The following is a 1,153,433-nucleotide window of genomic DNA, read 5'->3' as shown; positions in this document are numbered from 1 at the left end:
AAACATCCCCAGCAGGAGTCCATGCCTTCAGGAAAAGGGGAGAGAAAAAATGGGAATAAAATAACCTAGAATTAACATAAAATGAAGAAGCGAGCCTTTGAGATGTTTCAGAACTTGTGTATCACTGTATACAAATGATTCAAAAATCTCCAGTGGTTACAGACGGGAAGATTGCAACTTGTTTTCGTTTAAATGCAACCTTTACTATTATTTTTCAGCTTTACTGCGAGAAAGTGCAATCAGTTTAACGAACTATGGACAAAAGACCTTAAGTGCTGAAATATTTATAATGAAATACCAATCAGTATCAAAGAAAGTGAAAAATTACCCAGGCTTTTGTTGTTCATTTTCTCCAGCAAGACAGAGAGCAGTAAAAAAAAATCAGCTGAGGCAGCGGACATAATATTAAAATAGTTAAAATAGATATGTTGTAAAGTTTTATATTTTCCGTGTCTCATCAAGGTGGGGACATCAGGGCTGGAGAGTAAAGCACTATTTTCTGCCTTGCTCACCCAGCCTCAGTGTAACTGTTGGCTCAGTAATAGCCAGAGACCTCAATTCTGTACAATTCGATGGCCACAGAAATCAGCACAGAGTTTTGTCTCCTGCTACATAACTGAAAGCGGGAGAGTCAGCAACAGCAGAAGAGACATGTGAACCGAGAGAGAAATGCCAGAAATACAATCGGCTTTTACAGTAAACTCCTCAGTTCGAAAGTCTTGGGCTCCCAGTGAGACTTCCATAGTAACTAAGAGGTTTATTGTAAAAATTCATTGTGTATCTCACGTTTCTCCCATTCCCAATTCTCGTCTCATAACTTGCCGTTCGATAGAACTCTTCACCTAATGAAAATGTTTCAGAGCATTTAACAAAGAGCAAAAAATGGAAACTGAAATAATTTGGGAGGTACAGAAAGTGGGAGCTGACTGTCGACGGCACAATCAAAGTCAAAGCAATGGGTGTTGAGTTGGCTTTTGAAGGCGGGAAGGGAGGTGGCAAGGTAGAGTGGCTATGGGAGAGCATTACAACAGGACTGAAAGAACAGTTCCGACTTGGGGTAGAGGATGCAAGGAGTGACCACTAAATTAGTATCACAGGATATTACAGTTGTAAAATCTCGCTACGAAAAGTCATAAGAAGAATAAAACCGGACGGATCACCCGGCATCGGACCACTAGGCACCGGACACAACAAAGGCAAACCAAGCCCAGTCGACCCTGCAAAATCCTCCTCACTAACATCTGGGGACGTGCCAAAATTGGGAGAGCTGTCCCACAGACTAGTCAAGCAACAGCCTGACATAGCCATACTCACAGAATCATAACTTTCAGCCAACGTCCCAGACTCTTCCATCACCATCCCTGGGTATGTCCTGTCCCACCGGCAGGACAGACCCACCAGAGGTGGCGGTACAGTGATATACAGTCAGGAGGGAGTGGCCCTGGGAGTCCTTAACATTGACTCTGGACCCCATGAAATCTCATGGCATCAGGTCAAACATGGGCAAGAAAAACTCCTGCTGGTTACCACCTATTGCCCTCCCTCAGCTGATGAATCAGTCCTCCTCCATGTTGAGCACCACTTGGAGGAAGCACTGAGGGTAGCAAGGGCACAGAATGTACTCTGGGTAGGGGACTTAAATGTCCATCACCAAGAGTGGCTCAGTAGCATCAGTACTGACCGAGCTGGCCGAGTCCTGAAGGACATGGCTGCCAGACTGGGCCTGCGGCAGGTGGTGAGCAAACCAACACAAGGGAAAAAACTACTTGACCTCGTCCTCACCAATCTACCTGTCGCAGATGATCTGTCCATAACAGCATTGGTAGGAGTGACCACCGCACAGTCCTCGTGGAGACGAAGTCCCGTCTTTGCACTGAGGACACCATCCAACGTGTTGTGTGGCACTATCACCGTGCTAAATGGGATAGATTCAGAACAGATCTAGCAGCTCAAAACTGGGCATCCATGAGGCGCTGTGGGCCATCAGTAGCAGCAGAATTGTATTCCAGCACAATCTGTAACCTCATGGCCCGGCATATTCCTCACTCTATCATTACCAACAAGCCAGGGGATCAACCCAGGTTCAATGAGGAGTGTAGAAGAGCATGCCAGGAGCAGCACCAGGCGTACCTAAACATGAGGTGCCAATCTGGTGATGCTACAATTCAGGACTACATGCATGCTAAACAGCGGAAACAACATGCTATAGACAGAGCTAAGATATTCCACAACCAACGGATCAGATCAAAGCTCTGCAGTCCTGCCACATCCAGTCGTGAATGGTGGTTGACAATTAAACAACTAACGGGAGGAGGAGGCTCTGTAAAAATCCCCATCCTCAATGATGGCGGAGTCCAGCACTGAGTGCAAAAGACAAGGCTGAAGCGTTTGCAACCATCTTCAGCCAGAAGTGCCGAGTGGATGATCCACCTCGGTCTCCTCCCAGTATCCCCACCATCACAGAAGCCAGTCTTCAGCCAATTCGATTCACTCCATGTGATATCAAGAAACGGCTGAGTGCACTGGATACAGCAAAGGCTATGGGCCCCGACAACATCCCGGCTGTAGTGCTGAAGACTTGTGCTCCAGAACTAGCTGCGCATCTAGCCAAGCTGTTCCAGTACAGCTACAACACTGGCATCTACCCGACAATGCGGAAAATTGCCCAGGTATGTCCTGTCCACAAAAAGCGGGACAAATCCAATCCGGCCAATTACCGCCCCATCAGTCTACTCTCAATCATCAGCAAAGTGATGGAAGGTGTCGTCGACAGTGCTATCAAGCGTCACTTACTCACCAATAACCTGCTCACCGATGCTCAGTTTGGGTTCCGCCAGGACCACTCGGCTCCAGACCTCATTACAGCCTTGGTCCAAACATGGACAAAAGAGCTGAATTTCAGTGACTGCCTTTGACATCAAGGCAGCATTTGACCGAGTGTGGCACCAAGAAGCCCTAGTAAAATTGAAGTCAATGGGAATCAGGGGGAAAACTCTCCAGTGGCTGGAGTCATACCTCGCACAAAGGAAGATGGTAGTGATTATTGGAGGTCACTTATCTCAGCCCTGGGACATTGCTGCAGGAGTTCCTCAGGGCAGTGTCCTTGGCCCAACCAGCTGCTTCATCAATGACCTTCCCTCCATCATAAGGTCAGAAATGGGGATGTTCGCTTATGACTGCACAGTGTTCAGTTCCACTCGCAACCCCTCAGATAATGAAGCAGTCCGAGCCCGCATGCAGCAAGACCTGGTCAACATCCAGGCCTGAGCTGATATGTGGCAAGTAACATTTGCGCCAGACAAGTGCCAGGCAATGACCATCTCCACCAAGAGAGAGTCCAACCACCTCCCCTTGACATTCAACGGCATTACCATCGCCAAATCCCCCACCATCAACATCCTGGGGGTCACCATTGACCAGAAACTTAACTGGACCAGCATATAAATACTGTGGTTACAAGAGCAGGTCAGAGGCTGGGTATTCTGCAGCGAGTGACTCACCTCCTGACTCCCCAAAGCCTTTCCACCATCTACAAGGCACAAGTCAGGAGTGTGAGGGAATAGTCTCCACTTGCCTGGATGAGTACAGCTCCAACTACACTCAAGAAGCTCGACACCATCCAGGACAAAGCATCCCGCTTGATTGGCACCCCATCCACCACCCTAAACATTCACTTCCTTCACCACTGGCACACTGTGGCTGCAGTGTGTACCATCCACAGGATGCACTGCAGCAACTCGCCAAGGCTTCTTTGACAGCACCTCCCAAACCCGTGACCTCTACCACCTAGAAGGAAAAGGGCAGCAGGCACATGGGAACAACACCATCTGCACGTTCCCCTCCAAGTCACACACCATCCCGACTTGGAAATATATCGCCGTTCCTTCATCTTTGCTGAGTTAAATTCCTGGAACTCCCTACCTAACAGCACTGTGGGAGAACCTTCACCACACGGACTGCAGGGGTTCAAGAAGGCGGCTCACCACCATCTTCTCGAGGGCAATTAGGGATGGGCAATAAATGCTGGCCTCGCCAGCAACGCCCACATCCCGTGAATGAATTTTTAAAAAAGAGTGCGTATGGGAAGGTGCTAGTGAACACTGTGATAGGACAGAGCAAGGCTGGAGAAGGATTTGATAAGGATAAGAACCTTGAAGTCACTTTGCCGGGGCACAGGACCCAGTGGAGATGGGGTGCAAAAGCAAATGTGTGAGTGAGAAAGCAAATCAGATATTTGTGGATATGTTGGAATTTGTGAAGAGTGAAAGTGGGGAGATTGGCAAAAAGATTGTTGGAGAATTAAGCCCTCAAGATAATGAAAGCATGGAATAGCTTTTCATCATCCTATAATATCTGATCTCTTCTGAAGAGTGTGTGTTGGGAGGGGTGAGGTAGCTGTTCCATTCTGGACATCAACCTGTCATCAAATTATAACTGACTATTCTATACACTATACCTGAAATCCCGCAAAAGCAGCCATTCACAACCCCATTCACAGCATCCAGTCAAGTGTTAGTTTGGCACGCCAATTACGACACGATTTTTGCAGGTGGAAGACAAATTTCGGCTTCACATTGATGTGACCTTTATCGTGTGACTCCGCAGGCAAAGTCATCCAGATTGAATTCTGGTAAGTAGAGAGAGAGGGACCGTCTCTAAAAGCTAAGCTCAGCAGGGACAGAGTTTGTGTTGCGAGATCCCCAGGCAAAGGTTCGGTTTGGGGACCAGATCCATTCGGGGCCTGGTGCAATTGCACAAATTGCATGACCCTATCGCAACTCCTGCATGTGACCTAGGGTTGCCAACTCTGGTTGGAGGCATTCTTGAAGATTTGATCATGTGACATTCTGACCATGTGACAGCTGATCACGTGACGTCTGCAAATGTTATTGCATTTTCCTTGTAAAGGTTGGGTCCCCTGTAGTTGAGTATCTTTGCTTGTAGTTTCGCACCAGCAGCTGTTATGCGAGAAGTTCCAAGAACCAGGATACCATCCATGGTCAGGCGAAGGAGGGAAACAGACGGCAGGGAGGAGGGGCAACTGAAGATGGGGAAGGGATTTGCAGAGAGGAAACCAGAGGTAGGGGGAGCTTTGATTTCACCAGTAACTAATTGTAACTTACCGAAATTGTACCGATAACTAATAGTAATACTGATAACACTCAGATTCCCCTCATAACCAGTAGTAATACAGTAACTCACTGATAATATGTAACTGGTAGTAATAATTGTAATGCCCTGATATTCTACATGTAACTTGTACTACAACCCGCTGATATTCACCTGCAGCCACAGCCAGAATCACCCTGCATTACACAGGGTATGGTCAGGTTCCCCAATCGATGCCACTTTTAACTGGCCCCATCTTTCTCCATATCACCTTGGACTCTGGTTTGGACTCAAGTTCTGTGTGAAGGTGACAATTCTGAACTGGGAGCCTCAGTCAGCGCCGATCTGTACTTGGACTTCACACGTCAAACCCAGCTGACACAGACCGACCTGAACCGGACTGAGAGATCACACAAAGGGCGGTGGCCTCGGAGTTTGGGCACTTCTCACAGGGCACATCATACTAAACTCAGCTCAGCACTAACAGTACTAAAGCACCCTCCTGTAACCCCATTGCCTCCAGATCCGTTTACATTCATCCCTTTCAAATACTTATCCCATTCGTTTTTAAATGATATTCTAGTCTCTGCCTCAATAGCCACTTGTGGTAATCATCCCATAATAGCACTCAGTGCAAAACCCCTTCCTTCTCCCTTCCCCCTTGTTTCCCATTCGGCCACCAGTGGAAACAATCATTCATTCTTTACCTACAGTAAGGACCCCAGGTTTCACTTACTTCCGTGCTGGCTGATTCTCTCTTGGCACCGCTCCCACCCACCACCTTGCTGCTGTTGCAACTCTGGCTCTGCAGGAAATACTGGTTCCCACCCCATTTCCCAGTCTCCCCCTCTCCCCCCACTCAAATCCCCATCCCTGACCATCAGTCCCCTATCTCCCCTTCCTTTGAGCCCCAATCCCCTGCCCCCTAGTCCTTGTACACACCAAAGGCCACTCCCAGGACACACCAAAGGCCACTCCCAGGACACACCAAAGACCACTCCCAGGACATTGATGGAGTTGAAGCTCAGCTCGGAGCCTGCGACAGAGGTGTGCACTTCATCCTTGAGAACCTGCAGGAACAGTCAACTATCTACAGTGAACAATCTAGTGGCACTGAAGGTCACCACTGCTGTCAACTTTTATGCCAGAGGGACCCATCAGGCATCCCCAGCGACATTACATGAATCAGCCATTATGCTGTCCATTCCTGTGTTAAAAGTCTTACAGAAATCCTTTTTTGCTACAGATTTAACAACATACAATTAGTGATGATTTCCACAATACAAGACATTATTGACTGTATGATGTAGCCATTCATGCACCTACCAACAATCCTGTGGCATTCCTAGATAGAAGGGGATATTTATCCATCAACAGACAAATAGTATGCAATCACTGACCGAAAATAATGCACATCAATACATGCTTCGCAGGAGTGCGCATGATGTTTTCATTCTGAAGTCGAACGTGACAGGGCTCTGTGAAGGAGAAGATGTGATGGAGGGCTGGTTCCTCAGAGATATGGGCAATGACTGTACAACACTTCTGCACAACCTCCACATCCAAGCAGAGATCAGATACAATGTTGCATTTCAGGTGAGTGCACATTTAGATACTAAAGCAGGTATTTGGATCAGTCGGGGGGTACTTAAAATATGTCTTGCTGAAGGCCGGCAAAATCACAACAATATACTGCATACTGCACAATATTACCATAAACAGAAGTCTCACCGTGTATTTGACTGAAGAGCAGCAGCAGCAAGCCATCGAAGACCAGAAGCATGATGGTGTGATGCCGCTACAGCAGCACACTAGCCACTGCAGGTAAGGAAACAGGTGAGTGAAGGCCTCGTTGCCCACTTCTTCTTCTGTCACAGTTACAATCTATTGGATGTATTTATAATCATAAAACTTCCAGATGCCTTTCCTGTTTAGTTGTTCCTAAACAGTTTGCATTTCTTTTGGATAACTGATGCTTTATTTCGGTCCAATAAAAAAGACAATGCACGATACATTAAAATGTAATAGTTGTTTTGGACTTGGAGTGCATGTGGTGCAAATGTGCATTCTATTTTTTCTAGTGCATCAACCATGTGTCATGACAGCCTGAATTTACCTTGAGTGGATGCCTTAGCCTAGTATTGTCCAATAGAAAGGGGCGTTGCTAGGGCGACACTGCTTCAGCTACATGCACTAATTTTAGTAGAACACGCTTTGCGCACAATACAGGTAAATGTACCTCACGTGTATATTTACTTAACAAACATCTACCGACATTCAGTGCGAAATTTTGGAGTCTTTCTTTTTCACCAAAGTTTGAAATTCTGGCATGAATTTATCAGACACAGCACATCTTCTGATGAAAGATCATTGGCCTGAAATGTTAACTCTGTTTCTCTCTCTACAGATGTTGCATGACCTGCTGAATGTTTCCAGCATTTTCTGTTTTTATTTCAGATTTCCAGCATCCACAGTTTTTTGTTTTTGGTCTAGGTTTTTGTCCATCAGTTGCGAGCGGTACTTTTATTTCAGAGTGATTGCTGAGAATGTTGACTCACAAAACATGCTAAACATGTCCCTGCTTTCCATCCAGAACATGATTGAATGCTGCTTTGCCGTTGCCATGCTTGCTCTGTTGGAGCTGCTTGTTATTGGTTGGGCTTGCTTTCTTCTGCTGGCCTGGAATGGTTGTTACGATTGGTCAAGCTGACCATGGTGACAGTTTGCCTCTCCATATAATGCTTCTGCTGGAGTTTCTGTGCTGCTGAAGTCCGGCATTTGCGATGGGGCTGTCTGGGTTTGAGCAGCATACTTCCCTGAGGTAGGGGAGGGAGGATACGATGGTAGGCCTACCTGTATGATTTTCCTACATTTTCCACTGCCGTACTGCTCAATTTGGGGGCAGTAGAGCAGAGAAATATTGAAACCTTACTTTATTGACCATAAATCATACTGGTTTTTAAAACTCTTTTTAATATTATGACTGCATGCATAGGGGTACAATAAATGTACTTTTACTGATTTAGGTATGTACCAATTTTTAAAACAATTTTGCTTCTATGATGACTCCAAAGGTAAATACAGACCTGACAAAGACCAGAAAGGTCTTGGACCAGAACGGTCCGAACTTCAATTCCTGTTCTGTGCTGCTAGCTGATTTGAAGTGGTCAGCAATGGGGGCCCAACAATTAGCCTCAGTATCCCTGTAAGTGGGGATGAGAAAAAGGATTGCCATTCCTGATTGCTATCCAGTGATTCCTGCTGGAAAGTGTGTGCGTGTGTGTGTGTGTGTGTGTGGGCAGTGAATGATCGGCTTCAGCTGTGATGCTCCTTGCTTGAATGACCATTGCAACAATCAGTCTCTAGGCTCACGCATTAAGAATAGTCTCTTGGGCGATATTGTAAGGCTGTCAGTGCCGGGGAACCATACTCCAGGAGAGGGGAGGAGAAGAGTGGAATACAGAAACAGTTTAATATTGGTCTGTTCAATTGATACTTAGTAGAGTATGAAATGTTACACACATTAAATATTGGACTGTTTGATTTTGCTGTATATGGGGCTACTCCAGAAAACAAAGCTCCCTCATATAAACACGTTATTTTCAATCAACCAACAAGAAGACACTGGCCTGGATTTCCCTCTTTGCCGAAATGAATTAGATCTTCGGTGGGTGAACTGCGCCCCCCCACAACCCCCTCCAGCTCCTTACCTGCACCCCTACCCCAGGCCTATTTCCTGTAGTCGGGGTAATTTAAATCTATATGGAGAGTGTCAGGACTATTTACATCACTGCTGTGGTGCCTGCCTCAGCTGGGGGAGGGAAATTGCTGTAGTGCCTTGCTGCAGTGCAGTGTGGCCTGTGTGCACCTGGACACCCAAATCCCTTTGCTCTTCCCCAGTTCCTAGTCTCTCTAGAAAATATTTTGATTTGTCTTTTGTGGATCCAAAGTGGATGACCTCACACTTCCCCATATTGAACTCCATCTGCCACAGTTAACTTAATCTGGTTATGTCCCTTTATAACGTCCTGCTCCCATCTACACAACTTACTGTACCTCATAACTCAGTGTCATCTGAAAACTTGGATGTACACCTCTCTATTCGTTCATCAAAGTCATTGATATATATGAAGCCCCAGTACAGATCCCTGAGGATCACCACTTGTCACATCCTGCCAATCACAGTTTATTCCCTTTGTCTCCAACCTCCCAACCAATTACCAACCCATGTCACAAGGTTATCTCCAATTCCATGCACCTTTATTTTTGATAATAATTTCATGTGTGGAACCTTATCAAATGCCTTCTGGAAGTCCATATAGACAACATCCATAAACATATAAAAAGAGTGAATATAAAATAGCAAACATCTGGGGCGTGATTTTAGCATGACAGCAGGAAATCAGCGGGTGGGTAATTAGTCGCGTGGGAAACGCAGAAATAATTTTAGCTCGACAGTTTGAGAGATCGCAACTGAGTTGAAGGTACTTAATTTTACTTCTGGGTTTCACATCTCCAAGCTGCGCAGCGGGCGTACTGCGCACTCGCATGACGTGCTGTGAAGTGGTATACTTAAAGGGCCAGGGCAAAAATGGATTTTGAAGGAGTAAGGAGCTACAAGGAAAATGGAGCAGCACAGAGCCCAGGCAGAACCCAGGTTCAGCAACGCTTCGTTGGAGGTTCTACTGGTTAGTGTGAGAAGCAAGAGGGAAGTCCTCTACCCAGCTGACAGGAGGAAGCAACCTGCTTCTGCCACCAAGAAGGATTGGCCGGAGGTGGCAGAGAAGCTCAGCAGCAGCAGCAAAGTGCCCAGGTCTTGGGTTCAATGCAGGAAGCGGTTTAATGACCTACCCAGGTCAGGAAAAGTTAGTACATTTGCTGATTCACCCACATCCTGTGAAAAGAACCCCCTCCTCCCACCTTTCTCACTCTGTGTTGTTAAGCCTATTCCATCACATCACTCCTCACACTCACTTAAGTTTCATCATCAACTTACCTTCACTTTCTATGCACTTCCCCACCTACCACTGCCACTCACCCCAATCCTCATGCAATATCATGCATCTGTCCGCTAGTCACCCTCGGATACATCTACTTCATTGTCAGCCTCACCCAAAGCATTGCATCCATCGGGTGATCACATCACCTTCATTCACTCACATATTTGTTCTTTCTCCTCTTGTAGGAGAGGAGAGCGCAAAATGCACACGAGAGGAGTAGGACTGGAAGGGTCCCAGCACACTGTGGCCCTGGCAGGGGTGGAGGAGGAGGAGGCATTAGATCTGAGCCACACAGTTTAATGCCTGGCCATCGGAGATGGCAAGACTGGCAACCCGCAAACGGCTGGTGACAGAACTTTAACATCTTTCACACGCATCATGAATTGATGATATCAATGACTGACCTGTTGCAGACCTCAGGATGCTCATCGCAACATCACTTCTGTGGTGATTCTTATATTGCTGTGTGCTCTCTTCCAGGGCCTTCAAGGAATGCTGAAGAGGCCCACCATGTGGACAAGGGCGATTCCTAAGAGGGGCTCCATGCCTCTGAGGGCGCACCGTCACATCATATCGAGCCATGCACCAGCGCAGATACTCACAGCTCGGTGGGTCCTATTAGTCAGTTAGTTGGGTTGTCGCCTGGTGAGTCACCACACACAAATGAGCACGAGCAGACGCTGGTGGCAGGGGCAGCTGTGGACAGTCTGCGTCGGTGGGTGCACTCCTCGCCAAACAGATGCTGAACCCCGGGGGCCATCCTTGTAAAGGAGAATGATTGAGGTATGGATGCACCTTTGCGATGTGCTGCAAGATGTGCCATACACACTCTCCACAATAGCAGATAGGATGGAGGAGTCCACCTCCAGCATTAGTGGACTGGTGACACAGGTAAGTGCGGGAATGTCTGCGATGGAGAGAATGGCAGGCTCCATGGAGCTTCAAGCACGGCTCACAGATGAGTCCATTCAGGCCCTGACAATGGCCGTGCAGACTTAGGGTGACCAACATTCTGCTGCCTTAGGCAGGCAGACAGATACATCAGCAGTGACCTTACAAGGCATCACACATGTCCTCCAGCCTGTTGTCCAGCAGAGTGGTAGGAGTGATGTGGCCCTGGCCCAGGAGAGGAATGATGGCAAAAGGGGACATGGAAGTGGGGAATCCACTCAAAGAGCTGCCACATCTCACCCATTGCCACCCCTCCCCCTCCGCCCTCGACTGGTACCCGCAATGCTGCCTCCTCTCCCAATGGCCGAGTCTGCCCCTGCCAAGATGCAGGTGGAGCAGTCTTTGGCGGGGCTGTCTCGGGCTCCAAAACCCAGAGGTCACAGGCTGAGAACATCAGGGCAGGGACCTGAGCAACCTGCCGCTACCTCTGCTGAAGCCACAAGGGATGCACCCTGTAGAAGTGGTAGGAAGAGGAAGGCAAAGTTTTTGTGATCACCAAGGGTATGCACAAGGGTGTCTGACTAAATGTCATGTTTTTAATTTCTCTTTTTTTATATAGTCACAATAAATGTCATACTTGTCTTTTGTGAAAGCGTCCTTGCATCTCCCTCATCATGAATGTCAAGACTTGATGCCACCCATTGGGCACATTGACAATGGGTGTATGTGTGGTTGTAGGACTGTTTTGTGCAAACGGAAGAGGGTGGAGGGGTGGGTGGTGGTGGTGGTGGTGGTGGTCATTCCAGGTGGTCTGAGTATTTCACGATCTTCACTTTGCAGATCTCCTTATGAAAATCTATCAAATATGAGTGACTCCCTGGCATCACGAGCAGCCAGGTGTGCTGCTGCTCTGCCGATGGGTTGCCCACCTTCGTCCTCCTCCGCCTCCTCCTAGAATCATAGAATCTTACAGCACTGAAGGAGGCCATTTGGCCCTTCATGCCTATGCTGGCTCTTTGAAAGAGCTATCATAGAATCATAAAAGTTTACGGCACAGAAGGAGGCCATTCAGCCCATCATGTCTGTGCCAGCTGAAAAAGAGCTATCCAGCCTAATCCCACTTTCCAGCTCTTGGTCCGTAGCCTTGTAGGTTACAGCACCTCAAGTGCACTTCCAAGTACCCTTTAAATGCGATGAGGGTCTCTGCCTCTACCACCCTTTCAGGCAGTGAGTTCTAGACCCCCACCACCCTCTGGGTGATAACATTTCTCCTCAACTCCCCTCAAATCCTTCTACCAATCACTTTAAATCTATGCCCCCTGTTTTTTGAACTCTCTGCTAAGGGAAATAAGTCCATCCTATCCACTCTATCTAGGCCCCTCAAAATTTTATACACCTCAATTAAATCTCCCGTTGGCCTCCTCTGTTCCAAAGAGAACAACCCCAGCCTATTCAATCTTTCCTCATAGCTAAATTTTTTCAGTCCTGGCAACATCCTTGTAAATCTCCTCTGTACCCTCTCTAGTGCAATCACATCTTTCCTGTGATGTGGTGACCCGAACTGTACGCAGTACTCTAGCTGTGGCGTAACTCGTGTTTTATACCCCGCTGCTCTTATATTCTGTGCCTCTGCTAATAAAGGAAAGTATCCTGTATGCCCTCTTAACCACCTTGTCTACCTGTCCTGCTACCTTCAGGGATCTGTGGACATGTGCTCCAAGGTCCCTCCATTCCTCTACACTTCTCAGTATCCTCCCATTTATTGTGAATTCCCTTGCCTTGTTTGCCCTCCCCAAATGCATTACCTCACACTTCTCCAGTTGAATTCCATTTGCCACTTTTCTGCCCACCTGACCAGTCCATTGACATCTTCCTGCAGACTACAGCTTCCTTCCTCACTCAACCACACAGCCAATTTTTTTTTTTCTTTTTTTTATTATTATTCGTTCACGGGATGTGGGCGTCGCTGGCAAGGCCGGCATTTATTGCCCATCCCTAATTGCCCTCGAGAAGGTGGTGGTGAGCCGCCTTCTTGAACCGCTGCAGTCCGTGTGGTGACGGTTCTCCCACAGTGCTGTTAGGAAGGGAGTTCCAGGATTTTGACCCAGCGACAATGAAGGAACGGCGATATATTTCCAAGTCGGGATGGTGTGTGACTTGGAGGGGAACGTGCAGGTGGTGTTGTTCCCATGCGCCTGCTGCTCTTGTCCTTCTAGGTGGTAGAGGTCGCGGGTTTGGGAAGTGCTGTCGAAGAAGCCTTGGCGAGTTGCTACAGTGCATCCTGTGGATGGTGCACACTGCAGCCACAGTGCGCCGGTGGTGAAGGGAGTGAATGTTTAGGGTGGTGGATGGGGTGCCAATCAAGCGGGCTGCTTTATCTTGGATGGTGTCGAGCTTCTTGAGTGTTGTTGGAGCTGCACTCATCCAGGCAAGTGGAGAGTATTCCATCACACTCCTGCCTTGTAGATGGTGGAAAGGCTTTGGGGAGTCAGGAGGTGAGTCACTCGCCGCAGAATACCCAGCCTCTGACCTGCTCTCGTAGCCACAGTATTTATATGGCTGGTCCAGTTAAGTTTCTAGTCAATGGTGACTCCCAGGATGTTGATGGTGGGGGATTCGGCAATGGTAATGCCGTTGAATGTCAAGGGGAGGTGGTTAGACTCTCTCTTGTTGGAGATGGTCATTGCCTGGCACTTCTCTGGCGCGAATATTACTTGCCACTTATGGGCCCAAGCTTGGATGTTGTCCAGGTCTTGCTGCATGCAGGCTCGGACTGCTTCATTATCTGAGGGGTTGCGAATGGAACTGAAAACTGTGCAGTCATCAGCGAACATCCCCATTTCTGACCTTATGATGGAGGGAAGGTCATTGATGAAGCAGCTGAAGATGGTTGGGCCTAGGACACTGCCCTGAGGAACTCATGCAGCAATGCCCTGGGGCTGAGATGATTGGCCTGCAACAACCACTACCATCTTCCTTTGTGCTAGGTATGACTCCAGCCACTGGAGAGTTTTCCCCTTGATTCCCATTGACTTCAATTTTACTAGGGCTCCTTGGTGCCACACTCGGTCAAATGCTGCCTTGATGTCAAGGGCAGTCACTCTCACCTCACCTCTGGAATTCAGCTCTTTTGTCCATGTTTGGACCAAGGCTGTAATGAGGTCTGGAGCCGAGTGGTCCTGGCGGAACCCAAACTGAGCATCGGTGAGCAGGTTATTGGTGAGTAAGTGCCGCTTGATAGCACTGTCGACGACACCTTCCATCACTTTGCTGATGATTGAGAGTAGATTGATGGGGCGGTAATTGGCCGGATTGGATTTGTCCTGCTTTTTGTGGACAGGACATACCTGGGCAATTTTCCACATTGTCGGGTAGATGCCAGTGTTGTAGCTGTACTGGAGCAGCTTGGCTAGAGGTGCAGCTAGTTCTGGAGCACAAGTCTTCAGCACTACAGCTGGGATGTTGTCGGGGCCCATAGCCTTTGCTGTATCCAGTGCACTCAGCCGTTTCTTGATATCACGTGGAGTGAATCGAATTGGCCGAAGACTGGCTTCCGTGATGGTGGGGATATCGGGAGGAGGCTGAGATGGATCATCCACTCGGCACTTCTGGCTGAAGATGGTTGCAAACGCTTCAGCCTTGTCTTTTGCACTCACGTGCTGGACTCCGCCATCATTGTAACATCTGCAAACTTCTTAATCATGCCTCCTATATTTAAGTCTAAATCATTGATATATACCACAAAAGCAAGGGACCTAATACTGAGCCCTGTGGAACCCCACTGGAAACAGCCTCAAGTCACAAAAACACCCATCGACCATTACCCTTTGCTGCCTGCCACTGAGCCAATTTTGGATCAAACTTGCCACTTTCCCTTGGATCCCATGTGCTTTTACTTTTTGGACCAGTCTGCCATGTGGGACCTTGTCAAAAACCTTGCTAAAATCCATGTAGACTACATCAAACACGCTACCCTCATCGACCCTCCTTGACCTCCTCAAAAATTCAATCAAGTTAGTCAGACACGACCTTCCCTTAACAAATCCATGCTGACTGTCCTTGATTAATCCATGCCTTTCTAAATGATGATTAATACCGCCCTCAGAATTTTTTCCAATAATTTGTCCACCACCAAGGTTAGGCTGACTGGCCTGTAATTACTCGATCTATCCCTTTCTCCCTTCTTAAACAATGGTACAGCGTTGGCAGTCCTCCAGTCCTGCGGCACCACACCTGTAGCCAGGGAGGATTGGAAAATGATGGTCAGAGCCTCTCCTATTTCCTCCCTTGCTTCTCTTAACAGCCTGGGATACATTTTATCCAGGCCTGGCGATTTATGTACTTTCAAAGATGCTAAACCCCTTAATACTTCCTCTCTCATTATGTTTATCGCATCCAATATTTCACACTCCTCCTCTACTACAATGTCTGCACCGTCTCCCTCTTTCGTGAAGACAGATGCAAAGTATTCATTAAGAACCATATCCACGTCTTTCGCCTCCATACACAGGTTACCTTTTTGGTCTCTAATAGGCCCTATTCTTTCTTTAGTTATCCTCTTGCTCTTTATGTATTTGTAAAACGTCTTTGGGTTTTCCTTGATTTTACTTGCCAATATTTTTTCATGCTTCCTCTTTGCTTTCCTAATTTCCTTTTCAATTTTACCCCTGCACTTTCTATACTCCTCTAGGCTTTCTGCAGTATTGAGCTCTCGGTATCGGACATAAGCTTCCTTTTTTGCCTTATCCTACCCTGTATGCTGCTTGACATCTAGGGGGCTCTAGATTTTGGAGTCCCACCCTTTTTCTTTGTGGGAACATATTTGCTCGAAACCCTCACAATCTGCTCCTTGAATGCCTCCCACTGCTCTGACACTGATTTACCTTCAAGGAGCTGTTTCCAGGCAACTTTTGATGAATCACTTCTCTGCTTAGTAAAATTTACCTTTTCCCAATTGAGAATTTTTACTCCTGGTCTATCTTTGTCCTTTTCCATAACTACGCTAAATCTAACTGAATTATGATCAGTACCACAATAATGCTCTCACATTGATACTCCTTCCACCTGCCAAGTTTCATTAACATAAGAACATAAGAAATAGGAGCAGGAGTAGGCCATCCAGCCCCTCGAGCCTGCTTCGCCATTCAACAAGATCATGGCTGATCTTGTACCTCAACGCCATTTTCCTGCACCACCCCCATATCGCTTGATGCCTTTAATATCTAGAAATCTATCGATTTCTGTTTTGAATGTACTCAATAACTGAGCCTCCACAGTCCTCTGGGGTAGAGAATTCCAAAGATTCATCACCCTCTGAGTGAAGAAATTTCACCTCATCTCAGTTCTAAATGGCCTACCCCTTATTCTGAGACTGTGACCCTTGGTTCTAGACTCCCCAGCCAGGGGAATCATCCTCCCTGCATCTACCCTGTCAAGCCCTGTAAGAATTTTGTATGTTTCAATGAGATCACCTCTCATTCTTCTAAACTCAAGGGAATACAGGCCTAGTCTAATCAATCTTTCCTCATATGACAATCCCGCCATCCCAGGAATCAGTCTGGTGAAGTTTCGTTGCACTCCCTCTATGGCAAGTATATCTTTTCTTAGGTAAGGAGACCAAAATTGTACACAATACTCCAGGTGCAGTCTCACCAAGGCCTTATATAATTGCAGTAAGACATCTTTATTCCTGTACTCAAATCCATTTGAAACAAAGGCCAACATACCATTTGCTTTCCTAATTGCTTGCTGCACATGCATGTTAGCTTTCAGTGACTCATGTACAAGGACACCCAGGTCCCTTTGAAAATCAACGTTTCCCAATTTCTCACTTTTAAAAAAATACTCTGCATTTCTGTTTTTCCTACCAAAGTGGATAACTTCACATTTTTCCACCTTATATTCCCTAAAGCTCAGTCCAGAACTGCCCTCTCTCTTGTTGGGCGTGCTACGTACTAACTAAAAATGTTCTCCTGAATGCAATTTAAGAATTCTGCGTCCTCTATAAATTTTACACTAGGATATTAACCTAATATCCCAGTTAATATTAGGGTAGTTGAAATCCCCTACTATTATTGCCCTATTGTTTTTGCAATTCTCATAAATTAGCCTTCATAATTGCTCTTCTATCTCCCTCTGACTGTTTGGGGGTCTACAGTACACTCCCAGCAGTGTGACTGCCCCTTTTTTGTTTTTCAGTTCCACCCATATGGCCTCATTTGATTCTTCCACCATATCATCCCTCATCACAGCTGTAATTGTTTCTTTAACCAATATTGCGACCCCGCCCCCCTTTTTATTCCCCTCTCTATCTCGTTTGAAAATCCTGTAACCAGGAATGTTGAGCTGCCATTCCTGTCCCTCTTTTATGTTTCAGTAATAGCTATGACATCATCCTTCCACATGTCTATCTGTGCCCTCAGCTCATCTGCCTTATTCACTAGACTCCTTGCATTGAGGTATATACCATTAAGCACTGCCAAACTCCTTTGTTGTCTGTTTTCTAGCCTTTGTTTCCTCTGCCTTCCAAACTTGCTCACTAATTTTCTGCCTTCCATTTCCAGCTTTGATACTATCCCTTCTGAATCTACGCTCAGGTTCCCATTTCCCTGCCAATCTAGTTTAAACCCTCCCCAAAGCACCAGCAAACGTCCCTGCGAGGATATTGGTCCCGGCTCTGTTGAGGTGCAACCCGTCCGGCTTGTACAGATCCCACCTCCCCCAGAACTGGTCCCAATGCCCCAGGAATCTAAAGCCCTCCCTCCTGTACCATCTCTCCAGCCATGCATTCATCTGTTCTATCCTCCTATTTCTGTACTCACTAGCGCGTGGCACCGGGAATAATCAGGAGATTACTACCTTTGAGGTCTTGCTTGTTAATCTCTTTCCTAGCTCCCTAAAATCTACCTGCGGGACCTTATCCCTCTTTCTACCTATGTCGTTGGTACCGATATGGACCACGTCCTCTGGCTGTTCACCCTCCTCCCGCAGAATGTTCTGCAGCTGTTCAGTGACATCCTGGACCCTGGCACCAGGGAGGCAACATACTATCCTGGAATCACGTCCTGTGGCCGCAGAAACGCCTGTCTGTTCCCCTAACTATTGAACCCCCTATCGCTATTGCTCTCCTGTCCCTCCTCCTCCCCCATAGAGCTGAGCCACCCATGGTGCTATGGACTTGGCTCTGGCTGTACTCCCCAGGGAAACCATTGCCCTCGCCAGTATTCAGTAATACTGGTTAGAGAGCGAGATGCATTCAGGGAACTCCTGCATTACCTGCCTGGTCCTCATTGTCTGTCTGGCGGTCACCCAGTTCCTCTCTGCCTGCACTCTTAAACCACCTCCTGAAACGTGCTATCCACATAGCTCTCAGCCTCGCGGATACACCGCAGTGACGCCAGCTGCCACTCAAGCACTGAAAGCCAGAGCTTGAGCTTCTCCAGCTGAAGGCACTTCCTGCACAGGTGGTTGTCCAGGACACGAGAAGCGTCCTGGAGTTCCGACATGGCACAGGATGTGTATTCGACGGGACTGAGGTGCCCTGCCATGCCTCTATTTATTAGATGACAAACCAAACTTACCAGAAATAAACTTAAGACTAAAAAAAAACACTCACCAGCTACTCACCAATCAGCTCCTTCCCTTGTGCTGTTATCACTCTCGGTGTTTTTACCCCTCTCCCCACTCGTGCTCCCTTTTATCCTCTCTCCAGCTGGTCCTCCCTCCCCACTCATGCTCCCTTTTATCCTCTGTCCAGCAGGTCCCCTCTCCCCACTCATGCTCCCTTTTATCCTCTCTCCAGCAGGTCCCCTCTCCCCACTTGTGCTCCCTTTTATCCTCTCTCCAGCAGGTCTACTCTCCCCACTCATGCTCCCTTTTATCCTCTCTCCAGCAGGTCCCCTCTCCCTGCTCATGCTCCCTTTTATCCTCTCTCCAGCAGGTCCCCTCTCCCTGCTCATGCTCCCTTTTATCCTCTCTCCAGCTGGTCCTCCCTCCCCACTCATGCTCCCTTTTATCCTCTCTCCAGCAGGTCCCCGCTCGCCACTCATGCTCCCTTTTATCCTCTCTCCAGCAGGTCCCCTCTCCCCACTTGTGCTCCCTTTTATCCTCTCTCCAGCAGGTCCCCTCTCCCCACTCATGCTCCCTTTTATCCTCTCTCCAGCAGGTCCCCTCTCCCCACTCATGCTCCCTTTTATCCTCTCTCCAGCAGGTCCCCTCTCCCTGCTCATGCTCCCTTTTATCCTCTCTCCAGCAGGTCCTCCCTCCCCGCTCATGCTCCCTTTTATCCTCTCTCCAACAGGTCCCCTCTCCCCACTTGTGCTCCCTTTTATCCTCTCTCCAGCAGGTCCCCTCTCCCCACTCATGCTCCCTTTTATCCTCTCTCCAGCAGGTCCCCTCTCCCCACTCATGCTCCCTTTTATCCTCTCTCCAGCAGATCCCCTCTCCCCACTCATGCTCCCTTTTATCCTCTCTCCAGCTGGTCCTCCCTCCCCACTCATGCTCCCTTTTATCCTCTGTCCAGCAGGTCCCCTCTCCCCACTCATGCTCCCTTTTATCCTCTCTCCAGCAGGTCCCCTCTCCCCACTTGTGCTCCCTTTTATCCTCTCTCCAGCAGGTCTACTCTCCCCACTCATGCTCCCTTTTATCCTCTCTCCAGCAGGTCCCCTCTCCCCACTCATGCTCCCTTTTATCCTCTCTCCAGCAGGTCCCCGCTCGCCACTCATGCTCCCTTTTATCCTCTCTCCAGCAGGTCCTCCCTCCCCGCTCATGCTCCCTTTTATCCTCTGTCCAGCAGGTCCCCTCTCCCCACTCATGCTCCCTTTTATCCTCTCTCCAGCAGGTCCCCTCTCCCCACTTGTGCTCCCTTTTATCCTCTCTCCAGCAGGTCTACTCTCCCCACTCATGCTCCCTTTTATCCTCTCTCCAGCAGGTCCTCCCTCCCCGCTCATGCTCCCTTTTATCCTCTCTCCAACAGGTCCCCTCTCCCCACTCATGCTCCCTTTTATCCTCTCTCCAGCAGGTCCCCTCTCCCCACTCATGCTCCCTTTTATCCTCTCTCCAGCAGGTCCCCGCTCGCCACTCATGCTCCCTTTTATCCTCTCTCCAGCAGGTCCCCTCTCCCTGCTCATGCTCCCTTTTATCCTCTCTCCAGCAGGTCCCCTCTCCCCACTCATGCTCCCTTTTATCCTCTCTCCAACAGGTCCCCTCTCCCCGCTCATGCTCCCTTTTATCCTCTCTCCAACAGGTCCCCTCTCCCCGCTCATGCTCCCTTTTATCCTCTCTCCAGCAGGTCCCCTCTCCCCGCTCATGCTCCCTTTTATCCTCTCTCCAGCAGGTCCCCTCTCCCCACTCATGCTCCCTTTTATCCTCTCTCCAGCAGGTCCCCGCTCGCCACTCATGCTCCCTTTTATCCTCTCTCCAGCAGGTCCCCTCTCCCCACTCATGCTCCCTTTTATCCTCTCTCCAGCAGGTCCCCTCTCCCCACTCATGCTCCCTTTTATCCTCTCTCCAACAGGTCCCCTCTCCCCGCTCATGCTCCCTTTTATCCTCTCTCCAGCAGGTCCCCTCTCCCTGCTCATGCTCCCTTTTATCCTCTCTCCAGCAGGTCCCCTCTCCCCACTCATGCTCCCTTTTATCCTCTCTCCAGCAGGTCCCCTCTCCCCACTCATGCTCCCTTTTATCCTCTCTCCAGCAGGTCCCCTCTCCCCACTTGTGCTCCCTTTTATCCTCTCTCCAGCAGGTCCCCTCTCCCCACTTGTGCTCCCTTTTATCCTCTCTCCAGCAGGTCCACTCTCTCCACTCGGGCTGCCTTTTATCCGCTCTCCAGCAGGTCCAATTAGTCCCACCCCCTTGCTCTTTCTCCATCGACCTACAATTTTTTTCTCCTTCATTTATTTATCCAATTCTCTTTTGAATGTTACTATTGAATCAAGGAGCCTTGTTTTACTTGTACAGCACTGGCCATTCTATAAATCAGGAAAAAGCTATGAACTTTTTGCCATATTGTAGATGCAACTTGATTGTGCAAAACAAAGAACAGGTGTGAGCGAAGAGCTAATGCTGAGAATCACTTTGCAATTCATAAGTGGATCGTGGCTGAATTGTGCAACTAATCAACAACAATGAAATACTGGCTGGGATTCCTTCCCAGCGGCAGCATTTTAGCGGGTCAGGATATACACGCACCCCTCAGACATGCAGCAATTCCAACCTAGTTTCCTGGATCAAGGTTCGTCTGGTAAGCAGTACTGCTGCGGGAATGCTGCTGTGACACCTGAAGATCTGGCTGGGCAGTTAAAGAGGTCGAGGCACCTGCAGATCGACACATCGGCTGCCTTGTAGGCCTCAGCAGAGACCAAGGACCATAAAACAAGGCAAGTTTTGGTGGTGGTGGTGGTCATTCCAGGTGGCCTGAGTATTTCACTATCTTTATTTTGCAGATTTCCTTAGGAGAATCTACCAAATATGAGTGACTCCCTGGCATCATGAGCAGCCAGGTGTGCCGCTGCTCTGCCAATGGGTTACCCATAGTCCTCCTCCTCCTCCTCCTCGTCTTCTTCGATGTTGATGGCAGGTGCGGATGCATTTATTGCCCATCCCCAATTGCCCTTGAGAAGGTCGTGGCAAGCCACCTTCTTGAATCACTGCAGTCCGTGTGGTGAAGATTCTCTCACAGTGCTGTTAGGTAGGGAGTTCCAGGATTTTGACCCAGCGACGATGAAGGAACGGCGATATATTTCCAAGTCAGGATGTTGTGTGACTTGGGGGGCAGAACTTGCACGTGGTAGTATTCCGATGCGCCTGCTGCCCTTGACCTTCTAGATGGTAGAGGTCGTGGGTTTGGGAGGTGTAGTGCATCTTGCAGATGCTACACACTGCAGTCATGGTGCGCCGGTGGTGGAGGGAGTGAATGTTTAAGGTTGTGGATGGGTGCCAATCAAGCGGGCTACTTTGTCCTGGATGGTGTTGAGCTTCTTGAGTGTTGTTGGAGCTGCACTCATACAGACAAATGGAGAATATTCCATCACACTCCTGACTTATGCCTTGTAGATGGTGGAAAGGCTTTGAGGAGTCAGGAGGTGAGTCACTCGTCGTAGAATACCCAGCCTCTGACCTGCTCTTGTAGCCACAGTAGCCATAGTATTTATGCTTATGCAATCAATTACACCCTGTAACCCTGGGAAGCCAGCCAGAGAGTTGAAACCCACTGTCCCCTCAGTCTGGCTGATGTCGTTGAGGGGCAGTTGACGTAGTCGGATGCCCTGGTAAACAAAACATCCGTGACCTGTCGTATACGTTTATGTGCAGACGACTGAGAGATCCTGGTGATGTCACTGGTGGCGCATTGGAAGGATCTGGAGGCGAAGAAATTGAAGGCAGTAGTGACTTTAACTGCAAAGGTCAATTTGTGACCACCAGGCCCAGCCGAGAGCAGCTTTGCATGAAAGACCCTGTAGATATCTGCAACCACCTGGCTACTCAATCTGAGCCTGGGTAGGCACTGCTCCTCAGAGAGGTCCAGGAAGCTCAGCCTCTGACTGTGGACCCTCTTACATGGGCAGTGCCTCCTGTGACCTCGGCCCCTCCATTGATCCCCTCTTTGCTCTGTCTTGTGGAGCTGCAACTCCCAGAACTGCTGTGGTGCCTGCTACGGATGGTGATGTGCCTCCTTCTCAGATGTACTGCTGAATACAATCATTGCGCCCCCCCCCCCCATCCTGATGTTGTCAGTTTGAGGTGGCCCAAAATGACTGAACGCAAGAATTCTGAGTGTGAACAAAGAAATTTCAGTCTGAACACTAAGAATTCCCAGCCAAATGTTTGTCTGAGAGAACTGATTGTCCTGCTGCAAAGACTCATTCACATGTGTGAATCACTGGTTTAAAGTTCCAAATGGGAGCTGGCTGTAACTCGCCCCCGTTTCCATGCCGTGTTTCAGAGGCCTCGGGAAACACGTTCAGAAACAGTTAAAATGGCTTCTGTAACTCAATACACAAAAATTTAATATCCTTAAGTAGTTTAAATAGGTCAATTAGCCCTTTAAAGACCTAAAGCCAGTGGGACTGCTGGGTTTCAGAAGCGTGGGCGTCCCCAGATGCGTCTAGGTCAAACCCAGATGTCGGCGGGTTCGAGCCGGGATTCGGTCCCACTCCCAAAACCGACAATTTTCACTGCCTACCCGCCCCCAACCCACCCGTTCTTGGGGGTTAAAATTTACTCCCTGGTGTATCTTATATTTGTTTTCTAGTGGCTTGAAGACGGAGCCCCTGATTTTAACCCAACCCGTCCAGCGGGCACGGGGCAGGTGAGCAGTCAAAATTGTGCAAATCGACTTACTGCCCCACTCCTACCAAAAACCCGCTGACAACCATTTTACCTCCTGACCATTTAACCTGACTCAGGTCACAAAAATATCCTGCAGAAACAGGAGGGTGCCTCATGAATAAAATCAAACCAGGATCCTATGACATCATTAGTATGGAGACGCAATTTTAACCTGGCGGGTCAGAAGTCCCACCCAGCGACAAACCGGCTGAGTAAAACCTAGCAGGATTGGCTTCACAAACTGATTGACAATTTAAAAAGGCACTCACCTGCAAGCACTCAGGTCATTAGGATTTGTGTTATTGTGAGTAATCAAGCAGCCTCAACAACCAGGACAAGCAGCAAGTGGGCCTGTCAGAAGACAGCTGGTGAGGAAAGCTGTTCATTGAAGGCCTTACCCAGCCCACAGGGTCTATAGGCCAAGAGTCAGTTTCCTGGATATTTCTGAGGAGCGGTGGACAAGGAGGTTGTGCCTTATCAGACAGGCTGTCACTAACCTATGCAGCCTGTTGCAGCAGGACCTGCTGCCTGCTAGTAAAGGGGGGCATGCTTTGCCAGTGGCTGTCAAAGTCACTACCACGCAGAACTTTTTCCTCCATTTTGCTTCAGGAGACATCATCCGCATCTCCCAGTCTGCAGTACACAGCTGCATCAAGCAGGTCACCAATACACTCCTTGCCAGAACAAACCAGTACATTATCTTTCCAATGGATGCCAACAGCCAGAATGAGAGAGAGCTGGGATTTGCAGCAGTGCCGATTTCCCTCGTGTTCAGAGCATTATAGATTGCAATCATGTAGCTATCAGAGCACCAGAGGCCAAGCCAGCAACTTTCATCACCAGGAAGGGCTTCCACTCCATCAGTGTTCAACTAGTGTCTGATCACCGCAGAAGGATAATGTAAGTGAGCACCAGTTTTGCTGATAGTTGCCACGACAACTTCATTCTGCGACACTCGTCCATCCCCCCACTTTTCGACCTGTCCAGGGATGTCCAAGGGTGGTTTCTAGGGAACGAGGGATACCTCCTAGAGACATGACTGATGACACCCCTCCACAACCTCACCACACCTAAACAACAGAGATACAATTAGATCCATGAGACCACCAGGAACATCATAGAACATGCCAATGGAGCTAAGAAATAGGTACATCGATCACGCTGGGGCTCCCCACAATATGACGCAGACAAAGTGAGCCCCATTATTGTGGTTTGCTGCATTCTGCACAACCTGGCAATGCAAAGAGGCTTACAGTTGGAGGATGTACAGCAAAAAGAATAGGCATCATTATAAGGAGGAAGAATTCAATGAAGGCGAGGGAGAACAAGAGTTAGCATGTCACTGAGAAGCTGGACAGTAGCAGATGACAGGCATCACAATGTAGCTTGATGAAATCAAGTTACTTGATTGTGCATTTTTCTGAGGTAATACTCAGAAATCCTGCTCAGAGAAGCCCCTGGCTTATTCTCACAGTTAACGCGGGCCCACTGGTTTCCAGCGTTTGTTGCTCCAACTCGGAGATGTTCATGATGTTGGCTGGTCCTTCCCCACTCTTACTTCTCTCCCTTGTGTTGTGCTCACTATTGTCCTGCAGAGTGAGAGGGTGAGAATTAGTGAGTGTCTCCTGCAGCTGATGAGTGTGAGGCTTCTGCTTGATGTGTGGATACTGAGAGGGAGAAGAAGCAAATGGAATCAGGATGAGGAGCTGTTGAACGGAAAGCACGTGTGTGAATTGTAAAGTGAGGAAGGAGCCATGATTCTGCAAAAGCTATCAAGAGAGAAGAAAATGTTACTCGCTACTGTGAAGTGAGCAAGAAGAGATGAGAGTGTGTGCAATGAGAATGAGAGATGGTATAGTGTGCCCTAGTGCTGAGTGGTGAAGAATGTGATGAAGGGATGGTATTGTTGAGAGTGATTGGGGACGGGTGAAAGGACTATTGCCGTGTGTTATTAAAAGAGATGGAGAACTGAAGAGCTGTACTCACCCATGCTACTCTTGTGCCGTAATTGAAGTGCTTCCTGCACAGCAACCAGGTCCTGGACATGATGCTCACAAGTTGTGCAATACCTCTCCAGGTCTCGTGCAATTGGTATTTTAGGACCCTTGTCCCACTGGCTGGAAAGAGACTTCCTTCCTTACCCTGACCTCTTCCAGCATGATCTCCAGGGAGGCTTCAGAAAGCATGGGGGCTTGCCTGCAACTCATGTTGAAGCAGTTTGTTCCTCCAACACTAGAAAGCAAAATAAGCCAAAAGGGAATGCAACCTTGCTTCAAGAGGAGCATTACCTCTTTAAGTTGGCCTCTGGTTGAGCCATCGGAAATTGCGCTGACAGAGTGACCGAGCTTCCTGTTATGTCAGTGAATCAGATGGGAAACCCACGCATGAGATTATAATGAGGCCCTGGAATTAAAATACCCTGGGCCTGTTCTTGGCGCAGCAGGTGAGTTTCTAATTCACCCAGCTACCCACCTGCCCAAAACCCAGCCAGAGTTAAAATCAGGACCTGGCTTTTACCATTACATGATGAAAATAGTCTAAAATATCACATTGTATTTAACCACACGTTAAACTTGCTTGTAAAATTATTCACAGCCAAAAGATTGAAAGCAGTTTCCTTAATGTTTCATATATGGTTTGTAGTCATTTCTTCTGCTCATTGTAAAAGTGAAACACAAAAGAAAATACAATGGTGACAGCAAATGTCTTTAGGTTTACATGTCATGGTAAAGCGAATTTTTTTTTAAAAATTCATTTTTGTGGATATTTTATTAATATTGTTGTACTCTATAGTATTTAGACCTATCTCATTACAAACAATACTAGATGAGAGAGATGTAATAACTGTCGATGCTTGCTAAAGAACATATCAATCATGTTTATAGGGTGGATTTTCCAAGATCAGTGCTCTGATGGCAGAAATTCTACACAGCAAAGCTATGCACCCATCTGTACTCCACACTGTCAGCTTGCAAAAACTTTCAAGGTCAGCCTAATTACTCATTCAGTAAGAGCTCCTGGCATAGAATCCAACTATAACTGGGAGCTCACTTGATAAATGGCCAAATGTAGAAGGCAAAACATATTTGGGTGGGAAGAAAATAACCGGTTGGTGGAAAGAAGTGGCTGGCAAAAAAAAAATGGAACTCGAATAAATAAAGTGGAAGCAGCAAAGGAGCTTCTGGGAAAATGATGGAGTGTCAGAGGACCTGAACTCCCATTTGCTGGATGGTAAAGTGAAGGTTCTGCTGCATGAACTGGGTCTGAGGAGGGTTTCTCTGTTTGGCACTCTGGTGCAACCGCTCCAGAGGAGAATAATGCTTTATATATCGGGCAGGAGTTGGTGACAAAGGTCACCATAGTATATAGTATCCAAGGGACCTGGGAATAGATACATAAGATGGCAAACCTTAAAAAAGCTCCAAAAATGATGCTGCTCAAGACAACTATATACTAGGTAAATGGTTCAAGTATGCATGCCATAAAGTGTGATCCAATCAACCTGCTGTACATTTACTGTTGGCTCATGCAAAGCCCTCAGACAATTATATATTTAATTGTTTAGTATGCATGTTCATAATCCTCCAAGGCACACATTCAAACTGCAACATATAACTGAAGCCCTTGACACATGACATCTAAAAAGGGCTTTACCCAGCAAATCATTCAAACTCAAACTAGCTCCATAATCTACATTCATTTACTCACACACATGGTGGAATAATGGATGGGTACTTGGGTACTATGGATGGGTACTAGGGTACTCTATGTGTGCTTCAAGCTTCCAACAGCACTTTTCTGCTTTCACGACAAGTTGGGACATAACAGGAGGGATTAGAGCACATGGCAAGAGGGCCCTACAACTGCAAGCCCTTAAGTTGCTTTGAAGAGGCTGCTTTGGAAATTGTTGGTGATGAGAGAATAGAGGGAGTGAGGGAAGGTGAAGCATAAGATCTCCCACAAGTCCAGTACCATTCTGACCTTGCTCTTTTTCGTTCTCCTACCTCCTCATTCACTGAGACATAAGCATACATTCAAACACAAAAACATCACATACAGAATATTGTCATGTAAATAATGTTTGAATGAACATCGTACAGGCAATATTGTAACATTCAGTTTTTGTAGGAAGAACAGCCAGCCACCAGTTTCAGTGGCAGAGAATAAGCAGGTATCTCACTTAGACCTGCCATTGAAGAAGCTCTTGGAAGAAGAAATGGGATAGGATAGAAAAGAAGTGCACCATATACTATCACCAAGGAGAATCACCAGGGCAAGAAATCTTAAATTCTCATACATATGCCACAAAATGGAAAAATTGACAACTTTATTTCAACTTTGTCCAGAGAATTTCTTTTTGACAGTGCAGATTAAGATAGCAATTCAACAGACGATAGTCATCCATGGTAGTTGAGGTAGTGCAGAGGACAGTTTTGATGACAACGTTTTGGACCACTTAATTGTGTACCTGTGGAAAGGCGAGTTAGCTGAAGGGGTGGCTCAGGCCGAAGATCACTTGAATGAATGCATGGTGCTCTCGTTTCCTGACTGCACAATTGTTCCTGCATATCCTCTTGGTCAGTGTCTGCATCCTGTTCTGGCCTTGGTTGCAGGGTGATGTCTTATTGCTCCTCCATGGTTAGTCTGCTTTGTATGGAAACATTGTGCAACATGCACCAGACACATGATGATTTTGGAGACACTGTCAGGGCTGCACTACAAGACATCCCCAATCCATCACGTCATCCTTGGTCATTGCCAGGTGGGGGCCTACAGATATAAATGGTGGAATAATGGCAGGTGCAGGCAGTCCAGCTCCAGTGCCAGCTGATCTTCCTTGCATGTCTTGTTTCACCTTGCACCACTTAAACCATTAAATACTGTGGAACACTTTCAAAAAACAAACTGCATCATTAATTTTAAATTGACTTACCAAAAATAACTTTGTCCCTTTAAGGGCCCCTTTTCACATGTCTGTAATGTCCACATTGAACGGGCTGTATTAATGCTGGACGTGACTTGCATCCAAAGATTGGGAAACTCTTACTTTTACAAAATGCCCTTATTTGACAAATTAAGATTTTGTTTTAAATGGCAGTCACCTTCAGTGGCTGGGTGAGTCAATGTACTATATGGTTTCAGGCTGAGCCATAGGGGAGAATTTTAACTTGCTGGGCAGTGCTCAGTTAAAACGGAGCAGGTCCAATTCTGTCGACTGCAATTTAAAATTGCAGGCGCCAAGGACAAGATCCTTGTTTAAATATGCCAATTGGGTCCTGATTCCGTCCCTCTGGTGATGCTATAATTGGCTTCTGTGTTCCTCAGCAAAGGATGGCAAAGAAAATAAGCTAGGGATCCCTCTCCTGTTCCCTGCAGGAAAGCGTTTGTACGGATGTCAGGTGATGTTGCTGTCCGTCTCCTGAGGCAAATAGCCTGCTAACATTTATTGCTCAGACTTACATCAGAAGAACTAACATTTGGGTGAATTGGGTGGAGGGTTGCCAGCACTTGTGAAACTATAATCAGCACCTTCAGGACAGAGGCACTGAAAAATTGGGAAAAATAACAGGAACAAAAAATGCTTTAAAAAAAAGATTGTGTTGCAGCAGACAAAGTACCTGCTGCAGTGTGAATTAGCTGCTACAGCTAACATAAAGCTCTTTTCCGTTATAGGAGTGCAGCCGACAGCAAGAACAAACAGCTGCGCTCATAAATATAAATGGCCCAATTTACCTTGTTCCAATGGCAGTAGAGAACCACGTTTTCATGGATTTTGTGAGCTGTTGCCAGATTTATCTGCTCTGCTTTAGGCCTACCCGTATGCGTGCAGTTGATGTCACAATGCCAATGGTGTCATGACATCAGTAGCGTCAAAGCTTCCCAATTAAAATGCTCTGATTGAAACAGAGACCTGTGATGCTGTAATTATGTTGCATGTAGGTGTAGAGCAGGTGTTTTTGTATTCCAAACTGATGCCTTGTGGAGAGCGAAGCTGGGTTTGAAAATAAACAGGGCGCAATGGCACTGGAGCTTTGGTATAGTTCCATAGCTCCGCCCTCCTAAAACCTAGCAGCAAAGAAAATTGCCTGTAGTGTTGTGTCAGCAGAGTTTTCTGAGCAAGTGGTTTCAGGAAGTGATTCTGCTCAAAGACTCCCTAAAGAAGCTGATAACACCCCTTTTTATCTCAAATAAGTTTCTCTGCACTTAATATATAGTATACAGCATAAAATATAGCCATGATGTACCAATCAGACCTCCTGTTTCATGTCTTTCTGAGTTCCCTGACTTGATGTAATTTTTATGTCTTAGAGAGCAAACTGGTTGGCCCAGCACATTAAAGTCAAATCACTGAGTCTGTGAAAATCAAATCTATAAAATAGGTGAAAATATGGTTCAATGCAAAGAGTTTCAATGGGAAATTGGTTTGTTTTTTTTAATGAACCTCAAAGTATGGTATTGTTCTAGTCTGGTTTCATCAAATCCACAAGGTCAGAGGGTGGGAAAGTTTAATGTTAGGGCAGATGTCTGATCAACTGCAGTAACAATTTCTGGAATCTGTAAATTCCCACAGTGATAATTCATGTCAAAGGTGCGATCCTCAGTTCACTATCAGGGACTTTGTCAACCTGCTTAATATAGGAATGAATGCTACTAACATGTGGTTGTCAGTTTAATTATACACTGCCATGACAAATTGATGGCTTCATACTTTGTGGTATTAGTGATGACTGCGTTATTCCTTTGTATGCTATTTTAAAAAGGTGTTGAGGTTTTTATTTTAAATGGGTTGAACACCTTTGTTAAAATAGCGGACAGAGGAATTTCAATTGAGTGCATAAATATATTTGTTATGAAGTGCAATCTCAACCCATAATCTCTTTAAGGCTAGTGGATCACATGATTAATACAGGTGAGGGAAGCCATTTGGCCCATTTAACCCATCTAGAAAGAGGCTGCAATAACCCCCTCCCTCTCTCTTGCAATAAAGCATCCAACTGTTCCTTGCCAAAAAACTGTGCCTCCCCTACAGTACCTAGAAGTTCACTTCACATTTTGATTTGTCTAAGTGAGGAATTTCCTGACGAGAGTCTTAAATTTTCTACTTTTGATCTGTGTGCCTTTGTCCTACTGTCACAGTTTAATTTGAATTGATGTTTGGATTTATCCTTTCTGCATTGTTTACTATTTTATATGCCTCTAAAAGGTCATTTCTCAGCCTCTTCCTTTCAAGGTTAAAAAAGCCAAGTTTTTCTTGGATCAGTCTTGTGGCTTTCCCATGCTCCCCCTGAGTAATCATCTGGCAGCTGCTCAATGTGGCCATTATGATGTACAATTTGATCACGGTACTTTTCGTTTTGAAGTAACTACTGGTGTAATTCCCCTCTTTCCCGATAAAGTTTTCTCTATTCTGTAATCATATGAACGACAGATCCTATGCTTCAAGAATAGGGCGAGTATAACTGAACATTACACCACAGCTCAGATAACAATATCTCCTCAGATTCATAGATCACACAAGTTTGGGTGCACTCTGCAGCTGTGACCAGTTACCATTGCACCAGGTTTGTCTGGGGTTCATTGACCCACTTCATAAGCTGCTGGAACTGAAGGGGCCGAAATTGGGCCGTGTAGTACCCACTTTGTAGGCGCTATGCGGACTCCTAAGTCCCGAAAATGGCATGCGCGTGCACACTTCCGACGAGAAGTGCACAGGATGCCATCTTGGTAAAGGTGGTTGTGTGCACATACCTAACGAAGGGCGGCAGCACGTGGAGTAGGGAGATTATGACGTAAATCAGTGTGCAATGCTGATTTGAAGCAGCCGGCAGCATTTTCGAACTCCCCACCCCAGACAACGCACTGTCTTAATCTCGCACAGCTAAACAGGACTTAAACAGCATGAAGGACCCCCCCGACCAGCACTATTTAAAGGGATCCTGCAGGAGTTACAGGTTAGTTGCTGGATTAGTTATTCTGGCTGTTGGTACAATTGTGCATGTTTGTGGAAGTTTCCTATACTTGGAGAAAGTTGCAATATTCTAAATTGTAAACAATTTTACAACACCAAGTTATAGTCCAGCAACTTTATTTTAAATTCACAAGCTTTCGGAGGCTTCCTCCTTCCTCAGGTAAATGTTTACCTGAGGAAGGAGGAAGCCGCCGAAAGCTTGTGAATTTAAAATAAAATTGCTGGACTATAACTTGGTGTTGTAAAATTGTTTACAATATTCTAAAGGGAGTGGTCTGGCTGGTCTTGCAGTACCGTTAATGGCTTTTAAAATAGTGTGCTGACCAGAGTTGGTTCCAGACATGGGTGGCCTGCTGGGGCTTTCTCTGGGAATTGAACGTGACTGGCAGCATACAGAGAGGCCATGCAGAGCAGGACAAGCTGCCAGAAGAGGGAGGAGGAGGAGGAGCAGGGCACTCAGCAGGAGGCCATATCCAACAAGGGCCTTCCGGGACCAATTCTCTCACCTCAACTTCAGCGGCGACCAGTGCATCCGACGGCTACAGTTCACTAAAGAGGTAGTGACTGAAATTTGTCATCTACTTCAGCCGCAACTGCAGCCTCAGAGCAGGGCAAGGACAGCATTGCCTGTGGCTGTCAAGGTAACTGTGGCACTTAATTTTTATGGCTCTGGCTCCTTTCAGGCTGCTGCAGGCGATATAAGCAACATCTCGCAGTTTGTAGTGCACTGCTGTATAAAGGAGGTCACTGAGGCTCTGTACATATTCTGAAACAGATTCATCTCGTTCCCTCTTGCCAGAGACAAGCATCATGATGGTTTGCTTGCGTTGCAGGCTTCCCCATGGTGCAGGTTTTCATTGACTGCATGCATGTTGCCATGCGAGCTCCACATCAGAACTTGGCCATATTCATGAACAGAAAAGGATCCCACCCCTTCAATGTGCAGCTGGTGTGCGACCACATGCAGCGCATCATGCAGGTCATTGCCCGCTATCCTGGCAGCAGTCATGATTTCTTCATTCTGCAGCAGTCCAACGTGACACCTATATTTCAATCAGCACGGCAAGTCAAAGGCTGGCTACGGGGCGGTGGGGTGGGGGGGGGGGGTGGGGCCAAGGGTTATCCCCTCATGAAGTGGCTAATGACTCCGGTCCGGAATCCATGCACACGTCCACAGCAGGCCTACAGTGAGAGCTATGCTGCCACAAGGAACATCATCGAGCACACCATATGTGTCCTCAAGCAATGCTTCCGCTGCCTGGATCGCTCTGCAGGAGCCCTGCAGTACTCAGCTGTGCCGGTATCAAGATTTGCCGTTGTATGCTGCATGCTGCACAAACTGGCCATTGTGAGGGAACAGACCTTGCCACCACCTATCTGGCGAGAACCTGAGCAAGAGGCGAAGGAGAAGGAGGGGGAAGAGACAGCCGAGGAGGAAGAAGAGATGGAGGAAGTGGAGGAGGAGGAGGAAATGGAGGAAGAGGCAGGGAGGCAACAAGGTAGACGGGCCCTGTCTGCCAGGGCTCTGCGTGATCAGATGATTAATGAGCGATACCAGTAACCTCAATGACACCTCCCCATTCACCAACAGTCCCACACTCCTTACCTTTCCTCTCCCACATGACCATCCAATCGTCCTTCTTTTGATTACACATTGCTTCCTCCCTTAGCTCATCGCAGAAATGAAAACCAATATCAAATACATAACCACATTTATAGATAAACACGTGGAATGATTCAAACAAACTGATACTATTCATCCTTGTGTATTTCTTTAGTGCCTGTCGTTCGTGTGCCTTTACCTTTCCTAGTGCTCCTAAGAGATGCATCCCCAGTGGCTGGAGCATGAATGGTGGAAGGCTGCTGACCTTCAACTGAGGAGAGTGCAGATGGCCTTGGAGGATGACCTCGAGCAGCTGTGGGCCGGGAGGGCCCAGCTTCGGACTGCACCATCTCAGCCTGGGCTGCAGTAGTCTAGCCTGGCTGGCTGACAGGCAACAGCTAGGGCACTAGCAGAGTGGCAGGCGTAGGAGCAGGAATGCTGTCATCCTGAGAGAGGACAGCAGGTCTGACTGCCATGATGCCACTGCCACTCTCCCGGGGCGGTGCCTCAGCAATCCTGGTGATCAGTTGGAGAACAGATTGCTGGACTGCTGTGACGCCGTGCATGTCCTGTTACACAGTGGAACCCAGAGCTACGATAGCAGCAGTCTGAGCTCCTAATACAGCAGTCAGACATTGGCTGGCATCTGTTTGTGCTGCAATGGAAGCTGTCTGTGCTGCAATGGAAGCTGTGACATTGCTCATCAGACGCTGCATCATGATTAGTTCCACAGGTGTACTGATGGAGGTGATCACCCATTCCATGTGGAAAAGGATGGGCTCCAAGCTCTTTGTAAAGCCCTGTGCCAAGTTGGAGCTGGACTCCTTCAATGATGGACAACAGTGTCTCCTCCATGGGGGTGAGAACGTGTAGGTGTGCCTGTCCTCCCCCAGTTCTTCCTGCTGCCTGGTATTGTGCGCCAACTTTTCCTGCAAGAAAGAGGGAAGTGTGTCAGTGAATGTCCTGCAAGATGTTTGGGTGATGTGGCTGTCATGGTTGAATAGCTGCCAGTGTGTATAACCTGTGAGTTGTGGGTGTGCAGCTTGCAAGAGTGGTAATGTGTGAGGGCGAAATGCAGCATCTGATTCAAAGGGTTGAATATTGATTGAAAGAGTTTGTTGGTAGGTGGGTGATGGGGGGTGTAGTGTGTGAAGCAGTGAATGAGGCTAGTGGTGCATTTGGTAGGATATGCCATGTGACAGTTGAACTCACTCACCTTGACCACTCGTGTCAAATCATTGAATTCTTCCGGCACTACATCCATATGCGTGGTGCGATGCTCCTGGCATTTACCTCGTGCATGACTTCCTCCCACTGCCACTTGAGCATGTGTCTGGAAGGCCTCCTGCCCCTCTGAGGATATAGGATGCCCCTATGTCTGTCCACCTCTTCCACCAAGGCCTCTACTGCATTGTCCGAGGAACTAGATGCCGCTTTCTCGCAGGCGCAGCCATTCTTCAGTATATTCCAGCACAGAGTTACTTCCCAAACGACTTCCTGCAATCACAGTGCACCTCCCTTTTAAGAGGTGCAGGCTGCCTTTAAGTAGTGCTAGCCACTCCTGATATCGACGTCCCCTGCTGATGCATGCAGCAAATCAACAGCACAGGTGGCGCTAGCTGCACGCAGCAATCATTGAAATCATCAGACAGCACGAATATAACACTCTGCCTGCATCGCTACCCAATATAACCCCCGAAATTTCTCTGGGATTTCGCAGACATGTTAAGAATTTTATCCACGTTTGGTTAGGTAATGCAGGAACTAATCTGTTTGTATGTGGTATTCAGAATTATTTTCTTCTTCATAGTAAAATTGTAACCAGAAGTATATTTACATAAAATAATTGAGAGTTATGGGCAAGTGTTTCTGGTGGGGCTTTTTTCTGTTTCTTCTCCTGAAGGCATTGAACCCTTTCTAAGGTATGGTTTTACAGACCCCCAAGTGACCAGAATGTATGTGTGACCTATGGTAATGACTGTTGATAGGCTATGCAACTGCATGGGCATCACTGGCATTGCTCACCTGATGTCTACACACACACATACTTCCAACAGTGATGAAAAGAAGGATCCCAGTTGATTCTCTCACCTCCCTAACCCAGGCCTACTGTAGTGCCTCTATTGCTACTGCAGGTGGAATTAGGTAGCTTAGCAGAGACCAGGAAGAAGAACCTGGGATCTTCTTCAACTGTACGGCCCTGTTCCTTACTGGATAAACACGCTGAGCTTGGGGAGGCTTTAATGAATTAAAATAGATTGAAATTCCTTAATAATTAATGCATCCAATAAGAAATGATAGGTAGGTATGTTATACCTTATACTAAGCATAGCGGTTTAGCTGCCTCATGTGGAGTAACAGGTATACTGTAAGGTTCAGCATGATTAATGTGTAGTACAAATACATAGATGTTTGCCAAGATATCTACACCATGACTGAATGGCTTCAGCTGTGTTTTCGTGGGAGAGCTAATGCAAATAGTCTAGCTGCTGCTGCCACTTTCCCTTGAGCTATATGAGTAGCCTTTGCTTCACCTACAACACCTTACATCTACTTGTGTTGCTATGACAACTGGGTTACTGGATGGCACATTGAGGCTAGTTGCACTGTGGCAGTCGCAATGTTTATTTGCTCAGAAATATTGCTTTCGTGATTTTATTTGATGGAAAGTACCTGGATTTTTAAGTTTGTACAGCTTTAAAGAGGAATGTTTGCCATCAGTACTCTTTTTAAATATCAGACAGTAAAAATAATTAGGACTAACGTTAATGTTACTTTTTAAATCCCCTTTCTGTAGATTTGTAAAATATTTTTTGCTTTAACAATGAGTGTTGATGACATGATCAGGGAAATGATATGGAAGAATTTCTGAGTTTACCAGTTTGAGTTTCATTATCAGTAGAGAGTAGAGTGTTTGAGCAGTTGTATTATTTCAGCTGTGTGTCATAGATCAACTCACTCACAATGTTGGGGTCAGCAACTCCAAGTCAGTTTTCCAATGATGTCATTAACACTGAGTGTTAAAACATAAATATTAAAGATATTAGGGTAGAAATTACTCTTGGCAGTATTGGTGGATAAACATTTAATGCATCCATATAATATTTCTCTGTCACCTGACGAAGGAGGAAGCCTCCGAAAGCTTGTGATTTTAAATAAAGCTGTTGGACTATAACCTGGTGTTGTAAGACTCCTTACATTTGTCCACCCCAGTCCATCACCGGCATCTCCACATCATGACTATTTTACGATGCATGTTTCCGCTAAAATAGCAGAGTATCATACAAACACTAAGCATTCACCAGCTAATATCATTAATAGTCATTTATAGAATCATAGAATGTTACAGCACAGAGGAGTCCATTCAGCCCATCGTGCCTGTTCTGGCTCTTTGAAAGAGCTATCCAATTAGTCCCATTCCTTTGCTCTTGCCCCATAGCCCTGCAATTTTCTCCCCTTCAAGTATTTATCCAATTCCCTTTTGAAAGATACTATTGAATCTGCTTCCACCACCCTTTTAGGAAGTGCATTCCAGATCATCATAACTCGCTGCGTAAAAAAATTCTCCTTATCTCACCTCTTCCTCTAGCTATTGACAGAAATCGATAACAAAAGAACAAAGTATGTTAATCATAATTCTTTAGAGCTACCTGATCTCTTTAAAGAAAATGCTGATGACATCACTTCCTCTTTAATGTTAGATTGCTAAACTTTTCTGTGCTCCGGAAACTAAAAACCAATGAGTGCTTTTGGGACAGTTTCTTAGAGCAATACATTCTAAAGCCAACCAGAGAGCAGGCTATTCTAGATCTGGTAATGTGTACTGAGACAGGATTAATTAATGACCTCATTGTAAAGGAGCCTCTAGGTAGTAGTGATCACAATATGATTGAATTTTGCATTCAGTTTGAAGGAGAGAAGAGTAAGTCTAAGACTAGTGTTTTAAACTTAAATAAGGGCAATTATGAGGGCGTGAAGACAGAGCTGGCTAAAGTGAACTGGGAACTTAGGTTCAGGGATATGTCAGTAGAGATGCAGTGGCAGACATTTAATAAGATATTTCATAACACTCAGCAAAGATACATTCCAGTGAGAAAGAAAGACTCTAGGGGAAGGACGTACCATCCGTGGCTAACTAAGGAAGTTAAAGATAGTATTAAATTGAAAGAAAAAGCATACAATTCCGTGAAGATTAGTGGCAGGTCAGAAAATTGGTCAGGATATAAAAAACAGCAAAGGATGACGAAAAGAATAATAAAAATGGAGAAATTAGAGTACGAGAGAAAGTTAGCTTGAAATATAAAAAGATAGTAAGAGTTTCTACAGGTATTTAAAAAGGAAAAGAGTAAGTAAAGTGAGCGTTGGTCCTCTAGAGATTGAGTCTGGGGAATTAATAATGGAGAATAAGGAAATGGCAGATGAATTGAACAGATATTTTGCATCTGTCTTCACTGCAGAGGATACAAATAACATGCCAGAAATAATTGTGAATCAAGAGGTGAAAGGGAGGGAGGAAACTAAAACATTTACAATCACCAGGGAAAGGGTTTTGAAAAAATTATTAGAACTAAAAGCTGACAAGTCCCCAGTCCTGATGGACTTCATCCTAGGGTCTTAAAAGAAGTGGCTGCAGAGATAGTAGATGCATTGGTATTAATTTTCCAAAATTCCCTCGATTCTGGAAGGGTCCCATCAGGTTGGAAAATAGCGAATGTAACTCCTCTATTCAAGAAAGGAGGGAGACAGAAAGCAGGAAACTACACGTCAGTTAGTTTAACATCTGTCATAGGGAAAATGCTAGAATCTATTATTAAGGAGGTTATAGCAGGGCACTTAGAAAATCTCAATGCAATCAGGCAGAATCAACATGGCTTTGTGAAAGGGAAATCGTGTTTGACTAATTTATTAGAGTTCTTTGAGGAAGTAACAAGCAATGTGGATAAAGGGGATCGTGTGGATGTGGTGTACTTGGATTTCCAGAAGGCTTTTGACAAGGTGCCTCATCAAAGGCTACTACACAAAATAAGAGCTCATGGTGTAGGGGGTAACACATTAGCATGGATAAAGGATTGGTTAGCTAACAGGAAACAGAGAGTAGACATAAATGGGTCAATTTCAGGTTGGCAAGATGTAATGAGTGAAGTGCCACAGGGATCAGTGCTTGGGCCTCAACTATTTACAATCTATATCAATGACTTGGATGAAGGGACCGAATGTATGGTTGCTAAATTTGCTGATGACACAAAAGTAGGTAGGAAAGTAAGGAGTCTGCAAAGGGATATAGATAGGTTAAGTGAGTGGGCAAAAATTTGGCAGATGCAGTATAATGTGGAAAAATGTGAACTTGTCCACTTTGGCAGGAGGAATAGAAAAGCAGTATATAGTTTAAATAGAGAGAAATTGCAGAACTCTGAGGTACAGAGGGATATGGGTGTCCTGGTACATGAATCACAAGAAGTTAGTATGTAGGTACAGCAAGTGATTAGGAAGGCAAATGGAATGTTGTCATTTATTGCAAGGGGAATGGAATATAAAAGTAGAGATGTTTTGCTACAGTTGTACAGGGCATTGGTGAGACCACATCTAGAATACTGTGTGCAATATTGGTCTCCTTACTTAAGAAAGGACATAATTGCTTTGAAGGCGGTTCAGAGAAGGTTCACTCGACTGATTCCTGGGATGATGTGGTTATCTTATGAGAAAAGGTTGGTCAAGTTGGGACTGTATACACTGGAGTTTAGAAAAATGAGAGGTGATCTTATTGAAACATGTAAGATCCTGAGTGGACTAGAAGCGGTAGATGGTGAGGGGATGTTTCGCCTTGTGGGAGAGACTAGAACTAGGGGCCACAGTTTAAAAATAAGGGGTCTCCCATTTAAGACAGAGATGAGGAGAATTTTTTTCTCTCAGAGGGTCGTGAGTCTGTGGAACTCCCTTCCCCAGAGAGCAGTGGAGACAAGGTCATTGAATATTTTTAAGGCTGAGTTAGATAGATTGCTGATTAACAAGGGAGTCAAAGGTTATAGTAGGTAGACGGGAAAGTAGGATTGAGGTCACAGTCAGATCAGCCATGATCTTATCAAATGGCAGAGCAGGCTCAAGGGGCCGAGTGGCCTATTCCTGCTCTTAATTCATATGTTTGTATGACTCGATTTTAACTTGGAGCGTGAGTGCGGTGTGCAGGGTCCAGGACGGGCAGGAAGTGTCCAAGACAGTGCCGGTGTGAGGCCTGGACCATTTTAACTCCCAGGCCTCATTACCATCTTCCAGGATGGACTCCCTCCTGAATACAACAAGAATGACGAGAAGTCCGGTGAGCAGGAGCAATATTTTACGTAGCAGAAGGTTGCTGGAGGGGTCTCGAGGGAACTGTTCCTGGCACTAAAGTGAATGGAGAGCTTAAAGGCAATCGCATTCGTGGAGGGGGGAGGGAAGCCTGGGCCAGGGGAGGCCCAAGGTTTCCTTGTTCCTCCTAGCCCACAAGGAAGCCTTCAAAAAATAAAAAAATTAATCTTACCTGGGCTCTTCTGGCCACGCCGCTGCTTGCCACCAGCTTTCACTACTGCAATCGGTATTTAAAATTGTATCGGAGTATAAATGACATCATTAGATCCCAATATTTAAATATTTATGAGGCCCCGCTTGTCTGTGGCAAGTGGCTCCGTGCTGCTGAAAACCTGGCAGTTAAAATAACGTTGGGCATCAAAGTGTCTGGAACACACGGTGAAGTGCACAACGTTCATTTTAACCACCCACCAGCATGTTCTCACCGGACGAGCAGGGTCAAAATTGGCCCTTAAGTTTCTTATCAAAATACCAAAATGTTCAAAATTTCAAACTGTGCACCTTGACCTGCATTCATACTTGAAAATTCCATCTTACGCCAAACACATACAGACTTTTATCACATTGTGGATAAAAAAAACTTTATTTCATGGAAGGAAACAAGAAAACAATATGCAGGAACATTTTTCCATCAGAGAATAGATTGAAATGACCCTAATGGCTCAGTGAGTTTGTCCTATGAGTTACTGAGGTCACAGGATTGATCCCGCTGAATTAGCCAACCTCAGTTGGATAGTGTAGGAGCACTATAATTAGTCTCAATACCTCTGAGTTAAGTCACCCAGCATTCCTGCGCCCGACTATGACCAAGCATCCTTTGTTGGATAGTACACTTGTGTGGATGTTATGTGAGGGCTGAAGGTTTGGGCTCAGCTCTGATGCCCCCTTTGCATGACTAGTCTGTCAGTACTCAGGTGTCAGCCTTGACTTTTGCTTCTGATTTAGGAGGTTATGGGCTCGCTCCAGAGATTTGAGCACATAATCTAGATTGACACTTCACTGAAGTACTGAGGGAGTGCTGCAATGTCAGAGGTGCTATCTTTTGGATGAGATGTTAAACTGAGGCCCCGTCTGCCCTCTCAGGTGAATGTAAAATATCTGATGGCACTATTTCGAAGAAGTACAGAGGAGTTCTGCAGGTGTCCTGGTCAACAATGCTCTACCATTCCTGAGAATAGCTCTAGAAAAAGAAACTACTTGGGAGTGCAGTTCTAAATGACTAGTTAGTGAATGAGCCTGATGCATCTATTTCTGAAATTGCTCTAAATAATATTGCCAATAATAAGATTCAAATCAGCTGAATTTCTGGACCCAGCCTCTCCACTCCTGGGCCAACTCTGGATGCAGTCTCCCAACTCCCAGGCCACCAGCCCCACTCTCTCCTGCCTCTGGCTGCTTCTTACCTGCTATGAGTGTCCCTAGCCTTTCCACTGTTGGGTTCTAGCCCTTACCGTTCTCTCCTGATTTCAGCGCTAGGCCTTCCTACTCTCCTGGACTCACTACCAAACTTCCAGGCCCAAGACAGTATTTTATGACAAGAAAGATGAAAATAAGGAGCAGATCAGAAGAACAAGCAACGTAGACTTCTTACACTGGAAATAAAAAGCTTTATTGCACATTGTGTGAATGCCAATATCCGCTAGTGTTAGTCTTAGCCTTTTATAATGTTGTCAACTAACACCATTTAGTTTATAGTTTCAAGGTGTATTTCTTACCCAACTTCACTATCTGTCTGGATACTCTGCACCTGATCTACCTAATACTGACTATTTGTAATTGACCCTCGGAGTACTCCAATTGTCACTTCGCACCACTCCAATGCAGCTCCATGCTTTGTTTCCTTTAATTTAGCTAGTTGCCAATCAACTTCAATAACCACCCATCTTTTTGTGCTTTTCTACCTATGTAACAACCTCTTATACAGTACTGTATCAAAATCTTATTGAAATCTGGACAAACAATGTCCACAAAGTTCCTTCTCCATGGCGGTAAAACACAACTGAACACAATTTAAAATTTTGCAAGTTTTTTAGTGATGGTGAATTTTCTTTTTAAATTGGTGTTCTCTGGCTCTACAGTTGGTTTAGTGGACATATCGACTACCTAATAATTGGGCTTAGCCCCTGAGTGAAGGTAGAGAAGAATCAGCCGAGGTTCCTTCTGCTGATCACTAACCTCTTACTACAAAATGCTTATGTGAAGTCAAGTAAGAACAGGATCGGGCTTGAATGGCTACTTGGGTAAGGTACCAGAAGGCTCCCAACACATATGGGACTGTACCCCAGCATTATTTGGCAGCTTTGGGAGAGAAAAAAGATGTAGAGAAAGTGGGTGGGGAGAGTAGCATTCTCGTTGTTCCATCTTTAGGTAGCAGCAGGTTTTCCAGCATTAAGATTTTTTATTTCTACTCCATTTAAAGATAAAAGTAGTTTCACACAGGATAGGAGAAAAAGTATTATCAGTTTCATTACAGAACCTAAAGGTATATTGCATCATAACAAACTTCAATATTACAATGTTATTTTTAACAGTACATTGTAAAGAATTGTCAGTGTCTTGGGTATCACAGGATGAGATATTAACAGAGTTGACAAACTTAAGAAGCTGGCAATTAGGAGAATATAAGGTACTATACTGAGATGTGAAAGGGAAGGTCATCTTACCACTGGAAACTAAATCTTGTTCTCTCAGATCCCCACAGAGAGCTTTTAAGGTGAGAGCTCCTGCTATGACCTTGGGCTAGAAGGGATTAATCTGCAAAACTCTATCACCACCTCATCCCTCCCAAGTAACATTCAATTATGACTATATTGCAATATTTTAGAAACTATACCTCCACAACACTGTACACTCACCAGGTATGTGAAGTTTAAGGTATGAAAGGTCATAATAGCTCCTTAACTCTTTGAAGTGTATCACTTTAACAGAGCTCCAGCTATCCTGACCAGGTTAACAACTATTTTCAATGCAGTCATTTAATTGACTCTAAAATCCTGACTGACATCACAATAACACGCATACAAAGGCCACATCTCGTGGATATCTATTTGCTGCACCATGTAAAGGTGACTTACCCAACAAAGAGCATCTCCAACCTGCTCAAACATTTTCACTCACCATCGCATCCAGATACACACCAGCAAAACTTAATGATTAGAGTGTTGAGTTTGATGATTAAGTTTTCTTGGCAGCATTTATTATCAATACTAGTGGATATATTATACCGTTACTCACAGATTATGTGGACTGGGCTTTCACTTGTTCCTGCGATTGCTAGCAGCTGATACTTAACTGTCATTGTTGGAAATGGAGCTGACATTTAGGCCAAGATGTTTGATTTGATTCCATACCAGATCTATGTACTTTAGAATCATAGAATCATAGAAAGGTTACAGCGCGGAAGGAAGCCATTCAGCCCATCGAGTCCACGCCGGCTCTATGCAAGAACAATCCAGCTAGCCCCACTCCCCTTTAATCCCAGTTCTCTAATCATTCACCAAACATGTTAATATTTTTCTTCAAATGATTATCTAATTCCCTCTTAAATGTCATGATTGGCTGCTCAAAAGCCACATGTGGTAATGTATTCCATATACCAGTCACCCTTTGCAAAAACATTGCTTCTTACTGCTCCCTTTCTGCTCCTAGTATTAACCGTGAGTTTATAAATTGAAGAGATGTAAAATAAACAAATGGGAGATAAAACAAAGCAACTAAGGACAAAAATATGAAAAAAGGAGAAGGAAAGTGGAGTTGTGAGGTTGCAATGATGACGTAGAACATAATCAGATGTTGAATAAGCTTGACCCCAGCAAACTGTAGTGTCTAGGGTGTTGTTTCTGGACCAATAACTTTGAGACCAGAAAGTGTAACTATGATTCTAGACCAGCAACCCTGCTTTATTAAAACACACATTACAGTTTTTGTTCTTCCCCACAAGCCCTTATTTACTTTTCTAACAACCTGTTCTGACCAGCTAATAGTACTTAACCACAAATCCCAAAAAGGCAGAATTACTAAATAGCTGTTCATGCACGGTTTTGTGCGGTCAGGATTGATGGCACATCACACAGGATGTTTGTAAGAGAAATAGCACGTAACTTTAGTCAACCAGCTTCACAGTATTGCAATGGCAGAATAAAAAAAACAAATAATCTAGAAGCAAGGTCTTGGCAAGATTAGGGAGGCAGCAAAATATATATTTCTAGCTATTTAATTCTTTTATTTAATATCAAAGAGACAGTATCTGACCTACATGCCCACTCCCACCACGTCCCCATGGTGGTAGCCCAAAACATACTATATATCCCTATCTGATATCTGGAAATGAAGTTACCCCATTACTTACAAAGATCAGACAGAGACATAAGGCTCGATTTTTGGATGTCCGAGCCGGTGGGTTCATGGCAGGGGGGGCTCCGCAAATCGGAGGTTCCCTGTGCGGGTCCGGAGCCCGGCTCCAACCCGCCCACTTCCAGGTTCCCCAGTGACATACTTAGATGCGCGTGCAGCCCCCGCATGCGGGACTCCAGCCGGCAATTAAAGCCGGCGGGACCCCACTTAAGGCAATTAATTTGATAGTTCAGGTCGTTAGAAGACCTGATTTGTAGGATATTTTAGGAGGGGTGGGATTTTCATGTAAACTGAGAGTGTTTCCTCCACTGGGGGAAACACTTCCAGTTGAAATGGATGTGTTGCAGCCACCAGCCTGTGGCTGTTGCAAAGGTCCATTTGACAGGTTGTAGGGGGGAGACCCTCACTCATTGCAAGAGGCCACTCTGTCACTTTGGACAAAGTTTGGCCTCCACCACCCTTCTCCCAACAATAAAATTCACCAACTTGCACACTTACCCCGGTGTCCAGACACATTTACCTACCTTGCGGACCCCCTCAGATGTACATCTTCCGGATGGGGGCCGCCGTAGCTGCAGTCATGACCTCCTCGTGGGACGAACAGCATCACCAGCCTCGCCGGCCACGCCGTCCACCTCTGACACTTGGAGCTCCACAACACAGTGCTGTGACACATCCACCTGCACAGCAGGAGGGAGGGCAACCGCAGATAGAGATGCGTCGCAGAAGGCACTACCCTCGGCACAGGGTCCAAAGACCGAGGCTCAGCTTCCTGGACCTCTCTGAGCAGCAATGCACACAGAGGCTCAGAGTCACTCGACATGTAGTCGTGGACATCTGCAGCCTCCTTCATGCCGAGCTGCTCCCGGATGGCCAGAGCACCATCTTCTTACCTGTCGCTGTCAAAGTCACCACTGCCCTCAACAACTTCTCCTCCGCATCCTTTCAGTGCGCCCCTGGGGACATGGCCGGCGTCTCTCAGTCGTCTGCACAAAAGAGCCTGCAAACACACCTACACCCACTCTGCAGTGACACAATGGGCTCTATTTTAGCACCCGCTATTGGGTGCGTTCCTGGCGGGGGGGCTCCGAAAATCGGGGAATCCCGGAGCCCGGCTCCAACCCGCCCACTTCCGGGTTCCCCACAGACGTGCCGACGTGCGTGCGCAGCCCCCGCATGTGGGACTCCTGCAGGCAATTAAAGCCGGCAGGGTGCCACTTAAGAGTATTTACCTTGCTATTTCAGGTCATTAACAGACCTGATTAAGGGAATATTTCAGGCGGGGTGGGATTTTAGAAACAACTGGGACTGTTTCCCATACTGGGGGAAACAGTCCCAGTTGAAATGGACGTGTTGCAGCTATCAGCCTGTGGCAGCTGCAAAGGTCCATTTGACAGGTGGGTGGGGGGGACCCTCACTCATTGCAGGAGGCCACTCTGTCAGTTGGGACAAAGTTTGGCCTCCACCACCCTCCTCCTGACAATCAAATTCACCAACTTGCACACTTACTCCGGGGTCCAGAGTCATGTTCTTACCTTGCGGACCCCCTCAGATGTACATCTTCCGGATGGGGGCTGCCGTAGCTGCAGTCATGACCTCCTCGGAGGGCGAACAGCATCACCAGCCTCGCCGGCCAAGCCGTCCACCTCTGACACGTGGAGCTCCACAACACAGTGCTGTGACACATCCACCTGCACAGCAGGAGGGAGGGCAACCGCAGAGAGAGATGCTTCGCAGGGGGCACTACCCTCGCCACAGGGTCTACAGACCGAGGCTCAGCTTCCTGGACCTCTCTGAGCAGCAGTGCACACGGAGGCTCAGAGTCACTCGACATGTAGTCGTGGACATCTGCAGCCTCCTTCATGCCGAGCTGCTCCCAGCTGGCCAGAACACCATCTTCTTACCTGTCGCTGTCAAAGTCACCACTGCCCTCAACAACTTCTCCTTCGCATCCTTCCAGGGTGCCACCGGGGACATCGCCGATGTCTCTCGGTCGTCTGCACAAAAGAGCCCTGCAAATACACCTGCACCCACTTTGCAGTGACACAATGGGTGGCATCAGGTGTGGGACTTCATAGTGATCCTCAGGAAAGGGCATTATTGCACAAACCAGACAAGATTCGCAAAGACGTGGCAGTAGTGGTGCCAATATAATATGTGATGTGAGTTGATCAGAAATTCAATAAAAATTCAAGTAAAAACCATGACAAACCCTCAAACATCCTTGTGCATCCCCTTCATGCTCACGACACGTTTGCCTTACGCTTCCGACTGCACATATGTGATGCATGCCCTGTGGCTGCAGCACAGGTAGTGGCAGGTTGAGTGAGGCTGACTGTGAAAGAGATGCATGAGAGGGTGAGTATGAGATAGAGCCATGAGATTGTATGAGGATTGGGTTGAGTGGTAGTGGCGGGATGAGTACTGGTGAGGTGAGTAAGTGCAGGTAAGATGAGGATGAGGTTTGAGTGGGTGTGAGGGGTGATGTGACAGAGTAGTGTTGGCAGTGCAGAAGGAGATGTGGGGTGGGGGCGGTGATGTGGCAGACGGAGTGTAGGGGAATGAGTAAGTGTACTCACTTTGGCTGACCTACTTAGGTCATTGGAGCGCCTCCTGCACTGTATGCAGGTGCGTGATATGTTGGTGGTGCAGGTGACCTCCTCTGCCACCTCGAGCCATGCCTTCCTGGTGGCAGAGGCAGGCCGCTTCCTCCCGCCCGCCGGGGGGAAGATCTCTGTCCTCCCCCTCCTCCTCACCCCATCTAATGATACCTGGAGCGAGGCATCATTAAATCTGGGAGCAGCCTTCCCCCTGGGCTGCTCCATGCTGTATTTTTTCCTATTTGTTGCAGCATCTGTCAGTGGAGGACTGCCTCTTTAAATCGAGCTCCTCCAGCTGACAGACCTTACTGCGCATGCGCAGTCTGCCCGACGCGCAGATCAGCAGTGGGGAACCCGGAAGACCAGGTAAGTGGATCCAATTGGGCTGCGATCGCGCTGGGGGCAGACTGATTTCACCGGGCGCGTTACCCACGTGCCCAATAGCCCCCCCCGCCGCGAACCCACAGCCCTGGCAATATCGAGCCCAATGGGTGGCATCTGGTGTGGGTCTTCATGCTGATCCTCAGGAAAGGGCATTATTGCACAAACCAGTCAACATTTTCAAAGTCGTGGCAGTCGTGGTGATAACAATTTTTTATGATTTTTTGCAAAACAAAGGAAAATCAATCAAAAACATGACATTTTGTCTACACCCTTGTGCATCCCCTTTGTGCTCACAAAACCTTTGCCTTACGTTTGCGGGAACCCCTACGTGGAACTACCCCTGTTGCTTCAGCAGAGGGAGTGGCAGGTTGCTCTTGTCCATGTCCTGACCGATGAGATGCTTTGCGTGGACGCCCTCTGGTTTTCGATGCCCGTGAAGGCCCCTCCAAAGACTGCTCCACCTGCACCTGTGCAGGGGCAGACTCAGCCACCTGGAGAGGGGGCAACATTGCGGGTACTGGTTGAGAGGGGGGCAACGGGTGAGATGTGGGAGCGCTTTGAGTGGTGTCCCCACTTCCATGTCCCCTTTCACCATCATCCCTCTCCTGGCCCAGGCCCACATCACTCCTTCCACCCTGCTGGACGACAGTTTGGAGGACTTGTGTGAAGCCTTGGAAGGCCAGTTGTAAGGTAACTGTCAGCCTGTTTAAGGCGGCAGAATGTTGCTCACCCTGAATCCGAATGGTCGTTGTCAGGGCCTGAATGGACTCGTTATTGAGCCATGTTTGACGCTCGAAGGAGGCTAGCCTATCCTCCATCGCAGACGTTCCCGCACCTACCAGCGACACTATCTCAGAGATGCCTTCACATCCCTGTGACAGTATTCCACTCATGCAGGAGTTGGACTCCTCCATTCTCTGCATGATTGTGGAGAGTGCGCGTGGCAACTGTTCCAATACCTCGGCAATGTGCTGCTGGCCCTCGATGACTCTCCTTTTCACGGCTGGCCCCCAGGGGTCAGCATCTGGGTCCAGCTGAGCAGAGCCTGGAGAAGAGTGCTCCCACCAACGCGGACTCTCCACGGCTGCCCCTGCCACCAGGGTCTGCTCGTGCTCACATGTGCATGGTGACTCACCATGTACAAGCCCAATTAAGTGAGGACGGGGACCCACCGAGGTGTGTGTATCTGCGCTGGTGGATGGCTTGCTCAGATGTGACGATGAACCATCAGAGGCCGGCAGGTCCTCTGAGGAATCACCCTCCATGGTCACGGTGCTCGCAGATGGCCCTGCAAGAGAAGCATGTGGACAGATGTTGAGCTGCTGCCGATGCCAAGTGATGCTAAGATCATTCGCTATCATGAGTGCTGAGTGTTAGATTTCTGTCACCAGCCGCTCGTGCGCTCCCAGTCTCAGCGTCTGCCACGGGCAGGCACTCCAGCGTCTGGCTTATTTCGAATGCCTGCTGCTCCACATCTGCTAAGGCCACCTGGTGTGGCGGGCCCCGTACGGTCCTTGCCCTCTCCTGGGCATTCTGGCATCTCTTCTCCTATCAAGGCAAAACACAGAGGCGTGATTGAGTGATGGTTGCATGGTGACCCACTGCATGCATATGTGTGGGTGGGGGAGTGTGTGAGGGAGATGGATGGGAGGGTGTGTGTGAGACATGGCCATGAGATTGTATGAGGATTGGGTTGCGTGGTAGTGTTTGAATGGGAACTGGGGTGGTGAGTAAGTGCAGGCAACGTGAGGATGATAGTTGAGTGGATGTGAGGAGTGATGCGAGAGCGTTGTGGTGGCAGTGCAAAAGGAGTTGTGTGGTGGTGGAGGTGATGTGGAAGACGGAGTGTGGGAGAATGTGTAAGTATATTCACTTTGGCTGACCTGGTTAGGTCATTAAATCTCTTCCTGCACTGCACCCAGGTTCTGGACACATTGCCACTGATGGTGACCTCCTCGGCCACCTCCAGCCAGGCCTTCTTGTTGGTGGAGGGAGGACACTTCGTCGCATCCGATGGGAAAATAAATTCCCTCCTCCTCCTCACCCCATCGAGCAGCACCTGGAGTGAGGAGTCAGAGAATCTTGGAGCAACCTTGCCTCTGGCCTGCTCTATGCTCCTAAATTGGTTGTTTGCTGCAGGAGGAGCATTGGAGGACTGCCCCTTTAAATAGGGCTCCTCCTGCTGACAGCCTGTGATGCGGGTGCGCAGTGCGCCCTCTGCGCAGGTCTAGAACGGGAAACCCGGAAGCCAAGGTAAGTGCCTTCAATTCGGCTGCGATCGTGTGCGGAGCACCCCGAATTCAATGGGCGCGTTTCCCACCCACCCAGTCGACCCCCCGCTGCCAACCCGCCTCCCTCCTAATATCGAGCCCATATACTGTGATGCCTCTAAATCAGAAGGATGTGAGTTCAAGCCACAGTCCAAAGATTTGAGCACATAATCTTAGATGACACTTCAGTGCAGTACTGAGAGAGTATCACACTGGCATCTTTCAGATGAGATGTTAAACCAAGGCCCATCTGCCCTCTCAGGTGGACATAAAAGGCCCCATGGCAAGGCCCAGCAAGAGGAATTTAGGGGCCTGGTATGTCACCTTCTTGGAGCTTAGCCCCATCTGTCAAGCCTTGTTGCCAATGAGTTAAATTTCAAAATCTGCTATGGATTAGAATCGAATGGAATTTAAAAAAGAGTATTTGTAAATTGCATCATTTAAAAAAATTAATATAAGATTTTTTTTTACTTAACAGTAAATAGAACAGTACAGGGATACCCCTGATAGTGATTGATAGCTTCTCTATGTCTTCCTCCTGGCTCCACAGGAAGGTATTCTTAAAATAAAAATGTAATCACTTCGTTTTCGTTTACAGCCGCGGGGGCCGCTTAAGAAGCCTGAGTAGGACAAGCCCAGTGATGACAAATTTTGAAAAGGGATCATTTAACAATCATTAGTCTACGAATCTACGTATTTAAGGCTAACGCCTGTTCTAAGTGTCCACCCAGGACGCCTAAAAAAAGGGCCTAAGAATTTAGCAGTGCGACCAGTGCCTGCACAAATTGGGTGCAGACCGTCCCATTGCTAAATTAGAAAGTTTTGTGCCCGTTTTATGCCTGAAAAACGGGTGCAACATATCCCAATTTCTTCTCCACTATGCTCAAAGAAAGCATTGTGCTACTTGGTTAGAAAGAGTTAAAGCATCATTACCATTGTTAGCCATACTGTACACCCGTTGCTTTCCCTGTGATTTCACTGGCACATTGTTCTTGTGTTTGCTCACACTCCTTTCTATCTAGCTCTGTTCTACAAATGTGCTAGTTATCAATGTCAAAGTGTGAACTTTAAGCATTAATATCACTGATTTAAAACTTGTCCTTTCCATATTGTGCTGAAATATAGGGATTTATTTGTTTCTTACCAAATAGCTCTAGGCTGGCCAGGATGATTACACTTATCTTTTCAAGTAGTATTAAAAAAAATGAAATCTGTCTCTTAATAAATTTTAAATTCTATTTCACATGCTTTTTTTCCCAAATAGTGCAGAAAACGTATATCCTTTTGGGTCAACAGTCTCAGTTCTCTCAGGATCAAATAACTACCTTGCTTGCAAATCTACAAACTGCAGTGTGACCAAACTCCCTGATGAGCAGTGTGAAATCGAGGCCCAGCTCACCCCATGACCTCTCCACTTAAACTATGGTTGCCATGGACACCACACTCTATAAATAAAACAGTTATTCCCAGTATTTTTTGTTACACATTATGGAATGTGATTTATACAATTCTTATTAATCAACTATGAACAGAAAGCCCTCAAATATTTTTGTAAAGGTTATTCTCCTGATATTATTCTGATGAATCACAGACACATTTAAGATTTTTAGTTTGGCAAGCTTAATTTCCAGGGATCAAAATAACTTTGTGCTGTGGGAGATGGAGGGTTTCTTCGCAGCAGCTCGCTGTGGTGAAAACATGCATGACAGTTCTTTTCAGTTAATGCAGCATTTATAGGGAAATCATTAAGGCTTTGTGTGAAGCTGTCTGCCAGCAGCATTCTGCCATGAGTCAAGTTAATGATGTGGCAGGCATGCAGTGCTGGGCATGACCTGAAAGGCCATCGCTGGAATTGTGTCACATGGTGTTACTATTTTTTTTCTCTTTGGGGATCAATGAATCTTTTTCATGTATTTTAATTCTTACAGTGCTTGACTGCTTTGCTTCAAAGAGACTTAATGATCATCCTTGTCAGCCAAACTTTCAGACATCATCAAGACCACTTATATCACACACAACAGTTCCTTTCTCTTCCTGTTACAAAGGGGCAGAAGATTAAATCTGAGTGGTACTGTCCTTAGTGAAACCATTTAAATTGCCTTTCTGATACTGACTGACCCATTGTTTTCTTCATTATTAAATGTCACTCAGGGACACAGAGGGTAAGCATTAACACACCACCATTAGCAACAGATCAGTGAAATTCTAATAAGCCCCCAGAATAGGTGTTTCCTTGTTTGTTGTAAAACTTAATTATTACAGTCACATATGATTTGAGTTGTCAGAAAAGTTAATTATGAATTGCCTTAAATGGCCCTAAAAAAATGTTAACTGAAAGTCTGTATGTGCTTAACGCCCTTCCCATAATACACAACTTAACACCTCTCAAGACATGTCCTCGGGGGCAATTTTCATAGGCCTATTGCCTCTTTTACACTGAAAAATGGGACGGTAGGCAAATTATTTTTTCTTAAGAACAGCCGCATTGGCTGCCTGAGGCTCCCCCGACTCAATTTTTGAGCAGACATCAAAATGGGCGGCCAGCACTCTTGCCTGAAACTGGTGGGAGCCTTATTTCAATATTTAAATCCGGGTCCTATAACTGTTGTAGGACCCTGACATGATTTTCATGGACCAATTGATAGGCTGTGCACGGCACACGCTCTGCCCATGAGTCCCTGGCGTTGAATGGCCTAATCAGGTGTCCTTAAGTGAAGTGCTGCAGACTGCTCCAAAAACGGGCCAAAAATCTTTTTTATTTTTTGGGTCAGCAGGAGTATGAGTGCTCCTCCTAGTCCCACAAAAATACTCTGGTCCGCCTCTGGTCTATACGCACCCCCCCTCCCCCAACCCCAGGCTTGCCTCCCCAGGACCACACTATTAACAGCTCGGCATAGAAGCCAGCCAATTTACCACCCTCCCTGACCAGTGAGCTGCCTCAGAGTGCCCGCTCCGTGCTTGCTGTTTACTAGCTTCATGCTAATGAAGGCTGACCACCAAGATGGATCGGGCCTTTTGTGGGTGCAAACTAGCAGACAGCACAATCTCAACACCTGCCACCTACCCGATTAGCGTACCAGACAAAAATTGCCCTCTTCATGTCAGGAGTGCAGATATTTGAAGTTGGCTACACATTAATATGATAAAAATGAAATATTGAAAATGTGGACACAAGTCACTGTGGACTCAAGTCAGTGAAATGGTATGAGGAGTTCATAGATTTATTTCACTATGAGGAGTGTATGTCCTGGCAGCAGCTAATTTTCATTCCAGCCTACACAGGGTGCAATGTAATACAGTATAACATACTAGTGCACATGTAGCCTATTAGAAAGCCTTAGGTTGATGCTGTGGATTTAAACAACAGAGTAATTATGCATTTAAATCATACCCCATAAGTAATGCATTATATTTCTTATAAACGTATTAATCTTTTAAAAGTATAAAAGCATATGGGGATTTGAACCAAACACTACATGCCATGTTCTATGGCAGTCAGATCAAAGGAAGCACCATTGATGAGCTGTCAGTGAGAGGGGTTCAAAACCAATCTATCTCAAGATTTATTGACTGGTGTTGAATTCTAATGTTTTCAGCGGACATACATTCCCAGGTGTACTGGGAGGTTTCTTAGTTCTCAGTGGGGTTGCTACTCAAGCGAAGCTGACAGAACTCTGTTTCACCTGTGTAAGTCTCTGAGTTATTGCTCTCTTCCTAAAGACTCATCCACAGAGCAAAACTAGGAGTTAAGCTTTATAAGGCTTGACTGTTGTCCAAGCTGATCAGTAGAGATTAGAGGAGCCAAAAAAGTTCTTTTATAAATCTGGGCACTAAACAAAATTAAAATAAACAACATTGCAAGTCTTTTTGTCCAATTTACTGTAATTCGTAAGAATAATTTATATTTGAAATTATACAAATCTATGTGGGATGTATTTGCATTTTTGGCGGGCTGTCTAACCAAAATGAGCATAGCCTACAGCTTAATGCCAAATGCCCAGTTACATTACATTCATCTATATTATCTTTTCATTTACCTATTCTCTCCCATCATGTACTCATTCAAACAAACTCAATCCTCTGCTAAGTTATGGATTCAGTCTCATCCATTTCCACTTTTAGGACTAACCTTTTAACATAAGGGAATCTATAATAGCTAACCTTCCAGTCAAATATCAATCACCCATTAAATTATAAGAACAGTTTGCATTCACTTGGTTTGTATTCCCTTGAGTTTAGAAGGTTGAGGGGGTGATCTAATCGAGGTGTGTAAAATGATAAAGGGATATAATAGGGTAGATACAGAGGGCGCTAAATTGGGCCATGTAGCGCATGTTATTTGAAGAGTTGACTAAAGTAGTGGACAGGGGAATGTCAATGGGTGTTATTCATATGGACTTCCAGAAGGCATTTGATAAGGTTTCACATAAAAGGCTGTTAGCTAAGATAGAAGCCCATGGAATCGAGGGAAAAGTATGGACTTGGTTAGGAAGTTGGCTGAGCAAAAGGCGACAGAGAGCAGGGATAATGGGTAGGTACTCACATTGGCAGGATGTGACTAGTGGAGTCCCGCAGGGATCTGTTTTGGGGCCTCAATTATTCACAATATTTATTAACGACTTAGATGAAGGCATAGAAAGTCTCATATCTAAGATTGCCGATGACACAAAGATTGGTGGCATTGTAAGCAGTGTAGATGAAAACATAAAATTACAAAGCGATATTGACAGATTAGGTGAATGGGCAAAACTGTGGCAAATGGAATTCAATGTAGACAAATGTGAGGTCATCCACTTTGGATCAAAAAAGGATAGAACAAGGTACTTTCTAAATGGTAAAAAGTTAAAAACAGTGGATGTCCAAAGGGACTTAGGTGTTCAGGTACATAGATCATTGAAGTGTCATGAACAGGTGCAGAAAATAATCAATAAGGCGAATGGAATGCTGGCCTTCATATCTAGAGGACTAGAGTACAAGGGGGCAGGAGTTATGCTGCAGCTATACAAAACCCTGGTTAGACCGCACTTGGAGTACGGTGAGCAGTTCTGGGCACCGCACCTTCGGAAGGACATATTGGCCTTGGAGGGAGTGCAGCGTAGGTTTACTAGAATGATACCCGGACTTCAAGGGTTAAGTTACGAGGAGAGATTACACAAATTGGGGTTGTATTCTCTAGAGTTTCGAAGGTTAAGGGGTGATCTGATCAAAGTTTATAAGATATTAAGGGGAACAGATAGGGTGGATAGAGAGAAACTATTTCCGCTGTTTGGGGATTTTAGGATTAGGGGGCACAGTCTAAAAATTAGAGCCAGACCTTTCAGGAGTGAGATTAGAAAACATTTCTACACACAAAGGGTGGTAGAAGTTTGGAACTCTCTTCCGCAAACGGCAATTGATACTAGCTCAATTGCTAAATTTAAATCTGAGATAGATAGCTTTTTGGCAACTAAAGGTATTAAGGGATATGGGCCAAAGGCAGGTATATGGAGTTAGATCACAGATCAGCCATGATCTTATCAAATGGCAGAGCAGGCACGAGGGGCTGAATGGCCTACTCCTGTTCCTATGTTCCAATGTTATTTCAGCGCTACATGGCCTCTCTGACATACAAGATGGCGTCTTAGCTGCGCACGCATGTTTCCAGCGTGACGTGCGGTGGACTCCATCTTGGTACAGGAGTTAGCGCATGTGCAAATACCGAACGCTGGAAGCATGCAAAGTAGGAAGAAAATGCATGCAATCAGTGATTTAAAGTGATAGACACCATTTTGGACCTTAACGCTCGACTCAACGCACAGTCTTAACCCCGACCATCTGAACATGTCTTATGGTGCCTGGAGGACCCCTCACCAGCGCTATTTAAAGGGGCCATGCAGGTGTTGCAGGTCAGTTGCCGGATTATTGCTTCTGGCTGCTGGTGGAGTAGGAAGTGTTATTTGAAGCTCCCTATTCTTACTGAGAGTTCCTAGAGTACACTTGAGAGTGGTTTGGCAGGTACTGCCTTACGGTTCAGAAAGTTACAACTGTGGTTGAACAACGTTTCTGGCAACGATGGGCAGTCTGCTAGGGCTCCCGCTGGGCATTGCGCAGGACTGGGAGCAAGCAGAGAGGCCACCCACAGCAGGTCAAGCTGCGAGGAGAGGGAGGACGAGGAGGCGCAGGGCACTGAGCAGGAGGCCCCACCCATTGAGGGCTTTCCGGGATCAATTCTCTTACCTCAACATGACCAAGGAGGATTGCATCCAACATCTGAGGTTCCCCAAGGGAGCCGTCACCGAGATCTGTCAACTGGTGCGGCCACAACTGCAGCCTCAGAGCAGGGCAAGAACAGCATTGCCTGTGGCTGTGAAGGTCACTGTGACGCTGAATTTCTACAGCTCAGGATCATTTCAGGCCTCTGCTGGCAACATATGCAACATCTCGCAGTATGCAGTGCAATGCTGCATAAGGGAGGTCACAGACGCACTGTACCAGATGAGGAACAGGTTCATCACCTTCTCTCTTGACAAAGACAAGCAGAATGAGTGAGCATGGGGGTTTGCTCACATTGCTGGCATCCTCATGGTACAGGGTGCCATTGACTGCAAGCACATTGCTCTGCGTGCCCCGCATATCAACTCAGCTGTCTTCGACAACGGAAAGGGCTTCCACTCCCTGAACGTGCAACTTGTGTGCGACCACACGCATCGAATCATGGAGGTCGATGCCCGCTACCCTGGGAGCAGTCACGACGTCTTCGTCATGCGGCAGTCCAATGTGCCAGCTATCTTTCATCTGGCTCGGCAAGTCAAAGGCTGGCTACTGGGCGACAAGGGCTATCCCCTCACGCGTTGGCTCATGACTCCGGTCAGGAACCCGTGCACACGTGCACAGCAGGCCTATAATGAGAGACAAGCTGCCACACGCAACATCGTGGAGCACGCTATAGGCCTCCTCAAACAAGCTTCCACTGCCTGGACCAGTCTGGAAGAGCCCTGCGGTACTCCCCTGAGTGGGTGGGCAGATTGGTAGTGGTATGCTGCAAGCTGCACAACCTCGCCATCATGAGGGACCAGCCTTTGCCACCAATGATTGGAGAAGACCCTGAGCCAGTGGTGGAGGAGGAGGAGGAGGAGGAGGAGGAAGAGGCTGAGGAGGAGCAGGAGGAGGAGGAGGGGGAGGAGCCGGAAGAGGAAGTGGAGGAAGACGCAAGGGTGCAACAGGGACCACACGCCTTGCCTGCAAGGGCTCTGCGGCTCGCCTGATCCGTGCCTGCTATCAATAATGTCAACTACATCCCCCAACTCACCAACAGTCCTACACTCCCTACCTTTCCGCTCCCACAAGACAAACAAATCGCCCTCCATCTGATTGCACATTGGTTTCCCCCTCAGCTCATCGCACAAATAAAAATCACCACCAAATGCAAATTCAAAGTCTCATTTATCAATGAATAAATGAAATTATGCAAACAGATCAGAATGGAGATGGAGGTGACCACCCATTCCATGTTGGAAAGGATGGGCTCCTATCTCTGCACAAAGCCCTGTGCCAAGTTGGAATCCTCCATGCCCCTTCTCATTGTGCGCAGGCTTTCAGGCAGGCTTTCCAGTACCCAAGCATTTGGTGGTGTATGTCCATCAGCCTTCTTCTGTAGCCTGGCCCATCAAAGTCATCATCTGACTCCTCTGCAGCAGATCTAGTGAGCGACCTCGCCCTCCAGCGAGCTGACATCTGTGGTATCCATTCCCCCCTCCCCGGCTCCTGCGCACTTGTGCCCGGTGTCTCACCACATGCAGATCCCTCCTCTAACCTAGCCTTTAAAGGTTGTGCAATGTCAGTCTCTGAGCTGGTGGGAGCAAGTGTCAGATTGAGTGATGGTGTGGCTTCAGTGTCCCCCTCCTCCTCCTCCTCCTCCTCCTCCTCGGACGGTGCCACCATATGTTCTTGGGTATCTGCAATGACAAAGGGAAACAGGTTGAGTTGTGAAGCGGGGAGAAGAGCAAGTAAGATGTGCATGCCGACAGCGTCTGCAGCATGTGAGTCAGAAAAGATTATGAGAGGAGGGAGATGTGGGAAAGGAAAAGGAGCATTAGATATGCAGAGATCCCCTTCATCGGGACCTCCAGCGCGGCACATTGTCATGGCTGCACCGACGGCCCACCCAATGATCTAAAGCACTGTCTCCTCTCTGGGGGTGAGGATATGTAAGCGTCCCTGTCCACCCTCAGGTCTCTCCTGCTACTGACTGTTGTGCACCACCTTCTCCTGCAAGACAGAGGACAGTGTCAATGAGTGTCCTGCAAGGTGTGTGGGTGATGTGCCTGTCATGGTCAAATAGCTGCCAATGTGTGTGACCTGTGAGTGGTGGTTGTGTGGCCTGCAAGTGTGGTACTTTGTGCAGGTGAGATGCAGCATGCCAAGTGCAGCATTGCGTATGGATGGGCAGTGTTTGCTGGTGGGTGGGTGACGGGGTGTGATGCGTGGAGCAGTGGTGCAGTCGGTAGGATGTGCCACTTGATACTTGCATTCACTCACCTTGACCACTCGTGTCAAATCATTGAACTTCTTTCGACACTATACTCACGTATGTGGTGCCATGCTCCTGGCGTTGACTTCCTGCGCCACAGCCTGCTAATGCCTGCGGAGCTGCAGTCTGGAGGGTCTCCTGTCACACTGCAGGTACATGTTGGCCCTCCTTTCGTCCACCCCTTCCACCAGGGCCTCCAGTGCATCATCGGAGAAGCGTGGAGCCCTGCTTTCACCGGTCCTGCTATCCTTGCAGCCATCCTAGTGAACTGTGTAACTGCCATTTGAAATGTGCACTTACACCTTTAAGAGATGGAGGCTGTTGATGACGTGCACTGCGCTGGCTGCACGGAGATATCACGATAATTAGCAGGCAGCACGAAGTTCACGTGCTGCCTGCGTCGGGGCCATCGGGCGCGGGGCACCAGCGCTACCCCTGCCCAAAAGTGGCCCTTATCCGATTTTTCCCTCAGAGAAACTATATCCTCTGCTGAGGCAATCCAGAACAAGGGGGCATAATCTTAAAATTAGAGCTATACCATTTAGGAGTGAAATCAGAAAACAACTTTTCACACAATGGGGAGTAGAAATCTGGAACTCTCGCCCCAAAAGGCTTTGGGTGCTGGGTTATTTGAAATTTTCAAGATTGAGTTTGATATATTTTTGTTAAGTAAGAGTATCAAGAGATATGGATCAAAGGCAGCTAAATGGAGTTGAGGTACAAATCAGCCATGATCTAATTGAATGGCAGAACAGACTCAAGGAGTTGAATGGCCGACTCCTGTTCAGATACATATTATATGTATGGCACATTATATTGCCATGTAGTAATATGAATAACTGGACAAATATACATAAATATATAGTCGTGAAAGAAAGATGGTTTTCAAAAAATACTGAACAAAATACAACAGAGTGCCCAAATCAGCGTGTGAAAATTAGATTTTTCTGGACAAAACAAACAAAAGTACAATATTGTTAAAATATAGATTTTTAAAAGGAATAAAAACAAGGGAGTAAAATTAGGTTCTTTTTATTTATAGCCAGCTCAGATAATTATCATCTGTGACAGCCTGTGAAAACATCTGCACAACAAATGACTGAAGGCCATTTAGTTAACTCTCAATGGCTAGGTTTATATTTTTATCAATAAAGCATATAGACCTCAATTCTGATTACTGATGCAAAACGTTTTTCTGTAATCTTTCTGAAGTAAAATTTTAACCACATTATCAAATCTTTAAATGGGAGAATAATTGCTGTCACGGCTGCAAACGTGACTCCAGGATGGTATGTTGCCTCCCTAGTGCTAGGGTCAAGGATATTGCGGAGCGGCTGCAGGACATTCTGGAGGGGGAGAGTGAACAGCCAGTAGTCGTGGTCCATTTTGGTACCAACGACATAGGTAAAAAAAGGGATGAGGTCCTGCAAGGTGAAATAAGGAGTTAGGAGATAAATTAAAAAGCAGGACCTTAAAGGTAGTGATCTCAGGAGAGATAGGGAAAATGGAAGAGGGGGAGGAGTAGCCTTAATGATTAGAGATGAAATCACTTCAATGATAAAGGAGGATATAACGAGAGGTAAGCAGCCAACAGAGACCTTATGGGTTGAATTGAGAAATAGGAAAGGATCTAAGACTTTAGTGGGAGTTGTATATAGGACCCCTGGCAGCAGTTCTGAAGTGCTAGATTGTATAAACGCAGAGATTAGACAAGCATGTAAGAAAGGCATAGTGGTCTTAATGGGGGACTTTAACCTTCACATAGATTGGGAAAAGCAGACTAGCAACTGTCAGAAAGGTAGTGAATTTCTTGAGTGTGTCCGGGATAGTTTTCTACAGCAGTTTGTCCTAGAGGCAACAAGGGGGCAAGCCATACTAGATTTAGGAATGAGTAATGAACCAGATTTAGTTAACAGCTTCACTGTGCGTGAAAATCTGTCCAATAGCGATCATAACATGATCGAGTTCAAGGTAGTGTTTGAAAGGGAAAAAAGTGAATCAGCTGCTAAGATTCTAGACTTGGGTAAGGCCAACTTCAATAGGATGAGACAGAGACTGTCCACAGTTAACTGGGTAAAACGACTGATGATCAGTGGGAAATGTTTAAAGAAACATTTAACGTGATACAGAATCAGTTTATACCCCTGAGGGGCAAGAAATCTACTTGCCAAAAAAACCAGCCATGGACAACTAAAGAGGTAAGGGACAGTATAAGACATAAGGAAAGGGCAGACAAAAAGGCAAAAAATGGCACAGATCCTGGCGAATGGGAAAGATACAAAGATCAACAAAGGGTCACAAAACAGATAATAAGAGCTACAAAAAGAGAGTATGAAAAGAAACTTGCAAGGGATATCAAAACCAATACGAAGAACTTTTATAGTTATGTTAGGAAAAAGAGGGTGGTCAGGAGCAGTGTTGGCCCCTTAAAAACTGAAAGTGGGGATACTGTCATTGACAATGGGGAAATGGCGGACATGTTGAACAATTACTTTGTGTCAGTATTTACAGTAGAAAAAGAGGATAGCATGCCGGAAATCCAATGAAAACTAATATTGAATTGGGGACAGGGACTCAATAAAATTAACATAAGTAAAGCATCAGTAATGAAGAAAATAATAGCACTAAAGAGTGACAAATCCCCAGGACCAGATGGTTTCCATCCCAGGGTTTTAAAGGAAGTAGGTGAGCACATTGCAGATGCCCTAACTATAATCTTTCAAAGTTCTCGAGATTAACGAACTGTCCCTCTGGATTGGAAAATTGCACATGTCACTCCGCTTTTTAAGAAAGGAAAGAGAGGGAAACCAAGGAATTATAGACCAGTTAACCTAACATCTGTTGTGGGGAAAATGCTGGAGTCTATAATTAAGGATAGGATGACTGAACACCTCGAGAATTTTCAGTTAATCAGAGAGAGCCAGCATGGATTTGTGAAAGGTAGGTCGTGCCTGACAAACCTGATTGAATTTTTGGAAGAGGTGACTAAAGTAGTGGACAGGGGAATGTCAATGGATGTTATTTATATGGACTTCCAGAAGGCATTTGATAAGGTCTCACATAAGAGACTGTTAGCTAAGATAGAAGCCCATGGAATTGAGGGAAAAGTACGGAGTTGGTTGGGAAGTTGGCTGAGCGAAAGGCGACAGAGAGTAGGGATAATGGGTAGGTACTCACATTGGCAAGGTGTGACTAGTGGAGTCCCGCAGGGATCTGTCTTGGGGCCTCAATTATTCACAATATTTATTAACGACTTAGATGAAGGCACAGAAAGTCTCATATCTAAGTTTGCCAATGACACAAAGATTGGTGGCATTGTAAGCAGTGTAGATGAAAACATAAAATTACAAAGCGATATTGATAGATTAGGTGAATGGGCAAAACTGTGGCAAATGGAATTCAATGTAGACAAATGTGAGGTCATCCACTTTGGATCAAAAAAGGATAGAACAAGGTACTTTTTAAATGGTAAAAAGTTAAAAACAGTGGATGTCCAAAGGGACTTAGGTGTTCAGGTACATAGATCATTGAAGTGTCATGAACAGGTGCAGAAAATAATCAATAAGGCGAATGGAATGCTGGCCTTCATATCTGGAGGACTAGAGTACAAGGGGGCAGAAGTTATGCTGCAGCTATACAAAACCCTGGTTAGACCGCACCTGGAGTACTGTGAGCAATTCTGGGCACCGCACCTTCGGAAGGACATATTGGCCTTGGAGGGAGTGCAGCGTAGGTTTACTAGATTGATACCCGGACTTCAAGGGTTAAGTTACGAGGAGAGATTACACAAATTGGGGTTGTATTCTCTGGAGTTTCGAAGGTTAAGGGGTGATCTGATCGAAGTTTATAAGATATTAAGGGGAACATATAGGGTGGATAGAGAGAAACTATTTCCGCTGTTTGGGGATTCTAGGAGTAGGGGGCACAGTCTAAAAATTAGAGCCAGACCTTTCAGGAGCGAGATTAGAAAACACACAAAGGGTGGTAGAACTCTCTTCCGCAAACGGCAATTGATACTAGCTCAATTGCTAAATTTAAATCTGAGATTGATAGCTTTTTGGCAAACAAAGGTATTAAGAGATATGGGCCAAAGGCGGGTATATGGAGTTAGATCACAGATCAGCAATGATCTTATCAAATGGCGGAGCAGGCACGAGGGGCTGAATGGCCTACTCCTGTTCCTATGTTCCTAGATCCGTGGTCATGCTGCTGGCTCCCAAAGCATGGGTCTCAACAGCTGGCAGCAACCCCACAGTAAATCATCAAGTTCGCTAAGGCTGGTCATCGGGAAGGCCAGACAAATGCCAGGTAATGACTATCTCCAACAAGAGAGTCTAACCACCACCCCTTGACATTCAACGGCATTACCATCGCTGAATCCCCCACCATCAACATCCTGGGGGTCACCATTGACCAGAAATTTAACTGGACCAGCCACATAAATACTGTGGCTACAAGAGCAGGTCAGAGGCTGGCTATTCTGCGGCGAGTGACTCACCTCCTGACTCCCCAAAGTCTTTCCACCATCTGCAAGGCATAAGTCAGGAGTGTGATGGAATACTCTCCACTTGCCTGGATGAGCGCAGCTCCAACAACACTCAAGATGCTCAACACCATCCAGGCCAAAGCAGCCCGCTTGATTGGCACCCCATCCACCACCTTAAACATTCAATCCCTTCACCACCGGCGCACCGTGGCTGCAGTGTGTACCATCTACAGGATACACTGCAGCAACTTGCCAAGGCTTCTTCAACAGCACCTCCCAAACCCGCAACCTCTACCACCTAGAAGGACAAGGGCAGCAGGCACATGGAAACAACATCACCTGCACGTTCCCCTCCAAGTCACACACCATCCCGACTTGGAAATATATCGTGTTCCTTCATTGTCGCTAGGTCAAAATCCTGGAAGTCCCTACTTAACAGCACTGAGGGAGAACCTTCACCACACGGACTCCAGCTGTTCAAGAAGGCAGCTCACCACTACTTTCTCGAGGGCAATTAGGGATGGGCAATAAATGCTGGCCTTGCCAGCGACGCCCACATCCCATGAACGAATTTTAATAAAAGGATCTTCCTGGTTGCCTGCATTAGCGAATCCAGCAAGATAACTGTAGGGTTGCCACCAACTACACAGGACCCCCATACTGCGAGCCAGCAACACTAACACAGGGTCTTAACCCAATAGGGAATCAGTTTCAGGATTTCCAGGCAATGCAAACAGATGCTTAGATGGTCTTCTACCTTTCCAAATTTCACAAATAATTTGTTAACCAAGTTTATCTGTTAACTACTCATTCTTCTGCCGTCTTGAGGTTCCTTTTCTCTTTGTTGTATGATACTTCAAACGCACTTAAAGAACACAGCACAGTAAACATACAAACACTGCGAGTTGTTCATTAATGCCCTCTCACACGGTACAAGCTGCTTTTGGATTTTTTTTATGGCTATGGACATTCTTAATTTCTTGGCTGCAGAACTTTTTTTCCAAGAACATTGTGACATATTCTAATTAATAATAATTATATTTTAGGTATTTGAACTTTCTGAAAACACACAGCTGAATATAAAGAGACTGCTTGTTTTGTTGGAAAGTTCTATCTGTGTGATCTGAAAATGGATGCAGCATTAGAATCTTTGATTGGATCTTTGGGCAAAGCAGGCAGCTTAATGCAGTGCGTAATATTGTTTGTGCAGTTGTCTTGTAAACCATTAAAACTCTTCAATAGCTCTGCCACCTTTTCTCATTCTACTGCTTCCTAACAAAGTTGCACACAAAAGTATACTAGTTAAACTCAAAGCTATGGGGATTTATGGTGAATCTTGAGAATGGTTAAGAAATTGGCTGGAGTAGAAAATAACAGGTTCGAAGAGTTATTTTGAGGTATGTGGGAAGGGGTACCCCAAGGGATAGTGTTGGGACCACCGTTGTTTCTAATTTACATCAATGACCCAGAATCAGAAATTCAATGCAAACTTGTGAAATTTGCCACGATACCAAACTATGAGGGATAGTGAAAACAAAGGAGCAGCTCAGAAATTACACAATAAGTTGAACAAAATATGTAATGGCAGTTAAAATTTAAAGCTGACAAGTGTAAAGTATTGCACATTAGAAAGGTAAATGGGTAACACACGCACTCCATGAAACGCGCTGAAATATCTAAAGAAGAAGTTGAAAGAGACCGAGGAGTCTTAGTCGACTCAATGCTCGACATGTCCAACCAGTGCAGAGTAGCAATTAGCAAAGCCAATAGAATGTTGAACTACATAGCCCAAAGAATAGAATATAGATCAGAGGAAGTAGTCAGACCTCACTTGAGTATTGTGCTCAGTTCTGGTTGCTGAGAAACAAAGGAGACAGTCAGGCACCAGAGGCAATGCAGAGAAGTGCCACAAGGCTGATCCCTGCTGAGTTATAAGGAAAGCCTGGAGAAACTTGAGTTTTTCAGCCTGCAAAAGAGGTGCCTGAGAGCTGGTCTTATAAAGGTATATAAGATAGTTAAGGAACTAGAAAAGATAAATCCAGAAATTTGCTTTAAAATAAATTATGAGAACAGGATAAGGGGAAATTAAATTGGTAAAAAGTAAATTTAGGACTGATGCCAGGAAATTCTTCAAACAAAGACTGATCTATACTTGGAATAAACTTCCAGACACAGCAGTGGACATGAAAGCCATGGAATCATTTAAGAATAAATTAGATACTACAAGGGAATGGGTGGGGGGTAACTGTATGGTTTTTCTAGATGGATGGATGAATTAAGATTCATCAGTAATTATCTTGTGATCATGCACCATCCTTGTTGAAAATTAATATCTGTGAAAATTAGCATATCTAAAGATTAAAATCTGTGAAAATTAACATTCGTAAGCATTAGCAACCTTATTAGAGAGGGTAGCTTATTTAAAAAAAAAATTATCACAACATCTAATGCCTATTCTGGTTGTAAAAATGGATTATATTTTCCTTCTTTGTTTGATAAAAGGGTTAATAACCTTTCTTCAATACTTATTTGTGACCCACTAACAAAATGCCAGGGGTGCACAATTTTTAAACATATTATGCAATATGTTTTTGTTAGTGGGAAAAGCAAAACATCTTTGGGGGAGGAATTTTCAACTGCCCTCCACCTGTTTTTCACCTGAAAAGCAGGCGACCAGGAAAATCAAATGGGGCCTCGGATACCCATTTGCCCAAGTGATTCAATTTTCAGGCAGGCCTTTAAATGGGCACCCAGGACTCCCAATCAAAACAGGCGAGAGGCTGTTTAAATATGCGAATCAGGATCCTACCGGTTGTAGGACCCCCGATTGCAGTTTTCTTGGAAAAATGGACAGAGCAGACTAGATCCAATTTTTCCATGCATTCAGTGGCCTAACCAGCAGTCCTTAAAGGGACCTACTGGAGGCTGCTAAGAAAAGATAAGCTTTTCTTTTCTTAAAAAAGATTTTTGTGGGGCCAGGAGGAGCACTCATGTTGCCAGCCTGTTCTCAAGTCTCCACCCCCCCAGGATCCACTCTCCCCTCCAACAGGCCCTAACCTGCTGGCCGGCCAATTATCTACCCTGTTTGGTGCCCACAGCTAACCGGTAACATTTAAATTAAGACTGTACCTGAAAATAGTTTGGACCTCCCAACTGTGGCCTTGACTGGGTGCATCACCAGTATCACGCCCATTTTTGGCTTGACTTAAAAATCTCCCCCCACATATCTATAGTACTAATTAATCTCCCATGGCGTTGCACATGGAGAGTCAGGGCCAAGTGCAGTTTTCAGATCAATCAGAGTTAGAGGGTGCATGGATAACTGAGGGGTAGGGGGGAGGGAAGAGGAAGGAGGGGCGGGGAAAGAAGAGAGGGGAAAGGCAAGGGAGGGAAGAGGAGTGGAGGGTGAGAGGCAGAGAGGAGGGAGGAGGGAAGAAGCCTAGGGGAAAGGATGAGTGGAGGGATGAGAGAGGAGGAGCAGGGGTAGGGAGAGGGGAAGGGAGGGTTGGCGGAGAGTGGGGCATGGGAGTGGAGAAGAGGGGGAAGAGAGGAGAAGAGGAAGACACGGTGAGGAGGGGAAGGGGAGAGGGAAAGGGTAATGGAAGTGATAGAGGGATGGGATGGAGGACGAAGAGGGAAGAAGAGAAATTGGAGGGCATAGAGGGGGAGAGGAGGAGGAGGAAGGGAAAGATAAAAGGAGCTAGGAGAGGGGGAACAGGAGAGGAGATGGGGCAGGGGAGATCATAAGTGGGAGGAAAGTGGAAGACGAGGGTGGGGAAGGAAGAAAAGGGGAGAAGGAAGAGGTACGGTGGGGGAGGAGGGAGAGTGAAATGGCGGGGAGGTGAAGGAAGAACGGAGGAGAAGGAAAAGGGATTTTGCCATAGACAGAGCCTAACATAAGAGTTTTCAATGCATTTTGAAATGGAATATAGTGACCCACTCATTATTTTTAATATATAATAGATATTTAGGGCCCGAATTTAGCAGGCCTGCGGGTTCCCAGCGGGTGGTCCTCCGGGAGCGTGGTCAACACGCTCGGCGAAATTAGTGGGTTGCCCACGCGATCGTAGCAGGCAACCCACTAATAGGAATCAATTACCTGCTCCTCCGGGGTCCACGGCGCTGGCCTACGCGTCGGTCGGGCTGCGCATGCGCAGTACGATCTGTCAGCTGGAGGCTCTCTAGTTAAAGGGGCAGTCCTCCACTGACAGATGCTGCAACCAATGGGACAAATTGCAGCATGGAGCAGACGAGGGGGAAGGCTGCTCCCAGTTTAATGATGCCTCACCCCAGGTATCATCAGATGGGGTGAGGAGGAGGGGGAGGACACAGATCTTCCCCCCGGCGGGCGGGAGGAAGCGGTCTGCCTCTGCCACCAAGAAGGCCTGGCTCGAGGTGGCAGAGGGGGTCACCTGCGCCACCAACATATGGCCCACCTGCATACAGTGCAGGAGGCGCTGCAATGACCTAAGTAGGTCAGCCAAAGTGAGAGCACGAGGTCTTTCCCCTACACTCCGTCTGCCACAACACTGCCCCCACCCCACATCTCCTTCGGCACCGCCAACACTATTCTGTCACATCACCCTTCATACCCACTCACACCCCATCCTCATCTTACCTCCACCTACTCACCTCGCCAGTACTCACCCTGCCACTAACACGCAACCCAATCCACATACAATCTCATTGCTCCATCCCATACTCACCCTCTCGTGCATCTCCCTCACGGCCAGCCTCACTCAACCTGCCACCACCTGTGCTGCAGCCACAGGGCATGCATCACATATGTGCAGTAGGCAGCGTAAGGCAAACGTCTCGTCAGCATGAAGGGGGTGCACAAGGGTGTCTGAGGGTTTGTCATGGGTGTTACCCATATTGAATTTCAGAGCAACAAACAGCACACATTATATTGACACCACCACTGCCATGTCTCCGCGAATCCTGTCCGTTGTGTCCAATAATGCCCGCTCCTGGGTATCACTATGAGGACCCACCACTGATGCCACCCATCGTGTTACTGCAGAGTAGGTGCAGGTGTATTTGCAGGGCTCGTCCGCGCAGACGACTGAGAGACATCGGCGGTGTAGCCGGCTGCACCCTGGAAGGATGCGGAGGAGAAGGTGTGGAGGGCAGTGGTGACTTTGCCAGCGACAGGTAAGCAGTTGGTGCTGGGGCCAGCCAGGAGCAGCTCGGCATGAAAGACGCTGCAGATCTCCACGACTACATGTCGAGCGAATCTGCGCCTCCCTGTGCACTGCTGCTCGGAGAGGTCCGGGGAGCTGCGCCTCGGTCTGTGGACCCTGTGGCGAGGGTAGTGCCCTCTGCGACGCGTCTCTCTCAGCAGTAGCCCTCCCTCCTGCTGTGCAGGTGGGCGTGCAACAACACCGTGTTGGGGGGATCCACGTCTCTGCGGCGGACGGCGTGGACTGCGAGGCTGCTGGTGCTGGTCATGCTCTTCGTCCTCCGAGGGTCTCCACACACCACCCAACTGGCAGGTGTTGGTCTGAGGGGTTGTGCAGGGTAGGTGTGTGGTTCCTCGGACTGGGGCTGCGGTTTCGTGTCGGTCTGTCCTCTGGCTTGGCGGGGGGTGGTGGAGGGCAGGGGTTGCCCTATGTGACGCGGTGGCCTCCTGCATGGCTGAGGGCTCTCCCCCGTGGAGCGCATCTTGGCACCTGCCACAGGCTGCTGGCTGCAACACGCCTGGTTGGAGGGAGACTGTTTCCCCCAGTGTGGGAAACTCACTGCCTTGAACCGAAAATCCCACACTTCGGGCTCGATTTTAGGAGCGTGTTTCCGGCGGGTTCCCAGCGGGGTGGCCCCGAAAATCCCGATCTCCGGTCACGTGACCGGATCGCGCCGAAATCCCGGCCACTTCCGGGTACCGCGCTGACGTGCGGGGCTGCGCGCGCAAGCCCCGCTGGTGGGAATCCCGCAGGCAATTAAAGCCAGCGGGGTTCCACTTGAGAGTACTTAACTTGCTCGTTGTGGTCAGTTAATGAGCTGAAGCAGCTGTCAAAAGAGGAAGTGTGGGATTTTAGGTTCAAGGCAGTGAGTTTCCCACACTGGGGGAAACAGTCTCCCTCCAACCAGGCGTGTTGCAGCCAGCAGCCTGTGGCAGGTGCCAAGGTGCGCTCCACGGGGGAGAGCCCTCACCCACGCAGGAGGCCACCGTGTCACATAGGGCAACCCCTGCCCTCCACCACCCCCCGCCAAGCCAGAGGACAGACCGACACGAAACCGCAGCCCCAGTCCGAGGAACCACACACCTACCCTGCACAACCCCTCAGACCAACACCTGCCAGTTGAGTGGTGTGTGGACACCCTCGGAGGACGAAGAGCATGACCAGCACCAGCAGCCTCGCAGTCCACGCCGTCCGCCGCAGAGACGTGGATCCCCCCAACACGGTGTTGTTGCACGTCCACCTGCACAGCAGGAGGGAGGGCTACCGCAGAGAGAGACGCGTCGCAGAGGGCACTACCCTCGCCACAGGGTCCACAGACCGAGGCGCAGCTCCCCGGACCTCTCCGAGCAGCAGTGCACAGGGAGGTGCAGATTCGCTCGACATGTAGTCGTGGAGATCTGCAGCCTCTTTCATGCCGAGCTGCTCCTGGCTGGCCCCAGCACCAACTACTTACCTGTCGCTGGCAAAGTCACCACTGCCCTCCACACCTTCTCCTCCGCATCCTTCCAGGGTGCAGCCGGCTACACCGCCGATGTCTCTCAGTCGTCCGCGCGGACGAGCCCTGCAAATACACCTGCACCTACTCTGCAGTAACACGATGGGTGGCATCAGTGGTGGGTCCTCATAGTGATACCCAGGAGCGGGCATTATTGGATACAACGGACAGGATTCGCGGAGACATGGCAGTGGTGGTGTCAATATAATGTGTGCTGTTTGTTGCTCTGAAATTCAATATGGGTAACACCCATGACAAACCCTCAGACACCCTTGTGCACCCCCTTCATGCTGACGAGACGTTTGCCTTACGCTGCCTACTGCACATATGTGATGCATGCCCTGTGGCTGCAGCACAGGTGGTGGCAGGTTGAGTGAGGCTGGCCGTGAGGGAGATGCACGAGAGGGTGAGTATGGGATGGAGCCATGAGATTGTATGAGGATTGGGTTGCGTGTTAGTGGCAGGATGAGTACTGGCGAGGTGAGTAGGTGGAGGTAAGATGAGGATGGGGTGTGAGTGGGTATGAAGGGTGATGTGACAGAATAGTGTTGGCGGTGCCGAAGGAGATTTGGGGTGGGGGCAGTGTTGTGGCAGACGGAGTGTAGGGGAAAGACTTCGTGTTCTCACTGCGGCTGACCTACTGCGGTCATTGCAGCGCCTCCTGCACTGTATGCAGGTGGGCCATATGTTGGTGGCGCAGGTGACCCCCTCTGCCACCTCGAGCCAAGCCTTCTTGGTGGCAGAGGCAGGCCGCTTCCTCCCGCCCGCCGGGGGGAAGATCTGTGTCCTCCCCCTCCTCCTCACCCCATCTGATGATACCTGGGGTGAGGCATCATTAAACTGGGAGCAGCCTTCCCCCTGGGCTGCTCCATGCTGCAATTTGTCCCATTGGTTGCAGCATCTGTCAGTGGAGGACTGCCCCTTTAACGAGAGAGCCTCCAGCTGACAGATCGTACTGCGCATGCGCAGCCCGACCGACGCGCAGGCCAGCGCCGCGGACCCCGGAGGAGCAGGTAATTGATTCCTATTAGTGGGTTGCCTGCTACGATCGCGTGGGCAACCCACTAATTTCGCCATCCGCGTTTTCGCCGCTCCCGGAGGACCACCCGCTGGGAACCCGCAGGCCTGCTAAATTCGAGCCCTTCCTCTTTTGACAGCTGCTTCAGCTCATTAACTGACCACAACGAGCAAGGTAAGTACTCTCAAGTGGAACCCCGCTGGCTTTAATTGCCTGCGGGATTCCCACCAGCGGGGCTTGCGCGCGCAGCCCCGCACGTCAGCGCGGTACCCGGAAGTGGCCGGGATTTCGTCGCGATCCGGTCACGTGACCGGATATCGGGATTTTCGGGGCCACCCCGCTGGGAACCTGCCGGAAACACGATCCTAAAATCGAGCCCTTAGTGTCCAGAGTACAGCACACTTCCTGTAAGCATCACACTTCCTTCCTGTAACATTCTCCCCATCACATTTTGTTGATAACCCTATTATAAAACAGCATATCCTTTGACTCAAATTAAAACAGAAAATGTTGGACAAACTCAGAAAGTCAGGCAGCACCTGTGGAGAAAGTTAACATTTCGGGTCAATGATCTTTCATCAGGACTGGAAGAATTTAAAGGTTTAACAGTTTTTAAGCAAGTACAGAGCCAACGAATGGGTGGAGGGGGGGGGTGGGGGGCGGAGAGGAAAGGGAGGGGAGGAAAGAACAAGATGAAAGGTCTGATAGGGTGGAGGGCAGGAGTGATTAAACGACAAAAGAAATGATGGTGCAAGGCAAGGAGAGTGGTAATGGGACAAGGAAAGAAACAAAAGATAGGTCGAAAGGAGCTGTGAATGGCAACAGCAGAACCATTACCGGCACTTGCTGCCTGAGATAATGGAAGCAGTGGTTATGATCTGAAATTATTGAAATTAATGTTGAGTCCGGAAGCTTGTACAGCGCCTAATGGAAAGATGAGGTGCTGTTCCTTGAGCTTAGGTTGAGCTTCATTGGAAGAGGCCGAGGACAGAGATGTCAGAGTGGGAGTGGGACGGGAATTAAAATGGCAAGCAACTGGAAGTTCAGGGTCATGCTTATGGACTGAGCGGAGGTGTTCAGCAAAGCGATTACCCAACCTGCATTTGGTCTCCCTAATGTAGAGGAGACGCATTGTGTGCAGCGGATACAGTATATTAAATTGAAAGAAATACAAGTAAACCACTGTTTCACCTGGAAGGAGTGTTTGGGGCCCTGGATGGTGGGGAGGGGGGAGGTGAAAGGGTTGGTTTTGCATCTCCTGCACTTTCACGAGAAGGCGCCGTAGGGAGGAGAGCGGGTGTTGGGGGTGATGGAAGAGTGGACCAGGGTGTCGCGGAGGGAATGGTCCCTTTGGAATGCTGAAAGGAGGAGAGGGGAAGATGTGTTTGGTGGTGGCATCACTTGGAGGTGGCGGAAATGGCAGAGGATGATACGTTGAATGTGGAGGCTGATGGGGTGGAAGGTGAGGACAAGGAGGACCTTATCATGGTTCTGGGAGAGAGTGGAAGGGATGAGGGCAGAAGTGCGGGAAATGGGACAGATACGGTCGAGGGCCCTGTCAACTACAGTGGAGGAGAATCCTTGGTTGAGGAAAAAGGAAGACATGTCGGAAGCACTGATGTGGAAGATGGCATCGGCAGAACAGATGTGACGAAGATGGAGAAACTGGGAGAATGGAATAGAGTCTTACAGGAAGCGGGGTGGGAGAAAATGTAATCAAATAGCTGTGGGAGTCGGTGGGCTTATAGTAGATATTGGTTGACAGCCTATCCCCAGAAATGGAGATAGAGAAGTCGAGGAAGGGAAGGGAAGAGCTGGAGATGGAACCTGTGAAGGCGAAGGAAGGGTGGAAATTGGAAGCAAAGTTGATGAAATTTTCCAGCTTGGGGTGAGAGCAGGAAACGGCACCGATACGGTCATCAATGTACTGGATAAAGAGGTGAGGGAGGGGAGCTGAGTAGGACTGGAACAAAGAATGTTCAAAGTATCCCACAAAAAGGCAGGCATAGCTAGGACCCATATAGGTTCCTATAGCGAGACTCTTTATTTGGAGGAAGTGAATGGAGTCAAAGGAGAAGTTATTAAATGTAAGGACAAGTTCAGCCAGACAGAGGAGAGTGGTGGTGGATGGGGACTGGTTGGGCCTCCGTTCATGGAGAAGCAGAGGGCCCGCAGGCCATCCTAGTGAAGGATGGAGGTGTAGGGAGACTGGACATCCATGGTAAAAAGGAGATGGTTAGGGCCAGGAAACTGGAAATTGTTAAAGTGGCGGAGGGCGTTGGATGAGTCACGGATGTAGGTTGGAAGAGACTGCACAAGGGGAGAAAAAAAGAGACGAGATAGGAAGAAATAATTTCCGTGGAGCAAGAACAGGCTGAAATGATGGGCCTACCAGGGCAGTCATGTTTGTGGATATTGGGTAGGAGGTAAAATCGGACTTTGCGGGGTTGGGGGACGATGAGGTTGGAGGCTGTGGGGTAAGATCTCCAGAGGAGATGAGGTCAATGACGGTCTGGGAAATGATGGCTTGATGTTCGGTGGTGGGGTCATGGTCCAGGTAGGAGGAGGTGTCGAAGAGAATGCATTCAGCCTCCGCAAGGTAGAGGTCTGTTCACCAAACAACAACAGCACCGCCCTTGTCAGCAGGTTTAATGACAATGTCAGGGTTGGACCTGAGAGAACGGAGTGCTGCGAGTTCAGAGGGAGGGAGGTTGGAGTGAGTGAGGGGAGTAGAGAAATTGAAACAACAGATAACATGCCAGCAGTTCCCAATGAAAAGATCAAGAGAGGGCAAGAGGCCAGAGGAAGAGATCCAGATGGAACGAGAATTCTGAAGGCAGGAGAAAGGGTCCCCTGTGCGGGCCGAAGACTCCAGGCCAAAGAAGTGGGTGCGGAGGCGAAGGCAACGGAAGAAGAGCTCAGCATTCATTAAGGTGGGGAGCATAAGGGGCTGAAGCTGAGGCCTTTGCTGTGGACTGATCGTTCGGGGTCAAAGAGGGGAAGGTCAGAGGGGACAGTGAAAACACGACAAAGGGTGAGATTGGAAGGAGGGATGGGGTGAAGGAAAGTGAAGGGGATGAAGGATCAAGAAAGGGTTTTGGTATCTAAGAGTTGTTGAAGCTTGTGGTCCGAGAAACCTGTAAGGAAGAAAACAAATTTTTTGTTAGAGCACCGGATGAGGTGAAGGATGAAATGGAACTGCGGACTGGGACAACTCTGAGATAGAGTGAGTCGGTGCTGTTGAAGAGAGAGGTCGAGAGCGTGCATGTGGCGTCACGCGGCTTTGAGCGTGGATCTCAGGAAGTGGCGAGAGCAGCGGTCCGAGGAACGCTGAATATCATGGAGATATTTGTAATCATGGGTGGATCCGAAACATGAAGGGTGGAATTTAAGTTGGAATCCACCTGGAATAAGTCGAATCTGGAGACAGTTGCTGAGGAAAGAGATGTGACTGTGAAAGCGAGTTTTAGAAGAAACCCGATCAGACACGAGAAGGGAAACAGAAAGCAATGAAGGTGAACAACGTAAAAGAGACAAACGGAAATCCCGTCGGAGAGAAGAGCAGAACTTCTTCAAGGTGGGCATTCCAGGAAGAGAAGTGGCCGTGAATTAAACACTGAATCTAAAGCAAAATACTGCGGAGCAACACAATAGGAGATTTATCAATATATTAAAAATTGCTCTCGTCTGTCTCAGAGGAGAAGAAAGTGCAAAAGTCTGCAGACGGTGTGGGAAAAGTTTAAAAATATTTTTTTTTGGAAGAGGAGGTTTCCTTGGATTTGTTAAACTGACCAATATGCGGAAGAATTTGCAGACATTAAGTAGGCACCCATTGATTTCAGGCAAGCGCACTGGAGGGTACGGTAGCATAGTGGTTATGTTACTGGACTAGTAATCCAGAGGCCTGGACTAAAATCCAGAATCATGAGTTCAAATCCACGGCAGCTGGCGAATTTAAATTCAATTAATTAATTAAATTCAATTAATTAAATAAAATCTGGAATTAAAATACTAGTATCAGTAATGATGGCCATGAAACTACCGGATTGTCGTAAAAACCCATCTGGTTCACTAATGTCCTTTAGGGAAGGAAGCCTGCCGCCCTTACCTGGTCTGGCCTATATGTGACTCCAGACCCACAGCAATGTGGTTGATTCTTAATTGCCCTCTGAAATGGCCCAGCAAGCCACTCAGTTGTAAAATCTCGCTACGAAAAGTCATAATAAGAATAAAACCGGACGGACCACTCGGCACCGGACACGACAATGGCAAAACACCAAGCCCAGTCGACCCTGCAAGGTCCTCCTTACTAACATCTGGGGACTTGTGCCAAAATTGGGAGAGCTGTCCCACAGACTAGTCAAGCAATAGCCTGACATAGCCATACTCACAGAATCATACCTTTCAGCCAATGTCCCAGACTCTTCCATCACCATCCCTGGGTATGTCCTGTCCCACCGGCAGGACAGACCCACCAGAGGTGGCGGTACAGTGATATACAGTCAGGAGGGAGTAGCCCTGGGAGTCCTCAACATTGACTCTGGACCCCATGAAATCTCATGGCATCAGGTCAAACATGGGCAAGGAAACCTCCTGCTAATTACCACCTACCGTCCTCCCTCAGCTGATGAATCAGTCCTCTTCCATGTTGAGCACCACTTGGAGGAAGCACTGAGGGTAGCAAGGGCACAAAATGTACTCTGGATGGGGGACTTCAATATCCATCACCAAGAGTGGCTCGGTAGCACCACTACTGACCGAGCTGGCCGAGTCCTGAAGGACATAGCTGCCAGACTGGGCCTGCGGCAGGTGGTGAGCGAACCAACACGAGGGAAAAACTTACTTGACCTCGTCCTCACCAATCGACCTGTCGCAAATGCATCTGTCCATGACAGTATTGGTAGGAGTGACCACCGCACAGCTCTCGTGGAGATGAAGTCCCGTCTTCGCACTGAGGACACCATCCAACGTGTTGTGTGGCACTACCACCGTGCTAAATGGGATAGATTCAGAACGGATCTAGCAGCTCAAAACTGGGCATCCATGAGGCGCTGTGGGCCATCAGCAGCAGCAGAATTGTATTCCACCACAATCTGTAACCTCATGGCCTGGCATATTCCTCACTCTACCATTACCAACAAGCCAGGGGATCAACCCTGGTTCAATGATGAGTGTAGAAGAGCATGCCAGGAGCAGCACCAGGCGTACAATTCAGGACTACATGCATGCTAAACAGCGGAAGCAGCATGCTATAGACAGAGCTAAGCGATTTCACAACCAACGGATCAGATCAAAGCTCTGCAGTCCTGCCACATCCAGTCGTGAATGGTGGTGGACAATTAAACAACTAACGGGAGGAGGAGGCTCTGCAAACATCCCCATCCTCAATGATGGCGGAGTCCAGCACGTGAGTGCAAAAGACAAGGCTGAAGCGTTTGCAACCATCTTCAGCCAGAAGTGCCAAGTGGATGATCCATCTCGGCCTCCTCCCGATATCCCCACCATCACAGAAGCCAGTCTTCGGCCAATTCGATTCACTCCACGTGATATCAAGAAACGGCTGAGTGCACTGGATACAGCAAAGGCTATGGGGCCCGACAACATCCCAGCTGTAGTGCTGAAGACTTGTGCTCCAGAACTAGCTGTGCCTCTAGCCAAGCTGTTCCAGTACAGCTACAACACTGGCATCTACCCGACAATGTGGAAAATTGCCCAGGTATGTCCTGTCCACAAAAAGCAGGACAAATCCAATCCGGCCAATTACCGCCCCATCAGTCTACTCTCAATCATCAGCAAATGATGGAAGGTGTCGTCGACAGTGCTATCAAGCGGCACTTACTCACCAATAACCTGCTCACCGATGCTCAGTTTGGGTTCCGCCAGGACCACTCGGCTCCAGACCTCATTACAGCATTGGTCCAAACATGGACAAAAGAGTTGAATTCTGGGCATCTGGGACCTTGGTGAGAGTGACTGCCCTTGACATCAAGGCAGCATTTGACCGAGTGTGGCACCAAGGAGCCCTAGTAAAATTGAAGTCAATGGGAATCAGGGGGAAAACTCTCCAGTGGCTGGAGTCATACCTAGCACAAAGGAAGATGGTAGTGGTTGTTGGAGGCCAATCGTCTCAGCCCCAGGGCATTGCTGCAGGAGTTCCTCAGGGTAGTGTCCTAGGCCCAACCATCTTCAGCTGCTTCATCAATGACCTTCCCTCCATCATAAGGTCAGAAATGGGGATGTTCGCTGATGACTGCACAGTGTTCAGTTCCATTCGCAACCCCTCAAATAATGAAGCAGTCCGAGCCCGCATGCAGCAAGACCTGGACAACATCCAGGCTTGGGCTCATAAGTGGCAAGTAACATTCGCGCCAGATAAGTGCCAGGCAATGACCATCTCCAACAAGAGACAGTCTAACCACCTCCCCCTGACATTCAACGGCATTACCATCACCGAATCCCCCACCATCAACATCCTGGGGGTCACCATTGACCAGAAACTTAACTGGACCAGCCATATAAATACTGTGGCTACGAGAGCAGGTCAGAGGCTGGGTATTCTGCGGCGAGTGACTCACCTTCTGACTCCCCAAAGCCTTTCCACCATCTACAAGGCACAAGTCAGGAGTGTGATGGAATACTCTCCACTTGCCTGGATGAGTGCAGCTCCAACAACACTCAAGAAGCTCGACACCATCCAAGATAAAGCAGCCCGCTTGATTGGCACCCCATCCACCACACTAAACATTCACTCCCTTCACCACCGGCGCACTGTGGCTGCAGTGTGTACCATCCACAGGATGCACTGCAGCAACTCGCCAAGGCTTCTTCGACAGCACCCTCCAAACCCGCGACCTCTACCACCTAGAAGGACAAGAGCAGCAGGCACATGGGAACAACATCACCTGCACGTTCCCCTCCAAGTCACACACCATCCCGACTTGGAAATATATCGCCGTTCCTTCATTGTCGCTGGGTCAAAATCCTGGAACTCCCTTCCTAACAGCACTGTGGGAGAACCGTCACCACACGGACTGCAGTGGTTCAAGAAGGCAGCTCACCACCACCTTCTCGAGGGCAATTAGGGATGGGCAATAAATGCTGGCCTCGCCAGCGACGCCCACATCCCGTGAACGAATTTTTAAAAAAAAAATGCCTAACAGGAGGCCTGACCCAAAATGGCACTTCTGGCGTAGAGTGGGCTGGCAAGGTGACGACCTGATTTTCAGGACCGTAATATTCGTATTATTGACATTAAACGGACAGGCGCCTGTTGAAAATCGCCCCCTATTTCTGGTTAAGTTTCCCACTGTACCAGAAAACATAAGAATTAAATCTTGTTGGCGAACTATACATTTCAAATGATGTCGTACCCTATTCTACATTAGCCAATGGGTCAGAATTTGCTGGAGTGGGGCATCTCGCGGTGCACGCCATTAGTTAGACTTTTTCCTGTACCCTTCAGCTGAAAAATCTTTTGCGCCCTAACTTGCTGGAAGTGCGAGCTAATGACTGGGTGGTGAGGGTAACTGGGCATCTGGGACCTTAGTGAATGACGGGACCAACAGTCTATCTCCTTAAACAATGAGATTTAAGGATTGAGAAATATGGAGCCACTGAGATGGAGGGTGAATTCGAGTCAAATCAGGTACAGAAAGAGAAATAGAGAGGGAAAGAAAGTTTGGATTAAGAGAGAGACAAAAAAAGACAAAAAGGAAAAGTAAGAAAAAAACATTTAAACTTAAAAATTCAACATTTTTAAAATCTCCAACAACAATTCACTACCTGAAGTAATGAGACTCCACAGTTCAAATTGCTCACTTTCTGGGCCAGGGAGTTTGATTGGCAGTCATTAACAATTATCTTGTCGTTAAAAGGGTACTTACGTTATTAATTATTAGATTTAACTTTCTGTGGTGAGTTTAATGAACAATTAATGTGCAAATCAAGCAAATTCTTAAAAATAACAGGGAGGCTAAGGGTGAGATGCTGTTTGTGCAACGCTCATGGCGGAGTGACGCAAATTGTCCAGCAACTTGTGGCAATTTGCAATTCACGGGGTATCTCTTCTCGCCACAAGTTGCTGGACGATTTACATATTAATAACGGCAAGCACCAGTAAACTCGTCGTTATTTTGGCAGCAAATTCTGGCCCATTATTTGTGAAAACAATAGTATAGCCTAAGTACTAAAAACTAAGTATTGCAGGTATCATTTAAAATTGAAAATCTGCAAAATTAAGATTATTTTTTCTAAAATCAAATCATGGTGCAGTGGCAGATTGCATTGCAGCACCAAAACATGGTGTGACAGAATGCTGGGACATGGATTTAAACCCATTGAGCCCAATATTACCATGGCGGCGGGTTCACGGCGGGGGGAGTCGATTGGGCGCGTGGGTAACGCGCCCAGTGAAATCAGTCTGCCCCGCGCGCAATCGCAGGCTGATTGGATCCACTTACCTGGTCTTCCGGGTTCCCTGCTGCTAAGCTGCGCAGCGGGCGGACTGCGCATGCGCAGTAAGGTCTGTCAGCTGGAGGAGCTCGATTTAAAGGGGCAGTCCTCCACTGACTGATGCTGCAAGAAATAGGAAAAATTACAGCATGGAGCAGCCCAGGGGGAAGGCTGCTCCCAGGTTTAATGATGCCTCACTCCAGCTCTTACTGGATGGGGTGAGGAGGAGGGGGAGGACAGAGATCTTCCCTCCGGCGGGCGGGAGGAAGCGGCCTGCCTCTGCCACCAAGAAGGCCTGGCTCGAGGTGGCAGAGGAGGTCACCTGCACCACCAACATATTGCGCACCTGCATACAGTGCAGGAGGCGCTGCAATGACCTAAGTAGGTCAGCCAAAGTGAGTACACTTACTCATTCCCCTGCACTCCATCTGCCACATCACCGCCCCCACCCCACATCTCCTTCTGCACTGCCAACACTACTCTGTCACATCACCCCTCACACCCACTCAAACCTCATCCTCATCTTACCTGCACTTACTCACCTCGCCAGTACTCATCCCGCCACTACCACTCAACCCAATCCTTACACAATCTCATGGCTCTATCTCATACTCACCCTCTCATGCATCTCTTTCATGGTCAGCCTCACTCAACCTGCCACTACCTGTGCTGCAGCCACAGGGCATGCATCACATATGTGCAGTAGGCAGCATAAGGCAAACGTGTTGTGAGCATGAAGGGGATGCACAAGGATGTTTGAGGGTTTGTCATGGTTTTTACTTATATTTAATTTTTGACCAATTCACATTACATATTATATTGGCACCACTACTGCCACGTCTTTGCGAATCTTGTCCGGTTTGTGCAATAATGCCCTTTCCTGAGGATCACAATGAAGACCCACAACTGATGCCACCCATTGTGTCACTGCAGAGTGGGTGTAGGTGTATTTGCAGGGCTCTTTTGTGCAGACGACTGAGAGACGTCGGCGATGTCCCCGATGGCACCCTGGAAGGATGCGGAGGAGAAGTTGTTGAGGGCAGTGGTGACTTTGACAGCGACAGGTAAGAAGATGGTGCTCGGGCCAGCTGGCAGCAGCTTGGCATGAAGGAGGCTGCAGATGTCCACGACTACATGTTGAGTGACTCTGAGCCTCCGTGTGCACTGCTGCTCAGAGAGGTCCAGGAAGCTGAGCCTCGGTCTGTGGACCCTGTTGCGAGGGTAGTGCCCTCTGCGACGCATCTCCCTCTGCGGTTGCCCTCCCTCATGCTGTGCAGGTGGATGTGTCACAGCACTGTGTTGTGGAGCACCACGTGTCAGAGGTGGATGGCGTGGCCGGCGAGGCTGGTGATGCTGTTCGCCCTCCGAGGAGGTCATGACTGCAGCTACGGCAGCCCCCATCCGGAAGATGTACATCTGAGGGGGTCCGCAAGTTAGGTACATGTGTCTGGACACCGGGGTAAGTGTACAAGTTGGTGAATTTTGTTGTTAGGAGGAGGGTGGTGGAGGCCAAACTTTGTCCAAAGTGACAGAATGGCCTCCTGCAATGAGTGAGGGTCCCACCTATCAAATGGACCTTTGCAGCTGCCACAGGCTGATGGCTGCAACACGTCCATTTCAACTGAGAGTGTTTCCCTCAGTACGGGAAGCAGTCCCAGTTGTTTGCAAAATCCCAACCCTCCTAAAATATCACGTTAATCAGGTCTCTAAACGACCTGAAATACCTAAATAAATACTTTAAGTGGCAACCCGCCGGCTTTAATTGCCAGCGGGAGTCCCACACGCGGGGGCTGCGCGCGCATGTCAGCGCATCAGTGGGGAACCTGGAAATGGGGCGGGTTGATGCCAGGCTCCCGACCCGCCCGGGAATCCCCGATTTTCGTAGCCCCCCGCCAGGAACGCACCCGATTGCGGTTGCGAAAGTCGAGCCCGTTGTCTGTTTCATCACTGAAGTTTCAGGTGTGCTGTTGTGGGGTGAAATGGGCAGCAACAATGGCTAGCAACCAATTTCCTTCCCATTCTAATGCACTTTGACATGGAATGGTAGGACATGGGCTGACGCCTGCAGTTTAAAGTATCATAAGTTCCTGAAGAAAGTCTAAATGACTCTCCATAGAAAAGGGGGTATCATTTTGAGGACAGTCTGGTGCTTTCAACAAAAAACAACATACCAGCAAAAAAAATTCTATTTCCCCCACAATTAGTGGTAGTAAATGAAGGAAAGACCATTCACGCAGTTTGTCAACCACCAGGAACAGTATTCTTTTAGCACCAGATTCAGCACTGGCTACAGTACATTGTTGCCTGGAAGATTTGTGGTTTTGTAGCCAAAGGTACTGGGTCAAGTTTCCTTTTTGTCTTTAAATTTTGAATCCATTGTGACACTCTATTGCAAAAACACAGGGCATAACTACCACAGAGGTAGGTCTTTGTAAATTGTCAGGTATTTGACATTAGATGGCAACTCAGACATGCTGTGATACCATACAGAATCTACCTTTTGTGCCGTACTGCATCGAATGAACATTAAGGTAATAGCTAACCTCAACGCTAATATTAAGTGGCGGCAAAAGTCTGTCATGTTACTGTTTGAAGTAGTAGATTATGTGACATACATAAAAGGTTTGCAATCTAGAAATTCTAAGATCTTCAACAAGTTTGCAGTTTAAAACAATCTGGAAACAAAAAATATTTTAAGGGAACAGGCCTGTAGGTCTGGAACTCTGTTTACATTGCAAAGTAACTCCTACAAAACATGCACACATTAGATCTTTATGACTGGTTTATTGCTTCTTATTGCCATTAAAATGCCAGACCTAAACGTGGTTTATTTCCTTTTCCCCAAACAGTTCTAACCCCGAGAAAACATTTCTTCCCTTAACACTTTCAGTGTAGAATTTACAGAACAAAAATGTTTTAGGCATCATTTTAATACATGTGGTGGTTCTCTACAGAAGAACCCTTCCTGCAGATTTTTTTTTGTTGGAGTGATTACATGCCATTACATAGGATTTACAGCACAGAAACAGGCCATTTGGCCCAACTGGTCTATGCTATTTATGCTCCACACGAGCCTCATCCCACCGTAGTTCGTCTTACCCTATCAACATATCCTTCTATTCCTTTCTCCCTCATGTACTTATCTAGCTTCCCCTTAAATGCATCTATGCTATTCGCCACATGTCACAATCAAAATGAGAAAAGGCATCCAAATTATCCAATAATGGATGTGACAAAAATGGAATATTTTATCCATGGTTTATTTTTCTTTCTCTCTTGATTATATTTCTCATTTTAAAATAGGTTCACTTGAATACCACATTCAAATAGAAGCTGCATTTTCATTAAAAAGCCAGAATATTCACTCAAGTTAACATAACTACAAGCTGTCCGTGACAAAACAAAAGCCTATACATTCGTCTGTGCAGCGCCCATTTTTTAGACGCTAAACAACCTATTAAACCCCAATATGCCGGGCAGGAAGCGCATGCACATTTCCGTGCTAAAGTGCACTGCCTGTCATATTGGAAGAGGAGGTCGCACTGGTGGCAGGAGCGCACACCAGCAGCATTCAAAGTGAAGAATAATGTACGTAAATTATGGTCCTGCGCTTCTTGCAGGGATTATTGTAGATTTTCAATCACTCCAGCACTTCACTTTCCACGTGCTGACCTTGCACAGTACAACATAGAGCTAACCTGCAGGAAGGTGCCCTCATCAGCGATATTTATAGGGATCAAGTAATACTTACAGCTTAGTTTCTGGTTTATCATTTCATGCTGCTGCCTGACTTCAAGGTGTTTTTTGGTGTGTTGTATCACTCTGGAAAGTTCACTTTGTCTATACAGGAAGAGGTTTTGCTGGTCTTGCTCTGTTGCTCTTTGCCTCACAAATAGTCTGGCTGCAGACATGGGTGGCCTCAAAGGGCTGCCTTTAGAACTAGAGCTTGAGGAGGAGCATCAAGGAAGACATCACAGAGAAGGAGAAGCTGCCAGAATAGGGAGGAGGAGGGCACTGAACAGGAGGCCATATCCACAGAGGGTCTTCAGGGAGCACCTCTCCTACATCAACTTTACTCAGGAGCAATGTATAAGGCACCTTCACTTTACCAAGAAAGCTGTCACTGAGCAATGTCACCTGTTGCAGCCACAACTCGAGCCTCAAACCAGGGTATAGACAACACTGCCTGTGGCTGTCAAGGTCATGGTGGCCCTCAACTTTTATGCCATGGGTTCCTTTCAGGCTGCAACAGGTGACATCGGCAACATCTCACAGTTCACTGCACACCGATATATCAGGGAGGTCACTGAGGCTCTCTATGCCAGGAGAAATGCCTACAACTCCTTCCCCATTGAAAGAGAAAAGCACTAGGTTTTGCACGCATGGCAGGCTTCCCCAGGGCGTAGGGTACCATTGACTGCACACACATTGCCTTGCGTGCTCTCTATCATCAGCCTGGTATCTTTATCAATCGTAAGGGAGTCCACTCCATCAATGTACAGCTGGTTTGCAACCACAGGCAGCGCCTCGCGTAGGTCTGTGCTCACTATCCTGGCAGCCGTAATGACTCATCCTGCGCCAGTCCTTCGTGCCGCCTTTATTTCAACCAGGCCGCCAAGTTACAGGCTGGCTATTGGGCGACAAGGGATATCTCCTCCAGACAGGGCTCATGACTCCAGTTAGGAATCCGCAGACGCTTACAACGAGAGCCTTGCTACCACAAGGAACATCATCGAGCAAACAATCAGTGTGGTCAAGCAACGCTTCTGTTGCCTGGACCGTTCTGCAGGAGCTTTGCTGTATACCTCTGAGCAGATATCCAGATTTTCCAATGTCTGCTGCACGCTCCACAATTTTGCAGTCATGTGGATTTACCAACTTTAGCACCACCTGGGCAGCAACAATTGCAGGAGAAGGAAGAGGAAGAGGAGGAGAAGAGGCAGCGACCACCAGAGTCCCATTTGCCTATGTTCTCAGGGACCAGCTCATTGAAAAGCACTTCACTTAACTCAGCCTTCCCATTCCCCATTCATCAATAGTCCTACAATCCTTACCAACTTCCTTACCACCACCATCTGATTGCCTTTCTTCACTTCAGACTTATGGGTCTTTCCCTCAATTTACAAAGACAAACACCAACACCAAATCCAGAACTAAAACCAAATTTATCAAACAAATATTGTGAAATCCTGTCAGCATTGATAAAATAATTCACTCTTTTGCCAGTCCTTAGTTCCTGTCTTTGTGTTTGTTTTCCTATCTTGGTCCTCCTACAAAATGTTTCCTCTGTGGCTACAGCTTGGGAGGTGGAAAGCTGCAGAGTTTCCATTGCGGACATGTCAGAAGGCTGTGGAGGACAGTCTCGAGCAGCTCTGGGCTTAGAGGGCCCGGCTGCAGACTGCAGCATCTCGGCATGGGCTTCAGCAGTCTGAGCCGGCTGGCTGAGTGGCACCTGCAAGGGCACTGGTAGAGTGTCTGACCAGGGAGCAGGAATACTGTTATCCTTTCCTATAGAGCCACAGCCATTCTCCTGGGTTGGTATCTCAGCACTCCGAGGGCTCTGCTGGAGAACAGAGTGAGGGAGTGATGTGACACCCTGGAAGCCCCTTTCAACAGTGGACCCCAAAACCACGATGGCAGCCATATGAGCTTTTATGGCAGCAGTCTGAGGCCAAAAAGGAGAAATAGTTGTGAGGGCAGTAGCAGCTTTTGAGAGTGTGAGTGCAAACAAAAAGGAGGCACAGTGAAGTTTTCTCTGCTGGCTTAAGGACAGCCATGGCAAGTGGGGAGGGGAGGATTGATAGTGCTGAGGCAAAGGTAGGGTATTGGAGGCTGTGCATAAAGTATGAGCGATGTGAAGGGAAGTCTTAACTTGGACTCCTGGTGAGATCATTACATTTATTTCTGTATTACAGCCAGATCCTGGAGATAATGCTGAGCACATTCACATGTTGTGCCACCTCTTGCCATGCCCATTCTTCAATTTGTTTTGGCACCCACTGACTGAGGAAAAACTGACCTCTTTTCTATTCTAAACTTAGTTCACCAGTAGTATCTCCATGTCTGTATCTGAAAACCTTGGGGCCCTCCTTAAACTCTCCTTGACCCCAGATATCTTCCTGCAGCTCCACAATGTTGCTTCCCTGCCTTGGCCACAAAAAATACACCTTTCTTTTAAGCTGCTTAGGAAGCTGCAGATTTCCCACCTCTTAATGGGCAAGCTGCCTATGGGGAACACATTTCAAGCTGGCAGCTCACCTCATTCACCCAAATTAGAGATGATCCGGAAATTGGGATGTGCCCCCTGCCTACTTCTCCAGGTGGCTATTGCTCTCGTCCCACCCACTTCCCAGCAGGTTTCCTGTTAGGAAACCGAAATTGACCAGACAGTTTTTCCACTTAACCATGTTTGTAAAAATTATCTCTTGTATTTCTTGCACAACCCTATTACAATTCAAAAAGTAACCCACATCATATTTGTTTCAGGGCCGTGGAGTGAGTCTCTGACACATTCACATCAGTTGACACATGTAAGAATTTAAAGTATATTTAAGTAACAATGAAGACAAAGTGTGGCGGGGTAGATTTGCTGTTTGTTTCTGCTAGCTTGGCGCTCTGATTCCAGCGCAATCGGCCGAACTAGCGCAAGAGATCAGGGAATTTAAAACGTGAGCTATGCCCAAAAACAGTTATACTCGTGTTTTCCGCAGTCTTTTACGTGATTCAGCATTCCATTCGCCCGAATCAGACACCACACACAAAATTGGCCACACCCCCAGGTTCAAAATTAGAAGATTCCACCGATTGCGCTGGTTAGGGAAGGCTCTTCAAATTGTGCTCATTTTCTCAGGCACACAGACACTAGTAGGCATGTTTTAAAAGGTTTTTCATATCAAAAAATATTTCATTTACTAAGAAACTGACTAGTGTACACCACTGAAGCTATTAAATGGTTCAGTATAGTTCTTTTAAGTCATTTTCAATTATTTTAAATCAGGTTACTCACAGGTGGAGGACTGGACATGCTTACTAAAAGTACTTATTTTTGGTAATAGACCCGTTTTCACCTGTATTAATGAATCTGCACCAGGTTATTTCAAGAAATACTTTTTAGTGGAAAGAGAAAAAGAGAAACAATTACTTTCTATTACGCTGCCCAATTGCACTGGTTCATGGAAGATTTTATGGTTCTGAATATGCGAATGAATTTTTGCAGAAACTTGAACTGTAACCTAACCAGCGAAATTTCAAGCGCATTTTGGGCGCAATTTCCTGATTGAGCCCAAAGCTGAAACTCTACCCCAGCGTACCTTTGGCACTAAATTGCTAACATAACAAGTGTGTGAGAGAAAGAGAGAAAAATAGTTGATAAATGGAGTGACAGGAAGATCGAGGAGAATGTATACATGCATACATGCTACAGGCCAGGAAGAGATATTGGCAACACTAGAAGAAAGAGAAACTGGGGATAGAACAAATGAGATTCAGCAAAGAAAAATGCAACACCAGTTTCTAAACAAGGTAGGTGGAATAGAGATAGATTCCATTGCTGCCAATAAAGTTAAAAAATAAAATCAAGATTTTTGTTTTTTGTCTTCCTGGGCAGATCTCTTTGTATAAAAATCTGTGGTAGTTGGCTCCTTTTCCAAAAAATCACTAGCAAAATCAATGGTTTCTAAGGACCATTGATCATAGTATCTGAGATACTCATAAGGTACAACATGGGGTTGCAAATGACATATTAATACAAATTAAGTCACAATAGATAGACTCAATTTTTAAAATACTTTTCCAGCAGAACAATGAGTCTTTAAATTTGTGTTACTTAAAATAAGACAGACAACAAAGTGGTGGTCCAGTGATGTAATGCAAAACAATACATATCATTTCCAAAACAGCAATATTACAGAACTGTGGCAATTAAAAACAAAATGTGTGTTATGTTTCCACCATGGAAAAAGCATGCAATCAACAGGTAAAATCTGCAACACATCAAGTCATGACTTGGCATCAGAGTATGTTTGTGGATAAAAGCCCTCTTCATATCAAACTTTGTATAATAAAATTAAAGTGCTCTGAAGTAATAGACTGACAAATTAATCACCAATTTGTATGAATAATCTGTGCTAAACACATACAAGAAATGTATTTAGTTTAATCAAATGTGGAGACACAAAAATCTTTAACAGCTGGAAAAGCAGCAAAACAGCAGTGAATAAAGTTATCAGTCATGGTTACACAAAAGAAGTTTTTGTAAGTGAAACATACATACGGTTTGAAACAGTACAGAAGCAGAAGTCGTGCTAAATGAACTTAAGTAACTTCAAAAGGTATGTTCATGCATGAGAAACGTAGACCCATACAATCAATGCAGAATTAAAACAATGTTTTCTACAGCAATTTCATGTTTTTAAGACAACTGTTGCTGGAAAAGAGCACTAAATTGAAAAACTAAATAAGATATACAGATCATGCCATATAACTCAATTGATATAGGAAGCATGCAGCTGAGCCATACAGACCAGACAGACTCAGGTTTGACTTGGTCCATACAGTCTTCGCTAATCCCAACAGAAGTGGCAGTGAGGGCGTTACAGCTGGCCTGTGTCCCTGGGTTAGGGAGAGGGAAATCTGCCAGAATTCCTATTCATGATTGCTGTCCAGTGGCTCCTGCTGGGAAGTGTGTATGTGCAGGTGCTTGCAGAGGACAAGATTAGGTTCATCTGGGATGCCTGCCGACACTTACTACCCAGACTCACACTTGTACTATAGCCATTTGGGTGAGATGTCAAAGTGCAGCCTACCCCTGTGAAATCATACTCCAGCATGAGCCAACATCTCCAGATGAGCTTCAGGAGAGAAATGGGGAGGTCAAAATTGGCAAAAAAAGGCTAGATTTTCCATAACATTTGCAGCCCAAAATCATTAGTTACAGTCTAAGAAAATTACAAATCTGATACAGGGATGGTATTAGGACCTTGGGGAAGACTTTCTCATTTCTAATACTGGACATAACTGAAGCCTCAGTTCTTTTAGGCTGCACTATAATAGGGTTTAGAGATTTCATCTATCTTGTTGGCCTTTGCATCAATCCTGACTCCAGATGTCTTTCTGCCTTTCCCCAGCTGTCTCTTCAGCAATTCTGACTCCTGTATGGTCATCAGCTGCCACACGATTCCTGGTGTGCATTTCACAGCAGCAGGCTCCCTCTGCGTCACTGCTCATTGTCAATTTGTATCTTGCAGCCAACTGTAGGTCATGGAGAGCGACAGGCTAACAGATCCAGTAAGAAATAGAAATAAGAGAGGTAGTAAGAAATAATTTATAATGGAGCCAGAGAGAGAAGAAAATTCGAACTTCGCTTTTACAATTCTGTTCCAAAGATACCAAAGAGTAGAAGTAAAGGATTTTAGTTTTAAAGCAAAATGAATTAAATCATTAAAAAATTATAAAGATTTAAGAAATGCAATACCGTGGAATTCATGCAGTGCTCACTGCATGTAAATGCTCAATTTCTTAATATCACAACTGCATCTCATTAAAACTATATTTGTACATCATGGGGGGATTTTAACTCAGAGCAGGAATCGGGTGGACAGTGGGCAGGGGTCGGGGGTCGGGGTACTATGGGTTGTTCACTTGGGTGACAAAAGAATTCAATACAATATTGTGTTTGGAATTAAAATAAACACCTTTATTACATTTGCAACTTTGGTCTATAGTTGTTTCTCATTACAGCTTCTTAGTCTGCATTGTCAGAATGCCATTGACGTAGAGGTTGACTGAATGGTTTCAAGGTTCTTTAATGCAGAATTAAGAGAGTGGTGAAGGGATAATAAGGGCTGTTAATGCTGTGAGGCATTTTCTGACTTTTCATATTAGGGGTTTGAGGAGGTCATTGAAACGCTGTTCTATCAACTGCTTCCTGGCCTCTCTAGCTTCAATGTATTGTACTTCCCCATCTCCTTGTGGTTCTTCCTTGCCATCATCCAATCCTTCCTGGTCTGATGATGCCTCTTGTTGTTGCTGTGCGTCCTCCAACTTCAATCCTCTTGGCATTGCCAATAGACTTTGTCTGCGCCATATTGTAGGGAGCCCCCAGAGCGATCAAGGCACCTGAATCTGAGCTTCAAAATGCCAATGATATGCTCTATGATGTTCCTTGTGGTCCCATTGCTGTCATTGTACCTGTGTTGCTCTGAAGTGGTGGGGTTGCGGACTGGTGTCATCAGCCTTGTGAGATGGGGAGGGGATCCCTTGTCCCTTGCGGCCATCTTCTCACGTTCTTAAATCGGTGGAAAAGTGGGGGGATGTATGAGTGTCACAGAATGAAGGAGTCGTGACAGTTACCAGTGAAACTGGTGCAGACTTATATTATCCTTCTTCAGCGACTACACACCAGTTGAACATTGATGGAGTAGAAGCCCTTCCTTTTGACAAAAGCTGCTGACTTGCCTTCTGGTGCACTGTTAGCGACATGAGTACAATCAATTAGGCCCTGGACACGAGAGAAGCCAGCCACTGCTACAACTTCTAGAACTTTTTTATTCTGGTTGTTGGCATCCATTGGGAAAGTAAAGTACTGGTTTGCTCCGGCAAAGAGGACATTGGTGATCTGCTTGATACAGCTGTGTACTGCAGACTGCGAGATACGGGTGATGCCCCCTGTGGCAGCTGAAAGGAGCTTGTGGCAAAAAGGTTAAGGACGTTGGTGACTTTGATGTCCACTGGCAAAGCATGGCCCCCTGGTCCAGCGTAGACCAGTAGCAGCCTGTCTGGTGAAGCGCAGCCTCCTCATGCACTGCTCCTCAGAGATATCCAAGGAACTGACACTTGGTTTATAGACCCTGTGGGCTAGGTAAGGCCTTCTATGAGCAGTTCCCCTCACCAGCTGTCTTCTAACAAGCCCACCTGCCGCTGGTTCTGGTTGTTGAGTCTGCTGCTGCCACTGTTGTGGTTCTTCCTCCTCTTCCTCCATCCACAACGATGGAGTAAGAATGGCACCGACGGTAAGCTGTAAAAAAATCAGAACCAAGCAATCTCTAAGCTCAAAAATCACTTGGAAATCCCAAAAGCACAATCGCATACAGATGCCTATGATCTGAGTTTCTGCACCTGAGTGCCCCTTTAAGTAGTGCTTTCAGTGGCCCTCTGAAACCAATTCCATTGATTTTACTTAACGGGTTGAGCATTGGGCAGGACTTCCAATTTTTTGAGTTAAAAACCATCATAGGACCCCGATTTGCATGTAGTTATGAGAAACCTTTCAGCTTTCAGCAGGCGCCTCAGCCACCTAAGAAAAGTGCATGGTTAAAGCGACCGCAGGTGGGAATTGAGCGATAAGTTTTCAGAGCCAATTTTAACTGTGCAGCCATCCCCTTCCCGCTGGCGAGTTGGATTAAAATTGCCACGAAGATGCCAAAACTCACTTTTAAAACTTCTTTACAGCAGAGTTTTTCTCATCAGTAATCACTTTCATTGCCGTTTTGGAGCTTACCACCTTTTCTTTTGTTGTCTTCTTTGCAGCAAGGGGTTTCTTGAAGGCTGAGGTCAATTTTGTTGTTTTAAGTTTTGGTAAAGGGTCCACACCCAAAATGTTAACTTGTCTGTTTCTCTTCACAGGTGCTGCCCGACCTGCTGAGTGTTTCCTGCATTTTCAGTTTTTGTTTTTGTTGTATCACCTCTTTGTTGTAATTTAAGGGATTTCGACGTCCAACTTCAAAGTACTCTTCCCTGGCCTGTAAACTCACAAGGTGTCATCCACCCCCTCCCCCTCAATAGCTCCAGGGTGCTTTCCTCTCTACATCAACATCTCTTATTGAGTGGCAGAAGACCTGGCTCTGTTTCTATCGTAATCCAATCCTAGTGTCCATCCCGGTGAGCACCAATCTCCGCACCATCACGATGCATCTGGTCTAGGAGGATCCACAGCGAACTCTGGGTTTGAAAGGTCTAACTAACATGATAAACGTGAACTAGATACAAGATTTTTAATCATATGGATGGAAGCAAGAGGCCACAACACCTCTATTTCAAACATAAATCAAAAGTAATGGAATAAATGCAAAGGAGAATAAAAGTAAATCATGCAGTTAAAATAAATAGTTGGAGCTTGATTGTGAAAAACCTCTATGGAGGCAACTTTTAATATTAATTTAAGTGCTGGGAATTCTCTTTTTAAAGTTCTAATGTGATTGCCATTGCAATTTTGATTCTTGTCATGACATATGATGGCTAATTCAATATTTACAGCTAAGAAGCCACTGGGAGCACTTCAGGAAGCCCAAATCACACATTGGCAGAATGATGAACTGGCTTTGCAGGGCCAGCTCATGAATTTAATTTAAAGACATTCACTGATCCTTGCACATGGAGTGATATGAAGGGAGACCAGTAGAATAAAATGTGATTTAAAAACATTGGAGCCTTTTAAAGGTTCAAAAATGCTTCAGACAAGTTTACAACCTTTGCAAACACTGTACAAGGGTGTGGGGGTGAGAGAGGGGGAGAGAAGTGATCGCTGAGGATCAAAGGACAGGAAACAAACATAGAGGCATGAAATGGAGCCTGTGAGCAAATGGTGGAGCAGCAATACCTCTAACCAACCCCCAACTCCCCCATGTTTGATGGCTAGCAAAATGCATATGTTCTTGCAAGAAGTGGGTGCAAGAAAGATTGTCTTGTTTAGAATTCCAGGTTACTGTCTCCAGAGGATGGCAGTGTACCATGTCTGGCAGGTGTGGTATAGTGTGTTAGCAGATATATAAGTGTCCAATATGCTTTCTCATTTGGAGCCAGTCTATGTCATAATGCAATTATATTATAATTTGGATTTTATACCATGCATTCAACTTTGTGCCTTGTCTTTGCAGTAGCACCAAAAATAGAAATAAAAGCAAATCCTGCTCAGAGTGTTGCAATATCGCTACATCAAGCCAATGTCAGAAATCAGGGCATAGAAATTGGTTCATACCAGCCTGCCAGCGCAAACTGGGGACAAGGACCAATCCCTGCACGGAAACGAGCAGGCCCGAGACACACCTGATATTGGGTCTCGGGCCTCATTTATATGAGATCAGCGAGCTGCAGATGCCTGCTGGGCATCCCCAGGTAGCTCACCGGAGAAGAGGATTTCATTTTCAGGTAGGTCCTGGGAGAGGGGGTGGGGAAGTGATCGGGAGAAAGGGGACAACTGGTGGGGTGGAGGGGGAGTGATTGGGAGGAAGGGGGCGACTGGGAGCGAGGGGGAAATTATTGAGAGGGGTTGAGCTGAGCAAGAGCGCTCCTCCCGACTCCACGTTCAAAGAACACAAGCCGCTGCCTTTTTGGTGGCGGCCTCTAAAAGTCCCTTTGAGGACCACTGGTTAGGCCGCATGTAGAACATATTTTCCTGAACGCAGCTGGCCCAACACCGCCTGTGTTCAGGGCAGCCCAATTTTGCCAATAGGGCCTCATATGCAAAGGGCCGAATGCCTGTTTCAGGCATTGGTCCTGGACATCTCTTTTTCTACCTTTACTATTGTGGCGGGCAGCATGTAATGAGTGTGTGTGCCCCGCCCACCACATTCGGCACTTAGGCGCCCTTTTTGCACCTGAAGAAAAGGTGCAGCGCCATTAAATTTCTAGGCCCAGAACTTTCATTGTATAATTTACTCTCTTCCATTGAAATCCTCTCTAATCTTGCTCTTCATCAAAATTTTCAATACTTTTATTTGCATCATTTTTCCGAAGTTCACAAATAGAAGAGCAACTGCGGGTTGTTAAAAGGTTTTCTGTCACTTTTGACCTTTAATTTCTCGATTGTTGGCACTAAATTCAAAAAGATTCACTCAGAGCCAGCCGAGAGAAGATGTAAGCTCAAGAAATGATTTTGACTTCAAGTTGCTCACTGTAAATTAGAACTATTTATCATTGCTATTTAAACTGTACATGTATAGTACTCATTGTGATAAATATGCATTGTAAGCAAGTAAAATCATATTCATATAATGTACAGAATTGGTAAAAGAGTATAATCATGAAGACCAAGAGAAATGATTTATACCACACAAGTTGCTGTCCTTCTAATTTTACTCAGGTCTTTGTCATGAGCAGAATATAAATCATATCCCATGGGTCTCCATAATGTATTCTGTTTGTACCATGTATTAAAAATTAATCTGGCAGAGAACTGGATAAAGTTAACTAGGTAATGGGATTACAAAAAAATGGGTTTAAACATTGTCCAAATTCTGATTTAGTGTTAGTGCACCTGAAGGTGAATAGAACCATAGATGATTACAGCAAAGGCAGAGGCCATTCGGCCCATCATGTCTGTGCTGGTTCTTTGCTAGAGCAATCCAAAACTAATGCTACTGCCTCGCTCTACCCCATTGTTGTAAAATCCTAAGAGCTATTGGTCTTTTTCATAGATTTATCTACCGTTTTCAGGAAATTATATATTTGAACCCCAAGTCTCCCTGTTCACCCACATCCTTCAGCATCTTTCCATTGAGTATATACTCCCATTCCTTGTTTTTCCACGCAACATGTATTACCTCACACTTATCCACATTAATTTACATCTGCCACCAGTCTGCTTATTCCACTAACCTATCAGTCTTCTTGACATCTTTTAAAGTCTTCCTTGATTTTGCTTTTGTGTAATTAGCAACTTTCAAGAATCTGTTCCTAATATCCAAGTCGGAATTATCCGTATATACCGAGAACAAAATCGGACCAAGCACTGACCGCCTGGGGTACACAACTCGGCAGTGGAGATTTGAATTCCTGGGCCTCATCTACATATCTCAGACTCCTGCCCGAAACCAGTGGGAAGGGACAACTGGCCGGTGGATGGGAGCAGAATGTTGGACAACAGGAAGCTGCTACTGGGATCGAAGGAACAGTCCCTGGCGCTCAGGTAAGTTGCCACGGAATGGGGTTCAGGAGGACTCTGTGATCGGGGAGGGCAGGAAGCCCGGAGCAGGGGAGGTCTAAATATCCTTATGGTCTACGGAGGAGCTCCTCACAATGATGTCATCAAAACTAGATCAGCATATTTCAAGAAGGACCCTAATGGTTTCCAATTGCTGTCCTTCTCGCCTGTTAAAATTGATCTAAAGTAACTTATTTTTTCCTTCTCTCCTTTCTTGAACAAAGCTGCTAATTTGTTTATTGTGTAAATGGATTCAAAATGTATACCTCTTGAACATTCCCTTCAAACAAATTTTCAAAGGAAAAACAGTTTTAGTAATTAGAACATGAAATAATGTAATGAAATGAGAGATATTTCATAGAAGTTACACTATAACGAACATTTCTCAGCAGAAGCCTAACAAGCATTAAAAAATGTGACTGTTGTTTTAAAATGAAACGTCTGTAATTTTACATATAGTTTTCCTGCCATTGTTGATCCATGTTCTTATGCTTTGCTGTTGGCGAGTGAGTTTCCTTGCAGGTCATGCATTGCTCGCTGTGACCCTTGTCCTCATGTTTCTTCCATTTTTTATCATCTTCAAAAACCTGTAGAGTATAATACGACTGATTTATTAAAGGCAATCCATTTTAATGTGACATTTTTGAAACCTTTGTTTTCATTTATTATATATTGAGTTACATCAAGTCTACAGCACAGAAACAGGCCATTCAGCCCAATTGGTCCATGCTCCACATGAGCCTCCTCCCTCCCTAATTCATCTAACCCTTTCAGCACTCCCTTCTATTCCTTTCTCCCTCATGTGCTTATCCAGCTTCCCCTGAAATGCATCTATGTTATATGCCTCAACTACTCCTGTGATAGCATGTTCCACATTCTCACCACTCTCTAAGTAGTTGCTCCTGAATTTTGTATTTGATTTATTAGTATCTATCTTATATTTATGACCTCTAGCTTTGGACTCCCCACAAGTGGAAACATTTTCTCTACGTCGACCCTATCAAACGCTATCATTACCTTAAGGACTTCTATCAGGTCACCCCTCAGCCTTCTCTTTTCTAGAGAAAAGAGCCCTAGCCTGTTTAGTCTTTCCTGATAAGTGTATCCTCCCAGTTCTGGTATCCTTCCTTGTGAATCTTTTTTGCACCTACACCAATGCCTCTATATCCTTTTTATAATATGGAGACCAGAACTGTGCACAATACTCCAAGTGTGGTCTACCCAAGGTTCTATAAAAGTTTAACAAAAGTTCTCCGCTTTTCAATTCTATTCCTCTAGAAATGATCCCCAGTGCTTGGTTTGCCTTTTTAGGCCTTATTAACTTGTGTTGCTACTTTTAGTGATTTGTGTATCTGTACCTCAAGATCCCTTTGCTCCTCTATCCCATTTATACTCTTATTATCCAAGCAATATGTTGCCTCCTTATTCTTCCTACCAAAATGCACTATCTCATACTTAGCTATATTGAAATTCATTTGCCAATTACATGTCCATTCTGCAAGTTTATTAATGTCTTCTTGCATTTTGATGCATTCTTCCTTTGTATTAACTGCACCCCCAATTTGGTGTCGTCCATAAATTTTGAAATTTTACTTCTGATTCGAGTCTATATGTTAATGTAAATTGTGAACAGCAGAGGTCCCAACACCGATCCCTGTGGAACACACCTCTCACCTTTTGCCAGTCTGAGTAGCTACCCTTAACCACTACTCTCTATTTTCTGTTTTATATCCAACTTGCTATCCATTCTGTTACCTGTCCCTTGACTTCACATGTTCTGACCTTAGTCTTGAGTCTACAATGCGGTACCTTATTGAAGGCCCTTTGAAAATCCAAATATATGACATCTATTGTATTATCCTTGTCTACTCTTTCTTCAAAGAATTCAATAAGGTTGATCAAGCATGACTTACCCTTCTGAAATCCGTGCTGACTATTCTTTATTATATTTTCATTTTCTAGATGTTTTTCTATTACATCTTTGAGTAAAGATTCCATTATCTTTCCTACTACCGACATTAAGCTAACTGGTCTATAGTTTCCCGGACTTGGTTCTACCTTTCTTTTTAAATATAGGAATAACATTAGCTGTCCACCTGTCCTCTGGCACTATTCCCTTTTCTGATGAATTTTTATATATATGTAATAGTGCCTCTGCTATCTCTTCACTAACTAATGCAATCCATCCAGATCAGGGTCTTAACCTCTCTAAGTTTGATTAGTTTATTAATTATCTGCTCCCTTTCTATCTTAAATGTCTTTATATCTTCTGCCATTCAACCATCTTCTGTTCTCCACTTAAGCACTTTATTTCTTGTCCTGTGTGCCAGGAACTCCTATTGACTTCAAAAGGAGACAAAACCAAAGTACTGCAGATGCTGTAAATCTGAAAAAGAAACAGAAAATGCTGGAAAACACTCAGAAGGTTGGGCAGCATCTATGGCGAGAGAAATAGAGTTAACGTTTTAGGTCGATGACCTTTCATCAGAACTGTGCAGTATCTATAATAATTCTTTTTAAATGATCCAAATATTTAAATAAACTTTTATCAAATGAGTGTAAAATGTTAAGTTCAATCATTCCCATTACAATCAGGTATCAAAGTTAAATTATTCTGCTGCACTGCTACTTTATTTGCTTTTGAAATCTAGCATTTTTGAAGCATTGTAGTGGACATGATTCATTACAATTTTATATAAATCTGAATACACCTAGAATGTGTCGTGATATTATACTGTATTAACACTTTAACATATTGCACCACAGAGTGATAGGGCATGGGTTCATGACCATAATTCCCTGCATGGCAAATTCCAGATCTCAGTCTCGTCATCAGTAGGGAATGCTAAGTGGAGCCAAGGGACTTCTTCACAGGAGGGAGGGAAGAACATCAAGAGCAATATCGCTGAAGTTCTGGACAAAGGCCATCTGCTCACTTTCTCAGCTAGGGAATAATGCATGACGTGAAGTGGAGATTGAAATGAGAAAAATATATTCCACTATAACTTCCTAACATTAAAATGTGGCTTTTGTAATAAAACATCAAATATGAACTACTAAAATGGACAAACATTTAAACTTGTTTTGTTGTTAACCTTAAACAAAAGGACTTAAATTATTAACAAGGTAAACAACGAAGTGAAAATGTCTGTTGCAGGTTAGTTTATCACTTTAAGGACTTTGGGGCTAGTTTCTGCCAGTCGTGCTTTTCTGTCAAATTTCTGCTATTATGCGGTTAAAATTATGAAGCCTGCATTTAGCAATAACATCAAAAAATATTCCAAGGATTTATGTCAGAAGTGCTCCAAACATTATTCCATTCATGATCTTTTCTAAATACAATTTGTATAGTGCATATTTTAATGTTTAATATTGGTTGGTCAGAGTCAATTTCAGATATAACAACTTTTGAAGGTCAATTTTCAAATACTGGTGACTGGATTCTTGATTAATATTATTGCTTGTTTCCAACAAAGAACTTCATATCAAATACCTTGGAGTATAAAACTCCAGTTTATTGCACTGAATAAGTCGCACAAGTGCAAGGGAATGGGGCTTCTTTTTAATATGCACTTGGAATCCCTAAACTCCTGTAGTAAGTTCTAGGCTAAAAAGGTATAGCAAGGCTCAATACTACACAGTAACTCCCTCTGAAATTGTCCCAACTGACCTTGCAAAGATGACTATTAATCACCAGAACCTGTGCTTGGTCAACATATAGCATTATGTCCAGTGGGAAAATGTCAATTTTGGAACAATATAAATCATTTTCTGACCTCAATATTTTCCTTAAATTGCTGGCTTCCCAGCCTCAGTATTGCTCAGAGTTCCTAAATATAGCATTTTTAAAAAGCACAAAAGAATTACTGTACACTTATAAAAAATGTTCATAGTTATCATTAAAAAATAAGTTTGCATTGCTTTTTTAGCAGCTGTTATACTGTACCTTTATATTTACACCATAGAAAATATCCATACCTGGGCATTGCATCAATATTACAGAATCTATGGATTGGAATACATAAAATTTCTAACAGGAAGATTGTACATAATAGGAATGAAAGACCCAGTAAAGATCTGCTTACAATCAGGAATGAGTATGTTTTATTTATGACTACAGGTATTTTGATAATTTTAGGTGAGAATTTATCTGTATAGAATTGCTGTATTAGCCTTGATCACACAAACATACCAGGAACATCAATCTACAGACTATCACTTTGTGTTCAATAGTATATAAATAAGCTAAATGTAGCAATCTCTGGTTATTTTACTCTTATTTTGCATGATAGCTTACAGTTCCAAATTCATGCTCTGCCATCTTTTTGATTGGTTGAAGTAAAAATAAAACACAACTCTGTAGCGAATGCAAACTCAAACTCAACCAATCAAATCGCTAAAAATACTGTTTGAATTTTATTTTGTGTGCTGTTCTGTTCTCCTTTCGAACTGCCAACTACAGGTTCAAAGCAATGTTTCTAACACAATAATAACAAAAAGAATTAAATCTGTGTGGGTTGGGGCCTCTGCATAGCCCAGAGATATCTCCCTGACCTGGCAGGGTCACTTACATATGGGAGGCAAAATCCCTGACCCCCCATCCAGATTGGGAGTGAAGACTTATTGCAGTAGGCCCCCAGGGCCTGCCACAGTAAAAGAACATAAGAACATAAGAAATAGGAGCAGGAGTAGGCCAATCGGCCCCTCGAGCCTGCTCTGCCATTCAATAAGATCATGGCTGATCTGATCCTAACCTCAAATCTAAATTCATGTCCAATTTCCTGCCCACTCCCCGTAACCCCTAATTCCCTTTACTTCTAGGAAACTGTCTATTTCTGTTTTAAATTTATTTAATGATGTAGCTTCCACAGCTTCCTGGGGCAGCAAATTCCACAGACCTACTACCCTCTGAGTGAAGAAGTTTCTCCTCATCTCAGTTTTGAAAGAGCAGCCCCTTATTCTAAGATTATGCCCCCTAGTTCTAGTTTCACCCATCCTTGGGAACATCCTTACCGCATCCACCCGATCAAGCCCCTTCACAATCTTATATGTTTCAATAAGATCGCCTCTCATTCTTCTGAACTCCAATGAGTAGAGTCCCAATCTACTCAACCTCTCCTCATATGTCCGCCCCCTCATCCCCGGGATTAACCGAGTGAACCTTCTTTGTACTGCCTCGAGAGCAAGTATGTCTTTTCTTAAGTATGGAGACCAAAACTGTATGCAGTATTCCAGGTGCGGTCTCACTAATACCTTATATAACTGCAGCAATACCTCCCTGTTTTTATATTCTATCCCCCTAGCAATAAAAGCCAACATTCCGTTGGCCTTCTTGATTACCTGCTGCACCTGCATACTAACTTTTTGATTTTCTTGCACTAGGACCCCCAGATCCCTTTGTACTGCAGTACTTTCCAGTTTCTCGCCATTAAGATAATAACTTGCTCTCTGATTTTTCCTGCCAAAGTGCATAACCTCACATTTTCCAATATTGTATTGCATCTGCCAAATCTCCGCCCACTCACCCAGCCTGTCTATATCCCCTTGCAGGGTTTTTATGTCCTCCTCACTCTCTACTTTCCCTCCCATCTTTGTATCATCTGCAAACTTTGATATGTTACACTCGGTCCCCTCCTCCAAATTGTTAATATAGATTGTAAAGAGTTGGGGACCCAGCACCGACCCCTGCGGAACACCACTGGCTACTGGTTGCCAGTCCGAGAATGAACCATTTATCCCAACTCTCTGCTTCCTGTTAGATAACCAATCCTCCACCCATGCCAGAATATTACCCCCAATCCAGTGATTCTTTATCTTGAGCAATAATCTTTTATGTGGCATCTTGTCGAATGCCTTCTGGAAGTCTAAATACACTATGTCCACTGGTTCCCCTTTAGCCACCCTGTACGTTATGTCCTCAAAGAACTCAAGCAAATTTGTCAGACATGACTTCCCCTTCGTAAAGCCATGCTGACTTTGTCCTTTTAAATTATGTTTATCCAAATGTTCTGCTACTGTCTCCTTAATAATAGACTCCAAAATTTTACCCACCACAGATGTTAGGCTAACTGGTCTATAATTTCCAGCCTTCTGCCTACTACCCTTTTTAAATAAGGGTGTTACATTAGCCGTTTTCCAATCTGCCGGGACCTTTGCCGAGTCCAGAGAATTTTGGAAAGTTATTACCAAAGCATCCACAATCCCTACTGCCACTTCCCTCAAGACCCTAGGATGTAAGCCATCAGGTCCAGGGGATTTATCCGCCTTGAGTCCCATTAATTTACTGAGTACCAATTCCTTAGTGATTTTAATCGTATTTAGCTCCTCCCCCCCCCCAGAGCCCCCTGTTTGTCCTGTGTTGGGATATTCTTAGTGTCCTCTACCGTAAAGACTGAAACAAAATATTTGTTCAGCATTTTTGCCATCTCCGTGTTTCCCACCATTAATTTCCCGGTCTCATCCCCTAAAGGACCTACGTTTGCCTTAGCCACCCTTTTTCTTTTTATATAACTGTAGAAACTCTTGCTATCTGTTTTTATATTTTTTGCTAATTTATTTTCATAATCTGTCTTCCCTTTCTTAATCAATCCTTTAGTTAATTTTTGCTGTCTTTTGAAGACTTCTCAATCTTCTATCCTCCCACTAAGTTTGGCTACCTTATATGTCCTTGTTTTTAGTCGGATACTATCCTTAATTTCTTTACTTAGCCACGGATGGCTGTCATTTCTTTTACACCCTTTTTTCCTCAGTGGAATATATTTTTTTTGAAAAGGAAGAGGCACCCACTGAGTTATCTGAGAAAAAAAGTATATTAATGCAGAAAAGTTTAACATTTGCTGATGGGTCCTGTGTACAGCAATGTTCTAAGTGGGAAGGCAGCAGCATACGCCCCTAAGTAGCTTTCTGCACCCACACACCACATCCACCAAAAAATAAACAGGGGCAGGGCAGAAGACCTAGGCCTAGGTCCAGGTCCCACAAAGAAAGACATGGCCTCCTCTACTCCAGACTCCCTCCCGCCAGACTCTCCTGTAGCCCCCGCTGGACCACTTACCTGCAGGTTTGGTCAGCAGCTGATCCGCATCCCCTTCCCACCCATTTCGGGCGGGAAGTGGACCGGCGGCATTTAAATTAGGCTCGTGAGTTCAAATACCCCAGGCCTGAAATTTAGGCCAGCGAGCATGTTTCGCTGTCGTCCCGCCCCCACCTGTCCAAAAACGGCTCAGGGTTAAAATCGACCCAAAATAATAAATAAAAACAGAAAGTGCTGGAAATACACTGTAGGTTAACACAGTAGGGTAGAGACTCTCCATTGGAACTAGAAAAAGGAAGATAAAGGGTGAGTAAAGCACCCCTAAAATAGTAGAAAATGAAATGGGATGTGAATGGAAGATACCAGCAAGTGGGGGAGTCAGCTAAGAGGAGGTTTTTCTCTCGATTGCTACTTGTTTTCTGGTGTAACCTTGTGGGAGAGGATGGAAAATTGAAGAGGAATCTATGCCATCAGGCTATGAAGTCAATGAAAACGAAAAATGGGCAGAGTGTATAACGGGCAGCCAGTCAGCTACCACCAGTTTTCCGCCCTCGACGAAAGTAAAAATTGGCTCCAGTACTGTCTGCAATATATTATATAGAAAATATAGAAGTGATAAGCTGATACAAGGATGATAACACAAGCAGGAGTTTCTAATAACATCATATGAGTAACTACAAAAGACTGACAGCTTGGGGCATCACTGTTGATAAGTGCAGATTGGAAAATTGGGGCTGTAATGTTATTGCCCGAACACTGACCCAGCTTGTGTCTAGCCGGCAGGGTTCAAGGCGGCAGGGGAGCTTCACAAAATTACCCCACATGAATCATGATGGCGAAGCTTGAATGCTTCATGCAGTTGATACAGTCGTCAGTATCTTGTGATTGTGTTATAACCCATAGCATGGTCTGTCATTTTTCAAATTACTAATACATGGTTTATCTTTTCTCATTGTTGAGCTTCCCACTTGAGATTTGCCCTTGTGTCTTATTTTTTCACTATTAATTTTGTCTTTGCTCCCATCAACTAGAACTGTTATGTACTGGTATTGAGTTTTGACATATGGATTTGCATCACAAGTTAGAAAGAGAGAGAAAATGAAATGTATGATTCTATCATAGAAGAGGGCACTTTGCCAGGACAGTAATTATCAAGTGTAAATGATAAGAAAATTATGCATATGCATATATTATAATATTATACCTGCATGTGTATGAATGCTTTTTATTAATGTCAAATATATTCTTCTACATGAATATATATTTAATGCTGATTGATTCTAATATGTGAAAGTGGCCTCATTTCACTATAGCATGATCATCTGACGTTGTTTGTGAACTTTTTTTGCCCTCATTAAATGAGGACTCAAAAGCATGCCTCAGATGTGACGCCATTCTAACCTTGCAAGTTGCATATATTTTGTCTTCTCCATTTGGTTTAAATTGTTCATCTGTATTCCAGGTTTCAGTATCTGAAATTATATTTCTTCGATTTTCTGTGAATCTCCTAAAACAAGGAAAATTTACAGTATTCATTTACATTATCTTGCTAAGTCTGTTTCAGTATAAAATTTGAATTAATGGAACATTAAACTTCAACTTAATTTAGTGATTTTCAAACTTTTCTGTGGGGGAACTTCCTGCGAATACTTACACATTCCTGGAAACTCCCTGTAAATATTCACAGACTCCTGTCCTAATTTTCAAAAGTATCAGCTTCCCAAAGAAAAACAATGCTATCATTAACAAGTTTTATTAATATAGAACAACAGAAACAATGGGTCAAGTTTAAACTACACTCCCGCCTGGCAGTAACGGTGCATGGGAGAGGTTAGAATTGGCCGAGGTCGCACCGTTCCCACCCGACTGCATCTTATCTTCGCCAACTTTGAGGTCGGCCAAGGCTCCTGCTGCAGTCAAGTGGAGGACAAATTGAAATCTAAAAGTTGCAGCCCGATGACATCGTCAGCACCACAACATGACTGTAACGAATACTCGGGGGAGGGAGGCCAGTGTCAAACCTGTCAGAGAAACCTAGCGGGATCCAGCAGGGTGACAAGAAAAGGCCGAGGTAGGTAATATTTTTTATTCTACAGGAGGATTCCTTGGGGGGTTAGGAGAATTGCCTAAACCAATATGGCAAGTGGCATACCTCGTAATGAAGGTACACTTCCTGCCCTCCATGCTGGAGGCTTAGGAGGCCGGTTAGTGCACACAAAATGGGCAGCCGAATTTCTGGGCCGTGATCCTATAGAGGTACAAGATACTTACCAACAAGAACAATTACTTACTTAGAAAAAATGTCCCAACTCGCTTTACAGAGGCGTAAGGAAAAAAATGAATGCCGAGCCAAAGAAAGAGATGTTAGGAGGGGAGATCAAACTGGTGGATTTCTAGGAGGGTTTTAAAGGAGGAAAAGTTGGGGGAGGGGGTTCAGGGAGAGAATTCCAAATCGTGGGACTAAGGAAGGAGGGAATACTCGAGGCCAGAATCAGAGGATTGGAGAGCTTGGGGAGGGAGGGGAGAGGGGGGAGGAAGGTGGAGATTGTAATGCTGGAGGAGGATATAGCAATAGGGAGGGATGAGGCTATGATTGGCTTGAAACACAATGATAAGCATTTTAAATTTAAGGCATTGCAGGACTGGAAGCCAATAGGGTGATTGATGAGCAGGACCTGGTGTAGAATAGGATAGGGGCAGCAGAGTTTTGGATGAGCTGAGGTTTACAGAGGTTAGAGGATGGGAGGCTGGCCAGGAGAGCATCAGAATAGTCGAGTCCGGAGGTGATAAAGGCATGGATGAAGGTTTCAGCAGCAGATGGCTGAGGCAAATGCGGAGGCAGATGCAAAGGCAGGTGATGTTACAATGGTGGAAAAAGGTGGTTCTTGTGATAGAGAGGATATGGGGTGTGAAACTCAGCTCAGCATTGAATAGAAACCTGAGGTTGCGAACAGTTGGATTCAGCCTGAGATAGTGGCCAGGGTGGGGGATGGAATCGGTGGCAGGGTCCAGAGTTTATGCTGTCACCAAGGGGCAGCATGTAGATGAGAAAAGAAGCAGGGCCAAGAATAGATTCATGGCGTCTCCGGAGGTAATGGTGCAAGGGCGGCAAGAGAAGCCATTGCGGGTGATACTCTGGCTATTGTTAATTGTATCCATGTGATTTATATCAATTAGTGTTAATTGTATTCAGGTTGTGTGTATCAACTGGGAACTCTCTTGTATCCATATATGAGAGCTTATCTAGGGTGTGTGTGGGTAATGTGGATCTCTGTGAATAAAGGCTCTAGTATTCTATCCTTCACTACCTGGCTATCCATTTTAGAACAGCTAAGATCAGATAGTTATGAGTGGAACCAGGCATAGTTGTTCCACTGAACTGGACAAAAGAGAACTGGCATTGGAGGAGGATGATATGGTTGACTGTGTCAAATGCTGCCGAGAGGTTGAGAAGAATGAATACCACGGTCACAATCATAAAGGATGTCATTTGGGTCTTTGGTTAGGGCCTTTTTGGTGTTGTGGCGGAAACCTGATTGGAGAGATTCAAACAGGGAGTTGCAGGAAAGATGGGCATGGATTTGAGAGGTGACAACACATTCAAGATAGTAAATGATATGGAAAAGGGAAATCATGAATATGATTTTAAATAAAATTGCAAGAATAGGGCAAAAGAAGCAGGTTCACACTATTAAATGTCAATTTAAGTCTGACATCAGTAAATTATTCTTCACACAAAGGGGTAGATCTTAACTTTGTGCGATAGTGTAAAATGGACCTGTTTTACATCTCTTCTAATTGTAATTTCCATTGACTTCAAAGTCAAGATCTATCCCAAAGAGTGATCAACACTTGGAATGTACTTCCAGATAGTGTTGTGAAGACAAAAATCATGGACTCATTTAAGAAAGAACTAGCAGCAAGGGGCCATTGTAGGATCTTTCTGGATGAATGAATTAAGATGGGCTGAATAGTCTTCCTCATTTGTAGTAATCTTGTGATTCTGAGTCTGCTTTTGGTCCACTCTTCTAATTTCTCTCTCTCCCAGCCTGGGTTCCCTGACCCCCTGGAAAGAGTGCCTATGGATGTTTGGTTAAGTGAAAGGCACTACAAAAGCATATGTTGTCATTCAACTATTACAGTTAAAAAAGAACAAAGGACTTGCTGGAAGAAAGATTTCATGAGAATATTTTGTCAGCTTCAGCAGAATTAAATGCAGTAATAGTGAATTGATCTGCATCAATGCTGGAAAATTGTTTGTCATTTGAAAAGAAGGCCTTTTTCTGAACTTTGCTGAGTTATTATTTGTCAAAAACTTGCTTGATGTTGAATGGAGACAATGAGTACTTTCTAGACTGTGGTATAGGAAGAAGTTGCAATAGGCCACAAAGGATCGGATACAGGAAAGAAACAGAGAAATTATAAAGAATTGGAGTTGGAGAGATACTGTAAGCACAATGATATTACTTATAGCCTATGTGTGGCTATGTTTGTCAATTCATCAAAACTGGTAAGTACCTTATCTCAGGCTAATTGATTAATTTTCACACCCTGATATTTCTGCAGTAAATTAATTTAAAATTCAGCACAAAAGTCACAGAAACTAGACAGAAACCTTTCATAAAATACCATTTCAGCACTCAAAACTAATCCAGGAATAATGCCTTTAAGGAACAGTAAGAGCCTTTATCATCTGGCACTGCCCATTATCTCTGAAGGTTTAGGTTATATTTTAATCTGGGAAAAAGTATGGCAGATGAAAAGAGGTCATAAATTAATATTTTCTGCTACCTTCAACCTGATTTCTAGTGAATATACACAGCACAAAAGTTCCTAATAAGGTGGGCACAGTTGAGTATATTTGTTTGTGATTTGCTTAGGGTTGATGATGTGGATGAAGCAATGTTGCTGCAGAGGATAAAACACCTCTAATTAGAACATGTGCCTCTGGAACATACTGACCCAGGATTTGCTGTAGCCGGTCAACGAACGGCGCCCACCGTTAGTTAGACTTACCCTTGCCCGTTTCATCTCCATGATATTTTGCGCCGCAAGTTGCTGATAGTGCGATGGAAACGGCGCTGCTGGAATCTGAGTGAACAGAGCAATCAACTCTGTATCTCCTTGATCAATTAGATTGAAGGATTGTGAAATTAACAGCGCAAGGAAGGAGAATCAAGTGCAAGTTAGAATGGTGAATTCAATGTCAAATCAGGTACAGAAAAAGAAATAAAGAGAGGGAAAGAAAGATTGGATTAAGATGCAAGGTACACAAACTTGAATGTACCTGACACACAATTGGATTAGCCATTTATTGTCAGCTCTGGTTTGACCACATCAAGCTCTACTGGGCCTCATTTTCCTCTGCCAATACCACCTTTTATTCTAGGATCATCCTGAGACAATCAAGGCTCCTTTTCTGTACTTCTAACCAGTTCCTTAAGCCCCTCTCCCCTGCACCCTGCACCCTCACCTCTTACAAGTTCAAGGAGTTCATGGATTTCTTAGTCACTGAGATTGAGACAATCCATTCATTTGTCTTAGCTGCTACCCCCTTTCCCTTACCTACTAAGCAATAATGCCCTCAATCTCGCTTCCACTCTTGCCCTGTATTCCATCTTGCTCTAGTTTATCCCCTGTCTCTCCCCCACCTTTTCCAAGCTCAACTCATCCTTGTGGAGGCAGAGGGCATGGCAGAATTACTAAATAAATACTTTGCATCAGTCTTCACTAGAGAAGAGGATGCTGCCATTGTAGCAGTAAAGGAGGAGGTAGTAGCGATATTGGATAGGATAAAAATAGATAAAGAAGAGGTACTTAAAAGAATGGCAGTACTCAAAGTACAAAAGTCACCTGGTCCAGATGGGATGCATCCTAGGTTACTGAGGGAAATAAGGGTGGAAATTGCAGAGGCTTTGGCCACGATCTTCCAATCCTCCTTAGATATGGGAGTGGTGCCAGAGGACTGAAGGATTGCAAATGTTACATCCCTGTTCAAAAAGGAGAGGGATAAACCTGGCAATTGTTGGCCAGTCAGCCTAACAACGGTGGTGGGGAAACTTTTAGAGACAATAATCCGGGATAAAATTAGTTGGCACTTGGAAAGGTATGGGCTAATAAATGGAAGTCAGCACGGATTTGTTAAAGGAAAATTGTGTTTGACTAAGTTGATTGGGTTCTTTGATGAAGTCACAGAGAGGGTTGATGAGGGTAATGCGATTGATGTGTATATGGACTTGCAAAAAGCACTTGATAAAGTACGACATAATAGACTTGTTAGCAAAATTAAAGCCCATGAGATAAAAGGGTCAGTGGCAGCGTGGATACAAAATTGGCTAAGGACAGAAAGCAGAGAGTAGTGGTGAACGATTGTTTTTCAGACTGGAGGGAAGTATACTGTGGTGTTCCCCAGGGGTCAGTATTAGGACCTCTGCTCTATTTGATATATATTAATGACCTGGACTTGGATATAAAGGGTGTAATTTCAAAGTCTGCAGATGACACAAAACTCAGAAATATAGTAAACAATGTGGAGGATAGTAATAGACTTCAGGAGGACATAGTCAGATTGGTGAAATGGGCAGACACATGGCAGGTGAAATTTAATGCAGAGAAGTGTGAAGTAATGCATTTTGGTAGGAAGAATGAAGACAGTCAATATAAACTAAATGGTACAATTTTAAAGGGGGTGCAGGAACATAGAGACCTGGGGGTTTGCAGGTGGCTGGGCATGTTGAGAAGGCTGTTTAAAAAAGCATATGGGACCCTGGGCTTTATTAATAGAGGCATAGAGTACAAAAGCAAGGAAGTTTTGCTAAACCTTTATAAAACACTGGTTAGGCCTCAGTTGGAATATTGTGTTCAGTTCTGGGCACTACACTTTAGGAAGGATGTCAAGGCCTTAGAAAGAGTGCAGAAGAGATTTACGAGAATGGTACCAGGGATGAGGGACTTCAGTTATGTGGCGAGATTGGAGAAGCTGGGGTTGTTCTTCTTAGAATAGAGAAGGCTAAGAGGAGATTTAATAGACATGTTCAAATTCATGACCGGTTTTGACAGAGTAAATAAGGAGAAACTGTTTCCAGTAGCAGAAGGGTCGGTAACCAGAGGACACAGATTTAAGGTGATTGGCAAAAGAGCCAGAGGCGACATGAGGAAACATTTTTTTATGCAGGAGTTGTAATGATCTGGAATGCACTGCCTGAAAGTACGGTGGAAGTAGATTCAATAGGAACTTTCAAAAGGGAGTTGGATAAATACTTGAAGGGAAAAAATTTACAGGGCTATGGCGAAAGAGCTGGGGAATGGGACTAATTGGATAGCTCTTTCAAAGAGCCAGCACAGGCACAATGGGCTGAATGGCCTCCTCCTGTGCTGTACCTGTGCCTACTATGAGACCTACCTCCTGTGCTGTTGATCCCATTTCCACTAAACTGCTGATTACCCTTCCAGGTTCCCTTACCAGTTGACATTGTCTCTCCTCAGGCACTGTCTCCTTCCCTTGCTGTCATCACCACCTTCCTCAAAAAATCCACTTCAACCTCTCTGTCCCCACCAATTACCATCCCCTCGCCAACCACACTTTCCTCACCAAAGTCCTTGAATGTGTTGTCATTTCCCAGATCTGTGCCCAACTCTCTGACAACTCCCCATTTGAATTCATCCAATCAGGTTTCTGCCCCTCCCACAGCACTAGTATGGCACTAACCAAATTCATGAACATGGGTATGGCAGGATAGTGGTTATGTTACTGGACTAGTAATCCAGAGGCCTGGACTAATAATCTAGAGAAAGTAATCCCACCATGGCAGTTGGAGAATTTAAATTCAATTTTTTTTAAAATTGGAAATATAAAAGAAAGCTGGTACCAGTAAAAGTGACCATGAAGTTGTTGGATTGTCATAAACCCAATTGTTTCACTAATGTCTTTAGGCATTGACACCACTGACCGAGCTGGCTGAGTCCTAAAGGACATAACTGCCAGACTGGGCTTGCTGCAGGTGATGAGAGAACCAACACGATGGGATAACTTACTTGACCTTGTCCTCATCAATCTAGCTGTTGCAGATGCATCTGTCTATGACAGGATTGGTAGGAGTAATCACCGCACAGTCCTTTGTGGAGACCAAATCCCATCTTCGCACTGAGATACCCTCCATTGTATTGTGTGGCACTATCACTGTGTTAAGTGGGATAAATTAAAAACAGATCTAGCAGCCCAAAATTGGGTATTCACAAGGCATCTGAGAATCTTGGAATCCTTCCAGCTGCTGACGCCTCCGGGGTTGTCGCTGCTTCAGCCATTTTTGTGGAAAAGTGATGCTGCCCTTTAACTGGCTGCAGCCATGATAACTGTATTTCTCTTCCTCCCAACAGTGGAAAACCAATCAAGAGTGGTGTAACTGCTCTAATTCCACCCTGCATAGCAAATGAGGGCCCAGGGAGAAAACTGCAGCAAGTTAGCAGCAAATTCACATTGGCAGGTGGTATTCCTGTTCTGCCACTAATCCACCAGAGGGAAAGAAATCCAGGCTCATGTCTTGAATGAGCTATAACTTCCTCTCCCTAAACATTGGGAAAACCAAAGTCATTGTTTTCTGTCTCTGTCACAAACTCCACACCCTTGCCAATGACTCACTTACCCTCCATGGCTACTATCTCATGTTGAACCAGACTCTATGCAACCTTGGCATCCTGTTCAATCTTGAGCTGAGCTTCTGACCCTATATCATCTTCCACCTCTGTAACATTGCCCAACCCCACCTTTACCTCAGCCCTTCTGCCACTAAAACCCTCATAGATGCCTCTGGATTCAATTACTCCAATACCTTCCTGGCTGGCCTCCTGCCCTTCACCTTCCATAATCTTCAGTTCATTCTAAATTCTGCTATCCATATCCTATTCTACATCAAGTCTTTCTTGGATTTGATGTGGAATTGGCTCCCAGTCCCCTAATGCGTCAAATTTAAAATTGTCATATTTGTGTTTAAATCCCTCCATAACTTCTCCCCCCTACCTTTGAATCCTCCTCCAGCCCTAGAACCACCCCCCCACCCCGACTCTCCGTTCTTCTGACTCTAGCCTGCTCCAGCTCCCCTTTCTTAAAAAGTATTTCTTGACAAAGCTTTTGCTCCTCCCTCCAATCGTCTCCTCCTTCGGCTCAATGTCCATATTTTCCTGATGCCTCTGTGTACAGTTTTGGGACAATTTTCTATGTTAAAGGCACTATATAAATGCAAGTTGTTGGTTGGTATAAGTCATCATCCCTAAATGCATTATTATTCCTTTTACATTCCCACTATCAGTCATAGCACATGCATAAATGTGAATTAATATTTGTCACTACATGCTGATAAGGTCTATGCCAAATCTTATAAGGTATTATAAATACTACAAGTTTGTTTCATAATGCTTTAAAATATGAGTTGTTTGATTTTATCTGTTAGCTATATCTTTTAGGAAAAAACACCCAACTCTTTATTCTAAATGGAACCATATACATCTGAATTTAAAATAAAATAGTATTCATAATCAAGTTGGTATACCCACTGTAAATACAGTACATGTAACAGTCTATTTGTCCTCTATTTCTAATGGATTGAAGAACCAGTCCCACCCCCAAAAAATTGAATTTTCTGTTTTCTTAGTCTAAATTTAAAAAAAATATAGATAAAGTTATTTCCTTTTGGAAAAGAATGTATGATGAATAAATAACATAAGATTTAGCACAACATATTTGTAACTAGTGCTTTAAGGGTAAATGTTTTTAAGACCTTCAGTCCTCATAAGGTTAAATCCTTCCTCCAAAACATTTTATTTATTTGCTGGTTTTCATGGATCTCTACCTTGCTTCTGCTGAAGTTTCACTACAGAACTGATCATATGGTTTATCTCCTCGAGCCTCTCCCATTACCCACACCCATACATCTCCGTCTTTTCCCAGCAGCCAATCCACTTGTTTTCTGGACTCTGTAAGAGGAGATAAAAGCATTAGTGGCTGCAATTGTGAAGAACTGGTGTTTAAAAGTTAAGAGCATGAATGTAAAAATACTACTATATTGTAATAAAGGAAAGTTAGCAATTTTTAAGAATTTCTCTGCCACATTTTGTAATTATTTGAACTCTTCTGTAAGTCCTCCTTTGCCATTTACATTTGTCAGCAAATGGGGGCAAATGGCCTGCTTCCAGGTTTTTATTTATTCCATCCAAACCAGCCAAGAGGAAGTGTATGTCAGAGTAACCTAAGTTAACCTGCTTTCTTATTTTTTCCCTTTCCTGCCTGTGCAGTGCAAATTGGGTTTGCAGGGAAAACAGATCTAAGTCTTGCCTTATACAAAAAAAAACATTGTTCCAACTAGCCGAACAAGAGAGCAGAGTTTACATTGAAAACACTGGTGGAATCCACAGCCTGATTTTCTTTCCAGCAGAACTATTAAAAAAGAAATATAGTTTGAAAACTGCACCAGCTCTGAAAAGTAAGATGGTACTGGCATTTATCTTGGGTATGTGGTTTTGTTTGCCTGCATCATTGTGTCATTATGGGAATGTATCCAATATTTTAAGTGTATTCATATATAGACAATACTGCATTCTAAGTTGAAGGTCAAATTACTACTATGTTGTGAACAAAAGTAAAACTACAGTTAGAAAGAAACCTGCATCAGTATTGAGTTATATAACTACCTTCAACAAATATGTGGATTATTCAAAATTATTCTATTTATTGATTCTTCTGTTGCAATGTTAAACACTGATTCAGTGCTAAGCTTCAGTTAGAAGTATTAGAATTTCTCCAAGTTATGGTAATGAAACATGCACGGATATTTTGCTGTTCTTGTGTGAGGCAGTTTTCACAATCAGTCCTAATGAATCACAATTTCCTTTTGCCAACAATTTTATTCCTATATTGTATATAGTGTAACAGACCAGTATCATTAAACAGGGTGAAGATTGGAGTAGTGCATGAAACAATGACTCACTTTAAAAAAGCTAGCCAATGCAATTTAAAATTATGTATTTAATATCAAGGATTCAGTATTATCCTTGCCAGGGAAGAGGGCATTGTTCTTTCTGATTTTACTCTACCACCAGGATCAACTTCCAAGGGACCAGTTACAAGGTGTATTGTTATCATGCTTCTATATCCAAACAGTGACAGCGAAACAGACAAACTCAATACCATGCATTAATAGCACCACCAATGATCATAGGGCACATAAGTTATAGAACATAAGTTTGGCTTCATTTGCACCATTTTAGTCATCTTCTTCTCTCCTTCAGACCATCAGATATAAATTAATTTGTTCTCAGCTGACATTGCTAAAATACAGTCCAATTTCTCCAAAGTAAAAATCAATCAGGCATTACCAGAGACTTACACCTATTACTTGATCCTGGGTCTTTAAAATTCCAGTGGCCTGTTGTGTTTACAAGTGGTATAGCACAGCCATCAAGATTATGTTTCAAAGCATGACCGGGATTTTTAAAATTAGAACAGGAATGAAAAAATGTAGGAAGAAAATAAATGTATAACAATAAAATTGAAAAATGCATTTGTGTGAGTTTGAAAAACTCTTTCAACATTACAGTGTTTGTTATATTCTTAAATCTACCAGCACATGATTTAATATTTTTAAGTATTATTCCATTTTCAGTAAGAAAATTCTATTCATCCTTTCACTTTTTCTAATCCATTATATGGGCCTTTTTGTACTATACGTAAATATGGAGGCACACTAAAATTTTCACAGGCAGAGGGGCATAGCTAAAGATCACTGTCCATATTAGGGCAAGAATCTATTATTTAGTTATGGTTATTTCACTTCCTCTGAGTCACTGTGCATTCACTGATGTTACTGGATCAGAGCACAGTCTCCTCTTTACCATCACAATCATTTTCTTGAGGAAGGTCAATTTAATACAACATATTATGTTATTAAAAGTACCTTTTACACGACAAGCCTCAAAAAGATTATATTCAGCTTGAATCAGAATGATCAAAGAACTTGTATTTATAGTGCCTTATACATTCTAAGATGTCCCAAAGTGCTTTACAGCTGTTGAACTACTTTTGAAGTGCAGTTGCTGTTATGTCAGCAAACAATCAGAAGTAATTGTGCTTTTCAAAGGTTTAGATTGAGAGATAGCAGGCAGTGGTGATTACTAATGAAAAGCATAATGATAGGTTCATAACTGCAGACCAAGGAGAAGGATGATCTGAATATTTAACCAGTTAAAACTACTGTGAAAAAAATAAGAGTAGGTGGAGTTTAAATTCTGCTGTGTATCACAGATGATGTGTAAAAGCCCCTCTGCATATTATTATAGCCTCCAAGAAGGTTTGCCTGATAAAGAAATCTGGAAGCACAATTGTATTAACTTATTACTTCAGTTTTTCATAACTGTGAACATTATATTTCTTCCTGTATGCTATTTGCCCAATTATTTGCCAGGCTTCACGTCTATGCTGGCTCCGAATTGTACCTTCACTTGTCACTGAATCAGACACACACCACTGCAAACCAATGCTCCTCCTCTCTCAAGTTAAATCCTTTGATGAGGGACTGGTTACTTCTCGCCCATCAGCCCCTACCCTACGTTTCTTCCACACCATGCTTAGATCTTTGCTACTGCCCCATGCAGTCTAAAGTTGCCATCTGTGTCCATTTGTGTGCACATTTTGGCTGCCACTCTAGACCTGAGTCCCCATCTCTCATCTTTCCATTTCTAGTAATCTTGGACCCCCATTTTCCTATCTCCTCTTCTACTCATCTAGTCATGCCTCCATTCTCCTCTCCCTTTAAACACCTTTGTTCCTTCGACTGTTCTTCCCACCTGTCATTATTCCCCAGCCCTCCTTCTCTCCTGTCATTGCCGCAGGCTCAAGTCCTTCCTGGGATTTGAGGAGGCGGTTTGTATTGTTCTTACCTTCCTGGATGGTGGTGGAGTAGTAGGAGGATCAAATCATGATGAGCTACAACTTCCTCCAACTCAACATCAAGAAGATCAATGCCGTTGTTTTCGGCCCCACTATAAAACCTGCTCCAATGCCATCAATTCTATGCCCATCACCAGCCACTCATGAGGACTGAACTAGACTGTGCAAAAGTTTGGTGTCTCGTTTAACCCTAAGTTGAGCTTTAAACCCTACATCCTATCCATCATCAAGATAATATATTTCCCTCTGTGCAATGTTGCCAGCCTTCCCCTCCACTGCTGCGACCTTTATCTATGCTTTTCTCACTTCTATACTTGATTATTCCAATGTACTCCTTTCTGCCTCCTATCCTCCACAAATTCCAACTTGTCCAAAACACAGCTTTCCATATCCTTTCCTGCAGCAAGTCTTGTTGGACCATCACCCCCATCCTCTCTGACCGCATTGGCTCCCTGTCCCCTACCTCCTCATCCTTATTTTCAAATCCCTTTATGACCTTGTCCCAATTAATCTCTGCAACATCCTCTAGCTTTATACCCCCTCCCCGTGCCCGCATTCTTCAGCCCTCTTACTCTGACATTTTGTGAATCTCCCCATTCCCTCTGTCTCACTATTGATGGCAGAGTCTTCAGTTGCCTTAGCCTCAAAGTCTGGAATTTCTTCCTTGAATCTCACTGCCTTTCCACTTCTTTCTTCTCCTTTAAAAACCTCCTCAAAACCCTTCTTTATGACCCGGCTCTCAGTCCTCTCTCCTAATCTCTCTTTTCATTGCTTGGTGTCTGTTTTCCTGACTATTTGTGAATTATGTTTTTTACATTAAAGGTGCTATATAAATGCAAGTTGTTGTAGCTACACTGCCACCATTGCTGCTCCCCATTCGCCAACACATAAGTGAAAATAAATATTGCTCCCCTCATTCATCTGCCTTTATAATGCAATTGAGCATGTCTACTATGAAATGTTATAATTGCAAAACATGCTGAAGCTGTGGCATTGGTTAAAATGGCAGCAATAATGGTGGATGACTTTTGCCTCATTTGCACCATTAGCAGAGCAGAAAGGGATCTTGTTATATTGCCACGCTCATGGTATTGTCAAACTATAGTGAATGATGCATGGCTGTTTAGTGAGTAGGCCCTGTATCACCACCCTCAGTGTTTGCTATCCACCAACAGACCAGAGTACAAATAGCTGTTGCCCCATTCAATATTCCTCTTCTTAATGTCACCAGCACCACTCAGTGGTACTGACCATACATTCCACATCACTTCATAACTATGGAACGTGCAGAAAAAACAATGCAGCTGAGCCAAAAGTTACCTGCTTCATTTGGGGAGGGGGTCTCATTAGAAAGGCAAAATGTGATGGAACCGTATCTAAGAGGGCATTGTATAATAGTGGTAGTATCCTTAAAAATCTTTTTAAAGAATTATAACATTATGCTTCATGTCAGGGAGTGGGTGGTACTCCCTGACATGCAGAATGCTAACCTCTCACCTCTTGGATCTGTCTTTTTCATCCATCACTAACTGATACTATGGAAGTCTCTCTCTCTGATAACGGAGTACTTTGGGCATTACAGAAATTTGTCCTTAATGGGTGCAAGTCCACAGAATTAAACTGCCTGTTGACCATCACTTGCTTAGGCAAGAAGGATTCCTGATGCCATTTAGGTTAATTTAATCTTTCTTTAGTTTAGTAGAGGATGTTCTTTTGAAATTAATGTGCTTAGTTACAGCAATATAGTAACATTTTTATCTTGCATGATATACAGAACCTGGGATTTTTTTTAACACTGACACTGGGTCCAAAGTATCAGTTCCCCACTACTGAAATCCTCCCCTCAGTAAGGACAAAATTCAGTATAAAAATAAATGATACTTCATGTGCCAAGTTACTACTACTGAAATTGAATGTTTGTGATTTGGACTGTTCCTAAATGTGTCAAGCATTTCGCTTTGAATTTACAAATAAAATTAGTACTTTCTCAAACAATAAAGTTGTTAGGTATCCCCAAAACATGTTCCAAACGTGGTTATTTTGTTAAACTTTATCTTGTTAAATATTTGGAAAATTCATGTTCCCTAATTTTAAAGGGGCAATGACTAGAAACCTAATTCTATGTTTGAATAAATATTACTGCTTTACGGTCAAAGGAAAATCAACCGATGTCATACCTTTATCAGTATTTGTTTTGTTTATCTTTTTCTCCTCTCTTTCTCCTTTTTCTTCTCTTTCTTTCCATCTTCGTACTTGCTCTTGTCTCATCTTTAGAAATAGAATCTGCTTTTGTTCTTCGTTCAGCTGATCTAGGACAGCTGGATCTATGTACATGTCCTGTAAAATCTGCTGCAGCATTTTGTCAAGATTGGGCCAGTCCGACCGACAATAGTCAGAACAAACAATCAAACTAATAGCCTTTTGGGTAGTGCATTGTAAGGTATGTAGCGCTTTCAAGGTCCTCGCACTGTTCGTTTCTAATGTGTTTTCTTATTTATGTACTGCCCCGGATTATCCTAAAAGGAGACAATATTAGATGAACATTTCTGCTGACTTTCAAATGTTTACTGTTTTATAAATAGCTTGAGTCCGCATAACTTTGCAGCAAAAGATACAGTAGTAACAAAAATACAAATGGTATCCAATAAACTTCATTCTCAGAGTATCGCGTATATTTTTAGTACAGACTTTAAACAGATATGACAATCCACTGCACGCCGCTACTGTTGAAGCCTCCTGCACAGGGCGGTGGATGTTGCCTTTGTTATTAGACGATGTTTAGCTAACAGATGACGTCAGGACATTCCATGTGTTCTCTGTAAATCCCTTGTTTATGCAAAAATGGCTTTGACATAGACATGCACTGAGGGAAATAAAGATCTGGCCATGAGCGTTGAGGATTTGTGAATTATCAACACCATCCTCAGATAATAACAAACTTATTTCTGTCGGAGCGGATGTACAGAATGTGTACATTTTCAAATCAGCCTCTTGTTTGCTTTTGGTTCAATTTTAAAGTTATCAAAACCTTAAAGATGGTGGAGTTGAAACTGAAAATCTCCCTGCTTCCTGGATTACTAAGAGTCTTCGTCGTCTGTACTTAACCTTTCTATTTCTTGGTGCTTTCCCATAAAATAAAATTAATTTCGTTTTGCCCTCAGCTGTCAGACTCCACGTTGTCATAAGCAACGATGGCTTTGCCACCGTCCATTGACTCGATCTCGGCTATAACGCTAGACAGCGTGTATTTTTTAAAGGTACTTTACAAAGTTGTGTCACAATTGGTCATTTCCCAGGTATTAAAACGTTTAGAGCACTCTTTCAAAACCGGAATCAGTAAGCAGGAATGAATGAACATTCAGATTCGCCAGGAAAGTGACAAAAAGTTTAAATTATTTCTTTTAACATTTCGAAGCGTCAAGGCCACTGGCATAGGCAAAGCTAATCATGCCATCATGCCACAGACTTTATATAATAGAATCTTTACTGAGATATACATGCTTTATAGCAAATCTTTTTAAAACGCTATTGTGTGTTGTTTCGATAAGATTAACAGAAAAAAATACAGAAATGTGCTTTTACTTACGATGCTGTTTCGTCTTTGGAACAGGCTGATGTTTGGGCTGGATGCAACAATTCTTCTGGATTGTCGGAAAATAACTTGCCTGCAGTACGTCACTCCAAAGGCAATCTGGCGAGAGGCGGGGAAAGGGGTGGTTACTGGATTTGAAAGTGCCGGAAAGTTGTGCAAGTAAATGCCACTGCATGATCCAACCATGATTAAAGAACCTAACTCCAAACACTAGTGCTAATTTATGATTTTGGGGATTAACCAAGTCCCTCCCCTCCCCCACCTCTTTAAATTCCTCCCTATCTATTAACTCTGCCTATTCAAGCTTCTTACAGAGAACTGTTTTCATTGAAATCACTTGTGGGGTAGTCAATCTCCTACTGTTCTGTTGCTTTTTCTCCTTAAAAATACTAGACGAAATCAGATCACCATGAATAAATATTCCTTTGCAATTTATATTGGATTAACAGGTTTTAAGTGGCTAACCTGTGTGCTACTTCTAGATTGGGGAGAAAAATAGAAAAAGAAATTCTGTCTAATTTTCAAAAGGACCGCGCCCATTTGTTGTCACTTACACCCACTTGGAAGCTGAACCTTTCACTGTTACTGGAACTGCAGTACTCGGACAGTAAATTGCGCTACTTGCGGCAAGTCATGACATTTGCGGATGTCGTCCTTGCAAAATCACTTAATTTAATTGTACTTTTTATTGTATGTACAATAGAACCGCTTTTCTGTCATTGAAGTTATTGTTCACTGGGATCCTTGGGGGACTCCAGAGGGGACGGTTCAAGAGTGGGAAGAGACACCATTGTTGGAGGTGCGGTGGCTGCAGTCGGATAGTAAAGAGTGGAACCAATCAAATCATGTGCAAAAGTAAAATACTGCGGATGCTGAAAATCTGAAATAAAAACAGAAAATGCTGGAAATACTCAGCAAGTCAGCAGCATCTATGGAGAAAGACACAGAGTTAACATTTCAGGTCGATGACCTTTCGGTCCTGATGACCTGAAATATAAACTCTGATTCTTTCTCCACAGATGCTGCCTGACTTGTTGAGTATTTCCAGCATTTTCTGTTTTTATTACAAGCAAATCTTGTTTTTGTTTTATCGATTTAAGTTAGTTTATTTTGTCTTCAATTTTTTTTTGAATGGGTCATAAAATCCTCCCTGAGCTTTAGTGGTGATGCCCCTTTAAGAGGAAACACTTGATGTACTCCAGTCAGTTAAGTTTAGCTAACCTCACAGTTGCACTGGCCTGTTTTAAAATAGGATTCTTTCAAGGCTATACTTTAGAGCTGCTTGGTCATAGGGTGCTGAAGAATCACTAAAATCATAGATTTGTTCCCCACAGGCCATGCATTGTGTGGAAGACAACCCTTTCATGTTATTGATTTTGTTATTTTAGTTACTTTTATTACTTTGCTTTGTTTACTCCCTGGAACTTTAGTTATGTCATCCCCGTAAGTGAAGGCATGTCTTGTACCCCGGTGAGGATGGGCTAGCCCAATCCCACAATCCTACCAGCCTGATTTGGAATAGGAACCTTTGATATTATCTCCTTGACATTTTAATTGTGTTGCCCCTTTAAGGGGAGCACTGTTGAATGTTGGGCTATGTCAAATCCCACAATCCCATTGGCCTAACCTCTTCCATATAGGTGTCAGTTTGGGCCAGTTACTGGTCCTCTCACCTCGGAAATAAAAATCGTTGGACTATAACTTGGTGTTGTAAAATTGTTTACAATTGTCAACCCCAGTCCATCACCGGCATCTCCACATCACATCTCGGAATCAGAGGTTGTGGCTTCAAGCTCTGTTTCAGCACACTGCCTCGGCTGACACTTCAGTACAGCACTGAGAAAGTGTTGCATTGTTGCAGGTGTCACCTTTTGGATGAGATGTTAAACTGACGCTCCATCTGCTTGTTTAGGTGGATGTGTTAGAGAGGGGTAAATGTGTGTGTTCTTACTTATAATTTACTCCACAAATCAATAGGGATTGCAACATTGAATGTCAGACATCACAAATTTATTAAGCATTCAGTAATTAAATGTACACTTAAAATTAGTACTTACAACAAAAAACTTGCAGGTTTAGTCAGGGACTGAAATGTGTTATGGTTCCAAACTCAGTATACAGATTGATCAGACCTTAATTGAGTTTCAAGGTATCTGTTCCAATGCCCACTTTTTACACCTTTTTCTTACCCTTCTATGTGACAATCCACACATTTCTGCATTAACTAATACAATTCCATGTAAGGTGAATTTTAATGAGCTCTTCCCTGTCCTTTATCAATAACTTTAATTTTAACAAATTCTTTTTCTGTAGACCTGTACAACTCACCTACTTTGTTATCTTATCGATAGTTTCACTCTGTTGCTATTCTACCAAGCGATATTTCTAATTATAAGCCTGTGCCATTCCATTCTCCTGTTTCTAAAAAGATGACGTTTCCTTCTGCAGAACTAACTTGTTATCAACTGTTTAAGTTCTCTGAAATATATGCACCAGTACGCACCGGAATGTCTTTTAATTAGGTTTACTTGTGACTATTGTAAACAATTTTACAACACCAAGTTATAGTCCAGCAATTTTATTTTAAATTCACAAGCTTTCGGAGGCTTCCCCCTTCGTCAGGTGAACGATGTGAAATGAAATCCTCGAAATGAAATCGCATTTATAATTCACAGAACAATGCTTGGTGAGTACAGACAGTTTTTTCAACTGCCTGTTGCCAAGGCAATCAGTGTGCAGACAGACAGGTGTTACCTGCCAGGTCTCACAGAATATACAAATCACCAAAAAAAAAAACAACAAACAAAAAAAAACAGAGATAGAGAGGTAGAAACATAGAAAAGACAGCAACTGACCCGTTATATTAAATTGTAAACAATTTTACAACACCAAGTTATAGTCCAGCAATTTTATTTTAAATTCACAAGCTTTCGGAGATTTTCTCCTTCCTCAGGCAAATGTTTCAAGAGCTCCTTGAAGCCTACGCATTTATACATATTGAACAATACATGGTGTTTACAGACTGCCCCTGCAACTGCCCGTTGCCAAGGCAATCACCGTGTTCAGACAGAGAGGTGTTACCTGCAGAACCCCCGAATACACATTCAACAAAAAAACAAACAGGGAAAAAAAACAGAGAAAAAAAAAACACAGAGAGAGGCAGAAACATCCGGAAGGCAGAGAGAGCCAGCAAATGACCCATTATATTAAAAACAGATAACATTTGTTCGCTGGTGGGGTAACGTGTAGCGTGACATGAACCCAAGATCCCGGTTGAGGCCGTCCTCATGGGTGCGGAACTTGGCTATCAATTTCTGCTCGACGATTTTGCGTTGTCGTGTGTCTCGAAGGCCGCCTACTTGTGACTAAACTGACCTTTGCTTCAAGGTCAGTCTTAATTCGATAGTTCAGTGGTCACTGCATCTAAATTGACATTCTTCCTTACTTAACAGCAAAAGTTAAAGGTTACTATTACTACAAACAAAGAGAAATCAATAGCATTATAACATTAGCAGACTTCAGGATAGCCTGATTAACCCTTTCCTTGCAGATGCAAATGATTCCATGGCGCTATTTGAAGTAGAGCTCTGCTGGTATCCTACCCAAACTTTCTCCCTCAACCAACATGACCAAACAGATTAACTACTTGTTCATCTCATTACTATTTGTAGCACCTTGCTTTGTGCAAACTGGCTGCCATGTTTGCTTAGATAACAACAGTGACTGCACTTCAATAAGTAATTTATAGACTGTCAAGCATTTTGAGAATTCCTGAGGACATAAAACACATATAAAAATGCAAGTTCTTTCTTCTTTCTTAAACACGTATTTACTGTTAACTGTTCCTTAATGCATTACCCTTACATCTATCCACATTAAAATCCATCTGCCATATCTTAACCCATCTACATGATTGATCCAAATCTCTCTAACGGTATTCAATCTTATTCCACTCATTACTTGCTGTTACAAGTTTAGGGTTTTGCATCAGATAATCTCTTGGGTACAGCGTAAGTGGTCTGAGAGTCTTACATTTAAGGCTGTGCCTGTACTGCCCAATATCTAACAATGTACTAGCCTAATCCAGGGGTGTAGCAATAATATCCTTTTGTGTTCTGAACTGGATATTCATGTCTTTTGTAGCTGTGATTCTTTAATCTTTTCGAAAACACTCAGTAGGATGAGGCCAGACACAAATTATTAAGGTTCTTTATTTCATAGTGAGTGAATATACAAAGCAAGTTATGATCAAAGTCATTTAGTTTTTTTTAATTCATTCATGGGATGTGGGCATCGCTGGCAAGGCCAGCATTTATTGCCCATCTCTAATTGCCCTTGAGAAGGTGGTGGTGAGCCGCCTTCTTGAACCACTGCAGTCCGTGTAGTGAAGGTACTCCCACAGTGCTGTTAGGTAGGGAGTTCCAGGATTTTGACCCAGTGATGATGAAGGAACGGCGATATATTTCCAAGTCAGGATGGTATGTGATTTGGAGGGCAACGTGCAGTTGGTGGTGTTCCCATGCGTTTGCTGCCCTTGTCCTTCTAGGTGGTAGAGGTCGCGGATTTGGGAGGTGCTGTCGAAGAAGCCTAGGCGAGTTGTTGCAGTGCATCTTGTAGCCGGTACGCACTGTAGCCATGGTGCGCTGGTGGTGGAGGAAGTGAATGTTTAAGGTTGTGGATGGGGTACCAATCAAGTGGGCTGCTTTGTCCTGGATGGTGTCGAGCTTCTTGAGTGTTGGTGGAGCTGCACTCAAGCAGGCAAGTGGAGAGTATTCCATCACACTCCTGACTTGTGCCTTGTAGATGGTGGAAAGGCTTTGGGGCGTCAGGAGGTGAGTGACTCACTGCAAAATACCCAGCCTCTGACCTACTATTATAGCCACAACTTGTTTTTTTGCAATGATACAAAATAGTAAACATGCCATGCTTTCCCATATCAGCTCATCACCTTACTTGATGTAAACAACATGACTCCTGACTTATCTCAGAGCCTTTTTTAAAAACATGCGTGAATGTACTTTGCTTGAAAAACTCAATATTTAAAAGTAATTCTTTTCACAACATTTTTATATTGGAAAATGGTCAAGAATCATGAAATGTGACATTTGCCTGTATAGTTGAGTCATCATCAAATTTAATTATACGATATCATTTACAAATATTGTGGACAGCAGGAATTCCAGACAGATCCCCTGTGGACAATCACTGGATAATTTTCCTAAGCATAGAATTTTCCATTTAACCTTCTGTCTCCTGTTGTCAAGCCAATTCTATTAATCAAGGGCTCTGATGAATCATAGAATCATAGAAAGGTTACAGCACGGAAGGAGGCCATTCGGCCTATCGAGTCCATGCCAGCTCAATGCCCTTTCCCCATTGCCCTGCAATTTTTTTCCTTTTAAATAATTATCCAGTTCCCTTTTGAAGGCCATGGTTGAATCTGCCTCCACCACCCCTCGGGCAGTGCATTCCAGATCCCAACCACTCGCAGTGTAAAAACGTTTTTCCTCCTGTCACCTTTGGTTCTTTTGCCGATCACCTTAAATCTAGTCATTAAATATGTTCAAGAAGGAGACAGATATATTTCTTAATGCTAAAGGGATCAAGGGATATGGCGAAAAAGCGGGAACAGGGTACTGAGTTAGACGATCAGCCATGGTCATTTTGAATGGCGGAGCAGGCCCGAAGGGCCGAATGGCCTACTCTTGCTCCTATTTTCTATGTTTCTATGTCCTGTGGTCCTTGAACCTTTCAGCAATGGGAACAGTTTGTCTCTATCTATTCTGTCTAGACCCTTCATGATTTTGAATACCTCTATCAAATCTCCTCGCAACCATCTCTATTCCAAGGAGAACAACCCCAGCTTCTCCAGTCTATCCACGTAACTGAAGTCCCTCATCCCTGGAATAATTCTGGTAAATCTCTTCTGCACCCTCTCTAAGGCCTTCACATCTTTCCTAAAGTGCGGTGACTAGAACTGGACACAATACTCCAGTTGTGGCTGAACCAGTGTTTTATAAAGGTTCATCATGACTTCCATACTTTTGTACTCTATGCCTCTATTTATAAAGCCCAGGATCTCGTATGCTTTTTTAACCGCTTTCTCAAACTGCCCTGCCACCTTCAACGATTTGTACACATATACCCCCAGATCTCTCTGTTCCTGTACCCCTTTTAGAGTTGTGCCCTCTAGTTTATATTGCCTTTCCTTGTTCTTCCTACCAAAATGTATCACTTTGCATTTTTCTGCGTAAATTTAATCTGCCACGTGTCCGCCCATGCCACCAACCTGTCTATATCCTCCTGAAGTCTATCACTATCCTCCTCACTGTTTACTACCCTTCCAAGTTTTGTGTCATCTGCAAATTTTGAAATTGTGCTCTGTACTCCCAAGTCCAAGTCATTAATATATATCAAGAAAAGCAGTGGTCCCAGCACTGACCCCTGGGTACACCTCCCTCCAGTCTGTAAAACAACCGTTCACCACTACACTCTGTTTCCTGTCCATTAGCCAATTCTGCATCCATGTTGCTACTGCCCCCTTTATTCCATGGGCCGCAATCTTGATGATAAGCCTACCGTGCCGCACTTTATCAAACGCCTTTTGAAAGTCCATATCCATCATATCAATTGCATTGCCCTCATCTACCCTAACTGTTACCTCAACAAAAAACTCTATCAGATTAGTTAAACATGATTTGCTTTTAACAAATCCATGCTGGCTTTCCCTAATCAATCCACCCTCGTCCAAGTGACTGTTAATTCTGTCCCGAATTATCGTTTCTAAAAGTTTTCCCACCACTGAGGTTAAACTGACTGGCCTATCGTTGCTGGGTTTATCCCTTACACCCTTTTTTGAACAAGGGTGTAACATTTGCAATTCTCCAGTCCTCTGGCACCACCCCCTTATCAACAGATGTTTGGAAGATTATGGCCAGTACCTCTGCAATTTCCACCTTACTTCCCTCAGCAACCTAGGATGCATCCCATCCAGACCGGGTAACTTATCTACTTTAACTACAGCTAGCCTTTCAAGTAGCTCTTCTTTATCAATTTTTAGCCCATCCAGTATCTCAACTATATCTTCCTTTACTGAGACTGTGGCAGCATCTTCTTCCTTGATAAAGACAGATGCAAAGTACTCATTTAGTACCTCGGCCATCCCCTCTGCCTCCATGAGTAGATCTCATTTATGGTCCCTAATCAGCCCCATCCCTCCTCTTACTACCCATTTACTATTTACTTGCCTGTAGAAGACTTTTGGATGCCCTTTTGTGTTGGCTGCCAGTCTATTCTCATAGTCTCTCTTTGCTCCTCTTATTTCCTTTTTCACTTCCCCTCTGAACTTTCTATATTCTGCCTGGCTCTCACTAGTATTATCAACCTGACATCTGTCATATGCCCCTTTTTTCTGTTTCATCTTACTCACTATCTCTTTTGTCATCCAGGGAGCTCTGGCTTTAGTTGTACTACCTTTTTGCCTCGTGGAAATGTGCCTAGACTGTACCCAAACCATCTCAGTGTACACATCTGAAATATCTTAACCTTTCTTTTCTCTTTCCAGATGCTGACTGACCAGCTGTGTATTTCCAACATTTTCTGTTTTTATTTCAGATTTACAGCACCTGCAATTTTTTCTTCATATTTCTCAATCCAATTTGTGATCTATTCTATGATCCTTAATCTTCCCAACAAGTGTCACTTTGGAAACTTCTAAAAATCCAAGTAAACTACATCTGGATCATCCTCAGCATAATGATTATTTAAAAGTAGATACAGGGCACCGAAGCTAGAAGAACCTAAAAAAGAGCAAAGCAACTATAGGAGAACATTCATTTTGTGATCATTAACTCTGCCAATTAGAGAAAGAAAGAACTTTCCATTAAGCCAGGTCTTCTTAAATTGCATAGAGGACAGTCAGAAAGTTAGCTTCATATAGGGAACCATGGTCTGAAATGACTTGAATTCCCAGATATTTGAAATGATAAAGTGGAAGTAAGGGGCCCATGAGATGTTCGAAAGCAATAGTAAAAAGGAGCTCAGATGGCAGCAACCCCCATGTGTCACCTCCTAAGAAGATAAAACTTGGAAGAAGTATTCCATTTGTGAAAATAGATAACTGATGGGTGGGGTGAGGTGGAATTAGAGGAGCAAAAGGAACTACATAAACTGATTATCAAATCACATTGACCTCACAACTCTTTAAATAAACTTCACTCAATCAAGTAGCTTCTCTGCATTTACGGAGATTACCACAGTTGGATCAGTTAAGTATAGGTTCACCCGGAAAATAATAAGTATAAAGCTGGAAATTACTTTGCGCAATCTTATCATATGAATGCTTGATATGATTGTATAAAAGTCCTTGTTCCCCTATTTTAACCGCAGTGTTAGTCTACTGTATTTATTTTAAATTTCCAGGCTTTAATGCCAATTAAGTGCCTTCCACAGGTGAGTTCCACCTGTTAAACACTTTCACTAGTAATTTCCTCCATAACTTTAGCAGAAGATCGGCGGAAACTGTAAACTGGTAAATGGCCATTTATGCTGTTACTTCTGGTTTTCTGAAGTCAGAGGGAATTGGAGAACGACCATGGAAATTTTACTCCCTATGTACAAAGACTGGATTTAAACGAGATTAGGATCAGTGTGCTGCAAGATTTTGGCTTATATAGCTGTTAAACATCTTATGACAATGACTTGGTTTAAAGGGCAGCCACCAAACCAATATCTAGATCATTTCTGTCACAATACCAAACTATTGAATACTGGGCAAAAAGTACCAATTCAGATGTTAGGTGCCTAGCCATAACTTTCATTAAAAACTTACGGTCACTATTAATGAATGAGATTAGTTTGTAGGAGACACGCAATAAAGGATGCTTATCTTTTGAGGAGAAATGTGATATCTGTATCTCCCCAGGTGTTGGGTGTCAAGTTAGATGAAACTGTAAAATAAAATGCTTAGTTAGGAGAGCAACATTTTTTGAAGTGAGCTTCTTATACGATTATCTTGTAAAATTGCTGAAGCCAGGGCCTTGGTCATCCATGGTGCAGTCCAAAGCAGTTCTGTCCTGCTTATCCAGCTGAGTGTGTGGCAGGTCAGCCAAATATCTATCAATCATCTCTGGAATAGCAGATGAGTGTGATATAAAAAAGACTGATTATAACTTTCCAAACCACATTGATGGCTGCAGTCATACGTAGAATCGTAGAATCTTACAGCACAGAAGGAGGCCATTTGGCCCATCGTGCCTGTGCTTGATCTTTGAAAGAGCTTTTCAATTAGTCCCACTTCCCTGCTCTTACCCCACAGCCTACTGTAGAAATGGCCAGTTCTACCTGTTTTTTCCACAGCACATTGGCCAGCAGTCAGAAGGGAATTTGAGCCACTCCTGGTCTACATCACTTGGTAATGTCAGATTTATGTTAATATTCTATTCTGTTTTCCTGGAAGCAGATGAAAAAGTGTCCCTTCTTCATACTGTGTTGCAACTCTCCCAAAGGAGTAGTGAGGGAAATATTCAGACATTATAGTATTGGTTAAGTTTTTAGATATTTTCTAACCTTCTTACCTTAGATTATTTCAACTCTCATTTCTTAGATTACTCAACAACAACAATTTGCATTTATATAGCCTCTTACATAGAGCCACATAAGGAGATATTAGGACAGGTGACCAAAAGCTTGGTCAAAGAGGTAGGTTTTAAGGAGTGTCTTAAAGGGGTAGAGAGGCGGAGAGGTTTAGGAAGGGAATTCCAGAGCTTAGGGCCTAGGCAGCTGAAGGCACGGCCACCAATGGTGGAGCAATTAAAATCGGGTTGTGCAAGAGGCCAGAATTGGATGAGCGCAAAGATCTCAGGGGGTTGTAGGGCTGAAGGAGGTTACAGATATAGGGAGGGGTGAGGCTATGGAGGGATTTGAAAACAAGGATGAGAATTTTAAAATCGAGGCTTTACTGGACCGGGGGCCAATGTAAGTCAGAGAGCACAGGGGTGATGGGTGACTGGTGCTTGGTGTGAGTTAGGATACGGGCAGTAGAGTTTTGGATGAGCTCAAGTTTACGGAGGGTGGAAGATGGGAGGCTAGCCAAGTCTAGAGGTAACAAATGCATGGAATAGGATTTCAGCAGCAGATGAACGGAGGCGGGGCGGAAATGGGAGATGTTACGGAGGTGGAAGCAGGTGGTCTTGGTGATGGAGCAGATATGGGGTAGGATGCTCATCTTAGGATCAAATAGGAAACCAAACTGTCTGGTACAGCCTCAGACAGTGGTCAGGAAGAGGGATGGAGTTGCTGGCTAAGGTGGGGACAACACATTTGAGGACTTTGGAGAGGAAAGGGAGGTTGGAGATGGGATGAGTTTGCAAGGACAGAGGGGCATATCCTTGCTTTGAGACTGAGGTAAACTTTCAGTAAAGAGCCTGAGCAATGAATGGCAAACCCCATCTGGTCAGTGCTTTTAGTTTCTGGATTTATCTTTTGCGGCCTAAATTTCCTGTAAAGTTTTGGCATAGTTACGGCGTAAGAGTAGTGTTGTGTGATTTACTAAGAAAGTTTGTGTGTAACTGATTTATGTCGAAACCTTGTGAGTGGACAGGAGTGTAGGTGCAGGCCTGTCACAGTATGCAACTGCTAAATATAGGACAAAAAGTCTTTATCAGCCTATAGGAAAGATATTAAGTAGTCATTAAGAGAAACTTTGAGGGTAACAAGCCTAAGCGTATGATCCAACACAATGATTTAATCGTATCCAGCAGTCTCAGACAGGCTTGCAGCTACACTGCTGCCCACTTGCATTGGAGCCTTCTGGCTTATGCTGGAGAGCTCCAATACTCGAAGATTGTCTGGCGAGAGGAATACGTAAAGATAAAAGACTTACTTGCTTTCATAAATCTTTGTAGACTGTTCTCAGAACCCTTGCAATCCTTTGGTCCATGGGGTCCAATAAATGGCAGGTTTGTTTGGGCGTCTCTCTGCTCACGTGCCCAATGTGCTAACACAGAGGAAACTGAGGTGGAAGGTTGGAAATGTTCTGTCCCACCTAATTATCATGCTTAGGTTAGCCTGTGCCTACTTTAGATACAGACCCAATGATGTAAGCTTGGAAATCTCAGGGCAGCATTTTCTCCGCTCCCATTTCCACTTCACTTGTTAATCTTTTTATTTTTAAATAAATTATGGAACTGAGTGCAACGAGGAGGAAAATCTAACCTCAGAACTGTGCTCCAGACCCCAGATACCCCATGAGCAATGACAGCTAGTAAACCTAATAAAGTGCATGGTAGCAATAGAAACAATCTCAGAAAAAAAGCGAATACAGATCAGCCATGATCTAATTGAATGGCAGAATAGGATGTAATTGCACTAGAGAGGGTACAGAAGAGATTTATGAGGATGTTGCCAGGATTGGAGAATTTTAGCTATGAGGAAAGATTGGATAGGCTGGAGTTGTTCTCTTTGGAACAGTGGAAGCTGAGGGGTGATTTAATTGAGGTTTACAAAATTATGAGTGGATAGGAAGGGTCTATTTCCCTTAGCAGAGAGATCAATAACCAGGGGGCATAGATTTAAAGTGATTGGTAGAAGGATTAGAGGGGAGCTGAAGAAATTTTTTTTCACCCAGAGGTCTGGAACTCACTGCCTGAGAGGGTGGTAGAGGCAAAAACCCTCAACTCATTTAAAAAGTACCTGGATGTGCAACTGAAGTGCTGTGACCTCCAAGGCTACGGACCAAGTGCTGGAAAGTGGGATGAGGCCGGTGCGGATACGATGGGCCAAATGGCCTCCTTCTGTGCCGTAAATTTTCTATGATTCTCTGATTTCTATGATTCTAACAGGCTTGAGGGGCTGAATGGCCTACTCCTGTTCCTATGTACCTAATTAAAGATAAATTAGGTACATATTAGGTCTATGTGGTGTGCAGCGATGGTGGGAGTGTTGTAATATTGAGGCTGCAGATAGTTGAGTTGTGAGTAGAGAGTAAGAGAGTATTGTTGTTACCTTTACAACTCTGGTGAGGTCCTTAAACTTTTTTTCTACATTGCAGCCATGTCCTGGGAGCTAAGCTCCTGGCATTAACCTCCTCCAAAGCCTTTTCACACTGGTGATGGAGGTGTTACCTGGAGGGCTTTCTGCCCCCGAGGGAACAGAATCTCCCTTGTCCTGTCTACAGCCTGGACTAGGACCTCCAGAGCGACACCAGAGAACCTGGGCCCGATCTGCAGGTCTTGCAGCCATTTCTTTTTTTCACAAGTGTTCCCTGCTGTCTGAGCCAGAGTGCATCTCCCCTTTAAGAAGTGCTGGTTGGCTTTTCAGTGGCATTAGTGAAGCCCGATTTCACGCCCTCCAAACAAGTGTGCAACCGATAAATTGGTGCTGTCCCGCTATTCATGTGCAGCCCCCAGTGCGCCCATTTCAGACACGATCAAATTTCTAGACCCAAGAGTTTAATTAATACAGTCTTTTAAGTGCCAAGCATTTTATCCACTCTCATGTGGCACACTTTCTCAATTTGAGCCACACCTTTACCAACTTCCTCTACGTTTCTGCTTTTTCTCTGTTTTCATGTGCAACGTCAATTTCTTTCTCGATCTCTTTGTTTGCATAAGCTACCACGACCCCCTGAGGTTACGCTGCACCTTCTGGGCAATTATCTGGAGCGTCTGAACCGTGATACGAGCAAAGGAGCCGCAGTTACATTGTCCCCTGCGTTGCTAGGACGAGGGGGATGTAGTAGATCTCCATGTACGAATGCTTAATTATGCACACACGGTACAATGCACTGGACTCCTGGTTTTCCACTGATTGTTCATCACCTTCTCTCAGGCAATTGTTGTCAACCGGCAGGAACACCTTTTTAATTTTAAATACTTTTTAAAATAAAAGTAAAAGACTTTAGTACAACGCAAAGAAAAAAAATATAGGATAATCTCCTGGAGACTGTCTCATTTAGAATAACATTGCCCTGCACCTACATTCAATTTGAGTAAGCTGGAAAAGCTTGGCAAGTGAGGCAGCATCTGTGGAAAAAGAAATAGTATTAACGTTTCAGGTCGAAGATCTTTCGTCAGTCGACCTTTCGTGTTCTGACGAAAGATCTTCGACTTGAAACGTTAACTCTGTTTCTTTCTCCACAGATGCTGCCTGACTTGCTGAGCTTTTCCAGCATTTTGTTTTATTTCAGATTTCCTGCATCCGTAGTATTTTGCTTTTGATTCAATTTGAGTCTGTTGTTTTAACTACAAATATGGGCAAGTCACCTTCTGCCAATGTGCCTGCCCCACTCCAAGCGAGTCAGTCCGCATTTGCGCATAAGATGTTGACCGGCGTTCACATGTGGATTGTATCTGTCAATTGTTCTACTTTAATACAGTAACCGTATAAAAGCATTCAAGACACACAAGACTAAAATATATTCGCTTTTCTGCTTGACGCCTTTGGTATTTCAGTGTTCAGCCTCCCTTCTTCAACACTGGAAGAATCGTGGGTTTGAAACAGAGAATATGAATCCTCATTCGAAATGACTTGATAAACGTGTAACCATAACCTGCAAAACATACTGAGCTGAAGGGCCGACGTGACTTATCAGTAGTTAAATCAGCGGATTCAAATTTGCTGCACCGTGTGGGGAGCGGTGATGACAGATGGAGCGGCAGGGGGGGGGGGCCGCGGGTCCGTGCGAAATTTGGAAGCGGTCCTGCAGGTAAGTGGAGTGAAGTGAAGTGGGCGCTGATGCTGGTCGACGTGCCGAGCAAATTCCCTCCACCTGTGGATACAACACCAGCCATTGTGGGGAGCTGCGAGCACTGACTGAATCAGCCTCAGTGATGGCGCAGATAAATGATTCTTTGAAAATACCACACGACAGCTCGACCTCGGTGAGACACGTGACCCGCCCGGCGCGCCGCCAGGGAATCAACGGCCGTCATCTCGGGCACGTGATCCTCTTTTCCAGGTGGGATGCCACTGCGCTTGCGCTCTTTAAGACCACCCCCCCCAACCTCCGGAGGATGTTTAAAAAAAATAAAACCATAATAAGTAATGTGCCCCTATCAGTGCTTCCGCCCGCAATTTAATAACAATTACATGTACAACTTAAATGAAAGGAGCTGCTGGCAGATACGTTACTTCAGGCGCTGCCTGCAGGTACCCAGTGGTTGCCATGGAAATGAAATCAAGGACAGGCTCGAGCGGCAGATCTTCACTTATTTATTTGTATGTTTATATATATATATTTTTAAGAGTAACGGTAAATTGCACAATTAAATAAGGAGATGGCAGAATAATTTCCCGGGTGGTTCCCCTGATATTATCCGAGTGTAGTGACAGTGTCCTGGCCCCAAGAGCAGCGAGCGGGGGCGGGGCGGGGACTCCGGCCTACCTTCGGGGCGGGGACTCCGGCCTACCTTCAGGCCGGCGGCCGCCAGCACCCTACCTCTACTAATGTGTGAAATGGGACACGATTGTACCAGCAGCTGGTAGTAAATGGAAACTCACTAAAGTGATGAAAACAGAAACTTACACAACAACATTTTTTTGTGTCATAACAGAATGTTCAGTGCCATTTGTGAGATCAGCGTTGTTTATAATAAGAACACTTGTAGTTCATGGGGAATATCCTTTTTTCCTTCATTGCTTTCTTGGAAGGTGCTGACTCCTTGTTGGGGACATTGACATAAGTGAGTCTGTGATTGCTGTATAGTGAAACGCATTTAACGTGAAAAAAAATTAATGGGTCCTTGCTGGCTAGCGCATTTGTCTACCTAATAACAGTGACAACACTTCCAAAGTAATGAATTGGTTGTGAAACGCTCTGGAATGCTCTGATGCGAAAGACACTATAAAATGCAAGTTCAATGTTAAATTTATGTTTTGAATTCAGTTTTCAAAATATTGTAACTGATAATGTAGTTCCCACTACAGGTGTGAAATTGAACACGATTGTACCAGCAGCTGGTAGTAAATGGAAACTCACTAAAGTGATGAAAACAGAAACTTACACAACAATTTTTGTGTGATAACAGAACGTTTAGTGCCATTTGTGAGATGAGCATTGTTTATAATAAGACACTTGTATTTCATGGGGAATAGCCTTTTTTCTTCATTGCTTTCTTGCTTCATTTTACTGAAATATACATAACTTTTGATGATCTCCCATTTGTTTGAAATCTCTGGTTGGTTGGTTCAGTACTATAAGACATGATAGTTTTCTTAGAATTTCTTTAACTTTAGCCAAGATGAATCATGAGATACATCTTTTCCAGCAAATTGTACTTAGGGGGTTTATTAGGAGCTATGGCTAGGATTGGTTAATAGTTTAATTTCTCTAATTTCAATCCTGGTGTTTGCTCATAAAATTTCTATCTTAGCAAGCTGTTGGAAGGCCAAAGACTCTTTCAGAAAAATATTCTGAGTCCTCTCAAATGGAAGGACATCATTTCCCAGATCTCTGAGCAATGAAACAGTTGAGCTTCCCCCTTGGCAATGAATACCTTCAACAAAAGCCCAATGTCTGTACCCCAAGCATTCTCTCATACCACTCTTTGCCCTTCTCCTAATGATGGTAGTTTCCTTCCATCTTGTTTGCCTGTTTGTCAGATTTTCTGGATCAACAGGATGGCTAACTGTTGACATTAGATAAATGTAGGAAACAGATATCATTCTAAGTCCCTAGACGCATTTTTGCTGTTACTTAACTTTTTTAAAAACATGATCATGAATGCCAGATATTTGAGAACTGTCATTCTAGGAACAGTATAGTAATTTAGTGCTAACATCTATTTCCCACAAATAGTAATGTAGATAGATATAAAGCTAAGATTTTTGTGCATTTTTTAAAACACAGCTGTTGCTGGCTACTTGTAAAAGCCACATGCAAAAATTTCTTCTGTGTGCACCATCCAATGAATCGGCATATAATTACTGACCAATCAGAGGGGTCCAACTTTCATTGGCATATTACTAAACTTGCAGGTCTCTCAGCCTTGCCTTCTGTAGGAACTTAATGAAGCTCAGCAACTGAACGTCTGTCTGAAACAGAGTTCATGTAAAAGTTGGACGAGAGTATAGTTCAACCCATGGATTCTTGAGCAGTGCAGATGGGGAAACCTACTTTGCAATTTTCTCCTGCTTTGTCCAGATGGGCTGGCAGAGGCTGGCAAAAATTACCACTTTAATAATACAATATAAATATCAGCAGTGATTGGGATCCCAGTGCTGCAGTATTTAAACTACCAGATTACGGCTACAAATTTCTTGCAATTTAATTAACAAAGTAAAAATCAAACCACTATAGTGTTACAAAAACTGCAACTACTAGTCTCAGGTTTGTATCTGGAGTGAGATTTGCAGCCAGCAGACTGGATTTATACTCCTGACTGAGCATTGTTAGAATTTGCGCTGAGGTAATGGATAAAAGAGCTCTCCGCACATGTGATTGGATTCGTGTCCAACTCTTGCTTCCTGGGTGGTTAATTTTTAATGTTAGGAGATTACACATAGGATTGTCTGCTTTCTCTTAATATTAGAAATGTTGTAAAGTAAGTTTATAAAATTCTGAGGAGCTCCAACAGACTACCTCAGAACTTTTAAAATGTAGCTTAGCACTAGACTGGAATTATGCTGCATCTTTTGCAAACTCAAACTGGGTTGCGGTGGCTACCTGGAGAAGGCTTCAATGCACTGGGAGACAGATTGGAGTCTGACACCTGAGCATACTACCAATTTTATGTCTATGTACACCTGAAATCACTTTGCATTGATGTAAAAGTGTCAGTAACTACACCCAAAGACTTCTAGTCCTTTTAAGATTATTACTAACATTGTTTTGTGTGAAATGTCATCTGTAAAAAATGTAACTTTGACTAAATTTTAAATTGCATTGTCGTGGATGTGATTGTTCAGTTACTATGGAAGCATAAACACAAACATTATGAGCAATCTATTACCCAGTTTTCTGAAGTTTTTAAAGCCAACTGACCTGCTAATTGACAAGTTAACAGTCCCTGTGAGAATTGGCTTTGTAGTACTTAACTGTAGCTCCCTTAAGGGAATACATTTGGGCCTTTTATTTCAAACGTGAATTGCAGCAATTGTCTACATAGCATTAGTCAGTAAGTCTCGCCATGCACTCTCTGTAGGATATCATTTTAAGTTTAATTAAAAAGAATTGCTGAAGTCCATGGCATAGCAAGACATAAAAATTGATTTGGATATTAAGCTCTTCCCAGGCTATGCCATGACAAGTAACATAATGAAATAAGACATGAATTTATTTTCTAATTATAGTGAATGGTATTTCATTGTGCATTAGTATTTTTGGACAGATCTTAGTTACAAATTATGTTAAATTTGGAGATAGTGTAATGATAAAACGAGTTGCATCCTAAATATAAAGTTGATTAAAATAATGCTTATATTAATACTAAAAACAGCAATTACCGGAATACAAATTACGACATAATTGTGGTGTGTAACTATTTATCATGGAATGTTCAGTTAAGAGCTACATTGTATATGTCATTTCTAAAATGATTTTATACTGCATATTGATGGTGTGAAATATGACAAAGATTGCTATTACAGTGAAAAGGTACTCTGTTTGGAGTTTAGAAAGTGTGCTATTAACCAATGGTGTCTTCTTAGCTAGCACCTGAAATAGTCACCAGAGCCTGTTACCTCAGTTCCTTAGTATGTTCTGCATTTATTATAGTCATGACTGTTAGCATTTTTGGGTCTTTTCTAATCTCGCCCTAGATTATTTCAGCTCTTTTATCATGGATTACTTTCATGAATGACTCCCAATTTGCCATATCTTTCAAAGTGTTTTTCCTTGCCTTGAGATCCGGGTAAGCTTTCGGTAATTTGTCCAGGAAACAAACATTTAGATTTTAATAATATTTCACTCTGGTCTTTGTAAGTGTTAGTGCATCAAAGCAGAACATATTTTAAGTTTTAAAAAACCAAGAAAATTTGTTTTATAAAAGATGAGCAAGCACATAAGAAACAGTTATATAATATAGTTATGTATTTAGAGTAGATAACCTTCCATCTAACTGCTGGAGTGCACTAAACAATAAAAATATTGCAATGCTAAGAACTAAGCTAATCCTTTGTAAATGACTTTTAAAATACACTGGAATGCGAATCACTTGGGTTTCTTTTCTACATCTGGCAACCACTTTATGTGACATATTTGCAGAGATCTGGAAGTAGATTTTATGTCGTCTTTGATTCAGTGTAAGGTGAGTGGTGGCGTAGAGGGACAAAAATTACAGTAAAGTAGGTTTAAAAATTGGTTGAAAAAAACTCTGTAGAATTTTGAGTAAAAATTGCCAGTTATTACGAATACCATTTTGTCAGTGTTAATTTTCTGTCCCAGATTAGTTCAATTTTTCAGGAAATTACTGCTTACCAGCTGTCTTAATCACAGGACCTTTCTGCACATATGTTAGGAGTTATTGACAGTCAGCAGATAGTGTCCTCCATGTAGCTGTGTAAGCTTCAGCACAGATGGTAAGAGTAACATTTAGGAGGTTGGACTGCCTTGCTTGTTTGAATATTGGATGTTGCAGTAAAGCGGATATCGCTGAACACCAAAAGCTGTCAGCTGCCTGTAAGGTATCAGGTATGGTTTAAACAGTTTTTTCAAGGAGGTTTTCCTTTTTTATTTTTGAGATTTGCAATGATTACATGTCACCAGCCAAGTCTATATGAATAAGGTAAATATAATTTACAGATGCATTAACTTACAAGCACTGTTTAAGACCAATACTTTTTAAACAATTATTTAAGGATTAGCAGGTTGTTGCCTCATTTTTAAGCTTTGCTTTACTAAACTAATTTGTCATAGCAGTTTTTTGTATCAGATTGGAGACGGCAAACAGAATTTTGTGGAGGTCAAGTTCAAAGCCGTTCACTCAGTCCTTTTTGGCTCCTCAAGTTCCTTACTGTGTTTCTTCCTGATCTGACTTTCCCTGTAAACATTCTTTGAATCTCTATTGAACTAAATTTAAAAATCATCCAAAAAAATCAATACTTTCTCTACGCTGAGGGAATTGAAAAGTTATGGCAAACAACAATTAAAGGAGCCAAAATCCTAATTTTCTTATGTTTTTAATTGACCTACATTGACTCTGGTCCCCCAATAATTCAGATTTAAAATTTTCTCTTTCTTGTTTTTAAATCCCTCTATGGCCTTGCTTTTCCTCAGCTCTGTAACTTTGTCCAGCCCTACTAGTCCACTTGAACTCTTTGTTCCTCTTACTCTGGTCTCTTGTGCACCCTCCTACACTTTGATGTACCATTGGTGGCCGTGCTTTCAGTTAGCTAGGTCCCTCTGTCTGGAATTCCCTCCCTAAGACCCTCTGCCTCTTCCACCTCTCTCTTTCTTAAAGCCCCCTCTTTGACCAGACTTTGGTCACCCTTCCCAATCTCTCCTTTTGCTCAATGTTTTTTTTCTCGTGCCTCTGTGAAGTGCCTTAGGATTTTTTCGATGTTAAAGGTGCTTAATAAATGTACATTGTTATTGATGTGAGTGCTATAATTTCTACAGCATCACTGTATATTTCTCATGTGCAGTATCAAGGATCACTCTCGCAAGTGAGCCCTCGCTCCCTACAAACTGGGGTGTGACTTTATACAACAATGGCTGATAATATATCATTGCCCAGGGTCAAACAGAAACCCTTGTTGCTGTAATTAGTTTACATGAATCCTCTTATGTTCCCTAGTCTTTAGATAACACAAAAATAACCTCTCCATTAGACAACTGCAGAACAATAACCACTCTTCATCAGACTGTGACTTATGCTATAAATTATAAAGTGGGTTTCTGTTAACAGTAAAGGTTAAACAGTAGCAGAAAGTCAATGCAGCAGATTTCACTTGATTACAGAATATTTAACTTGCATCTCCTCAGAGTACAAAATTAATAAAGGGCACAACATAGGAACAGGAGTAGGCCATTCAGCCCCTTAAGCCTGTTGTTATTCAGTTAGGTCATGGCTAATCTGTACCTCAACTCCATTTAGCTGCCTTTGCTCCATATTCTTTGATTCCTTTACCCAACTAAAGGGTGACCCAATATCTGCAGCCTTTTGGGAGTTGAGATCCAGATCTCCACTATCCTTTGTGTGAAGAACTGCTTCTTGATTTCAGTCCTGAAAGGCCTGGCTCTAATTTTAAGATGATGTTCTCTTGTTCTGGATTCCCACATTTTGCTGACTTTCCTAATAATGCTAAACCTGAACTAGTGTCCGTAATGCGAACTTATACGTGAGGTTTAGTCAATGCTCAGAGTCTTCGTGCATCCACCTCCACATGGGCTACAGTACCGTGGAACAGGAAGAACTGAACAGCTACAGCATGTTTGGGTGAAATATACCTCTCCTGCCCTTTTGAATTACAAACTGGGACATATGCACCTTTCACATTTTAAATAAGGTTGCCAATTATCCACAGGATCTAAGGCACATAGGTGGTCACCATGCATGGTGTAGGCCCCTGGTAGTCAACAGATTCAAAACAGATGTTAGATACAAATCTGTTCATGCCTGGTTATAGTTTCTTTTGCCTTGACTAATTTAACTTCAGAACAAAGAGTACAGATAAACAAAGCTGCAAGTAAAGCACTAGTATACTGAAGACAATTTGTGTCACTGGCATTCTAGGGGAGGGTTAAATGTGGATTTTCTATCAAGCTTGGACTGGCATTATTTTATAAGAAAACCTATTTTAAACGTGGAAATGCGGAACCCCATCTAGCCCCTTGTAGTTTAAATTTATCAGCTGTCGAGGGATGAATTTATTTGCTTTTTAGGAATTGTATAGGCATGTTGTAAGTGAATTTTAACTTGGATATGATACATATGCACATGTAATGGTTAAGCTCTGCTCACTGCTTGTGAAGCCATTACTGCATTATTCAGGCCTCGTGGCAGTTTGGTGTTTTCTTAGCTTGTCTATTCATGCTTCACTGTTTGATTGAAAAATACAACACTGTTTACAGATTTATGAAAAACAGAAGAGTTATGAAACTGAATTGGTTTGTATTCCATTGCAGTATTCTGCTTTGGAAACACAGTAAATGCAGTTGTAGTATTTCATATTATTTGCACAAAAGTATTTGATGGTTTGTTCAATAGGAGGAATGGAATGTATTTTACATGGTACTGCCTGCAGAGGTCACTGTGCAGTAACGTGTATTACTGTGTATCTGAGAGTAATATATAGAAATTAATGAAGAATTGTAAGTGAGTTTTGTCTTTTGGTGAACTTGGGTATAAGAGTGTAGCTGGATCATGCAATAGATACAAGTAGATAAAATGATAAAATTTGGAGAGTATGTGAACTGCATTGTCACCATATTATCATCATCTTAACCCAATTTTCATTATAATTCCTAACAGCAAGGTAGTCTTACTGGTTTTGTTAAAACTTGCTTGCTTTGCTTTTGTAGCTTTCATCTGTAAGTTCAATTTTGCTGGTAGTTTGATTTTAAAAAAAAACTATCTGGCCACTGAATTAAACATTTTCTCCAGGAGCTGCACGCTCCTCGACACCACCCCTGAAACTGTATCTCCACTTCTTGATAGACCCCTATCAACATATTTTCATTCTCTTAACCATGTTTGCCTCTCAGTCAAAAGACAACACTGAAAGCTTTAAAAGGGATTGGGAAGCACACTTACATAGCTACCACCTGCAGCATAATGTGTGAGATAAGACACTGAACATAATAACAGATGCTTTCACAGATGCATCCTCCAACAGTCATCCCTCAGAAAGGGAATGTGACCAGAAGGGAACATTTAATACACGCACTATGGTCATACCCCCTCCCCCGCCCCACCAACTCAACAATTTGGGCAGTGCCCTAGGAAAGCATGGCATCATAATCTCTGCAGACCCAGGCCTAGGCCTGTGCCTGCTGGGACTGCCCAGTGCAAAGTGAGCCTTTACTGCAACACATAAGCTAGCACAATTATTGCTGCTAGCTGCAAGGAGGTGCATTGCCCCAGTGTAATGAAGCACAAACCTTCCCACAATCAACTTCTGACTGAAACATCTATGGGACATAATGCCAATCAGAGCAGATGACGTATGGACTTTGGCTCAAACTCGAGCTCTTTTCTGATAACCCACGTGCTTTGGGCACGTTTCATACATACCCAGACCACCTTTAAAGGTCAAAATGGGATCTCAAACTAACATCCCAGTGCCCTACAAATGGCAATGATCCTGCAGTAGACATGACACAAAGATAGGCCGTGTGGTTGATAGTGAGGAGGAAAGCTTTGGACTGCAGGAAGATATCAATGGACTGGTCAGATGGGCAGAAAAGTGGCAGATGGAGTTCAATCTGGAGAAGTGTGAGGTATTGCATTTGGGGAGAGCAAACAAGGCAAGGGAATACACAATGGGCTCGATATTAGCACCCGCTATTGGGTGCGTTCCTGGCGGGGGGGTTCCGAAAATCGGGGATTCCTAGGGCGGGTCTGCAGCCCGGCTCCAACCCTCCCACTTCCAGGTTTCCCACAGAAGCGCTGACGTGCGCGCACAGCCCCCGCATGTGGGACTCCCGCTGGCAGTTAAAGCCGCGGGGTGCCACTTAAGCTATTTAGGTATTTCAGGTCGTTTCGAGACCTGATTAAGGATATATTTTACATGGGGTGGGATTTTGCAAACAACTGGGACTGTTTCCCGTACTGGGGAAACACTCCCAGTTCAAATGGACGTGTTGCAGCCATCAGCCTGTGGCAGCTGCAAAGGTCCATTTGACAGGGTGGGGGGTGGGACCCTCACTCATTGCAGGAGGCCACTCTGTCACTTTGGACAAAGTTTGGCCTCCACCACCCTCCTAACAATAAAATTCACCAACTTGCACACTTATCCGGGTGTCCAGACACATGTACCTACCTTGCGGACCCCCTCAGATGTACATCTTCCGGATGGGGGCCGCCGTAGCTGCAGTCATGACCTCCTCGGAGGGCAAACAGCATCACCAGCCTCGCCGGCCATGCCGTCCACCTCTGACACATGGAGCTCCACAACACAGTGCTGTGACACATCCACCTGCACAGCAGGAGGGCGGGCAACCGCAGAGATAGATGTGTCACAGAGGGCACGACCCTCACCACAGGGTCCACAGACCGAGGCTCAGCTTCCTGGACCTCTCTGAGCAGCAGTGCACACGGAGACTGAGTCACTCGACATGTAGTCGTGGACATCTGCAGCCTCCTTCATGCCGAGCTGATCCCGGCTGGCCAGAGCACCATCTTCTTACCCGTCGCTGTCAAAGTCACCACTGCCCTCAACAACTTCTCCTCCGCATCCTTCCAGGGTGCCACCAGGGACATCGCCGACGTCTCTCAGTCGTCTGCACAAAAGAGCCCTGCAAATACACCTACACCCACTCTGCAGTGACACAATGGGTGGCATCAGGTGTGGGTCTTCATTGTGATCCTCAGGAAAGGGCATTATTGCACAAACCAGACAAGATTCGCAAAGATGTGGCAGTACTGGTGCCAATATAATATGTGATGTGAGTTGATCAGAAATTAAATATAATTAAAAACCATGACAAACCCTCAAACATCCTTGTGCATCCCCTTCATGCTCACGATATGTTTGCCTTACGCTGCCTACTGCACATATGTGATGCATGCCCTGTGGCTGCAGCACAGGTAGTGGCAGGTTGAGTGAGGCTGACCCTGAAAGAGATGCATGAGAGGGTGAGTATGAGATAGATCCATGAGATTGTATGAGGATTGGGTTGAGTGGTAGTGGCGGGATGAGTACTGGCGAGGTGAGTAAGTGCAGGTAAGATGAGGATGAGCTTTGAGTGGGTGTGAGGGGTGATGTGATAGAGTAGTGTTGGCTGTGCAAAAGGAGGTGTGGGGTGGGGGTGGTGATGTGGCAGATGGAGTGTAGGGGAATGAGTAAGTGTACTCACTTTGGCTGACCTACTTAGGTCATTGCAGCGCCTCCTGCACTGTATGCAGGTGGGCGATATGTTGGTGGTGCAGGTGACCTCCTCTGCCACCTTTTGCCAGGCTTTCTTGGTGGCAGAGGCAGGCCGCTTCCTCCCGCCCTCCGGGGGGGAAGATCTCTGTCCTCCCCCTCCTCCTCACCCCATGCAGTAAGTGCTGGAGTGAGGCATCATTAACCCGAGAGCAGGCTTCCCCCTGGGCTGCTCCATGTTGTAATTTTTCCTGTTTCTTGCAGCATCAGTCAGTGGAGGACTGCTCCTTTAAATAGAGCTCCTCCAGCTGACAGACCTTACTGCGCATGTGCAGTCCGCCCGACGCGCAGCTTAGCAGCAGGGAACCCGGAAGACCAATCAGCCTGCGATTGCGTGCAGGGCAGACTGATTTCACTGGGCGCGTTACCCACGCGCCCAATAGACACCCCCCCCGCCCCCCCTGCCGCGAACCCGCCGCCCTGGTAATATCGAGCCCAATAAATGGGAAGATACTGAGAGGTGTAGAGGAAGTGAGGGACCTTGGAGTGCATGTCCACAGATCCCTGAAGATAGCAGGACAGCTAGATAAGGGGTTAAGAAGGCACATGGAATGCTTTCCTTTATTAGCCGAGGTATAGAATATAAAAGCAGGGATATTATGCTGGAACAGTATAAAACACGAGTTAGGCCACAGCTTGAGTACTGCGCACAGTTCTGCTCACCACATTACAGGAAGGATTGCACTGGAGAGGGTGCAGAGGAGATTTACGAGGATGTTGCCAGGACTGGCGAATTTTAGCTATGGTGACAGATTGGATAGGCTGGGGCTGTTTTCCTTGGAACAGAGGAGGCTGAGGGGTGATTTGATTGAGGTGTACAAAATTATGAGGGGCCTAGATAGAGTTGATCGGAAAGACCTATTTCCCTTAGTGGAGGGGTCAATAACCAGGAGGCATAGATTTAGTGATTAGTAGAAGGATTAGAGTGGAAATGAGGAAAACATTTTTTCATCCAGAGGGTGGTGGGGGATTGGAACTCACTGCCTGAGAGGGTAGTAGAGGCAGAAACCCTCAACTCATTTTAAAAAATACCTGGAGGTGCACCTGAAGAGCTGTGACCTGCAGGGCTATGAACCAAATGCGGGAAAGTGGGATTAGGTTGGGTGGCTCGTTTCTCAGCCGCTTGGCCTCCTTCTGTGCCGTAAATTTTCTATGATTCTATGACTCTTGATATTTCACCAATCTAGTCAAACTCCAAGGATTGTCATTAAATGATCAAAACCCCCCAAAAATTGGCTGGAATTTGCTGGAGCGGGGCATCTCGCGGCGTGCCCAGTTAGTTAGACTTTATCCTGCACCATTCGGCTCAACATGTTTTTGCCCTGTAAGTTGTTGGAAGTTTAAGCTGATAAGGGAGAAGAAGGGTGAATTGAAGTGGGTGAATTCAATATCAAATCAGGTACAGAAAGAGCAATAAAGAGAGGGAAAGATTGAATTAAGAGAGTGAAAAAAGAGTCCGAAAGGAAAAGTTGATTGGCAGTCATTAACAATTATCATGTTGTTAAAAGTATACCTGTGCTGTTAATTACTAGACTTAACTTTAACAAGTTTAATGGTCAATTAATGTGCAAATGCACCAACTTCATGACACTCACGGCGATATTAAGGGTGAGATGCTGTTTTCGCAAAACTAATGGCGGAGCGGCACAAATCGACCAGCAACTTGTGGCGATTCGCAATTCACAGGATATCTTTTCCTCACCACAAGTTGCTAGCCAATTTGCACATTAATAACGGCATGCATAAGAATGAGGGATGAAGTTCCAAAAGATTGGAGTCAGGATTGAGTGGTATGTATGTGAGTACACAAAACATTCAAAATAACATTGGAGAGTTAGAAGCATTGATACACCATCTTCAGATGGAAATGTATTTAAAGCTATAACGGAGATGTGGCTTAGGTTTGTACAGCACTGAAAACACAAAATTCTTGGTTATAATATATTCAGGAGGGAAAAAAGTGGTAAGGTGGCAAGATTCTATCGTGGTGCTAGAGTGTAAGGATGCTCTAGGGGGTTTATGTTAAGACAGAATTCATATGGATAGATCTTAAAGAATAGAAAAGGCAGAATCACTACCCACTGTTCTCTGGGGTCTCATCAGTGGAAAGCCAGTTCAGCAGAAAGTAACAATTTCCTTCTTGACAAAAATGGATTTACCACTCATAAAACTACCAACATTTCATGTTGGTCTGGCTCAAGATGCCCTCAAGATTCATGAATGACCACAGCAGTTTTTGTGAATGGCTTCAAAACACAGTAATGAAAATGTTTTCTGTCTTCATTGACCACAACTATGAGAGTTGTAGCCAAAATCATAAGCCTCGATTTTAATCTGGCCCACCCGACCGCAACAGGGTGGGCTGGTGGTTAAAATAGCGTTAGTTTGCTTACTGTTGAATTCCCAATGTGCCCCTGCCTGCGCACTCTTCTTTTATCTGTGCACTTTTCGGAAGCGGCCGAGTCGTCCGCCGCAGGCAGATGGGGGCCTCATGAATGTATTAAAATTGAGGTCCGAATATGCAATTAGGACCCTGATGCATTTTTAAAATCGTGGCAGGCCTGCCTAGTGCCAAACCTGCCAGTAAACCTTCGTGGCAAGTGGCCGAAAAGGCCCAGAAAAGTAAGCAATTTAACTTTTTTTTTGGTTTCCTTGTGGTCTTGGAGGTGCAGGCATGCTCCTTTGAGCCCCACAAGGAAATCTTGGGCACCCCTTTCCCTGGGCTTCTCTTTCCCCCCCACCCTTCCTTCAACCATGATGCCCTCCCGACCCACCCTCCTAAGCACATGCCTTACTGCTGGGTCCCTGGCAGCAGCTTCCCACCTGCTAGCCAGCTAGTGCTTCACCGGATCTGGGTGGGAGACTGATGGGGCCCGTGGAGATGAGACTTGGGAGATATAATCTGCCGGGCCTCACTTTGCGGAGGGCCGGAAAGTTTGTTGGCTGTCTCTGCCCACGCCTGTATGACTCTCGCTGGGTGTTAAAATCCAGGCTATAGTGTGTCCAGATTTGCTAAAGCTTTGTATTTAGATAATTCACAGTGCAAATTATGTGTCAAATTATTAGTACTATTGTGTAATCCTGTTGGGATGTTTACAGCTTTCAGAAATTTATAGTGAATTGAGTAGATTGTTCCATTTGGGATCTGAATAGATTGGCTAGCATTTTATTCTTTTTCCTGACTTTAAAATGGGGACTGAATTACATTTGTATACCCTGGTCCAATTATCCTCTGCCCTCTAACCCTATTTCACCTGAAAACTTGACTTCACCTACAATGCCACGGGGAATTGACTAGTAGTTAGATTTATTTAAATAAAAATAAATGGAAGGGAAGATGTGTTAGGTGGTGGGATCATATTGGAGGTGACGGAAATTCCTGATGTATTCTATGTCTATTGACTACAGGAAGCTCCTCCATTTCCACCTTCTTGGGCCTGCACTCACATGGTTCAATTCCTACTTATCAAATATGCCAGCACATCTCTAGCAGTAGTTTGTTCTCCCTCCCCTTACGGTTACCTCTGGAGTCCTCTGGCAGCCTCCTCTTCCTTACCTACATGCTGACATCATCCACAGGCATGTGATCAGCTTTGATGTGTTTTGATGGTACCCAGCTCTACCTCTCCAACACCTCCCTCCACTGCCTGTGCTGTCTTGTCAGTTGGTCTGCACTTCCTCCAGCTCAACACTGGGCAGACTGAAGCCATCATCTTTAGGTCATGCCACAAACTCTGCTCCCCTTCCACCAATTCCATCCTCCTCCCCAACCACTGTCTCAGGCTCAACCAGACCATTCACAACCTTGGCAGGTGTACAGAGACAGTAGAATCAAGGGACTGATAATGCAATGTCGAGTGCCTGAAGTGTCATCGTGCTTTGGGCACAGCAGCTCTGTATTGGGTATGGAGGCCTGAGGTTTACCGTGCATCTGATGGGTATAGTGTGCCAAAATGCGGCACGGAAATGATTTCAATGCTTGGAGCCCGCACACGAATTGCGTACAAGGGTCATTTAAAGTTTACAATTTTATTTAAATAAGGGGTTCTTCCCATAATGTGACTAGAAAGCATGAATAGCGTCTGATAAGCGGAGCGCCTTTTATAAAATGGGTACTACTATGGAGACTTGTTCTCTTTAGTTGAGTTGTCAAATAATGAAGGCACGTTTGAGGGTTTCGGTGGCAGAGGGGCTGAGGTAGGCACGGAGGCAGGCAATTTTGTGAAGGTGGATGCAAGCGACCTTTGTGATGGAAAGATATGGGGTCCGAAACTGAGCTCAAGGTTGAACAGCATGCCAAGGTTGTGAATGGTCTGGTTGAGCCTGAGACAGTGGTTGGGGAGGAGGCTGGAATTGGTGGAAGGGGAGCAGAGTTTGTGGCATGACCTAAAGATGATGGCTTCAGTCTGCCCAGTGTTGAGCTGGAGGAAGTTGCAGACCAACTGACAAGACAGCACAGGCAGTGGAGGGAGGTGTTGGAGAGGTAGAGCTGGGTACCATCAAAACATATCAAAGTTGATCACATGCCTGCGGATGATGTCAGCATGTTGGTTAGGAAGAGGAGGCTGCCAGAGGACTCCAGAGGTAACCGTAAGGGGAGGGAGAACAAACTACTGCTAGAGATGTGCTGGCATATTTGATAAGTAGGAATTGAACCATGTGAGTACAGGCCCAAGAAGGTGGAAATGGAGGAGGTGTTGCAGGAGAAAGGCATGGTCAAAATTTTCAAGCGCTGCAGAGAGGTTGAAGAGGATGAGGAGGGATAAAGCACCATGGTCACAATCACAGAGGATGCTGTTCATGATTTTTGTTAGGGTTGTTTTGACGTTGAGAGGGCAAAGCTGGACTTGAAGGATTCAAACAGAGAGTTATAGGAGAGATGGGCACGGAGCTGGGACTTGAAGACATGTTCAAGAACATTCGAGAGGCAAGGGAGATTGGCGATGGGGTGGTAATTGGTGAGGATGGAAAGGTTGACCATTGTATTTTTGATGTCAGGGGTGGGACAGTGCCTGTGGAGAGGGAGCCAATGATAATATTAGTTAGCACTCGTCCCAGGAAGAAGAAGAATTGGGTGAGAATGCGATTGATCAGCAAGAAAGAGCACTCCAGTTCTGCTCTATGGAGATTGCCCATAAGTTCAGGGCACCAATGACTGCACTCGTGTGGCCATAGATGCCTCCAGTCCAAATGCAGAACTGTTCAAAAATAAAGAGCACATGACTGTGCATTGCTCTGCCAGCTCTTTTTTTATTCATTTATGGGATGTGGGCGTCACTGGCGAGGCCAGCATTTATTGCCCATCCCTAATTGCCCTTGAGAGGGTGGTGGTGAGCTGCGTTCTTGAACTGCTGCAGTCCGTGTGGTGCAGATTCTCCCACAGTGCTGTTAGGTAGGGAGTTCCAGGATTTTGACCGAGTGACGATGAAGGAACGGCGATATATTTCCAAGTCTGGATGGTGTGTGACTTGGAGGGGAACGTGCAGGAGGTGTTGTTCCCATGTGCCTGCTGCCCTTGTCCTTCTAGGTGGTAAAGGTCGCAGATTTGGGAGGTGCTGTCGAAGAAGCCTTGGCGCGTTGCTGCTGTGCATTCTGTGGATGGTACACACTGCAGCCACAGTGCGCCGGTGGTGAAGGGAGTGAATGTTTAGGGCAGTGGATGGGGTTCCAATCATGTGGGCTGCTTTGTCCTGGATGGTGTCGAGCTTCTTGAGTGTTATTGGAGCTGCACTCATCCAGGTAAGCGGAGAGTATTCCATCACCCTTCTGACTTGTGCCTTGTAGATGGTGGAAAGGCTTTGGGGAGTCAGGAGGTGAGTCACTTGCTGCAGAATACCCAGCCTCTGACCTGCTCTTGTAGCCACAGTATTTATATGGCTGGTCCAGTTAAATTTCTGGTCAATGGTGACCCCCAGGATGTTGATGGTGGGGGATTCGGCGATGGTAGTGCCGTTGAATGTCAAGGGGAGGTGGTTGGACTCTCTCTTGTTGGAGATGGTCATTGTCTGGCGCGAATGTTACTTGTCACTTATCAGCCCAAGGCTGGATGTTGTCCAGGTCTTGCTGCATGCAGGCATGGACAGCTTCATTTTCTGAGGGGTTGCGAATAGAACTGAACACTGTGCAATCATCAGCGAACATCCCCATTTCTGACCTTATGATGGAGGGAAGGTCATTGATGAAGCAGCTGAAGATGGTTGGGCCTGGGACACTGCCCTGAGGAACTCCTGCAGCAATGTCCTGGGGCTGAGATGATTGGCCTCCAACAACCACTACCATCTTCCTTTGTGCTAGGTATGACTCCAGCCACTGGAGAGTTTTCCCCCTAATTCACATTGGCTTCAATTTTATTAGGGCTCCTTGGTGCCACACTCTGTCAAATGCTGCCTTGATGTCAAGTGCAGTCACTCTCACCTCACCTTTGGAATTCAGCTCTTTTGTCCATGTTTGGACCAAAGCTGTAATGAGGTCTGGAGCCGAGTGGTCCTGGCGGAACCCAAACTGAGCATCGGTGAGTAAGTGCTGCTCGATAGCACTGTCGACGACACCTTCCGTCACTTTGCTGATGATTGAGAGTAGACTGATGGGGCGGTAATTGGCCGGATGGATTTGTCCTGCTTTTTGTGGACAGGACATACCTGGGCAATTTTCCACATTGTCGGGTAGATGCCAGTGTTGTAGCTGTACTGGAACAGCTTGGCTAGAGGCGCGGCTAGTTCTGGAGTGCAAATCTTCAGCACTACAGCCGGAATGTTGTCGGGGCCCATAGCCTTTGCTGTATCCAGTGCGTTCAGCCATTTCTTGATATCACGTGGAGTGAATCAAATTGGCTGAAGACTGGCTTCTGTGATGGTGGGGATATCGAGAGGAGGCCGAGATGGATCATCCACTCGGCACTTCTGGCTGAAGATGGTTGCAAACGCTTCAGCATTGTCTTTTGCACTCACGTGCTGGACTCCGCCATCATTGAGGATGGGGATGTTTACAAAGCTTCCTCCTCCCATTAGTTGTTTAATTGTCCACCACCGTTCACAACTGGATGTGGCAGAACTGCAGAGCTTTGATCTGATCCGTTGGTTGTGGAATTGCTTAGCTCTGTCTATAGCATGTTGCTCCGCTGTTTAGCATGCATGTAGTCCTGAGTTGTATCTTCACCAGGTTGGCACCTCATTTTTAGGTACGCCTGGTGCTGCTCCTGGCATGCTCTTCCAAACTCCTCATTGAACCAGGGTTGATCCCTGGTTTGTTGGTAATGGTAGAGTGAGGAATGTGCCGGCCCATGAGGCTACAGATTGTGCTGGAATACAATTCTGCTGCTGCTGATGGCCCATAGTGCCTCATGGATGCCCAGTTTTGAGCTGCTAGATCTGTTCTGAATCTATCCCATTTAGCACGTTGGTAGTGCCACACAACACGTTGGATGGTGTCCTCAGTGCGAAGACGGGACTTCGTCTCCACGAGGACTGTGCGGTGGTCACTCCTACCAATACTGTCATGGACAGATGCACCTGCGACAGGTAGATTGGTGAGGACGAGGTCAAGTAGGTTTTTCCCTCTCATGATCTCATGATTCATTCATCCTGTGGTGGTCAGTGGTGTTAGTGTTCATAGGCAAGAGCTCAGGATAGCTACAGTGCAGCCTGCGCATCCACCAGCGTTCTAGTAGAACATACTTTTGGCATCCTGAAACAACAATTCCAATGCTTGGACTGATCAGAAGTGCTACATATTAGTTTAGTCTAGTCAAGGACTGTATTGTTATAGTTACCTGCTGTGCCTTCTATGGCTTTTCCCTCCAAAGCGGCTTAATGATGGAGCAGCCAGGAAAAGGAAGGCATCTTGAAGATGAAGAGGATTAGGCTCATCATGAGAGAGAAGGATCACCTACTGAACGAGCTGCTCAGAACGCTGCAGTCATCAGATATGATCTAATTGCCCAAACCTTTCATTAATACTCTCTTATCTCCAATTTATAGCAATCCTCCCCATATGTGCCCATTTCCATGCCGAATAAAATTTTCCCTCCATTGCACATAACTGTGTATTAGCAGTCATCTAATTTTTCTTCAATGATATCATACCAAAAGAACTATCAGGGCACTATCTAATATCAGTTAGTGCAACTGTTATTAAGCTTGTAGTGTATAATGACTGCGTTGACTGTGTTTTGCTGCAGTGTTTATCCTTAGTTAAAATGTGTGGTGTTTGTTAGCTACTTACTAACCTTGGGTTCTTTCTAAGTGTTTCTCCAATGCAATGAGAAAGTTTTGGAAGATGGTTGCTGGGCCTTATTACTTGCATCTATGGCTGGAAATGGCTTAATCCATCCTTTACTTGGTCTAAAGATGGCTCTGCATGTGAAGGTGCTAAAGCTAGTGATGAAGTGGCTGCTGAGCATGTACAATCAGTAACTCTCCTATAGTCAAAAGCAAATGTAGTCATTTGAGTGGGGTGGTAGGGAGGTGGGATGTGGCATCGTCCTGAGAGACATCGCCATCATCTGTGCCAGCTCCTGCTATTCCCTAGCTGCTGGGCACTCCCTCAGCATATCCAGAGATCTGTATGGGAACAGGCTTTTGGACAGCAATAAGATTGTTTGAAGCCCTGCATTATGACTGTCTCAACTTGGTGAATTCAAAGGAGACAGTCCTTTGTAGACTGGAGATCAAGATTTCCATAGCATCCATTGAAGCGTTCATGAGAGAAGATAAGCCAGAGGTTAGAACCTTAGCCATCAGGTGCATTGCTGTTTAAGGCCCTGGACAGGCTACATTCTCCATGGTAGTCTGCAGCTTGGTCGGGCAGTTGTGCCGTACTGCGCACATGTCGGGTTTGGATTCCTTTGTTGTTGCCCCCAAGCTATGCTGCATAGTCTGAAGTGACTCCATGAAGTGGTGATATTGAGACACCAAAGAATGTTTGTAGACAGGGCCTTTGATGTCCAAATTCCTGGGCACAGCAGCTAAATGGGACCCCAAGCTAGCCCTTGGGTCAGTAGGTTGAATCTCCTGTAATACACCTACACTTTCTTTTCCTCATTTGTGCTCATTGCTTCACTAAGTACCTCCTACAGCAACTCGTTAATAGATCTCCCCTGAAATAGATGTTGATACTTGCCACAGGATGAGTGGGCAACATCGAGTGCTGTGAGGTGCTAGGTTGAGGCTGTATCGTTGGCTCGGCTGCCTTCTCTTCAGAGGCTCCTAGATGAGAACAACAACATATGCTTGCAGTAAGAGCCTTTTGGAATGTAGCTGCACATGTCAAGACACTTCATGTATCACATTGAAATACTGCAAAGAAATAAATGAGAAAATAAAGAAAAGAACAATGGAAAACAACAGATACCCGCCATGAGGTTGGGGGAGGCCTTGGAATTTACCCATCTATTGTTTCCATGCCCGTAATCGTGATGAGCCTCTTATGAAGAGTCAAGGGTTATAGCTTTGGTATCGCCTCCTGTCTGAAAGTGTTGCCTCTTGTTATGGGCAGTCTTTTCCTGCAAGCAAATATGAAAGGGACATATAAGGAGGATTGTGAGAGAAGATGAGTTCTACCAGAATGTCCAGGACAACAGGCATTTTATGTGAGTGTGTTATCATGCAGATGTAAGAAACTTTGTGCTGGCAAAGTACTTGGTGCTTGATTGTGAATCACTTAATTGCCAATACTAGCACTGCAATATGACAACATGGCAAAGTGGAGCGGAAGAGAATGAGCCTGCCAGTGAATTTAGAAAGATCAAGAGTTGGCAGAGTTTCCTGTATTGTTCCTCTGTGATAGTGACAACCCATTATGATATCACATATTTGTACATTTACCTTGACAACATTGTGTAAGCCAGAAAGTTTCTTCCTCACCTTCCCTCCAGTTTGAGCTGAAGTGTTGCTGTGTGCTTTATCACCTCTATCCTTGCTGCTCTGGTGGCACTCTTTTACTGCTGGTCTACCCTTTGAAGGGTTTTGAAAGAGGTGGCTTTAAATATAGTGGATGCATTGGTTGTCATCTTCCAAAATTCTATAGATTCTGGAACGGTTCCTGCAGATTGGAGGGTAGCAAATGTAACCCCACTATTTGAGAAAGGAGGGAAGAGAGAAAACAGGGAACTACAGACCTGTTAGCCTGCCATCAGTATAGGGAAAATGTTAGAATCTATTATAAAGGATGTGATAACAGGACACTTAGAAAATAATAATAGGATTTGGCAGAGTCATGGATTTATGAAAGGGAAATCATGTTTGACAAACCTATTGGAGTTCTTTGAGGATGTAACTAGTAGAATAGATAAGGGGAACCAGTGGATGCGGTGTATTTGGATTTTCAGAAGGCTTTCGATAAGGTCCCACACAGGAGGTTGGTGAACAAAGTTAGAGCACATGGAATTGGGGGTAATATACTGGCATGGATTAAGAATTGGTTAACAGACAGAAAACAGAGAGTAGGAATAAACATTTTTTTCAGGTTGGCAGACTGTGACTAGTGGGGTACTGCAGGGATCGGTGCTTGGGCCCCAGCTAGTCACAAGCTTTATCAATGATTTGGATGAGGGGATCAAATGTAATATTTCCAAGTTTGCTAATGACACAAAACTGGGTGGGAATGTGAGTTGTGAGGAGGATGCTAAGAGGCTGCAAGGGGATATAGATAGGCTAAATGAGTGGGCAAGAACATGGCAGATGGAATATAATGTGGAAAAATGTGAAGTTATTTATTTTGGTAGGAAAAACAGAAATGCAGAGTATTTTTAAATGGTAAGAGATTTGGAAATGTTGATTTTTTTTTTTTCCCCCCCAAAGGGACCTGGGTGTCCTTGTACATGAGTCGCTGAAAGCTAACATGCAGGTGCAGCAAGCAATTAGGAAGGCAAATGGTATGTTGGCCTTTATTCCAAGAGGATTTGAGTATAGGAGTAAAGATGTCTTACTGCAATTATATAGGGCCTTGGTGAGGCTGCACCTGGAGTATTGTGTACAATTTTGGTCTCCTTACCTAAGAAAAGATATACTTGCCATAGAGGGAGTGCAATGAAGGTTCACCAGACTGATACCTGGGATGGCGGGATTGTCGTATGAGAGATTGATTAGACTAGGCCTGTATTCTCTAGAGTTTAGAAGAATAAGAGGTGATCTTATTGAAACATACAAAATTCTTACAGAGCTCGACAGGGTAGATACAAGGAGGATGTTTCCCTTGGCTGGGGAGTCTAGAATCAGGGGTCACAGTCTCAGAATAAGGAGTAGGCCATTTAGGACTGAGATGAGGGGAAATTTCTTCACTCAGCGGGTGGTGAATCTTTGGAATTCTCTACCCCAAAGGGCCGTGGAGGCTCAGTCATTGAGATCATTCAAAACAGGGATCGATAGATTTCTAGATAATAAAGGCATCAAGGGATATGGGAATGGTGCAGGGAGGTGGCGTTGAGGTAGAAGATTGGCCGTGGTCTTGCTGGGTGGCAGAGCAGACTCAAGGGGCCGGACGGCCTAATATTTCTGTTCTTATTTCTTATGTTCTTTGCTGAAGGATCTCCAGCACCTGATGGCTGAATGGAGCTGTCTGTGCTTCGTCATTCATTTTCAGTGTAAAATCTGAAGTGCGCCTTTAAGAGCGGCCAGCAGCTTAGATCAGGTCAGTGAGACACAGACACGTGGAGCACCTGAGGAGCAGCAGCCCTGGTGGTGTTGGTGCTAGGTCTGTTATTGGCTTGAAAGTCTAACTCAGGACATAAAAATGGAAGATTATATTGTGGTATTTGTTACATTTTTTGATATTTTCTGCCCTTATCTTCGATGCTTTGCCCTCTGTTTCAGATTACTCTCCTAGGTGCCTCACAGCCGTAAGAGTATCTTCATTGGAATAAAAACAGAAAATGCTGTCGATCAGCTAGGATCTGTAAAGAGAAAAGACTGGTTAATGTTTTGGGTGTATGCCCTTTATCGTAACTGAAGACTAAACGATAAGCAAGCAATTTAGTTAAATTGGAAAAAATAAAAACAAAAAGGGTGTAGGAGAAGGAAGATGATCAACAAATACTCCAATTGGCATTTGTAGTTTTTGCTTTTTAATTGGTATCTTTACTGGGGACTACTGGATCTATCCTGTGCCTCCACAGAAACTTTCATGTTTTTGTAAAATGGAAGGGCATCACAACATTTGTCCTCATTACAGACATATAAAACAAATTTATTGAACAAAGGAATAATACTAATGCCCACAAACCTTCCTGAATCATGATTTTGAGTCACACTTTTTATGTCAACATTTAACGTTGAAAAGCATTATGTAAAATCATCATTTACAATGGAGAAACCATTGAATGTTAACAGCTACTTCCTTAGGTGAAATTGGCATTGGTTGTAGGTCATGCACAATGTTATCATTTGGTACACCAAAGGCAGCAAATCGATGCAGTTCTCATAATTGATTCGTATGATTCTTCCACAGCAAACCATCTACCAAAACTAAAAATGTAATGGCACCAATCTTCTGTTCAATAAAACCAACACTCCATATTCATGAACATCTAAACTGTCACCACAAATTCTTATACCACCATCAGCTCTTACTACAACCTGGTCACTGGTTGACTTTCTCGATTATTCCCTCATGCTCCACCCGATCTAATTCCCTGATATCCTTTCATTTAGAGTATAGGGCACTGCTCTGGGCTGAATTTTTTTTTGGCTTCCCTGCTTCACGTTATTTGAATACTCTTTGCTGTACCAAGTTTTGGACTGAATAAGGACTTGTACTCTTCCATGAGTATATTCCCGGGTGGTGCAATGGTGATTTTCTTAATACTGGCTCAGTTTAACTTCAGGCTATGTAGCCTGTCTTGGGCCACCAATGAGGGATGTTTGCCCTTGACCACAATTGCAGACAATTGTTTTGTCAGATTTTCACATTTTACATGGACTTTTGTTTTCCTAAGGACTGGAAATGGGTGTCCAGAATAATCTTTCAGCAAAATGTCATTTATTTTGTATTTCCATTTACCAAAACTTTTTTTCATATACGTTTGATGACACAATAGTTACTGCCCCAGTATCCAATTGAAAATTCAGATTTTACACCTGTTCAGACGTGCACCATTATTTTGTGTTGCCTCTTTTCTGTTATGGAATATATCGGAAAACGTGTCTTCTCTTCTTCTGTATCACCATGTGGTACGGTTTCATCTTGAGGTTCCTTGTCTGAATCAATGTAATGGACGTTGGATTTTTGCCTTTTCTTCTATTGATTGCTCACAGTACTATGAAATGATTTGGGGCCTTAATTTCTTCTCCCTGCCTTCAATCTAGCAGCACCTACTGAATTCCGGTAAACACTTAGCTAAATGGCCCGATTCTGTGTAATTATGACATTCAGCCTTTTTAAAAATATATTGGTCAGCATGATTATTTTTACCACACCTCCAATATGGTTGAGTAACTCTGGAGCTGTTGGACCCTGTGGCATGTAACTTGCTGGCTTGCCTGGCAGCAGGCTCCATCCCAAGTGCTATTTCGCGAGCTCTAGCAGATGTGAGTCTTCTACCAACAATATCGACGAATCCTTCTAAGTGGTCTCTTATTGCATCATCGAAAAATCCACCAAAATCACACGTTTCGGACAGTGTCCTCAGTTCTTCCATAAACTGAGAAACAGCGGAAGCAACATGCTATAGACAGAGCTAAGCGATTCCATAACCAACGGATCAGATCAACGTTCTGCTGTCCTGCCACATCCAGTCGTGAACAATTAAACAACTAACGGGAGGAGGAGGCTGTAAACATCCCCACCCTCAAGGATGGCGGAGTCCAGCACGTGAGTGCAAAAGACAAGGCTGAAGCGTTTGCAACCATCCTCAGCCAGAAGTGCCGAGTGGATGATCCACCTCAGCCGCCTCACGATATCCCCATCATCACAGAAGCCAGTATTCAGCCAATTCGATTCACTCCACGTGAAAATTGCCCAGGTATATCATGTCCACAAAAAGCAGGACAAATCCAATCCGGCCAATTACCGCCCCAACAGTCTACTCTCAATAATCAGCAAAGTAATGGAAGGTGTTGTCGACGGTGCTATCAAGTGGCACTTACTCACCAATAACTTGCTCACCGATGCTCAGTTTGGGTTCCGCCAGGACCACTTAGCTCCAGACCTCATTACAGCCTTGGTCCAAACGTGGACAAAAGAGCTGAATTCCAGAGGTGAGGTGAGAGTGGCTGCCCTTGACATCAAGGCAGCATTTGACCGAGTGTGGCACCAAGGAGCCCTAGTAAAATTGAAGTCAATGGGAATCCAGGGGAAAACTCTCCAGTGGCTGGAGTCATACCTAGCACAATGGAAGATGGTAGTGGTTGTTGGAGGCCAATCATCTCAGCCCCAGGACATTGGTGCAGGAGTTCCTCAGGGCAGTGTCCTAGGCCCAACCATCTTCAGCTACTTCATCAATGACCTTCCTTCCATCATAAGATCAGAAATGGGGATGATTGCACAGCGCTGATGATTGCACGGTGTTCAGTTCCATTCGCAACCCCTCAGATAATGAAGCAGTCCGTGCCCGCACGCAGCAAGACCTGGACAACATCCAGGCTTGGGCTGATAAGTGGCAAGTAACATTTGTGCCAGACAAGTGCCAGGCAATGACCATCTCCAACAAGAAAGAGTCTAATCGCCTCCCCTTGACATTCAACGGCATTATCATCGCCGAATCCCCCACCATCAACATCCTGGGGGTCACCATTGATCAGAAACTTAACTGGACCAGCCACATAAATATTGTGGCTACAAGAGCAGTTCAGAGGCTGGGTATTCTACAGCGAGTGACTCACCTCCTGACTCCCAAAGCCTTTCCACCATCTACAAGGCACAAGTCAGGAGTGTGGTGGAATACTCTCCACTTGCCTGCAGCTCCAACAACACTCAAGAAGCTCGACACCATCCAGGACAAAGCAGTCCGCTTGATTGGCACCCCATCCACCACTCTAAACATTCACTCCCTTCACCACCGGCGCACTGTGGCTGCAGTGAGTATCATCCACAGTATGCACTGCAGCAACTCACCAAGGCTTCTTTGACAGCACCTCTCAAACCCGTTACCTCTACCACCTAGAAGGACAAGGGCAGCAGGCACATGGGAACAACACCACCTGCACGTTCTCCTCCAAGTCACACACCATCTCAACTTGGGAAATATATCATCGTTCCTTCATCATCTCTGGGTCAAAATCCCAGAATTCCCTACCCAACAGCACTGTAGGAGAACCTTCACCACACGGACTGCAGCAGTTCAAGAAGGCGGCTCACCACCACCTTCTTCTCGAGGGCAATTAGGGATGGGCAATAAATGCTGGCCTCGCCAGCAACGCCCACATCCCATGAATGAATTAAAAAAAACATTTCCTTTATCACTTTGCCTCCTCTGGTTAAACTTGAACCGTTCTACAATAATTGGCTTTGGGCTCAGATATTCTTTTACTGCTTGGACTAACTCCTCATACGTTTTAACTTTAGGCTGAGCAGGAATGATTTTAATTCTTAATGTGTATGTCGCAGGTTCGCAGATAGTAACCAAAACTGCTCTCTCTTGTTGGCAATCATTGTAAGTTCATTTGCCTCAAAATAAAAATTAAGTTTTTCTACATAATCACTCCAGGTAGACCCCATTCGGTCTTCGATATTTCCAACCAATGCTGACATGATTTTTAAAAATATTTCAGGGACAAGGTTGACCACTACCTAAGTACTAAAGTTGTCAAATATTCAATCCTAATAACACATTATCCATTATCCTCATCGTCAACTGTTTTCGATAAACACTCACGTTGGTGTGGTAATGTCATGGCTGCTTTTATTTCAGACTCTTTGGTACATTCTCTTTAGATATAACAAAAAGTTTAAGAGGTGACTCTGGAGTGTAATCAGAATGCTTGCTCCCATCAGGGATCCTCTAGTGTTCAATTAACAATATGCAAGTTCAATACATGTCAAATAACTGAACTTGAAAAGTAACTGCAGTCATATATATATATAACTGAGCAAATCACACAGTACATTTTGTTTGGATGTGTTTTGGCTCTTCCCTCCAGTCTGTAGCCTAGAGCACAACTAATCAATTCTTAGCAACATTTGTATCAAGTTAGGCTGGGTTTCATGATTTTTGAGTGCAGCTGGTTTCTGAATTCCTGAATAACCTCTAATCAGCTAAAGCTTTATATTTTCCAAAATGTTGACAACTTTTGGAAAGATTGGGAGTGTAGTGTAGCAAGGCTATTACAACATTCAAGAAAACCAAAATACTGATTGATCTGTGCTGTACCCCCTCCAAGGCCATTATATATTTCCTGAGGTGCAGTACTCAAGATGATGTCTGACCATCATCTGTGGAACTTAAGCATAACTTCCTTTTTTGTATTCCAACTCCTTCAGATAAAGGCCAACATTCCATTAGCCTTTTTGATTACTTTTTATACCCACGTACTAGCTTTTAGTGATTCGTGTTCGTGGACACCTAAATCCCTTCGTTCCTCCACAGTTCCTAGTCTCTCACCATTTTCCCTGAATGTTTCAACGTTTTGTAATTTCTGCCTTCTCTTCCTCAAATTTTGTTAAAATAGTTAATTAAGATTACAAACAAATTAACCAATACATGCTTACCTTATTAAAGAATAGGTTATGTACATAATTTACTTATTAACACATCAGAACAGCAGGATTCATCTGTTATTACAGAAAATGTACTGAGAATAGAAACATCATCTCATATATATGGGGCTGTTCTGTGGTTGCTAGGCTTTTAGTTCTATATTTGTATCATTTGAGGCCAAGGTTTGAAAATCCATCTTTACGTCCAGTAGGGTTTAATAAATACAGCTGCAGACATGAGGTCTAGCAGCACTATAACCAGTATTTTGTCCTACACTTCAGAAGCAAAATCTACATTGTGCATTTGAATGGTGAGTTGCCATCTTATTCATTGTTGCTTGATTATGCTTTGACCTTGAACGATCTGATACATTGCTTTCCTTGCTTTTTGATATACTTTGATTTTATCTGGTCAGATTTGATGATACCACAAAATTACCAATGAGCATTTTAGTATTTTTAATCAAACCTACAATGACTGTGGGTGTATTAGTTTTGAAAATGGTTTAGTTGCACTATATTGGGTTAGTAAAGATAATATTTTAGCTAGTTGATGAAATAATGCAAAAAGGAAATTGAGAAGATTTCTGGAATGCACTACACTGTAGAACAGCTGATTTTACTGCATCAAAATGATGAAAACTGATTTGTTTTAATGCAAGGTATAAGGCTTTATTTTTTAAACTCATATTTTAATTCCTGCTTTGTTCACCTTAGTGAGGCTATTCAGAGATATGTTTTTAAAAAGATTGCTCATTAATTTCAGGAAACAGCTGTACAAATACTGAAAATCTTGAAATCCTGGTATTGTAGAATATACTCTGCAGTTTACTCACACCTTGTACAGTTTGGTGTTCGTCAACCATGTACTGCTCGTCCATACAGATTATCTATTATGGTCTTTTCTTGCTAGAATATAGTGATCGCTGTTCACTTTCTTTACCCCCTTTATGCAGATTCTGTGTCCTACATCCTTGTTCAGTTCTGTGACACCTGGAAGATAAGACCAGTGCAATGGAGCTTTCTAATTAGGAAGATACCATGTGAAGTGCCTGGGCAGGGTATGGGGGATGGGTTAAGCTCCAGTGTGCAGCTGCTGATTATTTTGCATGGATGGCTGTAGAGAAAAGGGTGTTGTGCTGAAAGAGGCTGCTGGTTCTGGTAAGTGCAGATATAATTCACTACTGTCTTACATTATTTGTCTGTAGCACAGATTCTTTTTTAGAACATTCTGTTGCTAGTTGAGCTGTTGTGTAATAGATTTCTGTAGAACATGGCAATTTCTGGTTGCATTTTCACATCTGAATGTTGGTCTGATATATTTTAGCTAGAGCAAGAATTCCGGCTGGTGAATGAGTCCAGCTCTTTATCTTGTGAATATTGTAATGAATGTGTATAATGCATTTAAAACCATTTTATATTAGGCATGCTTACAAGAAATAATGTATTATACTCACGTATTTTCTGTAGAATAAAACTGCTGCTAGAACAATAATCAGATTCTTTATAATTTATTTAAAGTGCACACTGATAAAGTATTTAAAATAAATCCATCTTGCTTTTATTTAACAATAGGATTGATCTATTCCTATGAAGTTGTAGATCAATCTGGTGGTAGCTGCAGTTGCCAGTTCACATCGTTGTCATGGTGATTGTACTATGAGCCTGAAATAATATAGTTGGATCTAGGCTGACGAAGGTTACTATCAAAGAAGAGTTTGGGTTTGTGTCCTTTTGCACGTGGCTTATTTTTTTACATGCTAAAGATTATTTTAACTAAAAAGGGAAGGAAGTTACATTAGATTTGTTAATTCTTTACATGTAATATTTAAATATAGATATTGACAATTTGCTCTCTTTCTGCTGCTTGAACAATTGCATTATGGGCAATATAATGACTTTGAGTTCTGAGGATCACAAATAATATTCTTATTGCCTTTATAAAATGGGAGCATTCAACACACAGGTGGTGCTGTACAGATGAACATGTACCATATAAAGCCCATATTTGATTGATATAGCTGTGATCAGTGTTTACTTCAATGTGCATTCTTTTGGAAAAACTAGGCTATGCTGTAGAAAGGTATTGATATATCTGATAAATATATTCCATTCAGTAATCTTTGCCATTTGGGCAGAAATTATTTGGTTCAGGTAACAACTATGAAAGGCACTTGAAGAAAAATTATGAATTATAAAAGGGCAAATTAATTTAAAAATGTTAGTAATTTTAAGTGGTTTACATAATTATTTTCTCTATAGAATTTGAAAATGTTTTAGATTGCTACAAGATTTACCCATTTCTTTTTGCAGAATTGTTATTGTATGGCAGTGTGTCAGTTTCCAGAACTTGTAATATAAAAAATGATCACACATCCTGGTTTTTAACAATACGCAAGGTCAGCATCAACAAAGGTTTAACTTGCTGACCAAGCATTTGTTTCTTCCAGAGGATTGTGGAAATAATAATTATAGTTCTCATGGCTTCACAGCACTATTATGTAGTGTTTAGAATTTTATTACATTTACGTTTTATTCTTTGTCAACCTCTGATCAAAATATCTATTAACTTCCTACATTTCTGTGGTAGGTTTAGAAAAGCCCAAGATTCATATTGCAAATTAACTCATTGAAGGTACTGTACTTTTTATGTGAAATATTAGAAATTAGTTTAGTTTTATAGGAATTTTTAATAAGTTTCAAAATAGTATAAATATTTATATTACAGTGGAATCTTGATTTATTTGCTATAATGGCAGATAATTGGGAGTCCTTAAATTATTGTATACTTTCTATTGCTCTGCCTCTCACTATCTGCCTATCTTCATCCGCTTCAAAAAATCTCACCAATGTTATTTTTGCTCAAAAAATCAGCTGGTGCTACAACAGCTAATCCATCAACCGATCTGCCTCCTCAGTTTTCCTACAACCTATTCAGCATCTCTATCACAGACCTGAGAGAGTCCACCAGCAATGTTTCCACTGGATCCTTTCAGTTACACATGTAAGTACATAGGCATTTGATATTCACCTCCAGTGATCCTATTGGCAGTCACCACAGTATTGATCTCAGCTGACTTTAAAATTGATACAGAGCTTATCTGTTAAAAGCGCTCCTGTGCCACGAATGACTGTTTAAATGCCAGGCTCTGTATTGATTTCATAGCTGGCAACTCGCTGAGATCAGCACTACAGAGGCCGCCAAACATATTTTCTAGAGGTGAATGAATTCTGTAGCACTGGGACAGTGATTTGTGTTGCGAACATTCTTCATTGGCTATCTTGGGTATTTGGTGTCATGGTTGGAGTTGTGGAGCTGCATGTTGGGGGATCTGTGGGATAGCACATGAGCTGTTTGATCAGCTGTTATTGTGCCAACTAATCTTGCTAGCAGGAGGACCATTCACTGAAACATTAACAAAATTCTGGCAATTCCAATTCTCACTGGTCTCCCATTATCTGCAAAGATTCTTGCAGATAATCGAAAATGCAGATAGTAGGACTATAGATAATCAAGGCTCCACTGTAATTTTAAAGTTCTAAAAATTATAATCATAAATGTTTGCCTTATAATTAAATCAACTAACCAGCGCCTTATATTAGCAATATTGAAAATGATGCATTCTCCCACAACTTAAAACTGCATCATTAAAAGCTATTCGCTGTACGGTGTGCCATATTGTATTTGAATGAAATACTAACTTGTTTTTTTATTGAAAAATATTACACTGACATTGATTGATAATGACAGTCCTGTTAAATGGAGTGTTTTCCTAATTCTTTTCAGAAAATAGTAGATGGTATAAAACCACAAAGTAATTAATCATGCACTTGCTATGAAGCTTCAACATAATTTTGAAATCTGGCACAATGCCTCATTTATAATATACCTTCTCTAGCCCTCAAATAGTGAAATTGGGAAAATATTGTACTGTAGACCAGTGTCAAATGAAAAAATACTGAAACTACCAATAATTGATCTTATCAGTAATAAGTATCGCTGCAAGTGACCTTTACCTCACATCCCTGTGGTTCAAGAAGACGGCCCACCACCACCTTCTCAGGTAACTAGGGATGAGCAGTAAATACTGGCATTGCCAGCGCCACCCACATCCCGAGAATCACATTTTTAAAAAAAATTGTGGGTGTGCCAAAAGAATTTACTAAAGGTACAAAAGACAGCCTGTTATAGCACTTTGAATGATCCAGTATCTTTAAGAACACAGCTGAATTTTGTAGGATGCTGTATTGTATCAGTATATAGGTAAATCAGTGGTTCCCAGCACAATGCTTTTGGAACCACTATCGATTTATTAATAATCCAGAAATTGCGCTGAGTAGCGAACGAACCTCGCCAACCACTCGTTAGTTATAAATTCACCCAAAAACACTTTGCGGGCTTCTGGGCGCCAACTTGCTTCAGTGGTGAGCTGCCACAAGTGCAGTGTTCTTTCCTGGGCTTCTGTCAGCTGAGAGAGCGGGGAAAGGATCTCTCTCTTCCCCTCAACCAATCAACTTGAAGCATCCTAATGCAGTCACAACCAGGAAGTGAAAGCTACAACAATGAATTCAAATGTAAAATCAGTTAAAGTGAAATAAAGAGAGGGTAAGATTAAAATACAAAGGTAAAAGAGACAGAAAGAAAAAGTTTTTAAAAAAATAAAAATGTAACTTTTTTTATATGTGCAATCTACAATTAGTATTGGGAGGAATGAGACTCCACATTTTTAAAAGTTAATTTTCATTGAGGTTGTTTGACAGTCATTAACACTTATCATGCTGTTAAAAGTTAGTTTAGACCTCAGCGTACCTTTTATCTGGAGAGATTAGTTAGTTTCCAGCTGCACATGAGGGAAAGGTAGATGCATAATCCAGTATGCCAACATGCATGTCCCATGCTACAAAGAGTGAGGAAATGTATAACTGGAGAAATGTAGAAGATATTGGACCTTGGAGTAATGCGGCCTTCCCAGACCCCTAGTGCAAGTCCTCAAGCAAAAAAAAATGACATCGTCGTTCTGTGTGGATTATTGAAAACTAAATGACCTAATAGAAATTGATGCCTACCTTATGCCTTGCATGGAGTAGATCTTTGCACAGCTAGGGAGTGCTAAGTATCTGAGAACTCTGGACTTGATAAAAAGGTTTTTATCAGGTAACATAGGAACAGGAGTAGGCCATTGGCCCCTCAAGCCCCAAATCCATGATTTGAATCATGGTTGATCTGTACCTCAACTTCTTTACCTGCCTTAGCTCCATATCTCTTGATACTCTTACCTAACAAAAATCTAACGCTTGGTCCGTACTTGCTACACCATCAGAGCTATGCAAGTTTACCTCAGTGAGATGACAAATGCATCCATCGTGTTCCAGTGCTGGTGGATTCAGTTCTGATGGGACAATGGTCTGGCATATATTGATGATATCAACATTTTCAATCAGAACAGAGTCATAGAACAGTTGGACTCCATGCCCTCATCAGAGACATACTAATCTGGTTGAGCAAAGGAGGGTTGACAGTTAAGGCTGAGAAGTGCAACCTCGGCATGACTGAGGTATTGTATGGGAGGAGGGGATGGAAACTGAGACCTGACCATGCATAGGTCGGCACTGTCATATTCTGGGCCTAACTTATAACCAAAAAACAGGTACAGATGTTGCTTGAGTTAGGAACATAGAAACAGGGGTAGGCCATTCAGCCCCTCAAGCCTGTTCTGCCATTCAGTTAGATCATGGCTGATCTGTACCTTACCCCCATTTACTTGCCTTTGATCCATATGACCCTTGATAACCTTACCTAAAAATTGATCTCAGTCTTGGAAGATTCAATTGACCCAGCATCCGTAGCCTTTTGGGAAAGAGTGTTTCAGATTTCTACTACCCTTTGTGTGCAGAATTGCGTCCTGATTTCAGTCCCGAATGGCCTGGCTCTAATTTTAAGGTTATGTTCTCTTGTTCTGGATTCCCCGACTGGAGGAAATAAATTCTCTTTATCTACCCGATTGAATCCTTTTATCATTTTAAACACCTCGATTAGATTATCCCTCACTTTTCTATACTCAAGGGAAAACAAGCAAAGTTTATGCAACCTGTCCTCATAATTTAATCCTTTAAGCCCTGTTATCATTCTGGTGAATCTCGCTGCACCCCTCCAAGACCAATATATCCTTCCTGCGGTGTAGTGCCCTGAACTGAATGCAATACTCCAGACAGGGTCTGACCAAGGCTCTATACAACTGAAGCATAACTTCCTCCCCTTTGTACTCCCATCCCCTTGAGATAAAGGCCTTTTTGATTGCTTTTTGTACCTGTCCAGTAGCTTTTAATTTGTGTACATGGACACCCAAATCTCTTTGCTCCTCCACAGTTTCTAGTTTCTAAAAATTAAGAAAATACTCCAATTGTCTTTCTTGGATCCAAAGTGGATGACCTCACACTTCCTAGTTGGCCAGCTACTATCGCAGATTAATTCCTAACTATGGCAATATAGCTATGCCATTAACTGATCTGAGATGGAAAACAAAGTCTGACCTACTAATCTGGTCAAATGCTATTGTAAAGCTGAAAAATGCCATGTATCCAGACCTTTTACTGTTTATCCATATTATTCCCAACCTATCTTGGTCATCACTCATGATTCAGAAGGTATGTCAGTCCCTTGCTGACCTAGGCAAATGACTGAGGAAGAATGTCCAGTCGTCTACCTGAGTTGTAAGCTGTTGGGAAATGGCTTATCTGGTGCTTGAAAAAGTATCCCCAAGTATCAATTGAGTACTGCAGAATCTCTATTGTACTTACTGACCATAATCCCATAGTGTGGTTATAATCGACTCTTGACAAGCAACCACGTCTACAGCAGTCACCTGTAAGGATATAATGTGGTCATCCAAAATTGTCATGGCATGCAGAATGGGAACACCAATACCCTTTCATGTTAGGAATAAATACAGTTTTGATCTTCTGTGTCGTTGGTATTCGTGAATAGCGAATCTGAAAGAGAGAGTGTAATAGTTATGGAACATACCATTGGCACGTTGAAGCAAAAATTCAGATGTTTGGACAGATGTAGGTATGTACAGCTCCAGTAAGGTAGCACTAATCTGCCTACACCCATAGTGCCTAACTCTTCCAGTCAACTCTCAAAGATCTTGCTTCTCCTGAAGTAGGGGGGTTATCTTTCAATTTCATGCTCTCAGCAGAGCGCCGCATGTGGAGCACATATCGGAAATTTGGGCCATGTTGCACGTGATTTATGGTCGAAAAATCACAGCGTGCACTTTAATTTCCAATGTGCACTGACGGCAGGCAAGGGCCAAGTTGAAAAATTATCTCTGTTGTAGAACCTTAGAAAGAACACTGGCAAACTTCAGTGCAACCAAACTTTTAAATAATCCTACATATGATGTAGGTGAATGCCTGCTGTTTGGTTTTCTGGTGCATTCCCTTTGAATACTTTGCAAGGCTGTGCACATGTGTTATTGCACTCCTACATCTGAGGTGGTCACCTGCAGTATAATATTTGCCTTGTCCTCCAAGACTGCACCAATGCTTGATGCTCAGAAAGCATCCTTACAGCAGCAGTATGTGAGGACTCTTGGAATTTGAGTGGCTCGCATACCCTGGGAGTTGGGGCCTGAGATGTAGACACCACTTCCTGGCCTTGTGTACTCTCAGGCACATGTAATAGTGTTGCATAGAGGTAATGAGGGGGTCTGAATTGTGGCTAGCCTTAGAGACAGCCCCATCATTGTGTACTGTCTCATCATGACCATTGATCGGTATAACAGCAGACCTGATGGCTCTGCTTCATAACTCCCCAAGCCTTTGCAGTCCCTGTAGCAGCAGTTTGAGCATCCATGGGTGATTCTGACTGCCCTTAGGGTCTCTGTCAAAGAGAGCCCAACTGCAGATGTCAGTAGATTTGCCATATGCACCATGGTGTCAGCCATGGCTCAGTGAGTAGCATTCTTGCCTCTAAGTCAGAAGGCTGTGGGTTCAAGTCCCACTCTAGAGACTTGAGCACAAAATCTAGGCTGACACTTCAGTGGAGTACTGAGGAAGTGCTGCACTGTCAGAGGTGCCATCTTTAGGATGAGACACTAAACTGAGGCCCCGCCTGCTCCCTCAGGTGGATGTAAAAGATCCCATGGCACTATTTCGAAGAAGAGCAGGGGAGTTCTCCTCCGCGTCCTGGCCAATATTTATCCCTCAACCATCACCCAAAAAACAGATTATCACATTACATTGCTGTTTGTGGGACCTTGCTGTGCTCAAATTGGCTGTCGCGTTTCCTACATTACAACAGTGATGACACTCCATTGGCATAAAGCGCTTTGGGACGTGCCGAGGTTGTGAATGGCGCTATATAAATGCAAGTCAGTCTTTTTCTTGCTTTCTTGCTACTTATTGTGACACCATCATGCAAAACTGCTGATGTATTTCGATGTCTGAGTTAGTCTTGGCCTGGTCTCCGGTGACTGTACCAATGCTTGATGCTCAGAAAGTACCTCTTTAAATATAGTTTCTGTGAGGTTCAGATCCATGGGCTCATCAGCTGAGTTGGGATGCGATCTGACCTTCTGGACAGCAGATTTCTGCTTCTCTGACACCACCAGCTGCTTTTGTTCATTGGGGTCTGTTTCTCACCCAGTGCATTCCTCTCTAACTCACTCTTTAAATTCCTCAGGACTAGCTGTGTCTGGGCTGGATAGTGAGTAACAAATTGTACAGTGGCCCTAGTTCTCTTTATTATGGAACATCTAAAGAAACAAAGGTTAAAATGGTGTCTTTATGAGCAGCTTTCACGTATAGCTTTTCTGGAGGGTAAGTGCCATGATATAGCGGTTTGATAAATGCTTGGATGAAGATGGGTGAAAAAGAATAGGATGAGAAGATCAGGAGGAAATTTACACTAACCCACAGCTGATGGCAGCCCTTCAACTTCCCTATCACTGATAGCCCTCTGATAGACATTCTGGCCCCTGACCCCAAAGACACTTGGAGTGCATCATGCACTATTTTTGTGGTAGCGCCACAAAAATATTTAAATGAGCTGAGCTCATTATTGGACAAGGTCAGCTCAGCTGGTGCATCTTTGCCTGGACAGCATTATCGTCTCTATAGTGTCATCATATAAACCGTAGTAACTGTTATGACATGTATCGTGGATTAGATGGGAAGTTTATTTTGGGCTGAATGCATGTAAGGATGTGACTAAAGGAACCTAAATATTCCAAGTGCACCCTAATGAATATTGGACATGCATGATAAGCATTGAAAGTACTTCAGTACAGTGTGAGGTAGTTGTAAGTGTCGTACACAGTACACCGTATTAATGGAAGGTAATGGTGTATTCTCCCATCTTGAGTAATATGCTAAGGTCATTAAACTTGCTGTGGGGCTGCTTCTAAGTACATGGAATGATGGAATTGCCATTGACACCTGTCCCTACCACCTTCTATTCACCTCGGTCTGCTCTTCTTGGGACTCCATGGCACTCATTGCCAAAGATGGCTCCCATCCCCTCCCTGAATTCCAGTAGGAGAATTTTTTTTCTTTTTCTTTACCTTTTTTTTCATTGGGTTCCCAAGAAAGCACATTCACATTTTGTGAAGCTAGTACACATATAGATGTACATTCTTGTGTATTTTATGAAGCAATTTTACGATTAAGGGTTCATTCACATATATATTTTGAGATCACTGTACATATAGCTGTTAATTCACATGCATATTTTGAGAGTCTACATTTACATACATAATTGTGAAGTCACCATTTCCTAATTGCACAGTGCCTGTTCGAGGAATGTATCACCACATTCTTGGCAGGAATATGCTCATACTGGCAGCAACACAAGTTGGATGAGGCAGCATGTTTAGCCTTGGGTTCTGAGGGTTAGTTAGGATAGGGAACAATGGGGAATAACCTTGTATACCGGTGGTCATGTTAGTTGGAGTTGGTGCCCCTCGTGCCTATTGGCTGGGTTGCTGCGCTGACAAGGTAGTTTTTGTTGAATTTCTATGGGCCCATCCGAGAAATAGGCCATTCTTTCCCTTCCTGCACTTTTTACACACATTTTTGACTACATTGCCGCCTTGTTTTCAAAGTGTGAAATCATCATGCCTTTTCATTAAGCTTCTGCAGGCCTTTATATCCTGCAGCAGTGCCAGATTTCCTGCCCACCATTAGGTGAGTTCCCAATCTCTCATCCTATGCTAGGAGCTTGCTTATATTATGTAAATGAGGCTGACCCTTGAAATACACGTAGAGGTAGTGCATTAATAGATGGACAGGTGCTGTTTCCGCATTGTCTGACTTCAGGTTGTAGAATCTAGACTATGCATTTGTCTGCAAATATTCAACAGCTAATGCAAATAGTAGTTTCATCATTATATACATGTCCAACACAAAGTCATAAATACAATTGTGGAACTACCTGGAAGAGCCAGGAAATCAGCTTCTGACAACGCTGCTTCCCTGCATGAACTGGTTGCTCAATTGCTGGTGACTGCTGTACATCATTGTCCTCTGTTTTCCATGGTTTGCTGTTGCTCCTTATAAAATTCTATGGTGAGTTCTATTGCTATATTGTACACATGAAACATGAAGTTACACTTTTGCCAACCTTCTCTAGGATATATTGTAAGCACTCCAGTCCCTCTCGAACAGTACTGCTATACATGGGATTCCTGCCACCCAGTGATGTCAGTCCCATGCCCTTTCTTTCCCCTCAATGCTGGGAGACATCAGGAATCCACCAATAAGCCAAACTCCACATTCCATCCCCAGTTCTGCTAAGCCTCCGATTTCCCATCCACTGTGATGCCAGACCAAAGGACCCCCCCATGCTGCCTAAACCCCAATAGTTCTATTGTAGTACTGTCAAACAGCAGGACACTCACCTCAGTTCTGCCAGATCCCTGGACCATTCCCCAGCATTACCAAAGCCCTTTGTGCAATCAAAGCCCACCACCCCTACCCGGTATCTAAATACCAGGTATCTAACTCCAGCTAGTACATCTTGCCATGTGATGTCAGATCCATGCCCTTCCTTTCATCTCACTTCTGAGAGACATCAGGGATCCACCAGTGAGTCAAACCCCACACTCTACTTCCAGTTCTACCAAACCTCAGATTCCCCTTCCACAGTTCTGCCAAGCCCCAGGTTCTCCACAGTAATGCCAGACCAAAGGACCTGTATAACTGGTAATGTGTGTGTGTATGCATATATGTAATGATTTCCATTGAGTACCGGACAGTTGTGGAATTCAATCCTCATAGCACCAGTAGAAATCCCAGAATACTATATAATAAAATGGAATTTGACTTATTCAGTCACTATAAATCAGTTGCCCTGATGTTATCTCCTATTGTTTTTTTTAAAGAGTGTATTATCTGCCCTTATCAGTGAATTTGTGGTGGGGGTGGAGGGTGAAGGTGGTATAATGTTGAAATAACATTAACGGGCCAAAGGAAGACTGAGTTGCTGTTGACTGTACTCTTTCAACACTGGAAAATGGGGAGCTCTAAACCTTTGATTTAGGAAAAATGCTGTTTGATCACTCTTCTTGGCATGTATGGAAAATTCATGTTGAGATTAGACCCAGGGTGTTGTTCCAAAAATTATGCACTAATCAAATTAACCACTCAAATATAATTTGGTAATTTTGTTCAAATTTCACAGCATCTGAGAATGTTACAGCAATTTGTGATGTTAATGCTATAATGAGGCCTGCATGTCTTGCAGTATCTAGTAGGTCATCAATGTATCAGTATTATAGAATAATATTTCCATGAGGAAATAATGAAAAGCATTTTGATTATAAATAAATTGTATAATTAATTACATGAAATTTTTTATTTTTTGAATTTTACATTAGGCCTTGTAATCTAGACTATCATTCTACCTTCAAGGATTTGACATTCTGCTTCTATTATATCCATATTTGCTATGCTCTGACATCGAAACCTGATTGACAAACTTTTTTTTTGCAATTTAAGTTACAATTTATTTTCTGGAAAATAATAAGCTATCAGCCCTTCTATCTTTGATTTTCTAATGAGTTGTAGGGGTGTAGAGGATTGGAAAATTAGGCACACAAACTTCAGGCATGGCTTGTGCTGGTTTCCTATTTGCATGCAATTTTTCCATCCAGCTATATTTTGGGTGCTGGCATAGATGTCATCTATAGCTTCATCAAGGCCCCAGAATGAGTGCAAATGTATTTAAATTAATGCCTTTTTACAATTTTCTGTCTTTTCCACTGGCATGAATTTTTGCTGTGCAAAAGCTATTGTGAATTGATACAAGAAAACGCTTTGTTCGTCTTTTGAAGTTCTATAGTATAGAGTGTATGTGTTTTTATGCAATGATTATAGTAACATGTTGGTGCTATGTTTATATTACAGATTTTTTCATTATTTCTGAAAATGTCATTAATACGTAATGTTTTTGGCTCTTTTGTACTGTTCTTTACTCTAGATTTTTTTTTGGCACTTGTATTTTAGATAATTCTTATAAGTGATTCTGAACTCACGATGCTAATTAGTCTCTTGTTATTTGTCATTGTGTGCCAGTTACCTGCATGGCAACAGTGACTACTAAAGTAATCCACTGGCTATAAAGCACTTTGAGATGTTCTGATGATAAGATGTCCCTAAATAAATTTTCTTTCTTTCGGTCTTTCTTTCGGTCTTTCTTTCGGTCTTTCTTTCGGTCTTTCTTTCGGTCTTTCTTTCGGTCTTTCTTTCTTTCTTTCGGTCTGTCTTTCTTTCTTTCGGTCTGTCTTTCTTTCTTTGTATAGGAATAAGGATTCCATTGCCTTTCTACAGTCCAATTCCCACCCATTGGCAGCCATTTGCTCCAAGATGGTGTGGTGTTGCTCGTGGTTGCACCTTTTGAATGATTTGATTAGTTGAGTTTTAGATTATGGGAAGCCTGCATGGTTTCAGATGAATCAGCATAATTACAGCATTGTTTCACCCAATCAAGAAGTGTGACTAAAAAAGTGTAGATGATAACAACAATTTGCATTAATACAGCATGTTTAACATTTAAAAATCCCAAGGCACTTTACAGAGGTGTAAGGAAAATTTATGGTGAGAGAAAGAGGAAGCGATTAGGAGGGTTGACCAAAAGCCTGGTCAAAGAGGTAGGTTTTAAGAGAGGGAGGTGAAGGGTAGGGGTTTAGGGAGGGAATTTCAGAGTGGTACCTAGGTGGCTGAAGCCATTGATATAGTAAGTACAGCACAGGAGGAGGCCATTCGGCCCATCGTGCCTGTGCCGGCTCTTTGAAAGTGCTATCCGATTAGTCCCATTCCCCTGTTCTTCCCCCATAGCCCTGTAAAATTTTTTTCCTTCAAGTATTTATCTGATTCCCTTTTGAAAGTTACTGTTGAGTCTACTTCCACCACCCTTTCAGGCAGTGCATTCCAGATCATTACAAGTCGCTGTGGTTAAAAAAAATTTTCCTTGTGTCGCCTCTGGCTCTTTTGCCGATCACCTTAAATCTGTGTTTTCTGGTTACCAACCCTTCTGCCACTGGAAATAGTTTCTTCTTATTTACTCTATTAAAACTGATCATGATTTTGAACACCTCAATCAAATCTCCCCTTAACATTCTCTATTCTAAACAAAACAACCCTAACTTCTCCAGTCTATTAATAAAGCCCAGGATCCCACGTGCTTTATAAACAGCCATCTCAACTTGTCCTGCCACCTTCAAAGATTTGTGTATGTGCACCCCCAGGTTTCTCTGTTCCTGTACCCCCTTTAAAATTGTACCATTTAGTTTATATTGCCTCTCCTCATTCTTAAATGATCCAAAATACATCTTTTCACACTTCTCTGTGTTAATTTTAATCTGCCATATGTCTGCCCATTCCACCAGTCTGCCTATGCCCTTCTGAAGTCTGTTACTATCCTCCAGATTGTTTACTACATTTCCAAGTTTCGTGTCATCTGCAAACTTTGAAATTATACCCTCTACACTCAAATCTATTCTAAACCTAATGATATTATGATCACTGTTGCCCAAATGCTCCCCCACTGAAACGTACTCTACCTATCCCACTTCATTCCCCAGAACTAGATCCAGCACTGTTTCCTTCCTGGTTGGGCTGGAAACACACTGTTCCAGAAAGTTCTCTTAAACACATTGCCGTCAATGATGGGGTGAAAGGAGGGGGGAATGCACAAGAGGCTGCAGTCAGAGGAACATAAGAACTAGGAGTAGGCCATATGGCCCCTCGAGCCTGCTCCGCCATTCAATAACATCATGGCTGATCATCTACCTCAACTCCACTTTCCTGCCTAGCCCCATATCCCTTGATTCCCTTAGAATCCAAAAATCTATCAATCTCAGCCTTGAATATAATCAACGACTGAGCATCCACAGTCCTTTGGGGTAGAGAATTCCAAAGATTCACAACCCTCCTGAGTGTAGAAATATTTCCTCATCTCAGTCCTAAATGGCCGACCCCTTATCTTGAGACTATGACCCCTAGTTCTAGACTCTCCCACCAGGGGAAACAGCCTTTCAGCCTCTACCCTGTCGAGCCCTTTAAGAATTTTATACATTTCAATGAGATCACCTCTCATTCTTTTAAACTCCAGAGAATATAAATGGAGGAGGCTAGAGAATTAGCCGGAGCAGGAGCCAGTGTAGGTCAGCAAGGACAGGGGTGGTGGGCAAGCAGGAGATGATGCAAGATAGGATGTGGACAAAGTTTTGGATGAGAGCTCGTTTATGGAGAGTACAGGATTGGGAGGCCAGCCAGGAAAGCATTAGAGTAATTGAGTTGGAGGTGACAAAGGTGTAAATGAGGGTTTCAGTGGCAGATAGGCTGAAGTATGGGTGAATATGAAAGTAAGTAGTCTATTGTGATGGAGAAGGTTATAGAGAACCTTAGCTCAGGGTTGAAAAAGATGTTGAGATTACAAACAGTCTGTTTTAGTCTGTGATGATGGCTGAGCAGGGGGATGAAGTCATTGGTGAGAGTACGGCGTTTGTGTTGGTGCTGAAGACGATTGGTCTTTCCAACATTTAACTGGAGGAAGTTACGGCTCATCCAATACTGGATGCCTGACGGCACATAGACAGTGGATGGTTGCGGAGTCGAGAGAGCTGGGAGACATCGGCATACAAGTGGAAGCTGACTTTGTGCTGGTGGATGAGGCAGCGTGTACGAAGAGGAGGAATCCAAGGATAAATCCATGGGGAACTCCAGAGGTGATGGTCTAGGGTTGGGAAGAGAAGCCATTGCTAGAGATGCGCTGTCTCTGATCAGATAGGTAAGAGTGGAACTGGGTAAAGTTCCACAAATCTGGACAACAGAGGAAAGGTGTTGAAGTAGGACTGTCTGTATAGAAGGCTGCAGAGAATTCAAGAAAAATGAGAAGGGATAATTTATTATGCTCATAGTCATAAGTTGGGTGTTTTAATATACTAGCAGATATCTCATGGTGAATCGGAGGATACACTTTTATAACAAACAACAGAAGTGTAATGCACAATGTATTATCAGGGCCACAGATTTACAGTGACTGAATAATTCAAAACACATTTTTATTATGTTATTCTTGGATTTTTACCAGTATCATCAATATCAAATTCTGCGAATCTGTTCATTTATCTGTGAAAACTAAATCAATGGTCTAGATTATCATTATATGTTCCTTTACATATGTCCTCAATTTTATCCCTTTTTTTTAAAGCCCAGAATACACACCAAAATGATAGGCAATATGTACCAAGCTGGACGGGAGTACCTGGCATTTAGAAACCAAAGTATCTGCCATATAGCAGCACTGGGAAGGTAAAGGGGTCATGGGTTCAGTAGTTGGTAGCACTGAGAGAGGTGGTGCCAGGTTTTGGCAGAACTGAAATAGAGATTCTAGATTTTGGCAACACTGCGGCAAAATTCCAAAACTTCTTTCCCTTATTTTCTCTTACCCACAAGGGTTTATTAATTAGATTGTTGACAACCTGAAAGTAGAAGCAAAACACGGCTGCCGGCAATTAGCCTTTACCATTGTGAAATATTTACCCAAAAAGCTTTCAGAATTTGATTCTAGTTTTATTTTTATTGTATGGAGCAACGCTGTTGACTATTTTCACAGCTGTCTCCCTGTCTGACAATTTAGATGACCTGGTAGTGCCTCCTATGGAACATCATTATCATGTTCTCCTATCTCTTGCAGCTGTTCTTCATTAGCAGCTTTAGGGCGGGCTCTTTGCGCCGTAATTTTATGGAGCTTGCAGCTGACAACAATGATTTTGCTTACTTTTATCGATCCATACTGCAAGGATCCTATGAACTTCCAGACATCTGAAAGATGTTTCTCAAGGATGACCATGGTTGCATCTTATGAAAGGTTATGGAGGTCTGAGGATTGTGCACTGGAAAAGCTGCAGGGGAGAGCCCAATCCATCCAGTCTACAAACATTTTGGAACAGCTCTGGAATGCTCTACTGCCTAAGTATACGGGAGTCATCCCCTGTCGCAGGGAAATGAGCAGTGACATGTAGAATTGTTCTGTGGGCATTGCGCAGCATTTGTACATTTGGAGAATTGCATTCCTTTCTGTTCATGTAGGCCATTGGATTAACAATCGGCACATAAATTGCAACACAGGTACAGCTTATGATTCTTTGCACTCTGAGAAGCCAGCCATTTACAAATAATTCACACTTCCTCTGCTGTTCCTTCGTAAACTTGAGCTCATCCAAAACTCTGCTACCTATATCCTAACTCGCACCAAGTCTGGTTCATCCATCACCCCTGTGCTTACTGACCTACATTGGCTCCCGGTCCGGCAATGCCTTCAAAAATTCTCATTCTTGTTTTCAAATCCCTCTATGGCCTTGCCCCTCCCTATCCGGGTAACCTCCTCCAGCCCTACAATCCTCCCAGATCTCTGTGCTCCTCCAATTCTGGCCTCTTGCGCATCCCTGATGTTCTTCGTTCCATCTTTGGTGGCCGTGCCTTCAGCTGCCTAGGCCCTAAGCTCTGGAATTCCTTTCCTAAACCTCTCCTCCTCTCTACCCCTCTCCTCCTTTTAAGACGCTCCTTTAAACCTCTTTGACCAAGGTTTTGGCCACCTGTCCTAATACCTCCTTATGTGGCTTGGTGTCAAATTTTGTTTGATGATCGTTCCTGTGAAGTGCCATGGGATGTTTCACTACGTTAAAGGTGCTGTATAAATGCAAGTTGTTGTTGGTTCTCTGGATTTATCCCCAAATTAATGTATATTGATGGACGTATAAACAGGCCTTTCATGAGCTGTGTAATTGAGCAATGCACTGCACATCAGTTAACTTCAATAGCCTCAGTAGGTGCTTGGAATGGAGCTGCTATATAGAAGTTCAATGCTGTTGCCTCCTTTGCTGTTACCACTTTTACTGTCACAGCAGTGCTATTAATAATAGCTATGACATAGAGGTGCTATTGTAGAATAAGTCAGCAGCTCATCAGCTATGAGGTGGCAGGTATCTATCACAGCTTGCCTATTCAATCTCAGCCTGCTGATAGACTGTTTCTGTTAGACCCAGGTAGCTTTCCTCTGCTTATCCAGCTAGTATCATCTTACCTGTTAGGCTATTAGCTTGCAGAATTATCTCAGCAAAATGTGAAAAATTGCAGCCTCTAGTGACAATAATGTACCCACCCTCCATCATTCCTTGTGTAAGGTCCTGCAATCAGGTTTTGCATTGCCCACGGCACAGAAATTGTTCTTGTCAGTCATAAATAACATCCTCTGTGACTGTGATCATTGTTTACTGTCCCTTCTCATCCTCCTTGACCTTTCTACTGCCTTTGCCATTGTTAATCATTCTAAACTCCTCCAATATTCCATCTTTATGGAGCTGCTCTCAATTTTATTCATAACAATGACATAAATTTTCAAATGCCTTCTTTTCCTGTCCCTGCTCTATCAACACTGGTCTTACCCAGTGCTCCATCCTTGTCCCCTCCTCATCCTTGGCCATATGCTTCCCCTGGATGACATAATTCGGAAGCATGGGATCCATGTGCTGATAACAATAGCTTTACCTTTCTGCCTCCTCTTCTGATTCAAAGGCAAATGCCCTGCTGTTTCAACTGCCTGTCTGACATTCTCTCGGATGAGTCCAAGTTTCCTTCAGTTTAATGTCAGAAGCACAAAAGCAAGCCATCCATTTTGGTTTCAGTAAACCCCTACCTGCCTCTGCTTGTAACACCATCATCCTTCCTGACTTCCACCTCAGGTTAAGTCTGGTGTTGTGCAACCTCGGTGTATTGCTTGATCCCAAACTGAGTTTCCTTCCCCACATCCATTCTATCATCAATACTGCTTTCTTGCACCTTCATAATAATCCTGTCTTGTTTGACATGTTTAGGGGGATTGGTGAGTTAAATCAGGATATACTGCATTCCAAATACTATTATTTCTATTCGCTGTATAAATTAAACTAACAAAATGGGTTTTAAGTATGTGTTTGGCTATATACTTTATTGTGCTATGGAACTATTAGATGATGAGACTGATTTATAGGTACAATGAAACGTTAAATATTATAATGGCTCGTTTTCATACAGTATTTATCATTATAGCATTTATCATTTTACTGTACTAATTCTTTATGTACTCCTAAATATAGACATATATAAAAGGGGATCAGTAATTGGTTATGTATTTGAAATTATACTAAGATAATAGTTAGCAGATAGTGTGTTCTCTGTGGTGCCATCAATCTCATTTATGATCATTTCTTTGTTTTCATTGTAGCATGGTAACTCTATTTGAATTGTGAACTCACGGCTCATTAAACTCAAGACTGTAAAGAGGATGCAGAGAAAGTAAATTGACCTAAAGGACTTACAGATGCAGGGAACAAAAATTTCATTATGAAAAACTGAAGTGGGGGGGGAGTTGGAATTTCTTTTTCACAAAGGATGTTATTAGAACATGGTATCTTTTACTAAAAGTGGTAATTGAGACAGAGACCATGACATCACCATGTGCAGTAATTGATGCAGGCAGGAGTTTTACAAATGAGTTTTAATTACAAAAAAAAGTGTTTGGGAGTAAATGGGTGGACACCATTTTGTTTTAAAACAATTGGAGAAGTATTTGAAAATGAAGAATATTAGAGGATTTGGAGAAAGAGCAGGGGAATGGGATTAGAGTGGATAGCTCCAGCTGGAGAGCTCGCTCTGGGACAGGTGCAGCAGACCAAATAAACTCCTTCTGTTATAATATCTATGGTTCTATGAATACGATTTAAGATACATACTGTAAAGGAATTAGTGTTACATTAATTTTGTTTTGTGCTTATTAAAGGAAAAATATGGAGGCTAACCAAAAGTTTCAGCATATCTTTAATCATGAGTGGGCGTAATCATTTAAATGATTCATTTGCAAATCAAATATTTTGCACTTGGAAAATGCAGAACAAATTGACACTTGTTTGACATGTAGGCTGTTACCATTGTTGTGCACAGATGAGTTGTCCTCATTTCTCATTATTTGTATGTGGAGACACTATCATTTTTAAAGCATTTTGAATCAGAAAATATCAAAAGTCCATTTTCAAGTATTCCTTTGTTTAATAATATAAAATAGGGCATTCTGTTCATGCCAGCTCCCTTTTTTTGCACCTATAGAATGTATTTTGCTGCGGCATGTCAGCGGTTATTTTTATATTGGATTGTTTGCTGCAGCTTCAGTCATGTGATGCCGTCCTGCCAGAGATGCTACTGAGAAACCTGAGTCTGTCTGCAGCTAGTCTCCATGGAGTATGAATGTGCTGTGAAGTTTCAATGGAGCACGGCTGTTTTTGAAAGCAGACGAGCTTCTTCCAATGTAATCGTCTGAAGAGGATGGCTTGATGTTGGTTTTTGTTATGCAGGTTCTGGCTGTTGCCAATTATTCTGGGATTTCTGTGTTATGCACCAATCGATGTGCAGCGATTAATGCAGGCAGGAGTTTTATAAATGAGTGTTAATTACAAAAAAAAGTGTTTGGGGGTAAATGGATGGACACAGTTTTGTTTTAAGCACCCCTCTCCTTTTAGTTCATGTTTGAAATGTAGCAAGAGGAGGCTGTAATGTTTTCCTGGCCATGTCTACTGACAGCAGAGGCATAAGTCCAGATGAACTTTAAAAACTACAGGAATAGTGTACATGGGAAAAATGCAATATTAAAAAAAAAATGCATATTATCTATGGGCCAGAAATTGTGCAGAGCGGCGAGGCAATGCTCATCGCAGCCTCTGCAAATTTAATTAACGAAAATACTTACTGTGGGCTATGTGGCGTCAAATTGCTTGAATTTGACCTTTAAATAAAATGTGCGCTATCAACCCAGCCTCTGAGCAGCGTGAGTTGCCGCGCGGCTGGAAAAGTCTGAGGAGAAGGCACACCCACAAAATCTGTCAGGAAGAGAAGTCACGCCACAGATTGGGGCTGCATTGCTCAAGCATTGTTTTTTTTTATATAAAGCCAAAGAAATAACTGAATTAATGTAGTTAAAACTCATTTTAGAAGGGAAAAGTAAAAACATATAATTTTTTCATTTCTAAACTTTTTTTAAATGACCAAAAACTATTAAAATAAAGAGTAATGAGACTCCACATTTTTAAAGTTCAATTTTTAGTTGTTTGGCAGTCATTAAGACTTACTGCACTGTTAAAACTTAGTTTCGACCTGGTATTTTTAAGTGTACCTGTTTGGTGGCGTAACTATTTACTTTCCAGCTGGGCAGATAAGCAAGTTGGTGCTTTTTCAATGATTTCTCTGATTGCAGCGTGCAATGGCCCTTTAATTCAAAACTGTCATATTGCTGGTGAACCACTAGGAGCAAGTTCACAATTTCCACATTTTACTGCCCATGTGCAAACGGGAGAACTTGCTCTTTCAGTTCACCACTAAAATCTAAGAGCGCTATTGAGCTCCTCTGTTATTTTGGGAGCAATTACTGGTCCTATAATTTCAAATTCTATTGATGATTTGGAGGATATTTTATCTAGTTGCATACAATGTTTGAAATTAACACACATCTGCTAAACCTGCATCAGTAGGCTTAGCAACAGACAAACAATATTAAGGGTGCAGTTATACAGCCACTGTTGATGCAAAGCCAGGTGTCTGGATGACATTCTGACTCCAGAGTATACTGAAGTGAAAGATATGAAACTACCATGTTGATGGGACTTCACAACGGACTCCTGCAGGCTCTCATAACACAAAAATATATAACCGTCTTAGTTGTGGATTTCTGCAAGCATCCAAGCACACATGCAGACCTCCTTTGTCATTGGGCTCAGTGCGAGGTGCAACAGCAACTCTGGTCTGATTGGACATTGTCATATAACCACATTATTAGTGACTAGCGTGATGGCTGAGTGAATGCATTCTAACACCAAAATACGCCCTCCATTCTATGCTTTTACATATGCTTCTTATGAAAAGTTTTACATATCTCTTAAAAAGCCTCTTTCATAGTAGCTGATTTTTAACCATATACTGGTCCTTTTGTCCATCAGTTATATTTGCCCCGATATTTTCGGGGGGGGAGTGTGGGTGAGGGCGAAAATTACCTGGGAATGCGTTGAGGCCGGGGACGCAGAGGTCCTGCATTATTTTTTTCTTCCGTTTCCCACCCTGCAGTCGGCCAAATTTACTGGCTAGTTGGCTATCGGGCAGGAAAACCAGCAGCAGGAGGTTGCACACGGGGACCTTGGAGATGGTCCTCGGCAATTGGGAGGGGGAAAGGCCGGAGATCGGGGCTTGGGGGAGGAGGGTGAGAGAGAGGAAGGCGAGAGAAGCCATTGTGGGAGGGTGGGGAAGGCTGGAATTGGTGCTTGGGGGTGGGGGAAGGTCAGCTGCGATCATGGCAGAGGGGAGAGGGGCTGTGGTAGGCAGAGGGGAGACTGAAGACTTCCTTGGAGGACCGAGGGGAGCACTCCTGCTCCTCCTGGCCAATAAGGAGTGCTGTAAAAGGCACTTACCATCTTGAGCCGGCAGCTGCTGCCGCCCTTTCATTACCCTGGGAACCCCCCGTGGCAACTGTTGAATTTAAATCAGGCTCCCAATTGTATTTGGAGGGGGGGGGGGGGGGTTGCTGCGAGCAGTAGCTGGCTCTTCCCAACTCCACATTCAGTTAAGTATATTTTAAACACTTACTTTGTTGGTTGTGGCCTGCAGCGGTCCCTTTACGGACCACCTGTTAGGCCACATCTAGACCTGTTTTTCTTGAACGCAGCCGACCCTGCTGCATTGTCTTAGCTGCTGTATATCTGTTCATAGTTTATAGTCTGAGCCATGGTCTGATGGTGTTTATTCTACTGCTTTCTGAAGTCTAGGTTACTGTGAAAAGGGTCATGACTTATCCAGTAAGCCAAGTACAGTAATTTGATCCCGGTGCTTGGTGCATTATCAGGTATTGGGCATAAAAATGTACACTCCGTTTTGCAGGGAGTGAGCATCAACTCATGGGAATCAACTTTGGTGCTGAGCACAAGAGAAGTATCTGAGTAAAAGAGCCATAAATGTAACAGTGATAGTTGGAAGTTACCTATACTGGGAATGCTTGATGGTGTACCTGGGTGCCCAAAATGGAAACACTTCCATTTATCAGCTCTAAAATCATTTACCATGATGAGAACCAGAATTGAGAGGATGCAACTATCAGGAAAAATTGAGCAGAGTAGAGTTCTTTTCTCTGGAAAAGATAAAACTAAGAGGAGACCAGATAGAGGCCTTTAAAATTATGAAGGGGTTCGATGGTGTCGATGTGGAGAAACTATTCCCACTTGAAGGGGGAGTCCAGAACAGGAGGGCATAAATATAAAGATAGCCACTAGCCTGTTTCTGTGCTCTAGATTCTATGTAATTCTATGTAACAACATTATACAGTAAAATTTGAAAAAATCCATCTGCCACATTACTGAATGTTTACCCAGATAGTAAGGCTGATAGAGAAGGCATACAAAGGCCTAGGGAGAAGAGATTCAACTCTTAAAATGATATGAGAGCTGAAACAATCTGTGATAAAGAAGGACTAAAAAGGCACAAAAATGTAATGACATTTAGGAACTCCTCTAAGGATAAACTAATTGTGCTGTTCTATCACTATTGTGCTTCTAATTTTCAGTAATTCAGTACATAGATTTATTGAAGATATGAAAGAAAAAGAAAGACTTGCATTTATATAGTATGTTATCATGTGTCTCATACCTCCTGAAGAATTTCAAATACGATGAATTGCTTTAAAGTGCAGTCACTGTTGTTATGCAGGTGAAAGCGGTAGCCATTTTGTACAGCAGTGACCCACAAACAGCAATGAGCTGAATGACAGGTTAACCTATTTTAATAGCCTTGTTTCTTGACCTCTATTGCACATTTCATATTGAGGTACAAGATTGGCATATCGTGGAAGCGATAAGGTAAGACAATTTAGTGTGTACACCTCTATGTGCCAATAATAACAAAATTTACATTGCAAAATCTTAGTGAAGATTCTGTGCATGAAAGGGTATTGCCAAATGCTCTGCAGGAATTTTATGGCCACTCACTGGGTGGGCAACATACAAAATTGGAACTCCAGAAATTGCTGCTCCCGACCATTCAATTGCTGCCGGCATTATGCCAAAAACAATTTCCAGGCTTTAATTCCTTGAGTTACTTCATGAGACATGCTTTATTGACCTCTCCATATGTTAGATTTCTATGCCAAAAAACCTGGCTCTGGAATTTGTTCACAGTCTTCACCAATGAAAAATATATTTAACAGATCTGTCATTTGCAGATCCTCCATAATATTTGTAACCTTAAAGGGTCTCTATGGCCTTTAGCACTTAATTTTTTCAGCTATATAAGTAAACTATTTGTAACTCCCATGATGGTAACAGCAATCTGCCTTTCTGTTATTCTCTTGGTCCTGCTGATACTAATTTTGTTTGCTTTCACCACCCCCACCCCCCTTCCCGCCCCACAGATTTCTCTCCTCTGTTCAGCTGAAAGCAGCGACTCCTCTTAGGGCATGGTTTTTCTAGTGCTAGCAGCCTTCCTGTACCACACACAAGCAGCCAGACATTATATGTGAACTTAGTGAATGCTGGCACACTATTCACCCATGGGGAGAGCATCACAGCTGAGCCTGATGCCATGCTCACTAGATGTCCACACAGTCACATTTTCCAGCAGGGGTCACTGGATAACAATTAAAGGGGGCACCCTGGAATATACTTCCTTTTTAATTCCCTTGAAATAGACATAAAATCCCATTTCTTTTTTATTTTCTAATTCTGCTTCCATTTAATTCTTCGTAGAAATTTTCTCCGTCTTCAAATTTGATTTTTCTAAAGTCATAAAAATCTATATTTTTAGCCTTAACCTTTAATCTATCAAATCAGTGATGACTGGAATCCAAATGTTTATCCAGTTCCAATTTCACATTATTTCCAGTGGATTGCTAAATACTAATCGAGAGTAGCACTGCCTTAGCATCCCACTTCATGTTTTAAGAAACAGTCACTTACTTCCTCTGAGAAATTGTTTGAGGTTTCACCCAATACTTTTGGCTGCATCATTCACTCTGCATTATTTCTTTGAAAGTGAAATCTCAGGTGATTATCACATTGTAATCCCTTGCTGCCCCTCTCACTTGTTTTAACGGCTTGCTATTGCTTCACCACCTTGAGCTGGTGGTTGGTAATATATGCTATTATTTTGCCTTTATCATTACTAACCTCTAACTGATGTTCTAGAAATTAAAGGAAAATGTACAAATTTCTGACAGTTACCAGTTTCTTATTATGCTAATTCATAACATCATAGTAGGTACAACGCATGAGGAGGCCATTCGGCCCATTGTGCCAGTGCCGGCTCTTTTGAAAGAGCTATCCAATTAGTCCCATTCCCCTGCTCTTTCCCCATAGCCCTGTAAATGTTTTCCCTTCAAGAATTTATCTAATTATCTTTTGAAAGTTACTATTGAATCTGCTTCCACCACTCTTTCAGATTCCAGATTCCAGATCATTACAACTCACTGCATAAAAAAATGTTTTCTCAAGTCGTCTCTGGCTCTTTTGCTTAAATTTGTGTCCTCTGGTTACCAACCCTTCTGCTACTGGAAACAGTTTCTCTTTATTTACTCTGTCAAAACTGTTCATGATTTTGATCACCTCTATCAAATCTTCCCGTAGCCTTTTCTATTCTAAGGAGAAAAACACCAGCTTCTCCAATTTCTCCACATAACTGAAGTCCCTCATCTATGGTACCATTCTAGTAAATCTCTTCTGCACCCTCTCTATAGCCTTGACATTTTCCTAAAGTGTGGTGCCCAGAATTGAACATAATACTCCAGCTGCAGCTAACCAGTGTTTTATAAAGGTTTAGCATAACTTCCTTGCTTTTCTACTCTACGCTTTCATTCATAAAGCCCAGGATCCTCTTAAGCTTTTCTAACAGCCTTCTCAACTTGTCCTACCACCTTCAAAGATTTGTGTACATACACCCCAGGTCTCTCAATTCCTGCACTCCCTTTAAAATTGTACCATTTAGTTTATATTGCCTCTCCTCATTCTGCCTACCAAAATGTATCACTTCACACTTCTCTGCGTTAAATTTCATCTGCCATGTGTCTGCCCATTTCACCATTTTATCTCTCTCCTGAAGTCTCTTACTACCCTCCACATTGTTTACTATGGGCTTCATTTTAGCACCCGCTATCGGGTGCATTCCTGGCAGGGGGCTCCGAAAATCGGGGAATCCCGGAGCGGGTCCGGAGCCCGGATCCAACCCGCCTACTTCCGGGTTCCCCACAGACGCGCCGACGTGCGCGCGCAGCCCCCGCATGTGGGACTCCCGCAGGCAATTAAAGCCAGCGGGGTACCACTTAACAGTATATACTTAGGTAATTCAGGTCATTAACAGACCTGATTAAGGGAATATGTGAGGAGGGGTGGGATTTTAGAGACAACTGGGACTGTTTCCCATACTGGGGGAAACACTCCCAGTTGAAATGGACGTGTTGCAGCTGTCAGCCTGTGGCAGCTGCAAAGGTCCATTTGACAGGTGTGGGGGGGAGACCCTCACTCATTGCAGGAGGCCACTCTGTCACTTTGGACAAAGTTTGGCCTCCACCACCCTCCTCCTGACAAGAAAATTCACCAACTTGCACACTTACCCTGGGGTCCAGAGACATGTACCTACCTTGCGGACCCCCTCAGATGTACATCTTCCGGATGGGGGCCGCCGTAGCTGCAGTCATGACCTCCTTGGAGGGCGAACAGCATCACCAGCCTCGCCGGCCACGCCGTCCACCTTTGACACGTGGAGCTCCACAACACAGTGCTGTGACACATCCACCTGCACAGCAGGAGGGAGGGCAACCGCAGAGAGCGATGCATCGTAGAGGGCACTACCCTCGCCACAGGGTCCACAGACCGAGGCTCAGCTTCCTGGACCTCTCTGAGCAGCAGTGCACACGGAGGCTCTTATGACTCGACATGTAGTCGTGGACATCTGCAGCCTCCTTCGTGCCGAGCTGCTCCCGGTTGTCCCAAGCACAATCATCTTACCTGTCGCTGTCAAAGTCACCACTGCCCTCAACAACTTCTCCTCCGCATCCTTCCAGGGTGCCACCGGGGACATCGCCGACGTCTCTCAGTCGTCTGCACAAAAGAGCCCTGCAAATACACCTACAGTGACACAATGGGTGGCATCAGTTGTGGGTCTTCATTGTGATCCTCAGGAAAGGGCATTATTGCACAAACCAGACAAGATTCGCAAAGACGTGGCAGTAGTGATGCCAATATAATATGTAATGAGAGTTGGTCAGAAATTAAATATAATTAAAAACAATGACAAACCCTCAAACACCCTTGTGCATCCCCTTCATGCTCACGACACGTTTGCCTTACGCTGCCTACTGCACATATGTGATGCATGCCCTGTGGCTGCAGCACAGGTAGTGGCAGGTTGTGTGAGGCTGACTGTGAAAGAGATGCACGAGAGGGTGAGTATGAGATAGAGCCATGAGATTGTATGAGGATTGGGTTGAGTGGTAGTGGCGGGATGAGTACTGGCGAGGTGAGTAAGTGCAGGTAAGATGAAGATGAGGTTTGAGTGGGTATGAGGGGTGATGTGACAGAGTAGTGTTGGCAGTGCAGAAGGAGATGTGGGGTGGGGGCGGTGATGCGGCAGACAGAGTGTAGGGGAATGAGTAAGTGTACTCACTTTGGCTGACCTACTTAGGTCATTGGAGCGCCTCCTGCACTGTATGCAGGTGGGCAATATGTTAGTGGTGCAGGTGACCCCCTATGCCACCTCGAGCCAGGCCTTCCTGGTGGCAGAGGCAGGCCGCTTCCTCCCGCCCGCCGGGGGGACGATCTCTGTCCTCCCCCTCCTCCTCACCCTATCTAATGATACCTGGAGTGAGGCATCATTAAACTGGGAGCAGCCTTCCCCCTGGGCTGCTCCATGCTGTAATTTTTTCTATTTGTTGCAGCATCTGTCAGTGGAGGACTGCTCCTTTAAATAGAGCTCCTCCAGCTGACAGAGCTTACTGCGCATGCGCAGCCCGCCCGACGTGCAGATCAGCAGTGGGGAACCCGGAAGACCAGGTAAGTGGATCCAATTAGGCTGCGATTGCGCGCGGGGCAGACTGATTTCGCCGGGCGCGTAGCCCCCCCCCCACTGCGAACCTGCAGCCCTGGTAACATCGAGCCCTACATTTCCGAGTTTCGTCATCTAAAAAAATTTGAAATTATACCCTCTATACCCAAGTCCAGGTCATTAATATAAATCAAAACGAGCAGTGGTCCTAAAGAGCAGTGGTTCCTCTGGGGAACACCACTGTATACTTCCCTCCAGTCTGAAAAACAACCGTTCACCACTACACTCCTCTTTCTGTCCCGTAGCCAATTTTGTGTCCACTCTGCCGCTGCCCCTTTAATCCCGTGGGCTTTAATTTTACTAACAAGTCGATTATGTGGTACTTTATCAAATGCCTTTTGAAAATCCATATACACAATATCAACCGCACTACTCTAATCAACTCTCTCCATTACTTCACCAAAGAACTCAATCAAATTAGTCAAACACAATTTTCCTATAACAAATCCATGCTGACTTTCATTTATTAGCCCATACTTTTCCAAGTGCCAATTAATTTTGTCCTGGATTACTGTCTCTAAAAGCTTCCTCAACACTGACATTAGGCTGACTGGTCTGTAATTGCCGGGTTTATCACTCTCCGCATTTTCGAACAGGTGTGTAAAATAAACTGTCCCCACATCAGAGGAGGATTGGGAAATTGTGGCCGGACCCTCCGCACTTTCTACCTGTATTTACCTCAGTAATCTAGGATGCATCCCATTTGGACCAACCGACTTTTCTACTTTGACTATTGCCAATCATTTAAGTACCTCCTCTATCTATTTTTATCTTATTCAATATCGCTACTACCTCCTCTTTTACTGCTACAATGGCAGCATCCTCTTCTCTAGTGAGACGGATGCGAAGTATTCATTTAGTGCCTCAGCCATGCCCTCTGCCTCACAAAAGATCTCCATTTTGGTCCCTAATCGGTCCTACCCTTCCTTTGACCAGCCTTTTACTATTTATATGTTTCTAAAAGACATCTGGGTTCTTTTATGTTCACCGCTAATCTATTCTCATACTCTTTCATTGCCCCTCTTACTTCCTTTTTTAGATCTGCTCTGTACTTTCTGTATTCAGCTTGGTTCTGTATTATACTGTATTATGAACTATACATTTGTCATAAGTTTCCTTTTTCTGTTTTATTTTAATCATTTTAACCCTCAAGAATGGGTGCGGTTGGGGGTTGGTGGGGAGTAAAAATCCTCCGCTTTCAGTGCGGGACCGCATCCTGGCTTCAACACGTCTATTTCTGGGTTTAACCCAGGCAGGTTTGTACGTGTGTGGAGAGCAGACACATAAAAGGGCAATGTACCTCATTGGGATACTTGAGGTACTTAATACTTTGTGTATTGGAATGATAAAACAAGTTTAACCTTACCGGATTTCCCATCACTTTCCATTCACCTTAGGTGAAAGCTGGCGGGAAGGGCCGGATCCATAAGGTGAGTGCCTTTATTGCACTACTTGTGGGCCCGGAGGAGCAGGAGTGCTTCATCCAGGCCCAACAAGCTCACTTGGCTAACAAGACGCGCCCCCCTTCCATTCCCAAATGGTGGACCCATACCCATCTCCGGCTTTTCATCAGACCTCTAGCGACCTCTCGTCTTCATTTGGGGCCTCTCCCCCCGAGCTCTTCCGGGGGAGGGGGGAGGGGGCCTCTCCCTCCGAGCTCTTCCGGTGGGGGGGAAGGGGGCTCTCCCCTGTGCTCCTTCCTTGGGCCCTCCCAGGCATTCCTGCCCGACAGCCAGCCAGCCTGTCAATCAGTCTGGCTGATGGGCATGACACCCGGATGTGCAATTAATTGGCCTCATTAAGGTCGTGATCGTGACCCACCCACTTACCTTCTGGGCTTCGCACCCAGAAATCTTCCCCACCGCTCCCTTCCCGGCTCGCTGTTAAAATTTACCCCTAAATCTTTAGTCACCCAGAGAGCTCTAGCTTTGGATGCCATTCCTTTTTACCCCCCTTGTGGGACTGTGCCTACTCTGTACCTGAACCATCTTCTCCTTGAAGGTCTCCCATAGTTCAATTACTGTTTTGCCTACCAATTTTTGATTTCAGTCCACCTGAGCAAGATCCCTTTTGAACTCACTGAAATTTACCCTCCTCCAGTTAAGTATTTTCATATTCGATTGTTCCTTGTCCTTTTCCATAACTATTCTAAACCTAATATCATGATCACTGTTCCCTAAATGCTCCCCCACTGAAACATGCTCCACCTGCCCCACTTCATTCCCCAGAACTAGATCCAACACTGTTTCCTTCCTGGTTGGGCTGAAAACACACTGTTCCAGAAAGTTCTCTTAAACACATTTCAGGAATTCCTCCCCCTCTTTGTCCTTTATACTGTTACTGTCCCAGTCTATATTGGGATAAGTGAAGTCCCCCATTATCACTATTCTATAGTTCTTGCATCTTTCTGTAAATTACCTGCAAATTTTCTCCTCTATCTCCTTCCCACTATTTGGCCTATAGTATACACCCAGTAACATATTAGCTCCTCTATTGTGCCTTATTTCCAACTAAATAGATCCTGTCTTTGACTCCTCAACTACATCATCCCTTTCTAGTGCTATAATAGTTTATTTGATCAATACTGCCATCCCCCCTCATTTCTTTCCTTCCCTCTCTTCCCTGAATACCTTGTAGCCAGGAATATTAAGTACCCAATCCTCCCCTTCTTTGAGCCAGGTCTCTTGTTATTGCCACTGTATCATAGTCCCACATGGCGACTTGAGCCTGCAGGTCACCAACCTTATTTACCAATTAAACACATGCACTCCAATCTCATCTTAGACTGCCACGCATTTGCTCCCTGTCTGATCCCTCCTATTTCTGCATTATTCTTCATTCTAGTTCTATTTGTTCCTCTCAGTCCTCTGAGCACTTGTTTCTCTTCTCTAATGTTTCATCCTGGTGCCCATTCCCCTGCCAAATTAGTTTAGCCCCTCATCCACAGCACTAGTTAACCTTCCCGGGAGGACATTGGTCCCAGCTCTATTGAGGTGCAACCCGTCCAATCTGGTCCCAATGCCCCAGGAATCTGAAGCCCTCCCTCCTGCCTCATTCGTCCAGCCATGCATTAACCTTTCTTATCCTACTATTCCTATACTCACTAGCACGTGGCACTGGAAGTAATCCAGAGATTACTATCTTTTTGAGGCCCTGCTTTTTAACTTCCTCCCTAACCCCTGAAACTCTGACTGCAGGACCTCACCCCTTTTCCTGTGTATTGTTTCCCACACAGACCATGACTTTTGGCTTTTCCCCTTCCCCCCCCCCCCTCAAAATGTTCCGCACCCTCTCAGTGATATCCTTTACCCTGGCACCTGGAATGCAACACACCTTGCAGGACTCATGTCGGCGGTTGCAGAAACGTCTGTCTATCCCCGACTATCGAATTCCCTATAACAACTGCATTTCTTGTTTCTCCCCCCCCCCCCCCCCCCCCCCCAGTGCAGCTGAGTCGCCCACGGTGCCCTGGAATTTCTCCTGACTGCACTCCCTCGAGGTGTCAACACTCTCGTTAGTATTCAATACTGCTTTTGTGAGTGCCACACTCCAAGCGGATTCCTGCACTGCCTGCCTGTTCCTCCTAGTCCATCTGGTGCTCCCTCTCTGCCTAAACTCTCTGTAGCTGCAGGGTGACCACCTCCTGAAACGTGCTTTCCACAAAACTCTCAGCTTCCACTCAAGCTCAGAAACTCTGAGCTCAAGCAGTTGGCAGAACTAGTTATCAGCTTGGGCTGATAAGTGGCAAGTAACATTCGTGCCAGACAAGTGCTAGGCAATGACCATCTCCAACAAGAGAGTGTCTAACCACCTCCCCTTGACATTCAACGGCATTACCATCGCCGAATCCCCCACCATCAACATCCTGGAGGTCACCGTTGACCAGAAACTTAATTAGACCAGCCGTATAAATAATGTGGCTACAAGAGCAGGTCAGAGGCTGGATATTCTGCGGCGAGTGACTCACCTCTTGACTCCCCAAAACCTTTCCACCATTTACAAGGCACAAGTCAGGAGTGTGATGGAATAATCTCCACTTGCCTGGATGAGTGCAGCTCCAACAACACTCAAGAAGCTCGACACCATCCAGGAAAAGCAGCCCGCTTGATTGGCACCCCATCCACCACCCTAAACATTCACTCCCTTCACCACCGGTGCATTGTGGCTGCAGTGTGTACCATCCACAGGATGCACTGCAGCAACTTGCCAAGGCTTCTTCGACAGCACCTCCCAAACCTGCGACCTCTACCACCTAGAAGGACAAGGGCAGCAGGCACATGGGAACAACACCTCCTGCACGTTCCCTTCCATGTTACACACTTGGGCAATTAGGGATGGGCAATAAATTCTGTCCTTGCCAGCAACGCCCACATCCCATGAATGAATAAAAAAAAACTTCCTGCACACATGGTTTTCCAGGACACACAGTGTTCTGGAGTTCCCACATGGCACAGGATGTGCATGCGACAAGCCCCATCTGTCCCACTATGTTAGCTAACAGTGATTTAAACTGTTTGTTTAGCTTTAAGGCAATTTACTGTTTAGCTAACACTAAAACACCAACCAACCACTAAAGACACTAACCACTAAGAACAATAACCACTAAAAATACTAATCAATCAACTAAATATTTACTGATTTATCCTCGGCGCTCGCCTGTGCTGTGACGTCAATTTTTGACTTTTTTGATTCCGCTCCCTCACTTTCACAGCTCTCTTTATACTCACCGGGCCTTCTGCTCCATTCTCTCCCAGGTCAGTTTCACAGCTCTCTTTATACTCACCGGTTCTCCTGCTTTGTTTGAGAAATTATCCCATTTCAACCAGGAGTTAAAATAGCAAAGGGAGGAGGCAGAGTTTGCGCAGTCAGCTGGCTGCAGAATACTTTGAACTGCATAAGTGGAGCTTCAATTCTACTTCTGGACATGTTTGAGGAGGTAGAGAAACAGAAACAGTGGGAAGATCTGGAGGCGTAAAAGGACGGCATTCACAACTCAGTGCTACCAAGGGCACTGAGAGGACCCACACATGTCATCTATTCTGACCTCAGCAAGTACAAAGTGACAATCATTTATAATTATTATTTTTCAGCCTATTCTTTAGTGTGTTGGCAAAATATGGGCATATTGTAAGTCACAGTTATAATAAATAACATGAATTCAGTGCTGAGAAAATGTTTTTATTTCATTTAGAGTGCATGTGGTGTGCAAATCATTATTGTGATGGCTTCTTGTGCTAATCTTTTGGGCAGTGTGTACTATTTGGTGCTGTTGCTACTCGTTTTCTATATGATCACTTGTTGGAATGATGTGGAGATGCCGGTGATGGACTGGGGTTGACAATTGTAAACAATTTTACAACACCAAGTTATAGTCCAACAATTTTATTTTAAAATTCACAAGCTTTCGGAGGCTTCCTCCTTCCTCAGGTGAATTTACCTGAGGAAGGAGGAAGCCTCCTAAAGCTTGTGAATTTTAAAATAAAATTGTTGGACTATAACTTGGTGTTGTAAAATTGTTTACACTTGTTGGAAGGCATAGGAGTGGTGGATTTCTTGGAGGTCCCTTGAAAACCTGCTTGTGATTCCGTTGCCTATTTCAACCAGAAAATCTCATTGGATACAACAACTATGAGTTGCTGATATGTGCTCCCAGCGTTTGAAGACCTGTGCCAGAAGTGCAAATTTGTAAAATGACCCTACTCCTGTCTGTCTGTAGCTGGGAACCTTGTTTCTGTGAAGCCAATAGTTTCACTGGTTGCATAGACCTTCTAATTTGTTTGTTCCTAATACTCTTTGCATCAGTTTAAAAATAAATTAAGTTCCTCCAATGTCGCCTTATCCCCATTTGAACTTTTTATTTATATTTGTATTTATTTCTATACCCTAAACAGCATTTTTTTCTATATCCAACAACAATAATTACTTCAGCATCTAGTTTTATGAAAGTATTAGCCCCTCTAAGTCTGATTGAAGTGAACTCTGATTATTACCATCTTTCCCAATTGCCAAGAATGATATAGCACTTGACTTTTTAAAATATTTTATTTAGCTTGAAAATAACAGATTTTCAAACTAAGACCTGTGTGGAAAGAATTAGCTGATCTATCAAAGACTACAAAGAAGAATGGTCAGCTGCATAGAGCTACAGAAGTCTCCATTTATCAGAAATCTTGTCTATGTGCACACAATGTTGTCATGATTTTTGGTAATGCTTTTATGTCAACACTTACAATGTTAAAATGGTATCAAACATTTATAATTTTCTTATGTAAACTGTTGCCTTCATGATGTAGTTGCAGGCTCTGGCCACTAATGTGCTTCTTATTCTTCTAAACATTTTGGCAACCATTTTGTCTTTCTTCATTTTCAGTTGTTTTCAGTTCTTAATCTGAAAATCATGTTTTATTCATTCAATAAATGGTCACTTGGGATTCCCATGCCCTGTTGCAGACCACCCCCCAGCCATTTCTGGCTGCCCGATCTGTCAATTTTAGGCTGGGCCTACTTGTTCCCAGCTTTCCCTGGTTGTATAGTGGCCATGTTTATTTCTCCGCTGGTATACTGGCTGACCCTGATCCTAAAACATCATGTCAAAATAGCAACCTGTGACTCCATTGCTCATCCTGACCCAATGCCGCCGCCACCACCACCACCACCACTTACTCCATCTGACCCGTGACTAGTCCCTCATCCCTCCTTTCACCCCATTTCACTCTCGCGTACTGACCTGCACTCCTTTTGTCTGGGAGCTTTGCTCCCAGTATGACCTTTCTTCGTGGTAGCTAAGACGCTAATACATTTAAAGGTATGGAATATTTCTTTGATGCATTTAAATCCATTATATTATACAAGTATATTTAAGAGTTTCTTTGCTTCATTTTCCCTTTCCTGGTCATTTTTAGTCTTAATTCCTTTATCTTCCCGCTCTCCCTTTCTCTCCCGTGAGACATTAGCTAGATTTAGTAACAACTCCTGAAGTCTTACATGATTAACGGTCAAGTAAATTTAATTAAGCTTAGATTCAGGATGAATACTATGGTTGGATTTTGTTTGATTACGTCTTTGTACAGTGCTTTAGGATGTTTTTTCAGCGTTAAAGGCGTTGTATAAATGTGAGTTGTTTTCCAAAAGACGGAAAGAAACTGGAGATATAATTCTCTGTTTTTAATTCAGACGAGTGATGACATTTATATAAATGTATTAACAATTGTGCTTTTCTGTTATGAACTGTTCACAGACAAACAACACTTGTCAGAGGTTGCACCTGTGAACAGCAACACCTGTTTTATCTTTGATGCTTAGAAAATTATTAAGAATGGATTTGTTGCTGTTGAAGATTCAGTTTAAAAAATATCTCGAACCATTTTTGAAGTTTAAGTGTTTTCTTATACTAGTTGATCACCTGTGGCATTGTGGGGGGAAAAATTGTTGGGGGCAGATGAACATTTTTTTTTTGTTAAATATATTTTAGACAACACCAAGTCCAGTACTCTGGTCAAGCAGATTGGAAAGTAGTGGAAATTGGGACCCAGGTGGGGGAGGGGGGAAGAGAGGTGGTTAGAGAAGTGAACTGGGAGAGGGAGGAGGGGGCAGCAGAAGACAATGAGACTGCCCAGAGATATTTTACTTTGAACTATTTCCTATCGGCCTGTACTAGATTCCACTTCCCAGGTTCCAGAAGTGAAAGGACCAGTCCCCCAATGTAATGTTGTAATAATGTGCAGCTCCTGATTTTGTTATATTTTGGAGGGGTTGTGATTTATTGATCATGTGCTTAACTTATAAACCCCTAAGCATTACAACGGTTCCAACCCACGATTCAAGTTAACACTGCTATATTTCTGTGCTGCGTGTGGACATATATTAGGAAAATGTGAAATAATTCAATTTACCTACACTTATTAATGCATTTGTATGAAAAAAACTTTATTTTGCTTTAGTACTGAGTTATATTAATGAGAGAGTTCTTAGTGTATTTGGTTTCTTTTTTAATCTAAAAGATTGGTGCAGAATGATTTTTATAGTAGCTAATCAGAAGAGTGGACTCAGCTTACATTGACAGTGCTACCCTGTGAAATGGACTATAATAGATGAGCCGTGCCCGTTTTTACAGAAATCAAATTGATTACATAGCATTTTGATTTTAAACTAACTTTCACAATAGTTAATGGAGTGCAGTGTTAAATACTGTAGGATATAGAACCCATAGTGCACAGTGTCATGAAATGGTCGGATGTGGGTTTGTACATGTGATTTCTCACATAGTACATTCTGAGTTCATTTGTCCAAGTAAGCCCCTGGGTAAAGGGGACAAGGAGTAAATGGAGGTTCCTCTGCGTGTGGCTGGTTAGAGAGTTACATTGGGGTGAGCGCCGGAAAGAAATTGCTTGTGTATTCTTTTCACTAGGAAACTGTGCGGTTTTGGGGAGAATGACTTAAAAGAGAGAGAATTGATAATTGTTTTAAAATAGAAAAAAAAATAGAACTTGTATCAATTGTTATATTAAGACCAGCTGATTGTAATTTGTTTAAATAATTAGCAGCAGGTTTGTAACAGTGTTCAGCAGAAAAGCTGAATAAGAAGTGTGTGAAATTTAATGTAAAATGAAAGAAAAATCACTACGAATAAGATATCATAAATTGAGAAGTTACCTTTTAGAAGGGTTGCAACATTTTGGTCTTTTTCAATATGTTGAATCAGGCTGCTTTTTAAAAATATGTTTGATTATTTAATGTAAATTAATCAGTTCCCCCAGAATAATTTATTGAATTATTTCCTATAAAATATTGCATTATAAGTAATCTGTCTGTTTACTATAGTATTTTTTTATTTATGTTTGGCTGTTTCCAGTTACAGACTGTTCATTCAGAAAAACATTCTTCTCTCATTCTCCTACAGATTAAAGTTTCACCTTTATCAACTGTACGTAACAGAACAAAGTGCACTTCAAAAACTGGAAGATTGCATACCTTCTATAATATTTTGACATGAACCAAGACAAGAATACCCCTTATACCTCAGGGGTAGGTATAGAGAATACGATTAACACCTTGGTGCAAGAAACAGCTATCCAAAACAGAAATAAGAACCAGCTGACAGCAGCGGAAGATCAAGCTCCAAATGGGCACGAACAGATCTTTCTAAAGATGGATACATTAAGCTCAGAACACAGTCTAGATGCAACAGCTGAGCAGCCAACTGTTAATGCAAGCCCAAGTGTAGGAGATGAGAGACCAAACAATGCACCTGAACATCTGGGAACAATAACTGAACATGAAAACGAGGCACACAGCGTGAAAGGAATGCCTGAGCAGCCGGATCAAGATTATAGATCAGGCATAAAGAATACTTCTAGTCTCGCACTTGAGGCTGATGTGATAGCAGAACTAGGCATGGAATGTGCTGATGGCAAAATTGCTGAGGGAGTGACTGGGGTATTGGCAAATGGAATCATTTGTGACTTAAAAGCTGGGGAGGATACTGGAGAAAGATCAGAAAATGTCATACTCTTGGAGTTGGCCGAGAAAAAAGACACCACTATATTTTTGGAGCAAAGCACGGCATGTAGAAAGGATACACAGATGAAATGTTATGCAGAAGGGGAACAGCAAAGGTAATTTGCTGGAAGAGATGCATTTGAGTTCTGAGGTTTCTTAATAACCTAGATATAGGCCACTGTTAATGGCAGCAGCACTTGATTTTGCATTAGTGGTCCTGTTACCAACAGAATGTATGGTTTTATGCTTGTATGGGAACAATAGAAATTATTGATAGTATAAAAAAGCACAAATAATGTTTTTGGATGCATTATTGTGTATATTAAAGCCATACATTTTTTTTGTTAAAAGCAAGTACTGCAGATGCTGGAAATCTGAATCAGAAACAGAAATTTCTGTTTCTGATATCAGCTTTTGTGATTATAATATATTCTGTTTTGATTGTTAATTGGCCATGGGAATTGATGGCAGCCAATTTCTATCATGCATTGAATCACGTTTACGATGCAGATGCTGTAAATACAGACAAATATCAGAACTCATGATTACCAGTTAACCCACATTTTATTCACCTTAACTCTTTGTGGTACAAGTGTGCTTGCCTCCATGCTTACTCTTAGTTAAAGTGTACGGTGTGTATCTTCTACTTTTTTCTGCGTGGCCCTGAGTCAGTGGAGCAAATGAGGTGATAGTTGCTGAGTCTCAGTGTCTGCCTGTAGGGGTGGAGGCGGTCTAGTATCTCCTTGTGTTGGATCAGCCCTTGAGCTGGTCTTCCAGCCAGCATGCTGCAGCTCCTCCAATTCCACCTGCACTTGTTCTTCCTCATTTGTGTTGTGTACTTCACTAAGTGCTTAGTCCTGCAACTCACCAATGCCACCCCAGAGTGGATATATATGTGCTGACTGCTATAGGAAGGATGCTATTGGGTACTGTGAGTTGGCTGGTTGAGGTCAGCCTTTGGGCACTGCCACCTTTTCCTTTTGAGAAGAAGAACATATTTTAGAATTCTAGGAATAAGATGCCCCTTGAAACAGATTTTTAAATAGCAACACATTGCGGTATCTCAGTGTTTGCCTGTGTGTGGGTGAATAAATGTGTGTGTGAATAAAACAAGAGAAAGTATAAAAAGCAAAGGATGATCCTAGTCTCTAACCTCCATCGTCTCCCATTCCCTATATTGCTTCCACGCTCAGAATTTCCAGTGCTTTCGCCTCTTGAGGAGACAGGAATTGAAACCTGTGATTCTCTTCCTGTTTGCATGTATTGGCACCAGTTATGTACAGTGTTCTCCTACAAGCAGACAGAAAAAGGACATGTGTTGGAATAGGGAATACAAGAAAAGATATGTTTGGCCAAGTGCCAGAACAGCAGCCAGCTTACATGAAAGTGTCAACATGCAGGGACATTGTGTGTGCATTGTGCTTGGTGTTTGTTGCATTCATGGACCACATGATCAAAGCATCGTGATGGCACCAATGTAGAGTGCCTTGGTAAAACATGGGGATGCTCATGTGTTGTAAATTTGAGTCTTCCTTAGGTATCTCCTCTGGTTCAGTGGCATCAGTCGCTGCATTCTGAACGTAAGCAGTCTGAACTGAGCATCTTACTTTTTAAGGGAGTTGACTCTCACTACCCTTGTATGATAGTAAAACCCAGGGATTTAACATTAGCATCCCATAATGATCTGGATTAGATTATTCTGTATTTCACATGAAGGCGGTAAAGCGACTTCAATCTCTCTCAAGGAAGACTGAGGGAACAATTGGTGAGATGAGGCTTGATATGAAATGTTAAGCTGCTTTAGTTTATAACAAGTGAACATTCAGAGCAACAGTTATGATCAAATGCATATAATTTAATTGGTACAACTTATCTTTGTATAATACAAAATAAAGGACATGCCATACTTTCCACATCAGCGGGTTGTCTTACTTGTGAGATGACTTTTACCTGTCCTCCAGCATTTTTAACATTTTTAAAAAATCTCTGCAGAGGCCCTCCCTATTTTCCCTTTATCAACCCCGATTTGTCCTCATGGCCTTCTGTTTTTTGAATAACTTTTTTTTCTGTCCCTGTGTCTTTTTTTTTAACTCCCTCTTCATAGACAGACAGCAATCAAAGGACTTTCCAATACAATGGGTGTGAGTTGCTCTCCGACTACCTACATAAGCTAACAAATTGTTTATTATTTAGTCTTTGGAGAAAACAATTTACATTTAACATATTGACTACCTTTTGTCCAGGTGCTTTATTTTAAAAAACTTGTGGGAATGTGTTTTGCTTAGAAAATTAGAACATTGTAATGAACCCTTATTTTCAAATTGCTTCTGTGGAAAAATGGTCAAAAAAATCCTGAAATGTGACATTGCAGTTGCCAGAGCGGGTGCGTTGTCCCTCCATGATGCGTTGACTGCTAGTAACACAACGTTGTTAAAGTATGCAAAGTGTGACCACACTTACTTGCAACTTTCTGTAGCCTATCAGATTTCTTCCTTACCTTCTCCGAGGTTCAGCCCACTGATGAGAAAATAGTAACTCTGCAAAAATTAAGCTTTTTTGTCTATGAATTATCATAATTTTCTTTTCTGTGTATATATGGCATTACCAACCAGGTTCACTCACAGAAAATGACCCAGCTTGTTCTGATGCTTTGACTTTGTGTTGCTGATAGGGAGCCTTGCTCACCGGGAGCCCAAAATTAGACAATTACCCCTGTATGTTTGCGTCAGGCACCTGAGTAATGCCATTCAGTGAAACACAAGCATCTCGTGGGTTTTATTTGAATATATGTTTGACTGTCCGCTCTTTTTGAGACATATTTGCCTTGTCTGTGTCATGTTTTGAAAAGTATAGGCTGATTTTCCAAATGTAGGGTGTGGCACTTCACCTGTCAGGAACATGCCCACAATTCCCAATATTCACTCAAGTGAAGCTGTACATGAGAGTACACATTCCGATATGTGGCACTTGTATTTCAACCTGTCTTATTCCAATTGAACAATCTTACCTGAAGAAAGAAAGATAGATCAGAGAGATTCTATGGACAGTCCACAGCAAACCTGCATTGAAAAGCTATTATTTAGGAAAACTTGTGTCTGGTCCAGTTTGCATTGCTGTTTAGCACAGCAGAAATAGCTATTATTTTTCTCTCCTTGGAGGAGGGATAGTTAAGCCTGTAAGTGGTGGAAATCAAAAGTGTGTTATTATTTCTGTTCACTTGTCCATTTATTTTTTATTAAAACTGTTTGGTAAGTTGTGGCCTAAGCTATAACAAAGAAGTATTTATTCTGCTGCCCTCTGATGTCAAGGTAGATTATGTGAGGGCACAAGATATAACCATAAACCAAAATAGAGTGATAAGGGTTTTCTGTTTGATCCCTGGGCATGCTAAAAACTGCCTAGATATTGGGAAGGTAAAAGTACACTCTGGGTCCTAAGGAGCGAGGGTCTGCCTACTGCTGTGATCTGTGGTGTTGAACCAGAGATCAAAAGTAACAAGAGTAAGTATCTGGAGTAAAAACCTAAAAATGTAACACCTCCATCCTGGCTGCTCTGATGATATTCTTGATTGGAAGGTTTCCTTCAGCTCCAAAAATATTCACCTTTCTCTATAGCATCTCCTGCAAAAGCACCTCCAAAGCTGCAATTTGAAATGATGGTGTTTTTCCTCTCTATAATGTGTAATTCTGCTGTTTCTTAAATTTGTTGCTAGTTCCCCTTTTAAAGGTGACTAGCAGTCTGTTCAGAGCTGCTGGCGATAGTCCACCTCATGACACTTGTGTGCTCCCACTGCATCATGTGCACTGTGCTGGGAGTGCTGTTGTTTCATCTCAATGAGCTGACCTCACTTTACAGCTACAGGTGTACCCAGCACCTCAGGAACCTGGGCGTTGTTCTGCATTATTGGCCTCTTATTATAAGTCTCAAGTCATAAGATTATTTCTTTAAAGAGAGGTGATCCTTTTCAGAATGGAAATAGACAGGAAAAAAAGAATTGAGACTATCCAGTTCACTCTTTAACCCTTCTAGCTTTATTTTCATCTTCAGTAAGTGGAATAAAAATTATAATTTTAATGAAATCCAATATAATGTCCTTATCTCCTGCATGTTTACAAAATGTTGAAATTAAGTGCCTCAGCTTTCCATACATTTTATCAGTCCTGGTGACAGATTAAAGTGTAACAGTGAGGTTGATGGAATCGATTTTGGTTTTTGCATCGATTTGTGGATTCTGAAAATAAACGAGTACTTTATTTCTGTGTATTCATGACTACGGTGAAAAACGGAAGAATAACCAATTAGGAGAAATTTACACAAAATACCAAATAAATTAGTGTTTTTATAATATAACATCCAGGGGCTATACTTATTCAATTTCACACTCTGTCCTGAAACTGAGACCTAGACTGCTCCATGCTGCTGACGCGGGCAATAGCTCTACTTCAGACTCTTACATAAGCTAGTACAGCCCAGCATTTATACTCCAAGAAGCAACTTTGCATTTATAGCACCAGACTCAGGCCTTGAGCATATCGCTACTTTAGCTGCACCCTCAGCTCAGGCCAAGACTTTCTCCTTAGGTCAGACTCAGACTTTGCGCCACCTGAGACGTGCTAACTACAGCTACGCAACAACTTGAAGAAGCGTCTCTGATCCAAGTTCTATCTTATTGGAGGTAAAGTGAACGAAACCCATCCTTCGACAAAAAAGGCAGTAAATGTTAAATGTATTGAAGTTGGAAACATTAAGCAAGGTTGTGAGGGTCTTCTAAAATGCTGGGTGTGCCCATGATACAATGTGGATTATTTGAATGAGAGATAAAAATGTTCTGACCTCTGCAGAGAGTGCTTTTAAAATAGTCTACGTTGGTTTACTGTTCTGTTAACCAAGCCTGTCCCTAGTCTCTAAATTGGAGTGATGGGTGCAGTACTGAGCCTGTAACATTTATCATGCTACTGTGCATTATCTGAAAAATGGTGGACGTGAATGTGCAGCTGCAGTCTGTTTAAAATGACATTATTAGCTGAGAGATGAACAACTAATTCAAACGTACTCTTATTTAATTAAAAGTGATGCTTTAAAACTATTAAAGCCGCATAATAACCTTTACAAAATGTTTCTTGTTTTCATTGAAGTATTTTAGTAAAAGAGTAAATGCATTTATTACAGAGTTAAGTAAAAATAAAAACAGTTTTAAAATGTCACTAAATTTTGTTCTTTGTTTTGCTGGTTTGTTGACAGGTTAATAGTTGGAGAGGTGATGCCTGATGATGCAATTGTAGACAAAGAACAAGTCCAAGTGAAGGACAGTCGAGATGGATTCAGTTCTACGTTTGAAAGAATTGTGGAATCTGATCTTATGAAAGGCACTTCATACAGTAGCCTGGATTCTTTGGATGTATTGTCGCTGACTGATGAGTCAGACAGTTGTATCAGTTTTGAGGCTCCACTCACACCACTGATTCAACAACGAATTAAGGAAACCCCTGAACTGCTACAGCAGAAACTGGTTCAAGTTGCTGAACAGCGAGAAATCCTGGAAGCTGCAGTTAGCGATGACCAGGAACATCATTCTAAGATGAATGAGGGAAGTCTTGAAAGTCCACTGAGACACTCACTCACTAGTAGCAGGTCTGAGAATGTGCTGAGCAGGTCCTCTTTAAAGTCAGTACCAAATGGTTTACACAGAGAGAGAGATGAACCAGAAGATGACATCAGCAAGATAGTTAACTCCATCAGGTAAACAGACTAAGTAAAAGCAGTTTCAGTGTAAATTAATTTTGATGTGTATTGTTATAGCCCTACTCCGGCAATTTGCTCACAGCCAAAATACTTCCAAGCGAGGCTCATTTTTGCCACTCCCTGCCAACATACCAGGTTCTACTTCCCACTATTTAAAAAAAATTCCGAGTCCTGGCTTGTCTTGCTGTTATTACTTAAATAAATCTCCTAACCCTCCCAATTTTCCCCATTTCCACTACTTAAATGCTACTGCCACTTCTCCCCATTTACCCTGCTTCTAATATCTAGAAATAAACCTCACAGATCAATTCCTGGTTTGCACCACTTCTGGTACTTTTTAAAAAAAAAAAAATTTCATCCTGGTTTCCTAATGGAAGTTTCTTGCAAGTCTAGATAATCTATTATGCATTAAAATTATGCATTAAAATCAGCTGCCCTAAGCTCTGGAAATCCCTCCCTAAACCTCTCCGTCTCTCTACCTCTCCTCCTTTGAGACTCTCCTTAAAATCTTCCTCTTTGACCAAGCTTTTAGTCAGCTGTCGTCATATCTCCTTATGTGGCTCAGTGTCAAATTTTGTTTGATAATCGCTCCTGTGAAGCGCCTTGGGATGTTTTACTACATTAAAGGCGCTATATAAGTTTAGGTTGTGGGTTGCAACGTGCTGTTTCAAAATGCATTGAAAACTATGTCAGGATCTGTCTATGGCAAAATCCATGATAAAAATATCAACATTTATCTGCAGTCTCTGTTGCGCCTTTTGCTGGTGCTGTGATTAGCATTTGTAACATTAAAACAGCTGAACCCCTTACTGGTACTGTTTTTTGGACCAGAGACAGCATTGTGTAGGCATACAGTTACATTACAAAGCCACTGGGTGGCAGTGCTTCAGTCTGTTTGCCTTTATAGTAAACTGAATTTAAGTATTTTCATTAAAACTTCTTTCCAGATGTCAGTTTAGATCTGCCACCTTGTTAGCGCCTCACTGCTGAGTCCTTGCTGTTGAACGCCTTCCCCTCTATCCTGGATGATCGCACCTCCTGATGTCCACTCCCCAGCTCTCCTATTGGCAGTATATTCCTGGCCTCAGCACTGACTCTTCCCTCTCTTTCTCCCCCCACCCCCTTCACACTAGTAGTATTTCTTAACCCCAGCACCACATTGGTCCAACTCCCTTGTAGCCATTGCGCATAACTATCTGCAACTGAAAACCACTATACCGCCCCACCCCCCAACCCTAGCAACCACCGTCCACTGGATCTTGTCCTTCCTCCTCCACTGGCAGCATTTTCTGAATATCATCCCGCAGGCACCATTTAAATTCCTAGCCAAGGCACATCTCCCCCTCCGTTGGCAGCATTTGCTGGGTTTTGACACCTGCCTCCGCAGATCCCCGACTTCTTCCCCCTCCTATCTTCACTCTTGTCCACTCCTCTGTCCTTCGCCGAAACAAGTTTTTAGCCCTTCAATTCCAAGAGCCCTCCTTCCAATATAATTAAGTAGTACCCGTATGGTAACGGATGCAGAATTCCTGAAGAACTGCCTGCATTTGAGCAGAACGAGTGACAAAGAAAAAGTGAAGAACAAACCAAAAGCTTCCCACCCAGCATACCATAAGCAAGTACCCACACCTCCCATATGGCCTAGAACCCCTCCATGCAGAAATTTATAGATTGCACCCGATCTCTACCCTACCCCTTCCACCCCCAGCTAGCTCCAATTTTCATATGGTCTCCACTGGCTGCATCTCCCTTTCCAATGCTCTCACCAGTGGCTGCATTTTGCATTCTAATCTACCCACTGGTTGCTAATCCCATCCCACCTGAACTCGCTCACTGACTGCAGCGGCCCCTCACAGGCTACCCCTACTTTGCTTCATTTCACCTTTTTACAGTAAGCTTCCTCCCCTGCATGCATTTCTCATCACATCCCTCCCTCTGGCTGTTGTTCTCTTTCCCTTTTACCTTCCTATCCCCCCCATCTCCCTGACTATCTCCCCATTGCCTTCGCTTTCTACCCCAGCCCTTGCCTCTTCCTCCTCCCTTTTCCTCTTCCCCCTCTGCATCTCTTTTCCCCCCTCCCTTCCATTTCTCCTCTCCTTTCCCTCTCTATTTCCCCCCCTGTTCTTCCCTCCTCTTCCACCCTTATCCTACCCCTCCTCTCTGCCACCCAACTCCACATTCCCTTCCTCCTCCTTCCTTTCCTTCTTCCCAGAAATGCGAGGGAACCAAGGGACTAGTGAGAAGGAGGAATTAAAGGAAATTAGTATTAGTAAAAAAAATTGTGCTGGAGAAATTAATGGGACTGAAAGCCGATAAATCCCCAGGGCCTGATAATCTGCATCCCAGAGTACTAAAAGAGGTAGCCATGGAAATAGTGGATGCATTAGTTGTCATCTTCCAAAATGCTATAGATTATGGAACAGTTCCTGCAGATTGGAGGGTGGCAAATGTAACTCCACTATTTAAAAAAGGAGGGAGAGAGAAAACAGGGACTATCGACCGGTTAGCCTAATATCAGTAGTAGGGAAAATGCTAGTCTATTATAAAGGATGTGGTAACAGGACATTTAGAAAATATCAATGGGATTAGACAAAGTCAACATGGATTTATGAAAGAGAAATCGTGTTTGACCAACCTACTGGAGTTTTTTGAGGGTGTAACTAGTAGAATAGATAAGGGAGAACCAGTGGATGTGGTTTATTTGGATTTTCAGAAGGCCTTTGATAAAATCCCACATCAGAGGTTAGTGTGCAAAATTAAAGCACATGGAATTGGTGGTAATATACTGGCATGGATTAAAAATTGGTTAACAGACAGGAAACAGAGAGTAGGAATAACTGGGTCTTTTTCGGGGTGGCAGGCGGTGACTAGTGGGGTACCGCAGGGATCAGTGCTTGGGCCCCAGCTATTCACAATATATATCAATGATTTGGATGAGGGAACCAAATGTAATATTTCCAAGTTTGCTGATGACACAAAACTAGGTGGGATCGTGAGTTGTGAGGAGGATGCAAAGAGGCTTCAAGGCGATTTAGACAAGTTGAGTGAGTGGGCAAATACATGGCAGATGGAGTATAATGTGGATAAATGTGAAGTTATCTACTTCGGAAGGAAAAACAGAAAGGCAGAGTATTATTTAAATGGTGATAGATTGGGGAATGTTGATGTACAAAGGGACCTGGGTGTCCTTGTACACCAGTCACTGAAAGCAAACATGCAGGTGCAGCAAGCAGTTAGGAAGGCAAATGGTATGTTGGCCTTCATTGCAAGAGGATTTGAATACAAGAGCAAGGATGTCTTACTGCAGTTATATAGGGCTTTGGTGAGACTACATCTGGAGTATTGTGTGCAGTTTTGGTCTCCTTACCTAAAAAAGGATATACTTGCCATAGAGGGAGTGCAGCGAAGGTTCACCAGACTGATCCCTGGAATGGCAGGACTGTCGTATGAGGAGAGATTGGGTCGACTCGGCCTGTATTCACTCGAGTTTAGAAGAATGAGAGGGGATTTCATTGAAACATAAAATTCTGACAGGGCTAGACAGACTGGATACAGGTTTCCCCTGGCTGGGGAGTCCAGAACAAGGGGTCACAGTCTCAGGATTGAGATGAGGAGAAATTTCTTCACTGAGGGTGGTGAACCTGTGGAATTCTCTACCACAGAAGGTTGTGGAGGCCAAGTCACTGAATATATTTAAGAAGGAGCTAGATAGGTTTCTAGACACAAAAGGCATCAAGGGGTATGGGGAGAGAGCGGGAATATGGTATTGAGATAGAGGATCAGCCATGATCATATTGAATGGCCTTCTCCTGCTCTTATTTTCTATGTTTCTCTCTTCCCCTCCCTCCTCCCTTTCTCCCCCACACTCCCCTCTCTTGCTTGTACCCTTCTCACTAGTCCCCCCTCCCTTCCCTCTTCCCTAGCCTCTTCTTCCTCAACGTCTCTTCCTATCCACCTCCCCTACCTAACATTTAAAAGCAACACTTTTCCCAAAATCTTTCTGTGGAAAAATGGTCAATGAAATCCAAAACCTGACAGCAGTTTGAAACTGGGGATCACCTTTTGTATATAGCCAAATTGACAAAGTTAAAAACTTTTCATCAGTTGAGAAAGACCCTTTGGCATAATTAAATGTTAGATCATTAAATAGTTGTGCCATTAAACCTTCAATCTTTTTAATGCACGAGTTCGAGGTGGGCAACAAACTGTCCTGACCTCTGCATCGTGACGCTTGGGAGATTTTAAACTCCAGGACTTCATCGACATGCCCTGGCCAGCATCCTGCTGAAGGCAACGGGAAGCGGCAGCTGGCCGTCGGGTGGGAGTGTAATGTTGGGCGGCAGTATGCTGCCGTCAGGAACTGAAGGAACGGTCTCCGGCGCTTGGGGAAGTTGATTGGGGTAGGGGAGCCGCGAGCAGGGAAGGCCTAAACTTTCCTTGTGGGGCCCAGAGGAACACTCCTGCATCTCTTGGCCCCATAAAGAAAGTCAAAATAATTAAAAAGACTTACCTTTTTGGCTTCTTCTGGCCCAAAATCCTCTTCCCGCTTGATGGATCTGGCAGGAAAGCCACAAGCGTTTCCCCGCTCGCGCCTAGTGTTAAAATAGCAGTTGGGCCCCGATGATGTCGTTGGAGCCCGATTTGCATATTTAAAGAAGGACCCGCTGGTTTCCTGTGGGTGTTCCTCTTAACTTGTTGAGAAGAGCAGGTTAAAATCGTTGGCAGGTGCAATCCACAGGCGATTTTAACTGGCCACCCCTCATTCTTCATTAGTATTTAACCACCGCAGTGTTTCTTTTTGTTAAACTTCTTTCATATAAGTTAAGGAATATAAAGAGGAAATTAAGAATGGTGCCTATTCCTTTTGAAATTTTTTAGATCAAACCAGTCATTTCAAGTGTTTGCTTCAGTTCTTATTTGCTAACCAACACTATTGCTTGCAAGTACTTCTTATCCACTAGGAAAAAGAAGCAAGCATTCTAAAAGGACTGTGTGTGTGTGTGTGTGTGTCTAATATATTAAAAAAAATAACTTATGCAGACCTATATAAAATATAGGTACTGAAATTCCAGAGTTCACAGAGGACAAAAGTCTGATTTCTGCCTGTGGCGTGCCAGAATATTAGGCGAAAACCCTCACGTGACAGAGACTTGCCGGCGGGTTTCCGGACTCCGCCAGGCACCTCCTCCCTTTACGCCCTTAAATGGCCTCAGTGAAACTCACGCCAGCTGAGACTTCATGTGAGGCCCTGGAAAGATCCTAAACCTTTGTTAGAATAAGATGATTGATCCCAGAAAGGTTTGATTGCTGTCTCTAGTGGAAGAATGGCACCAGTGTGAGCTAAAGAAGGAAAAAACATTGTTTCCTTCATTTGGGCCTTGAGGGGGCCTCAAGTGGATTGGGTCAGGCTGGGCTGAGATGGGTGCCACTGATGCACACCAGCAGGCACTGGCAGTTTGCCCCAGCTAGCAAATAACCCTGTCCCTGGGAATTGGGATGGGGCTTCAGGCCGAGGACAAGGGTGGATGTGTGGGGTGGGGGAGGGGGGGGGGTTCCACTCCACTGCACTAATGTCGGCAAAGTGGGACGCAGGAATTTTGAGGGTAGTATTGTCTCATCCTATAAAATGAATAAACTACAGAAAACTAAATGGAAATGTGGTTTGCTTATCCTTCCTGGATGAATTAAATTATTTAATGGCACTCTTTCTTGATTTATTTTGGTTAAGAGCATACGAACTCATCCATTTGCCTTTTGAATCATCAGGGAAAAGCCGTGACATAGCTGCATTTGGATTGCTCACAATTTTTCTCCAACTTAACACCAAATTGAAAATTGCAATTTTGGCAGTAAAGGTACTTCCATTGCTTTTACCACTACTCTCTGTATCCAAATATGAGTTTAATATAGTGGTTAATGATGGCTAATGCACTAATGAAAACAATTTAGCTAATTATTAGGACCGAAATCTTATTCTCCCTTGGTGGGGTGCGGAACAGTTTTCTCACGAGGGTGAACTTTTTCTACTGACAAAGTGGATAACATAACTCATCCAGCCGTTGTGTGTCCTAGAGACTGTTGTGAGATCAGGAATAGCGTTATTGCTGTCATTTTAGTTTAACATAAAATATACAGTTTATTTTTTTAAAAATAAAATGGAAAATTTTAGAAAGTTTACTTCTGCTCTGCCTGTCCTCCCTTTCGCATTCCTTTTTCTTTCTCTCTCTCTCTTTTCCCCATTTATTGTTTTAAATTTTGTTTTATATTATGTTCCTAGCATTGAAGTGGAGGGTCTGGTGTTTAACGAGCTTGTTGCTTGCCAAAATTATACAAGAACAACTTGGTGAGATATCCCGATTTCCGCATAATTAAATATTCAACGTCAGATTGTGCCTGCTGGTGGGATCTCGCTATTTGAAAGCTCTTAAACAGGCTGTACTTTTTTCTGTCCAGTGAGGAAATCACTAGTTATAAAGTTCTGCTAGAAAAAAAATGTACTGATGTCGGGAGAACACCTCTTTCTAGCTGCTGTGTTGAAAGTGCTTCTGCATGAATAATGGGAAAGGAGGGTTGCTCTGTTTGGATATCAAGGGCACCCTCCCCACAGGAAAAGTGTGCATTCAGTTGAAGTCAATGGGAATCAGGGGTAAAACTCTCCAGTGGCTGGAGTCATACCTAGCACAAAGGAAGATGGTAGTGGTTGTTGGAGGCCAATCATCTCAGCCCCAGGACATTGCTGCAGGAGTTCCTCAAGGCAGTGTCCTAGGCCCAACCATCTTCAGCTGCTTCATCAATGACCTTCCCTCCATCATAAGGTCAGAAATGGGGATGTTCGCTGATGATTGCACAGTGTTCAGTTCCATTCGCATCCCCTCAGATAATGAAGAAGTCTGTGCCCGCATGCAGCAAGACTTGGACAACATCCAGGCTTGGGCTCATAAGTGGCAAGTAACATTCGCGCCAGATAAGTGTCAGGCAATGACCATCTCCAACAAGAGAGAGTCTAACCACCTCCACTTGACATTCAACAGCATTACCATTGCCGAATCCCCCACCATCAACATCCTGGGGGTAACCATTGACCAGAAACTTAACTGGACCAGCCACATAAATACTGTGGCTACAAGAGCAGGTCAGAGGCTGGGTATTCTGCGGCGAGCGACTGACCTCCTGACTCCCCAAAGCCTTTCCACCATCTACAAGGCACAAGTCAGGAGTGTGATGGAATACTCTCCACTTGCTTGGATGAGTGCAGCTCCAACAACACTCAAGAAGCTCGACACCATCCAAGATAAAGCATCCCGCTTGATTGGCACCCCATCCACCACCCTAAACATTCACTCCCTTCACCACCGGCGCACTGTGGCTGCAGTGTGTACCATCCACAGGATGCACTGCAGCAACTCGCCAAGGCTTCTTCGACAGCACCTCCCAAACCCGCGACCTCTACCACCTAGAAGGACAAGAGCAGCAGGCACATGGGAATAGCACCACCTGCACCTCCCCCTCCAAGTCACACACCATCCCGACTTGGAAATATATCGCCGTTCCTTCATCGTCGCTGGGTCAAAATCCTGGAACTCCCTTCCTAACAGCATTGTGGGAGAACCTTCACCAGACGGACTGCAGCAGTTCAAGAAGGCGGCTCACCACCACCTTCTCGAGGGCAATTAGGGATGGGCACTAAATGCCGGCCTCGCCAGCGACGCCCACATCCCATGAACGAATAAAAAAAAAAATTCAGTTTTAGAGGAGATAGCCCAATGAGTTAATACTGTGTCCAACACCCAATGGACAAGGGAACAGATGAGGAAAAAAGTTAATGGCCTCAGTCTGCCAGAGTAAAGCTAGCCATTTCTTCCCTGTACCAGGGAGATGGGCAAAGTATGCATCCCACAGAGTTTCCTCTGAACCTGTTACACTATGCCCGAGGTTGCATATGCTAAACTCTCAGAAAACATTGCTGTTCTTTCAAAGTTTCACGTGTGCCCATGTTACAGCAGGACACACATTATTACTGCCATTTAAAAGTGGAACTACTGTCATATTCGTATTTGGAAAGTGAGTGCACAAAATAAACTTACAGCAAAACCGAGCTGCATGTTCATTTACTCTCGCCTAAGCTGGGATATAGGGTGGACACTTGGGTATCACTCTATCGCTCTTCAAACTTACAACCAGAGAAGCAGTTTGAAATGTTGGAAGACAAAGTGACACATAATAGATGCTAACAAACCCAAATCAGAGGAGAGCCCCATAACTACAATTTTAACATAGCAACGTAATCCCTTACGAAGTCATGCTGGACATTCTGCGGCCATAAAACCTTAAATCTGTGTCTTCTGGTTACTGACTCTTCTACCACCGGAAATAGTTTCTCCTTATTTTCTCCACCACCGATGTTAGGCTGACTGGCCTGTAATTGCCAGTTTTATCTCACACCCCTGTTCAAAAAAGGGAAGAAACATTTCCAATCCTCCAGTCCTCCGGCACCGCCCCATATCTAAGCAGGATTGGAAGATTCTAGCCAGAGCCTCCGCAATTTCCATCCTTACTTCCCTCAGTAACCTAGGATGCATCACATCTGGACCGGGTGACATATCTACTTTGAGCATTGCCCATCTTTTAAATACCTCCTCTATATCTATTTAAATAAGGAGTTAAGTATTTTCACATTTGATTGTTCCTTTTCCTTTTCCATAACTATTCTAAACCTAATGATATTATGATTAGTGTTCCCCAAATGCTCCCCCACTGAAACATGCTCCACCTGTCCCACTTCATTTCCCAGAACGAGATCCAACACTGTTTCCTTCCTGGTTAGGCTGGAAACACACTGTTCCAGAAAGTTCTCTTCAACACATTTCAGGAATTCTTCCTCCTCTTTGCCCTTCACAGTATTACTGTCCCAGTCTATATTGGGATAATTGAAGTCCCCCATTATCACTACTCTACAGTTCCTGCATTTTTCTGTAATTTGCCTGCAAATGTTCTCCTCTATGTCCTCCCCACTATTTGGTGGCCTATAGTATACACCCAGTAGCGTAATAGCTCCTCTATTGTTCCTTATTCTAACCAAATAAATCCTGTCTTTGACTCCTCAACTACATCATCCCTCCCCAGTGCTATAATAGTTTATTTGATAAATACTGCCACCTCCCTCCCGGCCCCCCCCCCCCTCATTTCTTTCCTTCCCTATCTTCCCTGAATACCTTGTAGCCAGGAATATTAAGTACGCAATTCTCCCCTTCTTTGAGCCTGGTCCCCTTTATTACCACTATATCATAGTCCCATGTGGCGACTTGAACCTGCAGCTCACCAACCTTATTTACCACACTACGTGCATTTACGCACATGCTCTCTAAACTCATCTTAGATTGCCTTGCATTTGCCCCCTGTCTGATCCCTCCTGTTTCTGAACTATTCTTTACTCTAGTGCTACTTGACCCTCCCAGTCCTCTACACCTTGTTACTCCTCTCTAATATTTCATCCTGGTGCCCACCCCCCTGCCAAATTAGTTTAAACCCTTTGAATCACCTGTGGTCTGTGGCTGCATTGCAGAAGTACAGGCTTTCCTAACTTTTCCAAGGAGAAAGAGGACAAAGGGAAAGGGCACTCATTCCAGTGATTATGCAGTATTTCATGAAAAACTGAGATTGGATGTATTTATTTAATTGTAAGAGTTTTTTTCTTTAAAATTGATAACTATTGCATTTTTGAATTGAAGCTATTTGGATTGAACCTTTATAATAATTATATTATAAATATGACCCAGTAAAGTGTATTCCTGTAGTTTGCCGTACAGGATACTTTCCTGCAAAACCATGGAAAGGGACAGCAAAATTAAAATGTCTACCATGAGCAGGTTTCGTTTTACCTGGCTCCTTTGTGCAGTGTGATTCATACTGCGATTCATTGAACCATTCAGTATCTGCCAGAAATTCTTACTATCACAGGACTGAAAGTCACAATCAAATAGTGATGTTACTGAGTAGAAAATGATTAAAACACATTGGTTAAATGCTACCATATGGTGTTTTTATACTATTTCCATGATTATAAAAGTTATTCTTCCTCTTCCTCTAGTTTTGTTTCCCTCTTCATGGCAGACACAAAAGTATTTGTCTTTCTTGAATAGGAGATTTATAGATGACCTTTTTTGTAATTTTCTTTACAATATTGCACATATCAATTTCAAAATCAAATTCAAACATTAAATGTATAGTTAATCTAATAATATAGCAGTGTTTCCATCACTGTAGTCATGAGTTAGCAACTCAGCAGTGTCTGACATTTAAATCTATCAATCAAGTTCATGATACCTTTTTACCAGTGTTCAGACGATCGAAGATATGTGATCCTGCATAAAAATTGGCAGGTATTGTATGTGTAGATTTAGTTGGCTGAGCCACAGAGTGGCACTGGTGCTCCAGTTAGAGAGGCCGTAGACCACTTTAAGGTAGAGGAAATGCAATTGATTTGAGAGACAAAGATGTAAACAGGAGTCAAACAAGAACAAAACATTAAGTATGGGAGTAAAACTTAGAGATGTATTTTGCTACATCATGTTGTCAGAGTGCACTCAAGCTTTAATCCTTCCAAGGTGAATACAATGAGTACATGATTTGGTGAGAAAGCAGCAGGCTGCCTGCAATACTGTTGTTTCAGTATCTGTCTTTGAGTACTTTTGACTGTCTGGATTCTTGATTTGCTGTTCCTGCCTGAGTTTAGGATAAGTACCACATTCCAGCAGACCAAATGTATTTGGTGTCCCACAAGAATCTGTGTTGGGGCCTCAACTATTCAGTGTATTTATTAACAACTTAGATGACAGGATAGAGAGCCACATAACCAAGTTTGCTGGTGACACAAAGATAGGCAACATTGTAAGCTGTGTAGATGGAAACATAAAATTACAGAGATGTTAATAGATTAAGTGAATGGGCAAAACTGTGGCAAATGGATTTCAATGTAGGCAACTGTGAGGTCATCCAGTTTGGACCGAAAAAGGATAGATCAGAGTACTTTCTAAATGGTGAAAAGCTTGAAACAGTGGAGGTCCAAAGAGACTTGGGGGTCCATGTACATAGATCATTAAAAGGTCATGGACAAGTACAAAAAACAGTCAAAAAGGCAAATGGCCTTTATATCTAGAGGACTAGAATACAAGGGGGTAGAAGTTATGCTATAGCTATACAAAGCCCTGGTTAGACCACACCTAGAATACTGTGTTCGGTTCTGGGCACCGCACCTTATTGGCCTTGGAGGGAGTGCAATGTAGATTTACTAGAATGATACCTGGACTCCAAGGTTACATTATGACGAGAGATTACACAAACTAGGGTTGTATTCCCTGGAATTTAGAAGTTTAAGTGGTGATTTGATCAAAGTTTTCAAGAGTATTAAGGGGAACTGATAGGGTAGAGATAAACTATTTCTGCTGGTTGGGGAGCCTAGGACTAGGGGACATAGCCTAAAAATTAGAGCCAGGATTTTCAGGAGTGAAGTTAGGAAACACTTCTACACGCAAAGCGTGGTAGAAGTTTGGAACTCTCTTCCGCAAACGGCAGTTGATGCTAGCTTAATTGTTAATTTTAAATCTGAGATTGATAGATTTTTGTTAGCCAAAGGTATTAATGGATATGGAGCTAAGGCGGATATATGGAGTTAGGTCACAGGTCATCCATGATCTCATTGAATGGCGGAACAGGCTTGAGGAGCTAAATGGCCTACTTCTGTTCCTATGTTCGTATGTATTGTATTGTAGGAATTCATCAGATGATGACTAACACAAGACCTCACTACTTCTCTTAATGATACTGATAGCATCCTTACATCAAATCTATACATGAGGTTTAGTCTCTCCTCACTGAATGTCCATGTATCCACCTCTACACAGGCTATGGTACAGTGGAACAGGAAGAACTGAAGAGCTACAGCATGCTTGGGTGAGATACATCTCCCATCCCTTCGCAGTACAAACTGGGCCAAAGGAAAATATATACCTTTCCCATTTAAATAAAGCCGTCAATTATCTGTAGGATCTGACAAGCAGAGGTAGTTTGCTGTTATGGAGTTGTCCCTGCTGGGTCAGTAGAAACAAATCCAACTGACTAGTACGTCCCCTAATACGCTGTCCTAAAACGTACCTTTCTGTGTCTGCTAGTTAAAGGTCCTTGCAGAACAAAGAGAACCTAAGTGAACCAACTGAGAGACTGCTACTTCCACAAAGGCAAAGAGAGAAACAGCTTGCTCTCTAGAAAAAGATTGATACAGGCTGTTTACTAATGCTGACTACTGATTATCTAACACTGATCATGTCAAGGCATGCAGTACCCTCTATATTTATATCTTAATATTAAAGAGAAGTCTCTCTACATTCACTTAACCAGTCAGGATGACATTGGTGCCAGAAGATCACTTCCCCCATCTACCAGTCAAATCTGATAAATGTGGAAACCTATAGCTGTCATCGAGGCATAGCTTTTTCCCCAGCAAGATGGACTATGGGGGTATAAAACGTGCACAAAGCACATCAATTTAGTAATGGGACTGCCTGCGCCAAATCTGCAATGGCATTGGTCCCACTGCTAAATTCATGAAGCCCATTGTTTAGGTGACCTAGGTGGATACATAAAACAGGCATTAGTCCCCCTTTGCATATGTTAATGAAGGGCCAGCTAGCTCAATTATTCATTTTAAATCTGAGATTGATAGATGCTAAGGCGGCTATACGGAGTTAGGTCACAGATCAGCCATGATCTCATTGAATGGTGGAAATGGCTTAAGAGGCTAAATGGCCTACTTTTTAAGGATAACCAGCGGTCCTTAAAGAGGCCTGGCTCCACAGCAATCCTGAAGACAGTTGCCAGCCTATGCTCAGTGCCCCCCCCCCCACCTCTTTCTCTACCCCCCTCCCCGCCACCCATATCTACCCGAGGAACGCTGTTGGCATCGGTGGTCTAATTTAAATGAAGCCCAAGGTCAAATGTCGATCAGGCCTTCAACCTACCTATTCTGGCGCAGGGATTGTTTCCTGCGCCCACTTCATGTCGGCACTATCCAATTTCTACCGTTTTGTGTTTATGATTTGTACGACTGCCCTTCTGATCCAGCAATTCAAGAGTTTTTTTTCACACACATGGTTAAAGGTAACATCTTTATGTTCGATAGGTGTTCCACCCGAGACCTAAGTTAGGGATAATGGGGTCTCATACTATTAAGAAATGTCTGAATATAAACACAGATCTTCCTGGTGCCTTTAGAGGTTTTATGGCTTTAATTAGTTTATGGCCTTTATTTTAGAAGATCCTATGGTCAAATTACTTGGGAAACTCCCTGACCAAAACACCTGAATTTTGGTTAGCTTTGCTTCTGTTAGCTAAAAGCCTTTTCCCAGCACTGAGTTTAACAGCTGAAGTCCATTTTGTATGGTCAGCTTTCAAGATAAAACTTAATTTTAAGTAATTTCCTCTAAGAACATCAAAGGCATACTTCAGGTAATGTACGGGGCAGCATTCCTACAGTACTGTTCAAAAAAGAGCAGGGAGTTCTGGTGCCCTGGCCAATATTCCTCCTTCAATCAATATCAGGAAAAGTTTGAGTATTTAGTCATTTATTTCATTTGTTGTATCCAAATTGGCTACCATGTTTGTCTACATAACAGTTACTGCTCCTCAAAAGTAATTCATTTGCAGTGAAGCACTTTGCTATGCACTGAAGAGGTGAAAAGCACTGCAGAAACATAAGTTCTTTGTCTTAAATAACTAATAAAAAAAGTAATCAAATGCAGAAGTGTGATGTTCACTTTGCATGTGTAAGGTTTGCAAATGTGACTAGGTTTTCCCACAGATTCATATCTATATAATTAAAAGTAATTCATAAAGATCAACAATAATTTCTTCTTGTGCCATTGGTCAGGAGACTTTGGGCATAATTTTAACATGGTGGTGGGAACTCAGTGGGATGTGCATAGTCACATGGGAAATCCTGAAAAATCTTGCGTGCGTTGGCTCAAGTGAGCGCGACTAAATTGAAGGCCCTTAACGTAACTTCTGGCTTTTGCGTTTTCAAGCTCCGCAGCGGGCATTCTGTGCACCCGAATGACGGGATGTGAATTGGAGTATTTAAAGGGCCATTGCAACCATAGATTTTGAAGGAGAAAAGAATGTGCAGATATGGAGCACCAAAGGACTAAGGCAGCTTTAATGATTCTTCTCTTGAGTTGCTATTGGCTGGTATGAGGAGCAGGAGGGACATACTGTAGCCGGCTGATCGGAGGAAGCGTCCTGCCTCTGCCGCCAAGAAGGCCTGGGTGGAGGTGGCAGAGGAGTTGAGCAGCAGGAGCATCGTGGCAAGGTAGTGAGTACAGCGCAGGAAGCTCTTTAATGACCTAACCAGGTAAGGAAAAGTGAGTACAGTTACTGACTCACCTACATCCAGTGCTGCACATTACCCCTTCCTCACACTTTGTCTTGCCAAGCCTACTCCATCACATCACTCCTCACACCCACTTAAGTCTCATTATCAAGTTACCATCACTTTCTGTGCACTTCTTCACCTCCCCATTTGTGAACCCACTATTCCCATTCACCCCAATCGTGATGCAATGTGATCAATCTGTCTGGTAGTCACTCTCTGATGCATCTGTTTCATTGGCAGCCTCACCCAAACCAATGCATCCATCTGGTGACCTCGTCACCCTCACTCACACGTCAGTTCTTTCTCCCCTTGTAGAAGAAGAGAGCGCAAAATACACGGGAGAGTATTAGGACTGGAGAGGGGCCACTATAAGTAGTTCCCCTGACACAGGCGGAGGAGGCAGCCTTGTTGTTCAGCTGCATAGTTGAATGCCCAGCTGTCAGATGGCAAGACTGGCAACCTGTATATGGCTGGTGACAGAACTTTAACATCCTTCACACAATCATGAATTGATGTTATCAGTGATTGACCTGTTCCACACCTCAATATGCTCTTTGCAAAGTAAGTTCTGCGATGATTATTAATATTGCTTTATGTTCTCTTCCAGGGCCTTCAAGGATTGATGAGGAGGCACACGCCATGAAAGAAGGTGATTCCTTGGAGGAGCTCCATTCCTATGAGGGTGCACCATCATATCATAACCAGCCATGCTGGCAGATAGTTGGGTTGTTACCTGGTGTGCACGAGCAGACACTGGTGGCAGGGACAGCTGTGGGGAGTCCGCATCAGGGGCATATTCCTCTCCAAGCTCTGCTCAGATGCTAAATCCCGGGGGCCATCATTGAGAATGATGAGGTGCAGCTGCACCTGTGCGAACTACACACAGTCTCCACGATAGCGGAGAGGATGGAGGAGTCCACCTCCAGCATTAGTGGAATGGCGGCACAAATAAGTGCGGGAATGTCTGCCATGGAGAGAATGGCAGTCTCCATTGAGCTTCAAGCATGGCTCACAAATGAGTCCATTCAGGCCACGACAACGGCCGTGCAGATTGGATGCCAGCATGTCTGCCGCCTTAAACAGGCGGCCAGATATTTTAGCCAAGGCATCACAGATCTGCTCCAAGCTGTTGAACAGCAGAGTTGTAGGAGTGATGTGGCCCTGGCCCAGGAGAGGGATGATGGCGAAAGGTGATATGAAAGTGGGAACTCCATTCAAAGCGCTCCCATGTCTCACTTGTTGCACGCCCCCCCCCCCCCAAACCAGTACCCACAATGCTGCCTCCTCTCCCGATGACAGAGTCTGCCCCTGCACGGCTGCAGCAGGAGCAGTCTTTGGCGGGGCCCTCACGGCTCCAAAACCCAGAGGTCGTAGACTGAGAGCATCTCAGCAGTCAGGACAGGGATCTGAGCAACTTGCCACTAGCTCTGCTGAAGCTGCAGGGGATGCACCATGTTGAAGCGCTAGGAAGAGGAAGGTGAAGGTTTCGTGATTACCAAGGGTGTCTGACGCCATGTCTTTTTTTTCATTTATATTTGTTTGCTCTTGCATGCATATTAAATGTTATAATTGTCACCACCACTGCCACATCTTATCACATCACATACATATCTTGAGTCCCTTTTGTGACAGTGTCCTTTCATGTCCTTCATCATGAATGCCAAGATTTGATGCCAACCCATTGGGTGCATTTAAAATGGGTGTCCATGCGTGGTTGAAGGACTGGAGGAGGGGGAGGTGTTTTTTAAAAAAATTTGTTCATGGGATGTGAGCATCGCTGGCGAGGCCAGCATTTATTGCCCATCCCTAATTGCCTTTGAGAAGGTGGTGGTGAGCCGCCTTCTTGAACCGCTGCAGTCCGTCTGGTGAAGGTTCTCCCACAGTGCTGTTAGGAAGGGAGTTCCAGGATTTTGACCCAGCGACGATGAAGGAACAGCGATATATTGCCAAGTCGGGATGGTGTGTGACTTGGAGGGGAACGTGCAGGTGGTGATGTTCCTATGTGCCTGCTGCTCTTGTCCTTCTAGGTGGTCGAGGTTGCAGGTTTGGGAGGTGCTGTCGAAGAAGCCTTGGCAAGTTGCTGCAGTGCATCCTGTGGATGGTACACACTGCAGCCACGGTGCGCCAGTGGTGAAGGGAGTGAATGTTTAGGGTGGTGGATGGGGTGCCAGTCAAGCGGGCTGCTTTGTCCCGGATGGTGTCGAGCTTCTTGAGTGTTGTTGGAGCTGCACTCATCCAGGCAAGTGGAGAGTATTCCATCACACTACTGAATTGTGCCTTGTAGATGGTGGAAAGGCTTTGGGGAGTCAGGAGGTGAGTCACTCGCTGCAGAATACCCAGCCTCTGACCTGCTCTTGTAGCCACAGTATTTATGTGGCTGGTCCAGTTACGTTTCTGGTCAATGGTGACCCCCAGGATGTTGATAGTGGGGGTTTGGCGATGATACTGCCGTTGAATGTCATGGGGAGGTGGTCATTGCCTGGCATTTGTCTGGCACAAATGTTACTTGCCACTTATCAGCCCAAGCCTGGATGTTGTCCAGGTCTTGCTGCATGCATGCACGGACAGCTTGATTATCTGAGGGGTTGCGAATGGAACTGAACAATGTGCAATCATCAGCGAACATCCCCATTTCTCACCTTATTGATGGAGGGAAGGTCATTGATGAAGCAGCTGAAGATAGTTGGGTCTAGGGCACTGCCCTGAGGAACTCCTGCAGCAATGCCCTGGGGCAGAGATGATTGGCCTCCAACAACCACTACCATCTTCTTTTGTGCTAGGTATGACTCCAGCCACTGGAGAGTTTTCCCCCTGATTCCCATTGACTTCAATTTTACTAGGGCTCCTTGGTGCTATACTCGGTTCAAATGCTGCCTTGATGTCAAGGGCAGTTACTCTCGCCTCACCTCTGGAATTCAGCTCTTTTGTCCATTTTTGGACCAAGGCTGTAATGAAGTCTGGAGCCGAGTGGTCCTGGCGGAACCCAAACTGAGCATCGGTGAGCAGGTTATTGATGAGTAAGTGCCGCTTGATAGCACTGTCGACGACTTCTTCCATCACTTTGCTGCTGATTGAGAGTAGACTGATGGGGCGGTAATTGGCCGGATTGGATTTGTCCTGCTTTTTGTGGAGAGGACATACCTGGGCAATTATCCACATTGTCGGGTAGATGCCAGTGTTGTAGCTGTACTGGAACAGCTTGGCTAGAGGCGCAGCTAGTTCTGGAGCACAAATCTTCAGCACTACAGCCGGCATGTTGTCGGGGCCCATAGCCTTTGCTGTATCCAGTGCACTCAGCCATTTCTTGATATCACGTGGAGTGAATCAAATTGGCTGAAGACTGGCTTCTGTGATGGTGGGGATATCGAGAGGAGGCCGAGATGGATCATCTACTCGGCCCTTCTGGCTGAAGATGGTTGCAAACGCTTCAGCCTTGTCTTTTGCACTCATGCGCTGGACTCCGCCATCATTGAGGATGGGGATGTTTAAGAGCCTCCTCCTCCCGTTCGTTGTTTAATTGTCCACCACCATTCACTACTGGATGTGGCAGGACTGCAGAGCTTTGATCTGATGTGTTGGTTGTGGAATTGCTTAGCTCTGTCTATAGCATGTTGCTTCTGCTGTTTAGCATGCATGTAGTCCTGAGTTGTAGCTTCACCAGGTTGGCATCTCACTTTTAGGTATGCCTGGTGCTTCTCCTGGCATGCTGTTCTACACTCCTCATTGAACCAGGGTTGATCCCCTGGCTTGTTGGTAATGGTAGAGTGAGGAATATGCCGGGCCATGAGGTTACAGATTGTGCTGGAATACAATTCTGCTGCTGATGGCCCACAGCGCCTCATGGATGCCCAGTTTTGAGCTGCTCGATCTGTTCTGAATCTATCCCATTTAGCACAGTGGTAGTGCCACACAACACATTGGATGGTGTCCTCAGTGCGAAGACGGGACTTCGTCTCCACGAGGACTGTGTGGTGGTCACTCCTACCAATACTGCCATGGACAGATGCATTTGCGACAGGTGGATTGGTGACGACGAGGTCAAGTAAGTTTTTCCCTCGTGTTTGTTCACTCACCACCTGCCGCAGGCCCAGTCTGGCAGCTATGTCCTTCAGGACTCGGGCAGCTCTGTCAGTAGCTACCGAGCCACTCTTGGTGATGGACATTGAAGTCCCCCACCCAGAGTACATTCTGTGCCCTTGCTACCCTCAGTGCTTCCTCCATGTGGTGCTCAACATGTAGGAGTACTAATTCATCAGCTGAGGGAGGACGGTAGGTGGTAATTAGCAGGTTTCCTTGACCATGTTTCACCTGAGATTTCATGGGGTCCAGAGTCAATGTTGAGGACTCCCAGGGCCACTCTCTCCTGACTGTATATCACTGTCCCGCCACTTCTGGTCTGTCTGTGTCCTGCCCATGGGACAGGACATACCCATGGATGGTGATGCAAGAGCCTGGGATGTTGGCTGAAAGGTATGATTGTGAGTATGGCTATGTCAAGCTATTGCTTGACTAGTCTGTGGGACAGCACTCTCAATTTTGGCACAAGTCCCCAGATGTTAGTGAGGAGGACTTTGCAGGGTTGACTGGGCTTGGTTTGCCTTTGTTGTGTCCGGTGCCTAGTGCTCCGATGCCGGGTGGTCCATCCGGTTTTATTCTTATGACTTTTTTTTTAAAAAGCGAGATTTTACAACGGAGTGGCTTACTAGGCTATTTCAATTAAGAATCAACCACATTGCTGTGGGTCTGGAGTCGCATAGGCCAGACCGGGTAAGGACAGCAGGTTTCCTTCCCTAAAGGACGTTAGTGAACCAGATGGGTTTTTACGACAATCCGGTAGTTGCATAGCCACCATTGCTGATACCAGTATTTTAATTCTAGATTTTATTTAATTGAATTTACATTCCTCAGCTGCCCTGGCGGGATTTGAACTTATGTTATTGGACTCGTAATCCAGAGGAATAACTACTATAGTACTGTAGTGGTGGTGGTTGATCCAGATGGTCTGAGTAGTTCCCTATCTTCAGTTTGCGGATCTCATGAGAACCTGTGACTCCCTGGCATCACGAGCAGCCATGTGTGCTGCTGCTCTGGCAATGAGTTGCCAGTCGTCGTCGTCCTCGTCTTCCATATTGCCAGACATGAGGATGCTTCATGAGCGCATTCGAGCTCCTCCACCTGTAACCCTCTCCGCTGAGCGATGTTGTGAAGGGCTCCCCCAGATCTATCCAGGCACCTGAAGCGTATCTTGAGCATTCCTACAGCTTGTTCAATGACAGACCTTGTGTTGAAGTGATTATCGTCATACCACTGCTATGCCTCGGTGGGGTTTCTCGCATGTCATGATTCACTTCTACAGGAGGTATTCCATGTCTCCAAGGAGCCAGCCCTTAAGTCTGTCTTGTGCGTGGAAGAGGGCCAGGATGTTGGATTCGTTCAAACTGAAGGAATCTGGCACACACCTGCAGAAACCTCTTCCGGTGTTCGCAAACCAGCTGCGTGTTGATGGAGCGATATCCCTTTTGGTTGACCGACAGTCCCGGCCTATGTGCAGGTCCTCGGATTGCTATGCGTGTGCGCAATCAATTGTGCCAGGGAAGCCAGCCTGAGAGTTGAAACCCACTGCCCTCAGTCTGGCTAATGTCGTCGCAGGGGAAGTTGGCGTAGTCAAATGCCCTCCCAAACAAGCCACCTGTGACCTGTTGCATACATTTATGGACAGATGACTGAGACACCCTGGAGATGTCACCAGTGGCAAAGAAATTGAAGGCAGTAGTGACTAATTGTGACGGGCAATGTGTGGGCACCAGGCCCAGCCGGGAGCAGCTCTGCAAGAAGGAGCGTGCAGATGTCTGCGACTCAATCTGAGCCTGCGTAGGCACTGCTCCTCAGGTCCAGGAAGCTCAATCCCTGCCTGTACTCCCGCTCACGTGGGTAGTGCCTCCTACAACCTTGGCCCCTCCGTTGGTCCCCCCTCTGCTCTTCTCCAGCTCCTTGTAGCCCACCTGCAACTCCCAGAACGGCACGCCCTGCCTGCTGTGGCTGGTGTTATCCCTCCTCCTCAGGTGTACGGGAGAATAAATCCATTGCGTCCCCATCTTGATGTCAGTTTGAGGGGATCCAAAATGTAGGTAAATATGTCTGAACACAAGAATTCTCAGTCTCAAAGTAATCTCAGTCTAAACACAAAAAACTCTCAGCCAAATGTTTGTCAGAGAGAACAGATTGCCCTGCTGCAAAACGTCACCTTTTATTCACGTGTCAAGCACTGGTTTAAAGGTCCAAATGAGGGTCTGCTGCAACTAGCCTCCATTTCCATGGCATGTTTCAGGGAGACACGTTCAGGAGAATTTAAAATGGTTTGTGTAACTTAAACAAGTTAATCATTAAGTGGTTTAAATATCTAAATTAGCCCTTTAACTATGACTTCCAGGAAACATGCATCCAAACACGTCTGGGTCAAACCCAGAAGTAAGCGTGTTGAAGCTGGGATGCGGTGCTGCTCTGAAAAAGGACTATTTTCACTGTGCACCCACCCCCAACCCACCCGTTCTTGGGGGTTAAAATTTACCCCTTTGTGCCAATTATATTTGCTATGTCTATAACATTGGGGCAGTTGCTTTCCTAAGGGATACCCCCCAATTACTTATGTTCTCTGGAAAGACGACAAGCAATGGAGTGATGCCAGGCAGGTCAGACTGCACTGGAGACAGACTGTGCTTACTTGCCAGTATTCTCCAGTCAACATATACAGGCAATGACCCTGCAGAACTGGATACATAGGCTCCAGGTCTGTAACAAGAAGTTGCATTTATATAGTGCCTTTAATATAGAAAGTGTCCCTAAGACACTTATAGGAGGAAGAAAAATTAAAATAAGGGATAATGGAGTGGTCACTTAGACATGAGAGTGTTAGGAGAGGTGACCAAAAGCTTGGTTGAAAAGATGGGTTTTGAGAAACTTTTAAAAAGGTAGAGAGAAATGGGGGAGGGGGTTCAGGTAGGCAGTTCTAGAGTATGACTGAGGCAGTTGAAGGCTCTGCCACCAATGATGGGACAGGGAGATTCACAAAAGATCAGTGTTAGATGTTTGAAGGATGCAGAAGGGGATGCAAGACTGGAGGACATTGCAGACACAGTCACAGAATGTGGGGTGAAGTTTAGAAGGGATTTGAAGATGAGGATGATAGAAGATCCAGATTGTAGATAATTTGTTCAGTGGTTCGGTCTCTAAATCAAGAGGCTAAAGGTATTCTGTTCCAAAGTATAAAAGGTTTTACTAAGAGGTTGCAATATAAGTATGTTAAAATAGTATTATAACATACTAAATAAGACATTGCGATACAACCTGGCAAAGCTTTACACTGTCATGGTTCAGAGTTGATCAGTCTCAAATGGCCTTGTAATAACACTTGAGCAGTCCAGTCTTTGCTCTGAGAATATTCTAAACTAGTACAGTTTAAGTCTCTATTTATATGCGTTATAGCCACCCATTAGTTCTTGCAGGACTTTGTGGGCCCAAAAAGAGAGGAGGGCTCAAACATTGTGTCACAATCCACAAGGCATCAGAAACAGGCAACTAATGGTTTCCCATGTCATCATCCTATAAACATAGGATAATAATGGCAACATGTGTCTCATGACGTGGACACAGAGGACGCACTAACAAGATTTAAGCAATCTTTATCTGAAGATTGACAATATTAATTAGGAAGCCTGAAAACTGCTTTTCTTGCATATTCCATCTGTTGTGCCTAAGGCATATCCCTCTTTGGCTCACACATCCACTCCAACCTTAGCTCACAGCTCCGGAGCACAATACATCCATTTCCAAGTACCATTTTATACATTGAGGATATAACACAAAGCATTACAATACCATCACTGATGCGCTCCTAGCTGTCCTCCTTTTCTATGGCCGCATTTCATTGTTGTAGATCAATTAGGTGGCGCTCTGAAGTGACTGTCTGGTCAAGTATAGTTAAGACTCAGTGGTGGAATCGGATGTCCAAACTGTATAACCGCCTTCTCTGCTTTCTCCCTTAAACCGATTTCCACCTGAACTTCAGTAGCATTATGAATGTTCACTGGGATCAGGAATGAGCTTGCAAAATGATGGTAAGCAAAGTCCGATATAGTTAGAGTAACTGCCACTTCCCATGTACCAATGTCTTCCTCGTCCCGAAAACCACCTTTGAACACTGACAGTACAATTGGGGGAGTGCTCATCTAGGGTGAAACCACAAGCCAGGACACTCTTCTGGGTGACATCACACCAACACATCCACATGCCCTAGATCAGAGTACAGCAAGATAAATCTGGTGCCACCCAGATTTCACTGTTCTTTGTTAATACCTTTAATTAGTTAACAAATTCCTTTTGTGTGTTGTAGCTGCATACGATGCATCTGTCTCAATGGCTGCTTGACTGCAACTCTCTTCCGTCTTGTGCGTCAAGATTTGTTATTCACATTACTTAACTCCTTATCAGATATGCCCAAGGTCTACCTAGTCTCAACAATCACCCTTATCGCGAAGCCTGCAACATAAGCAGCTTTCAGCATCACCTCGCTCAGCCTGACATTCTGGGTGAACTTGGCCACTTCATGATCCTTAGCTACTGTCCTACAATTCCTACCTATCTTAGGTTTATAAGAGTGTGCTGTTTATGCATTAAGATGCCCAACCATAAACATGAATGGTTTATTTAGTTTAAATGTTAAAAACACCTAACCTAAAAGTAAGTTTTATATGCTGAAGGAACTAGTTCCTGACCCCCTCATCCTTTAATCAAAGTAGCCAATTCCAAGTTCTGGATTTTCTGTGGCAGTCTCTTAATTGTTTGAACCAACACATTGTACCAATTAGAATTATGAGGGCAATTATCTGGGCTATAACAAAACTCATTATTCTAGCCCATGGGTGCTGACCTATGTTGTAAACCATCTCCCATCATGCATGATTCCCAAGGGTAGATGTCCCCTTTTTAATGGCAGCATTACATTGTTTAATATGCACATCAGTCTTTCAATATTAGGGTTTTTAAACTTCAGAAATATTCCAAGAAAATGGCTTCCTTTACTACTTCTATAGTCTTAATCTTCAATAGCTCCTGGTTACCCTGCATGGTCTTTTCTAAGGTCCTCACCTTGCTAGCATCAAGTTTCTCGAGCCATTTGCTCTTTTAGTCTAAGTTTCATTTGGCCAATATTATACATCATGATACAGAGAAAGAAAATCATAATACATTGCACCGAAAGTGTGCCCGTTCTTTAGTGCACCTTCATCATGCATTTCCGCATGATGATCAGATACAAGCCATTTCTGGGTTTTCAGGTTATCTTATCAAAAGATCGGGGTGGTTCTGAAGATCTTTGCTTATCTCCCCATGCACGGTCTCGATGTCTTGGGTATTGGCTAGGCTATCAAATGCATTTTCTTATTGTTCAGTAGAGACAAGGATACAAACATCTCCAAGAGAAAGCTATCAATTAACTACTCTGACCTACACTTTCCTGACTTCCACTAGAATGTACTAGTGGGTGCACTTACAGATCTTTCAATCACCTAGGGCAACAACCCTAGACCACATTTGGTGGATCCATTTCTTTGCTTCCATCACATACCTTCAATCATTTTGTCTCATACCTTTTTACACATCCCATTAATTACCATTTCATCTCATTCATGAGCCTTGGACGAACTTTGCTGTCCAATACAATATCATTAATCCTTAAAACAGACTAAACAGTCACAACTTGGTCCAAGTTATCAACACATTTTTATTTATTTTACTTAACCTCTTCTTGGAGATTATATTTCCCAAAATACACCGCTATATTGTGCTTATAGAATCGTTACAGCACAGGAGGCTGCCATTCGGCCCACCGAGCTTGTGCTGGCTCTTTGTAAGAGCAATTCAGTTAGTTCCATTCCCCCACTCTTTCCCTGTAGCCCTGAAAATTTCTTCCCTTCAAATATTTATCCAATTCCTTTTTGAAAGCCATGATTGAATCTGCATCCACCACCATTTCAGGCAATGCATCCCAGATCATAACTGCTCACTGTGTAAAAAAAGCTTTTCCTCACATTGCTGTCCGTTCTTTTGCCAATCACCTTAAATCTGTGTCCTCTGGTTCTCGACCCTTCCGCCAATGGGAACAGTTTCTCTTTACTTAATCTAGACCCATCATGATTTTGAACACTTCTATCAAATCTCCTTTCAACCTTCTCTAATGAGAACCACCCCAGCTTCTCCAGTCTATCCATGTAACTGAAGTCCCTCATCCCTGGAGCCAATCTAGTAAATCATTTCTGCACCCCATCCTTCCTAAAGTGCAGTGCACAGAATTGGACAACACTCCAGTTATGGCTGAACCAGTGTTTTATAAAGGTTCAACATAACTTCCTTGCTTTTGTACTCTATGCCTCTATTTATAAAGCCCAGAATCCGATTTGCTTTTTTAAAAACCACTTTCTCAACCTGCTCGGCCACCTTCGATGATTTGTGCACATATACTGCCAGATCTCTCTGTTCCTGTGCCCTCTATTTATATTGTATTTGTACCATTTAGTTTATATTTCCTCTCCTCGTTCTTCCTGCCAAAATGTATCACTTCGCACTTCTCTGCATTAAATTTCATCTGCCGTGTATGACCATTCCACCAGCCTGTATGGCCTCCTCACTGTTTACTACACTCCCACATTTTGGGTCATCTGCAAATTTTGAAATTGTGCCTTGTACACCCAAGTCATTAATATATATCAAAAAGATAAACGGTCCTAGTACCGACCCCTGGGGAACACCACTGTATACCTTCCACCAATCCAAAAAACAACCAACCATTCACCACTACTGTTTTCTGTCACTTAGCCAATTTCGTATCCATGCTGCCACTGCCCCTTTTATTCTGTGAGCATCAGTTTTGCTGACAAGTCTATTATGTGGCATTATAGCCATCAGCCACACTGCCCTCATCAACCCTCCGTTACTTCATCAAAAAAAATTCAATCAAGTTAGTTGAACACTATTTGCCTTTAACAAATACATGCTGGCTTTCCTTTTATTAATAGTCACTTGGACAAGTGTGGATTAATTTTGTCCCAGATTATTGTTCCTAAAAGTTTCCCCACCACAGAGGTTAAACTGACTGGCCTGTAGTTGCTGGGTTTATCCTTACACCCTTTTTTGAACAAGGGTGTAACATTTGCAATTCTCCAGTCCTCTGGCACCACCCCTGTATCTAAGGACATTTGGAAGATTATGGCCAGTACCTCTGCAATTTCCACCCGTACTTCCCTCAGTAACCTAGGATGCATCCCATCCAGACCGGGTGACTTATCTACTTTTAGTAGAGCCAGCCTTTCCACCATCTATCCATTAATTTTCACCCCATCCATTATCTCAACTACCTCCCCTTTTACTGTGACTTTGGCAGCATCTTCCTTGGTAAAGACAGATGTAATGTATTTATTTAGTACCTCAGCTATGCCCTCTGCCTCCATGCTTAGATCTCCCTTTTGGTCACTAATCGGCCCCACCCCTCCTCTTACTACCCATTTACTATAGAAGACTTTTGGATTCTTTTATGTCTGTAGCCAGTCTATTCTCATACACTCTCTTTGCCCCTCTTATTTCATTTCACTTCTCCTCTGTACTTTCTATATTCATCCTGGTTCTCATTTGTATTATCAACCTGACATCTGTCAATCTATCTCTATAGCTCTGGCTTTGGCTGCCCTACCTTTCCCCTCGTGGGAATGTACCTAGACTGTACCTGAACCAAATCCTCTAAAAGCCACCCATTGTTCAATTACAGTTTTGCCTGCCAATCTTGGATTCCAATTTACCCAGGTCAGATCTGCTCTCAACCCACTGAAATTGGCTTCCCCCCAATTAAGTACTTTTACTCAAGATTGCTCCTTGTCCTTTTCCATATTTAATCTAAACTTTATGATGCTATGATCATTGTCCCCTAAATGTTCCCCCACGGACACTTGCTCCACTTGACCCACCTCATTCCCTAGAATGAGATCCAGCAATGCCTCCTTCCTCGTTGGACCAGAAACATACGGATCAAGAAAGTTCTCCTGAACACACTTCAGAAATTCCTCCACCTCTTTGCCCTTTACACTATTACTATCCCAGCCTATATTAGGATAGTTGAAGTCCCTCATTTTCACTTCTCTAGTTTTTGCATCTCTAATTTCTCTGCAAATTTGCTCCTCTATATTATTCCCACTAATTGGTGCCCTAGAGAATACACCCAGTAGTGTAATGGCACCCCTATTGTTTCTTAACTCTAACCAAATAGACTCTGTCTTTGACCCTTCACAGACATCCTCTTTCTCCAGCACTGCAATATTCTCCTTAATCAATACTGCCACCACCCCCCCCCCTTCTTTTTCCTTCCTTATCTTTCCTGAACACCTTGTATCCAGGAATATTTAGTACCCAATCCTGCCCGTGTGAGCCAGGTCTCAGTTATCGCCACTACATCATATTCCCATGTGGCTATTTGCACCTGCAGCTCACCAACCTTATTTACCACACTTCATGTGTTTACACATATGCACTGTAAACCTATCTTCAACCTTTTCATTATCACTTAGTCTGATCCCACCTAATACTGTACTATTTCTTACTCTAGTGCTATCTGTCTCACCTTATTCTTTGAGCACCTTATTACTCTTTTCTAATGCTACACCCTGGTGCCCAGCCCACTGCCAAATTAGTTTAAACACCCCCACAGTACTAGTGAACCTCCTAGCAAGGACATTGGTCTGTTGAGGTGCAACCTGTCTGTCTTGAACAGGTCCCTCCTGCCCCAGAACCAGTCCCAATGCCCCAAGGATCTGAATCCCTCCCTCCTGCACCATGTCTCTAGCTATGCATTAATCTGCCTTATCTTCCTATTTCTGTACTCACTAGCACATGGCACTGGGAGTAATCCAGAGATTACTACCTTTTGAGGTCCTGCTTTTTAACTTCCTCCCTAGCTCCTAAAACTCTAGCCACAGGACCTCATCCCTTTCCTATTCTATGTCATTGGTACCCCATGGACCATGACTTCCGGCTGTTTTCCACCACCCCCCCCCCCCAGAATGTTCAGCACCCTCTGATGTCCTTTACCCTAGCACCAGGGAGGCAAGACACCATGATGGACTCACATCAATGGTCACAGAAATGCCTGGTTATCCCCCTGAGTATGGAATCCACTATGACTACTGCATTTCTACACTTCATTGTGCCCCCCTGTGCAGTCCTTTGCCCCATTGTGCTATGCTCAGGACTGCACACCTGTGAGGTGTCATCACCCTCAGTGGTATTACCAGTTTGAGTGTGGCACACAGAAAATTCCTGCATTGCCTGTCTCTTCCTACCCTTTCAGGTGACCACCCACTTGCTATCTTAAACTCTGTGGCCACAGGGTGACCACCTACTGGAACATACAATCCAGGAAACTTCAACATCCCTTATGCTCTGTAGTGACTCCAGCTGCCCCTCAAACTCAAACCCTCAGCTTGAGCTCAAGTAACTGGAGGCATTTCCTGCATATGTGGTCCTCCAGGACTCCTGAAGCATCCTGAAGTTCCCATATGGTGCAGGAATTGCAGACAATGGGTCTCAGCTGCCCATCCATTATATTTAGAAACTTTTTCCTAAACTCCCTTTAGATATTCATTATTAATTTACTTATCCTGATTAACCTACCCTTTTATTCCAGGTCTGTTACAACTCTTCCTCTCTGTTCACTGTCCATCCCCTGTTATACCTAATTCCCACTCTCACCAAATTCTCAAGTTCCCACTCTGTCCATAATCCATTCCATTTTGCTCTTCAGCAGATACTTTATACACCTTTTGAGAACAGCAGTTACAATTGCTCAATCAGCTTCCAGCTCACAGTAATTACCCTCTATTCAGACAAACACTTACAGCTAATTAACTGTTAACTGCCACTGACTTGCAGTTTCTGTTAACTGTCCATTTTGTCATTTCAAAATTATCCCTGTTCTAGAGAGCAGTATTATTGGACTGACAGAACTTATCAATGCACAATTGTATTTTCCCAAAAAACTTTCTTCCTTGATACACAGCATTAAACTGGACTCTTCTTAAAATAATAACACTTGATTATCCCCTTAAACTGCAGATAAATTTTCCCTTCTCGAGTGCATGAACAGCAACTGATACCAATTCATCTTATCAATTTCAATTTTGCAAACAAATTAAGCCCACCCCATGTCTCCCCCCATCCCAAGAATTCTGACTTGGAAGATAACAAATGAGTGAATGGGTTAAAGCTGAGCCTTTGAGAGGTAAAGTCTTAGTCCAAATCATCACCACGCTGTGACATTTGATATCTGCCGATGTCAGCAGATAAAGTCTTAAATTATTAACACCACCACTGGATCTCTTCCTGCACCAACACTTTTCCAGCAAAGGTTTCTCCGTAACTTTGTGAAGCCACCTTTATGTCAAAGAACTACTCTCGGTAATCCTGCCCCATCAACACTCACGCGATTCCGAAAACCATGGTCCCCTGTTTTAAAAGAAAAGAAAAAGAGACAATCCATTGTGGCTCTTCTTGAGAGGCTAAGGGATTAATTTGTCAATTCATGATTTCCTGCTGTCACTGTGGGAAATATCCACTCAAATTAAGAAACTTAAAATTTAATAATGCCCAATATATGTTTACATTCAGCAATGCAAAAGTTGTTGCTTGGTGAATTAAAAACAGTTGTCTGTGGAAAGGGTTAACTGCTTTGCAGTAAAAAGACAGAGCCAGATATTGTCAGACTCTTGCAGATTTCACACAAATTTAAAAAAAACTTTGCTGAATGAAAAAGAACCAAACTCCATTTTACTTTTTAAAAGAAAAAAGTCTTTGTGCCATTAAAACTTGCACAAAGATCCTAATACAAATAAATTCTGTATAATTTTAAACACATTCTCGTCAGGGAAGGCAGCATTTCAGTTTGTTTATCTCATTTTAAAATAGTAGGTTGTTCCTGGCCTTGTACCTACAATTCAGATTAAAGCCTGTTTTTTTTGTTAAATCATTTCTCATTTATTTACAAGGTGTACAAAGTTTATTAACTCTTAAGTAGTTAGTAGTCCAACCACAAGATTTTTCCAGATTGTTGTCATAGCGATAGCAAGAGATCCTTTAATCATTTTTTTGTTGCTCGGTCACTTTTTTTGACCACAGTCAATCATGAGATTCACGCTCTCCGATGCTCAACACAACACAACTCCAAACACACCACTACCGCTCTCTGATACTCAACACAACTGTGCCATTTGTTGCAGTATACCACAAGCTAACATGCACGATAGGGCTGGCACTGACAGTGGCAGTAACAGTCAATTATGCTTTGAAGTCCTCTTCCTTCACCTCCTTCCAGGCATTTTATAATGATGTCCTATGAGGAATGTGTCCTGGAGGGGACACCTTCAGTAGCCATACTCCTTAGATGTAGCAATAACCACTTGTGAGCAGCCCTCTGGGCAAGCTCCCAACGCCAGACTTAAGATGACCCTGCAAAATTAGGCAGGATTAGGTGCTATTAACACACTGTGACTAACACCCGATCAGAAAATCTATCCCACTGTTTTAATCCTTTTTTCCTCTTATGCCCAAGCTATTGATATTTACTTTCACATTAAAATTAACTGTTCCAAAGCATGTCATGGATTAATTAGAGAGAGTAAACACTATGGGCATGTTTTTAGTATGGCGGCAGGAACTCAGTGGGTGGGTAATTAGTCGCGTGGGAAACCCAGAAATAATTTTAGCTCATCAGTTTGAGCGATCGCAACTGAATTGAAGGCCCTTAATTTTACTTCTGGGTTTCGTGTGTCCAAGCTGTGCGGCGGGGGTACTGTGCAGCGGCATGACGTGCTGTGAACTAGATTATTTAAAGGGCCAGTGCAAAAATAGATTTTGAAGGAGGAACAAGGAAAATGGATCGACACAGAGCCAAGGCAGCACTCTGGTTCAGCGATGCTTCCCTTGAGGTGCTGCTGGTTGGTGTGAGAAGCAGGAGGGATGTCCTGTACCCGGCTAACGAGATGAAAAGACCTAAGGTGGTGTGGCTGGAGGTGGCAGAGGAGCTCAGCAGAAGGAGCACGGTGCCCAATGGGTTCAATACAGGAAGTGGTTTATTGAACTAACCAGGTCAGGAAAAGTTAGTACATTTGCTGATTCACCCAAATCCTATGAAAAGAACCGCCCCCCCCCCCACAACCTCTCTCACTTTGTGTTGTTAAGCTTATTCCATCACATCACACCTCACACCCACTTAAGTTTCATCATCAACTAACCTTCACTTTCTATGCACTTCCTCACCTCCCCATTTATGCACCCACCACTGCCACTTACCTCAATCCTGATGCAATGTGAATCTGTCTGATAGTCATCCTCTGATGCATCTGTTTCATTGTCAGATGCATTGCTTTGGGTGAGGCTATCAGGTGAAGATGTCACCTTCATTTGCTCACGGGTCTGCCCTTCCTCCCCTTAGAGGAGAAGAGAGTGCAAAATGCAAGGGACAGGAATAGGACTGGAGGAGGGCCACCACAAATAACATGGACATCAGTTGGATGGTTGCATGCTTGGCCGTCGGAGATGGAGAGACTGGCAACCCGCAGATGGCTGGTGACAGAACTTTAACATCCTTCACACATATGATGAAATGATGTTATCAATGATTGACCTGTTCCACATCTCAGTATGATCATTGGAAATATTGTCACTTTTCTGATGAATAATTAAATTGGTTAATGTTGTCTTCCAGGGCCTTTCTGGAGTCATGAAGAATCAGCCTCTGTGGAAGAAGGCGATTCCTTCTGAGGGTGCACCATCACATGACATACAACCATGCACCAGCGCAGATACTGGTACTTCGGTGGGTCTATTAGCCAAGTCGTTGGGTTGTCACCTGGTGATTCACCACTTACAAGTATGCACAAGCAGACACTGGTAGCAGAGGCAGCTGTGGAGAGTCCGCGTCGGCAAGCGCACTCCTCTCCAAGCTCTGCTCATCTGGACACACATGCTGAACCCCGGGGACCATAGTTGAGATTGAGAATGGTAGAGGTACAGCTGCACCTTTGCGAGGTACTGGAAAACGTGCCACATACACGCTCCACGATAGCGGAGAGGACGGAGGAGTCCAACTCCATCACTGATGGAGTGGTGGCGCAGGTAAGTGAGGGATTTTTAAAAATTATTTGTTCATGGGATGTGGGCATCGCTGGCAAGGCCAGCATTTATTGCCCATCCCTAATTGCCCTTGAGAAGGTGGTGGTGAGCCGCCTTCTTGAACCGCTGCAGGCCGTGAGGTGAAGGTTCTCCCACAATGCTGTTAGGAAGGGAGTTCCAGGATTTTGACCCGGCGGCAATGAAGGAACGGTGATATATTTCCAAGTCGGGATGGTGTGTGACTTGGAGGGAACGTGCAGGTAGTGTTGTTCCCATGTGCCTGCTGCCTTTGTCCCTCTAGGTGGTAGAGGTCGCGGTTTTGGGAGGTGCTGTTGAAGAAGCCTTGACGAGTTGCTGCAGTACATCCTGTGGTTGGTACACACTGCAGCCACGGTGCGCCGGTGGTGAAGAGAGTGAATGTTTAGGGTGGTGGATGGGGTGCCAATCAAATGGGCTGCTTTGTCCTGGATGGTGTCGAGCTTCTTGAGTGTTGTTAGAGCTGAACTCATCCAGGCTAGTAGAGAGTATTCCATCATACTCCTGACTTGTGCCTTGTAGATGGTGGAAAGGCTTTGGGGAGTCAGGAGGTGAGTCACTTGCCGCAGAATACCCAGCCTCTGACCTACTCTTGTAGCTGAAGTATTTATGTGGCTAGTCCAGTTAAGTTTCTGGTCAATGATAACCCCCAGGATGTTGATGGTGGGGGATTCGGCGATGGTAATGCCGTTGAATGTCAAGGGAAGATGGTTAGACTCTCTCTTGTTGGAGATGGTCATTTGTCTGGCACAAATGTTACTTGCCACTTATGAGCCCAAGCCTGGATGTTGTCCAGGTCTTGCTGCATGCGGGCATAGACTTCTTCATTATCTGGGGGGTTGCGAGTGGAACTGAACACTGTGCAATCATCAGCGAACATCCCCATTTCTGACTTTATAATGGAGGGAAGGTCATTGATGAAGCAGCTGAAGATGGTTGGGCCTAGGACACTGCCCTGAGGAACTCCTGCAGCAATGTCCTGGGGCAGAGATGATTGGCCTCCAACAACCACTACCATCTTCCTTTGTGCTAGGTATGACTCCAGCCACTGGAGAGTTTTCCCCCTGATTCTCATTGACTTCAATTTTATTAAGGCTCCTTGGTGCCACACTCGGTCAAATGCTGCTTTGATGTCAAGTGCAGTTACTCTCACCTCACCTCTGGAATTCAGCTTTTGTCCATGTTTGGCCCAAGGCTGTAATGAGGTCTGACGGAACCCAAACTGAGCATCGGTGAGCAGGTTATTGGTGAGTAAGTGTCGCTTGATAGCACTATCAATGACACCTTCCATCACTTTGCTGCTGATTGAGAGTAGACTGATGAGGCAGTAATTGACTGGATTGGATTTGTCCTGCTTTTTGTGGACAGGAAATACCTGGGAGATTTTCCACATTGTGGGGTAGATGCCAGTGTTTATCTGTACTGGAACCGTTTGGCTAGAGGCACGGCTAGTTCTGGAGCACAAGCCTTCAGCACTACAGCCGGGATGTTGTCAGGGCCCATAGCCTTTGTTGTATCCAGTGCACTCAGCTGTTTCTTGATATCACGTGGAGTGAATCGAATTGGCTGAAGACTGGCTTCTGTGATGGTGGGGATATCTGGAGGAGGCCGAGATGGATCATCTACTCGGCACTTCTAGCTGAAGATGGTTGCAAACGCTTCAGCCTTGTCTTTTGCACTCACGTGCTAGACTCTGCTATCATTGAGGATGGGGATGTTTACAGAGCATCCTCCTCCCGTTAGTTGTTTAATTGTCCACCACCATTCATGACTGGATGTGGCAGGACTGCAGAGCTTGGATCTGATCCTTTGGTTGTGGAATCGCTTAGCTCTATCTATAGCATGTTGCTTCTGCTGTTTAGCATGCATGTAGTCCTGAGTTGTAGCTTCACCAGGTTGGCACCTCCTGTTTAGGTATGCCTGGTGCTGCTCCTGGCATGCTCTTCCAAACTCCTCATTGAACCAGGGTTGATCTCCTGGCTTGTTGGTAATAGTAGAGTGAGGAATATGCCGGGCCATGAGGTTACAGATTGTGCAGGAATACAAATCTGCTGCTGCAGATGGCCCACAGCGCCTCATGGATGCCCAGTTTTGAGCTGCTAGATCGGTTCTGAATCTATCCCATTTAGCACAGTGGTGTGCCACACAACACGTTGGATGGTGTCCTCAGTGTGAAGACGGGACTTCGTCTCCACAAGGATTGTGCGGTGGTCACTCCTACCAATACTGTCATGGACAGTTGCATCTGCGACAGGTAGATTGGTGAGGACGAGGTCAAGTAGGTTTTTCCTTTGTGTTGGTTCGCTCACTACCTGCCGCAGGCCCAGTCTGGCAGCTATGTCCTTCAGGACTCGACCAGTTCGGTCAGTAGCAGTGATACCAAGCCACTCTTGATGATGGACATTAAAGTCCCCCACCCAGAGTACATTCTGTGCCTTTGCTACCCTCAGTGCTTCCTCTAAGTGGTGCTCAACATGGAGGAGGGCTAATTAATCAGATGAAGGAGGGCGGTTGGTGGTAATCAGCAGGGGGTTTCCTTGCCCATGTTTGACCTGATGCCATGAGATTTCATGGGGTCCGGAGTCAATGTTGAGGACTCCCAGGGTCACTCCCTCCTGACTGTATATCACTGTACCGCCACCTCTGGTGGGTCTGTCCTGCCGGTGGGACTAGACATACCCAGGGATGGTGATGGAAGAGTCTGGGACGTTGACTGAGAGGTATGATTCTGTGAACATGGCTCTGTCAGGCTGTTGCTTGACTAGTCTGTGGGACAGCTCTCCCAATTTTGGCACAAGTCCCCAGATGTTAATAAGGAGGACTTTGCATGGTCGACTGGGCTTGGTTTGCCTTTGTCGTGTCTGGTGCCTAGTGTTCCGATGCTGGGTGGTCCGTCCGGTTTTATTCTTATTATGACTTTTCGTAGCGAGATTTTACAACTGAGTGGCTTGCTATGCCATTTCAGAGGGCAATTAAGAATCAACCACATTGCTGTGGGTCTGGAGTCACATATAGGCCAGACCGGGTAAGGACGGCAGGTTTCCTTCTCTAAAGGACATTAGTGAACCATATGGGTTTTGTGATGGAGAGAATGATATCCTGCATTGAGCTTCAAATCATGAGTCGATGCAGGCCATGACAACGGAGGTACGGACTCTGGATGCCAATATGTCTGCCGCCTTAAACAGGCAGACAGCTACTTTAGCCATGGCGTTTCAACGCGGCACATCTCACCAGCCTGCTGGCTAGCAGTGTGTTGGGAGTGATGTTGCATTGGCCTGGGAGAGGGATGTTGGTGAAGGGGGACATGGAAGGAGAGTCTCCACTTAAAACACACTCACCTCTCACCCATTGCCACCTCCCCCCCCCCCCCCCCCCCAACTAGTAACCGCAATGCTTCCTCCTCTCCCGATGACCGAGTCTGCCCCTGCACAGGTGCAGGTGGAGCAGTCTTTGTTGGGGCTCTCATGGGCTTCAAAACCCAGAGGCCATAGGCCAAGAGCACCTCAGCAGTCAAGGCAGGGACCTGAGCAACCTGCCACTACCTCTGTTGAAGCCACAGGGCATGCACCACGTAGAAGCGGTAGGAAGAGAAAGACGAAAGTATTGTAATTCACCATTGGTATGCACAAGGCTGTTTGATGAAATGTCATGTTAATTTATATATTTTTTTCTTATGTCACATTAAATGTTATAATTCTCACCACCACTGCCACGTCTTTCCCATTATTGAGTCCCTTTTGTGAATTTGCCCTTTTATGTGCTTCATCATGAATGCCAAGACATGATGCCATCCATTGGGCGTGTGTGGAATAGGTGTATGCGTGGTTGAAGGACTGGTTTGAGCAAACAGAAGGAGGAGGGGGGTGGTTGCTGGTGGCGTTTGTGATTGTCCCAGGTGGCCTGAATAGTTCAAAATCTTCAATTTGCAGATCTCATTATGAGAACCTGTTAGAAATGAGGAATCCATGGCATCACAGGCAGCGATGTGCGCTGCTACTCTGGGTTCTCTATCCCCCTCCTCTTCCTCTTCATCAATGTTGCCGGCAGATGAGGATGCTTCATGAACACATTCGAGCTCCTCCACCTGTAATCCTCTCTGCTGCGCTATGTTGTGCAAGGCACAGCACACAACGATTATTCTGCACACCCTCGCTGGTGAGTACTAAAGCACTCCCGCAGATGGATACAGGAACCTGAAGCGCATCTTCAGCATTGCTATGGCTTGTTCAGTGACAGTCCTGGTAGTGATGTGGCTCTGGTTGTACCACTGCTGTGCCTTTATGGTGGATTTTCTCACAGGTGACATGAGCCACATCTGCAGGGGGCATCCCTTGTCTCCAAGGAGCCAGCCCTTAAGTCTGTCTTGTGTGTGAAAGAGGGTCGGGATGTTGGAATCGTGCAAAATGAAGGAGTCATGGCAGCTGCCAGGTGGCGCACACCTGCAGAAACCTCTTCCGGTGCTCGCAAACCAGCTGTGCGATGGAGTGACATCCATTTCAGTTTATGAACAGTCCTGGCTCATGTGCAGGTCCTCGGATTGCTACGTGTGTGCAATCAATTGCGCCCTGCACCCATGGGAAGTCAGCCAGGGAGTTGAAACCCATTGCCCTCTCAATCTGGCTGACATCGTCGCGGGGGAAGTTGATGTAGTTGGATGCCCTGGCAAACAAGCCATCCGTCACTTGTCGTATACACTTATGTACAGACGACTGAGAGACCCTGGAGATGTCACAGGTGGCGCCCCGGAGGTGAAGAAATTGAGGACGGTGGTGACTTCAACTACGATGGGCAATGTGTGGCCACCAGGCCCAGCTGGGAGCAGCTCTGCATAGAGGAGCGTGCAGATGTCTGCGACCACCTGCCAACTCAATCTGAGCCTGCGTAGGCACTGCTCCTCAGAGGTCCGGAAAGCTCAGCCTCTGCCTGTACATCCTTTTCACGTGGGTAGTGCCTCCTGAGACCTTGACCCCTCCGTTGGTCCCCTCTCTGCTCTTCTCGTTCAGGTCCTTGTTGCGCACCTCTGTCTTGTGCACCTGCAGATCCCAGAACTGCACGATGTGGCTGCCGTGGATGGTGATGTGCCTCCTCCTCAGATGTACTGTGAAATAGATCCATTGTGCCCCTCGTCTTGATGTTGTCAATTTGAGAGGGTCCAAAATTTGGTAAATTTGTCTGAACACAAGAAATCTCGGTCTAAACACAAAGCACTCCCAGCCAAAGGTTTGCCCGAGAGAACTGATTGCCCTGCTGCAAAACCTCACCTTTTTATACAGATGTGTCAATCACTGGTTTAAAGGTCCAAATGAGCTTCGGCCTCAACTCGCCTCCGTTTCTATGGCAGGTTTCAGAAGCCACGGGAGACACTTTCAGTAATTAAATTCGATTCTGTTGCAGAATCCGCAAAAATTTAATCCCCTTAAGTGTTTGAACTACCTAAATTGGCACTTTAAATATCGGCCCACTGGCTTTGAATGCCAGTGGGACTTCCAGGTGTGCGCGTGCATCCTAACACGCCTGAGTCAAACCTGGAAGTGTGCACATTGGAGCCGGGATGTGGTCCCGCTCCGAAAACTCAGTATTTTCACTGCCCACCTGCCCCCAACCCACCCGTTCTCGGGGGTTAAAATTACGCCCTATTTGTTTTTCATTGTCAGTTTTTCAATTAGAGAAATTTGTTTTAAAATTGGATTGATTCTTAAGAGATAGTCAATTAAATGATTTAGATCGCTATCTGCCAAAAAGAATGAAATCCGAGCAATCGTGAGAAAGGATATTAGCTCAGAAAATCAAGATGTAGAATCAGTCTGGGTGGAGTTAAGGAGCACCAAAGGGCAGAAAACACTGGTGGGAGTTGTCTATTGGCCTCCAAATAGTAGTGGTAATGTAGGGGATGGCATCAAATAGGAAATTAGAGATGCATGTAACAAGGGTACTACAGTAATCATGGTTGACTTTAATCTACATATAGACTGGCCAAACCAAATTAGCAAAATACTGTGGAGGATGAATTCCTGGAGTGTGTACGAGATGGTTTTTTAGACCAATACGTTGAGGAGCCAACCAAGGAACAGGCTATCCTAGATTGGGTATTGTGCAATGAGAACGGGTTAATTAATAATCTTGTTGTGCGGGGTCCTTTAGGGAAGAGTGACCATAACATAATAGAATTCTTCATTAAGATGGAAAGTGAAGTAGTCCAATCCAAAACTAGGGTCCTAAATCTAAACAAAGGAAACTACGAAGGTATGATGAGTGAGTTGGCTATGATAAATTGGGAAGCTTCATTAAAAGGCCTGATGGTGGATAGGCAATGGCTAACATTTAAGGAACGAATGCATGAATTGCAACAATTATACATTCCTTTCTGGCGCAAAAACACAAAAGGAAAAGCGGCCCAACCATGGCCAACAAAAGAAATTAGGGATAGTATTAGATCCAAAGAGGAGTCATATAAAGTTGCCAGAAAAAGTAGCAAGCCTGAGGATTGGGAGCAGTTTAGAATTCAGCAAAAAAGGATCAAGAGATTGATTAAGAGGGGAAAAATAGTGTATGAGAGTAAACTTGCAAGGAACATAAAAGTGGACTGTAAAAGCTTCTACAAGTATGTAAAAAGAAAAAGATTAGTGAAGACAAATGTAGGTCCCTCACAGTCAGAAATGGGAGAATGGGGAACAAGGAACTGGCAGAGCAATTAAATAAATACTTTGGTTCTGCCTTCACGGAAGAGGACACAAATAACTTCCCAGAAATGCTAAGTGAGAAGGAGGAATTAAATGAAATTAGTATTAGTATAAAAATAGTGTTGGAGAAATTAATGGAACTGAAAGCCGATAAGTCCCCAGGGCCTGATAATCTCCATCCCAGAGTACTAAAAGAGGTAGCCATGGAAATAGTGAATGCATTATTTGTCATCTTCCAAAATTCTATAGATTATGGAACAGTTCCTGCAGGGTGGCAAATGTAACCCCACTGTTTAAAAAAGGAGGGAGAGAGAAAACAGAGAACTACAGACCAGTTAGCCTAACATCAGTAGTAGGGAAAATGCTAGAGTCTATTATAAAGGATGTGATAACAGGACACTTAGAAAATATCAACAGGATTAGACAAAGTAAACATGGATGTATGAAAGGGAAATCATGTTTGACCAACCTACTCGAGTTTTTTGAGGATGTAACTAGTAGAATAGATAAGGGAGAACCAGTGGATGTGGTTTATTTGGATTTTCAGAAGGCCTTTGATAAAGTCCCACATCAGAGGTTAGTGTGCAAAATTAAAGCACATAGGATTGGGGGTAATATACTGGTGTGGATTGAAAATTGGTTAACAGACAGGAAACAAAGAGTAGGAATAAATGGGTCTTTTTCAGGGTGGCAGGCAGTGACTAGTGGGTACCACAGCATCAGTGCTTGGGCACCAGCTATTCACAATATATATCAATGATTTGGATGAGGGAACCAAATGTAATATTTCCAAGTTTGCTGTTGACACAAAACTAGATGGGATCGTGAGTTGTGAGGAGGATGTCAAGCGGCTTCAAGGCAATTTAGACAAGTTGAGTGAGTGGGCAAATACATGGCAGATGGAGTATAATGTAGATAAATGTGAAGTTATCCACTTCGGAAGGAAAAACAGAAAGGCAGAGTATTATTTAAATGGTGATAGATTGGGGAATGTTGATGTACAAAGGGACTGAAAGCAAACATGCAGGTGCAAACATGCAGGTGCAGCAAGCAGTTAGGAAGGCAAATGGTATATTGGCCTTCATTGCAAGAGGATTTGAGTACAGGAGCAAGCATATCTTACTGCAATTATACAGGGCCTTGGTGAGACCACATCTGGAGTATTGTGTGCAGTTTTGGTCTCCTTACCTAAAAAAAGGATGTACTTGCCATAGCAGGACTGTCGTATGAGGAGAGATTGGGTCGACTCGGCCTGTATTCACTCGAGTTTAGAAGAATGAGAGGGGATCTCATTGAAACATATAAAATTCTGACAGGGCTAGACAGACTGGATGCAGGGAGAATGTTTCCCCTGGCTGGGGAGTCCAGATCAAGGGGTCACAGTCTCAGGATATGGGGTAGGACATTTCGAACTGAGATGAGGAGAAATTTCTTCACTCAGAGGGTGATGAACATGTGGAATTCTCTACCACAGAAGGCTGTGAAGGCCAAGTCACTGAATATATTTAAGAAGGAGCTAGATAGGTTTCTAGACACAAAAGGCATCAAGGGGTATGGGGAGAGAGCGGGAATATGGTATTGAGATAGAGGATCAGCCATGATCATATTGAATGGCGGAGCAGGCTCCAAGGGCCGAATGGCCTACTCCTGCTCCTATTTTCTGTGTTTCTATGTTCATTCTTTGTTTCATTAATGTGAAACCCAATTGCACTGTCCACATTCAATTGTCAAGGAACTAATTTGCACAGAAAATAATTTGTAGATTTCTCCAACTGGATTGGGGAAATGTGTTACATTGCATTACTGGTTGAAGCTCGTTTTGGAATTGTGGCTTTTTCTGGAAGTGATTTCCGTTCACAATTACAAAAACTGTACTTTGTACCTCTAGGGTTCCCAAGGATCTATCCTTGGCCACCTCCTTTTCCTCATCAACATACTGCACTTTAGCAACATCATCCAAAGACATCCGGTCAGCTTCCACATGCAAGATGATACCATCCAGCTCCATCTCTCCACCACCTCTCTTGACCCTTCCAATGCATCCTGAGGTCGTGAAAGGTGCTATATCAATGCAAGTTTTTCTTTTAATAACAACTTGCATTTATACAGTGTCTTTAAAGTAGAAAAAGGCCCAAGGTGCTTCAGAGGCACACTCAGACAAAACTGATGCCAAACCGATGGAGGAGATATTAGGAGGAGTGACCAAAAGCTGGGTCAGAGAGGTTGGTTTTAAGGAGGGTCAGACTGTTTGTCTGACATTCAGTCTTAGTTGAGCTGCAATTTCCTCTAGATTAACATTGGGAAGACCAAAGCCATCAGCTTTGGCCCCGCCACAAACTCCATACCCATGCCACTGATTCCATCAGCCTCTCCATCCACTGTCTCAGATTGAACCGGATTGTAAGAAGCCTTGGTGTCCTGTTCGACCTTGAGCTGTGCTTCTGACCCCACATTCTCTCCATAATGAAGACCACCTACTTCCACCCCCATAACATTGCTTTCCTCCACCCCTGCCTTAGCTGCTGAAACTCTTGGCAGCCTTTGTTAGCTCCAGATATGACTATTCCAGTGCTCTACTGGCTGGCCTCCTGTTCTCCATGCATTGTAAATTTCACCTAAACCTCTGCTGCCATCACTCCTGTTTTTGCTGACCTACGTTGGCTCCTGGTCCTACAATGCCTCCAATTTAAAATTCTCATACTCATATTTAAATCCCTTCATGGCCTTGCCCACCTCTATCTCTAACTTCCTGCAGCCCTACAGCTCTCCGAGAACTCGGCATTCCTCCAACTCTGGCCTCTTCTGCATTCTCCAATCCTTTTGCACCACCATTGGCGGCTGGGCCTTCAACCGCCTAGGCCCATGCTCTGTAATTTCCTTCCTAAGCCCCTCCACCACCCTCTCCTCCCTAAGACCTTCCTTAAAACCAATCTCTTTGACCAAGCTTTTGGTCACCCCATCTAATATCTCCTCCTTTGGTTTGGTATCAGCTTTGTCTGAGTTTACCTCTGAAGCACCTTGGGACTTTTTCTACTTTAAAGGTACTATATAAATGCAAGTTGTTGTTAAAAGAAAAACTTGCATTTATATAGCACCTTTCACGACCTCCGGATGTCCCAAAGCGCTTTACAGTTAATGAAGTATTTGCTATTATGAGTAAGGCAGTGACACTCAAGACCGTATGCACATCAAAACTAATTCTCTTTATTATAGTAAATATATTGTTCAAATAATTTTTAACCTGTTTTGTTTAGTTATTATATGTAGCCAGTTAAGTTGAAGTTGGAGTTGTTTTACAAAACAAAATCTCTGTCTTTCGATTCTAGTGATGCCAACTTTAAGGAAGTCCTATCTGATTCTGATTCAGAAATGGGCAGTATGGAGCAACTAGAACATGGGAGCACTGACACTTTGGCTAATGGCTGCAAATCAGATATAGATCCTGCAAAAAGACTTGCCAAGCGGCTGTACAATCTTGAAGGGTTTAAAAGATGTGATGTGGCACGTCACCTTGGAAAGAAGTAAGTTCACGCATATCACTGGGAATTACTTTTGAATATTTGCCTGCTTACTAACTGCTTCTACCAAGTTTCAATATCTGTATTTGCATAAGGCTAAACATACACAGGGTAGATAGAGAAAAACTATTTCCGCTGGTTGAGAAGTCTAGAACTAGGGGACATAGCCTAAAAATTAGAGCCAGAACTTTCCGGAGTGAAGTTAGGAGACACTTCTACACGCAAAGAATGGTAGAAGTTTGGAACTCTCTTCCGCAAACAGCAGTTGATGCTAGCTCATTTGCTAATTTTAAACCTGAGATTGATAGATTTTTGTTAACCAAAGGTATTAAGGGATATGGGGCTAAGGCGGGTATATGGGGTTCGGTCACAGATCAACCATGATCTCATTGAATGGTGGAACAGGCTCGAAGTGCTAAATTGCCTACTCCTGTGTTCCTATCACTACTGTTCATTTGTGCATGGAGCTTCAATTGTCATCTTATGTAAGGCTACCTGCTCGTTATGGAAAGTTTTGAATTCAGTGTGTTAAGCTAAACTACATTTAATAATACAGTCCCCACCACTTAAAACGCCTACATTTAAAACGGGCAGTCGCTTATATCATCCAAAAAGCAATAACCATTATCCATTTGCATTAATGTCAATTTCAAAGTTGGCGGTTATAGCGTCTTACGTGCTCAGTTTATTTGGGGCAGAAACAGCTGTGTTAAGGGTCACTGTCAATTTAATGAATGGTTATCATCCTTTTTCACACTGTTGACTCAGATTATATTGAATTAAATTAGGTGGATTCTGTGAATTACAGGATTGAAATTCACACCAGTCTCCTGGTTTCCATGTTAGAGTTAGTTTAGAGTTAATTTCTCCAGATGGAGTAATTTAGGCTCAGGATAATAATCTGCCCTGATGTGACTATTTAAGTGTGTTATTCTGTGCAGTCGTTGGCCAACGAGTGAACATGGTGAGGGCAGATGGGGTTATCGCACTCTGAGCAATCCTAATCTAAACCACTCAGGCAGGAAATCAGGTTAGAGTGGGTAGCTTCTCCTGTGCTGCAATTTCAATGCTTCTGTGAAATTGACCGAATGTACAGATTTTTGTCAGATTATCATCAATAGAAAACTCAATGCCTTTTCTTCATCTCCCCTGCAATAAGAGTGAAAGAGAGAGTTTCATTAAGATTGGTCACTCAGCAAAAAAAAGAAAGGAAACGGAGGACTTTTACGCCCATATTACAGCACTATCTCGTTAGACCAGCCATCGCATATGGCGGGCTAATCGCATTCACACGAACGTGCCCACTATAAGCGGTGAGGGTTGTAGCACACAAATTCTGTCCTCAAATTTCAATGATTTAGTACATAAGACTAGTTATTATATATGGTAGACAATTCACTGTGATTAAACAGCATAAAATGTATTAATTTCACATTCTGGAGCCAAACTACTCAAATTATTGGTATGACTCAATAACTTCAGGGCTCTGGAAGGGGTAGGAAGACAGAAAAAGACTTGTGCGGGAGTATCATTGGAAGAGCAAAGTGAAGTCAGGACCAAAGCTGCAACTTGAAAACTTGAAAATAGCATGCTGGGCATAGCACAGTGAGACATCACAGCAGCTGCAGCTAGAAAAATAAACATTTGTGCGATGAAGCAGGGCTGAGTGAAGACCAGTGGGGAAGCATAGCAGGTGGAGCTGGGGCATTTAAGGTGGGAGAACAGTGCTCGGCCAGGACAGATATAGATGTAGAAGCATGTTGCCTAGACAAAGTAAGGCAAATCAGCTGAGTAAATTTAAATCCAATTGTAAGAGCAAGAGCAGATAAGATAATATTTTTTAATGTTGTCAAAGTTAGATTGATAGAACGAGCAACATGGCCAGAACAGGTTCAGAAAAAAGAATTGAAGTATACAAGCATTCCAATGATATTTTGAATAATTTGGATCCCTGCCTTGTGACCACCTTGAGACAACCATTAACAGGAGCTGAATAGCAATATGAGGTACATTTAGGCACCAGGATCTGGTTGAATGGATAATTGAAACGTTGAAACAAAGGTTGAGATGTTTGGACAAACTGAGGGAGGGGTGTTGTATTATAGCCCCACTAAGATCTCAAGGATCACTTAGTCTATGCTTATTGCGTAACTTTATCAGGCAAAGATTCACTGTTGTAGGGCAGGTGCTGCCATTGGCAGATGAGAACCCTGAAGAGTGATTCCGTGATCTGGCACTTCCAGTGGGGAGTTCCATAAACCAGGATCACGGCTCAGGAAATTTTCTATACTTTATATTAGTGGAAGGAAAGTCACTAACTGTGGACCCAAAATTTCCCAACATGCACTCCCTGCAAATGCTAGATCTCAGAAGCCAACCAGAACACATGCCTGCTGAGCTTGACTGGAAGAAGGCCAGAGAAGAATTTGTACTCGCCCAACCTTATGAGTGCTGACCCATTATAAATTCTGGGATCAACCTCATTAGAATTATTTGGGTGTCCTCTAAGCATTGGAAATACTTTTGATTGGAAGCTGGGAGATCAAGTATGGGTAAAGGACTTAAAGGCCTGTAGCAGCTTAAGAGGCTAGGCAACATAATTATCATTTCTATTCGGGGGAATAAATTCTCAGATTCCAGAATGGTCGCCAGGTCTATAGGAGAACAGAAAGAGGCACTGGAAATACTCTTGCAGGAAGTCAGGCAGAAGAGGACAATTCCATTTGGCACCGAGCACTGCAAGGCTATCAAGAGGTAACAGCAGTGAATAGCAACAGATTATCCTTGCTGCTTAGGCTGCTCCTGCTTCTCTTGCTGTCCATGGAAGCCTGCATACAAGCACTGTCCTTAAGAATTTAGTCAGAATATATTGCAGGACTTGCCCAGATTAAAGCAAGTGGGTCCAAGTCCCACTCCAGAGACTTGAGTGCAAAATCTGGGCTGACACTCCAGTTCAGTACTGAGGAAGGGCTGCACTGTCAGAGGTGCCATCTTTTGGATGAGACGTTAAACCGAAGCCCCATGTGCCCTCTCAGGTGGATGTAAAAGATCCCATGGCACTATTTCGAAGAAGAGCAGGGTAGATCTTCCTTGTGTCCTGACCAATAGTTATCCCTCAACCAACATCACTAAAAAACAGATTAACTGGTCGTTTTCACATTGCTATTGTGGGATCTCACTGTGCATAAATTGGCTGCCACATTTTCTACATTACAACAGTGACTACACTTAAAAAGTACTTCATTGACAGTAAAGCGCTTTGGGAAGGTCATGAAAGGGTTTATATAAATACAAGTCTTTTCTTTCTTGTATCAATCTGGTGAATTTGCACAATGTCCCCTCCAAGGTCAGTATATCCTTCCTGAGGTGCGGTGCCCAAAACTGAATACAGTACTCCAGATGGGGTCTGACCAAGGCTCTGTGCAACTAAAGCATCACTTCCTCCCCTTTGGGCAGCCGATGTGAATTTCTCCATTTTCCACACCAGATATTTTTGTGCTGTATCTGAGTGAGATTGTTAATAGCTTCTCTTTTTATATTGAGTTACATCAAGTCTACAGCACAGAAACAGGCTATTCGGCCCAACTGGTCTATGTTGGCGTTTATGTTCCACACAAGCCTCCTCCCTCCTTATTTCGTCTAACCCTTCTCTCTTCCTTTCTTGTGTGCTTATTTAGCTTCCATTTAAATGCATCTATGCTATTTGCCTCAACTACTCCTTGTGGTAGAGCGTTCCACATTCTCACCACTCCTTGGGTAAAGAAGTTTCTCCTGAATTCCCTATTGGATTAATTAGTGATTATCTTATGTTTATGACCTCTAGTTTTGAAGTCCCCCACAAGTGGAAACATTTTCTCTACGTCTACCCTATCTAACCCTTTCATTATCTTAAAAACCTCTGTCAGGTCATCCCTCAGCCTTTTTTCTAGAGAAAAAAACCTGTACAACCTTTTCTGATAAGTACATTTTGTCAGTACTAGTATCATCCTTGTGAATCTTTTTTGCACCTTCTCCAATACCTCTGTATGCTTTTTATAATATGGAGAACAGAATTGTGCACACTACTCCCTGTGTGGTCCAAGTAAGGTTCTATACATAAGTTCTCTGCTTTTCAATTCTATCCGTTTCGAAATGAACCCCTATGCTTGGTTTGCCTTTTTTAGGGCCTTAACAATCTGTGCCGCTACTTTTAGTGATTTGTGTATCTGTACCCCGAGATCCCTTTGCTGCTCCACCCCATTTAAACTCTTATTATCCAAGCTGCATGTGGCCTCCTTATTCTTCCTACCAAAAGGCACCACCTCACATATCTATATTGAAAATCATTTGCCAGTTACATGCCTATTCTGCAAGTTTGTTAATTAAGTCCCCTTGCATTTTGACGCATTCTTCCTTTGTATTAACTACACCCCCCAATTTGGTGTCATCTGCAAATTTTGAAATTGTACTTTCAATTCCCAAGTCCAAATCGTGAATATAAATTGTGAACAACAGTGGTCCCAGCTCCGATCCCTGTGAAACACCACTTCCCACCTTTTGCCAGTCTGAGTAGCTACTCTTAACCCCTACTCTCTGTCTTCTGTTTTGTAGCCAACTTGCTATCCATTCTGCTACCTGTTCCTTGACTCCACATGTCCTGACTTTAGTCATGAGTCTACAATGCAGTACCTTATTGAAGGCCTTTTGAAAATCCAAATATATTACATCCGCTGCATTATCCTTGTCTGCTCGTTCTGTTACTTCTTCAAATAATTCAGTAAGGTTGGTCAAGCATGACTTTCCCTTCTGAAATCCGTGCTGACTATTCTTTATTATATTTTCATTTTCTAGATGTTTTTCTATTACATATTTGAGTAAAGATTCCATTATCTTTCCTACCACCGAGGTTAAGCTAACTGGTCTATAGTTCCCTGGACTTGTTCTTTCTCCCTTTTTAAATATAGGAATAACATTAGCTGTCCGCCAGTCCTCTGGCACTATTCCCTTTTCTAATGAATTTTTACATATATGTAATAATGCCTCTGCTATCTCTTCCCTAACTTCATTTAATATGATTGATATTTCTTTCTTTTATAGCAATGATTTCAGCAAGCTAGTGGCCGAAGAATATCTTACTTTTTTTGACTTAACAGACTTGACTTTGGATAAAGCACTCAGGTGAGTAACAGCCGCAAAGGTAACTCCATTGCAAGGTGCATTTATGGCTTACTCTGTTTTCAAAATAGAAAATATGAAAAACACATTAGTGTGTAAGGGGTTTCTTTTTTACTGTTTCTCGGGCTTATAATAGGTCAGCCAGTTATGTTTTCCTGAGCTGCCCTGCCCGCTGTGCGGTTGCGAATCGCTTTCCCCTTCCTGATTCTGAGCTGAGGACTTATCGAGTGGTAACAAAGACAGACAAACAGACCAGTGGATTGGTACAAGGAAAACCAATGTTTATTAATAAGAAAACTAAAACTACAAGGTAAACAGTATAATACAGAAGATAAAAAGAAAGAAATCACTATGGATGTAATACAGTCTTACACTTATCGGGGGTGGAAGAAATGGACACATCGAGGGAAAATTCTAAAATCACAAGTTTAGCAATATCCCCTTTAACCCCCAACCTTACACCTATGCTAAGCTGTCTTGTGGCAGCCAGAAAATTAATGCTCACCGGTGAAAACAGATGAAAAGGCCTGGCCCCTGTGCCTGCTGTTGCTGTCGACATGTGGTTGCGAGGTTTACTGGATGGCCTTCCTTCTTGGTTGTTAGCAAGCAGCAGGACCACCGGGCCACGAGGCGAAGAGAGAAGAGAGAAGAGAGAGAGAAATACTGGGCAGCCCAGTTATACCCTCTTGGTAACAGGTTTTTTTTCATACCTCATCAGCTTGCTTCATTGTTTGATTTAAGCACGAAACGTAAGACAAAGGACCCCATCTCTGGCCCATTTACATTAATGGCCAATTCCTGTATTTCTGAGTTCCATAACTGCTTTAAGACAAAGGACCTAATTTCTGGCCCATTTACATAATGGCCGGTTCCTGTATCAATCTGTTCGCTAACTGCTTTACCATTGTTCCGAATGTACCTTGATGGTTCACCTTTTGTCCTGCGATCACTTCCTGCTCGAATTTTGATGTGTTGGCCGGCCATGTTGATAGCTTGCCTCAGGGCTAGAATGCAGCTGCATTGTTTAAAGAAACCTGTCTGAAACACGAAGCCTGCCGAGTTGTTGAGAATGCAATTTCAAATCTGCCGGTCCTCGGTCATGTGTCTGACCGCAGCCATTTTGAGAGACCTTGGATTTTTTAAAACAGTCACACCAGGGTTTCTTTAATAACTCCAATAAATCTTCAGGGTGGGGGGAACATGTGAAATTTTGCGAATCCCTTCAAGTGTTAATAAAATACCTAATTTTATTTATTTAAAATAATAGACTTGATGCAAGTGACTCTCAGTTCTGTTAAAATTAGAATTTAAGTTTCACTGATTCTTTAACCTGACAGGGAGATTTTGCTGCAGAATAATATGCAATATACCTTAAAAAATGATTACTTTGTTATTTCTATGTATAGTTGTGTAGTGACAAAATTTACCCAATATTGTTTAATATTATTGTGTTGAGGGGGGACACTATAGTGCTATGTTTTGTGTTATGTTCAGTACCATAGGCGGGCGGAATGGGTTGGTTAATTTTTAATATTGATTTCAATTGCTTTTTTCTATGATCATTCGAGTGTCTACAGGGTGATCTGATAAATATCTTCAAAATTATGAAAGATTATGATAAGGTAAATAGTGCGATTGTTTCCACGGGGCAGCAAGCGGTAATGAGAGGGCACACATTTTAGATGATCACAAAAAGAATTAAAAGGGAGGGTAGAAAAATTATTTACATAGAGGGTAGTTAGAATGTGGACTTATCTGCCACAAGCTGTTATCCATAAATTCCTTTAAAAGGGCATCAGTTAGTTACTTGAAATAAAGGACATTAAATAATATGGGGACCGAGCGGGAGAGTTGGATTAAACAAGGTGACTCATAGAGAAAACGCCAGCATGGATTTGATGGACCAAATGGCCTGCTTCTGTGCTATAATAATCTTTGATTCAGTTTTTACTAGGGTAGGAATTCCATGTTTAAAGTGTGGTAAAACATTTAGAATGTGTGCTTAACCTAGTTTTCACTAGGTTTAGCCATATTTCATTTAGAATTGTAGAAATTTCAGCACAGGAGAATGTCATTCAGCCCATTGTGCCTATGAAAGCACCCCATTAGCACTATCTACACCTATCCTATTTCCCCGCTCTTTCCCCATAAACATGAAGAGGAAAAATATTAAAGCTTATTTAATTCCTTCTTCATGATTCCTACTGCTGTGATTGACAGCTTCAGTAGCCATATTGCGAAAAGCTTATTTACTTGTACACTTCCTTTCCACAAACCTGAGGTATTTGTTTGATGTTTTTATGTCAACATTTAACATGGAAACTGTCCATGCAAAAATAATTACCAACGTAAGCAGTTGTCTGTCACATTTGTTGATGGACCAATTGGTTCACTCAAAAGATTTTATGCATCATTCTTTTCACAGTAACTGAAATTTATAATGTCCAAAATAAGTTCTAACAAAATTGAAAAAAATTATCCATTGAATTATCTTTTGTATCTTTTAATGCCTTCCTTAAAGTTCTTAATTCAAGGCCTCAGCCTGTCTCTGTCTCGTGCCAGACAAGTGCCAGGCAATGACCATCTCCAACATGAGAGAGTCTAACCACCTCCCCTTGACATTCAACGGCATTACCATCGCTGAATCCCCCACCATCAACATCCTGGGGGTCACCATTGACCAAAAACTTGACTGGACCAGCCACATAAATACTGTGGCTACAAGAGCAGGTCAGAGGCTGAGTATTCTGCAGCGAGTGACTCACCTCCTGACTCCCCAAAGCCTTTCCACCATCTACAAGGCACAAGTCAGGAATGTGATGAAATACTCTCCACTTGCCTGGATGAGTGCAGCTCCAACGACACTCGAGAAACTCGACACCATCCAGAACAAAGCAGCCTGCTTGATTGGCACCCCATCCACCACCTTAAACATTCACCACCGGCGCACTGTGGCTGCAATGTGTACCATCTACAGGATGTACTGCAGCAACTCACCAAGGCTTCTTCGACAGCACCTCCCAAACCCGCGACTTCTACCACCTAGAAGGACAAACTTCTCGAGCTTCTTGTGCCTTGTAGATGGTGGAAAGGCTTTGGGGAGTCAGGAGGTGAGTCACTCGCCGCAGAATACCCAGCCTCTGACCTGCTCTTGTAGCCACAGTATTTATATGGCTGGCCCAGTTAAGTTTCTGGTCAATGGTGACCCCCAGGATGTTGATGGTGGGGGATTCGGCGATGGTAATGCCGTTGAATGTCAAGGGGAGGTGGTTCGACTCTCTCTTGTTGGAGATGGTCTTTGCCTGGCACTTGTCTGGCGCGAATGTTACTTGCCATTTATGAGCCCAAGCCTGGATGTTGTCCATGTTGTGCTGCATGCGGGCTTGGACTGCTTCATTATTTGAGGGGTTGCGAATGGAACTGAACACTGTGCAATCATCAGCGAACATCCCCATTTCTGACCTTATGATGGAGTGAAGGTCATTGATGAAGATGGTTGGGTCTAGGACACTGCCCTGAGGAACTCCTGCAGCAATGCCCTGGGGCAGAGATGATTGGCCTCCAACAACCACTACCATCTTCCTTTGTGCTAGGTATGACTCCAGCCACTGGAGAGTTTTCCTCCTGATTCCCATTGACTTCAATTTTACTAGGGCTCCTTGGTGCCACACTCGGTCAAATGCTGCCTTGATGTCAAGGGCAGTCACTCTCACCTCACCTCTGGAATTCAGCTCTTTTGTCCATGTTTGGACAAAGGCTGTAATGAGGTCTGGAGCCAAGTGGTCCTGTCGGAACCCAAACTGAGCGTTGGTGAGTAAGTCCCGCTTGCTAGCACTGTCGACGACACCTTCCATCACTTTGCTGATGATTGAGAGTAGACTGATGGGGCGGTAATTGGCCGGATTGGATTTGTCCTGCTTTTTGTGGACAGGACATACCTGGGCAATTTTCCACATTGTCGGGTAGATGCCAGTGTTGTAGCTGTACTGGAACAGTTTGGCTCGAGGCGCGGCTAGTTCTGGAGCACAAGCCTTCAGCACTACAGCTGGGATGTTGTCGGGGCCCATAACCTTTTCTGTATCCAGTGCACTCAGCCGTTTCTTGATATCACATGGAGTGAATCGAATTGGCTGAAGACTGCCTTCTGTGATGGTGGGGATATCGGGAGGAGGCCGAGATGGATCATCCACTCGGCATTTCTGGCTGAAGATGGTTGCAAATGCTTCAGCCTTGTCTTTTGCACTCACGTGCCGGACTCCGCCATCATTGAGGATGGGGATGTTTACAGAGCCTCCTCCTCCCGTTAGTTGTTTAATTGTCCATCACCATTCACGACTGGATGTGGCAGGACTGCAGAGCTTTGATCTGATCCGTTGATTGTGGAATCGCTTAGCTCTGTCTACAGCATGTTGCTTCTGCTGTTTAGCATGCATGTAGTCCTGAGTTGTAGCTTCACCAGGTTGGCACCTCATGTTTAGGTACGCCTGGTGCTGCTCCTGGCATGCTCTTCTACACTCCTCATTGAACCAGGGTTGATTCCCTGGCTTGTTGGTAATGGTCGAGTGAGGAATATGCAGGGCCATGAGGTTACAGATTGTGCAGGAATACAATTCTGCTGCTGTTGATGGCCCACAGCGCCTCATGGATGCCCAGTTTTGAGCTGCTAGATCGGTTCTGAATCTATCGCATTTAGCACGGTGGTAGTGCCACACAACACATTGGATGGTGTCCTCAGTGTGAAGACGTGACTTCGTCTCCATGAGGACTGTGCGGTGGTCACTCCTACCAATACTTTCCTGGACAGATGCATTTGCGACAGGTAGATTGGTGAGGACGAGGTCAAGTAAGTTTTTCCCTCGTGTTGGTTCGCTCACCACCTGCCGCAGGCCCAGTCTGGCAGCTATGTCCTTCAGTACTCGGCCAGCAGTGGTGCTACTGAGCCACTCTTGGTGATGGACATTGAAGTCCCCCACCCAGAGTACATTCTGTGCCCTTGCTACCCTCAGTGCTTCCTCCAAGTGGTGTTCAACACGGAGGAGGACTGATTCATCAGCTGAGGGAGGGCGGTAGGTGGTAATCAGCAGGAGGTTTCCTTGCCCATGTTTGACCTGATGCCATGAGATTTCATGGGGTCCGGAGTCATTGTTGAGGACTCCCAGGGCCACTCCCTCCTGACTGTATATCACTGTACCACCACCTCTGGTGGGACAGGACATACCCAGGGATGGTGATGGAAGAGTCTGGGATGTTGGCTGAAAGCTGTCATTCTGTGAGTATGGCTATATCAGGCTGTTGCTTGACTAGTCTGTGGGACAGCTCTCCCAATTTTGGCACAAGTCCCCAGATGTTGGTGAGGAGAACTTGCAGGGTCGACTGGGCTTGGTTTGCCTTTGTCGTGTCCGGCGTCTAGTGGTCTGATGCCGGGTGGTCTGTCCGGTTTTATTCTTATTGTGACTTTTTTTTAAAAGTGAGATTTTACAACTGAGTGGCTTGCTATGTCATTTCAGAGGGCAATTAAGAGTCAATTACATTGCTGTGGGCCTGGAGTCACATCTTGGCCAGACCGGGTAAGGACGGCAGGTTTCCTTCCCTAAAGGGCATTAGTGAACCAGATGGGTTTTTAACGACAATCCGGTAGTTTCATGGCCACCATTACTGATACTAATATTTTAATTCCAGATTTTATTTAATTAATTGAATATAAATTCCCCAGCTGCTGTGGCGGGATTTGAACTCATGACTCCAGATTATAGTCCAGGCCTCTGGATTACTAGTCCAGTAACATAACCACTATGCTACCGTACCCAACTGATATAGCAATTAGTAGTTCCTGTACATCCTGCTCTGGTACTCCTGTAATCCTTCCTTCTTTGTTAATAGAGGCAAATGCTTATTAATCCATGGAACTCTAGCCTTTGCTGCAGCCCCTTTAATCCTGGTTAGAATGTTCCTATTCTACATCATAACCATTTAATACTTAGCTATTTCACAGTGCTGATCTGTGTTTTATTCACCAACTTTTCTGTTCAGATTATCTAGGCTAGATCCCCATTTTATCCCTCTTTTCCAGCCGACAGTAGGCCATCAAATACGGGGAATGAGATAGAGGAGAACATTTGCAGGCAAATTACAGAAAGATGCAGGAACTGTAGAGTGATAATTATCCCAATATAGACTGGGACAGTAACACTGTAAAGAGCAAAGAGGGGGAGGAATTCCTGAAATGTGTTCAGGCTGCCGGCCTCCATTTTTGCAGAGTTTCCGATTTCAACCCCTGGGGGTTGGGATTCCTGGGCTTCCTTCACTTCACGTGAGAGGAAGTGTGAAGGCCCGAAACTAACAGGTAAGTGCCTTTCTGGCACAGCTTTTAGGTCCGGAGGAGCAGGAGTGCTTCCCCCAGGCCCAACAAGCCTGCCTGCAGCAACCCCCACCTCCCCAACAATTGTGTACCCCCCCCACCTGATCTCCGACACCCGATCCCGACACCTAATGATCATGGACCCCCTGCAATGACCCCCGATCCCGACACCCAATGATCGCGGACCCCCGCGATGACCCCTGATCCTGACACCCCCCATGACTGACTCCCCCCACCCCCCCCCCCCATGACTGACTCCCCCCACCCCCCCATCAATACAATCAAAGACTTACCTGAAGATTTACCTGAACACGCCCTCTCCCTGGCTGCTCTCCCATCCGACTAAGACCAGCCTGTCAATCGGACGGCAAACCGACAAAAAAAAATAAAAGACATCCTTACATCAAAATCGTAAGGGCACCCGGGAAACCCGTACTTCCAGATAACCCGTCTGCAATTTGACCCCCAGCCCGGGGTCAAAATCATGCCCACTGTGTTTCCAGCCCGATCAGGAAGGAAACAGTGCTGGGTCTAGTTCTGGGAAATGTAGTGGGGCAGGTGGAGCATGTTTCAGCGGGGGAGCATTTGGGGAAACAGTGATCACAATATCATTAGATTTAGAATAGTTATGGAAAAGGACAAGGAACAATCAAATGTGAAAATGCTCAATTGGAGGAGGGCAAATTTTAGTGCGTTAAAAAGGAATCTTGCCCGGGTGGATTGGAATCAAAAATTGGTAGGCAAAACAGTAATTCAACAATGGGAGGTCTTCATGGAGGAGTTGGCTTGGGTACAGAGTATACACATTTCCACGAGGCGGAAAGGAAGGGCATCCAAAGCTAGAGCTCCCTAGATGACCAAAGGTATAGAGATTAAAATGAAACCAAAAAAGGAGACTTATGACAAGTGTCAAGTTCATAATACAGTAGAGAACCAGGCTGAGTGCAGAAAGTACAGAAGAGATCGAAAAAAGGGAATAAGAGAGGTAGAGAGTATGAGAATAGATTAGCGGCTAACATAATAGGGAACCCTAAAGTCTTTTATAAACATATAAACAGTAAAAAGATAGTCAAAGGAAGGGTGGGACCGATTAGGGACAAAAAGGGAGAGGGCATGGCTGAGGCACTAAATGAATACTTCACACCTGTTTTCACTAGAGAAGAGGATGCTGCCATTGTAGCAGTAAAGGAGGAGGTAATAGTGATATTGGATAGGATAAAAATAGATAGAGGAGGTACTTGAAAGATTGGCAAAACTCAAATTAGAAAAGTTACCCGGTCCAGATGGGATGCATCCTAGGTTACTGAGGGAAGTAAGGGTAAAAATTGCGGAGGCTCCGGCCACAATCTTCCAATCCTCCTTAGATATGGGGATGGCGCCGGAGGATTGCAAATGTTACACCCCTGTTCAAAAAAGGGGAGAGGGATAAACCTGGCAATTATAGGCCAGTCAGCCTAACGTCGGTAGTTGGGAAACTTTTAGAAACAATAATCCAGGACAAAATAAATTCGCACTTGGAAAAGTATGGGCTAATAAATGAACCTCAGCATGGATTTGTTAGAGGAAAATCGTGTTTGACTAACTTGATTGAGTTCTTTGATGGAGTAACGGAGAGGGTTGATGAGGGTAGCATGGTTGATGTGTATATATGGACTTTCAAAAGGCACTTGATAAAGTACCACATAATAGACTTGTTAGCAAAATTAAAGCCCATGGGATAAAAGGGACAGTGGCTAAGGGGAAGAAAGCAGAGAGTAGTGGTGAACAATTGTTTTTCAGACTGGAGGGAAGTATACAGTGGTGTTCCCCAGGGGTCGGCATTAGGACCACTGCTCTTTTTGATATATATTAATGACCTGAACTTGGATATTCAGGGCATAATTTCAAAGTTTGCAGATGACACGAAACTGGGAAATGTAGTAAATAATGTGGAGGATAGTAACAGACTTCAGGAGGACATAGACAGACTGGTGAAATGGGCAGACATATGGCAGATGGAATTTAACGCAGAGAAGTGTGAGATGATGCATTTTGGTAGGAAGAATGAGGAAAGGCAATACAAACTAAATAGTACAATTTTAAAGGGGGTGCAGGAACAGAGAGACCTGGGGTGAAAATACACAAATCTTTGAAGGTGGCAGGACAAGGCTGTTTTTTTAAAAAAAGCATATGGACTCCTGAGCATTATTAATAGAGGCATTGAGTACAAAAGGAAGGAAGTTATGCTAAACCTTTATAAAACACTGATTTGGCCTCAGTTGGAGTATTGTGTTTAATTCTGGGCACCACACTTTAGGAAGTATGTCAAGGCCTTATAGAGGGTGCAAAAGAGATTTACTAGAGTGGTGCCAGGGATGAGGGACTTCAGTTATGTGGAAAGATTGGAGAATGTAGGGTGGTTGTTCTTAGATTAGAGAAGGTTAAGGGGAGATTTGATAGACATGTTCAAATTCATGACCGGTTTTGACGGAGTAAATAAGGAGAAATTGTTCCCAGTGGCAGAAGGGTCGGTCTCCAGAAGACACAGATCTAAGGTGATCGGCAAAAGAGCCAGAGGCGACATGAGGAAACATTTTTTATGCAGTGAGTTATAGTGATTTGGAATGCACTACCTGAAAGGGTGGTGGAAGCAGATTCAATAGGAACTTTCAAAAGGGAATTAGATAAATACTTGATGGGAAAAAATTTACAGGGCTGTGGGGAAAGAGCAGGGAAATGGGACTAATTGGATAGCTCTTTCAAAGAGCCGTCACAGGCATGATGGGCTGATTGGCCTCCTCCTGTGCTGTACCTACTATGATACTATGATATTAAGGTACAACATTTGTTTTAACTTTTTTTCCCTTTATTTTGAACATTAATCTATTTGTTATGATACAGATCCCTAAATGTTCTTCTCCCTTCAGGTCACTTACTTGTTCCAGATGATTGCCCAGAACCAGGTCTAGTAACAACCTGACTTAGAAAGTGATCCTGGGTGTATTTTAAGAACCCCTTCAGCCCCATTTTTATCTCCATTGTTAAAGTTATCGGCCTAGAAATTTGATTGCACCACGACCATTTTACAGGCATGGGCATAGCTGAGGTACTAATCGGTCTTTACCAAGGGGGAAGATGCTGCCAGAGTCTTAGTAAAGGAAGATATAGTTAAGATATGGGCTAAAAATTGAGAAAGAAGAGGTACTAGAAAGGCTAGATATACGTAAAATAGATAAGTCACCTGGTCTGGATGGGATGCACCCTAGGATGCTGAGGGAAGTAAGAGTGGAAATTGCGGAGCTACTGGCCATAATCTTGCAGACATCCTTAGATATGTAGGTGGTGCCAGAGGACTGGAGAATTGCAAAAAACGGTGTGAAGATAAACCCAGCAACTATAGGCCAGTCAGTTTAACCTCGATGGTGGGGAAACTTTTGGAAACGATAATCCAGGACAGAATTAACAGTCACTTGGATGAGTGTGGATTGATTAGGGGAAGCCAGCACGGATTTGTTAAAGGCAAATCGTGTTTAACCAACTTGATAGAGTTTTTTGATGAGGTAACAGAGAGGGTAGATGAGGGCAATGCAGCTGATGTGGTGTATATGGATTTTCAAAAAGCGTTTGATAAAGTGCCACATGGTAGGCTTGCTATTAAGATTACGGCCCATGGAATAAACGGGGCAATAGCAACATGGATACAGAATTGGCTAAATGACAGTCAAGAGAGTAGTGGTGAATGGCTGTTTTTCGGACTGGAGGGAGGTGTACAGTGGTGTTCCCCAGGGGTTGGTGCTGGGACCACTGCTTTTCTTGATATTATTAATGACTTGGACTTGGACTTGGGAGTACAGGGCACAGTTTTAAAATTTGCAGATGACACAAAACTTGGAAGGGTAGTGAACATCAAGGTGGATAGTGATAGTCTTCAAGAGAATATAGACACGCTGGTAGCATGGGCGAACATGTGAGAGATGAAATTTAACCCGGAAAAATGCAGTGTGATACATTTTGGTAGGAAAAATGAGGAGAGGCAATATAAACTGGAGGGCACAATTCTAAAAGGGGTAGAGGAACAGAGGGATCTGGGGGTATATGTGCACAAATCATTGAAGGTGGCAGAGCAGGTTGAGAAAGCAGTTAAAAAAGCATACGGGGTCCTGGGCTTTATAAATAGAGGCATAGATTACAAAAGCAAGGAAGTCATGATGAACCTTTATAAAACACTGGTTCAGCCACAACTGGAGTATTGTGTCCAGTTCTAGGCACCACACTTTAGGAAGGATGTGAAGACCTTAGAGAGGATGCAGAAGAGATTTACTAGAATGATTCTAGGGATGAGGGATTTAAATTACATGGATTGACTGGAGAAGCTGGAGTTGTTCGACTTGGAACAGAGAAGGTTGAGAGGAAATTTGATAGAGGTGTTCAAAATCATGAAAGGCCTAGACAGAGTAGATAGAGAAAAACTGTTCCCATTGGCAGAAGGATCAAGAACCAGAGGGCATAGATTTAAGATGATTGGCAAAAAAAATCAACGGTGACATGAGGAGAAACATTTTTGCCCAGCGAGTGATTGGGATCTGGAATGCACTGCCCGAGGGAGTGGTAGAGGCAGATTCAATCACGGCCTTCAAAAGGGAACTGGATAAGTACATGAAATGAAAAAATGTGCAGGGCTACAGGGAAGAGAAGTGGGACTAGTTGGATTGCTCATGCATAGAGCCGGCATGGATTCGATGGGCCAAATGGCCTCCTTCCGTTCTGTGATTCTATGAAAACTAGCGCCTAAGGATCCAATATGGCGGGTGACATGTGTGTGCTCATTTTGCACTGTAAGTGTGCTGCCCAGCATATTGGATCAGGCTCCTCCGAAGACGTTCAGATCGTGCACTGGAATCTTTTAAAAGCCTCATTATCATCTTGAGCTTACCTCTGAATAAAATTCCCCATTGTTATAGCCCTATTACTTCTGTACACCTCTTTGAATTGTCTACAAATTTCATTCTTATTTATTTCTCACTATTTGGCAGATTAAAATTGCCACCCAATAATATTACAGAGCCTTTAATCTCAATTCAGCCCCAAGAGACTCAGTATGAACACCACCTGCAATAATAACCTTTTTTTCCTAATGCTATATTTGTGTCCTTAGTTAGTAATGCTACCACTCCACCCTCTTTGCTTTCTTTATCTCTTCTGAAATTTTTACAGCCGGAAATGTTTAGTTGAAGCCAAGTTCTAACAAAGCTATGGCATTGTACCTGTTTGTAGCAGCTGGACCTCCTAGCTCCCCAAGTTTCTCCCTAATGTTTCAAGCATTTGTACCCTGTCCCATTGTTGTTCTTTGATATGCTTCTCCCTTCAATTTATTTATTATTATTTCCTCCCTTATACTTATTGTCAACCCCTTATTCATCTGTTCTAAGATAAATCTCTCCACCTCATTCTGTTCAGTTTACTAGTTGAAATTTACACGCTACTATCCTTGAAGCGAGGACATGAGCAAGTGCACTGTTCAGGTGGAATCCTTCCTTCCTATGTAGCTACTTTCTGTTTCAAAACTGGTTCCAAAGCCTGACAAACTTTAAACGTTCTCTTCTACAGTCTTACCATCACACATTCAATTATATAATCTTCGTCTATCTGGTTTAGATTGTAGCACATGTTGTATTCCAGAGAATACTAGCTTTGAGGTCTTGCCTATTAGCTTCTCATATTGCTTGTGCAAGAACCCTTCCTCAGTTCTACCAATCTCATTCATTCCCACATGAACTATGATCATTGGCTGCTCACCTTACCCTCCCAAAGCTCTGTCTACGTGCCACCATGGGGACTTTGGAGCTCCATCTTATCAACAGAATTACCTATCTAGCTCCTGACCATTGAGTGTCAACTACTAGAACCTGTCACTTTCTTTGTTCGCTTCCCCCTCCCCTCACCAAGTTATTACCAAGTGGCCGTGGTTCGCATCTTTTCTATCAACAGTTCCCTTTCCTTCAGAATCAGTTTCTAAAGACTGATCCTTGGCCAATTCCTCACATTTCAAAATGGAAAAGGAGTTAGCTATTTTCAAACCCTGATTACATATTCTGGTTCCCTTTTTTCTACCGGTCATCTTCTCCCAATTATTCTTTTTCCTGTTCACGTAAAGCCATGCTATGGAACATCTGGTCCAAAAATTTCTCTCCAACTTATCGTGGTTTGTGGAGGCCAATCATCATAGCCCTCGAACATTGCTGCAAGAGTTGCCGAGGGAAGTGTCCTCAGCCCAACCATCTTCAGCTGCTTTACCAGGAGTGGGGCATTTCACTGATGATTCTGTAATGTTTATCTCCATTTAAACCTCCTCTAATAATGAAGAAGCCCATGCCAGCCTACAGTTGGACAACATCCGGCATCTTGGGTTGACATGTGGCAGATAAAATTTGTACTACATAAGTGCCAGGTAATGGCCATCTCCAACAAGAAAAGGGCCAACCACCTTCCCCTAACTTCAATGGCAACACCATCGTCGAGCCCCCAGCCGTCAACATTCTGAGGATCACCATTGACCAGGGCTTAACTGGACCAGCCATATCAATACCATAGCTACAAGAACATAGCAGAGGCTGGGTATTCTGTAACAAGTCCTCCTGACCCTTCAAAGCCTCTCCACCACCTACAAAGTTTAATCACGTAGATCCAGACCTCATTACAGCCTGGTCCAAATGTGGCCATAAGCTGAATTCCAGAGCTGTGGTGAGAGTGACTACCTTTGTCATCAAGACAGCTTTTGGCCAAGTGTGGCACCAAGGAGCTCTAGTACAAGCAAAGTCAATGGGGATCGGGTGGGAGGAGAAACTCTCCAATGGCTGGAGTCATACCTGCCACAAAGGAAGATGGTTGTGGTTGTTGGAGGCCAATCATCACAGCCCCAGGCCATCCCTGCAGGAGTTCCTCATAGCAGCACCCTAGGCCCATCAATGACGTTCATTCCTTCATAAGATCAGAAGTGAGGTTGCTTATTGATGATTGCATGGTGTTCAGCTCCATTCATAATTCCTTAGATAGTCAAGCAGTCGATGTCCACATGCAGCAAGAAAAAGGACAATCACTTCCCACTGACTTCAACGACAACACCATCACTGAATCCCCCAACATCAACATTCTGAGGATCACCATTGACCATATGCTTAACTGGACTAGCCAGATAATACCGTAGCTACAAGAACAGGTCAGAGGCTGGGTATCCTATGGCAAATGGTTCATCGTCTCACTCCCCAAAGCCTCTCCACCACCTATAAGGCACAAGTCAGGAGTATGATGGAATACTTGATGCTCACTTGGATGAGTGCAGCTGCAACAACATTCAAAAAACTCAACACCATCCGGGACAAAGCAGTCCACTTCATCGGCTCTTTAACCACTAGCCTAAACATCCACCACTAGTGAACCGTGGCTGCAGTGTGTACTATCTACAGCATGAACTGCAGCAACTTGCCAAGGCCTCTTCAGCAACACATCCCAAACCAGTGATCTCCACCACCCAGAAGGACAAGGGCAAGGGCAGCAGGTGCATGGGAACATCATCACCTCCAATGTCCCTCCAAATCATACACCATCCTGACTTGGACAAATATCACCATTCCTTCATCGTTCCTGGGTCAAAATTCTGGAACTCCCTACCTATCAGCATTGTGACAGCATCTTCATCACATGGACTGCAGCAGTTCAAGAGAGCTCACTACCACCTTCTGAAGGGCAACTATGGATAGACAATAAATGCTGGCCTTGCCACATATCCCAAGAATGAATAAGACAAATGGATAAAAACAGCAAGATCATGGGAACACCATCACCTCCAAGTTACACTCTATCTTGACTTGGAAATATGCTGCCATTCCTTCATCACTGCATAAAAGTCCTTGGGGGTTATATTTGATAACCCCCAAAATCGGGCATGGGCATCGTGGTCCACGATTAACCCACGCCTGGTGCTTCCGTCACGGGCAGGATGAGGCATTCGTCCTGCCTGAACACTCACCTAAGCCAAGCATTGAAAAGCTGCATTGACACGACGATTCAAGGACATTCGCACTTTCCACCAGCAGGGGGTGCCTGAATTTCTTAATTGTAAACAATTTTACAACACCAAGTTATAGTCCAACAATTTTATTTGAAAATCACAAGCTTTCGGAGGCTTTCTCCTTCCTCAGGTGAATGTCAAGAAATCCTCGAACCTTTCGCATTTATAAATCACAGAACAATACCTGGTGATTACAGATAGTCTTTCCAACTGCCTGTTGCCAAGGCAATCAAAGTGTTCAGACAGAGAGGTGTTACCTACAGGGCCACCGAATATACAAACAACCAAAAAAAACACAAAAAAAACACAGAGAGAGAGAGGCAGAAACATAGAAACATCCGGAAGGAAGAGAAAGACAGCAAATGACCCGTTATATTAAAAACAGATAACTTTTGTTCGCTGGTGGGGTTACGTGTAGCGAGAGTGCGTGCACCAAGGTTCTCTGCTGATGCACTGGAGGCCTTGGTGGAAGAGGTGGACAGAAGGAGGGACATCCTATAACCACAGAAGTGGGGGGAGTGGGGGTGCAAGATGCCCTCCAGACATATGTTCAAAAGGCAGCGGGGGACAAAGTCAAAGTCAGGCGCATTGCACTACAAACATGGATGCAGTGCAGGAAGACGTTCAGTGCTTTGACACGAATGGTCAAGGTGAGTGAGGTCAACTGTCAAGTGATATCTCTTACCAACTGCAACACTAGCCGCATCCACTGCTCCACACACTACACCCCCATCACCCACATACCAACAAACTCTTTCAATCAGTACTCAACTCTTCCAAGAGATGCTTCCTCTCATCTTCACATATTACCACTGTTGCAAGCTGCCCATCCATGACTTACAGGCCACAGACACTGGCAGCTATTCAACCATGACAGGCACATCACCCAGACACATTTCTTGCAGGAGAAGGTGGCACATAACAGGAGGCAGCAAGTGGCAGTGGCATTTAGCCCTCGAATCTGTTCCGCCATTCAATGAGATCATAGTTGGTCTGTGCCCTAACTTCATATATTCGCCTTAGCCCCATATCCCTTAATACCCTTGGTTGACAGAAAATTATCAATCACAGATTTAAAATTCACAATTGAGCTAGCATCAACTGCCATTTGCAGAAGAGGTTCCAAACTTCTCCCACCCTTTCCATGTAGAAGCGTTTCCTAACTTCACTCCTGCACGACCTGGCTCTAAATGTTAGGCCATGTCCCCTTGTCCTAGTATTCAAGTGTAGGAGACCTCCAAAAACAGGTATAAATGTGTCAGCAGCCACAAGCAATAATCCAGCAACTAACTTGTGAATCCTGGATGGTTCCTTTAAATAGCGTTGGTGGGGGGTTCTCCAGGTATGCTAAGACATGTTCAGATGGTCGTGGTTAAGACAGTGCGTTGAGTGGAACGTTAAGTCCCAAAATGATGTGTATCATTTTAAATCAGCGTTGCACGCTGATCGGACGCATATTCTCCCTACTTTACATGATGCCGGCGTTCGGTACCTGCACATGCACTAAACCCTTTATCAAGATGGCGTCCAGCGCATGTCACGCTAGAAGCATGCGTACGCATCCAAGACACCCTCTTGGATATTCGGCAGGCCGTGTAGCACCGAAACAACGGGCACTACACAGCCCAATTTAGCGCCCCTTGAATTTTGCTACCTAACATCATCAGCACAAACACTGCAGTGGTTCAAGGACAAGGCCCACCACCTCCTTGTCTGGGCAAATAAGGCTAGGCAATAAAAATGCCACTTTGCCAACCTCGCCCACAGCCTGAGAACAAACAAACAAAAAATATGCATTTATTCATGTGTCCTGCTCAGGTAGGCATATATATTGCAGTTCACATATTTTGCAAAACACACCATTGTACACATTCTTTTCAATATTCCTTCACCTTTATCTATTAATATAATTTATACTTCAAGCTTACTATCTTTCACACCTTTTTATTTGCAATAAAGAAAAACCAGCAGCTGTTGTTTTGGGTAGGTGGGAAAAACAATCCACCAGTGGATAGTTAGGGTTTAAGTGAGGGGAAATCAAATAGGTTTTTCTCCTGCTCTCCCTTTCATTCACAGCAATCTTTGAACCTAAGGCAGTTTCACTATGTTAATTGAGTACGAGGAGTGGTGGGAAAAATCTCAGCATCCATCTACTTTAATTTATTTGCATTTACTTCTTAAAATTGGAAATGTAATATAGCATCTTGATGTGGTTGTTGCATTGTTTTGTTTTAGCACTCCCCTTCTTTAGACTGCTACACAATATACTTCGTATCAGCACAAAGTAGGGAAATTTCAGAAACTGCCGCAAACTCCATTTGTATGCAAATAGTGTGCACCCATGAGAAAACCAGGGTTGTAGCAATGAAATTGCCTTTACAATAATCTATTTAGAAGCAAACATGTATTTTCAGAGACTGTGTTTTCTGAATAAATACAAGAAGTACCTGCTTTTTTTTTGATTAATCGCTAAACAGTTCCTCTGTTCCCTTTCTTCACTAGGAGATTTTTGAAAGCTTTCCCACTGATGGGTGAAACGCAGGAGCGAGAGAGAGTTCTGATCCATTTTTCTAAGAGATACTGCGAATGCAATCCTGACTGTATCAACTCTGAAGGTATGGAATTAGTCACAAGTGCAAATCACTTACTCTGTCCTTGTATTAATGCAACTAAGAGGTTCCAATATACATAAATGATTAATTTTTGTACATTAATTATTGGTATAGATTTCAGAAAAGATAAAAATGTATTTAAAGGTACTTTGTTTATATTGTTTACAGTTGTATCTTTGTGGCAGATACTGACACAAATCTTTTTAGTGTCTCCTAACCTGTGATCTACACAATGAAAGCACTCCAAAATGTTGCAATTAAAAATCACTAATGCTTTATATAAAGTCACCACTCCACCTGCAATGATATTTATATGTGTAAGTATGTAATTGGAAACGGATGTTTTGCAGCCCATATTACATTTAAACAACCTCAGAATACCTTAATCACAAATGCAGCTATCATCAACTGAATGGCCAAATCTCACAACAGCAACAGAAAAGGGAGAAACAGTTTATTAATTTCACTGCTTCAAATATAATCCAAATTTTTGCAGTTTTTTCCTTAACTGGCAGAAATGATAGGGCAAAGAGCAACTTACTAAGGCAACTATTTTTCATCATCAGTTATTCTGCTGCCACATTAGTTGTGCAGTTATTTTCTATTTGTAATCTCTTGTCGAATTTCTAGAGGCTATAACGGAGTAGCCAGGCCCATGTAAGAAGCTCCCTTAAGTGCAGGCATTGGAGGGGGCTATAGAAAGCAAGCTCAGTGCCACTCTCCGGAGAGAGTGACTTCTGAGGCTCCTCTTTGTTACGCACTGGTGCTGGGTATAGGCTCAGTGATGCTACTGATCAGTATCGTAAATGGGCCAAATAGTACCGAGCATGTCTTGGAAGCTCTGTGTTTGTGGTGTTCAAGCTGACCCTCAAGGTATCTATTGGAACAGAGGTAGCTCCCACTCCAGCAGCCACCAGCGTCCTTATCAAGTCCTCCCCGCACCTTGTTGCTGCAGGAATCTGCGGGACTATCACTCTCTCCAGGGTGTTCTACAGGTCGTGTGAAACCCTTTGAAATGTGTTGCAAATGCAGGTAGCGAACTCCTCTCACTTGTCCATCATGTCAACCACGTTCATGGAAACCATCTCCACTGCCTCTATATAAGATTAATATTCCCTAAGCATTGTTCTTTTGAAGACTGGGCCACTGAGATCACAATCTCTAGTCTTCTCGGCTGAGGGCGGCCATCTCTCAACCTTCCATGGAGCAGTAGCACTCTCCAACTCTTCCACTCGCAAGTCCTCATTCTCACTATTGCTCAGTGCTTCACTCAAGAAAACCCGTCTGACTCACTACATTCTTCCTTCTAAGTGGATGTCTTTGGGTTGATACAGGAGTAAGTGAGATGCCATGATCGAGTGAGATTGTGATCCAGCAGTAGATGTTTGACGGGCAACACTGTGGTACATTTACAGGGCACGTGGCATGTGTGGGCCATGTGCCTTGTAAATGTTACTGTTGTAAAGTCCTACTTTTGCAGTTTCTTCAGTTGTAACATCTTTAACCGTATCTAGGTCCTTCAGGTGATACACACAGTTGACCTTGGCCGTCACCTCTTCCCAGGCATACTACCACTGCTATGCTCTAGGGAGAGTGCCCTCAAGTGCCAAACAGGGCAATCTTCCTCACTCCCCATCATGAGCAGCAGCCCTTCCAGTTCCCCAGCCATGCAATAGTTGCTCGATCATTTGCCCACAGACTCTACTTCCTGCATTTGCAAAGACTGACAAATATTCAAAAATAATTTTCAGGCTTTATAAAGACTTAAAATATTCTTGTTGGCTTCTGTGCCAACTTATATTTAAGTGGTCATAGCCCTTTAAACCTGAACTGTAATCATTTAATTTCCTTCCTCATTCAGTAAGCTCCTGCATGCAGGTGAAGGTTGGCAGGAGCTTGCATAAATTATTTAAATTGTTCCACCTTGGAATACAGCACAAGGTTGTATGTTACTAAAACTTGCGAGTGCCTCCCTCACTATGATCTGATCCCAATTCTGCACCAGGACTGGAATGTTTGCATTATAGTGTTTTATTCCAATGTGTACAACTTATAGTGATAATGATCAATTTTCCTTTTTCAGATGGGGTTCATACACTAACCTGTGCACTAATGCTTTTGAACACAGACCTTCATGGGCATGTAAGTACATTTAATTATTTTACCGATGTGGTACTCACCCTTTGCCTTTGGTAAGAATGAGGTAATAAGAATAAAAATTCTGAAGATAACTACATTTTAATTTCACAAAAAGGAAATAAGCTAAGCAGTATATAATTTAAATAAAAAGACAATATTAACCATTTATCAGATGACAATTACAAATTATATCATTTGTGTTTGGAGAAGTCTTATTTTGTGCATTTAAAATAAAATAATTTTCAAATTTATGCCATAGCTACCAGTGTTCTGTTTGTTTTTCTTCACAGCCCATCCTTGATTGTTAAATATAACTTTGGAATGAGAATCATCATATTTATAAGTTCCAACACTAAATTAAATTGTATTTCTTTGATAGCTTTAACTTTTGATAGCTTTGACTTATTTTTGAGTTAAACCCCTTTCTAGATGATGGTGCTCCAAAGTAACTGAGGATTTTCATGCAAACATGAACAAGACATAATTAGCACTTACTGGCTATTCATTTAGGAACTATATATTTTCCAAAGAGAACAAATTCTTATGTGAATAAGATCCTGGAATTAGAGTTGGTAGAAGGTAAATTTGATGTCATAAAGATTTTGGAAAAATGGCTCACCCAGAAGATGCAAGTGAATTTGTTATAGTGGGGTGTAGGCTGTTCAGAAAAGACAAGTGATGATGGCGGTGGGGGGAGATGTAACTTTATGGTCAAGATAATTTGGAAATCGAGGCAGTTGAAATAATATCTTGGTGGAAAGCAAATTAAACAGTTTGGCTAGGACTAACAGCAGGTAGACAACTGGGAACTGCTATAGACTGATGAGTAGGTAAGGTATTTTACGTGATGAAATAAGAGTAAACACCAATAATAATAATGTAAATGCTACATTGGAGCTTTGGTAGCAGAATATGAACCAATAAATGTGGTGCAAGACTGCTTGTGTAATGTTTCACAGACCTCACTAGGAACAACTCACATCTGGATTTGATTCTTATAAGTAATTGGGATGATATCCATAATATAGAAATAGTGGAGCATGTGAGGATGAATGACCATAGTGTAATCTTATATGCTGAAGGGACTAGGAAGGAAATTTGCAAGACCCTGGTTATAGCATTAAAGACTCATTGGCTACCGGACAAGTGCTGCAGGATAGAAAGTAAGCAGATATAGAATCGATATTTAAAAACGAGACAGTTAGCACCAGCAAGGACTGTATGATTTCAGTAAGCCAAACTTTAATAGAATGAGAAATGAACAAAAGAAAATAAAGTTGGACATATCACTGAGAGATAGTTTGGTCAAGGAAAAATGCAAAACTTTTAGAACTATAAAATTTAATGTGCAAGACAAGTGTACAGTAAAAATGTGTAAACTAAATAAATAGCCCACAGAATGGGTGAATAGAGAAATCAAAATAGAAATAAAAAAGAAAACAATCGGTACAAAACCTACAGGGAAAATGGAAGGGTATAACTTTTGGATGAGAATAATGTTAAAACAGATTTTAAAATATATTAGAGGTTCAAAGAGGGCACTGGAGTTTAACACAGCAAAGGATGTTATACACAATAATAAAACTTTTTCAGTATCATAACAGTAAAAGAGTGGTTAGGAAGGAAGTTAGCAATTCAATAGTAACAAAAGCAAAATATTGCATATAGGAAGAAAAAGTGAGCAACAAAGGTATACCATGAGAGGAATAGAATTAGTATAGGAAGACTTTGGAAGGGACCTGGGAGTGACAGTAGACTTGTTACTTTCAGTTTCAAGACAATATAGAGAAGCAACTAGAATGTTGGAGTTCATTGCCAGAACAATGGAGTATGAGTCTGTGAAAGTTATAATGCACTGGTTAAACCACACTTAGGTTTCCGTTTGCAGTTTTGGTTGAGGAATTAGGAAAGAGCAATAGGAATGATTTCAAGGGTAAAGGAGATGAGCTATGAGGAAACATTAGAGAATATTAAAGTTAAAAAAAAAGTTAAAGTGGGACTGGATTAAAGCATCTAAAATATTAAAATGTATAGTTAAGGTGAATCCAGAATATTACTTTAAGATGAGTCAGACCAGTAGGACAAGAGGACATCAGTTTAAATTTTGGAAAATGAAATTCAGCAATAATCTAAGAAAAGTGTATTTCCTTTAATGGGTGATTAACATTTGGAATAATCTACCAGTTAAGAGTGCAGTTGAAAGACATTAGGACAGTTCAAAATGCAGATGGAAGCTGGGAATACTGGCGGTATAAGCTTCAATGGGTTATATGACCTTTACTCATCTTAGATCTTTCTTATGTTTTTCTGCTTTTTGAGTGGGTATCTTTAATGCTGTCCAGAGTGGGAGAGAAGAGTTGTACTGTTATGTGTGTTGTCTGGCATTTCCCTTGCACATACTTTCATTAATTTTGTGTAAACTTGGTTCTCTTATAACCTGTTGTGAGCCACATGCAATAGGGAGTATGTGACATTGCATTGGTGTTCCCTGGTAACCTCCACTAGGGGCAACTCCACCAGCTGCATGTTAGATACTAACCTTTTCTTTTGCCTTTGTATCCTTTCTGATTTCCTGCCTGGTCCTGGATCCCATATTTGCTGTTTTTACCCCTCTCAGGTGGTAAGTGTAGCTCTGTTTAGTGCATGATCTCTGAAGCTAATGCAAGCCTCTAACTCTTCCCATCTCATGAACATTCACTTCTTCTAAATTCCATAAAATCAACATATTCCATTTGAGTTTGCTGGAAATGAAAGATTCTGTACTCTATGACAATTTAGCTGGATAGTAGAGAACTTTTCTATTAGATCAATAACGTGATTGGGTTTTTGGTTCTGACCATTTGGTTGGAAATCCAAATCTAAATCATCCACTCAGATGTCCAGATTATTACAAACCTGTAGGTTAAATTATCACAATTCTGACATAACTGCAATGTAGAAAAGTAAAGCCACTGTGAAATCCTTTACTGGTAAATAATAGGTTAGGACAGATCTCAATTGTTTGGAACTAAACTGCAGCGTAACTAAAGTGGCTACGATAATACTACACAAGTTATTAATGAATTAGAATTTGACAAAATTTACTTATATAAACTTTCTGTTGTGTTTATGTTTTCTTGAGAGTAATAGTTATTTTCGAGGACTCTTCCTGAATTGTATTTTAAAATACTTCTGATTATTTCTAAATGTGTATGGGGGCAGTGTTCCTTTCTGATATTTCCCACTACAACTTCCCACTAAGCAGAAAATATTAGTGAGACATACTTACTTTAGGCAGCATTTATGTAAGTTTTATGCTGGTGAGCTAAAAACACCAATTGAGACCATTACTGGGGATTGTAGGAGCAGAATCAATAACTTGAGTTATGCCAGCCTGTATGAATGCATTTGTTATCACACAACATTGATCAATGAGCTACAGCTACACAATTTGTATCATGTACACCTTTAATGCAGTAATTTACATTTTTTGCCACTGTCATTATATTTTGTATGCAATCCCCACTTGTGTACTTCTTTTTGGCTATACCTTTATATCTAATAATCATCTGTTACAAATTGATCTGTTTTTTATATAACCACTAAATATTAAATATTGTAGTACACAATGAACTGCAAAGTTTTTCTATTTCACTCAATCAGTATCATTCATTTTCATTCTCTTGCATGGTACATTCTAATTGATATTTTCATTAATTTTCCTCTGAGTATATATAATTGTATGAACTAAATTATTGGGCACACTGAAACAGCTGTCTTTGTGAAAGATGCTACTTTTTCCATTTGTAATTTGGTTAAACATGTGAAACTTAAGTTACCATATATAAATTTCACATGTCAACATTTGTTTTCAACTGTATTTTATTTTTTAAGTTAATTTCTCTAACCTCTGCAGGTTTTTGCCTTCACCGCCACCTTTTCCCAGTATCACATATAATTCCCAACTGAGAGGGTGGCCATGTAAGCATAGGCTTCAGCCAGCACCTTCTTATCTCTCTTCCATCATCTTGGAAAGTCCATTAGGGTAGATTTTCCAGTTGGTGCGCTTATTGCAATTTTCTGTTACGCACTTCTGATGGGCAAAAAAAACTACCCTTCTCGTCAAAAGTGGAGTTGCCCTGCTACTCTACAGAGCAGTGTGATAGTCGACTTAAAAACTGCCACGGGGCAATCCCACAGTTTTCTCAGCTCTTACGTTAATCTTATAACTGAAAGTGGTATTTTCATCCATTGGAGGACAATTTTGTATGGATTTTTTAAATACACTTTCCAATAGTCTTAACACGTCCTTCTCCTTCCAATATCTACACATAATAAAGATGTATACTGCTGTTTAAAAATTTATGTAATTAAAAATTAGTTATGTTAAAATGTGCCCATTTTAAAGAAAAAAATCCAATTTAAAGACAACTGAAAAATTCATAATTTTATTTCATAACATTAAATTTTTCAGTTGCGTTTCTAGTTTCTAAAGAATAAAAATTGTTTTTGTAGATTGTTCTTAAATTATATTTTAAAGTACTGTTAATTTCCAAAAGGTTATGGTGGTAACATTCCTTCCTAATATTTATGCTGATTTCCTGCCATGCCGAAAATGGCAGTCCAGGCGCTATGATTATAATATGATAAACAGCGCACTTCCGGCCATTAATGTGCACGCGCTTCCTGCCCGCTATATTGTTAGTATGGTGTAATACTGTCAAAACAAAAATTTTAGTTTTCAATTTCTTTGCACTGCATAATCATTAAAAGCAGTTTTGTAAATGTTTTGTGTCTTAAATCACAAATTTCATAGTTGCAAAGAGCAATCAATACTGAAAGAAGAAATGAGCTGGTTAGAATAACTAGGGAGTATTTTCTATCCATGGTACTTTAGTGCCGGAATACGGGAGCGGGAAATGAATAACATACCAAAATGCGTTCGTTCGATCTCGGGATTTTCTGAAATCGGGCCCATTAGTTCTGCATAAAAAAACTTCTGGCCTGGATTCAGCCTGCTGCTGGGAGTTCACTGGGAGAGTGAGACAGGAAATAACATGCAGCTGCAACTCTTAAAGGCTGTAATTATTATTTACAAAAGTACTTTATGCTTTGGCATAGATTGTAACGGAATGGTTTTAGACAGACTTAAATGGAAGTGTGTTGTTTGCACTCAATTTCTACAATTAGCTCCTTTATTACAGCTTTTCTCTAGAAAAGAGAAAGCTAAAGGGTGAGCTGTTAGAGATCTTGAAGCTAATGAAAGGGTTTGATAGGGTAGACATAGAGAAAATGTTTCCACTTGTGGGCCAGTCCAAAACTAGAGGTCATAAATATAAAATAGTCACTAATAAATCCAATAGGGAACTCAGGAAAGACTTCTTTACCCAAAGAGTGGTGAGAATGTGGAACACTCTACCACAAGGAGTACTTGAGGCAAATAGCATAGATGCATTTAAGGGGAAGCTAGGTAAGCATATGAGGGAGAAAGGAATAGAAGGGTATGCTGATAAGGGTAGATGAAATAGGGAGGGAGGAGGCTCGTGTGGAGCATAAAGGCTGGCATAGACCAGTTAGGCCGAATAGCCTGTTTCTATGCTGTAGTTTCGATTTGTTCAGTCGTAGGGAGCATACTAGTAGTAAGAAAATTGCATGCAAATGAAATTTAAAGGGGAATGTCACAACTGGGTGACAAAATTCTGTAAGCCTTTTCAGAGCCTTAAAACGAATCTCAACCTGTTACCAGCCTTTTCCAAGATTGATGGTACAGGGAACTAAAAGGAGATTGCAACCCCCAGCTGCTGGGCTGCTCCATCGTTTGCCTACAGACTCATGCCTGCACCTTGGGTTTCCTTTTCCTTCATTTTTGCCATCTCTTTGATGGCTACAGAAGTGGAGGTTATGCTACACGAGGTGGTTGCAAGAAGGGTTGCCCTCTCCATGCCTGCAAGAAAACAGAACCAAGTTTCAGGCTAGTCCTGACTATTAATGTCACTGGATATTTCATTTCTATGCTGCATGGTAGCTGTATGTTTCCCTGCAGCAGATGGCATAGTTCTGCATCTTCCTTTTGCTTACTTAGGCTCTGAGAAAACAATTCCATGTGTTCATTGCCAGGTAGTTGTGCCAGGGCTTGTAGAAATGGTTGTTGGCATCTTTTTGATTTGACCAAGCAGGCTACACTGGCCCTTGATCATCCTAGCATGCCTTCCTTCATGCAGTACCATTGAAAACATGACATGCTGTGATTGGGTGTTTCTGAGAAAGCATCTAACATTCTGGTTAGTCAAGCATTCACATATCTTGATGGTGTCATTAGATCTTCTACCCAGCTTCCTTTGGGAAGAGACACCTCTAGCTGCACTAATTGTCTACCAAAGTGTGTTATGTTCGCCAGTTGCGGATGTGCAGATTCTGATAGGTGGGCACAAAGCATTTCTCATGCAATCTGATTGGCTTGGCTTCATCTCCTTTCCCACACATCAGATAGGGGAATTCCTATTGGCACCAGTAATGGTGCTGGGGGAAAAAAAGCAGAATAATTGGCACAAAGGTTCATGAGAGATGAAAAAGACAAACAAAACAAAAGTAAAGAAAATATTTAAGAAATGGCTGAAATATACTTATCTTAATATTATTGCGTCCTTTCCAAGGCCTCCCTGTATCTACCGTGGCCCAGCAACCCTGGATGCTGATGTACATCTGACATTCTATCCTGCATGCCAAAACTGTGGGAAATAGCATGTAGAGTCAAAATTAATATTTAAGTGAATTACCCACCTGTTTGAGATGGGTGTTTCCACTTCTACTGGGTCTGCCAGTAGAAATTCTGTCGGAGCACACAGTAGGTGAAGTTCCAATGGGATGAGACTTCTACCTATTTTTCACTTCAGACACTTATTTTATGTTGCTGCAACAGGCAGTCAGGCACTAGGCTTTAGTGCACTTATACAATTGCCAACTATATGCTGCTAATTACAGTATAAGTAGACTATTCAGTTTAATTAAGACAGGCTTCCTAGTTCATTTCCACATTTACACTAAAGACATTCAACTCTACCTCTCCACCACCACCTCTCAACCCTACTACCGCCTTTGTGAAGTCAGACTGCTTGTTTGATATCCAGTCTTGGATGTGTCTTTACTTCCTCCAGCTAAATATTGGGAAGACGAAGCCATTGTCTTTGGCCTGTGCCACAAACTCTGTATCATTGTCGCCAACTTCTTCCCCCCCCCCCCCCTCCCTGGGCTGAACCAGACTGTTTGTAACCTCAGCAAGCTGACCTTCCGCCCCTATGTACTCTTCACCCTACATAAACTTCAGGTCATCTAAAACTCTACTGCCCATATCCTATGGACATTATGGATGTCCTGTTTGCTCATAACTCTGTTCTCACTGACCTCCCTGTCTCCTAATGTCACAAATTTAAAATTCTTGTCCTAGAGTTTGAATTATTCAATGTCCTCACCCCACCCTACCTGAATCGTCCAGCCCTACACCCCCACTCCCAGAATTCTTCACACCTCTGACTCCAGCCTCTTGTTCATTTCCACTCCCTCTGCCCTACCATTGGTCGTCATGTCTTCAGTCACCTAGGCCTCAAGCTCTACAATTCCCTCCCTAAACTTCTCTACTATCTCCCTATCCTTCTTTAAGATCTTCCTTAAAACCCACCTTTTTGACCAAGCTTTTGGTCACCCCTTATAGCCTCACTTTCTTTGTCTTGGTTGCACCTCTGCAAAATATCTTGAGTTTTTTTTAACATTAAAGGCAAGTTGTTGTTGTTGTACATGATTCCAGTTAAAACAAATCTGATTACCTGGGATACACTGCTGCTAAGTACGGGTCCATTAGCATTTGGTGCTACAGAGAGAATAGGTTGTAGCATTTCCCTGAAGTGAGACTCTCCACTGAGCTATTGATCAGAAACTTAACTGGACCAGCCATATAAATACTGTGGCTACAAGAGCAGGTCAGAGGTTGGGTATTCTGTGGCGAGTGACTCACCTCCTGACTCCCTAAAGCCTTTCCACCATCTACAAGGCACAAGTCAGGAGTGTGAGGGAATACTCTCCACTTGCTTGGATGAGTGCAGCTCCAACAACACTCAAGAAGCTCGACACCATCCAGGACAAAGCAACCAGCTTGATTGACACCCCATCCACCACCCTAAACGTTCACTCCCTCCACCACCGGCGCACTGTGGCTGCAGTGTGTACCATCCACAGGATGCACTGCAGCAACTCGCCAAGGCTTCTTTGACAGCACCTCCCAAACTCGCGACCTCTACCACCTAGAAGGACAAGAGCAGCAGGCACATGGGAACAACACCACCTGCACGTTCCCCTCCAAGTCACACACCCATCCCGACTTGGAAATATATCGCCGTTCCTTCATCGTCGCTGGGTTAAAATCCTGGAACTCCCTTCCTAACAGCATTGTGGGAGAACCTTCACCAGACGGACTGCAGCGGTTCAAGAAGGCGGCTCACCACCACCTTCTCAAGGGCAATTAGGGACGGGCAATAAATACTGGCCTCGCCAGTGACGCCCACATCCCGTGAACGAATAAAAAAATAAGCTGCTATTGCTGACTGTTATTGCTCATCTCCTGGCAGCCACCAACAGCAGCATTGTTATGGTTTTGGAAACATGCCCAACTCTCAGATGCAAAGACTGCATGGGCAGGTGAGATCTGCAAGGGGAGAGAATGGGCGGCAGAGGAGGGCATATAAAACTCGTTCCACCCAAAAACCAAAAAGTTTGGGTGTGGCACCAAACAGTGCATGTCATTTCATGAGATTTCATGTATTCCAAATTCTTATAAAGGTGAGAACTATGCATACTGTGGAACTAAGTCAAGTGGGGAGGAGAATTTAATTCAGAAAATGAAGATACTCTACTTAGATGAGCATTTTAAATTTAAAATTTCTGTATATCGAAGCAGAATTTCCTCATAATGTGCTTGGGCGTAAAAGGTCATCTGCATGCAGCGCGTAGAGAAACATCAAGTGGAGGGGATCACATGCATGTAACATTCCTACTGATTTTCCATCTATTTAAATTAATGGATGAAAATGTGCTGGGCTTGACTAGAGGTGTGCAATGCTTCCCGCCCAATTTTCCTCTGTCTGGCCCACCCAGGTGACCCTTTACCACCAACACAATAAGAGAAAAATCTAATTTTTGAATCAGATTCTTGAAAATACATTTACACCAATGTTAAAAATATTTCTGTTAGTTTTAGTGTGATTTTCAATAAACATGCCTACAATGTTAATACTATACGCCAAAATTTGTAAAAAAAAATTCTGCTACCTGTTCAATAAATATTTTTGAAGGGCAGAACTCTGACCTGTCTTCATTTCAACATTCTGTCGATGCAGAAGAAACTTTTTTTTTAAAAAAACAATAGGCTCGATTTTAAAATTTAAAAAACGGGTGGGTTGGGGGCGGGGGTCATTGGAAATTGCCACCATTTCAGAGACGCCCCAACGCGCCCATTTCCGGTTTTCACGGGGGCGGGACAAGGGGCAGGCGACCAACCCCCTCCCAGGAGGGGGGTCAGGCCTTAAAAGTTTTCAAGGAGGCTTCAGGCCTCCTTTTTCACTAATTCCCAATTTCAATCCTGGTGAGCCGGATTCCCGGGCCTTCTGTTTTACACTTCGTGAAAAGAGGCGAGAAGTCCCTAGACTAACAGGTAGGCGCTTAGAAAGGCACAGCTTGTGGGCTCGGAGGAGCAGGAGATCTTCCCCCAGGCCCAAGAAGCCTACCTGCACTAACCCACGAATGATCGCGGATCCCCGACCCCGATTCTCCCCCTCCGACCGCGATCCTCCGACCCTGATCATCTCCCTCAGACGCCGACCCCCAGTGCTCCCCCTCAACGATCGCAGACCCCCGGGATGTCCCCCGATCCCGGGCCCTCTTCTCCACCCCACCCCCCCCCCCCTCCGTGACTGACCCCCAATCCCATCCCCCATGACTCACGACCCCCTTGCCCACCAGTGCCCTTTGTCCACCCATGCCCCCCCCCGCCCCCCCAATCCATGCAAACAAAGACTTACCTGCAGACTTACTTGAACACGTCCTCTCCCAGGCTGGTCTCCCGTCCGACTGAGACCAGCCTGTCAATCAGCCGGTCAGTCGGACAGGAAACCGACAGAAAAAAATAAAAGACGTTCTTACGTCAAAATCGTAAGGACATCCAGGAAACCCGTTCTAATGGGTTTCCCAACCTCAAATTGACCCCCCGCCCCCTTTCCGGCTCCGTTTTAAAATTACCCCCATTGCGTTAGGAAGAAGCTAACGGTGCTGAATTTCTATGGGATTCTCCTGATCTCCTGCTATAACTCCAGCGGGAGATTGGCGAAAACCCTGGAGATTGACGTGAGGGTCATTTTTATCAATATACATTGTTTCTCTGGGGTTTCCATCCTAGAACTCCCACAGCTATTCCAGGCCAATGTGACACTGAGGTTGTTCAGACTAGTTCACCAGGATGTTACCAGGGCTGGAGCGCTTCAGCTATGAAGAGAGACTGGGAAGATTGGGTTTGTTTTCCTTGGAGCAGAGGAGGCTGAGGGGGGACATGATTGAGGTGTACAAAATTATGAGGGGCACAGATAGGATGGATACCAAGGAGCTTTTTCCCTTCGTTGAGGGTTCTATAACAAGGGGGCATAGATTAAAGGTAAAAGGCGGGAGGTTTAGAGGGGATTTGAGAAAGAACTTTTTCACCCAGAGGGTGGTTGGAGTCTGGAACTCACTGCCTGAAAGGGTTGTGGAGGCAGGAACCCTCACAACATTCAAGAAGCATTTGGATGAGCACTTGAAATGCCATAGCATACAAGGCTACGGACCAAATGCTGGAATATGGGATTAGAGTAGACAGGGCTTGATGGCCGGCGCGGACACGATGGGCCGAAGGGCCTCTATCCGTGCTGTATAACTCTATGACTCTATGACTAGTTGATTGATAAGTATTTTGGAGTGAACTGTTCCAACACATTGATAAATTGTTTAATTCTAAATATGAATTTTAAGACATTTCAAAAGCATAACGCAACCTCGTCTAACTGTTTTACCTCATCAGAGTGGGTATGACTACAATGGCAGAAACAAATATTGACATTAAGTAAGGAAGAAAGAAGAACTCGTATTTATATAGTGCCTTTCATGGCCTCAGGATGTTCTAAAGTGCTTTACAGCCAATTAAGTACTTTTGAAGCGTGGTTACTGTTGTAAGGTAGGGAAATGTGGCAGCCAATTTGCACATTGCAAGATCTCTCAAACAGCAATTAAATAAATCACTACATCATATGTTTTAGGTATTGGTTGAGAGATAAATGTTGGCCTGGAAATCTCTGCTCTTCGTCAAATAGTGCCATGGGATCTTTTACATCCACCGAAAAGGGCAGAAGGGGCCTCGATTTAACGTCTCATCTGAAAGATGGCACCTCTGACAGTGGAGCACTCCCTCAGTACTGCACTGAAATGTCAGCCTAGGTTATGTACTCAAATCTCTGGAGTGGGGCTTGAACCCATGGCCTTCTGACTCAGAGACAAGAGTGCTACCGCTGAGCCAAGGCTAACACCTAATGAACAAAATTAATTTACATGTCAGACATTGTACAGAATATCTTTAATATGAATCTTAGGCAATCAGTTATTCTAATTTTTGTTACCAACTTAATTATTAAGATCGCTAGTACTGTAGACTTAGGAAAGTAGGGATAGAAGATGAAGTGTTACAGTTATGTTAGTTGCAGTTTTCAGATACAAACAAATTAATATTTGTAGTCAAGCATTGTTATGAAATCCTATTGATCATTAAAATAGATTTAGGCTTTGGATTTGCACTCTTCTGTCTCTACTCTAACGACCCCATCTGGAGTACTGCATTCAGTTCTGGGCACCACACCTCAGGAAGAATATATTAGCCCTGGAGGGGGTGCAGCACAGATTCACCAGAATGATACCAAGGCTTAGAGGGTTAAATTATGAGGACCGGTTGCATAAACTTGGCTTGTATTCCCTTGAGTATGGAAGATTGAGTGGTGATCTGATCGAGGTGTTTAAAATGTTAAAAGGATTTGATAGGGTAGATATGGAGAAACTATATCCTCTGGTGGGAGAATCAAGAACAAGGGGACATAATCTTAAAATTAGAGCTAGGCCATTCAGAAGCAAAATCAGGAAGCAATTTTTTACATCAGGTCCTGGTACTTTGTCCTCCTTTAGCTTTACTAACCTTTCTAATACTTTAATATAAGTGTTCCCATCTTACTTTCAATATTTACCTCTTCCCTATATCCTCCTTTGTAAATTGTAAACAATTTTACAACACCAAGTTATAGTCCAGCAATTTTATTTTAAATTCACAAGCTTTCGGAGGCTTCCCCCTTCCTCAGGTGAACGATGTGAAATGAAGTCCTCGAAATGAAATCGCATTTATAATTCACAGAACAATGCTTGGTGAGTACAGACAGTTTTTTCAACTGCCCGTTGCCAAGGCAATCAGTGTGCAGACAGACAGGTGTTACCTGCCAGGTCTCACAGAATATACAAATCACCAAAAAAAAAAAAACCAACAAACAAAAAAAAACAGAGATAGAGAGGTAGAAACATAGAAAAGACAGCAACTGACCCGTTATATTAAAAACAGATAACATTTGTTCGCTGGTGGGGTAACGTGTAGCGTGACATGAACCCAAGATCCCGGTTGAGGCCGTCCTCATGGGTGCGGAACTTGGCTATCAATTTCTGCTCGACGATTTTGCGTTGTCGTGTGTCTCGAAGGCCGCCTTGGAGAACGCTTACCCGAAGGTCGGTGGATGAATGTCCATGACTGCTGAAGTGTTCCCCGACTGGGAGGGAACCCTCCTGTTTGGCGATTGTTGCGCGGTGTCCGTTCAGACCATGCAGACGCTGCGACAACGGATGAACGGACACCGCGCAACAATCGCCAAACAGGAGGGTTCCCTCCCAGTCGGGGAACACTTCAGCAGTCATGGACATTCATCCACCGACCTTCGGGTAAGCGTTCTCCAAGGCGGCCTTCGAGACACACGACAACGCAAAATCGTCGAGCAGAAATTGATAGCCAAGTTCCGCACCCATGAGGACGGCCTCAACCGGGATCTTGGGTTCATGTCACGCTACACGTTACCCCACCAGCGAACAAATGTTATCTGTTTTTAATATAACGGGTCAGTTGCTGTCTTTTCTATGTTTCTACCTCTCTATCTCTGTTTTTTTTTGTTTGTTGGTTTTTTTTTTTTTGGTGATTTGTATATTCTGTGAGACCTGGCAGGTAACACCTGTCTGTCTGCACACTGATTGCCTTGGCAACGGGCAGTTGAAAAAACTGTCTGTACTCACCAAGCATTGTTCTGTGAATTATAAATGCGATTTCATTTCGAGGACTTCATTTCACATCGTTCACCTGAGGAAGGGGGAAGCCTCCGAAAGCTTGTGAATTTAAAATAAAATTGCTGGACTATAACTTGGTGTTGTAAAATTGTTTACAATTGTCAACCCCAGTCCATCACCGGCATCTCCACATCATGACTCCTTTGTAAACACTGATGCAAAGTACTTGTTAAGTATCCCTGCTAATTTCCATTAGTGCTATACTAACTTACTATCCTCTCAGGGGTTCCACCTCACATTTAACAATATATTTTTACTGATATATTTGTAGAATACTTTACTGTTCATTTTAATATTCTTTGAGATTCTCTCCTCATACTCCCTCTCTTCCTTATTTTCACATATTCTCACATTTTTAACCATATCTATAAGGCTCCATATGCCCTCTTTATCAATTTCAGTTTGTTTCTAACCTCTTTATTTATCCATTGCATTATGAAGCTTGAAGTAGTCGTCTTTTTCAGTAGTATACATTTATTCTGCACATTTGCTGTCTTTTTAAAAAAAGATGATCCCATTGTTGGTCTTGAACAATATGTCGAGGAACCAACTAGGGAACAGGTTATTTTAGATCTAATATTGTGTAATGAGACAGGGTTAAGTAGTAATCTTGTCATTAAGGGAAATAATAAGATTACTAATCCTCTGGGGTAGAGTGATCATAATATGATCGAATTTCATATTGAGTTTGAGAGTGATGTTGTGAAGTCCGAAACTTAAATTTAAACAAAGCCAATTACGTAGGTATTAGGGGCGAGTTGGCTAAGGTAGATTGAGAAATTGGATTAAAAGATATGACGGTAGATAAGCAATGGCAAACATTTAAAGAAATAATTCATAATTCTCTACGAATATACATCCCCTTAAGGAATAAAAACTCCACGGGAAAATTGTTCCAACCGTGGCCAACTAGAGAAGTTAAGGATAGTATTAGATTAAAAGAAGAGGCTTATAATGTTGCCAAAAAGTGTAGTAAACCTAAGTATTGGGAGGGTTTTAGAAATCAGCAAAGGATGACCAAGAAATCAATAGGGAGAAAATTGAATATGAGAGTAAACTAGCAAGAAATATAAAAACAGATTGTAAGAGCTTCTACAAGTATGTAAAAAGGAAGCGATTAACAAAAATAAATGTAGGTCCCTTAGAGGCAGAGATAGGAGAAAATATAATGGGGAATAAGGAAATGGCAGAGATGATAAACAAATATTTTGTATCTGTCTTCACAGTAGAAGACACAAAAAACATACCAAGGATCTAATGAGAGGGAGGAACTTAAAGTAATTAAGATTAGTAAAGAAAAAATACTGGAGAAATTAATGGGACTAAAACCCGACAAACCTCTTGGACCCGATGGCCTACATCCTAGGGTTTTAAAAGAGGTGGCTGCAGAGATAGTGGATGCATTGTTTTTGATCTTCCAGAATTCCCTAGATTCTAGAACATTCCCCGTGGATTGGAAGGCAGCAAATGTAACCCCACTATTCAAAAAAGGGAGAGAGAAATCAGGGAACTATAGGCCAGTTGGCCTGACATCAGTAGTAGGGAAAATGCTAGAATCTATTATTAAGGATGTAGTAACAGAGCACTTAGAAAATCATAATATGATTAGGCAGAGTCAACACAGTTTTATGAAAGGGAAATCATGTTTGACAAATCTATTAGTGTTTTTTGAGGGTGTAACTACCAGGGTAGATAAGGGGGAGCCAGTGGATGTAATATATTTGGATTTTCAAATGGCATTCAATAAGGTGCCACACAAGAGGTTGTTACACAAGATTAGGGCTCATGGGATTGGGGTAGTTTATTAGCATGGATTGAGAATTGGTTAATGGATAGAAAACAGAGAGTAGGAATAAACAGGTCATTTTTGGGTTGGCAAGTTGTAACTAATGGGGTGCCGCAAGGATCAGTGCTTGGGCCTCAGCTGTTTACAATATATATCAGTGACTTAGATGAGGGGACATAGTGTAATGTATCCAAGTTTGCTGATGATACAAAGCTAGGTGGGAAAGTAAGCTGTGAGGAGGACACAGAGTCTGAAAAGGAATGTAGAAAAGTTAAGTGAATGAGCAAGAAGATGGCAGATGGAGTATAATGTGAAATTATCCATTTTGGCAGGAAGAATGGAAAAGCAGCATATTTTTTAAAAGGTGAGAGACTAAGAAATGTTGGTAGTCAGAGGGATTTTGGTGTCGTTGTACACGAATCACAGAAAGTTAACATGCAGGTACAGCAAGCAATTAGGTAGGTAAATGGTATTTTAGCCTTTATTGCAAGGAGGTTTGAGTATAAGAGTAAGGAGATCTTGCTGCAGTTATATACGGCTCTGGTGAGATCACACCTGGAGTACTGTGTATAATTTTGGTCTCCTTACCTAAGGAAGGATATACTTGCCTTAGAGGGGGTGCAACGAAGGTTCACTAGATTGATTCCTGGGATGAGAGGGTTGTCCTCTGAGGAGAGATTGAGTAGAATGGGCCTATACTGTCTGGAGTTTAGAAGAATGAGAGGCGATCTTATTGAAATGTATAAAATCCTTACAGGACTTGACAGGGTAGGTGCTGAGAGGCTGTTTCCCTGGCTGGAGAGTCTAGAACTAGGGGTCATAGTCTCAAAATAAGGGGTCGGCCATTTAGGTCCGAGATGAGGAAAAAATTCTTCACTAAAGGTTGTGAATCTTTGGAATTCTGTACCCCAGAGGGCAGTGGATGCTCAGTCATTGAGTATATTCAAGACTGTGATCGATAGATTTTTGGACACCAAGGGAATCAAGGGATATGGGTATAGGCGGGAAAGTGGAGTTGAGGTAGAAGATCAGCCATGACCTTATTGAATGTTGGAGCAGGCTCGAGGGGCCTTATGGCCTACTCCTGCTCCTATTTCTTATGTCTACAGCCCTGTGTTCCAACATCTCTTTCCACTTCACTCAGCTAGCTCACTCCTCACCTTTCAAAAATCCATTTGTCCACTTTTTCCTGATGCCCTTTTCAAATGTTTATCTAATTCCCATTCAACTATTGTGATTCGCTCAGCTTCATTAGTCATAGAAAGTTACGGCACAGAAGGAGGCCATTCGGCCCATCGTGTCCGTGCCGGCCGATAAAGAGCTATCCAGCTTAATCCCACTTTCCAGCACTTGGTCCGTAGCCCTGTAGATTACGGCACTTCAAGTGCATTTCCAAGTACTTTTTAAATGAGTTGAGGGTTTCTGCCTCTACTATCCTTTCAGGCAGTGAGTTCCAGACCCCCACCACCCTCTGGGTGAAAAAGTTTCTCCTCGGCTCCCCTCTAATCCTTCTACCAATTACTTTAAATTTATGTCCCCTGGTCTCTGACCCCTCTGTTAGGGGAAATAGGTCCTCCCTATCCACTCTATCTAGTCCTGTCATAATATTATATACCTCAATTAAATCTATCCTCAGCCTCCTTTGTTCCAAAGAAAATAACCCCAGCATATCCAAACTTTTCTCAAAGCTAAAATTCTCCAGCCCTAGCAACATCCTCGTAAATCTTCTCTGTACCCTCTCTAGTGCAATCACATCTTCCCTGTAATGTGGTGACCAGAACTGTACACAGTACTCAAGCTGTGGCCTAACCAATGTTTTATACAGTTCTAGCATAACCTCCCTGCTCTTATAGTCTATGCCTCGGCTAATAAAGAAAAGTATCCCATATGCCTATTTAACCACCTTATCTACCTGTCTTGCTACTTTCAGGGATCTGTGGACATGCACTTCAAGGTCCCTTTGTTTCTCTATACCTCTCAGTGTCCTCCCATTTATTGTGTACTCCCTTGCCTTGTTTGCCCTCCCCAAATACATTACCTCACGCTTCTCTGGATTGAATTCCATTTGCCACTTTTCTGCCCACCTTACTAGTCCATTGATATCTTCCTGCAGTCTACAGCTTTCCTCCTATCAACCACACGGCCAATTTTTGTATCATCTGCAAACTTCTTGATCATGCCCTCTACATTCAAGTCCAAATCATTGATATATACCACAAAAAGCAAGGGTCCCAGTACTGAGCCTTGCAGAACCCCACTGGAAACAGCCTTCCAGTCGCAAAAACACCCATCAACCATTACCCTTTGCTTCCTGCCACTGAGTCCATTTTGAATCCAACTTGCCACTTTCCCTTGGATCCCAGTCTGCCATGTGGGACCTTGTCAAAAGCCTTGCTAAAATCCATGTACACTACATCAAACGCGTTACCTTCATCGACCCTCCTTGTTACCTCCTCAAAAAATTCAATCAAGTTAGTCAGACACAATCTTCCCTTAACAAATCCATGCAGACTATCCTTGATTAACCCGTGCCTTTCCAAATGACGATTTATGCTGTCCGTCAGAATCGATTCCAATAATTTGCCCACCACTAAGGTTAGACTGACTAGCCTCAAATTACTCGGCCTATCTTTTTCTCCCTTTTTAAACAACGGTACAATATTAGCAATCCTCCAGCACCACACCTGTAGCCAGGGAGGATTAGAAAATGATGGTCAGAGCCTCCGCTATTTCCTCCCTTGCTTCTCTTAACAGCCTGGGATACATGTCATCTGGGCCTGGCGATTTATCTAATTTCGAAGATGCTAAACCCTTAAATACTTCCTCTCTCACTATGTTTATCCCATCTAATATTTCACACTCCTCCTCCTCCTTAACTGCAATCTCTGCATCCTCCCCTTCTTTTGTGAAGACAGATGAAAAGTATTCATTAAGCATCATGCCCTTATCTTCCGCCTCCACACATAGGTTACCTGAATGAAGTGAAATGGTGTCAAACAAGTCAAATGAAGTGAAATGGGGTCATTTGTGTTGATGTATTGCATATTTTAATAGCCCTTTGCATGAAGCAAAATCTGGTTATTTGCACCTCACATTCTCTGTTCTTTTCCCAAAGTGTACATTTATCCGTGTTGAAATGCATTGGTCCATGACCTCCTGCAGTATCCCACATTTTTGCTCAGTTTGCCCTACCCCCTAATTTGATACTGTAAGCAAATGTTGGTATAATTCCCTCTATGCCTAGATCTAAATCACTTATGTGAACCAAAGGCGACATGAGGAAAAGCTTTTTTTTCGCAGCGAGTAGTTATGATCTGGAATGCGCTGCCTGAAAGGGTGATGGAAGCAGATTCAATCGTGGCTTTCAAAAAGGAACTGGATAAATACTTGAATGGAAAAAATTTGCAGGACTACGGGGAAAGAGCGGGGAAATGGGACTAACCTGATTGCTCTTACAAACAGCCGGCACAAGCTCGATGGGCCGAATGGCCGCCTCCTGTGCTGAAACCATTCTATGAATATGGAGAACACAGAGGTCCCAAAACAGATCCCTGGGGATATTGCTATATTGTGCCAATCTGAGAAACTACCATTTATTCCTACTCCCTGCTTTTTAAACCTGCAGCCATACCCCATATCCATGCTACCAGTTCACCTTTAATACCATAGGCCTTAATTTTTACAGATCTTTTATGTGGCATTTTTGAAAATTCAAAAATATCCTATCCATTGCATTCTTTTTGTCTGTACATTGGTAATTTCCACAACTAATTTGTTTAAATTAGTCAAGTATGGTCTTACTGTTACAATTTGTGGTGACTGTCCCTAATTGCCCAATATCTTAATGCATTATGCACTAATCATATTCCTTGTTATATTCCCCGGCAGTTTTCCTACCACCAGCATGAGTCTAACTTGTTGATCATTTTCTGCCTTAGCACCAATCAATTTTTTGAACAAGATGTAAAACTTAACTGCACTCCAGTCTAGAATCTTTGGAAAATTATGGTTACTGTTGCTGCTATTTCATTACTAACTTCCCTTAGTATTTGAAGTGTAAACCATCCAGGTTTTAGTCTCATTAGCCCTTTTCACATTTTTCTGGGTCGGCATGGTTAAAATTGCCCTTTTTATTTTTCAATTCACTATGGAAAGAATTATAGTGAACACCATCTTCAGTAATATCCTTTTGTTTTCAATGCTATAATCTTGTCATTAGTCATGGAACTGATTCTTTGGGCTCGATTTTCGCGTCGGGTTACCTGCGGGTTTCCAGCGGGGGGGCCCCGAAAATCCCGATATCCGGTCACGTGACCGGATCGCGCGGAAATCCCGGCCACTTCCGGGTACCGCGCTGACGTGCGGGGCTGCGCGCGCAAGCCCCGCTGGTGGGAATCCCGCAGGCAATTAAAGCCAGCGGGGTTCCACTTGAGTGTACTTACCTTGCTTGTTGAGGTCAGTTAATGAGCTGAAGCAGGTGTCAAAAGAGGAAGTGTGGGATTTTAGGTTCAAGGCAGTGAGTTTCACACACTGGGGGAAACAGTCTCTCTCCAACCAGGCGTGTTGCAGCCAGCAGCCTGTGGCAGGTGCCAAGGTGCACTCCACGGGGGAGAGCCCTCACCCACGCAGGAGGCCACTGCATCACATAGGGCAACCCCTGCCCCCCACCACCCCCCGCCAAGCCAGAGGACAGACCGACACAAAACCGCAGCCCCAGTCCGAGGAACCACCCACCTACCCTGCACAACCCCTCAGACCAACACCTGCCAGATGGGTGGTGCGTGGACACCCTCGGAGGACGAACAGCATGACCAGCCTCGCAGTCCACGCCGTCCGCCGCAGAGACGTGGAGCCCCCCAACACGGTGTTGTTGCACGCCCACCTGCACAGCAGGAGGGAGGGCTACCGCAGGGAGAGACGCATCGCAGAGGGCACTACCCTCGCCACAGGGTCCACAGACCGAGGCGCAGCTCCCCGGACCTCTCCGAGCAGCAGTGCACAGGGAGGCGCAGATTCGCTCGACATGTAGTTGTGGAGATCTGCAGGCTCTTTCATGCCGAGCTGCTCCTGGCTGGCCCCAGCACCAACTGCTTACCTGTCGCTGACAAAGTCACCACTGCCCTCCACAACTTCTCCTCCGCATCTTTCCAGGGTGCAGCCGGCTACACCGCCGATGTCTCTCAGTCGTCTGCGCGGAAGAGCCCTGCAGATACACCTGCACCTACTCTGCAGTAACACGATGGGTGGCATCAGTGGTGGGTCCTCATAGTGATACCCAGGAGCGGGCATTATTGGACACAACGGACAGGATTCGCGGAGACATGGCAGTGGTGGTGTCAATATAATGTGTGCTGTTTGTTGCTCTGAAATTCAATATAGGTAACACCCAGGACAAACCCTCAGACACCCTTGTGCACCCCCTTCATGCTCACGACACATTTGCCTTACGCTGCCTACTGCACATATGTGATGCATGCCCTGTGGCTGCAGCACAGGTGGTGGCAGGTTGAGTGAGGCTGGCCGTGAGGGAGATGCACGAGAGGGTGAGTATGGGATGGAGCAATGAGATTATATGAGGATTGGGTTGCGTGTTAGTGGCAGGATGAGTACTGGCGAGGTGAGTAGGTGGAGGTAAGATGAGGATGGGGTTTGAGTGGGTATGAAGGGTGATGTGACAGAGTAGTGTTGGCGGTGCCGAAGGAGATGTGGGGTGGGGGCAGTGTTGTGGCAGACGGAGTGTAGGGGAAAGACTTCGTGTTCTCACTGTGGCTGACCTACTGCGGTCATTGCAGCGCCTCCTGCACTGTATGCAGGTGGGCGATATGTTGGTGGCGCAGGTGACCCCCTCTGCCACCTCGAGCCAGGCCTTCTTGGTGGCAGAGGCAGGCCGCTTCCTCCCGCCCGCCGGGGGGAAGATCTGTGTCCTCCCCCTCCTCCTCACCCCATCTGATGATACCTGGGGTGAGGCATCATTAAACTGGGAGCAGCCTTCCCCCTGGGCTGCTCCATGCTGCAATTTGTTCCATTGGTTGCAGCATCTGTCAGTGGAGGACTGCCCCTTTAACTAGAGAGCCTCCAGCTGACAGATCGTACTGCGCATGCGCAGCCCGCTCGACGCGCAGACCAGCAGCGTGGACCCTGGAGGAGCAGGTAATTGATTCCTATTAGTGTGTTGCCTGCTACGATCGCGCGGGCAACCCACTAATTTCGCCAAGCGTGTTGACCACGCTCCCGGAGGACCACCCGCTGGGAACCCGCAGGCCTGCTAAATTCGAGCCCTTTGTCTTTGCATTCTCCATCTCCTCTGAGAAATTTACTATGAGGAATATTTAGTTCCCAGTCCTGCCTTAGCTGAAACCAACCAAGTTTCTGCCAAAGCTATGACCTACCTCCTCTTGGTCCTATTGTTCCCCAATTTTGTTCCTAATGCTTCAGGCATTCATCCATAGACAGTTCAGTCCTGTCTCATTGTTACTTCTCGGTCCCGTCTAGTTTTTCCATTTTATTTCCTCAACTATACTTAACTCCTCTCCATCTGCTCTCAGGTAAGTCTCTATCCCATTTATTAATCATAAAGTTTTTAATATCACTGTAATTGCTTTTGTTTCAAAATAAGCTAATTGTTTAATATCTGTTTTAAGTGTATTAATTTTCCTTTACTTGTTTCAAACAGTACTTTGATTGTATTCTTTAGTTAAAACATATTTTATTTTGTCTGTGTATTCCAGAATATTGGAAAAAAGATGTCATGTCAGCAGTTTATTTCTAATCTAGATGGCCTTAATGGTGGGAAGGATTTTCCAAAAGATTTATTAAAGGTATTGTTCACATTAATATAATAATGGCTATGTTATACCAAGCTATGTAAAGTTTCATAAACTAAAATGTCTTTGTAACCATGTTAAATAAGAAATGATCGCTTGTATAACTACAAAGAACTGAAACATCTGTCAAATTACAAAATTTGTGCACCAATGCATAACAAATGTACTGTGCCATAGAATGGTAAGATACACTTAATGAGTTCCCGATCTTAATTACTTCATTATATGCAGGTTTCCACTAGAGGCTGAGCGTTTCCTCACTGGAAGTATTTCAGGATAAGTCACCCTCAACCACTGTGACCCACTTACTAGTGATCTGTACAAAAGTATTGTAATGTACCCCCTTGCTGTGACCTTAATAGTAGAGCCTGTGACCCAGTTGCCTGTCAGCTTTATTAACTAGGGAATTGTATTTGATGTCCAAACACCTAGAGAAAGGGGAGGAGAAATAATCAAGTTAAATCTCTTGCTGTAGATGTTATTAAATTAAGATTATTTATACGTGGTTGATTGAACTGTACATTTAAAAAGACCAAGGACAAAGAAAAGTTAATAGTGATAAACAAAACTGGAGAATAAATTTGGACTGGGACTGTACAGCACAGTGCACATTTTGGAGATAATTAAGGCATTCACATCCCAGGTTGAATTTCAGATTCTTCAAGCGAGCTCTGCCCCAGGTGCTCACCTTGCCCATATCAAATGGGCATGACTAATTCACCTGGTCTGGCCTAGTGAAATTAAATTCGTAAATCTAAGTTTCTGTTGTAAAAGTTGACATTAAAGTTATGTATTTTTCTAAAGAAGTATTGATATTTCGTTGCCTTTTTCTCCTTGCATTAGTTTTTGTTTCAGTGGAGGGTACCATTTGTCCATATTAATATTTCTTTTTTTATATAAGACCTTTCTACAGTATTGTTGTTTGTTGCTGCAGTTCAAGTTGCAGCAAACAAAGTTGAACATGGGAATTCCTTTGGGAGTTCTGATTTAGATGAGGAAAATGAGTTCCTGAGGCGACATTATGTGCAGGTATAATGACACCTGAGGCATAGAAGGTAGGATCCTAATTTGCATATTTAAACAGCCTCCTGCCCAAAATAGGCAGGTGTGCTGTTCACCCATTTACAGGCCCACCTGAAAATTGATTCAGGCAGGCCTTGGGGCCAAGGTGCCTCCCCCAACCTTCAACTACTCACTGCCTTTCAGGCAGGAAATGGGTGGCTGTAGTTGAAAATCGCCCCATTACGTCTGTACCCCAGCACCCACATTTATATTCTGATCCTGCTTTTGAGCATGCAAGAGGAGACCTGTCTTTATTGCTTCCACTTCATTAGGCAGGCTGGCACACAGCTATGTGATCTAGGAAAGCCAGGGTGCACCTCTAAAGCTGAGCAAAGATACCCAAAATAATCATTGTCTTGCTGGGTTTTGCTATCCTGACAAATAAATACTGAGGAACCAAAGGAATCCATACTAAGGAACCGTCTGGGTCTTGCCTCTCAGCGTAGGTCTAGGGATGAATGATGCCTCACTTGGCTCGCCAAACTGTCTTAGATTTAATCCAGTTCAGATCAAATTGAATTTAGTTTACTAACCCTCAATTGGGTTACCCTCAAGCTGCTGAGTTAATTTACTTTTTCTTGCCAGATCATCAAGGAAGGAGCCAGACCAAATATCATGCGCTAAGAACTATTTATTGGTTACAAATCACAACTTAAAATTAAAGTTGGGCACACAAAGGCTTAATAGACATGCATAAGTATAATTAGAGTTATCTAGCGGTTGAGCAACAAATCATTAATGAACAGAATTACCTAACAAAATGAGTAGCAAAGCCCTTTTTGGCAATGGGGTTATCCATTCCAGTTGGATCTTCAGTTCTGTCTGAATCCACCTTACACACGAGTGACGATATCTGAGCTGACTTAACTCTTGTCGTTCTCTGATCTCAGAATCATATAAAGTTAGGTGACACTTTTCTCTGCCTGCAAACGGCTCATACAGCCTCACAAGCTAACTCGGTATTTTACTGCTTGTCCTAATATGCTGTACATGTAAAGGCACTTCTCTGCGTTTGCTAGGTAAAGGTTCTTACAGAACTAACAGAGAGACTGCTACTTCTACAATGACAAAGAGTGACAGCTTGCTCTCTCTAGAAAAAGATTACTGCAGATTGTCTACTACTGCTGACTACAGATTGTCTAACACTGATTGACCTGAGGGGTACAGAACCTTCTATTTTTATATCTTAATTTTAAACGAATATCTCCCTACATTCACTTAATCAATCAAGCTGACACTGATATCAGAAGGTCTCGCCCCTACCCCCCTTGCATCAATCAGACATGAGGAGTCCTGTGGCTGTCAATGAGTCGCTGGGCATAGCTTTTCCCCTACCAAGACAGACTTTGTTTTGATTTTTATGACCTCCCATGACTGATATTGCATTTCCTGATAGTTTTTTTCACATAAGTGGGAAGGGATCACATCTTTATGTTCCATTAGGTGTCATCTAAGTGGTTTGAGTTAAGGATAATACTAGTAAGGCATGTGCAGTCACCCTTCAACAAAGCTGCCTCATCTGTTCTTTCTCTTGCCATACCCCAGGTTCAAAATAGATCATCGGGTATCACTGAAGGACTGTGAATCCTGCCGCCATGGCGCGCACTCTCTCTCTCTCTCTCTCTCTCGCCGAACTCCCAGCCTGTCAAATCCGGGAACAATAGATTCCCCTAACTTGGAGCCCAAAGTTTCCAAAATTCCTGTCACAGCATCTGTGAGAGAAACTTTGGCCATGAATTTCCTCATTGTCTTCAGCATTTATGTCATTGTTACATCGTTATTGTGCTAAAACGATCAAGGAAATTTTGTTCTAGAGCATTTGGGTCATTTACCCCATTATTCGGTTAAACACAAATTTCCTCTTTGTTTTAACAGTGCAAATCTCACGCCCATTAAAGTCCCTCAGGACTCATTTGCATAACTGCATAGTTCAAGTACATAGATGTTTCCTGGGTTTACACTGCTCCTGCACTCAGTGTAAATTTGTACCCCAAAAAACTTGTGTAACAGCTCAGAAAAGTCTTAAGTGAGGAGTTGGTGAGCTGAAGTGTACACAACTACAGGCTTCTGAAAAACTTATTTTTAAACCTATTCCTTGAAATTTTATATCATTGACACCTGCACTTCATTTTACCATAGTACTTTCGTCTCTTCCCAGAAAAGAAATTTTGGACCCCCGACTTCCCCCCACCCCCACATCCACACTCAAATCAACTTTGGACAAGGGATGGCTTTCCCCGCGGCATACCACTGTATGCCATCATAATGGAGGAGAAGGTGCAGCAGCAGCATTTTGTGGCCAGAAGAATGAGGCAGCATGGCAGAGAATAGCAACCTACCAGGTACAACCCTCCCCAATATGTGTGCTGGTCCTATGTGGAACATCTCCCTGGAGTTACGTCTCTTCAAGGATGCTGTTGGGCATCTCTGCCAACTTCATCATGAAGATTTGCAGACGCACTCCATTGCCACAACTTCTCTGTCCATGGCAATTAAAGTGACTTTTACGACTATAGATCCCTCTTTCATAGAGCAGCCGAATTCACCCTTTTTGGCATCACCGCCAAGCACACACCCACATGGCACTGAAGGCACTAACTGAGCAGCGCTGATATGTGAATAGGAAGGGATTCCATTCCCAGGATATCAAGCTCATCTATGATGCAAACCAGGCTGTGGCCTCATTCGCCGCTGCAGGGCGTCTTCATTGACTGCAGTGGCCGCACCTTCGCCTTACCTGCTTCTACGCACCCAACAGATGACACCAAAGCAGATCTTTTTGGCCCAGCCTGACCTTGCCAGGAATCCTCGCCTGTGTGAAGAAGTCTAAACCTACTTGAATGGTCTATTTCTTGACTTACTGTAATATTCACAAAAGGCAAATCTCAAGACAAGTGATCAGCGTATTTCAAAGCAAACATTTCTTTTATTGCAAGCCAAGGGGATAGAAGGTTGAGTGTGTGAAGATTAGGCTGTCAGTTTAGGGGTGTGTGACAATTGTGATTGGAGAGGTAAAGTGAAAGATGTGAGGATGTTAGTGGAGGAAGGTGTTTTAGAGTTGTGCATGGCAGATGCTATGTGTAAATAGATTGGAAATGCCCTTACCCAGAGTGTAGTGTGTGTGGCTTTAAGTGGTTGGAGTGTGGTGGTGCCCATAGTGGGCAGGGAAGAAAGGAAGAGCGTAGGGACATGCTATCCTTGTCTGGCCTGTGAAGTGTTTTCATTTCTTTCTGCACTGGGTGTGGGTCAGTGCCAGTGGGAGCTCCCTGCAGGCGATATAATGTTGGTGTCTGGCTTGGTGAAAGAAAGACCCAGGAAAGAAAGAATTTGTATTTATATAGCACTTTTCATGCTCTGAGGACACCCCAAATTGCTTTACAGCCAATGAAGTACTTTTGCACTGTTGTAACATAGGAAACGCGACAGCCAATTTGCACATAGTAAGATCCCACAAACTGCAATGAGATACATGACCAGATAATTTTTTTTAGTGATGTTGATTGAGGGATAAATGTTGGCCAGGACATCGGGGAGAACTCCCCTGCTTTTCTTCCAATAGTGCCAAGGGATCTTTTATGTTTACCTGATAGGGCAGGTGGGGCCTCGGTTAAATGTCTCACCTGAAAGACAGCACCAATGCTGCACTCCCTCGGTGCAGCACTGAAGTTCCAGCCTAGATTATATGCTCAAGTCTCTGGAGTGAGAATTAAACCTGCAACCTTCTGAATCTTCTCTAAACGTTTTCCCATCCCTTTACCTCTTCTACTGCTCCCTCAACCCCACTGGAGGATCATCAACCACCATTCTGCTCCCTAGTACCCCCTCATAAAGTTTGCTGTCTCGTGAACAAGATCCCAAGGTCCTCATGGGTAGATCTAATAACATTGTGGTTGACAGAAACTCCTTCCGCCTCACGAAACGCTGCATTCTAGCACTCGCTGTGGTAATACAGCACTTATTGCCAAGTCCCATCTTGGTTTCTTACTCTATTCTTCTAATACTTTCTCCTCATTTGAGCACTGCACTCTCTTCCATGTCATGCCAAACTCCACATCTACTTCCTCTTCAAGATCTCCTCCCTTCTTTCCTCCCTTAGCCTCTGCACTGAGTGACTCTTCAATCTCAGTGATTTCAACTTACACCGAAAAATTTCAGCCTCTTACTCTGACTTCTCTCTCTTCCTGTCCTCAATCAATCTCAGGTTTCACATGTCCCCCTTCTTCATCTACATGCTGCCCCCTCTCACATTATCTGTAGGCATAGGAGTAGCTTCTAATGTATACAGCTCTATTTCTCTACCACCTCCCTCACCCCCAGAATTGCTTCTGTGCTTTCAGACTGTTTGACTGACATTAAGTTGTAAAAAAAATTTCCTTAAATTGAACACTGCGAACAGTGAAGCCATCATTTTTTGCCTCCTGCTGTAAACCCCACTTTCTTGCTACAGACTCCACCCCCCTTGCTCAGGTTGAATCGGGCCATCTGAAACCTGAGTCTCTTTTTTAACCCACAGCTGAACTTCAAACTCCACATCCTATCCATTACAGGACTACATACTTCTACCTCTGTAATACCACCTGCCTATCCCAACTCCATCCCCTTCGCTCAAACCTTTATCCATGCTTTTATCATTTGTAGACTCAATGGGGTCTAAATTTAACATTGTTGCACATGTTATGTGGGTCTAAAATGGACGCAACAATAATCAATTTAGCAGTGCAGAGGCCCGCACCCAATCTGCAGGGGCATTCAGACCACTGCTGAATTGGTCAGGGTATGTTTTTTTACACATTATTCAATATTGAAATAAGGCTCCTGTGCTCATTTTGACCTGGATTCCTAAATTCAACTGGCAATTCCTGGTCTTGAGCAGCCTAACAACAGCCACTTCCTTCTACATGATCTGTATCCAATGTGATAGCTTCTTTCCTGGTGCTCCAACAATGACATCCCACCATTCTCTAAGTTGGGACAACTGCACTTCCACGTCAGCCTTGGACAAGTTAGATGCTCAGCTTACCCCTCTTGTTGCAGCCATTTCACTCCGTCTTCCAAAGGTCAGCTCAGCTCTTTAACTGCATAGAGCTCTTTAAATAAGGAAATTACACCCTTACTCTGCTCCTTCTGAATTTTCCACCATTGGCGTATCTCGCTTCGTTTGGCGGGACTTTTAGCCATGTTCTGCCAGCAATGTTGAAATTAGCTGAACCCGGGATGTCTGCTGGTCGTGTTCTGCCCTGCTGCACTTGTAGGCCTATCAGAAATATATAATGTAATTTTAATGATGCCACCATGCATCTCATTCTGTATTTAGCAATAGCCATTAGTACTTTCAATGCGAAACACTTTGCAAATTGTATTGTCTGCACGGAAGTCGCAGATAATTTGGTTTAATATATTATGTTACATGATACAGTGATCTTGTTGCTATAAAACAGCGTATTGTCTAACTCAGCATGTCACTGGAAATCCGCTATTATTAATAATTTATATCAAGTTAATTAATGGATTATGTGCAAATTAAGTTTAATGTTTGCCAGTGAATTCTCATTTAAAATAAACAGGACCTGGTTAGTAGAAAAGAATATATGCACAGTTAAGCATGGTTGATCTGTACATTCCTTTCACATGTAGTCCAGCTTATTCAGATTCATACTTTGGATTAATAGCTTCACAGTAAATTTCTGGGATCCTGTTGCTGAAAAGAAAAATTGAAAGATGTTGCTAGTTCAATCCAAAACCTCACAGGACAAAGCTGTTTAAGTTATTTCCAAACAAAATTTTATATTTAATTCTTGTGTCTCTAAAGCTCCACTGAATGTATTCAGGAAGCACCTTAATTGGAGAGCTCTAGGACTCCTTTATTGCTGGTTGTCCAAAGGTTGTTCCTTGACCTCAATTCTTAGTAATTCAAGTTGATTTTTATTGATTCACCCATCTCTCCATATCCATGAGTCCTGGCCACTCCAACTGGTATTTTATAATATTTGATTTTTCAGCCTATGAACTGAGTATTATTGCTGTGTTTTTTTTATTTTCAGCATTTGGGTTAAGAATACAGTCCAGTCTTTTTTTTACTTTTCCACTTGCCACTTGATTTCTGAAATGATATTGATGTCTTACGCTAAGCTACTACTCAACTTTTTCAGGGTTCATGGGCAGCTGTGAAATGGATTTTTGATATTTATTTTGCTGGGTTCCTGGAGTTGAATCTGCCCAAAATGCACACTTCACATATGCTAACACAGAAGTAAATATATTGTTGAAAAAATATTGGCCTTGAAAATCCATGGCCCGCAATCTCGGCAGTTACACTAAAATTGTGCCCTCCAGCACTGACCCTACTGGAGTTTGCAGGGTCAACAGGAGTGCATCTAATTTGAATGCGGCTGATGAGTACCTGTGCCACTACGAATGCATCTCAGGCACATGCCTGCCCCATGCAGCTGGAAAATACGGCACCTGCTTACCACTGGGGAGTTTGGCATTGCCCAAATCCCATGTGCCTGGCTGGTTTCCAAGCCTGGATTAAGTTAGATCCAGGGGGGTCTCCATTCTCAGGAGGGGGGAGCGGGTGGGGACCCGGTGCAGCAGCAGCCCAAGTTATTTTTATGTAGCCTGGAGCAGCACTTCTGCTCCTTTCAGCCTCACAAAATAAATTAAAACTTAACCTGATGGGCTCCTCTTCAGCTAGACTGCCAGTTGATCTTGGCTGAAGACTGTAAGTCACTTCCCACCATTTTTGGGGCACTACCGTCCCGATTCCACTGGGTGGGATGCCTCACCGACTTAAGTTTTTAAAAAAAACACACCCTTTCTTCAGGGGTCCAGGCATCCGCTTATGCCCATCTGGAGGTTGGTATGCCTCATTTCATTCAGCATACTGGCTTTCAGTCCAACATTGGGTCCTGACTGAGCCAGGGAAGCAAGAACTCCGAACATAGGGATTCCCCAACCCACTCTCTCCTTGAGCTGCTCCTGACATCATTTGACTTCCAAGTGGTAGATAGAGATTCTCCCTCTTACAGAACTGACCGGAACATCTCGGCAAAAGCAGCAACCCAGCAAAACTGAGTCCCTGCCATTTTGCAATGGGGCCCATCAGAGTTATGGCAGAAGTCCAGTGGATACCTCACAGATTTTCATGTCTATTGTTTATAAAGTGCAGAGTTGTACAGAGCATCTAAGAAGTACAAGAATCGCTCCTTAGCCATCCATAACCATTACTTTACCTGGTGTGCCACTCCTGGCTTCGATTGTGCTGTGGTGCTGAATTATTTGATGGGAAAGACACAGACTTTTCTGCATCAAAATCTATTCCAGAATGATTACTGGCACAAACTAAGGTAGAAATAACTGTATTCAGTATGAATGCAATAAAGGGATATGAATGGGATACAAATATCTATGGTTGGAACCTGTGTTTAAAAAAATAACGTGTTAGCATTTATTTAAGCTTCATGGACAAACATTATCGACTGTATTAAGTTTACACATGAGGGCCAATTCTACGTAGAGCGCTTGGGGCATTGCACCTCTCTGGCACCAATTGTGGCTCATGGATTCAAGAATGTCGGCCTCAGCACACACACCTGCCGACGACCCATACCGATCCCACAGGTTCTGATTTTAGCCTGCTCTTCTGAGCAAATGAGAGGAACACCCACCAGAAACCAAGGGGTCCTTCTTTAAATATGCAGATCGGGCACCAAAGGCGTCACTGAGGCCCGACAGCTAATTTAACCAGAAAAAGTAAAGCTTTTTAACCATTTTTTTTATTTTCCAGTTTTACAGTATGTTTTAGGTACTGAAGTCTGTTAAATTTTTTAGACATTGTTATGAAAATTCCTTTCCTTCATGTTTTAAAAAAAAAATCTAAGATTTTTTTTTCTTCCAATAGTATGTTATGTTGATGTGGAATCTAAAATAGCTGAATTCTATGGAATGCCAACTGTAATTGAAGCAAGACTTCAGCAGAGCATGAAGAACTGAAAAAAGGGGGACATGAAATAGAAGTACTTACTGTACAAACTTTCAGGGGAGCTAAAGAAATGCCAAGGCATTTAACTGAAGAGTTCCATTGCGATCAGCAAATCAAATTAAAATTAGTGATGGGGATTGGTTTCAAGCACCACAAGTACAGTATTTCATGGCTGACATGGCACAAGATGAAAGAAAGCATGCAAGGGCGATTATCAGGCACCAAGGATGGACTATCCACACCTGTCATTATGCTATCAATCAAATCTACAAGCGCTGGCACACCTATCTGACAATGATTGTGGGAAACTGGCTCTTCTGGCTCTGAGTCAACACAGAGCCAGTTTCAGATGTGTACCATCAGCTGCAAGGACACCTCCACTGCCAGTCAAAGTCACTTCCTCCCTCACCTTTTATGCCTCTACCTTCTTCCAGGCCAGTATAGGGATCATCTGCAGATCAGCCAATATGCTGCTCATATGTGTGCCTAACAAGTGACTGATGCATAGGTCAGCATAGCCAGTGAGCAGAAGTAGCAATATGACAAGCTGCCCCAATGTCTACATTTTTCAAAGCAGATGGGTCATTGATAGTAATTTTGTGGACATTCTGCAGCCCATCTTGTGTCAATAAATGACCGTAAAGTTAGGTGGTGCTAATTTGATGTTTTGAACATCTGAGTGTGCTGGAATATGAACATAAATGATAAACACCAAAAGAGGTGCAAGCTTGTGTGAGTGCTTGGCATGGATTAGTAGTAAATGTCGAACAAGCTGGCAGGTAATACTTTGTGCTATGCATACTTGGGCCATCTTTCTAATTGGGTAGTCTTACTCAGGGCAGCTTTCGTAAGGTGTGCTTCTTCCATATCTATTCCCAAGTCCTGCAGATAACGGTTCACAGCTACCTTCTGCCAGGCATGCTGCACTGCTGTCCTATGACTTGAAGTGCCATACTTCAACAGGGCAACCCTCTTTTCACCCTCACTCGTGAAGCTGCAGCTCCATTTTGCGAACCATTAAATGAAATTCAGGTGCTATTCTACTTCGTCACTTGCTCACAAGTTCCATTTCCTATCTCCACATTTGTTTCATCGTGCAACCACTATTTTCCTCAAACAACCTGTAAAAAGGCGGAAAAATACTTGCAGCTTTTAGAACAACTGTGACAATTTTTTACCCCTTATATGGCCAATTACCTACAAATGCTCAGCCCTTCAAATTTTGACTACAGCTCTTTAAGGGCTAATGCCAAGGGATTTCCCACCCACCCTCCAACTCCTTTGGTAAGGTCTCATCATGAGGTTCAGTATAGCCTTAAATTGCATTACTATATCATTTTCAATCAACAATTGACATTTGAATTCATGTGAGGTTGGTCCAGCACAACTTCAGAAAGCATAATGCTCAAAGTTACAAAGTCCTGCCACTTTAGTGCCAGGACCTTAAAGTCATCTCTCAGGTATGGACATAATCAGCAGCTAGCCGTCATGATGCCCATAGTCAAAAGCCTACTGATGGTCATTGTTAAAGCTCATGCATGAATTATGTCCATTCAAGTGAGGCACTGGAGAATGTCTCAGGTAGTATCCCTGCCTCCCTTTCAAAACTGCAGTCATCAACCCCCTCCTCAATAAAAACACCCTTGACCCCTCTGTCCTTATAAACTACCACTCCATCTCTAATCTCCCTTTTCTCGCCTAAGTCCTTGAACACATTGCATACCAAATCCGTGCTCATCTTTGCTGCAACACCTGGTTTGAATCTCTCCAATCAGGTTTCTGCCCCAGCTACAGTATCGAAACGGCCCTAACCAAAGGCACAAATGACATCCTGTGTGAATGTTATCGTGGTACATTATCTTTCCTCGCCCTCCTCAACCTGTCTGCAGCCTTTGACATGATCAAGCATACCATCCTTCTCGAACTCCTCTCCTCCATTGTCCATTTCTGTGGGACTAACCTCACTTGGTTCCACTTTTACATATCTGATCATAGTCAGATCATCTCCAGCAATGGCATATCTTTCCACCCCTCACTCCGTTCCCTAGGCCCCCACCTCTACCTCTTCACATGCTGCTTCTTGGTGACATCATCAAGAAGACATGGAGTCAACTTCCACATGTATGCTAAGGACGCCCAATTATACCTTTCCACCACCTCTGTTAACCCCTCCATTGTCTGTGTTGTCAGACTGCTTTTCCAACATCCAGTCTTGGACGAGCTGCAATTTCCTCCAGATAAAAATTGGTTAAACTAAAAGCATCATCTTTGACCCCCGCCACAAACTCTGTACCCTTGCCACTGATTCCATCCTCCTCCCCAGCCAGTGTCTCAAGCTGAAACAGACTGTTCGCAACCTCAGCTTCCTATTCAACACTGAGCTGAGCTTCCAACCCACTATCCTCTCCATCACAAAGACAACCTAATTCCACCTCCGTAATATTGCCCAACTCATCCTGTGCCTCAGACCTTTTGCTGCTGAAAACCTCATCAAAGCCTTTGTCTCCTCAAGACTATTCCAATGCTCCCCTGGCTGGCTGCCCATCCTCCACTCTCCGTAAGCTTCAGCTCATCTGAAAATCTGCTACCCGTGCCCAATCCTGCACCAAGTCCCATTCACCCATCACCTCTATCCGTTGTTGACCTACATTGGCTCCTGGTCCCCCAACACATCAAATTTAAAATTCACATTCTTGTGTTTACATGCCGTCCTGGTCTCGCCCCTCGCATCTCTGACCACATAACCCAATCGCCCCCCCCCCCCCCCCCCACTGAACACTCTCTTCCTCTGACTCAGGCCTTGTTATTCCCCCTTTCATCCCACCATCGGTGGTCATGTCTTCAGCCGCTCTGGAATTTCCTCCCTAAACCTCTCCAACTCAATCTCCTCCTTTAAGATCCTCCTTAAAACACAACCCTTCGACCAAGCTTTTGGTCACCCCTCCTGATACCACCACCTTTTGCCTTGGCGTTCATGTTTGACTACCACCTCGGTGAAGCGCTTTGGACCGTTCTACGTTAAATACGTTATATAAATGCAAGTTGTTGTCTAATGTTCATGGAACCTTACCTCAATCAGTGACCAGAAAGGAGGGGAGAAATTGGTGAGAATTTCTTTAAAAATCACTGTCTAATTATGGTACTTAAATTGCAATATCACATCATTCAACCAACAATTGATATTTAACAAAAATCCTTTGGGATCATTCAACCAAAATTGAATGACTTGCTATTTTCCCGATTGAACTAATCAATGTAATAAATAATGATGATATAGAAAATAATTGTATGATGAGGATATTTAAATAATCCCCTTTAAATTCAATTTCATGATTAAATATCCACTAATAAAATATAATTTCTTTTCCTTCAGGGACTGTATAACTCAATAAAAAATGAAAAGCTGGAGTGGGCTGTGTAAGTGCAACTTTTCTCTTGTGATACAAATACATTCTGATGCATTTAAATTGTAAACTACCATTAGCAATTAGTAAGTGTTTCAAGACACTCTATAAACTTTTCTGCTTTCACAATACCAGTGATGAAGCCTTACACATTGCTTCTGCTGCTTGAGGAACTTGTTGCCTGAAACTCTGTCCCTTGAATGCAGAATCTTAGAGTAAAGAAGCAAAGTTGCATCAATTAGATTTGCCAGTTGATATCATAGCATTAATTCTCTGGACTTTTTTGTGCTCTTGGCAAACTGCCAGGCTCAATTTCATGAGACATCTGTCCTCATTACATTTGTTTGCACTATATTGTTATGACACCTGGGCCGGGAAATTCATCAGAGCTGCTCCCGCTCTGCTGGCATAAGTGCGGCGTAAATTCAGTTTACGTGCGTAAAATGGCATTATTAATGCTGCCTATGTACATTGAATTAGATTCTGTAATTAACAATTGACAAACATTATTGTAATGTAAATACTCTGATGTTAAAAAAATCTTTGCTATAGAAAAATAAAAAGACCATTTTAAATTTCTTCCATGAAAGTGATTGGTGCTTCCACTCTTTTCTTTAAGAGATGAAGATGAGTTGAGGAAATCTCTGTCTGAGCTTGTGGAGGATAAATATGATAGTTGTCCAAAGAAAGTGACCAGAATAATTGATAGCAGTAATCCCTTCCTCGACATCCCTCAGGCATTGAACGCAGCAACCTACAAACATGGAGTTCTCAATCGTAAATCCCATGCAGATATGGACGGCAAGAGAAGTGAGTATTTTCCAGTGTTCAGTTTTTACAGACTAGTTATGCAAACTTATGTTCAACGGCCTAAATGAGAAGTCACTGTTTGAAAGTGTTATTTTCATGAAAAGACCTTAAGGTGACAACTTGGCTTCTTCTGGGCCAAAAGGATGCACTGGGTCGCCGCTACGGTCCTGAGTCTTCCGCTTAGGGAGGGAGGTCAGGGGCTGGTGTGCGTCCGCACCCAGGTGGCGACTTTCCGCCTTCGGACCCTGCAGCGATACCTGTACGTTGAGGATCCTCCTAGATGCTGTGCGCTGGCAACATATTTCTTCCAACGGCTGCACGGCCAGAACTACGACACGCAGCTCCTGTTTATCACATTGCCGGGCGTCCGCGCATCTTTGCAGGAGCTGCCTGTCTTTTACCAGGATCTGATCAGGGTCTGGAATATGGTTGCCACCTGCCGGTGCTCTCCCCCGTTGGGGGTGGCGGCCGTCCTGCAGGAGCTGCTGCTCAGGAATCCGTTCCTCCACGGTGTTGGCTTCGGTGGCTCACAGCTGACTGAGGAGAGGGCCCTGGCCGGTAAGGTAACCCGAGTCAGGGACATCCTGGATGGCGGAGTGGCGGAGGGACGGGCTGGATAGCGCCAGGGACACTGGCTGCACGGATGTCCTTGCGGTGTGTCTGGGACGCAGCCGCCGCCATCCGGGCATTGAAAGTGGCACTCGGCCCTGACTCCACTCGGGGTGTGGAGGAGGCTCAAGCATGTGGAGCCATCCTGTCCGATCTGACCCCCGTTCGGACGGAATTCCTCATCGGCGTCAGGCCCCAAAACCTCCCTCGGAGGGCTGTGCCTCACAACTTGAGCCGTCTCTCAGAAATTCCCTCCATGCCATTTCACTCTGCGCAGAGCGATTTCCTGTACGGGCTGCTCCTGCACACTCTCCACTTCCTCGCCCTTGTCTCTTGCCCAGGTACCATCCTGCCATCTGGCGGAGGCGGGTGTCCCCAGTGGAGGGCTCTCTACTCGGGGATCCTCCCGTGTGCCATTGGGGATCTGGGGTGGCGAGTGTTGCACGGAGCAGTCGCAACCAACAGGCATTTACGCTATTTCACGGACTCCCAGGTCGCCTGCAATTTCTGCAGCTTGGATGAGTCCGTGTTTCATTTATTCGCAGGGTGTGGGAGGCTGCAGCCCCTGTTTGACTATTTAAGGGGGCTGCTCCTCAAGTTCTGGCTGCACTTCAGTCCCACGCTTCTAATCTTTGGCCGCCCAGTGAGGGGGGGGGCGGTTGGCAGGCAGGTGGGTGGACGTCCTCGTGGGCCTGCTCCTGGGCCTGTCCAAGGTGGCTATCCACAGGTCCAGGTTAGACGTGGCCCGTGGGGACTGTCTGCCTCTCTTCCGCGGAATTCTCTGCGCCCAGGTGACCCTGGAGAGGGAGCACGCGGTGTCCGCCGGTACGCTTGAGGCTTTCCGCGACCGGTGGGCTCCGCAGGGATTGGAGTGCATTCTGGACCGAGATAATAAAATTATAATTTGACACTTATTTTGCGTTTATTGGTTTTCTGCACATGAACACACCCTAACCCCCCCTTCTTATAAAAGGGGGGCCTAAAACGCACAAAAAAAAAACTTGGCATAGATTTTCTTAGGTGGCATGTAGACTTACAGGAGGTGGTCACGGGCTGGGAAATTGTGCCCACGACCACACATTCCTGTTTTGCAGTGCACCTGATTTCCCAGCCAGTGTTTTTTGCTGAAAAAATGAGTCTGCACCACCACCAGGATAAGTAGACTTCATTACCATGGAATAATTAGTTAAATGCAGCACCTTGCCGAATTCCTGACTACAGGTAAAGGGCTACCCAAGACACGCTGCTCCTCCAGTTGAGATAAGCACATTTGGCTTCTGGGACCTGCCCTGCTTAAGCAAGCTTCCTAAAGGTAGATATATGTCCTGTTGGTGGTTAAAGTGTCCCTTGCAGATGACCAGCAACCTGTGTGGTAGCAGACCCTTGGTTACTACTTAGGAGTGGGAAGCCCTCCATCTAGGTTCTCTTAAGCTTGTCCACTAGACTCTCCAACAAAATAGAAACATAGAAAGGTTACAGCACGGGAGGAGGCCATTTGGCCCATCGAATCTGTGCCGGCTCTCTGCAAGAGCAATTCAGCTAATCCCACTCCCCCGCCTTATTCCCGTAGCCCTGCAATTTTTTTCCTTTCAAGTACTTAACCAGTTTTGTTTTGAAAGCCACGATTGAATCTGCCTCCACAACCCCCCTCAGGCAGTGCATTTCAGATCCTAACCACTCGCTGCATAAAAATTTTTTTCCTCATGTCACCTTTGGTTCTTTTGCCAATCACCTTAAATCTATGTCCTCCGGTTCTTGACCCTTCCGCCAATGGGAACAGTTTCTCTCTATCTATTCTGTCTAGACCCTTCATGATTTTGAATACCTCTATCAAATCTCTTTCCAACCTTCTCTGTTCCAAGGAGAACAACCCCAGCTTCTCCAGTCTATCCACGTAACTAAAGTCTCCCATCTCTGGAATCATTCTAGTAAATCTTTTCTGCACCCTCTCTAAGGCCTCAATTATCATTTCTAGAAGTTTCCCCACCATTGAGGTTAAACTGACTGGCCTGTAGTTGCTGGGTTTATCCTTACACCCTTTTTTGAACAAGGGTGTAACATTTGCAATTCTCCAGTCCTCTGGCACCACCCCCGTATCTAAGGATGTTTGGAAGATTATGGCCAGTACCTCCGCAATTTCCACCCTTACTTCCCTCAGCAACCTAGGATGCATCCCATCAGGACCGGGTGACTTGTCTACTTTAAGTACAGCTAGCCTTTCTGGTATCTCCTCTTTATCAATTTTTACATCTTCCTTTACTGAGACTCTGGTAAAGACAGATGCAAAGTACTTATTTAGTTCCTCGGCCATGCACTGTGCCTCCATGAGTAGATTTCCTTTTTGGTCCATGATCGGCCCCACCCCTCCTCTTACTACCCGTTTACTGTTTACATGCCTATAGAAGACTTGTGTAAAAGATGTATTGGTTGCTGGATTTGTAGGCGTGCCTTCTCTGTTCTGTCCATTAGTATAACCTTACAGCCCCCGCTGTACATTTTTCCTGTTGTCTTTTGGAAACAAATAGCACCTGAAACACAGGCATGCAGTGCATGATGTGTGTATATATGCAGCATTTGCAAGCATAAATAATAGGTTCAGCTGTGGAGTTGCCCAGCTAAAAGCCAGGAATCTAAATGTGCTACCTGCCCTCAATCCACCCATGTGGATTTGCATACAAAGCCCCGATTAAAATCTCTGTATGACCAAGACATTAGAAGTGACTATGAGTACTTGCGTTCGTTCACAACTGTTTGATTTTATAGGTGCAGTTAATGTATTTCTAATAGATCATTGAAATTGATAACAATGTACTCAGAGGAGCATATTAATAAACGTGGTTTAGAATTTCATTTTTCTTTTAGCTCCTAGAGGAAGAAGAGGATGGAAAAAATTTTATGCAGTACTCAAAGGGACTATTCTTTACTTGCAAAAGGTAGTGAATGTTAGAAAAAATCAAATTGTCTATATATGCATAATGTATGTTAGAATTACAAATATAAAATAGAAACCTGCAGGCATCAGTTATCTGAACTGAAAGTTGCTGGCAGCACGTAATGTTGTGTATCTGCCTACTGTAATGAGTTACTTTGTTAAAGTTGGGTTTAATACATACTAGACATGGAGTTCTTCACTCTCCTCTGCAATCCAGCCTGAAATGGGGTTTGATAGCAGTAGAGAATGAGGCAAAATCTGGTGGTGAAGCCTACAGCCGCCTCACTGTCCCAATCTAAATTTCTCTCCCTCCACCCACACCTGGAACACTGCTGGCCTCCCCTTCCCCGCTCACCACGTGTAAATGTTGGCAGGGCCCAGGTCCCGGCCCATTTCCTTCCCGTCCATCCCAGTTACTGCTGCTTCCTGGGCCCGTTTGGAAGCTGCTGGTAAGCCCAGGATAGTGGCTATAGTTGTCCTGAGGTCAGGGAATGGAGAGAATAGTACAGGCTTCCTCTCCCTTCATATAGGCTCTTATACAGATACCATGAACTTGGGGAAATAAATAGTGATGTCTTGAGGAGTGTACATATTACAGAGAGGGAGGTGCTGGAAGTCTTAACTCGCATCAAGGTAGATAAATCTCCGGGACCTGATAAAATGTATCCCAGGACGTTATGGGAGGTTAGGGAGGAAATTGCGGGTCCCCTAGCAGAGATATTTGAATCATCCACCGCTACAGGTGAGGTGCCTGAAGATTGGAGGGTAGAAAATGTTGTGCCTTTGTTTAAGAAGGGCGGCAGGGAAAAGCCTGGGAACTACAGACCGGTGAGCCTGACATCTGTAGTGGGTAAGTTGTTAGAGGGTATTCTGAGGGACAGGATCTACAGGCATTTGGAGAGGCAGGGACTAATTAGGAACAGTCAGCATGGTTTTGTGAGAGGAAAATCATGTCTCACGAATTTGATTGAGTTTTTTGAAGGGGTAACCAAGAAGATAGATGAGGGCTGTGCAGTAGACGTGGTCTACATGGACTTCAGCAAAGCCTTTGACAAGGTACCGCATGGTAGGTTGTTACATAAGGTTAAATCTCATGGGATCCAAGGTGAGGTAGCCAATTGGATACAAAATTGGCTTGACGACAGAAGACAGAGGGTGGTTGTAGAGGGTTGTTTTTCAAACTGGATGCCTGTGTCCAGCGGTGTGCCTCAGGGATCGGTGCTGGGTCTGCTGTTATTTGTTATTTATATTAATGATTTGGATGAGAATTTAGGAGGCATGGTTAGTAAGTTTGCAGATGACACCAAGATTGGTGGCATTGTGGACAGTGAAGAAGGTTATCTAGGATTGCAACGGGATCTTGATAAATTGGGCCAGTGGGCCGATGAATGGCAGATGGAGTTTAATTTAGATAAATGTGAGGTGATGCATTTTGGTAGATCGAATCGGGCCAGGACCTACTCCGTTAATGGTAGGGCGTTGGGGAGAGTTATAGAACAAAGAGATCTAGGAGTACAGGTTCATAGCTCCTTGAAAGTGGAGTCACAGGTGGATAGGGTGGTGAAGAAGGCATTCGGCATGCTTGGTTTCATTGGTCAGAACATTGAATGCAGGAGTTGGGATGTCTTGTTGAAGTTGTACAGGGCATTGGTGAGGCCACACTTGGAGTACTGTGTACAGTTCTGGTCACCCTTTTATAGAAAGGATATTATTAAACTAGAAAGAGTGCAGAAAAGATTTACTAGGATGCTACCGGGACTTGATGGTTTGACTTATAGGGAGAGGTTAGACAGACTGGGACTTTTTTCCCTGGAGAGTAGAAGGTTAAGGGGTGATCTTTTAGAAGTCTATAAAATAATGAGGGGCATAGATAAGGTAGATTGTCAAAATCTTTTCCCAAAGGTAGGGGAGTCTATAACGAGGGGGCATAGATTTAAGGTGAGAGGGGAGAGATACAAAAGGGTCCAGAGGGGCAATTTTTTCACTCAAAGGGTGGTGAGTGTCTGGAATGAGCTGCCAGAGACAGTAGTAGAGGCGGGTACAATTTTGTCTTTTAAAAAGCATTTGGACAGTTACATGGGTAAGATGGATATAGAGGGATATGGGCCAAGTGCAGGAAATTGGGACGGGCTTAGTGGTATAAACTGGGCGACATGGACATGTTGGGCCGAAGGGCCTGTTTCCATGTTGTAACTTCTATGATTCTATGATTCCCTCGATCTTCAGGACTCTTCTGCCCCTTTAAATGGCCCAACCGCCTCATCTGGTATCGCAGCAGCAGCATCGTTGAAGCACAACTTTGATTTTGTGGCCAGACAGTGATGGTCTCTTTCTTGGCATTGGGAAATCTTGTCAGTAGTTCACCAAAGAAATGGGTCAGGGTTCGAAGGGAGTCAAAGGGGTGGGCAAAGGTCCTGCCTTGCTGCTACTCCTCCTTCCTTCCCCAAAGAGGTGAATCTTGCCTGGAATTTTCTACCTGCTAACTGCAAGTTATATTTAAGTTAAGCATGCAATGATGATGTCACATCATTAATCCTTGGTGCAATATCATGCATGATGGACATAGAGAGGATTGACCATCAGAAAAAATGAAAATCCCTAATAAATTTAAGCTGTACATAATATAAATAATAACTGATATCAAGAACTGATTTCAATCCTATGTATCTGTTGTTCTATTTTTAATTTACTTTTATGAGAAAATGACATAAGTATATTTTGGGAAAATAATCAGCAGGACAGTTAACATATTTAATGTAAAATGGAATGCATTCAACAAAGTACATCTGAAACTTGCCGTAACAAAATTAACCAGACTTCGTATGTATGTAAGTGTTATGTTTCTTTCAGGTTTAAATTCAATGTGGAAAATGGTTAAAATGGCCATTAGCTCTTGCAGCGTATTATACTTCATAAGAGACTATAAGGGATAGAAGCAGGAGTAGGCCATTCGACCCCTCGAGCCTGCTCCGCCATTCAATGAAATCATGGCTGATCTGATTTTTACCTCAACTCCACTTTCCTGCCTTTTCCCCATATCCTTTGACTCCCTTGCTGATCAAAAATTTGTCTAACTCAGCCTTGAATGTATTCAATGACTCAGCCTCCACAGCTTTTTGGGATAAAGAATTCCAAAGATTCACAACCCTCTGGGAGAAGAAATTCCTCCTCATTTCCGTCTTAAACGGGCAACCCCTTAATCTGAGACTATGCCCCCTAGTTTTAGATTTCCCCATGAGGGGTAACATCCTCTCAGCATCTACCTTATCGAGTCCCCTCAGAATCTTGTATGTTTCAATAAGATTTCCTCTCATTCTTCTAAACTCCAATGAGTATAGACCCAACCTGTTCAATCTTTCCTCATAAGACAATCCTTTCATACCCGGAATCAACCTAGTGAACCTTCTCTGAACTGCCTCCAATGCAAGTATGTCCTCCCTTAAATATACTTCAGAACTTGCCTGACTATCATGAGCTGAAATTATTATTGATAATCAGTTGAATTTATGCCTTTCAGAATATTTATTGCAAAAATTAATGGTACATGAGATTAAACATCCCTCAAATTAAGAATTTTAGTTGGTGTAATGCACTTCGTTCACTAGAATTGAAATTACATGACTTCATTAGTTGCAGTATATCTTGGGGCACTACAATTGGCCTCAACACTTCCTCAGCTAAGGAAGGAGAAAAATCAGATAGTGATTTCTGGTGGGGAGATGAGAATAGGATTAGGCTAGAGTATAATTCCTCCACAGTCATATAGCTGGCTGACAAACACTGTCTTGATTCAAACCCGATGAATAGCCAGTTGGGTTAGATATTGAAAAGCTGCTGAGGCACATGAAATGAGACACACCTTCAGGGGAGTAGGGGAGAAAACTTGACAAAAAAAAGAGTGCTTATTACTTTAAAGTATACAATGGAATGGGATTGTTTTCATACTATGCAATAGACAATTTCTTCTCATCAACTGGAATGAACCTACAAAATATGAAATATAATTGTCCTATTTATGTATCTTTTATAGGATGAATATAAGCTAGACAGAGATTTGTCTGAAGTGGACCTGAAAAATGCTATTCGCATACATCATGCATTAGCAACAAAGGCTACCGATTACAGCAAACGACCCAATGTGCTCAAATTGAAGACAGCAGACTGGAGAGTCTTTCTTTTCCAAGCCCCGTAAGAATATTGTACATATCTATTTCAAGCAGTTATGTTGACTTTGATCCAAATTTAATTTGGAAACTGATTTTTGTGACATGTTAGTTGTCAATGTAACTCGCTAAGTTATTTGTGTATTATCAGCTGGTTGGCTCAGCAAATTTTGCAGCATGTTTTTCAGACAGGCAACAGTTAAGATGAGGCTACTGAAAAAAAATCCATTGAAATTCACTGCTTTACAGTAAGTTTGTGCTGAAGCAAACTGTTTAATGCAGCACCAAACTTTTGTAATGTATTTATATTAAATTTGTTTCGTAGTTTGGAATTTAAATTCAAATATTGATTGAGATAGGCAAGATGAAGTGATGCATTAATGCCATTGTATCACAAATCAATCATTGACCACACCTCTCTTTATAAGCCTGGATGTGGGTCCTGCAAGGCCACCAGTCAGATGTCAGACCCCTTTTAAAATGATTAAAGTGGCAAACCTGGAATTTGAATAGATCAGCACTATTTCAAAAACCAACAGAAGCTCATTTATACTACTGCCTTTATACTAATATGAAATTTCCATTGAAGACATATTGGCCAGGAATTTCCTCAAAGCTGCTTCTGTTCCATCACCATAACTTCGGTGAAGTTACAGCGGAGAAGCGGGAGAAGCTCCAAGGAAATTCCTGGCCATTGTTGTAAGGATAATAGTGTAAACCGTATCACAGGAATTACCACAGTATAGAAGTATACACAATTTAAAGCCCCCACATATCAAAGACCACTACTAGTATCCCGCCAGTTTTCATGTTCTACTGTTTATAAATGGAGATAGCGGGATTTGTATGTCTGTCCATTGCAAAGCAAGTTCTGCAACTCAGTCAGGTTTTCACATCCGTACCGTGTAACATGTCTGATTTAGTTGGTCGCATTCTTGCCTCGAAGTTAGATTGAGAGTTCAAACCTGACTATATTAACTTGAGCACGTAATCTAGGCCTCAGTGCAGTACTGCATTTTCAGAGATGGAATCTTTCAGATGAGACAATAAACTGAGGCCCTATCTGCCTGATAAGATAAAGGTAAAATATCCCATGGCCGAAGAAAAGCAGGGAGTTCTCCCAGTGTCCTGTCCAACATTCATCCCTCAACCAAAAGCACCAAAACAGACGATCTAGTCATTTGTTCATTTACTATTTGTGGGATCTTGCTGTACTCTTTACGGAAGTGCATTTAAAAAGACATATAATAAGCTTACTTCCTACTTTTTTGGTTGATAGGCTTTAGAAACACAGAAAATAGGAGCAGGAGTAGGCCATTCGGCCCTTCGAGCCTGCTCCGCCATTCAGTATGATCATGGCTGATCCTCTATCTCAAAACCATATTACCGCTCTCTCCTCATACCCCTTGATGCCTTCTGTGTCTAGAAATCTATCTATCTTTCTTAAATATATTCAGTGACTTGGCCTCCACAGCCTTCTGTGGTAGAGAATTCCACAGTTTCACCACCCTCTGAGTGAAGAAATTTCTCCTCATCTCAGTCCTAAATATCCTACCCCATATCCTGAGACTGTGACCCCTCGTTCTGGACCCCCCAGCCAGGGGAAACATCATCCCTGCATCCAGTCTTACTAGCCCTGTCAGAATTTTATACATTTCAATTAGATCCCCTTTCATTCTTCTAAACTCTTGACCCAATCTTTCCTCATACGACAGTCCTGCCATCCCAGGAATCAGTCTGGTGAACCTTCGCTGCACTCCCTCTATGGCAAGTATATCCTTTCTTAGGTCAGGATATACTTTGTGCCAAGTATTTTGGTACTAACATTTTTTTGGTACATCCACAGTATTGGGACAATATAAATTAATTACTGGCTGTATCTCTTTTAATTGAGTCAGTTTATGTAAGATGACATCAAGCTAAATTAGGCATTACACTACATATCCCTTAATATAATAATCAGTTTCTCTTTATTCTCTCTTATTAGAGAGAAATGTAATGGATGCATGAACTTTAGGAAGATGCTGAGGTAGGTCTTCCAATTGAGCCTCCTATTGAGCTTAAGTCAGATGGTGAGATGCTTACATCCATTTGATTGTTAGATGTGCTGACTCCATCTAATTTGGTGGGATCAGTTTAATTTTGATAGAGTGAGCAAACTCCAGCTATATATTGGGCATGGAACTGCAAGGATAAAAATGGGTTGATTGGTAAATTAAAGAGATATGGCCACATATGGAGATAAATTGATTGTTAGCCTCTAATATTTTTATGTATATTTCAGCCTTTGCATCGGTTGTGCAAATGCCTGATAAAACCTGGTGGCTGGTACAATTAATGTAGAAGCAAAAAACTGAATGAGTTATCATTTAACTGTTAACCTCCTTGGAAGACTTCAAGGACTTGACATTACGTTATATATTCTATTTATAATTAATTTATTTAACTATATCTATTATTCTACAACTATAGAATTGATTATCAGCAAAATCATACGGTTCAGTCTCTGTGATTAGTGCAAAGCATTTCCAAAAAAGATTGATTTTAAGTGTGAATCAATAAAATCTAAATCATGTAAACACACAAGAAAAATCGATTTTTCAGGATTACAGTAACACAGCATTTCCTGGGTTACCATTACATGATGAAATCTATTTGCATGACAGTCATAATTCCACAAACAAGATGACATTAAACCAATACCTCTATAATTAAATGATAGAGCAATTGATGTATAGACACCTCAGGTGCATCCTAGTCCCTTATTACTGATGGCAAGCAATCTGCCCCTGATTCAGTTTTCTAATAAGAGAGTTTCTTGGGTATTTAAAGCCAAGTTCTAAGTATATTGATAATTTGGTGCATTAAGGATGGCAAGTTCTTTGGTAAGGTTTCACCTGTCACTCTGACTACTCTGTATGTTGCTACTTCTATTCCTGCCTTCCTCTCTCATCTAACTTTCTGCACCAACCTGAATCTTCCACCTATACTTTCCATGTTACTTTTTCCAAATCGTAAATTCCCTCTTTCCTTTTAACCTCCTATTGTTGAATGATCAATGTTTAAACTTAAATAACCTAAACTACTACAATAGAAAGGTTACTTCAGGAAATATGACCAATCATGATCAAAAATCATTCATTTTTTAAATGTTCAATTTAAATCACACAAGCACCTTAGAACTTGTTACCACCCAGTGAACTTTATATATAAATGAAAAAAGATTTGTACAGTTGATTATTTCTGGGAAAGAATCACTACCCCATGATCCCACAGGTTTTGCGGTTGTATTTTCATCTTGGTTTCGCTCTTGGATTATTTTCATGATGGCATGCTTTGCTATAGCTACTGTGTTCCACAATACTGCATTCTCAGTAGAGTACTAGCACAAAGTAAACAAGTTTGAAAACCAAAAATACAAACAGCTGACGGTCGAAACATGTGCAGTGAGAAGATTTTCCCAAAATGCATTAGCATGATTCTGTCAGTGCAACTGGAAATGTCTTTTCTCTGGATATAAGAGTGTTTGGTTTTGCAAATAATTTTAAAATAAACTGGACTATAAATCTTAAAACCTTTTTTGATGTAACAATTTTGAAATGCTTATTTTTTTATTTCAGAGAATCTGCTATGAATGAGAGAGAGTGGGTGATGATTAGAACACCTAAACTTTGTTTTCTTTAAACAGAAAATTTGAAAACTATAATTGTTTACATCTATAATATATGAAATTTGCTTTGTATTTTATGCACTCATTATTATTTGGGCATCACCATTCTGTCATGCCTCTAGGTGACACCTCAATAGGATTTTGCCATTTTAAAGCTACCTGTCACACAGTCAAACCTGCAGCGGCATATTTCTATCGCTGACTACTTGTGATGCATTTTGTGTTCTAACATCACCTAAAATAGTTTATAGGATATACTGACCTGAAGAAATTATTGCATTTCCTTTCTTCACCCTACTGTGTTTTTGCCCTGTGACAACTTAACAGTAAACATTATTCAAGTATTACAGTAGCAAATGAAGTTGCTTGGAAACAAAGTAACATTTACACTTCCCTTTCAATATTTGACAGAAGTGAAGAGGAAATGCACTCTTGGATACTGAGAATAAACCTGGTAACTGCCATTTTTTCAGCACCCTCCTTTCCAGCTGCTATTGGGTCACTGAAAAAATTCAGCCGACCCCTTCTCCCTTCATCTACCACCAAACTTTCCCAGGTGATATGTATAAAATTAACTGTTATGTGATATGAAAATTATTGACTGTGAAGTGTAAAATGCTGTCTGTCTTCACAATGACCTCTGACATAGAATTGAGGTGGACTACTGACTGATATAATCACACTATTAAAAATGAACTGAAATGTATGAGGTTGTAAACATTTACTATGAATATCTGGCTTGCTTTCATCCCACTGAAATGCCAGCAAGCCCAGAAACATCACAATAAGATCTAAATATTTCATGAAGTATGTTTTATCATAATGTTACACATGCATATCTCCTAGTGACAAGTGCAACCTAGGTCAGAAATCAGGTAATCTGAATTTTGGTGTTTTATTTCAGGCCACTGATTTTTGAGCCATCACAATTCTTGCAATTTAATGCAACTCCAAGCTCAGTAAGATTAAGACCATTTGAATAGAACCAATCTGAATCTGAACCAAAATTAGTTTTCTTATCCTTAATCTGGACATAGTCATATAAGGATAAATGTTCTTGTTTGCCATCATTGGTGACAGTGGAACTGAATGCATGCTGGGGTGAGGGGTGGTGGTCAGAAATTGTGAGGGATCGAACTTGTTGAATCTCCACTGCACACAAACTTCCAGTTAGATCTTAAGGTGGGACTAGGCAGCTCTTATCAAAAACAGATGAGAACTTGAAATATGAAAATGTATTTTAGAAGCAAGTATATTACCAGATACACAATGTCTTGTGATTCTTGCAGTACGTTTTCCTGCATGGAATGGACAATTGGGTCAGCATTTAAAGGGGGACCTGCTGTTTGTTGAGAAGATTATCAGAAGTGAAAATTTTCTTTAGCTTAGTACAAGATGTTATTTTCAGTCTTAATTTTTGAGTTTTGTTTTTGGAGAGATTAGGCAGAGTTTTGGCCTCCAGATTTTTAGTTGCCTGCAATTATAATTTTTAAAATGCACATTATAATTGGGATACTTCTTTTTTTGTTATTTGGAGAATGAAGAAGAGAATGAAAGCAAGGATGGAAGGCAGATCAAACTGCCTCAGAAGCAGCCTGGCTGCACCCACCTTTGCAAAGAGCAATGAACAGAGAAAGAAAAGTGCAAGGATGCCTTCGAGAAGACCTAGGCTACTCTCTTCACCCCTGGCTTCTGATATCTCTGAGACAGTCATGAGCAGCAGAGCACAGAAACAACAAAGCATATGCAGCCACCAGGATAATTACTAAACACAATATAGACATCAGTAGCAGTGCTTCAAATGCTTGGACAGATCAGGAAATCTTATAATACAGCTCCATCAAAGCCTCCAAGATCATAATTGTGTGCTGCAACCTCTACAATTTTGCAGTTCAAATCTGCATAAGCATGGAGAAAGTGGTGTAGGAGGACACTCATCCACAGTCAAGAACAGAACAAGAAAAGGAGCTAGGTGTCTTATCTGCTCTATGCACAAACAATTCTCTTCATAACTGTACAAAACAGTTGCCAAATACACTCTTGTGTTTTGGGTCTTTTCTGACCTTTTTACTTTGGATTATTTTGACTCTTGTATCTTGGTCATTTGTATTGCAAGTCTCAACTTTGCTTAGCTTCAAAAGTGTCTATTCTTGCCTTGAGACTTAGGGTAAGCATTTGATAATGTACCCAAGAAATGAGCACCGAACCTTGCCTGGTAATTGCTTTTAACTACTGGATTTATCCTATGTCTCCATAAGATCTCTCTCCAGTCCTCAAAAGTGATTGAACATCACACTAGACCTTGTTTTAAGCTTCAAATAGTAAGTGAATCTATTTTACAAAAGATGAACAAGTAAATAAGTAACAGTCATATGATGTAGTTATATATTTACAGCCGCCATCCTTCCATCTAACTCCTTAAGTGGACAAAATAATAAAAAGATTGAAATCTTAGAACTAAGCTAGGCCTTTGCAAATAATTGTTAAATAATTGCCTTTCTTTTCTTAGAAATATTTATCACTGTGGGAGTCTAATTAAGTTAAACTGTATTATGGAAATTCTCTTTCAGGAATTTCAAACTGATCGATTCCTTCCCTGAGATTTTAAAACTTTTTTTTATATTCTAGGAAAGAGTGACTTCCTGGATTTTGAATATCCACTGCTCAAATTTAAAAAGGAACTGTCAGTCATATACAAACTGAACAAATCCCACAACATTGCTTAAGTTTGAATTATTCCTCTCTCCATCCTGAAACTTGCAAAGATGCATTGGGATGGGCTTGAAAAAGATTCTGGCATGGCTGCCTGTTAAACTCTTCGTATAACGAGTGGATTTAATGAGACGGCCACCAAACCAAAACTTGACAGACATACTTCATTTTTTAATCATAATTCTATATTTAGGCGACCATGGATCCTATTCCTTTCATCTGCTATTACCTTATTTTATTGAAAAAGTGTAACCAGATTTAATACCTATAAATTTTTTTTTATTCGTTCATGGGATGTGGGCGTCGCTGGCGAGGCCGGCATTTATTGCCCATCCCTAATTGCCCTTTATTTGTGTATATGCCTAATATTTGTTACCTAATGTCTCCTTGGTGACAGATTATGTGCTTTAAAACCTATTGTAGTGTTCCTTTTGGGTGCTTCCATAGGGGCAGAAATAAGTTACTGAACTGGCTGCTTGATGTCAGTGGAAGCCTCTTGGGATTCAGTTGATTCCCTTCTTCCTTGTGCCGGATCATGAGATGGCCCTGAAACTAGTTCCACCCATTCCTGCCACTGCATTAGCTGCTTGGCCCTGCTTATTTTCTGGCATATCTTCTGTCATTTGAAGGGGAGGGGCTCAATTTGGTGTTGCCCAGCCTCATCCATGTCTACTCCAGTCCAGCCACTTTCCTACTGCTGGACACTCGCTCAACATATCCATTGATCTGAAAGGGATCAGTCTTCAGGGAACAACAAGGACAGCAAACACCTACATAGAATGGCTCTCAAGCATGTAGAAACCAGACAAGTCAGCCTAAAACCATAATGGCTTACAGTACAGATGCAGGCCATTTGGTCCTTCATGTCTGTGCTGGCTCTTTACTAGAGGAACCCAAAACCTATCCTACTGCCCTGCTTACTCCCTATAGCTCTGTATATTTCTCTGCTTCAAATATTTATCCAATTTTCTCTTGAAAGATGCAATCATCTCTGCCTTAACCCCTCCTTTTTTGATATTACAGACCAAGCAGTCTGAGCATTCACAAAGGATATTAGATTCACAATAGAAAATGTTGCTGCTCAGGTAGCATCCTTTTAAATGCAAGCCTCACGAGGATCCTGGGCTCTACAGTTATGGAAGGACATGAGCTGAGCCTCCAAGCAGCAAGCTTCTGTTCCTCTTCTGTTTTCACCACATGCTTATGCTCACTTATGCTCTGTAATTCACCAAATGTACCTACCTCAAATGGACTTCTTAAATCATCTGAGCTTGTTGTTGCTGTGCTGGTACTTACTACAGACAGAATGAGTAATGCTAAGTGCTGTGAGGTGCTGGCTTCACAATTGCTACTGAGTCTGCAGCTTTCTTTTTGGGACACCAATAGAAATAGAAAAAAGGAGTTATGTTGGAATGGTGGCTGAAATGCACATTCTGAAACAGAGGTTTCATAGCTAAATGTGTCTTGGTCATTTGCTTCTGTGTAGACTGTGAGTGAGTGAATGGAGAAAGAAAAAGAAGAAAAAGGATGGTAGTCGTCCTGAGCTTTAGGACACCTCCACCTTCACCATGGCCTACTCCCTCTGTGTCCTCAGGCCCCACTATGTTGAGCATGGCATGTTCATAGTGACTGAGGGGACTAAAATGTACTGCTTTGTCTTGAAAGCAGAGAGGTAATATTGAGATGTTAGAAGTTTGAAAAGCACATTGATGAGTGACAGTCAAGTGACCATCTTGCATTGAAGCCTGTGAGTGGGTAAATTAACATGTATCATTATGAAGGTTAGTCGTGCGACAAGTTTGCTTTGTGGAGTTATCGTTCCAAATGATTATATAGCAACAGTTACAGTATATCATTGCATGTGAAGCTTGGAAAATGATGCTTTCTGCAGATGTGAGGAAATTGTAAACTTTGCCCATCCACATGATTTAGTGCAATGTTGGCTAGCCTTACCTTGGCAGCCTCCCTGAGGCTCTTTTTTTCCCCCTCACCTGCTGCTAAAGTCTGTGGATATTTGTCTTTGCATTGACTCTGATAGCCACCTCCTGTCAAGCAATCTGGATATTCTGGGAGGAGGATGTCCTGTGATGTCTTCGCTGCGCTTCTTCCACAAGCGCCTCCAAACGTGTCCCAGAAAGTGGAGATGATTAATGCCTTTCTACAGACATTAATGTCAGCCTTGGCTCAGTGGTAGCACTCTTGTCTTCTGAGTCAGAAGGTTGTGGGTTCAAGCCCCACTCCAGAGACTTGAGCACATAATCAAGGCTGACACTTCAGTGCAGTACTGAGGGAGTTGCTGCCCTGTCAGAGGTGCCGTCTTTCGGATGAGAAGTTAAACCAAAGCCCTGTCTGGACCTAAAAAACTTCATGGCACTATTTGAAGAAGAACAGAGGAGTTGTCCTGGCCAATATTTACCTCTCAACCAACATAAGTAAAAACAGATTATCTGGTCGTTATCTCATTGCTGTTTGTGGATCCTTGCTTTGCCCAAATTGTCTGCGACGTTCCCTACATTGCAAGAGTGACGACATTTCAAAAGTACTTCATTCACTTGTGAAATGCCAGTTCTTTCTTTCTTTCTTTTGCATCCAGCAAAAATACAGCAGTCCCATAGGCAGAAGTGCAGTCCTTAAGAACTGCAACTGCATATTATTTCCTGCTCACGCTGACAGCAAACTCCCATAGGCAGGTCCACGAGCACTATAGATAGGAAATAATGCTAATCTTGACAAATCCCAGCAGTTTAGCCCAGCTAGATTTTAGTGAACATGATACTCGCTGTTTCGAAGTACTGCCACTTTAGTGCTGGAATGGGAACATTTCCCCCATCTCTGGGGTCAGGTTAATTTTTTTAACGAAGAACCATAAGACCCATAAGACCATAAGTGATAGGAGCAGAAGTAGGCCATTTGGCCCTTCAAGCCTGCTCCGCCATTTAATGAGATCATGGCTGATCTGATTTTTACCTCAACTCCACTTTCCTGCCTTTTCCCCATATCCTTTGACTCACTTGCTGATCAAAAATTTGTCTAACTCAGCCTTGAATGTTTTCAATGACTCAGCCTCCACAGCTTTTTGGGGTAAAGAATTCCAAAGATTCACGACCCTCTGGGAGAAGAAATTCCTCCTCATTTCCATCTTAAACAGGCATCCCCTTATTCTGAGACTATGCCCCCTAGTTTTAGATTTCACCCATGAGGGGTAACATTCTCTCAGCATCTAACCTATCGAGTCCCCTTAGAATCTTATATGTTTCAATAAGATCTCCTCTCATTCTTCTAAACTCCAATGAGTATTGACCAAACCTGTTCAATCTTTCCTCATAAGACAATCCTTCCATACCCGGAATCCACCTAGTGAACCTTCTCTGAACTGCCTCCAATGCAAGGAAATTCCTCCTTAAATAAGGGCACCAGAACTATACGCAGTACTCCAGGTGTGGTCTCACCAACACCCTGTACAGTTGTAGCATGACTGCCCTGCTTTTATACTCCATTCCCCTAGAAATAAAGGCCAATATTCCATTTGCCTTCCGGATTACCTGCTGCACCTGTTTGTTAACTTTTTGTGTTTCATATATGAGGACACTCAGATCCCTCTGTACCGCAGCATTTTGTAGTATTTCTCCATTCAAATAATATTCTGCTTTTTTATTTTTCCTCCCAAAGTGGATGACTTCACATTTTCCCACATTATATTCCATCTCCCAAATTTTCTCCCATCCGCTTAACCTTGTCAATATCCCTTTGCAGACACTTTGGGCCCGATATTAGGAGGGAGGCGGGTTGGCAGTGGGGAGTCGACTGGGCGCGTGGGTAAGGCGCCCAGTGAATTCGGGGTGCTCCGCACGCGATCGCAGCCTAATTGAAGGTACTTATTCATGCTTCCGGGTTTCCCGTTCCAGACCTGCGCAGCGGGCGCACTGCGTACCCGCATCAGAGACTGTCAGTAGGAGGAGCCCTATTTAAAGGGGCAGTCCTCCAATGCTTCTCCTCCAGCAAAGAACCAAACTTGGAGCATGGAGCAGGCCAGAGGCAAGGCTGCTCCAAGGTTCTCTGACTCCTCACTCCAGGTGCTGCTCGATGGGGTGAGGAGGAGGAGGGAAATTCTGTTCCCATCTGATGGGAGGAGGTGGCCTCCCTCTGCCACCAAGAAGGGCTGGCTGGAGGTGGCCGAGGAGGTCAGCGGCAATGTGTGCCGAACCTGCGTCCAGTGCAGGAAGCACTTTAATGACCTAACCAGGTCAGCCAAAGTGAGTATACTTACGCATTCTCCCACACTCCGTCTTCCACATCACCTCCACCACCACACAACTCCTTCTGCATTGCCACCACAACGCTCTTTCATCACTCCTCACATCCACTCAACCATCATCCTCATTTTACCTGCACTTACTCACCGCCCCAGTTCCCATTCGAACACTACCACGCAACCCAATCCTCATACAATCTCATGGCTATGTCTCACACAGACCCTCCCATGCATCTTCCTCACGGTCACCCCCACCCACACCAATGCATGCAGCGGGTCACCATGCAACCATCACTCAATCATGCCTCTCTGTGTTTTGCCTTGATAGGAGAAGAGATGCCAGAATGCCCGGGAGAGGGCAAGGACCGGAGGGGGCTTGCCAAACCAGGAGGTCTTAACAGATGCGGAGCAGCAGGCATTGGAAGTAAGCCGGACGCTGGAGTGCCTGTCCGTGGCGGATGCCGAGACTGGGAGTGCACAAACGGCTGGTGACAGAAGTCTAACACTCAGCACTCATGATAACGAATGATCTTAGCATCACTTGGCATCTGCAGCACCTCAACACCTGCCGGCCTCTGAGGGTGCGTCGTCGCATCTGAGCCAACCATCCATCAGCGCAGATACACACACCTCAGTGGGTCCCCGTCCTCACTTAGTTGGGCTTGCACATGGTGAGTCACCATGCACATGTGAGCACGAGCAGACCCTGGTGGCAGGGGCAGCCGTGGAGAGTCCGCGTCGGTAGGAGCACTCTTCTCCAGGCTCTGCTCAGCTGGACCCAGATGCTGAACCCTGAGGGCCAGCCATGAAAAGGAACTCATCGAGGGGCAGCAGCACATTGCCGAGGTACTGGAACAGTTGCCATGCGCACTCTCCACAATCGCACAGAGGATGGAGAGTCCAACTCCTGCATGAGTGGAATACTGTCACAGGGACGTGAAGGCATCTCTGAGATAGTGTCGCAGGTAGGTGCTGAAATGTCTGCGATGGAGGAAAGGCTAGCCTCCATCGAGCTTCAAGCACGGCTTAACAATGAGTCCATCCAGGCCCTGACAATGGCCGTTCGGATTCAGGATGAGCAACATTCTGCCGCCTTAAACAGGCTGACAGGTACCTTACAACTAGCATTCCAAGGCTTCACATAAGTCCACCAAACTGTCGTCCAGCAGGGTGGAAGGAGTGATGTGGGCATGGGCCAGGAGAGGGATGATGGTGAAAGGGGACATGGAAGTGGGGACACCACTCAAAGCGCTCCCAAGTCTCACCTGTTGCCCCCCCCTCTCAACCAGTACCCGCAATGTTGCCCCCTCTCCAGGTGGCCGAGTCTGCCCCTGCACAGGTGCAGGTGGAGCAGTCTTTGGAGGGGCTCTTATGGGCACCGAAACCCAGAGGGCTTCCGCGCAAAGCATCTCCAGTCAGGGCATGGACAAGAGCAACCTGCCACTACCTCTGCCGAAGCCACAGGGGTAACACCACGTAGGGGTTCCCGTAAACGTAAGGTGAAGGTTTTGTGAGCACAAAGGGGATGCACAAGGGTGTAAGACAAAATGTCATGTTTTTGATTTACTTTCTTTTTGCAAAAAAACATAAAAAATTGTTATCACCACTACTGCCAGTTTTTGCAAACCTTATCTGGTTTGTGCAATAATTCCCTTTCCTGAGGATCACCATGAAGACCCACACCTGATGCCACCCATTGTGTCATTGCAGAGTGGGTGCAGGTGTATTTGCAGGGCTCTTTTGTGCAGACGACTGAGAGACGCCGGTGATGTCCCCGATGGCACCCTGGAAGGATCCGGAGGAGAAGTTGTTGAGGGCAATGGTAACTTTGACAGCAACAGGTAAGATGGTGCTCGGGCCAGCCAGGAGCAGCTTGGCATGAAGGAGGCTGCAGATGTCCACGACTACACGTCGAGTGACTCTGAGCCTCTGTGTACACTGCTGCTCAGAGAGCTCCAGGAAGCTGAGCCTCGGTCTGTAGACCCTATGGCGAGGGTAGTGCCTTCTGCAACGCATCTCTCTCTGCGGTTGCCCTCCCTCCTGCTGTGCAGGTGGATGTATCACAGCACTGTGTTGTGGAGCTCCACGTGTCAGAGGTGGACGGTGTGGCCAGCGAGGCTGGTGATGCTGTTCGTCCTCCGAGGAGGTCATGACTGCAGCCATGGTGGCCCCCATCTGGAAGATGTACGTTTGAGGGGTCCACAAGGTAGGTAAATGTGTCTGCACACCGGGATTGAGGTCGCAAGTTGGTGATTTTTTGTGTTAGGAGGAGGGTGATGGAGGCCAAACTTTGTCCAAAGTGACAGAGTTGCCTCCTGCAATGAGTGAGGGTCCCCCCCCCCCCCCAACTGTCAAATGGACCTTTGCAGCTGCCACAGGCTGGTGGCTGCAACACGTCCATTTCAACTGGGAGTGTCTCCCCCAGTACAGGAAACATGCTCAGTTTGGATGAAAATCCCACCCCTCCTAAAATATCCTCCCCCTCCTAAAATATCCTCCAAATCAAGTCTCCTAACGACTTGAAGTATCAAATTAATTGATTTAAGTAGGATCCCGCCAGCTTTAATTACCGGTGGGAGTCCCGCATGCGGGGGCTGCGTGCGCATCTAAGCGCGTCATTGGGGAACCCAGAAGTGGGCGGGTTGGCGCCGGACTCCGGACCCGCCCCGGAAATCCCCAATTTTCGGAGCACTCCCGCCACGAACGCACTCGCTCGGCCATCCTAAAATCGACCCCTTTGTGTCCTCCTCGCAAATTGCTTTTCCACTTATCTTTGTATCATCAGCAAATTTGGCCACAATACACTGTTCCTTCATCCAAGTCAGTGATATATATTGTAAACAGTTGAGGCCCCAGCATTGATCCCTGCGGCACTCCACTAGTTATAGTTTGCCATTTTGAAAACGACCCTTTCATCCCGACTCTTTGTTTTATGTTAGTTAGCCAATCCTCTATCCATGCCAGTATATTACCCCCAACACCATGAGCTCTTATCTTGTGCAGTAACCTTTTATGTGGCACCTTATCAAATGCCTTTTGGAAATCCAAATATAAAACATCCATTGGTTCCCCTTTATCTACTCTGCCCATTACTTCCTCAAAGAACTCTAATAAATTGTCAGACACGATTTCCCCTTCATAAAACCACGTTGACTCTTCTTGATTGTATTATGAGTCTCCAATTGTCCTGCTACTACTTCCTTAATAATGGATTCTAGCATTTTCCCAATGACAAATGTTAGGCCAACTGGTCTATAGTTACCTGCTTTCTGTCTCACTGCCTTCTTGAATAGGGGTGTTACGTTTGCGGGTTTTCCAATCAGCTGGGACCTTTCCAGAATCTAGTGAATTTTGGAAGATTACAACCAATCTCTGTAGCCACTTCCTTTAAGACCCTCGGATGCAAGCCATCAGGTCCAGGGGACTTGTCAGCCTTCAGACCCATTAGTTTACCTAGTACTTTTTCTTTAGTGACAGTGATTGTTTTTAGTTCCTCCCTCCCCTTTGCCCCTTGATTCTCTACTATCATTGGTATGTTAATAGTGTCGTCTACTGTGGAGACAGATACAAAATATATGTTCAATTCCTCTGCCATTTCTTTGTTTTCCATTATTATTTCCCCAGTCTCATCCTCTAAGGGACCAGTGTTTACTTTAGCTAACTTTTTTATATATTTGTAGAAGCTTTTACTGTCAGTTTTTATATTTCTTGCTAGTTTACTCTCATAATTTATTTTCTCCCTCGTTATTATTCTTTTAGTCATCCTTTGCTGGTTTTTAAAATTTTCCCAATCTCCAGGCTTACCAATAATCTTTGCATTGTTGTATGCTTTTCTTTTAACCTGATACCATCCTTGACTTCCTTAGTCATGGTTAGTTCACCCATTTTGTGGAGTCTTTGTTATATATTTTTGTTGCGAGTCATAAAATATCTTTTCAAATGTTTGCCACTGCTTTTCCGCCATCATACCATCTAATCTGTTTACCCAGTCCACTTTAGGCAATTCCACCCTCATTCCTTTATAATTGCCCTTATTTAAGTTTAATGCAGTAGTTTCAGACCCAAGCTCCTTGCTCTAAAACTGGATGTGAAATTCTATCATGTTATGATCACTGCTTCCCAAGGGATCCTTTACTTTGAGATCATTAATTACTCCTGTTTCGTTACCCATTACCAGATCCAAAATGGCCTGTTCCCTGGTTGGTTCCCCGACGTATTGGTCTAAGAAACAGTCCCAAATACACTCAATGAACTCCTCTTCGGGGCTACTTTTGCCATTTTGATTTGTCCATTCTATGTGAAAGTTAAAATCACCCATGATTATTGCATTATCTTTTTTACAAGCCCCCCTTATTTCCTGATTTATATTTTGCCCTACAATGTAGCTACTGTTTGGTGGGAGTAGTACATCGGCCCCCTGTGATTTCTTTCCCTTTCTATTTCTTACCTCCACCCAAATTGATTCGACATCTTGATCTTCTGAGCCAAGATCATTTCTCACTATTATACCAATTTCATCCTTTATTAACAGAACTACCCCACCATCTTTATCTTTTTTCCTATCCTTCCGAAATGTTAAATAACCCTGAATATTTAGCTCCTAACATTGGTCACCTTGCAACCACGTCTCTGTAATGGCTACGAGATCATACCTATTTGTTTCTATTTGTGCCATCAATTCATCTATTTTATTACAAAAGATGTGCGCATTCAGATAAAGAACCTTTAATTTTGTCTTTTTTCCGTTCTTTCCTATTCCAGCCCCATTTGCTAGTGCACTCTTATGTATGTATGCTCTGTCCCTTCCTGACACACTCTGTTTATCATTACCCCATCACTTTCCTGTACTACTTCCTTGTCTTTTCTCTTTATCAATCTAAACTTCGCCCTACCTGAACCCTCCCCCCCTGTATTTAGTTTAAAGCCTTCTCTACCGCCCTAGTTATTTGGTTCACCAAAATCATAAATATGCCTTGACTTTCCTTTTCATGATCTAATTCTGGTTCTAACTTCATTCAAAAGTTTAATGTAAATGAGCCTAAATGTAACATAGCATTGTTAATGGAATTGATCATTTTAGAAGAATTTTTTTGTAAAATCTAATTTTTAATATGATTTTCTTTATTTATGTGTAAAGGTTTGTTTTCAAAGAAATTAGATCACACAAACATGTATTTGTAGACTCCTTTAATCAAACATAAAGAAACAATATTTAGAAAATACTGACTTGCTGCATTTATGAGACACATTCAATTATAAAAGCAATTTGTAACATATAATGTGTGGCATATAGGAGGAGCAGCTGAAGTCCCATGAGACCAAGTGGAGACAGATTTCAACAGAATTAGCAGAACACAGCACTCATCCTCCGGAGAAGAATGTCAAATCTAAAGATGCAGAGGAATACAGACTTAAAGAACATTATTTATTATTTGAGGTGAGCATGCTTTTTGACACATGACCCTGTAAGAATATACATATAGGATGTGTGGTGATGAGCTACTAAACATCAAAAATATTCAACAGCCCATCTTGCAAGTGGAAGATGTGGCAATCGGGTCATGAATGTATTTCTCACTCTTGAGTTTTGTGTCATGTTATACTTTTGAAAGCCTTCTGTTTATGCTATTTGAAACTGGTGCTGAATAGTGGCATTGTCATCAATTTAATAAATCAACCTTTTTTATGGCACATTGTTGAAGCAGAGTGATAAGTCATGATGTAAAATGGTGGAGGAAGAATCTTTTTGATTTCTATTTGTAGCAACATTGTAAATGCATTCAAAAAGAACATGTTTATGATTTTATCACACTTTGCGATCAGAGCAATTCTTCTCTCAATGTAGTTAAAACTGAGCCTTTGAACATCCCCGATTGGGCAGTCCCACCAAGAAGTAGTGTTTGCTGGAATACAGCTGAAGAAATCATGAACCTGCAGCCTCTATTTTCCATCCATTTAAATTCATAGATGGGAAATCGTACCTGGAGTCCCATGATTTCCTGACTAGTGCATTCTGCGAGCATCGTTCCTTGCCAGGAGCACACAATTATGAAATGAGCCCTCAAATACCAAAAGATCTGATCTTTTTAAATAAATTCTAGAGCCACCTTCATGCTATCAAAATATTGTTTACTGATAGACAGAAAATCCGTAATGTTATAGATTGCTTTAATTGTGATTTTGCAATCCCTCAGTTTAAAGATCATTACACACAAGAATGCGATGTTCTTTCAAACTATGAGCAGTGTTCAATGATAATCATAGAATGGCTACAGCGCAGAAGGTGGCCATTTGGCCCATCGAGCCCGTGCCAGCTCTTAGTAAGAGCAATCCAGTTCGTCCCATTCCCCCGCCCTTTCCCCGTAGCTCTGCAAATTTTTTCCCTTCAAGTATTTATCCAATTCCCTTTTTGAAAGCCATGATTGAATTTGCTTCCATCACCCTTTCAGGCAGTGCATTCCAGATCATAACTACTTGCTGCGTAAAGAAGTTTTTCCTCGTGTTGCCTTTCGTTCTTTTGCCAGTCACCTTAAATCTGTATCTCTGGTTCTCGATCCTTCTGCCAATGGAAACAGTTGCTCTTTATTTACTTTATCTAAACCCTCCATGATTTTGAAATCTCCTCTTAACCTTTTCTGTTCCAAGGAGAACAACCCCAGCTTCTCCTGTCTATCCACTCAACTGAAGTCCCTCATCCCTGGAATCATTCCACTAAATCTCTCCTGCATCCTCTCTAAGGCTTTCACATCCTTCATAAAGTCCGGTGTCCAGAATTGGACACAATACCCTAGTTGTGGCCGAACCAGTGTTTTATAAAGGTTCATCATAACCGCCTTGCTTTAGTACTCTATGCCTCTAGTTATAAAGCCCAGGATCCTGTACGCTTTCTTAACCGCTTTCTCAACCAGCCCTGCCACCTTCAACGATTTGTGCACATATACCCCCAGATCTCTCTGTTCCTGCACCCCTTTTGGAATTGTACCCTTTAGTTTATATTGCCTCTCCTCGTTCTTCCTGCCAAAATGTATCACTTCAAACTTTTGTACGTTGAATTTCATCTGCCACGTGTCCGCCCATTCCACCAGCCTGTCTATGTCCTCTTGTAGTCTATCACTATCCTCCTCACTGTTCACTATCCTTTCAAGTTTTGTGTGATCTGCAGATTTTGAAATTGTGCCCTGTACACCCAAGTCCAAGTTATTAATATATATCAAAAAAAGCAATGGCCCTATTACCGAGCTCTGGGGAACACCACTGTATACCTCCCTCTAGTCCGAGAAACAACCGTTCACCACTACTCTGTTTCCTATTACTTAGCCAATTTTGTATCCGTGCTGCCACTGTCCCCCTTACTCCATGGGCTTCAATTTTGATGACAAGCCTATTATGCGGCACTTTATCAAACGCCTTTTAGAATTCCATATACACCACATCAACTGCATTGCCCTCATCGACACGCTCTGTTACCTCATCAAAAATTCAATCAAGTTAATTAAACACAATTTGCCTTTAACATATCCATGCTGGCTTTCCTTAATTAATCCACACTTGTCCAAGTGACACTTAATTTTGTCCCGGATTTTTGTTTTGAAAAGTTTTCCCACTGCCGAGGTTAAACTGATTGGCCTGTAGTTGCTGGCTATATCCTCACACCCTTTTTTGAACAAGGGTGTAAGATTTGCAGTTCTTTAGTCTTCTGGCACCAACCCAGTATCTAAGGATGATTGGAAGATTATGACCAGTACCTCTGCAATTTCCACCCTTACTTCCCTCAGCAACCTAGGATGCATCCCATCTGGACCGGGTGACTTATCTACTTTAAGCATTTCTAGTACCTCCTCTTTATCAATTTTTAGCCCATCCAGTATCTCACCTACTCTTCACTTACTATGACTCTGGCAGCATCTTCTATCTTGGTAAAGGCAGATGCCAAGTACTCATTTAGTACCTCAACCATGCCCTTTGCCCCTATGCGTAGATCTCCTTTTTGGTCCCTAATCGGTCCCACCCATCCTCTTACTACCTGTTTACTGTTTATAGGAGACTTTTGGATTCCCTTTTATGTTAGCTGCCAGTCTATTCTCATACTCTCTCTTTGCCCCTCTTATTTCCTTCTTTGCTTCCCCTCTGAACTTTCTATACTCAGCCTGGTTCTCACTTGTATTATCAACCTGACATCTGTCATATGCCCCTTTTTTCTGCTTCATCTTACTCTCTATCTCCTTTGTCATCCAGGGAGCTCTGGTTTTAATTGCCCTACCTTTCTCCCTTGTGGGAATGTATCTAGACTGTACCCAAACCATCTCCTCTTTAAAGGCTGCCCATTGTTTGATTACAGTATTGCCTGCCAATCTTTGATTCCAATTTACCCGGGCCAGATCCATTATCATCCCATTGAAATTTGCCCTCCTCCAATTGAGTATTTTTGCTTTAGAGTGATCCTTGTACTTTTCCATTGCTAATCTAAATCTTATGATACTATGATCGCTATTCCCTAAATGTTCCCCCACTTGGCCCACCTCATTTCCCAGAACCAGATCCAGCAATGCCTCGTTCCTCATTGGGCCGGAAACGTACTGGTCAAGAAAGTTCTCCTGAACACACTTCAAAAATTCCTCCCTCTCTTTGCCCCTTACACTATTACTATCCCAGTCTATATTGGGATAGTTCAAGTTGCACATCTCTGTAATTTCCCTGCAAATTTGATGCTCCATATCCTTTCCACTAGTTGGTGGCCTATAGAATACATTCAGTAGTGCAATGGTACCTCTATTGTTTCCTAACTCTAACCAAATAGATTCTGTCCTTGACCTCTCCAGGACATCCCCTCTCTCCAGCACTGTAGTATTCTCCTTAATCGATACTGCGACCCTCCCTCCTTTCTTTCCTTCCCTATCTTTCCTGAACACCTTGTATCCAGGAATATTTAGTACCCAATCCTGCCCTTTTTTGAGCCAAGTCTCCGTCATCGCCACAACGTCATAGTCCCATGTGACTAATTGCACCTGCAGCTCACCAACCTTGTTTACTACGCTTCGTGCTTTTACACCCATGCACTATAAACCTATCTTAGACCTTCTTGTATTCGCTCTTAGTCTGATCCCATCTATACCATACTATTTCTTACTCTAGTGCTATCTGTCCCTCCCAATCCTTTGTGCACCTCGTTTCTCCTTTCCAATGCTACATCCTGGTCCCCATCCCCCTGCCAAATTAGTTTAAACCCTCACCCACAGAACCAGCGAACTTCCCTGCAAGGACATTAGTCTCAGCTCTGTTGAGGTCCAACCCGTCCGGCCTGTACAGATCCCACCTCCCCCAGAACTGGTCCCAATGCCCCAGGAATCTAAAGCCCTCCCTCCTGCACCAACTCTCCAGCCGTGCATTGTCCTCCTATTTCTGTACTTACTAGCGCGTGTCACTGGGAGTAATCCGAAGATTACTACCTTTGAGGTCCTGCTTATTAATCTCTTTCCTAACTCCCTGAACTCTTCCTGCAGGCCCTCATCCCTCTTTCTACCTATGTTGTTGGTACCGATTTGGACCGCGACCTCTGGCTGTTCACCTTCCCCTTTCATCATGTTCTGCAGCCGTTCAGTGACATCCTTGACCCTGGCACCAGGGAGGCAACATACCATCCTGAAATCACATCTGCAGCTGCAGAAATGCCTGTCTGTTCCCCTAACTATTGAATCCCCTATCACTGTGGACTTAGTTCTGGCTGCACTTCCCAGAGGAATCATTGCCCTCACCAGTATTTAGAATTGAGAGCAAGATGCACTCAGGGGACTCCTGCATTACCTGCCTGGTCCTCTTTATCTGCCTGGCGGTCACCCAGTTCCTCTCTGCCTGCACTCTCTTAAGCTGCGGGGTGACCACCTCCTGAAACGTGCTATCCACGTAGCTCTCAGCCTCATAGAAGCACTGCAGTAACACCAGCTGCTGCTCAAGCTCCGAAATCCCCTGCCATGTCTCTATTTATTAGATTACTAAGTAAACTTAACAAAAATAAACTAAAGACTAAAAAAAAACACTCAGCAGCTACTCACCAACAGTGGAAGGATATAGAGGAGCAAATTTGCAGGGAATTTACAGAGAGGTGCACGAACTATAGAGTAGTGATAAGGGGGATTTCAACCCATCCTAATATAGACTGGGATAGTAATAGTGTAAAGGGCAAAGAGGGGGAGGAATTTCTGAAATGTGTTCAGGAGAACTTTCTTGATCAGTATGTTTCTGGCCCAACGAGGAAGGAGGCATTGCTGGATCTGGTTCTGGGGAATGAAGTGGGTCAAATGGAGCCAGTGTCAATGGGGGAACATTTAGGGAACAATGATCATAGTATCATAAGGTTTAGATTCGTTGTGGAAAAGGACAAGGAGCAATCTAGAGTAAAAATACTTAATTGAAGGAGGACCAATTTCAGTGGGTTGAGAACGGATCTGGCCCGGGTAAATTGGAATCAAAGATTGGCAGGCAAAACTGTAATCGAACAATGGCTGGCCTTTAAGAGGAGATGGTTTGGGTACAGCCTATGTACATTCCCACGAGGGGGAAAGATAGGGCAACCAAAGCCAGAGCTTCCTGGATGACGATAGAGACAGAGAATCTTTCATTATCAAGTTTGGATTCATTCTCCCATTCTCTTAATAACATCATGCTGTCATTTTACTAATGTTAAAGCTTGTGTGACTGAATAATTAATTGTTGAAATGCTGTTCTGTAACATCATACACAGTAATCCATACTTGGATTTGTTCTATCCTGGTTCTGCTTGAAGCCGCTTGCAAAATTGAACAAATTTATTGGCTGCAAACTGAGCTTGTTGAGAGTAATCTCTTCAGGACATTGATAACTTACGTGCAAGTCACTTTAGTGCTGGAGACTAGAAATTCCTGTTGAACAGCTTTCAGTGACAGGAGTTGGGTTAATGGTGGCATGAAAGTCATGAGCTATGAAACTCATGAGCTGCCTGCCTTGGTTGTCTACCAGCAATGTGCTTTCTCACATAGAATGTGAGAGAGTTTCATCAGGCAGCCAAATTCTATGAAAGTAATGGCAGAATAAAACAGCCTGTGCATTTTATGCTTTCTCATCCCATTCCTGCCCAGCTCTAAGCTTGCCATTGTCAAATGGGTGTTCAAGGCCAACAAGATTATCTCTTGTTGAAAACGATTCCCTTAATGCAGACTTTTTTTTGTCTGCTTTTCAATAAGCATAATCTGGAGATTTCTTTCAGTGCTCCTCTGTCACAGGATTTCAGGTAAGAGGATGAAGAAGGACAAAGAAAGCATGCCAGATGGGTCAGATGGCACCAGAACTGGACTGCCCATACCATTATGCTATTAACAGTACCTACAGACTGACGCATAGCTACCTGGCACTAATGGAGAACCGCCTCCCCAGGGTTAAATTCAGCAGTCAACCAGCACCATAGGAACAGCACTGCTAGTGATAGTCAAGGTCACCATCATCATCATTTTTTATGCCTCCAGCTACATTCAGACTACCACAGGGAATATCTGCAGTACCAGTCAATTTGTTGTTCGCAGATGTATTAATGAGGCCACTGAGGTATTGTTCAGCAGGGCCAACACTTTTATCTCCTTTTTCCATTGAGTAATAACAGCAGTATGACAATTCACTGCACAGCAGAAAATCTTAAAGTTCAGGGGTTCATTGATAGCACCCGTGCTGGCATATAGGCCCTTAGGCACAATGTAATGGACAATATGAACAGAAATGGCATTGACCCCAATCGATGTGCAGTGTATACACTGTATAATGCAAGTCAATGAACAATTTGTAGGCAGCAGATGCAGACCTAGAAATTCAATGGCGCTGCCCCGTTTTTCAGGTGCAAAACGGGCGCCTAAGCATTGAATATGGTGGGCAGAGCATGCATGCTCATTATGTGTAAGAAGTGCACTGCCTGACATATTGAATCAGGCTGCTCTGCAGGCGTCCTGAGCACACACCAAAACTATTTAAAACAATGAATATAATATTGGCAGCACTCTTGTGCTGGACTCGCCATGTGATAAACTCACTCAGCAACTCATAGTACGAATGGGCAGGAAGAACCCTTTAGCAGTGCTAATTAAAGGGCTCATCCAGTACTTAGAGGTTAATTGCTGGTTTGAGGCTGCTGATCAACTTCTGTCTGTTTTTTGGCCTGTTTCTGACTGAAAATTTAACATTGATTGCTAAGAAGAATAATTTGCTGGTGCTAGACTGTTTTTGGCTGCCTTTTAAATAGTTGTACTGCAGTCATTGTTGTCCTGCTAGGGCTGCCTTTGGGGCTCAAGGAGGAGGGGGAGCAGCAAGGAAGACAGAAGAGAGCAGGAGCAGCTCGCAGAGGAACAAGGAGGAGGGCACTGTGCAGGTGGCGATATCCACAGCGTGTCTTCAGAGAGCACTTCTCCATAAACTTCTCAGAGGAACGATGTCTTGCCTTTGCCAGGAGGTGTTGCCTAGAAAGCTGTTTGTCCCCTAGGGTGGAGAGGATGTCCTTCCTACTATGCACCGCCTGTATCAGGGCCGCCAAGGCGGTGGCATAAAATCTGAGTGCCCTGTCAGTGTTTCTTCTAGCCATGTCTGTTTTGAAGTGTTCCATCCTGCCTGCAGCCAGAGTGCACCTGCCCTTTTAAGAGTTGCTGGCTGTCCTTAAGTGGCATCAGTCAAGCCCAATTTCTGGCCACCCCAAACATACATGCAGCCAATGAATAGTGCAGATAGTGCTGGCTGCACACCCGCCACGTAATAATGAGGTCCCAGCATTAATTTCACGTGCTGGCTGGGACTATGCAAACAGGTACGTGAATCGCAAATCACGCCCAAATGACTTAAAACATCTTTTGCAAAACTGCCCTTCATAAATCCTTTTGCCTTGTTACTCCACTCCCTGCCTTCAAAAGTCTCCTCAAAATCTATTTTTTGACCTTGCTTTTACCATCTAACTCTTTTTAATATTGCTCAATGTCAATTTTACCTCAGTGATCTGCCTTGGGCTATTTTCTATGTTAAAGGCACTATATAAATGTCACTGGCTGTACCTGTGCCAGTGGAACTCTGCTGCATTCATTCCATGGGTAGGTTGCAGTCCGGGGAGGTCATCCTACATGTGGCGAATGACCTTCTCCACTTCCTAGCCAGATGTTGTAAGGTTTTGACAAATGAGTCTTTTAGGTGATTCTGCTAAGAGCAATCTCCTTTCATCAGCAGTGCTGTGAGGTCTGAACCCTTATGTTCTGCAGCTGAAGAGGGAACTGAGCTGAACCACCAGCTAGCAGGTTGTTGCTTCTCCACTGCCACCAGGACTTACATTTCATCACTGCTACCTTCTTATGTTCACTATCTAAATCCACCTGGATGGGTGTAGCTTTTTTTTTATTCATTCATGCAATGTGGGTGTTGCTGGCAAGGCCAGCATTTATTGCCCATCCCTAATTGCCCCTGAGAAGGTGGTGGTGAGCCGCTTTCTTGAACCACTGCAGTCCGTGTGGTAAACGTACTCCCATTGTGCTATTAGGTAGGGAGGATTTTGACCCAGCGACGATGAAGGAACGGCGATATATTTCCAAGTCAGGATGGTGTGTGACTTGAAGGGGAACATGCAGGTGGTGGTGTTCCCATGCGCCTGCTGCCCTTTTCCTTCTAGGTGGTAGAGGTGGCAGATTTGGGAGATGCTGCTGAAGAAGCCATGGCAAGTTGCTGCAGTGCATCTTGTAGATGGCACACACTGCAGTCACGGTGCGCCAGTGGTGGAGGGAGTGAATGCTTAAGGTGGTAGATAGGGTTCCAATCAAACGGGCTGCTTCGTCCTGGATGGTGTTGAGCTTCTTGAGTGTTGTTGGAGCTGCACTCAACCAGGCAAATGGAGAGTATTCCATCACACTCCTGACTTGTGCCTTGTAGATGGTGGAAAAGCTTTGGGGAGTCAGGAGGTGAGTCACTCACCACAGAATACCCAGCCTCTGACCTGCTCTTGTAACCACAATATTTATATGGCTGGTCCAGTTAAGTTTTTGGTCAATAGTGACCCCCAGGATGTTGATGGTGGGGGATTCGGTGATGGTAATGCCATTGAATGTCAAGTGGAGGTGGTTAGAAACTTGTTGAAGATGGTCATTGCCTGGCACTTGTGTGACGCGAATGTTACTTGCCACTTATCAGCCCAAGCCTGGATGTTGTTCAGGTCTTGCTGCATGCAGACACAGACTGCTTTATTGTCTGAAGGGTTGTGAATGGAACTGAACACTGTGCAATCATCAGCGAACATCCCCATTTCTGACCTTATGATGGAAGGAAGGTCATTGATGAAGCAGCTGAAGATGGTTGGGCCTAGGACACTACCCTGAGGAACTCCTGCAACAATGTCCTGGGGCAGAGATGGCTTCCAACAAACACTACCATCTTCCTTTTGTGCTAGGTGTGACTCCAGCCACTGGAGAGTTTTCCCCCTGATTCCCATTGACTTCAATTTTACTAGGGCTCCTTGATGCCACACTTGATCAAATGCTGCCTTGATGTCAAGGGCAGTCACTCTCACCTCACCTCTGGAATTCAGCTCTTTTGTCCATGTTTGGACCAAGGCTGTAATGAGGTCTGGAGCTGAGTGGTCCTGGCGGAACCCAGGACTCTGCTGGTGCCTGTGGAAAAAATGGTGAAAATTACACAGTGTGTTGTGAGATGCAGATGTCATGTAGGCTACAAGCTGACTATTTTTTCTTGAATACAAAAACAGAAGATGAACTTATGTTACAATGCCCCAGTGTAAGAGTCAACTTCAATCAGTTCCCACATTGCAACATATAGGGTAGATTTTCAACTTGCACCCAGGCATTAAATTGGTGTTGCGGCTCAACAACCAGCTATAGCATCTTATTTCTATTGAAATCAACGGCAATGAAAATTGGATGGTTTCTATAACTGGTGATATAATCCACAACACCAGTTTTATGCCCAGGTGGGAAGTTGAAAATCTACCCACTGTGTATGATGGTTTTGTGCTTTAGTGGATGTCTGTGAATGAGTAAAGGAAAAAGATCCAGATCAAATGATTGATAATACCCTGAGCTTGGGGAAATCTTTCACAAAACCATCCCTCACTCCTTCCTGCCTAAAAATAGTACGCAGAAGAATTTAGTATGAATGCACTCAACATTGATTCCTGAATTTGCCAGACATATGCACCCTAGTGATGTCATACGAACATACGAATTAAGAGCAGGAGTGCCATTCGGCCCCTCGAGCCTGCTCTGCCATTTGATAAGATCATGGCTGATCTGATTGTGACCTCAACCCTACTTTCCCGTCTACCTGCTATAACCTTTGATTCCCTTGTTAATCAGGAATCTATCTAACTCAGCCTTAAAAATATTCAATGACCCTGAGTTGTGGTTCTCTGGAAAAATGTCACTTGTATGAGAAGAGCAGGGGAGTTCTCCCAGAATTCCTGGCCAATACTTATCCCTCAATCAACATCACCAAGAACAGATCATCTGTTCATTTATCTCCTTGCTGTTTGTAGGACCTTGCTGTGTGCAAGGCTGCCATATTTCCCTATATTATAACAGTGACTATACTTCAAAAAGTACTTCATTGGCTGTGAAGCTCTTTAGGATGACCTGAGGCTGTGAAAGACACCTCCTGGAAAGTATGGTAAACCCTGAGAAGCAGCAGTAACGGTACTGGCTTCCCACAATGGATGGAGAGTGCCTTATCGCGGCCTCCTCATCCAAAAGATGACACTTTTAATAATGTAGTGCTCCCTCAGTACCGCACTGAAGTCTTAGCCTAGATTAAGTGCTCAAGTTCTGGAATGGCACTTGAACCCACTATAATCGACTCACAGGCAAGAGTGCTACTACAACAACAACTTGCATTTATATAGCGCCTTTAACGTTGTAAAACGCCCCAAGGCGCTTCACAGGAGAGTTATCAAACAAAATTTGACACCAAGCCACATTAGGAGCTATTAGGACAAGTGACCAAAAGCTTGGTCAAAGAGATAGGTTTTAAGGAGCATCTTAAAGATGGAGAGGTTTAGGGACAGAATTCCAGAGCTTAGGGCCCTGGCCCTAAGAGGCAAGCTGACTCCACAAGCTATCAATCTTATCATTAAAATCTTGAGCCTGGCCATTTGGTTAGCTTTTTTTTAAGTGTGTTACTTTCTATAAATCTGAATGGTCTGTTGGAATCACATGATCTAGGCCTCCATTATTTTCTAGCAATTTTATTGGTCATTGCAAACCACATGATCCAATGGTATTATCAATCACTTGATTACCTGCTGCCTTTTTTGTTTGTTTTTTTAGGCCCCCTTTTATAAGAAGGGGGGGGGTTCGGGTGTGCTTTTTTAAAAAAAAAACAAAATCAAACCCTAATAATAAGTCAAATAATAATTTTATTAACGATCAAGGAAGCATTCCAGCCCCTGCGGTGCCCACCGGTCGCGGAAAGCCTCAAGCGTACCGGCAGACACCGCGTGCTCCTTCTCCAGGGCCACCCGGGCGCGGAGAATGCCGCGGAAAAGAGGCAGACAGTCGGAACAACCGCCCCCAAGGGCCGCGTCTGGTCTGGACCTGTAGATGCCTGTTGGCAGAAGACCTTCTTCTAATCCAGCCCCAGATGCACTTCTTTGGCATGTCTGGGTCTTGTTCATCGGCTTCCCTATATAGCATCAGTCTGCAGTCTCCATCAAGACCCATCTCCCTACAGCTGACTCCCAGAGCCACCAAACTCACTGTCAGATGCTGGGCTTAATTCCTCACCAATTCTGCTGCCTGAGGTTAAACCCCAAGCTTATGATTTAGCCCTGACTCTCCATTGCTGCTCCGTTTTTTTTAAAAAAGCAACCAGCAGACTAGGCCCAAAGTAGAACCATAGAAAAGATACCAGCACAGAAGGGGGCCATTCAGCCCATTGTGTCCGTGCCGGCTCGAAGAACAACCAGGTGCCCATTCTAATCCCACCTTCCAGCACCCAGTCCGTAGCCCTGCAGCTTACAGCACTTTAGGTACAGGTCCAGGTACTTTTTAAAAGAGTTGAGGGTCCTTGCCTCTACCACCAATTTGGGCAGCAAATTCCATAAACCCACCACCCTCTGGGTAAAAAAGTTTTTCCTCATGTCCCCTCTATTCCTTCCGCCAATCAGCTTAAATGTATATCCTCTAGTTCTTGAACTCTCCGTTAGGGGAAACAGGTACTTCCTGTCTACTCTATCTAGGCCCCTCATAATTTTGTACACCTCAATCAAGTCCCCCTTAGCCTCCTCTGCTCCAAAGAAAACAACCCCAGCCTATCCAATCTCTCCTCGTAGCTGCAATTTTCAAACCCTGGCAACATCCTTGTAAATCTTCTCTGCATCTAAAGTAGCGGCTGTTAGTAGAGTAAGAACTACACACCTGGATTCAGAACAGGTAGGAGTTAGTCAATTGGGAATTGTGAAAATGAGAAGCCAGCTGAGTGAGTAGAGGGGACTTGTTCTGAACTGAAATTAAATGAGTGGGTAAGTGCTAAATTATAATTTAGTTAGCTGTTAAGTATTTGTTTTGCAAATTACTGACTTGGGCTGGTGTGTTTGACAAGCTAGCTATTAGTTTTAAAAGTACTAGTTGCTGGGTGTGATATTTTATTGGATGTTGTGAAAGTGATACCTGTAAACAAATTGGCTGTGCTGACTGTTTGAGTACATTTAAGTAGCTGCTACAAATGAGAGACAGTTGAGTTGCAAGAGGCCAACAGAATGAGAAGCCAACTGAGAGAGCGGAGGGAGCTTGGCACTAAAATGTAGTTGGCTTGACATTAGTTTTATTTATTTGGGTTTCCAAATCCTTTGAATTACTAAGGCAGGACAGTGGAAACCAGTGTCATGCATACCTTGCATGTGGGAGGTTTTGGTGTGAGTGTTAAGACACAATAGATGCAAGAATTGTCTTCTGGTGGATTTGCTTGAGTTTGAGAAACAATTGGAGACTACTCCACGTTATCCAAAAGGAGGAAGGGTTCATTGCAGAAGGTGTTGATAGTGCAGCTAGAGAGGAATAGCGAGGCAGAGGAAAGAAAGTGGGTGACCATCCAACAGTGAATGGAGAGAGAAGGAGAACTGCAGAAAAGACCGTGCAGGAAGCTCCTCAGAGTCTGAAGCTGTCTGACGGGTATACTGTGCTGGATACCTAAGACACAGATGAGGACAGTAATTCAAAAGAGAAATCACAAACAAAGCCGCAGCATTAGTGAAAGTTTTGGCCCCCCTCCCATTTTTTCCCCCAGCAACAACTAGACAGTTCAAAAGTATCTTCAATTTTTTTAAATTTTGTAGTTCAGATTAGTAAGTGGTTTGTGCTGCTACTAAATCCCAACAAAAACATTTTTTAAAAAGGTTGAGAGATCATTCATGTAACCATAAATTGTTTCAGCAGGCATTTGGCTGATATAATGACGAACATATAATATGGCATCATAATGTGTGTCACTCTCCACCTGAAACAGAAAGATAGATTGGTGTTCCAGGTGTAACACAAATAGTTAAACTGCAAACTTTAACTTGTCTTTATCATTTGGAAGCTTCTGAACTAGCTGTCAATTTCCAGCATGTTCTGTTTTTATTTCACACAAGTGGATCTACCAATGTGTTGCTCGTGAGAAGTCAAAGCATATAGTCTGTCTTAACCTCTGTTGTCTTCATTTTAGTGCTTTTCTGCATGCATCTGTCTCATCATCCTGTCTGTGTGTTTATGTCTGTTCCCATTGTCTAACATGCCCTTTCTCACCCATCTGGAAAACTGTGGGATATGTGAAGTGTGCTGAAGTTTAGGCTGAAGAACTCATGGGTTTGCAATGGTGGCAGTGCAGAACCCAGCAGAGCAGTCAAGAGAGAATGGAAGGAATCCAGTGAGGCCGAGCAAAGCTGCAGATGGGGACAACAGAGATACTTTAGTTAAAAAATGGGAAGGGGGGAGGCAGAGCAATGCCCCCAGGGGGAGCTGTGATCCTGGGCAGACAGAGTGGACCCCCGAGCCAGAGACCTGCTACTCAAATAATTGGAGGAGGGAAGGAAGAGGTCCACATCATCAGGGAAGTCGCAGGGCTGGGGTCAGGGCCAGGGCCAGAGCCAGAGCATAGAAAATTATTGAGTTAGCGGGTGAAATTAACTAAAACTGGGCCTTTTTGCTTTGGTATAGTAAAGCCTGAAGTGCCACGAGTGGGGATAGAGAGAGAGAAGCTGAGCAATGGAACAGAGGCATTATAGCACCAACAGTGGTGGGTGGCCCACACTGTAGGCTGAAGTTTCATAAATTTGCATTATAGACGCTGTTGCACCTTAAAATTGAAAATTCTAATTTCAGCACCAAACTATTGGCATCACAGGTAGGTGTGGACAGTTTTAACATGAGAATGTCCATAGTAATGTTTACGATGGAACATGTGACAGATGTAATGACTTTAATAATATATAGATTTCTTTAATCTATTTAATACATGATTTTGAAATGGTGCTAAATAAAAACTTAAAATTGGGCACCCAGCTAGTTTTGCATTATATCAAATAAGGTATCAATATTTGTTGTACTTTTTTGCAGATTCTTGGGAGTTTAGAATTCAGTGACTGCAACAGGGTGTGGGGACATAGACATTTCAAATCATTGTGCTGTCTCTTTATATAATCCAACTAATGATTGATAAATTTGATGTAATTGGTATTGAAAAACATCAATGAAATGTAGTTTGACAGATGGAGATACACTAGTACACAGTCCTAACAAATAAGTGATGAGTGAGGTCATGCAGAGGAAAACTCAGCTTAATGAGCAAAATAACTTTTTATCATTTGACAACACTATACTATTCTGATCGAGTTATACAGGAAATAGTATTGTAACTTTTTCACTAAATGAAAATCTTTTTAAGAACTAGTTACAATTATAAAACTGGCATCATTGATACAATTTGAAAAAAAAAATTCTAAATTCTATGTTTAATATAATCATTTCACTTTATTTTTTAATCATTATATGAAATAATCACCAAATTTCATGCAAAATAATAGTTTCTGCTTTTTCAGTTTTTAAATCAAGACATAATGAATTATATGAATCATTCTCTTTGGTTTAGCATTTTGTAGAATGGAAGCCTTTGCCTTCTGTGTTAACCTTACTCTTGGGATTGTAATTTACCTCCACAGAAAAGTCGATATGAAGCATATATTAACCTACTGAAGGCAAAACTAAAGGTAGGAACTGATGATCTGGAAAAAATTGAGGCAATTATTTTCAACATGGAGAATGATGAAACTTCTTTGAGGAAGACTCAGTCTAGTCCTTCTCTAAACCAAGGACATTTGTCTCTAAATGGCAAAATGGAAAAGGACATTACGGAACAGAAAAGTTATCCCAAGCAATGAGCTATGTAGTTATATGAATTCACAAATTCAATTCCTCTTGTATGGATTAAACCATGGACAAGTTCATAAAGTCATCACCTTTGTTAGTTCAGAAGTGTACTGGGCATAGTATTTAATATTTTCTTGTAATTTCTTGTTTAAAGATTGCACCTATTCTATTTCTTTAGTACTAATATTGCTTAAAATCCTCTTTTTTGCTTTTCCTCATCCTTTCACTTATACATTATTCTCTTTTTCAAATCAGTTTAGGACATTATTAAAACTATCAAAATAAAATCTCACCTATCAACACGTAATTCATTTTTTAAGTAGTTTTTTTATACTTGTATCCAGCCCTGCGAATCTCTTCTGTCCTTGTTGTATGCTTCCATGTATTCTTTCTTTATTGGACAGTAAATAGACTCTAGATTCTTCCAAGCTTTTGATCCCTATGTTTTTATTGATCAGTCAGGCATGCTTTGAGAGGATTTTTTTCCCCCACAAAACCTGTTTTCTTTTTGGTACTGCAGCCTGGTGTTAAACTAACTAAATTTAGCAGATTTCATTGGTTAGTATGTTTGAATGTCAGTCTCCGCTTAGCAATGTGATATGACCGCTTTCAAAAAGCTCCCTGCGTTTTTTTTTAAATGCCACTGTTATTTTCCAAAAATATTTTTTGTTGCAGTGAGACATTAAATGGCCAACAGTCTTTTGTAGCATTACTGTCAGCCACTTTAAATCTGCACTGTATTATAGGGCTTAACAGTTTTAATGTTCCTGGAAAATCAGGCAATAGTTTTATAAAAATGTGTTTTTAAAATGTTGTTTATAAATATCCACAGTGTGTATTGTAAATAAATGGTTCAAATAAGGGTTGAGTTCCTAAATTGCCTGTCATCATGATTGACGTTATGTATACATGGTAGTTTGCATGCTGGAAACCTCCTGTTAATGTCTGTGGGGAAAGGAAGAGCTAGCTTTTCTCATTATTGCTGCAATTTGTTATTTTTAATCTCTAATATTCTAGGTTTAATTTTGCATATTAGCTTGTTTATTCCTTGAATGACTGAACTATTAGGTCTAATTGTATTTGGGGAAAAAATAAGTATCTTTATTTGACTGTTGTTAAATTATTGTCAAATATTGTACAGAAATACTGTTGCATACACAAGTATAATTTTGTGTATGGGTGATGTGACCACTGTCAAGTGCAGTTTTGGATAACGAAGTATACAGTCAACCTCTAGATTATTTTGTCCATATTTGTCTTTTTTCTAATTTCCTTCTTGAAACTCTTTTTAATGAAAATGAGTGCATAATGGAATATATTTAACTGTAAATACTTCTCCATTTTCGTTAAGATAGTTTGCTTGGATTTTGTTCAGAATACTAAAAGTTATACAATGGTATCGATTTTGTTTCTTTAAAAAAAACCCTGATATCTGGCATCAAAGGGAATACTGTATCTGTAATGGTGCTTCTTCTACCAATCCATTCCTTTATGTGCAATACAATGTCTGTGGTGATATTAATCAAATCTGTGCCAGTATTTTTACCATGTTGATATGGAAATTATAGTTTCTCCAATATTAGGATCACTATTGTAATGTTATATTCATATTTGTTACAAGAATACAAAACATTAAAAGGTGTTTTGTTACAAACTGCACACACACAAAATAAACACAATGATACATAGCTGAATAATTAAATTTGCTTTTTACTTCATTTTGAGAAATGCCTGACCTCTAACAGACCCATGAAGTAATTGGCAGATTGTTTTGTCAGTTGCATACTATCTACTGTTAATTATATTATTCTTTCCCCACTGTCACATTTTTAATTCATACTAGCAAACAGTTTTATTCTTTAGTTCTCAAATATTTTACAAATAGCTTTTGAAAGTTTTGAACTCTGATCTTTGTCTGAAAAATCACATTTAAATAACACTTATTATCTATGAGAATAGGATTTTCCCATCCACTCTTAGCAGCAGGTCTGCAGCTCCAACAAGTAAAGTGCACCGACAGAAGTATCATAAATTGCATTAGTGCCAAGAAACTCACTTTTCGGACTGTGACATTGTGATAATTAAAGAGCAACAGGGGATGTAATACATGTAAACCTGTCTGATTGTGGTGAAAGTGTTGACCGTGGTAGATGCACTTTAGTATTACCAATTCTAAAAGTTCTCTGCATTCATATCGAATGGAAAACGGATAGTGGTGAAAAAGAGGCTAATTTAGGGACATTTCTTAAACATTGTCTAAATATCTGTTGCTGTATGGCAGCAATGATATTCTGCATTATTTAATAACACTTTCAAAGTTAAGTACCAATATGTATTTTAGTAAATCCACCTTGTTCATTTTAATATTTTGCATCCATCCAGGGACGTAGCATTATCTGGCATATGCTTTGACATTTCATTCACCTTCTTTACATTAGATTATAGATTATCCAGCTGTGTGTGTAATAGTTAATTGCTATTCTGAATTAAAGTGAATAGAAAAGCACTTAGCTAAAATTATACTACTGTCATTTTCTATTTTTACTTTGTATTAGTTTGATAGTACATCCATAATGTGCCCTGCTCATACAGACCAGATGCTGTTTCAAGGTGAAATAAAATTATTTCTTGCATAAATGTACAATTAATAGATATAGAGGTTGAAAATCTGCGAGGGAGCATATCCTGACGTACTCCGCTGCTGATCCCAACAAAATTTATGGGGTTCAAAGGGCGTCCCTTTATTAATATCAATGGCAACTGGTGCCCACCTGCCTCCATAGGCTGCAATTTGTGGTGCAACTTGCCAGTCCCAAGTATTGGGTTTGGGTTGGGGTGGGGGTGGGGGGGCACGAGCTATGTCCAGGCCCCTCCCAGAAAGAACTTTGCGCCCTTTGTAAGGGCCAACATTTAAAATAAAAAATGTCAATTTTTCTTCAGGGGTCCAAGCCAGGATCCTCACCTGGCAGGTCAGTTTGCCTAGTCTCACCTCTGAGATCCAGACATGTGGGAACTCCTGACATCGGGAGTCCCCAGTCCCAGTTCCTCCTCTGACTTTGTAGGGGTGGGCAGAGGCTCTGCCCCTTCCAAGGCTCATGGAATTTCTCATGTAAGGACAGGACCCAGAGTTATAATGGGACTGGACTGGAAGGAGTATGGATTTTCAGTCACATAATTTTGTTTTCCTTTAAATTGGTGGTATTTTGTTGTAACGAAGGTTAAAACAGAGCTTATTGCTAAACTGGTTCTGAAGCTGCACTTCATAGGTTGCAAGTTAAATAACAGCAAGTGAAATTTGAGTATTTTCCATGACAATGTAACTTAAGTTATGGAAAAATCAAGCTATAGTCTTATTTAATTTCAATACAGACCTGAGGCAATACGACTGACCAGCATTGCCACGGGTTATATAATTCAACTGTAATTGGTCACAGGTGACTTCATTACTAATGAATTTGTCATTTATTTCACCTTCAGTAGGGTTGATTTTATTCTGTGGGCACGTGAGAGGGAACAGTTGCTTGTAATTTTTCCTCCCCAGGCTATTTGCATGGTCTGGCTGCAATCCAGGCACAACTCTCCTCCCACTGGGTCTTGTGCCTAAACATCAGGGAGGCAGTCAGAGCATAACATTGGGGCCTTCTGGCTGCTGCTCTCCAACAACACTTAGAAGTGTTTAGATCATCTGAGGGGGTGCCATAGCAAAGATACATTTAAGGGGTAGCTAGATAAGTCCATGAGGGAGAAATAGAAGGATATGCTGATAAGGTTAGATGAAGTGGGGTGGGAGGTGACTGGTGTGGAGCATAAACACGGGCAGAGACCAGTTGACCAAATGGCCTGTTTCTGTGCTGTAAATTCTATGTAATTAAATTTTACTGACCCTGCTTCCACTTTGGCCTGTATCTGAGACACATGGATCCACTGGTCCACTGGCATCTCAGGGCAGATCATTGTGCCAAGGTTCTTCAGGTGTCCCTCTGCTGTTGTTCATATCTGTGGGAAAATGAGGCGGGAGACTGGGAATGCCTCCTCCGACCTCATTAAAATACTAACTAATGCTTGGCAAATGCCCGCTAAAGATGAATGCCCAGTTGTATACCTAGGAGAAGACTAAGGGCAGCACAGGTTGTTGCCCCATTTCCCTCTTCCTTGCACCTGGGGAACACCAATTTCTGTATAGTAGCCAATGTGAAATTATTCACCAAAAAGTTAATCAAAACTACATGGTCTTGTTAAAGGAACAGGACAGCTATAAACCTCTGAGAAATCTAATTGATGGTGCTTGCCATTAAATAAGAATGCCTACTGCACTTGGGATTGCATTGTTTGTCTTCTTAGACTGATTTATTATAACTGGATGTTTAAATAGAAAGAACCAATTGTATACATTGTGAAGTATATACATTTACCATTTAGGATTTTATCAAATGGCAAAGTAATCATTTTAAAATATGAATCAATAAAATAGTAGAAACTGCACAAGCCAATATTATTTTCACTGAATATTCTAATGGTGATAGTCAAAAAGCTTGATGAAATGAATAAAATGTTCCATTTAATAGTAAACTTGCCTTTTTACATTTTCAAATATGTAAATCTGTTAAGGCAATTTTAAATGCTGTTATTCCATGACTGTAAATGTTTCAAAAAATTGTGAAGTTTGTCATTGCATTATTTAAAACTCTCTTTAGAAAGTAAAATAACACTAATACAGATTAAAGAATTGTTTAATTTTGATTTATTCACATAATGGATGTGGTGCAGAAAGAAATGTGTGTGTGTTTAATTTGCACTGAGATAATCTGTTATCTACAAAGCCTATTCTGCATTTTCTGGTATCTACAAATACATTTTATGCAGATGGTTTAATAAAATAGCAGATACCACACAGTTAATATGTAATATCAAAAGTCCTTTATTTTGTATTGTAAATGTCGATTAAAAAAAAAAGTTTCATATTTAAATATTTATCATTTGAAGATACGCCGTGTTACATTTTTAGAACTATAAACATTATTCAACTGCGCCTTGAAATGTTTGTTTAGTTTATGGACCTAACTGGTTAGATTTCAAGACAACTTTAAATTGAGGTGTAACAAATCCGGGTCCACCCTAGGAGCCTTCTCAGATTCAGTGGTGTCCGTTTTCCTGTAAGCAGTCTGCATATCTTAACTCTGTTATATGGTTAACATTGCCCTATATCTACTTGTACAACAGAGTGACCCAGGGACGTAAGAATAGTAACCCTTCATGACCTGAACCAGATATGTGTCTTTCGCAAGTGTGCTGCTTCAACGTCTCTGAAGGCGGACCGAGCAGATATATGATGACATAAGGCCAGATATAAATTGTCATTTCACAGTAGGTGAACACACAATTCGGCATTTATGATTGGACTCCATTCAATCAATACAGCCTTGTGTACTAATACAACTAAAGAATACACTAGGCTTCCTCCTCCTCCAGGTGGTCCTCTTCCTCGTCTTACCGCTTCATCTCCCGCTTGATGTTCTCTCCCTTCATCTCCTCCAACCGATAGGAAGGAAAGACGAAAGGTTAGAATGGCACAGCATGTCCATCCTCAGATGCAGTCTTGGGTGGTTGACTGCCCAAGAGTCAAAACAAGGGGCTTTTGAACTCACCTTGCGGTGTGTTGAAGCCGTCGATCTCGGCGCACACCACAGGCAAGATACCGTGGATTTCCTGAAGCTTGAGGCACTGTTAGTTTTTTAGGAAGGTAGTCTCCTCTGCACTCACGCATTATGTGCCAATTTGCGCAGCGGAGAGAAAAGAGAATAAAGATGAGGTGCGCAAAACTTGACAGCAGATACGAGGGAATTCCGGGCCGTCTCTTGACATGGGAGACAGGGAATAGCCAAGCCAGAAGACAGACCGGCTCTTCGAGGTCCGGGGAAACAGGTAGGATGGTGGGGGCAGGAATTGGAAGTACGGACTACAGAGGAAAGCAGGTGAGAACTGGAAATACAAGTACTTTTCTCCCAGGCTGCTAGTTGCCGTGCCTACGAGATTGATCCTTAGTTCTGGGAGACACATAGCCAATCTGGGAGAATTGGCAATCCTAGCTGCCCGTATCTACCCCGCACCAAGCCCCGCGCATCCATCACCCCTGCCCTTGGTGACCAACATTGGCTCCTGGTCTCACAATGACTCAGTATTTAATATTCCCATCCTCATATTTAAATCTCACCTGACGAAGGAGAAAGCCTCCGAAAGCTTGTGATTTTCAAATAAAACTGTTGGACTATAACCTGGTGTTGTAAGATTCCTTACATTTGTACACCCCAGTCCATCACCGGCATCGCCACATCATAGTCTCACCTCGCCTGGGGAGGTTGGGGGGCGAGGGGTGGGTGGTGATATGCAAGATTCACGAACGGGGGCCTCTGTAGATTGGCAGGAAAACTGAGTGCCAAAAATTCACACCTGTTACATCACCACACAAATTGTGTACTTCAAACAAACACAGAATTTAAAAAGAAAATGTAAAACAAAATTTTTTGTCGCGTTTAGTTCTCTGTCTTAATCTTTCAGCTGCTGTTACAAAATTAAGCAAACTGGGTCAACAGTGAAGGCATTAAAGAAACAAGAGAATCAGAAACCAGATTATTCTAATTCAACTTAAATTTTTAACCTGTGTTAATCTGGATCCAGCCAATTATTATTAATTCAGAATATACTTGTGCTTCTGGTGAAAATATCTCAAACAACTATATAATTAAACAAGCTTCCAGCTAACTAAAAATAAGGGAAAACATATATAAATTACCAAAGTTAAAGCTAGTAGACAAAGCCTACTCAACCATTACAGCTGTTGGCATATCACAAGAAAGAAAAAATTTGCATTTATATAGCATTTTTTTACAACTCAGGACATCCCAAAGTGCTTCATAGTCATTGAATTGCTTTGAAATGTAGTCACTGTTGTAGGAAAACACTGCACCACTTTACTGATTGTGGGACCTGGATGTGTGCAATGAGATGGATGACCAATTAATCAATTAAACTCTTTTAGTGAAGTTAGCTGAGGGATAAATTATGGCCAGGAAACCAAGAGAACTCCACTGCTCTTCTTCAATAGTGCCATGGGATCTTTTATATCCAACTAAGAGCAGATGGGACAATGGGACATCTGTTTAATATCTCATCCAAAAGGCAGCACCTCTAATAGTGCAGCACTCCCTCAGTACTGCACTGAATTATCAGCCCCACTCTATAGAGTTTATGCGTTTGAGTCTTTGGAGTGGGGCTTGAACATAACCTTCTGACTCAGAGGTGAGAGTGTTGCTACCAAGCCAAGTTGTCCCCTTAGTTTTAGAAGACTAATGTAAACACTATTGTGCTGAAAAGCATATGCAACATTTTTTTAAAATTATAATGTTGAAGAGTTATAATAAAAATTTAATTTGAGAAATCACATTGATGGTTAGCTGCTTTTTTTTCAAATGCTTTAGTTCTGTGAAACAATTCAAATTCTGCAGAGCTGCAAAATTTCTTTTTGTTTTATGTAGCAGAAAGTAGTTAATAAAGCTACAGTCAGTTGCTGAAAAATAAGCTAAATTATTGAAGACCATGAGGAAGTCTGTTGAATATCAGAATGGAAATAGTATTCCAATTTTCAAACTAATTCTAGTATTTCCAACATGCCAGATTTCTACCCCATGCAGCTGGAAGGGAAGACAAATAAGTTAGAAACTACTCCACAACTTTGATGAAAATGTTGGTGTGAGATGTGAATTTTGCAAATTTTGCAAATATTGCCAGTTTTCTCTGCACTGAGGTAAGATGCTTTACTACAACGAGGAACTCACTGAACAGCTCAGTAATTCATTACTTGTGTGGCTGGAGTTTTTAAATAAATGGGTGCTATCTGTAAAAGATATCTGTAGATTATACATAATCCGTGAAAGCAGTGGGCTTGGTGGGTTTGAATGACTTTTCCTTCTCCCATATTTGCTTATATTCTCTTATTTTTAAGTGCCCAAAACCCTTGGAACAGGAACCCACAACAAAGTGTATAAAAAATGGAGACTGGAGATTTACTGCTCATTGAAGGTGAAGAACAGACACTTGCTAGAATCTCAGCACAGGGTTACTTGCTGGGTATATATCTAGTGAATTTTTTTTGACAAGCTAATCAAATTAGTGCATATAAGTTTCATATGATGTACTTCAGAATGTATTCGCTAAAGTTCTTCAAATGAGGCATTTGAATAAGATTAAACCTTAGACTGCCAGCAAATCCAGGGAAATTTCATGCTCTTTGGACCAACCATTTTCAAAAGCTTGCAGCTCCTACATTGTGACATTGAAATAAAAACAATATTTCAGATATCAATAGTAATTTCATGGCAGCCATAGGCCATTTAAAATATCTGCATTCTTTTTGAAAGAGTAAACATCACATAACGAGGCCGCACAGCACAGGCTCTGAGGCCAATCTTAGCCTTTGGACGTTCTGACTGCTGCCACATAGGCTTTGAATTGGGACTGGAATAGTAAGAAATATCTCTCTGGGTTTCAATGATCTGATGGTACCATTCAGACAATTTTCCTGCTAATCAGTTTGCAACAGGGGCCAGTGCCCAGTACTAGTGGTGGCAGATACGTACTGCCATGATGATGCTATCTCTCAGGACAAGACCATAAGGGTGCCCTCCCACTATCTGTCTCAAATGTGGGGTATGGTAGTGTAGTGGGTGTGTTACTGGACTAGTAATTCAGAGGCCTAGACTAATAATTCAAAGAACATGAGTTCAAATCTCACCATGGCAGTTTAAGAATTTGCATTCAGTTTTTTAAAACATCTGGAAATAAAAAGCTGGTATTAGTAAAAGTGACAGTGAAATTATTGGATTGTCGTAAAAATCCAACTGATTTACTCATGTCCTGGATGGAAGGAAATCTGCCATCTTTACCTGGTCTGGCCTATATGTGATTACAGTTCCACACCAATGTGGTTGACTCTTAACTTCTCTCTGACGTGGCCTAACAAGTCACTCTGTTATATGAAACCACCGCCTTCTGAGGGCAACTAGGGATGGGCAATAATTGCCAGCCTTGCAGATGATGCCTACGTCCCAAGAATGAATATTTTTTTAAAAATGCCTGCATATGTGGCAAAAAGCAGACAGGGCCTGCCCTTGCAGAGGCGAGAAATGCTGAAATTGGTACATTTGATATTACAAAGCATTTTATATTTCATTATTATTGCCCATCAACATTTGGTTGGGCATTTCCTACTGCCACCATCAACTTCCAGCAGGAAATTGCTAAACTTACATTAATGGGCGAAGATGCAGTGCCCGCTCCACATTAGCTGAAAACAGGCAAAATTGATGAGGAAAATCTAGACCATTATCTTTAATATTTTGTTGCAATAGCATTAAGTTGCAATTTTTACAATTGCCATTTATTTCTATTATGAAATGGATTTCAGTGATTCATTCTGAGATCTTAGTAGAATGATTGTTCGCTGTTTTGGATAAACTCTTTATGAAAATCTTGATCAATTCTTTTTTTTCCAAGTACAGAGACATCCATTATTTATTTTTATTTTGGAATTACTCCAATCTATAAATTGCCTTTACGTAAACAAAGATTAATAATGAAAGTAACCTTTCTCTAAAGCTATTTTTATGTTTTTTCCATTTTTTTCCTCTACCAACATAAATATGAGGTAATGAATAAGTAACTTCTTTAGAATTGGATGCAATAAATCTAATCAGCGACCAATAAATCAACAAGATTTGGGGAAATATGAGGGCTGATTTTCCTTTTGGGAGCTCCCCTCTGGTCACCTGCCAAATGCAGCATGCTGGAGTTGTACTGCGCTGAGGGGAGAGGTGCGCACAATTTTTCTGGTCCAGGCCATTTCCTTGGCTCAGACACACTGCTGGCCTAGGCCTGCTCCCGGGAGAACATTGCACTGGTTACAAGGGCAGAAACAGAGCAAAAGAGGAATAGAATAGCGTCTATTATGACTACACGATATTCCAACATGCCTCACAGCCAATGAGATATTTGTGAAGTGTAGTCACTGTTGTAATGTAGGGAAATTCCGCAACCAATTTGTGCACAGCAAGGTCCCACTAATAGTAACAAGATAAATAACCAGATTTTTTTTTAGTGATGTTGGTTGAGGAATAAATGTTGGCCAGGACACCAGGAGAACTCACCAGCTCTTCAAATATTGCCATGGGATCATTGACATCCACCTGACAGGGCCTATGGAACCTTGGTTTATTATCTCTTCCAAAGATGGCATCTCTGACAGTGAAGCACTCTCTCAGGCTGATAACTGAGAGGCCTGCAACTATGCTCTTGGCTGCCGGCATCGGATTCTTATGGTTGCTGCTGAAAAGCAGAGCATCTCAGATAAGCTTCATCAATAGATTCCTTTGAACTCCATTCAAATGGGGTGCCTAATGGAAAGACGAACAGTAAAGTGAGGCAGAAGGTCAAGAATGCTCCCTCCTATCTCAAATACCTGTTTACATTGGCCCTGCATCTGTTACAGGCACAGTTACGTGATCTTGGGGAAGCCTAGGTAATCCTAGGACATCATAGTGAGAAGAGAACTAATATAATGGTTCTCTGCCCAAATTTCCCATTTGCTACATCTGGGAACTGAGGGGCATTCCCCAGGCATAATAAAGAAGAAAATTGGCAACAATCAATCAAAAACTCTATTGGGCTGATTCTGTGGTGGTGCCCAGGGAAGGAGTGTGGCCCATTGTTGAAAAGGGGGATATCAGATAAACTAGATAAATAAAATAATGGATGCCATTCATTTTGCTCAATTTAGTAACTGGAAATGACAAATGAAGGAACCAATGAAGGATCTCTTATGAGTTGTAATTATGTAAATTAATCGATTTACAAATGGTTCTCGCTTAATAACTCCTAATTAAAATGAGTCAAAGGTGTAATGGTCCGAGATATCCCGCAATGGGTAACTGTCACTTATTACATTTCAATAAACACTCTACACATTATTTGAAGTGGGATATATTGTTTAATGTACAACTTTTAATTAAACAGCAAATTGACCTTGACTGAAGACAATATATATACGTATGTATTCTTGTAATCAGAGAGATGAGTATAACTGCTTCATTAGATATTTAATTACTATTTGATACCTTATTTGTTGTGAATTCATGGATGAGTTAATTCTGATACAGGGCAGATTGGCTTGGCAGGTGCAGTGTTCTGACTGACACATTTCCTTAAAACACTGGCATTATAGTTAAGCACTCTCTTCTGCAGAGTGACAGCTGCTTTAATGGAAGTGACATTTAGAAGCCTAGTCTCTCTGCTGTGAATTTCAAGCAACTCCAGCCTTCTCAAAACTAAAAGCACCAGGACTGGATTTATAATACTGAACACTGCATGTTAGATGACTTGTCAATTTTGATGTTGCACTCTTGCCTTCTTTGCTTACCAATATCACACAGATACTTATTTTGGAAGCATATATGCCTTGTACCACCAATTGCTGTTAAATTACTATACATAGAAGTCCATTAGCTGTACGCAGGATGAAGCATCTGTTAATCTTGGGTATGTGTGTTTTATCGTTTTGTACGAAATAAAGTATAATTAAAATGAAGCATCTGCTTTAGTGGAAGAAATTGGATTGATTTGTGTTACTTTCATATATCAATTACTAATATTTTAGGGAGAAATAAAAAGATTTTTTGTTGATAGTATGTGCATATGTTTTTCCTGGTGATGGCAGGTACGTCAAATGTATTTGGTCAATAGTATTAGGCTGTACAGCTGTTGTAGGCTTGATTAGAAAATTTGATTGCCATAGTCTTTCCCAAATTTATAATATCAACAACAACTTGCATTTGTATAGCACCTTTAACATAGTAAAACATCCCAAGGCACTTCATGGGAGTGTTACCAGACAAAATTTGACACAGAGCCACATAGAGATATGAGGACAGGTTGGTCAAAGAGGTAGGTTTTAAGGAGCGTCTTAAAGGAGGAGAGAGAGGTGGAAACTAAAAAGAAGGAATTCCAGAACTTAGGGCCTGGGTGGCTGAAAGCGCGGCTGTCTATGGTGAGGGAATGGAAATCGGGGATGCACAGTCGGGGATTCTCCCCCTCCCCCCACTTTATTCATGAACGATTTGCACCGGAAGTGTCCACAGATGTTCGGGTCAGTTTACGGTTGATTAATGTTATACTATAGCCCAGTATAAATGCGCCATTGATTTTTAAAACTGACTTAAACCAAATAGCAATGGTGGCATATTATGGTTTCTGAAATATGGTTGGATTATTGCCTCCAGCCAGACCACATATGATTGCAGTGATGTGCTGTTGTTTTTAGTACTGTGCCTCCCTGGGGGCCTTAATAAAAGAGGCATACAATCTTATTGGGCCGCTGATTTAAAATAATATATGCAAATGTACTGGGAAACTCCACAAACCACATCAAAAGACTTAAGTATTCGTTGTTCTATTTTTTTGAGATTTTCTGTCCAAGGGGAAAATTTTACATTAAGTGTTGCTAACTTCTCACCAACAAAACTAAAACTATTGTTGTAGCCCTTACAGGGCAAAGACATGCATAATTACAGAGAATTTTTGCAGTGTCACCACTGAAGTGATTCCTTTGAATCAATTTTAAGTCATCTCTGCATGCGATAGGTGAATTTTTTCCTGAGTACAAAGGATTGATTTTCAACTAACTTTAACTGAAAAGTCTAGTATCTAACTACAGTAGTAATGTGTTCCTTATACCCGAAGATGACGGTGCCAACAATGAAGGGAGTATAAATTCATGGTAGCTGGCTGTTTTGATGACTATGCAGGCTGATACGTGATAGACGTTGTTCACCACAAGCCTCACATAACAATGTTCCTGGAGGGGGATATTCTATTGATCCCTCTGAGATTGCCGATCCTTCCATCGTCTTGCCGCTACACTGGCATGGAGCTGTAGCTCAAAGTCCTTCACTCCTCTCACTTGTCTCTCTGTAAACAATTTTACAACACCAAGTTATAGTCCAACAATTTTATTTGAAATTCACAAGCTTTTGGAGGCTTCCTCCTTCCTCAGGTGAATGTTGTGGAAATTTCAACACACTCTCAGTACTGCACTGAAGTGTCAGCCTGGTTTATGTACTCAACTGTTTAGTGGGATTTGAACACAACTGACTGACTCAGGTAAAAGTATCACTGACTGGGCAATGCTGACACTTAAGCAAAGGGTAGAAATACAAATAAAAACATAGGTAAAATACTACACATGAAATACACTGCAGGAAATAAGCCAACATAGAATCATAGAATGGTTACAGCACAGAAGGAGGCCACTTGGCCCAATGAGCCCGTGCCAACACTTTGTAAGAGCAATCCAGTTAGTCCCATTTCCCTGTAGCCCTGCAAATTTTTCCCCTTCAAGTATTTATCCAATTTCTTTTATAAGCCACAATTGAATCTGTTTCCACCCCCCTTTCAGGCAGCACATTCCAGATCATAACTACTCACTGCGTAAAAAAGTTTCTCTTCATGTCACCTTTGGTTCTTTTGCCAATCACCTTGATTCTGTGTTCTCTGGTTCTCGCCAATGGGAACGGTTTCTCTTTATTTATTTTATCTAAACCCTTCATGATTTTGAACACTTCTATCAAATCTCCTCTGAACCTTCTCTGCTCTAAGGAGAACAACCCCAGCTTCTCCAGTCTATCCACGAAACTGAAGTCCCTCATCCCTGGAACCATTCTAGTAAATCTTTTCTGCACCCTCTCTAAGGCCTTCACATCCTTCCTAAAGTGCGGTGCCCAGAATTGGACACAATACTCCAGTTGTGGCAACTTCCTTGCTTTTGTACTCTATGGGCTCGATTTTAGCCCTTTTTTAAAAATTTTTTTATTCGTTCACGGGATGTGGGCGTCGCTGGCAAGGCCGGCATTTATTGCCCATCCCTGGCGGGGGGGCTACGAAATTTGGGGATTCCCGGAGCGGGTCGGGAGCCCGGCTCCAACCCGCCCGATTTACGGGTTCCCCACTGATGCGTTGACATGCGCGCGCAGCCCCCGCATGTGGGACTCCCGCCGGCAGTTAAAGCCCGGCGGGGTGTCACTTAAGGTATTTATCTAGGTATTTCAGGTCGTTTAGAGACCTGATTAATGTGATATTTTAGGAGGGTTGGGATTTTGCAAACAACTGGGACTGTTTCCCACACTGGGGGAAACACTCCCAGTTGAAATGGACGTGTTGCAGCCACCAGCCTGTGGCAGCTGCAAAGGTCAATTTGACAGGTGGTGGGGGGGAGACCCTCACTCATTGCAGGAGACCACTCTGTCACTTTGGACAAAGTTTGGCCTCCACCACCCTCCTCCTAACAATAAAATTCACCAACTTGCACACTTACCCCGGTGTCCAGACACATTTACCTACCTTTCGAACCCCCTCAGATGTACATCTTCTGGATGGGGGCCGCTGTAGCTGCAGTCATGACCTCCTCGGAGGGCGAACAGCATCACCAGCCTCGCCGGCCACACCGTCTACCTCTGACACGTGGAGCTCCACAACACAGTGCTGTGACACATCCACCTGCACAGCAGGAGGGAGGGCAACTGCAGAGAGAGATGCGTCGTAGAGGGCACTACCCTCGGCACAGGGTCTACAGACCGAGGCTCAGCTTCCTGGATCTCTCTGAGCAGCAGTGCACATGTAGTCGTGGACATCTGCAGCCTCTTTCATGCCAAGCTGTTCCCGGCTGGCCCGAGCACCATCTTCTTACCTGTTGCTGTCAAAGTCACCATTGCCCTCAACAACTTCTCCTTCGCATCCTTCCAGGGTGCCATCGGGGACATCGCTAACGTCTCTCAGTTGTCTGCACAAAAGATCCCTGCAAATACACCTACACCCGCTCTGCAGTGACACAATGGGTGGCATCAGTTATGGGTCTTCATTGTGATCCTCAGGAAAGGGCATTATTGCACAAACCAGACAAGATTCGCAAAGACGTGGCAGTAGTGGTGCCAATATAATATGTAATGTGAGCTGATCAGAAATTAAATATAAGTAAAAACCATGACAAACCCTCAAACACCCTTGTGCATCCCCTTCATGCTCACGACACGTTTGCCTTACGCTTCCTACTGCACATATGTGATGCATGCCCTGTGGCTGCAGCACAGGTAGTGACAGGTTGAGTGAGGCTGACCGTGAAAGAGATGGATGAGAGGGTGAGTATGAGATAGAGCTATGAGATTGGGTTGAGTGGTAGTGGCGGGATGAGTACTGGCGAGGTGAGTAAGTGCAGGTAAGATGAGGATGAGGTTTGAGTGGGTGTGAGGAGTGATGTGACAGAGTAGTGTTGGCTGTGCAGAAGGAGATGTGGGGTGGGGGCAGTGTTGTGGCAGATGGAATGTAGGGGAATGAGTAAGTGTACTCACTTTGGCTGACCTACTTAGGTCATTGCAGCACCTCCTGCACTGTATGTTGGTGGTGCAGGTGACCTCCTCTGCCACCTCGAGCCAGGCCTTCTTGGTGGCAGAGGCAGGCCGCTTCCTCCCGCCCGCCGGGGGGAAGATCTCTGTCCTCCCCCTCCTCCTCACCCCATCCAATAAGAGCTGGAGTGAGGCATCATTAAACCTGGGAGCAGCCTTCCCCCTGGGCTGCTCCATGCTGTAATTTTTCCTATTTCTTGCAGCATCAGTCAGTGGAGGACTGCCCCTTTAAATAGAGCTCCTCCAGCTGACAGACCTTACTGCGCATGCGCAGTCCGCCCGCTGCGCAGCTCAGCAGCGGGGAACCCGGAACAACAGGTAAGTGGATCCAATCAGCCTGCAATTGCGCGCGGGGCAGACTGATTTCACCGGGTGCGTTACCCACGCGCCCAATCGCCCCCCCGCTGCGAACCCACCGCCATGGAAATATCAGGCCCTATGCCTCTATTTATAAAGCCCAGGATCCCATATGCGCTTTTAACCACTTTCTCAATCTATCCGCCACCTTCAAAGATTTGTTCACATATACCTCCAGGTCTCTCTGTTCCTGTACCCCCTTTAGAACTGTACATTTAGTTTATATTGCCTCTCCTCATTCTTCCTGCCAAAATATATCATTTTGCACTTCTCTGCATTAAATTTCATCTGCCATGCGTCCGCCCATTCCGCCATCTGTCTATGTCCTCTTGAAGTCTATTACTATCCTCCCCACTGTTTATTACACTTCCAAGTTTCGTGTCATCTGCAAACTTTTAAATTGTGCCCTGTACACCCAAGTCCAAGTCGTTAATATATATAAAAAAAGCAGTGGTCCTAGTACCGACCCTTGGGGAACACCACTGTATACCTTCCTCCAATCCAAAAAACAACTATACACCACTACATTTTTTCAATTTTACAGCCTAGTCTTCCAGTTATGTTATAATTCTTTTTTAAAAACTGTAAAATAATCACTTTAAGATGTGCCTAGTCTTTATTGCTGTATAATAAGGATTTGATTTTTGATTGTATTTGAAAGTCTGCCAAAGTAGGAAGAAATCCTTTTGGATCTTACACTGACAGTAATTTGAACCATTAAAAATAGTACCGTCGAAAACAATTCTTTAAATGTCCTGCACAATGTTTAAAACTATTTATCTTAAATAAGATGGATTGCATTTTGGAGTAAATAAATAATGATGTAAGTGAAACTTTAGTGCACTACAATTATTGATTTTTTAAAAGTAGAATAAATTCAATTTGTTGAAATGTATGGCAAGAGTGAGACAAGAAAATATATATATAGTGTAGTGTGACTAATGCTGCGAATATCCTTCCATCAATCATTTGGTGCCATAACGCTTCAGTGATTGTGTGATTCCCATCTTTGAGTCACACAATGCCACTAACGGTACTTATACTGAAGAACATTACTGACCTGCAGCAGCTCAGCTGCAGCAAATTCTTATATCAAAAGCAGTGTATGTATTAAAGAAGTATCATTCTCATGAGCAAATTGAAAATTGAACCTATTCTTGGATTCGGATGACATTTATACAGAACTTATATACATTGTAAACACCTGGTTTACAATGTTGTATGGAACCTTGCATTTGGCCACAGCCCTGTAACCTCCCACCCACCCACACATAACCCAACTTACTTATTTTTCCTGCATTCTCCAACCTGTAGACTCCCAAAGCTGACCATTAATATTAACGGCTTCCTCGCCTGCATCTTTTGAAATGCTGACACGATGCTTACCACTATAAGGGAATCCAAGGAGTCTCATTCCAGTTCCTTGTGGACATGAGTCTACAGCACGGAAGTGCTTTAACTTGACGTTAATTGGCAATAAACCGGTATTTTCACTCAGAGAGTAATGTGGAAAATGGAAAAATTCCACATTGGAGCAATATGTGTCCTCCTCTGAAGGTGGGATTATGGAAATATTGCTCAGGCTGAATAGAAGGAGCTCTGAATCTGATTTATTGTACCTGATCCAAGAGTACTTGTTCTGGGTACCCAAAATGTAAAGCGATTCATTTTCCAGCATCAGCATTCCTCACTTTGATGAACACAAAAAAATTGTAAATTTTAAAAGAAGTTTATGTGCAGCCTTCCTAAGATAAATGCATATATATGAAAGTGGGTAAGGAGTCATTAAATAACCTAAACATGAGAAAGAATGTTATGAATAATACTGTAGTTTATTTAACAAATATATAGGCCCTGAATTTACTCACTGTTTCCAGTATTTTGTCATCGTGGGAATGGCACAACTGCACAGTGTGATATGTAAATTGGGGCGGGACTCATTTATATCAGGTTTCCACCCTGTTTTTCTAGTGGGATAATTTCCGCTCCAGCTTGGGGGCTTCATTTTCTCTGCCACCTGCCTCTTCATGTGGAAGCTTAATTAAATTTATTCAAATCACAGGAATGGGATTACTAGGCCAAATCATATGTTTTGTGCTATCATTATTCCCCAGTGTAAGTGATGATGACACTGGGCGAAGTGCTTTCTGTTTACAGCCTCCAGCCTGGAGAACCTATTCAGTTATACCTGGACTCGCAACCGTGGCATCCTATTCCACTCTGAGCTGAGTTTCCAACCCCCACCTGCTCCATCACAAAGACCACCTGCTTCCACCTCCATAACATCACCCGCCTTCGCCACTGCATCAGCCCATCTGCTGCTGAAACCCTCATCCATGCCTTTCTCGCCTCCAGTCTAAACTATTTCAGCTATGGCCAGCCTCCCATCTTCCACCTTGCATAAGCTTCAGCTCATCTAAAACTCTGCTGCCCATATCCTATTCTGCACCAAACCCCACTCACCCATCACTCCTGTCCTCGCTGACTTACATTGGCATCCCCCAATACTTCAAATTTAAAATTTTCATTCTTGAGTGTAAATCCCTTGGTGGCCCTACCCCTCACTATCTCTGCAATCTCCTCCACCTTTACAACCCTCCCCCTACACTCTCTGTTCCTCTGACTCTGATCCCTACCATATCACCCCTTCACTCCACCATTGGCAGCCATGCCTTCAGGAATTCCCTCCCTAAACTTCTCTGCCTCTCCACTTCCCTCATCTCCTTTAAGACCATTTTTAAAACCCACCTTTTCAACTAGGCTTTTGGTCATCCCTCCTAATGTTACAAATTGGCTCGGCATTTTGTTTTTTCTTACGTTTCTGTGAAGCATCTTTTCTACTACATTATATAAATGGCAGTTGTTGTTTTGTTGAATCTTATGATTTTCAGTGTTTCCTCTTTATGCCAAGTTAAAAAGCAATTTATTTCCCAGTGACCTGCCGTTCCCTGGAATTATGTTCTTTATTATCCTGCTGGAGGAATGCATTGTGTTAATTGGTTGCTGCAGTCTCCAGACCCTGCAGTCATAATCTGTCTGGATTCATGGAATGGATGGTAATAATGTAAAATAGCAAGGGTCTAGGATGTAAGTCTTCAAGATAGTAGCATGCATTACAGAATGTGAGATAGTGGACATGGGTGCTGCCAAGTTATATTGCTTCTGTGGTAAGGAACAAGGTGCTATGTGATACCCCAAAGACCATTGCTTGAATGCTAAGCCAGGGAATACCCTGGTGCTTTTCTGTATTTCAGCAAGCTGCCCTATCATTGAGCTGGCAACACTCTTACCCTTTACTGTCCCACTCCTATCAATTGAGAGTCTTGAAAAGGCCTAATTACTTAGGATCCTCGATAGTGAGGCCTTTTTCAAAGAACTTCTAGATCTTTCCAGAAAACTAAACTTCATGGAAACCATTAGAAGAATTCAATTATATTCTGACATATTTTAATCCAAATGTTACAATCATCTGGATTGAATCCAACACAACATCTGTTTTACATTTTAAAGATTTTTTTATTAATACAGTTTAAATTGATTTTGTACATTTGAAAACTGCACATTTCTAATAATAGCCAAGAAGATTAAAGATTTTTGTGATGTAGATAAGTTGCATAAATTATTTCCTAAATCAGTTTGCCTACAATTCAGTGGATGTATTAACCTTCCAAATTACATTTAATTTTCAATTACAAAGCTACAGAATAACTTTAACAATTTTTGGACTGAGTTAAATACATAAAATGATTATGTCCAGTTTTACTTGAACTATTTAATATATGTGTAGGGATGGAGTGTAGCACCATACGCTTCTATAATATATTAAAAATGTTGAGTGGCCCCAATATTTCATCGGTATAGTATCTGTAGAAGGTGCTGTGAGGATCCCGTTGTGTTACTCATTAAGTACAGTGGGGATGAAGTAATGTTACATGACAATCCCACTGTACGCTCTTACCTCCCTCTAGGCAATCCAATTCAGCATGCGGTCGGAAAAGTCATGGTGAACTCTCAGCAGGGACAGATCAACGCAAGTGCCTATGGGACCCATGCCCAGGGGCCACAGTCCAATTTGGGCCCATGCAAATATGGGGCTCCTGTTAAAACTCACCATAATGCAGAAAAACTGTATACAACCATTGGATCAAAATATTCTAGCATTTAAAATGATCTAGTCAGAAGGGGCAGAGGTGGCAGATTCATTACAATATAAACACTGATACTGTTGCAGTTAATGTTATATTTGAATGGACTGGGTGGGAGACTTGTGAGGGAAGGGTGGGGTCTGAATGTTCTTGGTGCTCAGGGCCTGAGAATTATTAATCTAGCTCTGACTCTTACTTGTATTTGTTCCTCAGATCTTCCCAAATTGAATTCTTAAATAATTGCTTGAAAAAACATCGCAGATGAAATTGGTCTACGATAGTAGCACGAAACGGGCTCAAAGCGCATTGGCAGCCTGTTTTACGCAGTGCCGCATCTTCTTTTCCATTAACTTCCATGGGAATCCAAGTTCTCAAACAAACAGCATGAAGTCCAGAGTTGTCCCTTTTATACGGGCAGGCAGCACTCTTAGGGGGTCATTTTGACTTTATGCGATAGTGTAAAACGAGTGGTATCAAGAGTCAGCAGCCCATTTTACATCGCTCCCGATTTTTATTTCCATTGACTTCAATAGAAATAAAATCGGGAGAGATGTAAAACAGGCTGGCAATTCGCTATCATCTGTTTTACACTACTGCACAAGGTCAAAATGACTCCCTAAGAGTGAAGAGTCCAGAATTTGCTAAGGGACATATATAAATAAGATTGAATAAAATGAGGGGGACCCCACACATGCTCTTAGCATAGCCTCCGAAAAATCAATAAGTTTGGGAATGCAGAATTCAGCGCCTGTGAAATGGGTACTTGGGCTGACTTGCTCGATTCACCAAATCGAGCACAGAATACATGGGGCACACTGTCAGGGAATTGGCCCTAATAAGTACATGTGTCCATTAGAAGGAAAATAAATCACCCTACTACTGTCAGCAAATAAGATGTTTGCACACTGAATCTGCATTTTTATGTTTTTGAACAACGGCTTGCGTGCAAGAATCAATAAACAAAGGATGGTTAGAAAAATAAAAGTTTTTGCTCAAAAATAAACATTGTTAAAAGTCACATTGTTCCATAATTGGTCTCATAGACACTAATGTTGCAATAATAGATACTTGGAGAAATTCTCATGCATAACATCTGAAATTAAATTTAAGTGGCACAAACTGAGTAATTTGGAGTTTATTCGTAATCATCTGAAGTTTACTTAATTGGTTTATATTGTTACCTTAAAAACAGTGTTACAGAGGCAGACAATCTTTCTCTGCAGGTGTGTGCTGTTTTGCATAATTTTTGCATATTGTATTATAACAGATGGTAAATGGCTACAGCCACGTAACACAGGTAAGGCTTTAATTCATTATTTTAAAAATATGATAAAATATAAACTAACTTGGTGGCTGAAGCTTAATTGGAAGAATTTTATTTCTGGCAGAAATAGTGGAGTGAGTTTCTGGTCCCTGTTATTGTAGTGAATTCATGATAATGATGCTTCTGCCTAAACCCTTGTAGTTTGTGGGACAAGGTGGGCCATAGCCTTATGATACCATTTAATAGGAGGAAGCAGAGTGTCCTCCTTGTTTTGAAACTGGACAAAGGCAGACTAGGGTGGAGCCAGGGCTTGAATTCTGATGTTTTCTCTGCTGTTGATGAAAATTCATTGACAATCTTAACCTTAATAATTAATGCTTCCCTATCACAAGATCCAGAAATGGAAAGTGGACTTTATATTTTAAAAATCAGATTTTTGCAGCTGGATTTTACTCCGATTGGCAGGTTAGCAGCAGTGGAGGGCGTGCCCATGTTACACCACCTGTATCTCACTCAGATCTCCCATGAAGGCCTAATTATATATTCAGGGTGATTTTATGCAATGATACCACTGCCTAATGGTTTACCACTGCTGGAGGAGAGCCAATTCAGTGTTGTTGCAGTGTTTAGAATGCTGCAGTTGATTAAGGGGTACACTTTTAGGTGACAAGGTGCCAAGATCAGGTTGGTAAAGACAGGCCAAGGGGGACAACAGGTTACTTCAGCTTTATGTGGATTGTCGAAGTATAATAGTGGCTATACACTCAGCTATTATTTCTTCAAGGAGTCATGTAAATGTTTACGCAGCTAAATAAGCTTTTGTGTTGTTGAAATCTTAGGGGATGACTTGGAGGAAGACACCAGCCGCTCAGAAGAACAGCTGGGCTCATCATCAAGATCCACAACTCTTTCAACTTCATTTTTAGCTATTTCAGTACCATTCATTAAATACTTATGTCACACATTTTTTTCTTTCTACATCCAGTTCTTTACAATTATCTGTGTCAAATTTCATTTGTCATTTGTCTTCCCAATTACGTATAGTGTCTAACTCAATTTGCCTCCTTAGATTCAACTGTCCTTCCTAGTTTGGTATCCAGGTTCTACCAATTTGCATTGAGGTTCTGAATCCAAGTCATTAATGTTCCAATGCCAATTCCTGGGATATTTGCTGGATGATGTAACAAATAATCTCAGGCAAATAATAGACAAGAGCATTGAATGGATAAAAGATTTTAAAAAACAAAGGATGTGTGAAGAGGCTAAGGAAAATTCAAAAAATGGAAAAGATGAAAAACATAGAAAACTGAGGATCATGTTTGAAATTTAAATGGTAGATGCTGGCAAAATGCAGCAGGCCCAAGAGCTATGAAAAGAGAAAAACAAGAACACTTTGTGCTCTGAAAACGGATCGTTCCCCCACCCAGAACACCAACTAGTCTTCCTGAGTACCCCACATCACCAGCAATCCCTCCTCTTAAGGAAATGGAAGATATAGTTAAAGTCTGAAGTTACTGAAATCATTGTTCAGACCAGAGGGCTGCAGAATGTTCAACAGATGGATAAGATACTGTTCCTGAAGTTTGTGTTAAGCTTTTTTGGAACAGCGTAAAAGGCAAAGCGATCAGCTAATCTGCTTTTGGTCTCCCCAAATAGAGAGATTGCACCATGAGCAGCATATACAGTATACTTGATTACAGGAATTAAATGTAAATTGTTGTCTCACGTGGAAGGACTGTTTGGAGCCCTGTGGGTGGAGTTGATTGGAGGGGTGTTGCATTTTCTTGCAGTTGTACGGCAAGATGCCAGGGAGGCAGGCTTGAAATTAGGGTGAACCAAGGTGTTTTGGAGAGAATGGTCCCTCCAGAAAGCAGGGAAGGAAGGGGAAGATTTGGTGGTGGGGTAATGTTGTAGTTGGCGGAAATGGAGGTAGATGATCAGGTGAATGTTGGAGGCTAATGGGGTGGAAGAGAAGGACCAGGAGACTCTGTCATGATTATATGGGGCTGTGGGTCAGGGTAGAAGCACGAGAAATGGGGCGGACCAGGTCAACTGCACTATTGATCATTGCAGAAAGGAATCCCACCACAGAAAAAAGGACATTTCAGAAGCTCTGATGCAGTAGAATCAAAAAAGCAGATGTGACGGAGATGGAGAAATTGGGAGAATGGGTTGGAGTCTTTACAGGAAGCGGGGTGGGAAGAAACATACTTCATGTATTTGTATCCTTGTTGTCAATATTATTTCCGTCTCCATTTAACCTTTGAATCTTGGTCTAATGCAAGCCCACTCTGTGAACTATACTGCCTGGAGGGCTGCAGCAATTTATTATATAATTGTTGATATGCTTTATTTACTTAAGGTCCATGTCACTTCAAGTTTGCAGTGGATGTGAGGTAATAAGGTGCACAGAATGCAAGAACAAACATAAGTAAATAACACCTCGTTAATGTTCAATTACCTTTTGTGTACTTAAATCCTTCTAATCCCCTTTAAATGGTGTGGGGTTATAGATTGTATTAAGCAATGACTGCAGTTTAAATAAAGCTAGTCGCATTGCATGCAATCTTATTTAGTTTATTCAATGGTGATCCACAAGATTCTAGTTGATTACTGTTACAGCACTACCACCTTACTGGCTATCGTGTATAGCGGGCAAATCGCGTTTGCATGAACACGCCCGTTATAAACAGTGGGGACTGTACTCACATAAGAGTTAGATTTGTGAATAATTAATAAATTGTTGATTTAATGCGCATATTTTATTTTATTTCTTTTCATAAATAAGGTGAGATTTTCATTTAAGGTCCCTCACAGAACTTGGTAAATGGGAAATATTATATAAAATTTATCAGATTTTTGTGCACATTTAGTCCCAAGAAGGAATGTTGCAATAAATAAAAGACTTCAGAAGTATAAACCTCCTGGCCTTAAAATTCCTGGGACACGGCTCCACCAGCATAATTGCGGCAGACCACCCTCGTCAAAGGCCGGCGACCCCGTGCCAAATTCCAGGAACAGACATTTGCACAGCCAGAATAGGCTGCCGGTATCTGCAAGGGTGGATCAGTGGCGGCCATCCTGACCTGAACTGATTTGCCCCTCATGGGGTTAACGGAGTCCTCCATAAGCCCAAATGGGCTGAAGAAGATTTTTTAAAAATTCTTCGGCTCCCTCTGGAACTACTGTGGTGAGAAAAGATAATCAATCCCCTCTGGGATTTATTTCCTTTCAGTAGTAAATGTTTGGGGCCTTTAGAAGGCCTCAAAAGGACTGAGGCCAGGTCTCCACTGGCATGAATTCCACTGAGGCCTTTCAAGGGTGTAATACCCCCAACACTTCCCCCTTAATATGGGAGCATTGGGATGGGTGGAAGATCCACCCATGGCTTCCACAACCAGAATTTGAAGGTCTGGTCATAACCCAATGGAGCAAGGATCAGGTCCATCATCTGCCTCCCTGGGCGTAACTGTTGCTTACGGCCTCTCCAACCCCAGAAATTTCAGGGTCTCCATGTTTTTCTTGATGTTTTACTATTGCTCAGTTGTATTTATGTCTGCTTTTCTTATTTTCAGTTTTAATGTATTTGATGTATTTTTGCTACGTATATTTAGACTGATAAGGCTAAGAACCTAGTAATACTGTAGATCGAGCGATAGATAGTTGGGTTTTGTCAATTTAACATTAATTTCAATCAGTCTTAACTTTATACTTGAAATTGTTTTCTTTTAACTGGGGCACTAGATGGCGTTCTCTGCAGCAACACAGCACTCCAGCCAGCAGCGAGAAGATAAAGCCCAGAGGGATTCCAGTCCTGCAGAAATGTGCAGCCACAGGCTTATACGAAGAAATTTCACAATATATATGTAGCATGTATATCTACTATTGATGATGAGCTCTGAATGGAGATCTAGATTGATTAAGATTGGCTAGTGCAGTGGGTTAAAACTGTCACCTTTCACATTTGGGACTAAATTTCAAATTTAGCCTAGACTGTTGAGATGAAAGTCCCTCACTGCTAACTGATTGCTGTGTGAAATAACCTTGTATTCCTCATGGGTGTAAATTGACAGCACAAAGCTGCCCTTAATTTACACTAATCTGATACCAAATGGGTCTAAATTGGAAATTTCTTTTTTTTTCAAAAAATATACTTTATTCATAAAATTTGCAGCAATACATACAATACAGTTGTCATATCACATTCCAAATGTACACAATACAGATTATACAATTTGCAGGTTACATCAAGTACAGTTCAATGAACACATTGGACATAATTACAGTTCATGACACTCTAGGGTGCCTCATTGCAATACACTCAATACACAATTTTGATAACAGGTACGTTACAGATTCTTTACAGGTTCATTACAGATTCATTACAGTTACATTACATCAATTAAAATTTTACATTCTGCCCGAGGGGATTTTTCCCTGATTGCAGCCCCTCGGTATACAATGGCGGGAAGGCTCTAAACGGTTGCCTTTCCCCTCAGCATGTAGTCCTGGACCTTGGAATGTGCCAGTCTGGAACACTCAGTCGAGGACAGCTCCTTGTACTGGAAGACCAGCAAGTTTCGGGCAGACCAAAGGGCGTCTTTCACCGAGCTGATGGTCTTCCAGCAGCAGCTGATATCCGTCTCAGTGTGCGTCCCCGGGAACAGCCCGTAGAGCACAGAATCCTGTGTTACGGAACTGCTCAGGACGAACCTGGACAGATACCACTGCATCTCTCTCCAGACCTTCTTTGCAAAGGCACATTCCAGAAGGAGATGGGTGACGGTCTCGTCTCCACCACAGCCTCCTCTGGGACAGCGCGCGGTGGCGCTGAGAGTCCGGGAGTACATGAAGGGCCCTTCTCACCACCAGCCAAGCTAGGTCTTGGTGCTTTTTTGAAAGCTCTGGCGATGAGGCGTTCTGCCAAATGACATTGACAGTCTGCTCGGGGAACCAACCGACAGGATCCACCATCTCCTTTTCCCTCAGGGTCTCGAGGACGTTATGTGCGGACCACTTGCTGATCGCCTTGTGGTCAAAGGTGTTTTTCAGCATTAACTTTTCCACCAAGGACAGGTGGGGCGGAACGGTCCAACTGGACGGAGCGTTCCGTGGCAGCGTGGCCAGGCCCATCCTTCTCAACACCGGGGACAGGTAGAACCTCAGCACGTAGTGACTCTTTGTGCTTGCGTACCGAGGCACTATGCACAGCTTGATGCAGCCGCACACAAAGGTCGCCATCAGAATGAGGGCCACGTTGGGCACGCCTTTCCCCCCTTTCTCTGGAGATTTGTACATCGTGACCCTGCGGACACGGTCCATTTTTGATCTCCAGACAAAGCGGAAGATGGCTCGGGTGACTGTCGCGGCGCAGGAGTGAGGTATGGGCCATTTCACTAGAGAACTCATAAAGACAGCAGAAATGAGAAATGGAAAAAAAATCATACTAGTGCTCTCCCCCATTTGGTTTAAGGCACATTAGCCTAGAAATGATTTTGATAAACATAAAACTGACCCAAAACTATGAATTATAAAGCAAATCTAAATTGGAAATTCCAGATCCATTGTGATAAATTTAACTAATTTGTAAAGTTTTAAATGTGTCCTATTTGGAAAATGCTTACCGTTATGCATGTTTCGCCCTATCGGTGTAAGGAAATCTCTTAAACTCAATTAAATAACTCCTCGTGATTCAGGCTCGAGCTTATTGTCCAAATGTAAGTTTATTACTCAGACACCAATCGTATAATAACTATTACGGTTATACACTAGACTCATACACCTGGTTTCCTGCAGATCCAAGGTGATCAAGCTTGGCCTTCATAGGTGTTGGACTTCCAACCGTCCTGTGAGCTCTAACTAAGAATTGTAAACAATTTTACAACACCAAGTTATAGTCCAACGATTTTATTTTTAATCCCACAAGCTCTCTAACTAAGAAGCCTGCTACCTGTTCCTTTGTATCTTCCCGTTCCATGTGAGTCATCTCACATGATGCCCAGAATGTATATTGAAGTGAGGTTCCTCCAGACCCCGACATAATGGCCATGTTGATAGTTTAATTGCTAATCAGTTTAATCTGATGTCTCCTGCCTGGCAATACAAAGGGACAGGAGATGCCCTAGGCATCCCAGATAGATAATGTGATGATTGGCTGCCCTCCATTATTCCAGCTAACCTCTGATATTAACACATATCCTGATCTGATAATCACATCAAGATGTGATTAACTTTGATGGGACACAAAGCAAATTATAACAATAGGTAAAGATGTCATTAAGTTTGTACTTCTGAGACACTGAATCACATCAGGCGAAGAAGGAACCCAGACAACATGAGCTTGTCTGACTGCAATTTCAGTCACCAGCTTTTGTAATCTTGCCTCATTCTCTTTTTTTTCTCTCTCTCTCTTTAGCTGGCAAAGATCTTACTCATTCCTAGAGTTGAAAAAACTGCCTGTACTCACCAAGCATTGTTCTGTGAATTATAAATGCGATTTCATTTCAAGGATTTCATTTTCACATCGTTCACCTGACGAAGGAGGAAGCCTCCGAAAGCTTGTGAATTTAAAATAAAATTGCTGGACTATAACTTGGTGTTGTAAAATTGTTTACAATTGTCAACCCCAGTCCATCACCGACCGGCATCTCCACATCATTCCTAGAGGGAAGTCTTACCACCATTCTCCACTGAACCAGTGCTTTCTATAACTACTCCTGCAATCTGCCCAGTATGAACTACCAAAAGAATGATTGTTGCAAGAGGCAAGCATAGAAGTTTTATTTTAACCTGTGCTTTAGTAAAAGAAGTAAAACTAGAAACAGGAAAGTGACATTGAGCTAAGTGACCATTAGAATGCGGAACTTAAAGTAAATGAAACCAACAGGATGTCCATTCTAAACCTTGTAATTCATAGAAGTGTCTGATCATAGGAGTAAGAATGAACATTCAGATACATTAAGAATTCAGATTTGATCTTTCCCATCACAAAATCAAGATTTTGCAATCTGGAATCCAAATCTGAACAAACAAAAGCAGTATGAAAGCCAGGAACTAGTGACTAGGGATCTCATTATATTCTTGGGAATCTCAGATAAATGCCAATATACATAATTACTCTAGATTTTCCGACCTTTGACTAGGGATGGTTGAAAAATTTGTCTCTCCTGAAGACAACAGCAGAGAATGCCAATAGATCAGACCCACAAGAAATTCTGACCCATCATTAGACCCACCATTAGACCATGAGAAGTCACTGCTGCATTTTGATGGATTAGACCAGTAAGAACTTGCAAGGGATCTAAAAGCCAACTGCCAATTATATTATAAATATATGAAGAGAAAGACAGTGGTTAATGGGAACGTGCGCCCAATAAACACGGATGCAGACAAGACTATAATGAACAATAAGGAAATGGCAGACTTGTGAAATTACTATTTTGTATCAGTTTTCATTGTGGAGAAAGAGGACAAAATACCAATGGTACAACAAAACCTAAAAATAAGTCAAAGGGAGGAACATATTGAATTTAGTATAAGTTTAAAAAATGGTAATGGGGACAATAATGGGACTTAAGATGGACAAATCTCTAGAATCTGATGGTTTCCACCACAGGGTATTAAAAGATGAGGAAATTGTGCCTTTGGGTGGGAATTTGCAAATGTCACTATTATTTAAGAAGGAAGCGAGTGAGAAACTGACAGACCTGTAGTTACCAAGTTTAACATCAATGAGCACGTGGATAAATCTGAACTGATCAAAGAGAGCATAGATTTGTGAAGGGTAGGTCATGTCTGACTAATCTAGTTGAATTTTTTGAGGAGGTCACTCCATGGCAGATAGGGGTGTGTCTATGGATGTTTTCTATACGGACTTCCCAAATAAATTTGATAAGGTTCCGTAAAAAAGATTATTAGCAAAAATGAAAGCACATGGAATTGGAGGTAACCTTGTGACATGGTTTGGTAATTGATTAGAACGTAGGAGACAGAGAGTAGGGATAAAGGGAATGATCTCTGATTGGTGGGAAGTGAACACTGGTGTTCCGCAGGGATCTGTACTGGCGGCTCAGCGTGTTTCTCCAAGTTCGCAGATGACACTAAGTTAGGAGGCATAGTAAATTGTGGTAGATGAGAGCAAGAAGTTTCAAAGGGACATAGGTAGACTAAGTGAGTGGCCAAGACTGCGGCAGATGGAGTTCATTGTAGGGAAGTGTGAGATCATCCACTTTGGGACTGAGAAAGAGAAATCAGAATAGTTTCATAATGGTGACTAGGAGCTATGGTGGAGTGAAGGGATGTTTGGGTGTCCATGTACACAAATCATTAAAAGCTACTGCACAGGTACAAACAATAATCAAAAAGGCGAATGGAATGTTGGCCTTTATTTCAAGAAGATTAGAATACAAAAATGAGAGGAAGTTATGCATCAGTTATACAGAGCCTTGGTCAGACCTGATCATGCGTACTGCGTTCAGTTTTGGGCACCGAACCTCAGGAAGGATACATTGGCGTTGAAGGGGGTTCAGCATAAATTCACCAGGGTTAAATTATGAGGACAGGTTGCATAAACTTGGTTTACAATTTCTTGAGTTTAGACAGCTGAGGGGTGATCTGATCGAAGTGTTTAAAATGATAAAGGGATTCAATAATGTAGAAAGAAAGAAACTATCTTCTCTGGTCAGGGAATCCAGAACAAAAGGGCACAATCATAAAAATAAAGCTAGGCTATTTAGTAGTGAAATTAGGAAGCATTTTTCCACACAAAGGATCTTGAAAATCTGAAACACTCTCCCCCAAAAGGCTGTGGGTGTTGGGTCAATTAAAATTTTCAAGACTGAAATTGATAGATTTTTATTAGGCAAGGGTGTCCAGGAAAATGGGCAAAAGCGGTCCTTGTCAGCCATAATCTAATAGAATGGCAGAACAAGCTTGAGGGGCTGAATGGCCTACTCCAGTTCCTACCTTCCTATGTTCTTGTTTTCATTTTGCGGTACTTCCCTATCTGTCTAAGCATCATAAAATGAGCATTAGCTCCTTGAAAGTTCTTTCTCTATTTCTATGCTTATCTTTGTAACAATTTCCTTCATAACTAGAAGTAATGCAGAGTTTCTGACTAAGGGTTATTTCAAGTCAGAATTTAACAGATGGCAAATATCAGTAAGAATTTCTTTGCTGAGTTAAAAGAACACAGATGTGTTTGCTTTGTTAAGGCCAAGTAGTTGGTTCTTGGCCTGCAAATCATCTGGAAAGAATAATTAATAGTCACAGTGAACATATCACTCAAATGAGACATCGCCGAACTCAATAAAGTGACTGAAGAAGTGATTTGTGCTAACAGTATTTTAATTTACTTCAATTGTGACTTGTAATGCACAGAAAGTTACAAGGGAATTCTACACACCAAATGCGAGTTTGGTTTATTTTAATCAGTTCTGCTCATTGTTTTAGCTGATATTTACTGTGGCTAATACAATAAAGCTGCTTTAATTCAATGTGGTAAATATAGACTTTAAGTAATTATAGTGAAGGTAGAAGTACCTCCAATGGAAACATATTGTTGGATGAATCCAGCCAGGATTATTATAGGATATCAGAAACAAAACACAATAAATAATAAAGCATTTTAGGGTAAAATGGTAGAAGCACAAGAGTAAAGTAGTTTAAAGATGATCAGCATATGACATCAATCTGAGGCCTGCACTATTTTGATGGTTGTTTAGATTTCATTGGTGAGCTTCCTACGTGTTTTCAGTGGTGACGAACAGGATATAAAGAGTGACACCATCTCTTAAAGTGAAGTGTTATTCTATTAGATTGAATTCAGTGCTGCAACTGGAAGGATTCTGCAGTGCCAAGTATCTCAGGCAAGAGCAACTCACTTCTCCAATAATGCGGTGGAGGTGCTAGTGGAGCAGATGAAGGCACACACGTAGGTCTTGTTCCCCACAGATGGCAGCAGGCCTGGAGGGAGGTGGCAGACAATGTCAATGCCCGTGCCAACATCTCAGGATGTGGATTCAGTGCAACAACCTGACCTGGGCAAAAAGGGCAAGAATGATATCTTCCTATGTCTACTTCTCTGCACTAGACCTTGCCACAGCACTCCCGCAACCCCCCCACCCCACCCCTAAACACTCTAAACATTTCCATCCCCCGCACCACGTGCTTCGCCACCAATCACAAGAGGACACTGTATCAACTCTCCTCATTCCGATCACACACTCACCTATTGCTGTTGCCCTCACAACAGGAATTAACAACTTTCTGCTTTTACCTGGTTGCAACTACAAAGCATTTTACTCTGCTGACTGCTTCCACATTTCACACTGGAGCCACTTTCTTGCACATGTCTGTCTCCCTGTCTGTCTCGCAACTTGCTGCTTCTCCCTCTCAGCATGCACACTATGTGAAATGACCCACACATCTGCACAACCCTTTTCTACAGCCACTCACTAACTCTCTCCCTCTCTTTCTACAGGAGAAGCTGGCTCACAATAACTGGAAGAGGACCAGAACTGATGGAGGGCCAGCATCCATCCAGGCACTCACCCAGATGGAGACGGGGCAAGCAATAGATATTACCGAGGTAGGCAGAGGAAAGAGCATCCACGATAGCGAGGCTGGAGACCATTCATTTGCTACTGCCTAGCCTTTCCATACCATTGCTGACCCTTGTCACTTTCCCATTTTTCTAGGTCAATCTGAAGACCTGGAGTCTGCAGAACAACACTGGGAGGAGAACAGTCCTCCTGAAAAAGCACTGACACCTGCTCCATCCCTCTCAAAGACCAGCACACAAATCAACACCTTGGGCGGCATACATAGCGAGTTAGACGAGTCTGCACTTGGTGATTCACAAAGCACAAGTGAGCAGGAGCAGGGGCTAGTGGAGAGGACAGCCCAGGAGACGGCTTGGTGGAGGGCAATTTCAGATCCTAGCTCTGCTGAGGAGGACAGAGATGCTGATTTCAGGGACCCATTCTTCAAAGCTGTTTACTGCACATATGCAATTGTATGAGGTATTAGAAAACCCACCTAAGAGCTGTTGCACCATATCTGCTTGTGTAGCATTCTGGCGCAGGGCATCGTCACTCTGCGGTCCACCATGGAGCGTGTGGTTACCCCCATAGATGCTGCAGCCAGACCCTCTGTATGGAAGTCAGTGTTACCAGCTCCTGCAGCTTTGATCAAAGATCAAACTGGTGCCGTTAAGGCTCTGGGCTCCACCGTCTCCACAGCCTTGGAAAGGCTGGAGGACCACATGAGTAGGGGTCTCAATCATATTGCTGATCTCCTACAGTCTGCTCTCCCGCACATCAGTGAGAGGGATGAGCCACAGCCCCATGGGAGTGGGACATGTTACCCACTTTTAGGATGTCAGCACATCTACTTTCATGCCACCCCCTCAGCCAATGCGTGCCATGGTGCCAGAAAGTCAGCTGGCCCAGACTGCCCCGGCAGCAGTCTGCAGTCCAGTGCTCTCGTGCCTGAGCGCCTAGAGATTGCCAACCATGAACATCTCATAGGCCCTTATCTGAGCATTAGCAGCCTTCCACCACACATGCTGAAGCCACTGGGAGATCACCACGTAGGAATAGTGAGATAGGTATGAAGTCACTTAAGAAGAGCACCATGGGTTGACACATGGGTGAAAAGTGAATTTATGGCTCTATGTCAGGCATTAAACAATTCACAGCTTTTGACATTGCATCTTTGTGTGCAGTGTGGTTCTATAGTAGCTACTGAGCTGAGCCTGCAATGTCCAAAGTCATGTATATGAAAGTTGGTCAGAGGTTGGAAGTTCTTTATTGCAGGGTGGATGGACTGATAGTCTGATAGACTGATAGATGGTGTTGAGGAGTGTTAATGCAATGGGGTGGGGGCTGAGGGAAGGGAGCTTTTGTTAATCAAGCGTTGGCAAATAGCTATGGCTGCAGGCTGGCAGTGTTGCCCTCCCTTCACTGCTTCTTCCTCACCATTGTCCGGGTCTTCTTCAGATCAGAGAAGACCTTCTTGCGGTGTTGGCTCCATGTGCAGTCCACGTTGCATAGTGTAATGCGGGACTCTCTCTGGTCTGTACCGCAGAGAACCCCCAGACCTGTCCAGGAAGTGAAAATGTTGTTTGAGTAGCCTGATTGTATGTTCTATGATGGCTCCATAGTGATCCCATGGCTTTAGTTATATCTCCATTCTGTGGGTGAGCATGGGTTACATACAGGTGTCTTGAGCCAGGTGTGCAGAGGTAAGCCTTTGTCTCCAGGCAGACAGCCTCTGACATGCTGAGCTGGATCAAATATTGCGGGGATAGTGGAGGTATGAATGCATCGTGACAGCTGCCAGGAAACCAGGCACAAACTTGCATGATTCAGTGGTAGTGATTACTCACCAGCTGACCATTGATGGAGTGGTAGCCTTTTCTATTCATTAAGGCTGATGGCTGATTGGGAGATGCCCTTATGGCGACATGCATGCAGTCAATGACAGGCTGCACTTGTGGGAAGCCTGCTATTGTAGCAAAGCGCATAGCTTTTTCCTGCTGACTGCTGGTGTTTATGGGGAATGTATTGTAATTGTTGGCCCTGGCAAAGAGGGAAACAGTGACCTTCATGATTTGTGTGACTGATGTCATCTGGAATGAGCCAGAGGCAAAAAAATTTAAAGGCCGTAATCACTTTGATTACCACAAACAATGCATGGCCAGCTGGGAGAGTGGATTTCAGATGTTATCTTAAAAGGCTGCACAGGTCCGTGACATCCTCTCTGGAAAAGTGCAACCACCTGATGCACTGCTCCACAGAAAATTGGAGATAACTCATCCTGTGCCTATAGACCCTATGGACTGAGTAAGGATGTCTGTGAGCAACCCTCCTCAGGTGGTCTCCTGAGACGTTCAACTGCAGCTCTATTAGGTTCCCCACTCTGCTGTTTATGGTAAGGAATAAAGATAGCATAAACAGTCAAGGAACAAATACTGTTATAAAACAAAAGTGTAAAAGGACTGTTAAAAATAAAGTAAAAGTAAGAACTATAAAAGATTAATTAAACTGCCTGTACAGCAACATACACCATGTCCAAAATAAAACGGGGGAACTGGAGGCAATATTCCATATTGAGGAACCAGTTATAATATGAATAACTGAAACATGGCTACATAAAGAACAGGACTGACAACTAAATATTGCAGATTATAACATAATCAGAAAGGAAAAGGAAGGAAGAAAGTGGGGGGTTGGTGGAGTAGCTGTAATAATTAGAGATAACATAATGGCAGTAGAAAAAAGGGACATAACTAACAGAAGGATAGAAACAGATCCATATGGATTGAAATAAAAGATAAGAGGGGATCGATCACTGTAATAGAGGTATACTACAGACCACCTAATAGTGAAAAGGAGGTGGAGGAATAAATATGTAAGCAAATATGTGAAATGAGTAAAGGACATAAAATAGTAACCATGGGAGATTTTAACTACTCCCAAATAAACTGGCAAGAAGAGGTAGGTAAAGGGGTACAGAGAGTAGAGTTTTTATAATGTGTGCAGGACTCCTTTCCTACCCAGTATATAAAAAGCCCAACAAGAGAGGAAGCACTGCTGAATCTAGTAATGGGAAATGAACCAGAACAGATAAGAGAAGTAAGCATCGGGGAACATCTAGGCAATAGCAATCACAACATAATAAGATTTAAGATAAACATTGAGAAGGACCTAAGTAAGTCAAAGACTAAAGTAATAAATTGGAAAAAAGCTGATTTTAAGGGGCTGAAAATAGAAATAGGGAAAATAAACTGGAAAAACTACTGATAAATAAAGAAATAGAACAGCAGGGGGAACATTTAAAACAGTGATCAATAGAGTCCAGGAGAAATATATTCCTATAAAAAGCAAGAACAAACTAGCCAGTAATGACACACCTTGGATGAATAAAGAGGTAAGGACAAAATTGAAACTATAGAAAAAGGCAGACACTAAATACATAGAAAACAAAGGAGAGGATGACAAAAGGGAATACGAAAAGGTTAGGAAAGAAGTCAGAAAAACAATTAGGAAGGCAAAGAGAAACTATGAAATTAAATTACAAACAAATATAAAAAGAAATAGTAAAATAGAATCATAGAATGGTTTCTGCATGGAAGGAGGCCATTCAGCCCGTTGAGTCCTTGCATAGCCCTGCACATTTTTTCCCTTCAAGTACTTATCCAATTCCTTTTTGAAAGCCATGATTGAATCTGCCTCCACCATAACTCCAGGCAGTGCATTCCAGATCATAACCACTCGATGTATAAAAAAGTTTTTCTTCATGTTGTCTTTGTTTTTTTTGCCAATCACCTTAAATCTATCTCCTCTGGTTCTTGACCCTTCTGCCAATGGGGACAGTTTCTCTCTATCTACTCTGTCTGGACCCTTCATGATTTTGAATACCTCGATCAAATCTCTTCTCAACCTTCTCTGCTCTAAGGAGAACAACCCCAACTTCTCCAGTCTATTGATATAACTGAAGTCCTTCATCCTTAGAACCATTTTAGTAAACCTCTTCTGCACCCTCTCTAAGGCGTTCACAGCCTTCCTAAAGTGCGGTGCCCAGAACTGGACATAATACACCAGTTATGGCCGAACCAGTGTTTTATAAAGGTTCATCATAACTTCCTTGCTTTTATACTCCATGCCTCTATTTATAAAGCCCAGGATCCCGTATGATTTTTAATCGCTTTCTCAACCTGCCCTGCCACATTCAGCGATTTGTGCACATATACCCGCACATCTCTCTGTTCCTGAACCCCTTTTAGAATTGTACCCTTTAGTTTATATTGCCTTTCTTCGTTCTTTCTACCAAAATGTATCACTTTGCACTTTTCTGCGTTAAATTTCATCCGCCTATTTCACCAGCCTGTCGATGCCCTCTTGAAGTCTATTACTATCCTCCTCACTGTTCACTACACTTCCAAGTTTTGTGTCATCTGCAAATTTTGAAATTGTGCCCTGTACACCCAAGTCCATGTCATTAATATATATCAAAAAAAGCAGTGGTCCTAATACTGACCCCTGGGAAACACCACTCCCTCCAGTCTGACAAACAATCATTCACCACTATTCTGTTTTCTGTCACTTAGCCAATTTCGTATCCATGTTGCCACTGCCCCTTTTATTCCATGGGCTTCAACTTTGATGACAAGTCTATTATGTGGCACTTTATCAAACACCTTTTGGAAGTCCATATACATCACATCAACCGTATTGCCCTCATCAAACCTCTCTGTTACCTCATCAAAAAATTCAATCAAGTTAGTTAAACACAATTTGCCTTTAACAAATCCGTGCTGGCTTTCCTTAATTAATCCACACTTGTCCAAGTGACTGCTAATTTCGTCCTGGATTATCGGGCCCGATGTTAGCAGGGCTGCGGGTTCTCGGTGGATGGGCTATCGGGCGCGTGGGTAACGCGCCCGGTGAAATTAGTGAGTTTCCCGCGCGATCGTAGTAGACAAACCACTAATTGGATCCACTTACCTGCTCCTCCGGGTTCCCCACTGCTGATCTGCGCGTTGGGCGGGCTGCGCATGCGCAGTAAGATCTGTCAGCTGGAGGCGCTCTATTTAAAGGGGCAGACCTCCACTGACAGATGCTGCAACCAATAGCAAAAATGACAGCATGGAGCAGCCCAGGGGGAAGGCTGCTCCCAGTTTAATGATGCCTCACTCCAGGTATCAATACATGGGGCGAGGAGGAGGGGGAGGACAGAGATCTTCCACCCGGCGGGCGGGAGGAAGCGGCCCACCTCTGCCACCAGGAAGGCCTGGCTCGAGATGGCAGAGGAGGTCACCAGCGCCACCAACATATCGCCCACCTGCATACAGTGTAGGAGGCGCTCCAATGATCTCAGTAGGTCAGCCAAAGTGAGTACACGTAGTCTTTCCCCTACACTCCGTCTGCCACAGCACTGCCCCCACCCCATTTCTCCTTCGGCATTGCCAACACTACTCTGTCACATCACCCCTCATACCCACTCAAACCTCATCCTCATCTTACCTGCACCTACTCACCTCGCCAGTACTCATCCCGCCACTACCACGCAACCCAATCCTCATACAATCTCATGGCTCTATCTCATAGTCACCCTCTCGTGCATCTCTTTCACGGCCAGCCTCACTCAACCTGCCACTACCTGTGTTGCAGACACAGGGCATGCATCACATATGTGCAGTAGGCAGCGTAAGGCAAACGTGTCGTGAGCATGAAGGGGATGCACAAGGGTGTTTGAGGGTTTGTCATGGGTGTTACTTATATTGAATTTCAGAACAACTCACATTACACATTATATTGGCACCACTACTGCCATGTCTTCGCGAATCCTATCTGGTTTGTGCAATAATGCCCGCTCCTGAGGATCACTATGAGGACCCACAACTGATGCCACCCATTGTGTCACTGCAGAGTGGGTGTAGGTGTATTTGCAGGGCCAGACAACTGAGAGACATCGGCGATGTCCCCGGTAGCACCCTGGAAGGATGCGGAGGAGAAGTTGTTGAGGGCAGTGGTGACTTTGACAGCGACCGGTAAGAAGATGGTGCTCGGGCCAGCCAGGAGCAGCTCGGCATGAAAGAGGCTGCAGATGTCCACGACTACATGTCGAGTGACTCTGAGCCTCCGTGTGCACTGCTGCTCAGAGAGGTCCAGGAGGCTGAGCCTCGGTCTGTGGACCCTGTGGCGAGGGTAGTGCCCTCTGCGACGCATCTCTCTCTGTGGTCGCCCTCCCTCCTGCTGTACAGGTGGATGTGTCACAGCACTCTGTTGTGGAGCTCCACGTGTCAGAGGTGGACGGCGTGGATGGCGAGGCTGGTGAGGCTGGTGATGCTGTTCGCCCTCCGAGGAGGTCATGACTGCAGCTACGGCGGCCCCCATCCGCGTGATGTACATCTGAGGGGGTCCGCAAGGTAGGTACATGTCTCCGGACCCCGGGGTAAGTGTGCAGGTTGGTGACTTTGACTGTCAGGTGGAGGGTGGTGGAGGCCAAACTTTGTCCCAAGTGACGGAGTGGCCTCCTGCAGTGGGTGAGGGTCTCCCCCCCTCACCTGTCAAATGGACCTTTGCAGCTGCCACAGGCTGACAGCTGCAACATGTCCATTCGACCTGGGAGTGTTTCCCCTAGTGTGGGAAACAGTCCCATGTTGTTCTAAAATCCCACATAGTCCCATTAATCAGGTCAGTTAATGACCTGAAATACCTAAATAAATACTGTCAAGTGGCATCCCGCTGGCTTTAATTGCCTGCGGGATTCCCACCAGCGGGGGCTGCGTGCGCACGCCGGCGCGTCAGCGGGGAACCCGGATGTGCGCGGGTTCGGAGCGGGCTCCGGTAACGTGCCGGGATTCTCCAATTTTCGGAGCCCCCCCCGCCAGGAACACACCCGGTAGTGGGTGCTAAAATAGAGCCCATCATTTCTAAAAGTTTCCCACCACTGAGGTTAAACTGACAGGCACTATTACATATATACAAAAATTCATTAGAACAAGGAATAGTTGCTGGGTTTATCCTTACACCCTTTTTTGAATAAGGGTATAAAATTTGCAATTCTCCAGCCCTCTGGCACCACCCCAGTATCCAAGGATGATTGGAAGATTATGGCCAGTACCTCCACAATTTCCACTCTTACTTCCCTCAGCAACCTAGGATGCATCCCATCTGGACGGGGTAATTTGTCTACTTTAAGTACAGCTAGCCTTTCTAGTACCTCCTCTTTTTCAATTTTTAGTCCATCCAGTATCTCAACTACCTCTTCGTTTACTGTGACTTTGGCAGTATCTTTTTCCTTGGTAAGCTCTTTTAACCACTTTCTCAATGCCACAGGCACAGAAATAACAAAAGAAAAATCAGATAGGGATAGGGCCATTAAGGGATACACGTGTTAAACTTACAGGTAGTGACAGCGAAATGGCAGAAATTGTAAATTATTACTTTGTCTCAGTATTTACCAGGGAGATTAACATGGTGGGCATAACATTAGAAGAAGAGATCGAAAAAGATATAAAGATATTTAAGATAGAAAGGGGGAGATAATTTATAAACTAATCAAACTTAGAAAGGACAAAACCCCTGGTCCAGATGGATTGAATTCGCGCATATTAAAAGAAGTTAGGGAACAGATAACTGAGGCACTATTACATATATTTAAAAATTCATTAGAACAAGGAATAGTGTCAGAGGACTGGCGGACAGCTAATGTGATTCCTATATTTAAAAAGGGAGATAGAACAAATCCAGGGAACTATAAACCAATTAGCTTAATGTCGGTGGTAGGAAAGATAATGGAATCCTTACTCAAAGATGTAATAAAAAAACATCTAGAAACCAAAAATATAATAAAGAATAGTCAGCACGGATTTCAAAAGAGAAGGTCCTGCTTGACCAACCTTATTGAATTCTTTGAAGAAGTAACAGAAAGGAAAGACAAGGGTAATGTAGTAGATGTAATATATTTGGCCTTTGATAGTAGACTCATGACCTCATGACTGAGGTCAGAGCATGTGGAGTCAGGGGACAAGTAGCAGAATGGATAGCAAGCTGGCTACAAAACAGAAAAGAGAGTAGGGGTTAAAGTTAGTTACTCAGACTATTAAATGTTGGTATTCAGAGAGACTTGGGTATCCTCGTATAAGAAACACAAAAGGTTAACATGCAGGCACAGCAGGCAATTAGGAAAGCAAATGGCATGTTGGCCTTTATTGCAAGGGAGTTGGAGTACAAGAGTAAGGAAGTCTTACTACAGTTGTACAGGGCTTTAGTGAGACCTCACCTGGAGTACTGCATACAGTCTTGGTCTCCTTATCTAAGGAAGGATATACTTGCCTTAGAGGCAGTGAAACAAAGGTTCACTAGATTAATTCCTGAGATGAGAGGGTTGTCCTATGAAGAGAGGTTGAGTAGAATGGGCCTATACTCTCTGGACTTCAGAAGAATGAGAGATGATCTCATTGAAACATATAAAATTATGAGGGTGCTTGACAGGGTAGATGCTGAGAGATTGTTTCCCCTGGCTATAGAGTCTAGAACTGGGGGGGCATAGTCGCAGGATAAGGGGTTGGCCATTTAAGACTGAGATGAGGAAGAATTTCTTCACGCAGAAGGTTGTGAATCTTTGGAATTCTCTACCCCAGAGGACTGTGGATGACTGAGCTCAATAGATTTTTGGACTCTAGGGAAATCAAGGGATATGGGGATCTGGCGGGAAAGTAGAGTTGAGGTTGACTATCAGCCATGATCTTATTGAATGGCGGAGCAGGGTCGAGGGGCCGTATGGCCAAATCCTGCTCCTATTTCTTATGTTTTTATGACCACACTTGGAGTACTGTGAACAGTTCTGGTCTCCATAGTATAAAAAGGATATAGAGGCACTGGAGAAGGTGCAAAAAAGATTTACTAGGATGATACCAGAACTGAGAGGTTATACCTATCAGGAAAGATGGAACAGGCTGGGCTCTTTAGAAAAGAGAAGACTGAGGGGTGTCCTGATAGAGGTCTTTAAGATTATGAAAGGGTTTGATAGGGTAGATGTAGAGAAAATGCTTCCAACTTGCGGGTGAGACCGGAACTAGGGGCCATAAATAAGATAGTCACTAATAAATCAAATAGGGAATTCAGGAGAAACTTCTTTACTCAGAGAGTGGTTAGATGTGGAACTCGCAACCCGAGGAGTAGTTGAGGTGACTAGCGATAAACATGAGGGGGAAAGGAATAAAAGGATTTATTGATGGATTGATGGGGTTAGATGAAGAAGGGTGAGAGGAGGCTCGTCTGGAGCATAAACACTGGCATGGACCGTTGGGCCAAATGGCCTGTTTCTATGCTGTACATTCTATGTAATTCTATGTAAATTCAGTACATGGGGCGGACGTTTCATTGAAATTGTTCCTGCAGCACTTGTTAATCCTGTGGGTGGAACTGTGATAGGTATTTTCAATGTTAAAGGTATCACACTGTGACACACAGGTGCTACTATTTCGTAGTGTGAGTGTATCATCCTGTGATTGCGCAATCTAGTATTGGGTCCCCAAAAATTATTCAAAAAGTTTCTGAATTTCTTTCTCATTACCGTTTTTTTCTGAGTAACTGTATCCAAAATGAGGGTTTCAAAATTAAAAAGTACACACTTCAGAATAACACAATCAAATTTATTCATTGTCATTTCTTTTGTGTCTTTTTGTGCCTCCATTAAAATTTTTACTCAAAAACCTCAACCTCTTCCAAAATTCTCGGCTTGGATGTGATATTTTTGCCAGAACTATGACTCTGTAAGCTGAATTTGGATAATGCTGTATTACAGATACAAAAAGTTCAATAACAGAGATGAATATTTTATGATTTATGTAATATGGGAACAATTGCTTTTGACTGCTCATATTCTGAATAGATAAAAAATCAACAGGAATGTCCTCTGTGCATATAGTAAACAAATGTCTATGATATTAAGCAATCCATAATGCTGAAATAGTGTAAGGAATCTTACAACACCAGGTTATATTCCAACTGTTTTATTTGAAAATCACAAGCTTTCGGAGGCTTTCTCCTTTGTCAGGTGAGTGTGGCCTGACGAAGGAGAAAGCCTCCGAAAGCTTGTGATTTTCAAATAAAACAGTTGGGCTATAACCTGGTGTTGTAAGATTCCTTACATTTGTCAACCCCAGTCCATCACCGGCATCTCCACATCATGGCTGAAATAGTGGACCACTTCCTGCTGGGCAGTCAGCTCCTTAGAAAGTTTGCTCAAGTAGATGCAGCACATACTTTTCCAGTTCTTATTTGGAATGGGTTTAGTTTTGATGGGCTGGAATTTCCTGAGAACATGGGCCGAAACAACGGCATAAGTACAGCGCAATGCCGATTTTTGGCGTAAAAGATTAAGGAAATTCAAGGGTAAGTGAATTCCGCCAGCTTTTACGCTACGCCCAAATTTCGTCGATCTTTTACAGTGATTTTGCAAAACCCCCAGCGAAACTCTCTGCCTCTCATTAACATAGCTCGCCAACGCCCCCCCGCTCCCAACCTCATTCAAAAGTGTAGCTCAAGCAAGTTTCCAGAATTTATGCCAGTACTGATCAGGCTGTAAATTTACACCTAAAATTTTTGGCACAACAGGACCCAAAGCCATATTTCTAGTGTTTTATGACAATGTTTTTAAGCATTTTTTTTTCTCCTCACTGAGATCTGCAATGTTTTTTCTGTATCTTTGAATGCATCTTTATAGCATCAGAATGATTTACATTAAAAATTAAAAAACTTCTGCATTTGCATTTTCTTAAACATACTGTGACTAATGTGCATAAATGATGGTTAAATGGATTCAAACTTTAATTTTGTGCATAAAGACCGACTTAAAGACGAAATTTGATGCAAATTTGCCATTTTCCTCGGCCCTGATTGTTTATATTCATTTCTGCTTGTTTTCTGCTGGTTTTTATATTCCTAAAGAGATTCTCAGAAAATTTCAGTCTAACTTGATGGTGACGCTGTTTAAGGAAATTATGGGCAGAAATTATATTTTTTGGTAGAGAATTCATGAGTTTAGTTGCTTGGGAGGTGAAAGCTTTAATCCCTGAACAGTGTTTTAACACCGCGCAGCAAAGGAAGCCAGAACATGAGAAACATTCACGATTAGACTGGGGGAGATTTATTCCAGTCAAAGCTGGAGAATTTAGAAAGTTGTGCTAGGAGTCCTGAAGCCCAAATGTTTATTGATATTCAGCCATCCAAGTTCATTAATGCAATGGATTGCGTGGTTACATTTTGGGTGTCAAGAGTATGAACTTAGCAATGGATATTTATACTGACTATAATTTGGTACATGAAGATTTACCATGGCCAATCCAGACTGCTTCCTTTGTAATGCAATTATAATTATCCAAACCTATAATACAGAAAGCGTAAAGCAAATGAAACATTGAATTTCCAGGACTTGGGGATAAGGTTTTCTGGTACATTGACAGCATTGGGAGGAACCTTGTGGCAAATTCCAGATCCACCAAAGTACAACCCCTTATCAGCCACATCAGAAATAATTATAATGCAATGTAAATGAGTTAAGTAGGGCAAGTTACATATTTTCCTCATTTACGTTCTTAGGAACACCAGGGAGACCTATGGGCCTGCTAATACTGTGGCACGGTGCAACAGTGAAATTCCTCCCTCTCTCCCCCTGGGATGGGTGCCCCAGTTGCACTGGAATGGGGTGAGTGCCTGCCCAAAATATTTGAATTGTTATACTCTGGTCCAACTCATGGTTATAAGAGACTGCAAAGTCTAGGTTATGTTTAGAAAAAATTCACACAACATAGCAAGGCTTTTCTTTACTCTGGAGCATGTCATGATCAGAATAATTACATATGTTATTTTAGCTGTAAGACAGATTTCAATTAAAGAGTTATTTCTATTGCACATGAAGACTGTCCAACGCTAGAAATATTTTCCATATTACCATGCTTATAATGCAACAGTCAAACCATTATCATTTACACTTACACAGTACACAGGGAACAATTGAAAGATGATTAGAAAATTAAAATAACTATAACTAAACATTTGAAAGCAAATAAATTGTTGTTAATGTGGTAAAGGGGATGCTGAAATCGCCTGTATTGTTCCAGTGAATCTGTGCTGTACTTCTTCCAAGGCAAATATATCTTTCCTGAGGTTCGGTGATCAAAACTCAACACAGTAATCTGACCAAGGCTCTGTACAACTGAAGCATCACTTCCTCACTTTTGAGTTCCAGCTCCCTTGAGATAAAAGCCAACATTCCATTAGCCTTTTCGATTACTTTTTGAACCTGTGCTCTAGCTTTTAGTGATTTATGCACATGGACACCTAAATCCCCTTTGCTTCTCCTCAGCTCCGAGTCACCATTAAGAAAATATTCCGATTTGTCTTTCTCAGATCTAATGTGGATGACCTCACATTTCTCCTCATTGAACTCCATCTGCCACAGTTTTGCCCACTCACTTAGTCTGTCTATGTTCCTTTGTAACTATCTGCTCCCAGGCGATTTACTGTGCCTCCTAACTTAGTATCATCTGCAAACTTGAATATACAACATTTTATTCCTTCATCTAATTCATTAATATGAAAAACTGAGGCCCCAGTACAGATCCCCGAGGTACACCACTGTTCACAACTCACCAATCAGAGAACATTCCCTTTATCCCTTTCTCTTAACATATTTATAAAAACTACTACATACTGCAGCCACGGTACACCGTTAATGGAGGGGATAGATGTTTAGGCTAGTGGATGAGGTGCAGATCAAGTGGTATTGTTGCAGTTGCACCCATACAGGCAAGTGTAGAACATTCTATCACACTCCTGACTTGTGCCTTGTAGGTGGCGGAGAGGCTTTGGGGAGTCAGGAGGTGATCCTCAGAATACCCAGCCTCTGACTTGCTCTAGTACCAACGGCATTTGTGTGGCTGTTACAGTTGTGTTTCTGGTCAATGGTAACCCCCAGGATGTTGATGGTGGGGGACTCTGTGATAGTGTTGTCATTGAATGTTAAGGAGAGGTCGTTAGGCTCCATGTTGTTGGAGATGGTTATTGCCAGGCATTTGTGTGGTGTGAATGTTACTCGCCACTTATCAGCCCAAGCCTCGGTGTTGTCCAGGTCTTGCTGCATGCAGACATGGATTGTTTTATTATCTAAAGAATTGCAAAAGCAGCTGAACACTGTGCAATCATCAGTAGACAGGTTCACTTCCGCTCTCATGATGGGAAGGTTATTGATGAAGCAGCTGAAGATAGTTGGACCTAAAACCGTGTCCTGAGGAACTCCTGCAGCAATGTATGGGCCTGAGACGGTTAGCCTCTAACAACCACAACCATCCTTCTTTGTGCCAGGTATGACTTCAGCCACTGGAGAATTTTTTCTTGGTCCCCATTGACTTTAGTTTTACTAGGGCTCCTTGGTGCCAACTCCATCGGATGTTACCTTGATGTTAAGGGCAGTCACTTTCACCTCTCCTCTGAAATTCAGCTCTTGTGCCACGTTTGGACCAAGTCCGTAATGAGGTCTGGAGCCAAGTGGTTCTACCGGAACCCAAACTGAGTATCGGTGAGCAGGTTATTGGTGAGTAAGTGCTGCTTAATAGCACTGTTGCACCTTCCATCACTTTGCTGATGACTGGGAGTAGGCTGATACGCCGGTAATTGACCATGTTGGATTTGACCTTTTTTTTGTAGACAATTTTCCACATTGTTAAATTGTTGTCAGTATTGTAGGTGCACTGGAATTGCAATGCTAAGGACGCAGCTAGTTCTGGAGCACAGGTTTTCAGCACTACAGCCGGGATGTTGTCTGCGCCCGTAGCTTTCGCTGTGTCCAGCGCACTTAGCTGTATCTTAATTTCACGTAAACTGAGTCGAATTGGCTGAAAGCTGGCACCTGTAATGGTGGGGACCTAAGGAGGGGGCTGAGAATGATCATCCACTCAGAAGTGCATGTAGTCCTGTATTATAGCTTCACCAGGTTGGACTCCATTTTCAAATACATCTGGTGCTACTCTTGCCATGTTCTTCTACAGTCTTCATTGAACCAGGGCTGTTCATCTAGTTTGATGGTGATGGAGGAGTGAGGGATATGCCAGGGCCATGAGGGTACATATTGTGGTGATATACAATTCTGCTGCTGCTAGATGCCCAGTTTTGAGCTGCCGTATCTGTTCTTAATCTATCCCACTTAGCACGGTGGTAGTGCCACACAACACAATGTAGGGTGTCGTCAGCGTGAAGACGGGACTTGATCTCCACAGGGACTGTGCAGCGGTCACTCCTACCAATGCTGTCATGCGATAGGTCGATTGCAGATTGATTTGTGGCATGGTAGTGGAATTCCTGAGAGAAAGATTAGCAGAATGTATCTGAGCTGCTCCCATTGGTTGTTGTGCAGTGAAAGGAATGTCAGGATATAAATAATTAGACATACTTTTAAAAGAGGGACCATGAAGGCAGGACTGGTGCAGCAGTGGGCACAAAATGACTTAGCTGAAGGTATCCACAGTGAAGGCTATGGGCCCTAATAACACCCTGGTTATAGTGCTGAAGACCTGTGTACCATAACTAACTGTCTCCTTAGCCAAGCTATGACATTCACATCTAGCCTTTGCTTATGCAAATAAGGGGCCTAACGCCTGTTTGAGGCCCTGGCGACAAGATTGGTTTGCCCCGAAGCAGCTGTCATCGGCTGCACTCATGAAAATCAGGTCTAAAGGCAGTCCTTAAAGGGACTGCTACAGGTCACAACCAACATGGTGAGATTTTATAATATACTTACCTGACTGTGGAGCTTGGAGAAGCAGGAGTGCTCCTCCCTATTCCACATTCAAAGGTCACAGATCACTGCTGGCTACCACTCCCCTCCCCCTCCTCAATCGTCACCTTCACCCGGCCAACGATTCTTTCCTGACCTGATCACTCACCCACCCCACCCCCAGTTGCCTACCCCCTCCTCAATACCTGAAGGCTGCTGCTGGAGTCACAGGGGCCTGATCTTTAATGCGTCCTCATTGGCGTGATGCCTGTTACTGTCTGCAGCTTGATGGTGATGTGGCCCAAGGCCTAATATTAGGTGCGCCTCATGCCTCTCCTGTGGCACCTGCGCACCCAAAAATGGGCCCGCCCGAATTTCTAGGCCATTATGTTAAACTGGTTTGTAGGTTGGTCAGGTGCTTATTTGTTCTCTATCCCAACTAGTCATCCTTTAATTGATGCAGGATAATTAGCACTTTAATTCTGTAAGTAACCAGTGTCAAAAGCTTACAGTGGTAAAATAAGCTTTTACTAGTTTTTGCATCTTACTTAAGTATAGTAATGAAATCAAGGAAGGTGAATTGTTAGAAACTGCTGGAGAGGCCAGACACAAGATCATTGCTTTTTGGTCCATGTCCTGATCTGTGCCTGGTAAGATGATAAACAAAGGTGAGGCACTTCTTCACTGGGCCAAAAGATAATTGGAAGGAGAGCCGACATGGACCACTTCCTACAAAGTATCATTAACAGAGTTACGGGAATACACTGCTTGGCTGATGAATGATGCACATTCTGCTGAGGGCCCAAAAGAGAAATGGGAAAGTAATTGAAAAATGGATTTGAAAAAAAAACTGGTAACAGGGACACATTTTCAATTTGATCTACTTATAGAACCATAGAATCTTACAGCACAGAAGGAGGCCATTCGGCCCATCATGCCTGTGCCAGCTCTTTGAAAGCTGTCCAATTTAATCCCACACCCCAGCTTTCTCCACAGAACCCAGCAAATTAGTCCTCTTCAAGTACATGTCCAATTGCCCTTTGAAAGCTCCTATGGAATCTGCTTCCACCACCCTTTCAGGTAGTGCATTCCAGATCTTAACAACCCTCTGTGTGTTAAAAAAAAATTCTCCTTAGTTCCCCTCTAGTTCTTTTGCCAATTGTTTTAAATCTATGATCTCTGGGTACTGACCCACTTGCCAAAAGCAACAGTTTCTCCCTACCTACTCTATCAAGACCCCTCATATTTTTGAATACCTCTATTAGGTCTCCCCTTAGCCTTCCTTTTTCTGAGGAGAACAATCCCAGCTTCTCCAATCTCTCCACATAACTGAAGTCCTTCATCCCTGGTATCATCCTGGTAAACTTCCTCTGTACCCTCTCCAAGGCCTTGACATCCTTCCTAAAGTGTGGTGCCCAGAATTGTGCACAATACTCCAGCTGAGGCCTAACCAGTGATTTGTAAAGATTTAGCATGACTTCCTTGTTTTTGTATTCAATGTCCCTATTTACAAAGCCAAGTATCCTATACACTTTCTTAACCGTGTTATCAACTTGCCCTGCCACCTTCAAAGATTTGTGAATATGTACTCTTAAGACCCTCTGCTCTTGCACCCCCTTCAAAATAGTACTATTTAGATTATACTGCCTCTCCATCATGTTGTTCCTTCCAAAGTGCATCATTTCACACTTATCCGCATTAAATTGCATCTACCATCTGTCTGTCGATTTCCTATCTAAATCCTCCTGAAGTCTGCTACTATCTTTCTCACTATTTACTACATTGCCAAGTTTTGTATCAGCCGTGAACTTCGAAATTGTACTCTCTATACCCAAGTCCAGGTCATTTATATATAACAAGAAAAGCAATGGTCCTTATACTGACCCCGGGGGACCCCACTGCATACTCCTGACCAGTCAGAAAAGCATCCGTTCACCACTACTCTCTGCCTCCTATCCCTTAGCCAATTACGTACCCATGTTATTACTGTCCCTTTAATTCCATGTGCTTCTATCTTCCGAATTTGTCATTTGGTATCTTCACTTTTTTATTGTAATGCTGCACAGAAAGCTTGAATGTGCTTGTTTTACAAACATTTGTTTATAGTTGCCATCTCAGATCCTTTAAACAGTTTAAAATTGTAGTAACCCTTTTTGGGATTATTGTGATTTTAACAATATTCTTTTGTTTCTCATTTAATATTTGTAAATTAATCTGAATATCCACGTCATGAGTTGAGACATTGAGATCACAGTCTTCTTGCTCCTAACTTGAAATGTTGAGTAGATTAAACATTGAGAAAGAAATAATGCTGCTACTTATCTGAATATCTCAGTTTTAATCCTCTCTGGATGTGCTGAGTCCCCAAATCTGGCAGTTGAATGAGAACCAACATAAAAGTAAACATCTGTGACTTTTAAAGAAGAAACATCTGGAAATTTTTAAGTCTAAGACAGTACCAACAGAAGAGGTTGTCACACGGACATGAAACATGTGTTAAATTCTTGATTTCTTCTGCAGCTTGCTGAAGAGAACATATGCTGCTCCAAAATAACAAAGACTGTATGGTGTAAAATTATCATTTACAGTACAGGGAGGTGAAAAGATGAAAGGAAGAATTTGTTGACTTTAAATTAGGAGCACTATGGAGCCAAAACATTGATGTTTCAACAATTGTAAAAATCACAACCTCTGCAGCGTTCACATGTAGTATGTAGATTTATTAAAGACTGTTCAAGCGCTGGCTTTTATTTGTTTGGAATGCCTGAGGGAACAAACAGCTCCTGCTTTCCAGGCATTAAAAGGGCTGTTATCACCTCAATGGGGAATTCTCAGCCAGACATAGTTCCAGGCATTGCAATGCCTCCATATCGGACACCAGAGAATATTCACATTGTAGCAGACATTCCATCTGCTGCAGGACAAACTTTTTAATTGTTCTTTTTTAGTTTTAGTGCTGCATTCTGCATTTTTTTTACAGATCTTTTATGTTAGCAGCAGATGCAGTCAGTGATGTGATCACTTCGCTGATTATGATTAACCTGATCTTGCAGGACAAACTGCCAGATAACAGCACCTCTTTATTTTCTAAAAAGAAATGTCTGCTCTTTTTCTGTCAATTTTCTCTCTCTTATCCTCCTCCCCTGGAGGCATTAGCTTAGATTTTCCAATTGGTGTTATTGTAATGCTGGCATAGCCTGCTAAATATTAATAGTTTAACCTCAACATTAAAATAATGCCAATCAGAAAATCAAGGCCATTGACTTTCTGCTGGGGTATGTTTCCATAGGGGCTGGTTGCCCTCTGGTAACTAACCAAGTGCCCATTATTCACTTGCAGATGTTGGCAGGCTATTTGACCGCAGGGCGTATCATAGTAAAGCCTGATTCAGTCCTCACAACGTGTACGCATGCACACACACAGGCCCGCTTGCCTTATTTCCATATGCCTTTCTTCCCTCTTCTTTCAAGCACCTATTTAACCTGTGGTTAAATGTTGACATGGTCTCTGCTTTAATTACTAACTCCAGCAGTGCATTCCACAGCCCCTTTTGGGACTGAATATTTACTATTGCAAAATGGCTGTAGCCAGTGACATTGGCGTAGATTTTCAACTTGTCGCCCGGATAATATTAGGACATTATTTGGCACTCTTGCCTTTGTACTAAAAGGCTGTAGGTTTCAAGCCCTTGTTCAGGACTTGAGTAAATAACATTGGTTGTCACATCAATGCAATACTTCATTGTCAGAGTATTGTTAATTTAAGGGAAAGCTAGATAAGTACATCAGGGAGAAAGGAATAGAACGTTATGCTGATAGGGTTGGCTGAAGTTTTTTTTTATTCGTTCATGGGATGTGGGCGTCGCTAGCAAGGCCAGCATTTATTGCCCATCCCTAATTGCCCTTGAGAAGGTGATGGTGAGCCGTCTTCTTGAACCGCTGCAGTCCGTGTGGTGAAGGTTCTCCCACAGTGCTGTTAGGGAGTTCCAGGATTTTGACCCAGCGACGATGAAGGAACGGTGATATATTTCCAAGTCAGAATGGGTGTGTGACTTGGAGGGGAACGTGAATGTGGTGTTGTTCCCATGTGCCTGCTGCTTTTGTCCTTCTAGGTGGTAGAGGTCGCGGGTTTGGGAGGTGCTGTCGAAGAAGCCTTGGCGAGTTGCTGCAGTGCATCAGTTGGTACACACTGCAGCCACAGTACGCCGGTGGTGAAGGGAGTGAATGTTTAGGGTGGTAGATGGGGTGCCAATCAAGCGGGCTGCTTTGTCCTGGATGGTGTCAAGCTTCTTGAGTGTTGTTGGAGCTGCACTCATCCAGGCAAGTGGAGAGTATTCCATGTGGAGCTTAAACACTAGCATTGACCAGTTGGGTCGAATGGCCTGTTTCGCTGCTGTAATTTCTATGTAATTCTATGATTAGTTAGCAAATTCTTTTCTTGTTCCCAACACAAAAATCAGCTCCCTTAAGTAAGCGCTCTTGCTGCCTACGATCTGGTGTGACCTAGTGCACAAGTAATCAGTTAGTAGCACCTAATCCCTACTGGTTGTAGTCATATTTAGAATAACATAGGCATTTCAACCTATGGAGTTTGCATCTTGCCTGCATATCTGTTATGACAGTTAAAATTATAACTAACTAGGAAATCACAAATTTCTTCTCTTTTATCTAATCTTTTCAATTGTGAAGCCACCAGCAAAACCAGATTAACTGGTTATTCGCTTTATTGCTTATTTGCTTGTCTGCATTGAATGGATTTTAAAATCACAATATTTTTTCAAAGCTGCAGTACCGAGTAGTCATTACAGCTTTCCCTTGACCTACAGGTAGTAAAAAGTGTTCTTCCTAGCACCATCTGTTATGCAGGTATTATAGTGAAGAACAATTTCAGGAACTCATGCTTTGCTTAGTGACCTCACTGACCTCCACTTTTTGCCGCTGGGTATTTGCAATCATCAGCAGGTCCTGCGAGCAAAAAGTAGAGGTCAGTGACATGAATGGATGATCCGCATGTTTCTGAAATTGAATATCTTCATAACAAATAACGCCAGGCAGGAATGTGTAGCTTGGTTGATCTACTAATATATGGGAAAAAGTAACTTTGCAGCAAACTTGGGATACTGCAACTTTAATATACCAAACATTGTATTTAAGCCCAAAATAATATACTATTTCAAAGGCCCTCATTCCTTACTACCTGAATCAAAGAATTTGTTACAAATATGACTGTAGCAGCCAAAATGTGTGCAGTGCCTATACAGGGTGTTCATAGAGTTTTCAACATCTCCGCTGTTACTGAAAATAGGAGCCTTGCTTCAGAAGTTCCCAATTTTGCTTCCAGTAGAGCCTTGTGGCAAAGGAAATTCTATTAGAGGTTTAAACTGACTGTTTAAATTGGGTTCCCAGCAATCTCTGACCAGCACAGGTGAGTTGCACGATTTGTCATTATCTTGTCATGTTTCTGTATATAGTGGAACGGACTAATAGGGATAGGTTATCCTGCAACAGAGAGGTCAATTCTTATAAAATATTTCACACATAGACGCACAGACACATATACAAATACAGATACATAGACAGGGAGACAAAAAGTGATACAGAAATGCAAACACAGCCAGATATACAAACACACACACACAGACATATAATCAAAATGCAGACACACACCAATCTTTCAACCAGCAGCTGCTTCACATTCAATACTTGCACAAAACAGAAGGAGATTCAGTGCAGTATCTCTTCAACATCAGACTCCCGTATCCAATCAATCTAAAGGTCTTCTCTTTGATTACAAATACATTTGTTACCAATTATTTTGGTGCCCACCATGGAAATAAAAAACTTTTGCCAGACTAAGAAATGAATGTTTGATGTTACAAGTCAGAAGATCACAAGATACATTTTCCTGTTGCCCGGGCCAGTATTTATCCCTCAGTGACAATATGGAGGAACAAACAAGTGAGTGTAATTATCACAAAGACTGCTTCCCAACAGCTTCATGCCTGTCTTTTCCTAACTGCCTGCTGTCTGGAGGAGGCAGAGGCTCTACACTCTGTGATCTCCAATTTAAAATAATGTCTCACGAATGGGCCTGTAATCTGCATCACTGAACATAAAAAACTAGGTTTGCTTCTGAAAAACAGGAAATAAAACATGATTTTTGACTGCACAACTTAGAATAAAAAAGTTTGAGGGAAAATGTATCTTGGGGCAAACACTTGCCACAGAAGAAAGAAACTATCAACTAAACAAACGTTTCAAGATACCATTTGTCTTCTGCTTCATCTAAAAAATTTCTATTCTAGTCTCTGTGATTTACCTCCCTTCTAGCCTGTACATGGCTGCTCTAACATAGTTTCCTTAATCTTGCAGCTTTGCATGAGGCCTATTTCTCCTTCAAGCTCATTTGTAATACATGCTGATATGAAAGTTTGTCAGAACACATTAAAATGATACTATGAATATTTATTTGATTGAAAAAAAATGGTGATTTAGTAGCTTGCTGTGTAAAAGTGTACAATTTATCAATGTAGCTGCCGACAGACAAAATCTAAATAAAGTTCACTCCTATGTAGTTAACAGTGAAAATGAAATCAAACTTTATTGTGAGTTTAAAAATTCTTGCAGACTAGATAAGCTTTTCCCATAAGCACAATGAGCACGATATTAAGGCAAAAAAATTTGTGTCTCATTGGATTGATAAAGCTTTTAGCAGGAAACACTAAAAAAACACTTTGATACGAGTCTACAGGATTCTCCTGTTTACTCCTATTACATACTAAATCATGCTGATTTTCCTGGGGCCTGTGGAAATCCATTCTATGCGTGGGCAGCGCACAAGAATAGCAGTGCCTCTGACATCACTTCTCTGCGTCCCTTAAAGTCCTGGGGCTGTGTAAAGGGGCTGGAGCATCTTAAGGGTGAAGCCTGTGGAGGAAACATGAAAGTCTGAGCCTAAGTGAGCAGTGTGAAAGCATATAGTTTGCAGTCAAATATCCTGGAGTGCTTCTGAGAAGTTATTTTTGCCTGAAGATAATTTTTGAACTGGCAGTGCCAAAGAGCACGATTTTCTGGCAGCAGTAAAGAAAATCACTTGCAATTAGATAGTAAAGAGGGCTGGACACATAATGGCACCCTGTTTCGATGGCGAAGCCATTGAGCGGCTGTTACAGGAAGTAGAGCAGGGGAGGGAAGCCCTTTTTCCTACCATGGAAGAAGATCATAGAATCATAGAAAGGTTACAGTGCGGAAGGAGGCCATTTGGCCTATTGAGTCCATGCCGCCTCTATGCAACAGCAATCCAGCCAATCCCACTCCCCCGCCCTTTCCCGCAGCCATGCAAATTTTTTCCTTTCAAATACTTATCTAATTCCTTTGCGAAAGCCACAATTGAATCTGCCTCCACCATCCCTTCAGGCAGTGCATTCCAGATCCTAACCACTCGATGTATAAAAATGTTTATCCTCATGTCACCTTTAGTTCTTTTGACAATCACCTTAAATCTATGTCCTTTGGTTGTTGACCCTTTTGCCAATGGGACCAGTTTCTCTCTATCTACTCTGTGTAGACCCTTCATGATTTAGAATACCTCTATCAAATCTCCTCGCAACCTTCTTTGTTCCAAGGAGAACAACCCCAGCTTCTCCAGTCTATCCACGTAACTAAAGTCCCTCATCCCTGGAATCATTCTAGTAAATCTCTTCTGCACTGTCTCTAAGGCCTTCACTGATCTTTCCTAAAGTGCGGTACCTAGAACTGGACATAATATTCCAGTTGTGGCCGAACCAATGTTTTATAAAGGGCCATCTTTTTTTTCCAAAAAATATACTTTATTCATAAAATTTGTAGCAAAAACATACAATACAGTTGTCATATCACATTCCAAACGTACACAATACAGATTATACAATTTGCAGGTTAAATCAAGTACAGTTCAATGAACACATTGTGCATAATTATAGTTCATGACACTCTGGGGTGTCTCATTGCATTATACTCAATACAGATTATTGATTACAGATTCATTACAGGTACATTACAGATTCATTTTACATTCTGCCCAGGGGGGTTTTTCCCTGATTGCAGCCCCTCGGTATACAATGGCGAAAAAGCTCTAAATGGTTGCCTTTCCCCACAGAGCCTTTGCGGCGGCCGCACCCAGCCTCAGTGCGTCCCTGAGCACGTAGTCCTGGACCTTGGAATGTGCCAGTCTGCAACACTCGGTCGAGGACAGCTCCGTGCACTGGAAGACCAGCAGGTTTCGGGCAGACCAAAGGGCGTCTTTCACCGAGTTAAGGTCTTCCAGCAGCAGTTGATGTCCGTCTCAGTGTGCGTCCCCAGGAACAGCCTGTAGAGCACAGAGTCCTGCGTTACGGAGCTGCTCGGGATGAACTTGGACAGATACCACTGCATCTGTCTCCAGACCTTCTTTGCAAAGGCGCATTCCAGAAGGAGATGGGTGACGGTCTCGTCTGCACCGCAGCCTCCTCGGTGCGGTGGCACTGAGAGTCCGGGAGTGCATGAAGGATCTGACAGGAAGGGCCCTTCTCACCACCAGCCAAGCTATGTCTTGGTGCTTGTTTGAAAGTTCTGGCGATGAGGCGTTCTGCCAAATGACATTGACAGTCTGCTTGGGAAACCAACTGACAGGATCCATTGTCTCCTTTTCCCGCATTGTCTCGAGGACGTTACGTGCGGACCACTTACTGATCGCCTTGTGGTCGAAAATGTTTTTTTGCATAAACTTTTCGACGAGGGACAGGTGGGGCAGAACGGTCCAACTGGACGGAGTGTTCCGTGGCAGCGTGGCCAGGCCCATCCTTCACAACACCGGGGATAGGTAGAACCTCAGCATGTAGTGACATTTTGTGTTTTCGTACCAAGGGTCCACGCAAAGCTTGATGCAGCCGCACACAAAAGTGGCCATCAGGATGAGGGCCACGTTGGGCACGCCTTTCCCCCCTTTCTCCAGAGATTTGTACATCGTGTCCCTGCGGACATGGTCCATTTTTGATCTCCAGATAAAGCGGAAGATGGCTCGGGTGACTGTCACGGCGCAGGAGCGAGGTATGGGCCAGATCTGTGCCAAGTACAGCAACACCGAGAGCACCTCGCACCTGATGACCAGGTTTTGGCCACGATCGAGAGGGATCGTCGATCCCACAGTCCCAGTTTCTGCTTCACCTTAGAAATACGCTCCTTCCAGTTTTTGGTGAACGCCCCGGGCGCCCCGAACCAGATCCCCAGCACCTTCAGGTAATCCGACCTGATGGTGAAGGGGACAAAGGATTGGTCGGTCCAGTTCCCAAAGAACATGGCCTCGCTCTTGGTGCGATTTACCCTGGCCCCTGAGGCCAGTTCGAACAGGTCGCAGATGCTCATCAATCTGTGGACCGACAGCTGATCCGAGCAAAAGACGGCGACGTCATCCATGTACAGGGAGGCCTTGACCTGAGTGCCTCTGCTGCCTGGGATCGTCACCCCTCTTATGCCCGCATCCCTCCTGATGGACTCGGCAAAGGGTTCGATGCAACACACAAACAAGACGGAGGAGAGAGGACAGCCCTGCCTGACTCCAGATTTGATCGGGAAGCTTTCTGATTCCCACCCGTTGATTGAAACGACGCTACTGATGTTTGTGTAGAGCAGTTGGATCCAATTGCGGATTCCCTCCCCAAACCCCATTTTGGAGAGCACGTCCATCATGTACGTGTGGGATATTTTGTCAAAGGCCTTCTCCTGGTCCAGGCTGATCAGGCAGGTATTCACCCCCCTGTCCTGTATGTAGGCGATCGTATCCCTGAGTAGCGCCAGGCTATCAGAGATCTTCCTGCCGGGTATGGCGCAGGTCTGATCGGGGTGAATTACCACCTCCAGGACTGACTTGACCCGATTGGCGATGACCTTGGACAGAATTTTGTAGTCCACGTTAAGTAGTGAGATGGGTCGCCAATTTTTGATTACTTCCCTCTCCCCCTTTCGCTTGTAGATGAGGGTGATGATGCCTTTCCGCACGGAGTCTGTCATGCTGCCCCCATGACTTCCTTGCTATGCCTCTATTTATAAAGACCAGGATCCCGTTTGCGGTTTTAACCGCTTTCTCAACTTGCCCTGTCACCTTCAACGATTTGTGTACATATACCCCCAGATCTCTCTGTTTCTGTACCCCTTTCAGAATTGTGCCCTCTAGTTTATATTGCCTCTCCTCATTCTTCCTACCGAAATATATCACTTCACATTTTTCTGCATTAAATTTCATCTGCCACATGTCCGTCCATGCCACCAGCCTGTCTATATCCTCTTGAAGCCCATCACTATCCTCCTCACTGTTCACTACACTTCCAAATTTTGTGTCATCTGCAAATTTTGAAATTGTGCCCTGTACACCCAAGTCCAAGTCATTAATATATATCAAGAGAAGCAGTGGTCCTGAAGGCAGCCTATGGCAGGCAGGGCATGGGAAGAAGTGGCTGAAGCCATCAACAGCACCATCATCATGCCATGGTAATGGTGCAATGAATAAAGTAGTTTAATAACCTCACCAGGAGTAAGTGTAAATCTTTTCATGCATTTAAAAACGATTGCTGATCATGTGGCAACTACCGAGCGTTTCCTTTAACTTAGTGTAATGAGCCAGCTAAAATAGCATCATGTAATGATGGTACAGTTTCTTCCACATTAAGATCCCGAAAGGACTACAGATCACGAACCCACTCAAGTTGACATACAACTCAGATTACGCTGAGAGACTCTGCCGTCGTACCTCTCGCACACTCCGCAACCATCTCGTACACCAACTCTACAGCAGACGCCGCAACCTCGAAACCAAGATAGAGTCCATACTCTCAACCTGTACTCAGGACTCAGCAGACCAGCTACGAGATACCGCCAAACAGACGAGGCAACGGAACTACGCTGCCTACATGAAAACCAAGAGCAGGAAGCTTGAGAAACTCGGCATCACCACCAGCATCAACCAAGCCTCCCCCGGTACCACGGTTGCAACCACAGGGAAGTCTATCGTCAATTTATCCGACCACACCCTTCAACCAGACGAAATCGAAGTTCTCAGCCGAGGGCTCAATTTCTGCCCCACCACCAAAATGGACCCCATTGGTCTCGCGGCGGACACAGAGGAATTCATCAGGAGAATGAGGCTCCGGGAATTCTTCCACAAATCCCAAGATTTCAGCAGCGAACCCAATGAGACAATCAACGATCCGGAACAGCAGACAGAGGGATCTGCGGTACAGCAACCGAAGAAGAAAGAGTCAAACTGGACTCCTCCGGAGGGTCGCTGCCCTAAGCTTGACATGTATGCTCAAGCTGTCAATGCCAGATTCATCAGCCGCACTCACAAGACAGTCCAGAATGTCACCCGAGCACAACGCAACGCCATCGACGCTCTCAAGACCAACCGCAACATCGTCATCAAACCAGCGGACAAAGGAGGAGCCATCGTCATGCAGAACAGAACGGACTATTGCAAAGAAGCATACCGACAACTGGACAACCAGGAACACTACAGACGGTTACCCGCAGATCCGACCAAGGAACACACCCACCAGCTCAACAAACTGATCAAGACCTTTGATCCAGACCTTCAAAGCATCCTACGCGCTCTCATTCCACGTACTCCCCGCGTGGGAGACTTCTACTGCCTCCCTAAGATACACAAAGCCAACACACCCGGACGTCCTATCGTATCAGGCAACGGAACCCTGTGTGAGAACCTCTCTGGATACCCAAACACACGGAACAGCCATGGGGACCAAATATGCCAACATTTTCATGCACAAGTTCGAGCTGGACTTCTTCACTGCACAGGACCTCCAACCAACACTATACACCAGATACATCGACGACATTTTCTTCCTATGGACCCATGGCGAAGAATCACTGAAGAGACTACACGATAACATCAACAAGTTCCATCCCACCATCAAGCTCACCATGGACTACTCCTCAGAATTGGTTTCTTTCTTGGACACACGAATCTCCATCAAAGACAGGCACCTCAGCACCTCACTCTACCGCAAGCCCACGGACAACCTCACGATGCTCCACTTTTCCAGCTTCCACCCTAACCACGTCAAAGAGGCCATCCCCTATGGACAGGCCCTGCGAATACACAGGATCTGCTCAGACGAGGAGGAACGCGATGGACACCTACAGACGCTGAAAGACGCCCTCGTAAGAACGGGATATGACGCTCGACTCGTCGATCGACAGTTCCGACGGGCCACAGCGAAAAATCGCATAGACCTCCTCAGAAGACTAACACGGGACGCAACCAACAGAGTACCCTTCGTTGTCCAGTACTTCCCCGGAGCGGAGAAACTATGCCATGTTCTCCGCAGCCTTCAACATGTCATCGATGACGACGAGCACCTCGCTATGGCCATCCCCACACCTCCACTACTCGCCTTCAAACAGCCACCCAACCTCAAACAGACCATCGTTCGCAGCAAATTACTCAGCTTTCAGGAGAACAGCGTCCACGACACCACACAACCCTGCCACGGCAACCTCTGCAAGACATGCCAGACCATCGACACAGATACCACCATCACACGAGAGGACACCACCCACCAGGTACATGGTTCATACACCTGTGACTCGGCCAACATTGTCTACCTCATACGTTGCAGGAAAGGATGCCCCGGAGCATGGTACATTGGCGAGACCATGCAGACACTGCGACAACGGATGAACGGACACCGCGCAACAATCGCCAGACAGGAGGGTTCCCTCCCAGTCAGGGAACACTTCAGCAGTCAAGGACATTCAGCCACCAAACTTCGGGTAAGCGTTCTCCAAGGCGGCCTTCGAGACACAAGACAACGCAAAATTGTCGAGCAGAAATTGATAGCCAAGTTCCGCACCCATGAGGACGGCCTCAACCGGGATCTTGGGTTCATGTCACGCTACACGTAACCCCACCAGCGAAAAAAATTTATCTGTTTTTAATACAACGGGTCATTCTCTGTCTTTCTCTTCCTTTCGGATGTTTCTCACTCTCTCTGTCTGTCTTTTGTTCTGGCCGTTTGTGTATTCGGTGGTCCTGTAGGTAACATCTCTCTGTCTGAACACTTTGATTGCCTTGACAACGGGCAGTTGGAAAGATTATCTGTAATCACCAGGTATTGTTCTCTGACTATAAATGCGGCAACCTTCCATGGAATCCGAATCCCACACTCACCTGACGAAGGAGAAAGCCTCCGAAAGCTTGTGATTTTCAAATAAAACAGTTGGACTATAACCTGGTGTTGTAAGATTCCTTACATTTGTCAACCCCAGTCCATCACCGGCATCTCCACATCACAGTAAGGATTGACTCGGTAGTCAAAAGTCACACTTGTTCCACACAAATATCTGCAAGGATTTAATGCATGAAAGATCAATAAAGCAGCACTACCTTTACAATAGCTGCAACTGCTTCTGAATACAAAGGGGAAAGGCACTGCTACTATTGCAGGATGTCATGATGCTATAGTAAGTAATGGAAGTTCTTTTTGTAATATGGAGATCATGCAGACTGGAGGTTTTCAGTATTGGTGCATTTCTCTGCCTCTGGTTATGAGCCAGTTGTCCTTTAGTGGGAGAGAAGAGAATGTGCAAAGCATGTGAGTGTCATGGACATCTTCTCCATATGAGCAGATACATCCCATGATGAGGAGAATGAAGTTGCCAGTGTGGTTTTGAGTAAAGATGGTGCTTGAGTGTTTTCATAGGTTTCCGTTTGCATAAGAGAGTATCCCTAACATCCAACTGCTAAGTCAGAAATAGTATGATAGGTAAGGAAGTGAGTGAAGGTTGGTTTGAGGGGTACTGGATGTAGATTGGTAAGAATGCCATCACTTACCTTGGCTACCCTTGAGAGGTCACTGAACCTCTTTCTGTACTGTGCAGCAGTTCTTGGATTGGTTGAGATTGCACTGACAGTCTCTGCAACTTCCTTCCACACAGCCTGAATGACCCGTTTATGGGTTTTCCTGCCCTCTTTGCACAAGAATCTCTCCCTTCTGGGTGTTACTACAACATTGCCACAGATGCATCTGCACAGCTGGTGGCCCTTGCTCTTGCTTACTCACTGCTCCCAAGGCTGTTGCTCTTTTAGACATCTTCTACTTTCTGCTGCTGGAAAATGGAGGACCTCCCCACCCCCATTTTAACTGGCTGCAGCCTTTTAAAGGATCCATCAATACTGAACTTTCCTCCCTCCAACAGAAGCAAATTATCACTCCAAACTTGCCCTGCAAAGCAAATGACAGCGCCAGGAGGAATTTGCAGTGGATTTATGTGGGAAAACAGGATTCCCACTCCACCACTAATCTGACAATGGGAGGAGAATCCAACTCAATGGCCTTGATTTTAACCCCCGACCCTGACGGATTGGAGAGGGTCTGTTAAACTATTGGAATTGTGCAACCCGACTCGAACCCACCATGCTCCCAGCCGTCGTAATATTTACTGCGGTGATTCAGGCCCTGGACAAGGCTTCCGCTAAAAGCAGGCGGGAGCCTACTTAAGATTCAGAAGTAGTGGTCCGATGATGTAATCAGCACCGCAGCATATTTTTAACCTCGCCACAGGGGGAGTTCCATGCTGTCTGCTGTCCGACAGCAAAAACACGGCAGGAGGTGTGTAGTGGCCAGAAGAGGCCCAGGTAAGTTTCAATCTCCCAGGAATGCTCCCCCCAGGCCTCACTGGAAGCATTCGGCCTCCCCAGACCTGGCCTTCAGCCAATTGTGCCCAGTCCTCCCCTTTCCTGATCCCGATCATACCCAGACCCACCCCTTTCCTGATCCCGATCATACCCAGACTTCCCCCTTCCTGATCCCAATCATACTCAGACTTCCCCATTCCCGATCGTGCCCAGACCTCCCCCTTCCCGATCGTACCCAGACCGTCCCCTTCCCGATCGTACCCAGACTTCCCCCTTTCCGATCGTACCCAGACTTCCCCCTTCCCGATCGTACCCAGATTTCCCCCTTCCCGATCGTACCCAGACCGTCCCCTTCCCGATCGTACCCAGACCGTCCCCTTCCCGATCGTACCCAGACCGTCCCCTTCCCGATCGTACCCAGACCGTCCCCTTCCTGATTGTACCCAGACTGTCCCCTTCCCAATCGTACCCAGATCGTCCCCTTCCTGATTGTACCCAGACTGTCCCCTTCCCAATCGTTCCCAGACCGTCCCCTTCCCAATCGTACCCAGACCGTCCCCTTCCTGATTGTACCCAGACCGTCCCCTTCCCAATCGTACCCAGACTGTCCCCTTCCCAATCGTACCCAGACTGTCCCCTTCCCAATCATACCCAGACTGTCCCCTTCCCAATCGTACCCAGACCATCCCCTGCCCGATTGTACCCAGACCGCCCCCTCCTGATCGCAAGCATGCCCAGACCTCCCCCTTCCCAATCATGATCGTACCCAGACCGTCCCCTTCCTGATAATGATCGTACCCAGACCTCCCCCTTCTCGATCATGATTGTGCCCGGAGCCTTCCCCCTCCCTCTCAGACCATTCCCATGGGTCCCCGGCTGCGGCCTCCTGCCGCTAAGTACCTATTCCTGTCCGCCGGCCAGGCTGTCAACCTGGCTGGGTGTCGGGCAGGAGTCTGCACATATTTATTTAAATGAGGCCCTGTCGTTAAGATCGGCAGGACCTCCACATCCCCGGCCTTGCTGGATTCTTCACCCGCTACGGGCTCCCACACAACCTTCCCACCTCCCCATTAATATCGAGCCAATGTTTCAGTGACAGATGAAGTTGGATGGGGTTAACATAAGAACATAAGAAATAGGAGCAGGAGTAGGCCAATAAGTCTCTCGAGTCTGCTCCGCCATTCAATAAGATCATGGCTGATCTTCGACCTCAACTCCTCTTTCCCGCCTTATCCCCATATCCCTTGATTCCCATAGAATTCAAAAATCTATCTATCTCAACCTTGAACATACTCAACGACTCAGCATCCACAGCCCTCTGGGGTAGAGAATTCCAAAGATTTACAACCTTCTGAGTGAAGAAATTCCTCCTCATCTCAGTCTTAAATGGCCGACCCCTTATCCTGAGACTATATCCCCAAGTTCTAGACTCTCCAGCCAGGGGAACCAACCTCTCAGTATCTATCCTGTCAAGCCCCCTCTGTATCTTACATGTTTCAATGAGATCACCTCTCATTCTTCTAAACTCCAGAGAGTATAGGGGTTTCAGAGTCTCTGTGAACCAGGGCTAGGAGGAGTGGATTGTAGGAGACCAACTGTTGAGATAACTTTTAAGGAAATGATTATCTGGTTCATCTGTTGAATATTCAAATATCACTTCATTCTTTTTTTTGATTAAAAATCTATTAATTGTGAAATGTGAAAGTACTTAAAATTAACCAGAAGCATCAATTTAGAGTAAAAGTTCAAACTTTCCAGGCTTTCATCGCCTTACGTTGTTTTTCCTCCAATGTTGGATATGCTTACAGCTTAAATTACATAGTTCATATGACTACTTATTTTCACGTGTCAAAGGCTTATAACTTGGGCTGTTCTTGAGTTGCCAGACATTTGGGGCTGTGCCAACTTTTTGACACTGTTGGTCAGCTATTACTAGGTTTCTAGGTTGGCATGTATGCTGCTGTCATCTGTGAATTTAATTATCTTGCACTGAGACTGCAAATTTAGGCCACTTATGTATATGAGGAACAGAAAGGTTTGCTAGCACGGACCAGGAATGTCCCATTCAATACTTCCCCATTTTGACATAGCTTCCCCCATACCACTATCCTTTGCTTATTTTCCTTTAGCTAATTACTAATGCACTTTCATTTCTAATCCTTAATATCGACTAACCTAAGTTTGTGATACTCTATAAAAGTGCTTTTGGAAGTCTGGGGATATTAGCTCTAAATGTTGTCATTTTTTAACCTATTAACAGTGTACATGGGGTAGGCAAGGGCAAAAATTGAGAAAGAACTGGTTACGTTGGGTCTCTGCTTCTTATTCTGCCTGCTGAAATTTCCATAGGAGGTGGGGATGACCTGTTTCTGTGTAGGTGTCAGTAAAAGAGACGGGACTAGTGGGATGATAAAATCTGCCCAAATTCCTGTCAGTCCTACCTCATTTGCCCTTGATGCAATGTATGCTTACATAAAGCAGTTGTACTTTCTTGCCAAGACCTGATCAATAATTTAAACGGCCAGTTTCCCAATGGCAATCATTTGGGGAGCAATCATTTGCTGTAGGGAAACCAGCTTATTTGGAAATGAACCAGTTCCTTTTCACCATTTTACATGTTCCAGAAGGCACTGTTTGTAACATCCTATCTCAAGGGGTGCCAGGCCCATGTCTGAAGATCCCTCAAGGCTAGGCTTAATGAAGACAAACAGGGACATCTGCAACTACTCCTTGCAGTCCACTGGTGCTGGGCATCGGCTCAGTGTCAATACAGACCAAATAGTCCCATCTAGGTCTTGGAAGCCCTGTGAAAGTGTCCTGCTCAATGCATCTATGGCGGTACTGTTAGCTGCCACCCTGGAAGCCACCAATGTCTTTAGAAGATGTTCCTAGTGTCTTGTTGCTGCAGAAATCTCCTCGGGCTGTCAGAGTCTCCATAGTTTACAGGAAACTCCCCGCAGTGTGTTGCAAATGCAGGTAGTGGACTCCTTCTGCTTGTCCATCATAACCACGTGCATGGAAACCATCTCCATGTAAGATTGATGCTTCCTAGTCATAGTTGTTTTGAAGACTGGGCCCCTGAGATCTGAATCCCTAAGCTCCTCATCCAACGGTGTTTGTTCCTCCACCCAACATGGAGAAATAGCACTCTCTTTTCGTTCGATTTCCAGGTCCCAAATGTGGTAGAGAAATGAAAGTCTAGTCTTCAGATTAGTGAGGGAGAGCAGGATTAATAAAGTTATTACAATAGAAGCAGAAAGCATAGCTGAAATAAATAGTGAGAAATCACTCTCAGAGGAGAAAGATTTAGAAACAGGCTATATGGGAGTGAAATGTAAAATCTCTGTTGCAGCAGTGGCAAGTGATATCAAAAATTAAATGAGAAAACCAGGAAAAGTAGTTGTAGATAGGGTGAGTGGAATTTTTTGCATTTTGTGGTGAATGTTGTTTGGTAAAGTAAACATGGCCTGTGCAAAAAGGGATAGAAATTGGTATGCATTGTATCCATTTTTTGAGCATAAAACGGGTGCAAAGTATACCAATTTAGCAGTGGGACAGGCTGCACCCAATCTGCACAGGCATAGGTCCCACTGCTAAATTCATGGGGCCGGAAGTGCACCCGACGCCATATTGGTTTGGGCTCTCGTGAGATCTCCCTGGTGGCCACCTGAACAAACACAGGCACATTTAAATATGTTAATAAGGGTCGTGCTCCTGAATCAGGACCCTCTTGTGAAATTGGAATATGTGGGCACCTGAAACATCACTTCCTGAACTTGCCCAGCAAATCATGGTGGGAACAGTCAGAAAGCAGCTTTCACATGTAATATTTAAAGGGCTCTTCACCTTCATTAAGTTAAGTCTCTGGTTAGTAATTTTAGGCTTCTAGGAAGCTTTTGGGCTAAGTTTTTATCTTTTATGGCAAATGTTTGTCTGTGAAAATATTCGGAAGAGTTTGCGGAGGGCAGGAACTGTTTCACAGGATTTGCTTAATTGCTGAACATGGGAATGCTGCTGGGCTTACCCTTGAGGCTCCCAAATCAGGAGGGAGAGCAGCAGCAGGGAAGGCAGCTAAGACCTGCACAGACTGCAAGGAGAGGACAAAGAAATGCAGGAGGCATTACAGCATGCAGGTCGTCAGTGTTTAAGGTGGCTGTGTTTCAACATGGAGGCAGTCACTTACCTATGCCACCTGTTAGAACTAGAATTGGAGCCCAGCGGCTGGGCATGTGCTGCAGTGCTGGTGGCAGTGAAGGTCACATTGGATCTAAACGTGTATGCCTCTGGCTCTTTCCAAATTGCTTCCGGTGAAGCCAGATGCTAGTAAATCTACACTGTACATTTTCTTTGGTTTTAATATCCTTGCTATAAGGGGGTGCCCAAAACTGTACATAGTACTGTAACTATTGCCTAACCCTTGTCTTGTACAACTTTATCATTACTTCTCTTTTGTACTCTATGCCCCTATTTATAAAAGATGGAAGTATGTTGAATAAAAAAAAATGTTTGTGCACAAGATCTCCTAAGCAGCAATCAGATAAGTGACTAGTTAATCTGATTTTGGTGGTGTTTGGTTGATGGAGGAAGGTTGACCAAGATACTGAGAGAATACCTTGTTCTTATTTGAATACCTCCATGAGCAGACAAATGGGACATCAGTTTAATGTCTCACCTTAAAGATGGAAGAACAAAACTTTGTGCCTCAATGAGATAGCTAATGTGGCAAGTGACAGAACACATTGTACACATAATTGTTGGGTTCATATGTTGATATTAACAAGATGCACATCTGCAGCCATAGTTGCTAAATCCTTGCCTCAAGCTAAGCAATTTATTTTTTTAAAAATAAAATTTTAATTGTGTTGGGTTTTTCTTTGTCTGTACTTTTTCTGTACTTCTGAATGTAAGGTGGTATCTATTCCCTTATTTTAATTTTCTCCTTTTTTTTCTGTCCTTTCCTCTCCTGAAGACACTGACTCATTTGGAGTACAGTTCCACCCTCTGGGATCGCGCCTAACAAGATAATATAAATGAATCAAAAATATTTCTTGTGCCTGATATTTTTGCACACTGACATTATCATTTTTTTGTTATTGATGAATAATTAATGTTGCATTTTGATTGACTTGCTAATTTTGCAGTTAACTCATTGCTTCCAAGCTGAATTTTAACAATAATGCTGACTAGTCTGACATCATAATAATGACAGCCCATGGCGGAGAGAATCTTTGGTAGGAATCTTTTGCAGTGTTTTGGATCATAATCATAGGTGTTCTGTATCTATGGTAGATCTTTCATTGTTACAGTGAACATATTTATAATCTTTTCAATTTAATGATGGTTAAATGAGTAATGATATCATATTAAGTGCCAGACTTCAATACAATTTTTGAATTATTCTGAAGTAGGATTGCATTAAAATACTTTTTAAGCGCTTCTTACAGCTACATTACTTGGTAGTACTGGCCCTTTATATCTAGAGGACTAGAGTACAAGGGGGCAGAAGTTATGCTGCAGCTATACAAAACCCTGGTTAGACCGCACCTGGAGTACTGTGAGCAGTTCTGGGCACGGCATCTTCGGAAGAACATATTGGCCTTGGAGGGAGTGCAGCGCAGGTTTACTAGAATGATAACCGGACTTCAAGGGTTAAGTTACGAGGAGAGATTACACAAATTGGGGTTGTATTCTCTGGAGTTTTGAAGGTTAAGGGGTGATCTGATAGAAGTTTATAAGATATTAAGGGGAACAGATAGGGTGGATAGAGAGAAACTATTTCTGCTGATTGGGGATTTTAGGAGTAGGGGGCACAGTCTAAAAATTAGAGCCAGACCTTTCAGGAGCAAGATTAGAAAACATTTCTACACACAAAGGGTGGTAGAAGTTTGGAACTCTCTTCTGCAAACGGCAATTGATACTAGCTCAATTGCTAAATTTAAATCTGAGATAGATAGCTTTTTGGCAACCAAAGCTATTAAGGGAGATGGGCCAAAGGCAGGTATATGGAGTTAGATCACAGATCAGCCATGATCTTATCAAATGGCGGAGCAGGCACGAGGGGCTGAATGGCCTACTCCTGTTCCTATGTTCCTATGTACTAGAAATCAATGTTATATTGATTCTATTGCTAATATCCACTATAAATCACTCTGTATAAAGAAAATCTAACTTAAATGGATATTTTTGTTCAAAAAAGTTAAGTCTCAAATTTTAAGTGGACAAAGTTATTTTTATCAGATGCAACATGTTGGATTATGTGTCACAGACAATCCAACGTTCGTGTCCTCAATCAGCACCTCTACTCTCTTAACTTTATTATTGTGGCAACACAATTCAGCCTCACGAATGGTGGATGATTATCTTTCTCAAAGGTTTCTTGAGTTGACCTTGAGGCAGAAATTAGACCAGCAAGTCCTGGAAGGAGATTAAGTATTTCATGCAGGCAGAAAAGTAGTTCATATTTTCAAAAACAGTATACACAGACCCATGATAAACATGTTGCAAACTGTGTTTACTGGTAAAATAACTCACAGGATGGTATTAAAACTATATACATGGCTCACTTGTTCTTCATATTTGAGGGTTACATGGCCCAGCAACATTTAATGGTTTATTTTGCAATTAATCACCCTCACCATAATTTATCTTCCATATTTATTAACTTTTTAATTTTAAGAAATGATTCAAGGAGTTTTTTTTTAATTCCCATCCTTCTTATTAAATACTTGATTTTTTAATGAGATGAATGGTACTTGAACAAGGCAATAAAACAACTTCAAATTAGGACATTGCAGTTTGTGAGAGTAACCCAGTGGCAATGGACATGATCAGCCAGGTGTGGCACCAATTAACAGTTCCATCAACTCATCAGCTGTACTGGAATATTTTCAGCACTCTGTAAATTGACTTTCACTAGAATGACCTCTACATACTTTTCATTCTTATAGGTAATTATTATATTAACTAGAAGATTAGACACACTGCATATTAACATTGTAATCTATTAAGCAAAATATTTGGTTATCCGAAATATGAAGGTGGTTCCTGAGAAAGCAAAGAACTTTCCAACAAATCTTGGTCAAAACCCACTTAATTAGTTTGTATGTAGAAGAAAGGAAGTTCATTATTTACGTTCACTGTACCTGTTAATGCATGGGAAGTCTGTAAGCATTCTTCCATCTATGGAATTTATGAATCACTACCTCCGTCACTATTTGCATTCTACCAGTTAGTAGCAATCCAATAACAATATAGCCCAATACACTTAGCGTATCAAGGACAAACATTTGTGTTTGATAAAAAGTAATGTTACTTTGTCGAACAACAATTAACCATAGGGTTTTTCAATTAACATATACAGCAGGGAATTTTTTTGTTTGCTTTCTGCTGGAAGTTTTGTCTTATTTGGAGAAAGTGACTAGGCTGTGTGCAATGTGTTTTTATAAAATGTATTAATAATGTTGATACTTACACTTTTTACAAGAATCTTTTAACAGTTCTGATAATATCTTAACTACAAAAGCAAATACTTTCATTGTCGTATTAGTGTACGTACCTGCAAAAGGGAGGAATAAAAGATCCAAATGGGTGTGGAGGAACCGGAGGTGTTTGTTGAGGGAGAAAAGGATCTTGTCATTACAATACATAATTCTCTAAAGGTTCATGACCAATACCAAGAAGGCATAACCAAAGCAAATTGACTATTAGGTTGTATTAAAAGGGCTATTCAGTATAAGACAAAGCACATCAATTTGTCCTTGTACAAGACCTTGGTTAGGCTACATTTAGAATACTGCAGTTCTGATGAGAGGTCATCGACCTGAAACGTTAAATCAGTTTCTCTCTCCACAGATACTGCCTGAGTGTTTTCCAGCATTTTCTGTTTTATTTTTAAAATACTACATCCAGTTTTGGTCCCCTCATATGGTGAGTAATATAAAAGCTTTGGAAGTGGTTCAGAGGAGGGACAAAAGAATGATTCCCAACCTTAACAACCTTAGTTACTCAGAAAGGCTTACTGTGCACAGTTCTGGTCTCTATATTATAAAGAGGATATAGAGGCATTGGAGAAGGTACAAAAAAGATTCACAAGGATGATACCAGAACTGAGAGGATATACTTAACAGGAAAGGATGAACAGGCTGGGGCCTTTTTCTCTAGAAAAGAGAATATTGAGGGGTGACCTGATAGAGCACTTTAAGATAATGAAAGGTTTTGATAGGGCAGGAAATTGGACATGAATTTAGATTTGAGGTTAGGATCAGATCAGCCATGATCTTATTAAATGGCGGAGCAGGCTCGAAGGGCCGATTGGCCTACTCCTGCTCCTATTTCTTATGTTCTTATGTTCTTAAAATGTTTCCACTTGTGGGGGGAGTCTAAAATTAGAGGTCATAAATATAAGATAGTCACTAATAAATTCAATAGGGAATTCAGGAGAAACTTCTTTACCCAAAGAGTGGTAAGAATGTGGAACGTGCTACCACAAGGAGTAGTTGAGGTAAATAGCATAGATGCATTTAAGGGGAAGCTAGATATGCACATGAAGGAGAAAGGAATAGAAGGGCATCCTGATAGGGTTAGATAAAGTAGAGAGGGAGAAGGCTCATATGGAGCATAAATGCTGACATAGACCAGTTGGGCCGAGTGGCCTGCTTCTGTGCTGTATACTCGATGCAACGCAATGTAAAAAGCTGGGTGTATTCACTTTAGAGATGTGTAGACTTTGGGGTGATTTAAAAAGGTATATAAAATAGTTAAAGGGCTAGTTTGTGTTCCGACTGATAGATTATTTCAATTTGATGGATTGGGGAAGACCAGGAATCAGCTGTATAAGTTATGTAAGGGTAGGGCTAGGTTAGATGTTAGGCGGTACTTTTTTTCCTAAAGGATAGTAGTCCTTTGGAACAAGTTGCCGTTTTGTGCAGTGAGTGCTGACTCTGCATACTTTCAAAAGAAAGCTGGACCAGTTCCTGGCTGGGGTGGAGATCACATCTTATCAAAGGTAGATGAATTACCAGGTATTATAAGCATGGTCAATGTGATCTCCTGGATTAGTTTTGATCGCCTAAGAGGGTCAGAGAAGAATTTTCCAATTTTTTTCCCTCTAATTAGCCATGGGTTTTGATCCATCTTTTTGCCCCTCCCAAGAAATTATATGGCTGCTGGTGGGTAGGGGTTGTCTAATCATGATGCTTCAGCACAAATGCCAAAATACAAAATGCTGTCAAATAAAAATTTTGTAATTATTCATATAGAAGCAGTCACAATAGTTATTGTATGCTATGGATAATGGAAAGAATGGAAAGCATGGGATCATAAATTTATACCACTGTAATATATTTATATTATGGTGGTATGAATTGATTGGGAATTGAAGTTCATAGTATAAATTCATAGTTGAGATCAGTTATGAAGTTGGATGCTGTCCCATGTTGATTTGGGATCAGTTGTTGCAAGAATGGTGCAAGCCATTACCAATGGGGAATAACAATTCATCTCCTGAGCATCTATGTTCCTTTGTAAAATAAAGTTCTTATTTACTTTAAAATACTGCCAGCTATTCATCTCATGAATAGATTTCACAGATGAGCAGGTGACTTATAAACACTGAAATTGGTTAATTCTGCAGCCTTGCAGGAATCTGTCATTTCCACATGCCTCTTTGTCATAATCCCTAATGTGGGTGAAAACATTTCATAATCTTAGAGTGCTTTGACCCCCAAGGAGCTTGGGAAAAATTATTACCATTAAATGCCAAAAAGAAATTAGAAGGAAGATAAGCAGGATTATAGATAAAAGAAATTAAATAATGTAACAGTCCATAAATCTTTGATCCTTTTTCCATTCCTAAAATAATTGTGCTAATTAATCAAAAATGTCACCAATTTGCCATGTAAAACAAAGTTTTGCTGTTGAATTTTGTTGAGTTTGTTAAATTGTGCCCCAAAATTTGGTAAGTCATGTAGGCATATTTTTCCTTTTTGCTGCAGAATCCTGATGTGCTTGTGTTTAATATGCGCTGTATGATACTAGAATTTTTTAAAAACCAGAAAAGGTCTTTGATCGACATTTAAAGGTGTGTCTTCAAATATTTACAATAGAATCTAATTATTTTTGTGAAAATATGGGATGGGGGAGGATTCTACACCATTCATGAAACTATGGTGCAGTGTCCACAGGTCCTATGATAGAATAGAGGACAAATATTTTGACCAGCTCCTAATACTGCTACAGATTACACTATAGCCATTAGTAAAGATAATTTTCAAACTCCTGCTTTCAAATTGAAATTGAATAAGGCTGCATCCAAAGTGTATTACTGGGATTTAAGTCCACTGACCAGATAAGCAGGAAATGTAAAATGCAGAATCAATCGTCTACTACAAAAGAAAAACCATCCAAGCAATAAATAAGCAGTGACAGATCATGTAAGTTTTACAGTTAAAACACATGATGAAATGATCAGTTAAGTCATGAGTAACTATTTCTATCCATTATGATTACTGTAATTGAAAGAAAAAGTGTTTATACCATTATAATATTGAACATAAAGATCACTAGTTAGTGTTCTTTCAGATCATCTTATTTATGCACTGCTTTAACCATCGTTGTTAAACCCTTTTGCTCTTGAGAATTTCAAACATTTTCATTCTTTTCAATGAGAATTGAATAAATGATGTGGGATGGTGTAGGCAAATGGTTATAAAACAGTCAAAGGTTTTTGTTTTTTATAACATTAAGTGAATCTCTTTACGGTATTGAAAAATGGTTATATGTGTTAATTGTATCTATGTGATTTATATCAATTAGTGTTAATTGTATTCAGGTGGTGGGTATCAATTGGATCTTGTATCCACTTGTAGGAGGGTGTGTAATGTTGAGCTGTGAGAATAAGGGCTTGGAAGCAACTGAAAAAAAAACTTCATATATACAATACAAACAAAATTTAAAATTAAAAACTTCCATACTCTGTACAACTTATACTATTCAAAGCATTACAATGTGAGGTGACCCTTCTCCGGGATCCCTAATAATTTCTTTGTACATGTATTTCTTTTAGTAATACAATGTGGTACCCTTGGTACATTGATACTAGAAAGACACTGACTGAACAGTCATATAATCAGTCACTCTTTTTGATGGCCATAAAGTCTGGATAAAGTTATTAGATGTAATGATGGCTGCTCTGTCAGAGGGACCAAACAAATATTTAACTAAATTTCAATATACATAGCACTTCAGCAAACTATTAGTCCAGTAACATAACCACTACACTACAGGGTATGGCAGTGTAATGGTTATGTTACTGGACTAGTAATCCAGTGAATGTGTATTCAAATCTCATTATGGCAGTTTGAGAAATTGAATTCACTTTTAAAAAGCTGGTATCGCTAAAAATGATCATGGGGTCGATTTTAGCACCCACTATCGGGTGCGTTCCTGGCGGGGGGGCTCCGAAAATTGGGGATTCCCGGGGCGGGTCGGGAGCCCGGCTCCAACCCGCCTACTTCCGGGTTTCCCACAGACGCACTGACGTGCGCGCGCAGCCCCCGCATGTGGGACTCCTGCAGGCAATTAAAGCTGACAGGGTGCTACTTAAGCTATTTATTTAGGTATTTCAGGCTGTTCAGAGACCTGATTAACAAGATATTTTACATGGGGTGGGATTTTGCAAACAACTGGGACTGTTTCCCGTACTGGGGAAACACTCCAAGTTCAAATGGACGTGTTGCAGCCATCAGCCTGTGGCAGCTGCAAAGGTCCATTTGACAGGTGTGGGGGGGGAGACCCTCACTCATTGCAGGAGGCCAATCTGTCACTTTGGACAAAGTTTGGCCTCCACCACCCTCCTCCTAACAACAAAATTCACAAACTTGCACATTTACCCCAGTGTCCAGACACATGTACCTACCTTGCGGACCCCCTCAGATGTACATCTTCTGGATGGGGGCCGCCGTAGCTGCAGTCATGACCTCCTCGGAGGGTGAACAGCATCACCAGCCTCGCCGGCCACGCCGTCTACCTCTGACACGTGGAGCTCCACAACACAGTGTTGTGACACATCCACCTGCACAGCAGGAGGGAGGGCAACTGCAGAGAGAGATGCGTCGCAGAGGGCACTACCCTCGCCACAGGTTCCACAAACCGAGGCTCAGCTTCCTGGACCTCTCTGAGCAGCAGTGCACACGGAGACTGAGTCACTCGACATGTAGTCGTGGACATCTGCAGCCTCCTTCATGCCGAGCTGCTCCCGGCTGGCCGAAGCACCATCATCTTACCTGTCGCTGTCAAAGTCACCACTGCCCTCAACAACTTCTCTGCATCCTTCCAGGGTGCCACCGGGGACATCGCCGACGTCTCTCAGTCGTCTGCACAAAACAGCCCTGCAAATACACCTACACCCACTCTGCAGTGACACAATGGGTGGCATCAGTTGTGGGTCTTCATTGTGATCCTCAGGAAAGGGCATTATTGCACAAACCAGACAAGATTCACAAAGACGTGGCAGTAGTGGTGCCAATATAATATGTGATGTGAGTTGCTCAGAAATTAAATATAATTAAAAACCATGACAAACCCTCAAACACCCTTGTGCATCCCCTTCATGCTCATGACACGTTTGCCTTATGCTTCCTACTGCACATATGTGATGCATGCCCTGTGGCTGCAGCACAGGTAGAGGCAGGTTGAGTGAGGCTGACCGTGAAAGAGATGCATGAGAGGGTGAGTATGAGATAGAGCCATGAGATTGTATGAGGATTGGGTTGAGTGGTAGTGGCGGGATGAGTACTGGCGAGGTGAGTAAGTGCAGGAAAGATGAGGATGAGCTTTGAGTGGGTGTGAGGGGTGATGTGACAGAGTAGTGTTGGCAGTGCAGAAGGAGATGTGGGGTGGGGGCGGTGATGTGGCAGATGGAGTGTAGGGGAATGAGTAAGTGTACTCACTTTGGCTGACCTACTTAGGTCATTGCAGCACCTCCTGCAGGTGGGTGATACGTTGGTGGTGCAGGTGACCTCCTCTGCCACCTTGAGGTGGCAGAGGCAGGCCGCTTCCTCCCGCCCGCCGGGGGGAAGATCTCTGTCCACCCCCTCCTCCTCACCCCATCCAATAAGAGCTGGAGTGAGGCATCATTAAACCTGGGAGCAGCCTTCTCCCTGGTCTGCTCCATGCTGTAATTTTTCCTATTTCTTGCAGCATCAGTCAGTGGACGACTACCCCTTTAAATAGAGCTCCTCCAGCTGACAGACCTTACTGCGCATGCACAGTTCGCCTGACGCGCAGCTCAGCAGCGGGGAACCCGGATCACCAGGTAAGTGGATCCAATCAGCCTGCGATTGAGCGCGGGGCAGACTGATTTCACCGGGCACGTTACCCAAGTGCCCAGTCTACCCCCCGCCACGAATCCGCCGCCATGGTTATATCAAGCCCCATGAAGCTGTTGGATTGTTGTAAAAACCCAACTGGTTCACTAATGCCCTTTAGGGAAGGAAACCTGCTGTTCTTATCTAGTCTGGCCTATATATGACTCCAGTCCCACAACAATGTGGTTGATTCTTTACTGGCCTCTGAAGTGGCTTAGTAAGCCACTTAGTTGCTAGTAGTTCAAGAAGAAGACCGTCTCAAGGCAACTAGGGATGGGCAATAAATGCTGGTCTTTACCAGCAACACCCACATCCTGAGAATGATAAAAAGCTGAATTTTTAGAGTCATCATTTAGTATTGGTAACACAATTCATAATATAAAAGAAAAATATTAGGAATAATGATTTGACCATTCAACTACCTTCAGGTAGGACTTGTGTCAAAAGAAAGAATTAAAGCTTGTTATTGCTGTTGGTTGTGATCTAGTTTGCTTTTGGGCTTAGTTTCATTTAGTATTCAATCATAATCTATGAAGTGTAGGCACACTTCTTTCCTAATTCCTATTGTCATGTTTATTTAGGTAGTTTAATAGTATCAGAAATCAAAAGTAACAAATAAGTTAAATGGAGCTCTGCAATTGCGAAAGATGCATTTAACAATATAAGGGAGCTTCTGTGCAATTGTGAAATCAAGGTGGTGATGAGCAGAATGCTTATGTGCTGTTTATGCTCAAGAGCATTGTATGGATGTGAAAATTGAACCTTAAGCCCTGAAGTAAGAAGACAACAGGAACTGTGTGAGTTATGGTGTTAAAGATATCAGTTGAAAATTAATTGGGCAAGTATGATTAAAGAAGAAAGAAGTTTTGAGGCCGATTATCATGACGCAATTATATAATACACATTATTCAGGAGTCACAAAACAATTTGGGGTTGTTATTGTTTGAAACAGTTGTTGCTAATAGATCAAGAGACTGACAAAGAAGAATATGGCTACATGATGTGATGGAATGGGCAGGTTAGATGTGACATCAGGGACTGATCAAATCCACCTGCACAGAAACTGGAAAGTGTACTGGTTGTCAACGTCCAAAACAGGAATAGGTAGTGAGAGAGCACTGAATGCCAGGAAGGCCTGCATTCTAGTTACTAATTTGCACAAGCAACAAATTTAATGGGATTTCTATTAAAATGATGTGTCCTTATTTAATATTTTCTGAGCTATATTTTGTTTTCTAATTGAATAGAAAAAAGGAATAGCAATTTTAACAATTTAGACTTGGCCAAATTTGACAAAGATTTGGCTTGGATTCAATTGGAAACCATTTGCTTGACTATAGTGTTAACACTAATATTTGAACAAAATATAGTAAATATAAAGAGCATACATGAAGGCACTGCTGCATCTATGACATGTGCACAATGAGGACTAGTTTTCTTTTCATAATCCACTTATCCCCACTGTTTATTCTGCTTTGGCTGCATGTACCACATTTTAAATGGACTTTTAAAAGAGAATTGTATTTCCAAATAAACTTTACCAACACATACGTAATCCAAGCTGTGGGATCATTATTTGTTGTGAATCTGGCAGATCAGATAGAGCACTAGGATAGAGTTGTGATGAGGTCTTTTGTAGAGATGTTGCTTATTTAAAAACATGAAGATGTTTGAATATGAAATGGCTGTATTGAACAGGAAATGGCTGTATCTTGTGGATGTTATTGCAAATTTTTCCATTCTCTGCACCAGACATCCTTAAGAAAACTTTGCGAGAGATTGCCAACTGACAGCCAATTTGTGTCCAGTTCTAGATAGTGTAGTTTTATTTGCTAATGCCCACTAGAGTCTGTCTAAACTGAACATTTCATGTTGAATCCTTACAGCTCACAGAAAGAGGAGAACTGACCCTATCAGAATGGGCTGGATTCAAACCAAATTCTCTTAGGGCTAAAAGGCCACATTTCCCTAATGAAGATAGGAGGAATAGAGAAACTTTCCTATCTTCCTGTTTTGCTGGAGTGGAATCTACATCTTGCATTTAATAACATTCATTCTTGTAAATAACACATTTGTTTACTGTTGTGACAAACAGTACCAACAGAAAATCTGCAAACAAGGCATAGAGGATTAAATTAAAAGTGCTCAAAGGGTATGGGGTTAGAGAGACGGCTACAACAGTGTACAGTGGAAGTCATGGAAAGGAAAATTTGGCACAGTGTATAACGGCAACTGATCCGATATCGCTCATTTTACATCTCCACTGAAGTTGAAAGTTCTGCCCCTTATCTACAATTTCTTCTTCTTTGTTTCTTTTTGTAATTGAAATTTCCATATAAATATATTTATATAAAACAAAATTGCAAAGTCGCCCTACCTGCTGGCACATAAAATTCACCCAGTACATCTGATGGATGACAAGACGGGCTTGCAATATTGAGAATTTTGAAAATTTTCTTTGGAGAGAAATCTTTCTGCAGCAGCCTGGTTTCTGTGCCTGTAGAGTCCTGTTTTTAGGGTTATAGGGAAAGTTGTCATTGCATCTTCCTGATTGTTAATTTGGAGAACAAAGATGACCTTCATCATGTGATACCTGTCCTGGATCTGCCCCAGTGGAGGCATTCTGCACATTAGACTTTGTATTCTATCTAGTCTCCTTCTTGTCACAGTGGAGCAACTCAGTTGGTTAGTTATTAGAATTTAAGTTTAGCTCCGAGGTTGTTGCACTGTAGTTTCAGAGATGAACTGGTTATTGAAACTGAGTCACCATAAGTGCTGCCCATACCAATTCAAAGTGTACTGAAAAAAGGGATCTCAGCACATTAATATCATGGGAAAAAGATGCAATCACCTTTGAAAGCTGCCACTGAGGCCTCAGTTCTGTCCACACTTCTGACCCTAATCAGAACACGGATATACTGCCAAAATATATCAACTTAAAAAGTACCTTTGACAAGGTACCGCATGGTAGGTTGTTACATAAGGTTAAATCTCACGGGATCCAAGGTGAGGTAGCCAATTGGATACAAAATTGGATTGACGACAGAAGACAAAGGGTGGTTGTAGAGGGTTGTTTTTCAAACTGGAGGCCTGTGACCAGCGGTGTGCCTCAGGGATCGATGCTGGGTCCGCTGTTATTTGTTATTTATATTAATGATTTGGATGAGAATTTAGGAGGCATGGTTAGTAAGTTTGCAGATGACACCAAGATTGGTGGCATTGTGGACAGTGAAGAAGGTTATCTAGGATTGCAACGGGATCTTGATAAATTGGGCCAGTGGGCCGATGAATGGCAGATGGAGTTTAATTTAGATAAATGTGAGGTGATGCATTTTGGTAGATCGAATCGGGCCAGGACCTACTCCGTTAATGGTAGGGCGTTGGGGAGAGTTATAGAACAAAGAGATCTAGGAGTACAGGTTCATAGCTCCTTGAAAGTGGAGTCACAGGTGGATAGGGTGGTGAAGAAGGCATTCGGCATGCTTGGTTTCATTGGTCAGAACATTGAATACAGGAGTTGGGATGTCTTGTTGAAGTTGTACAAGACATTAGTAAGGCCACACTTGGAATACTGTGTACAGTTCTGGTCACCCTATTATAGAAAGGATATTATTAAACTAGAAAGAGTGCAGAAAAGATTTACTAAGATGCTACTGGGACTTGATGGTTTGACTTATAGGGAGAGGTTGGATAGACTGAGACTTTTTTCCCTGGAGAGTAGGAGGTTTAGGGGTGATCTTATAGAAGTCTATAAAATAATGAGGGGCATAGATAAGGTAGATAGTCAAAATCTTTTCCCAAAGGTAGGGGAGTCTATAACGAGGGGGCATAGATTTAAGGTGAGAGGGGAGAGATACAAAATGGTCCAGAGGGGCAATTTTTTCACTCAAAGGGTGGTGAGTGTCTGGAACGAGCTGCCAGAGGCAGTAGTAGAGGCGGGTACAATTTTGTCTTTTAAAAAGCATTTGGACAGTTACATGGGTAAGATGGGTATAGAGGGATAGGGGCCAGGTGCAGGCAATTGGGACTAGCTTAGTGGTATAAACTGGGCGACATGGACATGTTGGGCCGAAGGGCCTGTTTCCATGTTGTAAACTTCTATGATTCTATGATTCTATGATACTTTTTATAATAGTGGAAAAATCATTAGTCACATATTTTGTGACTTCTTTTTGCACTAAGTCTTCAAACTTCAAGCCAAACACCAATCCAGTCGCTGCTTCTGAACAGGTAGCAGTGTGCAGTATTAGGTGAGAGTCTGAGCTGGGTGCAGCCTTCTCTCAGGCAACTGCAGTAAAAATCATATGGGACCCACTGAAATGACAGAGTTGGTGTTTTCCTCAAGGTTATGGAAACATGATAATCATTTGACAACCTGAATGATGAGGGAGCAAATATGTGCCTTGTGGAGAATCTAATCTCTGATTCCAGCTATGATTATCCTTCCTGCTAGATTTATCCCCCTGGAGTGATGAATGCTCCCTAGAAATAGAGGATCTTGGTTCTGAATTGTCCTTCTCATCTGCCGTGTGTTTCTTGAGTGCAGAAACCACATGGGTCATGTAACATTTGTACTTGAGTCTTTAGGTCACCCTAATAATGTTGCCAGAATGAAATCACAGTTTAACAGCTCACACAAAGAATGCTGTGCGCCTATTGGTAGTAAGATAATATGGCTTTTAAAAGCAAAGGCTGTTAGGAATATATAGCAGACAGACAGTCCTAATCTCACGGATGCAGGGCAAACTTTTACAAAACAATTCTGGGGTAAAGTCTTTTTGCAGTGCTTTATCTTTCCCGCAACACATCATTGTGAATTATCCCACTGATGGATAAAGAAGAATTGTAGAGGAATGAGGAGATTATTTAAAGTTTGATTTTCCTAATTGTAATACTTACTTGATTCATGTAATGGGAGTATAACGAATCAAGATTTTTAAATGTTTATTTTTTAAATGTTATCGTACATAAGCAAAAGTTTTTTTTTTGTAAGGGGATCGTTTTCATTTACGGAAATCTTGGGCATTAAATAAGATCAATTCAGAATGCAAAATTTAATCTTTTTTCTATATCAATGTTGAATTGTTTTGGCCATTTTAGACTTTTGCTCGGGTTTCTTCAGCTGCACGCTTCATGCTCAATATGCTTCAATTTTATTTCTGTCATACATAATTAATCTTACTCTATTCATCATATATATGCTTTGAACATTTTTGTGGCTAGAGATCTGGATAATCTAGTTAAATGGCACGTCATATTATTTTGAATGGATTTTCTGCATTGATAGGTGACTCATTGACCTCTTGATAAAGTGATGGCCTCAATTTTCCTGGCCACTTGTGCTTTTGTAATGGCATACCTTCGGTGCAGGGACCCTTGAACAGCGCAAAAGAGAAAATTATAAAGTAAGTGGGTTATACCTTTAATTATGCTCCTCCATATTTTGGAGTCTGGTGGCAGGATAGAAAGATCCTGATGTCTTTGTCTATCAGCCAGGAATGAGAGTCCTAGACACCAGAGTCAATGTTTATATATTAATTAGAGGAAATGATACTCACAGGCAACACACATGGTGATGCAAAGACTCCGAAGACCACACATCACAGTCACTGAGCTCAGTAGAGGGTGATCAGCCCTCTAACTCCTAACTTCATGTTAAATTTATGCTTTTTATACACTATCTGCAGACCCTTAGCTCTTATTCTGCATCCTGACCATTACCCTCAATGTTCAGCCTTTGCCGGATCCAGTTTGTACCAACCACAGGAGAAAGGGAAAGGAGGTCCAAGGCCTTGAGAGTCTGGCCTACTTTGGACATGTTGCAAAATGCTGTAGTTCGCAGAATACAAAGACACTGGGGTGAAATTTGTCTTGGACTGTGGTGCAGAATGGGTGACAGCAAATCAGGAGCTCGCTTTACACCTCGTTCGATGTTTTCTCCCCCCATTGAATTCAATGGGAAAGAAAATCGGCCGAGGTGTCAAACGGTTTACTATCATCTGATTATCGCCCAGTGATAAACATTAAAATTACCCCCAATGTCTGTTTGTCACAAAATGGAGCCTTTAACATAAAACTGATTCCTTAATACAACCTTCTTGCAAGCACGCTTAACACTGGGAATTAAGTGCCATTCCGCCATTACCATTGCCAAAAACAGACGTAATTATCATAGCTCCGCCGTTATTCCTATTTTCCTGCATTTAAGCCAGCTTTCACACCGCTGCCACTTAGACTGAAAAATAATGGCGCTGGCGACCTGACAGTGGCCTGATTTATTGATGTACTGGATCAGCACTGAAGCTGACAAAAATTTTGAAAGGTAAAAAGGGACACTACAGCTTAATGTAAATAATAACTAGCAAACGTCATTGACACTTAACAGTAAAATGTGTAAAGAGCTGTCTAAAATTAATTGGACCAATTTGCTGTCGAATTTTTGGAAACAAAATAAAACAACCGTGGAGTCATTTCCACATTTCCCCAGAAGAAAAAAACTAACAAAATTGCAGATTTCAACCCAAAAAGGTGCCCGTTACATTTCACAAAGTTCATCAGATGACATCATCGCCGAGTATGTAATCATTTTTGGTTTTGTCTTCGTTACCCTGGAAATAAAATATTTCAGTGTCCTAGGCCCAACCATCTCCAGCTGCTTCATCAATGACCTTCCCTCCATCATAAGGTCAGAAATGGGGATGTTCGCTGATGATTGCACAGTGTTCAGTTCCATTCGCAATCCCTCAGATAATGAAGCAGTCCGTGCCCGCATGCGGCAAGACCTGGACAACATCCAGGCTTGGGCTGATAAGTGGCAAGTAACATTTGCACCAGATAAGTGCCAGGCAATGACCATCTCCAACAAGAGAGAGTCTAACCACCTCCCCTTGACATTCAACAGCATTACCATCGCCGAATCCCCCACCATCAACATCCTGGGAGTCACCATTGACCAGAAACTTAACTGGTCCAGCCACATGAATACTGTGGCTACAAGAGCAAGTCAGAGGCTGGGTATTCTGCAGAGAGTGACTCACCTCTTGACTCCCCAAAGCCTTTCCACCATCTACAAAGCACAAGTCAGGAGTGTGATGGAATACTCTCCACTTGCCTGGATGAGTGCAGCTCTAACAACACTCAAGAAGCTCAACACCATCCAGGACAAAGCAGCCCACTTGATTGGCACCCCATCCACCACCCTAAACATTCACTCCCTTCACCATCGGCGCACCGTGGCTGCAGTGTGTACCATCCACTGTTTGCTTTTTTATTTCTTTCAGGGTTACATTTGAAACTGACGGTAAAGTGACCCTCCCAAAGCTCCGTCCCCTATCGGTAGCCACTCTGTGCCCTCTTCGCACCTGGAACAAGCGGGAACTGGACATGCGGCATTTAAATGATGCCCAGGAGTTAAAATACCCCAGACCTGAAACTTAGGCCGGCAAGTATGTTTCGTAGTCACCCCACCTGCTGACCTGAAACCCGCTCGGCATTTAAATCGACTACTGTTTCTTCTTATTGCAGCCTAACATGGCCGAATGCATTAAAGGCCTCACTTGATAATACTTGCTTGTTGCGTGCACCTGTTGCTACTCCATAATAGTTTGCATGCTGACAGCATGGTGGGATTATGTCTTGGCAGCCACAGGGCATTCAGACTCTACTTTTTTCTTAAGGAGAAATACACTCGTGATGATGGACAGTTGGTGGACCCTTTTAATGTTTGGTCTTTGACCTCTTATCAAGTAGAACGCCTCCAACTTCTGGACAGACAATGGGGAGAAGCAGTAGGAGATGCAGAAATTGGGGGGTTGGTGCCAGCTCTGTGCAAAATAAAACTTCTAACCTCCTGTCACTCTTTATATGAAGAAGTGTTTCCTGACATCTTTTAGGGTGTATTTTGTATGAAACAGAAGCATTAATTTGTTTAAAATAATTTAAAATAATCATGATGTTCAGCACTGTGGCTGTAACTGTTAAAATAACCTGCTTTTATTTTCTGAATAGACTCCTTGTATTTGGTACGCAACAGTTTCTGACACTCTCATAGAATTTGGTAACAAAAAGAGTAAGCCCCACCATGGACAAGAGGTTTAGTAGAGTTAGAATGCATCCTGTAACACAGATAACAAATATGTATTTTCCAGCAACTTAGGTGGATATTGTTTTAAAGAAAACCTCAATACAGTTGTAGCTTGTTGCTTGCATTGCTCATTCTCCAAACATGGAATGGAATTTATCAGTACCGCTCGATAAACCAATGATGGAGCCTATAGGATGGCCTTTCCTTGTACATATCTATGATCAGCACTACTTCTTTTAAAGCTGTTGCCTTTTTTATTATTAGTCAAATTTATTATTATGGGCCAAATTTGAGAGCAGTTTTGTTTTGTGGATGCACAAGAATTGGATTGAAAATGCCGATCTCACTTAAATAAGAGCCCTATTAGACAACTGTTAAGAGAGAAAAGACATCCAGTTGCACTCAAATCCCAGGCATGAGAAAATAAGGATATGAGTAACTGCACCATCCAGTCTACAAACACATTACTTCTGAATTTGTCTGCATATATTGAATTGCTCAGGGCATAAAGTACTGTGTGTAAATGTCAAGACCACTTGTTTATATACTATTCTCCTTCAACATTACAATCATTACTATGAAGCAGAATAATGAATCAAAGGCTGAATTGCAATTCACGGCTTAGTTATTTAGCTTTATATTTATACACACAGAAATATTAAGCACATATCTACATTCAAATTCTGTGACCAACTATAACAGTGCATTATTTTGCAAGTTTTTTAGACTTTTCAGGGGCTTCGGTTCAAGAAGATGAAGGTGTAATGTTGAAATTTATCGTGGGGCACTCAACAGAACTTATCTGTCACAAAATAGAAAATATGGTCAACAACACTATTTTAAATTCCCATATGGACTTTGCAGAATAATCCTTAAAACAAATTATACAATTCATTTATTTGAACCATAAATTTATTCCACTGTTTTGTTAAATATATTCAATTTTAATGTGTAATTTAAAAAGATTTCCATATTTCTATTATATGAATGTGCTCAGGATTAATAAAGTATCTGGAAGTCAATCTTTTACTATGCTGTAAGCGTTCATCATTTAGTGAGGATATCATTCATGGTTGTTGATAGCCACAGTCACAATGACCTCTACTGAGGCAAAACTTCTGCCATAGTTTATCTAGCGAAGTCTCTATCTAATAATAAATATCTTGCATGCTTCCTGTAAATGTTACACTTACTTTCTGTAATTTTCTGATTTTCTGTCACAATCAAACTATTGTCACACTCACAGTCACAATTCCATCACACCCATGATCATGGTTCTGTTGCACTTAATGTACTATATTTAACAATGGCATGGAATTTTCTCGGAGCTGCTCCCGTTCCGCTGCCATAACTTCACTGGAAGTAAGAAAACAAAAACATACTCAGCCAGGGTCCACAGTCCTGATAAGGTTTCCTTTACTCCTACTTACATGTTGTCATCTATTTGGCTTTGGACCAGACAGTCCAGTTTTTGAGTGGTGTGTTTGGAAATTTCTAAAATGAAAACTTAAAAAAAAAAATCAAAAGTCCATTTTTTTCCACTTAGTTCTATTTTATGATTTGAAGGCATTAATTTAATAAGGGTAACGAGGTTTTCAATGAATTTTCATCATCAGTAAGGTAACATCAAAAGTTAAACCAGAACCACACCCCACCCCTGCTCGTCCACCAGTTTTGAATTTGACAAAAGATGTATGACCTACTCCTGCTGAACAGTGCATGTGTAAAGCTGGTGAGTGAGGACATGATTGGTTTCGATGGATTGCTGGCACTTCTTGGCTGGGCTCATACATCAAAAATGGCCACTTGAACTAGTTCCCAGAGGAATGCCAGTGTCCATAGAATTATACCCCAGCACGATTTGACACCTTCCAGACAGTGGGAAAAAGGAGAGATTGGGGATTTTAAAAAAAAATACTAAAATAGAAAAAAGTCAAAACAGATTTTTCGCCAATTATTTGTACAAAACAAATACATTAAAAAATATGTATGTCTAACAATCAAAATTACAAGAAGGTCATATACATTAGGATATAAAAAGAGTTACAGTAATTTAAAGCAAAGCATGTAATCTCTTATACCTCTGTTCACTAAATATCTGTGAATCAACAAAGTCATGTTTTCCAACAAATAGTCCATAATAGAAGTTTGCTGATCTTTTACATTTTAATATATATAGTATAGCAGAAGTGGATTACTACTGCTGAGTACCTACTAAACTAATGTAATATATTATGTTGAAAAGGAGACATAGTCCTGGGAATGTTGCTGAATTCCTAAATTAACCACAAATATGAAGGTATAGGCACAAAAAGTGTGTGAAATTCCTTCAAATGTAGGTGTGGATAAAGAAATTGATATGCATATGCTAGTTACCAAAATTTGCTGTGCAACAAAGAGATATCTTTATGCACCAAGTCTCTTTCTTAGTAAATTACTTTCTTACAAGATGGCTCTTCTAGCTTTATTAATCAACTATTCAGCAATTTGTCATTTCCTCTTTCCTCCCACCACCCCTGAGAAACGTTGGGCCCAATATTACCATGGCAGCGGGTTCGCGGCAGGGGGTAGATTGGGCGCGTGGGTAACGCGCCCGGTGAAATCAGTCTGCTCCGCACGCAATCGCAGGCTGATTGGGTCCACTTACCTGTTCTTCCGGGTTCCCCACTGCTAAGCTGCGTGGCGGGCAGACAGCGCATGTGCAGTAAGGTCTGTCAGCTGGAGGAGCTCTATTTAAAGGGGCAGTCCTCCACTGACTGATGCTGCAAGAAATAGGAAAAATTACAGCATGGAGCAGCCCAGGGGAAGGCTGCTCCCAGGTTTAATGATGCCTCACTCCAGCTCTTATTGGATGGGGTAAAGAGGAGGGGGAGGACAGAGATCTTACCCCGGCGGGCGGGAGGAAGCGGCCTACCTCTGCCACCAAGAAGGCCCGGCTCGAGGTGGCAAAGGAGGTCACCTGCACCACCAACATATCACTCACCTGCATACATTGCAGGAGGCACTGCAATGACCTAAGTAGGTCAGCCAAAGTGAGTACACTTACTCATTCCCCTACACTCCATCTGCCACATCACCGCCCCCACCCCATATCTCCTTTTGCACAGCCAACACTACTCTGTCACATCACCCCTCACACCCACTCAAACCACATCCTCATCTTACCTGCACTTACTCACCTCGCCAGTACTCATCCCGCCACTACCACTCAACCCAATCCTCATACAATCTCATGGCTCTATCTCATACTCACCCTCTCATGCATCTCTTTAACAGTCAGCCTCACTCAACCTGCCACTACCTGTGCTGCAGCCACAGGGCATGCATCACATATGTGCAGTAGGAAGCGTAAGGCAAACGTGTCATGAGCATGAAGGGGATGCACAAGGGTGTTTGAGGGTTTGTCATGGTTTTTACTTATATTTAATTTCTGATCAACTCACATTACATATTATATTGGCACCACTACTGCCACGTCTTTGCGAATCTTGTCTGGTTTGTGCAATAGTGCCCTTTCCTGAGGATCACAATGAAGACTCACAACTGATGCCACCCATTGTGTCACTGCAGAGTGGTGTAGGTGTATTTGCAGGGCTGTTTTGTGCAGACGACTGAGAGACGTCGGTGATGTCCCCGATGGCACCCTGGAAGGATGCGGAGGAGAACTGGTTGAAGGCAGTGGTGACTTTGACAGCGACAGGTAAGAAGATGGTGCTCGGGCCAGCTGGGAGCAGCTTGGCATGAAGGAGGCTGCAGATGTCCACGACTACATGTCGAGTGACTCTGAGCCTCCGTGTGCACTGTTGCTCAGAGAGGTCCAGGAAGCTGAGCCTCGGTCTGTGGACCCTGTGGCGAGGGTAGTGCCCTCTGCGACGCATCTCTCTCTGCGGTTGCCCTCCCTCCTGCTGTGCAGGTGGATGTGTCACAACACTGTGTTGCGGAGCTCCACGTGTCAGAGGTAGACGGTATGGCCGGCGAGGCTGGTGATGCTGTTCGCCCTCCGAGGAGGTCATGACTGCAGCTACGGCGGCCCCCATCTGGAAGATGTACATCGGAGGGGGTCCGCAAGGTAGGTAAATGTGTCTGGACACCGGGGTAAGTGTGCAAGTTTGTGAATTTTGTTGTTAGGAGGAGGGTGGTGGAGGCCAAACTTTGTCCAAAGTGACAGAGTGGCCTCCTGCACTGAGTGAGGGTCTCCCCACCCCACCCCCCCCTCCACCTGACAAATGGACCTTTGCAGCAGCCACAGGCTGATGGCTGCAACACGTCCATTTCAACTGGGAATGTTTCTCTCCAGTACGGGAAACAGTCTCAGTCAGTTGCAAAATCCCATCCCTGCTAAAATAACAGGTCAATCAGGTGTGTAAACAACCTGAAGTACCTGTTCAAGTACTTTAAGTGGCAGCCCGCCGGCTTTAATTGCCGGCGGGAGTCCCACATGCAGGGGCTGCGCGCGCATGTGAGCGCTTCACTGGGGAACCCGGAACTGGGCCGGGTTGGAGCCGGGCTCCCGACCAGCCCCGGGAATCCCCGATTTTCGCAGCCCCCCCGCCAGGAACGCACCCGATCGCAGGTGCGAAAATCGAGCCCGTTGTGTCCCTGGGTAAGTTTTGGACTTGACATCCAAGTCAGCAGGAGCTATGCCAACAACCAGGATGCAAAAAAATAGCTCTCTATGGTGAGTACAGCTGAGATTGTGAATTCATCCATACCAAAAGTTCTGTTCAACCGGATCTTCCCTTTTCAGTTTTAAAACCCTGGAAATAAAAAGTTGATACGAGTAAAACTGACCATGAAATTGTTGGATTGTTAAAGAAACCCACCTGGTTCATTAATGTCCTTTAGGGAAGTAAACCAGCCGTTCTTACCTGGTCTGACCTATATGTTGCTCCAGTGGACAATTAAGCAACTAATGGGAGGAGGCGGCTCATGATGGTGGAGCCCAGCACGTGAGTGAAAATAACAAGGACAAATCCAACCCATTCAATTACTGCACTATTAGCCTACTCTCAATCATCAGCAAAGTGGTGGAAGGAGCCGTCAACAGTGCTACCAAGCGGCACCTACTCATCATTAATCTGCTCACCAATGCTCAGTTTGGGTTCCGCCAGAAATACTTGGCTCCAGACCTCATTACAGCCCTGTTCCAAACATGGACACAAGAGCTGAATTCCAATGGTGAGGTGAGGGTGACTGCCATTCAAGGCAGCATTTAATTGAATGTGGCACCAAGGAGCCCTTCGTAAAACCAAAGTCAATGGGGATCAGAGGTCAAACTGTCCAGTGGCTGGAGTCATGCCTGGAACGATGGAAGATGTTTGTGGTTGTTAGAGGCCAATCATCTCAGTCCCAAGAGATCGCTGCAGGTGTTCTTCAGGGCAGCATCCTAGGCCCAACTATCCTGTTTCATCAATGACCTTTTCCCCACCCACCGTAAGGCCAGAAATGGGGCTGTTGCTGATGATTGCACAGTGTTCATCTCCATTCTCAATTCCTCAGATAATGAATCAGTCCATGCCCACATGCAGGAAGAACTGGACAACATCCAGGCTTGGACTGATAAGTGACAAGTAACATTCATGCCACACATGGGCCAGGCAAATAGCTTCTGCTTGACATTCAATGACATTATCATCACTGAGTCCCCCACCATCAACATCCTGGGGTTACCATTAATCAGAAATTGAACTGGACTAGCCACGTAAATGTTGTGGCTACTAGAGCAGATTAGAGCTAGGCTGGGTATTCGGCGGCTGACTCCCCAAAGCCGCACCACCACCTACAAGGCACAAGTCAGGAGTGTGATGGAATATTCTCCACCAGATGGAGACAACTGCAACAACAACAAAAACAACTTGCATTTATATAGCACCATTAACACAGTAAAACGTCCCAAGGCGCTTCACAGGAGCATTATTAAACAAAATTTGACACCGAGTCACATAAGGAGAAATTAGGACAGGTGACCAAAAGCTTGGTCAAAGAGGTAGGTTTTAATGAGCATCTTAAAGGAGGAGAGAGAGGTAGAGAGGCGGAGAGTTTTAGGGATGAAATTCCAGAGCTAAGGGCCTAGGCAACTGAAGGCACGGCCGCCAATAGTGGAATGATTAAAATCGGGGATGCGCAAGAGGCAAGAATTGGAGGAGAGCAGAGATCTCAGAGGGTTATAGGGCTGGAGGAGGTTACAGAGAAAGGGAAGGGTGAGGCCATGGAGGGATTTGAAAACAAGGGTGAGAAAATTAAAATTGAGGCGTTGCCAGACTGGTAGCCAATGTAGATCAGCGAGCACAGGGTGATGGGAGAACGGGACGTGGTGAGAGTTAGGATACGGCAGCAGAGTTTTGCATGAGCTCAAGTTTATGGAGGATGGAAGATGGGAGGCCAGCCAGGAGAGCAATGGAATAGACAAGTGTAGAGTTAATAAAGGCATGGATAAGGGTTTCAGCAGTTGATGAGCTGAGGCAGGGTTGGAGACGGGCGATGTTACGGAGGTGGAAGTAGGCGATCTTGGTGATGGAGTGGATATGTGGGCGGAAGCTCACCTCGGGGTCAAAAAGGACATTAAGGTTGTGAACGGTCTGGTTCAGCCTCAGAGAGTGGCCTGGGAGAGGGATGGTGTCAGTGGCTAGGGAATGGAGTTTGTGGCAGGGACTGAAGACAATGGCTTCGGTCTTCCCAATATTTAGTTTAAGAAATTTTTGCTCATCCTGTACTGGATGTCGGATAAGGAGTGTGACAAAGCATCAGTATCGTCAGCATACGTGTGGAACCTGATGTGTTTTCGGATGATGTCGCCGAGGTGCAGCATGTAGATGAGACATAGAAGGGGGCCAAGGATAGATCTTTGGGGGACTCCAGAGGTGCAGGAGCAGGAAGAGAAGCCATTGCAGGTGATTCTCTGGCTACGACTGGATAGATAAGAATGGAAAAGGCGAGCGCAGTCCCACCCAGTTGGATGACGGAGGAGAGGCATTGGAGGAGGATGGTGGGGTCAGCCATGTCAAAGGCTGGAGACGGGTCGAGAAGGATGAGGAGGGATAGTTTACCACGGTCACAGTCACATAGGATGTCATTTGTAACTTTGAGAAGGGCCGTTTCAGTACAGTGGCATGGGTGGAAACCTGATTGGAGGAATTCAAATATGGAGTTGCAAGAAAGATGGGCATGGATTTGAGAGGCGAAAACATGTTCAAGGACTTTGGAGAGGAAAGGGATGTTGGAGATGGGGGGTAGTTTGCAACGACAGGGGGGTGAAGGGTGGTTTTTGTGAGGAGGGAGATAGCGCGGTAGATTTGAAGGGGAAGGGGACAGTACCTGAGGAGAGGGAACCGTTAACAATATCAGCTAATGTGGGGGCCAGGAAGGGAAGTTGGGTGGTCAGCAGAGTGGTGGGACTAGGGCCGAGGGAGTAGGAGGTAGGGTCACATGGTCAAAATGAGCTCAGAGACCGCATGAGGGGAGATAGGAGAGAAGCTCGATACCATCCAAGACAAAGCAGTCTTCTTGATCGACTCCCCATCCACCAGCTAAAGCATCCATTCTCTCCGCCACCAGCATACCATGGTTGCAGTGTGTACTATCTACAGGATGCACTGCAGCAATTTGCCAAGGCTTCTTTGGCAGCAGCTCCTAAACCCTCCATCTCCATCACCTAGAAGGACAAGAGGAGCAGATGCATAGGAACACCACCACCTCCAAATTCCCCTCCAAGCTTGAACACATATCACCATTCCTTCATTGTTGCTGGGTCAAAACCTGGAACTCCCTACCTAATAGCATAGTGGTAGTATCTTCACCACATGGACTGCAGCAATTCAAGAAGAAGGCCCACTATCACCTTTTCAATGGAAACTAGGGATGGGCAATAAATGCTGGACTTGCCAGCAATGCCCACATCCTGAAGAAACATAAAAAAAAGATTAAATACTTCAGAAATTTCCATTTCCTATTTTTAACAGTATTTTGTTTTTTGTTGTACTACTCATCTCTTGTACTACAAGTTTAAGTATTTCGCTCTACCTCGCTGTTAACTTGGTAACATGCCAACAAAGCCACGTTGTAAACTTTTTCTATGAACTATGTCAAATTACTTTGTATTTGGATAACAAGTACTGTAAATAAATGAGTAAAAAAGACATTTACATTGCAAAAGCTGAGGTTGTTTTTTTCCAAGCCCAGCAGCAACGTAATGGTTTAACAAAGCTAGTACACTGCATAGCTTGATATTTCTGCACAGTTTTAACTGCTTTTTATATCCTACCCTTTAATATTTAATTTCAGTATGATTGGAGAACTGTGGATTTTTCAGGAAAAGATTAGTAAATACTACATCTTAATGGCACTTGGTAAAGTTCCTATAACATAAACTATGTCTGTAGGAAGACTGGAAAATATCCGTGAGTGAAGCCTTCGGATTATACCTAAGTGCTGTGTGTATGATATCCTCTTACACATTTTGGCTCAGTGGTAGCACTCTCATCTCTGAGTCAGAAGGTTGTGGATTCAAGAGACTTGAGCACATAATCTAGGCTGACACTTCAGTACAGCACTGAGGGAGCACTTGCAGTCGGAGGTGCCGTCTTTCAGATGAGAAGTTAATCCGAGGCCCTGTCTACCCCCTCAGGGGGTGTAAAAGGTCCCATGGCACTATTCAAAGTATCAAAACTGTTCATGATTTTGAACATCTCTATCAAATCTCCTCTTAACCATCTCTGCTCCAAGGAGAGCAATCCCAGCTTCTCCAGTCTATCCACATAACTGAAGTCCCTCAACCTGGTACAATTCTAGTAAATCTCTTCTGCACCCTCTCTCAAACTGTGACATCCTTCCTAAAGTGTGGTGCCCAGAATTGAACACGATACTCCAGTTGAGGCCTAACCAGTGTTTTATAAAGGTTCAGCATAACTTCCTTGCTTCTGTATTCTAAGCCTCTGTATATAAAGCCAAGGATTCCATATGCTTTTTTAATGGCCTTCTCAACTTGTCCTGCCACCTTCAAGATTTGTTTACATACACCCCCAGATCTCTCTGTTCCTGCATTCCCTTTAAAATTATACCATTTAGTTTATATTGCCGCTCCTCGTTCTTCCTACCAAAATGTATCACTTCACGCTTCTCTGTGTTAAATTTCATCTATGTGTCTGCCCATTTCACCAATCTGTCTATGTCCCCCTGAAGTCTGTTACTACCCTTCACATTGTTTACTAAATTTCTGAGTTTTGTGTCATCTGCAAACTTTGAAATTATGCCCTGTATACTCAAGTCCAGGTCATTAATATATATGAAAAATGAGCGGTGGTCCTAATACTGACCCCTGGGGAACACCATTGTATACTTCCTTCCAGTTTCAAAAACAACCCATTCACCACTGCTCTCTGATTTCTGTCCCCTTGCCAATTTTGTATCCACGCTGCCATTGTCCCTTTAATCCCATGGACCTTAATTTTGCTAACAAGTCTACTATGTGGTACTTTATCAAATGCCCTTTGAAAGTCCAGCATCCTCTTGTCTAGTCAAGACTGATGCAAAGTATTCATTTAGTACCTCAGCTATACCCTCTGCCTCCACAAGAAGATCTCCTTTTTTGTCCCTAATTGGTCTCTACTGTATGATGAACTGTACATTCGTCATAAGCCTCCTTTTTCTGTTTTATTTTAACCCCTATATCTTTAGTCATCCAGGAAGCTCGAGCTTTGGATGCCCTTCCTTTCCCCCTCATGGGAATGTGTCTACTCTGTAACCAAACCATCTCCTCCTTGAAGGCCTCCCATTGTTCAATTATTGTTTTGTCTACCAATTTCTGATTCCAATCCACCTGGGCAAGATCCCTTGTTAACTCACTGAAATTAGCTCTCCTCCAGTTTAGTATTTTTATGCTGGATTGTTCCTTGTCTTTTTCTAAACCTGATGATATTATGATCACTGTTCCCCAAATGCTCCCCCAGTAAAACATGCTCCACTTGCCCCACTTCATTCCCCAGAACGAGATCTGGCACTGCTTCCTTCCTCGTTGGGCTGGAAACACACTGATCAAGAAAGTTCTCGTACATATTTCAGGAATTCCTCCCCCTCTTTGCCCTTTATGCTGTTACTACCCCAGTCTATATTGGGATTATTGATGTCCCCCATTATCACTACCCAATAGTTCTTGCATCTTTCTGTAATTTGCCTGCAAATTTGCTCCTCTATGTCCTTCCCACTATTTGGTGGCCTATAGTATACACCCAATAGTGTAATAGTTCCTCTATTGTTCCTTGATTCTACGTTACATGCATTTACGCACATGCACTCCAAACTCATCTTATACTGCTTCGCATCTGTCCCCTGTCTGATCCCTCATATGTCTGCACTATTCTTTACTCTAGTGCTATTTGCCTCTCCCAGTCCTCTGTGCACCTTGTTTCTCCTCTCTAATGTTTCATCCTGGAACCCATCCCTCCTGCCCACAGCACTACTGAAGAAGGAAATATGTGACTGGGGGCAGTAGACAGTGTGACAAAGTAACGGTGGAGGAAAATATTAAGTTTAAGATGTAAAAGAATTACTCAATGGCCTGGAAAGCAATGAAAAAACCCTTAAAAATTGGATGGAAAAAGCCGATGGACCTGGCCAACACATCATAGCACCACTGGTGGTGGGAGGTTGCAACTCCATGCTTGATGTTCAAGGGACTGTTACAGATTTACAGGTCAGAAACCAGACTAACGTTGGAAATCTTATTAGAGCGCCATCTACTGGTATCACAAGGAAATATAACAGGTAAAGAGTAACAACTACCTGTGGATATTTTAACATGCATATCTGCAGAGAAATGTTTACATTCGATTTTTCAATGAAACACATGGCACAGGTACCGATTATAATACATGTGTAGTGGGTCTCCTGTAGCGTTGCACGTAGTAATTTGGAGAATGTGGTTACTTTCTATTACCTGCCTCTTTTGCCTTCATATTACTCTTTCTCTCTTCTGATTTTCTCTTTCACTTCTTTTCTGCTTCTTTCTTCCCAATTCCTCCATTTGCTTCTCTGGTGTGGCCTGATGTGTTGGGGAAAGGAGCCACCAATGGCTGCAGGCTGCATTTTCTAGTGGAGATTATGAGGCAGACGTGGCCTTCAGTGGCTGTCTTCCATTCTTTCCCCCACCATTTTACTCCCATTGGATCTCCTACCATTTCTCCTTCCTACCTCTTCACTCCCATTGCTACCTCTACTCACTCCCATCATTACCCACGTCTTCCCCTTTGAACTACTTTCTCAACCCCTGCATCCTTCCATTCCCCCTCACTCTGCTGCCACTAACCTCACCTATCACCCTTCATGCACTCCCCTCACTCCTACTTGGTGCCCCCAAGGGCAGGTAAAGGTCAACATACGCTCAATCTGTTTCCTTCCTCCCTTCGTATCCATTTTCCTCAAGAGGCTGCACCTGTCTTTAAAATTCAACATATTTGACTATTTAAAAAGAACAGATTGGATATTCTATGGCTGATTTTAACACCTGGCTAGTAGTGGAATTAAAATGGAGGTGCTGAATTTACTGTGCCATTCCTGCTCCTCCACCATTTTTCCTGGGGCTTTCCACTGGGAGGCGGAGATGTGCACCTGAATCAGGTGGAAGCATATTCAACTATACAAATAAGGCTCCTAGAATGTACAAAGCCCATGATAGCATCTTAGCAGCCTTCTTGGCAGAGCATCCTCAGTAAAATCTGGAGGAATGGCAAAAGTGGCCCTTCGAGCTGGAAATGCTAAAAATTATTTTTGTGGGGCCAAGGGGAGTAGGAATCAGGGTGTGCAGCTCGCCGCGTATATAACAAGGAGGACTGGCCCTTGAACTATACCACGTCTTCTGCAACAGCTCTCAGGCAGCCGTCCAGCCGTTGAAGTTAAAATCCGCCCTTCTGTTATCCCTCTCTCTAATTGCATTTGTCTGTGTCTCTTTCTGTTTCAGAGGTGTCAGCAATTAGAATGCTTACATTTTCTAACTGTCAACAAAATTCAGTGAAATGATAAGATGTTTTCTGTTTCCTTCAAAATTAAGCTTGCTTTTTGACAATTAAAATTATGAGAAAAGACACTAGCTCTCAGCTTAATGCATTTTCTAAAGTTTATAGAATGTTAAAGAAAAGCAACAACAGATGTGGTAATTAATATAGTCTTGTCATTTTCTCTCTCATTCTCTCTCACACACACAAACATTCCCCTCCCCTGCCTTCCATTCCCCTCGCCTCCTACACACACAGAAAGCATTCAATATAAACTTTATTCAAATACTGTTTTTGAAGTTTGTCTTCTGGCTTTTCTTCATATAATTTAAAAAAAAACAGATTCTGTTGGAGACAAAGAGAAGCATTTTATCATTTAGTGGCAATAAATGCCACTGATGATTCCTGGGAAATTGTATACATTGCAAATGTTTTGACTGCAGGACCTGCCTTCAGTGGATACATTTAATTATATTGTTATGAAATATGTACTGTTTTAAGTTTTTCATTTAAACCCTTATTTTGGAAAATAGGAATTTCAGTTACTGAAAAATGGTAGGTGAAAAATGTTCAGAAAGCATTTTGAACAATTTGTGGGGAAAAGATAATGCTATCACCTAGTGGCCAGAACCTGTAATTACATAGTGACAGGAGCCTGTTAACATAGACAGTTAAATGTCTATTTTAAAAGTATGATATAAGATTTTTTCAATGAAAAGTTGACACAAAAGGTTGATAGAAAATATGAAAACAGTAAGTATGGTTTTGTAGACAAAATTTTAATATGAGATAAAGTTAGATAATCCTTCACTTTATTTAAATGTCAGCTTGGCTCAGTGGTAGGACTTTTGCCTCTGAGTTAGAAGGTCATGGGTTCAAGCCACTCCAAGGACTTAAGCATATAATTTAAGATGACATTTAAGTGCAGTATTGAGGAAGTTTTGCATTTTCAGAGGAGCTGTCTTTCAAATGAGATATTAAGCTAAGATCCCATCTGTCTTTTCAGGTGGATGGAAAATATCCCATTGGCACTATTTGAAGAAGAGCAGGGTAGTTCTTCCAGCATCCTGGACAACGTATATCCCTCAATTTAACACCACTAAATCATATTAACTGGTCAGTTAACTTATCGCTGTTTGTGGCATGCAAATTGGCTGCCATGTTTTTCCACAAAACAACACTTTATTCATTAGCTGTGAAGTGTTTTGCAATATCCAGGTGCTGTATAATTACAAGTTCTTTCTTTTACTTATGTATTTAATTTTTAATCAGTTACCTTTCAAAAGCTGGGGATGCGCAGCAAGATGGTATAGAACATGCATCAGGTCAGAAGTAGGTACTTGATGTTTAGCGGCATTCATGGTGCAGGATTATGGATCTGGCAGCATTCAGAGTGGTCCTGGGCTTTGATACTATTGGGGAAAGATAGACTTGGGAATTTGCAACATCGGGGAGAGTGGGGGGGGGGGGGAGTGGGGGGGGTGGTGGTGTTGGGGCAGTGCTGGGGGCTGTCCTGTGGTTTGGCAGTACTGTGGAGAGGGAACCTGGGGTTTGGCAAAACAGGGGGTGGAATGTGGGTTTTGGCTTACTGGTAGATTCCTGGAGTCAGTCAGCAGTAGGAGGGAGAAGGGCTAAGGTCTGACAGCATTAGCAGGGTGAGCAGTCCAGGGGTCAGGCACCATTGGTTTCTAAGCTTCTAATACAATTCTGCAAACATCGAATTAATTGTTTTGTAATTGGTTCCTGGAAAAGGACTGTTTTCTCTCTATAAATATCACAGCTGTGTAAATAAATATGCAGATTCCACTCCCTGTGTCCCTGTCTCTCTGCCTTTCTAGAGCAGTGAATCAACAAATGGCTGCTTCAAGAAAATTCAATTTTATTTTCAAGTTTTTGTACCACTTGGAATTTGGTTGGGGAGGGCTAATTTTTCTGACAAACATCCTCTCTAAATGGCCAAGCTTCCTTTTAATCATAGACAATTCCATAAATTACCTTAGAAAGCATTATTTATCCGAGATGAGTACCAAACTATATTCTTATATTAAAAATCTGTGAACAACAAAATAGTTTATGTTGTTATCAATTTATGCAAAGAAAAATATGACCTTACACAGCTTTGGGTATTCTTCACTCACAGCAGCTATATAAACAAACCTTATAGAAACAGGAATTAACTGAAAACAAGGGGACACTACGGCCCCAATATTTACCAGGAGGTGGGGAGGGTGCGGGGGAGCATGGTAACGATGGGGGGGAAACCTGACAAGGCTGGGGACGTGGAGGTCCTGCCCAATTTAACGGCAGGACCTCATTGTGATTTTTTTCTTCCCTTTCCCGGCCAAATTGACAGGCTGGTCGGCAGCCAGGCGTGAAAACCAGCCGCAGTGGGCCGCAGCCAGAGGTGGTTCCCAGCAGACCGGAGAACGGTGGTTGGGGGAGGGAGGTCTATTGTGGGGCAGGCCAAAGATTAGGGGGCGGAAGTGGGGGGGGAGAGAGAGGCTGCGATCGGCAGAAGAGAAGCTGAAGGTTTGCTTGAGGGGCCGGGGGGAGCACTCGTGCTCCTCCTGGCCCATTAGGAGTGCTATAAAAAGCACTTACCCCCTGGAGCCGGCCTCTCTCGCCTCCCTTTCACTGCCTGTTTCCAGAGCCCTGGGAAACCCAGCCAGCAGCTGTTAAATTTAAATCAGGCTCCCAATTGCACTGTGGGAGCCTGATTTAAGTATATTAATGAAGTGGCTGCCTCTCCAAAATGGGATGCACGCACATCTTGCTACCCGCCACTATAAAAACGGCAACAGGTGCCTGCACAGCGGGCTGGGGACGGGTTCCCCATTTTGTACGGTGTAACCCAGCCCCTGACCTCCTCCCGTCTATTGTGTGGGACGGGTTAATATCAACCCCCATAGTTCTGTATCTGTCTCCGTCTCTCTGCTTGATGTTTTCAGAAGTAAAAAATAATAGCTTTAATTTATAAGTTTAGTTAAAAACCTTCTCTAATTCACCATCCAGTTGGTACTCTGTTCATTTTCAAAAACACACAAACTGAAATACTGTGAAGCACAAAGGCACAATAAGGTAGATTTTCCTCTGCCCTGAACCTAGTTATTGAATTAGGAGACTTGTGAAAGCTCTGGTTCAAAAGTGAAAATGTAATCGAGTAGAAAGGACTTTGTCATTTAATGTTAAGAGACAGTTCTCTGGAAATAGTTCCAGATGATGAAAGAATTTGGTTACTTGATCAGGAATGTAAAACTCTTAAGCAGCTGGTGCATGCACTAATAATTTTATGGCCTCAGAGCGCAGATGAGCCGTTACACAGGTGGGAGAGACTGGATACCTCACCCAGTCTCAGGGTCGAAGCGCTTGGTGAACCAGCTGATCATCCAGCACAATGTGAGTTTGGGTCGAGGCAGCTGCACATAAGTCAGAGGGTTAAAGACAATAACGTCAGCACCTGGAATTTCTGCAGGGGTTCTCTGGTGGGAGATATGTGGGACCTCTGAAGAAACAGCATAAATGGCTAAAAATGGCTATTTACATTGTTTCTCCAGTGTTTCTGCTGATCTTCTGCCAGAGTTAAAGTGGAAGATTGGGAGAACCCTATGGAAATTTAAGGCCCAGATGTTCTAAGTGTGGCAAGGTGGGCCACAAGGCAAACCTCTGCTGGTCACTTAGAAATCCTGTGATGTAAGTCGGGAGGCTGTAGAAGCTCGTACGGCCTGTTTTGCAGTGATTGCTGATGTAGACCTTCACACGGGCACAGTGAATGGGTGCACACAAAAGGGTTGCAAGACATTGGTTGTTCCTTCATGACTGCCCAGTGTAAGGCACAAAGTTGCCTGCACTCTGGGGCTTTAGAAAACCACAGAGGGGCAGATTTTGCCTGGAATGTTTCAGTTCAACAGGGGTAACGGAATTGGGAATCTATTTGGCCATGCCATTGAAGATTTTGATTGGGAATAACAGCTCAGAGAGGAGATGCTGAGGCGATTCTGCAAAGGGCAGGCCTTATTAGTCTTGTGCATTCGGCTGCAGAAGCCGCTGACCAAGTGGTACAAGGTCCAGGTCTCTCACATGAACACAGTTTTTTTTTTACTCGTTCATGGGATGTGGGTATCGCTGGCAAGGCTGGCATTTATTGCCCATCCCTAATTGCCCTTGAGAAGGTGGTGGTGAGCCGCCTTCTTGAACTGCTGCAGTCCGTGTGGTGAAGGTTCTCCCACAGTGCTATTAGGAAGGGAGTTCCAGGATTTTGACCCAGTGAACGGCGATATATTTCCAAGTTGGGGTGGTGTGTGACTTCAAGGGAAACGTGCAGGTGGTGTTGTTACCATGTGCCTGCTGCCCATGTCCTTCGAGGTGGTAGAGATCGCAGGTTTGGGAGGTGCTGTTGAAGAAGCCTTGGCGAGTTGCTGCAGTGCATCCTGTAGATGGTACACACGCAACCATGATGCGCCGGTGGTGAAGGGATTGAATGTTTAGGGTGGTGGATGGGGTGTCAATCAAGCGGGTTGCTTTGTCCTGGATGGCTTCGAGCTTCTTGAGTGTTGTTGGAGCTGCACTCATCCAGGCAAGTGGAGAGTATTCCATCACACTCCTGATTTGTGCCTTGTAGATGGTGGAAAGACTTTGGGGAGCCAGGAGGCGAGTCACTCGCTGCAGAATACCCAGTCTCTGACCTGCTCTTGTAGCCACAGTACTTATGTGGCTGTAGTTAAGTTTCTGGTCAATGGTGACCACCAGGATGTTGACGGTGGGGGATTCGGCGATGGTGATGCCGTTGAATGTCAAGGGGAGGTGGTTAGACTCTCTCTTGTTGGAGATGGTCATTGCCTGGCACTTGTCTGGTGTGAATGTTACTTGCCACTTATCAGCCCAAGCTTGGATGTTGTCCAGGTCTTGCTGCATGTGGGCATGGACTGCTTCATTATCTGTCAGCAAGACAATGTGATTTCGGACAGAGGACTTGTTGAGTCAGCTCTGAGCTCTGAGTACAGTAGAGATGTGCAGGGTGGTGACAAGTTGCACACCAAAATATTTAAGGATTTGACTGTCCAGGGAGACAAGACAAGGGGGACTGAAGGAGGTGCAGCTTGCCAACCACACCCGCGGGTTCAGAGAAATGCAGAGAGAAAGCTCACACCTCGCTGAATTTTTTTAAAAAGGTCTTTATCCAAGAAGTGTGTTTCCAGCTACACAGGGGACCTAACAGGGTCAGGAGTTGGTTCTAATTCACACCTCATTCAGGATGGGATAGCCTTATGTGTCTTACCTGCTCAGTGGGAAGTCATGGGAGGTCATATAATACACTGCCCCGCTGGGTGTGGTGCAAACTGATCATTGGGCAGGCTGCTTTAACTAAGTGCAGGTGAATCAGTGGAGACATTCATGGCAAAATCCAGGGGCAAAATCCGGCTAGTGGACAAATCTGAAGGTGTATGTTGATTTGACTGATGGGGTCGCGCAGGCAATTCAGGGCCTGTCAGATGCCACAGACATACTCTGCTGTACAATGCATGGAACCATAGTTGGAGTAAAGATTCAGAGGCATCAGGCCATATTTCTTAGGCAAGTTTCCACACAGGTCATGGACTCTAGAAGTCCAAGATGATTGGCAGCTGTGTGGCACGCCTGGTATGGGGCACGTGGTCTTCATGAGGGAACCATAGGGCTCACATATCGAGGATCCCTCCTGAACGAGAGAGATGTATTATGTTTCAGGATTTTTGGCAATATATCTTCAGGTCATTTCTATTAAGATATTGCAATTAAGTTAAAATCGGACCCATAGTAGTTAAATCTACAAGCTACAGCATCTGGATTTGCAGATTAGATTCAGTTTACAAGAATTAGAACCAGTTAAGGCACCTTTCTGGGATGGTATTTCTTGCTTACCGCATCAGTTTGAGACAATGAGATTTGTTATCATCCCAGATTGATGCTGGGTGATGTTCTGGTATATTTAGTATATTCATGTCAGCCCAGCAGGGAATGCTGCAGGGGAAGTTCACACCTAGGAGGGCAGCTCAACTGGACAGTCCTCAGGCATGATGAGCTGGGGGAGAGTCACAGTTTAAAATTTTGGCTTCCTATCCAACTAAGAAATGAAATACAGAGACACAAGTGGGACACTCTGAGATCCAGTAAGGAAATTAGACAGAGGGAGTAAGGGATCCTTTATTGAGCTTAGTGCCGATTAGTTTCAGAGAAATTACTGATCAGAAAAGTTGTATTTAGCCCAGTAACAGAGATCTGTGTTGGGACCTCATCTATTCACTGTATTTATTAACAACTTAGATGATGGGATAGGGAGCCACATATCCAAGTTTGTTGATGACACAAAGATAGGCAGCATTGTAAACAGTGTAGATGGAAGCATAAAATTATAATGAGATATTAATAGATTAAATGAATGGGCAAAACTGTGGAAATGGATTTCATTGTAGGCAAGTGTGAGGTCATCCACTTTGGATAGACGAGAGTACTTTCTAAATGGTGAAAAGCTCGAAACAATGGAGGTCCAAAGAGACTTAAGAGTCCATGTACATAGATCATTATAATTAAATATTGGGCAGTAACCATAAACTCCTGATCACAGTGGACGCTAGCTGATATTGTAAATGTTTTCCTCTCCTCAGGTATTATCTCCCTCCCTTTCAAATCTGCCGTTATCTCTCCCTTCTTCAAAAACACACCCTTGAATACCCTTGTCCTTGCAAATTACCGACATATCTCCAACCTCCCTTTCCTCTCCAAAGTCCTTGAATGTGTTGTTGCCTCCCAAAACCAAGCCCATCTTTCCCGTAACTCCATGTTTGAACTTCTCCAATCAGGTTTCTGCCCTTGCCACAGCACTGAAACAGCCCTAATCAAAGTCACAAATGACATCCTATGTGATTGTGACCGTAGTAAACTATCCTCCCTCATCCTCATCCTTTTGGACCTGTCTACAAACTTTGACACGGTTGACTACACCATCCTCTTCTAACCTCTCTCCTCCGTCATCCAGCTTGGTGGGACTGCCCCCACCTGGTTCCCTTCCTACCTATCCCGTCGCAGCCAGAGAATTTCTTGCATTGGTTTCTCTTCCCCACCCCCCGCATCATTACCTCTGGAGTCCCCCAAGGATCTATCCATGGCCCCTTCCTATTTCTCATCTACATGCTGCCTCTTGCCGACTTCTTCCAAAAATACATCAGGTTCCACATGTACACTGATGACACCCAGCTCTACCTCACCACCACCTCCCTCGACCCCTCCACTACCTCTGTGTTGTCAAACTGCTTGTTCGACATCCAGTCCTGGATGTGCAGAAATTTCCTCCAATTAAATATTGGTCCCCACCACAAACTCCATTCCTTGGCCATCCCCATTCCATCCCCCTCCCTAGACACTGTCTCAGGCTGAACTTAACTGTTTGCAACCTCGGCGTCCTATTTGATCATGAGCTGAGGATTTGACCCATATCCATCACAGAGACTGCCTACTTTCACCTCCGGAATATCGTCTGTTTCCGCACCTGTCTCATCTCATCTACTGATGAAACCCTCATCCATGCTTTTGTTACTTTCAGCCTTGACTATTCCAATGCTCTCCTGGCCGACCTCCCAACTTCCAACCTCCATAATTTTAAGCGTATCCAAAACCCTGCTGTCCATATCCTAACTCGCACCAAGTCCCATTCATCCATCACCCCGTGCTTGCTGACCTACGTTAGCTCCCAGTCCAACAATGCCTTGATTTTAAAATTCTCAAATCCCTCGATGGCCTCGCTCCTCCCTATCCCTGTAACCTCCTCCTGCCCTACAACCCTCCGAGATCCCTGCACTCCTCCAATTCTTGCCTCTTGCGCATCCCTGATTTTAATCCAATGACAGCTGTGCCTTCAAGCTTTTGGTCACCTGACATAATATCTCCATATGTGACTCAAATTTTGTTTGATAAAGCTCCTGTGAAGCGCATTGGGATGCTTTACTACATTAAAGGTGCTATATAAATGCAAGTTGTTGTTGTTGTATAGGAGAGACCAGTGATACTGGACCCCAGAGAATAGTGCAGACCTGAAATTTGTAACTGTGATGTATTGTATTAAACATACAGAATAGAACAGATGCAGCAGCGCTGAGGGACGCACATTTATTTATTTTTGTAACTGTAGTCCATGAAGAATACAGATTTCTTTCATTATTTATGTAACTGCACTTTGTGTTTATATTCTCCATTTATCTTTAAAAAAATTATCTGTACAGTGCACCCCAAGAGATTTGTCACAACAGAGTAAAGCAGTTGCAGTGGTCTCTTTTTGTGTGCTAGGAACAAATTATTAGAAAATAAACCTTAAACATTCTGAAGTCCAAATTCATTAGATCTCCAGGAGACTATCAACATATTGGTTAACTACTACATTTCAAAATTTACAAGCTCAACTAGCTGCCTTTTTCATGCAGAAATGGCACTAATACAACTCACTTTTTTCCCCATCTGTATGATCAAAATATGCCTTTTACCAACATGGGAACCTTTTGAGTTTTTGAAGTGTCATCAGGAAGTGGAAGGACTGACAAGGATTATTTATACATCATGTGACACTGGTTACAGAAATCTTTATGAGAATCGGTGACTAACCCTGCAAACTGTGCCCTGTGGGGGAAAGCAGGTGCTCAAGATGAACCCTTGGATGAATGGGTGCCTGCCATTTACATGAAACCTGTGTGGGGTCAGCAGTGGAGGTCCTGGGAGCATGCATCCCCACATTTACACTACGTTGCGACCCCCACAGATTTTTGCCTTTACCATCTTTATCAGTGTGCAATCTCCCTTAAAGGCTGCTGGGAGAGCTATGAAGTTATAACCTCACACCTTTGATTGCAAAATAGTACTAAAGAGATGGAAAATATTCCATTATGGTTTGAAAACACTAAAGGATAGCTCACCTTTTCAGTCTTTATGATTTAAGTATTTGTTAATGCACTATCACGGAGAGAGTAAGATATATTATCTAATATGATAATCCAATTACATTTTACACTGATCATCTATCATGAGGAGAATGGAGTCAGGCTGCAATGGAAATGTGCAGTGTGGTGTAGGCCCATTGCTTCTGTGTCCTCTTAAAACACAAATCCAAAATTATGCAACACATTGAAGGTCAAAGCCTACTTTATCTTGTTTGAATGTTAAAAAAAACTATTGCTTTATGTTTTATTATTGAAATAACCTAACATGTATCATCTGAGAATCCTGTCCATATCCACTTGTGGGAGAATCACAAAGTTAGTCGTATCTGCTGCTAGGATAAATTGCACTTTTAAAATTTCACATTAAAACAATTTTTTTTGAATAACTATTTCTTTTATTTTCAGTCATGTATAATTATTTTCATATACTACAGCAGTGTATATAAATGCCCGTTTGACTATAAAACATTGAAGAAAGTGGTTTAGCAGAATCATCTCCATGAACACAAAGTCCTTTGCAGTGGTTGCCTGATTGAGACCTGACCACTGCTGCTGGATGTTGTGGCACTGATCCTGTTCTCAGACAAGTCCTCTGTACTTGTACTACATATGTACATGGGCAAAAATCAGACATGACAAGCGGCTGTGGCACTTGTAGAAAAGCCTAATAAATCTTGTCATGTCTGAGGTAGATAGCTGCTAAACTGCCACTTCAAAGGTGAGATTCTTACGAGTCTCTGAGAAGCATTGGCAAACCTTTTCTGAAATTCATTTATAATTTTTTTTCACAGTGTCTCGAACTATCCAATCATGAAACATTTTTTTTATTATTGTCAATGAATAGCAATGAGGTTCTCAAAAATATCCTTATTAATGATTAAATCACTGAAGTAAAGAGGAAATTGTCATATTAGGACTAAAATATTAAAGAATAATTTTCTGACTAATGCTGAAGCACAAATGAAAGTTGTTAATGAAGGGAATAATGAATTATGACCAAAAATTATTACCGATGCACCGCAGAATCTCACTGCAGAGTATCAAGTGATAAATATCGAATGCAGCTTTGAAGATTACACCACTTTATGCAATGTGGTTTATAATGAGTTGAATAGAATCTTGTAATTAAGGAATAGAAGAACCATTTGCTTTGTCGTCACCCACTCAAAGTAGGCATAAGTACTTGTGAGTTCCCACTGGAAATAATCAAAATTCTTGAAGCTCTGGGTAGAAAAGAGTTTGAAATGAAGTACTTCCATACAGGAAAAGAAGGGAGATCAGAGGGCTGCTTTCACACATCCCTGTGACTGGATACAGAGCACCACTTTCAGTGCCTGGGGATGATGTATGCTATAGGGGGATATAAAAAAGGGAAAAGGAAACAATAAAAAAAACAACAAAACAACAATGTAAGAATTTAATACAAAATAAGATCCTGCTATGTATCACATGATAATTTGCAAGGACCATCCTGGAGTATTTCTGAATCAAGAAGCATCAAGATGGCTGCCAACATGAAACAGCCAGTAACTAACAGAACTAAAAATAAATGAAGAAAAAAAAATCATCCTATTTTACAGAAGAGGTAAATGTTGCAAGTTAGTCTACTAAAAGTACAATAGAGGAAAGCTTTTGACAACATAAAGACTTGGTACCTTGGCATCCAGATACACAATTAACAGCAGTATAAGTATACATAGTTGTACCTAGAACCACTATAAAATGTGATCACGTCTGCATGACTGTAACTGATGAATTCTAAATGCTAAATTACAAAAGTTACTGTAGTAAATGCATTTCAAAATGAAGAACAGTCCTCACTGTTATGATCCACATTGTTTTCTACACCATGCATTTTCGATCATCTACACAAAAAGACGTTTGTTATGTTACCTTTATAAATTGTGTTTAGCAAATATAATTTTGAAATTTTTCAGTGAGCAAGCAAGGGTGTAATTTTGTAACTGGAGTATCTGAGTGATTAATGCAAAAAAATCTTCCACAGGTCTGGTTTTACCGTTGATTTATAGTATATAATCTTAGCAGCATTTAAATGATGTATGCTTTGATGTATGCTAAAAAGTAGACAAGTGTTCTGACATTAGTTGCATCCTATAATGATACATTAGTACTGTAATTATGGCCCGGATTTTGGTCTTTGGTGCATATCGGGCGGACAATGTGCAATACCTACCCAATGTCATCGGCAAGAGGCCTAAACTATTTTGATGGCCAGCCCTCGTTTAAATTCAATTGGTGATTTGCCCACACATTTTGGGTGCTGCTAGGCAGCTCGCCGTTTTGGGAAGGCGGGAAAAGTGAGTGGGCAGCCACAGATCACAGGTATGCAGCAATGGTTGAAAGGGAGGGCTGGACAGAGGGCATTAATGAAGTGGTGGAGAATTATCAACAGTGCAGCGAGTGCAAGAAAGGTCACCCTGCAGCCAAAAATCTGACAAATAAATTGATTTTTGTTCTTGCCAGACCTGCTTCCAAGGATTGCTTTAAGTGACTGGTTCGAATCATTTACCGCCCTGAGTAATGGGCGGGTTTACCCCTGGGTGGGTGCCACGCTAGAAACAATCAAAATGGCATTGGCATTCTAACTACATCTTAGGACCCTGATTTGCATAGCTTAATGAGGCTCCTGCCCTTTGCCAGCAGGGGATCTGGCACCTAACTTGAGGCCAGCTTGAAAATCACAGGCCTCAGGCAGGAAGTTGTCGGTAAGTAACTGTTTGCAATTTTAGTCTCACTACTGTCCTGTTCATGCTGAAAAATAGGGACCAAAATCCAGGCCTATTTTTCCTAAAGTGTTACCACCACCTTCATAGTATAAAGAGTAGATTGAACATTTTAATAAAGCAATGGATACATTTTGTTTTCTTAAAAAACAACTGTAGGAATGAATGCAGAACAAGTGAATTCTCTAAGCCCTGACATGCTTCACATTAAGGCTGGCTCAATGGATCAAACTATAAAATGAATCTCCAGAGAACCGGAGGCAAATTGTTGTAAAGATAGGAATGTTTATCAAATAAAAATTAGAACTTGGCATACAAAACGCTAGGTTGCAAAACACCATTTCAGATGGTTTCTAGAAGAAAGGTTAAGAGTAACATAAAAGATAAAAAATCAGTTGAGCATGCAATCATGTCAATAGCAGAAGTGGAATAGGCTGCCAATTAAATAATGAAGGAATTCTGTTTTTTGCAAACATATAACGGCATTCACCTTCTGCAAAATCTTTGACTCATCCCCCTCTTCTCTTCCCCCCCCCCCCCCCACCCCAGAACAAATCTGATGTGGTTTCATGCCTTCTTTGTTCTGCCAAATGGTATCTAACATGTTCTATAATAGCAACCAGCTCAGAGACTTGGATTCACAGATCTTGAAGATACAAAGCTAGCAGCGCAAAATTTCTTGCCAGAAATGCTTCAGTAACAGTAAACATAGAATCACTGGAGTGCCAAACATTCATGCTTATTTTAAATGCTCATGATCGTAATCTTTTGAAGAACTAATGGTAACAATTAACGTTAAATAAAGTATTTAAAAGTCACACACTGTACCCTACTCTGCTTTCTGCTTTATCTTTTGTGAAGCAAATCAATTGTAGAAGGAGTAACATAACTGGAATCTTCACAGCTGGCTGGTTGGGCCCTGTCTCAACTTTGCTGAAGATGAATGCATTGTGAGAATTTGGGAAAACAGTTAATCATTGTATTGTGGGCACTACATTTCCTCAGTCCCATGTTATAGATTTATGCTATGTGCTGTTTAGCATGCAATGTTTTACAACAAGCGTTGGGGTTCAGTGAAAGTAAAGAATATAGGTTTATTTCAAAATGGACAATGCTAATTCCATATTTCACAGCCCTGCATGGCAAACAGTTGAAATGTACAAATAAAAGATTTGCAGAACCCATAATAAACCTGCACTAAAAGGGACAATAGATGAAAAGTTATGCAGTTCATTAAAAACATGTTAAATCTCTCATTCCTAACTTCCCATGCATCAGTCCATTTGGAATGGTAAAGACATGCAAAAATCATGTTGCAAAAATCCCATCAAAAACAAATATCACAAAGTTGTTGCTTATTAATTTCCAGTTTCCAATCTGACCATTTTCAAAGTATGTTTAAAAATAACATTGAAACGAAAGCAGTCTGATTTTTTTGTCAAATGGTGCTTTTGTACTTTTCTGGTGAAAACAGTTGAGAATACTGATAACAAAAACCCAAATAACTGCAAATGTTGCAGACTGTTTAGTGACGTCTGAATGTCATATCTGGTTTGCACTGACCTTCGAATTTTTATGTTGGAGAAACAGTCAGTAAAGTGGACTCAGAGAAAATGGCTGCCAGTCTGGTGCCAGGGGATCTTATCCTGGTAGATTCCTAGGCTGAGATGGGCTGCAAATATTAATCTAATCTTCAATATTATTTTCTTCTTGTAAAAAATAAGAAATATTTATTAATCTGTTGAGGGACAGAAAAATAAATATAATTATATTCTGTCCTCCTAATCAAATAAAATATTATAAAATAAAAAATTGAGTTCAGCCAGGATGTCACTTGATGTTTCAGGAACCAGTACATAGATAAATAATATCAGATACAGATGTCTGAGTCTGGAATTCAAAGAAATATAACTCTGTCCAAATGTAAGAGAATCTGTGGTAAAAATAAAAAACAAATAAAGGACTTATAATATAATGAATCCAAGGTAGAAACACTACAAAACTGAAACATCAGCAGGAAATCTGGTATCAGCATACAGCAAAAGGCACCACAATATTATTCTACTCATGATGTGAAAATTTGGCACACCATCATTGTCTTTAACTGTAAATCATATTTTACATATAAATACATGTTTTCCCTATAAAAGACTTTCCTGTTAGCTGTAAGACAACTTTGCTAAAATGAAAATAAAATGTTTAATTTAATTTTAGAATATTTGATAATTATATAAAATAAAATATTTTTACAGTTGCAGATCTATGGCATTTACACAGGGATCGAGTCTTGATTTGATTTTACACGTGTTACTCGGGTGTGTAAGTCCTCTCGCACATTGTGCCTATTGGATGAGTAAGTCCTACTATCAGAAGACCGGAATACTGAAGCTGTTTCTGTGTTTGCTGCTGGAGGGTTCTGAGTGCTTAAGAAAGGTGTACGCTCTCCTGCTTTCTCACCATCAGAATCAGTGTCAGAGCAGCAACTATCTGAGTTTGAATCACAGTCGCATTCAGCTCTGTGTGAAATGTGACCATTTGGTTTTGTTTTTCTCCACCTTCTACTGCTGTTTGCCATTTTCTTTGGTCGATCTAGTGCTGGGATGTACTCTTGTGTTGTCTCATACTCATCATCCTCTACCATTCTCATTGGACTGGGGGGTAGACTTCCAAAGCTGTCATGAAGATAGCTGCGGCGCTGCTTGTAGGGATCGTGTCTCTGGTTGTCTTGTTGGTGCATGTGGTACCTTCTCAACAAAGGCTGTTCATCTTCCACCATATAACCCACTGCCGCTGGAGGCAATGACGTTGCGTGAGTAGATCCACATGGAGACATCTCAAAACCAGGTGCATATGAAGGGAGAGAGTAATGCAAATCAACAGGTGACAACCGGGCTGGTGTTGTGAGGGCAGACACATACCTAAAGAAAATCAATAGTAGCAACACTTGAAATACTGTAAGATAGTTAAAATAGATGCAACTAGATCATTGTACCTCTTCAATTCATCTGTATGCTAGCATGAGAAATTGTATTGCAAGGCCTTTATATTTTCAAATTTTCTTTCCAGTTTTATTAACTTACTCCTTCTATCCTTATGCAGGATTATGGTTTCACTAGTTGCAGCTAGCCCTCTGGTACCTCACCCGGTCAATGGTCATTCTTCATTAATGAACCTGGACAGTGAACGTACTCACACTACCCAAGCCCAAATCTGTCCTTAACCAATATGCCACACATAAACACATGACTGTGCACAGAAATCAGGATTAGGAATTTCACTTGAGTTTTCCCCTCCCAAGCATGGGGATACTGAGGGCAATTGTCAATCCTTCCAGTGCCACATTAGTTGAGAGCAGATAAGATCTGCACAGCTCAATGCCACCGAACATATTGCATCCACCCAATAAGCCATAGGACACTCATACAGGACACTTTACAATGACAACAAAGAATGCAAAGATGATAAACATGGCTCTAATACTATATCTTTACGGATGTTAATTCAGCTTCTTTACACTAAAATGGCCTCCAGCAAACTTGCACGTTCTTCTGGTTAAGTCTTAAATGTTTAACTATACAAAGTACAAAAGATTGGAAGCTTAATCTTTTTAGCAATTAAATCCAATTCTGAGAAGATAAAAAGATAAATAAAGATAATTTCAGGGTAGAAAGCATTTTAATGTCCCTGCAAATGTCGAATATTGTAAATTGATTGCACATAATAAGGTATTGTGATGTGATGTGTTTCAAACTACTTCAAAATTGTTCTATAAGCTTTGTAGTTTGAAGCACAGTAACATAATAATGTTTTGGGCAGAAGGAGACCATCTAGCCTCCTCTTCCAAAACAGTCCATAGTTTCCTTACCATGATTCTGGAGCTAATCATAGGGGATAAAAGGTATCCCCTTTCCCAACAGGAATTCACGCAGTCCTTTTTTAAAATCTGCAGTAGCTTTCTGTTCCACCACCCCTATTGGTAATCGGTTCCACAACCATTACTCCCTTACTAAAAATTGTCACCTACATTTCCTATTTTGTTTTGACAGCTTTAACTTGAAACCGTGTTCTCTTATTCCCTGTAGGCTTGCTGATAGATATATTTCATAGAATCATAGAATCATAGAAAGGTTACAGCATGGAAGGAGGCCATTCAGCCCATCGAGTCCGTGCCAGCTCTACGCAAGAGCAATCCAGCTGGTCCCACTCCCCCGATCTATCCCCGTAGCCCTACAAATCTTTTCCTTTCACTTACTTATCCAGTTCCCTTTTGACAGCTGTGATTGAATCTGCCTCCACCACCCACTCTGGCAGCGTATTTCAGATCCTAACCACTCACTGCATAAAAAAGTTTTTCCTCATGTCACCTTTGGTTCTTTTGCCAATCACCTTAAATCTATGTCCTTTAGTTGTTGACCGTTCCACCAATGGGAACAGTTTCTCTCTATCTACTCTGTGTAGACCCTTCATGATTTTGAATACCTCTATCAAATCTCCTCCCAACCTTCTCTGCTCTAAGGAGAACAACCCCAGCTTCTCCAGTCTATCCACGTAACTAAAGTCTCTCATCCCTGGAATCATTCTAGTAAATCTCTTCTGCACCCTCTCTAAGGCCTTCACATCTTTCCTAAAGTGCAGTGCCCAAAACTGGACACAGTGCTCCAGCTGTGGCCGAAATAGTGTTTTATAAAGGCTCATCATTACTTCCTTGCTTTTGTACTCTATGCCTCTATTTATAAAGCCCAGGATCCCGTATGCTTTTTAACCACTTTCTCAACCTGCCCTGCCACCTTCAAAGATTTGTGTACATATACCTCCAGATCTCTCTGTTCCTGTACCCCTTTTAGAATTGTGCCCTTTAGTTTATATTGCCTATCCTCATTCTTCCTACTGACGTGTATCACCTCGCATTTTTCTGTGTTAAATTTCATCTGCCACGTGTCTGCCATGCCACCAGCCTGTTTATAGCCTCTTGAAGTCTATCACTATTCTCCTCACTGTTCACTACACTTCCAAGTTTTATGTCATCTGCAAATTTTGAAATTGTGCCCTGTACACCCAAGTCCAAGTCATTAATATATATCAAGTAAAGCAGTGGTCCTAGAACTGACCCCTGGGGAACACCTCTGTGTACCTCCCTCCAGTCCGAAAAGCAAACGTTCACCACTACTCTGTTTCCTTTTACTTAGCCAATTCTGTATCTATGCTGCTACTGCTCCCTTTATTCCACAGATGCCAAGCCGATGATGTGGCACTTTATCAAATGCCTTTTGAAAGTCCATATACACCACATCAACTGCATTGCCCTCATCTACCCTCTCTGTTACCTCTTCAAAAAACTCTATCAAGTTTGTTAAACACGATCTGCCTTGAACAAATCTGTGCTGGCTTTCCCTAATCAATCCACACTTGCCTAAGTGACTTTCCCTGCCAGTTTCTTAGTTAAGAGAAACATTACATATTCTTTCAGTAAATACACAGCACAACAGCAGAATGACTTTTAAATTTAACTAAAGCATTACACATTCTAAAGTTTTAAAAATAATCCATAGAACATCTGTGCGACACACTGCACAACTGTATTTTGGCATCAAACATATAGAAATATTTTTACTTCTATAGTGAAGTTTAAAAAAAAAATAGGCCTAGAAAATCTAGGGGGCCATGATTCCACCAGCTGAGCAGGGTTGTGCCTGCCACGAAACATCGCTGCTCACCCTAGTTCACAGGGCCGGGGGATGGACTTCCATGAGCAGGGCTCTGGCAGTTTGAGGGGACATCTGCAATCTATGCGCCCCCCACTCCACCCTGCACTCCCATTGGGAAGAAGAGTTTTCCCGCCACTGAGTCCCCTTTGTCAAGAGGCTGCTTTCAAATATATATATATATTTAAAAAATCACCCTCTAATCTTTGGTGGTCCAGGCCACAACCCAGGTCTGGACTCTCAGGTGGACCCAACTTCCAATGCTATCATTGAGATACACCTGGTGAGACCAAGTATACCTGTGCTGATGGTATGATGAGTTCCATCTGAGGCCCTAGGATTTTCTGCCCCACCTTTCGTTGATGGTCTGGTAGGGCCAGGCAGAGACCCTGCCCCCACAAAATCGTACATGTAACTTGTACCTAAGACCAAGAACTAGGGTACCCAGGTCGCGCTATGTTTATGGCCATTCCAGTGGAATCCCACTGGACTTAAAGCAGGAGTCCGCCAGAATGGCAGTGCAATTGTTGGGCATAATACATTACATTTCAGTCCAGAAATAAATACGTGTAGAACACAATCTTGAGTAGTAAAATGATTAATCTCATACCTGTCACTATGAGGTGAGTCTCTGAGAGAATCCACTGAATCTCTGCAATGGAAGATCGGACGCCTTGTGTCATGATGACTACACACTGCACTTAGCCTGCTTCGTGGTTCCACAGGACTGTTACATTTGCTGGTTTCTAATGAGGATGTCATCATACCAGAATGCATCTCCGAAGTAACACTCTCAGTCTGCTCTGCGCTCCATGTGTGGTCTCCATTTCTATAGCAAAGAGCCGTATATTCATCAGAATTTTGCTAGATAGATATTAGTAACAAGTTTAAATGTACCCCAGGATATGATAAATTATCTAACTAGTTTAATAGAAGTTTCTGCCATGAAAAAGGGTAACTTTTAGTTTGAAAGGATGATGTGAGTTATATTTTATTTGTAATTCATGGGCACTTGTTGATATATATGCATAACAATATATCACATCACCAATTATTCAAAAATAATAGAAACACTATCAGTATCCTGATCTTTTAGAAAACAACTTTCCTCCCCCATTTTTTGTCATGTTTGGGGTTGGTCAAGTACGAGGGCCAATAGCACTCCATGACCAGTCACTAGGAGCCACAGGAGAGAGCCAAGCCTTCCCTGTGGAAGATACTTTGCTTCTAATCAGTGGCTCTGTCAAGATAACTCATCCCAGATTGGGAAGTCACTGTGTGTGGAATCCTGGCTCGAAGAGCGATGTTGTATAATTTAGTAGAATGGCATGTTGCTGAAGTAGCACATACTCAAAAATGTTAGAAATTGTAAAGCAAACTCAAATAATCATGTCAATACCAACATTTATTATTTAGAATATATATCCACAAAAAGGCCCCCAAAAAGAATAAGGCTATAAGAAACCACGAAATAAGACAAAGCCATTCAGTCCATCATGCCTATTCCTTTCACACACCATGTACAATGAGTGAACCTTTGGCTTAACGGTAGCATTCCCGCCTGTCAATCAGAAGGTGCAGGGTTTAAACCCCATGCCAGACAACCTTGATGAGAGGAGTATCCCTTTGAGTTGTAAGGGCTGATTTTAACTTTCGGCAGTGGTGGAAAATGAGCGGTAGCTGATCGGCTGCCCATTATACACCCCACATGATTTTCCACCACTGCCGAAAGTTAAAGTCAGCCCTGTAATGTCCTCGGTAAAACAGAATATATCGCAGCTATGACCTACATTTGTTTATAATGATATGTGAAGTGTACGACAAGTAAATACTAAAAGTTCATCTTTAATATTGCCAGTACAACGGTTACAAGGTACTCCATCTAAATTGTCTCATCTTTTGGAGAAAGCGTAAATCTGCTAAATGCTAATAATGTAGCCTTGAACTGCAAGTCATAACATTTGTTTTGCTTTACATATGAAAATTTTCTCAGGATGGTAATAGTCAATTGCAAAGAAAATGAGTTTCATTTATTGAAGGTATTCTTCATTCTGAGTTACAGCCAATTGGAACACCGAGCTCTGTTAATGCATGTCTAGTGTCATAATTTTAAATTGAAGAGAGCCATCAGTGTCGAATGTGATTTGTTGCACAGGCCTTGTTGCATATGTGCCATTCTTAATCTCTTCTATTACTTGTACTGTTTTACAACTAGAGGTCTGGCACACCTCCTTTGATGAATAATAAGAGAATGCCCATTTTTCAGCATAATTAATGTACTACTAACAAAATCACAGGAATGCATGGCTTTGAAACATGCAATTTTATAATGATACTGAAAGACTAGTAGTAATCACAAAGCACCTGCATTTAACACTCATAAACAGCTAATGATCCACTTAACCAGAAGAAATGTTGAAGAGTTTGTTAATCCAGCTGTGGAGTACAATTTTTGTTGACAACGGCTGAACTGCAAGTAAAAAATGTAATTATGATAACTTGCAAGTGTTAATAACTTCTGTAATGGAAAGATGCAAGTACATTTTCAGTGACAGAGGACAACCTTCATATATGCCATAGTGCAGTATGTCAATGACATGGTTAACTGGCTTAAGGTCCAAAAGAAGTTTAATGACTTAAAAAGAAACAAAGGTAAGACATGAATAATATTGTAAATCAGCAGCACCAAACTTGTATTTGTAAAAGATATTTGAAAAAGAATGCCCTGCTGTCATAGAGAAAGATTAAGAAGCAAGTTATTAGAAATGGAAATAGCAGGATTATGCCAATTACATTATATGTGCCGTAATGGGAAAGATCATGCACTGTAGGAAGGAATTTTAATGGCAAAATTACCCTGTGTTAATTCCCGTTGCTCCTATGTTTAAAGTCAAAACACACATAACAGAGGGACACTGCATTCAACAGGTAGTTGTCCTTATGACACTAAACAACTCTGCTTGTGAGGAAACTAGAGTTGGATTTATTCAAGAGGGAGAGTTTAGAAGGCATTGGCTGTGGAGATTGAAGCTACACACAGAACTAATGATAACACACCAGATTAATCATGTATTCAATTATTTGCATTCTGTGCTCATGCAGATCAGTGGCATTGTGAGCAGGTGTCTCCATCAGTAGTATATTTGGAATAACAGTCACAGCCAGTTTGCATTCATGTCAGCAATAATTCTGTACCATCCTGTAATTTTGAAAGTTAATAAAGTAAATGTTTCTTGTATTGTCGCTGTCTTCACGTGAAAGTGGCAGTGCTTACACATTAATAGTTCATTACCTATGGCTGGATGTGTGTGTAGTTGTGGAGGAGTGATGAGATATGGACGACGGCTGGCTTGCAGAAAATGAAGTTTCCGTTTCATGCCGTCTCACATGTTCAGAGGCTGGAACATTTTTTGAAATGTACTGTTACAAGGAGAAAAGAAATAAAAATCTTCAGAATCAATCAATAGGGCTCACAGTCATCAAGATTTAAATGTCATTCGGTCCATGTTTTTACAACTAAACAGTTAAGAAGTCTATGGTCAATTACTCACCTGATAAACCATCAGAAACAAATGATTATAATTATTCAAAATCATATTATAAGAAGTTTTGAACAGTTTGATATGTTTCTTTCCGATTCCTTTTGAGGAATTCCCTTGCACTATTTTATGTATATGCAGCACAGTCATCTCAGCTCAAATTATTCCCAAGAACGTGAAGAATTTTTTAAAGGAGACTGCCTGATCCATTGTGGTTGGATATAATCATAGAAATTACATCTCAGAGGAAAATATTTAGCCCATTGCACCTATGTGTGTATAGTCTAAGACATTATGTATAGTCCAAGACATTGTGTATAGTCCAAGACATTATGTATAGTCCAAGACATTGGGCTCGAATTTAGCAGGCCTGCGGGTTCCCAGCGGGTGGTCCTCCGGGAGCGTCGAAAACGCGAACGGCGAAATTAGTGGGTTGCCCACGCGATCGTAGCAGGCAATCCACTAATAGGATCCAATTACCTGCTCCTCCGGGGTCCACGGCGCTGGCCTGCGCGTCGGTCGGGCTGCGCATGCGCAGTACGATCTGTCAGCTGGAGGCTCTCTAGTTAAAGGGGCAGTCCTCCACTGACAGATGCTGCAACCAATGGGACAAATTGCAGCATGGAGCAGCCCAGGGGGAAGGCTGCTCCCAGTTTAATGATGCCTCACCCCAGGTATCATCAGATGGGGTGAGGAGGAGGGGGAGGACACAGATCTTCCCCCCGGCGGGCGGGAGGAAGCGGCCTGCCTCTGCCACCAAGAAGGCCTGGCTCGAGGTGGCAGAAGGGGTCACCTGCGCCACCAACATATGGCCCACCTGCATACAGTGCAGGAGGCGCTGCAATGACCGCAGTAGGTCAGCCGCAGTGAGAACACGAAGTCTTTCCCCTACACTCCGTCTGCCACAACACTGCCCCCACCCCAAATCTCCTTCGGCACCGCCAACACTATTCTGTCACATCACCCTTCATGCCCACTCACACCCCATCCTCATCTTACCTCCACCTACTCACCTCGCCAGTACTCATCCTGCCACTAACACGCGACCCAATCCTCATACAATCTCATGGCTCCATCCCATACTCACCCTCTCGTGCATCTCCCTCACGGCCAGCCTCACTCAACCTGCCACCACCTGTGCTGCAGCCACAGGGCATGCATCACATATGTGCAGTAGGCAGGGTAAGGCAAACGTCTCGTCAGCATGAAGGGGGTGCACAAGGGTGTCTGAGGGTTTGTCATGGGTGTTACCCATATTGAATTTCAGAGCCACAAACAGCACACATTATATTGACACCACCACTGCCATGTCTCCGCGAATCCTGTCCATTGTGTCCAATAATGCCCGCTCCTGGGTATCACTATGAGGACCCACCACTGATGCCACCCATCGTGTTACTGCAGAGTAGGTGCAGGTGTATTTGCAGGGCTCGTCCGCGCAGACGACTGAGAGACATCGGCGGTGTAGCCGGCTGCACCCTGGAAGGATGCGGAGGAGAAGGTGTGGAGGACAGTGGTGACTTTGCCAGCGACAGGTAAGCAGTTGGTGCTGGGGCCAGCCAGGAGCAGCTTGGCATGAAAGAGGCTGCAGATCTCCACGACTACATGTCGAGCGAATCTGCGCCTCCCTGTGCACTGCTGCTCAGAGAGGTCCGGGGAGCTGCGCCTCGGTCTGTGGACCCTGTGGCGAGGGTAGTGCCCTCTGCGACGCGTCTCTCTCTGCGGTAGCCCTCCCTCCTGCTGTGCAGGTGGGCGTGCAACCACACCGTGTTGGGGGGATCCACGTCTCTGCGGCGGACGGCGTGGACTGCGAGGCTGCTGGTGCTGGTCATGGTCTTCGTCCTCCGAGGGTGTCCACACACCACCCAACTGGCAGGTGTTGGTCTGAGGGGTTGTGCAGGGTAGGTGTGTGGGTCCTCGGACTGGGGCTGCGGTTTCGTGTCGGTCTGTCCTCTGGCTTGGCCGGGGGGTGGTGGGGGGCAGGGGTTGCCCTATGTGACGCGGTGGCCTCCTGCGTGGGTGAGGGCTCTCCCCCGTGGAGCGCACCTTGGCACCTGCCACAGGCTGCTGGCTGCAACACGCCTGGTTTGAAGGGTCCTGTTTCCCCCAGTGTGGGAAACTGACTGCCTTGAACGTAAAATCCCACACTTCCTCTTTTGACGTGGAGATGCCGGTGATGGACTGGGGTTGACAATTGTAAACAATTTTACAACACCAAGTTATAGTCCAGCAATTTTATTTTAAATTCACAAGCTTTCGGAGACTTCCTCCTTCCTCAGGTAAATGTTTCAGGAGCTCCTTGAAGCCTACGCATTTATACATATAGAACAATACATGGTGTTTACAGACTGCCCCTGCAACTGCCCGTTGCCAAGGCAATCACCGTGTTCAGACAGAGAGGTGTCACCTGCAGAACCCCCGAATACACATTCAACAAACAAACAAACAGGGAAAAAAAACAGAGAAAAAAAACAGAGAGAGGCAGAAACATCCGGAAGGCAGAGAGAGCCAGCAAATGACCCATTATATTAAAAACAGATAACATTTGTTCGCTGGTGGGGTAACGTGTAGCGTGACATGAACCCAAGATTCCGGTTGAGGCCGTCCTCATGGGTGCGGAACTTGGCTATCAATTTCTGCTCGACGATTTTGCGTTGTCGTGTGTCTCGAAGGCCGCCTTGGAGTACGCTTACCCGAAGGTCGGTGGATGAATGTCCATGACTGCTGAAGTGTTCCCCGACTGGGAGGGAACCCTCCTGTTTGGCGATTGTTGCGCGGTGTCCGTTCATCCGTTGTCGCAGCGTCTGCATGGTCTCGCCAATGTACCATGCTCTGGGGCATCCTTTCCTGCAACGTATGAGGTAGACAACGTTGGCCGAGTCACAGGAGTATGAACCATGCACCTGGTGGGTGGTGTCCTCTCGTGTGATGGTGGTATCTGTGTCGATGATCTGGCATGTCTTGCAGAGGTTACCGTGGCAGGGTTGTGTGGCGTCGTGGACGCTGTTCTCTTGAAAGCTAGGTAATTTGCTGCGAACGATGGTCTGTTTGAGGTTGGGTGGCTGTTTAAAGGCGAGTAGTGGAGGTGTGGGGATGGCCATAGCGAGGTGTTTGTCCTCATTGATGACATGTTGAAGGCTGCGGAGAACATGGCGTAGTTTCTCCGCTCCGGGGAAGTACTGGACGACAAAGGGTACTCTGTTGGTTGCGTCCCGTGTTAGTCTCCTGAGGAGGTCTATGCGATTTTTTGCTGTGGCCCGTCGGAACTGTCGATCGATGAGTCGAGCGTCATATCCCGTTCTTACTAGGGCGTCTTTCAGCGTCTGTAGGTGTCCATCGCGTTCCTCCTCGTCTGAGCAGACCCTGTGTATTCGCAGGGCCTCTTTTGACAGCTGCTTCAGCTCATTAACTGACCACAACGAGCAAGGTAAGTACTCTCAAGTGGAACCCCGCTGGCTTTAATTGCCTGCGGGATTCCCACCAGCGTGGCTTTCGCGCGTAGCCCCGCACGTCAGCGCGGTACCCGGAAGTGGCCGGGATTTCGTCCGAATCCGGTCACGTGATCGGAGATCGGGATTTTCGGGGCCCCCCCGCTGGAAACCCGCAGGTAACCCGACCCTAAAATCGAGCCCATTGTGTATAGTCTAAGACATTATGTATAGTCTAAGACATTATGTATAGTCCAAGACATTGTGTATAGTCCAAGACATTGTGTATAGTCTAAGACATTATGTATAGTCTAAGACATTGTGTATAGTCTAAGACATTGTGTATAGTCTAAGACATTATGTATAGTCTAAGACATTGTGTATAGTCCAAGACATTGTGGACTTTTCACCATAGCCTTTAATCTGTACGCTCTCTTTACAATTATCAAATTCTCCTAAAAGACAATTCACAAAATTACCACAGTGGGGGGGGGGGGGGGGGGCGGTGAGGAGGGGGGAAGATTTCCTTCGTGTACTAGATGTATCAAAATTGTAAATGCATTGATTTTACAGGGTAAACAATTTTGATACATGTAATTCAGGAAATCTTCCCCCATATCCTCCAATGTCCATAAAACTCAAAGTTCTCTAAATTATGTTGTGATAAAATGCATCTGCTTTTAACTTTCAAGGTGGTCCATGATTGCAGCTATTGATCCAAGCTGGTTTTCTGCCTGCTGCAAATCGCAGTCAGGAGACTCTTACTAAACTACAGAATGATCTCAATCTGACCAATACACCCAACAGCAGCGATAACAGAACACTGTGCACCCATTCTTTGACTCATGCACAAAGCACTGATGCTAACTTTTAATATTAGGAGTGTGGGTTGGAGTGTCTTCTTTGTCCAAATATTTAACAAAAGTTTTAAAGATTCATTGACAGTGCAAAAGACCTAGGTACTTTTAAAATATGACTTTGGTCCTGATTGGTGCTATATTGCAGCCACTGCTCATTGAGATGGTTTCCGGCGGGTGGTTGGCAGGGGGGGGCGGGGGTTCTCATACCATTTGACTTTAGTGTATTCGAGTAGATCAGAACTGATTCCTACATTTTGGGCCAATGTACATTCAAAACTGCTTTGCATTGATGCATTATTATGGACTAAAGAAAAAACTAGATACCACTTACTGTTAAAAGTTCCCACATTATTTTACAAAGTTTAGACTTTAGTATACCTAATTCTGTAACAATGCATTGCATCCAATGATATTGTTCCACATCTATTGGTTATCTATGAAGATTTGTAATTGATAGTTATGGAAATACAAGTGCAAAAGCATAATTGTTCGGTATTTATTTTTATTTAAATCAGTAAACCACTAATTGTGTAATATCTGTTTACTATGCAATGAGGGTTCACATAATCATCACATTTCCACTGTTTCCACTCTGTTCTAATTACATATCTCCTTTAAAATACCAAGCAGAATATTCATTCCTGTATCAAGAAAGGCCTTCTAGTGTTTCCTCATAAATGGGTGCTGGGCCCATCTGATCATTTTTTACGTGTGAATCTGGACAATGAGTATTGATAGGTCATTTGATTCTTGAGGCATCACAGTCTGATCCTGTCTTCACCTGATGTCTGCACACAAATGCTTTTCAGGGGTACGGTAGCATAGTGGTTATGTTACTGGGCTAGTAATCCAGAGGCCTGGACTAAAATCCAGAGTCATGAGTTCAAATCCCGCCACGGCAGCTGGCGAATTTAAATTCAATTAATTAATTAAAATTCAATTAATTAAATAAAAATCTGGAATTAAAATACTAGTATCAGTAATGATGGCCATGAAACTACCGGATTGTCATAAAAACCCATCTGGTTCACTAATGCCCTTTAGGGAAGGAAACCTGCCGCCCTTACCCGGTCTGGCCTATATGTGACTCCAGACCCACAGCAATGTGGTTGATTCTTAATTGCCCTCTGAAATGGCCTAGCAAGCCACTCAGTTGTAAAATCTCGCTACGAAAAGTCATAATAAGAATAAAACCGGACGGACCACCCGGCATCGGACCACTCGGCACCGGACACGACAACGGCAAAACACCAAGCCCAGTCGACCCTGCAAGGTCCTCCTTACTAACATCTGGGGACTTGTGCCAAAATTGGGAGAGCTGTCCCACAGACTAGTCAAGCAACAGCCTGACATAGCCATACTCACGGAATCATATCTTTCAGCCAACGTCCCAGACTCTGCCATCACCATCCCTGGGTATGTCCTGTCCCACCGGCAGGACAGACCCACCAGAGGTGGCGGTACAGTGATATACAGTCAGGAGGGAGTGGCCCTGGGAGTCCTCAACATTGACTCTGGACCCCATGAAATCTCATGGCATCAGGTCAAACATGGACAAGGAAACCTCCTGCTGATTACCACCTACTGTCCTCCCTCAGCTGATGAATCAGTCCTCCTCCATGTTGAGCACCACTTGGAGGAAGCACTGAGGGTAGCAAGGGCACAAAATGTACTCTGGGTGGGGGACTTCAATGTCCATCACCAAGAGTGGCTCGGTAGCACCACTACTGACCGAGCTGGCCGAGTCCTGAAGGACATAGCTGCTAGACTGGGCCTGCGGCAGGTGGTGAGCGAACCAACACGAGGGAAAAACTTACTTGACCTCGTCCTCACCAATCTACCTGTCGCAAATGCATCTGTCCATGACAGTATTGGTAGGAGTGACCACCGCACAGTCCTCGTGGAGATGAAATCCCGTCTTCGCACTGAGGACACCATCCAACGTGTTGTGTGGCACTACCACCGTGCTAAATGGGATAGATTCAGAACAGATCTAGCAGCTCAAAACTGGGCATCCATGAGGCGCTGTGGGCCATCAGCAGCAGCAGAATTGTATTCCAGCACAATCTGTAACCTCATGGCCCAGCATATTCCTCACTCTACCATTACCAACAAGCCAGGGGATCAACCCTGGTTCAATGAGGAGTGTAGAAGAGCATGCCAGGAGCAGCACCAGGCGTACCTAAAAATGAGGTGCCAACCTGGTGAAGCTACAACTCAGGACTACATGCGTGCTAAACAACAGAAGCAACATGCTATAGACAGAGCTAAGCGATTCCACAACCAACGGATCAGATCAAAGCTCTGCAGTCCTGCCACATCCAGTCGTGAATGGTGGTGGACAATTAAACAACTAACGGGAGGAGGAGGCTCTGCAAACATCCCCATTCTCAATGATGGCGGAGTCCAGCACGTGAGTGCAAAAGACAAGGCTGAAGCGTTTGCAACCATCTTCAGCCAGAAGTGCCGAGTGGATAATCCATCTCAGCCTCCTCCCGATATCCCCACCATCACGGAAGCCAGTCTTCGGCCAATTCGATTCACTCCACGTGATATCAAGAAACGGCTGAGTGCACTGGATACAGCAAAGGCTATGGGCCCCGACAACATCCCAGCTGTAGTGCTGAAGACTTGTGCTCCAGAACTAGCTGCGCCTCTAGCCAAGCTGTTCCAGTACAGCTACAACACTGGCATCCACCCGACAATGTGGAAAATTGCCCAGGTATGTCCTGTCCACAGAAAGCAGGACAAATCCAATCCGGCCAATTACCGCCCCATCAGTCTACTCTCAATCATCAGCAAAGTGATGGAAGGTGTCATCGACAGTGCTATCAAGCGGCACTTACTCAACAATAACCTGCTCACCGATGCTCAGTTTGGGTTCCGCCAGGACCACTCGGCTCCAGACCTCATTACAGCCTTGGTCCAAACATGGACAAAAGAGCTGAATTCCAGAGGTGAGGTGAGAGTGACTGCCCTTGACATCAAGGCAGCATTTGACCGAGTGTGGCACCAAGGAGCCCTCGTAAAATTGAAGTCAATGGGAATCAGGGGGAAAACTCTCCAGTGGCTGGAGTCATACCTAGCACAAAGGAAGATGGTAGTGGTTGTTGGAGGCCAATCATCTCAGCCCCAGGGCATTGCTGCAGGAGTTCCTCAGGGCAGTGTCCTAGGCCCAACCATCTTCAGCTGCTTCATCAATGACCTTCCCTCCATCATAAGGTCAGAAATGGGGATGTTCGCTGATGACTGCACAGTGTTCAGTTCCATTCGCAACCCCTCAGATAATGAAGCAGTCCGAGCCTGCATGCAGCAAGACCTGGACAACATCCAGGCTTGGGCTGATAAGTGGCAAGTAACATTCGCGCCAGATAAGTGCCAGGCAATGACAATCTCCAACAAGAGAGAGTCTAACCACCTCCCCTTGACATTCAACGGCATTACCATCGCCGAATCTCCCACCATCAACATCCTGGGGGTCACCATTGACCAGAAACTTAACTGGACCAGCCATATAAATACTGTGGCTACGAGAGCAGGTCAGAGGCTGGGTATTCTGCGGCGAGTGACTCACCTCCTGACTCCCCAAAGCCTTTCCACCATCTACAAGGCACAAGTCAGGAGTGTGATGGAATACTCTCCACTTGCCTGGATGAGTGCAGCTCCAACAACACTCAAGAAGCTCGACACCATCCAAGATAAAGCAGCCCGCTTGATTGGCACCCCATCCACCACCCTAAACATTCACTCCCTTCACCACCGGCGCACTGTGGCTGCAGTGTGCACCATCCACAGGATGCACTGCAGCAACTCACCAAGGCTTCTTCGACAGCACCTCCCAAACCCGCGACCTCTACCACCTAGAAGGACAAGGGCAGCAGGCGCATGGGAACAACACCACCTGCACGTTCCCCTCCAAGTCACACACCATCCCGACTTGGAAATATATCGCCGTTCCTTCATTGTCGCTGGGTCAAAATCCTGGAACTCCCTTCCTAACAGCACTGTGGGAGAACCGTCACCACACGGACTGCAGCGGTTCAAGAAGGCGGCTCACCACCACCTTCTCGAGGGCAATTAGGGATGGGCAATAAATGCCGGCCTTGCCAGCGACGCCCGCATCCCGTGAACGAATAAAAAAAAAAAAAAGATGCTGGATAACAATCAAGAGCAGGGATCCTGGCTGATCTTTCCCCTTTTGTGATCTAGGACACTAGCCTAATTGCAGTGCCGTTACCCTAGGCTGAGATCATCACAAACGGGGATTGATCTTGATACTAGTCATTAAGCCAGAATTTGCTGGAAACATGCGCCATCTAGAGTGCATGCCAATACTATTTGCAGGAAATTATGGCGTGAGTGATTCAGGCCATTACTTACGCCATGTCTAAATTTCCTGAGACTTTTGCACTGCTCTGCCCTTACCCAACCAAAACAGTTGAACAGCTAATTATCATAGTCCCTCCCCCGCTAAAATCAATGGTGAGATCAAGTTTGCTGAATCAAAGCCACTGAGATCACCACTGCCACTTAGATCATAACAGAATGGCGCTGGTGGCTTGTGTATACAGGAATCATAACAGGAACGTGTTTAAAAGAAGTAACATCACTCCCGGCATTATAATACAGTTGCTATCTCAATTCTAAATTTTCTTGATCAGATTGATCAAAGCAGAGCCCACATTCTTGAAAGTTTAATGTAATGCAAATGCGAATGTTATTTATACTTATCTCTTACACTGTTAAATACTGTAATCAAAAAATGTAGGGTAAACCTTGAAACACTGTGAAATTGCTTTTTGGGGTGACTGTTTTCTACATTGGTTCTAAAATTGCTTCACGGGTGAAGTACTACACTATTCTTAAAGTCCACAGCTCCAAGCCATAGCCTCATGATACAATGCAAGAGTTACAGAAGAATTGTTTGTTCTTGTGACAATATTTATTCAATATTTATCCCTGTTTATATTTTTTAGTAATTTGCTGCTGGATATAAATAAATAAACAAATAAATTAGGTTGAAATTCCTGCAGAAACCAACAAACGAAATAAATTCTTAACTACCCATTGGCCGGGCCGCTCCTAATCCGTCACTATACTTACATTGAGTTACATTCGGCCCAACCAGTCTATGCCGGCGTTTATGTTCCACACGAGGCTCCTCCCTCCCTACTTCATCTAACCCTATCAGCATACCGTTCTATTCCTTTCTCCCTCATGTGCTTATCTAGCTTCCCCTTAAATGCATCTTTGCTATTTACCTCAGCTACCCCTTGTGGTGGCGCGTTCCACATTCATACCAATCTTTGGGTAAAGAAATTTCTCCTGAATTCCCTATTGGATTTATTAGTGACTATCTTATACTTATGACCTCTAGTTTTGGACTCCCCCACAAGTGGAAACATTTTCTCTACATCTACCCTATCAAAACCTTTCATTATCTTAAAGATCTCTAGAGAAAAGAGCCCCAGCCTATTTAGTCTTTCCTGATAAGTATATCCTCTTAGTTTTGGTATCATCCTTGTGAATCTTTTTTGCACCCTCTCCAATGCCTCTAAATCCCTTTTATAATATGGAGACCAGAACTGTGCACAGTACTCCAAGTGTGATCTAACCAAGGTTCTATACAAATTTAATATAACTTTCCTGCTTTTCAATTCTATCCCTCTAGAAATGTTTGCCTTTTTATGGCCTTATTAATCTGCATTGCTACTTTCAGTGATTCGTGTATCTGTACCCCGAGATTGTATTTAGACTCTTATTAGCCAAGCAATATGTGGCTTCCTTATTCTTCCTACCAAAGTGCACCACCTTACACTTATCTATATTGAAATTCATTTGCCAATTACACGCCCATTCTGCAAGTTTATTAATGTCTTCTTGCATTTTAACGCATTCTTCCTTTGTGTTAACTACACCCCCCAATTTCATGTCGACTACAATTTTTGAAATTGTACTTCTGATTCTCAAGTGGCATATTCTAATTATTTTTGCAGCAAATTGTGGTGTGAATTCTCTACTGGAGGATCAGAGAGTGCAACAGTCTAACTTATGCCATTCGGCGCCAATATCGCCATTGCAACAAGATCTGGGCCAATATGGTTCAGTACCACACTTGGCAGTGTATTTACCAGCTGAGCTGTCAGAAGCACCCTGGAAAAGGCTTTTCAAATCTAAACATTTTAATCAAAATAATTGCTGAACAATAAACAGGATCATCACTAAATAAACTCTTCTTATAAACACATTTAGTTGTCTTAAAATCAATGTAGTAAATAGAAGCACGTACATCAACCATTTGAATGTCTTCCGGGAGAGGGCCAGGATGGTTGGGTCCATTGGCAAGGTTTCGATTTTGATGGTCTGCACAAAGATTTTGCCTCAGATGGCTGTGCATTTTCTTTCTTTGTTTTCTATAGAAGAACAATAACTGGAGTAAGTTCTGCACAAATTAATAGGCACAGCATTGAAATGACTTCAACAAGGCCTCAGCAATGTTAAATGTATCTATTAAATTAATTGCAGATTTACAAACAAAAACAAATGACTGCACTGCAACAGAGCACACAATCCAAAAACTACTTTAAATTCTCATAAGAAACTTTACATTCCAGTGACTGGCAGGTTTAAAGACTTACTTTGTTTTGCAATATGCCACTACACACACAATTCCAACCACAAGAAGAGCAACACAAATGCCAGTAATGGTCAAGACTCTCTTTTGATACAGTTCCTCAGCTTCTGCAAACAGAAAAACAGGGTACAAAAGCATTAAACGCCTCATTCAGACCTCAAGCACCACCTAATTGACTGCAGTCACAAATTACACATGAAAAGCCTTCTCTGGAGCATTTTTCACATTAATTCCATACACAGAAATGTTTATGCAAATACAATAATAGGCAGTGTACAAAAAAGCTTGCAATAAACCTGAAGTTAACTGTGCTTAATACACAGCAAACAAAATTACAATTATCCTCCTGAACACACTAAGGACAGACTGCGGGCCTTCATAATAACACTTAAAAAAAAAACACTTTGTCTTAAAAGCTGAAGTATTTAAAATATGCAGTAAAATTAAAATGACAGTGCATTGATGAATAACTCATCTGCTTCAGAGAGATTTCAAGTTAAGGAGGAATAGTTACCCTGAATGACATTTTCATTTTTGTTTAAACATTCTGATTTTGCTATTCATATTCAGCTATTAGAAAAACAGTTGAAACATATTTGCTGTAACCTAGTAATTATAGAGATTGAGAATTGACAGTAGGCAGACTAGTTAAAACACTGTTTATATGTGTGTCAATTACAGCAATGAGAATATAAAGAAATAAAAAGACAACAGAAAAATGGGAGACACAAAAGCGTTTTATTACAAATATCTGGTAATGGGTGCGGGAGGTTGGGTGGGGGGTGGGGTGGGGGGAGGAAGTCAACTGTAGGCCTGGCATAGCATGCTTGTTACTGAAGAAGAGAATGGGAACATTGAGGGAAGAAAGATTAAAGCAGACTGTGAAGGGATGCCCCAGACTAAAAAAAATGGTGTCCTGACAAGACATGGGAGTTGGTTTCTTTTGTGATCAATAATTAGAATGTCAGCAGCACTCATTTTGCTGAAGGTGAGAAATGAACAGGCTGATTTGTTATTAATGCTTTGTTATTACCCTTTTGCACTTAATATTAAGGAACTGTTGTGACAGTAATTATATCATATTCATCATGTGCATGACTAAGGACTAACCATACTACACAATGTGTCTCAAAATCGGATATTAATTGCACAATCTTACCCAGGATGAAAACAAACTTGTTGTAAGTATACATTCAAATAAAATGACTTTTGGTATAAGGTTATGAAACTGTTTAATTTTCTCTCAATAAATAAGCTTCATATGCTTTAGCTTGAATATTTTTTTGTTTTTCTTAGCTGGGTCCATTTCTAATTTTTAAACTGTGTGCCATAAAAGTTGTTTATGTTAGCTGCAACTTCAGCAAAAACATTATGACCTGCAGCCTTGCTTGATTTACTGTTAAATCAACTTTATTATAAACCAAGTTTGAAGTTCAAAGAATAGGTCTCCTAGTCTAAATACCAGCTTCACTTATTGAAAAGCTAACAGATGACACAAGCTTACACACATCTGGAGCTAACATGAAATTTATAGGTCAAACATTTAAACAGCGGTTTTATGCTGTCTATTTACAACAGTTATAAATCTGGCAAGAGTTCTACTGGGCCAGCTGCAGCTCATCTCTAGTCATAAAGAGTGCTGCTACAGAAAAGGTTCGCTTATCTGTAGCTCAATGTCATAATTAGATACTGGACTCCTTTATTTTGGTAATGGATGGATTAGTACAACTAGACAGCTGCAGTCAGATCATCCCTTCAAAGCAAAAGAAGTTGCTAGAAATCCAAGGCAGCTTTTTAAATTTGCAGATTAAAATGAATGGTTTTCCATACCCATAAATTCAAATCCAAGATGCTCTGCCAATGCAGAAAGTTGACAAAAAAGAAAGAAAAAAGGAGAACAGTTTCAGAGAAGAATATTTAAAACATACCAAAAAATATACACGTTATGTGGTTAGCTCGAACTTTGGTACAGAAACATGGCAGGTGTAACATTAACATGTAACATAGTGCTCAGGGAAGCTTTTCCATCTCTGACAATGGGCACTACCATTACAGGCAAAAGTTTTACACATGCAAAACAAGACAGGAATGGGTGGAATACAGTTAGTTGCAAATGATTGCTCCCTTCTTTACAATTCAAAGGAACAAGATTATGAAAGACCTAAGGTGACTATTTAGGAGTAAAACGACAGTTATTATTTATGATTTTATATAAGGTTTGATATAAAGATGGCTTTATCTGTGCTGTGAAAATATTGCTTTCAAATAGACTAATGTTAAGTATACTAGCATTAGAAAAGGGTTGAAAAATCTTATACCAATTCCACCTAGCTTTACATAGAACGTACTTATAGCTCTTATTCATGCAAACTGAAAAATAAGGCTTATGTGTTGTTATTGGTAATTAGAGTGTTAGGTATACAAGACTAACAACAGTGGCAAAATAAAATATCTTCTGGTGCATATTGTTTTTTTTTCTGGTCAATTTTCTTCCCTCCCTTCCTCTCCTGAAGGCACTGCCGTCTTGTTTGGAAAGAATTCTACAGACCTCAGTTGCCCTCCAATACCTTACCTAAGTGCCCGTTATTCATGTCTGAGCCTTGAAAGTGAGTGTTGGCAGGCTATTTGACTATGGGAGCATCACTGCTGAACCTGATCCTGTCCTTACCTAATGTTCACATGTTACTGGACAGCAGCAAAGAATAGGAACCCTGTCCAATTTTGTCATCCTTATCCCAAGGATACTGAGGTCGAATGTAGCATCACAACCATCCATTGGCTGAGATCAGTTAAATCAGCACAGACTGAGGACTGATCTTGGGAACTTCCTGATATTTATGATTCAGCTTCTCGCTGGTTAAATTCTCTGAGTCATCCTATTAGGGAATCCAGTGATGATTGAAAATTATGGTGTAACTTTAAACAATGAAGAATTTTCCCTGAAATGTACTGTAAATTATTAGCTGGCATATTACGATACTGAAACCACAAAAGTGGTTAAGAATGTTGCACTGCTACGAAACTGTAGCTCTGTTCTTCGGTAGCCAAGAAACAAAAATGATGGGTGAGAATTTCCATGGGGTTTTTCCTGTTCGTCCGCCATATTTTTAGCAGTAGAGCCGTGGAAACTCTGAAAATTATACGATCAGGAGAGCCCCGGCACAAATTCACCCCCATAATTTCTAACTCTAAATAAATAATCATTGCACAAAATAATGGATACCAGAAAATGAGTTCAAGGCTGTGAGTTTCGGATAAGTTTGACAAACTGTTCAGTCTTTATTCCCATGATCTTGTAACACACACTGAAGTATCTATCATTTTATATATTGAATAATCTTAAAGTGTCTGAATGTCGGGAGTATCCCACACCCTCTGATGTGGCATTCCGGGAGTAATGGTGGCTCAAGGACAGGCATTCACAGTCAAAAGAAGATTGTGCTATAAAGTGCTGGCTGTATATGGGAGAAGGAGGGTTATAAAACTGAAATAAGTGGGAGGAATGATTATTGTCTACCAGAGTTCTTTCTACAAGTGTATGAAATGAAAGAGAATGATTTTAAAAATACAGCATTTTATCATTCTTGTGCACCAGCTACTGAATTATCCTTAACTCTTAATTGGTAAAGTCTTTTAAAGAAGTGTTGTCCAATACATCAGCCACTAGCCACATGTGGCTAATTGAGAATCCAATTGTGGCTAATTGCATTTTTGATTTTTGTGTAAATAAAAAATGAGTAATAGACATTGCCGTTAGCCATGTGATTTCAATACTCATATTCGCACGGCATACGGATGTGTATTTTAACCTTTGTGTATTTGCTGGTGAATTGGTAAGACGAAAAGCAGTGTGTGAGTGTGATTTGATCGTATGTGTGCTTTACTTCCTTGATTACTGGTTGATTGCTAAAATGCTGGACCTCAGCACCATGGAAATACCAGCAACATTATATGGAGTGGGGAGTTAGCATCGTACTCAGCAGAGAACGATCCCTTGCGCCGGAACATGTAAGCCCAAGGCCCAATCGAGACTGGGCCTCGGGCCTCATTCAAATTAGAACTGGCAAGCTGTGGATGCCGGAGCGACCCTCAGGCCCCGGAAACGGAGGGGGAGGCAATCGGGAATGGGACAAGTGGGGGCTGGCAATGGTCTTCAGGTCTGCTGTGGAACCAGGAAGAGCAAGAGTGCTCCATCCGGCTCTACATTCAGGTAAGAATTTTTTAAGAAACTTACCTTTTTGGAAGCGGCCTCCAGCGGTCCCTTTAAGGATCGCTGGTTAGTCCACCCGGGATGCCTAAAGAGCCTCTGAACCCAGCAGAACTGGAAATAAAGTTACCTGAGATATTAAGAGTGAGACAGAATAGAAATATAGTTTAATCGTCTCATTGGATTTTCCGAACAAATTATAATTCAAGTAGTGACAAATCCATTATCATAGAGGAAAAACGTATAAAACTGACTAGAAATACGTACTGTTACTTCTTCAACTGCACCTATAGATCTTTCTGTTAAATGTTTTATTTTATGTTTTTATCAAACAGAGTATGGCCTACATCAGGGATTTCCAACCTTTTGGAGCTGAAGGCCAGTTAGTTGGTGACATATGATTAGGCAGAAATGTATGCCCCCATATACATAAATATGAGACCCCCATACACAAAATATGCTAGATCCCATACACACAAAAAGTGAGAGGCCCATACCTAAAAAAGCAAGACTCCGATATATAAAAATGTGAGACCCCCCATATACAAAAAAGTGATATCCCCATATACAAAATATGCAATTATAAATACCTATGTCCATATTTATAATAGAAACTGCCTCTCCCCAGTCGATTTGCTGTAGCACTTCCACTAGCCATAGGGTGTAATTACAGCATGACAAGTTTATACAGGCAGTTCCGATTATAAATCTGGACATAGGAATTTATAGCACAATATAAAAATAAGGCCTTTAAAATGGCAATTGAATTATATCTGTGCACCCTACTCTAATTATCCTGTGCCCTCTAATCTCACTTTACCCAATGGCTACACTTGATGTTGACTTCCTATGTGCAATATCACGGGAGATTGACTTAATATACTAAAAAAATTACATTTGCACACACTTTTTGTCTATTTTTTCCATTATAAATGTCCATGTCTACATTTATAATGGAAACTGCCAATGTAAACTGATTATGCTGTAATTATACCCTCCCCCCGTGGGGGTGCTGCAGTGCCACCACTGGCAGGTGGATGCAGCATGACAAGTTTACATAGGCAGCTTCCATTATAAATATGGATGCGGGAATTTATAATGGAAATACAAATATAAGGACAGAAAATATGCCATTAAAATGAGAACTGAATTATAGCTATGCGCTTAGGTTCAATTATCCCCGAGCTTCTAACCCTGCTTCACCTGAACACTATACTTGGTCTTGCCTCTCTCCCCAAATGCCACAGATTGACATACATAAAAAATCAATCTCCATTTGCAAAAATTCCAAGATGCTCCATACACTAAACTGTCAAGCCCTCCCTCTCCTTCACCCTTCCTCTTGTTTCTTTCCTGCATCTTCTCTCCCCTCCTTTCCCCATCCTCCACCAAAGCTTGAAAACTTGAAAGCTTCAGCTCTTTAAAGTTCCCAGGCCTGAAGGACTGGTAAAGGCTAATTCCTGAATGATGAAAAAAGGCTGCTCTCTGACTGGTCAAAACTCACCAGTCAGGAACAGCCTTAGCCAGCCCTCCAAAGCATCAGAAGTTTAAAATCAGCCTTGCACACGAGCCTGAAGGGTGGGCACGGCAGGGACTTTGTGGGCCAGCTCCAGGAAGCTTGTAGGTCCCAATTGACCTGTGAGCCACATCTTGAACACCACTGACCTACACTACAAAAATACTGGAAGCAGAGTGAGAACCTGAAGCATATGGACCTAATATACCATATTGGTACCTGCTATTTATTACCCCTCTAATAAACAAGTAGCAACGACATATGATAATTATTCACAGCTATTTCCTCAGCAGTTCTCCCGATCGGCCACCGTAACTTTGGAAAGCACAACTTTCCTGCATATGTTTAATGTGAAGGTACTTAGAACTGTTTTTTTAGCACTACGGGCTTTAAGCCTTATGTGACCCAGCAACTGATTAACTCTCAAACTAAAGAGCAAATTACTGGCACAGAATACTGATAGTTGTCTGTACTTGTGATCATTAACTGTAACTAAACTCTGCTTTCAATATAAGTATAGGCTGAAGCTTCAGATAAAGTATCTGAGAGAACTACATCTCAATCACTACTTTGCTAAAGACAGAAAGTCAAAAACAATGATCAACCTTAATCACTTTCTGTTTACTTGTCTCTTACCATTGTTTTTTGAAATATTTTTGTTTAAGCAGCAAGTGCAATTGAATTAGACTGTTGGATTGTGCCTGTTTTTAAGGAAGAAAAGAATCAATAAGGTAATTTTTCAAGTGACTCCATTATTCGGGCGAGCGGTGGGCAGAGTGAATCTACCACCCACTGGATGAAGCGAAACATTTTCATGGTCGGGCTTCATTAGAATAAAATTGGTGAGCTGCCAGTGCTAAACAAGCGCTGCTAGGCAGCTTGCTGTTCGGGGAAGTGGGAAATCCTGTGGCCCATCCATGGAACTGAACCAGTAGAGGACCCATTAATGGATGAGGGAAAGGACAATCGGGACGGGACAAAAGGGTAGAAGGTCCAGCAGCAGTTGGGAGGATTTTTGTGGGGGCACAGGAAAAGCATTCATGCTCCTCCTGCCCTGTAAAAATCCACTACTCAAGTGAATTCTGGCCTTTCCTGGGCAGCCTCCAGAGATCCCTTTAAGGGAAGCTGGTTTGATCGCTTACTGCATAGAGTGTGGGCAGACTAGCACAGCATGGGCACAGTGCGCTTTAACTTTAAAATTGCATAGGGGTCCTATGTAAATCAATGGAACAAAAATCAGGCAACTTGCACAATGGACAGGTAATCTGTTCCACCAGGTTACTGCCCAGGCAGCAAGGCTGAAAATTATCCCCATTATATCTGATTACAAGAGGAATGAATTCTACTTAATGAAGGTAGAGGAGAAGGGTCTGGAGAATAGTTGTAGACCAATCTGTTAATATGTCTCTGAGTTGTGAGATGGTGATGAATAAGGAAACTTAGTATTAGGATGTATCGCTAGAATCACAGAATCCAAGTCCATAGTGCTGATATTAGCTCACATTTTGCATAATACATTAGCAAAATCACACCTAAAATAGTGGTTCCTGGCTATTGAGGGTTGAACTGTTAAGGGTACTAAGAGCAAGAGGAAAATATGATCCGTGTGTTTTAAAATAATGTTGGAAAAAATGCAGGCCAGTAAATTCTTTGAACTGAATTGGGAATCAATTGCAAGAGGGAATGCTTTAAAAGTAGAAACCTGCCAATGTGCTTAGAATGGCATTTTTAATTAGCTTGTTAAATTGAAGCATTACTGCAGTGAAGGTTGCTACTTGTAGATCATTTTAAAAGGAATTTGACAAATCTGTGCTCCAGAAAGTATAGAGGAATAAGATTACTTTTCAGCCAATACATGGACCTTAGGAAAAGGCTGAGGTTTTTGAGAGATGGAAAATCAGAGGAAAACATTGGGCCGTATGTAGCACATTTGACAAAACAAACTTGATGAGCGGAATTACCTTTTCTTTCTCTATGTTCATTTGTTCTTGTTCTGAACATGTTTATGTATGCAAGTAGTTCTGATGCAGCAGAACACTAGTAATTAGATTCTTTAGCAACTAATTTTATTCTGTGCACATTCTTGGTATTTTCAACTTCCAACAAGATTAATTGACTCCAATGAAGATCAGAAGAAAATCGTACATGTGTGACTTACAGTCCACACTGCATGTGAATTCTGGAACAATTTTAAACCCTAGCCCAACAATACTCATAGAATAAAGATGATAGTCCACTTTTGACCAGTGCTTTCAACTGACTTTTCACTTGAGATGAAACTTTGCATAGGCACATGAAAGGATTCAAGCACATTATCACGTCTGCATTTCTTTTCATGTATTTTGTTATAAAGTGTTTCTTGATACATTCAGGATTATAGGTGATAAATCAGATTTCTACCTTGTTGCTATCTTTGATAATGTGTGGAAATGATTCTAGGATCTTTAGAATCACTGGCTTGATTCTTCTTCAGCCTCTTACTGGGTCTCAATCATACTGGCTGACTCACTTCACAATTTTGTTAAACAGATAACTGAACTAGGCAATATAATTTACACCAAGTAAGACACTGGAGATGAGTTGTGGCAGAGAGTTGAAATGTCCCAGAAAAATTTCCATAAGTACCAAAGACATGAAACTCAATTTCTCATATTCTGCTCATACATATGTATTACTATATACCTATCACCACAATACCAATAAAAACTTCACTTACCCTACTGACATTGGGCTTTAAATTCAAATCGTTTGTTTTTCTTTTTATTTCCTTTCATAAAACAATATTTAACTGAATCAGATTGTAGGGATTTGAAGAGAGAATTTTGGGAGTAGTGAGCATGGAACTGAATGGTAACAATGCATTCTAATACTTTGAAGAGGAAAGGTTGGAGGAGTTGAGAGTTCTTTTTGATGAGGAGGTGATGACTACAGATTTAAAGAGAAGGGGTACATTACCTAAGCAAAAGAAGCCATTTATAATGTTGACAAGCATTGGGGCAAGGAGATGTAATTGAGTATTCAGGAGGTTGCAGGAGAAAGGGTGGCACAAAGTGTGTTGCTTAGAGGAGATGAGCCTGGTGAAGGCTGGTAGGGGTATTTGCAGTGATGCAGATCAGGATTGGAGAGAGACTAGAAGGTGATAGGGAAGGTGGAGGAGATGACAGCTGAGGGGCTTGCATGATGCCTTGATCTTTGAGATAAAGAAGTCCATAAGATCCTCACAATTAGCATTAGAGGTGAGGTTGGAGGAGGTCCAAGTAGGGTGTTGGAAGAGATGATGGTAATTGAGGACTCTGGGGTTATCCTTACACTCAAGGATGATCTTGGAGTCATAGGAGGATTTGGTCATGAAGAAGAGATGTGGTGTTCCTTGAGTTGCTGAAGCCAGATCTAACTGTGGACAATGAGAATGATCATGCTGCTGGTGCTTTCATATTTGAGGACGTGGAAGCGAGAACAGTACCAGGCAGAATGGTGGAATGGAAAACCCTAAGTAACTTGGACAGATGACATTGTTAAAGGTGGAACTCAAGCAGCTGTTGAGAAGTAAACAGTAGCAGCGATGTTGTGGCAGGTGGAAGTCCAGAGGACAGAGAGTAGGAGTTAGATAGAACACTGGTGTTGAAGTGAAAGGTGAGTGTGGTGCAAGGGGAAGTGGACAGGGATATATAGGAAGATGAGGTAGTGATCAGCAATGATTTTGTCAGTGATTAAAATCTCTAAGGTGGTGAGGCCTCGCATGATGGCAAGATCAAATGGGTAGCCATGGGTGTGAACGGGGAAGGCTGTGTGAGAAGTCTGAGGAGAAAAGGAGGAGCAATTAAATGAAGACTGAAGTAACCAAGGATGAGAAGTCACTTCATGCAAAGACTAAGGGAGGAGATCTTGGCAAGGCAAAAACTAATGGTGGGAGGAGTAGAGAGGACAAGGCCTCTAATGGAAACGCTGGAGGAGTGGAAGGCAATTGTGCACTTGAATGAAGAAAAGGCATCTGAGAAATAAGAGGTGGATAGTATGGGAAGGGCACATGGTGGAAGTTCTATCCAGATTAGGTGGCTTTGGTAAAGGAGAAGGAATCACTGTCTGGTAGCCAAATTTCTGTCAGATCTCAGATATCGATAAACTCACCCAGGATGTTGTCACAGAGAGTGAACATTCTGGAAAGCGGCAGAGGGCTGAAGGCTGTGTACCCATTGTGGTAGCCGGAGAGACATGGAGTGAGAATGATCAGTGACAGGAAGGATGTTGAAGAAATTAACCGCTGGTGAACGAACTGTTCATCAAGAATAAGAGATCAGGCAGTTGGGGATGCTACACTGGGAGAGACATGAATGGGTGGCACTGTGGGTACAGCAGGATAACACTAGGGTAGGGCAGAGACAGCCATGTGCATGGCAAAGATGGACTTGAGCTTGCAGTGACTGTAGGAAGAAAGGGCAACAGGGAGTAGCATTGAATGAGGCAAGGGGTGTGTTATAGAAAATGAGAAAAAAAGGTACGAGTATGGTGCCAGGGGCAGGAGGAGATAAGAGTTGAAAAGAGGAGCAGAGAAGTCAGAAAGCAGCCAGTAACAGCAGGGATCTCAGGTACAGAGCGGCAAGCAATATACACATTAAAACTGGTTTATATTATATAAACAGATACAAAGGAGGCGAAAACATGATTTAGCAAGTTCTATACATAGAGGACTTAAGAAGTGGTAATTAGGAGTCCGGGGTCAGACTGAATGGTGTGTCCAGGTCAGATTGATGATCCGAGGCTGGTGTTAACAGTTTTAACAGTTATCAGTTTTATTAAAATAACAATTAGATTTTAATTCATAAATTAAAATGATCTGCTTTCATTAAAAGAGCATCGTCATTATACTCCTGTAGAGGAAAAGTAAAACTAGATATAATACTGCAACTACACCCAGAAAAGAACTAAAATAAATGAACAAATATTAAACTGGAATTGTAACGTACTATAACTCTCAATCTTCTTACAAGTTTTTAAAAATTAAAATACTCCTACTTCATTCTATGCATTACTGCATCAAAATTACAAAAGCTTTGCATTTTCATACTATACTGCATAGTCACTTTCCTTATAGACATTAGTCATCTCTGAGTCCCACCCAATAATGGTTTTGATAGAGTAAATAAGGAGAAACTGTTTCCACTGGCAGCAGGGTCAGTAACTAGAGGTCACGGATTTAAGGTGATTGGCAAAAGAACAAGAGGCAACATGAGGAAATTTTTTTTACGCAGCGAGTTGTGGTGATCTGGAATGTACTGTCTGAAAGGGTGGTGGAAGCAGATTCAGTAATAACTTTCAAAAGGAATTGGATAAATGCTTGAACGGAAAAAAATTACAGGGCTATGGGGAAAGAGGAGGGGAGTTGGACTAATTGGATAGCCCTTTCAAAGAGCTGGCACAGGCAGGATGAGCCGAATGGCCTCCTTCTGTGCTGTATCATTCTATGATTCTAACAACTGAATCTTAATTGAAATTATAATCAGCATAACAAGGTATTACAGAATTCAGTTATCCTGCCTGTGCAAAAATACCTTTTAGTAAACGGAAAATGGATTTATTTGTGTAGGAATTTCACACCTGTTGTAACATGAACCTTTGAATGTAGTCTAACCGCTAATAGCTCTAGTCTCCCCCCTTGGGTGAAAGCTTCTGTCATGTTGGGTAAATACACTTGAATAAAATTTCTATTTAATTTACAGAATGAGGATAGGAAGTTAGTTTCACAAACAATTAAAACCAGATGAGGCATAGGCACAGTTAGCCGTATTCAAATATGTTTTTGCATAAAATAAGAGGTCACTGAAGAGAAACTTCAAGCAAATGTCATGGAAATATTCAGTTTGTTCATTTTGGATTACAAATGCATTAACTTTCTGGTGTTTATAGTTATTAGTTTTAATAGTTTTATTAGTTTTAATAAATATGATACAACTTCCTTTATTGATCGTTTGTATAAAAGTCATTTGTCTATTTTTGCAGCACAAGTTTGATTCTAATGAAGTTTAAATGTTTATTAAATTACCATTTGCATGAAAAATGTTCGGCAAACATTTCTTTCTTTGTTTCCAAATATCATGACATGATCATGCAATTGAATTGAAATACATGGCATGAGGATGTGACACTTCACCATCACAGATATTGGCTCTGGTTCCTCTTTATCTCTCAACTCAGAAAAAAGGTTTTCCAAACATTTTTCAAAAAGATAGTGCCCAATTCATATGGTTGTGTCTCTCAGGTGGTAATACCATTTCATAGAAATCAGAGTGCTATCATACAACCTGTATTGCTTGCTCTAATGTTTACTGAACTTTATGGTCAGATATGGGAATTGAGCATTACTCCTAATAACTGATACATATCCATGAGTTATGTACAATAACAACAATATAGTTTACCTGACCAAATTATCCAGCCAAAGGCAGTCCCAAGTGTGATCTTTGACCAGATTTATTGGAGTTTGAGAAATTAATATTTCTGTGCACCCTACAGAAATGTGTATTGAAATGCAATTCTATAGATAGCCATTGCTCTGTCATTGTCCAAATGAACAAATGTTGTTTAAAAAAAAACCCTACCTAATTTTATTCTACTAATTTTTTCAACTGTGGTGCCACATTTGGTACTTGATTGAAATTAGAGGCAGTTTTATATTTTTCTAGTAAGTATGTATGGTACTAGCTTTCTAATTTCATTTCCTCAATGTGCGTATTTCCTTGTTCTACTTTGAAGACACACAGGTTTAATAGTTTTAGGGAGGCTTATGGGGGTTGCGATATAGGAAAGACAGGTAATAGCATCAACAACAGAAAGCAGTAGCAGAAAAGCATGCTATGATTCAGCAGTAGCATGCTTCAGTTTAAGAAGAGAAGAAATGGACGTACTGTAGAAACTGGCCATTACGTAGTGTTGGCAGCGATCGCCTGTAAATTCATTTGGACACCTGACAAGAAAAACAAAAACCATAGAGAAAGAAACAAGATAGAAAAGATTTAACATTAGAACAGAGCATTCAAGGACACACATCCCAAAAACATTGGTGAGACCACTGAATTATTCAACAGCAGAAGAAAAGTTTTCAAAAGAAACTAGTTTTTTTAACCTAGTTGCCTTTATATGCTGCTTCTGTAAAAATCCCCAACTCCAGTGGTGTCACCAAGGATACCTAGAAGTAGTGCAGCTCTTCCTTACATAACATACTTAGATCAGGCTTATATGTTCTCAAGGGCTCAGTCTCCAAACATCTTTGTCCGAAGAATCCAGGTTGGCATCTGGGGGAGGAAAAGGGGACAAATCACAAAACAAATGTAGGCAAATGCTAGGCTGAAGTTACAAAATAACTTCATTCCCCAGTGGAATCATTCGTGTTATAATGAGAATGCAAAGAAGCTGCTTGAAATAGCATGTTCCTGTAACCACCATTTGTTTGGTAGTTCCACTGAAGGCTGGAACAGTTTATTTTACTACAAAAAATGAGAAAACTGACAAGAACAATTAAAACATTTTTATTTAAATTCAATAAAATTAGAGGATGAATAATTTTGGATAAACACAAGTAAAATTTTGGATAGTGGTTCCAGTCTTGTATTTAAACAATACTGAAACAATTGCACTATATACTTCTGAGAAGTGTAATAAAGAAGTAAAAACAGGCAAAATTATGGAACCTAAAGTAATTCGAGCTGCAAGGACAGGTCAGCATTAAAGTGATATTGATATGTAAAGTTATTATAATTTAATGAATGGAATTACTGTATATCATCATGTACTAGAAATATAAATAGTGTCTGATTATGTTGAATGTTTATATTAATATTTAAAATGCAAATACAATTTAAGTAACCCAACTCATGGTTTTATGCATGAAATTGTATTAACAAATTTCATAAAATAATTTTGCAAAGTAATTAGGCATTGGATGTAGAATTTTAGTCATTTAAATTCATATTTGTATTGACAGCCATATTGTAATAACCAGCTACATGTAATTATTTCAAAGGGAACTCACCCCCATTTAAAGCACAATCATTTGTGATAGTTTCCTCACAAACACAGTACTCTGAATTATGTTTTACCATATTGTAGAGAAATCAGCTTAGGAAGGGAACCTTGGGGCCAACACCACTTCTTCATCTCCCCATGTAGTCTGGATAATAGTTGACAGGAAAGTCATAACTGTATGTAGTTTTGCTTTATAAATTTTCATACAATTTTGACTCGTTATGTATTTTTTAAAACTTTAGTCTGCTGAAAATCCATTTGGAAATATAGGTGAGGTCTACATGTTGCAGGCAATATATCTTTCAGAGTAGTGAATGAATAGAATTTTGATCAAAATTACTAATGATTACTGAATTCTTCCAAGTTACAAAATATGATTTGTTTTATTAGATTTTTCCCTTTGACCTCTATAAATGCTCATTTATTTTTTCTTTGTCCTCTTTTGCCTAATTCCAGGTAATTTACCAATTCCCTCCTTTTTGTTTGTTTCTCTAACTAGATTCCATTTTATATAACTTTTATATTCTCCAAATCCTTTTGAAAAGCTGAAACAAGTGCTCCTTTGGTTAAAGGGAGACATTACAAACACATAGGGGCAGGTCAATCTAGTAGCACGAGAAAATAAAACCATCAACTAAATTTGGAAAGGTGGAGGGAATGGATATTACAGAGTGTGTCTCAGTAGCCAGAGCCTGTGAAGGTTTCCAATGAACCAATGGACACTGTACACTAGTCCTCCAGGGTCACCTGGCTGGCACTAAATCTAATAAACTGAATCATGTTATGCTTTTACTCATTAGCTGTACTTTTACACCATTATAATGGTTTCAGATGGGATCTATTAGCCAAAGTACTTCATTGCTAAATACCTCCTTTTATAAAATAATTAAACAGAATTGTATTACTGTTGAGGTGAGTTGGCAAATATCTTCTACCTGAAAACATTTTCTTGATAGAAGTATATTACAATCAATGAGAAAAATACCCCTTCAATATAAACCAACCTGTTAGACTGCTGTTCACCTACCACTTCCATATTCAAAATAATTTGAAGTGCAATTGGATGTGAAAGTGTCATTGTAACCCAGGAGTCAGATTGGTGATCTAAAACAAGAGACTACCACTAATAGATACTCTCACACAATTTGGGCCTTTTACCAGGTGTGGTACAATTCCAGAAGAAGCTTCATTCCAAGCTGCACAGCTACGTCCATTCATTTTTATGATATTTTGCTTAAGTAGATATTTTGTATTAGGAAGAATCACCTTTGAGCACGCAATGTTAAGGATAGATTTCTCCACAATAGCAGAATACTTGGCAGAGAAGCATGTTTGTAAGCTAAATTATCGAAATTTACTATTTTTAAAACATAAAACTGTTTTTGCATTTTAAGGTGTAAGGCAGAGTCAAAATTCTCAATCTTCCTTAATTTTGAAAGCTTTGAAAATAAAAGCTGCTAAACTCAATGAGTTAAGAGCAGCATAAAGTTAGTTAGATTTATTCATAATAATCAGCATCAAATGAGTCAGTTTGGGTGGACAAATTTTGCAGTTCATTTGCTTGTCTTTCTTTTTCACCCACCCACGTGCAGAAGAGCAAAGTTACTGAAGAACAGTGGAACTATGAAGTATATAGTCACAGTTAAAATTTCTGAAATAAGAATCATGTGGGTCAAATCATCATATATACGACTGAATCATGCACGTACTGAAGGGATCAGAGGTTAAAGCAGCCAGAGGAGGCTGATTCTGCCTGCTCCTGACACCAACATAGTGTAGCACATTATAAAAATGTTAAATACAGGAAAGCTGCAGATGAACAAATGTGATAACCAGGGAAAAGGGCACTTAATCATTAGAAAAAATATGATGCTTTGTGTGGATTGATAGTATGTGAATTGAAGCATATGGAGCGTTTATAAGGTGAGTTGAATTATACAAAGCCATCAAAGTAGAAGTACAATTTATGATAAATGCTCGTTACAAAGGTTGCTGTAGTGACTGGACACAGTTTAATATGTTTTCTGCTGTTCTCTCCAAACATTACATTAAAATGTTTATTTTCACAATTAAAATGACCATGGATTTAATAATCAAGAACATTCTTTGAGATGAGACATTCATATGCTATTAATAAGGCAGCTTTAATTTTAAAAAATGTCTTTGTACAGATGGTTGGCGCTGCAGCATATTTATTAATCCACTCTGTCACCAAATGTGATAAATGTTTTTGTCTCGATGATTTACCACATGACAAGCTCCAAATCTTAGCTATCTCATAATGGAAGGTGTCAAGCAGAAGTGTGCCAATTCACCAGAGGAAGATAAGAGAAAATTGAAGGGCTTGTCATGTCACCTTACCCTCTCAAATCTGGCATTGGCTGGCTAAAGAGTAGTATTATTAGATGATACACCCTGGAACAGTTCTCTAGCCCATCTTTCCAGATAATGAATGGTATAGTCAAAGGAATCTAGGGAAAAATATTTACAAAATGCCTGAAAATAACCTTCTCAAATAGAATTTCTATGGGGGGTTCTCCCAATCTCCTGCCATAATTTCTATGGAAACCTTGGAGAAATGGCATGAACAGCCATTTACACCCATTGATGTTACGGCAGGATATCGATAAAACTTCTGCTTGTGATTGATATTTGATGAATGGGCCCTGAATGAAAAACCTATAGAGTAAACAGCAAAACAATTCAGTAATGGACCTGAAGAAACTGTAATTAGTAGGGAATGCCCTGTTTTGGTAAAAAATAGTGAGGAATGGCGTGCATCAATTGAGTGACTAAATGCACTGTGTGTTGAGGTAATAAGCTATACAGACCAAAAAAAATCCCAGATTTGATTCCTAGCTTGTACTGAGTTCATTTATTTCAGGTAGGGTAGTAATGGGGAGAGATACAATTAGCCTCAGCAGCCCAGGGCTGGGAAGGGAAGAATTTTTTAAAGATTGTTTTTTTTAAAAGCCCAAGGCTCTGGCTCCAACGTGATCCAGAGACTCTTGCAGAAAGTGTTGTAGATGTCAGCTAGGCACAGGATTAGGTTTAGCTATAGTGCCACACAGTGAAATAGCCAGCTGATCTCACTGTCTAAGCTTGCACATGGCAACGTTGGTAATGTACTACCAGTGCTGGTAGAAATCAACATCTTCCAACGACGAAGATTAAAAGAAGGCGAATCAGTGGAGAAGAACTAAAAATACCCAGAAACGATGAGGGATTTAAGCGATTTAAGTTTGAGTTTCAGTCTGCATCTTCTATGAAAACAAACTTTCAGTTCCTGACACAAGAATGTTTTTTGAGGAATTAGCTGGTTCCACCTGAAATCCCAGGCTCCAACAACCTGATAAGCCAACTTGTAATTATGACCGGTGACTGAGTATGTTTATTAGTGTATTTATAAACCTGCCTGTTTATTAGTGTATTTATAACTGGTGACGTTATAGTAACATCTTGTAATTCAGTGATCTGGTCCTCTTTTCAACTGTGGTGCTTTTTGAGGACAGGACAGGACCTAAAACAATTTAGGGTGGTACAAACATTTGTTCATCAATCATTATATTGATGTGAATTTATCTCTGTGGAGTAGGTATGGTCCCATTGCTCATCTTTGCAAGACTTTGCTTAAATCTTAACTGAAGGCTTTATTCCTTTTGACAGTACATGTCTCCCCATTTCAACACTTCAGGTTGATTAATTGAACAGGCTGATTAGTCTATCAAACTGGTGGTGAGACTGGCTAGCTGGAGCAAATCTATGATGCCTCTTTACATAGGCAACTAGGTAGGAAAGTGAGGCAATTAATACCTCTGCTTTGTCCATGTTCATGGTCAGCAGAGTCCAGTTCCATTTATCTTTATGCCTGCAGCTAAACTTATTTCTCTTTGAAATTAGTCAATTTCTAAAACCAAATGATTTTAGGACCCAGATATTTATGGTGTAAAGTGTTGCACAACATGTGTCCAGTCTCTCTCAGCAGGTCAGGGATGAGAAAGCAACATACAGAAAGTTGGCATGCTTGGTTGTGGTAGTCATGGTGTTCATAGATTATATTTGTTCTGTCATTATCCCCAGATCAGACCCAGACACTTGTGCTTTGTAGCTCAGTACTCAGAGCAACAACCTTTGAAAAACATTGTGGGTTAGTTGTACAGCACAGAGAACACTGAAGGCCCATTAACTCTCAAGTTAGTATTCAGTGCTTTTAAATAAGGTACACAAACTCAGATTACACAATTACATTTGTTATTCTTTTAAAAATTGACAAATTACATCTTCAATACCTGGGTCACACAGCACCTTTCAGATGGTTTATTCTTAGTTTTTAAACACTGAGGTGCTAAAAAAATGAGTTTCAAGCAATTAGGCAAAGATGTCCATTTTCGTAACAATGCCAGACTACAATGGCCAGTTTTTCTGTTCTGCCTAATTCATTTCCAACTTTCATTAAAGCAATTCATAAACAAGGATCTATCTATAATAACTACCTTGATTTTGTTTTCTTGCACACTATTGTGCAATAATAGGAATGACTCTATATTATAGTGCAACTATTTCAGTATTTAGTTAATGTTTTTATTATGCTTGACAAAAACTGCTTTTATATTGCAGGCTGAATCTCGGTAGGGTGACCTAAGTACTCCCACATTTACATCCTAATAGTACAGCAGCTTTCCTGTAAATGGGCTGCAAAGTAGGTCCTGGTATTTTTTGCATCTGTGGACTGGCTGTGACAGTTTGAGTGATGCTCTTGTGTGAAATACTGGCATCATGATGTCAACAATAAGAGATATCTTGATGTCATCACATGGAATCACTGTACATTTGATGATGTTGTGACGCTGTTCATGACGTCACTACCAGGACTGTGCTGCTGCCATCAGAGCAGCACATCTACTGGTCCCAGGAAGACCGGCAGCAGTTGGGAAGACCCTGTAAAAAAAGGGGTGGTCTTGTCACCAGTCTTAAAAAGTCTGGCGCATTTATTTTTCAGTTGCTGTTGGTTATGTGAGACCCACATGTCAGCAGCCAGCGGGCACAAAAACAGCCAGCATTTCCAGCTAACAGAAAGCTGTATGCTATACTAAATGTAATTTAACAGGCTGTTTGACTATGTGGCCAGTGGAAGCCGAATTTTGTAGCTGAAATGTACAGAACTCTACAGCACAGTGCTGGATCCCCAACCCGACAGGCCTGAGTTTAAATCCTCCTCTTGGCAATCATTCAAGGCCCAATTTTATCGGTTCTCTACCAGATTATTAGATGGAGAGCCTTGAAGGGGTAAGCACTTCACCTCTGGGATGAAAGGAAGCTAGTATTAACAGTTCTCCTCTACAGAAGCCACAACACCGTCTTTCACGTATTCGCAGCACAAGCCTCTGGCTCAGGTGATCCTACTTTACTGGATGAAGGGAAAAGGACGCTGCAGGCAGTGGTAGCACAGATACTGGGGAGGGGAGGGGAGGGAAGAGTGGGCAATGTGGCAAAACACATGTAAATTAAAAATAAAGACTAGGTAAAAGATGCTTATTGGAATATTGTCCCCAGTCATTTAATCGAAGTATATAGCTTTGTGGAACTTTGGCATCACCCTTTAACAAGGTTATCATGAAATTATCATAAAGTGTAACAAAATAAATCCTACTAATAAATTATTTTAGATCTCCAATTGCCATGTAAACCCACATCTACTACCATCTCTACATGTCGGTACTCATTTTGATAGCAACTCAGGTGTCTGCTTAGCCGAAGGCTTTTTGCAGCTGTGGAGGTTAGCAATGCACTGCAGCATTTTATAGATCGATTTCTGTGATGTCACTGGAGCCTAGGTCAAAAAGGGTGCTGCCCTGGCAGTATCAACAGTAAAATACCAGTGCAAAAGGGGTGAGTAATAAGTAAAACAATAAAGTTTTGTCAGTTTACTTGTATTTTTCTAAAATGACCACAATTAACTACAAAACCAAAAACATTCTTTATAAATTATGTACTGAGAAGCCTACTTCTTAACCAATCCAGTTGCAGAAATTACTGACAGTTATATTTGAAATTCCTAACTGATTTAATTGAACAAGATTATTGAAAGATGAATACTATAATTTATCGTTCAATCTGGACAGTAATATGAAAACGTGAAAATGGAGAGTTTGTTCCAAAGACATGAAACATTCCATTTAGTCGTTACTGCAAAAATACAAGAACAAGGAATAAAGTGCTTGGTATCAAATACAATGAATTCATATGAGCCACTCCATTAGTTTTAGGTCACAGCCCTTGCTGAGTTTTTTTTAACTAATGGTTGCATCTTTATACACATTTTGTTCTGTTTCAAATATATTTGATCACATTTGAGGAGAATCTTGTTTTAGTACTGTGGATGTAAGAGTTAGTATTAGTTTTCATGAGTATTTTGTAATGGCAGGTCATTACCAGCTCTATGGAGCTGGATAGCTAATGCTCATTAACATGACAGCTCTAATGCTAAAAGCTGGCAGAGCAGAGGACTTTGAGGTTAAACAGTCATTAGATTGCAAGTGATGTAAATATCATTTGTGGTGTTTTATAAAGTTTCAAATATGGAAAAATGGTTGCTGTTGGAGTGAGTGATTAATAAATGTGCACAAATCCTATAAAAGTATAATTTCTAACGAGAGATGAGCAGTTCGGGAAGTCAAATGCTTGTGTTTTCTTTCATGGCTGTCACATAATGAGTCATACAGAAAAGATGAAAACACAGTATTGGAACAATTGTTAAAATACTTGTTGTTTAGTAAACTATTTCGAGTGTGATTCCACTCTGTCATTTCTGTGAGCAGTTCATCTGTTATTGAGTGAAAGTGGGTGCAAGTGTGCTTTACATTGTAATATGAGGTGGTGTCTTCCTGTGCAACCTTCCATTTGAAGAAGGCAATGTATGCAAGAGAGACAAAGAGAAAAACAGGGCAAGGCACTTCATTAGAGAGCCTCCATGCTACATTGCCTCTGGGAAAGTGGTGAATCCAATACTGACAGACTAAAGACATTTCTACTTATAGTCGTAAACAATTTTACAACACCAAGTTATAGTCCAGCAATTTTATTTTAAATTCACAAGCTTTCGGAGATTTTCTCCTTCCTCAGGCAAATGTTTCAAGATCTCCTTGAAGCCTACGCATTTATACATATTGAACAATAATAAATGGTGTTTACAGACTGCCCCTGCAACTGCCCGTTGCCAAGGCAGTTGCAGGGGCAGTCTGTAAACACCATTTATTATTGTTCAATATGTATAAATGCGTAGGCTTCAAGGAGATCTTGAAACATTTGCCTGAGGAAGGAGAAAATCTCCGAAAGCTTGTGAATTTAAAATAAAATTGCTGGACTATAACTTGGTGTTGTAAAATTGTTTACAATTGTCAACCCCAGTCCATCACCGGCATCTCCACATCATGACTACTTATAGTCAGCAGAGGTTCCAAAGAGATCACCACTCAGGAGGGTCACTAATTGACCATGTTAAAAATTACATTTATTTTCCAGGTTATATCACTGGGAGCAAATGAGAGACCCCTTGAAATACAGATTGAACTCAAAAGGCTTCTTGTCACTTTTTCTCTCATTGTGTTTGCTTTTGAAAAGGGAGCAGCAATTTGATTTTCAAATATGGCATCATAAACTGGCAGCTATTATTAACATCACGGTTGACATCATCAGAAACAGATCTATAGACATAAATTATAATAAACATGTCAAGTGTGCTATGAATTATATAAAGCCATTGTTTGGTGACTGTGGACCAGGCAAAAAGTTTCCAAACTATGCAGAGGGAATAGGGATTTATACCACATTGTGTTTAAAAAAACTGAAAGCAAGAGAATTGTACAAGTATGAATTCAATACAAGTAGGAAAAAGACTAAAAGAAGCTGAATATTAGATATCTATCCAACACTTCACCAATAATGAGACTTTCATTTGTCAATGGATGGAGTCAATTATAAAGCAACGTGATAATTTTAATTGAAAACACAAGTTTTTCATATCTTCTCATTAAAATGCATTGGTTCACCACCACTTCCAGGAGTAGGGGAGATTGCGGCTGGTGCTTGAGATGGGGATCCTCTATTGGTACAAGGCCTGTGCATTGGTCTGCACCCCTGGTGCCACCTGTCTTTTCCCTTCACTGAAGCCTAATCCGCTTTGCCTAATTTTCCATGCTTCATTCTCTCTCTACTATTTTGCTGTAATCATTTACACATCCCCCAGATCTCAGATACATCTTTTATTTCTCTATTTTTACTCATTATTGCCTCTTTTTGTCATACCATTATTACTTCTGTTATTTAATCATCTCCTTCCTCCACTTAATCACTCACCTTTTTTCCCTGGCTCGGTTTCAACTTATAAGCTGCTGATTTGTAACATCTCCCTGTTCAGACAAAAGGTCATTGACTTGAAACATTAAGCCTACTTTCCTCTCTGCACAGACGCTGCCTGACTTGCTGAGTGTCTCCAACATTTTCTGTTTTTATTTCAGATTTACAGCATCTGAAATATATTGCTTTTTGCATTTATGTCATGTCTGTTACAATGCCAAATAGCTGCATTTTATAAGTGATTCCCCCCACTGTATTTCTTTCCTCACCACTCCTGATTCATGCCAGGGTACAGTTCCAAAGAGTGGTACCTCACTCAAGTGGCCATCCATTATACATGAGCCTGGAAAGTGCTTGAGTGCAAGCTATCTAACTGTGAGGTGCATCTTAACCAAGCACAATGCTGTCTTCTCTCAACATGCAAACACACTCACATACACAAGCACAAATTTCTAAACAGAAATGTGTGTATTGTGATCAGGAGAGTGAATCCTGACCAATTCTTTCCCACTTAACCAAAGTCATTGAGGTCAATTGTAGCTGGCATTGCCTTCTTCTTAAATTATTGAAATGAATGATGTCTTGATTGTTTGAAACTTCTCTTTTCCATAAGATGAGAAGATATTTACAAAATAGTTTGATTAAAACATTCTAAAATTATCACAATAAATAAAATGTGATCAACTTGGCTACGACAATCCCATAAAAGATTTTGCTATCCAGTTATTGGTATAAAAAGCAGTTACTACAAGCCCCAAATGTAGTTAATTCATTTATGCTCTAAAACTTTACAGGCACAGGATTAGAGAGGTATGATCTTTCATCCTTGTGTAAATGCCAGAACCACACAGTAGCAATGATTTGGATCGGTAAAATGCACTGCGGGGAATTTAGCTTAGAACAGAAAATATTAAATTCATGTAAGGTAAAGTCTGTTTGTGAGGGAATGGTTATGGCATCCAAATGAATTAACCTATTTGAGAAATTGTTCCTGTGTTCATGAACAATACAGAAGCTTTTACCTGAAATCATTTCACTGTGTCAGATAAGAAATGCTTCCAGTTGCTTTGCACAGAATGATTTGTTAACACTGCCTCTGAACAACTTTATATTTCAAAGTGAAAGATGTAACCATAAATAAGGAACAGCTCATCTTTCTTTCTTGTAAAGGGGTAAATAATTATGTAGCAAGAATGTACCTATTGAGCATGGCAGCTTAGGGCTTCAAATCCCTACAGGCATCAACTGCATTATCTGATTTGTTGGACTCATGCCATCTTCCTAGTGAATTAACTACAAGGAGTGAATTATTGCTAGTTTCAATTTATATTCTATTTCTTGAACATTTCTTCCAACATTTAGCCAAAATCACATTGCACATTGCACACTGTTAAGATCCATATACCCTCTGCATAATACATAATTAAGTGTTTTATTTAGGCAATACATGTATGTAGATGTTAAGCAACGAGTACTGAAGGTGCCTTTCTGCAACATTTTAAAGGAGATTTAGGTTTTATTTCAATAAGCACTGCCAAGACATGGGTAGTCTTCAGATATTTATTTCATTTAGTTGACACACAATATGAAAGAATTCTATTTCAGTACAGTTCTGTATTTCAGCCTGCCAGCTGTATAATAGAATTCATTTTGAGCAGTTGCTAGATTTAACAGTGCAATACGATGACAACTTCATAACTTTTCTGCACTGTTATATTTCTGGGCCACCTATGCAGCAGTATTATGGTTGTCCAGTCCAATTACTATAATCAGTCTCTCATTCGCCATCAAGCCAACCCCTTCAGTACTCAAAAGGCAACATTTTCAGTATTATCAAACAAATCTCAAAGGAAATACTGAATAAACCCCTTCTAAAATAGCGTAGAAAAATGCACTCACTTACTTGCAAGAAAGTTTATTAATACCATCAATATAATAACACACACCGCCATTGACACAGTAGGATTTGTCAGACTCATTGCATCTTCTAGCATGGCCGGATTCAGGTGAGAGTGTAGTGGTAGCAGCTGCAAAAGAAAACATGGAACAAACTTAGAATTTCCTTCACATAAAAAAAACCCAGAAGTCACAGTTCATAGAATTATAGAATTTTATAACAGGGGAAGGTCATTCAGCACATTCTGGTTCCCTGATCCATTTAATCCCATTTCACTGCCCTTTCCACTTACCCTCTTAAGTTCTTCTTTTTCAAATATTTATCATTTTTCCTTTTAAAAGCAATTATGGACTCTACTTACACCTCTGTTTCAGGTATGTCCTAACAATTGTTTGTGTAAAAAAAAATTCTCCTAACTCTCCTTTTGGTGATGATCTTAAATTTATGCTCTCTAGTTACTGACTCACAGTGAATAAAAATGGAAAAAGTTTTATTTTATTGAAACTTCTCCTAATTTTGAATACCTCTATCAGATTTCCTCTTAACCTTTTTTGTTCTCTTGACAAGAGTCACAATTTCTTTAGTCTCTCCTCACAACTAAGGCCTCTCATCCCTGATATCATCCCTCTGTCCAACTGGCATTGTAGATTGGCCACCCATTATGGCAATGGCCCGATTTTCTTTTCCATCAACAGAAATAAAAATCGGACAGTTTCTATAATGGGCAACCGACCTGTAGATCTGCCAGTTTTATGCTTGGGTGGCAAATCGAAAATATCTCAGAAAATAATAAAATTATACAGAATGGTATAAACTTTCAAATCAACTATAAATTAAATGAATCAGGAAACATATAATGCTGCTTTTGCAAAAATCATGAATATGCAATTCCATCTCATTTAAATGTTGCATTTTAATTACTCTCATTAAAAAATAAAGTTAAAGTATGCGTGAAAGTAATATAATGAAAACTTTCCAAACTTCCAAAGGTACATAGTGAGTAAATGATGGCAGTTCAATCCCAACTGAGGCTATAACGCCTTATGTGAATCCTTTAATTTATACTGGGAACCAGATGAGTTATTTACCTCCATTGAAGAAGAGGTGACATTTGATAGCAAGATATGTTATGCTATCAATATGGGCAGCCCAGGCACCTGTTGCATCATTATTCTATGTAAACAGGGGTCCTGTGATGTACATAGCACCTCAATGGCATTTTAAGTGCCTACCGGTCAGAGTATCTGCAGTGGGCGTTATGCTCAGTAAAACTTGGCGGTGCAGTAGAAAGGGCCCGATTGGGTAAGGGCTAAATTTATTTTTGTGGGGCCAGGAGGAGCAGGACTACTACTCTCTGGGCTCCACAAGAATAATATGGGCTGCTGCCACCCCAGGCTCTCCCACCCCCCTCCCGTAACCCTCTCCCTTGGGTTGGCCCGGAGCCAACAAACTACATGGGGTGACCGTTTGGAGTATGAAGCCTGCCGAATACATGTTAATGAGGCTCAGCCCTCACGATGGACCGGGCCTCCCGCTAACACTATCGGGAGGTCAGCCGGCACACTCCACCGGTCGGCCGCCCAATAGTTAAATTCTACCCCAATATGTGTATGTCATACATGAGCCACTGTGTTATTTGGTATTCACTGTACATGTTTGTTTCTTGAAAATGCAGAGTTAATGCATCCTGCAAATGCTGACCAAGCCAGCCAGACTCAAAAGAGATTCATTCATTCATCCATCCATCCATTCATCCATCAGGAAGGTTCAGTAAGTCTTTTACAAATTACATTTGTGCATACAGTATTATCATGCGTGAACTTTTTAAATAAACCTTCTAAGAAGACTTGCCTTGGATTACACAAAACCAACAATCAGATGATGAAAAATAAGAATATCTCATCTAACAGGTAGTTGAAAAAGCAATTTTTTTGTGTTGTTTTTACCAAATATCTAATTGAAATAATTCTCCATGTAAATCTTTGTAAGACATATACAATATGCTAACTTACATTTAATTAACAAAATTAGCTTTAAAAATCTGCTAATGCCTACAGACATTTGATGCAAATATACTAAGGAAAAACCATTAATCATAGCCAAAAGTTATCAGACAGACACTAATTCCCATCTGTTGTGAGTGAGTGTAAAGGCCCTTGTAACTCTCACTTGAAATTCAGATTGTCCGACTAAGTAATGCACTTATGTAATCTGCCTTTATACAATTTAATTTACACATTCAGGGATAACTATGAATAGCAATCAATAAACAGACTAAGAAAGTTAAACAAAAAGGTAAATATGAAGATTTGCTTTCTTATAACAAAGACAGCAACATTCAGTGTTCCTATATGTCCTCACACTTTTTAACTGAACAGTCAGTAAACTACTAATATCATTAATATGTGATGGCTTAAACTTAGTTCAATCAAAGTGCAAACTTAGATCTAGAGAGACACTTCAGCACTCTGGAGAGCATTTTTTTTTACAAAAATGTATAATAATTGTGTAACCATGTGAAAAAAATACCTATATTGTAATCCAAAATGTATTTTAAAAGTTTGGACAATTATTGAAGCAGTAGCAGCCCTTACTGTTCTAATTAAACCCTTGTTAACTTCTTAAAACACTAAGCAATCTTGTTGACATTTAAGGAGAGATTTTCTTGGGTCTGTGTCCAGATTCACTGGATTGCCTCGGTGCAGTAAATATAAAAAAAACAGGTGAGTAGGAGTGCAACGCCTGTAAAAGAACCTGCCCAATTTTCCTCTGTTGAGGCTGATGTAGAACCACAGTAGGGACATTCATTTGTTTGCAACTGTTCTCAATTAAAAGTGCTCAAAATTATCTTGTATGCTATGCATAATTTCATATTCTTCCTCTTCTCTTCCGTGCCTTACAGCAATGCTGAAAGGAAAACTAGTGCACCAGGCATTAATTCAAGATGCCTTCCAATGAATCAGAGCTGCAACATTGCTTAAAGCTGCAAACCACATCTATAAAGCAATTCTGCTGAAGTCACCTCCTCCTAGACTCAGTTCAATTCTTCAAAAATTATTTATTCCCATATTATGTTGGATTCCTACTTTATTGTAACCAATAGGATAGAAACAGGATTAGGCCTTTCAGTCCCTCGAGCTTGTTCTGTCATTCAATTAAGTCATGGCTGATCTAATGATAAAACACAGCACAATGTTCAAATCAAGGGCAGGGCATTTATTTTATCCATTGTGTGGTGTATGAATGATGTCAGCTTGATCGAGCATGATGTTGCCCCTTTGTGCTTATGCTTTGTTTAAGATGTGTGATACCTATGCTGCTACTCTTTCTAATTGATTCCCTTTCATAAGGAGTTACGTTTGCTGACCACTGACAGATTCTGGGACGTGGGCCTAGTTGAATTGTTCATTGTGAGGATCCCTGGTGGTAGACTGGTCCAACCTGCTTTCCTCCACCTTCTGTCATGCCTGCCTCTGAGGGGATGGGCATTAATCTCAAAGTGTGTCCCATACCTCCCCAATTCCTTGCAGTAGGGCTTCTCTGCCTATGCAGTGAAGTTACTTTTACTAACTCTGTAATGCCCCATTCTTCATCGATTTTGTTCAGTTTATACCTGCTCTGGGCTTTCCAGTGCCAATTAAACTCTTTTATTATCTCATAATTACAGTTCACAACAGATTATATTTCGTAGACTGGCCCGCTGTTACATTTCCATTTTCTGCACTCCGTGTCATCACCAAACAGGTCAGGTATAGTACAGTTTTAATGCACATCAAAGCTGCCTCCACTCTATCCCAGGAGTTTAAGCATTCTCTTTAGCATAGATTCTTAAAATAACAAAAGCATGTGTTAAGGGGCTTTCTTTGTTGCCCTCAAAAAAACAAAGTTGCCCTTAGTTATTCCCTCAATAGTGCACCACAGCTTAGAATAGTGCATCAGGTTTAGAAATGATCAGAATCTGCTTGACATCTCACTTTAGAGTTTAACATGATACACAAGCCAAAAGGTAAATAAAAAATCATTTTATGTCGGTGTAACAATACCAGCACTGCATGTATGAACAAGCACTGTAGATAGTGATAAGTTACAGGCGGCAGGCACAGGGGTGACACAAAGTGGAGTCTGTAAAGCACTTTCTGTGCATCCCTCCTTTCCTCCTTCTTCTCCTGTCCTTTGCTTAGCTCCTTTATTTGGTCTTTATTTTCCCAAACTGTCTTATTTGAGGAAGTTATTTGTTTATGTGTTTAGTTTTCCTCTCCTTACTTATTTCCTTTTAATTTGTATTTCTTGTCACTTTTGGCTATCCCTATTGTTTTGTTTTCAAGATGTTAACACTGCATTTCCACCAATCAATTGTTAATTAGTGGGATATCTGCTTTAATCTTCAGGTAATCCTTGGAATCTTTAATTTTAAACTTGTTTTGCATTCATCAAGTGCTTTTGATCTGTCATGGATAATGCTGATATTATTTACACTAATTACAACATATATAGGTATTATTACCGATAATTACCCACAAACTTGTCTCTTCAAAGTGCAGTTGAAAAAATGTTGTGAACTTTGTGTGAAGATCTTGAGTTTTAGATAATGGAATACATTTCCATCTTTGCACTCTGTGTCATCATCAAACAGGTCAAGCATAACACAGTTTTAATGCAATCTTAAGTAGCCTCCACTCCATCCCATAATGTGTCTTGTCTCCATGAATGAGATTGCCAATTAAGTGCTAAATTGTGGATTATTTTATTCTATGGATTCGGGTCCATGACGAGCAGTATTTTCACTTTAGAAGCTTACAAATGCAACTTTCATTCAATATTTGGGGTCCAATTTGACTCAAAGGATTTTGAGGCCTCCAGCCTGGCAGAAACAGAGTGGTAGCGCCCCAAAAATAGTGGGGAATAACTTACCACCTCGTTCCCACCGATAATGTGGCTGTCCCTAGCTTCCCCATGCATTTCATCCACCATCAGCTGGCAGTTCAGCCAAAGAGGAGCCCAGCAGGTAATTTTTAATTTAATTTTGTGGGGTAGGGAGGACCACAAAAACAACCTGGGGCACACCCACGAGGGTGCTAGTTTTCCAACTTCCCGAACACCACTCAGAGGGAAAAATCTACCCCAACATCCCTAAGATGAAAGAAGCAGTGCTCATTGACTACTCCAACCATTCCCTGAAATCTCAGTATAAACCCAATGATCTCTCACCCATACAGATTTTTCATGTGATGCTCCTTTTTGCTTATATTACATTCCTAAAGATAATATCTTAAAGATGTTTTACTGTTCTCACTGTAATTATAAATTATCATACAGAAATCAGTGCCATGCATGATTGTAAGGCATTTTTTTAATATGCAGAACAGGAATCATCATTCCTCATGCATAATTCCAAACCATTCACTCAGAATGTTACCTTGCTTCTGTGGCAAAAAGCCAAAACATATCACTCACCTTCAAATATAGAAGACAGACAGTCTGAATTTAAAATGATTAAGCATGTATGGTATAAATGATTTATTATGATAGTTTGGAACGACATGATCCTGAACTCCTAGGGGGGGAAAATGGTTAAAAAAATGTTGTAAAGTAACCCTGAAATGACTGACTGTTTCTTGCAACATTAAGACATCCAACATGATGTAAGATACATATATGATTGGATCAAATGGAATTAGTACAATGGCAGACACCAGCATAAGATTAGCCACAGGGATTAATCAGTAGATGGGTTTACATTATCAGTTAACACACAGGTCTTAAAATTACATCTTGGGATACCAACAGACAAACACTTAATGTGTACCTTTGAAACTTCTCTATCTGCTGTTTCAGCAAAGGTGTTAACCTATTTAAAATATGATGTGGAGATGCCGGTGATGGACTGGGGTTGACAAATGTAAGGAATTTTACAACACCAGGTTATAGTCCAACTGTTTTATTTGAAAATCACAAGCTTTCGGAGGCTTTCTCCTTCGTCAGGTGAAGTGTTTAAAATAAATGAGTTAATGCCGCTGCTAAAATAACAGAGTGGAATTTCAGATATATGCATTAAGTATTTGTATGCTAGCATTCTATAGGGAATAATGCAGAAGCTTTCAAGTGAAACAAAAACAACAATTGGAAAAACTAGTGCATGTCACAGGCAAAAAAAATCTTCTTGTAACCGTCCCACTGCTTGACTTCCACTTTCTAATTTTTCACTGTATCTCTTTTTTTTGACTTTCCGTTTATCTTATGCCCTTTCAGCCTGAGACTGGAGAAAGGCCTGAGCAGGGAGGCCCAAGCCTGGAGTCAGGACTTGAGGTTAGCTCCAGAGTGAGTTGTGCTTGGAGTGCAAGAATTACTTACTAAGTGACTGAAGGCGATTATGTGGTGACTATGGACCGATCAGGTGTCTGGAAAAATACACCAGGAAGGACCAATTTTATTTTATAATATAAATATGCTGAAAACATAAAATGATTAAGCAATGATCAATTAAAATATTAGGTAATGTAGAATAAATCTGAAGTTTTGCAAGTCCACCAAAAGCCTCTCAGCGAAATGGTTGTCAGTCAGTAATGGCTGTTGATCTTCTGGCAGAGTAAGTAATGTTGATATCCATGTAATTCAAAAACAATATAATTCAAAACCTGCCCAATCAGAATAAGTTACCATGACAGGTCAAGTGGTTCAGCCAGATTAGTCAGACCTTGTAACAGGAGCAGATAAGGACAACACAATTTTAAAAAATTGATTTGAGTGGAGCTCCCGTGGCATTGCTCACAGTAAGTCAGAGGATATATTATTTTATAAAGACAAGAGCATTATATCATGTAACATGCAATGTAATATTTTGCTGTTATGCTGTGTGTATCTGGTCTAGCCCTTTAAAATCACAAGGCTAATCATCATAATAGAAATATACCAAGGGCAATCACAGGCTAATTCTTCTGAAAGACATTCAGAGGTCAATTTGATGGTAATTGTTTCGCTGTAAATTAGCAGCTGATTTAAACTCACAGCTCTTCTCCAAGATCAGAAGAACCTACTGGAATTGACTGGCTCTCTTTCTTTAATTCTTCTTCATAGATTAATTTTCATCAAGATTAAAGTATATTGGATGCACGCTAAATGCAAAACAAAAATTTAATATATAACTGTACTTGAAAATAGGTGTTTGCAGTCTAACATCTGTGACAGATTGAATAAAAGTCAAGATTTCAACAGCAAAATTTGTAAGCATCATAATTTGAAGCATAATTTTACAAAATATATACAGATAATGTTTAAAGAGCTATGAATAAAATGGCTCTTGAGAAATTTCTGGGCTGTACAAAACTTATACAAAATATAGCTTATAGCTCTTGATAATTGTTTCTTAGTTTCTTTTAATTTTCTCTGAAACAGATTTAATTCAGAAGTGCCTCTATATTAATTTTGTCTGAAAATATTCATAAGCTGTTACATATATTGCTTTATGCTTTGAATGTCTCGCCACCACAAATTACATTTTATATTGTTATTGGCTGTATTATTAACTTTTTTCATTTGGAGAACATTATTTTTGGACAAAAAATTCCCTTCCTTTCTCTCAAACTTGAATGTTGCCAATAGGCTACATGAAAAATGGAGGTTTCCTTTCAATTTGGTGGAATTCGGACTGTTTATTCAGTGATAACCTGGGAATACTGGAAAGCAAACTCATTCAGTTATTTATAGGGTCTTTGACCTGGAGGATACAATAAGTCTTAGCATGATAGGGAAGTTCAGATTGAATAGGTTTAGTTGAGATCAGATCAAAATTTAACCATTGCATTACAAACCAAAGCAGACTGTTCTCTCATGCCTAATCATTATGTAGGGTTAGACTGATTTTCTTTTGCCTGCAAAATTTACGGGGATATTTTAACCTAACTCACCCAGTGGTGGGGGACTGCCTGGATCGGGTCGGCCGCCCATTTTGTGAACTGCCCAATTTTATTCTCTATTGCCTTCAGTGGAGAGTAAAATCGGACGAGTGTAAAACAAGCGGCTGACCCCCATCTTGTCAGTTTCCCACTGGGCGGGTTAGGTTAAAACTCCACCCCCCCCTCCATTTCTGAGTTTATAAACTGTCATACAAGTACTTATGATTACAAAGCAATATGTTGCATAATTTTTCAGCTGACACACAATTAGTGACACAGTCAATCTTCACTTATAAACTTCACCAAGCAAAATACTATCCATATAATTTTTGTCTCTGCAGAATATGGATTCTTAAGGAAGTGATGGAATGGCACAGCACCCACATTCCCTATCTGATCCCTGGAAAAGTGGAGTGCGACTACATGAGGTGGGTGTGAGGTGGTTTGCCCTGTTTGCCACTCTACAGCTCTCTTTCCAGAGGACAGCAATGCAGTATGCCTAACAGAAGGTGGCAGTGAAAAGGTGAAGGGAGGAGATAACCTTCACTGTCACCGGGTAGTGCCATCCTTAGGGTACAAGTTGATTCAAGGTGTTCATGTAGAAGATGGCACAGGTCTGCAACTGGTGTCATGCTGACCCAGAGATGTACAGCTGGTTCCTCACTATCATTGCCAGGTACCTGTGCCAGGATCTGAAGGTATGGATGATAGCATAATGACAGGAGAAAGCAGTTTGGCTCTGATGCCTGCTGATCTCCCTGGCATGCCTTGTTTCATCTTGTATGATTTCAACCATAAAATACTATGATAGAGGCATTTCAAAAACAACCCTATCACTAAGCTGCTAAGGACTCTTCACTTAGATGTCTTGTACCTCCCTAAGCTTTCATGAAAGTTTATCTTGTAGGAGTTCCTTTTTCAGCTCTTTTGTTTTGCTTTGTACATGCTTTATTTACTCATCTTTCCAGTGATTTGGCAAACAATATTCAGCTTGTTTAGATTCTGAATACACATTAAGAGAAAAAAAATCATGAAACTGCTAGCAAAAATTTATAAACCGAATTCTGTACTAAAAACCTGCTGTAAAAGAAAACAAAAGCCAAAATCCTTGAACCCTTCAAGAACATCAAAGCTCATGAAGTTTCCCTTTAGATTGAGTAAAATGGGCCTATATTCTCTGGAGTTTAGAAGAATGAGAGGTGATCTAATTGAAACATATAAAATTCTAAGGGGACTTGACAGGGTAGATGCTGAGAGGTTGTTTCCCCTGGCTGGAGAGTCTAGAACTAGGGATCATGGTCTCAGGATAAGGAGTTGGCCGTTTAAGACTGAGATGAGGAAGAATTTCTTCACTCAGAGGGTTGTGAATCTTTGGAATTCTCTACCCCAAAGGTATGTGGATGCTGAGTCATTGAGTATATTCAAGGCTGAGATAGATTTTTGGACTCTAGGGGAATCAAGGGATATGGGGATCAGGTGGGAAAGTGGAGTTGAGGTTGAAGATCAGCCATGATCTTATTGAATGGCGGAGCAGGCTTGAGGGGTCGTATGGCCTACTCCTGCTGCTAATTCTTATGTTCTTAGGCCCATTCCAAATGGAGGAATGAGCACCCAGCTCAATCTTGGCTTAAGCAGATGAAAAATCGCTCTAGACTTCAAATTTGAACTTTGCAGTGGTGGTAATGAAAAACTAATAGTCAATCACAATTAATTTAATTAGTGTATAAATGTTGAAAAGTTCATTAATCTCCTGTGAGTGCACATTTTGGAGGAAAATAGCCAATTATTCAGATGAGCTGGCCAGAAGAAGTAGCAGGATTTGAAAAAGAGCTCAAAAGTAAGTCATGAATATTATTACTGTAAAGTAAGAGCACAGAACATATAGATGTCAGTCTTGGCTCAGTAGTAGCACTCTCGCCTCTGAGTCAAAAGATTATGCATTCAAGCCCCACTCCAGAACTTCAGTACATAAACTAGTCTGACTCTTGAATTCAATACAGTACTGAGGGAGTGTGGTGTTGTTGGAGGTGCCATCTTTTGGATGAGACATTAAACTGAGGTCCTGTCTGCCCTCCAAGGTGGATATAAAAGATCCCTTGGCATTATTCGAAGAAGAGCAGAGAAGTCATGCCAATGACCTGGCCACCATTTATCTCTCAAGCAACAGCACTAAAAAAAACAGATTATCTGGTCATTTATCTCATTGTTGTGGGACCTTTGCCTGACACAAATTGACTGCCATGTTTCCTTACATCACTACGCTTCAAAAGTACTTCATTGGCTATGAAGAACTTCCGATGTCCTGAGGCCGTGAAAGGTGGAGTATTGGGTACAATTCTGGGCACCGCACTTTATAAAGGATGTGAAGACCTTAGAGAGGATGCAGAAGAGATGTACTAGAATGGTTCCAGGAATGAAGGGCTTCAGTTACGTGGATAGACTGGAGAAGCCGTGGTTGCTCTCCTTAGAGCAGAGAAGGTTGAAAGGAGATTTGATTGAGGTATTCAAAATCATGAAGGGTCTAGACAGAGTAGATAGGGAGAAGGGTCAAGAACCAGAGGATGTAGATTTAAGGTGATTGGCAAAAGAACCAAAGGCGACATGAGGAAAGACGTTTTTAGACAGCGAGTGGTTAGGATCTGGAATGCCCTGCCTGAGCGGCTGGTGGAGGGGCAGATTCAATCGTGGTTTTCAAAAGGGAATTGGATAAGTACTTGAAGGGAAAAAATTTGCAGTGCTACGGGGAAAGGGCAGGGGGAGTGGGACTAACTGGATTGCTCTTGCAGAGAGCCGGCACGGACTCGATGGGCCGAATGGCCTCCCTTCTGTGCTGTAACCATTCTATGATTATATGATAAATGCAAGCTCTTTCTTTATATGTAGAAATGAAAGAAAATAGTATTTGCAAAACAAAATTGCAAAATCCATTGCACTGATATCGAAAAACATTACAGAGATGGTAGCAAGTAAGTCAGTGGAAATACCACCTCACTCAGGGGTTCCGCTCCAGTTGCTCAGGGAAACATTGCTGCAGCAATGGCAGCAACGGGACGGTGGGTCATTGCCCACCATTTTTGAGATGTTACCACCCTCTTTCTGCTGGGCAGGTGGCCTGAAAATTCACCCCATTCTTTCTTTCAGAGGGACAGGAGCTTAATTAGATTCAAGGTAACAAACTACCTTTTAACAATTGACGAAAGACACAATCTAACCTGCGGTAAATGAAAACCAAGCACAAAGTTCTGTTCTTATTGATAAGCCACTGTAGTCAGGAATGAATAGCATAAAATAATTTGTATAGGACATATCACCCTGCCAACCCTGACTGCTGATATGATTAAAGGTAAAATATACACATAACAGAAGGCTACAGCGTGCAACAAAATGGTGGATTATAATTAGAAGTAACTCACCATGGAGGTGATTTTTGTCCCATTGTCAGCTAGTGGCTCTAAAACTTTAAAAATTTGTGCCAACTTTGTGCACTAGGCCCGCCAGATGTAAATTTTGAGCAGCCCTTAATGTAGGCAGCCAACGCTCCTGCCCAAAACAGGTGAGAGGCTAATCTTCACATGCAAATTGAGGTCCCCGGCTGGTTTCAAGACATGAATGTCATTTTGTTGCCAACCATGTTGCTGTCAACAGTTCTTCAACCAGCCCCCAAACCAGGGATAGTACAAGTCGGGAATACGCCATTTGCAATTAAATTTAAAAGGGATCCTCAGCTGCTCTCAGCTAAATGCTGAAAAGTGAAATTTGGGGCGTGATCCAATCTATTACAGGAGAGGGTATTTCACACATTTTAATTCCTTCACATTCTTGGATTTAATGTTTTTAAATCTGAACAGGGACCCTGGAGCAAAGGCAGTTCCTTCCTGAATATAAGACACCCTTACTCATGAGCATTGCATGCAGACACAAGTAAGCCATGATAGTCTTTTGCATGAGTGAAAGAATGCCTGGAGCTCAACATCAGCTGCATGTTGGGTTTATTTTCCAGATACAATCTCTCTGCCTTACTGAAACAAATTCTCAAATACCACACCCTCCTTTCAAGCACTGAATGATATTTATTGTATGACATTTTTTTAAATTATCCATCCCATAGACAGTAAAATTGTAAGCTGCCCAGACAACAGTAATTCAGTTAGACTATTTGAAAAGATAGATTTGTTGTTGTATGTTCAAATATCATTGAAGACAACTTGGCCCAATAGAGGAATTAAGGGACACGTGCGGCATTTCTGTGGCAATGAAAAGTGTTCTACTATTGGCTGAGTCCCCAAAAAAGGTTGTGTCACAAACAATTTCAGAATTGTAATGGACTCTACCCACATTGGACAAGGGATTGAGGAGAGAAGACTGATTGAAGGATAAAACATGTGATACTGTGCTTTAGGTTAACCTGCCAATCCCTCATTCCGAGTGGAGTCCATTACGACAATTTGATTATTATTTCTGCTGCTGTTTAAGCGACTAACATGTTTTCCCTGATCCTTTGTAGCTTCCAAAACCATTGCTTTGGTTGATACATGCAAGAATAATTTTCATTGCCACTGAACCATTAAAGAGGTCAATAGTTTGTGCTCCATTATGCATATCATAAGGAATGTATTATTCTTTTATTACTGTGTAATATTTATTTTGCAGATGGATTTTTAAACTATGGCATCCCATAGCATTTGAGTTTTAGGAACACTTATAGTGATGCAGCTGTTATGCTAAGCAATTCTTTGATCTATTAGTTTGCATATTAAGCGTTAAAGACACCAGAGTAAATACAAAAAGGCAACGCACTGAACGTGCAATCTGATTTAATCTGTACAGAATGTGAAAATTGCAACAACATATTAATCGTAGCATTCTTGAGATTCAACATTAAACTTTTCCATGCATTAATAAGCTTCAGGAGCTGAATCCTAGCCACATAAGAAGCAGGGCTCCAAAGAGATATTAGACAGTTCAAATATTCCCCTGTTTCCCCTGTGACTGTCAGACTTGGTAAACTACCTAAGAGCAACTAAGTACTCACATGACTAACGTGGGTAATTATCTTGCACATTAGAATGCTGGAAACAGCTGAAATATTTTAAATTGAGTAAGCACGGCAAGTGGTAAATGGCAAACAGTTCTACGCTAACTGACGCCACAATCCACAAATGCATGGTATAGAGGTCAGGCACAATGGGGATGATTTTAAAACAGAGCTGGGAAGGGGGCGGGGGGGTCAAATTGAGGTCGGGAAACCCATTAGAACGGGTTTCCCGGATGTCCTTACGATTTTGACGTAAGGACGTCTTTTCTTTTTTTTGTCGGTTTCCCGTCCAACTGACCGGCTGATTGACAGGCTGGTCTCTGTCGGACAGGAGACCAGCCAGGGAGAGGATGTCTGCAGGTAAGAATACAGGTAAGTCTTTGTTTGTATAGATGAGGGGTGGCACGGTGGGGGGCATGGGTGGGCAAGGGGTATGGGTGGGCTAAGTTGGGCATAGGTGAGTATGGGTGGGCATAGGTTGGCACAGGGGTTGTGAGTCATGGGGAATGGGATTGGGAGTCATCGCGAGGGTCCGCAATCGTTGAGGGGGAGGGCCAGGGGTCAGACGGTGAGGATCGGGTCAGGGGATCAGGGTTGGGGCCGGGGTCAGGGGTCTGAGGGGGAGGATCAGGATTGGGGTCGGGGTCGGGGGATCAGGGGTTGAAGGGGGAGGATCAGAGTCTGGGATCAGGATTGGGGTCGGGGAGGATCGGGGGTCAGGGGTCAGGATCGGGGATCGGAGTGGGAGGATCAGGGTCGGAGGTCGGGGATCTGCCATCGGGAGTCAGAGGTCCGCGATCGTTGGGGGATCGGTGCAGGTAGGCTTGTTGGGCCTGGAGGAAGCACTCCTGCTCCTCCGGACCCACGCGCTGTGTCTTTCTAGGCACCTACCTGGTTAGTCTTGGGCCTTCTTGCCTCCTTTCACGAGGCTGGGATCCGGTGTATCTGGGTACCGGTTTCTGGCACATTCCGCTGGACTCTCACTTGAATTATGGCAGGAGTCCAGCAGAACTCACAAGAAAACTCAAGGTCCCTAATGTCTGCTTTGGAACTGAATCATATTGATATGCGTCATATTACTGAAAGCATGAAGATTTGAAGCTCTTCGGTGTGCTTTCAGTATTGACAGCTGGAGAATGTTGCATTTACACACAATTTAAAGTAATTGCAAATTTGTTTACTGGGCAGAATAAACATTAGACAATCAACAATGAAAGTTCCTGAAAGAGGACTGATAAAGGTGGTTAAGAAATTTACTTAAAATATGGCCCGAACGTGAAGTGCATTTCTGAACGGCATGTTTGCTGTTTCTCTCATAACCAGATTGCTTAAATTGAGCTATACGCCAGTGAAAGCTTTGAACCTACTTGCAGTGATAGAGCTTGGGAAAGTCCACAAAGAATTTCAAAACTAGACAAATTGAAAACTGAAATGTCAAAACAGATGGACTTAGATAAGAACATACAAAAACCCACAGCTACGCAAGCACATCTCTCATAATCTCACCTTCCAAGTTCCAAAGCTGGAAAATGGGTGGTATTTAAGGGCAGAAATTAGATGCACTGGAGGCAGAGGGTGAGGAAATTGGGAAGGAACCCCTTTCTGGCTCCTGAGAAATTCCACCAAAGAAGGGGCTTCTTCCATTTGCATTCCCTATATCACAATGTCACTTTTGAGGGTGAGATCCTAGGCTTCTTGGATATCTCATCAGTTATGCCTCTTGTATGATCACCAGCAAGTATGCCTGCACGTATACGGGCCTCACATTGCTGTATTTAAATGGAAATCAATCCAAGAGAGGTCGATTATCGGTTGGATATCGGGCCCACCAGGAAGGAAGAAGTAGCTAAGCAAACTTTTGGCTTAGAAATCCTTGGCCAGCCCAAACTGTGCCCCTCCTCAACAAATCGGCAAGCCGCTGCAAAATCCCATCGATTATGCAGGGCATCCGCCCCTAATTTTTAAATGACCTCACCCCTGGGATTTGGAACAGGGTCAAAGGGAGGCCAGATGGGTGTTGGCTGAATTTCTCAGCTTCTGTCTTCACCGACACTAGAACAGAGTGTAGGTCACGTCATGTCATGTCATAAAAATGCTATGGTTAGTTGGATATTGCCTTTTACTTCTGGAACCTGGGTTCAAATCAACACCAGACAATGGGATTAAAGCAAAAGCAAAATACTGCGGATGCTGGAAATCTGAAATAAATACAGAAAATACTGGAAATACTCAGCAAGTCAGGCAGCATCAGTGGAGAAAGAAGCAGAGTTAACGTTTCAGGTCGTTGATGGGATCAAAGTCTCTTCTGTCTGCTGGCTATAAAGGTCTTATGTCAAAATGATTTTGGGCCGTCTCAATCCAGTTCCTATTGGGCAAAATCATTTGATATAAGATCTTTACTTATTTATTTTTGATTTTGTTTATTGGATTATCAAGAAAGGACATTCGCATATATATTTTAGAAAGTTATTGTAAATATTGGTGTACATTGACACAAATATTTTATGAAAGTGTACATTTACATATATATTTAATAAAACTATTATTTGCACGGTGCTTGCAGGAGAAATGCATTGATGCATCCAGGTTTCTTGGCGTGACTGTGCTTGCATTAGAAGCAGTGCAGGTCCTAATTTGACATTATTTGGTAATCTCAGTCAGGCAGGCCACAGGATTGCTAACATGAGATATGGAAAAAAATGTTACAGTGGTGCAGTAGGAAGTGTTTTTCTAATATTGGGGCATAGTAGAGAGAGCTTTATTCTGCATCTGGTTCTGTTATACCTAATCCAGGCGTGCTTGAAGCTGAAATCAGCACCCTGCAGTCGACCTTAGAGAATGTGGCCACCTCCAGGGACCCTGCAGTCAGGCCCAGGGGTCAATGTTCACAGCCTGTGCAGCTTTGGTGGAAGTTCAAACGGCTGCCATGCAGCTCCTGAGCTCAAACACATGCTTCGCCTTGGAGAGGCAGATGTCCACCTTGGAAAGATTGATGGAGAAAATGGATATAGGCTTTAAAGGTGTCACTCATCTCCTGCAGTCTGCTTTCCCGCAGATCAGTGGAAATGCAAGTTTGCAGTAGCGCAGTGTGATTGGCATGTGTTGCCTTCTCTCAGGTTATCAGATATCTGCTTCCTGAACCAATACCAACCACGGTGCCAGAAGTCAACAGGGCCAGACTGCCCTAGCAGCTGCCAAAGTGCTGCAATCTGCACCAGTCCCCCAGAAGCCCAAGCACCCAGAAGTTGCCAGCCACAAGCATCTCAAGGGTCCCCACGTGAGCAACAGCAGCTTTCCACCAACGCTGTTGAAGCCACTGGGGGAGCACCACATAGGAGTAGCACAATAGGTTGATCACTTGGGTGACAAAAGAATTCACTGTAATATTTTGTTTGGAATTAATATTAACACCTTGAACACATTTGGCATTTTTGTTCTCTGCATTTATTAACAACTTAGATGACGGGATAGAGAGCCACATATCCAAGTTTGCCGATGACACAAAGATAGGCAGCATTGTAAGATGTGTAGATGGAAGCATAAAATTAGAGAAAGAGATTAATAGATTAAGTGAATGGGCAAAACTATGGCAAATGGATTTCAACTGAGGTAAGTGTGAGGTCATCCAGGTCGAACCTAAAAAGGATAGATAAGAGTACTTTCTAAATGGTGAAAAGCTCGAAACAGTGGAGGTCCAAAGAGATTTAGGGGTCCATGTACAAAGATCATTAAAATGTCATGGACAAGTACAGAAAATAATCAAAAAGGCTGGCCTTTATATCTAAAGGATTAGAATACAAGGGGGTAGAAGTTATGCTACAGCTATACAAAGCCCTGGTTAGACGACACCTGGAATACTATGTTCAGTTCTGGGCACCGCACCTTAGGAAGGATATATTGGCCTTGGAGTGAGTGCAGCGTAGGTTTACTAGAATAATATATGGACTCCAAGGGTTAAATTATGAGGAGAGATTACACAAACTAGGGTTGTATTCCCTGGAATTTAGATGATTAAGGGGTGATTTGATCGAAGTTTTCAAGATATTAAGGGGAACTGATAGGGTAGATAGAGATAAACTATTTCCGCTGGTTGGGGAGCTTAGGACTAGGGTTCATAGTCTAAAAATTAGAGCCAGGGCTTTCAGGAGTGAAGTTAGGAGACACTTCTACACGCAAAGGGTGGTAGAAGTTTGGAACTGTCTTCCACAAACGGCAGTTGATGCTAGCTCAATTGTTAATTTTAAATCTGAGATTGATAGATTTATGTTAACCAAAGGTATTAAGGGATATGGGGCTAAGGCGGGTATATGGAGTTAGGTCACAGATCAGCTATGATCTCATTGAATGGAACATGCTCAGGGGGCTAAATGGCCTATTCCTGTTCCTATGGTCTTTGGTTCTTTTCATTACAGCTTCTTAGTCTGCATTATCAGAAAGTCATAGACATAGAGGTTGCCTGAATCCTTTCAATGTTCTTTAACACAGAATCACAGAAGTGGTGAAGGGGTAACAAGGACTGTTACAGAGGATTTTTTCCTGACTTTTCAGGTAAGGGGATTGAGGGGGTCACCGAAAGCACTGCTCCAACAATTGCTCCCCGGCTCCTCTAAGTGCAATGCACTCTACACGCCCTTCTTCGTGTGGTTCTCCCTCTCCTTCATCCAATTCTTCCTTGTCTGATAATGCCTCTTCTTGTTGCTCTGCCTCCTCCAACTCCAGTCCTCTTTGCATTGCCAGGTTGTACAGAATGCAGAAAACTACAAAGATGTGGCCCACTTTGTCTAGGCCATATTGTAGGGAGCCCCAGAGCAATCAAGGCTATGAATCTTTGCTTCAAATGCCAATGGTATGCTCTATGATGTTCCTGGTGGTCCCATGTACCTGTATTGCTCAGGAATGGGGAAATTGTGGAGGGGTGTCATCAGCCAAGTGTGGAGGGGGTATCCCTTGTCCCCTAGCAGCCATTGTATGACATTTCTGGATGGGTGTAAAAGTGGATGGATGAGCATCACAGAATGAAGGCATTGTGGTAGCTGCCAGCGAAAGTGAGGCAGACTTGCATTGTCCTTCTGCGGTGATCACACACCAGTTGAACATCGATGGAGTGGAAGCCCTTACTTTTCACATAAGCTGCTGGTTCGTCTTGTGATAGCTATATGAGTCTATTATGCCCTGAACATGAGGGAAGCCGGCCACTGCTGCAAATCCCACAGTTCTCTCATTTTGACTGTTGGAGCCAATTGGGAAGGTAATGTACTGGTTTACTCTGGTAAGGAAAGCATTGGTAACCTGCTTGATGCGGCTGTGCACTGCAAACTGGGAATTGTGGATGACGTCCCCTGTAGCAGCCTGTGGCGAAAAAGTTAAGGGCGATGGTGACTTTAACAGCTACTGGCAAAGCATGGCTCCCTGGTCCAGCAGGCAGCAGGTCCTGCTGCAACAGGTTATATAGATCAGCAACTGCCTGACTGGTGAAACGCAGCTTCTTTCTGCACTGCTCCTCACAAATATACAAGAAAGTGTCTTGGCCTATAGACCCTGTGGGCTGAGTAAGGCTTGTTACGAACAGGCCCCCTAACTGCTGTCTTCCAACAGGCCCACCTCTGCTTGGTTTGGTTCTTTAAGCTGCTGCACTTCCCTAACCGTTTGTCCCATCCAAAGGAGTGAAGGAAAGGCAATACCCATAAGCAATGAGTGCTCAATGAGGGTAAGTAAGGGAAAAAATCAGAAAGAAGTAAACTGGAAGCTTACAACTGCCTTGAAATGCACTATACAGATCCCAATGACCTAAGTGCCAAGCTGGTGCGTGCCCCTTTAGATTCAATTTCCAATCATGTCTGTCAGCTTATGAAGCCAATGCCGCCAAATTTTCCTCAACGGGTCTGCTACTGGGAGGACTTCTGACCCGCCCAGTTAAAATCACGTCAGGGTCCAAAAGACGTGATTGGACCCCTATTTGTATTTATTGATGAGGCATCCACCTGTTTCTGTGGGGGGATGTTTCTGATCTGTCAGCTCTGGAATTAAAGTGGCAATTGGCAGGTTTCTGGCCAGAACAGTTTTTGCGATTTTAACCGCTCACCCACCCTGTTCCCGCCGGGCGTGAGGGTTAAAATTGGAGTCTGGGTGCCTGAAGTTGAAAGAGCTCCTCTTTGCAGCATTAACATCCCTCACCTTAATGACTCCCAAAAATAATTATAAGTGTAACTCTACAGTCAGAATGATCAATATGTTTGAAAGCCACGATGAATTAAATAAAAGTTGAAATACCTTTTACTTGCAGAAATCTTATTATACATTGTATATGTCATATAAATAGAACTTACATCTGGCACTGCTGGTTTATCGGAAAGAAATCACTCGGGCTGTTGATGATTATAAATCCATCACAAATCAGTGCCACACAATGGTTTATTTTCCATAAACCACTAGTCCCTGAGGTGTTTCCTGTTATTACTGCATGACAGGTAGTCACTAATTAAGTTTTGCTAAATCTACTGAAGCGTTTTATTGAGGTTGAAGTTGTGGTTTCCAGACCACCCTGCAGGCCAATTGATGGGCAATGCTATAACATAACACTCCCTCCCACAAGAGAAATTTAACCTCATCGTTTGAGTCATCCTATTCCCACTGGTTCTTGAATTGTACAATTTATAGCAGCACAAGTACTTATTTCCACAGTGATGGTGCCTTTACTAGACTCCCTGCAGAAATGCAAAGTGTTAATTGAGTAGTTCTGTCACGCAGACAAAAGTCACTCTCAATGCAAAGTATCTTTGAATATCATGAAATCTAAGTGAATATTTTGACCAGAAGAAAGTCCAGAAAATAATTTAACAAGTGTTTGCAATTAAGGAGTAATTGAAAAAATGACTTTGTTCAGCTCTCAACCAGAAACTTTGCACCTAAGATGCCACTTCTATCTCCCTCCTCAGCTGCCCACTCAGACAGAACGCACAGGTGTGCAACCTCAGTGTCCTGTTGATCCCGAGTTGAATTTCTGGTCCGTTGGCAAATCCTCGTTTCCAGCTCTGGAACATTGCTCACTTCAGCCGCTTTGCTGCAAAAACTTCATCCACATCTCTGTCATCTCAAAGCTTGATTTCCCAAACACTCTCCTCCTTAGTTTTTCAGCCCTACCCTAATCATCCTCTAATCATCCTCATCCCTAATCATCCTCATCCCTAATCATCCTCAAGGCCCAGAAAAGGTTGTATGATGGTTAGAATGCAAGATTGGTACTTTGTATGTCAAGCCAAACAACCCACAGATGTGGAGAAGTGTGGCATTCATATTTTGTGTTATTATGCAAAGATAAGTGGTACTGGTTGAATGCAGTTTGATTGGAACTGCTGTTCTGTATATTCACCTGTGAAATGAAACAATTTAATGATTTGTATCAGACCTTGTCTCACCAAGTATCATCCCTAGCTTAGGCTGTCACACAATTTTATGCAGAGCAATATGAGTCAACTCTCATAAAATTAAGATGTACAGACTGCTAATGAGAGTGACTGAATTTGTAACAGTCTCCTCACTTCTAACGCATCCTCAAAACTTGTTTCTTTGACCATACTTTCAGTCACTCTCCCACCTCTAGCTTGGTATTCACCACTGTGTTCTATCCCAGAACTTCACCCCATCCTCGCTGACTTATATTAGCTTCCGATGCCCTAATGCCTCATCTTAAAAAATCTCATCCTCACGTTTAAATCCCTTCATGGCCTTGTCCCTCTCCATCTCTGTAACTTCCTTCAGTCCTACAACACCTACCCCTCCGAACTCTCCGTTCCTCTGACTCTGGCCTCTTGTGCAACCCTTTCCCTTTGTTCCACCATTGGTGGCCATGCCTACAGCTGCCTAGGCCCCATGCTCTAGAATTCCCTCCCAAAACCCCTCTCCCTCCCTCTTCTCTTTTAAGACCCTCCTTGAACCCATCTCTTTGACCAAGCTTTTGGTAACCCCTCCTAATAACTCCCTTTTTGGCTTGGTGTCTATTTGTTGATTGCACCTCTGTAAAGCATTGTGGGACATTTTTCTACATTAAAGGTGCTATATAATTGCAAGTGCTTTTGTTGTTACATTAAAAGTGCTATATAAATGTAAGATGCTTTTATTGTTGAAAGGACTTGTCAAATAACCATGTCAAAATAAAGAAAATTTCTTACAATATTCAAAGCATATCTTTCAAGATTATTGGCCCAGATTTTCCTGGGGACTTGCACCATTGTGCATCTACAGAACGGCACAAAAGAAAGAGGAATTTATGTAGTCAATGACGTATGCCATTAATTACGCCACTCTATATTTTCCTGGGATATTTGCGCAGCGCCACATTTACCCTCACTGAAAACAGCGAGAAGTTAATTATCATAGCTCCGCCCCGTTAAAATGAACGGCGATCGCGATTTTCCTGGATTAAAGCCAGTTTTCACCCTGCTGCCATCTAGACTTAAAAATAATGACCCTTCATGACTTGGCAGTGGTGCGAATTATTGCTCCGAGATCAGTTACCTTTAAACATTTGTCCTGAGCTTATTCACTTGGCTGTCAGAGAGCCTGATCCCTATCCAAATCTTGCCACTTAGCAGGTATTAAACCATATGGCAATTTCACTCGTAGTTTAAACATCGGAATAATTAAATCCTAAAAATTCATAAACACCCTGGTCAGTGACTCCGATTTACACTTGGTGAACCTGTTTTCCAGGAATGATGTCAAGGTGCTTCCCAGGACGACAGGGGCTGTTATTTTATAGACTGGGACGGATTCCTTTTCTGGCATGTGTTTGAATTATCTCAGAGGCAAGCTGTTGGTCCTGCCTAACCATCTCGCGGAGAAAGACAGGCTGCTGAGAGTGGCTGAGTACTTCAAGCTCAGCGAGGTGATCACATTTCTAACGCCCAAGGTCATCGAGCAGAGCTCAGTGACTGATGGGTCGTGCCAGAATGACATTGAGGAGAAGCCCCAGAGCCGCGATCTGTGGCCAAGAATATTGATTACAGAGAAGAGATCAGTGTTTACAACAATCGGCAACTGCGAAGTTTCAGTGGGGTACTGATCATGCTTTATGGCAGCACATTGACTGCTCTGCTTTTGATTCACTGCTATGCTCGCTGCGGCAAATTCTTATTAGAAATGCAGAAAAATATGGAGGAAGTTATCAAGGGCAAGGATGGCACCCTATGGTGTCTGTTGCCAATCTCGCCGTTGCAGGAAAACCTGGGCCATTGTATGTGACTGAGAAGTAAAGCCTCTTCAGGATCAGAATCTGTTGTTCAAATTTGAGACAGACAATAAATATTGCATTTAAAAGTGGAGACAAAATGTGTTACAAGCTGATCCAATTGTTATTGGACAAAGATCTAATGTTAATTTGTTTCTGTACTTTGTGTTTTTTTGGATTACACCAGATGGGATTTGAACTATATGGCACAGTCCTTAATGACCACCTAGTTCAAAACCCGAGTTAGTTAACCATTCAAATAAGGTTGCTTTGTTCAAGGATACAGATATTCAGTTGTAACTACACATCAGTTTCTTGCAGTTAATGGTCTAGTCTAATGTCAGCATGAACTTTGAACAGTCTTGCAGTAGTTATCATTTATTTCAATAAGGTCTGTGATGTTCTAAGTAAATCTGTGAACAGCCACTGAATTCTTTTGAGTTCTTCCATAACCAGGAGCACACGTAATTAATGAGATTTATGCTAATAGGAAGAAGATCTGCAGCTTAAAGCTATCTTTGGCTTTTCTACTACAAATTGGTAATAAATATTTAATAAATGCTATTAATAAATACATATATCATTATGAACATTAAGTATGCAAATCAATTAAAATTAAGCAATTCTAGTATAAAATGTGATACTCTCTAACAGTTTAGGTTGTCAGCAGAGATCTAACCTCCTAGGAGGACCCTTCTACAAGCTACGTTGCCACTGCAGAGAGGTGGGCAGCCTGATCCTATATGCTGACATGAACAGGCATCTGAGGGGGCTGGCTAGAAAGGTCACAGAGACGATGGCATCATGAAAGTGGACTCTAGCCATGGGACATAGATCGGAGTTCTCATCAATCAGCAGGAAGGCAGACCTGTAGGATCCTGAAGACCCTGAGAGATCTTGTTCTGAAGCTTTCAGAAGCCAGTTGGTTGTTTGGCAAAGAACATCAGGATCTGGATTCTTCTCCTATAGGCAGGTTAGCAGGAAAACAGGAATATTGCCTGCCCACATGAATCCACCACTAATGAATTTGATAGGTTTACCACCACAGCCAGTTAAATTGGCTCATCTAGTTCATGCCACTGACAGTGTCAGATGTTTCAAGGTACATCAGCCACGGGGGAGAGAGGGGGCCAGCAGAAGCAAAGGCCCCCAGGTTTTCAGATGCATCTGAGCAGGTGTTTCCGGCTGAAGTCAAGATCAGGAGAGACTCTTGGCCACATGGGGCAGGAAGCCACATTCATGGAGGGAAGTGGCAGAAGCTGTCAGTGCAATCTCTATCACCCTAAGAACTACCACTAAGTGCAAGCAGAGGTTCAGTGACCTCTCAAGAGTAGTCAAGGTAAGTCATGGCACTCTTGCCATCCACATGCTCTACCATAAATCACCTTCTCTCATCTACTTATCATACTTTTTCTCTTTTAGCCCCTGGGTGTTGGGGAACCTCTGTTATGCAAAGGACAACCACTGAAAACATTCAAGCATCAAGTACACTCAAAACCACTCAGGAAACTCATCTTAATTTATAATGCACCAGCAACTCTCATTAACATTGGATGCAGGTGCTCATATGGAGGAAGTGTCCATAACACTCAGGTCTTGAACATTGTCTTCTCTCCCTCCAAAAGAAAGGCTCACCCATAACCGGTGCTGCAGAAATACAAGTGAAGCATCAGCACCATAACCGAAAACCCTCAACCCACATGAGCAGGAGGCATTGGAAGCCGTAGGTGGCTAGGTCACTCTCATGGTGGATAGGGGGCTGTCTATGGATGTTGTCCATATGGACTTCCAGAAGGCATTTGATAAGGTTCCACACACAAAATTATCAACAAAATGAGAGCGCATGGAATTGGAGGTAACCAATTACGGGTTGGTAATTGCTTGGGAGGTAGGAGACAGAGAGTAGGGATAAAGGGTATGTGTCCCAATAGGCTGGATGTGACAAATGGTGTTCCCCAGAGATCTGTACTAGGGCCCTGTGTTTTCACCATATATAAGTTAATGATTTGGATGAAGGAATAGAGAGTTGTACATCCAAGTTTGCAGATGACACTAAATAGGTTGTGTAGATGGGAGCAAGAAGTTACAAAGGGACATTGATAAACTAAATGAGTGGGGAAAATCAAAGCAGGTGGCATTCAATGTGGGAAAATGTGAGGTCATCCACTTTCGATCTGAGGAAGACATATTGGAATTGTTTTTAATGGTGAGAGACTAGTAGCTGTGGAGGAGCAAATGGATTTGGGTTTCCATGTATACAAATCATTAAAAGCTAGTACACAGGTACAAAAAGTAATCAAAAAGGCTAATGGAATGTTGGCCTTTATCTCAAGGAGGTTGGAATTCAAAATTGAGGAAGTGATGCTTCAGTTGTACAGAATCTTGCTCAGACCCCATCTGGAGTATCGCATTCAGTTTTGGGCACTGAAACTCAGGCAAGAAGGGTTCAGACTCCTGGTATGGTGGGACCAGTTCCGGATCCCTAATGGCCAGTACAAGATAGACGGGCTTCACCTGAATAAGACCGGGATCAATCTCCCTGCTGGTAGAGTAACTCGTGCTGTGGGGGAGGATTTAAGCTAATATGGCAGGGGAAAGAGAAAACAAGATGAGGAAGCAGAAAGGAAAGCAAATGGGACAGGTAGTGTAGGAAAGATATTATGAGAAAGCAGAAGATTATAAAGAAAAGAGAAGAAGGAGGAAGGATTAAAATGATTAAGATTGCCTAATAGGCAGAGGCAGGTTTGAATTGTATGTGTGTAAATGCCCAACATATTGCAAATAAAATTGATGAGCAAAAGGCATAAATTGCTATAGGGGTTATTAATCAATGATTCCAACACAGAACATTTAGATGATATACGGGACATCTCAAAAGCAAAATCCTCTTTCATCTGTAATCAGCCCTAGCCATTTTTAAACATTCTTTTACTTATTATGTGACAGTGGGACTAGCACCTCCTGAAGTGGTTTTCCAGAGGTTACGTCTGGCCCCTTCTTAATGTCAGGTGCCTGAGATGCGCCATATCAGCACGGGTGCTCCCCAGAAAAATGCAGATCAGGGAACCCCTAAGAAGTCCGGCAGGGTGAGCGGTATAGGTTCCTGGCAGGTGCATCTTGACACTAACTCTGGGATTGCGGACCACGGACGTTCAGGTTCCTAATTAGTCATGGAATTGTGCAATTAAACAGTACTGCATTTAATTTTTTTTGTAATATCTCTCATTTGTGTCTTTTAACACCTGCACAGGATTATTTGCTTCCATTTAGCCTCCCTCAACCAGGACAAAAAGATGACGAAGACCATAAGCGTTTCCACGGACACGATCGATGCTGTTCCACAATCAATTAAGGGGACATATAATCATAACTGTGGGAATTGATAAGGTCAATTAGTCCCTCCTTGAGATGGCTCTAGTGATGAACAGTTGACAGCGTTCACTAATAACAAGTGTAATAGCAGAGATCCAGTACATTCCTTCGGTGGTCTTTCTTTGTCCGAATCAAATCCTGTAACCATTGTAGCATCAATTCTACGCATAATGAATGGAATAAAAGACAAGAATGTCAGCTCAAAGTAGATGTCTGGTCAAGCTTAATGCAGAAATGTGAAAAAAATCATCACAAGATGATTAATGAGGGCAGAAAAGAAAGGATTCTTTCGAGAGAAAACATTTACATTGTAAACTCATTACAAAGTAGACATTGGAGCTGTCTGAAAGAGAACAGCAGCTTTCATCCTCACGAGGCCTCTTGTCCTATATATTAATTAGTTAAATTGGGATTGCTGATATGAAATAGGCTGTTTTGAAACAAATTGAGCAAGCTATTACAATCATCAAAGAAGATAGAAAAAGAAATGAACAAATGTCGCCAGCATTCATTAAAGGAGCATAATTTCACTATGCTTATATATTTTTATTTCCAAACAGTCATGCTCTGTAAACTGACATTTTCAGGCGCCAGGTATGCTCATCAGTTGCATCACTGCATGATTCCACAAGGAGTTCAGCATTTTTCTACATATATTCAAGCTGAGAGCCATGATTTACATTATCTACTGATACATAGATAAGTACTTCATATTTAAAGTACTTTCCCTGCTATGACAAAAATCTCCTTTAAGAGTCCATGGGGGAGAAATCCAACATCATTTTACCCGTTTTTTGGGCGCAATATGAAGGATAGGGGTACAAATTTCGGGGTGCCATCTCACACGCTCGATGTGCCCTGGAAGTGCGCCAGCTACAAAATTGGAAGCCGGCGGCTTTCAGATCTCCAGGGCGCCTGCCTGGAACAGGTAGCTTGCATATGCAAATTGAGGTCCTAACACTAATTGTAGAATCCCAATTGAAATCAATGTATAAATGGGCGGAGCTGGCACCAGGCAAGCTCAGTCTAGTGGTACCAGCTTTTGAATAACTGAACTAACGGTTTTTAATGGGACTGCTGGAGGACGCTCAAGAAATGGGAACAAAATCTTTTCACAATGTCATTTTTGTGGAACCAGGAAGAGCAGCAGTGCTCCATCTGGCACCACAAAAATACTGCGGGCCACTGCCGGCATGGGCTCGCCCCCTCCGCTTCACCTCCTCCACTTGGCACCCCCACCCCCACCCCGATCTACCTGCGAGCCAGATCAGTTTGGGAGCAGGAGGGAATTTGGCAGACCCCTACCGACAAGCTGCATTAAGCTGCCCGATTGATGTCCAGAGATTGCTTGTTCAATTCAAAATGAGCAACCGCTTCACTGAATCACCAATCCAATTTCTCGGCCGTGTGTTTGCACCCTAAACACACCCCAAATCTCACTGAAACAATAAAATGTTGGCTAAAAGGAGGAGATAAAGCACATATGTGGAGAATAACTCTCCTAATGGCTTGAAAGAGGCCCACATAATCTGCTAACAGGTTCCATGCCTGAAGTGACACTGACTCATGAGAGACTCATGCATCCAATGGTGTTGAGTAATTATGACAATGATTAAAATATAACTGTTGCTGAATTCTAAAATATATCTGCTGAACATTGCTGAAAACAATTGTTGAAAAATTCTGAGATTTTGCAGCAGAATTTAAAGTTTACTTCACCATTTTCAACTTTACTCAGGAATATGAAAAATTTCACGGTACAGCAGATCTAGTTACATAGAGGGAAAGAATGGGTAATTTGACCATTTCTTCTGAGAGTTGTAATGCCACATTTATGGTAATACTTGCATATGGTATCATTATGGCTTTGCGCCTTCACAGAAAATATGCAAGGCTTTAGAAATTATTAGAATGTTGTCTTGCCATTTTTTCTCCTTGGATCATTAAATTATCCTTGCAACAATACATTTCAGCTTGAGTAAAGTAAGAATCTTACAAGCTTTTCAAGGAGATGACAGAAAAAGCTGTGTATTTGTCTGATGTTTCATAGATTAACCACAATTCCTACATAACCATAATTATACTGGAATTTTGTCAGACCTGAAGAAACTTTAGGGGTGGGGTAGAGGGGTAGTGATTTAGGTTGGGAACAGACTCCAACTTACATACCATTAGAACTACTAACTGTAACCTCAAAGGAATGAGCAAGTTCATACAGATCACTGCTGTCCCACACATCTCTTTAGAAGTCAAAATACAAATACTACATCAGATTTAAAGCAGATTTTGAGTGCAACCAGATCAGAGTCATCAGCACTTTGGACCAAGTAATTTGTCAGCATTTAAACAGACAGACCATGGCATCTTCCTGGCAGCTTCAAATATAATAACTCAGAAAATAAGAGCACATGTGCTGATAATTACTGGAGAATTTCAGGCCAGAAGTTAGATATGTATAATTAGAGTGTCCTTGAATGTATTAAGAATATTTATTTTTAAAAAGTAAAAGTCTTTTTTATTACATTGTATTCTCTAAATAAAATCTCGCCCTTCAAAACCTCTACACTAGTACAATTTCTTAAAACACTGCATCAAAAGCCAAGAATTTAGGAAGATTATTAGGAGCGAGCTAACTGAGGTGAGGTAGGAGAAATTGGCACACAAACTGTAGAATAACAGTGGGATGCTTTTAAAAAAGAAATTGCAAAGATATGGAATAAGTATATTCCATTAAAAAAGGAAAGTGCTTGTAGTTTTCGGGTGCCATGGATAAATAAAGAGGTTCAAAACCAACTAAAATTGAACAAGAGGCTCTATCAGGACAATAAGGAGGTTACATTTCCCCCCTGCCTGACTTCATTGGAACAGAGCCGGAGAGCTGTCCCTATGTTTTTGATGCCTCCATGGAGGTCCTGATGGAGGAGGTGAGGGCAAGTATTAGCCAGTTTGCCTGGGATATTATAGGATGACACTGGCTTCTCAGTGTCATCCTAACTCGTCCCTTTTCTCTTTCCTCTACGTCCTTCTCAGCACCTGGACCCTGCAGAAGAAGACACCTCGAAGGAGCTAATGGAATTCTCGGCTTGGTCACAAGAGGTATAGAATATAAAAACCAATAGGTAATTATGAGCCTATATAAATTCTTAATAAGATCTCAGTTAGAGTACTATGTGCAGTATTGGGTTCCATACTATTGGAAGGATATTGAGGCTTCAGAGGGAGTGCAATGTAGGTTCACTAGGATGCTGTCTGGTAGGAGGAAATACAAATATTAAGAAGCACTTGAAAAATTGGATCTTTTTTCATTATAACAACACAAATTACAGAGCAATGTGATTGAAATGTTTAAAATTATGAACGGATGAGACAGGTAGAAAGAAGCAGATTGTTTCCAAGATTGAGGGGTCACAGATACAAGATTAAATGTTAAAGATTTAGAACAAAGGCCAGGAGAAACTTCCTTACACAGAGTGTTGTAAGATGTCAAATTCACCTCCAGAGTTAGTGGTTGAGGCAGAAACTATGTCAACATTCAAGATTAGATTGGATAGGTACATACAGAAAAAGGGGTTGAAAGGATACGAGAACAGGGTGGCTAAATGTGATTCGGACCATTTGCGCACACGGAGGGTAAATGCCGACATGGTCTGATTGGGCTGAATGGCCTGTTTCCATGTATATTTATTTCTATGTATAACTAATTCAAAACAAAACAGTAACTGAAATCCTCCAATGCGCAGAATGCATGTGTCAATGTAACCCATGTAACTCATATATGATTTTAGACTGGATTCAGTTTGATTTAGTTAAATTCGGCTCAACAACAAAAACAATTTGCATTTATATAGCATCTTTAACGTAGTGAAACATCCCAAGGCGCTTCACAGGAGCATTATCAAACAAACTTTGAAACCGAGCCACATAAGGAGATATTAGGACTGGTGACCAAAAGCTTGGTTAAAGAGGTAGGTTTTAAGGAATGTATTAAAGGAGCAGAGAGAGGGTGAGAGGTGGAGAGGTTTAGGGAGGGAATTCCAGAGCTTAGTGCCTAGGCAACCGAAGGCACGGCCACAATTGGTGGAGCAATGAAAATTGGGGATGTGCAAGAGGCCAGAATTGGAGGAGCGCAGAGATCTCGAAGGGTTGTAGGACTGGTGAGGTTACAGGTCAACCCTGCTCTGTTAGCAGGTGGGGATTTTCTGCAATCATAAAAGTTCCTGGCGGTGCAGAATTGAATCTTACAAGCTTCGTCGCTCTTACACATTTTAAAAATCCAAGCTAGATATCACTTAACCATTACATCTCATCTTATATTCTTTTATACATTGGTGGTGTCCTGCAGTATAGTCCTCGTCACAGTTTTCAATAAAAAGACTGAGAGCTCTGCCTCTGCTTTGTTCACCTCTCTCTCCTACTATTGAATCCGGGTAATAATTAAAGGAAAATCTAAGTTACTTCATTAAGCTGTCTACATTTATTTTTGATAAGTGTTTATCGTCTGATATTGTGTCAGACAGATCAAATCAGGTCAGTAAAGATGGCATTTGAAAGATTGCTTTTTGAAAATATCAGAATATTTGGCCTGTATCTCCTTTAAATGCAAATACATTTTAGGGCAAGACTTCTCAAAATATGGACGGTTTCTATACTCAGTGTGCTGGTATGAACTGCACAATCTCTACTCCTCTACATGACCTACATGCCCCTTTGTCTATATACTGATGAAACACAGATTCTTTTTAGTTATTTCTCGAATTCTGCTTTAGTGATTGGTTCTTGCAATCTATTAATTCTGACATTTTCTCTAATCTAAATGTTTAGATGTCTTCAAATGCATTGTACTTTTAAAAGTTAAAGTTAAACATTAACAGAGTAAAACACATCTGGCATTTTGACATTTTGAAGAATTCATGACAACATTAGAAGTGTTTTAAATCAAGGACTGGGCAACAAGCCAGCGTGTGAGTATATTATGGACTGTAAAGCCAGATCACAAAAACACGACAATATTTGTTTCATTTGGACAGAAATAACTTAATACGGCAGTGTAGTACAGACACCAGTTTGAATTCAGAAATGACCTTATATATATGGCGCATTAAAAGACTTTAAACAGATATATTTGCTATTACAGAATGTGATAGAACTTAAGGATCATATTATACAAATAAAATATCTTTTAAAGAATTAGACAATGATGCTCAATGTTAGTACAATAAACTGTAGAGAGATTACTTACAGAATTCCTGTATTGAAATCAAGTTGGGCTCTGTAGTTGATAAGGGCTGTGTTGAAATCTCTGTCACAGGAGAAGATTGTAATAATAGCTTCATAGTTGAAGAGAAGGCAGAAGAGGAAAGGGAGAAACTAGAAAACTTGAAGCTGTAGGAGCTTTTGAAGGAAGAATTTGAAGTGGACATAGCTTGCAGCATATCTAAGGAAGTTGTAGCCTCTTCCTCAGTCTGAAGCACTGGTCTTTCGGAGGTCACTTCACTTAAAAGCACAGGCAACGTTTCAGTTAAGTAGGTGCCAGTAGGGGCCTGTGCAACCCCTTTTAGATCAAGTAAATTTGGTGGTTCACTCTCAAGTTTTCTATTCGCAAGAAACCATTTTGCGCCAGCAATGCACAGTATCAAGCAAATCAAACACGCCAAGACCAGAATGACACAGATCTTTTCAGAATTTATATACTTTTGCACATGGCTCCGCTCTGTGCAGACATAACAAAAATAATCAGCAGTAGGTTCTGATGGGCTTGGATCATTTGCACCAAGTTGGCTTTGGGTTTCATCATCCTTACTTGAGGCATCAATAGAAATGGAGGCAGAGAAACAGTGAATAGGTGGTGCCAAGGAATAAACAGTCCTGTCTTGAGCCATCGCCAATGTCTCGATTTATAATATTACATCCAGCAGATCAGAAAACATTAGTTTCATAGAAACACTGGGGGAAACTGCATGATTTATGTCACTCTTTATGTTTTCCACTTCACCCAGGAAAATAAACACAAGTTGTCAAACTTACATAACATAATGCAAGTTCTTTGTTTCTTTCTTCTAACAAAATGGAGTTAGGATGAGCTGGAAACAAGAATCAATATTATTTTTAAAATTGCACTATTTCTTACCATGAGGTAAAATATCGTAGTTCCTTTTGCTGAGAACAGTGTTCTCTTTCACTAGATCTACACAACTGACAAAGAAGCCCCGGCATCTTGCAGATGAACAAGGTCTCTGAACACCTTAGGTGTCAGTTTTATTAAAATCTAACTAGAAGCCCAGGCAAGTGTGTTCTCCAGTCAAATACTGCTTGCGATCAAAGTACTCCAGTCAGAGCTGCACACTGGCCTTCAAATACACCCTTCAAATAGCGTATTGTTGTAATAGGGCACAAGAAAAAGGCAGCCAATATATCCTTTGGGCGAGAAAGGATGAGTAATCGATTATGCTAATACAAAGAGTCACATATGGAGAGCTGCTGGTAAACTGACACGAAGGGCACATGATGATACTCTGGGGAATAACAATCACAGTTTGTCTTTCCACGGGGAATAGCAACCACAGTTTATGCTCATACTGATCAAATTTCAGTCAACTACTATGAACAAAGAAAAATAAGACTCTAAGAATAAAATGTGACACTGCTCCTGGGTTATGGAAAAATCTACAGGCGTCCAATCACTACTGCAGTTATGTTTTGCTTTCAGTCCAGAGACACGATGCAGCTGAGAGTTTCCATGTGTGGTTTTCTATTTGAACTGCTGCCTGTCCATCAGGCTCCAATACCTCCTAATATCAGTCTCCAATGTAGAAAACAGAGTGTAATTCACCTACTGCAGCTGGGATTTGTTTTCTTATTTGCCTTAGCTGCAGCCGTTAGCTGAGGTCTGATATGATGATTATGTTCTCGAAGACCACCATTGCAAAATAATTGGGTGTGAAGAAGGGCAAATGCAATACATGAATCCTCAGTGAAGCTCAGAGACTGCTATTTATCAGAATGAATCCAGTTAGAATCAGGTAATGCAACAACTAGTTCACCAGATCCCTCACTAATCACACCGTATATAATACCTGATGACACGTGATCTATGTATTATAGTAGCTGCCTCAACACAATGGGCTCGATTTTCGCACCCGCGCGTGCACGCATGTGGAACTCCCGCCGGCAATTAAAGCCAGCGAGGTGCCACTTAAAGTACTTAAACAGGTACTTCAGGTTGTTTACAGACCTGATTGACCTGTTATTTTAGCAGGGATGGGATTTTGCAACTGAATGAGACTGTTTCCCGTACTGGGGGAAACACTCCCAGTTCAAATGGTCGTGTTGCAGCCACCAGCCTGTGGCAGCTGCAAAGGTCCATTTGACAGCTGTGGTGGGGGGGGGAGACCCTCACTCATTGCAGGAGGCCACTCTGTCACTTTGGACAAAGTTTGGCCTCCACCACCCTCCTCCTGACAAGAAAATTCACCAACTTGCACACTTACCCCGGTGTCCAGACACATTTACCAACCTTGCGGACCCCCTCAGGTGTACATCTTCCGGATGGGGGCCGCCGTAGCTGCAGTCATGACCTCCTCGGAGGGCGAACAGTATCACCAGCCTCGCCGGCCACGCCGTCTACCTCTGACACGTGGAGCTCCACAACACAGTGCTGTGACACATCCACCTGCACAGCAGGAGGGAGGGCAACCGCAGATGGCACTACCCTCGCCACAGGGTCCACAGACCGAGGCTCAGCTTCCTGGACCTCTCTGAGCAGCAATGCACACGGAGGCTCAGAGTCACTCGACATGTAGTCATGGACATCTGCAGCCTCCTTCATGCCGAGCTGCTCCCGGCTGGCCTGAGCACCATCTTCTTATCTGTTGCTGTCAAAGTCACCACTGCCCTCAACAACTTCTCCTCCGCATCCTTCCAGGGTGCCACCGGGGACATCGCCGACGTCTCTCAGTTGTCTGCACAAAAGAGCCCTGCAAATACACCTACACCCACTCTGCAGTGACAATGGGTGGCATCAGTTGTGGGTCTTCATTGTGATCCTCAGGAAAGGGCATTATTGCACAAACCAGACAAGATTCGCAAAGACGTGGCAGTAGTGGTGCCAATATAATATGTGATGTGAGTTGGTCAGAAATTCAATATAAGTAAAAACCATGACAAACCTTCAAACACCCTTGTGCATCCCCTTCATGCTCACGACACATTTGTCTTACGCTTCCTACTGCACATATGTGATGCATGCCCTGTGGCTGCAGCACAGGTAGTAGCAGGTTGAGTGAGGCTGACTGTGAAAGAGATGCACAAGAGGGTGAGTATGAGATAGAGCCATGAGATTGTATGAGGATTGGGTTGAGTGGTAGTGGCGGGATGAGTACTGGTGAGGTGAGGAAGTGCAGGTAAGATGAGGATGTGGTTTGAGTGCGTGTGAGGGGTGATGTGACAGAGTAGTATTGGCTGTGCAGAAGGAGATGTGGGGTGGGAGCGGTGATGTGGCAGACGGAGTGTAGGGGAATGAGTAAGTGTACTCACATTGGCTAACCTACTTAGGTCATTGCAGCGCCTCCTGCACTGTATGCAGGTGCACGATATGTTGGTGGTGCAGGTGACCTCCTCTGCCACCTCGAGCCAGGCCTTCTTGGTGGCAGAGACAGGCCACTTCCTCCCGCCCACCGGGGGTAAGATCTCTGTCCTCCCCCTCCTCCTCACCCCATCCAATAAGAGCTGGAGTGAGGCATCATTAACCTGGGAGCAGCCTTCCCCCTGGGCTGCTCCATGCTGTAATTTTTCCTATTTCTTGCAGCATCAGTCAGTGGAGGACTGCCCCTTTAAATAGAGCTCCTCCAGCTGACAGACCTTACTGTGCATGCGCAGTCCGCCCGCCGCGCAGATCAGCAGCGGGGAAGCCGGAAGAACAGGTAAGTGGATCCAATCAGCCTGCGATTGCGTGCGGAGCAGACTGATTTCACCAGGCGCGTTACCCATGCGTCCAATCTACCCCACTCCGTGAACCCGCTGCCATGGTAATATCGGGCCCTACGAGTCAGACTAATAGTTTTCCTTTATTTATTTTATAAAACTCCTTTGGTAGGTATGTAGAGAATACACATCAGAATACCATTGGATACAAAATTCTGCGACAACTAGCCAGTAGAATAATACACTAGTAATGAAAACACGGAGATGAAATTCAACTTTGAGGAGTGTGCAAAACACATGGTAGCAAATCGACCCCTCGTTAAAAACCCTGTTTGATTTTCCTTTCTTTTGAAGTCAACTGAAAGGAAAATCAAGCGGGATGTATAACGGGTGTATTTTCCTTTCTATTGAATGCAATTGAGCGAGGTATATAACAGGCAGCCGATACGCCACTGTGTGTTTTTCGCTCTTGCAGGATTGAATTTCATCCCATATGGATGGTAGAGGGTGGACGAATGTATGGTATTGAGTCCTGCTGCGTTGGTAGTAACGGGAGAAAATTTTACTTGAGGGGACTATTATCACGTACCCTTTAAATCAACCTTCTGTTCATGTACTGAATCAGCATGCAGAATTTAAAATACTGTAGTACCAAGCAAAAAAAATCACATTCAACAACCTTTGAGTTCCAAATGATACGATAAAAATAAAGAGTATTTATAAAGTTTAGAAAACATAAGGAAGAAGGGGGCAACAAAAGTCATTCAGTCCAAGATTCTCTCTTCACAGACTGCATGCAAAATGTCCCATTGGTGACTCTACCCAATCCATTCATTCTGTTGAAGAAGATACCAACAATAGGTAAAGTTACAAGAATGCAAAAATCGGTGAAATTTCTCCGATCTTCATTATCAAGGAAACCTCCAGGAGCATATTTCTTCCATTCACAAATGTTAGTATAAACCAGTTTAATATTCATACTAACATTTTGCTAACATTAGTGAACAGAAGAAGCTATAACCCCCGAATATTAATTCAGTCATACGACACAAACGCTGACCAGTTGCTTAGCATGGATGACTTATCCATGGTCCCAGCAGTGTATGAACCCCAGCGTTCCATAATGTATCACATCATGTGAGACTATCCTTATAAACTACAATACTATTCTTAAACAGACACTTATCCAACCCCTTTAATTACCACAACATTAATTGTTTTTCCTGAGAGTCTATTCCACATATTTATTTGGAAGAAATAAGTTCTCCAATCTCTAACATTGCTGATTTTACATTCCTATCTTCTGGTTATATATGGGCATAAATATGCCACATAACTATTCCAACAAAGCACTAATTTTCCTTCATTTCATAAATTCTTGCAAAGCGTTACCATGTTAAAGTGAAATGCATGTTCTTGTCATTATCAATATCAAGCATTGTTGGCTGCAAATTAATTTCTAATGTCTCAACACACAGCCATCAGGTTTGTAAAGAACTTTTGAATAAATTGTTATTTTTCATCTGTGACGATGAATGCACAAAAATAGTCTGCAATAGAAAGCATATGAAAGAAGACACTATAATGCAATGCCACGATGGAAATGAGCATATCTTAATTAAATGAGCTCCTTTAAAGTGACTAAGGCATTGGAGTTGTCTCATTTAATTATGGATCCATTTCTCACATTCTGCTGCCTTTTCCTTAATCTCCGTAAAAAGCACACTCTCTTTGTTGAATCAACAATCAAACATCTTCCTCATATTAATTCACTTTCTTCAAAAGTTATTTAGAGAAGTAACATTGTGGACAGTACATATGTACCCCAGTAATCTGTGGAGGTGAAATTGGTCTTTATGGTGGCGCAAAACGAGCGATAGCAAATCGGCAGCCCATTTTACAAACTGCCCGATTTTGTTTTCCATTAACTTTACCAGAAAAGAAAATCAGACAGGGTGTTAAAGAGGCTGCTGATTCGCTACCACCCGTTTTGTGCTACCGCTGAATGTCAATTTCACCTCTTGTCTTTGAAAGCAAATGATTTGCTTTTACACCTTGGAGAGTAACCATCAAGGGAGAGAGCAGTACATTTCACAACCTTTGTCTTACAGACTTCAGTCATTTGGTCGCAGATTCTCTGTCTAAAGGTTACTAATGCAATTTCTCGCTTAGACTATCCTATTACTCATTGCAAACATGTTGGAGCAGTACAAAAGAGTTCATTCTACAGTAAGCCTGTTAAGTTATCTCCTTTTACAAATTACATGCTCCTACATTTCTGACACTTATGGATTTAAGTAAAATCAAACACTCAGCCATATGCTTTCAATGAAAGCACTCTTGACATTCAGTCACTGCTCCCTCAGACTGCGAGTAATTTACTTTCTTTACATTTGTTAAGGTTTTTCAGCTTGTAGGCTAGTAACTGACACTAATACAAAGAAACTGCTGGCTTTTATGTATCAATGGTATACAAAGAATCTTCAGCCAAAAATGCTCCGTTTGTTCTAAATGTTCATATCTCATTCCCAATCAGTTTCGTAGCGAATCTAGTAATCCATGCAAAGTTTTTACTTCACAACTGTTTTCTACAGTGCTGGACAAAAGCTCAACTGTACAACAATTTTTACTCCTAGTTTTAGAGCTCTACAATTAAAGTAGAAATAGATCAACTAAAATTTGTAAAATGTCAAATGTTCTGCTTTACAGTATCTAGTGGACAGGTAGTACACTAAGCTTTCTCTAAACTCTTTTCAACTACATGGGCTCAATTTTCAAAGTAAAAAATGGGTGGGTTGGGGGCGGGGGGGGCATTGAAATTTGCCACCGTTTCAGACCCACCTCCAACCCACCTATTTCCGGTTTTCACCAGGGTGGGAAGAGGGGTGGGCAACTCACCCGCTCTCAGAAGGCGGGTCAGGTCTTAAAACCTCTCAAGGAGGCTTTGGGCCTCCATTTTTCTTGAATTCCCAATTTCAACCCCAGGGGGCCGGGATTCCTGGGCCTTCTGTTTTATGCCTCGTGAAAGGAGGCGAGAAGGCCCTGAGATCAACAGCTAGGTGCCTAGAAAGGCACAGCTTGTGGGTCCGGAGGAGCAGGAGTGCTTCCCCCAGGCCCAAGCCTACCTGCAGCGACTCCCTAATGATCGTGGACACCCGACCCCCGATCGCGGACCTCCCTCCCCGATCACGGGCACCCGATCCCCGATCGCGGACCCCCCTCCCTTCCCCCGATCCTCCCACCCCTCGACCACTATCCTCCCCCCTCCCACTCTGATGCTCCCACCCCCAACCCCGATCTTCCCCCCACTCCGATTCTCTGACCCCAGACCCTCCCCCTCAACGCTCACGGGCTCCCACGATGACCCCCAATCCCGACACCACCCACCCCGTGACTGACCCCCGATCCCGTCCCCCATGACTCACGACCCCCGTGCCAACCTATGCCCAGCTGTGACAACCTATGCCCACCCATGCCCCCCGTGCCACCCTCCCATCCATACAAATAAAGACTTAACTTCAGACTTACCTGAACACGTCCTCTCCCTGGCTGGACTTCCGTCCGACTGAGACTAGCCTGTCAATTAGGCCAATCAGTCGGATGGGAAACCGACAAAAAAAATAGAAGACATCCTTACGTCAAATCGTAAGGACGTCGAGGAAACCCGTACTAATGGGTTTCCTGACCTCAATTTGACACCCCCGACCCCTTCCCGGCTCAGTTTTAAAATTGAGCCCTATATGTCATAATTTTTGAATTGAACTGTTTATGTGGTTATATGCTGTTAATGTAAACAAAGGGATTGGTCACAGATTTTTCAAGTGTGTATAGTTTACTATTATTAAGAACATAAGAATAGGAGCAGGAGTTGATCATATGGCTCCTTGAGCCTGCTCCCCCATTCAATAAGATCATGGCTGATCTTCGACCTCATATCCACTTTCCCGCCCGATCCTCATATCCCTTGATTCCCTTAATATATTACTCCCAATCCCATAAGCCTAATTCTTGTGTAACAATCTCTTGTGTGGCACCTTATCGAATGTCTTTTGAAAATCCAAATATACTACACCCACTGGTTCCCCCTTATCTACTCTGCTAGTTACATCCTCAAAAAACACTAATAGATTTGTCAAACATGATTTCCCTTCCATAAAACCGTGTTAACTCTGCCTAATCATATTATGATTTTCGAAGTGCCCTGTAACTAGACCCTTAATGATATCTAGCATTTTCCCTACTGTCAGGCTAACTGGCCTATAGTTCCCTGTTTTCTCTCTCCCTCCTTTCTTGATTAGTGGGGTTACATTTGCTATCTTCCAATGCAAGGGGACCGTTCTAGAATCTAGGGAATTCTGGAAGATCAAAACCAATGCATCCACTATCGCTGCAGCCACCTCTTTTAAAACCCTAGGATGTAAGCCATCAGATCCACGTAATTTGTTGGCTTTTAGTCCCATTAATTTTTCCAGTACTTTTTCATTACTAGTCTTAATTACTTTAAGTTCCTCACTCTCATTAAACCCTTAGTTCCACACTATTTCCGGTATGTTTTTTGTGTCCTCTACTATGAAGACAAATACAAAATATTTGTTTAATGTCTCTGCCATTTCCTTATTCTCCATTATAATTTCTCCTGTCTCTGCCTCTAAGGGACTCATGTTCACTTCCGCTAATCCCTTCCTTTTTACACACTTGTAGATGCTCTTAAAATCTGTTTTTATATTTCTTGCTAGTTTACTCTCACATTCAATTTTCTCCCTCTTTATCAATTCCTTGGTCATCCTTTGCTGATTTCTAAAACCCTCCCAATCCTCAGGTTTACTATTCTTTTTGACAACATTGTAAGCCTCTTTTAATCTAACGCTACCCTTAACTTCTCTAGTTAGCAACGGTTGGATCACTTTTCCCGTGGCGTTTTTATTCCTCAAGGGAATGTATATTCATTGAGAATTATGAATTATTTCTTTAAGTGTCTACCTTCATATCTTTTAAGCTAATTTCCCGATCTACCTTAGCCAACTCGCCCCTTATACCTACATAATTGGCCTTGATAAATTTAAGACCCTAGTTTTGGACTTAACTACATCACTCTCAAATTCAATATGAAATTCTATCATATTATGATCACTCTTCCCCAGAGTATCCTTTACTATAAGATTACTAATTCGTCCTGTCTCATTACACAATACTAGATCTAAAATAGCCTCTTCCCTAGTTGGTTCCTCGATATATTGTTCTAGAAAACTGTCTTGGATGCATTCCAGGAATTCGTCCTTCAAACTACTTTTGCCAATTTGGTTTGCCCAGTCTTTATGAAGATTAAAGTCTCCCATGATTATTGCATTATCCTTGTTACATGCTCCTCTAATTTCCTGACTAATATTCTGTTCAACACTATAGCTACTGTTAGGGGGCCTGTAAACCACTCCCACCATTGTTATTTCTTAGCTCCACCCATACTGATTCTATATCCTGATTTTCTGAGCTAAGATCCTTTCTCACTACTGCCTTTATCTCATCCTTTATTATCAGAGCTACCCCCCACCCCTCCTTTTCCATTTTGCCTGTCTTTTCTAAAAGTCAAGTACCCTGGAATATTTAGTTCCCAACCTTGGTCACCCTGCAACCACGTCTCAGTAATGGCTACTAGATCAAACCCATTTATCTCTATTTGTGCCATTAATTTATCTAACTTGTTATGAATGCTTCGTGCATTCAGATGCAGCGCCTTTAGTTTTAAATTTTTACTTTTTTTCCCTGATGTGACCTTAGTCACTAATGCCCTATTACCTTCGTTAAACTCTCTGTCCCTTCCTGACACACTCTGCTTGTTTTTACCCAAATCACTACTCTGCTCTATGGCCATGACTTTTCTCTTGAGACTGATAAATTTACCTTTATCTGAACCCTTCCCCCTTCTTATTAGTTTAAAGCGCTATCTACCGCCCTAGTTATTCGATTTAGCAGGACACTGATCCCAGCCCCATTTACGCGGAGCCCGTCCCAACGGAACAGTTCTTTTCTCAGTACTGGTGCCAGTGCCCCATGAATTGAAGCCCCTGCTTCCCACACCACTCTTTCAGCCACGCATTTAACCATGTAATCGGTTTGTCCACATGCCAATTTGAGCGTGGCTCAGGTAGTAATCCAGAGATTATTACCTTTGAGGTTCTGCTTTTTAATTTGGATCCTAGCTCCTCAAACTCCCTCAGCAGAACCTCATTCTTAGTTCTACCTATGTCGTTGATTCCTACATGGACCACCACAACTGGATCCTCCCCCTCCTCCTCCTCCAAGTTCTTTTCCAACCATGAGGAGATGTCCTTAACCCCAGCATCGGGCAGCAACACAGCCTTTGGGACTCCTGGTTGCGTCTGCAGAGAAGAGTATCCATCCTCCTGACTATACTATCCCCTAACACTATCACGTTCCTTTTTACTTCCCCCTCTTGAATGGCCTCCTGTACCAAGGTGCCATGGTCAGTTTGCCCATCCTCCCTGCAGTCCTTGTTCTCATTCACACAGGTAGCAAGTACCTCGTACCCGTTGGACAAGGTCAAAGGCTGAGGCTCCTCCATCACTGCATCCTGGGTCTCCATACCTATGTGTCTCGCAGTTGCATCCTCCTGTCCCTGACCACTGGCCAACTCTAAACTACTACTTAACCTTAGGGTGTGACTGCCTCCTGAATCAAAGCGCCAAGATAACTCTCCCCCTCCCTGATGCATCGCAATGTCTGCAGCTCGGACTCCAGCTCAACAACTTTGAGCTGAAGTTCCTCGAGTTGCAGACACTTACCACAAATGTGGTTGCTCGGGATCATGCTGGTCTGCACCGACTCCCAAATGTTGCAGTTACGACACACCACCTGCCCTGCCATCCCTATCTAACTTTATATATTTAATTAGTTAAAGTTTTTATTCACTTGATATTTTTAGTTTTATTAACTAATTCTTTTATCTAGTTTAAGTTATTAATTTAATAAAGTAATAGCAAGTTATAGTTTCCCAGTTCTTAGTTTAAACCATTGTCATAGCTATATGAGTTGTGGGCTTCTTAAGTAGTACTGGGTCCAGTATAACAATTGGGCCTGGAATTTGTCTCACAAACCAATACTTTCAGTGATGGACTGGGGTTGACAAATGTAAAGAATCTTACAACACCAGGTTGGACTATAACCTGGTGTTGTAAGATTCTTTACAATACTTTCAGAACATAACATTATTGCATGCAAGGAAACTGGTCTATCTACTGAACGGTGTTAATCAAATGACTCACCTCCCAAAACTGGCAGACTTAGATGTTGGTAGATTTGATTGGGTGAAATGGGCTACACATCCTGAGTGCTCCAGTTTACTCCTAAACTCAAAGCAGCATCAAAATTAATTAAGAGGAAATTGGAGGTAAATGTAAGTGTCAGCTTAGCTCAGTGGTAGCACTCTTGCTGCTGAGTGAGACGGTCGTGGGTTCAGGGCTTGAGTCTAGGCTATAATCTAGGCTGACACGTCTGAGCAGTATTGAGGGAGTGCTGCATTGTTGGAGATGTCGTCTTTCAGATGAGGTGCTCAGATGTGGCTCTGCCTGCCTGTGCAAGTGGATGTAAAAGATCCCATTGCACTATCCAAAGAAGAACACAGGAGTTCTCCTGGTCTCCTTGTGAATATTTATCTCTCACCACCAAATCAGATTAACTGGTTATTTATCTCATTGGTAGTGTAGTGGTTATGTTGCTGGTCTAGTAAGAGAACATGAGTTCAAATCCCATCATGGCAGCTTGAGAATTTGAATTCAGTTCTGGAAATAAAAAATAAGAACTGTTATCAGTAAAAAGGTCACAATGAAGCTGTTGGATTGTCTTAAAAGCCCAAATAATTCATTAATTCCTTTAGGGAAAGAAATATTTTGTTGTTACCTGGTCTGACCTATATGTGACTCCAGTTCCTCAGCAACCTGGTTGACTCTTAACTGCCTTCCAAAATGGCCTAAAAAGCCACTTCATTGTAACAAATTGCTAGAAAGAATAATACAATTGTGGGAACACCTTCACTACCACCTTCTCAGGGCAATTAGGGATGGGCAATAATTGCTGGCCTTGGCAGTGATGCCCACATCCTGAGAATTTTTTTTTAAATTGCTGTTTGTGATATCTTACAGTGCAGAAATTGGCTGCCATGGTTGCCCACTTAACAACAGTGCAATTATTTGTCTGGGACACGAAATGTGCTATATACATGCAGGTTGTTTCTTTCTATTCTTTGTGAATATTGATTATTCATTGATGATAATACTATTATTGGTTTAAACTTTAAACTCTCAGTGTTTCTCAAAAAATAATTTAACCTTGAACAATATGGATCTTCATGAATTACCTCAGATTGCATTTTTGCCATCACACAATGTAAACTTTACAATACAACACTGCTAATGTGAAGAAGAGTGTAGATGACACAGAGAAAGGGACAAAAAAGAGAATAATAGGCAACAAATAGTTGTTTTTTGACCACAGATTATTCCAAGTAAATACACTGACCCAGAATTTCCTCATAATTTTTGGCGCAAGAACAACAACGCAAGAGAAAGGCCCTTTCCCATTTTTTCAGTTCAAATTTAACCTGCAGTGTCAGTCAATATAATCATAGTTACCCATTTTTTGGGCTTGTGAGATTTAAGCAATGCAATTCAATACTGACTTCCTTCCTGCCCGCTGAGGGATTGTATTTCTTTGAGTACAAGCACCACCTGAGTGAATCAGTTGGGCACCTCATGTTCACAGACATACAAAATGTTAATAATCAATGTTATTGATTTCAGATTTTAGAACTTAGTACAATTGCACCTGCTGTGCAGGACAATTTCTTGTATAATCATAATAATGCTGTCCTGTGCATTACAATAGAAAGGTCAGCCACCTCATACTCTGTGTTAAAGGGAACTTGTGACTGATAACAGATTTCTTACTTGGAACAGCAGCTGTCTTTTGCATCGTTGCTTCTCCTGGCCTAGACAGCAATAAGCCTAACAATCTGATAATTTAGCACTATTAGAGCATGTACTGGTAATAGCCCACGTACAGTTGTCACACTGCCCCCTAAAGGATGATACTGTGGGTTCAATTTACATATATATGTTTTGGATCAACTATTGGAATACAATTCATGATGCATATACAGTAGTTTAATGTTATTTAAAATTATAAGCATAAAGTTTCATTGGCTAAAATTGTACTTGGTAAAATTATTGTTAAATTTGAAAATGATAAATTGTTATTTATAGATTCCCAAAAAGAAAGTCATTTTTTAAAAAATGGCTATTTGCTATAATACTTTGTTTTCTCACTGAGAAAATGTTTCCTGGCATGGCCACATAGTCCTGCCAGGGAAGAACACAGGAAAATATTTAATATGCACGATCCCTAATCTACTGTGTTTTTAAACGATGGATCTGGGCACTGATCCCTGATAGGAAGCCTAATGATGTTATGAATGACGGATCAGACTGTAATCAGTACAGAAATAAAAAGTGATCAAGTTAATTTCAGTTCTGTAAACTTTCCATCTTAACATCTCAAAGATAAACAGATTTAACTCACAACTTTTGGCAGCAGCTACTTATTTTGGAAAGAGTTATTGTCTTTGCAAAATTAATGGTAGCAAATTGAGGTTTAAGAATGCATTTTTTATGGTTTGGTCACTACTCTATGAACCCATTGACATTGTCTGAAGTAAAAGAAAAGGGATAGACTGCTGCTGTTAAAACATATTTTATGGCATTATTACCTTGCTCTTCTATACAACCTAATACTGTTTTCTTTCCACCAAAGTTACAAATGTTGGAGAAGACAGTTCTGTGGTCTGCTTGAACAAATGCATCACTGATAAAATGACCTCTGTCCTGGATTATAACCTGATTCTGATTACTCAATTATAAGAATATTCATCTATATTTATTACAGTAATTATGCAATTTAAGTACTATTGCTGTAGGTAATGGGCCAAATGTATAATTATTTAAATGATTTTAATTATGCATTTAAAAATCCCTAATTCACAGTTCTAGAGCACCACATCAATGTTACACATTAATGGGAGAAGAGCAACAGTAACCTCTTTCTATCAGATTTGTACTCTCCTGGAGGAGGTCATTACAATTGACCAAGTCTCCTTTTCCCTGATATTTACATATTTTACATGGATCCCAGATTGCAGCTGAAAAATCTGATGATGGAAATCACTTGGCCTGTAACTCGACTTGAACTCACAAAAATATTAATTCTGCATAAAGTAACCAGCATTTTTAAACAAGTTGGCAACTAAACATTATGGGGGTAATTTTAACCCCCCAGGATGGGCGGGAGAGGGTTGGGGGGGGGGTTAAATTGTTAAAAATGTGAAACCCGACCCCAACCCGCTGTGAACGCACCTACTTCTGGTTTAACTGTGGCAGTTGGCGGGGGGGGCGGTTGACTAACCTTCTCTGGAGAGGCAGGTCAGTGATTTTAATATGTTAATGAGGCTGCGTTCCTCAGATTTTGGCAGCCATTTAAATTTAACACTGGCTGGCTGGATTTCTGAGGGCTTGGGAAATCCGACAGCAGAAGGGAGGCGATAATGGCCAGGTCCAGGCGGATCTGGAGTGCTTCCCTCCGGCCCCCCAAGCACATCTTCTGCCCCGATCTCTCCCTCCCCGCAATCTCTATCTCTCCCCCCTGCGATCTCTAAATCCATCACCCCCCCCAGCCCACAATCTTTCCCCAGCGATCTCTCCGTCCCTCCTCACTGCCGGGCTCTGAGCCCACCCCCACCCACCCCCAAACTTCCTGATTGCTGGGGACCGTCCCCAGTGTTCCCAGGCTACTGCCTTCTACCGCAGGCTTTCTCGCCCGGTAGCCGCCCAGCCTCTCAATCTGTCTGACTGCCAGGCGGGAAACGGAGTAAAAGAATTCTAATGAGGTCCTGCCATTAAATTCAGCTGGACCCACGCGTTGCCAGCATTTTCTGATTTCCTGGCCGCTGACACGCTCCCTCCTCGCCTCCCCATCAATATATCGGGGCCGATGTTTCAGTAAAAAGCAAAGGCCAGAATAACCCATCAGACCTGTTATAGGGGCCCTCAGGGAATCCCCAAAATTATTTGTCAATGAAGTTAATTTTTACATAACAATCCACTGAATATTAACTCTGTATCTAGCACAAATGGTGACTCTATTCAGTAAGAGTTGCTGCAGAGCCCGTTTCAGTGTCAGTGCTGCCACTGCAGCTGTCGAACCACAAACACACATACTGGCAATACCCAGATTAAAATGCAGAACAATTTGATGAACAAAATGAAAGAGATAAATAAAGAAAAAGCCACAGAGCTGCTACTTTTTTATTTGTCCATTAGCCCATTCTATGTCACTATCTTCCTGGCATATGCAATTGTCGTGAGAAGAAAGGGGAAGCGGGCGCAAGGAATTTTACCTTCCTCCGCTGGGAATGAAAATCACAGTGCTGTACTTACTGCCCTGTTCCCATTCTATTCCTGCTTGCCTCCATTTTCCTGGGGTTGGCCCAGTTGCCCGCCTGTTTCAGCTGGAGCCTCATTCCAATATGCTAATGGTATGCATAGGAATCCAATCCAATTTTTAGGTGCCAATGGGCAGAGCTTGGTACCAGGTGTTGAGTGGCCTGAGCAGCTGCAGGCTGTTCAGAACAGATTAAGTTCTTACTTTTTAAAAAGATTTTTGCGGGGCCTTTCTGCGCCCCCCCAATCCCCACCACCCGCTCCCACCACCACGATTGCCTCCCTACCTCCGAGGGGAAAATATCTAGCTTGGCTCCAACCAGAGTTAAAATTAACCTCAGAGGGATGATCTTTACTGTGAAAGTTATTTTTTCCCTAAGCCTTATTATATTTTAAGCAGCAGTGCTGTAGGAAGATGCAAGAAAAAAGAATCATATCTTTTGCTTGTTTAAATCCTGATATGTCTGACCCCATGAAATGAAATCAACAAGTCCATAGTTACACTGGAACATAGAAACATAGGAACAGGAATAGACCATTCAGCCACTCGAGCTTATTCTCCCTTGAGGTCTGACAGGTTTCTACAGAAACAGGAGGAATGCCAAGGCCTCAGGTACTGTTTCAGAAGGAAATATTAAGAGTGGCGACTAAAAGCTTGATCAAAGAGGTTTTAAGGAGGGTCTTAAAGGGGGAGAGAAGGGCATGAGGTGGAGAGGTTTAGGGAAGTAATCCCAGAGCTTGGGGCCTAGGCAGCTGAAAGCATGAATGGTGAGACAAAGAAGAATGCAGAGTTCTCCGCGAGTTGTAGGGCTGGAGGAGGTTACAGAGAAAGGGAGAGGTGAGGCCATGGGGGGATTTGAACACGAGGATGAGAATTTTAAATTTGAGGCATTGGTGGACCAGGAGCCAATGTAGGTCAGTGAGCGCAGAGGTGATGTCTGAGTGAGATTTGGTGTGATTTAAGACATGGGCTGTGGAGTTTTGGATGACCTCAAGTTTATAGAGAGTGGAAGATTGGAGGCCGGCCAGGAGACCATTGGAATAGTCGAGTCTGGAGGTAACAAAAGCATGGATGAAGGTTTCAACAGCTGATGGCCTACGGCAGGGGTGGAGACAAGTGATGTTACGGAGGTGGAAGTAGGTGGTCTTTGTGATGGAGAGGATATGGGTTTGGAAACTCAGCTCAGGTTCAACTAGGAAGCCAAGGTTGTAAACAACCTGGTTCAGCCCGAGACAGTTGCCGGGGAGGGGGATGGAATCGGTAGTGAAGGAATAGAGTTTGTGGCTGGGGCCGAAGACAATGGCTTTGGTCTTCTCAATGTTTAATTGGAGGAAATTGTGGCTCATCCAGGACTGGATGTTGGACAAGCAGTCTGACTATACAGAGGCAGTGGAGGGGTCGAGAGAGTTGCTAGTGAGGTACCGCTGGGTGTCGTCAGTATACATGTGGAACGTTCTGTCATGTCTTCAGATGATGTTGCTGAGGGGCAGCATGTAGATGAGGAAGAGGAGGGGGCCAAGGATAGATCCTTGGGGGACTCCGGAGGTAATGGTACAGGAGCAGGAAGAGAAGGCATTGCAGGAGATTCTGTGGCTACGACTGGATAGGTAAGAATGGAACCAGCCAAGAGCAGTCCCACCCAGCTGGACAACGGAGGAGAGACCGTTGAAGGGGGTTGGTGTGGTCGACCATGTCAAAGGGTGCAAGAGAGGTGGAGAAGGATGAGAAGGGATAATGCAGCACAGTCACAGAGGACATCATTTGTGTCATCGATTAGGGCTGTATCAGTGCTGTGGCAGGGATGGAAACCTGATTGGAGAAGTTCAAACATGGAGCTGCGGGAAAGGTGGGCATGGATTTGAGAAGCATCAACATGCTCAAAGACTTTGGAGAAGAGGGAGGGATGACAACAGATTTGAAAGGGAGGGGACAGTGCCTGTGTAGAGAGAACCATTTACAGTATCAGCTATTGTGGGGACCAGGAAGGGATGTTGGGTGGTCCGCAGTTTAGCAGGAATAGGGTCGAGGGAGCAGGAGGTTGGTCTCATGGGCATGATGGGAGATAGGAGAGAAACAAGAGAAAAGGGAATCTTGGGGAAGATTTGGCTTGATGGGCAAGGGGAAGGGGAAGGGAGGGATGCAGCAGAGGCAACTGGATGGAAGTTCTCAATCTTAGTGAGAAAGAAGTCCAAGAGATCCTTGCACTTGTTGTTGGAGATGAAGACGGAGGGGGCAGAAGAGAGAAGTTTAAAGAGACTGTTGGTAGTGGAGAAAAGAAGCCTGGGGTTATCTTTGCTTTCCAGGATGATCCTGGAGCAGTGAACAGTTTTGGCAGTGGAGAGCAGGGCCCGATAGTGCTTAATGTGGTCCAGCCAGATCTGAATGGCTAAACCAGTTGTGTGCCATAAACATTCTTTGGATATATGGGAGAGAAGATGGGGCCCATATTAGGGGGAACGACTGAAGTGGGAGAGAGTCAGGGCTTTACAGGGGACAAGGGCATCAAAGGCAGAGAGGTGAGGGAATGATTGAGCAGAATGACAACTGCAGAGGTGTAAGGAAAGATAAATAAATGGTTTCAGAAGCAACACTTAATGTTTCAGTATTTGAATAATCCTTTTTAAAATTTCAACAGGATCCCAAACAATATTTGCTCTTCTTCAACAAAAATTGTCAGATATTTGTTAAAAGATTCATAGGAATCCATAGCCTATTCTCAAATCATAAGCGATGACATTATGAAACAGCTAAAGCCCCATTTACCAGCACTGGTTTCCCCCTCCCAGTGTGGGCCAAATAGTTTACTAACTCTTTCATTCCTAGGTAGAGTTCAATCAATCCTGTTTGAAATGCTGTTGACTATATGAAAATGTTTTTATAATAGCTATATAAATGCTCCCTTATAAAGAAAACTGTGACAATTAGCACAAATTCCATTGACCCTACAAACACTGAAATGATAATATTCTCTGCTCCACACATTAGAAATGTTGATAAAGCTACAGAACATATACACACTTACCAGCTTGAACATTAATGGTAGTTTTTGAAGTGTCCTTGCCTAATGCATTCTCAGCCTCACATGTATATTCCCCAGCATCTTCCACCTTCAGTTTACTTATCTGAAGTCTCGAGCTTTTTCTGTAGAAAGGAAATGAATAATTTGGGATCAGTCTTAGATATATATTGTCGGAAGAATGAAACAGAAAAGTTGAACAAGACACATGGTTTTACAGCAGTCATTTTTCATTTTACAACAAAAATGTAGACTTTAAATCCATTTGGTGTCATCTGTATTTTGATTCACTTTCTTTCTCTAATTTGTTTAAATGATAATCTTCAGCATAAATTACTGGTACCTATGTCCTGATAAATTAAATTGGCAACATTGAAATATACCGCTAGCATGCTGATGACATCAGCCTCTGACCAGCAGAATATTCTTTTTAATTGTTGCTATATGAAGCTACTGGAACTGATTTGAAATAACAGAACCAATGTCCGCCTTAGAGACTTTTTGGTGTCCAACCAGCAGTACTTCTTACAAAGACTTATGGAGAATGAAATTGCATTACTTTGATGTGCCTGTTACAAAATTAAAAACACAGCTGATGTGCATTTCAGGCAGCACAATTACTACAAAGATCAAAAATATTGATTTATACTGTTGCCATAAATGCAGGAAACTCATGTTTTCCAGTCTTTTTCGTGGGGGCGGGGCTATGTTAAAGAGCTAAGTGGGGTTTTGGCGGACGCAACTTGAGAGTAGCACAAATGATTAAGAAAATTCACATGTAGCGATGTTTTAGCATAAACCAACATAAATCACTAACGTGCAAATTTCCTCAGAAAAAAATGGTGCAACTGTGCTCTTACGCCATAGTTACGGCAAAACCTCCCAGGAAATTCCAGGCCATCAGGGAGTTGCTGACCAAAAAGGACTAAAGTAAAAATTGGAGGCCAAGTCAAGTTGCGACACTTTCACATAGCTCCTGGTAATGGGCCACTTGCTAAGATCAAATCAGCTTCTCAGTTTAGAAATGATTTGTGACACAGTGGTCTAAAATAGGGCAAAATGATACCACAGAATTTTGTTTACAAAGTCTTCACTATATTAGTCATCTATAGTATAGTTAGATTAACCAATCAGAAAAATGGTTGCTAAAGATAGGATTCTGCAAGATTTCTAGAATGTTTGTTTATTGATCTGTTTAATGAAAGAAACTATTTAAAGCATCATCAACATCCTCTTAATGAAGATGAGCAAATTGCTTCACTCATCCTAATGATCCGAGAATTATGGAGAGGAATAAAAAAATTCCGCTGTTGAAGTGCACGTGTGGACGTTGAATCAGGAGAGGATTGGGCTTAGCTATAATATGGGTCAATAGCCAACATGCAAAGTCAAGGGTTATAAATGAAAATTGACCACTTGGGTCAGATACTGGTAGACGACCAGTGTCCAAAGAACTAGACTCCAGCAAGCAGAGGAAGGGAGGTGAGAAAATTGGCAGATTAGATTCACAAAAACAGTGAATAAAATTGCAACATAATGGCACTAACGCCTTTCAGGGATCAAAGCTCTGTTGCTATTTTTTCCTGCAACAGTAAGTGGTGGGTTGCCATGACTTCACTGCATCAGAAGTGACTGTATTTTGGATGAGAGGGCAGCCAGGTTCACTAATTTCTTTTATAGATGCCATCGTCATCACTTCTAGTGTCAGAATAAGTATTCTCCACCCATCTGTCTTCATTAAAGAAGAGGATGCTGCCAATGTCATAGTAAAAGAAGAGATAGTACAGAAATTGGATAGGATGAAAATAGATAAAGATGAGGTACTAAAAAGGTTGGCAGTGCTCAAAGGGTGGAAATTGCAGAGGCTCTGGCCACAATCTTCCAATCCTCCTTAGATATGGGAGTGGTGCCAGAGGACTGGAGGATTGCAAATGTTACAACTCTGTTCAAAAACAGGGAAGAGGTATAAACCCGGCAACTACAGGCCAGTCAGCCTAATGTCGGTGGTGGGGAAACTTTTAGAGACAATAATCCGGGACAAAATTAATTGGCACTTGGAAAAATATGGGTTAATAAATGAAAGCCAGCACAGATTTGTTAAAGGCAAATCGAGTTTGACTGATCTGATTGAGTTCTTTGACGAAGTAACGGAGAGGGCTAATGAGGGTAGTACGGTTGATGTTGTGTATATCGACTTTAAAAGGCGTTTGATAAAATACCACATAATAGGCTTGTTAGCAAAATTGAAGCCCATGTGATTAAAGAGGCAGTTGCTGCCTGGATATGAAATTGGCTAAGGGACAGAAAGCAGAGAGTAGTGGTGAATGGTTGTTTTTCAGAATGGAAGGAAGTGGGCAGTGGTGTCTCGCAGGGGTTGGTGTTGGAATCACTGCCCTTTTTGATATGTATTAATAACCTGGACTTGGGTATACGGGGCATAATTTCAAGGTTTGCACTTGACATGAAACTCGGAAATGTAGTAAACAGTGAAGAGGATAGTAACGGATTTTAGGAGGACATAGACAGACTGGTGAAATGGGCAGACACATGGCAGATGCAATTTAATGCAGAGAAGTGTGAAGTGATGCATTTTGGTAGGAACAATGAGGAGAGGCGATATAAACTAAATGGTACAACTGTAAAGGGAGTGCAGGAAAAGAGAGACCTGAGGGTGTACACAAGTCTTTGAAGGAGCAGGGCAAGTTGAGAAGGCTGTTAAAAAGGTTTATGGGATCCTTGACTTTGTAAATAGAGGGATAGATTACAAAAAAAAGAAGTTATGCTAGCCTTGGTCCAAACACTGACAAAAGAGCTGAATTCCAGGGGTGAGATGAGAGTGATTGCCCTTGACATCAAGGCAGCATTTGACCAAGTGTGGCACCAAAGAGCCCTTGTAAAATTGAAGTCAATGGGAATCAGGGGGAAAGCTCTCCAGTGGCTGGAGTCATACCTAGCACAAAGGAAGATGGTAGTGGTTGTTGGAGGCCAATCAGCTCAGCCCCAGGGCATTGCTGCAGGAGTTCCTCAGGGCAGTGTCCTGGGCCCAACCATCTTCAGCTGCTTCATCAATGACCTTCCCTCCATCATAAGGTCAGAAATGGGGATGTGCGCTGATGATTGCACAGTGTTCAGTTCTATTCGCAACCCCTCAGATAATGAAGCAGTCCGTGCTGCATGCAGCAAGACCTGGACAACATCCAGGCTTGGGCTGATAAGTGGCAAGTAACATTTGTGCCAGACAAGTGCCAGGCAATGACCATCTCCAACAAGAGAGAGTCTAACCACCTCCCCTTGACATTCAACGGCATTACCATCGCTGAATCCCCCACTGTCAACATCCTGGGGATCACCATTGACCAGAAACTAAACTGGACCAGTCACATAAATATTGTGGCTACAAGAGCAGGTCGGAGGCTGGGTATTCTGCGGCAAGTGACTCACCTACTGACTCCCCAAAGCCTTTACACCATCTACAAGGCACAAGTCAGGAGTGTGATGGAATACTCTCCACTTGCCTGGATGAGTGCAGCTCCAACAACACTCAAGAAGCTCGACACCATCCAGGACAAAGTAGCCCGCTTGATTGGCACCCCATCCACCACCTTAAACATTCATTCTCTTCACCACCAGCGCACAGTGGCTGCAGTGTGTACCATCCACAGGATGCACTGCAGCAACTCGCCAAGGCTTCATCGACAGCACCTCCCAAACCCGCGACCTCTACCACACAGAAGGATAAGGGCAGAAGGCCTACGGGAACAACACTACATGCACGTTCCCCTCCAAGTCACACACCATCCCGACTTGGAAATATATCACCTTTTCTTCATCGTCGCTGGATCAAAATCTTGGAACTCCCTACCTAACAGCACTGTGCGAGAACCTTCACCACACGCACTGCAGCGGTTCAAGAAGGTGGCTCACCACCACCTTCTCAAGGGCAATTGGGGAGGGGCAATAAATGCTGGCCTTGCCAGCAATGCTCACATCCCATGAACGAATAAAAAGAAACTCTTTATAAAAAAACATTTGTTCGACCCCAGCTGGAGTATTGTGTCCAATTCTGGGCACCACACTTTAGGAAGGATGTCAAGGCCTTAGAGAGAGTGTAGAGGAGATTTACTAGAATGGTACCAGGGATGAAAGGCTTCAGTCATGTGGAGAGACTATTGAATCTGACATTGTTTTCCTTAGAGCAGAGACGGTTAAGGGGAGATTTGATAGAGGTGTTCAAAATCATGAAGGGTTTTGATAGAGTAAATAAGGAGAAATTATTTCCAGTGGCAGAAGGGTCAGTAACCAGAGGACACAGATTTACGGTAATTGGCAAAAGAACCAGAGGCAAGGTGAGGAGAAATTTTTTTACGCAGCGAGTCGTTATGATCTGGAATGCACTGCCTGAAATGGTGGTGGAAGCAAATTCAATAATAACTTTCAAAATGGAATTGGATAAATGCTTGAAGGGGAAAAATGTGCAGGGCTATGGGGAAAGAGCAGGGGAGTGGGACTAATTGAACAGCTCTTTCAAAGAGCCGGCACAAGCACGATGGGCCAAATGGCCTCCTTTTCAGTATCATTCTGTGATTCTTAATGTGTCAAAAGGATTCTTCACTGTTGCTAATGGAGGAGGAGGGGGGAGGGGGGGGGGTAAGCCGCTGCAGCCATTTTAACTGCCAGATTTCCACTGAGCGGGCAGGGTTAAAATCGGCACTCTACAGTTGTTGGCACTGTTTAATGTATTTTTAGGTTGCATTCTCCCAATCGAAGAAATTGGTAAGAATTGAGGGAATTGATGTGTGTGAGAAAAATCAGGGAAAGTAAGGACAGACATACGTGGTCTCAAAAGCTCACAGGTAGTAAATCTATTAGCAGAATATCACCTCCAGCTTTAACAGTAAGTATTAATGGCAATTAGGAAAAAGTCACCTGGTAGTTCACTTGTGCTCCATAGTAATAGATCAACCTGCTTTCTTTGTAACTTAAAAGCCTAGATGTATTAAGTTGAAAGTGCATTTGCAAAACTGACTCTTTGTGTGAATTTCAAAGCAAACGCCTCTAACTTTCATTTAAAAGTTTCCTCCTTCAACTGTTTATGTTGCATGAAGGGTTATATGGTTAGCATCACATTTCACTCCAGTACAAAAGGCATTTCAACTCCTCCAATATCGGCTATTTACACTAAATGAAAATTTACAACCAAATGTGACCTTGTTATCAGAAGTAACATAATGATCATAAACCAGTAACATAAAAGCTGTGGTGAATTGTAAATCTAAATGGATAAGGCACTCTCATGGCAGTCATGTTTTCTTCCCCGATGTATTACCTCTGACCTCAACTGTGTTGTCAGAGAGAGATACCAAGTGGATATAAGGCACTTACCCAAAGGGGGAGGTAAAATCAAAGGGCAAGTCACCGATCTCATATACCATCGAGTCTCCAGTTACATAGCAATACCAGCAGAACTGTCTGTATCGGTTTATGTCTCTTCAAGTGACTCATTGATCATAGGAGGAATGTCACTTTACTCATCATATGCATCATATGTCCATTCCTCACATTAGCAACAGTAAAGATTTCTTTTAAGAACTAACTACACAAAGCACATCGTATTTCTATGTGTATTTAAAAAAAACTATTTATGTTCTGTGCACTCAAAACAAAACTAACATTTTTGTGCAAGGATGTAAGTCAAACAGTTAATCTTAACATCCTCATTTTGTTCCAACAATGGCCCCAGCAAGATACCAGCATTCAGAATGTTGGAGCAGTGGATGTGGGGCCCATAGGTATGTTCCAGGCAGGTATGTGCCCTGGAGCACTCAAAGGACAACAAGAAGCACCAAAGTCACTGGACTTTCAGAAGAGGTACTGACAACAAAGATTTTTTTTCCTCTTCTGCTGGTCCAGCTAACTATGAAGTTGGGCGGCAATCCATCTAAATTTCTGCATCTTCCCATTGAGCAGGTACCCAAGATGCACCAATACTGGCATGGGCGCCCACCGGTAATATATCAATTACCTAAGCCCAGAAACGCCAGCGGGGTCAGCACTTGGATTGCTGGCAGGGTGCAATTTTGATAGAGTAGATAGGGAGAAACTGTTTCCACTGGCAGGAGAGTCAGTAACCAGAGCACACAGATTTAAGATAATTATCAAAAGAACCTGTGGGGAGATTGTGGCAGTGTTGGATCCTGGATTTTCAGCCCCAGTATCCAAGCCTCACAGGAGTTCTTCCTATTGTGTCAGTGTTAATTTTCTATTTACGCTCCCCTCTCAGCCATTCCTTGTGGCCTTTCTGATTGATTACCTATACTGAGAGTGACTAAACTCATTTCACAGGATTCTTACATCAATCAGAAAGAAATCACTTTCATACAATCAGCCTGGGCTGGATTCAATCCCAGGCCCAGCTAGATAGGGGACAGTGTATAAAACCACTGCGTTTCCTAGCCTCTACTAGGATACAGATATTGTATAATGTTTACATTGTATTTTTGTCTCCAACTGTAAAAGTCATGACAGACAATGGAAAGTGATTTAAGAAGGCCTTAATGCAGTACTTTTATTTATATGAAGAAGTGTGGATTTCCTTGTGAATAGGTGGAGAAAAAAACCTGAACATCAAATGTTAAAGCAGAATTGCATATTATGTGAACTTACTTCCCAGTTTTTATCCTAATTTCTTTGTTTTTCTTTATCTCTGTTCCATCTTTGAACCACTTATATGTGGGTCGGGGATTTCCTGCTGCCTCACATTTCAGAGAAAGCTTTTGACCTTCCAGAAGAGTTTGGTTCTTCAGTTTCTTCAGCTTTGGAGGAACAGCTGTGAAGACACAAATTAACCTTGGAGTCAATCCACTGGAAGAGTGTCCAACAATTGCCGGCAAATACTGATACATAGTGATGTGAAGTAATCATTACTATTAAAAATGGTCGCCAGAAATTTCCTTGGGGGATCTCCCAATCGACTGCCACAGCTTCAACAGAAAATTGGCGAAAACGTGTAAACTGAGTTTCTGCCAAAGTTATGGTGGACAATTGGGCGAATCCTTTAGGAAATTCCAGGCATTTATGTATTTAATACTAAACAGGGATTCTGAAAGGTCTATAAGTTCATTATCATTTCTATCTCTTTTTTTGTTAAGTAACATGGAATACATTTCATCCTCACTGCCAAAATCTGTTTTTCTGTAAGTAAATCGTAGTGACTGCATTTGCTTTAAACAAATAGGCCAGCAATTTCCTCAGCGGTTCTCCTGATTGGTCACCAAAACTTTGGAAGAAACCTCGGGTAAACCACATAAACAGGGTTTCTGTCGATCTTCCGCCATAGTTACGGTGGGAGGCGACCGATCGGGAGAAACCTCGAGGAAATTCACGGTCATGGATGGACTGTAAAAAAATGTTACAGACTGTAACATTTAGGGTTCCTTTGTTAATGCTCTTCTAAGTCTGTAATAGAAACCTTAATACAATGCCAAATGGTATAAGAACATATATTCGATACAAATCACATATATGACAGAAGCTTTAGGAAGATTGTATGCAGCATATATTTGTAATATAAATATATATGCTGCTAAGGGTTGTTTTGGGCCTGAATGCACAAGGAGGGAATCTCTACTTCTCAGTACGGTTATCTGAAAACACTTGTCCACAGTGAGTTTATCAAAATGCCTCAATTGGTTCAGTGCTCAAGAGTTATCACAGGACTATTTTCAATAACCTGCTTAACACAGGTGTACATTCCACTGCAATACTGCAACTTAATTCCTAAAATTCCTATCAGTAATTTAATAGGTTTTACTCTGCAATTATCAGTATTATTTTTCACATTGCACATTTCACTATTCCCCTGTAGAACCCAATGCACTGCCAACTTGAAATGTGTGGAAGCACAGAAAGCTAACCAAATGCAGTTGTGTTCTATCGTTCTGCTGTCTGTTGACCACTGCACCTATAAGCCAATCTGAAGCACAAAACATTTTCAAATAACATTTATTGACAATAAGATTATAAAAAGAGCTTCTGGTGTGAAAATATAAATATATTGGGAGTGAAATTCAACTTTGGCAGGGGTGCAAAACAGGGTGTAGTGGATCGGCCACTTGCTGTACAACCCCGCTAAATTCTCCTTTTCATTGACTAATGGAAGCAATATCGGGCTGGGTGTGTAATGGCCGCTGATCCGTTACGGCCCATCCAAAGTTGAATTTCGACCCCATAAAGTCATTTCTATTTATGTAATAAGCTCACCACACAGTAAACAGAAACAATGTGCATAATAGGCAACAGAGTTAATATTCTGTTAATAACTAAATCAGATTATTAAAATTCTATATTTACTTTCTTTGGAACATTTAGATGATAAATATAAGTTACTCCTTGGCAAATAGTGGATTATGTAAAATAAACCATTGAGTGGTACAAAGCTACAGAACTTGTGAGTGTTGTGTTACAGAAGTAACATACGAATGTTAGGAATAGCCAGGCGCTCGAGCCTGTTCCGTCATTCAATTAGGTCGTGGCTGATCTACACCTCAACTCCATTTACCCGCCTTTGCTCCATATCCCTGGATACCCTTACCGAACAAAAATCTATCTAACATTTCTTGCAGTATGTATTTTTTATTTTCCATAATCCCCTAATCCTGACATTTGTTTTCTTTGTCCTAACCTGTTCTGTATTATCATTTGAAGATCCTTCTGGTATCCTATTTTGGTTGGAGGATGGATGGTGGGGGGAGGGCTGATATGGGGCTGTGGTCTGCAGGTCAGTCATTAGGAGTTCACTCAGTCATTATGAGGTTATTGGTTCACATTGGGCAGCTCAATTCAATGAACTGTGGGAAAGGAGCTACCAAGAGGTGAGAATGATAGGGAAACAGATCTGAAGACAGACAAACACGTGCAGGAGAGGAATAGGCTGTCAAAAGTCGGAGAGCAACTAGGAAGAAACTGTCGACCATCAGGGTCAGTAGTTTTGTCAAATAGTTCCAACAATGCAACACAAGATCTGTAAATCAGTGAGTGTAGTTCACTGAAATAAATCACACAGGTTTGGTATAATTTGAGAATAGCAGACATTCGTGGAATACAAAATTCTTGAATGCTACAGACCCAAGAAAGTATTCAAGTTTTGCAAAAAGGGAATAAAATTGGGATTCTAATCTTGATCATCGCTGGGAATTTCCTCAGGGGTTCTGCCAAACGGTCGCAGTAACTTTGGTGGAAGATGGGCGGAAACCCCTGGAGTGATTTTCAGTTTGGGCAGGCAGTGGAAGGTGCACTCATGACACCTGCCTTCAATCACTGTCTTGAGGCCCAAGGCATTTTAAGGGCCGCATTTTGTGACTGTCGGCAAGCTGCAAACATGGTACCAGCACTCACAGGCAGCTTGTCGATCGGCGGAAGGGTGAGGAGGGAATTCCGATGGATCCCACCTGGAGCCGAAATGGATGTTACATCTTAATCGGGGAAGGGGGTGAGGACAGACTGGCAGCGAGCCACAAGTTTTTTTTTGAGGAACAATGATGCTCCTCCTGGCCCCACAAAAAACATTTAAAAAACTTATCTGTGCTGTTTTGTGAGCAGCCTGCAGAGGTACCTTTAAGGACCGCTGATTAGGCCACTCAATGCCTGGTACAAATGGGCGGAGCGTGCCTGATCAGAGGCCGTCAAAACAGACCCCCTATTTCGGCATCTATCTGGGGTTACCGCCGTAAGTTACGGCAGTTAATCAGGAATTCCCAGTGCATGTATTTCACATTGGAATTACACTTTTGACCATGACCGACGCTAATATAAAGGGAAAAAATATATTTTAATCAGTACTTGTGAATCTCATGTTGCTGGGGAAGTAAATAGTAATTTGAGATGTCACCGTTACGGCTGTTACACAACCCAATGTACAAGCTCATATCTCTAACAGAAAAACAGCACTGTATCCGTCAGTCACATGATCAATATTTTATATTTGTTTCTTTCAAAGGAAAAAAAAAAATTTAACACTTGAAACAGTGTATGTAAACTACATAAAAGCAAATCAAATACAAGTACCAAGACACTTAGCCAAATCAAATGAATCCAGTAATGCTGAGGCTGCTGGAGCTACAGTTCTTTCTGGATTAGGTCATTACCTCACGTTCTAGGTTGAGTAACTGGTTTTTAGCTTACTTGTAACCCATCTGTTATAGTAGGTTTGTACATAAGTCAATCCACTATTGGAGGCTAGTTTTGACTCTAACTCCAACTTTTTTAAATGAATTTTCATTACATTCATGACAACATCAGCGGGGATAAAACAGCATCAATCTAAATCTATTATATCTATGTATATATCTAGCTGGTTGTCTATATCTTAAAAATCTTACATTGTTACACAGTTCCCGTCAACTTTTCATTACAAATCCCTGTGTCCACATTTATAATGGAAACGCCCTATGTAAACTTCACTGCAATTACACCCTTCTGCTAGTGGTGCTGTAGAACCTCAGTTTAGCGTCTCCAAATTCCTCTGCCTGTCAGACCAACAATTCCTTAAACTCCAATCTTCTCTGCTTCCCAAATTGCCATATTGATATTTAACTATAATAATAATATTAAGTCAAGCACAAGTCAGGAGTGTGATGGAATACTCTCCACTTGCCTGGATGAGTGCAGCTCCTACAACACTCAAGAAGCTCGACACCATCCAGCTTGATTGGCACCCCATCCACCACCTTAAACATTCATTCCCTCCACCACCGGCACACCGTGGCTGCAGTGTGTACCACCTACAAGATGTACTGCAGCAACTCGCCTAGGCTTCTTCGACAGCACCTCCCAAACCCGCGACTTCTACCATCTAGAAGGACAAGGGCAGCAGGCGCATGGGAACAACACCACCTGTACGTTCCCTTCCAAGTCACACACCAACCTGACTTGGAAATATATCACCACTCCTTCATCGTCGCTGGGTCAAAATCCTGGAGCTCCCTACCTAACAGCACTGTGGGAGAACCTTCACCACACGGATTGCAACGATTCAAGAAGGCGGCTCACCACCACCTTCTCAAGGGCAATAAGGGATGGGCAATAAATGCTGGCCTTGCCAGTGATGCCCACATCCCATGAATGAATTAAAAAAAATTAAATCAATTTATTATATAAAAAAGAATAGAATGTCTGACTTTAAAATGCATTTTCTAGGTCAATTATCCCTTGCCCTCTAACCCTACTTCAACTGAAGTATACAGTTGGTCTTGACTCCCTGTGAAGCAAAATTGAATATTAACTAATATTTATCCATTGTGTATTAAAACTGGTGAGCAGTCATAGGATTGTAAAGGTAATGCACTAGAAGATAGTGTGGTAAATGTAACATGACCTGACCTAGTTACAGTAACAGAAGACACAGAAATCTCAACCATTAAACTAACCCCATTTAGAGTACTGCATTCAGTTCTGGGCACCACACCTCAGGAAGGATATATTGGCCTTGGAAGGGGTGCAGTGCAGGTTCACCAGGATGATAGCTGAGCTAAAAGGGCTAAATTATGAGGACAGGTTGCATATAGGCTTGTATTCCCTTGAGTATAGGAGATTAAGGGGTGATCTAATTGATGTGTTTAAGGTGATAAAAGGAGTTGATAGGGTAGATAGAGAAAAGCTATTTCCTCTGGTGAGGGAGTCCAGAATAAGGGGTCATAACCTTAAAATTAGAGCTAGGCTGTTTAAGTGTGATGTCAGGAAGCACTTCTTCACACAAAGGGTGGTGGAAATCTGGAACTCTCTGCCCCAAAAAGGTGTTGAGGCTAGGTCAATTGAAAATTTCAATGAGATTGATAGATTTTTGTTAAGCAAGGGTATTAAATGTTATGGAATCAAGGCGGGTACATGGAGATCAGCCATGATCTAATTGGATGGCGGAACAGGCTCGAGGGGCTGAATGGCCTACTCCTGTTCCAATCTTCCTATGTCAGGTGAAAATCGCAACACCCACCCCATTGAGCAAAATTTTGTCCCCTCGCCGAGCGAGGGAGATTGCCCCCTCCCACGCTGACAAAGATTTTAATCTTCAACCCAGGAGGAAATTTTCAGCCCTCAACCGTTCCACCCCCAGCTAAGCAAGAAACAGAACGGAAAAACACAAAAGGCAAAAAATATGGGACCTCCCTCCACTGAGCAAATATATTGCCCCCGCCCCCCTCCCCATCTTTCCCATTGAGCAAGAGTTTGGCCCACTACCCCCTCCTGATGAACAAGATTTCAGCCCCCTTACTCCCCCCTCCCAAGCAAGATTTCAACCTTATTGCCTCCCATTGCCCCACTGGTTGGATTTCCTGTTCCAACCCACCCTGGCTATCACTCCCATCTTCCCCCAACCCCCACTGGCTGTTATAGCCTCTCAAAGGCTACCCCTATATTGCTACATTTCCCCTTTTACAATAATCCCCTCCTCTCCATTGCTGTCCCATTCACAACCTTCCTCTCACTGGATGTATTTCTCCTCCTCCAATGACTGGTTACTCCTTGCCTTGACAGTCTTCCCTCCCCCCAGCATGAATGGATAACCTTGAAATATTTCCCAAGTAGTACACATCCTTTTAGATCCTCTGTTCACCCGCGATGAAAGACTGATCAATGATGGCTTAGGTACCACCACCGCAAGTAATTTGATTTGACGTTTAGAACAAGTTTGGCAGACAAATCGGGCATCAGGGTATTGATCCTATATCTCTCCCCGTGTCCTCACCATGTTCGCTGGATTTCGCAGGCAGTCCACTGAAGAATGCCCTATCCTGTGCCCCTCATCTCCCTCGCGTTTATATAGCGCCTTTCACAATGTCAAGATGTCCCAAAGTGCTTCACAGCCAATAAAGTACTTTTGAAGTGTAGTCACTATTATAATGTAGTCAAATACAGCAGCCAGTTTGCGCACAGCACTGTCTCACAAACAGCAATAAGATAAATGTCCAGTAAATGGGGCTAAGTTCAAATTCAGCGGGTCGCTAAACAGGCTGTAGCAGTTCAGACACCCATTATACATCCCACCTGATCTTCCTTTCCATTGAAGTTATGATCTGCTACTTCCCGTTTTACACACTCGCTGAAATTGAATTTTACCCCCAATCTGTTTGTGTGTTGGTTGAAAGAAAAATTTTGGTCAGGACAATGGGAAAACTCCAATGTGCTTCCTGAAATCATGCCATGGGATTGAAGTCCACTTCAGACCGAAAATCCAGTAACTCAAAAAAGCCACCCTTGACCATTCTGTCTGTGCAAACCATTACACCATCTCCAACCTCCCTTTCCTTTTCAAAGTTCTTGAACGTGTTGCTGCCTCCCAAATCCTTGCCCGTCTTTGCTGCAGCTCAATGTTTGAATCTCTCCGATCAGGTTTCCATCCCGATAACAGCACCAAAACTACCCCAACTAAAGTCACAAATGACATCCTCTGTGACTGTGAACGTGGTGCAAGCACAGCAGATTGAGCTGGTAATGGGCTAAGCTGGGAACAGAATGAGGACTTCTAAAATGGGAATTTAGTAAGAGTGGGAATTCAGTGCAGAGGGAAAAAGAGGTGCTACGTAAATTAACTAAGGGACAAAAGCAAAAAATGAAGAATAAAAGACGGAGAAGGGGGGAATTCAAGAAATTTAATTGAAGGGGGTTTGTCTTTGTCTTTTTTTCCTGCTTAAGGTTTTTTTAAAACTCAAACAAGCTCAAAATTTTAAAGTTGCAGGAGAATGTGCTGTAATTTGTGCACTGTAGAAATTGTGAGAAGTGGTCAGCCTTACTGAGTGACAGGCCATGCATCAAAATATTAGGGAAGGAGAAGATTTTATAGATGAGGTATTAGAGAAGACCACGTGGGGGTCGGTGTAGGAGAGAAGACCCCAGCACCTAAAGGAGGAGGGTGGGTCTCTGTTAGAAATAGGGCCAGAAGTCACGGTGGGGCATCCCTAGTGCTCTCCAACACTTTATTTCCTCTGAAAAGAGATGATGTGGAGCCTCAAGAGTTGGCTGTGACAGGTGAGGATGTGCCATGTACTGAGGGAACCCAGCAGCTTGTTAATGAAGGAGGGTAAAGAGAAAGAGTAGCTGACAAGTTGTGGTATTAGGGGATTCGATTATCTGGTTTACAGAAAGAGTTCTGTGCAAACTGAACCCAGAAAAACAAATGGTACATTGCCTCCCGGATGCACACATTGAGGATCTAACATTCCAGGTTGATTGAATGCTCGAGGACGTAGGTGAGGAAACAATTGTTGTCACCCCATGTAGGAACAAATAACATAGGTATAAGCAGACCAGAGGTCCTTCATGCTAAATTTAGGGCATTAGGACGGAAGCTTAAGGGAAGGACCTTAAGTGCAATATTTTCTGAAATAAAACCATTATCACATGCTAGTGATAAGAGATAGAGGGTAATTAGATGGACTAACACGTGGTCGAGACTTTACTGTAGGGAATCAAGGTTTTGGTTCACCGAATCATGGGACACCTTTTGCAATAAAGGAGATGATACAGACCAGATGGATTCCACCTAAACAAAAAGGGGGGTAGACATGGTGGCAGGCAGGATAGAGAGAATGGTGGGGCCACGTTTAAACTAGAAGCGAGGGGTGGTTACGGTGGGTGTAAGAGAGCACCTGCACTAGTTAATGGGGTAAAAGTTTATCTGAGCCCATTTTCAGGCTGTGCAGGAAATGCATGCGCCAACCAGAAAGCATGAGGCCAGTCCACAATTGGGCTTCAAGTCTCATTTCAATAAACTGGATGAACTGTCAGTGCCTATCGTGCCTCCAGAGGCAGCTCGCCCATCTCCAAAAATGAATTTAGCTGGCGGTGGACTTTAAATACATGCCGGGAAGGGGGTGGGGGGAGGACAACGGCAGGGGGGTCGATTGCGGCCGTCAGAGCCTGTTAGCACTCCTGCTCCTACTGATGCCACATGAATTAAATTTTTAAAAAAAAATGTACTTACCTATTTGGTAGCAGCCGCAGGCTAGGCCACATCCACGCCTCAAAACCTGAGCAGAGCAGGCGTGGTGACTGCTCCGCTCAGGGCAGCCCAATTGCCCTGATGGATCCTAAAACAGGTGTTACACCCTCAATGGCATGTGCAAGAGGCCTATCTTAGGTGGCCACACCGGATGACTAAAAAATGGCCTGATCCAATTTCGAGATGTAGTTCAGGTGTCCTTGGATCTTAAGACGTTGGTCCCTGAAATTTGGGACGACGAGGTCCAATTTCTACCACAATAGATGGTGAAAGAGGTGAACTATTATTAGGGGTATGCTATAGACCCCCAGGCCAGGTGAAAGCCTTGATCTGGAACTGTAGGATGAGATAAGGAAGGTGACTAGTAAGGGATCAACGCTAATAATTGGAGATTTTAAACTTACCAGAAATTAATTGCAAGAATAATGTCTCTACTGATAAGGCAGGGAAGGGATTTCTAGAGTTAATGGAAGACTGTTTATGACTCAAATAAAAACAAAAAATGCTGGAATCATCAGAACACGAAAGGTCTTCGATCTGAAACGTTAACTCTGTTTCTTTCTCCACAGACGTTGCCTTATTTGCTGAGCTTTTCCAGCATTTTATTTTTTTATTTCAGATTTTCAGCATCCGCAGTATTTTGCTTTTGATTTACTATTTATGGCTCTGTTTGTAAAAAAAGCCAACAAGGGGAGAAAACACCTTTGATTTGATTTGATTTGATTGTGAGTAATAGGGCGATCAAATCTCCAACACAACGGTGGGTGAGGCTTTAAGTATCAATGATCATAATCAAGCTACATCGAAACTACAGCAGAGAAACAGGCCAGTCGGCCCAACTGGTCTATGTCGGCTTTTACGTTCCACATCAGCCTCCTCCCTTCCTACTTCATCTAACCCTATCAGCATACCCTTCTATTCCTCTCTCCCTCATATGCTTATCTAGCTTCCCCTTAAATGTATCAATGCTATTTGCCTCAACTACTCCTTCTTACCACTCTTTGGGTAAAGAAGTTTCTCCTGAATTCCCTATTGGATTTATTAGGGACCATTTTATATTTATGACCTCTCGTTTTGAACTCCCCACAAGTGGAAACATTTTCTCTATGTCTACCCTACCAAATCCTTTCATTATCTTAAAGACCTCTATCAGGTCACCCCTCAGCTTTCTCTTTTCCAGAGAAAAGAGCCCCAGCCTGTTCAGCCTTTTCTGATAAGTATATCCTCTCAGTTCTGGTATCATCCTTGTGAATCTTTTTTGCACCTTTTCCAGTGCCTCTATGTCCTTTTTATAATATGTATGGAGACCAGAACTGTGCACAGTACACCAAGTGTGGTCTATCCAAGGTTCTATCAAGTTTAATATAACTTCTCAGCTTTTCAATTCTATCCCTCTAGAAATGAACCCCAATGCTTGGTTTGCCTTTTTTATGGCCTTATTAATCTATGTCGCTACTTTTAGTGATTTGTGTATCTGTACCCCCAGATCCCTTTGCTCCTCTACCCCATTCAGACTCTTATTATCCAAGCAGTATGTGGCCTCCTATTCTTCCAAAATGCAGAATGTGATCGCATTTGACATTACAAGGATTAGAGAGGTTATAAATACCTAAACAAAATTGCTAAATTTTAAGAGGATGAATTTTATGCGCTTGAGAAGTCTTGTCAGAGTGGGCCTGGCAGGTTTGAATATAGCTAGGGGAGTGGAGGAACTATGGAGTTCCTTCAAGAAGCTGATTCTGAATGCAATGGACCAATGTGTACCCATGAAAAGCAAAGGTACCAAGCTTAAAGGCACTTCCGCCTTGTTGAACGGGGCTACAAAGCAACTCAAAGAAGAAAAAATGGCATTTAAGGCCATGAATGAAATGACACCGAATTAAGATGGATTCAATACGAAAATGCATGCTAGGAGTGTAAAAAAGGCATCAGAATGGCAAATAAAAATTTTGAATTGAGTATGGCAAGAGAAGTGCAGGATAATAATGAAAAGTTTTCAAATTATATTAAGGGATAAAGAAAAATGAGGGATGGAGTGGGGTCACTGAAGTGGGATCGGGTGAGAGCATGACAATGGATGCTACTCAGACTGCAAAAGTGCTAAATAAGTTTTTGCCTCAGTTTTTACCAAGGAGGAGACAGGTAAGGGAACTAGAGGCTGTTGCAGAGGTATATTGTGATGCTATTCACATTACTACCAGCATGGTTGCCAAACAGCTGTGCAAACCTAAGGTAAATAAATCTCAGGGGCCGGATAAGATGCATCCGAGGATTTCTTAAGAACTAAGAGAGGAAGTTGTAGGAACTCTGGCATAAATCTTCCAGAAATCACTGAATACTAGAGAGGTGCCTGGGGTGGAAAAAGGACAGATGTTGGGTTGCAAAAGTGACCCAGAAAACTACAGACCAGTGAGTTTGATATCCATTGTGAGTAAAGTTATAGAAACCCTTATTAAAGATAAGATCATGGAGCATATGGATGGAAATAAACTCATAAAAGATAGCCAATATGGGTTCTTGAAGGGGCAGTCTTGCCAATCTAAATTGCTGGTTTTCTTTGTGGGTGTGACAAAGGAGCTTGATAGCGGTAAGGCAGTGGGTGTGATGAACTTGGATTTCTATAAGGCCTTTGGAAAAGCTGCTATTGAAAATAAAGAAAGTGGGAATCAGTGGAAATATTTTATAAGGGATATGTAATTGGTTGACTAATAGAACTCATTGCACAAGGGTCAGTGGTACAGGGATTGTCATCAGCCTGGGAGAATGTTACAAGTAAGGTCCCACTCAGGGTCTGTTTTGGGGCCTCTTTCACATAATATCTTCAAAGGGACAAAGGGACAGGAGTAAGCCATTCATCCCCTAGAACCTGTCCTCATAATTTAACCTTTTAAGCCCTGGTATCATTCGGGTGAAACTGTGCTGTACCTCTTCCTATCTTTCCTGAGGTGCGGTGCCTGAATCTGATGTAGTACTCCACGTGAGGTTTGTACAAATGAAGCAACATTTCCTCACTTTTGAATTCCAACCCTTGAGATGAAGGCCAACATTCCGTTCGCCTTTTTAATTACTTTTTGTACCTGAGCACTAGCTTTTAGTGATTTGTGTACATGAACACCTAAATCTCTTTGTTCCTCCACAGCTCCTAGTCTCCCGCCAGTAAGAAAATATTCCAATTTCTCTTTCTCAGATCCAAACAGGATGACCTCACACTTCCCTACATTGAACTCCAAATGGCATAGTTTTGCCCACTCACTTAGTGTCTCTATGTCAATTTGTAACTTCCTGCTCCTATCCACACAACTTATTGTTCCTCCTAATTAGTGTCATCTGCAAACTTGGATACACAATTCTCTCCCTATTCCTTCATGATATATATGGTGAAAAGCTGAGGCCCTGGGGAACACCACTGTTCACATCCCACCATCAATGACATAAATGATCACATCATAAATGATCAGGAGCTAGGAGTCACAAGCTCAGTGCCTGAATTTGCAGACGATACACACCGATGAAGGCGATAGATTGCAAAGCTGAACAGAATAAGCTACAGGGGGATTTGAATATACTTGGGAATTGGGCAGATGAAATTCAATGTAGAGAAATGCAAAGTGCTTCACATTGGGAAAAAATCCATGAAGGGACTATTACTTAAATGGAAAGAAAATAATATGTATGGAAAATGAAAGAGATCTGGAATTCCTGACTGACAATAAATTGAAGCTACTGCAATAACGCTTGATGTCAGCGAGTAAAGCAAATCAAATGCTGACATATATTAAAAGGTCAATATCGAGCCAAAATAGTCTCACTAAGTGTCAAAAGTATAATGAAAAGGAGAAAGAAAAGCAATAAGTTAATGCTTATTTATTCCTGATCTGAAGCCAGAAATTTACAAACCCCTTCCAATCTGTTAGCTTCTCTCACTAATTGGACGTGGAGCATTGGCTTGCTTCCCAAGAATGGGTCATACAATCAAGCAAAGTATAAACGGAGCTCAATGAGTCATTCCATTTCAAGAGAATCTCCAATTGCAGTCCCAAAAGGCAAAGGAACTAGTTGGGTGTTTCCACCTTGGGCTTATCCTCCTTCAGTTCTATAGTCAACGTGGAGAGACCTTGTCTTCCTTGTTCCTCTCAAACATATCTCAAATACTGACATGCCCTATAGGTGAAGTCATTTAAGAAAACAATAGTTACAATGTAGGATGTTGTCTCTCCTGCAGCCGATTGCTAATATAAACCTTAGTTACAACTATTCATATTCCATATTTTTCTCTCTCCATCCTACATGCCACACAAAACTGGTGGCTGCATCAAAGATAAATACCAAAGCTTCTTGAGATTTTAACAAAAAGGAATGATGGAAATCTAAAAGAAAAACAGAAAATGCTGGAAATACTCAGCAGGTCAGTCAACTTCTGTACAGAGAACAGGTAAGTTAATATTTCAGGTGTACTCCTTTGTCAGAACTGGAAGAAATGACAGATAAACAGCATTTCAAAAGGAGCAGAACAAAGGGAAAGGAAGAAAGAAACAAACGCACACACATACGCACACAAGTAAAATGGCTGTTACAAATTTCTGGTCTGCACTAGATATTCTATTGGGTTTAGCATCACTGGTCTTTCCTGTAAGCAGATCCTGTGCCCCTTATAATCAGGAGTTCACCTTTACTGCCCAATATTTAGTCACATGATAGTGACCCAGAACCGGACCGATAAAATCCGTTGTTGTATGAATTAGATCCTGTAATCCCACATGGGCCATTATGTACACTTCTCCAATCTTCCAAAAGGCAGTCTGATGAATACTTTACTGAGACGAGGCTGATTATAGATCAACAAGCAGATCCATTTTCCAAATAGAGCAACATTTTATCGTAAATCTCACCTCACTTCAACTTATTTTTTCTAAATCTTGTAACATGGAAAATAACAAAGTGTGCCACACTGCTCCTGTTGGCAGACTTCTGACCAGAAGGCACCCTGAGACAGGTAAAGGCTGAAGTTAAGAAGAAAGCTTTCTCCCTTCAGTTCAGACTTCCTAACCAGATCTCGCAAAATGTCTTTGACCTTGTGCTTCTTTGCTCCTTTATTTCTTAGCTGGGTAAGAAGCCAAGGGCTTAACCTCGGACCATCTCCCGACGCCCTGCAACAAAATACTACGGATGCTGGAAATCTAAAACAATAACGGAAAAATGCTGAAAACAATCAGCAAGTTCAGCAGCATCTGTGGAGAAAGGAAAACATTTTAACGTTTCAGGTACATAACCCTTGGGGTCTGACAAAGGGTCATATTCCTGAAATATCCTTTTTCCACAGATGTTGCCTGACCTGATGAGTTTATCCAGCATTTGTCTGTTTTAGTCTCAGCTCTCTTGTGTCTGGGGATCGGCCAGCTGTGCTTCCAAACAAATCTAACTACCACCCTCCTAGGTGTGAGTTCCTGGCAACGAACCCCAGCTGACTTCAAACGAATAGAGCCATTCCTACAGCTCACATGTAAATGTTTACTGAGCTGTTTTAAACGAACCTCTATTGTCCCAAGGAATCTGGATAAATGCTATGCCTGAAATCTAATCTGCACCCCTAGCACATGGCTGCTCTGTGGATTTAATCCCTTGTGGATGAAATTTAACTTAACAGAAACATTTTAGCATCAATTTCACCCAAATCCTTCCTTAGTCAAATAGTCAAAAATTTCAAACATGACAGTGGCACATCTAAAAGATATTAAAAAAAGGTATTCTGCGTTGACTCAAATAACCGACAGATACCATCAGAAATCTCTTAGTTGGCCAAGCAAATTAAAACGTTATAGATTCTTATTCCACCAGCCTTTTATTTCCTTAGTGTTAACTTCGTTCAATGTTAGCACTCTCACCCGAGTCAGAAAGTCATGGGTTCAAGAATTACTTTAGGACACTAGCACATAATCTAGGCCGATACGAGAGAGTGCTACATTGTCAGAGGTACAGCTTTTTGATGAGACTTTTGGGGAGATTTTCAAGAAGCGCTCAAAATGGGCTCAGAGTTGGTGGAGCAGCCACTGCGCCATGCCTGTTTGTGTCAGCGGCAGGCTCGAGACATTTTGAGACATCATTAACATGCTGCCAATGAGCTGCGGGTGCCAAGAAAATGCCACCCTTCAGCTCTCCAGTTCTGGGAGGACAACAAATCATCCTACTCCCATTTCAAAATTCCCTCCATTCACTACTGCTGAAATACACGATAGCAGCAGTTTCAATGTTAGTTTCCACACATAATCCACATTTAACTAGCAACTTGATGACCCAGACTTTCATCTTTACTAATGTTAATCCTGTAACTGTTCGACAAGTTGGCCTGTAACTTTGGCTGCTCAGCACTCATTTTTCAGGCACTAACTGGCCTAGTGCATTACCAGCCGAAAGTGCGCCACCCGCCATGTCGGGAAAGGAAAAAAAACAGGCATCCAGGGCCCATGGCTGAAACAGGCTTTAGGCACTTTGCATATGCAAATAAGGGGCCCCCACTTTGAGATTGGTTTGTCCTGAGGCAGCCCACACCAGCGCTGGCTACACTCAGTGAAACCAGACTTTAGGACCATCTGCAACCTACAAGGTAAGTTTTTCATATTTACTTTCCTCAATGTGGAGCCCGGAGGATCAGGAGTACTCCCTCTGACCCCACATTGAAAGAAAGCTCGCCATCGCTCTCACTCCCGCCCCCTCCCTCCCCCCCCCCACCCCCCCCACCCCGGCCTCTGACCACTGATCCTTCCCTTCCAGCCTCCTATCCTTCTCCCCCCAGCCTCCAATCACGACCCTCAGCTTCAATTACCTGCGGGCCGCTATGGCACTAACAGCGGCCCGATCTTGGTTTCCTCTTCGTCGGCTGGCTGTTTACCACACGCTGGCTCCATTGCAATGAGACCCGAGGCGCACTATCTGTTGCACCTCAGGTCTCACCATTCAGGCACAGGGAGTGCACCCTGCGACTCCCGCGTGCCCAAAAATGGGTTTGCCTGAATTTCTAGGCCGATATGTTTGTTTAGCACCTGGTAGTTCACAACATGTCTGGATAATGTTATATTTTACCCGCTTAACTCATTATTTCAAAAATCAACCTAAGGAGTAATGTGCCATGTTTTCTCGTGCAATTGTACACGATACCAACCAGTCACTGTCCAACGCGCTTCAGTCTGAATACAGCCCTTATGGTCCAAGATAGACACATTAGGGAGAAAGGAATAGAAGGATATGTTGATGGGATTAGATGAAGAAGGGTGGGAGGAGGCTTGTGTAGAGCATAAACAATGGCATGGACCTGTTGGCCCAAATGGCCTGTTTCTATGCTGTACATTCTACGTAATTCTATGTAATCCTATGTAAGAACAGTGACTTTCTGTTGTCTTAATGCATTGTATTTTGAACCTGCCTGTGGACATGGTCAGATAACTTGCATTTCGAAATCTTGCTCTGGATGACACTTTTGGCAGCAGAAATATTATTGAGAGCAAGCCATTCCACACTTAGAATTTTTCACATGCTCTTATTTGAGTACCCACACGTTAGTTGAATAATGTCAGCTGCCACAAAGCTCGCCGTGTTGTATTTTGCAGTCGGACATAAACCAAGCAAACCGAGTTTCAGATTTTATTACTTTTCCCCATCCAGTGATACATCAGCAGCCCCTCAATACAGTGCTTGAAATGAGGGATAGAACTTGTCCGCAAGCTTGGCAGTGAGTGAATCAAAAGCAGAAATGTTGTGATGAGCAAGGGGAGCAGATTCTGAGTCAATAGCAGGAAAATAAAGTAGGCTGAGATCTACTTTAAAATCTCCTGCTACAGAAATCAAATTGCATTGTTTTCAACAGATCAGTTTCTAATTTTTCCATTTTACTGATTTCATTGCTAGATGCTGCAGTTAGATAAATAAATCTGAATGCAACTGATTTTTCAACAATGCCTTTTGAAGTTATGGCATATGACTATACAAAGGGCCGTAGAGTGCCAAACCACACTGAAGACCAATGTATAGGACCACTGCCGGGCAGAAGCCGTCATTCAACTGAGTTGTCAATCTCAGCCATGCAGGAGTGAGGAGACACCAAACAAACTCAAGTACTTTCCCATGGAGGATGGTGTGTCCACACTGAGCTGGTTTCATTCACCACCTAGCAACCAGCTTGACAGCAGCATTGATAAAGGGCTAAGTTGTGATGACACACCTACGCTCTTGGTAATATTTGGTGCATGGCCTGGGGACACAATTTTATCTACCCACATTAATTTAATGTTTTACTAACCTATAAAACGACATTGTCAGTGTTCTACCATAAACTTAACAGATTCAGAAAGGGATTACTTGTTCAGAGATCAACACTAGGATGAATAGGTGTACTGCTCTAGCGAGTGATCCACTAAAACAAACATATTGCGCCTTCAGTTTGACAAATCAAACAGTACTAAAAACTTTTGTTTGGCAAATGCAACCATTTGGACCTGTTGGGCTGAATGGCCTGTTTCTGTGCTGTACATTCTAATTAATATATAATATATAGTTTTTTTGAGAAACTACCTTAAATATCCGAAATCAAACATTTATTAAACTATTACCAGCACAGAAGCTGTAAAGACATATAGAGCAAGATCTTTCACTTGATGAGTTGCAGACATAGCACACTAGAACATGCACCTAGAATCCGCCCTCTTTAAAATACACTGAAAACTCTTCTAAGGAAAACTGCTACTCAGATTTACTACAAGTCAAAATCTCATCAAGATTACAAGTTACAGTATTCATGCTCTAGTAGTTGTATTTGTGAAGGAGTTTAAATTAAGTGTAAAAGTTAGAAGTGACATTTTCACATTGAAGTATTTTTACATAAAAGAACGTAGCTAGCACTAGAGCTAGCAGTGTGATTTCACACACAGCACAAATAAATCCACACACTGTCTATCCTTCCAGATACTACAATGAAGCATGGGCTTCAAAGTGTGTCAGATTACTCCGAAATAGAGAGCTCTGCCCATATTTCAACAAACATCTTTGAGAACTGAACAATACATGCCTGCACTTATTTTTCTTTCTTCCAGTTTTAGCAAGTCGATTTAAGAATATATATTTTGAAAACGGCTGTTTCTTAAATACTCAATTGAGGCTTTTTGTAAATTACATTTATGTTATAGGGGTTATCTTTCTTTAAAGGCTGTCAAAATAACCCAGTATCTTACATGTTAAAACTCATCCAATTCATACAGTCAAAAAGATTACATTGGTTTGCAGTAACTTGTCCCTTTTTGCATAAGGGCATAACTTAAAAAAGCAGTCAGAAGAATTGCAATTAATTTGTATTAGTTGCTTCACTAAAACTAAAGAGACATTGTTTAAAATAAATTACCTTTTGTTTTTTTCCCCTTCCCTTTACCACGTTTGTCACCTTTCTTTTTTCCTCTGCCCTTTTTCTTGTTTTCAGACATTCTGTGCAGTTGTAAACTAATCCTAACACAGACCCAACAGACTATACAGCATGAAGACTGGCTTAACTTCCTTGACTTTTATGTTTATTCAACACCCACTATTGTACCTCCTACTACTGGATGACGTTTGTTTGAGGCTGACTGGATGGGGGTTTCCCATCCAGCAACCATTAACTAAACAAGCCGCTTTTTTCCCAGTGATTTATTGACTGCATATTGTAAAAGTTTTGGTTAGAGTAGCGATTTTTAGGTACAGAAAGGCTATTCCTCAACATTATTGGAGGAGAATGGGCACACTTTCTTACCTTAGGTTTACCAGAATTGATTTGTTTGCTTTACTTAACTCACCACACTGAAAACAGAAAGTCACACCAATGCTAAATTTTTGCACATTTTTGAAGGTGGTTTTAACCAGTTGAATTAAATTGTATTATCAGAAATCATCATTAACAAAAATACACCAATTGGACATTCTATTATTTTCAATCATTAACCAGTGACATGAGACCACAAAAAGTTGTGCGGAACATCTAACACCTTCCATGCTAATAAAAACTGCTGACAACAGATCTGCGATTTTTGTGAAGAATCAATGTTTATACATACAAGATAATACTGTGGAGTCAATTTTAACACTGGATTTCAGGCGGACGGTCGGGGAGGGGGGATGCGACTGTGAAACGCACTCGATGGCGTAAATAATAAAGCAAATCATATCACCATATACTACGCTTAAATGAAACTGATCCAGCTGCTGTATGCAGTCTTTCTGCATTATGTTGAGTTTTACCAGGGTCCCCATATTTGGCTGGGGCCCCTGGGCACAGGCCCCGTAGGCCCATGTAGTAATCCGTCCCTGGTTCACCCAGCAACGATAAAGAATGCCGATATACGTCCAAGTCAGGATAGTGTGTGACTTAGAGGTAAACCTGGAGGTTGTGGTGTTCCCATGCATTGGGTGGTGAAGGTCGCGGGTTTGGGGTGCGCTGACGAAGAAGCCTTGGCGGGATTGGCACCTCGTGTGGGTTAGACAGTGAGTTATAGGGGTCTACACGTAGTGACGCATCCAACATGAGTGAGCAGGAACAGGTAGCGGTGGTAGGGGCAGCCCAGGAGACAGCGCACTGGAAGGAGAGATCCTCTCTCAGCTCTGCTGAGCAGGAAAGAGATGAGGACATCAGGGCCCAGCCCATGAAAAGAAAACTGCTAGCCTCTCACAAGCAGTTATATTAGGTATTGGAAGGCTTGCCAAGGAGTTTCAGCACCATGGTTGAAAGTATGGAGGAGTCCACTTCCAGCTTGTGTGGTGTCATTTCACACGCATCACCACTCTGCAATCTCCTTAGCGAGTGTGGCCACCTCCAGGGACACTGTAATTGGGCCATCACAACAGGAGTCAGTGTCGCCTGCCTTTGCAGCTTCGGTTACCATCCAGACTCTGGGCTCCATCTCAGAGAGGCTGGTAGAACAAATAGATAAGGGCTTTCAAGATGTCACTCATTTCCTTTTTTTTTTATTCGTTCACGGGATGTGGGCGTCGCTGGCGAGGCCAGCATTTATTGCCCATCCCTAATTGCCCTCGAGAAGGTGGTGGTGAGCCGCCTTCTTGAACCGCTGCAGTCCGTGTGGTGACGGTTCTCCCACAGTGCTGTTAGGAAGGGAGTTCCAGGATTTTGACCCAGCGACGATGAAGGAACGGCGATATATTTCCAAGTCGGGATGGTGTGTGACTTGGAGGGGAACGTGCAGGTGGTGTTGTTCCCATGTGCCTGCTGCTCTTGTCCTTCTAGGTGGTAGAGGTCGCGGGTTTGGGAGGTGCTGTCGAAGAAGCCTTGGCGAGTTGCTGCAGTGCATCCTGTGGATGGTACACACTGCAGCCACAGTGCGCCGGTGGTGAAGGGAGTAAATGTTTAGGGTGATGGATGGGGTGCCAATCAAGCGGGCTGCTTTATCTTGGATGGTGTCGAGCTTCTTGAGTGTTGTTGGAGCTGCACTCATCCAGGCAAGTGGAGAGTATTCCATCACACTCCTGACTTGTGCCTTGTAGATGGTGGAAAGGCTTTGGGGAGTCAGGAGGTGAGTCCCGGGGATGAGGGGGCGGACATATGAGGAGAGGTTGAGTAGATTGGGACTCTACTCATTGGAGTTCAGAAGAATGAGAGGCGATCTTATTGAAACATATAAGATTGTGAAGGGTCTTGATCGGGTGGATGCAGTAAGGATGTTCCCAAAGATGGGTGAAACTAGAACTAGGGGGCATAATCTTAGAATAAGGGGCTGCTCTTTCAAAACTGAGATGAGGAGAAACTTCTTCACTCAGAGGGTGGTAGGTCTGTGGAATTTGCTGCCCCAGGAAGCTGTGGAAGCTACATCATTAGATAAATTTAAAACAGAAATAGACAGTTTCCTAGAAGTAAAGGGAATTAGGGGTTATGGGGAGCGGGCAGGAAATTGGACATGAAGCTGAGTTCGGATCGGTCAATGCCCTGTGGGTGGCGGAGAGGGCCCAGGGGCTATGTGGCCGGGTCCTGCTCCGACTTCTTGTGTTCTTTAGATTTGTGGTTGGGATCAGATCAGCCATGATCTTATTGAATGGCGGAGCAGGCTCGAGGGGCCGATTGGCCTACTCCTGCTCCAATTTCTTATGTTCTTATGTTCTTATGTTCTTAGAACACCCAGCCTCTGACCTGCTCTCATAGCCACAGTATTTATATGGCTGGTCCAGTTCAGTTTCTGGTCAATGGTGACCCCCAGGATGTTGATGGTGGGGGATTCGGCGATGGTAATGCCGTTGAATGTCAAGGGGAGGTGGTTAGACTTTCTCTTGTTGGAGATGGTCATTGCCTGGCACTGATCTGGCGCGAATGTTACTTGCCACTTATCAGCCCAAGCCTGGATGTTGTCCAGGTCTTGCTGCATGGGGGCTCGGACTGCTTCATTATCTGAGGGGTTGCGAATGGAACTGAACACTGTGCAGTCATCAGCGAACATCCCCATTTCTGACCTTATGATGGAGGGAAGGTCATTGATGAAGCAGCTGAAGATGGTTGGGCCCAGGACACTGCCCTGAGGAACTCCTGCAGCAATGCCCTGGGGCTGAGCTGATTGGCCTCCAACAACCACTACCATCTTCCTTTGTGCTAGGTATGACTCCAGCCACTGGAGAGTTTTCCCCCTGATTCCCATTGACTTCAATTTTACAAGGGCTCCTTGGTGCCACACTCGGTCAAATGCTGCCTTGATGTCAAGGGCAGTCACTCTCACCTCACCTCTGGAATTCAGCTCTTTTGTCCATGTTTGGACCAAGGCTGTAATGAGGTCTGGAGACGAGTGGTCCTGGCGGAACCCAAACTGAGCATCGGTGAGCAGGTTATTGGTGAGTGAGTGCCGCTTGATAGCACTGTCAACGACACCTTCCATCACTTTGCTGATGATTGAGAGTAGACTGATGGGGCGGTAATTGGCCGGATTGGATTTGTCCTGCTTTTTGTGGACAGGACAAACCTGGGCAATTTTCCACATTGTCGGGTAGATGCCAGTGTTGTAGCTGTACTGGAACAGCTTGGCTAGAGGCGCAGCTAGTTCTGGAGCACAAGTCTTCAGCACTACAGCTGGGATGTTGTCAGGGCCCATAGCCTTTGCTGTATCCAGTGCACTCAGCCGTTTCTTGATATCACGTGGAGTGAATCGAATTGGCCGAAGACTGGCTTCCGTGATGGTGGGGATATCTGGAGGAGGCTGAGATGGATCATCCACTCGGCACTTCTGGCTGAAGATGGTTGCAAACGCTTCAGCCTTGTCTTTTGCAGTCACGTGCTGGACTCCGCCATCATTGAGAATGGGGATGTTTGCAGAGCCTCCTCCTCCCGTTAGTTGTTTAATTGTCCACCACCATTCATGACTGGATGTGGCAGGACTGCAGAGCTTTGATCTGATCCGTTGGTTGTGGGATCGCTTAGCTCCGTCTATAGCATGTTGCTTCCGCTGTTTAGCATGCATGTAGTCCTGAGTTGTAGCTTCACCAGGTTGGTACCTCATTTTTAGGTACGCCTGGTGCTGCTCCTGGCATGCTCTTCTACACTCCTCATTGAACCAGGGTTGATCCCCTGGCTTGTTGGTAATGGTACAGTGAGGAATATGCCGGGCCATGAGGTTACAGATTGTGGTGGAATACAATTCTGCTGCTGCTGATGGCCCACAGCGCCTCATGGATGCCCAATTTTGAGCTGCTAGATCCGTTCTGAATCTATCCCATTCAGCACGGTGGTAGTGCCACACAACACGTTGGATGGTGTCCTCAGTGCGAAGACGGGACTTCATCTCCACGAGGACTGTGCGGTGGTCACTCCTACCAATACTGTCATGGACAGATGCATTTGCGACAGGGAGATTGGTGAGGACAAGGTCAAGTAAGTTTTTCCCTCGTGTTGGTTCGCTCACCACCTGCCGCAGGACCAGTCTAGTAGCTATGTCCTTCAGGACTCGGCCAGCTCGGTCAGTAGTGGTGCTACCGAGCCACTCTTGGTGATGGACATTGAAGTCCCCCAACCAGAGTACATTTTGTGCCCTTGCTACCCTCAGTGCTTCCTCCAAGTGGTGCTCAACATGGAGGAGGACTGATTCATCAGCTGAGGGAGGACGGTAGGTGGTAATCAGCAGGAGGTTTCCTTGCCCATGTTTGACCTGATGCCATGAGATTTCATGGGGTCCAGAGTCAATGTTGAGGACTCCCAGGGCCACTCCCTCCTGACTGTATATCACTGTACCGCCACCTCTGGTGGGTCTGTCCTGCCGGTGGGACAGGACATACCCAGGGATGGTGATGGAAGAGTCTGGGACGTTGGCTGAAAGATATGATTCTGTAAGTATGGCTATGTCAGGCTGTTGCTTGACTAGTCTGTGGGACAGCTCTCCCAATTTTGGCACAAGTCCCCAGATGTTAGTAAGGAGGACCTTGCAGGGTCGACTGGGCTTGGTGTTTTGCCATTGTCGTGTCCGGTGCCTAGTGGTCCGTCCGGTTTTATTCTTATTATGACTTTTCGTAGCGAGATTTTACAACTGAGTGGCTTGCTAGGCCATTTCAGAGGGCAATTAAGAATCAACCACATTGCTGTGGGTCTGGAGTCACATATAGGCCAGACCGGGTAAGGACGGCAGGTTTCCTTCCCTAAAGGACATTAGTGAACCAGATGGGTTTTTACGACAATCCGGTAGTTTCATGGCCATCATCACTGATACTAGTATTTTAATTCCAGATTTTTATTTAATTAATTGAATTAAATTAATTAATTGAATTTAAATTCGCCAGCTGCCGTGGCGGGATTTGAACTCATGACTCTGGATTTTAGTCCAGGCCTCTGGATTAGCCCAGTAACATAACCACTATGCTACCGTATCCTGTAATGGGCTGTCCCACAGATCAGTATGACAGATCAGCCACAGCCCCACGGGAGTGGCAGCGGCATTATTGGGGTGGTCGGTTTCACGAAGTCTGCATGTTTGCTCCCTCAACATCACCTCAATCAATATCCACTCTGGTGCCACAAAGCCAGCTGGGACGGAGTGCCCTGGCATCAGCTATGGTGCTGCAGCCTGAAGCCAGGCCCTCACAGTTTCCAGCACCCAGAAGTTGCCAGCCATGAGCATCTCCAGCAGCTTTCCACCAGCGTGGCTGAAGCCATTGGGGGAGCACCTCATAATATCAGTAAATTTAGTAAACCTTCTTTTAAGAAAGGCACGATGGGTTGAGTTGCCATTAAATTAATCACCTTCATCACATTTGGCACTTTGATCTGCAGTGCCTTTTCATAGCTTCTGATTCTATATTGTCAGTATGCCATTGATACAGAAGCTGGCTGAATTGTTTCAATATTCTTTAATGCAGGATTAAGGAAGTGGTGAAGCGATAACAAGGTCTGTCTAGCTGCAATGCTTTGTGCTCGCCCTCCTTCTTCTGCTTCTCCCTCCCCATAATCCAATTTTTCCTTGTCAGATAATGACTCACCCTGTTGGTCTGCCTTCTCCGCCTGCAATCCCCTCTGTATTGCCGTGTTGTTCAACATGCAGCTCACTACAGTGATGCAACAGACTTTATGTGGGGTATATTGTTGAGACACCCTATACAGGCACCTGAATCTTTGTTTCAATAGCCCAGTAGTGTGCTCAATGATGTTCCTAGTGGTCTCATGGCTGTGATTGTACTAAAGCTGTTCAGGCGTGGAGGGGTTGCAGAGGGGTGTCATCTGCTATGTAAGCGGAGGGTAGGCCTTGATCCCAAGCAGCCATCCTCTTACTTTCCTGGAAAAGTGGATTAGTGGGGGAATGAATGAGTGTCGCAAGATGAATGTTGTGATAGCTGCCTGCGAAACTGGCACAGACTTGTAAGATCCTTCTGCGGTAATCACACAGCAGCTGAACGTTAACTGAATGAAAGCTATTCCTGCTGACGAAAGCTGCTGGCTCATCTTCCTGTGCCTTGATGGATACATGAGTGTAGTCTACAATGTCCTGGATACAAGGGAAGCCGGCCACGGCTGAAAATCTAATTTTGAGTGCTAGCATTCTCGGGAAAGGTGATGTATTGGTTGGCCCCGACAAATAGGGCATTGGTGACCTGCTCGATACAGTTGTGTACGACAGACTGGGAGATGCGGGTGACATTCCCTGCAACAGCCTGGAAAGAACCCGAGGCAAAAAGGTTAAGGGCGGTGGTGTGTTTGACAGCTACTGGCAAAACACGGCCCCTTGTCCTCACCTTCCACCCCACCAGCCTCCACATTCAATGTATCATCCTCCATCATTTCCGCCACTTCCAGCACAATGCCACCACCAAACACATCTTCCCCTCCCCTTTCAGCATTCCGAAGGGACCGTTCCCTCCGCAACACCCTGGTCCACTCTTCCATCACCCCCAACACCAATCCCTTTCCCACAGGACCTTCCTGGACAAGCGCGGGAGATGCAATACCTGACCTTTCACCTCCTCCCTTCCCACCATCCAGGGTCCCAAACATTCATTCCAGGTGAATCATCAATTTACTTGTTGTACTTTCAATTTAGTATACTGTATTCGTTGATCACGATGTGGTCTCCTCTACATTGAGGATACCAAACGCAGATTGGGTGACCACTTTGCTGAACACCTCCATTCAGTTCAGAAACGTGGCCCTGACCTTTCAGTTCCTTGATGTGGAGATGCCGGTGATGGACTGGGGTTGACAATTGTAAACAATTTTACAACACCAAGTTATAGTCCAACAATTTTATTTTAAAATTCACAAGCTTTCGGAGGCTTCCTCCTTCCTCAGGTGAATGTCAAGAAATCCTCGAACCTCTCGCATTTATAAATCACAGAACAATACCTGGTGATTACAGATAGTCTTTTCAACTGCCCGTTGCCAAGGCAACCAAAGTGTTCAGACAGATAGGTGTTACCTACAGGGCCACCAAATATACAAACGGCCAGAACAAAAAAAAACAGAGTGAGAGGCAGAAACATAGAAACATCCGGAAGGAAAAGACAGCAATTGACCCGTTATATTAAAAACAGATAACTTTTGTTCGCTGGTGGGGTTACGTGTAGCGTGACATGAACCCAAGATCCCGGTTGAGGCCGTCCTCATGGGTGCGGAACTTGGCTATCAATTTCTGCTCGACGATTTTGCGTTGTCATGTGTCTCGAAGGCCGCCTTGGAGAACGCTTACCCGAAGGTCGGTGGCTGAATGTCCTTGACTGCTGAAGTGTTCCCCGACTGGGAGGGAACCCTCCTGTCTGGCGATTGTTGCGCGGTGTCCGTTCATCCGTTGTCGCAGCGTCTCGCCAATGTACCATGCTTTGGGGCATCCTTTCCTGCAACGTATGAGGTAGACAACGTTGGCCGAGTCACAGGAGTATGAACCATGCACCTGGTGGGTGGTGTCCTCTCGTGTGATGGTGGTATCTGTGTCGATGATCTGGCATGTCTTGCAGAGGTTACCGTGGCAGGGTTGTGTGGTGTCGTGGACGCTGTTCTCCTGAAAGCTGGGTAATTTGCTGCGAACGATGGTCTGTCTGAGGTTGGGTGGCTGTTTAAAGGCGAGTAGTGGAGGTGTGTGGATGGCCATAGCGAGGTGTTCGTCGTCATTGATGACATGTTGAAGGCTTCAGTTCCTTGCCATTTTATTTCTCCGCCCTGCTCCCACTCTGACCTCTCTGTCCTCAGCCTTCTACATTGTTCCAATGAAGCTCAACGGAAGCTCGAGGAACAGCACCTCATCTTTCGATTAGGCACTTTACAACCTGCCAGACTCAACACTGATTTCAATAACTTCAGATCATAACCACTGCTCCCATTTTTTTGGACAGGAAGTGCTGGTTATGGTTCTGCCATTGACATTTACAACTTCTCGAGACTCATCTTTTGTTTCTTTACTTGTCCCATTGCTACCCCAACTTGCCTTGCATCATCATCCCCTTTGCTATTTAATCACTCCTGACCTCCACCCTGTCACAGACCTTCCCTTTTGTTCTTTCCTCCCCTCCCCTTCCTCCCCACCACCCTCCCCCCACCCCCCCCCCTCACCCTTTCCTTGGCTCTGTACTTGCTTAAAAACTGTTAAATCTTTAACTTTTCAGTTCTGACGAAAGGTCATCGACCCGAAACGTTAATTCTGTTTCTTTCTCCACAGATGCTGCCGGACTTGCTGATTATTTCCAGCATTTTCTGTTTTTATATAGGTTCAGTTATTGAGTTTTAACCATCATTGAGTCCTTTCTGTGGTATGATAAATTCTTACAGGGTTTCCTCAGAAGCCCTTTAAGGTATTGGGACAGTGAAGCGTTACAGCTATAATAAGGAAATTGTAGATTGCTACGTAATTTGAAATGTAAATTGCATTACTGTTCATTTAAAGTGGACAATTTATAAAGCTATTGAAAACCACCACATTTTAATTCTCTGTGATTAACCCAAACAAACAGTGCTATAACTCTTTACAGAACTTCTTACAAAGCTGTAGCACTATGTTTTTCAGATCCGAAAAAGCCATTGTTTGAAACTTACAATTCTTTTATTCAGATACAAAACAAATAATGCTGCTCAAGCCATCCATTCAATTCAAGCTAATTGTTATCTGGAATAGGTTCTGGGGAAAACTGACCAAATCGACAGGCCAAAGACAAGTATTTACAAAGAATACTTTGCTGATAGGGTGAGATGAAGAGGGGTGGGAGGAGGCTTGTGTAGAGCATGGACTAGTTGGGCTGTGCTGTACATTCTATGTAATAAAGATACAGATGAATTATGAAATCTCCATTTAATTACAAACTGTTAAATACAAATTCGCAAGTTTTTAACATGTATTATTAAGAGACAAAGTAAGTAAACATGAGCATGACACAACAAAGATCTTCTAATCACAGACAAGAACTGCATGGATAATAGAGGTGGATTAGGAGGATTTGTTGATTAAATACCAGTGACCTTCATGTGATCCACTTTCGAACAGTTTTGATAACTGGAATTAAAAAGACATACTTAAGTGATCTGATTAAAAGATGGACGTAAACAACATTTGTGCCAAACTTTCCCCTTACCAATGTCGATACTGTAACCTTCTCTAACCATATACGAATAATAGACGCTAATTAAATTAGAGTTTTGTGAGAAAACATCTCTTACTGAAGGCAGGTGCATGCGTGGATGTGTATGTTTGTGCGGAATGTTAATCGCAGGTATAGAAAAGCCACAGAACCACATTACTGTCCCCTAACCTTGAGTGCATCGATAGAAATGAACAAGAGATAATTAATCCTTTCAACAAGACAAATTTATTCATGCCAAAACTTTCAATAAAATCCTACGGCCAACTGCCTGTGAAGCAATCATTTGAATGTTGCTTTTCATTTATTTACATTGTTAAAAGGTACACATGGTGTTCATTTTACATTCACAGAATCAGATAAATCACTCAAAGGTTGTTTGTCATCCAGTGAACATTCCGTTAAAGCTTTAAATATAGGTCTGTACTAGGAAAAGGTTTTGATAAATGCACTGGACTAGAATTTTACGCATACAATGCTTTGTTTGTCAAAGGGCCAAGTATTAGAATTTTTTTATAATCTAATTAACCTTAAACCTATTTTTTAAAGTCATGAATGGACTGGTACTTGCTTCCGTGACTAAGTAAACCCCAAAAAACACACACCTCTTTTCCTATTATAAGATTACAGGTGGCTCAGACTCATGCCTAAACTAGTTACCATAACAGAGTTTAATGGGAGAATATGGCTGTATGCAGAAAGGGTATGTATTTTTTAAAAAATCACACCTTTTTGTGCATCAAAGTCAACAGACACACTATAAGGGATATAATTAAGAGTTAAAGGGACATAATCTGATTTATGTTGCTCATCATAAAACAATATTTTATCAGCACAGAAACTGTCAGTATTCATGGCAAGGCATCCACTGGCAAGTTAAAATCAAAGACTTGGCCTTCCATGTAAAAAATGCTTCCACCCTTAAAAAGCAAGCAAGGACATGCGTGCGGATGTATTTGTACTTTCAAGCTGCTTATTAACTTCTCCCACTGCTGAACTTTGCCCAATCACAAAGAATTTCAATTTAACTGTGTACAGATACTAATGCTCAGTGTAGGTGGCAACAGAAACTTGATAATAGGTTTCAGCACAGTTCTCACACTCTGAAAAGTTCAGTTCTTACAATAGCAAATAAATGACTTTTACCTGAAACATCATCTTTATTGTTAAAAAAAATAGGAAACTAAAACTCTTGTAATGATCCATAGATACAAAGAGAATTGGACCATGCCTGACATCTGACTGAAACTATTTATTTGTTGCTACAAGAAGGCACTATCGTGATTTCAAGAAAACAAAAACTTTGCCAAGTAACCCGAACAGAAATAAATGACATGCATTTTCTACACTGGTGATTTTTTTTTATCAGATCCTATCAATGTGAAATTTTTCAGCCCTTTACTTTCAATGTGAAGCTACTTGTTATCTACTTTATTGAAAGATCTGTTTTAAAAATATCACTCACATGCATCCATCCTCCAATCCATTTTTAGAACCTTTTATGTCAGGACTTGAAAATAAAGCACAGATTGAGTGCTTTGTTCTTTATAAGCTGAAAGTCAGGTTATACAGTTAGACACAGGTTAAACATAGTTCATTTGCAGTCCGAAGCACTGCTCAATTTTGATATGCTTATACATTGCCATGCCAAAAACAAAAATTGAATTGCAAGTCAAAATGTTGCTTTTCAAATGCAAAAGCACACCCTCAGTTTAAATTATTTATAACTTTTTAGGTAAAATATGTACTAGAAAAATTCAAAATTTCATAATGAAAAAGAATTTGTAACAACTTGATATTACATAATGATTAGGTTACCTACATTACCAAGGCCATAGCTCCTAACTGTAACATTGGCCCAGATTTTCCCGTAACAGCAAGATTGGTGACAAACACGGTGTATCTCGCCGTCTAGCACGCTAATCTCGCTGTTGCTAACTTGCTCCAAATTTTGCTGGTTTTCTACTTAGAATACGCGGCAGCGAGCATTGCGGCAAATCGGGCACTCAGCGCCGATCTAATAGCTGTAGCTTCCATAGGCACAGACTTGTGTTGATAATTGAACTATACCTCCCTGCAAATAAAACATTTCTGAGGGGACGAGCTTTGAAATATTAATTTCGGGGACACTCATGATCTTTACAAATGGTATATCTATGATGATGTAATCTGCGTAAATTATGTCCACATTTGGTTTGTAATCTTTATGTAATATTTATTCTATTTTAATAAACAGAGTACCTGGTGTGAAACTAGGAACATAGGAACAAGGGTAGGCCATTTAGCCCCTCGAGCCTGTTCTGCCATTCAATGAGATCATGGCTGATCTGTAACCTAACTCCATATACTGAATACATTTTTTTAATATTTCAGAAGAATAGCTTCAAAACTCAACTGTCAAATCTAATGATCTTCTTCACTTGTTTGAGAAATATAGTATTCCCATTTGTATGATCATCTAAGATATCATGTAATCTAGTTAAATATTTACAGAAAATAAAAAACTTAATAAAAGAATGATATTGAAGTTTTTTTCATATTCACATTTAAATATCTCAGCTTTGTTTGATTTCTTTGGATTTGTCATTATGTTTTTCCCCAACTTTTTTTTTGTATTTATTCTGTAAATCTAATAATCCCATGCATCAAAATGATGACTGCACTGAATCGGGTACAGTGCAAAAACTGCCATAGAAATAATTATTTTAAATTAATGGTTGGTATCAGATAAATGTACAAATGCTTCTTACACACCATCCATTCCTTCATCGTCACTGGGTCAAAATCCTGGAACTCCCTAACTAACAGCACTGTGGGAGAACCTTCACCACACGGATTGCAGCGGTTCAAGAAAGCGGCTCACCACCACTTTCTCAAGGGCAATTATTGATGGGCAATAAATGCTGGCCTTGCCAGCGACGCCCACATCCCATGAACAAATAAAAATAAAGTAAGACAAGATCACTATTACAATCCAAATTAAATTTATTCAGCAACAAATTCCTTTTGTCTGCACTATCGTCATAGATTATTTTGGTGAACATAGATTGTGAAATGGATACAGAGTTTCGCTGACAACTATCAGTGATTCAGCTTTCCGTAAAACTTTGTTCATAATATTAATTACACAATCCATGCATAAAAACCCACCGTGGTTAAATCTACATAGTTACAACTGGTATAGTCAGAGTCCCAATTTGTTCTTGCCATAGGGTTCTAGTCCTGTAACTTGTAAGGATCTATAAATTAGCACATTAGAAGTAATTGCATCACAATCCCCTCAGCAATACATCTGACATGTCTCAAACATTGTCCTTCAAAGAAATAAAAAGTGGAATAATGCTAGACTTGTTGCTGTGTTTTAATATTTCATTTAGGGGTTATAATCATAGTATCAGTGCTAAACTTGGACTTCTCCAAACTATGTGATACCACAAAGAGTATTATTTCTGCTATTTCTACATTACATCGTGCCATTTTGAGCAGTTACATTTTTTGAGGAGTGGGGAGGGCAGTGGGGGAGGGGGGGTTGCAGGCTTCCATTCACCTGATCTCTCGCTCTAACTTTCTTTCAGCTGCAGTTGTCCATTTTTCATGTTTTTGAAAGGGGAGAGTGGCTAATGTCTTTATTATGAAACCATAAATAATAAAGAAAATCTGTGTTCAGCAGTAGATCAGCATCGATGTGACTACATCACAAATAAATCGTTTGCAAGCAATTTTAATATGCACATTAGTGAGGCAATTTTATGAGATCACACAGCTAGAAGGGAACTTCGCTTGCTGGCAGTCCAATTCAGAAATTTGAGTGTGCACTGCCAACAAATTTCTGCCCGTTAAAATGAATAGTCAGAAAATCATACATAGTAGGTGTCCACGTTTCTGATTTGCATATCCAGTGGGCAAGGTTCTACATTGGCAACACCGACTTATTAAATTCCCCACAAAGTAACATATTGCAGTGCAGTGCTGGAGAATGTTTTGAGAATACGCTTTGCTTTTTGCTCCTACAAATAAGAAATCACAAAACAGCCTGAGAAAAATGATTTTAATGTTGGTAGGCCACTCTAGTTACATGTTAGCCTGGTTTAAGCAACGTTTTGTCTAGCCTGATCTAATGCATATAACAGAATTCCATTGATAAAAGTAATGTAAGTATTCAAAAAATAAAACTTTGTTGTTTAAAATAACTTGGTTTACGGAATCCATGAATTAATGAGAGCTAACTCTGGGTCACGGTGCGATATTGGAAGTAATTTCACTTGCACATGGAGATTGTAGATTGTATATTCAGCATCTTCTTCAGTGATATAGGTGGAGAGCTGTAACTGAAGATGTAATTAACATGATTGCTATGATGCTTACCACACCCCCGATGAGAAAATCTCTCGTACTTTTCTACAATTTCCCTAAGGCTGCAGTTACACTACAAAAAGTGGAGTATGACTTCATCCCAACTCTGGATTTATGCTACAACTTCTTTGCATTGCTATAAAAGCACCGTTGCTACATTTGTAGTGATGTGAGCCTCAAACAGTTACTGACAAGATCAGGTCATGTGTCAAAAAAAGGTAAGATACCAGTTACTAGAACATTACCAGAGGCCTATACATGGTTTTAGTAAAAGTCAGAACTGATGGCAACATGCTGAGCAGAAGAATGGCACAACTGATGATGATGATGAACTTGTGACACAAATGAAGCATTTACTCTAAGATATATCATAGTATTGACTTCTTACTTTCTTTAATCACTGGCGCATAAAGGGTTCAAGGTAGCTTCCATTCACAGAGAAAAATGTTAACTTATTTGAATACAATTGTTGCAGAATTCTTTAGTCTGAACTAATGGGGTAATTTTAACCAAACCCACCCAGCGGGAAATTGATGGAATGGGATCGGCTGCCTGTTTTACACCCTGCCCCATTTTACTTTCCGTTACGCCCCAAGTGTCCAAGTGGTGGAGACAAGCCATTCAATTCAAATACAAACATGTATGGGATTGGCTCAATTATGTATTTGACTGGCATCTCTTTCTAAGTTTAACACACTAATTTAAATTTGTTTGGTCCTGGTCATTTTTAAAATAGAAATTCAGCCTGTTTGATTCATAGTGGAGAACGTTTCTGAAGCCTTCAGAGATAATCAGGTCAGATAACTTCTGTGGACAGTGAGAAAAATAGAACTGCCATGTAAGAATGTTGTGTACATTATAGTTTAGTGCAATGGTCACAACTATTTGGTATTTTCAACTTACTTGAGGAGTTAGTTAATTTTAATAAATACTGTAAAATTCAGAGTGTCACAGCCACTGTTCACGTCTTATTTTACAGTTTAATCATTTTGTTTAGCAGTTAAAGCCTAATTCAAAGTCTAATGAAGTGTTATTTTGTTGCCTTCCAAAGTTGAGGAGGATCACGTGAAAGCACGTTGATTAGAATTCATGGTCCTGAAATTCCATGGGATTCCAACAGCCTCGTGCCGAAGATACAGAATTGGGGAGACCCAGTTATCAGGTCGTGGCTGTTTCTGACAGTTTCCGACCTGACTTGTAAGTGACAGAAATTCTGTCTCCCTGTTACAAGGTAAATGATTGGCTAATGATGGGGCCAGGGACATGGACTTCCTAAACTTGGATTTCATGCTACTGAGCCTCATTCGGGACCCAGCGTTACAATGGTAGCTGGTATGAGAAAGATGAGACATACTGGCCTTCACAAAGATGCATGTGGCCTCACTGGTGGGTCCAGGCCTGGCAAGAATTTTAAAAAAATTCCTGATTGGCCCCTTTGCTCAGAGCTGAATGGAGTGGTAGCAGGGTTTGGAGTGGACCTGGGATGGGCAGCCATTGTAATTCACTATCACATGGGGCAGGCAGAACCAAGGGTGCACCCAAGTCGGCACTTGTGCCCACCTGCCCATGCAAATGAGGTACCTTCCACTGACCCCTCAAACTTCAGCGGGGTCAGTGTTGGAGGGCATCAGCAGGCGTGATGCCTGTGCAATTGCTGGGAACTCAGCCTATGGAATTTCAGGGCCAATAACCCGAAATAAAGTGAAGAGCATTCTAAGTTTGACTCTTGACATGTCAGCAATTGACTTCGATACCTGGTCAACTGATAGTGCTTTCTGTGTCAAAGGGACAAGGCTCATCTACAGAAGTAGTTTGTGACACTGAAACCCCCAAAATATCAAGAGCAAAACCCTCCAAAATATAACAGAATCGTATCACAAGAAAATAACTAAAAATGCTGTGAGACAGATAACCCAAACTCGATTTAGATAAAGTGCAAATTTTCCCTGAGCAATGTCCTGTGGGTGTGACAAAGATGTCAGGTGATATCAGGAACAGAAATAGTCAGCAATATTTAAAAAGACTATTAAAAAACAGAGGAGCTGATCATAAGCACCAACTGAATAATATGTTTTGTTATTTAAATAATTATAGATGATTGAAATCAAAGATGATGTATACACAGATTGTTAACCACCCTATACCTATTTCCAAATATACCAGCCTATCAGTCAATTAGTTATTAACCAGATTAAATCATCTCACTTTTTACAGGCTTAACAGGCTATCAGCCTAGCACTTTCTCTCTCAAATGAATGAACATGTCACCTTAAGTCATTGCAGAGTATAAGGGAGGTTGAAGGTTTCCTGGATCGTATGTTCCAGCAGGTGGTCACCCCGCAGCCACAGAGAGTTCAGGATAGCAAGTGGGCGGTCATCCGAAATGGTAGGAAGAGGCAGGCAGTCAGCGATCTCCTGGGTGTGTGGCACTCTCAAACTGGGATTCAGCATTGAATACCAGTGAGGGTGACGACACTTCAAAGGAGTGCAGTCCAGAGCATGGCACCATGGGGGAAAGAACTGCAAAGGGGGACACAGTGAAGTGTAGAAATGCAGTAGTCATAGGGGATGCGATGGTCGGGGACAGACAGGCATTTCTGAGACCGTCGATGTGAGTCCCGCATGGTGTGTTGCCTCTCTGGTGCCAGGATAAAGGACATCACGGAGAGGGTGCAGAACATTTTTGGGGGAAAGGAGAACAGCGAGAAATGATGGACCATGTGGGTACCAACGACTTAGGAAAGGAAAGGGATGAGGTCCTGTGGCTAGAGTTTCAGGTGCTGGGGAGGAAGTTAAAAAGCAGGTCCTCAAAGGTAGTAACCTCTGGATTACTCCCAGTGCCACACGCTAGTGAGTACAGAAATAGGAAGATAAGGCAGCCTAATGCGTGGCTAGAGACATGATGCAGATGGGAGGGCTTCAGATTCTTGGGGCACTGGGACCAGTTCTGGGGCAGGAGGGACCTGTTCAAGAAGGACGGGTTACACTTCAACTGAGCTGTGAGCAATGTACTCGCGGGGAGGTTCACTAGTGCTGTGGGGGTGGGGGGGAGGGTTTAAACTAATTTGGCAGGGGGATGGGCACCAGGAAATAGCATTAGAAAGGAGAAACAAGGTGCACAGAGGATTGGGAGAGACAGATAGCACTAGAGTAAGAAACAGTACAGTATTAGGTGGGATCAGACTAAGAGAGAATACGAGAAGGTCGAAGATAGGTTTAGAGTGCATGTATGTAAATGCACGAAGCCTGGTAAATAAGGTTGGTGAGCTGCAGGCGTAAATAGCCACATGGGAATATGATGTCAAGGCGATAATAGAAACCTGGCTCAAAAAACGGCAGGATTGGGTACTAGATATTCCTGGATACAAGGTGTTCAGGAAAGATAGGGAAGGAAAAAAAGTGGGGAGGTGGTGGCAGTATTGATTAAGGAGAATATTGCAGTGCTGGAGAGAGAGGATGTCCTGGAGGGGTAAAGGACAGAATCGGAGTTAAGAAACAATAGAACTGCCATTACACTACTGGGTATATTCTGTAGGCCACCAACTAGTGGGAAGGATATAGAGGATCAAATTTGCAGGGAAATTACATAGAGGTGCAAGAACTATAGAGTAGTGATAATGGGAGACTTCAACTATCCTAAATATAGACTGGGATAGTAATAGTGTAAAGAGCAAAGAGGGGGAGGAATTTCTCAAGTGTGTTCAGAAGGGAATTCCAGAGCTTAGGGCCTAGGCAGCTGAAGGCACGATCGCTAATGGTGGAGTGATTAAAATCAGGGATGCACAAGAGGCCAGGATTGAAGGAGCCCACAGAAATCTCGGAGGGTTGTAATACTGGAGGAGGTTACAGAAATAGGGAGGGGCGAGGCTGTGGAGGGATTTGAAAACAAGGACGAGAATTTTAAAATCGAGGCGTTGCCGGACAAGGAGCTAATGTAGGTCAGTGAGCACAGAGATAATGGGTAAATGGGACTTGGTGCGAGTTAAGATACGGTCAGCAGGGTTTTGGATGAGCTCAAGTTTATGGAGGGTGGAAGATGGGAGGTTGGCCAGGAGAGCATTGAAATACACAAGTCTAGAGGTATGAAAGGCATGGATGAGGGTTTCAGCAGCAGATGAACTGAGGCAGGGGCAGAAACGGGCAATGTTACGGAGGTGGAAGTAGGCGGTCTGGGTGATGGAGCAGATATGGGGTTGGGAGCTCATCTCAGGGTCAGATAGGACACGAAGGTTGTGAACGGTCTGGTTCAGCCTCAGGCAGTGGCCAGGGAAAGGGATGGAGTTGGTGGCTAGGGAACAGTTTCTGATGGGAACTGAAGAAAATGGCTTTGATCTTCCTAATATTTAGTTGGAGGAAATTTCTGCTCATCCAGTTGCACAATAAGGCAGTTCTGAATAAATGACACTTTCAGCTGCTTTTCTCTACAAGGTTTGCTGAGTACAGGAAACAATCAGTGGTAGGAGCATTAATAGAAATTCTGCATGACACTGCCTTCATCATTTTCAATTACATTAATTAATTATCTATCAGAGAAGATTTCTTCTGTGCAATATGTGCATCAAAATTATAAACTTGTTCTTTAAAAACAGGTTTACAATTTTGTTACACAAAAAGTCCTCCTCTATCTCATAATGGTCCTTGCCCAACTTAGGACATGTTAGCTGGTTCTTCATTCTATTGCTTGAATGGCTATCTTCTATGAGAATTTAGTTTTACACTAACACAGGCTTTTTTTCCAAAGACTATTACTGTAGAGAGCTACATTATACTAGGAAATATATCCTGGAATATAAAAGCAACAGAAAATCCCCAGTGACTAAAACCATGCATGGACCTTTTATAATCCATATTTTTGTCAATTATTCAAAAATAACAACATTGCAATTCACCCGGACAATGTGTCAATTCTTACAAGCCATGATACTGCAGGAAATATAGTTGCACTACTCAGAGATAATATACAGGCAGATCAGTGAGACAAATGAAGAACAATCACGTCACAAGGTAAGCAACGAAATTTCAGCCTGGGTGACTTCATAACTCTAATTGTACAGCATTAGACTCCTATCACTATTTCCACTGATATAGAATCTTGAAATCCCCACTAGACGAATTTCACTAGATTGTGTTGACTTCACTGGAAGGCCAATTTTTACACATTTTAATTAGATGATTGTTGAGTTGAAAAAAATGCAAGATCTGTGATTTGATATTAACAAAAATAAACATGACAATATTTTGGTCCAAAATACTTATAAAACTACAATGACAAAAACGGTGATGGTCAATTAAAAAAAGACATGTGTAAATCATGCAAGGATAAGGGTTAATACATAGATCCTGATATAGCATTGATTAGATGCTGGGTATGGTTCCATCTACTTTTCTACAACACTCTGCATTCTTACAAAGTACCCTCATTGCTCTAGATATTTCTGTCAACCATTCTTCTTACTTCTTTTAATGAGACTATAAAATTATAGTCAGTTTTGAGAGGCAGATCCATGCCCACAAAATACTGGATGCGCCTTTTTGGCAGCCCAGGTACAACATTAACATTACATTTGACTTTCCTTTTTGATAGGATACTAAAGTGAAGGTTTGATCCACATGTTTCAAACCATATTGCAGAATACTCCATTTGGTATATTTCAGAACAGTAGTTTACAAAATATTTCTCAGAAACTAAAACAAATCCTTTAGTCAATATTCTGTGCTATACTTGTACCTAAACCATTAATAACACTAGAATGTATTTTTTTTGTTGCTTCTTTTAGTTTGGCTATTAAAATAAGTGGCAATGTCTGTTAAAAACTGAAGCAAACAGCCTGCAGAGTCATCAGGACACATCAGTCTTGAATGTACCAGTAACAGACAGACTTTGTTTATGGTGGCTGAGCTCATTACATGAAATCAGTTCTAAAGGACTATTTGGGCAAGTTAGAAAGAACTAAAACATTGTAGTTTTTAATGTTGATACTTGTTATACCAATTGCATGATTTATTTTGCTTCTTGAAAAACAGTAGAGGTAAAGAGGTCACATAAAAAGTTTTTAAAACATCCATAATGAATGACGACATATAGGTCACTCAAGCAGTTCCTTCCATCTCCCTGCCAAAATCTAAATAGATTGACCCAACTGATGTGTACTTTATTGCTCACCCAAGCCAGTGTTCCACAACTGACATTTTTAGATGGGTGCAGCTGCCTAAGATGAATTACACCATTTAGTCACCTGCCTTCAGTCAAACTAATGTAGTTATGTTTTATTTTATTAGCAATTTTTACAACATCTGCAAAAATGGGAATGTTACAGAGAAGCTTCTAACTGTGTAACGAGAATAATGGCAGAAAATGGAAATGGGAATGCAATCATTAACTTTTACACATTTATGTCACCAACTAGTCTAACGGGCCCGATATTAGGAGGGAGGCGGGTTGGCAGCGGTGGTGGGGGGGGTCGACTGGGCGCGTAGGTAACGCACCCAGTGAAATCGGTGGGTTTGGCACGCGATCGTAAGTAAATTGAAGCCACTTAACGCGGACTGCGCACCTGCATCATAGGCTGTCAGCTGGAGGAGCCTTATTTAAAGGGGCAGTCATTCACTGACTGGTGCTGCAGAAAATAGGCAAAATTACAGCACGAAGCAGCCCAGGGGGAAGGCTGCTCCCAGGTTTATTGATGCCTCACTCCAGATCTTACTGGATGGGGTGAAGAGGAGGAGGAGGAGGAGGAGGGAGATCTTCCACCTGGCGGATGGGAGGAAGTGGCCTGCCCCTCCACCATGAAGGCCTAGCTCGAGGTGGCAGAGGAGGTCACCAGCACCACCAACAAATCACGCACCTGCAAAGGGTGGTGAGTGTCTGGAACGAGCTGCCAGAGGCAGTAGTAGAGGCGGGTACAATTTTGTCTTTTAAAAAGCATTTGGACAGTTACATGGGGAAGATGGGTATCGAGGGATATGGGCCAAGTGCAGGCAATTGGGACTAGCTTAGTGGTATAAACTGGGCGACATGGACATGTTGGGCCGAAGGGCCTGTTTCCATGTTGTAACTTCTATGATTCTATGATTCTATGATTCTATGCATACAGTGCAGGAGGCACTTCAATGACCTAACCAGGTCAGCCGAAGTGAGTACTCTTACTCATTCCCCTACACTCCGTCTGCCACATCACTGCTCCCACCCCACATCTCCTTCTGCACTGCCAACACTACTGTATCACATCACTCCTCATACCCACTGAACCCTCATCCTCATCTTACCTGCACTTCCTTACCTCCCCAGTGCTCATCCCACCATTACCACTCAACTCAATCCTCATACAATCTCATGGCTCTGTCTCATACTCGCCCTCTCATGCATCTCTTTCACGGTCAGCCTCACCCAACCTGCCACTACCTGTGCTGTAGCCACAGGGCATGCTTCACGTATGTGTAATAGGAAGCATAAGGCAAACATGTCATGAGCATGAAGGGGATGCACAAAGGTGTTTGAGGGATTGTCATGGTTTTTACTTATATTTGATTTCTGATCAACTCACATCACATGTTATATTGTCACCACTACTGCCACGTCTTGGCCATTCTTGACTGGCTTGTGCAATAATGCCCTTTCATGAGCTTCTCCATGAACACCCTTGATGCCACCCATTGGGTCACCCTACAGTGGGCGTATGTGTAGTTGCACGACTACTTTGTGCAGGTGCCTGTGGCGCAGCACTGTGTTGTGTAGCTCCATGTGGCGGAGGTGGACGGCGTGCCTGGCGAGGCTGGTGATGTTGCTCGTCCTCCAATGGAGTGATGAATACAGCTATGGAACCCCCCCCCCCCCACCCCATCCTGACAGTGTGAATATGAGGGGGTCCGCAAAGTAGGTAAATGTGTTTGGACAGCAGAGTTTAAGGTATGATTTAATAATTTGGAGTGTGGAGACAACGGTGTGGCAGGCAAAACTTTGTCTGAGGTGACAGAGTGACCTGCTGCAATGAATGAGGTATTCCCCCCAACTGTCAAGGAATCCTCTGCATCTCCCAATGGCTGCCGACTGAAACACGTCTGCAACAACAGGGAGTGTTTCCCACAGCATGGGAAACGCGCTGAGGAGAGTCCAAAATCACATCCCTGCTAAAATCTCTTCCCAATGAGGTCTGTCAACAACCTCAAATACCTCCCTAACTATCTAAACTGTCATCCCGCCGGCTTTAATTGCCGGTGGGAGTCCCGCATGCGGGGGCTGCGCGCGCACCGATTCACGTCATTGGGGAACCTGGAAGTGGGCGGGTTGGAGCACGCGATCGTAAGTAAATTGAAGGAACCTCCCCGCCACGAACGCACCCGCTCGCCCATCCTAAAATTGACCCCAACATCTTTAGTCTTCTTTTTCAAAGAGTCAGTCACAAAGGATAATTGTCCTAAAATGTGCAGGTTTAATATCAGCCTATTTTTAGAAAGTGATTGGGAACTGAAAAATAGAATGAATTACAATAATATTGTTGTGTCAACTTTTAAAAGAACAATTTTCTTTCTTCCTCTACTGAAGGTACTGACTCATACTGGAGTACAATTTCCATGAGTACTTGCTGCCTTTTGATAGACACAATTAGCTCGAGTCTATCACTACACAGTACATGACCCAGAAACAGGGGCAAGGTGGGGGGAGCTAGGGCCAGTTTCATTAAGAGTGTGCGACACAGTGTGTTAGCAGGCTATTTGACAGTTGAGAACATCACAGCTGAGCCTGTTCCGGTTTTCCAGCCTCAATAAATGTTGCTTACTGACTTCTCCCCATTATATTACAGTGAGTATACAAATGAGCAGAAATTGGCAGCCAACAGCTCTGTTCTGGCCTAAGCCCCTCGCTACTCCTAATCTACATCACTGTCCATGTTCCCTTTCAGCTCCCCAACAATGTTAACCCCCCCTTCCCCATCACTTCCTTCCAGACCCAGTCCCAGTGTCTTGCACCTGTATGTGCTGTAGCAGCTCCCAGATTCCTCTTTATTTGTCCGAGCATGGCTCCAGATACAGCATGAAAGCAACATGGAGATCATCGGGCCCAGAGTGTAGGTGCATCCCAGCCCAGGCCTACCTAAACAGGCTCCCTTCCAATCCAAGAAAAAGGAGTGTGGGACAGATATAAAGAAGGAAAGTAAGGGTTGAGAGAGGTGGAAATGCTGAGGAAAAGAGGCATTGATACAGAGAACAAGGGACCAAAACCAGTCATACCGAGTGGAACACATTCAGAGAGAGAGATTGGAGAAAGACAAAAATAGAAAAAGGTAGAGATAATTGCACACAGAAAGAGAAAAAAGTGTGTGAGAACATGCAGAGACAGTGGGAGATGTACAGCAGAGCTTTGAGGGGCTCATTTCTCCACTTTTGGAATATTGGACAGCAATGGCACAATTAAGGCAGCTAATTAGCAACTGCTGGTTCAAACTGACGTGGGCTACCCTGTCCGCTGTGTGCTATTTTACGTCCCCATGTCACTGATGTTAGTGGCAATAAAGAAACCAATCAGCATGCAGGCTGTTTGGTACCTATTTGGTACCTTAACAAACCTAAGAATTGAAATAAAAGTGACTGGGTTCTGAAACAGCTGTGCAGAGCTGAAGATCTGGAGTTACTATGTTAGCTCTTGGCATAGAGGTGGCACCGAGCATCAATGCTCTGACCAAAACAAAAGGACAATACAGGAGACAGAAAAGAAATTTAGTGATCTCAAGAAAGTCACCAAATTGTTCCGATGGAAACTGTACTCTGTACTGCAGAACATCATGCAGAGAGATCTCTCTTTTTAGCCACTAGGGTTAGAAGAGTCTTATTGCTATAGCCATGGCTGACAAATAATGTATGCCTTAAAGGAAAACAAAAGTGAATGAAGCTGTCATCTCAAAGGCATTTCATATAAAGAGAAGCATTCTATAATTATGAATGAATAAGCACAGGAGTTGTGGAAACCTGTAGCAGGAAACAGCTGAGCATCTTGTGCATATAACAGAGTGCAGTGTAATTATAAAATTGAGAAAGAGCAGTGAATGTTTTCATTTCTTCACATAATTACAACTGCCAAAGTAAAACTATAACAGCAACAACAACTTGCATTTATATAGTGCCCTTAACTTAGTAAAACGTCCCAAGGTGCTTCACAGAAGCGTAATTAAACAAAATTTGACACCGAGCCTTATAATGAGATATTAGGACAGGTGACCAAGAGCTTGGTCAAAGAGGTAGGTTTTAAGGAGTATCTTAAAGGAGGAGAGATGGGTAGAGAGGTGGAGAGGTTTAGGAAGGGAATTCCAAATCATAGAGCCTCTGCAGCTGAAGGCAGGGCTGCCAATAGTGGAGCCATTAAAATGGGGAATGCTCAAGAGGCCAGAAGTGGAGGAATGCAAAGAACTCGGAGGGCTAGAAGAGGTTACAGAGATAGGGACGGGTGAGGTCATGGAGGGATTTGCAAACAAGGATGAGAATTTTAAAATCAAACCATATGAGAAGTTGCAGGGTAATTAGCCATAGCAGAAGAAATGTAACCAAGAAATGAAAATTGTAATCTGCTTGCCATAATGTGCATTACAGAGATCTTGCCATTATTCTGCTCGTTACAGATCAAAATGGCAGACATTGCAAGACCATAGCCAAGGGCAGAATTTGATGGTGACCGATACCATAAAAAATCCTTACATCCTTCAGAAGAGTGCATACTTGAATGTATTGGGCCTGCAATGCTCATGGACTGGTATACCCACAAAGGGCTTTGTGAGTGACATGTATTGTACTTGCATATTGTTAAATGAACACTAGAGGGCTTCCTGATGGGAGAAAGCATACTGCAGCAATTACAGTCCAGGGGGGTAATTTTAAACCCCAAGAATGGGTGAGCTGGGGGCAGGTGGGTAGTCAAAATTGTAGATTTCATCAGCGGGACTGCAACCCGGATTCAATGTGTCCAATTCCGGGTTTAACCCAGGCGCGTTTGGATGCCCTCACGCAGCCGAAATCCAGTAGTCGCAAACCCAATTACTGTTGGTGCGCGGATCGTTAACAGGACAATTTACCGACTTGAAATACTTAAAGTAGGTAATTTTTTGTGGATTCTGAACCTGAAATTAATCTTACCGTACCTGCATGGGTTTCCCATGGCTTCTCAATCACGCCAGTGAAGCGGAGGCGAGATTCATGCAGAAGTTGATTTGGCCCTTTAAACCTGCGATTGACACATCTCAAGAAAAGCTTAGGGATTGCAGCTGGTCTCTCAGGCAAACGTTTGCTGAGAGTTGTTTGTGTTAGGTCTCTATTCAATCTCCCAGCCATCACTCAATTAAATTAAATGTGCAGAAAATAATAAATTGTAAACATCCTGAATCAATCTTGATTATGTGCACAAGCTTAGGTTTTTAAGAACGTTGGCAAAATCTGAAATATTGGAATATTCTGAAGTCAAGTTACTTGAAAGAATCATAAAATTTTATAACAACTTGACTCTGTTGCTAATATAAATTATAGCAACCCAAATATGTTTCCAATTCTCATCCATTCTTTGACTTTGTGGGGTCCATCTCTTCCCTTCTTTTTCTGGCTTTCACTCTCTCCATCTTTGGCAATAGGCTTTCCATAGATTTTTATAACAAGCTCAGACTCCCACAACTCTTTGGATTGTGTTTCTTCCCACCCCACTTCCAGTAAATACTTCATTCCTTTCTCTAATTTTCTCCTTCACTGTTAAATCTGCTCTAATAAATCTACTTTCCACACCAGAGTTCCTAAATGTCTTTCTTTTTTTACAGCTGAGTCTTCCCTCAGCAATGGCTATCAGGCCCTTTGATTGAATCCATCATATTTCCCATATGCAGCAGAAAATAACTGCCAGGGACATCCATTATGCTTTTCATCTTTTAATGCTTATGCTAGTGCTGGTGCTGATAGGAGTTTCAAAATATGAATGTTGCTTATCATCAATGCGCTTCTCTGCTGCTCACACTGGTATATTTTCCTCATTCCTGGCCTGAATCTGGAGCCAGCTCTTCATGCCCTCCTCCCCATGCAGCCTCAATACATATTGGAGTGGGTGCGAAATACCGGTGGCTCCCATTGATTCCCTGCTCAACTTCAGTACGTTGGCTGCAGGTCTTTCCTTGTTTAATATTGGTATATGTTGTCTGCTGGCTTCTCCCCACCAATATACGGTCAGTAATAAAAAACCTAAAATTCTCTGTAAACATAAAGATGTGTCGAGTACCTTAAAAATACAGCAAGATATATAACCTGCAAAGAGTAAATGTCTGTGGAAATCCAGGATAGGACAACAAACCTTCTCGTCCCCACCCCGAGCAGAAATTCTGGCATAAGATCACAAACTCTCACTCACTTCCAACCATCCCAATCTTAGAAATTGATGGTTAGGATTTAAACCAACATTTACCCCGAGACCCCCTCCCACCGATGACTGAGGTCCCCCCCACCCCCGGCAATTGGCCCCGCCAATCTCAGACTTACTGGGCATCCGATCCTGGGCTTCCCCTCCCAACAGGCAGCCAGCCTGTCAATCTGGCGGGCTGTCATGTGAGAAACCCAGAAGTAAAATCAATTGCCTTCAATTGAGTTGCGATCGCAGATTCCAGCGTGCTCACTTGACTTCCAGGTTTCCTATGCGATAATCTACCCACCCACTCAGTTCCCGGCTCCATGCTAAAATCATGCCCCAGTCTCCTCTCATACTGAATCCAGAGAGAACGTCCCAGAAAGTCTGAAATAAAAGCAACCATTACATTACCACACCAACTTGAGCGAATATCGGACATAGCATTTAGCAACAAGGCTCATGGGGAGGCACTCAGCTCTTGTCATGGGAGATAGGAAGGTCAGCAGCATCTTGCCAGCACCAAGTTATTGACTGAGCACCTACACAGTTGCCTTGGCATCCCTGTGAAGGACCATACAGGCACAACCTTCCTCCCCCTTTGCTGTCTCTTAGATCCTCAGAGGGTGATGCTCATTCTTAGCTTCTACCCTCCTTTCCTGCAGATCTACCATAGCAATGGGCAGCACAGGAGTGTTATAATGATGATGACGGTGCAGATCATAATGAGAACCAAGCCACCAAGGAGTTGCAGCTGCAATGAAACTGCCATCCCTCAGGATAGCAGCACATGCCATTTCAGGGGCATTTACTTTGCTGTAATGACAATTTTCCCAGATTGCTTAACTCATAAGGTTGTTTCTGCTCATAAGAAGGAAGATTTTATCTATGGAAGCTGACTTTACAAGAACATAAGTAATAGGAGCAGGAGTAGGCCATACGGCCCCTCGAGCCTGCTCCACCATTCAATAAGATCAAGTCTCATCTTCTACCTCAATTCCACTTTCCCGCCTTATCCCCATACCCCTTGATTCCCTTAGTGTCCAAAAATCTATCGATCTCAGTTTTGAATATACTCAACAACTGAGCATCCACAGCCCTCTGGGATAGAGAATTCCAAAGATTCTCAACCCTCTGAGTGAAGAAATTTTTCCTTATCTTGGTCCTAAATGACCGACCCCTTATCCTGAGACTATAACACCATAACCCCTTGTTCTAGGCTTTTCAGCCAAGGAAAATAGCCTGTCAGCATCTACCCTGTCAAGCCTCTAAGAATTTTATACATTTCAATGAGATCACTTCTCATTCGTCTAAGCAACAACAATAACTTGCATTTATATAGTGCGTTTAACATAGTAAAACATCCCAAGGTGCTTCACAGGAGCGTTATCAAACAAAATTTGGTACCGAACCACAAAAGGAGATATTAGGACAGGTGACCAAAAGCTTGGTCAAAGAGGTAGGTTTTAAGGAGCGTCTTAAAGGAGGAGAAAGAGGTAGAGAGGTTTAGGGAGGGAATTCCAGAGCTTAGGGCCTAGGCAGCTGAAAGCACAGTTGCCAATGGTGGAACGATTAAAATCGAGGATGCGCAAGAGGCAAGAATTGGAGGAGCGCAGAGATCTCGGAGGCTTGTAAGGCTGGAGGAGGTTACACAGATAGGGAGGGGCGAGGTCATGGAGGGATTTGAAAACAAGGATGAGAATTTTAAAATCAACGCATTCCTGGATTGGGAGCCAATGAAGGTCAGCAAGCACAGGGGTGATGAGTGAACGGGACTTGGTGCGAGTTAGGATATGGGCAGCAGAGTTTTGGATGAGCTCAAGTTTATGGAGGGTGGAAGATGGGAGGCCGGCCAGGAGACCATTGGAATAGTCAAGTCTGGAGGTAACAAAGACATGGATGAGGGCTTTAGCAGCAGGTGAGCTGAGGCAGGGGCGAGGTTACTGAGATGGAAGTAGGCGGTCTTGGTGATGGAGTGGATATGTGGTCAAAAGCTTATCTCAGGATCAAATAGGACGCCAAGGTTGCGAATGGTCTGTTTCAGCCTCAGACAGTGGCCATGGAGATGGATGGAGTCGGTGGCAAGGGAATGGAGTTTACAACAGGGACCAAAGGCAATGGCTTCGGTTTTCCCAATATTTAGTTGGAGGACATTTTTGCTCATCCAGTATTGGATATCGGACAAGCAGTGTGACAAATAAGAGACAGTGGAGGGGGTCAAGAGAGGTGGTTGTGAGGTAGAGCTGGGTGTCGTCAGCGTACATGTGGAATCTGACGTTGTCTTTTCAGATGATGTCGCCGAGGGGCAGCATGTGGACGGGGGCCAAGGATAGATCCTTGGGGGACTCCAGAGGTAACAGTGTGGGAGTGGGAAGAGAAGTCATTGCAGGTGATTCTCTGGCTATGACTGGGTGGATAAGAATGGAACCAGGCGAGTGCAGTCTCACCCAGCTGGACAACAGGTAGAATGTACTTGCTACCTATGAGGATAAGAAGAAAGACTGTCGGAAAGACAGCCAGAATGCTGACCATGGCTCTCTGGAGCAGGAGGCTGTCCAAAGGGAGGAGGATGAGGAGAAGTGTGATGTGGTAGTTGTAGGGGATTCAATAATTATCGGGACAGATAGCATCCTTTGTAAGCAAGATCGAGAGTCCCACATGGTATGCTGCCTACCTGATGCCAGGGTGAGGGACATCTTGATCCGGCTTAAAAGGATATTGGAGCGGGAGGGAGAGGATTCAGTTGTTGTGGTCCATGTTGGGACCAACAACATAGGAAAGAATAGACAAGAGGTCCTGTTCAGAGAGTACCAGGAGCTAAGAGTTAAATTAAAAAAACAGAACCTCAAAGGCTATAATCTGTGGATTATTACCCAAGCCACATGCAAATTGGCGCAGGGATAAGCAGATTAAAAAGGTGAACACATGGCTGAAGGAGTGGTGTGGGAATGAGGGAATCCATTTCATGGGATACTGGCACCAATACTGGGACAGGAAGGAAATGTACCGTTGGGATGGGCTCCGCCTGAACTGGGCTGGGTCCTAGCGGAGAGGATAAATAGGGCAGTCACAAGGACTTTAAACTAGTAAATGGGGGGGGGGGGGAGGGATCAGGTGGAAAATGTAGTATAAATAATAATTCTAAAACAAACGAAAAGGAAGAGAGTAGAGTGATAGTCAGAAATTATGCTTTAGGCACTATAGGTAAAGGGAAGACTATAAGATGTAAAGTAATTAAATTAAGAGAGAGAAATAAGAAATGTGTGAGATTAACAACATTAGAGCAGAAGGACAGGTTAGGGTGTGTGGCCCAAATAAGTGTTCTTTATACAAATGCACAGAGTATAAGGAACAAATCGAATGAATCGCAGGTGCAAATTCAACTTAGAGGGTGCGACATGATAGCCATTATTGAGACATGGCTGTAAGACGGTCAGGACTGGGAACTGAATATACCAGGTTATAAGGTTTATAGGAAGGATAGGCAAACTGGTAAAGGGGGAGGTGTAGCCTCAGTGATTAAGAATGAAATTACTTCAATGATAAGAAAGGACATAACGAGAGGTAAGCAGGCAGTGGAGACTATGGGTAGAATTAAGAAATAAAAAAGGATTTAAGACTGTAGTGAGGCCCCCGGTAGCAACTGTGAAGTGATTGAATGTATAAATGCAGAGATTAGACATGCAGTGAGCAAAGGCAGAGTGGTTTTAATGGGAGATTTTAACATTCATATTGATTGGGATAAACAGACGAGCTCATGTCAGAAAGGTAGCAAATTTCTTGAGTGTGTTCAGGACAGCTTTCTGCAACAATATGTCCTAGAACCAACAAGGGGGTGGGCCATATTAGATTTAATTATGAGTAATGAACCAGATTTAATTAATAGCCTAACGGTGAACATTCATCTAATAGCAATCATAATATGATCGAGTTCAGTGTTGTGTTTGAAAGGGAGAAACCCGTACCAGCTACTAAGATTCAAAATTTAGGTAAGGCTGACTTCAACAGGATGAGACAGAGAATGTCTACAGTAAACTGGGCAAATCTGTTAATGGGTAAAATAACAGAAGATCAGTGGGAGGTGTTCAAAAAAGAATTTAACGTGATACAGAACCAGTTTATACCCCTAAGGGGCAAGAGCTTTACTTGCCAAAAAAAACAGCCACGGACGACAAAAGAGGTAAGGGAAAACATAAAACTAAAAGAAAAAGCATACAAAAATGCAAAAAATAGCACAGATCCTGGTGACTGGGAGAGATACAAAGAACAGCAAAGGGTGACAAAACAGACAGGAGCTACAAAAGGGAGTATGAAAAGAAACTTGTAAGGGATACCAAAATCAACACAAAAATTTTTTACAATTATATTAGAAAAAAGAGGATGGTCAAAAGCAATGTGGGCCCCTTAAAAACTGATAATGGTGATATTGAAATTTGAAAATAAGGAAATGGTGGACATGTTAAATAATTACTTAGCTTCAGTATTTAAAGTAGAGGAAGAGGATAGCATGCCAGACGCCCCAAGGAAACTCATTTTGGATCAAGGACGGGGACTCACCATAATTAATGTAAGCAAATTAACAGTAATGAAGAAAATAATGGCACTAAACAGTGATAAATCCCCAGGACCAGATAGTTTCCATCCCAGGATTTTAAAGGAAGTAGGTGAGAACATTGCAGAAGTCCTAACTGTAATCTTCCAAAGTTTTCTTGATTCAGGAACCGTTCCTTTAGATTAGAAAATTGCATGTCACTCCAATATTTAAGAAAGGTGAGAAAGTTAATACATCCGAGACAGGTTTCTAGAACAATATGTCGAGGAACCAATTAGGGAAGAGGCTATTTTAGATCTAATATTGTGTAATGAGACTAAATTAATTAGTAATCTTGTGTTCTTTAGATTTGTGTTCTTTAGATTTGTGGTTGGGATCAGATCAGCCATGATCTTATTGAATGGCGGAGCAGGCTCGAGGGGCCGATTGGCCTACTCCTGCTCCAATTTCTTATGTTCTTATGTTCTTATGTTCTAATAAAGGATCCTCTGGGGAAGAATGATCAGAATATGATGGAATTTCATATTGAGTTTGAGAGTAATGCAGTTAAGTCCGAAACTAGGGCCTTAAGTTTAAACAAAGGCAATTATGCAGGTATGAGGGGCGAGCTGGCTACGGTAGATTGGGAAATTCTTTTAATCAGGCTAGATTAAAAGAAGAGGCTTAAAATGTTGCCAAAGAGTAGTAAGCCTGAGGATTGGGAGGGTTTTAGAAACCAGCAAAGGATGACCAAGAAATTGATAAAGAGGGAGAAAATAGAATATGAGATTAAACTAGCAAGAAATATAAAAACAGATTGTAAGAGCTACTACAAGTATATAAAAAGGAAGAGATTAGTGAAAGTAAATGTGGGTCCCTTCGAGGCAGAGACAGGAGAAATTATAATGGGGAATAAGGAAATGGCAGTGACGTTGAACAAATATTTTATATCTGTCTTCACAGTAGAAGACATACCAGAAATAGTAGGGAACCAGGGTCTAATGAGAGGGAGGAGCTTAAAGTAATTAAGGTTAGTAAAGAAAAAGTTTTAGAAAAATTAATGGGACTAAAAGCCGACAAATCCCCTGGACCTGATGGCCGACATCCTAGAGTTTTAAAAAAAGTGGCTGCAGAGATAGTGGATGCATTGGTTTTGATCTTCCAGAATGGTTCTAGTGGATTGAAAGGTAGCAACTGTAACCCTGCTATTCAAGGAAGGAGGGAGAGAAAAAACAGGGAACTATAGGCCAGTTAGCCTGACTTCAGTAGTAGGGAAAATGCTAGAATCTAGTATTAAGGATGTAGTAACAGGGCGCTTAGAAAATCATGATATGATTAGGTGGTATCAACACGGTTTTATGAAAGGGAAATCATGTTTGATAAATCTATTCGAATTTTTTGAGGGTGTACCTAGCAGAGTAGGTAAGGTGGAATCTGTGGGTGTTAGGTATATTTGGATTTTCAAAAAGCATTCGATAAGGTGCCACACAAGAGGTTGTTACACAAGATTAGGGCTCATGGGATGAGTGATAATATATTAGCATGTGTTAAGGATTAATTAATGGACAGAAAACAGAGAGTAGGAATAAACGGGTCATTTTCGGTTTGGCAGGTTGTAACTAGTGGAGTGCTGCAGGGATCGATGATTGGGCCTCAGTTATTTACAATCTATATTAATGACTTAGATGAAGGGATCGAATGTAATATATCCACGTTTGCTGATGATACAAAGCTAGGTGGGAAAGTAAGCTGTGAGGAGGATGCAAAGAGTCTGCAAAGGGATATCAAAAGGTTAAGTGAGTGGGCGAGAAGGTGGCAGATGGAGTATAATGTGGGGAAATGTGAGGTTATTCACTTTGGTAGGAAAAATAGAAAAACAGAATATTTTTTAAATGGTGAGAAGCTATTAAATGTTGGAGTTCAGAGGGATTTGGGTGTCCTTGTACACAAAACACAGAAAGTTAACATGCAGGTACAGCAAGCAATTAGGAAGGCAAATGGTATGTTGGCCTTTATTGCATAGGAGTTGGAGAATAAGAGTAAGGAAGTCTTGCTACAATTGTACATGGTTTTGGTGAGACTGCATCTGGTGTACTGTGTGCAGTTTTGGTCCCCTTATCTAAGAAAGGATATACTTGTCTTAGAGGTGGTGCAACAAAGGTTCACTAGATTGATTCCTGGGATGAGAGGGTTGTCCTGTGAGGAAAGATTGAGTAGAATGGGCCTATACTCGCTGGAGTTTAGAAGAATGAGAGGTGATCTCAGTGAAACATATAAGATTCTGAGAGGGCTTGACAGGGTAGATGCTGAGAGGATGTTTCCCCTGGCTGGAGAGTCTAGACCTAGGGGACATAGTCTCAAGATAAAGGGTTGGACATTTAGGACTGAGATGAGGAGAAATTTATTCACTCAGAGGGTTGTGAATATTTGGAATTCTCTACCCAAGAGGGCTGTGGATGCTCAGTCATTCATTATATTCAAGGGTGAAATCGATAGATTTTTGGACTCTAAGGGAATCAAGGGATATGGGGATCGGGCAGGAAAGTAGAGTTGAGGTTGAATATCAGCCATGATCTGATTGAATGGCGGAGCAGGCTTGAGGGGCTGTTTGGCCTACTCCTGCTCCTATTTCTTATGTTCTTATGAGGGGGAAACCAGGGAATTATAGACCAGTTAGCCTAACATTTGTTGGGAAATTACTAACGTCTATTATTAAGGATAGAGTGACTGAACACCTTGAAAATTTTCAACTGATCAGCGAGAGCCAGCATAGATTTGTAATGGGCAGGTCATGCCTCACGAACCTAATTGAATTTTTTTGAAAAGGTGACTAAAGTAGTGGACAGGGCAATGTCTATGGATATTATTTATATGGCCTTCCAGATGGCAATCGATAAAGTCTCTCATAAGAGACTGTTGCTTAAGTTGAAGCTCATGGAATTGAGGGCAAATTATTGACCTTGTTAGGAAAATGGCTTAGCGGCAGGAGACATAGGGCTCAATTTTAAAGGGGTGGCGGAATGGCAGTGGTGGGGTCAATGGGTGCGGGCCAAACCCGAAAAATAAAAACTTACCTTTCCCCACATGATCGTGAGGTAACTGATGCTCATTAATTTTGTTTCCGGGTTTCGCAATTGACAGGCTGGCTGCAGACAGGAGCTGCAATGCCGAGGGGGGTGGAGAAAGAGAGACATCATCCGGCACTGCAAGAGAGAGTGGGAGGGGGGAGGGACAAAGATGGGGAGTGGTGCAAAGATTGGGGGGGGGGATATCGGACATCGGAACGGGGGGGTGGGAGACTTCAGAGAGACATCGGAGAGGAAGACATCAGGGTGGGGGAGACATCGAAGAGGGAGACATCGGGGAAGAAGACATCGGACATCAGAGCGGTGCGGGGGGGGGGGGGTGTGCAGGTGACATCATTTCAAAGGTAGGCTTTTTTATTTCATTAATTTACTTTATTTTTGTCTGATCTGGCCCTTCATGCTTGGTTTCCCCAGGTGTTGAATCAGAAGCCATGGGAAAGCTGCCCAGGTAAGTTAAATCGTTTTAACTACCTAATATGTAAGAAATAACGTCCCTTAAGTACCTCAATGAGGTCCATTTTCTTCTTTAAATTTTGTCCCGCCGGCTTTAATTGCCAGTGGGAATTCCGGGTTCGGGAACGGCACGCGCACCCAGATGCATCTTTATGAGACATGGAAGTCGGCGTGTTGGAGCCAGGTTCGTTTCCTGCTCCTCATTTCCCTGATTTTTGTAGCCCCCCCCACCCCCTGCCCCCAACACACCCAGACTTCCAAATTAAAATTGAGCCCATAGAGTGGGGATAATGGGCAGGTACTCAAATTGGCAAGATGTAACTAGTGGGTCCCACAGGGATTTGTGTTGGGGCCTCAACTATTCACTGTATTTATTAACAACTTCGATAACGGGATAGAGGGCCACATATCCAAGTCTGCCAACAACACACAGACAGGCAGCATTGTAAGCAGTGTAGATGGAAGCATACAGTTTTGGTGTCCATACTTAAGAAAAGACATACATGCTCTCGAGGCAGTACAAAGAAGGTTCACTCGGTTAATCCCGGGGATGAGGGGGCGGACATATGAGGAGAGGTTGAGTAGATTGGGACTCGACTCATTGGAGTTCAGAAGAATGAGAGGCGATCTTATTGAAACATATAAGATTGTGAAGGGTCTTGATCGGGTGGATGCAGTAAGGATGTTCCCAAAGATGGGTGAAACTAGAACTAGGGGGCTTAATCTTAGAATAAGGGGCTGCTCTTTCAAAACTGAGATGAGGAGAAACTTCTTCACTCAGAGGGTGGTAGGTCTGTGGAATTTGCTGCCCCAGGAAGCTGTGGAAGCTACATCATTAGATAAATTTAAAACAGAAATAGACAGTTTCCTAGAAGTAAAGGGAATTAGGGGTTATCGGGAGCGGGCAGGAAATTGGACATGAAGCTGAGTTCGGATCGGTCAATGCCCTGTGGGTGGCGGAGAGGGCCCAGGGGCTGTGTGGCCGGGTCCTGCTCCGACTTCTTGTGTTCTTTAGATTTGTGGTTGGGATCAGATCAGCCATGATCTTATTGAATGGCGGAGCAGGCTCGAGGGGCCGATTGGCCTACTCCTGCTCCAATTTCTTATGTTCTTATGTTCTTAAGCATAAAATTACAGAGAGATATTAATAGATTACGTGGATGGGCGAAACTGTGGCAAATGGATTTCAATTGAGGCAAGTGTGAGGTCATCCAGTTTGGACCTAAAAAGGATAGAGCAGAGTATTTTCTAAATGGTGAAAAGCTCAAAATAGTGGAGGTCGAAAGAGACTTAGGGGTCCATGTACATAGATCATTAAAATGTCATGGACAGGTACAGAAAATAATCAAAAAGGCTAATGAAATGCTGGCCTTTATATCTAAAGGACTAAAAGACAAGGGGGTAGAAGTTATGCTGCAGCTATACAAAGCCCTGGTTAGACCACACCTGGAATACTGTGTTCAGTTCTGGGCACCGCACCTTAGGAAGGATATATTGGCCTTGGAGGAAATGCAGCGTAGATTTACTAGAATGATACCTGGACTCCAAGGGTTAAATTATGAGGAGCGATTACACAAACTAGGGTTGTATTCCCTGGAATTTAGAAGATTAAGGGGTGATTTGATCGAAGTTTTCAAGGTATTTTTAGTGGAACTGATAGGGTAGATGAAGAGAAACTATTTCTGCTGTTTGGAGAGTCTAGGACTAGGGGACATGGCCTAAAGATTAGAGCCAGGACTTTCAGGAGTGAAGTTAGGAAACACTTCAAAGGGTGGTAGATGTCTGGAACTCTCTTCCGCAATGGCATTTGATGCTAGCTCAAGTGTTAATTTAAAATCTGAGTTTGATAAATTTTTGTCAACCAAAGGTATTAAAGGATATGGGGCTAAGGCGGGCATATGGAGTTAGGTCACAGATCAGCAATGATCTCACTGAATGGCAGAACAGGCTCGAGGGGCTATCTGGCCTACTCCTGTTCCTATGTTCCTATGACAAAGGAGAGATGTTGGAGAAGGATGATGTAGTCATTTGTGTCACAGGCTGCAGAAAGGTCGAGAAGGATGAGGAGGAATGGTTTACCATGGTTACATTCACATAGAATGTCATTTGTGACTTTGACAAGGGCCGTTTCAGTACTGTGACAGGGGTGGAAACCTAATTGGAGGGATTCAAACATGGAGTTGTGGAAAAGATGGGCACGGATTTGGGAGGCGACAACACGTTCAAGGACTTTGGAGAGGAAAGGGAGGCTGGAGATGGGGCGGTAGTTTGCAAGGACAGAGGGATCAAGGGTGGGTTTTTTGAGGAGAGGGTGATGATGGCAGATTTGAAGGGGAGGGAGACAGTACATGAGGAGGGGGAACCAATAACAATATCAGCTAACATGGGAGCCAGGAAGGGAAGTTGGGTGGTCAGCAGTTTGGTGAGAATAGGATCAAGGGAACAGAAGGTGGGTCTTGATGAGCTCGGAGAGGGCATGAGGGGAGATGGGAGAGAAACTAGAGAAACTCCAGTGAATTTAGGCCCGTTCTACTCAATCTCTCCTCATAGGACAACCCTCTCATCCCAGGAATCAATCTAGTGAAGCTTCATTGCACCCCCTCAAGGGCAAATATATCCTTCCTTAGGTAAGGAGAGCAAAACTGTACACAGTACTCCAGGTGTGGTCTCACCAGAGCCCTGTATAATTGCAGCAAGACTTCCTTACTCTTATACTCCAACCCCCTTGCAATAAAGGCCAACATACCATTTGCTTTCCTAATTGCTAGCTGTACCTGCATGTTAACTTACTGTGATCCGTGTACAAGGACACCCTAATCTCTCTGAATACCAACATTTCCTAGTCTCTCACCTTTTAGAAAATATTCTGCTTTTGTATTCTTCCTACTAAGGTGGATAATTTCACATTTTTCCACATTATACTCCATCTGCCACCTTCTTTCCCAATCACTTAACGTTTATATCCCTTTGCAAACTTGGATACATTACACTCGGTCCCCTCATCTAAGTTATTGATATAGATTGTAAATAGCTGAGGCCCAAGCACTGATCCTTGCGGCACCCCACTAGTTACAGCCTGCCAACCTGAAAATGACCCGTTTATTCCTACTTTCTGTTTTCTGTCCATCAACCAATCCTCAATCAATGTTAATATATTACTCCCAATCCCATGAGCCCTAATCTTGTGTAACAACCTCTTGTGTGGCACCTTATCGAATGCCTTTTGAAAATCCAAATATATTACATCCACTGGTTCTGCCCTGCTAGTTACACCCTCAGAAACTCTAATAGATTCGTCAAACACGATTTCCCTCTCATAAAACTATGTTGACTCTGCCTAATCATATTATAATTTTCTAAGTCTCCTGTTACCATGGGCTCGAATTTAGCAGGCCTGCGGGTTCCCAGCGGGTGGTCCTCCGGGAGCGTCGAAAACGCGAACGGCGAAATTAGTGGGTTGCCCACGCGATCGTAGCAGGCAATCCACTAATAGGATCCAATTACCTGCTCCTCCGGGGTCCACGGCGCTGGCCTGCGCGTCGGTCGGGCTGCGCATGCGCAGTACGATCTGTCAGCTGGAGGCTCTCTAGTTAAAGGGGCAGTCCTCCACTGACAGATGCTGCAACCAATGGGACAAATTGCAGCATGGAGCAGCCCAGGGGGAAGGCTGCTCCCAGTTTAATGATGCCTCACCCCAGGTATCATCAGATGGGGTGAGGAGGAGGGGGAGGACACAGATCTTCCCCCCGGCGGGCGGGAGGAAGCGGCCTGCCTCTGCCACCAAGAAGGCCTGGCTCGAGGTGGCAGAGGGGGTCACCTGCGCCACCAACATATGGCCCACCTGCATACAGTGCAGGAGGCGCTGCAATGACCGCAGTAGGTCAGCCGCAGTGAGAACACGAAGTCTTTCCCCTACACTCCGTCTGCCACAACACTGCCCCCACCCCAAATCTCCTTCGGCACCGCCAACACTATTCTGTCACATCACCCTTCATGCCCACTCACACCCCATCCTCATCTTACCTCCACCTACTCACCTCGCCAGTACTCATCCTGCCACTAACACGCGACCCAATCCTCATACAATCTCATGGCTCCATCCCATACTCACCCTCTCGTGCATCTCCCTCACGGCCAGCCTCACTCAACCTGCCACCACCTGTGCTGCAGCCACAGGGCATGCATCACATATGTGCAGTAGGCAGGGTAAGGCAAACGTCTCGTCAGCATGAAGGGGGTGCACAAGGGTGTCTGAGGGTTTGTCATGGGTGTTACCCATATTGAATTTCAGAGCCACAAACAGCACACATTATATTGACACCACCACTGCCATGTCTCCGCGAATCCTGTCCATTGTGTCCAATAATGCCCGCTCCTGGGTATCACTATGAGGACCCACCACTGATGCCACCCATCGTGTTACTGCAGAGTAGGTGCAGGTGTATTTGCAGGGCTCATCCGCGCAGACGACTGAGAGACATCGGCGGTGTAGCCGGCTGCACCCTGGAAGGATGCGGAGGAGAAGGTGTGGAGGACAGTGGTGACTTTGCCAGCGACAGGTAAGCAGTTGGTGCTGGGGCCAGCCAGGAGCAGCTTGGCATGAAAGAGGCTGCAGATCTCCACGACTACATGTCGAGCGAATCTGCGCCTCCCTGTGCACTGCTGCTCAGAGAGGTCCGGGGAGCTGCGCCTCGGTCTGTGGACCCTGTGGCGAGGGTAGTGCCCTCTGCGACGCGTCTCTCTCTGCGGTAGCCCTCCCTCCTGCTGTGCAGGTGGGCGTGCAACCACACCGTGTTGGGGGGATCCACGTCTCTGCGGCGGACGGCGTGGACTGCGAGGCTGCTGGTGCTGGTCATGCTCTTCGTCCTCCGAGGGTGTCCACACACCACCCAACTGGCAGGTGTTGGTCTGAGGGGTTGTGCAGGGTAGGTGTGTGGGTCCTCGGACTGGGGCTGCGGTTTCGTGTCGGTCTGTCCTCTGGCTTGGCCGGGGGGTGGTGGGGGGCAGGGGTTGCCCTATGTGACGCGGTGGCCTCCTGCGTGGGTGAGGGCTCTCCCCCGTGGAGCGCACCTTGGCACCTGCCACAGGCTGCTGGCTGCAACACGCCTGGTTTGAAGGGTCCTGTTTCCCCCAGTGTGGGAAACTGACTGCCTTGAACGTAAAATCCCACACTTCCTCTTTTGACAGCTGCTTCAGCTCATTAACTGACCACAACGAGCAAGGTAAGTACTCTCAAGTGGAACCCCGCTGGCTTTAATTGCCTGCGGGATTCCCACCAGCGTGGCTTTCGCGCGTAGCCCCGCACGTCAGCGCGGTACCCGGAAGTGGCCGGGATTTCGTCCGAATCCGGTCACGTGATCGGAGATCGGGATTTTCGGGGCCCCCCCGCTGGAAACCCGCAGGTAACCCGACCCTAAAATCGAGCCCCATGTCCCTAATAACGGATTCTAGCATTTTCCCTACTACTGATGACAGGCTAACTGGCCTATAGGGGGAAAAATTGGATAGGAGCCGTTTTTGGCACAGGTAGCGTGATGCGCTATTACCCCGCACCCAATGGCCCTTGCTCAGGCAGGACGCAAGTTTCGGCCCACCCAAGGAATTACCTGCAATCAGCGTTCCATTCCAGGCCTTGCACATGGAATCAATGCAATTCCCACTTTCCACCACCAAGGGGAGCTCAATTTCTTAAAGGGAGGATGTTTCTTAGAAATCTCTTAAAGGTAGCTGGTACCTGTTATTTGCTGAATATAACAGTCTACTGTCTGCGTGGAGCCTGAACAGATATCAGACATTATACATGTAAAACACAGATGCTGGTCCCATCCCTATGCTTACACACTGACGAGTTACGTTAAAACATTGAATAAAGGTTGCACACTCCTGCATCCCACGTCCTCCAATCTGCACGCCAGACCTCACCAATCTGCTGATCTGAGTTTGTACCAGGCCTGCGAGGTTCTCTACAGATGCGCCAGAGGCCTTGGTGCAAAAGATGGACAGAAAGAGGGACATCCTCTATCTGTAGTGGGGGGGGGGGAGGGGGGCAAGAGGCCCTCCAGACATATACCCAAAAGGCAGTGGGAGGCAGTAGGGGATGAAGTCAATGCCAGGCGCACAGCATCATGAACATGGATGCAGCACAGGAAGAAGTTTAATGCTTTGACATGAGTGGTCAAGTTGAGTGAGGTGAACTGTCAAGTGGAGTCTCCTACCAACTGCACCACGCACTACACCCCCCATCACCCACGTGCCATCAAACTCTTTCTATCAGTACTCAAATCTTCCTCTCACCCTTACACATTACCACTATTTCAAGCCGCCGACCCACAACTCACAGGCCACACACACTAGCAGCTATTCATAAATGACAGGCACATCACCCAGACACACGTCCTGCTTTCTTGCAGGAGAAGGTAGCACATATCAGGAGGCAGCAAGTGGCAGTGGCATTCAGCCCCTCGAGCCTGTTCCGCCATTCAATGAGATCATGGTGGACCTGTGACCCAACTCCATATATCCACCTTAGCCCCATATCCCTTAATACCCTTGGTTCACAGAAATCTATCAATCTCAAATTTAGAATTCACAATTGAGCTAACATCAACTGCTGTTTGCAGAAAAGCTTCCCAAACTTCTCCCAACCTTTACATGTAGAAGCATTTCCTCACTTCACAATTGGTGAGTTGGTAGGAGACTCCACTTGACAGTTCACCTCACTCAACTTGACCACTCATGTCAAAGCATTAAACTTCTTCCTGTGCTGCATCCATGTTCATGATGCTGTGCGCCTGGCATTGACTTCATCCCCTACTGCCTCCCACTGCACGTCCTGGCTCTAAATGCTAGGCTATGCCCCCTAGTCCTATTGTTCAAGTATAGGAGACCTCCAAAAAGTTACAAATGCATCAGTAGCCAGAAGCTATAATGCAGCCACTAACCTGTAAATCCTGCATGGTCCCTTTAAATAGCACCAGTGGCGGGTCCCCCAGGCACCCTAAGACACGTTCAGAAGGTCTGGGTTAAGACTGTGCGTTGAGTTGAGCATTAAGTCCCAAAATGGTGTCTATCACTTAAATTCAGCGTTGTACATTGATTGAAGCCATTTTCTCCCTACTTTACATGATTCCAGCGTTCGTTATTTGTGCCTGCGCTCCTATACCAAGATGGCGTCTGGCGCACGCCACGCAGGAAACGTGCGTGTGCATCCAAGATGCCATCTTGGATATCGGAGAGGCCGTGTAGCAGCCATAGTTCCTTGTTTTCTCTCTCCCTCCTTTCTTGAATAATGGGGTTATATTCGCTACCATCCAATCCACGGGGACCGTTCTAGAATCTAGGGAATTCTGGAAGATCAAAACCAATGCATCCACCATCTCTGCAGCCTCCTCTTTTAAAACTCTAGGATGTAGGCCATCAGGTCCAGGGGATTTGTCGGCTTTAGTCCCATTAATTTCTCCAGTACTTGTTCTTGACTAATATTAATTACTTTAAGTTCCTCCCTCTCATTAGACCCTTGGTATGCTTTTTGTGTCTTCTACTTTGAAGACAGGTACAAAATATTTGTTTAACGTCTCTGCCATTTCTTTATTCCCCATTATAATTTCTCTTATCTGGGCCGCTAAGGGACCCATGTTTACTTTCGCTAATCTCTTTCTTTTTACATACTTGTAGAAGCTCTTATAATCTGTTTTTATATTTCTTGCCAGTTTACTCTCATAGTCAATTTTCTCCCTCTTTATCAATTTCTTGGTCATCCTTTGCTGATTTCTAAAACCCTCCCAATCCTTAGGCTTACTATTCATTTTGGCAACATTATAAGCCTCTTCTTTTAATCTAATACTATCCTTAGCTTCTCTAGTTAGCCACAGTTGTACCACTTTTCCCATGGAGTTTTTATTCCTCAAGGGAATGGTTATTCATTGAGAATTATGAATTATTTATTTAAATGTTTGCCATTGCTTATCTACCGCTTTATCTTTTAATCTAATTTCCCAATCTACCTTAGCCAACTCGCCCCTCATACCTACATAATTTCCCTTGTTTAAATTTAAGACCCTAGTTTCAGACTTAACTACAACACTATCAAACTCAACATAAAATTCTATCATATCATGATCACTCTGCCCCAGAGGATCCTTTACTATAAGATTACCAGTTAACCCTGATTTTCAATACTGGATCTAAAGTAGCCTGTTCCCTTGTTGGTTCCTGGACATATTGTTCTAAAAAACAGTCTTGAATGCATCCCATGAACTCGTGCTCCAAACTACTTTTGCCATTTTGATTTGCCCAGTCTATATGAAGATTAAAGTCCCCCATGATTATTCCATTGTCCTTGTTACATGCTCCTCTAATTTCCTGATTTATACTCTGTCCAACACTATAACTACTGTTAGGGGGCCTGTAAACTACTCCCACCAGTGTTTGCTGCCCCTTGTTATTTCTTAGCTCCACCCATTCTGATTCTACATTGTGATTTTCTGAGCTAAGATCCTTTCTCACTACTGCCTTTATCTGATCCTTTAATATCAGGGCTAAACCCGCTCCCCCCCCACCCCACCCCGCTTTTCCATTTTGCCTATCTTTTCACTTGACAAGACTAGGAATCTTTTCAGGTATTTATTTAGTTTGAACAAACTTCGTTTGAAATAAAATTCAGCCATCAATGCAGATACTTTCGTACTTCAATAACAGTACAAATGTCAAAGTGCATAGGAGATAAAACTGAACAAATTATGATTTCTTTGTTAAATAATATGGTATAAAATCTAGTACAAATCTCGTATCATCTAAATTTAGGAAAATGACTAGGTCTGATGCAACTTCAAAGTTTTCCTAAAGAACAAGCCTAGAAGTATGGGTGCACTTAACAATTCTTGACTTTTCAACAGATAAGATGGTTACAAAAAAAACAAAATGCATGACAATGTTGACAGTCTACTTTTACACAAAATGGGTATCCTTTAACTATTATATATTTTTCAAAAATAGTGTTAAGCACGAGCAAAGATACAACCATAGGGGACCCAATTTTTATATCTCCAGTACTCCACCTGTAACAAAATGAGGCACAGTATAAATGACTGCTGGTTCAAGAGTGGGACAGGTACCAAAGAGGAAACCAAACTTAGTCAGAAGATCTGATTCTACAGGGCATGCAATGACACCCAAGAATGTAATTAAACCGATGATGCACCAAAGGATTACGTGATACTGGGTGTACTCTAACATTGGTACAACCACACATGGTGCAGGACTACTAACACTTGAAGATAAGATGGCTCATATTCATGATCTCACTGGGTCAGTCAAGTACCATTGGACAAGATCCAACTAGAATATCACCCATGGTTGAAAGTAAAAAGCGTCTACACTCAACCTTTTTTAGGTTCTGCTGGGAATTGATTTAAACAATGGGAGCATCATGACTAATTTGGATAAGGAGGAGAAAGTGAAGGTAATGACTCAGAGGCAGGCAAGGGCTATGAAGCCAAACCAGTCTGAAATGGCAGTAACACTCAGTAGCAAGCAGTAGTGAGCTCAGTTCACACGGTCCCTGAGGCAATAGCCAGGTCCCTGGGGGGAGTGGATTCCTGCTACCACAGTGATGTCAAGCCATGTGAGACCATTCTAGGGTCCTGGAGCTTCCTCACACAATATTCATCAAGAAGCTATCAGCCAGGGTAATTTAGACCACCAGAGTAGAGGCTTAGCTGACGGATCCTACATTAGGGCTGTATAAGCTCAAGCCACCTGGGCATCAGAGACACATAGACTAAACAACAGATTGGTGTAGTTATGAGGATAGACGTCTGGTCCAAAATTACAAATTCAAATCAATTTACCATGGGTATTTCATGATGCAAGCAAGACTATAATGGATAATAAAAAAATGGCAGAATTGTTAAATGCGTATTTTGAATCTGTTTTCACAGTGGTACAAAGGAATCTAAAAATACGTCAAGGGGAGGAACTTAATGGTTTTAATATAAGTCAAAAACCATAATGGAGAAAATAATGGGATTTAAGGTAAACAAATCTCCAAGACCTGATGATTTCCATCCCAGGGTATTAAAAGAAATAGGTGAGCAAATTGCAGATGCATTAGACATAATTTTCTAAAGCTCTCTAGATTCAGGAATTGTGCCTTTGGATTGGAAAATTACAAACATCACTTTATTATTTTAGAAGGGTGGGAAAAGGAAACCAGGTAGTTATAGCCCTGTCAGTTTAACATCAATTGTGGAAAAGATATTGGAATCTATCTTCAGAGATAGAAGGGGTGATTTTAGGGGGCAAATGCAGGTGCGTTGGGGGCGGGGGGCTCCGAAAATCGCACTAATCCCGTTCGGGTTCGGAAGCTGGCTCCAACCCGCCGGCTTCCGAGTTTCCCAGGGACCCACCTGTGTGCGTGCGGGCGACACGAAACCATAAGTCCCACCGGCAATTAAAGCCGGCGGGATGACAGTTAAAAAGCCAAATGTACCTCATTGAGGTATTTAAGGCACCTTACCTGTGACAGATGAAGTGATTAAAAAGATTTTTTAACTTACCTGGGCGGCTTGCCCACTGCTTCTGATTCACGCCTCAGGGAAAAAGAAACTAAATAAATTAAATTAAAAAACATGCAATGAAGTGAAAACATTAAATGCACCTACCATTGAAACCTGCTCCAATGTCCAATGTCTCCTGCTCCAATGTCCCCCTCTTCACCCTCCCGATCTCCCCCCAAATCTTCCCCCTCTCCTGCCGCCCCCCCCCCAAATCTTCTCCTCTCCTCCCCCCCCCCGGTCTTCCCCTCTCCTCCCCACCCCCCCCGGTCTTCCAGTCCAGTGCCGGAGGACGTCTGGCTCTCTATCTTTCCCGCGCCCCCCCCCCCCCCCCCACCACGTTGCAGCTCCTGATGGCAGACGGCCTGTCAATCAGACTAGCTGCTAGCTGGCGGGCACGAAACCTGGAGAGGACGTTAACCACCATCAATCAACGTGCGATCGCGTTGGAAATGGTAAGTTTGGTTCATGCAGGTTTGCCACGTGCCCAATCGCCCCCCCCCACCCCCGCTGCCAACTCGCCTCCCTGTTAATATCGGGGCCAGAGTGACTAAGCACTTGGATAAGTATCACTTGATCAAAGAAAGTCAGCATGGATTTGTGAAGGGTAGGTCACGTCTGACTAATCTCGTTGAATTTTTGCGGAGTTCACTAGTGTGACGGATACGGGGAGTGGCTACGGATGTTGTCTATTTGGCTTCCAGAAGGCATTTGATGATGTTCTGCACAAGAGTTTATCAGCAAAAATGAGAAATAACTTAATTATTGTATTTCTTCATTGCTCAATCCCATTTGTATATTCTGCAACATTTCCAAATGATTTTTGCCTTTCATAAGCATGGAAACTATACTTGGATACAATATTCTAACTAATGTATTAAGGGTTGATAATATCACATCATTTGTTTCTTATTTTACACTACTTGTAATATATTCTAATACACTAGCTGCATTATTAATAGCAGATCAGTACTGCAGAGACATTTTCATACACTTATAACAATCAACTGATCACAATTATCCTTTGCAAGAGGTCATCTCCCTCTCCTCTCTCTAAATGCAGGGAATTTTTTTCTTCGTACATTGTCATTTTTAGAGTCATATATAAAAAGGGGGGGAGGTCGCAATATCGGTTAAAGAAAAATTTACAGCTGTGAGGAGGGATGATATGTTAGAAGGATCATTAAATGAGGCCATATGGGTTGAACTAAAGAACATAAACGGAGCAATCACACTGCTGGTAGTGTACAATAGACCCCCAAACAGTCAGAGGGAGATAGAACAGCAAATATGTAGGCAAATTTCTGAGAAGTGCAAAAACAATAGTGCAGTAATAGTATGTGATTTCAACCACCCTAATATTAACTGGGATACAATCAGTGCAAAAGGTATAGAGGGCGCAGAGTTCTTAAAATGCATTCAAGAGAACTTTTTTTTACCAGTATGTAGCAAGCCCAACAAGAGAGGGGCAGTTCTGGACTTAGTTTTAGGGAACGAAGCTGGGCAGGTGGAAGGAGTATCAGTGGGAGAGCATTTTGGTGGTAGTGATCATAATTCAGTTAGATTTAGCATAGTTATGGAAAAGGATAAAGATAGACCAGGAGTAAAAGTTCTCAGTTGGGGAAAGGCCAATTTTACTAAGCTTAGATGTGATTTAGCAAAAGTGGACTGGAATCAGCTACTTGAACGCAAATCAGTGTCAGAGCAGTGGGAGGCATTCAAGGAGATAGTGTAGGTTCAGAGCAAATACGTTCCCACAAAGAAAAAGGGTGAGACTCCCAAATCTAGAGCCCTCTGGATGTCAAGGACCATACAGGGTAAGATAAGGCAAAAAAGGAAAGCTTATGTAGAAGCATTAGAGGAGAGTTGAAGAGAAGTTTTTTCATCCAGAGGGTGGTGGGGGTCTGGAACTCACTGCCTGAAAGGGTGGTAGAGGCAGAAACCCTCATCACATTTAAAAAGTACTTGTATATGCACTTGAAGTGCCGCAACCTACAAGGCTATGGACCAAGACCTGGAAAGTGGGATTAAGCTGGATGGCTGCTTTTCGGCTGGTACAGACACCGAATGGTCTCCTTCTGTGCCGTAAATTTCTATGATTCTATATCCTTCCAGCTTCTAAGGCCCTTGCAATCAAGGGGGTAACTGAGCACATAATATTGATTGCCCAATATTTCTTAAAAGCTTGTGGATTTGCAGCTGACAATTGTATACCCATTTCCTTGTGTCATTATTAACCTGCTGTGAGAAATGTTGACGACAGAATTTGAAACAACTTATTAACACTTTCAAGTGAACCACTTAACAGTCATAGATCAAGAAGAGGTTTTCCCTCTTTCAGCTTCTGAAAAGTTGGCAAGGTTTGGAATGCATAGTATTGGAAATCATACATTTATACCATTTATATCACTCTCCCTAATTTACATTTAAATCAAAGATCCATTTATAAAAATCACTGCAAAGGCCCTAAAGTCAATTTAGGAAGACATGGCTCATAGCCAACTAAGTGGATGCAGCAGCAATATCATACCATTGCTTACCACTTTCAAATTTATATGTTCAAATTTTCAATATATCAACACTGAACTTGAAAAATAACGTAATAATGGAGCTTACTGATTTTTCTCAATGACTTGCACTAGCTTGCTGCATTGCAGGAGTAACATCTAAGCAAATTCAACGAAAGCCTTCACAAAATTGTTAACTTAGTAATAGTTATGGTCTATTTAATATGGACGAGATCTGGGTTGATTCAGATTTGTTTCTCAAATTTGGGACCAAGCAAAGTTGATTCTGAACTCTGATTACTAAAACTGAGGTTCGTAGTGGTCCAGTAGCAAAGCAGATTAGTACGACACAAATTCATGGCCAAAATTCTTCACACAGATTAATCGGAGACAACATATAGATGCAAGAAACTTTCATCTCAAGCAGGAAAGTAATACTTCAGGGAATTCAGCTAGGCCTCTCTGGTTCTCATAGCAGTGGATTAAAGAATGCATTGTCTGAGAGTAGGAGACTTATGTCCCATCAATCACAACTAGTCCAGATCCCTCAACATCATTCTCATGGAATATTGTTTTTTCAGACCCCTTTCTGAAATTGGTTAAAAAAAACTAGGTGGAGCTTGCGACTAGTTTTTCTACAGCGGCCTAACTAGTGGTCCTTAAAGGGACTGCTGGAGGCCATCAAAGACCAGGTAAGCTTTTGTTTTTTAAAATTTTTTACCTTAATGTAGAGCCCCCCCAGGATCTACCTGAGGGCCACTGCTGGCATTGCAGTGGTCCAAAGTTGACCTCCACTTAGCCGGTGAGCCTACTTATTAAAATCAATATTGGACCTCGGGCCTACCTGTTCAGCTGTAGAGATGCCCAGTTCACGCCAGCCTAGCATCGTGAAAAGATATCTCCCCTAGTTGTGATTAATGAGGAAAAAGTTTCCTCTTAATGTTGGCTGTTAGGGACCTATGTAAAATGAGCCTGGTCATTCTCAATCTAGTTCTTAGTGACAGTGGGTTCAAAAAGCAAAACTACACATAATTCGATACTGACTGACACTGAACAGGCAGTCTCATTCAGCCAGGTCATAATGATGGCTGATGTCAGAATAGAAAAATTTGTTCTGATATATATTTTGCTACTAAATTTATGACCTGAGAGAAGCAGTAAAGGAGGCTAGTGTGGGAATCAGAAGAAAAATTTATATTGCAGCTGTGGGGAGTACTTTTCTGTGGTTGCGGTTAAGGCGCATTACTAAGGCAGAGTAGAAACAGCTTCACTTGGAACTGTCAGTGCCTTTATTTGATCTAAGAGTGTTTCACATTAAATGCTTTTTGTGGTTGTATATGAGTGTAACAGTGCACGTGAGAAGGAGGAAGAGAGTGCTGGGGTGTAGTCCATCACGCAGCTCTGACATCTTTCATTTTAATGACCTGAGAGAACAGATCAGGAAAAGAAAAACAATAAAAAGTTAAATTGAAGCCACGCAATTATGTTGTGCTTCAGGCCACAAAGAAGAGCTGCTAGGTCACCTGCTGGGAATCTTAGCTAAGGTTACACAAAATAGTGACATTGACCAAAAATCTAGAAAGTCTAAAATTTGGCTGAGTTCAGATATTCATTGATCAGCCTGAAAAAGGTCCTGGCCTTGAAATTGCATGGGGTCTTTTGCTCCGATGATGGACTTTTGCCCACCGAACCACCAGAATGCCCCGCAGTAAAACCTGTGGTCAGCTCATTTAAATACCCACTGGTGTTTCCTCAGCTGACTCCTGTGTAATACAGTGGTACAATGCTGGGTGTGGCAGGTGGGGCGGGGGGTAGGATGTTGGTGGAAAGTGCAGACGCAGTCTTTTTAAAAAAAAGGGAAATTCTGCTGCAGGTTGGGCAGCAGCAGCTAAGTAATGAACTGTCAGATAGTTGCAATAGATGGCTCATGTAAGATTTTCTGGCATTTTTGATGAATGCTTTCAACTGGAAGACCTGGCAGAGGGACCCAAAGAAGGGGGCAGGGCAATATCATCATCAACAACAACAACAACAACTTGCATTTATTTGGCACCTTTAACGTCCCATGACACCTCAAAGGAGCATTGTCAAACAAAATTTGACACTGTGCCACATAAGGAGATATTACGACAGGGGTAGGTTTTAAGGAGCGTCTTAAGGGTGGAGAGAGAGGTAGAAAGGCGGAGAGGTTTGGGGAGGGAATTCCAGAGCTTAGGGCCTAGGCAGCTGAAGGCATGGCCACCAATGGTGGCGCGATTAAAATCAGGGATGCGCAAGAGGCAAGAACTGGAGGAGCGCAGAGATCTTGGAGAATTGTAGGGCTCGAGGAGATTAAAGAGATAGGGAGGGGCAAGGCCATGGAGGGATTTGAAAGCAAGGATGAGAATTTTAAAATCGAAGTGTTCCCGGACCGGGAGCTAAGGTAGGTTAGTGAGCACAGGGGTGATGGGTGAACGAGACTTGGTGCAAGTTAGGAAACGGGCAGCAGAGTATTGGATGAGCTCAAGTTTATGGAGGACGGAAGATGGGAGATCGGCCAGGAGAGCATTGGAATAGTCAAGTCTAGAGGTAGCAAAGGCATGTATAAGGGTTTCAACAGCAGATGAGCTGAGGCAGGGGCGGAGTTATGGAGGTGGAAATAGGCGGTTTTGGTAATGGAGAAGATATGTGTTTGGTAGCTCATTTCGGGGTCAAACAGGATGCCAAGGTTGCAAACGATCTGGTTCAGCCTCAGACAGTGGCCAGGGAGTCGGTGGCTAGGGAACAGAGTTTGTGGTGGGGAATGAAGACAATGGCTTTGGTCTTCCCAATATTTAGGGGATTGGAAGGAGGCAGAAAAGAATCCAAAATTTGAATAAGTCTGACCTTCAGACACTCCTGGTCGAGTGCAGCAGAGGAGAGAAAGGGTTGTTGGATACCTGTGGGAGTAAACATCAGAAAAGTGTATCAAGAACCATGTACAGGGAGGTGACAGTCGTGCCACCTCTCTCATCCCTAGAACTGTAGTGTCAGAAGAAATTGAATGACTTGACAAGGGAAGGCAAGATGACAGACTGCCCAATGTCCCCTTTCTTTCTTGGGCAAAATGGGCACCAACAGACTGTTCACCCTCCAATATAACTTGTTGCACAAGTCCTCCTTAGTACTGCACTGTGAATCAGAGGTTCACTAACTCTAGCCCTGAAATGCGATAAGGATTCTACCAGTCTGGAGTTATAACAGAAGACCGGTAGAACCCTTACAGAATTTCAGGGCCTGTAAATTTCACATTATGTGTTGCCAACTCCTGTTGCAAGAATGACTTGAATGCAGAAGTTTAAAACCCCTTCCTCCACTTTAACTGAGTGTTTCTTATCAGCTGTCTGATACCGCCTGGGAGACATCAATTGCTAGATTTCACCTAATGGACTCAATCTTATTACAGGAGAAACTTGCACGCAATGCTTGTGAAAGGCAGGTGACCGGAGGAAGGACCCCAACATTCGAGAGCTGACCCTCTATAAGGCACAGGCAGTAGAGCTGGTAGGAAGGCACTCTGCTCAAGCCTACAGATGGCAAAATCAGTGGAATAGGATACGGAAAGGTACATTTAGGCACTCAAGGGAAGCATGGTTCAAGGAAGAAGAAGGATAGCTAATGGCCACATTTGAATTGCTTGTAATAAAAGAGAAGGTGCACTTATTTTGTGCTCAATCATTCATGTAGCTTATAAAGGCTTGCATGGTCAGGTAGGGACAAAGAGGTCTGAGGAACTGTGATGTTCCAGGATGTGTACTGCATTGAAGGAAATGGAATTGATCTGAAGGGGAGGGAATTGAGTAATGACAGTCGTGATAAAGGAAAATTGTTAAACAGAGAAAAAAACTTCATTGATAAGTTGAGATTTCATGCCCCATGCAGCTATCACTGAGGAACCCACTAAGTGACTGTACTCATGAAGTTCCACTCTGCTTCTTTGTCTGCAATGTAGCTAGGGCCACCTCTCCAAGACTATCCGTGTTCAGGCTTTTTTGGAGGGCAAAGCGGTGCAGGGCACAGCAAGCGACCACTATGCAGGATACATGCCCAGGAGCATATTGCAGAGCTCCTCCTACATTGTTCCAAAGAAACTCAACACAAGCTCGACGAACAGCACCCCACCTTTGCACTGGGCACTTTACAGCCTTCTGGTCTTAACTTTGAGTTTAACTATCAAACAGTTAAAAAAGCATTAGGGATCCTGGGCTTTATAGATAGAGGCATAGAGTACAAAAGCAAGGAAGTCATGATGAACCTTTACAAAACACTGGTTCGACCACAACTGGAGTATTGTGTCCAGTTCTGGGCACCACACTCTAGGGAAGATGTGAAGGCCTTAGAGAGGGTGCAGAAAAGATTTACTAGAATGATTCTAGGGATGAGGGACTTTAGTTACGTCGATAGACTGGAGAAGCTGGGGTTGTTCTCCTTGGAACAGAGAAGGTTGAGAGGAGATTTGATAGAGGTATTTAAAATCATGAAGGGTCTGGACAGTGTAGATAGAGAGAAACTGTTACCATTGACGGAAGGGTCAAGAACCGGAGGACATAGATTTAAGGTGATTGGCAAAAGATCCAAAGGTGACATGAAGAAAAACTTTTTTACACAGCGAGTGGTTAGGATCTGGAATGCACTGCCAGAGGGGGTGGTGGAGGCAGATTCAATCATGGCTTTCAAAAGGGAACTGGACAAGTACTTGAAAGGAAAAAAATTGTAGGGCTACGGGGATAGGGCAGGGGAGTGGGACCAGCTGGATTACTCTTGCATAGAGCCGGCACAAACTCAATGGCCTCCTTCCGTGCTGTAACCTTTCTATGAATCTATGATTCTATTTTAGATTTTAACTACTGCTCCCATTTTCTCTCAGACAGTAGACGCTGATAATGGAGGATGGCTGCACCACAACCCTGGGAGTGGAGGAGTTGTGGGCTTGTGCTTATAGGTACATGGCCTGCGGGGTAGCAAACACCCCTGGGGTCAAGCTGCCTTTTTTCTGCCACATTTCTGGGCAATTGCCAGATTTACCATACTTACCTTCCCCTCTGCTATTTTGCTGTAATTATTTACACTTCCTCTGGACCTATCTTTTGTTTCTACACTTGTCTCATTGTCACCCTCTTTTGCCTTGCACCATCATCCCTTTTCTCATTTAATCACTCATGCCCTCCACCCTATCACAGACCTCTCCCTTTTGCTCTTTCCCTGACCCCCTTGTCCCTGGCTCTGTATTTGCTTAAAAGCTGTTCATCTCTAACATCTTCGAGTTCTGATGAAAGATCATCGACCTGAAACATTACCTCTGATTCTCTCTCCACAGGTACTGCCTGACATGCTGAGTGTTTCCAGCATTTTCTGTTTTTATTTCAGATTTCCAGCATCCACAGTATTTTGCTCTTGTTCTAGTATTTTTTTATGTATTTAACCTACAGGGCTGTGGACCAAGAGCTGGAAAGTGGGATTAGGATGGATAGTTCTTTTTCGGCCGGCACAGACACGATGGGCCGAATGGCCTCCTTCTGTACCATAAATCTCTATGATTCTATTCACTAAAAACACCATTTTAAAAAAATGGTACATTTTTCTTTTCATTTCCAACCTTCCTTTTCTGCCATTTTCTACACATTTCAAGTAATATAAATTTTGTTAGTTTTTGATCTATGTGACTGTAGTACGATGCACTGCATGTTTTATGAATAGTTTCTGTACCAAAATGCAACTCAGCAGTGCAACAGTATTAAAATCATGGTTAACATCTATGTGTTGTTCATACAGGCCATGTTAGAATAAAATTCAAAATCTATGAAAAGTTTATAATTGTTACCCACTCAGAGGAATCACTGGGAAGTCCATACCTCAGATTTGCATGGCAGTGAACTTTGGATTATTTCAGAGACTATTCAGTTAAATCACTCAGGTACAAGAAGGGAACAAGACACTTACACCGGGAATTTCTTCGGGGATTCTCGTCTATCCGGGGTTTCCTCCGATCAGCCACAGAAGTTGCGGCTGCCAATCAGGTGAACCCCCGAGGAACTTCTCAGCGCTATAGTTTGTAGAAAATGACAGAAGTACAAAGCAAGCCAGTATGTGTCTGAAAGAAGATGTTAGATTAAGATTTTGGGTGGAAACCTTTATCAAAACAGCTAACCTATCTTTTCCTTTCAGATGCTGTCTGATTCCTATGCATTTTCAATGTTTTCTGTTTTTATTTCATAAGTAAAGCTCCCAAATTTTGAGAAATGCGATACGATATTGCTACCTTTCTCAGATACTTTCTCCTATGGGTTGATATTTCTAGAGCATTTTGACTTGCAAACAGCCCTATACATTGTTTCCTTGTGATCCTGATCCTAATCCTTACTACTGCAGTTGCACCTGTGCTGACAAAAAAAAATTACCCCTCCTCTGCATTGCTCATTCAAGAATATTTTGGCAAAATACCTATTTCCCAACTTTTTAATGATGCAGTTTCACCATTACTTAATGGGTGTGTTTGACTTTTTGTGTACTGCGTGACAGGAATACAGTATGTAGAAAAGCCTCAGGCACTTGGATTTGAAGTATTATATAAGGATTTAATGAAAATATGTTTTCTATATTCATAGTTCCAATTTGAGAGTTGAAATGGTATAAACAAGGACTGAAATAAGAATAAATCTACCATATCGGCAGCCAAAAAGTGAAGTGAAATCTGAGTATTTGTTGTCTGGACTGCCAGATCCCATACAGTTACATCAAAAGCCCCACCCATTCCAAGACCCTCAGAACTATTGCTGTCTCATTGAGATGTGTCATGGCATGTATAGATCCTGTACATCACATGCACTTCAAAGTTCACAAATTTAAATCTGCTATAGTTAGAAAAGTGTAGTGTAGTGCTAGAACAAATGTAAAAATAAGAAATAACACTCTTTTTAGAATAAAATCATAGATAAGAAGATAAACTAAAATCCTTGTCTGCTTGACAATTTTACAATTTGCAATATGCAAAGTGTCAAGATTGTTCTGTTCAATGTATATATTGCAAATGTACCCATGAGAACACTTAGCAAGTTTTCATCTCTTCAGTTTCCTAGTACACATTAGAGGATTTAGTATCCTTCAATAGACCAGCAAGCTACTTCACAGTTAATTTTCTCTCTTGGCTATAGGCAAAGTACAGTATGGTCTTATAACACCTGGATTTGCTCCGTGAATTTTAAGGATGTTTTGTATGTACCTGCAGACCTCTGTCCCAGAAGACTAAGACTGTCAAATGACCAAGGCAAGATATGCTGATTTATATACTTTAAGTTATTATAGTAGGAAAGACTTTATTCATCCAATTTTTGTATTTACCGATGGTATGCTTTAAAATACACAACCTACTACATTGCGTTGCATATTTATTTGCCTCCAAACAATGAATTGAAAAATCAAGATGTTTGATACAAATCACACTGGTTCAGCCACAACTGGAGTATTGTGTCAAATTCTGGGCACTGCACTTTAGGAAGGATATGAAGGCCATAGAGGGGATGCAGAAAAGATTTACTAGGATGATTCCAGGGATGAGGGACTTCAGTTACATGGATAGGCTGGAGAAGCTGGGGCTGTTCTCCTTAAAGCAGGGAAGGTTGAGAGGAGATTTGATAGAAGTGTTCAAAATCACAAAGGGTTTAGATGAAGTAAACAAAGAGAAACTGTTCCCATTGGCAGAAGGGTTGATAACCAGAGGACACAGGTTTAAGGTGATTGGCAAAAGAACCAAAGGCGACATGAGGAAAAACTTTTTTACGCAGCGAGTAGTTATGATCTGGAATGCGCTGCCTGAAAGGGTGGTGGAAGCAGATTCAATCGTGGCTTTCTAAAAGGAATTGGATAACTACTTGAAGGGAAAATATTTGTGGGGCTATGGGGAATGGGACTAACTGGATTGCTCTTACAAAGAGCTGGCATGGGCTCGATGGGCCAGATGACCTCCTTCTGTGCTGTAACCATTCTAGGATTCTATGGTGATTAGTCATTTTGCATGTGCCCAGAAAGTTCAAATATTCACCCTGAAGCTACAGTTTCAGACTTATCGTAAGATATTTTCAGTATGATACTTTTCAATTTTCATGTAAATGTAGTTCAACGCATGAGACCAAATCCCAGGGGCCATTTACAGCGAGAGACCAAATCCCAGGGACCACTTACACCGAGACACCAAATCCAGGGACCACTTACACCGTGAGACCAAATTCAGGGGCCACTTACATCGAGAGACCAAATTCAGGGACCACTTACACCGAGAGACCAAATCCAGGGACCACTTACGGCAAGAGACCAAATCAAAGGATACAAAATTGCCTAAGTAACAGGAAGCAGAGAGTAGTGGTGAATGGTTGTTTTTCGGACTGGAGGGAGGTGTATAATGGTGTTCTCCAGGGGTCGGTGCTGGGACCACTGCTTTTCTGGATATATATTAATGACTTTGACTTGGATGAACAGAGCACAATTTCCAAATTTGCAGATGACACAAAACTTGGAAGTAAAATGAACAGTGAGGAGGAAGTGATAGACTTCAAGAGGATATAGGCAGGCTGGTGAAATGGGCGGACATGTGGCAGATGAAATTTAATGCAGAAAACTGCGAAGTGATACATTTTAGTAGGAAGAAGGAGGAAAGGCAATATAAACTAGAGGGCACATTTCTAAATGGGTACAGGAACAGAGAGATCTGGGTGTATTTATGCACAAATCGTTGAAGGTGGCAGGGCAGGTTGAGAAAGCGATTAAAAAAGCGCACGGGATAAATAGAGGCATAGAGTACAAAAGTATGGAAGTCATGATAAACCTTTATAAAACACTGGTTTGACCACAACTGGAGTATTGTGACAAGTTCTGGGCACCGCACTTTAGGAAAGATGTGAAGGCCTTAGAGAGGGTGCAGAAGAGAATTACTAGAATGATTCTAGGGATGAGGGACTTTAGTTACGTGGATAGACTGGAGAAGTAGGGGTTGTTTTCCTTGGAACAGAGAAGGTTGGGAGGAGATTTGATAGAGGTATTTAAAATCATGAAGGGTCTATACAGAGTAGAAAGAGAGAAACTGTTCCCATTGGCGGATGGGTCAAGAACCAGAGGACATAGAATTAAGATGATTGGCAAAAGAACCAAAGGTGACATGAGGAAATATAATTTTACGCAGTGAGTGGTTCTGATCTGGAATGCACTGCCAGAGGGGGTGGTGGAGGCAGATTCAATCATGGCTTTCAAAAGGGAACTGGATAAGTACTTGAAAGGAAAAAAATTGCAGGGCTACGGGGATAGGGTGGGGAAGTGGGACTAGCTGGATTGCTCTTGCATAGAACTGGCATGGACTCGATGGGCCAAATGGCCTCCTTCTGTGCTGTAACCTTTCTATGATTCTATGAATAAAATTGTTCTCATGGCATACAGACTCGGAATATTGTGCATTCCTTTGCAAAGGAATTAAATTACTACAACAGCTCTAGCGGCATTTTTTCAAGTGCCACAAGGTTTGAAAAGACAGGTTAAAAGCAGTTGGAGATTTTATCTTATACTATAATGTGACAGTAATATGTCAGGTCATATAAGGTAAAATCTTCAACCTTTTTTTTCGAAGGGATATTAGAAGCACAGGTGTACACACTGACACCTACAAGGAGAGGACGCTTTGGCACTTTAATATGTTATGTTATGCATTCTTTTGAGACATGGGTTGGTGATATGGGAAACTTCTATATAGCACTGTTCTCCAGTTGCCTGACTTGTGTTGTGGTGGAGGGTTGATGACATGCTATTTTTCATTATACTCATGGATGCTGAGGTGTTGCCTGCCTTCCTCTTGACATCTGTCTCGATGTGAAATCACTTCACTCAAGTTACTTTTCTCCAAGGAATGACTGCATTCAGCCTTTCTAGTTTGATTGGTAACTGAGTTACTAAAGGGAGCTCTGACTGTGTGTCTGTTTTTTGATTCTTTAGCACAGCATCTACAGAATGGTTATGATAACCACAGAGGTAAGGAGGTGATTGTAGGATGAGATTTCGCAACTGCTCAAAAATAAAACTTCATTTTGGCCTTTGTGGTTAGCTTGAAATGGCATAGTGCAACCGATTTGAAATTGGAAATTGCATCTCAACCTACTGGGGTTTGATTTCATTATCAAAAATGATCAAAGGTGAAGTATTCTGGCTGCAGTTTGTAAGGTGATTTCCAAAGCAGCATTTGGATTGCCTGCACAGATGCTGATGCGATTTGCAGCATGTTGTGCTCAACTCTGTTAGGATTCCCGAATGCTTTACAAAATGGATTATATTTGACACTTGGTGAACCGCAGTACAATTCTTACCCTGTGTCTCAACCTAGTAAAAAAAATAGCCTTTTTTCAATTTATTTAGGTTATATTACAATACAGGATAATATACAATGGACTAAAAATATAAATTAAAATTTCACAAAAATAATAATCCAGCCTGTACAGCTAATGCATGGATTATGCTTGGAGCTGGAATATGTGTCCACCTGGGGATCTTTCCTAATAGCCCTGAAATTTGAATTGATATATTTTTTCCCTTCACTGTGCATTATTCTTCAACCAATATAATCTCCAGAGGGACCTCGTTCCCATCCGAGAGCACGCAAATCCAATCTTTGGGGCGGAGAGAGGTGAAGAATCAACCATGAGATCCCCAAAAAACCTACAGAACTGCCAGCAACCTCACTGTGAGAAGACTGATACCTGAAGTCCTCCGGTCTCTGACCACAGTCTCCAATTATTTTTTCTAATTATATACAAGTCTTTTAACTCCACACACTGCTGTCAATAACTCAACTTTATACAAAACTGAGTGTGCTGGTAAACTACTAAAGGAACAGGATTATATAACGACTGAATCATCAGTGTATACTTGCAGAATTCTAATTAAGGAACAAAAAGATCTTGTGATTAAAGAGTTAACCACAGCCAGTAAGTAAAACCATTAATCAGTTATCTTTTCACAGGTTACAATTTAATTTCACAAGAAGCACAATTAGAAGCTTTTGATAACTCCTACGGTCAACCCTACTCTCAATTAAGGAGTAGCTAGAATTAAATATTGCAAAGATAAACAATGGAACAAAAGCATCAACAAGCAAATTAAAAAGAAATTAAATTTGGTTAATGAAATATTTCTTATGGCTGCCTCTGAAGGTTTGTTTTGCATTTTCTCAATTAAGCTGCTGTCATCTCAAAAAGATTTCTCGATATGTAATTCACATCTAAGAGTGAAGACTGAAATTATTCAGGCACCATTGTGCTAGCAGTACATAGAATCAATTCAATTGTAACGATTCCTGATTATCAGTCAATCTCGCAAGTACACTTATCTATTCCTCAGGTCTTCAGACCTTGACCCCAAAAATCCTTGGCCCACCAAAGAGATAGCCAAAGAGTCCGCTCCAGCAGATCCACATCATAATTTTGATGGGAATCCACACTGGGTCCCCTGCCTTGCGGCCAAGTTTCCTGGATGCCGATTGGGCAGTGTCCCCCCGGCCCTTATAAGATCTTCTCCAGGCGTCCAGGCTGGGATCAAGGCATGGGCACCCGAAGGTCTGAATATCAAATGGTTTAAAACTTTTTGTAGCTGTCCCTCCTGTGAGGCGGTCATTGGTGGGGGGGTCTCCTACATTTTTCTTCCATGGAAAATTCAGCAGCCACCCCCCCACCCCAACTGCCCCCCGCTCCAACATGGGATTCTTTGGCTATCTCTTTGGTGGGCTCGCCATTTCTATGCAAATCGTGAGACCGCTTCCTGACCCTATGAACTTTGATGCAGTCAGTAGTCAGGAAGTCGGGGCAGGCACATTCTGGCACTTTTACTGCGGTGAACTGCCGTGTGAACATTTGGGGCTCTCATTTCTTAGATGCATGATCTTATATCATATGTTTCCTGGACTCAAAACTATGATTTTATAACAGCAAAAACAGTCCAGTAATGTGCATTTTGAAATCCCCTAATTACAGTCCATCAAAATAGCTTGGTTATCAAAGTTCTATGGTATCCATACTAGATATTCTACATGGTGAGTTCCACCACTTTTACACCAATAGAAAATGAGTTGTGCCCACTGATGGTTTGGAGACGTATTTCCAACAGAATTTCCTGAATCAGCTAATTTGCATATCTATTAGAATAGTGATTTGTTGTAAAATCCGTGTGAAACAGGAGCAATCTGTTGGGATGCATGGAAATTAGAGTGCAGCCTTTAGAAGATCAGTTCTGACTGAAGATTGTAGCAGCAAGCTGGGGAGCAGCAAGTGAGTATGAAACAGTGCTTGCTCACTTAGTTGACTGTTAGGTACCTTAACTGCATATCTCATGAATGTTTTTGTACCCCTTTTTAAGAAAGTCTACAACATGAACAAGTGGCAGAGGCAGCCAAACAAGGGACCAGGGCATAGCACAAAGCCAGAGAAGAAGATGCCACAATTTCACAAAGTCTGAACTGTAAACCCTCCTGGATGAGATCGAGCTCAGGAGACATAAACTGCTTGGTTTCCATTATAGGCAACCTGTCAAAACACCACTTATGTTATTAAGAGGGAAATGGCATTGCCACTGACGAGCAGCTCTCCCACCCCCAGGACCGCAGACCAGTGCCGCAAAGTTAAGTAACCTGACCAGGACAGGCAAGGTAACACACCACTCTTTGTTTTCTTCCTTGGACACATGGGCACCAGTACACTCTTCATCCTCGAAAAGTAATAGTTGTACAACTAACCCTTTGCAATGCACTTTGGTTAAGATGGAGGCACTAACTCATGATCATGCAGTGTCGCTACCTATCGCTTGTAACAGCAGTTACTAACATGCCCAATCCTAATACCCTTTCCTCCACTTTAACACACACTTACTTCAACTATCACGTGCTACTTGGTACAGACTTTTCAATTGCTAGCCTTCACCTAATTTACTCAATGTTGTTGCGGGAGAAAATGGCACACAATTCCCTTGAGAGGCAGGCCACCAGAGGGAGCAACCCCAAACTAGAGCAGGAAGATGATGACGAACAAGAACAAGAATTTGCAATTATACAGCACCATTCACATCCTCAGGATGTCCCAATGTGCTTTACAACCAATGAAGTACTTGTGAAGTGTAATTACTGTTGTAATGGAGGAAATCCGGCAGCCAATTTGCACAGAGCAAGGTCCCACAAACAGCAATGAGATAAATGACCGGATGATCTGTCTTGGGTGTTGGCTTTGGTGTTGGCCATGACATCAGGAGAACTTCTCTGCGCTTCTTTGAATGGTGCCTTGGGATCTCTAACATTGATCTGAGTGAGCAGACAGGGCCTTGGTGTAACGTCTCATCCAAAAGACAGCACCCCTGACAGTGCAGCACTCCCTCAGCACAGCACTGATGTGCCAGCCTAGATTATGTTCTCAAATCTCTGGCGTGGGGCTTGAACCCATGACTTTCCACTCAGAGGCGAGAGTTCCTACCACTGAACCAAGGCCGAATCTTTGGAGTAGGTCATGGTGTTCATAGAGAGGCAATCTGCTCTTGTCATTGGAGATGGGGAGGTCGGTGGCATATTGCTGATGCCAGGTTAGTGACAGAACACCTACACTGTCGCAATGGCAACCCTGTGAAGAACCACACAGCCACAAGCTTTCACCCCCTTTTATTAATTCCAAGGCGGTAATCCTCAACCATTCTTAGCTTCTACCTTCCTTTCCCGCAGATTCACCACAGCAACATGGGGTACAAGAGGATGAAGAGGAAGATGATGATGAGGAGGAGCAGCAGCGTATAAATTTCTTCCTTGTTTGCTGTGACCATGAGGATAATAATGATGAGGAACAGGGTGATTAGGGCCAGGAGTCCCTGAACCATGATCCTGTCCCATGTTCCTCTGCTCCAACCCCTCCAATTCATCCCTTGCATTACTTCTTTTCTCACTTTCACACACTGGATCAAATACTTTCACCCAGACAGAATTGGATAAAGTCAGTGAAGAAATGGCACCCAGTGATTCACAGAATGTTTAAAATCATTGTGCAGTATTGTTCCACTTTCAAAGTTACGCAATTCAAACTCTGAAGATATTCTGAGTTCTGAGCAAGGCTAGGCTTCTGGTGAGCAGTCCTGGGAGAGACAATTAAGTTGCAAATACATGGCAAAAAAAATCAGTCAGAGATATGGCAAAAAGTAGACTTGGAAAAAGCTGTTCATAGTGAGACAGGCAAGTGTGAAACACAGATGTAGAGATAGCACAACTGATGGAAGTAATTAGATGCTACTTTATGGGGATTCCAGAAAGTGCGTGCTTTGCACAAGATATTTCTACATTATAGATGTATACAATCTCCATAGCAGAGGAGTTCAGACAGGGCTACTGTTGAACTGATTGAACAGAAAAAGGAACTGCCAAAGTAATCAAATAGAAGAACCTAATTCTGAAGCATAGAGAGCTCATTATTCTTTAGTTTCTTGCTGTTCCTCAGATATGGACAGGCCTCCCAGCATTCCTGCATATTTTTCTAATGGGCTGACCCAGTATGGTATCCACATTTTCTAATGGGCTGACCCAGTATGGTATCCACATTTTCTAAGGGGCGGACCCAGAATGATATCCACATTTTCTAATGGGCTGACCCAGTATGGTATCCACATTTTCTAAGGGGCGGACCCAGTATGATATCCACATTTTCTAAGGGATGGACCCAGTATGATATCCACATTTTCTAAGGGGCGGACCCAGTATGATATCCACATTTTCTAATGGGTGACCCAGTATGATATCCACATTTTCTAAGGGGCGGACCCAGTATGATATCCACATTTTCTAATGGGCTGACCCAGTATGATATCCACATTTTCTAATGGGTGGACCCAGTATGATATCCACATTTTCTAATGGGCTGACCCATTATGCTATCCACATTTTCTAATGGGCTGACCCATTATGCTATCCACATTTTCTAATGGGTGACCCAGTACGATATCCGCATTTTCTAATGGGTGGACCCAGTATGATATTCAAGTTGTGTCAGAAACATCAAAACTAACACTCATGTCGGAACATGTTTCTAACTGATAGCGCAAAAGTAAATGGTACAGCTCGAGTAGCATGATGCGTATCTGAATGTTTGAAATAAAGTTTTGATCAGCATGCAGCATAAAATCATGAAAATCCTTGGGTAAATGATGATGGTGGCAGGCATGTGTTATTGTACTTCATACTTCGAACTGTCATCTCATCTATAACATTAAAGTGACTAGCTTGGCCTATATTCTTATTGTTGTAGATTAATGTAAAAGACACGATCTCAGGGAGTCATATATTAAATGAGAATGTCTTCAAATTAATTAACTTCAGAGGTTAATGTAGGCTAATGGTTATAGACTTACATTAGTATGTTTGCATTGTAATGACATTGATCTATAATACTGCTGCCTTCTTTCAAAAGCTAAAAATAGTGAAATCCTCACAAGATTCATAATGGCTGAGACGGAACAGTTCAGTAGTAATATGTGTTGGGGAATGTGCTATTAGCAGGCACCCAATATTTGTATGGTGACCTTGCATGTAATTGTGAGCAAGCTCCAGGGGTGAATCGGAATTCATCCATTAATGGGTGGAAAATTGTGTGCTAAGAGGCCTATGTATCTAAAGTAGCCAATCTGTTTTCATATCTATGGAGGAACGTTACAACCAAATTACAATGTAGCCATGTCCCCGACCAGTATTTATTCCAGTAGAAGTCCATCTCATTATTATTACAGCAAGCGTATCAGAGGAAGGTTTTTTTTCATGCAGGTGGTAATTGAGTGCAGGGGTAAGTAGCTGAGGGTGCATGTCAGGAGATGGTGATGCATACTAATGCCAATGGCACTGTCCAGCAGACCTGGTTACAGTATTGCAAAACTTTTAATGACCTCACTAGGTGTTGCTAGGTAGGAAATCCTAACCTAAACTTATTTTAATAGATTGTACAGATAACTTCCATCCACAGTCTTGCAGAACTTTGACTGTTTCCCATAAATGTCCATTATGGAACAGGGTACATTTTGTAGCAGCTCCCTTTCCCAGTGGGTGCTACTTTCCATGCATCCTCAACTGCTGTACCCCTTGACAAATCCTTCCATCTACTGTACCTGCATGATACATGTCAATGTGATCACACCCACTACGGGCTACATGCTGATATATGATTATCCTTATATGTCCTGCCAATTTTGATTTATCAACCCCTTCTACTCATTTTATAGGAGAAGACTGTACATGACAAGAAGAGGAGAACATGTACTTTGAGGAGATGGCCCAAGAAAGTCAGGGCAGAGAAAACATTGATGAGACTGGAGTTAGAGAAGTAGGAAACCTGGTCATAACTCAAGGTTTGTACCAAACTTCTCCTGCTCCTCTCCTCTTCCTGTTCATTTTCTCGCTCACTCAGTGGAACCAAACCACGTGCTGAAGCACATTTGCATGTCAATCATTCAATGGATAGTAATATCTCAAGTGTCATGAAGATAGCGTTGTAACACTTGTTCCTCTTCTCCCTCTAACTGGTTCATAGCAGGCCTCAATGCCCGATAATATGGCCACCTTTGCCTGACGTGAATTGACTTTTTGGACCTATATACTGTTGAGAAATCTATTCCTATGACAATAATTTGTATTTATATAGCACCTTTAATATGGAAATACGTTCCAAGGTGCTTCACAGAGGTGTAATCGAAAATGGATGTCAGGCCAAAGAAGGGGATATTAGGAGAGGTGACCAGAAGCTTAACCAAAAAGGTGTGTTTTAAGGAAGGTCTTAAAGAAAGAGAGGGGTGTGGAAAGGCGGAGGTGTTTGGGGAAGAAATTCCAGAGTGTGGGGCCAGGCAGCTGGGTCTCATTGGGGCAGAGGGATGGGGGGATGCACAAAAAGACCAGAGTCAGAACAGAGAGTTCGGGTGCGGGGTTGTAGGGATGGAGGAGGTTACAGAGATAGGAAGGGTAAGTCCATGAAGGGACTTAAATACAAGGATCAACATTTTAAATTTGAGATGTTGGGGAATTTGGCGTCATTGTAGGTCAGAAAGGACAAGTATGCTGGGTACATGGGACAGGATATGGGCAGCAGAGTTTGGGATGAACTGTATGTAACAAAGGGTGGAGGATGAGAGTCCAGGCCAGGAGAGTATTGGAATAGTCAAGTTCCCATCAAACTTTTCCTGTAGACTACAATTTTGTTTTGTATTCCTTTGATGGGAACCCAGTACTTTATCCTGAGTGCTCACAAAAGTAAAACTGCAGCAAGAGAAATAAATTTTGCTAAATAGCACCGAAATGCAACAGTTCCAGTTGTTTTAGATCAGCACGCCTCATTAACCCTATTACAATAGGCCTTGCCTTTCGCACTGAAACTTGCTGGTGTGGCGATGTGTGCTAACATTTCCAGGAAGCACATGTCCTTCTCTGCTCTGTAATTTCCCAGTTTTAACATTACAACAAAATATTCATGGACTATCACAACATAGTCCCTCTCCCATCACTGATTATTACCAGCTTTCATCATTTTCCCCTTCCAAATCTCGATACAGGTAAATTTCATAAAACATAGGAATTTCCATAGATATGGTTTTGACTCAAGGCACATCCAGAAGGAAAGGAACAGAAAAATCACCCAAGAAATACGGGGAAGAATCTATACCATATACTGATGATCTCTTTGTCATTGCTGCATCTGTGTTTTTTCTTCAATCTCTTTACGGTCTGTCTAAGGATTCTCAGGAATCTTGAAAACAGTGTAACACTACAAAATCCTGCAGGATTTACTTCTACTTTCCTGTCCATATCTGAGTTGGCATTAGATCTTCCTTGAACCCTACTCCGCACTCAAGAAAAAACTTGTGGAAACATGTTGTAATTGATTATCTTCATTTTAAATATAACACATTAAAAGTCATAGCATCTCTTACAGCAAGTTGATTATTGTGAAAGCTACTCAATGGCCTACAGTGCCAGCAGGCATGTGTGACAATATAACATTTTTAGTTACAAAAGATGTTTTAGCATGAGCTAAGGGTAGGGCAGGTGTTCTGGTAATACTGGTGGGTGTTTGCATACAAACCCCAAACATGAATCAGGTTCATTGCTATGGAAAAACAGATGATTTCTAAACACTATCATTAAACACCTTCAAAGGCAAATAGAAATCAGCAGAGAATATTTCTTAATGTATGTCATTGGAAAATCGTGAACCCTACAACTTTAAATTCAGATAGTGACTATATTCTAAAGACTCACGAGGGGTAATTTTGACTTTGGGAGATAGTGTAAAATGAGTGATATCGAATTAGCTGCCTGTTATACATTTCTCCCGATTTTCATTTCAATGCATGATGTGTAACAGGCGGCTCATCGCCCAAAGTCAAAATTAACCCCACCGAGCTCACTTGAGCTTGCTCCCACAAATAAGGAAAGCATCCCTTTGCATTGTATAAAGGGGATTGATTTACCTTGGACACCAAGTCCGGTTATGAATTACTCCATGGAATATTTGTCTTGAGAAGATGTTCGCCCTTTATTGTTCCTTCCACTAGTACAGTGGATGACCTCTTGGTAAACTGGGTGGGTGGGCAGTTAAAATGCCCCAGGTTACTTGCCCGTGGAAAAGTCAACCGGATCCCGCTGACTACAATTTTTATTCGGGCTTCTGGGCAGACTGCTAAACCATCTGGCCAAAGCCGTTTGGGTCCTTCTTTAAATATGCAGATCGGGATCCAATTATGTCATTGGCCCCGACTCTGATTTTAACTCCAGTTTTCCCACCAGGCTGGAAAGGGTCAGGAGCTGCCGGAAAGATGAAAAAGCCCAAACAGCTACATTATTTTACTTTCTTTTGTGGAGTCAGGAGGAGCAGTAGTCATCCTCCAGGCCCCACAAGGAAAGTCGTGGCCTCCCTGCCCCAAATTCGTAACCCCCCCCCCCACCCATCCCTTCCACAAGATCATCTCAAAACATTCTATCCCCACACCTACCTTTATGACGGCAGGCAGACAAGGGTCACTTGATATTCTGGCAGCCGGCAGCTGCTTCCCACCCCCTTCCTGTCCATTCCAGACGAGAAGTTGGCATGTTAATGAGACCCAAGATTTAGACTAGCCATGATCTCAAATTTTCTTCAGTGAGTGTGTTTAGCACTAGCCCCACATCCCCAGAGTTTAAATAAACCCACATCCCCAGATTACCTTTAGGGAAATAAATTGGTTGAACTTTATTTGAATTTTGTACAGAAAGTTTACTTTTGATGCTGCTATACTATTCTGCACCAAGTCAAAGCATGGACCTCCATCACAGTTGTTAGTGCAGAGGTTACGGTTAGGGACCTTGCACTGAGCCACTATATGAGCCTCATTGTATCTGCATTCACCTGGCTGTCACAAGTATGTCATGTGCCAAGAAGCCACTTTGGTCCCTTAAGAGTTATCCTTTTACTCTGCCTTCACATTCAAATAACCTAACCACAGAGGGTGGTCTACCAATAAAGCAAACCTGCCTTTGACAGGTTTGGACAGCTTGATCTTGTATTGACTGTCAATGAGCACCTGTGCATTGGTGGAGTGGAGGTCCTTGTCATTCATTTTGTGTAGAAGACCAGAATATTCATACCATCAATAATGCCCTGGACTTAGGGGATCCTGCAATGTTTCAACATGTCTATGTATGTGGGGAAACTGATGAAGGTATTTGGCCTGGTGAACAACACAACAATGAATTTCTTGATTCAATCTGTGCGCTGAAAATTGCTTGGCATTAGATATCCCCTAAAGTAGCTTGAAAGGAACTAGAGGCATAATGTTCATAAAGATGTGGTCATGGTCCCTGTGGTCAATGTTACCTGCAGGTCAAATTCTAGCAGACATCACAACTCAGCCATTATCTCCCTGGTGATATGGAGCCAGCAAAGGCAATCATTCTCAGACATTTCCAAGAAGGTGTGCTTGGGTCTATACACAGTGTCTGCATGGGTAAGAATGGGTGTGGACCGTCCAACTTTGCTGCAAGCAAATCTGTCTTGAATCCTCCTTTTTTTCATCCTCTTCCTGCTCCAAAAAATTCAACCACAGATGATTCCCATCCTCAGAATGTAAATTGCAGCAATCAAAAATACAGCTTTAAATACTTGCATCCTAAAATGCCATAACGGCTCTGGTATTTATTGCCTATTTTGGATGAGCCAAGTACACAGTGCATTTCAACCAAGAACATCAGGAAATCCCATGAAGACTCATTTGCACTCCATTGCCATGAAACTTACCATTTAAATGAATCTGTTGCACATTCTTCGTGAATGTGAAAAAGCCAGATGAAAACTCCCATGTAGCGCAATTGAATCCCCGTCCGATTTATTGGCCTCTATATGCCCAAATCTTGCTGGTGGGATCAGTCTGACTGACCTTCGTAAGTCAAGCCTATATATTTTGCTTCTGTCATAAATTACTTGGTTAAATCGTAAATACTACAAAATTCTGAAGTAATTAGCCTGCATTGTTACTGCTTAGCTTTGGGAAAATTTTAACTCCCCCCTCCTGAGCCTGAGCTTAACTTCATAGGAGCTGACGGCCTTGGCTATATTCCTGAACAGATCAGGTTTTGGTCTTAAATCAGTGATTCAGCAATGATTGTTGGGGGCAGAGCATGTATGTAACTTCTAGTGAATAACCCTGCAGGTGCCATACCGGTAATGGTATCAGGCGTCACACATAATTCAAAAGCGATACAGCTGATTTCTGATGCATAGTGCTAGGATCTTGTAAAACCTTCTATACAGAAATTTTGAACCCTGTACAACCCTCTCAATTTCCCCATTTGACTGCGGGTGTACGGGTGGTGAAATAATATAAGACACACCATTCTTAATCAAGAATTGAGAAAAATCGTATGACTGAAAAGGTGGTCCATTGTCAAAGACCAGTTCTGCAGGAAGTCCATATCGGGGAAACAAATACCGTAACATGTTAATTGTCGCCGTTGCATCTCCTAATAGCATTGGAACTACAATGAGCCATTTAGAACAGTGTTGTCCAATACGTTAGACACTAGCCACAGGTGGTGAATTAGGAATCCCGGTGTGTTGAATTGCATTTTGGATTTTTAAATAAAAATGAGTATTACCAATGGTCATTGAGCATGAGATCCTAATACTCATATTCGCATGGGAAATGCGTGTGTATTTTAACCTTTTTGTGCACTTGTTGCTAAAATGGTGAGACAAAAGCACAGTGTGTGACTGTTTTTGGATTGTTGTGAGTGTCTTACTTCCATGGTTGTTCTTTATTCATTCATGTGATGTGGGCATTGCTAGCAAGGCCAGCATTTATTGCCCATGCCTAACTGCTCTTGAGAAGGTCGTGGAGAGCCCACTTTCTTGAGCCGTTGCAGTCCGTGTGGTGAAGGTTCTCCCACAGTGCTGTTAGGTAGGGAGTTCCAGGATTTTGACCCAGCGATGATGAAGGAACGGTGATATATTTCCAAGTCAGGATGGGGTGTGACTTGGGGGTGGTGGGGGGATCGTGCAGGTGGTGGTGTTCCCATGTGCCTGCTGCCCTTGTCCTTCTAGGTGGTAAAGGTCACGGGATTGGGAGGTACTGTTGAAGAAGCCTTCCGTGGTTACTGTTTATTGATTATCTGCTAAAATGGTTCGTAGCACAGGCTGAAAACATGGCAGCGTGGAAATAGCAGCCACGTTGTATGGAGAGGCAAACTGTCATCATGGTCAGCTTGACCAATCAGAATAAACGCTCCAGGTCAGCAGAAGAAAGAATGCCCAAACAATAACAAGCAGTTCCGACAGGGTGCATCGTGGTAAAAGGCAAGCAGCATCCAACCGCATTCTGGATGGAAAGCAGGGGCGAGTCTGGCCTGTCTCGTGAAAGAAAAATAAATAAAGGATTAAATCGATTCACAAATTGATAGATTTGTCACAAGAAAATGGGAAACAACAACAGTTTCTGTGACTACTTGGTTTAGAGAGCAGATTGTCACGCCAATGGAGCCTGCAGTCAAAAAGGGTCGACATTGGGCAAAAGTTGGATGAAAATTTCATAACGAATGAGATATTCAATTTGCTGTTGTGGTAAGTGATGAAAAATCTCTCTGCCTTTTGTGCACAAGGTCATTTGCTGAGAATAAAATGGATTATTTGAAGCAACATTTCAAACATGCGCATTCTGAATTTGACAGAAAATTTCCAATCGGCTCGCAGATAAAGCATGCATGAAATCTTGACTGAAACCAACTCTCAGTCAGCAGAAAATGGTTCAGAAACAATTTACTTTGTGTTCAGAACTTATAACTTTGGCCAATTACAAAACTGCATAGACTCTTGACAACAAAAAAAGAAACCGTTTTCTGATGGGAGAGATGTTGAGAGAGATTATGATGACAGTCATGGGCATGTGACTGGAGAACTATGAACTAAAATTCAGAAGCAATATTCTGCAGAAGATTTGAGAACTGCATTTGAGTCATCAGACAGTTTGGGCTCAACTTTAAAATGGTGGCGGGATGGCAGCGGGGGGAGGGGGGTCAATGTGCGCGCAGCAAACCCGAATTAAAAAAACATACTTTTTCCCACGTGATTGCAAGGTAATTGGTGGCCTTTAACACGGCTTCCAGGTTTGCCGTCCGAAAGCTGCGCAGTGTGCGGGCTGTGCACCCGCATGACAGGCTGTCAGCTGGAGCGTCCGGATTTAAAGGGCCATTGCACCAATGGTTTTTGCTGGAGCAAAGACCAACAACACAGAATATGGAGCAGCACAGGGGCAAGGCTGCTCCAAGGTTTAATGATGCCTCACTCCAGATGCTACTGGATGTGGTGAGGAGGAGGAGAGAAATGTTTTACCCGGAGGACAGAAGGAAGTGCCCTCCCTCTGCCACCAAGAAGTTCTGGCTTGAGGTGGCAGAGGAGGTCAGCAGCAGCAGCATCTCCCACAGTTGGGTCCAGTGCAGGAAGCATTTCAATGACCTAACTAGGTCAGCAAAAGTGAGTGCACTTACTGATTCTCCTGCATGTGTTGCACATCATTCCTGCCCCACCCCCCCCACATCATTATGCACTGCCAAGACTACTCCGTCACATCACTCCTCACACCCACCTACGGCTCAGCCACAACTTACCTGCACTTCCTCACTTCCCCATTTGTGACCACTCCACTACCACTCACCCCAATCCTCATCTAATGTGATGTCTCTGTCTCATACTCACCCTCTGATGCACCTCTTTCATGGTCAGCCTCACCAAAGCAATGCATTAATCGGTTGGCCAATTGACCATCACTCACTCACACGTCTGTACTTTCTCCCCTTCTAGAAGAGAGCGCAAAATGCACGCGAGAGGGTGAGGACTGGAGAGGGGCCACAACAAGTAGTGGTCCTCACAGAGGCAGAGGAGGAGGCGTTGGAGATTAGCCACACCCTCAAGTGCCTGTTCATTGGGGATGCCGAGACTGGCACCCACAAACATCTGGTGACACAACTTTAACATTCATCACACACAACATGAATTGATGTTAATGATGATTGGCATGTTGAATACCTCAGTATGCTCATCACAACATGACACATCTGTGATGATGCTTAATATTGCCTTTTGTTCTCTTACAGGCCCTTCAATGACTGCAGTGGCGGCAGAGGGCAATTCCTCAGAGAAACTCCAGGCAACTGAGGACGCACCGTCACATCTTAGCGAGCATCCACCAGCGTAGACACTCACACTTCGATGGGTCCTAGTATCTGGCTGACAGATACTTTGGAAGCGGCCTTCCAATGCATCACACATGTCCACCACACTGTTGTCCAGCAGGGTGTTAGGAGTGATGTGGGCCTGGCCCAGGAGAGGGATGATGGCAAAAGGGGACATGGAAGTGGGGACATCATTCAAAGCGCTCCCATGTCTCACCCGTTGCCCCCTCTCAACTAGTACCTGCAATGCTGGCCCCTCTCCAGGTGTTTGAGTCTGCCCCTGCACAGGTGCAGGTGGAACAGTCTTTAGAGGGACCCTGATGGGCTCCAAAACTCAGAGGCCAAAAGCATCTCCACAGTCAGGGCATGAACATGAGCAACCTGCCACTACCTCTGCTGCAGCCATAGGGGATGCACCATGTAGAGGTTGTAGGAAGAGAAAGGCTAAGATTTTGTGATCATGAAGGATATTCACAACGGTGTCTGACAGACTGTTATGTTTTTCATTTATATTTGGTTTTTGTTAAAGTCACATTAAATGTTATCATTGTCACCACTACTGCCACGTCTTGCCCATTCTTGACTGGCTTTTGTGATAAAGTCCTTTCATGTGGTTCATCAAGAATGGTGACACTTGATGCTTCACAGTGGGTGTTTGTGTAGTTGCAGGATTGTGGTCGCAAACGAGCTGCGCATTGATGGAGTGATATCCCTTTCTGTTGATGAATAGTCCTGGTTTGTGTGGAGGTGTTCGGATGCACCCTGTACCCATGGGAAGCCAGCCACAGGGTGGAAACCCACTGCCCTCTCCATCTGGCTGAGGTCATCCATGGGGAAGTTGACATAGTGGGATGCCCTGCGAAACAAGCCATTGGTGACCTGCCTTATGCACTTGTGGGCAGACGACTGAGAGACCCCGGTGATGTCCCCAATGGCACTCTGGAATGATCCGGTGGTGAAGAAGTTGAGGGCAGTGATCACCTTAACAGCAACTGGTAATGAGATGCCGCGAGGCCCCGCCGGGAGTAGCTTGGCATGAAGGAGGCTGCAGATGTCTGCGACCACCTGGAGACTTACTCTCAGCCTCCATTTGCACTGGTCCTCAGAGAGGTCCAGGAAGCTGAGCATCGGTCTGTAGACCCTCTGAGGAGGGCAGTGCCTCCTGCGACGTCGCTCCCTCTGATGTTCCCTTCTTTGCTCTTGTGCAAGTGCCTGTGGCGCAGCACGGAGTTGGGGAGCTCCATGTGGTGGATGTGCACGCCATGCCTGGCGAGGATGGTGATGTTGCTCGTCCTCAGATGTACTGGTGAATGCAGCCATCGTGCCCCCAATCCTGATGGTGTCAGTTTGAGGGGGTCCAGAAAGTTGGTAAGTATGTGTAAACAGAACAATTCTGAGTGGAAACCAAGAATTCTCAGTTTAAACACAAAGATCTCCGAGCCAAAAGTTTGCCTGAGAGAAATGAGTGCCCTGCTGCAATAACTGACCATTTATCCCTATCTGTCAAACAGTCATTGAAATGTCCAAATGGCTGCCGGCTGAAACACGACTACTTCAACATGGAGTGTTTCAGACAGCACGGAAAACACGCTGAGGCAGAATTAAAATCCTTCCCCTGCCTAAATCACAATAAAATTAACTACTTTAACAAGTTTAAGAACCTTAAAGATAGGTTTAAATATCAGCCTGCTGACATTAATTGCCGGCAGGACTTCCAGGTTTGGGAACGGCACACAGATGCGTCTGTGTGAAACTCGGAAGTTGGCGTGTTGGAGCTGGGTTTGTTTCCCGCTCCTCATTTTCACGATTTTCGTAGCCCCCTCACCCCGCAACACACCTGCACGGCCATTAGAAAATTGAGGCCTTTGTCGTTGATTGCTGGATCTGTCTGGCACCATTGAATCTCAGCTGAAAATATGAATGTATGAAAAATGATGGACAGGAAAAGACGTACTGTTCTGTCCAGTCTGTCTCATACAGTTGTGATGCTTAGTGACACTCCCCATCGCACCCGGAGCCATGTTATGTCCTGGGAGAGGCAAAAAAAAAGATAAAAACCCAGGCCAATTTAGGGAAAAAAATCTGGAAAATTCCTCTCCAACCCCCCCCCCCCCCACTTGGGCAACTGAACCTAGTCCAGGAGACCACGCTGGCAATGATCAACGTTACATGGTACCTATCTCCTGTACGAGGTGATCTCCACCCCAGGCAGAAACAGCACTCGCTTGATAGGAATTAAAAAGGAGCTGAAAGGATTCTCCTGCATTTTCACTTGCACTGGATGAATCCTGTGACATTCATGGCACTGCCCAGTTAGTATTCTGGGTACAATTTGTTGTGCGAGTCTTTGAACTGAGCGAAGAGCTTGCAGAACTGAAAGACAGCACACATGGTTCTGACATTTTGGCTGCTGCAAAACTCGTCATCGTAAACAATCTGGTCTCGGTCAACATTGCAGGTGTATCTGCCATAATTGGTCGAAACTCTAGCTTGTTTACATTGTTGAAGAAATATCTGAGTGAGATCAGAAGTACACAGCAGTCTCTGGTCTCCTTTTACTGTATAATTCACAAAGAGAGCCTTTGTGCTCAGGTGGCAGCTGATGATTTATTGAAAGATGCAATGAAAACTGTTGCAAACATCATCTATTTTATCCGATCTAATATGTTAAATCGTCAGCAGTTTGTCGAGCTGCTGAAAGAAACTGATGCCCCTTATTCGGAAATGTTTTTTTAACCGATTGTGCACTGGGTGAGTTGCGGCAGAATGTTGGAAAGGTTTGTTAAACTCATGCAGCCAATCAAAGACTTACTTGATGAGAAAGGCAAACTGGACAATTTCTCCTTAATCAAAAATAAAGCTTGGAAGTGTGATTTGTTCTTTCTCCTTGATATTAATTGTCACCTAACCCTTGAGCAGAAGTGCACATAAAGCACAAACGGGAAGGGGGTCTCTGCTCCTTTTCCCACTGAATTACCTGCTGAAAATAGGCACATATGGGGGGAGTGAGGGGATACTGTAGAGGAAAAGCAGACCCAATAACTTATACCCTGAGTGTCAGGGGAACAGACTAAAGATATCCAAGATCTCCAAACACCATTACATTCATTTCAGCAAAATAGGCATATCTTTCTCCCTCCTCCCTCCGCTGTTAGCTCTCATACTACAGGGAATCCCACAACTGTTTTTGCTGGAAAGTCATAACAAAGAAAAGCAGCAATATTAGCCAAGCTTGTTTGGTCTCAGTGGAGGGGATTTATACAACTGTGACCACTTAGGAGCAATCAGTGTTCTTCCAGCTTTGTATGATTTTCTGGCTGGATGCAAATCACTGCAATGACGAAATATGTATCCTGATTCCACTCTATCTAAGGTCTTGTCAGAATTCACTGAAACATCAATATGACTTACTTCTATACAACAGAAAATAATCACTGTGGATTGTTGAGAGTAGAATATATTTTCATTATACATTTAGTATTGGGACAAACTATTGCTCCCAGCTCTTTCTTGGGGTGGCTGCTTATGTTTGCCAAGATTTTAAATATTTTTATGGAGTAGTTTATGTCAGGCTTGTGCTGTTTGAAGTATATCCCGTTTAGTTCAGTAGGGTATTATAAAAAAGCTCTTATTAGTCATGTTTTCTGTGAGTAAAACTGGTCTTTAACCCTCATGTACAGTGACAGAATTTTTAAAAAAACCATACCAAATTTTAGACAAAAATGCTTTGGTTACTCTTGTGCAGAATGGACATATTAAAGCACTACTTTTATTTGAATAAACATTTTGGAGGATTAGAAATGAAGCACCTAATAGGATGCAATCGATAAATATATATATCCAATCCAAAGTGCTAGTAGTTAAGGGAAAGCTAATTTGCCTATACATATTATGAACTGCAGAATAGTAAGCACTCTCTAGAGTGAAGAAACCACCACACATCAATGATTTATGGCCAATCACCTAATATAGATACACATACAGGGAGCTTTGATTAATCTGCTGCTTTTAGCAATATCCTTTATCAAATGTTGCCTCTTCAAATAAGAAGGAATTTATCTCTCAGCAGTACGTGGGCAATCTCCCAAAAAAGATCACCTTTGCTTGGTCACATTAGTCCATAATAATCCCAACATCAGGGTGGAATAGAAAACGTTGATCTACCTCACATGGAAAGAAGCTAGCCTTAACATGATTGAGGACTTTTTTTGACTCATATTGCAATAACATTCGTAAATGAAAGGGTAAGTACAGGCATGTATTATAGCATGTATCCCGCACACCTGTGGGTGTAAGTTAATTCATAGCAATTGAGGCAAAATGTAATGGTTTACTATAAACTAGTCAGGGCCCAACAAAGTTGTGCTACAAGAGGATAGCATTGTCAGTTACAAATAAAATCTGATGGGTTATAACAAAGTTGTAGCTTGGTCAAGTTCCATTAATACTCTGTCAACTTTAATTGAAATTTTTTTAAAAGGTGAGATCTTCCAAATTCAATCAACTTTGTAGGGACTTTTGGACCCAAATTAATCAAACACAGGATTTCTAAATGCAAGAATTGGAATGGAAAAAGCACCAGAGAAGCTTTGGGTGAATAGTCCAACATAAAACACCAGAATGACAGCAATACAGCTTTACTCAAATAGGGAATTCACAAGAGAAGCTGGCCACTAATTCACAACTTTATTTGGAAGGAGGCATGGACAAATGTTGGTGCTGCATGTACGCATTCTAGGCTCAAACCTATTCAGTTTACAAAGCCACAAAAGGCTTGTTCACAGTGAAATGTATGATAAACAATAAGTACTGAAACAATTCTGCTACTGGTCAGTGGAAATCCACCATGGATTCCATGACCTTCTGCATATTTACAGGTCTTGAGCTTTCAAATAAATAAAATCTGGATCAAAATCAGATGTACCATTGTGGGGTTATTTCTCATTACATCTCTGTTATTACTATAGAATTTTGCCAAGCTTAAAAGTGGTCACTCAGTAACTATATATAAAGGGCATACAATTCCATGGACTTTTAATTTCAGAAAATTGGCTATCTTTATTACTGTTGGCATTGTTAAAATGGTACCACTATTATTATGATATTCATAGTACTGCACTGAATCAGTGAATGTGTAAGTATCACAAATTCATAATATTGATTTGATTAATATATTTATTTTAATGCTTTCATGTTGGCAAATTAACTATCTCGACTGAAAATTGGCATGCAACAGAAACAGCTGAAGATAATATACAGGATGCTGTTGAGGAGGCAATAACCAGTAAATTTTTGTAGGGGCCTGTTCTGAGTCCCCTGCAGTTTATACACTATTTATAAATAACTAGAAATATGAAAATAACAGATACAGAGAGAGTACCGACTTTTTATGAGCAATACCACAGGAGATCTACTAGTTATTTATAAATATTTATGAATAGCACATTCTGGGACAACATCCCAATGACTGAACTTGAATTTGATGCTCTACAATAATCTTTCTTTTGAATGCTAAACATCTGGGATCTTGGTCCTGAGGGTCTTCAATCAAGAATTGACATCTCCTGACATTCCAGCAATGACAGCCTCCTCATATTCCACCTCCAACTCCTCATGGCCACTTATGTTCAGTGCACCATCCTGTGCACTCTCCTCAGTCTAACTAACTACTTCCCCCCAGGGTAAATGTCTCCAGGCTGGTGCTTGATAGAGAGAGAGTGAATGACGGTGTGCATGAAGGGAGCTAGACAGCCCAGAAGCAGAGGGAAGAGGTTCCTCTAGTTGTACATTCTCAGCATATTTCTGTGACATACTTAGGAGGGCAGAAAAAGAGTTAGTTTAGGTAGGCGAGCTGCACAATGGCCACAGCTCTTTCAGAATAAGGTATGAGCATAAGCATTTGCAATGTATAATGGTGACAATGTATTATGTAGGACTTGGTAAAAATTACCGGCAAAATTCTGAGTAAGGAGGGTCAACTTGTTTAACCTGTATGATTGAGACATAAAGCTGAATATGTGTTAATTATATAAATCTAGATGCCAGAATCCCCTGGCCAACATTTATCCCTCAACCAACAAATTTTCTGGTCATTTGTCTCACTGTTGTTTGTGGGACCTTGCTGGGTGCAAATTGGCTGCTGCATTTCCCTATATTACAACAGTAACTACACTTCAAAAGTACTTCATTGGTTATGAAGCACTTTAGAACATCCTGAGGTCATGAAAGGCACTATATAAATGTAAATTATTTATTTCTTCCTTCTTTCCCATGCCATCTGACTGTTGGTTCCTGGATTGTAACCTTACTGTTGTGGGCAGAAATTGAACCATACAATATCTATACGACATATGCAACAAAACCAACAAAATCCTAAAATAAGTACATACAATGAATAAAATAAAATAGAATGGGAGCAAAGCTGAACCACTTATAGAAACTACTGAATATACTTTCAATATGTATTTAGTGTGATACTTTGGTGTAAAATCTGTAAATCAAATGCTATTGAAGCTATCCAGGAGACCCAACATCCATCATAGTATTTCTTGTGTTAACATTATGGACATTGTCCAAAGAAAGCAATTATTTTGATTCTTTAAACAGTAATGACAAAAACTGTCTCTAGTTTTTAAGTCATTTACAAATGCATTACCACAACACTAAGAAAGGTTACTTCTTGGCTTCCACAACAGATGCTGTACAACTCAGGAAATCAATCATTCTCAACTCACATTTGTATTAAACATTATACTGATCAATAAAGCTGGAATGAAATACTGCCAGGACCTTTTCTGAGTCAAAACCAGCCTCCAAGGAGATAGGGAGTGGAATCAGGCTTCTTAAAAGTGGTATTGACTGGGGGTGCCTGACTGCACCTTGTGCAGTACAAGGGGATTCTGGCTGTAGTTACAGGGTGAATATCAGAGAATTATAGGATTATTACTAGTTACAAGTAGGATATTGGGGAGTTACATTTATTACTGTGAGTTACATATCAGTGAGTTATTGTATTACTGTTGCTTATGAAGGGAATCTGAGCGTTACCAGTACCATTATGGTTCTCGATGCAATTTCAGTGTTACTATTAGTTACTGGTGGAATAAACTTCCTCCCACCTCTGATTTCCCCTCTGTGAATCCCTTCCCCACCTTCGGTTTCCCCGCTTCCCCGTCCTCGGATTCCCTTCACCCCCTGCTCGCGGATAGCCTCCTGGTCCTTGGAATTTCTCGCATAACAACTGCTGGCGTGAAGTCACAAGCAAAGATACTCGACTACAGGGGGCCCAACCTTAATAAGGTAAATGCAATAACATTCGCAGGCGTCACGTGATCAGGCATCACGTGATCAGATGTCACGTAGTCAGATGTCATGTGTGTAGAACATCATGTGGTCAGAATGCCATGTGATCAAACATCCAGGAATGCCTCTAACCAGAGTTAGCAACACTACTCTCTGAGTGAGATTGCCAATTAGTGCCAAATTAGGGACAGTTTTGTGTGGTAGGCCCAAGCCCACTAAGAACTAGATTGACACCGCTCAAAGTCATTTCACATAGGCCCCTTACAACCAGCAGACAAAGATTTTCATTGCACCGGACTAGTCTGGATTTGAATTCAGGTCCTAGAGATAAAAGCTCAATCCCTAACTCATTGCACCATTTAGTTCCCCAGCAGGATATTTTTGGCAGGATAAATTGCCAAATGATTATATACTGTGCTGCAGTGAAATTCTGATATCTTGATAGGATTAAATCCTTTTAAAGGGCACTTGAATGAAAAAAATACTTGACCTTTTCCAAGTCCTCCAAAGCAAATGACCTCTTCATTTGTTTGCAAATTAATGTATCTGTGTGGCATTTCAAGATATAAGAAACTCTTACTGCAGGTTTATAAACAACACTTCATTAAAACAGAGATCAAAACATATAGTAGAAAAATTAATTTATTTAATGTCAGCTGACTAATGTACACAGTAAGTTGATAAGTCTTGAATCTTGAGCAATCACTTCAACCAATAGTTATACATTGCCTTTCAAGCTTTCTATTGTGACATATTGTAGAGTACAGTTGATTACAGCACTATAGAGCTTTTACTTCAATGCTACAAAAACACAAACACAATAAATCACTGCAAGGTAAACTCTGATTCAGATATCATCAAAGTCAGACAATGTTAGAAAGTAGTAAATAGCTGACGGGTTCAACCTGCAGTGCAGATGGAGGATAAACGTTCTTTTAAAGGGCAACAAACCTAAATCAAAACTGCAGGGTCAAGAGTTCACACAATATTACATAGTTATTTTTGTTTTCAGTTTAACATTCTTGCCGACTTGCAAGCACTTGTAAAAATTTTTTAAAATGTTTTTGAAAATAAAGCTCCAGTTATTTCCAGTATAAGAAATGTTTGCAACAGAAATTTTCTGTTCAATGCACATTTATCATCCTTGGAAGCATGAAGAAGATTTAATTCTGAAAAATGATATTTTTTGGTCTTGGCTTGATTCCTCAATGGAAATAAACATTAGCTGTAATGGTAAGTGACCTTTCTTTTTATCTACAGTTGGACTTCTGTTTGGTCTCCTTTTAAAGGGGAACTAAACTGCATATTTAAAATAACTTTCAGTAATTTATTCACAAGAAGACAAAATCTTCTGTTCAGTGTACCTAACTGTACACAGCTGTATATTTGGTCAGCAGGTATCTGACACACATGAAACTATCATTATGTTCTAAACCAAGCTACTGAGAGTAGAGTTTCTGTTTGCCTTATATTGAATGCAGGATCTCTCCTAGCAAGAACCCATCTCACTTGAAGTCTGGGAGCTTAGACGTGGGATGGCAAGAGTCACGGCTTAGCCATCGCTAATTGTGTGCAGGAATATTTCTACAGTTTAGCCAGCTCAAATGGCTTAGCTTACCAGCACAGAACCCTGCTAAGCATCCTGCTACTTGTCTAGATAGAACTACCATACTTTGGTTTCAAGGGGTATCTAGAGTAGAGTGAGAAGAATCCCAAACCCCAGTGTCAGGTTTACCCCTCCAACTCCCATTAATGAGCCAGGATGGCTGTTAAATCATCAGCATTACCCTGAAGTACTAAGGGTAGAGGGTTAATTCAATTCCAATATTCCATTGCTAGAGGTAACATTTTTGAGCCAACTTGGTCCCATATAGACCCTGATTACCTTTCCTCCTCCATGGAGAATAGTCACTATTTGGTCGTTAGACAACCTACAAGCATGGGTTTGAATCCTCATCAGGTGGAGAGCAGGTCGTAGGAATTCCTCATGATTCTCATGAGCCTGGTGCGCAGCACAAATCATCATAAGAGGTGGACCTTATCACGGTTATGAGGGAGGGGAAAGGGGTGAGAGCAGAAGCACAGGGAATGGAACATACCTGGTCCTGTCTACGATAGTGGTGGGGAATCCTCAGCTGAGAAAAAAGGAGGACATTTCAGAAGCTCTGCATAAAAGGTGGTGTCATCAGAGCAGATACAATGGAAAATAAGAAACTGGGAGAAAGGAATGGAGTCCTTACAGGGAGCTAGGTGGAAAATGATCATAATCCAATTAGGTGAGGGAGTCAGTGGGCTTGTAATAGATGTTTGTCGAAAGCTCATTCCTGGAGATAGAGAGGGAGAAGTCCAGGAAGGGATGGGAAGAATCAGCAATGGATCATACAGGGGTGAGGGTTGAGTGGAAATTTGAAGCATTGTTAATGAAATTCTCTAGGTCAGGGCAAGAGCAGGAAGCAACACGTAACAGAAAAAGAGGTCAGAAAGGGGCCTGAGCAAGACTGGAGCAAAGCGTGTTCAACATATCCTATAAAATGACAAGCATAGTTGGCACCCATGAGGATTACCATAGCAACACCTTTTATCTGGAAAAAATGAATGGAGCTTGAAGGAGAAATTGTTCAAGGTGAGAATGAGTTCAGCCAGGCAGATCAGGGTAGTGGTGGATGGGTTGGGCCACTGTTTAAGGAATAAACGGATGTCCCGCAGGCTGTCACAGCAAAGGATAGAGGTGTAAAGGGACTATATACCCATAGTGAAGAGAAGACAGTTGGGGCTGCAAAACTGGAATTTTTTAAGTGGCAGAGGGTGTCAGAGGAGTTGTGGGTGTAAGATAGGGGCTAATAAAGGAATAAAGGGGGAAAAATAGAATAAACAAAACAACTACTTGCATTTATATAACGACTTTAACATAGTAGGACATCCTAAGGTGCTCCATAGAAGCGTAATCGGTTAAAAATTGACACCGAGCCAAAGAAGGAGACATTAGTGGATGAGTGCAGCTCCAACAACACTCAAGAAGCTCAACACCATCCAAGATAAAGCAGCCCGCTTGATTGGCACCCCATCCACCACCCTAAACATTCACTCCCTTCACCACCGGCGCACTGTGGCTGCAGTGTGTACCATCCACAGGATGCACTGCAGCAACTCGCCAAGGCTTCTTCGACAGCACCTCCCAAACCCGCGACCTCTACCACCTAGAAGGACAAGAGCAGCAGGCACATGGGAACAACACCACCTGCACGTTCCCCTCCAAGTCACACACCATCCTGACTTGGAAATATATCGCCGTTCCTTCATTGTCGCTGGTTCAAAATCCTGGAACTCCCTTCCTAACAGCACTGTGGGAGAACCGTCACCACACGGACTGCAGCAGTTCAAGAAGGCGGCTCACCATCACCTTCTCGAGGGCAATTAGGGATGGGCAATAAATGCTGGCCTCGCCAGCGACGCCCACATCCCGTGAACGAATAAAAAAAAAATTAGGTCAGGTGACCAAAAGCTTGGTCAAAGAGGTAAGCGTAATGGTTTGGAGAGGAAATTCCAGAGGTTAGGACCTGGATGACTGAAGGCATGATTGACAGTGGTGGAGCGAAGGAAGTGGGGGATGCACAAGAGGCCAGCGTTGAAAGAACACAGAATTCTTGTAGGGCTGGAGCAGGTTACAGAGATAGGGAGGGGTGAGCCATTGGCGGATTTGAACATGAGGATGAGAATTTTCAAATCGAGGCGTTGGTGGGCCAGGAGCCGATGTAGGTCAGCGAAATGTGATGGGTGAATGGGACTTGGTGCGAGTTAGGATACGGACAGCAGAGTTTTGGATGAGCTCAAGTTTATGTAGGGTGGAAGATAGGAGGCCAACAAAAAGAGCATTGGAATAGTCAAGTCTAGAGGTAACAAAAGCATGGATCAAGGTTTCAGCAGCAGAAGGGCTGAGGCAGGGTAGGAGATGGGTGATATTACGGAGGTAGAGGTAGGCGGTCTATGAGAAATAGGAAATTAGTCTAGTGGAACAGGAGCAGGCTAAAATTATTGGTCTACTGCGAAAGTCCTGCAATACAGCACATTTCTAAACTAAGTCTAACCCAAATGCTTTTCAACAACATTTTTTATTCTGCATTCAGCAAGGTCAGATGAAGCTTACCAATATTTTTCAGGGCTTAGTAGAAAATGACAAAGGTGAAGACCAATTTCAGCAGCCTCTGCCACGTTTGTTTATTACGAGCAATGATAAGCATTTTCCAGATTTAGTGATATATGAATTTGGACTTAGAAACATACCTAAGCCTTTAAAGCATTATAAGCAGTTTTGGTTTGTGTATTTGCTCCTAGTTTATACATAAAATCGGAGTAAGTCTGTCCCGGAATCCACGCTTTTTGCAGCATAGTTTCATTACAGTATAGACTGCGGTAGTTACCTGAATATTAGGTTATGTTAGGTCCCTGTTGTAATCTTAGTTATGTCACTTGCTTTACATAAATGTCTGAAATCCTCAGAGATGACCTCACACAGAGCATACACAAAATAAAATGGATACGTATAAATGTTGGAAAGCAACAGAACACCTCAGCTAAATATAAGATAATCCAAAATTCTGCCACTAATTAATACAAATCATTCAAGGGTTCTGACAAGATCATGAACTTTAAGCTTGAGATTGAGTGGTTTGTGAACATCTGCAGTAGCTTCAGATTGAATTACTGTTAGAATCAATATTAGAACGAATAACAAATTTCTGTAGTTTCCTTTTTACATAGCGTATCCTCTGTTTATTAAAACCATTATGGAGTGTGCACACCATTAGTGGTACAGGTGATACTTTGATCAAAGACTATAATGAAATAGATTGTAATTCAGGAACTGAAGATATCACACGATGTTGATACATATAGCTCCTGCTCCATTCTATTACCACTGCTGACAATCTACCAGTGTTTTCAAATGGAAGACCGCAGTCTGGGTCTAAATTGATAAGTGATGGGGGTAATTTTGACTTTAGATAATAATCTAAAACATGCGATATCGGCTAGGCTATCCATTAAACACCTCATGATTTTCATGCTCCCATTATATCTGGCCCATGTCATGCAGTTGGTTACTCCTGTTAGTTTTTCACCACAGCTGCTGTCTCACACCGTCATTGTCCCCATGTAGAATGGAGTAAATGTTGGATGACTTCAAGTGATTCAGACAGTTAATTCCTCACATACTCTGCACATTATGTATTTCAGAGCCTGCAGTAAATTCATTAAGTCACAAGGTCCAGGAGAACTCCAAAGCCACGAAAGACATAAAAGACCATGCCACCTTGAATGCAAGTTCTTTCTTTCCTCGAATGAAGCAAAGTTTGCTTACAGGCCAAATATCTTGGTCAGTTTTATTAAGTGATGCTTATTATTGTTGCAATGAAAAATCATTTGAAATTATTTCATGAAAAAAATTCTGGTACCAAATGTTTGGCCCAAAATTCTGTAAATCCTTGTAGGAGGAGTAGAATTGCAGTGGGGCAGGACTTCTGCCTACTGCTCTGCCCAGCTATTGAACACATCCAAATCAAAAGGACAGGGTAATTTATAGTGAGGGAGGGCAGCCCGCAACGGTAGAGGCACAACGGGGGTGCCTGCATTGATGAAGTGGTGGAAGTTAGAGAGGCACCCTGCTGCTCTAACAGGAGGATCTGGAGGCCCAGGAAGGGCTGAAGAAAACAGTTGGAAAAAAAAGTTAATATGGCCCTCAGGGAACAAAGCGACAGGCTTTAAAAGGTAATCAATTCCTCTAGGTTCAATTATCTTTACTTTGAACGATTTTGGGGATTTCTTTAGGCCCCGCGAGCTGGGTGGAATTCCTGGGGTAGATCTAGAATGTGCCCAGATAAGCCCCAAAGTGCTTCATTTACATAATGAGAGTGGGCCAAAGAAGTGTCTGCCCCCATCCCCCACAGCATAATTTGGGATAGAGAATGCAAAGGACAGAAACAACAGATCGGGGATCTGCCCCAAGTTGCAGTCCTTCTGCTGGGATTGCACTGTTCTTCCATCCTCTCTGGCCCCTGGAATTTTGGGCACAACATGTCTTATTATGTAATGCATCTGAATTGCCTCTTGCCAATTATCTCCTGGTGTGGGATGCAGATTGTATCTCTTTCCACAAGTCATGGTAATGGTGACTTGCCATTGACTATTAGCTGTTAATAATTTTAAGTATCTACTTGTCATGATTCACACAATTGTATTGTTAAATAACAGTAAAATTCTAAATAACGATAACTTTAATAACATGCAGGTCTAGATTGACTCATTCTAAGTTATGGTTACAGGTTAAGCTCTCTGATTGCCTAAATGTAATTAACTTCACAGACTGCCAGATAACCTTATACTTCACCAGTTAATGTAGTTCAGTATCCTCTATTTTGTACAAGGTAATTGTTAGACCACATCTAGAATATCGTGTGCAGTTTTGGGCATCCATTATAGAAAGGGTATTAATGCCATAGATATCATACAGCATAGATTCATCGGGATGATGCCAGGGATGAGAAACTCTCATTATGAGGAAAGACTTAAGATACTAGGTCTATTTCCACTGGAGCAGAGAAAGATAAGATCTAATAATGATTTTTAAAATTATGAATGGTTAAAAACCAAGACTATTTCCTCTGTTTGAGGAGTCAGTGACAAGGGGCCACTATTTTAAAATTAAGGAGAAAGGTTTGGGGAAATTTCTTTACACAGAGTTGTTGGAGCATGGAATGCTTAACCGCAGGTGGTAGTTGAAGCAGGCACCATTGTATATTTTAAAGAGACTATAGATAAACATTTGAAGCTGGGCAGGATACACAGCTATAATCATGCAGTGGGATTAATTTGGATTGATGTAGCAAACAGCCAGCACAGACAACAGACATGATGGGCCAAATGGCCACCTTCTGTTCTGTAAAATTCTATGCGTCTATGGTGCTATAGCCATTTGTTTCTTGGACTAAACCATTTTTGTACCTGTAGATCTTTAGTACAAGAGACCGATTCAGCTGCCAAAGGCAACACAGTACTGTCTGACTTTATCTCTCTCTTCTCAGCTGCTTTCAGGTATCTCTCTCTAAGAACACAGGAACTAGGAGCAGGAGTAGGCCAAACAGCCCCTCAAGCCTGCTCCGCCATTCAATAAGATCATGGCTGACTTTCTACCTCAACTCCACTTTCCTGCCCTATCCCCATATCTCTTGATTCACTTAGAGTTCAAAAATCTTTCGATCTCAGCCTTGAATATATTCAACGACTGAGCATCCACAGCCCTCTGGGGTAGAAAATTCTAAAGATTCACAACCTTCTGAGTGAAGAAATTTTTCCTCATCTCGGTCCTAAATGGCCAACCCCTTATCTTGAGACTATGATCTCTAGTTCTAGACTCTCCAGCCAGGGGATACAGCCTCTCAGTATCTACCCTGTCAAGCCCTTTAAGAATTTTATACGTTTCAATTAGATCACCTCTCATTCTTCTAAACTCCAGAGAGTATAGGCCCATTCTACTCAATCTCTCCTCATAGGACAACCCTCTCGTCCCAGGAATTAATCTAGTGAACCTTCGTTGCACCCCCTTTAAGGCAAGTATTTCCTTCCTTAGGTAAGGAGACCAAAACTGTGTATACAGTACTCTCATTCTATTCTTGGCTACTCTCTATGTCCAGCTGCTCTTAGGTCTTACACTTTTCTTGGCTGCTTTCTGCCCTCTCACCATGACTTTGAAATGGGTCTCCCCTGTCAAAACCCTAAAATAGAATGAAATTACTAAGCACTCGGAGAAACATGAGTTAATCAGGTCAGTCAGTGCATATTTCTAAAAGGTAGGTCATGCATAACCAACCTAACAGAGCTTTTTGAAGAAATAACAGAGGATAGATAAAGGAAATGAGGTGGATTTGGTTTGCATAAATTTTCAAGAAAACATTTGAGAAGTTACTACCTAAGAGACTTATGGAAAAGATAATAACATATGAAATTAAGGGAAATGCAGCCACATAGATAGAGTGTTTTAAGACAGAAAATAAAGGGATGGGTAAAAGGAAGTTTTTCACGCCGAAAGGATGTGGTGGATGATGTTTTCCGGGATCTGTGTTGGGGCTGCATAAAAAAATGTTTACCCTGGGCATGTTACACTGTCAGTTACTTTGGATATAAGGTCACATAGGAAGACAGGGTTTGCTTACGGGAACAGCTTTTTAAGCTAGGTCTGAGGAAATGTATCTGGAGAAAGTCTGAATCATAACAGTGACCTACAGTCAAACTAAATGAGTACCCCGAAATATATCATAAATGAGATATACTGAGATATTACAGTGACAAAAAGGCAGTCGATCACATGAAAATTGAAAAAGAAACTAGTGACTATTACTTTTATAAACCGCTACTCTAATCATAATACCTGCAGGTACAATCAATATCATTGGTTCATAAGAATGGCAACAGAAGACAGATGGCACAACAACAAACTTATGGGAATTGTGCTGAACAAACACATTTGGTAGGGGTGCAAAAAGTGCACTTAATAAATACAACAAATTGCCCGCCTATTTTTAAAGAAACCTGGTCTATTCTGCACATGATTATTTTTAGCGCAATAACTATGAAAATTCCTGTTCCTTTGGCTATTTCTGGAGAGTTGATGATGTAATATCATTCCTTCACCACAAATGTGAGAGCACATTGCATTTAAAGTTGATTGACAGGCCATCGTCACACAGAATTGCTGAAGTACAGCACTGGGACAGAAACACTTTCCTCCGTATGGTTTCTTGGCATCTAATCGGTGGAGTGCAAGAGGAGACCCAGTCCATTTTGAGGGCCGGGCCTCATTAATATAGGAATGGCAAGCTACAGGCAAAAAATGAGTGCCTGGGGTGGTCTGTCGACTCCAGGGTGCTGCAATATCGAGTGGCTCGGCCGGCATTAGGGCCCAGATAAAGGTGGGTCAGTGGAGGATCCATTCTTTGGGGGGGGGGGGGGGGGAGGATGCCATGTGGCAGTAGCACTCCTGTTCCTCCTAGCTCCACAAAAATAAATAAGCAGTTATCTTTATGCCCAGACCACCAGCTGAGACTGGGCAGAGCGTACACGGCACATGCTCTGCCCAGTTGAGTCCTAAAATGACATTGCGATGCTATTGACACCATACAACCCCAATTTAAATACCTAAATTAGCCCAAGAACATTACATTCTTGTAGATGTTGACATCTGTAGATGTCAGAGGCAAGCAAAAGACTCACCCTTCCCCAGTCAGAGCAAGATTTATGAGGTAAGTTACAAGGGCAGATCCCAGCAGATCTGCACCACCTTCCTGCCCTCTCCAGCACTCGGAATGTTGGGCTCCCTGTATTTGAGTCAGACAGAACCAAGAAAGCAATAAAAACAATGAACTGGCATTTATAAACCAACTTTTCATGTCCTTGGGATACTCCAAAGCGTTTCACAAAAATAAATTACTTTCCAGTGCAGTCACTGTTGTTAAGTAGACAAACATGACAGCCAACTCCGCATAGCAAGGTCCCACAATTAACAAATGAGGTGACTGACCAGCTAATCTGCTTTTTGGTGGTGTTGGTTAAGCGAGGTAGGATTTAATGTTGGCCAGGACACCAGGAGAACTCCCTACTTTATTCTGAATTGTGCAATGGGGCAGGATGGCATTGGAAAAACCAAGCCATGCACTTTGTGGTACTAAAAGGCAATCACTGCCTGTACAATCATATCCCAACAAGGAAGTCAATGTCTTCTAGAGAGAAGGGTAAGGAGATAACTGGAGGGAGATAAAAAAAGACACAAGACTTTCACACAAACTGAACTCTCCCAATAAACTTGCAATTTATTGTGCTAGAAAATAAAAATAAATCAACAACCAGAATACAATTTTACTTGAAATGCCATGAAATATTAAAATATAACAGGAAACTGACATTATTTTTCATATTTTGCTCTATATTTCAGGCTTAAAATACACTTGTTTACAGATTTATTGGTAGAAATTATGCCTACCTCTGTTCTCTTGGTCAATAACCCTGTTCACAGATGCCACACAGTTACTTTAATATCTGTAACTATGCTTCATCCTGCTGACATTCCATTTTCACTTGCTGACCTCAATTCCTGATACTGCTGTAAGCTCTGATTTGTGTCATCCATTATATATAATCAATCAGCTTCCTCTCAGATGTGACCATTCCCCTAGCAATTAGGAGAAATCTTGCTGGACATACCATCTAAGTAGTCAAGCATTTTTCCCGTTCCCTATTTTTAGCAAAAAAAGATGTAACTATAAAGTCTTGTTCCTACTTTATACTCATGTTTACTTTTTTTAGCAAAAATAGTGAATAGAGAAAAACATGTTGAAGCTTCTCTTACCAAAGTATCCATTAAATAGAGAAAAAAAAGTTCCTTGGTCCAGAAAAATTCTGCAGGGGAAATTGTAAATCATACAATTTTTTATGATGCTGTGCAGATTCTGGTAGTATGCTACAGAACAGTTTTAAAATTGGGTGAGACTTCTAGTTTTCACAGATGTAGTATTGCAGAATTTTACAACACAGAAGGAAGAAATTTGGCCCGTTGTACTTATGCCAGCTTCTCTAAATGAGATTTTAATTTTCATTAATTTCAATGGAAGTGAAAAGCAGGCAGGTGCCCTCATGTTGAAAATTACCCTCATGTGTCTTAATGTTATTAACAAGCTTTCAAAGTGTCAGCCTTGACTCAGTGGTAGTACACCTACCTGTGAGTCAGAAAGTAGTGGGTGCAAGCCCCACTACAGAGACTTGAACACATAATCTAGGCTGATACTTGCATACAGTACTTAGGGAGTACTGCACTGTTGGAGATGCTGCCTTTTGAACATGATCTTTTTCTATGCAGCATCTTATCAAACACAGGCAGAGAAAGAAGACGGTTGTGAGTCCTCTATCTGGAAATGCCACACACAACTATTAGGATTAGTAATTCCTCCCATCACAGTCAGTCGTTTAATCTTATACGAACATATGAACATTGACAGACAGGAAAAGACCCTTACATCCATCCAGTCTGCCCCACACAATTGTGTATCACAATATATATACTTTCTAACCCACCTGAAACCATGTGATCTTCTGGCAGAGGCGAAAAACCAGATAAAAAGCCAAGCCAATTTGGGGGGAAAAAATTATGGGAAATTCCTCTCCGACCCCCCCCCCCCACCCCCCCCCCCCCCCCCCGCGATCAAAACTAGTCCAGGAGACCCGGCCCTGATAATTCTATGCAGTACCTACTTTTTGTACAAGGTGATCTATTTGAGTGTCTGGCTTTTCCTACATATGTGAAGTTTAATGCACCAATATGGAAGGTTTTAGGCACATAAAATAGTGTTTGACCATATTGTTGGAAGCAGATATGCTAAGTTATTACAATTTTTTTTGTTCTATGTTTATCTGCAACATTGCTTGATACAGTTGAGCGTCCATTACTCACAATCATGGAGGGACCCTCCTGTTGGACAATGGAAATTACTGGAAAGTCAAGAGTCCCCAAATCTTGGTCGACACTTATGGTTCAACAATACTGTAGACATGAGAATGATGATAAATAACACAAATTCAATTAAATCTTTAATGGATGCTAATTTTGATTTATTGTCGACAGGAGGAGATTAGTGTTAGCATGCTGCACAATGAGGTGACACCTTGTGCAAGGTTTTATCCTGTGACAGTCTTGGCAGATAATTGGAACTCAGATAATGGATGCTCTACTATAATCATTTATGAATTAGAAAAAAATACATGTGCCCAGAAAGTGAAAAAAATCCATATTCTAAACTGTAAAGATTATAATTTTCATGAATGTTTGGCAAATATTTTCTTATTTGTTTAAAAACACATGATGCAATGAGGTAAATTTCATTAGAATGCGTGTGGAAGCAGCCAACATGAATTGTCTGTTGGTTTTCACATCCTCTGCTTTGGGAAGTGCCCAGTGTGGAGCTTCTTCTGATTGCCTGGCAAAGATAAGCAAGTCATATGGGGAATCACGATTGTGGATCTATGTCTTATCAGTCCATGTCGCTGTAGCGGTGTACTGTACCCCTAGTAGACTATTGCAAAATTATTATATTTCAGTTTAACTCAGCTTGCAACATACATATTTGAGCTATTCTATGGATTCAGTATTCTCTCATGGTCGGGAAATTGCTGGAAAAGTAATGGCGAGTTCACGGGGCCCATCATTATTAGTGCATAGAAAATCCAGCAATTTGTGGCGAGGAAGAGATATGCCGTGAATTGCGAATCGCCACAAACTGCTGGACAATTTGCTGCTCTGCTGTTAACCTCGCAAAAATGATGGCTCGCCATGAGTGTCAAGAAATTGCTGGATTTGAGCCATAAACATGAATGAATCTTTCTACAGATATTTAGAGCTGCTATTTCATATCATAAGGACCCTGTTAATGATGTGATTGAATGGTCCTGGCATGTCACTCAACCATGGAGGCCCAGAAAGGGAGCAATTGAAACTCTGGAATTTCATTCCTACAGGTAGTAAATTGTTCCTAGAGGTTTTTTAAACTTTAAATTGTTTTCTTACTTTTCCTTTCTGTCTCTTTTTCTCTCTCTCTTAATCTAATTTTTCTTTCCCTCTCTTTATTTCTCTTTCTGTATCTAATTTGACTCTAATATGCCCAATTTCCTTTTCCATCGTTCACTGTTTCTTTCTCTATCCTTAAATTTCATTGGTTAAGGAGATAGGCCATTGGACCCGATGTTTATGATGTCCCAGTAACCCTGTTGACCTCACTATCAATTCATATTTCCAGCAATTTGTGGAGTAAAAGTAATACGATCCGAAGGGTGAGGAAAAAAATCCAACTCACGGTGGCCCGCTCCAGCAAATTCTGACCCAATATCTTGTAACAATGTAACAAGCTTCCTATTCATCTCAAAATCAATAAACACTCTTCAAGGAGCCCCACTCAGTCTGCCATAAGAATACCGCACTCACAAGCGTATCGGAAGTATTCATACAAATAATTCAGACTTTAATGACGGTGAAGAGATTTATTGTCAAAACATTAGTCTTAAGTATTGTAAAATGGTCACTGATATCATATCAATTACATAAACAAACACTTACTTTGATAGTGGTAAAAAGATTAACATTGACATTATATTGATTCTAGTAACCTATATCAAATCCCTCAAGCAAAGTTCTATTATCTGGCATTTCTACGTGTTGTTAGCAAGTAAGTACTCATGCAGATGCATATGTTTTGTATATAAAATACACATTTTCAATAATTTGTACATACTCTAATAGTTAGGACTATGTAGTGTACAATATAATTCTCAATTATTTGCTTCTGAAAGAACTATATTTGCTGTGGTACTAGACTTATCATGCGATAAACCTATCATCTTCATTACTCTTTCACCTATATCATACTGCCTTTACCATGGCCCGCTGTAGAACAGAAGAAAACTCAAAAACGAATTAAAAAATGTAATAAATGCCAGACAATGTAAAATACATAAAATAACAAATGCATGGCAGTGATTTAATGCAGTAGTATTTGTTCAATGTACAATGTCATCAGAAATTCTCAGTTGAATTACTGCCTTGTAGCCACTGCCAGTTATCATTTCTTTCCAATGTTATTTCTTCCCAAGTGACAGAACTCGATATTTAAGTGTTATTAAAGAATGAAAAAACCTGGATGATAATGTAACCTAGCCTCATTATAATGCCTAGTTAAAAGTGAACTCAAAGTGTTTGATTTTCTTCTTCAAAATACTTAACAGACAAACAAAAATATTACTGCAAGAGTCTTCCAATCCTGTTGTCAATTTAGTGCTGGTGTTTCTATTGCGATCAAATATCAATTCAATACTGGATCAGGAGGCAAAGAGGTTAACACGAGGATGGGGACTTCATCAAGTTAGATATACATTGGCCCTGAATTTCCTCGGGAATTCTGCCATGGTGCATCAGACGTGCAGAGGAAATTCCGTTTACACCATTAAATAGGGTTTTTGCCGCATTTCCGACAAAGTTACAGTGACACACCGGCAGAAAGTTCGAGGAAATTATATGGAATAAGACAAAAAAATCCACACTGCAATGGTACATTGACAACAGCTAATAAAAAAAATTAAAAATCTGACGTTCAAATCTGTATTTTATTTATTTCACTCAGCAAAAATTGTTAAACATCTCTGAGGTAAAAGTAAAGGCACTATTATAAAATAGCAGCAACATTAAGCAAAAACAGATTGTTCCACAGGAAATTAAAAGGAGGTTATTTATGAGCTTTGGATATTACAGTTTTTGTAAACTGCACCTCTACTCAGAAAAGCCTGGTGTTCTTTATCATTTTCAAGATGCACCGTTTGTGTCCAATATGAATTAAAAATAAATTTTAAAAAACTAGTATCAGTAATGGTGGCCATGAAACAACTGCATTGTCGTAAAAACCCATCTGGTTCACTAATGTCCTTTCGGGAAGGAAACCTGCCATCCTTACCCGGTCTGGCCTATATGTGACTCCAGACCCACAGCAATATGGTTGATTCTTAATCACCCTCTGAAATGGCCTAGCAAGCCACTCAGTTATACAATCTTGCTACAAAAAGTCATAATAAGAATAAAACCGGACGGACCACCCAGCATCAGACCACGAGGCACCGGACACGACAATGGCAAACCAAGCCCAGTCGACCCTGCAAAGTCCTCCATACTAACATCTGGGGACTTGTGCCAAAATTGGGAGAGCTGTCCCACAGACTAGTCAAGCAACAGCCTGACATAGCCATACTCACAGAATCATATCTTTCAGCCAACGTCCCAGACTCTTCCATTACCACCCCTGGGTATGTCCTGTCCCACCGGCAGGACAGATCCACCAGAGGTGGCGGTACAGTGATATACAGTCAGCAGGGAGTGGCTCTGGGAGTCCTCAACATTGACCTTGGCCCCATGAAATCTCATGGCATCAGGTCAAATATGGGCAAGGAAATCTCCTGCTGATTACCACCTACTGTCCTCCCTCAGCTGATGAATCAGTACTCCTCCATGTTGAGCACCACGTGAAGGAAGCACTGAGGGTAGCAAGGGCACAGAATATACTCTGGGTGGGGAACTTCAATGTCCATCACCAAGAGTGGCTCGGTAGCACCACTACTGACCGAGCTGGCCAAGTCCTGGAGGACATAGCTGCCAGACTCGGCCTGCGGCATGGTGAGCAAACCAACAGGAGGGAAAAACCTACTTGACCTCGTCCTCACCAATCTACCTGTTACAGATGCATCTGTCCAGGACAGTATTGGTAGGAGTGACTACCACACAGTCCTTGTGCAGACGAAGTCCCGTCTTTGCACTGAGGACACCATCTAACATGTTGTGTGGCACTACCACCATGCTAAATGCGATAGATTCAGAACAGATCTAGCAGCTCAAAAGGGGGCATCCATGAGGCTCTGTGGGCCATCAACAGCAGAATTGTATTCCAGCACAATCTGTAACCTCATGGCCCAGCATATTCCTCACTCCATCATTACCAACAAGCCAGGGGATCAACCCTGGTTCAATGAGGAGTGTAGAAGAGCGTGCCAGGAGCAGCACTAGGCATACCTAAAAATGAGGTGCCAACCTGGTGAAGCTACAACTCAGGACTACATGCATGCTAAACAGCGGAAACAATATGCTATAGACAGAGCGAAGTGATTCCACAACCAACGGATCAGATCAAAGCTCTGCAGTCCTGCCACATCCAGTCGAGACTGGTGGTGGACAATTAAACAACTAACGGGAGGAGGAGGCTCTGTAAACATCCCCATCCTCAATGAAGGCAGAATCCAGCACGTGTGTGCAAAAGACAAGGCTGAAGCGTTTGCAACCATCTTCAGCCAGAAGTACCAAGTGGATGATCCATCTCGGCCGCCTCCCAATATCCCCACCATTACAGAAGCCAGTCTTCAGCCAATTCAATTCACTCCACGTGATATCAAGAAACGGCTGAGTGCACTGGATACAACAAAGGCTATGGGCCCCGACATCATCCCGGCTGTCGTGCTGAAGTCTTGTGCTTCAGAACTAGCCACGCCTCTAGCCAAGCTGTTCCAGTACAGCTACAACACTGGCATCTACCCGACAATGTGGAAAATTGCCCATGTATATCCTATCCATAAAAAGCAGTTCAAATCCAATCTGGCCAATTACCACCCCATCGGTCTACTCTCAATCATCAGCAAAGTGATGGAAGGTGTCGTCGACAGTGCTATCAAGCGGCACTTACTCACCAATAACCTGCTCACCGATGCTCAGTTTGGGTTCCACCAGGACCACTCGGCTCCAGACCTCATTACAGCCTTGGTCCAAACATGGACAAAAGAGCTGAATTCCAGAGGTGAGGTGAGAGTGACTGCCCTTGACATCAAGGCAGCATTTGACCAAGTGTGGCACCAAGGAGCCCTAGTAAAATTGAAGTCAATGGGAATCAGGGGGAAAACTCTCCAGTGGCTGGAGTCATACCTAGCACAAAGGAAGTTAGTAGTGGTTGTTGGAGGCCAAACATCTCAGTCCCAGGACATTACTGCAGGAGTTCCTCAGGGCAGTGTCCTAGGCCCAACCATCTTCAGCTGCTTCATCAATGACCTTCCCTCCATCATAAGGTCAGAAATGGGGATATGCGCTGATGATTGCCTTGGGCTGATAAGTGGCAAGAAATATTCGCGCCAGGCAAGAGCCAGGCAACGACCACCTCCCCTTGACATTCAAAGGCATTACCATCACCGAATCCCCCACCATCAACATCCAGGGGGTCACCATTGACCAGAAACTAAACCGAACCAGCCATATAAATACTGTGGCGATAAGAGCAGGTCAGAGGCTAGGTATTCTGCGGCGAGTGACTCACCTCCTGACTCCCCAAAGCCTTTCCAACATCTACAAGCCACAAGTCAGGAGTGTGATGGAATACTCTCCACTTGCCTGGATGAGTGCAGCTCCAACATCACTCAAGAAGCTTGACACCATCGAGGACAAAGCAGCCCGCTTGATCGGCACCCCATCCACCACCCGAAACATTCACTCCCTTCACCACCGCCGCACAGTTGCTGCAGTGTGTACCATCTACAGGATGCACTGCAGCAACTCGCCAAGGCTTCTTCGACAGCACCTCCCAAACCAGCGCCCTCTACCACCTAGAAGGACAAGAGCAGCAGGCACATGGGAACAACACCACCTGCACGTTCTCCTCCAAATCACACACCATCTCGACTTGTAAATATATCGCTGTTCTTCATCGTCACTGGGTCAAAATCTTGGAACTCCCTTCCTAACAGCACTGTGAGAGAACCTTCACCACACGGACTGCAGTGGTTCAAGAAGGCGGCTCACCACCACCTTCTCAAGGGCAATTAGGGATGGGCAATAAATGCTGGCCTTGCCAGCGACGCCCACATCCCATGAATGAATAAAAAAAATTCTGGCCTACAAAATTCTATTCCTGTGCACAGACATTCAGCATCATGCCTAAAGGGCCACACGGCAGAGGCAAGGTGTCAAATTTCCAACCATTTAATGATAACTCAAAAATACCAAGGTTTCATTTAAATGCTTCAAAATTATTTGCTTCACTATGCAGAACCATCACAGTCGATAACACTGAAGGAGGCCAGTCGGTCCATCATATATGACCTGCCTCTTTGCTAAAGCAATTCAAAACTAATCCCACTGCCTTGCTCTCACTTTATAGCCCTTGTTGCTAATTTTAGGTCTGCTTTGATATTCTCTCAGATTCAGCATCAACAGTCTCTCCGTAAGCAGATCCTATGCCCCCTTCATCAGGGATTTACCTCTACTGTTCAACATATAGAGATACAATAGCATGAACCAAGATTCATAACAATGAAACCCCTCATTCTGTGTACTGGATACTGTAATCTTGCATGTCTCCCCACTTGCATGTTCTGCTGACTAAACGAACAACTAGCAGAATACATTCTCCCACAAAACCAATGCAGCTTTCGGGCTGGACGCAGAACATCTGACATGATTTTCTCAACCAGCCAAATCCTGGAGATGTGTGGAGAAGAGCAGTACAATTTCTATGTGGTTTTTATTGATTTGACAAAGGCATTCGATTCCATGTATGGTGATGCACCGTGGGAGATTCTTCTAAAGTTCGGATTCCCTGGCAGATTTATGAACTTTGTCCAGGAATTTCATGTTGGAACGATGGCCCGAGTAATAGATAAAGGTCACGTGTCATCATCATTTGTCGTCACTAATGGAATGAAACAAGGTTGTGTTCTTGCCCCAACTCTGTTCCACATACTGTTTGCTGTGGTATTACTTGAGGCATTCAAGAACTCTGACAGAGGAATCTATGTTCAATTCCACACAAATGGTGGCATCTTCAACTTTTGTCGGTTGAGTGTTAAAATGAAAGTAATGCAGATAACTATCTGGAATATTCTTATTGTCGATGACCGTGCGTTACTCGCCCATGGTCTCGAGAACTGCTTTGTTCAGATGACACATAGTTTTTGCCTTACAATCAGCTTAAAAAAGACTGAAGTAATGGTCCGGCCCATACCTGGTCGTCTAGTCACACCCCCTGTGGTTATGACCAGTAACATACCACTTAAGATCATGGAATAATTCTGCTACCTCGGTAGCGTTTTCTCACAGAATGCCACAATTGATGACGATGTCACTTAACGGATTAACATGGCCTGCTCTGCCTTTGCCAAACTTGAATGGAGACTCTGGCACCAACGAGGAGTTAGTCTTCCAGGAAAAGTCTCTATGTAATAAATTACTGTGCTCACCACCCTACAATATGTATTGGAGTCGTGGACCTGCTACCGTCGTCACATCAAGCGACTTGACCATTTCCATTTGCATGTCTACGATGTATTGCTGGCATCAAGTGGTTGGACAGGTTGCCTAATACTGTTCTCAAGTGCTGCAATATAACTGGAATTGAGGCCACGATCAAGAAGGCCCAGTTGTGTAGGTCTGGACACGTCATTCACATGTCTAAATGTAGAATTCCCAAAGTTGTCTTCTATGGTGAGCTGCAGTCTGCATATCGCAACAGAGGTGGGCAGATGGAATGCTATAAACACACACTAAAGGCCACCTTGAAATCTTACAATATTAAACCCAACACCTGTGAAGACACGGCCACCGACAGACCAGATGGCAGCATGTCTGGCAGGTCGGTTTGAATGAATTTGAGGCTACGAGGTTGCAAGATCTGGCTGCCAAGCACCTGGCACGCAAGGCAATTCATCTATCTGCCTCATCTGTCTTTCAATGCGATATGCACAGCTGTGTATATGCGTCCAGGATCGGGCTCTTCTCCTATAACATAACTGAGACTCATGCGTCGATTCGGCGGGAAACTCCATCGTCAATTTTAATATCAAACTCCATATCATCTATATGTACCAAGAAGGTCCAGTTGTATTGGTCTGGACACATCATTCACAAGTCTAATTATAGAATTCTCAAAGTCGTCTTCTATGGCAAGCTGCAGTCCGGATCATCTATATGTACCTAGAACAAAAGTAGATCCAGCACTGACCCTGGGATACACCACTTCTCCAAATCCAGCACCACCCACTAACCCTAACCCTTTGTTTTCTGTCCATCAACCAGTTTTCTATCAATGTTACTGCATTTCTTCTTATACCATATGGTTAAATTGTGCTCAAAACACTGAACCTCCGATAATCCCTTACAACTAATTTTACTGCTTTCATTTGTACCGTATCATGTTTGTTTATTTGCCCTGCCCTACATGAATCACGTACTATATTTGCCTACACCAAATGAGGTTTGTCCAGTGCAAGTTATCTGCCTGCTGCTTTGTTTATTGTCAGTGTAAAGTTTTCATTTTCATAAGTCCTGAGATGGCATAACACTTAATGACGCTCTACTGGGCAGAAATTTGTATTTTTATAAATCATGTTATGCATTATATTTAATTTACCATTCTTCTCACTATGGTGAAGTTATGAAAGTGATAGGATCTTTAAAATGTAATTCAGCCAATGCTCTAGGCAAATACATTATGGAGCTATGTTGCATAAAATGAAGATAAAATTACAGGTGGAGTCAGATGCAGCAGCAATGCACACTGATACCAGCACACTTGGTAACTACGATAAACAATGCGCTAGAACAATCCTAACCCCAGGCTAACCCTGTACTGCAACACAGAAGCACGAATCCCTACTTGTCATTGTAGTTGGCACTTGGCATTAAATGGCCTGCGGCCTATTTTCATTAGTTTAAATTCTGAGTGATCCGACATGAATGTGCTTAGTGGGTTATTTTTTAGCAGCAGAATTCTTTCAAACTATTGCAAATAGAGTCTCTGAGGCTATCGTAACAAGAGTCAGTGCCTTCAAGAAAGGAGGGGAGAAAACTGGAAGAAAAGGCCAGCTAGTATGACTAAATAGGTTTTTCATATGCTCCTGCAATTGCTATTTAAAAGATCTAGATCTAAGATGCTTAATGGTCTATCTGTACATGCTTATACCATTTAATGCAAGCATGCTGTGGACGTGGGTTAGTAACCTCAATTCTTGGGTACTTATAGGACATACTATGCAGCCTTAAATATAAATACATACACACACTATGACCTTTGGTTACTTGAAACAATTGAACAAAATAGAACAGTGGTATTCTCATCAAGCAGAAATTGCTGTATTACCATAAAAGGAAACCCAGAGGATTGCATCTGTAAAACTGTATAAATCCAGAATGAAAACGAACTATTGTAGATGTTTACTCAATAACTATTATTACTTAAACTTCATCTGAATTTAAAGTTATTTGCCAAAGCTTTATCAACAGGCATTTTTTTAAAATGAAATATCCTATTATTAGGGCAGTTGTAACATATGAAATAATGAAATTCTACTATTTAAAATTTGACATGATCACAAGAGAATTTTATAATAATATAAAGATTGAATACTAAAACTTTGAAATGTGAGCAAAATATTGCAAAGCTTGCTATTATTGGATCAATTTTGATATGCCAGTTTAAGATTTTTTTTTATTTGGCATAGTAAACAATTCTACTGTTAAAGCTAATGTTAACTTATAGACCAGGAACCCATGTTGATGTGCATGCAGTAAGAATAATCTGCTTATGCCTCATGAAATGTTCACTTCTTTACTGCCTTAGCCAGGCTCATTAAAAATTGATCACATTTTCAAATAAAATCTAAGATAAACATCAAACATGTCTTTCTACTTAGTTGAATAATTCTCAAGAAGTACAATAGAGTTCAGATGAAATAATTTAAGGGCCTAGCCTCATGTGCTGTGCAGTCATTCCATGCAGCAAAAGTGAATTTGCAAGGATTGGTCCCTTTCATTTCAGGCGTACTGACTTTTCACGTAGCACTTTGACAGTGAAAGAATTCTTCTGGGGAAAAAATGTCATGGAGACAGTCATTCAAAAAGTAATGGGAATAATTTCAAGGCCATGCACATATTTTCCTGGCCAGGACAGTTAGAACATTAAAATCATTTAGACTCGCCACAGAAACATGCAGTGGTGAAATATTTGAAATAGTAAAATATGATAGTATCACAAATAAACTATAATCCTATCTCAAATTTTAAAAGATGGAACATTTCAAGAAATTAAATCATGAAAAAGGAAAAGCATATTTTGCAGTCACGTGCAATCTAATTCAATATTGGAAATATATTTTGGTCAAAATTACTGAGATCTTACAGGTCCAAATGCTGTTGTTCCTTGTTTACTTATTCTATCGCCCATGAACAAAGCTGCAAATTTCACACTCATTCTAATTCTTTCTATTTGCTTTCCTTTTTTAAAAAAATCTGTTTCTGCATGGCTTTCACATACTTTTCTCATTGTGATAGCTATCTCTCTATAGGGCCAATTTCCATGGTGTCAGCTCCCATTCCGCAGGTACTAAGATCAGAAAAAAGGGGCCAGAGCCCCATGACATGGGTCTCCGCCTCCCTTTATATCGCCACGGGATTTCTGAGCTTCTCCCAAGTAGCAGAGCAGGACCTGTACCTACAGCAGGCACAGGCAAAGTGGGAGGAAGGGGGGACATTTCCATTCCTTCTCTCCCATTTTCCTATACAATAGCTGGTTGGATACCCAGACGATGGGATGCCCTGAAAAAACTGTAGTTGGCATTTCTGCTTGGACCAACCCTCAGATCAGAGAGTCTGAAGGCTGAAGACAGCAATGTAAGGGAGGCGTCAAAATAAAATTGATATCTTTTCCTTACAGCCTCCCCAGTGATCTTTGATCCTGGAGGTTGCTGTTGGAGAACAGCAGACGGTAGGCCCCAATCATTGCTGCAACTGCAGGTCACTCAGAGCTGCAGGAGCAGCTGACCTTTTCGCCCAGCTTTCAAGCCCAAGGCTCTGCCAAAAGGTAGCCTGCGCTAAGGGTGGAACTGGGCTATGATAATGACCCAGTTCACCAAATCCAGGCATCCTGAGGCCTGGATTCAGTGCACTTTGACTTCAGTGTTCCTGTCCAGCACTTGGACACAGGGTCCCCAGGAAGATTAGTCCTTATTTGTCTCTTACTCTTTTTCTGTCATTTTCTTTCTCTTCTGTATTGGATGTTTTTTTAAATATAGATGATGGGTTTTGACTATATCAACCATAAAGTGGCAGTTTCACCATCGGACCCCATTGTAAAAATGAAAAAGATCCATCTTTCTTTGACATTCTTTTGATACTTATTTCTGTTGATATTTTTCTTTATTTGAGAGGACCTGGTTTTGACGATTTACTGAGTCACATAGTGTCACGGAGTTGAATAAACACACCAAGTAGTACTGACCACAAAGCTACATTGAAAACCCTGGGTTAAATTATTTTCGCTACTGATATTAATTCAGTTCCTTTGTGCCTTCAACACAACAACAACAACTTTAATTTATGTAGCGCCTTTAACATCATAAAACATCCCAAGGCGCTTCAGAGGAGCGTCATCGAATAAAATTTGACACCGAGCCACATAAGGAGGTATTAGGACAGGTGACCAAAAGCTTGGTCAAAGAGGTAGGTTTTGAAGGAGCGTCTTAAAGGAGGAGAGAGAGGTAGAGAGGCAGAGAGGTTTAGGGAGGGAATTCTAGAGGTTCAGGCCTAGGCAGCTGAAGGCACGGCTGCCAATGGTGGAGCGATTAAAATCGGGGATGCGCAAGAGGCAAGAATTGGAGGAGCGCAGAGATCTCGGAGGGTTGTAGGGATGGTGAAGGTCACAGAGATGGGGGGGCGAGGCCATGGAGTGATTGAAAACAAGGACAAGAATTTTAAAATCGAGGCATTCTCAGACCAGGAGCCAATGTAGGTCAGCAAGCACTGGGGTGATGGATGACGAGACAGTAACTCTTCCAGTTCATCTCTCCCAATGATGTCAGTTGTACTTCTTGTTTACTTTAAAAGAAACAGGCAAGTAAAGATGTTTGTCATAATTTTTAATTTATTTTTAAAAGTTATGAGACTACCAACTCTTAATTAACTCTTAATTAAATTGTGTGAATAAGATGGAGTCTGCAAAGGCCCCAGGCTGAATGTGATGTCAGTCAACCATAAACTGCTGAATCTTTATAGTCCAGTAAATCCACAATAAAGTGGTCTGAAACACACAGCGTATAACTGGCAGTCTGGAACACTGGAAATGAAATGATAGTGAATGCAAGACTCCTTACTTTCACTATAAAAATATTGGTAATTTTATTTCCAAATGGACAGTTGACTTCAAAATAAGAACTGTCACCATTTTGCTGTAACAGGAATAAACGTTAATATCATTGAAACAGAAAAAAAAAAATCAAAATTTTTTACAATGCAAAATATCAGTGTGAAAATATTATATGCAGTGTAAACATTTAAATATTCTCTATTTAAAAAAAAACACAACACAATTGTATTTATCTTTGATAAACTGGAAATGTAAAATGGCTACATTTAGATCATATTGTGCAACTTGGAAGACACTTAAATAACTAAACAGAAACTTCTGTGTCGAAGTTATTCCAGCCATTATTGTGTTGAACGTATTGGGCCGGATTTTCCTATGAAAATAACAGCGAGGCTAACAGGGCTTCGGGAGTTGCTGTATCAGATGCCCTGCTCCTCCGTAAGCTTCGTGAGAACGGCATCTCGCCAGCTGATTCACTGTTCAAATGAATGAAACAGCGTGAAGTTCCTGCGCTGACCTGATGGATACAAACTAATCTCGCCAAAAAAAAGGTACGTCAAATCGTTTCATGTCTAAGCACACTTTTAATGGTGTGGTGAGTCTTAATGACTGCCAAACAACCTCTCTTGCACTGAAAATTAACTTTTTACAAGTGTGGAGTCTCATTCCTTCAGATTTCAATTGTTGTTGGACATTTAAAAAAAAATTTTGCCATGCAAAAGCCCATGAAAAGTCTATGGACAAGTGCAACGGCGGACGCTGTTCGTTCGCCGCTCACAGGAAAATCCGGCCCATTCTGTAAGGTGCTTCCTAAGATTCAATCTCCCCACCCCCAGTTCAGTAATGTTTATGAATTTGATCAATTTGCATGAGTTTCGAAATCCAAGTTGCTAATGCAAATTAGAAACACAGGTATACCAACAATCCTATCTGAGGCACCCAACCTATCATTACCCCATCCCTAACAAGTAGCCACTGCTTCCTATCCTTAGCCAATTTCTTATCTACCCTCTGGTTGTACCTTGAGCCTCCATTTTAAGCTGAAGTAACAGCTTCTTTTGTGCAGAACATCGAAGGCTTTTTGGAAATCTAGAAACACCAAGTCACCACTTGAGACATCACTTCCTTAAAAGGTTAAGTACAGTTGCTTGCCCTGTTCACACAGATTCCAGATGCCCGGGAGAGGGCACCACATTGGATTGAGCGTCCGATGAGAGGAACCTGCTCTGCAAGAACCCATGAAAACTCTATGGGCAAGTGCAGGTGCCGTTCATTCGCCGCTCACATGAAAATCCGGCCCAATATTTCGCTCTCTGCTATTTTAACAGTGCCATTAACCCATTTAAAATAGTGTAATGCCTGCATTAAAAAGCATACAGAGGAAAGTCATACTAATGTATTAAGTATTTGTCCATTGATGATATCAACAGTAATTTCTAGACTATTACTTATTCACTCTTGGAAATAAATTCAAATTTAATTCTGTGAGTGCTTCTCTATTATTTACCTCTTCTTATAGTCTGAACGCTCAGCTCATTTATTTAGAAGATTTAGTTGTGCCAAGGCAGCTTTTATCTAACCAGAATTACACATCAATTTTTTTAGTATGTACTCACAGTTCCTAACTAACACTTATCCCTTAAGTAAATAAAACGATTGATGTTATATTATGGCTTTACAGCAGAAACAGGAGTCCTCAGGTATATAATTCAAGCAAACATTTCACCAATATAAAAAAATGTTACCACAGCAGGTAGTACTGAGTACCTCACCCTGAGGAAATAAACAAGTGAGAAGCAGTCAAAATAATTCAGGAGAGAGAAGAGTAGGGATACATAATGAAAAGATTTTTTAAATCCAAATGAATTTAAAACTGAATTAAGGATGCTCCTGATTCAGAGAGCCTGCTCCTAAAGTAATATGTTGTACTGAACAGAATTTTTTGTTCATTATGTGTGAGCATACAAACATAAGAACAATGACAGACAGGAAAAGACACTCTGGTCCATCCAGCCTCTCCCACACAATTGTGTTAACTTGTGTATCATAATATATAAACTCTCCACCCCACCCAAAACCATGTGATCTCCTGTAAAAACCAGGTAAAATCCAGGCTAATTTGGGGAAAATAATCTGAGAAAATCATCTCCGACCCCCCTAGGCGATCTAAATTAGTCCAGGAGATCACTCTGGCCCTGATAATTCTATGCAGTAACTACCTTTTGTACGAGGTGATCTCAGCCCCAGCCAGAAATAGGTCCAGCTCTCGCTTGAAGGAATTCAGTGAATTGGCATCCACCGCACGAGCCGGCAGCCTGTTTCAGAGATCCACTATTCTCTGGGAAAAGAATCACCTCCTGTCATCTAACCTAGATCTGGCCTCATACAACTTAAAATTGTGACTCTTGGTCCTCCCTAACCTATAAAATTGCAACAACCTGTCAACTCGAACACAATCTATTCCCTTCATCATCATATAAACCTCGATCAGATCACTTCTAAGTGTACACTTCTCTAAAGTGTAGAGTCTCAGCTCTTTGAGCCTATCTTGATAACTAAGATGCCTCAAACCGGGAATTAATCTAGTGGCCCTCTATTGCATCCTTTCTAAAGCCTCAATATCACACATGGGGCTCAATTTTCAAACGGAGCCAGAAAGGGGGTGGGGAGGTCAATTTGAGGTCGGGAAGGGTTTCCCGGTTATCCTTACGATTTTGACGTAAGGACGTCTTTTTTTTTGTCGGTTTCCCATCCGACTGACCGGCTGGTCTCAGTTGGACGGGAGACCAGCCAGGGAGAGGACGTCTGCAGGTACGTCTTTTTTTGCATGGATGGGTGGGGGGGGGGCATGGGTGGGTCGGGGGCATGGGTGGGCAAGGTGCATAGGTGGGCACAGGGGTCACGAGACATGGGGGATGGGATCGGGGGTCAGTCACGGGGAGTTGGGATCAGGGGTCATCGTGTGGGTCTGCGATCGCTGAAGGGGAGGGTCAGGGGTCGGAGGATTGGGGTCGGGGTCGGAGGGACGGGGTCGGGATCAGAGGGGGAGGATCGGAGTCGGGGGTCAGGGTCGGATGTTCGGGGTCGCAGGATCAGGGACGGAGGGGAAGGATCAGGGTCGGGGGTCCTGGTCACGAGGCGTAAAACAGAAGGCCTGGGAATCCCGGTCCCCCAGGGTTGAAATGGGAAATTAGTTAAAAATGGAAGCCTTTAAGCCTCCTTGAAAGGTTTTAAGGCCCGACCCGCCTCCTGGGAGCGGGTTGGCCGACCACCCCTCGTCGCACCCCAGTGAAAACCGGAAATGGGCAGGTTGGAGCGGGTTGCCCTCCCACCTCCAACCCACCGTTTTTTACTTTTAAAATCCAGCCCATGATGTCAAACTGGAAGTAACACGTCTTTACTGTTTCTTTCTGAGGCTGTGTGGTTAACAGCTGGAAAGGGGTGACTGGAGGGTGTTTTATAGGGGTATATGAAGATTTTTTATGAATCTGCTGTATCCAACTGGTACAACCTTTATGGTGATTTTGCTGACTATAGATTTGAGTTTTCTTTCCAAGCAAAAGACAGAATCTGAAATTAAATTGAAAAACTCATACCTAAAGAAGGACAACATAATGAAAAGAACAACTTCACTGCTATGATTCAAATCTGTTTAACAGGGTATCAACAATTTTGCCGGATTGTCAAATATAGTGCCTGTTAAAAAGTAAATTTACCTTTCAGAATTCAATACAATTTTCTATTCAATTAGCAGTACAGCTACATATAATTGAAAATTGCTTGGTAGTTGATACACTCTTGAATTGCTAATCTGAATGTATTAACCAGCTTTATGATAGTATTCTAGATTGCAGAGCACATCAGCAATGCAAAACCAAGAGATATGCTGCAAATGAATCATTTTGTTTAGCAAATTATCTGGTAGCAGTAATTTAAAGCCCATTTCTGACTATGCTCTGTATAGTAATAACAAGCAGCTCGGCAGAATCAACAGAAGTCTTTTCTAGTATTAACACAGTCTCATAGGCCACAAAGGTCAGTGTTATTTGTGAGAAGGATCATCCTCACTACTGAGAATATAAACAGAATGGAACGGTGAGGAATGAGATATTTAACTTGTAAATACTTAATGTGGATTGCAAAGGTTACTGCATCCTTCAGGCAATGTTTCAGGGTATGGAAGGCAATTTCCCCATGGGAATGTTACAGCACAATTCGGAATTGTGTTTATACAGCTTTCTGCTGTCCTGTACTCTTGACATTGAGAAATACTGCAAGTATTGGTTAATGCTAGCTCAAACCATTTCTCATAGGATAGGCACACCAGCTTTCCAGAACAATTTTGTCTAAAACTATAAGCCTAGATAAACAGGCTAAACTAATCGATGTATTTTTACTGCCTGCTGCATGCTCTACTAAATTGTACTCATGTCTTGCAATTCAATGTACAAGAACAAGCAGGAGGAATTTATTGTCAGTTTCTGCAGAACACGGTCATGAGTCTTATTTATACTGGAAACTTTATTCCATGGTATTTCCCAATATGAATTTTCTAGCCTTCAGTGTAAACACTATGAGAAATAAAATCAAAATTGATTTTAATTAAATGGGACAGCATGAAGCCATTGCTGATTTTACACCAGTTTATTTCAACAGTAGCACCCGTGGAATAAATTTGCTACCACTGCAATTGCAAGGCAACAAAGCACAATATGTATTGTATTGTTTAATATGATTTACAAATACACACCGTTGTACATATATGTGCCTAAAAATGCATATTTCATTAGGAATTTCAATGCATGTTTGCACAAACAGGTAGAATTCATTCTTGAATGCAGTAAAAAATTGAACTGCCAACTCAGAGAGCTGGCAAGTCCTTAACCTTTCCTTTCAACAGCTGGGCTGTCAGCTGGAGATGAATTTTTGACAGTTGGTGCCCTGCCACAATAGAGTTTTTTGATAAAGAGATCAAGTGGAAAACTGCTTCAGGTTATAGAATTGTGATCTGTGGATTGCAAGCCAGCATCAAATATATCTCAATAAACTACAGGACAATAAAAATTTGTACTGGCTGAGTGTGAATTGAGCAACTTATGACCAAGCAGCTGAAAATCAGATAATGCAACATCAATTCCCTTAGAAAGTGAACATGAAATGAAGCCAATTTGCTAAAGAATTCAGGGACATTTATATGTGGACTACTGACACTTCATAGATATTGTTCACAAGATAGCTGGAAAGAAACTTCTAAAACCATGGCCTAAATTTTAACCCGGATGAGCATGTGGGTTGGAGGCAGGGGGGCAGTAGGAATTTTAAAAATCTAAAACACGACTCCAACCTGCCCACTTCCGGCTTTAACGTAGGTGGGTTGAGGGGTGGGCAACCAACCCGCTCTTCGGAGGTGGATCGGTCACTGAAAGCTTTCAAGGAGGCTGCAGGCTTCCGTTTTTACAGCCCTGGCGGGCGGGATTCCCGGGCCTTCTGCTTCACGCCACGCGAGAGGAAATGAGAAGGCCTAAAACAGCAGGTAAGTGCTTTTATTGCACCCCCACGATCGCCGACCCTCCCCCCGATGACTCCGGACCCCCCGATGACCCCCAACCCCTCCCCCTCCCCCAGTCTAAGTCTAAGACTTAACTTCTCGCATCCACTTCCTTCCTCTTCTCCCGTCCGATTGACAGCCAATCTGTCAATCTGGTTGGCCTGTCGGGCGGGAAACCAACAAAAAAAAACGTCCTTATGTCAAAATTGTAAGGACTCCAGGAAATCCGTACTTACGGGTTTCCTATCAGAAATTCCACCCCCACCCCCCGCCCCCACCATCTTCCGGGCTCAGTGATAATATTTTAACTATGCAAATCACTCTACATTACCTGCCCTTCAGCCTGTCTGTAAAATGCATTAGGATGAAGCAAGCAACCTAGAACACTAATACTTGATGTCCTTTTACGTTTCTATAGGAGACCAATAGTCAATGATCACTGAAAGTGGAAACTCAACCCCTAACTGTAGGGATAAAATGCAGTTATCAATCTATTCCATTTTTCCTCACTACAGTCTCTTGAATTAATATTCAAATTGTGTGCAGTTTCAACAATATGACACTGGAAATATATCGCCATTTGCCTTCCTCTTCGCTGGGTCAAAATCCTGGAACTAACAGCACTGTGGGAGAACCTTCACCACATGGACTGCAGCAGTTCAAGAAGGCGGCTTATCACCTCCTTCTCAAGGGCAATTAGGGATGGGCAATAAATGCTGGCTTTGCCAGCGACGCCCACATCCCATGAACGAATAAAATAAAATTCTGATTAGCTAAGAAATTTCAGTTATTCGTGTAGAACTGTCCTTAAAGATTGTACTACTGTTTTTTTCACTTCAATGGTCCAACTATCTGAATTATTAGGTCATTGACCTTGAACTCCATGGATGAAGTTGCCAAACAGTGACTACATTTCGAAAGTACTTCATTAGCTGTAAAGCACTTTGGAATGTCCTGAGGTTGTGAAACGCCCTATATAAATGTAAGTCTTTCTTTCTTTTCAATGACAAACCAAAAACTACTTAGTAGGATGTGACACTGAACAAGAAAAATAGATTTTGGACTGTCGAAAAAGAAGTACAGAATATCAAAGCTACTATATAGTCTTAGTCCCTATGCACTATATGGTGCGGTAATAATCAAAGGAAATGAGAACACATTATCTGCCAATTCTCATTCCTTACTACAATCCAAGGTTGCCTTATATAAATAAGCAGAGTCTTAGCACCTTTTCAGTTGGTTATGTCTACCAAATGTGAGGTGGGTGAGGGTTGGGTGGGGGGGGGTTCACCTGAACTTGAGTTATAATTCATTTTCAACATGGATTCAGAGCTACATTGCCAATTACAAATACATTTCTGTTAGCTTCTTGATGAGATCAATGTCATATCGTTGAAAAATTGAATAATGTGACTCCAAATTCAAGATACTACGTAGCGAGGGAGAACTGGAATACATTGAAAATTGGGAATGGTTTTAAGAAAAAGGGATGACTCACTTAACAGGGATAAATCACATAAGTAGGCAGGCAGCTTGAAAATTGGGCCAGAATAAGTAATTGGGAAAATATTTAGATCAAAAATAGCGACAGAAGATGTCATCTAAAGAAAAAATAATGGCAAAAGATATACACATACACACACACATTCATACCAAAATGTGGACCCAAGTTGCTCATAAAACATTGATGGTAACAATTTTTCTTCCTAAGTGCAAAACTTTACATTTGTCCCTGGTATATTTCATTTGCCACTGTTCTACCCATTTATATATTGCATCAAACTCTTTGGGCCAGATTTTCCTGTGAAAGTAACAGTGAGACTAACAGGGCTCGCTGTTATTTCTGTGCATCTCTGGCGAGCGCACATGCGCAGTCAAATGTGGACATCCGGACATTGCTGGACCAGATGTCCTTCTCCTCCGTAAACTCCGCAAATATCTCACCGGCTGGCTCCCCATTCAAATGAATGGAACGGCGTGAAGTTCCTGCACTGACCTGATGGATACAAACTAATCTCGCCAAAAAAAGGTACATCAAGTTATTTCAAGGCTAATCACAGTTTTAACGGTGTGGTAAGTCTTAACGACTACCAAACAACCTCTCTGGCACTGAAAATTAACTTTTACAAGTGTGGAGTCTCATTCCTTCAGATTTTAAAAAAGAAATTATTTTTATTTTTTTACTATTTCTTTCTGTCTCCTTTATCTCTCTCATTTAGTTCAATCTTTCTTACCCTCTCTTTATTTTGCTTTCTGTACCTGATCTGACGTTGAATTTATTATTCTAACTTACACTTCCTGGTTCTGACTCTGCGCTGCTCATTAACAATGCTTCAATCTGATTGGTTATGGGGATACACAGTTGCTTGTCCCATACACACAGGTCCCAGATGCCCGGGAGAGGGCGCCGCATTGGATTAAGCGCCTGATGAGAGGAACTTGCTGTGAAAAAGTCCATGAAAAGTCTATGGGCAGTGCAAGTCTAACCAACGGCAGGGGTCATTCGTTCACTGCTCACAGGAAAATCCGGCCCATTCTTAAGGTGCTTCCTAATATTCAATCTCCCCACTCCTAGTCAGTAATTTTCATGAATTTGATCAATTTTCATGAATTTGATCAATTTTCATGAGTTTCCAAATCCAGGTTGCTAATGCAAATTCGAAACATAGGTATACCAACAACCCTCTCTGAGGCACCCAACTTATCATTACCCCATTCCTAACAACTAGCCACTGTTTCCTATCCTCAGACAATTTCTTACCTACTCTCTGGTTGTACCTTGAGCCTCCATTTTAAGATGAAGTAACAGACTTTTGTGCAGAACATTATCAAAGACTTTTTGGAAATCTAGAAACACCAAGTCACCTCTTGGGACATTACTTCCTCAAAAGGTCAAGGAGATTGGTGAGGCAGGATCTTCCCCTTCTGAATCCGCTAAACATGTTAATTAGGGCAACTAAATTTCACATAAAGGAAAACACAATATAGCATAGTAAAAGATTTAAGGAAGGCGGCTGAAAAATGCATCAATCTAAAGAGAAACTGCTGAAAATACAATCCAGGATGTAAAAAGAAAATTGGAAAAAGAAAGTTGTTGCAGTTTATATCTGCCTGTCTTGGCAGTACTTAACTTAGCTTCGGACTAAATACTGAGTCATTTTAAACATTAATAGATCAGTTCTTGAGTGAAGAGAGAATGGACTGATGTAGGCTTTGGACAAGTAAAAAAAGCAAAAAATTACCACATCAGGTCTCCAAGCAAATCCTTAACATTTTAATAATTGGGTTGACTAAATGATCTTTTGTTATTCCTATATTCTTATAATTAGTACAGAGGCGCCTGGAATTTCCGCAGGGGCTCTCTCGATCTAGTCCTGTAACTCCGGTGAAACATCAGTGGAATTCCCAGAGAAATGGTGTAAACATCAAAGAACAGTCACTTACGCCATTTCTCCAGGGTTTCCACTGATCTTTCAATAAAGTTAAAGCCGTAGATCAGGAGAGCCCCTGGAAATTCTCCCCCAGAGTGTTAATTTGAAAGAGAATATTAAAGTTCTAGTTATACTAATGAGCCTTCCTAAATGTGTATGTGCAAAACTATACAACTATGCTCACATTAAAGTTTCCTAAGGGGTAAATATAATTTATAGATAAAAAAAATGTATTCAAAGCAAAACTACAGTTTCAAAGAGTAAACAGGTTTCAATGTCATATTACACACATAAAGTCTTCCTGACCTGTTTGTGAGTGAGCAACTTTGCACGTAGCATCTTACTGCAAATCTGGTGAAAAGCAGATTTCAGATCATTTATTTGTATTAAATTCTTACTGATTTTATCATATCACTTCTATATTTGCTGCCAAGTGGAACAACTATTTTGTTTTTACAGTGACCCATCCTCATGACTTTACATTTATATTCTATCATTAAGATTGAAAAATAGACAAGAGATACACTCCTTGTCCCAGCCTGTGCTGGTGTGTATGGAGGTGCTGTCATGCTTGTGGAGAGCAAAAACAAAGGTTCGAAGTGTACTGATTAAAAAAGTACTTTGTTTCATTGAGAGATCTGTCAGCCCTATGTAGTGGTGCAGGTAGGAGTCGCTAAGGTTTGACAGAAAATATTGTAAAATTCATGCAAAGTAAGGCAATGCACAAAATCATTGAAAAAAACCCATTATAGATCTACCACAATCACTGTGATCTAAGACAGTAGGTGACTCAGAACAAGAAATTCTTATTAAAAAAGGTGATTGCTCCTTCTCACATTTCATTAATATATATAAATAAACACAGATTGATACAATTCTTTAAGGAGCATATTGTGTTTAGTATAAAGACATTGTCTTGAACTAATTTATTTTTCCACATTAAAATACATGAACCTATTTATCTTTTATTTGATGGGAGATTTCTGTTCACGCCATACATTCTTCCTCAAACTAGTACAAGTTCATTCAAGCCAATGCATGTTTATGGAAAGCAGACTTTCATTATCCAAACCCAGGTGTTTTCATAGAAACCAATGAAACCGAAACCAGTTGAAGTACAAACATATTCACTTGGTGACTTGGTTACAAAAGCCATTATAATTTTATTGAAACCAATACTTTTTATTCAAATTTCTACATCTTTATTGAAACCAATAGGTTTCTACTGAATGCATCCCACTGAAACCAAAGGCCTCCCATTGAAACCAATCGTTTCTGCTATCTCGAAATCAGTATGTTTGCATTGAATCAGACAAATGGATATTGTTACAAGTTTCAGGTCTGTCATGGATATTCTCTCAGCTACAGTGGTGATTGTTACTCCTATATATAATCTCAGCATTTTACATTCAGGAAATATGCCCAGGCCGCCTAATATTTATTTATATGATTGCATAACCCAGGGGTGTGACAATAAAACCCCCTTGTGATCTGGAATGGATGGTGTCTTTTCCACATGCCCTCATGTGCACTTCGCCAATTTTTTTGAAGATGGACTAAGAAATATTTGATGGAATGAGGCCCGGGACAAATCATTACACTGCTTTATTTCACAAACATCAAGTGAACATTCAGAGTAATAAAGCAAATTCCACTTACTTAACTCAATTTCACTTCTCTGCTCAAAAATTGAGAAACAAATATTTTTTAAAACACACGCAGTGTCCCTGCTGTAGGCTGACTTACTTGTTTTTGACATGCATTATTCTCCAGCTAACTTCTAATTATAAGACCTGATCTCCTGCATTTTGCCTCTAAATCCAAGCTAAGAACGTTAGGGCCAATTTTAACCACCACAATTCACGTGCAAATCAGGGTCCTGTGATGCAATCAAGACCACGTGCCATTTGTATACAAAATCGCAGAGTCCTGCCCTGTGCTCAACCAAAGTGCCCAAAACCTAGCGGGATTGGTCTCTCAGAGCCACGGAAGCAGTATTTAAAGTGGTACTGCAGCTAAGTGGATCATAGCATCTTTGTGCTATTGTGCTGTTCCAGATCACTGTTACTGCTAGTTTCATTTGGATGGAGGAACAGTTGGAAGAAGAGGAGCAGGAGCAGCAGCAGCAGTAGCCTCAGCAATGAGCATCAACAGCAGCTGCGCCTACAAGAAGACCAAGCTGAGCACACAGGGCGTACAGGCCAAGAATCACTTTCTTGAATCTATCAGAGGAACAATGTATCAGGAGGCTGCGTTTCTTCAGAGCTCTGCAGCCTCCTGCAGCAGGACCTGCTGCCGATGGACCAAGGGGTCATGTTTTGCCAATGGCTGTCAAAGTCACCACAGCCCTTAACTTCTGTGCCAGCGGCTCTTTCCAGTCTGCTACAGGGGATATCTCCTACATCTCACAGTCCACAGTACACCATTACATGAAGCAGGTCACCGATGCCCTGTTTGCCAGGGCGAATCAGTCAACAGGAGAGATCTTGGAGGTTTGCAGCAGTAGTTGACTTCTCTCGTATCCAGGGCATTGTCGACTACACCGGAATACCAGCCAGCAGCATTCATCAATAGAAACATAGAAAATAGAAGCAAGAGGAGGCCATTCAGCCCTTCGGGCCTGCTCCGCCATTCAAAGTGATCATGGCTGATCGTCTAACTCAGTACCGTGTTCCCGCTTTTTCCCCATATCCCTTGATCCCTTTAGCATTAAGAAACATATCTATCTCCTTCTTGAATATATTTAATGACTTGACCTCCACTGCCTTCTGTGGTAGAGAATTCCACAGGTTCACCAGCCTCTGAGTGAAGAAATTTCTCTTTATCTCGGTTCTAAATGGCATAGCCCGTATCCTGAGACTGTAAAACCCTGGTTCTGGACTCCCCAGCCATCGGGAACATCCTCCCTGCATCTAGTCTGTCTAGTCCTGTTAGAATTTTATATGTTTCGATGAGATCACCTCTCATTCTTCTAAACTCTAGTGAATACAGGCCTAATCAACCCAATCTCTCCTCATACGTCAGTGCTGCCATCCCAGGACAACTTTCATTGCACTCCCTCCATGGCAAGGACATCTTTCCTCAGATAAGGAGACCAAAACTGCACACAATACTCCAGATGTGGTCTCACAAACGCCCTGTATAACTGCAGTAAGACATCCATGTTCCTGTACTCAAATCCTCTTGCAACGAACACCAACATATTATTCGCTTCCCTTACTGCTTGCTGCACCTGAATGCTCGCTTTCAGTGACTGGTGTACAAGGACACCCAGGTCTCGTTGCACCTCCCCTTTTTTCAATCTATCACCATTCAGATAATAATCTGCCTTTCTGTTTTTACAACCAAAGTGGATATCCTCACATTTATGCACGTTATATTGCATCTGCCATGTTCTTGCCCACTCACCCAACTTGTCTAAATCACATTGGAGCCTCTTTGCATCCTCCTCACAGCTCACATTCCACCCCAGCTTTGTGTCGTCTGCAAACTTGGAAATGTTACATTTAGTTTCCTCATCCAAATCATTGATATAAATTGTGAATAGCTGGGGCCCAAGCACTGATCCCTGCGGTACCCCACTAGTCACTGCCTGCCACCCGGAAAAAGACCCGTTTATTCCTACTCTCTGTTTCCTGTCTGTCAACCAATAGTCAATCCATGCCAGTATATTCCTCCCAATCCCATGTGCTTTAATTTTGCACACTAACCTCTTGTGTGGAACCTTATCAAAAGCCTTCTGAAAATCCAAATACACCACATCCACTGGTTCTCCCCTATCTATTCTAGTATTTACATCCTCAAAAAACTCCAGTAGATTTGTTAAGCATGATTTCCCTTTCATAAACCCATACTGACTTTGTCCAATTCCGTTAATGCCTTCCAAGTGTTCTGTTATCATATCTTTTATAATAGACTCTAGCATTTTCCCCACTACTGATGTTCGGCTAACTGGCCTGTAATTCCCTGTTTTTTCTCTCCCTCCTTTTTTAAATAGTGGGGTTACATTTGCCATCATCCAATCTGTAGGAACTGTTCCAGAGTCTATAGAATTTTGGAAGGTGATCACCAATGCATCCACTATTTCCAGGGCCACTTCCTTTAGTACTCTGGGATGTAGATTATCAGGCCCTGGGGATTTGTCAGCCTTTAGCCCCATTAATTTCCCTAGCACTTTTTTTTACTAATACTGGTTTCCTTCAGTTCCTCCCTCTCACTAGACCCTTGGTTCCCTAATATTTCTGGGAGGTTATTTGCATCCTCCTTTGTGAAGACAGAACCAAAGCATGTGTTTAATTGTTCTGCCATTTCTTTGTTCCCCATTATAATTTCCCCCATTTCTGACTGTAAGAAAAGGCTACCACTCCATTAATGTCCAGCTAGTATCTGATCACATAAACAGCATCATTCAAGTTTGTGCAAGGTACCCAGGCAGATGTCACTTTTATCATGCGACAGTCTGCCATCCCCCCAATATTTGACCCTTCATAGGAATGTGGCAGGTTGGCTGTTGGAAGACAAGGGATACCCCCTATACACGTGGCTCATGTCACTTCTCCCCAACCCTACCACATCTGAGCAATATAGGCATAGTCAAAGCCAGGGTCCACCAGGATGATTGTTGAGCACACCATAGGGATGCTGAAGCACAGGTTAGGTGTCTCCGCAGGTCTGGGGTCTTTCTACAATATGCCCCACAAAGTGTCTCCCATATCATAGTGATGTGCTGCATACTGCACAAGCTCACTATACATAGAGGCCTGCATTTGTAGGAGGCACAGCAGCAGCAGTCCTCATTGGCTGAGAAGACCAGGGGGAAAGTGATGAAGCAGCAGAAGGAGGAGGGCCATCTAACACTTTGCACCAAGACTGAGTTAATTGCTTAGTAATTCCGATAACCTGCTCATTCCCTGCTCTGAAAACTTACACAAAGCCCCTATGAATTAATAGACCTTGTTACATCCTTCACCGCTCCCTTAAACATGCATTAAAGAACATTGAAACCATTCAGCCAACTTCTATATCAATGACATACGGACAATACAGAATCAGAAGCTGCTATGAAACCTCACTGCAGACCAAAGTGCCAAATGTGATAAATTTATTTCCCAACACAATAATTTCCACCCGTTCATTTCTCAGCCAAGTATCAACCCATGGTGCCTTTCAATTAGATGCTCCTCTACTGGCCTTAACAAAGCTGGTGGAAGGCTGCTGTTGCCCATGTGGGGACCCTTGAGATGCTCGTGGCCGGTGATTTCTGGGTGCCTGAGCCTGTGAGGGCCTGGCAAAGGAGCTGACGTTCTGATATCCTGAGAGAGGGCAACACATACCGCTTCCATCGTGTCACTGCCACTCCCGTGGGGCTGGGGCTCATCACTTCCATTGATCTGTGGGTGAGAAGATTGCAGAAAACAAATAACTCCTTGAAAGCCCCTGACCATTTGCTCCACCATCTCTCCAAGGCGGAGCATATTTGAGCCCAGGGTCCGCATGGCAACTATTTGAGCTTCCACCAAAGCTGCAAATGCCGGTGACACTGACTTCCTTTGTGAAGGCCTGGTTGCAGCACTTTTGGAGGTGGCCACGCTCTCCAAGGTAGACTGCACAATGCAGTACTTTCAACCATAGTGCTGAAACTCCTTGTCAGGCCTTCTAATAACTGGTCTAACTGCTTGTGTGAGGCCAGCAATTTTCTTTTAATGCCTGCGCCCCTGAAGTCCTCACCTCTGTCCTGCCCAGCAGAGCTGGGAGCGAACCTTGCCGTTGGGCGATCTATCTCCTGGGTTGTCCCTGCCACTAGTACCCGCTGCTGATCACCTGTGCTGGGTGTTTCACCATGTGCAGACTCTTATGGCTCACTGTCTAATCCACAGGGAGTGGCAATGTCTGAGTTGGTGCCTGGGAGGGATGGAGCGCGTGTCAGTGCATCCTCGGGAGGATTTTCCTCCTCTGAGGTGTCTTCTTCAGGAAACCCTTGCTGCTGAAAAGGACCTAGAGGAAAGAGAAAAGTGGCAAGAGGTAGGATGGCACTAAAGAGCTGAACATTAGCTGGTGACCATCTTCATAGTGCAGCTTGAAGTTGTGAAGTTTGCTGAATATTTGCTGAGGCGAATGAAGGGGTACAAGTAATATGCAGACACCCAGCTCAGATAAGCCACCACCCCTGCCTAACCCAATTCTCAGAGATCTGGCTGGGCCATCAATATTCAGCGCTTCTTGCTCTGGCTGGATGAGGACTATAATGTTGGGGACTCCTCTGCCTATCCTGGTCCTCTCCCCAGCATTATGCTTCGTCTTGTCCTGCAGAAAGAGAGGAGAAGATAAGAGTTAGTGATTGCCTGTTGAGAAGGTCAGTGGAGATGTGTAGGGCTTGTGCATATAGTGCATCTCCTGAGAGGTGGACAAGAAGCAAGATGGAATGAGGATGGGAGGTGATGAATGTAAAGCCAAGTGTGTTTGATGTGAAGTGAGGCAGGAGTGCTGGGAGGAGTTGATGGTTATGGAAATGGTAGGATGTGAGAATAGAATGGTGTTAGTGTGTTATGTGAAGAGAGTGAAGGACGAGGTGGGTGTGCTTGGAATGAGAAAGAGAGGTGTGACAGTGTGCCTTTTTGATTGTACGCTGAGCATGTGATGGAGGGGAGGGAATTGCTGAGCGTGGTGTGTGAGGGGGGTGAAAGGAGTATCTGGTGCTGTTGAGATAGCTGAAGGGATGAAGACATGTACTCACCCTTGCTGCTCGAGAGGTCATTGATCATTTTCCAACACTGGAACCAGGTCCTGGGGGTGATGCTGCTGGCACTGCCCCTGTCAACCACCTTTGTCCTGGCCTGCTGAATCGTGGCCCTGCGGGTGCTGGGGAACAGTATCTCCCTCATCGCCCTGACTTTCTCCACGAGAACCTCCAGGAAGGCATCAGAAAACCTGGAGGTAGCCCTGTAATTTATTTCTCAGATTTGACGCAGTATGAGAACAAAATCAGCCTTCAGGGAATGCAACCTCACTTTAAGAGCTGTATTTCCACTCTAAATTGGTTATGGAAGGCCCGCTGGAAGCGAGTGGGCAGCCCGTGATCATATTGAAATGAGGCCCGTGAGTTAGAATCACCTGAGCCTCACGCTGGTGACGTCATGGGAAGCCGGAGGGAGGCGTCAATGCAGGGATTTGCCAGTAAACCAGTGAACCAAACCAACACCCCCTCTTCCAGGATTATATTCTCCGCAAAAATTGCACGCCGCACCGACATTTATAAAATTATCCTCACCATTATTAGCATGAATATTGGTTGGCCACCTGCAAGGAGCTGATGAATTGCTTAACATCCCTGGTCATCCTGGCTAATGGGGTGAGACAACTGATCCTCACTGTATCACTTTGGAATGGACTGTGAGTTGCGACATCTCCCAAACCAACTTCAACATCTGCAGCTTGTGGTCTTTCTTTTCAAACCTGTACAAATTCACTTTGTTTTAAAACACAACCCTTAAGCACTACTCAAGCCCAAAATCCTATCCGTGAGGAAAAAAATAATCACAAATTGTGAAATGTAACAGCTATCCTGTTGCATAAGCAACCAATTTTTTTCCAAAAAAAAAGTCTTCATAACAGAGATACTCTTAGAAAAGTGAAGACTGAGGCTATTTAATAAGTGTTGTAACTTAAATGGGAAGGAAAATCTAAAGGGGATACTTTTCATTCCAAGTATTCTCCCGAGAGTTTCTTTACCCTTGAAGGAGCTATGTAAGACTACATAAAGCTTTATTTAATAACTGAACTACAGTAATTTGTCCTAAACAGACCTGAGACATTGCTGCACAGGATGGAGAAAACATTAGAGAACAAGTCAATTCAGGTGCTTTCATGAACCTACCAGAAGATAATTATATAGCAGCATCAAAGGATGTTTTAAGCAGGTTGTCTGCCTATCCTTTAAATTGAAGTATGGCACAGAAAGGAGGAGGGAAGCTGTAGCAAAATAATTTTACTGAAAGAAAGAAGCACACCTTTTAACAAACGTCCTTCCTAGCAACATCCATTTTGAAGATGTAGCTTTACTACTAGAATATTAATATTCTATTAATTATACACTTAGAAACATCAAATAAAAAGTTTGGCTCGTCCTATTCGCTCTACTTTCTCCAACCTGACTTGGTTGCGTTTTGTTTCAGACTGAGAGGTTGTGGGTTGAAGCCACTCTCAAGGGTTTCAACACATAACTTTTGCTTCCCCAGCTTCTATTTCTTCAACATTTACACTTATTTTTTATCATTTATTTACTATAGTATCAATTTTATCATTTATTTTACCATGTTTCTTCTTTATTTCACTTAACCTTCTCTGTTCTCGAGTGCTTGAATTTACCTGAGCTGGGATCTACATCAGTAAAATACATGGCCCTGAAGTTCCTGAAAACTTGTGTCATGGCAATGAAGCAAACATAGCGTATGTGGTGTGAATTCTCCAGGAAATTATGGCGTACGTGGCTTATGCCAGTACTTATGACACGCCAAATTGTCCTGGGACCCTCTGCACTGGTCCGTCATCACCCTCACCGAAACAGTGAGCATTTCATTATCATATTGCTGGTCCCCATTAAAATCAATGGCAATCGCCATTTTCCTGCATTTTGGCTAGTTTCCACACCACTGCCACTTGGACTAAAAAATACTGGCCTAAGTAGTCTGGCAGCAGCCTGATTAAAGCTGCATTCTCTGATTGCATTTGAATAACATGCTAAAATGTGTTTGCTGATCAGGATATTGATTAGGACAATAAATTTGCAGCATCTAACCAATCAGAGAGACCAAATCTTATTTTGTTTTTTGAAAGCGATTGACCCATTCCTAGGGTTCTTGTAGGTGGCGATTGTAGCTAATTGGCAGCCCACAGGTGTATTAACAACCTGACCAAACACCAAAGAACTCCACAAAGCAAGGCTCACAATTTCAACAGAAGTTGTCTTTTTTTAAGTGAGTCTCCCATTGAATGTTTAGTGGGTAAAAATACTTATCCCTGCTCTATGCTGATACCTGGATAATTTACTGGGTAAAGGCCCCAATCCCTGATCTGACCTGATTCCCTGATGGTTTACTGGGTAAAGGCCCCAATCCCTGGTCTGACCTGATTCCCTGATGGTTTACTGGGTAAAGGCCCCAATCCCTGGTCTGTGCTGAGTCTTCAATGGTTTAGCGATTAAACCACTGTTGACTTTAATTATTTCCTCAAACTGTTTGCTTGGAATCTTGCACACTAACAGCACAATGAAAGAGAAAAATTCATATTTATGATTCCATCATTAACCTTCCTCAGCTGCTGGTCTAGGTTACCTCATGTGATAGTTTTTTCTTTGCTTTGCTCTCTTTATAGCAGGCAGGTAAGTAAGTAAAAACCAGCGGGGCAAACCAATCAATTTTTAAGCCTCCTGAGTCGTGTTACTGCACAATTTTGGCCGAGATGTTAACTGTAATAAAAAAAACATTTACTGTCTTTCAAAAATTGTGGGGGGAGGGATATCAACTGGCGGCAGTGAGCCCAGAGACTGGGTCTGAAGCCCATTCGAAATTAGGCCTTAGGCCTCATCCCCATGAAACCGGTGAGTGGCGGATGCCCTTCGGTGTCCTGATGCAACTCTCCAGTCGGAACCTTAGGAATTCCGGCCACAGGTCCTGGGAAGGTAGGGGGAGGGCGGGAAGTGAAGCAAAGGGGCGTGGGCCCGAGCCAGCAGTGGCTCGCAGTGTTTTTGTGCTACTCCTCCTGGTTCCACAAAACTGAAAATTTGAAAAACTTTGCTTACCTGATTGTGGGCGGCCTCTGGCAATTCTTCTAAGGACTGTTGATTAACTCACTGAACAACTGGGCAGAATATGCGTGGCATAGACTCCATCCATTTGCTCACCAATTTTGCATCGGGGTCCAAAAACCAGAGTTTCGTCCCCAATTCGCATAAACAAAGCACATAACAGCTGTCTCAGATGGGTGCCCTTGGATATCACCGGCTACTGAACATCAATAAGACCGAAGCCATTGCGTTCAGCCCCCGCAACAAACTCTGTACCTTTGCCACCAATTCCACACCCTAGCCACCATCTCAGGTTAAACAAGACTGTTTGTGATCTTGGCATCCTATATGGTCTTCACACCCCGACTCTTCACCATCGCAAAGATCGCCTACTTCAACCTTCATAACATCACCCATCTCCAACCCATCTGCTACTGAAACCCTCATTCTACGCCTTTTGTCACCTCCAGAGTCGACTAGTCCAATGCTCCCCTGTCCGGCTTCCCATCCTCCACCCTCCGTAAAACTTCAGCTCATCCAAAATTCTGCTGTCCATATCCTATTGTGCACAAAGTCCCACTTACCCATCACCCCTGTCCTCATTCACCTATATTGGCTCTTGGTCCTCCAACATCTCAAATTTAAAATTCTAATCTTTGTGTTTAAATCCCTTCATGGCATTGACCCTCCCTATCTCTATTACCTGCTCCAGCCCTACAACTCCTCCTCTCAAACCCTTGTTCCTCTGATTCTGGCATCTTGTGCATCCATCCTCCCTAAGCTACACCATCAGTGGTCATGCCTTCATCTACCCTGACCCCAAGCTCTGGAATTCCCTCCATAAATTCTTCTGCCTCTCCACCTCTTTTCCATGTCACCCCTCTTAATTCTTTGGCCATGCGCCATTTTTGAAGAACTCATAAAAAATCTATTACATAGCTCAATTCAATTGTGAATAAATCCTTCTTAGGTAAAACTGTCATAAAGTGTAAAATGAATAAGTGTGACAAGTGCTAACAATAACAAAGGTATTTGTGAAAAATATATTTCTAAATCCACTTATTGGTTTCATGTATGGGTATAGGTTTGGTGGGGGGGGGGGGAATGTGGGAAGAGAATTATCACAAATGATTAAGATATTAGGGGCAATTTTAATCCTGACTGCCAGGCAGAAACCAGGCTAGCGGGCAGTTAAAATTGACCAGGAGACTTACCCACCAACGTCCTGCTCCATTCCTGCTGTTTTCTATTTTAACTTATTCTTCTGAGCAGCCGGCAGGTCCCTTCTTTAAATATACTGATCATGTTCAATGGCCATGACGTGGAGATGCTGGTGATGGACTGGGGTTGACAAATGTAAAGAATCTTACAACACCAGGTTATAGTCCAACAATTTTATTTGAAAATCACAAGCTTTCGGAGATTATCTCCTTCGTCAGGTGAGGAGATAATCTCCGAAAGCTTGTGATTTTCAAATAAAATTGTTGTACTATAACCTGGTGTTGTAAGATTCTTTACAATGTTCAATGGCGTCATCAGGCCCTGAATACAATTTTAACTGGTGTTATGAGCGGTGAAGCTGTTGCCGCTTTCCCGCCAGGTGAAGCTATCCGAGAAGAGGAACCAGGGTCAGAAGAGGCCCAAACAAGTAAGTTTATTACTTTTATTTACTTTCCTTGTGGGAGCAGGAAGAGTAGCAATCCCCTTATCCCCTTCCCGATTGCAAGATGTTCCTGAAACCCGCTCCACAGCAACCATTCCCTTGATGCCAGCCAGCGGCCTCCTACACCCCGCCCCAGTTTTGTATTGTAAATTTGTGCCAATAATTGTACCAATTAAAAGGAAAAATGGTATTTTTAAAATATTTTCAAATTGGGGATGTTCTTATTACAGATATTCGAATCAGCCTTGGTTGTAGGGCTGGGTTTTCCTCCACTATTCCACCTAGAAATCAAAGAGAATTGGGCAACGAGGTCTACCACTGCAGCCTCACCCCAACCGAGATTTTCTTCCCACCACCCAGTAGAGAACATCAGTGGCTCCCCTTTCACTGGTCGTGGTACGCAAGATACTAGGGAGGTGCTGCCTGACCACCCACCCAATTTCCCCGCTTTTTGCTGCTACTGCCAATGACCCTAGGAACTGACTAGAGAGGGGTAGTGGTAGTCCCCAGAGCAGTGGCAGAAGACTTGCTGATGCTCCTTTTGGAGGGAGAGGGTCCAGTAATGGGCACCTCTCCCTCTCTTCTGGCCCCACAACTTTACCTTGTTAGGCCTTAGCTCAGCCCAAGGCCTACAGAATTTTTTTTATCCTTATATCATCAAAGCCTTTAAGTCAAAGTCCCTTTAAGTGACCTTCTATCTTCTGGTGCTGCAGTAGATGTCCTTCTACAACCTTCCTCTGGTGGGAGGAGTGAAATTCAGTCTGTTATGTTAGGTTTAATCTGACCTAAACTAATAACAATCTTTTCGATGCAGAAGCAGAACTCAATTCCTGAAATCTATCTCTTATGTGTGTAAATGAATGACAACACATAATAAAAGCACATTATTTTTGCTAATAAATAGGATATTACTGGCTTCCGGTCTTATACTACAATCACCATATATAATTCTGCAATATCTGCCTTCATTATGGTGCCTTTTACCAGTTAAACAAGGTTCCGGTTGCTGTTCATGCCAAATACTTTGACATAGAAATGGATATAAGTAGACATGCAATGAGAAAGGCATCTACTCTATACCATCTATTTTGGCTCCAAAGATAAATAGATTTATCTGCCTCCACTATTCAATCCAGCCAGTTGGCCTCCGTACATGACGCCACCATCCCCTTGCCCAGCAGCACTGGTGCCATCATATGTCAGAGATCTCAATCTTTAGTTTTCTCTATTACCTTCATTCCCAATCTCAGCCAGATAATTTGCTTGCTACATTGCTACACCCAGTGTAGAGAGGAAATCTTCCCCCAGTATTCTGAATGCTACCTTACTATGATCAACACAAGGTCAGAATTTTTCTATAAGTCCCTGAAATTGCATGAAGTCAGGTGGGGCAGGCAATGTTTGATGATTTGCATATATGTTTTATATAGATTTTTTGGGGACTTCTATGCAAATCATTGGGTTCCCCAACCCATCTCCCTCCTAATTTTGTGGCACTTCAGATACTCTGTGGTCCATAATGAGCTCTATTAAAAAGGTACAGTGATTAAAATGATCAATAATCACACCGAAATCCTTTTCCACATTTACTAATGGCACAATTTCTTTGTGTACATTTTTTGTTCTAATTTTATTTTAGGTTGTCTGCATTAAAGTCCACCTGCCATTCCTTAGCTTTTCTGATTTATTGGTTCTAATCTCTGTGAATGCTGCCTATCTCGTTTTAAAGTGTCGCCCATTCACACATGTTGCTATCATGAGCAAATGTTATAACACAGGGTAGATTTTCCTCTAGGGGCTCACCCAACCCTGCAGTATTCCTGAGGTGCACTGCACCTATGCCTGACCTCTGTGCTGTTGTTAGATCCTTTAAAATGCTCTCAAATATTTTCCTCACTGCAGGTGTTATGTCAATGAGTCTATAATTTCCAGTTTTATGTCTCACACCTTTTCTGAATAATGGATAACATTTGCTATCTACAGCTCCTAAAATATTAACCAGGGCCTTTCTAGTCCAGATGCTTTGTAAAGAAAGAAAGAATGAAGTTGTATTCTTACAGCACCTTTCATGTGTTTAGGACACCCCAAAGTGCTTTACAGCCAATTAAGTGTTTTTTTAAAGTGTAGTCACTGTTGTAATGTGGCAGCCAATCTGCATACAGCAAGGTCCCACAACATGAGATAATGAACAGATAATATGTCTTAGTGATGTTGGTTGAGGGATAAATATTGGCCAAGACACCTGGAGAACTCCCCCACTCGTCTCTGAATAGTGCCATGCGATCTTTTACATCCACCTGAGAGGGCAGACATGGCCTCACTTTAACACCACATCCGAAAGATGGCACTTCCGACATTGCAGAACTCCTTCAGTACTGCACTGAAGCGTCAGCCTAAATTATGTGCTCAAGACTCTGGAATAGGACTTGAGCCCACAACCGTCTGACTCAGAGGTAAGAATGCTACCAACTGAGCCAAGGTTGACACTTGTAAACAATTATATTTTTGAGTTTCCTCATTACATACTTTACTAATATCTCCTGTGTCACAGATTCCTAAACCTGAATCTGAGATTTGACCACTGTCATAATTTGCTAAGATTGATGAAAAGAATCTATTTAATGGAGCTTCCATTTCCACTTTCTTTATGTTATGATCCTCCAACCTATTAAAAAAAATTGGATCCCTCTTGCTGGCATCAATAGTTCACCTTTCTGTTGTCCTCTCTCCTCTTATACTCATTTTTGTTATTCTCAGCTGACTTATCAGACTCCCTGGCCTCACGGTATTCTTTTCTTTCATCTTTTACAACATTAATGTTTGGCCTTTAGATTAGATTTGATTCCTTGTTTGGACATTGTAGTCTAAGCCTTGAGAGAAGTATTATTATGAAACATTCGGTATTGCAACTGCTATGTAACACACAGCTAATTTACATTCAGACCAATGAGAAATATTGTGCTACAAAATGGCGATGTTGCTGGTTAGGGACTTACATAGCACCAGTGACTGCACTTCCAAAAGTAATTCAGTGGATGTGAAGCTCTTTGCAATGTCCCAAATGACGTGATAGAGTGCTATACAAATGTGAGCTTGTTCTTTATATCTTTCTTTCCAACAAGCAATCATAATTGAACAGTTATGAAAAATTATAGAATAGTACTAACAGTTAGTGTCATTAAAGACTGATAACATGCACAGACAAACTTACAATTAGATCTTTGTGACAAAGGACTCCTTTTGTAGTGATGAGTGAAATTGATGATTACGTGTCTCTCAGTGATTCTGTTTGCGCAATTGTGAAAAAAGAGAATTACTGAAATTCATTTACGCTTCTTCAGAATGTTAATGAAGGTGTTGCTTTTGTTGGTCTGTTGGCAGGTGTTGTTGATATCTATTTCAATAAGGAAGGGGCAGGATTTGACTCAGAGAAGGCATAAAAGGGACAAGAAAGCCTTATGGGAGGTATAAACAGTTGCCATTTAATTGTACATTTATATTAGAAAACATTTGAAACCACTCTATTTACATTGCAGAGCAGTTTCTAAAGCAGTAACAGTACAAGCTGTTTGCAGCCACTTCTTGGGTGCAGATGCCTTCTCTTAAAAAAAACAGCTTACTGTATATATGGATGTGGGTATGGATATGAATGATGCATGCATCAGTCATGATTTTTGGTCCCTTTTAGCACAGGTCCCTGAGAGTGCATCAAGATTTGCAGCGGATCCAGCTCACAGAAAGAATTTGGAAAGCACCATCTTACAGTAACAGGGTTGATGCTGCACTTATACCGTGAAATTATTACCACGTACTGTTCACCAGTATACTTTTTTAATGTACTGCAATACAATTTCAATGTATTTGCATTTTTCTTAGAAGGTTAGAGGTACTGAAAGTACAAGCACTGCAACAAAAATTGCATTGGAACTTTAAAGCCTCTTTCCACGACCATATTAGATTGATATTTGCTGTAAATCTGCAGCTGACCTACACTAAACAGCCAGCACAGTTATTTATTTCAATTGCAGCTCAGAACAAAGGTACCACCTAGTGAGGTTGGAGTTGCTCTGGTTTATGAAGAGGCACATTCTCAATATGCTTGGCATAAACCTTTTGCTCTTTCTGTGAGGAAGGAAACTTCACAATTTCTTTCATCTGATTACACAGATTACACGATAATTCAATATTCCCCAAAGCTAGACTGAACCTAGGCTGCCTGAAGTATATACAATAGGAGATTGCATCCCAGCATTACTGAATACGATTGCTACAAGAGTTTTAGAGGCGGGGTGAAATAGTTTGCATTTACTACACAATGTGGTCTAGTTTGTAAAACATTAGTAGCAACAAGGAGTGCTAGGTAATAACTTCTCCTGCCACTTAAGGTAATCCCTTGTCTCAAGCTCAATTTTACTGAATGTCTCACCTATTCAAGGTATCAGAATTTGGAAAGTACTTTAGAGAATCAGGCTATGACTGACCAACCCACTCTTTAGTTACCATTTGTTATGAACCAACCACACCCCCCAATGGCAGGACACTAAATTGATATTTTATAAACCTCAATGATATTACATGGATGTCTGAACCCTTGCATAGCGCAGCTGGCACTTCAGCACTGCAGGTGCCACTTCTACTAGTGTTTTGATTTTTAAAAAAGAATGGAAGTGCTATTTGTGGATACTTTTATTTGATACATATTTTGTTGCCTCACATCGCTTCATTTATTGCCTAAATCGATTTGCTTCTTCTTCTGCAAAATGTACTCTGAGTTATATAGTCTTGAACATTTACATTTATTCTCTGTAACAATATGTTCCAGTCTAGTTATCTTAATTCTCTCCTCATCACTTCAAAAACTGTCCTCCAAAAGCTGAGAGTTTCTGTTTCATTTCATCTTTTCTCCTTGCTTACATACTCAGAACTAAAGAAAGCTGATATCTGATGAATTCAGCTCAGGGGGTTGATGGCCAATGCAGTCATGAATATCAACCACCTCATTTTCAGTAAACAGCAAACTTCCGAGAGTCCTAATGGCAAAGTGTAACACTAAAGAAGTGCCTGTTCTCATAGGGACAAGAACAACAAAAATACAACAGCACATTAATGATTTAAAGGATTATGCTGTATAAATTAAACTTTGCAATAAGATAAATATATGTTGGTCTCATTTTAATATAAACAGTAGCAGTGGAAAAGAATAAATAACTTAGAATGAAGTAAAAGCATAAATGTGTATAGGAGGAAAACTAAAACTAAAAGAGTTTTGCAAATTTCTACTGAAGCCATCCATTAAATTATCATATCTAGACAGATTTTAAACTCTTTTTTGCTGAAAGATTTTGGTCAAATACATTTGCCGACAGAATTTACCAACATTGCAGTACACAAGTTTACACAAATCAATGATTTGGATATATTAAGATTGGGCCCAAAATCATGCAAAAATTGCAAACATGCAAATTTTCCAAATTAATCATTATTTGATTGTTTTCATATCACTGCACTTCTAGTTTAGCTTTAATTTCCTATAGAATATGTTGCTCTCTTTGCTGTTGTTTGTTTAATATTCTCTCATGTCTCTTTAAATTGGCATACCTCTATTTAACTTGACTGATCTGGATGAATGCCAGTACCTCTGTCCCCACTCATACATCATTGTGCACAATTGAGCTTCCAGCTCTCCCAATAATGACATTGACCAAGCCAAAAAAACCTTAGTGTAACTGCCATTAGGAGTCTTTAGGCATTTTGTTGTCAAATCACAAAAGAATTGAGAAGAGGCTGCAGGGTAAGGGGTCCAGAGAGAGGGCTTAGTAAAGACTGCAGGGTAAGGGGACCAGAGAGAGGGCTTAGTAAAGACTGCAGGGTAAGGGGACCAGAGAGAGTGCCTAGAAAAGACTGCAGGGTAAGGGGTCCGGAGAGAGGGCTTAGTAAAGACTGCAGGGTAAGGGGACCAGAGAGAGTGCCTAGAAAAGACTGCAGGGTAAGGGGACTAGAGAGAGTGCCTAGAAAAGACTGCAGGGTAAGGGGACCAGATAGAGGGCCTAGAAAAGACTGCAGGGTAAGGGGACCAGAGAGAGTGCCTAGAAAAGACTGCAGGGTAAGGGGACCAGAGAGAGTGCCTAGAAAAGACTGCAGGGTAAGGGGACGAGAGTGCCTAGAAAAGACTGCAGGGTAAGGGGACCAGAGAGAGGGCCTAGAAAAGACTGCAGGGTAAGGGGACTAGAGAGAGGGCCTAGAAAAGACTGCAGGGTAAGGGGACTAGAGAGAGGGCCTAGAAAAGACTGCAGGGTAAGGGGACCAGAGAGAGGGCCTAGAAAAGACTGCAGGGTAAGGGGACTAGAGAGAGGGCCTAGAAAAGACTGCAGGGTAAGGGGACTAGAGAGAGGGCCTAGAAAAGACTGCAGGGTAAGGGGACGAGAGTGCCTAGAAAAGACTGCAGGGTAAGGGGACCAGAGAGAGGGCCTAGAAAAGACTGCAGGGTAAGGGGACCAGAGAGAGGGCCTAGAAAAGACTGCAGGGTAAGGGGACCAGAGAGAGGGCCTAGAAAAGACTGCAGGGTAAGGGGACCAGAGAGAGGGCCTAGAAAAGACTGCAGGGTAAGGGGACCAGAGAGAGGGCCTAGAAAAATCTGCAGGCGAAGGGGACCAGCAAAAGGAGCTGGCTGAGACTGCAGGGAAGGGGGCTGGAGCAAGGTCCTAGCAAAGACTACAGGGGAAGGGGACCAGCAAGAGCAGCTGGCTGAGACTGCAGGGAAGAGGACCAGGAAGAGGAGCTGGCTGAGACTTATGGGGAAGGGGACCAGCAAGGTATAAGGGCAGCAGAGTATTGGATGAGCTAAAGTTTCTGGAGGGTGAAGAATGGGAGGCCCTGACCTTAGTTTTGTGTTTTGTAGAAAGGGTCAAGTTGTTCAGCAGCCGAATCCATAGAGAGTGAGGCCCTACTGTTTTGGAGTGTACACCACATCCATAGCAGTGACCATCTTGACCAGGAGAACACTTCCCCTTTTCCTCTTCCCAATAATAGAATTTCAGCTAATTTTCCTACTTCCTAAATTTCGGCAGCTACATCACTCTCTCTCCCGTCACCTTTTCTTACCCCCACCCATGGTTAATTATTTCCCTTTCTTCTCCTTGGTATATTCCTGTTATCTCTATCAGATCTCCTATATTCTGTTATTTCCAGCATGTGCCCACAAATTGTCTTTTCAGTTTTGCCTTTGTCGAATGTTTATCATATTTTTCTTTTCCTCTTTTTACCGGTGTTTTACCATTTCTTTTTCTTATCTTTCTTTTCTACTTAACATTCATTTTGTCTATTTTTTTCTCAGTCTCTCCCATTTACTTTTTTTGGTCTTTTTTAGCATTGTTACTTTTGCTGGGTAGTCACGATGAAGTTTATTTTCTTCTCATCATCAATTTCTTTTTGTTTTAGATTTCCTTCTTCAATCTGTATTTGTTTTTTTTAAAGTTTTGTTCTAAATGTGAAGAGGCAACAGAGAGAAGACGTGGTCGACAGTCAGTAGGGGGCAACAAAGAGAAGACGCTAACAGCAAACAAGCAGGACAAGAGAGAGAGAGAACTTTAGAGGAAACAAATTATCTGAAGCCCTTTCCATAAAGTATATTTGGCCCATTCAGCCAGATACCTGCAAGAAGACAAGGATGGGCCTACTCAAAATGGGGCCACAAATGAAGACATACCAACTCCGAAAGCCCCGCAAAAGCCAACAATGCAACTCAGCAAAACCTCCTTCTATATAGGCAGAATGCTTGATGTGCTCCTGACCCAGCTAAGTCCCACAGCCACCACCAAATGTGTTTAACCTTACATTTCTGCGCACATATCTCATGAGCCTTAATATCCACTTGTGAGTATTGTGTGCTAAAACTGTGCAGAGACATTATAAAAGGTAAACATTATTTTCTGAACAAACAAATTGCTGAAAATAAAAAATGTGTGTATCTGGATCAGAAATCTCATTTAGAGTACTTTTTATGCCACTTTTTGATAAAGTTTCCAGATTTCCTAATTCATGATCAGAAATTTTAAACACGTACTCTAAATATCTTCATACATGAAAGAAAATTCAAATCATAATTACTTAAAATTACTATAAATGCAACTTTTCCTTTATTTTGAAATGTGAAAATGTAATGATTAATGACGCAGAAAGAATATTTAATCATTTAATTTGTTGTTTTTATGACTGAGACACTCAACAATTGAGGCAATTTGGTTAATAAAAAGGATAAGCACTAAAAGCTAATTATTCTAATTAAAACTAATTATTTTAATTTATGTATGAATGAGCTTAATTCTACAATGAGTGGAATTTCTACACCTATCTGTCTAGGATGACAGGTTAATATTTTTACAATGAATGGAAGTAATTAGAACGCTCACTGTTTTTCAGTCAATTTATTTGCATGATTTAGACTTTAATGATTATATTGCAAAATAAAAGCCTGGATTTCCCTGTCACATTATTGCCACCAGGAGTGTATCAAGGTGAGGCAGGGAGGAGGGTCTCCCAGCTGACAGAGTACAGGTACTGACACTTCTGCATTTTCTGTGTTCACCTTGTTGATTATTATGGATGTGCTCCAGGCGTTATAAACGCCTCCGTCTGAGAGCTTTGCATTTAGTGTGGAAAATAATATGTTGATGCAGTACCTAAAGAGCTGCACTAGTTTATAGGGGCCAATAAGCACAGGCTTGCAGGCAACTAAGATATTTCTCCATGTAAAAATGTCAGGGAAGATTGGTGCAGGTCACAGAGCCTCTTGATTAGTGGAGGCTGACGATAAAGTGCTGCTTCAGGAGGTCAGACTCAGGAGGGAGGTCCTCTTTGGAAGTGACAAAAGGAGGACTCCAAGGAGTGCTGCAGCAAATAAATGGAAGGAGGTGACCAGGGCAGCCAATGCCAAATTCCACCATCTGGTGCACTGATAATCAATCCCACCACTTTAATGACCACTGCATGTCATGCAAGATAAAAGAAAGCAGCGACATCTTCCAAGAATGCAGTGTACTAAGCATATGTGCCACTTCCAGCACCTCTTCCTTACTGTTAAAGTGCTTGAACAGCTTACCATCAATAGCCACGAGGTAGCACTGAGTATCTTACACCCAGCATTCCATCACTCACATCCTTACACAAACTCATCCCACAAATGCCTCTCTTGAAATGTAATTGTTTGCTGCATGCACCGCTTATCCCATGCATTATGGCATGCATGCTGTGTTTTACTGCATGTCATAGGAAAAAAAAATCTCACTTTTTGCATTCTTTCTTCGAGGAGAAGGCAGCTTTTAACAGCCAGGAAAGATCGGCGACGACAAAACAGCTTGCCATTAATGTAGAAAATGTCTTACGGTGCTTCAGATATATGAGCAAGAAAAAATGAACAAATGACAGGGTCCTAAAACCTATGATCTCACTCCTATAAAGAGGATGCCGTGAAAGGTGACAGAGAAAGCAAAGTAGGAGGATATGTGCCAACTGAAGGTTAGTCATGGCATTCTGCTTCTCTCCTTATTGTACACTGCATTAATTATCAATGAAACATATTATGAAACCCTCATGTCATTCCCTCGACTGAAAGTGACATGAGTTCCATTCCTGAGAAACCATTCTAACCTCTCTTCCTCATCTAGATGCTTCCGGAAAAGATGCTCCAGCCACCAGCAATTTCAGGCCCCACTTTTAAAAGAAGATGACTTGCTAAGCAGTAAATTTTGTGCAGGTACTGGGACTGTGCAGCAGATGATAGATCAAGTGGAGGAGTTCATGACCAGCATCTGTGGATGGATGGCTTCAGAGCACTGCAGTCCATCCTGGAGTATATGGCAGCTCCAGGGACATCTGAGAGGGGTCCGTGACAGAGGCCGGGAATGCAGTCTGTGCTTCTTTGGTTGGGGTATAGAAGAGCATCTCACAGGACTTCACTGATTTTATTGGTAACATTGGGTCTGCTTTCGTGCAGTGGGCATGCAGAGACAGTGCCCAGCATTAATGATGTGGCAGGAATTCTCTCAGATCATGGCGGTGCAAGGAGGCTCGTACAAACACAGCCACCTAACACACCTGGGAGAAGCACTAGATTATGGTTAAGAGTTCACACTTCACATACTGGCACCAAGGGGAAGCTTGTTGGAAAGAAGCACTGTCCACACACACAGTTTGGTTTTGGTTAAAATGATAATTGCACTGAAGTTGTGTGTGGAGACATTGTTCTGTACAAGGTTTGGAACAGGCTTTGATGAGTTGGCATGAATGGGAACTCTGTGAATTGTTGCATGGAGGGAATGTTCTGTAGATGATATATTAATGGGGGGAAGGGGGAGATGTCACTGGTCAGTTTGTGTGGTAGCTAGGTGTGGTAGTTGAGAAGATTTCCTGTATAATTGTGGCATGTATCTTGCATCCAGACGAATATGGTAAGAATGTACCACATTCTCAGATATGGTGGTAACGTCAGGTAGTGCCATATATTTTCACTGCAGCCTCATCAGCCTGGCCCCCTTCTGTTCCTACTCCTTCTTCCAAGAAGCAAAGGTAGAAGAGAATCCCAAATGTTAATCCTTGGCCTGTCTGAAAGGTGGGGGATTGATGCAGCCTCACAGCAAATAGCAGAAAGGCATAAAAACAAAAAACACAATTCCAACATCGATGAAGAAATAGCTTTAAATCTGTTTTTGGCTGTTTAAATTTACTTCTGCCCTTTCCCCAGTACCTAGCAACCCCACATGTCCATTGTATAAGTGATCAGTGCTGAATGTAAATGAGGTGGTAATGATCATAGAGGGGAGAAATTCAACTCACAGCCGCCCTTATTGCGCTTGAAACAAATGGGTGGCTTGCAGTTTAGAATCAGACAGGGGGCCACCTTGGTAGCCCCTTTGAACCCTAAGACCCTCCTGATGCAATATTGAGGTGGGCCGGTAAGTGTGCATAAGACTGCTTAAATATGCAAATCAGGCTTCCACGCAGCAGCTCGGTGGCATGGTAATGAGGCACAAATCCGAATGGGTAGGCGGAGTGGCCCATTTGGGGTGGAAGTCAAATTTCATCCCCACAATGTCACCACACTGCTTAAATATGGCTGCTCATTTTAGGGCGGGATCTTCGACCCTGCAAATGACAGCAGAAAATTGGGCAGATACTAAAGCGGGCAGGGATCAGCTATAAATAGCCATTGCTTTATTTCCAGACACTGCCAGCCTGAATACTGCCCTAAAATTGGGTGGTATTCATAGGAATATCTGTACTAATTAATTCATTTTGTTTTAATGAAGGGTGCCACTTGTAACATTTCTACATTTCTCCCTCAAATGGTGACTGACCTGAAGTGCATACCAAGCATTTTTTGTTTTTTATTTTTGTACTTTGAACTAAGCAGCATAGCTTCAATCACAGCTACTCCCATCTAAAATACTCAACAACAATTACTCCACAATGTCACAGCAAACTTAGATTAATTATAAGGTATATATTACTGAATGTACAACAGAGCATGCCATAATAGAGATGGACGATAGACCCTCCTGAATATGAGTTCAGTCAATACAAACAACAACCAGTAGAAATTTCCATATCCAGATTTATACTGGTTCTGCAGCAATGACTCAGAGTTTTCCCGTGCATATCAACATTCCATCATTCATTCTAAAATTTATCTCATAAATGATTGTAAATTTATTATACCACATATAGTGATCTTGAATTTGTGGAGATATTTTTCATGTGTCTACATTCATCTAAAATTAGCAGTAGCACTCTGACTCCATGAACTGTTATTGCTTTTAATTTGAATAAAATTGACAGATCTACTGAAGAAACATTGGCATGTCAGTCATTCAGTGTAATGACAGATGGGCACGAGCTAGTACATGTCAGATTGGCCATCTAAGTTTGGTTCTTAATTTGTAAAGCTCAGTAATAATAGCAGGGGATGAGAATTTACATTAAATTACAATGATTTCCCATCAGTGGGATCCGTCAGAAAACAATGTCAAATACTACTAAAATCAGCACTTTACTGGTTGAATCAAATAAGCCCTTTGGCCTTTCAATTTAGATGAATATGTTCATTTTTTTAATGTCTGACATTACAAGGTATAATGCCTTGACATCTTTTTGCTGCAGTCAGGATGTAATACTCATTGAAATTCCAACATTGCAACTTTCAGGGGCTGAAATTTGCTGAGCTCCACTGACAGAAGTGAGGCAGGGAGGAACTTCCAATCGCCGGTACTACAGGACGTTGACCTTGTCAGAAATCCTGGGGTCAGCTCATTTAAATAATGTTGGATAGGACAAGGACACGAGTTCCCCACCAATAGAGCAGTTGCGCGCTGGCAAGCCAGAAATTCTCAGGAAGTGGGGTGAGGAAGGTTTAGGAGTGGGCTCACAGCAAGGCTTACAGGCGTGCATCTGGTTATAAAGCAGCCAAGTTACTGGAGAAGAAAAGGAGATGGCACCTGCCAAAGGAGCAAAGAATAGGGCCATCAGATTCCATTACTGGAAGATTTGCAGGCCATAGTGTGGAGATGCTGCTGGCTGAAATAAGGCAAAGAAAGATGGAATTTTTGGTTCAGGAGGCAGGAGGCATGAGGCATGCCAATGCAGCAGCTCGTGTTACATGTAAGGAGGTGCTAGAGGCAGTCAGTTGCACCTCTCTAACATCAAGCACGCTCCTATAATGTAGGAAAGAATTGAATAATGCACCAGGGTATCAAAGGTAAGTGACCTACTAGCTAAGTGCTCTGACAGCCTACTGACACTCTCAGAGTAAGTTTATTACTACCTGTCCTCAAGATTGAGGTTCAGCATCCTTGGGGGTTTCAGTGAACAGATATTGCTCCATGCACCAGTCCATCTGTGTGTAACATGAACTCCTCCACTTAATATTCCTTCACATCTTGCCATGCATGTTTGCCCTTTGAAGCTCACCTTCCATGCCAAACATTTGAATACTTCCTTCCATTTCACTATGAATGCTGACAGTCTATTGGGGTAAAGATCTGAGAGCGCAGCTGTTATTTCATATTTATGAATTCTTCTTGCAGGAGAAGCTGTCACACAACACCAGAGAGTAGAGGTTCCTCAGACATCTGGCAATTGACCCAGCAGTAGAAGAGGCCACGGCTATCCTGAAGAGTAACTCCTCTCTACCCGTGGCAGACGGAAAATCTGGATGTCCTATGCTTTGTGATTGTTGTTTTGTGATGAACAAGTCATTATATTGAAAGCACTGATTATGGAAATAAAGGAGAACATTGAACAGAACTTGCACTGAAACTGGAACATAAGATGACGAGGATAGCAATAAGTGGCAGCAGAAATCTGGTAACAAGAGTTTTTCTTTTATCTCCTCAGAATGACCAAGCAAAGAGGCAGCAAGTGAAGCAGCAGAGGAAGAAACTCTACATCTGGCAGCTGCCATAGAAACACACTCACCCCTAACTCTCACTTGCACTCACCAGCCCACATCGACTCATTGGAGATCAGCAGAGTGTAGATGAGGAAACGTCAGTGGGTGAGTCACAAAGCACAAGGAAGCCAAAGGTTGAATGTGTGGAAGTGGTGCTCGATATTGCTGAGAGGATGTCAAGGAAATGTCAGTGTCTGGCTGCCAAGGAAGTGGACGATGATCTCAGGGGCCCTGTCATGAAATGAAAGATGCTCGCACACATGTAGAGGTAAAGCACAGCCTCTCAGAAGATGCATGATGGTTGGCTGGCATGGCAGCGGATTCTAATGCCACCCTTTTGGTACCAGCATAAAGGGAAAACCAGCTCCAATAATCTGCATTTTTGACTTAAATAAGGAGGCACCCAGGTCAATCAGCATCTGCAACTGGAAGGATTGGCTACTGGTCTACAGACCTTAAGGGTCCGTATAGAGACAGTAATGCCTGCTGGATTCCAAAGTATCCAGAGCAGCATCTCAGGTGGCTTAGAGGATATCTGTCCCAGGGTCTGGGGGATTTTAGTTCTCCCGCTGCAAGTGGGCCATCGGTAACTTGTTCCCAGTTCAGGTGAGAGAGCTGTAGATCACACTTATGAGGCTGCTTTCCCTCAGAACAGCTGCACCATAGAGATCTCCACATAATTACCCCAGTTGCCTTCACACTTGGAAAGGTCAGAGCAGAAACAGGCTGTGGCTGAGCCTACATTAAGTACACAGCCTGCCGTGGGTTCATCTCAGGGCTCAGCAGCCCTGAATGAAGCACCACCTCCATCCCAAGGCATTCATGATCTTTCTGAGGTACCATCCACATCTCAGAGTCCTGACCTCAGGTTGTATTTAGATGCCATGGTAGAATAGGGCTTAGGTAAATGGGAAATTCACCAGGGGTTTGCACGGTGAAGAGTCATTATAAATATTGTAAATAACCTTTTTATTCATTGAGGAAGTGGTTTATGTTGTTTCTTTGGGACTTTTGGAAGATAGTAAACATGATGTTATACTTTGTAATGTCACCATTGTGGTGCTACAAAGAGGCATAGATGGAATTAATGTAAAGGTAGGTTGAGGAACATTGGAATTCTCTGGGCCCGATATTAGGAGGGAGGCGGGTTGGCAGCGGGGGTCGACTGAATTCGGGGTACTCCGCATGCGATCGCAGCCTAATTGAAGTTACTTATGTGTGCTTCCGGGTTTCCCGTTCCAGACCTGCGCAGCGGGTGCACTGCGCACCCGCATCACAGGCTGTCAGCAGGAGGAGCCCTATTTAAAGGGGCAGTCCTCCAATGCTCCTCCTGCAGCAAAGAAACAATTTTGGAGTATGGAGCAGGCCAGAGGCAAGGCTGCTCTGAGGTTCTCTGACTCCTCACTCCAGTTGCTGCTTCGATGGGGTGAGGAGGAGGAGGGAAATTTTTTTTCCATTGGATGGGAGGAGGTGGCCTCCATCCGCCAACAAGAAGGCCTGGCTGGAGGTGGCCGAGGAGGTCAGCAGCAGCGGCATTGTGTGCCGATCCTGGGTCCAGTGCAGGAAGCGCTTTAATGACCTAACCAAGTCAGCCAAAGTGAGTATACTTACGCATTCTCCCACACTCCGTCTTCCACATCACCTCCACCACCACACAACTCCTTCTGCACTGCCACCACAACGCTCTTGCATCACTCCTCACATCCACTCAACCATCATCCTCATCTTGCCTGCACTTACTCACCGCCCCAGTTCCTATTCTAACACTACCACGCAACCCAATCCTCATACAATCTCATGGCTATGTCTCACACAGACCCTCCCATGCATCTCCCTCACGCTCACCCCCACCCGCACCAATGCATGCAGCAGGTCACCATGCAACCATCACTCAATCATGCCTCACTGTGTTTTGCCTTGATAGGAGAAAAGATGCCAGAATGCCCGGGAGAGGGCAAGGACCGGAGGGGGCCCGCCACACCAGGTAGTCTTAACAGACATGGAGCAGCAGGCACTAGAAATAAGCCGGAAGCTGGAGTGCCTGTCCATGGCAGACGCTGAGACTGGGAGTGCACAAGCGGCTGGTGACAGAAATCTAACACTCAGCACTCATGATAGCGAATGATCTTAGCATCACTTGGCATCTGCAGCACCTCAACATCTGTCCACATGCTTAATATTACTTTCTGTTCTCTTGCAGGGTCATCTGCGAATGCCGTGACTGCGGAGGGCGATTCCTCAGAGGACCTGCCGGCCTCTGAGGGTGCATCGTCACATCTGAGCCAGCCATCCACCAGCGCAGATACATACACCTCGGTGGGTCCCCATCCTCATTTAGTTGGGCTTGCACATGATGAGTCACCACGCACATGTGAGCACGAGCAGACCCTGGTGGCAGAGTCAGCCGTGGAGAGTCCGCATCGGTGGGAGCACTTTTCTCCAGGCTCTGCTCGGCTGGACCCAGATGCTGAACCCTGGGGGCCAGCCATGAAAAGGAGAGTCATCGAGGGGCAGCAGCACATTGCCGAGGTACTGGAACAGGCGCCATGCGCACTCTCCACAATCGCGCAGAGGATGGAGGAGTCCAACTCCTGCATGAGTGGAATGATAGTACAGGTACAGGAGGGTATCTCCGAGATAGCGTCACGGGTAGGTGCGGGAATGTCTGCAATGGTGGAAAGGCTAACCTCCATCGAGCATCAAGCACGGCTCAACAATGAGTCCATTCAGGCCCTGACAACGGCTGTTCGGATTCAGGGTGAGCAACATTCTGCTGCCTTAAACAGCTGATAAATACCTTACAACTGGCCTTCCAAGGCTTCACACAAGCCCTCCAAACTGTCGTCCAGCAGGGTGGAAGGAGTGATGTGGGCCTGGGCCAGGAGAAGGATGATAGTGAAAGGGGACATGGAAGTGGGGACGCCACTCAAAGCGCTCCCACGTCTCACCCGTTGCCCCCCTCTCAACCAGTACCCGCAATGCTGCCCCCTCTCCAGGTGGCTGAGTCTGCCCCTGCACAGGTGCAGGTGGAGCAGTCTTTGGAGGGGCCCTCACAGGCACCGAAACCTGGACGGCGTCCGTGCAAAGCATCTCATCGGTCAGGGCATGGACAAGAGCAACCTGCCACTACCTCTGCTGAAGCCACAGGGGTGGCACCACGTAGGGGTTCCCGTAAACGTAAGGTGAAGGTTTTGTGAGCACAAAGGGGATGCACAAGGATGTAAGACAAAATGTCATGTTTTTGATTTACTTTTCCTTGTTTTGCAAAAAAAACATAAAAATTTGTTATCACCACTACTGCCACGTCTTTGCAAATCTTGTCTGGTTTGTGCAATAATGCCCTTTCCTGAGGATCACCATGAAGACCCACATCCGATGCCACCCATTGTGTCACTGCAGAGAGGGTGCAGGTGTATTTGCAGGGCTCTTTTGTGCAGACGACTGAGAGGCGCCGGCGATGTCCCCGGTGGCACCCTGGAAGGATGCGGAGGAGAAGTTGTTGAGGGCAGTGGTGACTTTGACAGCGACAGGTAAGAAGATGGTGCTCGGGCCAGCCAGGAGCAGCTCGGCATCAAGGAGGCTGCAGATCTCCACGACTACATGTCGAATGACTCTGAGCCTCCGTGTGCACTGCTCCTCAGAGAGGTCCAAGAAGCTGAGCCTCGGTCTGTGGACCCTATGGCGAGGGTAGTGCCTTCTGTGATGCATCTCTCTCTGCGGATGCCCTCCCTCCTGCTGTGCAGGTAGATGTGTCACAGCACTCTGTTGTGGAACTCGGCGTGTCAGAGGTGGACGGCGTGGCCGGCGAGGCTGGTGATTCCGTTCGTCCTCCGAGGAGGTCATGACTGCAGCTATGGCTGCCCCCATCTGGAAGATGTTTGAAGGGGTCCGCAAGGTAGGTAAATGTGTCTGCACACCGGGGTTGAGGTTGCAGGTTTGTGATTTTTTTGTGTTAGGAGGAGGGTGGTGCAGGCCAAACTTTGTCCAAAGTGACAGAGTGGCCTCCTGCAATGAGTGAGGGTCTCCCACTCACACCTGTCAAATGGACCTTTGCAGCTGCCACAGGCTGGTGGCTGTAACACGTCCATTTCAACTGGGAGTGTCTCCCCCAGTACGGGAAACATGCTCAGTTGACCTGAAAATCCCACCCCTCCTAAAATATCGTCCAAATCAGGTCTCCTAACGACCTGAACTATCAAATTAATTGGTTTAATTGGGATCCCGACGGCTTTAATTGCCGGTGGGAGTCCCGCATGTGGGGGCTGTGCGCGCTCTGGACCCGCTCCAGGAATCCCCAATTTTCGGAGCCCCCCACCACGAACGCACCCGCTTGGACATCCAAAAATCGAGCCCTCTATGTCCGAAAGCAGTGCTTTATGTTTTAGCAAAGGAGTCCTGAATAAGCTGCACCTCTCTCGCTGTTGTGACTGTTCATGGGCCTGCTTCCTCTTCCTGTGGCTGAAATTCATTCTTCATGGTGTAACCATCTGGATCTACCTCCTCCTCTCGTGTGTCAAGCTGAATGCTTTATTGGATTGCGAGGTTGTGCAAAAGCAACAAACTACCACAATGCCACAAGCACACTGAATGGCCCTCCTCCCCCTATCCAAGTGTAATATAGCTTGCTCAATCCAAAATTCTTGCTCTTACACTGACTTCTGCTGCGTTGCTAGTCCTATACATTGGTACCATGAACCAAGAGATTGGACATTAGTCTTTACCTTCAGTTTGAAAGGTATCAAGAATGCTGGACTACCTGAGTATAAATGATCATGATAGCTGCCAATATGCTTGGCATTCAAGTGAAGAAACTAGTGCTTGGAATCAAGCTAATTGAACATTAACGGAGTAAAATTCCTTTCTGTTGATGAAATTATGCTAATTGTCAGGGCACATTTAACAAAATGAGAGCAGTCAATAGCACCTTGAACCCCGGAAAATCCTGCAACTCTGTAGAAACTGACAACATATTTGCTCATTCGCCTCTGTCCTGTATCAAACTTGATAAATTTGGCAGCCCTGGCAAATAGGGCATTAGTGAATTACCTTATTCTAGTATGGACTTCAAACTGACTAATATGGCAGAAGTCACCAGTCGCACCCTGGAATGAGCTAGTGGCATAAATATTTGTTGGTAACAATCACTTTTTCTAGCTCCAGATAATGGTTCTAGCTCTATATATGGGCATCAGCAGAGCTTCTTGCAGGGCTTCAGGACTGAATTGAAGTCTTTTATGGCATAACTCCAGAGACAGATTCGGGAAGAAGCACCATGGTCTGTACAACCTGTTATCTACGGGAGGGTCAGCCCTCCCATTGGTGATGCTTTAGGAGATGTGCTTCCCCTGAAGCCATTTACTCCTCCTCTTCTTCCTTCAACATATATAGAAGATATAATGGGATCCCCATTGGGAATCCTATTTATGTCAAGCCTTCAAATTGCCCCAAACTCCTCAGGTTCAGAATCCTCTCCAGGAGGACGTGGCTTTGCAGCTGACACTTTGAGATCAGTAGTGCAAAAAGAATTTTCTAGAAAGATGCAGTGAAAGAAAAGTTATATAAAAACATTTTCCTACCAAACAACTTGTGCAGTTTGCCTTTATCATTCCAGTTGTGCCTTTAACTTGTGAGCAATGCTCATTTATTATGTTGCTGACAGCACAGATGAACAACAGCCACCACTATTTTAGATTCAGTATACTTTATTATTTCATAGGTTGCTCCAGTTGATGTTGCAGATCAACTTTTGTACAAAAAAGGCATTTATTTCTGAATACTATTCCTGTAACAAGTGGAAGTATTTTATTGCTGTATCTATAAGTGCATTTGTTTAGATGTGTAAGTAAAAAGAAAGTAACTCTCTGATTTAAGAAGATACATGTTTTCTTTTATTTCCATAGGCCTCACTGTGAAGGCCAGACAGGTACCATTTTCGATCAGATGGAAGACCTATAATGTAATGGTTCTCACTACATTATCTGGAATTGGGACTTGGATTGTCATTTAAGCAAAGGACTTATCAGCAATGTGTCAGTAGGATACTTGGGATTAAATATCAAAAAAGGATCAGAAACAGGGTTAGCAGAACAAAGAACATAGATTAAGAAAAAGACAGACATGGACTGTCCATGTTAGCGGGAATGCTTGATAACGGGCTCCTTATGAAGTTCTGCTTTGAGGATTTTCACAATCTCTAGCCATAACTTCGGTGGGAGATCGCAGAATCCCTGGAGCAAGAGCATAAATGGTGTTTTTAGCTATTTACGTTGCTTCTCTGGGAGTTCCAACGATCTCCCACCAGAGAACCTTTTTGGAAATTCCTAACATAGGTAAACAGAAGTAAATGACAACCAAGAAATCACAAAGAACAAATCCCTTTACAGATAGAAGTGTAACATGCTAAACTCAAAGAATCTCAAGTCATGGCAATATTACAGAATTAAGCAAGAAAAATGGACAAGTTCAAATTTAACTGGTAATATGACAAATATTACGGTAGAGAGAACCGTAGAACACACAAAGATTAAGCATATGATATTTCCCCAGGTTGCAATGGAGTCTTTTAAAAAAAATCATTTTACTACACTGAGACCATCTAAATGATTTTCAACCTAAAAATCATCACAAAGCATGACAGACTTGATCTGACTGTCTCTCTTTTTCATATGATCAAGCTTGCTAGACAGTCAGCAGTAATATCCTCGCATATTGAATTCTGCTAGCCAGATATTCTTGACAAAGAAATAGAGTTGGCATGTCCATCATAGTCAAGCCCACTGGGATTCTGCAGCAAAAACTAACACGCTGCAGCAAATTCAACAGCATAATTTAAGAAATTCTGTGGCAGAAATATATTCACTTTATATGGTAAAACCGTACAAATTTTCATCAAATGTTGTTTTATTTCCTTTGGACAGCCACTTTACTCCAATTGCCCTTTCCCTTCTATCCACTAGTCTTCCCTTATCTCTGTTCATTCTATTATTCATATATTGTATATACTTTCTTTTCATAGTGATTAAAACTAAAACTAGGAACAACCATAATGAAGAAAATTGTTGGGGCCGAAATTCCTGAATTAGGGCAGGGCAGAAAAATTGAATTCCGCAGACAGGGGCGTGGAAGGTCAGAGGACAGGGATGAAGTCAAGGGAGGGGGAAGAGAGGGGGTAGAGGATAAACGTAGAGGTTGGAGGATGGGAAAACGTAGGAGGTTAGAGGAAAGAGAACTGGTTAATCACTTCAAAAGTACTTCTTAGACTGTAAAGTGCTTTGTGGCATCCTGAAAGGTGCTATATAAATGCAAGTTATTTCTGACTCAAAAATAAAAAAGGAACTGAGAAAAATGAATCAAATGAAACTGGGTGATTCATGAATTTAAAGCAGCCTTACACGTAACGGGGAGCAAAGGCACCAAATAAAGAAAGAAAGTTGGCAATGGTGGGTATAAATGAACTAAATAAATTGGAGAAAAAGTTGACAAAAAGAAATAAAGAACTGGGATTAATAAATTGAAAGAAGCCTTAAACATCAGCAAAATAAATTAAATAAACACCTAGGCTTCAGTCAACTAAATTAATTAAAAATTGGGGCTTCACTGGGAAAACTAATTAAACAAAGATCAACCTTCACCGGGGAAAATTAATTAACTAAAGATTGGGGCTTTGCTGGGGAAAATTATTTAAATACCAGGCTGTCAAGAGGCCGATCACTGGGGATGGGAAGAAGTAACAACTGTTTATCCGGCTGGTTACCACAGGGCTGCCAGGGGTGGTGACATTGAGTGACAGGGCCGCAGCACTACAGGACCAGTGAGGTGGGCAGGCAGGGAGGATGACCAGCTGGCAAGCGATCAAGCAAGGACAGCTAAATAGCCAGCAGCAGCTGACAGAATGGTCCAGTGGTCGGTGCAGGCATTTAACAAACGCTGGGGGAAAAGAGGCACAACAGAAGCAACGCTACTGCCATTAAACAGGTTGGGCTGGCAAGTGGAGTGGGTCCCTACTCGACAAAAACAGGAGCTTGGGGAATACAAAAGTACAGATTTCCATTGGGCTGGAGGAGAGTATAATGGACTTGCTTTTATTTACCTTTACCAAAATGTCTCCCGATCTCTAGGAAATGCACTACTACAGTGCCAGCCTGTGGCAAATATGAAACTAAAGGGCTGGAAACTCGGAGAAGCTGGAGTGTTCGCATTAAATTGATCACTCTTTTCAGTTTAAAAAGTCACTGTTCACCCAATAAAAAAAGATAGTTAACACAAATGTATTAGTATGGGTAGGATATAAAATATCAATATTGCAATATGTTAAAGATAGAAATAAGAATTAATTCCATAGCACTAGTTTTCTAGTATGCAAGACAGGCACACAAAACATTCCATTGGTGAGTTAGTTTTTCTTTTGTCAGCAGAACAAGAAAAAAAAGTTTTTTTTAAAAACAGGTTACAGGTACAAAACATGAAAAGCCAGTTGAACATGTCTGTCTACCAAAGAAACTCTATGGAAACAGCTTTGAAAATGAAAGATCAATTGATTAAGTTAAATGAAATCATTTCAATATCCTGAGCCAACAGGGTACTATTTCTGACATCAAAAAAATGCTGACTAATATGCTAAGTGACCATTCACCTAACCCACAATCACAAAAAAAAATTACGAGACCTAAAATCTGCAGTGTTTCTGCCAGTGTCCCATGGTAACTCTGGCAGATCATCAGTGAAACCCACTGGAAAACAGTGGTAGTCTCCATCGTTTCTGGCACTTTCTTACGCGCCTCGTAAGGGGTGAAACTTCTGTCTGCCCTTTACAAGGCAAATATCATCAAGAGCATGGAGCTGGGACGAGCAGGCCCTACACCAGGAATTCCCACTAGCCTGGCTCAGTTAGAACTGGTGTATCTCTGGAGACTGGTGCGCTAAGTTAGTTGAGGCGTACAGGCCTCCAGATGGGCAGCAATGGGCCACACCGTGAGATCCAGGCCAGAGAAAGTGACCGGAATCCCTTAAGAACAAGTGCTAAAGGGCATCGGCGGGGGCACAGAAATCGCATCCCGAGGAAATTTGGGACCTACATAAGAATCTTACAGAGAACACATAGTTGTGTGATAAGATTTTAGTCTGAATTGTGTGTGTGTGTTTTTAATTAAATGTAAGCAAAACTTTCATTTTATTAAAATATTTAGCAGAAAAGGGAAACTTATCTAAAATGTTCTGCTTAACGAGTCCATTAAGCAAGTGAATGAGCCAACCGACTCTACATTTTATTATTTGTTACACATTTTTCTCACAACTGTATTAAACTACATTAGTTCATCTAGAATAACTTCCACTTGACTGTGCTTTTTGCTGTAAAACTTATATTATCCTTTGGTTTCTATCGCCTCTTAAAACATTCAGGTCTGGAATTTTCTCCACTATACTCCCCGAAATTGGGTGATATAGCAGCAGAAAATCAAGGAAAATCGGATGAAGGGGCCGATGCTCAATCCCCACCCTGCCATGGATTTTCCTCTTCCAACCTTCCTCACTGCAATGATCTTGGCCAGCCAACCGAATTAAATGATGTGGGATGGTAGGGACTGGGAATCCAGCTTATTTCTTTGCCCCTTGCCTCAATTACCGGTGATAACAGGGACGGCCAGGAGACGAATTGCGGTGGACCCCTGGAACAGTGGTAACAAGCTTACTCTGGACAATATTGGAGAAGGAGGCTTAGTGGGCTCCTCTCCATCTCTTAAAGTCCTCTTACCTCTTTTTAGACTTTGCTCGGTTCTTGGGAAGCCTATCTGGTTCTGCGGCAGATGGCAAGTGGCTGCCTTGCATGCACGATGAGTCTTGACCCAGGAAAATGGGTCGGGATCATGGTGAGGTGAGGGTGGTGGACAGAAGTACCATCCCAACCCTACTCCCGGAGTGGATGCATCCCTGAAAAAAATCTAGCAATAACTATCCTGGGCCCGTATTCCCATATATATTTTATGAAAGTGCCCATGTATTATAAAGCAATTAGTTGCATGATGCTTGAGGGAGAAATACAGTGATACTTCTAGAAGTACGTAATTGGCAGTGTACTATCATAGTAGGACAACACAGGAGGAGGCCATTCGGCCCATCATGCCTGTATCGGCTCTTTGAAAGAACTATTCAATTAGTTCCACTCCCCTGCTCTTTCCCCACAGCCCTATAAATTTTTTCCCTTCAAGTATTTATCCAATTCCCTTTTGAAAGTTACTGTTGAATCTGCTTCCACCAACCTTTCAGGCAGTGCATTCCAGATCATAACAACTTGCTGCGTAAAAAAATGTTTCCTCATGTCATCTCTGGCTCTTTCAAGTTAGCCAAACCCGATTTTCCTTTAAAAAAATCTGTGCTGACTTTCATTTATTAGCCCATACTTTTCCAAGTGCCAATTTATTTTGTTCCAGATTATTGTCTCTAAAGTTTCCCCGCCACCGACATTAGGCTGACTGGCCTGTAATTGCCGGGTTTATCCCTCTCCATGTTTTTGAGCAGGGGTGTGTCTCTAGTGAAGACGGATGCAAAATATTCATTTAGAGCCTCGGCCATGTCCTCTGCCTCCACAAAAAGATCTTTTTTGTCCCTAATTGGACCCACCCTTCCTTTGACTACCCTTTTACTATTTATATGTTTATAAAATACTTTTGGGTTCTCTTTTATGTTAGCTGCTAATCGATTCTCATACTCTGTCTTTGCCTCTCTTAATCCCTTTTTCAGATTTCCTCTGTACTTTCTGTATTCAGCCTGGTTCTCTACTATATTATGAACCTTACATTTGTCACAAGCCTCCTTTTTCTGTTTCATTTTAATCTCTATATTGTTAATCATCCAGGGAGCTCTAGCTTTGGATGCCCTTCCTGTGCTCCTCTTAGGGATATGTCTACTCTGTACCCAAACCAACTCCTCCTTGAAGGCCTCCCATTGTTCAATTACTGTTTTCCGACCAATTTTTTTAAAATTCATTCATGAGATGTGGACATCGCTAGCAAAGCCAACATTTATTGCCCATCCCTAATTGCCCTTGAGAAGGTGGTGGTGAGCCGCCTTCTTGAACCGCTGCAGTCCGTATGGTGAAGGTTCTCCCACAGTGCTGTTAGGTAGGGAGTTCCAGGATTTTGACCCAGTGACGATGAAGGAACAGCGATATATTTCTGAGTCAGGATGGTGTGTGACTTGAAGGGGAATGTGCAGGTGGTGGTGTTCTCATGCGCCTGCTGCCTTTGTCCTTCTAGGTGGCAGAGGTTGCAGGTATGGGAGGTGCTGTGGAAGAAGCCTTGTTGAGTTGCTGCAGTGCATCCTGTAGATGGTACACACTGTAGCCGTGATGCACCAGTCGTGGAGGGAACGAACGTTTAAGATAGTGGATGGGTTGCCAATTAAACGGGCTGCTTTGTCCTGGATGGTGTCGAGCTTCTTGAGTGTTGTTGGAGCTGCACTCATCCAGGCAAGTGGAGAGTATTCCATCACACTCCTGACTTGAGCCTTGTAGATGGTGGAAAGTCAGAAGTTGAGCCACTTGCTGCAGAATACCCAGCCTCTGACTTGCTCTTGTAGCCACAGTATTTATGTGGCTGGTCCAGTTAAGTTTTTGGTCAATGATGACCCCCAGGATGTTGATGGTGGGGGATTCGGCGATGGTAATGACGTTGAATGTCAAGGAGAGGTGGTTAGACTCCGTCTTGTTGGAGATGGTCATTGCCTGGCACTTGTGTGGCGCGAATATTAATTGCTACTTATCAGCTCAAGTCTGAATGTTGTCCAGGTCTTACTGCATGCGGGCTCGGACTGCTTCATCAGCTGAGGGGTTGCGAATGGAACTGAACACTGTGCAATCATCAAACATCCCCACTTCTGACTACTTTTGATTCCAATCCACCTGGGCAGGATCCCTTTTTAACTCACTGAAATGTGCCCTCCTCCAGTTAAGCATTTTCACATTTGATTGTTCCTTGTCCTTTTCCATAACTGTTCTAAACCTAATGATATTATGATCACTGTTCCCCAAATGCTCCCCCACTGAACCATGCTCCACCTGCCCCACTTCATTCCCCAGAACTAGATCCAGCACTGTTTCCTTCCTGGTTGGGCTAGAAACACAATGTTCCAGAAAGTTCTTGATCAGTCTATATTGGGATAATTGAAGTCCCTCATTATCATTATTCTTTAGTTCTTGCTTCTTTCTGTAATTTGCCTGTAAATGTGCTCCTCTCTCTCCTTCCCACTATTTGGTGGCCTTTGATACACACCCAGTAGTGTAATAGTTCCTCTATTGTTCCTTAATTCTAACCAAATAGATTCTGTCTTTGACCCCTCAACTACATCAGCCTTTTCCAGTGCTATAATAGTTTATTTGATCAATACTGCCACCCACCCCACCCCACCTTTCTTCCCTTCCCTATCCTTCCTGAATACCTTGTAGCCAGAAATATTAAGTGTCCAATTCTCCCCTTCTTTGAGCCAGGTCTCTTGTTATTGCCACTGTATCATAGTCCCATAGTCCCATGTGAGCCATGTGGCTCACCAACTTTATTTACCACGCTACGTGCATCTATGCACATGCACTCCAAACTCATCTTAGACTGCCTCGCATTTGCCCCCTGTCTGATCCCTCCTATTTCTGCACTATTCTTCACTCTAGTTCTATTTGTTCCTCCCAGTCCTCCGAGCACCTTGTTTCTCCTCTCAAATGTTTCATCTTGGTGCCCATTCCCCTGCCAAATTAGTTTAAACCCTCCCCCACAGTACTAGTTAATCTCCCCACGAGGACATTGGTCCCAGCTCTGTTGAGGTGCAACCCATCCATCTTGAACAGATCCCTCCTGCCCCAGAACCAGTCTCAATGCCCTAGGAAGCTGAAGCCCTCCCTCCTGCACCATGGCTCCAGCCACACATTAACCTGTCTTATCCTACTATTCCTATACTCACTAGCGCGTGGCACTGGGAGTAAACCAGAGAAACACTGACTGCAGGACCTCAATCCTTTTCCATCCTATGTCATTGATTCCCACATCGACCATGACTTCTAGCTGTTCCCGTTGCCCCCTCAAAATGTTCTGCACCCTCTCAGTGATCCATAATGGTGGGGACCTTGGGAGAAGGTGGTGTAGGAATGCCCACGTGAAACTTTTGGCTGAAGATGCTAGTTTTAGTATTATGTGTACTCCAAGTTATGTGAAGCTGGTCTCCGACCCTGCACAAGAGGTAAGATTCCCATCTCTGTGGGAATCTGGCACACACTTCCTGTACACATTAACCTTACTTCCTGTGCCGTGATTTTTCATTCGTACTTTATATGTCAACATTTTGGCCTCGATATTAATCCCACGATGACGGATGGGAGGTGCTCGGGTGGGGATTAAACACGAAGAAAGGGGAACGCGTCCCCAACCTGATGCGTATGTACCCGTTATTGTTTTTACGGCGGCGGGTAGCGAGGCATGTGAGTGTCCCTTCTTGGAGAGGTGGGGCACTTTAAATCAGGTTGCCAAAGTGCAATTGGAAGCCTGATTTAAATTTAACAGCTGCTGGATGGGTTTTCCAGGTCTCAGTAAGTGCTTTTTACAGCAGTCCTTGTGGGCCAGGAGGAGCAGGAGTGCTCCCCCCAGCCCCTCAAGGAAGCCTTCGGCCTCCCTTCTGCCAATCACAGCCTCTCTAGACCCTGCCGCGATCGGCGACCTCCCGCCCCCAAACCCCGACCTGCAGCCTTCCCCGTGATCCGATCTGACCCCCCCTCCCCAAACCCCGACCTGCAGCCTGCTCCACGATCATGATTGCCGGGGACCGTTCCCAACGGTCCCCACCTGTGGCCTCCTGCTGCTGGTTTTCCTGCCCCCAGCCTGTCGAATTGGCCGGCTGTCGGGCAGGAAATGGAAAAAAAAATTAGAGCGTGGTCCTGCCATTAAATTTGGCAAGACCTCTGAGTTCCCGATCTCGCTGGGTTTCCCCTGCGCTCCCCTGCTCCCCCATAAATCGGGGCCTTTGTGTCAACAAACAAGAGAGAGAACGAAACAGATGGTTATGAGTCTGTAAGTGTGTGATAAAAATAAGGGCCTGGATATTAACTCGGAGCGAGGGAGAGAGCCGATGGGAAGCGGGGGCAGGGGGGCGGTGTTTTCAGAAAGGAAACCCAGAAGTAAGGGTTTCCCACACATCGGGACGATTTTGATGGTAGGACGTATTTAACATTTTTTCAACAGGTTTCTCACCTGACAGCTAGCCAGATTTACAGGCTGGCTGCCTGTCGAGCAGGAAAGAAGCCAGTCAGCAATCGGGAGCACGGGGTTTGGATGGGGGTGTCGCCGATTGCGGGTGAGGGGGTTGCAGTAAGTCGTAGATCGTGGGGGGCATGAACAGTCAGAGATCGCGGTGGGGTTGGGGCGAGTCAGAGATCGCGGGGGGATTGGGGGGAGTCCGAGATCGCGGGGGGATTGGGGGGAGTCAGAGATCGCGGGGGGATTGGGAGGAGTCAGAGATCGCGGAGGGGTGGGGGAGTTAGAGATCGCGGGGGGTGGGGGATTCAGAGATCGTGGGGGTGGGGGGGGAGTCAGAGATCGCGGGGGGGTCGGGGAAGTCAGAGATCGCGGGGGGGTGGGGGAGTCAGAGATCGCGGGGGGGTGGGGGAGTCAGAGATCCCGGGGGGGTGGGGGAATCAGAGATCCCGGGGGGGTGGGGGAGTCAGAGATCACGGGGGGGTGGGGGAGTCAGAGATCACGGGGGGGTGGGGGAGTCAGAGATCGTGGGGGGGTGGGGGAGTCAGAGATCCCGGGGGGGTGGGGGAGTCAGAGATCGTGGGGGGGTGGGGGAGTCAGAGATCACGGGAGGGTGGGGGGAAGTCAGAGATCGCGGGGGGGGGTGGGGGAGTCAGCGATCGCGGGGGGTGGGGGAGTCAGAGATCACGGGGGTTGGGGGGCGTCAGAGATCACGGGGGGGTGCGGGGCGTCAGAGATCGCGGGGGGGTGGGGGAGTCAGAGATCGCGGGGGGGGTGGGGGAGTCAGAGATTGCGGGTGTTTGGGGGGTGTCAGAGATCGCGGGGGGGGGGTTGGGGGGAGTCAGTGATCGCGGGGGGGTGGGTGGTGTCAGACATCACGGGGTCTAATCATAGGGTCTGTAAAGAGATTAGCTTGGGGAGTCTGGGTGAAGCTCTCCTGCTCCTCCTGGCCCACAAGCAGTAATTTAAATGCACTTACCTCATGGATTTGGCTCTTCTCGTCGCCTTTTACCTGCCGGGATTCCTGGCCTCCACACGTTTAAAATTAAAATCTTGGTAAAATGGAGGCCCTCAGCCTCCTTAAAAGATTTTATTGACCGTCCCGCCTCCTATGAGCGGGTTAGTCATCCGCCCCCCCCAATCCCGCCTCTGTTAAACCTGGAAGTGGGCGCGTTGGAGCCGGGTTGCAATCGCACTGCAAATTCCTATTATTTTAACTTCACACCTGCCCCCAACCTACCCGTTCTTGGGGTTAAAATTCCCCCCAAAGGCACACAGACAGAATGTGTGAAAGAGAGAGACTTGGTGCAACACTTTCCTGGACATCAGGCTCCTGCCCAACCTGCCACTGGGTTGTTCCTGGCCCTCAGGCCGGCCCCCATTATGACATGCCCTGCTATCATGCTCAAGTCCTTACCTAAAACTATTATTAAAGCCTGAAAGTACTTTAAATGTGTGTCAGCATTGCTTGGGGTAGCACTCTTGCCTCTCAGTTTTGAAGGTGTGGGTTCCAGTTCACTTCCATACTTGAGTCTATAATCTGCTAAGGGAATGTTGCACTGTAGGAGGTGCCATCTTTCGGATGAGATGTTAAACCGAGGCCCAGTCTGATTGTTCGGGTGGGTGAAAGATATCCCATGAAACTTTTTAGAAGAAAAGCAGGAAGCTGTCCCGGTGCCTTGGCCAACATTCATCCCTCAAGCAACACCACTGAAACAGATTAACTGATTATCCATCTTATTGCTGGTTATGGCACCTTGCTGTGGAGAAACTGGTTGCTGCATTTGCCTACAAAAACTAAAATGGCTGCACTTCAAAAGCACTTTGGGATGTCCTGGAGATGTAAAAGGCATTACATGAACGCAAGCCTTTCTTTCATTTTCTTTAAATACAGCATTTTCTGGTGCTTTACCTTCCGAAGTGTACAATACTGATGTAGCAGGACTTGATGGAATTTCTCATCCATGCACCATTGGCCTGTTGAGGGAGTCAACTGCACTGATTGATGGTAATGGATTGATGGCAATGGTAACGTTCCAAGCTCTACATCACAGTTTTTGCTTGCACATCTATTCCTTGAGATAAATTTCATAATTCTGCTTATTGATGGAATGGGTTATAGAATAATTACAATACTAACTTTCGGTGTTCTGCCATTAGAGGCTATTCAAGCTGTCAGCCTCACAAGGGAACCTCTGTGATTTATTAGAAGTCTCCAGAGAAATGTAGGAAGAAATACTACGTTTTTTTCTCAGCATTAGAAATCCCAGTCATCCTACTAAAGTGGAGGTGGGGGTCATTTATTAGGGCTGAGGCAAGGCAGAAATTTACAGCCAGGAAATCAGAGTTGAAGGCCATCCTTCCACTACTTGTCACTGATAATACCCCATTTGATGGGGATATATTTGCTATTAAGACAAAGCTCCAGATTTTCCTGCAACAGGGAAATTGGCGAAAACCGCCATAAGTTAGACGATTGTGCGACCCAATCCTGCAGTGGGGATTTTATGCCAAAATTTTCTGGTAAAATAATTCGAATAATTGGAGCATAGCAGTGGATCAGAAGCAGGAACTAATGGCCAATTCTCTTTGAAGGAAAGCATAATACTGACAGAAGTGCAGAGGGCATTTGTTCTGCAAGTTTTATTTTTCCCCAGACATTCTGACTTAGATTTCAAATTGTGTATTAAAATTACAATAGAATGCATAAGGGTGCATTCCTTACCATTGAGTACAGTGCCATTCTGTCCTAACCCCAGCCCGATGCATCTATCTGTTCCCTGGCACATCGATCTTTCTCAATTGCCCTTCTGATCTTTAATCCGTGATATAAAGAAAGTGGATGCCTTGTGGGAACTGTGGCTAGGCTTATCTCTCGGTTAAAGTTAAGAGCTTTGCTCTTGGGATCTCGTAGTAATGAAGATCCCAGCAGTGATTCTGCCCAAATGTTCAGCTCACTTACAGGACCCGGGTTTGGAGACAGAACGAGGTCAGAGCTGTAATCCAGCAAATAATCACAGAAGTGATCAGGTCAGCAGCATTTTTAAAACTCACCCTGACTCGACCAAGAAACATTATCCCTCATGTAAATAAATCATTCCTTTCACTATTTTTTTTATTGCCTTGTAAACCGTTGAAGTTGCATTGTTGCTGCACATTCCAACTGGTCAGTTATTATGTGTGTGTCTTCAATTATTTTTAAGACAAGAGCAGTAAGTCAATGTTACAAGTCTGACCAATTACAATAAGTCTTTGTTTGTTTACATTTAGAACAACATACCTAAGATACTTTCACTGCATGTTACAGACCATTTAGAAAAGCTACTATTGAAGAACTGAACTGCTGATGGGCCCTTAAATCCCTAAATGCCACGTCACCAGTGCCATTATTTTTGAATTTAAATGGCAGTGGTGTGAAAACTGGTGTTAATTCAAGAAAATGCCGATGGCGAAGCTATGATAATTAACCTCACTCTTTTCAGTGAGGGTAATGGCGGAGCAGTGCAAAATTCCCAGGAAAATATGGAGTGGCATAAATAATGGGGTAAGTCATTGCCTCCATAATTTCCTCTTTCTTTTACACCATTCATGGGTCTCTATGCCATAAATGCACCATTACAATGGCACGAACCTCCAGGAAAATCTGGGCCTATAGATCAATTTAATTACAATTCATGTCAAGCTTTAGGATTCCCATGAGCAGTATTGCAACATTAATTAACATATTTAACAGTTATTTGGAGATAGCAGGAATAATCTGATTCCTTTCTCTTAATACACTGGTTGGCTGTGTATAAAATCACTTCTCATTTCTTCACCTGTGGGATTTACATAATGGGCCAGATTTTGCTGTCAAAATAACAGTGAGGCTAATGGTGCTCGCCGTTATTTATGCATAAATGGTACAGCAACTTCAAGAGGAGCAGATACGCGGTTAAATGCCAATATCCAAAAGTTGCTCTCCAAGTTGCCGTTAGCTTCGTGAAAATAGTATTTCGTTGTCTGCCTTACCATTGACATCCATTGAATGGCATGAAGTTGCTGTATTTGCATGGTAGATACGAACTAAACTCGCCACAGAAAGTTAAGTCTTGTCATTTCAAGCGTAAGTACCTTTCTAATGATGTGATTGTTGTTAATTACTGCTAATCAATCTCTCTGGCACTGAAAATTAAATATTACAAGTGTGAAGTCTCATTCCTTCAGATGTTAATTGTTGTTGGAGATTTTAAAAATGTCGAATTTAAAATGTTTAATTTTTTTTTACTTTTCCTTTCTGTCTCTTTTCTCTCTCACTTAATCCAATTTTTCTTTCCCTCTATTTCTCTTTCTGTACCTGATTTGACATTGAATTCACTCACTCTTATTTACACTTCCTTCTCAGTCCTTCTGCTGTTTATTTCTCAATCTTTAAATCTCATTGGTTAAGGTGATACCCAGTTCCTTGCCCTGTTCACTCAGGTCCCAGGTGCCCTGTTTCCCTCACTGCGCAGTTATCAGCTCACACTTTCAGCAACTTAGTAGGCAAAAATGTTTTGAGCTGAAAGCTGCAGGGGCAAGTCTACCTAATGGCAAGATGGCGTTAGATGCCCTGCTACAGCAAAATCTGGCCCATCATGAGGGCACGTTAGTCTAGCCTGTTTTTTCAATATGTATTAATCATATCTGTATTGTTTGGCCTTTTACAATGCCCACTACCTGGCTTGCGAATCACACCAAATAAATAAAACTTCCATCTCAGAGTGAAACACTTAATATGCAAGTTTATATGCTGGACAATTTATTTGAAAAACTGAAAGTTTTGTATACTGGTTAGGTGCACTGAAAAGGCATTGTTTGTGCAGAAAAAAAAATGTTGTAGTTTATCTCCTCTCCTCTGGGATTGGCATAAAATGGATCCAAATTACCTGTTATTCAGGAGTTAAGTTCTGTGTTGTATAATACATTGCATGCTGCCTGTCTTTCTTTTGGGGGCTCATTTTTATAATCCGTTTTCCAGATCTCACTTTACGAAATTACAGCCACGCACAAATATCAGGACTACAACAGTAGCAATATTAATGAAGATGGGGCCAAGGGCAAACTGCAGTTCAAAGTAATGAAATGCTAACTGAAAAATCTGCCTGAACATCAATGAAGCTGAAACATTTCAGCCCACTCTCAAAGTTCATTACAATTCCCAACAAGCACTTCCACTCTAACTCAGTAAAACTCTTTCCCTTCTCTGAAAAGAAAATATATTGTATGCAACCCAGTGATCAAAAGGAAATGTTCCTCTAAGTCTCTTTGCTTTATATCAAAAGACTAAGAACTTCGATCTGTTTTATTTTGCCTTCTAAGACAGAGGTCAGGATAGATACAAGTAAATAACTACCTGTCACCTCTACCATCTCCAGTAATGGTGATATTAAATCCTGCACAGTCCGAAGAGAACAAGCTGCACATGAACAGCTTCCTATTAATTATGTGCTAATAATATGAAACTATTATTTTATGTGCTGGAGCGGACAATGTCACCCCGTACTGTGTCCTTATTGCATGAAACACGAGGCTGAGGCTGAGACTTAGGAGCCGGTGAAGGTAGGAGCTATTCGAGAAATCCACCGCACAATTGACTTTCCTTAGCCAAGACATTTCCTTAAGCTGCTTATTTTGGCTGCGATGGCAGAATTCCAGAAAGACAAAGCCAAAAGCACCATTTCTGTGGCTAATTATTGTCAGTTGAACTATATCGCTATCTTGACTGTCTTTCACTGATCTCCATATTTACATTTGGAGATGGAGTTACAGGAAACATGGACACAGATTTGGGAGGCAAAATACGTTCAAGGATTTTGGAGAAAAAAGCAATATTGGAGATAGGGCAGTGCTTTGCACGGATAAAGGGGTCGAGGCTGGATTTTTTTTTAAAGGAGGAGCGTGATAATGGCAATTTTCAAAGGGAGGCAGACAATACCTGAGGAAAGGGAATGGTTTACAACGTCAGCTAGCACTGGGACCAGAAAGGAAAGTTGGGTGGTCAGCAGTTTAGTGGGAATGGGGTTGAGAGAGCAGGAGGTGGGTTGACAGAGCAGGAGGTGGGTCTCATGGACAAGATGATCTCAGAGAGGGCATGAGGAGCATGATGCTGTTGTCAAGACAATTTTGCAGTGCCAGAGTTTGATGGAACTTGAATCCTTCCAAGACAGAAGGAAGTTTAAGAACATAAGAAACATAAGAAACAGGAATGGGAGTAGGCCATATGCCCCTCAAGCCTGCTTCACCATTCAATAAGATCATGGCTGATCTTCGACCTCAACTCCACTTTCCTGCCCAATCCCCATATCCCTTGATTCCCTTAGAGTCCAAAAATCTATCAATCTCAATCTTGAATATACTCAATGACTGAGCATCCGTAGCCCTCTGGGGTAGAGAATTCCAAACATTCACGACCCTCTGAGTGAAGAAATTCCTCCTCATCTCAGTCCTAAATGTTCGACCCCTTATCCTGAGACCATGTCCCCTAGTTCTAGACTCTCTAGCGAGGGGGGACATCCTCTCAGCATCTACCCTGTCAAGCCCTCTTAGAATCTTGCATGTTTCAATGAGATCACCTCTCATTCTTCTAAACCCCAGAGAGTATAGGCTCATTCTACTCAATCTTTCCTCACGGACAACCCTCTCATCTCAGGAATCAATCTAGTGAACCTTCGTTACACTGCCTCTAAGGCAAGTATATCCTTCCTTAGGTAAGGAGGTCAAAACTGCACACAGTACTCCAGGTGTGGTCTCACCAAAGCCCTGTACAATTGCAGCAAGACTTCCTTACTGTTGTACTCCAACCCCCTTGCAATAAAGGCCAACATACCATTTGCCTTCCTAATTGTTTGCTGTACCTGCATGTTAACTTTCTGTGTTTCACGTACAAGGACACCCAAATCCCTCTGAACACCAACATTTAATAGGTTCTCACCATTTAAAAAAATTCAATTTTTCTATATTTGCTACCAAAGTGAATAACCTCACATTTCCACACATTTTACTCCATCCGCCACCTTCTTGCTTACTCACTTAACCTGTCTATATCCCTTTGTAATCTCTTTGCTTCCTCCTCACAGCTTACTTTCCCACTTAGCTTTGTATTGTCAGCTAGAATTATGTCTAAGGCTCCAAAGTGCAAGGCACAACAGACTGCATCCTGGGCTGCTAAATGTGAGGCTCTAGTACTGTAGCCTGGAAACCTGCATAGCTTCCTTGATAATATGGAGAATAGTATTTCTTGCTACAATTTGTAGCACATAGGCAAGTGATAAGCATGACTGGTATTTAGGATTTCTGTGCTCTGATCTGAATATTGCCCAAATGAATTTACACCAAAAGATGATTTGATTTATTTCAGCATTGGATTAGGTGATCTAGAGATTAGAAACACTGTTGAAGAAAACAAAAATGCAACTTTAGCCTTGAGGCACACTAAGAAACTTGTCAATTTAGCTTACATTTTCTTAGTTACAGGGGGTGTTTGAATTCTTGGTTGCGTGAAGTTCCACAATGCAAAGGAACCAGTTCCCATTTTTTCAGTGAGGTTGAAGGTAATGTAGGATTTCTAGAATTTTAGGAATTGTTTAGTTAAAATAAACAGGTTTACTTCTGCAAAATGTAGCTGGATTATCACCTCAAATGTCTTTACCCATACAGTGACCTGGGTGACAGTTTACTAATGTGTTAATTAGTGATGATTTATGATTCATCTAACCATAGTCTTTAAAATACTGCAGAGCAAAATGTATGCTATTCAAAAAATGCAGGTTTAGAATCAAGGGAAAGATTTTCTTGGTGTAAAATTTGTCAGGAAATCATAAACATGTTTATGATGATGTTCAGATCTCCCCTCACACAAAATCTATAAACCATTTTTGTTGTGGATATTTCCTTACCCTTTTTTCTTAACTCAGTGTATAATGCAAGCAAAATGTACAATTATATCCTACTGTCATTAAGTTCTTGGATGACTAAATATTGCATGACAAGGAAACCTTACTGTATTAATTGAACTGGTTGTTAAAATGTCTTATCTTTACCCATTTTTAAGCATCTTCATACATGACCTGATTATTCACAATATGCTAAAACATAGTCAACCAGTAATGGATTCTCAACCAATCACATCTGCCTTTGCCCTTGTACCTGAATGATCTGACAATCTTTACATTTCTTTTCATCTAATTATAGGAACAAATGTGGATAAATGGCTTTACTGCTGCAACAAACCTAGAGGAAAGTAATAAGCTTTTGAAGCAGGGATCATTAATCTTCAAATGTGCTGATAGAAGCTGCAATGCACGCAACATTCCACCACAAAATGAACACTAGCTATGTGGTTTGTCTTGCTAGAGAATTGCCCTGCTGGGAAGATGATGCTTTTACTTCGTAGGAAGACCCTGATCAATCCTTCACGGAAGGCATATCACTGAAGCATGAAGGATATAAAAGATGAATACACTGGAGCAGGAGTCAGAATTAACATCTAATCTTTATATAAAGGTTGCTGGTAAAGTTTGCATCTGATGTAATAGGTCCTAGGTAACAGCTTCTTTCTATGTTCATTTTGACATTTATGTATGTAGGAAAAATCTAAGCGATTCATTAGACAAATTTAAACAGAATTTTAAGAATCACAATGTTATTCTGTGCTCTATAACTGATTTATATATTTGCATATGATTTGCAAATGTTTCTTCTTTTCAAACTGTATGGTTTTCTCTCAAAGTATATAGGTACAGTGGTACAACAGACCTTCCTTTTTGAAATGGGACGCTGCTGGGTCTTTTATATCATCAGTGGGATCTGAAAATGTCCATCCCCTACACAAGCAGACATAACCTGGAGACTGCAGAAACATTAACAGTATGTTCACTGTTCAAAACCTTTCCATCCATATTTTGGGCCACAATAAAGCCATCCATAAACTCTGCCATATCTGCTATTCCTGAAGTAAAGCCAGTTAGACTTGGAATGTTTTCAACATCCTGCCCTAGAAATTCCATGCTGCTTTGGTGCATACAACCCAGGCAAGTCACTTTTGTTGGCAGAAGTTGTTTATTCTGGTTTTCCGCCCCAAAATCGATCCCCTTCCCTCACACTTTCTGGCCCTTCCTGCAATCTGACTGCAGAGGCCTGAGTGAGCTCATATACATATATCATAATGAGGGCCAGTGGTGCTGCAACCCTGAGCTTCCTGCTTTCACACTTGCAATTCACTTGGGGCAAGATAGAATGAGAATTATAAGTCACAGTTGTTCTAGGATCAGCAGTGAGGAATTTCTGAGCCGGAAGAGTGTGGAGTGCCTCAGTGGCCATTTCTGAAGGTCTGAAAGACTTTAGCAGCAATTTATTTTGGCATTTTGCGTACAGACCTGGACTTGCTTCTGAGTGAGACCACAATAAGTCTTTTACCTCTCCCCCTCCCCTACCCACAGTGAGCGCTTCTCAGAAGCAGGTATAGCACTCCCTTTCGGCAGACTCTTGTGTGTCATTATCATGGAAGAGGAGGAGATGCGCCACAATAGAGTAAAGGAGAGTCAGACAGCATGTATGAAGGATGGACCCCACCAGATTTTAGCACCCCCTCATGGAATACACAGGCAATACAGATCATATGAGTATCTTAGAGAGGAGATGGGTATAATTAGACTGCATTTCACCAAAGAGGCAACCATCTATTGCATGAGGACCTGCAGCCACAGTCATCTGCCTGCATTGTTCTCTGTGGCTATGAAGGTGACCACCACACTGAACTTTACAAGCAGAAGCTCCATTCAGGCAGCCATAAGGAGACCTCTAATGTCAGCCAGATTGCAATACAGGCATGCATTTTTCATATAACTCATTCACTTTACAGGAGAGCTGTGGAATTCACCACCTTTGTCAGCACAGCAAGGTAATAGTGAGAAAGGGCTATCCAGTTCTATGGGCCTGCTGACTTTCTCAAGATCTAGGATGCAATAGATGGCACCTACATTGTTTTAGCGAGCACCTAAAAATAACCTCAACTACCTCAACAGGAAGGGCTGCTACTCCCTCACTGTACAGATTGTGTTTAATAACGAGCAAAGGATCCAACATGTCAACACACAATATGCTGGAAGTTGTCTTGATGAATTCATACTTTGAAATTCAGCCCTCCTTGACTTCTTCAGCAAAGAAAATCATGTCAATGGGTAGCTTATGGGTGATAAAGATTACCAAATATTGGTCATTGAGAGGACTAGCAGGGTCATAAAGGGTCGCTTTTGGTGCTTAGACAGGTTGGGAGGGGCTCTGCATTAAGCTCCAGCTCATGTGTCAAACATAGTTGTAACCTGCTGTGCCCTGCACTACATTAATCATACAAAAATACCTGGACTTGGATAATACTGGGGAGGTGGTGCTAGTGGCATTTCAGGCAGAAGTACAGAGGACAGCATCACAATGGCCCTCACTCAGGGACACCTCAGTGACGTCTCCGCCTCCGCCCTGGCTCAGCTCATCTGCTGCTAAAACCCTCATCCATGCCTTTGCTCTACCTTTAGACTCGACTATTCCAATGCTTTCCTGGCTGGCCTCCCACTCTCCATAAACTCGAGTTCATCCTAACTCGCACCAAGTCCCGTTCACCCATCACCCCTGTGCTCACTGACCTACATTGGCCCCTGGTCCAGGAAAGCCTCAATTTTAAAATTCTCATCCTTGTTTTCAAATCCATCCACGGCCTCGCCCCTCCCTATCTCTGTAACCTCCTCCAGCCCGACAACACTCCAAAATCTCTGCTCTCCTCCAATTCTTGCCTCTTGCACATCCCACATTTTAATCGCTCCACCATTGGCGGCCGTGCCTTCAGTTGCCTAGGCTCTAAGCTCTGGAATTCCCTCCCTAAACCTCTCCGCCTCACTCTCCTCCTTTAAGACGCTCCTTAAAACCTATCTTTTTAACTAAGCTTTTGGTCACCTGTCCTAATATCTCATGTGGCTCAGTGTCAAATTTTGTTTGAAAATGCTCCTGTGAAACGCTTTGGGATGTTTTACTACATTAAAGGTGCTATATAAATGCAAGTGGTTGTTGTTGTTGTTGTAAGGGGCATAAGAACACAACTGATTACTGAAGTCTTCTGTTCTGTTTAACACAGTCTTGTTGCCACTGCCTTCCCTTCTTCATCCCCACCTTCACATAAATGAACATTCTTTTAATCCAGTACCCATCCTAGAATATGATAACACATCAGACCCTTTATGACCATGCCAATAATCATCAGCTGGCTAAGTAAGTCAGCATCAGATAAGATTATTATTTCCTGTATGACTTTGACCTCCATGAATAACAAAGCACAACTTAAGTGCACTTTCTATTTTAATGTAACAAAATCGAAATTGAACACATGCCAACCTGCTCTTTCCGAACACCATGCTTCCCTTAGGTGCCGAAATGTACTTTTCTTTCATCTATTCTAATTCTCCTCCTAGGTGCAACCTGACGGCCAGTATCAAGAGAAGTGATTGGCTGTTCATGTTCTACAAAAGGGTCATGGTACTGAGGTGGTTCTCTCTCATGTAATTTGCTCCTGTAAAGTGGCACAGAAACAGTAACGAGACATTCAGTCAAACTATAGGTTTAAGCAATGGGGGAAAAAAGTGGAAGTATAAATCAATTGGTATATCCTTTTAAAAGCAAGTTAGATGAACTGTAAAATTCAGGCTGGGAGTGTCAAATGAAACAGTATTCCTGAACTTTTTTAATGCAGAAAAAATATAAAGCAATTAATAGCAGTTTAATGATTATACGATTCTAATAATTTAACAATAATAGTTAATTTTCCAACAACACCAGGGGCCCGATATTACCATGGCGGCGGATTCGCGGCGGGGGGGGCAATTGGGCGCATGGATAACGCGCCCAGTGAAATCAGTCTGCCCCGCGCGCAATCGCAGGCTGATTGGATCCACTTACCTGTTGTTCCGGGTTCCCTGCTGCTAAGCTGCACAGCGGGCGGACTGCGCATGCGCAGTAAGCTCTGTCAGCTGGAGGAGCTCTATTTAAAGGGGCAGTCCTCCACTGACTGATGCTGCAAGAAAATTACAGCATGGAGCAGCTCAGGGGGAAGGCTGCTCCCAGGTTAATGATGCCTCACTCCAGGTATCAATGGATGGGGTGAGGAGGAGGGGGAGGACAGAGACCTTCTCCCGGCAGGTGGGAGGAAGCGGCCTGCCTCTGCTACCAAGAAGGCCTGGCTCAAGGTGGCAGAGGAGGTCATCTGCAACACCAACATATCGCCCACCTGCATACAGTGCAGGAGGCGCTCCAATGACCTAAGTAGGTCAGCCAAAGTGAGTACACTTACTCATTCCCCTACACTCCGTCTGCCACATCACCGCCCCCACCCCACATCTCCTTCTACACAGCCAACACTACTCTGTCACATCACCCCTCACACCCACTCAAATCTCATCCTCATCTCACCTGCACTTACTCACCTCGCCAGTACTCATCCCGCCACTACCACTCAACCCAATCCTCATACAATCTCATGGCTCTCTCTCATAGTCACCCTCTCATGCATCTCTTTCACTGTCAGCCTCACTCAACCTGCCACTACCTGTGCTGCAGCCACAGGCATGCATCACATATGTGCAGTAGGCAGCGTAAGGCAAACGTGTCATGAGCATGAAGGGGATGCACAAGGGTGTTTGAGGGTTTGTCATGGTTTTTACTGCTATTTAATTTCTGACCAACTCACATTACATATTATATTGGCACCACTACTGCCACGTCTTTGCGAATCTTGTCTGGTTTGTGCAATAATGCCCTTTCCTGAGGATCACAATGAAGACCCACAACTGATGCCACCCATTGTGTCACTGCAGAGTGGGTGTCGGTGTATTTGCAGGGCTCTTTTGTGCAGACAACTGAGAGACGTCGGCGATGTCCCCGGTGGCACCCTGGAAGGATGTGGAGGAGAAGTTGTTGAGGGCAGTGGTGACTTTGACAGCGACAGTTAAGAAGATGGTGCTTGGGCCAGCCAGGAACAGCTTGGCATGAAGGAGGCTGCAGATGTCCACCACTACATGTCGAGTGACTCTGAGCCTCCATGTGCACTGCTCCTCAGAGAGGTCCAGGAAGCTGAGCCTCGGTCTGTAGACCCTATGGCGAGGGTAGTGCCCTCTGCGACGCATCTCTCTCTGCGGTTGCCCTTCCTCCTGCTGTGCAGGTGGATGTGTCACAGCACAGTGTTGTGGAGCTCCACGTGTCAGAGGTGGACGGCGTGGCTGGCGAGGCTGGTGATGCTGTTCGCCCTCCGAGGAGGTCATGACTGCAGCTACGGCGGCCCCCATCCAGAAGATGTACATTTGAGGGGGTCCGCAAGGTAGGTACATGTGTCTGGACACCGGGCTAAGTGTGCAAGTTGGTGAGTTTTATTGTTGGGAGGAGGGTGGAGGCCAAACTTTGTCCAAAGTGACAGAGTGGCCTCCTGCAATGAGTGAGGGTCTCCCCCACCCCACCCCACCTGTCAAATGGACCTTTGCAGCTGCCACAGGCGGATGGCTGCAACACGTCCATTTGAACTGAGAGTGTTTCCCCCAGTACGGGAAACAGTCCCAGTTGTTTGTAAAATCCCAACCCTCCTGAAATATCACGTTAATCAGGTCTGTAAATGACCTGAAGTACCTAAATAAATACTTTAAGTGGCACCCCGCCAGCTTTAATTGCCGGCGGGAGTCCCACATGCGGGGGCTGCGCGCGCATGTCAGCGCGTCACTGGGAAACCCGGAAGTGGGCGGGTTGGAGCCGGGCTCCCGACCCGCCCTGGGAATCCCCGATTTTCGGAGCCCCCCCCCCCCCCCCCCCCGCCAGGAACGCACCCGATCGCGGGTGCTAAAATCATGCCCCAGATCTCCCAGAGAATCCAGAGCACATTTTTCATTGTTTACTGCTTTCTGTTTTTGGTGTTGCTATCTGATTTGCTGGTGCTGGACCAATCAGAAAGTAAACAAAGTAATCAGAGAGATACAAAATATTATTATATTGCTAGATAAGTTTTATATGTGCACGTTTTAAATAGGTCACACTGCCCCTTTTAATGAATGGTTTCAAGGGAACTTATATTTTAAATAGCTGTGTAAGAACATAAGAACACAAGAAATAGGAGCAGGAGTAGGCCATCCGGCCCCTCAAGCCTGCTCCGCTATTCAACAAGATCATGGCTGATCTTCCACCTCAACGCCATTTTCTTAAAATAGTAAAGATGGTAAATTGAAAAGTTGATCAACAAAGTTCACTTCTGCTTCAATTTTTCAAAACAGAATGCAACTGTCAGATTGCTGAATTCACTGCTTGAAAAGAATAGCAAAACAGAAGCTTCAGTGGGATTATTACACTTCCTGAGATGTTAATAAAGTTTCCAACTAATAGAAACTTTAAAAATACTTGTTGAATGCATTGACAAAACATTTTTCACTCGTAAGGAAATTTACCCTACAAACTTATTCACATATTCAACATTGATCTGGTAAGAATACCATCGACAGACTTTAGTATTTCTCTTTCTGTTCATCTTTCTGACTCATCACTGTCTGTCTGTTTCTTTATTCCTTTTTAGTCAGCTTTAGAGTTGAGTTTCGTATATATCAGAACTGTCAAGTCTCACTCATTTCAAACAAGATTCATTCATTTTGTTTTAAAGATTTTACCTATTTCGACATATTCACGTTTCTAAAAATAAATATAGTTCTGTGTTTAAATGAATTTGTGATGTGATTCACTCTTTTTGATCATAAATCCCAATCCTGCTATTTCGTAATACCGCCACTTACTAATAGTTGCTGTCCTAGGCATGTGCATAATCAATTTGAGTGACATTGTCAGAGGAAGAGAGAAAAACAGTAGGAGAGAAAGATGAAAGATTGGCAGCTACACAGGCACTGACAAAATGAGATGGAAAGTCACATGAATACTGTTATAAAGATGGGCTCAGAGAGATGCAATGTTCCCTCTAAACTGCACGCATGCGGGGCTACGCAGCAGTCTGTTGTGGGCCTCGCACTTAAACATTCCATCCGTGCACCAAACCAGTGCTCTCGGCCCCTCTCTCACACTGACCAGTGCCCAGGCCCAAGGCCCTTCTCCAGCTCTGCCTCCCTGCTCCCCAGTGCTCCAGCCCCAGGCAGGCTGCTCTACCTCTGGTACTTGGGAGTGTCCGAGTGTCCAGAGGTCCGAGTGTCCGATCCTGCGGCTTCTGCCCCAGCCACCACATTGTTCACCGCATTGTTAGGGAATGCTGTCTGCGAGCAGCTGATTGGCTGCGCAGAAACCAGACCAGGAAGTAAAATGAAACCGATGCGTTTGTCAGTGGCCAATCACAAACCGGACTTATCCACCCAGAGACCAGTCACCTCCACCCAATCAGGGACCAGGCACCTCCACCCAATCAGGGACCAGGCACCTCCACCCAATCAGGGACCAGGCACCTCCACCCAATCAGGGACCAGGCACCTCCACCCAATCAGGGACCAGGCACCTCCACCCAATCAGGGACCAGGCACCTCCACCCAATCAGGGACCAGGCACCTCCACCCAATCAGGGACCAGGCACGTCCACCCAATCACAGATGAGGGGCCCAGACATAGAGGCAGCCAAAACGAATGAGACCTGCAAGATGTACAATTAGAATGCAATAATTTGTTAAACCCAGCTGAGGAGTCAATGGAAGGGGGGGGGGGGGGCGAGAGCTTTAATTAAACTATCCCCAAATTCACACTGACTGATTTGACAGCTGTTTTGTATTTCTGACCCAATTTAAAAATTCTGATTGCACACGATTTATTTCTGTTTGAATCAGTCATTAAGCTGATTCACCAAAAAGCTGATGATTCCCATCAGATAATTTTTAATAAAATATAACGAGACTGGTCTGCTCAATCCTAGTGCAACTTAAGAAATCCATTTCATAAACTATAGAAATTTATCAGCCAATATAACATTACATTGTTACAATTATGCATTATTTTTTACATTTGTTCTGTTTGTTATATACCCTCAATAATGTTTTCTAAAAAGATGTTCTATTAAAAGTTGTGATTTTTTTTTACGGTGGCGCACACAGCCTTTATATTGGTGCACAAACCCAAATTCATTCCGCACATGGCCGAAAAAAAATTAGAGGAAACCTTGGAGAGAAGCCAAGATAGATGCACACGGGGGCTGATTAATTGACTAACTAGCCCAGTTGGTTATTTTATTTCTTATTTTCTTTCCTTTTTCTGTATTCTCTGGCACAGTGTATGCATACATTTTTTTCTACAGAAGAACTCATTTGTCTTTGACTTCATTCCTCACTATGTGGGAAATGGACATGTCACCTAGAAAACTAGCGAAAGATTACCATTAACTTCTCAAAATCTGACAGCTCAGAAGATCTCTGAATGTAAGCATGTATGACATGTGGAGACAAAGAGTTAAACTGAATAAGCAGGCTTGTTTTGACTTAAGCTGTAAGTACACCCAAAATGTGATCAGCTTGATTGCAGTTTTCAGCAGTGGTGGATTCAGAAATATCTTAAGGAGGTGTGAGTGTTGAAGGCATGGAATTTAAGGTCCGATTTCACCGCCCCCGCCAGAATGATGCAGGTGGGGTGGGGGGGTGGGGTAAGATGGCAGGGGGGTTCACCTGCACCATTTGTACTTGCATGTCTTCAGACACAGGTAAGCTGCCCTCCCCAGAGGAGCGAGGGCATAATATAAATGGCAATGTCGCATCTTGATGATGTCATCGGGACCCGAACACTAATATAACTGCGAGTCCGACTACAATCTGCATGGTCTCTGGCCCGCCAGGAAAAGCTGGTGGCAGCAAGGATCCTTTAAAGGTTTTTTGTGGGCCAGGAGGAGCTCCTCTTGGCCCGACAAGGATACTTTGGACCTCTCCTGCCCCGCGCCTTCCCCCCACCACCTGGTTGCAGGCTTGCCGACCTCCTCCAATCCCTAGTTTCCTTGCTTGGGACCATTTCTGTGGCTCTCTACTGGTGGTCTATCCCCTACCCCCACCGCCCCATCAATTTTGACTCTCGCTCACTGCAGTGACATCGTTCCCATCGGCGTTAGGTAGGACTCAAGAGTCGGGGCATGCAAATGAGGCCCAAGAGTTAAAATCTCCCAGGCCTCACGCTCCGGCTCCGGCTCCGGCACCACCTGATTCCCACCCCAAGTTAAAATAGGTCCTTTATTTTCTACTGGGTGTAAGGGTACTTCATGTGGTGCATTTTCTGGCATTTTGGCACCTCCTAGAATTGTAGCTTTGAAGCCAGAAATAGTTTATCCTGGAAAGATTACAGATGTTTTAACTATGAAAATAATGTAAAAGTGCTGCCTTCAATATAACTTTAAAATAGGTTCGCTCAGAAGGAATGTGTTTATTGAGTTATGGGTCACTGTAATATGGCAAGCATCTTTCCACATTTCCTCCAATTACTTGCATCCTGAAAAACTGAAATTTTTCTTCACCACCGGGGATAGGGTCTCTGTTCTGATTAAAAACCAATAACGATTCCATTACTCAATGGTTGCTAAATATTTTCTCAAGTGTAGTAATATTTGATTGTGGACGTAAATCTTTGACTAATCACTCTGCTTAATCTCAGAATCATTTTGGATGTTATAGTACAAGATAAATTTGTTATCTGACAGCTTAAAATTACTATCTTTCTAAGGATTCTAGTCTAATGGTGACTAAAGTGCATGCCAAGTTTGAATACTATTGAGCTTCTCCATTGAATAGATAAATGTATGGTGTGTTGTGGGGCCGAGCTTTAGAAGGTTCCAGAATCAAATACTGGTCTGTATTCAATACAACATACAACAACAACAATAACTTGCATTTATATAGCACCTTTAACGTGGAAAAACACCCCAAGATGCTTCACAGGAATGTTATCAAACATTTAAAGTCGTCCAGATTTGTCCTATGGAGCAGTCCACAATCACAGGCTGATATTATTGAAGCAATTATGCTGGAGCCCCCTTTAAATGGGATTAAGTGAAAGGTTCATCTTCAGTTTGCTGAAAACCTGAAAATTCATTTCAATGTATAGCACACAACAGGCCATGGCTTAATATGCTGCAGAAATGAGAGCTGCAACAAAGTATAATGCGGTCTTGCCATATAATAAATGGCTGGCAGTGAGTTACAAAGCAATTATTCAGTCAAGAGGCTATGAGACCAGGAAGGGTGGTTAGGTTTGTCATAAAACACAACAGCAAAGAACCTTAAGACTGACTTATTACCTTAAACTCATTGCTATCGATTTATTATCCTTCTCTAGAAAAATATAGGAATGTACACTGTATAATATTACATTGTGCTACTTACTAGATTTCAAAAAGGAATTACTCAACAGAAGTTTGCTGTGGGTCATTTAGAGTCATGATCAGCACTAAATGAAAACCTTGACACCATTCCACAAAATGTAGATTTTGGGATTGGGGCCACCTGTTGATTAAGAAAGTAACTCATAATGTCTATTTTTAGACTCTGCTGACGTTTGAGCATGCGCGAGAGGGCCCTGTACTCAACAGCAGCATAATTCTAAGAACATACATTTATGCCACAGTCATTCAGCCATGCATCAGGTAACCTATTAATACAAACTTTTTCTCCTTCCTTAAGTAACCCATATGTTAATCTTGTTATAATAAATTTGTATTATTCTTCTCAAAGTTTGAATAAATGTTTCACATTTACACATAACAATTTGGTTATAATTGTATTATCTTAGACAAGACAGTCATCATTATTTGATTAATATGCACAAGCTCAAAGTTTGCAGATGACAAGAAACTCAGAAATGTAATAAACAATGTGGAGGAAAGTAATAGACTTCAGGAGGACATAAACGGACTGGTGAAATGGGCAGACACGTGGCAGATGAAATTTAATGCAGAGAAGTGTGAAGTGATACATTTTCGTTGGAAGAATGAGGAGAGGCAATATAAACTAATTGGTACAATTTTAAAGGGGGTGCAGGAACAGGGAGACCTGCGGGTGCACATACACAAATCTTTGAAGATAGCAGAAAAAGTTGAGAAGACTGTTAAAAAAGCATAGGGGATCCTGGGCTTTATTAACAGAGGCATAGAGTACAAAAGCAAGGAAGTTTTGCTGAACCTTTATAAAACACCAGTTAGGCCTCAGCTAGAGTATTGTGTTCTATTCTGGACACCACACTTTAGGAAGGATGTGAAGGCCTTGGAGAGGGTGCAGAAGAGATTTACTGGAATGGTACCAGGGATGAGGGACTTCAGTTATGTGGAGAGACTGGAGAATCTGGGGTTGTTCTCCTTAGAACAGAAAAGGGGTAAGGGGAAATTTGAAAGAGGTGTTCAAAATCATGAACAGTTTTAATAGAGTAAATAAGGAGAAACTGTTTCCAGTGGCAGAGGACACAGATTTAAGGTGATCGACAAATGTGCCAGAGACGACATGAGGAAACATTTTTTTAACGCAGTGAGTTGTTATGATCTGGAATGCACTGCCTGAAAGGGTGGTGGAAGCAGATTCAATAACAACTTTCTAAAGGAAATTGGACAAATACTTGAAGGGGAAAGAGCAGGGGAATGGGACTAATTGGATAGCTCTTTCAAAGAGCCGGCACAGGAACGATGGGCCAAATGGCCTTCTCCTGTGTTGTACCATACCATGATACTATGGGCCCGATATTAGGAGGGAGGCGGGTTGGCAGCGGGGGGTCGACTGGGTGGGTGGGTAACGCGCCCAGTAAAATCGGTGAGTTCCCCACGCGATCGTAAGTGAATTGAAGCCACTTACCTTGGCTTCCTGGTTTCGCGCTGGAAAGCTGTGCAGCGAGTGGACTGCGCACCTGCATCATAGGCTGTCAGCTGGAGGAGCCCTATTTAAAGGGGAAGTCCTCCACTGACTGGTGCTGCAGAAAATAGGCAAAATTACAGCATGGAGCAACCCAGGGGAAGGCTGCTCCCAGGTTTAAAGATGCCTCATTCCAGGCCTTACTGGATGGGGTGAGGAGGAGGGGGAGGATAGAGATCTTCCACCCGGCGGACGGGAGGAAGTGGCCTGCCTCTGCCACCACGAAGGCCTGGCTCGAGGTGGCAGAGGAGATCACCAGCACCACCAACATATCACGCACCTGCATACAGTGCAGGAGGCACTTCAATGACCTAACCAGGTCAGCCGAAGTGAGTATTCTTACTCATTCCCCTACACTCCGTCTGCCACATCACCACCCCCACCCCACATCTCCTTCTGCATTGTCAACACTACTCTATCACATCACTCCAAATACCCACTGAACCCTCATCCTCATATTACCTGCACTTCCTTACCTCCCCAGTACTCATCCCACCACCACCACTCAACTCAATCCTCATACAATCTCATGCCTCTATCTCATACTCACCCTCTCATGCATCTCTTTCACGGTCAGCCTCACCCAACCTGCCACTACCTGTGCTGTAGCCACAGGGCATGCATCACGTATGTGTAGTAGGAAGCTTAAGGCAAACGTGTCGTGAGCATGAAGGGGATGCACAAGGGTGTTTGAGGGTTTGTCATGGTTTTTACTTATATTTGATTTCTGATCAACTCACATTACATATTATATTGTCACCACTACTGCCACGTCTTGGCCATTCTTGACTGGCTTGTGCAATAATGCCCTTTCATGAGGTTCTCCATGAACACCCTTGATGCCACCCATTGGGTCACCCTACAGTGGGTATGTGTGTAGTTGCACGACTACTTTGTGCAGGTGCCTGTGGCGCAGCACTGTGTTGTGTAGCTCCATGTGGCGGAGGTGGACGGCGTGCCTGGCGAGACTGGTGATGTTGCTCGTCCTCCAATGGAGTGATGAATACAGCTATGGAACCCCCCCCCACCCCCACCCTGACAGTGTGAGTGTGAGGGGGTCCGCAAAGTAGGTAAATGTGTTTGGACAGCAGAGTTTAGGGTATGATGTAATAATTTGGAGTGTGGAGGCAACGGTGTGGCAGGCAAAACTTTGTCTGAGGTGACAGAGTGACCTGCTGCAATGAATGAGGTATTCCCCCCAACTGTCAAGGAATCCTCTGCGTCTCCCAATGGCTGCTGACTGAAACACGTCTGCAACAACAGGAAGTGTTTCCCACAGCATGGGAAACGCACCGAGGAGAGTCCAAAATCACATCCCTGCTAAAACCTCTTCTCAATGAGGTCTATCAACGACCTCAAATACCTCCCTAACTATCTAAACTGTCATCCCGCCGGCTTTAATTGCCGGTGGGAGTCCCGCATGCGGGGGCTGCGCGCGCACCGATTTGCATTATTGGGGAACCCGGAAGTGGGCGGGTTGGAGCCGGGCTCCGGACCCGCCCCGGGATTCCCCAATTTTAGGAACACCCCCCGCCACGAACGCACCCGCTCAGCCATCCTAAAATTGACGCCTATGTCCCTCTAATACACATTTGCTTTATTGATCACTATTTAAAATCTTCTTTAATCTTCAGAATATAATTCTAGGCTACAGTCAGAACATACATGCTTTTGTTACAAGTGTCTGATAATGTCACAACAAGTCTGACAAATGCTGCTTAACATTTCTGTCTTTAAAAATATACTGCGTGGAATATTAGAGCTCTGGTCTTAAATATTCCGGCACATCATGTTTAATCCCACATTAGTAAGAAAGTTACCTTATATATGTCAAACTATATACAATTACATTATGGCACCGATTTTAAACTTATGGTGATTAAAATCATGGAGATTGACTTACCGTCCCATTCCCGCCGGCTGCCATTAAAACTGCAGCACTGAAAACTGTCAGGTGGGGTGTAAAATGGACGGCCAATCCAGTATTACCCATTTTGTACCCCGCCGAAGTTGAATTTCAGCCCCGCAGTTTCCTCATGTATCTTGTGTGTCTAACAGCTACAACCTGTTACTTTCGATGGTGCCACATTAATCCTTCTTAATCTCACAATCTGCTCTGACCTCAAATAAAACTCACACATCTCCTCCTTTGTAAAGCTGCGCCATTTCTCTCATTTGTCCCAAATGCTGCAGCTACCAGTGTAAGTGTGGCGGAGCAGAACCTCCACACACCTTAACTCCAGACCGGACACCCCATCCCAAATTCCAGGGACAGGTCATTTGCATGGCATGGGCAGGCCACTGCTGGCAAGACAGAGAGGCCTACAGCTGCTTCATCTGTGGCTCGTGGAGGCCCATTAGGGCTGAAAAAAAACATTAACTTTCTCAAGTCCTTGGTTCCAAATTGAGCCATTTGCCTTCCAAGCAGGATAATCGATCCCTCTGGGATCAATGAACTTAATCTACTAAAGATTTTGGGTGCTCAGAAGGCCTCAAAGATACCCATACCAGCTCTCAGCTGGTGTGAGTTCTGCAGAAGGCTTTCAAAGGTTCCAAGTAAGAAATTTCCCAGGGAAGCCCAACAACGCCACCAAAGGAGGGATGGGCAGAAGATCCACCCATACCTCCCCCAAACTAGAATTTATAACGCAGGTCTGAGAGGGGCAGAATCTTGACTGAACCATATTGCGCCCAAAATCTGAACCCCCAGGCGGAAATTGAGCTTTTCCCCTCAACAGATAAAGAAGAGGTACCAGAAAGGCTGGCTGTACTTAAAGTAGATAAGTCACTCGGTCCAGATGGGATGCATCCTAAGTTGCCGAGGGAAGTAAGGGTGGAAATTGTGGAGGTACTGGCCATAATCTTCCAATCATCCTTAGATGCGGGGATGGTGCCAGAGGACTGGAGAATTGCAAATGTTACACCCTTGTTCAAAAAAGGGTGTAAGGATAAACCCAGCAACTACAGGCCAGTCAGTTTAACCTCAGTGGTGGGGAAACTTTTAGAAACAATAATCCGGGACAGAATTAACAGTCACTTGGACAAGCGTGGATTGATTAGGGAAAGCCAGCACAGATTTTTTTAAAAGGCAAATCATGTTCAACTAACCTGATAGAGTTTTTTGATGAGGTAACAGAGAGGGTTGATGAGGGCAATGCAGTTGATATGGTGGATATGGACTTTCAAAAGGCGTTTGATAAAGTACCTCATGGTAGGCTTGTCATCAAGATTGTGGCCCATGGAATAAAGGGGGCAGTAGCAACATGGATACAGAATTGGCTAAGTGACAGGAAACAGAGAGTAGTGGTGAACGGTTGTTTTTTGGACTGGAGGGAGGTGTACAATGGTGTTATCCAGAGGTCAGTGCTGGGACCACTGCTTTTCTTGTTAAATATTAATGACTTGGACTTGGGTGTACAGGGCACAATTTCAAAATTTGCAGATGACATGAAACTTGAAAGGGTAGTCAACAGTGAGGAGGACAATGATAGGCTTCAAGAGGACATAGACAGGCTAGTGCCATGGGCAGACACGTGGCAGATGAAATTTAACGCAGAAAAATGCAAAAATGATACATTTTGGTAGGAAGAACGAGGAGAGGCAATATAAACTAAAGGGTACAATTCTAAAAGGAGTAAAGGAACTGAGAGATTTGGGGGTATATGTGCCCAAATCATTGAAGGAGGCAGGGCAGGTTGAGAAAGTGGTTAAAAAAGCATAGGGGATCCTGTGCTTTATAAATAGAGGCATAGAGTACAAAAGCAAGGAAGTCATGATGAACACTTATGAAACACTGGTTCGGCCACAACTGGAGTATTGTGTCCAGTTCTGGGCACCGCACTTCAGGAAAGATGTGAAGGCCTTAGAGATGGTGCAGAAGAGATTTACTAGAATGATTCTAGGGATGAGGACTTTAGTTACATGGATAGACTGGAGAAGCTGGGGTTGTTCTCCTTGGAACAGAGATGATTGTGAGGAGATTTGATAGAGGTATTCAAAATCATGAAGGGTCTAGACAGAGTAGATAAAGAGAAACTGTTCCCATTGGCGGAAGGGTCAAGAACCAGAGGGCACAGATTTAAGGTGATTGACAAAAGAACCAAGGGTGACATGAGGAAAAACTTTTTTACACAGTGAGTGGTTAGGATCTGGAATGCACTGCCCGAGGGGGTGGTGGAGGCAGATTCAATCACGGCCTTCAAAAGGGAACTGGATAAGTACTTGAAAATAAAAAAATTGCAGAGCTACGGGGATAGGGCGGGGGAGTGAGACTAGTTGGATTGCTCTTGCATAGAGCCGGCACAGACTCGATGGGCTGAATGGCCTCCTTCCATGCTGTAACCTTTCTATGATTCTAAGTACCAGCTGCTTCCTTTCCTTCAGTGAATTTCGTATCTACTTCCAGGCTTTGCCTTGAATTCCCAATGCTTTAAACTCATGCAGCAGCCTTTAGTGCAGAACTGTGTTGGAAGTCTGGTCATGCCATGTCATAAAGCTTTCCAAAGTTCACTTGGGATATCATAACCTTTAACAAATATATTGAGTAGAAATGCTGGACAAGTGAACAATTCAGTTCTGAGAGTTTACATATTAACTGAACTGTGTTAAAATAAATGGACTCGATAGAAGCACACATAAATTGAAGCACACATTAGGCAATGTCAGATTACTGTTATTGCCACTATTCGAAATACTGTTTATATTATACATTACTCTGGAACCCTTTTAAAATAAAATTTTGTTTGGCACAGCAAAATGTCACGTCAAGAGCCAGCTACGAGTTCCCGACTGGCAGTTTGATGAAATGGAGACAACAGCAAGCTGTGCTCCTGAAATGATGTGTTAGTGCTATAGTGGTCGTTCATCATCTCATTTTCTGCCGTGAGTTCTTTGATGACTAATGAGACCGATTTATTGCTAGGAATGAGCATCCACAGGGTGAACGGTGGATCCCAGATACACCAGATTGGGGCTCTTGATTTTTCAAATGAGACTTCCTCAGCTGGCGATTGCATTCAGCATCAGCAATGCGCCGGGCCTCATAGTAGGATGTGCCTTCATGGATGGTTTTTCGCCATGTTTTCTTATCTTGGGGCAAGTTATTCCTACTTAAGGACATTTATTTTGCACTGTTTCAGAGTTACTTTAAGCAGTAAGTATATCTCTTTTTCTGACCACCATGAGATTGCTTCCCAGTCGTCAATGTGTCATAAAAGGTCTTCTTTAGGACTTGTTCATCAAACATTGTCTCTAAATGACCCGACCAGTGTAGCCGTGCCTTCATGATCAGAGCATTTATGCTTGCTCACTTCCCAAAAGCTAACACGCTTTCCTGAACTTGAACTCACTGTATTGTTCAGGCGGTTGTGATCCTGAACTGAAGCTGACAGCACATTTTGCCAAGAAGTGTTGGAATAACTGGCACATTTACTAAACAGAGGCTGTATGGCTCTAGTCAGTCTTCACCTCCAACAGCAGGCTGAGGATCCTGTGCTGCATCTCTCTAACGTAATCTTGCAGCTTTGACAATGAATGGACAGGCTACTCCTTTCTCTATTTCAGTATTTTCACTTCCACCAGGATTCTTTAGACTATAATTCCAAAAAAACTGTGCTGAAACTTTGCTTAACAAAAATAACCTTGACTACAATAACTAACTTATGTCTTTTGACTAAATCCAAGAGGTCTTACGTTGTAAAATTAAGTCACCACAGTCCCTTCAAGACTCTCTTGCAGAAGTTACATTACATTTCTTTCTTTGGGGAGTTTGTTTTGTTGTTCATGTTCTACTGTAAACAACTGTTCAAACATATTTGATAAATGTAAAAATTGTATCTAAATCTTCTAAATGTCCATATCATTTCACAGTTGTTCAGTGTAGTGAAACCTGTACTTTATAATTATGAAATCTAAGGGGTAAATCTTACGAGACCCCATGCCCCAGTGTAAGAAAAGCATTATATAAAGCTTTCTTATAATATTGTTAATCTTGTTAGGGAAAAGCATTATGTCAGTTTTCCCTGTGAACAAAGGCTTTCTGTCGATCCAAAATAAGCTTTTTATGACCTTGTACAAGAGAGGGCCTCTTTGAGTAACGAGCATCTCATGCCATCCTCATCTCCTGTTTCTAAGTTAGAGAAGGGAAATTGTCTCTAGATTTATTATATTTTGGGTAAAGATAAGAGTTATTGACATCTCGGAGGCAACTAATCACGAGGGAGGTGGTAAAGTCAGATGTGTGTATAAGGGAGTAGGACTGATGGCAACCCCATGAGACAAAGAGGATGTTTGATGGGAGGCCCATTTTCAGCTAATTGTCTCTAAAACATATAAAAAGTTGGGGACTTCTTTGTATTGTTTAGAACGTTCTCGGAGTGAGGCCGGACCGCTTAACTAATCAAAGACCTTCAGGAGGTGCACCTCGAAACTTTGTACAGTGATAACCTTTGTCAGGTTGTATTTATCGTAGTAGCATATTTAATTGTACTCATGTATTTTAACACCTTTGTTACTTATTATAACTTCTAACTAAAGTTATTATACTTTGAAACTAAACACCTTGCAGCCTTTTTGCTTAAAGATTTGAACCGAAAATATATTACTTACATATTGGCGCTCTAACATGAGGCGCGAGGTGTTGTTTTGTACAAGGTATAAATATTTGGGTTGTTGTACTTGGTAAATGGGCAAAGTTGGAATCACGCATTTTGGGTTGTGGGAGAACTGTGTAATAGTCCAGAGGTGGTACGCAGTGGGTTGTTCAACTCATAGTTTTGAGGGGTGGTTTGGTTAACTTGGCGAGCGATCCTCACACGGGTTCAAGGTTCATTTTAAATTTTTTTATATAAAAGGGAGTATTCAGCCATGGCAGATGAGATTCATAATTGTGGGAAGATGGAAGGAAAGCCAGTAAAAACTCTGGTGGATAAAACAAAGAAACATATTCAGGCGAAACTAGGAACTTGTGCTTTATTAGTTAAAAACTGTCAGACTTTGTGTGAGGTTGAAGATCGAGTGAAGGAGTTTACTAAGTAGATAAAGATCAAAGATAATGCTTGGAAACCAGGGATGCTGTTGTTTCAGCTTCAGGAGGTGGAAAGGTTAAAGGGCGAACTGCAGGCGGTTCAGCCTGAGAGTAAAATGCTGAAAGACAAAGCATAGAAAGTGGAGGAGGAACGTAGTAAGACTGACAATGACAATGAAAATGGAAAATTTACAGTGATGCTGCAGGGATGGGTGGCATACATGCAAATGCAGGTAGCAAGCAAAACACACGAGGCTACTCAAAGACAGGCAGAGTCGGAGGAACTTAAATATAGGTTAGAAAAAGCAAAGTCTAAAACAAATGAATTGATTGCGGCCACTAAAACAATGGCCGATATTATGAGAAAGGAGAAAGACACGACCCAAAAGGGGCCTGATCACGATAGATGTAATAAAGAGATAGAAAAGCTTAAACAACAACTGAAATCCCACAGGGGGATAGTACATGTCATAAGTCGGTTTGCTGTAGTTGAGGGAGACGATAGTGGGAACGAAGGTATAAACTGGGATGACTTCGCAGAAAGGGCAGAGTTTTACCAGGAAGGGGATGACAACCGAGATTATCATCATGATAGAGGTCCGAGGGGCCTGATACCCAGAATGGCCCCCACACGTACGATCAAAGGAGAGGTCGGGAGAGTTAGGGCCCAAGAAGGAGCCCGGCCACCAAAGGGTGCAAATGCAGATGGTGCAAAGGCTGGAGGGAATGTGACGCAGACCATAGAGATCCCCTATATAGCTATGCAATTACAGGAACGAGTGAAAACTATTCCTAAAATAAAAGTCAGGGAAGACCCAGAAGCTTCAATTGCAGTAATAGATCAAACTGTGCAACTGAATGACTTGACGACAGAGAGAATGATACTATATGCCTGTAGCCCCGAGGCATTCTAGTGTCTGTCATCAGGGATACGAGAAGGCAGGCAGGGATGGGCGGATACTACAGCTGCAGTCTGAAAAGCAGTGGGGATAGGAGGCAGTAGAGGTCAGGCTACTTTGCAAGCTCTGATGAATTGTAAGCAAGAGAAAGAGGAGACGCCCCACGCTTTTGTCGCATGGCTGTGGAATCATTATAAGCATGTGTTCGCGATTGGACCCGCTGTACCAGAACGGAACACACTGAATGGGACAGCACTGCGAAGGTGGCTGAGGGCAATCATAGGCAGTTGTAGTGAGTTGTACAAGACAATTGGCGACATATATGATCCCACCAGTGACCTGCACACCCAGGCATGGGATCTTGCCTGGACGGATAGGAAATATGAACAAAGGAAGGATAAAAAGGGGAAAGTCAATGCAATACAGGGGACTGCAGACCACAAACAACTGTGAAAGAATGAGGGGAACATTAGAGGGCAAGGGGGGGAAATTGAATGTTGGAGGTGTGGAGGAAAAGGACATCTATTCTGCTCCTGCCCCACTAGGGCAGCAGAGGGACAAAGAGGGGTAATGGCTAAGGAAATGCCTGACAAGTCCCCTGGGGATAGTGAGTACATTACGATCGAAAATGTTAAGAAAGGAATTGCAGAAACTGCAGTTTAAAGACAGTGCAGAAGGGGTTACACTGGCCCCGACAGCTCTGCTGGCCCCACAGTGGGAGGGAGATTCCCCCTCCTGCTGACAGGGCCAGGCCTCGGTAAATCTGGAGGGATCCCTTGAACAACTGCAGTATGATGCAAACTGAAGACCTATTTGACTGTTCTGTTTAGAGCCCGCCAGAAAAGATTTTTAGTCGACACAGGAGTGTCGCATACCTGCATTTGGGGGTCCCTCATGTAAAATCATGGGAACTGTTGATTTAGGCAGGTTTGCCGGTGGTGTAAATACCAGCGTTTTGATAGAAACGGCCCTTGAATGTAGGCAATATTGAGAGTCAGGTTCAGGCAGCATGAATACGGGGTAAGCCGGAAGGTATGGACGGAATATTAGGGGTAGACTGGCTGGAAAAATATGGTGTAGCAGTAGACATGGCTAACCATTGCTTGTGGAAGTTAGGAGCACTCGGTTTGGGATGTGTGAGAATGGAGAAGGAAGGATGTATTCATTTAGTCGGAATTCACAAGGGGTATAACTTAGAGACCCATGAGGATCCGGTAGTACAAGAGATCCTCCTACAGACAAAATGTTGGGCTGCTCACGAGAATGATTGTGGAAAGATAGAACAGGAGGTGATAGTACAGGGACCCAACCCTATGCACCCTGCCCGACAATATCGATTCCCGAAGGAGGCAGAGGGACCGGCAACCAAGATTATAAAGTCCCCAGTGCAACAAGGGCTTTTGCGAGAGACAGCCAGTTCTAACAACTCCCCAAGATGGCCAGTTAAAAAACCAGATGGGTCCTGGCGACTGACTATTGATTATCGAGAGGTGAATAAATACAAATCCTCGGTAGCCCCTACAGTCGCATCATCACCTGACACCCTCTTGCGCACCTCGGACAAAAAGATATTTTCAGTTCTTGATATATCGAATGGTTTTTGGTCAGTGCCTTTAACCCCTGAATGCCAGTATAAATTCAAATTCCTTCTGTGATCAACAATATACTTGAAACTATTTACCCAGGGTTTCCACAACCCATCGGCTATATTCCATCAGTTACTGAATAAAGTGTTTCAGGGTTCAGCTGACTGGAGGCTCTTGTCCAGTATGTAAATGATATATTACTCCATACAGAAACTATAGAAGAGCATTACACCCTGCTCAGAGAACTTTTGACTCTCTTATGGGAGAGCGGGATAAAAGTAAACCCAAAGAAGGCACAGCTCACTGTATGGTATCTAGGAGTGATGAAAGCATATGGTGTACGGAAGGTCAGTGAAGATAAAATTAAGGATGTGGGTTAGAATCCAATTCCCAGAGATGTCTCCTCCCTCCGAACATTCTTAGGAATGATAGGATACCACCAAGATTTTATAGAGAATTTTGCTGCCCATACAGTGCCACTATACTTCCTCCTGCGGAAAGGGGCAACATGGGAATAGGGCAGTGAAAGATTTAAAACAGGCTCTGGCGCAGGCACTGGCGTTAAAGACTCCAGAGAATGGCAAATCCTCCTCCATGGAGGTCGGGGCGCAGACATGTCCTTGTCCGCCGTCCTCCTCCAAGAGCGCCATGGAAAGCTAGTACTCGTGGCTTACACCTCCCGAGTATTGACACCGGTGGAGCAGACATATACTGCCTGCTGTCAGTGTACTGGGGACAGTGAAATTCTCCTACATTACGGGACTGGATAAGATCATGCTTTTGACCCTCACACCCCGACAGAATTATTGTCAGGGGTCCTTAGGGATGGGGTCAGTGTCTAACAGCCATGTAGCAAGGTGGACTTTAGGACTGCAGGGGAGAAATATAGAGGTCCAGCACGTCCACACGCCTTTGTATTTGGCGGCTGGGCTGTTGCTACCTGGAAAGCCACGAGTGCGCTATAACCATCCCTGAGCCCGGCGAAGGTCCCTTCATCCCGGGTCCTTTAGAAGGTTCCACGCATGTATTGTGGACAGATCTAGTCACTTCACTCTAGCAGGATCGATAGCGAGGTTTAGGATCTATGTTCCCCAAAGGAAGTTCGCTCCATCCAACAGGCAGAGCTTGCAACAGTAGCTTATGTTTTGTTTTATTCGTTCATGGGATGTGGGCATCGCTGGCAAGGCCGGCATTTATTGCCCATCCCTGATTGCCCTTGAGAAGGTGGTGGTGAGCCGCCTTCTTGAACCGCTGCAGTCCGTGTGGTGAAGGATCTCCCACAGTGCTGTTAGGAAGGGAGTTCCAGGATTTTGACCCAGCGACGATGAAGGGACGGCGATATATTTCCAAGTCGGGATGGTGTGTGACTTGGAGGGGAACGTGCAGGTGGCGTTGTTCCCATATACCTGCTGCTCTTCTCCTAGGTGGTAGAGGTCACAGGTTTGGGAGGTGCTGTCGAAGAAGCCTTGGCGAGTTGCTGCAGTGCATCCTGTGGATGGTACACACTGCAGCCACTGTGCGCCGGTGGTGAAGGGAGTGAATGTTTAGTGTTTTTTCAATATTCGTTCATGGGATGTGGGCGTCGCTGGCCGGCCTCGCCAGCGACGCCCACGTCCCAAGAACGAATAAAAAAAAAGGGTGCCAATCAAGCAGGCTACTTTGTCCTGGATGGTGTCGAGCTTCTTGAGTGTTGTTGGAGCTGCACTCATCCAGGCAAGTGGAGAGTATTCCATCACACTCCTGACTTGTGCCTTGTAGATGGTGGAAAGGCTTTGGGGAGTCAGGAGGTGAGTTACTCACTGCAGAATACCCAGCCTCTGACCTGCTCTTGTAGCCACATTATTTATATGGCTGGTCCAGTTAAGTTTCTGGTCAATGGTGACCCCCAGGATGTTGATGGTGGGGGATTCAGCGATGGTAATGCCGTTGAATGTCAAGGGGAGGTGGTTCGACTCTCTCTTGTTGGAGATGGTCATTGCCTGGCGCGAATGTTACTTGCCACTTATGAGTCCAAGCCTGGATGTTGTCCAGGTCTTGCTGCATGCGGGCGCGGACTGCTTCATTATTTGAGGGGTTGCGAATGGAACTGAACACTGTGCAATCATCAGCGAACATCCCCATTTCTGACCTTATGATGGAGGGAAGGTCATTGATGAAGCAGCGGAAGATAGTTGGGCCGAGGACACTACCCTGCAGCAATGCCCTGGGGCTGAGATGATTGGCCTCCAACAACCACTACCATCTTCCTTTGTGCTAAGTATGACTCCAGCCACTGGAGAGTTTTCCCCCTGATTCCCATTGACTTCAATTTTACGAGGGCTCCTTGGTGCCACACTCGGTCAAATGCTGCCTTGATGTCAAGGGCAGTCACTCTCACCTCACCTCTGGAATTCAGCTCTTTTGTCCATGTTTGGACCAAGGCTGTAATGAGGTCTGGAGACGAGTGATCCTGGTGGAACCCAAACTGAGCATCGGTGAGCAGGTTATTGGTGAGTAAGTGCCGCTTGATAGCACTGTCGACGACACCTTCCATCACTTTGCTGATGATTGAGAGTAGACTGATGGGGCGGTCATTGGCCGGATTGGATTTGTCCTGCTTTTTGTGGACAGGACATAGCTGGGCAATTTTCCACATTGTCGGGTAGATGCCAGTGTTGTAGCTGTACTGGAACAGTTTGGCTAGGGGCGCAGCTAGTTCTGGAGCACAAGTCTTCAGCACTACAGCCGGGATGTTGTCGGGGCCCATAGCCTTTGCTGTATCCAGTGCACTCAGCCGTTTCTTGATATCACGTGGACTGAATCGAATTGGCTGAAGACTGGCTTCTGTGATGGTGGGGATATCGGGAGGAGGCCGAGATGGATCATCCACTCAGCACTTCTGGCTGAAGATAGTTGCAAACGCTTCAGCCTTGTCTTTTGCACTCACGTGCTGGACTCCACCATCATTGAGGATGGGGATGTTTGCAGAGCCTTCTCCTCCCATTAGTTGTTTAATTGTCCACCACCATTCACGACTGGATGTGGCAGGACTGCAGAGCTTTGATCTGATCCGTTGGTTGTGGAATCACTTAGCTCTGTCTATAGCATGTTGCTTCCACTGTTTAGCATGCATGTAGTCCTGAGTTGTCGCTTCACCAGGTTGGCACCTCATTTTTAGGTACGCCTGGTGCTGCTCCTGGCATGCTCTTCTACACTCCTCATTGAACCAGGGCTGATTCCCTGGCTTGTTGGTAATGGTAGAGTGAGGAATATGCCGGGCCATGAGGTTGCAGATTGTGCAGGAATACATATCTGCTGCTGCTGATGGCCCACAACGCCTCATGGGTGTCCAGTTTTGAGCTGCTAGATCTGTTCTGAATCTATCCCATTTAGCACGGTGGTAGTGCCACACAACACGTTGGATGGTGTCCTCAGTGCGAAGACGGGACTTCGTCTCCACGAGGACTGTGCGGTGGTCACTCTTACCAATATTGTCATGGACAGATGCATTTGCGACAGGTAGAATGGTGAGGGCGAGGTCAAGTAAGTTTTTCTCTCATTTTGGTTCGCTCACCACCTGCTGCAGGCCCAGTCTGGCAGCTACGTCCTTCAGGACTCGGCCAGCTCGGTCAGTCGTGGTGCTACCGAGCCACTCTTGGTGATGGACATTGAAGTCCCCCACCCAGAGTACATTCTGTGCCCTTGCTACGCTCAGTGCTTCCTCCAAGTGTTGTTCAACATGGAGGAGGACTGATTCATCAGCTGAGGGAGGGCAGTAGGTGGTAATCAGCAGGAGGTTTCCTTGCCCGTGTTTGACCTGATGCCATGAGATTTCATGGGGTCCAGAGTCAATGTTGAGGACGCCCAGGACCACTCCTTCCTGACTGTATATCACTGTACCACCACCTCTGGTGGGTCTGTCCTGCCAGTGGGACAGGACATACCCAGGGATGGTGATGGAAGAGTCAGGGACGTTGGCTGAGAGGTATGATTCTGTGAGTATGGCTATGTCAGGCTGTTGCTTGACTAGTTATGTATTACAGTTATCGGAGCTTCAGGGCCCTCTCACTATATTCTCCGACAGTCATTTTACCTGCTTGTCTTTAACTGTTTACCTAGCGATTTGGAATAAAAGGGAATTTACCTCAGGATGGTAAGACATTGCCTTCGGTAGGGCTGATCCAGTGGATTCTGGCAGAGGTTGAGAGGAGGCATCAGTACTTGGGGGTGATCAAAGTCCGAGCCCATTCTGAAATCGCTGCCTGGGTCAGTGAACATGGCAAGGCAGATCAGCTAGCCAAGATGTTTGAGGCTGCCCTAGAAGTGTGGGAACCACCCTTAGCCTTGCTGGGCCAGATAACTAGAGTGCAAAGTGAAGCACCCACTGTCGAATCAGGACCCCTGGATCAAATCAGTCCAGGTGGCCATCAAAGGTGAGGGCTCATGGCCCAAAGATACCTTGAACAGACAGGACGATTTTATAGTCCAGAATAACTTGTTTTTTCAGGGTAAATGGGCAGTCCCGCAATCACTTTGTGATGAGGTGGTACGTTGAACCCACATGTCTAGTGAGCACCAGAAGGGCGACAGCCTAGTTCAAAAGCTAATACAGCAGATGTGGTGGCCTTGTATGGATCAGACTGTGAATACCATTGTTAATGGCTGCCTCATGTGTGCCCAATATGACCCCGGGCCCATAGGTAAAATGCCTCCTAGCCATGTGCCAGCATCTGATGGCCCATGGAGAAATTTGCAGGTTGATCACATTGGCCCGCTTCAGAGGACTCAAAGGGGTAACCAGTATGTCTTGGTTATAATGAACTGCTTTTCTAAATGGGTTGAGGCTATCCGTGTGAGACGTGCCGTTGCCACCCAAGCTACAAAGGTACTTATTGAACATGTTTTCACTTGCTGGGGATTGCCAAATGCAATTGAACCCAATCAAGGGACTTATTTCACTGGTCAGATCATGAAGGAGCCACTAAAGCTCCGAGGAACCAGGCAAAAATTCCACATTCCATATAACCATCATGCAGTTGGGATGGTCGAGCGCATGGATCGTACCCTTAAGCAGCGAGTTATCAAGGCAGTGGGAGGGGCTGGTATGACTTGGGATGTTGTACTGCCGCTCATATTAGTAGCCATTCGGGGTATCCCCTCCCGGACGATGGGACATACTCCATTCAAGGTCACGACAGGACACCGGATGCGGTTGGCAGAGCTTTGGCCCTCTCTGGACCTCAACATGAGATATATGGACCAGTTACAGGCTCATTTACGATAGGTGTACCTAAATTCAGCCCTATCAATAGGCCACAATAATAAGTGCCGGCACGAGTTTGGTCCTTATGTAAAGGGTCTTGAAGTGGCAGATAAAGTGATGGTGAAACTGAACAATGTTACAGGAAAGTGAGCAAAGAGATTTGAAGGACCCTTCCCCATAATAGATAAATTGAGTCGTAATGTGTATAAATTCAGACTGATAAAAGAGATAGGTGGGTACATATTAACCAGATAAAGAAGGGGCCGGGACAGGATACCGGAAAGGTACATTCCATTGTTCCTATAATTCTTTTATATCTTATGGATGTTGACAATACGTAAGTTGAGGAGGACGAGACCGCCTCCACCGACTCCAGAAGGACATTCCCAGGCTTTGGAGCTGATGAGCCTTTAATAACAGAGGACGAGGATTGGGAATTCGAACATTTTGAAACCTAAGCAGAGTCAAATATTCCATCTCACATAGCGTCTAGGCATTTAGCAAAAGGACGGTGCTGTCTCTGTGTGAACAAAAGCAGCTTGTAAATAATCTTGTTTTTTTTTAAACACTTGTTACTTATTACACTTCTTAATAAAGCTATTATACTTTGGAACAAAACACCTTGCAGCCTTTTTGTTTAAAGACTCAAACTGTAAAATATATTACTTAAACCCAGGTCTTAGACACAGGGTTCCAGAATCACAGGCAATGTCTGCGATCTTGCGACCATTGCCTGCCACGTGAGAGGCCCTGTCAACAGTGTGGGGTCTAGCAAGATTCCCCCTTAAGAATAGTAAGTAAAATGAGCTTTTGGCATTCATCAAAATGAAGAATAAGAGATGGAACATTTTCTCTTTCAAGCAATGCTGACATATTATAAAGTTCCTGGGTCAGTTTCCATTACAAAACTACAAAATGCTCTCACATTTTCATCAATTCATAACTAAATACAACAAGAAATGACATCCTTTTTTTAAAATGCAGAGCAAAATTGATTCTTCTCAGTACTATGGAGAGACTCAGGCTAGAGTTGTGCTCTGCTGAATTCCCGATCAAGCGTGGAGACGCCAAGCAGAGACTGGCATCTCCCATCATAAGAAAGGGAAACTGGAAGAGAGAGTCACATCTAGGCAATCCCTTGTGCCTCCTGTCAGCTAGCTACAGGGTATTGGTGATGGGACCTGAGGAAGATACATCAGAGCTGTCAGACAAAGAGAGACCACTTACCCAGAATACCTCCAAAAAACAGTTAAAATAATTGATCATTGTGACAATTCCTTGGTCCCTATATTTGTGAGGGCAAATGCTGCTGGCTAAGTAATTGACAAGCTATAATGATTCAAGAATGCAAGCTGGTTTGGATGGAAAAGCACAGCTTTATCAGCTTAATAATGAAATATTGATTATAATATAAGCTGGTTGTGATTTCTTTTTAGTGGATTATCACATTCTCATGCACAGTGAGTTATAGTTAGAAACAGAGTTTCACTGTACTTTTTAAATCAGCATTCACCAATAGACAATTCCACAATATCTGCATATCAGAGCAAGTATAAGTTCTAATCCTCTTGGAATGCATTAAGTGTAATCATGCTCGAAGCATTTATGACCTAATTTTAATTATCTATCAAAACTACCAGAATAAGGAAAGCTACAGATGGATTTTAATTCAAACTTTGGGTGGCACAGAACACTGATGAACCAAAGTTCTGTACCATGAAATGGTGGCATGTGGAATTTCTGACCTGTTGGCAGAGTCACATATTTTTATTAAATATTTATTCATATTGCAATGTTGTTTTAATGCATACAGTGGGGAGGTGCAGAGTGGCAGCCAGGCATTTCTCCACAAGGAGGAAGATATTTGAAGGACAATCCTCCCAGAGTTATTACTTACATGTCTCCTTGCCTGGTTTCAGAACATTACTGATGGGAGTAGGCTCCAAGTCTTCCCTTGTAGTTGCATATAGTGCATAGCACAGGAAATCCCAGATAGGAGAGAAAAATCCTCATAGGTCAATCAGACTGAAAATGAGGTGTACATTGGCCCCAGCTTAGCTTCCATTTTGTCTACAAAGACTAACAACTACAGTTCATCAGAGTGAATGGTCTGTGTGCACTTTTATTTGAAGTAAACATATGGAGTTCCTCTGGTCACTGTGCTTATGTTTGGAATTGTAAACAATTTTACAACACCAAGTTATAGTCCAGCAATTTTATTTTAAATTCACAAGCTTTCGGAGGCTTCCTCCTTCCTCAGGTAAATGTTCAGGAGCTCCTCGAAGCCTACGCATTTATACATATAGAACAATACATGGTGTTTACAGAATGCCCCTGCAACTGCCCGTTGCCAAGGCAATCACCGTGTTCAGACAGTGCCAATCACCTTGGCAACGGGCAGTTGCAGGGGCATTCTGTAAACACCATGTATTGTTCTATATGTATAAATGCGTAGGCTTCGAGGAGCTCCTGAACATTTACCTGAGGAAGGAGGAAGCCTCCGAAAGCTTGTGAATTTAAAATAAAATTGCTGGTCTATAACTTGGTGTTGTAAAATTGTTTACAATTGTCAACCCCAGTCCATCACCGGCATCTCCACCTTATGTTTGGAAGCAGGGGATCTTGCTTTTATGGCAAAAAAAAGGAAAACCATCAAAAAATAGAGCTCATATTTGCTACTATCATGGGCGTTAGTTAATAAAAGGCAGGGATTTATCTTAACAAATGTTGAGCTCCTGCTTGTATAGATGCTGATAGCCTTTATTATTGCACTTGCAGCAATAGGTTAATTTGAACACCAAAACGGAGCTGGAAAAAAGATTGTGAGGGAATGCAAACCCCCAAAACTGTACAGCAGTGCTCAGCACTAGAACCCTTAATTAATTTTTTCCTTCTACCGCTACATTCTGAGTAGAAGATTGGATACTAGGGGGTCGATTTTCCAAATGTAGCTTCACTTGTCGAAAGCACATATGGGAAAATCACGGGTGCACTCCCCACAATGTTCCATCTATTAATGTGGGGAACGCAACTGCGCTTTCCTGAATTACACTCCCAGCAGACAAGGTAACTGTGCCGAGTGAGTGAATTCAGAAAATGGGTCCTATGAAGGAAAACTGAAATGTACAGATAACTAGATACAATAACTGGATATAATCACCGAAAGGTACTGAAAATTGTCAGTGAAATGTCTTCATTTTACAAGTACGGTGTCCTTCAATTTGTATAGATAGTTCAACATTCCTACCTGCTGATTTTTCTGGTGTTCACCGTATTCATCTGCACCAATAAATCTTATGAAAAGTTACGTGGGAGCAAAATTCAATTCTAGAAATATTTAACTGACAAAAAACTAGTTTAAAGCCAAAATAAAAAAATCCAATAAAATACTGCTAAACTGTTCATTTTTGTCAATAATCTTTTCTGGAGCTGTTTTTAAAACTCTTGATAAGATTCACATGCTACAATTAGACCTGATTTACAGGTTTCACTTTTCCTGAATTCAGGGTCAAAATCCTGGAACTCCCTTCCTAACAGCACTGTGGGAGAACCGTCACCACATGGACTGCAGCGGTTCAAGAAGGCGGCTCACCACCACCTTCTCAAGGGCAATTAGGGATGGGCAATAAATGCCGGCCTCGCCAGCGACGCCCACATCCCATGAACGAATAACAAAAAAAAGGTAAAACATTTGGGTGATATCAACTCCAAGAAACATGCTTTTTCAGGTCAGGAATTAAAGAATGTAAAAAGAAAAATTCAGGTTTAACCGGCAAAATAACTGTGGAAGCAACTAAAATACCTTAATTAAGTAATAAATGCTTGTAACTCTCATAACAAAGTATAACGCTAAAAGAGGTTGGCATGAATTATTGGCTGCATCTCAGCACATCTTCCTTTGTTCAGCCATCTGTACAGACGCAGACCAGTGATGGTGCAATCTGTGTCGATGCTTCCTCTCAGTATAGGCAGAAGATGAAGTGCTCCCTGCATCAAACAGAGGAACAGTTGCATGCAACACACCTCATCAGCAGGCTGCTAATATTGTGGAAAGAAAGAATTGCTCTGGTTGCTATGTGTAGCGATGTGGTAAACATGTTCTTTTTGAATGCAGTGACCGGAACTATTCTTACCTAATAATGTTTACCAGTTTTATTGAGTTTACCCTAATTTTGGAATTCCTCTTCATGGGGCAATTATCTGCTTTATTCTGAAAATCAGCAGGTGTAATTATAACATTTAGCTCCTAAATACAGGCTCCCAATGGTATTTTCCTTATTACAATATACAGAAAATAACACAAATGTAAGCATTCCAAAAATGATTTTAATGTGCCTTATATGGTTTAATTTCAAATTATGCTAAAATTTATTAGAATCACTTTAAATCAAGTCTTTAATATAATGTAATGTGTGACATATTGCTTATCTTCCATAAAATGCATCATTAATTGTATAGTAGTGAATGTCAATAACTTCCTCATGTTACAGAATTCAATACAAGTTCATTTTTAACAGAAAATAGATGTAACGTGTCTGGTAAATTATAGGTGCAACCAAGTTCAAGGTTAAAGCCTACTTTAAATGTTACTTCTCATAGATGTGTTCTGCATCCCAATAATGCAGAAAAGTGACTCATTTTAGTCAGATCCAATCCCTAATAATTTGTATATAGATGTTTTGCTAATTGTGCACTAATCTATTACAGCCTGGCTAAATTGCATATGGAAAACAACAACATGTAATAATTATAGAAAGTGCTACATTATTCCAGAGGTAGCATATGTGGTAAACTTGAGTGAATATTAGTGCATAGGGGAGAATTTCAACATGCAAGGTGTAAGGTTATAACTGTAAACCCCGTTTGAATTTAGCACAAATCCCACTGTGAAAATAATGGGGGAATTTTAATATCAATCTGGCCGCCTGCCGGGTGGGAAACAGAGCTACAAAATTCTAATGAGGTCCTGCCGTTAAATTCGGCAGGACCTTCGCCTTCCCGGTATTTCCGGGTTTCCCGGCCACTGTCACGTAAATATTGGGGCCAATGAGTTCACATGTTTCTGAGCTGATAAATGCCCTTGCTGCACTCCCAGTTTGTTATGCCAGACATACGGGCCACACATTATTTTATTAATTTTGAGTGTAAATGTTTATGGAGTAAAGGGAACTAGGATGTGGACGCCGAACTAGGACTAGGATGCCGAATCCCCCACCATCAACATCCTGGGGGGTCACCATTGACCAGAAGCTTAACTGGACCAGCCACATAAATACTGTGGCTACAAGAGCAGGTCAGAGGCTGGGTGTTTTGAGGCGAGTGACTCACCTCCTGACTCCCCAAAGCCTTTCCACCATCTACGAGGCACAAGTCAGGAGTGTGATGGAATATTCTCCACTTGCCTGGATGAGTGCAGCTCCAACAACACTCAAGAAGCTCGACACCATCCAGGACAAAGCAGCCCGCTTGATTGGCACCCCATCCACCACCCTAAACATTCACTCCCTTCATCACCGGCGCACTGTGGCTGCAGTGTGTACCATCTACAGGATGCACTGCAGCAACTCGCCAAGGCTTCTTCGACAGCACCTCCCAAACCCGCGACCTCTACCACCTAGAAGGACAAGAGCAGCAGGCACATGAGAACAGCACCGCCTGCACGTTCCCCTCCAAGTCAGACACCATCCTGACTTGGAAATATATCACCGTTCCTTCATCGTCGCTGGGTCAAAATCCTTGAACTCCCTTCCTAACAGCACAGTGGGAGAACCTTCACCACACAGACTGCAGCGGTTCAAGAAGGCGGCTCACCACCAGATTCTCAAGGGCAATTAGGGATGGGCAATAAATGTTGGCCTCGCCAGCGATGCCCACATCCCATGAACGAATAATAAAAAAAGTCACACTGCTACACTGATTGGGTATGCTTCTCCTGTTTCAGTGTTTGACATTTAAGTACATTGTCAAGATAATGCAAATCTCAGCAGCCATCAAGTTATGTTAGATATTAAATTGTTTCAAAGTTATTGTACTCATAAAATAATGGAAATCCATTGGTGAGCCATTGTGAATTGGAATTGATTTTCAAGCAAATTCCGAAGAAAGCAATACTTTTAAGTAAAATTTTAAAACAATTCAATAATAAGTGGATAAATACTTCTAAATTAAATTGTAATTTTTCTTGTGTTTAAAATGCTTCTACTCATCTAAGAACAAATCAGTTGCAACATTGTCTTAAAATAAAATCAGTGATCCAACCGAAACTGCTCCTATAATCCAGGAGTTTTTATTAGAATAGATAGGAAATGAATCAGTGGCTACGCAAATGTTCTCTTTAAAGTAACATCAATATAAACTGAAATGTACTATTATGAAGAAATTCTTAAGATTATTGTCCTTACTCCTTACATTATTTGAACCATAAAGTTGTGGATGATTTACCACAAATTATGTCAGTACTCACTCTCCAAAAATAAATGTAATGGCTGCACTGAAGAAGGAAAACTAGGGTCCTGTGGAAAAGCTGAACTCAAAAAATTAAAGCATAATTGTGGTTGTTCGTCTTTTCTGTTTCACCTGGCCTCCTTTAGACAGCTGGATAGCAAATACACCAAAAGAGTATCCAGTCTGGAGGTCATGTGGGAGAGAAACATTAAATGTCCATGAGGGAAGAGAGATTCAAGACTGTGTGTGATGAATTCAGGCAGATAAAAGGAAAAGAAAACTGGTCATTTGAATGTACAAACAATGAAGAAAAATAACATTAGGGGCTAAGTGAACCATTATCTTTTTTTTTAGGTCTTCAGGATTTTTTTAAAACCAACTGTGTTTCTTCTTCATATCGTCAGGCTGTTGACTCCTGTTGAGATACAGTTCCATGGGTGACAGGTGCCCTCCATATAAGGGAATGGCAGAGGCACTAAATGAAAACTTTGCATCCGTCTTCATTAGAGAAGAGGATGCTGCCATTGTAGCAATAAAGGAGAAGGTAGTAGCGATATTGGATAGGATAAAAATAGATAAAAGGAGGTACTTAAAAGATTGGCTGTACTCAAAAGTAGAAAAGTCACCCGGTCCAGATGTGATGCATCCTAGGTTACTAAAGGAAGTAAGGGTGGAAATTGCGGAGGCTCTGGCCACAATCTACCAATCTTCCTTAGATATGGGGATGGTGCCGGAGGACTGGAGGATTGCAAATGATACACCCCTGTTCAAAAAAAGGGGAGAGGGATAAACCTGGCAATTACAGGCCAGTCAGCCTAACGTCAGTGGTGAGGAAACTTTTAGAGACAATAATCAGGGACAAAATAAATTGGCATTTGGAAAAGTATGGGCTAACAAAGGAAAGTCAGCATGGATTTGTTAAAGGAAAATCATGATTGACTAACTTGATTGAGTTCTTTGATGAAGTAACGGAGAGGGTTGATGAGTGTAGTGCGATTGATGTTGTGTATATGGCCTTTCAAAAGGCATTTAATAAAGTATAATAGACTTGTTAGCAAAATTAAAGCCCATGGGATTAAAGGGACAGTGGCAGCGTGGAATCAAAATTAGCTACGGGACAGAAAGCAGAGAGTAGTGATGAACAGTTGTTTTTCAGACTGGAGGAAAGTATACAGAGGTGTTCCCCAGGGGTCAATGTTAGGACTGCTGCTCTTTTTGCTATATATTAATAACCTGGGACTTGGATATAGCGGATATAATTTCAAAGTTTGCAAATGACATGAAACTCAGAAATGTAGTAAACAATGTGGAGGATAGTAAGAGACTTCAGGAGGACATAGACAGACTGGTGAAATGGGCAGACACATGGCAGATGAAATTTAACGCAGAGAAGTGTGAAGTGATACATTTTCGTTGGAAGAATGAGGAGAGGCAATCTAAATTAAATGGTACAATTTTAAAGGGGGTGCAGGAACAGGGAGACCTGCGGGTGCACATACACAAATCTTTGAAGGTGACAGGACAAGTTGAAAAGGCTGTTAAAAAAGCATATGGGATACTGGGCTTTATTAAAAGAGGTATAGAGTACAAAAGCAAGGAAGTTATGCTAAACCTTCATAAAACACTGGTTAGGTCTCAGCTGTAGTATTGTGTTCAATTCTGTGCCCCACACTTTAGGAAGGATGTCAAGGCCTTAGAGAGGGTGCAGAAGAGATTTATTAGAAAGGTGCCAGGGATGAGGGAATTCAGTTATGTGAAGAGACTGGAGAAGCTGGGGTTGTTCTTAGAACAGAGAAAGTTAAGGGGAGATTTGATAGAGGTGTTCAAATTCATGATCGGTTTTGACAGAGTAAATAAGAAGAAACTGTTTCCAGTGGCAGAAGGGTCAGTAACCAGAGGACACAGATTGAAGGTGATCAGCAAAAGATCCAGAGTCGACATGAAGAAGCATTTTATTACTCAGCAAGTTGTAATGATCTGGAATGCACTGAAAGGGTGGTGAAAGCAGATTCAATAGTAACTTTCAAAAGGGAATTGGATAAGTACTTGAAGGAAAAGGAGCAGGGGGATGGGACTAATTGGATAGCTCTTTCAAAGACCCAGCACAGGCCCAATGTGTCGAATGGCCTCCTCCTGTGCTGTACCTACAGTGATACTATGAAATGTGTGACAAAAATGTGACAAGAAGAAGTAAGGTTTTATAGGCAGGAAGTGCACACAATTGTAACATTTTAATGTATTATAGATTTGATTGGCACAAGTGTTTGCATTTGTTTTGATCAGCAAAAAACATTACCAGAAAGAAATTATTCAACTACAAAAGCACAGTCGTAAAAAGACCTTCAACATTCCCTCTATAACACAGACGGTGAAAAGATACAAAAATTAGGCAACCTAATTATAAATTTTTAGTTGAATTATTATTTATTTAAACTTTTTTTTCCATTTCAAGTAATTTGAAATTTCATCAATGTGCCAGATTTTGGTGTAAAAATAATGGGGAGGCTAATGACACTCACCATTATTTATGTGCAAATCAGACAGTAACTTCCAGCGGCCACACATGCACAGTTAAACACAGAAATCCGGAAATTGCTCTCCAATGTATTGAACGGTGTGAAGTTCCTGTACTGACATCATAGATACGGACTAAACTCGCCACAAAAAGTTAAGTCAAGTCATTTCAAGTGTAATGGCATGGTAAGTTATAATTACTGCCAAACAACCTCTCTGGCACTGAAAATTAACTTTTACAAGTGTGGAGTCTCATTCCTTCAGATTTTAATTGTAATTGGACATTAAGAAAAAATGTAAATACTTTTTTTTACTTTTCCTTTCTGTCTCTTTTATCTCTGTCTCTTAATTCAATCTTTCTTACCCTCTCTTTATTTCATTTTCTGTACCTGATTTGACAGTGAATTCACTATTTTAACTTACACTTCCTGGTTCTGACTCTGCGCTGTTATTAACGATGCTTCAATCTGATTAGTTAGGGAGATGCATTGTTGCTTGCCCTGTTCACACAGGTCTCAGATGCCCTGTCGAGGGTGTCGTGGTTTTTGGATCTCTAATTTACAGGAACTTGCTGTGCAAAAGCTCATAGAAAGTCTGAGACCATGTGCCAGTCTAATGAAATGGCTGGAGCCGTTCGTTCACCACTCACAGCAAAATCCGGCCCATTGTCTTGAAAGTTCCTGCCTAATCTATGATTGGATTTAAGCATGGCCATTCCACTGATGATCCTATTGCTTCATAATAAGAATTTGTTTCTTTTAGATCATGTTTTATGGTCTTTATTGTCATTCCAGTCCTCCAGTTAAGAGAACGTGGTACTTTAAACAAAACCTATGTATGCTTAGCAGGCTGTGATTTACTATTTTTCTGGCTTCCTGGTGATTAATAGCCAAGCAATGTTGTTAATGATAAATCTTTCATCGATAAGACTTGAGGAATCATTTTTCAACTTTGAAGATTCTGGTGTGTGCAGCACATGATTTTCCCACCAATCATTGAAATAGTTGGAAAATCATGCACACTGCATGCTCGATAAGCACTGCGACAGTCGAGGCTTGCCACTGGGAGTCATACAGCCAGTAAACTGTCCCTATGGTCCAAGCAATCTGATCCTTTTATTATTATTCAGGCCCAGTATTTATATATCCTAGCCATTGATAAATGAAGACGGTGTGATGTTCTGCCTCTACCTGCTTTTAATTGGTTAAATGAAATTGAGTATCTATTGTAAAATTCTGCACCATGTTACACTGATGTAAAAGTCACACTCTAGGCATTTGGTACGAACATACGAACAATGGCGGACAGGGAAAGACCATCTGGTCCATCCAGCCTGTCCCACACTATTGTGAGACATGGTGTATCACAATATATACACACCCTATTCCACCCAACACCATGTGATTTCCTGGTTAAAAACCCAGGCCAATTTGAGGGGGGGAAATCTGGGAAATTCCTCTCCGACGCCCCCGCCTAGGTGATCAAAACTGGTCCAAGAATCATAATTCTATCTATTGTCTACCTTTTGTATGAGGTGATCTCCATCCCAGTCAGAAACAGGTCCAGCTCTCGCTTGAAGGAATTCAGCGAATTGGCTGAACCACAAAACAATGACCATACCAATTTATAAAGTAATCTGTGGACTGTGCAGATTTAAAAAACTGAAGTGAAGGTGTAATGTAAACTCTGAATTTTAGGGTAAATATATATCTAATTGACACAGATTAACTGTATTAATTACTATAATGATTCTTTTAGTTATTTAAGTTTTCATAACTACACACAGCATTAAACAACAGTATAGTTTAAAATGTCTTCTGCTATATGACTGTCATTTCTTAATCAGTTTGACAGCATGAGTGAGCTAGTCATAAATTTATTGGATTATCAAAACTATGATGACTTTGAGGCAAAAATTTTTGTTTTCCTATATATATGACCAATGCATCCAATGAGGCATGGGGAGCAATGCAGCTACTGATTGCTGCTGTTGCTGTGTTACTCTTCATGGAGGTCAAAGTGCATTTATCAAGAGTCTAGTCCTTCTACAGTCCCCCGCCCTGCAATTGCTTGCCCCACCCGCCCCGACTCTCCCATTAATAAAGTTCTGTTGGCTTGGCTCCACGGTGGAGCTGCCGGATCCTCTCCCCCCTCCCAATTAAGCTGCCTGTCAGTCGTCATTTAGCGCTGGCAGCTCGCTGATTTTATTTTAACGGGGCCTGATCACCAAAATCGATCGTGCCTCCTGTCAGTGATATCGAATGGGTGGTTCAATCGGCCCACCCCTTGTCACAGTCTCCCACTGCAGCGCCTGCACCCACTCTGCCAGCTGGCCATGCTTTGCCTGTGGCAGTCAACGTGACTACGGCTCTAAATGTTTTCATGTTGGGCTCTTTCCAGGCTGCAGCAGGTGACATCATTCAGATTAAGCAGTCTGCAATCCAGCCCACAGACTCTCCCAGGTTGCGCTATCTGCTGCATTCTGCACAACTCTGCTGTGCATCGGAGGCAGCACCTGGAGGCACGATAATAAGAGGACCTTCCACAATCTGGTGAGGAAGACCCCAACAACATTGAGAACACAGCAGAAGCAGGAGGATGACAGCACCAGCCTGCAGTCAGAGCTCTTCGCCGGCAGTTGATGCCTGTATCAGCAGTCTTCCGCCACCCATGCTAAAGCCACTGGGGGAGCACCTCATAGGAGTATTCTCATTCACGTGTTAACACATAGGGGGGACAAAAAATTGGATAGGGGCCGTTTTCGGGCGCGGGTAGCGTGATGCGCTCGTACCCCGCGCCTGATGGCCCCGACGCAGGCAGCACGTGAACTTCGTGCTGCCTGCTAATTATCGTGGTATCTCCGTGCAGCCAGTGCTACCCGCGATGCTGAGAGGCTGCATGGAGAATGAGGAAGTTGGAAATGGGGCGTGCTCAGCGCACTTCATTATCAGCCTGCATCTCTTAAAGGTGCAGGTGCATATTTTAAATGGTAGGTACACAGTTCACTAGGACTACGGAAAGATGGCTGCGAGGATGGCAGGACCGGCACGTGAGAGGGCTCTGCGCTTCTCGCACTGGAGGCCCTGGTGGACGAAAGGAGGGCCGACATTTACCCGCAGGGTGGCAGGAGTCCCTCCAGACTGCAGCTCCGCTGGCATTGGCGGGCTGTGGCGCAGGAAGTCAACGCCAGGAGCATGGCACCAAATACGTGGGTGCAGTGTCGAAAGAAGTTCAATGATTTGACAAGAGTGGTCAAGGTGAGTGAATGCAAGTATCAAGTGGCACATCCTACCAACTGCACCACTACTCCACGCATCACACCCCGTCACCCACCCACCAGCAAACACTGCCCATCCATACGCAATGCTGCACTTGGCATGCTGCATCTCACCCACACATAGTACCACAATTGCAGGCCACACAACCACCACTCACAGGTCACACACACTGGCAGCTATTCGACCATAACAGGCACATCACCCACACACCTTGCAGGATGCTCACTGACACACTGTCCTCTGTCTTGCAGGAGAAGGTGGCGCATAACAGCCGGCAGCAGGAGAGACCTGAGGGTGGATGGGAATGCTTACACGTCCTCACCCCCATAGAAGAGACAGTGCTTCGGATCATTGGGCTGGCCGTCAGTGCAGCTGTGACAACGTGCCGCGCTGGAGGTCCCGATGAAGGGAGGGTGGTCTCTGCATATCTAATGCTCCTTCTCCTTTCCTACATCTCCCTCCTCCCATAATCTTTTCTGACTCACTTCTACTGTCGGCACGCATATCTTACTTGCTCGTCTCCCACTCCACCACTCAACCTGTTTCCCTTTGTCATTGCAGTTACCCAAGAACGCATGGCTGCACCGTCTGAGGAGGAGGAGGAGGGGGGGTGTGGGGGACACTAAAGCCACACCGTCATTCATTCTGTCACTTGCTTCCACCAACTTAGAGACTGACGCTGTGCGTCCTTTAGAGGCTAGGCTAGAGGAGGGATCTGCATGTGGTGAGACACCGGGCACAAGTGCGCAGGATCCGGGGCGGGAGGAACGGATACCACAGGTGCCAGCTCACCGGAGGGCGAGTCGCTCACTAGTTCTGCTGCAGAGGAATCAGATGAGGACTTCGATGGGCGAGGTTACAGAAGACCGCTGATGGGCGTACACCACCAAATGCTTGAGGCACTGGAAAGCCTGCGCACAATGAGAAGGGGCATGGAGGAGTCCAGTTCTGCACAGGGCTTTATGCAGAGCTTGGAGCCCATCCTTTCCAACATGGAACAGGTGGTCACCTCCATCAGCACGCCTGTGGAACCCACCATGATACAGCGTCTGATGGCCAATGTCGCAGCTTGCATTGCAGATCAAACGAATGTCATCAAAGGTCTGCAAGCTATGGTTGCTGCTCAGACTGCTGCTATCGTGGCTCTGGGGACCACTGTGGAATTGGGCTTCCAGGGCTTCATAGCACTCCAGCAATCCGTTCTCCAGCTCATTTCCAGGGTTGCTGAGGCGGCACGCTGGGAGAGTGGCAATGGCGCCATGGCAGTCGGACCTGCTGTCCTCTCTCAGGACGACAGCATTCCTGCTCCCACCCCTGCCACTCCGCCAGTGCCCCTGTTGTTGTCTATCGGCCAGCCAGGCCAGACTGCTGCAGTCCATGCTGAGATGGTGCAGTCTGAAGCCGAGCCCTCCTGGCCCAGAGCTGCTCAAGATCGTCCTCCAAGACCATCTGAACGCTCCTCCATGGAAGGCCAGCAGCCTCCCACCACCCATGCTCCAGCCACTGGGGAAGCACCTCGTAGGAGCACTAGGATAGGTAAAGGCACACGAACAACAATGCACAAGGATGAATAGTTCTGTTCTGTTTGCATAACTTCATTTATTCATTGATAAATGAGACTTTGAATTTGCATTTGTTGGTGGTTTTTATTTGTGCAACGAGCTGAGGGGGAAACCAACATGCAATCAGATGGAGGGCGATATGATTGTCTTGTGGGAGCGGAAAAAGTGGGGCGTATAGGACTGTTGGTGAGTTGGGGGATGTAGTTGACATTATTGATAGCGGGCACGGATCAGGCGAGCACACAGAGCCCTTGCAGACCAGGCGTGTGGTCCCTGTTGCACCCTTGCATCTTCCTCTACTTCCTCTTCCGGCTCCTCCTCCTCCACCTCAGCCTCCTCCTCCTCCACCTCTGGCTCAGGGTCATCCCCAATCATTGGTGGCAAAGGCTGGTCCCTCATGATGGCGAGGTTGTGCAGCATGCAGCAGACCACCACAAATCTGCCCACCCGCTCAGCAGAGTACTGCAGGGCTCTTCCAGACCGGTCCAGGCAGCGGAAGTGTTGTTTGAGGAGGCCTATAGCGTGCTCCACGATGTTGCGTGTGGCAGCTTGTCTCTCATTATAGGCCTGCTGTGCACATGTGCACGGGTTCCTGACCGGAGTCATGAGCCATCGACATGAGGGGACAGCCCTTGTCGCCCAGTAGCCAGCCTTTGACTTGCCGAGCCAGGTGAAAGATAGCTGGCACGTTGGACTGCCGCATGACGAAGGCGTCGTGATTGCTCCCAGGGTAGCGGGCATCGACCTCCATGATTCGATGCGTGTGGTTGCACACCAGTTGCACGTTCAGGGAGTGGAAGCCCTTTCGGTTGACAAAGACAGCCGCGTTGATATGCGGGGCACGCAGGGCAATGTGCTTGCAGTCAATGGCACCCTGCACCATGGGGAAGACAGCAATGCGAGTGAAACCCCGTGCTCGCTCATTCTTTGTCAAGAAGGAAGGTGATGAACCTGTTCCTCATGTGGTACAGTGCGTCTGTGACCTCCCTTATGCTGCAGTGCACTGCATACTGTGAGATGTTGCACATGTCGCCAGCAAAGGCCTGAAATGATCCTGAGCTGTAGAAATTCAGCGTCACAGTGACCTTCACAGCCACAGGCAATGCTGTCCTTGCCCTGCTCTGAGGCTGCAGTTGTGGCCGCACCAGATGACAGATCTCGGTCACGACTTCCTTGGTAAATCTCAGGTGTTGAATACAATCCTCCTCGGTCATGTTAAGGTGAATTGGTCCCAGAAGGCCCTCATTGGACAGGGCCTCCTGCTCATTGCCCTGCGCCTCCTCGTCCTCCCTTTCCTCGCAGCTTGACCTACTATGGGTGGCCTCTCCGCATGCTTCCAGTTATGCTCGATGCCCAGCGGGAGCCCTAGCAGACCACCCATGGTTGCCAGGAATGTTGTTCAACCACGGTTGGAACTTTCCGAACCGTAAGGCAGTACCTGCCAAACCACTCTCAAGTGTACTATAGGAACTCTCAGTAAGAATAGGGAGCTTCAAAAAACACTTCCTACTCCACCAGCAGCCAGAAGCAATAATCCGGCAACTAACCTGCAACACCTGCACGGTCCTTTTAAATAGCGCTGGTGGGGGGTCCTTCACGCACTCTAAGACACGTTCAGGTGTGCGTGATTAAGGCTGTGCGTTGAGTTGAGTGTTAAGGTCCAAAATGGTATCTATCACTTTAAATCAACATTGCACTCTAATTGCACGCATTTTCTCCCTACTTTACATGCTTCCAGCGTTCAGTATTTGCGCATGCACTAACTCTGATACCAAGATGGCGTCCGGCACACGTCACACTGGAAACGTGCGTGCACAGCCAAGAAGCCATCTTGGATGTCGGAGAGGCCGTGTAGCACCGAAACAACGGGTGCTACACGGCCCAATTTAGAGCCCACTGTGCTTTTCTTTTGTGATTTCTTGCCTATTCTACCACTCCTATGTGAAAAAATAACATATTGAGCATTCAGCATAATCAAAAACATCATCAACAAAATTGCCCCAAAAAGATTACATTAATTATTTTTTGTTATTGTGTTTAAAGTTAAAAAAAAACCTCGTTACTTTAAATGTTATTCTCTTCCCAGTAGTGATAAAGCTTTTAGCCCAGGCCCATTTTAGCCGTACGTGGAACACTTGGGAAAATTGATATAATAAAAGAGATCAGTTTTGAATTAGGTTACTAGGATTTATCTCAAGAGAGTAGATGAAGTTTTAGCAACTTAGAAAATTGAATTTAAAATTCAATATCATTTATTGCTACATTTCAAAATTGACTGGAGATTTCAAAAGCAGCACTGCGTCAGTGACAATTGTACAGTGGATTATCCCATAAAACTAAGTAAAGTAATAATAGAGTTTATAAGTCTTATAAGTTATCTCCCTTTCCATTTTGTTTTTGAAAAGTATGCTTTTCCAAAGACTTCTAAATACGTTTTGCAAACTATAAAAAGAACCACTGGCTAAAAAAGTGGTTTGGCCATAAACTAAAATGTATACAGTATTTATATTAGATGTTCTGTCAAGCATGTTGAAATTGAAACAATTTCATACGCTATGAGATTTTTTGCAAATTTTTAGCAAATATTTTTCACTATAAAAGAAATCAGGTCCCACCCTTACAGAAATTCTAATGTATACCTATATCTATCACTATCTCTCGATAGTGACAAAATGACCGGCAAAAATCCCACAAATCTGGTATCAGACCCCAAATATTATGGGCATAAAGAGCCTCCAAAAATATGAAAGGAATAGTTGGTGCAGTCACAGTGCAAAAAGAAACTTAGTAAAAATTGACAGCACTCCCTACTTGAGAACAATGAAGAGATGGAGAAAAGAAAAGAATTTAAAGGTAATACATCTATCTACTGTCAATAAAGATTGCTTTGTCGGAATCCTCAAGTTCTTACTCAATCCTACTTCTTCAGCCAAGGGTTGAAAGGCCCAGTGATCCATTGAATTAGGTAACCTTTAGAGAGGGACTTATATGGATCAGGAAAGAGATGAATTCTCAAGACAGATCAGTGAGACCTAAACCACTTCATCTGAACAGACTGAAGATTATATTCTGTCACTTTTAATATTCAGGCCACTAGCAACTGGAAGGATTCTGAAACAAAACTGTTGTTGATTAAACAGAGACCCTACAGCGGAGAAAAATGAGGCTGAACTGCAATTCACGTAGATGTAAGAACACGGGTCTCCTTGGGGTCTTTTTGGCCACATTTGGGTTATCCAAATGTCCTGTGCCTTTTCTAACCTTAAAATCATTGGTAAGAGCACAAGAGCAAGCAACCACTTGTAGACAAGTGTCACCACCAAAAATTCATAGTGGTATATCCCAATGCAAACCTTTCCGGCTGGGGTGTCATTAAGAAGTTATCAATTTCAATATAGATAAGTGTGAGATGGTGCATTTTGGTAAGAAGAATAAGGGGACCACATATTGCTTTAATTATAAGAGTCTAAATGGTGTAGAGGAGCAAAGGGATCTGGGGTTACAGATACACAAATCACTAAAAGTAGCGATGCAGGTTAATAAGGCCATAAGAAAAGCAAACCAAGCGCTGGGGTTCATTTCAAAAGGGATAGAATTGAAAAGCAGAAAAGATATGTTCAACTTGTATAGAACCTTGGTTAGACCACTCTCGGAGTACTGTGCGCAGTTCTGGTCTCCATATTATAGAAACGATATAGAGGCATTGGAAAAGGTCTAAAAAAGGATGATACCAGAACTGAGAGGATATACTTACCAGGAAAGGCTGAACAGCTGGGACTCTTTTCTCTAGAAAAGAGAAGGCTGAGGGGTGACCTGGTAGAGGACTTTAAGATAATGAAAGGTTTTGAAAGGGTAAACGTAGAGAAAATGTTTTCACTTGTGAGGGAGTCCAAAACTAAAGGTCATAAATATAAGATAGTCACTAATAAATCCAATAGGGAATTCAGGAGAAACTTCTTTACCCAAAGATTGGCAAGAATGTGGAATACGCTACCACAAGGAGTAGTTGAGGCGAATAGCAAAGATGCATTTAAGGGGAAACTAGATAAGCACATGAGGGAGAAAGAAATAGAAGGATATGCTGATAGGGATAGATGAAGAGGGGTGGAAGGAGGCTTGTGCGGAGCATAAAAGCCAGCACAGACCAGTTGGGCCTAATGACCTGTTTCTGTGCTGTAGACTCTCTGTAAAGAAGTGCCGTGTGGAGGGAGGGAAAAATTGGAAACTGTCAAGGGCTTTCTATGACAGGTCTGAATACATCCTCTTTAGGCACATGCAAAGACCAGTCATAGACTGGTACAGGCCATCCTGCTTCAACTATGAAGGAAGAGGTTTGAGGGCAGAAGAAAACAATGAAAAGCCTAAGAGGAAAATAGCAGCAAAAATATAAGAAAAAATGTATTAAAAATAATATGTTTCATAAAACAAGAGGCTGAAACTATTATAATTGTAATACATTGATGCGTTGCAGCTTTCATTTAATAATAGAATTAATTATACTGATTTACAAGTGAAAGGCTCAAAATGCAATTAATTGGAATGGCATTTTTGAACCACTGGGATCCAGAGACAATCAGGGTAACCTTGGGGTAATGTAGCTTTTATATATAATTAATGAAGCAACTGAGGCAGATCGCTCAACTCCAAAGGTAAGAGCAGAGATCAAATTAATCCAAGAATTGGTCCTCAGTGTATATATTGTAAATTGGTGAACATTACAAGATGTCAATTAACAAAGCAAGAGAGGCTGAAAGGAAGAATGGGATAGCACATAAACTGCTTGCTTCAGAAATGTTTAACTCAGAAAAGGCTAGTTACTGCATAGCAAAAGGCTAGTTACTGCATAGCAAAAGGCTAGTTACTGCAAAGCAAAAAATAAATAGACATCTTTTATCCCAGTGAATTCTTACTATTGGTTCAGGGGCATTAATAATATCAATACACACAAGACCTTCAATTTTTAGCCCTAGTTTCATATACTTTGGAAGAATCGAAACTATGCCAATACCCCACGGGAACAACCGCTAGCCAAAAACATTCTGGAAAATTCCATTGACAGAAACCCATTGATAAGGCAGGCACAGCCATTTAAGTCATTTCTCAGCTTGATAATTTTTAAAGCTTTCCTGTGTCAAACTGATTTTGTCCTTACCTTGTTTTTAAAATGCTCTAATTCCATTAGCTGCAGTCAAAAGTCATTTTGATAAATAATTGTAATTAAATATTGTACATTGTGTTGATCCCAACAATCTTGTGATTTATATCATGTATTGATGACTCAATTTTGAAAATTTACATTCGTTGCAATTAAGAAAAATAGTAGCCTCAAGCAGACAAAGAGTCAACGAATACATTAAGTTTTCTCATTAATCAGTATTCAAAATAGTGACCAATTAGCATAGAGTTGTAGAATATTATTAGCTGATTCATTGACAAACTATTGTTACCCCTTTGAGAGAGACACAAATATATGTTCTAATTTGTTTCAATTGAGTCCTCTGGCACATTTTGGGTACATAGTCAGAATATCTCCCAGCATCTTAGTAATACTTGTATTTGCTTTGGCCAGTACCAACATTGCAACTTGTTTCTAATCTGGACAAACAAATCAACAAGCAAATTACTGCACCTTAAACTCTGCATTCGTGGTACTGGTACTATTAACTGTTTATTTATTAGGCGTGTATTTCGAGTAGATGTCTATTCTCATTATAGCTTTAGGAGTTAACTATGCTTAAGAAACTAGATTAGGTTAAGTGCCATGATTCAACTGGATCCAATTCAACTGTTGCAGCGTACTGAGGATTTTTCCAAGTTCTGGATTCAATTGATTGCCATTTCAGAATTGGTTAGACTATAGTAAATATTGCTCCTTTTCTTGTATGGCATTTGCTCCACAAGTATACACCAGGTACAGTATTGAATGACACTAAATGCTCACGATAACTCCCACACTAAATCTCTTTTATTTGATCAAACCTGAATATAGTCTTTCATTTAGATACTGAAAAGTACAATTATATTATCTAATTATTGTTAATTTATTAATAGTTATCAAATAACTACTTTGCTACTGTGGGCGTTTTTTAATATACTAGCAGATTCCACATGGCATTACTCACAGTACATAAGGTGATACACTGTTTGATAACAGGAATGTTATGTCATGTAACACACATTGGGGGTCGAATTGGTCTTGGGTGGTAGAACAAATCAAATGATAGCGCATCTGCAGCCCGTTTTACAGTCCGCCCGATGTAAAACGAGCCACCGATCCGCTATCGCCCGTTTTACAGTCCGCCCGATGTAAACCGAGCCACCGATCCGCTATCGCCCGTTTACAATCCGCCCGATGTAAAAGGAGCCACCGATCCGCTATCGCCCGTTTACAATCTGCCCGATGTAAAAGGAGCCACCGATCCGCTATCGCCCGTTTTACAGTCCGCCCGATGTAAAACGAGCCACCGATCCGCTATCGCCCGTTTTACAGTCCGCCCGATGTAAAAGGAGCCACCGATCCGCTATCGCCCGTTTTACAGTCCGCCCGATGTAAAACGAGCCACCGATCCGCTATCGCCCGTTTTACAGTCCGCCCGATGTAAAACGAGCCACCGATCCGCTATCGCCCGTTTTACAGTCCGCCCGATGTAAAACGAGCCACCGATCCGCTATCGCCCGTTTACAATCCGCCCGATGTAAAAGGAGCCACCGATCCGCTATCGCCCGTTTACAATCCGCCCGATGTAAAACGAGCCACCGATCCGCTATCGCCCGTTTACAATCCGCCCGATGTAAAAGGAGCCACCGATCCGCTATCGCCCGTTTACAATCCGCCCGATGTAAAACGAGCCACCGATCCGCTATCGCCCGTTTTACAGTCCGCCCGATGTAAAAGGAGCCACCGATCCGCTATCGCCCGTTTACAGTCCGCCCGATGTAAACCGAGCCACCGATCCGCTATCGCCCGTTTTACAGTTCGCCCGATGTAAAAGGAGCCACCGATCCGCTATCGCCCGTTTTACAGTCCGCCCGATGTAAAACGAACCACCGATCCGCTGTCGCCCGTTTTACAGTCCGCCCGATGTAAAAGGAGCCACCGATCCGCTATCGCCCGTTTACAATCCGCCCGATGTAAAACGAGCCACCGATCCGCTATCGCCCGTTTTACAGTCCGCCCGATGTAAAAGGAGCCACCGATCCGATATCGCCCGTTTTACAATCCGCCCGATGTAAAACGAGCCACCGATCCGCTATCGCCCGTTTACAGTCCGCCCGATGTAAAACGAGCCACCGATCCGCTATCGCCCGTTTACAATCCGCCCGATGTAAAAGGAGCCACCGATCCGCTATCGCCCGTTTACAGTCCGCCCGATGTAAAAGGAGCCACCGATCCGCTATCGCCCGTTTACAGTCCGCCCGATGTAAACCGAGCCACCGATCCGCTATCGCCCGTTTTACAGTCCGCCCGATGTAAAACGAACCACCGATCCGCTGTCGCCCGTTTTACAGTCCGCCCGATGTAAAAGGAGCCACCGATCCGCTATCGCCCGTTTACAATCCGCCCGATGTAAAACGAGCCACCGATCCGCTATCGCCCGTTTTACAGTCCGCCCGATGTAAAAGGAGCCACCGATCCGCTATCGCCCGTTTTACAATCCGCCCGATGTAAAACGAGCCACCGATCCGCTATCGCCCGTTTACAGTCCGCCCGATGTAAAATGAGCCACCGATCCGCTATCGCCCGTTTACAATCCGCCCGATGTAAAAGGAGCCACCGATCCGCTATCGCCCGTTTACAGTCCGCCCGATGTAAAAGGAGCCACCGATCCGCTATCGCCCGTTTACAGTCCGCCCGATGTAAAACGAGCCACCGATCCGCTATCGCCCGTTTTACAGTCCGCCCAATGTAAAAGGAGCCACCGATCCGCTATCGCCCGTTTTACAGTCCGCCCGATGTAAAACGAGCCACCGATCCGCTATCGCCCGTTTACAATCCGCCCGATGTAAAAGGAGCCACCGATCCGCTATCGCCCGTTTTACAGTCCGCCCGATGTAAAAGGAGCCACCGATCCGCTATCGCCCGTTTTACAGTCCGCCCGATGTAAAAGGAGCCACCGATCCGCTATCGCCCGTTTTACAGTCCGCCCGATGTAAACCGAGCCACCGATCCGCTATCGCCCGTTTTACAGTCCGCCCGATGTAAAACGAGCCACCGATCCGCTATCGCCCGTTTACAATCCGCCCGATGTAAAAGGAGCCACCGATCCGCTATCGCCCGTTTTACAGTCCGCCCGATGTAAAACGAGCCACCGATCCGCTATCGCCCGTTTTACAGTCCGCCCGATGTAAAACGAGCCACCGATCCGCTATCGCCCGTTTTACAGTCCGCCCGATGTAAAAGGAGCCACCGATCCACTATCGCCCGTTTTACAGTCCGCCCGATGTAAACCGAGCCACCGATCCGCTATCGCCCGTTTTACAGTGCGCCCGATGTAAAAGGAGCCACCGATCCGCTATCGCCCGTTTACAGTCCGCCCGATGTAAAACGAGCCACCGATCCGCTATCGCCCGTTTACAGTCCGCCCGATGTAAAACGAGCCACCGATCCGCTATCGCCCGTTTTACAGTCCGCCCGATGTAAAAGCAGCCACCGATCCGCAATCGCCCGTTTACAATCCGCCCGATGTAAAACGAGCCACCGATCCGCTATCGCCCGTTTTACAATCCGCCCGATGTAAAACGAGCCACCAATCCGCTATCGCCCGTTTTACAGTCCGCCCGATGTAGAAGGAGCCACCGATCCGCAATCGCCCGTTTTACAGTCCGCCCGATGTAAACCGAGCCACCGATCCGCTATCGCCCATTTACAGTCCGCCCGATGTAAACCGAGCCACCGATCCGCTATCGCCCGTTTTACAGTCCGCCCAATGTAAAACGAGCCACCGATCCGCTATCGCCCGTTTACAATCCGCCCGATGTAAAAGGAGCCACCGATCCGCTATCGCCCGTTTACAGTCCGCCCGATGTAAAACGAGCCACCGATCCGCTATCGCCCGTTTACAATCCGCCCGATGTAAAACGAGCCACCGATCCGCTATCGCCCGTTTACAATCCGCCCGATGTAAAAGGAGCCACCGATCCGCTATCGCCCGTTTTACAGTCCGCCCGATGTAAAACGAGCCACCGATCCGCTATCGCCCATTTACAGTCCGCCCGATGTAAAAGGAGCCACCGATCCGCTATTGCCCGTTTTACAGTCCGCCCGATGTAAAAGGAGCCACCGATCCGCTATCGCCCGTTTTACAGTCCGCCCGATGTAAAACGAGCCACCGATCCGCTATCGCCCGTTTACAGTCCGCCCGATGTAAAACGAGCCACCGATCCGCTATCGCCCGTTTACAGTCCGCCCGATGTAAAACGAGCCACCGATCCGCTATCGCCCGTTTACAGTCCGCCCGATGTAAAACGAGCCACCGATCCGCTATCGCCCGTTTTGTTCCACTGTTCCAGATGAATTTCACCCCCGTTGTTATTATTCTGCTGTTAAGGTGGAACTGTGTTTCAGCTTGCTTATCCCTCAATACCACAACAGCTAATTGCTGCAAATCCTAAGGTCGGTTCGTGGTTAATTGCTGTTGGTAAGGATACTTTGCAGATTGGCAAGTGGCAACTTTCCAGTTACAGATCAGCCTTTCTCTTTTCTTTAATTCTTTTGACATTTTGAATTTCAATGTCTGAAGTGTGGCAAATGTGTGCTACATGTAAGACTAAAATGTTCACAATTCTTGAAGACTGCAATTGCAGTTTGTTGCAGTTCTCATTTTATTCAGTGATGAAACCATAAATAGTATTACACTGTGAAGGTAACATTTTGCAATTGTTCATAAAATGGTGTCCAAAATAAATGAACCATCCACCTTTGAGGTTGTCTCTAGGAATCTGGCTGGGGTTGTCTAATTTATAAACTAGAATTCCTATTTGTGAACAAATGGTCCTATTCTAAGAATCCTAAATGGCAATGGAATGTAAATCTGCCAGAATACAGATATGTGTTTAAAAAGTTTTGAATAAGTCATTTTCATACAGATGCTTTTATATGTAGCTTGAACCATTGAATTTATTCACAATCAGCTTTTTTATAAAGTCTAAGGCATGATCATATGGCCCTGTTCCCTCGGAGAGTTTCAAGTCTTTGTTATGGTAACAGATTCCTCCGACTAAGCTATTAGCATAATTTCACTGCCTCTCACCCTGTCTGATGGGTGAAAGGTCCATTTGAGCAAGAAAGATGCAAGCATGTGTGAACCACCCTTGCATTTTCCCATTAATTACAGAATCTATATTTCTGGTAAATAAAGATTTTTTTTTATATGTGATTTTCTTTCACCTCAAGTGCACTTCTTGTGGTTCTTGAAAACTTTTTTATTCTGTTGTTTATTTCACAAATCATCAATTATTAATATACAAACTAGGATTCAGGCTACCTATCTATCGATAATTCAAAACAAACCCTGGCAAATTCTAAAACAAATTCACTATTGGATAATACATATAATAAACAGAACAAAAAACTAGCTTTTGTTGAATTAATTCAACATTGTTAAATACTACTGCTTCCTGCTTTAATCTTTCTTTTGCATCTTCCAGTATAGTGTATTTCTAAAATTCTACTGTTGCCTTATTAATGAATAAAGGCTCAGAATATATTCCTACATTTATAAAGGGAGATAGAACAAGTCCAGGGAACTACAGAGCAATTAGCTTAACACTGGTTAAGCTTCCTGGTGGTAGGAAAGATAATGGAATCCTGACTCAAAGATGTAATACAAAAACATCTAGAAACCGAAAATTTAATAAGGAATAGTCAGCACGGATTTCAAAAGGGAAGGTCATGCTTGACCAACCTTATTGAATTCTTTGAAGTAGTAACTGAAAGGGTAGACAAGGGTAATACAGTAGATATAATATATTTGGATTTTCAAAAGGCCTTTGATAGGGTACCGCAAAGTAGGCTCATGACTAAGGTCAGAATATGTGGAGTCAGGGGTCAAGTAATAGAATGGATAGCAAGCTGGCTACAACATAGAAAACAGAGAGTAGGGGTTAAAGGTAGTTACTCAGACTGGCAAAAGGTGGGAAGTGGTGTTCCACAGGGATCAGTGTTGGGATCACTGTTGTTCACAATTTACATAAACAATTTGAACTCGGGAACCGGTAGTACAATTTCAAAATTTGCGGATGACACCAAATTGGAGGGTATGGTTAATACTGCGACAAAATACAGGAAGACATTAATACATTTGCAGAATGGGCATGTAATTGGCAAATGAATTTCAATATAGATAAGTGTGAGATGATGCATTTTGGTAGGAAGAATAAGGAACAATAAGGAGGCCACATACTCCTTGGAAAATAAGAGTCTAGAGCAGCAGAGGGATCTGGGAGTACAGATACAAAAATCACTAAAAATAGTGACATACGTTAATAAGGCCATTAAAAAAGCAAACAATGCACTGGGGTTCATTTCTACAGGGATAGAATTGAAAAGCAGAGAAGTTATGTTAAACTTGTATAGAACCTTGGTCAGACTACATTGGAGTACTGTGAACAGTTCTGCTCTCCATATTAAAAAAAATGATATAGAGGCACTGGAGAAGGTGCAAGAAAGATTTACTAGGATGATACCAGAAGTGAGAGGTTATACCTGTCAGGAAAGATTGAACAGGATGGGGCGTTTTTTCTCTAGAAAAGAGAACACTGAGGGGTGATCTGATAGAGGTTTTTAAGATTATGAAATGGTTTGAAAGGGTAGACGTAGAGGTGGGGGAAAAGAATTGGATAAGGGCTGATTTTGGGTGCGGGTAGCATGATGCGCTATTACCCCACACCCAATGACCCCTGCTCAGGCAGGACTCGAGTTTCAGCCAGCCTGAGTACTAACCTGCAATCAGCATTCCATTCCAGGCCTTGCACATGGAATCAATGCAATTCGCAGGGGGAGCCCAATCTCTTAAAGGGAGAATATTTCTTAGAAACCTCTTAAAGGTAGCTGGTACCTGTTATTTGCTGAAAATAACAGTCTATTGTCTGCACGGAGTCCGAACAGAGATCAGACATTGCACACGTAAAACACAGATGCAGGTCCCATCCCTATGTTTACACACTGATGAGTTATGTTAAAACAGTGAATAAAGGTTGCACACTACTAAATCCCACATCCTCCAAAGTGCACGCCAGACCTCACCAATCTGCCGATCTGAGTTGGTACCAGGCCTGCGAGAGTGCATGCACCAAGGTTCTCTGCTGATGCACTAGAGACCTTGGTGCAAGAGGTGGACAGAAGGAGGGACATCCTATATCCGCAGGGGGTGGGGGTGGGGTGGGGGGTGCAAGAGGCCCTCCAGACATATATCCAAAAGGCAGTGGGAGGCAGCGGGGGACAAAGTCAGCGCCAAGCATACAGCATCATGAACATGGATGCAGTGCAGGAAGAAGTTCAATGCTGTGACATGAGTGGTCAAGGTCAAGATGAGTGAGGTGAACTGTCAAGTGTCATCTCCTACCAACTGCACCACGCACTACACCCCCCCATCACCCACATACCAAGAAACTCTTTCCATCAGTACTCAATTCTTCCAACCAGATGCTTCCTCTCACCCTTACCACTGTTTCAAGCCGCCCACCCACAACTCACACGCCACACACACTGGCAGTTATTCAACCATGACAGGCACATCACCAGACACATGTCCCGCTTTCTTGCAGGAGAAGGTGGCGCATATCAGGAGGCAGCAAGTGGCAGTGGCATTTAGCCCCTCGAGCCTGTTCCACCATTCATTGAGATCATGGTGGACCTGTGACCTAACTCCATATCCCGCCTTAGCCCCATATCCCTTAAAACCCTTGGTTCACAGAAATCTATCAGTCTCAGATTTAACATTCACAAGTGAGCTAGCATCAACCGCCATCTGCAGAAGAGCATTCCAAACTTCTCCCACCCTTTGCGTGTAGAAGCATTTCCTAACTTCACTCCTGCATGTCCTAGCTCTAAATGTTAGGCTATATCCCTGTGTCCTAGTATTCAAGTCTAGGAGACCTCCAAAAACAGTTACAAATGTCTCGGCAGCCAGAAACAATAATCCAGCCACTAACCTGTAAATCCTGCATGGTCCCTTTAAATAGCGCTGGTGGAGGGGTCCTCCAGGCACTCTAAGAAACGTTCAGATGGTTGGTGTTAAGACTGTGCGTTGAGTTGAGCGTTAAATCCCAAAATGGTGTCTATCACTTTAAATCAGCGTTGCACACTGATTGTATCCATTTTCTCCCTACTTTACATGATTCCAGCGTTTGTTATCCGTGCCTGCGCTAACTCCTATACCAAGATGGCGTCTGGCGCACATCATGTTGGAATCGTGTGTGCGTATCCAAGACACCATCTTGGACATCAGAGAGGCCGTGTAGCGCCGAAACAACGGGCGCTACACGGCCCAATTTAGCGACCGATGTTTCCACTTGTGGGGAAGACCAGAATTAGAGGCCATAAATATAAGATAGTCACTAATAAATCCAATAGGGAATTCAGGAGCAACTTCTTTACCCAGAGAGTGGTTAGAATGTGGAACTCGCTACTAAAAAGGAGTAGTTGAGGCAACTAGCATAGATGCATTTAAGGGGAAGCTGGATAAACAGAGGGAGAAAGGAATAGAAGGATATATTGATGGGGTTAGATGAAGGAGGGTGGGAGGAGGCTCGTGTGGAGCATGAACACCGGCATGGACCTGTTGGGCCGAATGGCCAGTTTCAGTGCTGTACATTGTATGTAAATCTATATTAGTAGCTTATTGATAAATACTTCTAATAAGCAAAATATCAGCATTCAAATTAAATCTTGATTTCCAAACTCCAGTGTAATAAACAGATCTATCACTTAAAAGCAACTATCCCAAATCATACCAACCAATTTAAAGATCAGAGATCATTGAAAAGGAACAATTTGCTGAGAGCAGTATTAAGAGAAAATACTGTTTGTGAAAATCCTAATTTAAGAGGAACTAATTGTAGTAACACTGTATATTGCCTCAGATTGCAGTGCTTTAATGTAGACCCCTTGTAGTTAATTAGTTTTTAATGCAAAGTGAACTAATCTATTAATCACATGGTATCTTTCATCTGTTACTAAATGTTTTCTGATTTTGTATGTTTTTTTTCTCCAACAGCTTTCATATGCCCATTTCACATATTGTTCTCCCAAATAAGATGGTGCTACTCTCTACCACAGTTCACGTTAGGTACAAGATAATTCTACTTACTCTGTTCCCTACAACCAAATAGTTTCACATCCACATCCACATCCACATAAGCATAATACTGCCCGTTCCTAGGATCGCATTAATGCTACTTTTAATATTCCTTTACAACCACTAATAAGTAATCCAAAAATATAATTTTAATTTAGAGTTTTATATATATATTTATTTAAACTTTAAGTTGCATGGGCCCTGATATTTACGGGGAGACAGGGAGGGAGCGCGGTAGCGGGAGAGAAACCCGGAAATTCAGGGGGCACGGAGGTCCTGCCGAATTTAACAGCAGGACCTCAATCATTCTTTTATTCCGTTTCCCACCTGCAGCCAGCCAGATTGACAGGCTGAATTTTGGTGAGCTGGACTTGGTATGGGATAGAATATGGGCAGCAGAGGTTTGAATGAGCTGAAGCTTACGGAGAGTGGATGATGGCAGGCTGGCTAGGAGAGCATTGGAATAGTTAAATCTGGATGCAAAAAAGGCACGCATAAGAGTTTTGACAGCAGATGGGCCAAGGTCGGGGCAGAGGTGGGCAACATTAGAGCTGAAAGTAAGCGGTCTTTGTGATGGAAAGGACATGGGGCCGGAAGCTCAGCTCAGCTCAGCTCAAGGTCGAACAGGACGCTGAGGTTGCAAGCAATCCGATTCAGCCCGAAATGGTAGCTGGGGAGGGGGATGGAATCGGTGCCAAGGATACAGACTTTGGGGTGGGGTCAAAGATGATGAGTTTTGTCTTCCCATTAGGAGTTTTAGTTAGAGGAAATTGCAGCTCATCCAAGGCTGGATGTTGGACAAGGAGTCAGATAGCCCAAAGGCAGTGGAAGGGGTTCAGAGAGGTGGTGTAGATGCAGAGCTGGGTGCCATCAGCATGCATGTGGAAACTGGCCCCATGTGTCTGGGTGATGTCAACAAAGGCAGCATGTAGATGAGGAAGAGAAGGGGCCTTAGATAGATCCTTGAGCAACTCCAGAGATAACGACACAGGAGCAGGAAGAGACATAATTGTTAGAGATATTCTGGCTATGATTGGATATATGAGAGTGATGTTCTGGCTGTGATCAGATAGATAAGAGTGGAATGAAGTGAGGGCAATCCCATTGAACTGCACAATAGAGGAGAAGCGTTGGAGGACGATGGTGTGTTCAACCATATAAAAGGCTGCCTCTTTGAGTCTCTTCTGAACCCAGCTCCTCTTCCTGGTAGTTTCACCTGGCAGGAAAACCATAACAGTTTCCTCACTCAGGTGAGCAGTTAAAATAGCACTTGCGTCCTGATGATGTCATCAGATCCCAATCTGAATATCTAAACCTCGCTGGTTTCAGGCGGTTGTCCTTGCCGCCTGCTCAGAAGAGCAGGTTAAAACAGAAGTCAGCAAGAACACAACTCCCGGCCGATTTTAACTGCCTGCCTGCATGGTTTCTGCCGGGTGGGCAGGGTTAAAATTGCTTCTCGGAAGTCACAACAGGAGCTGAAATTTCCATAAGAGCAATCTGTAATGTGAACTGTTATGCTGGTTTCCATGAGAATGTAATACCATAATAAGGCATTATTGTAATGTGACAATTCTCAGATTTCAATCATACTAATTGCCCTCCTTGTATGTTTCACTTCTCCTAACTGAAGCAATCAAAAATTGAAGTATTTCTTTTTGTGCCAATAGCATCCTACTTTTTGAACCTACTAAATTCAAAACTATCTCAGGAAAATCAATAATGCAGTACAGAATTAATGCGGTCCACTGAAATCCTTGCAAGTATAATGCAAAATGAGAAGCACACTACTGGAAGTACATGACTGGGCAGGTTACAGTAAGAGTTCAACAATATAAAATATAGATTTTTTTTTCTGCAAACTGCACCTACAATTTATACTGTCAGTAATGACAGAATGATATATCAGCATCAGTACTGGCATATTTGAACATCTACATGGGTCAAGTAAGAAAAAATACTGTTAATACATCACATTTACCACTGCGACATCTATATACTGTAATTGATAATCAAGAATTTTACAGCAAATAAGGAACTCATTTGGCCCATTGCACCAGTGCCAGCTCTCTGAAAGAGCTATCCCCATACACTTCAAAATTTTTCTTCTTCAAATATTTATCCATTTACCTTTCTAAAGCTAGTATGGATTCTTCTACCACTGCTGGTTCTAGTAGGCATTTCATGTATGTGTAAAGAAAAATTTCTCTCAACCTCTCCCTTCATTCTTTTGCCAATGATCTTAAATTTATGCCCTCTAGTCACTGACTCACAACTTCCTTTAAAAACTTCTTTTCTTCCAATCAAAAGACCCCTAGTTTCTTCAGTTTCTCCTCATAACTAAAGCCTGTTATTCCTGGAATCATCTCAGTGAATCTCTGCACGTTTTCCATGGCTTTAATATTCTTCCTAAAATAAGGCGCCCAAAACTAGACACAGTTTCTAACTGTGGCCTAATCAATGATTAGTATAGGTTAAGCATTACCTTTTTTCCTTTTGTACTCTATGCCCCTATTTATAAAACTGAGCATCCTGCATGCTTTCTTCTTACAGCTTTATCAACTTATCCTCCCGCTTTTAAAGATTTATGTATCCAAACTCCTAATTCTCTTTGGTCCTCCATATAATACTGACGTAAGTGTACATTATTACTAGGTTCCACACATCCATGTATTCATTTTATAAAGCAGTAAAATAAAGCTGTCAAATTCTGCTTTCTGCTCTGAGTAAACCAATGAACTGGAATTTCTACCCCAGAGGGTTGTTGATGCTCAGTCGTTGAGTATATTCAAAACTGAGATTGATGGATATTTGGATACTAAGGGAATCAAGGGATAAGGGGATAGGGCGGGAAAGTGGATTTGAGGTAGAAGATCAGCCATGATCTTATTGAATGGCGGAGCAGGCTCGAGGGGCCATGTGGTCTATTCCTGCTCCTATTTCTCGGGCTCGATTTTCAGATGTCCGAGACAGCGGGTTCATGGCGGCGGGGGGGGGGGGGGGGGCTCCGAAAATCAGGGATTCCCAGGGCGGGTCCGGAGCCTGGCTCCAACCCGCCCACTTCCGGGCTCCCCAGTGATGCGCTTTGATGCGGGCGCAGCCCCCGCATGCGGGACTCCGGGATCCCACTTAAACCAATTAATTAGATAGTTCAGGTCGTTAGCAGACCTGATTTGTAGGATATTTTAGGAGGGGTGGGATTTTCAACTCAACTGAGCGTGTTTCCCGTACTGGGGGACACACTCCCAGTTCAAATGGACGTGTTGCAGCCACCAGCCTGTGGCAGCTGCAAAGGTCCATTTGACAGGTTGGGGGGAAACCCTCACTCACTCAGTGGACCGCATTAATTCTGTACTGCATTATTGATTTTCCTGAGATAGTTTTGAATTTAGTAGGTTCAAAAAGTAGGATGCTATTGGCACAAAAAGAAATACTTCAATTTTTGATTGCTTCAGTTAGGAGAAGTGAAACAGGACGAAGTTTGGCCTCCACCACCCTCCTCCTAACAATAACATTCACAAACTTGCAACCTCAACCTCGGTGTGCAGACACATGTACCTACTTTGCGTACCCCCTCAAACGTACATCATCCGGATGGGGCCCACCGTAGCTGCAGTCATGACCTCCTTGGGGGACAAACAGCACCACCAGTCTCGCCGGCCACAACATCCACCTCTGACACGTGGAGCTCCACAACACAGTGCTGTGACTCATCCCCCTGCACAGCAGGAGGGAGGGCAACCGCAGAGAGAGATGCGTCGCAGAAGGCACTACCCTCGCCACAGGGTCTACAGACCGAGGTTCAGCTTCCTGGACCTCTCTGAGCAGCAGTGCACACGGAGGCTCAGAGTCACTCGATATGTAGTCGTGGACATCTGCAGCCTCCTTCATGCCGAGATGCTCCTGGCTGGCCCGAGCACCATCTTCTTAACTGTCGCTGTCAAAGTCACCACTGCCCTCAACAACTTCTCCTCCGCATCCTTCCAGGGTGCCACCGGGGACATCGCTGACATCTCTCAGTCGTCTGCACAAAAGAGTCCTGCAAATACACCTACACCCACTCTGCTGTGAGACAATGGGTGGCATCAGGTGTGGGTCTTCATGGTGATTCTCAGGAAAGGGCATTATTGTACAAACCAGACAAGATTTGCAAAGACGTGGCAGTAGTGGTGACAATATAATATGTAATGTGAGTTGATCAGAAATCAAATATAAGTAAAAAACCATGACAAACCCTCAAACACCCTTGTGCATCCCCTTCATGCTCACGACAAGTTTGCCTTACGCTTCCTACTGCACATATGTGATGCATGCCCTGCGGCTGCAGCACAGGTAGTGGCAGATGGGGTGAGGCTGACCCTGAAAGAGATGCATGAGAGGGTGAGTATGAGACGGAGCCATGAGACTGTATGAGGATTGGGTTGAGTGGTAGAGATGGGATGAGTACTGGCGAGGTAAGTAAGTTTGCAACCGTCTTCAGCCAGAAGTGCCGAGTGGATGATCCACCTCGGCCTCCTCCCGATATCCCCACCATCACGGAAGCCAGTCTTCGGCCAATTCGATTCACTCCACGTGATATCAAGAAACAGCTGAGTGCACTGGATACAGCAAAGGCTATGGGCCCCGACAACATCCCAGCCGTAGTGCTGAAGACTTGTGCTCTAGAACTAGCTGCGCCTCTAGCCAAGCTGCTCCAGTACAGCTACAACACTGGCATCTACCCGACAATGTGGAAAATTGCCCAGGTATGTCCTGTCCACAAAAAGCAGGACAAATCCAATCCGGCCAATTACCGCCCCATCAGTCTACTCTCAATCATCAGCAAAGTGATGGAAGGTGTCGTTAACAGTGCTATCAAGCGGCACTTACTCACCAATAACCTGCTCACCGATGCTCAGTTTGGGTTCCGCCAGGACCACTCGGCTCCAGACCTCATTACGGCCTTGGTCCAAACATGGACAAAACAGCTGAATTCCAGAGGTGAGGTGAGAGTGACTGCACTTGACATCAGGCAGCATTTGACCGAGTGTGGCACCAAGAAGCCCTAGTAAAATTGAAGTCAATGGAAATCAGGGGGAAAACTCTACAGTGGCTTGAGTCATACCTAGCACAAAGGAAGATGGTAGTGGTTGTTGGAGGCCAATCATCTCAGCCCCAGGACATTGCTGCAGGAGTTCCTCAGGGCACTCTCCTAGACCCAACCATCTTCAGCTGCTTCATCAATGACCTTCCCTCCATCATAAGGTCAGAAATGGGGATGTTCACTGATGACTGCACAGTGTTCAGTTCCATTCGCAACCCCTCAAATAATGAAGCAGTCCGAGCCCGCATGCAGCAAGACCTGGACAACATCCAGGCTTGGGCTCATAAGTGGCAAGTAACATTCGCGCCAGATAAGTGCCAGGCAATGACCATCTCCAACAAGAGAGAGTCTAATCACCTCCCCTTGACATTCAACGGCATTACCATCGCCGAATCCCCCACCATCAACATCCTGGGGGTCACCATTGACCAGAAGCTTAACTGGACCAGCCATATAAATACTGTGGCTACGAGAGCAGGTCAGAGGCTGGGTATTCTGTGGCGAGTGACTCACCTCCTGACTCCCCAAAGCCTTTCCACCATCTACAAGGCACAAGTCAGGAGTGTGATGGAATATTCTCCGCTTGCTTGGATGAGTGCAGCTCCAACAACACTCAAGAAGCTCGACACCATCCAAGATAAAGCAGCCCGCTTGATTGGCACCCCATCCACCACCCTAAACATTCACTCCCTTCACCACCGGCGCACTGTGGCTGCAGTGTGTACCATCCACAGGATGCACTGCAGCAACTCGCCAAGGCTTCTTCGACAGCACCTCCCAAACCAGCGACCTCTACCACCTAGAAGGACAAGAGCAGCAGGCACATAGGAACAACACCGCCTGCATGTTCCCCTCCAAGTCACACACCATCCTGACTTGGAAATATATCGCCGTTCCTTCATTGTCGCTGGGTCAAAATCCTGGAACTCCCTTCCTAACAGCACTGTGGGAGAACCGTCACCACACGGACTGCAGCGGTTCAAGAAGGTGGCTCACCACCACCTTCCCAAGGGCAATTAGGGATGGGCAATAAATGCTGGCCTCGCCAGCGACGCCCACATCCCGTGAACGAATAAAAAAAAAGTGCAGGTAAGATGAGGATGAGCTTTGAGTGGGTGTGAGGAGTGATGTGATAGTGTAGTGTTGGCAGTGCAGAAGGAGATGTGGGGTGGGGGCGGTGATGTGACAGACGGATTGTAGGGGAATGAGTAAATGTACTCACTTCGGCTGACCTACTTAGGTCATTGAAGCGCCTCCTACTCTGTATGCAGCTGCGTGATATGTTGGTGGTGCTGGTGACCTCCTCTGCCACCTCGAGCCAGGCCTTCGTGGTGGCAGAGGCAGGCCACTTCCTCCTGTCCGCTGGGGAGAAGATCTCTGTCCTCCTCCTCCTCACCCCATCCAATAAGACCTGGAGTGAGGCATCATTAAACCTGGGAGTAGCCTTCCCCCTGGGCTGCTCCATGCTGTAATTTTGGCTCCTTTCTGCAGCATCAGTCAGTGGATGACTGTCCCTTTAAATAGGGCTCCTCCAGCTGACAGCCGATGATGCGGCTGCGCAGTCCGCCCGCTGCGCAGCTTTCCAGCGTGAAACCCGGAAGCCAAGGTAAGTGGCTTCAATTAGGCTGCGATCGCGTGCAGACCACCCCGAATTCACTGGGCGGGTAACCCACGCGCCCAGTCGACCCCCCGCTGCCAACCCGCCTCCCTCCAAAAATCGAGTCCCTCATGTTCTTATATTCTTAATTCATTGCAGAGGTAATAATTTGTAGTAAAAATGTAAGTTAAATTATACTATTAATAAATTTTAAAAGAATCTGTTCAAAAAGAAAATACGCTATGAATTGTCTGCACTGATTTTTTAAATTTAGTTATTTGTATTCCTTTTTAGCCCACCCACACAAACATAACTAATACATATCTTACGGTTAGTTAAGGGACTTATGGTGCTTCCCATCGATCCATTAATTGCTTCAAAATTGTCCAACAGATTTTTATTTGGAATGCGCATTATTGGACTCAGTAAAATTGTGGATATCACAATGGGAAGTTATTTTTGTTCTTCTCTCCACCTATCTTAAACATTAGTAAATCAGGTGTAGGATGAGTAAAGTGTCCCCTCTCCCCAGTTCAGGATTCAAACATTCACCTATAAAGTATGGCCTTAACACTTCAATAAATTTAAACCATGATCTAAAGTCCAAAACTCATTTTGTGGGACAACTTGATTCTTTTTTAAAATAGGTAGAGATTATTTAGAAATTATTCAGTTTGCCTGGCTGGCTGCTCCCATAAAATCATTTAGAGATCACACATAAGGGATGCAGCTTCTAACAATTTTTACAGTGTCAAACTTAAAAAACCCAAAGTCAAAAAATTAAAATAAATAATTTAATATGAGACTTTGGTCCGATGCTATTAAAAATAAACTCTTGTTGAAGAGGAGGGAACTTACCAACCTATTTATTCAAATCTCCCTGTTCAACATTTTCATGGCAATAGTTTTAGTGAAACAGTTGACAAGAATTACACCTCAAAATATTTCAGCAAGTTTCAACCTACTAGACTTTAAATTTATAGATCAGAAGTTTCTACTTTTCTGAAATCCTGGTGCCTCTTCATTGGGGGGCGGAAGGGCAAGCCCCTGACCCCAGTTAATTTTCTGGGGTCATGGGTCACTTGTACATTTTAGGTAGTCCTCCTAGTTTTCGCCAGGGGGTGGGGGGGCAGGGTGCTGGGGGGGGTGGGGTTGCGACGGGTTGCAAGCTCCACCCATGTGTCTCTTAAAATAGCAATTGGGATCCTAACTATATCATTGGAACCCCTTTGCATGGAAAAGAGGCCTACCGCTTGTTTCAGGCAGGCTCTTTGGGCGCCAAGCAGTAGGCCTCTGTGAAAGTTACAGTGGACCCATTGTTGGGGTTAACAGGGCGGTAAGGCTACCAACCCTATTTTTAGGCCCTTACCGCAGATTTTCCCAAGTGACTCTACATATAAAACCCAGAATAACTTTTAATCCTTTTTATGTAGTTTCCACATGCAATCCTATTTTAAAAGATCTGTGTATCTGCAACTCTAACTTTCTCTTTCATTACTCCTTTGATATTTTCACCATTTGCAGTATATTTACATTGTCTATTCTTTTTCCGAAAACATATTGCTTCACATTTATTTATATTGAACTACATTTGCAACGTATCTGCCCATTCCTTTAACCTGTCTATGTTTTGCAGTCTTGCACATTCTTTCTCCAAGTTTGCCTTGCCTTCTAGTTTCTCACAAACCCTGTTGATATATGGGGCCAGATTTTGCTGTAACAGGGCATCTAACGGCATCTGCCATTAGTTAGATTTGCCCCTACACCCTTCAGCTCAAATAAATTTTTGCCCACTAAGTTGCTGAAAGTGTGAGCTGATAACGGCACAGCGAGGGAAACAGGGCAATCAACAGGGTATCTCCTTAACCAGTGGGATTTAAGGATTGGGAAATAAACAGCAGAGGGACTGAGAAGAAAGGTGAATTCAAGGGATTGAATTTAATGTTAAAGCAGGTACAGAAAGAGAAATAAAGAGAGGGAAAGAAAGATTGGATTAAGAGGGAGAGAGGAAAAAGAGGCAGAAAGAAAGAAGAATTAAAAATTTAAATTTTGACACTTAGAAAATCTCCTAAAACAATTCACAACCTGAAGGAATGAGACTCCACACTTATAATAGTTAATTTTTGGTGCCAGAGAGGTTGATTGGCAATTATTAACACACCACATCGTTAAAAGGGTAATTACGCTTGTAATTGCTAGCCCTAAATATCTGTGGTGGGTATAGTTCTTATCTACCGCGCAAATACAGCAATTTCACGACATTCAATGGATGTCAATGGTGAGGCAGACAGCGAAATGCTGTTTTCGTGAAGCTAAGGCCGGAGTGGCGCAACTCGGACAGCAACTTTTGGATATTAGCATTTAACCACACATCTGCCCCTCGCCTGACGTTGCTGTACCATTCACACATAAATAACGGTGAAGGCCATTAGCCTCACTGTTATTTTGACAGCAAAATCTGGCCCAGTGTGATGTATGGATAGGCCAAATGGTGTTTTCTTGTTCCATGTTATTTTATGTTCTGAACAGATTTATCCTCTGCTGAAACAGTATTTAGCCTCTCTATAGAATTTGAAAGCACATTTGAGAGCTATTCATTGAGTTAACAGGACTGCAGTGTGGTATAAATTGTGGTTACTGTACTGTACATAGATACGAAATGAAACTCTGGTTCCAAGGCTAAACAAAATACTTTTGTGCTACTGTTACATCCATCCCAGCGCATTGTTCAAACCTTAATCTAATCACAGATCTTCTCCACAGCCCCACCTCTCAGAGTCACCACATCACATCTATTGAGCCTGCTATTTGCTGAAGAAGCTACTTTGGGATGGAAATCAACAGTTTGTTGCAGATGTGAAGTGAAAAAGGAAAGAAAACTGCTTAAACAGTAGCTCCTGCTCTTGGAACATTAGTCTCCTCTATCAATTAAGTTCTGACCTTCCTCTCCTCTTGAATCTTTTGAGGTTCAAGTTCACATGAGCCCACTCTAGTTAATTTAGGGACAACATAATGCAAAAGGAGACAAGTACATTTGTGGTGTGAATAGGAGAAGTTGCGTGCCCAGTGCAAGAATTTGATTTCATGCCTTGAAGGGAAAATGCAAAGGTGTGGCTGTGAACTTTCCTCTGTAACCATGTCTAAATGCTGCATTATCATCTAGGGGGAGATGATTCATATTTAGATTGAGGATGACTACTTTCCTCTTAAAATGATTAGATTACTTTTGACAGGTTTGAATCCCACTCCAGACAGTCCCAGCGAGTTGAGACCGGAGTTCCGGCTCTGAATTCTGGGTTGTCATTCAATGGGATACTCATGGTTGGTGGGTGTGGGTGGCCCTCTCCCCTCATTATATGGGTAGGTGGAGCCCATAAAACCCTCCAGCCATATAGGATTAACCACCCTACCAGCTGGTATAAAGATGGTTACAGCCATAGAACAAGTGTTTACGCCCGGCCTGTCAGACTGTTAATCAGCCTGCAAATCCTTCCACTACTTCACACTATTCTCCAAGGGAAGAATGTGAAAATACGAAGAAAACAACAACCATAAACTAATGGTCAGATATGAACTGTAAAAGATCATAGAACAGATACAGTAGTAAAACATTTTAATTACAATATAGTAAATGAAAGTATTCAGAAAGATTCACCAATTGTTAAGTTATAACATTTTAATTTGGTCTTTTAAAATCGAAGGGCAATGGAATTTAAAATGTATCTAACCTGCTATCATGACTATGCCTTTCAACAAGAGTTAGAAATGGGACCAAGTTATTTTCCCATTTCCAATCATAATTTAAATTGTCAGAGTGAGCAGTACAATTTATTGTCAACATGTGAACAATGTTCACATTGTCAAGTGTCAGTGAACACTGACTGTAACTGTTGATGTAACCACATTATAATTTTGATCCTAAAAAGGGGTTCAAACCTGTCAAAAGGAATCTAATCATTTTAAGAGGAAAGTAATTATCCTCAATCTAAATATGAATCATCTCCCCCTAGATAATATTGCAGCATGTAGGCATGGTTACAGAGGAAAGTTCACAGCCACACCTTTACATTTTCCCTGGAACAAGTCTAGAGTCCCCATTTATCTCGAGACTCATTCTAACCGTTGACATTTCATAGAACCTGGTCCAGTTAGCTGATACCAGCTTACAGTACTTTTAATATGTGCCAAATGATTATTAGAAAAATTAACTTCAAGGGCTAATGGAAGATCATAAAACATTTTATGATACAGTAAGAAAATCAAAGGGCAGTGATTAGAGGGGACATGAGGAAAAACTTTTTTACCCAGAGGGTGGTGGGTGTATGGAATTCGCTGCCCAAATTGGTGGTAGAGGCAGGGACCCACAACTCTTTTAAAAAGTACCTGGACCCGCACCTAAAGTGCTGTAAGCTGCAGGTCTACGGACCGGGTGCTGGAAGGCAGGATTAGAATGGGCACCTGGTTGTTCTTCAAGCCGGCACGGACACGATGAGCCGAATGGCCCCCTTCTGTGTTGTATCTTTTCTATGGTTCTTTGAAAAGGTCTTCTGGTGAAATAAATCTTTATTTTTTTTCAAATACTATATTATACTTTGATAGTACAAACATTACATATCCATAAGAAGTAATTCCTGTTCAGTTACAGCATACTTACTTCTGCAACATGACAAGGAGTGCAAGTGTCACCAAACATAAGAGTTATATTGAATTATTTCTTGGTTGATTGTAGCTTCAGAACACACTGAATAAATAAACAAAACTCAGAAAGGAATAAAGTTCCAAGACATAGTGGCACTGAATTTCCTTGGAGGTTCCATCAGAGTCTCATCATAACTCCGACAAGAGACCAGCAGAACCAACCAGTAAATAATAAGGACTCAGTTGTGCCAGGTCGCTGCCATTTGCAAGATTTTCTGGGTAGCCTTAGAAGAGGTGAAACTTCCACTTATTCCTTACAAGACAATTTATGTCAAGGGCAGTCCCGGGGATGGAACCGGGGACTTCCTATGTTGGGAATTTCCATTTCCTCAGCTCAGTTGGAACTCAGAGTGAGATTGGAGGCCCCGTAAATCAAGTGGGATGAAGTGTACCCGCCTCCAGTTGGGTGTAAGTGGGCCCTAACGGAGGTATCTAGTACAGGGAAGTGACCTGTACCCCTGAAGAAAGGGAATTGTTTTGTTTTCATTCTCTTGGTAAGGGGGCTTAAAAATGACTTGGGTGGGCTCTGGAGGGGAGGGGTCTTGCCAACAATCCTTTTCCAAAGGCAGGCAGATACTGGATTTTTCTGATTGCATGAGGCAGAGATGCGCCTTTGGTGTTGCTTGGTCTCACCAGCCCCATGAAAACTAGGTGATACTCCAACAGGGTTAATGCTGAAGGGCAATGGCAGTTACAAACCTAGGCTAACTACCCGGTTCACATCCTGAAGATTATGCATGGCCAAAGTATCTACAAATAATTGATCCTGGAGTTCTGCTAATTTTAAATTTGTTGCATCTTTTGGGCAAACATTCCTTTTACATCCGGCTCTGTTAACTCCTGGAATCTTGAACTCCTTAATGCAAGTAGTTCAACTGACAAACACAAATACTTGAATATCAAAACAAAATATAGACATCAAGAGAACGAACCATTATTAGAATGTGCTCCCTGTGGTCATTGCTGCCTGGCATTCTGCGGCCATTCCTGCCTAGAGTATAGCTTTGTACCATACTCATGTCTAATATGAAAATGCTTAATAATACAATTTAAATACAATAGGGTAAAAGTTCATCACTGCAAGGCCAGTAACTAGTGAGGGCTGTTATTGAACCCATCGATTTCAATTCCACTGAAATAAATTGAATGAAAATCAGGAGGCTTCTTTAATGAATGGGGGATCCACTTTGTCAGATTATCGGCCATGTACTGAAGATGAAAATTTACCCCAGTATTTCCAAAGCTCTGCAGAATGTAGAAAAGTATTCTCTGCAACAAAAGTGGATACATTTTCAATATTCCTGGCTTCATTTAATCGTGTGAATTTTATATTTAATAAAATTTTCATTTGTCAGTGAATTACTGTCTGGTAAATGAGACAAAAAATTATTACAATTCAGTACAATCATTTTATATGAACTCAGTGAATATTTTGATCTAAGCAAATACATCAGATCACTTCACATCAATAAAATGCAGAATTTATTACAAATCATTGCAATATTTTATTTACCAGTCTCTAGAAGTGTAGGCCAGCTAAACCCATTTAGTTAATCAGTTGATTTTCGAAGATGTAGATGAGATGAGTTCACCATGCCCCTTCTTACCATGTTTCATGCAAACAAGACTTTTGAAAGCACATTTCATCACATTAGTAAAGTGATAGGATATTTTCTACAACAAGCAATGATGGAGTGTCTTGCTCTTGAAAAATGCATCAACCCATCATCCTAAATAACAGTTCAGAAGAATGCACAGCAATGAAGAACTTAAGTAGCAAAGGGAACATATGTTACAACAAGTTAATTACATGCATGAATACACTACCATCAGATATTTTCTTTTCCTTTGGTGTTATTTTATATCTGTAAGAATATTAAACAAAACATTTATTTAATATTCACAAATGGTACAAAGTGATCAGTATATAAAGGGCATAAATTTATGTACAATATTGCATGTGGATGGGTGTGAAAGAGATAGAAATTTCAGTAACATGCCATTTGAGGTTTTGTTAGGGTATGATTTAAAAGACAAGGAATTATGGCCACTTTAGTTAAAAGGGAGGAGGATAAGGCCGGAAAATGGAGCCTATCCAGGACTAAATCAGCAGAGTTGCAATGACCACTGCAGTGACCACTGATTGTGTTATGCAAGGGCAGAGAATTCAGTCGCCTGCACTGAGTCAGGGGGCAGTCTACCTAGAGGCAAGGAACCTGCTATGTCAATTCCAAGCTCAGTGAAGGCACACAGAACCACAGTTCATTTGGAGGATGTCATTCAGCATACAACTGTTCAGGAGTGCTTGGAAAGTGCAAGGTGAGCAGGACTGCAAGAGCTTCAGCACACTGAGCTGACACAAGAGACTACATGAAGGCAGACAAAGAACACTGACCTTGCAATACAGTCAGAGCTTATCATTGTTCCATCCCAAAAACATGCAATCAGTTTATCAGGGGTGTATCATGTGGCATGATAGTGGTTGAATGCCATATCCTGTCCATGATAAAGTAGCCTTATATGTCTTATATAGTTAGCATGGCCTTTGGAAGTAGAGTGGGCTTCTTGTGTGATACAATTGATTCAGCTCGACAGCTATCAAACAAGTGTGGATAACCAGTGATAAAGCCCTTACACAATGTTCAGTCACTGTTGCCGAGCAGAGCTGGCTGCGGAACGTTGTTTGTTTGAAAGGCAAATACAGGCAAATGTAATGCCAGCCAGGCCACATCTGCAGCTTATTCTTCACAGTACACCAGACCTCAGCGAATGCATGGTTCAGAAGGCATTACATGAAGAAGTGGCATGCTTCTAGGTAGGGTTCCATGCATCCCATGTACTTACCGAAAGGCTTGGCATCCATTTGCATAAGCATAATATCAGGAGTGCAGTTCTTGCTAATTTTAAAATAGTGATATACCCAAGAGGAAGCTCTCTGAGGGTGAGCGTAGTATGACAAAAACTATTTATTTTCTTGTTTTGTGTTCTCCCTTGGTACTTACATTTTTAGATTAAAAACAGGTTCTTTTAAGAAAGCTACTACACTCAAAGTGGCATCTGCAATAGCAAGCTGCAAGAATAACTTTTCTTTTAGCTGTACAAGAAGTACCTAAGAACACATTTGATAACTAACAGACATATGCATCTGAGAAAATAAGCACAGCCTCAACCGTTAGCCATGAATATCTGGAAATCAGAGGAACACTGCCCATAATTTTGTATCTGTTTAGTACACATTAAAAAAAAATCAACCCTTTGATGCCCATGGTGCAAATAAAATACTCCTGTCTTATGAACTGGCTATCTTTATGAGTAGAAGAATCAGACTTTGAATAGACCTCTTAATTACGGTATTGACCTTGCTGCAATACATAGGAAGGCAAGCTGCAGCTCTGTAGGTAGGAACACCATGACATTCCTACAAAAACAGTAACTGGTGGGGATCACGTTACTGTTGGATAGTAGGAAGCTTTTATCCAACTTTTGTTACGAAATCTTCCAAAGAAAATCAAACAAAGGAACTCAACTAATGGCATGCTTCTAGGTAAGATTCCAGGTATTACATGGAATATTTACTGAAAGGCTTGGCAATCCATTTGAATACGCATAATGTGAGCAGTACAGTTCTTACGAATTTTAAAATATTGGTGCCTGTCATGAACAGGTTCAAAGGTGCTATGTAATTTGAACTGACTTCAACAACTCGCTGTTACTGCTTGTTTCTATAAATGACTATCTGTGAATAGGCCTGTTTGTCAGCTTAGTCTGTCACTGAAGTGTCTGGCATGAATGATATTGCCTTCACAAGTGACTTGGTCACATTGTAGAAAACGTGTAAATCCAAAGACAATAAATGGCTCTATGCCGTGAGCATGATAACCCAGATTAATTTACACACAAGGTCTTGCTTCAGTCTGTAGCAGCTGTAGGCTTGCTTATGGAGGTGACTTTTGTGTTGGGGATGAGGGAAAGTATCTGGAAAAGTCTGAATCATAACAATTTGATAACAATCATGATGGTAGAACAGAATGGAACATTAGCAGGAGGTTAGATAATCAAGATTAGACTTGGTCTTGCACAAAATGTGATAAAATCATGCAAAAATATCATCTTATTTTGTTGAACTATTTATTCATTACTTATTGTATTATTTACAATTGCAGATTCATATCTGTAAATAATTTGATTAAAACTATTTGACAAATTATGTTAGCAAATCATTCCAAAATGTAGACACTGTATACATAAGAATTTAAGCAAGATTTCAACATTTAAAATTGACTGGTATAAATGTTGATATTTACTGCTGTACATCAGGAACCTAGTGAATACTCAATTAAATACAAAATTGTGGTGTACACTACAGTTTAATTATACTTAACTATTAAAGTTCAGCTAAAGAGTCTTTTTCTTTCTTTCCCCTTGATAGACAGCTGTTTTATAATTTGCTATTTTTACTCAATAAGTTTGTTTTGATACTTTTAAGTTTTTTCCTTTAAAAATATTAGATCACATGGATAACAATGAAATTAATAATAATGTGACAATAACAATGCAGCAACATAAGGATAGAATCACAACAAAACAGGACATCAAAATATGTACAGTACATGGATTTTAATTACAATATGTTAATAATCTAAATAACTGTGAACATTTAGTATGCAAAATGAAATGTAACAGCCCTAACATTTAAATGGACTGAAATAGACTATATTGGTCGAGAAATTAGCCTGTGCCCGTTTCAGGTCCAGATTCGGTGCGTGCCCAAACCGAGAGGCTGGAGGATCGATAGAAATTGGTCCTCGGGCCTCATTTGCATACTCTGCGCTGATTGCACCTCCATAGGCAGCTCACCCAAGCAAAGACATCAATGTTGAGCTGCCTGCCTCGCCGGGAGCAGCCCTCAGCTAAGTCCCATGATGGGAGATTGGAGTGGGCTATGGTGAAGAGCGCTCCAGCTCCTCCTGGCTCCACAGGATGAGTTTCTTTAACAACAAATATATAATCATAGACCTGGAGTTGGCAGCTGTAGGGGCCACTGAAGATTCCTGAGCAGGGCAGGCCCAACGCCTGCCCTATTCATTGCTGACGAATTTCTTAATGGGGTCCGTCAAAAGGCATTAGGCCCCTAATTTACATATTTATGGTGCCTAACACCTGGTTTAGGCATCCTAGAAATGGCCCCCATGAATTTAGCGGTGAGACCAACACCGCGCAGGTTGGGCGCAGGCCGTCCCACTGCTAAATTGGTATCCTTAGCGCCTGTTTTATGCTCGATAACTGGGCATAACGCATACCATTTTCTAACCCATTATCTTTGTATCACAAGGAAGTTACAACTTTGATATACACTATAGCTCAGATAACAAACATGGAATTTTGACAATATCTTGGGAAGTATTAAATCTTTGTCACTTATGGAATCTTCTTGTCGACAAAACAGCATTATTTCATGACTCCACTTCAAGTATATTTAAGTCTTGACCTGTGTAGTCTTTATCAGTTTACAGAATACTGGCCTCATCTTCACCTAAAGGACAGAGAGGGCGGTAACAGCCTTCTAAATGGTTTGGAAGGCCAGTCTCTGACAATTACTCTAATTTGTCCAAGGTTATTGGTAATGCCCATGTAATAAAATTTACTCCATGGCTTCAGCACCAGAGGGCAGACTTCTTCTACTTGTTAAACAATTCTATGAAGGCATGATTATCACAGTAACATTATTACAAAAACACAGTGCTTTTAAACTCTGTGGTCACGATATCAACTCCCCCCATCTGGCGGAAATCAGGCAGGGGGGGGCAGTTAAAATGAAGCGGGGGCTTCCCCACCCTTTCCCGCCCCAATCTGACCAACTGCAATTGTAAATTGCAGGCGGCAAAGTCACCCACCCCAAGCTGGCGAGGTCCTCTTTAAACATGTAGATCAGGCTCCGATGATGCCATTGGGGCCCAATCAGCAATTTTAACCTGAGGCATGGGCAAGGGAGCAGTGGTGGCTTTACCGCCAGGCCAAACCTGCCTGGAGCTGGATCGAGGGCCAGAAGAGGCCAGAACCTTCATATTGTTCTTTCAGTTTTCAGCCTATTCTGCAACTCTAATAAATGCTTTAGTAGTCAAAATGCTAATAAAGTGAGATATATAGAGCCAACCATGTAACATTAATTTGATGATGTTATCATTGAATCACACCAAGTATCAGAAGGATCTGTTTTGAAATCAACGGAAATGAAAATTGGGCAGCCGATGTACCCTGCCAGTTTAATGGGTAGCCGATGTACCCTGCCAGTTTAATGGGCAGCCGTTGTACCCTGTCAGTTTACCACCCAAGCAGTGAAGACAAAAATTACCCCTCTTGTGTTTGATCTACCAAAGCTGAAAGACCTACTGACCATCTTAGGCAACTAGGAGCCTTACACAAGGAAAATATTTGCATGGCTAATGAGAAAACAGATCAAACTGAATGCAGCACCCAAAAAACTCTGACACACTACACTACAAAGTGAGTAATACCCAAGCGTCCAGAGAAACACTCTTGTCCAGATTATGTCTTCTTGGGTGAAAAATATGAACCAGACTCTTGAATGACTCGGATGTATTCCTCGGCCAGGAAGCCTTGAAGAATGCAACCACAACACTTTGCCATTGAATCTTACAACATTTTCAATTCTTTTCTAGCGAGAGCTCTGCTATTTCTCCAGTAGTATTTACAATGGCAAATCGCAAAGGTGTGGACTTCCTGTGGCCATGAAGAATACACCATTAAAACTATTAAAGATATTTTTACTCTAAACACTCCAGTTGATTTGTGTGCGTGTAAAATATGGATATATAGATGTATATGTTTATATGCAGGATTTCCATTCTAAATGTTTGCACAGGTAGTTTCAATGTTAAATGTTGATATAAAGGCATGAGAAAAATAGTCGCAACAGGACATTGGAGAGGAGGTTCGCGCATACACAATATATACTAGTCGATATCCTGTAGCATTGCACACTGAGAATTAAGATCAAGCGTAGCCTTCAGGTGTAGCTAGGTTAGAGGGTGGGGTATAACTAGACATAATTCAGAGCCTATTTTAAAGCCATACACTTAATTCTTATTTCATATAATTTGATCTTATATTATTATTTATAGTTAAATGGCAAAACTAATGGCAAATTGGGAATCAGAGAAGTAGAGTTGATTGGAGCATAGAACATTTTCTACCGTACAGGCGGAGGAGCTGGGAGATGCCAAACTGAGACACTAATAGTGTTACCTCCATCCAACACGGATTTCACCCCCAACATGTTTCGCAATGTTTTCTAAAAAAAAAATGGCTTCATTGCTTAGTTTCCCAAAAGATCAAATGTTCCCAAATCTTTGCAGAAAGTTGTGTGCAATGTGTTTGACATTTTTGGAAGATCTAATGCACAAGTCATTCAATTAAGTTAGCATTAAAAATGTAAATTCTAATAAAAGTTCTTACATATTACAACAACTTGGTATCTTTAACATAGAAAAAATATCCCTAGGTGCTTCACAGAGATATTCAAATCAAATAGGTATGACTACTGGCTACAAAACAGAAAAGAGAGTAGGGGTTAAGGGTAGCTACTCCGACTGGCAAAAGGTGGGAAGTGGTGTTCCACAGGGATGGGTGCTGGGACCACTGTTGATCACAATTTACTTTAATGATTTGGACTCAGGAATTGGCGCACAATTTCAAAATTTGCATACGAAACCAAACTGTTAAAACAAAGGAAGAATGCGACAAAATACAAAAAGACATTGATAAACCTGCAGAATGGGCGTGTAATTGTCAAATGAATTTCAATACAGATAAGTGTGAGGTGGTGCATTTTGGTAGGAGGAATAAGGAGGCCATGTGCTGCTTGAAAAATAAGAATCTAAATGGGATAGAGGAGCAGAGGGATCTGGGGGTACAGTTACACAAATCACTAAAAGTAACGATGCAGGTTAACAAAGCCATAAAAATGCAAACAAAGCACTGGGGTTCATTTCTAGAGGAATAGCATTCAAAAGCAGAGAAGTTATGTTCAACTTGTATAGAATCTTGGTTGGACCACACTTAAGAGTACTGTGCTCAGTTCTGGTCTCCATATTACAAAAAGGATATAGAGGCACAGGAGAAGGTGCAATAAAAATTCACAAGGATGATACCAGAACTGAGAGGATATACTTATCAAGAGGGGCTGAACAGGCTGGGGCTCTTTTCTCTGGAGGGGAGGGGGCTGAGGGGTGACCTGAGAGAGGTCTTTAAGATAATGAGGGGTTAGACGTAGAGAAAATGTTTCCATTTGTGGGGGAGTCCAAAACTAGAGGTCATAAATATAAGATAGTCACTAATAAATCCAATAGGGAAGTCAGGAAAAACTTCTTTACCCAAAGAGTGGTAAGAATGTGGAACGCACTACCACAAGGAGTAGTTGAGGCAAATAGCATAGATGCATTTAAGGGAGTACTAGATAAGGACATGCGGGAGAAAGGAATAGAAGGATATGCTGTTAGGGTTAGATGAAGAGAGGTGGGAGGAGGCTCGTGAGGAGCATAAACACTGGCATAGACCAGTTGGGCTGAAAGCCCTATTTCTGTGCTGTAGACTCGATGTAATCTATTTTTATTTAATGAAGGCTTTTATTCTTAAATATAAGCAGTCAACTTAACCAAGTATTTAATATATTTTTAACTTATCTTTCATTTCCACACCTAACCATATTTTAAAGCTAAGACAAGAACTGACATGAACAGACACAATGCAGTCAATAGCAGTTCTAGCTTTGTTACCCAAAACCATCATGGACTAACAAGTCTCAACCCTACCTAGACATCAGTATGTCTTTGAAACTGCCTTTCATACTTCAGTGCTTTTTAGTTTTAGCCTACACTCTCCATTCTGGAAAGTTGTATAGTGGTCATCATAGGCTATGAATGATTCATGCATGCATAAGATTAACAACCCAATCAATCATTCAAATATTATCCTGAACTCTCAAAACAATCATAAAACTAGTCATACTGCAGATGCTATTTTTCATATTTTCTTTTGAAGCTTAAATGTTATGGCTACTGTAATCAACTGAGCATATTAAAAATCATGGATTGTTAATATTTTTAAATACTTAGGAAAGTTTTACAAAATTAAAAGGTTACACAATTTTGGGGTAATTAAATGGTGTGAAGCTAAGTTGACAATGCTGTAGCCAAGAAGTTCCACTTTTAGTGAGCACAAAAAGTAGGTAACAAAACCATACATGGAGAAAATTGGATGGGCGTAAAGCAAAAAATTGGTGCGTACAGAAATGACTCCAAGATTCTGCTCCCATCAATGCTGAATTGCAGAATAAGTATTTTGAGGTCCCAAGAAATGTGCAAACAGCATATCAAAATTTGCTTCCCCAACAATTAACTTCCAACATTCACAAAGTGAAAAGATAAGGGGAGAAATTCAACTCGCGCTGGTTTCTGGCACGAAATGGGTGCCGTGATCCAAACAAGCGCCCGAAGATATCAGCCCGAGGCCCAATCAAAAATAGGTCTTGGGCGTCATCTGCATGAAATATGTTGAGAAGAGAAGTCGCCTGCCACTTTGTTTTTTGTGACGGCTTGGCGTATAATTCCTTTTATCTTAATTGTACTGCATGTTTGAAAATGGATTTTAATAATTTAGTTTTGGTACAGAGAATTTTTTCTGTGCTTGTCTTCTTTTCTGTCTTAGATGTCCATTTGAAAGTAGTTTTCTGTACTGCTCGACTGGCTCTGCCTAACAATGGCCCTGCCAATCACTGCCCTTTGGTCTTCAGTCATACCAATTACTGGATCATATTCTCTGTCTTGGCAATGAACTGCCTGTCAGTCTGTCTACTTGTGAGTGCCCAACTGTGAAGAGTCAAAGAAAGAGAGATAGTAGGAGAGGGGGAGAGAAAAGAAAGTCCAGGGTGTGTGAGAAGAGTGTAGAGAAATTAAAAGAAGTAAGAGCAAATTCAAGTAGTTGAGATTGCTTTGTGTCACTGCTGAGAGTAAACTAGCGGGGAACATAAAAACTGACTGTAAATGCTTCTATAAATATGTCAAGAGAAAAAGATTAGTGAAGACAAATGTAGGTTCCTTACAGTCAGAAATGGGGGAAATTATAATGGGGAACAAAGAAATGGCAGAACAATTAAACAAATACTTTGGTTCGGTCTTCACAAAGGAGGATGCAAATAACCTCCCAGAAACGTTAGGGAACCAAGGGTCTAGTGAGAGGGAGGAACTGATGGAAACCAGTATTAGTAAAAAAAAGTGCTAGGGAAATTAATGGGGCTAAAGGCTGACAAATCCCCAGGGCCTGATAATCTACATCCCAGAGTACTAAAGGAAGTGGCCCTGGAAATAGTGGATGCATTGGTGATCATCTTCCAAAATTCTATAGACTTTGGAACAGATCCTACAGATTGGAGGGTGGCAAATGTAACCCCACTATTTAAAAAAGGAGGGAGAGAAAAAACAGGGAATTACAGGCCAGTTAGCCTAACATCAGTAGTGGGGAAAATGCTAGAGTCTATTATAAAAGATGTGATAACAGAACACTTGGAAGGCATTAACGGGATTGGACAAAGTCAGCATGGGTTTATGAAAGGAAAATCATGCTTAACAAATCTACTGGAGTTTTTTGAGGATGTAACTGCTAGAATAGATAGGGGAGAACCAGTGGATGTGGTGTATTTGGATTTTCAGAAGGCTTTTTATAAGGTCCCATACAAGAGGTTAGTGTGCAAAATTAAAGCACATGGGATTGGGGGGAATATACTGGCATGGATTGAGAATTGGTTGACAGACAGGAAACAGAGAATAGGAATAAACGGGTCTTTTTCCAGGTGGCAGGCAGAGACTAGTGGGGTACCGCAGGGATCAGTGCTTGGGCCCCAGCTATTCACAATATATATCAATGATTTGGATGAGGAAACTAAATGTAACATTTCCAAGTTTGCAGACGACACAAAGCTGGGGTGAAATGTGAGCTGTGAGTAGAATGCAAAGAGGCTCCAATGTGATTTAGACAAGTTGGATGAGTGGGCAAGAACATGGCAGATGCAGTATAACATGGATAAATGTGAGGTTATCCACTTTGGTTGTAAAAACAGAAAGGCAGATTATTATCTGAATGGTGATAGATTGGGAAAAGGGGAGGTGCAACGAGACCTGAATGTCCTTGTACACCAGTTGCTTATTCAGGTGCAGCAAGCAGTTAGGAAGGTGAATGGTATGTTGGTGTTCATTGCAAGAGGATTTGAGTACAGGAGCAGGGATGTCTTACTGCAGTTATACAGGACCTTGGTGAGACCACATCTGGAGTATTGTGTGCAGTTTTGGACTCCTTATCTGAGGAAGGATGTCCTTGCCATGAGGGAGTGCAACAAAGGTTTACCAGACTTATTCCTGGGATGGCAGGACTGACGTATGAGGAGAGATTGGGTCGACTAGGCCTATATTCACTAGAGTTTAGGAGAATGAGAGGTGATCTCATCGAAACATATAAAATTCTAACAGGACTAGATAGACTAGATACAGGGAGGATGTTCCCGATGGCTGGGGAGTCCAGAACCAGGGGTCACAGTCTCAGGATACGGGGTATGCTATTTAGAACCGAGATGAGGAAAAATTTCTTCACTCAGAGGGTGGTGAACCTGTGGAATTCTCTACCACAGAAGGCAGTGGAGGCCAAGTCATTAGATGTATTCAAGAAGGAGATCGATATATTTCTTAATGCTAAAGGGATCAAGGGATATGGGGAAAAAGCGGGAACAGGGTACTGAGTTAGACGATCAGCCATGATTATTTTGAATGGCGGAGCAGGCCCGAAGGGCCGAATGGCTTACTCTTGTTCCTATTTTCTATGTTTCTATATTTCTATGTTTCTGTGTCACCTGTTTCTTTTTCAAGATTTTACCCATCTTTTCCACTTTTTCCGTTCATTATATACAACACAGGTAATAAATGGTAGGCAGCAAGCTATTTAAATTTCCTACCACACAAAGTTCTACAAAAATTCCCTCTTGGATTTATGATTTATTATTGTAATTATACATAAAATGGTTTTAAGTAAATAAAAGATTCTGTAGGTGCTAATAGATATCGATAGTCAGTACCAAAAGGAGTAAAACAGCATTTCCAGCACTTCAGAATAGTATTGATATGAATTAAATACTCTTACAATAGTACGTAGCCAAACTTGTGGGGTTCATACCAAAATAAGACATGACAGTGCTTCAGGTGTTTCGGCCCTATTCTTTGGAACACCCTTCCTAAACCCCTCTGACTCTCCACCTTCTTCCCCCCTTTAAAAACCTACTCAACACCCATCGTTCTGGACCAAGCTTTTGTTCACCTTTCCTAATCTCTCCCTCGATGGCTCAGCATCCATTTTCGGTCCTATTCCCATTGTGAAGCACCTTGACACTTTTTAAAAATTTTTAAAGATGCTTTATAAATAGAAGTTGTTGTTTAGTCTAAGAAAGGAAAAAAGTAGCTTTCTTTAGTATTACATGACTGGTTACCCATTCATCTATCAAAAAGATTTTAAGAATGTAAACAAGACACCCCTATGAAAAAAAAGTGAATTAAAAACAAAGCACAACTGAGGACAGTCATCTTGGCTTCTTTTGTGCACCTCTGGTAATTGGTTACACAGTGCAATTGGCAGAGGCCTGGTAGTAAATCATATGGCTGGTTAAATTATGAAACATTGTTCATGGAGCTTCAGCAGCAGAGACAGGAGAGGGGGAAAATTAAACATTTCTTCAAAGTTTGCATCCAGTCCTGACTAATGGGATAGATGCTCCTCTTTGGCAGCTGTAAGGTTCTGAAGCAAGATTGATTTGGGGAGTTTCAACCCAATTAGTAATGGGCTTCAGACTACACCACAAAATTGGCCATAACTTAATTCTAAACAGGCAGACTCACAAGGAAATCTGGCATGGAAAGGTCACACTAGCATAGTAAGAAGTGCCCTTCTGTGATTGGTCTTAAACACTGGGGGAGAAAGTCAATTTGCACCGAAACCAAGCGAAAATTGAGCATAGCGGCCAATATGTGCGCCCAATCAAGTCAGCACAAGGCACGTACAAAATTGATGCGTGTGCCTCATTTGATTATGATTGGCGAGTTGCCAATGAACAGCACAAATAGCACTGGCAGTTCATCAATCTAAATGAAATGAGGTACACTCATCAATTGTGCATGCACCTTACGCCTTTGGTGGGGGGGGGGGAAATTGGGCATCAGTGACACCATATAAAGGCACCCTGCACCTCTTAAAGGGGAGGTGCATTTAACTGTTTTCAATTATAGCTCTCAGTCACAGCTGTGAAGTCAAGATGGCGGTGAGGAGAAGATCTGGAAGGGCCCCAAGATTTTCAGACACCACTCTGGAGGTCCTTGCGGAGAAGGTAATCAGGAGGAGAGAGCTGCTCTTTTCAGCGGATGGGAAAAGAGTGCCAAGGCAAATAGTCCGGCTGCAGCAGTCAGAGGTGACAGAGAAGGTGAATGAGAGAAGCATTGCACCCAGGACCTGGATGCAATGTCGGAAAAACTTAATGATCTGACCAGAGTTACTAAAGTAAGACTCCTACTCACACCTCTTACTCTCTGCTTAGCCCTGCATTCCATGTAGCCCCAGCACTCATACGCCTTCCCCCCCCAGCATTCCATCACCTTCCACCAATCACAGCAGCACACTTCACGGAACCTCTTTCTGCTGCTATTAGCACACTCTGCATCTGCTGCTGCAATTACTTCCCTACACCTGTGGCATCTTCCATGCACCATCCACACTATTCGACTCACACATCTTCACAATCTATCAGCAGGCCACCCACTAACACACTTCCTTTCTTCTTGCAGGACAAGCTGGCACACAACAACAGGGAGCAGGCATGGACAGGAGGAGGGCCACCATCCAGCCATGTCCAGTCCCCATGAGAAGAGACTACCACGGCACATGCGGGCAGTCGACGCACCAAGAATGCTGCGACTTAGCTGAATATTTTTTCAGAAACAGGCAGCCGCCAGTTGAAAGTCTCCTATTATGTCACCTTAGGGTCATTTCAACTTACTGAAATCAGTGTTAATGGGGCTGCAGCGGGCCTCAAAACGGGGTTGGTAAACTAATTGCCCCATTAATGCCAACAAAATGCCTGTTGCCACTTTTACAAGGGCATACCGCTCGACGACCAAAGCTCCTGCCTGTTTCAGGTGGCAAGCCCCTTTTAATATGCAAATTGGGGTCCTATGATGTACATGGGAGCTCAGGTGTTATTTTAAGACAGAACTGGTTGAAAACATGCATTGTGCAATCTCCAAGCAGTTTCACCGGTGATGCTGCTGAAGGCCCCGAAAAGGTCAAATTTAAATTTTTGTGGGAGGAACAGGAATGATGCTCAATCAGGGCAGACTGCTTGCTGGTGCTATTTAAATAAGGCCCTGGCCTCAAAATGGCTCTAGTGTCTTTGCTGCCAGAAAGGGCAAGATGCTAACATGCTCTGCTGGTCGGCCAACCAAAAGTTAAAATCAACCTCCCAATGTTTAATGTTAAGTGATTTTATAAAAGGAGGGAAAGGTCTTCTATCTATTATTCAAAACAGTCACAATTAAAATTCCAATTTAATAATAAAGTATTCAACAGCATTCAAACATTTAATTCAGTCACTAATAAAAACTCTTCGCAACAGGGGCCAAATATCAAGATTTGGACAACAATTCTTTAAACAATGCTCTTTTCTGTTATAATATCCATATAAAGGCCAGTGACTGCACAAAGCTATAAATTTTCTTGGTTTCATCGGTTCCCTGAGGCAGTTTTCTGCAGGGACTGTGGATGAGTTAACAGGCACAAGCCCATCTCTCATGCCTAACCAGCAGCAGTGTGTGCATTTACACAAATACCACCAAGATAATACTGTCAAATTCAGTCTTAAAGAAAAAGTACACACTGCCTCTGGCTATTCCACAGTAGTTGCATGGAATACAAATCAGATCCATTCAAATCTTGTGTTTTAAAACAGGCCTGGATTTTCTTCAGAATAACCACCTGTCTTTTAGCAAGTTTGGGGTACTAATCTGAGGAAAATGGGGTGGTAAAGCCTACTGCCTAAAATCCATTGTCAAAAAATTGCACTGGAATAGTCCTCCCAAAATCTGCCATTCCCCTTAACTCCCATCCAGAGCCATGAGACTTCAGAGTGCCTATAGTTTGATTTATCATATTTCTTGTAGTTCCATAGATCTCTTTATATCTGCTCTCTCGCTCTGGCTGCAGGAAACTTACTGGAGTCATAAGCTCATCCTCTTCCTCTTCAAAACATAGAAATAGAATGACTCCCATTGGAAAGTCCATGTCCCCAGTCCAAAACTGTAACGTCTATAGAACTGACAAAATTGTGCTGACAGAACCTGCAGAGCACCGAAGATCAATATGGAGGCAAAGTAATACAAACCTTTACCTCCAGCAAACAAAATGGCCTTCTCATTGCAGTATCTGCCTCAGGAATACCACTGTAGAGTCGGGTTTGGGGGGAAAGTTGGGGAAAATGCAGCCGCACTCACCCGACCCATTTAAAGTCCCACCCCTACTGCTAACTTGCCAACCAGAGGAAAATCCCAAGCCTTAATTTCAAAGCAAGTCAAGTACATTCAGAATCTAATTGTTCATTCATGACTTTTTAAACTTTCAATGGTTCAATAATTTGATTTATTGGAAGATTGGCTTCCAAATTTTGTTGAGGTAAGGACTGAAAGTGCTAGTGATCACTCAATGGGACTTCATTTCAACAATGACCAAGCCATATGCGAAAAGCAGATACAAGGAATTATAAACACCAGCCAACTTAAAATGAAAATGGTTCAACTTGTTAACTACATGTTTTATTTTTCTTTGCTCTTTGTTAATGTTCTATATTAATGATCACAACAGTGCAGAGTATTATTTGGTTGACCGCATGAAAATACCTGGATCTGGGAAGATGTAATAAATATTATGAAGGGATCCTACCACTCAATCCATACAGCTCCAACACGAAAACAAATCTTTGTCATGTATGTGTTTCCAGAGAGCATTTTTTATGTAAGGGAATACATTTAATAACATGTATCCTGTACAATAAATACAAATTGGAGTTATTGCTTTGTAAAAGTAGTGACTTAAGGAGACAACCACATTGGGACTATTGCGTCAGTTCACTCACCCATTGCAATGCAAACAATTCTTCGATTCTACTTACAATTCTTTCGTCACAACTGAAAGACCAGCTAGCATCAGACAACTATTAAGTTAAACTTACAATCCCATTTCCTTTTAGAGGCAATGGTGAACTATAATGACAAATCCAACAATTATTTTAAATTTCAGCTGAAAGCTGACTGTCAGTATGAATTTTGCCTGTAAGCATATTTTAAGCTGTCGGTAGAGAATTTTGTAATTTGACCAATCGTCAATGATAAAAATAAAGAATGATTTTGTGTTGTTAGCTCTGTACCTATAGAGTAATTTACAAGAAATGACTGTTATTAGTGAGGTGGGGTACCTTCAACTGGGTGTCCACAGTCACTTTCTTACCATCTGTGCAAACACATAGTTCACAAGTGACTTTCTGATGCACATTTTCCTATTACAGCAAAATGCAACTTCCTTCTCTCCTTTCTTTTGTTCCTTCCATATTGTCTCATTCTTTCTTTTTCTGTCTTTTGCTTTTTGTTTAGTGCTTCTCACAGGAAGAATATTTCAGCAAATATCTACAGGCAGAAGCATAGTATGCACAATCACTGGAGATAAGGTAGAGGATTGGAGGACGTAGGTACAAAGAGGAAAAAGTATATATGTGATTTATAAGCCTCAAGCCGGCTCACCAGCACAGATATGGTGCATGTTGATGCCGCCACTGTGACATTGTTATAAGAGTATTTTAACATATATTTTATTTTTACTTTTTTATAGTGTTGTATATCTTAGAAATGGCAGAAATCTGATTTTTAAAAAATTTATTTTGTATTGTTGAGGCCTTCTCCAGTCCTTAGTTAGTGACTCTCCCCTCTCCCTCTCAAACTTAATGTCAGATTCAATCATGTTATGGTCACTGTTCGCAAGATGTTCCCTTACAGTCAGGTTGTTAACTAGTTCTGGCTTGTTACTCATCACTAAATCTAGTATGGTCTATTCCCTTGTCGGGTCCAAACCATATTGGGGGTGATTTTAAACCCCAAGAACGGGTGGGTTGGGGGCGGGTGGGAGTTGAAAATAGTTGTTTTTTTGGCTCGCAACCGCAAAATTTTCAGACTTTGCATTCCCAGTGGGAAGCCTGTACTTTTCCGCGCCGACGTTAAACCCGGAAATAAAGCCGGGTTGCGGTCGCTACCCAAAAAACTATTTTCAACTCTCACCCGCCCTCAACCCATCTGTTCTTGGGGTTTAAAATCACCCCCATTGTTCCATCCTGCCTGCTCATCTTTACTGATATCCCTTCTTTCAGCTGCCGTAATAGTGTCTTTTATCAATATTGCTACACCTTCTTCTTTCCCAATTTCCCTGTCCTTATATTCAGCTCCCAGACATGCCCAACCTATAGCCAGGTCTCTGTAATGGCTGTTACGTCATACCCTTTAAGCTTCACTCTCCATCAATCAGTCTCACTGCTGTTGGTCTATCTCCCTTATTACTCTAAATCTGTATCTCTACATCTCAGTCCTTTCTCCTGACCTGTTCCCTGCCTTTTGTAACTGGAAGCCTATCCTCTGTCTGTCCTTGGATTCTCTCCAGTACAGTATTGCTATTCCTAATTTAAAAATGTCACAGCCTTTCCTTCATTCAGCAGTACCAACACTCTTTACATGATTAATAAGTCGTACAGACTTCTGTGAGCATAATCTTTCTGCATCTCAAAACGATGCCAGATAGTAAGTCAACCATATGTACAATTCAAATGTTGCATACATGTTCAACGCCGGAATGGTTAAATATAAGCATTAATGGGTTTTTGGTATTACTACTACACTGTGTCATAAATAGGATACAACAACTTAGAATGGTAGTTTATTGGAAAAAATTAAACAGCTTTTGATGACAGGATGTGGGCCTCGATTTTAACACCCGCACCCCCACCCCACCCCGCGTCCTGCCGCTAATTTCTGCTAAATTTGGCCAGCTGCCGGGCGGGAGTCTGCGTTGATTTATTTAAATGAGACTCTGTCGTTAAGATCAGCAGGACCTCCACATCCCAGCCTTGCCAGGATCTTCACCCACTTCCGGGCTCCCACGCACTCTTCCTGCCCTCCCATTAATATCAGGGCCGTGGGGTGTAACTAAAGAATGAAGCACAGAGTGACACACAACACTTCATTCACAAACCCAATGGGCACGTGATTTATTCAAATTTAACTCATTCAATAGTTTAATTTTCCAAAAACCACCAAGTCCCATCATGTATCTGATTTAAACCACATACTATCCAATTCAATGAGTTTAAAATTATATAATTTTTTAAAAAAAGACCAAGATACTGTAATGGCTTTTGCTGATGGAACCTGCCATTGTGGAAGACAGTTGCTTAGTCTATAATGCAGAGCTGTTCTGTTGTAATATGGTTACTTATGCTTTCAGTGCAGAGGCAAGCTGGCTAGAGTACAGATCTTGAAATGATTTAAAAAATTGTCAGCAAAGTTTTCATCGCTGTTTTTTTTAATAGTAATCTTAAAGAAGTAGCAAAGACTAAGTAATTCAACCTGGTAGGTAATGATGTGAAGGAGCCAGTTGGAAAAAGCTGCCATCTTATCTTTCAAACCAACGTGGTATCTATTTTCAAAATTGACAACAAAACAAACCCAGCTAACTAAGTATCCTTTGGCCTTAGATCAATAAATGGCAAAATAATAGAATCAATTATTAGAAGCAAATGTGAAGATTTCCTGTATGAAACCAGTTAAGCAAATAGTAGCCGACATGGTTTCAAAAGGAGGAGATCCTTCCTTGTTATTTTTGAGGAAATGAAAACGTAAATGGACACTGGAAATCCTCATGAGAAAGTGCGCTTGGACTTCCAGAAAGTCTTTAATAAAGTTCTGCTTGGAAGGCTGCTGCTGCACAAGTATAAAGCAGTGGGTATCAAATGTAAAACTTGGAGGTGGATAAGAAATTAGCTGAATGAGAGGAAACAGTGTATACTAGTTAAGGGAGTGATGTCAGACTGGAGAGAATTCCTGAGTGGAGTACCCCAATGATCGGTACGGAGGGCCCTACTGTTTTGCTCCATGGATCAATGTTGAGGCTCCTACTGTTTCTAATCTGTATAAGCAACTTGGATTCTGAAACACAACGCAAGTTAATCAGATTCACTGTTGTTACTGAATTGGAGCAGGGTTGGGGGGAGGATTGGATGACAGTGGAGTTTGACTGATCACTCCAGTCTACTTTAATGATAATGTGACAACTACTAATGTTGTCCCAAACCACAATTAAACCCCTTGTAGGAGCCAGTCTGAACATAACTGTTGATGTGATTAAAAAGTGAAAAGTTTTTAAGTGTTATGCAACTATTACAACAACAATTTGCATTTATATAGCACCTTTAATGTAGTAAATCGTCTCAAGGCATTTTACAGGCGTGTAATCAGATAAAAATTGACACCGAGGAAAAGAAGGAGATTTTAGGATGGATGACGAAAAGCTTGGTCAGAGGTAGATTTTAAAAAGCATCTTAAGGGAGGAGGAGAGGTGGAGAAGTTTAGGGACGGAATTCCAGAACTTAGGGCCTAGACGGTTGATGCCAATGTTGGGCCAAAGGAATTGGGGGATACACAAGACGCCAGAGTTGGAGGAATGCAGAGTTCTCAGAGAGTTTTACGAATGGAGGAGGTTACAGAGATAGAGAGGGGCAAGGCCATGGAGGGATTTGAACACGTGGATGAGAATTTTAAAATAGTGGCTTTGGTGGACCAGGAGCCAATGTAGGTCAGCGATGGATGTACAGGACTTGGTGCGTGTTAGGATACGGGCAGCAGAGATGGTTGTGGCCTAACTAGTGTTTTATACAGTTCTAGCATGACCTCCCTGCTCTTATCTACTTATAAAGGAAAGTATACCGTATGCCTTCTTAACCACCTTATCTACCTGTCCTGCTTCCTTCAGGGATCTGTGGACATGCACTTCAAGGTCCCTCTCTTCCTCTACACCTCTCAGTATCCTCCCATTTATTGTGTATTCCTTTGCCTTGTTTGACCTCCCCAAATGCATTACCTCACACTTCTCCGGATTGAATTCCATTTGCCACTCTTCTACCCACCTGACCAGTCCATTGATATCTTCCTGCAGTCTACAGCTTTCCTCCTCATCATCAACCACACAGCCAATTTTTGTTTCTTAACATGAAGAAAATTGAACTTGCGTATAAAATTAGGGAAGATAAATAAATCGAAATCTATAATTTAGATAAAGCTTACGCAAAGGTCATTTCAATGTTAATAAACAATCTTTTTAAAAGAACATCCTGAATACTTTACCTTTAATGTAATTATCGTTTGTTATAAAATATTTCAAATATATGTGTATCCTAAACATACATTTACATCATTGTCATAAAAATTTTGAACCAAATACTTCATTTTTGACCAATTTGTTTATATCATTTTGGGCAAAGTCCTTTAATCAATAAATTAAGGTAGTCAATTGTTGCTTATTGACAAATTTATACTTTTATCATATTGTTTCACCAAGTTCCCTAATGTGTTGCACTACCGTCTTTGCCAGAACATTTTTTGTTGAATTAAAATTATTAACCTGTTAAATATGAAAAGAAATTTGAAAAATTAGACATCGAAGGAGGTAATTTTCTGAGCTATTACTGCCAGTGGGGAGACTTGTCCGCTGGCAGCTCATATTGGGTGCTATGCCCACCATTTTATATCCATTAATTTTAAATGTAGACCTTGTCAATTGTTCTAGCTAAGAGGATCTCCTTATGGAATCACTAGACCACGTCATAATTGCTATATTGAACTGCCTAAAGGTCATTTTATGGCTAATTTTTCTGGGAGTCAGTTAATCTGCAAATTATCCAGCCATTTTCAAAAAAGTCACTAAAGTACTGAATTGCTTCAAGCTGCTCAATCGCTTTGTTAGTAAATGTATTGCCCAGTGTGGAACTGAAGTCATGCAGATCAGGCAAATTCCAAATTAGATGCCTGATTTGGGCTTAGTCAGTTGATCACAGTAGTATTGGTATCAGCCTTAATTACCCGAGGCTCAGGAGAGGAAAAAAAACAGGGCCCCACTTCTGTACCATCTAGTCATCCTGCTGGAGAGTGTAGGTAGGTATGTGAATGTTGGGAGAGTGCAGCATTGCATATGGTTGCGATGTCCCCCACAGCACTTTTAGGAGAGAGATAAAAATTGAAGAAACATTTAAGAAAGAAAATGCAAAGAATTATGAAACAAGGAAAAAAGAAAACATATCCCAGCATCTCCATATAAGTAGAGCCGGTGCAATTATATCCCAAGGAGTTTCCGTGTTTTGAAAGGATTTGTATCTCCAAAAACTTACACGAAGCTTTTAAACGTAACAGTTTTCTAGCATAGGCAGCAGTTACCAGTCGGAGTTCCAGACGAAATTTTAATTGACAGAAGGTACCTTCCTTAGGATTTTGGGAGCCTCCAGCAAGGGTATTTTTTTAAATGGGAACCGTCTACCCACTTTACAACAAAGATTTTATTTTTAATCTCACCCACAAACATATTTTATATTTAAAAACAATGCTTTTATTTTCAGTTTAAAAGTAAGTGCAACTTAATAACCACAATTTTTTTTTAACATGCTACAACTTCTGAATGTACAATTTTAAATCTCTTTCTGAATGCATTTATAAAAAGAATTGACTTTTAAGGGTAATATTACCACAAAAAAAATAGATAGTTCTTTTCTAAGAATTTAATTGATGGCCCCAAAGTCCCTTGGACACAGTTCTGTACAGCTGGAACGTCTGGCACCTGCCTGCCACTAGGAAGGGGGGGGTTTTGGCCAGGTCTCCTCCCCCTGATCTTGCCCATGCCCCCGTTAGCCCCCTGTAGGGTTCGATGTAGAATTTTAAAAAAAAACACATGCTGGCTTTCTTTGGGTGCCCACTTTCACCCATTTAGAGGTTGGTACACCTGAACTCGCTCAGCATTACGTCCTCCCGCGATACAGCAGGTCCAGATTGAGCCATTATAGTGGGAACTCCTGGCGTTGAGAGGCCCTTCCACACCCCACAACCACCACCCCCCCCTCCCACTCCTGAATACCATTTGCCTTGTAAGGGGTGGATGGAGGTTCTACTCCTCACAAGGAACCTTGAAATTGGGTTTCTGCCATTTTCGGGGGGGGTTTGCCAGTCTCCCACCTAAGTTACAGGAGGAAACCTGCATCAAATTTTAGGCCTGATTAATGTATTTTATCTTCCTGCTGTCTCCTTTTTACCTCTTTGGCTGTTAACCAAAGCCACTAAGGCTAACTCATGTGAGGAATACTCTCTAATTTTCAATTAAAAAAGCAATCTTATTACATCTTACTTACTGCACACCAGACATTTACAAGGTCGGAGCCTTGAGATATCTGAGCTGCGCTGGCAGGATTGTGGTGGAGTCTGCTCTCTCATACATTCTTCGAATTTGTCCACAAGTCCAACATTATTGGGCTATGATTTTGGTGGTGATCAATTGTTTCACCAATCTTACTTCATAGCTTAACACCAATTGTGTGTTATGAACTCCAGTTGAGGTTGTCTTAGACTCTCACTTGGACCATTTTATTGATTTTCATCGTTTTGTTGCATGTCACCGCTTTACTCTTTCTAGACACCAAGCTACCTTCTCAATCTGCTTTTGAAAATAATTCAGTCTTAGAAAATAATGTATTCTTTAAGGTTATTTTAGGGCATGTTCCTTCGGGAAGGTCATCAGGATTGTGGCAGGAATGCTCATTGAAAGATTCGCAGTTTGCTTTTGTGATTATCCCTGCATTACATGTATACTGGCTCCCTCTCCCTCAATGCATCAAATTTAAAATCCTCATCTTTGTCTTCAAATCCCTCCATGGCTTTGCTCCACCCCACTTCTGCAAACTTCTCTGGAATTAGTTTCCCTCCCACAGCCTTCGGTCTTCCAACTCTGGCTTTCTGTGCATTCCACCCTCACTCCATCCTATTGTTGGTAGCAGTGCTTTCATCCGCCTAGCCTCTGCTCTCTGAAGCTCCATCCTGAGACCCCCTTCCCTCCTCATTTAAAAATCATCTTGAAGCCCATCTTTTTTTCAAGCGTTCAATCACAATGGGGAGCAGGGAAGAGAGTGGGGTCAGGGGGGGATTTCCTGATGGGGAAACCCTGAAGTATGGGTTTCCCTGACATTGGCGGGGGGGGGGAGTCAGACATTATGGGGGGGGGTGTCAGTCGATCGCGTGTGTGGGATCATGGCAGGTAAGCTTGTTGGGCCTGGAGGAAACATTCCCACTCCTCCTAGTCCACAAACAGTGCAATAAAGGCACTTACCTGCTGATCCGGGCCTTCTCACCTCCTCTTACGTGGTGTGAAGCAGAAGGTCCGGGAATCCCGGCCCCCAAGAGTTAAAAATAAAAAACCTATTAAAATAGAGGTCCGCAGCCTCCTCAAAAGATTGTACTGACCGACCTGCTTCCTGAGAACGATTTGGTCGCCCGCCCCTCGACCTGCCTCCATTAAAACCGGAAGTGGGCAGGTGGGAGTCGGGTTTTACTTTTTTTTACAATTTTTACCTTCCCACACGCCCCCAACCCCCCGTTCGTGGGGTTAAAATTTACCAAAGTGTCTCTGTTCCTCTTGTTACTACTTTGTAAAAAAAAAACTTGGAACATCCTGTACGTTATATATGCAAGTTGTTGCTGTTCCATTGGGTTAGGTCCATTTTATGACTTCGGGTATCTGTATTACTTATCCTACTTTGGCTAACTTCCCCTCCCCTTTAATTATTTTCCCTCATGTTTGGCTTTTTGAAGGGTGCTTACTAGTTTCTGGATTCCACTGGCCCTGGTCTGTTGTTCAACTCCCTCAATGCTGACTTGATCCAACTGTACTGTAAATTCTTCAATAATTCTATTTGTTTTTGTTGCTTGTTCTATTTTTAGAATTTCTTTTGCACTTTCTTATTGTACTTTGTGTTTTTGTTCTACTTAAATATTTGCCTTTTGAAAAACCAAAATAAAAATGTTTAAGTGACCTCTGATTCACAGGGGGTGATTTTAAACCCCAAGAACAGGTGGGTTGGGGGCGGATGGAGTTGAAAATAGTTGTTTATTTGGACCACAACCGCGAAATTTTCGGACTTTGCATTCCCAATGCAAAGCCTGTACTTTTCCGCACTGATGTTAAAACCAGAAATAAAGCCGGGTTGCGGTCGCAACCCAAAAGACAACTATTCTCAACTCTCACCTGCCCCCAACCCACCCGTTCTTCGGGTTTAAAATAACCCCCCTGTCGTCAAAAATAAGGACAGTTGTTTCTTTAAATGAGTTTACAATCTGGTTCACTCTTAATGACCATAAATCTCACTTCTAATTTCTGGGCTGTTTTAAGTTAATGTAGTTGCTTTTTCATTTGAGTTTTATCCACTTCAAGTAAATAACACTTGGAGAAAGTAATGTCCACACCAACCTTGAGTGCCAGGGGTCAGACAAAAAGAAGAAATAGATAATGCTAAATGTGAACGGTCAAGAAGACACTCAAATTTTCCTAGTAATTCGACTCAGAGAATACAACATGGTCAGACCTTTAAGCAATGATGAGTGAGTGACAGCTATGACTTTGAAATGAGGTGTGGGTAGTCTTTCCTTTTTCAATTTTGGGCTGGTGGGGTCCTGAAAGTGCACCATGGGGTCTGTATCCATGAGTTTCGTGGAAACCCAAAGCCAGCTCTATTGAGAGGTTAAACCATGTTTTCAATAGTTAACTGATCACCGATGGGGATCAGGTGGTAAAGTGGAATTGAGGCCAAAGGTCAGCCATGATCTTACTGAATGGCAGAGCAGGATCAAGGCTTACTCCTGCTCCTATTTCTTATGTTCTTATACCTTCTATATCCCAAACACATTGCTGAACGGATAAATTAGGTTGGCTTTTCACTCATTGTAAATTCAGTTTATTAACTATTATTTAGTATAGCAATACATGTGGGATGGAGATCTCAGCAGGCATGTTAATATAGAACAGTGGGTGAACCAACCAGATAATACATCTATAATGTATTCTGAAACTGAAGTGTCATTTCAAATAGATCCTGTCAAAGTATCTACCAGTGTTATCTCTGACAACAATCGACCCAAAAGCAGAGAGCTAGATTACTTCAGTTTGAGCTGTCAAAATGTGAAAAACGTATATGTTGAAAAGAACATTTAAAATTCATTTTTCCAAATGAAATACCGCCACATCCCTTTCTAAATAGAATGTCAATACAACCAATTTGGGGCTAATTCCTCCACTCTGGAGTCGTTACCAATGATGCTGTTAATAAAGGAAATAATTAGTGGTCGCCAGCACAACCCAGATGAAGTTTAAGCCCTCCACTGAGTGGTAACTTAACTCCCCTTGTCATTCACCTTAGAACCATGAGTCACCAGGGTAGGTATCTATTAAATGCCCCAACATCCCTAATTGTGTAAAAGCAGCTAAAACAGACAAGAAAAGCGGAGGAACAGGAGAGATTATATTTCAGAACTTTTTGACAAAGTTACTTTTAAGTATTGGGGTTTTTAAAAAAAAAGTGGGTCTGTACTGCTTTAAAAAAGGCCATAGGCTTTAGTCATTTGCCAAATCATATCATGGGCAGAATAAAATGCCCTTTCCTGCTAAGTTTCAAAGGGAGGGTGAGCAGTTTCAGGCTTTAATAGCAGCTCTCCTGGACAACCTGAAAAGGGGGAGGGGTCAAGAATCAAGTCCCAATGTCCTGTGGGGTCAGGAAAGAAATGAGCAAAGCCCCACATGTGGGAAGTCAGGTTGTGCTAAAGAAAAAACTGAGAACAGTCAGGCAGCACAGTGCTTCAAAAACAATGGAATACAGGAGAGATGACCCACAGAAGTGAGATGGTATAGCATTTTCATTATTTTTATATTATGTGAAGCTAAGTTTTAAGCCCCGATTTTAATGCGGGGTGTGAGTGCAGATTGCGAGGGGTCAGGGTGGGCAGGAAACCTCATGCCGGCACCATTTTAACACCCGGGCCTCATTACCATGTCAGAGGACTGACACCTGCCTGAACCCGGTGGCAATTATTACCTGGCTGGCAGGTGGGACTTTTGTGCAACAGGGGACCACCACCGGGGAACCGGGAGAAAGGTGCCTGGCACTAATGTCTGGAGGAGATCGCTGTCAGGGGAAGGGGAGGCCAAATGTTTCCTTGTGAGTCCCGGAGCAATACTCCTGCTTCTCTTGGCCCACAAGGAAACCTAAATTATGCTAGTGTACAAGTAGATATAGGGCAGGCTGAGACTATCATTAAAGTAAGATGCCCAGACCACAATGGAATACATGAAAGGCATCAAGATTCAAAGGCATCAAGGGGTATGGGCAGAGAGTGGCAATATGGTATTGAGAGTGGATCAGCCATGATCATATTGAATGGCGGTGCAGGCTCGAAGGGCCAAATGGCCTACTCCTGCTCCTATTTTCTACGTTTCTATGAAAGTGAGAAGATATCCAAAGCAGACCTGCATTCGTAACAAAAGCCTTCTGTATTGACTGCACTGTATCTGTGTTTGTAGATAAATGCTGGCTGACCAACCACAAATATTTGGGTTGAAAGGTTAGACAACATTGAAGGCTTACCAGCTTTATGCGAATAGAAGTGACACAAAGGCTTGGGCAGGATAGCAGCACAAAAGGCAGGAAAATTGTGCAGCAAGGCCTACCAGCAAGGCGTTCCTGCCCCAAACTCAATTTTTCTCCCACCACCTCAGCTGGAAAGGCTGCTGGCCATCTCTTCCCCATCCACTGCATGTAAACAATGGCAGGGAGAGACCCCTGCAAGCCACCAAATTCCTTGCCTTCTGCCGCTGGTCCCACTGACCCCCGGGACCACCAGGAGGGATGGGACCTGAGTGGACATCTCTACATCATCCCCTCAGGTTTTAACCACTCAACCTTTTAGGTATCAGCCCAATCCAAGGCCTGAAACAAAGTCTCTCACCAATCTTTGGGGCTCTTCCACTCCCTATTGGTGGACTCCTCCTGGTAAGGTGCTGCAGTGGTGGAGTAGGGATCCTGCCGAGAGCTCACCCTGCTTACATAATGATCTCTGACCCAAGAAAATAGGACAAGGTCACAACAGAGACAGGGCAGAGAGTGGAAGTCCAGCCCAACTCTCCTCCAGCACGAACAAGATAACATATCAATGCTATGTCTGAAACCAGGAAACAATCAAGGGAAGTGCAGAAGAAATTTGGTGACATCAGTAAACATAAGGAATTACAATGGAAATTGTGCCCTGCACTACAATGAATCGTACTTCATTCAGCCAATAAAATCAGAAGATTCCTGTTACTAACAAATATGTTATGTCTTCAACTAAAAAGAAGAAGCATAGTGTCTTCTGAAAACTATACAAAACAAAGAGATAATTTCAGCATTTATGAATGAATGAGTCAAAAAATTGTGGTAACTCTGGGACTGACGCGTGGCTTTCAAGTTGTATGCGCACATTGTAGTAAGCATCCTTCATCTGGCAGTTCCCAGACTGCAGAAAATACAGCTGTATGGGAACATTAAAAGACAAAAGCAGACCTGCTGTAAGGCACACATGGCACTGAAGGTGACCATAGGGAGACCTGTCAAACTAAATAACTGTATCTTAAGCACATAATGTGTTCCCCTTAAGTATACACTAACAATATGCTCTTCCTCTATAGTCACTATCCACAGTACACTGCATAGTAATTTCATGGGTGGTAAACGTATGCACAGAGAGCACGAAGGTTAACCTTACACAAATAACCAGGAGGTAATTAGGTCAGTGTCACCCACAGGAATTTGCTACCAATTATTGGGAAACACCTGACAGCCATCAGCCCCAGCAAGTGGGCCAGTTTTCGGCTGAGTAGTGGCATGAGATCCGGGATATCTTAACTCCGGGGACTCTTAAATCCCACTGGCTGACTTCCCACCTATTCTGGCTGGGAAGTCATCAGGAAGTGGTGGAAAATAGCGTGGGCTGGAGACTGCCTGCTGAGACCAGGTAGAGGGCGGGAATGGCTGCCTGAGTGGCTGAACTGCTACTGCCCTTTTTTGCTCCCCTGGCGAACTTGAATTTCACCTCCATAATATTTTATCCATGTCATAGGCACCTTTAAAGAGCTCGAACCCCATGATTACTGAATTTAAGCCACATTATTGAAGAAGTCATTGATGCTATCCGTCTGCCTAAATTTGAACCAAACCCCAGAAGTAAAAAGTTTTCACCTTGATATAAAAGAGTAAATAACATGTAGACCAAAGCAGCATTAGATTTACACACTGTCATGGAGTTATGCTCATTTTGCCTAACAGTACGCTTCTTCATAGTTGTTAAGATTATTTTTTAAGCACATGGTTGCCTAGAAACCAGAGGTCTACTTTGCATTATATAACTGTTTTGGCATAAATTTGTAAATTTCAAGCACTAGTGGTTGACAGCAGTGGTACGTGCATTCTTTATATTTTATGAGAAAGCAGACTGCTTTCGTTGACATGGTTACAAATTGCTTTTATTTTGACAGGAATTTATTTTTTGTGTGGAGATGTATTGGTGCTCATCAGCGAGAGGAATGATAGTGCTGTGAAATGTAATGTCTTTCAATTCTGCATGTAGTCGCAGCATAAGCACTCCCAGATTATGCACTGTACAGGAAACATGCAGTGAAGAGCTAGTCTTGCATTAGCCTTTAAAGTGCTTAAACCCTACAGGTACTGAATTTTGATCATATAATTGAATTCATAGATAATTGATTAAATCTATCCAGCTAGATTCAAACCCACGTCCCAGAAGTAAAAACTGTGCCACCCAGTCCTTCATAGTTTGTACAAGTTTCACAATTTTAAGCGATTCATCGATAATGGAGTCCAAAATAAAGTTTAAGTGACAAGAAAATTTGAGACAAGCAACAAGTTCCCAATTTCATCTTAGTAAGAGCAACTGCTCAGAGCAGGACGAACATCTCCCCTACTTTCATATGCCTCCTAGTGGTCAATAACAGAGCAGCATTGAGTAAGAGCGAAAAGCAAAGATCTCATCTCCTCCCTCTCCGCAGGAGAATAGCACTTAGTAGATTTAGGAAGGGGTGAAAAATAAAATTACAGGGGGAAAGAAAACAACCTTTCAATCTGTAAGAAATGACTACGATTTCTAAAAATATGCATAAATCGGCTGCCTCTCTGGTGGCCTGGGGACTTCCATCTGCCAAAGATGCACTCTGACCCTGGTTGACCTTTCAATGCCAGGGTTATTAGTATATTTTTGGCAGGTTCTCCAACCAGGCCATGTAACTGAAGTTTTAAAATATGTTATTATACCATGACTGTAGTATTTTAGCCACAAGAGAGGAAGGATGCAGCAACAATGGAACAGGACATAGGAGCCATGAGAGAAGAGGAATGGGGCAGTGAAAGGGAGGAATAAGGAGACAATGAACGAGGGGGGAGCATGACATAGGGGCAGCAGAGGGGGGGGGGGTGGGAACAGTGAGAGAGATGGACATGTGGATCAGCAAAAGCTGGGAATATGGGGGGAGGGGGGCAGTGCGCTGACTTCCATTGAGCAGCATCATGGAAAATCTACTCATAATTTTAAACATAAGAATATAAGAAATAGGAGCAGGAGTACCCCATGTGGCCCCTCGAGCCTGCTCCGCCATTCAATCAGATCATGGCTGATCTTCAACCTCAACTCCACTTTCCTGCCTGATTCCCATATCCCTTGATTCCCTTAGAGTCCAAAAATCTATCGAGCTCAGCCATGAATATTCTCAATGACTCAGCATCCACCGCCCTCTGGGGTAGAGAATTCCAAAGATTCGCAACCCTCTGAGTGGAGAAATTCCTCCTCATCTCAGTCTTAAATGGCCGACCCCTTATCCTGCGACTATGCCCATTAAAAACACTAATGTACAACTACAGCTCACAACAATCATTCCAATCAGGTGTTCCCTACAGAACTCTACAGATCTGTAGCAGATCCACCTCTTAAAACTGATGTGTGACACCACTAGCTCACAAACATTAGACACCCAGAATGTTAGAAATAAAGAAGTTAGGGTACAGCGGAGTAGATACAAACATTTTACCTATGGGAATTGCATTCAAGTCTCAGCCAGGTCTAATAGCTGTAGAGGTCCTGTGTAAAGTGAGTTTGGATAGTCTCAATCCAGTTCATAGTGGACATGATCTGCTAAAGCTGAAATTAATTGTCAATCTCACTCAGAGAAGCCATAGGATGGCTTGTGATCAAAATGGCAAGAATGTCACATTGGTGCATTAGAGGGTGCTCTTCTGGGGTTGGATCTGTAGCATGCAGTTGAGGCAGAGTAGAAGGAGCTTTACACCATGGCAAACTATACTATTCCAAACCTGAGAGTGCTTGATGCCAACACTGGGTACCCACAATGTAGGTATTATATTGCAAAGCATGAACATCCCTAATGCACAAAATTCAGAGGAAAAAATAGATTATAAAATAAAAACAAGAATGGTAATGGGCTAGATTTTATAAATTTCTACTTCCAGCACAGAGCTTGTAACCAGGAGTTAATGGACAGATTATCATGTAGGGCGCTCTGATCTCTATCCCCAAATTCTAATGCACTCTCATTGTGTGTCAAGAGCATTCATTTATAAAATCTAACTCTGTAATTAATATAATTAAATTAACAGAAAGCAGGACAGAAACAACTTGTAAAATGCATTTAAAAACCCCTAAAATGATTAAAGACCTGCTTTAAGAACATAAGAAATAGGAGCAGGAGTAGGCCAGAAGGCCCCTCGAGCCTGCTCTGCCATTCAATCAGATCGTGGCTGATCTTCAACCTCAACTCCACTTTCCCGCCCGATCCCCATATCCCTTGATTCCCCTAGAGTCCAAACATCTATCGAGCTCAACGACTGAGCATCCACAACCCTCTGGGGTAGAAAATTCCAAAGATTCACAACCCTCTGAGTGAAGAAATTCCTCCTCATCTCAGTCTAGAATGGCCGACCACATATCCTGTGACTATGCCCTCCAGTTCTAGACTCTCCAGCCAGGGCAAACAATCTCTCAGCATCTATCCTGTCAAGCCCCCTCAGAATCTTATATGTTTCAACGAGATCATCTCTCATTCTTTTAAACTCCAGAGAGTAGAGGCCCATTCTACTCAATCTCTCCTCATAGCACAACCCTCTCATCCCAGGAATTAATCCAGTGAACCTTCGTTGCACCGCCTCTAAGGCAAGTATATCATTCCTTAAATAAGGTGACCAAAACTGTACGCAGTACTCCAGGGTGAGGTCTCACCAATGCCCTGTACAATTGTAGTAAGGCTTCCTTACCCTTATATTCCAACCCCCTTCCAATAAAGGCCATTTGCTTTCCTAATTGCCTGCTGTACCTGCATGCTAACTTTTTGTGTTTCTTGTACCAGGACACCCAAGTCTCTCTGAACACCAACATTTAATAATTTCTCACCATTTAAAATTATTCTGTTTTTCTATTCTTCCTACCAAAGTGAATAACCTCACATTTCCCCACATTATACTCCATCTGCCACCTTCATGTCCACTCACTTAGCCTGTCTATATCCCTTTGCAGACTCTGTGTCAGCAAACTTGGATACATTACACTTGGTCCCTTCATCTAAGTCATTAATATAGATTGTAAATAGCTGAGGCCCAAGCACTGATCCTTGCGGCACCCCACTAGTTACAGCCTGCCAACCTGAAAATGACCCGTTTATCCCTACTCTCTGTTTTCTGTCTGTTAACCAATCCTCAATCATGTCAATATGTTACCCCCAACCCCACGAGCCTTTACCTTGCATAACAACCTTTTATGTGGCACCTTATTGAATGCCTTTTGAAAATCCAAATATACTACGTCCACAGGTTCTCCTTTATCTACCCTGCTAGTTACATCCTCAATAAATTTAAAATTTGTCAAACACGATTTCCCTTTCATAAAACCATGTTGACTCTGCCTAATCATATTATGATGTTCTAAGAACCCTGTTACCACTTCCTTAATAATGAAATCTAGCATTTTCCTGACAACTGGTGTCAGGCTAACTGGCTTGTAATTCCCTGTTTTCTCTCTCCCTCTTTTATTGAATAGCGGGGCTACATTGACTACCTTCCAATCCGCTGAGACCCGTTATAGAATCTAGGGAAATTTGGAAGGTCATAACCAATGCATCTACTATCTCCGCAGCCACCTCTTTTGGAACCCTCGGATGTAGGCCATCAGGTCCAAGGGATTTGTCGACTTTTAGTCCCAATAGTTTCTTAAGTACTTTTTCTCTACTGATAATAATGACTTTACGTTCCTCACTCTCATTAGACCCTTGGTTCCCCACTATTTCTGGTATGCTTTTTGTGTCTTCTACTGTGATGACAGATACAAAATATTTGTTTAATGCATCTTTATGAATACCAAAAGTCTAACAATTCCAAAGCTAAAGTCAAACAGCAAAAGAGATTTTCTTCTAAGTGTAGAGTCATTCAGCGTGTATTTAAGACGCTTTATACTCAAATTAGTGCATGTGGCTAAAACAGTGTCGCCATAGCCATACCTATGGCTAGTCAGCCATTTCTATTGGACAACACTGATCTAAACATAATAGAATTGCTGGGAAGCCTCAGAGTTTTACGATTGAAGGTGCAGCCTGCTGCCATCCATTAATCCTTGGTAGATTTTACCTTCCAATTCTCTTTGTTATGTCAATTGTCTCCTGAACCCAGGGGCTTGAATTTATCTTTTCTCATAAACATGGCATTTTTGCCACTAGCTACAATATAACGGGAACATTTTCTTCACCACTGGAAAAACTGAAAATGAAACTGCTGATCAGCGTAACAAAATTAAATCTAACACTGAGATTCAAAGATACTGAAATGTAATTGGAATGCCACTGAGCAACTCTGGAACCAAAATCTACTCGTACGTTACTGCTAATTTCAGGATCTATACCATTTGTAATCGTCAATAACATCATGGACTAACTTTCTGGAATTATCGCCTGTCTGGCAAGTGAGAGCAGGAGTTCGGGAGGCAGTCAGGTAAGTCTCGGGGATCGAGAAAGCCAGGGCAAGGGTGTGTCAAGGATTCCTTATGGGGCCCTGGCTGCAGTTCGCACCAGCTCTGGCCTGGTTAGGAAGCCACCACTGCTCCTCTGCCCAGGCCTCAGGTTAAAATGGTAAACCCGGCCCCAATGACATCATCGGAGTTCAACCTGCATCTTTAATGAGGACCCCGCGGGCTTGGGGTGGTTGTCCTTGCCGCCTGCAATTTAAAATTGCAGTCGGCCAGATCGGGACGGGAAAGGAGTGGTTAAGTCCCTCACTCCATTTTAACTGTCTCCCCGCCTGGCGAGTTAAAAATCGAGGCCTATAGGTCAAGTATGATATGGCACCAGGCCCCTGTTCAGGAGTTACTTGCCTCTGTATGCATAACATTGGAGGATGGTATGGTTGGGTTAGACAAAGCAACGTCTGCCATCGAACATGTGGCAACACAAGTTGCAGCTGCAGACTTGGCTACAAATATGGATTTGTGCTCATTCCATTTCAGTTTAGTTGAGATGTTGGCTTCCAATCGAGAGATCAAAAAGGTGTTTTGATCCAAAAGTTCAAAGTGGCTCATTCTCATGATTGATTGATGAGAAACTGTTGAGGATGTTTGGCACCTCAGTCAGTGACTATATATTATGCTGACTGGATTGTAACAGGTGCAAAGCTTTGTCTTGTTTCATATTCTAGAATTACTATTATGTTTTTAGTAGCCCAAAATTTGCTGGAGCAGAGCATCTCACAGTGTGCCCTGTTAGTTAGACTTGTTCCTGCACCCTTCAGCTCAAATTTTTTTTGCCCTGTAAGTTGCTGGAAGTGCGAGCTGATAATGGTGGAACGAGAGCAACAGGGCATCTGGGACCTTGGTGAATGATGGGATCAACATGGTATCTCCTTGACCAATGAGATTATAAAGGATTGAGAAATAAACAGAGGAAGGTCTGAGGAGGAAGGTAAATGAGAATGGGTGAATTCAATGTCAAATTAGATACAGAAAAAATAAATAACGAGAGGGAAAGAAAGATTGGATTGAGAGAAAAAAGACAGAAAGGAAAGAAAAAAAGAAAAAAAGAAAAAAATTTATATTTTTAAAATCTTCAAAGGCAATTCACTACCTGAAGGGATGAAACGTCACATATTCACTTTCTGGGCCAGAGAGGTTGATTGGCAGGCATTAACAATTATCACATCATTAAAAGTGTTCTTATGCTATTAATTACTAGACTTAACTTTCTCTGACGAGTTTAATGGGCAATTAATGTGCAAATGCAGCAACTTCATGAAACTCACAGGGAGGTTAAGTGCGAGATGCTGTTTTCGCGAAGCTAATGGCGGAGCGGTGCAAATCAGCCAACAACTTGTGGCGATTTGCAATTCACGGGGTATCTCTTCCTCTCTGCAAGTTGCTGGTCAATTTGCCCATTAATAAAGGCGATGTCGTTCACACGCTGTTACTTTTTCAGCAAATTCCAGCCCAATATGCATTTTAGCTCGGCTAATGTATTGTAAAGGCGAAATGTAACTATTAGCTACAGTCTGAAAGGCTTGCCTTTCTCTTGGAGCCTGAGGGTAGAAGGAATATACAATACTGCTAGGGCCAGCTGGTGGTATTAGGGATAATAGCCCATCTTATCTCCTGGTAGGGAGACATTACCACATTAAATGCATTAGATCAAGATTGTCTGGGCAAAAGCTCATGCTTTTAAAGTTCTGTACACAAGTGGGCCAACTGCGGAAGTGGACAAATGATGTTATCTGTAATGGCTAGATCATCAAGAAACCTCCTAAAGGAATTGTAAACAATTTTACAACACCAAGTTATAGTCCAGCAATTTTATTTTAAATTCACAAGCTAAAGGAAAAGCAGTGATGTCTCATAATGTATTACCTGTGACATGAAAGGCTTTGTTTCACACCTGACCTAAAACATCTCACCAGGACGACGATGGAACTGTAACCTACATTTCCAACTACTTGTTGATAGAAATAACATAAATACGCACTTGCTACAAAAAATAGGATAGTGTCTTCTGGATGCTCACCTCCACTTCAAAGGAAGTGGGAGTATATCTGGGCAGCAGCCCCTAGATTAGTTCATTCAGGTCAATCACGTTTCCACATCATGGTAGTGAAAAATAACTCCATAGATACAGAGCATTTCCCCATGTAAAAGATCATCAAAGGATTTTATAGGGCACAGTTGTAGTGCTGCGTGCAATATGAGCACCCCATTATAGGAAGGATATAAAAGCAATAGAGAAGGTGCAACGTAGATTACCAGAAGGTTACCAGGGATGAGGGGTTGTAGTTATAAAAAGAGATGTGAAGTTAGGGATATTTTCCACTACAGCTGAGAAGCTTAAGCAGTGACCTGATAGAGATGGTGGGTTATGATAAGATGGTCAGTGAGGCAGTAAAAGAAAACACAAAATTAAGATAATCAGAAAAAGAATTAAAGGCTATAAAAAATCTATATACAAAGGGTAATTAGACTATGCCACAAACTGTTGTTGAAGCAGAATCCATAAATTCTTTTTTCAAGCAACTATATAATTCCCTTTTAAATGTGGAACATTAAAAGGTATGGGGAATGGGATTAGACTAGATCGGTGCTCATGTAGAGAAAAGCAGAGGCACTGGCCAAACAACCTGTTTCTGTGCCTTAACATTCTATGATTCCAGTGTACATCCACAAGCAATCCAGGAAAGTTCATGACACACTTGAGGTAATTGTACCTGAAAAACACATTAAACAAGTACACCACACGCACTGAAATATCTAAAATGAGCTCACATTTAATATATTCTGGCGTTTGTCATTCTTTCATCGTGCAAAGAAAGTGTCAAATATCCAAAGGCAAACAAATCGGCTGATTCCTGTAATGCCTCTGACCAATCCCTGTGACATAAAAATCAAGGGCAGCTGAAGCCTTCTCTGCCGCTGGTAGTGCTCAGCACGTGGTTGACTTTCTCAGCAGATCTCTGTGACTCTGCTATCATCCTTCATTTATAACTTCATGGACTGCTCTTCCATTATGCCCAGTTACAAGACTCTTTCGCAAGAGACTTGAGGCAGGATTTTTCTCAGCTGTACAGCCTGTTTGAGTGGTATCAGAGTGCCCGAATGAGAATAATCAGTCTTGTCAGAAATATGCAGGGGTTATATCTCTGTGTATTTGCTGGTGGACGGGAGCAGCAGTGGTAGAAGTGGTTCATTTGACTATGCATTTCGGGGAGTGTCAGGCCTGCAGATCTGGCATGTAGCACACTTGGCATTAAGAATTGGCTAGCAGCATTGCCAAGTAGTGGTAAACATCTGGAAGATCATGGAAAGGATACAGTAATATGAAGGTAAATGTATTTTCAATATTTCTTAACCGTTTTCTTCTTTTTCTTTTTTACTCATGGCACTTAGGTTTTTGAGTCTTTGTGCCAAGAGGAATAACTCAGATCAATGTGATGCCACTGAAGCTTAAAGTAACAAAGTTTTTCACAACATTCATGTTTTATGTATAAATGAATAGGATTTCCAATGTAATAATTATAGTTCAGAATAAGGTTCAAAGAAAATAAACTCTTCACAGATGCTAAATTAGTACAGGGGTTTAGAGAATAGGTTTATAAGCTTGCTTCCATTACGGTTCCCCCCTGCCCTCGCCCTGAACTCACATCTTCCTCTAGTTTCTCTCCTATCTCATCTTGACCATTTTCTCACCAAGCTGCTAACCACCCAACTTCCCTTCCTGGCCCCCATGTTAGCAGATATTGTTAACGGTTCCCTCTCCTCAGGTACTCTTCCCCCTCCCCTTCAAATCTGCCGTCATCACCCCACTCCTCAAAAAACCCACCCTTGATCCCTGTCCTTGCAAACTGCCACCCCATCTCCAACAACGCTTTCTTCTCCAAAGCTCTTGAATGTATTGTCACCTCTCAAATCCGTGCCCATCTTCCCCGCAACTCCATGTTTGAATCCATCCGATCAGGTTTCCGTCCCTGCCTCAGTACTGAAATGGCCCTTATCAAAATCACAAATGACATCCTATGTGACTGTGATAAACATAGAAACATAGAAAATAGGAGCAAGAATAGGTCATTCGGCCCTTCGGGCCTGCTCTGCCATTCAAAATGATCATGGCTGATCATCTAACTCAGTACCTTGTTCCCGCTTTTTCCCCATATCCCTTTAGCATTAAGTGAGGGTGAACTATCCCTCCTCATCCTTCTCGACCTGTCTGCAGCCTTTGGCACAGTTGACCACACCATCCTCCTCCAATGCCTCTCCTCTGTCGTCCAGCTGGGTGGGACTGCATTTGTCTGGTTCCATTCTTATCTATCCAGTCGTTGCCAGAGAATCACCTGTAATGGCTTCTCTTCATGCTCCCGCACCGTCACCTCTGGAATCCCCCAAGGATCTACCCTTGGCCCCCTCCTATTTCTCATCTACATGGTGCCCCTCTGCAACATCAACCGAAAACACAACATCAGGTTCCACATGTACACTGACAACACCCAGCTCTACCTCACCACCACCTCCTTCGACCCCTCCACTGTCTCTGATTTATCACACTGTTTATCTGATATCCAGTATTGGATGAGCAAAGATTTCCTCCAACTAAACATTGGGAAGACCAAAGCCACTGTCTTCAGCCCCCGCCACAAACTCCGTTCCCTAGCCACCGACTCCATCCCTCTCCCTGGCCATTGTCTGAGGCTGAACCAGGCCATTTGCAACCTTGGCATCTTATTTGACCCTGAGATGAGTTTCCGACCACATATCCGCTCCATTACCAGGACCGCCTACTTCCACCTCAACATTGCCCGTCTCCACCCCTGCCTCAGCTCATCTGCTGTTGAAACCCTCATCCATGCCTTTGTTACCTTCAGACTTAACTATTTCAATGCTCTCCTGGCCAGCCTCCCATCTTCCACCCTCCATAAACTTGAGCTCATCAAAAACTCTGCTATCCGTATCCTAACTCGCACCAAGTCCCATTCACTCATCACCCAATGCTTGCTGACCTACATTGGCTCCCAGTCCAGGAACGCCTCGATTTTAAAATTCTCATCCTTTTTGCAAATCACTCCCTCGCCCCTCCCTATCTCTGTAAGCTCCTCCAGCCCTACAACCCTCCGAGATCTCTGCGCTCCTCCAATTCTTGCATCCTGCGCATCCCCGACTTTAATCGCTCCACCATTGGCAGCCATGCCTTCAGCTGCCTAGGCTCTAATCTCAAATTCCCTCCCTAAACCTCTCCACCTCTCTACCTCTTTTTCCTCCTTTAAGGTGCTCCTTAAAACCTACCTCTTTGACCAAGCTTTTAGTCACCTGTCCTAATATCTCCTTATGTGGCTCGGTGTCAAATTTTAAGAACATAAGAACATAAGAAATAGGAGCAGGAGTAGGCCAATCAGCCCCTCGAGCCTGCTCCGCCATTCAATAAGATCATGGCTGATCTGATCCTAACCTCAAATCTAAAGAACACAAGAAGTAGGAGCAGGACCCGGCCACTCAGCCCCTGGGCCCGCTCCGCCACCCACAGGGCCTTGACCGATCCGAACTCAGCTTCATGTCCAATTTCCTGCCCGCTCCCCGTAACCCCTAATTCCCTTTACTTCTAGGAAACTGTCTATTTCTGTTTTAAATTTGTTTAATGATGTAGCTTCCACAGCTTCCTGGGGCAGCAAATTCCACAGACCTACTACCCTCTGAGTGAAGTTGTTTCTCCTCATCTCAGTTTTGAAAGAGCAGCCCCTTATTCTAAGATTATGCCCCCTAGTTCTAGTTTCATCCATCCTTGGGAACATCCTTACCGCATCCGCCCGATCAAGCCCCTTCACAATCTTATATGTTTCAATAAATTTTGTTTGATAATGCTCCTGTGAAGCACCTTGGACATTTTACTATGTAAAAGGCACTATATAAATGAAAGTTACTGTTGTTGCTGTCCTTCTGTTCAATTCCTGCTAGTGAGGTTATAATTTTTTATTATTCCCAAAAAAAGTTTTAATAATTTCCAACAAGGAATAACACTTGTCTTTTAGTATTGAAAATTTGTTGAAAGAATAAAAGATTTCTACAATTTTTACCAACACTAATAATCCTCAAAAATTGACTGACTCAGGGCAATAAATAATTGCTGTTGAGATGCTTTTCTACCTGTGACTCAGTGCTTCATGCAGACAACCAGTGGGGATACACAGATACACAGAGTACGTATGGCTAAGAAAAGATAGGCATAGGGGTAACGGTCAAATTCATCAATAAAAATTCTGGTAATGGAATCAACAATTACGGAACAAAATGAAGATATAAATCAATTCTCCAATGTCACGGTTGCATTTCTCTAGATATTTTTCTTGGATTCAGTGTCTCAAACCACTTGTAAGCAAGCCTTTGCTCTCTACGAGCCAGAGTGTGCAATTACCTGCCCAATATCTAGGCAATTTGTAGCAAGCCCACGGATCAAAGAACAGACCCTTGTCACTGCATTTCAGCTTACTGGTTATATCATATACCCTCAGGTGCTTTCTCTTGACCTCAGAAAGTCGTAAAATAAAAGATTAGATGCAAAACAGATTTATTAAACAGTAAATGGATAAGTAAACAGAAGAATTTACACTGTGGATTTTCAGTAGTTACAGCTTAACTATCCATCCTTGGAAGGTAGAAAATAACAAATAGCTGTGCCTTCTGTGATAAACTTCAATGTAAAATACAACTGGCTCTAGCTCCCTGCATATTAATCTTTACATGGCAGTTTGATGCTGACCATCCACAGTCTCTCCCTGGCCTACTTCTCTCTCTCTCTCACTCTGTTTAATGGCTTCAGATGGATTATTCAAGAAATACATTTTTAAAAATGACAAGCACATAAGAAATTTTAATATGTGTCCCTTAAACTCAAAAAGGACTGCCAATCAAACATATATGAACAAAACCCTCAAAGATACATATATTTGAATTGAATGACCAGGTCCCACCCTCAGATACTTGACTTGACAAAACAACTATATTCTGGAGCTTTCTGTATCAAAACATTTAACCTCATATGTAATGTGCTTAATTTTTTGCCACAGTTATTAACAAGCCTTTTATTGGATAGTTAATGTTATAGTTAATTGATGTTAAAAAGTTGCTTCTCGAAAAAGAATTGAACCTGTAGAGTACATTTTAACAATATTCTCTCAGAGATTAACTGTGAAATGACTGGAATTTTCTTCATGCCTTATTCTAAATGATTACACTAGAGATTACAAAGTGGTAATTTATACAAACCAGTGGCTAAGCCTCAGTGAGCTTTGTTACAGAGAGTGGTTGAGGCAGAGACCATTGCATCTTTTAATGGAAAGTGGATAAATATTTGAAGTAGATGAAAATACAGGGATGGAGAGAGAGAGGGAGGGAGAGAGAGGGAAATAGAGAGATGGATAGATAGATAGAAAAAATGTGAGATTAGTTTGGATTGCTCTGGAGTTGGCACACAGTGGGCCAAATGACCTTTTCTTGTGTGGTAAACCACCATCATTCTATGGAATGACAATGCTTCTAGTTAGAAGATGATTAGTACAGGTTACCAAGATCAAAAAGCTTTTAACTTCAGAAGCCCCACACCCAACAGGCAGTAGTGAGTAGGCTGATTTTTGGATGCTGAAGCCTGGTGGTTTATACCCAATCAACTTGGGCCTTACACGTTAGGGGTACTAAAAATACAATAATCTCATTTTAATGCTCAGCCCTTCCATTAGACAAATAGAAAGAGGACAAGAAACTAGGAGAGAAATGCACAGCTCGGGTTTTTGAAAACTGTATCCAAAATGAAGAAAGGTAAGTAAGAAGCCTCATTTTTAATACAACAAAAACTACACTTTTTTCCCCCAATTTCATTTTTCAGGGACCATCATGAACAAAGTAACCTAAAGAGCACAAAACAGTCCACAGAAAGAAACTGAATTACCTGTACTCAGTAAAAAATGCTGCAAAGTAGATAACCTAATGATTTAGCAGTGCTTTGTAGAATACTTTCGAATACTTTGTAGAGAATACTTTGTGAGCAATTTATTCAAATTTACCTTTTTCATAAAACCTTGGATATATTTTCTCTTTAAATTAATGATACAATTTAATACATAGTATAAATCAAAACCTTTAAGTTTATGAATACTCACCTTCATTACATTTGCAAACATTAACAGTCATCAAAATTAATGGGCTATGTGCCTTTGGCAAGGCACCTGTACTTGGACTACATATGAAAAAGCGAGGCATTAAATTTTTTCAATCATTAATATCCTGACATTTATGTTTTTATATGAATTGTAGTGCAGTAATATATTCCACAGACTTGCAAAATAAGAAATCTGCTTTAACCAATATTCATCAAAACAAAAGACAATATAACGTTAATGCAACATATTTCATTTCATACATAGAGGAAACCATTTTAGTATCAAGAAAAGATCTGTTGGAACTCCTCAGTAACATGGATTTTTTTTCATCTTTTCCTCCATGTATTTAACAGTACAACCTGGGAGGTCAACTCTGTGTTCGGTTTAATGTAATGGACATCTACTACTTGCTTCCTCTGTCAAATATGAACTACAGACTTTGCAGTGAAGTTTATAGTAATGACAATGTTTTAGGTTTTATCCTTGCCCGAAGAGCTTAATGACATTGACAACTCAACAATGCTTAGGTAAATGAACATGCCTGTATTGCTCAGTGCCAATTGTTCTCTGTGAACATCCAACAGAATGCAAGCGTCCTTGCTTTGAGTAAACATAAACTAAGATTCCTTTGTTCACAAAGCACTTTTCAATCTGTCAAAAAAAATTGACTGCTTACAATAGAAACAGCAATCTTCATTCTGCAACTTAAATTCTCCTCCACATACTGTGCAAAATCACTAGACTAACAGCATATAGGGAATGTTATGCATCAAGTGCCTGACCATTCCTTGTACAATTTCATTGGGCTATTCTATCCACGATGTTCACTTTCTATCTTTATATTGATCCACCTAAGTTTTTTTTGTGCTGATCAAGTTGAGAGATGCCAGTTGATGGATTTCCATTTCAAACAGCAACTGGATTGAGACTGACCGAAACCATTTCACATGGAGCTGTTGCAGTCAGAAGAGACTTTCATCTCATTAGTCTGGACTGAATTTGAACCCAGGTCCCAGAGGTGAAATGCCAGTTTCTAACCCACTCCATCATCTAGTTCACCACCTTCATTTTTTTTAAAAAAACAGAAGAAATCAAGGTGACCCATTATTAAAGCCACTGTAATCATTACTGACTGGAATTCCCATTCACACTCTTTCTCTAAGGTTTCCACTGAAGTTATGGTAGAAGATCAGTGAACCACCGTAGGAATTCTTCTCCAACATCTTTAGATGTAGTGATCCTCGTTCTTCAAATTAAGTTATCTTCCCTGTGCAATAAACTGAGCCATTAACTGGGATCTCACAGAGACCAGTGTCCCTATAAGTTAGGCTTTTCAACCAGACAGGTGTTACCTGCAAGGTCTCAGAATATACAAAACCTGGCAGGTAACACCTGTCTGTCTGCACACTGATTGCCTTGGCAACGGGCAGTTGAAAAAACTGTCTGTACTCACCAAGCATTGTTCTGTGAATTATAAATGCGATTTCATTTCGAGGATTTCATTTTCACATCGTTCACCTGACGAAGGAGGAAGCCTCCGAAAGCTTGTGAATTTAAAATAAAATTGCTAGACTATAACTTGGTGTTGTAAAATTGTTTACAATTAAAAAATAATGACAGCAGGATCTCCGCATGCCTGGGATTTCCATGTTCTCCACCACCACCCCCGCCCCCCACCCCCGCTCCCGCAAACACTGCACAGTGTTCAGTTCCATTCGCAACCCCTCAGATAATGAAGCAGTCCGAGCCTGCATGCAGCAAGACCTGGACAACATCCAGGCTTGGGCTGATAAGTGGCAAGTAACATTCGCGCCAGATAAGTGCCAGGCAATGACCATCTCCAACAAGAGAGAGTCTAACCACCTCCCCTTGACATTCAACGGCATTACCATCGCCGAATCCCCCACCATCAACATCCTGGGGGTCACCATTGACCAGAAACTTAACTGGACCAGCCATATAAATACTGTGGCTACGAGAGCAGGTCAGAGGCTGGGTATTCTGCGGCGAGTGACTCACCTCCTGACTCCCCAAAGCCTTTCCACCATCTACAAGGCACAAGTCAGGAGTGTGATGGAATACTCTCCACTTGCCTGGATGAGTGCAGCTCCAACAACACTCAAGAAGCTCGACACCATCCAAGATAAAGCAGCCCGCTTGATTGGCACCCCATCCACCACCCTAAACATTCACTCCCTTCACCACCGGCGCACTGTGGCTGCAGTGTGCACCATCCACAGGATGCACTGCAGCAACTCGCCAAGGCTTCTTCGACAGCACCTCCCAAACCCGCGACCTCTACCACCTAGAAGGACAAGGGCAGCAGGCGCATGGGAACAACACCACCTGCACGTTCCCCTCCAAGTCACACACCATCCCGACTTGGAAATATATCGCCGTTCCTTCATTGTCGCTGGGTCAAAATCCTGGAACTCCCTTCCTAACAGCACTGTGGGAGAACCGTCACAACACGGACTGCAGCGGTTCAAGAAGGCGGCTCACCACCACCTTCTCGAGGGCAATTAGGGATGGGCAATAAATGCCGGCCTTGCCAGCGACGCCCACATCCTGTGAACGAATAAAAAAAAACCCCGGTCCCGCAAACACGCTTTTTACTGTTGTTATCGCTTAGAGACTATCAAATCTAAATATATTGGCTCCAGTGTATGGGAAGCATGTACTCAAATGATGAAAAGTTGTGTGCTCATCCTTTGTTTTTAAGGAGTTATTTTTAATAAACAAAAGGCTTAAAGTGACTGTGATTGGGTGATTTCTCTTGTATTCCTGAGTATAACGGGAAATTGAGGAGCAAATATGTAAGGAGATTACAGACAGCTGCAAGAAAAATAGGGTGGTAATAGTAGGGGACTTTAACTTTCCCAACATTGACTGGGACAGCCATAGCATTAGGGGCTTGGATGGAGAGAAATTTGTTGAGTGTATTCAGGATGAATTTCGCATTCAGTATGTGGATGGCCCGACTAGAGAGGGGGCAAAACTTGACCTCCTCTTGGGAAATAAGGAAGGGCAGGGGACAGAAGTGTTGGTGAGGGATCACTTTGGGACAAGTGATCATAATTCCATTAGTTTTAAGATAGCTATGGAGAAGGATAGGTCTGGCCCAAAAGTTAAAATTCTAAATTGGGGAAAGGCCAATTTTGATGGTATTAGACAGGAACTTTCAGAAGTTGATTGGGAGAGTCTGTTGGCAGGCAAAGGGACGTCTGGTAAGTGGGAGGCTTTCAAAAGTGTGTTAACCAGGGTTCAGGGTAAGCACATTCCTTATAAAGTGAAGGGCAAGGCTGGTAGAAGTAGGGAACCTTGGATGACTCGGGAGATTGAGGCACTAGTCAAAAAGAAGAAGGAGGCATATGACATGCATAGGCAGCTGGGATCAAGTGGATCCCTTGAAGAGTATAGAGATTGCCGGAGTAGAGTTAAGAGAGAAATCAGGAGGGCAAAAAGGGGATATGAGATTGCTTTGGCAGATCAGGCAAAGGTGAATCCAAAGAGCTTCTACAAATACATAAAGGGCAAAAGGGTAACTAGGGAGAGAGTAGGGCCTCTTAAGGATCAACAAGGTCATCTATGTGCGGAACCACAAGAAATGGGTGAGATCCTGAATGAATATTTCACATCGGTATTTACGGTTGAGAAAGGCATGGATGTTAGGGAACTTGGGGAAATAAATAGTGATGTCTTGAGGAGTGTACATACTACAGAGAGGGAGGTGCTGGAAGTCTTAACGCGCATCAAGGTAGATAAATCTCCGGGACCTGATGAAATGTATCCCAGGACGTTATGGGAGGTTAGGGAGGAAATTGCGGGTCCCCTAGCAGAGATATTTGAATCATCCACCGCTACAGGTGAGGTGCCTGAAGATTGGAGGGTAGCAAATGTTGTGCCTTTGTTTAAGAAGGGCGGCAGGGAAAAGCCTGGGAACTACAGACCAGTGAGCCTGACATCTGTAGTGGGTAAGTTGTTAGAGGGTATTCTGAGGGACAGGATCTACAGGCATTTGGAGAGGCAGGGACTAATTAGGAACAGTCAGCATGGTTTTGTGAGAGGAAAATCATGTCTCACGAATTTGATTGAGTTTTTTGAAGGGGTAACCAAGAAGATAGATGAGGGCTGTGCAGTAGACGTGGTCTACATGGACTTCAGCAAAGCATTTGACAAGGTACCGCATGGTAGGTTGTTACATAAGGTTAAATCTCATGGGATCCAAGGTGAGGTAGCCAATTGGATACAAAATTGGCTTGACGACAGAAGACAGAGGGTGGTTGTAGAGGGTTGTTTTTCAAACTGGATGCCTGTGTCCAGCGGTGTGCCTCAGGGATCGGTGCTGGGTCCGCTGTTATTTGTTATTTATATTAATGATTTGGATGAGAATTTAGGAGGCATGGTTAGTAAGTTTGCAGATGACACCAAGATTGGTGGCATTGTGGACAGTGAAGAAGGTTATCTAGGATTGCAACGGGATCTTGATCAATTGGGCCAGTGGGCCGATGAATGGCAGATGGAGTTTAATTTAGATAAATGTGAGGTGATGCATTTTGGTAGATCGAATCGGGCCAGGACCTACTCCATTAATGGTAGGGCGTTGGGGAGAGTTATAGAACAAAGAGATCTAGGAGTACAGATTCATAGCTCCTTGAAAGTGGAGTCACAGGTGGATAGGGTGGTGAAGAAGGCATTCGGCATGCTTGGTTTCATTGGTCAGAACATTGAATGCAGGAGTTGGGATGTCTTGTTGAAGTTGTACAGGGCATTGGTGAGGCCACACTTGGAGTACTGTGTACAGTTCTGGTCACCCTATTATAGAAAGGATATTATTAAACTAGAAAGAGTGCAGAAAAGATTTACTAAGATGCTACCGGGACTTGATGGTTTGACTTACAGGGAGAGGTTAGACAGACTGGGACTTTTTTCCCTGGAGAGTAGGAGGTTAAGGGGTGATCTTATAGAAGTCTATAAAATAATGAGGAGCATAGATAAGGTCGATAGTCAAAATCTTTTCCCAAAGGTAGGGGAGTCTATAACGAGGGGGCATAGATTTAAGGTGAGAGGGGAGAGATACAAAAGGGTCCAGAGGGGCAATTTTTTCACTCAAAGGGTGGTGAGTGTCTGGAACGAGCTGCCAGAGGCAGTAGTAGAGGCGGGTACAATTTTGTCTTTTAGAAAGCATTTGGACAGTTACATGGGTAAGATGGGTATAGAGGGATATGGGCCAAGTGCAGGCAATTGGGACTAGCTTAGTGGTATAAACTGGGCGACATGGACATGTTGGGCCGAAGGGCCTGTTTCCATGTTGTAACTTCTATGATTCTATGATTCTATGATTAATAAAATATAGCCAACTTTCACCTGAACACCAGCTTCTTGTTTTGAAATCTAAAGATCTTTAACAGAGACAATGTTACCCAGGTTCATTTCACTCCTCCAAGGTCCATGTTAAGATTAAGCAGGACACATGTACATCACACACTATAATGGAATATTGATAGAGCCAATATTCATGTCTCACACACTGTTCATGTCTCACACACTGTTGCAAATTTCTTATTTTAACTGAGTTCATTTTTCACTTTCTACCTTGAGGTCAGGTATTAGCATTAAAGTTTCTATTACAAAATCTTAACGTTGCAACTGCCACTCTTCTGAGTCCATTCTTTGCCCAGGCTTTGCTTGGGTCTATAAACATCCTTAATGCAGCAAAACTTTGCACGGTGCCTCACAGTGGGCTCAAGTTCCAAGCAGGAACTGGAAAAAACTTAGGGTAGAAGTCTAAAGCCATGATGGAAAAGATAGGTTTTGAACATTTTCAAGGTTGGGAAGAGATGCAGCAAGGATGAGGAGTTTCGAAAGAGAATTCTAGACTTCAGAGCCACCATGCCAGATGGTCCTACTACTGATGGTAGGAGTGGGGTAGAGGGGTAAAGACACAGTAGTCCAGACTCAGAGGGAAGGAAAGCATGAGCTGAGACGTAGGACCAGGGGAGGTTTCAGGACAGGGGTAGAGTGAAGCCATGGAGGGAGTTGTGAATGAGGATGATGATTTTCATATCAATGCGCTTGGGGAATGGGAGTCTGTAGAGGACACTGACGATCAAGGTGATGGGTGGGTAGGACTTAGCAGGCAATACGGGGCAGGAGGCAGAGTTCTGGATGAGTTGGAGTTTGTTTAGGGTGGAGCTCAGGAGGTCAGAGGCAAAATTGAACCTGGACAAAGGCATGAATGAGGGTTTCAGCAGCAGTGGGAATGAAGTGGGTTGGAGGCCAGCAATGTTCCAGAGGTGGCATGAAGCAGTCTTACTGATGGACCAGATGTTGGGCTGGAAGCTTAGCTCAGAATTGAGCAGGACACTGAGGTTGCATGGCATTGGGTTCAGCCAGGGAGGTTTATGGAATCAGGGGGTGGATTTCTGGCAACAACCAATCAGGATTAGCTGATAGGGAGGGAGGTAGCTTGTGTGCAGCATAAACACTGGCATAGACCAGATGGGCCGAATGGCCTGTTTCTGTGCTGTGCATTCTATGTAGGATGTCTTGTCTTGCCATTATTTACTTGACAAAAGTTCTGGCTCATTTGATGCCACAGAGGTAGTCCAACAACATACCAACAGACGTGGAGTTAAGGGTGATCGCAGAGAGGTAAAGTTGGCATACATATAGAAGCTGATATCCTGCTTACTGATAATGTTGCCAAGCATTTAGAGCCTTCCCGCCATTATATACCGAGAGGCTGCAATCAGGTAACCCCCCCCCCCGCCCCGGGCAGAATGTAAAATTCAAACTGCTGTGATGTACCTGTGATGAATCTGTAATGTACCTGTAATGAATCTGTAATCAATAATCTGTATTGAGTATAATGCAATGAGACACCCCAGAGTGTCATGAACTGTAATTATGCACAATGTGTTCATTGAACTGTACTTGATTTAACCTGCAAATTGTATAATCTGTATTGTGTACTTTTGGAATGTGATATGACAACTGTATTGTATGTTTTTGCTACAAATTTTATGAATAAAGTATATTTTTTGAAAAAAAAGAGGCAGTATGACCAAACATCCAAAGTCCTTTAGAACAATAGAAGTTTAGGACACAGAAGGAGGCCATTCGGCCAATCATATCTGTGCTGGCTCTTTGCTAGAGTAATCCAAAACTAATCCCACTGATCTGCCCACCTCATAGCACTGTACCTTCCTCTACTTCAAAATATTTATCCAATTTTCCCTTAGAACCACTCCATATGGCAAAGTACTCCATGCTACTAGAACCCTCTGGGGTCATATAAACCCTACCCACCCAGCGGTAACCACACGGGTTTGTCAGGATTGTAATATCAATTACTTTAAATTGTAAACTTGGATAACACTACATTTTAGAATACAGTCTAGGTCATGTAACACCAATTGTTATTTGTTTTAATAGGTCTGGACAAATCTTGGTATATATAAGACATGTATTTCATGGAACCGTCTCATAACATATGCTTTTCTAAAATATTGATACATTTAAAATGTATAAAAATATTAAATGTGCAAAAGGTCTTAGTATAGCATGACGGCAATCTCAAATGCAAATTTTCCCCAGGCCAAGATGTAGTGGATTTGTTGTGGCTCTTTTAGTGGAAAATTGATTACCCACAAAAAAGTAATTGTTCCTTTAGTTATGTTAATAAAAGAATGTCATTCTGCGTAGCCTTCATGCATGCACTGTGGTGGACATTTTCTTCAGCTTTGTTAGGATAAACACCAGGAAGCAGCATTCTGCCTTGTTAATGATGTAATATCACCATATGGTAACTTGGGCATTATTAACTTACTCACAGTTTTTTAATGAACTGAGGCTAGAGAGATTATAGTTTCAGTATCAGCAAAAGAAAACACCAGCTTTCTCTGGCTTTATTTCTACAATATAGCACATAGCAAGCAGCGCAAAGTCTGGCGCTAGAAGGCCAGGGGAGTGGAGATTACCTTCAACAGGAGTTCAGCACAGAAGGATGGCAGTGACGGAACCTTTGTGATGTGTGTGGTGCATGATTTGTAGGCCTTTAAGGACAGCACCCTACCTTTTGCAGTGCCAATTGGCTTTACCAGGAGGGTTACTGGAGAGGACCGAGGCAAGTGGGTACAGAGCAATCAGCAATGCACAGTAGTTCGGGCACTCTCGATTATATGCCAAATTCTATTACCAAATAGGGGGTTCCCCCAAATACAAGGATCATAGAAGCTCCTCTGTAGTTATTAAAAGTAGTAAAGGTTAATTCAGAAACTGTCTTTGTTTTTAGAATGATTAAGTATTTAATACAGAGAAAAGCTAGAAAGGTAAAATGATACTGTGAGCTGAAACAGTCTGTAATTCCTTTACCAGTCTAACCCATGAATAGAAAAAATATAGAACTTTAATTGTGTGGAATAAAATAATGTTATATTATCCAACCAATCCAGAATTTTGATTGTATTGCAAGGCTGTTGTACTGAAATAACAATTTCCATCATTCACAGCTCAAAGTGATCTGAATTGTCAAACTTTGCTGAAAATGGTTAGGCATTTCTGAACAAAATACAGATGCAAGGTAATGACCTACTGCAGTCAAACCAATTACCAGGAGCAGAAATATGATAGGACGTAGTGTGCTGCACTTGCTTACACTGCAGCTAGAAAATAAACACAACTGTATCATATCCAACACCAATTGTCTCAAGGGCTTTGTTGTCATATATGATAGATGATCATTTAATTACCTGTCCACAGCAAACCTTAATCAAGCCAATACCTGCACAATGCATACACATCTTTGAATTCAACTAGAAAATATAAGTAAAAACATATAAAATCTCGCAACATGTTTTAAAATACTGCAAGTCAAAAATATTCAAGTATTCTATTCATAATCCAATAAAGGCACTAAACTAACATGCAAAATTTTGTTGGGAAACATATTCAATTATTGTACCATTAAAGTGCCTTACAATTACATCTTTTCTATTTACACACAGGTACTGAAGAAGCCTACCTACATAAATAAAATATTTATGATACATTTCTAGCATTACTCATTATAAGATATTTGAGTTTTCACAGCAGAACTCAATTCCTGGTTTATCGACACACAGCTTTCAATTCTGAGGTATTAGTTCTGTGATCAGCAGGAAGTTCTGCCATGCTTCTGAAAATGACTTTGGCTATTAAATGTGAGTATCTGGATTTTTCTATGAATTGGATAAGGTATATATGTCAGCAGAGCAAAGGCTGATGAAATTTAATGCAGATGAGTGCAATGTACTGTACATATGAAGGATAATGAGTGATACACATATTTCACGAATGGTGTTGAAATAACTGAAAATGAAATTGAAAGAGACCTAGAATGTTAGACTTGGCTCAAAATGTCTAACCAATGCAGAGCAGCAATCAATGTTGAACTACATCACCAAAACAGTAGAATATAAGTCAGAGGAGGTAGCGAATATTGAAATGAGGCGCCTGAACCCGTCTCTAGGCCTGTTCATGAAATTCATTTAAAGTAGTTGGAGCTTGAACTGTGCTAGCTCTGACTAGTTTTACAAGCTTTGTAGCAGCCGTTAAGGACCACTGGAGGCCACGGAAGAAGCCTACCTACATAAATAAAATATTTATGATACAGGAGCACAGGAGTGCTCCTGCACATTCACACAACAGAAGCCCTTTCTCTTCATGAAGGCTGTGAAATTAGGGTAGGGGCTTGTATAGCCACAAGTGTGTCATCAATAATGCCCAGCACTTTGTGGAATCCAGCCAGATGGTAAAAGTGAAGGTCTGTCTCCTGCTGCCGTCTGTTTCCCATAGAGGAATGGAAAAAATGAGAAGCTGGTAGAAAAATGGGTTCTGTCATTTGCTTGATGCAACATTGCACTGCAATTTGGTGATTTGGCAGATATCTTATGTTGTTTTATAGAAGGAGCCAGTAGCAAAAAAGTCCAAGGCTTCAGTCACCTTGGCAGCCACGGAAATAGTCTGGAGGTCTGATTGCCAACTGGTGCAAAGTTTAGTCATGACCTCTGTGAGGAATCAGAGGGGCAAATTTTCATTTACACCACCTGAGTGGAGCAGATTGTCCGCCAATTCTAGAACCCAACCAATCTTCATTCCATAGGTTAGTGCCCAGGCAGTGAAAATAGGAACATAGGAACATAGGAACAGGAGTAGGCAATTCAGCCCCTCATGCCTGCTCCGCCATTTGATAAGATCATGGCTGATCTGTGATCTAACTCCATATACCTGCCTTTGGCCCATATCCCTTAACACCTTTGGTTGCCAAAAAGCTATCTATCTCAGATTTAAATTTAGCAATTGAGCTAGTATCAATTGCCATTTGCGGAAGAGTTCCAAACTTCTACAACCCTTTGTGTGTAGAAATGTTTTCTAATCTCGCTCCTGAAAGGTCTGGCTCTAATTTTTAGACTGTGCCCCCTACTCCTAAAATCCCCAACCAGCGGAAATAGTTTCTCTCTATCCACCCTATCTGTTCCCCTTAATATCTTATAAACTTCGATCAGATCACCCCTTAACCTTCGAAACTGTAGAGAATACAATCCCAATTTGTGTAATCCCTCCTCGTAACTTAACCCTTGAAGTCCGGGTATCATTCCAGTAAACCTACGCTGCACTCCCGCCAAGGCCAATATGTCCTTCCGAAGGTGCGGTGCCCAGAACTGCTCATAGTACTCCAGGTGAGGTCTAACCAGGGTTTTATATAGCTGCAGCATAACTTCTGCCCCCTTGTACTCTAGTCCTCCAGATATAAAGGCCAGCATTCTATTAGCCTTCTTGATTATTTTCTGCACCTGTTCATGACACTTCAATGATCTATGTACCCGAACCCCTAAGTCCCTTTGGACATCCACAGTTTTTAAACTTTTTACCATTTAGAAAGTACTTTGTTCTATCCTTTTTTGATCCAAAGTGGATGACCTCACATTTGTCTACATTGAATTCCATTTGCTACAGTTTTGCCCATTCACCGAATCTATCAATATCGCTTTGTAATTTTATGTTTTCATCTGCACTGCTTACAATGCCACCAATCTTTGTGTCATCGGCAAACTTAGATATGAAACTTTCTATGCCATCATCTAAGTCATTAATAAATATTGTGAATAATTGAGGCCCCAAGACAGATCCCTGCGGGACTCCACTAGTCACATCCTGCCAATGTGAGTACCTTCCCATTATCCCTACTCTCTGTCGCCTTTCGCTCAGCCAACTTCCTAACCAAGTCCGTACTTTTCCCTCGATTCAATGGGCTTCTATCTTAGCTAACAGTCTCTTATGTGGGACCTTATCAAATGCCTTCTGGAAGTCCATAAAAATAACATCCATTGACATTCCCCTGTCCACTACTTTTGTCACCTCTTCAAAAAATTCAATCAGGTTTGTCAGGCACGACCTACCTTTCACAAATCCATGCTGGCTCTCTCTGATTAACTGAAAATTCTCGAGGTCTTCAGTCACCCTATCCTTAATTATAGACTCCAGCATTTTCCCCACAACAGATGTTAGGCTAACTGGTCTATAATTCCCTGGTTTCCCTCTCTCTCCTTTCTTAAAAAGCGGAGTGACATGTGCAATTTTCCAATCTAGAGGGACAGTTCCTGAATCTAGAGAACTTTGAAAGATTATAGTTAGGGCATCTGCAATGTGCTCACCTACTTCCTTTAAAACCCTGGGATGGAAACCATCTGGTCCTGGGGATTTATCACTCTTTCGTGCTATTATTTTCTTCATTACTGTTGCTTTACCTATGTTAACTTTATCGCGTCCCTGACCCGATTCAATATAAGTTTTCTTGGGATTTCCGGCATGCTATCCTCTTTTTCGACTGTAAATGCTGACGCAAAGTAATTGTTCAACATGTCCGCCATTTCCCCATTGTCAATGACAATATCCCCACTTTCAGTTTTTAAGGGGCCAACACTGCTCCTGACCACCCTCTTTTTCCTAATATAACTATAAAAGTTCTTCGTATTGGTTTTGATATCCCTTGCGAGTTTCTTTTCATACTCTCTTTTTGTAATGATGTGGAGATGCCGGTGATGGACTGGGGTTGACAATTGTAAACAATTTTACAACACCAAGTTATAGTCCAGCAATTTTATTTTAAATTCACAAGCTTTCGGAGGCTTCCTCCTTCCTCAGGTAAATTTTATTTTAAATTCACAAGCTTTCGGAGGCTTCCTCCTTCCTCAGGTAAACATTTACCTGAGGAAGGAGGAAGCCTCCGAAAGCTTGTGAATTTAAAATAAAATTGCTGGACTATAACTTGGTGTTGTAAAATTGTTTACAATTCTCTTTTTGTAGCCCTTACTATCTGTTTTGTGACCTTTTGTTGATCTTTGTATCTTTCCCATTCGCCAGGATCTGTGCCATTTTTTGCCTTTTTGTATGCCCTTTCCTTATGTCTTATACTGTCCCTTACCTCTTTAGTTGTCCATGGCTGTTTTTTTTGGCAAGTAGAGTTCTTGCCCCTCAGGGGTATAAACTGATTCTGTATTACGTTAAATGTTTCTTTAAACATTTCCCACTGATCATCAGTCGTTTTACCTATTAACAGATTTGCCCAGTTTCTGTCTCATCCCATTGAAGTCGGCCTTGCCCAACTCTAGAATCTTAGCAGCTGATTCACTTTTTTCCCTTTCAAACACTGCACTGAACTCGATCATGTTATGATCACTATTGGATAGATGTTCACGCACAGTTAAGCCGTTAACTAAATCTGGTTCATTGCTCATTATTAAATCTAGTATGGCTTGCTCCCTTGTTGCCTCTCGAACATACTGCTGCAGAAAACTATCCCGGACACACTCAAGAAATTCACTACCTTTCTGACAGTTGCTAGTCTGCTTTTCCCAATCGATGTGAAGGTTAAAGTCTCCCATTAAGACCACTATGCCTTTCTTACATGCTTGTCTAATCTCTGCATTTATACAATCTAGCACTTCAGAGCTGCTGCCAGGGGTCCGATACACAACTCCCACTATAGTCTTAGATCCTTTCCTATTTCTCAATTCAACCCATAAGGTCTCTGTTGGCTGTTTACCTCTCGTTATATCCTCCTTTATCATTGAAGTGATTTCATCTCTAATCATTAAGGCTACTCCTCCCCCTCTTCCATTTTCCCCATCTCTCCTGTAGACCTTATAACACGGTATAATTAGTTCCCAATCCTGACCATCCTGCAGCCAAGTCTCAGTAATAGCTATCATGTCATACCCTCCAATTTGAATTTGAACCTGTAGTTCATTTAATTTATTCCTTATACTCCGTGCATTTGTATATAGAACTCTTAGTTGGGCCACACACCCTAGCCTGACCTTCAGCTTTGACGTTGGGTTAATCGCCTTACGCCTTCTAGTTTTTATTTTATCTGTCGTGCCTAAAGTACACTTTCTTTCCGCTGCTCTACGCTTTTCCCTTTCACTTGTTCTTGAACAACTGTTTGTACTATTTGTATTGTAGATTTCCCCTGGGTCTTCCCCTCTCTTGCTGCTCTCAACTTTATTCCCTTCTGACTCCCCGCTCAGGTTCCCATCCCCCTGCCACTCTAGTTTAAACCTTCCCCAACAGCACTAGCAAACACCCCCGCGAGGTCCTGCTCGGGTGTAACCCGTCCCACTTGTACAGGTCCCACCTTCCCCAGAACCGGTCCCAATGTCCCAGGAATCTAAATCCCTCCCTCCTACACCATCCCTGCAGCCACGCATTCATCCTGTCTATTCTCCTGTTCCTATACTCACTAGCACGTGGCACCGGTAGTAATTCTGAGATCACTACCTTTGAAGTCCTGATTTTTAATTTAGCTCCTAACTCCTTAAATTCACCTTGCAGGACCTCATCCCTTTTTTTACCTATGTCGTTGGTACCGTTATGGACCACGACTACTGGCTGTTCACCCTCCCCCTCCAGAATGCCCTGCAGCTGCTCTGTGACATCCTTGACCCTAGCACCAGGGAGGCAACATACCATCCTGGAGTCACGTTTGCGGCTGCAGAAACGCCTATCTGTTCCCCTTACAATTGAATCTCCTATCACTGTAGCCCTGCCACTGTTCTTCCTCCCCTCCTGTGCAGCAGAGCCACCCGTGGTGCCCCGAACTTGGCTCTTGCTGCTTTCCCCTGATAAGCCATCTCCCCCAACAGTATCCAAAGCAGAATATCTGTTTGAGAGGGAGATGGCCCCAGGGGACTCCTGCTCTACCTGCCTAGTCCTTTTACTCTGCCTGGCGGTCACCCATTTCCTTTCTGCCTGCGTAATCTTTACCTGCGGTGTGACCACCTCACTGAACGTGCTATCCAGTGTGAACTGCTGAGAGTTTGGTAAGTGTGTGAGTTCGGTGAAGTGGGGGAAGGAGGTGCTGCTTTGCCTTGCTTTTCCTAACTTTTTCCACACCATGCTGTCGCACCGATAGGCCCCTGTATTTCTACAGTTTGTGACTCAGATGAGTCAGGCCTGCCCCACCTTCAGGTACCAGTTTAATCTAGCTAACCAATTAACTTACTACAGCAGCTCTCTCTGCTGAAGCCTGACAGAAACTTAAAAATTTAAACTTTAAAATTGAACTTAAACAGTTGAAAGCAATATACATTAGATTTTAAAGAGATTAACCCTTAAACTCCCACACGTACCAAACTCTCAGCAGTTCACACTGTGTTGTCCGCACACCGGAAAATTCATCCCATAGTCTTTGATCGGCACATCTATGAATGATTGTGTGGCCCCATAGTCTTTGAGGGGCACACCTACAAATGATTATCTGACTCTTTAACCAGGCTGGCAGTGTAATGATAAATTCTAATTGATCTGAAAAGGTGCTAATGCACCTATGTGGCACGTCTCCAGTCATGCCCCTCCTTATCCTCAGTAGAAATTTTCATACCATCGATTCCAGCCATTATAAGGTGGATCATGTGCCCAATAATCATTTCTGCTGTCACTGCTGTTCATTCAAATTTCACAAAAAAAGTAAAAGAAAAAAAAACAAAACTAAAATGTACCTAGTACAGTTCGTTCATTTTTTAAATTACTTTTCTTCATTTAAAAAAAGTGTTACTTCCTAGTTTGAAAGGACATTGTTAATCCGTGGTATTAAGCGAATATATTAAAAGTACTTAAAAAAATTTCATGTATCATATTTTGATTAGCTACTTGCATATTTGTAGAAATTGTTTGCATCCAACCAGCAGCGACTTAATTGTAACAGAAGTTCATATACAGGCCTTTTACTCTCAATTTGCGAGAAGAAATAATGTTTTAAATCTACATATTTTTATTTTTCCCTCATCTATAATTTTTACTCTGTATTACCCATCAATCTTTAATGCAGAGTACAGACAGGCAGCCTTTTCCAAAAGCCCTTGCCTTGATCTTTAACTAGCAGAATGGCAGCTATGACTATCTAGCATACAGTGAGAGACTCGTATGTGACGTTGTAATCTTGACTCATTTAAGGGCTGTGCCTGTATTTTCCATCACTCCTCTTGCTTTCTCTCATAATATGGTAAGAAAAACCAAGTGATTACTAGGAGGTGAAACTATTTCAGCACCCGCAGTGGCAGTAAAGGTCCTCTAATAAAATTACGAGGCATATGAGAGAAAAGGGAAGGGATACATTGAAAAATCACAGAGAGAAAATAGGATGATTGGGAAGGATATAAAAATAATACATTAATGTCACTTGGTTAATCCCTGTGGCTCAGATGATATACACACTTGCTGTCTTTGACTATGTTTATGTTGTTGATTGAAGGCAACGTCTTAGGACTTTGATGGAAAGGAAAGTCGGGCGACCAATAATAAGAAGCCGAAAGTTAAAATCACCCACCGTGTCAAAATTCCTGTGTCACGCTTATATACATGCAAATTTCTTGCAGTTAACTGGCTCAAATTCCATATTCATAAAACAGCAAAAAATCAGAATTGAATAGGTACAGAAATTACGAATGAAATACGGGGAAAGTGGAATAGATAAACTTCCACTGCAGAACTACTAAGAACATATTAAAACAATAAATCACACATACGCAATCAGAAGAATCTATGAATAAAGGAAATGCTGAATCAATCAAATGCTTTCATCTGCCATCTTGCTTCCTCTACTAAACAGAGCTTTTAATATTAGAAAGATTTGTAACATAATAAAAACATACAGGAAATTACAAAATTTACAAGAAAATGATTTAATTCACATTTATGATAGAATTTTATGCATTTGAAATACCTATAACAATGTTTTAGGCTGAAATCTGAGTTCATGCAGGTTCCCAGCTCCATTACTATTAGCCAAAGAAACTTAAGATGGCAGGTTACAACTCCCAACTTGAACCTATGCACACAACTTCCAGATTTATTTTTTAGACTGACAGCAAGACTACCCATTACCAGAGCATGGCTTGGTTTGTTGTTTACAAACCCTGCCCATTCCTCCATTATGGTGTATCAATGGAGAATTCCCGAGTACTCTAGGAAACCATTTTAATGGCAGTGAAACTAACAGGATTTTGGAGGAGGGAGGTTAGTACAAACCATCAAAAACAAGGTTTTTTCTTAAGTAATTTTCCTGAAAAAGTACAATATATACCTGAATTTGAGAAAGGCATTTAATACTATCCCACATAATAGAGTATTGAATTAGGTTCAGTCCCATGGGATAGATGGCAAAATATTGGACTGGATTGGAAATTGTCTGGTTGGTAGATTGTAATGAGCAATGTCTGCATGGGAAGCCATATGGATGGTGATGTGCCATAGGGTTTAGTGTTAGGAACACAATTGTTTGTAATTTTTATAAATGATTTGGAGGATCAAATCGCGTCCAAGGTATCTAAATGTGCAGATGATACCACATCGAGTGCTGTGACAAATAATGATGATCAACGTGCGTAAATACAAAAGGATATACAGAAATTAGGTCTGTGAGTAAAGGAGTTGTAGATGCAATAAAAATTGAAAAGTATAAAGTTATGAGACTCAACAGAGGAAAGGACAGCGTGGATTATGTATGAAATAGAATTGTGCTTGCAGTGCCATAACAGAAAAAATCTTGGCGTTTTGATGGACAGGTTGCTAAAATCTTTGTTGCATGTTTCACAGGGAACATGCAACAACGTTAGGAATACGAATGAGGGTAAATATGCTAGGTATGTAACTTGTAAGTTGAGAGAGCTAAGTCTAAAATTATATCTGGTTTTTAATAGTGTGTGTAGTTTCGCTCTTGTTATTTTTAAATTATGTTATTGCAAGGAGAGCAAAGGAGGGTTACTAGATTAACTCCAGGACTACGGTGACGACCAGGCTTTTCTCTCTTGAAAGGAGAAGACTGAGGCATGATTTGCTAAAAGTATTTAAGATTATGAGGAGTTTAGAGAATGAAAGCAAAATACTACGGATGCTGGAAATCTGAAATAAAAACATAAAGGCCCAGAATTTGCTGTCAAAACAATAGTGAGGCTAACAGCGCTCACCATTATTTAAGTGCAAATCGCACAGCAACTTCAGGCGAAGGCAGATGCGCAGTTAAATGCGAAAATCTCTCTTAATCCAATCTTCCTTTCCCTCTCTTTATTTCTCTTTCTGCACCTGATTTGACATTGAATTCACTATTTTAAATTACACTTCCTTGTTCAGACCTATCGCTGTTCATTTAATAATCCTTCAATCTGATTGGTTAAGGAGTTACACAGTTGATTGCCCTGTTCACACAGATCCCAGATCCCCTGTAGAGGGTGTCGCACCATTCGTTGGCCAGCTATAGCAAATTCTGGGCCAAAGTGCTGGAAAACAGGTCAGGCAGCATCTGTGGAACATTTCAGGTCGATGGCCTTTCATCAGAACTGGACTTTGATAAGTTTTTCTGCTATGTTCAGAATTCAAGTATAGGGAATCATAGATTCAAATTAAGGACAGCAAAAGAAAATTATAAATTCATTCTTTTTTTTCCAGTTAGAAGGTGGTAAACATGTGTAAAAGGCTACCACCAAGGGTGATGGAACAAGAAATAATGATGGGTTTCAAAAATGGACTGGCAAATTCCCATCAGCAAAAATAATTGTCAGTGTAGTTTTGTAGAGGTTGTATGGTATACTCTTGCATGAAAATTGCATGTTACTATCAGCAAGAATAGTCAGAGTGCCAAACACAGAAACAGCGGAGGGGAAAACCAATAAGTTGAATAGGGGTCAGGCAGAAATGACTTAGAGTGGGGTACTATATTTTGTAATGGATTTTAAATGGTTATGCCAGCTGCACTTCTATTATTAATATTGTAATGTTTATACTCAAAACTCAAAAACTCCATAAATAATTACAAGTTCTAAAAGTATTGTAACATTATTCAAATCCCATACTTCACTATTACTTCTTTTAAAATTCTTTCATGGAGATGTGCACCGCTCCCCCACTCCCACATTACAGCACCTCCCTCCTGTAACAGCATAACCTTTGACTGATCAAGAATAATGTTATGTGAGACCTGCTCTTAACATAAATAAATACATTCTACTACCCATTCAGATGTATGTTGCTTAGATGTTGAATTACATGAAATTTTAGTATAAAAAGAAATGAACAATTGCTCAGGAAAAACATAAACCCTTGGTCCAAATTACATAACACCCAACGTGGCTGTTTTCACTTTTGGGCGGCTGACCGGTAGAGTGCTGGCTGGCCACCTGCCGATCAAGTAGGTGAGGAGGCTTGAGCCATATTGAGCTCAGACCCCATTTAGATCTCACTGGTAAGCGTCCTGCCATAGCTCACCGGATCTGGGCCAGTGCAGTATCAGGTGGCTTGGAAGCCCATAGGTAAGGCGAACCCGAGCCATCAACGACCCAAACTATTTGTGTGGAGCCAGGAGGAGTACTGGCAGTGGCTGCAGCACCAGTGTTATCGGGGCAGTAAGTCTACCAATCCTATTTTGAGGCCATTATCGCCTTGTGAAAACCAATGTGGCTGGGTGAAAATCGGCCCTAATGGCTAAAGGTGGTGAAAAAATTAAATCTGTGCTTAGCGTTTGAAACTTGCAGTGACGTAAAATACTTAGACACCATAGATCACTCTGAGATAAATAAACATTTTGGATTAAATTTGGCTGTATCCTAATATTATAAACAATTTGGGGAGCCATATTGAGTCCTAAACATCAGCAATATGGAGTATTAAGCTCACGCACTCAGCCCTAGAAGGCAAAGCAACAAAATCAGGATTTTAAAAATACATTTGAGGCTCCATGGTAATGAAGGTTCAACAGTAGTTTCAGTTTGTGGAGAACAAGATTAAGAGTGCGTTTATACTGTGATAATAGCATTGCTGCAAAGCAGTTTCTGTTTTTATAGTGACCTTGAAGTCATAGTATTAATCCAGAGTCTGATGCTGACCTAACTCCACAGAGAAGTGGTACAAGACTCCAGTGCAGTGTCAAACATGGGTTTAAAGATTGCTCAGGAGAATCCCATGAACTTCCTGTACACTTCCTCATTTAACTAATCATAATGTGGATGCTCTAGTTAACAGCTAGGAATGGAGCTCTGCAGCCATGTGTACACGCAGCTTTCTCCAAGGCAGTTTGAGGCAGGTAATACTCTATGGCTGGAACTGGTACCTCCCAATTACTGCTGCTGAAGCTAAGGAGTATGTGTTAGAAAGCCCCTGCCGAGGATACCAAATGTATGTTCAGCAAGGTCTTCACCAAGTCACTGGTGGTGGGCCAACCCGCTGACGTTGTAACAGCACATCCTCCAAGCTTTTAACAAGAAAACGTGCACATTGGCAGTGTTCTTGGATGTGGAAAAGATTTTTGACAAGGTTTGGCACGATGATTACAATATGCCATTTCTCAGCTTAACATCGCCGATAAGTTGATTCGATGGATATTGAATTTCCTGACCGAATACATGATAAATGTCAGTGGGCATAGTAATTTCCACCAATGGAAGGAGAACCCCAGGTCTCAGTTCTGAGCCCATGTCTGTTCCTCACTGACATCGAGGACATTCCAACACCTGAACAAAGTATTGGGGCTTGCTCACCATTTTCTGGTGACACTGCCATTTGGGTATCCTCTATGAACTCAGAACTAGCATGAGAACATTTGCAGAAATGACTGGATGATCTGGAGGAATGGGTACACCAATGGTGAATTCTGCAGAACATAAAAAAAACACAGTGCATGCTCTTCCCAAAGAAACAAACAAAGGAACTGAATATGAGGATTGAACAGCTGTCAAAGCCAATCGAGACCAGCAGAGAACATATTTTCCTGGGCATGACTTTCTAGAGGAAGATGGCTTGGGCACAATACACTGATGACATCACCACCGGGGCATGAGCCAAGCTGGAACAATTGCGAGCCCTCTGTAGAAAGAAGTATGGGGTCAGACCCAGAACTTTTGCCAGCCTACAATCCCCCTCAATCCTAGAGTATGGTCATCCAGGTTGGTGCACTGCAAGTCATTCAGATTAAAAACCAGAAACAATCCAGAACTGAACAAAAAGGGCACCGAAACGCTTCCCATGCTTTATCAGCTCAGACTATCTGAACAACATCTGTGCACTCCAAATAATAAAAAAAGGCTCTGGCAGAGGTACCTGCACAAGGCAAGGACTATTCCATCACACCACTGCTTATAGGGGAAGAAGGGCAGAAGCCACCCCTGTACTTTGGCACATTTCACTGTCCGAGGGCTTGTAGTAAGTGAGGGACCTTTACAAAATTCAATCGTGGAGAGGATTCTGTTCCAGAGGTCAAATGAGTCAGTGGCACTTGATTCACCCATCAGAATAAACTGTTACAAATTCTAGAATTTCTCATATAAAAAGTATGTGAAAAGGACAACAAACTCTGAGCCATCCTAAGCGAGCTCCCAATGTAATTATCTGAAACTGGTACTGCAATGGTTGGTCTCAGACTGATAACTAATGCTGCATTTACACGCAGCTCTCAGCTAATACTAAGGATCAAACAAAGGGGGACTGATTTTCCATGCAGACTTCATGAATATTGATACCGAAAGAAGTTCTCCAACAATTTTTTCCTCTAGTCATTTTGGGAACAGTGAATTAACAGGAAGATAAGCCTTCATTCAGCTCTAGATGAACATTTTCTATGACCAGAGATTGTTGCAAATAACTGACTCTGAAGCCAAGGTCCCCTTGATCGGAGCACTGACTAACCTGAAAATATTACTCTTGCAACTGCAGAAGAAAATCCCTCATAATGAACCAAATAACCTTCCCTGATGGTTTCCCTCACACAATAATCCAAAATGATGATTTTCCATTCTTTTCAATAGCGACAGATTCTCTATTCTTCCGGCAATTCAATCAACAGTGGACAGGAATGTGAAAGATAATTACCACTATTAACCAGCTTTATCATAAATTCCTCAAAGTCCATGTGTATTGAAGCCTTTTCTGGTTCAATAAAGGAACCATTTTTTTGCTTCAAAAAGCAGCTAGCAAACCATTTTTGCAGCTGGTCACTCTTTTGAGCCCATATTTTAGATAGCTTTGTGAGTCTGTTTTTTTGTTATATATAAAATTTCCTCTATTTTTCCCCTCCGCCATTCTTTCCACCCCAGCCATCCCTGCTTCCTGGGGCCACCATGTGGAAGATGGCAGTAGACCCTGGAAAGCCAAGAGTTCCCTCAATGGAGGCAAGGGGCCTTCAGTGGGAACTTTCCTTCTGATCTTCAGGTGGCTTCTTCCCCTTTTTGGTTCCTTGTCACTTCTCCCTGCTGCAGCACCACCAGATTTTCCTCGCTTGCAACAGCAGGTTTCCTCTCGATTATGGGAATCCCACCATGTATATGTAATGAACCTTAACCCAGGAAAATGGGTCAATGTAGTGGATCATATGGAGGGGCAGCAAAAGTCCCGCTACATCAGAACTCCGCTCCAAAGAGAAGAATCCCCGCCCCCCCCCCCCCCATTCCCCCGTGCTGTCCACGGACAACTTGACAAGCAGAGGCTAATGAAAATTAATTATTTTCCAATTGACATCTCATTTTTCACAAAGACAACATAAGATGCACATCAAAATACAACATAAAAGGTGTTTTCTTTTTAAAAGATGGGTGTCACTACAAACATAAAGGATTTATGCCAAATTAGTTGTGTTAAATAACTGCCTTACAGAACTCAGCAGAAATCCACCCACTGCTCCACATCCTAATTTGTAATCTTTCAATTTTGGGTTCAGTTAAAATTACCCACATAACAAGGTACTCATAATTATGAATCACTACAGTTAAAGTTCCATTGTCCTATTTTGAGCATTCTGTTTGATTCTCTTCCCATTACGACACCAAGACAAAAAGTACTAACGGTGATGATGTAAATAATCTTGGGCATTATAGTGGGAAAAATAATATTCTACTGAGTGGTGCAATTAAAAGAAATGCTCACATCTGTCAACTGTAAATTGTGTTCCCTTTGGAGCACTCAAATGTCAGCACCACATCTTCATATGATGTGCTGAGGAGAGAAAGGTACATTGTAAATATAAGGTCACTGTTGTTCTAGTAGGAGAGGAACCCCTTGTATTGTAATGTAATTTCCGGTAATGATGCAGATTGAAAAATGAACATGTTAATTATTCGTTGGGAACATTTATACTGCAATTTTAACATTGCTGCAAAACAATTATCACTGTGCACCAACCTTAATGTTGCAGTATTACAGACTCAGGACCCAACCTGTCTCGAGAGAGAAGCAACAGGGTCGATTTTAACGATGGCAGGAACAGACGGCAATCCCGCACGGGAGTCTTTGTCAGAATGCTGCTACTCAGCTGCTCGCTTGTTTGGGGCAGAAAGTGACAATTCCAGCAGGAGCATCATTAATAAATGCACAAATGGACAGTGAGGAGGTGGAACAAAGAGCGGGCTCAGCCCCCAGCAAAAGAAAGCTTCCAGCAGCTGGGTAAGTCCAGGTGAGGGGTGTTGTGACGGTCTTGCGGCTGGGGTGTGGAGGAGCCCGAGACAGCGGAGGCCCAGACTTTCCTTTTGGGGCCTGGAGAAGCACTCCTGTTCCTCCTGGCCTCACTGAGGAAAGGTTTTTTATAAAAATTACACCAGAGGATCTCACTGGCTTCCCGACAGCTTTGCCTGCACTCAGGAGTGGGTTAAAATTCCATCGGGAACCCATGTCTGTCTTGGCGCTCCGATGTGCATTTATTAATGATGCTCCTGCTGGAATTGGGTGAGAGCCTCATCTGCCGCTGAAACCAGAGGTGTTAAAATGGGGAATCTAGGGGAACAAAGAGGGAAATGGAGCTGCTCCAGTTTAATTGCTCCTTTCCCGCCGATTGGGGGAATTAAAATCCCCCCTAATATAAATCCAGTGCAGTCAAACCTGGTTGAAAAAGTGCTCAGAGAATCCCGTGGACCTCTGCACATGTAGAACTCTCCGCAGCAGCAAAGTTTGGAGCTGCAGTGCTATTTTCAGCTAGGTAGTTCCATGTTTACGCTAAAGCTGATCCTGCAGCTCTCGAGACCAGTAGCTGTTGCATAAATGCATCATTAGTGATCATTTTTGATTGTGTGTACTGGAATATCAGATTCAGAGATTGCAATAAAGTAAATTCTTGCCACAGCAAAACAAACTCTGCGACATTGTTTTCCCATAGACCTAAGATTAAGGGCTAGACTTTAATTTTCACCAGCAGGCAGAAAACTGGCGGTACCAGGTTGGTGTCCTATTACACACACTGCCCAATTTTCTTTTCCATTGACTTCAACGAGCAGGGTGAATAAAGGTTGGCCGATCGACTGCTGCCAGTTTTCTGACCAGCGGTGAAAGTTAATGGGCGGATTTTAATTTGCAGCAGGTTTGCAGTGAGACACCGCGCTGGCAAGATAAGTTCCCACCCACTCTCGGCAGAACGAGGCCCCGGCGATTTTAACTGCCTCGTTAACAAGTTGCCGACCGACTTCACGCCTGAAGCGTAGCGGGAAATGGGTGGGAAGCAGCTGCCGGCTTTCAGGAAATCGCTCAACCCTTGGCCACTTAGGTAAGAGTGGGGCCAGAAGATGGGGGTCATCTAGTCGTAAGGAACGGGAGGAGTCTGGGGGGTGGGGGGGGTACCTAAACCTTTCTTGTGGGGGTCTGGACGAGCACTCCTGCTTCTCCTCGCCCCACAAAGGAAAGTAAAAAACTTACCTTAAATTATCTCCTCTGCTTCCGATCCCCTTCTGTCTCCTCTGCAGCATCTTCCCCACTCAGGCAGAGTTAATATTAAAGTAGGAGCCCAATGATGTCATCGGACCTTGATCTGCATATTTAAAGAAGGACCCCAGCAGCTTTTGGTGGGTGACATAGCCGCCTATCCAGAAGTACTGGTAAATATCAAACGGTGAGATCAGGGCAAAACATCGGCGGATAAGTAATCTGGTGGATTTTAACTGCTTACCCGCCCGGTTTCCGCTGGGCGGGTAGGGTTGAGATCTACCCCAAAATCTATCTACAACATTTTTCGGCCTTATCTTAGCTGCCTGGTTATATTCTATTTTAATCTAATAATAGCTTTTAACTCACGGGCCTCACCCACCTGCCCCTGGCCTGACATTGTATTACCTGGGACCGAAGGAATGGTCCTCAGCATTCAGGTAAGTCGCGGGGAAGGAGTATCGGGATGGTCTTGTGATCGGGAAAGAAGGCATGCCTGGGATACCCTTTCTTCTCTTGGCTCCATAAGAAAAGTAAAAATAAAAAGTTGAAAAAAAATACTTATCTCTTTATGTCTCTTCTAGCCGCGGTTCCTCTTCCCATTAGGCCTGAGTGGGGAAACCATTGTGCCTTTCCTTCCAGGTGAACCTGTGATTAAAACGGCAACCAGACCCCGATCACATCATCGGAGCCCGATCTGTATATTTAAAGAAGGTCCCCACCAGTTTCTTTCTTTCTTGCCTGCTCAGAAGAGTAGGTTAAAAATCAAAGCATGTGGGAAGACAGCGAGACAATGGCGGGCAAGTCCCCTGGGCAATTTTAACTGTCCACCTATCCGGTTTCCGTCAGGCGAGCAGGCTTAAAATCACCCCTGCTGTTTCTGAAATTTGCTATGAGCTTGATTGGAACAATCGGGGGTCAAGCACAAAGGTTGGGAGTGGTAATAGTACAGGAAGTTAAAATGGCTACAAGGTGAGAATCGCACCTGTAGATAGTACAGAGACTGTCACCCAATCTGCATTTAATCTTCCCAATGTAGATGAAACCACATTGTGAGCAGTGAATACAATATCCTAGATTGAATTAAGTACAATTAAATTGCTGTCTCATCTGGATGGAGTATTGCAGTCCCAGGCAATGGTGTGAGAAGAAGCAACTAGATTTGTGTTGAATCCAGCTACTGCATGGGAAAGTGCCAGGGGAAAGGCAGCTGGAATTTATTTGTTATTCCCCCCTCCTCTTGCTGTATTGTTCACTAATAAAAATGGGTTCACCTATCTTCCAGTTTCTAGTTCAGACAAAAGGATTGCATTCAAAATGTTAATGTGTCTCCTCTCTTTTCAGATGCAACGGACCTGTGGTGCGCTTCCAGAATTTTCAATTTTTATAACATAATTAGATTGATTGCTTGTAAAATGTATTCCCACACAAAGAGTAGAGAAATCTGTAATAACTAGGTCAAATGAGAACCAACATTTTAGTAATTTCCTCCAAGTCTATGACACCAGGTTAGTTTTGGCACTGTTTTATTCTTATTAAATAGCAGATTTTAGACTTCCAAAGCAGTTGAGAATTTGAATGTTTCAGATAGGCTGGCATGTGCACTTCCTGCAAGCTTTCCACTGATGGAAAAGAACGTAAACTCAAAGAGGAATAAGAATTAGTGGGGGCATTCAATCTAAATAGTACTCCGTAATGATTATTACAAATTGTTATTAATTTCTCCTACCTATGAGGAGAAAGCTCCAATGTTGAGAGACATGAAGCAGCTTGCTGAGGATTCACCAGGTTAAGTCCCCAGATCACAAAAAAACTGCTCTGATCTATGCATTGAGTCTGTGAGTAAGCAGGTTTTGTTAGCGTGGGAGGGGACCATCCTGTCCGGTCTTGCATGCCTATCTTGCTGCTCTTTATCTGACTGCACGGAGCATTCATAACAAGATAGATGAATTAGTTGCACAAGTAGAGATAAATGGGTTTGATCTAATAGCCATTACAGAGACAAGGGGCATGATTTCCAAATGAAGTCCGGGGGCGGGGGTGGCAGCAAAAAAATCGGTAAAATCTGGAGTGGGTAAGGAACCCGGCTCCAACCCGCCGACTTCCACGTCTCACACAGACGCATCTGTGTGCGCGCGGTTCTGGAATCAGGAAGTCCCGCCGGCTGACGATATTTAAAGAAGCAAATGTGCCTTTATTTGTTATATAGTAGATAGTTACAACGAATTTCAATTTACCTGGGCGGCTTTCCCATGGCTTCCGATTCACCAGGCGTGAAGGGCCGGATCAGGCAAAAATAAACTAAATAAATTAAACAAAATAACATTTCACAAAGTTAAAAAAATAAATAAACCTACCTTTCAAATAGTCTCACCTGGACCCCCCTGCTCCAATGTCCGACGTCTCATCCCCCGATGTCCCCCTACCCCCACACTCGGTTCTAGTGCCCGATGAACTCTCTCTCTCTCTCTCTCTCTCTCTCTCCCCGCCCTCGGCGTTGTACCTCCCGTTGGCAGTCAGCCTGTCAATCAGGCTGGCTGCTGGGCGCAAAACCCGGAAACAAAATTAATGAGCATCAATTACCTCGCGATCGCGTGGGGAACAGTAAGATTTTATTACCCGGGTTTGTCGTGCGCCCATTGACCCCCCCCACCACCCCCTACCCCCGCCATCCTGCCGCCATTTGAAAATCGAGCCCATGGTTGCAAAGTGACCAAGGTTGGGAACCAAATATTCCAGGGTACATGACGTTTAGAAAAGACAGGCAGAATGGAAAAGGAGGGGTTGTAGCCCTGATAATAAAGGATGACATAAGGACAATGGTGATAAAGGATCTTGGCTTGGAAGATCAGGAAGTAGAATCGGTATGAGTGGAAATAAGAAATAACAAGGGGCAGAAAACATTGGTCAGAGTAGTTTATAGGCCCCCTAATAGTAGAAATATCATTGGACATAGTATTAATCAAGAAATAATAGGAGCTTATAACAAAGGTAATGCAGTAATCGTGGGGTCTTTAATATAGACTGGGAAAATCAAATTGGCAAAGGTAGTTTGGAGGATGAGTTCATGGAATGCATTTGGAGACTGTTTCCTAGAGCAATACGTCATGGAACCAACCAGGGAACAGGCTATTTTAGATCTTGTATTAAGTAATGAGACAGGTTAATTAGTAATCTCACAGTAAGAGATCCTCTGAGGAAGAGTGATCATAATATGATAGAATTTCACATTGAGTTTGAGAGTGACATACTTAAGTCAGAAACTAAAGTCTTAAACTTAAGTCAATTACATAGGTATGAGGGGCGAGTTGGCTAAGGTAGATTGGGAAATCAAATTAAAAGGTATGACGGTTAAAAAGCAATGGCAAATATTTAAAGAAATATTTCAATCTTCTCAACAAATATACATTCCATTGAGAAATAAAAACTCCATGAGAAAAGTGATCTACCTGTGGGCTAACTAAAGAAATTAAGGATAGTATTAGATTAAAATAGTACAAACAGCTGTTCAAGAACAAGTGAAAGGGAAAAACGTAGAGCAGTGGAAAGAAAGTGTACTTTAGGCACTTTAGGCACGACAGATAAAATGAAAACTAGAAGGCGTAAGGCGATTAACCCAGCATCAAAGCTGTGGCAGGGGGTTGGGAACCTGAGCAGGGAGACAGAGGAAAGCATATCAGGAAGGGACAGAAGGTATGGAGTAAAAGGTAAAGTGTTAAAAAAGGAAAAAGCAGGAACTAAGTGTCACAAAACATATTTGAAAGTTCTTTATCTGAATGCACGTAGCATTCGTAACAAAAAGGACGAGTTAACGGCACAAATAACTACGTATGGGTATGATCTTGTGGCCATTACAGAAACATGGCTGCAGGGTGACAACGACTGGGAATTAAATATGCCAGGGTATTTAACAATCAGGAAGGACAGGCAGGAAGGAAGGGGAGGTGGGGTGGCTATGTTAATAAGGGAAGGAATCACTGTAATACAGAGAAATGATATTGGGACAAAGGATCAGGATAATGAAACAGTTTGGGTAGAGATAAGGAATAATAAGGGGCAAAAAACACTCGTGGGCGTAGTATATAGGCCTCCTAATAGTTGCAACTCTGCTGGAAGAAGTATTAATCAGGAAATAGTCGGGGCATGTAATAAGGGAACAGCTATAATTATGGGGGATTTTAACCATCATATTAACTGGACAAATCAAATTGGGCAGGGTAGCCTTGAGGAAGAGTTTATTGAGTGCATTAGGGATGGATTTCTTGAGCAGTATGTAACTGAACCAACAAGGGGGCAAGCAACCTTGGACCTGGTCCTGTGTAATGAGCCAGGATTAATTAATAATGTCCTAGTTAAGGATTCCCTTGGAATGAGTGACCATAACATGGTTACATTCCATATCCAATTAGAGGGTGAGAAGGTTGGTTCTCAAACAAGCGTACTGACCTTGAATAAAGGAGACTATGATGGTATGAGAGCGAAATTGATTAAAGTGGACTGGGAAAATAGATTACAGGCTAAGATGGTACATGAGCAGTGGTGTTCATTTAAGGAGTTATTTTACAACTTTCAAAAAATATATATTCCACTGAGGAAAAAAGGGTGTAAAAGAAATGGCAGCCATCCGTGGCTAAGTAAAGAAATTAAGGATAGTATCCGACTAAAAACAAGGACATATAAGGTAGCCAAACTTAGTGGGAGGATAGAAGATTGGGAAGTCTTCAAAAGACAGCAAAAAGTAACTAAAGGATTGATTAAGAAAGGGAAGATAGATTATGAAAATAAATTAGCAAAAAATATAAAAACAGATAGCAAGAGTTTCCATCATTACATTAAAAGAAAAAGGGTGGCTAAGGCAAACGTAGGTCCTTTAGAGGATGAGACCGGGAAATTAATGGTGGGAAACATGGAGATGGCAAAAATGCTGAACAAATATTTTGTTTCAGTCTTTACGGTAGAGGACACTAAGAATATCCCAACACTGGACAAAGGGGGGGCTCTAGTGGGGGAGGAGCTAAATACGATTAAAATCACTAAGGAATTGGTACTCAGTAAATTAATGGGACTCAAGGCGGATAAATCCCCTGGACCTGATGGCTTACATCCTAGGGTCTTGAGGGAAGTGGCAGTAGGGATTGTGGATGCTTTGGTAATAATTTTCCAAAATTCTCTGGACTCGGCAAAGGTCCCGGCAGATTGGAAAACTGCCAATGTAACACCCTTATTTAAAAAGGGTAGTAGGCAGAAGGCTGGAAATTATAGACCAGTTAGCCTAACATCTGTGGTGGGTAAAACTTTGGAGTCTATTATTAAGGAGACAGTAGCAGAACATTTGGATAAACATAATTCAATAGGACAAAGTCAGCATGGCTTTACAAAGGGAAAGTCATGTCTGACAAATTTGCTTGAGTTCTTTGAGGATATAACGTACAGGGTGGATAAAGGGGAACCAGTGGAAGTAGTGTATTTGGACTTCCAGAAGGCATTCGACAAGGTGCCACATAAAAGATTATTGCTCAAGATAAAGAATCACTGGATTGGGGGTAATATTCTGGCATGGGTGGAGGATTGGTTATCTAACAGGAAGCAGAGAGTTGGGATAAATGCTACATTCTCGGACTGGCAACCTGTAGCCAGTGGTGTTCCGCAGGGGTCGGTGCTGGGTCCCCAACTCTTTACAATCTATATTAACGATTTGGAGGAGGGGACCGAGTGTAACATATCAAAGTTTGCAGATGATACAAAGATGGGAGGGAAAGTAGAGAGTGAGGAGGACATAAAAATCCTACAAGGGGATATAGACAGGCTGGGTGAGTGGGCAGAGTTTGGCAGATGCAATACAATATTGGAAAATGTGAGGTTATGCACTATGGCAGGAAAAATCGGAGAGCAAATTATTATCTTAATGGCGAGAAACTGGAAAGTACTGCAGTACAAAGGGATCTGGGGGTCCTAGTGCAAGAAAATCAAAAAGTTAGTTTGCAGGTGCAGCAGGTAATCAAGAAGGCCAACGGAATGTTGGCTTTTATTGCTAGGGGGATAGAATATAAAAACAGGGAGGTATTGCTGCAGTTATATAAGGTATTAGTGAGACCGCACCTGGAATACTGCATACAGTTTTGGTGTCCATACTTAAGAAAAGACATACTTGCTCTCGAGGCAGTACAAAGAAGGTTCACTTGGCTAATCCCGGGGATGAGGGGGTGGACATATGAGGAGAGGTTGAGTAGATTGGGACTCTACTCATTGGAGTTCAGAAGAATGAGAAGTGATCTTATTGAAACATATAAGATTGTGAAGGGGCTTGATCGGGTGGATGGGGTAAGGATGTTCCCAAGGATGGGTGAAACTAGAACTGGGGGGCATAATCTTAGAATAAGGGGCTGCTCTTTCAAAACTGAGATGAGGAGAAACTTCTTCACTCAGAGGGTAGTAGGTCTGTGGAATTTGCTGCCCCAGGAAGCTGTGGAAGCTACATCATTAAATAAATTTAAAACAGAAATAGACAGTTTCCTAGAAGTAAAGGGAATTAGGGGTTACGGGGAGCGGGCAGGAAATTGGACATGAATTTAGATTTGAGGTTAGGATCAGATCAGCCATGATCTTATTGAATGGCGGAGCAGGCTCGAGGGGCCAATTGGCCTACTCCTGCTCCTATTTCTTATGTTCTTATGTTCTTAAAAGAAGAGGCCTATAATGTTGCCAAGACAAGTAATAAGACTGAGGAATGGGAGAGTTTTAGAAACCAACAAAGGGTGACCAAAAAATTGATAAAAAGAGAGAAAATAGAATATGAAAGTAAACTAGCAAGAAATATAAAAACGGATTGTAAGAGCTTCTACAAGTATGTAAAAAGGAAGAGAGTAACAAAAGTAAACATTGGTCCCTTAGAGGCTGAGGCAGAAGAAATTATAATGGAGAATCAGGAAATGGCAGATGCGTTACACAAATATTTTGTATCTGTCTTCACAGTAGAAGACACAAAAAACATACCAGAAATAGTGGGGAAGCAAGGGTCTAATGAGAGTAATTAATATCACTGGAGAAAATGTACTTGAGAAACTAATGGGACTAAAAGCTGATAAATCCCCTGGACCTGATGGCCGACATCCAAGGGTTCTAAAAGAGGTGGCTACGGAGATAGTGGATGCATTGGTTATGATCTTCCAAAATTCCCTAAATTCTAGAATGGTCCCAGCGGATTGGAAGGTAGCAAATGTGACCTCACTATTCAAGAAAGAAGGGAGAGAGAAAACAGGGAACTACAGGCCAGTTAGCCTGATATCAGTCGTCGGGAAAATGCTGGAATCCGTTATTAAGGAAGTGGTAACAGGGCACTTAGAAAATCATAATATGATTAGGCAGAGTCAACATGGTTTTATGAAAGGGAAATCATGTTTGACAAACCTATTAGAGTTTTTTGAGGATGTAACTAGCAGGGTAGATAAAGGGGAACCAGTGGATGTCGTATATTTGGATTTTCAAAAGGCTTTCGATAAGGTGCCACATAAAAGATTGTTACACAAGACTAGGGATCATGGGGTTGGGGGTAACATATTAACATGGATAGATTAACGGACAGAAAACAGAGAGTAGGGATAAACGGGTCATTTTCAGGCTGGCAGGCTGTAACTAGTGGAGTGCCGCAAGGATCGGTGCTTGGGTCTCAACTATTTACAATCCACATTAATGACTTAGGTGAAGGGACTGAGTGTAATGTATCCAGGTTTGCTGACGATACAAAGCTAGGTGGGAAAGTAAGCTGTGAGGAGGACACAAAGTGCTCGATTTTACAATGGTGGTGGGTTGGCAGCAGGGGGTGAAGGTGCTCGTGGCAAACCCGCATGAACAAAACTTACGCAATGCGAAGGTGGAGGGGGGGCCGAGAAAGAGAGAGCAAGACGTCATCCGGCGCTGGAACAGAAGACGGGGGGGTGGCGGGGGGGGGAGTGGAAGATCCGGCGCTAGACTGGAAGACCGGGTGGGGGGAGAAGGGAAGTTCGGGGAGAGGTGGGGGGGACATCGGAGGGACATGGGGGGGTGAAGAGGCGGACATCAGTGGGGGAGTGAAGAGGAGGACATCGGGGGAGTGAAGAGGGGGACATCGGGGAGTGAAGAGGGGGACATCGGGGGGAGATTGGGGGGGTGAAGAGAGGGACATCGGGGCGGAAGACATCGGACATCGGAGTAGGTGCAAAGGTTCATTTAGTGTTTTCACTTCCTTCCATGTATTTTTATTTAATTTATTTAGTTTCTTGTTCCCTGATCCAGCATTCAAACCAGGCATGAATCAGAACCGGTGGACAAGCCGCCCAGGTAAGTTAAAAATCTTTCTAACTACTTAATCTGTCACAGGTAAAGTGCCATAAGTACCTCAATGTGTCTCTTTAACTGTCGTTCTGCCGGCTTTTATTGCCGGCCGTACTTCCATTTTCAGTTACCCCGCACGCACACAGGTGGTTCCCTGGGAAACTCGGAAGTCGGCGGGTTGGAGCCGGCTTCCGAACCGAAACAGGGTCTTACGCGATTTTTGGAGCCCCCACGCCCCCAACACACCCGCAATTGCCTCCTAAAATCACCCCCAAAGAGTCTGCAAAGGGATATAGACAGGTTAAATGAATGGGCAAGAAGGTGGCAGATGGAGTATTATATGGAGAAATGTGAGGTTATTCACTTTGGTAGGAAGAATAAAAAAAACAGAATTTTTTTAAATGGTGAGAAACTATTAAATGGTGGTGTTCAGAGAGACTTGGGTGTCCTTGTACAAGAAACACAAAAAGTTAACATGCAGGGACAGCAAGCAATTAGGAAAGTAAATGGAATGTTGGCCTTTATAGCAAGGAAGTCTTACTACAATTGTACAGGGCTTTGGTGAGACCTCACCTGCAGTCCTGAACACAGTTTTGGTCTCCTTATCTAAGGAAGGATATACTTGCTTTAGAGGCAGTGCAGCAAAGGTTCACTAGATTAATTCCTGGGGTGAGAGGGTTGTCCTGTGAGGTGAGGTTGAGTAGAATGGGCCTATACTCTCTGAAGTTTAGAAGAATGAGAGGTAATCTAATTGAAAATATAAGATTACGAGGGGGCTCGACAGGGTCGGTGCTGAGAGGTTATTTCCCAAGACTGGAGAGTATGGAACTAGGGGGCATAGTCGCAGGATAAGGGGTCGGCCGTTTATGACTGAGATGAGGAGGAATTTCTTCACTCAGAGGGTTGTGAATCTTTGGAATTCTCTACCCCAGAGGGCAGTGGTTGCTGAGTTGTTGAATATATTCAAGGCTGAGATAGACAGATTTCTGGACTCTAGGGGATTCAAGGGATAGGGGATCGGGCAGGAAAGTTGAGGAGTTGAGGTCGAAGATCAGCCATGATCTGACTGAATGGCGGAGCAGGCTCGAGGGACCATGTGGTCTACTCCTGCTCCTATTTCTTATGTTCTTATGTTCTCTAAAACTATTAGAAAGCTCAGTATGTGCCTGGACTAGATTTATACCTCAGTGATACAGTCTGTGGGGCAACACATTATTTATATCTGCAACTTTCTCCTAAGGTGCCGATTCACCCCCCCAGATTCTAATTACTGTGAATCACTGCTGTTTTATTGAATAAATTCAAACATGGAATTGCTGAGTTCTTTTGGGTTTCCCAGGATAGTTCTCGGTCTGTTCTTTATCTCATCATAAGCAATACTTATGGAATTTATTTTAACGCTAACACCAGGATAGTTTGCCAATACTTTGTTCATTGTGCATCATTGTGCTAGGCTCATCAACTGCCTTGAAGTTCAATATGTGACATATAAATCAGTATTCAAATCAATGTACTAAAGCTACTGCTTTCATTTTGCATTCTGTACTTGATCTTAGTGGTTAATTGTGCATTTGTGTAAAGCACTGTGCTCAGGTTACTGCTGATTTGTAGAAGTTTTTTTTAAACCTTCTCCTTCTGTTTAGGTCTTCCTGCACCACACTAACCTGGCAGCAAAGTGAATGCCCTGCTCTTAGCTAATGGTAGTCTCGAGTCTGACTATTGGAAATGTGCAATATTCTGAAGTTACTGCCTCCCAATTTTCTTTTGCTCCTTGTGAAGGGATCTGGGGGTACAGATACACAAATCACTAAAAGTAGCGACACAGATTAATAAGGCCATAAAATAAGCAAACAAAGCACTGGGGTTCATTTCTAGAGGGATAGAATTGAAAAGCAGGGAAGTTATGTTAAATTTGTATGGAACTTGGTTAAACCACACTTGGAGTACTGTGAGCAGTTCTGGTTTCCATATTATAAAATGGATATAAACTCACTGGAGAAGGTGCAAAAAAGATTTACTAGGATGATAAGTTATACCTATCAGGAAAGATTGAACAGGCTTTAGAAAAAAGACTAAGGGGTGACCTGATAGAGGTCTTTAAGATTATGGACGGGTTTGATAGGGTAGACATAGAGATGTTTCCACTTACGGAAGAGACCAGAATTAGGGGCCATAAATATAAGACAGTCACTAATAAATCCAAAAGGGAATTTAGGAGAAACTTCTTTACCCAGAGAGTGGTTAGGAATAGTTGAGGTGACTAGCATAGATGCATTTAAGGGGAAGCTGGATAAACACATGAAGGAGGAAGGAATAGAAGGATAAGTAGATGGGGTTAGAAGTGTGGGTGGAGGCTCGTGTGGAGCATAAACACCAGCATGGACTTTTTGGGCCGAATGGCCTTTCTCTGTGCTGTACATTCTATGTAAAAAAAAATTCTGATCTTCAAATGGTGCCTCTCTCCAATGATTTGACTAAGACTGGGAACTTGCCTTGTGGACAGTTCTGAGTGTCAATGAATGCCCTCTCGCTTTGTGGCACTGTATAAATAACCACCAAACTCTATCATTTGGATCACTACTTTTAATATTGCTTAAAAGGGGCTGTCAGATAAATGTGGCATTTTGCATGTCTCAGATATCACAGTATAATCAAAATCTATACAGCCATAGAACCATAAAAGCATACAGCACAAAGGGAGGCCACTCAGCTCATCGTGTCTGTGGTGGCTCTTTGCTAGAGCAATTCAATATAAACCACACTTCCCTGCTCTCTTCCCATAACCTTATATCTTCTTCCACTTCAAATGTTTCTCCTATGTTCCCTTAATGGACCTGTAGAAGTTTACAGCCTTTGAGCCAGTTTCAACTAATTAGAGCCCAGTTTTTTGGCTTTGGCTCCCACCTCAACAATGGATGTTGATACATAAGACATAGAGCTAAGCAGATCGATAAATTGCTTAATACTTTAATAAAGATATAGATTAGGTTTGAATATAAAGGGAAAAAAATTAAAGTAAAAATAGGAGACGGGGAAAGGGAAGAGCAACAGAAGTAATTAAAGTAATACTATTTTAAATTGTTTGTTTCAGTATTTCTTTTAGTTTTATGGGATTAATATTGCAACAATAAAACTATTTCTGATATGAGTAATTTTATTATTAGAATGCTAATGCTGGATTCAGTATCGCACTTTAAATACTTTGCAAACTTTAAATAAATGGCCAGCCCAGGGAGCCTGGAATTTCCCAGCAGTTGTCAGCACTCTAAGGGTTAAAAAGAAAATTAGCGTAGAGGAACTGGAATAGGGCTCATCTCTATTATGTTGGCTGGAGGCCAGGCTCTTACTTGGCAATAAAATCTCAAGAAAGTTAATGACATTTAGGGATAATATAGAATAGACTATTATCCTATTGTCATTCCATGGATGAATAACTAAAGAACTTTATGCGTCTTCATCAAAAGTTTAAAAGTAGCAAATTCAATTCATGGCCTTTAACATAGAAAAATGCCCAAGACACTTCACAGAAGCGTAATCAGACAAAAATGGATGCCATGCCAAAGAAAGAGATATTGGGCTCAATTTTACAATGGTACCGGGTTGACAGAAGGGGTCGTGGGGGGGGGGGGTGGTGAAGGTGTGTGTGTGGCAAACCCACATGAACAAAACTTACCGTTTCCGACGCGATCGCATGTTGATTGATGATGACTAACATCCTCTCCGGGATTCACGCCCGGCAGCCAGCCTGATTGAGAAGCTGGCTGCCGTCATGAGCTGCAACACGAGGGTGGGGGGCTGGGGGAGAGAAAAAGAGAGCGAGACGTCATCCGCCGCTGGAACGGAAGACCGGTGGGGGGGGGGGGGGGGTAGAGGGGAAGATCAGGGGGACATCGGGGGAAGGGTGAAGAGGGGGACATCGGAGGGGGTGAAGGGGGGGAGCTCTGGGGGGTGAAGAGGGGGACATCGGAGCAGGAGACATCGGACATCGGAGCAGGGTGCAAAGGTAGGTTCATTTAGTGTTTTCACTTCCTTCCATGGTTTTTTATTTAATTTAATTAGTTTCTTGTTCCCTGATCCGGCCTTCAAACCAGACATGAATCAGAAGTGGTGGGCAAGCCGCCCAGGTAAGTTAAAAATCTTTCGAACTACTTAATCTGTCACAGGTAAAATGCCTTAAGTACCTCAATGGCTCTTTAACTGTCATCCCACCAGTTTTACTTGCCGGTGGGACTTCCGTTTTCGGGTCGCCCGCGTGCACACAGGTGGGTCCCTGGGAAACTCAGAAGTCAGCGGGTTGGAGCCGGCTTCCAATCCCAAACGGGATTTCCGCAATTTTCGGAGGCCCCCGCCCCCAACGCACCCGCAATTGCCTCCTAAAATCACCCCCCATTAAGAGAGGCTTAGTCAAAAAGGTGGGTTTTAAGGATGGCCATAAAGTGAAGTGTTGACGAGATTTTAAGATGGAATTGCAGCGTGTAAGGCCTAGACAGCTGAAGGCACAACTTGGAGAGTTGCAGGACTGGAAGAGCTTATAGAGATGGGGTGGGGAGAAACTATGAAGAGATTTAAATACAAGGATGAGAATTTTAAATTTGAGGCCTTGGGGGATCAGGTGCCAATGTAGGTCAGTGAGCACTGCAGCGATGGATGAACGGGACTAGGTATGGGATCGGATACTGGTGGCAAAGTTTTGGATGAGCTTAAGCTTATGTACGGTGGAAGATGTGAAAATGGTCAGGACAGAAGTGGAATAGTTATGTCTGGAGGAGACAAAGGCTTGGATGAGGGTGTCAGCAGCAGACGGGCTGAAGCAGGGGTGTAGGTGGGCGATGTTACGGAGGTAGAAGTAGATATTCTTTGTAACAGAGAGGATATAAGGTCAGATAAGACGCCGAGGGTGCAAACAGTCAGCTTCAACTTGAGACTGTGGCTGGGGAGGGGGATGGAATCAGTGATGAAGGGATGGAGTTTGTGGTGGGGGCCACAGACGATGGCTTTGACCTTTCCAATGGTTAACTGGAGGAAATTGAGGCTTATCCAGGTCTGGTTTTCTGAGAATCAGTCTGATAACTCACAGGTAGTGGAAGGGTCGAGAGAGGTGGTGAAGAAGTAGAGCTGGGTGTCATTATTGTACGTGTGGAACCTTGACCCCATGTCTTGTCTTCGGATGATGTCATCAAGAAGCAGCATGTAGATGAGGAACAGAGGAGGGGTGTAGGATGAATTCTTGGGGGACTCCAGAGATAACGGTGCAGAGGCGGGAAGAGATGCCATTCCTGGATATGCTCTGGCTACAATTGGATAGGTAAGAATGGAACCAAGCGAGTCATGGATGGTCTCAATCTTAGTGACAAAGAAGTCCACGAGCTCCTCGCACTTGTTTTTGAAGGTGAAAGTGAGGGGTGCAGGTCACTTAAGGAAATGGTTGGAGACGGAGAAAAGAAGCCGGTGGTTATCTTTTCTCTCTAGGATGGTCCTGGAGTACTGAAAGGTTTTGGCAAATGACAGTGAGATCTGATGGTGCTGGATGTGATCGAGCCAGATGTTATATAGTAAATTAAGGTTTTAACTGTTCCACACAAGCAATTCATCTGTGTGTGTATGCTGGGACACACCCATGTAGCTCCATTATCAAGTACTATGTGTTTTTTTGGTGAAAACCAATATAAAATAACGGAAATATAAAAAGGTGTTTCCCAGAGGTCAGTATTAGGACCACTGCTCTTTTTGATATATATTAATGATCTGGACTTTGTATAAAGGGTATAATTTCAAAGTTTGCAGATGACACGAAACTCAGAAATGTAGTAAACAATGTGCAGGATAGTAACAGACAGGACAGACTGGTGAAATCGGCAGACACATGGCAGATGGAATTTAACGCAGAGATGTATGAAGTGATGCATTTTGATAGGAAGAATGAGGAGAGGCAATATAAACTAAATGGTACAATTTCAAAGGGGGTGCAGGAACAGAGAGACCTGGGGGTGCACATACACAAATCTTTAAAGGTAGCAGAACAAGTTGAGAAGGCTGTTAAAAGATCATATGGGATCCTGGGCTTTATTAATAGAGGCATAGAGTGCAAAAGCAAGTAAGTTTTGCTAAACCTTTATAATACACTGGTTAGGCCTCAGCTGGAGTATTGTGTTCAATTCTGGGCACCACACTTTAGGAAGGATGTCAAGGCCTTAGAGAGAATGCAGAAGAGATTGACTAGAATGGTGCCAGGGATGAGGGACTTCAGGTATGTGTAGAGACTGGAGAAGCTGGGGTTGTTCTCCTTAGAACAGAGAAGGTTAAGGGGTGATTTGATAGAGGTGTTCAAAATCATGAACGGTTTTGACAGAGTAAATAAGGAGAAAATGTTTCCAGTGGCAAAAGAGTCAGTAACCAGAGGACACAGATTTAAGTTGATCGGCGAAAGAGCCAGAGACGACATGAGGAAACATTTTTTATGCAGCGAGTTGTAATGATCTGGAATGCACTGCCAGAAAGGGTGATGGGAGCAGATTCAATAGTAACTTTCAAAAGGGAATTGGATAAATACTTGAAGGGAAAAAATTTACAGGGTTATGAAGAAAGAGCAAGGGGATGGGACTAATTGGCTTGCTCTTTCAAAGAGCTGGCACTGGCATGATGGGCCGAATGGCCTCCTTCTGTGATGTACCTACTATGATGCTATGAACATATGAAGACTAAATGTATATATATCTTTCAGCGTATTTATGCGTGGCAAATTATGAAGGTCTAAAGATCTAAGAAACCACAGTTTAAAACAAAGAAAAATGAATGTGTCAGTTTGATTTTCTACTGAGATGCAGGCAAGCCCCAGAGAGGTTGGAAAATCCTATTAGATTTTATAAGATAGTAAATAACCTCTGGGATTTATAATTTGCCTTATCAAACCCTGGAGAATTTGACATAAAATATAAATCCAATAATAGGGTTCTATAGATTTTTAATTAAGCTTTTATACAGTGTTTCTCTATAAAATGAGATATTACAACAGTCTGTAATATTAGTTCTTTGCAATTAGCATTTGCTAATATCATTTAATGACCAAATAAAGGTGCTGTGATAGCACTGGGACATGATGATGGCAGTAAGCTGTAAACTGTTCCCCTCTTTCATTCAGCTACAGCAAAACAGAACACTCTTAATCTGCATATAAGTGTACTATAAACCATTTATGAAAAACGTTCTGTTTGCATTTGACTGTTACTCACCTCTTTCAGCATATTTACTATTCTGTAAATTACCTGAATTTGACAAATAAAAAGTCTTTCTTTTGCTTTACAATGCTACTTGTTTGTTAACTAGAAAGGCCACCCACCCTTCATTGTAGAAGCTCTGTTTCTGAATGATTTATTTCCCCATAAGTAAATGATATCAAGCAACACCAATAAACAATTTAGTTTGACTCTACTAATCATGGTCAATGAAGTCTGGAGTCATTCATAACATTGTGACAAGTTGAGAGGTCAGCCTTCACACGAAATACAGAGTTTCAAACAAAGGTTAGCGATGACCCAACTTGTAACATATAAAAGTAATATTGCTCATTTTTTGAAACTGGATCAAAAGTTAAACCTTTTAATTAAAAATAGACAAACAGTTGGTAACTCAAGTTTTTTTTAATGCTTTCAAATTTGCTTGAATTACAAGTCTACAAAAAGTTCTCCCAATCCCCAAGATGTGATGTATGCATCTTGTTTTCCTTAATTGGCTTTATTTTACTGCCTCTTTGTGGTCAAAACTGCATATTTCATCATTTTTCATACTTGCCCATATAAACAAGTGGTAGTGATATTTCATTGTCAAATCATTTAGGTAGGGATCTTTAAAATAAATAAACAGCGACATCATTTTGACAGATCTAAATTACGGTAGATATTGGGCTAGGATAAAAACATTCAACCATGTACCAGCTATATATTATGGCCACACAATACAACAGATATATTTAACACTCATGTGAATCAAGTTAGAATATAATCCAAATATTACAGCTTTTTATTTGTTCTGAGGATGTAGGCAACACTGGCAAGGCAGCATTTATTGCCCATCATTAAGTGTCCTGAGGGCATTAAGAGACAACGACATAGAGTGGTACTAGACTCACACATAGGCCAGACCATGTAGGAATGGCATATTCCCTTCCCTGAAAGACATGAATGAACCAATTCAGCAGCTTTCTTGGCCATTTTCTTTTATACTAGCCCTCAAATTACCAAATTTATTGAACTCAATTTCACTACTTGCCAAGGTGAGATTTTGAACTTTGGACCTCTGGGTTGTTAGTCCAATATCATAACCACTAGGCTACAATACCTCTTAATAGTACAGCCTGACCAAAAGAAAACAAAAATTAAATAATAAATGAACAGAATCTGAGCTCTGAAATGTGAATTGCAATATCATCAACTTCACTTCTCAACTACCTCTGCTGACAGAATCTAATTACTGTAATTCATTGCTGCAATGCTTGAGGCAGAAGCAAAAAAGTAATATGAGCATTTATCTTTAATTTTTCTGTGGTTACACTCATTTTTAAGTTAGGTGGTATGGCTGTGAAAACTTACTTTCAAAAACATGTTTCACTGTAAAATAGACTAGGTGGTCTAAGGATCCATTCTACCAGGAAGTGTTCTGTCAAAAGAATGAAGACTGTATTGAACTGTAGTTTTTGTAGTCGTAGTTGTGTGTTCCTCATACGTGAGGATGATGGTGCCAGCAATGAAGGGAGCATAAATTCATGGTACAAGGGTGTGTTGATGACAATGCAGGCTGATATGTGATCGACAATGTCTACCACAAGCATCACAGAACAACGTTCCTGGTAGGGTCACCTGTTGATCACTCTGACATAGCTGATCCTTCCGTCTCTCACATCTTGCCTCCACAATGGCTTGGAGTTGTCACCCAAAGCCCCACTCTCAATTCAGCGCACATTGTCGTCCATCGATGACCGGGTTTTCCCAAGAGTCAACGACTATGTCGCACTGCTTCAAGTGAATCTTCAGTGTGTCCTTGTAGCGCCTTTGTTGTCAACCTGCTTTATTCTGCCATCCATTAAGTCTCCATAAAGCACCTACTCTGGCAACCGTACATCGTCCATCCTAACATTTCAAGCTCAATGGAGCTGAGTATTGATTATCATAGCCTCAATACTGGTGCTGTCAGCATGTTCCAGTACTTCATTGTTAGTGATCTTGTCCTGCCACCTAATACGATGTAAGGTGTGAAGATGTCTTTAGTGAAACTTTTCCAGCTGTTGACTGTGCCTTCTATACAGTGTCCATGTTTCGCATCCATACAGGAGATTGGTAAGGACAATTGCTTTATAAACCTTCTGTTTAGTGGCAACCTTGATACTGCGCTGATTCCAAACACACTTGGACAATCTACCAAGGGCCACACTTATCTCTGTATATGAGCCATCAATTCCTTAATTTTCAAAAATATATCAAAGTGCTCGAGATACATTATAAATGGAAAATTCATGACAACTGACAGTAGACAGGTAATTATCATCATAAGGGAATGTATCTCAATGTGTACTAGTACCTAGCTCTCTCTGGATGATAGGTTTCCACTGATGTTTCTGGGTAAAGTCAGTACCTGTGCTGCTGACTGGAAGTTTAAAGATACCTTACAATATTCTTCCTGGTGCAGTGACCATGACCCCTGTATAACCCTTACTTGTGAGGGTATCAAGAATTATAAGAAACAAATAACATAGTATTAAGATTAAAAGCAAGGAACAAAAACAGTTCTATGTGTGGTAGACACTCCTTTGGAAAATGGAGGAGTTGTTAGAATGAGTACAATTTTTTCTCCTTCAATGCAATTCTTTCATTCACAGACACCTGTGGGTAGATTCCCAAAGTAGTCCTATTTAGAAAAGCTTTGACTAACCATTAAATACAAAGCTTTGTGAAAAAACAAGTGACCCTGAAGAATAAATGTTATGAAAACCTGCCTTCCTCTCTATGGACTAAAAAGAAGTGAATGCTGTAAATTTGAATTGAAGTGATGGAAAAGCACAGCTAACCAATCAGCACCTGAAAGACAAAGGCTGGTTAACATTTTCAGATATGCCACATCAGAATTTACCCAGTCTGAACTGGGCAGCATATTTGAAGAAACAGGGAAGGCCAAATAACGACATTACTTGTATCTTTGAATTGAACTGTAAATGAGGAAACTTGTTCTCTGGTAGACTGACCTGTAATGATTGAAGGACAAATCCAGAAGCCAAAGAATATGCTAAGGGGTATCCATAATATGGTCTGAATGCTGTGATTTGATGAAAGTTGGCTTATTTAATATAATTTTTATGAAAAGAACAATGGATCTAATAGCATGAGGATTTGTATCATCTATGTAAAGTCAAATAGTGAATATACAAAATTTAGATGCATCAATAAAATACGTTCATATGTCAAATTATATTTTGGGATCATTGTGCATTGACCATTACTCACACAAATTTTTAAGCTTTTTATTTTTCATATTTACTCTGGTTCAATTAGAGGGCCACACAAGCTTTTATTAAAATATTAGTTATAATCTAATTTTTTTAATTCTATATTAAAATAAAAGGTTATTTTTTTTGAATACTCCCTGATATTTTCCTTTGTGTGCTAGTTTTAAGTAATCTATAAATGTGTTGTTTGTAATGTATTTGTGCATTCATTAAAACTAAAGGTGAAGGAAAATATTGGCAACTGTCCTTTCACCTCTGGTTCAGACAGGCAGAACGACATCCTCTTCTGTATAGGGGAATCCTAGGCTTCATCGTAGCGTCATCCAGTACAAAAACACAGGTAATGCTTAAACTTATACAAATCATTGATGAAACCACATTTAGAACATGATGTCCAGTTTTGTGCACCTTACTTTTGGAAGGATGTCAAGGCCATTTAAAGAGTGCAGTAGTGAATTACTAAGATAATATCAGGGATGACAGATTTTAGTTATGAGGAGAAACAAGGGCTCTTTTCATTGGAACAAAGAGAGTTAAGGGGAGATCTGATAGAGGTGTTCAAAATCATGAAGGGTTTTGATAAGTAAATGGGGGTACATAGGAACAGGAGTAGGCCATTCAGCCCCTCGAGCCTGTTCCGAACAAATTCTCAATCTGCCACGGTGGGATTTGAACTCACATTCTCCAGATTATAATTCCAGATGTCTCAATTTCTAGTCCAGTACGATCATCATTACATAGAATGACATAGAATGTACAGCATAGAAACAGGCCATTCGGCCCAACAGGTCCTGGCCAGTGTTTATGGTCCACATGAGCCTCCTCCCACCCTTCTTCATCTAACCCCATCAACATATCCTTCTATTCCTTGCTCCCTCATGTGTTTATCTAGCTTCCCCTTGAATGCATCTACACCAGTCGCCTCAACCACTCCTTGCGGTTGTGCGTTCCACATTCTAAACACTCTCTGCGTAAAGAAGTTTCTCCTGAATTCCCTATTGGATGTATTAGTGACTATCTTATATTTATGGCCCCTAGTTCTGGTCTCCCCCACAAGTGGAAACATCTTCTCCACGTCTACCTAAAAGCTTTCATAATCTTAAAGACCTCTATCAGGTCACCCCTCAGACTTCTGAGAACCACAGCCATGTTCAATCTTTCCTGATAGGTATAACCTCTCAATTAGGGAGTTATCATCCTAGTAAATCTTTTTTGCACCTTCTCCAGTGCTGCTATATCCTTTTTATAATATGGAAACCAGAACTGTGCTCAGTACTCCAAGTGTTCGATACAAGTTTCAATTCTATCACTCTAGAAATTAACCCCAATGCTTTGTTTATGGCCTTATTAACCTACCTCGCTACTTTTAGTGATTTGTGCACCTGTACCCCCAAATCCCTCTGATCCTCTATCCCATTTAGATGTTTATTTTCCAAGGAGTACATGGCCCCCTTATTCTTCCTACCAAAATGTACTACCTCACACTTACCTATAACGAAATTAATTTGCTAATTACACGCCCATTCTGCAAGTTTATTAATGTCTTCCTGTATTTTGTCGCAGTTCTCTTCAATATTAACTATATCCGCCAATTGGGTGTCATCAGCAAATTTTGAAATTGTACTTCCGATTCCCGAGTCTAGATCGTTTACATAAATGGTGAACAACAGAGGTCCCAGCACCGATCCATGCGCCACACCACTTTCCACTTTTGCCAGTCTGAGTAATTACCTTTAACCCCTTCTCTCTGTTTTCTGTTTTGCATCCAGCTTGCTATCCATTCTGCTCCTTGTCCCCTGACTCCACATACTCTGACCTTAGTCATGGGTCTACTATGCAGTACCTTAACAAAGTGCTCATGAAAATCCAAATATATTACATCTACCACATTACCCTTATCTATCCTTTCTATTACTTCTTCAAAGAATTCAATAAGGTTGGACAAGCCTGTGCTGACTATCCTTTATCATATTATTAGTTTCTAGATGTTTTTCTATTAGATCTTTGAATAAAGATGTCATAACCTGTCATATTCTACTATTCCTATACTCACTAGCGTGTGACACTGGGAGTAATCCAGAGATTACTACCTTTTGAGGTCCTGCTTTTTAACTTCTTCCCTAGCTCCTGAAACTCTAGCTGCAGGACCTCAAACCTTTTCCTTCCCATGTCATTGGTTCCCACATGGATCATGACTTCTGGCTGTTCCCCTTCCCCCCTCAAAATGTTCTGCACCCTCTCAGTGATGTCCTTTACCCTGGCACCAGGAAGGCAACACACTTTTCGGGACTCACGTTGGTGGTTGCCTAACTGTCCCCCTCACTATCGAATTCCCTTTAACAACTGCACTTCTTTTGCCCCCACTGTGCAGTTGAGTCTCCCACGATGCCGTGGATTTGCTCCTGACTGCACTCTTTCGAGGTGTCAACACCCTTACACGGTTTGTGAGTGCCATACTCCCAGGGGACTCCTGCACTGCCCGCCTGTTCCTCCTAGTCTGTCTGGTGGTCATCCACTCCCTCTCCGCCTGCACTCTCCGTAGCTGCGGGGTGACCGCCTTCTCAAATGTGCTATCCACAAAACTCTCAGCTTCCCGTATGCACTGTAGTGACGCCAGCCGACCCTGAAGCTCAGAAACTCTGAGCTTGAACAGTTGGCCGCACTTCCTCCACTTGTGGTTTTCCAGGACATATGAAGTGTTCTGGAGTTCCCATATGTCCTGCCATGTTATCTAACAGTTATTTAAACTGTTTGTTTCGCTTTCAGGCAATTTGCTGTTTATCTGACACTAAAACACTAATCACTTAAAAAAAAACAACCAACCACTAAAGACACTAACCTCTAAAAACAATACCACTAAAAACGCCAACCAACGAACAAAATACTTACTGACTTAACCTCGGTGCTCCTCCTTGTCTTGTGACGTGTTTTCATTTTATCTTGATTTTTTGATTACACGGCTCCCTTTACGCTCCGCTCGGCCGCTTCTCCCGAGCTTCACGCTCCGCTCGGCCGCTTCTCCCGGGCCTCACGCTCCGCTCGGCCGCTTCTCCCGAGCTTCAGGCTCCGCTCGGCCGCTTCTCCCGGGCCTCACGCTCCGCTCGGCCGCTTCTCCCGGGCCTCACGCTCCGCTCGGCCGCTTCTCCCGAGCTTCAGGCTCCGCTCGGCCGCTTCTCCCGAGCCTCACGCTCCGCTCGGCCGCTTCTCCCGAGCCTCACGCTCCGCTCGGCCGCTTCTCCCGAGCCTCACGCTCCGCTCGGCCGCTTCTCCCGAGCCTCACGCTCCGCTCGGCCGCTTCTCCCGGGCCTCACGCTCCGCTCGGCCGCTTCTCCCGAGCCTCACGCTCCGCTCGGCCGCTTCTCTCGGGCCTCACGCTCCGCTCGGCCGCTTCTCCCGGGCCTCACGCTCCGCTCGGCCGCTTCTCCCGAGCCTCACGCTCCGCTCGGCCGCTTCTCCCGAGCCTCACGCTCCGCTCGGCCGCTTCTCCCGAGCCTCAGGCTCCGCTCGGCCGCTTCTCCCGAGCCTCACGCTCCGCTCGGCCGCTTCTCCCGAGCTTCAGGCTCCGCTCGGCCGCTTCTCCCGAGCTTCAGGCTCCGCTCGGCCGCTTCTCCCGGGCCTCACGCTCCGCTCGGCCGCTTCTCCCGGGCCTCAGGCTCCGCTCGGCCGCTTCTCCCGAGCTTCAGGCTCCGCTCGGCCGCTTCTCCCGGGCCTCAGGCTCCGCTCGGCCGCTTCTCCCGGGCCTCACGCTCCGCTCGGCCGCTTCTCCCGAGCCTCAGGCTCCGCTCGGCCGCTTCTCCCGGGCCTCACGCTCCGCTCGGCCGCTTCTCCCGAGCCTCACGCTCCGCTCGGCCGCTTCTCCCGAGCCTCACGCTCCGCTCGGCCGCTTCTCCCGGGCCTCACGCTCCGCTCGGCCGCTTCTCCCGGGCCTCACGCTCCGCTCGGCCGCTTCTCCCGAGCCTCACGCTCCGCTCGGCCGCTTCTCCCGGGCCTCACGCTCCGCTCGGCCGCTTCTCCCGAGCTTCAGGCTCCGCTCGGCCGCTTCTCCCGAGCCTCACGCTCCGCTCGGCCGCTTCTCCCGAGCCTCACGCTCCGCTCGGCCGCTTCTCCCGGGCCTCACGCTCCGCTCGGCCGCTTCTCCCGGGCCTCAGGCTCCGCTCGGCCGCTTCTCCCGGGCCTCACGCTCCGCTCGGCCGCTTCTCCCGGGCCTCAGGCTCCGCTCGGCCGCTTCTCCCGAGCCTCACGCTCCGCTCGGCCGCTTCTCCCGGGCCTCAGGCTCCGCTCGGCCGCTTCTCCCGGGCCTCAGGCTCCGCTCGGCCGCTTCTCCCGGGCCTCACGCTCCGCTCGGCCGCTTCTCCCGAGCCTCACGCTCCGCTCGGCCGCTTCTCCCGGGCCTCACGCTCCGCTCGGCCGCTTCTCCCGGGCCTCACGCTCCGCTCGGCCGCTTCTCCCGGGCCTCACGCTCCGCTCGGCCGCTTCTCCCGGGCCTCACGCTCCGCTCGGCCGCTTCTCCCGGGCCTCACGCTCCGCTCGGCCGCTTCTCCCGGGCCTCACGCTCCGCTCGGCCGCTACTCCCGGGCCTCACGCTCCGCTCGGCCGCTTCTCCCGGGCCTCACGCTCCGCTCGGCCGCTTCTCCCGGGCCTCACGCTCCGCTCGGCCGCTTCTCCCGGGCCTCACGCTCCGCTCGGCCGCTTCTCCCGAGCCTCACGCTCCGCTCGGCCGCTTCTCCCGAGCCTCACGCTCCGCTCGGCCGCTTCTCCCGAGCCTCACGCTCCGCTCGGCCGCTTCTCCCGAGCTTCAGGCTCCGCTCGGCCGCTTCTCCCGAGCTTCAGGCTCCGCTCGGCCGCTTCTCCCGGGCCTCACGCTCCGCTCGGCCGCTTCTCCCGAGCCTCAGGCTCCGCTCGGCCGCTTCTCCCGGGCCTCACGCTCCGCTCGGCCGCTTCTCCCGAGCTTCAGGCTCCGCTCGGCCGCTTCTCCCGGGCCTCACGCTCCGCTCGGCCGCTTCTCCCGGGCCTCACGCTCCGCTCGGCCGCTTCTCCCGGGCCTCACGCTCCGCTCGGCCGCTTCTCCCGAGCCTCACGCTCCGCTCGGCCGCTTCTCCCGGGCCTCACGCTCCGCTCGGCCGCTTCTCCCGGGCCTCACGCTCCGCTCGGCCGCTTCTCCCGAGCTTCACGCTCCGCTCGGCCGCTTCTCCCGGGCCTCACGCTCCGCTCGGCCGCTTCTCCCGAGCCTCACGCTCCGCTCGGCCGCTTCTCCCGAGCTTCAGGCTCCGCTCGGCCGCTTCTCCCGAGCTTCAGGCTCCGCTCGGCCGCTTCTCCCGGGCCTCACGCTCCGCTCGGCCGCTTCTCCCGAGCCTCAGGCTCCGCTCGGCCGCTTCTCCCGGGCCTCACGCTCCGCTCGGCCGCTTCTCCCGAGCTTCAGGCTCCGCTCGGCCGCTTCTCCCGGGCCTCACGCTCCGCTCGGCCGCTTCTCCCGGGCCTCACGCTCCGCTCGGCCGCTTCTCCCGGGCCTCACGCTCCGCTCGGCCGCTTCTCCCGAGCCTCACGCTCCGCTCGGCCGCTTCTCCCGAGCCTCACGCTCCGCTCGGCCGCTTCTCCCGAGCCTCACGCTCCGCTCGGCCGCTTCTCCCGGGCCTCACGCTCCGCTCGGCCGCTTCTCCCGAGCTTCAGGCTCCGCTCGGCCGCTTCTCCCGGGCCTCACGCTCCGCTCGGCCGCTTCTCCCGGGCCTCACGCTCCGCTCGGCCGCTTCTCCCGGGCCTCACGCTCCGCTCGGCCGCTTCTCCCGGGCCTCACGCTCCGCTCGGCCGCTTCTCCCGGGCCTCACGCTCCGCTCGGCCGCTTCTCCCGAGCCTCACGCTCCGCTCGGCCGCTTCTCCCGAGCCTCACGCTCCGCTCGGCCGCTTCTCCCGAGCCTCACGCTCCGCTCGGCCGCTTCTCCCGAGCCTCACGCTCCGCTCGGCCGCTTCTCCCGAGCCTCACGCTCCGCTCGGCCGCTTCTCCCAAGCCTCACGCTCCGCTCAGATGCTTCATCCGGCTGTTTATGTAAACATGGCAGGAGGACACATATGGATAGTTTTGACTGAAATTCTACCCTTAAAAAAACTAATAAGATTTAACATTACCAAAATTATTCTCTCTAGTACTCCCCTTCACATGCTCGATAAGGAAGCAATCGGTGATAGTATCAACAAATAATTTCAACTTGCTTTCCTCTGAACTTTTAAATCTTAGCATGAATTTTTGTGCTGAGAGAATGAAATATATTTCTACACTTAGCATCCAACATCACTGTCAAGTATTCCTAGGTTAGGTATATAGTACAGGTTAGGTGCAAGATAACACTTCTACTTCATCTCAACAAAGTGCCTCAAACCCATCCCGAGAAGATTGATAGCTTATCAATTCCAAACACTAAACAAGCTTTCTGCATGAGACTACCAATTATTACCAAATTATGGGACGTTTTATATTGTGTATTCGTGCCTAAATTAGTTTTTCCTAGTATTCTTATAATAGGAGAAAGAAATCGTAGAATTGTACAATTTTATAGCACAGAATGTATTCTGCCTGTACCAGCTCTCTGAAAGAGCTATCCACTTATTCCATTTATCTGACCTTTCCCCATACCCTTTTAGATTTTTCTTTTTCAAATATTTATGCACTTAACTTTTAGAAGTTGTTATTGATTCTGCTTTCACCACTGTTTCTGATAGAATACGGGATGCCCTAACAACCCACTGCATTAAAAAAAACCTCACTCTTTGTTATTTTGGTAATAATCTTAAATATATACCTTCAAGTATACCGTCATACATTGACCGTGGAAATAGTTTATAAGATTACGGTCGTGTAATAGGCAATAGTGATCACAACATAATAAGGTTTAAGATAAAGATTGAGAAGGACATAAGTAAGACAAAAACCAAAGTAATAAATTGGAAAAAAGCTGATTTTAAGGGGATAAGAATGGAACTAGGGAGAATAAACTGGAAAAATTTACTGACAAAGAAAGAAATAGAACAGCAGTGGGAAACATTTAAAATGGTGATCAATAGTGTGCAGGATAAATATATCCCAATAAAAAGCAAGTCAGTAATGACACACCATGGATGAATAACGAAACAAGGGCAAAACTGAAACTAAAGAAAAAGGCATACACTAAGTACATGGACAACAAAGGAGAGGATAACAAAAGAAAAATAAGGATAAGGCCAAAAAGCGATACACATGATAAACTCACAGGTAATAGCCGTGAAATGGCAGAAATATTAAATAATTACTTTTCCTAGTATTTACGAGGGAGAAGAATATGGTGGGCATGAAATTAGAAAAGAGATCAAAAAAGATATAAAGACATTTAAAATAGGAAATGGCGAGATAATTGATAAACTAATCAAACTTAGAGAGGATAAAACCCCGATCCGGCTGATTGCATCCACACATATTAAAAGATGTTAGGGAAGAGATAGCAGTGGCACTATTACAGATATATATAAAAATTCATTAGAAAAGGGAATAGTGCCAGAGGACTGGTGCACAGCTAATATAATTCCTATATTTAAAAAGGGAGATAGAACAAGTCCAGGGAACTAAAGACCAATTAATATCGGTGGTAGAAAGGATAATGGAATCTTACATAGAAACATAGAAAATAGGAGCAAGAGTAGGCCATTCGGCCCTTCAGGCCTGCTCCGCCATTCAAAATGATCATGGCTGATCGTCTAACTTAGTACCCTGTTCCCGCTTTTTCCCCATATCCCTTGATCCCTGAGGCAATCTCTGACAGGCAATAACTGAGACCTGATTCAAAGAAGGGGAAGATTGGGTACTTAATATTCCTGGCTACGGGTATTCAGGAAAGATAGGGAAGGAAAAAAAGTTGGACAGGGCTGGCAGTATTGATCAAAGAAACTATTATAGCACTGGAAATGGATGACGTAGTTGAGGGGTCAAAGACAGAATCCATTTGGTTAGAATTAAGGAACAATGGAGGTGCTATTATGCTACTGGGTATATATTGCTGACAACTATAGAGTAGTGTTAATAGTGCACTTCAATTATCCCAATATAGACTGGGACAGTAACAGTGTAAAGGGCAAAGAGGGGAGGAATTCCTGAAATGTGTACAAGAGAACTTTGTGGAACAGTGTGTTTCAAGCCCAAAGAGGAAGGAAACAGTACAGGATATAGCTCTGAAGTGTGGCAGGTGGAGCATAATTCAATGGGGGAGCATTTGGGGACCAGTGATCACAATATTAGGTTCAGAATAGTTATGGAAAAGGTCAAGGAACAATCATATTGTGAAAATACTTTACTGGAGGAGGGCTAATTTCAGCGAGTTAAAAAGGGATCTTGCCCAGGTGGCTTGGAATCAAAAATTGGAAGGCAAAACAGGAATTGAACAACGGGAGATCTTCAAGAAGGAGTTGGTTCGGGTACAGAGTAGACACATTCCTACGAGGGGAAAAGGAAGGGCATCCAAAACTAGAGCTCCCTGGATGACTAAAGATATAGAGATTAAAATGAAACAGAAAAAGGAGGCTTATGATGAATGTAAGGTTCATAACCAGGCTGAATACAGAAAGTACAGAGGAGATCTAAAAATGGAAATAAGAGGGGCAAAGAGAGAACAAAAGTAGATTAGCATCTAATATAAAAGGGAACCCCAAAGTCTTTTATAAACATATAAATTATCAAAGGGTAGTCAAAGGAAAGGTGGGATTAGGGACAAAAAAGGAGATCTTCTCGTGCAGGCACAAGGCACAGCTGAGGTACTAAATGAATACTTTGCATCCATCTTCACTAGAGAAGAGGATGCTGTCATTGTAGCAATAAAGGAGGAGGTAGTAGTGATATTGGATAGAATAAAAATAGATAAAAATATACTTAAAAGGTTGGCAGTACTCAAAGTAGAAACGTCACCCGGTCCAGATGGGATGCATCCTAGGTTACTGAGGGAAATAAGGGTAGAAATTGGGGAGGCTCTGGCCACAATCTTCCAATCCTCCTTAAATATGGGGGCTGGAGCTGGTGGACTGCAAATGTCATACTCCTGTTCAAAAAAGGGAAGAGGGATAAACCCAAAAATTACAGGCCAGTCAGCCTAACGTCGGAGGTGGGGAAACTTTTGGAGACAATAATCTGGCACAGAATTAAATGGCACTTGGAAAAGTATGGGCTAATAAATGAAAGTCAACACAGATTTGTGAAAGGAAAATAGCGTTTGCTAACTTGATTGAGTTATTTGATGAAGTCACAGAGAGGGTTGATGAGGATAGTGCGCTTGATGTTGTGTATGTGGGCTTTCAATTAAAGCCCTTGCGATTAAAGGGACAGTGGCAGCATTTATACAAAATTGGCTAAGGGACAGAAAGCAGAGAGTAGTGATGAACGGTTGTTTTTCAGACTGGAGGGAAGTATGCAGTGGCGTTCCTCAGAGATCAGTATTAGGACCACTGCTTTTTTTGATATATATTAATGACCTAGACTTGGGAATGGAGGATAATTTCAAAGTTTGCAGATGACACAAACTCGAAAATGTAGTAAATAATGTGGAGAATGGTAACAGACTTCAGGAGGACATAGACAGAACGGTGAAATCAGCAGACACATGGTAGATGAAATTTAACGCAGAGAAGTGTGAAGTGATATATTTTGGTAGGAAGAATCAGGAGAGGCAATATAAACTAAATGGTACAATTTTAAAGGGGTTGCGGGAACAGAAAGACCTGGGGGTGCACATAAACAAATCTTTGAAGGGGGCAGGATAAGTTGAGAAGGCTGTTAAAAAAGCAAATGGGACCCTGGGCTTTATTGATAGAGGCATAGAGTACAAAAACAAGGAAGTTATGCTGAACCTTTATAAAATTGGTTAGACCTCAGCTGGAGAATTGTGTTCAATTCTGGACACCACACTTCAGGAAGGATGTCAAGGCCGTAAAAAGAGTGCAGAAGAGATTTACTAGAATGGTACCAGGGATGAGGGACTTCGGTTATTTGGAGAGATTGGAGAAGCTGGGGTTGTTTTCCTTAGAACAGAGAAGGTTAAGGGGAGATTTGATAGAGGTGTTCAAAATCATGAATGGTTTTAGTAGAGGATTAAGGAGAAACCGTTTCCAGTAGCAGAAGGGTCGGTAAGCAGAGGACACAGATTTAAGGTGATCGGCAAAAGAGCCAGAGACGACATGAGGAAACATTTTTTTACACAGCGAGTTGTAATGATCTGGAACGCACTGCCTGAAACAGTAGTGGAAGCAGATTCAATAGTAACTTTCAAAAGGGAATTGGATAAACACTTGAACGGAAAACATTTACAGGGCTATGGGGAAAGAGCAGGGGAATGGGACTAATTGGATAGCTCTTTCAAAGAGCCTGCACAGGCACGATGGGCCGAATGGCCTTCTCCTGTGGTTTACCTACTATGATACTTGATTCCTTTGCATTTACCTTCCAAGTTAAATCTCTCTCTCTGTTTCCAACTGCGGTTTTCTAAAATGTATCAAATTAGACATCATTTCACTTAAGAGAGATATAAATAAAAATATTCAAATAGAGTAGTAAAGATGGTGATGTGCCAAAATGAGTTTAAATTGCCTGAACTTTCTTAGAATGTTCTGAACCTGCTGCACTTTCTATAACGCATAAAATCAAAGACCACTATCTCCCAGATTCAGACAACAACTTTTCATTCTTCAGTTGAATTTGCTATAATTTTAAGTTGTTGAACCAATATCGATTAAATAGACATTTCTGCCATTCATTTCTACCATAATTGTTTGCACAAAGTGACAATGACTGGAAAATGAATGGCGCAAAATTGAGGAATATGCAATTTTCCTGACTTCTAACATTATACCCCCTCCATGCTTTAAAATATTGCTTTCCTGATTAGGCCATATTTTCCTGTCAAGGCCACTTTTCTCCTGTGTTTCAAAAGAAAATCCCAATTTAATGACAAGGATAATGAACTGATAAGGTGGGACAAAGGATCATTAAGAGAAATAAACAGTGATAGGGAGGAAGACGAAGAAATGTTAGACAGAAATAAACAAGCTAATGACATTTTTACACTGGTTTTTTGACAGTATTTCTCAAACTTGAGTGTTTTGCTGAAGCAGCTGAAAATGTCCGGTGAGCAGGATTCACTCTGAAGGCCAATTATTTGCATTGCTGCTGAAATGAAACTTGGGCGGGTTTTGAAACGGGTGTGCAAGCCACTCCTCCAGTTTACTGCGCAAACAGTGAAGCTGAAAATTACCCACATAGATTCTGTATTCTAAAGCGATCAGTGAAATACTAATCAGAAGACTAAATATTCAATTATGCTATGTAAATAATGTTCGTTACATTTGCCATCCTGTCTGACTAAATGTATTATCAACAGATAAAGCAACATTCAGCATATATTCAACTTTCAATTAATGTATTACTTTAGCAACAATAAGAGAAATGGTGAAAGATACCAATGAGTACAGAATAGCATTTGTACTCAACAGAAGAGAAATTCTACGTAATGGACTATGACAAAACTGAGCTATTATAGACCACATCTTACTATCTTATTTTGCTGAATTGAGTCCAAATTAAATCTATTGGAACCTTTGGGATCTATTTTATGTGGGCCAAGAACATTGGTGTTAAATACTTAAGAGTCCTTGATTGTGTGCCAGTTTAAACTTGGTATTCAAATTTATCTATCTTATATCTTTGTGCCAAAGGATTTAAATACCCATAATTTACCGTCAGGCACACCAAAGCCACCATTTTCTGCTGAAGAACAAAGGACAAATGGCTACCCATAATCCAGGTATTTTCTGGGTTAATTCTTGTAGCATTTTGTGGTCAACAATCTGTAGAAATACTTCTCAAAACATGTCAGGACATGTTACAATTCTAATGTCATTTCAAAAATATAGTAGGATAATGTAATAACACTTGTACCAAAAACACAAAGCACAAAATCCTAGCTGAGATTTAAAATAAATTTACAAAATGTAACTCTTCCAATTTTGATGGTTAAAAATGTGTTAATCACAACTGGTTATAGTAAAAATAGGAAAGGTCTTGTATTTATTTAATCTTTTAATTCTTTTTACTGTACACATCTTTGCCCTTAGTTGACATATTCCAGGACAGAGGCTTTTTTTTCCCAATCATGCCTCTTTAAGAGATCAGCACACCATCTCATCAAAATTTTCCTTCCAGTGTAAGTTATGACCCCAGAAAAAGATTTAAGACTAGACATAACCAAAGGATAAAAAAAGAGCACACTTTTATGGTAACAATGATAAAGGTAATTGTGAAACTTGCCATCAACATAATGAGCCGGAACTTGCTCAGAATGGCGTGGCAATGTTCGCAGCAACTCCTGCGAATTAAATCGATGAATTTACTTACTGCAGGCTCAGTGACATAGACATGCGTGATTTGGAAGTTTTCAAAAAATGTGCGACATCAACCCAGCCTCTGAACAGCGTGGGTTGATTCGCGTGGGAAATGTCTGTGAGAATGGAAAACACGCCCACAAAATCTGTCAGGAAGAGAAGTCATGCCCACAAGCAGGCAAGCAGGCAAGCAAAGTTCATTCATTTAAAGTAATATTCTGCAAGTCATTGTGAATATTTTTTTTATATATTAAAAAGCCAAAGGAGTAATTTAATTAAATTAAAGAGACAGAAACGTTAAAAAAAATTAGCATTTTTTAATTTTAATTTTTTTTTAATGACCAAGAATATTACAATAAGGAGTAATATGAGATTCCACATTTTTAAAATGTAATTTTCAGTTGTTTGGCAATCCTTTAGAGTCATCGTGCTTTTAAAAAGCAGTGTAGACCTGGTATTTTTCAGCGTACCTTTTGGTGATGTAAGTAGATACGTTTCAGCTGGGCAGATGGGCAAGTTTATGATTTTTTTTGTGATTTCAATGATTGTAGCATGCGATTCCCCTTTAATTCACAGCTGTCAAATCACCGGCGAACCAATAGGAGCAAGTTCATGATTTCCGGGTTTTAGCGCGCATGTGCAAATGCGCGAACTTGCTCCTTCGATTCGCTGTCGGAGATAGAGGACGCCATTGAGGTTGTTTGGTGAGCAATTTTTGGGCCAATAATATCTTAATATTTTTTATTGGAGCTGGTTAGAGAATGCAATGGCAGAAGTTTGCAATCAAGTCTGCTTTCTCTCTCAAATGGCATTAAAACATCTAAAGTCAAAGACAGCAATTTTTTTGGTGGGAAAAAGATTGTTTCACAGATTTTTGGACAATGACTGAAATACAGTAAAGGGCAATTTTTCTTTTTAAGTAAGACATGCAAATATTATGAGGTAGTGCAGCTTTAAATTATTCCAACTATATCCAAAAATACACTTACCATATTTTTTTTTTAAATCTGCTACTCATAACGTGAAAATAATAGAAGCATTTTTACATTTCAAAAATGCTGTTTAGGAAAGTAAGATTCTTTTCTTTTTAACGATGCAGTATTTTTCCACTTTGCACATTTTAAAAGTACAGATCTGACATTGTCAAAAACTGCTGTTCATTTTGTGCTATTGTGATGTGCTGTGTTTACCAATTAGAATACTTGAATATTTAATTCACAATTCCTTAGGATACACTGCTTGATGGGCAGCACTGCCTAAGATATGACTCACACAAGCTTGTGATCTCCTGACAGTTAGGATTTAGGCATTCCCATCTTTTGCCTGTATTTACTCGTGCAATGCTAACTCATTACTGTTAGTAAACAACCTCAGTGATATCGTTACGGTAAAACTATAACTAAACAAAGGGTTAATGGGCTTCCTGGATGTGATAAGCAGAAAAATTCTCAATAACTGTAGAATAGTGATTTTACTTAGTGAGTGAGGAAGGTTGATAAAGTCACAAATGAGTTATAAAGGTAATCCTCAAAACTGAAATAAAAGTGGAGTTCCAGTTATCCATAGGGTATTTTATTTGTACCAAAAGTTAAACCATTTAAAAATAACACCACTTCATGTTAGTGAGATCCATTATACAGGTAGAAGATACATTATTCTCCCTTCAGTTATGTGAATGAGTGGTTTGGCTTTAACCTTGAAAATTCCCCAACCAAGGATTTAAGTGAAACAATTTATGCGGTCAAGCCCAAATATTGCATAATTTAAGCAATTATTTTTGGGCCAGACACTGTTTAAAAATATTTTCATCACAATTGTTCTCAGATACAATATATAGTCATTACTGGAATAGTATACAGCGTATGTGGTTCCGTGTACTTAAAACAGAGATAATAAATGGTAGGGAGTGAGCATTATGGACAACCCAGGTGGTGGTGTCCGTGTGAGGTATTGCTTTTTACATCTGTGACTGCCTGTTCCAGCAATATCGATGTCCATGTCTGCTGGATATTTTTGGTTGCTTTCCTATAGTTTTGAGAATTTCCACAGGCAGGTAGGTTGGGCCCATCTCTCTTGCAAGCACCTTGTGTAGGGGTTATTGTTCATGTGCCAGCTAGCCTCGGACAGTGGGCCAAACTTGGGAAACAGATTTAGGAGAATTTGTCCTCTTCAGCTTCAGCAAATACATTATTTTCACAGCAACTCGACTAATATTTCCAGGTTCTGGATTCATCTGCCGCCATCTTAGTGGGGTGTGGTTAACAGGAAACCTAGGAGGATCACTATGGCGAGGCCCAGAAGGCAGTGGACTGGGTCTGAATCAATTGTGTGCTTAGTGATCTTTTGGAGTGCACACAGCACTTTTTGCACTGGGCTGGATCTTTGAGCACAACTAGAAAAGGTGGAAGATTGTGCCCTCCCGCAATAACCTCTCCCCCATTCTGTTGAAGTCATAGGCCCATCTGTGTAGGCCGTGCAATCTATCCAGAGATTGATGGTTTAATTTGTATTTCTTTTCGTTTTTGAGAAGTGAAAATTTTTTTGGAGGTGAAAACTGGGATGCATTTATTCATCATCACTTGGATTTAATCAAGATCTCTTTTCCAGGCTATTTTTGTTGTACAGTATTTGTATTGTCTGAACTTACGGAAATAAAGTTCACCATATCCCCAAGAAACTGATATTGCTCTGCCTTTATGGTATGTGAAGAAAGATAGGGGAGAACATAAGAACATAAGAAATAGGAGCAGGAGTAGGCCAATCGGCCCCTCGAGCCTGCTCCGCCATTCATTAAGATCATGGCTGATTTGGTCCTAACCTCAAATCTAAAATCATGTCCAATTTCCTGCCCGCTCCCCGTAACCTCTAATTCCCTTTACTTCTAGGAAACTGTCCATTTCTGTTTTAAATTTATTTAATGATGTAGCTTCCACAGCTTCCTGGGGAAGCAAATTCCACAGACCTACCACCCTCTGAGTGAAGAAGTTTCTCCTCATCTCAGTTTTGAAAGAGCAGCCCCTTATTCTAAGATTATGCCCCCTCGTTCTAGTTTCACCCATCCTTGGGAACATCCTTACCGCATCCACCCGATCAAGCCCCTTCACAATCTTATATGTTTCAATAAGATCGCCTCTCTTTCTTCTGAACTCCAATGAGTAGAGTCCCAATCTACTCAACCTCTCCTCATATGTCCGCCCCCTCATCCCCGGGATTAACCGAGTGAACCTTCTTTGAACTGCCTCGAGAGCAAGTATGTCTTTTCTTAAGTATGGACACCAAAACTGTATGCAGTATTCCAGGTGCGGTCTCACTAATACCTTATATAACTGCAGCAATACCTCCCTGTTTTTATATTCTATCCCCCTAGCAATAAAAGCCAACATTCCGTTGGCCTTCTTGATCACCTGCTGCACCTGCATACTAACCTTTTGATTTTCTTGCACTAGGACCCCCAGATCCCTTTGTACTGCAGTACTTTCCAGTTTCTCGCCATTGAGATAATAACTTGCTCTCCGATTTTTCCTGCCAAAGTGCATAACCTCACATTTTCCAATATTGTATTGCATCTGCCAAATCTCCGCCCACTCACCCAGCCTGTCTATATCCCCTTGTAGGTTTTTTATGTCCTCCTCACTCTCTACTTTCCCTCCCATCTTTGTATCATCTGCAAACTTTGATATGTTACACTCGGTCTCCTCCTCCAAATCGTTAATATAGATTGTAAAGAGTTCGGGACCCAGCACCGACCCCTGCGGAACACCACTGGCTACAGGTTGCCAGTCCGAGAATGAACCATTTATCCCAACTCTCTGCTTCCTGTTAGATAACCAATCCTCCACCCATGCCAGAATATTACCCCCAATCCAGTGATTCTTTATCTTGAGCAATAATCTTTTATGTGGCACCTTATCGAATGCCTTCTGGAAGTCTAAATACACTACATCCACTGGTTCCCCTTTATCCACTCTGTACTTTATATCCTCAAAGAACTCAAGCAAATTTGTCAGACATGACTTCCCCTTCGTAAAGCCATGCTGACTTTGTCCTATTAAATTATGTTTATCCAAATGTTCTGCTACTGTCTCCTTAATAATAGACTCCAAAATTTTACCCACCACAGATGTTAGGCTAACTGGTCTATAATTTCCAGCCTTCTGCCTAATACCCTTTTTAAATAAGGGTGTTACATTAGCAGTTTTCCAATCTGCCGGGACCTTTGCCGCGTCCAGAGAATTTTGGAAAATTATTACCAAAGCATCCACAATCCCTACTGCCACTTCCCTCAAGACCCTGGGATGTAAGCCATCAGGTCCAGGGGATTTATCCGCCTTGAGTCCCATTAATTTACTGAGTACCAATTCCTTAGTGATTTTAATCGTATTTAGCTCCTCGCCCCCTAGAACCCCCCGTTTGTCCACTGTTGGGATATTCTTAGTGTCCTCTACCGTAAAGACTGAAACAAAATATTTGTTCAGCATTTTTGCCATCTCCATGTTTCCCACCATTAATTTTCCGCTCTCATCCTCTAAAGGACCTACGTTTGCCTTAGCCACCCTTTTTCTTTTTATATAACTGTAGAAACTCTTGCTATCTGTTTTTATATTTTTTGCTAATTTATTTTCATAATCTATCTTCCCTTTCTTAATCAATCCTTTCGTTACTTTTTGCTGTCTTTTGAAGACTTCCCAATCTTCTATCCTCCCACTAAGTTTGGCTACCTTGTATGTCCTTGTTTTTAGTCGGATACTATCCTTAATTTCTTTACTTAGCCACGGATGGCTGTTATTTCTTTTACACCCTTTTTTCCTCAGTGGAATATATATTTTTTGAAAGTTGTAGAATAACTCCTTAAATGAACACCACTGTTCATGTACCGTCTTACCCTTTAAACTATTTTCCCAGTCCACTTTAATCAATTTCGCTCTCATACCATCATAGTCTCCTTTATTCAAGCTCAGTACACTTGTTTGAGAACCAACCTTCTCACCCTCTAATTGGATATGGAATGTAACCATGTTATGGTCACTCATTCCAAGGGGATCCTTAACTAGGACATTATTAATTAATCCTGGCTCATTACACAGGACCAGGTCCAAGGTTGCTTGCCCCCTTGTTGGTTCAGTTACATACTGCTCAAGAAATCCATCCCTAATACACTCACTAAACTCTTCCTCAAGGCTGCCCTGCCCAATTTGATTTGTCCAGTTAATATGATGGTTAAAATCCCCCATAATTATAGCTGTTCCCTTATTACATGCCCCGACTATTTCCTGATTAATACTTCTTCCAGCAGAGTTGCAACTATTAGGAGGCCTATATACTACGCCCACGAGCGTTTTTTTCCCCTTATTATTCCTTATCTCTACCCAAACTGTTTCATTATCGTGATCCTTTGTCCCAATATCTTTTCTCTGTATTACAGTGATTCCTTCCCTTATTAACATAGCCACCCCACCTCCCCTTCCTTCCTGCCTGTCCTTCCTGATTGTTAAATACCCTGGCATATTTAATTCCCAGTCGTTGTCACCCTGCAGCCATGTTTCTGTAATGGCCACAAGCTCATACCCATACGTCGTTATTTGTGCCGTTAACTCGTCCATTTTGTTACGAATGCTACGTGCATTCAGATAAAGAACTTTCAAATATGTTTTGTGACACTTAGTTCCTGCTTTTTCCTTTTTTAACACTTTACCTTTTTCTCCATACCTTCTGTCCCTTCCTGACACGCTTTCCTCTGTCTCCCTGCTCAGGTTCCCAACCCCCTGCCACAGCTTTGATGCTGGGTTAATCGCCTTGCACCTTCTAGTTTTTATTTTATCTCTCGTGCCTAAAGTACACTTTCTTTCCACTGCTCTACGCTTTTCCCTTTCACTTGTTCTTGAACAACTGTTTGTACTATTTGTATTGTAGATTTCCCCTGGGTCTTCCCCTCTCTTGCTGCTCTCAACTTTATTCCCTTCTGACTCCCCGCTCAGGTTCCCATCCCCCTGCCACTCTAGTTTAAACCTTCCCCAACAGCACTAGCAAACACCACCGCGAGACATTTGACAAAAAAATCATCTTCATATTGAGATCTGAAATGTAGAGAAAAAGAGGCAATTTCCTCTCTACATGTCAGGTGGTTATTTTAAGCAATGCACTATTCATTTTATGATAAAAGATTAGAATGTTATAAAAGTAATGGTACTGGAATTTTAAATATTCTGTTGATTGCAACAATCATCCTCAATGCAGGTTTCTTGTAATTAAAAATTCTATTGAATACTGTGCAATAAAACAATTTGTGAGAAAAAAAACTGGATAAATACAGGTCTTGCATCACGCAATTACTGTAAAATGAAATAAAACATTTGAAAACTATAACATTAAATACAATTATTCTGCAATGATTGTGTGGCATCAAATTAAAATCAAGCTTATTTATAATAAATTTCAAGATGTGCAAGTAGAATTGAATCTTATTTCCAGTAATTATATCTCAGTTTTTCTTTTCATAATGTAACAGGATTTCATCTTGGAATATTTTTGCTCATTTGGTGAATAAAAATGGGGCACAAAGTTGCTTGCGCTTAAGCTATAATTAAGCAAAAACCTTTTTTGAGACTTGTTGGACCTTACTGTGCTATCATTTTGATAGTTGTGAGATAATGATGCTTTTGTGGCCCCCAAAATAGCTACATTCAAGATTATGAGATCTTCCAACTTTGTGATGTCTGCAACTACAATGCCTCCTTCCAGGATTGTAAACAATTTTACAACACCAAGTTATAGTCCAGCAATTTTATTTTAAATTCACAAGCTTTCGGAGGCTTCCTCCTTCGTCAGGTGAACGATGTGAAAATGAAATCCTCGAAATGAAATCGCATTTATAATTCACAGAACAATGCTTGGTGAGTACAGACAGTTTTTTCAACTGCCCGTTGCCAAGGCAATCAGTGTGCAGACAGACAGGTGTTACCTGCCAGGATAGTCCTTCCAGGATAGTACGACTAGAAAACAAGCCCAAAACAGATGTGCAAAGGAGCCCAATATTATGTCACGGCTCACATTTATCTTGCAGCTATCCATCAACAACAGACAACGTGCGTATAATTGTCTTAAAAATATGGAAGTGTAGCTAGTCATTTTCTTGGTTCCTTTCTACATTTCTTTCCATGCAACTTGACTAAAGGAACACTCAATATCCTTCTCCAAAAGGTCTCTCATCAGGGACAGTCGCTTTAAAACAAATTTTGATTTTGTTTTTTTTCCTCCTCAGAAAGGTTTTCATAACTAAATGGGACTGTGGAAGTTTATACTTTTTTCAGCTATGTATATACTATATTTTCTATTTAGAAGTAGACAAAGGTATATGTTTTAGGAAGGCAGTCTTTTCTCAGAGTCTGTTAAAAGGCAAGATTGCCCTTCTTGAAAGAATCTATTAGCACTTGGAGTGTGCCTCTTTTTCCCTTTCCTTGAATTACTTTTCTTTCAATTTGTACTGAAACACCATACCACAAAGGACCTGACCACCTCCAAAGAGAAGAAGCATGAGCCTCCCCGGAGCGGGTGGTCACATACCAACAGAGTTTGGCACTGCATGGAATGTAAATCCAGTGCAGCATCAAACCAGATTTAAAAATGCCCACAGGGTCCCTTGAATCTTTGGCTTTTTTTTAAAAACCAAGCTGGAGTTAATTTAAATGTTCTGACCATGCGGACATTGCCTACCCACATTCTCTAAATGTTTTAGATATAACCGCTGGGAGAAGAGTTCTGTACATGAGTATAACTGTGCATGTGCAAAATTCTTCCCTGTACAGAAGAATCGAAGTCTCAGTGTAATTGACTAACTGTCTGATGGTACATAACCTTGCTGCATTACAAATGCAACACAGGGCATATGTTTTTCCAATAGCTTCTCACATTTTAAAAAAATAAGGTTAAATGAATCTTGCTATCTTCCTTTCTGATGTTGGTGAGCTATAGCATCTTTCATTGGTAATTCACAGAATTAGGCAGTTTTCTAACAGAAAACTGTTTTTTCAGTTTTGCTCCTTAGTACTTATCCATAGTTTCAGTGGTATAGCTGAAGATGGGCAATGTGAAGTGGTTCCTTTCTTCATTCTCAGATAACTTAGCTATATTCATCTGATCAAAGAATCTTATTAAAAACACTAGCTCTGAAATTCCACAGATCTCCTGCCATAACTCTGGTGGGAGGTTAGCTGAACCATCAGGAAAAGAGCAGGGACTGTTTCAAGGAGTTTCCTCCTTCCTTCGTAATAGGCAGAACTTTCCTCTATCGCTTATGAGGCAAATGATGGCAGGCGGCAGAGCCAGGGATGGGGAATCCCTCAACCAGGAGTTTTCGTTCCTGGAGTTGGAAGGGGACCTGGCCTTGGAAGAGGCAGCCAGTGCATCAAGTGGAGCTATAACTGCCTCCACAAGGTAGTATATGCCTGGATCCCTAAGAATTACATTTTTTTTTTAAATTCAGCCTCCTTGCTCACAGGGGAAAGAGGACCATTGGTTGGGGGAGCCTGTCAACCTTCTCTCCTGTAAGGCAGGCAGCCACCGGAGTTTCCAGCAAGCACACAGCAGTAATGTGCCCAAAGTGGTGCTTGTGCCCAACTGATCCATGCAAATGATGTGTCCTCTCACTGGCTCTGCAAACTCCAGCAGGGTCAGTGCAGGAGGGCACCGTCGGTTGTGACCTCAAGGGATTTCAGTCCATTGTCCATTCTTCTAAATGTTTTCGGCAGATAGTCCACAGAAGTTGTTGCATAGTACCATTATCCACTGCCATGAGCTGAATCCACATGTGTCTCAAATTTTCTTTCAAGGCATCATTGTGTACATATATCTCATAAAAGAAGGATCAGGTTATAGATTTGTAGCCTCATTCCATGTGATTGAATGCCTTCTCAAAATTCAGAGAAAATGCCATCATCAGAATGCCCAGTTCCACAATATTCCATGACACTGAGTACCTTTTTATGTTTACCAATGCATATGTCATCTTCAAGGTCCCAATAGTCAGTGTAAATAAGGATGGACAGGACTGTTTCCAACATTTAGCCAATACCTTACAGTGCATCTTGATCAATAAGATGTGTCTGTAACTAGAACATTAAATAGATTGTTCTTTTACTTGTGCAACAGTGTGGAGGCAGAGACGGAATGTGACTCCACTGGGAAACTGTCAGTGCTGCAAGATTTGTCTGTTGACAAAGAGTTCATTGCTATATCACATTATTCTCTGATAAATGGCACTTCCAGATCTTCCGTTTTAAGAATGTGGTAGATTTGGAAAATTCAATGGATCCAAAATATTGTTAGTTGCCCAATTTGCGAACTGGGAATTGTGTTGATATATGGACTTACACAATTCCTCATTTATCTCTGGGGAATAGAGAAGAGGATCTAGTTGCATGATTTATAGCTAAGACAATATTATCTCATCAGTGCTATTAGTAGATGAGCTGACAATATCGGTTTTATTCCATGCTCATCACATCATTGTTTATGGTCTCTGAAAGAGACAGCTCAGCTGATTTAATCAAATTGGCTAGAAATTGATTCCCATGAACCTATACTGTTTAGACCATGATCTAGCCAACAAATTTCCTTGTGCAGAGAACTTGTCATCCTTTCTTTCATTTTAATGATATGTAATCCTTCCCTTTATTACTGCTTTAGTTGTCTCCCATTGCAGCAATATAGTGCAATTTTCCTTTTGTGAGAAGTACAAAGCTCTTCTTCCTCAATAATAGATGTATTGAATCTTTATCTTCTGACTCTTTCTGCCTTTGCATTTGTGAACAGTCCTTTCATCAATAGATCATGGTCAGAGATCAGAAATTTCTGGCCTGCACCATAATACATATTGTAATGTAAAGAGCAAAATTGCATAATGGAGAAGAAAATAGAGATAAAATTCTCTCTATAGTATTATCTTGACACCTTATATCAGGACCACCTTATTAATACAATCATTCATTGTCTTTGATAAATATGAATCCATTTCACCATCCTATCTTGGAACAAATCTAAAATTACTGCCAACTGATTAAAGAGCTCAGTGAAAGGGAGTAATATGGAAGTTATCTTTGCAACAAGATTCATGTAACTTCAGTAGATTTATTTTGTAGCTGAACACCTTTAGATAACCCTCGCAATCCCTAGAAATGTACCACAATATCAATGGTGTGACAAAGAATATAATTAAATTGAACTTTGATGCCACATTGTGTCCTGCCTCCTCTTGGAGCCTCTGGTACCTGCATATCCTGAATAAGAGTATTTCATTTTGATTTAAGTGTTCTCAGACTTGTGCATTCTTCACTGGTGTCTGAATTCCTATATCATTCTACAAGATTAAAATTGTAATATGTTTCCTTTCATAGCCAAAAAATCACCATCAAACAGAACAAAGCACCAATTAAATTCCAGATTGTTTCCAAAAAAGTATTCAACTGGTAATCCGATTAATGTACAATTTCAATTTGTGTATGGACTGCACTGACATCCCAATCACGTATCCGCCCAAAATAAAAAAATAAGATTCGTCCCTCAAACAAAAACAAGAATGAAAGAATCACCCTCTCTAGTCCTTTCTTTTACGACTGGGTTGACATATGTGCCCCCATTACAGTGATACAGCATTTATAATTTTGCTTATCAAATCTACTTTGTTCTTTAGATGAAATGGAACAAAAGAATCTAGCTGATATTGTATGTACATATAATCGCTAAAAATGTCAGTTATCAAAATTTGAAAAATTGAAGTTGTTAAAAAGGAAGAAAAATAAAATGGCAATTTTTTTTTTAACTGTTGGTGGTGAGCAGACAGACCAAGTCTGGACAGAGTTAAGAAATAACAAGGGATCTGTTAGTATATTGGGAGCACGTTCTAAACCACCGAGTAGCAGAAAATAAATTGAATATGATATTTTCAAGCAACATAGCGTGGTTTGCAGCACCTATAGTTTTGGGAGACGTTATGCTAAGGTAAACTGGGCTAAGTTAAAAGTTTGTGGTTAAAACAGAGAGGGATTTTTAGAATGCATCCAGAGTTGTTCATTCATAAATGGGGCAGAAATTGCTCGTGAAATAACGGTGAGCTCAACAGCACTCCCCGTTGTTAGTGGCGAAATCAAGGAGCAAGTTCCAGCATTCGCACATGCGCAGTGAAATCCGGAAATCCGGAACTTGCTCCTACTGGTTCACCAGCGATATGACAGCTTCAAATTAAAGGGCCATCGCACGCTGCAATCAGGAAATCATTGAAAAAGTGCAAACTTGCCTATCTGCCCAGCTGGAAAGTAACTAATTACGCCACAAAAGAGATATGCTTAAAAATACCAGGTCTAAACTAAGTTTTAACAAGGTAAGGCGTTGGACTGAAAAGTAGCCAATATCAGTGGGATGAAGGGGCACTAATAAAAATTAATACATTGGAATAATGGCTTCTCAAACAGGAGATATTTAAATGTGAGGGGGATAAATTATAGATTAAATAAATTCTGACTAAGAATAAAGAAGGATCATCAAAGGTTAGTCATTCTTGGACAAAATGGAGATGTTAGATCAAAAAGCACATTTCAAAAAGAAGCATGTGATAAATATGGGAGCATAGTACTAAAGGAAACTATAAGTGCCAGATAGGAACATAGGAACGGTAGAAGGCCATTCAGCCCCTCGAGCCTGTTCCGCCATTCAATTAGCTCATGGCTGATCTGTATGCTAACTCCATTTACCCGCCTTGGCTCCATATTCCTTAATTCCCTTGGCTAGCAAAAATCTGCCCATCTGAGATTTTAAAATATTAATTGAGCTAACATCTACTGCTTTTTGTGGGAGAGAGTTCCACACTTCTACCACTCTTTGCATGAAGAGGTGTTTCCCAACTGCTCTCCTGAATGGCCTAGTTCTGATTTTAAGGTTATCTCCCCTTGTCCTAGACTCCCCCACCAGCGGAAAATGATTCTATCTGCTCTATCAATTCCTTTCAAGATCCTAAAAACCTCAATCAAATCACCCATTTAACCTTTTATATTCCAGGAAATACAAGACTAGTTTATGTAATCTCTCCTCATAATTTAACCCTTGGAGCACTGAGAAAGGAAGCAAAAATAGAGACTAGGAAGACTAAGAGCAAGTTTGAAAGAAAACCAGTGGTCAACATAAAGGGAAATAGCAAGGATTTTTATAAGCACTACTGAACTGCCAATGAATATTTATGGAGGGGTCAACACTGGACAGCATTGGTGGGCAGAAGTCCCAGCTCAGAGGTGTAGCACCGGCTTAAATGGCCCTCTGGAATTTCAGGGCTCCAATAGCCCAGCTGAAGAGCTAGTACTGGCACAGGCACGATAGACCAAATGCTGTAATCACTATGATTCTATCTCACTTGTATTTGTGTTGCATTCTTGAGGGATACTGGAGTTGCACCGAATGCTTCAGTCAATATAATCCCAGTAGAAGTCAGATTCTCATGGTGTGTGAGCATTTCAGAGGCTATATGTATATTACTTTCTGATGCAATTTTTTATAACTTTCCATATCCCTGGCTTATTTAAATGTTCTGGGTTGGCGTATTTATAATTTAGGTTCAATTTTCTTTTTTTTTAAATCAAAAATTTGAGTCTAGAGGAGGAACAGTACAAAACTTAATCATGTGATGCAGCTTATTACAGTCTGAAGAAGCCCTACAGTATAGTTGTCATTACACCTTTCAACAGACCACAGCCATTAATAAAAAATAAGCTGTAAAGTACAATGGTTTGGTTTGAAACACAATTTCAGTATGTTAAAGTTCATTGAATAGATTCGCTACATTGAGCTTCAGTTAGCGTTAGGCACCTTTTCCTGTGAGCAGTTTATGTGGAGCACTATACCTCCCATTGTCAATGACTGTTAGTTATTTACAAGTACAGACTTGAAATCTATGAACAAAGAACGAGAGCTGGCAGTGATTTGTATTTCTTTAATTACAGTACAATTTGCTATCTGACAACTATTTTGTAAAAGCAAGAAAATAAAAGTTGCATATGCAGATAAATGTGCCCTTTTTTAGCCTCTCATTGATATTGGAGAGTTGAGAACTGCACATAATACAGTTTACAAAGCCACATTGTAAAGGGACATCATGAAAAAGTGTTTGACAAATCTTTTCTAATTTGCTTATGTACAGAAGACCTAATGATGTAAACTGCGTCTATTATCATCACTACAAAAATGATACATAGCTTTTCTGGCTTTTGTCCCTTCCCAATTGAAAAAGTGTTTGCCAATCATTTTTCACGAAGACAGTGAGATCAATCTTCAACTTCCACCCGAAACAGGTGCAAAGTCTGCGGAGCGGCCACGCTGCCCACACGATGCTGCCCTCGGGAGGCCCGTAGCATTTTCAGTTGGGGCCTCATTTGATTGCCGTCTGCGAGCAACAGGTGCCAAATGGGCGGCCCCGCTGCAGCTCACCAGTTATGGGAGGGCGAGAAATCGGCCAGCTCCCACGCAGGTCAGGTCTGGTTAGAGAAGTGAAGCGATGCCGGGGAAGCAGCAGGCTGCCGATTATTTGTGGACCTAGGAGGAGTCCTCCTGCCCCATAAAATAAAAAAATAATAATTTCCTGGACAGTTTCTGAGCAGCCTTCAGTGATCCCTTTAAGGACCGCTATTTAGACCACCTGATAGAAATGGGCGGAGCATGCGCAGCACACGTTCCATCCATCTGTACCTGGAAATTGCAATAGGGATCCGACATATAAAATTCTAACAGGACTGGATGCAGGGAGGATGTTCCCGATGGATGGGGAATCCATAACCAGGGGTCACAGTCTCAGGATACGGGGTATGCCATTTAGAACTGAGATGAGGAGAAGTTTCTTCACTCAGAGGGTGGTGAACCTGTGGAATTCTCCACTACAGAAGGCAGTGGAGGCCAAGTCATTAGATGTATTCAAGAAGGAGATAGAGATACTTCTTAATGCTAAAGGGATGAAGGGAAATGAGGAAAAAGCGGGAACAGGGTACTGAGTTAGACGATCAGCCATGATCATTTTGAATGGTGAAGCAGGCCCGAAGGGCCGAATGGCCTATTCTTGCTCCTATTTTCTATTTTTCTATGACATGAACCCAATTTGCATATTTAAGCAGCATCCCGCCTGTTTCAGGCAGGCAGGCTGCTCGCCCATATAAAGGCCTGCCTGAAAACTGCATTAGGCAAGTCTTGGGCATCAATGGGGCAGCCAAAGTGCCTCTAATTTCCAATTGCTGGTCTCCTGTTCTTCAGACAAGGAACCAGCAGCTGGCAGTTGAAAATCGCTCTCGGTATGACTTTAAATAGAATTATTTTCAAGCCCAATTAAAATTAATATAATGCATTTTGTACCAAATAACTATGTTGTTACTAAAGCTGGGGGTTACCTCAGTGATAGTGTGTACTAACACATTGCATGACTTTTTTTTATTTGTTCAGGGGATGTGGGCGTCGCTGGCAAGGCCAGCATTTTAGTACTCCACAGATTTGCAACTGTGACTCCCCACACAGTGAATCTCAGTGCTGAGTGCGAGTGAGGTACTGCATTACAGAGAGGTAAAAATCAATTAGAGGGCAAATCAACCGCTCTATTCCCAGACTTAGTGATAACGCTTCAAAAGTAGCATCAGAAAAAATCCTGGAGACTTGGTTGAGGAATGATGTGTGGTATGGAAGTGGGAAAACTCTAAAGAAGGGAAAACAATAACTTTCAAAAATTAGGAGAAAGAATGAATTGCAAAAATAAACTGAAAAACAAATTAAAATTTCCAGTGCCTTTGTGAAGAGCAGAATTTTCAGTAAAGGAACTAGGGTGGGATCAATTACAATGTAAAGCACTGGATTCTATTTCTCATCAGTGTTCCTTTAAACAGATGAAAAATCAGCAACTTTCATTTAGCTTCATGCTATACTGAAGAATAAGGTTTGATCAAATTAGACCAGTTTGTCGGAAATGTGTAATGCTTGATGTAGCGGTGTATGGTTCCATATGCTTTATAATTAAAATAGGTATGTTTCTTTGATTATAGAAGTGAATTCTAAACTACATTGAAAAGCAATAATCTCTGTTTTGTACACAAAACATTTTTGTTTGTGGCAATACAAAAGGCCTACCAATGTGTATATTGTTTTGTAATAAAGGCTGTTATTGACAGAATTACTGTCGTACTGTTGGTCAAATGATATGTACCGTGTCTCTAAATATAATTTGGGTTCAGGCCTGTCGAATCTGACATGACTACACATGTATATTTTTTTAAAATCAACTGAATCTTTATTAATGACAGGCTTCAAGTGCCAGAAAAGCAGCAAAATGACCATAGTAATAAGCAGATAAATTGCTATATTGCTGCTATGGGGCAATCTTACCAATGAAACACAGTGATTATATCTGTTCCAGGAGCTATGCCAGCTGCAGCTTCTTTCTTTTGTGGAGGATTTTCTGCAGTTCCCCACCTATGTGTATAGCCTTTCCCTTTATATCCTTTCTTATCATTGCTATGTAACAGCTCTGCTGTGATTCCCTTATGTTCCTCAGCTTTCCCATGAACTTTATCACACTTCTATGAACCTTTGCTGCAGATGCCCTTGCAATCAGTACTGGTAAACATCAATTACCTTTCACCTAGCATCTTCTTTCCCTTTCTGAAGGCTATTTAACCTTAGGAGCTAACCCACTTATATATCCACAGACTTCTTTCGTACAAACCCCCTCAGCATTTTCCAACTGCCTACTATCTGATTTTTCCCAGACAGACTCCATTCCAAATCTCCCAAACATTGATTAACTATTTCAAAATATGATGGCTTAAAACTATGTAAACTACATTGTTATTTTTCTTTAGATGACAAGCTAATATTTCACACAATTACAATTCAAATAACAGCACAGCAATATTACACTAACAAGTCTCTTCAGAGAATAAATCAGGTTTTCTGCAGTATCCCTGATTAACCCTAGTGATCCTAATCTCTGACATTCAGCCAAGGCGTCACTCATCAGAACCCAAAAAATGTACTAACCTCGTTACCAAGTGAAGTTGGCGCATCTTCCTATTTTGTTTCTCATGCTTCCAGTTTGATCTGTTCCATTTTTTACTGTAAATGAAGCCTTATAACTAGATGTTAAAGGAAGTACCAAGCAGTTAATCAGTATTGAAGGGGTGAAAGTTCAATACAGTGGCTGATATGTGAGCAATTTCTGTTGGCAATTCTAGCCGCTAGGCACCAATGCAAATCCCACATGAACAAAGCCCTCGTAGCCCTGATCTTACAGCCCAGTGCAAAACAAAGGGTAAAATATGTGCCATCTATGGGTATGCCAGCTGTTAAAGGGTCAAGAGCAATTTGGTACAGTCAGAATAAGTAGCCAGCAAAGGAAAATTTCAAGGCAGGGTGCAAATGTTAATGTAAGTTCCCAACCTTAGGTACTTAACTGAATTAAAAAGGACCTACAACCATGGTTGTAAATTATTATGGTCTTTGCAAGGGTACTGAAATGCATATGTAACTTTCAGAATGCAGATGAACCTCATTCCATGGGGATAGCAGAGAAGACAAGACAGGATATGGATAAATAAAGAGGATGGTAAGGTTAGGATAAGCACACAGAAGTAGACAGCAATAGAAACTGACACCGACATAAAGCAGAAGCCATCTATAGCCATGGCATGGCACATACACAGTAAATGTTGGCTCTTCCTCTCTTTGGAGGAGAAGCTGTCATCTAGAAGAAACAGCACCAACACACCAAAAGCATTGTGCTGTAACTTCACTCAGTAGTGTCCTACGAGGAGTTAATTATGCACCTTGGATTTTGAAGGAATCGGTGAGGCAGAAGTTAGAAAGCAGTGCTCAGCCTTTGCTTTGGATCACATGATGCATATACTATAACGCTCAGCTGCAATTGTGAAGTTACCGTGGTCATACTTGTAATGGGGTGATTGCAAGCACTGTTTAAGGTGCAGCTATTTGCATAAACCTTTGTCTATACTCATTCTGTGCGTTTCTATTCTTTACACAGAGATGCTGTGGTGGGATCTTCTATTGGCAGGGCAGACCAGGCTACATTCTTAAAGCATCAGAACAGAGAGACACACCCCTGAGGTTGTAAATAGCAACAATGAGACGGGTCATTGGGTCAGGCATCGTCCATAAAGGTGAAGTGTTGGAGGGTGAGGAAAGACACAATGTTATAAGGCAAAAACTTTACATGGTGACTAGCAGAGCAGAGTAACTTCAAGAATCTGACCTCATCGGACTTGTTTTCAAAAGGAGGATGTTACATTAATAGCAACAAACCAACCAGTTGAGTACTGTTGGATACTGTTGAGGAGTCTGCCATTCTGAGCTACAGCAGTATAGATCAGAGTGAATGGTATTCAACAGAGCAGTTATCTGCCCTGATACTGTAATTGACAATCTGGCAATGTTAGTGGCATCTGAAAGTGAGACGTCTGATACTTGCATAGATGCATCCATCATGAATGCTCTTCCTGCTGCTTTTGAGGTGCTGAGGGATAACACCAAAAACCATACAGCAGCCAGCATTAGTTTGCTTGGAGACAATTTGCAGGCTGCTATCAACCTGAGATTCAAAGATCTTGCACAAGTGGAGTGTGATAGGCTCACAACACTGGGCAACGTGAGGTCTCTTATGTCGGTGCCAGAACTGAGCCAGCATCGAAGTTTGCACAACTGCCACAAGGTGCTCCAAAGAGCAATATTATGTCTAAGACAACATCACAGAAAACTTCCTGACATATTTGCCTGGTGTTCAGCGACTGAAGTAAATAGATGTTAGCCATCAGGAGAATCCCAGAACCATACACAAGGCACCTCCCAAGCAGACCTGAAACTTACTACTTCCATCAAACAGAAGCACATGTTGAAACAGTTCATAGCACAGGACACAACATAAGCTATCACATCACAGAAGCTCAGGTAATATTTAATACACTACAGAAACTCACTATTAGAACAATATATACAATATATAGAATTTGTTGTGTAAAATATACATAGTACTGCTCAAGATTTTTGGACAATACTTCACAAGATATTTGCAATGTACTGCAAGTGAAAGAAGCATTGCTAACTTTTCCTCCATAGTGTAAGTCAGATGGAATCTTTCTTATCTGGTGTGACAAAAACCGCAATTGTGCAACTTGCTGTGATATCACTCAATTTCTAAATAGCTAAAATTATATGTAATCTTCAATCGGCACATGCAGAAAGAAATTAGAACGTGATTAAAATGCACATGGCTTTGGAACTGGTTTCACTAACTTGAGCTTCATGGATTTTTTTTTAACGTTGATTTTCAATTTTGAGATGTACAGTAATTACTTGCAGTGGAGTGGAGCGGCTGAGTCCCTTCAAGCAATGATAAAAAGATATCAATCGTCTATCACTACAGTAGCCAAAAGACAATGCGGTCTATTTTGACTTTTGGCCAACCAATTGGTTGACTGCCTATTACAGCAGTGAAGAGGCCACGACAATTTTGAGGCCCCAGCCTCATTTAAATCTGGCAGCAGAGTTAAGGGGCACCAAACACACATCCCGGTGCAGCTCGCTGGATTGAGGCCTCAAGGTTGGCCTGGGGCAACCACCAGAAAAATAAGTTGCGGTGGGGGAGTTGTGACCATGGAGGGTGCGGGTCCCAGGGTGGCAGCGGCCCAGATTATTTTTATTACTTATTTACATCATAGGATCCCGATTTCCACATTAAAAGGGGTCTATCGCTTGAAACAGGCCGGTGATTTTGGTCACCCTTTTCAAAACGGAGCTGGCCAAATCACTGGTGTTAATGGGCGGTAAGGCTACCGACCCCATTTTGAGACCGTTATCACCCCGTTAATGCCAGGTGAAGCCAGTCAAAATTGACCCCACTGTGTTATAGCATCCCATAAAGGTCAGAAGATATGAAGCCCTTCCCCAAGTATTTACAAAATGAACAAACAGTTCACCATTAACGGGGTGTCACTCTTGTGGCAAACTTTTCCTTTGGAAACCAGAGGAGATCAAAGAGGTAATCATCAATTTCATCATCATGTCATGTGGAAGTGATATGGTTATGCGTTTCAATGAGATTAACATCAAATGGAACAGTTCATCATATACTTTTCACAAAGGCCATGCTCATTATTAAAAGATTTTTGTACTTGTTTGACTGTACATTTGTCTGTGTAACTACACCACAGAGTGCCACCAAACATTTTGGACTCTAATTGAGATTGCCAATTTATCCATTCATAATATCGGAATAGTATAATGCTAAATTCACAAAATGGAACACAAATCAATAAAAAGTAATTTTTATAACTGTGCTCAACTGCGAATTAAACATGCTTAGAGCTCTATATTCTCGATAAATAAATTAATATTCCCAATGAGATTGGCTAAAGGATGGTAAGTGTGGAAAATGGAAACTAGCTGCTGCACTAGTTTAAATGCTGCAGCAGCTTCCAGTGTCAGGCAGTATTACCGATGGGAGCCCACCTACAAAACACAAATGAGTCTGACCCCAGGAAAATAGTCAGAATCAGTGCTGGGTCACGGTAATGGGCAAAGTGCCATCCTTCTGAGATCCTGGCAGAAACCCCATCACATTGGAATATCTAATCCAAAATGTTCATGTGAGGGATAGTAAGAAAGTAAAGATTAAAAACTTTATTTATGGTGCTCACAAGGACAAAAGAAAAGCTGATTGGTAACATCAATCAATACAGACAGGCTTCCCTTTTGGGTACTGCAACACATAACAGAATTTTGTAAATCCCGTCAAAGTTCTTATGTTAACATGTTGAAATAACAATAGATTTGGTCGATGACCCAGTGATTTATCCACCACTCGTCTGAGAACATAACATACTCTACAGATAGCTCAATAATACATCAGCACCAGATACATGTGCATTAATGTCGAGCAGGCAATTAAATCCTCTGATTGACTTTGAAAAAATTTCAGTCAAGCAGCTAATCCTCTGTTACGTTTTGGTTAAGAAATCTTTCACCTCAGAAGTTAAGTATTCAATATATTTGATGAAAAATATCAAACAAGGAAACTGAGAAGGGAAACAACCTAGCAGTGCTCACAGCTACTTAGTTCCATAACAAAGCAAAAAAGATCAGCCATTATTACGTTATTATCATTGTATCATAGAAGGTACAGCACGGAAAGAGGCCATTCAGCCCATCGTGCCTGTGGCGGCTCATTGAAAGAGTTATCCAATTAGTCCCGTTCCCCAGCTCTATCCCAATAGCCCTGTAAATTTTTTCCCTTCAAGTATTTGTCCAATTCCCTTTTGAAAGTTATTATTGAATCTGCTTCCACCACCTTTTCAGGCAGTGCATTCCAGATCATTACAACTCGCTGCCAAAAAAAAAATGCTCCCTCATTTGGCTCTTTTGCCGATCACCTTAAATCTGCGTCCTCTGGTTACTGACATTTCTGCCACTGGAAACAATGTCTCCTTATTTACTCTGTCAAAACCGTTCATGATTTTGAACACCTCTATCAAATCTCCCCTTAACCTTCTCTTTTTATATTCGTTTATGGGATGTGGGCGTCGATGGCAAGGCCAGCATTTATTACCCATCCCTAATTGCCCTTGAGAAGGTGGTGGAGAGCCACCTTATTGAACTACTGCAGTCAGTGTGGTGAAGTTTCTCCCACAGTGCTGTGAGGAAGGGAGTTCCAGGATTTTGACCCACCGACGATGAATGAACAGGGATATATTACCAAGTCGGGATGCTGTGTGACTTGGAGGGGAACGTGCAGGTGGTGTTGTTCCCATGTGCCTGCTGCCTTTGTCTTTTTAGGTGGTAGAGGTCGCGGGTTTGAGAGATGCTGTCGGAGAAGCCTTGGCGAGTTGCTGCAGTGCATCTTGTGGATGGTACACACTGCAGCCACAGTACGCCGATGGTGAAGGGAGTGAATGTTTAGGGTGGTGGATGGAGTGCCAATCAAGCGGGCTGCTTTGTCCTGGATGGTGTCGAGCTTCTTGAGTGTTGTTGGAGCTGCACTCATCCAGGCAAGTGGAGAGTATTCCATCACACTCCTGACTTGTGCCTTGTAGATGGTGGAAAGGCTTTGGGGAGTCAGGAGGTGAGTCATTCACCACAGAATACCCAGCCTCTGACCTGCTCTTATAGCCACAGTATTTATGCGGCTGGTCCAGTTAAGTTTCTTGTCAATGGTGACCCTCAGGATGTTGATGGTGGGGGATTCGGCAATGGTAATGCCGTTGAATGTCAAGGGGAGGTGGTTAGACTCTCTCTTGTTGGAGATGGTCATTGCCTGGCACTTGTCTGGCGCGAAAGTTACTTGCCACTTATGAGCCCAAGCCTTATTTGAGGGGTTGCAAATGGAATGGAACACTGTGCAATCATCAGCGAACATCCCCATTTCTGACCTTATGATGGCGGGAAGGTCATTGATGAAGCAGCTGAAGATGGTTGGGCCTAGGACATTGCCCTGAGAAACTCTTGCAGCAATGTCCTGGGGCTGAGATGATTGGCTTCCAACAACCACCTCCATCTTCCTTTGTGCTTGGTATGACTTCAGCCACTGGAGAGTTTTCCCCCTGATTTCCATTGGCTTCAATTTTACGAGGGCTCCTTGGTGCCACACTCGGTCAAATGCTGCCTTGATGTCAAGGGCAGTCACTCTCACCTCACCTCTGGAATTCAGCTCTTTTGTCCATGTTTGGACCATGGCTGTAATGAGGTCAGGAGCCGAGTGGTCCTGGTGGAACCCAAACTGAGCATCGGTGAGCAGGTTATTGATGAGTAAGTGCCGCTTGATAGCACTGTCGACGACACCTTCCATCACTTTGCTGATGATTGAGAGTAGGTTGATGGGGCGGTAATTGGCCGGATTGGATTTGTCCTGCTTTTTGTGGACAGGACATACCTGGGCAATTTTCCACATTGTTGGATAGATGCCAGTGTTGTAGCTGTACTGGAATAGTTTGGCTAGAGGCACGGCTAGTTCTGGAGCACAAGTCTTCAGCACTACAGCCGGGATGTTGTCGGGGCCCATAGCTTTTGCTGTATCCAGTGCACTCAGCCATTTCTTGATATCACGTGGAGTGAATCGAATTGGCTGAAGACCAGCTTTTGTGATGGTGGGGATATCGGGAGGAGGTCGAGATGGATCATCTACTCGGCACTTCTGGCTGAAGATGGTTGCAAATGCTTCAGCCTAGTCTTTTGCACTCACATGCTGGACTCCGCTATCATTGAGGATGGGGATGTTTACAGAGCCTCCTCCTCCCGTTCGTTGTTTAATTGTCCACCACCATTAACGACTAGATGTGGCAGGACTGCAAAGCTTTGATCGCTTAGCTCTGTCTATAGCATGTTGCTTCCGCTGTTTAGCATGCATGTAGTCCTGAGTTGTAGCTTCACCAGGTTGGCACCTCATTTTTAGGTACGCCTGGTGCTTCTCCTGGCATGCTCTTCTGCATTCCTCATTGAACCAGGGTTGATCCCCTGGCTTGTTGGTAATGGTAGAGTGAGGAATATGCCAGGCCATGAGGTTACAGATTGTGCTGGAATACAATTCTGCTGCTGCTAATGGCCACAGCGCCTCATGGATGCCCAGTTTTGAGCTGCTAGATATGTTCTGAATCTATCCCATTTAGCACAGTGATTGTGCCACACATATTGGATGGTGTCCTCAGTGTGAAGATGGGACTTCATCTCCATGAGGACTGTGCGGTGGTCACTCCTACCAATACTGCCAATGGACAGATGCAGCTGCGAGAAGTAGATTGGTGAGGACGAGGTCAAGTAGGTTTTTCCCTCGTGTTGGTTCGCTCACCACCTGCCGCAGGCCCAGTCTGGCAGCTATGTCCTTCAGGACTTGGCCAGCTCGGTCAGTAGTGGTGCTACCGAGCCACTCTTGGTGATGGATATTGATGTTCGCCACCCAGAGTACATTCTGTGCCCTTGCTACCCTCAGTGCTTCCTCCAAGTGGTGCTCAACATGGAGAGGACTGATTCATCAGCTGAGGGAGGATGGTAGATGGTAATCAGCAGGAGGTTTTCTTGCCCATGTTTAACCTGATGCCATGAGATTTCATGGGGTCCGGAGTCAATGTTCTCTGTTCTAAGGAAAACAACCCCAGCTTCTCCAGTCTCGCCACATAGTTGAAGTCCCTCATCCCTGGTACCATTCTAGTAAATTTCTTCTGCACCCTCTCTTAAGGCCTTGACATCCTTCCTAAAGTGTGGTGCCCAGAATTGAACACAATACTCCAGTTGAGGCCTAACCAGTGTTTTATAAAGGTTTAGCATAACTTCCTTGCTTTTGCACTCTATGCCTCTATTAATAAAGCCCAGGATATATGCTTTTTTAAAAAAAAAACAGCCTTCTCAACTTGTCCTGCCACCTTCAAATATTTATGTACGTGCACCCCCAGGTCTCCCTGTTCCTGCACCCCCTTTAAAATGGTACCATCTAGTTTATATTGCCTCTCCTCATTCTTCCTACCAAAATGTATCACTTCACACTTCTTTACATTAAGTTTCATCTGCCATGTGTCTGCCCATTTCACCAGTCTATCTATGTCCCCCTGAAGTCTGTTACTATCATCCACATTGTTTACTACATTCCCATGTTTTGTGTCATCTGCAAACTTTGAAATTATGCCCTCTACACCCAAGTCCAGATCATTAATATATATCAAAAAGAGCAGTAGTCCTAATACTGACCCCTGGGGAACACCAATGTATACTTCCCTCTAGTCTGAAAAACAACTGTTCACCACTACTCTCTGCTTTCTGTCCCTTAGACAATTTTGTATCCACGCTGCCACTGTCCCTTTAATCGCAAGGGCTTTAATTTTGCTAACAAATCTATTATAAGTTACTTTATCAAATGCTTTTTGAAAGTCCACATACGCAACATCAACCACACTACCATCATCAACCCTCTCCATTACTTCATCAAAGAACTCAGTCAAGTTAGTCAAATGCGATATTCCTTCAACAAATCTGTGTTGACTTTCATTTGTTAGCCCATACTTTTCCAAGTGCCAATTAATCTGTCCCAGTTTATTGTCTTTAAATGTTTCCCCATCATCGAAGTTAGGTTGACTGGCCTGTAATTGCCAGGTTTATCCCTCTTCCCTTTTTTGAACCGGGATGTGACGTTTCATTCCCAGAACTAGATTCAGCACTGCTTCCTTCCTCTTTGGGCTGGCAACAACCTGTTCCAGAAAGTTCTTTTGGACACATTTCAGGAATTCCTCCCCTTTACACTGTTATTGATCCAGTCTATATTGGGATAATTGAAATCCCCTATTGTCACTACTCTATATTTCTTGCATCTTTCTGTAATTTGCCTGCAAATCTGCTCCTCCATCTATTTGGTGGCCATTAGTATACACCCAGCACTTGTTATAGCACCTCTATTGTTCTTTGATTCTAACCAAATATTTTCTGTCTTTGACTCCTCAACTACATCATCTCTTTCCAGTGCTATAATAGTTTCTTTGATCAATACTGTCACTCCCCACACCCCCTCCTTTCTTTCCTTCCCTATCTTTCCTGAATACCTTGTAGCCAGGAATATTAAGTACCCAATCCTCCCCTCCTTTGATCCAGGTCTTTATTATTGCCACTATATCATAGTCCCATTTGGCGACTTGAGCCTGCAGGTCACCAACCTTATTTACCACACCACATGCATTTACGCACATGCACTCCAAGCTCATCCTATTTCCGAACTCTTCTTTACTCTAGAGCTATTTGTCCCTCCCTGTCTTCTGTGCACCTTGTTTCTCCTCTCTAATCTTTCATCCTGGTGCCCATCCCTCTGTTATACAAAAGCAAATGGATTTAAAGTAAATTTAGTTACTGGCTGAAAAAGAAAGTTTCATCTGTGGTTCTGTTTATTGATAGATGTAAAAGATACACCTGTAGCAATTGGAATTTGGTCCCCCTCCCCTTCAAATCTGCCGTCATCAACCCCCCTCCTCAAAAAAACCACCCTTGACCCTTCTGCCCTTGCAAACAACCGCCCCATCACCAACCTCCCTTTCCTCTCCAAAGTCCTGTCGCTACCAAATCCGTGTCCATCTTTCCCGCAACTCCACGTTTGAATCCGTCCAATCAAGTTTCCACCCCTGCCACAGTACAGAAATGACCCTTATCAAAGTTACAAATAACATCCTATGTGACTGTAACCATGGTAAAATATCCCACCTCATCCTTCTCGACTAGTCTGCAACCTTTGACATGGTTAACTATACCATCCTCCTCCAACGCCTCTCCTCTAGCGTCCAGGGACTGCGCTCGCCTGGTTCCATTCCTATCTAACCAGTCATAGCCAGAGAATCACCTGCAATGGCTTCTCTTCCCACTCCCGCACCGTTACCTCTGGAGCCCCCCCCTCCTATTTCTCATCTACATGCTGCTCCTCAGCGACATCATCCAAAAACACGTCAGGTCCCACATGTACGCTAACAATGCCCAGCTCTATCCCACCACCATCTCCATCGACCCCTCCACTGTCTCTGATTTGTCACACTACTTATCTGACATCCAGTACTGGATGTGCAGAAATTTCCTCCAACTAAATATTGGGAAGACCAAAGCCATTGTCTTTGGTCCCCACCACAAACTCCGTTCCCTAGCCACCAACTCCATCCCTTTCCCTGGCCACTGCCTGAGGCTGAACCTGACCGTTCACAACCTTGGTGTCCTATTTGACCCTGAGATGAGCTTCCGACCCCATATCTGCTCCATCACCAAGACCGTTTACTTCCACCTCCATAACATTGTCTGTATCCATCCCTGCCTCAGATCATCTGCTGCTCATCCATGCCTTTATTACCTCTAGACTTGACTATTCCAATGCTCTCCTAACCGGCCTCCCATCTTCCACCCTCCGTAAACTTGAGCTCAACCAGAATTCTGCTGTCCATATCCTAACTCGCATCAAGTCCTGCTCACCCATCACCTCTGTGCTCACTGACCTACTTTGGCTCATGGTCCGGCAACACCTTGATATTAAAATTCTCATCCTTGTTTTTAAATCATCCATGGCCTCTTCCCTCCCTATCTCTGTTACCTTCTCCAGCCCTACCACCCTCCAAGATCTCTGCGGTCCTCCAATTCTTGCTTCTTGCGCATACCCGATTTTAATCGCGGACCGTGCCTACAGCTGCCTAGGCCCTAAGCTCTGGAATTCCCTCCCTAAACCTCTCCGCCTCTCTCCTCCTTTAAGATGCTCCTTAAAACCTCTTTAACCAAACTTTTGGTCACCTTTCCTAATATCTCCTTACGTGACTCAGTGTCAAATTTTGTTTGATAATCGCTCCTGTGAAGTATGTTGGGACATTTTACTATGTTGAAGGCGCTATATAAATGCATGTTGTTGTTGTGTAGAGAAACTGATATTTGGATTTAAATTATTCATGCCTGGAAATGAGGGCCATGCGCTTGTTTCAGACCCCAGCCATGAAGTTCATCTGCCGTGAACCCAGCCATGAAGCCCCCGGCCTACTCCACTCAGTGTTATCTGATCTACAATCACATGTATTCCATCGACTGTGCCCAACCCTCTGGGGAAACCAGCAATCCAGTAAAAACTTATTGCCCTCTGGTTTTGCTCCTCTGCAGACATTCCAAATTGAGTGTGAAGTCCTCAGCCCTAAAGAACAGGACGTCAGTGACCTGCCAGATGCAAGCCCTCACTGCCCCTTGACTATTCATACACAGTGCCTCCATAGAAGCCTGGAAGGACCCAGAGCTGTAGGAGCTGAGGGCTGTGGTCACCTTCATCTCTACTGTTAAGGCACATGGACTGGGGCTTTTAAATCCTCACGAAGCAAGTCACACATTTGGCTGATGGCCTCCTTATAAAGCGAAGCCGTCGCACAGAAAACTTCTCAGACATCTCCTTGAATGTCAGTCAACGCCTATACACTCTCTGGGCAGTATACCTGCGAATGAGGTGGTGTCTGCTGATGGTGCCTCACTCACCGGGCCTCCTGTCGTTGGTTCTCTTTCGCCTCCTCCTCCATTAGAACATAAAGCAGGGGTAGAGCTGTCAAAATAGCTATTTCTAATCTCTAAAATTCAGTTTAAAATGGCTGCTGCTATAACAAGGATGATAATGCCTTCAATTCCTCTATGCTTCAAGAGACTACGAGTGCCTATACGCCTGAAAATCTGGTCGCAGTTTGAGGAGGGCCTCCGGACCAGCACAGTTGCAGGATACTCCAATTTATTAACTGGGGACGGGACCAGTTTTGTGGGCGGAGATACGTTCGAGCAAGGAGATGCGTAGACGAATGTAAACGATCCACAAGGTTTGGAAGTAAATGAGTTATTCGCATAACTCACTTATGCCGAAAATTTTGCGATCTTTTGCATGTGCTTTTGGGAGTAAATATGCAGGAAATTCAAGTCTGCTATGCTTGACATGCATAAATGATGGTTTGATAACTGGAAGAAGCTGGTAGCAGCCAGTTAAGTATCCACCTGGTTCGAATACCTCCAGTTTTCCAATATCCCATCCCCCACCCAACCCACATCTCTGAGCATCAGACTAGGTCTCAGGCCATGGGTGTGGTGAGATACACTGATGCGGATAGGCTGCTTCTTTACACCATTTTTTGGTCAATGGAGAGAGGGGGTGAAATTGTTCTCTAGCAGTCGCACAAAATGGTCGATAGCAAATCGGCAACCGGTTTTACATCCTGCCCGATTTTCTTTTCTATTGAAAACGATCTCCCTGACCTCCAACTCCCCCGGGAAAGTAGGGGGCTGAAGTTACTCAGCCATTCTAGTGGAAGAGACAGAAACTCCACTGGACTTGGACACAACCAGTCCTGGCCTTAAACAGATGGTGATGGGGGGAGGGGGGACCTCCTGCTGTCTGGTGGGAGAGAGGGGAAGACAGGGGCCACAGTTTCCAGCAATGTGGGGCTGGCCAGCGCCCAAGATGTGCTCACAGTGGTGTGGACGTCTTCCAGCCCCACACACATGTGCCGCCCTCCCACTGATCTTGCATGCTTCAACAGGGTCAGTGCTGCAGAACAGTGCCACAATCATAACTTGAGGACTTTTGCGCCAATCTTAAAGATGGAAATGTTATCACACAGAGGTTTAATATCCTCTGCATATCTTAAAACATGTGGCCTCATTTGAACCAATTAGTAAGTTGGTGTGTATCGTATCCCCACATTTTAACATTTCAATTATGTCATCACTTCTACAACACACATTATTAAAGAAACTATATCAAACACTCTACAATGTATCCATTAATTGGAACATACTTTTTGTGTGGCTCCTAAAGATAAAATGAAGTGGGTTTTAGATGTTGTTCTATTATTTATTTAGATGTCAGAATTCAGTAGACTGTTGCTTTAGTTGGCCACTGTATCTATTTCTTTACACAGAAACAGGTTACTAAATGAAGGGGAAAATAGAAATATAGTTCTTTAATTTTTAAAGATTCAATTAATTCATTAAAATGAGCCCCAAAACTGTCCTTGACTTTTCCATGTCCTTCTGTATATTTTGCTGAACATAAAGGTTAATTGATTCATAGAATTTGTGCAAACTTTACGTCGCTGCCACATTAATGAAAAATTCATAAAAATGTCCACAGGAGTCAATACTGACACTGATTACTGAGCTCTACGTGTCCATCTGCAATAGCTCCCCTGAGTGCGCTAAAGCCACGTTTAAACAAACTGAGGCCTTCTGTTTCAATTCATATTGAAGAATTTAAGTTGTAAATTTCTGCCCCCGCCAACATAAAACATTGTTTGATATGAGTGAGCATTTCTGAATGTTGGGCTTACAATCCAGTAAATCTTTTCTTCACTAGGAACTAGCAAGTGAAGCGAAAACTGCAATATTTCAATATTCTAAAGGATTTCCCCAGTTTACTCATAAATATATCAGAAGCAGATGATATAATGGTCTACTAAGCGTTCTATAACATTGACTTGTCTTTTGAGGACCTAAGTTATGTTAGACAGCAGCAAGGGATAACCGCTAATAATATATTCTGCCATTTTTGATCTGCCATTTGGTATACAAGTCCCTAGCATAAAACCATCCATGATTTAATAGCATCAGATCAAAGAACTGGCACATGGGTTGAAAATATCAACGATTGCACAACAGGATATTCTTGTAAGGTTGAGGCTGCCATGGTGCATCATTAGCGGATTGCCTCAATTCTAGTGTTCCGAATTCTATTAATAAGTCCAAATGGGAATTCCATCCTTTGGTGATACATATCATCTATCAACACAATGAACTAAATCATATGTTTCAAGATATCCTCAGTAGAGACCGAAAATAACAAAAGAAATGGCTTTTCATTAGTTTCAACAGAGACCATACACACTGACATCAGAAGAGCGCAGATCACCATGGGAGCGGTCCCAAGTATTTCAAGCGGAGTGGGGCAGAGCAGCAGCAGAGAATCGGGAGAGCAGGAAAACAAACTCTGTGGAAATTTGCAAAAGTGACATCAAAGTCAATGTAGTGGAGGAGCCCGTGAAAGCTAAAGTAAGTCAATTTATTTTACATTCTATATATTAATTACAGTTCGTTATCATTGATTGAGAAATAACCATGTTAAAAAAGGGTAAATGAATAAAGAAACAATAATTAGGAGTTAAAGGGGTAATAAGATTAAAAAATATAAATAACATAAGAGGTATATATATATAAAATATAAGTAGACTCGAAATAGAATGGAGGGACAGCTGAAACCTGTTGGTTGCAATTCCTGTGCCATGTGGGAATTCCGGGTGTCCTGGGTGACCATGTGTGCAGGACGTGTCTCGGCCTGCTCAAGCTCAAACACAGAGTTTCTGAGCTTGAGCAGTGGCTGGAATCACTGCAGAGCATACCGGTGGCTAAGAATTTCCTGGATCGTACGTTCCAGGAGATGGTCACCCCGCAGCCACAAACAGTTCAGGATAGTAAGTGGGTGGCTATCTGGCAGGGTAGGAAGAGGTAGGAAGAGTTTGAACAGCAGAAATCCTCCGTGTGTGTGTCGTATACTAACCCATTTTCAGTAGTGAGTAGTGAGGGTCACTACACCTCGAAGAAGTGCTGCGGCACCGTAGGGTGAAGGACCACATGGGGGGCACAGCGAAGTGTAGGAATGCAGTGGATATAGGGGATTCAACAGTCAAGGAGACAGACAGGCATTTGTACAACCACCGACGTGAGTCCCGCATGGTGTGAGGGGGGTGGGGGGGGGGGGAAAGCAGAACAGACAGAAGTTGGAGTCCATGTGGGAACCAATGACATGGGAAGGAAAAGGATTGAGATCCTGCAGTCAGAGTTTGAACAGCTACGGAGGCAGTTAAAAAGCAAGACCTCAAAGGTAGTAATCTCTGGATTACTCTCAGTGCCACATGCTAGCGAGTGTAGGAATAGTAGGTTAAAAACAGGTTAATGCGTGGCTGTAGAAATGGTGCAGGAGGGAGGGCTTCAGATTCCTGGGGCAAGAGGGATCGGGCTGCATCTCAACAGAGCCTGGCTCAATGTCCTCGCGGCAAGATTAACTAGTGCTGTGGGGGAGGGTTTAAACTAACTTGGCAGGGGGATGGGCAACAGGATGAAACATTAGAGAGGAGAAGCAAGGTGCACAGAGGACTGGGAGAGACAGATGGTACTAGAGCAAAGAATAGTGCAGAAATAGAAGGGATCAGACAGGAAGAAAATGCAAGGCAGTCAAAGATGAGTCTGGAGTGCATATACGTAAATGCACATGGCATGGTAACTCAGGAGCTGCAGGCACATGTCACCAAATGGCACTCTGATATAGTGGCAATAACAGAGACCGAGCTCAAAGAAGGAGAGGATTGGGTGGACAATTAAACAACTAACGGGAGGAGGAGGCTCCGTGAATATCCCCATCCTCAATATGGAAGAGTCCAGCATGTAAGTGCAAAAGACAAGGCTGAAGTGTTTGCAACCATCTTCAGCCAGAAGTGCCGAATGGATGATCCATCTCAGCTTCCTCCCGATATCCCCACCATCACAGAAGACAGTCTTCAGCCAATTCAATTCACTCCACGTGATATCAAGAAACGGCGAGTGCATTGGATACAGCAAATGCTATGGGCCCCGACAACATCCCGGCTGTAGTGCAGAAGACTTGTGCTCCAGAACTAGCCGTGCCTCTAGCCAAGCTGTTCCAGTACAGCTACAACACTGGCATCTATCCGATAATGTGGACAATTGCCCAGCTATGTCCTGTCCACAAAAAGCAGGGACAAATCCAATCCGGCCAATTACCGCCCCATCAGTCTACTCTCAATCATCAGCAAAGTGATGGAAGGTGTCGTCAACAGTGCTGTCAAGCGGTACTTACTCACCAATGGTCAGTTAGGTTCTGCCAAGACCACTCGGCTCCAGACCTCATTACAGCCTTGATCCAAACATGGACAAAAGAGCTGAATTCCAAAGGTGAGGTGAGAGTGACTGACCTTGACATCAAGGCAGCATTTGACCAAGTGTGGCACCAAGAAGCCCTAGTAAAATTGAAGTCAAAGGGAATCGAGGGAAAGCTCTCCAGTGGCTGGAGTCATACCTAGCACATAGGAAGATGGTAGTGGTTGTTCGAGGCCAAACATCTCAGCCCCAGGGCATTGCTGCAGGAGTTCATCAGGGCAGTGTCCTAGGCCCAACCATCTTCAGCTGCTTCATCAATGACCTTCCCTCCATTATAAGGTCAGAAATGGGGATGTTCGCTGATGATTGCACAGTGTTCAGTTACATTCGTAACACCTCAGATAATGAAGCAGTCCGTGCTCGCATGCAGCAAGACCTGGATAACATCCAGGCTTGGGCTGATAAGTGGCAAGTAACATTCGTGCCAGACAAGTACCAGGCAATGACCACCTCCAACAAGAGAGAGTCTAACCACCTCCCCTTGACATTCAACGGCATTACAATCGCCAAATCCCCCACCATTAACATCCTGGGGGTCACCATTGACCAGAAACTGAACTGGACCAGCCACATAAATACTGTGGCTACAAGAGCAGGTCAGAGGCTGGGTATTCTGTGGTGAATGACTCACCTCCTGACTCCCCAAAACCTTTCCACCATCTACAAGGCACAAGTCAGGAGTGTGATGGAATACTCTCCACTTGCCTGGATTAGTACAGCTCCAACAACACTCAAGAAGCTTAACACCATACAGGACAAAGCAGCCCGCTTGATTGGCACCCAATCCATCACCCTAAACATTCACTCCCTTCACCACCGGCGCACTGTGGCTGCAGTGTGTACCATCCACAGGATGCACTGCAGCAACCACCAAGGCTTCTTCGACAGCACCTCCCAAACCCGCAACCTATACCACCTAGAAGGACAAGGGCAGCAAGTACATGGGAACAACACCACCTGCACGTTCCCCTCCAAGTCACATACCATCCCGACTTGGAAACATATCGCCATTCCTTCATCGTCGGTGGGTCAAAATCCTGGAACTGCCCACCTAACAACAGTGTGGGAGATCCTTCACCACATGGACTGCATCGGTTCAAGAAGGCAGCTCAACACCATCTTCTCAAGGGCAATTAGGGATGGGCAAGAAATGCTGGCCTTGCCAGCGACGCCCACATCCCGTGAGCGAATTAAAAAAGAGTGGAGGAACAGAGAGACTTGGGAGTATACGTACACAAATCTTTGAAGGTGGCAGAACAAGTCGAGAAGGCTGTTAAAAAGCATATGGAATCCTGTGCTTTATTAATAGAGGCATAGAGTACAAAAGCAAGGAAGTTATGCTAAACCTTTATAAAACACTGGTGGCAGGGTCGTGAACCAGAGGACACAGATTTATGGCGACTGGAAAGAGAACCAAAGGCAGCATGAGGAAAAACTTTTTTTTTTACAGCGAATAGTTATGATCTGGAATGCACTGCCTGAAAGGGTGGTGGAAGCAGATTCAATCATGGCTTTCAAAAAGAAATTGGATAAATGCTTGAAAGGAAAAAATTTGCAGGGCTACGGGGAAAGAGTGGGGGAATGGGACTAACTGGATTGCTCTTACAAAGAGTCGGCACGAGCTCAATCGGCCGAATGGCCTCTTTCCATGCTGTAACCATTCAATGATTCTATAACACTGGTTAGACCTCAGCTGAAGTATTGTGTTCAATTCTGGGCATCACACTTTAGGAAGGATGTCAAGGCCTTAGAGAGGATGCAGAAGAGATTTACTAGAATGGTACTAGGGATGCGGGAGACTTCAGTTATGTGGCGAGACTGGAGAATGTGGAGTTGTTTTCCTTAGAGCAGAGAAGGATAAGAGGAGTTTTGTTAGAGGTGTTCAAAATCATGAACGGTTTTGATTGAGTAAATAAGGAGAAACTGTTTCCAGTAGCAGAAGGGTCGGTAATCAGAGGGCACAGATTTAAGGTGATTGGCAAAAGAACCAGAGGCGACATGAAGAAACATTTTTTTACGCAGCGAGTTGTAATGATCTGGAATGCACTGCCTGAAAGGGTGGTGGAAGCAGATTCAATGGTAACTTTCAAAAGGGAATTGACTAAGTACTTGAAGAGAAAAAATTTACAGGGCTATGGGGAAAGAGCAGGGCAATGGGACTAATTGCTCTTTCAAAGAGCTGGCACAGGCACAATTGGCCGAATGGTCTCCTTCTGTGCTGTACCATACTATGGTACTATGATACTGCCATCAATGATGACTGCACATGCTGCAAATCCCCATATGAACCTAACACATGCCCTCTAAACAGCGTGAATACCAGATTCCATAAAGGAAGCCTGAAAAAATATAACATGCATGGAGTTAATCTACAGGCAACTATTTAGCCACTGACTTACCATCCTCCCAACAATGCCATCAAGATGAGGTCCTGTTACATAGAAATGATTCTACCATATTTGGAGGGGAGGACATCAACATCTGATCATTTATTAAAGGTCAGATTGGCCTATCTATTCTCAAGCATCCCTTTCTGCATCATGTGGATTGGGACATTTTTTTTAATATAAAGCATTCAAATTCCATAAGTGGGGAGAAACATTCAGAATTGTGTAATTTCTTATTCATCAGGAATACGATATGACATAAAGCTGCTGCATGTTCCCAGGTTAAATGCAGGAATTCATATTTTCAATGATTATGTAACTTTAAGGTAAGTTAGACGGTGTTAATTTGTCTGTGAGCTGCAGAAGTCCAATCAAATTGCACACAATATTTAAGATATTTATGTGACTGCTCTCCATCAACAGTGGGTCACATAAGGGTAAATTCCCAGTGTACAGTAATGCCCAAAGGGAGCACAGGTCATAGAATTGGGGCCACAATGTTGTATGCACAGTCCCTTTAAGCATGGCTTCCTGCTTGGAAGGTGGGATCAGTATACTTGGTTCAACAGGCTTCACCACTTCTCAATATTTGGTGGGGGTAAAGCCATCTCTTTGCTGCAAAGAAATGGACTAAACGTCTTGCATTTTGGAGAAGCTATGATCCCACAGAATCTCTACAAAGCTTACACTTACGGTGCCATTATTTTTTACAAGCTCCTTACTACATCACTACACTACCACCCCCAGCTTAACTTAGCATAGCTTTTAAATATGCAGAAAATAACCACCTTGGATACAAACTACCTGCTCTCCCTCAGGCAGGATATCTAACAAAACCATTTATAGACAATACAAAGAACACTTAGAGCTAGAATTACAGAAAAGTTAGATGTAAAATGGATTCTTTATTTTCAATGGCTCCATTAGGATGAACATAAATTAAAAAGAGGAACAAATCAAAAATAATTACAACCATTTTTCTACCTGGAAATAAATCCTATGAAATATGCATAAATGCACACACGTCCAATTTGTACAAAAAAATGTTTCTGCAATTGGAAATAGCAAACCTAGCTTTTAGTGTATAAACCAAAGTAATCCAATGCTAAATAATTGAATACCCCTACCCACTCTCCCCTGCACACACAGAATTGCTGTTCAATTTTGTAAGGCAATTAAATGAGAGAGTGTCTGTTACCCATTAAAGAAATCTATTTGTAGATAGCTTCAACAGAGACAAAAATCATCTCCTAAGTTTATGCATTGAAGTATCTTTTGGAGGTGCCTTTCAAAATAAATACATACCTAGCTCTCTCTCCAGATAGGCATTCAGAAATATATTCTCACACACACATTTGCTGGATAAGCCCAGGCTACAATTCTGCATCACTGCTCATTCATTGGGATTATTGGTTCGATTTATTTTAAACACAGATAGCAATGAGAGAATTGGGTAGTCAAGTGAGATGATCTTACAATATAAAAGCACATATTTAGTCACTGAATTGCCAGGTGGATGAGGATGTAGCAACAGCTTTTTAGTTTAAACAAAAAAAAATTATTGCTGTATTGATAGCTTTTCAAAAGGTTGCTTACAGCCAGCACAGAGAGGAGGCTGTGCTTAGCTGCAAATTCCAGAAGAGGACGGATTGCATTCTAACCTACTGCACTAGCCAGTTTTAAACAAAGCAATTTAACATTATTCAGTTTGATCCCTTCTACAAATCGTATGCATGCAACATACTGTATCTTAATGCAGAATAGTAAAATTGAATAATAACAAACAGAGACCATTTTTTCAAGCAAACTTACACTTAAATAAAATCAAGGCCAGATATTTTTCAGATGACACACGTGCTGTTGAATTAACGTTCATGCAAAATAAAACAGTGCATATAATTTACGATATGCTGAGCTGAGACAGCTTCATGGGGCAGAAATCGCTCGCGAAATAACGGTGAGCTCAACAGCACTCTCCGTTGTTAGTGGCGAAATGGAGGAGCAAGTTCCAGCATTCGCACATGCGCAGTGAAACATGGAAATCCGGAATTTGCTCCTACTGGTTCGCCAGCATTTTGTCAGCTTTGAATTAGAGGTATATCGCACGCTGCAATCAGAGAAATCATTGAAAAAGTGAAAACTTGCTTATCTGCCCAGCTGGAAAGTAACCATTTATGCCACAAAACAGGTACACTTAAAAATACAGGTCTAAACTAAGCTTTAACAACACTGTAAGTCTTAATGATTGGCAAACAACTAAAAATTAACTTTTAAACATGTGGAGTCTCATATTACTCCTTATTTTCATAGTTTTTGGTCATTAAAAAAATCTTTTTTTTTAAATTAAAAAATTTTTTTTTTACTTTTCCCTTCTGTCTCTTTTGTTTATTCAACTTTTTTACCCTTTCTTTTTTCCAATGTCTGTAACTGTTTTTACATTGATTTTAATGTTGTACCTTTCACTTCCTGGTTTAACAATTGAAACCCACAGAGACAGTGAATGCAGCGTGTCAAAAATACTACAATCTGATCGGTTGAGGGGAGAGATCGATCCTCTTGCTTTTCCCAGGGTCCTGCTTTGCTTGAAATGATGCTGGGCTCTTCTCCGTTAGTATTCGAGGAAATGGCGGATGAAAGACCATTGTAAGATAGTGGATTAGTATAAATCTATGGAGTGGCGAGCACTGTTGGTTCACTGCTCCGAGCAATTTCTGCCCCAAAGTTTCTTTTAAAAAGGGACATCAAATACTATGTCATGTGAAAATGACACACCTAATTCTGCAATCTTGTGCTCCCAACGGGGAGTCATACCTGTGGGGAGCGCAGTTCGGAGAACAGGGCTACAGTGTTGTAGCCATATCTCCAGTCTATATCCCTTTGAGCATGGCTTCACCTCTGGGATCAAAAAATTAACGCTGACAACAATTAATTAATGTTTTAAAATCAATTCCACATATTGTGCCTAGTTATAAACCTTGGATGAAAACTGTACCCAAAAGATTTTCTAAAACTATCTCTTCTCAACACCCCAAACCTTACAAACTAAAGATGCAAATTGAATGGTGGTCTATGCAACAGGATCAGCTAAGCAAATAATAATATGTGATCACAATGATTCTGTTAACATTGTACGTACATAACAATATTTTCATATATATGAGACTTAAAAGGGTTCATTACAAAAATTACACAATCTGTCCATGTATCAGTCCAGATAGTTTTCTCATTAAGTAAAGATCTGGCTGAAAACTAACCTGGATTAAAAATAAAGCTTAAAGTCAATGTAAAATAGCACTGCAGTAACAGTGGGCAGCAGCACCACTGTCACAATAGTGACAGCAGGGAATGTGTATCCATCTTGAACTGATCCAAGGGCTATGGATCACAGGATTCTGAGAAAAAGGACTGCAGTTTCAGATAAAAACTTCTGGAAACTATGGGAATATTGAGCTATACTTTCCATTTCAGGCATCCAGTGTCAGCATCAAGCACTCCCAGATGAGGTGCAGCATGATTAAATGCTGAGTAAAGCTCCGTACACTTTTTCCTGAGAATGTGCCTTATCTCAACCTCAGAAGAGTACTCCCTACTACACCCGGGTGACATTTTTCCAATTCTCACACCAAATATCTGTGGTTCTCTGAGATTACCAATTTATTGTCAAATGGAATTAGAGTAAATTTTGTGCTGTAGGCTCATGCCAACTGGATTGAAGTGACCCAAAATCATTTCACAAATGAAATTTAGAGCCAGCAGACAGAGGAGACTTTGGGCCATTAATCTGGACTGGATTTGAATGCAGGTCCCTGATGTGAAATGGCTGTCTAGCACACTGCATCACCCAGTCCTGTAGTTTTAAAGATTTTAAATATACATAAACTAATTTTAATCATGATGCATCTGTCATGAACAGGCATAGAAAAAGAAATCTTTCCACCTGTTACATGAGAAAGGCAGAAAAGCATTTGTGGCAACATAAAATCACTAATAAAAACAGTGTTTATTTCCAGTGCTAATGCAGAGATTAGTTTTGTAAACTATTAAAATAATAAATTATAAACGATCAAAAATAAATGTGGTCGTGTTACCTCAATAAAGAAACTAATGAAGGCCCAAGTCTGTATAGGCTGTGCCTGAGCACTAAAACAATCAATGATCACCAATTATAATCAATCATACTGAACCTTTTTAAATTTAAATTAAATGACAGAAAATCCTGCATAAAATATAAGTGAAGGCAAAACAAAGTGATAAATGACATGAAGTAAAGATCTTCTAAATGTGAGAAACCTGCGTGGGTAAGAGAGGGGAACAGCAGTCTTGCAAGTAGGAGTCAAATTTCTATGCTTTGACCTCCATTTAACAACTCAGTTTGCACTGTGTCAATTTTCAAACATGGTTCATTCCAGGCAAAAAAAGTAACAGTCTAGGAAATGTCTGCACGGTTGATGCATCACTTTTTTCTGCCTAGCACTTATATGAGCTTCATTAAATGGTTGCCTTAACATTTTACTCACAAGGTCTTGCAGAAATTGCAGCATGAAATCCTTCTAAGTATTTTTCTCGAACTAAACCTACTTAGAAAGTGCTTTATCTTCTAATATGAGCTGTTGTTGATTTATAATATATAGGAATTATGGTATTTAGTGGCATTAAAACAGAAAAAATTTTTTTGCAACCATCTTTGGAAGAGTTAAGTAAGGAATGGTGGAGCCCATAGTTCTGAGTAAATCTAATAGCACTACAGTCAATAGTAACTACAATAATGGGCCGGAAATTGCTTCTAAAATAACTGTGAGCTAACATCGCTCACCGTTATTAGTGGCGAAATAGCACTGCAGTAACAGTGGCGAAATCGAAGAGCAAATTCCAGCGACCGCACATCCGTAGTCAAATGCAGATATCCGGAACAAGGGGCAGTCCTCCACTGACTGATGCTGCAGAAAGGAACCAAAATTACAGCATGGAGCAGCCTAGGGGGAAGGTTGCTCCCAGGTTTAATGATGCCTCATTCCAGGTCCTACTGGATGGGATGAGGAGGAGGGGGAGGAGGAGGAGGGGGAAGACAGATCTTCTCTCCCGAGGTGGCAGAGGAGGTCACCAGCACCACCAACATATCACACACCTGCATACAGTGCAGGAGGCGCTTCAATGACCTAAATTGGTCAGCCGAAGTGAGTACTCTTACTCATTCCCCTACACTCCATCTGCCACATCAGCGCCCCTACCCCACATCTCCTTCTGCGCTGCCAACATTACTCTATCACATCACTCCTCACACCCACTCAAAGCTCATCCTCATCTTACCTGCACTTACTCACCTCGCCAGTACTCATCCCACCACTACCACTCAATCCAATCCTCATACAATCTCATGGTTCTATCTCATACTCACCCTCTCGTGCATCTCTTTCACGGCCAGCCTCACCCAACCTGCCACTACCTGCGCTGCAGCCACAGGGCATGCATCACATATGTGTAGTGGGAAGCGTAAGGCAAACATGTCGTGAGCATGAAGGAGGTGCACAAGGGTGTTTGAGGGTTTGTCATGGTTTTTACTTATATTTGATTTCTGATCAACTCACATTACATATTATATTGTCAGCACTACTGCCATGTCTTGGCCATTCTTGACTGGCTTGTGCAATAACGCCCTATTCTGAGGATCACAATGAAGACCCACACCTGATGCCACCCATTGTTTCACTGCAAAGTGGGTGTAGGTGTATTTGCAGGGCTCTTTTGTGCAGACGACTGAGAGACGCCGGCGATGTCCCCAGTGGCACCGTGAAAGGATCCAGAGGGGAAGTTGTTGAGGGCAGTGGTGACTTTGACAGCGACAGGTAAGAAGATGGTGCTCGGGCCAGCCGGGAGCAGCTCGGCATGAAGGAGGCTGCAGATGTCCACGACTACATGTCGAGTGACTCTGAGCCTCCGTGTGCACTGCTCCTCAGAGAGGTCCAGGAAGCTGAGCCTCGGTCTGTAGACCCTGTGGTGAGGGTAGTGCCCTCTGCGACGCATCTCTCCCTGCGGTTGCCCTCCCTCCTGCTGTGCAGATGGATACGTCACAACACTGTGTTGTGGAGCTCCACGTGTCAGAGGTGGACGGCGTGGCCGGCGATGCTGTTCGTCCTCCGAGGAGGTCATGACTGCAGCTATGGCAGCCCCCATCCGCAAGATGTAAGTTTGAGGGGGTCCGCAAGGTAGGTAAATGTGTCTGCTCACCGGGGTTGAGATTGCAAGTTGGTGAATTTTTGTTTTAGGAGGAGGGTGGTGCTGGCCAAACTTTGTCCAAAGTGACAGAGTGGCCTCCTGCAATGAGTGAGGGTCTCCCCACCCCCACCCCCCCACCTGACAAATGGACCTTTGCAGCTCCCACAGGCTGGTGGCTGCAACATGTCTATTTCAACTGGAAGTGTTTCCCCCAGTACGGGAAACACGCTCAGTTTGGATGAAAATCCCACCCCCCCTAAAATATCCTCCAAATCAGGTCTCCTAACGACCTGAAGCATCAAAATAATTGGTTTAATTGGGATCCTGTCGGCTTTAACTGCCGGTGGGAGTCCCGCATGCGGGGGCTGCGCGCGCATCTAAGTGCGTCATTGGGGAACCCGGAAGTGGGTGGGTTGGAGCCGGGCTCCGGACCCGCCCCGGGAATCCCGAATTTTCGGAGCCCCCACCGCCACGAACACACCCGCTCGGCCATCCTAAAATCGACCCCCATGTCTCACAATTACTTCTCTCACCAGAAATATATGTAATTGTCCCTTGAACCTATATGTACCATCACTTTCAACAGCTTTCCTGGTCATTTATTCTGAGTCCATTACCCTTTAAATTAAAAAAGTTCCACTCAACCTCCCTTTTTACTCCTAATTTCTAATTTTTTTTCCCCTGCTATTTGAACCCTGAACAATTTATTAGATCAATCAAGCCAGGATAACCTGGTTATTGAGGTGATCATTACAACCACTTGGTTTCACTACAACATAGCAGTAGTTGGGTTGACAATACGATAGAACAACGAAAACAACAATTGGCACTTAAATAGTGGCCCTGAATTTTCATGGGGTTGTCCCAATCTCATTCTATAACTTCAGAAGATCAGCAGAACCCCCAGAGGAATGGTGCAAATGGCCATTTTGAACCATTTATGCCATTTCCCTGGGGGTTCCACCAACCTCTTACTGAAGTTCAAGGCCAGTGTACCTAAACGTAGTAAAATGCCCCAAGGGGCTTCTCAGAACTGTAAGGAAAAAAATGACACTGAGCCAAAGAAGGAGATTTTAGGAAGCATGACCAAAAGCTTGGTCAAGGAGGTACGGTTTAAGGAAATTCTTAAAGCAGGAGAAGGAGATGAAGAGATGGACGGGTTTAGGGAGGGAATTCCAGATCATGGGGCCTAGGGGTGACTGAAGGCACGGCCTTCAATTCAGTAACTCAATTTAGCATTGCTATTTCAGAGCCTTAACTGAGTTCAACTTAATGCATGAAAGAAAAACTCGAGTAGGGTGCATATTTCATCTGAATGCCTGGAGTAAGTTGCATGTGTTTTTTTTAGCAGTTCTCTATGCTATCAAACCATTACTGCAGCAAAACTTCTCTATTTCAGTGAAGTGTTCATTCTGTAAAAAATATTCTGTTCCAGCCTGCCTGTGTTTCTATCCAACTAATTTTCAGGAATATGCAAGAAAGTATGGATTTGTTTTTTTTTTAATAATTCTACACTAGTTTAGAGAAACTGTTTTTGGGGGCGGGCGGGGGGAGATTTTCAACTGCCTGAAAAACAGGCGACTGGCAGAGGAAATTCTCTGTAGACCCATTTGCCCACCTGAATCAATTTTCAGGGAAACCTTTAAATGGGCGCTCAGCATCCCTGCTCATACCAGACAGGAGGATGTTTAAATTTGCAAAATGGAGTCCTCCGCCAGCTGTAGCATCTCAATTGCAATTTTCATGGAGAGACGGGCAGAGCTTGCAAAGCACACGCTAGACCCACTTTCTCTAGGCATTGAGAGGCCTAACCAACAGTCCTTAAATGGTGTTTGCATTTTTTTTGTAAGATTTTGTGGGAACGTTCCTCCTGGCCGTACATAAATCTTGCAGCCTGCTGCCAGTCTATTCTCACCCCTTCCCCCGGGATCGACTCTCACCCTCCTCCCCCAGCTGACCCTGCCTGCCAGTTAGCTCCGTGCTGAAGCCAGACAATTTTCCGCAGCACCAAGCCAGCAAGCTGCAGTGCAACACCCATTGGGCACACGAAGATCGCTGTTACACTTTAAAAGATGCTTCTCAATGGGACTTTTGGACCGAGGTGTTTTGGGCCCGAAATTAGTCCTGCACACGCAGCTTGCAGTATAAAACTGATGTAATAAGTGTAGGTTTTATTTCCTCACAGCAACTGACAATAAATCCTGAGTTTGTATAAATTACAGAACTAAAAATTTATACTAGCTCCATGACTCACTGCTGAATCAATTTGCACTTGGGGCCAAGCTATCCCTGTGAATTTGTCCTCTCTTGGGGCATTTTCAAGATACAGGGCAGTCACCTTTGTAGAAAAGTGAGAAGTAGTTCATATATTAATGTTAATGCACCATTTAAAATAAATTTCAAATTAGAGTTTAAAAATAATGCTTAAGAGTTCACTTGTCTATAGTAACAGAATAATCTATTACACCACAGGTGCATGCTTATTTATTCTACAAATCAACCAAACCTAATTCACTCACATTTTCCAGTGAGCTTACCCATTAAAAGAAACATCCACAAGTGCCCCTCGATCACCCTCTCTACAACAGTTTACTTTATCAAGGTGCCATCTTAGAATTGGGATTAAATGGTACAACTGCAGTTCCTCAAACTATAGCTGAGCCAACAAAGAACCACTCTTCATGTTTGCCCCAGCCTACGATCAATATTCATCATTTGCCTTTTAAAAGGTGCAGATTTTTAAAAATTGTGTGAAAATAACTTTACACAGTGGTAACTATAAAACTGCTTGATTAATGATTTCTACAGTAACGATATAAAACGGTTTAAATATTATCCGAATCCCCACAATTTAATTGTTTCTAGCAGGGAAGATATTGTCTGCACATTATTTATAGTGAAAGCATAAACACATTTATAAAGAACACATTTAGAAATTTATTATATATTAGCCCATAGGAGGAAACCTTTCCCATAGAACTGGAGCACAAAATAGGATGAATTTAAGGTTGGACCTTATTGAGTATTTATTTACACAATTATTTTACAATTTTTAAATACCAACAGCTATTCCAGAATTAACTTCACACAACTTCCTGCACATGCAAATGTAATTAATTATTATTAGAAAATGGTGTTTGGGTATCACGGAACAAAATGAAGATTAGCTTTATAACTTGTCTGTAATGGATTAGCTTTGTGACACAATGAACTGATGTTACCGTGACTGTCAGTAGTTTCAAGGACAACTACTCAGTGAGTCAATCTTACTGTTTCTTACATCTGATCAATTTTGATTTTTTTTTTAAAAAACAGATCTTCCCATGTGTACCTTTGTTCTGAATAAATGTGCAAAATAATTTATACATAGCTAGCACATTGGGGTCAATTTTGACTTTTGGGCGACCAACTGGCACAGTGCCCATACACGCGGCAAAGAGGCAGCCGCGACTTTGAGGAACCGGCCTCATTGAAATTGGGCTGGCGAGCTGCGGGGTATCAAATGGACAACCAACAATAGGCCCTTTCAAAATGCCACCAGTCACATCGCTGGTGTTAGCGGGCCGGTAACGCTATCAGCCCAATTTTGAGACCGTTACTGCCACTTTAGCGCCAAAAGTAACATGTGAAAATCAGCCTCATTGTCTGAAAGCTTACACTCCTAATACAGGCCTCCAATCAACATTCTCTTCATGAGTTCGAAAAGTAAACTACCAACACTTAGGCCTGGATTTTAACTGCCAGCGGGAAACCACACTGGCGATTTAATCTCCTACCCGCCCGCAGCAGAATGAAACCCTTCCACATATTCCGGGTGGGAAGGTGGCAGGAAATGGCGGACAATCGCGCAGCCTGGCGACTGCCTACCAACAGCAGGTAAGTGACTACTGGGTGGACCCATAGGGGTCCTGTGATTGGCAAGAGGAGGCCTAAGCTTTCATGCTCCTCCTCGGCCCACAAGAAAAGTAATAAAACAAATGAAACCTTACCTTTTTTGGCCTCTTCTGGCTCCGATTCACTGCCTCGTTGAGTTGGCCTGGCATGAAACTCACTGTCACTTCCCACTCAGGCTGTCTAGTAAAAATTGCAGTCAGGTCCCAAAGACATAATCAGGATGCGATATGCATATGTTAAAAGACCACCCCCCCCCCCGCCCCCCCACATCCTGGCTTTGGCCAGGTGTCCCTGCAGCCTGCTCAGTTGAGCAGATTAAAATTGCAATCAGTTGGTTCACAGCGGCTTCCAGGCAGGTTTGTAACTGGGGCGATTTTAACTGCCCGCTCGCCCAGTTTCTGCCAAGTGAGCAGAGTTAAAATCGCCCACTTAGATTTTTCTACCAAAACAACTTAAGAACTCATTTTTATTTAATGTTTTGTATGTGTTTTTGTTTCAATTTTTTGCAGTTGTTGCTATTTTCGAGAAAGGAATATGCACCATGTAACTAAAATAAATTAAAGCTGGGGCAGGAACTGCAAGTAGCCAAAAGACATCAGGCATCAGAAATGCATATTGATGGACATGGGGCAAATGGAGGTGATGGATGTACTGATAGATGTGACTGGCATTGAAACATCTGTTAAGCTCGAGATTCAAATTCACAACGGTCTGGCTGGAAGCCTAACACTTCACTGTCGGAGCTATCATACTACCCAAGATCAGGCAATCAAGACCATTTAGCAAATACATAATAGGACTTTTCATCCATCATCAAAGCTCCACAAGAAGCATATTTCAAGACTGACAGTTTGCAAAATGCTAATATAAAACTATCCCCAATATGGCAGATTTCAAATCTACTATAAAACGATAAGAAAAATATAATCATATAGCAAAAAAATGCTTCTAAATTTCTAAAAAATATATTTTTCAAAGAAATATTTAAACAAAGGCATTGGCCTGGATTTTATCTGCCGGCAGCAACTACGCTGGTGAGTTCATTTCCCTCTCATTAGCCAATTTTAACATCTGGCCTCTTTTAAATCCTGCCAGCTGATTTCCTGCCTGGAACGGGTGGGAAGTTAGCAGAAACTGCGGACAATCACATGGCCCGAAGGCTGCCCGCCAACACAAGGTTCCGCGGGTGTCTCGCAGGGGTCTCACATTTGGGAAAAGGGGAAGTCCCGGGCCGGTGAGGCCTAAGCTTTCCTTATAGGTTTGTAGGAGCACTCCTGCCTCTCTGGACCCAAAAAGGAACGATAAACAACTTTTTCGGCCTCTCCTGGGGCTGATCCACTTCAGCCTTGCAGGTTTGGTAAAACTGTAATCGGGTCCAGATGATGTCATCAGGACCAGATATGCATATTTAAAGAAGGACCCTGCCAGCTATGGACAGATATCCTTGCTGCCTGTTCTGGAGCTCAATTTATAATTGAGGATGGTGAATACTGGTGGCTTCAAGGCGGGTAAGTAACTCGGAATTTTAACAACCTTCCTGCCCAGTTTCCACCAGGCAGGTAGGGTTAAAATTGCCCCCACTGCCTTCCTGAGAATTACGTTTGAATTATACTGCGGCTATTTTGATAGGCTCCAGCCGAAGTTGAGCTGCTGGAAACTAGGCTTGCCCAGTTACTCCTGATCCAATCGTGGTCATGAGCGCAAGGGGGAGCAAGACAAGGGACAGGGATTCGAAAAGTTACAGTTCCCTTGCTTTTAGCCTGTTTTGGAGGCCGGCATTTGGTCGGCACAGACATACCAGCTGGCTGACTGGAAGAAGTGGGTCTCACGTGGGGGTCCAGGCCAGGATTGTTGCCTGGTCCCTTACAGATTAACCAGGTAAATGATTCTGATTTTTAAACTTGCCTCCAGATGGGCCCCCAACTCGCTGAAGCCATGCAAGTTGGGTCAACTCTCTATGACCCTGCAAACTTAGGTAGAGGTCAGGGTAAGGTACATCTCAGCACCCTGCAGATTTTCACAGCTTTTTTTTGGGGGGGGGGGGGTGCGAAGCTTGGGGGAAGAGGAAGAATCAATGGATATCAAATTCAGGGCTATCCAGTATAACAAGCCAACTCATTGTAAAAACTCAAAATATAATCATCTGTACATAGTAATCAAAATAATGGATTGTCAGTATTCAAATTAGAATCATAGAAAGGTTACAGCACGGAAGGAGGCCATTCAGCCCATTAAGTCCGCGCCGGCTCTAGGCAAGAGCAATCCAGCTAGTCCCACTCCCCTGCCCTATCCCCGTAGTTCTGCAATTTTTTTCCTTTCAAGTACCTATCCAGTTCTCTTTTGAAGGCCGTGATTGAATCTGCCTCCACCACCCCCTTGGGCAGTGCATTCCAGATCCTAACCACTCGCTGTGTAACAAAGTTTTTCCTCATGTCACCTTTGATTCTTTTGCCAATCACTTTAAATCTATGTCCTCTGGTTCTTGACCCTTCTGCCAATGGGAACAGTTCCTCTCTATCTACTCTGTTTACACCCTTCACGATTTTGATTACCTCTATCAAATCTCCTCGCAACCGTCTCTGTTCCAAGGAGAATAACCCCAGCTTCTCCAGTCTATCCACGTAACTAAAGTCCCTCATCCCTGGAATCATTCTTGTAAATCTCTTCTGCACCCTCTCTGTGGCCTTCAGCTCCAGTTATATATACTCCAGTTGTGGCCAAACCAGTGTTTTTTCTTCAGGGGTTTTATATTTCAGAGGTTTATAGGGTTCATTCCATATTCCACTAAAATTTATTCTGGTTTATACATGCAAAAATGGCCCAAACCTAATAAGGGACCAGATATATCTCGGAAATTCATCCCAACTAACCATTACAATAAATATAATTTATAGATAATGCAACCATGCACAGATAACTGCACTTAGTTCTGGGGAAGTCTAAAGGTTTTTCTTGCATATATATGTATAATATACACACACACTGGTTACATGGTCCCTCTATGAGGTAAGATTTATTACTAAAGAGCAATAAATATCATATAAAGTTTCAGCAGTATTACTTTACATGGACTGAAAAGAAATTTCTTCTTCATGAATAAGACAGGAAATCATTCAATTTTATGTAACTTGGATTTGAGCTCCCCCAAGGACCAAGTTCCTCTCAGAGACTCCAACCTGGTTGGAGTCTAGCCCATGAGTTATGTTGGAAGCTTGTTGCTTCCCTGTTATCCAACAACTCTTTCTCTAAGGAGGAGCTATTAAATCCTAAACCTGGATTTCCTATTAAGTCCCACCAATACTCGGACGGTGCTTGGGTGGACAGGACAGGAAATGGGTCGACGATCCGCAACAGCAAATCCCTACCGGACAGGAATCAAAGGATTAGGGATAATGGGTGTTGCTTGGATTGGAGAAGGGTTGGAAGTGATGTACCCCAAGGGTCAGTGCTGAGTCAACATTTGGTCTCCATATTATATATATATATATATAGATAGATAGATGATTTGGACTTGAGCATAGGAGTACAATATCAACATTTATTGACAGCACAAAAGGGGTTAAGCACGACAAGGTGGACTGTAAAGGACTTCAGAACTACATTGCTAGATTAGCAGAGTGGGAAGGCAGATGCAACCTAATGTGGAGAAGTATGAGATGATATATTTTGGTCACAAAAGTAATGGGAGTATACACTTGATGGAAAGATCTTGAAGGGTATGGATGATGAGAGAGAGCTCAAGTTTCAAATACATAATTCCTTGAAAATACAGGTAGATAAAGTCATAAAAAGGCCATGAGCAATTTGGGTTTTATTATGGGAGCACAGGGGGAAAGAATACAGGAGCAAAGAGGTTATGATAAATGTGTACATGGCAATGGTTAGGCCACAGTTAGAGTAGTCTTGGGCACTCGGTTATAGAAAGGACATTAAAGCCATAGAGAGTGTACAGTGCAGAATCACCATAATGATGCTAAGGATGAAAAACTAGCATTTTAAGGAGAGACTTAAGATAATGGAGCCTGTTTCCACTGACACACAGAGAGCTAAGAGGAAACTTAATGGAGGTTTTAAAATTATGAAAAATTGCTGGTTGCCCGTTTTTTAGGTGAGAAATGAGTGCCTGGTAGTTGAAAATTGGCTCCAGGTGTTCAAAGTTGTGGATCTGCAGCACCTCTCGCAAACAACTGATGCATTGTGTGGAAGCCAAGTCTTTCACACGTGTGGACTGCACTTCCTATTCACCGAGAGATTCAGGACTATTAAAATACTGTGCTAACACGGATGACATAGCTTTTAAGTAATTCTAAGTTGGAATGACTACCTAATGAAAAGGGGAAGTTTTAGTTCATATCTCAGTGGTATTAGAATTGCTTTCATTAATTGTACTCTTTATAGCAGCAGAAGGTGCTGCCAGAGTCTCAGCAAAGGAAGATATAGTTGAGACACTGGGTGGGCTAAAAATTGATAAAGAAGAGGTACAAGAAAGGCTAGCTGTACTTAAAGTAGATAAGTCACCTGGTCTGGATGGGATCCATCCTAGGTTGCTGAGAGAAAAAGGGTGGAAATTGCAGAGGTACCGACCATAATCTTCCAAACATCCGTAGATACGGGGGTGGTGCCCGAGGACTGGAGAATTGCAAATGTTACACCCTTGTTCAAAAAAGGGTGTAAGGATAAACCCAGCAACTATAGGCCAGTCAGTTTAACCTCAGTGGTGGGGAAACTTTTAAAAACGATAATCCGGGACAGAATTAACAGTCACTTGGATGAGGGTGGATTGATTAGGGAAAGCCAGCTCGGATTTGTTAAAGACAAATCATGTTTAACTAACCTGACAGAGTTTTTTGATGAGGTATCAGAGAGGGGAGATGAGGACAATGCAGTTGATGTGGTGTATATGGACTTTCAAAAGGCGTTTGATAAAGTGCTGCACGGTAGACTTATCATCAAGATTGCGGCCCATGGAATTAAGGGGGCAGTAGCAACATGGATACAGAACTGGCTAAGGGACAGGAAACAGAGAGTAGTGGGGAACGGTTGTTTTTCAGACTGGAGAGAGGTGTACAGTGGTGTTCCCCAGGGGTCAGTGCTGGGACCACTGCTTTTCTCGATATATATTAATGACTTGGACTTGGGTGTACACGGCACAATTTCAAAATTTACAGATGACACAAAACTTGGAAGTGCAGTAAACAGTGAGGAGGATAGTGATAGACTTCAAGAGGATATAGACAGGCTGGTGGCATGGATGGACACGTTGCAGATGAAATTTTAATGCAGAAAAATGCGAAGTGATATATTTCAGTAGGAAGAACAAGGAGAAGCAATATAAACCAGAGGGCACAATTCTAAAAGGGGTACAGGAACAGAGAGACCTTGGGGTATATGTGCACGAATCATTGAAGGTGGCAGGACAGGTTGAGAAAGCGGTTAAAAAAGCATACGGGATCCTGGGCTTTATAAATAGAGGCATAGGGCTCTATTTTAGCACCCGCTATCGGGTGCGTTCCTGGCGGGGGGGGGGCTCCAAAAATCGGAGAATCCCGGAGCTGGACCGGAGCCCGCCCCGAACCCGCGCACTTCCGGGTTCCCCGCTGACGCGTCGGCGTGCGCGCGCAGCCCCCGCTGGTGGGAATCCCGCAGGCAATTAAAGCCAGCGGGATGCCACTTGACAGTATTTATTTATGTATTTCAGGTCATTAACTGACGTGATTAAGGGATTATGTGAGGAGGGGTGGGATTTTAGAACAAACTGGGACTGTTTCCCACACTGGGGGAACACTCCCAGGTCAAATGGACGTGTTGCAGCTGTCAGCCTGTGGCAGCTGCAAAGGTCCATTTGACAGGTGGGGGGGGTTGGGAAGAGACCCTCACCCATTGCAGGAGGCCACTCTGTCACTTGGGAAAAAGTTTGGCCTCCACCACCCTCCTCCTGACAGTCAAAGTCACCAACCTGCACACTTACCCCGGGGTCCGGAGACATGTACCTACCTTGCGGACCCCCTCAGATGTACATCTTGCGGATGGTGGCCGCCGTAGCTGCAGTCATGACCTCCTCGAAGGGCGAACAGCATCACCAGCCTCACCAGCCTCGCCATCCACGCCGTCCACCTCTGACACGTGGAGCTCCACAACAGAGTGCTGTGACACATCCACCTGTACAGCAGGAGGGAGGGCTACCGCAGAGAGAGATGCGTCGCAGAGGGCACTACCCGCGCCACAGGGTCCACAGACCGAGGCTCAGCCTCCTGGACCTCTCTGAGCAGCAGTGCACACGGAGGCTCAGAGTCACTCGACATGTAGTCATGGGCATCTGCAGCCTCTTTCATGCCGAGCTGCTCCTGGCTGGCCCGAGCACTATCTTCTTACCTGTCGCTGTCAAAGTCACCACTGCCCTCAACAACTTCTCCTCCGCATCCTTCCAGGGTGCAACCGGGGACATCGCCGATGTCTCTCAGTCGTCTGCGCAGAAGAGCCCTGCAAATACACCTACACCCACTCTGCAGTGACACAATGGGTGGCATCAGTTGTGGGTCCTCATAGTGATCCTCAGGAGCGGGCATTATTGCACAAACCAGACAGGATTCGCGAAGACATGGTAGTAGTGGTGCCAATATAATGTGAGTTGTTCAGAAATTCAATATAAGTAACACCCATGACAAAACCTCAAACACCCTTGTGCATCCCCTTCATGCTCACGACACATTTGCCTTACGCTGCCTACTGCACATATTTGATGCATGCCCTGTGGCTGCAGCACAGGTAGTGGCAGGTTGAGTGAGGCTGGCCGTGAAAGAGATGCATGAGAGGGTGAGTATGAGATAGAGCCATGAGATTGTATGAGGATTGGGTTGCGTGGTAGTGGCGGGATGAGTACTGGCGAGGTGAGTAAGTGCAGGTAAGATGAGGATGAGGTTTGAGTGGGTGTGAGGAGTGATGTGACAGAGTAGTGTTGGCAGTGCTGAAGGAGATGTGGGGTGGGGGCAGTAATGTGGCAGACGGAGTGTAGGGGAAAGACTACGTGTACTCACTTTGGCTGACCTACTGAGGTCATTGGAGTGCCTCCTGCATTGTATGCAGGTGCGCGATATGTTGGTGACCACCTCTGCCACCTCGAGCCAGGCCTTCCTGGTGGCAGAGGCAGGCCGCTTCCTCCTGCCCGCCGGGAGGAAGATCTCTGTCCTCCCCCTCCTCCTCACCCCATGTATTGATACCTGGAGTGAGGCATCATTACACTGGGAGCAGCCTTCCCCCTGGGCTGCTCCATGCTGTAATTTTTGCTATTTGTTGCAGCATCAGTCAGTGGAGGACTGCCCCTTTAAATAGAGCGCCTCCAGCTGACAGATCTTACTGCGCATGCGCAGCCCGCCCGACGCGCAGATCAGCAGTGGGGAACCCGGAGGAGCAGGTAAGTGGATCCAATTAGTGGATTGTCTGCTACGATCGCGCGGGAAGCTGACTAATTTCACCGGGCGCGTTACCCACGCGCCCGATAGCCCCCCCGCCAAGAACCCGCAGCCCTGCTAACATCGGGCCCATAGAGTACAAAAGCAAGGAAGTCATGATGAACCTCTATAAAACACTGGTTCGGCCACAACTGGAGTGTTGTGTCCAATTCTGGGCACCGCACTTTAGGAAAGATGTGAAGGCCTTAGAGAGGGTGCAGAAGAGATTTACTAGAATGATTACAGGGATGAAGGACTTTAGTTACGTGGATAGAATGGAGAAGCTGGGGTTGTTCTCCTTGGAACAGAGAAGGTTGAGAGGAGATTTGGTAGAGGTATTTAAAATTATGAATGGTCTAGACAGAGTAGATAGAGAGAAACTGTTCCCATTGGCAGATAGAGAGAAACTGTTCCCATTGGCAGAAGGGTCAAGAACCAGAGGACAAAGATTTAAGGTGATTGGCAAAAGAACCAAAGGTGATATGAGGAAAAACATTTTTACACAGCGAGTAGTTAGGATCTGGAATGCCCTGCTCAAGGGGGTGGTGGAGGCAGATTCAATCATGGCTTTCAAAAGGGAACTGGATAAGTACTTGAAAGGAAAAAATTTGCAGGGCTACGGGGATAGGGCAGGGGAGTGGGACTAGCTGGGTTGCTCTTGCATAGAGCCAATGCAGATTTGATAGGCCAAATGGCCTCCTTCCGTGCTGTAACCTTTCTATGATTCTATGGTTCTATGATTTCATACTCTGAAAAGCAACAGAATCTCATTAACCCTAATTTGGTGTGTCACCATTTTTTAAAAATACTCAAAGCAGTCAAATAAAAGATTAAAATGAAATAGGTATGTATTGTATGTTTTTCTACATCAGGAATCTATATTCCTTACCACGATAAAAAGCTTTAAGCATTGATATCTGAAAATGACGATGTTGTTAGAATCCACCTTTCATTGAATAACATTTTAAATGTCATTCCATTACTTTTATTATATGTTGACCTTTTCTGGCTGTAATATCAATCTTCTCTAGGCCAATTCTCAGAAAGGATGAACAGAAAGAAAAAATATATACAAACTGTTTTGAGTTTACATTTAACAAAATAACTGCACTTCGTAATAGCTGTAAGTTCAGGCAATTTAAATGCTGTTTTCTATTAGAAGTAGAATTTGCACAATCAGTTCTGTAATTATTGCACTATGGCAATCACTCATTTATGATTATATTTTTTTTAAATTAATTCTCGGGTTGTGGACATCACTGGCAAGACTGCATTTATTGCTCATCCTTAGTTGCCTGAGAAAGTGGTGGTGGGTCTTCTCTTTGAACCACTGGTAGTGGTTTGATACAACTTAGTGGCTTGCTAGGCCACTTCTGAGGGCAATTAAGAGTCAACCACTTTGGTGTGGGACTGGAGTTACATATAGGCCAGACAGCAGGTTTCCTTCCCTGAAGGACATTAGTGAATCAGTTCATTTTTACGACAATGTGACAGCTTCATAGTCACGTTTACCGATACCAGAATTTTTTTTTAAATTCACATTCTCAAACTGCCATTGTGGGATTTGAACTCGTATTCTTTAAATTATTAGTCTAGGCCTCTGAATTACTAGTCCAGTAACATAACCACTACACTACTGTACCCATAGATTTAATAGTTAGAAAAAAAAAGTTTTTAATATTCAACATCTTGAAATTGTTTTTGTTCATTTTAAATTGTTTTCCTATATCTGGTGCTAAAAACACAGGTAACACTTTGTCAGTTGATTCATTTCACTATTTTTATGAATTCCAAACAATGACTGTTCCTTTGTTCTTTTAGAGGGTGATATTCAAACAGTATGTGCCACAGCTGTGTCAAGGTCCCACATCAGGCAATTAATTTCATATGAAAGATAAATACTGAGGGCCCAGAGGTTTAAGGGTTGAACTTTTATGTCGAAAAGTGATTGTACCTTTGTGGCCATAGTTAAAAAATTCTTGAATTTGATTTTAAATTCTTCTTCCCATCCCCACTCTGAAGGCAAAAAATGTAACTCCCTATTTTAGAGAGCTTTGAACTATTTGCAGTCAATCAGACTGTAAATTCATAATATGACCAAAATACTCTGAGAAACTCAATCTTGACACGTCTATGTAGTATTAGTTTATCACCATAATTTGACTGGTGAAGAGGTAGCAGGAACAGGCACTGATGGGAAAAAAGAATAGCAGCAAAGGCATGAGCGTGAGACAGAGCAATATCGAAACAAACTAATGAGTCAAAGACAATGAAGATTTTACTTGTTCCATTTACATTCAACTATTACAAAAAAATATGTATTTTCTACAAGATAATTTTCCTGAATAGTCACACCTTTGATTTTAAAAAAATTACATTTTAGTTGTTTCCATATTTGATGCAGTGTCGCTTGTGCATGTAGACACAGAAAATTATTCTAGGAAGTCAACAAAACAATACAAGAGAAAATCATGTGTTTCTGCAAGGAAGGTCTGCTGTTGGTGTGGGACCAATGCTGTGGCAGCAGCATGAAAATCAAACATTCGCTGTTCTTAGCAATCAAAAAATTCTTAGTCCATAATATCTAGAAACTGAATGTTCAACGAGTCCGAATGTGCACAGATTCCATGTACCTCCTCCGAGCACTGCAAGGCGACTGTGGAAAGGGCAGCTCAGCTCACGCAATCAAGGTCATCGATCCAAGTGCTAGATTATGCAGTGAAGAGACTGAGTAAACAGGAACACAGCTCTGAAGGGCTGGTTTCATTAAATAAAAATAACTGTATAGTAATAAATTAAAGTCCAGAATATACATTTATTCATCAGAAAGACTGATATCTTCCATTTGTATATCACATGTTGATGCACATATATTAGCTTGTCCATTTTAAAAAGATAGTGGGGATTTTTTATAGCGTGAGTTAGCATTGAAGATTACAACAGATAATAGACTGATCAGTGATTAGAGTAATACAGAGCACTTATTTTAATGATGGCATTGATTTTCAACTATTTTTATGTCCTTAGTTAGTTTAATTTAAAGTTTAAGTTTACTTGGACACAAGCCATAGAATTTACTCACTCTGGTTTTCAAATCAGTGTAGTCTCTTACCATAGTTAGAAAAACTCATTTCAAGATGACTACAACTGCATTTATCACGAGCTGAATAGTTTTCTTAAAATTATGATCTTGAATTGTTATTGTGTTTTTCTTAAAGGACAAACATATATTCTGGAACGTATAGATGGAGATGGATAGCATTTATATTCCACATTATGTTAGTATGAAAATGCATAGAATTTGGATACAAGGAGGAGATTCAGGACATAAGGAAAACAATAGCTACCACCCTCTGAACAAGCAGTTCCCAGATGCACTATTTTGCTTTGGGAAGTTTGTTTCTATTACTACAACTACAACTTGCAGTCACGTAGCCTTTAATGTGGAAAAAACGCTACCATTGCGTTTCACAGGAACATAATCAATAAAATGGATGCTGAGCCAAAGGAGACATTAGTGGGAGTGACCAAAAAGTTCGACAAAAAGGTGAGTTTAAGGAGGGTTTTTTTTATTTGTTCATGGGATGTGGGTGTCGCTGGCGAGGCCAGCATTTATTGCCCATCCCTAATTGCCCTTGAGAAGGTGGTGGTGAGTCGCCCTCTTGAACCGCTGCAGTCCATGTAATCAAGGTTCTCCCACAGCACTGTTAGGAAGGGAGTTCCAGGATTTTGACCCAGCGACGATGAAGGAACGGCGATATATTTCCAAGTCGGGACGGTGTGTGACTTGGAGGGGAACGTGCAGGTGGTGATGTTCCCATGTGCTTGCTGCCCTTGTCCTTCTAGGTGGTAGAGGTCGCATGTTTGGGAGGTGCTGTCAAAGAAGCCTTGGCGAGTTGCAGCAATGCATTCTGTGGATGGTACACACTGCAGCCACGGTGCGCCGGTGGTGAAGGGAATGAATGTTCAGGGTGGCGGACGGGGTGCCAATCAACCGGGCTGCTTTGTCCTGGGAGTCTTCTAGGAGGAGGGAGAGGTGGAGAGCTAGAGGGATTCAGGCAGGAAGTTCCAGTGCATGGGGCCTAGATGGCTAAAGGCACGGCCACCAATGGTAGGACGAAGGGAAGGGAGAGATGCACAATAGGTGACAGTCAGAGGAACAGAGAATTCGCGGAGATTGTAGGGCTGGAGGAGGTTACAGAGATAGGGAGGGTGAGGCCATGGAAAGATTTAAACTCAAGGATAAAATTTTAAGTTGAGATGTTGGGAAACCGGGAACCAAACTTAGGTCATTGAGAACATGGATGGTGGGTGAGTGGGAATTGGTGTGGAGGATAAACGCTGGCATAGACCAGTTGGGATGAATGGCCTATTTCTGTGCTGTAGAATCGATGGCCCCGATATTACCAGAGAGGCGGGAAGGCAGCGGGGCGGGGGGGGGCGCGATTGGGCGCGTGGGTAACCCACCCAGTGAAATCGGTCCGTTCCCCACGCGATCGTGGATAAATTGAAGGCACTTACCATGGCTTCCGGGTTTCCCGTCGTCAACCTGCGCAGCGGGCGGACTGCGCACCCGCATCACAGGCTGTCAGCTGGAGGAGCCCTATTTAAAGGGGCAGTCCTCCAACAATGCTCCTGCAGCAAACAACCAAAAGTACAGCATGGATCAGACCAGGGGAAAGGCTGCTCCCAGATTTACTGATGCCTCACCGCAGGTGTTACTGGATGGGGTGAGGAGGAGGAGGGATATTCTCTACCCGGCGGACGGGAAGAAGTGGCCTGTCTCTGCCACCAAGAAGACCTGGCTCGAGGTGGCAGAGGAGCTCACCAGCAGCAGCAACGTCTCCCGCACATGGATCCAATGCAAGAAGCGCTTCAATGACCTAACTAGGTCAGCCAAAGTGAGTACACTTACTCATTCTCCTACACTCCGTCTTCCACATCACCGCCCCCATCCCACAACTCATTCTGTACATGCCAACACTACTGTATCACATCACTCCTCACACCCACTCAAACCTCATCCTCAACTTACCTGCACTTTCTCACCTCCCCAGTACTCATCCCACCCAATCCTCATACAATGTCATGGCTCTGTCTCATGCTCACCCTCTGATGCAACTCTTTCACGGTCAGCTTCACCCAAACCAATGCATTCAGCGGTTCGCCACGTCACCATCCCTCACTCATGCCTCTCTACTTTCTCCCCTTATAGAAGAGAGCCCAGAAAACACGGTCGCAGAGCAGGAGGCTCTTGAATTGAGCTGCACCCTCGACTGCCTGTCCGTCGGGGACGCCGAGACTGCCACCCAACAAACGGCTGCTGACAGAACTTTAACATTCAGCACTCACAATAGCAAATGATGTTAACATGCCTTGCCATCTTCAGCACCTCAACATCTGTCATCATGCTTCATATTGCCTTCTGTTCTCTTACAGGGCCTTCAGTGACTGCCGTGACGGTGGAGGGTGATTCCTCAGAGGACCTGCCAGCCTCTGAGAGGGCACCGTCACATCTGAGCAAGCCATCCACCAGTGCAGATGCACAAACCTCGGTGGGTCCCCGTCCTCACTTAGTTGGGGTCGCACATGGTGAGTCACCACACACGTGAGCATGAGCAGACATTGGTGGCAGGGGCAGCTGTGGAGAGTCCGCATCAGTGAGAGCACTCTTCTCCAGGCTCTGCTGAGCCGTGGAGGCCATCCATTAAAAAGAGAATGATCGAGGGGCAGCAGCACATTTGCGAGGTGCTGGAACAGGTGCCACGCGCAATCTCCATCCTCTGCGCGATTGTGGAGGAGTCCAACTCCTGCATGAGTGGAATGGTGGCACAGGTACAGGATAGAATCTCTGAGATACTATCACAGGGACATGAGGGTATCTCTGAGATAGTGTCGCGGGTAAGTGCGGGAATGTCTGCGATGGAGGGAAGGCTAGCCTCCATCGAGTTTCAAGCACGGCTCACCAATGAGTCCATTGAGGCCCTGACAATGGCCCTTCGGACTCAGGGTGAGCAACTTTCTGCCACCTTAAACAGGCAGGCACATACACTAGCACTGGCCTTACAAGGCTTCACACATGTCCTCCAAACTGTCGTCCAGCAGGGTGGTAGGAGTGATGTCGGCCTGGCCCAGGAGAGGGATGATGGCGAAAGGGGACATGGAATTGGGGACGCCACTCAAAGCGCTCCCATGTCTCACCTGTTGCCCCCCTCTCAACCAGTACCTGCAATGCTGCCTCCTATCCAGATGGTCGAATCTACCCCTGCACAGATGCAGGTGGAGCAGTCTTTGGAGGGGCTCTCACGGGCACCGAAACCCAGAGGGCGTAGGCCCAAAGCCTCTAATCGGTCAGGGCATGAACAAGAGCAACCTGCCACTACCTCTGCTGCAGCCACAAGGGAGGCATCACATAGGAGTACTCGTAAGCGTACGGCAAAGGTTTTGTGAGCATAAAGGGGATGCACAAGGGTGTTTGATGGTTTGTCATGTTTTTTTATTTATATTTGATTTTTGTTAATGGCACATTAAATATTATTATTGTCACCACTACTGCCACGTCTTGGCCATTCTTGACTGGCTTGTGTAATAAGTCCCTTTCATGAAGTTCACCATGAACACCCACACTTGATGCCACCCATTGGGTCACCCTACAGTGGGTGTATGTGTAGTTACATGACTATTTTGTGCAGGTGCCTGTGGTGCAGCACTGTGTTATGGAGCTCCACGTGGCGGAGGTGGACGGCGTGCCTGGCGAGGCTGGTGATGTTGCTCGTCCTCGGATGAATTGATGAATGCAGCTATGACGCCCCCCCATCCTGACGGTGTGAATTTGAGGGGGTCCGCAAAGTAGGTAATGTGTTTGCACAGCAGAGTTTAGGGTACAAGTCAATAATTTTGAGTGGAAAGACATAGGTGTTGCAGCCAAAACTTTGTCTGAAGTGAGAGAGTGCCCTGCTGCAATAAATGAAGTTATCCCCCCAATTATCAAATAATCCTTTGCTTCTCCCACTGGCTGCTGGCTGAAACACCTCTGCTCCAACAGGGACTGTTTCCTACAGCACGGGAAACACGCTGAGGATCCTTCAAAATTGCACCCCTGCCAAAATCTCCACTGATGTGGAGATGCCGGTGATGGACTGGGGTTGACAAATGTAAGGAATCTTACAACACCAGGTTATAGTCCAACTGTTTTATTTGAAAATCACAAGCTTTCGGAGGTTTTCTCCTTCATCAGGTGAGTGTGGGATTCCATGGAAGATTACCGCATTTATAGTCATAGAACAATACCTGGTGATTACAGATAATGTTTGGAGCATGATACATTGGCGAGACCATGCAGACACTGCGACAACGGATGAACGGACACCGCGCAACAATCGCCAGACAGGAGGGTTCCCTCCCAGTTGGGGAACACTTCAGCAGTCAAGGACATTCAGCCACCGATCTTCGGGTAAGCGTTCTCCAAGGCGGCCTTCGAGACACACTACAACGCAAAATCGTCGAGCAGAAATTGATAGCCAAGTTCCGCACCCATGAGGACAGCCTCAACCGGGATCTTGGGTTCATGTCACGCTACACGTAACCCCACCAGCGAAAAAAAGTTATCTGTTTTTAATACAACGGGTCATTCTCTGTCTTTCTCTTCCTTTCGGATGTTTCTCTCTCTCTCTCTCTCTCTGTCTTTTGTTCTGGCCGTTTGTGTATTCGGTGGTCCTGTAGGTAACATCTCTCTGTCTGAACACTTTGATTGCCTTGACAACGGGCAGTTGGAAAGATTATCTGTAATCACCAGGTATTGTTCTCTGACTATAAATGCGGTAACCTTCCATGGAATCCCACACTCACCTGACGAAGGAGAAAGCCTCCGAAAGCTTGTGATTTTCAAATAAAACAGTTGGACTATAACCTGGTGTTGTAAGATTCCTTACAAAAATCTCCACTCAATGAGGTCTCTCAAGTACCTCAACTATCTAAATAACTATGTGAAGTAGCATCCCGCCGGCTTTAATTGTCGGTGGGAGTCCCGCATGCGGGAGCTGCGCGCGCACCCGAACGCGTCATTGGGGAACCCGGAAGTCAGCGGGTTGGAGCCGGGCTCCGAACCCGCTCCGGGATTCCGCCATTTTTGGAGCCCCCCCGCCCCCAACGCACCCGCTCGGCCATCCAAAAATCGGCCCCAATGTAATTCTGTACAACTACTCTCTAGGTAAAGTTTCTCCTCAATTCCTTATTGGATTTATTAGTGACTATCTTATATTTATGACCACTAAATACACAAAACAGTCAAATAAACTGAACTTGCTGGGCCAAGAGAAAATAATTAAGTGTGCGATTGGGAAAAGTCAGAGACAATTAGCCAAAAACTTCAAAAGTCAGTACATCATCTGTTAAGACTAAGCTGAAAAGTAAAGTTAACTACACAGCAGCATATGAAGAGCACTTGTGTGGCTCATTTTGAGGACTGGACAAAGAATGACATTCTAGACAAAAGACCTAAGGCAACAAGCGAACAACTCTTCATAAAATTCATGACATGAAATGTTGTTGCTTCAATTATGAGTTCATGCTGCAAATTTTGTACAAGCAGCGTATTAAAGTTAAGCAAGAATATGATAGCAAGAATAATCTTCTCACATTGACAGCAATCTCTGCAAACTGAGGATGCAACCACCCCTTGAATGTGAATACTTTTGACCAGTCCCTGAAGTGTTGAATTAGTAATGGTTAGATGAAGGCAAGAGAGTTCATTTTTTTTAAAGAAAGCCTGCAGATTGTACTGTAGATAAATAAAATTTAGTGCAATCTGTCCTAAATTTTGAAACTATTGAGGTAACACAAACAGAAAACACAGCAAGGCAGTTATTTAATTTCAAAGAAGTGACCCATTTTTTTTTAAAGGAATACATGATGATGAGATAAGCTTTAATCCCAACCTATGAAATTTTCCCAAGTTCTTAAGGGGACACTAGAAACAATATGGGAAAAAATATCTTGAACTTTCCCTAACCAAAAAGAAATGAACAACATTGTAACAAGTCCATATATAGAATTTCACAGAGTTGCAGTGTTCATATGGAACCCACCTTGAATTTCAGTGGAGCAATCCTTATTTCAAAAGGGAAATTAAATCTCAAGGGAAATTAAGAATAAAGGAAACTATTTAATCAAGTTTGTCACAAATCTTGTTCAAGGGCCAAATAATGAACGCATCATCACGAGGTGCTTGCATATAGGGGAGAAATTGCTATGAGTAGTGACATAATGAATGTGTTTATAAGAACATAAGAAATAGGAGCAAGAGTAGGCCAATCGGCCCCTCGTCTGCTCCGCCATTCAATAAGATCATGGCTGATCTGATCCTAACCTCAAATCAAAATTCATGTCCAATTTCCTGCCCGCTCCCCGTAACCCCTAATTCCCTTTACTTTTAGGAAACTGTCTATTTCTGTTTTAAATGTATTTAATGATGTAGCTTCCACAGCTTCCTGGGGCAGCAAATTCCACAGGCCTACTACCCTCTGAGTGAAGAAGTTTCTCCTCATCTCAGTTTTGAAAGAGCAGCCCCTTATTCTAAGATTATGCCCCCTAGTTCTAGTTTCACCCATCCTTGGGAACATCCTTACCGCATCCACCCGATCAAGCCCCTTCACAATCTTATATGTTTCAATAAGATCGCCTCTCATTCTTCTGAACTCCAATGAGTAGAGTCCCAATCTACTCAACCTCTCCTCATATGTCTGCCCCCTCATCCCCGGGATTAACCGAGTGAACCTTCTTTGTACTGCCTCGAGAGCAAGTATGTCTTTTCTTAAGTATGGACACCAAAACTGTATGCAGTATTCCAGGTGCGGTCTCACCAATACATAAGAACATAAGAAATAGGAGCAGGAGTAGGCCAATCGGCCCCTCGAGCCTGCTCCACCATTCAATAAGATCATGGCTGATCTGATCCTAATCTCAAATCTAAATTAATGTCCAATTTCCTGCCCGCTCCCCGTAACCCCTAATTCCCTTTACTTCGAGGAAACTGTCGATTTCTGTTTTAAATTTTTTTAATGATGTAGCTTCCACAGCTTCCTGGGGCAGCAAATAGCTTATATAACTGCAGCAATACCTCCCTGTTTTTATATTCTATCCCCCTAGCAATAAAAGCCAACATTCCGTTGGCCTTCTTGATCACCTGCTGCACCTGCATACTAACTTTTTGATTTTCTTGCACTAGGACCCCCAGATCCCTTTGTACTGCAGTACTTTCCAGTTTCTCGCCATTAAGATAATAACTTGCTCTCTGATTTTTCCTGCCAAAGTGCATAACCTCACATTTTCCAATATTGTATTGCATCTGCCAAATCTCCGCCCACTCACCCAGCCTGTCTATATCCCCTTGCAGGGTTTTTATGTCCTCCTCGCTCTCTACTTTCCCTCCCATCTTTGTATCATCTGCAAACTTTGATTTGTTACACTCGGTCCCCTCCTCCAAATCGTTAATATAGATTGTAAAGAGTTGGGGACCCAGCACCGACCCCTGCGGAACACCACTGGCTACTGGTTGCCAGTCCGAGAATGAACCATTTATCCCAACTCTCTGCTTCCTGTTAGATAACCAATCCTCCACCCATGCCAGAATATTATCCTCAATCCAGTGATTCTTTATCTTGAGCAATAATCTTTTATGTGGCACCTTGTCGAATGCCTTCTGGAAGTCCAAATACACTACGTCCACTGGTTCCCCTTTATCCACCCTGTACGTTATGTCCTCAAAGAACTCAAGCAAATTTGTCAGACATGACTTCCCCTTCATAAAGCCATGCTGACTTTGTCCTATTAAATTATGTTTATCCAAATGTTCCGCTACTGTCTCCTTAATAATAGACTCCAAAATTTTACCCACCACAGATGTTAGGCTAACTGGTCTATAATTTCCAGCCTTCTGCCTAATACCCTTTTTAAATAACGGTGTTACATTAGCAGTTTTCCAATCTGCCGGGACCTTTGCCGAGTCCAGAGAATTTTGGAAAATTATTACCAAAGCATCCACAATCCCTACTGCCACTTCCCTCAAGACCCTAGGATGTAAGCCATCAGGTCCAGGGGATTTATCCGCCTTGAGTCCCATTAATTTACTGAGTACCAATTCCTTAGTGATTTTAATCGTATTTAGCTCCTCCCCCCCTCGAGCCCCCTGTTTGTCCACTGTTGGGATATTCTTAGTGTCCTCTACCGTAAAGACTGAAACAAAATATTTGTTCAGCACTTTTGCCATCTCCATGTTTCCCACCATTAATTTTCCGGTCTCATCCTCTAAAGGACCTACGTTTGCCTTAGCCACCCTTTTTCTTTTTATATAACTGCAGAAACTCTTGCTATCTGTTTTTATATTTTTTGCTAATTTATTTTCATAATCTATCTTCCCTTTCTTAATCAATCCTTTAGTTACTTTTTGCTGTCTTTTGAAGACTTCCCAATCTTCTATCCTCCCACTAAGTTTGGCTACCTTATATGTCCTTGTTTTTAGTCGGATACTATCCTTAATTTCTTTACTTAGCCACGGATGGCTGTCATTTCTTTGACACCCTTTTTTCCTCAGTGGAATATTTTTTTTTGAAAGTTGTAAAATAACTCCTTAAATGAACACCTCTGCTCATGTACCGTCTTACCCTTTAATCTATTTTCCCAGTCCACTTTAATCAATTCCGCTCTCATACCATCATAGTCTCCTTTATTCAAGCTCAGTACGCTTGTTTGAGAACCAACCTTCTCACCCTCTAATTGGATATGGAATGTAACCATGTTATGGTCACTCATTCCAAGGGAATCCTTAACTAGGACATTATTAATTAATCCTGGCTCATTACACAGGACCTGGTCCAAGGTTGCCTGCCCCCTTGTAGGATCAGTTACATACAGCTCAAGAAATTCATCCCTAATACACTCAATAAACTCTTCCTCAAGGCTGCCCTGCCCAATTTGATTTGTCCAGTTAATATGATAGTTAAAATCCCCCATAATTATAGCTGTTCCCTTATTACATGCCCCGACTATTTCCTGATTAATACTTCTTCCAGCAGAGTTGCAACTATTAGGAGGCCTATATACTACGCCCACGAGTGTTTTTTTCCCCTTATTATTCCTTATCTCTACCCAAACTGTTTCATTATCGTGATCCTTTGTCCCAATATCATTTCTCTGTAATACAGTGATTCCTTCCTTTATTAACATAGCCACCCCACCTCCCCTTCCTTCCTGCCTGTCCTTCCCGATTGTTAAATATCCTGGCATATTTAATTCCCAGTCGTTGTCACCCTGCAGCCATGTTTCTGTAATGGCCACAAGATCATACCCATACGTAGTTATTTGTGCCGTTAACTCGTCCATTTTGTTATGAATGCTACGTGCATTCAGATAAAGAACTTTCAAATATGTTTTGTGACACTTAGTTCCTGCTTTTTCCTTTTTTAACACTTTACCTTTTACTCCATACCTTCTGTCCCTTCCTGACACGCTTTCCTCTGTCTCCCTGCTCAGGTTCCCAACCCCCTGCCACAGCTTTGATGCTGGGATAATCGCCTTACGCCTTCTAGTTTTTATTTTATCTGTCGTGCCTAAAGTACACTTTCTTTCCACTGCTCTACACTTTTCCCTTTCACTTGTTCTTGAACAACTGTTTGTACTATTTGTATTGTAGATTTCCCCTGGGTCTTCCCCTCTCTTGCTGCTCTCAACTTTATTCCCTTCTGACTCCCCGCTCAGGTTCCCATCCCCCTGCCACTCTAGTTTAAACCTTCCCCAACAGCACTAGCAAACACCCCCACGAGGACATTGGTCCCGGTCCTGCTCGGGTGTAACCCGTCATGCTTGTACAGGTCCCACCTTCCCCAGAACCGGTCCCAATGTCCCAGGAATCTAAATCCCTCCCTCCTACACCATCCCTGCAGCCACGCATTCATCCTGTCTATTCTCCTGTTCCTATACTCACTAGCACGTGGCACTGGTAGTAATCCTGAGATCACTACCTTTGAAGTCCTGATTTTTAATTTATCTCCTAACTCCTTAAATTCACCTTGCAGGACCTCATCCCTTTTTTTACCTATGTCGTTGGTACCAATATGAACCACGACTACTGGCTGTTCACCCTCCCCCTCCAGAATGCCCTGCAGCCGTTCCGTGACATCCTTGACCCTAGCACCAGGGAGGCAACATACTATCCTGGAGTCACGTTTGCGGCCGCAGAAACGCCTATCTGTTCCCCTTACAATTGAATCCCCTATCACTATAGCCCTGCCACTCTTCTTCCTCCCCTCCTGTGCAGCAGAGCCACCCATGGTGCCCCGAACCTGGCTCTTGCTGCTTTCCCCTGATAAGCCATCTCCCCCAACAGTATCTAAAGCAGAATATCTGTTTGAGAGGGAGATGGCCCCAGGGGACTCCTGCTCTACCTGCCTAGTCCTTTTACTCTGCCTGGCGGTCACCCATTTCCTTTCTGCCTGCGTAATCTTTACCTGCGGTGTGACCACCTCACTGAACGTGCTATCCAAGATAGTCTCAGCATCGCGGATGCTCCACAGTGAATCCACTCACAGCTCCAGCTCCGAAAGATGGTTAGCCAGTAGCTGCAGCTGGACACACTTCCTGCACACCGTTATGAATGTGTTTTTTATGGTCTGTATTTCTAGCAAAATAACTGAAAAAGAATGCATTTACAATCCATTGGAAATACCAAACAGAGCAAAACTTCATATTTACAATGTTACTACACTCAAGCAACTCTTTGCTTTACAGAGTTCCTCCCTGGTAGTCGACCATTTTTTTAAAAATATAAATTTTTGAATTATCTTCTTTAGGAAGCAAAGAGCACCAATGAATAATGAAGAAAATGTTATTCTGTAAAACCTTTCCAACAGGTAGACTCTTTATGATATCATTGAATGTGCGGCAGAAATCGAATTGTAGTGAACACAAAACAGCCAGAGTAATATTTTCCTCTTTCACATTTATTGAACTCTCATTTCTCATTTTAGTGTTCAGATTTTCTGGAGCCTTTCAAGCAAAGAGAAATTCTGATTCTGAAACCCATTATCAAAAAGGGCATAATGCATTTTAAAGAAAAATCAATAATCTAAAGATAGAGTAAAACAGTGACTTCTTCAATTAAAAAAAGGTAGAAAGGGCAAAGAAAACAGTAGCAGCGATGGAAAGCATTTTCAGTTTTATTTTTCTTCTCTATCTTCTCTACCAGATGAAGGGTTAGATTTTCCCGATCTCGCCATGACCCAGACCCAGTTTCCCAGGTTAGGGGTCATTAGGTATTCAAGGAGAAGTGGAAACCTCAGGAAAATCAAGGCAATGCTGTTGTGAGATCATCATTGCAGCATCTAAAGAGGCGGGAACCACATTAAAGGGCTCACAGGGCCCCGAAGACTGGAGCAGCACATTGACTGGAGACCTCAGCCAAGACCAGGGCCTCCACTAAGTAACTAATCGGAGGCCCTCTCCTTCAATTTTCCACATATGGGGCCATTCCCACCATTATCCCGGACCTACTGTCATGGCTTACCTGGCATTCCTAGGGAGCAGCAGGGAGAAAGGTGGATGGGAGAGAAATGTGCTGGACCCAGGCCCTCTCCCCCCTGGCTGATGTCTGCATGAGGTAGATGAGGAAGGAGTGGCCAGCAGTGGCTATCGCAGGGATAGAGATAGAGACCTGCAGGTCGGGGCAGTGAGGCAGAGGGAGGTGTCGCCGCACAATTTTGCACCTTTTTCCAACATTGTCCTGCCCTTTTTTGGGTGGGATAGTGGAGAAAAATCCAGCCCATAGTATTCAATATAATTTCTGCCAATGTACAGCATGGATTTATGCTTACACCAATTTGCAGTTTTGGTTACAATCGAGTTTTCACATGTGCTAGTTGTACATTCACACAAGGACGTGAAGGTAACATCTAGACTATGATCTCTACTCCAGCATGAGTGGGTTCACATCACAAAATAGACATAAAAATATTACCATCCTCTAATGGGAAATGAGAATGTGGGAGAGAAGGGAAGGGAGGAACAAGACGGTTTTGTGTGAAGGAGGTAGGATGAGGAGTGGGAGGGGGAGACCGAGGTGGATGGGGAAGGATGAGGAGGGAGGTGGATGAGAGAGGGGGGAAGGGAGCAGAGAGGGAGTTGAGAAAAGGGGGAGGAGAGAAGTTAGAAAGACTGGAGGGGGAATAGGGAAATGTGGAAGGAGGAAAAGAAGAGGGGTGGGATAAGGAGTGGAAAGAAACAAGGGTAAAAGGGGAGGGGAGGAGGGAGGTGGAAGGGTGCGAGGGGGGGAGCTGAGAAGAGGAGCATGGGTAAAGGTGGTAGGGGAGAGGGACAGCGAGCAGGACTGGAAGGGGAGGAAACAGTTAGGGGACAGGAAAGGAAGAGAGGAATGGAGGAGAAAGGGGGATGGCAAGAGATGGGGCTTTAAAGAGAGCCGTGCTCGGGGATCCAGGTCTGGAAAAATTAGCAGTGAAGGACAGGTGCAAATACTCAATCAGAAGTGGGGGAGAAGGGGGGGGGGGGAAGAGAAGGAGGGGGGACAAGACAAAAAATTTTATCAAGCCAGAGGGGAGCTGGGGCTCGCCCCAAAAGGTTCAACAGAGGGAGGTGATTGGGAGCAGGCAGGAAGATGGGAGTGCAGGAAAGCAGGCCAACAAGTTTGGTGTGACTGAGCTGGAAACCTGAGACAGGACCTGAAAAGTCTACTAACATAGGAAGGGGCGAATGGCATGCAAAACCGTCTTGCAGATAATAGGGTGGGACACTGTCTTGTATTTAGCCTCAAGACATTACGCTGTCTGGGGCAAGGATTCCCGGGGAAAGTTAAGCAATTCATTTTTACATTAATGCCATCCACAATAACACAGCGGACATGCAACTCAGACCAGGGTGGAGCAGGGGTTTGCACCGCAGATGTTGCATGAAAAATGTAATGACAGCATCATGACAGTAGCCATAACTGAGGGTTTACACTCAACCACCAATAAAAATCATATTATTTGCTTATGCCAAATTATTATAATTCAGCAGTTGAATTAAAAATCATCCAAAAACATTAACTGACCATGGATACTGCTGTGAAATGGCTGCCGATGCTTTTGAGGTATCTTCATTTCTGGATGAGCAGGGATTTAACAGGAACTTTTTTCTTATTTTTTTTGCAATAGAATTATAATTTTAAGGTAGATTAATTATTTGGTGCTCAGGTTACCAAATAGCACTGAAAAACTTATCACACCACCACCTACAGGTATAACTGGTATTGCAGGTAAGTGTAATGGAAAAATGTCTTTTGTGTCACTTGACATACGGGTTTTCAATGTATTTTGCCGTAGAATGTAAAGACCCCATCAGTGATTTTAATATATACTGATGTGCATTTATTCACATTACAAATGAACATATTACGTTAAAGTGTACCTTATTCTATTGACTGAATTTATTTTCTGTTGAATATCAGACATTGAATCAGCCCAGTACAGAACCACGAAGAGCAAAATGTGTCTTAGCCTATCCCTTTTCCTTCTTCATGTCACTGACTTCCTCAACTGGTCATCCAGGCCTTATCCACTCTTCTGCTTGGGATTCCACTCTACATTCAGTCACACATCCTCAGTACTTCTTCAGTTCGCACATCCTCTGTGCTCAAAATCTCCATTCCTCTTGCAGTGCAACAGCTGAATCAAAGGAAAATAGGACTGTGACAGGCTTGAAGAGACCACACCAGTTCATCTGGACAGTCCCAAAGTCTGAAAAGTATCAAACACTACTCTGTCTCATTCCTGTCAATCATTTTCTCTGCCAAATATTTATCCAGGTCCCCCTATCCGCCTCCACTGCTTCCGCAGGTGGTCAGTTCCATATATGCTCCACCCACTCTGTAGTTAAGTCACTTCCCCCTTCTGAGTTTGACTCTGTGCCCACTTCTTACAGAGTTTGTTAAATACGTTAAAAATATTACTAGGGTTCAATTTATCTATACCTCAGAATCTTTAATACCTCAATAAAATCTGCTCTGAGCCTTCTTCTTTCCATTCATTATATCATGATTTCCTCCATGGACCCTAATAGAACAATGAACATTCTAACCACAATTACCACCTCTTATGCTTGAAAGTTCCATCCATAGTCCATCCATTGACATTCTTGGCCTTACTATTTTTTTTGACCCCAACTCAATGGGATGAAAATCAGATAGGTTCTACAACAAACAGGCAATTCATTCTGGCAGCCTTTCGCTCAGGCAACAAAGCTGAAAATTACCCCCTTGGTTTCCTTGTTTGTACTAAATACCCTTTTACCCTCATCAACAGTTAATTCTCTGTGAAGCCCAAGAATGCCTAAATTATGAATACTGCTTGGATATCAGGGGAGACTTCTATGACACATCTCTTACACTCCTGGACAAGATAAAGGAAAAAAACTTGTGGTCAGATATGTAATCCCTCTTTTATTTCTAGCCTTCAACCTCTTTCTCTCTCATTTATACCATTCTCATTGCTCTCTGTTTATACAATCCCAATATGGCAAAGAGCTTTTCTGCCCTGTTTCTTCCAAGCTGCACAAACACTCTGTTTCTCCTCTCACAGTCCGCTATTCCAAACTATTCTTTCTCTCAAAACGACGGAGCTCCTTAACTCCCTTAGTCTTTTAAAATCTACTCACAGTGTCATCTCATCATTAATTCCTGAGTTACTGAGTCTTCTCAAACTCTTTTCAACCTTGGTTGTGTTCTGCACTGTGGACCATGACTCTTCATCTTGGCTTCTGAATTTAAAAAAAAATCTATCCACACATTTGCTCAGTCTCTTTCATAGCCATATGAAAGGAACCTACATTCCACTGCTGGAATATATGCAGCACTGAGGAAAGAATGAAGAGTAATTTTTTTTAACCGTACAAAATTCAGATATTACCGTAAGCCGCAATTTAGCACAAAGTCTGAGTAATGCTTGGGCTTCATGTTACCTGAGAGAATTATATCTCTTGGAAACCCTGGAGGGTCTCGTGCCACAGGGATGTCACAAAGGTGTATACTACTGCTGTGTGCTGCTAAGAGACAAAGACCAACTAGGAATCTTCCTCTACAGGAGACAAAGAACTGAGTAGATTGACTAGTGCACATACGCACAGTGAAATCTGTATTTCTTTTGGAATTACAGATGGCTAAACAGACCGGGACAATGATCTCGTGTGGTACATGAGCTTTCATTTGCACCATAGGCAGCTCATCAGACTTACTTTCACAGTGTACAGGTGGAATAGGGACCTTCCAATTTCCAAGGCAACCAACTTTCAGACCTTAACAGACACGACTGCCATTAAAAGATGGTATCCAGGTCTCTAGCATTAAGTCACAAGAATTCATGAGGTCAAAATGGGGGTAGATGATCTTATGACATCTCAGATTTAGTTCTCAATAACATTTTGAAGATAATTGCATTGTATTTTTCTTAAAACGTACCAATGGAATTACAGACAAAAGTTTCCTATTGAAAACTTAAAATAACAAACCCAAGTGATTATCTACTATGGCAACAATGCATAGGAGCAACGACATCAGGTCTGCATTATTCTACATTATTATAGATCTACCAGAAGTAAGCTAGTCAAGCCTATAGCACTGAAAGAGAAAGTTGTTTAGTCATAATGTGAGAAGACGCTATCGCGTTGTAAAATATTTCAGCGTTCCAGTGAATCTAGTCATTTCAGCTGCATCAGACACTGGCAGGGTTTAAATTTGGACAGCTGATTGTTTACTGCTACTTATCCAAGGGGCAGGTGTGCTTTCTATATTTCTGCCATTTGTTGCATTACAAAGAAACTGTTTACAGCAGATTCCAGCCCATAATTAAATTGCTACATTGGAACAGAAAACAAATATGGCTGCTTGCCAGTTTCCAAAACACCAAGAGGGCTTTGTGCAATTTGCTATGCAAACAGAAGTGCACAAAAATGGAAGAAAATTATCCTTAATTGTTTTGTAAAAAAAAAAGGCTGTTAATTGGGTATGATAAAGCACTAAAATATAGCATCATACATTCAACAGATGTACACAAGAAGCCCAATGGCTAATAGTATACTACTCTTAGTTCTACAAATGGATTTGAGCAAACAACTCATCAGCAGTGAAGTTGTGATCAGCTTCTTTAGTTAAAATTATAATGATAGTGATTAAACATTGTATTTATAATGTTAACATTACTTATTTACAGTGAATGGAAAAATGTTTAGCCATTTGCAAATGTAAAACACAAGCCAGGTTTTGGGAATTTGGGACATGTTTTGTGACAGATACGCCATTATTGCAAATGGCATCATTGTGGCACATCTCCCAAGTGTAACTTGCTCTTATTTTGAATTTGGAGGCAGTGGAAAGGCCATTCATAACAAAGGGTAAAATTGCAGTGAAGTAGTAGTGGTAGCTATCAATTGATGCAGTGCTCTATGTAATGGTAAAAACTGGATTTTAAAAATAGAGGTGTTTCTTTGGAGAAAAGCAGCCACATAAAGCAGAAGTATGCTTCCATATTGGAACTATGGTTGTGAAGAGCAAGGGAGTATTGCAGCTAGGTATTTATAATTTTTATCACTACTCTCAGCAATGAAGGAACAATAACTCATTCCACCTTGAGGCCGAATGACAAACCAATTGAGGTGTTCAATTGGTTTGTCATTCGGTCTCAAGGTGGAATGCGCCATGCGAGACTTCCATTCATACAAGTAAAAGCTAACATGGTAACAAAATTCTTTAATGTAACAGTGGAAATGAGATTTTTATTTATACAGCTATTTGTCCACAAAATTCCAAATGACCAAAGGAAAGGCACCCAATATTACCTGCCTGCATATCAGGCATTTGCAGTACAAAGTTACAAATGAACAACTTAAGTATATAAATAATCTCAACAACATATGCAAATAATCACTATCAAGTCTACCAACACGGAAACAGGCCATTCGGCCCAACTGGTCTAGGCCGATGTTTATGCTCCACACATGCCTCCTCCCTTCCTATTCCATCAGCATACACTTCTATTCCTTTCTCCCTCGTGTGCTTATCTAGCTTCCCTTTCAATGCATCTATGCTATTTACCTCAGCTACTCCTTGTGGTAGCGCGTTCCACATTCTTACACTCTTTGGGTAAAGAGGTCTCTCCTGAAATTCTCAATTATTAGTGATTATCTTATATTTATGACCTCTAGTTTTGGACTCCCCCACAAGTGAAAACATTTTCTCTCTGTCCACCCTCTCAAAACCTTTCATTATCTTAAAGACCTCTATCAGGTCATCCCTCAGACTTCCCTTTTCTAGAGAAAAGAGCCCCAACCTGTTCAGCCTTTCTTGATAAGGATATCCTCTTAGTTCCGGTATCATTCTTCTGAATCTTTTTTTGCACCCTCTCCAATGCCTCTATATCCTTTCTATATATGGAGACCAAAACTGTGCACAGTTCTCCAAGTGTGCTCCAAACAAGTTTAACATAACTTCTTTGCTTTTCAATTCTAACCCTCTAGAAATGAACCCTAGTGCTTGATTCGCCTTTTTTATGGCCTTAATTTTAGTGATTTGTGTATCTGTATCCCCAGATCCCTTTGCTCCTCTACCCCATTTAGACTCTTATTATCCAAGAACTATATGACCTCCTTATTCTTCCTACAAAAATACATCACCTCATACCTATCTATATTGAAATTCATTTGCCAATTACACACCCATTCTGCAAGTTTATTAATGTCTTCTTGCATTTTGACACATTCTTCCTTTGTATTAACTATACCCCCCTACCCCCCACCGACAATTTGGTGTCGTCTGCAAATTTTGAAATTGTACTTACGTTTCCCGAGTCCAAATCATTAATGTAAATTGTGAACAGTGGTCCCAGCACCAATCTCCATGGAACATCACTTCCCACCTTTTGCCAGTCTGATTAGTTACCCTAAACTCCTACTCTCTGTTTTCTGTTTTGTAGCTAGCTTGCTATGCATTATGCTACCTGTCCCCTGAATCCACATGCTCTGACCTTAGTGATGAGTCTACAATGCAGTAACTTATCAAAGGCCTTTTGAAAATCCAAATATATCACATCTACTACATTACCCTTGTCTACTCTTTCTGTTACCTCTTCATACAATTTAATAAGTTTGTCAAGCATGACTTTCCCTTCTGAAATTTGTGCTGACTACTCTATTATATTTTTGTTTTCTAGATGTTTTTCTATTACATCTTTGAGTAAAGATTCCATTTTCTTTCCTATCACCGATGTTAGGCTAACTGGTCTATAGTTCCATGGACTTGTTCTATCTCCCTTTATAAATATAGGAATCACATTAGCTGTCCGCCAGTCCTCTGGCACTATTCCCTTTTCTAATGAATTTTTATATATATGTAATAGTGCCTCTGCTATCTCTTCCCTAACTTATTTTAATATGCATGGATGCAATCCAGCCCATCCAGGGGTTTTATCCTCTCTAAATTTGATTAGTCCTCTCTAAGTTTGATTACTCTATCAATTATCGTCCCTGTTTCTATCTTAAATGTCTTTATATCTCTTTTGATCTCTTCTTCTAATGTCATGCCCACCTTGCTAGTCTCCCTGGTAAATACTGAGGCAAACTAACTATTCAATATTTCTGCCAGTTTGCTGTCATTACCTATGAGTTTATCTTGTGCATCCCTTACTGGCCTGATCCCTATCCTGATTTTTCTTTTGTTATTTATATGTCTGTGGAATACTTTACTATTTCTGTTTATATTCCTTGATAATTTAATCTTGTCGTTCCTCTTTGCTTTCCTAATTGTTTTTTTGACTTCTTTTCTAACCTCTTCATATTCCCTTTTGTCATCCTCTCCTTTATTGTCTATGTACTTAGAGTATGCCTTTTTCTTTAGTTTCAATTTGAATCTTATCTCTTTAGTCATCCACGGTGTTTCATTATTGGCTAGTTGTTTTTTTTTTAAAAAGAATATATTTCTCCTGAACTCTATTGATCACCGTTTTAAATATTTCCCACTGCTGTTCCATCTCTTTGTCAAATTTTTTTCTAGTTGAGCTTCCTTAGTTCCATTCTAATCCTCTCAAAATTAGCTTTTTTTCCAATCTATTACTTTTGTCTTTGTCTTACTTATGTCTTTCTCAATCATTATTTTAAATCTTATTATGTTATAATCACCCAATCCAAATTGGATGCAGCCTAGGTTACTGATGGAAGTAAGGGTGCAAATTGCAGAGGCTCTGGCCACAATCTTCCAATCCTCCTTAGATATGGGGATGGTGCCGGAGGACTGGAGAATTGCAAATGTTACACCCCATTCAAAAAAGAGATGGATAAAACTAGCAATTGCAGGCCAGTCAGCCTAATGTTGGTGGTGGGGAAACTTTTAGAGACAATAATCCAGAACAAAATCAATTAGCATTTGGAAATGTATGGGCTAATAAATGAAAGTCAGCATGGATTTGTTAAAAGAAAATTGTATTTGACCAACTTGATTGAGTTCTTTAATGAAGTAACGGAGAGGGTTGCTGATGGTAGTACGGTTGATGTTGTATATATGGACTTTCAAAAGGCATTTGACAAAGTATCACATAATAAACATATAAGCAAAATTAAAGCCCTTGGGATTAAAGGGATAGTGGCAGTGTGGAACCAAATTTGGCGAGAGGACAGAAAGCAGAGAATAGTGATGAACGGTTGTTTTTCAGACTGGAGAGAAGTATACAGTGTTGTTCCCCAGGGGTCAGCAATAGGACCACTGCTCATTTTGATATATATTAATGACCTGGACTTGGGTATAGAGGGTATAATTTCAAAGTTTGCAGATAACACAGAACTTGGGAATGTAATATACAATGTGGAGGATTGTAACAGACTTCAGGAGGTCATAGACAGACACATGGCTGATGAAATTTAATGCAGAGAAGTGTGAATTGATACATGGTGGTAGGAAGAATAAGGAGAGGCAATATAAACTAAATGGTACAATTCTAAAGGGTGTGCAGGAACAGAGAGGCCTGGGGGTGTTTGATGGTGGCAGGACAAGTTGAGTATGCAGTTTAAAAAAGCATATGGGAACCTGGGCTTTATTAATAGAGGCATAGAATACAAAAGCAAGGAAGTTATGCTAAACTGGTTAGGCCTCAGCTGGAGTATTGTGTTCAATTCTGGGCACCACAGTTTAGGAAGGATGTCAAGGCCTTAGAGAGAGTGCAGATGAGAATGGTAGCAGGGATGATGGACTTCAGTTATGGAGAGACTGGAGAAGCTGGGGTTGTTCTCCTTAGAACAGAAAAGGCTAAGGGGAGATTTGATAGATGTTCAAAATCCTGAACGGTTTTGACAGACTAAATAAGGAGAGAGTGTTTCCAGTGGCAGAAGGGTCGGTAACCAGGGGACACAGATTTAAGGTGATTGGCAAAAGAGCCGGAGGCAACATGAGGAAACATTATTTTTAACGCATCGAGTTGTAATGATCTGGAATGCACTGCCTGAAAGGGTGGTGGAAGCAGATTGAATAATAACTTTCAAAAGGGAGTTGGCTAAATACCTGAATCTCAGCCCTAAATGGCCGACCCCTTATCTTGAGACTATGACCCCTAGTTCTAGACTCTCCAACTAAGAGAAATAGCTTCTCAGCAACTACCCTGTCAAGCCCTCTAAGAATTTTATACATTTCAATGAGATCACCTCTCATTCTTCTAAACTTACTTCTCTTATCTGCTCTGGTTCATTTCCCATCATTAGATCCAACAGTGATTCCTCTCTTGTTGGACTTCTCACATACTGGGTAAGAAAGGAGTCCTGTACACACTGTAAAAACTCAATTCCCCTTTACCTACCTCTTCTTGCCAGCTTGTCTGGGGGTACTTGAAATCTCCCAAGATTATTATTCAATGTTTTTTACTCATCTCATAGATTTGACTACATATTTCATCCTCCACTTCCCTTCCACCATTAGGTGGTCCGTCGAATATACTTATTAGTATGGTCGATCCCTTCTTATTCTTTGCTTCAATCCATATGGATTCTGTTTCTTTCTTAATGTTACTTATGTCCCTTTTTTCTGTTGCCATTATGTTGTCTCTAATTAGTACAGCTACCCGCTCCTCCTCTTTTCTTCCTTCCCTATCCTTTCTAAACACATTATATCCTGCAATATTTAACTGCCAGACCTATTCTTTATGTAGCCATGATTCAGTTATCCTTTCTACGTCTGGCTTCTCGCTACGAATTATTGCCCCCAGGTCCCCCATTTTGTTTCGGATGCTGTGCACATTGCTGTACAGGCAGTTTAATTTATTTTTAACAGTCATTTTGTACAAGTTCTATAACTGTATTTGTTCCCTCCCCCCTTCTTACTAGATAAAGTCTTATCCACAGCCCTATTTATCCTTTCCGCTAGGACACTGGTCCCATTCCGGTTCAGGTGGAGCCTATCCCAGATGTACAGCTCCTTCCGGCCCACCATTTGTGCCAGTGTCCCATGAAATCCTATGCAATGATATATTCTTTTGGCATAATGAATTCATATTTTAATGAGTCTTTAGGTTATTAATCGAAGTGTTGAAAAATTATAGCAACACTTTCTTCCCACCTTTTAATCCCTGTTATACAATTAATACAAAATTGGTAATAATCATTATGAACTATGGGCAGATGATGTGTTAGAAGAGTAACAATTCTCTCCCTGTGCTGGCAAAATATGTTATTTGCTCACATTTCTTTTCATATATGCAGTAATTACACATGAAATATTAAAATATTTCCAATGTAATCATTATGGGATCCTAATTATGTAAAGTCAGAAATGTCTTTATTCTACAATAGGCTTATGCTGTATTAACCATTCCTCTTAAATCATAAAATCAAAGAAATTATAACACAGGAGGAGAGTGATTGGTTCATCACGTCTGTGCTGGCGCCAGCTCTTCAATTAGAGCTGTCTACTCTAATCCCATTTCTCTGCTCTTTTTGGTATCCTTTTATTCTCTTCCTTTTCAAATACAACGCAATTTCCTTTTTCAGTGATGTCAAAGTCTTTGCCTCAATAACCATTTGTGGTGAAGTATTTTATGTTCTAATAATCGGTGTGAAAACAACACTTCATACTCCCTTTATACTGCCAATCATAATCCTGAGCTGATGCCCCCTTGTTACTGATTTGTTAGCAGTGAAGACAATCCTTCACTATTTAACCTCACAGAATTTTTCATAATGTCATAAAGCTCTATTAGTTACCCTTGTGCAGTGAAAAAAGCCCCAGTTTTTAAGCCTTTCTTCATAACTAAAACCTTGAATTTTGGTATCATTCCAGTGATACCAAGTCCCATTCACCCATCACCCCTATGCTCACTGACCTACATTGGCTCCCGGTCCGGCAGTGCCTCGATTTTAAAATTCTTATCCTTGTTTTCAAATCCTTCTGTGACCTCACCCCTCCCTATCTCTGTAACCTCCTCCAGCCCTACAACCCTCCAAGATCTCTGCGCTCCTCCAATTCTTGCCTCTTGCGCATCCCCGATTTTCATCGCTCCACCACTGGCAGCCGTGCCTTCAACAGCCTAGGCCCTAAGCTCTGGAATTCCCTTCCTAAACCCCTCTGCCTCTCCTCCTTTAAGTGCTCCTTAAAATCTATCTCTTTGACCAAGCTTTTGGTCACGTGTCCTCATATCTCCTCATGTGGCTCAGTGTCAAATTTTGTTTGATAACGCGCATGTGAAGCGCCTTGAGACATTTTACTATGTTAAGGGTGCTATATAAATACAAGTTGTTGTTGTTGATGAATCTTTCCTGTACCTTTTCATCGTCCAAATATCCTTCCTACAACAGGGGCAGCATTTTAGCACCCGCCAGCAGGTGCGTTCCTGGCGGGGGGGCCCCGAAAATCGGGAAATCCTGGAGTGGGACCGGATCCCGCCTCGAACCCGCGCACTTCTGGGTTCCCCACTGACGCGCCGGCATGCGCGCGCAGCCCCCGCTGGTGGGAATCCCGCAGGCAATTAAAGCCAGCGGGATGCCACTTGAACGTATTTATTTTGCGTGTTCAGGTCATTAACTGACCTGATCAAGGGATTATGTGAGGAGGGGTGGGATTTTAGAGCAAACTGGGACGGTTTCCCACACTGGGGAAACACTCCCAGTTCAAATGGACGTGTTGCAGCTGTCAGCCTGTGGCAGCTGCAAAGGTCCATTTGACAGGTTGGGGGGGGGGGGGGGAGACCCAACCGGGGACATCGCCGACGTCTCTCAGCCATCTGCACAAAAGAGCCCTGCAAATACACCTACTCCCACTCTGCAGTGACACAATGGGTGGCATCAGTTGTGGGTCTTCATAGTGATCCTCAGGAAAGGGCATTATTGCACAAACCAGACAGGATTCGCGAAGACGTGGCAGTAGTGATGACAATATAATATGTGATGCGAGTTGTTCAGAAATTAAATATAAGTAACAACCGTGACAGACCCTCAAACACCCTTGTGCATCCCCTTCATGCTCACGACACGTTTGCCTTACGCTTCCTACTGCACATATGTGATGCATGCCCTGTGGCAGCAGCACAGGTAGTGGCAGGTTGAGTGAGGCTGACCGTGAAAGAGATGCACGAGAGGATGAGTATGAGATAGAACCATGAGATTGTATGAGGATAGGGTTGAGTGGTAGTGGCGGGATGAGTACTGGCGAGGTGAGTAAGTGCAGGTAAGATGAGGATGAGGTTTGAGTGGGTGTGAGGGGTGATGTGACAGAGTAGTGTTGGCAGTGCTGAAGGAGATGTGGGGTGGGGGCGGTGATGTGGCAGACGGAGTGTAGGGGAAGGAGTAAGTGTACTCACTTCGGCTGACCTACTGAGGTCATTGGAGCGCCTCCTGCATTGTATGCAGGTGGGCGATATGTTGGTGGTGCAGGTGACCTCCTCTGCCACCTCGAGCCACGCCTTCCTGGTGGCAGAGGCAGGCCGCTTCCTCCCACCCTCCGGGGGGAAGATCTCTGTCCTCCCCCTCCTCCTCACCCCATCTAATGATACCTGGAGTGAGGCATTATTAAACTGGGAGCAGCCTTCCCCCTGGGCTGCTCCATGCTGTAATTTTTTCTATTTGTTGCAGCACCTGTCAGTGGAGGACTGCCCCTTTAAATAGAGCTCCTCCAGCTGACAGATCTTACTGCGCACGCGCAGCCCGCCCGACGTGCAGATCAGCAGTGGGGAACCCGGAGGACCAGGTAAGTGGCTCCAATTATGCTACGATCGCGCGGGTGGCTGACTGATTTCGCCGGGCGCGTCCCCCCGCCGAGAACCCGCAGCCCTGGTAACATCGGGCCCCAGGTGTCCAGAATTGCACACAATACAGCAAATGTGGCACAACTGACATTTTGTCTAAATATAGCATCTCTTCCCTGTTTTAATAGTGACAACTGCAGCTATTACATAATCCTCTGAAAGCACTTCTCACCATCTATACCTTAGAAATATTTGTTTCACCTTCAGTTACTAAAAGTTTGATTTTTTTAATAAAATAAATCAATAAAGTTATAATGGCATTACACTACAATTATCAATTAGTTCCTGAGAGCTCAAGTTATTGCCAAATGATAAGGACCTCTATTGTAATATTTCCAGTGTTTGGAGTGAAACTAAATGAAACAAAATTTTTACTTTAAATATTCAGTTCTCACAACTGCAAACTATTATATTTGGATGGCTCTTCCAAAGAGCCGACGCAGACACGATGGATTGAATGGTCTCCTTCTGTGCTGTATGATTCTATCATTGTTTTGCATATATGATGATATAGTTACAAAACATTTTTTGGAGGTGGGGGAGGAAAGGCAGAAATGGCCTTCACCAAAATGCATGCATGTCAAATCCAATGATGTGTTTAATATTATTCAAGAGTATAGTGTGTTCAGAAAGGGCAGAAAGGGCAGAAAAGAAGGTTACTCCAAGTCACATATTCACAATCCCGCAGATAATGAAGCAGTCTGTGCCCGCATGTAGCAAAACCTGGACAACATCCAGGCTTGGGCTGATAAGTGGCAAGCAACATTCGCACCAGACAAATGCCAAGCAAAGACCATCTCCAACAAGAGAACGTCTAACCACCTCCCCTCGACATTGAACGGCATTACCATCGCCAAATCCCCTACCATCAACATCCTGGAGGTCACCGTTGACCAGAAACTTAACTGGACCAGCCACATAAATACTGTGGCTACAAGAGCAGGTCAGAGGCTGGGTATTCTGCGGTGAGTGACTCACCTCCTGACTCCCCAAAGCCTTTCCACTATCTACAAGGCACAAGTCAGGAGTGTGATGGAATACTCTCCACTTGCCTGGATGAGTGCAGCTCCAACAACACTCAGAAGCTTGACACCATCCAAGACAAAGCAGCCCGCTTGATTGGCACCCCATCCACACCATAAACATTCACTCCCTTCACCACCGGCGCACCGTGGCTGCAGTGTGTACCATCCACGGGATGTACTAAAGCAACTCGCCAAGGCTTCTTCGACAGCACCTCCCAAACCCGTGATCTCCACCATCGAGAAGGACATGGGCAGCAGGCACATGGAAACAACACCACCTGCACGTTGCCCTCCAAGTCACACACCATCCCGACTTGGAAATATATCGCCGTTCCTTCATCATCGCTGGGTCAAAATCCTGGAACTCCATTCCTAATCGCACTGTGGGAGAACCTTCATCACACGGACTGCAGCAGTTCAAGGTGGTGGCTAATCACCACCTTCTCAAGGGAAATTAGGGATGGGCAACAAATGCTGGCCTTGCCAGCGATGCCCACATCCCATGAACAAATTTAAAAAAACGTATGTCAGGGACAACTGGGAGATAAACGAGACAGGGCATAAACCACAGAAAAAACTATTTTGGATAGAAAGCTATAATGTGAAAAAATCCAAGGTTACACTCGGGGTTCACTACAAACCACCAGGTCAGTGCAAGAAACAGGATAGTTTGCTTCATGAAGAAGTAAGAAGGGTGTGTGAGAACAGGAAACTTTTAATGAGTAATTTTAATCACCCCTGTATAAATTGGGAAAACCCAAGTGGTTTACAGTCAGAGTTAGTAATTGTAAAGCTTGACTGTTTCATGACTCAGTGGAATAAGGGAAGTCAAGAGAGGCATTGCTCATCTTGGTATCCATAAATGACTCAGACAACATACTTGGGGGACAGTGACCACAGAATGATCAAGTTTAACATGAATTGGGGCCCAAGACCATGAGTAAGGATTATAAATATAAAAACTTTAAATAAATTAAAAGCGAAATAAAGAGCAAAAGCAACCTCTACAAATCGTGCAGGAATAGAGGGGAAGAGACTTACTGGGTTTAATATAGAATCACAGAGAAACAAATTAAAAAGGTGATCAGAGGGGCAAAGGGAGACCTATAAAGAAGCATAGCTGCAGAGGCAAAACATAACAATAACATTTTTTTTCAATATTACAATAGCAAGAGAACTGTCAGAGAAGAGGCAAAAACATTAGAAGATGGAAATGAGCTTGAAACTGAGAATAAGTACAAAATACTAAATATACTAAACAATTACTTCTTCCAAGTATTCACAAGGGAGGATATGAACACTATGCCCTACTCCCCCGCAAAAAAAAAGTACCAAGGCAAAATTCAGGACTTCAATATAAATGAGATAGAAATCCTAGACAAATAAATCCCAAGGTTTAGATGATATTTATACCCAAGTATTGAGAGAAACTAGCAATGAGATCTGTGAGGCATTGAAAATCATTATGAGGGAGTCAACAGACACTGGGGGGGTATCATTACATTGGAAACAGGCTATTTTGGTACCCATATTCAAGAGTGACAAACAGATTTGGGCAGCTACAGACCCATTAGTCTTACTTCAATTCCATTAAAAAAATCTCAGCTGCCATCACAAGTGTGCCACATCCCTGATGTTATTAAACTTGTAAACTCTACTCAAGGTTTAGTGGTTTTAATTGTAAAATTCTGTATTCCACTCCCATCCCCCCCCAACTGTGTCCCACTCCCAACCCTCTCTACACACTATTTCCTGGTCTCACTGTAGTCTACTCACTGCTCCTCCAATTGTGCTCCACTCCCCAGTCCCTCAAGCTATGCTCCACTCCTACTCCTCCAGGCCCCAAGAAAATAAATATTTACTTGCATTTGGGCTCCTCTTCAGCTGGTGCGTGAGCTGATATAAGGTAGAGCGTGCATCGCCCGCAATCCGCCCAGTTCTGTCCTAAAAGGCATCGGGATCCTATTGATATCATAGGACACCAATTTAAATACCTAAACTAGTTGTATGCTTCTGAGGACCCCAACAAAATGGCAATGGCCTCAGCGACAGTGAGAACGGGGCGGTAATGTCCTCCCCGTGATGCTTGGGGCACTACAGCCCTGTTTCCACCTGGTGGGAGGCCTCAAAATTTCCTCCATTGTTCGTGTGCGTGTCAGTGGGTAGGTGTTTGTATGTAAGATGCATCAAGGGAGCTTTAATTTTCACCCTACTCCTATGGACCTACAATACCCAGTGTATACCACAACAATCACGTCAAAAATTTGCAAATAACTGAAATGTGAGCAGTGGGGGAGAAAAAAAAACAAAAACATTTAATTCTTTCCAGTGTTTTGCACAGCATAAACCATTCATTAAAAATTCTGCTCTAATGGTGTGTCTCTAGAGGCACTGATGTTTGCACTGGTGTCAGAGGTGTGTATTTATGATACACTTTGATACTGAGCATAGCAAATGTTCTGAGTGGAAACATCTAATTTCCTGAAAAATCCTGAAGCTCTGGAGCAGAATGATTTTAGTTTTATGTTTTTTTACCCCTGCATTTGCACATATCTCATTCCCACTCCATCCATCCTGGACAGTAAATGACCAAGCTTATCTTGAATCTAAATGACTGTCATTTTTCTAACACTCACTTTTGGTTATATATACAATATTAAACGGTGGTGAGTAATAACATTATAGCACCACAAGTGGAAACAAACACTACAGCTTATTCTTATTCATAACCATATTAACTTCTAAACACTTTGTATTAATAATCCAAAATGTAAGGTTATCTACTCCATTTATTGTGCAATATCAGCAATAATCCAGTGCTCTACCCTGAGGTTTTCTCAGAGTTTGACTTGCAGAACAGATCAAACCTTAATGCTTCTCCACAAATTCCTTTGAGAGGTGCTGCTAACCTAACTCCTAGTCAGAAAACAGGCCCTGCCCCTAAACACAGACATGCTGCCACTTTCTCCAAAACAAATACTCGTACCAGCAAGCAATATGATCTGGCACCTTTGGGCTCCTCTTTAGCATCAATGCAAATGAAGATTGGGCGGTTTCTATAATGGATGACCAATCCGCAACATCAGTTTTATGCCCAGGCAAGTTGATAATCTACTGTACAATAGAATCGTACAGCACAGAAGAAAGCCATTTGGTCCATTTCTCCAAGCTCTGACAGAGCTATGCACTTAGTCCCAATCCCTTGCCCCCTGCTCTTTCCCCCTACCCTTTAATTTTTTCTTTTTCAAATATTCATGCACTTCCCTTTTAAAAACGATTATGGATTCTGCTTCTACCACTTTTTTGATAGGGCATTCTGTGACCTAACAACCCTCTGCATAAAAATATTTCTCCTAACCTCTTCCTTGTTCTTTTGGCGGTGGTCTTAAATTTATGCGCTCTGGTTATCAACACATTTCTCGACTTAATCATCAAAATCACTAATAATTTTGAACACCTCTATTGCATCGGATCTATCTCTCTTCTAATGAAAAGAGTCCCTGTTTCTCTAGCCTCTCGTAACTAAAGCCTCTCATCCTTGACATTATCTTAGCAAATCTCTAATGTTCTTTTCCTATGGCCTTGGCTTCCTTTCTATTATGTCTATGTCCACTCACTTTTCATTTCCTTTAATGATCAGGTTTAAAATGAAACAAATAAAAAGCCTACAGTCCTCATTTAGTAACATCACCTGTTCTGGTTCTGTATGATTTAGTGTTGTGCTGCACACTGTTTTTCATGCTTCATACAGTCTGTTGGGAATTCAAATGTCTTTGTTTAAAAGGGGTACAGTTAACCCTTTCCTTCTGTTAAAACCCCTTTTGTTAAAGGGGTTTTGAACCTCACAATTCTAGCGTTTATCAGCCTTTATTTACTTTAACCTCGGTGATTCTCTGACAATTATTCTTTTATATTAGTGATTATATTTTAACAGAAAAGTTTGCTATAAAGTACATACCATACTTCTATTATGATGGCTGCCTTGCATTCTTGCACCTTCCTTCTATAACTTGGTAAATATCTACTTACATTCAATGAAATAAGACTCCGTCAGGTGTACCTTTGGGACACCAACTGTTGGCCATTCTCAACCTTTTATGTGTCAGCATGATTCATTCTCAATGTCCTTCCTTCTACTCTTAAATTAGTAATTCAATATTGAACAGTTAGCAATTTCTTGGAATGATTCCAGTGACTTCAATCAACCAAACGTAAATTCAGAAAACCCAAGTGGTTTAAAGTCAGAGTTGGTTAAGGTAACACATAGCTGCTTCGTGACCCAGTGCATAAGGGAAGTGCTTATCTTGACCTGGTTCTCATAAAAGACCCAGGCAATGTAGAGAAAGTGAAAATTGTGGCATCCCTGGGAACGCTAACAAGATAATTATTAAATTCAACCTATTATGGATTTCAGAAATTCCAAAGATGAGGAGATAGGTTTAAAAGGGCAAATTTCAAAGACATGAGAGATCAACTCAAGCAAACTTATTTGGGGAGCTTGTTCAACAATACTTTGGTGGAAGGCAAGTGGTGCACCTTTAAAGGAATAATGCTAAGCATGCAAAGTAAATGCATATGTAGAATCAGCAAGCTCAGACTAAACAAGCATGACTGTAAATGAATCAAAAAAGAAATCTAAACTGAAAAAAGAAAAGTCCTGTGGGGAGATAGGCATAGTGGTTCACAGGAATGCATATAGGAACGTGCAGAAACATGTCAAAAGGGTGATCAGAAGAGCAATGAAAGACCTAGAAAAAAGTATAGTTGCAGAGGCAAAACATTACCGTAAGAAATTCTTTCAGTATTTCAACAGTAAGAGAGAAGGATCATAAAAGATGCAAACAGGCTAGAAACCGAGGATGATCATGAGATGGTAATCATTCTGAATGATGTTTTCCCTCCTGAATACTTGGAGGAAATTATGAGCAACATACCCTCCCCAAACAGAGGTAACATAGGCAAATTAATTACTTTAACTGAAGTGAAATGGAAGCCCTAGCTGTAAGGGCTCAAAACTAATATAGCTCCAGGGATAGATGGTATTTTTCCCCAGAGTTCTAAGAGAGACTCGGGAGGAGATATGTGAGGCATTGAAAATCATTATGAGGGAGTTGTTGAACATTGTGGAGGTGCCAGTAGATTGGAAATAGGCCAATGTGGTGCCAATATTTAAAAACTTCAAATAAAATGACACAGACAGACCCCTTAATCTTACTTCCATTCTATGTAAAATAATGGAATTGATAATCAGAGATCAACTTGAGAATTATCTGTACAGTAATGATTAAGTAGACAATGTGGAAGGGAAGAACTGCCTAACCGACCTCTTTGACTTCTTTGAAGAAGTAACATCCTAAGTGGACTGCGGAAAGCCCTACAATGTGTTGTACCTTGACTTCCAAAAAGTATTAAAGCAAGCTTGACATGAATGGCTAGGCTAGCTAATAATGGCTGAAGGGTAGAAAACAATGGGTACATGTGAGAAGAGTCATTTCAGGTGTGAGAGCCACTAATTGAGGTGCCCCAGGGATCATTGTTGGGAACAGCACCGTTTCTAATTTATATCAATGACTTGAGAAACTCAAAAGCAAAATGGTTAAATTTGTACTTGATACCAAACTGGGAGGGGTGGTGGAAATGAAGGGACCAGCACAAAAATTACAAAATGAGTTGGACAACATATTTAGGAGGGCAGAAAAATGACAAATGACAAGTGTAAGGTACTGCACACAAGAATGGAAAACTGGCACCACATATACTCCATGAATGGTGTTAAAATATCTAAGAATGAAGTTGAAAGAGGTGTCCTAGTGGACTCAATGATCAACATATCCAACCAATGCAGAGCAGCAGTCACCAAAGCCAATAGAATGAACTACATAGCTAAAATTAGAGTACACCAGATCATCCTGATCAAATTGTATAGTATTCTGGTTAGGCCACATCTTGAATACTATGTCCAGTTCCGGTCAACAAGACACAAGGGAAACACAGAGGCAATGCAGAGGATAGTCACAAAATTCATCTATAGTGTCAAGGATCGGGGATATGAGGAAAGAATGTAGAATCTTGAGTTTTTAAAGGTTGAAGGGAAGTATCTGAGAGGTAGTATTATAAATGTATATATTATGTCCAAATAAACACTCAAATTGATGGTAATAACCAACTGCTTTTACTTCCCGACCTTCTAGAACATTCTCTTCAAAGAATAACAAAAACAAGATAAGCGTAATTGCTACAAAATGCTTACTCCCATCAAGGGATTATCTAGTGTTCAGTTAACCATATGCAAGTACTGTGCAGATCAGTATATAAGATGGTAAATGTATCGCAAAGGTAAATCTGTAAAATTACTTCAAACTAAATTGCTGAAGGACAAGGGTGCACGGGTTCAAACTAGTAAAAGGCACATTTAGAACTGATAACAGGAAGTTCGTCTTCACACACAAAGTGATCAATACATGGAATTTACTTTCAGCTAGAGTAGTGGACGCAAATGTAATCATTTAGGAACCAATTAGATGCTGCAGTGGGGACTTTATGGTCATTCTGGAAGGATGAACTAAGATGAGCCAAAAGGCCTTTTTCACTTGTAATTCTCTTGTGATCTTGTAAAACCTGCAGCCCGTGAAATTCAAACCACCTGCACATGAAAACCCACAGAGCCAAAAATGGAACAGAAAATAGTCTTAATTGCCAGGGTTACACAAAAGTTAGGCCTGTTATGGCAGTCTCAGGTTCCTGATCTAACAAAATTTTTGGAACCACCAGTTCAGTATCAATTCAGCTTATAGGAACCACAGGCCAACATAAAATGCATACATTTTTACAAGTCACAAACTCACATTTTAAATTTGCAAATTCACAAAAAAATGCAAATCCAGCTTGTGAAGTAAGAGAGAGAAAATAATATCTTTCATAATCATGTAAATAACTGAAAAAGATTTTGGAAAGAGGGGGCACGAGAAACAAATAAGTACTTGTATCTCAAGCAAATAATTGAAATTCAACACGTGAGGTTGAATAAGAAACATTCTTTCAAATGTAAATAACTTAGAATAAGAGGTGTTGGGGAGAAAAGGCAAAAAGTTACTTAAGTGAAAATTGTTGTTTTTTTGGGTCGTAATCGCAAAATTTTGGGACTTTGCATTTTCACAACTATTTTCAACGCCCTCAACTCAACCGTTCTTGGAGGTTAAAATCACCCCCCTTAAGTTTTATGTAGCATTTTTGCAAACACAATAATAACTTGCTCCTAATATGCAAAAGACATCCTAGAGCATTTTACATTTGTGATGCTCTGTATATTTCAGTATCAGTGAGATGTATAATATTTTTACCTTGCACAGTCAGTGATATATTGCTTCAGTAAATTTGCTGTATTACAGCAATGGGAGAACCACTCTTACATTTAGGCTGCAGTGAGACTGCAGTAAACATTGACAACTGCAAGCTTTGGTTTCAAAAGCAACACCACAGGAGCTCTCCCAGAATATAGATTAAACATTGTCACAGTAAAAGTGGTAAGAGATATAGAATTTTTTTTAAAAGCAGTTTCAGTGGAAAAATCAGGGCTACAGGGTAAGTCACATAATCTGATCATCTCCACACATACATTAACTACCCTTTTACACCAACTATCCCCTAAATTCATCAAAATAATCACTAGAAATAAAAGACAAACATACATGGACAATAAAATACAGCTCTCAGAAATAAACAACCTTATTGACTTTACTACAAAGGTACAATATTTTTCATTTACTGCACATGTATTCAGCAGATATCATAATAAAGACACAGAGTAGATATATCCCTATTTTAAATTACTATGTTGTTCAACATAGAATATTTCATCTTTATAAATGAATAATGATCAAAGATATATTCTTTTCTTTATATCCTTGACGCAATACATGCACTTACAGGAGCTTGCTGATATGTTGTCTGGTAAACAATATATTGGTATAGAAATGATTTAGTACTACTGCAAATAGAAAATTATTCTGCAATTAGTGCTCAAAGATGAATTCAAATTTCTGACACATTCCATAAAGGAGCTGCCGTTCATGATTAATATACACAAATATGCACAGCAGACGAACAGGAAAGGTAAAATATAACCCATAATAGTTATATGGCAGAACATAGTTAAACCTATGTAGTGATAAACTAGCTTCACGTACTGTGGCCACAGCTTAAAAAAAACAAACTCTGGCTACTGTATTACAGTTAGAAATGGTTAAGAACTGGTGCAAATGTAAGAACTGTAATGTGCAAGTAGCATTCAAATTTCATGGGTTAGTTCATTTGCATAATTAGCCTTTCCAGGTGCAGATTTGACAGGTGCAGGACGTGCACTGGTGGTGTGAACAAAAAGTTGCATGTTGATGAAGTTTACATCAAGTTACATCGAGTCTGCAGCACAGAAACAGGCCATTAGGCCTAACTGGTCTACGCCGGCTTTTATGCCAGACACGAGCCCCCTCCCACCCGACTTCATCTAACCCTTATCACCATATCCTTGTATTTCTTTCTCCCTCATGTGCTTATCTAACTTCCCCTTAAATACATCTATGCTATTTGCCTCAATCATTCCTAAATTCCATATTGGATTTATTAGTGACTCTTATATTTATGACCTCTAGTTTTGCACAGTTGGAAACATTTTCCCTATGTCTAGCCTATGAAAACCTTTCATTATCATAAAGACCTCTATCAGGTCAACCCTTGGCCTTCTCTTTCCTAGAGAAAAAAGAGCCTCAGCCTGTTTAACCTTTCCTGATAAGTATATCCTCTCAGTTCTGGTATCATCCTTGTGAATCTTCTTTGCACCTTCTCCAATGCCTCTATATCCTTTTAATAATATGGAGACCAGAACAGTGCACAATACTCCAAATCTGGTCTAACCAAGGCTCTATACAAATGTAACATAACTTCCCTACTTTTCAAATCTATCCCTCTAGGAATGAACGCCAGTGCTTGGTTTGCCTTTTTTATGGTTGTCTTAGCCTGCGGTGCTACTTTTCGTGATTTGTTTATCTGTACCCAGAGATCCCTTTGCTCCTCTACCCAATTTAGAATCTTATTATCCAAGCAGTATGTGGCCTCTTTATTCTTCATACCACAATGCACTACTTCACACTTATCTATACTGAAATTCATTTGCCAATTACACACCCATTCTGCAAGATTATTAATGTCTTCTTGCAATTTGACGCATTCTTTTTTTTTATTCGTTCACGGGATGTGGGCGTCGCTGGCGAGGCCAGCATTTATTGCCCATCCCTAATTGCCCTCGAGAAGGTGGTGGTGAGCCGCCTTCTTGAACCGCTGCAGTCCGTGTGGTAACGGTTCTCCCACAGTGCTGTTAGGAAGGGAGTTCCAGGATTTTGACCCAGCGACAATGAAGGAACGGCGATATATTTCCAAGTCGGGATGGTGTGTGACTTGGAGGGGAGCGTGCAGGTGGTGTTGTTCCCATGTGCCTGCTGCTTTTGTCCTTCTAGGTGGTAGAGGTCGCAGGTTTGGGAGGTGCTGTCGAAGAAGCCTTGGCGAGTTGCTGCAGTGCATCCTGTGGATGGTACACACTGCAGCCACAGTGCGCCGGTGGTGAAGGGAGTGAATGTTTAGGGTGGTGGATGGGGTGCCAATCAAGCGGGCTGCTTTATCTTGGATGGTGTCGAGCTTCTTGAGTGTTGTTGGAGCTGCACTCATCCAAGCAAGTGGAGAGTATTCCATCACATTCCTGACTTGTGCCTTGTAGATGGTGGAAAGGCTTTGGGGAGTCAGGAGGTGAGTCACTCGCCGCAGAATACCCAGCCTCTGACCTGCTCTCGTAGCCACAGTATTTATATGGCTGGTCCAGTTAAGTTTCTGGTCAATGGTGACCCCCAGGATATTGATGGTGGGGGATTTGGCGATTGTAATGCCGTTGAATGTCAAGGGGAGGTGGTTAGACTCTCTCTTGTTGGAGATGGTCATTGCCTGGCACTTATCTGGCGCGAATGTTACTTGCCACTTATGAGCCCAAGCCTGGATGTTGTCCAGGTCTTGCTGCATGCGGGCTCGGACTGCTTCATTATTTGAGGGGTTGCGAATGTAACTGAACACTGTGCAGTCATCAGCGAACATCCCCATTTCTGACCTTATGATGGAGGGAAGGTCATTGATGAAGCAGCTGAAGATGGTTGGGCCTAGGACACTGCCCTGAGGAACTCCTGCAGCAATGTCCTGGGGCTGAGATGATTGGCCTCCAACAACCACTACCATCTTCCTTTGTGCTAGGTATGACTCAAGCCACTGGAGAGTTTTCCCCCTGATTCCCATTGACTTCAATTTTACTAGGGCTCCTTGGTGCCACACTCGGTCAAATGCTGCCTTGATGTCAAGGGCAGTCACTCTCACCTCACCTCTGGAATTCAGCTCTTTTGTCCATGTTTGGACCAAGGCTGTAATGAGGTCTGGAACCGAGTGGTCCTGGTGGAACCCAAACTGAGCATCGGTGGGCAGGTTATTGGTGAGTAAGTGCCGCTTGATAGCACTGTCGACGACACCTTCCATCACTTTGCTGATGATTGAGAGTAGACTGATGGGGCGGTAATTGGCCGGATGGGATTTGTCCTGCTTTTTGTGGACAGGACATACCTGGGCAATTTTCCACATTGTCGGGGAGATGCCAGTGTTGTAGCTGTACTGGAACAGCTTGGCTAGAGGCGCAGCTAGTTCTGGAGCACAAGTCTTCAGCACTACAGCTGGGATGTTGTCGGGGCCCATAGCCTTTGCTGTATCTAGTGCACTCAGCCATTTCTTGATATCACGTGGAGTGAATCGAATTGGCCGAAGACTGGCTTCTGTGATGGTGGGGATATCGGGAGGAGGCCGAGATGGATCATCCACTCGGCACTTCTGGCTGAAGATGGTTGCAAACGCTTCAGCCTTGTCTTTTGCACTCACGTGCTGGATTCTGCCATCATTGAGGATGGGGGTGTTTGCAGAGCTACACCCCCAAATTTGGTGTCTTCCACAAATTTTAAAATTCTACTTCCGATTCCCAAGTCCAAATTGTCAATGTAAATTGTAAATAACAGTGGTCCCAGCACTGATCCCTGTGGAACACCACTTCCCATCTTTTGCCAGTCTTATCTTTAAAGAGATAAGGAAAATTAAAGGAAAGATGCAGAGTAGGAGGACAAAAGATATTACAGTTTTAAATGGCCCAAAGTCATTTCAACTGATTGGAACCCTTTCCCAACGTTGATAGGAGAGGCTAAGGAACAGACAAGAATGAAAGGAAAGGAAACCCAATGTGCAGGTATCATCTGCAGACAAGTGGCAGGGCAGCCCAGCATCTGACCCCAGTTGAAGACTGCTGAAGTGGATGGAAGAGGAATTTTCAACTTTGCCCCAAAACTGGAGGGAAGCTGGTGGTGTACCCACAGCACCTACCCAAGATCATGGTCAGTGAGCTGCGGGTGCCAAAATTACCCGGTTGAGCCGGCAGGCTGGTAGTGCGTGTCAAGAGGGGGGAGAATGGATCTGGGGAAGGGGTGGGGGTTAAATGCACACTCTGCCAATTTGTGCATTAAAATTGCAATCGGGATCTTACAGGCTTTGGACCCCGATTTGCATATTTAAACAATCTTCCGCCTGTTTTGAGCAGAAGTGCTGGGTGCCCATGTACGGGCCTGCCTGAAAATGGGTGTCTAAGGTGCCTACCAGATTCTCTTCTGCCAGTTGCCCGTTTTTCGGCAGTTGACAATCCCCTCGCTGTTGTGGTACTGCATGAGGTATTTGCAAGGAAGGTTCTCCTGTCTGTCCCCCAAACATGCCATCATGGAAGAAGGCCCATTATTATCAGTCTTCACCCCATTTTTCCATGGAGTTACACCCTGTGAACTGGTGCACACGGGACAATGATGACACAAGAATCATTCCCTTTGTGGACTCTGCTGACCTATGCTCTGGTTTTTGTTTCTTCAAAAGCTGTGTTCTGATCAAGGAAGGATGACAATACTGAGAAACAAGCAATTGATGATTTTAAACTTAATTTTGCTAAGAGTGGCCAATGGCTCTCTGTGAGCTCTCTGCTTGGTCGTCAAATATTTGATGGCCAACTACACAAGCCACACCATATTGTTATGACCAATATTAAACGAATGCCTTAATTGGATTACAATGCAAATTTGTAAGAACTGCCATTTCAAAAAGATAAATCTACAAATTATTATTAGCCCCTGCTCCAGTTCATTAAATTTTAGGAACCACGTTAGATGAATCTGGTGTAAAACCACGTGCTGTAAAGTAGCAGAGGATCCAATTCGCAATGGGAGTGCCTCAGGGGTCTCCTGAGACTTCTCCTGTTCTGGTAAATGACCTATAATCACAATCACAGTCTGCAAAGTAGTTAAATTTGCAGAGGATGCCAAGCTACAAGAGACTGTAGACTCAGAGGAGGCAGGCAAAATCTTACAAAGAGAGCTTAACAGGGTTTGTGCATCATCTGAAAAGTGGCAAATGAAATTTAATATGGGCAAATGCAACATACATCAAACTAAAAATAAAAATAAGAGCCTTGTGTGCTCTATAGGAGGATAGAATTTGACAAGATGGAATGTGAAAGAGTGCATGGGAGGTTAGTTGATCCTTCACTCACCAGGTTTAAACAATGTGATGTGACAATAAGTAAATAGAATGGTGGATTATATTGCCAAAACAGTTGAGTTCCAATCCTCAGGAGGTCATTCTAAAGCTATAAAGTGCCCCTGTCAGTACTGCATAGAATTCAGGTCACAGTGACATGTGTGGGCCACCCATGACCTAAAAGGCAATACAGGGCCTTAATCTTGCTACAGTCATGGAACCACTAAAGGAGCTAATTGTGAAAGGTGTGAAATTCTAATGTTAAGTCAAACATGATGAAACATTATAGCACACAAGTGACACCACAATCTTATATATTATACTTTGATAATCAGTAAACCACAGAATTTTCAATAATTTGCATTTAGAGTTCATGATCCACATTCTGAAACTCATACTGCCATATAGCCTTTTACACAATGACATAGGAATTTTCTGTTCCCAGTAGAGGAAAAATAAAACTGAGAAGGTGTTCCAGAATGATATCTGACTAACAATAGAAGTTATCTTGGACATCGTCAACATGTCAGCTGATATCTTGGTGCATATGCCTAGCCAAGTGAAACTTAATGGGCCATAATTTACTAGGAGCGGTGAACGAACGGCACCCACCATTCGTTAGACTTGCCCTTGCCCATACACTGTCCATGAGCTTTAGTGCTTGCAGTTACTGTAAGTTAGAGATCCAAGCAGTGCGGCGCCCTCTGCAGGGCATCTAGGATCTGTGTGAACAGGGCAAGCAACTGTTTATCTCCTTAACCAATCAGATTGAAGAATCATTAATGCGTAGCGCAGAGTCTGAACCAGGAAGTGTAAGTTAGAATAGTGAATTCAATGTCAAATCAGGTACAGTAAGCGAACAGTACAGCTTGTGTGCTGAAGCAATTCAGCCACTATTCTTAGCATATCTATTTGAGTACTTTAGACAAAATCATAGAATTACAGAGATGAGGCATTTATTAGCTTCACTGCATATTTGCAACTCAAAGTGCACTTAAATTGATGAAATCAAACAAGAAACAGAAAAAAAATGGATATTGTGCAATAAAATGTCACCATACAAGTAAATGGTACAAGAAATATCAGTAACTAATCATGGAATTGTCATACCTGAAATGTTGCACCATCACACAGTGAGACGTGCTCATAATGACCAAGGAAACATGAAGACAAAGTCATTACTATGGAAAGTGTGGTCAGTCATCGACAAGAAGCTGAGGAAACTTTGAAGTCATGTATGGTTTACCAGGCACCATAATTCAAAAACAAAGAAAGATTCACTTGTCTGAATTTCCATCATATCCATAGAAAGACTAATATTGGCAACTACCTACTCGTATCATATACAATTACTCAACGTTTCCAGAAATTGATATTCTGACGACTGCTCGAACCACAGTAATGTACCTGAACAAGATTTTTGCTGTTAATGAAATTCCAGAAGTTGTCAAGCTTGATAATGGTCTTTCATTTAATGGTGCAGAATTACGACAATTCTCAGAATATTTTGGATTTTGTCAGAGTAACATAATACTTTCTCCATTTGCTTCCAGACATAGACACTTAAAATATAGTTAACAATAAAGTTGAAGGATAATCATGAAACCAAAAATTATGGAAATTTGTGCAGCACTACTGTTATACCACACTCATACACAGGTGAAGTATCCATAATTATTTTATTCAGTCAGAAAATGAGGATCAAAACAAAGCATAGTGATCTAATGCAATAGAAAGACAAACAGTCAAAAGAACAAGATGAGGAAATATGATAATATGTCACATTTCAAAGTCAGTGATCAAGGGACAAGACAAATTCGTGTTGAAAAACAACTAGCAAAAACAACCAATTGTATTGGGCGGTGAGCGGCCTAACTAGCTTTCCTTAAAGGGACAGCTGGAGGTCGCTCATAAAACGACTAGGAAACTTTTAGTTTTTACGGTGAGGTCAGGAGAAGCAAAAGTGCCATCCAAGGCCATCATCCTCCCCCCCGCCCCTGCCCCCAGCTCATACTGTCAACCAACTCAGCGTAGGAGCAGGACGATTTCCTGCCCTCCCTGAATCAGTAAGCTGTAACGGGGTGCCCACTTGGCACCCATAGCTAGCTGGCAAATTGTAAATTAGGCCCAGGTCTCAAAATGGCTTAGACCTCATGTCAAAAAGAACGGGCGAGTGGTGGGTGCACTCTGCCCGCCACCCACCCGTTCTCCTTGGTAGATAAAATTGTCCCTCACATGTGCATAGTCACAGGAGATCAAATAGCAATAGCCTATTCTTAATACCTTCAAAGTTAATTACTACCTACCATATATTAGACAAGTCAGTACACTTAGCAGTTAAGTTTTCTCATCAAATGAATATTTCATTTTTGAAGGAAAGAATGGATGCAGTATTTAAGGCTATATTTTGTATGTATCCAGCAAATGGAGCCTAGACAGGGAGGTGTTATTATCTTCATTTGATAAGCTCCTGAGTGAGAGGAAAATATAGCCTTGAACATCCCTTCTTTCCTTCAAAAATACAGAGGAGCCGTGAGCTAGTCTAATAGCGGAGCAGGCTTAAGGGGCTGAATGGCCTCCTCCTGTTCCCATGCTGTAAGGAATAAGTTCAGCAATCAAGAAAATGTGCTGCTGAAGTAATAAACACCAACACAGTAATCTTGCAAAGAGAGTGGTTTCTCTTCAATTTTACTCAAGGCCAGTATACAACAGGTCTCTACAGGAATATAATGCAATCTCGACTTGGAGATCTAAAATGCACTGAAATATTACTATTATTGTTACATTTATGAGGTTTTATTTGAGGTTCAAAATTTTGGATGGCTCCCAATGGTAAGACTTTACTCCCGATGTCCCAGACAGTGCATTTACTTGCCCAGATATCTAGGAAAATTTGTAGCGTCCTCAGCAATAGAACAGAGAACCCGCTTTACTTTATTTCAGCTCACTAATTTTAACATGAGCCCTCAAGTGATCTTCCTTGACTTCAGAAGGCAACATTAAGGCTTCATTAGATGTAAGTTTTAACTGCCAAACTGGTATATTAAAGGGTAAAATAATAAGTGAACAGTAGCTATTAAACCTTGTAGATTTTACTAAGCTCAGCTAACTGCTTGAGTAAGTATTTAGAAAAAATAAGCATGACTGCTGTGATAAACTGTAACATCCATAATATTCTTACCAGGTGATTCATTTTTTTGTACTGTACACAGAAGCTCTCTGGTTTGGTATCTCTTTCCAACAGCTTCAGATGGACTCCCCAAATTGAACTACACAGGTTGAGAAATATTTTCCAAAAAGCAACCAGGCCCAAGCAATTTTAAATATCTGCCTATTAAACTCCAAAAGAACTGCCACTCAAACATATATGAAAACCAATCACATAATTGTTTGTATTGGAATTGAATGACTTGGCTCCTTGTTCACACACCTGACTCAGGCAAATGATTAATCCTGCCACAAATTTAGCCAAATAAGCAAAAACATTTTTTTCTGTACATCAAACTGGTTTTAACCCCTTAAATACCGTTACAGAAAGAAAGAAGCTAATACCATGATGTATTTTAGACAAAAAAATACCCATTTGTAGCACATGTTGAACATGGGAAGCGGAGGACATGGTCTTATATAACAAAGTAAATCTTCTGTGCTGTTTCTCACAATGAGTTGCATGGTATGGCATTTTAGGAGAACAAGAGTGTTTCACAAAGTAATGAAGAATATTTTATTGTAGTACTAAATATTTACGTGGCCATGAATGAGAAAGTGTCTGTTTTTAAGTTTTATCATTGACCATGAGCTGGCCTCTCATTCCCCCCACCACAGGATCCTGTCCGTCAGGTGGGAACAGTCAAATATTTAAATCTATCCTCACCCATGTCAGCCTTGCCCATCTGCCCAGCCAAGAGCAAGGAGCAATGTAACTTGTAAAGCCCATTGGCAGGAGACACAACAGATATAGTTTAGAAATCATATTGTTCATGACTCACGCTGGGAACTTGGGCAGGTGAAGATAAAATTTTAAAATATTATTCACAGACAGGAATGCAGGGATAGGTCAACTAACAACTGAGGAAGGATCAAAAAAAAAATCAATCATGTTCCTGAACTCTGATACTCACAGGCCTCAAGCAGGTTACAATAGTGTCATTACCCCTGGGAGACATTATTACCAAGCTGGGAGGACCAGAGGTCAAACGGAAAGAACAACACATAGGTAAATATAAGAAATAATAATAAAAATACCAAATTTTGGTGAGGCAGCTGGGTTCAGCAGAAATAGTTTGTTGAAAAAGGCATTAAGGGGAAAAGTAATGAAGTGCTTCATTAATTTGAAGTGCATTAACTGATATTATGTAGGCAATCACAACAGCTATTTTTTTGCACATTGAGATCCCAGAAACAGCAATGTCAAGTGAATCTGTTATTGTGGAGTTGGTTGAGGGAGGACTATTGACCCGAGCATCAGAAAAACTCTCTACTCCTCTTTGAATAGCAAAATAAGACCTTTAACATCCACCCAGACAGGTAAGTAAGATCTCAGTTTAATATCTCATTCAGAGAAACACACATTTAACAATGCAGCATTCCCTTAATATTGTACTGTAGCACCAGCCTAGTTTATGTGCCAGAGTGGGAATAGAACCCACAATCTCCTAACTGGGAGATGAGAGTGCTACTAACTGAACAAAGCTGACATTTTAAATTGGTGCTGCTATTTTCCTTTCTATTACCCCACTTCTTTTTTTCTCTTTATCTTATTTTGTTTTGCAATCTCATCATATTTGGTGAAATGGTTTACATCAACCATATTAGTACAATAAGTTCAGGGTCGAGCATAATTGCGGGGTAGGGGGGAGATGACCTGAGGCAGTCAAAAAAGTAGATTTTAAGGAGGTTTTTGAAGATGCGGAGAAATGTATCAAGTGGAGGGTTTCGGGAGAGAGTTCTTGAATGTGGGGGCAAGATAGCTAAAAGCTCAGCCACTTAATGTAGAGTGGAGGTAGGGAGTAGTGCGCAGTACACCAAAGTCAAAAGACTGGTAGGGTCTTGCAAAGGTAGGGTAGAGTGAGGCCATGGAGGGTTTTGTAAGAAATGATGAGGATTTTGAGGTTGTTGTGTTGATGGACATGGAGCCAATGGAGGTCAACAAAAATAGAGGCTATAAATAATCAGGGCTTCGTGTGGGATAGGATGTGAGCAATGAAGTTCTGGATGAGTAGAAGTACAGACAACCTAAACATACTATAGACAGTCTCACCTGCAACAACATCCAGAAATATTTATTAACAGGCTATAAAACTTGAAAAGTTGTTTTGTAGGTCAATGTTAGCATAGCTACCTACAGAGAAGAACCCAAAGAAATCAGAAAAACTTCAGAGAATTGAAGTATATCAGCTGTCATAGGGTGCAATGCTCGTATGATTGGCACCCATCTTCATTTTTGGTATTTTTTTCTTTCAAGTCATCCATTTTTTTCCTCCAGTGGCCTGTCCTCATTACTCACTGTCTTAAAATATTTCAATTGCTTTTCCCAGATGAGTTAAAATGTTAGGAATATCATATTCAAGCATAACTGATTGACAACAGCTTTGATGACAGCTATCTTCCAGGTATGATATTTATCTGATGAGCAATTTCATTATAATTCCCATTGTTCTTGTTTAATCAAAGCAGTCAGTCCATAACAGACTGATTCTTTGATCAAACTTTGATGCACAGAACAACAAACAGCACCATAATATTATATACGTTAAGAAATCCACAATAGATTACGTCCTGCTTAGGCTCATAGTATGTCTCATAGCCTTTGCACTTGCTAAATTTAGGTATACCTTGAACATTTTACTGACACAGTGATAGATATAAAATTATATTTTAAGATCTAACTAATTTGTTTCATGCAGCTTTGTGAATAAACCACAGGAGCTAGTAAGGGCTTCTTTTCAGGCAACAGTCTTAATGGAAGATTTTGAGCAGAATGTAATTGCTGTAATAGACGTGTTTCACCATATATATATCTCCAAGATCATATAACTTGAGTGTATATATGGTGAAACACATCTATTATAGCAATTGCAGTTTAGGAGGTTACAAAATCTTTCTAAATAATATCTATCATTCCATGAATTCACTATTAAAAACTAGAAAAGAATGGCCCAATCATCTTCCTGGAAGATGACAATTATTGTCTAGGAAGATATTTCCTATAATTTGGAGACTAGTAAAAACAAAACAAAAAATATCCAGATTTATCTGTACTTTTATTGTAAATAGCACCACTGAGTAAAGCCTTGAGCTTCAGATCAATGGTAGGACTATCTCTGCAGACAATCCCAACATAAAGAAAGAGGAGCTTCAACACATCAAGAAGGTCTTACAGAGAAATGGGAATATATTTAGTTAGACATAGTATTTACTTTTGTCAGTACAACTTCGAACTAAATACGTCAAGATAGTGGAAACCCAATCAAGACAGGTAATTTCAGCACTAACTTGGCCCAGTTGATTGCAATCTCATCTCTGACGTGGAAGGTTAGCAGTTCAAGCCCTACTCCAGGACTTGAGATCATAATCTAAACTGACACCCCACTGCATTGTCAGAGGTGCTGCCATTGAATGAGACATTGAGGCCCCCGTTCTGCTTACTCTGGTGGTTCAGGTGGCTATTATTGATCCTAAGGCACTAATCAGGAGAAAACCAGAGAGTTCTCCTGGTATGCTGGTTAAAATTCTTCTCTCAACAAATAACATTAAATAAAACATTATCTGGTCATTCAGCTCATTGCTGTTTGTGGAATCTTACTGTGTGTATAGGAGCCACCTTATTTGTCTACATCCACCATGGACCAGGCACTTCCCCATAGAGAAGAGGGGAAGAATAAATAAGATATAATAATGCTGTGGCAAGATGCCATCACACTCTTTTTAGTATCTGTCTTAACAGCAACATTGACAAATGCCCAGAAGTACAGTAGATCACCTCCTCAATTTAAAAAAGGATGTTTAATAGTGCTACCTAAAATGGGAAGCAAAATAAAATCAAAATGGAGCAAAATTACATTTTTATTCTAGGCAATGCAAACTTGGTCAAAAACTTACATCAAACTCCTTTACCTTCAAAATGGAGCTGGACCGGTTCTTGGCTGGGGCGGAGATTGCATCATATAGAAGGTAAGTGGATTAGCAATTAACGTTCACATGGTCGGTGTGATCTCCTCGACTGCTTTTGATCACCTGAGGGGGTTGGAAAGGAATTTTCCAGAGGTTTCCCCCCCACCTTATTGGCCCCTGGATTTTTTTTCTGTTTTTCTGCTTCACTCAGGAGACGATATGGCTGCGGGGGTGGAGGGTAGGAAGTGTCTAGTCATCATCATGAGTGTAAGGCAGGCTTGATGGACCAGCTGGTCATTTCTCAACCATCATTTATCAAGGAATGTCAAGTTTTTTTGATCAATTAATTAAATACACATACCTAAGCCATCTAACGAGATGACCACATGGTTTTAGCACAGTTACACACAATACCCCTGCCCAGCATGAGAATAGGATGTCAGCACTAAACATAAGCTTTTACTGCAATCCGAAATTATTATAATCATATCTAAAGGTAACAGGGATGGGTTAAAATGTTACGTGATATTTGGAATGCAGTGTCGGAAAAAAGGCAAACCTGAAGTACAGCTCTGATAAGCAATTTTCACATTGTTGGTAGGAATGTTTAATCCCACAGTTAGTGTTTCAGCAAAGATACTGCATGACTAAAGGATTAATAATGCGCTACTCAGGATATTGTACTTTGTGCTTTAGAATGCATAGACTGCATAAAGTTAAGATAGAAGCATACTAAAAATATGGTGTTGCCAGGTGATACCAATAATTAGCAAAGATTTTCTTCTTCTATGGATTTTTTTTTACAGAAATGCGAACAGTTGATAAAACAGTTAATCCCATGTTTCAGGATTTGATCCATCTTCTGTTTCATTTTTTCCTTTTCAGCCAGTCCAATCAAATAGTTTCTCTGAGTTAGACATCTCGAGCTATTTCTTTAGAATGAGGGTGATCAACAGCTGAAATGGAGAAGAGTGTTTAAGATCAAGGAAATAGACTCATTTTAGAAAAGGATAGAGTCTGCAATGGGAAGGCTGTAAGGTTTGTATTCAGGAAGGATGAAGTCAAATGGGCTGAAGGACCTTTTTCCTCCAAACCCATCCTGGTGAAGCTGGCCACAAACATTTCCCTACTGCAGGTCCCAGCAGTGAAAGGACAGTTTGCTAGTCCTCTGTGCTGCCCCATCCTTTACTCTATTTTAACTTAATCTTGACCATGATCATCGTTGATTACTTCTGCTGGACATATAAGCCACTGATGAAGGAATAAAAGTTTTAAAAATGTGCTTTATTTTACTCCTGCACCAAAAGGGATAACCTGGTTTAATTGTCAATAAAGTACTAGTGAAAAATGTTTCTGTTTCTGGGTCTTTCTGGAAGGATGAACAAAAATGGTCGGAATGGCCTCCCTCATCTCTAATGATCTCATGATGTGAGGGCTGACCTGAGTAACACAGGTGGGGGCATTGCTCAGAATTAGAAAAAAACCTTATTCAGGATAACTACATACTAACTGTAACAAAGGTAACGTAAATAAAAATGCTCTGCAACGTCTCCACTGTTCTACCTGGAAGTCTATTCCATATATTGATCACTTTGAGTGTGAAGAAGACTTCCTGATATCAGTCCTAAATTTGCCTCTTACAAGTTTGAACCTGTGGGTCCTTGTTCTTTAGCAATTTAGTTTAAAGTAATTATCTAGATTTACCTGCTCAATACCATTTACCATCTTATATACCTTTATCAGACCACCTCTCAGATGCTTCCTTTCAAGGTAAAAAACCCAAGTTTCTACTTTCTTTCCTTATAACCCCAATCTTTGACATTATAGATCAACTTCATGGCTCTTCTCTGCATTGCGTCTACAGTCTCCCTTGTATCTTGGTGATCAGAACTGGACATAGTATTCAAGATGTGGTCTGACCAGAACACTATTCAGTTTGATCAGGTCTTCTTCTGATGTACTCTACTGGTTTAGCCATATTCTATTAGCTTTGCTGGTTGCTGCTCTACATTGGTTATACATGTTTAGCGTCCAGTCTACTAGGATTCCTGGGTCTTTTTCAACTTCATCTTCGGCTATTTCAACATCATTCATGCTGTACATATGTTACCCATTTTCTTTCCTATGTGCAGCAATTTATACTTGTTTGCATTACATTTTATCTGCAATTGTTCTAACCAATTACATATTTTGTCCAATTGGCTCTGTAATTTCCGAATTGCTTCCTTCGATTACACTGCTCACTAGTTTGTTATCATCTGCAAATTTGATGAACTTTTCTTAGTTTCTGAATCCAATTAATTGATGTAAATTAGAAACAGTCCCTGGGGCATTCATGGAAGCTAAAACCATAATCAACCTAAATGGAGTTGAAGTTCCTCATACCCTGACATAACTTCTCTGAAAAGTACCCTTATTTCCCACCCTTCAGCTAGTTCTGCTGAAGTTTGCAATGATTGAAGGTGTATACTAGTGTTTGGTTATGTGCCTGCATTGTTTCCCAACTCAGATTAAAAATTATTGTACTATAGCCATTGTTCGCTAATGGTTCAGCTATTTCTACTCCCAAAAACAGTTTGGGTCACTCACAAGAACTAGTCTGGAAGAGAGATGCTTCTCATGGGATCCCTGATGCACTGAGTCAGGAAGTAGTCTTGGACAAGTTTACAGTCCTTCACACTTTGCGTTTCCAGTTAATGTTGGCTGCTTGAAGTTGCCCCTGCGTCCTACCATTATTTTCTCACCCGCCCTTCTAATAGAGTCATAAATTGGCAAGTGGTTCTTATTTTGGCCAGCGATCAGTAGCACACGCCAAATATAATTTCTGGCCCTTTTCATACTGGATGCATCTAACCCAGAATTTCATACTGTGATTTTTCCTGTGATGCTGGTTCCAGTACTGCTAGGTGCCACTTATATATAAGGCAGCTCTACCACTTTCCCTGTCCTCCCTATTTTCTTGAGTGTATGTACACTTCTAAATGATAATCACTTTTGCTGTTCTGGTTTACACATATCTCTGTGATTCCTATGACATTGTAATTGCTGGTTGCCACCTGTGTTCCTGATTCAGCCATTTTATTTTGAATGCTTCTGGCATTAGTGGCTCAGTGGTAGCACTCTCACCTCCGAGTCAGAAGATTGTGGGTTCAAGTCCCACTCCAGAGACTTCAGTACAAAATCTAGGCTGATACTTCAGTGCAGTACTGAGGGAGTATTTCGGATGAGACATTAAACCGAGGCCCACTCTGCCCTCTCAGGTGGATGTAAAAGATCCCATGGCTCTATTTCGAAGAGGATCAGGGGAGTTCTCCCCGGTGTCCCAGCCAATATTTATCCCTCAATCAACATCACTAAAAAAAATTATCTGGTCAATATCACATTGGTATTTGTGGGATCTTGCTGTGTGCAAATTGGCTGCTGTGTTTCCTACATTACAACAGTGACTACACTTCAAAAATACTCAATTAGCTGTAAAGCACTTTGGGACATTCTGAGGTCCTGAAAGGCGCTATATAATTGCAAGTCTTTCTTTTCTTTTACATCTAATATTAGTCTTTGCGCCCTGATATTATAAGATAATCTTTTTACATCTATATTTCTGACAAGGCTGAAACTTGGTTGAAACTTGTTGGCCCTAAAAGCAACATTCTGCAAAGTTACAGAGATGAAAATATAATATTTTTAATGTTGATAAGCCAAAAAGTGGAGGCTCTTGGCTAGATTTTAAGTTTTTATTTTCAGCAATTAAATTTAGAAATCAATGCAGAGGGTTTTGAATCAGAAGTTCATAACTCAGTTCAAGATGACTCTAACAGTGGCTGTTGTAGGTAACAGATAACCATCACAAATGTAAGTATGTGCAAAGTGTTAGCTGAAGTTGGAAGGGAGGAGACTACAAATCACTCACTGAAGATACATTTCCAGATGCTGGAACCAGCATACTGCAGTGTAAGAAAGAACTGTTTTCCATATAGCAGCTTGACTGCTATTAGATCAAAAAGGTTTTATGGTTTTATATTAACACTGTCTAAGATATAGACTTTATGCCATCTCTTTCTTTGCTGTACAAGATGAAAAGGGCCAACTTTGCCAAGCACATACATTAATTATAATCTTCAAAGCTGAACACTGTTGGTCTACTACATTAAATTGAGATTAACTAAGGCTATGATACTGCATTCTTGAACAAAATTATGCTATGCTAAATTGCATCGTCAGTGTTGTATTATTGTAATTCCTGAATCAAATTATTTGTTCATGATCATTCACTTAACAATTGTCTTATCCTTGAATACTTAGAAAAGTGGCATAAAAAAACTTTGTTATACATCAAACTATGTTGTACCATCATATCTTTCAGAAAGCCATGACTTAAAAGTTCTTGTAATTATGTTGAGTCATTCTACATAACCTAAAAGGTGAGCCAAATTCAGTGTCACAATAAATCCTAGACACAAACATAAATCTTAATCCATTATTCCCATACTGGCTATGGTCCAGTCCAGACTAATGGGATGCTAATCTTGTCTGAAAGAGTCCTGAGTGAAATGAGCTTGGCCAGTCTCAAGCCAGTTCCTAGTGGATGCAGAACCACTGTCAACAATTTACATAAGTCCCTTACAGTCAACAGTGTTAACCTAATCCACCACATAGGTGAAAAAAAGTAACTTGGCAAATATGGGTTCCTGTATCTCATTAGATTTGTCAAAGGACTCAATGGACAACCTAGTTACCGCAGGAATATAATAAAATGTAATCTCATGCATGTCTCTGTTGAATGCCCTAATGGCTATTTATTATTGGAGATTTTGGAAAACTAAGCAATTATGTTTCATGAAACACCTTATGAGTGGAGCTGGTTTGAGTGTTCACACTGTATCGAACCTCAAAATGCTTCATTAACATCCAAAGTATTTTTCTGTCTTCAGAGGTTTGCAGTGTCATACATATACATTGTGCACATAGCACAATTTATTCTTGTTTTGAACTGAGAGATCTGTGTATGTGGGTTACTCACTGTAATAATGGGCTGATTCTGCTGGTGCTGAAGTACTACTGTTTGCTGGGGAAAAGCTGGTTTTCACCATGACTTGTAATCTAAGCACTGCAAAAAAAAGTTGATTGGTGAATAAATTTATAATGAATTTTTAAATTGAACTTTTATTAAATGCAATTGATTATTTTATTCTCCTTTATACCTCTCAAAATCTTGGGTTGGTCTAATGTGCATTGACACTCTGTGATGTCATCCACACAAATTACCAAATTACATTCAAACATTTTAATTAATATAAAAAAGTGTAATAAGTATAGCTGGTTCAGTGATACCTTTAATACTTATGCATTTCCCACCCTACATTGCATTAGGAATAAAGATAAGTTTTCAGTGGCCATTCTTACATGAACATGCCTAAGAACTAAGAAATAGTCATCTAATTTTTCTAGACTAAAGCCCAAACTATTTTGAGATGGAATATGATAACACAGGTAGGTTATTCTTCAGCTAGATATTATCAAATATAGGTACAACCATGTAAAAACTAGATGACAGGATTACCCGCCGTAGAATAGATGTTCCTGGAAAAGTTCACCTAATGAGGATGTAGCGCATGTATCTGGAGTATTTTAAATCAATGCTCTTTGGATGACAATTTCTGTTTTATGGCATGTTGTTTTAAGTTCTATATATTCACAAAAAACATCCCATTAATAAATTGTTTTGTTCTTCACTGGTATTACAAAATTCCATTAAGAGCAAAAAGAAACCTGAAAATGATTATATAAAAACTGATTTACATTAATGACCTGGACTTGGGTATATTTTCAAAGTTTGCCAATGACATGAAACTTGGAAATGTGGTAAACAAAGTGGAGGATAGTAACAGACTTCAGGAGGATGTAGACAGACTGGTGAAATGGGCAGACACATGGCAGTTGAAATTTAACGCAGAGAAGTGTGAAGTGATATATTTTGGTAGGAAGAATGAGGAGAGGCAATATAAACTAAATGGTACAATTTTAAAGGGGTTGCAGGAACAGAGAGACATAGGGTGCACATACACAAATCTTTGAAGGTGGCAGGACAAGTTGAGAAGGATGTTAAAAAAGCATATGGGATCCTGGGCTTTATTAATAGAGGCATAGAGTACAAAAGCAAGGAAATTATGATAAACCTTCATAAAACACAGGTTAGGCCTCAGCTGGAGTATTGTGTTCAATTCTGGGCACCACACTTTAGGAAGGATGTCAAGACCTTATAGAGAGTGTAGAAGAGATTTACTAGAATGGTGCCAGGAATAAGGGATTTCAGTTATGTGGAGAGACTGGAGAAACTGGGGAGATTTGATAGAGTAAACAAACAGAAACTGTTTCCAATGGCGGGTCAGTAACCAGAGGACACAGATGTAAGGTGATTGGCAAAAGAGCCAGAGGCGACGTGAGGAAAGATTTTTTTATGCAGTGAGTTGTAATGATCTGGAATGCACTTCCTGAAAGGGTGGTGGGAGCAGATTCAATAATAACTTTCAAAAGGGAATTGGATAAATACTTGAAGGGAAAAAATTTACAGTGTTATGTGGAAAGAGCAGGGGAATGGGACTAATTTGATAGCTCTGGAAAAGAGCCGGCATAGGTACGATGAGCTGAATTGCCTCCTTCTGTGCTGTACCTACTATGATAATATGATGCAAGGAAACATTTGGCGATGTCTATTGTGGCCTCAGAGATTGATTGTATCATTTCTGTCTTTGAGTTATGGCTTCCTATTTAGACATGAATGTCATGAAGTTATGGGGTTGGTCAGTTATTCCAAAATTAGTCCCCTTTCTAAGTCAAAACAAAGTGATGCCTAAATTTAGTTGATATACTGGGAGATGAATATAAACAGCAGATTAGTGAATATTTCACATTAATTAACCAGATTAACTCCAGTTGTCAATTTATGTGATGTGAATGCCTTCACAAACATGGAACTATATGATGCAGTCTTTGACATTTAATTTAAAGATCTAGACCTGGAAATTGGATTGCGCAATGCCAGTTTTTCAGGCAGAAAACAGGCTCTGAAGGCTCAAATATGGCACGAGGGCATGTGCGCGCTCATTCCGTGCTGAGTATGCGCTGCACACCATATTGGTTAGGGCACCCAGCAGTCGCCCGCCTGAAAGTAGCGCTAGGGCCATTGTGTATGCAAATTAAGGGCTTAAAGACTACGTAAGAAATTGGTTCCCAACTGACCCCAGCATGCGCAGTGCATGCTGGGATAAGTCTTCTCAAGTGAAAAGCAGTCAAATCAGCAGTGTTTAAAGGGGACTGCTGGAGGCTGCCAGCATCATGCCCCCTCCTGGAATATCCATGGACCCGGTGCCGGCATCCCCGCCTGCCGACTTTAATCCACTTCAGGACCAGCATGCTGCCTCTTGAGATGCAACTGGAATCCCCAGCATGCCAGTCACATCCTGATGATGCAAGATGACCAATTTTGTGTAGTCCTGTACATCAGTTTCGGTGCAGCAGTTTGTAGCCACCATCGGGCGCAAGATAATTTCGAGGCCCCATCCCTACAATTTTAGATTTGCTTAGGTTAAAGTACAATCTAAATAGGGTGACAGTGTTCAGAGCTAACTATCACACCCCAATCTTGGTTTAAAATAAATGAATCAGGCAATCTAAGCATATTGAATCAAATTTCTATTGACCCTCTGTCACATGGCACTTACCAGCATATGAATCATACTGATATCCATCAGAATGTGATCAAAGAGGATGCATGAAAAGTACTCTGGGCTCGATTTTGGCGTCGTGTTTCCGGCGGGTTTCCAGCAGGGGGGCCCCGAAAATCCCGATATCCGGTCACGTGACCGGATCGCGACGAAATCCCGGCCACTTCCGGGTACCGCGCTGACGTGCGGGGCTGCGCGCGCAAGCCCCGCTGGTGGGAATCCCGCAGGCAATTAAAGCCAGCGGGGTTCCACTTGAGAGTACTTACCTTGCTTGTTGAGGTCAGTTAATGAGCTGAATCAGCTGTCAAAAGAGGAAGTGTGGGATTTTAGGTTCAAGGCAGTGAGTTTCCCACACTGGGGGAAACAGTCTCTCTCCAACCAGGCGTGTTGCAGCCAGCAGCCTGTGGCAGGTGCCAAGGTGCACTCCACGGGGGAGAGCCCTCACCCACGCAGGAGGCCACCGCCCCCACCACCCCCCGCCAAGCCAGAGGACAGACCGACACGAAACCGCAGCCCCAGTCCGAGGAACCACCCACCTACCCTGCACAACCCCTCAGACCAACACCTGCCAAATGGGTGGTGTGTGGACACCCTCGGAGGACGAACAGCATGACCAGCCCCAGCAGCCTCGCAGTCCACGCCGTCCGCCGCAGAGACGTGGAGCCCCCAACACGGTGTTGTTGCACGCCCACCTGCACAGCAGGAGGGAGGGCTACCGCAGAGAGAGACGCATCGCAGAGGGCACTACCCTCGCCACAGGGTCCACAGACCGAGGCGCAGCTCCCCGGACCTCTCCGAGCAGCAGTGCACAGGGAGGCGCAGATTCGCTCGACATGTAGTCGTGGAGATCTGCAGCCTCTTTCATGCCGAGCTGCTCCTGGCTGGCCCCAGCACCAACTGCTTACCTGTTGCTGTCAAAGTCACCACTGCCCTTCACACCTTCTCCTCCGCATCCTTCCAGGGTGCAGCCGGCTACACCACCGAAGTCTCTCAGTCGTCTGCGCGGACGAGCCCTGCAAATACACCTGCACCTACTCTGCAGTAACACGATGGGTGGCATCAGTGGTGGGTCCTCATAGTGATACCCAGGAGCGGGCATTATTGGACACAGCGGACAGGATTCGCGGAGACATGGCAGTGGTGGTGTCAATATAATGTGTGCTGTTTGTTGCTCTGAAATTCAATATGGGTAACACCCATGACAAACCCTCAGACACCCTTGTGCACCCCCTTCATGCTCACGACACGTTTGCCTTACGCTGCCTACTGCACATATGTGATGCATGCCCTGTGGCTGCAGCACAGGTGGTGGCAGGTTGAGTGAGGCTGGCCGTGAGGGAGATGCACGAGAGGGTGAGTATGGGATGGAGCAATGAGATTGTATGAGGATTGGGTCGCGTGTTAGTGGCGGATGAGTACTGGCGAGGTGAGTAGGTGGAGGTAAGATGAGGATGGGGTTTGAGTGGGTATGAAGGGTGATGTGACAGAGTAGTGTTGGCAGTGCCGAAGGAGATGTGGGGTGGGGGCAGTGTTGTGGCAGAAGTAGTGTAGGGGAAAGACTTTGTGTTCTCACTGTGGCTGACCTACTGCGGTCATCGCAGCGCCTCCTGCACTGTATGCAGGTGGGCCATATGTTGGTGGCGCAGGTGACCCCCTCTGCCACCTCGAGCCAGGCCTTCTTGGTGGCAGAGGCAGGCCGCTTCCTCCCGCCCGCCGGGTGGAAGATCTGTGTCCTCCCCCTCCTCCTCACCCCATCTGATGATACCTGGGGTGAGGCATCATTAAACTGGGAGCAGCCTTCCCCCTGGGCTGCTCCATGCTGCAATTTGTTCCATTGGTTGCAGCATGTGTCAGTGGAGGACTGCCCCTTTAAATAGAGCTCCTCCAGCTGACAGATCGTACTGCGCATGCGCAGCCCGCCTGACGCGCAGGCCAGCGCCGCGGACCCCGGAGGAGCAGGTAATTGATTCCTATTAGTGTGTTGCCTGCTACGATCGCGCGGGCAACCCACTAATTTCTCCGAGCGTGTTGACCACGCTCCCGAAACCCAACCCGCCGGAAACCCGCAGGCCTGCTAAAATCAGGCCCTCTATGTTCAATTATGCTAATACTATGACAAGGTACCAGTGAATGGGATGTCATAGCTTACCGAGCTCTACAGACCGTAAGGAGCCACGACATCACCAGATTGGTCTATCTTATATTGAGCATACTGCAAGCAGAGTGTCTGAAGAATTCTATATTCTACAATTTTGTTACTTTTTTTGACTTACTAGCATGAAATTGCTGCATACCAACAAAAAAAGCATTTTCAGCAATGATAGCGCTGTTTCACTTTGGATGGCTGACACATTGGGGTAGATTTAACTTTCGGAGCATGCCAGCCACCCGCCTGTTCCTACAGTAGGAGGCCTAAGGCATTGAGTCCCAGTCCTCATTTCTATATAGTATAGTAATGCAGGTAGGTCCCAAGGGGAAGCGAACTGAAATGGGGCGAGCCCCACCGGCAGCATTCCTGCTCCTCCTGTTCCCACAAAATTATAACTTGGAAAAAGTTTAGGGGCTATTTGTGGGGTAGGCAGCAGCGGCTCATCTATGTTTCCTTAACATTGCAATCGGGGTCCCAACCACATAACCGAATGTGCATAATTTTGAGGCGTAGCACCTGAAAAAGGCGGGCACTCCAGCTGACCATGGGAAGGCTCATTTAAAAATGACGGTAGACATTAATGGAGAGCTAAGACCATGCTTGCTGTGGTCAGTTTTCTCGGGCGCACAGCAGCCAAACCAGTGGTCCTTCAAGGGAGCACTGGTGTCTGCAACCAAAAAGTAAAAATTTTATACTGACTTGAACGTGCAGCCAAGCGGAGCAGGAGTGCTCCTCCTGGCTCAACATCAATACAGTGGGCTGCTGCAGGCTTGCACTTGCCCACCTCCCGATTGCCTCGCCTCCCTCCCGGACCTCCCTGCTGCCATCAGCCGACATCTCAAGGGATAAACTTTCATGTTCAAAGGATGCAGATACATGAGTTTACATGTCATGTTTAGTTTAAAGTGTAGCCCATCTTGAATGCACTCCAGCACAAATTTGGCGGTATAAACAAGATTTAAACTACAATTAAAGCAATGTTTGATAGCAGATATGTAAATAACCACTTCAGAAAAATGTACCACTGCAGCATGTAGGTGAAATTAATGAAGTTTTGATTATGTTTTAATGTAGTATATCTCAGCACTTTACAACCAGTCCAAAATGTAATAACTTAATTCAGCATGTGCAATAAATGAACATCTATGCTGCCAATATTTTTAAGTCCACGTTCTGTCTGATCTTCTAAAGCATTGCAAAGCCCTCAATGAAACTTGACAGATTTGATTGAGTTTAATTGATCTTTAACCTAAGCCGGCAGCTGGTAGACCATGCCAAAACTCTTACCCTTGTTATTAAAGTGAGGTTGCAGTAGATAATCAGAACTGATTTATCCTTCATCAAGCAGAACGCTGACATGCATTTACCATACTGATGGACCCAATCATCCACATTTCTTGGTTCTTTGTGCAAGTAGCCAGTTTTGTCAATTTGTGGTGATCTTGCCTTCTCTTCATCTCCTTCCCCTCCCTATTAAGTTCCATGGATACAGCAATTAACATCATTAACATAAGATTCAAAATTCCCACAGTAAAATTAAAGCCATCACCCTGCCACAACTGTTCATTTGTGTCTAAACTTACTGCTCTGGTATAAGACATTCATACTAACCATTCATGTTTTACACAGGTACTCAGCATTTTTCACTTAGTGTCCTTTTGAAAGTGTTTGCTGGCAAAAATCAGCATAGAGTTTAACTTCCCTTGTTACTTCAAGGTCACAATATAGGCATTCTAGCATGTGCTATTTCGCACATGCAAGGTAGCACCAGATAGTTCCCACTTTCCTAATGTCAAGATTTGGAGCTCCCTCTTTTTTCTTCCACTAGCTGAATACTTTTTTTTTAAAACCAGCCGGCTTTATTGCTGTTAATAAGGATCATGGAGTCAGCACTGCTGCAGTTCTAGCGACTTTTAGTGGACCGTGAAGTCTGGGAACAGATGGAAAGAACATGGTGTCAATATTTTACAGCGAGAATTATGCTGGAATATTCACATAATAGATGGGGCTAGCTGAGTACATTTGCCTTTGAGCACACGTGTCACTCCTGATGTCCTGTAAGAATTTTGTTTCTTTCAGAGTTCAATCAGTATTCTGGGCAGTGGACATTGATTAGTGTACAGACAGACAGAACCTTGGATTAAAATCTCATCCAACAGATGGCTCATCCAACCAATGGCTCATCCAACCATACTGCACTGGAGCGTCAGACTAGTTTATGCCCTCAAGTCTTGGGGCAGGGCTTGATCGCAAAACCTTATATCTCAGAGATGAGAATGCTTTGACTAAGAAAAAGAGGTTACACACAGGGTAAAAGAAAAATAAATGGATTGGGACAATGAAATGGAGAGCTAACATCCTGTGCCACACCAGTGAGAAATGCTGGTTCGATCCCTTACACTATTGAGTTGTTGGGGGTGATGTAGAACAAGAGGCAAGTTATACCTCCATAGTGGGAGAGAAAAATTCTCCTTGGTTTGCTGCTGCATGCCTCCTGGCAACCACCTTACAGCATTGACAGTAGTCCGAAAAAAAGTAGCTCACAGGTGATACATGGCCCATGGATGATATTGGAGGAGTTCAGCATATTCACAAAATTTACAATAAGATGTGGCAAATAAAGAACAGAATACATAAAAACTTTAAAAATTGTGTTTTCAATTTTTGAATAAAAGACATGCAACAAAAGGAACTTCTCAACCAAAGTTGGTTGGATTTTATTTTTTTTTTGTCTGCCATTTAATTTCATTAAACTGTTCTACTGAATCACAGCTCTGTATCTTCAGCACTGTTGTGTGTCGCTCTTTTAAACACAGCATGGTTTACACATTAGATTTACTCTGTGATCTCAATGGGCATGCTAAAGATGCCCTAAGGATGCTCGTAGGAAGACAAAGAGAAGAGGCTGTACGAAAAAGGGAAGTAGGAGGCAAGGTGCCAAGATTAGGTTAGTAAAGGAAGGGTAGGGGGGGAGTGCAAGTCATTTCAGCCTTCTAAACCCTAGGCTCTGAAATTCCCTCCCTAAACCTCTCCACCTCTCCATGCAAAAAAAATGCTGCTTAAAATAAGGTTTCAAATTAAAGTACCAATTTTTGGTTAATAGATTCTCTTATCTTTGCTTAATAAAATTGTGGAGTTAAGTCTGTGTGTCTATGTAAATTTACGCACATGACAAAATATTTCTGAGGTTTAAAAACTCCTAGCAATTTATGTCTTATTGTCCCTCTTCAATTATAACAGCATGCCATACAATGTTATTTTACCCAAAAAAGCAAACGTACAGATATGTAAAGAATTATAGAGATACTTTATAAATGTTGATTACTTTGAGAATAATGCTATGAAATTGCACCAGGAATTACATATTTTAATGAAACTGTTATAGTTATTGCTTACTACCATTCACTTTTATATCCCTTTGGGAAATATATTAGCATTTATAACCAGATAATTGTAGTCAATAGGGTTTATTGTACTCCATTAACAATATTTTACTAGCACCTTAACCCCATATAATCATTTTAGTGAATACATCAAGTACCTACACGAATCATTATGATACAAGGCCACAAATTATTCCATTATGATATCACTCTGCGTAAAATTATATTTCCATTTGATGTCTCTCCTTGGAGGAAAAATACATCTATGTAGTTCTTTAACTACCAAACAAAATTGAATATTGCTTAAAACACCATGGGCTGGAATCTCCTCCAATTGGTGGGTTAGCGGTGGGGTTGGACTCCCACCCATGCACGCATGTCCACTGCTAACCAACTCAAGTTTCCTGGACTGGCCTTCATTAGTTATATAGAGTGGATTTATAGTGGGAAAATTGCTGCCTATTGGTTTACCACCGCTGGAGGGAGAGAAATTCAGTGCCGCTGCAGCATTTAAAGGGGCACATTTTTTTTGGCAAGGAGCAGTAGAACAGGAAACTGCAGAACTGGAGACAGAGGATGTCAACAGCAGGAATAGCTCCCAGATTTACTGAATGTCCTTCTAGCAGAAGGAAGCTCCAGAGAAGAAGTCCTTCTGGGGATTGAAAGCTGGAAGCCCCATAAAAGGGTGGACCAGACCTTATGGAGGGAGATGATGTGAGTACAACCTCCACCATCCACTGTCACCAAGTGCAGGATGAGGTTTAATGACTTGACATGGTTGGCTAAGGTAAGAAAGGCACTGTTTCCCATACACATCTTGTAGGAATGATACAGTCATGACTCTCCTTCCTTCCTTTGCCATGACCTCGCGGTCTCATTACCTGGTTAATAGGAAAATTGACTGATTCACAGGGAACTGCCGGAAACAATAATGCACCATGTTAATTCTAAACCACTGTGAGAACTCACCCTGTCACAATGAGTTTTGCTAGTCTTATAGAAGAGATGTTTAAATGGAGCCTGTGCCTGAAAGCATTATAACAATGCTCTACATGCATATGGGTGATAAGAAGTGTTTTTGCCACTTTAACTGTGCATTCTCTCATTGCAAAGGAAAAAGTAAGCAGTGCCAAAGAACTGTTACTGGAGGAACAACTCCAATCTGGAAAATGTTAAGTCATGAGGAGGAAGCTTTGCAGCTCGTAGGAAGACAAAGAGAAGAGGCTGTACAAAAAAGGGAAGTAGGAGGCAAGGTGCCAAGATTAGGTTAGTAAAGGAAGGGCATGTGGGAGTGCAGGTCGTTTCAGCCTTCTAAGCCCTAGGCTCTGGAATTCCCTCCCTAAACCTCTCTGCCTCTCTACCTTTAAAGATTCTCCATAAAACCTACCTCTTTAACCAAGCTATTAGTCACCCCTCCTAATATCTTGTTCTTTGGCTCAGAGTCAATTTCTGTCTGATTACACTTCTGTGAAGTGCCTTCACATTTTTTTCACTGTTAAAGGCTCTGTATTAATGCAAGTTATTGTTGTTATAGTGAGTCAGAAGGATTTTCATTGGGTGACATATCGAGCCGTGAGGATGAGGTTCTGGGAATGCAAGAATGGGAGATATCCTCTTCAAAGCTACCTTTGAAATGACCACCCTCACTGAAGAGCCTAGAGACCCAGAACTCAAGGGCCCAGTCTTGAAAAGAACAATTATTCAGCAGCATAGATTTCATGTACAGAGAGTGAAGACAGTTTCCATGCACATGGTTCAGATGATGGAAAAATAGGAGGAGTCCACTGCACACATACACAACACATTGCAGGAGGTTTCTCATGACTTGCAGATCACCTTGGAGAGAGTGACAGTTGAGGAGATATCTTCAGCAATAAGGCACTAGGAAGAGCCCTTAAGGATATTGGTGGCTTCTGGAGTTGCAGCTACCAATGCTTCAATTGATGCTTTGTGGGGCAGACTTGATATGACACTTTCACAGGGCTTCCAAGACTTGATTACAGACTGACTGGGAGCACATCTGAGCCTACGTCCAGCACCAGTGGGCTACAAATAGTGGTAAAAGATGTTGCTACCTCCCATTTTAAGGATAATGCATCTACTTCTTTAAGGCCCCCTCCAATGCCAACACCTGAGGGAGTTTAAGAACTGAGCCCAGGTTATCTTGACAATGCAAGCGAATGGCAACCTGAAGCAGGTCCCTCACCGACAACAGCTTCACCGAGATGAAAGCCACCTCAGTCCTTGACAGCACAAGAATATTCCCAGCCAACCACCTCTAAACCTTGCATCAGGGCACACACATAGAAGTAACAGAATAAGGGCTAGAGCAAGTAAGGTAGCTGGGATTGTAAGAGGGGAGAGTTCCATTCCTCCACGGAGGATGAATAAATGACCAACAGGTAGACATGGTGGTAAGAATTAGTTGCAGTTGGAGTTTAGGAACTCAGTGAAATCTTTTGTTGAATCTTGTTGTGGAAAGTAAAAATGTTATAACCATACAGACTTCAGAGTTCACTTCTGTGGATGCCTGCAATTTACTGGACACAAGAGTATGACTTCTGTATTATAGAGGCAGGATGCAGAAAGCTCAGAGTGCAAATCTTTGTGAGGCAGTTGTGGATGGGAAATGGGAAGAACAGGCAGAGCGGAAATTATACTCTGTTTCTCAACCTTTAGCGAGAGCACTCAGCTATAAGTTGCTTTCTCTTTTATTTGGCTGCAGCTCTTGCTTCACCATTTTTCCCTCCTGTGCAGCCCCCTCATGATGCAAGGATGGAAGATTATATCATTCTTCCCCATCATCATCCTCTTCAGTTTCAGGAAGTAGTATCCCTTCTACATAGCATCATTATGCAGCACGTAGCAAGTTACAATAACTCTGGACGCTTACTGAGCTGCACCGTAGGGTTTCACCAGGCACCTAATATGAGACTTCAGAATGTCAATAGTCTGTTCCATGGGCCTCATTATATTTGTTGTCCTTTTCTGTCTGAGGGTGCTGAATTGGAGTTGCTAACCATGACTGCAAGAGATATCCCTTAACACCAATCAGCAATCCTGATGAACAGTTCTGAATCATCAGGACTGGCATGTTGAATTGTTGCATGATAAAAGTGTCATGGCAGCTTCCCAGGTAATAGGCATTAACATGCATGATATGGTATTGCAAACTAGCTAGATGTTCAATGAATAGAAACCTTTTTGATTAATGAATTTGAAGACATTGTTATATGGGTCAATCAAAACTACAGGAGCGGGCAGGAAATTGGACATGAATTTAGATTTGAGGTTAGGATCAGATCAGCCATGATCTTATTAAATGGCGGAGCAGGCTCGAAGGGCCAATTGGCCTACTCCTGCTCCTATTTCTTATGTTCTTATGTTCTTACACTTGTTTTGTCAATTGTTCCTTGCATCTGTGGGAGCTCTGCCAATATATAGAATTAGACTGTTCAATTTCCATTTGGAATGTTCCATGGACAAGTTAATAAACTGCAAGGTTCACCTGAATAGAAAGTCAGGGACTGTCTTTATGCAATGGCGTGCTGCTGCCCGACTAATATGACAAAGCCCAACCAAGTCTGCCTGGATGGACACAGTAGCAAAACATTTCAAGGCAGTGGTCACCTTCACTACTACAGACAACATTGTTCTCCTGATGCAATAGGCTGCAGGTCTTCACACAGCAGTTGGCATAACTTAACAATAGCCTCAAGGGAGGGGCAGTGCAGCCTTATGGGGTATTTATGGGCAAAGGAATCTATGCAGGAACTTCAAAGTCTGTAAACCCTGTGGAATGGTTATTAATGTGTTAGAATCAAACATCTTCTCTAATGCTTTACTCTAAGAGCCTCCAATCTATCCTATTCCATATCCTCCTCCCCCTCATAACACAGGAATAGAGGTGTTCCAATTGGGAAATCAATATTCCCAGTCCAGAAATTTACTTTACTCACAAAAACTGTCTGAAGTCTTCAAAAAAGTTCCAGAGAAAATTAAAATCTAAAATGGTTTCCTGCATGGTGTATCCACCTCAGGAATACTGCTGTGCTGTTCACTTATATAGTAAGGAATCTTACAACACCAGGTTATAGTCCAACAGTTTTATTTGAAAATCACAAGCTTTCGGAGGCTTTCTCCTTCGTCATTACAGATAATCTTTAATCTATAATCACCAGGCATTGTTCTCTGACTGTATATGCGGTAACCTTCATGGAATCCCACACTCACCTGACGAAGGAGAAAGCCTCCGAAAGCTTGTGATTTTCAAATAAAACTGTTGGACTATAACCTGGTGTTGTAAGATTCCTTACATTTGTCCACCCCAGTCCATCACCGGCATCTCCACATCATCACTTATACAGTGGCAGTGTTCTCAGAGGTTAGGTTTAGGGCAGTAACCGAGGGAAATTACATGGTGACCTAGCCCCTCTCACTGATAGGCAGCAGGGTGGGCAGTACTGCATACTGTTGCGTTACAAGGAAGATAATTTTGGTGTAACTTTATTGGGTGGCATTTAATGCCCCCAAACCACCCAAAAACATGTGGTAAAAAGGAAATTCCAACCCCATATATTTGTTCAGTGAGTGTATTTATCACCTTTGGAATTCTGGGCCAGTGGTGTAATAAATGCAATCTGCCACAAAGTGAAATGTAATGTAGTCTCCCTTACATGACTGAAAATTTTGATTAGGAAATCTGCTATGCTTTACATCACAGGCCTCATTTGATGAGTGCAAAACATTGGGAAGAGATGCAAAATGCAGAGATGACGGACACCAATCAAGTGAATATCACAGCAAACAGCTATTGGACATTGACAAATGAGATAGTCCAAGCAGGAGGAGGAATCAGTTTGGAAGCAAAAAAGAGATTTTTTTTTTAGTATGGCAGCATGAAGCAAAGGTTGGCACTACTGAATATTAAGTACTTTAGATTTCTGGCATATTTGTACATTATCAAATGCTAGATAATAGAAAACTGGATGGAGGATTAGTTTCATGCTGAGGTTTAAGATGATATTCTCTCCCTGGTTATCAGACAATTAAAGTGCATTAAGATTACATGAAAATCATTAGGGAACCTCTAGCACATCAGGGCTAGAGTTCCATGTTATATTCTTTATCTTGTTTTTAATACAATGAATATAGCCATAAGTGACATGACTATACCATGGAGTGAGGGAAGTGTTCAAAAGTGTGTTTAAATTGTTGTTGCCAGTGCTTTATGCCTCATTGATAGGAAGTTTTTTCCTCTCACTATAATACCTCAGGACATATTTGTTTTACAAAACCAACCATCTCACTGACCACTGATGGAACAGCAATATTTAATAATTAGAAGCATAATAGTGGTATGCAAAACTTATTAGGGATTAGTGTTGCTTTTACCTCTGTAATGGCAACATTAGCGTAATATCTTCTGATTAATCAGGACTGATGTAATGATTTTAATTATTTGCTATTCATTAAAATATTTTAATTGCTTTGTGTAGGTAGAGATTGTACCTCCAGTTATGATCAACAATGCAGTAAAATATTCGTCACAGCCCTCCATAACTCAAGATGGTTGTAATGCTCTGAACAGAATGCAACGTTTTCATATCAGATATAGCCTCAGGAAGCTGAGCAAAGGATTGGTCCAATATAGTAAGAGCAAAACAATTTTCTTTGTTGCTGATCATTTGAGACCACATACTTTGTAGATTTGTAAGTATATTGCTAATATTGAGTCTCTGAATGAGCCATTTTCTTGAACTAGGATTTGTAATTTTGTCCGCTGGCCCAGATTTCAGCATGGTATTCATGATCATTGTAATTTGTTCATAACCACAGTTTGCAGTTAATATTACAATTATCCAGGCCAAGACTTCTGTACACATACTCAAAGATGCATATGGAGTTTGTATTCAAATCTTTGGATGGTCCATATGACTTCTACAATGTGGAAAAGTGGGCAGGGTGATGGTTGGATTTTCTCTATTACTTTAAGCTTGATATAGTACATGTCTCTGGGGATATCTCCAGTTCTAGTTTGGTTTGTCTTTCAAGAGAAAGCTGAACATTTTAGGTTACCTACTTTCATGACTCCGTGTGTTGCACAGTGGGTATTGAAAATAAACTAGAAGCCATTCATCACAGATTGAGTAAAAGATATCTGGACTTTTTTTTTTTAAAAGTACAGTTGCTCCAATATTAAATCCAAAAATTCACCTGGTGTTTTTGTACCGGACCTTTATTTTGCTATTTGAATAGTCTTGGTTTTTCTTTATGGTACTTTGTGGCCTTAGAACTATGAAGACAATAGCAAGGCAGTATCCACATAGCATTGTGCAATCTATATATATATGGTCTCCTATAGTGCATGGTTTTAGTCTTCATCTTTTCCCTTCCTAGCAGGATACATGTGATTGGTATTTTGTTCCCTTCTTGAGGAAATACATTTGCATTGCCTTTATTAGAAGATCTTTTAAGAAATTGTGTGAAATAGCCAGTCAGATATTGTATTTTTTTTTAAAACAATGCAACAGTTAACTTTTCTTCCATTGACAATGTGCTATTAACCATACTGGCATGATATAAGATTTCACTGCCCACAGGCAGTGACAAGTGTAGCATTTTGAAATAGAATTGCATTGATGCTTATTTGTTCAGATGTCAGTTGCACATATCACATGGTTAAACTCGAACTAGTAAATGCATTCAAAGAAAAGCCATGAAAAATGAAATTGTAGTAAGTTGTTTTACAGTTCACCCATGTATTTAAATATAGAAATACATAGATAACTAAATATGCACATAGAAAGTGCACAGGATGAAAACTTCAAGAATAAAATAGTTTTTACTTATCTTTAAAGCACATTTTATAACCTCTGCAGAATATAGCTCAATCCGCAGTAATTTTATAAGTTTTCTCTTTACCACATTCCTTCAAGACCTAATGAACACGTTCACTTGTGTTACCATGTTTCAATGCAGATCACCTTTATTTTTTCTTCACCGCAGGGTGCCATATACACCAGGAGCATATGCATGAACTCTGAGCATGCACTGTCCATTAATTCAACTGGTCAGAAAACCACGCACTGCACACACTTCAGTTTCGCACATATGCTTCTGGCAGACAAGATTCCTTGTCAAAGGATGAAGTCAGAAAATTACCTCTATACATTTAATGCTATTTGATTCATTTTATCTAAGCCTGGAGATATCCAGGGACAACCTCACTATGGTTTGCTGTGTATGAAATCAGCAAACGTTGGAGATGCATCAAGACATATCAACTTGTGATTTCTCTAATACTTTGTACACTTATGGATACTCATGACAAACTTTAATTCTTAAAAGAGATTATCTTTCAAATTACAGTAATCAAGATATTGAACTAAAATTGGAAATCAAACATCTATTTATAAATTAAGCCATTTCAACACTACACTTTTCAGGACATATTTTCTGAAAAGTCAATAAAACTTCTAATATTTTCTTTGAATTATAAACAATCTTTTCCTGATAAACACCTTTGCACTAAGTGAAGAAAACTGGCAATATTAGGACAATGGTACAAACATTAATCATTTCTTTGTCTAATCAATCTTGGAACAAAATCCAAACTTTCCAAGCTGAAGCCAGTAAAGGCTCTGTGATCTAAGTTATGTTATTAAGTATCCACAGCTGTCTGAATTTTAATAGCCCAAATGTAAAAATTCTCTCAAAAAACTTGACATTCAAATCGAAATCTGACCAATGGCAGCAGCCCAAAGTCTATCAAAAATTTCACTTTGACATTCAAGCTTCACTTTTGATCTGTTTTTCCCAGAAGATTTCAGTACAACATAAAGATCAATCAAAATGGTGAATATAGGGGCTGAGGCTACTCGCCAGTCAGCCCATTTACTTTAATGGGGGAAATCAGGGGCTGACAAGCACACAAGCAGAAAACCAGTCAGGATCTTAAGTCAGCTTCCAACTGTTCTGACCTGGAAATAACATTTTAAGCTTGCAAGCAACTTTCAATGAAATAGAACTCACAAATGAAATTTAGAGGAAGTTATAACTGATCCATCAATGAAGAGGTTAGACAACTAAATAACTTTAAAGACTGATAGATTGAGGTTAGTAATTTTGAATGGAATGTGATCTTGTCACTAATTCAATAGACCAAGAGTATCCGAACACCAAAATTAACTAGGTTAAATCATTAGCATAAACATAATTTTAAGAGTTAAGGTAATTTTACATGAGCCTTCATTAAAACTAAAAGTGTCAGCTGGTTTAGTGGAAAAATATCTAAAGTAATTGGAAAACTCATTCAAAACAAGCTGAAATAGATCTATTGTTATAGTGTCAATGTCACCATTGGTACCCATTTAAAAGAACAGTTAAATTATTGTTCATTTCAATATTCTTTCAGTTCGCATTTTTGTTGAAAGGGTGAAGACTCCAAAAATGATCCCAACAAAGATTGCTGTGGACTGGATGGAGTGTGGAAGGGTGGGAACACATTTTCACATCTGTCAATTTTAATCACACCTTTGTGTGGGAAAGATTTGCAGAACAAGAAAATAGACCACGGCGGTTGGTGTCCCTGACAAAATGCTTTCGAGAAAACAGTGGGGCCAAAAGGAAAAAAAAAAATCACAATACCACACGTCTGTCACCTTGAAGTAAATTTAAAAAGTGTTGTCCACAATTAAAACACGGCTGATGTTAATAAGGAATGTGATAGATGAGGAAAATTACCCACAACTTCATAACAAGAATTAACTGACTGAATAACTTATATGGGACCCAAAAACAGCACATTTTGATAGCACTGATACAGCCTTTGGGGCAGAAAGTACAAGTGCACTTTGCTGCATTTTATATGATTTTATATAATCATATAAAATGCAGCAAAGTGCACTTGTATTATCTGTGCCTTTTGCAGATGTTCCAAAAGACTTACCAATAATGTGCTGTTCTAACAAATAGCATTTGAAAAATGTAATGTGTACACTTACCCGAGGACATTGACTGGCATCTGTACAGTGATACTTGTTTCTTCAATATGTTTGTGCAAAATATACACCGTTGAATAGTTAAAGAATCATCAGTGTATTGTTTAGAAACAATTCTGGCAGCAGAACAGGCTTGTGGGAGTTACTAACTGAGACAGAGTGAGGGAGTTAAATTTACAAACACAGCCAAAGGCACAGCACCTAATAATTTAGCTCGCTCACACCGTCAAGATTAAAAACTCCTCTAAGGTGTTACCCGCAATGAAGTGTATAGTACTTACCATCTAGTACAAATATTACAACTATTTACAAAAAAAGGGTTATGAGGACTGGATAAATGTTGTTTCCCAGCTCCAACCATATCACCTCAAGGTTTCTGAGATTTTTTGTATGTACATAGCCTTTCTAATACAACACATAACTTTATCATTTAACTATGAAGGATAAAAGGACAGAAATAATCATAAAAGCTCAAGTTCATATGATTATTACAGCTGTTTGACTTTAGAAGGAAATGCTGATTATGATAGAGGACCTATTTAAAGATTCTTCTCCCATGCCATACTATCATTTGACAAACCATAAAGACAATTCTGAAGAGGTTTCATCAAAAAGATCAAAAATGTCTCCATAAATATTGCAAAATAGAAAGTGACAGAACTTGGTTTGATAACGGCATTCAGTCAACAAATATTACATTTGTGAATATCATGTCCCAAAATGAAATCTTTTTTTTAATAATTCAAGATTATTTGCCTGAATTTTTTAAATCTCTGGTTGGTTATCATAAAGTAAGTATGTCTGCTTTATTTTTAAAATGTGATTAATGACTATCTGAGTGCTGAAAAAAGATTTGTATGGATTTGCTTTAAGTCACTCTGAACCTGGCATGGCCTCTTAAGCTGTAAAAGTGCACATGCGCATGTGGAAGTTAGTTGTAATACGTGCTAATACACGACAAAGACTAACACTAAGAAATGTGACTCCACATCAACTAGGTACTATAAAGCCTTGCACAGAAACAGATGCGAATTTTAGTGCAGTAAAGACTACATAATATATCCATGCACAATATACTAACACATGGTTAATGAAGACATAGCCAACAAATGAAAAGATGTTCTTCACATTTATCGGTTGAGCACAACCAGAATTCCTCTGGACAACTGTCATCCACCCAACATTAAGTCAGTATCACCCAAGTAAGTAGAACATGTACTTACAGGTAAAATATTTACTATTCCATGTTTACTTTTTATACAGGCAACAGACTGTTACATATAAGCTATTACAAAAAAGAAATAACCTGCATGATGAGCATGCATTAAATAGTTAAATGATAACCTTTCTAATGCAACACACAAGTTAATCTACATACAAAAGATTTCAGAAACCTTGAGGTAATATGATTGGAGCTGGGAAACTATATTCTTCTAGTCCTCATAACCCTTATACACCTTCAGTCAATTATAACCCAAAAAATGGGTCACCTGTGCAAGGAGATAGGCTTTAGAGGAAATTAATGTGGTGTGTGACAAAATACAGCATCAGAGCTCCCTCTAAGGCATTAATTCCATTCATTGAGTGCCATGGGTACCCAGTATGATGATAATATTAAAACCTGGCCAATGAAATGCAGTTGATTGGCTTACAAAGCCAACCTTAGAGACAACCATTTAGGTCAATCTAAATATCTCTGCTCCATTTTTGATACTTTGTGATAAAATAACAGCACCTAAAAGAATATATAAATGACATTTTGAAAAATGTTAAAATAACCTACATGAACACAGCGAACAATGCAAGCTAAAATATACGTTGCTCCTATAAAACGATCACAAATGTACACGTGAAAGAGGGGAAGGCTGCTAAAAATGCAAGGCTCCCCTCCAATAAATTCAAATTGATCAAATTTAAAAATTGCCCTGAGTACAACCTGTCCTTTAACATGTAACAGATTGCAACGGAACATCCCTAAAATCCCTTTATCATCTCGGATTACACCGCACTAAACGAAATCCATAAAAGACAATTGCACCAGGTTTTTTTCCCGCCCTTGTCCAATAGCTGATGGTTGTTTTTCCCCACCACCAATTGCTAATTTAATCCGGACTCTGATGTGCTACATTGTGAAATGCTCACGGTCTATTTAGCGCTCTTGAGCCACCCACCTGCATAATGATAAACAACGGATACAAACACCAGATGCAGTCCCCTATTAAGCTAATTCATAAGCCTCGCAATCTGCGTTCTTACAAGGTATCAAAAAGCATATGTCATTCATTGCAAAAACTTATCAGATCTAAAACTCGCTTTTCTTTAAAATACTAAAAGCAAACATTAGAGGCGGCTATTTGTTCACACTTTTGAAAGCACTGATTCGCACCAAGTCTTTGTTAGGAACAGTAGATCTTAAGATATTTAAAGGAATGAGACAAAATACACAAAGGAAATTATGGTAAAGTTTTCATATGGTCATTAAATAGCCATAATACCAACACGCAGATATGATGAAGACGCCCCACAAACACGGAGCTTCTCATTACAGCCCTAATAATCATTTCATCCCGTTATCAATGAAGAAGATAACGGTTTCACCAGCGCTGAAGGTTGAATCAACCTGCAACCACTTTGCATGCAATCAAAACTGTCACGATGCAAAAAAATGATATCAATACGTATTACCAAAATATTAGAGAGAGAAAAAAAACTTACCGCAGTCCTCACACAAGATCCTCCCAACATCTTTTTTTAGATTCTTTCCGCTGGTGTCTAGTGGAGCAAATGATGTCTTGAATACTAACGGCTCATCTGTTGGGTCCATGAAAAAGATATATTTCTGGTTCTTCTTTACTTTGATGCATGGTGCTTCTGATCCAAAATCCCCGATCGTGATGAGCTGATCTCTCTCGAGTCCCCCACTATTGACTGGCCACACGTCCAACACTTTGACGTTAACACTGTAGGGCTCGGTGGCATTATTTGGGACTGACTGCACCTTGCCTTCGATCACCACCGCTGAACGGTAGGCTTGGTCCTGCAAAGAATTTAAGCTCGGGGAATAGCAGGCAAACGACACCCCGACGACTAGCATGGCCAAATGGATAGCATCAAGCCTCATCGTTGAAATGCACGCCCGCGCTCGGCTGCAGTGAGGTGTAGCGGTGCTGAGTTGGGAGGCAGAGTTGTGACAAAGTGGACTGCAAATCGCCTCGAGTTGCACGGCTGAGCAAGAGACCTTGCGTAAGTGTCCATGGCATTTGGATGTTTGCATGGGGAAACACCGCTCGGAACCGGAAACGGCGTAATACTGTACTGCTGCCTAAACCTGTCACTGCAACGACTGGCAAATATCAACAAAAAAATCCGCTTTTATTATTAATCTAACACAATGCACTTACCGTCATTCGTTAAGAACAGCGGTTCCATCGCAATATATGCCATACAGCAGGCGCAGTCTTCTGGATCCCACTGAGATCCCAAACACCTACCACGTCGTCTTATGATTTCCAGCTCTATTAACGAAGTTCAAATGATGTTAATAATGCTGTCGCTATAGTAACTAAACTGCAAACTAGTTTCCTAGGACTAAAGCTTGTATAGTCCATTAATCTGTATCTTAAATCAGTTTCAATGTACATTAAATGACATTTTACAGTAGAAAACTCGATCTGCAGCTCTGCATAGACACATCTAATTTCACAGGAAGGTAACCAGATCAAAGGGCTTGCATAGAAACAGTTAACTGATCATTTTTTGGAAGGCAGAGACATAAAAAGGCGTTTAATAATTTGAGCACGGGTTCTATCAAAGACCAGTACCTTTGCACAGTAAATGATCATTTATCTTCACGTATATTTTTCTGCCTTGATCTATTCTTAACTTAGATGCATTCCGATCACATCCACGTTGTGCTACAGATCTCTGGGTATGAGGGTCTTAACTGCTTCACACCTACTCGGCACAGAAAACGCGGCACGAGATATAGAAAACAACCTTAATAGGAATAGAAGGCGCAATAGAATATACAACAGAAAATCCACAAAACACAGGTAGAGACTATTTTATTGACTACATGAAAATACTGTACACTTTTGTGCAGGCATGTGACTTTACCGTATACAGTATTTAGTTATTAATTCTTAGATTACATCTGTTTTAATTATAAATCGTATTGATATATTTACTATTAAAACACCATAGTATAGTATGTAGTTTAGGTTTCATAGGTTACACAGCTGATGACTGCGGACCACCAGTAGATGTTTTAGTCATGCACAGCGACTCCCAGCGTCTGAGTTGAAATTCGCGTTTACGGAGCGAAGTGTTTTCTTTAAATTGTTAGACGAATCCTAAAACTCCATTTACCATCTCTGCCCGGAAGCTTCACTCCTCTGTGTGGGGGTGATAGAGAGTGAGTTTATATGTTTAAGAGAGATTGTGTAGATGAGAGGAAAAATAGATTTCTGGGGAGTCAGCTGGGTGCCTGATAGCAGAAACCGACCAATTTGCTTAAAAGTCTCTAACTCAAGCTACTGAGAAATTAGCATAGGTAGGGTTTGGATTTGCCTAATATGGAATGCAAGCTGTCCCTGAAGGGACATATCCTGCTTACCTAAATAGAGAGTTCTGACCCAGGTAGGCATAGCCAAGGCTTAGGGACCCCAAAGTGCTGCAGGGATACTGCCAAAGTTTAAACCAGCTAAAACCGTGCACAGAGCACAGGAAGATGTCCAGCTGCTTGTTCAACTAAGATCACCTTCCACATAAGGGATTTGGTTTTCAGGGTAATCTAGAGCCAAAGGAAAAGAATTCCAGCTCCCAATGAGCAAACTTCTCCAGGTCCCATTAATGAGTCAGGATTGCTAGTTGGCCAACAACAGTGCTCCAGGGTACTGCAGACATGCCTGGCTTAGGTATTGGAGTACTGAGTCTGCCACCAAGGCTTAGTCTGCTCCAATTTTCCACCAGCGGGCGTGTCATCTTTGGAGCTAACGCAACCCCAAATAGACAAAACTTCCCTACCTCTCCAAGGAGGATTGTAACTAGTTGGTCATTACAAAACTGACAAGGATAGGTTTGAATTCTCACAAGGTGGACAACAGATAAGCGCAGCATAAAATGTATGAGTGCACTGCCACCATGTTCCCGACCACAGCATGGACATACACTTGACCCCATTGAACAATGGTTCCACAATGCTTCAACAGAAACTACTTGCTTCTCTGCAACCCAATCATGGTAGACAATGATATGAGTGCATGGCCCAGCCTCCAGGTAATATCTTCCAATACACGCCATCATAAGCCTCTGAGCTTCCTCATCAGTTATGCGATGGATAAATGTCTTCAACATGGCGGAAAGTCCTCTGAGAACAGTTTGTGATCTGCTAGCCACCTTGATGCTCTAGATATTTAAGTCTAATGATCCATACCAGCTTATTTGCTACAAACTGCTTGATCCAGTTCCTTATGTGAGGAGCTTTGGCAAATAAACATGTCTACCATCAGGCTGATTTATCATCCAGGATAAAGTGGAACTTTCCTTCTTTGCAAAGATTTCCCCTTTTTGCCATAAAAGCAGATCCCAGTTTAGTCCTGGGGCTTGGATATGGGCTGGAGCACGGCCTTCCATTGTATGTTTAGGAGTTCTGAACTATGAATGGGAGCTCTTTGGGCATATGTGTTATATACTGCAAGCTCAACCTACAGTGGGACTTGATGGTCATTCATGATGGATGAAAAAGACCAAAGTGTCTCTTCAGCAAAGTCAGTAGGAACTGTATTGAGATTAAACTGCTATCCGGCTGCTGTTTCGCTGTTAATTCATATTGGTACATGGGGGTTCTGGAGAGAGAATTGAGTGTAGGAGAAATTTTGTGTTTGTATATCTATGTTAAAGGCTGGAGGTAATTTTCACCTTCATTACTTGGGTGATAAATTGGCAGAGGAGATCCCCCTCCTCCTGTAGAACCCACCCTATTTTCATCCCATTGACTTCAACATCAAGTTAGCACATGTGAGAACTTTGCATGTACACTCCTTCCCTTGCACCCCCCCCCCCCACCATTATTTTTCCAAGCAACTGTTCCTGAAGGTCATGGACCGCTCTGCTTCCTACCAGTGGCCGTGGGTTGTTCTGTCTTTTCCCAGTGGCCGGGGCCTCAGTCCTGCATCCAGTATCTTGGGTTTGTCATGGTTCCTGTCTCAGAAGTATTCCCAACCGTTCCTCCCAACACCTCAGCTACTCTCTCTCCTCCCACACCTTGTCCTCTCCAAAGTGCCCTCAGCCCCTCCCAGCACTCACAGACACCAGCCCCCCATTTACTACCAAACTCCATAATGCTCACAGACCCTAGCTCCCTGAGTATTCACAACCCTTCAATGCTTGTAGACTCCAAATCTTCAAGTATTCACAGCCACAGACACCAAGGGGGTAATTTTAACCCCAGGTACGGGTGGGCTGGAGTCGGGAAGGTAATCAAAATTGTAGATTTCATCAGGGGGACCACAACCCGGATCCAAAGCGTCCATTTCCGGGTTTAACGCTGGTTTGGACGCGCGCCGCAACCAAAATCCAGAAGTCGCGTCCCCTGTTAATGCCGGCGGGCGGATCGTTAACAGGGCAATTTACCGACTTGAAATACTTACGAGAGGTAATTTTTTGTGGATTCTGAACCTGAAATTAATCTTACCTTACCTGCATGGGTTTCCCATGGCTTCTCAATCACGCCAGTGAAGCGGAGGCGAGATTCATGCAGAAGTCGATTTGGCCCTTTAAACCTGCGATTGACACATCTCAAGAAAAGCTTAGGGATTGCAGCTGGTCTCTCAGTTCTCTCAGGCAAACGTTTGGCTGAGAGTTGTTTGTGTTAGGTCTCTATTCACTCTCCCAGCCATTACTTAATTAAGTTAAATATACAGAAAATAATAAATTGTTAACATTCGGAATCAATCTTGATTATGTGCACAAGCTTATATTTTTAAGAATGATGACAAAATCTCAAATATTGGAATATTCTGAAGTCAAGTTACTTGAAAGAATCATAACATTTTTTTAACAATTTGCTTTTATTGCTAATATAAATTATAGCAATCCAAATATGTTTCCAATTCTCATCCATTCTTTGCCTTTGTGTGGTCCATCTCCGATGAAATGTATCCCAGGCTGTTAAGAGAAGCAAGGGAGGAAATATCGGAGGCTCTGACCATCATTTTTCAATCCTCCCTGGCTACAGGTGTGGTGCTGGAGGATTGGAGGACTGCTAACGTTGCAACATTGTTTAAAAAGGGAGAAATAGACAGACCGAGTAACTACAGGCCGGTCAATCTAACCTTGGTGGTGGGCGAATTATTGGAATCAATTCTGAGGAATAGCATAAATCATCATTTAGAAAGGCATGGGTTAATCAAGGACAGTCAGCATGGATTTGTTAAAGGAAGGTCGTGTCTGACTAACTAGATTGAATTTTTTGAGGAGGTAACAAGGAGGGTCGATGAGGATAACGCGTTTGACGTAGTGTGCATGGATTTTAGCAAGGCTTTTGACAAGGTCCCACATAGCAGACTGGTCCAAAAAGTAAAAGCCCATGGGATCCAAGGGAAAGTGGCTAATTGGATCCAAAATTGGTTCAGTGGCAGGAAGCAAAGGGTAATGGTTGATGGGTGTTTTTGCGATTGGAAGGCTGTTTCCAGTAGGGTTCCGCAAGGCTCAATACTAGGTCCCTTGCTTTTTGTGGTATATATTAATGATTTAGACTTGAATGTGGTGGGCTTGATCAAAAAGTTTGCAGATGATACAAAAATTGGTCGTGTGGTTGATAGTGAGGAGGAAAGCAATAGTCTGCAGGAAGATGTCAATGGACTGGTCAGGTGGCCAGAAAAGTGGCAAATGAACTTCAATCCAGAGAAGTGTGAGGTAATGCATTTGGGGAGGGCAAACAAGGCAAGGGAGTACACAATAAATGGGAGGATACTAAGAGGTGTAGAGGAAGTGAGGGACCTTGAAGTGCATGTCCACAGATGCCTGAAGGTAGCAGGACAGGTAGATTAAGGTGGTTAAAAAGGCATATGGGATACTTTCCTTTATTAGCTGAGGCATAGAATATAAGAGCAGGGATGTTATGCTAGAACTATATAAAACATTGGTTAAGCCACAGCTTGTGTACTGCGTACAGTTCTGGTCACCACATTACAGGAAAGATGCGATTGCAGTAGAGAAGGTACAGATGAGATTTATGAGGATGTTGTCAGGACTGGAGAATTTTTAGCTATGAGAAAAGATTGGATAGGCTGGGGTTGTTTTCTTTGGAACAAAGGAGGCTGAGTGGAGATATAATTGAGGCATATAAAGTTATGACAGGACTAGATAGAGTGAATAGGGAGGACCTATTTCCCTTAACAGAGGGGTCAGCGACCAGGGGGCATGGATTTAAAGTAATTAGTAGAAGGATTAGTGGGGAGGTGAGGAGAAATTTTTCACCCAGAGGGTGATGGGGGTCTGGAACTCACTGCCTGAAAGGATGGTAGAGGCAGAAACACTTAATTCATTTAAAAAGTACTTGGATGTGCACTTGAAGTGTCGCAACCGACAGAGCTATGGACCAAGTGCTGGAAAGTGGGATTAATTTAGATAGCTCTTTTTCGCCCAGCACAGACATGATGGGCCGAATGGCCTCCTTCTGTGACGTAACTTTCTATGATTCTATCTCTTCCCTTCCTTTTCTGGCTTTCTCTCTCTCCATCTTTGGCAATAGGCTTTCCATAGATTTTCATTGCAAGATCGGACTCCCACAACTATTTGGATCGTGTTTCTTCACTCCCCACTTCCAGTAAATACTTAATTACTTTTTCTAATTTTCTCCTTCTCTGTCATATCTGCTCTAATAAATCTACTTTCCACACCAGAGTTCCTAAAGGTCCTTCTTTTTTTACAGCTGAGTCTTCCCTCAGCAATGGCTGTCAGGTCCTTTGATTGAATCCATCACATTTCCCATATGCAGCAGCAAATAACTGCCAGGGACATCCATTATGCTTTTCATCTTTTAATGCTTATGCTAGTGCTGGTGCTGTTAGGAGTTTCAAAATATGAATGTTGCTTATCATCAATGCGCTTCTCTGCTGCTCACCCTGGTATATTTTCCTTATTCCTGGCCTGAATCTGGAGCCAGCTCTTCATGCCCTCCTCTCCTTGCAGCCTCAATACATATTGGAGTGGGTGCGAATTATCGGTGGCTCCCATTGATTCCCTGCTCAACTTCAGTATGTTGGCTGCAGGTCTTTCCTTGTTTAATATTGGTATATGTTGTCTGCTGGCTTCTCCCCACCAATATATGGTCAGTAATAAAAAACCTAAAGTTCTTTGTAAACATAAGGAAGTGTCGAGTACCTTAAAAATACAGCAAGATGTGTAACCTGCAAAGAGTAAACATCCATGGAAATCCAGGCTAGGACAACAAACCTTCTCCTCCCCACCACTGAGCAGGAATTCTGGCATAAGATCACAAACTCTCACTCACCTCCAACCACCCCAATCTTAGAAATTGATGGTTAGGATTTAAACCAACATTTACCGCGAGACCCCCCCCACCAACCGATGGCCAAGACCCCCACCCCCGATGGCTGAGACCCCGTCAATGGCCGAAAGCCCCCCCTGATTGGCCGACCTACCCCCACCCAGCAATGTCTCCGACCCCCACCCACACCGATCTCAGACATACATGGCATTCAATCCCCGAGTTGCCCTCCCGACAGGTAGGAAGCCAGCCTGTCAATCTGGCTGGCTGTCACGCGGGAAACCCGGAAATAAAATCAGTTGCTTTCAATTGAGTTGCGATCGCAGATTCCAGCGTGCTCACTTGACTCCCAGGTTTCCCATGCGATAATCTACCCACCCGCTCAGTTCTTGGATCCATGCTAAAATCATGCCCCAACTCTCTCAAGTGATCGCATACAGCAATCTCTCATTCCAAAACCCTAGGCCCCTTGATTGCTCACAGACTCTACATTCCAGTCTCTCTACTCTCCAAGTTCTTTCAGGTCCCATTTTGCCCCAATGCTCCAAGTTCCAGACCTCAGAAACCACCTTTCCACCTCCTATTCCCTTCAGCTGTTGCATAATATGAACCAAACCAGACCTCAGCGATGTACAGAGATATTGGGAGACATACAGAAGAGAGATGAGAAGCAATGAAGGAAAGACTTACAATGAGTGAAAGAAAAAGGTAAATAGATAGGTAGAAGCAACAATGGGAAAATTGTGTGAGAGCCATACAGAAGCCTATCAAAAGCAGAGAGAGTGATACAGAAAGAAATAGAGAATAGGAAAGGAGAAAGCTTTGCAGGAAGAAACTTTACTTTTCTTCATGAGCAATGTCACAGGAGATCAACTAGTATTTATTTTCAAGGATGCCAGTTACAAGGTATTCATTAAATCCTAAGGAGCTGATAACATGATAAATTTCTCAAGTTTTGATCTTTCAATTTTTTATATCATCAGAACCCATTAATTTAGTTATTGTCTTGTAGCCCATTGCCACCCATCTATTGTCAAGTATTTGTCACTTCTTGAGAAGAAGAGTGCAACTTATTTGAATGTGGTTGAAGTGAAAGATCAAAATAAAATGATCCTATAGGATATAAATAACCTTCATGAAAGTGACAAATGCAAATAATCTTTGTGCATAAGTATTTATAGTCTGTTCTTCATTATGATATGCATATTCATTTATACAGTCCTCCTAAACTTTTCAAAAGCATTATTTTTGATGAATATAAGCAAGCAAAAAAAAAGTTAGCTTTAATGTGTTATATAAAAATAACAGATGTATTTGGGGATTTGCAAGTTATTTGGGCCAAGATCCATCACTGGCTTTAGACTTGGATGCATTTTGCACTCTGCCATTTGTGTACATTCTGGCCAAAAATAAACTTAAGCCACAGACATCTATAATTCATTACAAATTATCCAGTTTTTAATCTTACTGGTGCAGCAGCGCTCAAAATATAAATTAAGAACACAACATTAAATATTTACCTATAAAATATTGACATAGCTTTGTAAATAAAAAAGAAAAATATTACAAATGCTTGAAACCTGAAACAGAAATGCTAGAAATACACAGCAAATCAATCAGTATCTGCAAAGAGAAAAAAACAGGTTAATGTTCAGGTAAAACCCCGTTGCCATAACTGGAAACTGAAAGATGAGCAAGCCTCTTATTGGGGTTGAAAAAAGTAGATGTGAGGGAGAAACAACAATTGCAGCAATCATAGATAGAAAGCTAATAGGAACATAGAAATTGCTGGATGAAAAAAGACCAAGGTCCACCTCGTTCCCCTTCTACCAGTCGCATGATGCAATAATAGAGTTGTTGACTAATCATGGCAATCAATCTCTATCAATTAGTCTACAATAGATCCAGACATGTGGCGAAGACAAACCCCGGTGGTGAAAAGCGTTGGGAACCATAGGTCCAAAATGACCTGCTCCTCCCATCAAATTACTCATATACTGTGGGTTGAGTGACCTGTAAACTGCCTAATGGAAAATTGTTAATAGATCATCTCAGTGGGGCAATGGAAAAGTATTAAAAATATAAATAGCTAAAACAATGCAAAGTCATGGGGGAAGCCTACAGAAGGAAAAAGGCAAGAACATAGGGGAAATACGAAAAAGAGAAAAAATCCTGCAGATGTAGGAGGTCTGAAATTAGAGCAAAAAATACTTTAAACACAAATAAGGTCTGCCAGTTCCAAAGAGAGAGCAACTCCTCAAGGGCAGACCGCTCCACCTCTCCCACCACAACTGTATTCTAATGAAGAGTCTACACATGAGCTGTCAATCCGCCTTCCAAACACCAACAGACCTACCCCACATCACCAGTATGTTCTGCTGCAAAGAAAATGGGAGATCTAGCTAAAGTCTTAAGTCACTAAAGTCAGTGCTCAGACCAGAGGGCTGCAGATTGCATGAGGTATCGAGGATAATCTTCCAAGAATCCTCACCCACGCTGTGCTGCCCATGGCTTTCCAGTATGCATTGGGAATGGATTGGGTCCCCTGCCACCAATATATATTTGGAAAATTTAGGCCGCTACTCCTAAAGCTTCAATTGAGCCTGGTAGCCTGGTTGGAACAGTGTAGGAGGCCAAAGATGGAGATGTCAGTGTGCAAATGGGAAGGGGAGTTAAGGTGGTGAGCCACACTGAGGTCAAGGTTGCACTTAGAATCATAGAATCATAGAATCGTGGAAAGGTTACAGCACGGAAGGATGCCATTCGGCCCATCGAGTTCGTGCCGGCTCTATGCAAGAGCAATCCAGTTACTCCCACTACCCCGTCCTATCCCCGTAGCCCTGCACATTTTTTCCTTTCAAGTACTTATCCAGTTCTCTTTTGAAAGTCACGATTGAACCTGGCAGTGCATTCCAGATCCTAACCACTGGCTGCGTAAAAATGTTTTTCCTCATGTCACCTTTGGTTCTTTTGCCAATCACCTTAAATCTCTGTCCTCTGGTTCTTGACCCTTTCGTCAATGGGAATAGTTTATCTCTACCAATTCTGACTAGACCCTTCATGATTTTAAATACCTCTATCAAATCTCCTCTCAACCTTCTCTGTTCCAAGGAGAACAACCCCAGCTTCTCCAGTCTATCCACGTAACTAAAGTCCCTCATCCCTGGATTCATTCTAGTAAATCTCTTCTGCACCCTCTCTAAGGCCTTAACATATTTCCTAAAGTGCGGTGCCCAGAACTGGACACAATACTCCAGTTGTGGTCGAATCAGTGTTTTATAAAGGTTCATCATGACTTCCATGCTTTTGTACTCTAGTAAAAAAGCCAAGGATCCCATATGCTTTCTTAACCACTTTCTCAACCTGTCCTGCCACCTTCAATGATTTGTGCACATATACCCCCAGATTTCTCTGTTCCTGTGCCTCTTTTAGAATTGTGCCCTCTACTATCTCAACTACATCTTCCTTTACTGAGATTCTGGCAGCATCTGCTTCCTTGGTAAAAAGAGATGCAAATTATTCATTTAGTATATCGGCCGTGCCCTCTGCCTCCATAAGTAGATCTCCTTTTTGGTCCCCTGATCAGCCCCATCCCGCCTCTTTACTGTTTACATGCATGTAGAAGACTTTTGGATTTCTTTTATGTTTGCCGCCAGTCTATTCTCATAATCTCTCTTTGCTCCTCTTATTTCCTTTTTCACATCCCCTCTGAACTTTCTATATTCTTTCTATATACTTGTAGACAGAATGGTGGCGTTTGGCAACACAGTGACCTAATCTGCATTTGGCCTCCCCAATGTAGAGGACACTGCACCATGAGCAGCAAATACAGTGTATTTGGAGAGTCTACACATAAATTACTGTCAAACACAGAAAGAGAGTTTGTGTTCCTGGACAATGGTGTGGGAAATGGTGAATGAACGGTGTTACAGCTTTTGCAGTTGGACAGGAAGGTGCCAGGGGAAGGGCAGCTGAAATTGGGTGATGGGAGAGTGAACAAGGACATCCTAGAAGGAATGTTTCTTTCAGAAAGCAGAGAGAGGAAGAGAGAGGAAGATGTGTCTGGTGGAAGGATCATATAGATAGTGGAAATGGCAGAAGATGATCTGACGAATGAAAAGCCTGGTGGGATGGAAGATGAGAATAAGGGGTAGCCTGTCATTGTTATGGGAGGATCAGGAGGAAGTTAGAGCAGAGGCACAGGAAATGGTCAATCATTGTTGAGGGGCTATCCTCTCTGAGAAAAAGGCAGACATTTCGGAAGCTCTGGTACAGAAAGTGGAGTCAGCTGAGCAGATATGATGGAGAAGGAGAAACGGGGAAAAAGGAATGTTGTCTTTAACATAGCTGTGCCTTGGCAGCATTTAGTATAATTGATATAATACTTTGGTTTCTATCTTGCTTTGCATTGTGTTGCCATTGTGAACTTAAACCCCAAACATTTTATGAGAAAACAGGATACATAGGAATAGGAGTAGACCATTTAGCCCCTCAAGCCTGTTCCGCCATTCAATGAGATTATGGCTGATCTGTCACCTAACTCCATATTCCTGCCTTAGTCCCATATCTCTGAATACCTTTGGTTAACAAAAATCTATCAATCTCAGAATTAAAATTAGCAATTGAGCTAGCATCAACTGCCGTTTGTTGAAGAGAGTTCCAAACTTCTATCACGCTTTGCTTGTAGAAGTGTTTCCTAACTTCACTCCTGAAAATCCTGGCTCTAATTTTTAGGCTATGTCCCCTAGTCCTAGACTCCCCGACCAGCAGAAATAGTTTCCCTCTTTCTGCCCTATCAGTTCCCCTTAATATCTTGAAAACTTCGATCAAATGGCGATAACGGAGACCTGGCTCAAAAAAGGGCAGGATTAGGTACTAAATATTCCTGGAAGAAAAGAAAGGAGTGGGAGGGGGGTGGCAGTATTGATTAAGGAGAATATTGCTTTTCTGGAGAGAGAGGATGTCCTGGAGGGGTCAAGGTCAGAATCTATTTGGTTAGAGTTAAGAAATAAAAGAGGTGCCATTACACTACTTGGTGTATTCTATAGGCCACCAACTAGTGGGAAGGATATAGAGGAGCAAATTTGCAGGGAAATTGCGAGAGGTGCAAAAGCTATAGAGTAGTGATAACTGTGGACTTCAACTATCCTAATATAGGCTGGGATAACAATAATAATATAAGGGGCAAAGAGGGAGAGGAATTTTTGAAATGTGTTCAGGATAATTTTCTTAACCAGTACGTTTCCGGCCCAATGAGGAAGGAGGCATTGCTGGACTTAGTTCTAGGGAATGAGGTGGGCCAAGTGGAGCAAGTATCAGCGGGGGAGCATTTAGGGAGCAGCGATCATAGTATCATAAGGTTTAGAATAGCTATGGAAAAGGACACAGACCACTCTAAAGTAAAAATACTCAATTGGAGCAGGGCCAATTTCAGTGGGATGAGAACAGATCTGGCCCGGGTAAATTGGAATCAAAGATTGGCAGGCAAAATTGTAATTGAACAGTGGGCGGCCTTTAAGGAGGAGATGGTTTGGGTACAGTCTAAGTACATTCCTACGAGGCAGAAAGGTAGGGGAACTAAAGCCAGAGCTCCTTGGATGATAAAAGAGACAGTGAGTAAGATGAAACAGACAAAAGAGGGGTAAGACAGATGTCAGGTTGTTAACACAAGTGAGAACCAGGCAGAATATAGGAAGTCCAGTGGGGAAGTGAAAAAGGAAATAAGAGGGGCAAAGAGAGAGTGTGAGAATAGATTGGCGGTCAACATTAAAGGGAATCCAAAAGTCTTCTACAGGCATGTAAACAGTAAACGGGTAATAAGAGGAGGGGTGCGGCCAATTAGGGACCATAAAGGAGATCTACTCATGGAGGCAAAGGGGATGGCTGAGGTACTAAATGAGTACTTTGCATCTATCTTTACCAAGGAAGAAGATGCTGCCATAGTCTCAGTAAATGAAGATATAATTGAGATAGTGGATGGGCTAAAAATTGATAAAGAAGGGGTACTTGAAAGACTTGCTGTACTTAAAGTAGATAAGTCACCTGGTCCGGATGGGAAGCATCCTAGGTTGCTGAGGGAAGTAAAGGTGGAAATTGCGGACATACTAGTCATAATCTTCAAAATATCTGTAGATACGGGGTAGTGCCAGAGGACTGGAGAATTGAAAAATGTTAAACCCTTATTCAAAAAAAGTTGTAAGGATAAACCCAGCAACTGTATGCCTGTCAGTTTAACCTCAGTGGTGGGGAAACTTTTAGAAACGATAATCCAGGACAGAATTAGCAGTCACTTGGATGAGGGTGGATTGATTAGGGAAAGCTAGCACGGATTTGGTAAAGGCAAATCGTGTTTAACTAACCTGATAGAGTTTTTTGATGAGGTAACAGAGAGGGTAGATGAGGGCAATGCAGTTGATATGGTTTATGGACTTTCAAAAAGCGTCTGATATGGTGCTGCACGGTATGCTTATCATCAAGATTGCGGTCCATGGAATAAAGAGGGCAGTAGCAACATGGATACAGAATTGACTAAGAGATAGGAAACAGAGATTAGTGGTGAACGGTTGTTTTTCGAACTAGAGGGAGGTGTACAGTGGTGTTCCCCAGGGGCTGGTACGAGGACCACTGCTTTTCTTGATATATATTAATGACTTGGACTTCGGTGTACACGGCACAATTTCAAAATTTGCAGATGACTCAAAACTTGGAAGTGTAGTAAACAGTGAGGAGGATAGTGATAGACTTCACGAGGATATAGACAGGCTGGGTGGCATGGGCGAACATGTGGCAGATGAATTTTAACGCAGAAAAATGCGAAGCAATACATTTTGGTAGGAAGAACGGGGACAGGCAATATAAACTAGAGGGCACAACTGTAAAAGGGGTACAAGAACAGAGAGATCTGGGGCTATATGTGCACAAATCGCTGAAGGTGGCAGGGCAGGTTGAGAAAGTGGTTAAAAAAGCATATGGGATCCTGGGCTTTATAAATAGAGGCATAGAGTACAAAAGTATGGAAGTCATGATGAACCTTTATAAAACACTGGTTCAGCCACAACTGGAGTATTGTGTCCAGTTCTGGGCACCGCACTTCAGGAAAGATGTGAAGGCCTTAGAAAGGGTGCAGAAGAGATTTACTAGAATGATTCCAGGGATGAAGGACTTTAGTTACGTGGATAGACTGGAGAAGCTGGGGTTGTTCTCCTTGGAACAGAGACAGTTGAGAGGAGATTTGATAGAGGTATTCAAAATCATGAAGGGTCTGGACAGAGTAGATGGAAAGAAACTGTTCCCATTGTCAGAAGGGTCAAGGACCAGAGGACATAGATTTAAAGTGATTGGCAAAAGAACCAAAGGTGACATGAGGAAAAACGTTTTTACACAGCAAATGGTTAGGATCTGGAATGCATTACCCGAGGGGGTGGCAGAGGCCTTCGAAAGGGAACTGGATAAGTAGTTGAAAGGAAAAAAATTGCAGGGCTATGGGGAAAGGGCGGGGAGTAGGACTAGCTGGATCGCTCTTTCATAGAGCTGGCGCGGACTCGATGGGCCGAATGGTCTCTTTCCGTGCTGTAACCTTTCTATGATTCTAAATCACACCTTAATCTTCTAAATTCCAGGGAATACAACCCTAGTTTGTGTAATTTCTCCTCGTAATTTAACCCTTGGAGTCCAGGTTTCATTCTAGTACATCTACACTGCACTCCCTCCAAGGCCAATATATCCTTCCTAAGGTGCGGTGCCCAGAACTGAACACAGTACTCCAGATGTGGTCTAACCAGGGCTTTGTATAGCTGTAGCATAACTTCTACCCCCCTGTATTCCATTCCTCTAAATATAAAGGTCAGCATTCCATTAGTCTTTTTGATTATTTTCTGTACCTGTCCATGACATTTTAATGATCTATGTTCATGGACCCCTAAGTCTCATTGGACCGCCACATACATACTTCTTTTCCTTTGTCTCAATATATGCCTATGCAAAACTCCCCTTTAGAGTCATAGGAAAGCAGCTTATAGTGAAGGGCACGTTATTATTAATTCATTGGACTACCAGTTTACTAACAAAAATTTGGAGAAATGAACAATTCATCCTGTTATTTTAAAACTTTTCTGACACTGATGACACACAATCTTCCAGGAAGCTAGAATCAATTGAAGTCAAATTCAAGACTGTCATATAACCGAGACAGTTCTAATGAGGGACATTTTAAAGTACATTCACTTAAACTGTGAAGAAAGGAAGTGAAATTATTACCAGTCCCTCAATGTACCATGTTCTTTAATATAACATGCACTGTTATGTCAGCTTATTAACATAAAAATATGTAAAATACCATGTAACACACCTTTAGCAAAATATATCTTTTGCATGGCTCCCAGAGACAGGTTCTAGAGAGATTTACTGTATAAATAAGTGAATATACAATAATTTGATATTACGCACTAAAAACAGTTTTTCAGCAATTACACTTTTGAGCAGTTGTATTAATAATGGCTTCAACCTGTAGGGTTTGCTCATGATCATTTAGTTTACCTACAGCAATGTTTACTTCAGCTGAGATGGGGAGGCTGATGGAAGAAACCTCCGGCCTACCAGTATCATTTATTGCCTTGTTCAGGTGTTATCACTGTACATTGTAGAACCAGTTACTGGTTTAATTTATATAATGATTCATATTTATATGCTTTCTATAAGTTTAATCCCCATTTTGCTCTTCAATATGAAAAATAGCAATGCAGGATATATAGATATATTTTACCTTACACCTGGTCTCTGGTCAAGCAGAGAACAGGTTAGTCGCAATATTGAGTTTCCCTATATGCCAAAAACGTGCAGATCAACCCTGGAAAATTCATTTATTCACCTGGATCCATTCCCTTGACCTTATAAGACTGTCAAAGAAAGTTCCAATTTGCATTGGTTGCATATCCAGTGGTAACTAGATTGAGCCTGAGAAAACTGATTTTAATTGACACTTAACAGCCATTCTTTGTTTTCTGTTAGCTAAACATCAATGCAGATTCCAAGGTAAAAGAACAATATTTTGCTACTCAGTTCCCTTAAGAAGAGGATACTGTAAAACAGGTGAAATATATTTAATACACTGGTAGAGCATATCAGAAATTCAGGACCATGCTGTCCATGACTTTCCGACAACAGAATTCACTCCTGTGTGACTATTGAGTTAAGCAATATCATCAATGTCAGTGTGTAGAGGTAGTGGTCTAGAAATGTAATTGCACCCAAAAATGGTCGTGCAGGGAGGGGCACGTGTCAGTTCACATGGATGCTGGGACCACATGAATTTGGAGCAGGTAGCTCATTATACTGAGACAGGGGTGTAGCCAGTGCTAGACGCGCTGTTAATTGACTATGCACCTGTTTGAGTGGACAGGAAATTGGGTGTCTCTGATGTTTTAAAAGCAGTCTACCCCTCTTAAAGGGGAGGTGCACACTGGCTGCAGACAGGAGGGAACACTTCCAAAGGAGAAAAATTGCTGTAAGAGTTGTAGATCGGAACTCCAGGTTATGCAATGCTGCTTTGGAGGCCCTGGTCCTGGTGGTGGTGACTGGCGCGGATGATTTCCCTGGAGCTTTAGAGGCTGGAGCTGACTCTCATCTCAGGGTTTTGACGGTTACCATTTGCTAAGTCCAGTTGGACCTAGCACCAACCGCTCTGTCATGGGCAGGCCATGTGCCCAGCAGATGCAGCAATGGTGACAAATGGTGGAGTGCGCTTATGGCAGGCCTTAAAGGGAACTGGCAGTATTTTTGGGAGGGGATTGCAGGTGAAATTTCTTTGTGGCAGATTTGAGAAGAATGCATTTTACTCAGTTTACTACTTGAAATCTCCCCAAAACAGGCAGTAATTCAGTGGAGAATCCAGGCTGTTATGCACAGACAACACTCTAGATATCATACTCAAGATGTCATACTCCAGATATCACATTTTGTTACAGAGGTAAAACTATCTTAAAATGCTGTATGCTTCCAAGCAGCAACCTGAGACTGACAAGCACATTCCAATCGACCATTTTCAGTGGTCTTCAGACAGTCCAGCAAGCAAAATGGGGCAGAGAGGTCATCCACTGTATCTCCGGCCATAAAAGTGGCCTTCCATGGTCCCACTGTAACCCTTACCTGCCTGCAGGAAGTGCACCCTGTTACATTTAAATGAAGTGGGGGCATGGGCAAGTGCCCTTAAAGAGTTCACTGTATTTCCTCCCACTTACCACCACTGTAAAGATGGCGGTGCTGAGTCTGTATGGTTGGCCCACAGGTGGGAAGAGATCGGGAAGGTGAAAGGTCACAGAGGAGTGAAATTCTGCATCACTGTTTTTGAGCATTTAAAGGTATTTTGTGAAACTTCTGAGAATTTAAAGGAACCTCTACATAGTGAAATAATGGATTTCCCATCTGGGGATTTCATGGTTCCTGTGCTTTGAGAAAAACGATGATGATGACATGGAGGAAGAAAGGATGGAAGTCAGGTGAGTGTAGCAGCATGCAGGCAGCCAACACCCGACCCTCAGATATCTGCACAATAGGATCTACCGACAAAGGATCCAATCTGGATTTTCACTACAGGCAGTGTCTGAGAAGGCTGTGGTTTTCCCCTGACAGAGATATGCCAACTGTTGAAACCTGACTTTCAGCCTCTTTCCACCAGGAGCACTGCCTTGTCTGTGGCTGTAAAGGTGACAACAGCACTTAATTTTTATGCATCTGAATGGCAGCCTCTGGTGCCATTAGTCAAATCAACTGTCAATTATTCATCGCTACATTAGCCACATCATGGAATGCCTGTTCCGTTATGCCTCTGAGTTCATTCAGTCCCACAGGGACCCAACCAAGCAGAGAAAGAGAGAGAGAGAGCCATCAACGTCTTCCGAGTGGCTGAATTCTCACAATGCAGGGTGCCATTGATACCTTGATGCCACCCATGTGGCTATAAGGGCCCCATCTGAAAGCCCCATCAACTTCATCAACGGGAAGGAGTTCCATTCCATGAATGTCCAGATAGTGAGTGATGCCAGCCACCTTATTATGCATATTAAATGTCTGCTACCCAAGGAGTAGCCATGATTTGTTAATTCTCAGACAGTCCAGAATACCGGCACTGGTCAGCCATCGCAATGTGACAGGGTGGCCAATAGGAGCCCTCTGCAGCCCTCTGGTCGGAATCTAAGGACAGAGGCCAAAAACAGGTTTGACAGCTTGGGCGCTATCAAACAAAATTTGACACCAAGCCACAAAAGGAGATATCAGGGCAGGGCTTGGTTAAAGAGGTAGGTTTTAAGGAGCGCCTTAAAGGAGGACAAAGAGAGGGAGAGGTTTAGGGAGGGAATTCAAGAGGTTAGAGCATTGTCCAGCATACAGTATACGGTAGATGGTGTGGTCCATCTTTATTGACTTGGCCATTACAAAGGGACTGGGCCTTCCAAGCACAGAAGGTAAAGATGAAGAAGGTGCTGGAGACTAAACCCCTGCTCATGACAAAGAAGCCCAGGAGAGGGTAAGTGGACCCAAATACCCAACTGCCAGCAGGACATGCCATCAAGTAGGAATAAAGAAAGTGCCCTCCGTCAGCATGATAAAATAAAGCTCTTCATGGTCCCTTGCCTTGCTGTTAGACAAACATTCAGCTAATTATATACCTTTAGTATCCTCTCTACATGGTGGTACCTCAATGTCAGAAGGTTATGATTATTGTGGCTGGCAGTGTACAGAAGGAGCCTTGAGGACTGATGTGATACTTGTCTCAGTTAATCCCACGTCCTTGAAGGACCTGCTTCCGGTGTCATGCCGCATGCATGTCTAATGTCTACCAGGCTCAGACCACAAGCTCCCTCTTGTGCTGGCTTTGGAGGGAGCTACATTGAAGCCAGCACTTTGTCACTGCCAGGAAAATCAGCAACATTTGCTCCCACTCCTTGAAGTCCACCAGTGCTGGGCATGGGCCCAGTTAGGCTAATGGTCTGTGTAAGAGCAGGTTGAATAGTTCCAATTAAGTCCTGAAAGCTCTGAACTAGAGTGCTCTTCAGGCTACCTATGGAAGCAGTCATTATGCCAATCCAGAACCAACAACTGCCCTTAGAGCCTCTTGGCATCTTGAGGCTGTATTGAGCTCCTAGACTGCCACAGTCACTAGGGCGTTCCTCATGTCATGCCTTCTCTCCTGCATTGTATTGCAGATGCAGGTTGTAAGCTCCTCCAATGTTTCTACCATCCACAGCACATGAGAGGAGACTGTCTCCAATGGTGGTAAATAAAATCTATGCTCTTGAATCACAGATCTTTTAAAGACTGGGCTGCTGAGATTTTGGTCCTTGGACTCCTCAGCCAAGCTCAGCTGTTTCTGCCCCCTTTGGGGAGAGACAGTTGTTTTTTTATCATTTGCTCCCTGGTGTTCTGTGATTCACCCAGTTATATTGCCTCTGTCTCAGTGGTGGATATTGTCCCAAGCGGGTATATCTGAGCTAGTGCTTGAGTACGTAAGGATGACCATGACACATGACAGAGTGGATGAATCAGGTGGATGAAAGGTCCCTCTGAAGGTGTCAGGCTGTTTGTCAAATGTTTTTATTCTGTAAGCATTCTGCACCTGTATGAGACACAAAGGACATTAATTTTAAGAAGGTGCTCTCTGATTTGTGAATCAGAAGATGTGACTGAGCAATAGTAAGAGGCCTTTCAAATCATCAGAATTTCTGCAGACAGCAAAAACTCACAGTTGTGTAAGCGCTGTATCCCATTACCAACCTGAACCTGACAGCTCTCCTCGAACTTCTCCATCTCCCAAAGGCTCCCCAGTGTGCTTGCCTAGGGGTTGCAGAGATTCCTCGTCATTCTCACTGAGGGGCTTGATCCTAGCTATTCCTCCACCCGTGGCAGTCTTTTGTCTCTGGTTGAGTTTCTCCTTTGCAAAGAACACTAAGATTTCGACATGATGCAGGAAGTCCTGCCCTGCCATTTTAACAAGATGTTGAGAAAATTCAGGCCTTCAACTCTGATTTATCATTGAACCTGTGTTTTCTTAAAAGTTATTAGACCTTATGACCTTAAGGCGAAACTTGCCCACCTTATCAGAATATTACATTGAGCAATACATTGTATAACGCTTCTGTCCTTCTAAAACAGAGAAACATCTGACTTACTGTGAGCAATGCCATGGGAGATCCACTAGCATTACACTTAAAATGACATTTAGTTACAGACACAAAGCAATCTTAAAATGTTGGATGTTTTTGAGTTTTAGCGTGAAACTGAAAAGTGAATTCCAATCTGCAAAATTCCCTGACCAAACAGGACTCTGAGTGACCTCAGGTTGTGTGTTATGAATTGTGTGCACTCCAGATACCTTTTCCCATGCCTAGCGCAAAGGACCATTTTCGCAAGTCCACGATTGCTATGAACCAAAATGTGACCTTGTATGCGAACTACCCAGGTTAAAAAATAAACCACTTATGCTGCTGATAACTTCACTGGAAATTTATATGAGACATCTCATACTCTCCTCATCTCTCTGTGTGATGGACAGATAACACACTGATAGACCATATTTCTCAGCTATGAATCAGGATTATTAAGGAGTAAAATTAACCAGAGGCAAGAACAAACACAACAGATTTCACTTGCTATCTCACACAAGCAGAGTTTCTTTCAAAACAGTAACTGCCAATAATACTTTAGCTATTGCCTGCAATACTTTAATCAACTTTCATCCTTGATGAAATGCTTTAATGTGACAAGGACAATCTCACAGTCTTCCCCCACCACCACCACCCCCGCCCCTCCCCCTCATCAAAACAGCAATACAGTGAAATGGGAGCTTATGAATTGAGAAAATTGTGCCACACTTATACCCAGAGCAGCCAGCATCTGTCATTCATAAATAGACTTCAAAGGTGGCAGAGCCATGCCCTCAGAGCCCGTTTCCAGTCATTTATATATTTTCTGGGTCAAGACACAGTGTGTGTTTGATAACCCAGAACCCCTGTTCAGACAGCCATCACAGCTGTTGGCTCTTTGAGGGCTTAGCACATGAAATAGACTGTAAATCTGGGAGAATCAGAGCCCCAACAAAAGCAAAATACTGCAGATGCTGGAAATCTGAAATCAAAACAGAAAATGCTAGAAACACTCAGCAGGTCAGGCAGCATCTGTGGAGAAAGGTAGGGTTAACGTTAAGGTCAATGACCTTCATCAGAACCCTTTGACAAAAAATCATCGACCTGAATGCTAACTCTACCTTTGTCTCTCCACAGATGGTGCCTGGCCTGTTAAGTGTTACCAGAAGCAGAGCCCTGATGATCCATATTAATTATTTCTATCACCTAGGTGAACTTTGAGTTTTTTCTCACTTACTGAATAATGGAGTGATAAATCTTTCATTCTACCTGTCTGGCTTCTGTCTATGTATCTCCTTGCACATAATTGATGACATCAGGGAAGAAAGGAACTGAACTGAACAGCAGTGGGAAATATTTAAAATGGTGATCAATAGGGTTCAGGAGAAATATATTCCTCTAAAAAGCAAGAACAAACAGCCAGTAATGAAACACAATGGATGAATAAAGAGATAAGGGTAAAATTGAAATTAAAGAGAAAGGCATACCCTAAGTACATAGACAATAAAGGAGAGGATGACAAAAGGGAATACAAAGAGGTTAGAAAAGAAGTCCAAAAACAATTAGGAAAGCAAAAAGGAACTACGAGATTAAATTATCAAGGAATATAAAAAGAAATAGTAAAGTATTCCATTGACACATAAATAACAAAAGGAAAATCAGTATAGGGATAGTGCCACTAAGGATAAACTCATAGGTAACGACAGCAGAATGGCAAAAATATTGAATAGTTACTTTGCCTCCATATTTACTAGGGAGACTAACAAAATGGGCAGGACTTAGAAGAAGAGATCAAAAAAGATATTAAAACATTTAAAATAGAAAGGGGGAGATAATTGATAAATGAATCAAACTTAGGGAGGATCAGACCTCTGGACTGGATGGATTGCATCTGCAAGTATTAAAAGAAGTTAGGGAGGAGATAGCAGAGGCACGATTACATATATATAAAAAATCATTAGAAAAGGGAATAGTGCCAGAGGACTGGCGGACAACTAATGTTATTCCTATATTTAAAAAGGGAGATAGAACAAGTCCAGGGAACTAAAGACCAATTAGCTTAACATCAGTGGTAGGAAATATAATGGAATCTTTATTCAAAGATGTAATAGAAAGACATCTAGTAAACAAAAATATAATAAAGAATAGTCAGCATGGATTTCAGAAGAGAAAGTCATGCTTGACCAATCTTTTTTTTTATTTGTTCATGGGATGTAAGCGTCGCTGGCGAGGCCGGCATTTATTGCCCATCCCTAATTGCCCTTGAGAAGGTGGTGGTGAGCCGTCTTCTTGAACCGCTGCAGTCTGTGTGGTGAAGGTTCTCCCACAGTGCTGTTAGGAAGGGAGTTCCAGGATTTTGACCCAGCGACGATGAAGGAACGGTGATATATTTCCAAGTCGGGATGGTGTGTGGTTTGGCGGGGAACGTGCAGGTGGTGTTGCTCCCATGTGCCTGCTGCCCTTGTCCTTCTAGGTGGTCGAGGTCGCGGGTTTGGGAGGTGTTGTCGAAGAAGCCTTGGCGAGTTGCTGCAGTGCATCCTGTGGATGGTACACACTGCAACCACAGTGCGCCGGTGGTGAAGAGAGTGAATGTTTAGGGTGGTGGATGGGGTGCCAATCAAGCGGGCTGCTTTGTCCTGGATGGTGTTGAGCTTCTTGAGTGTTGTTGGAGGTGCACTCATCCAGGCAAGTGGAGAGTATTCCATCACACTCCTGACTTGTGCCTCGTAGATGATAGAAAGGCTTTGAGGAGTTAGGAGGTGAGTCACTCGCTGCAGAATACCCAGCCTCTGACTTGCTCTTGTAGCCACAGTATTTATCTGGCTGGTCCAGTTAAATTTCTGGTCAATGGTAACCCCCAGAATGTTGATGATGGGGGATTTGGCGATGGTAATGCCGTTGAATGTTAAGGGGAGGTGGTTACACTCTCTTTTGTTGGAGTTGGGTCATTGCCTGGCGAATGTTACTTGCCACTTATCAACCCAAGCCTGGATGTTGTCCAGGTCTTGCTGCATGTGGGCACGGACTACTTCATTATCTGAGGGGTTGCGAATGGAACTGAACACTGTGCAATCATCAGCGAACATCCCCATTTCTGACCTTATAATGGAGGGAAGGTCATTGATGAAGCAGCTGAAGATGGTTGGGCCTAGGACACTGCCCTGAGGAACTCCTGCAGCAATGTCCTGGGGCTGAGATGATTGGCCTCCAACAACCACTATTATCTTCCTTTGTGCTAGGTATGACTCCAGCCACTGGAGAGTTTCCCCCTGATTCCCATTGACTTCAATTTTACTAGGGCTCCTTGGTGCCACACTCGGTCAAATGCTGCCTTGATGTCAAGGGTAGTCACTCTCACATCACCTCCCGAATTCAGCTCTTTTGTCCATGTTTGGACCAAGGCTGTAATGAGGTCTGGAGCCAAGTGGTCCTGGCGGAACCCAAACTGAGCATTGGTGAGCAGGTTATTGGTGAGTAAGTGCCTCTTGGTAGCACTGTCGACGACACCTTCCATCACTTTGCTGGTGATTGAGAGTAGACTGATGGGACGGTAATTGGCCGGATTGGAGTTAGAGAGTCATAGAGTTATACAGCACGGATAGAGGCCCTTCGGCCCATCGTGTCCGCGCCGGCCCATCGTGTCCACGAGTTGTCCTGCTTTTTGTGGACAGGACATACCTGGGCAATTTTCCACATTGTCGGGTAGACGCCAGTGTTGTAGCTGTACTGGAACAGTTTGGTTAGAGGTGCGGCTAGTTCTGGAGCACAAGTCTTCAGCACTACAGCCGGGATGTTGTCGGGACCCATAGCCTTTGCTGTATCCAGTGCACTCAGCCGTTTCTTGATATCATGCGGAGTGAATCGAATTGGCTGAAAACTGGCTTCTGTGATGGTGGGGATATCGGGAGAAGGCCGAAATGGATCATCCACTCAGCACTTCTGGCTGAAGATGGTTGCAAACGCTTCAGCCTTGTCTTTTGCACTCACGTGCTGGACTCCGCCATCATTGAGGATGGGGATGTTTACAGAGCCGCCTCGTCCTGTTAGTTGTTTAATTGTCCACATCCAATTCACGACTGGATGTGACAGGACTGCAGAGCTTTGACCTGATCCGTTGGTTGTGGAATCGCTTAGCTCGGTCTATAGCATGTTACTTCCGCTGTTTAGCATGCGTGTAGTCCTGAGTTGTAGCTTCACCAGGTTGGCACCTCATTTTTAGGTATGCCCGGTGCTGCTCCTGGCATGCTCTTCTACACTCCTCATTGAACCAGGGTTGATTGCCTGGCTTGTTGGTAATGGTGGAGTGAGGAATATGCCGGTCCATGAGGTTACAGATTGTGCTGGAATACAATTCTGCTGCTGCTGATGGCCCACAGCGCCTCATGGATGCCCAGTTTTGAGCTGCTAGATCTGTTCTGAATCTATCCCATTTAGCAAGGTGATAGTGCCACACAACACATTGGATGGTGTCCTCAGTGCGAAGACGGGACTTTGTCTCCACGAGGACTGTGCGGTGGTCACTCCTACCACTACTGTCATGGACAGATGCATCTGCGACAGGTAGATTGGTGAGGACGAGGTCATGTAGGTTTTTGCCTCGTGTTGGTTCACTCACCATCTGCCGCAGGCCCGGTCTGGCAGTTATGTCCTTTAGCATTCGGCCAGCTCGGTCAGTAGTGGTGCTACCGAGCCACTCTTGGTGATGGACTTTGAAGTCCCCCACCCAGAGTATATTCTGTGGCCTTGCTACCGTCAGTGCTTCCTCAATATGGAAGAGGACTGATTCATCAGCTGAGGGAGGACGGTAGGTGGTAATCAGTAGGAGGTTTTCTTGCCCATATTTGACCTGATGCCATGAGGTCTGGAGTTAATGTTGAGGGCTCCCAGGGCCACTCCCTCCTGACTGTATATCACTGTACCACCACCTCTGGTGGGTCTGTCCTGCCGGTGGGACAGGACATACCCAGAGATGGTAATGGAAGAATCTGGGACGTTGGCTGAAAGGTGTGATTCTGTGAGTATGGCTATGTCAGGCTGTTGCTTGACTAGTCTGTGGGACAGCTCTCCCAATTTTGGCACAAGTCCCCAGATGTTCGTGAGGAGGACTTTGCAGGGTCGACTGGGCTTGGTTTGCCTTTGTCGGGTCCAGTGCCTAGTGGTCCGATGCCGGGCAGTCTGTCTGGTTTTATTCTTATTATGACTTTCTGTAGCAAGGTTGTACAACTGAGTGGCTTGCTAGGCCATTAAGAATCAACCACATTGCTGTGGGTCTGGAGTCACATGCAGCAGTTTCCTTCCTTCCTTGAAGGACATTAGTGAACCAGATGGGTTTTTACGATAATCCGGTAGCTTCATGGCCACCATTACCGATACTAGATTTTTTTTAATTCCAGATTTTATTTAATTAATTGAATTTAAATTCCCCAGCCGCCGTGGTGGAATTTGAACTCATGACTCTGGATTATTAGTCCAGGTCTTTGGATTACTCGTCCAATAACATAACCACTATGCTACCGTGCCCTATTGATTTCTTTGAAGAAGTAACAGAAAGACTAAACAAGGGTAATATCGATGATGTGCTATATCTGGATTTTCAGAAGGCCTTCGATGAGATATTGCATTTTAGACTCAAGGCTAAGGTCAGAGCATGTGGAGACAGGGGACAGGCAGCAGAATGGATAGCATGTTGGCTACAAAACAAAAAACAGAGAGTAGGGGTTCAGGGTAGCTACTCAGACTGGCAAAAGGTGGGAAGTGGTATTCGACAGGGATCGGTGCCGGGACCACTGTTGTTTACAATTTACATTAACAATTTGGATTTTGGAATCGGAAGTAAAATTTCAAAATTTGCGGTCGACACCAAATTGGGGGGTGTAATTAATACAAAGGAAGAATGCGTCAAAATGGAAGAGGACATTAATAAACTTGCAGAATGGGTGTGTAATTGGCAAATGAATTTCAATATAAATAAGTTTGAGATGGTGCATTTTGGTGGGAAGAATAAGGAGGCCACTTAGTGCTGAGATAATAAGAGTCTAAACAGATTAGAGGAATAAAGGGATCTGGGGGTGCAGATATACAAATCACTAAAAGTAGCAACGCAGGTTAATAAGGCCATAAAAAGGCAAATCAAGCACTAGGGTTCATTTCTAGAGAAATAGATTTGAAAAGCAAAGAAGTTTTTTAAAACTTGTATAGAACCCTGGTTAGACCACACTTGGAGTATTCTGCACAGTTCTGAGCTCCATATTATAGAAAGAATATAGAAGCATTGGAGAAGGTGAAAAAAAGATTCACAAGGTTAATACCAGAACTGAAAGGATATCCTTATCAGGAAAGGCTGAACAGGCTGGGGCTCTTTTCTCTAGAATAGAGGTTGAGCGGTGACCTGATAGAGGTCTTTAAGATAATGAAAGGGTTTAATAGGGTAGACATAAAGAAAATGTTTCTACTTGTGGGGGAGTCTAAAATTAGAGGTCATAAATATAAAATAGTCGCTAATAAATCCAATAGGGAATTCAGAGAAACTTCTTTACCCAAAGAATAGTAAGAATGTGGAACGCACTACCACAAGGAGGCAAATAGCATAGATGCATTTAAGGGGAAACTTGATAAGCACATGAATGAGAAAGGAATAGAAAGGTAACCTGATGGGGTTAAATGATGTAGGGAGGAAAGAGGCTCGTGTGGAGCATTAGGACCGGCATAGACCAGATGGGCCAAATAGCCTATTTCTGTGCTGTAGTTTCGATGTTAGTCAATGTAACTCAATGAAAGACACCCTATTTGCATAGCTATGAACCAGGGAATTGTGTATTCCAACTAGCCAGCCTGCGCTAAATCAGAACAGTAACTAAATTTTATAGTCGCAACAATGCTTGCTGATTATGAAATCCCACAAATACATAATAAAACATAGAAAGGCCAATTTTCCTCTGCCTGATTGTGGAGCATTAGGCAAAGCAAATTGGAGCAGAGACCTGTAACACTGGCTCTGCGTAGGCAGGAATCTCCCTCCTGATACAGGTGGGGGTATTTAAATTTGATGTAAATGATATGGGAGTGATGTTGTGACACCTCCCATGTCATTTTCCTGAGATTCTGATGGGCGAACACTTGAAAAGAGCATGACCCAGAGAAAGTGGCAACTAGAGACTGCCATCAGCCCCTTCAGATCGCAGAAGCTGCCAGGAAACTCTTCAGACATTTGGTACTTTGTAACTTTTAGGTGCCACAAAAGAGGAATAATGAGGCAGAAGTCTATCTGACTGTTTTTGACAGTTTCAAAGGCACACCATCTGCCTTATTCTATTGTGGCAGAGCAATTAAACAGTAACAAAACTCAATAGCAAAAATGAAGTAATATATGTGGGAAAATAAACAGCAGGTACTAGGGCAAGTGCGAATGAATGAGGCCCCTTTAAGAGCAAAGATTCCACGTGAGAGAAAGGACCATCCTTGCAGCACCTCTTTCAGAAGGCACTGAGCTTCTGGAGTACTACATTTTGGGGGGGTCTTAATGAGCCTAGTGCACAACATGTGTTCAGGCTCAAAATACAATAAGTGCTTCTGGATCATTTTATTAAGTGCAGTTTGCATCGGCAGCTTTGTAGGTCTCAATGCCTCAGAGTCTGAGGTGCTGGTTCTTGAAGCACTGCAATACAATGAACCCTGAAGAGCATGTTATCGGCCCCATTGTTTCCAAGGACCAATGTCACCTTTTTTATCTATTCAGATAAAGTCAACATTAAGAAGTTTTTGCTGCTTATAGAAGTACTAGAACAGATGAGCTATGTTGGCTGCACTACAGCTTTGGGAGAAAGTGTTCTTATATCTCCCTCTGCACTCATAACTGGAACTTTACTGAAAGTATTATTATCGGCTTAAGAAATATTGGGGTGGATCTTGACTTTGTGTGATAGTGTAAAATGGGTGAGAGTGAGTCGGCAGCCCGTTTTACATCTCCCCTGATTTTTATTTACAATCAAGTCATTGAGCGACACTGTTCAGCTGAGGTTGCTTGTGGAGACTTTTGGCCATATCTTGGGACTCAGTGCAGCTATTGCAAAATAAAATGCCACTCTTGTACTCAGGAAGCATTACCTTAAATTCTGCTTTACCCTAGAAAATATTCTATTTCAACATAATTACTGAACTAGAATCTGGTTGTTACACAATGGGTTTTGCAATGGGAATCCCATTTTTCATGATCTATATCATAGAATCACACAGCACAGAAGGAGACCATTCGGCCCATCGTGCCTGTGCCTTCTTTTTGAAATAGACCCACTCCCCTGTACATTCCCCATAGCCCTGCAAATTTTTCCTTTTCAAATATATATCCAATTCCCTTTTAAAAATTACTATTGAGTTTGCTTCCACCACCCTTTCAGGCAGTGCATTCCAGATCAAAACAACTCACTGCGTTAAAAAAAAATTCCCCTCGTCTCCCCTCTGGTTCTTGCCAATTTTCTTAAATCTGTGTCCTCTGGTTTCGACCCTCCTGCCAGTGGGAACTGTTGCTCCTTATTTACTCTATCAAAACCCTTCATAATTTTAAACACCTCTATTAAATCTCTCTTTAAACTTCTCTGCAATCCCAGTCTCTCCACATATCTGAAATCCCTCATGCCCAGTATCATTCTGTTAAATCTCCTGTACACCCTCTCCAAGGCTGGAATAAGAAGAGGCAGAGGAGCACCAGAAGGCTATAAGGGAAGCCAGATTAATCAGGTACCACCAGAGGAGAGCTAGACCATCCCAGCACTACCCATGCAGCAGGAAGTATAGATAGGCATTGACTGTCCATAGGCTAGTAGATGTGATAGGTGGTGTAGTGGTATAGCTAGACAGTTTTGGAGCCACCTGACTTATCTGGCAGCTCTTTTCACTTGCTCATCTTCCTCAGTTACATTAAGTGCCAGGGTAGCACTAAATGGAGACTCCATTGCAGTGAAGTTTCTGTCACAAAAAATCAGTGAAACAGTAGTTCCTTCCAGAATCCAAACAAGCTCAGCTGCAGCACCTGATTAATTTGGGCATTAGGTATATTGCATGTGCAATGTGTGAAACCTGACATTTTGTACACTGCACAATTATGCCAGCAACAACTACCACAACTAGATTAATCACATATAGGGGGTAGAAATGTTCAACATCAGTGGTGTGAAATGGACTGATATCGAATCGGCATCCCGTTTTGCACCACACCTGGTTTTCTTTTCCATTGATAGAGAATGAACGTCAAGTTGTGAAAGTCCGCACTCCTGACATTACTGGGCACTATTGCACATTTGCTGCCAGCATAACCATTATTGACAACAGTAATTTTTAGTCTATTGCTCTTTATCGCAGGTAAATCTATGAAGGTTTGTATGAAACCTCGGTGATGTATTTATTTCATGTTTCTAGCGGTAATTTCTTGTATGTTGAACCTTTTATGCACAATTCTGTAGAGTATTTTAAATGGAATTTGTACATCTTTTCTATTTATACATATCATGCTGAGAGTAATCCTGAGACTAGTTGGGAGCTGATGTTATGATAGCACAATAAGATAAAATTTAATAACTAAAATTAGAATCATTTGGACTGCTGTCCTGGGAGACACAAGAGTTCTAACATACTTAAAACTTTTATGAATAAAATCCACTGAGCGAGGTTGCTGTATCTGACTGCAACATTTTTACCCTGCACTTCTTATTAACCTGACTGAATGATGGCCGACTCTGCTTTTATACTGCTACAGATTTAAACACAGTAAAAACAGTGGGTGGTGGTGGGATGAAGATATCAGTTTTGTTCCTCACATTACATTTGTTCGAGGTAGGCCCCTGAGATAATTACATTCAAGATATAGACTAACTCAGGTGAATAGTATTTGTGGGAGGTGGCCAAACTGTGGCCTAAATTTTAACTCAGCTCGCCCGACACAAATGAAGTGGGCAGGTGGTAACAATAGTGGTCGGGTTCCTGATGCAGTCGCGCCCATCCGCTGGCATTTCCGCAGCAATAATTTCAAGCAGGGGCCTAATTTAAACGTGACAGTCAGGCCCGATGACATCATTCGTGCTACAACGTGATATTTTCTCTAAATCGCGGGAGCCCCACGCTGTGGCAAACCCACCAGTAAAAGCTGGAGTGATTGGGATCTGAAAGAGACACTGAACCTGAACGTAAAGGGGCACTGAGCTGCATCTCAGTGCATCATTATATTTTTGCTTTGTGTTTTGCCAGGAGAATTTCCAACCTGCAGGTTTCTTATTCCAAACTTTTTGCTGCCTTATCAACCTAAGAAACTTTTCGCGCATCATCATGGATGCTATTATTGCTAGTTTCTTCTGCATGGAGGAACAGTTGGAGGAAGAGGAGCGGCAGCAGGAGTAGTCTCAGCAGCCTCAGTGGGCTCAGGGACCAGTGCTTTCAGAAGACAGCAGGTGAGGGTGGCTGCTTATAGCAGGCCAAACCCAACACACAGGGTGTACAGGCCAAGAGTCAGTTTCTTGGATCCACCTAAAGAGCAGTGGCTCAGGAGGCTGAGCTCCTCCAGGCAGGCTGTTGCAGACTGTGGATTCCTGCAATAGGGCCTGCCGCCTGATAGACCAGGGGGCCATGCTTTGCCAATGATTTTCAGTCACTACTGCCCTTAACTGGCTCCCTCCAGTCTGCAATGAGGGACATCATTTGCATCTCCCAGTCTCCAGTACACGGCTGTATTAAGCAGGTCACCACTGCCCTGTTCGCCAAGGCTCACCTTCCCCATTGAGCTCCATCACCATGAGAGAGCTCGGGAATTTACAGCGGTGGTCAGCTTCCCCCGCATTCAGGGCATCATTGACTGCGCACATGTTGCCATGATGGCACCACTAAACCAGTCAGCAACATTTATAAATAGAAAGGGATATCACTCCTCCGATGTGCAGCTGGAGGCTGGTCAGAGAAACAAGATCATGCAACTTTGTGCAAGGTACCCAGGCAGCTATCACAATGCATTTATCCTGAGACATCACCCCAATATTTGAGTTTAGCAGGAATATGGCATGATAACTGTTGAGGTACAAGGGATAGCCTCTCCGGACGTGATTCATGACACCACTCTGCGTACCCTCCACTCATAGGAAAGTGAGTAGGCCATTCAGCTCCTCTAGCCCGTTCTGCCATCCAATTAGATCATGGCAGATCAGAACCTCAACTCCGTTTACCCGCTTTTGCTCCATATCCCTTGAAACCAAATTGGGGGGGTATAGTTACTACTGAGGAAGACCGCGACAAAATACAAAAAGACATTAACAAACTTGCAGAATGGGCATTTAAAGTGTTAGGTGGTGCATTTTGGTAGGAGAAATCTCAGTCTTCTATACTCAAGGGAAAATAAGCCAAGTTTATGCAACCTATCCTCATAATTTAACCTTTTAAGCCACGGTATAATTCTGGTGAATTTGCGCGCCAAGGCCACTCCAAGGCCAAAATATCCTTCCTAAAGTGCGATGCCCAGAACTGAACGCAGTACTCCAGTACTGGTCTGACCAGTCTCTATACAATGGAAGCATAACTTCCTTCCCTTTGTATTCCAGCCCCCCTTGAGATAAAGGCCAACATTCCATTAGTGTTTTTGACTGCTTTTTGTACCTGTCCACTAGCTTTTAGTGATTTTGTGATTTATGTACATGGACACCCAAATCTCTTTGCTCCTCCAACATTCTTAATTTCTCATCATTTAGAAAATTTTTTCTGATTTGTCTTTCTTTCATCCAGAGTGGATGACCTCTTACTTTCCCACATTGAACTCTATTTGCCACAGTTTTGCCCATTCACTTGCTCCCAAGTGCACTACTTACTGTACCACCCAACTTAGTGTCATCTACAAGCTTGGATAGACAACTCTCTATTCTTTCATCCAAGTCATGTATAAATATGGTGAAAAACTTAGGCCCTAGTACACATCCTGCCAGTCTGAGTATGCACTCTTTATCCCTGCTCTCAGTCTCCCACCTCCCAACAAATTTCCAATCCATGTCACAAGATTGCCTCCAATTCCCTACATTTTCATTTTTGCTAATAATCTCCTGAGCCACAGTTGTAATCGAAACCATGGGGCCACCAGGATGATTATTGAGCACACCATAGGGATGCTGAAGCAGAGGTCCGGTTCATGTGTCTTGACGGGTCTGGGGGCTCCCTACAATATGCCCCACGAAGAGTCTCAAGCAATGTAGTTGTTTGCTGCATACTTCACAACCTCATCATACAGAGAGGCCTGCATTTGAAGGAGGAGTAGCAGTAGTCATCATCGGACGAAGAAGGTGCAGAGGAAGCAGCAGAAGAAGGAAGGTCACCTCAACGCCTTGCAGAAAGAGGTGTGAGGGATCAGCTCATTGTTCAATGATTCCGGTAACCTATTCATTCCACTGCCTTGAGAACTTACACATGGCCCCTCTGCTTAAGTCTTTGTTACATCCTTCACCACTCTTAATCCTGCATTAAAGAATATTGAAACTTGGCAGACAACTTCTATATCTATGATATGCTGAGAATGCATATTCAAAATCTGTTATGAAAATATACTGTAGATCAAAGTACCAAATGTAATAAAGGTGATTCATTTAATACCATGTATAGCCTTGAATTAATTTCTCACCTGCTCTGCCACTGATCTCCAGGGCGGGCTCTCTGCTTTGGTGAGAGCAATGATATCATTGCTCTCACGGTAGCATAGTGGTTATGTGACTGGGCTAGTAATCCTAGAGGCCTGGACTAAAATCCAGAATCAGGAGTTCAAATCCCGCCATGGCAGCTGGCGAATTTAAATTCAATTAATTAATTAAATTCAATTAATTAAATAAAAAAATCTGGAATTAAAATACTAGTATCAGTAATGATGGCCATGAAACTACCGGATTGTCGTAAAAACCCATCTGGTTCACGAATGTCCTTTAGGGAAGGAAGCCTGCCGTCCTGGCCTATATGTGACTCCAGACCCACAGCAATGTGGTTGATTCTAAATTGCCCTCTGAAATGGCCTAGCAAGCCACTCAGTTGTAAAAAATCTCGCTACGAAAAGTCATAATAAGAATAAAACCGGACGGACCACCCGGCATCGGACCTCGAGGCACCGGACACGACAACGGCAAAACACCAAGCCCAGTCGACCCTGCAAGGTCCTCCTTACTAACATCTGGGGACTTGTGCCAAAATTGGGAGAGCTGTCCCACAGACTAGTCAAGCAACAGCCTGACATAGCCATACTCACAGAATCATATCTTTCAGCCAACGTCCCAGACTCTTCCATCACCATCCCTGGGTATGTCCTGTCCCACCGGCAGGACAGACCCACCAGAGGTAGCAGTGCAGTGATATACAGTCAGGAGGGAGTGGCCCTGGGAGTCCTCAACATTGACTCTGGACCCCATGAAATCTCAAGGCATCAGGTCAAACATGGGCAAGGAAACCTCCTGCTGATTACCACCGACCGTCCTCCCTCAGCTGATGAATCAGTCCTCCTCCATGTTGAGCACCACTTGGAGGAAGCACTGAGGGTAGCAAGGGCACAAAATGTACTCTGGGTGGGGGACTTCAATGTCCATCACCAAGAGTGGCTCGGTAGCACCACGACTGACCGAGCTGGCCGAGTCCTGAAGGACATAGCTGCCAGACTGGGCCTGCGGCAGGTGGTGAGCGAACCAACACGAGGGAAAAACTTACTTGACCTCGTCCTCACCAATCTACCTGTCGCAAATGCATCTGTCCATGACAGTATTGGTAGGAGTGATCACCGCACAGTCCTCGTGGAGATGAAGTCCCGTCTTCGCACTGAGGACACCATCCGACGTGTTGTGTGGCACTACCACTGTGCTAAATGGGATAGATTCAGAACAGATCTAGCAGCTCAAAACTGGGCATCCATGAGGCGCTGTGGGCCATCAGCAGCAGCAGAATTGTATTCCAGCACAATCTGTAACCTCATGGCCCGGCATATTCCTCACTCTACCATTACCAACAAGCCAGGGGATCAAACCTGGTTCAATGAGGAGTGTAGAAGAGCATGCCAGGAGCAGCACCAGGCATACCTAAAAATGAGGTGCCAACCTGGTGAAGCTACAACTCAGGACTACATGCATGCTAAACAGCGGAAGCAACATGCTATAGACAGAGCTAAGCGATTCCACAACCAACGGATCAGATCAAAGCTCTGCAGTCCTGCCACATCCAGTCGTGAATGGTGGTGGACAATTAAACAACTAACGGGAGGAGGAGGCTCTGCAAACATCCCCATTCTCAATGATGGCGGAGTCCAGCACGTGAGTGCAAAAGACAAGGCTGAAGCGTTTCCAACCATCTTCAGCCAGAAGTGCCGAGTGGATAATCCATCTCAGCCTCCTCCCGATATCCCCACCATCACGGAAGCCAGTCTTCGGCCAATTCGATTCACTCCACGTGATATCAAGAAACGGCTGAGTGCACTGGATACAGCAAAGGCTATGGGCCCAGAAAACATCCCAGCTGTCGTGCTGAAGTCTTGTGCTCCAGAACTAGCTGCGCCTCTAGCCAAGCTGTTCCAGTACAGCTACAACACTGGCATCCACCCGACAATGTGGAAAATTGCCCAGGTATGTCCTGTCCACAAAAAGCAGGACAAATCCAATCCGGCCAATTACCGCCCCATCAGTCTACTCTCAATCATCAGCAAAGTGATGGAAGGTGTCGTCGACAGTGCTATGAAGCGGCACTTACTCACCAATAACCTGCTCACCGATGCTTAGTTTGGGTTCCGCCAGGACCACTCGGCTCCAGACCTCATTACAGCCTTGGTCCAAACATGGACAAAACAGCTGAATTCCAGAGGTGAGGTGAGAGTGACTGCCCTTGACATCAAGGCAGCATTTGACCGAGTGTGGCACCAAGGAGCCCTAGTAAAATTGAAGTCAATGGGAATCAGGGGGAAAACTCTCCAGTGGCTGGAGTCATACCTAGCACAAAGGAAGATGGTAGTGGTTGTTGGAGGCCAATCATCTCAGCCCCAGGGCATTTCTGCAGGAGTTTCTCAGGGCAGTGTCCTAGGCCCAACCATCTTCAGCTGCTTCATCAATGACCTTCCCTCCATCATAAGGTCAGAAATGGGGATGTTCGCTGATGACTGCACAGTGTTCAGTTCCATTCGCAACCCCTCAGATAATGAAGCAGTCCGAGCCCGCATGCAGCAAGACCTGGACAACATCCAGGCTTGGGCTCATAAGTGGCAAGTAACATTCGCGCCAGATAAGTGCCAGGCAATGACCATCTCCAACAAGAGAGAGTCTAACCACCTCACCTTGACATTCAACGGCATTACCATCGCCGAATCCCCCACCATCAACATCCTGGGGGTCACCATTGACCAGAAACTTAACTGGACCAGCCATATAAATACTGTGGCTACGAGAGCAGGTCAGAGGCTGGGTATTCTGCGGCGAGTGACTCACCTCCTGACTCCCCAAAGCCTTTCCACCATGTACAAGGCACAAGTCAGGAGTGTGATGGAATACTCTCCACTTGCCTGGATGAGTGCAGCTCCAACAACACTCAAGAAGCTCGACACCATCCAAGATAAAGCAGCCCGCTTGATTGGCACCCCATCCACCACCCTAAACATTCACTCCCTTCACCACCGGCGCACTGTGGCTGCAGTGTGCACCATCCACAGGATGCACTGCAGCAACTCGCCAAGGCTTCTTCGACAGCACCTCCCAAACCCGCGACCTCTACCACCTAGAAGGACAAGGGCAGCAGGCGCATGGGAACAACACCACCTGCACATTCCCCTCCAAGTCACACACCATCCCGACTTGGAAATATATCGCCGTTCCTTCATTGTCGCTGGGTCAAAATCCTGGAACTCCCTTCCTAACAGCACTGTGGGAGAACCGTCACCACACGGACTGCAGCGGTTCAAGAAGGCGGCTCACCACCACCTTCTCGAGGGCAATTAGGGATGGGCAATAAATGCCGGCCTTGCCAGCGACGCCCACATCCCGTGAACGAATAAAAAAAATTTTAAAAAATCATCCCTCACTCTTGTTCCTCTCTTTTGCATTTATGACTGTTTTATCCTGCAGAAAGAGAGGGTTGATGAGTGGTTGTTGAAAAGATAAGTGGAGATGTGTGTGTCTTGTGAATATAGTGGATGTGTTGAGAGGTGGAGAAGCAGTAAGATGGAATGAGGATGGGGATGTGATGAATGTTAAAGGAAGTGTGTGTGATGTAAAGTGAGGAAGGAGTGGGGAGGAGTTGGTGGTTGTATTTAAGAAGAGAATGGTGCTAGTGTGTGGTGTGAGGAGTGGAAAGGAAGAGGTGAGTGTGCTTGTAATGAGATTGAGTGGTGTTACAATGTGCCCCTCTGATAGGAATTTGAAGGATGTGATGGAGGGGAGGAAATTGTTGAGAGTGATGGGGGAGGGGATGAAAGAAGTGTTGTGAAGTGCTGCAGAGAGAGGTGGAGTGATGAAGAGCTGCTCTTGTGAAGTCATTGAATTGCTTTCAGTATTGCAGCCATGTCTTGGGGCTGATGCAGGTGTCACTGACCCTGTTTGTGACCTGTGTCCAGTCCTTGACTACTGTTGCCCTGGGGACCCTCTTGCAGTGGGGAAGAGGTCCTCCCTCCTTGCCCTCAACTCCACAATTAAAACCTCCAGGGCAGCATCTGAGAAGCCATGAAAGCTCTCCTGTTCATCTCTCTCTATCTCTCTGTCTCTCTATCTCTCTCTCTCTCCCTCAGTTGGGTACTGAAGATTTGGTTAGGCTTCCTGAAGGAACACTCCTAATGAAGTGCAGAGGTAATTCGGTATAAGAGATACATCCCCGCTTTAAATGACCTTCAGACATTGGACCCAGAAGTGGCGCACATGAGCTTGGCAGGCTGCCCGATTCACACGAGCATTGGGAGGGCAGCCCAATGCTCGTGTGAATCATTCTTATTCAAGTGAGGACCGGGGGTCCATGGGGGTCTCCCACCCACCCCGCAGCCTGCCTTCTCCAAGTGCCCCAAGTTAAAATAGGGGCTTATAACTTGCTTTTTTGGGAAACTAAAATCATAAAGCATACAGAAAGTTATCTACTGCATGTGAAATGTAGCACGCTGAAAAAGAATGCAGCGTTCAAAGTCTTGTTGATTGGAAATACGCACAGAGCAAAATAAAGCTTTTGAATCTGGTCTGTTTTTGAAAATCAAAATGTGGAATAGGAAATGACAGTCTGAACATTTCATGATATAAAAGTCATTTCAGAAAATCTGAGTATTAGTAAAATGCAATGTAAAGATGACAGCATTGTTGTCATCAGATTGTTATACACCAGGTCAAGAGACTCAGCAGCAGCAGGAATTCTAACACTCTACACTGCCAATCTTGCTGCTGTTACATATCAAGAGACACAAGTCTTAAAAACAGTGGAGAACGTCATCAGATTCACTGAAAATGGCAGGATGGTGTAAATAATATTAAAATAAAATTGTGGGGGCAGTCTTCACTCCAGATGGAGAACATCACAACCTGGAAGTTTCATCTGTGAATTTCCATTTTCCATTTACACTTCTGGCAGCTTTAAGACGCTGAAACATTGACGTAATTCATTTTGCCTGATCTTTATGATTTGCTACAAGGATTTCTTTCAATGGTTTCTGCGGGAGAATAAACACTGGATTTAGCTGAAAGGGGCTCCTTTCAAGATGTGAATATCCTCCTTGATTAGGCGTTTGTCACTGAACATAAAATACGCACGTTCATGACTGAAAATGTATAAGAAATATTTTGAAAACTATCCCAAAGACTTTTCCACAATTTGTAAAATAGTCCCTTTAACATGATGGTCCAGTGTTCATATTTTTATATTGATCAAGTTGTGAATAACCTTTGTCTCCTGCTAATCCTGCTTTATATAGAATCATGAGCCAGAAAATACAGGGAAGGCCTTGAGTGGGGGCATGGATCTGGGGTGGAGTGGAACTTTCAAACGCTTATTGACCAGGTCCTTGAACCTTTCTGAAATTGTGGGTTTAGGCTAATTTCAATGTTTTGGGCAAACACTCGTACAACTCCAGAGCAACTGGGGCAGCCATCACATTGAGGGAAGGAGAAGACTTTTTGCTGCAGCATACCAGAGCTGGCTGACCTGGTGGAAGTAAAAAGGAGGGCTGGTAGATCCAGAGTTTAGATTTGCCTTATGAAAACGAACATTTAAAAAGTGGCTAGGCCACACTTCCGCCAGGATCTAGTCCTGGCATGCATTGTATGCCTGCGTCATGCTTCCAAACAGTAAAATGGGGGCAACTAAGGTCGAGCTGGCAAAATTTAGGATGGCTGATGTCATCACGCCAGTCCGGTCTCTTCCTGTAATGTCAGAATGAAAGGGGGAGATGGGTGCAAGAAACTCCTGCTGCCATTTCCAGCAGAACTTCAGAATGTCAAAATAGAGACGGGACTTGGTGGAACTGGATCCTGCCCCAGATTCCAGCCAACATGCATCCCTTGCACTGCCACTGCATCCCTCTCCTCCGCCCCCCGCCCCCCGACCCCCCCCCCCCCCACAAAATTTTGGGCCTCATTCTTTTTCTTTGGGTTAATTTTGAAATAATTTAATTTTAGAAAATATATAAAGATTCACGCATACAAAATTTCATGAGTAAAATGGGTTTTTGAATGAGCCACTTAGTCATTTTCTACTCAATGACTAGATTACCAAAAATATATTTCATTTATCATTGTATTGTAGTATGTTACAGCACAGAAGGAGGCCATTTGGCCCATCATGCCTGTGCCGACTCTTTGAAAGAGTTATCCAATTAGTCCCATTCCCCTGCTCTTTCCCCATAGCCCATTAAATTTTCTCCCTTCAAGTATTTACCCGATTCTCTTTTGAAAGTTACTATTGAATCTGCTTCCAGGGAATTCTGGAAGATCAAAACCAATGCATCCACTATCTCTGCAGCCACATCTTTTAAAACCCTAGGATGTAGGCCATCAGGTCCAGGGGATTTGGCGGCTGTTTTATAAAGGTTTAGCATAACTTCTTTGCTTTTCCACTCTATGCCTGTATTAATAAAGCCCAGGATCCCTTATGCTATTTTAACAGCCTTCTGAACTTGTCCTGCTGCCTTCAGAGATTTGTGTACATACACCCCCAGGTCTCTGTTCATGTACCCCCTTTAAAATTGTACCCTTTAGTTTATATTGCCTCTCCTCATTCTTCCTACCAAAATGTATCACTTCACACTTCTCGGCATTAAATTTCATCTGCCATGTGTCTGCCCATTTCATCAGTCTGTCTATGTCCTCCTGAAGTCTGTTACTATCCTTCACATTATTTTGTATCATTTGTAAACTTTGAAATTATACCCTGTACACCTAAGTCCAGGTCATTAATATATATCCAAAAGAGCAATGGTCCTAATACTGACCCTTGGGGAACACTACTGTACACTTCCCTCCAGTCTGAAAAACAACCATTCAGCACTACACTTTGCTTTTTGTCCCTTAGCCAATTTTGTATCCACGCTGCCACTTTAATTTTGCTTACAAGTCTATTATGTGGTACATTATCAAATGCCTTTTGAAAGTCCATGGGGGTTATATTGGATAAACCCTGAAAACGGGCGCTGGGATCGCGGTGCGCAATTACCCCGCGCCCATTGGTTGCGATGCAGGCAGCACATAACATTCGTGCCACCTGATGATTTCAATGATTACTGCGTGCGGTCAGCGCTACCTGCACTGTTGATTGGCTGGACGCATCCTCTTAAAGGGGAGGTGCACTGTGGTTGCAGGAAGTCCATTGGGAAATAAGTCTGTGCTGGAATATGGTGAAGAATGGCTGCACCTGGGAGAGAGCGTGCGCCAAGGGTCTCGGATGATGCACTAGAGGCTTTGGTGGAAGAGGCGGACAGAAGGAGAGGCATCCTGTACCAACAGTGAGGGCAAGAGGCCCTCCAGACATTTGCTCGAAGCCGTGGGAGGAAGTAGCGGACGAGGTCAATGCCAGGAGCATAGCACCAAGAACATGGATGCAGTGCAGGAAGTTCAATGCTTTGACGCGAGTGGTCAAGGTGAGTGAGTTCAACTGTCAAGTGGCATCTCCTACCAACTGCACCATTAGCTGCATCCACTGCTCCACGCACTACACCCCCATAGCAACAAATGCTTTCAATCAGTACTCAACTCTTCGAATCAGATGTTGCATCTCACCCTCACACATTACCACTGTTGCAAGCCACAATTCACAGGTCATACACACTGGCACCTATTCAATCACGACAGCCACATCACCCAAACATTTTGCAAGACACTCACTGACACACTTCCCTCTTTCTTACAGGAGAAGGTAGCGCATAACAGGAGGCAGCAAGAAAGAACTGGAGGATGACAGGCATGCCTACACGTGGAGGAGACAGTGTTGGCCATCATTGGATAGGCCATCACTGAGGCCGTGGCCACTGGTGTTGCTGGAGTGATCGATCATGAGGGTCTCTGCATACCAAATCCTCCTTCTTGATTCCCACTGCTCCCTCATCCCATACTCTTTTTTGATTCACATGCTGCAGTTGGTGTGAGCAAGCATGTCTTACTTTCCCCTCTCCCCACACCGCAACTCAACCTATGTCCCTTTGTCATTTCAGATACCCAAGAACTGGAACCTGCCCAGTGAGAGGAAAATGACAATGATGATGAAGACACACCATCAGTCAATCTTAGATTCGCAGCCACCAGCTCAGACACTGCGCGTACTTTAAAGGCTAGGATAGAGGAGGGATCTGCACATGGTGAGACACCGGGCACAAGTGCGCAGGAGCTGAGGCAGGAGGAACGGATACCACAGGTGCCAGCACGCCGGAGGGCGAGGTCGCACACTAGTTCTGCTGCAGAGGAGTCAGCTGAGGACTTTGATGGGCCAGGCTACAGAAGAAGGCTGATGGGTGTACACAGCCAAATGCTTGGTGCACTGGAAAGCCTATCAGAAAGCCTGCACACAATGTCAAGGGGCATGGAGGAGTCCAGCTCCAACTTGGCACTGGGCTTTGCGCAGAGGTTGGAGCCCATCCTTTCCCACATGGAATGGGTGATCACCTCCATCAGCACACCTGTGGAACCCACCATGATACAACATCTGATGACCAATGTCACAGCTTCCATTGCAGCCCAGACAGCTTCCATCAAATGTATGACTGCTGCCTTGGAAGTTCAGACTGCGGCTAACGTGGATTTGGGTTTCACTGTGGAACGGGGCTTCCAGGGCTTCACAGCAGTCCAGCAATCTGTTCTCCAGCAGATCACCGGGACTGTTGAGGAGAGTGACAATAGCGCCATGGAAGACGAACCTGTTGCCCTCTCTCAGGATGACAGCATTCCTTCTCCCATTCCTGCCACTTTGCCTGTGCCCTTGCTGTTGCCTGTCAGCTAGCCAGGCCAAACCGCTGCAGCCCAGGCAGAGATGGTGCAGTCTGAAGCCGGGCCATCCTGGCACAGAGCTGCTCAAGGTCGTCCTCCAAGGCCATCTACACTCTCCTCCATTGAAGATCAGGAGCCTTCCACCACCCATGCTCCAGCCACTGGGGATACACCTCATCGGAGCACTAGGAAAGGAAAAGGCACACGAATGACAGGCACTAAGGAAATGCACAAGTGTGAATAATCTAATTTTCTTTGCATCATTTCATGTGTTCATTTATAAATGTGGATTTGATTGGCATTTGGTGGTGGTTTTTATTTCTGTGATGAGCTGAGGGAGGAACCAATGTGTAATCATAAGGAGGACGATTTGATGGTCATGTGAGAGAGGAAAGGTAAGGAGTGTGTGACTGTTGATGAATGGGGAGGTGTCGTTGAGGTTACTGGTATCGCTCATTAATCATCTGATCACACACAGCCCTGACAGACAGGGCCTGTCTACCTTGTTGCCTCCCTGCCTGTTCCTCCACTTCCTGCTGCACTTCCTCCTCCTCCTCCACTTCTTCCTCAGTCTGTTCCTCAACCTTACATTTGTTATAAGCCTCCTTTTTCTGTATCATTTTAATCTTTATATTTTTATTCATCCAGGGAGCTCTATCTTTGGATGTCCTTCCTTTCCCCCTTGTGGGAACCAATTTATATTGGTTAAATTGTTTTTTAGTTGTTTAAAAAATGTTACAAGATCATTATTACAGGTGCATCACAATTGGCTATTCTTAGCATATCTTAGGGTATGTATTAAGATATAGCACTTTTCAATATATAGTGGGCTTAAATTCCAGGGGAGGCATTTTGGGGACAGATGTGAAGCAGGGCAGAACATCAGCCCACCCGACCTCATCCCAAATTCTGGGTTCAGGGTCTCTACCTTCCCTATTTAGCCTCCTCAGAGAAGTTGTGTATAAATACTCCCTAACCCTCAAAGGTAATCGCTCAAAATTACAGAATAATGACCCATTATCACATTTCCACTATTGACCCTAACCTACTGTCCTCCACTGACAACATCTCCCCTTAATACAAATTGGCCACTGTGCTCCATGGAGTATTTGGCCAACTAAGTCTATCCTTATCACCTCCAATGCATTCGTAGATATTTATCCAGCTACTTTATGAAGGATGAAAAGAACACAGCCTTGAAGTCTTTGCTGGGAGTCTGCCCCACATACCCACTATTGTGTGTGTGTGAAGTATTGTGTGTGTGTGAAGAGGGGGGGATTTTTCTAATATCCAGTAAAGATTGAGGCTTCTTAATTTTAAACCTCTGACCTCTGGTTCTGCGCTCTCATAGGGTCTGATTACCTCTACAACATCTATGCATTTTAAATTCCTGGATCATATCTTTCCGCTATTTCTTTTCTCCAATGAAAGCAAGTTTAGCTTTCTGAATCTTTATTCATAACCTGAACCCCTAAGTCGCAGAATCAATTGGTTTACACAACGTATTAAAAATAACTGATTAACACATAACACAAGATCACACGTGCACAAATGAGTAACATTTTAGTTTATACAATGGATGTGGCCTCAGGAGAAGTGTGATACTACTTTTCACACCATCACTTTCAATTATCATTTATTTGGTGACATGATTGAGTATCACACTGCTCCTGTCATTCTTCTCTCCTGGAATTTCACAAAAAAAAACTTTAAAATATAAAATTTAACAAAATACCTTTGCCACGAATTTCCTCTAGCTTCTCTTGCTCTGTCGCTGTAACTTTGATGGAGGTTTGGCATAAAGGGGGCTTCTACCAAAGTTACGGCAGCAGAGCCGGATAAGCCCCGAGGAAATTCCTGGTCCCCACCTCACCAACACTGAAATGCTGAAAGAAACGTCCACATGTGAGATCATGCAGTATATAAACCTAAAAGGTAATAAAGACAAAACCAACAATTTTATGATTCAGCCACAGGCTATAAGAATTAATGTTGACAGATTTATAACATTGACCTGCATGAAAATATTCACTCTGATTACAGGTCACTGCAGGCTGTAACTGTTTTTATTGATGCTATTGCAAGTATCAGTTGTGGCAGCTTTGACATCCTCCTATCATCTGCCAACTAGTTGGTGCTTGTTTTCACATAAGAATAGTATGTCCGATGTCAGTCTTTCCAACTCACCCTCATTTCATGGATGTCATCCACATTTTCAAAACAGTCATACATATATTGTCACCTGTCACACACATGATCTGGTGCATTGGAAGCTCCACCATCCATGATGAACACTTTCCAGTTTTTCCAGCAAATAAAAATCAGAGAATCATACAACAATACAGCATAGAAGGAGGCCATTCGGCCCATCATGCCTGTGCTGACTCTTTGAAAGAGTTGTCCAATTAGACCCATTCCCCTGCCCCTTCCCCACAGCCCTGCAAATGTTTTCCCTTCAAGTATTTAATTTTCTTTTGAAAGTTATTATTGAATCTGCTGCCACCACCCTTTCAGGCAGTGCATTCCAGATCATAACAACTCACTGCGTAAAAAAAATTCTCCTCATCTCGCCTCTTGTTCTTTTGCCAATTACCTTAAATCTGTGTCCTCTGGTCACTGACCCTTCTGCCATTGCAAACAGTTTCTCCTTATTTACTGTATCAAAACCCTTTATGATTTTGAACACCTCTATTAAATCTCCCCTCAACCTTCTCTGCTCTAAGGAAAACAACCCCAGATTCTCTAATCTCTCCACATAACTGAAGTCCTGCATCTTTGGTACCATTCTGGTAAATCTCCTCTGCACCCTCTCTAAAGCCTTGACATCCTTCCTAAAGTGTGGTGCCTAGAATTGGACACAATACTCCAGCCGGGGTCTAACCAGTGATTTATAAAGATTTAGCATAGCCTCCTTACTTTTGTACTCTATGCCTCTGTTTATAAAGCCAAGGATCCTATATGCTTTTTTAACTGCATTCTCAACTTGTTCTACCACCTTCAAAGATTTGTGTATGTGCACCCCCAGGTCTCTCTGTTCCTGCACCCCCTTTAAAATTGCACCATTTAATTTATATTGCCTCTCCTCATTCTTCCTACCAAAATGCATCACTTCACAGTTCTCTGCATTAAATTTCATCTTCCTTGTGTCTGCCCATTTCACCAGTCTGTCTATGCCCTCCTGAAGTCTGTTACTATCCTCCACATTGTTTATGAGTTTCTGTATAAGTCTGTAGAAAACTATTTAAACTGTCATTAGCTGGTGAGTCTTATAAACACAGGCCAAAGTAGTTCAAGTTTTCAGTGCAGATTTTATGACCTGAATTCTCTTCCCCTTGATAGGTTTGCAGCAGAGTGGTCCTAATGCACACCAATGTGAAACCAACACTAAAGCCATTGCAATTTCCTCCCAGAAACTCATTATCCACGCAGGACAGTTTGGAGGCCAGAAAACTGCCCATCATTGGTTTGACATTACTGGGAGGGAGGGAAATACAGTTCTGGTGTAGCACTTAAAAGGCTGCAGCCAGCTAAAGGGCAACATCACTTACCAGCACAATGGCAGAAAGAGCAGCTGTCTCTAGGGTGTCAGCAGCTGGAAGGACACAAAATTTTCTGATGCATCTGCAGACGTACTGCTGGCAAAAGTGAGGGCCAAGAGGGATCACCTGAGGGCACGAGGCCCCATAAGAGAAAAGTACAGACTGTCTGGAGGGAAGTGACAGAGGAAATCAGTGCAACCTCCACCATCCCAAGATCTGCCACATAGTGTAGTCAGGGGTTCAATGGCTTCAGAAGGTGGCCAAAGAAGTCAAAGTTCTGGTGCCAATCCACATCTTCTACCACTCAGACAGCTTTGCTCACCTTTTACTTATCATACTCTTTCTTGCTCAGCACCTGGATGAAGGGTAACACACTTCTGGGAAAGGTAACCTCTCCCAACATTCAAATATCTTATTTACTCAAAATCACTCTCTCAGTTCACTTTACCCATCACAAGGGCTTCTGATAGTCTTCCAGGATACTTAAACATAGAAACATAGAAAATAGGAGCAGGAGTAGGCCATTCAGCCCTTCGAGCCTGCTCCACCATTCAATATGATCATGGCTGATCCTCTATCTCAATACCATATTCCCGCTCTCTCCCCATACCCCTTGATGCCTTTTGTGTTTACAAATCCCATCTGTCTCATTCTTAAATATATTCAGGCACTTGGCCTCCACAGCTCCTGTGGTAGAGAATTTCACAGGTTCACCACCCTCTGAGTGAAGAAATTTCTCCTCATCTCAGCCTTAAATGTCAAACCTTGTATCCTGAGACTGTGACCCCTCGTTCTGGACCCCCCAGCCAGGGGAAACATCCTCCCTGCATCCAGTCTGTCTAGCCCTGTCAGAATTTTATATGTTTCAATGAGATCCCCTCTCATTTTTCTAAACTTAAGTGAATACAGGCCGAGTCGACCCAATCTCTTCTCATGTCACAGTCCTGCCATCCCAGGAATCAGTCTGGTGAACCCTTACTGCACTCCCTCTATGGCAAGTATAACATTTCTTAGGTAAGGAGACCAAAACTGCACACAATACTCCAGGTGTGGTCTCACCAAGGCCCTGTATAACTGCAGTAAGACATCCTTGCTCCTGTACTCAAAACCTCTTGCAATGAAGGCCAACATACCATTTGCCTTCCTAACTGCTTGCTGCACCTGCATGTTTGCTTTCAGTGACTGGTGTTCAAGGACAAACAAGTTCCTTTGTACATCAACATTTCCCAATCTATCACCATTTAAATAATACGCTGCCTTTCTGTTTTTCTTTCCGAAGTGGATAACTTCACATTTATCCACATTATACTGCATCTGCCATGTATTTGCCCACTCACTCAACTTGTCTAAATCGCCTTGAAGCCTCTTTGCATCCTCCTCCCAACTCACGATCCCACCTGGTTTTGTGTCATCAGCAAACTTGGAAATATTACATTTGGTTCCCTCATCCAAATCATTGATATATATTGTGAATAGCTGGGGCCCAAGCACCGATCCTTGTGGTACCCCACTAGTCACTGCCTGCCACCCCGAAAAAGACCCATTTATTCCTACTGTGTTTCTTGTCTGTTAATCAATTTTCAATCCATGCCAGTATATTACCACCAATCCCACGTGCTTTAATTTTGCACACTAACCTTATGTGGGACTTTATCAAAGGCCTTCTGAAAATCCAAATAAACCACATCCATTGGTTCTCTCTTATCTATTCTACCAGTTACATCCTCAAAAAAATGTCAAACATGATTTCCCTTTCATAAATCCATGTTGACTTTGTCTAATCCTGTTGATATTTTCTAAGTGTCCTGTTATCACATCCTTTATAATAGACCCTAGCATTTTCCCTACTACTGATGTTAGGCTAACCGGTCTGTAGTTCCCTGTTATCTCGCTCCCTCCTTTTTTAAATAGTGGGGTTACATTTGCCACCCTCCAATCTGCAGGAACTGTTCCATAATCTATAGAATTTTGGAAGATGACAACTAATGCATCCATTATTTCCATGGCTACCTCTTTTAGTACTCTGGGATGGAGATTATCAAGTCCTGGGGATTTATTGGCTTTCAGTCCCATTAATTTTTCCAGCACTATTTTTTTACTAATATTAATTTCCTTTAATTCCTCCTTCTCACTAGTCCCTTGGTTCCCTAGCATTTCTGGGAAGTTATTTGTGTCCTCTTCCGTGAAAACAGAGCCAAAGTATTTGTTTAATTGCTCTGCCATTTCCTTGTTCCCCATTATAAATTCTCCTGCTTCTGACTATAAGGGACCTACATTTGTCTTCACTAACCTTTTTCTTTTTACATACCTTTAGAAGCTTTTACAGTCCACTTTTATGTTCCTTGGAAGATTACTCTCATATTCTATTTTTCCCCTCTTAATCAATCTCTTGGTCCTTTTTTGCTGAATTCTAAACTGCTCCCAATTCTCAGGCTTGCTACTTTTTCTGGCAACTTTATATGACTCCTCTTTGGATCTAATACTATCCTTAATTTCTTTTGTTAGCCACAGTTGGGCCACTTTTCCTTTTGTGTTTTTGCGCCACAAAGGAATGTATAAATGTTGCAATTCATGCATTCGTTCCTTAAACATTAGCCAATTGCCTATCCACCGTCATACCTTTTAATGAAGCTTCCCAATCTATCATAGCCAACTCACTCCTCATACCTTCGTAGTTTCCTTTGTTTAGATTTAGGACCCTAGTTTCGGATTGAACATCTTCACTTTCCATCTTAATGAAGAATTCAATCATGTTATGGTCACTCTTCCCTAAAGGACCCCGCACAACAAGATTATTAATTAACCCCTTCTCATTGCACAATACCCAATCCAGGATAGACTGTTCCCTGGTTAGCTCCTCAAAGTACTGGTCTAAAAAAACCATTTAAAAGGATAAGGCACCTTCACCTCTCATCATCATGGCATGCATTAACTCATATGGCAAGTCTCCATGACACTAACAGGCCTGTAACATTGTCTTTTCTCCCTCCAAAGGAAAAATAGTTTACAACCAGCACCACAAAAGGACAACCGGGGAGGACCACCATTACTAAGAACCCTTAGTTCTGCTGGAAGATGAGGCATCAGACAATAGGCAGATGGACAGGAGAACCTGTAGGAGAAGGCAAGATTGGAGGCAAGCTGGCTAAGAAGGTTGGAAAAAGCTGAGTAGGGATCATCATATGTAGTTTCAATGTCTTGTGCTTTCTCAAAGTATTGCAATGGACCTCACACTTCACAACAATCTCTTCAAGGCTAAATTTCACTGTGTGCACAGCTATACAAGCTTTTCTGCCCCTTCACATCATAGAGTACCTCAGAGGAAGAGACCAGCCACTCTGATAACCACTTCCAGATTCAAAGCTGCTACCATGTTGTCACCATTTCTGTCCTGGTGTCTTACCTGTGCAAGCACCAGCACAGAGACACCCATTTGGGAGGAATTGGTCAAACAGTCAGAAGGTTTGTTGCTGGATGAGTCAGCAAAGTAAGCCTGCCACAGAGTGTGAATTTTGCCTGACCACTCCATTCAGATCACCTAGTTTATATTATTCATACACAGTACCCGTATCTTTGAGGCATTAGAATAGAAATCCCAAACTTTGCCATGCTAATAAAAAATAAGGCATTCATTCAATTAAAATTAACTACGTTTTGTTCATTTTCCACTTTTTAATTTGCTGCTGTCATTAAAGATAGAATCACAGCAAGCAGCTGGGTTTACACAGTGTGCGGCAATTTGGTCCCAATGCTGGCAGCAAGTAACAAACGGCAAGCAAAGACATCCAAAATCAAAGTAGGTCATTTGTTGTACTTCTTTAAATTCAATTTGATTTTCTAAAAAACATACTGGATAAATAATACATCACACCAGCAACATTGCGCTTCAGTGTTTAAGCACTTTGTGGATGTAATCTTAGCTACAAGTCAGAAGGAGTCCTGTACTCTCTGTAGCTCGGCAGCACAACCATAGTGGGAGGTGCTGACTGGCCAGAAGAGGCCAAGGTAAGTTGTAAAAAATTATTTCTGTCAGAACTCCTTGAGGACCAACTACCATGACACACTTGCAACTGATATCTTCTATTTAAATCAGTTACAACATTTCTCTGTAGTGCTTTACAGTCATGAAGAAGAACTGATAAATGAAATAAAAGTGCTTGGTGCAAGATTTTCAAATGTTTCACTCTATGATAAGAACCTACATAAAGCCTACTCCCTGAAATGTCCAAAAAATATGCTTTCAGAAATTGCTGATATTTCTTTTTTTGTCAGTTCCTGCTGTTGATGTCCTCAAACTACTTGTAGACTTAATGGCCCCGTTATTAAAAGGAGGGATGGGAACGGTACGTGCGAGCCCCAAAGTGGGCGGCGCACCCAGAGAGTCCGGAAACATGGAGGTCTTGCCGATCTTAACGGTAGGGCCTCATTAACATAAAAGTTCCAGGAGTCCAGCCTGACACCCGGCCAGATCCACTACCTGGCCGGCAGGCGGGAGCGGGAATTTGGTGGCAGGAGGCCACACCAGTGGGAATGGTACCTGGCAATCAGTGGGTGCAGAGGTCCGAAGGCAACCGGGGAGAGGCCAGGGCTGGGGAGGCCCAAGGACTCCTTGCGAGGCCTGAGGAGAACAATCCTGGCCCACAAGGAGTTCTGACAGAAGTAAATTTTTACACTTACCTTGGCCTCTTCTGGCCAGTCAGTGCCTCCCACTATAGTTGTCCTGTCGGGCTGCAGACAGTGCGAGAGTCCCCTGACTTATAGTTAAGATTACATCACAGCGTCAACAACACTATCGGGCCACGACTTTTGAATGTAAAGTAAGAACCCGCCTGCCTGTCGCGGAAAAGTTGGCCGACTTAAAAGTCAGTGAAGATAAGATGGCGCCGGCCGGGACCGAAGTGATCTCAGCCTAATTTTAACCTCTCCCATGCACTATTCTCGCTGGGCGAAGGGGGGTTAAAATCCTGGGCAATGGGATTAGTTTACAAAGAAAGAGATCCTGGAAACTCTGGTAACTTAATAGTTACAACACAGCATCTCAACCAGATGGCCACAGATTTCAAGTCCCAGGACTGTAATCTCATGAATCCATCTGTCATAGTTGGAATGTGTTTCCTCAGTTCATAGCCAAGCGATTAGTTGGAGAGCTTTTCAACCACTAAGCTTCCTGTCCCAAGAGGAAATTTTTGCATTGTCTATTTCACCCCAATATAAGGGAATTCTCTGAGCAACACTACTGGCAGTCATAGAGATGTCTGTGGTGTGTACTACACTTCATTTAGATAAAAGATTCTGTAAATTTAAGAGCTCTTGTTGGGAGCAGGGAACCTGAAAAAGATAGAAAAAATTGTAAAAATTCCTTATCAAACATGTTTTTGCAGTGAATTGCATTTTTTTAGAAATATAGTAAAAAGATTGCATAAGATTTTTTTTGTTTGTGTGAAATGGCTGTTGATAATTATAAGAAGGTAACCTGGATATTGCCCACTTTCAACAAAAGTATCTCTTTCCAGTTGCCTTTTTACAGTTCTTGTGCAAGTTCAAAAATGTGTTTTACTACCAATATGGCTCAACAAAACCCATAAGCTGTTACCTGAACTTTCTAGCTCTTTATTTAGAAATTAAGGAAGCAGTAATAAAAATTGTTATTGTTTATGCTTTTGTTTTACGTTATTTTGTTTATTAAGTAAGGGTAATATCTTGTTTTATTCCCATTGTGATTGTTGAGACTTGTTCATATAGCTGCACAGTAGATTTGAAAAGCATCAGGTTTTACTTTGATAGACACTGGATAAACCTGGAGAGATTTCTTGCTCTGCCACTGTAGTTGTACACTCTGCATGTCTGCTGCTTCTTCATAATTCATGTCCCCTCTTGCTCCCAAACATGGATCAACATTTTCATTTCGCTCACAGGAAATCAATAATAAAAGTAGACAACACACAAGTACATGTGCACTCAAAATAACTCAAAGTTATTTTTAAACTCAAAACTAGCATCAACTGTGTATATCTGGGATTTTATTTATTAGCTTATTCCATTCGGACCACTGTTAAGGCACTTACGATATGAGCCTCACTGAGCATTGTCTTGTTAAATCTATTTCAAATGCAGCAGATATTTACCGATGAAGAGTTTAAGATAGTTGCATATTTTGGTTTTTTTTTAATGTAGCTATATCATTAACTTTGCTGTTTCTATCTTTTGTTAATATAATCGCAACAACTCAGTAAACTGTCTGTTTAATTGCAAATGACCTATAACAAAATAGTAGTTTGAGACTTTATTTAAATCAGGAAAGAAGAGTCACAATAATTATCTCAGTGGACAAATAAATTCCAAAGATTTAAAATTGAAACAAACATTGCAATTAAAAAGGGGCCCCGATTTTAACTCCGGACGGGTTTTGGCCAGGTGGACAAGGGGGTGAGGTCTTGCCCGCCATCCAAAAGATGAAGACTGGGCTATTTTAACTCCTAGGTCTCATGTAAATCCTGCCGGCCGATTTCCTGCCTGTTCTGGGCGGGAAGTCAGTGAGAAGCATCAGAAAATAGTGGCCTCGAGCTGCCCACCAGGTAGGTGGCAGGATTAGCTTCGGGGGGCCATCTCGCAGGGGTTTCATATTCAGGGGATAGTCCGCAGCAGTGGCAGCTTAAGCTTTCCCTGTGGAGCCCAGAGAACCACATCTGCACCTCCTGGCCCCACAAAGAAAGTAAGAAAAATGTACCTCCTTGGGCCTCTTCTCGCCTCAGCTCCTCTTCACTTGGTGGGAAAGCTACAATGGCGCCCTGCTCAGGCCACCAGTTAAAATTGCAATCGGTTACCAATGACATCTTCGGGACCTGACGTGCATATGTAAAGAAGGACCCCACCGGCTTTGGGATTCCCTTGCTGCCTGCTCCATGGAGCAAGTTAAAATTCATAATGGTGAATTCCTGGCGGGTTTCCAGCGAGTAGGTAACTTGGGCGATTTTAACTGCCAACCGGCCAGTTTCCGCCAGGTGCGTAGCATTAAAATTACCCCAACAGATTAGAAAGTGATCACTGAATCGATCATTTCATCTGACAGATATAACAACGGTGTTACTCAACAAAATAATCAGTTTCTATTCTGTATGGAAAAAAATCTGTGGGTTATTACTGCAAATCTACATAATGTATATGCTTTATATGGGACTGCAGGATCATTATCCTATTCATGCAGTTTGAGTGTGCAATGGAGTGAACTAGCCATTGCTTGCAAAAGACTCCAAGAGACTTGTCTAACCATGGTCCATTTAGTACTGTGCAAATGAAGTGCTGAAGCAGTATTCTGTACCATCTATGGGATCCAGTATTGATTCAATGTTATGTAGGTACAGTATCTACATCTTTATGGCTAAAGAAGTTAACAAGTGAAAATATATCTGCCATTATCAAATCAGCTCACACAGGAGTATCATCAATTTGGAAATCAATGGAGCTTTATTTGCAACATTTAATTTTGTGTCTCTTGAGATGTATGAGCAAGAGAAAGTACAGACTCGAAAATGCTCTGCAGTCTTTCTAGCCAGTCCCAAAGATTAATACTCGTCAATCCCTCACTCCCTTAAAAATCTATCCAATTCTCCCTTAAAATGTTTCCACACTATTTGTCTTCACTACCTCCGTGCTTATTGTACATTTTCATCACCCTCTGCATAAAATAGTTAAATCTACACTGCACACCTTCCTTCTTCTAAGCTTGAGCCTGTCTCCCTTAGTTTGTGGCAATCCAATACATACTATCAGGATCAATTTATCTGTTCCTTTAAGGATCTTAAATAATATCTCCCCTAAGAATTCTATTCTTCAGAGTAAACAATCCCAGACTCTTCTCATAGCTCAAGTGCCACAATTTGGTTGTCCTTCTCTGCACTGCATCCAATATCTAGGTATATTTGCTGGAGTACAGCGACCAGAATTGAACATTGTATTCCAAATGTAGCCATACCTGTGCATTTGTACAGATGGGATTTGTGCTATATCCCTCTGGCTATACATCTCAAGATCTGGTTAGTTTTCCTCACTGTTGCCCCACCTTGTGATGTTGGTTCCAGTGAGCTATCCACCAATAACTCTATATCCCTCTTCTATGTTGTGTCCTGTAGCCTAGAGCCATTTAACACTCTTTATTTCCCTTACAGTGGTCTGTAGTCAGTGCAGAAAGGTGGTGTTCTCTATACCAAAAGCTTACACAATAATAAAGCATATAATACCAGCACAGACAGGATGGGCCAAATGGCCTTCTTCTGTGCTGTAAGATTCTATGAATACTCACATTTATATAGCAACTTTCATGTCAAAATGTCAACAGAACATTTTGCAGAAGAGGTGTGACATCTTCCATGATCAAAGTCAAAATCTGTTTATGCATGTGGATTATAGTCTCAATGCTCATATGCTGATAAGTGAGCAGATTTAGGAATTATTTTTAAGTTTGATCCTTACCCTTTCTTTATCTTCTAATGGTACGTACTGGGGCCAATGTGTAATTTTTTTTAATGATTTCAGAATTGTGCATGGTTTGGAAGTTTTGCATTCCACTGAATGCTATCTTCTAGTTCAAAATATGTTTTTAGTGTGACTTTCATGGTTGAAATACAAAGAAAATATAAATTTTGTAGTTTTTCCTTTTCTTGGTAAAATAACTGATCAAATATTGAAACTAAATACTTTTATTAAAGGGCAAAGTGTATTGATTTAACACACACACAATATTTATTAGCCAGGAGCATCAGTCTATAATTAGGACCAATCCTGGACAGTATAAACTATGAAACTAACATATTATTATATCCTGCTTGTTAATCAGCTGCTGATGTCATAGCTATTTTTATGTGGTCATTAAACAATTGTGTGTTGGAGCTTATTCATAACTAAGTGTAAAAATTGCTTGTTGCAATCTCTAAACAATATGCTGATAGGCTACATATAATCACCTACATACTGGAATTCAGAACACAGGCCCATTACTGAATTAATTGCTATTAGTGGCCTTCGTGCCCTAGACATCCCGAGATCTATTATCACTGACAGAGTTCTCAGGAATGTGGCACCTCAAGAGAGCATTTCAATTGTTATCAAGTAAACAGACATTAATGTATAATGGATAAGCTTTGACATTCAGACATTATTTTTAATTTTCCTTTATAATTGCTTAAGCAATAGAAATAACAAAATGTCAGTCTTGGCCCTCTTGCCTCCGAGTCAGAGGGGCAATTTTCAAGTTTCGCAAGGGGTGCAAAACGGGGGCAGACATGTTGCTTGCTTGATGATGTTTGTGCCTCATTTCAACATGATGGGCAAGTTGTCAATGTGAAACCCACTGGTCAGTGGACAGCTTGCCCATTGGGGTGGAGAGAATTTGGGTGGGAGCAATGTCATTTAAAGCAGGATTGCACCTCTTAAAAGGGAGGTACAGCATGCATTGTGGAGTTCCACTGAAGGTGCTGCTGCCTTGGAGGGACTACTAGAGGAGGTTGCCAGGAGGAAGAACATCCTTTTCCCTGCAGATGGGAGAAGGGTATCACACCAGACAGCCAAACAGTAATGGTCCGAGGTAACATTGCATTGCTCGAAGCATAGCTCTCCAGAACTGGAAGCAGTACCAAAGAACTTTAATGACTTGACCTGGGCTGCTGAGGTAAGACTCCCATTCACAGTTTTTTTTTATTGTCAGCAAAGCCTTGTACTACTTCAGGGTAACAGCAGCAATGAGAAGTATTACCTTCCCCTCTTCACATTTCTCTCATCCAATCACAGCAATACACTTCAGTGCCCCTCCTTCTGCTGTCACTTTCACGCTCTGCACCTGTCACTGCTCTCACAATTTATGCCCTCTTTTGCACACACCTTCATAGCACCATCCAAACTATTCAACCGTCAAACACACAACTCATCAGCAGGCCACTTACTAACACATTCCCTTTTCTTGTGCAGGACAAGCTGGCACTCAAAGCAGGGGAGAGGACTGGAGGTAGACCACTATCTTTCCAAGTTGTGACACAGCTGAAGAGGCTACCATGGATGTCATGGGCAGAGGGTGAGCCAGAGTCATCTCGCTGGCGAGGTCTGGAGGAAACGTGCCACAGGGTGCTGGACCCTCTAACCCTGCTTTTCTTTTATCACTGAACTCTCCCAGTCACACAATCTGCATGCCAACCTGATGCTGCATTGAGTGACCACTCATTTGCTAAAATTTACCCTCGCCTCCAGCTACTATTTTCTCTCTCCAGTGCAGGACCCGGGCCAATTGGCAGTAGAGGAGGAGTAGGACAGTCCAACAGAAGATGCACCATCACCCACTCTCACCCTTGCAAGCCCCATTGTTGGGAATATATATACGGTTTTAGGGAACTCACTTCCCGGTTCCAAAAGGTTCGAGTTGACCCCAATTCGTTACAGTGGCACATACTTTATTACAAAGAACAGTTTAATACATTCAGTATTTAAGCAGAAGTTTACAGGATGAAACTGGAGATATATTACCTGTTTCCACTCTGGGTAGAGCTCGCGCCTTGGCCTCTCGCTTCTCACGGTCCTGCCTTCTACAGACCTCTTTTCTTCTTCCGACCCGGGCGTGGGCTCCTGCCAGCACGTCCGCTTTAATAAACTTAGTTTGCCATTCCTGAGGGATCCTCTATGCTGAGCTCTGGTTTCAGCTGTGTCTTTATACATTGCTTAGCGGGAAGTCCTGTAGTGAGCTGGCTAAACATCCTCAGCACAGTTGATGATGCCAGAAGTAGTCTATCAGCTTGACAAAAGAGATCCTGACTGGCCGGCACCTGACCTGACATCATCAACTTGCTGAGACAATGGCAAGACATTTAACCTCATCAGGAGGAGATGGCTAGTGATGCTAACGACATGGGACAATGGCCAGGTACTTAACCTCATTAAAAGGAGATGGCTAATGATGCTAACTTGCTGAGCACTTAATCTTTCTGGGTGAAGATGGCCTGCCCATTCCCAGTCGTCTCAAACAAAGAGTGAGCTATGAGTCTACAATACACATCCCCCAAGCTAATCACCTTAATTGTCAGCAAAGCCTTGAACTACTTCAGGGTAACAGCAGCAATGAGAAGTATTACCTTCCCCGCTTCACATTCCTCTCATCCAATCACAGCAATACACTTCAGTGCCCCTCCTTCTGCTGTCACTTCCACACTCTGCACCTGTCACTGCTCTCACAATTTATGCCCTCTTTTGCACACACTTTCATAGCACCATCTAAACTATTCAATCGTCATACACACAACACTAGGTGTCTGTGGCTGTCCCCAGTAAAAGTCCCTGTTACAGACTTATAATTTGTGCAAGATGTGTGGTTACATACTAAATGTATTTCATGACACATACATTGCTTAAAAACAATTCTTTGGTATTTATTACACTTTTAGTACAAACCTGCACAATCTAACACCATCTCAGAAACTGGCAACCCGTGTGTTACAAATTGCATAGCCAGGTGGTGAAGGATAGAATACTAGAGCCTGGTCTTCAGTGGCTTCCAAGCCTTTATTCACAGAGATTAACACAACCCACACCCTCGATAAGCTGTCTTATAAATGGAAACAAGATAGTGCCCAATTGATATGCAGCACCTGAATACAATTAACACTAATTGATATAAATCGCATGGATACAATTTACACTGTGACCCTGTAGACCCTGACTTAAATGGATTTACACTGGCTGATGCACCAAGCACAAGTATGCAGGAGCGTTGGCAGGGGAAGAGGACGGCTCATGACACGGCTCACATCCTACTTCAGACGAGAACTTCCAGGGCCCAGCCTACAAAAGACAAATTGTAGCTGTGCACCAGGAACTGTCAGGTGCACTGGAGTGCCTGTCAGGGGGGATTATGCACCATGTTAAACAGTGTGGAGCAGTCTACTTCCAACTCGTGTGTAGCACTCAACTATGGCAACAAGTCACTGCAATCTACCATGAAGAGTATGGTCAGCTCTATGCAGACTGCAGTTGGGCAACAAGTGTGCCACCCACCGTATTGGTAAAGGCAGAAAAAGAGATGTCAAGGGCCCGCCCCTGAAACAGGTGTTAGGCCCTTTGCATATGCAAATATGGGGCCTCATACCTGTTTGAGGCCACCGTTGCAAAATCTGCTGTCCTGAACACGATGGCGTGGGCTGGCTGCATTCAGGAAAATGTGGTCTACATATGGCCTAATCAGCGGTCCTTAAAGGAACCACTTGAGGCCGCCACCAAAAAGATACTTTTTTTTAAATGCTTACCTGAGGAGCAGGACTGCAGTGTCAAAGATCGGTTCCGCCAATCGCTTCCCTCCCTCCCTCTCCCGATTGCCTCCCTCCTTAAGGTGTGAGACTTGGCTTAGTGGCAGCCTCTGAGGCAGGAGGTTGTGAGTTCAAATTCCACTCCAGAAACTTGAGTATATAATCTAGGCTGACACTTCAGTGCAGTACTGAGGGAGTGCTGCACTGTCGGAGGTGCTGTCTTTCAGATGAAACCTTAAACGAAGGCCTCATCTGCCCTCTCAGATGGACATAAAAGATCTCCTGGCACTATTCGAAGAAGAGCAGGGTAGTTCTTCTTGGTGTCCTGGCCAATATTTATCCCTCAACCAATATCACTAAAAAAAGAGATTATCTGGTCATTATTTTTTTACTGTTTGACCTTACTGTGGGCATTTGGCTGCTGGGTTTCATACATTACAACAATGATTACACTACAAAAGTACTGAGGTCGTGAAAGGTGCTACTTTTATTCTTTCCCCATCACTTTCCCCTCTCCTGATTGCTCCTCTCCCTCCCAATCACTCCTATCCTCTCCCAGGGCCTACCTGAGGGTCACTGCTAGTGTGAAATTGAAATTCTCTTCATCAGCAGGCTGCCTGGGAATGCCCAGCAGGCATCTGCAGCTCGCCAGTCTCGTAAATATGCCTGAAGACCATATCAGCGGGCCTTGGGCCTACCCGTTCCGGCACAGGGATTGTTCCCTGTGCCCAATTCATGCCACAGACAGGCCGCCATGATCCAATTTCTAGGCCATGTTCTCTGACAACCACTGTATGTTAGTTTGGGTTTCTGAGTTCTTAAAAAATATACATATACTTTCTGCTGTCTTTGACTTTTTCATCTAGGATGCCAACTGGCCTATTTGTAGCATCTGTCACTTTTTTTTTCAATTTCTTTTTAATTTTTAAAGAGTTTACTTTCACATTTAAATCTATTAATCCATTCTACATTTTGATTGCATGGTGCCTGCAGGAGAAGCTCATTGATACATTAATCTTTCTTAGCATAGTTTCAGAAATTTGTAGGTCTCTGGGGTTCTGAGGTATGAAGGAATGGGTGGAGCAATCTTTTACTAATGATCATGCTAATTGGGATCATTCTCTGCCTTGCTGTGGGTGGACCACTCTGCGACAAGCTCATTTGATTTCTTCTCCTGGATTTGGATGTTTTGTGGAGAGGTTGTGTTAAGTAAGCCTCTAAGAATGGGCCTTAGAAACTGGGTATTTCTCCACATCCAAAAACGAACCAAACATCACTCGTTCAGACTGGGACATATTCCATAGGTACCATAGCCAAATCTTTGATGCAGCACAGTGGCCGAATGAAGTTCTTGCAATTAGTAGAGAGAGCTACTTCTGTGATTTTCCAGTGGGCAAGACCAGCAAGCATTGGACTGGGTCTGCCAGAATTATAAGGATGGTCATGATTCATGTGGTCTCCCAGCCCATTGTCCCAAATTACTGAGCGTGGGGCATGCCCAGAACATGTGTAGGAGGATGGTCTCCTGTCTACAACCCCTCGGGCAATCCTTGTGTTGGACTGAAATTTGTGCAGCTGATATGGTATATGGTATGTATAGTGTATGATCTTAAGTTGGCCCTCATGCATTTTGCTGCAGGTGATATTTGAAAGGGTTTGTCATGCTTTTTATCCTGCTTCTATGAAGTGTATGGAAGGGCCTAGGATGACAAGACCACTATTATTACTAATCTCTCTGTAAGGAAAGCTTACTGTTTGCTCAGCATCTCACTCTGAGAACATGGCTGAGGCTAGACCTGGCCATTTCAGAAATTATTGCCAGCAATGTGTTTTGATCATTCCATTTGAAGCATTAATGGGCTATTCAACTACACTTGATGCTGGAAACTAAAACTTAATGGTTAGAGCTCATTGCACATGTGAACAGAAGAGAGAGCTAAAGGGAAGGAGAGAATGATTATTACCACTTTATTTTAAAACATGGGTCTCAGACATGAAAGTACAGGACTACATGATCTTTATGTCTGATTCCTGCTGACTGTCAACCTGATACCTGATCAAGTGACTTTCAATAACGAAGGCTTTAACATCTTGATTCTGTTTCTTGATAAACAATCATAATTTTCCAGACAGCCATAGTTGAAAGGATTCTGTTTCCTGAGAACGTAAAAGTAAAGTAGTGTACGGAACACAAAACAGGCCTTTCTCAAGCTACTGGGTAACAACTGACAAGGCATTCACACATATAACTGCAGATCCATTATTTTCCCTTCCAGGATTTATATCTGTGATCATAAATATGTGGGACAACTGGTTTTTGTTATTACATTAAGCTGCTAAATTTTGAAATAATTTTATATAGAAGCTGTTAGAGACTGACTGAAAGGGCTCCTGTCTCCTTAATCAAGGTCAGTGTGAATATACTGTTGTATATTTGGAAAATTGCTGTAAATTAATGTGTTTCTGCAATAGTCTATTTTTACACCCTGGATTCCTTTTATGTTAAAAGCTAGCACCACCTAGCTGAAGAGTAATGGACAATGAACTGCAGAGCAAACTGAAATTAATTTCTAATCATTGAATTGCAGTAGGCTAGGGCAATATACTTAATATGTGAGCAAATGCAAATTTTTTTCAGATAAGTTACTGAACTACACATTACACCGGGAACAGTACTAATAAGGTGCATACCAAAAAGATTAATTACGCAAAACATTTTTGTTATTGATTTTTTATATTGATTCAAGTCTGACGCAGCAGAATTTTGATGTCCCTATAATAGAGAATTGAACCATCTACAAAATTAAAACAATAAAATAAAGTTCTTGCTGATGTTACAGATTTTTATTGGAAATTAGAAATCCTGCTTGGCCTGGGGGATCGGGAACAATGTTATAGTGTGCACCTACATATTTCTGCAGTAGTGCAGCAATAGGCAGCCTGCATAGCTCACAGGCATTAAATCTGATAAATGAAGAACCTTTTTGTATGCAGTGGATGTGCCACACTCACTGTTCAATCGAGAAAGAAAAACCTCAGTTCCTTTCTGTAGCTGAGCATGAACAAATCTTTCTGTCTAGACTGTTGAAAAATGTTTTTCTTTGTTATACCCAGGTGTAATAATCTCTTCAGTACTAAAAAGTTGGATTGTTGCCAGTCCATAATAAGGCTTGTCACTACACATTCCATTATCTCACACACACTCTTTGTTCTTTCTCCATATCGTGGCTGTAACACCCTGAAAATTTTAGCCCTGATTTTATCTCTGCCCGCCCAACGGGAACAGGGCGGGTGGGTGGTTAAAATAGCGGTCCTTACCACTGCTTTCCCAACATGCCCCGCTCACTGCCATTTTAACCGCGCATTTTTCAAATTCAGCCCACCAGAGGGCCTCAGGTATACACGGAAATCAGAGTCCTTTGATGCAATTCGGAACTTGGCACCATTTTAACTACAAATCGCGAAAGTCCTGCCCAGTACCCAACCAGCCAGTAAAACCTGACAAGATTGGTCTCAGAGCCACTGATGCAGTATTTAAAGGGTCGCTCACCTGCAGCTAATTAGATCACAAAATCTGTGCTGTTTGGATTGCCAGGAGTTTCCAACTTCCAGATTGCTTCTTCCATGTTTTTGTTGCCTTATTGCCATCAGTAAGCTTGTCTGCTTATAATGGGTGCTATTATTGCTTGTTTCATTTGGATGGAAGAACACTTGGTGGAAGAGGAGCAGCTGCAGCAGCATCAGTAACCAACACCAGGTAAGCCTATCTGAAGAGAGCAGGTGAGAAGGACTGCTGGTAGGAGGCCATACCGAGCACAGGCTAAGAGTCAGTTTCTCGGATCTATCTGAAGAGCAGTGCATCAGGAGGGTGTGCTTCCCCAAGCAGGCTGTTGCACACCTCTGTAGCCTCCTGTAATAGGAGCTGCTGCCAGCTGGGCCAAGGGGTCCTACTTTGTCAGTGGCAGTCATATCACTACAGCCCTTAACTTCTTTGCCATGGGATCCCGCCTGCTAAAGGGCACACCTCTCGCATGTCCCAGTGCACAGCTACACTAACTGGGTCACTGACAACCTCATGGGGGCTTCCCGCTTGCACCCCGCCTGACTGATTCACGCCCCGAGTTAAAATCAGGGCTTTTGAGTCAATGCACCAGTAAAGACACTTTTTTATGCTTCCATTACAAAGAAAATATGAATTTCTACAGACTTTTAAATGAATTACTAAATGTATGTCAATGTATTATTTTAGGTTTCCTAATCAATCAGAGGTTCAGACACTGGGGCAGACAACTGTTATTGTGCCTGGGCAAAGCACATAGAGGAAGACTGGAGAGGCTCCATTAATGACATGCAGTCCTCCCTGCCAGATTTTCCTCTGTGCACTGCACCCAAATGATCCAAAACATCCTGGACCAATAACAGAAAAATCTGCCCCACTAAGACTGACCCACACAGACCTTAAAGGAGCCCAGGTCTGTGGTGAGTAAACTGATCTTAGCTAGGGCAGTATAAGGTGAACACTACTATTGGTCGTAATGGGTTATAGAAGGGAAAAGCACACAGGATTCCCATTCCTGGGTGGGAATTTTAACTCCTGGGCGAGAAAGCTGTTTAACGAGCAGTTGGCCCATAAGGAGCAGCAGCAGGAGGCCTCATTAACATTCTGCTGGCCAACTACACAACTAAAACGGCTGAAAAGTCAACAAGAAGTGGCGGAGAGTTGGGCAACCCGGAGACCTCCCACCGTGCCCAAGATAAGTGCATGGGGAGGACAGGGATTCTGGAGGGGTGAGTGGGCAGGGAAGGGGAGGGGAATGTCTGGCCTACACTTTGTGGGACCTGGAGAAGCAGGAACATTTTTAAACTTACCTTACAGGGCCTCTTCGATGGACTGACCAAGTTCTTGCTGTCAGGACATCCGCTGCAGGCACCCTGCTGACTCCTTAGTTAAGATTGCATCCAGATCCTATTGACGTATTATGATCCCGATTTGCATAAATGTATAAGCTTCTCACTAACTCAGGCAGGTGTCTCATTCATCTTTAAAATCACAACAGATTGAGAACGGAACGGGTAATTCACCCGTTCCATTTTAACTGCTCACCCCACACCCGGTCTCCACCAGGAAGCAAGAACTTCCCCCTCTGATTTCTACCCAGTGACCTCTGCTGGAATTGCATGTGTACAGAAATCAAGGAATTGGATTGAGTTCAGCTGTGATATTTTCCAGAGTCAGTAGTCTGCCAGCACCCAGTTCAAAACTCACAAATGAATAATGGCACTTGAGAAAAGTTCCTGTGGAATTATACCTCAGCAAGGACATAGGAGTAGATTAATAGTGAATCCTTTCAAATCTCACTACATCTGAGTCTCAAAATAGCATAATATGATGTCCTCTACTAAACAACAAGAAAGCTCATTACTTGTTTCGACTTGCTTTCTGCACTAACATTCCAGATTGCCAGCAGTGGAATGTCTCCAAAAACAGAGGAGAGCAGTTCCAGAAATATCCCAGACTTGCGAGATTTAACCAGGCTGCGTCAGACAACCAGTGAAATGATTTCATAAGTGCTAATGAGTATTAATAAGTAGTGATATAAACAATAGTAGGAGTAACTGATGATACCAGGAACTTCGTGAGAGGAGATCAGGCGTACAGAAGAAGGGTTAAAGTTACCGTGTGGTAAGGGGTTAAACCTGAGTCTGATGGTGTATTTGAGCCTGGATGCATAAGAACATAAGAAATAGGAGCAGGAGTAGGCCATACAGACCTTTGAGCCTGATCCGCTTTCAATAAGATCATGGCTGATCTTCTACCTCAACCCCGCTTTCCTACCCTATCCCCATATCCCTTGATTCCCTTAGTGTCCAAAAATCTATCGATCTCAGCCTTGAATCTACTCAACGACTGAGCATCCACAGTCCTCTGGGGTAGAGAATTCCAAAGATTTACAACCCTCTGAGTGAAGACATTTTTCCTCATCTCGGTCCTAAATGGCTGACCCCTTATCTTGAGACTATGATTCCCTAGTTCCAGACTCTCCAGCCAGGGGAAACAGCCTCTCAGCATTTACCCTGTCAAGCCCTCTAAGAATTTTATACATTTCAATGAGATCACCTCTCATTCTTCTAAACTCCAGACAGTATAGGCCCATTCTACTCAATCTCTCCTCACAGGACAACCCTCTTATCCCAGGAATCAATCTAGTGAACCTTCGTTGAACCCCCTCTAAGGCAAGTATATCCTTCCTTTTGGAGACCAAAACTGTATACAGTACTCCAGGTGTGGTCTCACCAGAGCCCTATATAATTGCAGCAAGACCTCCTTACTCTGATACTCTAACACTCTTGCAATAAAGTCTAACATGCCATTTGCCTTCCTAATTGCTTGCTGTACCTACATGTTAACTTTCTGTGCTTTGAGTACAAGGACACCAAAATCCCTCTGAATACCAACATTTCTTAGTCACTTAACTTTTAAAAAATATTCTGCTTTTCTATTCTTCCTACCAAAGTGGATAATTTCACATTTCCTCACATTATACTCCATCTGCCACCTTCTCGCCCAGTCACCTAATCTGTCTATATCCCTTTGGAACCTCTTTGCTTCCTCCTCACAGCTTACTTTCTCACCTAGCTTCGTATCATCAGCAAACTTGGATACATTCAGCAAACTTGGATACAGCCACTTGATTTTTATTACTATCCCTCTCCAGCTTGGCACAGACTTAGAATCAAAAAATATCTGACGTCCATATACAAATGGGAGTTAAGGAAGTTCAAAATATTTGAAATTGCTTTAAGAAAATGAAAACCTTCTCACTTCAAGCTGCAAACCCTTATTGAAGAAAAAGGCTGATAACTATACTATCTCCATTAAAAAAAAGTCTTATGCATACTTATGGTTGGCTTAGACTTTGAGGTCTGCTAAGCCCTTGTCAGTGACTCGATGCCCGTGAGTAGTGGAGTAGCACATGTTCTCATCTCAGGATCAGGATAGCTGTGGAGGAGGTCGGCTGAAAGAAGCAGCAGTCAGAAAAAGAAAAAGCTTCTTCCACATGGTCGTCTTTATAGTCCCCTTGATTAGAACCACGCCTTTGGTGGTTGTTTGTCACCTATAGGCTTCTTTGAATACAGTTCAGGAATTGATTGACATGCCCTTTATCCTTTGTCTTTGATGTGGCCCAGTTATGCAGGTTTCCTTGCGATTCAGTCCTTCTTTTGTATCAACCATAAGGCGTGACTGAGCAGTGCTTTTGACTTCAACCAGTCCAGAGCCAACTTATTTTTCTTTTTTATACCAAACTTTCTTTTATTTTACTACTGTCGCATGTATAAGTTCAAATAGAGGTTCCGTTGACGTCATTTGGACCCCGACACGATTTTAAGTGGGTGGGTCTGAAGTCCTGCCCAGCGGCAAACCCGCTAAGTCAAACTTAGTGGCATTGGCTTCACAAACTGACTGACATGACTGCAAGCTGTAGGCACTTAAGTCATTAGGATCTGTGTGCCATTATGAGTAGTGCAATTCCAAGATACTTCTGAGATTTCAAGTTGCTTCTGTCTGAATTTTGTTCCCCCTTACTCACTGCTTATCAAAGGTACTGTTTTTGCTTCACTCTGGATGAACAGTTGGAAGAAGAGAAGCAGCAGCAGTCTCAACAACCATTACAAGCAGCAGGTAGGCCTGTTAGAAGACAGCAGGTGAGGGAAGCTGCTCAGAGGAGCGGTGGATGAGGAAGATGTGCTTCACCAGACAGGCTGTTGCTGACCTATATGGCCTGTTGCAGCAGACTTGCTGCCTGCTGGATCAGAGGGCCATGCTTTGTTAGTGGCTGTCAAAGTCACCATCGCCCTTAATGTTTTCACCACAGGCTCCTTCTAGGCTGCTACAGGGAACATCACCCATATCTTGCAGTCTGCAGTGCACAGCTGCATCAAACAGGTCACCAATGCCCTCCTTGCCAGAGCAAACCAGTATATTACCTTCAGGATGGATGCCAACAACTAGACTGAGAGAACGGTAGCATTTGCAGCAGTGGCCAGTTTCCTTCCTGTCCAGGGCATAATGGACTGCACTCATGTAGCATTCAGAACATTAGAAGATGAACCAGCAGCTTACGTGAAAAGGAAGAGCTTCCACTCCGTCAATGTTCAACTGGTGTGTGATCAACGCAGGAGGATAATGCAAGTCTGCGCCGGTTTCCGTGGTAACTACCATGACACCTTCATTCTGTGACACTCATCCACCCCCCACTTTTCCAGCCATCCAGGAAAATCATCGGATGGCTGCTAGGGGACAAGGGAAACCCCCACCCCCCCCCACACCTGGATGATGACATCTGTCCGCAACCCCATCATGTCTAAACAACACAGGTACATTGAAAGCTATGGGAGCACGATGAACATTATAGTGTATACCATTAGAACTTGAAGCAAAGATTCAGGTGCCTTGATTCCACTGGGGCGCCCAACATTATGGCCCGGACAAAGTGGGCCACATCATTGTAATTTGCTACATTCTCAACAACCTGGCAAAGCACAGAGGATTGGAGTTGGAGAAAGCATGGTGACAAGAAAAGGCAACATCTGATGGGGAAGAATTGGATGAAGGTATGAGCAATCCGCATGAAAGGGGGCCAGCGGAATGCATTGTAGCTAGACAGACTAAGGAGCAGGTGATAGAGCAGCGCGACCGCTAATCTCCTCAATCCCTTCACCACTCCCTTAACTTTACATCGAGGAACATTGAAACCATTCAGCTAACCTCAATAGCAATGACTTTCTGACAATGTAGACTAAGAAGCTGCAATGAAAAGAAACTATTGACCAAAGTTGTAAATTTAATAAAGATGGTGATTTTAATTCAAAACATAATATTGTAGTGAATTCTTTTCTCACCCGAGCGATCAACCAATTGTGTTTTCCTTAAAAGAAGGCTTACAAGCTATTAGTCCTACATGGTGCTCGCCCAGTGGCTGCTGTTGCTCATCTGGGGACCCTTGAGATGCTTGTGGCTGGTAACTTCTGGGAGCTTGGGCCTCTGAGGGGGGTTACTGCCAGGACAGACTTGCTCAGCTGGCTTTCTGGCATCCTGGTTGGTATTGGTTGAGGAAGTGACGAGAAAGCAAGCATGCTGACATCCTGAGAAAGGGCAATACATGCAACTCTCATGGGTCTGGGGCTCATCACTTCCACTGATCTGCCGGACCGCATCCCAGCTCCAATGCGGCAACTTCTGGGTTTAACCCAGGCATGTTAGGATGCGCACGCACAACAGAAACCCGGAAGTCCCGTCCCCACTTAAAGCTGGCGATACTTAAAGGGGCAGTGTAACTCATTGAGATAGTTGAGGCACTTAATTTTTTGGGTTTCCCATCGCTTCTGATTCACGTTAGGTGAAAGCAGGTGAGAAGGGCTGGATCCATGAGATGAATGCCTTTATTGCACTGCTTGTGGGCCAGGAGGAATTGGGCCCCACCCCCAATAGTGGAATCTTCCCCCCGATAATGGACCACCCCCCCACCCCTTGATCTTCTTCAAGGCCCACCCTTCGTATCCAAGGTGTAGCACACAGGTTTGATCCCAGAGTTTGTATGGTGGCTGCTTAAATTTCTACCAAAGCTGTAAAAGCTCTGAACATGGACTTTTGTTGTGAGAGCCCGGCTGCAGTGTCCCTGAAGGTGGCCACACTCGGCAAGGTACACTGCAGAGTGGTGATGCACTGGGAAGTTGCACCACACAGACGTGAAGTGAGCTCCTCCACACTTTCAACCATGGTGCTGAAACTCTTTGGTAGGCCTTTCAATACCTGGTATAGTTGATTCTGTGAAGCAAACAGTTTTCTTCTCATTGCTGGACCCCTAATGTCCGCATCGCTGTCCTCCTCAGCAGAGCTGGGAGAGGACTTTGCCCTCTGGCGAGATGTCTTCTGGGCTGTCCTTGGCACCAGTACCTTCTGCTGCTCACTGGTGCTAGGTGTTTATCTTCATGCAGACCCCTCTAACTCATTCACCCTGGGGCTTGGGAGTCATGGAGCATTTGACAGTGCCTTCTTTGAAGAATTCTCCTCTATGGAGGTGATGCAACTAATAATCCGAGACCCTGCTCATAGAAACCCTCGGCCTCGAAATCTCCTAGCCTGAAAACTTTGGAGCTTCCACTGATCTCCAGCACTTGCTGCCCAAGCTCCAGTAGCACCATGAGGTTGAGTGGTCATCCCCTGGTTTTACTCCTCTCCCAGTTGTTGTGCACTGTCTTGTCCTGCAGAGAAAGAGGGCGCGATTCAGTGAGTGTATCCTACAAAGGAGAGTGCAGATGTGTGGGGCTTCTGCTTATTGTGCAGATGATGACAGGAAGAAGAAGCGAGAGACAATCAGGATGGGTAGATGTTGAATTGAGAGCAGATGTCTGGAGTGTGAGAAGTTGGTGATTGTGTAAAGGCTAGCAAGCTTGAGGAGAATGATGCAAGTGGCTGCTGTGAAGGGTGCAAGGAAGAGGTATGTGTGTTTGTAATGGGAATGAAAAGTGATGTGGTGTGGCCTTATGCTGGGTGCTGAAGGTTGTGATGGAGGGGAGGGAATTGCTGAAAGTGGTGGGGGAAAGGGGAAAGGACTGCTACCATGTGTTGTTGAGAGAGATGGAGAAATAAACAGCTGTACTCACCCTTGCTACACTTATGAGATCATTAAAGCACTTCTTGCACTGGATCCAGGTCCTGGGGGTGATGCTGCTGAAGCTGACAATCTCAGCAATCCCCCTCCATGCCTGGTGGACTTGGTTTTTTTTGGGGGTCTTCCTGGTACTGGCTGAAAAGAGAATTTCCCTCCTCGCCCTGACCACTTCCAGCAGAACATCCAGAGAGGCCTTGGAGAACCTAGGGGATTGCCTGCGACTCATGCTGAATCAGTTTCTTCCTCCACCACTCCAACAGCAAAATCAGCCGAAAGGGAATGCAACCTCGCTTTAAGAGGTGCATTACCGCTTTAAATAGGCCTCTGGCTGACCTGCTGGAAGTTGTGCTCCAGAAGTGGGAGAATTACCAGGCAGATCAGTGAATCGGGTAGGAAGCCTGCCGGAATGAGACCCAAAGGTTAAAATACGGGGGGCCTATTTTTTTGGGGCAGTGGTTGAGCTCTGCCTGGAGTTAAAATTGGGATCTTGACTATCCTTTGTATAGAAACTACCCTGTGAGGGTCAGATTTAACACCACAGATCTAAACTGCAGATTAAACAAAAATAGAAAATGCTGGAAACACACAACTGGGTAGATTTTTAATTTTTGGCAGCTGACCAGCAGCTCACTGGCCAGCCCGCCATTCCATGAACAAAGAGACCGGAGCCATTTTGAGGCCCAAGATGAGAAAATGAAGATGATCTGGAATGCACTGCCTGAAAGGGAGGTGGAAGCAGATTCAATAGTAACTTGCAAAAGAGAATTGTATATATACTTGAAAAGGAACATTTTGGAGGGCTATGGGGAAAGGGCGGGGGAGTGGGACTAATTGGATAGCTGTTTCAAAGAGCTGACACAGACATGATGGGCTGAATGTTCTCCTTCTGTGCTGTATGATTCTATTAATTGAAAGCCTGTAAATCAGGTCTGAAATTAAAACAGAAGTTGGCAAAATAGGGTCAGGTCCATTGGCCCCAAAAAGAGACTTTATACAGTCTAATTTGGCAGGCACTAGAAGTGCTAAGTATTTTTTTTATGATTGCTTTTTCTTTAACCATTACAAATGCTTTTGCTTGTTATATAAGGCATGTGACTGAAGCATGAATTTATAAATGGAAGATTTCCTTTGATCAAACTTAAAAAAAATTGAATAAAGTTGCATTGATAATTAGATTGAATAATTCTGATGAGGATAATGATTTCAGATTTGGTGTAAAATCCAGCCCTGTGCTTGGTCATCATTTTATTTCCTTGCCGTTCATCCATGTCACTATTTATGAATTTGTGTGGATTGGGGTCAAATATGTAACCTGACCTATCAAAAGTTGATTTGGATAAGTTGATGGAAACAGAGCTTTTGGCTCAAGGAAAGATAATGCATAAAAAGGTGAAATCATGCAAGATTCAGCTTTTTCATGAGATTACATCAGCGACATTAACCTGTCACTAATAAAATCTTATTGAAATGCAATGGCTAATGAGAATATTATTGCAGAATGTGGGTGCCTTTCATTTGAAATGATAACTTGGGGAGAAGAAAATGAATAGCTCCAGTTAGCACAGAGCTAATTGTAAGAACTTGAGAAAAACAAAGGGGGAGGAAAGGAGCTGAACTGATCTTGGCAGGATTCGGCTGCGTTTCTATACATTAAAGGAGTGAAAATTCTTGTGCTGTTGCAGGGTGCAAAGGCCTGCCATAGCTTAAAGATGCTGCAAACCAATTTTGTTTTTGGCTGCAGAATAAAACCTTTGCTTCTTTAAAGAATGTGAGTGAGATTAGCGAGCCTGGAAAAGGTCAAGTGCACCCAAGTTCGCAGGCAAAACTGTGGAATTCTTTCTCCCTGAAGTCTACCAGAAGAGAGAGTTATTATTTGGCGCTGAACATCAGGCCCAAAGGAGAAGAGAACAGTAGCAATGGCAGGAGGTGGCTTGGGCCATCAGTGCCAACTTGTCCATGGAACGCATGGTGACTCAGTGCTGGAAATAGTTTAATGACCTTACCAGGTCTGACAAGGTAAGAGGAGCAAGCCACACCTTTCAAGAATGCACTGTACAAAGAATGTCTGTCACTTATAGGGTTGGATTCTCCTTCCATTGGTGGGTTAGCAACAGGGAAGAACTTCCGCTAGCCCATGTGACTCCACTTCTAACGTTTTCAAGTTTCCTCCCAGGACCTTAATTCTACATGCGGAGTGGGCTAGGAATGATAATAACACTCCTCATTGGGTTACTGCTTCTGGAAGCAAAGGAAATAGAATGCTGTTGCATCCTTTAATAGGCTGCAGCTGGTTTAAGTAGGGCATGATTTTTTAGACAGCAGGAATCACTAGTGGTGGGATGTCTGAAGGAGCAGCAGCCTCGGAGGTCAGTAAGGAGGAAGGTCCCTAAGATTTTCTGATATATCCATGGATGTTTTACTGGCTGAAGTAAGGGCTAGAAGGGAACGGCTCCTGGGGATTTAGGGCAGGAAGCTCCATGAGGGTGGTTCAGGTCGTATGGGGAGAGGTTGTTAAATCAGTCAATGCTACCTCCACCACCCCAAGAACTTCCAACCGTGCAAGAAGAGGTTCAGTAACCTCATATGGATGGCCAAGGTAAGCTACGGCATTGTTTTCAATGCATATCCTGTACCCGTGTTAGAGGTTTCACTCACGTCTTTACCTCTCCTGCTCTTTCTGTATCATCAGGGTATCAGGGAAATTGACTTATGCAAAGAAGAACCTCTGGGAACACTTGAATGCCACCTTAACTCAAAACAACTCTGTCATCTTACTTAGCTTGTCACAAAGGGTTCTGCTACTATTGAAGGACACTTGATTTAAAGGAACAATGCACCTGCAGGTTTGATCATCATGGGATGCATGTGCTCATATGGCGCAAAGAATTGTCCATACCACACACATTTCTTTGATGCTGTACTCTCTCCCTGCAAAAGAAAATGTCATGCAAAACCAATAACTAAAATAATAACTGCCATATATATAGCACCTTTAACTTAGGAAAATGTCCCAAGGCACTTCATAGAAGCACAATCAGACAATGATTCATGAGCAGTAATCTCGTGCAAGCAGTAGATACAGTTTCTATGCATATTGAGATGATGGATAAGTGGGAGGAGTCGACTACCCAATTGCAACAATTTAGAGGAAGTTTCTCATGAACTGCAGAACGACCCGGACAGAATGACAGTCCAAGAGGTTTATTGCTGCAGCAAGGCATCAGGAAGGGGTATTAAGGACATTGGTGGCTTCTGAAGTGGCAGCTACCATTGTGTTAAAAGATGCCTTTAGATCATTAATGCCACACTTGCACAGGGCTTTTAAGACCTAATTGAGACTATTTAGATTGTAATGACACTGACAAACAGCACCTCAGAGGCTGTGCTCTGGACTAGTGAGCTGTAAGGAGTGGTCAAAGATGTTGCTCAGGAGAGTGGCAATGTATCTGCTTGCTTAAAGTCCCCTCCAATGCCTACACATAAGGACCTGGCACCCCTTGCCACCCCAAGAGAAAGGCTACCGGAAACTAGTCCATCTGAGACAGCTGCTTCACTGAGACAAAAATCATCTCAAACCTCTAAGGCTCCAGAGGAACCTTCCCACCCATCACTGCTCAACCTCGCCTCACTCAAAGAGCACCTTGTAAAAGTAACAGACTAGGTGCTGGAGCAAGTAAACTAGCTGGCACAAAGGGCAGACATGCCTTTTAGTTCAGAAGTAATTCTAAGATTTTTTGTCACCTTTTCATAGAATCATAGAATGACACAGCACAGAAGGAGGCCATTCAGCCTATCATGCATGTGGCGGCTCTTTGAAAGAGCTATCCAATTAGTCCCATTCCCCTGCCCCTTCCACATAAACCTGCAAATTTTTCCCCTTCAAGTATTTATCTAATTCCCTTTTGAAAGTTATTATTGAATCTACTTCCACCACCCTTTCAGGCAGTGCATCCCAGATCATAACTCAATGCGGAAAAAAAGTTCTCCTCATGTCGCCTCTTGTTCTTTTGCCAATTACCTTAAATTTGTGTCCTCTGGTTGCCGACCCTTCTGCCACTAGAAACAGTTTCTCATTATTTACTCTATCAAAACCCTTCATGATTTTGAACACCTCTGTTAAATCTCCCCGAACCTTCTCAAATCCAGCTTTTGCAGTCTTTCCATGTAACAGAAGTCCCGCATCCCTGGTACCAATCTTCCTCTGCACCCTCTCTAAGGCATTGACATCCTCCCTAAAGTGTGGTGCCCAGAATTGGACACAATACTCCAACTGGGACCAAACCAGTGATTTATAAAGGTTTAGCATAACTTCCTTTTGTACTCTATGCCTCTGTTTATAAAGCCAAGGATCACGTATCATTTGTTAACAGTCTTCTTGTCCTGCCATCTTCAAAGATTTGTGTACGTATACCCCCAGGTCTCTCTGTTCCTGCACCCCCTTTAAAATTGTACCATTTAGTTTATATTGCCTCTCCTCATTCTTCTACAAAAATGCATCACTTCACACTTTGCTGCGTTCATAGAATCATAGAAAGGTTACAGCACGGAAGGAGGCCATTTGGCTCATCGAGTCCGCGCCGGCTCTATGCAAGAGCAATCCAGCTAGTCCCACTCGCCCACCCTTTCCCCGTAGCCCTGCAAATTTTTTCCTTTAAGTACTTATCCAGTTCACTTTTAAAGGCCATGATTGAATCTGCCTCCACCACCCCCTCGGGCAGTGCATTCCAGATTCTAACCACTCGCTGTGTAAAAAAGTTTTTCCTCATGTCACCTTTAGTTCTTTTGCCAATCACCTTAAATCTATGTTCTCAGGTTCTTGACCCTTCCGCCAATGGGAACAGTTTCTCTCTATCTACTCTGTCTAGACCCTTCATGATTTTGAATACCTCTATCAAATCTTCTCGCAACCTTCTCTGTTCCAAGGAGAACAACCCCAGCTTCTCCAGTCTATCCAAGTAACTAAAGTCCCTGAGCCCTGGAATCATTCTAGTAAATCTCTTCTGCATCCTCTCTAAGGCCTTCACATCTTCCATGAAGTGTGGTGCACAGATCTGGACACAATACTCCAGTTGTGGCCGAACCAGTGTTTTAGAAAGGTTCATCATGACTTCCATACTTTTGTACTCTATGCCTCTATTTATAAATGATGTGGAGATGCCGGTGATGGACTGGGGTTGACAATTGTAAACAATTTTACAACACCAAGTTATAGTCCAACAATTTTATTTTTAATCTATTTATAAAGCCCAGGATCCCGTATGCTTTTTTAACCGCTTTCTCAACCTTCCCTGCCATCTTCAATGATTTGTGTACATATACCCCCAGATCTCTCTGTTCCTGTACCCCTTTCAGACTTGTGCCCTTTAGTTTATATTGCCTTTCCTTGTTCTTCCAACCAAAATGTATCACTTCGCATTTTTCTGTGTTAAATTTCATCTGCCACATGCCTACCCATGCCACCAACCTGTCTATATCCTCTTGAAGTCCATCACTATCCTCCTCATTGTTTACTACCCTTCCAAGTTTTGTGTCATCTGCAAATTTTGAAATTGTGCCGTGTACACCCAAGTCCAAGACATTAATATATATCAAGAAAAGCAGCCTCTGCGTTAAAAGCGTTAAATTTCATCTTCCATGTGTCTGCCCATTTCACCATTTTGGTGAATGTTATTTTGCAAAGTAAATATGCTTGACCACATAGAGTTCTGAGTTTGTTTCTATGTTCATTTTTTGGAATTGGATGATGGCAAGAAAAATATAGACTTCTGTCTTATGAAGGAAATAGGCAGAGGTCTTTGACAGTGAGGGACTTTGTGAGGGTGGGAGGGAGAAAAGACAGGTGTGAAGTAACTTTATTTGGTATGTCAACTTTTATTCATTGAAACCACAGGGCTATAAGTTGTGTCCTCCTTTCTCTGGTGCTGACTGATGGCTCTCTTGTTCCATCTTCTTTCCTGCCTGTGCACCGTCCTCATGGTATCTCGGTGGAGATTCACCCTCCCACTCCCAGCTTCAGCATCAGCCCCTTTAGCATCTAGAATCAACAAGCCATTCCTACTGTGCTATAACAGCAAGCTACAATGATTTTAGAGGCTCTCACAGGACTGCATTACAGGGCTCCACCAAATTTATCTAGGCACCAAAAAGGACACTTCAGAAATATTGTAGATTGCTATATTACACTTCTTGGACCTCATTTTATTTGTCGTTCCCTTTATCTGTGGAAGTCTTACTGGAATCATAAGCCATGGCTGCAAGGGATAGCTCTGATCACTAAGCAACCATCCCGATTCATGCTTTTGAAAACAGATTGTCACACATTGAAAGTATCTTGACAGCTTCCTGGGTAGTTGGTATTAATGTGCAGGATAAGGTGATTGGCATCGCACATAAGCTGCACATTAATTGAATGAAACTGAGAATTTGTCATATGGGACTTTGAGTGCCACATATGTTGTGTTAATTCCTCCTTACACCTGGGGAAACTCTGCCCATCTGCAGAATTGGCTAGCTCGCATTTTTGTTCCTCTGGTTCCATTAGGAAGCCAATAAGGTCTGCTGCCTGCCTGAAGAGAACATCAGTGGTGAGCTGCTTCCTAAGTAATGTGACACAGGTCACCAGAAGTTGCTTGGAAGGATCCAGTTGCAAAGAAGTTCAAGGCAGTGGTGATTTTGACAGATACAGACAATTCTGTTTTCTTGGTGGAAATGGGCTGCAGGTCTTCAGCCAGCAGTTGACATATCTTCCCAATAAACTTCAGGAGAAACACACAGCTTTCCCAGCCAGTGGTGGACAGAGAGTTCTCAATAAGATCTTCTTGGTCTGCTGCCGCTGGTGAGTGGGTATCTATGTGTAGGGAACAAATATCTTCTGTGATGCTTCACACTAAATGCTCCTATCCAGCTTCATCCATGTCTTCATCCTCTGCCTCTTCAAAACATAGGCATGGCGGGATTCCCGTTGGAAAATCTATGTCCCCAGTCCAAAACTGTACTTTCTACAGAGCTGACTAAATGGAATATAATTGCTTGTCGCATACACCTGTCATCGCATCCATTACGGTCTGCTTGCTGACACTTGGGATTTACCGCATCTCATTTTTTGCATTCTTTATCAAGGATAAGACAATCGATAACACTAGAGAAAGATTGGTAACAGCTAGTTCCCCAATTACAAGTTATCTGTGCCGGCCGGTTTTGACGTGTGAAATCCAAGTACATATCAGCTCTGACTGACGCTACCAGTTCAGAGTTGTCAACTTTGCACAGAACCTAAGTCCAAACCAGACTCCAAGGAGATAGGGAAAGAGATAGGGCCTGTTAAAAGTGGTATCAATTGGATAGCCTGACTGCACCTTGCGCAGTGCAAGGGGATTCTGACTGTAGTTACAGGGTGAATATCAGCAGGTTATAGGATTACTACTAGTTACAGGTAGGATATTGGGGCATTACACCTATTACTACCAGTTACATGTAAATTATCAGTGAGTTATGGTATTACTGTTGGTTATGAGGGGAATCTGAATGTTATCAGTATTACTATAAGTTATCGGTGCAATTTCAGTGAGTTACTATTATTTATTGGTGGAATCCAAAGTTCTTCCCACCATTGGGTTTTCCCCCTGTGAATCCCACTCCCCCCTTCAGTTTCCCTTCTTTCCCGGCCTCAGTTTCCCTTCTTCACCTGCCCATGGGCGGTCTCCTGGTTCTCAGAACTTCTCACACAACAGCCGCTGGCGCAAAACCATGAGGAAAGATAATTAACTACAGGGGACACGACCTTTATAAGGTAAATGCAATACCATTTGAAGATGTCATGTGATTAAATGTCACATGATCAAATGTCACGTGGTCACAATGTCATGTGATCAAACCTCCAGGAGTGCCTCCAACCAGAGTTTGCAACCTGCTGTGATTGGGAATTGCCAACCTCGTGAGAATCCAGAAAAACAGAGAAATCAAATTTAGACAGATTCTCTGGTAGTTCAGAAATGTAGCATGTTGCTGTGCTGCGCCAAATATTGGTTGGATGTAAGTGTGTGCCTACAGATGTCTTATACAGTGAGTTTTTGATCTCAGTTGGGATCATGGGGAGATACTGAAAGCAATTCAAAGAATGACTCAGTGCTCTCACACACTTTTAAGTGACCAGTTGAAAAAGGTCTTGAATCAGATCACCTACCCATCCTCTTACAGAATGTTGCGCAGCAGTGGGATATCTCAAAAGAAGGGGGAAGATAACTTGAAAAATGAAATAAGAAATGGATTTTCTGCATATGAGAGTTTGTTGAGAAGGTAACAGACCTCAAGAGACCAATTGTACTTCACTGATGTGTTAAGGATGGAATGACACCTGAAAGGTCAAAGTTGGAAACTGTAAAAGAACCATTCAAACAAATTTGCCTTTTTTCTCACTACCTTTAAATACGCTGTCAACACATAAGAGAGAAGGATTATCTTATTTAAAATGAGTAATATGAGGAAGAAGGTAGCCTTGACCATGGTAAAAAATGAAGTTAAATGTGACTCTCAGCCAAGTGTATACCTCTTGTAGAGGAACAAATTCTGCTGAAAGATACTTTCTAGGTTATTGTTACATCGAGTTACATCGAGTCCACAGAACAGAATCTGGGCATTCAGCCCAACTGGTCTATGCTGGCGTTTATGCTCCACATGAGCCTCCTCCCTCCCTACCTCATCTAACCTTATCAGCATACTTTTCTATTCTTTTCTCCCTCATGTGCTTATCTAGTTTCCCTTTAAATGCATCTATGCTATTTGCCTCAACTACTCCTTATGGTAGCAAGTTCCACATTCTTACCACTCTTTGGGTAAAGAAGTTTCTCCTGAATTCCGAATTGGATTTATTAATGACTATCTTATATTAATGACCTCTAGTTTTGGACTACCCCATAAGGGGAGACATTTTCCCTACGTCTACCCTATCAAAACCTTTCATTATCTTAAAGACATCTATCAAGTCACCCCTCAGCCTTCTTTTTTCTAGAGAAAAGAGCCCCAACCTGTTCAGTATATTCTCTTACTTCTGGTATCACCTTGTGAATCTTTTTTGGACCTTCTTCAATGCCTATATACTCTTTATTATAATATGGAGACCAGAACCGTGCATAGTACTCCAAGTGTGGTCTAACCAAGGTTCTATACAAGTTTAACATAACTTCTCTGCTTTTCAATTCTATCTCTCTAGAAATGAACCCAAGTTCTTGATTTGCTTTTTTTATGGCCTTATTAACCAGCATCACTACCTTTAGTGATTTGTGCATCTCTACCCCGAGATCCCTTTGCTCCCCTACCCCATTTAGATTCTTATAATCCAAACAGTATGTGGCCTCCTTATTCTTCCTACCAAAATGCACCACCACACAATTATCTATATTGAAATTCATTTGCCAATTACATGCCCATCCTGCAAGTTTATTAATGTCTTCTTGCATTTTGACACATTCTTCCATTGTCTTAACTAAACCCCCAAAATTGGTTTCATCCACAATTTTAAAATTCTACTTCTGATTCCCGAGTCCAAATTGTTTATGTAAATAGTGATCAACAGTAGTCCCAGCACCGATCTCTGTGGAACACCACTTCCCACCTTTTGCCAGTCTACGTAGCTACTCTTAATTCCTACTCTCTGTCTTCTGTTTTGTAGCCAGCTTGCTATCCATTCTGCTACCTGTCTCTTGACTCCACATACTCTGACCTTAGTCATGAGTCTACAATGCAATATCTTATTGAAGGCCTTTTGAAAATCCAAATATATTACATCTACTACATTACCTTTGTCTACTCTTTCTGTTACTTCTTCAAAGAATTCAATATGGTTGGTCAAGCATGACTTTCCCTTCTGAAATCTGTGCTGACTCGTCTTCATTACATTTTTGTTCTCTAGATGTTTTTCTATTACATCTTTGAGTAGCGATTCCATTATCTTTCCTACCATCGACATTAACCTAACTGGTCTATAGTTCCCTGGACTTGTTCTATCTTCCATTTTCAATATAGGAATAACATTAGCTGTCTGCCAGTCCGCTGGCACTATTCCCTTTTCTATTGATTTTTTATATATATGTAATAATGCCACTGCTAACTCTTCCCTAACTTCTTTTAATATTTGCGGATGCAATCCATCCGGACCAGGGATTTTATCCTCTCTAAATTTGATTAGCTTATTAATTATCTTCCCCTCTTTCTATCTTAAATGTCTTCATATCTTTTTTGATCTCTTCTTCTAATGTCATGCCCACCATGTTAGTCTCCCTGGTAAATACTGAGGCAAAGTAACTATTCAATATTTCTGCCAATTCACTCTCATTACCTGTGAGTTTATCTTGTGCATCCCTTAGTGGCCCTATCCCTATCCTGATTTTTCTTTTTGTCATTTATGTGTCAATAGAATACTTTTCTATTTCTTTTTATATTCCTTGTTAATTTAATCTCGTAGTTCCTTTTTGCTTTCCTAATTGTTTTCTGACTTCTTTCCTGACCTCTTCGTATTCCCTTTTGTCATCCTCTCCTTTATTTGTCTATGTACATAAGTGTATGCCTTTTTCCATAGTTTCAATCTTACCCTTATCTCTTTATTCATCCATGGTGTTTCATTATTGGCAAGTTTGTTCTTGTTTTTTAGAGGAATATATTTCTCCTGAACTCTATTGATCATCATTTAAATATTTCCCACTGCTGCTCTATCTCTTTGTCTGTCAAATTTTTTTTCCAGTTTCAGTGTCTGACCTTCACACATTCCTACCAGAAAGCTTTGAAGCACAGAAATATCTGTTATTACAAAAGTTATTTTTTGGTAACTGAGAGTCTCAGCCTTCTGGTTAGAATGCAGATGTCAACATGACCACAAAAATGATTCTGCTTTGTTAAAATAACTTAAAAGAATCCTTCAAAAATAATTTTTCAAAATCATTTTTGCAGTCACATTTGATCTGAACATATGAATAACAGAACACCGGCATCATTATTGATAGATTATTTTCTTATTTGATCATATTTGTAAATTCTCAGAAATGAATAGTTTGTATACCATTTGACTTCTTTCTTAAAATGTGAGCTAATTCATTGAGATGCATCTTACACACATCCATTTGGCAGCCAGCAAGATAACCTAGAGAGCATTCTATCTTGATTAAACTTTTGCTTACACTACACAAACTGCAAAGTAGATCAAACTGAATCAAACTACCACTCTCCAAATCCAATTAACCTTGAACTTTTGGATTAAAAGTTGCTGTGACAGCCCCTATTAGCCACACTTTGATATATCAGTAGCAAAATGACTTAAAACTATTCATAATTCACATTCATTCACATGTCAATAGAGCAATACCATTCAGCTTTACAGACTTATTCAGTACCCATATGGATTACGTACTGCTGTAGCAGTCAACAAAGATAGACTGTGGTAACCATCACGTTAGATGTATTGTTAATAAAAGCTATAATGCAAACAATGCCTGATTAGGAGGAGGCTGAAAGGACAGTAATTGGCTGGGTTAGATTTGAGGATAAGACATACCTGGGCAACCTTCCACATTGTGGGATAGATCCCAGTGTCCCAGCTGTATTGGAACAGCTTGTCTAGAGAAATGACTAGCTCTCCTGGTGAGGTCTTCAGCAATACCATCGGGATGTTGTCAGGACCCATGGCCTTTGCTATATCCAATGCACTCATCTGCTTCTTAATGTCACGTGGCGTAAATCAAATTGGCTGGAGACTGGTATCTATGATGGCAGTGCAAAGTATTGCCTTTATCTAGCAGCAGTTAACAGTTAAAAGTTGTCTTACAAGGCAATAAAATTCTCTGAATGAAGAAGCTCAAAACTAGACCATCAGAATTCTTAGATGTTCGAAGTACAAAAATCCCAAAGCTCTGAGCAAAAATTGTTACTTGCAAGAGTCCAAATCTTTATATGTAAGAATTTTTCTCAAGCAGTTAGTACACAATCCCAGTTGCAATATATATTAGAATATTAAATATACTCAATATTTTGGAATACTGATCTTAAAGTGTCTCTTATTTGATGTCTATTTGCTGCAGTCAGACTGGACATGAAGGCAGCTTTGGCAGCCCCAGAAAAAAATTCATTTCTCACTGTCAGATGACTCATTTTGCTCTGTGCCTGTGCTCAAAACATCAAACTTTAGAGGAAACTGAATTGTCGTGGTGGGATTTAACCTGATTTACTTGATGTGGCTTCAGTTGGACAGATGTTCAGACAAAGAGGGATGAACTTGAGGTTCGACCAATACAACAGCATGATGGTCTACAGTAACTGTTTGAAATTTCAGATACTCGTATAGACTGCCAGAGCTGTGAGAAATGTTAGTGAGATTTATGATCAAAAATAATTTAACCAAAGCCCCATCTGATTGTTTGTGGATGATAGAGATCCTGTTGCACTTTTTGAAGAAGAATAGCGTTCTTTCCATGTTCTGACCAACATTCTTCCTTCAAACAACTTCACCAAAAATAGAGTAGTTGATCTTTCATCTCACTCAGGTTTGCAGGATCTTGCTGTGCACACAATGGCTGCTGCATTTGCTTACATAACATATATCAATGAGCTCAAGCTCCCTCGGGATGAAGGCGACAAGGGGATTGAAGGTTGTATGTGTGTGTATGTAGTTAGGGCTCTTAGGGTGACATTGTACATGCTGAGTTACTTTCCTGGGCCCGGTATGATGGCACCAACCTTGCCTCCAGTGCAGATGTGGCGAGTGTGCCCCAAAACGTCCATGGCCTTCTCCTCAAGGGGGTTGAGGAGGCGCAGTGTTAGGGATGCCTCCTCCAGTGGCCTGCTTCCACCTTGTGTTGTGCACCAGTTTCTCCTGCAACAACATTTTCACATCGTTCACCTGACGAAGGAGGAAGCCTCCGAAAGCTTGTGAATTTAAAATAAAATTGCTGGACTATAACTTGGTGTTGTAAAATTGTTTACAATAATTAAATAAGGATAAGAATGGCATAGGAGGAGTATGAGGGGAGTGTGATGGGAGAGGTGAAGTGAGAGATCAGGGGGTGTGAAGATGTTAGAATGGAGGAAGGTGTTTTGTGGGTTGTGCAAGATGTTTTTGTATGTTAGAAGAGGTGTATAGCCATAGTGCAGGCTGGGGAGTCAGAAGTTCCCCTTGACCAGAGGGCAGTGTGAAGGGTTAGTAGTGTGAGGGTTGCTTTAAGACCGTAGTCCCAGGAGGCTCTATCTTCTCTGATCCATCACATGCAAGAGAACATCAAGGTCATCCTCCCAGAACTTCACTGTTCTCCTTCTCCCACCTCTCCGAGGTGCCACCTGCAATGTCATGCTGCTGCCAACATAAAATAAAGATGTGGGTTAGAGATGCAGTGGAGAGATTTGAGCAGAACTTAAAGAGAACGCAACCTTATGTGTCAGTCTCATAGGGTTGTGCTGAAGACAGGAATCTGTAGAGTGCTTTTAAAACAGTTCCAGTGTTATTGCACTCAAAATTCCTGGGAGCTCAGCTGCTTACACTTGTTTTACACATGAATTATCCAGAACTAACACCTGCTCGTATGCAAACAAACTTATCCAGGAAATTTCCATGCTACTCTCCCTGCTGGTGAATTGTGTTATTTTCTGGCACTATTACCACACTGAAATTTAAGGAAATTCAGGCCCATTTATAATCTTTATTTACCCTTTTTTCGGTTTTAGTCCTATCCTTTGTTTTTGGAACATTTCTCCTTCAAACCCAATGCTTGTTGGAGAGCAGCAGGATTGCCAATATAGGGCTGGGGTCTAAAAACAGAAGCAATCTAAGATATGCCCATAAATGTGGACTATTCAAATCGACTATTCTCATCTTTCTTTTCTGAAGTACACGTTGGTTTGTGTTTCATGTTACTGCCCAGTCTCATGGGTTAGTAGGCAGGGTAAGAAATTAGACTTCAACTGAACCTTTTTCTCTTTTAATCCATGTTTTTGCTTTTACACACCAAGATATACCATTTGTATCAGTACACTAAAATGCTGTCAAGCTGTTTTCAGATCACATAACCTACTTTAACCTCTTTTGTAGATAATCTCTAGTTCAACTCAGCTGTCACTTTGATTTCATCAGATTGTGCATAGGATTTGCTGACTGAAGAACTACCCAATCCTGGGATAAAATCAAACTGGACAATTGCTATTTAGTTAGTTCTCCAAACATGGCTCTGAATTTCCTCGATGTCAGTTACGCTGTTGGTATGCCATTGTTCTGCCAGATAGTTACGCTGTTCACCAGCAGAGGGAGTCACACACAAGATGGTGAATTCATTTGAATATTTTTGGTTATACAGTTCTGGTATAACATGAGTGTAGAAACTGTGGGTTAGAAATTGGTATGTGTTTCGCATGTTTTCCAGGTCCAAAACAGGCACCATGAAGTTGAATTTTGCAGTGGATGTTCCGACACCATATTGGTTTGGTGGCCGCCTGAAACAAATGCAGGCATCATTTAAATATGTTAATAAGGGTCCTGCGCCTGAATCAGGACCCCTTTGTGAAATTGATCTGGCAGGTCACTGATGCACTGTTTGCGAGGTGACAACAATTCATTAGCTTCCCCATAGAAGTTGAGAAGCAGGAAGATAAAGCACTGGGATGTGTTCCTATTGCTGGATTCCCATAATGTGGCGATGCTGGTGATGGACTGGGGTTGACAATTGTAAACAATTTTACAACACCAAGTTATAGTCCAGCAATTTTATTTTAAATTCACAAGCTTTCGGAGGCTACCTCCTTCCTCAGGTGAACGATGTGGAACGATTCCCATAGGTGCTGGGCATCATAGACTGCACGCTCATTACCCTGTGTGCTTCACATTATGAATCAAATCTATTTCTCAACAAGAAGGGTTTCCATCCGCTCAATGTTCAACTTGCAGCGAGTCATGCAGGTCTGTGCCTGGTTTTCTGGCAGTAGTCATGACGTTTTCATATGCCCTCTGTCCCACCCAGACCATTGGGTGGCAGGCTGGCTGCTGGGAGACAATGGCTATCCCCTCACCATGACCCCTGTCAGGAGCCCACGCACAGATGCAGAGCTGCAATATAATGACAGTCATGCAACAACAGGGTTCTGATTGAGCAAACCATTGGCGTCTTGAAATAACGGTTCTGCTGTCTGGGCAGCTCGGGAGGAGTTCTTCGGTAGAGTCCAGAGCAAATGTCAAGATTCATAGTCATTGCTGAATGCTCCACAATCGTGCAATACAAAGGGGAGTTGCCTTGGAGCTTCCTGAGGAGGAAGAAGTGGAGCAGGAAGATGAAGAAGAGGATGAGGAACCAGAGGATGCAGAGGAAGAGCACAGTCCAGCAGTGCTGCAAGGCAGCAGATTATTGAGCATAGATTCTCCTGAACAATCTCTCCCCTCCCCAGAGCACCAATAGTGGCTATAGGGTCCTATGTGAAATTAGCTTGGATGGTCTCATTCCAGTTCCTAGTGCACATAGATTTACAGCATAGAACTGTCTCTATTTTGGCACTCAGTAAGAAAATTTAGATGACTGACGTGGGATATGTAAAAAGTATTACACTGGTACAGTAGGAGGTGCTTTTCTAAGGATACCACTGAGGTAAGCTGTTGGGGCAGTGTATGTGGAATTTCTCTGCATCTGGCTCTGCTATACTTGGCCAGGGAGTGCTCAATGCTGACACTGGGTGCCTGCAATGGGAAGAGTACCATTCATCAAAACTAATATAGAATCATAGAATCATAGAAAGTTACAGCACAGAAGGAGGCCATTTGGCCCATCGTTTCTGTGCCAGCCGAAAAAGAGCTTAATCCCACTTTCCAACATTTGGTCCGTAGCCCTGTGGGTTACGGCACTTCAAGTGCACATCCAAGTACTTTTTAAATGCTTCTACCACCCTTTTAGGCAGTGAGTTCCAGACCCCCACCACCCTCTGGGTGAAAAAAATTCTCTTCAGCTCCCCACTAATCCTTCTACCAATTACTTTAAATCTATGCCCCCTGGTCACTGACCCCTCTGCTAAAGGAAATAAGTCCTCCCTATCCACTCTATCTAGTCCCATCATAATTTTATATATCTCAATTAAATCTTCCCTCAGCCTCCTTTGTTCCAAAGAAAACAACCCCAGCCTATCCAATATTTTCTCGTAGCTAAAATTCTCCAGCCCTGGCAACATCCTCATAAATTTCCTCTGTACCCTCTCTAGTGCAATCACATCTTTCCTGTAATGTGGTGACCAGAACTGAACACAGTACTCAAGCTGTGGCCGAACCAATGTTTTATACAGTTCTAGCATAATCTCCGTGCTCTTATACTCTATGCCTCAGCTAATAAAGGAAAGTATCCCGTATGCCTTTTTAACCACCTTATCTACCTGTCCTTCAGGGATCTGTGGACATGCACTTCAAGGTCCCTTTGTTCCTCTACATCTCTCAGTATCCTACCACTTATTGTGTACTCCCTTGCCTTGTTTGCCCTCCCCAAATGCATTACCTTACACATCTCCGGAATGAACACCATTTGCCACTTTTCTGCCCACCTGACCAGTCCATTGATATTTTCCTGCAGTCTACAGCTTTCTTCCTCACTATCAACCACACGGCCAATTTTTGTATCATCTACAAACTTCTTGATCAAGCCCCCCACATTCAAGTCCAAATCATTAATATATACCACAAAAAGCAAGGGACCTAGTACTAAGCCTTGCGGGACCCCCTTGGAAACAGCCTTCCAGTCACAAAAACACCCGTTAACCATTACCCTTTGCTTCTTGCCACTGAGCCAATTTTGGATCCAATTAGCCACTTTCCCTTGGATCCCATGGACTTTTACTTTTCTGACCAGTCTGCCATGTGGGACCTTGTTAAAAGCCTTGCTAAAATCCATGTAGACTACATCAAACGCATTACCCTCATCGACCCTCCTTGTTACCTCCTCAAAAAATTAAATCAACACGACCATCCCTTAACAAATCCATGCTGACTGTCCTTGATTAACCCATGCCTTTCTAAATGACAATTTATGCTGTGCCTCAGAATTAATTCCAATAATTTGCCCACCACCGAGGTTAGACTGACTAGCCTATGATTACTCGGTCTATCTCTTTCTCCCTTCTTAAACAACGATACGACGTTAGCAGTCCTCCAATCCTCCACCACCATGCCTGTAGCCAGGGAGGATTGGAAAATGATGGTCAGAGTCTCCGCTATTTCCTTCCTTGCTTCTCTTAACAGCCTGGGATACATTTCATCTGGGCATGGCAATTTATCTACTTTTAAAGATGCTAAACCCCTTAATACTTCCACTCTGACTATGTTTATCCCATCCAATATTTCACGCTCCTCCTCCTTAACTACAATCTCTGCTCATCCCCCACTTTTGTGAAGACAGTCGCAAAGTATTCATTAAGAACCATATCCACATCTTCCGCCTCCTCACATAGATTAGCTTTTTGGTCTCTAAAAGGCCCTACTCTTTCCTTAGTTATCCTCTTGCTCTTTATGCATTTATAAAATATTTTTGGATTTTCCTTAATTTTACTTGCCAGTATTTTCTCATGCCCTCACTTTGCTTTCCTAATTTCCTTTATGATTTACCTCTGCACTTTCTATACTCCAATGGGCTTTCTGCAGTATTGAGCTCTCGGTGTCTGACATAAGCTTCCCTTTTATGCCTTATCTTACCCTGTATGCTCCTTGTCATCCAGGGGGCTCTAGATTTGGCAGTCCCACCCTTTTTCTTTGTGGGAACATGTTTACTTTGAACCCCTTGAATCTCCCCCTTGAATGCCTCCCACTGCTCTGACACTGATTTACCTTCAAGTAGCTGTTTCCAGTCCACTTTTGCTAAACCACTTCTCAGTTTAGTAAAATTTCCCTTTTCCCCAGTTTAAAACTTTTACTCCTGTTCTATCTTTGTCCTTTTCCATAACTATGCTAAATCTAACTGAATTATGATCACAACCACCAAAATGCTCTCCCACTGATACTCCTTCTACCTGCCCAGCTTCATTCCCTAAAACTAAATCCAGAACTGCCCCCCCTCTTGTTGGGCTTACTATGTACTGGCTAAAAAAGTCCTCCTGAATGCATTTTAAGAATTCTACGCCCTCTATATCTTTTACACTGATTGTATCCCAGTTAATATTCGGGTAGTTGAAATCTCCTACTATTACTGCCCTATTGTTTTTGCACTTCTCAGAAATTTGCCTACATATTTGCTCTTCTATCTCCCTCTGACTGTTTGGAAGTCTATAGTACACTCCCAAAAGTGTGACTGCCCCTTTTTTTGTTCTTTAGTTCAACCCATATGGCCTCATTTGATGATCCTTCTAACATATCATCCCTCCTCACAGTCGTAATTGTTTCTTTAACCAATATTGCCACCTCTCCTCCTTTTTTATCCCCCTCTCTATCGCATCTGCAAACCCTGTGACCAGGCACGTTGAGCTGCCATCCCTGCCCTGTTTAAGCCATGTTTCAATAATAGCTAAGATATTGTACTTCCATGTATCTATCTGTGCCCTTAGCTCATCTGCCTTATTCACTATACTCCTTGCATTGAGGTATATACCATTAAATACTGCCAAACTCCTTTGTTGTCTAGTCTCTAACCTTTGTTTCCTCTGCCTTCTAAACTCACTAATTTTCTGCCTTCCATTTCCAGCTCTGCTTCTCTCCCTTCTGAATCTATGCTCAGGTTCCTTCACTTTGATGATCACAAACATTTTAAAGAAAAAAAAATGTATTATCATGGCTAAGTCCATAATATGACATTCACTTCAGACTTGTATGGTTACCAGTTTGAATCTGGCCACAAACCAAATTCAATGTGAAGTCATATATGTTATGAGTCATTAACAGTTCCAACTTTAATAAGAAGATATATTCAGCTAACACCTTTGGATGGGTAGCTGCAGAAGATCTTGTAATACCATCATAAGTTCAGCATTAATGAACGAGTACCCAGATAAATTCCCCCTTTATCCAGAAGTCTTTATTTTAATGTATCTTTGATCCTTTCCACATGTATACTAGATATACTGCAGTACTTCACTCTTGTTTTTCACCCTTGTGCTTTTGAAAATTATCAATGACACTTGTACAAAATTAAAAACTCCAGGCAGATGTGCTGGCTCAATCCTTACAATATAAACATTGTTCAGAGTGTTGTTTCTTATATATGGCTCACCCGCACTGAATTCCTTTCACTCTCTTTCTTTGCTCTGCAGTCTGAGCTTTTATTCACTGGCTTCCCAGAGAGAACAGACTTGTAATTGGCCTTAGCTGTTTACAGAAAGAGACCTATTGTCCTCTAAACCTTCCAGAGATATACTGACTTAACTCATGATGGGCATCTACTGTGTCAATGATGAGTATCATCAGCAAGGAGACCCATCCACCCCAGATAATCCTGTTATCTCCACAGGACAATGCCAATTTCCTCAGAGGTTTGAATGCAATCTCCTTCACAAATGCTGACCATCTTTGCCACTGGAGGATTTATTATTTTAGCTAATCCTTTTGCTATCCAGTCAGATTATTACAATATGAGAGAGTCAGCCTATTACTACTATGGCTTTCATGGCACTAGATATTTTCATTTTAGTGCTTTCAGCAAAACTTTATATTAACAACTCAGGCATTCTGTGCTGATTTCTATTTTGGATGGACAGGGCCACAGTCTGTCTGGCAGTGAAGGCAGCTCACCACCACCTTCTCAAGGGCAATTAGGGATGAACAATAAATGCTGGCCTCGCCAGCGACGCCCACATCCCATGAACGAATAAAAAAACATGTATAGTTCCACCTATCCTATGTGCACAACTGAATAAATATTAATTGGTTAATTATCAATTTGCAACATTCTTTTATATAAATGTGCCAGAATTCTGTGGGTATATTAAGGAGGAAATAGTATATCGCAGCATGAATGCTGAGAATGTACAGTATTTTTATCATAAAATGTCTTGGTGAAGTTTTTGTGCTCATCGGAAAGAATGAAAGAACTTGAATTAAAACAGCGCCTTTCATCATACAGCTGGTGGAGTGGCACTCCACTCTAACCATGGGAGATGATGAGATTAGTGGAACAGTGCAGGTTAATGGGTGCACAAATGAACATTTAACATGGCATCCCCGTGAAGTAGCAGGCAGCCAGAAGCTTCCTCACTCTTCACTGTCTCCTTAATCTCAAGGGGTTAAGATCACCCATTCTCTGCTTATGCTTTCCTTTCCTGCAGCTCCTTCATTGCAACAGGAGACAGAGGATGATGAAGAGGAGGGGGATGACGGTGAAGAAAGGAAAGACGAGGAAAGAAATTTCTTTCTGGGGACTATTTTGATGATGGTGACGATGAGTATGATGATGAAAAGGAGGAGATTGACGAGGATCAGGCCATGCATCTGCTCAGATACTTTCACCCAGGGGTATCTGGATAGTCAGGATGTGGCATTGGGTAATTCACAGAGCACGAGGAAGCCAGAGAAGTGGAGAGTGCGTGAGGGTGTGCCACCTTCCCAGTGAAGGTTTCCCTTGGCTTTGGGGCCATGGGACCCAGATCTCATGAGTACTCACCTGAAGTGAAGAATGTTTAGGGAACACCACATCTACATGCTGGCTCTGAGATCAGTCTCTGAGTATGTGCGACAAATGACATCTGTGACTCTGGGGTCTGTAGCTCTTATTTGCAGTAACATCAAGGAAGTTTTATCCTTATTGGAGGAATCAATGGAGCATGTGGCAGCTTCATCAGATTCTGCGGCAGTCCCCCACCGCAGAAGTGGTCTGGGACCAGTAGGTACCTCCACCCTCACGGAAAACACAGACTGTGGTGGATGGGTTAGACAGTAAGGGCACGGTTTTAAAATGCTGGTGGGATGGCAGCAGGAGGGTCAATGGGCAAAAGGGTAACCTGAACACTAAAACCTTACCGTTACCCATGCGACCTACTTAATTGGTGGCCTTGATCCTTGTTACCGGGTTTGCTGTCAGAAAGCTGCGCAGCGGGCAGACTGCGCACCCGCATGACCTGCTGTCAGCTGGAGCGTCTGGATTTAAAGGGCCATTGCACCAATGGCTTTTGCTGAAGCAAGGAGCAAGGAGACAGAATGGAGCAACAGAGGGGCAAGCCAGCTCCAAGATTCAGCGACGCCTCACTTGAGGTGCTGCTGGCCGGGGTGAGGAGGAGGAGGAGGGAAATATTTTACCGGCCGACAGGAGGAAGTTCCCTGCCTCTGCCACCAAGAAGGCCTGGCTCAAGATGGCAGAGGAGGTCACCAGCAGGAGCAACATATCCCGCAGTTGGGTCCAGTGCAGGAAGCGTTTCAGGTCAGCAAAAGTGAGTACATTTACCGATTCTCCTGCATTCCGTTGAACATCACCCCCCCCACCCCCCCCAACTCATTCTGCACTGCCAAGACTACTCCATCACGTCACTCCTCACACCCACTTAAGGCTCATCCTCAACTTAGCTTCACTTCCTGAGCACATCCTCACCTCATTTGTGACCCACCACTACCACTCACCCCAATCCTGATCCAATGTGATGTCTCTGTTTGATACTCACCCTCTGATGCATCTCTTTCATGGTCAGCCTCATCTAAAGCAATGCATTCATCGGTTGGCCACTTCACCATCACTCACTCACAGGTCGGTACTTTCTCCCCTTATAGGAGAAGAGAGCGCAAAATGCACCCGAGAGGGCGAGGATTGGCGGGGGGCCACAAAAAATAGTGGTCCTGACAGAGGCAGAGGAGGAGGCCCTGGAGATCTGCCACACGCTTGAGTGCCTGTCCATGGGGGATGCTGAGACTAGCACCCCATAAACGTCTGGTGACACAACTTTAACATTCATCACACACAACATGAATTGATGTTAAGAATGAGGTTGAATACCTCAGTATGCTTATCACAACAGGACACATCTGTGATGATGCTTAATATTGCCTTCTGTTCTCTTCCAGGCCCTTCAACGACCATAGTGACGGGAGAGGGCAATTCCTCAGAGGAGCTCCCGGCCTCAGAGGGCACACCATCACATCTTAGTGAGCCATCCACCAGCGCAGATACTCACACCTCGGTGGGTCCTAGTAGTCAGTTAGTTGGGATGGCATCTGGTGAGTCACCACACACAACTGAACACGAGCAGACACTGGTGGCGGGGGAAGCTGTGGAGAGTCCGCGTCGGTGGGCGCACTCCTCTCCAGGCTCTACTCAGCTGGACGCAGATGCTGAACCCCAGGGGCCATCCTTTAAAAGGAAAACGATCAAGGGACAGCAGCACATTTGCGAGGTACTGGAACAGGTGCCATGCACACTCTCCACAATAGTGGAGAGGATGGAGGAGTCCAACTGCTGCATTAGTGGAATCGTGCACAGGTACATGCTGGAATGTGTGAGATAGTGCCACCGGATACGTGCGGGAATGGCTGAGATAGTGGTGCAGATAAGTGCGGGAATGCCTGCGATGGAGAGAATGAAATGCAGTCTTTGGTGGGGACCTCACGGGCTTGGCTCCAAAACCCAGAGGGCATAGGCCGAAAGCATCTAGGCTGTCAAGGCATGAACATGAGCAACATGCCACTACCTCTGCTGCAGCCACTTTCACTGCGATGGGTAATGCGATGCCACCAGGCTCAGCTGGGAGCAGCTCGAGCATGAAGGAGGCTGCAGATGTCTGCGACCACCTGGCAACTCACTCTCAGCCTCCGTAGGCACTGCTCCTCGGAGAGGTCCAGGAAGCTCAGCCTCGGTCTATAGACCCTCTAATGAGGGCACCACGTAGAAGTAGTAAGAAGAGACAGGCTAAGGATTTATGATCACGCAGGGTATGCACAAGGGTGTCTGACAGATGGTCATGTTTTTCATTTATATTTGTTTTTGTTAAATTCACATTAAATGTTATCATTCTCACCACTGCTGCCACGTCTTGCCCATTCTCAACTGCCTTTTGTCATAGCGCACTCTTATGTGCTTCATCATGAACGGTGAGACTTGATGCCACCCAGTGGGTGCGTTCACAGTGGGTGTATGTGTAGTTGTAGGACCGTGGGGTGGGGGGGGGGGTGCTGGTGTTAGCACTGCTCTTTCCAAGTGGTCTGAGGACCAGACTATCCTCACTTTCCATATGTCTTTATGAGAATCGTTCAAATATTAGTGACTCCCTGGCCTCACGAGCAGCCAGGTGAGCCGTTGCTTTGCCGATGGGTTCCTACCCCTCCTCCTCCTCCTCTTCCTTGTCTTCTTGCTATTCCTCCTCCTCCTCAATGTTGATGGCAGATGTGGATGCTGGATGAGGGCATGGGGCCTCATCAACCTGTAACCCTCTCTGTTGCGCCCTGTTGTGCAGGACACAACAGACGACTATAATTCAACCCACTCTTGCTGGTGCGTATTGAAGTACTCCCCCAGAATGATCCAGGCACCGAAATCGAATCTTCAGCAGTCCTATTGCATGTTCAATGACAGAACTAGTGGTGATGTGACTGTCGTTGTATCAATGATGTTCCTCGCTGATGGGGTTCCTCAGAGGTGTCATGAGCCATGTGTGCAGGGGGCATCCCTTGTCTCTGAGGAGCCAGCCCTTAAGGTGCGTGGAAGAGGGGCGAGATGTTGGATTCCCGCAGAATAAAGGAATCGTGGCAGCTGCTAGGGAATCCGGCACACACATGAAGAAATCTTTTCCGGTGGTCACAAACGTTGACGGAGTGATATCCCTTTCTGTTGATGAATTGTCCTGGCTCGTGTGGAGGTGCTCAGATTGCTATATGCGTGCAATCGATTGCACCCTGTACCTGTGGGAAGCCAGCCACAGAGTGGAAACTCACTGCCCTCTCCGTCCGGCTGAGGTCGTGCATGGGGATCCCTGCAATACAAACCATCGGTGACCTGCCTCATGTACTTGTGGGCAGACGACTGAGAGACCTATTGATGTCACCATTGGCACCGTGGAATGATCCGGAGGCGAAGAAGTTGAGGGCAGTGGTCACTTTAACTGCGATAGGTAATGCGATGCCACCAGGCTCAGCTGGGAGCAGCTCGAACATGAAGGAGGCTGCAGATGTCTGCGACCACCTGGCGACTCACTCTCAGCCTCCGTAGACACTGCTCCTCAGAGAGGTCCAGGAAGCTCAGCCTCGGTCTATAGATCCTCTGATGAGGGCAGTGCCTCCTACAACGTCGCTCCCTCTGTTGTTCCCCTCTCTGCTCTTCTGCAGGAGCCTGTGGTGCAGATCTGTGTGGAGCTGCAAGTGGCAGAAGTGCACGCGTGCCTGGCGAGGATGGTGATGCTCCTCCTCCTTGGATGTAATGGTGAATGCAACCATTGTGCCCCCCCCCCCCCATCCTGATGTCGTCAGTTTGAGAGGGTCCAAAAAGTAGGTAAATTTGTGCAAACAGAACAATTCTGAGTGTAAACCAAGAATTTTGCATGTAAATACAAAGAACTCCCAGCCATAAGTTTGTCTGAGAGAACTGAGTGCCCTGCTGCAATAACTCACCTTTTATCCCCATTTATCAAACAGGGATTTAAATGCCCAAATGGCTGCCAGCTGCAATCTGCCGAGTTTCCCATGCCATGTTTCACACAGGACGGGAAACATGTTGAGGCAGCATTGAAATCACTTGCCATCATTGTTAATTAAATTTATGCACATTTTAAGTACTTTAAGTATTTGAATTGTTGATTTAAATATTGTCCTGCTGGCTTTAATTGCCGGCGGGACTTCCGGGTTCTGGAATGGCGCACGCACCCAGATGGGTCTGGATCGTGCATATTTTTCAGCGGGTTGGAGCCGGGATTCCTTCCCGCTCCAGAATATCCCAATTTTCTTTGCCCCCCCCCCGCCCCCAACGCACCCGCACTTTCCTTTTAAAATCATGCCCTATGTAACTGTGTGGAGAATCATGGGGGTTAATCCTGGTTTCTACCATTGTGGCTTAATGCATAGACACTTAACCATTGTACTATCAGGCCACAGATTCACATAATATAGGGGAACTACAGTGGAATTTAATAAGTCACACAGAAAGCTTTCAATCCAAGTGTTTCTGAATAATTTGGTGCTGTCAAGAGTTTGCCATCAAGCTCACAATTTTTATTCATATATGTTGGTGACTATACACTGCATCTGGTAATAGAAGCATTAACATCCAGACGTGGCAGTCATAGAGTTTTTAGAGAATTTATTTTAGGGTAAGGTGGACTATATTGATTTGAATTTTGTGGAAATTGATGAGCCTGCTACCTTAAAAAGATTGCAGAGCAACGCTTGCTCTCCTTATTTTGCTACACAAAGGCCAGTCTTTCTTGGCCAATTCTATTAAGCTATGAGTACACTGAATCAATCAAAATTCGATTGGACTGTAACAGTCACATCAACACAAAAATTTGTCTTTTACATTTTCTCTTGCCAAACATCTAATTTCAGACTGAATTGATTTTTGTTTTGTAATTTCTCATGTACTGCACCAACCTAGACCAATTCAAAAGAAATTAAATTCAAGAAGGATGTCATTCTGTGTATAATTAGTTAAATCTAAACAATTTTAAGTACACTATTTGTCCACCTTATGTATTACAACTTAAATCTCTTACTGTAGAATGTTTCTTATTTCAAAGGCTATTGATCCTTAAGAAAACTGTAACCTTGAATGAATTAAATCTGTTTGTTACTACTGAACTAGATAGGAAGTCATTGCTCTGTCTAGCTTATATTTTTAATAATCAGTACAGAAAATATGTCTGCTGGGTCACATATGTCTGTTGGTCACTCACTTGTTCATCTAACAATTGGCACAGGGAAAGTGGCTGACAACACTTGACTGGTTTGTCAGTAACAGCGCTTTAAATGCAGGGAGAAAGGGTGTCTCGATAGCATGAATTAAGGAGTTGACTTCAACTCCAGCCTAAAGAGGGCCTTGGTTCTAATTTTAGTATTTTACTGATCTAGGACCAGAAAAAGAAAGAACTTGCATTTATAGACGACCTTCCATGACCTCAGGACATCCCAAAGCACTTAACAGCCAATTAAGTACTTTTTGATGTGTGGTCACTGTTGTAATGTAAGAAAATGTGGCAGCTAATTTGGTCCCACAAACAGCAATGAAATAATGAGATCATCTGTTTTTGGTGTTGGTTGAGGGATAAATATTGGCCAGGACACTGGGTAGGATTCCCCTGCGCTTCTTTGAACAGTGCCATGGGATTTTTTACGTCCACCTGAGAGCAGAAGAAGAGCACTCAGAAGAAGTTGATGCCTCTCTCTCTCTTTGCTTTGCTGGGTCCATATGGAACTGAATTAAGTCAGAGGCATACCGTAACAGGCTATCCATGATATGTCTAATGTAGCAATGACAGATGTGACTAAGGCCACCTAGAAGCATCCCGATGCATAAAACACCATTGTTTCTTTCACAGCCACATATAATGCCCTGAGGAAAGAGGCTGCAAGTCAGATTTCAACAGCTGGCATATTCTCTATCATGGTGTCAGGGGAATAATGCAGCTTTCTCAGGTGTTGCTAATAGGGAAAATCTAGATAGTTCCTCCGTGGTCTGTAGACCTTGTGGTATGGATACAGGTGAGTCAGGTGTCGCCTTTATGCATGCTTCTACATTCTCCTGGCCTCCATTCTTTTTTCCTTTGTGTCTTCACCATTCTCCTCCTCAAAGCACCGGAATAATGGAATCCCCAGAGTGAAATCCATTATTTCACTATGTAGAGGTCCCTTTAAATTCTCTGCAGGTTTCACAAAGAACCTTTAAATGCTCAGATACTGCAACTTTAAATTAGTGGACGTTACTCCCAACCAAAACAGTGTTGCAGAATTGCACTCCTGTGTGGCCTTTCATCTTCCCAAACTCTTCCCACCTTCAGGCCACCATACAGGCTCAGCACTGCCATCTTTATAGAGGCAGTGACTTTTAGCAGCAGGAAGTAGGTAGAAATGCAGGGAGGTTGTGGGGGCAAATGGCCACATCCCACCTGCTTTATTTAAATGCGACGGGGTGCGTTACTGGCAGGTAGATCAGAGTTACGGGAGGGAAATCGTGGCCAGGGCGGAATTTTGGCAGAGGGCCTCCCCATCCCATTTTTTTGAAGAAAATTCAGGCCAAAGTTTGGGATCACACTGGCTGCCATATGACCCACTATGAGTACTTTCCTTAATTCACCTGTGGTTAAACATTTAAACTCCAATCAGAGCTTTGCCCTCTGAAAAAGAAAACACAAATTAAAACCTAATTTTATGCATTTTATAAAACTCTTGTGTAGTACTCCAGGTTTCATTTAGCTACAGAATTAATTGTTTCCATGCAGATTGTTCTTTTTAGTATGACTGAATTGCCTTGGTAATGCCCAGAAAATCCTTGCTGTAGGTCAGAAACTATTCCACTGCAGTTTAATATAAATGATATTGATTACAATCAGGCAGACAGATTGTTTTTATTGGATTTTCCCTGAGGAATTCATTTTATGTCACAAAAGAGATGGAGATAGGCAAACCAGATAAACAAATGAAGATCCTATGTTGACCCTTTAGCTAGGCAATGCCTGTATCATTTAAAACAACAAAGTAGCAAAACACTGTAATATCATTGTAATGTTCTCTTCGGGTTGGAAACTCATATATTTAACTTGCCAATTTGATACTTTTATTTAACGATAGTTGATTTAAAAATAGTGAAAATACTTTCCTTTAACTGCGCATCAATCATAATTAGACCATATACACATATATTCACATACTTATTCAGTAAATCTTTTTTATTCAGCAATCCCTTGTAAGGAGATTTTTGTACTTAAATACAGGTGATATGTTTAGCAGGAATGGTTTCAGAATCTGCTTTCAGCAAAAATCACAGCAACATTTAAAAAAAATACCAACTGATTTCTGTGACAACCAACTAATGAAAAATAAGATACATATCTTGATATGTGATAGGAAATCACACCTTATCCTGGACAGTGAGAAGCTAAATATTACAGTGCAATCACCCTCTACTCTATGTGGAATTAATTTAATTTTATGTTTTATCCAGGAAATAAGTCAATACTTTGAGAGCAGAAGAAAGCAAATAATTCTTTCTTTCTCTTCCTTCCTCTGCTCACATTTGTCAGTCTGCCATTTCAAAAATTGTTTCATTTCTACTGGATCTGATTTTACCTTTGGAGCTATTGCTAAGCATTGATCTTCAGAAAATTTGGCATTAAGAGTCCAACAATTAGTGTGGTACTGAACCAGCTTTCTTTTCCTGAAGGGTATTACTGAACTAGGTGGGTTTTTACAACAATCCCACAGTTTTCTTCGTCATTTTTCTAATCCTAGCCCACAAATTACAAGATTTATTGAATTCATTTTCATAACTTGCTATGGTTGGAGTTGAATTTATAACTTCTGAATTAATGGTCTAGTACTATAACCACTACACCACCCTATACTTAAGTAACCAAGCTCTCTTCAACAACATTCCCAGCTCTGTGACCTCTACAGTGAAGGATAATAGCAGTAACAACATGGGAAAACCATCACCTCCAAGTTCTCCTCTAATCATGTACCATCCTGACTTGGACATATTTAACCATTCCTTCATCTTTGCAGGATCAAAATTGTGGAATTCCCTAGCTAACATCATCATGGCAGCGCTGTCTCCATAAAGATTTCAGCAGTTCAAGAAGAAGGTGCACCAATACCTTCTCAGGGCAACAAAGGATGGACATCAAAATGTTACAACGCCAGCGTCGCCCACATCCCGAGAACAAAACCATTAAACTCCTCGTATCAGTTATTCTCTTCACTCAACCTGACCCTGTCACTCAGGTTATACCCTGCTCCATACAAGTTGCTCATTCACTGACCTCCAGGGCTGGATATTCCTCCAAAAGATGGATTAGCGATGAAGCAGGACTTCTGCCTGCCCATGTGACCCCCTGCCCAGTTCCCTGGACTGGCCCTCATTATTTTTGGGGGGTAAGATGATAGCAGTAAAACTGATGTCTGTTGATTTACTGCTGTTGGGAAGGAGGGAAATTCAGTGCTGCTGCAGCACTTAAAATACTGAAGCTGATTTTAAGGGGCATACGTCTTTTGGCAGAGAGCAGCAGAACAGTGCAGCAAAGAATGAGGAAGGATTAGAGGGGTCAGCAGCAGGAAGGGCATCAAGATTTACTGATGCTTTGGTGGATGTCCTTATAACAGGAGCAAAGTCCAGAAGAGAAGGACTCATGGGGACTAAGGGCAAGAAGCACCATAAATGGGTGGTCCAGACTTTATGGATGGAGGTGGCAGAGACAGTGGGCTCAATTTTCAAAGTGAAAAACGGGTGGGTTGGAGGCGGGGGGGGGGGGGCATTGAAAATTGCCACCATTTCAATCCCGCCCCCAACCTGCCTCCAACCCCCCCATTTCCGGTTTTCACCGGGGCGGGAAGAGGGGCAGGCGACCAACCCACTCCCAGGAGGTGGGTTGGACCTTAAAACCTTTTAATGAAGCTTCGGGCCTCCATTTTTATGGACTTCCCGATTTCAACCCCAGAGGGCTGGGACTCTCAGGCTTTCTGTTTTACGCCTCGTGAAAGGAGGCGAGAAGGCCCAACACTAACAGGTAGGTGCCTAGAAAAGCACAGCTTGAGGGCCTGGAGGAGCCTACGTGCACCGACCCCCCAACGATCACGGACACCCGCCCCCCCGATCGCAGACCTCCCTCCCCCCCGATCGCAGACCCCCGATCCCTGACCCCAATCCTCCTCCCACTCCGATCCTCCCACCCCCGACCCCCGATCCTACCACCCACTCCGATCCTCCGACCCTCGACCCTCCCCCTCAATGATCGTGGACCCCCGATATGGCCCCCGATCCCGACACCCGCCCCCCGTGACTGACCCCCGAACCCATGACTCATGACCCTGTGCCAACCTATGTCCACCCATGCCAACCTATGCCCCCATGCCCCTGCGTGCCCCCCCCCCCATCTATACAAACAAAGACTTACCTGCAGACTTACCTGAAGACATCCTATCCCTGGCTGGTCTCCCGTCCGACTGAGACCAGCCTGTCAATCAGCCGGTCAGTCAGACGGGAAACTGACAAAAAAAATTAAAAGACGTCCTTACGTCAAAATCGTACTTATGGGTTTCCCGACCTCAACTTGACCCCCCCACCCCCTTCCCGGCTCGGTTTTAAAATTGAGCCCAGTGTGTGCAACCTCCACCACTTCATGAACTGTCACACAGTGCAGGAAAATGTGTAATGACCTCACCAGGTTGGCCAGCGTACTGGGACACTGTTCTACATGCATCCTGTTGGAATGATACAATCATGACTCACTTCCTTACATCTCATGCCCTCTCGGTCTCATTACCTGAGTGACAGGAAAATTGATTGATTCATAGGGAACCTCTGAAAACAATAATGAACTATGTTAATTCTAAACCATTGTGAGAACTTACATTGCCTGCCACAGTGGGCTTTGCTCGTCTTGAAGGAGAGAGGTTTAAATGGAGCCTGCACCTGCAGGTCTGATAACAATGGTATTCATGCAGTCATGTGGGTGATAAGAAGTGTCCTTGCCAGTCACATTCCTTTAACTCTGAATTCTCTCATTGCAAAGGGAAAAGTAGCACATAATCCCTACAAAAGCTTGAAAAGTACTGCTGCTTGAGGAGGAACAGCTAAGTCGGCAAAAGGCAGAAGCATTGCAGTTTGTAAGAAGACAAACAGGAGAGGCTGAACAGGACAGGACAGGACAGTGTTGCCCACTACATTAGCCACTAGCCACATGTGGCTAATTGGGAATCCAAATCTGGCTAATTGCATTTTTGATTAGTAAATAAAAAGTGATTTATAGTCACTGTCGTTGGGCATGTGATCTCAATACTCATATTCGCAATGCGTATGCATGCGTACTTTAACCTTGTGGTGTCTTTGTTGGTAAAATGGTAAGATGAAAAGCAGAATGTGTGAGTGTTTTTTGATCGTTGTGAGTGGTTTCTTTCCTTGGTTACTGCTTATTGGTTATCTGCTAAAAAGGTGTGTAACATAGGTGAAAACGCTGGACTTCAGCACCATGGAAACACCAGCAACATTGAGAGAGGGTCTGTCATCATGGTCAGTTTGACCAATTGGAAAAACTACTCCGGGCTACCAGAAGAAAGCAATCTAAATCAATAATGAGCAGCTCCAACAGGGCACGTCATGGCAAAAGGGAAAGCAGTATCCAACCACGTTCTGTATGAAGAGCAGGGGCAGGTCTGGCGCGTCTCGTTGTGCGAGTCAACATTCTCAGCAATCACTCTGATGAAGTTAACGTACTGCTCGCAACTGCTGGACAAAAACTTAGAAGCTTCACAAAGATATGCTTTGTCTGATAAATTCATGGCATCTTTTCAATTCATCTTTTGTGAAAGAGAAAGATTGCAAAGCTTCACACTGAATGGCAGCAGATGTTTGTTACATAAATGTACACATGAAGTACACTTACCCTATAAGGTGTTTTCAACTAAAATGAGTGCATGTGACTAAAAAGGCGTTGCCGTAAACATGCTTGTGGCTAGTCAGTGATTTCTATTGGACAACACTACTGTAAGAGATGGGGAAGTCGGGTGCCAAGTTCTGGTTGGTAAAGGCAGGCCAAGGGGGAGCATCAGGAAGGCCACTGGCCACCCCTTCCCCATCTACCGCAGGTAAATGCCAGCAGGTTACATCCTTACTGCTGATGTCTCTTCCATCCCCAGGAACTATCAAGAGAAAGGTGGCAGTAGAACCTGGGGCAGTTGTGGTGAATCCCCAAAGTCTTTGAATGGAGGGACAGGGCCTAGTAGTGATCTCCTCTCCCTCCATATGGGCCCAATGGATGTACCTTAAAAAATATCCACCTTTCCTCTTAGGTGCTCTCTTCTGTTCCCCTTTAAACGTAAGGCTGTCTATGCAGGTGCTGTAGCGGCAACCCTACCGCTTGTGGCCTTCCAGCGACGAGTTCTCATTTGGTGGCGGAGATCACATTGAGAACCTCCCCGGCATAACAATGACCCCCGACCCTGGAGAATGGGCGCAAATAGTGGTGGGCGCAAATCCTGCCCCATTGCAATACCCAAGAAAAGGAGAATCTGGGCCAATGTCTCGCTGTTGTGGAGTACAGAGGTCTGAAGAGGGATGATGATGCCTTTTCAACATGTCCTGTAATTATTTAACTTAGAATAGATTGTTTGTGCTTCTGCGATTTTCTAAGAGCACGTTAGGTGAGTAGGCAACTGAAGGCACAGCCATCAATAGTGGAGCGTCTGGGACCTTGGTGAACAACGGAACCAATAGTCTATCTCTTTAACCACTTAAATTTAAGGATAGAGAATTAAACAGAGCAAATGACAGAGAAGGAAATAGAGTGAATTAGATTCAAATTAGATATAGAAAGAGAAATAAAGAGAGGGAAAGAAAGATTGGATTAAGAGAGAGAAAAGAGACAAAAAGGAAAAGTAAGAAACAAAATTTAAAATTAAAAATGTTAAAAACCTCTGGGAACAATTTACTTCCTGCACGAGGGGGACTCCGTAGTTTCAACTGTTCCCTTTTGGGGCCTCCAAGGTTGAGTGACACATCAGGCCCATAAATCACCCCTTACGCCGGGAAATAGTCCTAACTTTCTGCAGCGAGTTTAATTCGTATTTACACCGCAAATCCAGCAATTTCTTGTCACTCATGGGGAGGTTGACGGCGAGCTCCGGTTCTTGTGAGGCTAAGGGCGGACCGTCAAAATCGTCCAGCAATTTGTGGCGATTCGCAACTCACAGCATTTCTCTTCCTCGTCACAAATTGCTGGGGTTTTTTTACGCACTAATAACAGAGTGTCATGAACTCACTGTTATTTTTCCAGCAAATTCTGGTCCAATATTGTTTGGAAATTGAAAATACACAAAGGCTGTCACAGATGCATGGTCAGCACTGCTCTGTCATGTTTGAAATGGATTTCTGCCTGTTTATGTTTCTTTCTTCACGTGCACAGCCAGCCTTTCTGTTTTAAAAAGAAACAATATAAACTTGGCCTAAATAAAGCTTTTGAAATTTGTCCATTAATTTTTCTTCAAATAATTAAAATAAAACAAATACTGTTAGATGCTGAAGCAAAACAATTCCAATTGGGCTGGCAAAATGCTATTGGGAAATTGTGCACTAATTCAGACTACAGAACCTGTCTTCAGCTTAGAGAGTCATACCTCTGGGCAAAAGGATCAAGTCCAAGGCTAGACTTTTCAAAGAGGCTAAGGCCTTCAAGTAAAGAAATAATAGGGTAACACACAAAAGTCAGGATTGGCTGTTTTCATAAATCCTCAATAGTTTCTTATTGGTCGTTTTCTCGGCACTATCCTCACTTTAGATTCATACATTGCCTAACCCTTCAGCTCTGATTTACTGCCGTTTTACTTTGCCAATTAATAAAATGTGATGGGAATGTTTTACAAGAAGTAAAGGTGACACTTACAGGAAGTGTGCCCATATGCAAGACTTTAAATACATGGATAGGTGTGGAAGCTCAAACTCAATACTTTCTTTTTATGAAATGATATACTTTGTAAATCAATTTCACTTAGAAACATTTCCAAAGTATTGCTCTAAAAATATAGAAGTTTACCTCCAAGTATTTTAGTTTCATTTCTATTATTATTCACTTATATTCATCTTTCCTTCTGTGTTCATGTAAAATTAAATACATGAAAAAGACATGAATTAAAATGAATGAAGGTATGTGATTATTGAGCACTTGTTTCTATTTCCAATGTCAAGAAAGAGATTTATGTGATTAAACATCAAATTAAAAATAACAGTTTCAATGTTAGAATTATACCTTTGATATTTTATTCTATGAATTTTAGCATGCAAAAATATATGGCAATATCAGTTATGAAGATTTTATATCTTATTTAATGAACAAAACAAAGCTTTAAATTTGAAATATTCCAAGTAAAGCATGACTATTGGTAACTATACCTCTGCATTAAAAAAAATGTAACCTGCCCCCAGAGCCTTTGAAGGACACATACTTTCCATTGCTTTCTGCGTGCTTCTGCTGCTCTTTTCCCTCCAGCAGTTTTCTTATCAGCAGATTCAGCTGGAACCTATCAGTAAGTGACAGGATTGATTTTCTCAAGTGGAAAATGTCACCATGTCCTCCCTGCAGTGATGCACCCTCTATGGCAGATTAAACCCTGCTGAAAGCTGCAGAGTCACAGGCTGCTGGAGCAGAACTTCCTAATATAAAAAGTCACTGAGGTTGTCGACTGTCCTCAGCAAAGCGTCCACAATATAATAAATTGCATTTCATTTTCAGTGTTTCTTGCAATGCTTAGACTCTTTCCTGCTTCTTAATGACCTGTGGAGAAAATAACTTTGGCAGCTGCAGCCTAACTGAGCTTGACTTTTCCTCCTGTTCTGTGACATGGTAATTTTATCATATGCAAATTCTGGTTATTATATTGTTCAACTTGAGTATTGCTCTAGTTGGTATGCTACTATTTTTAAAGTTTGTAAAGGTTACTTAAAACTCACCAACAACATTTATTTATGAGGTGCTTTGAGTAATATTTATTTTAGCAAATTTATTTATGGAAATGGATTTTGCCTGTGATTAATGCAATGTTCCATTGAATTATATTATTCTTTCATTATGTGCCACTGATGTACAGCCTGTTGTTAAAATGAATCAAATGTTGTCATTTTATCCACAAAAATAATCATTATTTAACATTTTTGGTTCAAAATATTTATGTACCATAAAATATAAATGTTTTTGGCTTGGTTTAAAACCAAGGTAAATATTAAGGAAGACTGGGTGTCACAATAGGTTAGAGTCCTCATTTCATCTCGAGGAGCTGGGTTTAACCCAGACTAAAGGAACAAAAGTCCCCTTTCTCTGATAGCTGTAAGGATCCTAAATGAAAAGAGTTTCTAGTCTTATTTCAGTTCCTAGTGCGCAAGAATCTACAGCACAAAACTGTCCAAATTTGATACTAATTGGGATTAAATTGCAAGTCTGGCCTAGAAAGATTACACAGATGGCTGGTGTTGGAAATAAAAATATTGCAGGGGTGCAATCAAGTTCTTCTGAGGTTGGGGTTAAGCCATCTTGCCGTGTGAGTAAAGGGATTTTATCCTGCATGTAACCTGTGCTTTACCTGACGAGCAAGTGCTTTCTACTGACAGGGAATGTAAAAAAGTAGAAAAGCTTCAATTCCACTCCATTGGCATTTCTCATCTTAAAATAATGCTTCAGTAAAAGGCCCTGAAAATCCTTATCTTTGCTTATTCATCTAAAATATACACCATGCAGGGCTATGGGGAAAGAGCAGAGGAGTGGGACTAATTGGATAGCTCTTTCAAAGAGCCGTCTCAGGCAAGATGGGCCAAATGGCCTCCTTCTGTGCTGTATCATTCAATGATTCTATGATGTTCTTCACCTTAATAAAATACTCATAAATAAATTTCAGATATAAAATATTCAGCTCATAATGGTTGCTGTCCTAACTGGAGTCACCAGCTTTGGAACATTTCCAAAACTGCTATTTCCATTAAGACAATCGAGGTACCAAACAGGCAAGTCAATGTTTTTCCAAAGACTAATGAACGCCCCAATAATCTAATTCTGCACATGCAGAACGGAGTTTCGGAAAGCAACATTGGCTGGAAACAACAGCCTAGGATTTCTGCCCCCCACCCCCACCCCTCCCCCCTTGATTGGGGCACATCTTCGCCAGAGCAGAACTGACGTCTATCCGCTGATGCTGACTATATTTCTGGCCACAGGGTCTTTTACATATGAGAGATGGGCTCCCTGCCAATCTGGATGAAAAGACAGCCAGTAAGTTGTCAGTTAAAAAATGTTTTTTTTTGTTCTGAGGCCCCCTCTGCCTACTTCTGAATACTGGATATAGGGCGAACAGGTGACTTCTATGTATAGCGTTCAGAGAGTGCAAATAGCAGGAAATATGGTGAAGGCCATGCTTCCCTTTTTTACATGTAGTTAACATTCACCCACTGACATATGGGTGGGTGGATTTTGCCCTAGCATGCTTGGCTTCTGGAAAGTGGCAAGGAGTTGGAGGTGAAACAGAATGGAAGTAGTTTTAACCCCCAAGAACTGGTGGGCTGAGGGCGGGTGCGTAGTAAGAATAGTTGATTTCTTCAGCGGGACCGCATCCCAACTCCAACGTGCCCACTTCTGGGTTTAACCCAGACGTGTTAGAATGCGGAAACCTGGAAGTCCCATCTCCACTTAAAGTCGGCAGGTTGATAGTTAAAGTGGCAATGTAGATAACTTAAACACTTGAAGTACTTAACTTTTTGTGGATTCTGTAACAGAAACTGATTTAACTTCTGAACGTGTTTCCCGTGGCTTCTGAAACACGCCATTGGAACGGAGGCGAGATGCAGCCGAAGCTCATTTGGCCCTTTAAACCAGTGATTGACACATCTCAATAAAAGGTGAGGTATTGCAGTTGAGCACACAATTCTCTCAGGCAAACATTTAGCTTGGAGTTCTTTGTGTTTAGACCGAGAGTTCTTGGTTGAGACTGAGAATTCTTGTGTTCGTACAAATTTACCAACATTTTGGAACCCTTCAAACTGACGAGTTCAGGATCGGGGGACGCAATGGAATTATTCCACAGTACACCTGAGGAGGAGGTACAACACCATCCGTGGCAGGCTTATCGTGCAGTCCTGGGATCTGCAGGTGCACAAGACAGAGCTGCGCCACAAGGAGCTGGAGAAGAGCAGAGAGAAGACCAAAGGAGGCGTCAAGGTCACAGGAGGTACTACCCACATGAAGAGGGTGTACAGGCAGAGGCTGAGCTTTCTGGACCTCTCTGAGGAGCAAGCTCAGATTGAGTTGGATGGTGGCCACAGACATCTGCACGTTCCTTTAAGAAGAGCTGCTCCCTGCTGGACCTGTACGCATTGTCCGTCGCACTTAAAGTCACCACTGCCCTCAATTTCCTCACCTCCGGATTCTTCCAGGGTGCCACCAGTGATATCTCCAGGGTGTGTCAATCTTCTGCACATAAGTGTACGCGACAGGTGACGGATATGGGGAAAAGGCAGGAAAGTGGAGTTGAGGTAAAAATCAGATCAGCCATGATCTCATTGAATGGCGGAGCAGGCTCGAAGGGCCGAATGGCTGACTTCTGCTCCTATCACTTATGGTCTCATGGATGGTTTGTTTGCCAGGGCATCCGACCACGTGAACTTTCCCCACGACAACAGCCAGAATGAGAGGGCAGTGGGTTTCACCTCTCCAGCTGGCTTCCCACGGGTGCTGGGCGCAATTGATTGCACACATGTAGCAATCCAGGACCTCCACCTGAACCAGGAGTGTTCATTAACCAAAAGGTCTATCACTCTATCAATGCACAGTGGTTTGCGACCACCGGAAGAGATTTCTGCAGGTGTGTGCCAGATTCCCTGGCAGCTGTCATGATTCATTCATTTTGTGTGAGTCCAACATTCCGGACCTCTTCCAGACAGGAGACAGTCTTAAGGGCTGGCTCCTTGGAGCCAAGTAATACCCCCTGCAGACGTGGCTCATGACACCTGTGAGAAACCCCACCAACGGGGCACATCAGCGGTACAACCAGAGCCACATGACCACCAGGTGTGACATTGAGCAAGGCACAGGAATGTTGAAGATGCCCTTGAGGTGCCTGGATAGATCTGGGAGAGCCCTTCAGTACTCACCAGCGAGGGTGTCCAGAATAATCGTCGTGTGCTGTGTCCTGCACAACATAGCGCAGCAGAGAGGGTTACAGATGGAGAAGTTTGAATGTGCGCATCAAGCATCCTCTGCTGGCAGCAACATTGAAGAAGAGGAAGAGGATGAGGAGGACGAGGAGATTGAAAATGATGATGGGGAACCCATCACCAGAGCAGCCGTGTACATTGCTGCCCGTGATGCCAGGGATGCTCTCATATCTAACAGGTTCTCATAATGAGATGCGCAATGTGAAGAATCTGACATACTCAGGCCACCTGGAACAAGCACCTCTGCCAACCATCACTCCCCTTTGCAAAAAACAGTTCTTTAACCACACATACACCTATTGCACACCCACCCAATGGGTGTTGTCATGTCTTGGCATTCATGATCAAGCAAATGAAAGGGCGACTTCACAGGCGGGATGCAATAATGATCAAGACGTGGTAGTGGTGATAATGAATAAATTTAATGTGGCATAACAAAAAATAAATAAATGAACAACATGACATTTCATCAAACAACTTTGGGCATACCCTCGGTGAACTACAATTGCTTAATCTTGTGCTTTTTACCGCTTCTACATGGTGCATCCCCTGTGGCTTCAGCAGAGGTAGTGGCAGATTGCTCAGGTGCCTGCCCTGACTGCTGAGACACTCTCGGCCTACATCCTCTGGGTTTTGGAGCTATTGAGGGACCCGCTAAAGACTGCTCCACCTGCATCTGTGCAGGGGCAGACTCGGCCATTGAGAGAGGAAGCAGCATTGCGGGTACTGGTTGAGGTGGAGGCAATGGGTGAGACGTGAGAGCGCTTTGAGTGGAGTTCCCACTTCCATGTCTCCTTTCACCATCATCCCTCTCCTGGACCAGCGCAACATCATTCCCACCACTCTGCTGGACAGCAGGTTGGTGAACGCCTTGTGCCGCCATATAAGGCCACAGGTAAGATATCTGTCTGCCTGTTTAAGGCAGCAGACATGTTGGCATCCAGAGTCTGCACGGCTGTTGTCATGACCTGGATAGACTCATTTGAGTGCCATGCTTGAAGCTCAATGGAGACTGCCACTCTCTCCATTGCAGACATTCTCGCACTTACCTGTGACAACAATCCACTGCTGTTGGAGTTGGACTCCTCCATCCTCTCTGCTATTGTGGAGAGCGTGCATGGCACATTTTCCAGTACCTCGCAAAGGTGCAGCTGTAACTCTGTCATTCTCATTCTCAACGATGGCCCCCGGGTTCAGCATCTGTGTCCAGCTGAGCAGAGTTTGGAGAGGAGTGCACCCTCCAAAGTGGACTCTCCACAGCTGCTCCTGCCACCAGTGCCTATTCGTGCTCACTTGTGAGTAGTGAATCACCAGGTGACAACTCACCATCAGTCTGACAGGACCTATCAAAGTGCCGGTATCTGTGCTGGTGCATTACTCTACGTCCTGTGACAGTGCGCCCTCAGAAGGAATGAGGTCCTCTGAGGAATCGGTGTCTTCCATTTCTCCTGATTATTCTTGACGTCGTGAAGGCCCTAGAAAACAACAGCAAGTGATATGAATTATTCATCGGAAAAGTGACAAACTTTCCAATGACCATACTGAGTCCTGGCACAGTTCACTCATTGATAAAATCAATTCACCATGTGTGTGAAAGATGTTAAAGTTCTATCATCAGCCATCTGCGGATTCCCTGGCCACCGTGCTCCTGCTGCTGACCTGTTCTGCCACCTCCAGCCATGCCTTGTTGGTGGCAGAAGCAGGTTTCTTCCTCCTATCACCTGGGTATAACACCTCTCTCTTGCTTCTCACAGCAGCCAGTAGTACCTCAAGGGAGGCGTTTGAAAATCTGGTGCTGACTTTCCTCTATGTTGTTCCATTTTGCTTTTATCTCCTTTCTCCTTCGAAATCCATTTAAGCATTGGTCCTTTGAATAGTGGACTTTAAATTGCTCTATGCAGGTGTGCAATATGCCTGCTGCGCAGCTTGGAGATGCAGAACACGGAAGTAAAATTAAGTGCCTTCAATTGTGTTGCGATCCGACGCGCTCAAATTACTTCCAGGATTCCACGCAATTATTTACCCACCCGCTGACTTCCCACCTCCATGCTAAAATCATGCCCAATGCGTCCCAAGTAGCAATTCTGCCTGCCCCAAATTCATTTTAAAAATTGGCAGCGAGGAGGCAGTTAGCCTAGACCAATGACGATTTTAACTCTCCCTGATCAGCAGGAAAGGAGCGGAGGAGCAGTTAAATGAAGCAGCTCCATTTTCCGTTCCTCTCTTACAGAGAGTAGGGGTTAAGGGTAGCTACTCAGGCTGACAAAAGGTGGGAAGTGGTGTTCCACATGGATCAATGCTGGGCTCACTGTTGTTCACAATTTACATTAACGATTTGAATTCGGGAATCAGGAATACAATTTCAAAATTTGTGAACGACACCAAATTGGGGAGTATAGTTAACACAAAGGAAGATTGTGTCAAAAGGACATAAATAAACTTGCAGAATGGGTGTGTAATTGGCAAATGAATTTCAGTATAGATAAGTGCGAGGTGGTGCATTTTGGTACGAAGAATAAGGAAGCCACATACTGCTTGGATAATAAAAGTCTAAACGGGATAGAGGAGCAAAGGGATCAAGGAGTATAGATGCACAAATCACTAAAAGTAGTGATGCAGGTTAATAAGGGCAAATCAAGCACTAGGGTTCATTTCTAGAGAGATAGAATTGAAAAGCAGTTATGTCAAACTTGTATAGAACCTTGGTTAGACCACACTTAGAGTATTGTGCACAGTTCTGGTCTCCATATTATAAAAAGGATATAGAGGCATTGGAGAAGGTGCAAAAAAGATTCACAAGAATGATACCAGAATTGAGGGGATATAATTATCAGAAAGGCTGAACAGGCTGGGACTCTTTTCTCTAGAAAAGAGAAGGCTGAGAGGTGACCTGATAGAGGTCCTTAAGATAATGATAGGGTAGATGTAGAGAAAATGTTTCCACTTGTGGGGGAGTCCAAAACTAGAGGTCATAAATATAAAACAGTCGATAATAAATCCAATAGGGAATTTGAGAAATTTCTTTACCCAAAGACTGGTAAGAATGTGAAAAGCGCTACCACAAGGAGTATTTGAGGCAAATAGCATAGATGCATTTAAGGGGTAGTTAGATAAGCACATGAGGGAGAAAGGAATAGAAGGATATGCTGATAGGATTAGATGAGGTGGGGAGGGAGGAGGTTCGTGTAGAGCATAAACAACGGCATTGACTAGTTGGCCCAAATTATCTGTTTCTGTGCTGTAGACTTGATGTAACTCGATGTACCTGCCGATCTGCGATTTTAACACCATTTGTTTTGACGGCGCATGAAGCTCCAGCTGGATACCGGTGGGAGCCTCATTAATAAATGTAAATTGGAGTCCCATTGCATACATGATACCCCGATGGAATTTGAATTGCCTCCTCAGTGGGTGCCCGCCAAGGCTGCCCCGCCAGGTGAACCTGTCAAGAAGCCAACGAGGCATGTTAAGGTAAGTTAAAAAAAAACTTTCCTTAGTGCTGCCCAGAGAGCAGGAGTGCTCCTCCACGCCCCACAAGGAGAGCCCAGGCCTCTGCTGCCCTGGGGCTCCCCACCCCCCTCCCCCACAGCCACAAGACCCTCGCAACACGCCCCTGCCAAACTTACCTTGTTGCTGGCATCCTTCTTCTGGGGCCAGTGACTGACCCCCACTCCCACACAGGATTTTTGTCCACAATGCATGACACTTCCCTGTCATTTTGATTACTTGATCTTCGCTATCTACCAACAGATTTCTGTTTTTTGAACAATGCTACAGCACATCTTTTATAAACTAGGGCTGTGAGTCAATGTTGATGCACAACAACTTGGATAGGATATGGCACTTTGCAGCCTTAAATATGATTTGCTTCATCTGAACCCAAATGAGGCATGAAATCTTTTGACTGGCAGGTATGATGCCAGTCCAAGGTAGCGACTTTCTATTTGAGATCATTCCAATTCATAAAGCCAATCCAGTGTTTTGTATTTCTTTCTAGGTACTAATTAAAGGCCACTTAAAGACAAACAAGTGGTGCTCAAATATACCAACTAATATTGCATTGGGTACTTTCAGGTGATTAGTGAATTAATCAATGCTTGATCTAAATTTGCATTATTTCTCATTGGGAAGTGAACTTACTTAGTGAGGACAATGAAGTACAGTTTTAATGGTGTACCTCTTTTACTTTCTATTCAACCTACATGAAGTTGTTGATTAGGAGAATGATGATTTGGAATTAGATGATCAATTTTCTGTTTTTAGTATCTGACAGATAAGAAAAATTGAAATCATCACCAGATGGTGAAAGGCAAAGGACCTTTCCTCTCCTTGGGAAAGTGTTTCTATCTAAAATATTCAACGGCACTGTATTCAAAGGCTGCCAACCCATGATATTGGAATTAAGGGAAATTCCGCCACTATTTATGCTGAGCTGCAGCCCAATAGCAGGGGTAATCATGGAATGGGAATAGAACATGTTGCCATCTCTCAGGAAGACAGCATGTCTGGACCCTCGTGGCCCCTTTAACCAATGTTCATTCTGATGCCAGAAAGCCAGCTGTGCTGGACTGCCTTGGCAGCCACTGAGTTACTGCAGTCTGCAGCTGGGCTGACTGAAGTCCAAGCTCTAGAGGTCACTGACCACAAGCATCTCAAGAGCCCTTGACTGAGCCACAGCAACCTTTCACCTCCCATACAGCAGCCACCGGGGGAAATGCCTTGTAGGAGCACTACAGTAGGTCAGAACGCACTTAAGACAGGCACTACGGGCTCACACTAGGATGATAATTAATGTGTAGGCATTTGTATGGGCAGTAATGTAAACCTTTTTGAAATCTTTGGCTGGGAAATTAGTCGCGTGAAATGGGCACCGCGCTTGCAACATGTGGCTGAAGCTAAAGGCCCAAGGCTCACTGAAAATTCACATATCAGAAAATCACGGGCAGCGTACAATTTGCCATTATGCACTGGTGATGGGTGAGGTTCCTTGCCGCTAGTGCATACTCAGAAAACTATCCCCTTAGCCTATCACACAAAGCCATGATTTTGTTCCATAAGTAGGATTTCTTGTTTTTTGTGTTTCGTCTTAACACAATTTTGTTTTGGTTGTGCTAAATTAGAGCTTCTGTTTTAGTTTTATCAAACAAAATCAAAGTACAAAGGGTTCAAAGAGCTGTAATACAGCATTTCTTTTTATGTGACAGGATGTTGAGGTAAAAATTAATTTTATTTTAGAGGAAACAATGACTGGGAAATTCCTCGGTGCTGCTCCCACTTAGCCGGTGTTACTTAACTGGAAGTGTGACGGAAACCCCATTTATGCAGGGACATGTCTGTGGCCTGAGGAAATCAGATGGCAAGGATCAAAGCCGCCACTGTACAGGAGTCAGTGGCACAGTTTTATATTGTGAACATGCTTTACCTATATATTATTATAATCCAGAAATTGGCATACATTCTCCAATGGACAAATAGTTTTCTGGCACAATTTCTAGCTGTGTCAGGATGCAGACAGAGTTTGTATCCAGGCACAATTGCAGCTGATTTGAGTCAGGCCAACTGCTTATGCTTTTCAAAAGAAGAAGAGCTTACATTTATACAGCACCTTTCACAACCTTGGGACGACCCAAAGCACTTCACAGCCAATGAAGTATTTTTGAAGTCATTATTTTAATGTGGGGAAATGCAGCAGCCAATTTGTGCACAGCAAGGTCCAATAAACAGCAATTAGATAAATGACCAGATAATCTGTTTTGCTGGCGTTAGTTGAAGGTCAAATGTTGAGCAGTGTTACTCCTCTGCGCATCTTCAAATAAAACCGTGGAATCTTTTATGTCCACCTGAGAAGGCAGGGCCTCAGTTTCAATTGGGTTAAGAAGGGCTTGATAATTCCTATTGCTGTAAAGTCTCAGCAACTCATTTAGTCTATGAGGTCATGTTATACAATAGAGCAGGATGAGGTCTATTTTTACCCAGGTGTATTAAAGGTTACTTCTCTTTCATACAGATGTCATAGCTTATGAGTAACTGTTCCATGGATATCCCTGCTCTAAATCTGTAACTGAAACCTACAGGAACTGTTAAAAGTAAACTACAAGGATTCCTGAAACCCTACTCCACCAATGGAAATGTGGCAGGGCAGGAATTCCAGCTGCCAGTCTGCCCTAGCCATGGCCCTTTCCCAAATCCCAAGGATAGGGCCACTAGCATAAAAGTGGTAAAAACCTGTGCCGTTTGTGGCACTGCATGGGCGTCCACCACATGGAGGGGGAGGCAGAAATTTTGGAGTAGCACATTGGCACTTTTTGAGTTGGCAGGCTGTTGTGGCAGAAGATCATTTCTTTTAACAATATGCATCTGAAAATGATCATCACCACTTTCCTAACTGCAACTAATCACTCCAACTTGAGGCCCCTACCACCACATTGATGCAATGAATATGCCTGCTTCATGCAGGTATACTTTCCCTTGGCTCCAGTAAAGGCAGGATTGGCAGGATTTCTGACGGGGAGAGGAAAATTATTTCACCAGTCCTGCACCTTTAAGTGACATTGTAACAGGAGGTGACAGGTGCAAGAAGTTCCTGCCTCCAATTGGAATTTTCCCACTTAGAAAAAAGGGCAAAGACCCAGTGGAACCAGGTCCCACCCCAAATTCTGCCCTCCCCACCAGACTTGTCTTCTTCATGCCCTCCAGGGCCTAGGAATTTCAGGCCTATATCTTTAATATTTCTCTATGGAATTTTGGTAGTTAGCCTGCTTGTGGCCACCTTACAATTGGTAGAAGAAATCTTATAGACTACACATGAATTACACATTATCTATCTCAGCGAGTTGTCGCTTCAAAGGTGGGTGAGCCTTAAAAAGATGTTGGTAGCTGATAGATGCCTTTTCGTTCATCCTTTGTCCCAGCTTGGATTTCTAAGCAAAGAGTGGAATATAACTCAGTCTGGTAATACTAATTTTTTAGATCCCTTCTTACTGTATGAGTGAAAATGAATAAAACACTGTGAATTGTCCTATTCGCATAAAAGTATTTTATCCGGGCTGGCATTTGTAAAAGGTAATGCTAGAGTTTTAAGAAATTTTTATTGCTTTGAAGCAGGTTCTGTAAATTAAACAAATTTCTGTAATCTGGTGAGTCGTGGGTGCCAAATGGGTATCCCGATGCAGCTTGCCGATGGGGGCTTGATGAATTGCAGCCAGCTCCGATGATGAGCCTGCCCACAGGTAGGTATTGGGGGAAGTGAAATTGAATATTTAATAGTCTGGGTGTTGCATTAGCTTGAGAGCCAGCTGCTTGATCTATGACTACTTCTTGGATGCCATTATCGCTGGGCACTACACAACACGTCCATTGATCTGTCTCAGAGCAGTACTTTGGGCAACAATTATGGTAGTGAATCTTAGCTTCCAGGCTGTATCTATAAGCCCAGGCCAGCAGTATTTTTGTGAAGCCAGGAAGAGCACTCCTGCTCCTTCTGGTTCCACAAAAATATAACTTTGAAAAATTTTTGTGACCATTTTTTGGGCGGCTGCCAGCAGTCCCTTTCAGGACCATTGGCTAGGCTGCTCAAGACATGGTAAAACTAGGCAGAACTTGAGAGGAACAAACTCCGCCAATTTGTACCTGAATCATAGACTAGAATCATAGAATCATTGAATGGTTACAGCACAGAAGGAGACCATTCAGCCCATCGAGCCCGTACCGACTGCGAGAGCAATCCAGCCTGCAAATTTTTTCCCTTCAAGTACTTATCTAATTCTCTTTTGAAAGCCATGATTGAATCTGCCTCCACCACCCCTCAGGCAGTGCATTCCAGATCATAATCACTCACTGCGTAAAAAAGTTTTTCTTCATGTTGCCTTTGATTCTTTTGCCAATCATTTTAAATCTATGTCCTCTGGTTCTTGACCCTTCTGCCAATGGGAACAGTTTCTCTCTATCTACTCTGTCTAAACCCTTCATGATTTTGAATACCTCTATCAAATCTCCTCTCAACTTTCTCTGCTCTAAGGAGTACAACCCCAGCTTCTCCAGTCTATCCACATAACTGAAGTCCTTCATCCTGAATTTTACATCAGGGTCCTACAACTGGCACAGGACTCCGATTTGCATACTATATCAGCCTTATACCTATTTTGGGTGGGCAGGCTGCTCGCCTGTTCACAGGCCCACCTTGGGTGTCAATGCAGCAGCTGAAGTGCCCCAGCCCCCGATTTTCATCTCCTGGCTGCCCTTTCCACAGGCACAAAACGGGTAGCCGTGAATTGAATTTCTCCCCCCATGTAAAAAGCAAGCCAAAAACACAATGGAGAAGCACAGTAACAAATCACACCACGCAATGAATGAATTAACACCGTGCTTAGTGTTCATGTGTTATTACTTAAGAACCCAGCAAAAGATAGGGACAGATGGTTATTTGAGGAACCGTTCAGGAATGTGTAGGAGAAGGTGATTTGGGGACTGTTACTTTGCAGATTTGAATTGCACCACTAGTAATCGTGTAGCTCTGACATTCATTGGCAGGCAGTTTGAATTAGTGCCGAGTACACCAATTTTCTTTGCACACTGCTGGTTCAGCAGCTATTTCCTTGTTGATAGTTTTATCCTTTTGTTTCTACCACAGCTTTAACATCCTGTTCTTTGAACTGCACAGCGTGGCTTCTTTGCACGGCAAAGTAATAGAGCTCACTGCAGATGACTATTATCTTTGAAACCCTGGCCGGGGTGGGGGGGGTCGGAGAATGGTGGTGTTGGTTGTGTTGCAAGTCACCTCCCAGTTGGCTGAGACACCTAGGGGCCAATTTTCCTGTCAGAAGCACCCGAGGAACATTTATTCCACTTGCAGTATTGACAGTAAATAGGGAAGAGACCAGTGATGCTTTCAGATAGCCTTTGACAAGGTACCACATAAGAGATTATTTATTATATCTCTCATCTCGCTTTCAACCAATTCAGGATTTACCTCCTCCCCAGTATCCTTCTTTTTTGTAATCACTGAAGCAAAGTACTTGTTAAGTGTCCCTGCCAATTTCTGCTTATCATCTACCAACTCACTATAGTCTCCTATCAGGGTTCCCACCTCACATAGGAACAGGAGTAGGCCATTCAGCCCCTCATAACTCCTGTTTCGCTATTCAATTAGATTATGGCTGATCTATCCTCAACTCCATTTACCTGCCTTTGTTCCATATCCGTTGATAATTTTACCTAACAAAAGACTACTACCAATCTCAGTCTTGAAAATTTTAATTGACTTTTGGGGGAACGATTTCTAGATTTTCACTACTCTTAGTGTGAAAAAATGCTTTGTGATTTCACTCTTAAATGGCCTAGCTCTAATTTATGTTCTCTTGTTCTGGATTCCTTCACCACAGAAAATAGTTTCTCTGGATCTACCCTATTGAATCCCTTAATCATTTTAAATGCCTTGATTAGATCATTCCTCAATCTTCTAAACTCAAGGGAATACAAATGAAGTTTATGCAAACTGTCCTTACATTTTAACCCTTTACGCACTGGTATAATTCAGCTGAATCTGCGCTGTACCCCTTCCAAGACCAATAAAACTTTCCTGAGGTTCAGTGCCCAAAACTCAATGCAGTACTCCAGATGGGGTCTGATCAAAGCTCAGTACAACTGAAGCATTAATTCCTCACTTTTGAATGCCAATCCCCTTGAGATAAAGGCCAACATTCCATTAGCCTTTTTGATTACTTTTTGTACCTGTGCACTAGTTTTTAGTGATTTGTGTACATGGACTCCTAAATCCATTTGCTCCTCCACAGCTCCTAGTCTCTCACCATTAAGAAAATATTCCGGTTTGTCTATCTTAGATCCAAGATGGATGACCTCACACTGAACTCAATTTGAACTCTATCTGCCATAGTTTTGCCCACTCACTTGGTCTGTCTATGTCCCTTTGTAACTTCCTGCTCCCATTCACACAACTTATTATGCCTCCTAACATAGTGTCATCTGCAAACTTGGATATACAATTCTCTATTCCTCCATCCAAATCATTGATATATGTGGTGAAAAGCTAAGGCCCCAGTACAGATCCCTGGGGAATATCACTTGTCACATCCCACCAATCAGAGACCGTTACCTTTATCCCTACTGTCTGTCTCCTACCTCCCAACTAATTACTGACCCATGTCACAATGTTACCTTCAATTCCGTGCACTCTAATTTTTGCTAATAATCTCTTGAACAAAAACTTATCAGTGCCTTCTAGAAGTCCATATAGAGAACATCCATAGATACTCCCCTATCCACCATATTAGTAGCCTCTTCAAAATATTCAACTAAATTAGTCAGACATTACCTATTCGTCACAAACCCATGCTGATTTTCTTTGATCAACTGATACTTGTCCAAGTGCTCAGTCACTCTATCTCTGTCTGAACTTCATGTTTGTATACATCACTCCTCTCTACAGCATGTATTCCCTCCTTCACTAATATTGCTATTTTTCCTCCTTTCTGAAGTATTCTGTCCATCCTAAAAATATTATAACCTGATATGTTTATTTTCCACTCCCTGTCCAGTTTGCAGCCAAGTTTCAGATATTGCTATTATATCTGTATCTTCCTATTGCTTCTAATTCCTTCAATTTATTTCCCACACTCTGAGCATTGCAATACATGTATTTTACCTTTTTTCTTTTGTTTGAATTTAAAGCTACTCCTTTTCCCTTGATTTTTTTTTTGTCCAAACTAACACCTCATTTCTTAATCTATCTTTTCCCTACTTATAACGGGTCAATTTGATTTTCCTCCTCTACTCCCTTTATTTCTTCTGCATGCTATCCTCAGTATTATAATCAACATTCTAATAGGGTCAAACCTCCTTTTAAAGCAACAGTTATTTACAATAAAAGATGTGTTACACCTCTTTTTAATGTCTACCCATATATTGGGGGCCCAGCATGACTTTTAAACAGTTGAGGATGACCTCCAAGGTTGTTGGAGAATGGTACTCTTGGCAATATGTCATGCCCTGGAACATTGTTTTGACAGAAATATACACACCACCGAATTAAATCTCTGAAAAGATTTAATTGTGCAGAATGACTCTTCAACCCTTCAAGGTGTATCTCTAGGCTAAGTGACAAGCAACCCAACCTCATCACCAGTTCTAAAACATTTCAGCTAGAAGAGATTTGTTGCAATAAATGTCAATAAACATTTAGTGAAAAATTCAAAACATAACATGAACATCTTTTTTATGTCTGCTAGAGGCGGAGACTAGAGCCAATTAAAGTGAGGGTATATTTGGGGAATATGCATACATTTAAGTCACTTAATAACAATACTTTTAGCTTTCAGCAAAACAGGATTTCTGCCAGACTCTAGATACAGATTGATTTGATGGAAAAGATTAAACATACAATCTTGAATGGCAGGTCCTTAATGGATTCAATTTTTTGAAAAGAAATTGAACATCCACAGTTTGTTGACGTGATTAATTATGATGCATAGTTGTCGTTCATTCAAGTAATGCATACAATAGTGTATATTCTCCATCAGTTAGACAGGAGAAAGTAATATTTTATCATGTGCTCTTTTTGTAGTAGTATTTTATGTGCTTTAAGATGGTAACATTTCCTGTACATTGAGTATGTTGCAAATCTGTCAGTTCTTTTGCTTGTTTAAAGCAACATTTTTGTCAGGGGTGCATAGTGAGGAAAAGCAATTCTTGGAATTAGCAAAAAACAGCCTGCACATGAAGTTGATATTTAGCAGAACAAATCTAGTCAGCTAACAAGATTTTGCCATGTCTGCCACAGCACAATCTTATACAAAGTACTTTCAGTGATATATTATGATGCAAATAAAGACTGACAAGTCTGGTCAGTCATTGTCTGAAATATAATAGTAAGCTTTGGCCTCTAATTCCTCCAGTTAACCCCCTTTCTTTTAGCAACATATCCTTCTCAGTCCCCGCATCCCATCTGATTCTACTCCTCAACCAAACCCATCTCCTGTCGTCATTTCAGGCTTGCAATTCTTCTAGACAGGCCCATAGTGTCCCTATGCTTGACCTTAGTATTCTCCTCAATGCCCACTGTGGCACCCGTGACTGGCTCTCCCAGAATAGCAACCCCAACTGCCTCAGCCCCCATTCCCAGTGGCCATTCACCCAGCTCCCTTCCTAGAGATGCCTCTCTGACCTCCTTCCTGTCCTTCTATCCCTATCGATTGCCTCCCATTACAACCATATCTGTAGATTATCACCCACTGACTCACTGTAATGTCCTCCAGAGGGTTCACTCCCTTGTGAACATGGCCCTCGCCGACCATGATCTCATCATGAATAAATCTGTTGACATCCTGACCAAGACAAAAACTTGGCTAATGAGTAGTAACTCCTTTCCCCTCATTGAAGCCTCTCCATGCAGGTACACATTTTACCATGTGCCCTGCCCATCCTTGCTGCCTGACATTCAAAATCTTCATCATCTACCACCCTCCCCAAGTTCCATGCTGACTCTCTTTTTGAGATCTTCTCATTTCTGTTCTTCCTTAGCATGTACATCAAATGATTTCTCATCCTTGCTAACTTCAGCCACCACCTTAATTTTCCTCGCTTCATTTTCAAATTTCTCTTCCCTCCTATGTTCACATAAACTTACCTCTCAGATCAACTTCCCCAACAAACCCACAGACATGCCCTCAAAATCGCTATATCACATGGCTTTACCAGCTCTGACAAAATAATTAGAAGTGGCCAACACAGATTTCAGAAAGGAAGATCATGCTTGACAAACCTAATTCAGTTCTTTGAGAAGCTAACAAATATGATGGATGGGAAAAATGCAGGAGTTGTGGTACACATGGACTTTCAGATAAGGTACCACACAAGAGAGATTACTGGAGAAGATTAAATGGTATGAAATTAGGAGAAGGGTAGCAAATTAGATTAAAAACTGGTTAGATGGGAGGAACCAGAGAGTCGGATTTAAGGCCGGTTACTCAGAGTGGTTGGAAGTAGGTAGTGGTGTCCCTCAGAGTTCTATTCTGGGACTGCTTCTGTCCACTGTGATATAGAGCTAGAGGGAGTGGTGTAGAAATTTGTAGACAATACTAAAATAGGAGGCATGGTAAATAATTCTGAGGACCAAAGAAAGCTGAATGGGGATATTAATAAGATGGTGGAATGGGCAAAAAATTCAGTGTTAGTAAGTGTGATGTAGTATATTTTGTTAAAAAAAGTAATAATTATACTTTGAATGGAGGAAGGTTGGGTGATGTGGAAGAGCAGAGGGATTTGGCGGGGGGGGGGGGAGGGGTAGCTTCACAAGACATTAAAGATAGCACCTCAAGTGGCTAAGGCTATAAGAAAAGATAATACAATACCGGGTTTTATGGCAAGAGGTATAGAATCTAATAGTTGAGATGTAATGGTGAATCAATATAAAAACTTAGTAAGACCACAGTTGGAGTTATGCGTGCAGTTTTTGACCCCATACCATTGGAAGTATAAAGAGGCAATAAAGAGAGTACAGTGCAGATTCACTAGGATGTTACCTGGGATGGGGAAATATGGATATGAAAAATTGGGATCATTTTTGTTAGAACAGAGGAGATTATAGGGTGATTTGCTAGAGCTGTTTAACATTAAAAAGGGGTGGGACAGGGTAGATAGAGACAGATGTTGGAAATTTCTTCAGGGATTCTCCCAATGGGCTGCCATAACTTCAGTGGAAGATCGGTGGAAACCCAAATTATGCGTCTATCCAGGGTGTCCGGCGCTCTTCCATCGAAGTTACTGTGGTCGATTGCAAAAGAGGAAAATCTCCAGTGAGATAATTTCCAGTGGGGCCTAGAATGAGAGAGCATGGATATGCGATTAAATATAAGAGATTTAGGACAGAGAGCAGTAGAGTCTTTTTTACACTGAGGGGTGTGAGGCTGTGGAATGCACTACCAGAGTTGATAAGTGAAGCAGAAACCATGTAACCATTTAAGAATGGGTTAGATAAGTGGTTGAAGGAAAGGGGAATAAAGAGATATGGGAACAGGGCAGATACGTGGGATCAGGACTACTGCTAATGTGGAGGATAAATGTCAACACAGATTAAGAACATAAGAAATAGGAGCAAGAGTAGGCCAATCGGCCCCTCGAGCCTGCTCCGCCATTCAATAAGATCATGGCTGATCTGATCCTAACCTCAAATTTAAATTCATGTCCAATTTCCTGCCCGCTCCCCGTAACCCCTAATTCCCTTTACTTCTAGGAAACTGTCTATTTCTGTTTTAAATTTATTTAATGATGTAGCTTCCACAGCTTCCTGGGGCAGCAAATTCCACAGACCTACTACCCTCTGAGTGAAGAAGTTTCTCCTCATCTCAGTTTTGAAAGAGCAGCCCCTTATTCTAAGATTATGCCCCCTAGTTCTAGTTTCACCCATCCTTGGGAACATCCTTACCACATCCACCCGATCAAGCCCCTTCACAATCTTACATGTTTCAATAAGATCGCCTCTCATTCTTCTGAACTCCAATGAGTAGAGTCCCAATCTACTCAACCTCTCCTCATATGTCCGCCCCCTCATCCCCGGGATTAACCGAGTGAACCTTCTTTGTACTGCCTCGAGAGCATGTATGTCTTTTCTTAAGTATGGACACCAAAACTGTATGCAGTATTCCAGGTGCGGTCTCACCAATACCTTATATAACTGCAGCAATACCTCCCTGTTTTTATATTCTATCCCCCTAGCAATAAAAGCCAACATTCCATTGGCCTTCTTGATCACCTGCTGCACCTGCATACTAACTTTTTGATTTTCTTGCACTAGGACCCCCAGATCCCTTTGTACTGCAATACTTTCCAGTTTCTCACCATTAAGATAATAACTTGCTCTCTGATTTTTCCTGCCAAAGTGCATAACCTCACAAGGTTAAGTTGGGCCTAAAAGCCTGTTTCTGTTTTGTAATTCCTATGTAACCATTGAAATGGCTAATTCTGACCATTCCTTATTCTTTCTCATAATTCACATCTTCCTGCCTAGATCCAAGCCCAATTTCCTTACCCTCTGCCCCTGAAAAAAAACTTACCCTAACTCCCTCACCAACCCAGTCTCTAACACCCCATCCTATGACCCTCCAACCATCTATTGACCTATTAAATAAATCCCTTCCTTTTGCATGTGACACCGTAACTATCATCCACGTTGTTTATTGCATTTCCAAGTTTCGTGTCATCTGCAAACTTTGAAATTATACCCTCTATACCCAAGTCCAGGGGCCCGATTTTAGCAGGGATGCGGGTTCTCGGCGGATGGGCAAGCGGGCGCGGTGAAATTAGTGGGTTTCCCGCGCGATTGTAGCAGGCAAACCACTAATTGGATTCACGTACCTGCTCCTCCGGGTTCCCCGCTGCTGATCTGCACGTCGGGCGGGCTGCGCATGCGCAGTAAGATCTGTCAGCTGGAGGCGCTCTATTTAAAGGGGCAGTCCTCCACTGACAGATGCTGCAACCAATAGCAAAGATGACTGCATGGAGCAGCCCAGGGGGAAGGCTGCTCCCAGTTTAATGATGCCTCACCCCAGGTATCAATACATGGGGTGAGGAGGAGGGGGAGGACAGAGATCTTCCACCCGGCGGGCAGGAGGAAGCGGCCCGCCCCCGCCACCAGGAAGGCCTGGCTCGAGGTGGCAGAGGGGGTCACCTGCGCCACCAACATATCGCCCACCTGCACACAGTGCAGGAGGTGCTCCAATGACCTCAGTAGGTCAGCCACAGTGAGTACACGTAGTCTTTCCCCTACACTCCGTCTGCCACATCACTGCCCCCACCCCACATCTCCTTCGGCACTGCCAACACTACTCTGTCACATCACCCCTCATACCCACTCAAACCCCATCCTCATCTTACCTGCACCTACTCACCTCGCCGGTACTCACCCCGCCACTACCACGCAACCCAATCCTCATACAATCTCATGGCTCTATCCCATACTCACCCTCTCGTGCATCTCTCTCACGGCCAGCCTCACTCAACCTGCCACCAGCCACCACCTGTGCTGCAGCCACAGGGCATGCATCACATATGTGCAGTAGGCAGCGTAAGGCAAACGTGTCGTGAGCATGAAGGGGATGCACAAGGGTGTTTGAGGGTTTGTCATGGTTGTTACTTATATTGAATTTCAGAACAACTCACATCACACATTATATTGGCACCACTACTGCCATGTCTTCGCGAATCCTGTCCGGTTTGTGCAATAATGCCGCTCCTGGGTATCACCATGAGGACCCACAACTGATGCCACCCATTGTGTCACTGCAGAGTAGGTGCAGGTGTATTTGCAGGGCTCTTCTGCGCAGACGACTGAGAGACATCGGCGACGTCCCCGGTTGCACCCTGGAAGGCTGCAGAGGAGAAGTTCGGGAGGGCAGTGGTAACTTTGACAGTGACCGGTAAGAAGATGGTGCTCGGGCCAGCCAGGAGCAGCTCGGCATGAAAGAGGCTGCAGATGTCCACGGCTACATGTCGAGTGAATCTGAGCCTCCGTGTGCACTGCTGCTCAGAGAGGTCCAGGAGGCTGAGCCTCGGTCTGTGGACTCTATGGCGAGGGTAGTGCCCTCTGCGACGCATCTCTCTCTGCGGTAGCCCTCCCTCCTGCTGTGCAGGTGGATGTGTCACAGCACTCTGTTGTGGAGCTCCACGTGTCAGAGGTGGACGGCGTGGATGGCGAGGCTGGTGATGCTGTTCATCCTCCGAGGAGGTCATGACTGCAGCTACGGCGGCCCCCATCTGCAAGATGTACATCTGAGGGGGTCCGCAAGGTAGGTACATGTCTCCGGACCCCGAGGTAAGTGTGCAGGTTGGTGACTTTGACCGTCAGGAGGAGGGTGGTGGAGGCCAAACTTTGTCCCAAGTGACAGAGTGGCCTCCTACAATGGGTGAGGGTTTCCCCCCCCGACCTGTCAAATGGACCTTTGCAGCTGCCACAGGCTGACAGCTGCAACACGTCCATTCGATCTGGGAGTGTTTCCCCCAGTGTGGGAAACAGACCCATGTTGATCCAAAATCACACACAGTCCCTTAATCAGGTCAGTTAATGACCTGAAATAGCTAAATAAATACTCTCAAGTGGCATCCCGCTGGCTTTAATTGCCTGCGGGATTCCCACCAGCGGGGGCTGCACGCGCACGCCGGCGCATCAGCGGGGAACCCGGAAGTGGGCGGGATCGAGGCGGGATCCGGTCGGGCTCCTGCATTTCATGATTTTCGAGGCCCCCCCGCCGAGAACGCACCCGATAGCGGGTGCTAAAATCGGGCCCCAGGTCATTAATATATATCAAAAAGAGTAATGGTCCTAATACTGACTTTTGGGGAACATCACTGTATACTTAGCTCCAGTCTGAAAAACAACCGTTCACCACTACTCTCTGCTTTCCGCCCCCTAGCAAATTTTGTATCCATGCTGCCACTATCCCTCTAATCCCAGGAGCTTTAATTTTGCTAACAAATCTATTATGTGGTACTTTATCAAATGCCTTTTGAAAGCCCAGATATACATCAACCGCATTGCCCTCATCAACCCTCTCCGTTACTTCATCAAAGAACTCAATCGGATAATGAAGCAGTCCGTGCCCGCACGCAGCAAGACCTGGACAACATCCAGGCTTGGGCTGATAAGTGGCAAGTAACATTTGCGCTAGACAAGTGCCAGGCAATGACCATCTCCAACAAGAGAGAGTCTAACCACCTCCCCTTGACATTCAACGGCATTACCATTGCTGAATCCCCCACCATCAACATCCTGGGGGTCACCATTGACCAGAAACTTAACTGGACCAGCCATAAAAATACTGTGGCTACAAGAGCAGGTCAGAGGCTGGGTATTCTGCAGCGAGTGACTCACCTCCTGACTCCCCAAAGCCTTTCCACCATCTACAAGGCACAAGTCAGGAGTGTGATGGAATACTCTCCACTTGCCTGGATGAGTGCAGCTCCAACAACACTCAAGAAGCTCAACACCATCCAGGACAAAGCAGCCTGCTTGATTGGCACCCCATCCACCACCCTAAACATTCATTCCCTTCACCACTGGCGCACTGTGGCTGCAGTGTGTACCATCCACAGGATGCACTGCAGCAACTCGCCAAGGCTTTTTCGACAGCACCTCCCAAACCCACAACCTCTACTACCTAGAAGGACAAGGGCAGCAGGCACATGGGAACAACATCACCTGCACGTTCCCCTCCAAGTCACACACCATCCCATCTTGGAAATATATCGCCATTCCTTCATCGTCGCTGGGTCAAAATCCTGGAACTCCCTTCCTAACAACACTGTGGGAGAACCTTCACCACACGGACTGCAGCGGTTCAAGAAGGCAGCTCACCACCACCTTCTCAGGGGCAATTGGGGATGGGCAATAAAAGCTGGCCTTGCCAGCGACGCCCACATCCCATGAACAAATTTTTAAAAATCAAGTTAGTCAAACACGATTTTCCTTTAACAAATCTGTACTGACTTTCTTTTATTAGCCCATACTTTCCCAAGTGCCAATTAATTTTGTCCCGGTTTATTTTCTCTAAAAATTTCCCCACCATCGACGTTAGGTTGACTGGCCTGTATTTGCCGAGTTTATCCCTCTCCCCTTTTTTGAAGAGGGGTGTAACATTTGCAATCCTCCAGTACACAAAAGTTTGGCAAAATATTAAAAGTACAATATAGAACTTAAATACATAATCAAAAATTTACACTGGGTCCTTTGAAGGTCTCTGTTTTCTGTTGGAAAAGTTCTGACTATATAAGAATAAAAATATGCAGTATGTGTAAGAATCTCAATAGGATTCTCATGACTCAATCAACAGGAAATGTAATTTCTGCCTACAAAGATCCACACCCCACTAAAAGTTTTGAGACAAACAATTCTGTAAGCTGAAATGTAACCAGGCATTGATAATCATCCTTCAATTAGTTTGTTCAAATTGTAGGAAACGCCTGTTATTTACATCAGTGCTGCTATTAGCAATTTAAATGCGTGAACCAAATTAATTTACATTCAAAAACATAGTTTGCTTTGTCTATTAAAAATGAAATAAGGCAACATTCCAAATTCATGATAGAGTAGTATATCTTATTTTAATTATTGTTCAAATATGAGAAAATAATGTACCCGCATCCCCATAGATGATACTGCTTTATTGCATTCTTTTTAAAGTTTAGTTTATATATCCAATCCAAATGGCCACATGTCTCCACCCTGATCTGCTGTATATTGTGACAGATAGGACAAAGAGCCTATTGTGTGTGTTACATCGTCCTCTACTGTCTGCTAAACTAGGTGAGTCTGCAGATGGCCTTGGTCATGCAGTTGCAGTTCCCTCAGCCTGCTAACAAAATGGCATCCCTGGTTAACGTCAAATTCCTCAGTATATCATTGGTAATGATGACATATTTTTCTGCTACTGGCCAGGCAATGAACTGGAAAGTCAAAGAAACCCAGACTCATTAAAAAAATAAGTTGAGGGCTTTTAACTTAAAAAGTAATTGTACATATATGATTTTCTTTTGTGAGAATATGGACTCACCCTCCATCCCACCCTCCCTGCCCACACACACACACACACACACACACATGCTTTTTAAAGTTATCTTCTCCCCTCTTTCCCCTGATCTTTCTGGGACACATGCCTCTTGTGGTAAGAAAGGGTAGCCACATGAATGTATCAAGTGCAACAAAATGCATGGCAATGACCCAATAATGACTTTCTTTCCCACAGTGACTTGTTTTAAGATTAAGAGCTCAGTGTGTGGTCGTGTATACCCAGAAAATCATGTCCCACCAATGGTGATGCATACATTGGTGCTCCAACACACTGGAGCAATATGACACCCAATATCGTTAAGTGAATTTACAATCTGCTTCACAGTTGTAATCATAAATCTCACCTCTAGCAACAAAATACTATTAATGCATCCAGAAATTTGATATTATTTACTTCCCCCAAATAACTTTTAAAAATAATATTTTTATTCAACTATGATTAAATAATAAACTATTTCCCTGCTTAGTTACCCGAACTTATAAGTGAGCATAGGTAGCTCACCTGAAGAGGTCAAGCTGATGGTTTTCGTCGTCAGTCCAACAACCAGTACTCAATTCCACAGTACAATACACAGAAGGAAATATACTTCTCTAACTCAAAACAACTGGACCTATTAAAAGTAATTGTGGAATTAATAATAGGGAAAAAAAGTGTCCTGCATTGTAGCTGATGACCACCTTTCAGAAACATTTTATTGTTTTTAATACAGTTGCTAAGACAACTAACACTTCTGTGTGTAATGTCAAGGATTCAAAGTATTATGTGCAAAATTCAGAACTTGCTGCCTGACTCCTGGTTAAAAAACAATCCCCACTACATGCCTCCAAAATGCACATGAACTGTTGGCTGCATAATGGTAATGAATTCTGCTTCTGTAATGCCAAAATAAAATACTTCATCAAGAGAAGGCCTTAGTATGTCAAATGTTATTTGTACCACTCCAAACCCTCATTTTGACTTAAATACACTCCAATTAACACAAAATTACTGCTATAACATAAAGCATGTTTATTGATACATGGGACACAGATTATGATTATTTTTAAGTCTCTCATTATGTAATACTTCTAGTCAATTGATTTTTCTATTTGCATTATTTCAGATAATCCTAGTGGATTTTTCAGAGTGTTGTGTGCTACTGCTAATTAATAACCATTCATCATTTTAGAGGTTGCAGTACACTGCAGTACTTAAGAAATCCTATGAGATTTTCCAGTATTGCCAGTGATATCCCACTGACACAGAGGCGTTAATAAGCCATTTAATGGATTCTGTTTGGTGCAATGTGAGGTTATGCTCATGAAGCAAATTAGCAGGCAAGATCCTATTAACTTGATTGAAATGTCAGTAATAATGTTTTAATGCGGAAGTATCAATTTACATTGTAAAGAATTGTACAAACATTTTCAGTATCAATGGTAAATCAGGTATGGTTTGCTGTTATCAAATTGATCCAAGTGGTATCCTTTTATAGCTGTAAATTTTTATGATTTTGTAGATGAAGACTTTTTGGACTAAATTCTCTTCTGTTGAAAAATGGATTGAATGCCCTGTTTTTACTGTTATTTTCAAACTGCTAATCAAATGGCAGAAACATTTGGTTTTTAAATGTGCACTTCCTGAGAATGTGACTTTGTTTGTGGGATTAAAATAACAATCATGACACACTTACAATAATGATCCTTTAACTCCTCTCAAGCAACTAACAAGCCACTGAGCCAGTGTAATTATCAAAAAATCATTAATGCAGCAATAGAGATCACATGCTTTACAAAAATTGCTGTGACCAAGCCAGATTTAACAACTTTTAAATTTGTCCTTGGGATATGGCAACACAGACAAAGCCGCATTTCTTTTGTTGTCCACTCCTAGCTGCCCTAAGAAAGTGGTGGTAGGCTATCTCCTTGAACCATGGCAGTCTTTGTGCTGATGTTCGCAACCTTGGTGTCCTGGTTGGCCCTGAGACGAGCTCCTGACCACATATCTGCTCCATCACCAAGACCGCCTACTTCCACCTCCGTAACATCGCCCGTCCCTGCCCCTGCCTCAGCTCATCTGCTGCTGAAACCCTCATGTTACCTTTGTTACCTCTAGACCTGACTATTCCAGTGCTCTCCTGGTCAGCCTCCCATCTTCCATCCTCCATAAACTTGAGCTCATCCAAAACTCTGCTGCCCATATCCTAACTTGCACCAAGTCCCATTCACCCATCAGCCCTGTGCTCGCTGAGGGGCTCCCGGTCTGGCAACACCTCAGTTTTAAAATTCTCATCCTTGTTTTCAAATCCCTCCGTGGCCTCGTCCCTCCCTATCCTTGTAACCTCTTCCAGCCCTACAACCCTCCGAGATCTCTGCGCTCCTCCAATTTTGGCCTCTTGTGCATCCTTGATTTTAATTACTCCACCATTGGTGGCTGTGCCTTCAGCTGCCTAGGCCCTAAGCTCTGGAATTCCCTCCCTAAACCTCTCTGCCTCTCTACCGCTCTCTCCTCCTTTAAGACACTCCTTAAAACCTACCTCTTTGACCAAGCTTTTGGTCATCTACTGTAATATCTCATGTGGCTCAGTATCAAATTTTGTCTGATAATGCTCCTGTGAAGCACCTTGGGACATTTTGCTATGTTAAAGGTGCTATATAAATGCAAGTTGTTATTGTTGTTGCTATTCCTCTCAAGATGATATTCAGTGATGATGAAGGAACAGTGAAATATGTCCAAGTTAGGATAATATGTGGCTTGGAGGAGAACTTAGTGGTAATAGTGTTCCTATGATCTTACTGCTCTTGACCTTCCTGGGCCCTTGGCTATCTTTGAGAGATGTGTAATGAAGAAACATATTTAAATTTTTGGTCCAGGAGGACCACCTCCAGATATGAAATGAGGTAACAAGCATGGCAATATTTCATAGACAATATAAATTCAGTCTCAATTCTTGATGATCTGTTGGAAAGTCCAGAAGAACCTGCATGACTGACCGAAGAACGCAATGGTAAAGCAGCAACATTACTGTACTGTAACAGCATAGGACATATAGAGACATGCAAGAGTTAAAATTGTTAAAGATATATGAAAAAATACTGCAGTGACACACAGAAATGTTAGCATGGATGTAGCAAGATAAGTAAAGATGAAAATAGCATGTTATCCATGTTACATTAAACATGTCAAGATTGCAAACAGAATATATTGCATTAAGACTTCCCATGGCCCAAGTCATCCATTCTCAATCCATAATGCTCTTTTGTTTAAAGACAAAACTGGCACATAATTTCAGGGCACAGTAAAGGTCAGGTAGTAGATGTTATGCATACAAACAATTCACTCTCTATGAGAAATGATTACTGGTAGTATTCAGGAAGGAAGCTCTGGAATGCCTTGGAACTGCAAATGTTGAAGGACGATGTAATTGTTGCTATACCACAAGCTATAGGGACAGAATATTTGCCTATATTATTCCATTTTGGTACTGCTATGGTGATAACTTGAAATTTTGCCATTGGTTAATATCATTATCTGCAGGTCTGACCAGGAATTAATTATTAACTTTCTGATTAACTTCCACACGTGTGATTTTGTATCAACTCATCATGTTCTTTAATGACATCTCAACAAATTAAGTTCAACATTTTTCCCTCATTGATTGCTATTGTTCGTGAAGTAATTTTGGAGTGTGAGGAGTCCTCACAGCACCAATAAATGCAGATAAATAGTACAGTAGTATAATGGTTATGTTACAAAGAATTACAAAGCATACATAGCTCAGAAACAGGCCATTCAGCCCAACAGGTCCATGCCGGTGTTTATGCTCCATGTGCGACTCCTCCCACCCTTTTTCATCTAAACCTATCAACATATCCTTCTATTCCCTTTTCCCTCATGTGTTTATCGAGCTTCCCCTTGAATGCAACTATGCTAGTCGCCTCAACTACTCCTTGTTGTAGTGAATTCCACATTCTTACCACTCTATGGGTGAAGAAGTTTCTCTTGAATTCCCAACTGGATTTGTTAGTGACTATCTTATATGGATGGCCCCTAGTTCTGGTCGCCCCCACAAGTAGAAACATTGTCTCTACGTCTACCCTATCAAATCCTTTCATAATCTTAAAGTCTCTAACAGGTCACCACTCAGTCTTCTATTTTCTAGAGAAAAGAGCCCCAGCTTATTCAATCTTTCCTGATAGGTATAACCTCTCATTTCTGGTATCATCTCAGTAAATCTTTTTGCACCTTCTCTAGTGCCTCCATATCCTTTTTATAGTGAGGCGACCAGAACTGTTCGCAGTACTCTAAATGTGGCCTAACCAAGGTTCTGTATAAGTTTAGCACAACTTCTCTGCTTTTCAATTCTATCCCTCTGGAAATGTACCCCAGTGCTTGGTTTGTTTTTTTAATGATCTTATTAATCTGCGCCGCTACTTTTAGTGATCTGTGTATCTGTACCCCCAGATCCCTCTGCTCCTCTACCCCATTTAGACTCTTACTTTCCAAGGAGTATGTGGTCCCATTATTATTCCTACCAAAATGTACCACTTCACACTTATCTATATTGAAATTCATTTGCCAAATTCACATCCATTATGCAAGTTTATTAATGTCTTCCTGTATTTTGTCAGTCCTCCTCCATATTAACTATACCCCCTAATTTGGTGTTGTCTGCAAATTCTGAAATTGTACTTCCAATTCCCGAGTCTAAATCATTTATGTATATGGCGAACAACAGTGGTCCCAGCACTGATCCTTGTGCAACACCATTTCCCACCTTTTGTCAGTTTGAGTAACTACATTTAACCTGTACTCTCTGTTTTCTGTTTTGTAGCCAGCTTGCTATCCATTTTGCTACTTATCCCCTGACTCCACATGCACTGGCCTTAGTCATGAGTCTATTATGTGGTACATTATTGAAGGCCTTTTGAAAATCCAAATATATTACATCTACTACACTGCCCTCGTCTACGCGTTCTGTTAATTCTTCAAATAATTCAATAAGGTTGGTCAAGTATGACCTTCTCTTTTGAAATCCGTGCTGACTATTCTTTATTATATTTTCAGTTTTTAGATATTTTTCTATTACATCTTTGAGTATGGATTCCATTATCTTCCTACCACTGACGTTAAGCTTATCGGTCTATAGTTCCCTTGGCATGCTCTATCTCCCTTTTTAAATACAGGAATTACATTAGCTGTCCGCCAGTCCTCTGGCACTATTCCCTTTCCTAATGAATTCTTATATATATGTAACAGTGCCTCTACTATCGCTTCCCTAACTTCTTTTAGTATGCGCGAAGTCAATCCATCCAAACCTGGGGTTTTATCCTCTCTGAGTTTGAATTATTTATCAATTATCTCCCCCCTTTCTATCTTAAATGTCTTTACATCTTTTTTGATCACTTCTTCTAATGTCATGCCCACCATATTAGTTGCCCCGGTAAATATTGAAAAAAAGTAATTACTTAATATTTCTGCCATTTCACTGTCATTGCCTGTGAGGTTATCGTGTGTATCCCTTAGTGTCCCTATCCCTATCCTGATTTTTCTTTTGTTATTTATGTGTCTGTAGAATACTTCACTATTTGTTTTTATATTCCTCGATAATTTAATTTTGTGGTTTCTTTCTGCCTACCTAATTGTTTTTTTGACTTCTTTCCTAACCTTTTCATATTCCCTCTTATCTTCATAGAATCATAGAAAGTTTACAGCAAGGAAGGAGGCCATTCGGCCCATCGAGTCAGTGCCAGCTCTATGCAAGAGCAATCCAGCTAGTCCCACTCCCCCGCCCTATCATCTCCTTTTTTGTCTATGTACTCAGTGCATGCCTTTTTCTTTAGTTTCAATTTTGCCCTTATTTCTTTATTCATTCATGGTGTGTCATTACTGGCGAGTTTGTTCTTGCTTTTTAGTGGGAAATATTTCTCCTGGACTCTATTGATCACCATTTTAAATGTTTCCCACTGCTGTTCTATTTCTTTACTTGTCAGTAAATTTTTCCAGTTTTTTCCCTAGTACCATTCTCATCCCCTTAAAATCAGCTTTTTTTCCAATTTATTGCTTTGGTCTTTGTCTTAGTTATGTCCTTCTCAATCTTCATCATAAAGCTTATTATGTTGTGATACCTAGATGTTCCCCATGCTTACTTCTCTTATCTGTTCTGGTTCATTTCCCATTACCAGATCTAGCAGTGCTTCCTCTCTTGTTGGGCTTTTTACATGCTGGGTGAGAAATGAGTCCTGCACACATTATAAAAACTCTATTCCCTGTACCCCTTTACCTATCTCTTCTTGTCAGTTTATTTAAATCTCCCATGATTATTATTCTATGCCTTTTACTCATTTCACATATTTGCTTACATATTTCTTCCTCTACCTCCTATCCATTATTAGATGGTCAGTGGTAGAATCATAGAATCCTGGAAAGGTAACAACACGGAGGAAGGACATTTAGCACATCGAGTCTACGTCGGCTCTATGCAAGAGCAATCCAGCTAGTCCCACTCGCCCGCCCTATCCCTGTAGTCCTGCAAATGTTTTCCTTTCAAGTACTTATCCAGTTCCCTTTTGAAAGCCATGATTGAATCTGCCTCCACCACCCCCTCGGGCAGTGCATTCCAGATCCTAACCACTCGCTGTATAAAAAAGTTTTTCCTCATGGTTCTTTTGGTTCTTTTGTAAATCACCTTAAATCTATGACCTTTGGTTCTTGACTCTTCCGCCAATGGGAACAGTTTCTCTCTATCTACTCTGTCTAGAACCTTCATGATTTTGAATACCTCTATCAAATCTCCTCGCAACCATCTCTGTTCCAAGGAGAACAACCCCAGCTTCTCCAGTCTATCCACGCAACTAAAGTCCCTCATCCCTGGAATCATTTTAGTAAATCTCTTCTACACCCTCTCTAAGGCCTTCACATCTTTCCTAAAGTGCGGTTCACAGAACTGGACACAATACTCCAGTTGTGGCCGAACCAGTGTTTTAGAAAGATTCATCATGACTTCCATACTTTTGTACTCTATGCCTCAATTTATAAAGCCCAGGAGTCCGTATGCTTTTTTAACCGCTTTCTCAACCTGTCCTGCCACCTTAAACGATTTGTGCACATATACCCCCAGATTTCTCTGTTCCTGTACCCCTTTTAGAGTTGTGCCGTCTAGTTTATATTGCCTCTCCTCGTTCTTCCTACCGAAATGTATCACTTTGCATTTTTCTGTGTTAAATTTCATCTGCCACGTGTCTGCCCATGCCACCAGCCTGTCTATATCCTCTTGAAGTCTATCACTATCCTCCTCACTGTTTACTACACTTCCAAGTTTTGAGTCATCTGCAAATTTTGAAATTGTGCCCTGTACACCCAAGTCCAAGTCATTAATATATATCAAGAAAAGCAGTCGTCCCAGGACCGACCCCTGGGGAACACAACTGTACACCTGCCTCCAGTCCGCAAAACAACCGTTCACCATTACTCTCTGTTTCCTGTTACTTAGCCAATTCTGTATCCATATTCCTACTGCAATGGGCCGCAATCTTGATGATAAGCCTACCATGCGACACTTTATCAAACACTTTTGAAAGTCCATATACACCACATCAACTGTATCGCCCTCATTTACCCTCTCTGTTACCTCATCAAAAAACTCTATCAGGTTAGTTAAACATGATTTGCCTTTAACAAATCCATGCTGGCTTTCCCTAATCAATCCACACTTGTACAAGTGAGAGTTAATTCTGTCCTGAATTATAGTTTCTAAAAGTTTCCCCACCACTGAGGTTAAACTAACTGGCCTATAGTTGCTGGGTTTATCCTTACACCCTTTTTTGAACAAGGGTGTAATATTTGCAATTCTCCAGTCCTCAGGCACCACCCCCGTATCTACGGATGTTTGGAAGATTATGGCCAGGACCTCCGCAATTTCCACCCTTACTTCCCTCAGCAATCTAGGATGCATCCCATCTGGACCGGGTGACTTATCTACTTTAAGTACAGTTAGCCTTTCAAGTACCTCTTCCTTATCAATTTTTAGCCCCTCCTGTATCTCAACTATATCTTCCTTTACTGAGACTCTGGCGGCATCTTCTTCCTTGCTAAAGACAGATGCAAGTGCTCATTTAGTACCTTGGCCATCCCCTCTGCCTCCATGAGTAATCTCCCTAATGTTCCCTAATCAGCCGCACCTCCCCGTCTTACTACCCATTTTGCCTGTAGAAGACTTTTGGACTCCCTTTTATGTTGGCCACCAGTCTATTCTCATACTCTCTCTGCCCCTTATTTCCTTTTTCACTTCCCCTCTGAACTTTCTATATTCTGCCTGGTTCTCACTTGTGTTATCAACCTGACATCTGTCATATGCCCCTTTTTTCCATTTCATCTTACTCTCTATCTCTTTTGTCATCCAGGGACCTTTGTCTTTAATAGCCCTACCTTTCTGCCTCATGGGATTGTGCCTAAACTGTACCCGAACCATCTCCTCTTTAAATGCCGCCCACTGTTCAATTACAGTTTTGTCTGCCAATCCTTGATTGCAATTTACCCGGGCCAGATCTGTTCTCATCCCACTGAAATTGGCCTTCCTCCAATAGAGTATTTTTACTTTAGAGTGGTCCGTGTCCTTTTCCATAGCTATTCTAAACCTTATGATACTATGATCGCTGTTTCCTAAATGCTCCCCCACTGACACTTGCTCCACTTGGCCCACCTCGTTTCTAGAACCAAGTCCAGCAATGCCTCCTTCCTCATTGGGCTGTAAATGTACTGGTTAAGAAAGTTATCCTGAACACATTTCAAAAATTCCTCCCCCGTTTTGCCCCTTATATTATTATTGTTATCCCAGTCTATATTAGGATAGTTGAAGTCCCTAGTTATCAGTACTCTATAGCTTTTGCACCTCTCTGTAATTTCCCTGCAAATTTGCTCATCTATATCCTTCCCACTAGCTGGTGGCCTATAGAATACACCCAGTAGTGTAATGGCACCTCTTTTATTTCTTAACTCTAGCCAAATAGATTCTGTCCTTGACCATCCAGCACATTCTCTCTCTCCAGTACTGCAATATTCTCCCTAATCAATACAGCCACCACCCCTCCTTTCTTTCCTTTCCTATCTTTCCTGAACACCTTGTATCCAGGAATATTTGGTACCCAATCCTGCCCTTTTTTGAGCCAGGTCTCCATTATCGCCATGACATTCCCATGTGGCTATTTGCGCCTGTAGCTCACCAACCTTGTTTACCACGCTTCGTGCATTTACACGCACTGCAAACCAGTCTTAGACTTTCTTGTACTCTCTCTTAGTAAGATCCCACCTAATACCGTACTATTACTTGCTCTAGTGCTATCTTTCTCCCCCGAACCTTTGTGCCCCTTGTTATACCTCTATTAGCATGATCGATCCCTTCTTATCTTTTATTTCAATCCATATAGATTCTGTTTCTATCCTTCGGTTAGTTATGTCCCTCTTTTCTACTGCCATTATGTTATCCCTAATTAGTACAGCTACTCTTCTTCCTTTCCTACCCTTTCTGATTAAGTTATAACCTGCAATATTTAGTTGCCAGTCGTGTTCTTTATGAAGCCGTGTTTCAGTTATTCCTACTACATCTACTTGGTTCCTTGCTTTGGGATATTGCCTCCAATTCCCCTGTTTTATTTCAGATCTAGTAATCCAAAGACCTAGACTACTAATCCAGAGAATGTGAGTTCAAATTCCACGATGGCACTTTGAGAATTTGAATTCAGTTTTTAAAATATGGAAATAAAAGAGCCGGTAAAAGTGACCATGAAGCTTTTGGATTGTTGTAAAAACCCAACTGGTTCACTAATGTCCTTTAGAAACATGCCATCTTTACCTCGTCTGGCTTATGTGTGATTTCAGTCCCACACCAAAATGGTTGACTCTTAACTTCCTCTGAAGTGGCCTGCCAAGCCACTCAGTTGTATCAAACCACTACCAGCGGTTCAAGAAGAAGGCCCACCAGCACCTTCTCAGGGCAACTAAGGATGGGAAATAAATGCCGGCCTTACCAGTGACGGCCACATCCTGAGAATGAAAAAGGAAGCTTGCATTTTCTACCCTTACTACATCACCATATACTGATATCTCTTGTGTTAGCTTTGGCTCATTTGGCAGCACTCTCATCTCTGAGTCAGAAGGTTATTGGATCAAACCCCACTCAAGGATTTAGAGTACATAATTTAGGCTGACACTCTGGTGCAGTACTAACAGAGTTCTGCTTTGTTGGAGGCCTTCAATGCTGGATCAGGTGGCTTGTTAAAGATCCCAAGACACTCTTTGAAGATAACCAAAGGACTTTCTCAGTATTTTGACCATTATTTCTCCCTCAACCAACACCTACAAAAGCAAGTTAACTAGTCATTTATCTCATTGCTATTTCTGGGAACTTGCTGTGCATAGAATGGCTGCTGCGCCTCCTACATTACAACAGTGACTACACTTCAAAAATACTTTCATGGCTGTAAAGCGCATTGTGACATCCTGAAAGGCGCCATATAAATGCAACTTCTTTCTTGAATCTGACATCTCCCCATGACTTGATATTACACCAGGTGGTGCATTTACCCACTGAGTCATTATGGTAGCTGCAAAACAATTCTTGAGCAATTTAATCTCATCATAGTTGTTTCATTAATATCACCCCTCTTAATAATGTAACAAAAGACAACAATCATGATGCATGGGACTAGAAATAATCTTTCACGTAAGGATGAAGTCACTGCAGCTTGACCAGCAAATCAGTAGGGTCAAAAGACAAGTTAAAAAGGCAATGCAAGGAAAATAATGCAAAGAAAATAATTATTAGTTCAAAAATTAAGTGCAATTTCCTATGTGGCATATTTTAATATCATGTCAAATCAAATATATCTATTCAATTACACTTTTTGCTACATTACTGGGGTTTAGCAATCTGATGCTGTGGTGGAAGAATTTTATCCCAATTTTCAATTGCTTACATTCATTTTATTATAGTTTCTATTTTGCTTTAAAGTTAGACATTCCTCATTGTACCATTTAATGCTTCTATCCTTATCAAGCAACATATCATTCGATTTCTCATGAGCAGTGCCGCAGGAGATCAGCTAGTAATACACAATAATTTCAAAGAAGGAAATGTTCCAAAATTTCTGGACCCATATTGTCAGACTTGGAGGAGCTATTTGACACTGTTTTCAATGAAAACTATGTCCTTTTCACAAATGAGAGAAAATCAGATAACGACTAATTTATATTTTCATGGAAACATGGCTAAATCATGAAATTTATACCACAAAACACAAGCAAAAATCCAAGAACCAAACGTAATAAAACAAATTTGACTTATTCCGTCACTATAAACCAGTGTCCCTGTTGGTAATCCAATGAGTCTTAAACAACATCTTGTAGAATCCAATTCAACATGAACTTTTTAATTAGAATTTATAATGAAATGTCAATATGGTCGAATATCCAGAGTACCTGAAATATTTACCTATCTCATCCCAATACAGCCAGAATATGGATCCTGACTATAGATATATATCACTGAGCAACAAATTTGCATGGCACCAAAATGTGAGGCCAATATCGCTCTTCAAATAATATCCACAGTTAAATATCAGTGCTTATAACATTTAAAAGATTAATATGGTTTTTCACCAGTTCGTCATTTTTTTCACTGTTTTATGATGGAAATGTAACAGGAGATCGAATAGATTTGACCATGTAACACTAGCACCTTCTACTGAAAACATGTTTCAACTACAGCCAAAACATTACAACAATGAATAAAACAGATATGTAATTAAGTTGCCCCCTGCTGACAAAAAAATTCCATTGCAGGTGTTTAGAAAACATTTCGGGGACGAAATTCGACTTCTGCAAATTGGCCGGGGTGCAAGACGGACTGCCAATTCGCTACCCCCATTTTATGCCACCATCAAAGTCAAATTTCACTCTTTTTTTCTAATCCATTCTTCTAACATCAACAATAATGCTGCAATATGATTAATTGATGACAGTATCAGTGTCACAATTTAACACCTTAATTGTTTGATATTTTATTCATCATAATGCCTCCATTGGCTATTACTTGCGACCAAATTTATGGATTATTCAAGAGAGCCGCTTCTTGAATCTCCTCCAATGACTGCTCCTGGTGAAACACCTAAATAGCACAATGGAGCAGCCCAGGGGAAAGGCTGCTCCTAGATTCAGTGATGCCTCACTCCAGGCCGACGGGAGGAAGTGCCCTGCCTCTGCCACCAAGAAGGCCTGGCTCGAGGTGGCAGAGGAGGTCACCAGCAGTAGCAACATATCCCACACCTGGATCCAGTGCAGGAAGCGCTTCAATGACCTAACTAGGTCAGCCAAAGTGAGTACACTTACTCATTCTCCTACATTCCGTCTTCCACATCACTGCCCCCACCCCCCAACTCATTCTGCACTGCCAACACTACTCTATCACACCACTCCTCACACCCACTCAAAGCTCATCCTCAACTTGCCTGCACTTCCTCACCTCCCCAGTACTCATCCCACCACTACCACACAACCCAATTCTCATACGTCATGGCTCTGTCTCATACTCACCCTGTGATGCATCTCTTTCACGGTCAGCCGCACCCAAAGCAATGCACTCAGCGGTTGGCCACATCACCATCACTCACTCACGCGTCTCTACTTTCTCCCCTTATACGAGAAGAGAGCCCAGAATGCATGGGAGAGGGCGAGAACCGGAGAGGGGGGCCGCAACAGATAGTCGTCCTCACAGACACGGAGCAGGAGGCGCTGGAGCTGAGCCGCACCCTCGAGTGCCTGTCCGTCGGGGATGAGGAGACTGACACCTGACAAACAGCTGGTGACAGAACTTTAACATTCAGCGCACACAATATCAATTGATATTAACATGCCTTGCCATCTTCAGCACCTCAACATCTGTCATCATGCTTAATATTGCCTTCTGTTCTCTTACAGGGCCTTCAGCGACCGCTGTGACAGGAGAGAGCGATGCCTCAGAAGACGTGCCGGCCTCTGAGGGTGCACGGTCACTTCTGAGCGAGCCATTCACCAGCGCAGATACACAAACCTCGGTGGGTCCCCGTCCGCAGTTAGTTGGGGTCGCACATAGTGAGTTACCACACACATGTGAGCACGAGCAGGGGCAGCTGTGGAGAGTCTGCCTCAGTGGCAGCACTCTCCTCCAGGCTCTGCTCAGCTGGACACAGATGCTGAACCCTGGGAGCCATCCATTAAAAAGATAATGATCGAGGGGCAGCAGCACATTTGTGAGGTGCTGAAACAGGTGCCACGCGCACTCTCCACAATCATGCAGAGGATGGAGGAGTCCAACTCCTGCATGAGTGGAATGGTGGCACAGGCAAGGGAGGGATCTCTGAGATACTGTCACAGAGATGTGAGGGCATCTCTGAGATAATGTCGCGGGTAAGTGTGGGAATGTCTGCGATGGAGGGAAGGCTAGCCTCCATGGAGCTTCAAGCACGGCTCACAAATGAGTCCATTCAGGCCCTGACAACGACCCTTCGGACTCAGGGTGAACAACATTTTGCTGCCTTAAACAGGCAGGCAGAAACTCTAGCACTGGCCTTACAAGGCTTCACAAATGTCCTCCAAACTGTCGTCCAGCAGAGTGGTGTGGGCCTGGCCCAGCGGGAGGGATGATGGCGAAAAGGGGCATGGAAGTGGGGATGCCACTCAAAGCGTCCCTAGGTCTCCCCCGCTGCCCCCCTCTCAACCAGTACCAGCTGCTTCCTCTCCAGGTGGCCGAGTCTGCCCTTGCACAGGTGCAGGTGGAGCAGTCTTTGGAGCGGCCCTCGCTGACACCGAAACCCAGAGAGCATAGGCCCAAAGCATCTAATCGGTCAGGGCATGAACAAGAGCAACATGCCACTACCTCTGCTGTAGCCACAGGGGATGCACCACGTAGAAGTAGTTGGAAGCGAAAGGCGAAGGTTTTGTAAGCACAAAGGGGAGGCACAAGGGTGTTTGACGGTTGGTCATGTTTTTTATTTATATTTGCTTTTTGTTAAATGCACATTAAATATTATTATTGTCACAACTACTGCCACATCTTGGCCATTCTTGACTGGCTTCTGTAATAAGGCCCTTTCATGAGGTTCACTATGAACGCCCACACTTGATGCCATCCATTGGGTCACTCTACAGTGGGTCCATATGTAGTTGCAGGAGTGTTTTGTACAGGGAGGGGGGGATGCTGGTGCGGCCGCTGCTCTATCCAGGTGGTGAGGGCTGGATTCTTCACCCTGTCTGATGTTAGGAGAACCGTTCACATATCAGTGACTCCCTGGCCTCACGAGCAGCCAGGTGAGCCGCTGCTCTGCCCATGTGTTGCTCCTCCTCCTCCTCCTCTGCCTCCTCCTCAATGTGGGTGGCAGATGTGGATGGGGCCTCCTCAAGCAGCACCTCTCTCTGTTGTGCCATGTTCCCATGACTATAATGCGTCCCACTCTGTCAGGTGCGTTTGAAGCGCTCCCCCAGCACGATCAAGGCACCTGAAGCACATCTTCAGCAGCCCTATAGCATGCTGAATTGTACACCTCGTAGCGATGTGGCTGTTGTTATACTGATGCTGTTGCTCGGTGGTGGGGTTCCTCAGAGGTGTCATGAGCCAAGTGTGCAGGGGGTATCCCTTGTCCCTGAGGAGCCAGCCCTTGCGGGTGTTCGGTGCGTGGAAGAGAGGCGGGATGTTGGACTCCCAGAGGATGAAGGAATCATGGCAGCTGCTAGCGTATCTGGCACACACGTGAAGGAATCTCTTGCGGTGGTCACAAATGAGCTGAGTGTTGATTGAGTGATAGCCCTTCCTGTTGATGAACGTTCCTGGCTCGTGTGGAGATGCCCGTATTGCTATATGGGTGCAATTGATTACACCCTGCACCCGTGGGGAGCCATCCACAGTGTGGAATCCCACTGCCCTCTCTGTCTGGCTGAAGTCATCCATGGGGATGTTGACGTAATGCGAGGCCCTGCGAAACAAGCCATCGGTGACCTGCCTTATGCACTTGTGTGCAGACGACTGAGAGACCCTGGCGGTATCCCCGGTGGCACCCTGGAATGATCCGGAGGCAAAGAAGTTGAGGGCAGTGATGACTTTGACAGCGACAGGTATGGAGATGCTGCTCGGGCCAGCCAGGAGCAGCTCAGCATGAAGGAGACTGCAGATGTCTGCGACTACCTGGCGACTGTCTTTAAGTCTCCGTATGTACTGCTCCTCAGAGAGGTCCAGGAAGCAGAGTCTGTAGACTCTGTTGCGAGGGTAGTGCCTCCTGTGACGTCGCACTCTCTGTTGTTGCCCTCCGTGCTCTTGTGCAGGTGCCTGTGGCGCAGCACTGCGTTGTGGGGCTCCACGTAGCGGAGGTGGACGCTGTGCCTGGCGAGGCTGGCGATGTTGCTTGTCCTCGGATGAAGTGATGAATGCAGCTATGGTGCCCCCATCCTGACGGTGTGAGTTTGAGGGGGTCCGCAAAGTAGGTAAATGTGTTTGCACAGCAGAGTTTTGGGTGGAAAATAAGAATTTTGAGTGAAAACACAAAGGTCTTGCAGCCAAAACTTTGTCTGAAGCGACAGAGTGCCCTGCTGCAATAAATGAGGTTTTATCCCCATCTGCCAAATGATCATTTGCATCTCCGACTGGCTGCTGGCTGAAACACGTCTGCTAGAACAGGGAGTGTTTCCCACAGCACGGGAAACATACTGAGGCTCCTTCAAAATTGCACCCCTGCCAAAATGTCTACTCAATCAGGTATCTCAAGTACCTTAACTATCTGTTAAGGTATGTAAATCATCATCATGCCGACTTTAATTGTCGGTGGGAGTCCTGTATTCGGGAGGTGCGCGCGCACCCAAACGCATCACTAGGGAACCCAGAAGTCGGGGGTTGGAGCTGGGCTCTGAACCTGCTCCGGATTTCTACAATTTTAGGAGCCCCCCCCTCCCCAACGCACCCGCTCCGCCATCCGTAAATCGGCCCCTTGGTGTACTGTGAACAGTTCTGGACTCTATTATTAAAAGGATATGGAGGCACTGAAGAAGGTGCAAAAAAGATTTACTAGGATGATACCAGAACTGAGAGGTTATACCTATCAGGAAAGATTGAACAGGCTGAGGCTCTTTTCTCTGGAAAAGTGAAGACTGAGGGGTGACCCGATGGAGGTTTTTAGGATTATGACAGGGTTTGATGGGGTAGACATAAAGAAGATGTTTCCACTTGTGGAAGAGACCAGAACTAGGGGCCATAAATATAAGATAGTCACTAATAAATCCAATAGGGAATTCAGGAGAAACTTCTTTACCCAGAGCCTGGTTGGAATGTGGAATTCGCTACTACAAGTAGTTGAGGCGACTGGCTAGATGCATTTAAGGGGAAGCTAGATGAACACGAGGGAGAAAGGAATAGAAGGATATGTTGATGGGGTTAGATGAAGAAGAGTGGGAGGACTCTCGCGTGGAACATAAAACACCGGCATGGATCTATTGGGCCAAATGGCCTGTTTCTGTGCTGTACATTCTATGTAATTCTATGTAATGGGTGCAAATTAATATTCTAATTAACTCTCAATGCAGGAGGTTGCATAAAAGTTATTTTTCCAAAGGCAAGTCACAGATCACACGTCAATTTATAGGTTGTCAGAAATATTCATGTTAGGGCAATCATTTAGTAATCTCTGGAGCAGGGACTATTAATATGTGATTATATTAATATAATTAAAGCTCATGAAAAAACATTTCTTTCACTTAGGACTCAAGAAAATCTTTCAGCTATACCCAAAGTATCAGCAAAACCCTACCACCTGATGTTATGAAAGGAAAGCTATTTGGCAACAAATCACTTCAGCTAGTCTCTCTCAGGAATTCTAGCATTGTTACAGCAATCAAAGAGAAAATGTATTCCAGTAAATTGAATCACTTGTATTATTGTACTGTCACTTTTATGTCAACACAACATGGCTTTGGGTTAACACAAAAATGGTTGTGTAATTCTGGAGTCAAGTGGGCAAACTGACTTCCCAGTTGCTAAAAGCAAGAGTTAGAAGATCCCCTTTGATAGATAGTGTCACAGCAGATTGGACGTCATGAACATCTTTTGAACTAAATTCTGAATGTTTTAATGTGAGCATCTGTCGGCTTTCTCCTAACTTAAGGCTGTTATAGCAGTTGGGAACCATAAACCGGGAATTTTCTTGAGCTGCTCCCATCGGCCACTGTTCCATTACTAGAGACGCGGTAGAAATCCCGTTTACATGCTTAAACAGGGCTTCCGTCGCACTACTGGGAAATTTACAGTGGCGGAGCGGGAGCATCTCTGAGGGGGTTCCCAGCTTATGATTTTATAGGGGTTTCAGAAACTTGCTTCACTCCCAATGATGGAGATGAAACAGCGGGAGGAATTCTCCCCTATGATCCTGCATGCTCCTTCCCCGCCTACCATAGGCAAATAGTAGTGGGGGTGCGGGGCTTGGGGTCCAAGGGGATTTCCCTGCTCACCACCACTTCTTGGGGCCACCAAGTGGAAGGTAGCTGTATGATTTTTCTCTTTAGTCTATCAGTCATAGACACAAGCAAATTCATTTTAAAAAGCTTAACAATGTTTTATCAACACTTGACTTTAGTTTTAAAAACAGTTAATCATAATACAACCTTTGTATGGAGAGTTTCAGTGCTCAAGACGAAGGGGTGATCGGTCACAAGTCTTTGAGGGTTCACTTTGATAGGTATTCTATCTTCCGAGGCTGTAACTTCTCACTGTTGACAGCCGTTGGTGACTCTATGGGCTCGAATTTAGCAGGCCTGCGAGTTCCCAGCGGGTGGTCCTCCGGGAGCGTGGTCAACACGCTCGGCGAAATTAGTGGGTTGCCCGCGCGATCGTAGCAGGCAACACACTAATAGGAATCAATTACCTGCTCCTCCGGGGTCCGCGGCGCTGGCCTGCGCGTCGGGCGGGCTGCGCATGCGCAGTACGATCTGTCAGCTGGAGGCTCTCTAGTTAAAGGGGCAGTCCTCCACTGACAGATGCTGCAACCAATGGAACAAATTGCAGCATGGAGCAGCCCAGGGGGAAGGCTGCTCCCAGTTTAATGATGCCTCACCCCAGGTATCATCAGATGGGGTGAGGAGGAGGGGGAGGACACAGATCTTCCACCCGGCGGGCGGGAGGAAGCGGCCTGCCTCTGCCACCAAGAAGGCCTGGCTCGAGGTGGCAGAGGGGGTCACCTGCGCCACCAACATATGGCCCACCTGCTTACAGTGCAGGAGGCGCTGCAATGACCGCAGTAGGTCAGCCGCAGTGAGAACACGAAGTCTTTCCCCTACACTCCGTCTGCCACAACACTGC

At 43.0% G+C, this 1,153,433-nt stretch overlaps 3 protein-coding genes across 4 annotated transcripts; 1 reads left to right on the top strand and 2 right to left on the bottom strand.

The window, feature by feature from the left end:
• Positions 1-90,394: 90,394 nt before the first annotated feature.
• LOC137332458 (SH2 domain-containing protein 4A-like) lies at positions 90,395-116,577 on the bottom strand. Its single transcript, XM_067996316.1, has 5 exons — positions 116,464-116,577; positions 115,055-115,393; positions 109,786-109,909; positions 101,342-101,447; positions 90,395-93,494 (listed from the first exon to the last, which is right to left on the bottom strand). Exons 2-5 carry the CDS (start codon positions 115,233-115,235, stop codon positions 93,357-93,359), a joined length of 549 nt encoding a protein of 182 aa, XP_067852417.1. The 5' UTR covers positions 115,236-115,393; positions 116,464-116,577; the 3' UTR covers positions 90,395-93,356.
• A 77,121-nt stretch (positions 116,578-193,698) lies between these two features.
• LOC137332457 (PH and SEC7 domain-containing protein 2-like) lies at positions 193,699-342,970 on the top strand. Its single transcript, XM_067996315.1, has 14 exons — positions 193,699-194,396; positions 199,522-200,019; positions 241,695-241,889; positions 246,963-247,043; positions 263,948-264,060; positions 266,141-266,199; positions 288,124-288,213; positions 300,636-300,679; positions 301,286-301,476; positions 304,948-305,018; positions 309,048-309,205; positions 313,262-313,406; positions 325,108-325,251; positions 340,003-342,970. Exons 1-14 carry the CDS (start codon positions 193,771-193,773, stop codon positions 340,219-340,221), a joined length of 2,634 nt encoding a protein of 877 aa, XP_067852416.1. The 5' UTR covers positions 193,699-193,770; the 3' UTR covers positions 340,222-342,970.
• A 104,171-nt stretch (positions 342,971-447,141) lies between these two features.
• LOC137332456 (pro-neuregulin-2, membrane-bound isoform-like) lies at positions 447,142-1,010,445 on the bottom strand. Of its 2 annotated transcripts, none has more exons than XM_067996313.1 (10): positions 1,009,898-1,010,445; positions 546,351-546,513; positions 539,694-539,812; positions 490,729-490,852; positions 479,670-479,740; positions 466,733-466,835; positions 466,384-466,507; positions 455,560-455,687; positions 452,878-453,096; positions 447,142-449,483 (listed from the first exon to the last, which is right to left on the bottom strand). In XM_067996313.1, exons 1-10 carry the CDS (start codon positions 1,010,301-1,010,303, stop codon positions 448,835-448,837), a joined length of 2,106 nt encoding a protein of 701 aa, XP_067852414.1. In that variant the 5' UTR covers positions 1,010,304-1,010,445; the 3' UTR covers positions 447,142-448,834. The 2 variants fall into 2 exon arrangements, with proteins under 2 accessions (XP_067852414.1, XP_067852415.1); XM_067996314.1 differs by lacking the exon at positions 1,009,898-1,010,445 and adding an exon at positions 564,065-564,170.
• Between the last annotated feature and the right edge of the window lie 142,988 nt (positions 1,010,446-1,153,433).

Source organism: Heptranchias perlo, chromosome 14 (genome assembly GCF_035084215.1).
Source record: "Heptranchias perlo isolate sHepPer1 chromosome 14, sHepPer1.hap1, whole genome shotgun sequence".
Lineage (NCBI taxonomy): Eukaryota > Metazoa > Chordata > Chondrichthyes > Hexanchiformes > Hexanchidae > Heptranchias > Heptranchias perlo.
Note: the sequence above shows the minus strand (reverse complement) of the source record. Positions and strands in the feature narration are given on the sequence as shown.

Coding starts and splice junctions, on each gene's coding strand:
- LOC137332458 (XM_067996316.1), bottom strand. CDS start 115,235: ATGCTGCAGCAGATTTTACAGGACATGTACATAGATCCAGCTGTCCTA. Junction 109,910..115,054: donor CAAAACAAATACTGATAAAG/GTATGACATCGG, acceptor CTCCTCTTACAG/AGTCCAGAAAACAAGTGGAT. Junction 93,495..101,341: donor AAATATATGCAACTTGCAAG/GTTAGAATGGCG, acceptor TATACTCTACAG/GTTTTTGAAGATGATAAAAA.
- LOC137332457 (XM_067996315.1), top strand. CDS start 193,771: ATGAACCAAGACAAGAATACCCCTTATACCTCAGGGGTAGGTATAGAG. Junction 266,200..288,123: donor ACACAGACCTTCATGGGCAT/GTAAGTACATTT, acceptor TGTGTATTCCAG/AATATTGGAAAAAAGATGTC. Junction 325,252..340,002: donor AACATTATTTATTATTTGAG/GTGAGCATGCTT, acceptor TTACCTCCACAG/AAAAGTCGATATGAAGCATA.
- LOC137332456 (XM_067996313.1), bottom strand. CDS start 1,010,303: ATGAGGCTTGATGCTATCCATTTGGCCATGCTAGTCGTCGGGGTGTCG. Junction 546,514..1,009,897: donor GATCTTGTGTGAGGACTGCG/GTAAGTTTTTTT, acceptor GTGTCTTCACAG/CTGTTCCTCCAAAGCTGAAG. Junction 539,813..546,350: donor ATTAGGATAAAAACTGGGAA/GTAAGTTCACAT, acceptor TCCTTTCTACAG/AAAAAGCTCGAGACTTCAGA.